This window comes from Tauraco erythrolophus, chromosome 9 (assembly GCF_009769465.1).
Source record: "Tauraco erythrolophus isolate bTauEry1 chromosome 9, bTauEry1.pri, whole genome shotgun sequence".
NCBI classification, from domain to species: Eukaryota; Metazoa; Chordata; class Aves; order Musophagiformes; family Musophagidae; genus Tauraco; species Tauraco erythrolophus.
Genome location: NC_141473.1, coordinates 36,129,404 through 37,271,525, shown reverse-complemented (window position 1 = coordinate 37,271,525; position 1,142,122 = coordinate 36,129,404). Strand labels below are relative to the sequence as shown.

General features: G+C 39.4%; 22 protein-coding genes and 2 non-coding genes across 49 annotated transcripts; 8 read left to right on the top strand and 16 right to left on the bottom strand.

The window, feature by feature from the left end:
* Nucleotides 1-15,973: 15,973 nt before the first annotated feature.
* LOC104375564 (hexokinase HKDC1) lies at nt 15,974-35,476 on the bottom strand. Of its 6 annotated transcripts, XM_009981945.2 has the most exons (18): nt 35,414-35,476; nt 31,267-31,429; nt 28,553-28,701; nt 28,342-28,461; nt 27,479-27,574; nt 26,036-26,135; nt 25,214-25,397; nt 24,489-24,644; nt 23,486-23,719; nt 22,505-22,809; nt 22,048-22,196; nt 21,840-21,959; nt 20,012-20,107; nt 19,822-19,921; nt 18,625-18,808; nt 17,773-17,928; nt 16,770-17,003; nt 15,974-16,118 (listed from the first exon to the last, which is right to left on the bottom strand). In XM_009981945.2, exons 1-18 carry the CDS (start codon nt 35,474-35,476, stop codon nt 15,974-15,976), a joined length of 2,754 nt encoding a protein of 917 aa, XP_009980247.1. The 6 variants fall into 6 exon arrangements, with proteins under 6 accessions (XP_009980247.1, XP_086472429.1, XP_086472427.1 ...); XM_086616303.1 differs by lacking the exon at nt 21,840-21,959; XM_086616301.1 differs by lacking the exon at nt 27,479-27,574.
* A 6,090-nt stretch (nt 35,477-41,566) lies between these two features.
* Nucleotides 41,567-60,151, bottom strand: SUPV3L1 (Suv3 like RNA helicase). 2 transcript variants are annotated; one of them, XM_086616438.1, is made up of 15 exons: nt 60,066-60,151; nt 54,687-54,764; nt 54,334-54,441; nt 52,609-52,723; nt 51,590-51,758; nt 50,000-50,111; nt 49,640-49,717; nt 48,642-48,733; nt 47,748-47,928; nt 47,254-47,347; nt 46,387-46,606; nt 45,933-46,013; nt 44,220-44,396; nt 42,518-42,666; nt 41,567-42,119 (listed from the first exon to the last, which is right to left on the bottom strand). In XM_086616438.1, exons 3-15 carry the CDS (start codon nt 54,395-54,397, stop codon nt 41,624-41,626), a joined length of 2,028 nt encoding a protein of 675 aa, XP_086472564.1. In that variant the 5' UTR covers nt 54,398-54,441; nt 54,687-54,764; nt 60,066-60,151; the 3' UTR covers nt 41,567-41,623. The 2 variants fall into 2 exon arrangements, with proteins under 2 accessions (XP_086472564.1, XP_086472565.1); XM_086616439.1 differs by lacking the exons at nt 52,609-52,723; nt 54,334-54,441; nt 54,687-54,764; nt 60,066-60,151 and having other exon boundaries at nt 51,601-51,661.
* A 327-nt stretch (nt 60,152-60,478) lies between these two features.
* VPS26A (VPS26 retromer complex component A) lies at nt 60,479-73,009 on the bottom strand. The gene is made up of 9 exons (XM_086616351.1): nt 72,988-73,009; nt 70,307-70,456; nt 68,548-68,623; nt 66,196-66,352; nt 65,533-65,697; nt 64,965-65,071; nt 63,829-63,897; nt 63,130-63,272; nt 60,479-62,245 (listed from the first exon to the last, which is right to left on the bottom strand). The coding sequence occupies exons 1-9, from the start codon at nt 72,994-72,996 to the stop codon at nt 62,132-62,134; spliced, it is 990 nt and encodes a 329-aa protein (XP_086472477.1). The 5' UTR covers nt 72,997-73,009; the 3' UTR covers nt 60,479-62,131.
* A 1,247-nt stretch (nt 73,010-74,256) lies between these two features.
* SRGN (serglycin) lies at nt 74,257-76,940 on the bottom strand. The gene is made up of 3 exons (XM_086616843.1): nt 76,769-76,940; nt 74,785-74,932; nt 74,257-74,597 (listed from the first exon to the last, which is right to left on the bottom strand). Exons 1-3 carry the CDS (start codon nt 76,845-76,847, stop codon nt 74,384-74,386), a joined length of 441 nt encoding a protein of 146 aa, XP_086472969.1. The 5' UTR covers nt 76,848-76,940; the 3' UTR covers nt 74,257-74,383.
* Nucleotides 76,941-88,471: 11,531 nt separating this feature from the next.
* Nucleotides 88,472-102,037, bottom strand: KIFBP (kinesin family binding protein). The gene is made up of 7 exons (XM_086616709.1): nt 101,693-102,037; nt 98,612-98,710; nt 94,756-94,835; nt 94,463-94,646; nt 93,141-93,225; nt 90,630-90,739; nt 88,472-89,900 (listed from the first exon to the last, which is right to left on the bottom strand). The coding sequence occupies exons 1-7, from the start codon at nt 102,035-102,037 to the stop codon at nt 89,022-89,024; spliced, it is 1,782 nt and encodes a 593-aa protein (XP_086472835.1). The 3' UTR covers nt 88,472-89,021.
* A 601-nt stretch (nt 102,038-102,638) lies between these two features.
* Nucleotides 102,639-116,691, bottom strand: LOC104383791 (nucleolar RNA helicase 2-like). Of its 3 annotated transcripts, none has more exons than XM_086616214.1 (15): nt 116,284-116,691; nt 115,908-116,132; nt 114,441-114,516; nt 113,244-113,422; nt 111,964-112,081; nt 111,106-111,291; nt 109,549-109,694; nt 109,153-109,302; nt 107,822-107,983; nt 107,145-107,264; nt 106,564-106,637; nt 105,302-105,461; nt 104,336-104,470; nt 103,386-103,430; nt 102,639-102,902 (listed from the first exon to the last, which is right to left on the bottom strand). In XM_086616214.1, exons 1-15 carry the CDS (start codon nt 116,689-116,691, stop codon nt 102,708-102,710), a joined length of 2,379 nt encoding a protein of 792 aa, XP_086472340.1. In that variant the 3' UTR covers nt 102,639-102,707. The 3 variants fall into 3 exon arrangements, with proteins under 3 accessions (XP_086472340.1, XP_086472342.1, XP_086472343.1); XM_086616216.1 differs by having other exon boundaries at nt 115,908-116,138; nt 116,305-116,691; XM_086616217.1 differs by having other exon boundaries at nt 115,908-116,138; nt 116,329-116,691.
* A 394-nt stretch (nt 116,692-117,085) lies between these two features.
* LOC104371296 (nucleolar RNA helicase 2) lies at nt 117,086-132,518 on the bottom strand. The gene is made up of 15 exons (XM_086616461.1): nt 132,414-132,518; nt 131,543-131,809; nt 130,170-130,245; nt 129,301-129,479; nt 127,686-127,803; nt 126,587-126,772; nt 125,902-126,047; nt 124,716-124,865; nt 122,806-122,967; nt 121,926-122,045; nt 121,046-121,119; nt 120,684-120,843; nt 120,237-120,371; nt 118,413-118,457; nt 117,086-117,593 (listed from the first exon to the last, which is right to left on the bottom strand). Exons 1-15 carry the CDS (start codon nt 132,516-132,518, stop codon nt 117,393-117,395), a joined length of 2,124 nt encoding a protein of 707 aa, XP_086472587.1. The 3' UTR covers nt 117,086-117,392.
* Nucleotides 132,519-133,829: 1,311 nt separating this feature from the next.
* On the bottom strand, nt 133,830-139,788 carry STOX1 (storkhead box 1). Its single transcript, XM_009978333.2, has 3 exons — nt 139,653-139,788; nt 135,382-137,707; nt 133,830-134,053 (listed from the first exon to the last, which is right to left on the bottom strand). The coding sequence occupies exons 1-3, from the start codon at nt 139,783-139,785 to the stop codon at nt 134,014-134,016; spliced, it is 2,499 nt and encodes an 832-aa protein (XP_009976635.2). The 5' UTR covers nt 139,786-139,788; the 3' UTR covers nt 133,830-134,013.
* Nucleotides 139,789-161,563: 21,775 nt separating this feature from the next.
* Nucleotides 161,564-190,292, bottom strand: CCAR1 (cell division cycle and apoptosis regulator 1). 2 transcript variants are annotated; one of them, XM_086617022.1, is made up of 26 exons: nt 190,251-190,292; nt 189,211-189,329; nt 182,283-182,455; nt 181,636-181,680; nt 180,931-180,963; nt 179,657-179,850; nt 179,004-179,118; nt 178,728-178,920; nt 177,479-177,611; nt 176,993-177,154; nt 176,324-176,549; nt 175,173-175,286; nt 174,218-174,384; nt 173,288-173,498; nt 172,398-172,481; nt 171,535-171,720; nt 169,713-169,904; nt 168,989-169,222; nt 168,538-168,664; nt 168,238-168,279; nt 166,730-166,812; nt 165,315-165,461; nt 164,794-164,914; nt 164,033-164,218; nt 163,437-163,642; nt 161,564-162,106 (listed from the first exon to the last, which is right to left on the bottom strand). In XM_086617022.1, exons 2-26 carry the CDS (start codon nt 189,281-189,283, stop codon nt 162,047-162,049), a joined length of 3,507 nt encoding a protein of 1,168 aa, XP_086473148.1. In that variant the 5' UTR covers nt 189,284-189,329; nt 190,251-190,292; the 3' UTR covers nt 161,564-162,046. The 2 variants fall into 2 exon arrangements, with proteins under 2 accessions (XP_086473148.1, XP_086473149.1); XM_086617023.1 differs by lacking the exon at nt 190,251-190,292 and having other exon boundaries at nt 189,211-189,358.
* On the bottom strand, nt 174,536-174,599 carry LOC147528269 (small nucleolar RNA SNORD98). The gene has a single exon (XR_015222353.1). It is a non-coding gene; the product is annotated as a small nucleolar RNA SNORD98 (small nucleolar RNA).
* A 20,220-nt stretch (nt 190,293-210,512) lies between the features above and the next one.
* On the bottom strand, nt 210,513-270,065 carry TET1 (tet methylcytosine dioxygenase 1). 2 transcript variants are annotated; one of them, XM_086616213.1, is made up of 12 exons: nt 268,134-270,065; nt 260,938-260,988; nt 245,702-248,237; nt 244,368-244,458; nt 243,646-243,739; nt 230,145-230,353; nt 229,132-229,282; nt 225,763-225,852; nt 225,155-225,292; nt 218,635-218,655; nt 216,717-217,056; nt 210,513-211,752 (listed from the first exon to the last, which is right to left on the bottom strand). In XM_086616213.1, exons 1-12 carry the CDS (start codon nt 270,063-270,065, stop codon nt 210,611-210,613), a joined length of 6,795 nt encoding a protein of 2,264 aa, XP_086472339.1. In that variant the 3' UTR covers nt 210,513-210,610. The 2 variants fall into 2 exon arrangements, with proteins under 2 accessions (XP_086472339.1, XP_086472338.1); XM_086616212.1 differs by lacking the exon at nt 218,635-218,655.
* A 17,876-nt stretch (nt 270,066-287,941) lies between these two features.
* Nucleotides 287,942-305,017, top strand: SLC25A16 (solute carrier family 25 member 16). 2 transcript variants are annotated; one of them, XM_086616479.1, is made up of 9 exons: nt 287,942-288,035; nt 289,029-289,121; nt 291,378-291,511; nt 293,166-293,229; nt 299,057-299,178; nt 299,719-299,785; nt 300,557-300,719; nt 301,601-301,669; nt 303,462-305,017. In XM_086616479.1, the coding sequence occupies exons 1-9, from the start codon at nt 287,942-287,944 to the stop codon at nt 303,616-303,618; spliced, it is 963 nt and encodes a 320-aa protein (XP_086472605.1). In that variant the 3' UTR covers nt 303,619-305,017. The 2 variants fall into 2 exon arrangements, with proteins under 2 accessions (XP_086472605.1, XP_086472606.1); XM_086616480.1 differs by lacking the exons at nt 287,942-288,035; nt 291,378-291,511 and having other exon boundaries at nt 289,091-289,121.
* Nucleotides 305,018-309,106: 4,089 nt separating this feature from the next.
* Nucleotides 309,107-329,735, top strand: DNA2 (DNA replication helicase/nuclease 2). The gene is made up of 21 exons (XM_086616609.1): nt 309,107-309,117; nt 310,137-310,316; nt 311,364-311,547; nt 312,969-313,114; nt 314,665-314,790; nt 315,785-316,004; nt 316,543-316,660; nt 316,967-317,132; nt 318,404-318,598; nt 319,589-319,819; nt 320,297-320,413; nt 320,504-320,613; nt 321,693-321,802; nt 322,737-322,961; nt 323,456-323,649; nt 323,758-323,847; nt 323,941-324,133; nt 327,891-327,980; nt 328,602-328,784; nt 328,892-329,038; nt 329,679-329,735. The coding sequence occupies exons 1-21, from the start codon at nt 309,107-309,109 to the stop codon at nt 329,733-329,735; spliced, it is 3,093 nt and encodes a 1,030-aa protein (XP_086472735.1).
* Nucleotides 329,736-332,689: 2,954 nt separating this feature from the next.
* RUFY2 (RUN and FYVE domain containing 2) lies at nt 332,690-359,111 on the top strand. The gene is given in 19 exon segments (XM_086616486.1): nt 332,690-332,700; nt 335,189-335,320; nt 335,323-335,361; nt 335,839-335,956; nt 337,445-337,546; nt 338,838-338,961; nt 340,958-341,019; nt 341,603-341,668; nt 343,530-343,599; nt 344,716-344,817; nt 345,580-345,696; nt 346,337-346,504; nt 347,972-348,069; nt 351,611-351,730; nt 353,515-353,644; nt 354,175-354,269; nt 355,315-355,363; nt 356,318-356,395; nt 357,442-359,111. Coding segments are annotated over 19 exon segments (1,818 nt in total). The 5' UTR covers nt 332,690-332,696; the 3' UTR covers nt 357,586-359,111.
* Nucleotides 359,112-361,219: 2,108 nt separating this feature from the next.
* HNRNPH3 (heterogeneous nuclear ribonucleoprotein H3) lies at nt 361,220-367,873 on the bottom strand. 3 transcript variants are annotated; one of them, XM_086616347.1, is made up of 10 exons: nt 367,704-367,873; nt 366,280-366,416; nt 365,607-365,745; nt 364,868-365,055; nt 364,369-364,455; nt 363,899-364,017; nt 362,373-362,508; nt 362,030-362,110; nt 361,860-361,946; nt 361,220-361,523 (listed from the first exon to the last, which is right to left on the bottom strand). In XM_086616347.1, exons 2-10 carry the CDS (start codon nt 366,395-366,397, stop codon nt 361,447-361,449), a joined length of 1,032 nt encoding a protein of 343 aa, XP_086472473.1. In that variant the 5' UTR covers nt 366,398-366,416; nt 367,704-367,873; the 3' UTR covers nt 361,220-361,446. The 3 variants fall into 3 exon arrangements, with proteins under 3 accessions (XP_086472473.1, XP_086472474.1, XP_086472475.1); XM_086616348.1 differs by having other exon boundaries at nt 364,913-365,055; XM_086616349.1 differs by lacking the exons at nt 365,607-365,745; nt 367,704-367,873 and having other exon boundaries at nt 366,280-366,309.
* Nucleotides 367,874-368,430: 557 nt separating this feature from the next.
* Nucleotides 368,431-386,043, top strand: PBLD (phenazine biosynthesis like protein domain containing). 3 transcript variants are annotated; one of them, XM_009988069.2, is made up of 9 exons: nt 368,431-368,535; nt 370,846-370,945; nt 375,968-376,066; nt 376,583-376,692; nt 376,855-376,884; nt 377,395-377,483; nt 378,637-378,815; nt 380,613-380,675; nt 385,491-386,043. In XM_009988069.2, the coding sequence occupies exons 1-9, from the start codon at nt 368,452-368,454 to the stop codon at nt 385,601-385,603; spliced, it is 867 nt and encodes a 288-aa protein (XP_009986371.2). In that variant the 5' UTR covers nt 368,431-368,451; the 3' UTR covers nt 385,604-386,043. The 3 variants fall into 3 exon arrangements, with proteins under 3 accessions (XP_009986371.2, XP_086472781.1, XP_086472780.1); XM_086616655.1 differs by lacking the exon at nt 385,491-386,043 and adding an exon at nt 384,025-384,089; XM_086616654.1 differs by lacking the exon at nt 376,855-376,884.
* Nucleotides 386,044-403,882: 17,839 nt separating this feature from the next.
* On the top strand, nt 403,883-404,338 carry ATOH7 (atonal bHLH transcription factor 7). Its single transcript, XM_009988068.2, has one exon. The coding sequence runs from the start codon at nt 403,883-403,885 to the stop codon at nt 404,336-404,338; it is 456 nt and encodes a 151-aa protein (XP_009986370.2).
* Nucleotides 404,339-415,035: 10,697 nt separating this feature from the next.
* MYPN (myopalladin) lies at nt 415,036-463,107 on the bottom strand. 2 transcript variants are annotated; one of them, XM_009988067.2, is made up of 19 exons: nt 462,170-463,107; nt 451,810-451,985; nt 450,212-450,260; nt 447,887-448,034; nt 446,294-446,365; nt 445,945-446,086; nt 444,971-444,994; nt 442,790-442,906; nt 441,682-442,051; nt 439,053-439,640; nt 436,630-436,777; nt 424,044-424,265; nt 423,366-423,515; nt 422,356-422,435; nt 421,729-421,855; nt 419,960-420,167; nt 419,088-419,253; nt 417,310-417,443; nt 415,036-415,205 (listed from the first exon to the last, which is right to left on the bottom strand). In XM_009988067.2, exons 1-19 carry the CDS (start codon nt 463,105-463,107, stop codon nt 415,036-415,038), a joined length of 4,029 nt encoding a protein of 1,342 aa, XP_009986369.2. The 2 variants fall into 2 exon arrangements, with proteins under 2 accessions (XP_009986369.2, XP_086472490.1); XM_086616364.1 differs by having other exon boundaries at nt 447,908-448,034.
* Nucleotides 463,108-495,753: 32,646 nt separating this feature from the next.
* Nucleotides 495,754-533,379, top strand: HERC4 (HECT and RLD domain containing E3 ubiquitin protein ligase 4). 5 transcript variants are annotated; one of them, XM_086616921.1, is made up of 26 exons: nt 495,754-495,789; nt 496,800-496,905; nt 498,127-498,416; nt 501,163-501,322; nt 502,697-502,773; nt 504,521-504,742; nt 506,222-506,313; nt 509,741-509,871; nt 510,500-510,660; nt 511,053-511,129; nt 513,194-513,318; nt 513,833-513,892; nt 514,435-514,546; nt 514,871-515,060; nt 517,262-517,434; nt 519,334-519,450; nt 522,044-522,067; nt 522,548-522,646; nt 524,412-524,579; nt 524,704-524,847; nt 525,711-525,877; nt 526,718-526,784; nt 526,949-527,031; nt 530,190-530,373; nt 530,958-531,060; nt 532,032-533,379. In XM_086616921.1, the coding sequence occupies exons 3-26, from the start codon at nt 498,191-498,193 to the stop codon at nt 532,238-532,240; spliced, it is 3,171 nt and encodes a 1,056-aa protein (XP_086473047.1). In that variant the 5' UTR covers nt 495,754-495,789; nt 496,800-496,905; nt 498,127-498,190; the 3' UTR covers nt 532,241-533,379. The 5 variants fall into 5 exon arrangements, with proteins under 5 accessions (XP_086473047.1, XP_086473046.1, XP_086473048.1 ...); XM_086616920.1 differs by lacking the exon at nt 495,754-495,789 and adding an exon at nt 495,799-495,851; XM_086616922.1 differs by lacking the exon at nt 495,754-495,789 and adding an exon at nt 495,799-495,851 and having other exon boundaries at nt 496,800-496,965.
* A 6,992-nt stretch (nt 533,380-540,371) lies between these two features.
* On the bottom strand, nt 540,372-560,899 carry SIRT1 (sirtuin 1). Of its 2 annotated transcripts, none has more exons than XM_086617030.1 (9): nt 560,428-560,899; nt 557,688-557,804; nt 556,032-556,273; nt 554,570-554,722; nt 552,125-552,272; nt 549,198-549,277; nt 544,772-544,958; nt 543,487-544,047; nt 540,372-542,464 (listed from the first exon to the last, which is right to left on the bottom strand). In XM_086617030.1, exons 1-9 carry the CDS (start codon nt 560,897-560,899, stop codon nt 542,142-542,144), a joined length of 2,283 nt encoding a protein of 760 aa, XP_086473156.1. In that variant the 3' UTR covers nt 540,372-542,141. The 2 variants fall into 2 exon arrangements, with proteins under 2 accessions (XP_086473156.1, XP_086473157.1); XM_086617031.1 differs by lacking the exon at nt 560,428-560,899 and adding an exon at nt 559,919-560,130.
* A 4,532-nt stretch (nt 560,900-565,431) lies between these two features.
* DNAJC12 (DnaJ heat shock protein family (Hsp40) member C12) lies at nt 565,432-574,335 on the top strand. Its single transcript, XM_009982977.2, has 5 exons — nt 565,432-565,509; nt 568,523-568,601; nt 570,811-570,950; nt 572,184-572,385; nt 574,241-574,335. Exons 1-5 carry the CDS (start codon nt 565,432-565,434, stop codon nt 574,333-574,335), a joined length of 594 nt encoding a protein of 197 aa, XP_009981279.1.
* A 7,519-nt stretch (nt 574,336-581,854) lies between these two features.
* On the bottom strand, nt 581,855-581,936 carry TRNAS-UGA (transfer RNA serine (anticodon UGA)). The gene has a single exon. It is a non-coding gene; the product is annotated as a tRNA-Ser (tRNA).
* Nucleotides 581,937-603,343: 21,407 nt separating this feature from the next.
* Nucleotides 603,344-1,123,659, top strand: CTNNA3 (catenin alpha 3). Of its 5 annotated transcripts, XM_086616260.1 has the most exons (19): nt 603,386-603,412; nt 603,492; nt 608,513-608,619; nt 615,568-615,760; nt 626,857-627,023; nt 639,143-639,262; nt 716,484-716,747; nt 723,908-724,111; nt 901,741-901,821; nt 907,308-907,460; nt 931,800-931,892; nt 964,692-964,848; nt 994,703-994,903; nt 1,027,764-1,027,915; nt 1,056,054-1,056,146; nt 1,065,697-1,065,878; nt 1,102,141-1,102,246; nt 1,109,907-1,110,041; nt 1,123,372-1,123,659. In XM_086616260.1, exons 1-19 carry the CDS (start codon nt 603,386-603,388, stop codon nt 1,123,657-1,123,659), a joined length of 2,724 nt encoding a protein of 907 aa, XP_086472386.1. The 5 variants fall into 5 exon arrangements, with proteins under 5 accessions (XP_086472387.1, XP_086472386.1, XP_086472389.1 ...); XM_086616261.1 differs by lacking the exons at nt 603,386-603,412; nt 603,492 and adding an exon at nt 603,344-603,359; XM_086616263.1 differs by lacking the exons at nt 603,386-603,412; nt 603,492 and adding an exon at nt 605,418-605,427.
* LRRTM3 (leucine rich repeat transmembrane neuronal 3) lies at nt 751,723-838,813 on the bottom strand. The gene is made up of 2 exons (XM_009991699.2): nt 837,233-838,813; nt 751,723-751,932 (listed from the first exon to the last, which is right to left on the bottom strand). The coding sequence occupies exons 1-2, from the start codon at nt 838,811-838,813 to the stop codon at nt 751,723-751,725; spliced, it is 1,791 nt and encodes a 596-aa protein (XP_009990001.2).
* Nucleotides 1,123,660-1,142,122: the final 18,463 nt, after the last annotated feature.

Sequence of the window (1,142,122 nt, the reverse complement as noted above, 5' to 3'; positions counted from 1 at the left end):
CAAACGCAGATACCGCGGTGACACGTGTCAGCAGCCCACAAGGATTCTGCCTGCGCCTTGTCGGTCCGCAGGGAAAGGAACGCACACCCATGCAAACGGCAGTGATGCTGGAGGCGTGATTTGCATAGAGATTGTCTACCAAAGTCCAAGTGATTAAAAACCTGTTTCTTGAGTTTCCGGCTTCCTTTTCAGTGCTACTTTAATTAAATGGTTGCACTGGCCAAAACCATGAGCTGCTTTGGCAGACGCATCCTCCTTTAGACTGCTCTGGTCGCTGCAGGCGGGGTGGGCAGGATTTCCTTCTCCACCTCGCCGCGTCAGCTTTTAGCTCGTTCTCAGTGAGGTTTTCATCCAGCGTTTCCCTGATCCGCGTTATGCTGCTCCTGCTCGTTGGTTTGGCAAGCTAAGGAGCAAACATGCCTGCGCTCCCCGGCGCAGGCGGGCTGCCTTGCTGCAGGCACAGCAGCATCGCCCTGTGACCAGGCACAGTTGGAGCTCACGGGAGGCACAGAAACGTGGAGCTGAGTGGCATCATCCCAACAGCGTCCAGCAACGTCACCCAATCCCTTGCGCAGCCTGACCAAGCTCTCAGTCAGATGTAATTCCCTGTTCAGTCATGCTCCTCCCTCTTCTGTCTGCTAGAAACTGTCTTTAATTCCCAGCCTCGGTTTTTGATCCATCTGTCATCTGCTAAACCTTGTCTTTCAGCTGAAATTGCTCTCCTCCCTCTCTGATGTTTGCTTTCTATAAATACAGCAAAAATTAACCCTATACATGCTCACCTTTTGCTTCACTAGGCCAGACAGACCTAGCTATTTTTGGGTCTCCTTTCCCTGAAAAGCCCAAGCTGGTTTAGCAGCCGTTTTCCACTCTCACTCCAGCCTGAACTCATCTCTATCAAACACGGCAGCTGAAGTCGAGTAAGCTATTCCAGAGAAGGCCAAAACCCCTGAGCTGACAATCACAGTTCTCCTACTGGAAATATGTCACCAAACCCCTTCCCATTAACAAGCACAAACCCTGAGGCTCCCGAGCTTAACTGGGATATCAAGATATCTCCATGTCATCAGCCACCACTCCCAGGAGATGGCAGACCTTTCTCCCAACATCAAAAAACATCCCTGTTCTGCTTCCCCAGCATGACCAATGAAGTCCTGGCTGCCGGTGACATCCTCACCAAAAAGCTGCCCTGCAACAGCCCAGATCAAAATTTAGAAGCCAAAAGTAGTCATTTTCTGCACATGTGTATTTACATTTGCCTTTTGCTGCTGTACGAACACAGCCTGGCACTGCTTAATTCCCACAGGCTCTGTGTTCATGGAGCTGCCTCTACACAAGGTTTACAAGCCCTGCTCTCTATCCCCTCCAGCTCAGATACCTAAACACACAATACTCACTTCAGTTGCCTTCCTGCAGGAACACTTACTCCCTCAGTTAAAACGCTTAGACACAAGCTCAAGTCGTTTTCAGCTAATCTCTGACCAAATGAAAGCATTGCAAACCATCCTCTCTGGCTCTCTAGGAATTTGAATCAGCCAGCTAAGAGTTTGGGAAGTCCAAAATGTTCAAAGGGGTCATGAATAAGAACGGTCTTCTCTTTAATACGACACTTGTCTTAAGAATGTGCAAGAGAAGGACAAGTTTGTTTTCCTCATCTGCCAAAATTGTGACTTAGAAGTTAATTGAAAATGTCACAGATCTTCAAGGTGGCTTTTGGCTCCACTGACCATCTGTATTACAGCGTATTTCAAAATTCACCAGAAACAACTGCCTCAGGTTTCCTTTAAGCTACAAAAAGCAAGAAGTTCAAAACATCACTACTCTGAAGCCCTCTTGGTTCTATGCAATGAAAATAAAACTCACAAACAAAAAAAAATACAAACCCCCAAATAAATTAAAGAATAAAGTACACACTTAAGCAAGAGGTGGTTCGTGTGACAAAGTCAAAAGCAATTAAGGGTCAAACAAGTATTGCAAATCATTTAGAATAATTTAGATCATCTTCAGTTGCTGAGCATGGCATTGGAAAAAAAAAAAAAGAACTCTAAAACCTAAAAAACATTAGAAAAAAAATAATGGCCCATCTAAGGCAAAACAGCTGCAGTGTTTAAACATTTAGTATTTTTAAACTGCCTTTTCCAAGGACAAGTGAGAGCGCAGGAGCAGCTTTGATACTATAACCACTACTGGGACCAACGAGCTTTCCTCCTACCGCAGAGCAGGAAGGGCAGTTAAATATCCCTGTGGACACCCAAACCACTGCAAGCCCTCTTTGCATTGCCAGGCCAGCAGTGAGCACGCAGGTGCTACTTTTGGGAGGCCCGGGAAGAGCTGTGCACAGGCCGCCCGGCACGACCAACCACCTCTTCACCTCTGCCTCTGCGAGTCTCTCGTATCTCCTTACCATCCAGCCCTGGGTTTTCCCTTCTGCTTTACTGGAAGAGATCAATTCAGCAACCAATTAATTACCAGCACCTAATGCACGCTGCCAGGCACCCAGCAGGCTACGTTGAAAGCCACCGTGCTTTAAGACAAATTACTGGAGGCTGAACGTGACATCCGATGACTTGCAGCTATTTTGATAATCTTATTGTCCAGGTTTAACCCTCCTCAAGTGTTTCAACTGACTGAAGTAATTCAGTGCATCAGGTCTCCTAGGTGCAGGGCTTTTTTGTGCTTTGCCTCTTTCTTTGTTACATGTTTACTGCTCTGGATAAGCCTGTGTTCAGACTCAGCTCCTATGCAATGAGGAGATTTTGGTTTTCATCATGTAGTTTGTTGCTAGATGCTTTCTACTTTTGTAAGGAAACAATGAAGTTGTAGTTGTGTTCGTTGTTCTTTTTTTTTTAAGTGTCTGGAAATTGGTCGATCCACTTTTCCCCACGTTGCATTTTCCTTTCACAACACTTAAAGCAAAGTGAAAGAAAGCACCACCTCTAAGAAGCAGTAAGTTCCCAGTTCATGACAGCACCTCTGACTAACAAGGGAATTTTTAAGCAGCCTTTGAAGCTCCCATTCCAGGGTAGGAAACTACATGTTTACACTGAAGAAATCATCGTTCATTCATGCTGAACTTGGTGCAGAAGCTACTAAGAAAATCTAAAAGCACCAGAGATACTGATTTGATAAGCAATTCAGCCAAAGGAGGTTAAATGCATTATGCAATTTCAACTTGCCAGGAGGCACAGCAAGCAGGTGCCACCACATAGCCAGCCACTCTGCTTCATCTCATGTTTCCCCCATTAAGAAACAAGATCAGCTACGAACGCCTCGAGGGGAGCTCATTCCATCCACAGGAGAGGCTGCACCACATTCAAACAGAGCAGCATGCACTTATAAAGTGGTTTTTATTCTTCTGGTGCAGCACACCAAGAGTGTTTCCAAAAGATGAGCACTTCCCCTGGGAAACATGGAGCCAGGCACTGGATAACAAAGGGCCAGGACAGGCTCGGTGTGTCTTGCCAAGCTAACCACCACTGCCAAGAAAGTGCTGCAGGTTTTGCCTGCACCTAAACACTGGCAGGGCCTGAAGCCAGGGACTGCGTGAGACTGCCAGGCCCTGCTCTGGCAAGAGTGGACAGCAAGAAGATGGCTACCTCTGGTCCCAGGAAAGCAGGACCTCCCTCTCCAGCCCTCTGGCGACAAAGGCCGAGGACCACCAGTGCTAACGACTGGCTGACGGCTGAGGTTTTTTGTTAATTTATAACTTAGTTTGTATTTCTTTTATGCATGCGATATTGAAATAAATGTATTTTTATATATTATCAAAATTATAATTTATAATTAAATTCAAATAATTCATTGAGCTGAGCATTTGAGGGCCAAATGACACTACGCGGGGCTATGGCTTTCAGGACTTAAATCCCAGTGACCTCCGAAGACAGGGCAGTATTCCTGTAAGCTGTGTACCACACAACTAAGGACCACAGTCATGCTCAGAGGAGAGTGGAGAAGGAACCAAATGCAGCAAAGGATGAGCACTATCTTCTACTTCATACGGGAATAGAGACTCCTGGGGCAGATGGAGATGCTCTGTGTCTCAGCTCCTCATATCTAAGCATCAGGCAGCTGTGTCTGCTTTTATTTCTTTAAAGTAGTTGCTGTTCTTCAGCATCAGAGGAATGCAGAGAACATGACCCCAAAAAAACAAGAGGTGCAAACCAGAAAGCAGATAAGACAAGCCCAAAACACATGGCTTACGATAAAGCCCCACTGTTTGGAAGGCCTGGCTGACTATTTCTTTTTAACCTTCTTAGTGATGGTAAGCTTCATTAAGTTGGGGGCAAAACCGATTACTCCATCTTTAGTTATTTGATGCTTCTAAAAGCTATGGGCTGTACGAGCTACACTGCAAGGGAATTCTCTACCCAAAGCCTCACATATGTGGGGAAAAGAGGAAAGAGCTGCCAGGAGTCACACCACTGCAAAACTTAACCTCTAGCTCCTGCGTTGCATGGAGAGCCACTCTATGCAGCAGAGGAAGTTGCTAAAAATTCTAAGTTCTTTAGTATTTTCTTGTGCAGTGTTTCAAGAGAGAAAAAACCCCAATGCACATGAGTGGGCACTAAAGGCAGCACAGCTGAAGGGTCACAACTTGCAGGGAGGATGAGCAGCACCGTTCTTGTTCAAGCTTCCCCTGCTGGCTGGAGGTGAAGTGGGATAAGGAAAGGTGTTTTCCTACTGTACAGAAAGGAGCCTATTCCCTGGTATTTTATAATGTTTAAAAGCAACTTGAAGCCCCAAATACTGTCTCATGATGGATTTATTCCCCATAGCAGTGCACCCAACAGCTCCAACATGCAGTAGCTATAGTAAAGGGGTACCTTGCTCACAGCACAGTCTCCCTTGGGCCACAGGCATTCCCAAAAGCAGCATGGGGACTAACTGGAAGAGACAGCCCCTTTTGCTGTGGGGCTGATGGAGAAACCAGGGAACTGTTTCCCCAAAAGCTTTCATTCCTCAGCAGAGAAAGTGAAGTCACTGTTGTACTAAAACGCTTTGTGGATGATTACAGGCATTTCCCCCCATCCACCCTAGAGAAGAGTTCCCAGCCACGACAACATGTCTGGCTCAGTGGTAGCTCTAGGGAGTGCAGGTATAAGCCCCTGTCCACCCCCATTGCCAACAGCCGTGCTGCTGTTACTCATCGATCCCAGCCAAGGAAGTGTGTGGTTAAAGCAATGTCAGGTTAAAAGTGAGCAGCCAACACAGAACACAATGCACTCCTGTCCGTGCAAGGTGCTGGGTCGTGTATTAATGCAAGTTACAATGAATTAAGTCAACAGGTTTTCCAGTCCACTGTGGTTTCCCAGCATAGATCCAGACTGCTCACATCCCTGGGCACTTTGCATGCAAGTCCACTCACTTTACTCTTCCCTTACACACTAAAAATGAAATACAAGTGTAATCCATCCCAACTCATCCCTTTCTTTTTTCCCCTCCTGTCCTGGGTACTCACCACAGCAACTTCTCTCTCCCCAGTGCCAGAATTACAACTCATTTTACAACTCTGCAAAGAAAAGCAATAACCATCTCAGTTTCCTGACTCAGCTTGGGGTCCTGCAGTAGTTTAACATGTTTTCCCTTGAGGTGAGAACTGCTGCATCAAGCTACCACTTTTTCTAGTGCATTGGTAGTAAGTCATTATTGCAGATGATACACGTATAAAGCAGACCATAAACACATGCACATATCTATAAGCACATAGAAAATTCAGTTTATATGGCATTAGAAGGGTGGTGGTGTTATGGTGATTAACCTAAGGTCAATGAGTTGCCTTTCCTGACCAGGAGGTGAAGCATTTGTTTCAGTTAATTTCAGCAAGCTGAAATGAGCACAAATGCAGATTTCTGATACTCAACTAAATCTCCAATACTGGTAAAAAATGTTAAAAGAAATGACACTGAAAAAAAGGCGAAATATAGAATGCAAACTGGTTTGAAATTTCAGAAGTCAAGGAATAAAAGTATTTGCAGTTGTTCGATTCAAATCTTTTATCTTGAGAAGAGACAGTTCAACACTAGTTAAAGGATGTAACCAGAAATCCACTTAAGTGATGAGGCAGTTACAGTTACTGAAACAAAGGAAAACATAACCTAATTTATGGTACTATAGAGGCAGCTTTCCTAAATCTGCTTTCAGCTCCTCACAAATCACAGGGCCCGTTCATCAAAGTTTTGCTCTAAAACACCCACCGTGTGGGAAGACTTAGAAAAACAAAGCCAATCCTTCATCCTTGCAAAAAGCAGTTAACCTCCAGCAAACAACTGGTTTCTGTGCACTGGTATGCGCTATCCCAGGGAGGTTTGAATGGCAAAGTCAAAATCAGTGCCTTGTCACTATAGTGCATCTCTGCTCTGCGAGCAGTAAAACCGTAATAAAGAGCTTGTACTTTCAGCATAGAGAAGGGGACATGCCCCTCTCTTTTGGCCATCCGCTAACACAAAACAAGGCAATACCTCACCACCCAGGCTAAGAGGCCGTTTTCACTAAGTACATGCCTTTCTCCTTGATCCAGCAAAAAACAGTTTGCACTGCAAGTCCCAAACCCACAGCGGTGCAGGCATTAATTGCAGAGGCTTTAGGTTTGTGGTCCCTTTCCAGCAAGACCCAGCATAAGAGACTCTCCTCCCAGGCCGGGTAATATCTTCACGATACGGAACTCTCCCCAGTACCAGGTTAACAATCCCCACCCTTCAGCACTGAAGGAGCACGAAGCAGGTACTTACTTTACACAACGGGGAGCAGCAGTAGCCAGGCACGTCCAGGGCATTCGGCTCCTTCCACGTGGCCATAGCAGGAGCACCTCTTGCCCCGTCACATTGTCATCACAGGGGGCTGCCAAGAAGAAAGGAAGCAGAATTGTAGGTTTTCACATCTCCCTCCCCAACCTCGGAATGCCTTTGAAAGCCACACACAGACAGGTGCTCTCTCAAAAACCCATCCAGCAGCTGGGGTATAGCAGACACAGACCCACGGTTAGCATCACCCCAAGAGAGAGGGGAAACTGGGGGCATATGGGCTATGGACCACAAGTGTGATGCAGAATAATGGTGAAAACGGGGAAGGTGTTGGCAAAGCACCGGCCCTTGCATGCTCCAAGATACAGTGGTGCCATGGGATTCCTGCCGCACACAGGGCAGGAGGGCTTTGCAAGTAAACGTTGTGCACTAAAACACCCAAGTCCTGACAACAGCTTGTTATCCTGATTAGAAGAATCTACCAAGCCTTGAAAATACAAAATATTCACATTAAAAATCATTACAGGAGGATGGTCGCAGATGCTGGACTTGCAGCTGAGCATCGACCAGGAGCAACCACAGATTTTGAACTGCTCCATGATAATTTGGTGATACCTTTTTTTGGCAAAAGTCCAAATTTATCTCAACAGAGACTGGAGACAGATGCAAATGGCACCCCTGAGCAAAATTTTGGCCTCTGCAGTTTTACAGGCTGCTGTCACAAAACACTTTAGAGTAGGATCAGAAACTCAACAAGGCCAGCCCTGGCCAGGTCCCGGGGCATCTACATGGCCTGTGTGGGGTCCTCCTCTCTCCCCACCCCAACATTTGTTTCCTCAAGCCACTTTGGCTCTCTCAGGTCTTTCTGTGTGCCCATGCCCAGGGGTGGCAGTGGGACTGAGGGGTCTCCATGAGGAGAGGGGGGAGCTGCCCTGAGTTGTAGCCTGTGGGGAGACTGCGGTGGGGCAGGTATTCTTACTGGTGGATACTGGTGCAAACTGATAACCCTTCTACACTGGGGAAGGTGTTTTAATTTTGTCTTTGTTTCTCACCATCCAAATCTATTTTCATTAATTTTTCCCAAGTGGCATCAGTTTTGCCCATGACGGTGATCAGTGAGCCATCTCCTGTCCTTATGTCCACCCATGAGCTTCTTCCTCCTATTTTATCCCCTGTCCTGCTGAGGAGGAGACTGAGAGCAGGCTGGTTGGGCATCACGCAGCCTGACACAGTCAACATGCCACACCAGGTCAAATACAAACCTAGAAGAGATTCTGGACCCCTATTTTAATTCTCAGATTTTCACACATGACAAAAGTAGAAGGGGAACAAACAATTTTCAAAAATTCACGTATGTCTCAGAAAGTTCTTATTTTAGTTAAATAGGTTTCTCCATCCCTCTGACCCATTCCTGGTAGTAAACCAGAGAGTATGACTTCACAGCATAGCTACAAGAGATGGGTGATGGAGAATAAGTTTTTTTAAAAATCTAAACCAAGTAGTTTTTCTTGTCATCTCAGTGCTGTAAATGGGCTTCCTGCTCGACAGCTCTGGCTCCAGATTTTTGCAGCGATCCCCAGTACTCACTGCAGCAACACATAACCCCATCCTGCTTGTCTCACCCTTCCTTCCCTGAGGAAGATATAATTTTTTGGCAAAGTAGAAGAATCTTCACAAAAGCCCTGATCTCTTAGGTCACTGTAACTCACCCCTGCTAGCTCCTTTGACAGCTGCCGTGAGTTCACCGGTCCCGTCTGGGACCTGACCCAGCATCGACAGATCCGTGGTCTTGCTCAGAGCATCTGTTTCCCCCAGCAAGGTTACAGATATTTCTGCTCTGACATTTGACATTGATACAAACAAATGTTTTAATCACAACTTTTATCTACAACCATGTTTTGGACAGATAACGCAACAACAGTCTGTGTCTATCAGTCAACATTCGAGACCCAGAAAATATCCTCAGCTGTTTTATCACCTGCTCTTAATATCAGATGCTACCAATTCAGGTCACCAGCATGAAGTCGCAGGGATGCAGATTTGGTGCAGGTGAGGAGGTCTCATGCTTTTCAGTATCAGCCTGGTCAACCCCTTCCCTCCCCCTGCACAGCAGTGTCATCGCACGTGGTTTAACAGGTCCACTCCTGGATGGTGGGACGAGCACCCTTCTTGCAGAGCTTTGTCAGCACCCCAAGTACGCTAAGTGGGTTTTTGCCTCTCTCTGCAGCGCTGCATATTCAGAACAACAGGGTACAGCTTGGACTCCTTAAACTTTGACCAGAGCTGGGACAATAAATCCAAACGAATTGCAACTGCAAAAGAGGAATTTGCTTAAGAATAAAACTGAATTTTTCACATACCCTTGGCTTTATCTGGAGAGCAGTCTGGACAGTAAGACACAACCACCAGCACAAACAGGATCCCAAATATATTTAAAGAGCAAAAGAGCCTCTCTGCAGTCGGGTGACGATGATGCTTCATTTGGATCTGCTTTCCAAACACTTACACAGCACCCCCTTCCAATCACAACATGCCACTTTGAAATGCCAGTACCACTTAGCTCCTGAGTCTATTAGACCATGAAGCAATAAACCCAGAGAAACAAAAATAACCCAGATACCTACTTTAGCACCCAGTTGAGTTGACAGGTGTTATCCCGAGGGCTCCGTGGCAAAAGCATCCTCAGAAACGCCATACCTTGACCTTTGCACGACAGGCGGCATGAAGCTGATCTCCAAAATCCGTAGCGTCTTCCCAAAAGGTGCTAATATTATCTATAGCCCTTTGTTTCTTTGCACTCAAGGTTTCTCCCTGTCAGCTTTCTGGCATTTGCCAGCGTGGTGCACGCTTTACTGGGCAGATATTGAGCTGCAAATTCCTTCATACTTCTCTATCCACAGCATTCTGCAGCTAAAGCGTAGCCAGCCAGCAGATGAAAATGTCACTTACTGCTTATTCCTGCTGCAGTTTGTTGAATTAAAACCTCTTTGTTTGCAAGCTGTAAACAAATTCTTCTTAATCTTTCAATAAAAAGTGTCAATTATGCTCTTCTAACAATGTAACTTCATTGTGATGAAAGAAGGCATTGCTATTGCTCTAATCGTGATAACATATCAGCTGCTTTTAGAGTCAATTCCTTTTTGTGCAAAATTTAATGACCATGCAATTATTCAAATTTCAGACTAACAGACTGGGCTTTAGACCTACAGCGCTGCTCCCTTGCTCTGAAAACACACACTTGAAAGCAACAGAGAAGTCTCTAGAGCAGAATTTCTGAGTTCAGAACGCAAAACACCTTTACAATTCATTCAGCACAGCCGGACTCAGGCCCACGTTAAACACAGCTACTTCATTGGAGAGCCAAGGAAAGAAAGCCGAATCCTCGGCTCGCTATCGCAGGCGCTTCTCAGGCCCATGGCTTTCATTTGGCTTCACTGGGAATCATGTTTATGTCCGGCTTCCTCCTCTCTCTCTGGTTTCAGTGCATTTCCTGCAGAATCGCTGGCCACAGCAGATGTGCCCTTCAGGCATTTCAACTTTTTTTTTTTTTTTTTTTTCTCATGCCAGTATTTATCCCATTTGTTTCCAGAATCAGCTGCAGCTCCCAAATCAGCGTCCGTAACTTTCCGCTTTGAAGTATTCAGGACACGCCTGCTGGGAAAGCATCTTCCTTGTTTACCTGCTCAGACCCTCACCAAAAGACTTTCCCTCTGTGCCCTTCTGATATCCATTTTCTCCTCCTGCAGAGAGCTCCCCTCCACGAGGAAGTTGTCCATCACCAGCTCATCTGCTCCATTAACCGCTTACATCCCAATAACGGCTCTCGTCATCCTAACCGTGCTTTATTTACGCTTTCATGCAACTGCAGCCAGAGATGGATGCTGGCCTAGGATCTCAGCTCACCCTCTAAGGTGCCTTTTCCCCCTCTGCCGAGGGAGCGCCTGTGCTAAACTCGACCCTGCAAGTCTCATCCCCTCCGCATCTCCCTGCTCTCCAGCTCTCCATGGCAGTAGAGGACAGCCTTTTTTTGCTCCCAGGAGGGGCCGCAGCCTGCAACGATGACAGTCCTCTACAACAGCCTCGCACGCAGCGGTCCCAGTCCCACGGCTAAACAGATGGCTCAGCATCACCATATGGTTTGGCACTGGCCAAGCCAGCCCCATAGGAATGGGGACTTCCCAGGTGCACAGAAACGTTTGGCAAGCCAAACATCCAAACAGCAAGGAGCAAATTAACAGAAACAGTCCTTCAGAAAAGTAAACTGAATCAACAACACTGGGGGTTCTGAGAACTGAACCCTAGTATTTCTGAAATGCCTGAGGCTGGGAGCTACATTGCATCTCCCAAGTCCAACAGATGCTGGTACAGTAGCCACCCACCCCACTGCCTCTCTCCCCTTTTATCCTGCCCACAGAACAATAAAAAAAATGGACCAGCTAAACTCCATTACATCCTTGAATAGTCCTCATAATTCACTGCTTTTAATCTATCACACCTTGCATTACCGTCATCCCTTTTCCCCACTATTATGACTTACTTCAAAGTTGTTCCAATCTGCAACAACAAATTCATGGAGAAGTCTCAGTCTCCCCCCTCCTCCTTTTTTTTTTTTAAAAAAAAAAAAAAGCTTTGTTTGGTTTTAACTTAGGCTTTTCTAGATAAAACTAAGAATTTTGAGTTTTGGGGGGTTTTGGGTTTTTTTTATAACCACTCAGGAAAGATCAAAGGTGGAAGGACCTTCATTCACTCCTTCCAGCAAGCCCCTGCTTGCTGAGGTTCCCCAGTATTTGAGTCTTCAACTCCTCCACAGGAGAGCTCCAGCCTGAAGCCCTTTGTCCATCTTCCTCTAGCCAATTCCTTGTGTCAGTGGCAATGGTTTTCTGGAGGAACCCCTGTTTACAAGGTTTCTTACCAAATCTGTTCTCTCTTCACAGCATGCAGCTTTTACTATCTCTAGAAGCGCCTGGGCTGCACAAGCCCCTCGGATACAGAGCGCAGACAAAGCGTAAGGCTGGGTAGGGAGGGGGCTGGCATCTGGAAGACATTAAAAAGCATGCGACAAGATCAAAATTATTTTGGCATTCCCTTCTCAGATAAACGTGACCCATCATGTTTAGAGCACTTTCAGTGTGCTCCTGCAGTTTGATAGGATCAATGAGAGAGGGGAAAACATTAATTCAACTTTTGGTGGTATTATATTTTGCTGTACATCAGCTTTACAAAGTGGATGCAGTGCTGGGACAAAGCAGGCATCTGATTTTCCTTCCCACTCTCACCCCAAAACACCATCCATGCTCATGTACAGAAATAAGTCTTTTTATTATTATTTAAAAATAAAAAAATCACTTGAAAAGTTTGAAACACTCTGGATGAGGCAGTGGAGGTCCTTTCTAGGGAAATTGTAAATTAACATGTAGCTGGACAACATTCACTGAGTCTCACATGCTTCCTGCCTGCCTGTCTCCCTCTCCACCTACTGCTACAGTGATGTTGTACCTGAGACCCCCAAACAAAAGCCAGTTCCTTTCACCAAATGCAAAGAAACCAAATCACAACAATACTTCCATTTTGGAATTACCTACACTTCGGCCCCAAACTCCTTTACAGTAATCTGCTAATCCTATATAATATTGACTTCCCAAGAAGGGAGATTATGCTAATCAGGATTTCTGACGGATTTACACATGATCCTATATTTACCTTTGAACTTTGTCAGAATGACAAAGGGAATATGTCACCACCACGCTGCTACTGCATTTTTTCTGCATTACGAATCAAGCAACAGCGCTGTCCAAATCTATAGCCTCCAAAACGCGTCTCTAGCAGGCAAACCAACATATTTAGGATCACCTTTTCCCTGCAGATGAAAGGGTAACTGGGAGTTTCTGAAAAGCACAAACCTTAGTACCTCCACCCAGTAATACTTCTGTCGCACCTGTGATATAAAGATCTTCCAACTTCCCAAATCAGATGTATGACCTAGATCTGAAAAAGGATGTTCATATCTTCAAGAAGCATCAAAACAAAATCAGTAAACTGAAGAAGTACTAAACATATTGACTGGAGGGAAGACCCACAAAAGACAGAGAAATGAAGCATCACAAAATTATCCAAAAAGCAGTAGAAAAGCACATCTAAGATGTGAAACCGGAAGAATCTCATTTTATTTTAAATTAATTAACAACTTCATGTGATCAATTTTACTGCGTATTTTTCAGCATATAGTATGCTGTGTTACATTTAATGGAAGGCCTCTACTTTTATTTTAAGCCAGGGCTTTAAACTCAATCACCACGTACGATGTGCAGAGAAGGGTTTTGGTTCAGCGGCTTAAAACCTACGCAAGTGAGATTGCAAGTTTGCAACGGTCCTTGAGTTTCCACATGTCAACATAGTCAGGAACATGATGCTGCGTCATTACCCAGATGGAGAACGTTCTGTTTTAGTCAGCCGAAAGCATCAGTGTGTTTATGGGATCCCTGCACTACGAGTGAAGTTTGTACCCCTGGTAAAATCCTTCCCTTCTCCAGGGCTGCCCAGAGGATCTTTGCTCATTCCCTTTCAGAAGGCAGCCACCTTCCCAGCTTGGATGCCATCTCCCTGCCTGGCAGATGTGTATCGGAGCCGCATGGGAGCTGCCTGGCTTCAGAGCAAGCGAGCAGCCTGCGGAAAAGGCAAGAGCATGTGTGTCCTGAGCCTTAGGGACCTCAGCAAGAGCTGTAGGTCGCTGAGCACTTTGTGAGCGGTTTCAGGTTCATGTGATCGGATTCCATGACACCCACGGACTCACTGGAAAAAAACTGCAGATGCAAAAAAAATATTATTGTGTGGGTCTAATCTACTGCAGAAAATGAATAACTGCCGCTGAGGTGTAAACTGACTCTGTGCAAGTATTTAACTTCCAAAAAAAGACTAAAAAGAAAAATCAAAGCAATATAGGATTTCCTTCTAAATTTAAAGCAAGGATCCACGCAAGGGGTTTACCTTGTTTTGTTACTGATTTGCATTCCGACTGTGCAGAACAGACTTCAGAATAAAAGTGCAAAAGATACTCTGCACCATACTCACACAGCCATCCCAAGGCAAGTCCACATCATCTCCTTGGAGCTATAGAGGGACATACTTCATCCACAGGTGCACTTTTGCACGTTAGTGCAATCCACTCCCCCAAAAGGACCCAAAAGTACACAGATAGTACCAGATTTCAGAGTGCCAAGGGGAGAAACAGCCAATGCAGAAAAGCTACTCCAGGCTATTTCTAGGCCCCACATAGCCCCAAGCTTTGATGTTTTTTCCTTCTATACCCAGCCCCTCCACATTTAGCCTGTTCATCACCAGGAAAAAAATCTGTTCCAAATAACCCTGCCCCCACTACACAGCAAGCTTTGGTTTCTGTAGCTCTGTGGATTCTGAAATATAGAGAAAAAGTAAAATATTACGTTTTTTGTCAAAAGGAGGAAAACATTAAATGTAAGATGAGTTCACAACTTGTCACTTCCCAATTGCTCAGTATAGTGAGCTCAGCACCATAAGGAATTTCTTCAGAAGTTAAAATTATTTCCAAGTACTACTTTTCACCCATTCAGTGACTCCGACATAGATACAGAGTTGTTGACATGTTTCTTTTAAAAAACTATGAAATAGGAAAGGTCTGTAGCTTCAAATTTTGAATTTGCCATTGCTAAATTTAAACCCATCAGCCTTGTTACAGATTATTACATAAAACCAACTGCTTATCCCCCTGCATGATAGTTACTTTTGACCTAACTAGGCTTAAAGCACATTTCTTGGCCCCACTTTCTGCTGCCAGGCTGGAAGGAAGTAAATACCCAAGGAGAGAGGATTAAAGGAGATACAGGAGTAGCTCAGAACAGAAAATAGCAGGCTACATATTTGCTGCTTCTCTGTACCGTAATACTGTTTAAGTTTATTCTGAAATTAGTAAATCAGGTGAGGGACATTTGGTCACAGAAGGACATTTTCCTGGTGTTTGCATGCCTTTGGGCATGCTACTGCCAAATAAAACGGTGCTTTATGAGGGCTGAGAAACAGGCAAATTTGGCTGCAATCTGACAGGCCCTATCCACAAGCCACCTTCTTCATAAGTGCAGTGCTGCTGAGTACTCTTGGGGATAGGTTTAAAGAAAGCTCCCACTTGCCTGCATGTTCTTCCCACAACTCAGAAGAGGCACTAGACAGAGAAGCGAAGGCTCACAGCACCACAGATTTATTTACAACAGACTACAGACAGGCAGAGCAGCAGGCAACAGAAAATGAAAAACAAGGATAAACTCCCTTCCACACAATGGAATCTATCCTCCCATGAACAGGCAAGGAGATAACTGAGGGAAAACGAAGAAGAGAATTTCAGAAACTCAGGTGATTTTTTTTTTTCTCTCAACACAGATATTTTGGCAGTCTAAAGATGAATAGATTTGATGTTCTCTAGGTAGCTCTAACACAGACATAACAGACTCTGTAGCTGCTTCTACATCCTCTCCCCAGTATCAAAAGAATCACAGTCAGAATCTATTCAGTGTTGGTTTAGGTTCATGTGCACACAAATGAACTAATAGATTTTGATACAAACAGATATTTTGTGGAATCTTTTTTTTTTTTTTTTGCTTTACATTCATCTATTAAACATGCCTCCTGTCGTCAGGGAAGTTTTACAATACAACACACTTGCAACCAAGGTAGCAGTAGTGCAGGAGCATCACTGACCAAAGCTCACAAATTTATTTTACTGGCAGATTTATTGTAAAACCTGTGAAGCATTGAACAAACATGTCCACTAGATACGTCCAACACCAGGATCTCAATATTCCTTGAGCCAGACCAAGTCAAAACCAAAACACACAAAAATACTGAGAAATGGGTGATGAGTTCAGTTGTGGTGCAGTAGCTTAATTAAGCCATTGTAAAAAGACACATTTGGGGTTGATTTGTTTGCTTGTTTTGTTTCACTCGCCCATGTGCATTATAGATGCATTGCAAGAAGTACAGAACTGCGTAGATTGTGGTATGCCAAGACATAATGCTGGAGGGGAGCGGAAACACCTGATGCAAGTTATCAAAGGACAAAAATCCATAATCCTGGTTGGTCACAAATCAGCTGCTCCCTGAAAACAGGTACCTGTGTACTAGTGTCTGGCAAAGCTATCTTGAATCACTGCTCAGCAAACCTCTAGTGCACAAGCCTGGCAGGGCTGAAATGACTTGACCTCTCTTTTTTACTTCTGTCCAACATTATGCAATCTTTTTGCTACTGCAGTAATGAGGGCAGCTCCCTTCCCACTTCCATCTTCAGAGAGCATGAAAGTCACATCACACCGAGGTGCCAGCTCCTTCACTGTTTCCTGCAGGACCCTAGAAAAACTGAAAGGAAAGGGAGAGAAGAACAGAACATTTTAGCAGCTGCTTTCTGGTCTAAGACCTTTATATTTATCTATTAGCAAGGAACCATAATGTCAGCCAACATCTTCCACTGGTTTTCCGTAGCATCCCTTTCTGTTTGTTTTTCCTCCTGTTCACGAAAAAGACAAGGTTCTGTACACAATCAGATTTTAATTTCTATTTCTCCACTTTAATTTTGTTCAGCATGATGCCAGCAACTCCCCTTGCCTTTCGAGATCATGGAGGTGGCTTTTTTTCTCCCAACTCAAAAGCTGATGCATCTACTTCTAGGGCTTGTTCACAAAATAACAACACAACTCCAAAAACTCAACTCAGCTTTCCATCTGAGACACCCAGATATTTCAGAAATCCCCCAAAACATTGGAAAATAAAAATTAGAAGAATAAATTCACTCAGCACCGCAGAGAAAAGAGCCTCCCAGTGGTAACTGGACCTGACCTGGCAATTTTTGATCCTTTGGCTAGGCAAGGGAAATGGCAGGACGCAGGGAAACATGTTAGATCTTTATCCCTTCTCGTTTTTTATCATCCCAGCAGAACGCTGGAACAGCTCGGCACGTTTTCGCAGTGAAAATGAGCAATCAGCAAAGGGAAGCAGTACCAAGGTACTCACTGTGGATGGAGCTTGTACAAAGTCCCATCTACTCCAACAGTGATTTGCAAGTGCTCCACACCTTGGTTTTCTCTCTTCTTCTCTACAATAGCCGCCAGTCCCGCCCCACAGAGCTGGGCAGCTCTCTTGGAAACAGCTCCGCACACCTCTTTCACAATGATGCTGTCCTCGCACGTGCTGTCCAGGCCGAGCTGCTGCAGAATTCGCCGGACTTGGAGGAGGGCGAGCCGGTCGCTGTGCAGAGGGAAACACGTGGAAGAGCAAGGCATTAGGGGAAGCTTCAGCAGCAATGCAAATGGAAGTCTTACACAGTCAAGACTCTGCCATGATTCAAGGGAAATGGGACCACTTCTCCAACTCTTAACATTCTCCAACTGTTTTACGGCACATTCCAGTCTGAACTCGGATTGAAAACTTGCTCCTGGCATGCCCTTTGCTATGTTAGACTGTATTTCCAGAAGGCACAAAGAGCAGTTATTCACCTAACTCCCGAAGTCATGAGGGAGCAGAGCCAGATCAGCCACCTGACTGTGTTATTTTTGATCTCAAGGCTCAGATGCTACCTTCCAAGGTTTTTAACAGTAGAAAGGGTTTTAAATAGCCTGGAAGATCACTGCAATCATGCACAGATACGTAGGTAGGCACATATTCATGGGGTATGCATATATCACTGACTTTTTTTTAAAGTAAATACTATTTTAAGTCCTACAAGAAACACTCCAAGTATAATCATACTTGATGGTTAAGGCATCCACGATAACACAGCTGTGTGGACAGGAGATGATAATTTGTATAATTACAGAATAACTCTGGAACTCCCCCAGTTCCTCATTTTTGGCTTTTATTCTGGGGCTGGTGGGGGGAGCTGTGCAAAGAAGAAAACATCTTCTGATGTTTCAACTGACATCTTGAAGGAAAGGGTTCCACACATTTGCAGAAAATTATTTTCTAAAGGTCCCAGAAAACCTTAAGGATTTAAACCATGTAAATCTAACAACTTTACCTCTCAATCTGAGACAGGAATTTTGTTTCAAATATGCCTCTTTTCCTGAGTGATTCCGAAATCTGTCCTCTGAACAGCAGTCCTTGTTTGGTTAAGTCGATCAAAATTTGCCTTACTATTTCACCTAGGTACATTCCACTGGTCATTTTTTCATACCTGTTATGTTATGGAAGAAAAAAAATGTGCTTTTAAAGACAGGGTATGTTAGCTCTGTTTCACACAAGTGGTACGTACATGCCCTATCAACTCCCAAAAAAGCAGTAAAAGCTTGCAGAGTAATAGCCATTGAACTCCATCTTTCAATCGTCAAAAATCTGTTGCAATGACTTCAATTAATGCAAACATTAATTACAACATATCTACCTATGTTAAAAAGTAACAGAACTAGAAAAAACTTGCAATATTAAACAGAAGACAGTGTTAAAGCCAGAGTCCACACTGAAGCAAAATATTTCCCCGTCCTCCCCATGCATTCACCAGTGGGTCATACGTAATCAACGTTGTCTTCATCAAACAGAACAGTCAAGTTCAGTTTGTCCTCTTGCACGAGTTGTATTTTACTTTTGAAAAAATGCTCCAGAGGAGGAACTCTGCAAGACCTACATTTTGCAGGGAAATCTTAAGAGCTGCATTGTTTGGTAACTGCCCTAAGGTGAAAACAGTGCTGTGGTAACAGAAACAATGTACATCTTTGTTTTTTGTCTAGATATCTGCATTACTTACCATGCAACAAATGAAACAGAATATTAAAGTTTCCTTTCTGATTATTCATTAAGCACATTTTAAAAAGCAGCCAGTGTGTCTCCAAGACTGACTTAATCAGGCCTTTAGCATCGGGACCATCACGTTTACCTCTGTTTCCCAGGGTTCAGTGAGCCTTCATCTACTTCTTTATCATATTTTGTTCTGATGTTGTCAATGCAGCCGTTGTCACCAAATCCTCCCCATTCTGTATTAATGCACATTTTTCCTTCATTCCCTTCCACTATTTCTATGTTTTTCATGTCCTCCATGTAGCACACATTGCTGCCCGTTCCTAAGAGGAAAGAAATGACAAGGCTTCAGCCAGAAAAGTGAAGTAGCAGCTGAAACACATGGAAGATGATTGCAGCGATCATCTTAAAAGCTCTCTTCTCCATATCCCAGTTTTCAAAGATCTCTCCATATCTTACAGAAGCAAGTGCTAGCCAGTAATGCCAAAAGTGCTGTAATTTATCACAACAGAATGTTAGCAAGTAAAATGGGTACTGTGCAGAAAATTCCCCGTGAGGAACGAAGACTCTCTGTTTCATGTCAGAAAAGGCTCTGGCAGCTGTTGGCAAGCACCGATCACTCATTGCTGCCAGTCTGGTTGCAATGCACCACAAATCATCTTGCATGACAGCATGCTCCCAAGAGCAAACCCTGCCAAGAGCCTAGCAGCCAGTCAAGCAGCTACTAAGTCTGAAATAAGTTGGTGAACAGGGTCTCATAACTCGCAAATTGGGTTACATTAACTAATGTAAGGACCAGTTCTCCAAACAAAATGAGATAGCTCGTGCACTTAGCCAGTCAGAAGAGCCTATTTTCTAACTGGGGCTTCAGATCTTACATGCTTAGATGTATTCCTGGCTGAAAACTTGGAAGGATCTACTGGAGGATTCATCTAGAAAGCCCAAAAAGAATTCATTCACAGCAAGAATGAGTGAATTTTAAAAATATTTTCTCTTGTTCCAAGGCCTGGCTACACAGTAAATATCGATTCACTTGCCAAAACGAGGATTCATGCTGTATCTTCTGTTCCCATATTCTTTTATCAGGCACCCACTTGTTAGGCACCATCAGAGATATGATCAAAAGTCCAAGAGATTCAGGATCCTATTTGCTACAGGTGCTATTACAGTCTTTTTTAAATAGCATACAAATCTGCCAAGAACTCCAAGTGACTAGTAACACCATCTATTGAGTTCAAATAAAAGACTTTGTTTTACAAATTCCAGAATAGGATGCAAAGCCTAGCACCTGCACATATGCTTTCTTCTTACAGTGGTGACTGCAATATCACTGTACCTGCAATAAGGCCAATCTCACAGTTTGGATCCTCATATCCACACGTCATCATTGTCCCAACAGTGTCATTCACCACTGCTACAATGTCCAAGTCAAACTCCTAAAACACAAGTCACAATCAGTAATGGGGTCCTGGGGAAGATGGAGTGTGCATTAAATACACCAAAAAGAGCAGAAAAGAATAGCTCACATTTCTTCTCCTGATGGCCTCTCTCAGCATATCAACAACATCTTCCCCCTCACAGTCTGTTGCCTTGAAACCTTTTGTCCATCCCACAAGCGTTCCCTGAAACAGAAGAGGAAGAAAATCATAAGTGAAGACAGAGAGAAGACTGGAAATTCTGAGCATCAGTCTTTTTTTGCCTCCATCTCCCTTACTCTCCTTGGTTTTTAAATACTGCATTTCCCTGGACAGGGTACTGTCAGTGTCTACTGCAGAGTGTGCACACTTGTATCTTTGTTACTCAGCTACTGATGGTAGTGACTCCAGATTTACTCAGGTCTTTATCAAGACACTGCCAACTCAGTACCTTCTAACACTCTTTTCTTATTTGGAAAACCTTCCCATTTCACCTTCTCTGTGCACATAGTCATTGTATTATCTGGGTGGGAAAGACTAGTAAAAATGCTTTTGCTGTGAATAATTAAACGTTAATGAACATCACTGGTTTATTTTTGGCTGGTTTACTGAAGGACACTTGGTATGATCATACTACTCCAGGAAACACTAATTTATTTCTTTCTGGCCTGACAAAAGTAGTTTTCCAGGTCGCATGAATTAGCCTTCCACTTGGTAACTGGCTCTGGACTGTCTGTCCAAATAAGAAAAAAGAGAGGGCAGCTAGGAAAAAAAAAATTGCTCTTAAAAAAAACCCTCAAGGTCTAGCAACAGTAAGAGATCAAACACTCAGGGCGACATACTACGGGACCCTGAAACGTGTGTCTCAGTTTACCACCACTGATGTGAAATTTGTTTCGTCGTTGTTGTCAAGACCTAAATAATATGCTGTTGTCAAGACCTAAATAATATGCTGTAGGTTTGGAAAGTATATTGAGCGGTCTTCCCCACAAACAGCCAAGTCCTATCGCTATACTCTCAACTGTGATCCGAAAATTGAGACAGAATAGACTATCTTCTAGACTTAAAAGCTATCGTGAAAACCACCAGGACATACAACATTCAATAAAATAGCAGTCTCTATTTTCCCCAATATCCTATATATTTGACTAGAATTAAAAAGCACAGTTTCCCCCACTCCTCTTTGGAAATGCATCAGAATAATTGAGGATTATTTCTTCCTGAATTTGATTTTGTTATTCTATTTTTTTTCTTACATCAGATCTAGAAAGACAAAGATATGATATCTGTCAATAAGCCATGTATGTCAGATTAACAAATCTGAGACGTCCAACCCTTCCAAGCTGAACAAGCAAGCTCAGTTCTGCCCACTAACACTCAACAAAAATAAACTATTGTAGCACAGAAGTTATACAGTGAGGGCTGTGCAGCACAGTTTGGAAAATACCCTGACATTGTATTTGAGTTAGCAGAAGGAGGCATCTCTTCTCTCTTGCCATTGAAGAGTTAAGGCAGCATAATAGATTCCTGGGCTATTAAAAATACGTAGTCATTTTGTTCTCATAAGGGCTTAATCTTTACAGAATAAAAGCAAGTAACATACTACCCTGATCAGATACAAGAGGTGAAAGTTCTACCTCCCTATAGGACAACTTTCTCATGAAACAAAACTAACTTGTACAGTAGAGTACTAAAATCCTCATAAAACAGATGAAATATTCTCTCCAAAGACTGACTTGCACGTGTATGTATGTATGTATATATCTCTATCTATCTTTCTTGTCAACCTTGTAAAGTCCTACTTGGAAGAAAACATTTAGAAGAATAGCTTTTCGCTTGCAATCTCCAAAACCAGCAAGTCACCCTCACCCAAAATGATATCATTCACCAAGCAGATGCACGGCTGCCACTTGACCCATTCTGTGTTGCAGTTCTTTACCTTGTCAATGCTGGCTTGCCTGCACGGGAAGGAGAAGGTGAAGCCCAGAGGCAGTCGAGCACCTTTAATCCCCATGTACTCCAGAAAGTCTGCTATACACTGGACAATATGGTCAAAGAGCTGGAAGGACAGAAAAAGCATATAAATCTCAGAGTAATTCCATGCAATGGGCCTCGGCTGGATCAGTTAAACAGTCATTAGAGCTCACCTCTTCCCCCGTCCCTTGCATGATCTCCAAAGGAATGGCAAAGATTTTGTTATACATTTGCACTGATCTTCTTCTCCCGCTTCTGATTTTGACGAGCAGAACCCTGAAATTTGTCCCACCAAGATCAAGGGCAAGGAACTTTCCTTTCTCTGTAAGAGAAGAAAGGTATTTCATTTTGGTCCTTCTCGTAGCATGTTTGCCAGTCAGACGGGTATACTCTGCCACACATCTCCAAGAAACTTCATCTGTGCCAATGACAGCATGCAGGTCCCTATGGCATTTATCCCATCAGTCTGCTAGCATGGGGCTGAAGGGCCAGCCAGATAACATCACAGGAAGCACCAGTTTGCCAACATAAAGCACTCTGGCATTTGCCAGAATAATTGGCATATTCCTCCTGGAAAAGAGACAAGCAACTTTCCTGCACCACCTCCAGGTGATCACGAAATCACTTCACCTGTTCCATCTGGTGTCCCACACACATATGTGGGTAACATCTTCACTGTGGCACTGGCTTGCGTCTCTCGCTTTAGCCCATATTCCAGCTCAGTCCTCATTTTGTTCTTAACTTCTCTGAGGGTCTCCAGGGACAGCAGAAATGGTGCAAGAGCAGCATCGATTTGCTTGCGCTGAGCGGCCAGCCTGTATCCCACCGCTGTGACCATGGCAGCCCCCTTCCCACTGCCGCTCACGGAGAGGAGGAACCGAACATCACAGTTTGGGACCAGCCTTCTCACCACCTTGTGCAGACGTTTGGCATATCTACAGGAACAAAGAGTTTCTTTAGACTCTCACAGGCATTTCATGCACGGTTTATATCACATACACTTCCAATACATGCATACATCCAACAGCACAAGTGCTGAAGTGCAGTCAGAGGAGGACAAGGTCAGAAACTGATCTAGGAGATGGGTACAGCGTTCCTGATTTCTGACTATTCTGCAGAACCTGTACACTTACAGGAAAGCGAAGATACCTCTGAACAAGTGCCAGTGCCAAGGGAGAGGTACACTGGAGAAAAGTCAGGCTACAGTGGAGAGTCGCAATCACAAATAGAGGGTGAGAGTCTCCATCTGGAATCAGACCTTCATCCAGTTTGGGAAAGCATAGGTTCAAAAATAGGAGGAAAAAAAACCCAAACACCACCACAATAAACTACAAGTGCCTAGGAGTCACTTGAGGAATTAATTGCTCTTCCCCAGACACGATTATCCCATGTGTCACGTTCCCACCCACCCCAAGTTCTAACACTCCTAGGACAGCTTTGCAATAACCAAGCCAGTCTGATCCTCTGCACTCCACGAGTTCTCACAAGTTTTCATTCCAACTCTGCAGCAAAACCAGCAGTTTTCTGAAAAGCCACATGTATACGGGAATGGAGACTCTTTGCAACATCAACAGGTGGCCAGCAATAACCAAACTCTCTTTAGTTACTTACTGGGGGTGGGTTTTGTAGAGTCCCCCATCAATCCCAACAGTGGTTCGCATCCTTAACAGTTTTTTATTCTCTCTCAGTCGGGTCAGTATGGCTGCTAAGGCGGCAGCACAGAGGTTGGCCGAGCGGAAGGAAACGATGGTGCAGACATGCTGAACAGCGATGCAGTCCTCTTCGGAGGGAAACAGGTTCAGCTCTGTAAGGATCTCTTTTGTGTTGCTCAGACCTTCCTTATATCTATCCCAACACAAAAGAATACATCATCTAAGGCAAGGATATTAACGTAGCACACAAATCAATATCTGCATGTTGGCTCAAAAAGAAATGACAGAAGATCAGGGCACAACCTATCAGGCAGCGTCATAATTGGTTCCCATAAACCAGTAATGTCTTTCCCGCACTGTTCCCAAAAGTACCCGAGGGAGAGACCAGACTTTTAAGAGGCTGCTTCCCGGGGTTCAGTTTTTGGTGAGACATACCAATTAGCTGGCCAAGAAGAGAACAGGATAAAATATTTAGTCCACAGGAGAGCACAGGAATAGATGTACAGCTTCACTCAGTACAACAAAGAAAATTATTCCTGGAGTAAAAACGTGGACCAGGATTCCTCTTCAAAACACCGCAACCTGTCAGTTTTCCATGTAGGCATCCATTAGGTGACCAAGAGTCCATACTACATCTCCACAACCCCAGTATTCCCACATCACAGAAGCTGAAAACTGCAACCATCATCCCATGTGCTCAGGTCTCCCAAGAGGTTATTTAAACAACCTGCATCTGTGATGGTTAACAATACATTTGCTACAGTCAAACTGTGCTAAAACTTTATCCTCCACCAATTCCTACTCACAGAAAGATCAACTTTTCTCCTAGGCAAAAGCAAAATCAAGTTGAACAGTTTGGGTTTGTTCCCAGTGCTCGCAGATTATAATTACACGTTAATTATCATTGCTGTGCTTGCGAAAGACTAACAGCCACTCTCAAACAACATATAGCCAGTTCTTACTTTTCCATTGCAGACACATGTTTCATTTCGATCTTGCCTTTAGTAAGCAGAGCTGTTGACACTTTTCCATTGAAGAGGAGACCTTCCTTTGTCATTTTTAGGAGAATGAGTCTTACAAGTTCACCCAAATGTAGGCTGCTGATCATCTTCTCAAACCTGGAAACGGGGCACAGGAAGGATTTACCAGTGTTCACCAGCTTGCCAGAGCCATGAAAATTTCAAGCACCAAATGTTCTTACGCAGGTTGAACATATTTAAGCATGTACAGAAGGGGTTTGGGAGCTAAGTTGTACACGGGATGCCATCCTGAGGTCCTGGGACCCAACAACTGCCCCTCAGGTTAACTCAATGATTAAAGAGAATATTCAAAATACTTGTGAGCAGCTCAGCCCATAGAAGCAGTTTTGATGAACCAGGCTTTAAATATGCCCTTTGTTTATCTTCCTCCTTCTTCTTCATCCCTCCGAAGCATCACAACAGAGCAACCATCTATTTTTAATGACACATTAGCAACTGCTGCAGCAACCCTTTGGCCTGTGAGGCAGGGAGGCGCGAAAGGCACTCACCCATCCCAGAAGGCAAAAGTCTGGATAGGACAGGACCAGCATCAAGTCAACTCAGGTTCACTCAACCCAATTTCTGTCCCAAAGGGGCTCCTGATATACACTGCAAATGCACTTATAGAACTCAGATTGCCAAGGCAAATCAGCCAGGGAATCACTTACAATTGTTTTCCAGGATTGAGAGATCCCAGATCGAGCTCCCGATCAAATTCTGTGCGGAGGTCGTCCAAAGCACCATCATCTCCAAAGGCACCCCACTCTGTGTTAATGCACATCCTCCCTTCGTCACCTTCCACCAGATCAATGTGCCTCATTTCCTCCATGTAGCATGCGTTGGTGCCGGTCCCTGTATGTGTTGGAGCCAGCGAGGATAAATTACCTTTTTGTCCCAGGTTTGCTTTTTGCTTAAGTCCACGTTTGGGAATAAGTCAATACATTGTCTTTGGAAGAAAATATCGATACATAACTCTGCGGTACAGGATGCTAATATCAAGCCACCTGCACTTGTTAAATAATCATTTCACACTGAGTGAAAGTATTAGAAATTAATCTAAGGCTTGACTTATTTAAAAACATTTTTTTCTTTTTCAAATATACTCCTATATGCCTTAAAAAAGCCACCACAGTGCACAAAGCGGAGACATTGTGGAAAGCGTAGCTGATCCTAACTATCACACGTGAGAGGAATTCAGCTTTTCTGGACAGACAGACAGTAATTTTCTATAGAGTCAGCAGAAAAGTTTAGTATGCTGGTCACAACTGAACCCAGACAAAATGGGGACTGTGGTATTTGATGGCAATGTGATCAGCATAAAAACAGCTGCTTTACAGAAGGCAGCCAGGCTTGAAAATCTGACCATTGTTTTTTCCATTTTCTTCCTGCTCTTTCCTGTACTGGGACGCTCTCTTCTACTCCAGATTTGTTAGGATTAAACATACACGAGGACAAAAGAAAAAATATAGTTAATGAACAGAAAAAATTACCAATTATGACTCCAACTTCACAGCGTTGGTCGTCATATCCGCAAGTCATCATGGTTCCCACGGTGTCATTGACCAGTGCCAAAACATCAACATCTATGTCCTAATAGCATGAAGATGAGTGATTAACAGAAAAAAAGCTCAGAAAGCCTCCTGTGTGTTAAAGCACCAGCATGCAGACATACTCCCCGAGTTGTACTTTGAAGGCCTGGTTCAGGAAAGCCCTTCAGATGAAAGACACAGTACTTCTTTTTATAACACTATCCCCACAACCCTGTAAAGTAACAAACATCTCTGAATTCTCAAGTGCTTGGCCAGCCAGAATCTTTGCTTGCAGGATTTGTTTTTCCCCTGTCCACCCTCGTTTGCCAGAAAAGTAACGTGTTACTGGTTCGAATTTTGTGATATGCTAGCACCGTGTATCTGTCCTAATGGGCTGCATGCTAGGCTAATGTCCTACCCCCAAGCAGATCCCACCAAACTGGACAGAAAATATAAATACATAAATGCAGCTATTCAACAGAAGGCCATGCATCAATATCGCACTCAAGTAAAAAGCCTTTCCACCAAAGCTGCACAGTTTTCCTTTCACACTGAGGAGACTTGATAAAAGTAAAATCAAAGTTATCAAAGGATTCTTGTAACTCAGGTGTCAACACTGGCAGGGGCCCAACTTCACCCAAGAAGTCTCAGATCCTTTGGTCCTGCTAACTACAGCAAGACTGACACAGAGAAGGAAGTGAACCAAAAATCAAGGCTGGATTTTTACCACGTGAGAAAACAGAAGAATTTCTTCTTTACTACAAAGATGTGAAGACATGGAAAGATGCTTTATATTTCTTAGATGATGTTACAAATAGCACCAAATATGAAAAACAAGACTTTCCAAAATATTAAAACATAATGTTATTCAAAGGTATACACTAGGTCGAGGCCAGATTTAATCACATCTTAGTGCTGACCTTCAAAATTACCATCGGTCACTCCATTCCACAGACTGAAGTGGACAGGCAAGCCCTGGCAGAGTTAGGTGTGCCAATGTGAGATGATAGCTTCCCCCTCCCAACTTTCGTCCCACAAGCCAGGCTATGAAACACAGTGTGTATCCGCATCTTACCAAATAGGTTCACGACAGACTCTCTTTAGTTCAGACAGTGGGGCCATACTGGTCCACTGCCACTGCCAGCCCAGTTTATCAGTGTGCCATTGCCATCACTGTGAGACTGACCCGGGGCAGCCTGAGTTGCAGCTGCATGTCCCCTTCCATGGCTTTGGCTCTGAGGGAGAGCCCTATACACTAGATACATAGCCATGTTGGACATTTGTTACTGGCTGTCCTTGAAGAATGACTGATAACTCCCAAAACAACCCCCACACCAAGAGCCAATCTCCCAGGAGGACAATCTGAGGCCACTTATGCTCACCTCCTGCAGGTACAAAACTTGCCTTATGCTTCTGGAGGGCCTTGCGCAAAGAGTTGACAACATTTGTGCCCTGAACTCCTCGGACCTTGAAGTGTTTCGTCCAGTCAAGAAGAACCCCCTGCAAAGTAACAGTCCAGTGACCCAAAAGCTCCAACTTTAGCATACAAACCTGCCACAAAGACAGCCAAGACCAAAGCCTGGGGAGAAGCCCACTATGTCTCTCCACGCATTAAAACACAGGCCAAAATAAGTCACAGCAGAACATCTCACCTTGGGGTGCCTGCCAGTGCAAACAAAACTAAACGAGTACACTAATAAAGACTCAATCCCGTAAATGCATTTCCCTGTGCTTTGTTTACTGATGCTCATCACTAACTAACAGCATTAAGCACAAAGCATTTGCAGGACTGCGACCCAAAGCACAGATCCCTAGGTAAAAAAGAGAGGCTAGAATAAGAGGCCACAAAATAATTGCAACCAGTCTTCCATTTCCCCATGCAGCCTCTCCAACAGCTCAGCTATGGTCTTTCCTATTCCTATTGTAAAAAAAGAAATTGAATGAGAGTGATTAAAAAAGAAACATGCTTCAGGACACAAAACTATGTGTTTTACAGTTTAACAGTCTTCGCACAGGGCACGTGGTTACTATGGAATTGGTTACTGATTAAGTAAAAGAGTAGCTTCAGCTTAAAGATCATGTTGCCTTGAGATCGGAAACGAGTGTTTGAAAGGCAGTCAAGTCTAGTTAAATGTTAATGGTCATCCGTGCCTTTTTCAGAGAGATATGTAAATATGACCCCACAAAAAGGCCACGGGGTAATACTCCCATGCAATAGATTCCCTGGGTTTTGCAATGAGCTAGGCTCGCTAAGCTAGGCATCTTACCTCTTCCAATTTGGTCTGTTTGCATGGAAAAGAAAACGTAAAGCCAAGAGGTAACTTCTTATGCTTCAGGTTTTTGGTCTCCATGAAGTCTGACAGACAGTCAGCAATGTAATCAAAGAACTGCACGAGAAAGGAGAGGACAGAGTCAGGCTGCGTCCGGCAGGCGTGCGCTCAAGAACAGCACCACCACGGAAGACTCTGCATGCCCTACCTCGGCTCCGTTCCCCTGTATGACCTCCTTGGGTGTGGGGTAAAACTTGCTTTCCAGCTGGCTGCTCTGCTTCCCGTCATCAAACACCTTCACCTGGTGGGCACGAAACTGGGAGCCACCCACATCAACAGCAAGGAAGTCACCCTTCTCTGCAACACAAGTGGGCAACCGTCGTCAGTGATGGCTGAGAAGCATCGCCCAGATGCCATGCTGAAGGCCCCAGCCCAGGGTCCCCACCTCACCGTGGCTGCAAGCTCTCCTGCCCCATCATGACAGGTCCTTATCCTATGGGCCTGGGAGCATCACCAGGAAGGCTGAGAGCTGGCAACCCTAAGCAGGGGTATCAGGTCCCTCTTGTTAGCTTGCTCTGTGGCAAATAATTTCACTTTTATTTAGCAGTCTGGTTTTGCCCACCCTACTGCTTCCACAGCAGCATGTTTTCAAGCTGCAGAGGGATAAGCTCTTCAGCAAGACAGGCCCAAAGCAACTGCAAAGCCAACCTGAGCGCGCAGGGGCTGCAAAACCGTGCACCTGAAATGTGGGGAAATGGGAGTCTGAGAGCATCACCTGCGTCCAGTAAAGGATGCAGGATTTGCAGCCCCATGTTAAGACTTGGCCCTGCTGCAGAAGTCAACTTCCAAGCAGGGCAAGACTAATTTGCTACTCAAAGACAACCAACACAAGCATTTCCAAATGCCTGTAGGTGTCTCTGTAAAAGTATCACCCTGTTTCTCAGTCAGCAGCACTCTTAGCTCACACATGTTCTTCTCTAGCAGATGACCTCAGACGGAAGGACAGTTTGGCCTCACTGCTACAATAAAGCAATTATCTATTCATCCCATGTGCAGGAGAAGGCCCTTCCCCAAAGGAAAATGCAGCATCATGTGCGGAGCCTTGCATGATCTTTGTTCTACAGTCCAAACACCTGATTAAACTTTTATCAAATCTGATCCTCAAAGGGAAGGAAGCAGGAAATTCTACCTGTAATACCATGGTCAGATATCACAAAGGTGAGGAGGCAAATTGACTAATATCACAGTTTACTGAGTAACCCAGACCATTAATCACTAAATGATTAAAAACTGATGATGCTCCATATGGGTCATTTCAGGTAGCAATGCTGAGGGCACTGTAAAATGTGAAAGTTCATTGCTATTGCAAATGGGAAAAACCCAGCCAAGTTTGAGGTGTTTAAACCTGCTGGAAGTTCTGTTTGGAAACAAAATAACCAGTAAAGATTTTGCAAGAGATCAAAAATAGAAAAATCGATGCGATATTTAAAATGGGCAGTATGTCAATAAGACATAGCCCAGCGTGACTCTGCAGCGTGTCCTTGACACAGCGGAAAGGTCACGCAGGCCAGGAGAGCATCGTCCAAAGTTGGCCTTGAGGAACATGAAGCCTTGCAACAGTGATGACACCACGTGCAATTTTCCAAGTCTCCTGACCTCAGGTGCTCCCTGTGATTTCAGGACAAGGTCAGTGTCATGTAAGACCTCACAGAACCAGTGACGGTCACTGACATAGCAAGGGCTAAGCTAATATTTCTTTTTCTTTGGTGAAGGTAGCAGCAAAAGGAAGAGTGCCCAGTTCCAGCCAGGCAATTTCCGAGGGGTTTGTATATAATTTCTCTCATATATCCCTCATTTCAAGGGACTACCCTCCAAATGTTCCCTTTATGCCATTAAAGTCTTTATTTCTCATTTAATTGCAGGAAAGTTACCTTCGGAAGGAATAAAATCCTGTGGAAATGAGGTACAAAGCAAACATTTCTCTTAAGTTTTCTGCATGAACAGCTGTTATACACTGAGTCCTGACCTAGGCCAGACACAGAGTCCTGCACAAATTCGGAGACTTGGTTAAACCTGCGAAAAACATATTCTTCTGTCAGCCTGCACTGCTGGGAGCCAGCTGAGCCAGGAGTTATTTTGGATGTGCATACTTATCCAAACGAGGCAGGCTCTTAGATCCTACCTCACTTCACATCCTCTCAGAGGACACCACTGCCTTTTCTCCTTCTCTGTTTAAGTGTCAGGGGCAACTGGAAACAAGGATCCAGCTGCAGCAGCAGAGTAAGTGATTTCCTGGTAGAACCCATCCAAAAGCAGATTTTCCCAATGCAGAAAGCAAGGAAGGGCAGGAGGAGATCATTTTTTGGGGCAACAGAGAAAGCAGTGCAGAGTTTGCTGTCAGAAGCCAAGAGGGGATTACAGCTCCGAGAATGCAACGTTGCTGCCACTTTGCAATTTGAAGGTTTTCACCATGACATCCTGCGTTCCCTGTAGCTCCATGAAGGCTGGTCCCGATGGTGCCACAGCATTGCCCACATCCCCACACCTGCAGCACACTGCACTGCAGGGTCTGGGCTGTAGAGGCTGCCCTTGCCGTGTCCAGCCACAGCTCCTGCAGCAAGGGCTGCACTAGGCACAGCCACATTTGCAGACGAAAGAGGCTGTTTTCTCAGCCCCTATTAGCTCCTTTCCTCAAACGCGCAGCCCCAGGGTGAAAATACACCTGGCGCAGCGGAAAAACCCTCTGCCAGCACTCCCCCAAGCTGCTGTCTCCTCAATACACACCTGCTTTCTCAACATGAGATAGGCAGTAACCAGAAGCCACTGGCTGCCCTGTGTCTTTGCTGTGCTGTCCTTGAGTATCGACAGCAACCCATCATCTTCCTAAAGGAGCACCGCTGTGATGGAGCAGGGGGAACTCACCTGAGCCATCGGGAAGGGAACGCACAAACGACGGCAGCATTTTCACTGCTGCTGTGGCGTTCGTGTCTCTCCCCAGGCCCTTCACCATCTCTGCCTGGAAGCGAGCCATCACGTCCAGCAGGATATCATCGGAGAGACGCATCTGATACAGGTACCTGTCAACCTGGAAAGACAAAAAGTGTTACTCGGGAGCCATGTAGGCTCCTCAGTGCTCAGCAGCTGGTTGAGATGAGCACTGCTTTCACGTCACAGTAGGACTCTCCTATGTCTACTGGAGAGGCTTCCCTTATCTCTGCAAGCAGGGAAAATGCAGGAACTTCCTAGCCACTTGCAGTAGTTTTCTAACCATGAGGAGTGCAGTTTGGCATGAAGGATCTGAAAGTTCTGAACTCCAATTCCAGCAGTACCCCTGCATTACGCTGGACAAAAAGTGCATTGCTTATTCCCACCCACCTGATGGACATGAGGCTAAACAGATCCTAAGGAGACAAAAGAATTACTTTCACATATGTAACAAACTGAAGGTGAGCATACCACCTACACAACCCCCACCTCTCTGATTCTACAAGTTCATTTCATTTTTGACCTCAGCACCTAAATTCCCATGATTGTCAGTGCATGCAAGCTCCAGGACATCATCAGAACATTTATTCTTATAAAAACTTTGTTTTGAAAATGCTTAATGCAGCCTTGGGGAAATACTGTCAAAAAGTTAGCCATCTTTTCTGATGGCTCAGTAACTTGCCAACATACATAAGCCCCTGAGACTTGCTTGAGACCCTGACAAGCTGTTTTACACCATCCTTTCCCTCCTATACTTGTAATGATCTAGAACTGCAAAGTGTCTTGACCTGGTGAGAATTTGACCTCTCTGAGTCAGGTCCAGAAAATGCTGTCAGTACCCAAGCGTGTCAGCCACAACCTGAAAACATCTATTCAGCTACTGCTTCACTCCACAGACAATTAACTTTGTTGGCATGCCAGGCTGGAGCTCAAAGCCTGTTTCTCACCCCAGCTTTATCCTCCATTCTCTTGTGATTCTAGGATTACATCTAAACCACATTTTTGGGTGCAGTCAATGTCCTTTCTTAAGGGTCTGTAACTCACAGCATACAATTGAAATAAAAGCCAGACAAATTAAAAGAGAATCAAAAGCATCGATGAAGTAGCAGACACTCATTCAGATAAACTGGTAGAGAAGCTAACTAGTGTTTCTGTTCAGCTTCATCGGGGCAAAACCTAAGGTTTTCTTCTTCAGGACCACACTCTGCTTGGACTGACATTCACCTGCAGGGCTGGATACAGGGCTGTAAGTTAAGGTGGCCTAGAAACTACATAGCTGGATCAAACGAAGGATTAATGCAGCAAAGTAAGAATCTGTCAGCATCCAAATGCTTTTTCACTGGGGAGCCAGACTTTGGTGCTGTATGAACAAACAAGATGCAGGCATAATATTTCTGTGCTCCAAACAGCTGTACATCCCCTGGAAGGTGATCTGCATTAACATTCTACTCCTCACCACGTGAGACTCGGGGCAAGAGGCGGTGGGCAAGGGAGAGAGGTGGGACAGCTTCCAATGCTTTGCTAGTACAGACATGCAGCTCTTACACCACAGGCTACATTATTATGCTTTTTCTGTTCAGAGTGTTTCATCAGTCCCATTTACACAGGGAGGGCTGGGAGAACATGCACAAAACACTGGCAACAAGGCGGGATTTAAAAGGTAGCATTGTTTAACCAGAGGAGAACGCAGGTTGTAGATAGATTGACCTCTTCTGTAATTTGGACTCGCCACCTATACTAATGAGGCACAAATTAATTACCTTATTTACAGTCCCATTTTAAACTGATGGTCAGCAATGACCCACCTGAAAGAGCCAGGACCCTGAAAGTAGCTCCAGCACCTACCCAACAGCAAAACATACACACAGAGGAGAAAGTCTTAAACTACAAGATGCAATTGGCAAGGAGCAGCAGCTGCCTTTGGATACAGCTGTGCCTTGAAAAGGCCATTATTTAGATCTGTCTTTGTAGCCCTTGTTTGCACAAGCACTTGATTTCCTCCAAAGCTTTTTTGAGGCCCCATCATTTTGTAGGATCCACCATCTCAGATCAAGCACCAGCACCGCTTTTTTGGGCATACAAAAAAAAAAAAAAAGAAAGAAAAAATAGAATACAATGACTGGAGACATACAGCACTCATGCACTCTCATACAGACCCAAACAACCTTGTGACAGAAGTCTCTGTGGAAAAAAAAACAAACAACTAAACAGTAATAAAAATGACTATGTGTGCAGAGAACAGGCACTAGTTCCCTGCTCCCCATAGAAATTGCATTCCCCACCCTGTTTATCTACAACTATAGGAGGAGACGGTCATCTCGAGGAACTAGATAAGGTAGAACCCAGGAAAGCCTGATGACTCTCTAGCCTAATTTACAACCAGAGCAAGGGCCTGCTCACATACCATTTGCTTGTAAACACAGGGATAGCCAGGCAGTGCGACACCACACTGTCTCGCCGCCTCCCTCCCGTCGCACAAGGATGGCCCTTGTTTTTAAGCTGTCCTTGCTTTTAAGTGTCTTGCCTCAACTATGGAAACAGCACTGTTTTCATGGCAGGGAGGCTCTTCTTACCACCAGAGTGCAAATAAGCCTGGGGAGGGAGAGGTGGGAAGGCATTTCTTCTGTCTAATTAGGGAGAAATCAACTCTGGTTCATACAGCCTGCCCTGGGCTTCCTAAAAGAGAACTCTAAAGAGCCTGTAGTTTCTTGCCTTCAGGCAGGGCTAGTTTCCTCCTAGCTGAAAGATTTAATTTTTCAAATGACTTTGCTAGAATCCTTCTCCATTGTCCTAACTCCACAGAAGGCCTCCCTCAACTACACTCTGGATGTTTCTCTGAAGAGGCTACTCCACCCAAGCACTGCTCCAGAAGGTTTTTCCCTTTCTCGGCAAAAAGTGGGAAGAAATAGCTTTGTCTAGATGAAAGATCTTAGATCAGATCCTCACACAAGAAAAGGGCACTGGGGCCTCCTTCTGATCATATTAAACCCTGGGCATAAAAGGGCTATGACTAAGAGACAGAAGTCGGAGACATATGACTGTTGAGATACCAGGACCTCTCTTGGCATGCATCTCTTCAAAGCAGAATTCATGGAAGAAGTCTCTCTTCCTATGAACAAGCCACTCCATGTTTAAGCAAGGGCACAGGGAAGACAAGCCAGAGCTGCTCACTTTGCTGACAAGCTCAGCAGTGCAAGTGGATCTACCCACTGGGACTCTGGATCTCCCGCACCGCCAAGCATCTGCAGACAGCCCCGCCTCCAGCTGCTGGAAAACAAGAGGACAGAGCCTAGCAGCAACAGCCACCAAAAAGCACTCAATGGAGACGCCAGGAGAACAGAGGACCCGCAGGGGACATGTCTAGAAACCAGAGGACCTCTGACCCAAGAAGCTTACAGGTCCCATGTGGTCTGATGATGGAAAGCCAAAAACCCGTGCAGCATGGCCATTAAAGGAGATTAGGAAAGAGCAACCCTTAGGCAGCTCGCTCACAGTACTGATGGCTTCTGATCTGGGCCATCTTGAGCTTTTCCAACTGTAATTAAAGGTCCTATCTATAAACATCAGAGTAATCAGTCAGGTTTGGACAACCAGAGAGGAGGCACAGGCACTTCTCCCACACCAACACTAGCTGGAACCGTCTCTTGAGACCCAGAAGACCTGGCCCAAAGACCCCAGGCGTCTTCCCTAGCCCTGCTACAATGTGAGCGACTGATTCCTACTCAGCTTTAGAAATCCTGTCCTTCATGCTACATTCACAAAGTAATTCAGCAAGAGGCTCCTTTCTGCCCACTGGACTACACCACACCATGCCAGATAAAAGTTTAAGCTCCACTCTTCCTTACTGAAGATCATTTGCTCCATTACTGGAAGACAGCTCGTAACCCTGCAGGGAAAAGCACTAACCAGACTTCTTTTCACACTCATCAGATGGTTTAGGGTCCAAATACTTCTTACCCCATTTGGCTGTACGGCTTTAGTAGATAACACCATTATCTAGTCTGCATCACGTACTCCAGATCCCACAGTATGTGGGTAACACAGTTTGCAAAGCAGGAATCGGCTAACGCTGTATCTTACATACCTTTTTTATCTGATCCTCTTTTAGCTTTGTGAAATGGAAAGCTATCAAGTGGACGGCAAACATCTTCTTGAAGCAGATGGATGAGTCAGTAGTGACAGAGCTGCTGTGAGTAACTCCAAAGCAACAGGTCTTTATTCACAAAGCTGGAGCTAGAGAGACTTCAGCTGAGACATTTCCCCCAGGGCGAGATAGTGGAGTTCCTGGGAAACTGAGTCCAGAAATAAATCCATCCAGTGCGATCGGTTCAATGATTAAACTTCTGTCTCTTTGCATCACCCCCTCCCATCAACCCGAAGTCCCTCCCTCCCCAGCTACACACTTCATTGTGCCAGAGCAGGCACCTGGAGAGCTGCCAAGCTGAAGGGGAGAAAAATCGATTTTGTTACTGCCCCACTTGGGAATTGTTACCACTTCGCAATGTAGTTGCTACGCAGCCTGCCCTGCTTCACCTCGCTTCGGTCCGGAGAGGTTGACAAGCTCCCACCGGCACAGCGTGCAACAAAGTGCTGCAGAGAATCTGGGAAGTTGGAGAGGATTTTAGAAGGTTTCTTCCCTCTGCTCAGCACTCCCACTTGCGAGACAAGCTCTTCCACATGAATTAACTCCGCTCTAGTTCCACACAGTGCACCCTTATCTGCAGCTTTTTTCCAATTAAGCTTCAGTTGTGTAAAGGAGCAGAGACACACGGACCCCTGCCCCCAGCTGAAATACCTCTTGCGCAATTTCCAGCAGAGAGGTTTTGTACAGATTATTCTCCCTTCACCTCTCCGCGAGACAAAGTTTCAGACCAACGCAGATCCTCGGTGTTGTAAAACCTGGGGAGGAGACAGATTTACCTGGCAGCCAACAGTGTTGGTATCAGACTGCTTGACTTGACAAATGCCTTTAACTGGCAGCACAGAGTGTCTACAGCAAGAGCAGCTTCCTTACACTGTAAAGTTGGATTTGGCACAGCCTTTTAACTATTATTCTCAAAACTTCACTCTGACTATGCAGGTGTTTCCGTGATTTTGTCATTGTTATCAAGTGATATGGACTATGGAAACGTCATTCAATGGAAACTGGGTGAAATGTTGACACAAAGGAGAGAAACAAAAAAGAAAAAAAGAAAAAGGCATTCTCATGGGGTAATTAAAGGTTCAGTCTCAAACCACACCTACATTCAGTGTGTTTCTGCCCTCAATTACTGTTCAGTATTTCAGCTGGAACTGAGCACCCTTACTGCACCGGCAGACAATTGCCACCCAAAATTTTGCAGAACAAGGTAACAATTACGAATTATTTGGTAAATTAGAAAAACAGCCTCGGGGCAAGGGGAAAAGAGGGAGATGGAAGAGAGGGGGTTGCCAAGTAAGGGGATGAAACACAATACTGAGCAGAGGTAGAAAAATCATTTACACAGATCCAGAGCAGGGGCAGAAGCAGCCAGTGAGCAGGAATGGATCTGAGGTTATATCAATTCATAGCCTAAAGTGGACTCAACAACCTCATTCTATTATAAAAAAAGTATGGTTGATCATCCTGCTGGGCTGTATGAACAGGTAATCCACAGATACACGTAATAACACTTGACTCTGTACTCAGCACCAGTCTCAGGAAGAGGACTCTGCCCAGTCCTAACAGCTACAGCACACCACGAAGGCACGGATCAGGAGGAAATGGCTCTGCTGAACATCAGGAGCAGTCACACGTTACATTTTTTTTCAGCCTCTGATCACAAAGGAAGATTGAAAGAGCTGAAGAAGGGGAACAGGACTCTCTCTGCAGAGACAAACTATACAGAAACTCTGCTAGGAAAGGTTTCCTTTTCTTTACCTCCCCCCACCCCCCCCCACCTTGCATCTGGGATGAGCTCTGGACACTGGGCGATCCCGCCAGCTCTATTTATTTTTCACAATTCTAGAACAAGAGTAAAGCAGACAGAGTGGCTCAACAGTCCATAAATAGGGCTTGTTCTAAAATTAGGCCTTTGATCTTCAAGAGAAAGGGAGAAAAGAAAGAAGAAAAAAGCCACACTACCAGCCAGAAAGCACGGTTCACTTCTCCTGTATTCATCTTTTAATAACTGCTGGCTCGTTAAGTCAGACACTGACTCCCAGAGGGACTGTCTCTTTCCTCATTGTTTACCCATGCCATCCGAGTCACAACCCCTCTGGCCAGCAAAATTGAAAACATCACCTTTCAAGCTCCATCCCACTTTGATCCAGAGCTCATTGTGTCTGTAATACAGCAGATTTATTTTTCATTCTCTCTTTTCTTTCTTTCTCTAACGGATGCCACTGGAAAAGGGTCTCAAAGATCTAAACGTTACTAAACTGGCAGCAAGCTCTGTTAAATACCTGACATGTCAGAATCACTGCGTAAGTAACTTGTTCGCTCATCCCTGCTGCATCCTAGCTTCAGGCAGGCTGTTGTGCAAGAAAACACAAGACATTATCTCATTTCCACACAGACAGCAGTTCAACGCACTGAGGGCCAAATACCAAAATATGTTACAGCCATTTTGTACATATTCTGCCCAGTACAGGGGAAACAACCCAGGACAAGTGAACAGATCAGCTCCAACTGCCTGCAGCTTGGAGGCTTGAGGCAATGTTGTTTTTTCCTTTTGTTAGAGCTGCACCCAAAAAATGTTAGTCACAAACCCTCCCTTCCCCCTTTGCAAGGGCCAACAAGACTCCAAAGTTATAATACCCCTCTCTCTACTTTCTTCTTCTGCAGTTCTCCCTCCAAACCCCTGGTCTCAAGGCATAATGAAGAATCCCGAAGAGGGTGGTGCTCACATAGTCCATCTGCCTCCCACAGCCTTGTGGTCAAAGGCCTGCAGAGAAAAGGATCTCACAGCTCCAACAGGGAAATTCAGATAAATGTCTGCAAGTACATCGGCTAAACATGCACCAGCTACCTCCAGGAAAAGTTACCATATTAATGAGCATTTTATTGCTGAAGAAACACTCCTATCTTTGGAGAGATATCAGAGGCAGTGGCGACACTGGTTGCTGAGTTTGGCACCCAGGTTAACAAGGAGATAGTGGTCAAGGCTGCAGGTGAGTCATCAAGAGAATTCCTTCTTCATTACAGCTTATGTTTCCAAGACCAACCTTAGAACACGTTTCCCTTCCCAGTAGCAGCAGCTTTGCTTCCCTATTATATTCCCACAAGTTCATCAAAACTCAGAACAGAGAGGGGTTCCTACATTCGTCCTGCATATGCCCCTCTGAGGGCACAGGCAACATCAGGCAGCAAAATAAGGCAGAACACCTGAGGGGACTGACTGGAAAACCCATTCCAAGGACAGACACTATTTAGAAGAGATGGAGACACCACAGACAGAAAAGAACACACTGGCTTAAGAGAAAGGCTTTTACCAAGCCATGCTGTTTTAATCATCATTTTCCATTTAAAGCATAACAAATAAATATAAAAAATTAATATTGTGAAAGCCATTAACTTCCAAACCTCTGTTAACTTGAATGCCTGCAATTAATCTGGAAATTTGAACACCTGAAATAAACGGCTTTTCAAATGCGATTCTGAGGTCAAGTGAACAATGCTGTTGATGCTGTTTAAAAAAGAAAAAAATGAAAGTTTCGGCACAACCCCATGAACAAGAGCAAGAGGCCACTCAATTCTCCCCCCGGGGCTTGCTTGCACAGGGCATGTTAGAAATGTGCAGCTGGCATAGCTTTGCACCACACCAGTCCGGACTGTAAGACACGGGACCAATCTGGCAGCCTTTCTAATGGGAGTCAATGACAGCCACACCATTAGCTCAGAAGAAAAGAAAACTTTCATAAAAAGTCAGCCTGGAAATGCCTGAATAAACTTCAGAGCTCTTGAAACAGTTACTATGGAGTCACTATGGAAACAAGCAATGAGTTAAGCCAAGTGCTAATCTCAGCAAAATACAAAAAAAGAATGCTTATAGTCATCTAGCTTCCTTATTGCAAAGCTTGCTGCTCAAACACAAGGCTGGCTTATTCCTCGATGTCCCAGCCACTCTTTCCTTGCTCAAAAATACACACTAGTACGCAGTTTGGCTTACAATTAAAGGATAAATTTACCAAAACAGACTAGAAGCAAAGCACAGCGGCAACATGGGTCTCCTGCAACCCAACCCCACGCACCTTGGAGGAGGGAAAACAGAGGAATCATCCTTGCACAAGCGTCGTTTTAAACAGTGGTTTGCAGATCCAGCAAGGCGTTTGCAGTCCCGGAGCAAGGCGGGTAAACGCACGCTGTCAAAAGCCAACTGCAGCCTTCAGCAACTACAACTGCCCTTCGAGTTCATCAAGTGCAGATGAAACCACGAGGCAACTGACACCACTCAATCCCGTAACCCACAGCGCACGAGCGATCTGAATAGTACCAGAGAGAATACAGGGCTAATTGTAAGGGCTAATTGCAAGCTCACATTCTGTGCAAGTCGTGTTGCTGCTAAACAGAGGCTGTCAGGACTCTGCGAAAGCAAAGCAGAATTACTCAGCTGCGAAGCAGAAAATTAAAGACATTCACGTGGCCATTGTCACACATACATAGCTGCTTGTTTCTTCTTGGGGGAGGAAAGAAAGATGGGGCTTTGCAGGGGAAGGAGCTAAAACTTTCCCTCTCCACCAGTCTGGCACTCACATCAGCAGGAGATCACATGCACTAGGAATATTTGCGCACTGCTTGCTTTTTAGTAAATAATGGGGAAAGAGTACATGACATACACTGAAAACAGTTAAAATTTTTGTTCGAACTGCTGCACACTTGTTTCTGAACAGCAGCTTAAAGGATTAATACTAGGAGGAAGCGAAGGGGATTCAGAGAAAACTTTCAAGCTGCAGAGATATGTGGCTGATCATTTTAGAAAGTCAGGTATTTGATACTGTGAAATTTAACCCGGCTTTTACAAGCATCCCAACATTAACACCAGCAGGACCTGCAGGCTTGTATACAGCCAATCCCAGAAATGCAGTTGCTGCAGCATTATTCTCCTCGGGCAGCACCAGCAACATGTCCTAATGCTGAAATCCACTTCTGTGAACACACACAGCAGTTTCAGCATGATTCTTTCTGCTCTCCAGTATCCCTACTGGGAGCTCAAAAACGTACCTTAAAGTCGCTCACACTAAAAGCAAATGACAGAACACCTGCATGTGTACAAAAGAGGCATAAGCCTGGTGGTGCCCTGCCTTAAACATTATTCAGTCCTTTTCCCGATAACTTAATTCCAACAAATTAAACCTTCCTCCAGGTGGTAAGCACCTAACTTTTCCAGTTTATGGTAGCACAATAAAATAGGTATATGGAAATACTACTGGCACAAATATCAACCCACAAGCTGTACTTAAACTCTAAGCTGTTAGGTGAGCTTAAGTAAAATACTTTGTGTCTCCTCTCCAAGTTCAGGTATCACAAACAAATTGGCACGTGAAGCAAAAAAACATTTATGAAGTGTAACAGAACAAAATAATTTGCACAAAACTGAATTAGAAAAGTCAAGGAGAAAGATATCTGAATTTCTCACAAGTAAATAAATTATACCTATGCCTCTAACATCTCCTCCTTGCCCTCAAAAATCATAATCCAACTTTCCCTCCCCACTACACTTTTCCTGAATCAGTGTCATGAAAAATAACACAATTTAAAGAGCAAGGACAGATTTTGCTTTGTTTCAGTAATTATCCCTCAGATGACAGAACTGGAATTTACTCAAAAATTCCTGTGGCCAGAATGTCATCATTCCCCAATGCATTAACACAAACGCTTTTCCACATTTTCACAGGACACAAAGGTTAGAGGCATGACTCCTATCACCATTTCGACCCAATTTCCTGCCAGGTTGTTCATTGCTTGTTCGTTATCTGTTGAACTCTGCCTTTGGGAAGGGATGGAATGAGTAGCTAATTCATTACTAGTGAAATCTCTGACATTTATTAACGACATAAGGATATCTTGCAGGAAGACATCAGGTTCAAATTTTCACATAGCATTAGATGATACAATTAAGCTGAACACGATTGAAAAAGTGTACAGCTGACTAATAGAAGCAAACTTATGGCCTCTCAGCTTTTAAGGGTCTTTCCTCTGAGTGCTTCATGTAACTGGTCACAGAAGAAGGAAACACATCAATGACTGTAGCAGTGTAAACATGAAATGCCAAAGAAGTTATTAAAATAGTATTTTATTTTATGAATAAAAACTAAACAGAATTAGGACCTGGTTCTATTTTTTCTTTTTCCCCGTTTCATTTGAACTACTCTGATCATCTCTTTTTGAACGAAGGCCGTATGTACCATTCCTGTGCTGATCCTGCCACTCACTCTCCAGCTGTCTCAGCATTTCTTGTGTTAGAAGTCCTTCACGCAGCAATCTGTTGGCAAGAGATCCGCGTCCATGGCTTTTCAGATCCTCCTGCCTTGTAGCGGACCGATAAGCTTTCAAGTTCTTTACTCTTCTTCCTTCCGGAACTTCCACTGCAACAGAGAGTGCCTCTGTGGATTTTACACCCTGACGGTCTGAAACCGTCCTAGTGTCCCTCTTAGTCCTTGAAAGAGGAAAGTCTTCTGACACAACTTCTGCTGCACCAGGAGCAGCTGCAGATTGTGAAGCTCGGATCAGCTTTGTGATGTTGCAGACACCAACTTGTATAATGCCGTCTAGTTTTTTCTGAATATCCCTTACAAGAGCAGCATCAGGGAACATATCCATGAAGCGGTAACTGAAGAGAGGCAAAACAACACATAATTAAACCTTTTCACTGAAGGACTGCTGACTGGGACAAAAATGAGACACATACTATGGAAAGTTAAAAAAAAAAAAAAAATTATTACGTGTTGCATGGGAAGGCCACTATATTTCAAGTGGCATTTCAGCTGCTCCACTCCTGGATCACTTTGTTTCTAACTTTCTCTCTCTGTCAGTCACAACCAGTTATTCTGCAGATAACTGGCCTGCTCCCACAACATAGCTGTATTTGTATCTGTCAAGATCCTCTAAAGGGCCAAGGGAGCCCATACTGCACCATACACATGGGCTTGAAGACACTGCTTTTCTAGGACTGTAAGTCATAAATGTTAGGAAAAAAATAAAAATAATTTTCAAGCACAAAGACAATACCTTAACCACAGATAGAGGTCAAAAACATCATGAACAGCTTCAAGGTGTACAAGTTCTTTGATGTTCTTTGGAGAGGGTAACGGCCATTTGGTGTGCCGACAGAGCCAGTCAAACGTCAGAGGCTCATTTCTACTGAACTGTCGTGCAAACTGAAAAACAAGCAGATCCAGTGAAGTCCTCAGTCAGGAAAGAAGAAATCTCAAAGGAGTTAAATTCTCTTGACTCTGTACACAGCATATTCCAGAAAACACCTGCGTTTTTTTACATGGTCCAAACGCCACACATTCTTTTACTTAATTACTCAACACAGGAGTCACCTCTGCTTTCCTGAGCCTCATTAACACAATTTGTCCATGGACTGTGCACAGAGTTAAGCAACAAAAGTACAGAGCTATCCAGAAAAGCCTAACACTGAAGGCATATGATTTCATCTAGCAAAGCAGCTGGGCTTTGTCTTTTTTTCTTCTCTCACTGCTATTCTGTTAATTATCTTGTTTCAGAATCTCCAGGGTTGAGAAAATGTTAAATGTGTTCCCTGACTTAGGAAACACACTATTCACAACCCAAACAGAGTAATCTGCACTAGAAATCAGTCTTTCTGAAACCTAGACATCTCAGCTCTTTTACTAACATGTAAGCAAGCTAAGATTTAAATTTAAAGTTTTCAGGAGCATCGATGACTTGGAATAACTGCTTCCTAACTGGCTGATACCAGAAGGTTGTTTCTTTTTCACCAAGGAATGGGACTTAAATTCACACAGGCATTCACAACAGCCTGCCTCCCTCTGACATCACATTATGCCCCTCTGCACCTTCAGTACTTGGGATCTGAATGCTCAGTGTTTTCTTAATGAGGCTTTTTTTTTTTCAACTCTTTAAATCAATCACTCAATTTTTAAACAACATTACTAGCCATTTTTGAAAAGCACAGGTCTAATATCTGTGATGTGAGGGTACCACAGCAGTTTCATTTTTACGCTATTTTATTAAACATGTTAGCGCAGTCTCCAAAAGGGGACAAAGGCAACACTGTCTAACAAAGTAACAGTCCCAAACAAAATTATTAATCCTGAAAAAACTGACATCAGCTGACTACAAACTCCTCAAAATAACAACTCCGGGGGCACGGTGGAAAAACAGTTCATCCAGGCTTGAAAATTTTTTAATTCTATATAACTGTATTATAACATCAGCAGTCACGCTTAATCCCACATTCTTTTCTCGTGTCGACGACCTAATACCTTAAAGCAACACCATCTTGGTCTTTAAGGACTATACTAGACACACCGTAGTGCAAAGCGTACCCATGCACAAGCAGCTACCTAACGCAATTCTGATCTTTCCCAGTTCAAAGATCACCTGCAAGGCAAGCGTAGGATTCTGAGGCAAACAGCAGAAAAGCTATCCAAATTTTAATTAACATCACAAAATGAGTCAGTTCTCCCAAGTTAAACACTCTGGCCAATAAAAATGGTGAAGAACGTAATTTTTAAAAAAAAAATAAATACAAATATCTCTCCAGCTATTTTATATTACTACCTGTGAGCACTTTAGTAACACTCTCAAACGATCTAATAACAAAACCCACAAGAAATATAGCAGCTAGACACAGTCAGTGCACCAAGACCCACTTACTCCAATATAAACACCGTATGGTATATGGTAATATATATTTTTTGGAGGGAAAAAAGAAATTACTGACCTTCAACAACGTGGTACACACAAAAGGCTCTTTTCTGTTCAAGGGTGCAGTGCAGAAGACATACCGCGATCGCAAATTTAGTGGAATGTGCTGAATCATATCTGCTAGAAATTTAAAGTCATCAATATTGCAGACAAAGTAAAGCCCATCGACCTGTGACAGACTCACAAAAATATCCTGTGAAAACATAACCAAATGAAGAGGATGTTATTACAGGAGAAGGTTGTTAAAGTTTATATTACCAAACCAAAAAATGATTTAGAGTTTCAAAGGCTTGTCATACTGAAAGAACAGTTAAAAACATCAAATTTGACCCTCAGTAATAAAAAAGAGGGGGCAGAGGAGTTCCCTCCACTCTTTTAACAGGATTTTCATTAAATTCTCTAACACAGGATCGCAGGAAAAGACATAACACGCTGTGCTTCATTTAAGTAATTTCAATCAGCCTCCTAAGTATCCAACACAATGTTCTGGAAGTGCACACTCTCGTTACAAAGAGCACCTCACAGGAACCAGTTATTACTATGTTTAGAACGTGTTCCAGGTTTGTCAGTCAGCATGACCCAAAAAGCTAACTTTATAGCATGAAATTCAGCAATTGAGTTATTTTTAGCCTAATGTCAAGAATAGATCTATTTTAGGAAGAAAGAAATCATAAGATAAATACAGTATTGCAACAGAGGAGTTCAAAGAATACCTGAAACATATCCAAGGTTTGGAGACACAAGAGACGCCACTGCACATTGCAGGGGGAATTTTTATGGGCCTCAAAATTATTTCTCTAGTGCAAATCTTGGAAAGACTTTTTTAAAAGATCTTCAAAGAAATACTGAGATTCATTAAATATGTGACTGAATACTTAAGAAATCAATAACACCACGGCTTTTTTTATCTTAATACTCCTATGCTAGCCCAGAAATTCTCAACAGCAAAATTCTAAAGATGTGCTGTTACCCTACCAGCCTAAGTCTTCCGGGAAGTCTCCAAGTATAATCTTTCACCTCAAGGTTAGAAATCATACACTTTGCCACACAACAGCACATCAGCAGAGAACAATAATATGCATTTAAATTCATGAAAGCTGCTAAGAATTTCTCAGCGTACTATTTTTTAAATACACCACTGGAAGTTCAATTTCTACTTTAAAATGATTAGGCACTTCTAGAAATTCTACTATTCAGCTAATGATAAGATCAAGTAGATCCCACAAAATCTGTCTTCTCAAAGTTAAGCAGACACTGTTTAACCATAAAGTCCACAGAACCAGGAAAAAAAATCAGGTAGCTCCCAGATGTACAGAAATACGACATGACCAGCTCAGTTTCCAGGATTTTTCACATAAAATTATCAAAATTTATTCTATCTTTATTATTATTTAAATATCTTGAATATTTTCAGTCTCAGACCAAAAAGACTACATTTAAAATACAGGAGAGGTGAAATGAAAAGGTTGCTGCACCCTCTTCAACACATGTAAACATAAGTACACACTTCAAAAGCTTTCAAGTTTATTACACCGCAGAAAAGTTAAGCATTCTAAATGTATTTGCAGTCACTGCTGTGGTAGAGAGAAGAATACCACTGATAAAAGACACACACAAAGCTGTCTGTTGGGATCCCAAAGTGCACCTTCATACAAAAGCAGTGACTATAAGCAATGGCTAATTTTAAAAGTATTTTAATTTTAAAGCTGGGTTTTTTGATCATTCTTACAATTAGATTGGATAGAGTGGCATCAGGAAGATGATAAGCAAACATCTCTATCTGCTCAGGAGTAGGATGTAGGCCAGCTGCCTAAAGGGAAAATAAAGAAAACATTTTCCATTAATTCTCAATATTATTCTTAAGTTAGTGCATCAGAAACAAACAATAGAAAGGCAAAACGCAAGAAACCAAAGCACCGTACAGAGTTCAGTTTATTTAGCACATTTATCTGGAACTTAAGAACGTTTGTGTTTGAGCTTTTAATCCTTGAAAGAGCAGTTTCAACATAAATGAAAATACTGCAAGCCTCCAAACAGCCCATATATTCAAAGTCACTCAGGCATGACAAAACCCACTTTTGCTACTAAGTTGTAAACAGACAGAAGGAAAAATAATTTGGGATCAGAACACAGTAAAACAGCTCCAGAGCACATCTGTACAAACCGGGCAACGAGACACTCACCTTCACAGGGCGCACAGACTCATTCAAAATTTCCTTCAGTTGCATGAGGTCATCACGATGCATTGTAGTGACTTCTCCTTGTTTGAAGGATGAGCCGTAACGCCCAGCTCTGCCCGCTATTTGTAGAGCCTGAGAGGTTGTAATGGAGTCTATTTCCTTTTCTCCCTTCTCATTGATAGTTGGCTTTACTATAGAGTTAAAAATTATTCTTTTTATACACCTGAAATATTTGAACAAAACCAAAGAGGAATCCTTTTTTACAAACTGTTTCCAATAAGCAACCTGCTACAGAAGAATTAAAGCCTTTTTTTCTTTTTGAGGACTTTTTTCCCCTGCATAAATTAAGATACCACAGATACCATCTACAGACATAGCATATTCAAAAGGGCAGCGTAATGACTACCGGATAGTTGCAGGAGAATCAACAACCCCCCACACATCAATACTAATCTGTCCCAATCCACTCATCACCAGCTGCCTCAGTAGCTTATTGCATCGCCCTCAGCAACATAATACGTCTGAAACTGGACTGAACTTGCTCTACATTTCGGGGATGTAAGAGACTGATATTCCGACAACCTAGCACATCTGATCCCAGAGAACCAAAAGGATCTTAATGGTATCTACGATCACACAGAATTAGGCCACGAGTCATTTAATTCTTTGAATCGGTTTTAGAATTAAAGCTTAGTTCTACCCAGACAAATTAATCACTACTTCAGAATTCAAATGTACGTATTCTGTTACATACAGATGTTTAGCCAAATTAGTCAAATCGAGGGGAAGCAAGAGAGGAAACTAATGTGTATCACAGACCTCCAAAAAAAAAAAAAAAAAATCACACCATAACCTGTTATGAGTACTTACAAATTGAGTCCCATTCCAATTGCATCTGTAGCAACTAAAATTTTGCACGGATCATTAGGATCATTGAATTTCTTTGCCTGTTCAAGTTTTGTTCCTAAAACAGAATGACAACACACTTCACATAGCAAACTCTTCTTACAAAATAAAGAAAATGTATCACTAAGCCAGATGCCTTTATAATAGGCTGAGGAAAAAAAAAATATCTGTATTTGATTGGTATTTGGCTGTGGTTGGGGGAAGGAGGCAGGAGGGATTCATATCATTCCCAGAGTTGCGAATAGACCTCATTTAATTAAATCTATGTGAAGATCAATATTAAGTACATAATAAAGGTCTAATCCCAGGATTAAAACACCAGTCAACAAAATTTGATTACTTTAACTAGATAGAGATGCAAAATCAGGAAAACTTGTAATGCTTCATTTTAGAAGTTTTTCTAAGAAAGCAGCAATAAGCAGATTGTTCTCTTAACAATAAAAGTAAGAGTGCTTTACCTGGTGGCAGACTGCCATATATGACAGCACATTCTAATCCTTTGGCTTCAATCTGTCGACTGATGGAGTAAATGTCGTTCTTACTGAAACAGACAACACAGTCCCCAGGCTGGAGGTTATCTAAAGATTCTAAGGCATGATCCAGCACAGTAAGAGGAGTGAGTCTCTTGTAGTTTCGGACCTAGAATTAAAGGAGTTGTCATACAGCCTTTGTGAGAAACCGAAGAACTATACATTTTTACATGTAAACTAGATTCAGTAAAAGAAGAAGTAGGCAGGCTATGTAGCAATAGCCTTTTTATCAAGAAATTAAGAGTCTGTTTTTACTCAGTAAACTGAATGCTGTCCCATTACATATGGACATGTTAAAGCTACAGCTAATTCACTGGGAAATCATGCAGGCTGGACTTTCTTAGGACCAAATTTTATGTTTTTAAATACTCTTCACAAATTAATTTTCCCAAGGGAAAAAATAAAATATTTATCACAGTAAAACTGGGTTTCAGAGATCCTTCAATCACTTTCTTCTGGAGATATTGGCTCTTTGAACTCCTTTCCTCATCATATGGAGAATAACTATCAATAGACGCAGTAACCTAAGCACTGTGCCCTCCAGGAAGAACATCCCCTAAACAGCTGTAGCATTCCCTAAGGGGAAGTCAGCAAAGCAGTTGTCTTCTTTAAGCAAACAATACCACTATTAAAAAAAAAAACAACCCAAACAACTTTACATCATCTCCTTTGGTTTACAGGAATTGAGAAACATTTTACCAAGAACTCCTGCAAGATTAACTTTGAACAGTGATATCCCCAAAAGACCCTAAATTACTGCCTGTTTGCCAGCATGGAGAACCTGATGCTCTATCCATAACTTGACAGAATTAAAAAGCTTACTTCAACTTCCTCCCCTGTAGTGTACATGAGCTCTGTCACCAAGTCAATAGCAGCAGGTTCTCCACAAATGTGGATTTCTTCCGCACAGAGTCCTGAACAAGAAACAATGAAATAAAGTGCAAAGTGCTACGTATTAATGGACAACAGTAGTTTTAGTTGGTATTAAGTTACCCCAAAATTACATTCTGTTTGCTAAACACATCAGTGAGGACTGTATTTCACCTCCTTCAACATCCCACAGCAGCACCTAAAGCCTCTCCCCACAATACACTACTTCCTTAGAGCTGCTCTTGATTTCAGAATATCAATCAGCAAGCGATGCTTGGAAATCCATTAGTATGATAATCTGAGCAGCTAATCGAAACAAAAGGTACCTTCAACCACTGAACAAACGGAACAAAGCTTTGAGTATGTTTTATTTACTACTAATGTTTTACTAACTCCCAAACCACAGCAGAACTGAAGAGCTTTCTTTTCTGCGTGACCTTCTTAAATTATGAATATGTCTCCAATGCAGTTGGAACAGAAAAAGGGGAAAAAATCAGAAGTAGAGGAAGTGTGACATATTATCCTGTTAAACAGCATCAAAAGCAGTGAAGGAAAGGGCAGGGGTTTGTGTTGTTTTAACTGAAGAAAAAAAGCATCCTTCTAGAAAATAATCAATGTAAAAGGATAGCACGGTGTAACAACACAAAGATTCTGTATTATCCAAGGAAATAAAAAAACAAAAGAGGCATCTGTATAACTTAGAGAATAAAATTTTTAAAAAACATTCATTAAGTAAAACATGACAGGTGACTCATTGCCACACAGACAAATCCTTTGAGGCAGAGTATCCCTCTAACCTCCTGTAAGAAGACGTGTGAAGAAACAATACTTGCTTTTATTTTGCATCACATGCTATAACCACTTGTGAATATATTGACTGCTAAGCTTGAATTTAATGTGCCATTTATAGTCACATTAAACTAGTTCATTGTCAAAACTAACAAGCTTACCTAGAAGGGCTCTTGTCCAAGCCCACCCTCTCGCAGGATCTCTGATCATCTGAATTTCATCAATCACAGCAACTTCATCTGAAAACAAGAAGGAAAAATATGATGCACCAAGGAAGAGCGTCTAGAACAGCAATAGAAAACAGGAAGGAACTCAAAGGTTTTCTAAAAAAATTTGCTCAAATCAAGCTAATCCTCCACCACCAAAAAGCTATTCTGAGATGATCCAGGTTTGATTAACTGTTCTAACATAGTTCAGAAATTGTTCAAGTAAGAGCAAAAAGGCATAGTTCAGCTACTTCAAAGTCCCAATAACACACATAAAGATACCACAGATTGAGTGAAATAATTATGTATACATACAAGGCGTATTAGTGCTGCACATTTCAATGGTGCAAGCAATATGAGGAGCTTGTCTGGCATCTTTATTGGCATACACGCGCTCCTCTCCTGTCACCAAGTCACATGGCACATTCTAAAGAAAATCAGAAAACTCATGTTAAATTTCCTGACTATGACAGAATATTTTTTCCAAAGGACAAAAAAAACAGTTTCTTGAAGTACTTTCTAAGACAGTATAATGGAAGCTGTCCAAAAAATAACTACTCAGCCTTTTGAGGCTTGTGCCCTGTATTTAAGTCCTATCAGACCGAAGGGTATAATGAAGAGGCAGCATGTGCAATTAGATGCCCTCCCCTACTCCTGCAGGAGATTATATCTTCCTCTGAGCACTTCAGAGCTGTCACATCTGCAACAAAAGAACCGTCAGAAAAGCTGCAGTGCAAGGGGCTCATATAGCAAAGCCCAGCAGAGAAGGAGCCTTGCAAGCTCCAGCCTCTTGCAGATCATTTGGTGATTTGCCTGCTGCGTGTCTCATGTGCTGCCTTATACTCACGCAGCAAGAGTTCACAAAGACCAGCTGCGAAAGGCAGCAGGGGCCACCACCCTCTGTCAGCTCGACACTCGCTGAATCTCAGGCAGATGGCTGCCCCTTCCATACCCACAGACACCTGTAGAGCCAGGCAGGAAGCCCTGTTTGAGCCTCAAGGGCTACGTATGACCCATGAGCTTCTAAGTGAAAATTCCTCACATGCACTAAACACATGGGAAAAAAGTTTAGTAACTTTACTAAGGAACATCACTACACGGTATCCACATTCACTATGCAGCAAAAATGTTACGGATATCTCTTAGGACAAGTCAATCTTTCTTATGTGTCGCTTTGAAAAACCAGTAATAGGAATTAAAATTCTAAATCACAGACATGAAAAAAAGAGAAATGGCAAGGTCATTTGGTAAACACTACGGTACACACACACTATGCTGCATTAATATGTGACGTGTTCATGTTAATGCTTCACAACTGGCGTGGTTCTCTGCAGCTGGAAACACCCTGCTGAGGAGCCTTCAAAAAGATGCTGGAAGCAGTAAAAAAAAGTATTAACGAAAGCTTCCTCTAGGGACCTGACATAGGGCACTGCTCTTCGACCCAACACATCTGAAGCTGTAGAACTTTTTATTAGATGATTGAGTGAAATATATTTAAACATTGAAGCAGAAGGTTGAGGGGAGTTAAGCAAGAGTGATTTCTTGTGTACAAGCTAAAATAAAGGTTACGGGCAAAAGAAGCCATGGTTTCCACACTAGTACAACCTGGCTAAACCCAGGGTGGGAAAAATGACCACAGGAAAATGGAGGCAAGTTACACGGATGCCTGCACAGCATGTGCTTTGGGGAAAGTAATGTTTAATTTGGGGAAACGATGTTCCATTCTGCACTAAAGCAGAAAGGCACAACTGGTATTCACATGAGCCGACACTACTGCAAAGCAAAGGCGCCCGTTCAGGCGCGCTGCTTCACGGACGATCTTAAGCAACTACAGTACTTTACAAACATGCATTCATGAGACTGTTCCAGGACTAAGGATGCAGGTAAGTAATATAACATACTGACAGCATCATTACTCTTTTGGAAGATCTCATGAGCCAGAAGTTTTAGTGGTCCGCAGTATATTCCGGATTTTGCTGACAGAAATCTCTGGATAGCATGGTAAGTTTTTCCGCTGTTTGTAGGACCAGCATGGAATATTATCTTTCTCTGAATAGCCCTGGCATCTGGATACCTAAAACATACACAAAAAAGCAGATCTGTTGAACATTTATCTGGATACTGATTCAGGGGAAATTGCAAATTAGCTTACGCATTTACTTATTAATAGGCTTTTAATGCGTGCTGAAAGCAGAAAGATCAAGTTCTTAAATAGAGACAGTACAAAGAGTACACATTTCTCTTCCAAATCACACAATGCTTTCAAAGATTTAGAGCAGAATTCACACATTTTGTTCAAAATAATTTTCATTGCTATGGTCTCCCTCCTTGGGTATATTAACGTTTTAATGTTCTGGCGCGCTACCTCCCAAACAGATACAACCAGAAGACAGCTTTCTGGAAAGGCAATACCAACTCAGTGATTTTCATAGCTGATACAATCTTATTTTCCTTTTAACTGATTGCAATTTATCTTGTAACAAAGATCATAGAATGGTTTGAAGTTGGAAGGGACTTTTAAAGGTCATTTAGTCCATCCCTCCCACACTAAAAGCAAGGACATCTTCAACTAGATCAGGTTGCTCAGAGCCCCGTCCAACCTGACCTTGAATGTTTCCAGGGATGGGGCATCTACAACCTCTCTGGACAATCTGTTCCAGTGTTTCACCACCCTCATTGTAAAAAACGTCTTCCTTATATCTAGTCTGATTCTACCCTCTTCTAGTTTAAAACCATCACTCCTTGTCCTATCACTACAGGCCGTACTAAAAGGTCTGTCCCATTCCTGACACAAATTATTGCAAAAACGGAGAAAAGGAACTGAAAACATAGTGCGATTATAAATCACAAAGCTTAAGTCCACAGACTATGAAAATCTATGACGCTAAGAAAAGAAAACACTGCAACCACTCAGAGACACTGACCAGTTGGGCGGCAATCTTAAATCGCTGATCTTGCGCAGATCATCCATACAGTCCAGCATCGGAAAGATCTGCTTTGCATGCCTCAGGAAAAATGGAAAGAGATCATCCACGTGACCTAGAAGACAAACACTTTTAAGAAAGTTTGCACTCTTCTCTGAAGGCGTGCATCTTCACGATAAACTTAAAAAAAAAAATAAAAAAATCTACTACTTCCACCACGCACTTGCGTAATTCTTTCAACTTCTGGCTCTCTACAAAGTTCAATGATTATCTCAATGGCAGAAAGGTAAACTAGTACGTGGACTCATTAAGCAACATAATGCAAATACAATTGCATTAAAAAAAAAAAAAAAAATCTCATTTCAGTATATTTACTCTGGCTAACCTACCTGTTTAGAGAAGGTCTAAATAAAATGACAAGCTATGGAAAAGTTGGATGAGAAGTAGCTTTTCTGTCCTAAGATGACTTTAGCCTTTTCTTCCTAAACTCATAGGCTGCCTTGGAATAAAATAAATTAAAAGCTTCTAAAATGCTTTTATGAATAAACAGCGGAAAACAGAATAGTTTGTAGCTTCCTTAAGCTATTAAGACTTAGGATGCTGGTTCAAGATTGTGAGTCTCCAATCTGTAGGTGAGAAAACAAAAATAGAAAAATCAACTCAGAAGAGACACCCACTCTTCTGAATCTGTGCAGAGTAGGCATGTGGCCTTAAAGGTCTTATTTCAGGTCACACTCCAATTGACCACTCCAATTTCAAAGAACTATCTGGATCTGAGAAACTGATATTATCAAACACAAACATTAAAAAAAAGCAGTGTTTTCGTTTCTGCTTTTTAAAATGACAATTAGAATTCAATGATTCAAAATTACTGTGAAGAATTTAAAGAACTTTAAAACTACAGTATTTTCAATTATCATCTTTGGACAAGCAAAATTCAACTGAAAAACTTCAAAACCGCCACCATAAACAACACTTTACACTCCTATATATGTGAGTTTTAAGGCATGCATAAACAGTGCTCGCATATAAGTAAATAAGGTGTGGAAGTGAGGAAATCATGTGGCAGATTTTATGCACAACTAATATAAAAAGACATTTCAAATTTCCTAAGAAAGTAAACGTTTTAAATCTACAAGTTTGCATTTTAAGACAAAACTAATGGCCACTGTAACGTTTAAATTACCATCATTAAAACCACACATAACTGCCAAAGTTCTGAAGCTCAAACTCTGCAGAAGGCTGTTTCTGCTGTTACCAGACAGCATCACCTCCTGGTTAAGGGCCATTAATCACAACACACGATGCAGTACACAAGGAAACAACACTCGTTTCCAGGAGTGCCACACGGAAACGGAGCACGGTCATGGAGCTGCATTCCCAAGTACTCGAAGCCACCTGGCCAGGAGAAAGCTCTCAAAGTGCCCCCTAGTGACCACTGAATTTTTAGGAGAGGAATAAACTGAACAGTACTCGTTTCACTTCGGCAATGAACAACTGCTATAAAACAACAAGCTGCTTCTTGCTAAGACCTCTATCACTTTTGTTTCCACTTCAGAAAACTTAAGGACAGTGGATGGGTGCAAATGTTTCTGAAGGGGAAGTGGTGATTTTTAACCTCTTTTACAGCATAGGAAGCAGGTCCGCAGCTATGTAGGTAAGCATGCAGGTCAAAAACAAGGAAAAAAAAGCTTATTTTATTTTACGAGCACTCCAGATACTTGCCTGCACCACAGCATATATCATTGAGAATAATATGCAAATCAGCACTCACAGAACTGGATTCCATGATATACTTCCTAAAGCTTATAAATGCTTGGTGAAACAGGCGAGCTGCAAAAAAAAAAAAAAAGAACAAAGTTAATGTGACTGGGATCACAAAACCACATTTGTAAACAACAAAACACTGAAGCAGTCCGTTAAAAACCTATACCTTAACATGAGATATTACAACGGAGTGATAGAGACAACCTAAACAATCAGTGTCATGAGACTCATAAGAGATCAGATCTGCCTAATAATAAAAATAAAAACACATTTCACATTTAAAAGAAAATAATCTTAGAACATTTTCTTACCATCTAATCCATTTTCTGCTCCTAGTCTTTGAATTTCTTTTCTTTTGTAGAACTTATTTAAGTTTTTTAGAACTTCACCTGCAGAAAAAGAGAACCTTTTTTTTTAGTTTGCTCAGAACTAAATCAATTCTGCTGATCCGAAGACCATGGCTCATAGTCTCATCACTTTGGAGAGAGGGAGTCTTTGCCACGCTCAACAGACTCAAATGATTTCTCCCTAAATTAAATGCAATCAATGATTGAGCCTGTTGTGGAAAAGGACAATCTTAATCTGCAGTACAGTTAAGAACTGCCATGAAGATGAGGTCAGTATTTGAAAGACACTCTCCCTGGTACTTGATAGGAAAGCATAAAGCTGGGAACCTGCAGCAAATATGTTATGCAACAAATCAGCGTTTGGGATGGGTTTTCTTTGCTTTTTATCAGCATCTATCAAGAAACAGCAGGTTTTTATGTGAAAAGTAAATCTGCTTAAACCACTTGGTGACAGCTTTTACTAAACATCCTGAGAGACCTTCTTCCCTCCACACTGCTTCCAAGACACACTCTCCAGAAAGATCAGGCAAACTAAATAAAGTATTCTTCCTATTTCTCAGGTCAAATAAAGGAGAAGAAAACTTAATGACTTTCTTCATATGTAACACGAATTACTCAAATTTGTTTGTATAAAACCCTAACTATAACATGATTAATAAATGCTTTCCCTCTCCTAAAAGGCAAGTTCAGAGTTGCAACAAAACTGTATTTACTAATATACACTCTGAATTTAGTTTATTGCTAGCTAAATCACAATGACAAAATTGTGTCCCCTCCCCGCCTACAGCAGATCAGAAATCCATACCAACCTAGCAAATATCATGAGTACCTAACCATAAACTTACGTTCTTCTCAAAATTCAAGTCTACAAACCCTCTATTATAAAATGCCAGGACTGATACACAATGCAGCACACCACGGGTCTGTCAGCACAAGTCACTGAACACAACTCTGCCACGTTTTACTCTCTGCAATTAACTCCGTAAGTCTTTGGAGTCTGTCACGACATGGAAAGCTTCCCATGAGACCAACCTTGTCTCTCTCTTTCTAAAACACCATCCTCTAGAACAGAGATAACTCACCTTCCATAATGAAAATCATCAGATAAGATGAACATGGCAAAGTTCAACTGCAAGCAAAGTCAAAAGCACAAGAGTAGTGGATACATCCCATAACCTGCGCACGGTTACAGTAGTTTATTAACAGATTAACTCACAGTCTGAGATGTTCACACGGGTAACTAAGCAAGTCTGTCAGCAGGCTTACGTTTACTACACAGGCATCCATACTCTTATCAGAAAACGTTTAAGGGCCCGGAAATCAAAGACAGATCAGAAAACAATGCATTAAAAGAAAGCACAGGGCTAAATTCTCTTCAGAGCTTCCACAAGAAGCTGTAACAGTTAACATACCATCAACCATGTGTTCACAACCTACTGGCCTTCCTACAAGAGGAAAAGGTCAACGCCAGAACACTTGTTACTATCCAAGGCAACATGACATTGGGACCACTGCAGCCCTCAACATCCAAGGTCACGATCCTTCCCAAGCACAAATACTTGTCTTAACAATCTGGTATATCCAAACAAAACAAAGCTGGCACTGCAGTCCAACTAGACACGCCCACGTTCACTTGATCCAACTGCACATAGTACTAACTATTTCTACAGCAATGGCGAGCCATCAGGGTACACACTCAGGAGATCCGTGTCCTGCCTCTACCATCACCCTTTTTACCATTCCTAAGGTGTTCCTTTCTTTACCATTTCCTCATTCTCAAACAGTATTTTAACTCCTACTCCTCAATTACTTTGTCTTCTCAGCAGAATTTTTTAAGGTTCTGTGTAAAAAAATGGCCTGACTGCAGTTAAGTTCCGAAATTCTACAGTTAGCCTCCAACGTATCAGACTCTTAGATATTTCACCCCCAATCGCAGGAAAACTTTTCAGTCACTTTCCTGCATCTGAGATGACAACAGTCCATTTCAGCAAGCCTGAATGCTACCACTGGAGCAGTTAAGTGCTTTATTTTAAAATTCCTCCAGAACTGTTAGACTTCTGTTGTCCAGTCCAGGCAGCTAACTAATCCCCTTGTTCAGTTACCTCCTGTTTCCGATAAATGAATCGCTGACAACAACCTTGTCTTTCCTAACATACACTTCTCACCAGTAAGCACAGCCCCATAGTCTGACAATTGAAGCCACAGAATTCACATTCAATGTCACAACTGAGCACTAGGGCTCCAAATCAACCACCATATCAAGGATTCTGAGAAGCCACACAGCACAGATCTCTGATTTTTCATACAGTGGCTTCTTCTATTTATATTTATTTAAAAGTCACTAATGGATCATCTCCATACTAGGAGGCCCATATTCAAACCAGACCTGATCTGTGCTGTCCAATGACTTGGCAACACTCAGGCCTGGTACTGAAGACCATGAAACCAGGTACCGATATTTCTCTGTACTGATGGCAGATCACTTAACTTTACAACATCTTCTCTCATTGCTCTTTACACTCCTTGCTTTTGATACTACATGCATTAGCAAACCTCTTGTCCTTTTCACCCTCCTATCTAATTTTAACACCACAGTTTCTTTTTTCCACATAACTGCTCCTTAGAAATTTCACTATAACGTGCTCATGTATTAAACTAGTCACCCAACAATTAGCTTGTTTGATGAGGCAATCATACAAGGGGTTTAGCAAATATCTACTTAGATCTTAAATCATTTCATCATACAGTATTTTCATATTGTTCTATTGTTAGGCAGAACACTGTGCATTTGGGCTTTTCACAACAAGGACATTATCATCATCACACAAATATACCAGAAACATTACTAATGTAAAAGCAATGCAAGTCTACAGAAAAACAGATTCTGCCCTGATCTCTGTAAGAAAACCTCAATAGCAAAGCTCTTTCTAACTGCAACCTACTTGATGCACCAAAATGGAAAGCACACATCACCACTCCCAAGGATCCACTTCCCTTGAAATAGCAGAAAGCAGATGCAGTCATGAAATAATTCCATCATGCATCGTTAGTTACAGTAGTTACGTCCATTACACAGGTTTGTTACCAAGGTTTTGCAAAACTGGATTTGCAAAAGTAAGCTTCTAAAAAGGCTTCTGTTTCACTGACAGTGTTTGACTAGCATGTAAACTATGATCACTGTCTCACTTCAGCAAGTAGCAAGCTAACAAGGTGATTCACACTGGAACTACACGCGCTGTAAATAACAAATTTTCTTCACAAGCAGTAATCAGAAAGCCTGTAAATACAAATTTTTCTTTACTGAATCTCATTTGGTATTTGACAGCAGAACCTGACAGAACATCTTTGTTCAAAATACAAAAAAACCCAAATGCATGATACTGTGCATGGTCAGAATCTGAGGGGGGGAAGGAGAGAATAACTATTTCATTAAAAAAAAATGGATGATATTTGCTAAGGAAGATCTCATTCAGTTTCCTCTTTGTTATTGATGGGCTTCAAAATGCAAAATTACTGAGAGCAACAGAGAGAGCACACTACAGGTCAACGAGCCAGACAAGCACCATACTGGTCACCTAGCTGGTATTCCTTGCAAGCCTCACATGAAAGAGATTCAGGCTGTTTGAAGTAGTTAATTTTCACCTGTGGGAACATAAGTAATTTTAGCCAATCTGCTCTTTCTCAACAAGTTATCAGAGATCAAACAGAACCTAGACTTATTTTCCCATAATATTTTGGTTGTAATTTTTTGAAGAAATACAACATAACTGCTTATCTAACAAATGAGACAGCAAATACCATACAAGTAAGATGTCACTATTCCTATGTATTGGCATCTGAGGAATGCACTACTAATTTAAGACAACACTGAAAGACAAGTCTGAAAAAAATCACAGATTTTTTTGCATTACAGCCGTTCAGGATTTCTTCTCCTAGCTAGGTATTTTAGCTGTCAGGGCTAAGTATTCTTTTACACAAGGGATCTGCACAAGTTAAGACCATCTTCCCACGTTTCCTATACCTGGAGTTAACGCAAATAATATGACAGCAGAACACTTAATTAGGAGAACATGTAAAGAAGAGGAGTTTCCATTTACACTTTGGGATCACCAAACATCAAAAGGAGCAAGAACTTGTTTCTTATTCATCAAGTCTTTAAATATAGTGTTCTGGCAGAAACATAGTGTTATTTGTGTTATTTATTTCTTATTTATCAAGTCTTTAAACATAGTGTTCTGTGTTTTTAAGACCATTCCTGAGCGGAATACTGAGCACAGATGAAGAATGAACAGGCTGTATGGTTTATAATTAAAAAAAACACCAAGAAAGCAGTTACAACTCACTCAATGGTTCTTGAGATATAATTACACATAAAGACATCAAAGAACAGAAGTGTAGAGCATCTAAAGGTCAGCAAGAGTGTTTCTTCTCTGCTTTCACTTAAATATCAAAAAATTAAAAATGTGTCAAGTAAAATGACAGGATGTATACCTAGCAGATATATAAAACAGATATGTAAACCATCTGCAAAAGATGCTATTTTTCTTTTTTTCAAACTCCTGACATACTCAGCAGCTCTCATAACACACAGGACACTGAAGCAAACACTTCTTGATATAGCTTTCCCTAGCTGATGCACAAAAACCTACACTTATTTGCTCATACTTTAAGATGTGTAAAACCAGGAATATACAAACAGACCTGTGTTGTTCTAACTGAAAATTATACTTAAGCTTCTAACACTGATGGCCCATAACTAGAAATACTGAATGTTTCGCCCAATTTTGATCTAGGCACGTTCACACACAGACAATGTCTGTAAGACCAATGTTTGAAAAAACTGTGACTGCTAAGTTCGGATACAGTTATGGTCTTGGAATGCCACACGATACCAGTTTAGCTGTGGGACCTGCCCCACGCCGAGCACTTTTACCTTGATTGAGCCGAAACAGGGAGTGGAGGAAATAGGTCAACAGATTTTTCCTCCACACGGCGCACGCCTAACGGGCCTTGGTAAGAACCTCACTGTCGGCCGTATTACCTCGTCTCACAGCTTTCATCCCGCTTCCCGGGCACGAAGGACTACACGGCTCAGACGAGCCGCAAGGAATGCCTCCCTGCTCCCAAGAGACGAACCCCCAGGGAACACGCCGAACAGAGGCCCCGCTCAGAGGCCAGGGCTCGGCAGGCCGCCCGGCGGGGCCCGCCGCTTCCTCTCAGCCCTCGCGAGCACCCGGCTGCCGCGGCCCGAGGGCGCCCCGGCGGGCAGAGGGCGGGCGAGGCCCGCGCCGCCCCTTCCCGCCGCCGCCTCACGGTCCCCGCCCAGCGGCCGCTCGCACTCACCCTTGTCGAGGGGCCGCGTGAGCTCGGCGCCCACGTCTTCCTCGGCCCCGTCGCCGACGGGCTTCAGCGGCACGGGCACGAAGAGAGAGAGGTGTCGGGGGCCCGCGAGCTGCCGTCCTCGCCGACCGAGGAGGAAGAGAAGGAGGAGGCGGCGGGACGCGGGCGGGCGGCGGCGGCGCCCCCATGGCGGAGGACGAGCCCCGCGCGGGCCGGGAGCCGCAGCAGCAGCCACGCGCACCGCCTCATCGGCAGCGAAGGGCGGCAGCGGCCGCGGCGCGGGGCTCGCGCGTCATCGCGCGGCGACCGCCCGCGCATGCGCAGAACCCCCAGCACGGCGGCGGCCCCGCCCCGGCCCGGCCCCTCCGCCCCAGGGCTGAGCCCATCAACAAAGACGACCCAGATGTTAGTGAGAATACAGCTGTTTTAATAATTCAAAGAGCAGCTCGGCGTGTTCCCCGTTTATTATACATGGTTGCACAATTTGAGGCTGGTTAAGTACAATCGAGTTTTCAAAACCTCTCTTCAGAGTCATTTCCAGATTACAACATGCAAGTGACCATGGAAATATTTGGCTTTTCACGTTACTCTTTAAACTTCTGAACAGGCACTTACATGAGGGAGTTAAATTCGCTCTCATTCAAAGATATCCGCGTTAGAAGTATCCTAGCGTAAAGTACGCAGAGTCTCTGTCTGCTTTATCAAAGTGCCGCAGCAATAAAACAGTTCTTACAGAAATATAATTCGATTATTCACTTACTCATAAAGTAAGGTTACCAATGACACTTGCACCGGAGTTACGAGTTCCTGGTTTAAAGGCCAAGTGAACTACAAGCGCAAGTAGCCTTCTGCCCAGCAGGCTCCGTTCGTGCCCAAGCCACACGTCTCGTAACAGACGACGTGCTCAGTTGGGGACAGATGAAGGCTAAACTCCTTTAAGCTATTTCTTCCAACGCTAAATGCGTATGAGATGATTAGGACAAACGATCTGCTGTGCCAGACAAACTTCTAACAGTTTTAAGGCTTGCCTGGCTTCAAAATACCTTTCCAGAAGACCACAAAAAGCTTGTTTGCCCTCCTAACAGGTCCAGATGGACTAGGAGGAGGATGTCCTTTAAGGACATTTTTTCTCCTCACTGTCTTGACAGGAGAGGCAGACTGTTAAGACAGTGGAAGCATGAAGCCAGGAGAAAACACATAGTTCCATGTATTTGCAAAATAATCAATGTTACCAGTATTTATTTCATCAATAAGAGATAATTAACGTTCAAATACTTGACCCACTCACCACCTGAGGGTCAAATCATGACAACATCCCTACAGTCACTAGTTACTGGGCAACGAACCTCCAAATGTCAGGAGGGACTCACACGAAAGGCTCAGAAAAGTATGGGAGAGAAAGAATTGGAGAAGGGACAGCAAAGATGCTTCCTAACATTCTTTGCTACTGAGAGATTCAAAGCTTTAGAAACCTTGATAAGGTGTCTGAAGGCTCCACAGTTATCATAGTCATAGTGCATACACATGCAGTTGCAGTTAAACCCTGTCTAACATAGTAATTAGAAGTCTCAGGACAAATTCACCATGAACCTCGATTTTTAGTGTGATTTAGTCAATTGTGTCTTACTGTAGTTTTGAAACAACAACAAAAAAATGCAAATAAGCAACATTGGAAAGAAACATGCAATGAACAACAGGAGAGATGGGAAATGCTTTAGTCTACATGGTACAGGTGATCAGCAAAAATCAACATATACCAGCCTACCATGCATGGAAATAACTAGATTTAAGCTTTTGCATATCCAAGTGCATATAATATTATCAAACAAAAGTAAATGTGCAGTATAAAATAGTAGCTTAAGAAAGTTCCAGTGTTTGAGAAAGCACTTTATTTTAAATGTATATACATACTTGAATGTTTAACTGAAGAATGTTTTAGTAGTATGGTAAAAGCAGCACTGCAAGACGAAGGAAGACAGTTGTGATGGTAATTTTGGCCTTCTTTTCCCACAGGCTGCTGCCATCTTTAACCTGCTGAAGCATCGCAAAGTTTTTCACCTTATACCAGTTCACATTTCAGGTTGCTCAGCAGATGCTAGTGATTCTGGAGATTCAAATCGCTGGTGAAAGTTTGTTCGTTGTTTCCTCAGCTTCTCAGGAGCTTTCCTCCATAGAATTATTTCCTATTTGAGGAAGCAAACACTTTTGAAACCACCATTTACCACTAAGCCAGCAGCATCAAGTATCTTAAGTTCCTGGTAGGTAAAAACGTTTTGGAAAGAAAAAAAAAAACAACCAAAAATCCCCACCCAAAACCCCAAAAAACTCTGCATCCCCATTACTTACAGAACACTACAGTACATATGGAAAGTAACAGAAAGACAACACCATTAAGTTTACATATTTAGTTCATGCCTGAACACTGACCTTTATCAATCTTGAGCAGTACCGTCTTCCTTAATAATCCTACTCCCAACTTTGATAGTTACAAATAGATGTTTTTCTTCCCTTTCTCAAAATCCAAAGCCCATCATAGCCACTGTATGCTCCAGTTACCTTTTGTTTTCCATACCTAATTATACTGCCTTGTGTGTTCTTTAAAAGGAAGATTCTGATCTAATCCACATAGCTTCATTCCAGTGACCCTTTCACTATTCTGTTCCTCAGAAAGACCTCAACTTTTGTCACATTCTCAGTCAAAAGTCTTAGCCCTTTATTACAATTTTGAACCCGGGGTAATGCTGGGAAGGGAAATTTATCTGCAGTAGTTTAAGCAAGCAAGCAAATCAATGCACCTGTAGCTCATTTTACCCACAAAGTGTTTTGTCTGGATATTCACAGTGCAAGGTGGTTCTATAGCACTGAGCATCCTATCCTTGCTGAAATAGTATCCATCATCCCCCTTGGCTCCTTTTTGCAAGCTAACATTTTCTATAGAGCTCCAACACACTCACCAGCAGAAGTGCTTATGCCACACATGAAGCACAGGTGGCTTCTAATGTGCTGAAAGTTCAAAGTAGCATGTACAACAGGCCAGATAATGCAACGAGATTCCTATAGACCATACCTGCTGTTTGAAGTACCGTCTGTCTTCTTCATCCACAAGCACGAGATTTAAGAAGTACCTCACTGAAAACTTTTTGTTCACATCCCTCATAGTTGGAGTTGGGTCATAGCCTGCTAAGAACAGTCTTATAGGAATTGATTCACCTTAAAAAAAGAAAGTTTCAATTAGTTCCTTAAAACTGGATGTCATTAATCCAGTTTCAGAAGACATGCAAAATCAAGGCAGTTTCCCAAACACTGTCTGTGCCCCTTCCTTGGTTAACGAAAAAAAAAAAAAAACACATAGCAAAAAACATCACAAACATAACACTGAGCACAGAGGTAAGTATGAAATCAAAAGTGGGAACATTTTCTCAGTGGAAGCATCGTAGTCAGGCGAGACAAAAGGATGAGTATCTTGAACTTTCTAGACCTGGTCTACACCACGGAGTCACGTTTGAACCAAAACAATAAAAAGATCAGTCATAGAATTTCCAATAGTAAACAAGGGTAAGAATTACTAGGATCCCAAGTTAAATGCCCCAAGTCAAGAAAAACATCTGCTTTGAATAGGAAAATCCACTATCATCTCAGCAACCTGTGAAGTGTTGTTTCTCTAAGAAAAATTTGTGCAAGTCATCTCTTCTCTTCCAGATTTTTTTTTTTAAATACAGTTTTAAACTCAAAATGCTTACCCTTTGAAACAGGCACTGTTATTTACCTTTAACTGGTGCACCATCCATTATCTCATACTTTGCGATGGTTTCAGTCTCCGTTGTGGTACTGGGTCCTGGCAAAACAAGGTTTCGCTGAGAGCGCACACACTTCAGTTTTAAATGTTTACAAAGCTTTATCACAGCAATTTCTACTCTGCAGCATCTAAATTACACAACCCTGCTTTTTTTGCCTTGCTAAAGCGAGCAAAACCCTCTCCCACGCAGAGCACCTATTTCTTGCTCTCTCCTCCCCATGCTGTCACAAAAGAGGCAGTAGCCAGAGCTTCAAAGGAGCCCTGAGTACGCAGGCTTTAAATAAGAGACAAGCACACAGGGCAGGACGTGTGAAACAGTTCCATTTGGTGGGCAGTGCTAACGACTGATATTACTAGGTCATGATCAGACTGGAAACTTGAAGGGTTATCACAAGAACCACCTTTCTCCAGAGCCTCAGATGAAGAAACAAGAGCACCTAACCTAGCTGGAAGAGCCAACAATAAAGTAGAGCTTTCTGCCCATCCTCTATTGCTACGGAGGCTTTCTCATTCTCCATGTGATCAGCTCACTAGGGCCCCAGACACTGGGGAATGAAGTCATGAGCCACAGCCTCTTACTGCCCTCCTGGTTTCAGGGTGTACAAGCCTGATTTTCAATAATCAAGCTGTCTCTGCTTCAAAGCCTCTTGATATTTCCATTTTATCAGTTTTAGGCTGACTGAAAACGACATGTTTCTAGATCATGAGAGATTCATGCTAATCTTTACCAAGCCCACTTTACCAGCTAACCTCTGCAGAGGCAAGGGCGTCTTCAGGATGCATTTTACACCTTTTCTCTTCTTCATTATCTATCAAGGTTGATTAAGCTGCTGCATATTTATGACCAAGTTCCATTTACAATGGTTCACATTTATGAAGCTAGCCCAACAGTCACAAGCCCAGAATAATGCTACAGACTGACGATCTTGACTACTAAGTATGACTATCAAAGCACAAAATGCAAATGGCAGTCAAACACCAGTGAGAAACAAGCACATGGAGCACTGGTTTAGCCAAAGCTGCAAGTATTGACTTCACTCTCCAGGTCTGCATAAGGCTCAACTGGGATACAAGCTGTCATTTCTTTTGGACTTTGTTTCTCTTACCAATTCCAGTAATCTCTTTTTTGATCAGCTGCAACTCCATGTGCTGAATTTTTATTCTCACTAAGAGGAAATAAATTTTTCCAACAATCACATCCTTTAAGTGATACCTGTAAGAGAACAGAATGGGGGTTTTCACTAAAGAATAAACACAACTTTTACACTTTCTTGAATACAAGCCATATAGGTAGTTACCTTATCTGCCTGTTAACTACTTAGAGCTTACTTCCCCAGTGAGCTAAGCATCTCAGCCAGACCAGTGCAATTAGCACCTTTCCATCATTGCAATATTAGTAAAGGAAGTACTATAGCTATATTGAAAAAGCATAAATGCAGAAATCAAGTCTTAAATATTTGCTAGTGACCTTCCTAGTACTGAAGGCAGAACAGACAAGTATTCCTCAAAAAAGGCCATAGTGTAATTAACCAAACAGCTCAAAACAATAATCATTGAAAACGTTGCTTTACATTTTAAGTCTCCAGATGCCAGGTTGTTCATCAAATATTACATACTCTACCTTTTTATCCCGAGATACTTAGTTCAGTACGTTTTGTTCTAAGTGACACTTACTTTGACTTATTGTATTCAAACTCTATATGAAGACAGTCTTCAATGCCTACTTCCATTTTAATGGAGTTGTTTACATCTGGGTACGTAGCAAGTTGGTGAACAATCAGATCGTATTCTTTCACCAAGTCTGACAGCCGTCTCACTATTGTCACTTTTAGAAAATACCTAGGAAGAAAGCCACGAAGTTAGCCGTAATTATTCAGAATCTTGTAAATGAAAGTCCCTATGTTCTGAAGTACAGATGTTCTTTGAAAGACATCAGTACATTCTCTTAAGACTAGGCAGAAAAAGAGCAAGACACCAAAGTACAAGACAAAACACTTACAGGTAGAAATGTGAGGGTGTTTCGTTTGGTTGCGGTGTTTTGGTTTTTTGTGGTGGGTGTTTTTTTGTTGTTTTCAAAGGAGAGACATGAATTGTCTTCACTTGACTGAACTGAAAGAATTTTATCTCTACAAACAACACTGAGCAATTCCAAATAAAGCAGAAAAGGCTACATTACAACACCATCTCAACAACTCCAATCAGGGCACACTAGCTACTCACTGTTATACGTCTAATTTGAAATCCAAAAGGAGAAAGAGGGGAGAAGGGGCAACGTAATAGCTAAATTATGAATTTGCCACAGGAGAGGAAGGGAGAGAAGGCTTAACAGTTACAAACCTCAGCCTGACGTTGGCACCAATGTAGGATTCGTATGGCTTCTCAACCTGCATGAATTCAAAGTCATAGCTTCTGCTTTGAGTCAGTTCTCCAGGTAAGGCCAGTTCTTTAACTAAGTTTACAAATTCATGGGTATTGCTTTTGTCATTGAAGAGTTCTAAAGTTGAGGAAGTGAAGGAAAATATGTTTCAGTGTTTATTTTTAGCAAACAAAACTATATCTAATTTGGCAGGAGCAGGTGGGAGAGGACAATATAAGCAATTAATGTGATTTAGGCTACATGTATTTCACCAAATGTTTTATCCAGTTTTTCAAAGTTATCTTCAGTTTCAGTAATCTACAGTAAGCACTCCTAAAGAGCTAACTGCAATGAACAGAACACATATTTCAAGCTTCACTAGCATGCCATCTTTTTTTAATGACAGTTTAGCTAGCTTTAATAAGTACTTCTTGTCTTGCATTCTCTGTAACTACCATTGCCTGATTTTGGCTTCCAGCACTTTTTGCTGAGGGGACAAAAATCTAAGCAACATGAAGACTGGCTCATTTAGGACAGGTCACTGATCCCAACTGGTCTCCTGCAGATTAACAACACCTATCGAATGTTTTATTATTACTACTAGCTACAATCAAATGGCTTACTATGACCACTGGTCTAAGTCCGTAATTTGGAAACAAGTTCTTAATACATAAGCATAGACACACTTTCACAACAACAGCATCTCCTATCCCCAGACCAGTGTCACTATTATTCATCACGAGATCTATGTCATGCAATCCTCACCAAGATAAAAACTTACGAAGTTAGAAAAAATTAACATTACCATAAAAAATGCAAACACTTTAGTATATAAAAACAAGCTTCTGAACAATTCACAACTGAAAATATAAGCTAAAACATTAGCAGTAGTTGGTTTCACAGACTGAAGCTTTTCAGAAGAGAAAAAACAAACTAAACACACCAACTCCACGTTTATCATTACCAATTTGATAGAAACTGCCACTAACTAGTAACTGCTTATTTTCTAATATGACAAATTATCTAAGGTGTACTTTGTTTGCTACAACAAGCATTTATATAATACAACGCTTATTCACTGTTGCATTCCCAATACTTTTTGGGCCAGTCAGAAAAGTTGTACTCTGAAGAGTTGGTTTAAAATATGTCTTCTGACATTCAGCTGAAGCTAGTCTCCAAGTAGTGCGGAGACAGATCACACTACTGGGATGCTGTTTGTATTACTATACTGAAACTGGAAAGGATGCAAGAAAACATGGACAAGTACAAAAAGCAGCAGCTTAAACCACTTCTGCATAACTCTGAGGACTTCTAAACAATACCACAACAGAAAGCCCCAGAAACACAAAATTCAAGAAAGACTAAATCAAATTAAAGTCGTTTAGATAATAAAACTTATATAGCAGAGTAGATGAAGAACAGCCTGTACAGCTATTAGAAGACAACAGACTAAATGAAGCTGACACACGTAAGCTCTATTTTTCCCTGCCTCTGAATGCCTCATTCCCATCACACTGCTGCTTTATTCTGAAAGTTTGCTTTTACTGCCCCACTGATCAAAACTTCAAAGCATAAAGCAGCAGGCATCAGAACTCAGTTATATCTGCTACATAACCGTTCACACACAGGGTACTGGGGCCTACTGACTGATCAGAAACAGAGAATTTATGAAATTCCAATCGAAATCAATTGTTTGAGGCTGAAACTTGAAGAACTGCTTCCAAGGGGGACAATCATGCAAACAGCCCTCTAACAGAGGGGGAAGGAATTTTAGCATCAGCCTAAAGGTGCAGGGAGATTACCTCGACTGGTAAGAAGTTAGATGTGATCCAGATTCTTCATAGTTCAAGTCTAAGCAGACTTAGATACAGTCGTAAGAAAATTTTTAATGTCAATGCCATAACATCTTGCTAAAAAGCACAGAGAACCTCTGAAGCATCAATACTGGCTTATGTTAACAGTATAAAACCAGGTTTTAGAAAACCAACCACCAAAGAATTTTTCTATGTTTCTTCTCTTCCAAAGTCAGAATTAAAGACCATAAATTTAGTTTTCAGAAATCTTAATCAAACTTTTAATCAGTCAGAGACAGAAAGAATACTCACCATCCCAGTTCTCCCTTGCATGTACGTATCTTCCCTCCCAATGACTTTCTGACTGGCACAAATTAGTACATCACTTGCATTAAATTGAGGAGGATATAATCCTCCTTTGGCACTTGTCACCCACTAACCTGATCAGGTTGCAATGTTTAAGCCAAACTGCTGACAGTCACAATGGTCAAGCTCCATAAATCATGTGCACCTAACATCCCCTTTATAGCTTAAACTCACCGATTTGTCCTACAAATTCAATTCTAATTCCTTGGTGCTCTAGTCTCTTCCCATGCTGCTTGAAGGAGACGTTCACCTACCAAGGCAAAATAAAGAAGAACAGTTAGATTTTTTCAACACTTTCACTCTAATACATGATCTCAGTAAAAAGGAAAACATATTACTAAATGCCCATGAAAACTGAGACCTCTTCTCAATAACACTACCTGAGCTTAAAGAGAACTAAACCAAACAGCTGATTATGAAATTAAGCATTACCAAGGCAACATTAAAGCATCTAAGAAAAATCTAATCATCCACAAAACTGAATTTAGTAACTAAGCTTGAAACTTTCAAGTCCTAAAATTAAGAATCCAAGCCAGAGCTTAAGCAGAGTTCACATAAGCCAGTCATGACCCTCTTGCCACCTCTGAAGGCAGAGAGCTTCAAAGCATCTTCTGACAGTCACATTTGGAAGTCCAAAAAAGAAGTGCCACGACATGCATTCCTTCCAAGTTAGGTGAACTCAAGTCTCTTCCTCAGCAGATAGTTAAGTATTGGTGTTAGAGAAGTCAATGAAAAACAACAGAGACTGAAACCTACTATTGAGATCTTCATTTGTGAATTTGATGCACACAGATAGACCTCACATCACAAGAAAAGATTCCACAAGGTTACTTTCTATGGAAGCATGTAAATATTAAGCATATACCATGTTTTCTCACAAGGTAGTGATGACCTTAAAATCCGGTACATCGTCGATATCTGAGCAGGAAGTAAACCACTCGAATAATCTTTGTGGTGAAAAGGAGGAGAGAAGTAGAGGGAAGTTGTCCAATAAATTACTGCTTTTCTAGACCTCCTCATCCCATTGTGATTGTGTTAGCCAAAACTCATCAGGCACCAATCAGGCATTGCTGATACAAGTGAGAACTGCTCAGACCAGTGAACATGCAAAAGCTAGTTCCCCCAGTTTCCTGAGTTTGAGGCCCATCTTGTGACAGTTTCACATCCCTCAAAGGATCTTTCTAGAGAACCAAGATCTTCGCATGGAAACATATCTTAAGTGCAGGAAGATGCCGAGTGAAAGTAGGTCAGTCAAGATCGAAGGAGGTATTCAGAAGTCGATCTCAGAACCCAATACTCAGCTCGAGTTTTTTGTAGGAAACATGCAGAGAATGAGATCGGCTCCAGTAAAACGAGAGTAACGGCAGGGAGTTCCTAGGTCCGATACTGAAAGTAGAGAAATCCCTCTGGCAATCTCAACTTTGTTTCTTTTTTCTAACAAGAAAGTCTTATCGGCTCAGCAGTCAGCTGAACTTCAGATGTTGCTCCTCTGATGCAATTCCAGAAATCACTTCAGAGCACGAAATGTAAGGCTTAGCTTTGGGGTATGGCTGCGCCAGCCAAAACCTACTGTTACACATGTGGCGTTGTAGATTTTGGAGTTCAAGGGGAAGCAGAGGGATCCAATTTGGAATGGTTTTCTTGTCAGCAGCAACAATAGGATTGCACGTAGTTGCACAAAAAGCTTATTCATAAATAGAAGACGACCGGAAACAAATACACAGCTACTATTCAAAACGTTCAGTTTTATCAGTTGCCTCCAAGACAATGATTAAAAAGCTCATATATAGGAAAACACTATTTCCTCTTCAAATACCAACACAAGCTGAAATTGCATCTCTTACTTATATAAGTTCTTCATTTACCTTTCTATCTGCATTTGCATGTCAGAATCAGTACAGTAACTAATAGCCATTTTTAAAAAAAAGTTTACCTTTCCCGAAACAGATTCTCCATCATAGAAGAGAAAATGCTTTTCCACTTTACCATCTTCTGTTTTGATTTCTGCTGTTTTTCGTGTTTCAGCATCATTAAGAATAACATCAATCTCACAAACAGGACCGAAAAAGCCTCCAAGAAAACTCTGGAATGACAAGAATTGGATAAGTTACTATACAGTGGACACTTCATTTTAAATGTGGTATTTACTTGCAGCTGTACACTATGGATTGGGGAAAAACATTTGTGCTTCCGTGAAGTTACAAAGCCATTACGAATTAGAGACCCAAGAAACAGCGACAACAAAAGACCGCTGTTTATCTAACAAATAATTGAAATCAAGTTAGTAACAAGCAGTGACAGCTCTTACAAAATATGACGTTTATAAAAAAGTACACAGTGTAATTACCATTATTATTACTGCTACACTAAACTACTAACAAATAGTTAAATGTTACTGTTGCAAATACAACTTTGACAACTTTGATTTCTGTCACTGCAAAGTTTCTCATCACTAATTTCACTTCAAAAAAATTAAGCATTTTTAAACCACACTTCAAAAACAAAAATCTTGGTAACAAATTTATTCCATCTGGCTTAGGATTTCAGATATTACGCCAAAATTGCTTTATGCACACTACAACTCACTGCATAAACAGCAGTAACAAGGACGATTAGAAGTAAGAGGAATAATAGATTAGAGTGAAAAGAAACAACAACAGGGAATACAATACAAGGCCTAAAGCATCCCCCGGGTTGGCAAAGGGGAACAGGGACTCCTTATTTGCTGCCTCCTCCTACGCCCCATGGTTCTTTCAGCAAGTGAAGAGAGCACTAGCAAGTTCAAGAGGCAGCGGTTCTTCAATCTACGTGAGCTACACGACTCTGCCATCAGAAAGAGTGGATGTTGCCAAGTTTACCCATAATACTGCTCCAGGCACCAATCCACTACGAGCAATGAATGTTTGCCCTCGCCTTACAACAGCATTCCCTAGGCACGCACTTTTGACTAGCACCAAACACAAGGAACGAGGACAGACCACCCTTTGACCTTGCACAAACATTTCTTACACGTTAACGACTCTATGGGAAACTCAGCAAGATTAGAACAAAACACCACATTTTCTCCTAAGAACTAGGCACTAATCTGCTTTGATATACTAAAGCAGACAAGGCTTCACTAATTCTGTGTGATTCTGGGGTTTTTTGGAGGCATTACACTATGTTCTACAATGAGAGCACCCACTTCAACTAGATGAATTCAGTATACACGAAACAGTCATTCTCACTTCACCAGTTTAATCTCGAAAATTGAGTAAGAACATATTTCAAGACCTTCTTGGGACTTGAAATTTGAAAGGTAGCGTTAATAATAAAAAGTCTAGAAGAAAGTTTGCTCTGATTGCTGCTGCCTAGCAGTAGGAACATTGAGTGACTTTTTGCTTACCCCAAAAAGTCAAGCAAAAGCATGGTGCAATTTTGAGCCGTACAACAGTGATTCACAAATACTAAACTGACTCTGTACTTGTTCAGATAGCAAGTAGCTCTACTTCAATCCACAAAGATGCCTATAACTAACTGAAACCTAGTTATCCTTTCTCAAAGGAAAGCAGAAGCAGATGACCAACAAGGTGGTCAAATTAAGACTGAATGGTCTTCCAAGTCTCTGTCAAGCACATAATGACATTAATTGCTGAAACAAGAAATAAAACTACTTTTTTTTAAATGACTGCACACTAGAGCCATTCTAGATTTTTGGCTCCTGGGGAAGGAAAAGAGAGAAAGAGCAAAGTTTCAACAAGAATTCCAAATCTTTAGACTATTGTAAACTGTTACACAGATTAATTTTGGGCGTAAGCATATTTTTTTCCTCAGAAATTCTGCATTCGTTTTCCAGATGTGCATCTCCAGATGAGTCTCACACTATTTTCCTCCCAGGCAAACAAGGAAGCACGTTACCTGCAGGCAAACATTACAGAAGATGGTCTCACAGTGCCTTCCGAATTATGTAGCTGTACCATCACTTAAAACTCAGCCAGAACACTGGTAATATCTCACTTCTCAGGACACTGCATATGAATATTTCAGCTGTACCCCTTACAGATTAGCTATGATGTCATCCAGAGGGGACAAGAACATAGGGAATAAGGAAATCAACAGCTGGTATCTCCTCTAGTTGCTATTGAAGATACTGCTGTGGGGAAACTATGCGAAACAAGAAGTATTTTAAGAAGCCATCATATATCTTACTATGTGACAGCTCAAGAAAATTAAGACAGAGAACTAAAGTTTTCAGAAGCTGGCCAAACGCTAGGCTATATTCTTGTTTTCATGGAAAAGACAAATGCTGAAGATTTTGCTACATCAGGGCTGAACACAGACTGATGTCAGTGTACTAAAGACTTGCAGAGCTCCCAGCAGCTGATAAGCGGTGCAGAAACTCCAGCCTCAGCTTCACTCGGAGCCCTAAAAAGCTTTTGCACGTCCAACAGAGGCAGAGACATGTTAAAGAATCCACACACTTCAGAAACCCAAAGCGCACTGCTGCGGCAGATTCTTTAAAACACGTATTTTTCGAAATCTATACATCACAGCACACCAAGCACTTTGCCCGGGCCAAGCCGGCTAAGCACAACGTGGCCGCTGTTTCACCGGCTCTGAAAGATTATCACCAACCGCTGTCATTTTAAGCGCTGCCTTACGGGACTGCTGAAAGATCTACTGATGTTTCCAGGACTATCAGGTGCACTTTTCCCAAAGCCTCTCCGACAGCAGCTACGTGGGAAAAACGGAAGCCGTTTCACGACTAAAACTTCGTATTGGCGAGGGCAGATGCGCGCAGAGGAGCAGCAAGGGAACACCCCGACCCTCCGTGAATTACGCCGAAAACATCCCAAACCTTCGCATCTCGCCACCTCGCCCCAGTGCTGGCTCGCCAGCTCTCCCCCGAGCCCGTCGCGCAGCGGCCGCGGCCACCTCCCTCCGCGGGGCGAACACCCCCCCCCCCCCCGCGGTGTGGGGCGGCCGCCGCCGGGCCCGGCCGGCGCTCAGGGCGAGGGGAGCTGCGGGAAGCGGCGCGGCCGCGTGACGCAGGCCGGGGAGAGGGCGGCCGGGCGGGCGGGGCGCGAAGAGGGGTACCGCCGGCGGTACTGGAGGACAACTCGCGCCCGGCGGGGCGGCCCTCGGAGCCACAGGTGGGGAGGAAGGAAGGGAGGGAAGGAAGGAAAGGAGGGAGGAAGGGAGGCACAGCCCGATCCAGGCCAGGCCGCCGCCTCAGGAGGCGGGGGAGCCGCAGCCGGCGGGTAACGGCGCGGTACCAGCCCGCGTAACGGCGCGGCAGCGGCCGCCCCGCCGCCACTCACCATGGTGCGTGCGCCTCCGCGGCCGACTCCCGCCCCGCGCCACACCGACACCAGCACCAGCCGCCCCGGCCCGCGCCCCTGTCATGTGACCTTACAGCCCGCCGGACCACGCCCCCCTGCCCCCCGCAGCACGTGACCGCCCCCCCCCGCCCCGCTTCCTCCGCCTTCCCGCCGCCGCCGCCCGCCCCGCGCCCGCCGAGGGCCGGCGGCGTCGAGGCCGTGACGGCGCATGCGCGGCGCGGCGGGAGGGCGCCGCCTAACGGCGGGGAGGGGGGTGAACATCGCTGACAGGAACTAACGGTCGCGGTCCCCAAAGGTTGGGCCGCGTTTCGTTCTCCTCAGGGAAACGCGAGCCAGGAGCCGCTCGGGCGGGTTGTACGAGATCAGCTGAGCTCTGTTAAGGCGCGGGTGGCTGCCGCCACAGAAAGGTTTTTAATTTATTACCCCTGGGGCACGGTAACAGCCGCACTGATCAGGCCGGGCCCGTGAAACCTCTTCCCCTTCGCTGAGATGGCTGCCCCACCCGCAAAAACCAAGGAGCGAGTTCAGACCAAATTACAATTTTTCGTGAGTGACAGCGATAAAGATCTTAAGGCAGAGTTTTTATTAATTTGGAGTTGTTTAAAACCGCCTCACGGCCATCACGTCAGGTCAGGCACCGGGAGGCAAGAGAGGCCGCTGCTGTCACGAGGGGGCCAATGTCTCCAGCCCTACAGGAGAAAATTCTCCTCCGTTAGTTTTTTCTTCAGCTTGCCGCCTGGCAGGCCCATGAGGCGGACGGACAGCTTTGCCTTGGAGAAGCTGTCACCGTCACCAAGCCCTGACCCAGAGGCTGGCTCTGCTTCCACTCTGGCGTCAGACCCGGAGCCAGACTCCTCATCTGAGAGCGGGAATATGTCACCCAGCTCCTGGTATCTCTTCATCCTGAAATGCAGAGTGGCAACTAGTTTATTCCCAATTTATTGTTTTGCGTACTGTCTCTTAAGGGAACACGCTGAAGCCTCATGTTCCCATGAGTGAGCCACGTTATGACAGGACCATCAAGAAGGGAATACCACACATTTTTGGGTGCCAGCATTAATGACAAATGTGCAGCACATGATGAACTTACAGGAACGGGTCTGCCATGGGAGGAAGGATCCTGTTGGCTTCGCCAGCGGGCATGTCAAACCAGGGCCCCGTCTCTTCGATGCAGTTCGCAGACCAGGCATAGGGCTGGCACCTCACTCTCTTGTACCTTGCCTTCTGCACCGGAGCACCTAATTGAATCAGCTGTGCATTATTCACCGGGACCGGGATGTTATTCACCAGGACCTATTAACTTTATGAGCACCTAGTAAAGCTTAAAGGAGCGGAAGAAGGTAATTTGTGTGGCCCAGATTGCTCAACTGCCAAAAAGTGAATTAACCTTGCAGACTCTTTTTTTAAATGGCTACTGATATCTCTAAGTGACATCCCTGCTATCAGAGACATCAGACGTATCTCGCACACGGCACCAGGAAGTCCATGGGAATTAGAAATTGAAACCCTGTGGGAAACCACCGCCTCACACTGACATGACAGCAGGGCTCATCCCTGCCTTGGGGCACAGCATATCCCTAGGGCACCCGCGGGCTTGGCCACCTTCAGCTCTCCCTGAAGCTGGTGGAGGTATCTCAAGGTCTCTGGAGGACAAGCCACTCCAGGGAAGAGCTGGCTCCTTTGCCTTCCCTTTCTCTGTTGGCTCCAGCGAGGGTCAGGGCTGCCCCTGCTTCAGCTTTGCATGTCTCAGCTCAGCCCCTTCAAGTTCGATGGGATGAGCTTTGGTGGGGAGGCCGGAAACTCAAGGTGTGCCAAGAGCCGCCTGCTGCAGGAGCAGATTTGGAGATTACGTAGGCTCTCAGAGCGCATCGCTGGAGTAGAGACAGTTCGGGCGTCTCCTAGACACAGTGCGGGGTTATGGAAACCCACAGTTTCAGTTCTGCCGCCCCCCAGGTGCCTGATAGGGGCTGTCACTGAAAAGCGAGTCTTCAAAAAATACCAAAAGGAGAAAATAACAATCGCCAAGTAACGATAAAAACAGCGGAATTTTGTCCTTCGTTTCACGTAAGTTAATTTGTTATGAAGCCTCCTGGCGCATTCTCCCCCTGTTGGCACTTTATCTATTTTTTCTCGGTTTCTTGGGACTATCTTTCTGTAATTACACTTCTCTATTGCCCTATATATTTCCATAATGTGCTAAATGACTTTCAGCTACCTCCTACACTTCTCTGTAAGAGAAAAAAGATCTCATGGGTGTAATTTCCTGCTTCTTTTACAGTGTAATCCTTTTTCATACTTACTTTCTTCTCTTAGCGTATTATTAGGAAAGTTTTTAATAATAACAGTGGCAACAAAACAAGTGACTGCAGCTGAATAATTTGCAAATAAACAATGCACAAAAAGCAGGCCATAGTCTCTCAAAGATCAGCCTCCGAGTGGTAGATACATAACAAAAACCCATCACCATCACAGCCTTGGTTTGGGGACCAATTACACTGGGACACGAGAGGGGACAAAACCACTTCTCTCTTGCAAGAAACAAATCCACATAGTACATGTCACCATGAATCAACATTTCCTTTTAGTTGTTTTAGTGCTGCGTGTTGCAATTTCTCCGCACCGAATAAACCGTTTAATTTCCTCATACTTACAACTGGTTTCCTTTCCTGCCCCCCAGAAAGTAGACCGTAGTGGTTATGACATGGGAACTGTTACATACTTTGTAACTACATAACTGAATAACAGCATGTAACCAGACCACAATGAAAGGGCCAGTTCAAAAAATATATATTGAAATATATGTCTTGAAAATATACCCACATACAGCAACTTATTTCATGAAGTCTTTTTCTCATAGGGGCTGGGTAATGGACACAGAAAAAGTGTTCACTAGCAAAAGCACCTTTTCTTACCATTCCCCCTTCAGAAACCAAAATGTTAGCAAAACAGGTTTTCTGAGTAGAGCTCATTACCCCTAGAACAAGGTCAGTTTGAAAAATTCAGAGGCTGCCTACTTGGCCTACACTGCATAGCCCAGCAAGAGGATTACCGAAAGAACAACCGCCCCGTTTTACCTTGTGCTGTGTATCCCACAAAGAGGATTAAACAAACAGCCAGGAAAATCCTCCCGTTACATCTGATAAGGAGCTGCATTTTGGCCGGTATCCCCCCGCTCGCCACCAGCCTTCACCACGGCTTCACACTTCAGAAATACAACAGGGCGAGGAGATCGACTTTTAGAAAAGGTTTCCAAAACCTCAGACCCAGCCCATAACCTGCGTCACTGCTTCCTGATTGACGGGAGTGAGACATCTACAAAAAAGCCCAGTGCTCTGGCCTCCCAGCCTTCATCATTCCAAAACAAAAATAAGCCCTGCTGCCTTCGTCTCCGTTTACCCAAGAAGAGCAAACTTGGTTCCAACCAGCCCGACGGAAGGTGTGCGCTGACGGCAGCTTGTGGTCTAGGTGTGCATCCCGCCCAGCACCTCTGGATGCTCAGAGGGCTCCAGAGCATTTGCTGTTTCCTCTTAAAAGAAAAGTCAGTGCTTCGTGCCCCCCGACTTCCAGTTGACTGCGTTTTGGCACTGGCAGCAATTTTCCCTGCCTCAAGCCTGTGTCAGTCCACCGGGAGGGTTAGGAGCTGAATGCTTGCAGTCGGTGCAAGTTTCACTGCCTGGGAAACAATCTTTTTCCACAAAAGTAAATTATCTCTGGAATCTCATGACAGCTTTGAGATTTTTTTCTTTTTTTTTGGAAGCAGAATCTTACATACAGCAGAAGTGAAAAAAAAAAAAGTATTAATTTAGAGAATATAGTCTGGTAGAAATGTGCCGGCTCCTTTCCAAAAGGGCACAGCGGATTTGCTCGTCCAGGTCATCGCCGTGTGATGTGAGCGCCTCCGGGAGCGTGGTGAAGGGTTTGGGCAGCACGTGGCTCTGCAAGAAAGCTGTCTGGACAGCCATGAAAGCCCTTTTCAGGTAGTTACGTGGCAGGTGCCTTTCAGCTAGCTCATAGGTTTTGCTTGCTCTTTCATCGGGATTCAATCAGGCTTGACTTCACTTTAGAATAAATTATGTACAATAAGGTTATCTAAGTGGTGGGGCTTTTTCTTAGTCATACCATTAGCTGTCGGATTAACTGGGCTGCCGACACGTGGGCCTAACGTGCTGCCAGCACCTTCAGTGATGCTGCGGCTGGCAGTGCGAGTTGTCTGTGGTAAATCTATTTTTACACGGCGGAAAGTCCACGGAGGCCCCCGACAGGGATCTGAGCTGAGCGGCGACTTTCCCTGGGCCACGGCGTTCTACCAAAACCCCACATGTGGCAGAGGAGACCCCTCCAGCAGCTCCCCTCTCCGGGCTGGGATTTACCGCTGGACCGAGGGGTCGAGCTGCGCGTTTGGCATCGGTGCAATTTGTTATGAACCAACACACACGTGTTTTTTTCCGGCAGGGGAAAAACAGGAGACTCAAACCAAACAGGTGCGGAAGGACTTGCATGCAGTGGTTGTTCCTACCAGCCTCTTTTCTACTTTGTATTTTTAGCACCAACTCTTTTTTCTTCTTTTTTTTTTTTAAGGCGGTGCTCAGCATCAATAGGAAGCCAGGCCAACACGTGTAGGGAGGCGATCAGCCTCCGACCACTGAAGGCTGCGGAAACTGTTCCTGCAGTAACACCTCTCATTCTCCACTGGTCACGGGCATGCGCCAACCTCTTCCACATCCCTCCAACGTAAGCAAACAACTCCCCTGCACAGGGCTAAGCACCCCTCTGATGGCTATTTCTACCCTTCACACTAGCCCAGAGCTTTTTCCAGCCCAGCACTGGAAGCCCCACAAAATGTGGCCAAAGTGGTGGCCACCAGCCGGCATGGTCGGGACGGGCTGGGGATCCTGCAGGAGCAGGGGGAGCTGCCAGGGGTAGGCGGGAGTTGCAAAATCTCTGTATATGGAAGGGCATCTCACAGAGCCAAGTTATCTGCCTCATCCATCAGCTGATGGGGTGCTTGTAGCGCTGGCAGTTTTGCCACACGTTTTTGTTATTCTGTGTCAGCGGCGCACCTCAGGAAGTGAGATTGCTTTACAATTGGTAACCACGGGAAGACCAAAGCAAATTTTCCACTCTCCTGTCTCATGTTATGCCTGCATAATGGGGGCCAGAAACCCACGGGGAGCTTCAGTCTGTGCCCATCTCCTGTCCTGCTGCGCTCCACCGGTGCCTGCGCAATGCTGCGCTCGGCAAACAAAGAGCTTTCCGCCTTCCTAAGAACGTGGAAGCGGTACTGGAGACCCAGATTTGAAGTAAGCTGGGATGTGCAACTCTGAAGAGTAAAGCATGCCCTTTGTGGAGTGTCATGGGATGCCTGAGGAACACTGTACAATTATTTACCTCTCTGTAAACCACTCAGGACATAAAATGCAAATAATCGGCACAAATAAAAAAAATCTCATCTGGAGCTAGAGCCTCAAATTGCTGAAAGTTAACACACATTTTCTTTTCTTAAATAGAGAACAGCACACGAGCTATACTATATTGGAACGCTAACCTTGAAACCTGCCATCGCATGACTATCAGAGTTTAGGAGAAATAGGGTTTTTTTAAGTCAAATATTTTAAATTCAGAGGAGAGGACAGTCACCATACCTAGGTCAGCTACCTCAAATCTACCTCCCGTAAACTATGAGGAAGATTCATAGGATAATACTTCTCTTGCATAGATCCTGTGTATATGGACTGGAAGATTAAATGCCACAACAGAGTAAGCCTATAAAAAGAAGAAAACAAATGAGGAGCAGGTATTTGAGAATGCAGCTCGCTCCTGGAGCGTTTCTTACAACTACGGCACTGAAGCGCTGCCGTTATTTTCAAATCACATGCAAAGCAGATTAAGAGCTTTGCATTTTTCTAAGGCATTAATGTGGGGAGCAGGGGGCAGGCAGAAGGAAGGGGCTGCCTCAGCACCGTGCGCCCGGCTCATCAACCAGACACCCGGGACTCTTCGTTATGTGCCTGAAAAATCTAGGAGTAGCCCCTAAGCTATAATAAACACTTCGAAATCTAAAGTGGTGAACTGCTCCTTAGTTGTAACTCTTGGAGCTGTTTTATCTCCTGATTAGCTTCAGGAGTAACAAGTAGTTTAGTAACATCACTAAAGCGAGACCACACCACAGGAGTGCCTGGTATGAGGACATCTGTCCTGCTGTTGAGGGCAGGGGATGTAGAGCAAAAAAAAAAAACCCCAGCAGCCCCATTTCAGTAACCCGAAGGGGCATCATGGGCGTGTTTCAACCAATTTTTTGGTGGACACCAACCCTTCCTTGACTCTAACCCAGACAAACGCTGCCAGAGCAGGTCAGTCCGGAGGAGCAGTCCAACGTAGGCGCGCCAGGTGCTCTCTCTGTTGCTTTTGCTTGCCCAGCAGCACAGGTTTGCTTTGCAGCCTGTATTTCCGACAAGCAGCCAGCTGGGTGGATGGGCTCTCACGGGTGCACAGGCACCCATGGTGCTGGCACTTATCAGCGAGGCACACAGGCGAGGCGATATCCATCCAGACAGGAGGTCCCGATAAGGAAGTTTCTCGCTCAGAACTGCTCAGAAATCAGATAAACCCTAACTGCTGTGGGATAACTCTGCTGTCAGGGGTCAGGTTTTCCCCTGTCCCAGCCCGTGGGAACTCAGTCCTGCCTTCAGAGGGGGTCCAGGTTGACCCCTGCACCCTCAAACACTCCTTCCCAGCAGAGCAGCAAAGCTGGCAGCTGGCTGAAGCAGCTGGGTATCCCAAAGTGCTGGGCCCTGCCTGCGATGCTCAGCTCTTTATTAGCTCCACTGGGGAAGTGGAAATACATATTTTGTACAGGTCACTGCTCTGGGGAACAGCCAGCACAGAAAAGGCTACATCTGTTATGAGCAGTGCTGGAAAAGGGGTTAGAGGGAAAACGGTGGCAACGGCTGAGGAAAAACAGAGGTCAGGCAGTGAGCGAAGTGGAAGGCGAGTGTGTCTGAACAGCAGCTGGGTTGAACACAGGGGGCGTTGTTTTGCCTGTCTTGTCCTTTGGGAACGCAGAACAGGTTCTTCCTCAAGCGCGTTGATCCATCTCGGAGATCACAGAATGGTTTGGGTTGGAAGGGACCTTAAAGATCATTTGGTTCCAACCCCCTGCCATGGGCAAGGACACCTTCCACTACACCAGGTTGCTCAAAGCCTCATCCAACCTGGCCTTGAACACTTCCAGGGATGGGGCAGCCACAAGTTCTCTGGGAAACCTGTTCCTGTGCCCCAGCATCCTCACAATGAAGAATTTCCTCCTTAGATCTAATCTAAATCTCCTCTCTTTCAGTTTAAAGCCGTTGCCCCTTGTCCTATCACTACACACCCTTGTCAAAAGCCTCTCCAGCTTTCTTGTAGGCCCCTTCAGGCACTGGAAGGCTGCTAGAAGGTCTCCCTGTAGGCTTCTTTTCTCCAGGCTGAACAGCCCCAACTCTCTCAGTCTGTCTTTGTAGGAGAGGTGCTCCAGCCCTCAGATCATCTTCATGGCCCTCCTCTGGACCCGCTCCAGCAGCTCCATGTCCTTCTTGTGTTGGGGACTCCAGAGCTCAATGCAGTATTCTAGGTGGGGTCTCACGAGAGCAGAGCAGAGGGGCAGAATCACCTCCCTCAATCTGTTGCCCACGCTGCTTTGGATGCAGCCCAGGATACAGTTGGCTTTCTGGGCTGCCAGCGCGTGGTGCCGGCTCATGTTGAGCTTCTCATCCACCAGCACCCCAAGTCCATCTCTTCAGGGCTGCTCTCAATCTGTTCTCCATGAACTGCCCTGTTAAATATGCCAAAATCACCCTAAACCCCCTCAGCAGCAAGCTGCTCCCAGGCAGTCAGCCCAGCTGGACTTAAGGATGTTTTCAGTCACCAGCTCATGTTTGACCAACCAGTCTTTGGGGAGTGAAGAGCAAAAATATGCCCTGCCTCAAAATAGCAAAGACCTAGCAATACAGGGAGAGAGGTTTGTGTTGACCTGGGAAGATTTCTAAATCCAGCCCTGAGCAAAGATGAATTCTTAACCTAGGTCACATCTGAGCTCAGCACCCGGCCCCTGTGTTCACCCGTGCACCTGGAGCACCGCGGCATGCGCAGCAGGGCAGTACGTGACACTCCGCTGCCCCTCGTGCCACCACGGGCAGTATCAGGACCTGGCCCATGAAGATAAGATTCAGAACTTATAAGAAATCATTAACACTCACGTGCATCACGTAGAAATCAGACATCTGCTGCCATCTAGATTGCACACAAGAACAACACTCTTTTTTCCCATAATGAAGGTCAGTGAGTGCATGGGGAGACATCTTTGCTGGAAAGCTGCATCAGCATAGAGACGAATGCAGCTGCTGACTGACAGGAAGCTGCCAACAGCCTTTCCCCATGAGCCATCTCTCCTCTGCTAAAAGGCCGAGTGATGGGCCTGCCCTTCAAGAGGAAAAAAGCAGCTTTCCTTTGTGCTGAGAGGGACAACGCTTTCTGCTTCCAAGTGCTGAAGCCCGATGCAGCAGGAGGTTTTGTCTGGCAAATTCAGGACTACGACCTGTTAAGATACGACACAGCAGCCAAGCTCCAGTTTCTGATTAGGGAAGCAATTTCAGTAGCCATCGTTCCTTCTTTAAAACTTCATCCCAGAGCAGCACCAACCCTGCGGCGGAAGCACCCAGACCTCGCTGGGAGCAGGACCTGCACAGCAGAGCGAGGGGGAAAGGAGCCCCCTTCACGCAGCTGCTCTTTGGGAAAACACCCCTAAAAACTCAAGGAATTAACTAGGGAGAGAAGGACCATGGGACAAAGATGTTTTTAAGAGCAAAGCCTGGTGCCCTGTTGCTCCACTGCTTCTCTGAGAGTGTCTTTGCATTGCAAACCAGTTGGCGTTGCCACATACATAGCTGGTTTGATCTCTGTTACCTGGGTAATGGACACAGCTATTTTTCCATAAGATGGTTTCTCCAGCACAGGACAACCTCACCCAAGTGAGCTGCTCAGCAGCTTTTAGATGCTTTTTATCAAACCGAGGCTCTTGCCCCATAGATCCACCCCAAGCAGCTCACCTTACCTCCACCCTGCACGAGTGTGAACCTGTTTCTAAGCACAAGCACTGCTGGTGCCACATAAAAACTTCACACGGTGTGTGGGGAGAAAGGGCATCAGTGAATCTGGGAAGATGAAAAGGAACAGGAAACATGGACGCTCCTGTGGAGGTCTCCCCATCAACCAGATCGGCTTCTCCCATCCCATTTGTAAAGTGGAGCAGATCTGGTGTTTGGGACCCGGTTAACCAACCTTTGACTTACAGTCGTAGTTTTGTCAACATCAATGAGTTGTTGGGGAAAGGGGTGAAATTACATTTAGAGTAAAGGACAATAGGGTTTTTTTGTATTTCCTAAAGGAGCTGGGCAATTTTTAGCTAGTTTTAAGCATGTTTGTTTTAGGGGAAATATCCCTTTGCTTTGCAGTGTGACACACAGAAGAGAAAAATGAGGAAAGGCACAAAAAACAGGCCCACCACAGGAGATTCTCCCCAGCAGGACTAGCACACCTGAGGCCACCGAGCCCCTTGTGAAGGATCCGCTCCATGCTCTCGGGGTGGATCCTGCTGCAGCACAAAACAGCACACCCCAAACAGCCCTTCCTCAGGTTCAGAAGTGGCCCGTGATGCCGACGATGCTGCTCTGCCTCTGGCAGCATGGGCGATTTCAAAATGAGTATGCCTCTGTAGAAAACACAATTTCCATTAATTAGGAAAAAAGCATTTTTTGCCTTTTCTGACTTCAAAGAGCCGGGCTCTATAATCACTCTATTTTTTCACCTCTTTTAGCATAGAAGAGGATTCAGACAGGGGTCAGCCAGCAGGGAAGGCCAAAGCCCGGGCCAGGATTCAGCTTGTCTAACCTTTCCAGCAGAGTGCAGCGGGGAGGACAGGACAGGACAGCCAGGAAGGTAAGACTCCCAAGACCCTTGCACTTGCAATACCTCGTGCCTTTATGGTGTAGAGCACTAAGTGTGTCTTTCCACGAGCCCTGTGTAACGCTGGCAGCTCGGTGCCATAAGAAAACGTTACAGCAAAGTACACGGAGAAGTTAAAAGAAGAAGGATTTGAGAGTTATTTGCCAAAAGTTCCAGATGTGGACAGGCAGGATGGATAGCAATGTGTGACGCTCATCAGGGCTAGGCATCCGCACACAAACCATCAATAAATATTTGGTATTGAGAGTAAACTTTGCTGGCAGGAGGTTACTTGTTCTTTATTGTGCCCTCCTCGCCTGCAGACCACGTGCTGGCAATCAGATCCAGCATCACCATATTCATCTCCTTGTCTGTACTAGACATCGCTTCTAGGGTGTCGCTACCTCTGTTATTTAAAAAGTCCTCGCTCTCTGGGGGAAGGAGATTCTGCGCCCATCTGGTTGCATCCTGGCTGCTGTGAAACTTCTCTGGCGTTTGCTGAACCCACTGGCTACCCAGAGATGGGCTCCAGGAGAGCAGGAGGAATTTCACGGCCAACACTCTGAGCAGTTTGAGATCCTGTCTGGGAACCACTTGCTCCTGCTCCCCCCTCCAAGACAAGTTAGCGTACAGGAAATCATCTTGTTCATTCCTTTTCTTCTTTTCCCCACACATTTCACTCGTGGATCTCAGAGTAGCTCTCTGACGGAAGCGCCTGTACTCCTCTTACGGCGTTCAGTGACTAACACCAGCTCATGCCATCACATGCCCATCGCAATATTTCGCTCACTCACCCACTCGCCCAGTTCCTCTTTGTTTCAGCAGAAAATTGCATTAAAAACCTCAAACAGTGAAATCCTTGCATCCTTGTCTGATGCCAACTAGGAAGTCTCTTTTACAGCGACAATGAGCACGTAAAAAGACACTACGTATTCTGTGCATACCAAATGCCAAAACCTCGAGCAATAAACATTTAAAACATTGCTAAAACCATCTGAATTAAGGCCTGTGACACTAAGGCACCACATTGTTGTCAGTCACTTCTCTCTAAACAAACGCTCGACACCACAGACGTTTTCTGTTCTGAACGCAAGTAACGTGTTTGCAAAACGCACTGTTCAGTATCCCAATGGTCTCTCTGGCACATCACCCAGATCTTCGGCTGTAAACAAATGTTTCGGAAAAGGGGCAGCCAGGCAAATAGTCTTCATCAGGAAACCGCTGACTGTTTGTACGCCTACCCATGACAAGGAAGAGCTAGAAACCACGAGCCGAACTGCAAAACTAAAAAGTACTAGCAGGCGCTTTGGACAGAGCTCCTGGGAAGTACGTAAAAGCAGTTTTCAAACCAAATTTAAAATCTGCATTAGTCATTTGTGGCAAGCTCTAAAGTAGCCAAAGATGTTGCAATTGAAGAGGAAAGAAAGTTGACAAATGCTTCTCACCACAAATTTATGCACTTGATTTTAACATAACAGTCTTTAGTTCCGTAACTCCAAGACTATAGAAGGGTTGGCCTTGTGAGCTGCCCACCTAAGTCCTCCTTCGCAGGATTATTTCTGGGCGTTTTATAATGAAATTTTATAATGGCTTCCACAGAAGCCATCTAAGTAACACTGACTTGCTCAGTCTTTTAAAAGAAACACACGAGTAAAGCTCATCTTCACTCTCAGTGCTGAGAGAAAGGAAAACACCCAACAACAAAACTGAAATGTGCAAAGCCACATGTTAACAAGATCAGCCTTGTTTCTCGTTGTCTGATTCAAACTTAATCAGGCTCCTGCAGTATTTCCGGACACAGAAGAGCAGCAGCAATCGCACCCAGCGCGAGTGTTGCGCTGATACACAGATAGAGAAGGAAACCATCCACCTCGCCAGGGTGGTGTGGGCTGGTGCTGGGGCAGGACCAAAACTCCCAACAGAGGAGCTTTCCAGCAGGTGAACAGAGCAAACCAGCCCAGGGACCTTTTGCTTTTGCCACAGCGAGGCAGCAACCACCGCTGCTCCCCTTGCAACACAGGGGACCTGCTTTCCTGCTGGAAGGGGAAGTGAGGGCTCACTGCTGCCCGCTTCCCCCGTGTTTCAGCCGGCTTAAGAGGGGAGAACAGCAAAGGACATGACTGTCACCTCCTGCCGCTCTCCTCCCGTCCACTCAAGGGAAAAAAAAGAGCAAGCCTCCTTTGATGGGTTTGTAGGCAGAGACAGAGAACAAGGCACTGGTTCCTTTCTCTCCTGAAATATTTAAGCACAGCACAACCTTCCCAATCGACCCATTTTATAACACGTACCATGTTTCCAGCCAGCATGAGAATTAAAAGCACTTCAATTAAAACAAAAGTGTGTTTTTAATCAAAGCAAATTACTTCTCATGAGTATTACGCACGATTTCAAGTAGCTCATTGAGGTTACAGTATCTGAGTTCGGGAGATCTCACACTTGATGTGAATTCTGCACAAACACGGGCTTCTTGTAAACCTCACTGCTTTATGCAGGGTAAGGAAAAAAAACTAGCAGAGAACAGAAAGAAGGTTTCAGTTGTAATGTTTTTGCTGTACAAAAAGGAATAGAAATGCAGGTTAAATGGAGTTCACAGGAACCTGATCTTTACTTAATCTTTGAAATAAATGCCTGACCTCACACAAACTTTACAGTTAAAACTCAACATTCCTGAGAAGAGCTTTGCTGCCTAATCCAACAAGCTCTCCTTTTTTTTTTTAACTCAATACACAATCTTACTTAAGCTTATTCTCTCAAATCATTGAAAAAACAGGAATTATTCAAAAGGTTTCCTTAAAAAGGCATGCCTGCCTTAAAAGAACCACAACGTAGTGTGTCACGCTGAGCATCCAGCACGATAACAGTCTCCAGTAATAAAACACACTTAGCTGGCGGTAGTCTTGAATGTTTACTACAGCAGAGGAAGAACTGTCATCGTTGGTTTCTGTAACTCCGTATCTAACACATATGAAACGTATTTACATTGTACTGTACAGTTTTTAAGAACAGCTGCAAAGCTGAAGCGTTCTGGGATATCTTCAGAGGAGAAAGGTCTCCAAACCACAGTGTCAACCACACAGCTGTGTTGACAAAGCTCCCATCCCTCTTATTCCCAGGCCTTCCTAACTATGGACCTGCTCCTGCCTGCCTGCTGAGGTCTCACCAGGATTTCAGTGAATTCAGGGTGTTCCTCTGCACACAACTGGTGGTTAAAAGTGACACATCACCCCACACTTCACTCGGCTTTGCCTGCCCTGCAGGTAACTTTTAACGCTCGCTTCAGACCAGTATTTGAAACATACGACAGGATTATTCTATTTGAAAATAAAGTAATTTTGTATGTTGGTTTAGTCCACGATCTATCCTTCCCTAAACTACAGGTAAACTAAATTTGATGAGCCAATCCTTGCTTTAAAAAATTTGCTCAAAGGCCCTCATAGGTGGAGTAATAAAGCATATGAGGAGGGGTGGGGGTGATCACCTCCTACTCAAATATGAAGCTAAATGTTAGCAGAAAAAAAAATAATCTCTCAGATTATGAGTTTGTGGTAAAAGTGCAGACTAGCTTTAACTGAAATCATAGATAAAAATACTGCACAGTACAGCCCGCTGAGAATTGTTTCACCAAGCAACTACGGGCCACCCTACCTTCAGCCCATGGGAAAAACTGAATTAAAGATCTGACAGCAGAGAACCACCTCTTAAAGGCTGATGAGACAATTACTTCGTAAGACAGAAACAACACACACATGCATATACTCTCTCCCTTATTCTATATGTGTGCAGGTAGCTGGTCTAGTTTTGAGTTTTGCTGCCTCTTGTTTCCAGGACCCATTTCTTGGCCTATTTGTTTGTGGTTTGAAGCCTTCTGTAGAGAATTCTGCAAGCTAGAGATTTTTACCACACATTTAACATGTACTCACTTTCTTGCTTGCGTCTGCTTCCCCCTCACACTCTCCAAGCTAACGTCATTTCCCCCCCCCTCATTTTCTTGCATTTTTCAGAAAAAAAAATCAGTTGTTTTGACTATTCTCCTTCAATGATCTCTATTGCTGTAAACTTCTTCCCACAACTCGACAGCAGTAAGAGTGCTGGTGCAGAGTGGCACACTACACTTTACTTTTCACATATACCCTGGTGTAACCTCTCAACATACACTTGGACAATGTGCTCAGCCTACATTTTATCTAGAACAGGTCCTGGTTCATAATTCTTCTGTGGACACCAGAAATACAAACTCTGTATATGTTTTGGGTCAGAAATGCAGCCTGGTCTTTGATAAAGAGAAAACAGGTAGCTAAATTAGGACAAAGTGAGGTAACAGGTTGTATCAGACCAGGAACATTGCCAGATCAGCAGGTCCTTAACGACGAGGACAGCTTTAATGAGAAGTCAGCAACCGATGGCACACACAGATTTTGAGTAACACCTCGGCAGTGCTGGGGTCTGCAGCAACTTCAGAGAGGTCCCTACTTGCAGCTTCTCCCAAGACAGCACCTGGGCTCCCTGATCAACGCAAGATGAGAAGCCTTCCATGGCATCCCAGGCCTTTCAGCAGTATTTGGCCACTGTGTGGAGCACTAAAGCACAGCACCTCTACCCTGTGAATTCTCTACAAGGTGTATCTTCCCACCACAAGCAAGGAAGTTTGCTGCTCTCTTGCTTTTGGTTCTGTCACGTTTTTACCGAAGACACTCATGTGGAAACACTTTCACAACTTTTCAGCCAAAGTTGTAATGTATATCATATCCTAGTAAGACACAAGGAAACAGAATTCTAAGGACTCTGAAAAAACATGTAGCCAAGCTAGTCCATTTATTGAGCCTCTACCAACTAGGTTTTGATTAACAGATGAAAAAAAGAAAACACTGAGCAACATACAAAATAAATACTGAAAATAACGAAGTTCCCTTCCTATGGATAAAGTTTCCTTGGGACAAAGGTTAGAAGAGATAAAACGTATTCTAGTTGGAAGAACGTGCCTCAGGCTTCTTAGAAAAATTCTCCTAGAGAAACAGATTTTTCTTAAAAGAAACCATTTTCATACAGCACTACATTTAGAAACTGAACCATATGCCAAAGGGAAAACCCTTAAGGGAGAAAAGGTTTCTATTTACATACAGGACAAACAATACAAAGCATTAGCTGGACATTCACTTTACATTTAGTTATACCATTAGTGTGGGTGACCTACTGAACTGGAGAGTTTCACAACATTACACTACTGTGGGCTCTAGGTGGACTGCCCAACTGTAGACAGCTTAGTCTATCCATCAGTACGGAAGCTGCCCGACAGCACTGGTTTTGACAGGTTATCGTTTCAATAGTGCACATTTCCTTCAAGGCAAGTATTTATATGAATGGACACAGCTTTGCTCTTAGCCTCTCCATTCTTGTTGGAAGAAGACCCACCATCTCCTTACTGAGTTCTAGTTCAGTTTCAACGGCACGGACAGCATCCGGGTACTTCTCACAATAGTCTACCAGAAATGTGTAATATTCCAATGATGTCTGCATATTTTCCAGTTGCTTTTTGCTGTCCGAAGTAATAAGCTTACCATATAGTCGTGCAATGTGAAATTTAGCCACCATTGCAGGGCGGAGAACATCTTCCTCGAGCACTTCAGGAAACACCTTATCTGGGTTCCTCAAAGAATCTAAGAAGAGTTCATAATATTTGATCGCTAACTGAGCCAGAGAATTGATCTTTTTAATTGTGTGGGAGTCTAGCTCCTCTAGCCTGTTACCAAGAGCTACCTTTAAATCCATCATCTCATAATAGGTGTCAGCTAGTTCAAACTGAAGCTGCCTACTGATCAGCAGATAGTACTGCGGATTCAAGTCTGCATATATAGGCTCCAGCATGTCTATCCTGCGCTTGTGCATTTTGCAACGTCTCTCATAGTCTTCCTCAAAGAAAGCAAGCACCTTAAACAAAGCACTGTGATCCTGAACAATTTCAATATGGTCAGTAACATAACCATCAACCTGAAAGAACTCTTTTGCTTCCTGAACATAGTTCTGACCAACGAGAAAGATTTCTCTGGCTTCTTGAAAATCTAAAGGATATACGCTGCTCACTTTCTCTTCCATGGCTAAGACAGAGTCACATATATCACTCGTCCCAAAAAGGACAGCTTTTTTCCTGCCCTTCTCTTTTTCATCCTCTTCTTTTTTCCTTTGGGCTTTAAGTTCCAACTGCCTGTCTGGATCCAGCTCTCCTATGTTATCCTGAAATGACAAAGCATACTAGTTAAAAAATCATATGGCTTAGGAAGAGTGACTTACACTGAACCATTTTATTTATGAGCTACCTTTGAAATACAAACTAGTTAGCAACAAGACAGAAGGCACACTGGCATATTAGACCTTATATTCACAAAATATCATGCAAATTACAGTCTTGATTTTGTAAAAACATAAGACTAAGACAATTTAGTCTCCCTACCCGGTGTGATAATATAGCCAAAACAATAAAAGTAAAGCCCAAAGGCCCTGCTTCTGCAAAGTGTTTCAGCAAATGCAGAGTTTTAAGCTTTCGAGTGAATGATTACATGAATGAAACGAACACCTGAATGAATCAAATGCTCGAATGAATGAGAACACCAGCACAAAAAACTGCTGCATATTAAGATGTTTTTACTAGCAGATAAATAAGAAGTGATCTGCCAAACCAAGCCACAAGAAAACGCAGCAGAGAAGGGAAGTTTGTGAAGTTGCTGTACAAGCAGTGCACTGATGACACTACAGAGCTGATCTATCCGTGCTTATTTCCAAGGGCTGCACTAAAGTCAAAGCATACTATGAAACACCTGCTACGTTGCAAGCATTTGTTGTATTATTTATTGGGCAATTGTTTATCATTTGCTACCAACTATGAATTGATTCCTGTTACAAACATCAAAATAGACTTCGTTTGTTTTTAAAAAAACGACAGGTACAGAACAGATTTTCAGTTACCTCAAGTAACTTCCGAGCGCTTTGCAGGAGATTCAAACAATACTTAATCCAGCATCTCGCAATTTCAGCTTTTCTCTGTCGAAGGTCCTGTTGGTCTTGCTCCGTTTCATCTATCGAATGGACATACACAAAAGCTTTAGGAGAACTTGAGCGTTCCAGCAAGAACCTCAAATGTTACATGTAAAGAATGCGTTACTTGTATTTAATTAATGTTTCCTCATTTTTAGACAGAAACGTGTTCTCCCATGTTATTTATATAAACAATTCCGTAAACTGTCATTCTGGTAGAAATCCATACAGATTAACATGGATGTCATGCATGATTTCTTTAAAAAAAAAAAGATCATAACGTATGTTTAAAAAGACCTTTGATTTTACTGGAAAACGTTTTCACATCTCTTTGTAACGAGAGAAAGAAGTCATAATAATTTGGTTTCTGAGATTCAGCTGCCTGCCCAGTAATTGTTTCTGAGGATGATTAGAGCATTTGTATTGCAACAGACCTCTGACTTGCTACCAAAAAAGGGAACAAAAGTAGGGGAAACAGCCTTTGGTTAATCTACCTGATAGATAAACCAAACTAAGATTTATTAGCTCTACAACTTCTGTATTTTTCTCCCCACAGTCTCCTCACTGTCACAAGTCGCAACACTGCTGATGTCTCAAGATAACATTTTCATAAATCAAACAGATTCCAAAGAGAACTCATTTGCCAGTCTCTAGGCAGAAGGCAGCGAGTTAGCTGAACAACGAGGAGATGCTGATGATTCCTGCTCACCAAGTAAAACGCCAACTTCAGACTCAGATCCACTGGATTCATTATCTTTCATTAGAGCCAATCCAGTTGTTCTTGTTACAGAAATGAGAACTGTTGCTAATCCAAGAAAAGGCACCTTTATTAAACGTGTGTTTGTTTCTATATCGAGTAACACTACAGAATGAATGTGTCTGAGAGCAGCCAATGCTGTATTAGTCCTTCTGTAACTCCAAACTTTCTGCTTAATGATCTTCAAGTCCGCAGCCCATCTCTCTGTACCATGAAAAGGGAGGGAAAATGGGAGAAACATTCGCTCCACTGAAACAAACACAAATATCACTACTCTGTTTGGTGCAGGAAGAAGTCAAGATAGAAGTTAGTTGACTTGCCCAAAAAATCACACAAGAAATCAATAAAGTACAATTAAAAATAGAACTCTCATCTACCACTTCCAATCTTGCACCTGAATTTGCGACCACAACTGACCGTATGTTTCTACACGCCTACTGAAAACAACGTCATTTTTTGGCTTAAGTGTCATATTAATGAACTCTGACAACTGTGCAGTCAGGTAGCTATGGAAGCCCATACACACTGATTCAGACCTACTGAATATTTCGTAATATACCGTTTTCAAACAGCCTAGATTAGCATAACCTGACTCTTGACAGCCTTGTTCCCCTGAAACTAAAAAGCTTTTGGACATCGACCTCACAGTATTTAAATAGTAAGAAAGGCAACTGCACAGAGTTCTGTGTTTTTGAGCTAAGAGAAATACTAAAAGCAATTAAGTTAACATACTGTCACTGAACTTCAATTAAATAAAGCTCAGTTATGTCTATTCAGGTTCTATTTTAACCTGAAATAACAACATCAGTGGATTAAAGAGCTTGTGTCCTAAAAAGCTCAAACCATTAAAAGTTAACCAATATATTCACTGTTCAAAGTCAGAGATATGTACTCACACAGGGGCTATCCTGATTACTTGCTCACCCTCCACAAGTTAAAGCTCTATTAATTTGAAGCTTTCAGTTGCCCAAGACACAGAATGTAAAAAGCTGTGCTGCAGATAACCAAAGACTAATCTTAAAACAGATGATTTATTTTGAGTGCTGACACTATCATGTAACCACAGGTCCTTAAAACTGTGGTCAGTTCTCTAAAAAGTCTCTTTTATTCACCTTCACACTGAACCGCAAAGTTGTTCCTTTGCATCAATACCCAAAAGGACATGGAGGGAGCTACAACTCCAAAAATAGCCGTTAATGAGGCTGCAGCATTCAGCAACAAAAGACAATACAAGTAGCTTCTGGATTTGGGGTTTTTAAGAGCTGCGGTTTCCCCTGCCTCTTTTAAAACTATTCCCAGGAAGCATCGGGTTTGGTTCATTGAATCATTGCCCTCTGATCACTGAGAAGCAAAAGTAAGCTGCATTTTAAGCACATGTACAAGAACAAATGGGTGAACAGAGACATTGCCACTAATGAAATGGATACTGGTTTAATTTTCACTTTTATTCTGTACGCTTTCTGAAACACCAGCAACAAGCACTTGCATTTTTCTCACAGGTTTACTCATAGCCAATCTTAAGCTGTAGTAGCAGCTCTTCAGAAACGTTCCACTTTACTGTTAACTAAAAAGATTTTAGAAAATGAACACTTTTTTTGTACATATTGCTAGACTTCACTTTTAACAGTAGGTATCAGTGATGCTTAACTCACAGTATTTTATTCATAACTTTTATATGAACTTACTGTCTTCAGCAGATGGCACCTGTCCAGCTTGACTGAAGATGACACTGGCTGCTGCTAAACAGTGTCGGGACTCCATAAAGCATTGCTGAGAGAAACAGAAACGGCAGTGTGTATCACTGGTGTAAGTGGCCCAAGCACTGCTCTCAGCTTGGCTAAACCCCTCGCCTCAGATAGTAAGGATACATGAACACCAGGGAAATTATAAAACTGAGAGTCTCGGGAGCATGTTCCCCAGCACACTGGAAGAAAAGACAGTTTCTCCACGTCTACGACCGAATACAGTATTTTCTAAGCAACCATTTTCTCTCTATCACAGCCACAATAGCAAGTCTTGCTTTTAATGTTGGATACATACATCGTGAACATTTTCACTGTTCTGATCTATGCTACTATTGCTTCCTTGTGGTAAAGGAAGTGATGTCTTGTGGTAAAGACTGTGTATCACAGGGCGTTAGTCGGAACGAGCTGGTCATACAAGTCAACGCTATGAGTCAGACTCAGATTCCTTTACTCATATTTGGCAGTACAATGATTAATGATTAGTGCTATCAATGCATCAAAGAGACATCGAAATTACAAGCTGCTATCAAAATTAGCATTAACTGGTTTAGATATGGCGGAAGTCTTTTAAGCATCAGAAGAGAGCACCTGCATAGTCTGGAATATAGAAATTCCTAAATCAAACTAAAGCATTTCAACACAGATGTGTGGAAGCAAAGAGCTACCACCTTACCTATTTGCTTTAATGTTCATATAGGCTCAAACAAGTCTTAAGTACGTACTAAGGTACAAAGGACAATAATTTATAGGAAACATACAATGTGCAATACCTTGACCCTCGTATGTTTTTGGTTTTAAACACTTTATTGTAAGAGAACAATTATAAGAAATAATTTGAAATTAAGTGATTATAACCTTTAAGTTTTACTTACGAGCATCATGTCACATCACTGCTGATACTTGATAAACTATAAAGCTTTTCTTATGTCTACAGCCCTGCTCATTTTTCCCATTACCATCACAACACCACAGGAAAGCCACTATGTCCGCTTGAGAAAAAACTAACAGAAGTTTCATGTCAGATGACAACTCGTGGTTTTACAGAAGCACATTTTCAATTCAACATGGAGCCCTGACTCAAACAGCTGTTTAAACAGTTTTCTTAAAAATCACAGAACGGTTTGGGTTGGAAGGGACCTCAAAGATCATCTAGTTCCAACCCCCCTGCCATGGGCAGGGACACCTTCCACTACACCAGGTGGCTCTTACTTGATAGTTACATTTATGACATAATTACAGCAGAAAAACATTTGCTATATTACCTTAGAGAGATAGTACTGTGACAAAGTAGCAGCATTGAGTGCCCATTCTACAGGGTAGTAGCCACAATACTCGAGCTGTCGTTTAAGAGTAGTATGGCAGTACTGAGCAGCCTTCTCAATCATCTCCAGGTGTTGGTAGACTTGTGCCAGGTAATACAGAGTATGCGTATAGGCTTTTTCAAATCTGGAAGAAACAACAGGGTCTTTAGATTTCTTCTTTTTGCCCCCCTCTCTAAATGCACACTCATAAATTAAAAAGCAATAATCATCTAGGTCTGCTGTTATGCACCCACCTTTTGGATCTTTCTTGGTCTGTGAGTTTTTCTTCTTCTGCCATGAAATGTTCACTGGGATCCAGGGGAGGATTTCCATCCTGCAAGAGTACATGACACATTCAGTAAACCACATTTCTCTTACTTTGTAACAGTGCTCCCTCTTCTGGCTGCAGACGATTTACCATTTTTCAATCCCAAATTCGACAAAACCTCACCTAAGACATCTACACCTGTCTGAATGTCGCATCTCTGGAGCAATTCCACAAAACTCAGGATATTTAGAGGAAGAAAGACACAATTCCACACGGAATTACAAGGTTTTCAGCTTGTAGAAGACTTCTGCTTACATACTTTAAAGTAACACATGCTGCCTGCGCCAGAAATAGCCTGGATTCTACAGAACTGTAATTGGGTATCTTTAGTTTGTACAATAACATAATGGTTTTTAAAGCATCAGTTTAATATTAAGAATGCCTTTAAGTGTGAAATATTCACTTGCCCAGCTGCACTAATCAGTAACAAGAAAACATCCTGCAGAAAGCACCGCACAGAGCATTATGGGCAGCGAGTGCTCAGCAGATCTGCCGTAAAGACTCACCACTGTGAAATGACTCCCTTTATTCACAAGCTGGTAAGATTATTTACTCAAATATATGAATGAGACAACAGGCAATGTCTCTGGAGGATGAGGCTGCTAAACCTTGACATAAAGCGTGACCTGCATGCAAATTATTAATGATGGGAACTACTTCATTTAGACATGCTTTTTTGTTTTTTAAACCATGAGTTCTGTCACAATCCATAGATCTTGTGACACATACAAAATAGTTTATTTTCCTTGATCAAGGACGGAAAGTAAGATATCGCTGTGCATATAGAATTAACTCCAATTTTAAACTTTTTTTCTGCTTTCTGTGATATTAGTTTCTGAGATGAATGCAGAATGGTGACAACTATACATCTTTCAGCAGTGCTCTGTTCAACCCTGCCTTAAAGCAACTGTCAATAAAGTTAAGAGTCAGCGTAACTGGCACGCCCAACAGATGAACATTGCTTATGGCAAAGTTTTTTTTGTCTGTGCGTGTCTAATTTCCTTTGTACTTTTGAGTAACTTCAGGTGCCAATTCTACAACACTTCAGATGAAGGTGTCTTTCTAAAGGTGGCTTTTTGCCATTACACAGTGCATCCTACAGGATGTTCAACACGTATACTAGCAACAGAGCCCAGTTTAGTATGCAACTTTCCATAGCTCAAGAGCAAGTAAGGCCACAAATAAAAAGCAGTCCAGATAAATACTTTTCGTAAGATAACATGGACTCAGGAAGGAACAGGAGCAAGTGTAGAGAATGCATTCACTTTATAGGGAAGAAAGCACATTCGTATGTTTATACTTCTCATGAAGAAGTCCTGAATGGATTTGTTTGCTTTTAAAAGAAATGTTTATTCCTCTTCAAAGATGAACAAAGGGGTCTGAAACAGATAGTGACAAATAAAAGTATTTTTAACCTACTAGAGAGGTACGGATTTTGTATATGATCTTTAATTTTTAAGGTTTTCTGTTACCTCATGAGTTTTTAAGATGTGAATTTATAACCCTCCGTCTTGTTTTCTTTAGATACAATGGCCTACAACCTTACAAAGGCTCCCAAACCTTCTAACAAGATTTGGAGTATATTCTGGCAAGACTAGAGCTATTCCTGCGAAGAAAACAATTGAAATGACACAGTAAACAAGACCCTTGTCTCCTTCCTGTATCTACAGATTTATCCTCTGATGTCAAGCCTTATACCTTTAATTCTTCTTAGGAAGAGCTCCGCAACTCTCCTTTCCAGGTGGACTTTATTAGCCCAAGCTCCTGCCCATACAATCTATCACCCTCAGATTTTCACTGTAGTGTATTAAACAATCAAACGGCTTTCCTAATAGCAAAATGTTGTTACAATAGCTAATTATTTTTTGGGAAAAAAAAAATTAAAGTGTACGTACACACAAAGCATTCTGGAGTAGAAAGGAAAAGGATCTTTTACCTCTACCAAAATAATTTTATTCTTGTAATTGCCTTGGTTTTGCTCTGGTTGCTTTAGGGGGAGAAAAAACAACCACACCCAATTTGTAAGTTAACTGGACCCAGTTAGTAAACAACTAAATGCACCAGTTCAGGAAATCGCCTCAGCCATCAACAGCGTACCAAAGACTCCCAGACAGGAAGGCTTCCTGATAGCCTAAAATCGGAAAATGTTAAGAAAAGTATATTCACATTTTTATAATTTGTGAATGACAAATGTTGATGTGGTTATATAAATCCTAAAAAATCAAACACCACTGCAAGGAACTCAAGTCCTCTCTATAAATCCTCAAGCAGTTAGACAAGCTCCCCCATGCCCTGTGTTTTTTAGGGGTTTTTTGTTAATTCTTTGCAGATTATGTCAAATACAGTTCAGTATTTTCAGAGAAACATGACAAAAGTCCAATAAAGTTACCACAAAAACAGTCTTTCACTGTAGGTCCTTTAAAAAAAAAAGTCTTTAGGCATAGCTACTTTTGACTACATAATGCCCTGAAATACAAGTGGCAAATAAAAAAATATTGGAGGAAAAAAATGTGACAAGTGATCTGATGTGGGCTTATTGACAGTCATGTATGTATTTCCGAGCCAGGCAGCAAAGAGTATTCACTAGCTATTACCCCACAACACGTGCAAAATTAATGGTTTCAGAAGAGCCCACAGTGAAAACGTGAAGCGTTTGGCAGCACTGTTTAATCCACTGAACCATATGGTAGCACTGGTTCAATTCCATAACGACTAGAACAAGTGCTAGAAGCTTTTAGAAGCTTTTAGTGTGGAAGCCAACAACGTCGTGTTTGGTTGGGTACAAATATAATGTCGTGTTTGGTTGGGTATAAATATCTAACTTGAACATAAGGAAGTAGTTAGAGAGAGGGTCTGTAAGAGAGATGTCGTATCTCTAGTTAGACCAACCGATCCAGAGGGTGGAAAACAAACAGGCAAGCTTTTCAGCACAGGTGTGGGTTTTTTTTTCTGGATCTATTACCTGCCTCTCCTATCACTACAGACCAGCACGGCTACAAAGGTGGCAGTAACCAACCAATGAAGACTAACCCATTCTAAAATTTCCACAAGAATAATCCGTGCTATAAATCAAGTTCATGTAAAACCTGAACTGCTATTTCATTAAACTAAATTCTGTCCAACCTTTATAGCTGCCTGAAACACAGATAACTGCTCCTTTAAGGCCACAAATTTTTTAGCTCACTCACAAACTGTCCCTGAGGCAAGTCAGCGTACGAAGAGCTTTGCAGAGAGCTTAAAAATAGCACAAGGGACTCTTTGTTGATACGCAGCAGAATCCACAACTCAAAAGGTTGTTTAATATGCATGAGGGGTTCAGCTGTTTATAAGATTTTCCACTTGGATATGGAACTGAACTAGCTGCCTCTACAAAATACTGTGCACTGTCACAGCAAACCATGCAAATATGACGGTTTTGTTTCCTTTTCCCACTGAAAGCAACGGATTGACATTTTACAGCATTTCTTAAGAACAGTCTTAATTAAAAGCTAAATTCTACTTGGCTTCAACTTCGCATTATCAACTCAAAGAGCTTTCAAAAAGAGCCATCATTTCTGAGCAAAACTACTTTTATGAATAAGTCCACTTTGAAATTAGCAAGTGATGCTCGAGTTTGCCTCTTCCTGTGCTAGCTGTACAAATCGTGTCGCTTTCCCAAAGTACCACAGCAGCCAGTAGAAAGCTCAGAAACTCAAGTTCCATTGTACGTTTTTTCAAAGATTACTAAAGCTGTAAGTGGAATGTGAAAGTAAGACCTGTCACAGTATCAATAAACACAGTACCTCTTTCATGTATTGATTATACAGGGCTTCTGCAGATTCCAAGTAAGTTTGCGCAGTTTTAATTTCATCTCTTTCAGACCACAGGATACCTAGATTGTTCTAAAGGTAAAAGGAAAAACAGTTATTTTCCCATTATGTTGCTTTTACCTTACCCATTTTCTCCAAACAACATATCAGTCTTCATCCTTATATATATATATGTGTTCTAATACAATGGATTTCAAAAAGCAAGAATTGTGCCCTCCCATTCTTTTTGTGAGTTGCTCAAAAAGGAAGGTTCTCGCACAGCAGCAAACACATACAAGAGTCACCTAACAAACTGCAATTTCAAGTGTTTACTCTGCTAAATTAGGAGTAGTGTGTTCAATTAATGAGCTTTTTCCACACAATATGGTCTCTGTCTGATTCATGTAGCTTTTGTATCATACGTAATATAAAAAGAGCCAAGGAATTGGAAATTTGTTGACATGACTGCAGAAAAATTTAATAGGAAAAAGATCTGCTAAGAACACGTTTGTATGTTTTCAATAATGAAATGAGATTAAAAGAATCGTTAAGATGCAAAAGCTACAGATTACCGACTTCAAATTTGTTACAGCAAAGCACACAGTAACGTTACTGCATCTGTGAGCCCACCTTTTACAAAAAACTACCTCTAATTTTATTAATAAAGATGAAAGCAATAATAACAATTCATGTCTGACATGCTAATTTAATTTCTAGACAGTCTTGTTATAAAATCCAACAGGGCTAAAAAAAAAACCAAAACAAAAACAGACCTTGAAAAGAGTTGGAACACTTTCAATTGCATTTATTTTATTATTTCTTAAAGGAAAGCCCCACATAGCACGATGTTTATGAACAGAAACACCTGGCCACAGCCAAGCCATGGAACAGACCAGATTTAATCAGACAGGAGCTGTGATACACATCCTTATGCAGAAGCTCAGAAACCAGAAGCAGAGCTACAGAAACAGGCACAGCAGGAAAAAGGAACGCTCCTTCTTTCAGAACAGAAGTCAGCGCCTTGACAACCTACTCTGTCCAACCCAGCACACGCCGACGGAGAAGTACAGCCGCTGTTGACAATTACTGCTTTTGTACCAGATTTTGTTTTATTAAACACTAAAGTCTTTTACAACCCTTGAGAGAGAAAGCTGAGGGCACACCCATTTATCATCACTGTTCTCACCTGATGACAGTAGACCTGTCTTCCAGCAGACCACAGCACTTCACATGTGCAACACACAAACTTTATCCTGCTGTGTCCTAAAGGCTCCAAAACAGGAAGCCCACGCAAAGGACAGCACTTGTCCCACAGAGAAAAGTACTAGTTTCCAACAGACCGGTTCAAAAGCATGATGGAATTCCTGGTCCTCAGCCACAAAAGCAACAACTCCCCAGCAACACACACTGGGAAGATGTCACCTTATTTTGTCTGGCTTCTCCAGCAATCTCCAATCTTATACTGAGTAACAGATTTGTAGTGGTGTACCCGACCCGTCACACTGAAGGACAATGAGCAGAGGTAACCTCAAGAATTCCAAACAACTCAGTAAATTTAACCAATGTAAGAAAAGTCACTGTTTAACTAGTGCCTTTCCGCATGAACACACAACTCCCTAACAGTCTCACATGTTTGGCAAAGTAGTATTACTAAGCCTTTTCTAATTAGTCATTTTTTGACAGACATCTAAATAAAACTGCTCTATTTCATTTAAAGTCTAGAGATAGATATCTAACTTCACACCAGTTACCATGACAGAGGGGTTGAGCAACGGCCCTTTTGTGAATCTTCATACGATAAGAATTAATTCTGTTAACAGTATTACTTTATTTAGGACAAAGAGGTGAGTAGTGTTACTTCTAGCCCTACAAGACTGTGTTTACTCATCCGGAATAAAACAGATTAAGAGGTAACAGGCAAGGCTGAACAGCAAACAAGCCAGCGATAGCTTTTGAGAACAATTTACCTTTTCAGGACACTGCATAAACAAAAGCATCTCCCAACTTTACTTTGACAGTAAATGACAGTTGAGGAATCACGACTACGCTCTGGACACACTGAGGTCTCCCACTGATTTATTCTGGCTCAGTGCTTTCAAGCTCTGCCTCGGTCTACCCTGAGGAGCACACTGCTTTGCCAACACCCAGTTTCTGCTAAAAGAACAGTCAGATGCTCTGCACGCCCAGCCGCATCAGCAGCAAGCCCAAAAGAAATCATAGAATCACAGAATGGTTTGGGTTGGAAGGGACCTCAAAGATCATCCAGTTCCAACCCCCCTGCCAAGGGCAGGGAAATCCTCCACTACACCAGGTTGCCCAAAGCCTCATCCAACCTGGCACTGAACACTTCCAGGTACGGGGCCATCCACAGCTTCTCTGGGAAACCTGTTCCTGTCTCTCACCACCCTCTGAGTGAAAAATTTCTTCCTTAGATCTAATCGAAATCTCCCCTCTTTCAGTTTAAAGCCACTGCCCCTTGTCCTATCACCACACGCCCTTGTCAAAAGTCCCTCTCCAGCTTTCCTGTAGGCCCCCTTTAGGTACTGGAAAGCTGCTATAAGATCACCCCGGAGCCTTCTCTTCTCCAGACTGAACAGCCCCAACTCTCTCTGCCTGTCTCCATAGCAGAGGTGCTGCAGCCCTTGGATCATCTTCATGGCCTCCTCTGGACCCGGTCCAGCAGCTCCATGTCCTTCTTGTGTTGGGGACTCCAGAGCTGAACGCAGTATTCCAGGTGGGGTCTCACAAGGGCAGAGCAGAGGGGCAGAATCCCCTCCCTTGACCTGCTGGCCACGCTGCTTTGGATGCAGCCCAGGATACGGCTGGATCTCCCCACAGCTCTCACCTGGGAACTGTTTCTTCGCGCACAAAGCAAACACCCGCAGCCCTGCCGTTAATTACCACTGAACAATCCACGCTCATCAAGTGACCGGGACGCCACCAGCTCCCGTTATCCCGTTCCCCTCTCCCCAGCCCATCGCACAGACCGCGCAGCGCGGCCCACCGAGCCGGCACCCCCCGCCCCCCAGACCCTTTCGGAGCCCCCGGGCAGCGCACCCCGCGCCCCCGGCCCACCTGCGCCTGGATGTAGAGGGAGACGCAGTCCGGGGAGAGGCGGTGGGGCTCGAGGAGCTGCGCGCAGCGCTGCAGGTGCTCCTCGCCGGCCGACAGCTCCTCGGTGTCGGTGTGGTTGACGCCCAGCTCGTACTCCAGCACCGCCTGCCGCACGGCCGCCAGCCGCGCCTCGCCGCCCTCCTCGGCGGCGCTCAGCAGCTGCTTCACCTCCTGCAGCAGCGCCCGGGCGCTGTACTTGGAGCGGTACGGCTCAGTCTCCGGGTCCTTGCGCGACTCCACGGCCGACAGCGTCCGAGCGCTGCGGAACTTCTCGCACACCGCGGCCCACCCACCGCCCGCCGCCATCTTCCCTCCGCCGGCCGCCCGGCGTCACGCGCGCCACCACCTGACGCGCCGCCGGCCAATCGCCGCCAAGCGGCGCGGGCGGCCCCGCCCCTTCCTCCCACCCCGCCGTCATGGCGACCGCAGCGGCGCCCCGTTCCCGCCACCGCGGCGGGCAGCGGCGCTCTCCTCTCCTGCCGCTTCCAGTTCTCCGCGGTTTTCCTCACAGGGTTGAGGGAAAACGGTGCCCAGTGTGCGGACGGTGACTGGCAAGCGGGAGCACCCCCGTGGTCACCAGAGCCCCAGTGCTGAGGGGGTTTGATCTCAAGTCTTTCTGAAGAAAAAAAATATTTTTTAGAACCGGATATTTTTAGGTGTGAGGGCTGCTGAAATGGCAGGGTGCAGAAGCTACGTGCTCGGAAGAGCACTGATCTCCCACAGCGCCGAGTTTCCAGTGAAATGCTCACCGCTCAAGACGAGTATGGCAGCGTTGAACAGCAGGAAAATGGCAGCGGCTGGTTTGCTGGGCAAAAAAGAAAATTCTTCCAAAAAAAGCAGTCATTTCAGCAAACGTGATTTTTAGCCATCCTCAAAGACAGCTGCTTTATCAAGGAATAAAGACAAAGAAGAACACCTAACAGGCTTTTACTTTCTGATAAAAAAAATCAGCTCAGTCCCATATCTGTACCAGAGGTTAATCAAGTGACCTGTTCAAATCATGTCCCTGGTTTCCGTTCTTAAACCAGTTGTTTCTCTTGAAGCCGCCGTCACCTTGCCTCCCGTTTCCGAACCTGGAAAACCCTCGTCCTGCCTCCTGGGGGTACTCTTCCAGCTCAGGCAGTTCATTTGCCACCGACAGTTGCCAGCGCCTCGTGTCCCGCCACTGTTCCTGAAACAAGAACAATTTAACAAGACTTAGGTGCCTGCAGGTGTGTACGAGGTGCCTTATATCATTAAAAGCAATATTGAATGCAATGGCATTTCCAGACAAATCCCTGCCCTCACCAAAATAGGTCAGCAGATCCCTCTTGGGAGACAACTCACAGCCCTGTGACAAAGGGTAAGTGATCACAAAGGAAAATAGGGAGTAAAGTCAACAGAAAACTGGTTAACTCCCAAATACACTGGAGAGGTCAAAAATTAGAGCAGCCAAACACAGGATTTTGTTTAATAAAATCAGGTAATACAATGAGAACTGAAAGGGGAAAGAAGCACGACAGGGTATTTTCTAATGACTATGCTGTCTATGCAACATCCTTATTAAAACATAAACCTTATCCTCCCGAGCCACCCCATATTCAATCTTATACACAGCAACCACCAAATTTCGAATCATCAGGTTCCAAAGCCATTTCTGGCTACAAAAACATACCTGTATGTTATTCAGTTCGCCAGCAGGGATATCAAAGCACACCCCCTATTAACAGGAAAAAAGACAGATGCGTTTGCTTTGCAAAGGTATATCCAGTGAGAGAGACACACAACTCCAGACAGGCAGCACCTGCTCATACACACTAACTGCAGCAACCAGAAATGGTAGAAAGCATGGTCTTTTGGGGGAAGCTTTTTGTTAAGCTGAAGAAAAAAAGCAGTTAAAACACAAAAGCTCAAAACAAAACACAAATTCAGATACTCTGCACTGACAGCAGCATTGCCTGCAATCAGCCCATCTGAAAGTAAGACAGGTGTCACCTGGCACCACAAGCTGTCCAGGAACACACTGGCACAGGAGACAAGTGTCAGGAGCCAGGCTGACAGTCAGGTCAATACCGTACCCATCAGGTCAGGCAGTTGGTCACTGCCCTGCTCCACAGCTGTCTTTTCAATGCAGTGGTATGCAGTGCTAGCACAAGTTCACAATGAAAGAATGAAAGTCTCAAAAACCTCTCCCACTATATATATATATATATAGTGGGAAATAAGAGAAATACAGAGATACAGATACCTCTTTGAAACATTTGTGGTTTGGTGGGTTTTTTTAAGGGGAGAATTCCTGCATTATCATTTAGGAGCAATGTCTCCATTCAAATAAATGTCTTTTAAAACACTCAGCTAGCTGTAAGGTTTTGGAGTTCGGTTGTTTGCTGTTGTTGTTTTTTTTTTTTTTTTTCCTTTTTTTTCAATAGTGTATACATAGACAGCAGTTACAGGAGACCTCATGATAGGTTACCATTTTCTGAGAAATAAGATTGAGTAGGGTTAGAGTGAGGTATCAACATTTATGTAATGGTACTTCAGAACTCCCACCTCAATCACTGTAAAAACTGGCCATATGTGTACACACACACACTCCCCTCCTTCCCCAAGGCTGGGCCACCTTACCATCTTCCCCTTGAGGAAACGCATCGCAGATATTTTGGCATCTACTTCCTCACCAAGCTGTTCTTTTAGTCCTCGCCAGGCATAGCTCATGGTACGTATTTCTATTGAACATTTTAACACCATTGTCACAAAGCCCTTCAGGAAATAAACAGAGAAAAACATTTACAAGACTAAACTTGGTTGGACAGCCTCTAACTCACTAACGAACAAACTATGCAATAACTTGTCATCGTAACATAGTATTTAATCCTAAGAAATCAGCTTCCAAAAAGCAAAGCAACTAAAAGCCTCCCAGGAAGCTGAAGGCATCAATCTAAACTAGGATTGCCCATTGATATAAAGGCCAATAGCATTTCTGTATTTTAGCCAGAAGCAGGCACACATTTATTCCATACATAAAGTTACTGCTAGAAAAAGAGGTAAAAAAACACCAAAGTGATACAAGAAGCATAGTCCATTCACATGCTATTTCCAAAATTGTGTTACCACACAATGAACAGGTTCATGTTCTCCCTAAATGCATCAGAAAAAGGAAGGGCTGTACTTCTCTTCTGTCAAGATATCTTTAAAATCAGGTAAATCACATGCTAGACTGACTTGAAGTATTTCAGAAATGTAAATGCTTCCTGGGAAGGGAAAATAGCAATAGCACGAAGCAATCTATCAGCTTGTAAAATTTCAGTAGTTAAGCTCCCTCAGAGCATCAAAATCTTCTGTCACTTAGGTCTGTGGAGAAATTCTTTTAACTCTCATTACAAGAAAATGGATTGATTTCCAGTTTCTTTGTTTTCCTGCAGAGTGCCAGAAAGAGCTGATTTCAGCTAAGAAACAAGCAACAAACCAGAATTTGGGGATAACAGCTATGCAGAAACCCTACTGAAAGTGCCCGAGAAGACCATGCCACACGCGGCCTGGCCACAAGCATTCATTATCCGTTCCCGTTAACACAGGTATAGTGCTATTTACCGCGGTTGAGTTGAGTAAGGAGCGCTGCTGTATGTAAGATGCTCCAGAAATATGGGCCAGCGCTGCAGCCAGGGCAGCAACCGCCCCTTTTTCGTCTATGAGCTCCTGAGCAGATTTTCTGAAGTAGTCTACTGCAGAAGGAGGAATGGCCTCCAACAACCTAGATGGTGACAACACAAGTTTAGAAGATCAGCAAAGGCCAGTGTGAAGTGCAGTCATGCTCAAGACATTAGATTTCAGACCGCTTTCAAGGTTAACAAATAATTTCTAAAAGCCTTGGCTATAAGGCTTACACTTCACCACCACCCCTTTAACTCAACACTTCCAGGACGCTGAGTAATTTACCTTCTCTGCTCATTAACCCAAGCCTCTTGAAAGATAAGTTCAAAACTGGGGATGTACACATGACATGGTTAAAAGCATTGATAAATACATCAAGGGAAGGCTCTAAAATATCAGCATTCTTAAGGCCATACCCAAGAATCCTCAAGAAAGTGCTGCCAGCAAACCCAAGAATCCCTTGCTTTTTCTTCACAATGAAGAGAAGCAAACCACTACACCACCACTGCTGGGCTGGGGCAAGGCACTTCTTGCTCTCAGTACAAGCTGAGTAAATTGGTTATTTCTGGGAAAGGCAGTAAGAACAAGCTAGGAAACCCAACAGCTACTTCTCTAATGCTAATTTTGGTACACCAGCACCTCACACCATTGTTCAGAACACAGGGAACCCAAGACCATGCCCATTATCTCCTTTACACTGGTCAAATCCTCACTAATTATAATCATCTCTGTCCCTGCAACTTCCCCCAATCGAGCAGCAAACGTAAACAGAGCTGCACAGAATAAAACCCACAACCCTTAAGAATAAAACGATCCCAAGAAACACAGGATGGGGCTAACTCCTCATTATGGGAGGTACTGCTCTTTACACACCACTACTGCACCACCTGAGCAGACAAAACCAGTATCCCCGCATGACAGTAATTCCCTGTTCTGCTGTTTATCTCCGATGATGTATATGAAGATTATGTTTTGCAAGAACTTTGAGAACATTATGTTCTATAAAAAGGTCTGTGTTCAAGCACATAGAGGTTCACTGACAACATCCTATGAAGAGCAGTCAGTGTCTACATGCAAAGCAGCTGTCTTTTATGACACAGGCAAAGACATGCTCACATCTGGGTCCCTCAAAGCTTTGCCTTAACAACGTTGTTGACGGTAAGAACTCTAGACATCTTTTAAGACCAGACAAATAAACTTACTTCTTGGCATCATTACTTGAAGCTTTAATTACATCTGTAGCGGAAGGAACACCTATACGCTTAAACGTGATCCCCTGAAATCAAGAAAACAAATTACAGTGAAAGGTATTCTCAGTGCTTTACAACTCAACCCGACCTGAGTCAGGTTACCAAGACCTCTACTCACTTACTGTTTAGAATATTCATAGTTTTTACTTAAATTAAGTTACTTCCATAGTTAGAATAAAGCGTTTCTTTAATTCCCCACCTTTGTGAACCTGGAGCTACTTTATATCAATTTACATGCAGATTTTAACGTGAGGCATGGTCTCCTTCACACGTTCCTGTCACAGACTGCCTGCTGCCAGCAACAGAGTGCTGCCTACATGGGGAAACTCACCAGACCCCAGAACAGGTTGATACAAAATAATATACAAACGCTTATCAAATATCGATGTTTTAGGCTGACTGGACTATGGGACATGAGTCCCATACTGGATTCATGCAGCCATAAGCAGCCCATGGTTACAAAGTCTAAGAGTGCCAGAGTCCTTTAGAAGCTGGAGTAATGTCATTAAGCAGACGCCTGAGGTTGAACTCACCGCTTTGTGCTCGACCTGTTTCAGAAGATCTTCTTCTCTTCTCTGAAATAAACAAATGCAGATCCCAGTCCGACCAGCTCGACCTGTACGTCCAGAACGATGGATGTAGGAATCAACATCCTTCAGAAATACAGATTATCATGAGAAAACGTTATGTCATTTAAACTGTTGACATTTATACATAGTAAGACAGAGAAAATGCAAGCTAAATTCTATTTCAGAACCCTGAGAAGTGATACATTATGTTTCTACACCCAAACTTCCAACTACACACAAACCACTCGGGTTTGTGCATGCTACCCTACCCAAGGAATGCTGTCTCAGGTTTAACAAACACTACTGGCATAAGTTTTTTAAAATAAAAAGCTTCACTAGAGTTTCAAAGGAATAAAAAGACATAAGTATTTCAGAATTGTTACAAAACTCAACCTAGCAACGTTCAGAAACACTGAAACATCAAAAGCTGTCTTACAACCTTCCAGAGTGACCATCATTTTTACTTTAATCAAAGCTCAAAACATAAAAGCTTAACTAGGAAATCCTAGGCCTGTGTTTACAAAAAAAAAAAATCAACTTAATTGGTGAATCAGAATAATAATTCTGGTGAAACAAAGGAATAACGCACTGTTCTGTCACAAAAAAATAAACTGTAATTTTAGTCTCCCCTAATGACTTACTTTTGGTGGTGAACACTGGATAACAAGGTCAACCTCAGGAATATCCAAACCACGGGCAGCTACATTTGTAGCAATCAGAACTTCAAACACACCATTTCTGAAGCCTTTTAGTGTAATTTCTCTCTGTTTCTGTGGAATGTCACCATGCAATGACTGGGCATCCTGTCAGTGAAACAAACCATTAACATGCCATTTAAAAGGGGAGTCCAGGCCGCAGGATCTAAAGACATTTAAACTACAAAACCCCAAATACTGTCCAGAGCAACAGAAAATAATTACACAGCTGATACCAAGGGAATACAAAGCATCCTTCTCTGGGACAATAACACTCACAAGCAGTAGTTTTACCGTAACATTACTATTTGCAGCACACCAACAGGCGACTTTAGCTTCCACTTCCACTGGAACAAACAGAAGCAACTTTACTCAAGCAGTGCTTGCCAAGAGCTACCAAGAGATTTTGCTCCCTTTCTCAGGAAGCCATCCCAAAACACAGAGAAGCTGAAGTGAGGTTTTCAAGGGCACTCCCAAACTCTACAGGTGATCTGAACAACCTCCACTTTTACCAGGACAAGAGACAGATCAAGTGTTTGACAAGGAGAAAGGGGAGACTCATAAACGCAGAATTCAAACGAGTAACATGCTAAAGCAGAACTTAGTCGCCTACGAGCAACACGCATCACGTACTGACACAAGAACAAAGTCATGGGGTTTACTGTAAAAGCAGCAGGGCCAACAGACAAAAATTGTTCTGCAAGACTTTAGTGCGGACGGTGTATGACGTATCAAACACTGGGAAAATAATGTATTCACACTTCTGCTCTTTTTCCATAAATTAGTATTTAGTATCAAATAGGATTTGCTCTGAATCGTCCAGCACCTTTCCCCACTGTCAGGAAAAAGTTGATAGTTCAAGCAAGCATAGAAAACCTGCTCAATATATCACTTCAGGTCTGAACAATTAAACGACCTTCCAAGGGCAACAGGACAATCTGTTCTACGATACCGGCTGGATTTTCCTGAATACTGACATGAGATGAAATATGTGCACTACACCAGCTCTTTTATTACCATTATTACTATCTCCTGGTTGTTTGGCATAAGCTGTGTATTTTCTGTCGATTCTGTCCTGTATGATTTTAAAGCCAAAGAAGTAATTTCATAATCACAGCCATTTTAATTGCAAAGCTCTACTTTCAGAAACGGCTTTCATAAGTCTTAAAACCACCCACAGAAACAACTTCATCCGCACAGTTGCGGTCTCGTATTTATTTCAGGGCACTCAACTCCTAAACATCCGTAACTGCCGCTCTCCGTTCAGACCCCAGTACCTGTTTGAGTGAAGCATTCATAGCCAGTTCATTTGCTTCCTTTTTGGTCTCACAAAAGACAATGGTCCGCCCACGGCTGCCACTGTAGACTTGGATGATATCTCCAAGAACTCCCGCTCTCTGAGATGACCGACACTGTATAGCCAAGTGCTGTTTTGGAAAGAAACACGGTAAGCACCTGTGTTAAATCTAAGCCACGCACATGACAGACAAAATGAACACAAAAAGATTTTTTTTTTTTAAGCTTGCAAACTACTGCCCCCATAGGAAAGCTTTGCTTAAAAATATCTGTGCGTCGGTCATTCCACACCCCTGTTTGTAAAGTAAATGCAGAATCCGTCTCATCCAGGCCACATGCTCTCAGGACCTGCACGGCTCCGCAGCAGAATCACTCACTTCCACAGTCGTGGCCGTCCTTTGAGTCTTCTTTCCGATCAGGTCAATCTGTTCGTATTCATCTTTCATGTATTTTTTTGCCACATCGTATACCCATCGTGGACAAGTTGCAGAAAACAGCAGTGTCTGAGGGTTGTTCTCAGAACCTGGAAAGAAAGGCCATCGATTTCAATCATCACAACACTCTGAAACTTGAGAACCGATAAAAAAGCAACTAAGTCACCCTCTAATTGAGAGGTTTATACGTGCAGTAAGCCAGCTGCAAGAAGAAAACTTAGAAGCAATGAAAACCTTTTTAAAACCTTTTAGAAACCAAAGGCAAAATCACAGTAATTTTAATAGGACCAAACTGAATCCTTCATCCTGCCTGAGAAGAAATGCAAGACTCATTTCTAGATCACCTGCTAAGAATGGTTTAGAGCGTGCCTGAAGTCCTCCCACATACCCGAAAGAACTCTTGTCTCAGTCTCTCCTTGCCTGGTATTCCAGTACTACCTAACTGTGACCAGCATGGCTCTGTGCAAAGGAAAAAGGCAGGCTAAAAATGACACTGCAAATCAAGGGGAAGAATTATAAACCAAAGCAGATTACCCCAGGCACGAACAATTTACCAAATAGTATCTTGAAGAAGTCAAACCTACCTTCATAGCTCCACAGGATCACACAAAAAGAAACACACATTGCAAAACACTATTATTCCCTGAAATTTATTTTCCAGTTATGAAGAAAACTTTTAAGATGGAATAATTATGACAGTTCTTCCAAAACCTACAGATTTCATTTTTTTAGAAGATTATCTTTTGGCTGTCAGGACAAAGACCAACTCTGTAGAAATGAGGAGAATGTAACAGTCAAGCAACAATGACAGTGGCTGTACTGAGTCAAGCCTAAGATCCATGAAGCTCTCATACTCTTTCCAACAGCAGCCAAGTGTAGTTAACAAAGGTATGAAGAAACTGCCAGCAACCAACTTTTTGTGGCTTCCAGAGACAGACTTTAATACTCTCGCTTTTAGTAATCCTTGGTATTTCTACTTCCAGTAATTCATTAAGTCACGTTTCAAAACTTTTGGCATTAGTACAACGCCACAAGGTATTTCACACTATTAAAGTAACCTTCTTCTGCTCTGTACCAGCTACCTGGTGGCTTCACTGAATGCTCATTATACCAGGAAAGTGCAAATAATCCCCAGTTCTCAACTCTGTGTGACGACGAGCGTACAGACAAGCCATAACCCTAACCCTATGCTCAGTCACCTCTCTCAGGATGAAGAGCACTAGGGCTTAGGAAGTTGGGTTGGGTTTGTTGCTTTTTTGCCTCCCCCCAGCCCAGTCCTTCCAGAGAAGCCATTCCAGTCCTTCAGCCATCTGTCACCTTGCTTTGAACCTTTTCCAATTCTACCTTACCCTTTTCTCTGAGGTCTAATACTACCATCACACAAAGGCTGCTTTGAACCCTTCCCAATTCGACCATAGTCTTTTCTCTGAGCTCCAATATTAGCATCACCCAAAGGAATCAAGACCGATCCCCTCTTCCTCTCCTGATGTCAAAATTTACCTTTTTTATAAGCAAATCCTAAGATTTCTTCCACTTGTTCAGCAAAGCCCATGTCTAACATGTGATCAACTTCATCCAGAACAACGTGCTTCACACTGGAAAGTTCCAGCTTGCTATTCTGAACGTGGTCTTTGATCCGTCCAGGAGTTCCCACTAGAATATCAATGCCACTTTTAAGGAGATCAACTGGAAGAAAAGACAGAAAAACAAGGACAGTGTCAGAATGCTAAAAGGCAATAAGGTAAAAATCTACCAGTACACTGCACCACTTATAATTTTAGAACCAAAAAACTACTGTCCTTCACTTTAATCCCTGAATAAAGCACTATGTCCAGTCCAGGCATCAAATAAGTAAGCTTAACGGTGGTCCGAGTTGCTCTGTCAGGAATATCAGCTAAACCACAAACAAAGTTACAGCGAGATGGTCCAATTTCCTAGCAGCAATCAACTGGCATTAAAAAACTCCAGAGCTTTATCACAGAAATACACTTCAGTTTTTCAGCTAAATTCTTTTCCACGGCTACCTCTGAAGAGAGACAGACACAGTCATACACACATACACAGCTCTCTCTTTTCCTTGGACAGTTGTCTAGTCCCAGCATAGATCCACACACAAAGATGCAAAAAAGAAGAAACTAAAAGGACCAGTCACTTTGCAAACCTGCAACCATTCTTTTAAATATAGATTTATTGGAACTAAAATAATTCAACCCCATCTGCATGTTTCCTTTGAAAGCAATGTCATGGTTCCTGCCTGAAGTGAAACTCTTGAGGGGGGAGAAAAGCCAGTTTTATTCATGGAATGCATTTGGAGAATGCCAACTCCAATCCAACAGTAACTCCATAGTGTTTACTTACGCTGTTCTTTATACGGAGTTCCTCCATAAAAACAAGCCACTGACAGTTTCCTGGTGAGATTCTTGAAGTCTTTGGCTACCTGGGTGGCCAGTTCCCTGGTTGGAACAAGGACCAGCACCTGGAGGGAGAAAAAAAAAAGACCAAAATGCACCTGTGCTTGGGAGAGCGTGCTAGGAGAAAAGGGTTTACTTCGCATCAAACAGCTTGTACCCCTTATTCTACACTTGTTGCAGAGGTGCCCACAGCTCCCCAACATCACAGCAGTACTTCCTGCCACCTGGAGCCTGCACAACACTGCCTCATAGCCAGCAAGAGGAAACAAGGCAAAGTATTACAAGTTAACTGAGATGTAGAACAGCCTTTTTTTTTTTCCCTTAAGTTAATGCCAGATTATAATAGACACTTCGTTAACATTACCAAGGGCAATGAAGGTGCAGTTCAGCATTAAAGGACAGGAACAGTCACTAAACAATTTAGAGCAGTAACATCTTAAAAGATACACAGCATGATGCACTCTAGCCACATATCCTCCTTCTCCACCTACCTGTCTTCCTCCAGTATCTATCCTTCCCCCCTCCATTTTCTTTAAGAATGAAACAGTAAAACAAAGAGCTGGTTTCTTCTCCAGAAATCTTTCTGACAGTAAGATTTTAAAGCTTACATTGCCTTTAAAGTTAATAAAATCAAAGGATGAAGTAGGCAACAAATCTGCAGATTCCAACAGTTTTTCAGTCTAATTATAAACACTTCACTTGCATGGGAATATGGTATCTGATCACAGGTATCTGGTTACCAGTTCCATCTCATGCTGAAGTAGGAATGTAAGCACCACTTGCATCCATTAAGTTGAGTCTCTGAAAACGAGGGCTGGGGGAAGTTATCACCATGGAACTTACAGTGAGGAACAACCTCAGTGAAGGGAGACAAGTCCAGCTGACCCAACCGCTGCCTCAGAAGAGGCAAGGGACTGAACCTCAAAGCCACACGCTAACTTCCTGAGGACAGCAGTCTGGAAGCCCACCAGCTACTACTACTGCAGTTCCCTGACCACTCTCCCAAATGCAGTCCCAACGAACCCTAAACACGAAACGTGTTATCACTGTGATGCTGCAAAATCTCTGTCACACTGTAGCTCCTTATCTGAGGAAAGTGTTCAGTATTACAAACACCAATAAAGGAGAAAGAAGTCCCAAACAAAAGTCCCCAAAGCAATTACAAAATCACTCGCGAAAACTGCCATATTCTAAGGTTTTGGTGTTAACCCTTAAGTGGTAAGTTACTTTTGGTGCACGGCCTCTTCTCCCATCTTGCGAGACACTCTGAAGTTTTTCAATCAGCGGAACGGCGAAAGAAAAGGTTTTCCCGGTTCCTGTTCGAGCTTGAGCAATTAGGTCTTTGCCATCATATATGGGCTGAAAAGTCTTCGCTTGCACAGGGAACAGGTATTTTACACCTCGAGCTGTAAAATAATCCAAAGAGGCTTCATTAAAAGGTGCCGATTCTCCTGCAAGCTGAATGAACAATTAGAAGCCCTCATATATAGGGGCACATCACATCAAATCCTGCACACAACAGGAGATGCAAATTAGAAGAAACACATGTATCTTTGGGTTTACTCCTATTCTAGATCAAAAGGTACTCCTTCCTGAACATCCGGCCAAGTATCCACAATGAAATACAGTCTTCGTTGTGATGATTGACATAAGTAAACAGGAGAGGAAGAAGGAAAAAAAAAAAACAAAACAGGCCAACATATTTTTTCTGATACAGCCCAAGTTTTTGTGGTAGCTTGGTTTTGAAGGTGGGGAGCAGGTGAGGATGTTTTGTTTCAAAACATTCTAAAACTTCAGAGAGATTTTGCACAGTGAAAGTGAAACAACCCATCCAAGAAAAACTTCTGAGTAAGGAAAACGTAAAGGAACAAGGAGAATTTTGTCTAAGGAACAAGAATCGCACAGCTTCCCAACATCGAGGAGAAGAACTCTACAGTGACTATTTCCTCAACAAAACTAACAGAGAAAAGACGTGAAAACACCCAAAAGCATGAGAATAATCATAGACAATCTGTTCACAGGAGCCAAATAGTCTTCATACACGAAAACACCACTATATTTATTTAACAGTGATATTGTAGACAGCGCCTAAGGGAACTGAAGTAAAGATACATAGTAAGTAGAACGATGCTGAAGAGAAGAGAAACGCCATCTCTAGAATGTAGATCTAGGAATAACCACATCGTGGAAAAATAAACTCACCCTAAGGCACCTGAAATTGAACAAACCAGAAACTTTGTTCCTAGTAGCAACAGTAGGTTCTTAGAATCTCCAGTGGCCGCTCATGGACATATTCTTACCACACAGTAAACGTTAAGCTGATTTAGGACAATTTACACTCAGCTTCTGTCTCTGCTTATACGGGTAACAGAATGCAACTCTGGACAAACATTTACAGAAGTTTCTTTTACCATATTAACTAACCTTTGAGAAGGTTGATGGTGTTTTGGGAGAGAGGAAAATTGGAGAAGGCGCCTTCTTTTGCTTCTTCTGTCAGCTCCTAACAGGATAAAAGAAAAAAAAAAAAACCACACTTAATAGCTCTAAGAGATGAGCAAATAACATACTCTGCATAGTTACAGAAGAAAAGCTGTGCGCTTGCTTTACCAACTGCAATTTTACCAGCCACCTCCTTTCTGTGTAAAGGAAAAGAAACCCTTGTGATGCAGGTATTCACAAAGAAAAACGTCACCACAGCATAAAGTGGGAAACTTGGATCCATTACAAAACGAGACACACTGACACAGGCTGCACCACTCAGTGCGACAGAATTCCTACACACGAATCCCGGTTTTACATCAGTCTTAAGTAAAGACTTCCTGCCAAAGGTCTTCCTGCTCATTACCTGCAACAACTTGTTCAGAACCACGACTACTGCTATCTCATCCCAAAATCAGACATACTTGCACCACCTTTTAAGACCCATGGCAAGCAAAAGGGAACAAATGCCCCTTCCGTGTGATCTTACTGCATCGTGCACGTATGCCTGGCCAGTCAGGAAAGCGAATCATCTCATTAAAAATCTTTAAATTAAAGCCCACTGCCATCATTAGAAAACTGTTTTTCACAGCAAAACATATTTGGTGTCATAATTCACATACGAAGCAGGAATTTCCCTCTAAATCACACCTACTTGGTACAGCACGCAAACAGCTTCTTAACTTTGCATGCCAATAGATACTTAAAGCTCACCGTTTAGCTTCTCCTTCAAAGATCCAAGGGATCACGTCGTGACACCCAACGTACCAAAAGCACTCTCTCGATTCATGTTCCCATCACAAACGTGAGAGAGAACCACCCACAGAAGGCCGGGCAGGCTTGTGTGCAAGGCCAGGGGTGAAACCTGGACGGGACAACTCCAGAAGCGGGAATTAACAAGGACAACCGTGACCATCCCTTACGGGACACTTTGCCAAACACTTCCTCAAAGGGCCTGCCAGCCGAGAAAGCGCTGCCACCGCACGAAGCGGAGCACGTTTCTGGGATGGCGACTGCCTGTGCAGCGGGAAGAAACCCTTGTGCCGCAGGACAGGAAAAAAGTTGCTACATGAAGACAAACGAGCGCACGGACACTGCTTCCTGCTAGCTGGCCTTCTCCGCTGCAGGATAAGCGACTCGGAACGGGCTTGGCGTTTACCACCAGGAGGAAAGCAGAAGGAGAGACAGCTCCCACGTGCTGGTGCATGTGCTGCTGCGCTTCACTCGCAATGCCGGGCGCGATGCCGGGCGCTCCCGGTGCCGTACATCCAAGGGAAACGCTGCCCGCGACAGCAGCCTGCCGCTCCCACAGCCCTCACGCGCCAAGTCCCCACGCGGCACGTGTCATTAAGCCCGCTCATCACCAGCGGGACTTTAATTAAGCCCAGAGCTCCGCGGGCGGAGCGTCCCTACCTCCGCGTCGCTGTCCTGCTCTCCGGCGGGCTGCTCCGCCGGGGGTGTCGGGTTCACCGCGAGCTCGGGGCTGTCGCTCTCTCCCGCCAGGCCGCTGCTCCTCTCCGTGATTTTTTTTGTCTTCTTGGGCACGGGGGGCTCTAGCTCGCCGCCGCCGAGCCCGCTCTCCTCGGGCCGGGCCTGCTCCCCCGCGGCCTTACGGCGCCGCTTCAGCTTCTCCCGGCTCTCGTCCTACCGAGAGAAAGCCGGCGTCACACGGACAACGCGCCGTGATGAGGCTTTAACGCCCGAACCCCCGCGCTCGGGGCACCCCGGTCCCCCCAAGCCCGCGGCGGGGCCGGGCCGGGCCGTACAAAATGGCCGCCCCCGCGGCGGCACGTGGCGCGCGGCCGCCTGCTCCCGCTCCCGCGCCCGCTCCCACCTTGACTTTCCTCCGGCGGCCGCGGCGAACGGGCTCGGCGCCCGGCGGCGCCTGCGGCTCGGCGGGGCTGGCGGCGGGCATGGCGGCGGGCTGCTCCCCGGGCAGGTGCGCGGCGGCGCTGCTGCTGCCCGCCTCCCAGCGGCGGCCCCAGCACACGCGTCCCGCCCCGGCGCGCAGGAAGTGAGGCGCGGCCGGCGGGCGGACCGGGCCGCGGGGCAGCGCCGCCGCCAGCAGCAGCAGCGGGCCCGCCCCGGCGCCGGACAGCCAGCCCAGCCGCCGCCGGTCGCACAGCGGCGCCGGCGCCGCCGCCGCCCGGGCCGCGGGGAAGCCCAGCCGCGCTGCGCGGCCCCACACGCCGCCCATGCAGCCGCTGCGCCGCTGGCCCGGCCCGGCCCCGGACCGCCCCTTCCGCCGGCGCCGCCTGGCCGGTCCCTTCCGCCGGCTTCCCCCGTGCCCGCGGCGCCGCGCACCGCGTCCCGACCGTGCCACCGCCTCCTCCCCGCACGGGGCTCCCGCCGCCGCGCTCAAAAAGCCAGCGACGAGGTTGTTACATCCCACTCAGCCGTAGCTACAAACCATGTAATGGTTTTAATTACATAAACCCGTATGTAATAGTGCAGGTAAACAGCCCCTACATCATAAAAAATACACTCCCAGTGTGTATCTCCTTTGCCCAACGCACGCGCTTTTAAAGCCCTCTAACGTAGGATATGAACTTGTAAAATAATATTTTATTTTTTTGGAAAATGTACAGGTTTGACCAGCAGTTAAGATCTATATATTATACAGTGAGCCCGGCTACAGTTTTGAATGCAACAGCCATACTCTGGAATAAAGATTTAGGTCTTACAGTCGAAATGGCAATACAAGAAAGGAAGGAAACAATAAGTTTTACTGTTCTTGTCGTTTTTAATGTGAAGATCTTGCTTATGACCAAAGTAGCACTGAGGAAAAGATATTTGAATGACAGATTTTTCCAAGTGGTACAAATACATAGGAACAGCCTATTTTAATGTAGTATAAAATACTGCAGTCCCTTTCTTTCCACTTCTGGATTGTTGACGTTAACGATCAAATGCTCTGTCAAAACTTCGCTTCTGGCCTCTGCTTCTGAATCTGTTTCTACCAGAGCCACCACGCCGCCCATTCCTGGAGCTTGAGAAGCTTCGGCCGTTTCCTCCATCTCCTCCTCGCTGTGACTCAACTAACTCAGGTAATTCAGTCGCCACGCACAAACGCCATTGTTTGGAATCTTCCCACCTTGCCTGTTGAAATAAAGTCAGACATAGCAAGCGAAATTCTCAGAATGCAAATACAGGGTATTTCATGATTATTAAATTTGCTCAATTTAAAAGGTAAAATTGCGAGCAAATACAGGGGATTCAAGTTTCTAACTAAAGCGGTCAATACTGGTTTCAAAATTTGAAGGGCTACAGCTGCCTGAGCATGCCTCAGATAGTACCCAACAGAACTGAAGCCCACCTTAGAGCTTTACAGAGCAGCCTCATCGGTAAACTCATTCCCTACCTTTCATTCATTAAGAATACCACAATAATCATTACCGATCACAAATCCACACCCTCCCCTCAATTCCCCTCTAATCCAGAACCAAACATGCTTTTCAGAGTGAAAAAGGCACTAAGGGAGAAGTACTTGAAGGAAAGATTGGAAGTTTGGGGAATTTCAGCATGAGAATACTAATTATGCCAAGCAAAAACCTGGGATTCACTTTTCTGTGGAGAGAATTCTGGGTAAAAAGAATGGAGGGCAGAGAACAGAAAAAAGGGGAATTTATAGCGTAGCGAAACTTGTTGCCCATAAAGATTAATCCAGCAGCAGTAACAAGGGGAGGATTGTTCACACCACCACTCAGTGCAAAAGTTTCAAGCTACAGATTTTTGGAGACAGGGAAATACTTTAGGGAAGGAACACCGCATGCTTGTTCTGTTCTTCAATTCCTTCAAAGACATCCCCCTTTTGCTACTAGGAAAGGCAGGATGTGGGCTATGTAATGTTTTCTGCCTAACCCACTCCAGCCAGTTTCCTCTAAAGTCCACTGTAACTAGAAATTCCAATTGATGTACCTCTATCTCCTTTTGGTCTGCCGCAGGAATATCAAAGCACACACCCTAAAAAGAAAGAATTAATTTTAATGGATACAAGTCTATCCTTTCAATTGACTGCAACTAAAAAAAAATAGAGCCTACAAATCTTGTACTAGAACAAAGTTTTTAATTTCAAAGTGTTTTTTCAGTAGAGACTTACGATACCCCAAAATCTTTGAACATTAAGAGAACTGCGTCAATATTTCTCAAAATAACTGCACTTCCTTTATGTTTTCCTCAGATAAACATATTTTTCTTTCCTCTGCATAACCAGTACTTCCAATTCACATTTTCTTGTTCTTTAATAATAAGCTTATAACCCTCTCCATCTTAAACTGTGCTCCAGTGGCTTCTGCATTACTCATTTTGTAAATTCCTTCAAATCAGAAGTTTTAATCTATACTAAGAAACGTATACACCCAGTAAACTGAATATTTAGGTTCAGACTAAAAATCTGAAATTAAACTATTTGAACGATTAAGTACAATACATAATTCGCAAGTTAAAATGCTTTATCCGAAGCGGCAATCTGGATAGAGAGTATTACAAATCTGACGTAAGGAAAGCCATCCAGAACAATGCTGTGAACAGAGAGGCAGAGGCAAGGACAATAAAACAAATCTTACCAATTAACACTATATCAAATATCATGCGTGAAGGACTCAACAAGAAAAAACTTCAGAGATGGAAACAGTAAACATAGTTCACTAACATAAAGAAGTGTCCTCAAGTTAAATTAAAATCACAAGTGTCTGGCCAAGAAGCGTCGTGAACTATGTGTGAAATTCATACAGCAAAACATGCAGGTCAATTTTACACAAAGATGGAACAAAAAACAGGATACGCACAACACCAAAGACAAGAATGCATTTTTTTTTTAAAAAGAAGTAAAAATTAAAAAAAGAAGAATCTTTAAACTGTTGTTCAAATGTAGGCTGCCCCTTGTTTTAGGCTTCTGTAACAACACATAGTATCTGGTGTTTGGGATGGAAATTTCAATATGGATATGAATGAAGTATGCATGGAAACGCGGGTGTATGAAAGCATCAGAAATAAAACAGCAGAATAAGGGAAAAGAGAACAGCATATGTTGACGCAGGTAAATGAACTAAGTCATCAAGATCAGGGCATCCCTCTGTACAGTTTTATTGATCAGGGTATGTTGAGAAATAAGAAATAAACCCAGAAAAGCCAAAAGATGGAGCAAATCAGCAATAATGTGTAACAACTCACAAAAACAGGATGACATAAGCATCCCTCGTCCTCTGCGTCACCACAAATAATCCTGGACTGACTATTTGATCGCACATTTTCACAGGTTTGTGAAAACACGCAAATTCCAAGACAAGCAGAGTAGAAGTTTTGTTTAAAATAACTGTGTCTCAGTGAGCTTTGCTGCAGTTGTTGCAACACTGATAAGCATGCAACCCCAAAAGTAACTTTGATCTTTCAGTTTCAGGTACCAGAACAACGACCGACATGAGCTATCAGAACCGACTGCCCTAAGAAATCCTGTTTTGCCATAAAGGTGCAGTAAAAGCAGGTCACACCTTTTACCTGTCCCTATAGCCATGCAGTTACACTGCATCATACTGCCTCCTTAGCACGTCAAGTGGAGCAGAGCCCTAAGCCCCTGAGATGACCATTAACAAAACTGACTGAGGCCCATCCTTCTACCAGAGTAATATCCTCATCAACAGAGCCTGGAATGGGGAAAAAAGACCAAATATCTCCCCTGGCAATTGCTGAGAAAAGGCTACAACCAGAAAAGCTCAGCAGCAAAGATCAAAAAAAAAACCTTACCATCTTTCCCTTGAGGAAACACATTCTGTTCACCTTCCTATCAACACCATCACCCAACAGTTCTCGCAGTCTTCGCCAGGCATAGCTCATATTGTTTATTTCTTCAGAGCAGCGCAGTATCATTGTAACAAATCCCTAAAAAGTAAGAAATGGGGCATGCTCCATTCAGTCAGGTGAATAAGGTTAAGCACTGTATCAGATGTGAGAAACTTGCTAATTTACAGGTTATAAACTAAGTTTTCAAGTGGATACTGTTATGAGAAAGCAAGTATATTTATAGCCACTATATTCTTGCTTTTAACTAAATCAGTAGTTCCTAGTGGCTTAACTACAGTTCTGACAAACAAAATCATAAGGTAATAAACAATTCTCTGTTTAAACAACACAGAGGTGCATTGTTGGTTTTTTTTTCAGATTCAAGACAAACGTTAAGCCATACACCCTTACCGCGTCTGAGTTCAGCAGGGAGCGCTGTTCAATGGAAGTAGCACCTGAAATATGGGCTAGAGCTGCAGCCAGAGCATTAATTGGTCCCTTTTCTTGAACTAGAAACCGAGCAGACTCTTTGAAATACTCAATAGCAGTTTCAGGAACAGAATCCAGACACCTAAGTAATTAAAGCAAAAAAAAAACACCCAAATTATACACTACTATTACACTAGTATTTACTAGGCACTGGAATAGAAGAAAAACAGCAGTCCAAGACTTTCATAGTGGTCAGTTCAGAGAGACAGCCAAGAGCAATCCAAACAGCCCTTCCGAACTAGGAAGACAGGAAGATATGACAGAGCTTGAGTCACTGAACACACCTGATGGCATCTTTGCTGGAAGCCTTGATTATATCTGTCGCAGTGGGAACACCAACACGCTTGAACGTAATGCCCTGAAATTTAAAAAGCAAAACACAGATAAAAGTTGCAGACCAGAAATAATTCAGTTCTAAAGTAATAGTACTGGACTCCAGTGAAACAACCATTTAAATCTATGACATTACTTCTTCTTGTCACCTTTTAACTCCCAACTTTTGCTAGTGAAAATTACAAGGTTAAGCTTACAGGGAAACAGGTAACACTTAAAAGCCTTTTAAGTACTAGCTCAGTTTAAATGATCCAGTGACCTTAAACTGAAATAAACAGAGAGGATTTTAGCAGATTCCAGGGAAAAAAACAGTCCTACAGACTCTAAATTATTAATTTTAGTCTGATTTGCTTGGATTTAAGTACAAGTTACGTGGCCTTTCTAAATGCAAGTCTGAGTTTTATGTGCCCAGACTAAACCGCCTCATCCCAACTGAACACTTAATTAGCAAGAAAACTACCACACGGAACAGCGCACAAAGTGCAACGCTGGAAGTTACAGCTCTCGGTAAAGCGACACACACGCCAATCTCCGATCGGACGACAAGTCAGGGCGAACACTAAAGTGAAATCCTGCTAGCTTTTCCTCATTTCCACAGGCACAATCTTACTGGCATTTGCTGAAAAAGCGTGGGCACGAGCACCTGCAGCGCATTCCCTGCTCCACCATAACTGGCAGCGTACCCAGACTCCGCAAGGTAACTGAACTTCAGCTGGATGCTTTGTAAGCATCAGCCCTGTAACTGAACTACTGAACAGAGCACAAAGATTTTACACGCTGCCTAATACAACACATCCGAGCGCTCGTGATTAGAAGAAAGCTGCACTTTACCGCTTTCTGCTCCACATATCTTAGCTGATGTTCTTCCTTTCGCTGATAAAAACAGATGCAGATCCCAGTCCGTCCAGCTCGACCTGTGCGTCCAGAACGATGGATATAGGACTCCACATCCTTCAAAATAAAAAGCCTCATGACTTATCTAATTTACTGTAATTTAATCAATTCATTGCATTCACATGACTTCGTACAAGCTACGACAGTTAAGCCTGAACAATACACAATCAGTGAATTAAATTAAAAATAATTGCTTAACTAAAGTAAAACAAATAAGCTTTTCCATAACCCTCTAAAAATCATGGTTTGAAAGTCAGAACCATGAGCATGGATCAACTAAAGTCTTGTTTTGGCATCACCACAGAGAATACGGAAACATTTTGAGTGTGTGTACCTCTATAACAAACCCACTCAACCCCCTGCATATCAACTTGAGCATGGTTACTGCGATATGAACAGCTAATTCACTGAAAATTCACTTGTTTCTTTTAAACCCTCTTAACTTCAGCCAATATTCTCCCTGTTAGGGTCCCCTCCTCATATATACCCCTACTTAGTGCATCGCTCTTGCAAGACAAACAGCCTTTCTTCACTCCCACTGCTTCCAGACTTGCCATCACCACACATGGCCTTGAACGGAGAGGCTCTCAACAGCCTTAAAAGAAAGCACTTTAGGGAGACAATCTTTAAACATACTACAGACTGATGCACTCTGAAAAAATGCTCCAAGAAACCGCTTCTATATATTGGGACATTTCTTACCCTTGAATGCAAGGTTGATACGCTCTGTGTGGTGAATACCATCACCTGATAGCATTTACTACTTTAAAACAAAACTATAAATTATTACAAGACACTCAATGTTACCATCTCCTACCTTTGGTGGTGAACTTTGTACAACCAGGTCAACCTCAGGGATATCTAAACCACGGGCAGCAACGTTGGTGGCAACCAGAACTTTAAATGTACCGTTTCGAAAACCTTTCAGTGTGATCTCTCTTTGCTTCTGAGGAATGTCACCATGCAACGACTGGCAATCCTGAAAAACAGAATTATTATATGACTGTACCAAAATCCAAGACAGTGCTCCACTTTTATGGTCAGTTTTGAGTACAACATCTTGGTATTTGATAGACACCGTATGGCAAGATACAGAAGAACCGAATTACCAGAGTTTGTATTTTAGGTGCCTTACGATATTTACTCAGTACTTCTTATTCATATACCTCAAGGACCTTAAACAAAGGTGGGAAAACAAAATCTCAACATGTGCCTTATCTCCACCTCTAAATACCGTGACCTATGGGAACAACTCTACCCTTCCATCCACACCATCTACACAAGGCTTAGCCGTTTCAAAATAGTCATCGACAATTTTCTCAGGCCTTCTTAGGATTCGTCTAGACATCTTTTCCAAAATAGTGTTGCTTCTTAACTCCCCTTAATGTATTAACTTCCCCCATTACCAATGAAAGGATTAAAATATAAGCGATCCACAGAGAAATGAACTACAGCTTCAAAGATAACTTTTTTTAATCCAAACATTCTAAAAGTCCTGTATCACAGCAACAACAAGTATGAAGATCAAACATACAAAAACTGGTTTTTCCTCCACTTCACATTTCACAGCTTGCCTGCGCACGGCTACCACGTTTTCCACATGTAAACAGAGAATTATCTGAAAAAATACTAACACAACACTAGGGACAGCACGGAATTCAAACCCTCTTTTTCAGACAGTTTTCGATTAATGTCAGCTGGTAAGGCATCTATTCTGTTAGCAAGAATCAACACGCTAAAACAGAAACATGTGAGTAATTTCCTTCTCTTATCTGCCAAGATCAGAGTTCTGCATTGCCTATGCAAGATCTGATATCACTAACACCACCAGTAACACAGGACAAGGCTCCACGCTCGGGTTTAGCTGTTAGTGAGGTCATCTAGGAGCCTGGGAGAAACACTCCTCAACACAGTTGTGGCAGATGAAAAAGCTTCTCCTTTCCTTTCCCTAGGAACATAATGCTACACTGCTTTCTAGACATAACTTATCTCTTTAATGAAAACACTTAACAGAAAAAGTGGTTGCTGTGATATCACCACCAAAACCAAGCGTGCAGTGCCAGTGCCCCTACACATCAAAAACACTGCACCACTACATCAACCAGTTATTTTCCACCAGTGCTAGAGCGTGCTGTACCATAAATCTCAGGAATACACTAACGCTCATCCGCAAGAGATGGCAGATTGAATTCTTTCTGTGCATACATCTTTAAACTCTTCGTAACAGCTAATAAACATCTTAATGAAAATATAGGTATAGCCTCTGGTATATTACAGCTCTAAACCCTAATTGCCCCTCTCCGACACCACTAATTAATGACAGCATCACAGCTCAGTAACTGCTATTCCAGTACCATGACCTGTTATCATAGTAGTTCTCTATCACCGTTTTCAATCCAAGATAATCCTCTCTACAGAAAAAACCAATTCAAAACTGTTTCATTTAATGTCAATAAGAACTCTTCTTTTAAGAAAAAAATCATTTGTAGCCCAGTATCTGTTACTACAGCCTAGTCCTGAAGACTATAATGCTGTAAACTTTCAACCAGTTTGGGTTTTTTTTGAAATTTCTTTTTGGCAGTTTTGAAACTATCGGACCACCTGCAAACACCTGCCTTATCCACTTTGAAAGTCTCTCTTTAAAACTTACTTAGCATAGCTGTGGTATCAACATAGGGCTGACAGCTCTCTGGTGGGTTTTGTTACTTAACATAGATGATAAAATACCTGCTTGATGGACGCATTCAGAGCCAGTTCATTTGCCTCCTTTTTGGTCTCGCAGAAGACGATGGTCCTCCCATGGCTGCCACTGTAGACCTGAATGACATCTCCAATAACCGCCGCTCTCTGAGACCAATGACACTCTATTGCCAGATGCTATCAAAAAGAATTCCAGTGTTTAGCTCACATAAAAACATAAGATTCTTTTTAAATACATTTGAAACTGTAAAATCCAGAAATACCAAATAATTATACAGTTTCCTGATAGGCAAAATATGCTAACCTGTGTTTCTGATAAAATCTGCAAAATTGTGATCTGCAAAATTCATGAGGTTTTTGTGTTCACCGTGATTAGTCTAAGCTTAAGTGAAATAATTATGGTAAGAGGAAAAAAAGATGACAAATCTACAAACCACTTTCTTTAAAGCAAAGGAAAAAAAAACAGGAGATGTTATACCATTTCCCTGGAGGACAGTCAGAGGTGCAAGATTTTATCACAGTTCTATCAACTAAAGCTTCATGTCAGATAAAGCAAAACAAATAAATGCAGTGTGTTAAAAGCTTTTTTCAAGATTAACATTATTTCAGTCCCACTGATAGAATTATGATGTGTGCAACTGATCTGTCAAAGAAATCGCTAGGCAGTACTTAAGTGGAAACAATCATAGAATCACAGAATAGTTTGGGTTGGAAGGGACCTTCAAGATTACCCAGTTCCAACCCCCCTGCCATGGGCAGGGACACCTTCCACTTGATCTGGTTGCTCAAAGCCTCATCCAACCTGGCCTTGAACACTTCCAGGGATGGGACAGCCACAGCTTCTCTGCGAAACCTGTTCCAGTGCCTCACCACCCTCTGAGTGAAAAATTTCTTCCTTAGATCTAATCTAAATCTGCCCGCTTTCAGTTTAAAGCCATTGCCCCTTGTGTCCTGTCACTACACACCCTTGTAAAAAGTCCCTCTCCAGCTCTCTTGTGGGCTCCCTTAAATACAGCAAGCCTGCTAGAAGTGCTGAGGGTGCACTCAATCCCACTCTCCATGTCGCCGACAAAGATGTTAAATAGCGCTAGCCCCAATACTGACGCCTGAGGAACACCACTCACCCTGATAAGGTACCTTAGGATGGGATGACTGTTTGTAGCATAAAGGAAAAGGGAAGAGGCCTGAAAACATTCCACATTAGATTACTCACTTCCACTGTTGTAGCAGCCTTTTGAGTTCTTTTCCCAATAAGGTCAATCTGTTCGTATCTAGACTTCATGTATTTCTTAGCCACGTCATACACCCAATGTGGACAAGTCGCAGAAAACAGCAGAGTCTGGGGATTGTCTTCAGAATCTTAAAACACAGAACAATGTTCCTCAAACTTCATGTTTCATCTTACAGATCTATACAAGTTGATTATACAAGTTATTAAAAATATGAGGTCAAATATCAGTATATAAAATAAAGAGGGCCATTCTGCTTTTTAAATTTATGCATTATCAACATCTGAAGAAAAAAACATTCTAGCAAGTCTAAATATTTTCGAGATTAGGAAAAAAGTTACTGTGACCAAAGATCCAGTCTACTTTCAAGTAGTGAAGAGAGTAAAAAGGTTCTAACTCCTTTTAACTGGAAGAGTCCAAGTACAACTTATAGATAGGTGTCAAAGAAAGTTATTTACAGATTGCTAGGTATTGGATTTTAAGCTTTGCAGAGGTCCTGTGAATGATTCCCACTTTCACAACACTTCCTCATGTACATTTCCTACAATATATGACATTCCGTCATTTCTAAACAAAGCCACCTTGCAACTTTCAGAAAAATATACCTGAATTTTAGCAGACTAAATTGTTATTAATATTTCCTACTATTTTTTTAAATATTGAGATTACCCTTCTTGTAGGCAACTCGTAAAATGTCTTCCACTTGCTCAGCAAATCCCATGTCCAGCATCTGATCAACTTCATCAAGTACAACGTGTTTCACCTTGCTAAGGTCCAGCTTGCCGTTCTGAAGATGGTCTTTGATTCGACCAGGTGTCCCAACCAAAATGTCAATGCCACTTCTCATGAGATCAACTGACAAACAGGAAAGAGAAGAGCAGAAGAGCAGTTAGCAGTAAACTAGGGAGCACTCGCTGCATCAGAAACATACAGTAGCTAAGTAATAATGAAACTACTTCTTAAACCATCCATAAGTACTCTCCCTACAAATGTAAGTGAGAAAAAATGAACAGGAGGAGAAAACTTGGGGGGGAAAAAAAAAACAAAACTGGTAAGGTAGAAGTTCTACTGCTCTTCATGAAAGAATAAAGACTTCTCGTCTCCTTTCTCTCTCCTCATAATTTAAATAAAGCAGCAAACAAAGAGCTTCTTTTAACATACTTTGGAAATAGTTAGCTTTTCCCAAATTGTCTACCTTAACTGGAAACTTAAAAAAACTCTTTCTTTATTTAAAGATCCAAATTACTGAAACACCCTCCTTCCTGGAGGATGATCTGCAGGGGAAAAAAAAAAAATCTTCCCTAATATCTCATGATACATTACGATGAAAGAGCTTATTCTCATTCCTACTCTCATCTGCCTTGTTTGCAGCCATCAAGATGATAAATTACGTTGTCACAATAAAGAAATTCTTCTCCACTTCACAAATCCTCTAGATATCATGTATCACACAAAAACACCCCACACTCACTCACAGCTCTAAGGTTAAATATTTTCTAAAGACAATATAAATGTTTACAAGATCTTAAACCCAAATACTCTGGATCATCTCTTTAATTTAACGTACATGAGTAGACAAGGAACACCACAAATATAATCAAGAGCTATGGTTATTTCTCACCATAACAAGATATATCCTGAGCTATTGAATTCCCCATGAATACTCTCCAGTTCTTGAGTTAAAAGTGTGTGTTTGGAAGGACCCAACTGCATTTCTCAAATATGTCAGTCAATGGACATTTCAACTATTAGTGACAGTGTCACTTACTTTGCCCATTATACGGAGTTCCTCCGTAAAAACAAGCCACTGTTAGCTTTCTTGTGATGTCCTTGAAGTCTTTGGCCACCTGGTTTGCCAGCTCTCTTGTCGGACAAAGAACCAGTACCTAGACAGAAGAAAGAAAAACAGATGTTCTCTCAGCACGGTTTCTACCAAGAAACTACTAAACTTCTAATCATTAGTTTAGGTCTGACCATTTACATAGTTTTTAAAAATAAAAAATCTGGTTTAAACAGTAATCTAAGCAAAGATTGAAGAAACACACTGCTTAAGTCTCTTGCAACATCATTCATCTCCTTCAGCACATACTTAGGACAGGCTAATTTCTTAAAGGAGATGGACAGGAGGTACTTAAATCTTATTTAACTTTAGCTCTTGAACAGATCAGCTACAAGTTTTCTTCTACATGCACGCATGCTGTTTGAGTACAAGACTGAGGGATTTGGGTAATAAAAGGTTTTTACACATGCTCAGTAATGCTTCACAGTCCCGCAAGAAGGTGTAAGAAAGAGACACCAACTGCCTCTCAGCTTCCCTGTGACTCAGGGAAACATATGTTCAGTCTGCCAAGCCGGTGCTCAGCAAGGTTCTGGTGCCTGTGCTGATGTCCTCGCAGAAGCAACCAAGGAACCATCCTCTCTTGCAACATACAGGCTTCACCGCAGGTGATGGACAAGCTACTAGCAAGGAGTTTTAACTAATTTAGTTTAATGTGTGACTGCAGCACTGCTGTCAAACCTGGCATCAGTGGCTTGACAAAAGGAACCTCAAAATCCTTCTCCTATTCTTTCTTTCGACATTGAAACACATTAAAATCTTTTTAAGACTTGTGACTCCCTCGAAGAAAGCTTTCTCTTCTCCACAAGACTGTGCCAAATCTAGAGCCAGCATTCTCAGAGAGCCAACATGATGGGCAGATGCAAATAAAACAGCTAGTACTAGTTTTGGAATGATTTTCAAGTAATCTATGAGATAGGTGACAAGATGAAATAAAATGGAAAAAAAAAAAATCCCACCACTCATGGGGATACGATAAGCTTTGGCATCTCTAGTTTTGGAGGGCATTGTAAGAAGTTGGTGAAAAAACATATGTGGTATTCCCTAGCGGAATGCAGACAGTTCATAATGCATCTGCATTCTCTGAAGCACAAACTTCAATAGCTGGTGGTGGTACTAGTGAAAACTAAGTCTATTTTTAAAATATCCCATCATTTACATGTTTAAACAAACGTGTTTAAGTAGATAGCTTTTATCAATCAGAAGAAGTCACTCATCTCTTGCTGATTTGGGAACAAAACAAGCATCCAGCAACCACTGGACCTGAACAGTCACGGTGACTAAATAAAATTAAACAGGAACACATTGAACACCTGTAGCTTCGGTCTCCCTGTAAGCAGAAAAAGAGAACTGACAAGTGGATAGAGTAATTTCGCTCTTTGCTGCTGATCAGAGGGTATGAGGCAGCACAGGATGCAGGCAAAGCCCAACCAACACAGTTTTCAAAGAATGTTTAATGTTAGCTTATTCCTGCACAAACTTGAAGAACTTTTCCAATTCGGACATAAGACAAAACAAAATCAGCATTCTAACTAAGGAAAGTTACCTTTGGAGGACGGCCTCTTCTCCTTTCCTGTGAGTCTCCCTGAAGCTTTTCAATTAAAGGAATGGCAAAAGAAAATGTTTTCCCTGTTCCAGTTCGTGCTTGAGCAATAACATCTTTGCCAGAATATACTGGGTCGAAGGTCTTCACTTGCACGGGAAACAGGTACGTCACTCCTCGAGCTGTGACAATTTCAACAGATTTCCTTAATAGGATCATTTTACAAGTGTTCTTGCATACTTTTCAGAGGAAGTTATCCCAAGCAGAACTTCCTTCAACCCTAAAGTAAGTCAGGACTGTATCATCACCTCCACTGATTCGTTTAATCACAGAGGTCACCTGTAAAGAGTGCCCTGGGACCGCCTCCCACTTCATACCACCAGACACAGCGCTAGCTGGGACAGATGAAGTTATAGACTTTAAGGAAAGCCTTTAAGTACTGTGGCTTTATTTATGCAATACTCCCCACTGATCTACGAAAATCTCTTCCTTTCGAACAAAAAAATATGTCAAAACCACTTCTATTCTTAATTCATACTAAGTCATGCAGTAACTAATGTAAAAAATATTAAATGTAACTGGTTTTCCTTTACTAACTCTGAAATAACTTTTAATTGAAAAATTCTTGCACAGAATTAATTGCTTATGTCATTTAAAATTCTACTGCAAAGGCTGAACTGGGCAATACTGCAAACAGAAAAGTCTATGTTTGAAAATGTATTTAGAGTAGGCAATCAATGTGCTTTCTGTATAGCATCTGTGCTTGCACACACACAAGTAGAACACATCTCAAAGCTCATTGATTGAACACGTTCAGCATAAAAACACAGGGGAGACTATTTATTTTCTGTACATCATGCCAAGAAACTTACCTTGAAGAAGCTGAACAGTCCCTTTGGAAATAGGAAAATTGGAGAAAGCACCTTCTTTCTGTTCTTCAGTCAACTCCTGTCAGGTAAACAATAAATCAGATAACATTCCATGGGAGTATCATATGACGACCAGAAGATTCAAGGTAGTGGCACAGGCACTGGTGTCATACCCAAGGGTCAAATTTTCAGTGACAGTATCTCAGCTGCAGCTAAAGAGCCTTCTTTGTTTTACTTACTTATCATATTACAAAGTCAGACAAAAGTGATCTGTAATTTAAGTCAAGACTGTTTCATACCTAGTGGCATAACCCTGGAAATGCAAAACACCCAAATGGAAACTCTGGAAACTCTTAATTAAATTTTAACATTATATTTTAAGGAATTATCAATGGCCTAACAGATTATGTCGTAATACGCAAGATTCAGGCTCGATAACTAGTCCGTTTCCTACTCCCCAACTAATCCAACACAGTGATTCACAGAATCAGAAATCGATCCCCAAAGGAATACCGTTACGAGGCAGAGCATCAAACACACCTACTTAGTAATGCATCACTTCCACACACATTTTAACAGTACGGTGATTAAAACGCCAAGCGTGAGGAAAGAATGTGAGCTCTGAAAACCACGGAAACCCTGGATGTCTTGTGATGCATCAAGTGGAACAAGAAACAAAACCAAGCAACAGCAGAACATACAGGTAGAAAGACTTTTCAAAACAAATCCTAAGTTTCCCTTAAAAAAAACCACATCGTTCATGTCAAATAATTTTAAAGGAACCTAAATCAAACAGCAATAATCCAACAACACAAAAACATTGTTACAGAAAGGCTTAAAAAGGCTTACAAAACTGTTGCAACATGGTAGTTTATTACATTAAGGACCACCTTATCACATTAACAACCACTATTTAATAAGATGATACATAAAAACACACTAATACCTAAGTTTTCTTTTTGCACTAACTAAAACCAAATAATTCTTGTTTCACTAAAGAAGTACTCAAAGCACCGAAAAGAAGTCACTTGAACTACATTTGGAGGAATTGCAATTGTATCTAATGATGCTGAATCATAATAAAGCACCACCTCGCTGCAGTTTGTCCACCTGCCAATAGCTACCACAGCACCGGACCGCTGAAGTGAGGTGCACTGCTATAGAACTTCAGGACTTCCACAATTTAAAATTTTTGGAAAAAAATCGACAGAAGGGACAGTTCAAGCAGCTTTAAACCCTGGAAATTTACAGCAGCCTTTCCACTGATTGGGAATAAAAAAAAAATGAAAGATAACCCGTTCTAAATTCAACCTTGTTGCAACGCAGGAGTCGAAAGCTAAACTCGCCACTGCACCTGAATCAATCGTTAGTTTTACCTGCTCTTGCTCGCTGTCACCATCACCACTCGACGTCTCGCTAGAATTACTGGGCCGTTTTTTGCGGGTGGATTTAATGTTTAAGGAAGACAATCTCGTGTTCTCCGGACTTTCTTCTTTTGCATCACCGTTCTGTTTAACTCCGCTCCTCGGCTTCTTGAGTTTCGGGGAATCAAAGTCATCCTCCGACTGCTCACTTTCATCTGTCTCGGTCTTCTCCCTCCGAGATTTGTCACGGCGTTTAGATTTCTTCTCTTTTTTCTCCTTCTGGAAAGGCACAGAGCAACACCGCGGTGACTGGAAACAGGCGCACGCCACCCAGGCGGCACGGAACACGAGGAGATCGTTGCACACCAGTTAAAACCAGTGTAGTTATTGACGGGGGCGGGGGTCGTGTAAAGCAGCAGACCCTCCCAGCCGCGGCGCAGGTGCCGCCCGGAGGCATTTTCTCGACCACGACGCACCCGGGGCCTTCATTTCCAGGACTCGGGAATTCCCCCCACGGAGCGCACCCCAAAGAGCCCCCCGGGGCGGCTGCGCGACGAGGACGGCCGCACGCCTGCTCCGAGAGACGCCCCCGCCCCGCCGCCGTCCCGACACGAGGCCGGGGCCGCGGCCCGGCGCCGCAGGCCGCGCAGCCCGCCCGCCTCCCGGGAGGCCCCGCCGCCGCCGCGCACGTGGCCGGCACACCGGCCCGGCGCGCCCCGCGCGAACCCGACCCGACGCGACCCGCACTGGCGCGGGGACGCGACCGGAGGCGAGATCCGCCAGACGCCAGCCGCGGCGCGGCGCGGCACGGAACGGCACGGCACGCCGCGGCGCGGCCAGGCCGTACTCGGCGGCGGAAGGCCCCGGAACCCCTTCCCCGCACCTTGCGCCGCCGGCGGCTGCTCTCCGGAGCTGACTCGGTCCCCATAGGGCACTCGGGATCCGACTCGGCCCCGCTGCTGGAGATGAACCGGGCGGCTTCGGGCATCTCCGCTCGCCGGCAGCCGCGCCGCCGCTCGCCGCCCCCGTCAGCGGGCGCTGTGTGACAGCATCAGGGCCCGCCCGCTGCCCCGGCAACGCGGGGCGGGGCCGCGCCGGCCCCGCAGCCAAAAGCCTGCCGCCGCCACCGGACTACAAGGCCCAGCATGCCCCGCGCCCGCGGCGCTGGTGGCGAGTACCGCGTCGTGAGGCGGCCGCCATGACGGGAGCCAGGCGGGAAGCGGCGGCTGGCTCCTCATCCGCCGGCTTCCCGCCGGGGCGTGCGTTGCGCCTGGGATTTAAAAAAAAAAAAGAAAAAAAAAAAAAATCCCTAGGAGGGGTTTTAAGGGGGCGGAAAAGCAGCTGGCAGGCAGTGGCAGCGTGAGGCGCCGAGAGCAGCGGCTGCTAGAGGAGCCTGAGGGGGAAACCGCCATAACGCCGTGACTGAAGCTGTCCGTGAGAGCGCGCTGCAGGGCTCTGCTCAGCCCCGGCCCACACAAACGCAGCCTCCTCCCCTTCCTCACAGACAGAGGCGCCTTCTCTAGGAGAAATCTGCAATAGCTTTAAGAAACGATGATTGCAGCTTTAGCCTTTTGTCTCCACAACCACCGGAGGCAAGTTTTCAGTGGTGAGAGAGCCTAACAGAGCCGATAGCGGTGTGACCAAGTGCCTCTGTGAGACTTAAAAAAAGGACCGCGACCCGTTGGTGATCAGCAGCATGAAAACAGCACAGTCCGCTTGTAACTACAGGAAGAAATCAGGATTAAGGAGTCAAAATTAGTCTTCCGAAGTAAAAGCTATAAAGTGATCCTGATGGCTAGCAGGATGTTGGGTTTCTCTCAAAGGAATCCCACTGACCTCACCTGTGGTCTCCTGCACCAACACGTTTTCATTTGCAAAGACTAAGTCCTACTTGCCATATCTAAACGCGCCGAGTAGATTCAGGAGGACATCCGAGATTTCTTCAGGACTCAGTGAGGAAAACCTCAGGATTCAAGGAGTTTTTGTAGTTACAAGGTGTGTGCCAATCTAGCTCGTTTCCTTTGTTTTTTGACAGGGGAGATGGAGCTTGCTGTTATTTCTGTGACACAAGTAGGAAACACTTTCAAGAATTACAGTGTAAAACAGTCCTGTCCAACTGATACAGTTCCTGTAAGAGCAACACGTCCTTTCCAGCTTAATGGTGTGATCTGGATGAAGTGTATCTGTTTACACTTTTATTATCACAGGAACGCAAAAACTAATCAAAGATGAAAGCAACAGAAATACACATTAGATCTCTGAATGCTATGGTCAAAAGCTTTAGCTAACAGCTTTGATTTAGAGACAGCCTCAGAGATGTTGCTAATCGCATTTACAGTATGGTTCCCTTGTTACAAAGGGAAAGTTTACAAAGCTCATTAAAAACCACCTGAAATATTCATGACCAGAGTTAGCCGAAGCAAGAAATTTTGTTGCAATTGTCCTTCTACTTTGTCCTCCTCTTTGCATCAGTATTTATGCTTTCAGAATTTGGCAGGAAGCTTCATCTTCTTTACAGTCCATCTAAAATAACAGAATTATTAGACATCAGACTTCACATTCTAAAAATAAGCTGAGTTGGCTTAGCTTCTGGTACCACAGATGGCATCAATACAATCAAAATGACCCTTTGAAATACATTTTGCTAAAAAGCATCCAAAAGATTTCAAGTGTTCATGTCCAAGTAATACACTAGAAGTGTGCTTGAAAGAGTGCACAGCCAAAAGCTGATTAAGAGGGAAGAAAAAAAAAAAAAGGCAGAATTTCCTTAAAAACTATAGTATGTGATTTGTTCCTTCATGTACTAGCTTGTCAAGGTGACGGTGACGGTACATATCTAATGAGAACTCAAATGGTTTAATCACACTTAAATACCAGTCATTTACGATCTTAAGAATATGTGATGCTATTAAAAAAAGGGATATGATTTTTTTCCTCACAGCATTTTAACTTATGTTCTTGCCCATTTAATTAAGTTTTGTAGGTGTTTTCCACATGCAACTGTGTGAGAAATTATTTCATACCAATTTGCTTTTCGTTAAGGGATTTTTCAAGTATGGTTACACACAAAACATACCCTAGGAAAGGAAGCAGGAGCTTCTAGCACAAGTGATGCACACATTCTCCTGTCTATTGTGAGCAAGTCAGGTGGTATTTTGTACTTTTAATTGTGATTGAGCACCTCTATAAAGCATTTTTTATTCTTCACCTACAACTGGGGAAACTATGACAATATCCATAATGTTGATATTGATCCACCAAGATCAATGCAAGCTGAACCTGCCTCCTAACAGGAGTTTAGCAATCACCATGTTTCTTAACATTTCTGCGCTTGGCCCTCTCTATCTGCAAGGCAGAGCTTGTACTATTTGCTTGCCTCATGAAAAAAAAAACACAAAATATAAACAGCAGCATTTGTATAGCTGATTTAGGGGGAATGTTCATGGAAAAAAATGCGATAGACCTATACAGTTTGAGTATTTCTGGGATATAACATTTAAGTTTTTGAAGATAATTTGTTGTTGGGGAATGATAGAATGATGAATCACAGAATGGTTTGGGTTGGAAGGGACCTCGGAGATCATCTAGTTCCAACCCCTGTGCCATGGGCAGGGACATCCTCCACTACACCAGGTTGCCCAAAGCCTCATCCAACCTGGCCTTGAACACTTCCAGGGATGGTGCATCCACAACATCTCTGAGCAACCTGTTCCACTGCCTCACCACCCTCAGAGTGGAAAATTTCTTTCTTATAAGAAGGGAGGGGGGTTATTATTTACAGCAACATTTCTGCCTAAATCTGATTTTCAATTTGAAGATAAAACGTCTAATAGTTACATGTGTTTTCTTACCTTGGTGAGTCAATTCCACTGTCTCCTGTAATGCTGTGGTTTTCTGTTCCTTCCAAGTGTTCCTGGCCCGATACCACAGTACATGCATTCTTAAAAACCAGATCTTTTCCCAGAGGGTTTCTTGTTTCTTTGGTCTGTGAGCCCAAACCACAGCACGCCGCCACTTCACCCATCTCATAGGTGAAGTTCTGCAAAGTGTCAGCATCTGAGTCAGCCTCACCAGCATGGCAGAAACCTGCTACAGCCGAAGCCTTGGCATGTTCAGCAAGGCCACTTTCTTCTTCCTTTCTGTGACCTACTGGAAAAACTTGACTGCACAAACAACTTTCTTCTGTGAGATCAGTTTCTGGATGCTCTTTTGAGCCATCTACTAATTCTGCAAAAATAACACTTCCCTTGTATCCGTGCTCTCCAGAGTCACGTTTATTTACAGTTGTGTTGTACTGGGCTGGATAAGTATCAACCTTGCAGTTTTCTAGGGACGTAGCTGTCCCCAGCTTTGGCACAGCTTTGCTCCAGTCTCCTGTATCTGAAAAAGCATGGCCAGGAGGCAGATAACATAGTTCATTGCTTTCAAAATTGTCACCTAGATGAAAGGAGCTACAGGTTTCACCATTGTGTGCTTTTTGGTACAGAAGATGGCAGTTCTCAGTAAATCCTTCACTTTCCAGCTTCATTGATCCGGAATGGCTGGCACAGTTGTATTTAAATATAAGTTCACTCTTTTTATCAGTATTTTGTCTGTATTTCACACCTTTTTTTTTTACCAGGCTGACATTGGCTGTATAATTTGAAAGACAGACATTTTGAAATAAGTTTGCTGTTTCATCTAATAACTCATGTAGAGTGTCAGCTTTGCACCTGCAATATTCATCTTTCAGATTTAATGGAAATTTTGCATCTTCTTTGCACACACCTTTATGTCCAGTGTAGGAGTGAGGGGATTTTTTAATATCCCCAGAATTTTTTTTAACTCTTCTTCTGTAGATGTTTTCTTCACAAATATTAGTCTCTGGACTAATAATATATTTACATTTATTATCTGGTTGCAAAGTACTGCCTTGTGGATAACTAAAGTTTTCACTTAAACTGCCTTTCTCTAGTAGGAGGGAAGACCTATTAGCGTGCAGTGGCTTCTTTTGCTTAGCTTTGTCAGCCTGCATTTCAGTAACCTGCTCTTCAGCTTCATATTCAAAGGTTTTTGAGGAGTCCAAGGTCTGTGGCCTCTGCAAACCTCTTTCTTGCTTTCGAGCCCTGAACTTCAGCTGACTGTTGATAGTACTTTTGTACCTTTTCACATAAAAGTTGCGTCTCCATTGCAGACCCTGAAAAGGGTTGTTAATTTGTTTTTTATACAAGACATGGGATTCCACTGCTACATCAAGTGGCTGTTGATTTCTGGTAGGCAGCAAAGGATTCTCTTCCAGTTTCTCATTTTGGGATGTTAACTCATGTACTTGAGATTTCCCGTTGCTTCTGCTAGTCTGCTTCTCTTTCTTTGATTTGGTTTTGCTGATGTGTTTTGCTGTTTTACTTTGTGTCTTCTGAACACAATCCTTTGAAAGATGGTTTTGCCTGACTGTTGACACTTTGGCCGAGATACGCGTACTGCTGTATTTTCCCTGCTCCTCAAACGTCTGCATTAATATTGTGTGCTTCATCAAATTATCAACTGTAAGAGTAGGGTTAATACGCTTGATGATTTCATGTTCAATATCACGAGGAATATTATCTAAGTCATCTTCATCCCTGACTGGCCACTGCTTGGGAGGAAACTGAGCTGAAAAAGTGGAGTACTCCTTATGTTTTTCTTTTTTAGAAGCGCTTCTCCAGAAAAGGCCAAGGCCAAACCTTTTGCATTTCAGTTTCTCTTTCACTGATGTCAGGGATCTGTTGGTACCATGGGAGTGGTTTTCAGCAGATGTGGAGATCGCTTGAGTTTGAACTGAAGATTTCAATTCACTGCAGCCTTTCTTACCTCCTCCATTAGGTTCATGGTTCATTAGTTGCTGATGTCGTTTTTCACAGAGCGTACTCTGGTTAGGGAAACAATGGCAAGATCTGTAATGGGATACTGTAGGAATGTTTTCTTTCACTAGGTCTGCACAGCGCTCACTGTTTACAAGGTAAGTGATGGAGTGTGATGAACAGCAACAACTGTCCTCCTCCGACGAGACCCTTCCGTTGTCTTCTGTGGCACCATTTGTGATAAAGTATGTGTTGGGAGTCACAATGAAGTATCCTTCTCCCGTATGATAGATTTTCCTTTCTTTAATTAGAGTGCCAAGGATATTATATAGGATATTGTGGGAGGGAACTGCAATGCCTACAACAGATACAGATATTTCAAATCAGAAATAACTATTCAAATAAAATGGGAGCTGGCAAAAAAAATAACTTAGGTATGTCAGATCTGGAAGTGACTGAATATGAAATACCCAATATATTTAGTTCACGGGATTCCAAAAGAAGCTTGAAACTGACCTGGAAACTGAAATTTGAGCAGGGCATACTCAATTTCAACATGAAAGTGTCCGGTATCACTGAACAAAAGGCAGGATTATTTTTTTTTTTAATTCATCACTACTATGCTGAGCTTCCAGAGCCAGCAATTGTGCTTTCATCCAGCTGTCCTGGACTCAGGCCGCAGTCCTGGGCTCCCTGCAGAACAGGGACAGCCTCTCTCTACAGCCGTGTCCCCACGTGGAGGGCAGCGAGGGCTGCCCCAAATTTTTGAGCCAGTACAGGCTGCAGCCCTGAGTCAGGGAGAGCCCTTCTGGGCCAGCCAGGTGAGGGCAGCCCAGAAACACCATCCAGCCAAGGGCTCTGGTAGGTGCCATCCTGCCGGTCGGTGTCTTACACATCAGTAAACCCCTTTGTAACTTTGCCACGGGCATTCCTCACTGATGAGGCCAGGTCACCCCTGAGGAGGAAGGTAAAAGGCCAGCTGCATTTCTGGTTGTCACTGCAGCACTGCTGTGATGGAGCTGAGGATGTTCTCCTCCGAATAAGGAAGGGTGTTCTCTTTGCATCTGTCAGGATATGATATTCATGAGAGAGACCTTCTGCCAGGTCTAAGCCAAACAGTGTGTTGTTCAAACTGTCTCTCTCTTGGCAGGTTATTTTACAGCAGCCTTTATCGCTCTCTCTGAAGCTTCTGGTGTAATTGTCAGATGACAATCCTACCAAAGTTTACCTCACTGGGACAGGTCTCAGCCACTGATTTCCCCTCAGGTGTCACAGTCCCAGAGTTATTAGTTTAGTGACATCTCATCTACTGCCCCAGGCTTCTGCTGATCTCTTGCCCACAAAAATGAGATCTTCCTGCAAGGTGAGAACAGCAAGAAATACGCTCTCTCCCTGCAAACTTTGAGTGTGCTACTTCTCGGTGACCTAAAAATGCTACCTTGTGGTTCTATCTGTGCACATATGGACTACATCACATTCCTGGCAGGGTTCTGGACCAGTTTATGGGGTTGCATTAAAACTTTTCCCAGTAGTGAAAATGCCTACCGGATCAACCCGTGATGTTTGCAGAGCCGTAAGGTTGAGAAGAGTCAAAAGAGGAAGCTCGGTATCAAAGAAAGCAACGTCCTGCAGAGGGCTGTAATGAGCCTTTACAAAGTCTCTCTCTCTCCAATATTACAAATCTAAGAGAAATTTAATATTTTTCAGACTGAAAAGAAAACACAGCATTTAAGGGAAGTGGCTGCTACCCGGTCAGACGAGAAGGATTAAAGCTCGGTTAGTGCATGTGATTTGCTTTCAGGAAAGAAGGGGCTGAAATTAGCCCAACAAACCTGAATTTGAGGCCAGTTGTACTTTTTGATAGCAAACACCAGATGAAGACTTTCCTTGGTCGTCAAATTCAGCTATGTTCCTGTCCCTTAAAGGAGGACTCAAAGTCTTTGTGATCTGACACACAGGGTATTTTGTCCTGTTCCATATCTGGCACCTAAATTAACTCGTGTGCTTTCCCACCCTCTAGAAAGGGCATGCTCTCAACATGCTGCTGCACTCAGTTCCCTCTTATTCCCGAAGAGGATTTATTAAAATCCATAAAAAGGATTACATCAGGACAGTGTTAGCGACACTCAGGGATTGATGAGTATGCATATCCATGTATTCTACCCAGTTGCCTGATTGTTAATTTATACTCTTTCGTACTGCCAGCTTTGTTTGCAAACTTTTGGTGATCACATGCCCAATATCAGAAACTCAAGCTTGATGATTCAGTCACTTTTAAACGGAGGGAGAAATGAACACGTTACCTGGATAATTTTTCACTAACTGCTCCATTAAAGTTTCCTGCGTGACCATTACGTGGTTTGCATTCATCTCTGATACAGTACGGCATATTCCTTCTGCCAGAGGAACGGAGCGTGGCAGCAAGAGAGGGTTCATGAGAACGGGTCACATCACCTGAAGTCCAGAAGGAGGGGAAAAAAAAAAAGAATCATTTGAATGGAATGGTGTTTCCTTTACAAGCACCTTGTCCTCAGCTAATTTTCTTGGGCAAATTACTCAGAAATATTTGTCAGGGAAGGAAAATGGCTCTAGCTCTTTTCAAGTGCCTTTGTAATGAAGGAACAGAAGGTTACTTTAAGTACGTTAGTTTGGTAATAAATTCCAGCTTAAACCATCATTTAGCTTAATAAACAGGGAGCTGAGAGAGAATTATGTCTGATGACTGCTGACTTTTTAGATGACTCTTTACATATGAAACCATGCAGAACCTGTATTTCTCTAGGTAGCTAATGAAAAAGGTCAATATCCAATAATATAAGCACAAAATCTTTTCACCGAGTCAGAATACAGGGAAAAAAAAGACCAGCAACAGGCTTTGTCCCTTGTCTAGCACATAAATTTAAATAGAACTGATAAAAATTCCTTTTTTAAACCAGGCTCTAGAACTAGAGATTATCTACTAGACTGGGCAGAAGGCAACAAACTCTTGTTACAACTGCATCCATTTTTTAGGCTATATCACCATCTCTCCTGGTGAGAGACAGTAACATTGTCCCTGTTCTGCACGATGAAAGCAGAAGCTCAGAGGGGCTGAGAGCATGATGGCCCAGCTGCCCCAGTAGCTCTACAACCCCACCCCAGGGTACTGAAAAGGGTCTTAGACCTTCACCTCAACTCCCCCATCCATAAGCCACAAAGATGAACACTGCCCTCTCCGCTTCGCGAGATGGCAAGGCTGGTAAGAGCAAGCCCAGCAAGTACTTCCGACGTGGTACCAGGGAACGATGTAGGAATACCTGAAATAAGTATTTTCCCTGGAAGCTGACGACAAAGCACGAAGCAGGGACTCACCTGAGGTCTGTGCACACAGTAAGACAATGACCGCATACACCTTCTTGGACAAGAAAAAAAGCTTCCTTCTTTTTATTTAATTGGACTGATGATCTCTTCCCACTACCTGGTAGTGTTCTGTGCTTCCCTGTGCTGGGCTGCACGGAAAGCCCCTGGGTATCCTCAGCTGTCGGAGCAGGCAGAAGGCAGCAGGGACTCCTGGTTACCTCACAAGGCAAAAACTAGTCTTACATGCTAACGCAAGTAAAAAGTGACCTTTTCGATTAAGTGATACTCACGTTTAACTAAACTGCAATTGGATAGACTGTTGGATGACCCTGCAACCCGATATTCATCCTTTAGGCAGAAAGCTACGACACAAACATTTCTCTGAGTAAGTGAATTAAGCAACAGCACTCTGAAGAGCTTAAATTGCTCTTGACCTTTGTTTTACAATTGCTGCTATGTTCAACAAAAAGCACTCAGAAAAAAGTCTTGGCATACAGTTTCCTCATTGAAGTTGCTAGGATACTCCTTGCAGGTGCAGAAACCATTGCAAGCTTTCTTCTTGCATGGGAAAAGACCGTCAGCATTCGGTATGAGGCCTGTGAATAGTTTGCTCTCTCAAGTCTCTGCTGTGGGCACACCGTGCCAGTTTTACCATTTGTTCCTGCAAGGAACCTTCCTTCCTCCTGCTAAGGAGTAAAACACCAAGTGTAATTATTATTATAGTTATAATTATTATTATTATAGTTATAATTGTTATTATTATTATTATTACAATTACCTGAAAGGAAGTTGTAGGGAGATGGGGGTGAGTCTCTTCTCCCATGTTATGAATGACAGGACGAGAGGGAACAGCCTCAAGTTACACCAGGGGAAATTTAGGTTAGGTATCAGGAAAAATTTATTTACAGAGAGAGTTGTGAAGTATTGGAACAGGCTGCCCAGAGAGGTGGTGGAGTCCCCATCCCTGGAGGTGTTTAAAAACCGTGTGGATTTGGTGTTGAGGAACATGGTTTAGGGACCCTGACAGTGCAGGGTGAATGGTTGGACTTGATGATCTTGAGAGTCTCTTCCAACCAGATGATTCTATGATTCTATCATCATCATCATCTTGCTGTCATTGTCTACATCTGCCTTACAGCCTCAAATCCCATATCTCCGTTCAGGGAAGGCCCTTTCAGAATAATATTTGAAACAGAGCACTAAGCAAAAGCCAGCTTGATACTGAAGGAAAAAACCCCACACATTAAAATCATGTTCAAACACAAGTCTCTCTAAATTAATTGTTGCAGACCAATAGTGCCAGAGTACGCGCATGCTAACAACATGAATATTAGATATCATTCCCTCCTGACTTTGAAATAAAATCTGAAACAGTGAAAACAAGAATTAGATCATTGGCAACATTGATAAGCAATGTGGGAAAAGATCCAGGCAGCACCCTGAAAGCGTCTATCAGTCTCTTATTGAAAACTGTCTCGATTTACTTTCCACAGCTGAATAACTGTTGCAGTTGCACTGCAGATGTTCTCCCAAGTTTGATGGAAGTACATAAAAGCTGCATCCCTGAGGTCTACACAGGCGGTGGCCTTAACTGTTTGTGCAACCTCTCTCTTGTAGGCCTGATGCAAAATCACCAAAACGCCGTGCTCATTAAAGCTCCTTAGTACCTGTCCCTTTACAGCTCAAAACAGACTGCAGAATCCCCTGCCCCTTTCCTTGCTTTATATAAATCATCTGCTGAGGATCCTTTTCCTGGTTTCTTCACCATTTTCACTAAGGACTTGCTTTGCCTACGTGCAAGGTGTTTGTCAGCAGTCAAGGAACTCGGGCTGAGCCTCTCGATTATTTGAACATGGCACGGTTCCTGTTCCACACTCTGCAGCTCTTGCAGAATCGCGTTTACCCGTAGCAATCTAGGCAGCTTGGCAGCACACACATATTATTACCCTTCAGTTTGGTTCACCTGTCTGTTAAAACTCCGCTCGTTACCTGGACACCTGAAACCCAAGATGACCCTTTTGGAGCACATACTGGTCACAGTGTGGGGGAGTCATCTGAGATAACAAAACTCAGCGCACAGAAAAGCCTCTGGGTATTCTTGACCAGCACAAAGTGATTTTTTGTTCCATCTGTGTAATGTGAGCTTTACCATTTTTCACTGAGTGGTTTAACAATTGCAGAATTTTTGCATTTTCTAGCTCTAAGAAAAATTACACACAAGACAAGTTTTATCTGGGTAAAAACCAAGCAAGTTCTAGGGAAGTGAACAGAGAGGCATTTTATTACAATAGTGCTCAATTTACCTGTTAAAATTTTGGGTAAACAATTTATATAAAAATAAAAGATTAACAGTAAATTCTTTAAAAAAAAAAAAACACCTAAAATGCAAATCAAGAATAAACTCCTTTATATGATTCCACTTTACATCTGTTGAGACAGAGGAGACACAGCATGTGGAAATAGAAGATTGACTTTTCTGTTTTGTCACTGGAAAGATCTATCTTGGAATTGCTTTGTATGCTCAAGTTGAACATACAAAAATCCCACAGATCCTGTGCCTCTTTTCATGAGAATCCTGATATATTTGATGTACTTCACTTCCTGCAGAAGTGCACCAGGAAAGACATAAGAGAGCACAGTTTTGCTAGAACGGAAGGCTTCTGCTTCTCTGTAGACTAGAGCACATTGTGGTCACGCTTTATAGCAAAAATTACATTTTATAATTAAACACGAGGAATCTTAAGGAATAAAAAATTAATAAGAACATCATAGAAAGGTGGGAACTGTAGCAAAACACTTTTTGAACATTAATGAAGATTTTACAAGATGTTTCCTTATTGAAGAATACAATTCTGTATAGATTATAAAGGCAGGGTTAAGATCATTCATTAAAACATTTTCAATTTTAAGAATATAACGGGGAAACTATTTTAGCACAACTATTGTGTACTAAGTCCTGTTTTCAGAAGCATCCTTTTACTGAAGCAAAAAGTAAATAGCTCAGTAGCATTAAAACTGTCAAGTCTTGTAACATGTTTAATCTGTTACTGAAACAAACAAAAGCTCTCAGGAACAGCAGACAGTATCTTTCTGTTGTTTGATTATTTTGTACAACTCTTATTAAAGAGAAACAAAACAGATAAGTGTCAGTTAAGGTCACTGATACTTCTTCAGTTGACATTAAAGAAGCAGCTGCAAACACATCAAACTGTCAGATTTCTATACTTACTGGATCCTGCAAGAACAGACACTCCCAAATCAGGACAACTAGGCAAACATTGTCCTCCATTCGGACTCAGTTGCTGGTTTTTACAAACAGAGGATGATGCCATGCAACTTGTTAAACAAAAAATCAAATCAAAACAAAACCAACCAAACAAAAAACCCCAACCAATAAACCAAAACCCAACCACTTATTCTGTCTTCCTGACAACACCCAAAATTCTCGTCTCAACTGCAAGTGTTACGAACTTTTAAAAATACAACCTATAAATGCTTTCTGAAGTTCCTAGCCAAGAGCCATTAAATCCTTACTCTAATCTTAGGGCTAATGCGAGCCCACAGCCATCTTTTCTTTCATCAGCAATAAAAAAAACCCACCACCACAGGCAGGTATGGTGAAAACAAAGCAGGATTCAAGAAGAAAAACAAGAGCGCTCTCCTGCAATTTTGGCTCAAGCCCCAGATAGGAACAAGTTACACAGCAGACACCAAAACTTTTAGTGTGGTTCCTTAAGCTGAGCACAGTGGGAAAGTTTTTGCAGTTGAAACGTGTATCTTCAACCCCTTCCACACTTAGCGAGGCCACTGACATGTCCGCTTAAATGCTCCAAGAACATCCTGGGAGCACGTTTCAAGCTCCAAAGGTACTGAGTGTACACATGAGCAAGCACACAGCTTCAAACAGACTATTTAAAAGAAAACAGCACTTCTGCTCGCTTGAAGACTAGCAGGCGAGTTGTTCAGTGGAGATCTGTTTCACCTGCGACAGCTGGCAAAATAGCCAACAAGCAAAACCACAGGAATACACCTGCCTTCGGGCCATTACCCCTGTTCACTGCATAACTGGCAGATAAATGGAACTATTAGCAACAGCACTCAAGATAATTATTTTTCATACACTTTAGCATGCAGACACTTAAGTCAATTCACGTACGGCATTGAACAAAACCAGCACAGCCGACAGCAAGGAAGATCAGCTTTAACTATCTCAGCATTCAGTGTCAGGCTTGGTCATGAAAGACAGATTGATTTGAAAGCTTCGTTGGGGGGAGATAAAAATAACATGAAATGAAACAGTCCCAGGCGAGTTGCAAAACCGTCAATGGCCAGCCCGTGGAACCAAACACCAGAACAGGAATAAACGAGTCACTGATGGTGTCTCTGGCTCCTTTAGCTGTCTGCAGGTCATGCCATCCACTGCTACAGGAATTTGACACAAGCACGTCTTTTCCACTTGGCCTGGTACAAAAAAAGCCCCTTGGCAACCCCGGCATTTCTCCACTAAAACAGCTCTGCCTTTTCCTCGCTCCCAGCCCTGTCCTCTCTTCTGCAATCAATCTCAAACCACCCAAACAGCTCTTTAATGTCAAAAGCTTGGTTCTAAGCAGAAAGTGTTACTGAGTGTTGGTTAGGTGCTTACTTACACAGTGAAAAACTTACTATAAAAACACCACCACGCAGTTGTGCATTCCCGTGCCTGTTCAGCTGAAGGCCAGCTCCAGCTGCTGCAGTCTTCCCAGGGCTGACTCCTTTGCCTGAGAATGTGCTGCTGACAGTCACAAAAAGTGTACAATGTAAAGCTTCAGTCATGGGAGTAAGATATACCTACAGTCATGTCTCTCCTCCCCAGAATGGAACAAAATAATTTCTTTGCATGCTCCCTGGCTTCAGCTCACATTTACCCCAGCTAAGGAAAGTCATACACTAGTCTTTCAGAGGAACAGCACCCACGGAGCTATTTGAAAGAGAACATAGCCCCCTGCAGAGGGTTTCCAGCAAAGCATGAATCAGGGAACACAAAACAGCTATTATGTCCAACTCACTCCTAGGCAACACTTGGCCAAATCCCAACCACCGTAGAAGAAGCTGTCAGGGAGCTTGGTGCAGTTGTGGCTTCCCTTAGACACAGATCTCTGGCTTGCGGTGAGGACAGGCACCACCATCACACATGGAGGTGGACGAAGCAGTCCTCAAATCTTGTTTCAGGGCATATCCCACTGCAGGGAGTTTTTTTTCATTCAGCTGAGAACAAAGCTTTGATGGTACATGGGCAGCTTCACACCTGCCTGAGCAGCTCATGATGTTGATGGATGTGCACAGCCACTTTTCCTTCCACTCTTCCTAAACAGACATCCAACTTTAAAGCTGTTCTCTATGCTAGAAAATAAGTTTCTGCACCCTTTCATTGGGCTGGAATTTATGGTCCACAGAAAGAAAAAGAACAAACAAACAAAAAAGAAAAGTAGCATCTTTACCACCACAAGTGGTCTCAGAGGAGTTGTTTGGACACTGCAGATTAAACATCACTAGTTTGGACTTGAGGACCTTAGCCCACAGTACCCAAACATTTCTCCCTGGCTTTGGCACTATTGAACACCCTTTCCATGTTCAAGTTCATCTAAATTTCAGCTAAAAGGAAGTGACAGAAGACAAGCAGAGCAACAAAGCACCTCCACTGTATTACAGAAGACTCAGTAAATATCTTTTTAAAAGCCAGTTTAGCAGAACACTTACTGTGAAGATACTGGGTTGTTCGGTCTCACAGACCAAGGTAAAGCGTCCAGTGAAAATTATAGAGATGTGTAGGTGCCTGTGGGATATTGGAAATGCAGGAGAACAATTCCAAGGGAAAAAGTAAATGATGCAGTCCATGAAGTACCTAAACAAGTGATCTGAATGACAGGCTAACTTTGCTGCAATATGTTCTTGGGAACAAGCGAAATATTTCATAGTTTCAATGGAGTTTTCAACCTTGGAAACTCAGCATAGCTGGCCATAGCCCACAAAATTAAAAAACAGTATCTGGAAAAAAAAATATTGCTACAAGACAAAAATAAAAATAAAGCTCACTTTTTTTTTCTTTTTTTTTTTTTTTTTTAGAAAAGCAGAATAAAGTTCACAGAGGCTCAGTTCATTTCAGTTTTTCAAACAAACAGTGTTTCAGCTTTCAAAACAGACTGAGTTTGCTAAACAAACAGCAGTTGCAGTTTTGATTGTTTCACTGCCCAGAAATCTTTCTGCTCCAGTACAAATCAGGCTGCTTATGGAGAAGCTGTGCACTGCCCGTGAATGGAACATGGATTGCTGCTGACGCATCAGTACAAGATAAAGCATATTAGGGGAAAAAACAAAACTGTTTCACATCATATATTAATTAGTCCCAAGGGTTTCACTGTATTCTCACCAATGAGGGTAGTTTGCTGGGTTTTGCATATTGAGCTTTCTGTTTGTTAGCAGTTTGATAGCACTGTGTGAGTTAGTTAATGACGTACACTGCTAGCATCTCTTTACCTCAGATCTCCCAGCAGTGTTTTTATAAAACATAGTAAGGAATTGGCAGAGTGGTTCTGGATGTATGTTTTATAGAAATGCAGATACCTACATTTGTCTAACTGGATATTTGGAAAAAAAACCAAAAACCAACAACAAACCAAAAAACCAGAACAGATAACAAGAAAAATCTCATGCAAGTACCACAGCAATTTCATCAGGTTAGAGAAAATCATGCTGCCATCAACCTTGGCTTCTCTGTGCACAACATGCTTCATTCTGCAAATTTTTAGCCCATGGACTGTATAATCAAAAGATCACTAAAGCTAAGTACGAAACAAGAAGCAAAGTTGTCTGAATAAAGCCACTCACCTCTTTCTGCTGGTACTTCTAATCAGCTTTGGTTTAGTGTCGAATGAAAGCAAGCCTTTTAACAGGGCTCCGCAGTATAGAGGAGGCTCGTACTACTCACAGAGCAATGAAGGCCAAGAGCATCCTGGGCTGCATTAAGAGGAACAGAGCCAGTAGATGAAAGAAAGTGACCACCTGCCTCTACTTGGTGCTTGGTAAACCACATCCAATATAGAAAAGACATCTATAAATGGGGGCAAATTCAGCAGAGGGTCACCAGGGTGGTCAGGGCTGGAACATTTGCCCTGTGAGCCAACACTGAGGAAACGGATCTTATTGAACCTGGAGAAGAAATATCCTTGGGAGGACCCGAGAGCAGCCCCTTGAGAAGATGGAGCCAGGCTCTGCACAGTGATGCATGGTGGGAGGATGAAAGACAACAGGCATTAGTTGGAACAGAAGAGGTTCAGACTGGCTGTAAGGAAAACCTTTTTGCCTTTAAGGACAGTGGAGCGGATTGCCCAGAGGGGTTGTGCAGCCTCCAATCCTGGGGAGTTTTCAAGATGTAACTAGATAAAGACCTGAGCAGCCTGGTCCGACCGCATAGCTGACTCTGCTTTGAGTAGGAGGTAGGATAGACTCCCAGGAATACAACAGTAGCCCAATCGTCTCGTTTAGTTAGACATCAGTACCTCTGCCTCCCACAGCCACTCTCAGCCACCACTTCAACCACCCTGCTTTCCATAATCCAATGCAATGGCACTTTTGACCTCCACTAGCTGTGAAGTTTTCTTGGGTTACACTAAGTTAAAGAAAAAAAGTTACACTTCCATCGTGCTATTAATGAGGCCGTGAAAAGCAGCATCCATGTGGTGAAACTACTGTTTTTGTCTCAACCTTCAAACAAATAGCTACTGTTTTCCTAACTTTTATTTCGCAGCTGAACTCCATCTATACAGTTTTGTTATTAGAGCTGGTGCTCTCCACAGTGATGTAGACTATAGTGGAAGCACTACTAATTAATGCAATTAAAAAAAAAAAAAAAAAGAGCTCTGTTCAAATTACTGCCATCCTAAAAGAGCATTAAGGCAGGTAAGATCTGCCATTCAGGGTTCAAGGTGCAAGAATTGACAAGACTGAGGATAGCACAGCTCAGCCTGTTCTCTTGACTTTTGTTTCCCACTCAAAAGACAGAAGCAAGAGCTGCTTCTGCTGAAAATCTTTAGCACCGAGAAATACACAATACATATCAAGTTCTTCACAACCAATCCTGTTGGGGGTTATGTTTAGAAAATTCAGACTAAATTAGACTGAATGGAGCTTGTTACAAAAAAAATTATACGCTGCTGTTCAGTAGTCTTACTTGTGAAATAGTGTCACTGAAGACTACCTGCTGAGACAGTGGAAAAATCGGCATGCACAAACACTTTTGCAGATTACACCTTTCAGGTAATTCAGTCTGAGCAGATCTGGTAAATGCATCAGGATTTTTATTTTTTTTCATAATTATGAAATAATGTAAGGTTTACATAGCCATTACACTGAGAGAATTAAATTAGTAAGCAAATGATAGCAAGGTAGATAAAAAGTTGTCCTTTGAGGAGTACAAACATTTCTTCCTTTTTTCCCTCCTGAAGATATATTGACAGAATCACCACTGGAACAACCGTGATAACCAGTAAAACCCAATTACAACAGAATATACAAGTTAGTAAGTTCTGAATCAGATACCCTACTGAAAATAACTTTAAAAGTAACGTTTCAGAATAACACAGTTAAAAACTCAATTAAATTGTTCTTCATGTCTGGCAGCCTATACACAGCAGTGCAAAATAAAGCAGTTTTAGGTCATCCACTCTTTTCAGGCCTGAAGAAAATAAAAAAGAACAGAAATCTAAATAATCTTAAACAGTGCCATGTGAAGTATGGCCACACACTGTGAGTTACACTTCACAGAAGCCAGCGCCATTGAAGTACAAAATTATTCTCCTTTGACTTGCAAACATACATCCCTGTTTTCCCAGACAGGATGAAAGACACTGGAAGAAAGGGACTCCAAAAGAAAGGAATCCCATGAAGCACATCCTCAGCCTCTCGCTGAGCTGCCATCCTCATTAAGATTGTGTGTTCCTGTGCGTAACTACAGAGTGCCTGACAAACAACATCCACTCGGGAGTCATGACCTTTTGTATGCAGAACAGGAATCAGCTACTCGCAAGGCCATAATTCCATCTGTAGCTTCATTAGGCATGCAACAGAACAGTGCTGGTACAGACATTAACTGCTGTGAACAAATTTAAATTATTCAAATGAAAATAAATCTGTCCTAGAAGTTCGCCAGGTCCGTTTTGGAAAAGAATTTGTCTCTCATTTTAAGCAAGGTTGAGAATTGCTAAAAAGTCGAGAATGTTGAAGTACACAGTTATAGAGGGACTCCAGGCGTACCGGTCCCACTGTTCCTGAAAGTTGACACAAACATGCAGAGAAGCTCAGCGGGTGAGGACTTCCACAGTGAGGTGGCCAGTGCCTGCAGAGCCACATGTCAGCAGTGCAGAGGGCACTGAATAAATTACACTTGGGAGTCATGACACAGTGACAAATATAGTTCCCCAAAACTGCCCCCCTGATTTGGAAGGTAATTATAGCCCATAAATGCAACAGGTTTACTCCTTACTCCTCAAGCTGTTGCTGAAGCTTTTCCGGGAGATTCAATTCCACCCTTCTCCTATCACAGAGATTCTGTCTGAATATCAAATTAGCATTAAACCCTAAACCTAATCCCCAAATCAAGGACCTTCAGAGACCATCTCTGTCCATATTTTAGCTCCTTTTCTGAGTGCTTCTCTTCTCCCTAAGTTCTGGGAGAGAGTCACACAAGGGAAAGAGAAGTGAGGAGCTATCAGATTACTCCACCAAAGGTACGAACAACAGGAACACCAAAAAATTCCTTGTCTGCTCTCATTCCAGTTCCGTCAATACCTCCAGCAAAAACGGATAAAACGTAACGCTTCACAGAAAAGCCCACTGTCCTTTCAATGTCACTCTTCAATAGGGTATTTTCCAAGAGAGAGAAATTTGCAGCCCGTAGCAGGGACTTAAAGGCTCAGCAGAACCCAACAAGCAGACCTTTCATTGAGAGAGGTGATCAACATACTATGTGACCACAGAAAAGTCACAGTCTGCGTGCCAATCCCAACCTCAGGCTAACTGGAGAGTGCAGGGCTTACTTAGCTTGCCTGGTGAATAGTTCGTAGCCCTGCAACAGAGCTCACTGAACCACAGAATGTTAGGGATTGGAAGGACCAGTAGCAAATGCGGCCTCTAAATGTTAAGCAAAAATGTTTCAATTTTCTGTTGTTGTTTTCTACCCGGTAGGAACCACAAAAAGGGAATGAGGCAGTTCAGGCGCATGGAAAATGCTGCTGTCAAGAGAGCAGGCAGGCTGGGAAGACAGAAAAGAACGGATTATGACCGAGGACAACAAGCAAGCAGCTACTGAGATGCATTCTCCTGGACTGATCACCTTCTCTCTTCAAAGGCTCTGGAGGTCAGTGCCTTCAAACTGAGTATTTCCGATTGTATCTATAAATCTCAGTTGAGAGCCCCCCCTACTCCTCTCCCAGCACTGCCTGCATGCACCCCCCCGTGGCTGTACTGGAAAGGTGGGAGGCAGCAGTTTGCCCCTCGTTTGGTTAACAATTAATTGAATAACTCAGCTAAGCACAGGAGATGGTCTGATGGAGGGACATTAGCATTTCGACAGAGACTGCTCAGTTATTAGATCAAGAGGAAAAGTAGCCCCTACTTCCATCCTCTGAGGGAGATTAGAATTTTCCGTGATTTTCCCTTCTTCCCTTCCAAGCCCCAAGGAGGGGAATATAACAGCTCCTACCCTGTCCGAGGTGCCCCATGCAAACCAGAGCTGTGCTGCACATCAAAAGGATAGAGAAAGGCATTTTGGATTTAACCTGGGAACAAATACACAAGGACAGTTTGCCATTCTTTGTAAGTGCTGCGTGCCCATTGCTTCTCATTTACTGTCCAGCAAACACGTAGTTGTGGATTAAAAAGGAGAAAATTCAAAACGGTTAGCCGATTTTTCTTATGAGTCTGAAAACTCAGTTTCGACGTTTCTTCATATACCATGGCCAAGGATAAAGATACGGCAGGCCAAGTGATTCTCATCACTGTCACCTGGTGCCCCCGGGTATCTGTGAAATTTCACCAAACACTGCTGGAGTTCACAGACACTGCTATTGCTGCATGCTGCAGGAAACGTTTCCTAAGAACCACTGAGAACACCGCTTGGTTCCCAACATCTCAGCCTTTAGTCACAAAGCACGAGAAATTCGTGCCTTGAATTCCACATTATTGCAAACAATAACAGGAGAGCAGGTAGATTTTAAAAAGCAGTCAAATGTCTTTCTATGTAAAATAAAGACAGCAAATGTGATACCAATAGTTTCAATTTAAAATATTGTCAATTCCTTAAAAACAAAAACCACCAAAAAAAAACTTTGTCCCTGGCATTTTGATTGTCTAACTTGTCACTTGCTTTTCTGGAGTAAAGTATGTATAAGGAATGGGAGAAAAACCTTCCAGAGCAGAAAATGGTCGTTATGAGAAGGCACAGAATACATCAATTTTAACCAGAAAATTACCTAACGACACTCAAATTGCAAATTTGTTTCAGTTCACCTTCCAGAAATTGAAGGAAAACCATGAAAACATCACTTCAACATCAATTGTCTGAAAAAGTGAAATTCACAAAGAGAAGCATCTTCAAAGGCATTGGATTAAAGAAACTGAGAGAGAACTCTTAACTTGTTAGAAACCCCTTTGGGTGTTACTGCAACAAGAGACAAGATGACAGGGGAAATTATCTAATTCATTTACGAAAGTAATCAACATTTAGATTCAACCGGCCATGCCATGCATCAGAAAAGAGGTTACTGGGAAGCACGGAGGTAAAAACCAAAGGAGTCAGGGACTCTCTTTAAATCATTCCCAGGAGACTTGCAAGTAGCATATCAATATTCGCCAGTGATATAAGACTTAACTAAAGTAAGAGAACCATTCCCAGCATACCTAGAGGTATTACTTACTGGTGTCCATCTAAAAAGCAGTAAAACACTGTTCTTCCTTGTGAACCTCACCTGGATTAATAAGCAGTTACGAGATCAGCAGGCTACCTGTGATCAGGGAAGATGAACTTACACTGAGACAGATGCTACCAGAGTGCCTGAGAAATGAGACTGCATGGAGAGATCCATTTTTTAGTCAGAAAACAGGGCTACGACGGGGAGTGGCTATTGTCTACAAATTAGGAGAAGCATAAAGTTGTTGAGCTGGCCAAGGACAACACAGGCTAGACATCAGAAATTCTCATGTTAAAAATTTTGAAACACAACATTAAGCATTCCTCGAGTCTTCCAAAAGCTGACAAATTTCTTGCTTCAAGAAAGAATTCAAACCTGCACTTTTACTCAAAGAATTGCTAGTTAGCTTTAACAAAAAGCTTTTGTGATCCAATTATTTATTTGTGATCTAATTAATTATTATTAGTGATCTTATTATTATTATCTGTCTGAGGTAAAACATACTTCTAAATTAAAATATTATACTTCATCCCTGGACAGAGGATTACAGAGCTAAACACAGGGAAAGGGAAAAATAACAATAAACCTCTCAAATAACAACAACAGCTATGAAAACCCCTACTAACCTTTGGAAATCCAGCTGAAAAGGGATTTGTTTGCACTTCAGCAAGTACCTGGTAGTTACTACAGGGCTGAACAGCTGTAAGTCTTTACTTCAGCATCCTCTACTCGTCTGTTAGCAGCGTTCCCAGTTTGGCTGCTAATGCTTCCGGTCCCTTAGTTTTGGGAAAGTTAAAGCACAAGTGGTTCACATCAAGACATTAAAGCAGACATCTGAGCTGACACCAAGCAAGGACTATGCTGCTCACTTGCCACTTACCTGCATTATGCTCGGTAATTAGAACTTGATATCTCCTACAATCACTGTCAGCAGAGAGAAATCCTAATTAACCGTGTCAAAACCTCACAGAAAATTGGAGGAACTACAGAAGTGCCCCGGTATTGTATCCGCCCGCTGAAGATCAGTCAGAAAAGAGCAGCCTTCCAGGATGCTCTGCAGGACAAACCGACACGAGCCTGGCAGGACCAGGGGTAAAACAGACTCAAGGATTAATGACCCCAGCATACCCAAGTCTGCTCCCTTCCCAGGAACTGCAAACTATAAAGGGATTTACTGACCAAACCCAATGCCTCGAGTGAAAACTGAAGAGCTGTGAGGCAGCAGGCAGTACCAGGAGCAGAAATTTAATCTGCTCTGCTTGTGAACCACAACTATCACACTGGCTGGTGTATTCTGCAACCGTGAACGTTTCGGAGGGCTTTTTGTGGCAGCCTTGCATTACGAGCACTCGATAATCCAGCAGCTGTGCTTTTATGCATAGATTAAGCCCTTGATTGCAGCCTGGCCTCATTAGATTGTACAAATCACTAGGACAATTAATTGAGTGTGAACTAATTCCAGGTAAAGAACAGAAATGATGGCTAAATACCCACCAGTAAGATCTAGTTAAAAATACTCAAAAAATTGCCCTCAGGGTGGTTTTGTCCTTGTTACTACTGCCAGATCTGATAGCATGTTTTCTGTGTATCCTATGAAAGTTAAGAAATTCAGTTTAAATGATGGGGGAAACAAGACAGTGCTGCAATATGTCATCTTCTGCAAAATTCTCATCTTCTAAATTTTTAATGTGAATAATTACATATTTAAGGTAGCAACCTGAATGTGTGTGAGCCTGATTTCTTCTTAGATCTTCCATCAATTTCACTTTTAGGCATTTTTAGAAAAGATTTAACAGATCACTTCGTAGTCTTTTTTTTGTTTCTGTTTTTGTTTTTCTCAACATTTCCAGAGGAATTAAGACTAAAAGCAGCTGCTGACTTCAAAGTATCATGTCTGCATTAGATAGCAAAGTGCTTTCCCTCCCCATCAGCCATCACCCTACCCACAGAACCTTTACCTTCTCCGGTTGCAGCACGTTCTGTAGCTCTTTCTCAGAAAAGTCTTTGAGCTGACAATAACATCCAGCCCCAGTGTTTCTTTCTATGCGTCATCCTTTGTCTAAAAATGTTGACAATGAATGAAAATTGGTCTTCCATGGGTTATGAATGCACCTTCCAGTTCATTCTAGTATCAGTCTCTGGACACATTATATCCAGTCGCCTCCTCCAGGAAACATTACCCTCAACAAAACACTGAAACCAATCAGCACACATGCTTCCTATCGTTTTTCAGAAATACTGAGTGCCCCTGTCTACGTTGCAATGACTCACTAAGTCACCACCAACTTCACTTCAAACCAGACTACCCGCAGCTGAAACCCAGTTTGTCCCAATGCCCATACTGATGAGGAAGCTGTGTGGTTGGAGAAAGCTGTGGTGGCGATGTCCTGCTTGCTCCCTCCTTTTCTGCCAGCCCAGCTGCAGGATTTTTGCCTGCCAGGGTCTACACTGATACTGCTAATCACAAAATGCCACAGGCAGAAGTTACCTGCGGTGAGAGAGTGGTTTGATACTTCCAGCTGATAAAGCTTCTCTGATGGTAGCTGAGACCACCCTGCTTGAATCAGCCAGCAGCTCTGCAAAACAGAGAGGATCTCACCATCGGGATCACGCAGGCAGGCAGCGAAGGAGGTAAGAAACAGTCAAGAGGAAAGCAAATAAATTCAGTGGCACTGGAGGGCTCCATTACTGTGTGCTGCTGCCACTGTGGTCAGCCTTGCCCCAGCTCTCCCTCCAGAAGATCCCACTCTGGGCTGGAAGGGTCTGCCTCTATTTCGCACTAAAATTTCACAGAGACAAGACTCCCTCCCCACCCCACCCCACCCCACCCCTGTGTTTTCCTCCCCCAGGATCAGGGCTCTTGCCCTGTCTCAGATGACGCTTTCCTGAAGGAGGAGGCCCTGGCACAGCAGGCTGGGGGGCACCGGTGCAATGGCACACAGGCCACGCTTCAGCGTTGCTTTGCACGGTTTTTACATGTTACTTGTGCAAGTTTTTTCCTGTTCTGCAAAGCTATAGAGTGCATCTTCTCATTTACTGTGGAAAATCCTTGACAGACAAGATAAGGGCACTACTCACTTTGGAACCTGGTGAGTGATTTTGTGTCCAATTCAGTGCGTTATTTAGGGAATTTGCGTAGGTTCTTAAATCGCAAGTTGCATTTGAATAATCTTTTTCTCAAACTGTCTTCATTGACAAAAAGACCTAAAGTGGATTAATTTTCCTTTTCTTTAAGCGTGAAGTAGATATCAGAATGAATTCACTGCTCAGAACATCTGCACCGCCATCTCTTATCAGTCTTACCTGTTCTGAGCCCTTGCTACCCAAAGGTCACGCTGTTGTCCATGGATCACAGTTATTGTGCATTGTGTTACTCCCACAAGTCCCCTTTTGTGCCGGCTATCATTGCATGCCCAAATCGCAAGACTGAAAAAGCTGACTGCACATTCCTTGCAAGTGTACTACTGGATCCCATGGATAATAAGAGGATTTATAGATGTGCTGCTACCTATACTTGTCCCAGTACTGAAGGTCATCTATGTTTCCTCTCCTCAGTATAATGAAAATATACACCCCCCCCCCAAAAAAAAGAGGTGGTTAGCTTGATTTCAGGAAAGACACTAAGGCAGAAAAGCAGGTTCAACATTGGTAAGCAGCTAATCCTCATTTTCATCGATTTAGTCACATTACACACTGCTGCCTTGTTTCAGAGGAGAAAGTTGACAATATAAGCTTTTCTCTGTAAACAAACGTTTTAAGAATATTCTCAGGCTGCACTGGGAAACCCTTCCCCAAGATGTTACAACTTGTAACATGAAATGTTCTAACAGCTACCTTTAATGTAATGTACTTAATAGAAGTACTTAACGTGCTTGAATAGCACTTGGATAAAACAAGGCATCAAGAGACTAAAAAGGCTAGAAAGAGCTAAAAAGAACAGTCTGCTACGGGAGAGCTAGGCTCTTAACAAAACAGACGAGTCTTTCCAGATGTTTCAGAGAACTTCCAAAATTCTCTGGTTTCTTATTAAGTAACAACTCATCTCCCCAAGCTGTATGTAACATTGTACTCACAGTGCAAATTGCCTACTTCTCCTTTAACTTTTCCTCTGCACACGTGCAATTGGACTGTTCCACAGTAAATCAGGTTGGTCTGCCAGACAACTGTTTTTTGAGACCAGCACTGCAAGGTACTTTTATTTCTGTTCATTTCTATGACAGGATATGTGGCAGGAGTTTCTGCTTTTTTATATGCAGATCTGCTGGCCACCATCCAGCCCTACTAAAAAGGGACCAAAAACGAGGGTTGCTGTTCTCCAGCTGTTTCTGTCCCTTGCATGACAAAACAGGAATGTAAGAGGAATGTAATGTGTCAGGAAGACCAAAGAGAATTAAGCAATACAAGGGAAAAAAAACAACGCACACTCAAATAAATCCTTCTCTATACCACTAAAAAAGTTGCAAGCAAGTAATAAAGCAAATTAGTACTCTAAAAGTATTTGCTGAAAAGCAGAGTGGAGAGAGTTCAGGCTGAGATTCTCTGCAGTGTTCCTCCCCATCACTCTTCCCCTCTACCCAGCTGTTTGTTTGTTATGAAATGTGAACAATGATTCAGTCAACAGGATCTTTTCACTTGTGCTCCTCACGAGACTGACGGAAAATAACCTTGGAATCAATTTTCCATTAAAACATGTGGCTTTGGAAATCTGCCACGCTGGCTGAAATCCAGCTCAAGTACTTCCTCCTAATATTCGGAGCCCCCTCACAGGACTACCATTACCTACTTGTTCCAAAAGATCACTGTAACAGTTCAGTATCTGCTAGGGTGGAAGATGAGAGAAGGAACTTTCAGAGGCACCACAAGGACCGTAACACTTGCCTCCCACAAAGAAATGAACTGGTCAGACCTCACCGCACTGGGAGATCACTTGCCTATGGCAAGTTCACATGAATATGCCTTGAGGCTGCAGACCAAGTTATTAGCAAGAATAAAAGCTACGCGAGCTCCTTCCTCAGCCTGGGGGAACATATGGAAGGGAAGACTGTTCTGAAGAGAAGGATATCACTGAACAATTTCAACAATTCCAATCAACAAAGTATTTCTACACGCACCTGTGGCTTAACATGCTCTGTAAATGGTCCAAGTGTAATGAAGTACTGCAGGAGCTAGAGAAAAACTCCTGTAGTTTAACCTCACAACCCAGCACCAAAAAAAACAAATTGCAGCATGCAACAAATCTATTCAGCACCACTATTCTGCTCTTATTTTAGAGAGAATAAAGAGACTTGAACTAATATTGGGCTGGATATAATAGCTTGCAGTATTACTGAACCACACCTGAAAAGATACTAGCTCTTACATGTGCTGTAGGGTACTCAGCCTGAATCCTCAAATGAGTTAGAATCCGCTCATTAAAGAAAACAATTTAAAACCCACCGGGATACAAGAAATCAAAAGCAGCATACAACTGCAATGGCACGCTTTCAATACACATGCAGGTATCAGGTACCTAGAAACACAAAAGCAATGTTCCTAACCACAGCTAAAACACTACAAAATATACGGCTTCAGGCAATATTTTGGTATGCTCCAAAACTTTAAATGTATGCTCTGTATCATGATGCCATGGATTATATAGTGGATGAATAAACAAGAAGTATTTTTGCTTGAAAGTAATGCATTTTGTTATTAGAGCTTCTTACTGTGACTACTTTGGTGCAATCCATCTAATGAGACTCAGTATGCAGAAACATACAAGTACGGTGAGGAAACACTGATGGTTTTGATAGCTGAGTATAGATAGTATTCATTATTTATGCCATTTTTGTTCTCCCACTACACAGCAATATACAAGCCCCAGTTGAATTTCTACTTGAACCGTTTCTGCTTTCTGGAAAATATTAGCGTAAGTGTATTCACTGTGCTACCTACGCATTTTGCAATCTATTGCTGGCCATAAGACTCAGTCACTCAAAATGAATTCTTTTATAGTTTATATTTTTAAATATAAACTGCACTGAAGAAATGCATTCAAGGTAAGAACCTGACCTGGGTACACAAAAATTACAGAGAAACAAGGGAAAAAGCATGTTTTGTGCACATTCCTGATAAAATTATCTGTGAAAGTTAACTGTTACATAAGTCCAAACAGGTATTCACACAGGACATTACTCAGCAGAAAGATGGACTGAAAGCCATTCATCTCTCTCAAAGCAGTTAAACATTGAAAAAATGTAATGTTAAAGAACTAAGCTTTGTACTGTTAAGATTATCAGTTGTAAATGCTGGATCTGAGGAAACCCAGGGGGCACCAGACAGAGAATTCCAACTTCTCCATTGTTCACTTCAGGGCACCCCAGGCTGAGCCAGAGGACACCGGATAAACAAAGTGACAACGGGGAAGTGATTTTGCAGCAGGGCCCAGGCGCTTACAGGCACAAGCATCAAGCACTGGGTGAGTGAAGAAAACATTCCATGTCTTCATAAAGGTAGAACATGCAGCAGTGCTGGAAGCAGCTCCACTATCCCACATGCAATCCTCAACACTTAAAAAACTTCTGGCAAAAATTCACTATTGGTCTATTTGCCACTGTCGCTATGTAGCACTGAAACAACATACTTCTGCTTTTTCATCACCAGAGCAAAATTTGCAAAGGGGTCTCAGGAGGGTCTACTTTATTCTAGAGCATTTTGCATGCAGATGCATCACTGGGAACTTTCTTCCTAGCCTTATTCAGACATCCACTAGTCTGAATATCACTTTGTAAGGGCTTAACTCATTAATTCCCCCAAGCTAGACAAAATACAAAAGGGGAGGGAAATAATCTGTAAACTAAGATCAGATTCCATTTACTGGCCTGCTGTAGCAATGCCTTCTCTACAGAACAGGGCAGTCTGAGATGTATTACTTTCCACAGAGCATCTATGATGCTTTTAAAACAACAAATTGGACATTGAGGCATCAGAGGCTCACTTTTACCAGCAACTAATATGTAATGAAAGACTTAGAGTGGAAAGTCCATGAGGGGGAAAAGTGTGGACATGAAATGCAAAACCATTGTTCATAAATTAAAACTAACAAAAGACTGCTTGTCCAAACCTCCATTACTGATACTCTGTTCAATTTGCTTAAGAATTACATTTTTTTGAATATTACCAAGAAGCTTTACCTAACGACCAGCATTGATGCTGTGTGTGTACAGAACCTTGTGCTGTTTGGTAAAGCCACTTAAAGTCTGTAAAGGCATTTGTTCTTCCTCAGCTTAGTTGTGCTTCAGGAGACTGCTCAAGCTCTGTGTAGGCTGTAAAACTTCTCCTTGTTTTTTTCCTTTATTCTTTAGCCTTTTAATCTCCTTTCCAACATAAATGCAGACTGTACATAGTAAATGAAACACTATTACATCAAAGCAATATAGAGAAAGATTACACTCATTCTAACAAATACTTTTTTTTCTTAAATACTGTAAAAATCTGTATCACTCCAGCAACTACCTCACAGGGCCACTCACTGAAACACAAGGTGAGGCCTGCCTGTTGCGACAACTGCTTTCAGCTCAGCAGTTTAAGGTAAAAACACCACAGTAAAATATTTCAACAGATGTTTCAGTGTGCCTAAAAAGATGTTACCTTGAATTCTAGAATTATTTTCTTGTGTGCTCACATGTACTGCTGAGAATTCACGAACAAAGTATTTCAAACGCAATCCTTTCAAGTCCGTTTAAATAATCGGTGCTCAAGGTCAAGAATGAAACATGCTGTCAACAATTTGTACAAAGGTAAAGGTGAAAAATATAATTTGATTACAAAAGAATTTGTTAACACCATCTGTACACCACAGAAAACGCTTTTCATAAAATTAATTTATCATCATCCTCAATCATTCTAACAAGATGTTCTCTCTTAATTCATAAAGCATGCATTTTCTGTGTACTCATATGCAATAACTAGTGTTTCATAGTACTTCCTACTTTAGTGTGAACAGTTAGGATATTATACAGTGACTGAACTGAGATGAAGGAGGGGGAAGCTTATGCATGTTATTTTAATGAGAAGGTATTTTACTTGTCTAGCTCCAAAAGAGCCAAGAGGTAAGTGATAAAAGCACCAGCTTAGACTCTTTCCAACAAACTCAGTCATTTTAATGAGTCATGACCTTCCATGTAGGTTATTCATACATATTATGGCACTTGAACTCTCCTAATAGGTACTTAGTTACCTAGGACATCTAGGCTGAAAAAGAAAATGTCTGCTAAAATTAACCATTTCTGTAAGAAAACACTTCTGTCCCAACTTTCAAACCCCTTAATTTTCCTGGAAGTTGCACCAAAACACAACTGTTCATATTTCACGTTATTTGAATAAGTTGCCTTTGACGATGTCATGTTAACTTTTAAGTTTGTATCTCTAGTGAACACAAAGGCAGGCAACCTTACCCACTTTCAACAACCCAAGTTGTGTCCTGCTCCTTAGTCATTATAACCTGAAGTACTGATACTTGTGTATCCATTCTTTTGCCGGACTAAAGTCTTTGAAGTAATTACACATATAAAGAAAGAAGTCAAATTTAATTAAAGGCGGCTTACAATGGTACCTTTTTCTCCATGTAAGGCAGATTCTGACATCTACTGGCCTGGTATCAAACCATACATTTTAATACACTGCATTTGTTATTAAAAAGGAGCATATATATTAATTCAAAGGTAAGAACAACTAAAGGAACACAAATGACAAACATTTAAAGCAGGCCCATGTATTTTCATAGAAATCTCACAACCCTACCAGTATTTTGGTAGGCTTCTATTGCTTTCTTAACTCAACTGAACTACTGTATATTATGAGGCTTTAATACAAGCAGCTTTGGGGAAGAAAGTTACATTTGGAAGGGAAAAGAAAGTTGTGACAAGTAAAAAAAAAAAATCCAAGAAGCTTTTTTTTGTGTTCTTTTTTTTTAAAAAAATCTTTACTTGCAAAATTAAGCAGCATGCTATTTTGTGATTTATATTTGAATTTAAAAAGACTAATTAGACCAAAATAAAAACAAAAACCTAAAAATGGCAATTCTATAAATAATGAAAATTTTGATTTCACTCGACTTTAATGAAAAACATTTGGTAATTAAATACTTGCTACTGTTCATGACATTGATGAACTTTATTAGGGTTAAAACTATAACAAAGTTCATCCTAAAACGTTTTGCAATGCAAAATTATTTTCACTCAAGGAGTGTCTCAAATCGAATGCTAAGAATTACAAGCAATCTTCAGAAGCGGACACTCACATTCATAAAACTTTATACATCTTTTGGAACGAAGATATTTATACTACTAAAATCAAACATGCATCACTTCCCATACATTCTGGTATCATGATTTATATTACATTATGTAACATCATTCTTCTTAACAGCAGCAGTTTTATCATACGTTTGCTCCATTTTCTTTGGATTTCTGATCTTTATCTTCGATCTTCACAATATCCTTGAAAAGAAAAAAGGGAGAGGATAACATGAATTCTAGAAGTGATATTTCTTATGTGAACTGTAAAGCAGAATGAGACAAGGATACTGTTTGGTGTCAACTTAAAATACTATAAACTGAGTAAGATACCAGTTCACAGTTATAACCAATTCATATTTCCAGTAACTTCTTGAAAAATTGAGGAGGCAGAAATTAAATGTGACCGAAGCACTTCTGAAGAGAAGCACAAAAAACATCCCCAGAAGCCTCACTTTACAGCCTAAAGACTTGGGAGTTGTTGGACTTTTTTGTTTGTTTGTTTTAGGTTGGTTGTTGTTTTATTTATTTTTTTAAAAAGCAAGTGAAAACCGTTTTTGCAAAATCCGTTAAACTAGGGTAATAATTTACCATAACAGTTCTAACAAAATATTTATCTAGGCATAGAAGACATTTTGGTCTCAAAAATACCAGACAGAATGAGCACGGCCATTTAACTGAGCGAAGAGTATGGCAAAAGAGGGATAGACAGTGCCTTCAGCTGCTGGTTCTGGTGGAGCAGCAGGTCTACAACATGTAGTACAGTACAGGACTGCGCAACGATACTGGTGAGAGATGGCTGCACGCTACTGCCAGTTTAATGAGCTACAGTGACCTAGATGATGCATCACTTGTATCCTACAAGAGGGGAAAAAAGTTCTAATATTTGTCAAGTTTTCTAGTTGGTCTTTTTTTCCGTGTAATTTTGTTTTGGTTTTAGAACTGTTGTAGATGCTATATTGTCTTTTCAAAATAAACGTAGACAGAAGTAAAAGCAAGCCTTCCTCATAGTACTGGTTTGCCACGCAGTAGCCTTCATAACCTGCTTTTATTCAGCTTTACTGAATGGGCCTCCATAGCATTCCTAGGGAATACATAAGTATCTTTCTGTACAGGGATAGAAACACTCTGGAGCATTACGTGCTTTGCTTAAAATTCATTTTACTGAAATACCCCTGCATAAACTGAAATACTTAAGTTACGCTGTGAAAAATCACTCCTAACTGATCAAACAGAAGAGCAGATTTGAACTGTTGGAGATGGACAAGATCAGGACAGGAAAATATTAAAATGGTTTGAGATTCATATTAATATTTACACCTCTTAAAAAAATGAAGTCAAGAACATATGTTTCAAGCTTAGAAAAAGCATCTTTTAATTGCTATCTTTAAATAATCGCTATCACATTGAGCATCTTATACATACATTAAAGATACAAGCACCCTGAATTCATGTGAAAACTTTTTTGTTCTGAAAATATAGTCTCCAGCAAGCCTGCATACAATAACAAAAAATGGAATTAAACAATTCTAACCTGTTTAAGAACACTCTGTATTTCATCCATAACAGTAGCCAAATTTTTGATTGTCTTATTCAGCTGACCCTCAAATTGCAAATTTTTATCATCTGAGATCTTCAAATTTTCTTGCAGTTGGCCAAGGTCTTTTTTCACTTCTTTGAGCTCCGTAGATAGACTTTTGTTAGAATTCTCCAGCTGTAGTATGGTCTTTTCATCCTCATCTTAGGAAAAAAAACCCCAGTCACTTCCAGTGCCATGTACTTTGCATCTTAATATTCCATTTACACGCCGCCACCATAACTACCAATTTTTAAAGAACGTTGAAAACTGCGTTGCATTACCATTTGATAATACTAAGTTCTGATGACATTTAGAAGTCTTACGTTCAATTTGAGTAAAAAAAAGATAAACCCATTTCAGCATGGTGACAATGATACTTAACAATAGTTGGTGTGCACGTTCAAAGGGCTTGGGAAATAGAAAATATAAGTTTATGGTAAACAAATAACTAAGAAATTGAGTTCACAAATATTACGAAAATGGGTTTATCTACTTAAAAAGTCTTAGCATCTTGCACCCATGCAAGGACCACTCTCAAAGTAATGTCTCACCTGTTTTTTCTTCTAGTAACTGAAGCTTTTGTTCTATCTCTGCTCGAACTCTTTCACTTTTCTCCAGTTTCTGTAAAAGGCTCCCAACATCTACCATAGCTCCATTGTACACAATGAGGCCGACGTTTTCTTCTATGGCTTTTGATTCTTGTTTTATAGTAGGTGATGGTAATAATAATCTGTTTCCTGTATTACATTAAGTAGCATTAGGAAATAATAGTTGTGACATTTTTCAGTTCTCATGACCAACCTCAAAAACTTTTTGAAAGAATAAATTCCTAAAAGAATGAATACAAATTCAAGGTTGCTGGTCTATCCCTCACATTCTTCTCCTCCCTCCTTAACCCAATTCCCCCTCCAAGAAAGAAGTATGCTCTTTCATGATATTCTTCTATGCCTCCTTTCTGCAGTAACTTGCCTTAGAAAATCAGGCTCTGTTTTACTACTTACAGCACTGATCCTCCTGACTGCAAAACTACTGTGAACGAGAAACCTTGTTCATCAATATTCAACATTAACCTCTGTCTTCCTTTCTGTTTCAAGATATTAAGACTTAAACTACAGTATTTCTGGCTTCCAACGCATCTTGTTGCATGTATAGGTTATGAACTGCCCAAGATTTACTCTTCCAAACTGGCAGGTTCCCTGCAGACCTGAATTATTTCCTGCAAGAAAGCAAGTATCTTCCAAAACTCACTGGCACTTGCACAGAAACAATTCTCTGGAAGTTTGTGGCATAAAAAATAATAAAGTAATACCACCTAACATATCTTCCTGTAGATCTTCAGACTCTTCTTGATTTTCTTCATCTTTAGAAGTATCTGTTAGTCTTCTGTAAAAGCAAGATTCTCTAAGCACTACTTTATTAAGTAGCTTCTTGACCTAAAACACAGCCATGGAAAGAAATACGGTGTTAATTAATACAGACATTATATTACATAAACAAGGATGTTTTAACTTGGAAAACTTAGAGAAATCGCACAGCTTTTTGAACTTTAACATACTGGGGCTTCAAATGAAAACAAGTTAGGGGAAAAAAAAAGATACAATTTTAAGACAGAAGCTACATACACAATATAGGCTTATTAAGAGGTGCAAACTTCGCCTTTTCATTCCAAGACAATTTACAAAAGATTAACTAGTATTTAATTGTAAATATGAAGTAGCTACATAAAAATGAGGAATCAGGCATGCAAGCAACACCCTTTAGAAGCTAAACTACATCCTCATGCTTACAGCATTCCTGTAATATTTTCAAAGGATTTCTATTACTATACAAAACCTGAGCACGTGACAGGTGTAGTCCAAGAGTGTACAGTATCTCCTCCATGTCCTTCTCCAGAAGATATCCACAATGACTTTGATCAAAATAAACGAAAGCCATCAGAAGATCCCTATTAATGGTTACCATCTGTGTCTTGTCTTTCTCCTACAGAAAATTCATTATGGAATCATTAGGAAGTTAAAAATATTTTCCCACCATCTACTGAAAACATGTAAACTTTTCAGTTAACAAAAGTTTTCCTCTGTTCATTTTATTATTACTTTCAGTCGAGTGATTACTATAAGTAGCATTTACCTACTAAGCTCAAATGTAATGTAAGCAAGCTATTTAGGACAAATAATCTTTCAAATATTTAGAAGAATTGCAGCACAATGGACAGTAATATCTGGTAGACACACCTTCCTTTTGTTCATACTAAGATGTCAAAAAATTATGAAGAATTAATCTAATTAAACAAGTCATAATAAACATTCCTTCTCCTCCCAATCATATATTTTACTCAACAGCTGTTTTCAAAGTGAAATCCCCATAAACGCGTAATGGATGAGCATTCGGCGCTCTCAGCTACATTCTCATTATTCTTATTCCTACATCTTGTTTTTTTTCTTGAAGAAAAAAATAAGAGAGAATCAGAAACTTGTCCTATTCTTGCATTTATAAAGAAAGTTTAAGTGTAACAAATTAAACTTGTGCTGTTCCTTAATCTGAACTGTGAGGGCAAGCTATTGGCTTCATGACACAAAAAGCATCTGTTTTCCTGCAGGAAGATGTAAAAACATCACATAATGATTCCAAGCTTCACAACTGAAAAGCCAGTTTATCAATCAAGCTAAGCTTCTGCTTTTCTTATGCAAGAGTACAGCAGTTGAAAATAACAGATAAAATAATCACATCTGCTGCCTCTTATGTGCACATACCGCATTATTCCTCGCATCTTTCAGACATATCAGAATCTCATATAAGAAAGTTTTTCCACAGCTTTCACCCAATGAACTTTAGGACAAAGGGCAATGGATTTAAACTGAAAAATGGTAGATTTTGGTTAGATCTAAGGAAGAAATTCTTCACTGTGACAGTGGTGAGACACCAGAACAGGCTGCCAAGGGAAGCTGTGGATGCCTCATATCCCTGGAAGTGTTCAAGGCCAGGTTGGATGAGGCTTTGGGCAATGTGGTGTAGTGGAGGGTTTCCCTGCCCATGGCAGGGGAGTTGGAACTAGATGATCTTTGAGGTCCCTTCCAACCCAAACCATTCTATGGTTCTATGTTCCCTCACTTCTATATACACTTAATGTTTCAATCCAGAAGTATTGAAGGAATCAAGGAGTACAAATAGGTCTTATAATAAAGTTAAGCTCTAACTAGGACACCTCTAACAAGGTTATATGTAGTTGTAAGAAAGGTTTTAATTACTTTATCTTTAGACGACCTCTCTTTACAATGCCTGTTTGCCTCTCTTCTGTCCTCTCGTTTGTTCATTTCTTCTTCATCCCGGTCTGTAAAATAAAGAAAATTCAACATACCCAGAGCAAACAATTCTATAACCATTATCTCAAAAAACAGATGTTCATTGGAAAAGTTCACATAAACCCCCAAATATCTGAAATTAATATATTTCTCTGAAAAATAAAAAAACAAATGGCATTTCAGTGAGTCCTGTTAAATTTTTATTTTTCTCTGGTCTTATTTTAACATAAGCCATTAGTCATTTGTTCCCCGCCTTGTGTTTTTTTCACACACACAGGATAGAAGAGCTGAAACAAACACTAACTAGGCCAAAATGAGTCCTGCCAACATCACCATCTATTGAAGTGGTGTGCAGAAAATTACCATGATTCTCCCTAAGGAGGCTTGGCAGAGTCTGCATTCAGCTATGGTTATTCCTATTAGGACAAAATCAGTACTATTTACTCCCAAATATTTTATATCAAAAACTGCATCAACTATATAATTAAAAGCATGTGTTTATACTCATGTCTGAGTGAGATATTACTGATCCTATGATTTAGATTCTCTAGAAGTTACAGATCACATCACTTATCAGAAGTGAATTACAAACTGCAGGTTTTTTGTGCAAAGGTAGGCAGTACAGTAAAACTAAATCTAAAAATAATGAGAGAAAGAGGAACATGACAACTGCAGGGACATATTATGGCATGCAGCTCTGTACCTTATGTGCAAGTCTTTGGTCAGAGAATCACGTGCCAAGTTCAGCCTTAAGCTCACCTTTCTTGTGAGGAAAACTTTGGAAAAAACTACGTATCACAACACTTGTCTAATTCTGCCAACACGTTTCTGAGAACCAATTGCTTTCTCCTGTACCTCCATGGATGTTGGATTGTTCTCAGCAACTCTGACTGGGAATGGCACAAGGACAGATTATGGGAAGTAGCAGCACTTGTAAAGAACAGACAAGCCCAAGGCACTCTCACAGCCAGATTACAAGCAAATAAGAGTTATTTTGGAAACCACAGATTAGTGCGGATTTTTTTTTTTAAGGCTGGTGCAGTACTCTGCCAAAAATAACAACTGGAAATGCTGGTTAGAAAATGCTGGGATTGCAATATCTAAGCAGTTCAAACCTACATCTCTACCAAAATCTCTCCACAAAAGGACAAAAACCCCAAAGAAGTACAAACCAAAAAGCATACACCATATCTTATGCTTTTCTGAATCTCTGAGCAGGGAAAGAGGGATACTGCTGTTCCCTGGAGACAAGAAAGTTCCCCCAGCCCCTTTTCCCCCATTTCTTCAGACAAATACAACTCCACCCAAACAGAAATCAACTCTCATAACATCATGTCAAGAGCACCCCACACTACAGTCTGGCCAACTAAAAACAGGATGACATTTCAGAACTGAGGAACAGGAGGTTTGGCACTTAAAAGTGGCTTGGTTTTTCAGAGGTGCTGAATACTCACATCTCCTACTGACTTCAATGGGAGTTGCGAGTGGTCTGCATTCTGAAAAAAATAAAACCACTTCTATATGCATGCCTTACTTTGAGCACCACAGCTAGTTTATGTTAACTATGTTCATACAATGCCTAGCATAAAGGCACTTACATTTCATGTAGATCTGGTCAGAATTACTAAAATAAAATTAGTGTGATAATGCAATTTTAAGTTGTCTAGTTCCAGTGCTTTCTCCAGCTTGAAAGAACTATTCGGTGGCAATAAAAAAAAAATTCTGAAAGCCACAAAATTCATGATTCAAGATACCTTCATCTTCGTCTTCAGCATCTTCGGCCTCCATCGGATCATATTCTTCTTGATTATTGTCATCTTCAGTTTCTTCTTCATCTTTAGAATCATCTTTCCTTTTATCTTCCCTCTGTAACAGAAGTTCCTAAAAATTTATCCAGTCAGAACTAAAAACCAGGAAAGTAAAAACCTCACTACCATTCCTTCGAAATTTGCATATGTTTATATTTAGTCACTTAAAAAACCCACAAATACAAATCTATGTGATATAGCTGAATGTTAAAATACTCCCAAAATATCTGTAAATTTTTTAAATCACAATGATTAAAGCATATTTACATAGATCAGCGAGTCAAATCAATTAATTAACACTACAAGATCTCAGTTTTCAAATGCAAAAAAGTAAAATTCAAATAGAAACAGTTTAATATTGATCTAGACAGGACAGTACTTCATATGAGTTGCAGACCTTCTTTTCGTCTCTTTCTTCTTTTTTGTCTTTATCATCTCCAGATTTTCTCCTCTTAGGTTTTGGATCATCTGTTTCATCATCTTTTTCTTCTTTTTTTTCTTTTCTCTCATCTTTTTTGCTTTTTTTTGTCTTTTTGTCTTCCCTCTCTGGGAGAGAAATCAGTGCTTTGTAAATTCTGACACCAAAATCTCTCTGAAGCATTTCATTGAAGAGTTCTGCAAACAATGATACCTGCACATAAAGAAGAATGAAAAGAGAACTAACAAAAGGTTTTATAATATATAATAAAGATTTGTACACTTATGAATAAATAGCTATGAGGTGCTATCTGCCAACTTTCACCATGCCAGAATTTTGTGTAGTGTCAGATTTCTTACTATCTGCTTTGAACATGGAAACCTTAAACAACTTCATAAAAATGCTACTTTCCTGTAGTGCAGTAGTTCAGGACCTAGACTGGCTATATAAATTACAAACTCAGTTCCGTATCTGAAAACCTGTGCATTTCTTCTGGATATCACACAGTGACTATGCTACCATAGTAAACCATCTACCAAAGCCCGGACAATTTTTTCTAGGTATTGCACAAAGAAACTTAACTTCTTCCAAGTTGTATTTTGCCATGCTATCATAAACTTTTACAATTTAAGAATACTACAGTTATCACACAGAATTAAAAAGAAGTAAGAACGGCAAACTGTAAATAGCATTGCTAAATTACCTCAAAGGAATGTTCTTTGTTATCTTCTAGTCTATAGTCCAGAAGAACACTGAGAGACATAATGCTACAGTCAAACTTCCCACTCTTTGCTGCCCAGTTAGGATGCACAATGATTGCTGGTTCATCAGGCAGGATGTATCGTCTCTCCCGCCGCTGACGTTCCATTTCTTCTTGGCGTTTTCTTTCCTCTTCCTAAAAAGACGCAAAAAAATAACATACAGCATATTCCAAAGCTGAAGTTTCAGCCGAAAAATTAGCTTTTAGGACTTGATGCTTTGAAGAAAGCGAAGGAAAGCCTAAGCTGCTGAACGCAAAGCAAGACAAACAGAAGTCACAATCTAGAATTTCCAGAATGCATAGTGTCCACTGGCAACACTTGCCTAAAAGAACTGGAAACTCAAGCAATGCAAAGCAGGACTTGCAGTGCTGTTTAGCCCGCAGAGCAACGAGCACCTTCCAACCACCTTATGGTGCTAACCGCAGCACGTTTATCGACACTGGAAGGACACTTCAAGGAACAGTACGCGAGCCAGCCAGGGACTCAGTGCTCCTGAGCGAGCTTTTCTTTGCTTAGGGGAGGGTTTAGAGCTGTATAGGACAGTAAGCTGTCACATTCCTTACACAGGAAGAGGAAAGGCTTCAAACAGCATCTGTCTTTACATCCAACACAGCTTTAACAATTACCAGAGGACAATTTACTCAGCTCTTTTGATTATGGGAAATGTAATCTCTACAGAAACAACTAATGCAAATCAAACAAAAGGTCAAAAAAGGTAAAAATGTCAAGCAGCTTACTGACTGCCAAGAGAGAAATATTGAAATCTTATGAGTACAGAAAGAAGTCATGGCAGAGCTTGTGCTTTTTAAAAAAGCAGGCACAATCAAACCTCCCTCCCCTAATCCTGAAGAAAGCTGTGGCAAAAAAAACGAAGATAGCTGAAGCCCATCCAAGCTGTAGGAGAAGGCAGCAGCTGACAGAATTAGCAAGCACATGGCCTTTGCTCCCTCAACAAGGTCTACACAGATACATAAAATTTCAAATCATGCCGTATCAGTTTGCAGGTAATGCTTTCAAACCTGCCTTTTTGTGTAACTAACACAGAATACATTCTCCAGACGTTTACGCCCCTTCTCTATGGCCTTGGCCTTATTGCACAGATCTTGTTTATCCTTGTGAAACAGCAGAACAGACTAAGTAGTACTGAAACTACCAACAGCAAAACTGAGAAACTTTGATACGCAGGAAGTTTATCCAAAAGCAAAAATTAAAGCTTCACAAAAAGAGAAAACAAACCTAAGCAAACCGTTAGCCATGTGAAGTAAGCAGACAGTTTGAGACACTATAACCACCTACAGACTGGAACCTGCCCTCCTTCCCATTTCCACAGTAATTCCCTAAGGCTTGTATACCTCTAAAAGCCAATACAACTAAGCAGATGCTTTTCGTGTAGGTTTAAGAAGTTAAGATCTTAAGTGTGTTCACCTGTTCAAGTATAGTTTTTCTGAGGAGTTTGGAATTTATTTTTCCTTACGTTTAAGGTCTGACATTAGTTCAGACGCCCTTAGTGCAGTTGCACATTTCAGTTGACTTTGCTGATAATAAGAAGTTCAAATTGCCAAGATTTTGTTCCAATTCAGCAGCTCAAGTTACAGCAAGAGCTCCCAGTACAGTCATCCGAGAACTACAAAATCCCAATGCAACTAGGCATGTTCCTGTACTTTTTATACTTATATATAGTTATTTATACAAATTTTATATAACATATTTTATGTATTTAGGTATATTTAATAAGACTTAAACCAAACAGGTCCGAAACCTAACCTCTTTGTCATCTTCAGATTTCCTATCCTCCTCCTCTTCCTCTTCTTTCTCAGACTTCTCTAGCTCCTTTTGCTCTTCTTTTTGTTCCTCTACTTTCAGCTGCTTTGTCAGTCGAGCTATCAACTGAGATTTCAGTCCTTTAGAGCTAAGGGTTCGACTTTCTAATTCTTTGCGAAGGTCATTTACCTGGTAAATAAAAGCTCTGTAAGTGGTATCAACCAGTGACATTGCAAAACATTTGATCAGCAAAAAAGGTGAAGTAAAAATTAAGTAAGAACACTGAGAAGTCAACTCTACTTTTTAAATCTGTACTGAAAACCACTAATATTTACTGATATACAAAACATATTACATTTAAAATTGTGTCCTCCTCAAAGAACCCCTTTTTGAGGAACGTGTCACATGGGCAGGGAAAGGATTTTACTATAGTAAAATAGTTTATTACTATTACTCCTTTCGCGGAAACTTTTTATTATGTCTCCTGACATACATTTTTGTATAATTATTGCCTTTTTAAACTAACATTAAAGTATTTTAGACTCTACATTTTTAATGCAAGTAGACACAACCAGATTACTGCGGAACTTTCCTTTTCCAGTTAACGTATCATATTGTGATACTCTTTAATTGTCCGAGGTTCAAAAGTTCAGAGTAGTTTCAATTAGCTGCATTCACTTATTAAAATCAGGAGTCACACTTGTATACCATGATATCACATCTAATACCTGTAAAATCAGCAAGGAAGATAAAACACTACTGAAGTTTTTTTCTCTTGGTTAAGGGAATATACAGCTATATTACAGGTTATGCCTTAAAAACGAAAACGGGCAATAGAATAAAATTTTAAGAAAAGCATTAGTTACCTTCATTGTTTTCGGATCCAGTTTAGACCAGTGTGTAGGTGTAGAGATCTCTTTAGCTTCCCCATCATCCTTTTCCTCTTCGTCCTGACAAATAAAATTTAGAAATTATCATTCAGAAAGCTTGAAAGCATTTCAGTTATTTTTTAAATTCTGTTGCTGATCTGTGCAAGGTCACAACTGTTTCAGATAGTCTTCTCCTAAAGTTATTATTTGGACAAGTTCACACACACATTCTACCACTTTATGAATGATCACAGTGCCACTCAGCCAATACAAGCCAGATCTGTGGAACACAAAAGGGTGATAAGCAACACCACAAAGAATATCGGGGTTACACAGACACTGCTGGTCTCCATTAACCACACAGTGTGTGATCTTCCCCCAGGTTTTAAATCCCCCAAGTTACTCTTTGTTCAGTCAGACCTTCCCTTATTCCAAGATGTTGATCAGCCACATGGCCTGAAATTCAGATGTTTCAGACTAGTGTTTGTTCAATTTCAAATATCACAATTAGAACTGGCCACAAGAGAGAATTTAGAAATTTTAGAAAATGGCAAAATGTTTAAAGACAGCTATTCATAAACTGCATCTCACTCAACAACTGGTCCCAGATTCCAGCAACTACGTCTACGATAAAAAATTTTCTGCGCATCGTAAGCACAATTTAATTCCGTTTGTGGTATCGGCATACACGTTTAGAGTTAGTGAACTAGCTGAAATAAAAATAAAAACCAACATTCGCTACACTGCTGAAAGCTGGTTTACCAGTCATTGTTACCAGTTATGTTCCTCCTATGTATGTATGTTGTGTAGTATGTGGTGTGCATTTTGTGCCTGTGTTCCTGTGCCTGTGAGAAGCAGAAATAGAAAAAGGGATTAGCGTTCAGTGCCTGTTCTCCATCAGCCTCCTTGCGTTCACCCTGAAGCTTCTCGACCAGCTGCTGCTTGTATCCTCGGGAGAGGGTTTCCCACTCTGAGCGGGTGGGAAGGCAATGCCAAACATCCGGGAAAAATAAAACCACTGTCTCCACATGAGCTGGAACTGTACGCCCCTTGTGGGTCTCCTCAGGGCGATGGTAGCGAATCTCTGCAAAACGGTACCTGTTGCAAGGGAAGAAGCATGTTGGAAAAAAAATTCTACAATACATTTTAAAGAGCCTAGATCACTTGTAGCACATCAAGTAAAGAAACTTTGCTGCAAGACCTTGAAGTTTATCTAAAGAAAAAAATTACGGAAGCCATATTTTCTCTTTTAGCACATTGGTAAAAAAGGTGGCATGACTGAAAAGGAGGAAAACCAACAAAATTCTTTTTATATAACTTGTTGTTTAGCACACGTAGGTTTAATGTGCAAATAAAAGGCGCTGAAGCACTTTAGATTTCGCATACAATAGGCTTTCCTGGTCCTAGTAAAACTGCAATGAGTGTTAACACAGGACAAAAACTCACCAAGAGAAAATATGGCTATATAGCGAACGGCTATTTATTTATAACAAAAGAACAATGAAATGAAGTTCTCTTGACGATCTTCTCCAGCTATGCACAAAATGAAAAATATTTTCAACGCACATTCATTAAAAAATTACAGCAAAACGCGTCAAAATAAATCCGGAATTTTTAATTAGTTCTTAATGCAGTATTCAGCACAGTTGGCACCAATCAAGCTTATTACAAAACAGAACATCCTTTGAGTAGTTTACCTGCACTACCAACAGCAGCCGACAATGAAAAAGAGGTTTTTCCATCTTTTTTTCTTTTTAAACTCCTGGTAACAGACAAATATTTCTATAGTGTACTTTGCTTTGCAGTACAGTACTTACCATTGTGTGCACACACTTAAGTCAATCCCTGTAAGAGCCTTGCAACAACGAATAGCCGTCTTTATCAGCACGGAAGGGTCCTTTTCTGGATCAGGTCCATCCAGTGATGGGGACCAGTGTCCTCCAATAGCCATAGCTTCATCTTTGCCTTTCATACCCACTAAAAACTAGACAAAAAGAGTCCTCTGAATCTTCCCCTGCTAAGGGTAAAGAGTCATTTTCCTAAAGCGCAAAGAATATTTCATAGCACACACACTGAAATCCGTAAGCAAACTGTCACATTAATTTGAAATCTGAAAACGGAAGTCAGTCAAGAAAGAGTTCAGTTATTTTTTTCCACAGATTATTTCAGAAATGGAATAGGTTTAAAACATCATCACTCATTCTTGCTTGCAAGACTTTCCATCAAGTTCCTTTACTGGTATAGGCTTGTTCCTTTGCAATTAAAAGCCTTCTAACAAAAAAGACAAACAGATACTAATTTAAATGGTGTCTTAATTCTGATACACATTTACAGATGTTCCTGCTTAAAAGTGATAAAGCAAAGCTACAAAAGATAAGACCATAAGAGCATTATATCTACAAATTCAAGTACTCCCATTTCCTTTAAGGTGATGGAGTCTAACTGGAAAACAAATCTGTGTTGTCCTGAAACACCACAGCACTTATAGGTTGTTCGGATTAACAACAGCTAATTATTATATAATTACAATCGTTAAACTCAAACAAGTAGGTGTTTGGAGAAACCCAAGTTGAACAAAACAGTAAATATGAAAGCAGTGAAGATGGAGCTCCTATGAACAGGAAAAAGAATTGACATTTAAACTAGGTCTCCTCGGAAGAAATATGAAGCCACCATTTAGCTGCCTACAAGCTCCTCCCTTATCGACAAATATTTTAATGCTCTATAACCAACCTTCATTGCCAGAAGTATCTGGCATTGAAGCATATTTACCTTTACAAGTCTAGCAGGATGCTGAAATCCATCACGAAGTTCTTGGGGATCTTCAGCCAGAGCACATGACTTGTGATAGAGATCTTCCATACTAGGACTAGCCATCAACATCACCTGTTGTGTAAGTCAGATCAGTCTTGTGAAGGTCTCCCACTATGACTGGTAAACAATGACCACAACTTGCCAACATATACATACCAGTACTTTTCCCTTAATTTCACAAAAAATCAGAACAAGTAAAGGTAAAATAGAATTGCAAAACCGAGTGTTAAAATGTCTGCCAAAGATCAATTTCCCTCTGTCCCAAACAGGTTAATATTACGAAACAGGATGCTATTCCACAGTTACTGAATATATTTTGAAACTTAACCTTCTGAAAGAGAGCTCTGGCTCTGCATCAATAGACTGAAAAAAACAATACATCTGATACTTGAGCCAAGGCTTCATAGTTTTTATACAGAGAAGGCAAGTAGTCTTTCAGAAATACAGGGGTTAAAGGCAGTTTTGTTTCTAAACTTATCTTTAACATGAAATACTTCTAAAACAGATTGACCTAGAAATCTCAGGCCTGTTTTAATGGAAGAGCTTTCAAATGGAACAAGTTTTAGGAAGACATTTTGACACTGGGGTCTTTCATATATCGTTACAGCCCTTGATGCAGCGTTTTTTGACATTCAGATAATCCCAATATGCTCAATCTACTTTCAACAAAATAATAAATATTGAGATGAACCTGAAAGAAGAAAGAAAGAAAGAAAATATCACTAAACAGAAGAGCACAAACTGCACAGACAAGACCCTTGAAGGAAAAGAAAAAAAAAAAAAGGTTCCATTAACTACTCAGAATGAATTCACAGATCTTGCAGGAGCTGGCTTGCTTTCCTATAATCAGAGCAGCGCAACTGGGTGCAGAGAATGGGAGAGACCTCAGTACAAACAAGATTTAGGACAGGTCTAGTAACAGAAAAACAAACTGAATTTCAGTCATGATTCTTCAAGCTCTGTATACGAGCTCTTTACTGAAAAGTTTCAAATGTTGTATTTTGCTTAAATCGCTCTAAAATATTTTCAGTTCAGTTATACTCACTTTTTCGCCCTATTGGTAAAAAAAATTCTAATGAATAGTCATAATACTGGAAATCCATACAAACCTTTGCACTGTACAGATGATCAGCATCAGGTGGATCAAGGACAGCAGCGTTTTTATCTATAGGATCTACTTCTCTATGCATTACGTAGAAATTACAGTAGTTTCCCAGCTGAAATGGTCTAGACATAGGAAAAGCATCCACCCATGTAAACTGAGCATCAAAGAAATCGCTTGGGATATACAAGTTCTGGTAACGTCTCCTCAGCTCCATCATATCACAGCTACGGCTGAAATAAACAATATTATTTGAAAGATACAGCAATAAAAGAACCATTAATAAAGCACATAATTAAGAGGTATATTAATTGAAAATATAACCATTGTGTATTTAATACTATATATATAAAATTTAAAGAGAAATATATTTTAAGTTAGAGTGTCATGGATTGAAGTTTAAAAACCAAGTAACTACTAAACACTCTTCTGGTTAAGGTGTCTGTGTATTAAGGAGTATTTATTAAACAGGGTTATAAAGGTATTTTGCAGCAGCGTTCAAAAATAACAAAGAACCTAGAAAAAGTTTATTGTACAAGGTTCTCAGTCATTACATATTCGATCTTTCTTTTAAGATCATCACTGAACACTCACTACACTCACGTGTGTTGACACGGCACACAGTAATCTGTGCCCACAATTAAAGTCAAATGTAGGAAAACACCTATAAACATACCAGTCCAGCGAAAACTTGGAAAACTGAACCGTGTAACGAGGAACAACACGTCGTGGTCTTCGAGGTGACCTCTCCCTCTCTCGTCTTGGTGATCTCTCTCTGGAGCGTTTTCTCTGGGGTGATCTTTCCCGGGACCTGCGTCTCTCTCGTTCTCTTTCGCGGCTTAAAAAATGCACACAAGATGTGAGTATGTTTGCATGCTGGTGACACAAAAAGCTTTCTAGCACAACAGAAGCTAGACCTGTCAGAGATGACTCACAAAAAGGAGAGGAGAAGTTCCTCACAGTTTGTTTCAGTACACTGTCTCTTTACGAGACACTGATTATGCAATTCCCTCATTTCAGATAGATGGGAACTCTTTACTAGTATCTAATGGAAAGTCACTTCTACGTATCACTGACTCACTCTGGAACAAGAAGCTCAGCTCTGTTTGAAGACAGGTCTTCACTGAATGCTTTGATTATAGTCTAGTCTTCCACAACATACCTCCTCTCATCTTTTCGGTTTGGCATAGGGTCTCCTCCTCTGTCATTCCTCCCAGAAAATCTGGATGGTGGGTCTAATCTTCGAGCTGGTTGAGGCTGTGAAACTAGACGAACAGGGGGCTGTAACAAACCACCTGAAACAAAAAATTTACAAGATCAATACATAATAGGGGGCAACTATCTACACTTCACAAACACTGCTGCATTACAGTGGTTTCACTTGTGTATATTTTCTGAGCTAATTCTGAAGTCTATTCCTAGAACCTATTAATAACACCCACCCCAAGAAACTCAAGAGACTTATGCTTTTCCTCACTGATGCAAACTGAGACTCTAGTAAGTGAAACTGGTTTAAAAGCATCTTCTTAAGATGGAAGCTAATATAATCTAAGCACATAGAAGCTGTCACTGTAAATTGCTGAGCCTTTTCTTGGAAAAGTAATCTGTTTTAAGACAGATACACTACCTACTAATCCAACTAAAGGAAACCTAAAACTTGTTTTTGAGGCCACTCATAGGTAAAAACAATTAGCTTCCTGAAAAATTATTCTTAAATCAATTTATTATACCGCCGCTCAATCCCCCAGCACATACTTTTGCTGTCTCAAGACATTTAACCAACTCATTGTAAATGGAGCAAACGTTCCCAAACACCAATGAACGACTAGGACTAATTGTATCGTAATAAGCATTCATCCAAAACAATTCTGCTTAGGTGATCTTTTCCCCTTGCTTTTACTGTAGGTAAGAAAAGGCTTAATTTTGTCTTATTACCGATCCTATTACTGATTCTTCAGCCACTCAAAGCTTAAATGACTCCACAACAACCTTTGTTTTAGATTTGCCATGTTTGGCAGTGTTTCTTCTCTCAAATGCCAACTTGGCTAACTGAAATAAATACAACACAAATACAGAAATTATAGTTTTAACATTGTAACTATGCGAAACCTAATCGTGTTGAAAACTCCAGAAGATGCTGAAGAACTACACTGCCATTAATACCTTCAACTCCCCAACTTGTCTATCAAAGTGTCAGAACAAAAAATAAATTGAATTTGCTTTTGGATTAGGAAATCTCAATAAGAACAGGAGTCCATGGGGATTTCACTAAACGGGTGATTCTTGAGCTACTGCAGGCAATGCGCCTTGCACATAGCTGCAGGAAGATGCATATTCAAACTGAAATTCTATAGGGTCCTTTCCATATTATTTCAACTATTACTTCAGTCTTCTGACTAACAAAGGAGCACCTTTCTGCTGCGGCTGCTGCAGTAGCGGCTGAGGCTGTGTCTGAAGCAAAGGTGTGATTGAAGCTGCTGATATCTGTGCCTGCAACAAGGACTGCGGCTGCGGCTGGGCCTGAACACTGAATGCAGTTTGCTGTGCAATGGGCTGAAGAACTGCTGGAGGTGTCTTCAGTAACGGCTGAGCTTGCGCCTGGTTCTAACAGCAGAAGAGAAAATGAGCTGTGAGTGAGCTTAAACCAGAAGCAGTCAGTACAAGTTAGTCTGGGTAACCCCATATACCTGATTTGGAAGTGTCTGGATCCTTTGTGCATTCCATTTGAATGGCATGTTAGGATTGTAAGTAGCTTCTACCAAAACTCTGTCACCCACCTGAGGTGTCTTTCCTTTAACAGCACTGCAAACATTACAGAAAATATATTGTGAGACTCCTATTTAGCTGTTGTTACATTTGCAAGTTACATTTAAAGTTAGGAGAAAGTAGACAAAGTTAATTTAAAAAAGCTTATAGAAACAGCATCTACCCCCAAATTCAGTGAAAGTAATATCTGCTTCAGTTTGAAGTATGCACAGGAATTTAATTCCTGTCTTTGGCACAAAAGCGGAAGTTTCCTAAACAGCACTGAGTTAAGACAGGCATATAGCAAGTTATATAAATTTCATCACCCACAAATTCTGCAATTTCATAAGGAGTTCGATACCTCCTGAGTCTCCCAGCTTTGGCATTAAAAAACCCTTCAAAAATTAACATAAAAGAACTCAGATCTTGTGTTTATTAACTTAGGTGACCACCTGACTTTCAGCATTGACAGAAAAAACAAAAACTAACCGCAGGCACTATCAGTGGAGTCACTGAATTAGAACACAATCATCTAAACCTTTATTTTAGTGAGGGTAACACAGAGTAGATCTGCAAGCAAGTATTTACATCTTACCTAAGTTGAAAAAAGACATCTTCGTCCACAAAACCAAACGTATCATGTAGTTTAGTGACGACCCCAGTGAAGACACGCTGCTTTTGTGGCTGGGTTTGCTGCTGACTTGACCGGGGTGCTGGGTAAGAAACAGTTATCTGGGCTGCCGGTTGAGGAGTGGACAGGCTAAGACTGGTAGGTAGTGCAACAGCTGGCTGTAAGCAAAATAAAGCAAACTATCAATCTTACAACCAGCTGACATACCTGCAAGGAACAGCTCCTTTACCCATGTAGACAGGAGTTTAAAATGTCTCTAAAGCAATTATTCTGAACAGAGATTTTCAGAAGGTGGAAGTGTTGGGGTTTTTATTTTTGTGGTTATTTTGTGGGGGGTTTTGGAGGCTTTTTTTTGTGTTTGGGTTTGTTTTCTTTTTTTAGATGACTTTTTTTTTTTACTTTGAATGAAGACTGGCTTTGTTTATCCTTTTCTTTAAAAAAAGTCAACTTCCCCAAAATACGCACATTGTCTAGAAAAAAAAAAAAAAAAAAGACTGTGCTACTGTTTACAGGTAATCCATACAGCAGGCCTGAAGAGAAAAATTCCTACCTTTACTAGGAGTACACACTTAGATATTATTCTCCATTTATATCCCAAATGTAGCATTAGAAGTCAGTAAAGGTTGAGGCTAACAAACCCCTAACTCAACAACTCATGTGCTTGTCTGCTTACAAAAGCAGAACACAGTAAGATAATGAAATTAACCTACCTATTTTTACCTTTTTTTAAAAAGCATGTTTACAAGGTTAAGTGAAAACCGAACTAGAGCAACTTCCACTGTGTTAAATGGTTGCACGTTTTAAACCTATCGAGCTCAGCAAGTTTCTTCTTAAACCTTTCTACACACATATTGCAATACCTTCTTTGTTAACAATATTGTATAATACAATACTTTCTTGTTAACACAGAAAGTTAAATTCCTGCTCAAAGGAGAGCAGGATTTTCCCAGTTTGTTACTTCCTGCAAAACAACTGAACACTTGAAGTTCAAAACAAAAAAAAAAATTATGATGTAATCAACACACATATTCCCTTCAAGATTAAGCAAAAGTGGTTGCTATTAATTTTTGAAAGCAAGGCTATGCATATTTTAACATCTGGATAAAGTAAACCTGTACCAATAAACGTCCATTCATATTAGTTCATTTTAGAGATTAAACTACCCAAGAAGTCACAAATTTGCACTCTTGCATTATCTGTGTTTGGGGATGAAGACCAAACAATAAAACCAAACTAACCTGAGTTAAAAGGGTCTGCTGAGGTTGCTGCAACTTAAAATAAATAAAGTTATAAATTAATTTTATATGCTTAAGGAAATTGTACAATTTTACCTCCTCTTTACAAGTAAGAGTTTTTGCTTAATCTGAATCAGTTAATAGTCCTTTGGGGTTTGGTCATTTCAGCAGTTTGCATATGCATAAAATTGTGCTCATGTGGTTAATTTTAAAATTGTATAATCCAGGTTTATTCGGTAAGCAGAAACGCTGGGGTTTTGTAACTGAAAGTTAACAGCAATACCAAAAAAGTTTTGGCAGCTGGAGGAGCTTAGGCCTGTAATTTCCATGTCCTTTTATTCTTTTTCAAAATCCTGTTAAGTTCAAAGACCATAAAAAAAAAAACGTAAAAGGGAACTTTTTTTGGACAGCATCTTTCCAGCAGTTAAAATACACGGCCCTGTTTAGAGCAAAGATTAGCAGGAATCATGTACACATGGAATAGTATGTATTTTTAAATTTCCTTTTTTCCATGAAGGTAGGCAGGCTTCCATTCTGGATACGTCTCTCCAAGTTTATGAACTTCAAGTTCTCTTTCACTACAAAAATGTTACTTAATTTCTTTAACAACTTCCCATACGAGGATGATTTGGAAGACAAATCCTACAAGACACACAACTGACATTATTTTTAAAGTTATGTGATGAACACAGTAAGAATCAGACAAACCTGTTGCTGTACACTATAGAGAGTCTGCTGAGGTTGTGAATATTGCTGAAACAGATAAAAGCAAAATATCTCATAAACGGGAAGTATTATGACCCCTATAACACCAAATACAAGTTATCTGCTAAGCAAGTTTTAGATAGAAACTGTTCACATTTAACAATTCTAATGCAACACACAACTAATAGTAGCAACATATATAACTTCCATAACAAATATTCTTAGCCTTTAGAGTGGATTCTGTTGTACTCTTTCTAGCTAAAATCAGCAATTTTTGTTAAGTCTGACACTTTTACAGTATCCAGGGCACAGTATGAAATCACAGAAAATGCTACTAAGGAAAACGATATTAAGGGAGATTCTTGGAACTTGACATCCTCAGTTTAGGTGCAGCAAAACTCCTTTTCCCAAAAGGCGTTCCACAGCTAAAAGTCCGCACCTCCATCGCCAAAATTCCCACCTTCGCAGATTAATTCAACTATTAATAGCAAGTAGTCCTAAAATCCCACTATTTTTTTAACAGGTTTATACCGCAAGGATCGCCATTTCTCACTCTGCTTTTCTCTTGGATCATTTAGCTTTAAGCCACTGGTTTATATTGCTAAAGTTCATAAAGTCAACAGCAAAAGTGCCTTTTTTTTTTCCTTTACCTGCTGTAAGGCAGCAGCTGCAGCTGCAGCCTGCTGCTGTAAAGCAGCCGTCTGAGTGAGCTGATAGTTGGTTGGTGTCTGGGTGGTGAGGCCTGCTGCTGCCAACGCCGTCTGCTGCGTGTATATGGTAGGAGAGGCTCCCAGCAGCGACGGCTGCTGCACACCAAGAGCAGCTGAAAAGAGAACGCACACAGTAAGCACTGAAGAGTAACTTCACACTTCTGAGGTTTCTGACACTTACACTGGACGTGATGCTTCACTCCTGAGTCAGGCTTATCAAGTGGATCAATCCAATTCCAAAATTCAAGCTAAAGGCTCACACCTCACTAGCTTTTCTCTTCCCAAGTTATTTACAAATAGTACACCACAGCAGAGGCACAGAGACCACTTAGTTTCCTTCTCTCAAGTTGCTCCTGATTTTATAGCTCTAGTAGTTGTCAACCCCATCTGTGCCCACCCCCACCACACACTGCATCCTTTCTTGAATGTATTTCAAGAAAGGCTTTCAGGTTTTGGATGACTCCAGTGATCGTTCCTCTGTTCTGTACATTAATTAATACATTCCATTCTATCTGAGGGCTAGAGAAATCTTTACAGTAATAGCAGATATGAAACAGAGGCTTATGGAACATGTTCTCTGGAAACGCACAAGGCTTTACTCAGTACTGCCTTTGCCCCCGAGTGAGCTGGATTTTGTAGATGTGGGGGCTGGTAGAGAAGGAACAGCCTTATAACAAGGAGTTTAATCGGTCCCCACGTATAAAGGGACTAAGTCAAGCTCTCTCCAGCTCTTACTAGGAAGGGTTTGTGCTGCCCAGGCTCAAACTGCCTGGACGGAAAAATTATGTCTATTTTATTGCCATACCAGCTTTCAATTCACTGCAGAAGATTAAGCAAATCCTGAGGAGCAGCTATCCACACACTATGCTTCTTATGCACGTGATACTTCTCAACAAGGTATGCTTAAGCCTTACGGACAGAACTTCTAGGGACTTGGAGCCCTGCACAACGCCAATCTGAGTGAAGAACTGCAAATGTATCTGGAAACCTGCTCCCTCTTTGGCAGGAGTTTTTAAAAAAGCTATCTGCAGCTGCATGATCAAATATCACTTCATCAAGCTATCAGTCTAGTCCACATGTTTAAATAAAACCAGAGAGAAACTCAGCAGAGAAACATATTGCCAGCAAAGACAGGTCAGCCAGCCACCTTCAGAACATTCAAGCTGAACAGGGTTGCCTTCTCTTCCAAAGCCATTAAAGGGGCACAATGAAATTAAGAACATATTTACAGTATTCTTCCTGCAGAGTTTGTGCTCCACACTATTCCGACTGATCCAAAATGGAGCTGTCATTCCTGACCCAGGGATGCAGTACGAGATTGCTTGTAGCTGGTGATCATCACCATAGAACAAACAAAAATGCTGTAACCAACTCAAGAGATCCTGAACGAGGTAATACCCTCTACCACACTGTTCTTTCCAGCAGAGTACAATCTTCAGGAAACAAGCTGATGACGCTAATCATCTTATAATTTTGGAACAAAACATGAAAGCAGTATGTAAGCAACGGTGAAAATCACCCTCGCTATGATCAGCATCAAATATTACCAGGTAAGTATGCCAGGATGTAATACTATTTTAACAGTGAAATCAGGCATTCTATAGTACAGCAAAATCCCAGTATTTCAATATTACATGACTTTTTCCCCTGGAAAATCCCAACATTTGGGTTTCTTTAGAAGCCGAGCAAGCCAAATCTGAGGCTACCCCCATGACAGGCCCATCAGCTCCAATTTGAATGTGCATTTTTGACCATCCAGAAGTATACTCTCATCTGGAACCTCACCAGTGCCTCACATAACACGCCTTAAACGGACCCTGACATCTAGTGAAAATGTTTGCTGCTGCATCCTGGGACAACTATCACTTTTTTTGGCTGCTTTACTTCGCTGGCTCACTCAACGGAAATAACTGATGCATTAATCTTTCTCCTCTTATTTCCACATGCTGAGCAGAAACTCCTATTAGTGCATAAATTCACTTCATGCTATTATCTTTGCATCTGTTTGACTACACTAGCTATTGTCATTCAGTCTAGTGTCGTACCCAACACAGGGGGCTGGAGTTGGGAAGCATCATCAAGCAAGTTTCACAAGTTCTCTCCTACTTTTCATACCAAGAATATCCACAAAAATATTAACATGGTTGCTCCCATAACCAGATCTTGTGGTTACTCTGTTCTTCGGTTTCTACTGTGACAATTTCCCTTCTAGCATAAACCATAATTATCTCAAACAAGTCTCAGCCCACCCTAAGACTCTTATCCCATTTTGTCCATTTATTTATTTAAAAAAAAATTTTTGCCACCTCTACCATCACTTTATGATCATTTAATATTAACTGGGTATCATGTCACCTACAATACTGCAGATCAACTTACTAACAAAGGGCAAAACCAAAAGACTGCCGAGATCATAGGCTGACACCTGTAGTAACAAGTTTTTCAAAGCTGTATCTTGTTCCTACCAATTTGCCCTGAAGTATTCCAGGAGTTTAATTTGACTACCTTGCATCTACGTACTCATCTCAGTCAAATAGGCTTCGATTAAAAAGGCAACTGTGTTCGCGTTACTAGTTTAAAAGAAAAAAAAAAAAGGAAAAATCACACAGAAACAAAAGACAGAGAATGAATTGCAGACTGAGTGTGGAATTGACATCTGACTGCCATATTATTATTATTGGCAACAAGCAACTGCAGTGACAAACAATAGCTTCTTAGGATCTGTAATTATCTCAGCAAGCACAGCAATGGAGATGTCTTCTTTCAAATGCAGTCTAAACAACTTCCACTGCACCAAATACTGCATGGTACGACCAGCTGAAAGGGCTTGGATGGAAACTGGAGTCCAAGGCTGCAGCTCAAGCATCTTTCTAGGTAACAGAAATTTCTGTTGCAGTAAACAAAAAGACAGTACTTAGTAGTCCCCTCTTGCTGCTCCTAAATTCCAGAGACCCTTTAAGATTAGGGAAACATCTTCAACATACGTAGCTACGTAGATCTCCTTGGTAAGTGATGTAGATTTATTAGGATTACAGTAAAGGAGTACCCTATCCAGGGCTTTGGACACTTTTCACAGGTGTCAGAAATTGTGAGTTTGGGTCCTTGTTTTTTTAAGTTTCTTCGAGCTTAACATGCTTGCAATACAAACACTATATAACCTACTAAAAAAAAAATTCCTTTTGACAGGCACACAATAGAAACCAGGCTCAGCGTAATTATCACAGGACATCCGTTTACAGCAAGCCAGCACACTGTGCATCAGCTGTTTCTTAGCGGCTCTGAGATCCACTGCATGCTTATCCTATTTGTACACTTTTCTTTAGTCACCTCACAGGGGCCACCACACCAGCAACAACAAAATACTGAGCTTCGGGCACTTTTGCTTTCACCAGGTACACCGTTTTTCACTCTAATGCAATGAAGCCGCGATACAGCAAAGGTGACAACACTAATCAGCCAGAAGGCAGCACAGCTAGGACTTCCCCTTGAGTACAGTTCTATAAAAATGGGCTTCGCTGTGCAACCAGAAATCTTAACTCTGAAAACAGCATATGCCAAGCACTGTGGTACAAACCAAAGACATGTCGAAAATTAACAGCTGAGAGAACAGGAGGGAATCCTTCTTTGCAGGCATTTCAGGAACTTGCACGTCATTAAGCAAGTATAAAAGAGTACGTACAAAAAAGCAATCTGTAATACCTAGGAATTTTTTGATTTTTTTAAACTTTAATTTTCTGTAGCAGGCACGAATTAAGTTATGCTTTAACAATGCTTAACCAGTACAGCAGGGACTTTATTCCGGTTTCAGTTATGCAATGCACAAACCCATGAGACAAGGAGGCGAGAAACAATTTTACTGTGTTACAAGTAGGAGTCTCTCTTCACACACAGATGGCACCCGGAATTACCTGTCTCTCTTCTAACACCACAGGTACAGACAGTGATTAGTAAGCTATCCCAAAGGGATCCCAAGAACCTTTCATTACATGACATGTCACTCTACAACTACCTTAGAATGTCACACCTTAATTAAGAGCCTTAACTCATACAACTTCTTCACCAGAGACAGCCAAGACAGCATCCAAGTCAGTAATAAAAAAAAAAACCACCCCCCAATACTGAAATTACCTTTTTGCAATTATCAGACTAGGTATAACACCATCACTCACCACTTTTGGTAACAGCTTAGGAAAAAGCTATATATGATGTTGCTTGTGTTATAAAAAAAAAAAATCAAGATTTCTTTCCCCCATACCCAAGCACCTTGCTGCTTTGGAGAAGGAACCTGACACTTGGATAAAAGCAGCTGGCATGCGTAAATATATATAACACCTTTTGCCAATCCTCTGAACACACGTAAGAGTGCGGTAAATGTATTTTTTTAAATCAGTTTACGAACATTAAGCTTCACAGGGTAAGCCGATCTGCACCCCTTCTCAAGCGCAGCCGCAGGTGAGAAGCAGTACATGCCAGTCAGCATGCCTGAGCACTGACAGCATCTCTTCTCATCAGGCAGGCAACACGGCTGGACGGTCATGGCTTCATGTTGAAAAGCACATGAAAAGTGACTATTTAGCTGCAGCTCAACTCTAAAAACTGTTCTTCAGCTCTCAGCAGGGCCCAAAAGCACTGCATTTCCAAAGAAGTTTCCTGTGCTCTGCATTACGAATCAGGTCTGCCAATTAAAAAGGCAGGGGACAAAGCATGTACACGGGCACTAAAACAGGAGCTGGGTGGAAGAATCCCAGAGGCTGGATTCAGTAGCACAGACAGGAAAGAAAGAGGACATAGATACAGTGGTTGTGTATTTCAGTAGGAATAGGAATGGACTGCGCAGAAGCACGCAAGGAGCTAAACGTCTTCAAGTGATACTGGAGAGAAGATACTACAGTGTGAAGAGGTACACTAGGAACATGAAGGAAGGAGGAACCAGCACAGGAAGAAGGGAAAAGGGCAACCAAACACTAGTCTTTAATGGCTCTCATGTTTGAGTCAGGTGCTGCTGGATCAGATGAACAGCTAAAAATCCATGGAGATACTGTCCTCATTGAGATGAAAAAAAATCTCACAGCGACTAATGCTGACTAGTCCTATCCCAATTAAATTCTGCACTTCATTTAATTCAAGGAGACTCAGAAGTAGGCTAACCAAAGGCAGAGTCATAGGAACAGGAACACGGATAAGAAGTTGGTGTGTGATCCCAGCGCCCTTGCTGCATCCACCTCTTCTCCATGGCCCCCTTCTGGTCCTAGCTCAGCAAGGTCTAAGATGGCTGCCAGCTCCTCCCCTTCAGCAGATTTTAGGCAGCTTTCCCTCTGAAACAGGACATGGAGTTGGACCTCAATCTTCCACCACTATTTTTGATGCAGTAGCTGTCACATCAGCCAACATATCAGGAATACTCCAGCCCAGATGCTGCCATCCTTTGATGGCTCCAAGGTATCACCCAGTCAGGTAGAAGAACCAAGAGCAAAGTTTGTCTCTCCTGTGTTCACAACGCTGACCCTTTCCAGCTGTTAGGCAATTTCTTCCAGAAGGAGCGTAGTGCCATCTATTCAGAGAACCAGTGCAAACCTGCTTCTACTTGTAGGCTGCTGATTAGGTACAGCAAGAGATTAGGTAGAGAGTGGGACTGAACAGGCATGAAGGAAAAGGAAAAGGCACACTAGGACAGAGTATTGGGAAACACATGGTAGGGAGAGTAGCAGTTCCCTGATAATACACACTCAGATTGGACCAGTGCTCAAAGTAAAAACTAGAGATGGAGGCGTCTTGGAAAGAAAATTGAGTCCAGAGAAATATTTGATCTTTTTTTTTTTCCTCCCAGAAATGCACCTCCAAAGAACGGCAGGCATTCTCAACTTTTCCCAAGCCCCCAGATGTAACACCACTGACAAAGGAGGTATATAATTGAATTTCATACCAAACTAGAGCGAAATGCAAAGGACAACTGCAAAAACCATACAACTCTTTAGAAAGACTTCTCTTCAACAAGGCTACTGCCTGTGCTCGCAGTTGGCATCCTGAATCCTCAGAGTACCACAGCTTTGTTGAAGTTTTTTCACATCAGACAACGTAATTGATTTAGGAAACACTTTGTATTCAAGAAGAGAAAAAGGCAGCCCAGAACTGGAAAGAGAAGCACCAAGATTCACCACGCAGCAAGCTGCATGTTCCTTCCCTCAAAACCTTTTATGCTATAAAACAATGTGAAACATGAAAATCTGGCCAGCTAGGTTAAGTCCGCTAGTCTGTGATTAAACACGGCTTCTTAGCTAAATCAAAGGAGACTCTCCATCATCAGGGCAATACCTTTGGTTATAGGGATCCTTGAGTTCCAATCTGGCATTAAAACTTTTAAACCATCCCATCCAAGCAGCAAATTTCAGAGACCTCTTCACTATGTGAAGTATATCCAATATACTAGTAAAGGCAAAATGCTTTGTAAAACACTGATTCAGGCTGTCCAGAAAATGAAACTCAGGCAACACTTGAAAAAGAAAAGTCTCTAATGCCTTCTTAGTGTTGTTATTATTTAATCTAGAGCAATGCAATTTGCTGAAAGGTAATTTGATTTATGCATCTTGGGATACGAGTAACTTAATATCTTGTTTACTGACCAAGAGAGTTCATAAAAATTCACCTGGGATTTTCCTTATCGCCCCTTAAAAAAACCCCAACCCAACAGGTAGTATTAGACAATGATCTTTTATGTCGCTATAGTGTGAAAAACTCCCGACTTAAACCATTTAAATAGAATTTAAATGAGTTAATTAGCATGGTGCCACTCTTAACTGCACGCCCAACTACGGAATCTCCAAACCTACTAGATGTCAGGGTTCAAACATTGAGTGACGTGTAAACTGACCTGGCTGAGATACTGCAGTGGCTGTAAACTGAGTAGCCCAAGGGGGATTCTTCTGTCCTCCAAACTGAGCCATGGCGAAAGGCAAAATCTCCTGGGTGTCTATCTTCTACAAGCGCAATCTATTAAAATAAAGCGCAGCTACAATCTTTGAAACATAAACCATCGGGCCAGTTAAATTGTGGGTCAATGCAGAAGGGGAAAAAAAGCGTTGGAAGGTTATCTTTGCACCCCTAAGCCTGGCGGGCAGCACGCACCGAAAGCGGGAAACACAAAAAGCTGCAAGTTAAGTTATGATCTTTTCCTAAGGCGCCATCTCCGCCCTCCCCGCCTTCCCGATGGGACTCACGCTATTTAAGCCCCAAAACTAACTCAAATTCCCAACGCAGACTAAGGGAGAGGTGACTCCGCAGACCGAAAAGGTTTATTTTTCGTTATTCTTTGTGGTTTTTGGTTTGTTTTTTTTTTTTTTTCTCCCAGGGCCGTTCCCACGCCGCCGCTCGGAAGCGCCGCCGGCAGCGGAACGCCGCTCGCTCCCCGCCGCCGTTCCGCCTCCCTCCCCTCGAACAAGGGCGAGCCAACCGCGCCAACACGGCCGGGCCGCTACCAGCTCCCGCCCGCCGCAAACCCCCCCGCTCCGATCGGGTTTCAAAACCGACTTTAACCCCCACCCCCAGCACCGCCAACTCCCTTTTTTTGTTGGGTTTTTTTTTTTTTTTTTTTTGCGCGCGCCGCCCGCAATACCCGCCGCGCAACCGGGCCCTGCCGCCGAGGAGCGGAAAGCAGCACGGGAACACGGAAAAGAGGAGGCGGCGGGCACCGGCCCTTCCTCCCGGCGCGGCGGTGGCAGGCCGGGCGGGAAGCAGGCGCCTCCCCACCCCCCGCCGCGGCGAGGCCGCCCGCCCCTCCTCCTCCTCCTCCTCCTCCTGCCGCCCCCGGCCAACAATGCGGGCCCGAGCGCGGGCTCGCGACCGCCGTGCTCCCCTTTATGGGAGGGTTTATGGTGCCCCGTGCGCCGCCCGGAGCCCTCTCGCCGCCGGTACCTGCGCGGCGCCTCGCCGGGGCCATCGCCGGCCGCTCACGAGCCGCCCGCACCGAGCGCCCCCCCCACCCCGCACTGCGCACGCGCTCCCGCCCCCGCGGGCGGCAGCGCACACTGCTTACGTCAGCGCCTGCGACCGCGCGGCCCGAGCGCGCAGGCGCGAGGCGGGGCCCGGCTGCCGGCTGGGCGCGCGCCCGGCCCGCCGCGTGCGGAGGGGCTGTTAGGCGCAGGGAGGGGCGCCGGCGCCATCTTGGCCGAGACGGGCGGCGGCAGGGCGGGGCGGGAGCGCCGCCATCTCGTAGTTGGCGGTGCCCGTGGCGGCAGCGGCGGTGTGTCCGCCGTGGTGCCTTGCGGCTGCGCTGCTCGGCCCGCTTCCCCGTCCCACAAAGGACGCGCAGCGCCCCTCAGCCCGGGCGGGTGTCGGTCAGACGCTCCGCACGCCGCCTCGCCGGTGCAGGAAATAGCCCGCCCGAAGCAAAGCAGCGCCCGAGCCTGCGAGAGCTGATTTCGTGCGCGCACGCGCTCGGGCCGGCACGCGAGGGAGGGGGCGGGGGGCGGGATCGCCTGAGGTGAAGGGAGAGCGGGCTCCCCAGAGGGACCCGCCAGGGCTCCTGAGGTGCTTTGGAACAGGCATGGCAGCCAGCAGCGACTGCAGTAAGTAGTGCAATAGTTCACGGGCAACAGTCATTCCTCCTCCCCCGTTTGATAACGCTATGAAGAGCCTTCCGTCACTTAAATAGCTTTTTGCACAAGTTTGCCTTGAGGTGAAACACGCACGCAAGATGCTAACGTTTGAGAGTTAACATGACACACTTTGAGAATGGGACTTTGAAGTGTCTTATTTGTTGTTAAAACCAAAGTTAATGATTGAATAAAACCCACTTGAGAAGCAGCAACATGAATCCATCCCGCTGCAAGTGAGAGTTTATGTTGTAGGAGGGCAACTGGAGAAAGAAGCAAAGAGACCAGCAGGTGAAGGTAAATTTCTGTCAGCATTTATTACTCAGTAGTACGCAAAGACAGATCTGCCTTAGCCCTTTAAAGTATAGTGCAATTACATGGGAGTTTAGGTGTTTTACACTCATCAATGTAGTTCTTGATTTTTAAGTCTATACATTTGAAACCTTAGTCTTGTCTCTTCCTGGCTTAACTCCGTCCAACTTGGTTGAGTAAAGCAGAACTCTCTAACCTGAACATAAGATTAGGGGCTAAAAAGGTAGCAGGGCCCTCTCCCACGCTATAAATGAAAAGGTCAGTGGCAAAACTGTGTTAAAGGAGAAAATAATTGTCAGCGAATGTGAGAATTTTATGAAGTAGCTCTGTTCAGTCTTTTGACCCAGGACCTTTTTAGCAGAGGATATATAATTCTTAGTGATGCTCTCAAAGAAAGCCCTAGAAGCTTATAAGAAACCATAAGCCTGATTTCCTGTACCTCAAGTAGAACACTACTTCGTGTACTTTCTCCTTTTCACATACATAATGCTACCATTAGCTGGCAAATGTTGCCACTGCCATTTGTAGTACAGTAATGACTCCTTTTGAATTCTTTGGGTCTCTGTATCCTCTTTTCTAGCTAAACCATACTATTGTGATGAAGAAGTCTTGTTTCTTCTAGTCTTGTTTCTTAAAATAACTCTAGGCTTAAGTGAATGCTTCATGTTCTGTCGTCTTTTTTCCAAGCATCTTTTCAGTGCATTGGACAATTCCATCTAAAATTGGTAAAGGGGCAGAAGTCTGAAAGATACAACATTTCTACAAGTTATCTTAAAATAATCAGGCAAGTTGAGAAAGACACACAAATTAGAAGGCAAAAACTGTAAAGCATATGGTGCTTCTAGCCTTCTTAGTGGTGACAGGAGTCAAGAACAAGCTGAGGATATTGCGGAGAGAAATTATAATTTTTAGAGCTCATAATCAAAGAACATCGTAAGTATTTTGGTACAACCAGTACATTTAACAAAGATGAACAGAAAAGCACAAAGAAAAGAACTTTGATATCAGGAGATGCTACATAGTAGTAAAACCTCATTGTGCAAATAAATAGTTAATACTTTGGATCTCTTGCCTTTAGTACTCAGCTGCCTACCTTTGCTCAGGAAAGCCATGAAGTGAATTCATTTATGGTACCTTCCACAGTGGTGTACATGCTCTTTACTAACCAGAGTTTTTCCGGAATGAAAACATATATATCCTCTTTGAATAGAGGCTCATTTGGTACTTGATGGAACAGTTATTTAAAAAGGTTTAAAACCAACAGCTTTCTGGTTTGTTTTCCAAGGATCCGTGACTGAAAGAGCTCTCAGAAACTACACCTCTTTGTATACCACTTAACACAATCACAGAAATAAATACATTTTCCACAGAATTACTGATGCAGGGCTGCGCAAGCAACAACCAATACACCAAAAAGTATAAACACTGAAGTAGCACACTGATCTTGGTATTTGGTGTAGGTGGAGTGCAGATTGAGAAGTGGGTATCACAAGTCTCTAATGGGAGTCCTAGGAGTTCAAAAAGCTAGCATATGGCTTGCTTGGAGATAGAGGAGTTTCTCCATTAGCTCAAGGAATACGAAATTGTACTGTTTTCTGCATATGGTATAAGTTTTGGGCCTGCACTGATGTTGGCTTTTATCAACATTTGCCACAGTGTATTTGTTGTTTGGTGCAGTATCTCACCGTCAGCTGAGAAAGGAAAGAAAATATTCCTGTAATTCATTTCAGAGATACAAACACATGTGCCCTCAGTGAAGCTGACTAATTACTCCAACTTCAAATCCCCAGGACATTGAAGAAGAAGAAAAATAATCACATTTATCAATAAACAAACCTTTACTGTCTTCAAAGTGCTTCTAAGGTATCGCATAACAGTGATTGTATCATGAACTTACCACAAGAGAAATGTGTGTGCTGCAGGGCTTTTGCAATCTAAAAGGAATGACTGGCTATCAGCTGCAAATAATACTTGTCATTGCCTTTAGAAATGCCTTTAGGTTCTACCTTAAAGCCTTGCAAAAGTAAACATGGTATTTTTGAAATCAAGTGAAACAAGAAACTGTTACAATGCCGATCCTTCTTTTGAAAATGAGAACATGGGTAAGGTTGGTTGTGAGGAAACGAGAACTGTAGGCTTCAGAGGCAAGTTCCCCTGTTACCTACACTAGCACAGATTGCTTCACTATTACTCTTTAATAAATCACTATACGTTACTGACACTATATATAGAGAGTTCAACACCATAATGAATACATTATGGCCGAACACCTGTAACATAATGTCCTTTATACAAAAAAACCCACTTACCAAACACTTGTGGCTGTACAGCAGCAACAGAGGTATGTGATATTTCCTGCATCAGGTGGAACAAAACTAGTTTGAGATATTAGGTGCATGCTGTAAAACAAAAATGTAGAAGAAAATGTGGAAGAGACTTATTTTTAGTTGAAGAAAACCAGAAACAGATCTCTATCTGGGGATTTAGGGGAATTAATTGGAGGAAAAATTATAATCTTCTCATAAGCATAATTTTGATAATCTGTGCAATTGAGAAGACACAGAAATTAGTGTTTTATACCAAATATGAAGCTTCTGACAAAGTCTGAATTAGTATAAATGCTCTAGCGAAAGTAAAACCAATCTTATTTATTTTGAAGCTAATACACACCAGCAGCACAGGGAAAATTTTTCATCTTCAGACAAGGAAGAATTTTTTTACAGTGAGCACAATCAGTCACTGGAAGAACCTCTCCAGAGATGCAGTAGAGTCCCCATCACTGGAGATTTTCGAGATGCAACTAGACAGGGCGCTAGATAATCTCATTTAGACTCCCTCTTCCACAAAGGGGTGAACCAGATGATCTTTTGAGGTCCCCTCCAACCTGGGGTGTTCTGTGATCTATGAACATCACATACAATGTATTTTAACTGGTAAAGTTTGCTGGCTAAGGGGATTGGTAGTGAGTTGGTAAAATGACTTGAGATCATGCTGTCAAGGTTGCTCAGAGAAGAGAATCTTATCTCTTGGTGAAAATCGTTAGCGTTTATTGATGTTGCAAAAGTTGCTGGAGATCCTAGTCCGAAAAAGGTCCTGTTCCTAGAACTTTTATTTAAGGACTTTTACTGAACAGGTTGGTTGTAGATTTTAATCAGAAAATTTATTGTCCTGGGTTAAAAAATTGCAGTCTTACAGTACAGAGAAAGGGCAGTACAGTCTGTGCATCCGCTAAATACTGAATTTCTGTCACATCTCTAGTCTGTTGTATACGTTTGTGAGGCTGGATGCACCTGTAACCATTTCCTTAAATTTAAATTAAAGATTCACATATTTGACAAGAGGTTGGTCCTTCCAAAATTCAAGTTCAAGTCTATGTCGTGAAGGGCTGAATCCTAGAATATTTTGCAGAGCATTGCTTAGCTGTCTGCATTGGTACTACGTGCAGAGGTCTGACCCAGTGAAATTATTAGGGGATTGGTCTTGATACTACTCATTTTGCTACTCTCGTATTCATGCCGCTCACATGTCTAATTGAAGGATAAGGGTTTCTGCATTTTGCTGTGGTTTATACAGATTAAACACAGCATTTAATCCCACTAGGCTCTCAGTAAGTCAGACAATGTTTATTTACACTGAATTTAGAAGGTAAAGGGAATTAATGCCTTTCCCAGGCATAAAAAAAGCCTCCTGGTTAAGGCTGGTAGGTGTTCGTAGCTATAATTTAGCCTTAGCAGAACATCTGGCACTGTTCCTGGTGCTGACATCTGGTAGTGCAGGGGGGGCTACAGTGTACTGTCGCTGAGGAACCTCAGCGAACTCCATTGGAAGTACCAAGAATGAACTCTCAGATAAGCTTTAAAGGCCTTTAGAGGTTTACAGAATGATTTCAGCAGTGGAGCGAACGTCCCAAAACTCCGTGGCTGCATTGTGTGTGATATAGTGCACACCAATAGTATCGTGACAGATTTCACCAAAGGTTTACAATTGCCACTGTGATGGATAAGGGGGATACCACAAGAGATACATAACAAGGCTGGCTTAGTTCTGAAGAGTGCTGACAGAGAACCGAAGCAACTCCCATCCTAACGTAGTCATGTCCAATGCTGATTTATGAACAAATAAAAACATTTAGGGAAACAGTAGCATTTTTAGAAAAGGACTTGAAAGCAGGTAGAAAATACATAGAAAAATCAGTCTGCTAATAGGACAGTGCTGCCCACAGTGACAGCTGGACTGGAAGGGAGAGGGCTCTTTACATGGAAGGGATGAAGGTCTTTTCTTACAGCTGCTTTAGGGCAGGCAATGGTAGTGGCAGTGCAGAAGAGATGCACTCCATTACACGTAGCCTTGCTGTTACCTGAACTGTGGTTGTTGGCTGCAGTCATGGTATAAAGCCTTCCACAGCCCCTGTGGTTACATTAAAAAAAAACAAAAAAAGCTGAGGTGATGCATAAAATCTTTAGCTAAAAAATTTGGAACACAGACTAGATTCAAGAAGCGGATGTATTTCTGTAAAAATAAAAAAAGAAACTCTTAACATATTCTGAGGTAAATAGAAGAGCAAACAGATTGCCAGTGGTGCCAGATGAAATGTGAGCTAAATGCTGCCTCGGTGCCCTGCTAATGGGGCGACTCGCCACTAGTGAGGTACCTATGGAAAACATTTCCATTCCAGTTTGGAACTCAGACCCCTGCACAGAGGCCTGCAGGGTCTGTGTTGGTTACAGCTGTTCTTCTGCCAGTCCCATAAAAGCTTGGCTTTCATTCAGTTGAACCAACGCTTTGGCACAGTAATTTTAAATAAACAACTAAACATCTTTTCCTGACCAAGTATAAAATACTTTTTTTTCTTCTGAGTACTCCCATTTAACACTTTGAAATTCAGAAAAACACATTCTTATGATTGAAAAGATGTATTAGAATGAAACTATTTTGAAAATTGTTTTGGATGATCATAGTTAATGTGAAATTGCAGAGAAACATTTCTTGCAAAAGGGGGAAACTTCTTTTTGGAAAATGTATCTTTTAAGAGTAAAGTAATTTCTGAACTAATATCAGACAGATTTGGTTTCAAATTTTATGACTTTTGGTTTTGCATAACCATTTTGCATTTGACTTCAATCAGAAGTACTTACCTGAGTTTTATCGTTCCTAGGGGAGTACAGGATAGCTCTTACCTAATGTTGGCTGAAGGAGAAAACATTCTTATGAATGTCAGTTTAATGGGAGGCTTCCTGTCTCACAGGGAGAGCTATGTTCGGGTCATTCCTCATGATTCACGGAAGATAAAGAGGCGTAATTCATGTTGACCAGGGAGCACATGAGTAGCTATCCTGCATAAGGCTGTAGGTTTTAAGGATTCCTTTCTTCTGAATCAAGCTGACTTGTATTTGAGAGCTTTAGGAAAGCCCTCAGTACCTTTAAGAAGGCCTTGTTTTTCTAGGTGTATCAGATGTGATGGTGTATACGAGAAAGGATTTCGCATCTGTCTCCTTATAGTCTTGGGGTGACCAAGCTGTGTGAAGGAAAGAGTTAATGCACTTCTACAGACAGGCAATAGAGAGATTGGAAGAAAAATCCCAACCACCTTTAAAAACTTAGCTCTGTTGCTTGAAAGTGGGAGATTGAGAGCTGAGAACCTATTTCCCTTCCACTGCTGCCTGCAATGTTTAGCCTCTTCCCGTAGCAGAGCACAGGCCTTTGATCCAAAGGACAGGCAGGCATAATTCCCAGTGCAGGACAGTCGAGTACAGAGATTCAGAGATTTAACTTGCTGTGGACCGTGCAGGCTGCGATTTACAGGAAGCACAGAGAACATCTTGAGAGCTTCTGTGTGTGGTAACAGTCCCAAGTAATGCCTCCTTCGGTGCAGAGAGGGCAAAGGAAACAGACCAAAACGCTAATATCTGGGCAGATTCAATAGAAATTCAATAGAAAGGGATTACTTGCCCGTACTCTATGGGTGATCCAGAGCCTCCAGCACTTGAAGGGCTTGCAGGGGAGCACTCCACAGTAAAGCATTCTTGCGTTGTTCCTTTTTTGACTACCTAGCTAGTCAGATCTCACAGGAGCCACAGCCAAGGAGGGTGGGTAAGCAGTGGCACACCTGAGCCATTTACAGCTTCTCACCCTCATAGAACAGGGTAATTTGCAACAGCCCAGCAAGTCTCACCCTTAAATTTGTAGCAGCTGTAACACAGATGGATCCTTGCAAGGCCACCTTCTATTGTGGAAGTGAGTCAGGGTCTATCATAGAAGTGTTGGCTTGATGAAGCACAGGATTAGCACTTCCTCTCCCTGAAGGGATTCCTCCAGTGAAGAGAGTCAGTCATCACCATGAAAAGTCTATGTGTAAAACAAAGTGGTCACAAGAAACCGAGCTGCTGACTTGTTACGCCACAGGAGGCTGAAGTTTACTGTTCTGAGCTGAAAAACAAGGCTATGTCACGATGCCTCCAGCGGCAATTCAGGAATACATCAGGATCAAAGGGCAAAAGTTACCCAGTTATGTTATGAACGAATGGAGACATGCATGTGATACAGTAGGGATTTTAAGTCATTTTTGGCCTTGTGTAAAAAGACACATTTTCAAGAATTCAACTGCTAAGAATTTTGTATAACCAGAGTATATCATAAAAGCAAGAGTATGGACAAGCAAGCAGACTGGGCAGGAAATTAAGAGGCCCGTCCTAGGAATCACGCTTGATCCAATGGTTATTGAAACAGATGGGTTTAAATTCCCACATTTTAAATGTTTTTCCAGTACGTCTTAGATTGAAAACACAGATGGGTATTAGTGGCAATTATTTTGACTATCTAGGACACTTGTTGAACCAAAACACTACTAATTGAAGCGCTATCTTGTGTTTAAATTACATTTTAATATGATGCTTTCTCTGATGTAGAGAATTCACAGAAAGTCCTATTTTTCAGTGAATGCCCCTTTTGAAGATGTAAACTACTGTTACATAATAGTAGGACAACAGCAATCAGCATTAGCCTTACCCAACAGCAGCCAAACCTGCCGTTCTATGGCTGCAGAAATGTGCAACTGTAGCACAAGCAAAAAAGTTTATTTTGCAGTTTATTGCTAACAATTAATACCATTTTAATAGGTATCATAATTTAAGGCTAAAGCATCTTAATAATTTAAAAACAACCAACTGTACTACATCAATATTCTACAATTTATATAAGAAATCTAAAATATGAGAAAGCACTTGAAGCCACCTCCAGGTGTTGAGCTCTGCAAGATAAATTCATGATTGGCAACCCTTGAGAGATGTTAGGGCAGGTAAATGTGGTTTGGTTTTGTTTCCACAAGCTACAGGTGAAGCTGTGTTGTAAAATCTCTGTACGTAGTGTGCTGTTCTTGGACTCAGAACACCCTAGGCAACGGGAATGCCAGGGCAGGCAATATGCAGTTGGCTGGTGGTTCCTGAAAGGGAGCTGGAAAATGTTGCTTCTCATCGATGTCTCTCCCTTGATACTGATGTTCTTGGGTCTGCTCCCAAGTCTTTAGGTGCCATTCAGAACCCACATGCTTTCTTAGCCACCTGTGCTCTCATACCAAACCGTGCAACGTGCAGCTCTGTTGAAAGATTGAATAGGACGGTTTAGAGAAGGCCTGGGCCAAGCGGGGAGACATTGCTATAAAACCCCTGGAATGATTATCCTCTGAAGAGCAGCCAGTTACATAGCAGGGTAAAGGCCTTCCTGTTGGATTACTGCATTCAGCTCCCAGGAACAAGCACTGTATCATATAATGTGGTGTATTACCAGGGAATTATTGAAGCCTGAGGATAGCAGCATTTTTCTGCCCTCTAGGAGATTCCAGTTATCTGTAAGATTATTTTAACTACAGCTTTTTTCTGCTGCATTTTCTGGAGAAGGAAAAGAAGCAAATACAAACAGACTTGTATTCCTCATTTTCTTGAGATCCAAACAACAGAGATTCTGTCTAGTCGTGTTGTTCTGCACTAAAATGTCACATAGAAAAGCGGACTAGTGCCGAGGTCTGTTTTGTCTTGAGACAAGAAAAAAATAAGTATCCTCTGATTTCAAGCAAATAAAACCTGGACTGTTTCCACTGGATGGGAATTAAAAGCCACAGGACATGATTCCTATAACCTTGCTCTGCCAGACAGGGCTGGCAGAAAAAAGAGACGCTGTGTAGATGTGTTCACAAACCATTTTGTCCTTTTCAATCAGAAGGTGATGAAGTCCAGAATTTTCTGGCTGCTTCTCTTGCTGTATGGCTCTGCCTGGGCCAGGTCAGTCCTGCACGGAGCAGAAGCAAAATGACAACAGGGACCAGACAGCTGGAAGATTTATGCCCATCCCTTTCCAATGCAGAAACCCTGCTGACTTGGGGGAACCCACTGTAATCCTACAGGGCTGAGTTAATTCATAAATATATTTCTACATGTCACAATGGCAATTAGTGATAAGAGCAAAATATCTGCAGGGAAAATGGCTCATAGAAGGAAAATACTTTTATTAGCAATTATTTTCTTATTTCTCATTTAAAAAGGTGTTTTACTGACTTTGTATGATTTACCCTACAGTCAGTAAAACAAAACATACAGAACATCAAGACTAGTACTTTTTATTAGAATAACTCCTTGCTATTGGCAGAACGTCTTTGATGAGGTTCTCAGCACCCTCAGACGTGCTGCAAGACTAGACTACTTCTAGCTTTAGAGTCAGTATTTTGTTAATTCCTCATCTAAACCTTCAAGCCGTGTAATGGTTTTAATGGTTTTAAAATGGGGCATACACGTAGCGTTATATGCTGTATTATGAGGCAGGGTGTTAACTTTGCTGTAAGTGGTGTGGTACGGGCTCTCCTGGCCTAAATTGTTAGTCTTTACGTACTTCAGCATGACTTTCGTAGATTTCATAGAATTTCTAGGTTGGAAAAGACCTTAGAGATCATCGAGTCCAACCATCCCTAATCCCTCATTAAACCATATCCCTAAGTAGTTCATTCACCCTTTTCTTAAACACATCCAGGGATGGGGACTCAACCACCTCCCTGGGCAGCCTATTCCAGTGGCTGACAACCCTTTCAGAGAAGAAACACTTCCTAACATCCAACCTGAATCTCCCCTGACTAAGCTTATACCCATTTCCTCTTGTTCTATCACCCATCACTAATGTAAAGAGCCCTTCCCCCACCTCCCCACCATCCCTTCTCAAGTATTTGTAGGCCGTAATCAGGTCTTCCCTCAGCCTCCTCTTCTCCAGGCTAAACAGCCCCAACTCCCTCAGCCGCTCCTCATAAGTTTTATTTTCCGGCCCCTTCACCAGTTTAGTCGCCCTTCTTTGGACCCGCTCCAGGAGAAGTCGCCCTTCTTTGAAGTTGCCAAAGAAGTCGCCCTTCTTTGGACCCGCTCCACTTTGTTTTGGTTTGTACCGGGAAAACAACTTTCTTTTATTTCTCAAAGCATTTTACATGAAGAAATGCATGAAAAATGCAGGAAAGAAAAATTAGACGACTAAGTGCAAAATAGAAGTATAAAATTTATTTAAAACCACCCACAAAGTTCTGTGTAATCAGGAATGATACAATTTGTAATAGTCTTTTTAAAAACTCATGACAAGATTTAAAATATATTTTCAATTACAGTATTCATTTAGCCTTATTCAGTTAGGACAATAAAAAAAAAAAAGAAAGTTTACGTTCTAAACAGATGAGACACACAAGAAAAATAGAACAGAACAGACAATTTCCACAACAACAATTTTTACATGTATGTTTCAATACTAGTATCAACATTTCAATGCATCTTGCTACATAAACATGAAATCATGTACAACAACTGCTTGCACCAAAAAACATAGCTTAATTAGATCTTTCAAGTAACATGCAGTCACAACTCACAAGTCTTCAAGTACTGCTGGTAAGGGTTCCCTTGTCTGCAAAGAAGGTTGTAAGGTTCAGTTTCTCAGCTAGCGTAACTCCTCACAGCTCCACCAGCCTCAGGAAGCCATGCTCAGTTAGACTAGGAAAGAATCGGGCCCCAAATGGTTTTTTGAGAATGTTTTTTCTCCTGTAAATACTGTGACATAATGAAGTGCTTTTTCTTTCTGATTTTTTTCTCCCTGTACATCATCTTTTGTTCAAAAAAGTTAATTTTATGTTCCAGATCCAAATACAGTAGGTTGGTAGCTGGAAATAATTCAAAACCTCAAAGTTGAAAAATAAATATCAAATGCATCCCAAAGAAAGAAAGAAAAAGAAAGAAAGAAAAGAAGAAAGAGAGAAGGAAAGAAAGAAAATGCTGACTTTTTTTTTTTTGCTTTGGCATACTGTTAATATTTTAATTTTGCAAAGCAGGAAAGAACTCATTAGCCATAGCATTCCAATACAGCGTGTCCTTACATATTGATGTTCTTTCCTACGACAGCAAATTCTGAACAGTATTTATTTATGACCTGGTAGGATATTGTCATATTGTGAAGAGCTCTCTCTTCCAAACTGTACCAATAATTGTGGAATAATGAATTGTTAAAGATGGAAATGCCTGAATGTTTGTATTGGTTAGCACTGGCTTTCTTTTAGTGGCATTGGGAGATCACATTTGTTTTCCTTGCCCACAGTTATTTCTTAGTTTTGAGGACAAGAGATGAATGAAGTTCAGACGCTGCCGTTTGAGTTGCATGGATTAGACTGGCATTCACAAAGTTAGTCCGAATCTGCTCTCATTAGGCTCTGCAGTACCAGTGCAGTTTAGAAATTTAAGAATGAAAATATGTTGCCTTAAACTTTTTTTGAAAGAGAAGTTTGCACTGCATTGCATTTCCTAAGTGCAATGTGGCGGGGCTCGATGCTCACCCAAAGCTTCCAGTGGCAGCCCGGGGAGCTCTGCAGGCCTGCAGCACGCAGGGCAGTGCCCACGGTTTCACTGTCGAGTATCGCCCCAGTTAGGGCGGTCAGAAAACATTGGCTTTTATCTTTGTGTCTCACAGCTCACCCCGTGTGACAACATCACACAATGCTGCACACCCTGCTGAAAATAACTGAGTTCAGTAGATTGTCATTACCCCCTTTTATATAATCAAGTCAAAGAGATCAAGTGATGGTAAAGAGAAACACGTATTTTATGAAAACTACCAAAGCTCAGAAACAGTAATATCGGCAATGCTGTGAGATTTCTGGGCAGGCCGTTACCTAGAGGTACAAACCTTCTACCACGTTCTCTTTGTATACAGTAGTGGGAAAAAAACAGCCAATAGAAGTGACTACTTAAAACCCGAGAAAAACCAAGCCCGTTTCTTTTCAACCTGTATTTCTAAACGAAGAAGGATCTGGATGTTGCTGGCCAGTGTGTGCACAACAGGGGTATCGTTAAATTGATTTCAGATGATTGTACAAATCAGTCATTGGGTAACGGCTTTGATTTATACTACTGATCTTTTACACCATTATCAGTGTAATGGGATACTCCGAAGGACGTGGGCTAAACTGACATCCAGTTAAGGCTCCTTTATCCTTTCAGTGTGATGCAAAGGACAGTAGTATAAATGAGAATCAGGGCCTTCATTCTTATTTTAAGATGACTCCCAAACCCTAGACCCTTTTCCATTGCAACATTCTAACAAAAATACAGATATACATGTAAAATATTTATCAGGTCACAAAACTTTCCACAACAGTATTAAAATGTTCTGTGGCAACGACTGCAATACTGACCATCAAACTAGCAGCTCCCTTGCTCCACTGCAACAGCACTTCTCTGGAACGCAGTTCGTCTGCTGTAACGGGTAACTCTCTAGATGAACTGCCAAATCTGCCCTCCTCCATGCGTACGCAGTTTTCAGAGGTCTACACCTGCATCCTCTGACTTTGTGAGCTGCTAAGGTGTGCAAAGCGTTGAAAACAGCATTGTTCATCAGTCACACCAAAGAGAGTGAGTCACCTTCGCATTATTTAGCACCCCAGTCTTGCATTCACTGCAAGTATGCTGTTGGAAGATTCCAACATTTTAATATAAATATGCATGGAAAAATTACATATATAATGGTCCAGTAGAAGAAAAAAGATCGTGTTGTGGGAAGAATTAAGGATACAGCGTTGAGAAGCATCTCGTGTCTTTTAAAACCCAAGTTATGAGTATGCAAACAATGCTGGGATGATGAACTGGGAAACTAGATTGAGAAAAGGATCCTAAAGTTTTTGTGTCTTGGAAAGAGGAAAACAGTGATGCTGACACCCCTATACCTTTTAATAAAAGGCAGTAACTACTTAATTATTTTCTGCTCAAGCTCAATCGATTCCACTTGCTGCTACAGAGGAAGAAGAAGAACAACAAAATAATCCATTGATCCACTCTTTTCTAAGCAGCCCTGTGTGAGTTAAGGCATTTAACTGACGCAACACGTGGGTTTCTCACAAGGACTGTGACTGATCTCTGCACAGGGATGTAACCAGAAGGTGTACAGAAACACTCCTGCTCTTGTCTGCAGCATCTGCCTTAGGTCAAGGTTTGAGCAGAGCTGGTAGAGTAACAGAAAAGGAAAGAAGGCATTCCACAGAGATGCTAGCAACAGAAACAAACATCTTGTGCTGTGAGGAGGGATGACTTCCCCTTTTCAGAGGGTGAGCAGTTTTCTAGTCTTGCAAAGTATCTTGTTTGGCTACTCGCAGATACAAGAACAGAGCGTAACAATTACGTCAAGAAATCTGAAAATTAACTGGAAAATTGATTATTTGATTTTAAAAGTAAGAAAACACTTATTGTGGAGGGTGTCCCTGCCCATGGCAGGTGGGCTGGAACTAGATGATCTTTGAGGTCCCTTTTAACCCAAACCGTTCTGTGATTTTATGATGAATTGTCCCCCTTTCTTAGAATGAAAAAAATATCCAAGTGCAATATTCTAGGCTTCTTATGAGAGAACATGAAGTAAAAAAACCTCTAGAAGTGTCATATATAGAATAAAAGATGACTGAAAAAAACTGATTTTGGAGGAGTCACAAGGAGAATAAATTCTTACGACATTCCTGAGATGAAGACTGGCTGATGTACACACAGAGCAGCAATGGTGGGCAGGGGGATTCACGAGCAGGCCAACAGCTATACTGCTAATGCCGAGCACCGCAGCAGTTCTGCAGAGGGACAGGAAGAACTTCTGGAGTAGTTCCAAGCATTTAAAGCACTCACAGGCTATAATGTGATCTAGCACTGGCTGTGAAAATAGCTAACCAGGGCAGATGCTCCATAGAGAGAGCATGGAGTGAGAAAAGTGGCTGTAGTATTCGATGTCATCTGTACAGAGTAGAAAGTGTTCTTCAGGGAGACAACACAGCATTACGGAGAGTTACATTTTCATAGTTTAGTCAAGTTTAGTTCAGGTTGGATGAGGCTTTGGGCAACCTGGTGTAGTGGAGGGTTTCCCTGCCCATGGCAGCGGGGTTGCAACTAGATGATCTTTGAGGTCCCTTCCAACTCTAACCATTCTATGATTCTAAGTATGTAAATGACAGTATTAAACAAAAAGTTTTGCTCCCTCCTCTGAAATAACCAAAAATGTTTTAATAGGGAAGTAATAAAGTAAGCACAAGATATATTTTCAACCACTCTTTAGAAGAAGCCATCCTTATTTATACTGGTGCCTGATTAGATACTACTATTAGAAATCCTTGGCCTTTGAGAAAGCCTCAAGTATAAAACACTTTCCTTTATGGAATTATAATATTGCAGCAACATACTGGAGCAGCACGTAGACAGCTTGTGAAAACCGCCTGACTAAACATCAGGAAATTCCAGAAGACAACGAAGCCAGTTTCTGTACTGTTCTACTAAGTAGCTGCATCCTCAGGACTTTTGACACTGGCCACTCTGTTTAAGATTAAAGGAGAACATAAACGTGTCACAGACACAATAAAAAACCGTACGAATTTAAAGTCAGATGTACCAAAATAGTGTCAATCTGAAGAAGTACCCTCGCAACTACAACACGTGTACAGAGAAGGCTGTCTCAAAAGCTCATTGCACCTTCGCAGCTTTGCCTGCAGCTTATCTGTGCTGTGCAGCCCCTCAGCTTCCCACATTGTCCAGTCTGACCATGGCAAGGAGCGGCAGACTGGTGGTGACAGCAGCAGCAGCGCTCACTGCCTTGTTCCTGTACACCGGTTAAAGAAAGGCTGACCAGCGCTGTCACAGAGACACTGCAGCGCAGTACCGTGGTGTCACAACAACCAAAACTTTCTCTACAGCTGAATTTTACAGAAAGAGATTCCCTCTACGCTTCCTCCTGAAAGTCAGACCAACACCGGATACAATTAAGAGGAAGCCAGAATTTCCAAGCGTGATCGGACTGTTCATCATGTCTAATTCTGTTATTTAAGATCAGACCATAGACAGCATCATGGGTTGCAGTCGGGCAGACGTCTTTGGTACAACAAATGAAACACAAGAAACGTCACAAAGACCCTAATCTGAATTCTAGCGACTACATTAGGCCTGAAAGAGAGTTTGTCCAACACTGCCTGACTGTAATTGCTGTTACGTACAAAACGTGTGGAAGTGGACACACGATTTAGTTTTTTATATATCTGAGGGCACGGCTATTTTCTCCAGTTAACCCAGAAATTACAGGATTTCTGTGGAAAAAAGAGAAAAATCAGGTATCTATATAAATGTATTATGAAACTGATGACTGCTTGATAAAGGAGCCAACTTCAAAATGAGAGAAATTTCATGGGAAGCGAAAGGGTAAGATTAACCTTACATTTTAAATATAAACCCATGAAATGCAGTTTTATTAGCACGGCTCCGTAACACCTCTCTCTCATCGAGCAACCTGTGAGACAAGAAAAATCAAAAAAGCTGTCAAGAGCGTAAGGTGAAAGTGGTCTGAAACAGCCCTGCCTGCGTGCCTGAAGCTTGAGGGGAAGGTATGATGTCTCTCTGCAGACCTCGAATCGCTTCTCGTGCTACAAACAATATAACCTCTGTGTTTAACCCGAAGTACACCACTTACTCCAAATCCCTCTCTATCTGTCCTCGCAAAACCTATGAATCGTGGCAGGGCTGCAGGGGTGTGAGCTGGCACAGACTTCAACCAGCTGTATCCGTTTCCATCCGGTTAAATACGAAAATTGCACGAAAGCTTCATCGGTGAGCACACTGCAGTCAGCGGGGCTGCAGCAACGTAAACAGGACCCGAATTTAATCCATCAAATTTAGCGCAATAATACTGCAATGATATTAAAAAGGTCTTTAAAAAACCCCAAACGGCTGTACGTTACAAATGCTCTTAAAGAAGTTGTCATTCACCCATGCTTAACGTAAAATGCTGGTTAAGATACTACAGTTATTTTCTGTATAGAGAAGCACTGTCATAGGTAAGATAAGGACTTTTAACAGCAGTTATTCCCAAATAAAAGTTAGCTTAGAAAGTCCTTAAAAAAAAAAATCTGAATACAACCATTACAGCTAGAAAGTCACAAGTACTTGTTAAGTTCTTAAAAAGCTTTTTTTGGATCTTGTGACAAAAATATTTATAGAAATAATTTCTTCTATTTTCTGTAATACAACAGCATGTTACGAATCAGTAAGCACAGAGAAACTGCAGGAGTGAAATGCACTATTTAACTGGGCATGACTGCAGTAACTCCAAGAGGGACTCTCTCCTGCAGAGAGCACTACTCCTTTCCTCCAGAGTGAAGGTGGAGTGGTGGTACTGGGCCCAGTGGAGTCAGCGATGAGACACGTTTCTTCTGGGAAGTCAGAGGTGTCCCATGTTGGATCACAACAGTTTTTGCTAGTGTACTGTGAAAAACAATCTAAAGACGAACCCACCCCACTACCAGCCCACACCTGGATCCATTTTCTGTTTTTTTCACCCGGAGCAGAGTGCCAGCTATTGGAAACCAAGTAAAACCTGCAGCTCTGACCTAGCCAGCTACCTTAATTTTAGATCCAGCTCCTGATCCCGCCATCCTGGAAGGGCTTTGTTAAGGAGTAAGAGCAAATTAGAAGTGGTTGTGTGGGCTGCAAAGGAAAGCAACAGACCCACAGATTTGCAAATTTTAAGAAACAAGTACCATTATAAAACGATAACCTTACTCAAACCAACATAATTTGTGTACAAGACTGATAAATATTTTTAAATGTGACAATAAATAGCACATAGTTGTAAAAACAGTAAATAGTTGCAAAAACAGTAAATAGTTGCATTTTCTACACCGCAGTAGAACACATGAGCTTCTCCAATCACGACCTGCTGCGCCACAGCAGGCAGCAAGAGTGGCTGGCAGGTAACCTGCCTGTTGGGTACCTGTTGAAATCCAGTAGGTACGTGATGGAGTCAAGGAAGGAGCACCGTGAGCGATATTTTTTTGTAAAGATGGTGTATTCTCATGTAGTAACTGTGAGTTTTAGCACCTATCAGTTAAGAGCATTAACTGTTAAGATACGCTTTTCTCTGTTAAAATTGCCATTTCAAAGAAGGCAGACCTGGACTTACTGGAAGTCTATTGGTGCAGTCGCTTGAGCAGTGACTTGCTAGGGGCTATGTTTGGAGGTATCCTTTTAGATCCACCTTTCGGTTTCTCACTTCCTTGAGGGAAGCTGCTGGTTTTTCAATGGAACGTTTTTGTCTTGAAGTTTCCAACCATACATAAGTTAAACATGGGCATTTATAGGGGAAGATTCAAATAAAAAGGATTCACTTTAACGATCCAAACATCTTAAAAGGTAAAGGGAGGGCTCTGTAACTCGTTAATCTTGTGTAGAAAAATTGTTACTCATATCAGAGTGCTGAATGAGACATGATTTTTTCAATTTGCGTTATAGAAACTAAAGCTATTGGCACTATCAGTGAAATGAATCAACTAATCTTTCCTGTAAATGATCCATGGTGGTGTGGGACAAGGGTTTTCAGAGAGCAAATACATGAATGGTACAGCTAGAGAACGTACAGTACTACCTACTGTGTGGACAGCTGGAATTCTTACTAATCTTCGGCTCACCAAAATTACCCAAGTTTTAAAATGGAAATCTAAGGCACACAAAATACCATAATGATTTGATGTATATGGTATATTACATAGTCAAGAAGCATAAAACTGCTGGTACAAACCGATGGCATAATATTGGTTTTGTTTTATTATTATTTACAATCCCTTCATATCCTCTATTTGAACTAATATTAAGCTTTGAACTAAAATTTGCAGCATACCCAGTTTTTACAAATTTTACTTAAAATAGGTAAGATAGAAAGAAAGTGTTCGATTTGGCCATCCATGTTAATTTCGACAGGAATCTGTCGAATGGAACCCAAGGTGGGTACATGGTGATTTCCACTCCAGACCCTGCTCCTGGCAGCACTACACACGTGCACGTTCACACAGGAGAACAGTCTCATCGATCTACAGCCGCATCGAAGTATCGGTAGCACCAAGGTCCTGACTGGCACTATGTGTTAAAAATACGATTTGTGTACTTGTCGTACCGAAACGGCAAATATGGCGCTTACAGTTCAGCCTCTCGAGGAAAAAGCACCTTGTCTAGGTTTTAAATAAAGCACATCTAGATAGTCCATGTTCCTCTGTTACAGCACCACTACATTATAATAGTTATCAAGTATAGGATGAGCATGTTTCCGCACCGGAAAACTCTGACCTCGTTGTACCTACAGGTCGCCCAGCCGGGGAGGACTCTGAGGCAGAATTAGGGTGCAGCTTCATCTCTGGGGCCTGATCCTGCAGCTCTCGGTCATGAGAGGAGTCCTGGCTCGAGCGGTCCTCCTGGCTCTGACCGGGCAGGTATGGCTACGCAGAGCTCTTCTCATGGAAGAAGTTGCAGGATGAGGTCGATCCTTAGCTAACATGGTCATTTGGTAATTTGTTTAAATAAATAAGTTTAAAAAAAAAAAAGAAATACATAGGAGAGGAGAATCAGAAAGAAGAGTGGGATGCTACAGTATTTAAAAGCAATGGAGTGTCTGTTTTTCCTCTGGTTTAGCAAATATTCATTTCATGATATGTCACTTTTTCAGCAGATACGGAGAACAAATTTCGTATGTTTGTAAGGAAGAATACAACCCTTTCTACATGAAATGTATAAATCACTTAAAAAATTTACAAAACATTTTTGTGAAAAAACTGAACTTAGAAAGCTGGTGAATTACAGATCGGTTATTCTTCATGAAAAATTTGCTGTTAAATATTAGAAATCTCATACTTTTCCAACACTTCCTTTGTGTTTTCCCCAAATTATTTTTTTTTTCCCAGAATAGAATAAGGCAACTCTAGGGGGTATTTTTTTTATCTCAAAACAATCCTACCCCTGAGGCATTAGGAACATTTGGTTGTCACGGTAACTTATAATGCTCCAAACAAATGAGACTTACGCACTTATTGCTCAAAGAAATCATAAGAAACGCTGCCTTTGAAAAACCAAGTAATGTTCGTAACTCCCAGTCGCAACACACGTATTGACAAGACGTCTCCTAATTTCATGTTTGTACACTCTCTTGAAAGTCATAAAAGTTTCTGTATTTCATAACTGTTGTTTATATGCAACATAAAATCTCGGATGAAAAAAGGCGAGTCTAAAAACAATCACATATGCTATGAGCATACATACTGCAGCTGTAACAATATGGAACTCTACACAGCAAGAATAAAATGATTTCTTCTGTAGAGTATGCACAAACCTTAGACAATATGATCCTTATACTATACTATTTCAAGTTAATTTTAAAAATAGAAAGTGCTTTTAAAATATATATTTACAGCTTAAAAACAACTTCCAGCCATCATCACCAACAACTTGGTTTCATACATAGTGACAAACCTAGAGAAAAAAATTCATTGGTTCTCTAAAGGATTCATCTGCAATTTGGACTATATAGCAATGGTTGGAAGTTGTTAAAGCAATGGCACCATGAAGTAATAATTCAGCTTATTTATTTTTAACTGTTTGATGTGGTTAAGCACCAAGAGCTGTGTAGAGCTATTACTGTATAACTTGATTTAACACCATAAAACGTGAACCTGTTAAAATTCCTATAAATGATTTTTGTAGTAAACGGACTTGATTTAAAGCACCAAAATATAAATTCCTAAAGGTAATAAACTGAATGATTCAATCAAGGTTAATAACCTAAACAAAATCTTTTTTAGAATGTATTAAAACTATACAACTTTTTTTTTTTTTGCTTAAAATGTGCTTGAGCACCACCAAATGTTAAAGTCACAGTTTAAGAAGAAATCCCCCCCCTGTTTTTTTTTTACCTCAGCCTTAAAATGGTTGAGATGAGCAAAGAGTAAACGACACGAGACTTGTTCTTTAACAGCACCTTAAAGAAACGCTGTGTAGCACGGCACCAGGAGGAGGTGTTCGATAGCAACACCTACGCCCAATGGTTGTAAGGCCCCGCAACTCGCGTCAGGGCGTAAGAAGACACTGTTATCACGTTATCCTTAGTTACTGTTAATGCTCTGCGTGATGGGATTTGGTTGAACTCATTGTCTTCATAAAAAATATCTCTGTTTTCACTTGTTTGCTTTGTTTTCCTGCTGCTAGAGTTGAGTTCAGTATTCTCCATCCCTAATCTTTCTGCTTCCTTTTCTTTTTCTTTCGCCCTCTCAGCCATCTTTGCTTCCCACATGGCTAAACCATGTTTTGGCTCATTTAAATTTTTGTGTTGGTAGAAAACTAAAGAAATCCTTGTGGGGTGATTGCGGTTGGGTTTTTTGATAGGTGTGGTGGCGTGGAGTTCACGTCTTGCGCATTCAATTAAGATAGAACCATGAGAAGGTGCCACAGCGACCCCGCCAATGTCATCATCCAAAAAATTGTGCTCGCTGTCTGACCACATTTCCTCAGCTTTCTCTTCAGCATCAGTCGGTTGTCCCAGTGCACTGTTTTGCTTTTCATCAGCACAGTCAAAATCGCACATCTGTTCTCGATGGGAGCTGCCCTTTTCCATTGGGCATCCATGGGAACAGTCGGTTTCGCTTCCGACTGCGTCCTTTGCTGGAGAGCTCAGCGGTACTGACGAATCACAAGAGCTGATCATCTGTGAAGAAGGAGAATTGTCTAACTGAAGCTGACAATTCTGTTTGTCCGGCGGATGTTCAAGTATCGTGGGCAGGGGGTCTTTATGGGCTGGGGGGCCTGGAGCAGTGACCTCTGGAAGAATCGGCGGCACACCATTCATCTTATCGTTCAGCAAAATTCCAGTATAATCTTTGACCGACACATCAAAGTTCTTACAATTAACGTAAGGGGTCACGTGAGGTTGCTTACTACTGCATTCAAAATACCCGTAGGGAACTGAAAAATCTTGTTGAAGATTAGTCACTGCCGTTATGCCAGGCTTATGTGCTAAAGATGAATACGGATGTAAACCATCCACCTTAAAAGGGGAGGAAGCCGAATACTGTTTTAAGAGGGCGCAATTTTTAGTAGTGTTTGAAGTATGTTTCATGGCATAGAGGTGATCGGAAGCCTCCGTTTTTATTCCAGGTTTTAAAGCATCTGTTTTGTTCCCTAAAAAAAATGCACACCAAAGCGTAAGTACTTTTCCTCACTTAGTTAATAAAATATACCTTTTATAGTATTTTTATACTTGCTTTGTAATATGGAAGATACACACCATGGCTATAGATTTCTCAAAATGGTTATTTTTAGCTTTTTAAGAACATCTCTATGACTGTAAGTACGTACATCATAACCTTGCTGAAGTAACACCTTAAACTTTTCCAGTCGGACTGCTGGTGTATCAAGAGAAAGGTGTTTCACAGAGGGATGAACAAAATCAACAGGTAAAATCAAATAACCACTCGGTCCTGGCTCACACAGCTCAGTTCTACACCCGTGCTGCCCAGCAGCTGACTGCCGGCCTCCAGCACTGCCCGGGCTGGCAGGGAGCACTATATAAAATAGTTTACATAACCGATGAAATTTAGTCTGTCTGAAGATAATCCTATGGAACAATCAATTCTTGGTTGCCTTAACCCCATATTACGATCAAAGGAAAAAGCGTGTTTATGATCTTGTCCACACAGCAAAAAAAGTTACTGAATTACAATTTGTGCACTAACAAGTAGCTACTCGGACATTTTCTTTCAGACAAACAAACAAAAAATATCTGGCAACATACTGCAGGTAAATCCATCCTTACAAAGCTGCATCACGTGATTCGCTGTCCTCCCACCTAATTGCCACACATTAATTATTTCAGATCTTTGTGGCAACATACTCATTCAATTTATGTCAGCTCCCTAATCAACTTCTAGTCCTGGCACCCGGCAGTTGCACTTGTTTGTGGAACAGTCTCCTCAAATGACTTATTCTAATCATGGATAAGTTAAATCCAGAGTCCACTGAAGAAATGGGAAAGAATTCCATCAACTGTGATTGGCTTCGCATTGTGCCCTGAAATCGCTTTGCGCATGTTTTTCTGGCAAACCAGCACCCCACAGGGAGCTCTCGTGTATTCTCATAAAAGATCGCTGCTGTCAGTGTTTCTTGTGTGTTCCGCAAATACACAGAATGTTTAATTGCTTTACCAAATATAGAAGAACTATTCTTTCCTCTATTCTGTCCTCTAATAATTTATAAATAGTGATGGATTAAAAAACATTCTTTCAATTGGAACACAAAAAAAGGCAAAGTGGGATAAATTACGGACATAATTGTTACTATGCAAATACTGAAGTTGCGGAGGGACATAAGGAAACTGCATCAACTCTTTAAAAACCTTTTCTGTGAAATCAAACTCAAAGCATTTCACCCGAGACCAATGCCTTCCTCCAAAAGATCTGAAACACGCTGCACTGCGGAGTGTCTCTGAAGAGAGACCCACATTCTCTGAAAATAAGTTTTAACAACCCACAGCACTCTCGAAACGATAGTGGCTCCACTGAATTCCTCACCACTTACCAGCAGCCCCTCGCTCTGCAGGGCACAGCAGTAGAGATTAAAAGAAGTCGATTCAAATATATGGGTAGAGGGAAATCCGTTAACGGTCGGCGTTTCTCCCCAGGGATACCTCCTGTTCAAACAGAGCCTGGTGTGCCTCCCCTGGGAACTGCTGGCTGAAGGACCACTCTGCTGTGGCCAGCTCAGAAACGGTCTCTAAGTTGGTGGCTCATCTGCTGTTCTATCCAGTACGGGCCAAGAAGAATTGCTAGTATTTACGGAGACTAAAGCAACCTTTCCGTCTGTAAAGCCTACTTGTCCAGAATAATGTGGCTAAATGACAGGACTACACAAGGAAGGATGTAAGGCCTGTACCTTTATTTTGTCGCAACTGAAGATTGCAAAGGCTCTCAGCGTTAGCACAAACGCAAAAATTAACTGTTGTGCTGCTTGCTGTTGGCCAAAGGTGCGTCACAAGCGCGCCCTATTCAATACACAGTGCTTCTACACAGGATCGGCAGCTGAGACTCAAACCGAGTCTTCACGTATGCACGCTCTCCCAGGCCGACTTACTCTGTCTTCAGCACTCAAGGTCCTCCTCACCACCATCTCTGCTGCCAGGTAAAGACAGTACAGAGGACAAGAGTGTCCTCTCTCACCCCCTTTGAATTTCCAGTTCTCCATGTGGTGAAGACATTCAAGTTAGCGTCGTCTCTCAAGCCTTCCAGCTGGGGGATACCGCAATGGCTCTGAAATGACGGCCAGGTCTCTTTCAAAAGAACATACTACATCTACACAACAGGCAAGACGGCATAGCCGGCCTTGTGCCTCCTTCGTGGTCCTCCCGAGCAATGCCAAAGGGAGAAAACATGGCTGACAATATATACCAGTTACCTCATCTGATCTAATTACACATTCTCCATGTTCTTTTTACTGTTTAAAAAGCAAAACTGATATTCTAAGCTCTTGTCCTCCTCAGTGAGTTGAGTTCTGTACATTACATGTACCATTTTATCAACACCTTCTCCTTCACAGTTGAAGTGTAGTTAAGTATTCTCTTGTTCTTGCGTTAGGAGAAAACGTCACAGTAGTATCCGACCTACTTAACACACCCTTTAGAAGCACTTAATCCACAGCTTACCTAAAACTGTAGCCAGTGGGTTTCTTTTTCCTTCCCATTTCTCTCTTTTGACTTTTTTTCAAATCTTTGTCTTTTGGTTTGTGTTTAAATGGTGTGACTAGAATGGAATGCCACTATTAATATGAAGGGGTCCTGGTTTAAATCATCAGTTGTTCGCTCTACTTTACCATCAGGAGTGACTACCGGACAGTCTAGTTTCAACTCCTCTGTCTCACAGGCCCTTTGATTTTGTTTTCATATTGAGCTCAACAATCTCAACTAGATTAAAATTTTCCATTCCTCAGGAAAAAACAATACCTGCCACTGGCAGAACGGGAAGAACTAATCAGCGACTGATCCCCTATAAGCACTCTAATACTGCAGCATTCTAAATTCAGAATTCACACATCTCTGCATTTTACTGTGGGGCAGGGGCAGCGCAGCAGCAGCGTGCTGAGGTCTTTACAGGGACACACAGCCATCATCCTGTATGACTAGAACAAACACAAACGATGTGCAGAAGCGGTTCAAGTTATTAGCTCCTGCAGAGGACGCCACCTTCCCCATCGCAAACCTGAACTTCCTCTGCCACCGCTGCCCAGTTAGTGAAGCCTCTTTGGAATTGTTCACGTGGCCAAGTGCAGCAATACGTGCCATCAGCAGGTTTGGGGATTATAGTGTTGACATCTCTTCTGAGGGATTATGCTGTCAAAACTTCCATGACAAAACCTGCGCTTTGATGACAGAAACTAAATATTTCTACTCATGTTCTTATTTTTCCATCTCTGAACAACTTCCTCACTCATAAAAGTATTTCTTCTTCACTCTCTGACATATTTTTATCAGCAGCCGTTTTAAATTACTTTACCAAAATACTTCGAAGTCAAAACAAATTATGTAAGTTGGCTTGTTTACACAGTTATTTTATTATTTTTGCACATTCAAGGAAAAAACTTCTCTGTTCCCAAAGCATACGGCACAACTCTGGACATCGTATTGTTTGTTAAAGGCATGGTTTTCAGGTATCGAAGCCGTGCCTATTTGTAACTACCCTGTCATATATACAGGCAGGCGGTTCATAACTATATCAGTGTTTCGAAACAACTTTCCAGTGAGACCAGACAATTCCAGAATTCCTTCCAAAACCAGAGCTCTCTAGTGCTTCCAGGACTTCCAGTCCACCCCAAGCACGATGGAAGTTATTAATCACTGCTTCAGAGTTACTGCTGGATGTTGTCCTCAGCCTGAGGGAGTCTTTTTGTATTTGTTTCAAAGCTCGGACTGTGTATCCCAAACTTGAACGTAGATTAACGGAATGTCTGTCCTAATTTCCTAGGGCGGGGGTATGTGCGTGTGTGTCAGTGACACTGCTTTTCTTGTTCATATTCCACCTTGCTGTATGCAATGCTTATGGGCTGCCCTGATTCCTCTACTGAAACAGAGCAGGGTGCTGAGAGCAAATTACGAAAATGTGTCAAATGGGGTTTTTTTTAATCCCCCCTCCAATGCAGATGCTCTTCTAAATACATTTAACTGTTATTCCTCCCCTTAAATCTACTATATATATATGGATGTCTCTCATGAAATAAAATTCAAAATTATAGCAGCAGATAAGAAGCAGGCAGGCTATGCTTTAATTCCTTTTATTCTTTTTTTTCCCCTCTAATCACAGAATCTAAGTCCATGGCTTCCTCCGCCTCTTCCTTCTTTTCTACTTCTTATTACTGCAAAGTCCCACAGAATAGTTCTATCCGCTGAAGCACCGGTCTCAAATCCAACCCTCAGGAATGGCAACCCCCATCAAAACCACTCTACGCCGCGCAGGCACATCCCGACTCTGTCGCACAGACACGTGGTGCAGCAGAAGGCTCCGGCCGCAGTCGTCTTTAACAGAAAAAACATGGCATATCTTTGACCTGGCTGCTGGCAGGTTCCACCTCGCTGGCCCCTGCCAATAATATTTCAGGGAATAATTGGAGAATATAATTCAGGAATTATTCAGGGAATATTTATAAGATAAAACCCACTCGCTTTGCAGCATGTCCATGCCGCTGATAAGAAATAACCATCAACTCGGACTCTGAGAAAGCCATTGTCTTTCAGATGAAGTGAGTAACACAGTTCTTGCACTTTCAAAGGACAGAAATTCATGTCCGTTACGTAGATAAACATTCCTACAACAGTATTTCAAGATGATCCCACTGCCATTATTTATGAGAATAAGGGAACTTGGAAATATTTCACTGGTGCTAACACACCACCACAAACTTATTTTCGGCCAATCACCTGTTTTTTTTCCCTGTGCCAAGAGAAAATACTGACTACCATCACTTGTTCATTAGCCCCTAAAATGCAGAATATCCAAGTGTTCTATAAAGCTAAGTATTAAGGAGCTTTTCCTTTCCCTCCAACAGGTAAGAGGCAACACGGTACCAGAAGAGACTGGCAGAATGTAACGAGCACCACTCACCTAAACAATGCAACGTGTTGCCAAGACTTTCTGGGGCTTCAGTTTTCAGCTTTACCGGTGTTGAATATTTTTTATCTACTAATGGCTGCTTTTCAGTCGGGGTCCTCCTTGTGTCTGGTTTCTTTTTCTTTGTAGCTCTGAGAGGCTCCGCTAACATTCGTACTTCTCTGGGAAAAGCTGTGAGCACCTGTATGGCTCCGGCTTTTATCTTCGCTTCCAGTCCCTCTTCAGTGCCGAATTCGTCTGTTTGTGAAATTTTGTAAAGAGGTAACACATGGAGCTGTTCATCGCTTGGAATCACCCCCACTCTCCGGTTATCTTCCTTTGTTAACGTACAGACCTGGCAAGAACAGAAATATTTACCAATACAATCACACACTTAAACCCAGAAGTTACTTAAATTTTTAGGCAGTCATCCTAGACTTGATTGTTTTCTCCTATTTTATGGCCTCCACACTATGGGTCTTTCAAATGCAAACATCTGACAAACGTTTTGTTTGATTTATGCTGATGGAGAAAAATCATTGGTCCTTGAAGAATAAGATCAAGGCACATGTCTGGGACAGGAAAAAAGAAACTTTGGCTCCACTTACACTATCCACAAATATGTGCTGACCTTGGTAAATAATCTGAGCTGTAAATATACTGTAAATTTTTAAGCATTCAGATTTTTTTTAATACCTATTTGATGTGCAGATTAATTTTTAAGGACTAAAAAATAAGAAAAAAGAAAATATTATTTTGGGATTGAACAAGATGTTTCTGTGACATGGAACTGTTTTTGTTTCGGCTGGCAAATGAAAAACCCCCACAAACAGTTGCTCATTCTGCTCTGCGTTTTAGCAAATCTCAGCTCTCCCTCCCTCCCTCCCTCTTTACACGCACTGTCTTAATTTAACACCCTTCCCCAACGCTGCCCGCCTGCTGCGATGATGTCGTGAGACCCGGCAATAGTTTGGTTTCTCTTAGGCCCCTGACCTACTTACTTTCTTAAATTACGTTTTGTGAGATACTGGAGCCGAGAGGAGAACGCTGGTTCGATCCAGTTTGATAAGGGCACATCGGAAACATGGATAAATATTCAAACTCACTGCAGCAGTTTTCCTCCTATAGTTTTTCCAAATCGCTGCTGAACCTCTGCAGCACTTCTAGAGTTCTGGCCACTATTACTATTAACCCTTCACCTTGGAAGAAGTGCTAAAACCAGCGGTGTGCGTGCTGGCTCCAAGCTCTGCTTTCCAAGGGATGGCGACGGTTTCACATGCACGAGCACGTGCAAATTGTCGTGCCATTTACAGTTTTATCGATTACGTTGGTAAGAGACTACGTTTTTCACTACGTTACGAGGAGGCTGTGCACTGACATCATGGCTCAGTTCAGCTGCTATTTCACAGGGAGTTGCTAACTACACACAGAGAGAGATTTGAGCGCCATCCAAGGATGAGATGATACTCCCTGAACGGAAACGTTATCACTCCATCATTGTGTAGGCTGAATGTGATGCCTGTCATAAACAGTTAATCCAATTTCCCAGAATCTCATCACCATGCCTTACATTCCAGAGGAGAAGAATAGTAGTATTTAGAGGGGGGGAAAAAACAAACATTTTTTATTTTATAGCACAGCTTTCACATAAAGGCATCACACAATTATTTCCAGAACAATAAAATTACGGAATCACAAACTAAAAATCCTAAATCAATAGGGTGGTGGTTAGGGCTTTATAAATAGCTATATGCAAAGCTTGACAGTCGCAGAGCAGCAAAAGGAGAAAACTTGAGGGGCACAGACAAAGGAGAGGAGCTTTTCAGGTGGCATTTGAAAGGATCGAGAGAAGGGCTCTTAGAAGGCAGAGTGAAGGGGCAATTAGAAGCTGATGAGTAGCGCTCACTGATGTGCTTGCTCCATGCGTACTTACCTCTACTGGGCAGCCTCTGGACTACGAGGAAGATTTAGAAAAAACAACAAGTTGTTCCATGAGCAGCGAATGACGCCTGGTTCCCTACGGACTTCTCCGTCCCCGCGCTCCCACATGCCCGACCCCAGCACCGTTACCCCTGCTCCAATTTCATGCCCTGCTACCACCTCCGCTGGGCAGCAGCCAGCGGACGCAAGGCCCAGCTGAAGCTCGGTGGCCACCAGGTGCACACAGATTAACCTGGGGCTGCGTCTGCGAGGACCGGGCCACTGCCTCAATGGCAGAGTCAACCTGGATCCATCTCCCCAACAGTGAAATTTCACAACTTGGAACAAGAGGTTAAAAATGTCCAAAGAATTAAAATTTCTGCAAAGTTCAGTGAAATCTGGTTGAAGTTTGTCGGGTGAGAAAGGGTAGGACATACAGAGAGCACAATTACATATGACTCATGTCCTTAGGAAGCCCAACACTCCCCTTCTAAATTAAAAACAAAAGTAGTAATAAAATAAGCATGGAGGGGCGTAGCTCCCCCTTGTTCTCATCAGAAACTGGGTGATTCTCACTTGTCTTTTAAAATATTCTGTCCAGCCTGTGTCTGGTCCCATTCACAATGTCCAAACCTTGAAGATTCAATTCACAACCTTTCTTATTTTGAAAATGGAGACCCTCGTCCAACTTACAGTTCTACATTTTCATGCGTGTCACCAGACACTTTCATGAAAAACTGATTTTGTACATTTATTAGATTTATGCTTTTCCATAAAAAGATTTACTCCTAAAAGTATATTAATCACCTTTGTCTGACTTACAATTAGGCAAAGGTAGATTAGCTCTACGTTTTCACAGTGCTTGGCCCAGGGGAGAGCATACAAGCAGAGACAAAAAATCAAGGCTCGTACTGGCTGAAGGACAACCTCTTTTAAGCAGAACTGTCCCAAAGCCAACACCCTCTTTAGAACAAGAAAGCTACAGAACGGTTTTGAGGAAGTGAAGAAGAGGAGGGCTGCAGGATATTGGCAGAACTATGTTGAAAGTACAGTCAACTCCAACACACACGATATATGAAACACTGAGTTAGAATACGGAACGTTCAGACATTCATGCCTATTAAAAATTCTGTTAAAACCCTGCAGACCAGTACACCTACAGCCCAAATGCCATGACAGCAAATTTAATATCCATAAAATGTCGAGGTCAGTGTCCCCCATAATATGTTTTAATGTAAAAGGAAGGACGCAACGGCGAGTGGGTAACTGAAAAGTTAATGTTATGCAGAAACCAGCTACGAACTAAGGCCCTACAGATAAGCCAGCTATTTACAGCTGAAGTAGAGTAATCCGCCAAATGAGAAGCATCCATTTCAAAAGCCACTCCAATATTCAAATCTGTGCAAAATATTCCATTAAGAAACTTAAAAGAGAAGCTACCACTGAGAAGTTAAAAGCAACATTTTCCATTGCTCCCAACACTGTCCTGCAAACTGACCAGAGTTAAACCCGAACACGAGAACATCACAGACTCTGCGTATCCTGCTACTCTCAATACTTTTTCCAGAACACGCGGCTAAATCATCCAGGATGCTCAAACGCCAAAGAAAGTGTTGGCCAAGTGGTTTGTTTAGGTTTCCAGCGTGCTTGGTGACCAAAACCATTACCTATTCTGGGTTTAGTGATGTCATGGTAAAACTTGCATATTTGTAAAACTTCATTTCTTTTAAACTTAAAATGCACCCATGAACTCCATGAAATTCCCTCCATTGATCTCCAGAGAAACATTTGTAGCCACACAGCTCCCAGAGCATTAATCCTGGGACTCTCAGATCTGCCTTTGTCCTCTTGAACTTTGCATGTAGAAATGATGTAGCCTTTTCCACTAGAGCGTAAGAACTGGTGTTTTAAATTTGAGTTTCAGCAAAGCCGTCAAACAGCCTTTCTGAACATGAAAGATGGAATCAAGTTTCCCAGGCTCATCTTCCCTTTGCAGGTGGAAAGCAGCAGGTGCCGTGTGGGGCTCCAAGGTGCTCTGCTTTTGTGTCCTAGAACCATCAGTTATTTACTTTTCAGTAAAAGTTGAGGGGTTAGTTTGGATCTAAACATTGCTTTGTAAACTAGTGTTTCTTCACAGCACAAAGCCCCAGAACGACTACCATGTTTCTTTGTTTTCACAACATAAAGAACAGCAACCAAAACCCTTCCATGACAGCCCTGTGGGGTTTATCTCTTCTCCTATTAGTCACAATCTGAACCATCAACTGAAGCACCCAGCGCTTCCGTAGCTCACAAACCAGGCAGTGGGCATGGCACAGAACGCAGTCAGACCCCTCACAGACACACTCATTTATTGCAAAGACACGGACCTACATGCAACAACTTGATGAGCGAGAACTACAGAAATACAGTTAGTTATTGGAAGAGGAGAGGATTTTTTTTTTTTTCAATAAATCAGGAAGATTGTTGATGAATTGCTGATTGATATTACTTAGTTCCGCTGCCAATAATAAGTTTTATATTGTAGCTGCCCTTGAAGCATGGATTTATCTTTGTCCCCTTCTTCCACAGTGCCTGCTACAGACTGTGGCACAAGTGATTACACATAATTGCAGCTGGTCTCTCTCCTTCCTCAACCCCAGCTGAAAGGGCAACATGCCCCATAGAATGAGCAACAACCCATATAGATGCTACAGAACAAGCAAAGTCTTGGTTAACCATTTTGTTCCCATCACTGTAAATCGCTGTATGTCAGTGACTTACAGGGATTCACACGGGTATGAAGAATGTGATCCTTTGCAGCTAACCCCGTAAAGAAACAGACTTACATTTCACAGACTCCATTAATAACTATAAAGCTTTTATCTGTGTGTTGCTCATTTATGGTCCAGCTTCATACCCACAAGGAACACTGCACCCTAACACCGCAGCTGTAACGTACATCACTGGCCCTTAGGAGAACGTTAAAAGATGGCAAAAGAGTCGGAGTAAAAATGGATGGTATACTTACTGCCTTAAAGGTTCTTAAAAAAAACTCCATTCATAGGCAGAAAGTATTTTTGCTTCTTTCAGATAAACACGTTCTTTTACACCTCTGTAGAACTGCCAAGTGTCTTCATTCTACTACCGAGCAAACAGGGAATACTAATTTTTATTTTTAGCTTTTCTACCAAAAATCAGCTCTGCTAAATTTGGGGCGTGATTCTGCTAGCCAGCAAAGATGTTCCGCAAATCAAATCTGCCATGGTAATCCTCAATTTATGTAAGTTAAAACAGACTGTGCTATCTTCTCTCTACTGAAGACATTCCCAAGACTTTTTTCCCCCCACTGCTAACAAAAATCAGAGTCTCATTTATTTTAAGGGTCACATACAAATAATGCAGCTGATCCTGATCATCAAAACAGATATATCCAGAAAAATATAGGAATGCTTTTCTGCAATTTTGGCAGAGACAGACAGAGCAAGGAAATCATTATTGGCGGCTCACTAGATAATTAATATATTCTTTTAAGCATGCAGTAAACTCCATGCTTCTCATTAAACTCATTTAAGTGCTTCGCTGAACTCACGTCTGTGTCTGGTTTAAATAATTTCAGTAGATCCTGGTTTTCCTTTATTTTCACTGCACTGTGCAGCGATCCTTTCGTACTTGTGGTAAAAGTGAAGTGATTCACCAGCAACCAAAGGGAGAAAATGAACAGATGTCACTTACTGCCTTACGCAGCGGTGACAGAGCTCACAGCATTCACAAGTGCCATCTCAGAAGGCATTTGTTTGAACCTTTTCAGTCGAGAGGAGCCTCTGGCTTTGTAAATGAACATTTTGTGTCAGAACAAGAAGGAAGGGAAGAAATCGTACCAATGGTAACGAGGTGCAAGATGACAAATACACTTTGTAGAGACTCTAAACTGTAAGGTGTGACTGCCATCGAAAAAATCAAATAAACAAAATACAAAAGAAAAATATGAGTAATGTGATGGATGTTTGAGGTTTGTGCAAATCGTTCTTGCTCTGATTATTACCATGTTATCAGAAAGCAATCACCTCTATGAAAGCTGTCACCTCAGTTAGGGGTGTTACTTGCACAAAGTACATTTTACAGACAAAATATGTCATAGTTAAGATGTAAATGACCCTCCATCATTATTACCACTGACTTAGAAGAAATTATACTGTATTTCAAGCTAAGAAGGTAGCCAAAGCAGCTTCTGGAACTAAATGGGAATGCAGGAGGTGACCAGGCTTGTCAAAAAATCACACATCGTAATTTATTTTTGTGTTCTTACCACTAGTTTTCCTACTTTATTACCAGATTTGGTTGAGCTAAAATTAACAGCCCTAATTTCGACCATCATCAAAGCAACCTAGATTGAAGAAAGCCCAGCACGTCCTATCACCCTGTCTGCAAAACGACGGAAATTCTTTGCTGTAGGCTTCCAACATGTATCGCTGTAAGGACACACCTCGGACAGACTAATAGCAAACTGTGTGTCCTGTCAGTCCCACCCACAGCTTCTCACTGCGAAGGCTGCATATAGACCACGCGGTAACTTGGAACTCTAACCCACCTCCCACACCCCAATTCAAGTACATACATTGAGTGTTAATACTGCTGCTTCCTCTTTATGTACAGCCCTTTGTTGCAAGTGTATTAAAAGAAAGAGATACCAAATCCAGATAAAGAGAGTATCAGGTGTGCAGCAGTTGTGAGCCAGCTATCTGATGAAAATCAGAGTCCGGCATAGCTTTCAGCAGTTAGAATGATTTGACGATGTTCTGCAAGACTTACAAAATTTGGCAGAACTTGACAGGAAGACAGTTTTAAATTCTGGCCTACACAGTGACCTTACACAGGTCATATTTTTCCATGCTTCCTGGATTTGGAATTACTTGCAAACACACCACGTACAGTCCACAGAAATAAGGTATGAACACCTGTAAGTGTAATCTGAAGCTGAAATTACATCAGATGATTACAGATAAATACATTCGTAGAACTATTTCTCAATACATTCCTCAAAAAAAGGGCTAATTGTCTCTCCAGCCACTTGTGGCCATAAGTTACGACTTTCCTGGGATGCAATATGGCAGAATGGGAAGCAGGCTCAGTTTCCATTTCGTTTTGTCTTTAAGAGGCAATGCAGCACTTACCAGAACATCATTATTTGGGGAATACATAAATCAAATTTCATTAGAAGGTATACCACGCAAATTGTCGTGCAAAGGAAGTCTCACTTCCAAATCTGTGTTCTTTAAGAGGTCTGAATTCCCATGCTTCCTGTGCTCTGAAGTGACTGTACTTACACGAGCTTACTCACAGCATCTTACCAATACTTTGCAAAGTAAGCTTCCAGCATTTTCTTACAGAATATCTGCATAAAGTGGCATTCAAAGCTAGGCAAAAATACCAGTCTGCTAAGACTGGCATTCCCGGTGAATTCCGAGACCTGCTTCCATACTGTAGAGTAACGGACATTTGCCCAACATACAAGCACACAGTTAATGTTAAGCAGCTGTTCCAGTCATTTTTTTGTTGTTACACACAAATGCTGAATGTTAAGTGTATGTGTAAACACAACATTTTATTAAAACACAGAAACATCATAATTCACTTTTTGTTTCCGAATTTTACAAAAGATGCTTTCTAAGTAGGCAGAGATTTGAGGTAGATTCCTTTTTCAGACAGGCGTCCTTCAACAGAGAAGTTATTCTTGAGTCTTACCTCCACTGATGGACAAGAAGTCATCCTAGCTATTTGGAGCATTACAACGCTCTACTACTAAAAAACCCAGACGGTCAGTTTCATTTTATCTTTTCTCTTTTGAGCTTGTCTTGCTTCATGACTATGGTCTCAATTTCTAAAAGATCACTTAACTGGGTAATTCCCACCTGATTTTCCCCCTAGGAAGTCCTGCAAGGTGTTTGGTACAACTACACCAAAAACCCCACATCTGTGGGTTTCCTTTTCATACTGAGATTGAAAGATCATGGTAGTTACCTGACTCCAGGATGGTATCACACGCTACTTTCTGACTAGTGACCACACTAACATTGAGCCTGGTAAGGGCACAGTGCAAGAAAAAGTGAATTTGGTGAGAACTGAGCCTGGGGGAGGTGAATTAATGATGAATCAGTTTGGTTTAGCTCTTCCTCTACAGAAGCCTGTACAAATCCTCAGTTAGATAATTACTTGCCTTGGAACATCAAACCTCCACTGTGAAGAGCTTATCTGTCCTATGGCCAGTCCTCTCCAAAGGGCCTGGGTGTCTTAAAAGCATTAAGGTATTTTGTAGGAAGGATCTCTCCTAGACCTTTCTTGATCTCTTCTGTAATAAGATGAACTTACGGCCTCTGTAGACCAGTAATAAATACATGCACAAAACATGGGAATTTACAAATGGCAACATGCAGTTCATGTCATAATACCTGAAACGACTTCCTGCAAGCGCACCCACTAAATTAGGCGGCATTTTACACCACGCAGTCATCACAACCGCAAACGGCACAAATGAGAAAACCCTACGTACGTACCACAGTGCTTCCATTGTGCATGTTATGTGTGTCCTTGTGGGCGTGGGCACAGAAATCTATGCACGCCGTGACCCCGGAGAAAGGCCGACCGTCCTTGGATCCCAGCCGACAGTCTGGGCCCATGTGTTCGTTTTCCACCTAGAAGTAGAACAAACTACAGGTACTTGGGACTGCAAGTGAGCGACTTGGAACCCCATGAGCCACAACTGCACTTGGGATGGAGTAAGAGGAGCCAGTCATAACGATGGGAAGGCACGTATTTTCCTATGAAACATGCAACGCTTGGGACTGGATGTCAACGAGATGATCCGCTTGGTCACAGTCAAAATGCCTTTAAATAGTAACAATATTTTATTTACAGTATTATCTGTAAGCCTTTTACACACGCACAGTTCAGAGCACAACCCAAGCACCAGCTGAAGTAAGAAAGGCGCAGTTATTTTAAAACTGACCAAAGAAAGCAACCACTGTAAGCAAGCAGGGGGATTCACCACATCTGCGAGCTCTGCGGCTTCCACCCGTGAGCACGCTCTGGGGTTTCATCCTGCTCTCAAACTACGCTGCCTGTTCGGAGCTACAGCTACACCAGTGGAATGTCACCGACCTACCTGGTTCTGGAAGGCCTCAGGAGCAAGCTTTTTATAAACCGGAGCCACATCGGTAGCCAAAGTTTGCAAATTATTTTCCAGAAGTTCCTCCTGCAGAGAAAGGCAACATTCAGAGTGCTGTAATTTGCTTTAAAAGAATCTAATCCAGTGTGGAGATGCCTGACAAGTCAGTGTCCATCTTATCTTTTATTAATCGGACTTCCATTCTGCTGCGCTTTTTCACCAACCATAAACAAGTCTACTTTTGTATGACTAAAATAACAAAATCGTTAAATTACAACACTGGAGGATATCTGCTTGGGCCAAGCAGCCCAACACACAAGGAACTAATTTCTGCATCATCTCCCCGTTCCAATGCATAGACAAGTCAAGGAATGAGGTATGTTCCACACGAAATAGAGAAGTAACATGTAGGAGAGAAATTATGCCACACGCTGAGTGGAGATGGAATCCCAGGCCATCTTTCCATGTTTTGCTTATGGGGCCTTAATTTATGTCGATGCAGCCCCGCTAAAAGACTCCTGCGTTTCCACCGCCTTTTTCTTTTAATCACATGAGTAACTCCCAGCAGCATTTAACACTAACTTTGGCTCTCAGGGGAAGAGGTATGCTTCTATCATCGCAACAGAACCCTCGGACGTTCGATACGGATTTTGTTCTTTGGAGGTGCAGAACTCAGGACTTTATGGAAATACCTACTAGATTAGCAAGTAATATTCTTTTCCTTGGGGAAAGCCATATAAACATGGAACTAGCTAGGTGGGCTTCTACGGCAGCGTAACATTTAAGCTCTTACTTATGGAAACAGTCCCTAAATTTTTTTCCTAAATTTTTGCTTTTCCAGGAAAATCACAAACCAACTGGGGAAGAAAAGGGTGGTGACACACTCCCCACTTTGTTTTCCTCCACGGGCCGGGCTTTGAGAAACAGCCACAGTTTTGCATACTGTAGAGCAGCAAAAAATAACAGCTTTTTTTATTTTGTTTAAAAAAACCCCACAAACCACTTATCGCCATATATTGTACAACGCATATAAATAAACATATAAGGATATTCCCCATTTTTCCATGTGATGTTACACTACAAAACGATACTGTGTTTTTAACTGACTATCAACTGTTGATTGCTGCCACAAGTTTTTCTGAACTGCACTGAAGGTAACACATCCTTAATTATCTGTCCTATGTGCTGTTCTTACCTAGGGCATATTACACCCTTAACCTCATCTCACTCCATCCAGTGCCTCAAATGATCCAAATCTTTCTGGACTTCCAACTATCATCTTCTTAATTTGTTCTACCTCCTAGTTTTATGTCATCTGCAAAATCATCAATATCCAATATTTAGCTAAAAGAAGTAGCTGCTGGAAAAATCAGTGACGAAACCAAAAGCAGAGAAAAATCATTTACCAGTAATTTCACTTCTCTGAGACGCACTGACAACCCGCACACACGCTGCCCGTGCCCCAGCACCACAGCTGCCTGTGGCTGGAGGCGTTCTGCACAGCGGTAGGCTCAGGGCACACATGCTTCCCTCGCAGGCACACACAGTTATAGACTGAGCACCTCTGTGCTGTGCAACCCTCGCCCCCCCCCAGCTGCAGAATCCAAACAACTTCCATGGAAAAGGAGAAATAAGGGAATGCACTTTTAGATCACACATCCAGTAAACATCCTGGTTAAGTAATCTCTTTCAGGCAACTGCTTTTGCACTATGGTAGAAGGCATTTTCCTCCAAAAACGCGCAGGTTGCCTGCCAAGTGAACAGGCCATGCCAGACACCTCTTGTGGGTGGGGTATCATTTCTAGATGCTGCCATGAAAGCCGTTGTGCTCAGCAAAGTGTCCGCACGGAGCTCGGGGTGGCTATTTCACAGACTCAGCGGGAGTGGTGCCACCAACAGAGCTTGCAGTCTCACAGAGTGCATTCTGACCAAAGACAGAGCCATCCAAGCTGTCTCCTAAGAGATCTGGCATAGCCTAATATCTCAGTAGACTCGACATATGAAGGTTGCTGCCTTTGTTGATTCCCCAGATAACGTTGTTAAAAACAACAGAAACCTACAGGGAAAACACATGCCCAGAATGCTCCATGCACAGCATTACACAGGGGAAAAACCTAAACCCACCGAACCAGAGAACAGAACAGGACAAAAAGGAGAAGGAACAGGATTTCCCAGAAGGAAAGAACGCCCAATAAATAAGTTTTTCTATAAATTGAAAATTTATAAAACAAATTCCCTCGAATCAAGCAGAGCTTCTTTTGGCTTGCGCCGCCTTAGTCAGACATTCAGGGGGAAGCAGGGCAGAAGGGCCGCATGTGCTCTGTCCTGCTGAGGAAGAAGTTCCCCGCTTTAAGCACTGATGAAGTCTATGAATACTCACGATGCGAGTGGACAGCACAACTCGGAGGAGACTGAGGGTTTTGCATTCATGCTGGTTATCAGCCAGGGAACCCAAACAGAGAACCGAGTAACTGACTACTCCAGCATGTATCTCTTACAGCATGCCAGATGTGCTAGTAAAGACATGATACTTCTGTCCAGGAGTTCCACAGGGAAGCAGTGTTAGAGACAGCTACGGTCGGAACAAAAGGCATTCTGAGTTACCCTGAGGAATGTAGGTCCCTCAGCTACTGTTCTGACCGTAGCTGTCTTTAGCGCTGCTTCCCTGTTATCAGTTTACGACACCTTCATTCCTTCTTCATGAAAATATTTCCAATGTAAAAAACCAATCTGGTTGGGTTTTTTTAGAGGTTCATGACTCCACATAATCCCTCACCGTAATTTCCGTGCTATCTCAGCTTTATGTCCTCACTAAGACCCATAAGCAGCAATTACATTCATTTCACTGCATCATATTTTAGCGTATTCATTCCTTCAAGGGTGTTTAAACACCACACTGTCTACAGAAAAACCAGTTTATTCTAGGTGGCCGACAGATGACCAGGTTGTCAGCTGGCCAGACACCAGTGTGAAAGCAGTGCAGCCCAAGGCACAAAATTTTCCATGACAGGCAAAAGGACTGAATCTCTGAGGTGCAGGCTTGGTCCTCAGAAAAACCCTATTGCTGTATTTTATACTTGCAAAGAACTAAAATTTCATACAGTTACACAGTGGAGCTGACTGTGCATACAGAAAAGCATTTAAGGATAGTTTTAGGGTATTTAAATATGTAGTAAACAACACAGTTTTCATACAGTAGAAAAATTATAAATATTACTGTTAACAAAACATTTAGTTGGGTGTCTGTCTGATAAGCTATGCACACATATGTGAGAAAGGGGTGGATATCTGTAGATTCCATTTCTAGTTCTGAAAATCATCAGAATAAGCATTTGGAAGGAAAAATACAATAAAATAAAATCTTACTTGTTTAGGGTCATCAGTGAGAAGCCTGAATTTCCTGGGGTTTTTGCTTCTGGCAAACTTACAGCCATTGAAATACATACTCCATGAACAGCCAAACGAGAATGATGCTCCGCAAGTTTCTGGATCAAGTCCTTGACATGCACAAGTACGACTATGAAAGGAAATACAGACACGTCAAGTCAGCTGACAACGCAGTGCTTGCTTTTTTTTTTGAGGGGGAGTGTCAATGCTGTTTGCTATCTCTTATAATACATAGCATAACAACACAGGGAGTTATAAATTATGTGATTTCTGTAAAGGAAATACTCATATTCCATTTCTGGGAAATAAACACATAACACTCAGTTATAGCTACAGAAATATACCCACGCTACTTTGATTTTGACTCCTCCAGTCGGATAAAATTTTTATCCGAGAAAATACCACTGCTACTAAAGGTTACCCCTAAATCCAATAATTATTTTGTTATGTGCAGCAACACTATTAGCTCCAAACTGATCCAACTTTCAAAGAGCAACAGCTCTACTCAGCCCGACCCTTAAAGAACACAAGCAGCCAGCACAAAGGCAGCGCTGCTACAGAGCCTCAGTGGCACTACAGCATTTAGTCAATTCAACTAAATTCCTCTCGGAGGCACAGACAGGAAGATCCCAATTTTGAGTGTTCCATCTCTTCTTTATTTTAAAAAGTCACATACACCTTCTTAGCAGCTCTTTAGCACGGTCATGCGTGCAAAGGCCACACTGATGCACCTTCAGGCAGCGCGCACAAAGGCGAGGAGAAGTTAATTGCCACTCCTCCTCCTGGGTGTAGCTGTACAATGGCCACTTAGAGCCTGGTCTCTAGGAAAAGCCGGGAACTAAGTTTTATGCTGAAATGACACCTAGTGGCTTGCAATTTTAAATGAGCTTTCATATATTTGTTTTACTAGTTGAACTGTTGAGTTCCTAAGCTATTTATTGCAGACCATTAGACAGACAAGGCAACAACCGTTTGCTACGTAAGTAACTTACTCTTCGTTTAACGCACACCTACGGCTGGTGGGACAGCCGTATTTTCTGAGACTCTGCGTCAGTTCCTTGTACAGCGTGTCAGCCAGGAGATGAGGGATCCCCTCCCAGGCCAGTATGAGAATCACGATGACAGCAGTTTGGCAGTGGTGTCCTGCACGTTGACGTACCAAGCACAGCAACTTTTCCTCATCGCTACTTCTTCGTATCACCTGGAAGAATCATTTTGTTTATTCTTTGAGAAGCATAGGAAACATGTAACACGCTGCTCTTTCCTGGGACACATAAGGCCTGGAAGAGTGAGAAATACCACTGCCCAAAGAGTGCCCATCAGCAAGCAGGACTGGGACAGCATCACACACTGATCTCTGCTGTAGAACATGATTCTGCATTGCCTTTCTACCTGTAGAAGAAATAGCAGTATGTTTTACAGGAGCAGGAACATTTTAGGTGTTCTACAGAGACAATAAAGATGATGCATTAAGAGGAAAACAACCACTAGAAGGAAATAATAACCTTGAGACAATAGATCCACTGAGAACCTGACAGTTATCTTGGAAATAATACAGAAAACACACTGCCAAAACCCAGAATGCAGGTAAAAGCACACGTATGCATGTGTTAGGAGGGCTTCCACAGTGACGTACCAGTACATAAAACGGTTCCCATCTTGCAAGGTAGAATGAGAAGGAAGTGATGAAAATAAGCTGAGTTTTAGTGAAGGAAGCAATGAGATTTTTCAGAACATATCCCTAGATGACCTACATTAAAGTTCTTAGTAGAGTGCCGGTTTTTACCAAACTGTGTGATATACAAAGCAATGTTTGTCAACCTTACCCATAAAACGTGAGGACTAACACAATATGGAACAGTACAATATACCACTGAATAAAAAATAAAAATCAAAGAACTAGGCAGTCCTACTCCCACATATTTAGTTTTTTATCACAATCTGAAACAGTTGCATTGTAAGACCACCAAAAAATGCATTCAATATAGGTAATACTAGAACATAATCTTTGAAGACACGTTTATAGATTCTTCCAACGTGCTTCAGCCAGCATAGCCTGTACGAGGCCCCCGGCAAAGGTGTCAGCACCCCAGGGTTAAGCTTCAAACACTTTAGGCCTGGACCCCTCTCAGGCAGCAGAGGCTAAATCCTCCCCCTGGGCTCTATCGTACATGAGATGGGGACCAGCGAGTCTCTCCTTACTGCGAGCAGACAGCGAGCCCTTACACTGCCGATACTCCCCGCCAGCTCCGCAGCAATACGCTTGCTCAGGGTGGGCAGTCGGTCACCCTGGGCTTCCCACCCAACACCCCCTCTCCACCAGCAGAACTCCCACAGACATCTTACGAGTCACGGACTATAAAAGCAGGAAGGCAATGGAGTTTCACTTACTCTTTCAATCCCTCCAAAGAGATCTCAGTTTTCATGCAGAGTCCCTACTAGACTGATGTCAAAGCTTCTCTGTTGCCAGACGTGCAGCTGTCATTCATATGTGACCCCTAGCCTGATCAGCTGTGAACGTCTCAATTATTTGAACTCATTAAAAGTGGGGAACAAAGTACGCTTGCGGTTAATCTACAAATGAAAAGGTTTTCAACAGATGAACAGTTTCAGAGGGAATCTGTGCAGGCTTAGCAGGAAGAAGCAAGCTTAAATTCGATTTGTGTCAAGAGAGAAAGTATTTGCCTTCTGAAGTTAATCATACAGTCTTACAATCAGCCTTAAACCTAAGGAGAAAACAAGCAAATGCATCCGAGACCATTCCTCGAAAGGAGTCCTGGTTGTGACTGACCAACCAGTTCAGTACTTTTTATAAAAAAGAAAGAAAAATAATGCAACTCACTTACATTTGAGTGAGGTTTACAGAAAAATCTGTTATGGCTGATATACAATACAGGTTACTCATGTCAGCATGAGTTTTACACTCCTGAGGAAGAACAGTTCCTTCAAGTCAGAGGAATTTAATTCTGTTACTCAGTGTGAAGGGTGATGCTTTTAGTATTTTTAATTTTTTTTTGTTTCTAGACTTGGTAACTTCAATAAAGAAATCTGGTACCTCTTAGTTTCTTTTGGAGTTCTCATATAGTTCTGAACTAGAAATACAGAGTCCAGGAAAAATGGCAAATGGACAGGAAGGAAATTCATCGTTTCCTTTAAACTAACACCACACTTCCCTGGAGTTAAACATAGCTGGAATTTGCTTCACTATGCAAGCAGTAGGGAATACAATACTCTTATTGGACCCAAACACATTTTACAATCCATCATCTTTCAGGCCACAAAGGCAGCTAATGGATTTATTAGTTGCCTGAATTTAATTTCTGTGGCTCTTAAGAGGTAACACCATATGCTCACCCGACTAGTACAGCTTTTGTTACCGGACATAAGGCACTTTTCCACCTGTTTCGGTCTCAGAAGAGCACAATTTGCACTGAGGCAACTACAGCTCCTCCGGGCCCACAGGCAGCGACGGCACACACCGAGCTGGAGCCGTGCTGCGTTTCCCATATAAACTGATGCTGCTGCTTCACACGCCATGGCTGACATCCTCACAGCAGTAATAAACAGAGCTGCTCTTTTGTAATAATAATAAATCCGCAGCAATACCATACTCAATACACAGAGAAGTACCTTTGAGCAGGACAAGTGAAAACTATGGAATAAATCCAGCCAACAGAAACACCATGTCATTCTTGAGGATTTAACAACTCTTCTAGTGGGGGAAACTGCCACTGCAGTCGTGGCACTTGGACTCGGGTGACTTCTTAGTTACATTAACAGTGATGTAACTCCATCGATTTCCAACTTGTCACTTGTTTTCCAGTGCCTGACCACATCAAATAAATCTTTGAACTTTACAATAAATTATCAGAAAAACTGTATTGTAAGTATGCATATATATAAAGCAAGAGTAAAACTGATGGCATTTGCTTTTACTACTAAACTTGTGGTTATGTGACTAGTACAATCCAAAACGTCCAGGTTGGACGGAGTCTTGAGTAGCCTGATCTAGTTGAGAGGCGTCCCTGCCCATGACAGGGAGGTTGGATTAGATGATCTCTAAGGTCCTTTCCAGCCTATGCCATTCTATGATTCCATGACTACAAGCTGTGTATCGCTTATCAAGCGTTTGCCTGATGTCTCCACAGATCAGATTTCTTACTGTTCTTCTAAGTAATGGACCAAGTAAGGCTTTAGCTGATCGATTGTTTCTTGAATTACTCTTGAGTTGTCTCCAGTTTATTTTTTTATTTCTGTTCCTGTTTCTGCAGCTTGAAATTACTGGGGATGTTTCCAAAATCTTTTTGTCTTTAAACATCCCCAAACCATAGTGTTTTAACCAACTGCTCCCTCGCTTACTTTATGGAAGCATCACACTTGTTCATGCAATAACTTAAAATGCCTATTTATTTGCTACTGAAAGTTTGCAAACGTAATTCCCAGTGTACTTATCATTTACCTGTGAAACACTGAGACACCAAACATTAAGTTAAATATGCAAATAGAGCAAGTCTCTGAATGTCTCCTCAGACTATGTATGAGCAATGCACAAATCAGCTGGCAAATCTTGTGTCCAAAAGTCGTTGGTACTAATGATTTCTGTGATGTAGTTAACAGCAGCGATAAAATAAATTTAATACTTCTGTTTTGTTTCATTTTGGTCCCTAATCTATTTGAAAGGAATGAGAAAATAAACAGTGGTTAAGTGGCAGAACTTTAAAGCTAGGTTTTTAAAATAGGAAAATAAAAACTGTTCCCTTGCAATTACTTTCCCACACAAAATAACCACGACTTCTTAGTGACTCATACAGAAAAATAATATAATCAACAAACCAGACTCATAGTAAGTTTTTAAAGTATTATGTAACACTTAAATGTCACATGGTCATCTTTTTACAGGTATTCAGATTATCCTTGAACTCATTTTAGCAAGCCCTACCTGTCATCAGTGCCAAGCATCCATGAAAAGATTCCCATATTAACAAGGAATGATCTGTTTCAGCTGCAACACAGCAGTTCTGGAAAGTAACAGACCTAACAAACTCCCCAAAACATTTGGCTGATACTGATCAGCCCCGAGTTGCACTCACAGTAACCAGGCATGGAGTTACACGCTACTCCCTCACCTGTTTGCTAACAGAACTGTGTCCCGGCCAAAGCAACACTGAAAAAGGACACACCTTCTTCCAAACAGCTTTCTTATGCATGTACATATTTGGACACACAATACCACAAGTGTCATCCTTGTAGGTTGCTGATTTGGGCAGGATACTGATTTATTTTGATCATTTTCAAAACCAAGTTTTGTACATCCCTCCTGTGCTGTAGTTGGGCACCCACCACTACCACTTTCTGTACCATGCCTGTTCTACGTTATTATGGCTCACCATGTGTCCTTGTTTATGCGTACATCTAAAGGAAGGCAGCAATTTAGGTAATCTATTTTATTAGCTAACCCAGATATTCTCAAACAACAGAATCTGAGACTACGAGCAAACCTTCAAGGGGAGCCACAGCCCACCAGCCAGGACAGAAATACAATCAACAGCTATTATGGCAGCATCCCACAGCTAAACCTCTGATTCTATAAGCCACAAAGGTAGAAGTTTACTCAGTTTTCTTAACAGAGAGCATGAGCCAAAAGCTAGAGTATATTTACTGAAGAGATGCCATATGCAGCATAATTTGCTCCAGCAATGTAGCAACAAGTTGTGGGATAAGCAAGAGGAAAAGTTAGTTTTTCACTCTCTCACATACAGGATAGCAAAGCGACAGAAAGGGATGCTAAGAATTAAAATACAAGAACAGGACGAGGTCAGAGTGGACTGTCCAGCCTTATCCTGATCCTGAGAGCGACTAACAGCAGTTGCCTCGGGATGACCAGTAAGAAAGGCACTCGGATGCAAAGATGCTTCTCAACAACTGCCAGGCACCTTCCAGCCACCTGCCGGCAGCTCTGGGACGTGCTCTCTCCCAGCTTTTGAACGATTTGCCTCCTGTGCGTTTGTCCACTCGCTTCTAAACCTATGCAGCATTTTACCATCCACTACACTCCTGGGCAAAGCTTAATTCCAGACTACGTGAAAGAAAAATCATTACCTTTTCTTCATGCTGAGCTCACCCCCTGCTAGTGCCCTCTAGTTTTGACTGTGAATAACAGATTGCTATTCAGCTCTCCTTGTCACTAAAGAGACCAGACCATGCTGCCTTCTCCCCTTCCCTCTCTGCCAGGCTGAGTCCATGCCTCTACCTGTCCTTCCCAGTTCTGCTGTGCTTTCTTGATTTGGGGGACCAGAACTGGACAGTATTCAAGACTGGGGTGCAGCATGCTTTCTCACAGAAGCATAATCATATTTCATGTTTTCTTTATTCCTCCCCAGTATCCTTTTTTTTTTTTTCTGTTTTCATCACTACTGAACACTGAAGCTGATGTCTCATGAGCTATAATCCCAAGCAGTAACACACAACCCAGTGTCCATCACTGTGTGTATGAAACTACAACACTGCTTTTTGTGTAACTCCCTATTTACCAAGTGAATTTTATTAGTGGCCATTCGTTCTGGACCACAAGTCCTTCCTGCTCTTCATTGTATCTGACCATCCTCTTCATTATCCTGAACAACTTTGTATCATCAGCGGTTTGTCACCTCAGTGTCTCCCACCTTGTTCAAATAATTTCTGAATGTACTGAACAGCATCAGTAAAGTTGTGCTACCAATAAAACCTGCTTCAGCTGTCCATATGCTTAAATTCTACTTACTTGAGTTACTTCTTTTAGATTGTTGAAGCAACTGTCTCAACCCTTGGCAGGAGCTCTAGAACAAGGAATAAGTACACTGTGAATAAAAATTACTTGATGTCTTTAAACATAAGCCAGTCTATCTAAATTAGCACGTACATGACTTATCTAAGTAGCTAAAAGTCAGACTGCAGAAGCTTAGCACAGCAGATGCTGAATTACCACATGGACAAGACATTACTTTCCAATTTAGGATCACCAGAATAGCTGTGTTAACTTTAACATGATATAAACCAGACACCATTAGCAAATAGTACAAAATTTTAATTGTGAATTAAATACACTGCTGTAAATTACTGGATGAAAGAAAATAACGGAACCAACAAAAAGGTCCTTTTTAGGTTTATTTCATCTCCATGTGGTTCCACTGCAATCCTCCCTCCAGCCCATTCTGAACTCCTCAGTACAACAGCGAGGTCTCCTTGGCAGGATATCCATCAGCGGTTGATTTAGAAGTGAGAACTCAGCTTAACTGTTCACTGTAATTTCCTGAAATAGGCGGCTCACTTAGGACAGTCTGGCTCCAAGTTTTCTAACCTGCAGATTCTGCCTCTGCACAAAGTCCGTGTGCAGAGTCTGCTCCACACAGGACGAGATCCCCTGCTAAGCTACGGTTCCGTAATGATCCAGACCAGCGCGAAGCGAGAGCGCGGCGCTGTTACAACCTGCTGCTGTTCTCGCAGGTGATGCTGTGTAACAGACAGCAGGGGAAATGTCCTGGTCTGCCACAGAAGTGAGTCTGCCCTCCTCTGTTCTAGTTCACCCCTTCGCACACATTAAACCACATCAAACACTTTTCTCATCGGAAATGTCATATCCTTTCATTCTCAGCATGTCTGGGAGATATCATAATGGAAATAAGTTCCGCTTCCTTAAATTTTCCCTTCTCAAACACTACCAGACTACATCAAAAGAGTCAGCACAGAACAGTTACCATCACCCACAATACTATGCAGTTACTTAGCTGTTTTTACAGGAATATCACTGAAGTGCGATATCTGCAAATACCTTTTTTCCAAGTTGCCACTGGAAGCAGTATTGTACTGTTTACAAATGAGCAGACTACAGTACATATAGGTTAAATGATTCTTCCATAATCACGCAACCAATACTGCAGAAATGAGGACAAAACTCAAGTCTCAACTCCCACTGCCCTCTGACCCTCCTTACTCCCTCTGACTTTCCCTTCTGCTACATTTCAGGCAATGGTAAGCTGCACTTTGTATGATACGGATGACAATAAGGATCTGCTCTCTCAGTTTGTTCAGGTATCCCATTTGTTTTAATTAAAGTAGTGACAATAGCAACTTAAATGCTTGCTCTTTTATAATACTTAACTTTGTTTACCTTAACATAGCTTTTTTGTTTCACATTTATTAAAATATTTGAGTAGTTCTTCATATTAAGCAAAATTAAACCACTTTTATTTACTTGAAGAAACCATGTGAAAGTTTCTAATAATTTTTACTCTCCAAGCACTGCGGAACTTAAAAGAATGGTTTTACTTTGGATAACGTTACAAATGTTTTCGTCCAAAATAAACTCCACTAATTCTGTATTTAGCAGGTACACCTCCTAGTAAACAGTGGAAATAGTACCTGCACAGCTATACTACCTGCTACACATGCTAACTTCACGTATTGCAACATTATGGCAAGAAAGTGATGCTCTAATAAAACGTTGTCCAAAAAGATGAACAAAACCCGCACCAAGCACCCTCACATGTGCCAAAATAAACGTCCTTCCAGAATTCTCCTATGGAGAACATCATTCAGTCACAAAGCAGAACAGAGATTCTACTTCAACCTGCAGCCAGGAGACAGCCAGTCCAGGGCATTTTACTTGAAAGCCCTTTTCAAATATGTACCAAAAATTCTCCACACTACCGTGTTCCAAACAGCAAAGCAGCTTCACTGTCTGCTAGCTAGCAGTGCCACACCGGCCCTCCTGACTCATTCAGCACTCAACAAATCGTAGTTTCTGGCATTTAGCTACAAACTCCTATCAGTTCAACCATCTATAAAATCTTAGTTACAACAGTGGGTTATCTAAGCATTACTTTTAAAAAAATTATTAATTTCAGTGTCTAATATTAGGTTCACAACTGCAATTTCAAATTTAACTATATTTTAAAAGTATTTGTAATTGGGGTTTTTATCCATTTTTAATTGACCCCTATTTTTTTATTATTTAGATATCTTACTAATATACGACCAACACTACAGAAAAGATAAAGATCTGTCAAGTTATAAATATAAAACCCAAAAAAGGCAGACAGTACAGAAGTAAAAGAGTTTGAGAAACTACTTGCAAAAGGCATAAAAGCCTCATAATACTGTATTTTCAAACAAATTAGGTCTGCTAACAGAATTCGAAGGATCAACAGATCATTCAAGTGTTAAAAAAAGGTGCTCAGAGAGAGAAGGCTCAAGATGCAAAACTCACTTCTGCTGTGTTCACAAACAAGAATTTTGGGAAGATTCCTATGTCAGAAGCCTTCTCCACAGGGGACAGCCAAGGATTTTTTTCTGAAGTTAAAGCCCTGACAAAAGTGGTTATAAGACAACACTGACAAAAAAAGACCAAAACCAAACAACCATCCCCCTCACCAAACAGTAGCAACTTGCCAAGTTCAGATGATATCCACCAAAGAAACTCAAGGATGAAAGAACTGAAGTATTAAATATGATGTGCATTGTCTTGATTTATAATACACTAGTACCAGCAGGCCTGAAGATTACCAAGAGAATACCGCTTTGTAAGAAGACCCTACAAGAAATATATTGATTGAGTGACCACATTGGCTTGGTATCTGTGTGGGGCAAAGAAGGGATCACAGAAAAGTGTGATGCACAGGGAGAAGTGTGATGCACAGGGGGCAGCCCTGAGGAAAAGGACTTGGGAGTGCTGGTGGATGAGAAGCTCAAGATGAGCTGGCAATGTGTGCTGGCAGCCCAGAAAGCCAACCGTATCCTGGGCTGTATCAAAAGGAGCGTGGCCAGCAGGTCGAGAGAAGTGATTCTGCCCCTCTACTGAGGTCTCTTGAGACCCCACCTGGAATACTGTGTTCAGCTCTGGAGTCCCCAACACAAGAAGGACATGGAGCTACTGGAACGAGTCCAGAGGAGGGCCACGAAGATGATTAGAGGGCTGGAGCACCTCTGCTATGAAGACAGGCTGAGAGAGTTGGGGCTGTTCAGCCTTGAGAAGAGAAGGCTCCGGGGTGATCTTATAGCAGCTTTCCAGTACCTAAAGAGGGCCTACAGGAAAGCTGGAGAGGGACTTTTTACAAGGGCGTGTAGTGATAGGACAAGGGGCAATGGCTTTAAACTGAAAGAGGGGAGATTTAGGTTAGATATAAGAAAGAAATTGTTTACATTGAGGGCGGTGAGGCACTGGAAGAGGTTGCCCAGAGAAGTTGTGGCTGCCCCATCCCTGGAAGTGTTCAAGGCCAGGTTGGATGAGGCTTTGGGCAACCTGGTGTAATGGAGGATTTCCCTGCCCATGGCAGGGGGGTTGGAACTGGATGATCTTTGAGGTCCCTTCCAACCCTAACCATTCTATGATTCTAAATAAACTTTTCTGAAGTGAAGTCACAGCTCAGGCATACTGCAGGGCTTTCTAGATTTTCAAAAGCCATTCAGTAAGGTCCCTTAGTAAAGGCTCTTAAAAAAACTCTAATGTGTCTTGGGACAAATCAAAAGACCACACATGAATAACTGGTGAAAAGATGAGAAACAAAGGCTGGTATGTCTCCGATGGGATCTCTGCACAACTGCGTTCAAGCTTGTGCTCTTCAGCATGTTTGCTGAGGGTAAATAAAAGGATGACAACATTTGTTGATGACACTAAGCAATTCAGAGTAGTGAAGACAAGCACAATCTGCAAACAAACGAAGGAGGAGTTCATACTGCTGAGCAGGCAGTAAAATGGCAGACAAAATTCACTGTAGATGTGCATATTTAATGCACATGGTGAAAACAATTCTATTTTTAGATAGAGATGGACTCTAAGTTGGCCATTACCATGCAGGAATGAGAATCTGGCATAATGATAGAAAGTGCTATGAAAATGCCAAATCACTGCTCTGCAACAGAGGAAAAGTAAAAACAACTGCTAGGAATTACTGGGAACAGAGCGCAGGGCTGAAAACACCATGCCAACATTTTAACTCCTAGCATAGGAGAGCAGGAAGGAAAAGTAGAAATAAAGATGACAACATTTATGAAAGGCAACTGAACACAAAGAAACTGCCTCCAGCTCAGGGAACCACAGAGCTATGAATTACGGGAAACTAAGTGAGTCTTCTGGGAGCCAACTGCCCTGCTCTTCCAACCCGTCTGCTATCGGTCAGCGCTGGAGACGGGACATGGGCAAGAAGGACCTCCGCCCTCACCTGAACGGTTTTATCGCTTCTTATCTCTTGCCTTTATTCAGAGCTGGAGTCTTAAAAATTACACTGCAACTCTGAATAATGACAACAGGTAGCAATGACAGCTTAGCTGATCTAAGCCAACATCCACCAAAACCAGGAGAAGGAACCCATAGGAGATGGGTTTCATCCCAAAAACATCAAGACCCGAAGCTGACCTCTGATGTCAGCCACATATATCTTTGACTTCAGCACAGCAGGATGATGCCTACAGTGAGCTACCCACAAATGACTAGCGAATTGATAAACGGTTTCACATAAACTGAGGCAGCTGTAACTTACCATCAGACATACTGAAATCAGAAAAAGAAAACCCACAACACATCCGTTATCAGCTAAAGCACTGATAAAACAATGGGACCGATATCAAGTCACTTATTGCTGGCTGCTTAGAGGGGATGCACAGTAACATGAAACGTTTTATTCTATGAATGGGCTACTAAGAATCACAGGCCAGTCATTTCACTACTTCAAAAGTTTTTTTCTTTAACTTATTATGAAGATACATGATGAACTTGGACAAAGCCAAAAATCAAAATAAATCCAAACAGAAAAGAAGGAAGAGCACATTTACCCCAGCATATGTCACAGAACAGCAAGTTATTTTCTAATCACACCATTATCACCTACACAGATATCCACACATTTGAAATCTCTGGCAAAACTCTATTAATTCTAGTTTGACATAAAAACGACACAATACAACTTGTGATTTAAAAAAAACTTTAAAAAATCAGAGGTCAAGCAGGCTCCTTGCTGCCACACAGTGAAAACAATAGCAAGCTCATCTTCACTGAGCTTCTTCACATATAGTTTAGCTCGTGTGAGTGCCAGTCTAATGCTTACACATACAACCATCCCAAGTTTTCAAACCCTACTTAGTATTTACTGATATTAGGTATTAGGCTCAACTAATAGGAGCATTCTTGTCCGCATCCAGAGAGACAAAGTATCACCCTAAATATAATACATAAAAAAATTACAGAAGAGACAGATGTTGATTTCTCCTCAAAAGAAGACAGAAAAACAAAGGATTGTGTAAGTTTATGGTAACTTGAAATCTAAGGAAGGAAAACACGAGCTCCTACTGGGGAAAGGAGTCTGTCTCAGTAAATGTTTAACACACCAGGCACTGTTTAGAGCCACTTAAGTGAAAACAATTTAGCGGGGAATCAGTATTATGAAATGCAGTCACTAACAGAAGAATGTACGGACACAGGTATTTTAGAAAGCCTCCTTTTAATCTTAAAATGTTTCTAATGAACCAGTAAGACAAAATTATCTAGTGGCAATAGGGAAAACGAATCGGCAAAATAGTTCAATATGATTAACGCATACATTTGATTTTTTTCTTATCATATTTGCTTCAGCAGAGCTCCATCAGCAAGTCTCTCGGGAGCCCTAAGGGCAACAGCTTGTCCATCTGCAAAGCAGAAATGAGTCTGTCCCAAAGTACACTGTAAATGAGTAAGTGAAAGTCTCTGTGCTGCTAACAGAACCTTATGACTGCAATTATCAGAGAGCACAGCAAACTTTTTCCATACGCTTTCAAACGAATTTCACAATTATGTTTCTTTGGTCATAGCCAAAACCCAAACACGCTCCGTTATAAGGATTAAAATCAGCACTGCCAATGAAAAACTAATGCAGCACATTAAGAATACCAACCCAAAAATGTGGATTTTATACAGGACAGAGCAGTTCTACAGATGAGATTTTGGGGATTTCCTTCCCTCTCTTGTATTGAACAGTCAACACAGTAACAGCAGACTTGGAAAAGCGTTCATCCTCTTAGCTCTGAACCCGCACACGAAAAAAGTCACTGCTGCGTAAAACAAGACCAGAACTTCAGTTAAATGAACATTAAAGCTTACTCTCGCCAACACTTTGCAGCCAGAAATGTGAAAATCTAACTGGAGAGCATGTCTCCATACCTGGAAACAGCCTTTTCTGTATGCATCCAAACGCTTCCTGCCTGTCATATTGTACACACATGTTGGACACCTAGAGCCATGCAGATACACGATAAAATCTATCATTTCTGGTTTGCGTAAAAGACAGCATGTTGATACTGGCAACAAAAAAAATCAAGGTTAAGAGTTAGTTTTAAATGCGTTCTTCCTTTCAACTGTTCACAACTATTTCTAAGGTAAGATTTTTAACTCTTGTGCTCTGTTAAAACTGCATGTTTTATTTAGTTGAAACACCGAGAAAAATAATTCCATTCTTTTGGGGTCAGTTGTTTATGAAATTAGTTTTACAACCTTTTTTTTCTTGGATGCTGATTTGTTGTTAAATATTATCTGAAGCAACATGCACATATGGGATTCCTTTCTGAAAAGTAGTTTATGTATTGAGTATGAAAAACACATTTTGACTGTTCCAAACATAAGCAGTAAGTGCTGAGCATGCAATACCATTCACATACGATATGTAATAACCTTATTTTTGTCATGTAGTTACAAACACTAGTCTACCAAGCGTACAGTTACCTTCATTTTTTCAATCAATGCTGAAATTCCTAAATACAGCAATAAAATATTTTTCTTTTAACAATCAAGTTCTTTATTATTTTCCAAAACTCAGTTTACAAAATTTCCAGTCTACTTTTTACCTCCCTCGGTGGTTTCAGCAAAGATTAAGGACAATCAATTCTTTCCAAGCTCTCTCCTGGAGCTTGTGTCTGTTACCTCATTTCCTGGCTCCTATGAAGCAATGCGAGACAAGACTTTGGTGAAAACTATCACCATAACATTGACATTTCCAAATACTGAGTTCAGTTCCTCAAAAATAGTAATGAACTCCACAGCATACGAGATTGAACCTCCTCATCCATCACACTCTCTTTTCTTCAAGTGTTCATACAACTGAGAAGGGTTTTAAAAAACATTACTGGATAGTTTTCCAACTCTCCCATGCAACCACACCTTCTTTTCTTTCTTTCACACTTCCTAATAACATATTGCACTAGACACTCCCAACTTTCAGACACTGTCAGGGCCTTCTTACCCTTGATTTGGCCATTTCTGCTAGCTCTGTTAAGCATCTCTCTCACACTCATTCAAACCACAGCCTAACACACAGCATCACATCCTAAATGAAGATTGTTTTCCTTAGTTTCATCATTCAGGCAGACTTGTAGATCAATTAAACGAAGGACCGGATCTTTGTTAAAGATCAGGTTATGTTTATGCTCAAGGACTACACATAATTCAATATTTTAAAGCCACACCAATTTTACTGTTGTAACGTAAAAACTTACCCACTTGGCAATTGGACACCCCTGAGAGCTTTTTCCTTCCTTTCCTGTATAAACCACTACCTCTATTCTTACAGCACTTCCTTTTGCTCCATACCTGCATTAAAAAAAGTTCATGAGTAAAACAAACTGCTGTAGACCACTTTAAAGCAGGGAACATTTTCAGTAAAACAAGGATAACTAATTTATTTTCACTTTACTGAGAACAAAAGAAAACCAAAATATTTACAACGTCAAAAAATACTTTTAAATTTAAAATGTTATTTGCAAGAGTGATTTTTGACATCTCTCTTCTGTCACAATCTTCTGTCACTAAGGAAACATTATCTGGGGAAGAAAACATTATCTGCATGTAGATCACAGTGCAATTCATCACTGATGTGACCCTTTTGCCCAGTTTGCTGCTTCACTTGTAGGACGTTAGAAAACCTAATCCTGCCACCTGCTTATCTCTGTCACTCCTGTCAACTTCAGTGGCACCTAAGAGCACACTGCACTTGAAATTCAACCTTAAAGTTGCAAGAGCTCAGAAAAGACACACGAGTTTGGAACTGGAATGCTAGTGCTCACCTCACGCACATCTGAACAGGAAAACCCTCTACAGATGAGTGCTGCAAAAAGTTTACAAAAACAAAGCTAAACATAGCACCTGATTTCTCATAGCTCTTCTTTCCTGTTTAGACAGCCCAAAATATTGTAAGCATCAAACGCTGAATTTTCCTCACCTGTTCTCCATTATTTCTCTCACAGCAGCAACACTTGGTCCTGTCCCAAGGTGTGTGTAATACGGGCCTTCATCTTTCTCTATGATTTGCTCTGTAAACAGGTTGAGAAAACTAAGTTGGCACGTACAAAATTTATTTACACCATTACAAGTAAGCTTAGACATGGTTTACAGAAACATCTTCCAAATTAAATTACAATACATAAAGTTTGTCCCTGAAATGTAATGAATAAAGAATGACAGATTTTTCTCCTCAGAAGCATCAAAACCTATTTTATACTTGTTCCCTCCTATTAATCTGCTAGTATTTTTTCTGTATGTTATAAAGTAATCCTAATTACAGTAATATTTTGCATTCTTTACAAATTTTCATTACAGGAGCTGGCATGTGTTGACTAAGTAAGCTTCCTGATATCCTTGTTGGTAGGAAAAGATTATTAATTCATTTTAGACAAAGGAGAATTGAGGAAAAAAACATTAACTGACAGCCATATACTACAGAAGTGAAAACATAATCCAGGCCTCCGAAGCAGCACTCTGTTGATTCAGAACATTAAGGCAAAGATGGAACAATCTGTCTGAATACGATTTGTTGTTAATGCTCTGACTTGTTTTTCCATCTGCGTGCTTTGAGAGCCTGAAACACATCATGTCTAACAGCATGGATCAAGCTGTATTTGCAAAATCCTCAATTCTGAGCTCGGTCTGACGTCTCACTCTGCAACACAAAAGATGGCGTACGTGGCCTCACCTGAACTCCACCTCACCTCTCCTCTCTGCGACAAGAGGAGGCATCTTGGTAGTCTTTGACATGGACTCTTCAAGGAAAGCTGACATCGGCCATCAGGACTAAGAGCGACAGTAACAAGACTGCCCACAACTGTGCCCTGCTGCTTATCCAACAGCATTTAGGCAACAATGACAATAAACCGGGAAATTTTTGCCCAAATCCATCTGGGGCAAAAACTAGTTCTAGACCATAAAAATCAGAATCCTATATACTGCAGATAAATCCACATAGAGCACAAGTCAGCAACGACAAAACAAAAATCAGAAAAACAACTTTTCCTCCTGGGTTTAAATTTAAGTAGAGAATTTAAGCCTGCCAGCTGCAATACCAAAACCACTCAATTCTGCTATGCTTTGCAGGCCCAAAGAACACCAGGCAAAAGTTACAGAAAGGAGGAAAAAAAAATTTCCTCCCATTTCCTGATGGCAAAACACTGATCCTTTTGCAACAACTAAGTGTCAAGTACAACTTCCTCACATGAAAGGAAGCAACATGAACACATCTCCATCTGAAAAGTACGGGTAAAAGTTAGCAAAAAGACTTACCAACGCAGTCACAAGTTGGCAATTCAGATTGTCCTTTTTTTGTAGGTGTATCTATTAAATTTTTTGTAGGAGTATCAAGAAACTTCATAGGTGATTCGAGGAAACTGCTGAGCGTGTTTTTTGCTGGAGAACAACCTGAGTTGCCTGTGCTCTGTGGGTGGTCAGTACCCAAACTGGTCGACGTCAGAACGGTCACTTCGCCCGCACACTCCATGTTCCTGAGAGCTTCAACAGCACCTGGTGCCTGGGCCCCACCACAGGCAACGGGCAGCACCTGCGACTTTGGATCTGTTTGTTGTTCGACAGCACCCTGCTGAATATAGGCTTTGTCTTCACTGTGCATTTCGTTAGCTCTCAGGTTAGACTGATGAAAAGTTTGAGGCAAAGGATGCATCTGACTGACATTCGCTGTTTGCTGTACCTGAGAATTGCATTTTTCTGTAAACATCGGTAGATTTTCACTTGGTCTGTTCAATAAGGGTGCTGTTTTCAGCTGTGAAACAGCCAGAGGATTACGGGAGGACAGGTCGCTATGTTGGTTCCGTGCAACAACTTCATTTTTCAGTGGATCAATGCCTAGTGGGTCGCCGGAGCCTGGGGTTTTGATTTGCTCATTCAGCACTTCACAGCCAAACAACCTGTCTTTTTTTTTCTCTTGTGGTACCTCAGGTAAACACCTATGGAATTTTATCTGCGTTTGTGGGAGAAATAACCTCGTTTTTTCTTGTGATGCTAACGTACTTTGATTCAGTGCTCTCTGTACTTTGGTTCTTGGAGATTTCTTTTCAGATGGGGCTATTCTGGAGTCCTGTGGCACGGTTTGACCAAGCTTATGCAGCTTTGATGATATCCAAATGTCCTGTAACTCGCTATGCTGGCATGACAACAGCTCTAGCTGGTTTTGATTATTTTGTTGATAGCGTGCTTCTTGAGGCTTCTTTTTGTGTCTTGGTTTCCATGGTACAGCATTTCCTTTTTTATTTGTTGGTTGTTTTTGCTTTAACAGTAAGGAACTATAATTATGCTTAAAAAATACAGATTCTTTTTTCTGCAACAGATCTTGGTTATATTTTGGCTGCCTCTCGTGTGATATCAGATTAAGCAGTGATGCCTTTATGTCATTCTTCTGCTCTGGATTTGTCTGGTTTGATTCAATTAGCGCTGCAAGTTGGGTTAGTTGTGTAGCTACATCCTCTTCATCCTGGCTGTGAATTCCTCCCTCTTTAATCGAAGAACTAGCTTCCAAGCTCAAATCATTACAGGTCGGCTTTTGCTCTAACTGGCCAAGAGTTTCCAAGCTGTTACTTGTTTGCTGGATATTATGCGAAGCATTGCAATACCGTGCAAGGGTGACTGGATCATGAGCGTAATTTTTCTTGGTAGTATATCCTGAAAATGACTTTGTGTTAGATGTTAAGTCGGATAAAGTTTTGGTATCTCTTGAGGATAACTGTAATTTATACCTCTCACCAGCAAGACTGGCAGGTTTATCATGCAACTCAGAAATTGAACTTTGGCCATTGTATAACACTGCCTTATTAGGGAGCTGCTTCTGCGAGTGAGCGCAGTGCGCCAAGAGCTGCTGTTCGTTCTGTAAGTAAGTGTCTTTGATTTCTTTTAATGCAGAAGATGTGAAGGAGGATGAAATATCCCTTTTATAACTATGGAGCAAGCTGGAAGTTGTTTCTTCTGTACATTCAGTTCTTTCAGTTTTAGCTGGTGAAGTTGTTTCTAAAGGGGCTTCAGATAACTGTGTTAAAGCTTCAATAGCTACGACCTGCTCTACAGTCAAATTTCTGGTTTTGATCAGGGACAAAAAAGTCGGCTGGAGCGAAGAATCCTCATGCTGTGTCTCTGTGTTAGGTACTTTAAAGCCATCCTTCCCTACATGCACTTTCTCTTCAGGCAGTGGAGGGCAACACAAGCTTTCCTGCAGATCCGAAATGGAACCCGTCTGCAAAACTGACTTATCAGAATCCTGAAAGATGCTGCAAGTGCAGTTTTCTTCTTTCATTAAAACATTTCCGTGCTTTTCTGGGTGAACGCAGCCAATACCAGTCGTAAGAGTGTTTACTATGTTATTCAGATTGGGAGCCTTCGCCCATTGCATATGGGAATTGCTTGTCAAATCTGTCCTTTCCTCTACTGACACATTTTTCAGCGAAGCAACTGCTTCTGGTGGTGAATAATGTAGGGGTTTTATGCCATTTTTGATGGTCTGTGCAAATGATTTTTTTGGCTCAGCTAACTGACTGGGAGAGACTGCTCTTTCACTGTCTACAGCATTTTTCAAGTGTTCATTGCCTGTCACAGTTCCATGGATATCTCCGTTGACATGGACACTAAAAGATGGCTTCTCGTTATGTGCCCACTTCTCTGCTTCTAAGCCCGTCATTCTTTCTTTCTCCTTAGAATGCACATTTTCAATGGGGACTGTTTGGTTTGTTTTCACCCTGTATTTTTCACCATGACCACATATACTGCATTCCATGAGTTCTGGTCTGCGGCCATTTACTGGTTTGTTTTCTAAATTTGCCTATAAAATAATAATAAAAAAAATTGTTGTAACAGTGGTTCAAAAACATTAAAAAAAAGTAGTATAAGATTTACAGCAATTAAACCCTACTTTGACAGATATGAGGAATATCCTAATTAAGCACAGGCAAAACAAACAGGAGGTCAGAAAAAACCCTGAAGCCTAAAGACCCTACCCATATCTATAGCTATTTTTTCCACTGTTGGGGGGCAGAGGAAGAAAGTGCGTGCAAGTGGCAGTGGTGGTAGACTGAAGAAATGAATGCACAGATAAAGGACTTAGTATTTAGAATCAGATCTAAGGATTCAATTTCTAATAAATTTGCAGAAGTAGATGAAAGTCTCCCTTGAGTTCAAAGCAGGATGGAAATCTAAAGGCTTGTACCACAGAAAGTTTAGGTGTAATTTGGTACAATCACACCTATTCTGCTAGACCAATAAACTCATATGACACTTGGTTGGACACCAGCAAGAATGGTTAGTTTCAGGCCCAGTTTCAAGTCCTGAAAAAATGACAAAACCTAAGCTGAAACAGATGGTAAGCCAATTAACATTGGCTCCCCTGAAAGTTATCCTCTAAACACTGTGTTTAGCGTCTGTGTTTTGATGGTAACTTCCAAGTTTCTCAACAGTCTCTCAAACAAGCTACCATTATCAGTATTTTAGTAAACTCTAAATTCTAATATAGTTAAACATATTCTTCATCTTCACTGTTGTTATACAATTCATGTGCTTGAAGCAGCATCAAAATCTAGACAGAGTCAGAATACTGTGTGCTGGAAAGAGCACATACATGGGCCCTCACTTAAGCTGGTATTATGACTATGAAGTAAGGAGTTATGCAATTTAAGTTTTTAAAAAAAAGATAATTAAGGCAAGAACTCAGGCAGAAACAGCAATAAAGGCAGGAATCAAATTTTTATTACATTAATTAAATTTTATTTCTATTTATAGTAAGTTTTCTTTCAAATTTGATTTTTAAGTCACAATAGACAGTGCTAGTACTTAGTCTTATTGTAACATCTAAGAATTATTTAAATATTCTGTAGCCTTAAGCCCTACTTAACAAGAAAACCAGTATTGCTTTTCAAATCAGATATAAGCAATGTAACTGGTTAATTAACCATATGTTGGCACAGTACATCTTAGCAGTTTCCAGAAAGTAACACCCAGTTTAATATAAAAGATTCCGTTATATCAGACACACTTCTGTGGTCATACCAACCGAAATGCATGGACCTCTCTGAGAAAACAACTAGGAAGAACAAACGCAAAATAGATTTATGATTAATCATAACCATCAAGATGGAACTGCCAGAAACCCACAAGCAAAACAAGGCATAAGGACCCAACTCCATCTGGAGCCCAGTGTTCACCTCAACTGATTCCTGATCGACAAAAAACAAAACAGAGAATCTATAGCACGCCCTAGATATTACAGAGGCATGTTAAATTCTCATTGAAATGCTATGTGAAAACACGTCGAGCACCTATGCAGCTAAGTTGAACCCATGGAAATCACATTAAAAAGAAAGATAACCTTATTTAATGCTTTTTCATTACACACAGATGCTCACTAGCAGTCTGTGAGCCTCAACTCCTCTGGATCCTGGTGATTTTCAATCAATGATCCACAGACGCAGGAGATCACCGAGTCATTTCTAAGGGATCTCACAAAAGTGGTTAAGCAGGTCTATTAGTACGAGTAAATGCATTACACAGACCTCTTCAACTATACCAGAAAATATTTCAAGATTCCACCACGGAAAAGTAAGAACCCACGCTTCTATATCTGTGCAAAAGCTGAATTCCAATTACCTTAATTTAACTTAAAATTATTTAACTAGACAATTAGGAGGCTGAGGAGATAGAAGCAAATAGCTTAAAATAATTCCCCAGCATTTGTACATTTTCAACACATTTTTGTATTCCCTTCATTTTTAGAGAATGTCACTCACTACACTGTAAAAAAAAAATTAACTAAGTCTGTGAAATTGAGAGCAATGAGAGGTATCACAATTCTCTCAACTATGTTGTTACTCAATAAAACACATTCATCTGCCCAAAAAGCACTGCTATGCTCAAAAATACTGGGGATGTTCCCTAATCTGCTAGTAGTGCGCAGGTGCAGTGCTGCATCCCCATAAGACCCCAGTGATCCCAGCAGTAAAGTGAGATTACTTTTAAGACAAAACTATTCCTCATACATCATAACTTCCACTAACATTACTGGAAGCTGCCCACATGCAATGAGGAAGAAAAAAGAACCAGATGAATCATATCATTGGCATCATATTTTATTTTTCCACACCAAGAATAAATATTATCATAAAATCGGATGTATTTTTTTTTTAAAAATCACTCTCTTCCTTTTGAGCACTGTTGCTTTTTCTCTTCTGTTACTGAACTGTAATGAATCCTAAAAAATACCTTTTTCTTTCCTCTCTTACCAGACTTTTCAGTGGCCATTTCTGTTTAGTACGTGAAGCTATTGTTTCCCAACATAAAAAGAAACACAGACATACTAGCAGGGGCAGAGCTTATTTGGTTCTTCTCCTCAGTGTAAGTCTGGCAGACCTAAAGTAACAGTGCAGAAAAAAAACCTTTTGCAGCTGAACGACCTGAGAGCAATCTATCTTCAAGTCCTGAATGAGGACTCAAAAAAAAATGTAATGAAAACTACAGACAAGGATACCACAATTCCAAGCAACTGTCTTAAAATTCAAGGAATTTGAGCACGTAAGTCTGATCTGATCGATTTCTAAAGCTTTTACACAAGTGTAATGCAAAGCTGAAGAATAAACCAGATCAATAAAAGCGATTTCCTCCCTTCCTCATTAAGGAGAGCACTACTCTATCTGGAGACATAAACCACTAATAAATCATGCTTGAGTTTACACTCTGCAATAGTTAGTGCTATTAGGACAGGAATCAGAGTACAGTCTGCTGTAGCCACTGCCGTATTACTTAAACTTCAAGCAGACATTATCTCTTACACACAAAACATTCACTCCATGAGCTGATTTCTAGCACACATGAAAAGCCAGTTATAGCAAATCATTTCACCATTCTGAAAAGGGTCCAACTTTAACACTAAACTTCTTTTAACACAAGATGCTTTTGAGGTAACGCAAAGATTTCACCTATTCACAATCAAAATACAGTGCTTAAATTAAAGCTACCCTGAAGACATTTCCACATCTTCTGTACAAGAGAGAGCAGGCCATAGGTTTACATCTCTTGTTTCAAACGTCTAAGGGTGGTAAGAACACATATTGTACTCAAGGACACAACTAGGAATGATTACTCCCATAAACCAGAAATAACAGATGATGTCCCAGTCAGCTGCTGACAAAATGGCTCTTTTGGGCAAGTCGTGACAAGTTACACAATAACCAGTGCCAGGTCCCCTCATTAGCCCTCCGTACAGGATTCTGCCCAGGTCCCCATGAGAATACAGTACTCAGCAGATCAAAAAATACTTGCACCTCCTAGCTTGTGCCATTAACCGGGACAGCCTGAAAGGCAGTTCTTCCAAGGTCGCTACATTCCTCAACATAAAAGGATGAGCTGGTGAGAAGCACTTGCACTTTGCATCTCTTTTCCACTGCAGTGCAATGGGTAAGTTCGGATCCTGCTGCAGTGTCTGCAGCCAGGTAGCCAGCCCCACATGCCCTTCCACGTTGGCACACAGCTGGCAGCTCCTCAGAGCTCAAACACCACAACAGAAGCTTTCTTTCAGAAAAATTGTTTGAAAAAAACCCAAACATACTTCATCTAACATTTGAACAGGGTGTTTTAGTCATGGTCCAACTGTCAGATGTCACTGCTTCACCAAGAGATAAGAAAGCACCAGCCAGCTGACCAGCAGCAATTTACTCCTACTCTCTAGCATCTGCTCCCCAGGACATGGAGAAATTCGGTGGAATCCAGGACCTGCACTGTACAGGACCAGCATACAGTTATGGAGATAAGACATGGAGAGGACAGGGGATAGGGAGACAAAGAGCACAGGTGTGGAGAAACAGATGCTTGTGCTGAGTGCTCTGTAGAAAACCATGCACTGGTCAGAACAGAGACAAGGAGGGGATGCTGTGGAAAGTACAGGTCCTTCTAAGCACAGCCAAGTGTTTTTTCATTCCAAAATAAATGCAGTTACAATTTCAGGATAAAATTCTGTTTAGGACCACACTACTCCACATTTGACTACAGTAACACAGATAACAGCAACGTGCTGTAAGTTGCTGCCCAAGGCTGCAGCCTGAGCAGGGTTTCTGAGCAGGCTGCTAGCAGAGAGAAGAGAACAGCTGAGGAGGGGTCAAGCTGTAAGCTGGTGCATGTTCCCATGAACCTCACCAGAGGTATAAAGCAATTTCCATCACACTTGCGTAACAACCACGACATGAAACACTCTCAGTATACTGCCTTCTACAGCGGGTCAGGTAAGGCACATTTTCTGTAGGTCTTTATGCAGAGAAACAGAGTGGGGCCCTTCACTACTGTAACACAGCCTGCATGCACAAGGCGTTTTGTTCCTCAAGAGAACAACGTTCACAGATGGCACTGAGAGACAGGACAGGTAATAATTCTGCATTGTAGAAGCTATTGCAATCAAAGCAAAAAACCTCTACTCTTAGCAAAATTATGCAGGCAAATTTTAGCAGCGAAGCTTATCTATATGGAAACTCAGGGGAACAAGAGGTTCCGCAAATTTGGAGAAACCGATCCAATCCAGGACATGTGCTCAGGACGTCCAGGCTTTCCTGGAGAGATTTCCTTCACTCCCAACTCCTCTGCCTCCAAGTATCAAATCCACACAAAGCCACCAACTTAAGTACCACAGCAGGTACCATTTCACAGTGCATCTTACAACAGCTAGAAAGTCTGCTCTAGTTGACAGTGTATTTTTTTCGTATCTGTAGCCACAACAGCAAAGAACACTCTCCAAGCTACAGCTTAGCTCTCTCCTTCTCAGTTTCATCTCCATTTGATCTATGTTTATATCCTCTTTGTTAAGTTCTTCAAACACCAGGCAGCCTTCCCACCAGAATAGCTCCTTATCTTGTCTTTCCACAAGGAACTAGTACGTTATGGCCTTAAAGTCTTTACATCTTTGTTCTCTTAATTTTCTCTCCTACACCATTACTGCAGTATTCCTGCCCATCTTGTTTAACAACTTCAGTGAGATCACTTACAAGGCAGATCTATAGTATCAGACCCGGAAGGATGAACTTACTAACAAAATCAAAAACTACAGGATACTAATTCTGGCTCTCAAGGCTTCAAATGGCGACCCCCAGAGAAGCGTATTTATTGGATTTCTACTTGGAAGTAGGTGCTTTCAGTCACAAACTCCAATTATTGTTTCCATCAACCCTGCACTCTAGGTTGTGAAAGCTATAAACAGGAGCAAGAAAAAATATGGAGTGAAGGACACCCCATTCTCCTACACAGGCACCCAAGAAGTGGATGTTAAGAAAGTTAAGAAAGAAAAAAACAACAAACATTACAGTACTTTTTTCTACCACAGACGCAAACACAAACAAGCATCTTAATGGGTGGTTTTTGGGTTTGTTTTTTACTGGTGTTTTGAATTACTCAATTATTTGTCTTCAACATTGAAACTGAGCACTCAAAGAGATACTGGCAGCTCTGGACAATATAGCATTCAATTAAGCCACATAAGAAAAATTATACCATCAGCAGCAATACGGATTCCCTAATACAATCTTCTTCCAACATGCTTTAACTCAAATGCAGACATGAAAGAAATTCAGTCTTTAAATCTATCCATCCTAGCTAATGTCTCTTGTGGTCTACTCATTTATGAAACCATCACCCCAGCATTAAGAAGGTACTGCCTGGCCCTTAACTGTAGATGGGGAATCATCAGTGTTCGTAACAGGGTCTTTGGAGAACAGATCACAGCTATAAATAGCGTTTTTAGCAACAATCTGAAAGAACAGTGACATCAATACCGACAGAAAAACAGCAAATAATTAAAAAAGATCAGACACGATACTCCCTAAATAAGCGGGCAAGCCACATGCACGCACACGTTTCAACCGAGCTAAAGGTGAAGTTGTGTATCTATGGGACTAGATACACAAAATGCAGGTTTCTCTGCCAGAAAGCAGCGCCTTTAAGGAGCACAATAACATGGTCAATAATCAACTGCACAATAACCATAGAAACTTCTGTTGCAACTTTATGGCCAAAATGGTTAGTGAGATTCCTGGGTGCATAAGTAACAATATAATTAGAAAAAGAATTAGGAAAAGACAGGTTACTTTCTACACTGTACTTGGCACTTTTGCACCTGCTAGTGGAATAAAGCGTTCAGTTCTGGCACACCCAATTCAAGCAAGGCATTGATATGCTGGACAGGGTTTGGAGGACCACGGGAGTGACAAAGGACTGAAACATCTTGAAGTGAAAGCCTTAAGTTCATTCTCTACTCACTCTCTGCAATTTACTAAAGAAAAAGAAAATTGAAAAGCCACAAACTGCAGCTAATCTATGTGGAAAAGAAAGCTGATAACAGAAGGCTCCTTGTTCTAGCAGACAAAAGTATAACAAGACTCAATGACTTTAAGTTAAGGCCAGAGAAGTCTGGACTGGAACTATGGTGCACATTTTTGCAGTGAGACAGAGAAAGAGTAGAGAAACTTGTAAACATATTGTTAGGTGTTTTGATGTTTTTTCATCCATGGGAATTTTCAAATTCAAATTATTTGACGTCTTTTTAAAACATGATGCTTAACCCAAATAAATTCATACAGTCTTAACCTCTCAGGACAAGAACAAGTGATCACAATGATCTTGCCTGGCGTTACTGTATGTGAACCAAACTGAGACAAGTTAATAATTTTCCTTCAGTAAAGATCTGAACTGCTAAGGTAACAACATAACATTCCAGTTCCTATAATCTAACCAGGAAGGTATTCAGCTCCTTGATTTAGAACCCAATTTAAGTGCCTAACCATCTGTTGTACAACCAATTACATTATTTACAAGTTGCTACATGCTGCTATCTGCTCTCAGACCCGATCTGCTAAGGACACACAACACCGTGAAGTTAACAATGCTAACCAGCCCTCACACACATACATCCTATTTTCCTCTCACCCTGAAACATCAGAAAAGGCCCCAAATACACATTGACAGGTCACACAGGTGTCTTCTCCAAATTTAAACATCTGTATCACGGGTATATTCTAACCCGGTTTTAAAGCTGATGAAAGGCCACAAGACTAAAAGAAGAAACTAATACTCAGTAACACTAAATATAAAAATCTTAGTATAACACCGCAGAACAAAAAAAAAACCACAGAAGCAAAAACCTTTTGCCACTCAAGTAAGTTTGGGGTTTCTCACTCATTTTCTCCCACACCAGTTACTAAAAGCAATAAACAAACTGGCTTAGCAATACGGTATGGGCTTCTAAAACAGCAGTGCTCATTTTCAAAACATTTTCTAGATATTATTATCTATAAATGTATGGACAAACAGCAAACACTGACAACAAGATTCCTGGAATTTGCAAAACCATCTCAATAATTTCAATGCCTACAAGTGGCATTACGACAGCAAGTACAAGTATTCAACAAAGCTCAATACTCAGTAGTGAATATGAATACTAATCAATACTAATACAAATAAAACACCACACATGAAATAGACAGCCAGTGTTTATTTTGTAATGCTGTTACTTCATTAAAAACACCTAAACCATGTATCACTATACCTATACATCTGACCTTTATCTCCATGCCTACATTTTCCCTCCTTACCACAAACTATGTTACTTTTACTGATCGTTTTAAGACATTCTTGATAAATACACTTTCTACATTTATAAGAAGCTCCACCTCTAAAATCCACTAAAGTGGAAGACCCAGCACTACACTAAAACACACAGTGACAGTCAAGATCTATAAATAAATAGTGATTCCAAGTGTGCAAAACCCCTCCAGAACCACTGCAATCAATAGGTTCAGCCTGCCCTTACTCAACACTTCCCAGGCTCATCCTCCACCACAGGAAAATGTCCACAAGGGACAAGCTTCAACTCCTCCAGGAACTGGCTGCAAAAATTAAGGATACTAGAGTAAGATTAGTAACTTACAGACCATTTATAAAGGCCGTCTTTGTTAGGACTCCATTCAAAACACATCTATATACATGAGTAGTCTTAGCAGTACTGTACAAACAAAATAATGGAAGTCCTTCATATGTTCACGAGTGCGTTCATGTGGAAGTGTTGGAAAAGCTGCACGTGGAACTGTGCTACTAAATTACAACCATAATCATGCCTGTGCACCTCACTTGATGTGCACGAGCCTATCACGAGCAAAAAAAAAAATAATCCCATTTAGACAGACACATCCAGCTTGAAAAAGGTCAAAATAGAAGAATGTTTTTCAAAAAATGACACCTAGTTTTTTTAAACTAACTTAACAGCTAAGTTACTTTATCTTATTTTTTTAAATAAAAGTTAAGTAATTTGTGTAGGCCACTCACATACCAAAAGTAAGCTCCATCTAAAAAAGGGACCAAAAAGGTATGTAAGCAATAGGCAGACATTTTCAACCTGTACTCAAAGCAATTTTTATTGTTATTTACTGAAGGAACACATTCCAAGGTGATAATGTCCCTTTAAAAAACCACAAAGAATAAGGTAAGTATTTTTTGGACAACATCCTTTCCAACTTGTATTACACCATTCTGTCTTCTTCCTCTGTAAAATTCCACTGCAGTGCAATTGCATCCATTGACTTGCTCATGTTTTATTTTAAAGGGGGGAAAAAAAGTAATAAAATTTAATTCCTTCCAGTTAAATATTCTGACAGATATTTAGCACTAAAAACATACACCATAATTCAGAATACATGTTCAAAATCAGTGCAATCCATGCTCACTCAAAGCATTATCATGAATGTTAGCAGTTACTTTGCTTGGCTCTTGTTAACACGTACTTGAGCTTGACAAAAAAAGCACATTTTTAATTTCTCTAAACAGCAAAATTAGAATTGCATCCTAAAAAGGGCACCAGCACGTCTACCAAACCAACTTTATATTTTAAAGTTGTTTTTGATAAGAAAGACTACGCTTTGTGTATGTGCAGAAGAAATATTAAGAGAACACTCAAGTATGTATTTGTAGCTTTGATGGAAATGAAACTTTCACTGGTTCCAGTATGATGTTTATAAACAACCCAAAAGCTCTGGATACTGAGTCATCTCTGGCTTTTGGCTTGGCTTAAACTGAACAGAATTTACAGAGTTTAGCAGGCATCGCTCGCACTTTTCTAGCGCACACAATTACTATTGCAGTGTTTAGGCGTAAACAGGCAAACAGAATCAGTCTGAGAACAAAGAAAATGCACGCAGTTATAATACTCACTTAGCACTGTATATTATTCTGAGTCTCCCACAGTCTTACCTTTTTTTTTTTCTCTTTTTAAAAAAAAATCTCCAACAATGCAGCAAACATCTGCAGCAATCTAAATGGTAGCCCTGGCTCCACAGAATCTAGTAGAAAGACTATGGACTGTACTCCTCCATCAGCTGTATCTTGATCTGTGGGAGGTTTCCTTACTGGTGCCATTGTTGTCTACACCTGATAACTGTAGACTTCCCTGACAATACCATGCTCTATTCAGCTGCCCCATTCTTCTGAGCTCTGTGTTAATGAACTTGCACATGACTGCAAACATTCCCCCACTGTTAAGAAGAAGTGCATCACACTGCCCAAATTGAGTGAGAACACTGCTAAGTGGCTCAAAGGAAAACTACAGTAAGTGAAGCTGGGAGTATAATATGTCTTTTCAAATATAGGCAAACGGATTTTTAAGTATGAATCCCTTCTATATAGACTTTCTATTAGCAGGAATAAAATTCAAGAATTGTCTGCTTAACTGGGAAAAACACAATACAAACAGTAAGAAAAAACCACAAGTATATTCCTTCCTTAGTATCCATTACTGTGAGCTCACAGAGACTCTTTCTTCAATGAGCGTTTGCTTGCTAGAAGTGATGAATATTTCAGATGTTCTTTCAAAATAAACATGGAGAACCTAATACAGTATTTATGGCACAGAAGAATTTCCTAAATGACTCCCTCCTACAATAACCAGATAGGAGCACTAAAACACAAGTGTGGAAAATGACAAGTAGTAAACAAAAGTTACAGTATAACAGTACATAACTTTTAATCTTAATGTTCATATCTGTCCAATCTGTTTTCAACAGGAAAGCATTGCTTATTTTCACCCTGTACAGAAGAATTCATAAATACGTGGGTCCCAAGAAGCACAATTAGAAAGAGCACTAGCCCTCCAAGTAAATAAATGTGCGTCTATAAAACTCAGAAGGAGGAGAGAAATATTACCTCCATGTGTTATTGGAAGAGAGACCTACGAATCCTCCTTTAAGGAAGTTTACAATACTATTTGAAGCAAAACACAAAGGAAAAAAATTCTATTAAAATTTTCAAAGTGTCACTGCTCAGATGCTCTCGAACAGTACCGATCATCAAATTAAAAGCTGAAGTTATAATTCAGCAGATACAACAATACCATCTTACACGGCAATCCCACCAATAACAGAAGCCAGGTTAGAGAGAGTCATATACTAGAATGTCAAATCTCTAACAGTGCCCTTGTAAAGAAGTCTGCAAAATACGTAGCTTTTTCTAAGTTTACTGCAGCTGAGACACATGAAACCTAACTTAAGACGACCAGCCTCCCTCCTCCCCTCCAAAAAACAATGGAAAACCACCCCATCCTAGATGTTTCATGAGATGTCTTCAGGGGTACCATACCTTACTTGGCGCATGCAAGTGAATAAACTCTTACGAAATACAATTCAGCACCACACGACAAATACTACAAAACACAAAAGAACGGTGCCTAAAACCAAAGAGGAAACACTGCGGAATCAATTCAGCAAAGGAAAAGTCAAATCAGAAATAAACACAAATCCAATGACTAACATATGAGACTACGCACACACGAAAACAGGCAAGTCTTTCCATTTAAGAGCCAAGGGAAAAAACTTCTTCAGAAGGCTTTTTGGAAAGGAGAGGAACAACAGCATCATACTACATAGCAACCTGCCCTGCCATTAAATCAGAAACAGTGGTAAAATGAACTCAAAGAGAAAAATCTGAAGACCCACTACAACCGCCTACTGTAGACCCATGCAACATACCCATCTATCACCAAAAAAAAGATTTTTACACTTTGACAGAACAGGTGTCATCCAATTACACATTACAAAGCTGAATGACTCAGTTACAGACAGCTCTTATTTCGCACACTACTACCGACTTAAGTGCACAAAACATAGAATGAACAAACATTAAAGTCTTAACTACACCTATGTGCTACATCACAAGAGCAGCAGTAATTAAAATGAATAATTAAAAGCATATCCATGACAATAAAAAAATGCTCATTTCTAATGGATAAATTTATTTAGTGAAAGAAAAAAGCACTTGCTAGAGGTGTACAATCACAATCACTGTTAGCACACAGGGAGGAGGTTTGCACAACTACTCCCACCTGAAAAGACAGGCACCCTTGAGGCTGGACATACTTGCAAGTCAAATAAGGTTATTTGCTCCTTGCTTAATCTTCAATTCTAACTTTGCTTTGTCTTACAAAATTACAACTTCTTAAAACAAGTTTCTCTAACAGTGAAGACAAAACTGATAAGAAAATGGGATGCTTTCAAATAAAATTACACAACACACGTTCAGCATTTATCAATTCCACTATGTCAAGTAACTTCTGAAATTTTCATTTACTGAAGCAACACTAAACTATCTTATATTACATTTAGCTGGTGTAAGAGAAAAGTTCTACAAAGTAAGTTTAACAACATTATTTTTTTCTCATTTTCCTTAGCTTCATCTCGCATGTACCATCCATCTTACTTACACCATCCATCCTCCAACGTGTTAGTTTCAAACAACAGAATTAGTGACTTATTTCTATTAAAAACACTCTAAAGACTAACAGAAAGACACACTATCAATGTGGTACCTGTTACTTTTTAAAAAAAACGTTAGCCATGCATGTAGTAAGCCTGTATTTTGTTATAAAAACTAAACCACTTCCATTTGAAACACCAATCTTTTGTTACTATGAAAGATAGCCATCTTAAAAATCTGGAAGAAACGTGTGACCACGTGAAACTGAAGGCTGCTGTAAGTTTACTGAATTTTCAGTTTCACTTGAGGTGTTCTGAAGTTTAAAGAAAAAAGGAAATCAAAACTGCGGTAATGTACGCATAAAATTTCCACTTTTGTTATTTTGGTTTGCATTTTAACATTGACTTCCTGTGCTGAATTTCAGATGCCATAAAATCTGTATACTAAATACCCCACCGACATCCAACTGTTACCTTTGGAAGTATTAAACTAGGAATAGAGGAAATTAAAGTGAATCTACAATGCAATGAAAAGCAAACTTTTCGGTCTGCAGATGTGTGCAGAAAGATTCAAATATGTATACAACATGCTGGAGAAAAAGAGGCGAAAAAGAACACGTTCTGTGCTTTTAAAATTAGCTAATCTCCTGAATAGCTGGAAAGCGCCGCTTCCCAGAAATTAACCCTTTGGTTTCCTAATCTATATGACAAGAAAATGCCGCTTAAAAATGGGAGGGGGTAAATATTAAAGCAATCATCGGTTACCTTTAAAACTCTTTGCTTCCTCCTCTGAGGCCTTTTGTTTTCAGTTAGGACCTAAAAAAACATCAAATTGCAGAATAAGTTGTGGTCACAAAGGCAGACACCTCCGATTTTATTATCGAACTGCAATATTTCTTAGATACCCGGAATGCTTTACATGCGGCACTTGAGAGGGCTGACGGCGGCTCTACGCGGCCCCTCCGCCGCCACCCCGACACACGGCGCCGCCGGAGACGGCCGAGGGGAGAGGCCCCGCCGCCCCCCTGCAGCCGGCCTCGCTGGTGCCCCGCATTCCTCACAGCGGCGCCCACGAGGCGGCCATCTTGCTTCCTGCCGCAGCGGCGCCCTCCTCCAGGCGGCGTCGCGGGCGCGAGCCTCGTGCGCCTCGCCGGCGCGCGCCGCGCCGCGCCCCGCTCCCCCCCACCCCCGCCCGCCTCTGCGCGCCCGCGCGGCGAGCACGCCGCCGGCGCGAGGCGCCGCGGGCCCGCCCCAGCCAATCGGGCGGCCGCGGCCCGCAGCGCCCCCCGCGGCCTCCCCCCCGCGCTCGCGCCGGCCCTGCCCAAACAAAGGGTCTCCTGTGCGGGCGCCGCAGCGGCCGCCCGCAAGAGGCGGCACGGACCCGCCGCGCGGGCGGATGCGGAGCCGGCCCCGCCGCGCGCACAGGCGCGCGCACGGCCCGGGCGGCCTGGAATTGGGGGGGCGGGGGGGGGGGGGCAGCACCCTCCCGGGGTCTTTCAGCTCTGCAAGGGCTGCTGCACGCGGGGTCAGGCGAGGACACGGGCCCGTGCACACGCACGCACACGCAGAGATGCACGCGTGCGCGCACCGGCCTGCGCGTGTGCACGCGCAGGTGGGCACTGGACAGGGCCCGACGCCCCGCGTGGTGCAAGCAACAGGGTGCCCCCACCTCTGCCCCCGCGTCGTGGGGCAAGAGCAGCAGCCACGGAGCACGCACGGGGCTGAGCACCCTGCGGGCTCTGCTGGAACCGTTTCCCCTCACATTCCGGCTCATCCTGGAAAGCGTGGAAATCGACGCTCAACTGGAGGAGGCTGCACCTTTCTTGCTGTGCACCTGCCTTCACACGCTGCCCCAAGCCAAGGGAACCAGCTGCTGCATGGCACCAGCCCCCTCCAAAAACTCCACCTGGGAGCAGGAGCCCAGCACCCACCAGACCCAAAAGCCGGCAGGCCCTGCTGTGTGCAACCCACACCGCCCCGCTGCAGGTTATCCATCTTCATCACTTCCTGCAGTCCTAACAAAGTATCCGCTGCAAAATTACAATGGGAACAGGCCGCCACGTAAACATGAAACGCAATATTCCCACATCTCCACCTGCTCAAAATACTCATCCCGATGGAAGGATGGCGGGGCCACAGCTGTACCTTCACCCCAAGCCCCCACGTACCACACAGACTTACTAACCCCGCACAACAAACGAGTAACGATGTATCTAACACACCACCAGTCACCAAAGCCCCTACTGAAACCATTTGCAATTGACATCTACACCAGAAAGTTGGCCATAGGTTTATGCACTACACATGAAAAAACAGCAAGAACATCCTTTCAGCAGCCACAGATCACAATTCAAAACTATTTTCTTTATCTACTGCTAAATTACAAGTGTAACTCCTGTCCCGTTATTGGTGCAAGTCAGTTAAGTAGTGCAAATGCTCAGATGTGGCCCCACAACTCATTCTGCAGTCTATCAAGCAAGCAAGAGAAAGCTGATGCTCATTTTTGTTGTCTGATGCTACCTTGTATTTAAGCTCCTCATTTGTTGCACCACAGTATCAATTAAATAGGTTTTAGGATCAGGTGAAATAAAAGTACTTTTTTTTTTTGGCATGTTTTCCTAAAATACCACAAGTCTGCAAAGGTCTTTAAGCGTAATACAACCAGGAAAGGCACATACAGTTGGTGATGTAATTCTTCCTCACAGATCTGGCTACTTAAGATGTCTAGAAAAAAAATATTTTAAAAAAAAGTATTTATTTTGTTTGCTTAGAAACCTAAGACCCCATATGCTGATTCAGTCCCCGAGTTGTTGCATGTGCTGGACAGCACTTGGGCAGCCTCCCCTCCTGTTAGGATGGGTCCTCATACACCAGGAAGGAAAGGAATTTCTTCAAACAAAAATTTCTCCGTAAAAGCTGTAAGAACTGCCACGGAAAATTAGGAGCAGTGAAGAGGCCACTTTTTAAATGCACCCTCTGAAATTAAATAGGCTCCAAATGAATCCATTTCCCTGTAATTTAGGCCACATTATAGTCCACACCCAGGATCAGAGAGAACAGCAAACAAGTGTGAGCTAGAATTATTTCACACACCCACAGAGAACGCGTGTGTAAAATAAGAGCAAACTGCAGGACTCCAACTCTCTGCCCTGCATCCACCGCGCAGACTGTACACAGCTTTGCTCATCCTTGCCACACACGTCACCAAACCCCTCTGGCCCATGGGCAATCCCCCTGCATAACTCTCAAGTATCACAGTCAAGAGGAGTGTTTACACATGCTCATTTTAAAATTTAACTGGCATAAGTATTTCTGGAGCCTACTGTAAAATAAATACCATAAAGTCTAAATTTCTTGATTATAACTGGGTCTGGCTAGAAAATAAGAATTCCATTCTGCTTTTTGGTTTTTGTGTTTGTTTTTTTTTTTTTTGAGATTTCAACATTTGGTTGTGTTCCAAAAGCAGAGCAAACCTTTTAAAAATTCAAGAGGAGACAGATGGGACGTGGGAGACCAAAGTTCAAGCCCCTGGTCTCAAAACACCCTAACCACCGAGCAGCTCTGATAATTCTCTCCCCCTTTCTAAGTTTTAAGCAGAAATTTCATTTGGAACCTTGAGAAACTTTCTCCCAAAAATAGTAACATCGAGACAGATAGTAGCTGTGGAAGCTTTCTGTTAAATCAGCATTTTCCATTCAAGAAATGGCTTACTGGAAAGTTCCCAACCAACTCTAATTGCAGCATCCTTTTTAAATATGTCTGGGTTTTCGGCAGCATGTTAAAAACCCGCAAGTGAGCAGGCCCTTATTGTTATTTAATATTTCCATGCTACTCAAATTACAGGTATTAAATAAGACATCTCGAGACACCTTGGTCAACCCAGTGACCTTACAGTCAGTGACCTGATTTTTTCCAGCTTGTAGACTCCAGGGCCCGCTCAACCATGAGCGGTCCCTTGCCTAACACAAACTAAAATTTGTCCTCGGCAGATGCCTTCAGCCCAAGAGGGCTCCCTGCCAGGCAGGACCCTAGAACGTAGGCACCTTGGCAAGCCCTTGGAGATGAGGGCTCCCTGCAGCTGCTGGTTTCACAGCAGCTCTACAGTAGCCCAGTACGTTTACGGCCTTTTGGGCAAGAGGAGCTCCAGTGGCATGTGATGAAACCCTGCAAGCTCACCCCGGTAACTGGAGGGGCGCAGCTTGGCACCTTTCTGGGCCAGGGCTGGGCGACAGCTATGCCCAGGAAAGCACTGGCCAGCATGGAGCCAGATCTGAGACAAGCCCGCTCACCCAGGCAGAGCCCACCACACCACCGAGTACAACCACTGTGCACCGCAGTCCGCTCGACCGATGACTGCAAGCACCCAGAAGGCAGCGTTTTCATCACGAGCGTGTGCTGCTACCTCTGCAACACCTGCCTGTGCAAAATGGGAATCCTTTTTCCAAGGAGAAAATAAAATAAACAACAGACCTTCCCTATCTACATGCTGGTTTTCAAGCCTACGAAATCCTCGTCCCACAGGGCAACACATTCACACAGCCTCGACACGTGTGACAGTGCAATTGCAGCAAAGCAGACCACTTCTGGAAATGAAACGCGCTTTTTGGTAGAAAAAAGCTGTGAAATAGCCTTTAGTAACTCCTATGCTATTTCAGAAAATATCAGTGTTGGAAAAGACAAGTCAAAAACATGCAAGCATCACACTCGCGTGTATGTAAACTTGTCAAACCCTTTTTTCACTGTGAAGCATTCCCACGTTATTCATTCCGAACAGGACAGTAACCCAATATAAAGCCTTTTGCCCCTTCTTTTCAAAGCTTGCTTACACTTTTTATTTATCAGGCTGCCCTTCCACCAAAAAAAAAAAAATAATCAGTAAGCAAAAAAATTTTTCCCCTGCATATTTCAGAATTTTTTCTTTACCAACTCCTACCCAAGCAGCCACGGCGTGGATCCCTCAGGAAGTGAGGCATTATGTATAACAACATTGCTACGCGCAGGGGCTGTGAACCAGAGCCCACAATGCTTTATCCAGACTGTCACGGCTTCATGTCCCTGCAAAACCCATTACATCCAACAAGGTAAAGTATCACTGAAGGTTTATGCGGATGTTATTTTTAAGTGACATTTTTCGAGTTCAATATAGTTTTCAAATCTTTATCTGGATTATGTGTGAATTAATGAAAGTAACAGTCAGGTAACTAATACCAGCTCCAAACGTGCAACCGATACTCTCCGAGGGTTGAATGCTTGTGCACGCATGGACATGTGTGTTGGAATACGCACTTCAGCCTACATTCAGAGCTTCGACCAGCCAGGCCTTACACCCTACAGCTGCAAATCCACATAAGTTCCTCAGGAAAATCAACACTTTTTTAAACAGCACACATGGATGCCCAATCCCTGCACTGGGTATCCTACAGCTACTTAACGTACAGACTTCCCATTGATTTCATTGTGACTTTTGCATTGTTTAGTTAGAACAAGAAGAGGTAATTCCGTTTAAAACTACACTCATGTACAGCATGTCTATCCCCCATACCCTCCTCCCAGTGAATCACCTCCAAAAACCACTTACATTCCACCAACACGAGAGAGAGATGCATGACTCTTCCGAACAAGGAACGCACTGAAGCCAACCTCATTTCTCTTAATTATTATGTTCACTTTCTATACCATGGACAGAGACCTACAGTTTTGGGTTTTCCCCAGCTGCCTTCTATTTGAAACACATTACTGTCACAGAAGTCCCAGCTGTTGCAGTCCCAGTCCTACCAAGTTTGGGGAAACACAATGGAACTCCCTTCCAGAGCGCTACAATCTTATCTAAAGGATAGCAGCTGAACAGAGCTATACAGTGTTTCCCATCCCCCAACACCTCCTCCTGTATCTCAACATCTTTAAAGAGCTCTTGTAACATATCTACATCACAGAAATACTTGCCTCTCTCATTTTCTCAAGAGTAGGGTTTCTAGAGATTACAGATGAGGCAAGGCTTGCTTCTTGGAGTATCTGAAAAAGGCACCGGGTTTCATTCAAATACAGTTTTATAAGAAAATACCTGACGTGTTCTTGTATGACAGGAATACTTCCTTTCCGCCATGCAGCACTCTGAAACTTCATATGAAATTTAACGAGAAACGAAGGAGGCCTCTGGTGCAACTCTAAATGCATTGTACGAAATGCAACTATTTAATAAAATAAAAGCACACCAAAAAAAAAGCTGACAAAGAAAAGAATAAGTACAAGGAATCTCTCATGAAGAAAGCAAAAGGAGCACCCAGAGAGGACAAAGGTGAAGGGGCAAAGCTAATCTGCAAGGAGAAGGTCAGCCTGAGCAACAACAAAAGTAAGTTTAGCCTGGAAAACAAAGGTGGACAGAAAAGCTGGAGTGCTTCCTTTCACTGACCCTGTCTAAACCCTTTCTAAAACATGGCTTTCAGATCACTTCCTACCTCTGCTCCACCAATTCTCTCCCATAAACTTCCTCAATCTCACTGGCTACACACACAAAAGGACATTATGTCACCACTCTTTTGCTGTAAGAAGTCAGGACTAGTCTCTATCACCTCCACTGTTTTAATATATATATATATCTTAAATCATCTTATTGCTGCCCCTCACCTCACTTTTTTTTTTGGAAGAGCATTTAGGAGCAGTTGAGACACAAGGAGGTTTTTGAATGAACTCTGAGCCAAGCTGTTTAAACCTACTTCCCTAAACATTATAATTTAAAATATACTTCCCCCACAAAGGGGAATATATCATATCCCCTCACTGCTACAGGACTTTTCTAATCCTGGGTAGCACAGGACAGAGCCGTGAGCTCGGGAAGTCTCCTGAGATTTCTGAAGCTGACAGGAATTTCTACCTACTGTAAGAACATGCTCTTTTAATGAAACTGCTGTCAAGAAAGGTTTTGCGGGTGCACTCTCCCCAGCTTGAACTTATCCACTCAGAGTACACGCTGGTGCAGAGACTTGAACCTGAGTTTCCCACATCCCAAGGCAAATGTCCCAGTGACTTAACTACTGAGACAGCGTCTCCCCCTCCGTGGCTCAGATACTACTGGATCACACGAAGCACAACACTTCCAGCAGGACATGGTGGCACAGAGGCTAACGCTGCAACTCAGAGGCCAGGGAGTTCAGTTGGGATGTGGGAAATCTATGTTCAACTCCCTACTTACCTGATTTAAAGCCTCATCGTGAACTGAAATCTCTCAGAAGGTCAGTGCTGTTATCACAGGGGCATACAGACTGTCTTTTCCCCTCCTCTTTGTTCCAAAAGTAATGACCTGGGTTACAAAAGGCTGATGGATCAGAAAAATGAGTAAGAAACACAGAGAAAGAAAGTATGTGTGGAGGATGTGGTAAAAGACAAAGGGAGACAGGCAGGAGAAGTGAAATGAGAGAAACAGAAAAACAGACAATTAGAAAGGCAGAGAGATGAGAAAGGGGAAAACGCAGCTATTTGGTCCTGAAGTTTATAATTTTATTTCCACCAAATCTGTCATCACAAGCAAATTACTTCAACTGAAGAGCAAACAACCTCCCTTCCTTTGCTTTTTAGCCTGAAGTATTTTGAAATACACTGTCCCTAATAATTCACAGTCTCTTAAGACTACACTCATTCTCCCCCCTCCTCACATTTTGCACTTCAATCTTTCTCACCTCTTCATGCCTCGATTAATTCATTGTTTTGGCCTCTGGAACACAGAGTTAAAGCCATACTTACCTCTGATTTTTTGCATTTACACAGCAGGAACAAGAATACCTCCAGATCACTACAATCTACAGCTCTATAGATGACAAGAGAAAGTTACTATACAACCTGTTAGCTCCAACAGTAACCCTAAGCTCTCTGAAGCTGTACAGTGACCAACATTTCCTTTTGCAGAATTTTAAGATGTATGCTCAAGCCTCAAAAGAGTGACTTAATTTGCAACTTCTTTGGCTTACCTCGAAAGGTAGCATGATTGGCGGTGGTGGCTTTTTCAGTTCTTCACATTTTCTCTTTTTACATATCCGGTGACTAGTTTTGCGTTTCCTGCAACAGCTGCATTCTTCACAATTTGTTTTCCGCAGACAAGGCTCACAGACTCCACAACGCCTTCGTTTCTTCTTCTCTAGCATAGGGAGCAGAGATGAATAAGGAACAGGGTAATCACCAGCTGGATTTTTAAGAGAGGATGGCCCTGAGGCCTCAACTGCTTCAGTGCTGTCGCTCACGTTGTCCTGAACCAAATTCAAGCTTACTCCGACACTTCCCAGCTGTGATGAATAATCATTATGCTGCAGTCTTGAGTCAGCTGGCAAATCTGCATTTATGGCTTTTTCTGAGGCAAGAGCAGAGATTTCCATGCTTGAAGGCAACTCTGAAACAAAACCTTCAGAGAACTGTCCACAGCTTTCACCAGAGATTTTATCAACTGTGCTTTCTTCTAAATCTGGAGATAAAGTGGGGACATAACTTGAATTCAAAATTAATGTCTCTGCATTGATACATTTAACAAGCTGTTCAATGTCCTCCACTTCAATATTGTTTAAAGAGGTATCGGAAACTGGTTCACATACTGCAAATACGGTTTTTGAGTCAGATTCTGAATTCTCTCTTGTACAGCTCAAATCCAAATTTGAGTCAAGTTCTTTGTGAACAGGCACAAAATCCACAACCAGTTTCATGTGGGATTCTGCAAGTGAGCTTGCACCTTCAAAATGTAAAAGCAAATTTGATTCAGCGGCAGCTGCAGAGCTGGAATTTGAGCCAATGTCTTTATTCTCAGACTCTAAATCCCAGCCTGCCTTCAAGCAGGACTCTGCAAGTGAGCTTGCATCTTCTAATAAATGTTCGTGTGAGTTCAACTCAGAGGTAACTATAGGTGCAGAATTCGAGTCTTGTTCTTCACTAGGTAGCACCAGGTCCGACTCTGCTTTGATGTGGGATTTGGCAAGCGGGACCAACTCTTCTAACGGTACTGCTGAGCTGAGGTGTGAGGTATTGACAGAACCGGAGTCAGGTTCTTTACTGTTAGGCACCAGATCGAAGGGAGTCTCCGCACACACCTTCGAGTTTGATTCAGAGGTGATTATGGAGGCAGAAGGAGAAGATGGAAGCACAAGCGCAGCTTCTTCCACGAACGCTTCAGCCAAATTAGCCGTAACAAAATTGCTGGGTGTCTGCTCACAGGGCAGGTCTTCATGCTTGCATTTCACCTCTGACGCTTCTGTATCACCATCAGCTACCCGACTGCTTGGAACGGAGTCATTTGTTTCAGGAACTTCTACCTCTTTGTCCTGACCAACACATGTGGTAGCAGGCTCTTCACCTACACTACATGGAGTATCTTCTATGGGCAGAGGAGCTAACTCATTTTGTGCTAAATCTTGTTTCAAAACTTTTTCACCTGCTTCAATGTTTTTTTCTTCTACTACTGCCAGGGCTTCTTGTTCATGTTTTTCCTTTGCTTCTAGCCTTTTTTGTGCTGCAACTTTCCTGGGTTTTGCAATTGTTGGAGTTTGGGACAATCTACGGGAGAATGATCGGTTACGGAGAGACATTGTAAAGCCATTGATGTTGAAAGAATCCTGGTTATGAAAGAGGATATTGTCAGCTTTCTCCAAACTCACCCAAGATGCTCCAGACAAGGTTCTGGTTATACTGCTCCTGAGAAGTCTACCTGAAGAGCTCATGATTGGTTTCTTTTCTTGCTGTTTTTTCTTAACATCTTTTTCTTGCGCTGGCTTTTTGCTTTTTCCAGAACTAATAGCTTTTGTGGAAGTCTTTGTGGTTTTCTTTCTCACTTGACTAGATTTCTTTTTGCCCTGGTTAGTTTTCCTTTTGCCTAACTCTTCTTTTTTGACTAATCTGGAAGGCCTTGCGTGGTGAGCCATGTCTGCGGAGTAGCAGAAATGTTAAGAGGAGAGATGGAAAAGAATCATGAGCTCTTGAGAGAACTTTTCAATAGAAAACTGCATACTCCCATTGCTGCTCTCTGTGGTGATACAGCATTAACTCTGAAACAGAAAAAGACAGAAAACAGCATTAGTATAATTCTAATTAATGAAGGGTGCACATATACTAAACTAACCGTTTTTTAATATTTAAAAATACACAGGTAGAATTAGAAATACTAGTATTGGATGTTATGCTCAACTAACACAAAAGCTTTGAAAATATTAGTATATTGCGAAATGGAAAGCTTGTCTAAACGCCTGTAACACAAATGAAGAAGCAAACAGAGCTCAACTGACCAGGCGACATCGTATATTTACTGTTTTATGTCAGTTCTAAGAAGCTGGAATTTTCTCAACCTTATTAGCGGTTCATTAACAACCCATTCCCTTGAGTAAGAGCAGGTAAAGTTTACATCCATAGCTTCATGTCCAACTATCTATCACTGTAAAGATGCTCAGGAAAAAAAAAGAACAAAGCTGAGTTTATTGTGTGTGCATACACTCGTACACCATCACCAGGGCATCTCTCATTCTTTTACCACCCGTTGGCTGCCCAACACGGTGCAATTCCAGGTAAACTGGGAGAAGTTACTAGCTCCTTGAAGATGTCTAACTTGTAGTGTTACTCACAGGGGAACTGGACCAGGGAAAAAAATGCCTTTCCCAGTGTTATCTCCCGGGACAACATACCAGCACACTGTATTACATTGAGAGCCTTGAATCTGTCCTGTCTTGCTGCACCAAACTTTTTATGCAGGCAGTCATCTCTGCTTCATCATTATGACTATGAACATATTTGCCTTCAACAAAATACCACACATTTGTTCTAAGCTTTTGTCCCCAAAGACAAGAGACGCGTAAGTCCCTCAACTCCCCAAACACAGTTCAGTCATCTCAGAAGATACAACAGATTCTTCATGCTCCAAATCAATTTCCTTCAAGGTGGGTTTGGGTTTTTCAAGTGTAAAGCAATTCTCATAAGTACACAGTTTTTAAGTATGTGGTGCTTTTAAGCATCTGTGGAAGGCTTTGAAAGCTTTATTTAGCTGTTTGAATAGATCAGATGGGTAAACAAGGGCATCCTAAAAATGGGAGCAGTCAAAGCCAGAGCAAGAGGCTCCGTAGTCTCAGGCAGCAGGGTGCCTATCCTACATCATCACTCCATTGAATCCCTTAAGCCCAAATGATGATTAACCCTTAAAATGATCCGAAGGCTGGAGCACCTCTCCTGTGAAGACAGGCTGAGAGAGTTGGTTGAGGCTGTTCAGTCTGGAGAGGAGAAGGCTCCAGGGTGATCTTCTAGCAGCCTTCCAGTACCTAAAGGGGCTACAAGAAAACTGGAGAGGGACTTTTTACAAAGGTATATAGTGATAAGACAAGGGGCAATGACTTTAAACTGAGAGAAGAGAGATTTCGATTAGATCTAAGGAAGAAATATTTTACATTGAGGGTGGTGAGGCACTGGAACAGGTTGCCCACAGAAGTTGTGGCTGCTCCATCACTGGAACCGTTCAAGGCCAGGTTGGATGAGGCTTTGGGCAACCTGATGTAGTGGAAGGTGTCCCTGCCAATGGCCGGGGGGTTGAAACTAGATGATCTTGAAGGTCCCATCCCTTCCAACCCAAACCATTCTGTGATTCTACGAAATCAAGCCAGTTGAACCTCACTGATGAGAAGAGGGAAAGAAAAGGAAGGACAAAAAGCACGGGGATGATGTCTAAAATCCTGACCTCTAAAGGATGTTAAAAAAAGGAATCCTGGCTTCTGAAGGAAGTAGAAAAGGGAAGAAGGGTGCTACCGAGCTCCTGACACTACCACCACCACCTGAAGAGGCTGGTGAGGCAGAGTGCAGTCTCCTTCCCATAACCTCAACCCCACCTTGAAGCCAGCAGGCTGAGCTTACAGAGGCTGCGCTTACCCACAGCCTGGTCTGAGCTCTACTGAAAGTGGGAAGAGCTACTACGCTGGTCCAGCTCAATCTGCTTAGCACCCCAGAAATACTGAATGGTACTACACCAGGTTTGACTGCTGTAGGGCAAACAAAAACGCACAGGGCATGTGAAGAGCAGACTCCATGAGCAGAACATAACCCCCAGACCACAAAAACATATCTACAGCACAAGGGGCGCAGAAAGTTTACAACCATTCTTAGAAACATAGAATGGGTTGGGTTGGAAGGGACCTCAAAGGCAACCTGTACCAGGGCCTCACCACCCTCATTGTGAAATATTTCTACCTTATATCTCATTGAAGCCTAACCTCTTTCAGTTTAAAGCCATTGCCTCTTGTCTTATCACTACATACCCTTGTAAAACTTCGCCAAGATAAGCTCATTAGCCCACTGAGGGAATGGTCTAGCACAGCCAACACGCACGGCCTCTGCGTGGGACCACCAGTTACTGCTGCTTCCCAAAAAAGCACACTGGCAGTGGGCTTGTTTCTGACTGTCTCAGGCTACCCAGCAGCCACAGTACCTACCAAAGCTAACAGTAACTCCCCAAATGCCTTTTCAGTAGCTTATTTAAAACATTTTGAAGCCTAGCTCTTGTTTGTTAAGCAGTAGTGAGCCAGCTGATCCTGCATACTACAACACATAAACCAAGTATCTTACCAAAACACACTGTGATTATTCTGTATCATGTCTTATTACATATCAGATTAACATTAAGACAGTTTTTCCACACACTCCAATACCATTTTAGGGCCAGCATTGCTGTAGAAAACCAGGCTAAACAAACTTGTAAGGTCAGATCAAAACATAATGCCCAGCAAACATACAATAAACAAGCTAACAGCATCTGTGCTCCATCACAGCAAAACATCCAACCTGGAGAGACTAAATAGACATGCAGTTCTGTATAACGGCGGGTAATGCTTCAAAGACCACAGAAGAGATGTGAACAGCTCCTGCAGAAGCATTCTGTAAAAGGTGGGTCAGACACTGAAATAGCAAAATAAATACAAAGCTGAAATGAAGGTAATCTGAGTGCTTTCCTCCCCCTACCCTTCTCTGGAGAAGAGTGCATCAACAGACATGGCCATTACTACTCACTCCATGCACTGTCAAAGAGGGCATCAGCACGTCCACGAAATGGTTGTTGGCAGTTTGCAAAAAGCTTCCCCACAGTTTCTTCCCCACGGTTTTGACAGAGACTGGCCTCCTGGTTCCAAAGGATAGCCTGGAGGGCTGCAAAACCAGTTGGAAGCAAGCAGCAGGCAGTGTATCTACAGCCATTAGCAGCTGGTGCTACATAACAGTGGCAGGAGAGGAAATGCGAGCTACTTTCAGAAACTACAGCCAGGGGAGCAGGAAAGAAAGCAAGCAAACAAGAGCCAGGCAATGTGGGAACGTGTGAATCAGGAGTGTAACTGAAGAGATAAAGTTTTATTCTCTTTATCAGCCCTGAAACAGAAGCAGAATGACAAGGGAAAACAGGGGATCTGGAGTGGAAACAGAGACTGGATTTCTGAAGATATCGAATTTGTATAATGCTTTCCTCATTACTTCTCTACATAAGCAGTTGCCACTGCTGTTGTGAAAGTTTAGAAAGCATGATCACCAAAATTATCAATTAGAAGCTTCATTTGTAACGATTTTGTAATATTTTTTCAAATCATCATTAAAATTACATGATAGTATGTCTTTACCTGCATTTGGAAACTGCAACATGGTTGCTTCAGGACTAAAGAAGCAAAATCATCCTGGGTGGTTTGCTTTGTTTTTTTTTTCCTTTTAATACAGAAAAATATACCTGTCTGGCAAGAATGCAGAAAAGTATCAAAGCCCAAGCATTGCTTCTTTTCAGGGCCAAAATTAGAGGCTATGCACATTGAGTGGTTGAAGACTTCCCTTTTTCCTGGTAAACAAACACTGATATTTGTAGGAAATTGACTGGCATTTAAATGCTACGTTAAAGAAGATGGCAAAAGCTACTAGTATTTGTCTTGCTCAGAGATGATAATACAGGGGCACAAGAACAGCAAGAGTTTTATCCACTTTGTTTCAATTTTGTCACTAGAGTGAATTCAGGTGTTTCAGAAGAGATCTGAGCAACAGATCCCTAAAGGAAAAATTTAGTTATTTATTTTCAATTAATACTTGACTTCAGTTATATTTGTCTGGGACTCTGAGCACCTGATCCTCAAGGTGACTAGAGGCTCTTGGGAGAAATGCCTCAGCAAGAGATCTTTGCTTTGCTTAAGGAAAGCCCATAGTCTTGATGAATACTAGTTCAACATTGATAACCTTAACTGTTAGATAAAAACTAACACTTTTTAAACAAAATGTCTAAGAAAACTAAATTACACTGTTACTGCTTTGTTTACTCTTTCGCATTTAGGACCAAGATATTAGGTAGCTACAAGCTCAGTAATTCAAGTTTTGTTTTCTGTAACAGGAGGGAATATTTTACCTACCCTTTTCTATTTAAAGCACTGGTAATGACTCTGTTGATGCCTGCAGCAGTTGCAAATTGCCTCCTGTCGCTTCTTAAGGACAACAAATGGCTGTATTGTATTGGTCACATTTCATAGCTAGAAATTAATTATATTTCCAAAATATCTATGTGGACTTAGCAGGATTATCAAACATAAACCTCATGAGGCAACCTGATAACTTGGTAGTTTTCCATCATCCTGGAGAGAAATGAACTTACTTCAACGCTCTCTTCGGAAAGCCAAATCAGGTAGGACCTACCACACCCTCCCTGAGAGCAGAGGACAGGCATCTCTATGAAGTAAAATGGATAATAGGTACAGGAGGGTTTGCAGGGAACTGCCCTAGATAATAACAGTGCATCCCGAAGCTGTTCGTTACTTGAGCTGACTTATCTCTTCTAATTCATGTGCAAAGCTGAAAGCTGGTTTTAAGGCCAGTTGCTTAAGTTTTGCTCATTCACACTAATAAGTCTGGAGCAATCCCACTGACTGCTATAATCCTCAACAAACACTGCTAAAAAGCTAATCAAAGGCTAAATCTTTTAGTCCTGTCTTGGTCAAAATTCCAAACAATTATGAGAATTTTGCCTACCAAGTAATGGGGGAATTTAACCCCATAATGCTGGAATGCTTCCAGGATTAAAAAAAACCCAAACAAACAAAACCCACAAACCACACAACCAACCTTGCTTTTCTTATTTACTTTCATTTTACATAAAAGGATAAAATAATAAAGCAAGTTTTCCTTTTAGAGATAATGTCCATCAAGATTCTGTTCCATAACTTGATTCTTGTTGAAAGATGAAGGGGGAAAGATTAAAAGATGTGTCGTCATAAAATGGTGGCAGCTTTTTTATGGCATCATGAAAGAGAGCAAGTGACCTCTGAACAAACACAGCTGCATGGGGTGAAAAAAAATATGACACAGCTAGGACTAGTTGAGCCTGGTTTCACTACAGTCAGATGCATTAATTAAATATATTTTGTTTCAGTGTTCAGGTATCTTTTTAAAAGTCACTTGAGATGGGCCTGGTGAGGAAACAAGATCTGGGAGCTTTCATAAAAGCCACTTAATAATACACTGGTCTCAAGCAACAAGGGCCACAATTTGCCTCAGAAGTTGTCACACAAGCTCAGATCTACAACTTTGAATTGAAAAGCACCTCATCATCCAGCAGCAAACGCTCTAAAGGAAGACGCAGAAGACAACAGAAAATCTGACCCTCATGTTAGGTGCAAAAGCTTTTTTCACAGTCTTTTCAGGATCATGTCATATCATCTACATATTCATCCCAGCTGCACCAATGTCAACCTGCTTTTCAATCTTGCCTAGTTCCCTGTGTCTACTGATTGCTCTATATAACACTTTGAATACAAAAAGATGGGAAATGGGTTAGGAGGAGGGAATTATCTTTAACTTTCTCTTTCCCTGCTTCTTTAATCCTTGAGTACCCATTTGGTTTTGGTTAAGAAATAAAAATGAAACTTCTCATCTGCCTTCTCAGTACTATGAGTTGTTTCATACACAGCCTTGTAAAGAGGCCTCTCCCCCTTCCCAGAGCAGGCGGTGGGATTTCCCAGAGCTCCCTCTGCAGAGGCACCCCCAAGGTCCCTCCTCACTCACCACCCTGCAGCCCCCCAGACCTCTCCTCCTGCAGTCCTGTTTCAAGTGGTGTTCTTTATAATCTCACACGCCATTCAAGAGTACTGTTTTCTGCTTTACTTTCCAGGATTATGCCACTCGAGGCATATTTTATCCACATGTATTGAACCTTGACTTAAGTCAACGCTTTCTGGTAGCATATCTTCAAATCTGGGACAGGCACCGCAGGATGCCACCTCAGTTTCTCACAGACAAAGGCATACACCCAAGGCACCATCCTTTTCCCACTGACACCAGTAACATCAGATGATGTTGAGCAGATGAAGCACCAAGGAATTCATCCTGATTTTTGTCCTCGCTGGACCTGGAAGGCCACCTCTGTGCTTGGAGGATAAGTCTGGATAAGCAGGACTGCCACCACATCCTGCCTTCCCTCCGCTGCTCGGGGAGCTGAAGACAGCTGTGAAAGACACGCTCGCAACGAATTCAGCAAGAGATTTTGATGTTTAGCATTTTGCAGTGTCATGACTTCAGTAGGCACCTTGGAGCCTGCACAGTGAGTGAAACAGATAAAAAAATACCACAAAAAAAAGCCCTCCTGGTTTAGGGAGAGCTCTATTAGAATGATAAAAAATGTGTGGCAAGGAACCACACAAGCTGAAACCACAAAACCAGATTAAGCCTCAGACAAACAACTGGCACCAAGAATCCATTGTGAAGATGCACTCCACATGTGCAAGTATCCTGCCTCCTGCACAGGCAGGAGCATGAGCTTGCTTTTACCTCTGTTCAGTGCAGTCAAACACTGACCTTAACAGGGGAATGCTAAAAAGTAAAAAGATGCCAAGTAATTTCTAAGGGTTCACCAAATGAAAGCCCTTTCCATCAGAACACTCCATGTACTTTTGAATAAATAAAACACAAGCAAACAATATAAATCCCCTCAGCTAATCATATGCCCCTCTAGTTCTGCATTTATGCTCTTTAAAACACTGAATTTCTTTTTCATAATATTGTACTCCATTCTTCAGGGGGGTTGCTTTTTCTTAACAAAAAAAAAAGGAAAAAACCCACTAACTGAATCACCTTATCTCAAACTCAATTAAAAGAAGGGGGAGGTGGAGGGAAGAACCTTCAGGCAATGATTAAGCCTGGAAAACTTCAGCCTGAAAGGTGGTTTGAAATGTAAGTAACTGAAAACAGAAAGCAGGATGGAAATGCTTAGGCCAGCTTTAACAACCACGGGTAGCACGCCAGCCGTAATAAAACACTATCAGTGGGGATTTTGAATTATTACACAGTCATGACTTAGGTCTTTGAGAAACCATAAATATCAGAAAGTTCCTCCATACATCTCACCTTGAATTCTTCCCCGATTACCTGCTCTGAGCAACCCAGCCCGCCCTTGTCTCCTCCAAGCACAAACAACCTCTCCTGTCCAGAAAGGCTGCGTCTCATCCCAAGAGCAGACACCACCCACCCCTGTGCTGCCAGAGAAACTGCTTCTGAAAAGCATAAACCAGCCCTTCTCCTCCTTTCCAGCCAGGGTCAACCAGGCTACCCGCCCAATTTTGCCCAGACCGGGAATAAACGCTACGTTTTCTGGATTCAATCTCTACTCCTAATTCGTGTTGACTGACATGAATGAAAACAAGGTGATTACTGAACAGCACAGCCTTCTGCCTCTCCACAAGAGTACCTTAAAAATAGCACTGAGCACAGCTGGGAAGAGCTACTATTTGAAAGGCAGGTTTTTTTTATTATTTTCACAGGTTTCTCCATTGGCTTTAAAATTTAAAGAGACACCTTTGCCTTAAAAGTCTGCTTGGTCATATTTAAATATCTAATGCTGCAAGTGCATCTTTGTATTAACACTTCTAGGAAGAGAAGCTCTTTGGCCAGTTCCACGCTGGTGCAGCTGCCCTGGCCAGCTTGTTCACAGGGGCGGACTCTCACCGCCCCACTCGCGGGTGTGCACTGACGTGGGTGTGCTCACACCATGCCTACTTGCACACTTCCCTCTCCTCCTTAAAGCAGTAGCATCCCACCACGCTGGCCGAGATGCAAGTGATGCAGTCTGCGTCGCTCTTTAAATATCTTTGGGGTGCAGGATAGGCTGGCTGGGTGTAGGACAGGCCAGGCACACGATTGGCGCAACTCCTTTGACTACCGCTGTGCCTGGTCCCTTTGCAAATCCAGCATGCTCCACCGCTCGCTCCTCGGCCATCAGCAGCCATACCTTTGTAAGGTTAACTGGTCCTGCCTCCCAGTAGGCCGCCTGGTCCTTTTTCCTTACCCATCCCATTCGGTGAAATGCATCCTTCTCCCGTGGCTCCATCACGAGCTTGGCAGGGACCATCCCCGTCAGCACCAAACCTCCAGTCGCGACAAGGCCACCACCTCTCCTCCCCCAGCTCCAAGAGCAGCTGGATGGGCACTCGGCGCCCACGAGAACCTCATGGGCCGCAGCCCCGCCGGGCTCTGGTTCCTCTAGTGCAGGCAGGCGGACCCCGGGGAAGGGAGGGGGGGAGGGAAGGGCCAAACAGGGCCCGCCTAGGGGGGGAGGCAGCGGCTCCTCGTGGCTCGTCCCCGCCGCTGGCCGTGCCCCCCCCCCCCCCCCCCAACCCCAGGAGCCCTCCCCGGGGCTGCAGACAATGGGGCCGGCCCCAGCGAGACCGCTGGGGACCCGCAGCGCCCACCCGGACGCGCCCGGTTGCTCCCGCGGCAGAGGCGCGGAGCCGCCCCCGGGGACGCTGCCCCCGGCCCCGCACACCAGCGGCACCTCCAGAGGGTGATGCTGCCGCACGGCCCTCGCTCGCCTGTTTTCCTGGCGGGGGTTTTCCGGCTGGCCGGAGGCCCCCGCTGCCGGGCAGGGTCCCTTTAATTGTTCCCTGCCCTCCGCGGAGGCTGCAGGCAGTTTCTCTCGCCTGGCGGGTTTTTCCAGGCAGGCTCTGGCTGCTGCAGCACAAACACTCTCCAGCACAGCCAGAGAGACCGGACTTTTTCGCTCTTTCGGCCAACAAACTGCGTTTTGCATTTGAATAACCCCCAGCCTGCCCGCCTGCCTTCCTCCCCACCTCGAAACGGCCCGACCCGCGGGGCTCCGAGCCCGGCCGCGGGGGCGTCCCTGCCTCCCCCTCCCCGCTCCACCCAGGCTCAACTTTGCAACCAGCCAGGCGGCTAAGCGAGAAGGGAAGGGGGGGGGAGGGAAGAAATGGGTCCGTAAAAAAAAAAAGAGGAGGGGGGGTCGGAAAGCAGAGGTCTTCATCGCCCCCACCCCACACCTCCCACAGCAGCCCCGGGTCCCGTCCCGCACACGTACCAGGGCTGCGGCGCGGCCAGCCCGCAGCTCACGGGAAGGGGCGCAGCTGGCATGGCTTGGCGGTCCGCGCTCGGAGCGGGGCGCGGCGCGGTTCACGGCCCGGGCCCCCGCGGGCGGGCGGCTCCCATGGCGCGACGAGCCCTGGCGCGGGAGAGGGAGCCCCGGGCCGCGAAACGTGCTCTCGGCGGCGGCGGCGCGCGTCGCCCCTGGCCGGACCCTCCGGGAGGGAGCGGGGAGGGGGCGGCTCGGCGGGGCGCTCGCCGCACCGAGCCCTCCCGGCAGGCGGCAAAACGCGCCCTGGATCCCCGCGGCTGGAGCGGGATTCGCCGCCCCCCAACCACCACCACCATCCCACCCACGCCCCCGCGCAGCAGGGCGACCCGGCGGCAGCAGCGCCCGGGCTGGCCCGGCACGGCCCCGGGGAAAGCGAGGGTCCCTCTCGGGCTGCCCCCCGAGAGCCGCAGTCGGCGCGCCAGGCTGGTAACGCCCGGGATTATTTAACAACAACAACAGGAATAAATAAAACGACGATAATAAGAAAAAAGGCAAATTATTCCGTGACTTGCAGAGGCTGCGGTTTGACACCGCATACCCCTCCCGATCAGCAACGGAGGTGACACCCTCTGAAATCATCCCTTTTATTTGGGCTGGAAGGGGGAAAGTCGGGTCGGCAGTTACAGGCAAGGGGCTCGCCGGAGGGCCAAACCCCCTTCCCCTTACATGTGCCATCCAGGAGGACCCTCAAACACCGGCGTCCACCCGGGCCCGGCCGTCCCACGCGTGGAGCAAACACGCCCAGAAGCATGGGGAAGATGCTGCTTGAGAGGAGGAAGAGCTGCTGAGCTGCCCTCTCCCTCCTGCAAGGAGGAAAAAATAAATAATGAGCCTTGCTCTCCCCATCCCCCACCTCATCCATTAAGAGCCGCTGATGATATTTGCTACTCCTTCCCAGAGGGAAGCCGGTGAGCAAAACGTTATAGCACAAGGAAGAGTCGGTCCAGCCTTCTCACACAACTCATTATCACTACAGCCTTTTGTCAGGGCAGAAAGGCCACCAAGTCTAACTAGTCTCTTCAGACTGGAAAACAGATGTTGGAAATGGGATCTATGAAACAATATACCCTAGCAGGACCTTTTAAAAAAGCTTCATTATTGTTAAGTCTCTAGCTGTTTTAGTATAAAGTGCTTCAAACGTGAACCAACCCATTCAAACGCGAGCCTGCAGAGACGCTTTTCTACTACATACAAGAGCAGCACTGTCCACATCCACTCCTATAAGGATGCTTTAAATGCCAGTGTTTTGCTAACTATTGTCATTGACATGTGGGAAGCAGCGGCACAGACCTGCACAGCTCATTGTTACCACTGCCATTCAATGCCAGGGAGTAGGTAGCCCATCACCAATCTGTACCTCCATCCTCTTCTCCCCTCCCTTATATTTCCTTGCAGACACATTTCAGATGGAACAAGGTGAAACCAACAACATACACACCTGAATTTTGAACATTGGCCTGATCAGCTTTCGGTGGCAGATAATTTTGTCGATGCACATGAGATCTTTGCTCGCTGTAACCATACCATCTCCTCCTCAATCTGACAGTTTGCTGAAAAGACCACTTTTCTAGAGGGCTGGATATCAAGACTTCTCTTATTCCAAAGACCCGCCCTGCTAAAAGAAGAGGTAACAAGCTATTTTAATAAGACAAAATAATAGATGACTTGTGAAGTAGAACTATTGCTCTTCAAGTGCTGCACACAGCAAAAGTAGGAGGAACTGGAACTTGATAACAAAGCCTCACATAAGCTGAGTATGTTTCTTGGAAACATGGAAATAAGTTAGACATTATGGGCTTGAACAAAATGCAGAGCAAGACATTAGTAACTTGGAGGAAAAACAAGCAGGAGGGCTAACACTTGGTTAGAATAAACAGGGTAATATGAACATCCAAATACCAACACAGGTACAATCACCTCTCCACTAAAAACTCTGCTAAAAGCTCGGAAACAAACAAGAATTCACAACTGTTCACTTTCGCAGCCACATATGTATATGCTTGTGATCTGTCTTCAACACTAATAAATCTCCTAGAAAGCATGTAGCACCAGCTGCCAATCTTTCCTGGCAACACTAAGATACTCAGCCTACGAAAACTAAAGCTGAGTATAAATGTTAGGAGAAAAAGCTCACAGTAATGACTGGCCAGGCAAGAAAATGGTGGATGAAATCCTTTCACTAACATGCAAAGTGAAGCACATGGGAGGAAACACGGCCTCTAAATTAGCTACTACCATTCCAAATAGAGATCCTGGTACTGCAACAGATACCACTGTGAAACTGTTCTGTGTTGCTCAAGTAGAGTGTTAGGAACCACTACAAAAGGAGGGGAGAACAGAACTGGAAACATCAGTACACCCTTGTTATTTAGTCCAGGTGTTACATTTGCATACATCTTGAATACACCATGCAGTTCCGGTCCGCTTAAAAGGCATAAAGTGGAACATAAAAAGGCACAGAGAAGGGTAGTAAGAGTGGCCAAAAGTAATAGGACCAGCTGAATTACTTTCACCCTAGAAAGAAGGCAACCTGGGTGAAATGCCAACCAACATATTATTAAAAACAAAAGCAGCATGGAAAGCATTACCAGAGAGAGATCATTGTTTTGTAGAACTAGAGGATATCAAGTCAATTCATCAAAAGTTTGTCAGAACAGAAGACAGCTACTTTTTCATTCAATGTGTTGTCAAATCATGGAACTCCCTGCTATAGCACATTGTAGAGGCAAAAAACTTAAAAGGTTAAATTTTTCTAAAAGCTAAACTAAGGGAGAAAAGTTTAATCAAAAGCTACTTAACACAAAAGTAGTATTTCAGCTATACATTACTTGAAGCTGGAAGAGTATGGTGAGGAAGAAGTCCTGTATGCTACACAAGCCTTCTTCCCTGTGTACATGCTGCTGGCTACTGTAAGGGGTGAAGTTTTAAGATGGCAGGCCTTTAGTCCAACACAGTGCCACGATCCCTCTGTTTTTATCCAGAGTAAATACACCCACAGAATGAATAAAACGGGACAACGCTGTACCAAAAAAGACACTGCATAAACCTGTCAGTAGTTCGGCATCACAGGCAGCTCTAGCAAAATTTGAGTCTGTGGTGAGTCTCAGGGAGCTGTGAGGGGCAGCTGCTCCCCGAGAGGCAGGGAGCCCCATGCAATAACAGCCAGCAGGACAAGGATCTCACTGGCCAGCACCCAGCCCCACCGCACCCACAGAAGGCAATCAAAACTGGCCTGGGGGTAGCATCCAGATTCAGCCAGGGGTCCAGACAGCCAACCAGCTTCTAGATGACGATGCACATCTGAGGTTGGACTGAGAAGTGAATCTACAGGTCTGAAGCAGGTCTAGTAACCCAGTAAGTATAGATAGACACAATCCAAGCCAACACTGAGCAAGGTTCATAGTGACCAAACACAGCCCATAACACATATCACTACTTCTAAAACACAGGACAGCCAGGGCTGAGCTTAAATAGAGCTGCTGGGCCCAAGGGCAGAGGATGTGGGTGGAAGCCCCAGGTGCAGCTGGTCAGGTCTGTAAAGGCCTATTAGTGCCCTCAGGGCCTTGACCCTGGAAACAGAACTAGCCAGGTATGTTGGCCCTAAATCAGTCCTGCAGAATCACCTGGATCAGATCACTGCAGTAAGCACAACATCAGTCCAGGCTATGGAAGTTTAGACATGTCACTGACACTCAACCTGAGTTAAGCCTTCCACAAACCAAACCCTCTAGGAATTACACTGCAAAGACACCTATGCTGCTTTGTAAGGGAAAGATTGGATCTATCTCAGCTAACCCTGCCTCCCTTGTCATGGAAACATGATGCTGAGACATTAGAGCTGGCTCCTTGCGTGATTACAAAGCATGGATTAAAGCATCTACCTTGCAAAGCCTCCCTCACATTTATTAGCTTGGACTCCAGTGTGACAAAGTGACCGGCTTGCTCCCAGATCAGCCATGACCCAGGAAGATACGTGCTGCACTGACGTGGTGCTGCGCCCGTGAACCCAGCTGAACGCACGCCAACCGCTGCTAATGCCTTTGTATTTGTAATACAGACGATCAGATAAATCACCCACAGCATTGTTAGTTGGCAGTATCTAAAGAGAAAAGTCTTGAACAACATGAGTTTAATGTATAAACTCTTGAATTCTAATTGTGGTTTTGACAATGACTTCCTCATTCAGTCTTTCTTGGCCCTGGCTCTGTAGATAGTATCTACCTGCCTGACTGGCACTGAAAATAAGTTAACACTTGCAAGCGTGCTGAACACGGATAGTTTGAGCGTTAACACCATTGTACACGAAGTAAGGCCAGAAGAGACTATGATTTCACCTTCTGATGCCCATTATACAGGCCCATCGCATTCATTCTAAACATTTTCTGTCAGAAGCTCCTGACCTGCGGTGGACAGCAGTTTGCCCTCAGTTTCTATTTTTATAGAATCATAGAATGGTTCGGGTTGGAAGGGACCTTAAAGATCACCTAGTTCCAACCCCCCCGCCATGGGCAGAGAAATCCTCCACTACACCAGGTTGCCCAAAGCCTCATCCAACCTGGCCTTGAACACTTCCAGGGATGGGGCATCCACAACTTCTCTGGGCAACCTGTTCCACTGCCTTGCCACCATCAATGTAAAAAATTTCTTCGTTATATCTAATCTAAATCTCCCCTCTTTCAGTTTAAATCCATTGCCCCTTGTCCTATCACTACACGCCCTTGTAAAAAGTCCCTCTCCAGCTTTCCTGTAGGTGCCCTTTAGGTACAGGAAAGCTGCTATAAGATCACCCCGGAGCCTTCTCTAAAGATTGGAAATCTTGTCCCTTACTTCACTGCATGATTGTGCATGAGCGATATAAAGTGTGAGTGCAGAATGATTGTGCTGTACCAGGCCAGTAATTGCTACATCTGGGAAGACATGGCTAATTTTGCATGCACTGACCTGGCATTTTCGGATGCTTTAAGTCTACTGCACTTTTGCAGTAAGCCATGTGATACCAGAGGGCATGAAGTGCACACCTCTTCCCTGCACCTGAAAGAAAGAAGAGGCTTGCTCAGCTAGAGAAATTTGGCATCACTCTATTTGCACACTTGATGACTTCACGGAGTCAAATATTTCTGTTCCTTAAAGACCTCACTGACATGCTGTGGGTAAGGGCTGTCAGGGTCCTGTGGGAACCAATAGATGTTGATGGCCGTGACCAGCCTCACCTGGGGCCTCCACCCACACACCTGGTGCATGGGTCCAGGAGCTCTATTTAAGCTCAGACCTGGCCAAGCAATCACTCCTTGACTAAGCTGTGTTGGGTGTGTTTTGAGTCTGGGCTCTGGCCTTGTTTCTTGTCTGGACCTGGCTGCTAGATGAATCTCAGGCTTGTCTCCAGTCTGGTTTTGGGGCCTTATCTCCTGCTGTTCCTGACTTGCCTCTCTGGATGGACCCTGGACCTGCTTTGTGCCCTTGCTATAAATTTTGATGGAGCCTGTTCCTAGCATTGAGCTCTGCCTGTCCTGCTGCAGGACTGCACCCTGTCGGTAAGGGTACTACCCAACTACCTATGCTATGGTCACCCTTGGTTCCTAGGCCATCTGACCTTAGGAAGCAGTACTCCTGTCTGCTTGTTGACAGAGATACAGGGAGTTCAGGATGCTGCACCAGCAAGGAACTGAGATTTGTGCAAGTATTTCTAATCTGCAGGCCATAATGCCTGTTGTGGAAGAAGGGGAAAAAAACCCTCAAATTCTTGAGTCCCATGTGGGAAAAGTGCTGGACTTATAGTGGTTTTGGATATAGTTTGGGGCAAGTGAACAGACAACTAGATAGATGTTACTTCAGGTCACTAATGAGTAAAGATCAGAAGAAAGTATGAAGTAGAAAATCTTTCTCATCCTTATAGCCTAGAGGCATGACATTTGAAGATAATTTGCATAACTGTCTTAAAACAGAGCTGGCTGTACATCAGTATTTTAAGAGGACTGAAAATAATCTTTTCAGCAACAGCTACCATGAGAATAGCTTGCCTACCTTTAGCCTTGATAATTTATTTCAATATTCAAAACATCTTTATGAAAACAAGCATCCTCAACAACAAAAAATTCAGAAACAAACTACAGCTATTGATAAAGCTTCCTACCTGCTTGATTTTTTTCTTCAAATTGGCAGCTCTGCTCTTGAGAATCTTGACTTGAAGATGCAGCTTTCCCTGTTGTATCACCAATCTGCCAGGGAAGGATGACATAGTGTCAGGCATGAGTGTAACCTGAGTGACATTAAAAATGTTAATGACTTTTAAGAGTGGCTCATAAAAGAGAGGTCACCAGAGAAATTCAGCACAGGGCATAAACACTTCAAGGTAAAAAGATGAAGTTACAGCAGTGAGAATGTAAAGATTTGAAAGTACAAATGAAGTACTACAAAAACTAGTAAATAAAACAGAACTTCAGAGCATTTTATACCAGTAAGTAACACTCAAGTATTTTTTTTAAAAAAGACTATACATGTAAAGCTCTGTTGAATTCCTTTGTATGTTAGCATATCTCCGAGACATTCTGTTTAATTTTGCAATGTAAGCTTCTGATTGCCTTCTTTAACAGTACGCACTCATGGTGCGCATTTTCCTAAATTACAAGGAGTGACAAAGTACCTCCCTGAAATATCTTGCCTGTGTCCAAAAGAAGTAATAGCCCATTTATGCAGTTATCCAATTTTTCTAGTCACTGGTGAAACTCTAGAAACTAGATGACTTTCAGCTGTTAGTGTAGTTGCAACACTTCTGTGTGAGATGAGTAAGTAAATTAAGTTTCTACAGTTGGCGCTGTTAAAGCACTATGATTGCTGTGTTGGAGGGGTGGCTTTTCCTGAGCAGAATCCCAAATTAGTACAAATTGGCTGGGGAAAACCACATCAACAGTGACTATAAAGCTTGCTTCAATAACTCACAGAACAGTTGCTTTTCCCTTAGAGACTTAAACATCAGAGCAACTTCAACAAAAATTATTAATTTCCCAGGTATATTAAAAAAATGTAAAAAGGTTTGAGAGTTTTCTGCTATAAAGGATGTAGTCCATATTTTCTGGAAGAAATTTGTTCACCTTTGCTATGTATTTTTTTATTGGAAAGAACGTGTATTGTAACAGCCATTCCTCAAATGTATAAATGACATAATGATGAAACAGAGCAAAATAAAGTTTTCCTAGTGCTGAAGTAAACTTAATTTTAAGCAATGTAACCTATGAAAGGAAAAAATGAGTAATTTCTGTTGAAAGCAGTTTGACACAAGCAGGAAAAAAAAAAACCCCTCCATGTTCCAGCAAATTTGTTTGGAAATGAGTTCATTTTACTTGTGTGAGCATTGAGATCTGTTTGACTGTTTTCTTCATGTTGAAAGCCTGACTTTCAAAAAAGGGATTTTTGGTATGTGAAATGTTTGGAACTCAGGTCAAGAGGTATGGGGCAAAAAGTGTATGAGAAATATGAGTAACTGCAGAAAACCAAGAGAAAAGCTGACAGCACTAACTTTCTCACCAGTGTCTGGCATCTGGTATGCTCTTCTTCCTTACACCATGCACCAGCATTTAGAGAGTGTTCGATGTTTTTTCAAAAGTAGACAGCAAAAAAGTTTAACTACATGCCTCCTGGAAAGCCCTATACACTGTATTCACCAGCAACACTGCAGAAAACCTGAAAAACTGCAAAAAATGTTGACAGCTGCAGAGACGATACTGGGTTTGACCTTTCTGATTCAAAAAAGCTAATTTTTTTTTTTTTTGGCAACATCTACTTCCCTTTCTGATGTATTTTGAAACTTGAGTATGAATACAAATACTGAGTATTTTTTGCTAAATATGAAACCATAACTGCAGACAAAAGAAATATTGATGTTCTAGCATGATGTTTATGTAGCTAATTAAATGGTTTTAAAAAAATCGATGCATTTTATTGCATAGCCTAATTAAAGCTATTCAGGCTTTGGCTGCATGCCCCTACAGCTCTAAAAACACTTATTCGCTGGAAGAGGGCACCGATAGCCGTTTTTAAGCAGCAGCAGGCGATGCCCGGGGGTACTACCAACTCACACCGCCGGCTGCCCTCCCCAGCCATCCTGCTCTGCCACGGACGGCGAGAACCGCTTCTTGCGGCGGCTGCGGGCTGGTTAACCGCGGCCTCCTCGGGCCGCCGCCGCCCAACGGGAAGCGGCGGGGGGGCGGCCCGCCCCTGACGCGATCCGCAGGCGCCGCGGCCATCGCTCGGCGCGGCCGGCACTGCCGTGACGGCGCGGGCTGCCCGGAGCCCCGCCCCTGCGCCGCGGCGGGGCCCGGCGCCGCGCGGCACCGTGCGCCGCCCGCTCGCCGCCTGAGGGAGCCGCCGCCGCCGCCCGCCTCCAGCGCCCGGCCCTGCCCCATGGCTTCCCCGGCGGCGGCGGGGCCCGGCGCCGCGCTGCCCCCGGGCGCGGCGCGCCGCGACTTCTACTGGCTGCGCTCCTTCATCGCCGGAGGTGGGTGCCCCGGGGGGGCCCGGGCCCGGGCCCGGTCTCTGCGGGCTTCCCGGGGCGGGAGGCCGGGCTTCGCCGGGGGAGAGCAGGGAAGCCGGGGCGGGCGCCGCGGCCGGGCCCCGAGGGCGGCGCGGCGGGCAAGCGGAGGTCGCTCTCGTGTCAGTATCCCTGGCAAGGCTGCCGTCGAGGGTCTCGTCCCCTGGGGACACATGGGGGTCTCTTTTCCTTTTTTCCCCGTTATTCCCCTAAAGCGCTAGCGCGGGTGGCCCGGGACACGCGAGTGACTCGCACGTGTGTGGGGACCAGCGAAGGGCCCCGAGTAGTCGCCAGCCGAACGTTCCGAGAACCCCGATTGTCGTTCGGGCGCTCGGGGAAGGCGGGTTCTCCGCGCCCTGAAGCTGTCGCGGCTGCTGTTACGGAGATGAAGGTGGTGCGGAGGGAGGGGCAGCCCAGCAAACGCAGCCCCGCGTCATTAACCTCTTCGAGGAAAAGCCTGTTTGCTCTTCCGAGAGGGTGTTGTCCCCGCTGTCCGGTTTGCCAGGGGGCTGGAAGACGTTTTGTTTGTTTAAAGTTTTCACGTCAGGCTGCACTCGCCGTCGGATCTTCGCTCCGAGGTAGCGCAGGGTACACGGCGGACACGTAGCCCGCTCCTTGGGGCAGAGCAGCTAAGGCTGCTCCCTGCAGAAGGGAAGGAGAAAGCAGGGCGGAAAACTCCGGAGTAACTTTCTCTGAAAGCTGCTGCTATGACTTCAGCAGCTGAGAGAGGTGGTGGCCCGGGTTTCTGTAATCGGGAAAAGTAGCTTATACGTTTCGTTAAGGCTTTAAAGGTTTTGTAGCGTGCTTCTAACAGAGGCTGCTTCCTCATCATCAGATCTTTTCCCAGTTCTTGAGTTTCTCCTCCACTGTTGCATTTAAAAATACATTAGAAAAATCCCTTATCTGCTGACGTAAAGAACTCTTGCATCTCGTCACTTTTCTTTTTCCCCTCTCGGAAAGGTGTTGCAGGATGTTGTGCCAAAACAACTACTGCGCCACTGGATCGAGTAAAGATTTTGCTGCAAGCTCATAACCACCATTACAGACATCTAGGTAAGATGGCTGCTGTATGTATAATTTTTGGTTTTAAATGCAACGTGTATGGTTTGGGTACCTTGACTTATTCAGCAATGTGGCTGATAAAAAAAAGGCACTAGTCAGAGAGAAGATTGTATCCGCCTGGTCAGTCTCTGTGTTTTGTTAGTGTTTAAAAAGAAAAACAAAACCCTGTGCGAGTAAGTTGCAGCATGGGTTGATGGGTTGGAGGTTGAGATGTCAGAATAATCCTCAATAAGGGATGTGAGAGCTAGGCGTGATCTTCCTCTTACTGAAGCCAGCAGGAGATTGGTAAATCACAGGTCCAAAGCTTGGGTCATTTATATAAAAACTGTCACCGCTGGTAACTGCTGCAGCCTGCTGCAGGCATTGCCAGCTTCCAGGGGCTGTGGGAATCCGTGCTTTCCAGAGCTTGGTAGCTCTCATGGAGCTGATGATGACAAGACAGTGACGGCCCAGTCCTGCAAGGCCCACTTGTACTTAAGCTCGCAGACAGCAGCGCGGTTCGTACGAGTTGGAGATAGAGGTGGATTTGTGCTTGGCGAAAGGTGCAGGTGGTCTGTGTTTGGCATCTGCGTTGCATCATGGTGAGAGAATAAACTCTCAGTTGTCAGCGTGGTCAGAACCGTTCTCTGAGGGGCTGTAACAGTGCCCTCTCGTGCATAGAATTTGAGGTATTTTATGTCATGGGTTCTTGAAATATGTCATAACTTAGGTTCTGAAATTTAGGTGTGTTACAGTTGTCAAGAAAAAATAATACTTTTGAGTTGGTTAGGTTTACATGTAACAAAACTTAGGAATTTTTAACAGAGAGACTAAAGATAATTTTTTTTGAAAGACTGGAAAAATAGATCTTGAAACAAAGTTCAGGGGCTATATAGTCACTTCATTGTGCTGAAAAAGGAAACACAAGCAACGTGATGCTTTGGTAACACAGTCACGTAAGTATGCACTCGAATCTGCAGTATAAGAATGGAAGGCTGAAATAATTGGTTTGACTGATATTTTAAATCCTTATTTTCTGTTTACTTTGTACTGTGCCATAACTGGCAAGTAAAATCTTATATTCTTCCCTGTTTAGGGTGTTAGAGATTATTCTGATTATTGGAAATGTGTCTGACTTGAATGCGTGTCCTTGTTACATGTAGCCAAGAAAGAGAATTATGTGGATGGGATACCTGTAAGTGGAGACAACGATGGATTAGTTCATCAAGGTCCTCACTAAATGTTGTTACTGCCCTTGCTCTGTGGAGTTTGTCACGTGGATCTCAGAGCCTGTTTTAAGAAATAAGAACAGTAACTCATTTGCAGGGTAGGGAGAAAATCTAATCATGGCATAAGTATTTTCAGAGGCACGTAATAAGTGTGACGTCTTAAAAATACATTTAATGTATTCTTAAAACCCCAGAAACTAATTAATACTTGTTTTAAACTTCAAACGAAAGTTTGTCAAATAATCTTTTTTTCTGCTTGAGAGTAAGACAAATGTTTTCGTGTTCAGCTCTTGTATTCCTAAGTAGTTGCATGTGAATGAAAACCGTTTAACTGATACAGTTTATTCCTTTACAAAAAAAAAAAAAAAAAATCCATTTGATAGCAATTGTGTGTAACTAGTATGTTTGTAATAAAACTAGGTTTTGCCCAAACTTTGTGTGATCTTGCGTTATTTCCCACCTATTAAAAGGGAATAGGATTGCTTCTTGTTGCAACAACTCTGGGACAGAAAGTGTGAGATGTTTAAGTTGTAAGTAATGAGAGTCTTAAACTTGTTTACTTCCTTTTTTCAGTGATGGCATTTAATGTCTGATTTGGCATGTAGCAGTAATAGATTGTTTTCCCATGGTTTTTGATTTTTAAGTGTTTATTTTGAATTGACTGAATTGCAAGTCAACCTGTTCCCTTCCTTCTATTGCTAGTATTAGCTTCTGTGGGTGGATAGTATCGTCTGCAATAGGATTACTTGCAGTCCAGGCAAGTCGTGGGCCAGGGGCCTGAAATGCATGAATTGAGCAAGAGGTCCCCTGAGTGTGGGAGGTGAGAGAGCTCATAAAATTTAACCTTAAACCTCCTCCTTCCAGCAATGCTCGGGCATTGAAGTGGATTTTCCACTCTCCGTAGTTACGTGAACAACATGATCCAGCCTTAGTTCTATGCTTACTTTCTTATTGTCGGTAATATTTGCTTGATTTTTTTTTTTCTTCCTTCATCCTCTCCAGTGTAATTGTTAAATACCTCTTTTTGTATTGCTGGCAGGAGTGTTTTCTACATTGTGTGCTGTCCCCAAAAAGGAAGGTTACCTTGGGCTGTATAAAGGAAACGGGGCAATGATGATTAGAATCTTTCCATATGGCGCAATTCAGTTTATGGCATTTGATCAATATAAAAAGGTAGCTGAATTTATTTTGTTTTCCTTTTATTTTTTTTCTGCCTGCAATGAATTCTTTAAGTGATCAAAACTAACACTGAAACTTTTGTGTCTTATTAATTAGCTGCATGTCTTCTCTAAGGTTGCTTTAATTTTATCTGAATCTATGCTTTAAAAATGTCAGGGCAACAGTGTTTGCAGTGTCACTTAAGGAAAAAAATTCCCACCAATTTTTGTACCACTATATTGTTGAGAATATTTTTTTTTTTTAATGAAAGAAAAGGGTAGTCTAAATTGTGCTGCTATTTGTATTGCTGTAAGGTTGCCTTTTCTCAATAATGTAGGAGCAAAATGTAAAATGGAACCTCTTTATCATATTGTGTTCAGATTCTTAATACTTGATTGATCTGTCTGGATATGATTGTTCTATTTGACCTGACAAATGACTCTGTCAGACTCTGGATAGAAATGACCGGGAATAGAAAATGCTGATTTCAAGGTCCTGCAGGATCTGTGGATTCCTTTCTGCTCTTGTGTGTTTAGTCTTTCACAATAAATACGTAATAAATCCTGCAACATCTTGTGGAGGTGAGGTGTTAGCATGAACATGTTTTTAAACATCGCTTATCTGTAGTGAGAAATACAGTTTTACTGTCAGCAATGAGGAATTCTGTGTTTGAAAGGTCAGATTTAGAACCCAGTGAAGTAAATTGAAGACAGTGAGATTGAAATTGTGATTCCCTTCCCAAAAGAACAAATTTCAGAAAGCTGATACAAAGAAGTAGTGGTAATGAGTTTCATATGTTCTTTTTTTTGTGGTATAATTAGAAATGCTGTTGAGCTATGCTTGTTTTATGTTGGTTTGAATAAAAGACTGCATGCCATGCTTTATAATGAAATGATTTATGCATCTGCAAATTTCAAGAAACCATTTAGCATCATAGCAGGAATTTTTATCTACTAATTGACAACAAACATTTGTTTTGCAAGAATGTGTAAAATGAAAAAATCTCCAGTTCTTAAAGAAGGAAGATATGAAATGATCTTCTTTATAGCAGAAACTGCTTCTTAAAAAGTCTCAGTTATTTGGCAGGAGCCTGGAAGCTAATTTCTAACTTCCTTTCAGGACGTAATGTAACTTAGGAAGTTCTTGCTCTCAAATGCTTGTCCGATTTTTCTCTCTTCTCCTTTTTTTTTTTTTTTTTTTTTAGTCCAGTTAAACAAAACCTTAAATATATCTTTATAGGAGTACATTTCACATGCTGTGTATGAGAGAAAAATTTACTTTTCTCAGTTGTGTTACTTTTCAACTTTGCTCAGTGTCCTTTGCTCTCTATCATGCAACAAGGATAGTATTCAGCTTGCCTTGTTTGATGTGCATTAAAGATAACTAAATAAACAATCTAATTTCTGAAGCAAAGAGCAGAAATGCTTTCAACTAATCATTCTACCTCGTTAGTAGAATTTTAGCACTTTCATGTTCTTAATAAGAGGTTGCTAACAGCAGCAATGTTCAGAAAATTCTTTAAACAGTAATTAAGTGCTCTGGTTTGAACTTGTAGTATTGTAAATTTTGAAACAGCTACAGAGTTTGCATTAATGTGTTAATAAACTGTGCGATGTACTTCCCTGTGTTTTCTGATATACGACTGTTGTAAATATTCTGTATTTTGTAGGTAATAAAGAAGCAACTTGGGATTTCAGGGCATGTGCATCGATTAATGGCTGGATCCATGGCAGGTATAGTTTTGTATTTGCATTTCAGACATCCCTTTTGCTGAAAAGTTAATATTTGTTTAGAGGATGATTTGATGTTTTTTCAGGTCAAACAGTTCCAAATTTGTATTAAGCAAAAACACTAGTAAATGGTTAATGTAACAAATAGTTGCCTAATTGAAAACTGTTTGTCTAAGAGTATTCTTTAAAATATATTTGTTCAAGCATCGAATTCTGTGCTGTGTAGTAAAGCACAGTTTTTATAGTGTTTATTACGGCTTTTAAAAAATGAAAAATCCAGTGTCATCAAGATGAAGTATAAAGATGCAGGTTTTAGTAGAATTGGCTCATCAACCTGTCAGCTGTTGCTACAAAGTTGAATATAAGCCTGTAGAAACAGACAACAGCAGCTTCTTAAATGAGTGGATTCTTTGGATTTGCCAGAAGTGTCTGTACTTCTCAACATCTGATGTAGGATTGTCATGATACTCATTAGAGCATATGTGCAGATGTTAAAAGATACCATGCAACAGCAGTAGAAAAACCTGCTTGTAAACTGCCGGTATATAGTATTATTATGCATTTCTGTTTTCCTCTTGCTAGTCATTCAGCCAAAGGTAGCTAAGAAAAAACAGGGAAAGGTAAGTAATAGTGGACTGATTTTTAATCCAAGTGGTTCTTCATATGCTTTTACTTTGTAAAATAGGCTTAATACTGTCTAGTGACAGTCCTTAAATAGTTATGACATGAGTATTAATATTTAACTTCTTTTGGAATAAAAATACTGGGGTTTGTTACTACTACCTTTAGTTAAACTGGGAAGACCTCATGAAAGTATTTTGGCTGTGCATGCCATCAGACAAAAAGGAAAGAGAATGAAATGAAAAGGAAAGGAAATGAAAATTAAAGGGGAATGAAATGAAATGAAAAGAGAATGAAATGAAAAGATACTAAAAACTAGCAAAACCCATTTGGCAAGATACGTTCCAGAGCTTGGCTGGCTTCCTGTCTGAAAGAAGTAGAAAAAAATACATAAGTTGGTTTGGTTTTGTGTTGGTTTTTTTTTTCCCTTTCTTTCTTTCCCCCTGGCTTTAGCCGTACTAAAGAACACATAATTTTTTGTGTTCCCCCCCCCCCCCCGAAAGCTTATTATTAGCTTTTTCAGGAGCCTTGTCAGACACTTGGAACTGACTCGTGAGGCACTGTGAAAACATTGAATAATCAGCTTAACTCTGTCAGTGTTGGACATGCTGGAATTCTTTACGTAGATAAATTAATAGCATCTGGCATCGTTTTAAGCACCTTACTAGTGAAATCTGTTTTGTGTGGTTAGAGTAACAGAAATAAAATTAATAGACAGTGCCATCTGGAAACTGTGATCAAATGAAATGCTTTGTGTGGTGCATTGAAGATCAATATACTCAGCAGTCTGATACTGAGAACCCCAAAGCTGAGTAGGTGAACTGGACTTAGGTGTGCAGTGAAACGAATATAGCAGTCAGGTATAGTAACGGTATCACATATGAGTGTGCTAGTATTTGTTTACTAGGTGGCATTAACTGCTTTTTTGGATATTCTTTAGATAAATAAGAGGAGAGGGTATGTCAAGAAGATATGGGGGAAGAAGGAGGCACTAAGGAGAGTGTGGAGTTTGAAATCTGATACAGAAGTTCTGTTTGCAAACAAAATAAGAAAAGACTTGTAAAAGGATTTGGTAATATTTCTTGCTTCAACTCCTGTGGCTGACTCTCTTGCTGGCTCCAGTAAGGGATATTATTTTGTTTCTTCCAAGTTTAAATGACTAAAGGAGACAGTGTGTTGCATGCACCCCAATGTTGGTGGAGAGGAGGGTCTTCACAGTTTCCTGGAATCCAATATTATGCAGCTGAAAACGGATAGCCCTTGTTTCCCTTTCCTTTTTGTCCCCTCTATGCCATCTAGCCACCCAGCTGTCTGCTTTCACTTCTGTGTATGCTACTAATACTTAAATCTTGCTTATGTCAGTGTTTCCAACATTACTAGCAGTCAACAGACCTGCTTCGAAGTGGTATTTGAGTATCTCCTGTAACTGATAAACAGGATCTAAAGCATATCCACAGGGAAAAACAAGGCAATAAGGATGGGGGTGGTGGAGTGAGAGGAAAGAAGAACCTATTGTAATGCATATATTTAAGGAGGCTAGGTTAAAGTCACTGTGGAAGCTTTAACTCTGAATTTCCTGAGCCTTGTGTGATTCAAATTTCAGTTGTAACACCTCATTAACAGATAAATGGTATATAACTTCTTTTAAGGAAAGACAGAGCTAGGGAGAAGATGGAGAAATCATAGAGGTTAGTGGGGTTAAGGAGGCGGAATGATCAAATAACACAGGATTATGTTGCTAATCTAAATCGGTTTTTAGTTTTTTAATTGAAAAATCTGAATTAAAGCACAGAAACGTGTGTTTTCTCTCCTGCGCTTGATTAACTTAAAAATAAAAAAGCCAAAAAAGACTAAACGTTACCTAGAATAAACTCAAGTTCCATGAAACTGATACAGAAAGCATGTTTTTGTTTTTATCTTTTTACTTTTAGTAAAGGCGATTGGAGAATAGCACTGATCTAGGAGGTTACTGACTGTCTCAGTTTTAAATAGGATGTAATTAGCAGTTACCTATTTGAGTTAACATTTTAAAATAATCTGTGCTGTTTATTTCTTCAGGTGCAATTCAGAAGGAAATAATTACATATTGGAGATATTGGAGGTCTAGAAATATTAGGACTTGTAAATTAGGCAGTTCTTTAACCTGTCTGATAATATTCTTTGTCGTCAGCTATTTCTTTGTATGTACAGTTTGTGAAACTTTGTTTTGTTCAGAAGATGCCACTTTGAGAAATTAATCTTTATACTAGTTAAGCAGCAGATCTTCTGCAGCTCAAGGCTGTGACTTGCACTTATCACTTTTGGAACCAGATACCTCTGAATCAACTGGTAGTACTTAATTTGATGGGTGTAGTTATTGATAAAGTACAAAGAGCATGATACAGAAATCATAAAAACTTGTGTATCAGATATGTTTGCAGTACCTGATCTTTGTAAATGTATTTCAGTTGTGGTGTGTTTTTTTTTTCTTGCTCCAGATGTTTTTTAATTTTTATTTTCAAAGAAAGCGAATTACTAAGAATGGAGGAAACTAGCGAAACTGAGACACAGGTATAAATCCCTGTACAGCTAATATCGTTGTTAACTCCCAAAGCCTGGGAAGCAAATCAAGGACAGGCTAATTCCTGTTGTGCTTCATTGACGCTCAGTCTTAGTAAAGATCTGTGTAAACCTAGTATCTTGTCCTCCAGAGTGGTCAAAGGTGCTTGAGGACAACATGGTAAGTGAAGAACGGTCTTTCCTGACTTCTGAGTCAGCATTTGCAGTGAAAAAGTCTACTGTTTTTGAAGAAATGGCTCCTTAGGGAGGAGCTACACTGCCTTATTATGATTATTTCAGATCAGACACTGGGAATTGCAGCAAGTATCTCTTAATTGTTGAGATACTTCAGATTTTGTCCTGTTTAACCAACCATGGGAGAGATTTTTGGCTCAACTCTCATTTGGGATAGACTTTGCTTCCTCAAGACAAAGAATCAGCCTTACGATGTTCTACTCTGACTTCTGATAACTCATATTATTTAGGGAGTAGAGATGAGATTAGTAATTTTGTAGACTTCACCACAATGGCTTTGTATCCCAAAGCTGGCCACCATTCCTCTCCGGAAGGATAGTGTCTCTTCTGAGCCTCAAAGGAAATCTCGATCCCTTGTGTTTATGTTTTGCTTATATGAACAGTAAGCAGTAACATACCTCTCCCAGTTGCTTCAAGAAAGCGTATTTTGTGGCTGGTGTTAGAAATCCCTTTTTTTTTACTACATATGGTTTCTTTCAGTACTGTTTGATTTTTTTTTTTTTTTGGTACTATTTTTGGACTGTGTTTGCAAGTTAGTGCATTCACCAAACTCTTGGTTGATCTGTTTGCTAGTCTTTGTTCAGAAAATGTTCCTGGATACATATCAGTGCATGACTGGAAAGAAAAGGAGGATAAAGTTGTCTGTTTTCTGAAGTGAGATGAATTTCCTGTGAACTCTTAAGCTGTGTAATAGCTTTCTTTCCTTTTTTTTAGTTATTTTTTTTTAAACTGCTTGAATTAATCCATTTTACATTATTTGTGGATGTCTCAGGCAAGCCATTAGGGAAAGGCTGTAGTCTGAGGGATCGCATTTAATAATGTAGGTCAGTGGAAACAGTCCTAAAGTTGCTTTGGTGTTTTGCAGCTTCCAGCTTTTGAACCCTATGGGTGAGAACATCAGAAATCAACTGCAGATGTCTGCTTTTTGTTCAGAGGAGTCATCCAAAATTTCTGAAAGAGATGTTTTTGTCTTCTAAAATAAATTACTGTTAGGATACTCCAGAATGCCACAAACTTTACTCAGTTGACAGTTGACCAGTGTCAGCTTTTTGGATAGCTCACTTAATGGTGTTCATTTTTTTTTTTTTTTTCTCCCCATCTAATCCCGGTATCTTCTGTCAGATCATTCAGCTTACTAAAGTTGCTGTTTTTTTTTTTTTTCTCTCTCCAGACATACAAGTTATGAAGAGTTTGTTTGCTAGAGTTGTGTTTGAGTTTTGTTGTTGGTTTGTTTTTCCCCGCACCCCCCCCTCCTTCCCCCCTTGTGGTTTTCTCTTGACCTTGTGGAAAGGAGGGGAAATGATAGACCTACAAAAAGAGATCTCATTAAGAGACTATTAAAACTTAAGAGGAAGAGTGGCACTTTCCTGCTAGTATAGAAAGTGTGTTTATCTTCTTTAGGGCCAATTTTTAAGCGTGATGTTTAGCTAAATCAGAGTGGCTGCTAGAAAACAATATCAATTATGTAGATTTTTGCTTGCTTTCTCTCCTTTTCCCGGTATTTTTTTTTAATTATGGTTGTATACCACCAGAAAATGACCTCTGTTTTTAATCGTCAGTTTTAACTATTCCCTCCAAATCGTTTGTCAGCCATTGAGTGGTTTATCTCAAAAACTAGCAGTAGAAAAGAATTTGTTACTCAGGTAGCTGTTAGAGAAGTTGTAATCTGTACTGGAGTTCTGTTTCCAAAATTACAGGTTGGTCAGCATCTAATCAGTTTTGAAGCAGTTCGTAACTGGATGAATCGTAAGATTTTATTTTTTTGGCATCTTAAGTCTAGAAATAGCTTTTTTGGTCAGTTTTAAAACAGAAGTGCTGGTGTAACGTGAACTATTAAAATGCAGTAGTGCAACGCAATTAAGTACTCTTCATCAGTACAATCCTGACTTTATTTTAACTGTCATTAGAATATATTTAGTATTTTCAGATGCAATAGATAGATACATGTACTAATATCCAGTAATTGCATCAAATTCTGCCACAACCTTTTTGAAATTAAACATGTACATTTGGTATTTTGATTTTTTTTTTTTTTTAAAGATATGGTAGGATTAGGTCTCATGGTTGCAATCCAGTAAAGCTAATGCACTTGACTAGCCTGATGCTTATGAGCCACGGACTTAAATAAGATTGCTCATGTGAATACAGTTAAGCCCATAAATCTTTGGAAGATCAAGGCCTAGGTGTGCAGCTTCAGTGAACACCAAGTATAAACATAAATCCTTTGTGTGTTGCTGAAGTTAGTGTTCCTGTTTGTTGATTATAAGTGACTTTAAGTGTTTCTTCAACAAAATAATTTGTATATGCTATTATATTTGCTGCCACAAAAGGAAATTCGAATGTTCAGAATAATCCTAGAATCAGATAAGGTGTAGGCGAGTTTTGTTTGCTTGTTTTGTTTTTGTTTTTAATAAAGGTATTACAGCAGTGATTTGTACTTACCCTCTTGATATGGTTAGAGTTCGTCTGGCGTTCCAAGTAAAAGGGGAACACAAGTACATGGGAATTATCCATGCATTCAAGATGATTTACACAAAGGTATTTTTTCTTTTCATCTTCAGTCCTGTCAAAGCAAAATGTGCTCTTTAAAGAATGTTGCACTGCATTGAAAATAGTGGCTTGGTGGAAAATAACATGGCTTCATTGCGTGCACATTGAATTTTTTAATGTAAAAAACTATCTGGATGCTTCCTTCTACTTAGGCTTCTAAGATGTAGCTAGGACTCATGTAAGTGGGAGGTCAAAAACAGCAGAGAGAAATTGCTTTTCAAGAACAAGTAGTAATGATACAAAAAAAATTGGGGAGGAGGGATATGTGTAGTGCAAAAATGTCTCCTAGATTATGATGTTGGGTGTAGATATTTTTCTCTTTCATTTTCACGTATTTATTTTCTATGGAGCCAGGCAATTGTCCCCTCAATTCTTCAGGCACAAGAAATGGAACTTGATGTTAGCTCCTTGGTGCTAGATGATGCCAGTCAGATTGCTGTCATATGAATGTGTATGAACAGTCGTGTAACTTGTTAAGGCACTTGTTGTATTTCTTGCCACAAATGTACTTGTATTTTTCTTTCCAAGGAAGGTGGTTTTAGTGGGTTCTACAGAGGGCTGATGCCAACTGTTGTAGGAATGGCACCGTATGCGGGTAAGTTCAAAACAGAACATGGCAGTCCTTCAGCAGTTATGTGCGCTACTAAATTTACGTAATAGAGCTGCACACCTAGTTAATTAGCTTCTGTTAAAATCAAGGATTCTGTTTTTCACTGAATGGAGAAGGGAAGCCAGTAGAAGCATTTGCAACTCCTTAGTCTAGAGTTGATCTGTGTGGGTTAATGCATCTTCACTAGGCAAAGCCTAGCTTTTCTGAAACTTGGAGTTGAGAGGGAGAGAGGTAAAGTAGTGGTTCTTTCTCTTCTGCTTTCCAGTTTTCCCACAAGAAGGCATGTAGCATGTTTCTCTCAAACAGGTAGATCCATCTAGACGGCCTCTGAACTGGCTCCATCTCCTGGCGACTTTTGTGTAAATTCTGACACAAGCTAAAGCAGTGGGTGACGTGGGGTGGAGGAACATCAGAACTGCCCAGCTTAACTACACTGATATTGAAAAGATGAGAAATGTTCTTCAGTTAAAAAGGTCTTAGGAGTTACTCTTAACAGCAATCCAGTAATTCAAAATCCCCAGTCTAGCTTATTTAAAGCATTCTTTTAATATTAATTGTAAACACTAATTCATTTGGACAGAAGTTACTGTAGAAGTTCAGAATATTATTTGTCTATTTCTTTCTGCTGAAGAAAAACTTCTAAAAGAATCAGAAAATAGTTTCATTTTGTAATTGCAGCTTTTTGTTTATGATGATGATGCATCGACAAATAATTTGCTTTTTTATGAAAGTACATAAAATTAAATTTCCTTTTAGGTTTTTCATTTTTTACCTTTGGTACCTTAAAGAGCATTGGACTTGCTCAAGCACCTAACTTGCTTGGACGGCCTTCATTAGATAATCCCGATGTCTTAGTTTTGAAAACTCATGTAAATCTGCTGTGTGGTGGCATAGCTGGAGCAATAGCTCAGACGATATCGTAAGTTTGGGTATTGTTTGGTGTTTTTTTTTTTCTCTCTATAGTTGTTCATTCTAAAGAAACCTTAATCTGAGAATATGATTTTATGTAAGTCTAGTTATTAGTAAGGTTTTTAAATCAGGTTAATCAGACACTGGAATTCAGTTATTTCCTATTGTTTCATTTACTAAATATATATTTAATCTTCAGGGTCTTTAAAGATATATGCATTGAATCAATTAAATTCAGACAAATCTCCTAAAATCAGTTGGACTCTTGTTTGGTAAGATTTTTGACCAAGAACGTAATTTGCAGAATTTTATTATTCCAATTTATTTTCAAAACAGTGTAAACCTGTGAAGCCATCAAATTAAATTAAAAAACAAAAAGAAAAAAAAAAGTCTTAGATATTGTATTTGACATTACTTCTTTTTATTACTTTGCCTGCTTTCTCCATTCTCATGCTGTCCTTGTCATGTTTTATTTTGTCCATAAAATAATTTAATGGACTTATATGGTATCAATTTTTTCACTCTAAATCACTGCATTACAAATGTCATTTTCTGTTAATCTTTAAACTGCTAATTTTATTTTCGATTCAGGTGTCTTCTCCCTCCAGCGTTTTACAGACTGCTTTATACTGTCATCTGATCTTCTTCTGTCTTCCTTACACGTGCCAAATGGAATATATTAAGAGATCTGATTTTCTGGTTTTGGTTGTGTATGGGAAGTCTCCCTTTTTGGAGAAGTTTCAGCTGTGTTGAGAATCTGAGCCGGATTCCTGACTCACTGAAAAGGGAGCTTGGAGGTTGCACATGGACTTCTTTGTGTTGTTTTTCAAACAGTGTTCATAGAGTCACCAGGCATCTGGTTGAACTGCTGTTTACATATCTCCTCTGTAGATATCCCCTTGATGTGACTCGTAGGCGAATGCAGTTAGGAGCGGTTCTCCCAGACTCTGAAAAGTGCCTGTAAGTATTTTCGTTTCATCCGTAGTAACTGAATTCTTAGATGTCTGAGCAAAGTTAAATTCTTTGTTTAAAAGAAACAAAACAAACCAACCCCCCAAACTACTATGTTGTTGGTTTCTTCATTCTTTCAATGAATAAGTTTCCACACAGATAAAAGCTGCCATTATCACTCTGGAGTTAAAAAAAATAACTGAAATCACAATGGCACTTTCGTTACCAACACTGTGTGTGTATTAGTAACGTTTTTTTTTAAATTTTAACTCAACTTGCGATGTCTTTCTTTAATATTAGCAGAATCCCTAAGAGAGGGACTGCATGCTTCTACTGAAATGAAATGTTTCAAAGTGTTTTTTAAATGGTGCAGAATCTGTTCCATAAGATGATTTTGCATAATACTGTTTTATTTGACCTTTCCTGCGTTTATGATGATGTCCCACACCCCACACTTGGTTGATGTTCCTCCACTAGAAGTGGAAGTACCGTAATATCCTTAAAATCATAGTATTAAATCAGCTCTCATCTTGAAAAACTTTCTGATTTTCAAATTGCCTCAACCAAATTCAATTCCAAGACGGTTTTGTCTTAGTTACTTTCAGTGGAATTGTGCATGCCTGAATCCAGCGTGGTTCAGTGTGAACCTCCTGTGGGGCGCATTGGACCTTGCTAACAGTAGCCTCTCTCAGTGACCTTTTACAAACAACCTAGATGTTGCTTACAGTGGAAGTTGCTGTTCTGTTTTCCTTCGCAGCCTTAACATTTTTTTTTTGCTTGGCTGTTTTTCACTCCAGATACTCTTACAGTACAAATGTGCCAGTTGTTCTTGGGGTTTTACTTTATGCGTTTGCGAGAAGTACTTTTACATAAGACATTAGGCTTCCCAGTTTAAAAACACTGTTGTGACTGTGTTTGGAGAGAGCTGTGCCTTGAAGGAGAGTGGATATATATGTCTTCAGAGGATGAGAGGATAAAACAAGTAGGAAATCTTGAAGCTTTGAGGCGTATGAAAGATATTCTCAAAGAGCAGTGTCTTCAGTAGCTTGGAAATACTGAGCACCTTACAGATTTTTATATTGGTTTGCGTTTAACATCCATTTGCTCAGTTTCAGTGTAAGTACGTGAGGAAGATCATTTGCCTTGCATATACACTGCAAATATTATATACTTAACATAAATTCTAGCATTTCTCATTTGAGAGAAAATACTAGGTCTGTGTCATGGTGGAGGAAGCTACACGCAAGATGTAGAATACAGAGGTAAACACAAAATTTATCTACAGGGCTTTAGGAGGACGGGTAGTATGATCAAGTTCTCAAAGAAGGAGAATGATGGGATGCAAGCCTAAATACTGATCTTTGATGCAAGAATTGTGTGCTACATTGGGCAAATTATGTTTCTGTTACTCCATATTACATTTATAGTAAGAATTGATGCTTCTCAACTCCTTCCTGCCAGATAGGTTACAGAGTATGCATGGCCATTCTGGTGTAAAATGTCTTAATATGCCTTTTAGGGCGTGTATTTTCAGACTGACACTTCTTTAGATGGAATTGCACTGTCCTCTTTCCATTTCTCAGCCCTTGTGCCCAAATTTCTTGCAGAAGCTTAGAGTCTGAGTCTTGCTTCTTGCTGAAGCTTCTGAGTTCTAAAACAGTGCTTTGCTATGTGGAGTCCTGTGACTTTTTCTCGATAGATTCTTAAGAACCAAGTAAAACAAGTGTCTCTTATTTAAAGAAGGTGATTTTGACTATTGAATACGTGTATCCAATAATGATTTCAGTTCTTATTTTTCCAGTACAATGGTGCAGACACTGAAATACGTGTATCAACAACATGGAATACGAAGAGGATTGTACCGTGGTTTATCTCTAAATTATATTCGTTGTATTCCTTCCCAGGCTGTGGCTTTTACCACGTATGAACTTATGAAACAAGTCTTGCACCTCAACTAATTTTTTTTTTCCTTTAAAAGACTTTCTTGTAAAACTACACTATCAGTCCTCAAATTATATTGGTGCGTAAATTACTTGAAGTTAAAAAAAATCCTATCTATTACTGTGGAACTGCTGTTGTCTGACATTTTTATTTGCCAAAGTGTGGCTAATCTCCTGGAGTCAAACCAGGAGACATCAAAATACACATTAGGTAGCTATAAACATTTTTTTGCACTTGATCTTCTAGGCTTCATTAGATTAATGTTAAGAATTACACAGTTTTAAAATTACACCCACATTTTGTACGGGTTTCAAGCTGTTAGTTGTTTAGCTTTATCACCATTCCAGGTGTTAGACACATGGTTGTATTGCTTTTTAAGCTAGTAGTTAGACAGCTGTTCTTCTTTAAAAATTAAATTGAATAAACTGATTTGAACAAAATGCAATGATTTTCATATTCAAATCCTTGCCAGCTCTGTAGAAGCTGAACTCAGCAGACCACAGCTACAGCATCTTTTCATTCTTTTTTTTGTACAAGTTTTCTGTATGCAAGAACAATGCATATGTCTTCAGATTGGTACACGTGAAAGTCTCTTCAACCATTTCAATAAAAAATGACAAGATGTATTTAACATTATTAGAAATCTTGCAGTTTGGAAACCAATTTCTTGGCATACGTTCTGCTCTAAAACATGCTGTATCTACACAAAAATACCAAAGGGGAACTTTTAGAGTGGCAAGTGCTAGAAAAGATCTCCTTAATGCAGTCAGCATGGGCCTAATCTTACAAGGCATTTCTGTACCTTTTCTGTGAAAGTGGGAGTTCTTGATTCAGTTTATGGAAGGCTGAGTATTTCATGTACTTTCCAGTACTAGTTCGTGTAAACAGGTCTGTCCCTACCTTAAGACACGGTGACAAACAAGACTGCATGCTACTGCATTTACTTATTTATGCATATGGACCATAGTCAACCTCTTGGGCAAGAAAAGAAAATGAAGACTTTATTTGAGCCTGTAGACGTGCATATGTACTGTTTCTGAAGTGTGGTATGCAATAGACTATTACATGTTTTTCTCCTCCTGCAGTTCCTTTTGTAGGGGGAATTGTTTTCCAGGCTCGTTGATTTGCATTGGTACTCTTGATTTTACTCTCTTGATTCAGGAAACTGTAAAGCATTTGCTTTAAGTGATGTAAGTTATTTATTTATTGTAAATATTTTAGCAATGTCTTTTAAGAATTGATAATTGTTATGTTAAGTGGTGAATGATAAGATTGATTTGTTTAATTTTGACATATTTGACAAACTGGATTTTGAGTTATATATTCAATACCAAATTCTGTGGCTCAATTTTTTTTCCCAGTTTCTTAAAAGTATGTATTTCTTTGATGTTTAACAATGTAGTTATGGACAGAGAAGGAGATGTATTTGAATTTATTTTATTAAAAATTTTGAACTAATGTCTTTGTGTGATTTGTACGTGTTGCAGCCAGAAAGAATGCATGTTTCTGCAATTATCTGTATGTTTGCCCTTGTAGGTAAATCTGCACAACATTGTCAATTCTAATTAAGAGACAACGGATAAGATTTTTCATTCAATCTTTAGTTTCACTTAAAGGAAAACTAACCAATATCACAGTGAATTTTGATCTTTTAAAGTCATAGAATGGTTTGGGTTGGAAGGGACCTCAAAGATCATCTAGTTCCAACCCCCCTGCCATGGGCAGGGACACCTTCCACTACATCAGGTTGCCCAAAGCCTCATCCAGCCTGGCGTTGAACACTTCCAGGGATGGGGCATCTACAACTTCTCTGGGCAACCTGTTCCAGTGCCTCACCACCCTCAGTGTCAGTCCTTGCAATAGAGTTAAATCCACTGTACTAAAAAAAAAAAAAAAAAAAAAAAAAAAAAAAAAAAAAAAAAAAAAAAAAAAAAGAGAGAGATATGCCGTTTTTCTTTCCTGTATCTTCTCAGGTGCCCGTTCTTTGCCGTGTTAGTACTGTAAGGATGTTTAAATTTAGAGTTTTATGTCTTAGTTTTAGTAAAAGTCATATATTTGAGGACCTCAAATAGGTTTGAGCTGTCATGAAAAGTTAAGCAGTTCTTATGCAGAATACAGCAGAATCCAGAGTATTCACTCTTGAGAGGAAAAGAGCAGTAAAAAGTGTCCCCTAAATGGCTGAGTAGGATATTGAATGTGAAAAATAGGCCTACTGGGTGAAACTGTGCTATATTTTCAGGATTAGATTTTCAAAATAAAAAGTGTATGAATAATTTTAAATTTGGAAGTATTTTAATACTTTTGAGCAAGGTCTATGAAAGAAAAATACTTTTGTCCAGTTGCTAGATGGGATGAGACCGGAGTTTCCAATATTTTTTTTTTTTAGTAGCTATTCCTCATTCTTTCTGGAAAGCTTATACGGGTATTTCTTACTCAGTTAGAACATAGAATTTATTTAGAATATCTGACTACTACAATGAAAACATGGGACTTAGTTGTAAATCCTCTTTCTTTCTCCGGTGGCAGTTGTATGAAAACTGGGTTTATTTTCATTTTGAACTACTGAAATAGTTATAGTAGTTATAGTAGAAATACTGAAACTTATTCCCTTGGGTTTTTTTTCTTGTCTGTCTCTTCAGTATTTTCACTGTACTGAACAAGCAACATCTAATTTTAGCCAGTAAAACATATGATATTAGGCTCTAGCCAAGAGATACTTTCTAATTATTTTTGTTTACTTTTTCAGAAAATGGAAGGGGCCTGAATATCTGTTTTTGTCTATTTCCTAAAAATTCATATCTTAATAATCTCATAACTAATAGTTCTATCCAGTGAAGTAATTATTTTTGTGAAGAACTGGTTGCATAGCCTTGGATAATATTTTTAAACTCTGTTAAACCCACCTATTTTCAATACTCTACATTAGCAGAAAAGAAAGGCTCACCATTTCACGACTCCTTCAGGTGAGACAGTTTCATACAGGTTTATCCATGATACGTCTTGAACATCTCAGTCTTGAGGGGCTTGTTTCCAGTGATTAAACATTGTGTCTTTAAAATAAACGCCATACTTCATCCTCACATCCTTACAATTTAATATTTTGCCTGCTGTAACAAAGGCATTTATGTGTGACCAATATTGCAGTTTGCAGTCGTTACACAGAAGAGTTTCGTTTATTTGAACCATTTTTACACTGATTAATTCTAATGTCTCTATTTATTTCATTACTGATATTCTCCAGATGTTTTTTGTTGCTCATTTAAATGAGCTGAGACCTCAAGGTGGACGAATTCCCTTGACACTCTTTGAATTCCTCCCCTCCTTCCCTGAAAAAGGAGCATGGAAGGCACTTGTTACAAGCTGTCTTTTATGTTGGCAACTCAGAACAACTATATTTGTTAAATTCAAACAGGCAAAAAAGAAAAGATCTCTGTGCTTGGTGCTTAACTGTGTTTTTATTCTGTGCCAATAGTGTGAGTGAGGTTGTTCAGCTCAGAGATCTCTGCTGCAGTGACATGAGTGACAGACTGCCCCCTGAACATCCTCAGAGTGGATCCCAGGATGCTTCAGGCTGGTCTGAGTTAGGTTTCCTGTACTCCTGCTCTCCTTTCCACTCCTGTTGGCAGGATCTGACCTGTTCTTTTACCACAGTGCTAGTACCATGGTGCTTCCATGGATCTGATGAAAAGCTAACCCATCAAAAAAATTGAATGGATTTTATTGGCATCACCTTACTGAACCAGCTCACTATGGCTGCACACTTGCTAGATCTGATGCAAGGTAAATTTAATCTCAGATTTAGTTTTAGGAATAAACTTGCTATCTGGAGTGGCAGCAGGCAAGAATATATTACCGAAGTCAGTTGCTGTAGGTTTCCCTTATAGATTTCCCTGATTGAATCTGTGGCCGAAAAATTGAGGGCATATAAAGCATACTAACTCTTTGTAATTATAGCTAGCTAAGTCCCTGTTTGTCACAGGACTCGAAGGAACAAATTTCATTATTTTGTGATAACAAATTTTTGACAATGAATTCCTCAATTTACACAGTTCAAACTTGATGGAGAACACTGATGTATCTTAAAATTCTAAGAACGTTTTTCTCAACCACTGATGCCAGAAAGAATTAAAAGAGTGACAGTCTGAACGCTTTAGTGCAACTTTTGGTATTAAAGTAAGGTTTGGTATTTTTCTGGATTTCAGACTCTGTAGAGATTCCCCAGACTATGTGGATTTTAGCTAACTTCAAAAAAATATTTAAAGCATATTTTGTACTTTTATAACTGTATTCTTTTAGGATTTTATTTTTTAGTGTGTGAGGGATGTGTAGGCAACATGAAAGAGACTACAGAACACAAGGTTATGAAGTGTACAAAGTAAACGTATTTATGCGGTCTCTTTTAATACCGTATCAAATTATGTGACTGCATTTAATAATATCGACACATAAGTATTAAATTACAAGCAAGATTATATTAGAGGTTCTGTGATGGAAAGCAACATTAAGGTAGCTTACGGTATGTATTTCAGGACTATCCCAAAGAAAACTAAGGGATTAATTGAAGTATGTTCTCACCTTTTAAAATTGAAGCTTTGAGTCTTCTGTTGGGATGGCTAACCATTGGCAAAACTGTTTTCTTTGCAGGACTAGAGCCTCATACTCTTTCCCAGTGTTTGTCTACATTAAAGAGATAAAAGACCGAACTCTTAATACATCTTTTTTTCTGACATTTAAACTACAGTCATACCGATGTATTCAGAATAGGTTTAATACCTGCGTCCTTCGATCTTTGCTAGAAGTGTTGGTCTCGGATTCAGAATGCTTTGCTGAAGTAAGGGTTTCGTGGCCAAAAAAAAACGAAGGAATGGAATCTGTACGTCTGAAACTTCTGTATGGCTTCAGAAAGCCTGTGCCTGTCAGTGAACAGCACCAAATGTAACTAGTTCTTACCAGAGAAAAAGTGTGACTCTCGGTCTGAGATTTCACGCGGCTGGGAGCAAAAGACACATCTAATTTTACCTCATACTACTGCACTGGTGTGAGAAGAGGGGCCGCGGCTGTAACGACGCTTCACGCTGTGGAAATAAACGCCGGGCAGGGCCGAGAACTCCCCTGTGCAGCACAGCGCACCGCCGCCGCCCGCGGGCGGCTCTGAGGTTACCTCACGGCGCGGGGCACACGCGGCGGCCGCCGCGCGCCGCTTCGCGCCCTCCTCCGCCTCGGCGGAGACCCGCCCCCCGGCGCCTCCTATTGGCTGCGCTCGCTCCCTCCCTGCCAATGGCCGAGCCGGGATGGGCGAAAGGCGGGGCTGCCCCGGAGCGGGGTGGGGAACGGGGCCGTGCTGCGCCTGCGCCCTGGCGGGGCGGAGGGGCTGTGTGAGGCGCGGGGCTGAGGGGTCCTGCGCGTTTGCTTGTCCGTGCGCGTCGGGGCAGGGCCGCAGGCCGGGACGCGGAGCGGAGCGGGGCGAGGCGAGGCGAGCCGTGCGCGACGGAGAAGGACCTGCTCATGGCGGAGAGGTAGCGGCCGAGCGGGGGGGGAAGGACGAGTGGGCGGAGACCGGCGCGAGCGCGGGGGGTTTGAAATCTACAGCGGCTCCGCGCGGGAAGGCGGGAAGGAGCCCTGAGGGCCGCCGCAGCGGGGACGGGGCGGCACGGGATGGGCCTTCGGCGGGAATGGGGGAGAGGCAGGGAGCGCTCGGCACTGCCTGTCCTGTGGCACATCCCGTGAGGCGCCGTGCGAGCTCCGGCTTTGCCGGCGCCCCGGCAGACATCGCTCGGTGTTCGCAGAGGGGCGGGCCTGACCGCCCCATCCGAGATTTTGGCCGTTGGCCGGGTGAAAACCGAACCTGGAGTATCAATTTTCTGATTATCTTGATGTTAAGGGCAGGAAAGGTCAGTTCCCTGTGTGGGATGCACTTGGGTGATTGTGGGCGTTCTTACGTGCGTTGTAGTGTTCAGAGAGAGACAAGCTTTCTCCCAGGCACGGGGCTGTGGTGCGGTTATAATTAGCTTCTAAATGAATACGAGTATATGGACACCAAAAGGAATCACTAGCTGCAATAAATAGCAACTTACTTAATTTTATGTCTCCTTCTTTATGTCTTATATGTCCAAATGCCTGTTTCCTATCTCTGTCATCCGAAGTGACAATCTGGAAGCATTTCCAGAGAAAAGATCTCCTACACTCTATCCGTATAGAGCTAAAAAAAGATACTAAACATATATAAAAACTGAAGAAGGTTAAAGTGGGGTTTATAGGTGAAGCTTTCCCTCTTCTTGCATATGGGTTTGCTGTTTTCGTTTCAAATAGTGTCATAGAATGGTTAGGGTTCAAAAGGACCTTAGAGATCATCTAGTTCCAACCCCCCTGCCATGGGCAGGGACACCCTCCACTACACCAGGTTGCCCAAAGCCTCATCCAACCTGGCCTTGAACAGTTCCAGGGATGGGGCATCCACAACTTCTCTGGGCAACCCATTCCAGTACCTCACCACCCTCAATGTAAATGTCTTCGCATTGATGAATTGTTACTTCAGTTTTCAGAAGAAAGTGGCTGACTCCCCTGACGCAATACTTCGGAATGGGTTGAACAACAGATACCGTGTGTTGGAAGTCAGCCTAATACAGAGAAACGGAAGTGATCCTGAGAAGCACTTGACAATCACGGCATCTCCGTCACTGGAAGATACAGAGCTGTGCATCCTTAGGAATGGCTGGTAATCCATATGGAAATGTAGATGTTTGAAAGGACGATGAAACACGGGATTGTTAAGGCTATTATCTTAGTGCTGCCTTTGAGATGAGTTTTACTGTCTTAAAAGTGATAAGAAATCCTGAAACAACCTTTATCTAATGTGCTATTATCAGTATATTAGTATAATGGATATTCATCTTGAGACAACTGATGTCAGGTAACTTGTGTTGAGTGGATATTGTTACCTTAAAGTTTTAATTTGGCTTTGTACTAACAAACAGCAAGACAATAAACTCTAAGCAGGCTATTTTGTTCTAATTGTTGCAAGGCAATACTTAAAGTGTTCTTCTAAATTGTATCCTCATTGTATGTATAAATGTACAAGGCTGTGTTTGTAAAACGTTGAGGTTTTATACAGTTTGTTAAAATCACCTTAGCTTGAGCTGTACTGCAAAAGTTTTTTCAAGTAAGGATAGGATTTTAATTTAGGTGTTTGTACGTTGCATGATGTGTTACAGAAGAAAAGACTAGCTTAGTCTTTTGAAACACATGGGCATGCACGTGCTAATTGGCACTGCTTTTCATTTTCTGTGCAAGCAAAGATAGGAGAGAAGTATAAGACTCCATTTTTTGAATGAAAAAAATATAAAAGATCTTGAACCTTGAAATTTCTAAATCAATAAAAATATTTTTAGATTTTGCTGAGCTTTTGAAGCAAGTAGAATTGCTGAATAAAAAGGTAGATCTAATGTAATGAAAAAGTAGTATGCCAATATAAAACATAACCATACTGAAATGGCCCAATACATGGATCTGGACTGACTTGAAGTCAACAGGTTTTCACTACGTTCAGGCTGTCCTCATGCACGATCCAGTACTCAAAATTGCTGAAGTTTTGTCAGTAAAAGTTCTTCTATTCAGTTTCAGAATTTATTTAGGTCAACTTCTTAAAAGAGAATCACAATAACCTCCTGTTTCAAAGTGTGTTGACTCTGATACAGTAATGTATAATTTCTGATACGTTGTGCCTGTGACTTACAAACGGTTGTTCAACTGCGTTACGTTACAGGGAGTCTGTTCCGGTTGTTCCAGGAGACATCATTCATTTAGAAGGGGAGTGTAGCTCTGGTACCTGGGTCATAAATGAAGAGTCTGGATACCTGGTTCTTTACCCAGATCTGCTGCTTTCTGGCACTACGATATCAAATAGCATTCGATGTATGAGAAGAGCAGTGCTGAGTGAAAGGTTTAGGGTAAGTGTTGATTCTAGAGCATCAGGCGTGTTAGTGGGTTACTGTTCCTTTGAGACCGTTGGTTTAGCCCAATATTAAAACTCACTGAGACTCTGTATCGCTCAATGTCGTTATTAGCTATTGGTAATGCTTGCGACATAGAAGAATTTAAAATGGAAGCTATCTGTCTCTGGTTTAACTCATGTGTTATTTTGAGAATTGCAGCTGAAATAGTCCTGTATTCTTACTGTAGCTAATGGGACAAAGAAATGGTCTTCCTACTTAAATTTCTGGCAATTTTTTTTATAATCTTGTGCCACGTTTTGTGCGGATATGAGTCCTTTGTGAGGGATGTGCCTCTTGTAGACCATATAAAAACATAACCACACTTGACCAAGTTAAAAGCCTCTGAAAAAATCAGCCAATTCAGTTAAGAATTGGTGTGGGCTAACTCTGGAATTTGAATCCAGCTGCTGGAACTTGGAAAGAGGAAAAGTTTCTCGTAGTAGAATCCTTGCTGATATGTAGATGGCAGAGAAGGAATAGCTTCCAGTTTCAGCTGAGGAAAATTTCCAGACAGGGTAGGAATATCAATCCAAATGGGCAAGGGAATCGCAATGCAGTAGCGAACAGGCTGGCCGGGAGCCTGTGACTGAGACAAGAAAATTAAGCATAGGAGATTAAGACTGTGAAATGGTGTCAGCCCGTCATGAGAGGCGCAGTGGGAATAAACTACTTGTTTGGAAGCGACAGTGCAGAGAGTCCTGACTCTGGGATGACACTATCCATCAGCTGTGAGAGCAAACCGCAAGTGCCGGGTCTGTAAAAGATGCCAGTAACTACCTAAACCAGAGTGATTAGATTTCCAGTTGCTTGGTGGCTCATGCAGAGGTCATAACTTACTACCGATTTCAATTCTTATGAGTCTACAGAGCCCAGTCTTGGTGATGGTTAGATGGGTTTCAGAGTCATTTTGGTGATACCTAAATAACTTTGTGTGAGCTGATGACACGTAGGAAACTGCATCATGCAAAATTAGTATCTGTAAGGTTGTAAAAGTAAGTATTTGCCTTAGGAAACACTGCTATTAATACTGCCCACAGGCAAAACTTGCTGAAAATTCAGTTAAATCTATGCCATTATTTCTTGCCTGTCAATCGCATAGGGATTGTATCCTAACATTGTCAGGGTGGGGATAAATATGAGAGAGAAAGCAATAGAAGAGACCTATTTTAATTTGGCTGTTTTCACAGTCAGATTTGAATAGATATTAATTAGTGAGGTGAAAGCGCTAGTGATCTTACAATTAAATAATCCATCCAATCCAAATAAATTACAGTCCATCATGTGCAGCAAATAAAAATCAGAAAATATATGGAAAAGCTGGCGTGAAGCAGGTGTCAATCCTGGTGTGTATATGTGTTATATAACGTCTGTTGCAGGGCTCAGAGTCTGGGTCGCGGCAAACGCTCATCGGCACGATTCTTCATGAAATTTTCCAGCAATCGGTAACAAATAACTTGACACAAGAAAAAGTAGAAGAACTAGCAAATAAAATAGTGTATGGACAAAAGTATCTCAAAGAAATGTAAGTAGTGTTGCAGCTTTCTTTTGTATTTGGGAGACAGGGTAGGAATGCTTGAACTGGCAGATGAAGTTCTAATTTTAAAAATGTAGCACTAGTGTCGGCGTAATATTCTGCCACATGACCTTGCTTAATGAAACTTCAGTATCTTTTGGTAAGATAATTCCCTGTTTCATAATGTGATTTAATTTGCCTTCCCTGCTGACCATTTCTGTAGATCTGAACTGTGCTTCTGGGCTAACTATGTGTAGGTGGTTCTTTTTCCTTCAGGCCAAGCAGGCTGGAGTGTTTGTGCCTGTAACATTAGATTTTCAGGCATCTCCCAAAGTTGAGTTAAACGTGATGAGCATAATTAACTTTGATCCTCAGGAGATGAACTAGAAACTTAGGACTGACCAAGCATTGAGATGCCTGATATTTTCATATTCTTCATCAGGTTACTTAGTGGCTCAGTTGTTAGAGGACCTTTAGCTAAGCTGATAGAAATGCTAGTCAAATAATAGTCTTTTTATTTCCGTCAGAAAATGGCAAGATGAATGGCTGTTAGTTTTAAGATTTTACTGCAGACTTGATTAAAATCTAATGCAACTAATGTAAAAAAAAATATTATATCTAGAATATTATAAACTGTGTGTTGGGTAATGTCAGTATCTGTTAGCCTCAGATTAATTGGAAGTTAAAATTGTAACAAAACTTATGACTCTAGTTCTGTTATGCAGGTAGATATTTTCAGCCGTGACTGCTAAGAGTACTTAGAGGCTTTTGTGTCACTTTGGGCCTCTCTGTTTGAAATTGTTGATTTGCACTTCCTCTTTGCATACGTAGACTACTGTTTGTTGGGACTGAAAAGTAAGTTAAGTCTGCTGGCTGTAGTCATTTGCACTTGTATGAACCTTTTTTTGCAAAAACCCACTTGTATTTCTCTGTTGCTGTAGAATAATGACATTATTTTCAGTGAATGCCAGCACTGAATTATCTAATGCCACATGATTAGATTCTGTTTAATGAGTCTTCTGCTTTCTTGCGTGTTTGTAACTGTAGCAACTGCAGAGGATCATGATTCCTTTTCAATTAAAATGGTCTGAAGCCTGTCAAAACGTATGTGAAGAACAAGTAGCAGAATCAGTGTATTCAGACAAACAGCAAACGGTCTTTTTAAATTTTTTTTGATGTTTTCAATTTTGTATAAAGCATAGGAATAGCCATTTTTAAATGCATGAGCCAGATACTCCTTTCTTGCAGCCTGTCAGTTGTGTTTCATCACATCTACCGTGCTGATGCTTTCGTTGTGCTACACCTGTCGTTTCAAAAGTTACATCAGAAACATACATAGTGTATTCTGTCTCTTGTAATGGATGTTCAATTGTAGTTTTATGAATTAATCAGTTTAATTGAACCTTAATGGTTGTGACACTATCTACAATTTATAGATGTTTGTTAAAACTCGACAGTTATTTCCATTAATCTTCTTCTTACTTGAGGCAAAATCTTCTTAGTACCAGCAGCAAGTCTAATATTTCTGTCTCCTTAATGTGCTTGGCTTTATTTTTTAGGTATCACTTAAATGTGAAACAAACAGAAATAATGCAGGAAGTGGAGGAATATTTGCCATCGTTTTTTAAATGGGCGGAAGACTTCATGCACAATCCAGCTAACCAGAATAAAATGCAGCTAAAACTGTAAGTAGCCGGAATCAAAAGCTAAGACTGTCCTAAGTTGTGTATCTTGTTTGGTTCACTTTTAATTTTTAGAAAAATGCTTTTCATGCAAATCTGCTCAGTGATATGGAGCTAACTCGTGACCTCACTGCCAAAATAGCTAATCTTGAGAGCTGCATGTTTAGCTGCCATTGCGAGTGCTGGAGAAGACGTGAAGACTGAGGGTGAACTGACATAAAAATCTATGTGGTACAAGGTAGAAATTTTAGTAATTAGAAAAGCAAGTGTATTTGATCTGCTGACTAAGCTGGAAGTTACTGTAAATATGTGCAAGACTAAAAATCAGAATGTGAAACTATTTATTAATAAAATATAATTCTTCACTAAGATATCAGTTTATCTGTGAAATGGTGATTTTATTCAACTGCTGCTGAGCTGTTAATGGTAACAGCCATAGGGTGTTAAAGTTTCAGTGAAGTGGAAGGTCTGAATAACATCTGTATGCTGCTTTCCAGCGTGTGTCATTAAACTCTTTGAAGAAACAAAGTGTTTTAGAGTGTGATTATTCAGAAAAAGCCCAAAAACTATTAAAAACAGTTTAAGATTCTTTTTCAACTTGGACATTGTCGTGGTTTAGGTGCCTTCAGCAACTAAACTCCTCACAGCCGCTCGCTCGCCCTCCCCCACCCCGGGGGATGAGGAAGGGAATTAAAGGAGAGAAGGGAAAGAGGCTCGTGGGTTGAGATAAGAATAATTTAGTTACTGGAGCAGTGATGTTTAGGTGAATAGCAAAGCTACATGCCAGTGTGCAATTTAAAGTAACTTTCTGATACAATACTTCCTCTGTTAATGGGAAAATAGTTCCAGTGAGACTGGATGCACTTTGTTTCTAAAGTTAGTGCCTAAAGAGTGCCTATAATGCAAAAATATTAAATATTTAATTACAATACATTTTAGTATTTAAATACTAAGAATTAAGGGAAATTGTTAATTTCTGATTTAATTTTCTTCCTAGGTCAAGTAGTGAAAAACCAGAAGATTTCTCTTCTAAGATAGAGATTGTTGATATCTTAGACATTGAAGAGAATATCTGGTCTCCCAGGTTTGGATTGAAGGGAAAGATTGATGTTACAGCCAGGGTGAAAATCCACCGCCAGTCTGGAGTACAGTCTAGGATAATGCCGCTAGAGCTCAAGTCTGGCAAGGAATCTAACTCTATAGAGCACAGAAGTCAGGTACAAAACCCAGACGTCTGATTTCGCCATCAGTGGCTATGTTACACGTTTTTATTTTATTAGATGACCTGTTTTGTTTTATGAATGTGAAAGCCTTAGTTTGTACGTGGTATAATCCAGATTTATGGATGGCAGATCCTGGCATGCCCAAAGCTGCTGATAGAAAGTGACAGTGAACTGAGCAGTGAGATGTATTATATATTTACCACTTTCAAATACATTTACAGGTTTTTTTATCCTGAAATACCTGTTCTTTAGTTTCTTCTTACTACATCCAAGTGTTAGGCTGAGGCAAACTGCCTCAGGAATTAGTGTTGTACATCTTTCCAGATAGCTGGCCTGATCTAGAGCTAGTAGCCTTGTTAGAAGCTTTTGTTAAGGAAGATGCCTTTTAATTGAAATCCTTGGTTAGGTGGCTTCTGGATTACTTGTGATATTAATGGCTGCTTAACCATGTAAATTATGGAAAAACTAAATACAGCTTATAACATATTTTGGTTTTAATACTTTGTAATAAGTTTATATCTCATGTTTGCAGGTTATTCTGTATACATTATTGAATTTAGAACGGAGAGTAGATCCTGGAGCTGGATTTCTTCTTTATCTTAAAACTGCTACTATGTACCCTGTTTCTGGAGCTCGCATGGACCGAAGAGGTAAAGTTGTTCTCCTTTCCCAGAAACCATAATTATCTGAATTAAAATGAAACATTTTAGTAATGGTTAAAAGGTTTACTTTCAAGAATATATGTGTGCTTAGAGATGTGTCACTTACTGTAATGTTACCAATTCCAGTAAGCTTATGTTAAAAATTTAGTTGTTTTATTAATACTCCACTAGGGCTTTGCTACATGAATACTTGCTTCTTAGCTGACTAAAATCTTGATGGCCAGTTGCTTTAGAGTTAGAAATTATTACAAACAAACCCAAACCCACCAGCTTAGTGTGTTCTTTTCTTGACAGAATTAATGAAGTTGAGAAACCATGTGGCCTTCTACTTAACGCACAGTACCTATAAATCTGCCGTGGGAAGACAGCACTCCCAGCTTGCTGCTTTGCCTCCCGTAATTGATGACAGTCAAGCCTGTAAATATTGCTCCCAAATACACAATTGCTGTTTATACAGCAGGTAAAAAAACCCAAACATTTGACTTGTGTTTTTAAATAAGCTTGAATAATTGTAGCTTTTGATACTGTGGTTTCATTTTTGTGCTTGACAATTTCTTACTACTTTATTGAGGACTCTTGCATCCCAAAAGAATGTTCCGTAGACGCCACTGCAACTGTTACAGTGCAAGTCCCTGATTTGCAGAGACTTAAAGTGTTTGCCCAGCTATGCTTTCTGCATGACAAAATCTGAGATAAGTCTCAACAAAATACTTAATGACGATAACAGATTTCTGTTATAGCTAAGTTAATGGTAATTATGATTTTAAAAAGCCATATTCCTACAACTCTTTGAAATGGGCAGTCTTTTGAGGCTGGATTGTGGCTGGACAGCAGCTCTTTCACACTGACTCTAGAAGATCATTTTCCTGTAGGGTGTCACACAGTGATGATGCATTGATATTACTCCACTGAAGTGTTATTGCGTCTTCTGTTAAAGAGAAATCATGAGCAAATAGCTGATAAACTTTCACATAAAGTTACTGTACTGTTTTAAAACTGTTACAAGTTTTAGTCTTTATCCTGTGCAAAAAAAAAAAAAAACCCGAAAATGGTATATTGAAGATGAGATCAAATGAGAGATGTTAGACCACGAGAGCTTTTAGAGTTGTTTTGTCTAAATACAATGCCTGATTGTTTTAAAATGGCAGGGGTAAAAGTGTATGTTGAGGAAGCTAGTTTTGTGGGCATACATGATATGTTTTTGTGAAATTTTACTTCTAATATCCAGTTGTTACACCAACAGGATTACTACTGACTAGATAGCTAGTCAATTCTGAGCTAACTTTTTTCCTTTGGTTGCATTTTGTTTACTTGATGTAATGTCTATTGGTGTGTAGTTTTGAGATAAATTAACTGCAAGTCTGCTTGTGTATTAACTATGAAATCTCCTTCGCTTGGGTAAATCTCAATATAGTATTAATATGTTACAAAAAGAGGAATAAAAGATCAACTATCTAAATGTATACAGTACTACCCTTGAAATGTACTTGATTGATCTTTGACTACTTACTGTCCTTAATTGAAATCATAGAGATGATATGAAGTTACTGAGATGAGATTGTTCATATGAACAAAGAATACGGATTTAACTTTATTTCAGTGACGATAGGTTAACCTATCTGCTGTGTTACAGTATATATTTAGATTGGCATTATGGACTTGCAAGACTTGCAAGAAAAAAAAAAAAAAAGATGCAAGTTGACTCTTTCTTGTGTTTGGTTCTACTCCTAGAGCTGTAGAGCAAAAGATGGCCAGTGTGTCTTTTCCTCCTGCTATGGTACCCGTTGTTGAAAGAGAGACCCAGCACCTGAAACCCTCCCACTTGGAGTATTTCAGCCTGTGGTATCTAATGCTAACCTTGGAGCTGCAAAGCGGAGAGGATAGAAAGGGATATAAAAGTATATGGATGATACCTTCTTTGGAAAGGTAAGTTGCAATTTCTCACCTGGTACAAGTGACATTCGCTCCAGTAACTGGAAATGAGGCATTGTTGACTTGTGCTTTCAATACCAGGAAAACCAGGTGTTTTCTGGTGCTCATAGAAGTAGTCAAGTATGGTACTTGCGTAGGTAGGTTTTTTGTGAGATGTGGCCTAATAGGGACATTAGTTTTGTATTTGCAATACGATATTTGTTGTTTGTTGTTGTTAAGTCACACATAGGAAGCAGCAAACTGCAGCCTCAGTCTTCAGAAGCACCAGTGGTACAATTCTGTTTGATCTGTGTCTCTGGGGGCTGGGTGCTGACTGTGAGCCCAGCTCATTGTGCTGGTTTCCTGAGGGTTTGCTTGACAAACAGTGCTGTGTTTTGGACCATACTCCTGGATGTGGCTATGAACATGGGTAAAAGCAGATTAAAGGCTCTTGTTGGTTGAATTAGCATGTTGTTATACATCACCCAGCCCAGCAACTGTGGAAAAAATCATTGGCCGTTTGTAGGCTCTTTTCATGGCATCTCTAAAAGTGAAATGTAGCTGAGCTGTTTTCAGTGAAAGGAGCAACTCCATAAGCAAATATGGAACATCTTAGTGAAGTGGATCCATAAATTTCAGAATATGTTTTTTAACAGGAATTTATAGATAACTTTAGCCTAAATATTAGAGTCTGTCCTTGGAGCAAGTACAGGGGTTCTACATGTTTTATGCAATCCTCTTCTGGTCAAAGTGACTGTTTAATCTTCCTGGTTCTTCTTGTCTGTGTTTGGGTGGTTGGTGTTTTCTTTTTGTTTGTTTGTGGTTGTGTTTTTTTTGTTGTTGTTGCTTTGGGGATATTTTTTTGTTCATTATTTTGGTTTTTATATTTTGAATTTGGTGGTTGATTGTGGGTGGTATGTTTTTTTACTTGTGCTTTTTTTTTTAATATTTCTCTTACTGAGAGGATCTTAATCTTAAATATATTTATTTTTCTGATATCTTCAGAGAGAAGGCTGGAGATTGTGTTGGAAACATGATCAGAGTTGATGAAGTGCAGGAAATTTCCGAGGGACAGTATCTACATTTTTTCCAACGTAGAAATGGTGCCATACCTGGAACAAACCTATTGGTTGGTGATCGAGTGGTTGTGAGTGGAGAGGAAAATGGTTTACTTGGTTTGGCTACTGGCTATGTTAGAGAAGTCACTGTGACAAAGGTCTCCTGTTTGTTGGGCAGGTAATGGAACAAAAGGAAAAATATCTGTTTGAAGGCACTATGATACTGGCTTCAGGAAGGATGTACTTCTAGGTGTCCAGAAAGCTCTGGCATGTTCTGGCTTTTCTTGCTGGGCTTGGGGAAGTATCCTTCAGAAATTTACTTATCTTGATTGAAAATGTCACTACTTGGTCAGTGTATATGCCTGTCTAACTAAAAGCATGCATGTCTAAAAGCGTGCTTGCAAACTCCATGTATTTATGTCACCAACATGAGACTATATGGATACCGTGATCACTGTGTTAGTAGAAACCTTCATTATTCAGACTGTATTATCTTTAAATTGGACTCTGATCCGTTAATAGTATGTTTCTTCTAGCTATTGCTTCACTGTGGGACCTCTGGAAGATAGCACTTAACACTTAGCAATAAGCCTTTAATCATCAACTTACTGCTTGTAAACAGAGTTATTTTGTCCCTGTTACTGTCATCCTTCAGGAATCTGTCAAAGCTGCCCAAGAACACCGTATTTAGGTTGGATCACGAAGAAGGAGATTTTGGTACAGGAGTCCCTTTTGAAAACCTTTCTAAATTGATGAAAGATTCCCCAGTCAGGTATGAAAAATCAAATTAATTTCACACTTTCAGCATTTTCAGATAAAGTTTCTCAGCTGGTAACTTCTTGTTGGTTTTTTTTATCCACAGCGAAAGGCTCCGTAACTTGATAATTGACTTCCAGAAACCACGTTTTATTCAGCATTTGAGCTCTGTCCTTCCTCCAGGAGCCAAGGAAACGGTTGCAAATATTTTAAAGGGTACAAAGTAGCTTTCTCCAAAATCCTCTGTTTAGTAGTACCTCTCTATAGCCAAAGCATTTTATCACAATCAGTGTAAGTTTTTTTCCAACTTCGAGGTCCAGTGATAGTTTTCTGCTTAAAAATTAAAACAAGTTCTTAACTTGTATGTCTTCCTGTGATTAAAAAATTTGTCTTAAACTAGTTGGAAGACGTGGCCAGATATTTGTTTACAACTTTATCTTACTTTTGTTAGTTGCTGCAGCTTGGAGTTTCAAGCAGTGCCATACGATTACCTCTCTAATTTTTACAAAAGGAAGGAACAGGGAAGACTCTTGGGATAGAGGAAGTAGACTTTGAGGGAGTGGAAGGAGATGGGCTTTGGTGTAAGCATTCACTTGTACAATCACTTTTGCTGACTTGTTGGCTGCTCTGTAGTGTGTGATGTTTTGTGGCACGCTTTTTTTTAAAAAAAAAACCAAAACACAAAATTTGCTTAGTTATGTGGCAGTGTCTCATATTTGGTGAAAATGTTTCATTGTTCTCTGACAGTGTTGTCTGTGAAAACAGAAATTTAACTGAATTCTCTTAGAGCAAATACAACTTTTTTTAAAAAAATCAGTCTGAAGACTGGTGTGTTTTGCTTGAGCTGTGCCTCGTCCAAATAGCTGGAACATGCTGCTTATTTGCGTCAGGCTGGAGAAAACCAGCTCTGATGTAACGTTTCTTCTGCTGTATGTACAAATCATTTCTCTGCTGTGTGTTTGAATGCGAAAGTGGGTATGATAAAATAAAAATGCCCACACACAATATCATGTGGAGGTGATCATTTAGGATGTTAGGAAAAAGTCACAAAATGTCTAAGAAAAAAAATGTCTTCAGTGATTTATTTTTAGGACTGTAGTGTGAACCCTGTAGTCCATGTTGTGTGTATTATGTTTAATATCATTGCTTCATTAGATCCTATTCTTACTCTGCTCAGCCCTTTCCTGTAAGGGCTTTAGTGGAGGAGGAAACTATAGTTCTGCTTTATTAACTTTAGCAATTATTACAATGTTTATGGAGTTGTAGACATTTCATTTTGATTTTTCTTCCTAAAGGTCTAAATAAGCCTCAGAAACAGGCAATGAAACAAGTGCTGCTTTCAAAAGACTACACACTTATTGTGGGTATGCCTGGAACAGGAAAAACTACTACAATATGTGCTCTAGTAAGATCATATACCTTGATGGTGTGGTTTTTTTTGTGAGGTTTAGGGAATAGCATTAAACAAACTGTGCATCAAGCATACTGTGCAAAAGTAGTTGTCATGACTTAGTCTGCTGGTATCTGCATAATTTCAAAGAACACTTTTTTTTTCTCAAGACCTTATATTTGGTAGAACTAAAAATGTATTTTGTGGAGTAGGAGTCTCTTTTGCTTGTGTAGGAATGTATGTGGGAGGGAAGAGATGTGTGATATTTAATCACTTCTGTGGCACTTTTAATGTTAAAATCCTTTGGCCCCAAATGTCAGCAAGTCCTCAAATCCTGAGTTACAGCTCAAAAAAGAGACTCCTTGGGGAAGTCAGTCCATTGTAAATTATAAACCCATGGTGTTGAAGCTAAGTGCAGCCTGCTAGCCATCTCCTCTAGTGGTGGTTCTCTTTCCTCAGGAATAGACTGTAGGAGCATACTGGATTCAGGCTGTGGGCTGAGTGAGTTTTTCTTGCAATAGCAGTGTCATCTCACTTCCAGTTGTCATCAGCTCGTGAGGAAAGAGGAGGCTGGAAAGCCAGCAGCTGCTGCTATTATCAGATCAGCTTGTTCTGCTGAATCCGTTGTGGGTAAATTGTCACGGAGAACAGTGTTTGTGGGAACGGGCTGCATGACTTATTCTTCCAGTAGGGATCTGTAGAGTGCAGTTCCTTCTTTTCAGTGCAGTTTGTGAGCATGCATGGATGTTCTTAGCTATCGCTGTTTGCAGCACGTGTAGTAAGCCTGCTGTTTGTGCTTTGACAATAGCTAACTGGCAGATCTGACCAGAAAGACTGATACAAATGTCAAAACTTGGTGGGTTGTGTTTTTTTTTTACCTAGCCAAACATGAGACTGCTGGTTCTTGTATATGAACTAATAACTTTTTCTTTTCTTTCTCTCTCATTAGGTGAGAATTCTTTCTGCTTGTGGCTTCAGTGTTCTTCTGACTAGTTTCACGCACACTGCTGTAGACAATGTCCTGCTAAAGCTAGCCAAATTCAAAGTTGGTTTCTTGCGCTTGGGGCGAGCTCAGAAGGTTCATCCAGATATACAGAAATTTACAGAAGAAGTAGTTTGCAGGTCCAAATCAATTAAATCTGTAGCAGATTTGGAAGAGGTCTATAATAGTCAGGTGAGAAAAGTGGGTTTTGCTAGCCTTGCAAATTATTAAGAATAATTACATTAGTATTCAGGTTATTTGGATACTGCAGAGAAGAAATGGATCCCAAGGGTATGTTAGTACTGTAAGAACTCTAAGCTGAAAAAGGTACTCAATCTCTGCATCACTTCAGTTTCTTTATAGCCAAAAATGACTAATTAACAGTCCAAAAGCTGAAAAGTATTTATGTCCACACATGCCTGACACATGGCAGGAAAAAGTTATTTACTACAGTCTGCTCTAAAGGTTGTTTTTGTTTGTCGCTTGCAATCGATGCGAGAATATGTGAGGTCAATATGTATGTAAGGCGTGCTGGTCTGATTTCAAGAATTAATAATTTGATATCTTTTATTTTATGTGCTAGTTTAATTTAATGAGAAATACTTTTTTTTTTCTTTTAACCTGGGAAATGTAGTGCTGAAGGATATAAGATGTATCTTATCCTTAAAACGTGTCTCAATTTTCAGCCAGTGGTAGCAACATCTTGCATGGGAGTAAATCACCCCATCTTTGTTCAGAAGCAGTTTGATTTCTGTATAGTTGATGAAGCTTCCCAAATAAGCCAGCTCATCTGTCTGGGCCCGCTGTTCTGCTCCAAAAGGTTTGTGCTGGTAGGGGATCATCAGCAGCTGCCTCCACTTGTGCTGAATGCAGAGGCAAGGTGAGATAAAATGCTGCTGTGCAACTGTTAGTAACATGAATTCTGGGAAGGCTTTGGCAATGTTTTGCCTGACACATTTTTTTTTGTTTGTTTGTTGTTTTGTAACAGAGATCTTGGCATGAGTGAAAGCTTATTTAAAAGGCTGGAACAAAACCAAAATGCTGTCGTCCAATTAACTGTGCAATACAGAATGAATAGGTATTTTAAACTTTTAATTTATTACATTGGGGTTTTAATATGGGATTGGAACAGTGAGAGTTGACATCTTTTTCTTGTTTTTTAAATCTTTAGTAAAATTATGTCACTGAGTAACATGTTGGTGTATGAAGGCAAACTGGAATGTGGCTCAGAGAAGGTGTCAAATGCCACTGTTAACTTGCCCAACCTAAAAAAATTGAAACTGGAGCTTGCAGATGCTTCAAAAACATGGTTGAAAGAAGTACTCGATCCAGACACACCTGTGTGTTTTCTGAACACAGAGAAGGTAAAGTTCATTATGTTCTTTCCAAATTGTATTTTTGATACAAGTTCACAATACAGTAAACACGTAAAACTTCATACAACTTAGGGTAAAAGATGTAACTTTGAAAAATGGTTTTCTAGTTACATGTAAAATGTGCAACATGCAAAAATTTCAGCGTAGCCGATCAGCAGTAGTTGTACCACCCCAATTGCAAACACTGCATCTAAAAGCAGCTGAAAAGTTTTAATTCAGGTAATATTTCAGAAAAGTATTGAATGTGCCCTAAACTTTCCTCTTGTGTGCAGAGTGTAGCTCAAAGTGTGTAGCCATATCGGATGCCTTTGCAACCACAGAATGACCTAATTTTCAGCAGCGGAGGGTCAGTGGTGCCTGAGCTGTGTGCCAGTGGCAGGAATAATTGCAATTCTCCATTGGATTTTGCAGACTTTCTGTACACTGAAATATGAGGGAGGAGTAAGTTGGTTTAGGTGTATCCTTTCATGGAGACTCAAATTTATGCCAGAAAAATAGAACTCTAGAGTGGATAAGAATTATGCGAAGAAACTGACTTCCAGATAAAAAGAGGAAGAGTTTAAATGCATGTGGAAAAAGATTAAGAAGTTAGTACATATTTGTGATCTCTAGTACTTGCTGACACTGCAGTTAGTGACTGGATTATGAAGATTTGAGTCTACCTTCCTCTTTAATAGATTTTATGTTGATTCCTATTAATACTGTGTTTTGTCAATAATGCCATCAACTGATGATCTTTTATGCTGACCCTGGAAAGAACTCTCCAGTGTCTCTTTGTGCTCTCCAGGACATTCTACAGGATTATTATTTTTTTTTTAATAACAACTCTGGTAGAGTCTCTTCAATGTTCTAAAACCCACAGTGTTTACAGTGACTTAGAGAAAATTCTGAAAAATGCCTAAACTAAACAGAGGGACCTTTTCCAGGAATGCCTCAATAGCTGCTGTCCCTTTCCCATAGGAGCAGACAGCTGGTCCCAGGGAAGAGGTTTGTTCCAATAGGAAGCTGGCTTATACACTGTTTATCTATTAATCACATCGGAATTGGTTATGTGAAAGCTAGAATTTCTGTTCCGTTGTAACTAGTTTTCTTTCCTAGAAAGCCCATCTTGAGTATAAGACAGCTGTTCTGTTTGCAGAACCAGCAGGAAAGTTTCGCTTTCCAAAATACTCTTGGTTCTGTTGAGATGTTAGGCTACGATGTCATATCTCTGTTTGGACTTCCTATCAAAACTCCATGTGTTGTGATAGTTGTAGAGGGGCAAAGGAAAACAACAACAACAACAAAATAACAAAAAAACAAAACACCACCAACAACAAAAAAACCCAACCCCTCCACCAAACACAAATCAGCATTTATTTTGCTTTCTTTGACTTAGAGTGCTTTTTTCGCTGTATAATGTTGTTCATAGTTAACCAGGAAAAGCTTCTGAAGAAACATACTTGGAGGGGTACAAAAGAGGAGAAAGGAGAGGAAATAGGATCATGACACCACCAGGAAGCTTACATTTATTATGCTTAATTTTAGAAAAAGAAAAATGCCTCTATTGTTTTCTGTTTGATAATGCAATATGTTTGTGGCAGTAGTCGGAAATCTGTTTGTTCCTTTTCTGCCAAACCCTGTGTCAGTCTGCACTTCCTCTGACTGCTCGTGTGTGAACGTTGAAAGATTATATCCTTGATTTAATGCTAGTCTTCTGAGTAATTCTAGGCTAAAGTTGTTTTTGTTGGGGTTGTTTTTGGTATGCTATGTGAACATAATAAATGTAAATGTAAACATGTGTTATCATAAGCGTGACCTACCTTTTAGAATTTTTTTTCCCCTAAAATAGTTTTTGTATCATTTTTGACTACATTAATGCAAGTGTGGCTAGGAACCAACTTATTAAAACAGTTTTTTTTCTGCTTGAAGAAAACTTGAGTACATACAAGTTTGGAGGCTTCTTAGGGGTGATGTTTTCAGAGTAGTGAATTAAAAAAACCCCAACAAAACCAAAGCCAGCACAGCTGTAACAGTATAGCTCTTAATTCAGTTGCCATATGACACGTCATAACAATAGTTAGACTGAGTGCATGATGGCAGTGTAAAAACAAGTCGGCTTACAGTAAGTATTAAGCTGTGTAGCTGTTGAGACACAAGCTATGGAGAAATTGGTGTTTTGGAAAAGGCAATGGAATCTTCTAATGTGGACAAAAAGATTTTCTGCTTCTATAAACTATGCAACATACTGAAAACACACTGTTGTGTAAAAAAAGCTTGGAGGACGTGTTGCAGAGAAGTGGTATTCTTGCTGAAGTATGGAGTACCCTACTTAAGCAAAACAATATAGACTACTTTTTTACATGTGACTGGAATCCTAAATAAACTTGTGGATGCAATAGGCTAATGTTAATATGTATATGCTGCCTCAAGAAGACAGCCGTATAGAGTAGCAGCAGTGTCACGTATGGGTTTGTCAATATCTATCAGATAATTTTTTTTGTTCATTTGCAGTCCTTCAGTGTGCTAGGTATTGAACATAGATCACGCTTACCCAGTCAGTTGAATTCCTGATTTGTGAAGCTTTTGATGCGTGTTGTACACTGTCAGATCCTACACATGTGCAGTGGTACCGCTCTAGCAACCAGATGCCACTTACGCGGAATACTCTTACAAATATTAGTGGTGCATTACTTTACCCACGTGCAAAACATGATAGCAATCTCCAAATTCAGTCATTTGGCTGATACTGGGGTGGTCGTTTGGAGAAGGAAAACTAGTTGTAGTGTTATTCTGAGAGTGTTGCTTTAAGTTGGACTATGCCACCTCCCGTTTGAAATGGTAAAGTTGATGTATGTCACTAGTAACAGAGGCAAATAGTGGAATGGATAAAGTAGTAAATGGCAGGAAATGAATAAGGCAGTAAATGGAATTCAGAGCCAGAAAGCAGAGGCAGACTTAGTGTGTGCTCAGTTTCAGGCTGCTCTTAAATCAAGAGGTTTGCTACTTGACCCCAGATTTTTACCTGTGTGCTAGTTTACTAGGATAACATCAGGGACACAAATTATTATTTGCTAATGATGCTACTTAAGCTTTAGCTAAAAAAGAATACATTATGAAACTGTGATACTTAAATGACAAGGCTTCACATTCTAAGCTTGTTCCTGGCTTTCTTGTCTCATTCATACATGACACAGGGAAAGGGAGTTAAGAAATTTTAAATTGAGTGAATACCTTTTTTTCAAAAAAATATTTTTAAGTTAACTTTAATACTGCCATTTTAGATAGTTCTTTCTGTAGTTTTAAATGTAGGCTTTCAAACATTTACAAAAATAAATCCTTTCTGCCATAGAAATGGGGAAAATTCACTGTAAATGTCATTGTACGGAAAGCCTTAAAACGAAAATCCCATGAAAAATATCGTTTGCTCTCTTACCTTGTCAGGTTGGGAAATGTCTGTTTTTTTCGTATGATATGTATTGTGTGAACTATAAAGTCAGATGATCAAGCTTTGGCAGTTTTTTAAGTTGACTTGCGAGTACTAGAAACTCATTTCATCAGATTGTTTCAACCTGCTTTGCAAATGCAATATTCTAAAGTTACTTTACAGTACAGGCTCTTATACTCTCTAAAATGTAGCATTTAGCCATATTTTTTGATAAAGCTGTTACTAGAAAAACATGTACGATATGGTGAGCTAGGGATCAGAATATAGCATGCCACTGTAGACAGCAAGAGTAATTATTTTCCATTTATGTTTTTAAAGGTCCCAGCACCAGAACATGCAGAAAAAGGTGGCGTGAGTAATGTGACAGAAGCTAAACTAGTACTCTTCCTCACATCCTTATTTATTAAGGTATCTTTCCTTTGTTTCATTGTTAGAAAGGACAGCTTTGTAATTAATAATTTTTACATTTCTATAGTAATGGTGACTCTGTGTATTGGGTTATTCTTTGAGGGATGACCCAAAGGATAAATTGAAGGTTGGGTACATGTCGTTATAGGGAGGAGCTCGAGGTCTGCCTTCAGTTCCCTGTTCCTTGCCTGGTTGGATTTGGGATGCAAAAAAAAACTGGATGCCAAATCCTTTTAAGAGATAAGGACTTTCTTGTAAGGAAGGGGAGAGGATTGGCCTTGCTTCCTTATTTCATCCAGTCAACTTCAGGAGTAGTATACACCAGGACTTCTGAATGTTCACCTCAGTTTGAGGAAGAAAAAAGGGAGGATTTCAAGGGTATCTGTCTTTGTGCTAGGTGGAGACAAAGCTTGGGAGCTTGCAGTAACTAATACTTTCAATTTTCTCTAGTTAATACCAGTTATACCTAGAGTTCCATTGGCAACTTAGTGGAGACACAAAATCTTGCAACAGTATTAAAAAAAATAAATAACAATAAAAAAAATCCTTCTGACATGTCATAATAAGTATCCCAAGCTAACTGCAGTGACAATTTCTTTCTTCTGTTTTTTCTTCATTCAGGCAGGCTGTAAGCCTTCAGACATTGGCGTTATATCACCATACAGACATCAATTAAAAACAATCACTGATCTGATGGCAAAATTGAAGCAGAATAGAGTGGAAGTCAACACAGTAGACAAATACCAAGGAAGAGACAAAAGTATCATAATTGTATCTTTTGTTAGGAACAGTAATGATGAAAATGTAAGTCGGTCACATTAATAAAAACTTCATTTTCAAAATGCATCTGTCCACTTTAAATTGTGAAATTGAGGTGTGAAAAATAAAAGCAAATTATGTTTGTTTAACAGCTTGGCGCCCTGCTGAAGGACTGGCGGCGCCTGAATGTTGCCATCACCAGAGCCAAGCACAAACTGATCATGGTGGGCTGTGTTCCATCCCTGCGCCGCTATCCTCCTTTAGAGAAGCTGCTCTGCCATTTGCAGTCTGAGGCAATGATATCCTTTTTCTCCACGCTGTTTTGTGAAAGGGGGAAGGTGAGATGGGCTTACTGAGATAAGGATGGGAAGGTCTTTGATTGCGTAGGTTATGCTTTTGACACTGACTGGTGACACAGTACAAAGTGAGCTAATTAAATATGCCAAAAATATACTTGAGATCAAGATAATAAATGGATTTAGAACCTTCACTGTCTTCAAAAGTAGAAAATGTCCGTGCTGATTTGCAAGTCGACTTGAACATAATTTTTAAATTTAATTTTGAGGCCTGAATTTTTAATGTTTTTAATGCTTTTGCTTTTTTTTTTTTTCTGTGATCATCTTAGTTTCTTGGCATCTTAATGTCAGTGTGGTGGTTTTCCTCGGAAGTACCACGTATTTAAACACATCTGGTGAGAGAATGGTCGATTAATAATGTTTCTGGAATGGAAAATGATGTAACTTTCAGATGACTTGTTAATTTTCCCTTTCTCTACTAGAGCACGGAGTTTGCTCTGGTTGTAGCTGTTTCCTGTTTAAATAGGAAAGAAATCCGTAGTTGTTTTCTTTGCAAACATGGATACATATTCAAACAGGTTTTCTGCTTTGTGACAGTGATACGTTATCAAAATGTTTGAGAACTACTTCCTTAACTTGCTACATCTTCAATCTTCCCGCAGGAGCTCACGAAAGTATCCACAAGTGTAACATTTTATGATTGTGAAGAGAGAGAGTTTTACAGGCCCTTGTGTATTTTCTTCTGGTGCTGCTTAGTGTAAATAACTGGTTAGTGGGGTATGAGCGCTGATGTGCGCTGTTTAATCTGAATGAAGCCAAAACAGAAATCACATTCAATTATTTTGGAGGTTTCCTTTCAGTAAAATAACCATACGTGTTTCTTTCTTCAGTAAGCTGATTGTTAAGCTGGTGGTTTCAGTACCAGTGTACTTGTAACAAACTAGAAATAGGAAGTATTCTCTTCCTTCAGATGTTGGATAGCAACTTCTATATTCAATTTTATCTTGATAAACAGTTATCTGCATTAAGTGAATGGGGAAACGCTTGAGGAGGAGGGGGAAGTAAACCAATGCTGCATTGAGTCATGGTTTTCTGGGCTCAGTTTGGTTTTAAAGACTTGAAAATGTAGTTTACGTAGAGTAATTCCTTTTATTAGAATTCCTAATTAACATCTGTGGTGTTGTGCTGTTTGGAAAAAAATTGGAAAAACTTCTTTTTCTCCTTCGAAGCCTCACGTTCTTCTTTGAAAGGTACTTCTGCTTTTTTAAATATCGAGGTCTTTTATATTTATATGCATAATGTAATTAACCTCTCATGAAGATCCCTTAATGACTTTTCTAATCCCTTGATTTTGCACTCATCTGGGAGAAATGTGATGTTGATTCACATAATTCCCTTTTATGAACTAATGTATTTAGCAGATAAATCTGAAGTGAAATGCTGCCCAGTTGAAGATTACAGTAAAACTCTGGTTTCATTGTCTGATCTGTAGTATTTTCTTAAAAAAACCACCAAAATCAGCTAACAAACAAACTATTAAAAAGAACTCAAACAAAAAAAACAAACCCAAAACCCAACAAACTCAAGAAACAAAACTAGAGATGCAGCTTGATAACTACAAAGTTTACATCCTCAGGTTCTATTTTTTGTAATGATGGCATATGCACAATACAAAATATCCTTTACTTGACAGATTTATTTTAGTTTCTTTGTGCTACCTCATACTCTAGACTATTACTGAGAAGTTTCTTTCCAAAATTTCTGGTGGCAACATCAATTTTTTTTGTTCTTCAAAATTATTAGTATTTGTTTGCTCTTGGATCAATGTCAGGTGCCTGTGCGCGTATGATTGCAGACAAACTTCTAGGTGTTAAGTATGGGCATTTTCACTCTTTTTTCTTTAAACTGCTCCCTAACTTTTGTAATGTTTGAAATAATAAAAATTTGATGGTTTTGTTATAGTTGTTTATCCTTTATTAATACTTCGTTTTATATAATACAAAATTTTGAACATTACAAATATAATTTGAATCATTGACAGGATCTTCTCTTTTTCAGGTGAAAATACATGCTGCTTCATCAACTGTGTGTATGTGCTCTGGGCCTTTCAAAAGATGAAAAAAGTTAGGGTAAAATATACTCTTATTACAGTAGTGATTTCAGAATAACATATCCTTTTACAGAAAAATGTGTTTTTTCCATGTTTAGGATCTATGTGTACAAAAGTTTTAAGATTTCTTATCTGTTTTCTTACACCAAATTATGATTATCCAGGAAATGATCTGCATGCTATTAAAAAGTTAATAAATAAATAAATTAGAGGTATCACCATCCCTCCACAAAGTTGCACGAGAAACAGGCACAAGAACAATCCCATATTTTGTTATCTACTTCTAAAACGTGTCCTTTCTTGTTATACGGTAAAAATTGGTTTGAGCAGAGATCTACAGATTAAATAACATTTTGATCTGATAGTCTCAAGCAAAGTTGAGATGTGATTCTCTAAAATGCTCTTGCATTCTAATTAATATAATACATCTATATCAAATTAATATCTTGTAAAAGTAAGAAGAATAACTAATTTTGCTGCCTTTAAAACAGCTTTTTAATACAGAAACAGGAATTGATAGTGCTGGAAAACATACAGGCACAGGTTGAGCACTTATGTGTTGCTGGAATTCTTAAAAAAAGAAGAAAAAAAAGCTGTTTTAAGCCAGACTAGTAGGATCAGAGCCTGACTATTAGGACTGTTTAAATGTATAGCTTCCTTTTTTTCTTTTAAGAGGTGGGAATCACAGCTGTAGCTGTAAGACGGGGGCAGTGTTGTGTCCCTGTGCTGCCCTTGGCCTGCCAGGACGGGGGGCTGAAGGACGAGGCAATGACACAGTTTTTCTCTCTGCTGATTTTTTTGTTGTCTCTGAGACCGGGCGAGGTGAAGCACACCTTTTTGTTCTACGGCTGGGGAGTTAGCCTGTCCTAAGCAGGAGAGGGGAAGGAGCATTATCCCATGATGTGGGATAATGAAGCAAAGCAAATTGTAGTGCTTAGGGTGTGGTAAGCATAGACCGAGCTCCCTTCTCTGCCTGACACAAACGCCTGCTGTTAAACACCCCCGCCCCTGCGCCTACAGCCTGTCTTGTTTTTCGGGTGAGATGCAAATTTCAGGGTTAAAATTTAAAATCAAAAACTTGTACGTGGTTGAAATATCTGTGTGGATTTGGTTTTTTTTAAAGATGAACATTTGTTCCCAGCACACTACTTTTTAAGGTACTTCAAATTAAGATTTTTTTTTTTTTTCCCTAGAATAATAGTACTTGTTCTGAGCCGTTATCCAGCTGTAATGTTTATTCCCAATAACAATCCCGCAGCGGTGGAAGCTTTAGCCACAGGAGAGAGGCGGAGAAGACACAAGTTTATGCCGCTTCATTGTGCTGCTGTGCCCGAGCCAGCAGCACCGTGCCACCCACGGCCGTACCGCTCCCGCCCCGTCGGTGCCCCCCGGCCGCGGGGGCTCGGCCGGCTCCGGGCCGGGGCGGGTCCTCCCGCCGCCGGGGGGCGCCGTGGGGCGCGGGCGGCGGGGCGGGGCGGGGCCCGCGCCGCGGCGGGAGGAGCCTCGGTGCCCGCAGGGAGCGGCGGCGGCGGCGGCTCCTCCTCGCCAGCCATGGGTGAGCGGCGGCCCGGGGCCGGGCTGGGTGAGGGGCGGCGGAGGGGAGGAGGGGGCCGCTCCGCCCGCCGGGGGTAGTGGCTGCGGGGCGCGTTGTGGCGGCGCCCGCACGGGCGGAAGATGTCCGCTGCGGCGGGAGCGGGGCGGGGGGCGGCCCGCAGGCTCGGGGTGGGGGAGGGGTGGCGGCCGTGCCGAGGCGGCCGGGGGCCCCGCGGGCTGTCAGCCCGGCCGGGGGCCCGGGCGCCGGCGGGTCTCCCTCCCTCTCCCCGTCCCCGTCGCTGGGAGGTGCGGGCGGCGCTCATGGAAGCCAGGCGGTGTGCTGGTTTCGCATCGTATGCGTGCGCTGACCACCACTTAGTAGGAAACATGCCCTCTGAAATGCTGAATCTTGCGGTTTTTTAAAGAAGCAGGTGAAGAGAAGTAGCTATATGCAGGTAGATCACGCTTTGAAAAAGACCTAAAATGCGTTTCCGCCTCAGAAGGACCGGGCAAGCGGGCTGACGATTAAAAGGACGTTAGACGTGGAAGTCTGTCTGGGGAGCGTCAGCTCCAAAAGGCAAAATGAGGTCACCTGAAAAAGGAATTCGTAAGATGCCTTTGGGGAAATAAACTCGGATGTGTAGCAAGAGAGCGCTGTCCGCCTGAAGTCTGAATAGAAAAAGGCTTTTTCTACAATAATGTTTGTGTTTAGTATTGGCAATAGCAAACCTACTGGAAAAGCAGCAAGTCTGGCAGGAGCTTTCCCGACAGAAAGGCTCCTGTTGTTGCCAGTCTCCGTCTGTTCCAGACAGGGGTACTGGTGCTGCTCTGGGTGAGCTTCGTTCAGTCGCCGGTGGCTGAGCGGGCAGGAAGTCAAGAGACAAACTGGGCAACTGTGACTGCTAACTGGGTAAATTTTTTGCCAGAGCACTGTCGCTAATTGTCTGCTGTGTCTTCTGGCGTCCTTTAGAGTTTTCTGTTGAACACTGGTAAATCGAGAGACTATAAATGTAGCTTTTAAGGTTATCTCGGGTAAGTTATTTTTTTTCCTGGAAAACTGAGATAGATTCTGTTGTATGGTAATAGGGTAATTTGATATTTGGCAGACAGTTAGGGATACAGAAAATTAGGAAGTAATTTTCTAAGTTTCTAATACCTGAATACCTGAAGCTGTGGTGTGCAAGAAATGAGACAAGTCATTTCATTGCTGTTTGAGGAACTGAGAAAGTATCTATCTGCTACAATGATTCGGGTTTTTTGGTTTTAATATATATATAGTCCTTTATGCTTTCTGATGTGCAGAGAGATGAGGTCTTATACCAATGCTCAAATTTGCAGAGGAAAGAGCTCACAGTTTTTCTCAGACACAAATCTGTATAGATATTTTGACATCTGTGTCTCGATTTCTTAAAAAGATGATCTGTGTTCTTCGTTTGTTTGTTTTTTACTTTTCTAGTTAGATTTAATTGCAAATAGCAGAAAACAGTAAATCATCAACTTTTTTTTTGCTTCTTTCCAGGGTACTTTGATCACGGTGAATAAACGGAGGGTTGTTTTGTCTCTGTTTTGGTTTGGCAAAAGAGAGGGTGGCCTGAATGTTTGAACTGCTTCCTTACAAATGAAAATAAACTAAGAATCTCCTAAATACTCTGGTTTCAGTAGCAGGAGCTCTAAGAGGAGGAACCTTGTCCATTCTGTCAGATTAGGATGATTTTAAAAAGCTGTGGGTTTTTTTACTGACTAGATTTAAATGTATTTTTGTAGTGTGCATTTTGTAAAGTTTACCAAAAACGTTTTTAAGTTAAAGCAAAATCCTTAGTTCTTAAGCTTTCCTGTGTAGAAAATATTTTGTAGCTATATGAAAACTGAAATTTCAGTATGTAATATGTAATATTTTCCTGAAACTGCTCCAGGTTTCCTGGCTGAGACTATGTGCAGCCTAAGAAGGAATGCATGTGCTTATGTCACCGTGAAATTAAGACTACAGCAGAAAGTGGTTGTAAGAAGTATGATGATGTTTCTGTAGGCAGACTGTAATACACCAAATAGATGCTTACATTAATAGGAATGCTGCTTTGATACCGTGGTAAGGGCACTGATTGCTGTTCTGCAGCAGAGTTTTTGAGGGCAGCATTGATGCCTGTGTTAATTTGCAGTTACTGACTGCTTCCAAGATGTACTGAGACAACGCAGTACCTGAGAACTGATGTTTCCAGCCTCGTTGTTTTATTCACCTGTTAAAACAATGTAAGATCTGTAAGGGTGTTTGTTGGAGTGGATGCTTTTCTGTAACATAGAATCATATAATGGTTTGGGTTGGAAGGGACCTCAAAGATCATCTAGTTCCAACGCTCTGCCATGGGGTTTATAGCACTGACTAAATTCTTCCTTTGAGCTTATCTAGACTAAGATAAGTCTTTCTTTGAACAAGGCAGCTATGAAGCATTTCATTATTTTGCATCTCTTCTAAAGCTTGAACTGTAACTTTTTTTTTTTCTTTATTGTCTTAGCTGTAAAGGACCCTACAGCTGTAGAAAGAGCAAATTTACTGAACATGGCTAAATTGAGTATCAAAGGACTCATTGAATCAGCTTTGAGCTTTGGCCGCACTCTGGATTCTGACTACCCACCTTTGCAGCAGTTCTTGTTGTGATGGAGCACTGCCTGAAGCATGGCCTTAAAGGTGTGGTAATTGCTCTAGTTGCATATTTCTCATGCCCTTTTTCTTCCATTCTTTCTTGAATGAGGTAAAAATCGAAGTGTGTTTTGTTGCTTTAAGAAGTGAAGAAAATATGTAAATTGTCAACTTTTGCAATTAATAGTTTCATTATTAATACTTCCCAACATATATTTCCACATTTGCCACTTTTTCTTTTGTATACCATTTGTGTACAAAATGGGATTACTACAATTGCATGTATGTGTATATTTTTAGCTAGTCATCCTTTTTTTATTATTTTGTTCTAGCACAGCAATTTTATGTTCGCAGCAAAGTAATTTGGAAGATGGCTTTGGATACTGGTGAACTGACCAGTGTAGCAGTTACCTGGTATCTGGAAGTCTAGGCTTAGCACTTAACCCTTTCGTCACACCAGCTATTTTGAAGGAAGCTGCTCCAGCAATTTAACTTAATTCAGTTACTTAATTTTTCTTTTCCTAGTAAGAAAATCCTTTCTGAGTTACAATAAAACCATCTGGGGTCCTCTGGAGCTTGTGGAGAAATTATATCCAGAAGCTGAGGAGATAGCGGCAAGTGTCAGAGATTTGCCTGGCCTTAAGTAAGTAGTACTGGTAAAATACAGCAAGAAAATGAAGGACCTGATGGAGAATCTACGGGTGTCTCATGATTTCATTTGGCATTAATCAAGCCTTTGAACAGCTAGCACATGATATTGGAGGGCAGAGCACAGGTGAATCTTGCTAGCTTTTCATGTTCTACACAAAACAGCTGAAAAACTAGTATTTTTATGTTCTCTTCTGATGTTCCTAGGAGAAAAGTTTTCTGAATGGTGGACAAAAACGGTGCAAAAGGAATAGGTTGTGTGTCAAACAGTCGGCAGTCTAGAACTGCAGCAAATGTGAATCTAGTCAGCAAAGGCTATATAAAAACAAAAGGTAGCATACTGAAGATGAAAGTAGTAGGCAGCTTTTCAGATTCTTGTGTGTAGGGTCCTTCTCAGAAGTAAATTTATGCTGTGAACTACAATCTCCTCCCATTCCTCTGCACTTGTTTTTATATGTAGCTTTATGATTGGCCGTATGTTAAATTCCAGAAGGGTTTGGTTACATTGTGGTTGGTATATGGCAGCATGCGGGTTATAATTTATAGCTTTAGAACTTAGGTAAAGGACATAGGTATATAAATTATTATTTACTCTTGTATCAGGCCAGGTGAGATAATACCCTTTGTCAAGTGTGTTACACTCTTCCTATCCTGATAGGCTTGGTTTTGGGGTGGTTCTTGCGTTTATGTGCTTACCGCTTCTGAGTGTGCAAGCACTAGAAGAGGAGGAGCTAAAGGTCCAGATTTAATTTGTTGGATATTAGTGTTTGCCAGTTACGTACATTTTCATGTTTTTTGAATTGTCTTTCTAAGATACCACTGAATTTGTAAACAAGTATGAGTTAAAGCTGGAATTCAGTACGTGTTGTGTAGACCCAGAGAATAGGATTGTGAAGGCAAGCTTGCATGACGAGCTTTAATGGATGTTTGGTTACTTTTCTCACAACTTCTCTGAAGAAGTGTAAGCAAGTTGCAGAAAGGAGTCTGAATTGTTGCAGACGTTCTACTTCAGCTAGAAACAGGACGTTCAAGATTATATTTACAAGAACTGTCAGGTTGAGAAGAAGGTACTTAGAGAAAACAGCACCGCTCCTAAAAATTCTTTCCATGCTGCTAGCCGTGCACCGTGTGAGAACGAAGCATGTTGAAATACAACAGTGTGTAGAAAGTGGCATGTTTTCACTCTCTGAGCAAACCAGTGAATTTTATTGTCAGGCTCTTGTGCTTTCTCTGTTCTGACTCTTGCCAGAGTCTTCTCCCAAGGCCAGCTGAGTGGATCAAAATTTTTCTGATCCTATCCCAAAGCTTGAAGTCAAAGCCTGGACATTATGGCTTCCCAGACTGCATTGCTCAAATGATAGTTTAAAATAGCCTTTTTGGAATACCAGTTGCTATACCAATAGACTGATAAGATGTTTTAGACAGTTAATTAGCTGATACGTTGTTGATTTGGGACCGTTTGTCATCATGCCCTTTTTTTCAGAACGCCGCTGGGCCGTGCCCGCGCCTGGTTACGGTTAGCACTGATGCAGAAGAAAATGGCTGACTACCTTCGCTGCTTGATCATTCAGAGAGATCTGCTCAGGTAAACAATTAGATTTGGTTTATGATTTATTTTTAGAAGTTTAATCTCCTGAAAAAAATATTATTATTTTCTACTTGCTACATTTTTAATGTATCCTTAGTGTAGCAAGGTGTTGCTTCTGGCCTGCGGGTTGGTTTCCTCCAGTCCTCAGGGTAGAGGGGCCACTGCTGCCTCATTAAGATTGAGGGCTAGCTGATGGGTGAAGAGATGTTTCCTCCCCATCATGTAGGTGGGCTTTTTGCAGTGTTCCTGACTGTTCTTTCATAGATCAGGGTGACGGGGAACGGTGCCTGCTGCATTCCTCCGCTGTGCAGAATATGGACTAGAAACCTCTGGAGAGGAGATGAATTCACCCCTACCATATGCATGGTTTCTTACTGAGCTACTACTGCGTGGAGGACTATTGCCTTGAGCTTTCCTTTTCTTTCCCAGTTCTAAAACTAGCATGGCTCTCTCCTAGTATAACTTCTCCTTTCTGATGGGATAGTTGAAGCACAAAGGGAAAAAAAACTTGTCATCTTGATTTCAGTTCTCTAACCTTTTAAGGCTTTTCTTGTATGCCCGGATAATGCTGGTATGTCAGGATGACATTGGTGTTTACCTTTTCGATTGAAAGCACGGTTTGTTTCATAGAGTCTAAAACATTATTTAAAAATGCAAGGAGGAGGAAGTAAATATTGGTGTTATGTTTTTCAGTGGAGTGTTTTTCTTTTAAAAAACTTTTTAGCATTTCAGCCTTCTCTGTTTCTCTTCTCTTACCCATTTAATATTTTACTTGGCTTCTTTAATTTCAAGCATGTGTTCGTTAAAGACCAGACTTCTTTTTTTGCACAAAGTAAATTTTTTATCATTCTTTTTTTGCATTCTCTAGTGTTTCTTAACAACATAAGGATTGTCTGACTCAGTGTGGCCAAACATCCATTTGTTGCCATATCCTATTCAAAAGTGGCTGATAACAAGCATATAGGGAAGAGCCTTTTTTGGTTTGTTTTGTTTTTTGAAGACAAAGTACATCTTGCCCCCCAAATTTCCCAGTCCTCCAGCAGCTTGTGGCTCAGATTTCTGGAGCCAAAGTTAGTGCCTTTGTTTTTAATAGCCTCTGAGACAATCTATGCACTTTCAATTTTTAAATATTTTTGAGGTGAAAGTATGGGCAGACCCAGTTCATCATTAAGGATGTAGGAGTAAGGCTAAAATAAGAGCAACAGTTCAGATTTAGATACCACTTATTGTTAATTTATTGCATGTAAATATGAATGTACCAATAAGATGCAATTTTCTTCTTTAACAGTGAATTTTATGAGTATCATGCGGTAATGATGGAGGAAGAAGGAGCAGTTATTGTTGGGCTGTTAGTTGGATTAAACGTGATAGATGCCAACCTGTGTGTGAAGGGAGAAGACCTAGATTCACAAGTAAGTCAATACAGGTAAAGTAATGTATGTGCAATCTATAAGATTTTTATGTACAGTGAATTTTGTTACTACGGAGTTGTGACTTGTTGTAAATCTTAATAGAGACTGTTCAGGGCGTGATCCAGCTCCTGGATCAGTGGGGCTGTTGCATTAACCTCGATATCAGTTGGGTCAGGCCTTTAGATGGTGATAATTGTCAGAGCGCAGCTTTGCTTTATGCTTCGTCATCAAATGGATGCAATAGTAACAATGCAGAATTCTTTCCATCTTAATTGCATAACTTTTTGTTTTTCTTTGTGGTTCCATGATCAGTGTATCCCATTCAGTTCATTTATTGTTGTTCTGGAACATAATAAGAATGTTTCAAAGACCTGAAACAAAAACCTGCTTCGCATTGTGTAATAAAAGACCTTATAAGAGGGTGAGTGCTTTCAATCTGCAAAACAAGACTTAGAATTCTTCCTCTTTTGCAAAGTGCTTTGACTTTGAACTCTGATCTTTTCCAAGAAAATATTGACGGATTCTTTTTAAAGGCAGATGCACACGTATTTATAAATAAACATAGGCTGTGTCTAGTCCTGGCTGTTTTTTTTTCCAGCTGCTTTGTGGAAAAAATCGTAATAGTTTAAATGATTATTACCCTATTTCAGCATATATCTGATGAAAAAGCAATTTCTATGGCAAAGAAAAGTTATAGAAAAGTTATAGCTGATATAGAAAAGTTATAGCTAATTGGGTATGTGGACATTTGTTATCTAGGTCACTTGGTAGCTTTACTGTATGAGGGGAGATAAAACTTGATCTGAGAAGGTAGGAGTGACTGTCCAGATGAGATTTTAGGTAATTCTGTTAAGAGCAGTGTAAATAAGGCACCTTCTCAGAGAAGCCAGAAGCAGCAAGTTGTATTGAGCAGAAAGAGAAACTTCTGAAGGATGATGGAAGTCTCATCTGGGAGCATAGTTTTGGTACCTTAGAAGAATGCTGTTCGGTGGTGAAGTGTGTGTATGCACGGGTGGAGAGTCAAAACAAAGTAATTTTTATAGAGATAACATTTTACTTTTTTTATAGAGATAGTACTTTGCTTTAATAAGCAGAGTGTGTTTTTTAAAAAGCTTTTGAAAAAGAGACTTTTTAGAAAAGATATGGAAAGAACAAGTAGCAGACCATCATAGGAAACAGATAGGAGAGCATTGTATAAACCAAGGAAACGTTAGACTTAGCAAGTTACTTGAATTCAAAAGCTAAAGGGAGCTCAAGGAGGAAGCAGTAGATCGAAGAAATTGAAATATTTTTGTGAAGAGGCTGCTAGAGACCAAAAAGGAAGGGTTTTGGTAAAGCAAACATGATTAAATACTTTTGTTAGAGGTTTGTGAATAGAGTTGGAAGCAGAACTCATGGTAATGTTATTTATAGTATATATGATTAAATTACAATTGAATACAAAATAAATTAATTAGATTCAGATTTAGCAAGATTTAAAAAAAATGAATGCAGTTGAGTTGGCACACCTGGGAATTAGCAAATGTGGAGATGTAGTGTTATTTGGCAAGGAATATTGAAAAACTAAACATGGGGAAAACTGATATCAGTTTGGGAGATGAACTGTGATAGGAAATCAAATGAAACACTACAGACGAATTATTGCAAGTCTGCTCAGTCAGTGATGGGGTTGAGTAGTATCTGATAATTCCCCAGATGAAAGTCTTCCTGTAAGTTCTTGGCTAATCTCAGTCATCTTTTCTTTGGGATTGGGTACATTGTTATTTTTTTTGAAAGGTAATATAATTCTCAACAAATACATGAGTCTACACTTAAAAAAAATAATAATCTTGTGTAAAATGTTATGGTTCAGTTTTTTGAGCTTCTGGCTGAAACTAGACCAATCTTAAAAAGGCTGATGTAACTGAGGTTTTAGTAATTGTGTAGACACAAGACTGTGAATGTCAACAGCAGTGATTTGTATGATATGAGACTGTGTACGTTTGCTTTCCCCTAGGTTGGGGTGATTGATTTCTCTATGTATTTAAAGAGTGATGATGACATTGGGGGCAAGGAAAGGTATGTCCTCACAAAATACCTCAGATTTTGCATGTTAATAATTATTTCTTGACTGGTGCCCTATTCTTTGTAGAAGTAAGTCAGGTTCCCTAAAGATCAAGTCTTTGATCTCACCGTCTTAGGAAAAATGGCATGCTCCATTGTTCTCTGTTCCTAGTTAGCTGGAAGAATATTTGCACTCTGAAGCAAGGTTCAGCAATATCACCTACTTCGTCTGATGGACAGTATTAGAGGACTGCAAGGCGACAGTGACAAAGAACCTGCTAACCTTTAAGCCTTCAGCTTGGGATTTAGTCGGTATTTCAAAGAACCTGAGTTACGACAGAGTAAATAAACATATTTTTTCGTTTGAGACTGTTATGTTTCACATAGAGAAATTGTTTGCAGTTAGACTTTTTTTTTCTTGTATCTCTCACTGGTGTCACAACATGTAAGTTATTAACTTTGTGATTGTGAGATGAAGTTGCTTCCTTTCTTTTTAAAAAGCACAATTAAGATGGACATATGATAGATATGTAGTGAACTATGTACTGAAAATATACATCGGTTTGTTAAAGCTAATTCTGTTATGTGCTTGCTTTAGAAATGTACAGATTGCTGCAATTTTGGACCAAAAGAATTATGTTGAAGAACTAAACAGACAGCTGAAGTAAGTATTACTTTGAAGTATGCGTGTCAGTCCAGGCTTACAGGTAAAACACCTCTAATACCTTTTGTACAAAAACTTTGTGAGAGAGAACTTCAGAGAACGGAGTGCAAATTCTTCATGTTTAAACTGAAGATGTAGTGAAGTTGGAAAAGATAGACTCTTCTGGAGAAACTCAGGAAGTCTGGGTTTTCATGCTTTTGTTTTTGACAATCAGAACCTTTATTCTTCAAAGAAACGGAAAACAGCAGGCCAAAACTGATCAAGGCCCTTACGATTCATAGCTTCAGAGGAGTGGAAGGCTAGATCTGGATTTTAACTGTGTTCTATTTAATGGTTTTCAAAAAGTATTATTGATTGTTCTGGGTGAATCTACATATTTTTATTTCTTTGCCTTTTGTAATATATTAGTTTGTAGCTTTAATGCCTAGGACCAAAACTGAATAGGTTTATTGCTTGCTGGAAGCTACTTATACGTTGTAGGTTGTAGTTCCTGTAGAAAGTTTTCGGGAAAGCAGCCTTTCCTCCTTGCTTTGCTGGATGGAGCAAACCTAGTCCACCACTGTGTTTGTTACTGTACTAACAGAAGTACGGCGATTGTAATTCTCTGAGGAGAATTGTACAAAATTAAACAGTGCAAGGAGTGGAAAAAAAAAAAAAAAACAAACACAAAAACCAAACAAAACACAAACCCCCCACAAAACCTGAACCAACAAACCCACAAAGAACTTCTGTAGAATCTGCAGTATAGCTGATCTTCTTGATCCCTTTTTGAAATTTAATTGTTGTTTTTGTTTGGTGGTTGGTTTTTTTTTTCATTTTTAATACTGGTAATCTTGATCATTAGTTACTATATGGCTACTGTTGGGGTAAAGATATTCTGATTTGACATTGTGTCAGTCACTGAGCAGAAACCTTTGACAGGACAGAATAACTGAGCGAGTCAAGTATGAGCAAAATTTAAGTAAGTTAAGGAGGAGAAAGGAACTATCACAATTAAGAATAGTGGTGTTTGATGATAGCTGTCATTATCAGGTGAGCCCTTATATTTTGAGTATGTTCTTCTACACTGGTTTATGCACGGAATTACTTGCAAATCAGTGGTTCAACAGCTGTGCTGTTTTGTTTCAGGTCAGCTGTTCCTTTCCACACATGCATTAATCTCCTCTACCTTGCCATTCTTAATGAGCTGGTAACTTCTGAGGACACCACAGTAGAAGTACGTGGAAAAGTAAATAGTGTTACAGAATAGGTTTTTTTAATGTGTGTGAAGTGTAGCCTCAAAAAATGTGCTTACAGCAGAAATAGGCAATCAGATAATGGAGAAAGCCTGGATGTAGTTTGATAGGATAAAAAAACACAGAGTAATAAAAGGGAATAAAATTCTGATGAGACTTATAAATGAAGTCAAGAAGCATCAAGAAAGAGGTAGCCTGAGGATGAATCTCAAAAAAATGAGGAAAAGCAAATCATTTTGTAAAAGAAATGGGTTTTGGAGGGAGAGAACCTGGAGAATGATTTAATTATGTGGGGGAAAGAAACCCCAGAAAATTGTAAACTCTCTTTCAAGGGAACTCATTAAACGTTTGGGTACAATATAGTTGTGAGGCCAAAGGAAAGGGAGAACACATGTCAAGTCACAGGCAGCCAGGAGTTTAAGTGACAAGATGACACTGGGAGTTGGAAAGAAGTATATAGACTAATAGAAGTATATAGACTAATTTTCTTACATTTAGGAAAACCTAAAATAATGGGAACAAACCTTTTAGCACTTTACCATTAATCACTGTACCTCGCATTAAAGCTTTTGAGCTTGGTTGAATGAGTTTTGATGTAATTTTGAATAATGTTTTTTCTTTTTCAGTAGCACAGTTAGCAGTCTACATGCAAGAGTTGATTCACTGGAGAAATCAAACACTAAACTGATTGAAGAGGTATTATTTTCTTTTAGTAATGTGTAATAGATATTAGTTATTCTCAAACACTATTTTTCTAAATATACCTACATTATTTATGTCTACATAAATTCTGTATAATGTGTTCAGATACCTTTATTTTGGCTTGAAGAAAAGGTGCAGTAGCTGCAGGGATTTGAAGTCAGCTTGCCTAGGTAGCCCACAGCATCAGTAAATTAATTCTGTAGGACATCACAATTTCCCACTTTGGACAAAACCAGAAGAGAAGCCTTTCTTAATGCCAGCTGTCAGTCTGATTTTGTGCAGATGACTAGTCCATAATGGATGACACCAATTGCTATAAAGAGGCAGAAAGTAGTTCATCAAGCAATTTCTCTTACCATTCTCAGTTTCAGCCCAAGGATTTTCTTACTTATTTACCATACCCTTATATACAGTTTTTAGGCCTACCTAGCTCTGGTTTTGTATTTATATCCTGTATTTCTGGTTGTCTTTGATACTTGATTAGATTCCAATATAAATATTTATTAGAGAGAGCACAATTTTTTTTAATCTGAGCTGCTTGAGAGATATAATGAAGTGGAAAATTGAAATGTCTAAATTCAGCTGTTGAAGGGATAGCTAGCTCACTCTGGGTATTAATGTATCCAGGTAGAAGGAAAACATTTTTTCTGAGTGTCAGTTCTCAGAGTATTCTGGTTCCTTTACAGGCCTTCAGCCCAACTGTCCACTTATTTTGATCTGCTGTCTTATAATTCTGACATTAGGGTATATGCTGTAGGGCCCACTTGTAACGTTTCCTCTTTTGTGAATGTGCTTTCTTTTCATCTGGGAGAGGTTTTCATAGGTAAATTGCTCCATATGATATATTAAGATGTCCAAAGAAGAATAAAACTGGATATATTTGAATCCAAACGGAAAGAAATGAGGAATATATTTGAATCCAAACGGATGAGGAAAGGGAATTGAGGGTCTTTGAGTTTCTGCTTTCTGCAAAGACAATTAAACCTCTGTTTGAGAATAGCGCAGAGAATGTCTTGGTCTCGCATTAATCAGAATGTTTGTTTCTTCATTTCCACTCACAAAAGTGGTCACACTGTTTTTCCTTTTTTTTTTTTTTTCTTTTCTTTTCAGTTAGCAATAGCCAAAAACAATATTATTAAACTTCAGGAAGAAAACCATCAATTAAGGAGTGAAAATACTCTTATTTTAATGAAAACACAGCATCATCTAGAGGTAGGTTAGCTTTACCGCGTAGTAACATAAAGTGGTTCATTGTCATTTACATGTTCTTACATTGCAAGTTGAAGTAACCAGTTGCAGGGCCAAATCTAACCCAACTTTTATTAGGGAAAGAACCCGTTAAATCTGGGAAGCTTTATAATGGCATAAATACGTTGAAGTTATAGGACAATAGATTGGTTTATAACCATATGTGAATTGTGTAGCGTTTTTCCTTGTGTTCTATTTTTTCTTCCTTTTTTCCTTACGCTGTAAGCTATGTCTGACAAAATTTAAGGCAATATTATCTGAAAATCTTGTCAAAATAGCACGTATTTTAGTTGGCAAACTGTCTATTCTGACCTATCTCATTATATGGAATGTCATTTGGAGTAATCATGTGTACAATTGCTGAACTTTTTTTTTAAGCATGATTTGTAGCTCCTTATGGAAGTTCTTGTAGGTGTTTTACAGGATAATTGGTAAAAGCACAGGTTAAGCAGATGTTTGGATTGCTCAGTACTGAAACAGTTGTGTAGCAGAGTGACTTGCTGAAGGAGGACTGTACTGCAGGACAGACATTTATTTTGTGACATTTACTCAACTCTCATTGTAAAACTGATGACCATGTAGCAGAAACAGCTCGTTCCATGTTTACTGTGCTCAGAGAATATATTTTTAAGTTTGTTTGTTTTTTTTCCCCCCACAAGTGTTAAATTTATGCTATTAATTGCTAAACTTGTGATGAAGAAAGATAGATTCTCTATATCTTTGTAGGCAACGAAAGTGGATGTTGAAGCAGAACTTCAGACGTACAAACACTCCAGGCAGGGTTTAGATGAAATGTACAATGAAGCACGTAGACAGCTGCGAGAAGAATCACAGCTTCGACAAGTAAGTGGATTCTAGGATTACTAGAATAATTAGTGGATTTCTAGGATTACACAGCACTTCTGGAAAAGGTTGTACTTGAGAAGAGTCAGTATAAAAATGTTTCTAGTTTTGCTTTTGCTGAGCTTAGGTGCTGCCTTTAATTGACTCTAATCACCTTTTCTCTAACTGCCTGTAATAAAAAGCGTTTTTTAACAGAGCAATCAATACATCAATATTTCTGTAACAATGTTGCTAAAGCATAGTAAAGAAAATATGGGGGTTTTGAGAAATTTTTAGGTAAGCTGTTAGGATTACTGTATGCTCTGTATATATGCTAAATCTTTCTTGTGAAAACAGAAATCCTTTAGTTCTATTTTTGTAATTAATACTTAAGTAACTGCAACACTGGCAGGGTAATTTGTGTAATGTGAGTTGTCTTCTTCCAAAGTTAAAAAAAAAAAAACATCAGTCAATAAGTATGTAAGAGTGTAATGTTTATGTAGTGGATAATTTGCAAAGTTAAAGAGGGGCAAAATTTCTGAAGTGGTGAAATAGGTGGTGCTGCAAGTCTGTCAGTTAGCTTTTGTCATTTTCAAAACAGAGATAAAATGTTGCATAATTATTTAGTTATTCTGTGCTGCATTGTGCTTGTGCTTTATAGGATATGGAGAATGAGCTAGCGGTTCAAGTTAGTATGAAACATGAGATAGAGCTTGCCATGAAGTTACTGGAGAAGGACATCCATGAGAAGCAGGATACCCTCATAGGCCTTCGACAGCAGCTTGATGAAGTTAAAGCAATTAATATGGAAATGTACCAAAAGCTGCAGGTAAAGAAACAATCTGCTATTAAACTGATGAAATGACTTTGATAGGAGAGAGAGAGATGCATTACCGTTTTGTTTAGTTAAATACTGCTGTTTCCTTAATTTTTGGTTTCTTTCCAGGTCAGCTTGTTGTTGAAACGTTACTGAAGCAAGCACAATTTCACCCAAAGCACTTCTTAAGGCAGTCCCTTAGTGCTAGTGGGTTTATAGAAGACAAGAGCGTGACAGTAAGGTCATGGCCTAATACAGGCTATGTGGAATAGACAAAGTTAATTGTATATCTGGTGATAATGACACTTTTGGGCCTGTGTTGTATAAAAAACCCAAGAGAATCTAGGCATGTAGTGAGGAGTTAAAGAGGAGATGAACTTTCAGAGTAAGGAAAGGCATTTGGAAAACAAGGTTGTGTTAAATGGAAAAAGCTAATTACAGGATTTTTTCTTTCACTCTGATAACAAATTAAGTAAATTTGCAACAATGCAATGCTTCTTTGGGGGAACATGGATCTGAGACACCTAACACACAGTTAACACAAATGACCAAACACCAGGGAAGTTTAGCAGTTAATTATTTATCCAGAAAATAAGTTTGATTTATGTAAGAAACGATCAAAAACAGCACAAGAAACCAGTCAAATCTGTGGCAGAATGAGGGGAAAAAATCAGGATGCTGCAGAGAGATAATTGAGATGATAGACAGAGGATGTTACTTTTCCACCTGCAATTGTGAGGAAACTGGACCAGAGGAAGACAAATATGAACACAGCTGGAAAGAAAAATAAGAAGACAGTGTTCTTCAGTATGTTAGGATCTGTAGGGCCTTGTTTTTATTTTAAAACTGTACTTCTGGGGACTGTGGGTAACACTGATTTCACTTAGTAACATTCAGACCCACTTCTTGGGCAGAGTGAAACAGTTGAGTCATGCCTCGTCTCTGCTGTCTAGGGACCAGTTGACAGTGTTGGTCTGTAATAGCAAGGATAATGCTCTACCTTTTGTTTGGGTCTTCAAGCTGCAGTTTTAACAGCTCTGCAAGCAATCAAAATTTCGAAGTATGTTAGTAAAATGCTTAAAAGATTTAGACACATATGATAGTTTGATAAGAGTTGGAGAATCTTAGTGATTTCCAGGACTAAGCATCTCAGTTCTTTATTGGTAAGGTTCTAATGGGCTACTTAAAAAGATGATCAGTGAATTTAAGTTGACTTGCAAAATGATTAACTGAGAAAGGAAAGGAAAGTGAAAAATGTGTATTTAATAACTTCTACACTAGCAAAGTACAAAACTACAAATTTGCTAGGCGTAACATTTTAAGTACTGTCAACTACATTTTTTAGATGGGAATGTTTACAAAGAATCAAATCCTGAAGCCATTTTAACAATTTTACCTTCAGATGTTGAAGAAAAAAAAACCCATGAGGTAACAGTGTAATATATACCTACTTCAGTTTTAACCTTTTTTGTAACACAGGTTTCTGAAGATGCTATGAAAGAAAAGAATGAAATAATTGGTCGATTAGAGGATAAGACCAATCAAATTAATGCAGCTATGAAACAACTAGAACAGAGGTACAGGCCCATCTTTGTTTTTCTTCATTCATTCCTCCATCCCCTTACATTTTACTACATTCCTACACAGTTGCCACTGAAATGTAACTTTCAGTTAGAAAATTTAAAAGAACCTTTCTGAAACTTTAACTAGCACTTTACGGTTTGTTTTGGTTTTTTTTTTAACAAATGCACTCATTTTAAATACAAACTTAATCTTTCATTTTTCTTCCTCCACTGTTTTTCTTCTGGTCTTAGGTTTTTGTGCTGATACAAAAAGTTATTCTTTCCCCTCTTTCAAAATTCTGATTCATTTTTACCTCTTTTTTTTTTTTCCCCACCTGAATGAAATGCAATAGAAACCGAAGCATTAATCTTGCTTATACTTAAGCATGTGCTTAATATAAACATTTAATGCCTTCGTGGATCACTGCTGTATTTGCTGAAGCTATTAAAATTGTTGTCCGTTGCTTCGGAAGTATCATTATTTTCAATCATGCAATGAGTTTTTACACTGAAAGGTTGAAAAGTGAAAGACTAAAATTCCAATATATAAATTTACATCATGGTTAGACTGCATGTATTACATAATATTAAAATGTGATTCATATGTTTTAATTTAGTGGCCTATATGCAACATTGATCTTTTTAATTGTAAAATATAACATATCCATAAGCCCTGTCATATTGGTGTTTGACATGTCTTTTTTTTTCATTTAACTCTGATTATGAAAAACATGGTTATGTATTAAAAGAATTAGTGACATGAATATTCTTTTATTGACATCCTTTTTTCCTCTTTTTTCTTTTTCTTTTTATCCTTTATCCCAATTTTTGTTTTTACTGTTTTGCTGCCTTCATCTGTCTTTGATTTTTGTTCACTGCATTCATGAAGTGACAAAGATCTGTTAACTCAAACTAGGACTATTGCAATGTCATTCATCAAATGTGCCAGCAATGAAGCTCAGCACCAGTATAAACTTGTCAAAGATATATCATTCTGAAAGCTCCTCCAGATCTGTTGTGTTTAATTACTAATTACTGATAAAATACAACTTAAGAATTTTAAAATTACAACTTTAAAGTGGTATTAGAAATCCTGCACTGTAACTGATCGTAGCTGAGTTCTGTTTTGTTTTCTGAAAGAACATCATCTCCGATCTCACTTTACCCCCTCAAAAAAAAAAAAAAAGAAAAAAGTAGTAAATTATTGCACTATTATTAAGCAAATGTAAGCTAGTTTTCTAATGCTATTTAATCACTTCTTAATTGTCAAACAAAGTTTATTTTAAAAGGTTAGCTATCTTTACTTTGACTGTACATTTTTACGACTTTTGTTTCTAATCTAGTGATTTTCCCTATTCATTATGCTACTAATAGATTTTAAAAGTAGCCCTTCTGACTAGTATTTCCCTTCTCCCCTACTTATTTCTTTCCCTTTTAGGCTGTATTTATCCCAAAAGCATGCTCTCTGTTGAGTTTTTTGATTGTAACTAGCACTGTTTTCTTAAACAGCGTGACAGGAGTTTGGGAGAAGAGGGCTCTATCAGAACAATGTATTTAAAAAAAGAAGGTGGTGTCAATATATATGTTCAGTACGTACAGTGGAAGAATGACAGGGATCAAACAGCTAAAGCACAATTCCATTTTGCTGGTGTCGTGTGGGGTAAAATATTTTCGTGGAGTTAAAATGTGCTTGGAACCTGGATTTGGATGGGGCTCCATTATATATTAATTAATTTTATATTAATTATATATAATATAACTCCAAGGTTATATATTACCTTATTCCTGGGTTTGGAATCAGAAAGAACCTATAACGTAGGGTGACTGCTAAAAAAGAAAAATAAGTATCTCCTGTCCTCCAAGAAAACCCAAATCAGAAACACTGAATAAAACACCAGGTAGACTACAGCAGAAGCGGGAGCGTTGACCACCTCACGGTCATCTGTGCAAACAAGCATCTGCCTCAGCGTTATCCGCATGGCAAATCCTGCTGAACTCGGCCCCGCGCAGCGCCCGCCTGAACCGCGGCGGTGCAGGTGGCCTTGCTGCTAGTCTAGAGGGTGGTGTTGGCCAGCACGTTTCTTGGGTAGCCAGCTCCCTTCTACCTTGGTTGTGGAAACTACGCTGCTGTTTAATTTGTGATTAGGGAGGGGTTTAACTTGCTCTTGGCGTTACTGTCTTGTGTAGCTTCGTTCAGCTACCTTTGCCTGGTGAATTGACCCTGCTTTTTCCCAGTATTCTCCTTTCCATACATGTTTTGGCCCTCCGTGTGCTACCATTGCAAATGTGACTGGGAACATTCTTAAAACAACTGGTATAGTTGAATGAGACAGTACTACACGCTTGATAAGGTAGTTTAATTCCAGTCTTTTTTCACTTGTTTACTGGCAGCGTTTGGAAACTCCTGCTGGTGCGACTCCATCAGTTGAGGCACAAATGTAGACATATTGCTGAGTTCATTTCTTTTTAGCTGACATGGGTAGTTGTGAGTTACTCTGCATTCAGCTGGCAGCTGGGATGTGAGAAATCAAGCACAGACGGAGAGTATCACAGATTTCTCCCACCACTTGCCTGAAAGGCTCTTGAAACAGCTTTGTTAAACAAGATGCTGCAGGTGGGGGCAGGCAGCAGTATTTTACAGGCTCTTTTACTCTTCTGCCTTTTCATCAAGACAGGTGTAGCCCTGATATAGCACAAGTTCCATTTTAGTACCTTTAGTTTTGATACATTACATCCATCTTTGTTTGGACTGACAAGCTGACTATGCAGAGAGGAACCACAGTGAACTAATGGATTCCAAGGGGAGCGCTAGCTGGAGCAGAAACAAGCCCCTGGAATTCAGCAAGGAAAGATCAGATTAAAAAACCCAATCCCTCACTCCTTGATTCATCAGCTTTATTTATTTTGTCTGTAGTATGGAGCGATTTTAACCAGTGTAAGAATGCATTATTTTTAATACAGATTATTTAAATTAATTTAATAATATAATGTAGTTGAGGTAGTTCTATAGATGTAGTGGGACCTGTCAGGGTGTGTCTTGTATTAGGCTAGTTAAGTTGTTTTGCTGTCCGATTGCAGTGCTCTGTATTCAGCCTTATGCCTGAACTGTTTTGAGCTGCTTTTGCACAACACGTGCTCTGCCCTGTCGTAATGGGTCATTAGTACAAGCCAAGTGCTTTTACAGGATTTATTAAAAAAAAAAAAAAAGAAGCTTCCAAAAGTAAGACATGAACATATGCTAAAGGCAAAAAAAAAAGCATTAAGGTATATGCTTCAATTCTAAAATATGTATCATCATGCTTTGGCATCTGTTATTCATGAGCATAAAATAAAACAGTGATTACTTACAGTGATTACTCTCTTACTGTATGAAAAAACAGGAGCTAGTTCTCTAGGCATTGTATGGATTTCTCGTTTGAGTTTGTGAGCTTCCCCCAAACTTTGTTTTTATTTAGAAATGTTTCTATTTCCCCATTTTTCTTTTATTTATCTTCTTCACCCTCTACACCCTAGTTCTAGCTTCAGTTTTACCCAAAGTTGATTTGAATTACACCAGATTGCAGCAAGCAGAGAAGGCTCAAACGGAGGCCGAGGCCGAGGATGAGAAACTTAAACAGGACTATGTGAATAAATCTGAAAGTCTGCAGAAAGAATTCTCCCAGAAGGAGAAACAGCTGTAAGTATATCTTTCCCGTGTGGAAAAATATACAGCAGTAAACGTTCTACAAAGCAATATGTCCTGTGTCTTAATGCAGGCTGGTTGTTGATAAATGGTTTTGAACAGAATGTAAATACTAAAGACCTTCATGTTAGGTACTGGCAAAGTGGAAGAAATTATGCCATTCCAAGAAAGTCAAGCTACCTTTGGGTGCCTCTAAAATGGTGTGCAGCTTGAAAGGAGGGGGTAGAACAGCACTACTTTTTGTCTAAAAGTGCCAGCTTAATTTCCGAGGAAATTATCATAAGTGGGGGAAAATACGTAGTAGCGTAGTAGTAGTAATACACACTTTTAACAAAACCCACAAGTATTTAGTAGTATAAACTTAAACAGAAATGGCATAAGAACGGTTTAATTAATCAGGCTTATGAATGAGGTTGAAGTGGTTTAACTTACCACCGTGCAGGAAATAAAAACCCAAAATCCACTGGAACCATAAATACTAAAAAGTTATATAAAAGCCAACCCTCTACCATTTCTCCTGTTAAATCCTTCAGTACTGGTTTAAATTACTATGTAATGTAAAAAGCTCCCTGTAAGGGCAGATGTTTTCCCTGTTTGGAAAGATAACAAGTAAATTATTTAAGACAGGGCAAATCTGTGGCATAACAAGGATTGGGGCTTAAAAATTAGTGATTTCCAATCCAATTATTAGCCCACGCTGCCTCTCTTACAACTCTGAATGTTAATAAACTTGTTTAACTGTCATGACAAATGTTCACTTTACTACCACAGTCATCTTTGCAGATTTTGGCAAAAGAACAGTTCAGACCCCAGCCTTAGAATTCTGCAATTCTGAAACCTCAAGGTCATGTTCACTTCTGATCTTTTCCAGCCAGATGCTGAGGTAGTGTCCCAAAATGTAAGTCTTTCCTTTAAAAATGATTTTGGTTTTAAAATAGGAAAATTCCTGTGGATACTGTTTTTCCATCAAAAAACTTTGCATGGCTACTGTGTTGGCACAATTTCGATCTAGAGGTTGAGCAGTGTGCTTCCATCCTTTGGAACATCCATAACATTCTAAACACCAACTCTTCCATGAAACTGATAGTGAAATTCCAGCTAGAGTGGATCTGCCAGCAGAGTAGCCCTAATTCCTTTAACCAGACTCTGGTTAAACTAATAGAATTTAGATCCCTCTTTACGTTGAACCTCACCTGTGTAGGAAGCTCAATAAAAACAGTAATGTAAAGTCCTTTGTGAAGTCCTTCCTCCTTTAATTTCAGTTCTGTTCAAAGTGCCGTAAGCCTTAGGCTAAAGTAGAAGCTTCACATCTAGGGGTATAATATTAAATAACTTTTATGAGCACCAGAGGTATATGCAGTCATTGTCTGCATCACCAGTGGCAGTGTGGTTGGTTGGTTGGTTTTGTTTTAGAAACAGGCTATGTAAGGTTAAAGGGGCTTTCCCTTTTGCGTGTTTTAAAAATAGCTTGCAATTTTTTGGTCAGTCTTCCCTTGCTTATTTATTACAGAGGTCAGCTCTTCAAAACGATGCCATATTCTTGGTCCTTTAAATACACTTCTTTTTCAAAGTGTTTTCTAAGTGACAGTGTTTTGTTTTACTACTTACACCGCTGTCTAAAATGCTATGATGTGGATACATTATTTCTGTTTTAGAAAACATGTAAGTTGATCATTTGTTTATCACAATAATACTGTTTTGCACCCAGACATAAATCCATTTTTATTTTCTAAAAATGTGCACAGTGATTGTTTTTTTTTCTGGTTTACATATTCTAGGCTTCAGCTGGAAACAGATTTGAAGATAGAAAAAGAGTGGCGGCAAACCTTAGAGGATGATCTTCAAAAGGAAAAAGAAACCGTATCTCATCTGAGAATAGAGACTCAAGAAATAATTAACCTTAAAAAAGTAAATTCTTGACTAGTAATTTAGAATTTCTGCAAGTAGATAAAGATTAATGTGTTCTCAAAAATAGATTAAGCAAAAACTAGTATTTTTTTACTCTCTATTTAGTCTTCAGATCAGAACTGAGTGCTTTGAAAAAGGAAAAATTATTTTCTCGTTTTTCTTTCTCAGTTGTGTTGAAGACACTGTCTTCTCATTGTAGGACAGAAAGTGCTTCAGCTTTTCTGTTGCTTGGTATACATGGCTAGATAGTGTGGTTGATCTCTGCAATCAGTTGGTTTTATTTTCTTCCTGGAGAGGACTGCAGAAGCAAAAATGCTTCTTCTCTTGAGGTCAAAGAGAGTTTAATTCTGAGTTGTTGCTGTTGGAGTTGGATTTGAGAGTCTTAATAGAGAGTGTGATGGATCATTCACTCACTCGGCTTTCTCAGGAACATCAGCTTTGGTAGTGACAGTTTCCTAGGCAGTAGGCAAATAGAATTCTGAGAATAATTGGGTGTTTTGTTTTGTTTTTTCTTGTTTGTTTGTTTTAAGGAGTTCCTTAAACTTCAGGAAAAGAACAAGCACCTGAAAAGGATATGTCAAGACCAAGAAGCTGCTCTCCAAGAACTGGCATCCAAGCTGAGCGAGTAATTTCGTTATTCATGATTATGATTAGATTTATCATATAAGCTTGAATTAAGAAAAATAATAGGCTGGTGATCATGTGAGTTAGACTGTATACGACAGGTTTACCTAGCAGTTATCAAGAAGAAATATGTCTAGTTAGGTCAGGCCTGTTCATTTTTATTTTTCCCTGGTGGGCTGGCTGTGAAGTCACAGGCAATTATAGTGCTCTGAACAGAAAATCTTAGTTTAAAAGGGCCTGGGGCATTAGGAGTTGTTTTGCATTGGAAATGGTTGGCTGGTTTGCATGTTGTGGCGTTCCCAAAGAAGAACCCAAGTAGAAGATGGCAGCTCTGGCTCCAGCAGGACAGTGGTTATCTTTTTAAGAGGACGCATGCTCATGGGTTCCTTTCTTTGAAGAGCTGAAGACTCTCTGTATGACAATGAGAGGGCATTGTTGCTGAGTCTGGAGAGTATGCAAGGGATTACTTTGCCAAAAACCCTTCAGACTAGAGCAAGCAATAAGCTCTGAGCTCTCCTTACTGTTACATGTTGTTAAAGTTTCATTTAATGATCTTCTGAGTAGTTGTGCTGGGACTAGTGTGGACTTTCATGCCCCATAAAATGACTCAGTATATAGACTGTGACTCAGTCACTTCTGAGTGGGTTGACACTGGATGGCGGTGGGGAGGCTGGTTTCTCCATAATGACATCATGTTGTCTTGTACAAGCCCAGAGGTTTGAATCCTGGTTTTGTACCAGTGCTGTGTGCTAGCTTTAGGTATCTGCATGGAGCTGTGCTGGTACAAATTTCTCTTGTCCCCATGACCCCAAGCAAATTTACAGCCATTCGAAGGATTCTGAGCTCTTTGGAGAGAGCTTGTCTTTGTATAGTGCTTGGTACAGCAGGGCATGATACTGCTTCCATCTCCCAGATGCTGCTGTAATACAAAATACTGAAACTTCCAAGTACTTTGCTTATTATTTTTAAAGTACCTACAACTTTTAAAGTTGCTAGACCGTAACTGAAAATATGGAAGTTTGAAATGGCATTATCTTATCCTTCAGATCAAAGCTGAAAATAGAAGATATAAAAGAAGCCAACAAAGCGTTGCAGGTTAGTAGTATTTGGAGGAAAGAGAAATGTTTGTGTGTTTGTTTTTTTTTTACTGTTCCCATTGAAATTTTTTGTAAGCATGAGAAGACTTCTCTCCAACAGCAACTATTCAGAAGAGACTCATTGTATGACTTCCTCCAGTGGCAGAGAACCACAGACTCCCTGTAACATCACGGGGAAAAGATACTCAGTTGCTTTTGATTTTTCTTGTTTGATGTACAGCTATGCGTTCTGACACTTGTCTTGCAATGGTACGCCCTGCTATATTTTACCAAGTGTAACTGGGGCAGAACATGTAGCCAGCCGAGCTTAAATTATGCACTGCTACTCAGTGATCAATAAGTATTTGATCATCCTAGGAAGTAAGTAAACTTGTAGCACCAAAGCTGATAAAATTTGATCTCTAATGGCGAGAGGTTTGGAACTTTAAAGATATGCATTGAGCACTGGAGAGCAGAGATTTTGCCTGCGCGTGTTCAGTCACGTGGTACGTCACCTTGCGTACTATTTCAGTTCAAGCAAAGACGTCTGAAACTGTTTTGTTGAGCAGATTCCTGTTTTTATTAATTGATTGAGACAGAAGGAAGTCAACAGCTCTTGACACTGTCCTGTGGTGGTTGGTTGTGGGGTTTTTTTTGGCTTCCCTGCATCTTGGGGACTTGTTCCTATGTGATGGGCTGGGAAATAAACTTCAGCTCTGAGACTTGGATACTTTTCTGCTTTTCCCAGCTCAGCCATTCACCTTGAGCATGGTCTTTTTGCACCTATTCCTGCTCTGTCTTGTCTCCTATGGTTTTGCGGTGTTTTGGAGCAGTCTTGTACTGCTTTAGGGTGTCTTTGTGATGTTACTCTGGTCTCAGGGCATTAAATGCTGCTGTTGATTGGTCTTCTCTCCCAGAACCCAAAGTTTAACTTCATTAGATACATTTAGTTACCATATTTTTTTTTCTCCAGGGCCAGGTTTGGTTGAAGGACAAAGAGGCTACACATTGCAAGCTATGTGAAAAGGAATTTTCCCTTTCCAAAAGGAAGGTAAAACTTTAATGATATTTCTTCCAACTTGTTTACATGTATTGTGAGAAAAACATAATTATCTTAGAGATGCGGCATAAAATGTCAAAGTTCAGATGAATGCATAGTTATTTTTGAGATGACTTTCTAGTTCTTTGACATGTACAATGCAGCTGGGCCCTAATTTCAAAAGAAACACTGCCTTTAGATGAAGTGCCACAAAGGAACGTACTTAAATATGATTCAGCCTCCTGTCGTGGTTTAGCCTGGTCAGCAGCTAAACGCCACACAGCCGCTCGCTTACCCTGCCCCAGCCCCAGGGAATGAGGGAGAGAATTAAAGGGAAAAAGGGAAGGAGACTCCTGGGTTGAGAAAGAACAATTTAATAATAATGAGTGTGAGTGTATATATATATGTATAATGATAGTAATATATACAAACAAGTGATGTACAGTGCAATTGCACACCACCCGGTGACCAACACCTGTCTCGTCCCGGAAAATGATCCCAAATCAGGTAACTTTTGGGATCATTTGTAACAGCCAAAACCAGGACACTTACTTTGGGGAATCATCATCTCAAACGCTTGTCAGCTCTGGCACTGTTACAATTTGACATGTGTGGAAGTCTTTTTGTGTCATTTTTTATACAGTTGACTCAGAAAGTATGAGTTTATTGTTGTTTCAAAGTAAAATGTGATGTTAATTTCCATGCTGTATTAGTGTGTGCAGGAATTTTTATTTTACCTTTTTCTGTTGGATCTCAGCTGCCTGACGGAATCATCCACTGTCTTGAATATTATTGCTTATGTTATATTTTTATATAGCAGAGTATGTTCTTAATCCAGGGATTGAATGAAGTCTGCAAAGCATATATATGTATAAAAAAAAAATAAATATATATGGTCCCGTACTGGTATACTGAATGCATACTAATTCCGTGCTCAGACCAAAGAAGTGGAAGGAATCACATCTCAGATTGCTCTGTGTATATTGTTTGTTGGTCTCCGATTACCAAGTATATTTCCATTGTACATTTTAATTTTTAATCTTTCCCCTGTTATTTAGCATCATTGTAGAAACTGCGGTGAGATCTTCTGTAACGCCTGCTCTGACAACGAACTGCCTCTGCCTTCTTCACCAAAGCCCGTCCGGGTCTGTGATTCCTGCCATGCAATACTTATACAGAGGTGCTCGTCCAATGTGCCATAAGATCGTTTGACAGTGTATTTATTACCTTTTGGTATTTAGCTAAACCTGTAAAAACAAAACCAAACCAACTAAAGAATGTACAGCGCTATTACCAGAATTTCAGGTAAGCAGTTGCATTTTCAAGGTACTGTGGAGGAGTTACTTGTCTGCACCAAGTTGAAACAGAGAAAATGGGACCCGATGTAGAAAATGCAGGTGTGGAAAGTACAGATGACGATGTTAGTCTAACAGAGGGCTCAGAAGCTCTTTTGGAGGAAACGGGAGTTTTTAGAGGAGACTCAGCGTTAACACGTATGCGATGAGTATCCTAGTTGTTATGATGATCGTGAATCAGACGATTCACTTACCTGCTTTTCCAGGCTAGTCTGCAACGGGTCCGGTCTAATTCTGCTGCAGAACGTGCCTGTGACACGCTGCTGTGACGCAGAACCGTGCGGTAGCTAGTTGTAAATTGTGTTTTAGAAAGGTAATGTAATGCGATTAACGCAGCGGTCCGATAGGCTATTGCCAAACGTCGTGTTTGTTTACCGCCCCGTAATTAACAAGATTTGATGCATCCAAGAATATCACACTGACAGCTCTGTTGTTTGTAGTCACAGGCGTGAGGGGAGATTTTGTCAGACCAGTAACAAACGGTGCCTCGAGGCACTTGATGAGGGAAAGTGCATTTTGCTGAATTATTTTTTAAAAATAACTTAATTTGACATATCTGTGTTTCCACTAAAAAAAGATGTCCATCACAAAATTTTTGCTTGACGTTGTCTGTCACCTTGAACTAATATCTTTGCATTATTTTCACATAAGTCACACTTTCAAGCTTGCATACGTAGTCACTGTATAGCTCTGGAAGCAGAGTCAATCTGCCACCAGGACAGACTGGGATTAGTGCTGGTGACTGCATCCTTTCTCTGTTGGACTGAAAGGTTCTTTTTTTTTCATTTTGTCATCGTCTTTCTCAAACTTTCACAGTTTGTTCCTGAACTTTCATTTTTTTCCCCGAGCACTTTTTGAGTACCCCTAGGTCTGATGGTACCTTCTGCTGCAACGTAAATCCTTATTCTTCCCATAGGCAGACACAAATACGTCCTTTGATAAATTGTCCTCACTTCCACATGGCTGCACTGGGACCAGTCTGCCCCCTTCCCTTTAGCTGCTCATGCGATGGGGTCCTGCCGTGGAACCTCCACACTCTCGTCAGCGGGATTATTTGCCCAGTGCTTCCTTCAGCCATGGGCTTGGAATGTTCTTACTAACAGGAGAAGGGAGGCTTTGAAACAGGTCTTTTAATTGTTCCTGCACTTTGTTTAGCTTAGCTTTGTCTTTCGAGGGTAGGTATTAATATTCTAAAAGCTAACACAGCTGTTCTTTTTAACACCTCAGTGTAGTTGCTTATGTAGCTTTTGTAAAGAAAAACGTTTTTAAAATTACCTGATGTAACTTTTTGTAAAATACAAAATGAATGCTTGTAAATCTGTAAATAGCTTTTGGAAAAAAAAATAAATTTAACTGATCTGCAACTTATCTGTGGGAATAATGTCACTTTATTTAAATTTGTAACTCTGAGTATTTTATAATGACTTTTTCAAGTTGCTTAGAAAGTCTTTGCACACGTTGTGGAGCAGGGAGCTGCCCTGATGGTGACATAACGCACTGAGCACTGCTCGCATGCCTCCTGGAAAGCATTTCAGAGTGTCTTCTGGTGGGCTTTATGTGGGGCAGGTATGGAGGCAGTAGGGTTTGAGCTGGGACACAGATGATGCTGATCTGTACTGCTTTGATAAGCAACTTTTCAAAAAGTATGTAACTGAAGAAAATTTTAAAATTGGCAATCTTTTATAATAAAAATACAGTGCATTTCCATAACATGCAATAAATTTAATTTGTTACTTAACTGCGATCTTCTCCTCTCCGCTCTTCACAGCAAAGGCTAAAACACAACTCTGCAGTAATTAAAACCTCCCTTGCTGACTGAGCAATCTTCTTTCGGAGGTTTTCTTCTCAAAACCAATTCCTCCGCAATTCAAATGCTTGAATGGTTCAACGCTGAAGGCTGCTCTTGTTACAGGGCGAAGCGTTGCTGTGGAAGGGGCAGGACAGTCGGAAAGGATTCACTGTCCAGTACAGCGGAATTTCATGCATCAAGACTCAAGTTCAGTGTGCTTTTTGGTGCTAAAAAAATCACTGGAAGCCTAACTCCCACCCTGCTCTCCAAAGGTGAGTCTTAAACAGGCAGTAGCTGAACGCAAAGTGTACCCAAGGGAGATGGTAGAGCCGACAGTAGAGTAGAAACACGCTTCCTGTCAGCATAGATGTCCTCTACCTCACTGCATGGCATTTTTTCCTGCAACTGGACTAACTCTTGTCCTGACCTTTGTCTTTTTAGTTTTACAAAACATAGCAGCTTTTTCAACAAAAGACCAAGAACCCACTTGTTTTTAATAGCACCCAGTTAAAACAAAGCCCTGTAAAATCAAGGGTGTGGTGATCTCAAGTCACGTTCCCTCCCCTTTCTAGCCTGAAATATTCCATACTTGAAGAGCTTCCTCTGCCAACTGCCCTTTCAGCTCCTATTTCCAGTCACTTTGACACAAGAACACGTTCTCTAGTGAAATAAACTCCATTCTCCTCTCCCACAATAAGACATTTATTACATATATAACACAGTACTAGCAAAACAGGTGACAGACTTTCAATACCCAAGATCACATTTGACATTTTAAGGGAGGCATTGAGGACAAAGCAGTTAATTTGGGAGATCACACTGGCTCAGAAGAATAAATACCTTTTTTCATTACACATCAGGTATGTTAAGTGTCTTCAAACAATAGCTTCTTACATATCTTACATGTTACAAATGCACAAAAAGTTTTATCAATGTGTTCGGGTTGTGTGTTATTTAACAATATTGGGCTTGTATTTTGTACTTTAGAGATACTTTGCTTCTCATGAGCTCATCCACATTAATGGCCTGCCAAGTTTTGAACAAATACAGCAGCAAAAAAAGGCTGAATCACGTTTAAATACAGTAATTTCATGAAATAATAATAAAAAAAAAGTAACTTGCTTCCCAATCCCTCACTCTTCCCAAAAAGCAGTGTTTGTGAAAAAAAGCCTACTACTTAGATAGCTCCAAACTCAGTAGCGTTTGACCTACTTCATGTTAGCCAAAAGCTGCTACCCATGTGGGACACAGTGCCTGGAGCTGTACAGCGAGGCACGGAAGTAAACTGCCTTGCTGGGTCTGTGGGCACACAAACCTCGGGCGCTACTGCTTTAGCACTCGAAGATGACGGCAGATTCAGTAGGACAAGGAAGGAAGCTGGGAGGATGACTTTTAGCCTCCACAGCTTTATGCCGTGTTGAGAAATTATTACATACAACTGAACTTACCAAAAGGGTTTAGGAAAGATTGTTACCAAATAAACTAATCTACTCGTCTACCTTTTCCCCCTGAAACAAGAGATTTTTCCAAACGCTTTCACTACATCAAGATTACATAGAACTGAATCAGTGTTCATAGGAGTTACAGTACAACCACCTTTATTGAACCACAGTACAACACCTTAAACCGACTGTAGGCTTGAGTATGTAATATATCCTTAGGAGTAACTAGTATAAAAAGTATCAACATCAGTGGTTTGAATATAAAAATTTATTTAAAGTCAGAGTATGCAACAAATAAAACCTACAGAAAACAGATTTTCCCATCACAATCTGTTGCTTACCAAATAATGTTGTGAAAACACATTCCTTCAGTCATTATAAAGTTCTTAAAATACAAAAGAAATTAAATTTTGTAAGAAAGTCTAGTAGACCAGAGACTGTTTCTTCCAGGATGTTTTGCAGAAGCAAGGCTATCCTTCAATACATTCCACGCCATCCTCCTCCACCCATACTGCCTTGCCCATAGTAACCTCCACTATTTCCACTGCCACGACCTGCAAACAATTGACACAAGGTCACGCATACATACCTTAAAAAAAGAAAAAATGTGATGGGTAATACAGAACAGTCAGTTGAATGTGACTTAACTCATACTAAAATAAAAGTACTTCAGCACTATTTTCTAAACAAGCATTTGCTGCAGTAGCAAAATGCGTAAAACCCCAAGTGATTTATTGACAGTTTAAATTAAACCACAACCCTCCTTCCCTTTCTCCCAGCACAAATGCCCCACAGCACACAAATCCCACCACCCTTCCTGACGGTCCGTCAGCAGACGGACATAGCAACATTTTCAAGGAATACATTTAAAACAGAACTTTTATACTTACTGTATCCGCCCAAGCCATCAGGAGTTCCGTATCCACCACTGTAATTGCTACCCATTCCCATTCTACCAACGGAGCCGTAACCTTGATCTGAAAAGCAGAAAGTGCATCGTTACAAGCCTGCAACTCCTACACTTGGCAAAACGTCAGCTAAGTCTGGAACTGATGCGTACCCATTCCATCTCTGCCATAGCCTCCCATTCCAGATCCGCCTCCAGCAGTGGAATTCAGGAATAGTTCAATATATCGATGTTCTGTAGGAAACAAAAAAGCATGACTTGGTATTTTGTTTCAGAAACCAGCACAGAAACACAAGGCCAAAAACCCCACCTTACAAGTAACAGTCAGAAGCCCAAAAGAAGCGGGTCCGAAATGTGATAAATGGCAAAAGTCTCACGAGTTGTACATTTACTGCACAGCAACTTAAGTGCCATTTAAACCCTTACGTTTGGTTTACTCTTATACATACCCCTGCTAAAGCCTGGTCAATGAACACAAGGTGAATACGACACTTACGCATGTGATTTTTGTCCTTTGACATGGCAGCTACTGCATCCTCGTGTGTTACGAATTCCACATCTGCCTCTCCTGTGGCTCTTCCATCTGCCCCAATATCAATGTGAACTCTTATAGGATTCAATGGTGAGAAAAACTAAGAATAAAAACAACAAAAAAAACCACATTAATGCAGAATTCAAGCCAGGTGCTTTTCTTTCCACTTTAGTGGTTAGTGGAACACTGCATTAATGTCATCTCATCCTACCACATAAATTTAATTCCTCATTTCCAACGCATTACTTAGTGATAGCAGACCTTCAACATCAGGTCAGCCCACATTTGCAATCTATTGTTACTACACTAATTGAAGAGCTCCAGCTCCAGAGCTTGAGGAGCTTTCTTTAAAAACAAAGATACAAACAAAAATTCCTGCCCAAGTGCACCACTTTAAGCAACAAGTTCTACCACGGTGCCATCCTGGAAAAGGAAAATAACTACTTGGTTTTGGAAGAAGTAGAGCCAAATAAATTTCTCACAGCAGGGACGTATTTATGTAATCCAAAAAATGATGCCTGTCTTCCGTGCTACAGAACTCAAAGAGAGATAGCGGTATTTCTGACCAACAGCCTTTTTTACCAAACAGCAAATGCAAACGAACCTTTGGTATACTACTGGTGTGCTACTCATCAACTTGCAATAACATGCTCTAAATCAAACCCTGAAATCTGGCCCTTCTTCTCACCATCTTTAGACTAAAGAATACTAGCAAACTGATAGAGCAAAACATAGCACAATTAAAACAAAATTAAAAAAAAAAAAAAAAAAACACAAAACAAGCACAAGCTTAAGAATGGAGTTCTGCACATATATTATATAGGTGCAATTAAAGATGGAGCCCCCTCTGGAGAGAGGCTATGTTTAAACCAGGCCTTAAATCCCAGGAAAACTTTTCTCCCCACCTACACACACATCTATACTGACGGAAGAACGTATTCCCAAAGTCTTGCAGATAGGCTTTTATCTGCCACCTGGATCTCCTGCAAGTAATGGGATACCTTTCCCTCTGACTGAACACAGCTCCCTGCAGCTCTCCCTCTCTGTCCCTCCTAAAACAAGTCTCAGATCGATATACAAATACACAGACAACAATCAAAGTTTCACATCTGCTATTGCTCTTCCAAAAAAATATAAAACTTCAGTTAAACTTAAACTTCTGAAAGACAGAAAACGAGGATAACGATTGCAACAACCGTTCTCTGTCCAATACACCTTTTAGGGAAATGAGAACACTGAGAGTACAGAGATTAATGTTACATATGATTTGTCTGACTCCTTCCGTAATCTTACCTCAGTCATTACACCTTTATAAAACCTCATTTACTACTAAGCTTTGTAAAACTCACATTTTACAATGTGACTTTACTCAGCAGATATATTAGAGCTATCAAATCCCTTGTCTGAGAACTTGAACCAAGTTTGGAATGGGAAAGACAAGAACATGCTAACTCCTGCCGACAGAAAGCCCCTTTTCCCACTATACTTACATTAGCGATATCATTTTCCGTTGCTCGGAAAGGCAGTCCTCTCATGTGAACAAAATGACCACCACCATGGAAACCTGACCCTGCATCTGCAGCTCCACCATAGCCATGTCCTCCCATGCCTATTAAAAAACCCAAAACAAACAAAACCACACACCTGTAAGATCGTAATGAAAAGCCAGAAAAGCCATTACTGCTGTTCTTCTGAACACACTGACTTTATACCACTGAATGTGATGTTTACACTTCCCGTGTATCAACCCAAACCTTAACCAGAAGACACCCTAAGTAATGTATTTACCTCTTCCTTATATTCCCAAATTCCCTCCTGTTTTTAAAACCAACTTTCTTTCTTTAGAAAATAAGGCCATGAATAAACGACTTATTTCTGTCTTGGAAACACCATGTCTTACAACTCAAATGGTATCAAAATCTTTTTAAACTACTAAAAAAAGGTAAAATATATTTTTTACCTCTCCCATCCCTCATTCTGTCATCATAGCCATCATTTCCATAGCCATAGTTATTATAGCCACCGTAATCATCAAAGCCACCATATCCTGTGCAACAGAGAGAGAGAAAGGAACGATTACATTATGACTCAAAATTCACAGAGCGATGCACAAGACTCAATTTTTCAGTCTTTGGGCACCCAGAAGTTTGCAGACAGCCTCTACACAGTGTTAAACCTGGATTTCTGGACAGAGTGCAAACGTAAATTTCCTTATATATTGCAAAAAGACTGAAACATGCAAGTGAGATCAAATTCTGCTGAAAATACAGTTTCCATATTATTCCCATTAATCTTAAACACTAACCCATGTTTTTCAATACATTACAAGCAAAAATTTCTTGGAGATAAGTGTGTCAAACCTAACAGGTACTGCAGCTACTGCCATTTCTTTATTTCTTGACAAAGATGTCAGAAACATGAAACTGACAACAGAACCTCCATTCATTAGATAAACATACCACCGTCATATCCACCACCTCCTCGACGCATTCTGTCATACATACTTCCACGCCCAGCTCCATAATAACCCCCTCTTCCTCCTAATGGTCTATCATATGGTCCAGGTCGTTGTTGTCCCATCATTCTTCTTGGCATGTCAGAGAATCCTCTGATTTCGCTCTTACTACTTTTGAAGATTTCAATGTATCTAATAAAAGAGGATTTTCAAGGTACCAATGAGAATACACGCATAAGCTGTCTGAATATTATAAAAGGCCATACTACGTTTTCTATGACTAAACATACAATCCAATAGAAGTGACTAGAGATACCATACAACTTAAGTTTCTCCTCAAAACCGTAAGAATCTTAAGTGTATAAAAACAAAACCCAAACACTTTATACAGTGGCAAAAATGGCTACGTGAAAATTCTAGCTGTACAAGTTAAGCATAAAACATGTCTTTCCAGTATGAGAAACATACTGTGGAAAAACAATGTCTAGCATTTATCACAAATTCCCCTACGCAAGAACGATTGAAACAGTTTTCTGAGTTTAGCAAACTACCCAGAGCAATACTGTCTCCCCCACCCCCCCAAATCTACTGTATTCCCCAAGTTAACTTAGGATCAGTTATAAAAAAAAATATCTTAACAACAGCCAGTTCCATATAATGGTCCCCAACCCCCCCAAAAGCATTACTGACCCACAACCCCCAAAAATAAAGATTTAACACCATCCCAAACTCTCCATCCCCACCTGTGCCCTATTCTTTCCTTGTGTTTCCCCAGAGCATTTTCTGCTATCTCCTTTGAAGCAAACTGCACGAAGGCCTCCCCTGTGCTTCTCCCCTGGTAGTCCAGCGTCAATGTTATCCCATTTGGCACGATTTCCAACCCTTTAACCCAAGGACAAATAACCCCATCAAGGGGAACAGTGTTAAAGGCTGAAACATTCCCATCTGCAGCAAATACTTAAAGCACAGCTAAACAACAACAACGAAAAAGAAAACCACCTTGTTTCCCCCATCACCCAACAATACAAGCCCATGATCTTGCATTAAACATTTATGGTTTTAGCCGTAATTCTTTTCTGTTTAAACTATGCAAAAATAAAACCACCTAAGTTACACGAAGAAAACATAGCTACCAATCAAGCAATTTAACTGATCCCAGCACTAACATTCAGATTATTCCAATATGCATAATATGTTTACCACCTCGACAGAATTAGATACATACTGTGTTTCACTACATCTATGGTTAATTTGTACTTCATTTACAGGGCATAATTCTTACTTATGATAAACTAATTTAACATAATCCCTCCCATCCACCCCCATTAATAGCTATTACAAATTAAAATGTGCAAAACACTGTGTAGAAGATACAAGAAAATCCAGTCACTGTTACTTTGACTATACTAGAGATACCTTGGAAAAACTGAACAATCTCTTCTTTGCTGCAACCAAATGGCAAGCCTCGAAGTCGTACCACTGTTCCATCATTAGTTGTATCATTTGGCCCGTTATGCTTTCCACTCCAGTCCATCTTTTATGTATATCAAACTCTAAAAAAAAAGGAAAAATTTTGAGACTCCATATATGCCTAAGCCCCTCCCCTCAAAAGAAATTTGGTAGTTTTTCTTCGGATATCTAATATTCTGGATAACGAGCTTTATTTCTGTTATGTAATTAAAACTGTACTTTGTCATACCTACAGCAGGCAGACATCTAAGCCCCCCCTCCGACCCCTCAGAGAGAAGGCAGCACGTGGGCAGGCGCGGCACATAAAGCCCGTTATTTACTCAGAGTACATCCTACATCCGTGCGGTACGGTTCTGTGTGCGCGGGGTGATGTTCGTTATTTATGGGGCTCCTTCCAAGCGTGACAGCTGAGGCAGGGATAGGAACCACACAGCGGCTCCTGCGTGGAAACGCAAGGCCTTCCTTTGTCTGCAGACAAAGCGCCGCCGGCCCCGCTTCCCGTTGTTTTTTTATTTGTTTTTGTTTTTTTTTTTTTCAGGAAACACCGGCGATGCGCTAGCTCGAATTAAAAGGGCGCGGGACAAGACGGGGAACCGCAGGATCGCCTTGAGGGGCGGCGGGGCGGGCCCGGCGCACCGACACCGCGGTGAGGGACGGAGGCCGGTCGGCCTCGCGCCGCCGCCTCGGCTCCCGCGCTGGCGGGTGCGCGCGCCGCCCTTGGCTGAGGAGGGAGCGGGGAGGGGGGCGGGGTACCGGGAAGGCCCCACAATGGGCCGCCGAACCACAGCGGCGGCGGAACCGCCATCACCGCCTCCCTCCGCCGCGGAGCGACACCCCTCCCCTCTTTTCCGCCGCCGTCCTTCCGACCCGCGGCGCCGACTACCGCCAAAATCGCGGCCCTGACTCGCCGCTCGCTCCGCGGCGCCATTTACCGCGCCTCCCCAGGGCCGCCTCCCCCGCACCCGCCCAGCTCCCCGCCGCGCCCCGCTGCCACCTCTCCGCCTCGGAGGAGCTGCCTGGCCTCCACTCGCACAGCCTCAGCCGCTCGGGAGCCCGCCGGAAGCCCCTCGCCGCCGCACGCCGCTCTCCTGGGGCCGCCGCCGCCCGCAACTCCACCACTCAAAATGGCGGCCGCGCTCGAAACGAGGCTCCGCGGAGAGGCGCCGCGCCGCCCCCTCCCCACGCCCTCCTCCAGCGGCGCCGCCGCCCGCGGCTCCCGCAGGCGGGCGCCAGCCCCGACACCGCGCCGGCAGGCGGAACAGCCCGCCCGCCTCCGGGCCCGAACAGCCGCCGCTATCGCCGCCTCGCCTGCGGGCACCGCAGGCGGGCCCAGCTGCGGCTCGCTCAGCCCGCTCTCCCGCTCCGCTCACCAGGAGACCCTCGCGCACCCCTCGACGTGCTCCGGCAGGAGCTTCTGCCGGCAAGGAAGCTCCTCCTTACTCCCAAGCGGCCGGCGGGACCGAGACCTACGCAACGGAGATAGGCAGGATGGCGTCCCGGCTGCGCAAGTATCGCGATAGCCGCGCCGCGCTCCTCGGCTCCGGCTGGGCGGCACCAGCACATGCGCGCCTCTAGAGAAAGCAGCGACGGCGCATGCGCGGCGGACGGGGACGCTCCCGCCCGTTCCTTGCTCGGGCTGTGGCTGAAGGGCGCCGGCGCGCATGCGCCCTGGGACGGCGTTCGCTTGGCGCCAAGCGTGCTCTGAGGCGGGGGGGTTCGTGAGGGAGGGTGGGGATGGTTGTCCGGTGTAGGCACACGCGATGGCTGCCCGCGTCTCCGCGGCGGTAAAGCGGCGGCGGGCCGGACCCAGGGGCGTTGCCTTCGTGCGTGCCCCGCGGCGGAAGGGCCCGCGGGAGCGCTCTGGAGCGGGTGGCAAGCGGTGCCAGAGGGAGGTTAAAAATCTATGTTATGGAATTGGAAACGATCAGTGCGGAGCGCCAGGAGGGTGAAAGGAGGATTGAATCCGGGAATGTGCTCGGAAGTGACGGGATGGCGGGCCGCTGGCTCCTCCTGCCTTCTGGGAAACATTAACCCAGAGTTCTGCCGTCGCCTGGGGGTGAAACAGGTTAGAAAGTACCTTGAGGAGAACAGCGTAAGACGAAGTAGGCGCACACGGCAATGCAAATTCCCATTTTTACAGTTGATGCGTTTACAAACCGGCCATTTTCTGGAAATCCCGCTGCAGTTTGTCTGCTCGAAAATGTAAGTTTGAAAAATAACTACTTTATGAGGGACTGCAGAGACATTTACCGTTCTGTACTTCACCTCAGCACTCAGCGCTGCGTCAGGCTTTGCTTCCTTTATTCAGGAGTTCTGCTGGCAAGCGTTGTTTGCCCTGGCTCCAGAATACAGAGGAATTAGCACAGAGATACTCTTTTTCCATCAGAACTATTTCGTACAAGACAAGCTGTGTATTTTTTTGTGGTTTTTTTTTTTAAGAAATATCCTGCTTTTATTCTGATTTAAGTAAAAAAGAACTTAATTTCTTAAACCAGAGGATTCAGAATGAAATCTCTGAAAGAAAATACAGTAACGGAGGATCAGTACCCAATAGTTTTGAATGAAGTGTTAACAGTGTGAGTTTTGGGTTTAGTGTGGGTTTTTTTCCCCCGTTTTTTTTTTTTTTTTTTTTCTTTCTATGGAAGAAAAGAGGGAGAGTATAGACCTGGATCTGATTCTTTTACTGTTAGTGTGTCAGGTTCAGCTTTAGCCAAGTTTAAACAGCCAGTTTTTATTACTTCAAAGTTTCATGGTAGTTTTAGTGCAGTTCGCAGCAGTCATCCTCCTCATCAAGGTGTTATGAACAGTTGGTACTGAATGGTCCACTGTTGACAATTTCGACCAAAAGCTAATTATTAAACTGGACGAGAAATTTATAGGCCTTGTATATTAATTGTATAGTAAAACTTGATGAAAATTGTAAGTATGAAAATATATGTAGAGCAGTCAATGGCAATAGCTTGTACTGACAATACGAATCCTTTCTAAATGTTCCTAAGCCTATTCAGGTCTCGTACAATATAGCCTACTTGCTAGATCAGCTAAAGTTATGACAGAACATTTCACTTCAGAGGTATTTTTGCCCTCTAAAATCTAAATACTCCCTTGCAGAATGAGCTTGCTTTAAAACTATGAGCTTCTAATTGCATTATTAATATATTAATTTTATGTTATTACATTAATGTGTTGTGAGGGCAACTTATTTGCATGTTGCCTTTGGAGTGTTGCAATTTTAAAGTTTTTTTCTGCATTACTTAGGGCTAGAGGCTTTAGTGTCAAAGCTGAGATTCAGTTAAAGCAGAGATTCTAATGCATAATTTTTTGCTAAGCTCCAAGAAAGCATAGTGCAGCTAGCAATATTTCTGGTCTCTGTTCCCTTCAGAGTCTCAGCAGACACTTTACAAAAACCGTTGGGAGTAGTGCAGGAATGGCAAAATAAGCCCTTTCTGTGTTTCAGAAGTGCCACAGGATGGCAGTATTTCTATAAAGTTCTATTGTTTTTAATAATGTTTTGGTTGGTCTTTGTTCTGGTTTAGTATCTTTGGAGTAATTGACAGAACTATTTTCCTGGAATAAAGGAGAGATGCTGTTCCTGTAAAAAGTTAGAATACTGTTTCACCTAATAGAATTCACTCTGCAAATACAGGTCTATGATACATATCAGTCATTGTGTCATATCATTGACAGAAAAGAATTAAAGTTATTAAGGGAAATAAGTAAAGTTAGCAGGGCTAATTTTTATCTATCAGAGGTTGAACCGGACCAGGTCCACTCAGTACTTTGTTTCATTTATGTTTCAGTAATTTAAAGATCAGATTTTCAGAGCTGGCCAGTCAGCATAATTGTGGGGAACGAGCAGTGGAACAAGGGTGAGGTAGAATTTTATACAATTACTACAACTCGTGTATCCTGGGATCAGCATTCACTGGTTTAAATCTGCAGGCAGTTAGAGCAGAATGTAGTGAGCTCCAGCAGTTTTGTTTTGCAATTTAACTCCTCTCAGCTTTTACTGACCTAGCATATTGTTTCTATTGTTTAAAGAGTAGTATCGAGGGTACAGCTGTAAGCACTGATCAGCCATCTTGGCCATTGCCCTAGCCAGGAGTACAAACTTCTTGCTGGCATGGGTTTTTCAGAGTTATAAATAGAGAGTTGTAGTTATTTTTAGGTTATGTTAATAATGACTTCTCAGTGTGACTTTAATCATAACTTTAAAAAAAGATTTGTGTTCATGGAAAGACTAAGTTTAGGGTTTTTGATGATTTTATCTTCCATGTATTCCAAGAATTTGTAAACTAATAGAACAGACATTAGAAATGCCTATGTATCACAATGATTGAACTAGTTATCCCATTTTATACTTAAAGATTTTTTAAGTCTCAGAAGGTATTTTGAACTAAAAGTGAATCATGTTTTATTACATGATAGAAAATGAAATTAATTTATTTATATGACGGGTTGATTCTGCATTTTTTGGCCTGCTTTTAATTGGATTTGTTGTTTCATCATTAGGACTTGGATGAAGGTTTGCACCAAAAAATCGCAACAGAAATGAACCTTTCAGAAACTGCTTTCATCAGAAAACTGCACCCTGGAGATGATTTTACAAAAAGTGAGTGGTTCTGTTCAACCACCAAAGTCTTTTATGAGGGAATAGGAAGACACTGGGGGGGGCATTTATAAGGAATGGTGCTAATTTGTATGACAGTGTTGTGGTTTAGCCAGCCAGCAGCTAAACTGCCATGTGGGTTGGTCTTGCTGCCTCTTCCCACTCCGCTCAGTGAGGGGGAATAGAGAGAAATGTAACAAAAGGCCTGAGGGTCGAGATAAGAACAGGGAGGGATCACCCACCAACCATGGCCCCAGGCAAAACAGACTCATCTTGGGGATAAATCAATTTAATTCCTTAGTGGTTACTTGAGAGGATAACAAAAAAACAAAGCCAGATCTTAGTGGTTACTTGAGAGGATAACAAAAAAAACAAAGCCAGATCTTAGAAAAACACCTTCCTCCCATCTTCCCAGCTCTACCTCCTTCCCCAGTGGTGCAGGGGGATTGGGAATGGGGAGGTTGCAGGTCAGTTCGTCACATGTTGTTTCGGCAACTCCTTTCTTAAAGGAGGAGGACTCCTTACACACTTTTCCCCTGCTCCAATGGATCCCCTCCTCATGGGACAGTCCACAGACTTCTCCAACATGAGTCCTTCCTGCAGGATGAAATCCTTACCCATCAGATTGCTCTAGTGCGGGCAGAGTCATGACTTCTTAGGGACCTGCCACCCGCTCTGGCGTGGGGTCTTCCATGGACTTTAGATGCATCTCTGCTTCATCGTCAGTCTCCAGCAGCATGGGGAGTCCTTCTCAAGCCGACAGTCTACAACCTCCCTTAGGCACAGGCGTCTCTACTCCAGCGTGGGGTCTTCCATGGGCTGCGAGTGGATCTCTGCTCCGCTGTTAATCTCCATGGGCTGCAGGGGAGGCACTTGCCATCTCACCACGGGCTGCAGGGGAATCTCAGCTCCAGCAGACCTTCTCCCACTCCATCTTCACTGGCCTTGGTGTCTGTGTAGTCGTTTCTCTCATATCTCAGTCCTCTCTTTGCTACAGCGGCACTGGACCCAACTGGCCCAATGAACCTTGGCAGTGCCCCCAGGAAGAACTCCACCCAGCGGGCGCCTTGGGAGTGGGGTGCTTCAGAGCTCTCCAGGCTGCGCCGCCGTGGCCATCTCCAGTCGAGTGGCAGTGGCCCAGTGTGGGCAGCTGCCTGTCTGGGAGACCGGGGTGGGGGGCCAGCTCCCTGCGTTCCCCTTCTCTTCTCTGTAGATCCAGCCCAGTTCAGGCTCCTTTGTCCCCGTCTTAAACAGGGAATTCGCAGAGGTGCTGATTAGTTCGGCCCTGGCCTGAGGGGAGGGAGTTCTGACCTGGCCAGAGACTGGTCTGGCTGCTTTTGGAGCCTGGGAAGCTTTTTGCAGCTTCTTACAGGGGCTATCTCTGCAGCCCCTGGCCTATTACCAAAACCCTATCACATAAACCCAGCACAGCCAGCCAAAGCAAAATTTGGAGTTGTGATCTATCTTAAGATAATAATAATTAGTCTTTTGCACATGGATTCTTTAAAGTGTTTGTGCTGCATATCAAATTAATTTTACAATATACATTTATTATTCATAAATTAGACCATTTGTTTTAGTGCTTTTTACTAAATAAGCAAGTTGTATGTAGAAGGTCTCCTAAAAATATTATGCAAAGATCCTTCAGTTAATGCTTCCATTACTGCTGAGATAATTTCTTACTATACAAGCAGAATAGAGACAGAACATGCTCATTCCGTACACACAAGACTGCAAATCTTACAAACTATGTGTGGAGCCAATACTGGAAAATACAGGTTTCGAACAAAACTGGGAAATCCGAAGTTGCCCAAAACAAACATATCAGGCTGCTCATTTGATTAGTTTGAGCGGAGGGACTTCACTGGAGTTCTTTGGTACGGCATGTATATATGATGGGAGAGGAAGCAGAGAGACGCTAAATAAGATAGAAATGTCAGACACATACAGAATCCAGTCAAAATCGCTCTGTGGATGAGTTTTCAGCTGAATCCGCTCACTTTGCGGTTGTGTGGTGGCGTGAGCCGAGGGGCTGGAATCCCACTGGCCTGGAGTTAGATGCCAGGTTAAGGTATGGTGTTGGCCTGCCCTCGCTTTGACACGACATAGTGGTAGAGATACACAGCTTTGGGGTTGTTTGGTGTCTGAAAGGGGCCCTACAACGGTATGCAAAGGAACTGTTTGTTATCATTTGATTGTTTGTTCAGGGAGTGGAATTTTGTACAGTCTTTGTAATTAAAAGAGGATTTTCTTGAGGTGGTAACGATCATCACTGACTCCCATTGTTAATAAATTGGAATGCGTTTTAGGGTTAGACTAAGTGCTTGAATCACGAGATGATAATGCTTTTCATTTTTCATGTCAACATTCTTCATGTTAACACCTTGCCAGTATGTTTAATACATTTGTTTATTTTCAAGTCATCCATATCCAACAGCATATAAAACACTGGCTTCTTTCTTGTTGAAGTGCTTTTGATATTAATGGGATTAGAGCTTGTGGCATTGGACATGCAGCTGCCAAAGAGGTGCACAGGTTTTTTTTGAAGGAATTTAGTCACTGAACTACACCTGAGAATGCGTGTATTTGAGGGGTGGTGGGAGTAAGAGGAGACCAGGAATGTCAGAATGTCATTTATGAGACTATCATCTGCTTCTGGAACATCAATTGGTGTAGTATGGGCTCCTGGACAAAGAGTGTATTTTTGCAGGAGTATGAGTTTGAGATCAGTGCATTTCATTTAATTTTAATTTTAAAAAATCTACATTATTTTAGAGATACAGTAATTCAAGATACAAGATGTCTTCTCAGTGTTAGTACAACTATATGTCTCAAACATCCAGGCGGGTGTTCTGGGTCACAGTTTGTCTGGCTCTATTTGGTCCATTTCCTTCTGCTTTCAGCCACCATTTCCACTTGGGGGAGTGCATTAACACCACAGGGCAGGCTCACAGCTGGGTTCCGTGTCTGCCGTGTCTCAGAGCACTTGTCTCCCATGTCCATTAGTTTCATCCACTGGGTTTTGTTGGGATTCTATTTGTTTTTGTTAAATAGGAGACTCTGACTTTAATGCACTAATTTTTCACAGGGGCAATGACAAGACTTGTTTGTTTTTTTTTTTAATATCATTTGTTTCTTTTGGCACCTTTTAGTTGTGTTTAGATGGTAATTATTCACTTGAAATATATTTTCATAAGCATCATCTTAAATGCCATGGTGCAAGAACTCTGCAAAAACTACAGGAAACCAAGTATAGTGCACTTGGGTTCCAATTTTTTTAAACAACAAAGAGAAATATGATTTCTAGTGAAAGAAGGGTTAGTATACTTTAGAGGCTTTTACCAGATTTGCTTGGAGGTTTAAGCAAAATAATTCATAATTGACCTAGCTCTGGTACAGATTCCATCATACCAACAAAACTATCTTTAGTACCTGAAGGGTACCCTAGGCTGCAGCTGTATAGAGATTGTGATTTCTTAGGACTCCATAATACAAAAGGACATGGAGGCTTTATCTTCTAAATTCTCTACTTCATCACAGATTACCACAAATACCACAAAAATCACCACTAGCAAGTATACCTATGATTAATAAACTGAATTTATATGTATCTTGCTCAAGCTATTATGAATTATTATCATTGATCAGTGGTATAGCAGGAATCAATAACAGCAGCAAGAAGTATGTATAATATTACGGGTTGCAACAAATTTATCTCTAGTCAATAATTAAACTTACCAATAGTATAACAGTAGATACACTTACGATAGATTGCTTATAGGTGTATATGTGGTACCAAGGACATTAAATAGATTCCAGGGAGGATGAGAAACAGAGCCCAGAAGGGGACCCAGCTATCCCAGGAGTGCGAGGACAAACCAAACCGAGCCCAGAAATGGGCCCAGAGAGGGACCAGTAAAACAAGAGTGTCTCACTTCAAAGATGATCTGTGTCATGGAGTTTGGAGTCAGCCGTGTGTCGCCAGCAGATGTCCGTGATCTTATAGAAAGTTCGTGCAGACCTGTTTAGGAAAGGGAAAAATATGTGCAGCACAGAAAGCTCTCAGAGACAGAAGCTCCGCTTTGGGTAAAAAATTAGGTAATTTTTGTATTATAGAGATTTAAGAGGATGTAGGACAACACCGCCTCAAGAAGCCAATAGATGCTGTTACTAGTTTTCCCCTGGAACAGCCAATAGATGATAATGATGTTTTCTGTTCTCTCAGACCAATTTTTATTTTTCCAGACTGTTTTCCTGTTCTTTCAGTTAGTACAGCCAGTGACAGTTATCCAGTCCTTATTTTCTGAGGATGTTTTCCCCTTTTCCCAGACTGTTTTTCACATTTTCAGGTGACAAGTTACTGTTACGGTTTGTTGGTTTTGTTTTCCATGGACTTTAGATGCATCTCTGCATCGTCATCAGTCTCCAGCAGCATGGGGAGTCCTTCTCAAGCCGACAGTCTACAACCTCCCTTAGGCACAGGCGTCTCTACTCCAGCGTGGGGTCTTCCATGGGCTGCGAGTGGATCTCTGCTCCACTGTTAATCTCCATGGGCTGCAGGGGAGGCACTTGCCATCTCACCATGGGCTGCAGGGGAATCTCAGCTCCAGCAGACCTTCTCCCACTCCATCTTCACTGGCCTTGGTGTCTGATGATATCTCAGCATGTCTCTCATATTCTAGCTACACAGCAGCGCTTCAAAGGTGCCAACTACACTTCTTGGGGATGCTTCGAGTCTCCAGGCGTAGTGCCTAGGCCGGTGGGCATTTCTACTCTGCAGCCCCTTTGCTCTTGTAACAAATATCTTTCCTCTCTTAGTGGTAGTCTGTTGTTGCCCTGACTCAAAAGCAATATTTGTTCCAAAATTGGTACAAACCGGGTTCCTACGAGTGTGTTTAAGACCAAGACTGATTATAACATACATTTTGATTAACTGAAATATCATCACTCTCTATAAAGTTTTGAGATAAATTGAAGAAATAGACTTCTTCCACTTAATAACACTAAATAAACTTTATTTTTAAGGTTCTTGCTTTGGACTCAGATGGTTCACCCCAACCAATGAAGTTCCTCTCTGTGGTCATGCTACACTTGCAGCCTCTGCTGTGTTGTTTCACATACAAAGTATGTTTACAGGCTATTTATTACTATAACTTTTTAGAAAATTTACTTCTAAGCAGTAAGCTCTCTGCTTTCTACAACAAAGGCAGTTAAGTATTCAGAACATTTAGAGATCACATATGAAGATACCTGAGGTATTGTCTTTTACAACTGCTCTGTAGTCTGATGCCTACCCTCGGATTCCAATGCCCTACTATTGCTCTTGTTTAAGAAAAGTGCTACATATGCAGATATCATCTGGGAGAGGTACAGTAGAATTTGATGAATAGGGAATATTGCTCTTTCTGCTAAAAGGAAATTCCCATTCCTTCTTGCAACATGCAGGATAGATTCACTGGCAAGTGCTGTGTTTATTAGCCTCAGCAGATTATTTAGTTGGGAATTTTGCCTCAAAATACATGTTTACTGTAGTTTAGCTGCATAACTAACTTTTTCTGAATATGCTGAACGACTCTAAGAGCTATAATAATTTAGATTCAAATTCTTATGTATGATAATGTTACAGTGTTCTCTTTCTAGAAAACACAAGTTCGATTCTCACGTTTGTGACGCTGAGTGGGGAATTAAAAGCCAGACAAGTGGAAGATCGTATTGTCCTAGACTTACCACTTTACACAACCTACCCACAGGTCGGTCAAAATTTTATTCATTAAAAGCTTTCAAGGAAAGTACATGTTTATGTATGTATGTGTGTATCTGAGTATATCGGTCTGTTTATAGTTGGATGGATACATACACATATATGTTCTGGTTTTTACAGTGTGTTTTTGTTGGTTTTTTTTTTTCTTCAGGTACTTCAGGAAGTAGCAGAGTTAATAAAGGTAAAAGCAGAATCTATATGTGGTCTTAGAAGCACGTTTATAGTAGCCATACTTGTTTTTATGTATTGAAATGGCGGAAAAGTGGCAACATGGCATTGCTTGATGTACTTCTGAGCTTGAAACACTAAACTTTAAAGGTCTGAGCCAAGCAGCTCAGGAAGTGGAGTTCTCCAAAATGGTGCCATTGAACTTTTGCATCCCACTACCGTTGGCTAGAGTGTCAGTATTTACTTCAGTAGCATTTTCAGCCTGTTGTATGCATGTGAGGGCCATCCAGTGTCTTTACCCTCCTCTAGGTCCCTGAATTTCTTTACAAGTTGAAATATACAGAGCTCTTAGCACCTACCCGAATCCATTCATGCACTTAGTGCATTTACTTTTCTTGTTTGCATATACTCGTGGGCTGCATGACAGACCTTGCATAAGACCCGTTCTAGCAGGGAATTTGCTTGACAAAAATGTTAAGGAAATAATATTTCATATTCCAATGTCTCTTAACTTTTCCACCAGGCGGCTGTTGGTGACATGATTGTTCAAGATCTCCGTTATTCTCCTGACACAAAGAAACTCTTAGTCCGCCTCAGTGATGCTTATGAAAGGTGTCTTATGCTTTTTTTTTTTAAATAATCAAGTGTGCTTGTTTAACCTCTGTTCCTTCCATACTAGGCTCTTTTATCTAGTTTTAAAACAGGTGGTTATTAAACACTCTGATTTAAACTCCTGTGTTAAATAGTTATTTTATCTTCTCATGTGAGCTTATGGAATCAGCAAAGCTGAATAAGATCAATCTGAAATGATCTCCAAGAAAAGCAGTTGTAGGAAACAGTTTTAACAATGGTGTGTTTTCCCCATCCATCTGAGTTAAAAAAAGACCCCGTAACCTAGCAGGAAATTAGGAGTCTTGTTTCTCAGATGAAGAATTAATAGTTGCTTAGCTATAGGGGTCCTCTTAGTAAGACAGGGCACGGTGACAGAATGGCATGGATTATTATGCTTGTTTGACTGTAATCTGTTTACACGTACTTAACAGCATTGTGAGTAGCTTTATAGAAGAAATTCCAATTCAAATGATTGGAAAGCATTTGTTAATCTCAGAGAGCTGAATTTCATTGTTAAGTCAAGTAGGATTTGGATATATATTGCCAAAACACAAGTTCTTTAATCAGGCTAAATTACTATTATTTTCACTTGAGGTTTGGCCTAACTAATATTTAAAGATTGGGCTAGTGGGGAGACAAAAATATTCTCAGCTGAGTGCTTACTGGTTTCACTCTTTCAGACTTTATTTTGTAGGGAGGTATCTACAACTTCACAGGCTTGAGACTGTTGTAGAGTGCTTTATAATTCCGCGAAGATCTGGATGGTGTTAGTTGTTTGCTTGCTCTGAAAGGAGGTAGAGTGCTTATTCTTTGCATTCTGTAGTGATGAAACATTTATTTCAATGATTAAAATGTTGAAACAAAAGTGTACGTTTTTGTACCTAATATTCCAGGTTGTTCTGGTTTGAGAAATAAATAGGAAATGCACGGCTTGAACTTTTTTCTCTGCTCACCTGGAGTGTATTATGCTCAGGGTAGTCTTTTGTCAAATGGCATTGGGAGGACAATCTTGTCTCCTCTAACATTTTACCACACCTGTTTTGAGATTATAGAGAAGATGATTTTGTAGTTTTCTGTTTCTGTTTCTTTTCAATGCTTAAATTAATGTGAAATGAAGAATATGGGCTATTAAAATTCTGTCATTATATTCAAGGTCTGTGTTGGAAGAACTGCAAGTGAGTGCACAACGCTTTTTGTCAGTTGAGAAGACGGGAAAGGTCAAAGGACTCATACTCACTCTTAAGGGAAATTCCAGTGGAAAAGATAAAGGCCATGATTTTTACTCCAGATATTTTGCGCCTTGGAATGGAGTTCTGGAAGACCCTGTTACAGGTATGTGTTTGTTTGAAAAGTGACTCTTACTCTTGTTTCGTTTCAATTAGGAAGTTCTTATTAAACTTCATGAATCTGGTTTTGTACCTTGGAGTCTCTCTTCTCAATTACTGTTTGTGTGGACAACAGGAGTGTGCTCATTAAACCGAAAACTTTCATGACTGATGCCAGCTCATTTAGAAAAAAATTAGTTTCTCCCTGTCATCAGGCCAGATATTCCTGTGTCTTTTTCAGGTCTTTTCCCTGAAGTATTCCAGTTAGAGAAAGGTGAGAGACTAGTTTGTTATTGAATGAGTATTGCAGTAGAAGTTCATATGCACTTCTGTTGGTGTTCTGGGTTGTTTTTTTGTACTTCAGCTGAGATCTCCTCTCGTTTCATGACACTTACTGTGGATATTCTCAGGCCTATGAATAATATGAATTCAGCTAGTTGTATATTAAGGGGTGGGAAGGCTAGTTCTCTGCCCATTCGCTTGATGTTCCACGCAGTAGGTGTGATGATGATTGCTGCAGAATTATGTTATTTGCTTAGGCATCAGTTAATCATAGGTTAATTATTAGTCAGCTGAGAACTTAGTAGAAAATGCTCTTTAAATGTTTTGCTAAATAAAGAGAAAACTTTCTTTATTGGAATGATGCTTGTTACTCAGCAGTCCTAGCAGAAAGAAAGGTTTACAAAGAAATATAAGCCATGTATTTCAGTTATTTTTTAAGCTTTCAGTCTTTTTTTCCTAATAAAGCCAGGTACAGAGTCTGGTAGGCATATCTAATCTCAGAGCTCATTACTTAGGATTTCTGGGAAGACTAGTATTGCTATGTAGGAAAAGCTAGCAGTTTCCTGTATCTGACATTTTCCTGGGCTTGTTATAGCTCACTGTTGGTTTTCTTCCATATTTTTGTGTCCTTTCATTCACAGAAATAAGTCTTTTTATTGTATTGCTGTATACTTTTAACGGTGCCATGGCTTTGTATTATGTTTCTTTTGTAATGGTTTCTTAATAATGCTGCGTGTCCTGGTGTCCTTGAGCCCTGATAATTATAGTTGCTTCACAGTAGGGTTTCCAGCAGAGTGTCTTTGCCCCAGCAGCTAATGTAGACCAAAGCAGCATTTCTAACTCTGAATCTGAGAAATCATCCTAAATTTTTAAGCCATCTGTTGGTCAAGAAACAAAAAATTGGTCTTTTAGTTTTCAGAAGCAGTGGTGAGACCTTAAAGGTCTCCTTGAGTTACATCCTGATACTTACAAGCATTCAACACTGAAAAAAACCCTCAGGTTTTATTGTTAAAACTGTTGGGAGAGGCAATACTTCTGTTTAACACAGTGACTTATATGCATCTATTCCTATTCTTAAAAAATATCCAGAAGCCTGTTTGGATTTTTGATGGGTAGCTGTTCATGTTTCTTTGAATAGCATCATGTTTAGATGTATTTTGAATTTAATATTTTGAGATTGTTATTAGGAATTGTCACTTTTGGTGAAGTTTTGAGTACTTTGGCTTAAGTATTTTAATCAGTACTATTTATCAATTCTTACCAGTTGTGGCTAATCACGAAGCCCTCACCTAGGCAAAATTTCTATTGAAGCCAGAGAATGAGGAAGTAATACTGCTTTATTGTAAATAAATGAAATGTTAAAGCCTTAAGTTCTATCAGCTGTGCAAACTCTTAGGAGTTTTTGCCCTAGGCACACACGCAGCATTTGATTTGTTTGTGGCATTTACATTTTGAATGTGCTTGCTCTATAAGATAGTGATTCTAACTTAATTCTGTACTTTGTTTTCCAATTTCTTTTAAGGATCTGCCCATGCTGTTTTAAGCAGCTACTGGTCAGAGCAGCTGGGGAAGAAAGAAATGCTTGGTAAGAGAAACTGTTTTCTTGCAGAGCTGCCTGTTTATGTAAAAGCTACTCACTAAAAAAGAAAAATTACATTACTACTACAGTCCAAACTGTAGCAATAACTCTCTATCCATTTTCTCAATATGAATAGAATATTATATCATATATATTTAATAAATTGTTTTCTTTCCTACCCACCAACATGACACATCATGCCTGCAGGGAGTTTGAAGTCTTGCTTTCTGGATTGTAACTCTCTGCAGTTTTTAATCTCAGCTTTTGGATTTTAGTTCTCCAGACCTTTCATCATAACTGAAGCTTGGGGAACTTCAGATTGTGTTGTTTCTGTGTTTTGATTGAATTTTCCTTTACTTCCTGGTCTTTATGGCTTGCACTTTGGGTATTGGGAAAAGATACTGGTATTTTCATTCACAATATGTACTTTTCAGTAGAATCCGGACAGTGTTTTCCTTTCCTCTCGTGTATATTAAGATGAGATTGAAAAAAGTCATACGGTTTCTGTGTTATTTTGGAATTTTCTTGAGAATTACTCCAGGTTAATCCCTTCAGTGACTTCTTTAGGAAACTTAAGTGTTTAGAATAGCTAGTGTTATTATAGCTAGATAAGAAGAGATGATATATTTTTAACATTCAGATTCTACTTACAGAATGTGCTTTATAGTACTTTGATACATCCATGTATTTAGGTATGAAGATCAGTTTTCCTTAGGATGATGATCTTTTCCATGGTAGGAAGGAAGGATTTAAGAAAGAATAGTCACTTATGTTACAAGAACAGAAGGAACGTGACTGACGTTAAATATATAAGAATGGGGACAAGATACATTGGCAAATTTTATTTGTTTGTGATTTTATTTTCAGTCTTACTTTTAAATGATTAGGCCTTAAAGGAATTTGAGATGACTGGACTTCAGAAGTCAAAGAACAGATTTACTGGTATTCTTTCAATCAGTGAGAAATGTTTATTGGTCCACATATTTTTTGTTAAGCAAGAAGCTGAAGAACTTGGTGGGAAAAAGTGAGACACTGCTAATACGTGACAACACTAGATAAAGAGGCATTGGGTGTCTGTTTGCTTCTTATGTTTCTAGTGCTTTGCCAGAGAATGGAAGAACAGAAGCAATACGAAATACCTTAGTCCCTGTCTGATTCCCTGAAAGGGGGCAGGGGATTACAATTCCTTCATGCACCTGACAACAAATAAGTCTTTGATGACATTTAGTGTAGAACAGAGATTGGATCCTTGATCTGATAAGGTTCCTTGTCCATAAAAGTAATCACTTTTCCAAACAAACAGCTGCCTTGAATATAAGCCTTCCTTTATTTGGTCAAATGAAACTCAAAATGGATTCTCTTGAGAATGATAAGCTTTTTAAAGGATCTCTTTGCACTCCGCAGCTCAGTACAGTAATCCACAATGACTGAGACCTTCTGCATTGTGAATTGAAGGAAAGGTTTAACATTCTGTTTCAAAGATCTCGTGTTTGCATTTGCATCACACAAATCTGTGATAGTTTCTATAATGTTGGGGGAAAATTTCAATATATTTTCTGAAGAGGAGAAACTGTCTTTGGTAGTGCATCCTTATGGACTGGCTGTTTCTCAGAAGATTTTGACATTTTTGGATGTTAATGTGGAATTTAGAACTCTTCTGTGCCATCTATAGGCACTGCTTCTTTAACTAATCGAACAGACAGGAATTTCGTCTGTATTTTTAGGTGATATATGAAAATGCAAAACAAGTAGAAAGCATTTTGTATGTGCTGTGCCCTTTCCTCTTTTAGAGAAACTATCTCAAACAGCAAAGGCAATCGATACTGTCATCAGCTTCTTTAATGTGTTGAGTACAGAAAAAAATCCTGTCTTACCACAAGATAGATTTTTTTTTTTTCCCCCAATGTTTCATGCATATATGTCCTCGAACTTCTTTGTGGTAGAAATAATTCAAAACAGATTTAAAGAGAACAATTTCATTTGACATCTCATCAACATGTGGTTTCTATGTGTGTTTTCCTTACATGCACGTGACTGAGGGGTATCAGGTAGTACTGGGGCGAATTCCATTACTAATGAGATTATTTGGAAAGGTGGCTGGCAATCAAGAAGATTCCGTATCACCAAAGATTAATAAATAAGAGCATCTTTTAACTTTTTAGAAACCTTCGCAGTAGATTCTGTAATATCCGATACCTTTTATTGCACGAATAAAGGAATATTTTCTTCCATAAAATTAAAGATCTGTTAGTTGCAAAATAGATCAGATATGAAATAATATAAAAATGAGGAACATGAAGTCTGTTGTCAGATCTCTCTGACTATTGTGACTGCAAGGAGGAGGTCAGCTGTGTATCTGCTGAAGTATCAGACATAATTTCCTGTGTTAGGGTTCTCTTCCTACTTTTATTGGACCAAATTTTCAAACCACTACCACCTTCATCACCTGCAAAGAGAATTTGCTGGTCATTGTACAAGGTAGAATACTTTATGATCTTTCTTGAAACTATTTACATATCCTTGAATTTAAGCTGAGTGTTAAATCAGAGTTCAGTATCAGTCCTTGCCTTTTTTTCATTTGAAGAGTCTCTGCAATATTAAAAAAATTAGTCTCTCCTGTCAGATGTATAGACTTTCATAATTACTAATGAATGCAATACTTATCAACTGTCTCTGTATCCAGCCCTTCACGTAATTTTCATGTTTCTAAGATGACATTTGTAAACATGCATAAGGAATTCAACATATGAATCCATGAAGAAAATCCATTACTCCTCAAATTGTGTAAGCAATGGTCATTTAGATACATCTAGGCTGATAAGAAGCTCCTCAAAACAACGGGTTAATATTAGTACAAGGCCACTGGCTGCCTTGTGAATGCAGTGGTGCGTGATTCTGTGATTCTGTGATATCAGCATACTCAGTCTCACCGTCCTTGTACCTACTTTTAAACTTCACTCTGCCTCAGGTCAGTCACAGAGGAACTCAGGGCACTGTGAATTCAGCTATTCTGTATTATTTCTGCAGATCAGAATGTACATATTTATTTTTATATAAAACATATATAAAATGCATATATAGTGTGAGATATTCCTTGTAAATACAGACGTGGAATGGACATGCAACAGCTTTGTGATCCAAAAGGCAAGTGCACATCGGAGGTGCTGGAATGCCTCTGGAGACATTGCTATTAAATGAAATCCTCTAGTTATTGAAGTGTTCCGTGCAGGTCTGTTTACTTCAGACAGTGTGAAATATCAGTGCTTTTGTGCGAGTGAAAGAAAAGATGAAGTATTATTTTCATATAAGCTTGGGTAAAATTTTCTTTTGTGTTTTTTTTTCTTCTACTTTGAAGGTTTCTTTAAGAATAAAATAAAATGGACCAGCATCAAAATAGTCTCAGTAATCCTGCCATGAAACTGACAGCACTGGTTCCACGTTTAAAGAAAAAAAAAAAAAACCTGAACCAACTTCTGAAGATTTAAAATAATTAATCTCTTTTATTTAAATCTGCTGTCATGAGAGAGTGGAAGAGTTTAGCTGTATATCCCCACTTGGCAATAATAATTGATCAGATTTTGCATGGTCTGGATCTAAGTGTCCAAAATATTCAAATTGAAGGCATTAGTCCATTTCTAGATGTTCTGACAATTAAAAAACAATAACTGGTAGTTCTATAAATGGAAAAGAACAGAAAGTATAAATATCAGTCTTTCTATAGCTCCTGTTTCCACAGCTTTGGAGTGTTTGCTTTGTCTGATAATCTCATATACTGCTAGAAGGAAGAATTTTCTTGTCAGATGCGGCTGAGAAATTGTAAGCATACAGTATGTATGCCATCTGTTAGAGATCCTATGCTCTGTCGGGATCTGAATACAATCTCTGCCCAATTTACAGACTGTGGGTTTGTGAGGAAAAACATGCCCTTTTGCTTTGAGCAACTTTTGTGGTAGTTGGAAACTCATTGAGTAAGGAGACTGAACGTTAAGGCCTCGTCATCTGTTTACAGCCTTCTACAAAACCAACACTATACGAAACTCAAACCTTTGCTAAATGCCATCTGAACCAGACCGTTTGCTGATCAAGTGGTTGTGCTGCTAAAACTGGAGTACTGAACAAATCGACAGACTCCATGTGCTAAGTGAGCATTATCATCCCACCTGTATATGACTAAACAGTTGAGGCAAAAGTTTAGTTTTGTAATTATTTACCAGTGGAAGGCAATTTCTACTTAAACTTTATCCATCTGTATTAAATGATATATTCAGGATTATATAAATCAATAGCTGTTCCTGTCTGTGTAAGAATTTGGTCTCAGTTTGTGACAGGTGAAGCAGCATCTATGTTTCTTTGTAGACATCTTCCACTGGCTGCTTGAGTTTTGTTTACCCGTTAGCTACACATATTCTTTGAACCTAGTGTCTACTTCAGATGTTTGTAGTGGTGAAGTGGTTCTTCATTCTTGTGCAGATATTACTCAGCGTTATTCCTTCTTACCTATAGAAACTGTCCATCCCATGAATGGGAGAATTCAAGACTTCTGTAGATATATAAAGGAAACTTGGTTGGCTACATCACAGCAAACTATCCTTCCCTACTGGTATTAACTAGCGTCTTCTTCAGGCTCGATAGACAAGTTCTAGTCTGAGATATACCCTCAGCTAATCTCGGTCTGTAAAGGCAAGCGATTCACCCAGGGTGTCGCTGGTACAGTGCTTGCTTTCTGTAGGCAGAGGCTTCATTTCCCTGAGTTTTCATGGACTTTTAGATAATTTGTGATAGATACTGGTTTTTTAACTGTGAATTCTTGTTTCCGTTTAGCTTTTCAATGTTCTCGCCGTGGAGGAGAGTTGAAGATCTCACTGCGTAATGATGGAAGAGTTGACATTGCGGGGCAAATTGCTATTGTATTAAAAGGAAACCTGACTTTCTGAAGAAATTGACACTAACAATTTCATCTCCCACACCTTCAAGTTATTCATGTTATACTGATTGTATCTTAGCTCTAGGCAGTGAATCACCACTGTTCTCAAAAGTCTTTGATTACTTATTGTCCATTTTAAAAAATTGCTTGAAAATGCTCACTTCTAATCTTCAAGATCCTTGCTATTGTTTTCTTCACTTTCATCTTGCCACTTCATATGTACACTGACCTCAGAAACCGTCCAACGACACCTGTCTTGTTTTTCTGCTTTTAAATGATTCTTCTGTTTATTTCCAAATTCCATGTTAAAAGCCATTCCTGCTTCCTGGATTGAATTGCAAACTTTTCTGAGTGATAAAATAATCAAACTTTTTCCATATTCAGTCATTCTCCATGAAATCTGACTACAGTCTTTAAAAAAAAAAAAATCTTTTTTCTGTCATATATTGAAATGATGCTCATACATTCATCAATTTACCTGAATTAAAATATGAAAAAAAATATAAATGGTATAGAAATGTGCTTTATGGTTCCCTTTTATGAACAGTATTTTTCAAAGATGAATGGCATTGCAGTGGCTGATAGTACTGCTGCTTAGTCAGTATTTTTAATTAAAGTTTTAACAGAAAGATTTATGAGATTGACATAGTGATGCATGTAAAACTGGTTAAAATATGAAAGAAAACTTCATTGGTTACAGCAATATGATTTAATTTTCAAAGACTGAAGATTTGCTCTTAAATTGAAAGTTTCTTCTATAGTTTGCTTCATGAAATATACTGCTTTCAGATTTTGTCACTTTTTCCTTTAGTGTTCTCATCTTTCTCTGGACTTAAAAGGGATATCGAAAGTTGTTTCAGTTACTCTAGCTAAAATTCTCTTTTCCCTTTCAAATCACTTTTGTCCTTAAGCTTTGCTTTAGTTCCTTTTCTTTGCAATATTTCAGGATGGAGTATTTTGAACTCAGAGGCATTTTCATACTGTGGGAGCAGCTGGATGTCAGCCCTTTATAAGTGATGAGGAACGTAATTGTGCCAAGTTTCTCTATTTCCAGTTATTTTGATTTTTATCATAACTTATAGCTTACATCTAACTTAAGCTCAAGTAGCTGGAGCCAAATAACAGTGTGAAAATCTTAGTGTTCATTTGAAATAAAAGTTTCTAGCTCTTCCTGCTGCTCAGAACACACCAAAAATGATTTAAATGCACTACAAAGCTCAAGAGCCAGGTGGCAAGTAAAAGGAATCGCCAGATGGAAATGCATTATGTTATTCCACATTCCATCTTGCTGAAGTTCATGGACCTGAAATATAGTTTATAAACACGGACTCATCATCAGATGCATGACATGGCTGCGGAGGCAGCTTGATGGGAATGTTGCAAAGGCATGTTTAGCAGCCACCTTGGCCTTGCCTTCTCACAAAGCAAACTGAACACTTGCCAGCAAGCAACCTGGTTCTTCTTGTTGATCTGCTGCATTTGCTGCTTCCGTCTGGCTTGCGCAAGGAGTGAATCTGTCCCATAATCTGAGGTGCTTTGGAAAAAAACAACCCTCCTTAAGAATATAAATGAACTAAAGAAGCAATTATTGTTCTCCTGTCCACGTTTAACAAATGGACGGTACAATTATTTTTTTTACTCAAGGGGACTAACAGTGAGCAAAGTCCAGTAAATTTTCAGTATACTTGCTATCTAAATTTCCTGACCAAACCAGTATCTTTGCTGCTTAATGCATTTTTTTTTTATAGTTTACTACTACGACGTCTATATTTCTGTTCTGGATAGAAAAATCACCAGAGCTCAGGTGGGAGACTGTGCAGTAATGTGTTTGTAATCAACAGATTAGTTAATCAGCCATGATTTATTAATGATGAATTAATTATACCTGATTGTGCAGTTCTGCTGCCTAAATGGAGCTTTAAAGGAGTTATTTTATTAATCATCATTGTGCTAATTGCAGACACTTACAGAAGGATTGCTAATTAAACATGCAACCATATGCAAAACAAGCAAGGCTGCTGAGAGTGGCAAGAAAAAGAGCACTGATTTTCTGAGTAGCAGTTTTATTCTCATGAAATAGCGTGTAGTTGACCTGGTGATCCTAATTACTCACTGAGACTTATTTTAATACATTGCGCGTTTTCAGTCAACAGTAAAGGAAATGATTTGTGACAAAATCTGTCCATCTTTCCGCATGCAAAAGATAGGTTGTGTGAACTTCAAATAAAATTACTTAGAATTCGTGTGGCCTTGTTTCACGTTTTCATGTGAAGCATTTACCTGTTGGTTTTGTTAGCTGTTTCTAGTTAATCTAACTTAACTATCTTAACTTTGAGCAAGATCCTGAATGCTGAGTTACCTTAGCACCAAGTGAACTGTCTAATTACACTTGAAATGAGGATTCAGACTCAAAATCGCATGAGTTCTATATCACGAAAAACACGAACACAGTGATGTTTAACTAAGTTCATTTCCAAGAGCCAAAGCCAGCACGGAAAATGCAGGCAGGAAACAGTACATAGAGTTAGGTTTCTGTGAAGATACTACTATAATTTGAACAAACATTAGTGTCGTTTCATCTTCAACCCATGCAGCACAATTTTTAGGTCCTTATAATGCCAAATACCATCTTTGAGTGCTATAGAATTTCATGCAGGCTCCATCATCATCATGGACTTTCCATGGACTCTTTTAATGCAAGTTGCTAGGCTTTCTTCATTGATGAAATAAAACTTTGTTCAAGAGAGAATTTTCTGGAACCGCCTGTATAATATTGCAATCATTAATATAAAAGTTTGGAATTTAATGTATCTCTAAGAAAATAGTTAGCTTGCATTATTTTGATTAAAACATTGAATCAAAAGTTAAGTGAAGATACTAAGTGGGGAAGGTTGGAAAAATGCAGTGTCTCTTTGTTTAGTGTTTCTGGTGCAGAGGATTTGCAGAACTGTTTTGCACTGCTCTCTTAATTAAGACCGTAGCATAGAGATGTGTTGAACCAAGAGCAAATTATGTGAAGGGAAAATACAATCTCAAAAATTCCTGTGTATCTGAGAGCTGTTTATCACGAGGGCATCCAACAGAAGGTCATTAAATTACAGGCCACTAAGTTTTGAGTAAATCCCTGGCTAGATCCAACAGCCAAAACGTGAAAACTTAAATGCACGTTTGCTCGTTTTACTTCTTTGGTGTGTGCCTCTGCAGGGGCACGGCTCGTGTAGGGGCCAGGAAGAAAGCACCGTAACCACGAGGAACGAAGCAAAATAAGAAAAAAAAAATATTGAGCAAAAGAAACCATATAAGTTTGTTGCTATGGAAATGAATGTACAGCAAAAAGGCACAAAAAGAAAATGGGAAGCCATTTTTTTATTCAATAAGCCATTTAACTCAGATTTGCTCAAGGGATTAATGAAAATACTTTGCCTTTCTTTTGTGTTATCTAGATGAGGACAGACAAAAAACATATATTGAAAAGTTGTTACCAAAATTGGAAAATTTTGCAAAAGGTGGGAATAAAAGATCTCACGAATGTGTACACAGCAAGGGGTCATAGAAAGGGGCCATGTGTTCCAGAAGGGATAGGAAGGGAAATCAACAACAGATGAGGCAGTTATTTCTGGGAAAGGAAAGATTTCTTTGTCTCAGTGTTCATCAGAGTGACAGGGACACATGCCAGGAACAGAGGGAAGCTTCCCAGAAGTTAAAAAAAGGAAACTAAATGAAAATTAAAGGTGATGCCAGATCAGGTAAAAATTAAATTAGTTCAATTAAAAACTGAAAAATCTGCCAATTAAGCAGTTTGATTCTGACTTCTAAATCCCCGTCCTCCCCCCACCAGAGGCATAGATCTGTCTTTAAAGTAATTACCAGACTTAAACAAAAGACAGAACAAGGGATTTTTCTCAACTGCTGAGTCACTGTCCTTTTATTTCCTAAAATTTACTACCAACCATAATTATTATTTTTCGAAAGAATGGGAAAGTGGAATAACAAAACCCGATATATTACCAGATAGCCGAAAAGTGAAAATCTTTTCACCGCTGGTCAGTTTTAGACTAAGACTTTTAGTTTGACTTAATGTCTAAAGCAGAATGTGAAAAAATAATAATTTCTAGCTGTCGGCTTCTTTAGTGAGAGATTATCTTTTACTTGTGTTTTTGTCTTACTGATTGGCAAAGGAGGACATTCCCAGATTTTTGATGTAGTGAATCGTATCAGCCTAAATTTTATCCACTTTCCAGTGCTCCGTGACTTTTTTTGGTGAAATGTCCAAACCAAGAAACCGCTTTCCTATATGTAATTTTTGCCCTGTTAAGAATTACGGGGTAGATAAAATACTTTAAGCAAACCTAAGAAAAAAAATCTCAAGAACATTTCTAGAATTGTGAAGAGGCAGGAGTGTGAAGGAGATGAAGTAGGTCTGTGAGAAGCAGCAAGAGGAGAAGGAGGTGTCATGGCTGTATAGAGACTCTGTAATATGTGAGCATGGTTAAACCACTTAAGGGCATGTCCTCAGTTTTTGCCACTAGTTGAAGTTAATGATCCAAAGACAGTTTGTATGATCTGGGAGTCAGGTTGAGAGATGTTAGGCAGGAGAAGAGATTACATAGATTATAGTAGAGCTGGAACAGAGTATGAGGTGCAACAAAGCCAGGAACCTGAACTTGAATCTAAATGTATTCTCTGCTGACCCTTGACTATGTTTTGGATCCCAACCAAAGGGGATTTACCAGGCTTTCCCACCAAGCTCGATTCAGATGGGAAATTCCAGCTGGCATTACTGAATTTTTCTTTTGTTTCAGAAAGCTTCCTTTCTCCATAAATCTTTATGGCTGTGAACAGAAATAAATTATAATCTTAACAGCTATGATAATTTCAGTCACCCATAGGCAGGAGGAAATGGCTTCTTTCTGAACAAAATAATTCTGTCTTAAAAACAGTCTTTTGGGCTTTAATATGTTTATACGTAGTAGTTTTCTGAAGATTTGTCTGATTGACTTCCATATTTAACATCACAGCCTCTGTTCTTACCTGTATTTTTAAGGAGCATGGTTATTAGAACGTTCAGAAACCTTTCAGCAGTTAGCAGTTAATAGGAACAATAAACAAAGTACCCTCTTAATAACAAACTGCAGGCATTTTCTCAATAAATTTACAATTTCAGCAGAAAAAAAAAAAGCAGATTAAAAGGAAACACCTGCTCCTGTAAATTACTATGTTGCAGGTACCAACCCAGGAGACTCTGCAGATGGTTCTGTATTTGCAAACCTGACCTCACCGCCCCTTCATCAATCTCTGACTGATTGATTCTCTCCAAAGTAGAACACACCATATCCCAAGGTACTAGGAGACACCTTTGAATTAGTCCCAGTCAGAATACCAATTAAGTGGTACTTTTGTTTCCTTGTGGAAGTTCTTAACAAAGGATTCGGTTGTCTCATCAAGCACTAGCACTCACTAAAAAGGTGGTACAGTCAGACAGTTCCAGGCAGAGCTCCAAAGGCAATTGTACTTCAGGAGGTGTGATCTTTGCTAGATTTTCAGCTGACTGGGAGCGTGGATTAAGATGTGCTCTGCCCTAGGATTTTTAGATGGACAAAAAGAAGGCAGAATCTTGATCCTAAAGTGGTATGATATGAATTCATGACTTCAGTTAGCCTTCCCTGCCAAACAAGAAAAAGTAGAAGAGAGATCGTGAGTTCTGTGTGTTCATTTCCTCTCCTCAACTGTTTTCAAGCATCTTCTCTTACTGAGACCTGACACTTTTTGTGCTGGTCTTTTCTTAACTAGGACAAATTTTCTTACCTGCTTCTATGTCTACCTATGTACAATGTATTGAGACCGGTCTAATCAATACATCCTTTTTCTTTATGGAAGAATACGTTAACACTCTTTCTAGAAAACAGACCTTCTGAAAAAAATAGATACAAGCTTGTGTCCCGTGTCCAGTTTCGCATGTTCCTATTTTGTCACCCATACTCCTCAAAATTCAGAGGAAGACAGAGTGATACAGTGATACAATTCTGAGCTTCAGTGCTACCAGTAAAACATTTGGGTTTGTTTCCTCTCTGTTCAGCACTTTGAATTCTGCAGCTTCTTTATTCTCTGAGTGCCTGAGATACGTGAAATGGCTTCCACTCACCTTTAAGGAGACACATTTAAAGATTAAAAGAGTAAGGGAAATTAATCTGCATGCAGTTTGCCCGAATTCTTTGTAGTTGCAATTGGATCTTATGGGATCGCTGTCTTGGGTTATTAGGTAACTTTGGTAGTGTTTTCTGCATTTCATAGATGCATGTGTGAGGCCATCATCAAATCTGATGACCAGAATGCATATCACAGACAGTAATAATCCACAAAGCAATGTCTGCTGAAAGCTATATTATGTGATTTAGTTATAGTAGAAAGACATCCGAATTTAATATAAAATATAAGCTTATGAAGAATCATATTCTATAGGAATTTTCTGTTGAAAATATGTTCTGTGCTTCCAGTTCATTGTTTTCAAACTTTGTCCTCCAGCTATTGGATCTTTTAATGGGTTTGTCTGTTAGATTAAATAGCCCTTGCTCTAAAGCTTGCGTTCTTGACCTTCTGATGCTGTAGAACTTGGGCAGGAAATTTTCCTGGTGTTTGAATCTAAAAGCATCCCTAATTCTTTAAACTGATACTGCTTTTAGTAAATGCACATTTTTCAGTCAGTCTGAGTTACAAAAATATGGTTACTGCTATGTTCCGACACATTTTTTTGAGCTGTAAGGAAAACTAAAAGAATACACACCTTTTTACTTCTCAGTCGTATATGAAGACGACCAGCTGCAAGATAAATGAATCTGCCTTACTGCATTTTTTGTATCAAGAATTAAGATCCGTGAATAGTGGATGACAAAAACCACAATGTATGCAATTAAATAAATAAGGTTGTGTCATTTATTTTGTATATCTAAAAGGAAACCTGTTTAACAGAAGTGGACAAATACATTCCTGTAAAAAGCTTTTCATTTGAAATTTCCAATGTGATATTAACTAAGTCTGAGAAAACTTACTCATCCACAAGTTTGGGTAATTCAAGAGAAAACTCCACTAACAGTTGATAGAATGCTGTCATTTGAGATTCTTGAAATCTCTGAAATGATTAGAAATGAGAAGAAACTACTAGCTTCCTGGAAGAAAATAAAACCAGCAAGCTTTTTGATACAAAATATTCGGTCCTTTTTCTAGATACATTGAATGAAGTGAGTTTTTGCTCTGCTAGTCATGATTTATCACTTTTTATTCTGATATACCTAATGGGAAACATTGTCCTTTGTGCATCCTAAATCCAGCATTACATATTAGCAATCCCTACATTAAGTATGTCTTTATTCCCAACCAGCTTTAGTAGTAGCTGTTAGAATATCCCTGTCACACCTAATTTGTTATCTTTTGGAAATGTGACACTTGGGAGATTTGAAACATCAAATATTACCAAGTGCGTAACTAGAACATCTTAATCTTTTAGCATTACATTTCTTTTGATGGAAAAACCTCTGTGGCGTCCTGCTGTCCGTTTGGACAAAAGAGCAGATGTGTTATATGCGTGTGTGCATGGGCGCTCGTCTGCCTATGGCAGGACGCAAACCAGTATAGCTGCAAAAGTTCCTAGTTAGTTTGGAAAGCATTAATTACAGCGTGAGCCCTTACAGTTGATAGTGTAAACTTTTACTTAAGCTGAGTGTGGATTACTTAATTTGCATAGCAGTTTACTTGAAAAGTAAAAATCTAATGGTAAAGTACTATAAAAAATGAAGCGAGACGTGTGTGTATTTTGTGGAATATGTACCTATGTGTGTATGTATATGTATCTATCAATTTGTTTTAAGGTTTCCTTTTCTTTTACCCGTACATTTGATCCTTGCTATTTTTCAGCAAGTTTCAAACATCAGCAAGTAAAGATAACCTTATTGTAAAGGGTTTTTTTTGAAAAGTAAGTAAAAATACACTTACGGAGAAATAAAGATTTGACGCGTGCCCTCCCAGGAAAGATGAATGCTATGCTTCCGTTAAACAAGTCACTCTCTAGTTCACACTAGCAGCATTATGAACTGAGGTCCTGGATGACCAAAACTTACAGCTGTTTTTAACTTTGGACACTTGATCAGTCCCATTAACTGCAGTAGGATTACATAAACATGTGAAGTTAAACATGTGTGTAAAATCCGTTTATAGAACATCTAATTAGAATTCTCATTGTCTTTACTAATGGGATTTTTGTAGGACAGTTCTTCACTTAACATTCTAAAACCTATTCATGGAATAGTTACCTGATAGCTATTATACATTAATGAAAGAAAAGAAGTTAACTCTGCAATAGTGTTTTTTAAAATACAGTATACCCTTATGGACATACAATATTTTAAATCCATGAGAGGATTTTTAATTTACAAAACTGAATACATTAAATCTCAATGATATATATCAAAAGCATTTGATACTTTATTTAAATAATTTAGCTGATTTCTTTAAATATATATTATTCTGTATTTGAATAATTTAACTGATTCTTTATATATATTCTATATATATTTCTTTAAATAGAAATGCCTTGAAAAAGACACTTAGCTAAAAATTTTAAAAAATATGTAACTAAATACATAATTAAATAAGAGAATTATTCTATCTCATTTTTATGAAGTACCATTTAACAGTTCACATCCTTGAAAATTCTACTGAAAATACTGTCACCTCTTATTTGTATGTATTTCTTTGCATGGTCATTTTTGTTTTCTGTATTTTTACAGTGCAAAAGTGAAAATTAAGAATGCTTTGAAATAAGTATCTGGACCAGACGGTCTTACCCCAGAAAAGCTGTTGTGAAATACTCTGAAAACTGGTAGTAAGTACATTTATGTAACAGTTTTGCAAGTATGTGAAGTGAAGGATAATTGACAAAAGTCTCATTTGTGTAACAGCTTTGACCCATTAGGGCTTTTAAATCATGCATCACTGACTTCAGGGTTGCCGTTGTCAAGCTACTTACAGATCCTAGTTAAGTCAGGCATTTCATATTTTTGCCCTCATTCGCTTTTGTTTACCAGCAGGAGACAAAATATTTAATTAGTTTTGGGGCATTTATAATCTCCTCTGGGCCAGCTCCAGCCACAATGCTGGACGCCACTTCTGAGTTAATTCCAGTCAGGCTGGCCCCTCCAGTACAACATATGGGTAACCTGTAAGCCCTTAGCAAAAGTTGCAACTGAACTATTAGAGGGGTGGGACCTCCCTGCTGGGAAAATACTGTGCAACAAAGCAAAAAGGGGCCAGCGTCACCAGTGGAGGTCAAGGCAACACTTAGACCAAACAGCATCTGGCGAACTGTGCCAAGCAGAAATCAATGAGAAGCAGGGCAGTGGGTAGTAATTTTATGCCTGTTTGCACAAGAAAATAACTCCTTCTGAACTGAAAAATTATTTTATGAAAAGCTTACAGCTTCCTTTGGCATCACCCTCTCCATTGTTGCTTCACATCTTTTTATTTCAGTCAATAAACTATATGGCACATTCTATAAACGATTTAGTTCTGGGCAAGCAACACTAATTGTAGCATTAATTATGTTTCTGGAGGTGAGGAGTTTTGAGAGTCTTCTTCCTAACTGGTTAAGAACAAGATGTATAACTGTAATTAATTTCCAAAGTGCATTACATTCTCTTCTACATGTTACAACAATGCGTCAAAGGGTTTGAGGGGAAAAAGCAAAGACTGTTCCTAATATTATAGACTATAAATTCCAGCCACTGTAAACTGTTGCAGCTCAGCCCACTTGAAACCTTCTCTTGTTTTTCATCTTCCTGCCTGTATCTCTGTTTATATCTCATCTTGTGGCTCTTGTTTTTCCACATTGTCTTTCTTTGCTTTTTCTCTTTTCCCTGAAATTCCAAGTGCTGTTTTTTACCTTATATATTGTAAGCAGGCTGCCACTGAATTCAGTGGGATTACTCAGGGCTTAATATTAAACATACTCAGGTCTTTACCGGTTCATGGCATTAGGCACCGTGTTTTATTCCTTACAGAGCTGCTTTCTTGCATACAAGAAAGCATGGGCCCCTGCTTCTCAAAACAGGGACCATTCTATGTGCTTTTTGGTTTTTGTCTACTTGTCAAGAAGTATTTCCATTTACAACAATTTCAACACTCATTTTCATACTTAAACTGCCTTGCATTTTCCTGCACATTAATTCTTTTGAGTGAAGTAGGTTGCAGATTACAAAGCCTTACGGTACAGAAATTTTACACAAGTAATAAGTGTTTCACAATTGATTGACTATCTTGAAGCACCCACTTACTTACCTCCTTAGTTTTCTGTGGTTTTAGGTGCTGGGAAAATGTCAGCTTCAGTCTGAGGGTCTTCATGCCTCTTGATAGAGAAAAGAATAGACTATAGACGGTGACTTTCACTGTAGGAAAAAAATAGAGAAAATGAATGTTTCAGCACTTTGGTGGAAGGAATAGAAAGCTGAATGTGCATAGAGCCCGTTATTGGTCCTGTCCCATGGAAGGGTGCCGTATGAGGAAAAGGAACTGACTAGAAGTGAAGTGGACTAGCTGTTGGCATCTGCAGAGAGAAACGATGCTTCTACTCAGAGAGTGCAATTTTTTGACAGTTATAAATTATATAGAAAAGTTTTAATACGATAGATAAAATGCTGCAATTTATTTTTTTTTTTCCTGCTTTTGAAGTATGTCAAGCTACTGGCTTGACCAAAACCTGCATGTGCAAGCAGTTTGTTTGTTTGTTTATTTGTTTTTAAATAAGGCTTTTTCTGCTAATGTATTTGGGAAATTCAATGGGAGCACATTCTTATGTTCCTCTCCTGTGATACCATGAAGCACCTTTTGTATCTCCCTTTCTCTACTTCTCTTTCTCCCCTCAATAGTGAACAGAAAGTTTCACTAGTGTAACAGCTGTCTCTTCCCTAGGCTGTGATAAAATAAGTTCATCACCAATACTGTATGAACGGCTGTAGTTTTCTCCTGCATATCAGCAAGACAATCCTCATATATTAAGAGAAGAAAGTTCATGAGAAACTAAGAAGGAGTTATCACACATCAATAACTAGTGATCTTTAAGAGCTAGCTGGGGAGATCCCTGACACTCCACGACTGTGAGAACTTCCTACAACATCTGGAACATGTAGCTAGCATTGTTGCCCATGGTCTTGTGAAAGCTGGAAACCACTGCTCTCGACAGAGCCCAAGTGAAATATATTGTTACTCATTAGCAAGTGGCTTGGATACAGACGAATTGGAAATTATGGTATTTGCCATTTTAGGTGTAGGATTAGACATATTTTTAGGAGGAATTTTGCTAATACTGTAATATTTGCACTGAAAAAAAGGTACAGATACTCCTAAGAAAGTGATTTCATTCCAGGATGAAATTCCAAACTGTCTCAGCATAGTTACCTGTTCCGTTTCTATGTTTAGGAATTTGTGTGGATTTTATTCTGAATTCCAAAGGAAAAAAAAATCAATTTTAAGGCTAACTTGTGAATGATCTTGGTATTTTTGGTTTTTTTTTTGAATGTAAGACCACTAAAATTAAGGGGTTTTTTTAAAACAGTGATTGTTTGCAATAACATTAATGTGTTTCCTATGCTTCAGCTGGCATGGCAAATACATAGTTTAAAAGTTACTTACTACAGTGTAAGAAAGAATGTTTTTTCATTAAGTTGGCTTGGCAAACTGACTACCCCCATAGCTGCATTATTGCCTACCTTGCCAGTGTTTGGGAGGAAGCAAACAGCCAGGGATGGGAAAGGGGTAAGACCACCTGTTTTAGCAAAAGCTTGAGGTTTCAGCAGATAAGATGTTCTAACAAATCACACCCTCTGCTAAGATGAGATGACATCCTAAATTGCATTTCCTTTGTTGCTTGAGATTGACTGTGTGTTTTGATTAAGGAAGAACACTGAGCTGATTTCCTATTAAGAAGTTTTAGTTTATCCACGCTCTGTAACAAGCTTAGGATTTTTTGGTTTGGTTTTGTTTGTAGCATTGGTATTGCTTCAGTGGCAGGGATCTCATTAAATTTAGTTACATTTATAAACTTTTGAAAATAAACACATGAATCCTAGTTCGCATATGCTGGTTCATAACTTGTAGGGCATTGGCTGTTACCGTCTCTGCAGAATCCATTTGGAACAAACATCTCTGGTTTGAGATTGAAAGGACCATCTCATTGTATTTGGAGGGCAGTGAGCACAGGAGCTGAAACATGGGAGTTTGTCTCCCTGTAATCTCAAAGATCCCCTTACATTTACAGAGGTGGTTGTGATGCACACGAGTGAGAAATGGGCAGGATGACAATTGGATGAGAACCACCTGAAAGAGCTAGAGAGAGTATATGGGCCACAACAGAGGGAAATCAGGACTCAGAGATGAACAACCCCTGCAGTACTGCTCCCTCCAGAATCTGGAGTTGAACTCAAGAGTCTTGAGTTTATACTTCCTTCTGCTGTGAGAAAATAGGATTCAAGTCAGCTCATGAAGTATATCCCAACCATCTATTTCATCTTTCTAATCCTGAGGTACCTGGTGTATTAAAAGATGATAATATATCACGTGTGCTGCTAGTTACCCTGTTAGATGTTTTTCAGAACAGGTTACAAAAAACATCTATCAGAGGTCATAAAAACAGTAATTCCCGTCTGGAGTCAGGAGGGTAAACTAGATCCCTTCCCCCATCTGCCTAGCATGGATAGTGCTTTTAGTAAGTCTCAAGCTATATAGTAAAAGAAGGTCTTCTCTGGAAGACTCTTGCCTCATTGACATTTGGTATATAGGAAAATAAAAGGTGGATGAAGAAACTTAATTACGTCTTAAATAGATGGATTCTGCTCTTGCTTGTGCCAGAATGCCTATGTAATGCCTCACAAGTAATTTTAATTTTTTGAGATGGTTGCTGTGGGCATGTTTGTACTGCCCACTGCTACTGAAGCTAGTGCTGAACAAGTTAGTTCATGGTTGAAAGATGAACAGAGGATCAGCTTTTTGCCCAGGCTAGTTAGTTCAGCTGTAGAGCCAAACTTACACAGCTGTACTACTTTGTTATCCAAGCTTCCTTGCCCAATGCTAGTTGAACAGTGAATGTTGTGCCAGGTAACCGTGTGTACCCTGTTGTGTGTTGCCTGTAGGTCCCTTTGTGAAAAACCTCAGGCCAGCTTTTGCAGATGGCTGAGCATGCACAGGTGGAATTGACATTGATAACTGCATTTCTAAGCACACGAGAACCTATGTGATGTCAAGTACTCAGAAAATGTCCCAGCTTTGTAATGATGTGTCAAAGCTGGTTCTGCTGCTTCAGTGGTACAATGGGTTGCATTATTCTCAGTGGAAACTTCTTTCTTTTCATGAGCTGTCTCTTGTGTATATGTATGTGACCGTATATATGTACGTAATAGTAATCATATTCAGTACGTAATATAGGCAAGAAACATTTTAGACAGTTAGATGTTTAAAATATATTCCTTTATACCATGATAAAATGAACGCTTTCTCATTTTTGTTTATTTTTGTAGGAGGTTTTAGACCTTCAGTTGTAGAAGCATGCTTTAAAACAGTTATGTGAAAGGATGTTCTGTGCAGGATCAGTGGGGAAAGCTGTGCTTTTTGAGCCTTACTTGAGGGAAAGCTTGTTAAGAAAGATGACTTGGAACAGGAAAGGATGACTGGCAAGGAGAAATGGGTAGGTTGAGAAAAAGCGATAGCTGGAATGTAATATAGCAAGTAGAGCCTTAAGTGTGGTTCAGAAACTTACTTACTGAACTATTAGAAAAGCTCAACCCAGAGAGACTTAAGAGGAAAATGAAATGTTCTAAGCACTCTGTAGGAAAGGGTGTCCAGTATGAGGTTGGGAAGCACCAGGTGAAATGATTGTAAACTCATCTTACTGCTGTAGATTGCTGTTCAACTTCCCAGTACGAGTTAGTGTCTAACTTTCCTTTCAGTTCAGGATACAACATTGGTTTGTGAATTATTCTGTTTTCCAATTGTCCTACAGCTGTGACAGGGAAAACAACGTAAATAACCAAGGAAAGAAAACAGATTATTCTGCATGCCATGGATTTCTAGCCTGTCTCGTCAGCTGAGTCAAATGTTTCTAGAAATTGGGCCCTTAAGGATGGTCGTATTTTGGTAGTTACCCACCTGCTCTTAATTAAGCAGCATACGGCATGCCAGTCTTTCAGCTTTGCTCGGTATAAACTACAGTGGTGAGCCTTGCTGAGGCTTTTTGAAAAGATCTACCTGAGAGGAAATAGTGAGCTCTGGCTAGAAGGAAGAGGTAAGATCCTTGCTCTGATGTATTGCTTGTATATGTTATTTTTGGTACAACTGTAGGAGAAAAGGTATTGAGGAATTAGACTTTAACCAGAAGTGTAACTTTCACTTCTTTTTAAAATTAGTATTTGGCCGCAGTCATTCCACAACAAAAGTAATTAGATTGTGTTTTCTGTAGTAGTACAGATAGAAGATGTCCAGCTCTTCTTAGTGGGTGTGATAATCGCGTCTGAGTTATTAACTAGGATATCTAAGAGACAATTTTTGATTTATTTCTGTACATAGGCATAAATCTTGAAAATACTTAATTTCTTTAATGGACTGAAACTATCCTTATTTTCCTAATATCAATGGTGACTTAAAAATGATAAAATAATTTGGTTTATGACTGAAATAGCATTCTTACCTGTCTCTCATTTTTCTCTGAGAAAAACATAATATTTTCATTAAAAATACTATTTTAGAGTTAATTCTGGTGATTCTAAGGCTCTTCTGTCTTGAGATTGTGCTATGACAGTAAAATAAGAGTAAAAAGGGAATTATTGAGAAATGATTGATGTACAGTAAAGACAAAACTAATATAAATTGAGATCTTGAAAAATTTTTAGCACCCCAGCAGTATAGCATATCAGAATATACTAATAGCTTTTGAAAACATATCATAAAAATCTTGAGAATAATTTGAAAAATTATTTCAAAGAATAAGATCACTGAGAAATGATTAAACATAAACAGAGGAGGGTATAAAATTGCTTAAGTAATAACTGAGACAAGCTGAAACATAGAGAAAATTAAACCAGGTGAAGGAAACCTGGGAAAATTTCAATGATACTTTTTTTCTTATTGACTGAGCAATAAAGCAGTTTATTTTCTAGCTGTAGATAATGTATTTTCATATGATTGGTGGGCTATGCAAATAGACTGAATTAATTGGTGTGCATAAGACCTTTATGCTTACTTTTCTTATTTCTCTTTCATAAAGCAGAAACTTAAAAACGTTTTAAGTGATGAAAAGCAGGCATTTGATCTGCCAAGGGACAATTTTTAGCCTTGCCTGTAACCTATAAAATCCTGTTAGGGGTTCGTTATTAATCCAGATGGATTTGGGCCCTTGTCCTGTGATTTGATAGTGAATCATTTAAGGTGAAGTTACAATTTGTTCAGTAGGAGAGATAAATCACAGCTTCTCTCTTGAGGTTATATCGATGTGTTAGTCAAAGCATGATAATGGTGGTGAATCAATTAGGGAGGGGAAAACTAACAGCACTGTCATGTACTGTGTTACTAAGCATTATCGGAGTCAAGTACAAAGTTCTTAAGAACTGTGATTTTCTATATATTTGAAGTTTTCATTGTAATTCATATTGGCAGGAGACGTTAAGTTAAAAATAGGAAAACTGCTGTCAAATGAAAAAATACTCTATTATACCGTATGATATTTTGAACGGGTGCTTTTTGTCTTTCTGATATGAAGTTAACAGTGCTCTTAACACTAAGAGTGATTAATTATCTGAAATGAGTAAGAGCTATCTCATGAGAATGCATGGTATTTATTAACTTACAAAACACCTTATTTTTGGGGGGTTCTTTTACGTTAAAAATCCCTTGAGGTTTGTTTCAAGAGACAAAGGATTTAGCTCACAAACTAATTTGGGCATAGAAGGCTGTAGCACTAAAATACGCTCTCTGAATAGCATGAAGATCAGAGGTGTGGTTTTTTTCTGCTGCACATGCAATACTTCCCATGAAGCGCCTTCAGAAGAAGTATCTCACAAGTTCTAATTGCTGATCCTTCTGTGAAGGACATATGGTTATGTGGCTTTTCTGAAAGGTGTTGTTCTCAACTCTCTCTCACACACAAATAATCAGAAATTGTCGTTCAGAACATAGCGTTTTAATGTGTGGTGGTAGTTCTTTATGTTTGGGAGAATAGGTCAGTGCACTCAGATAGGAATATTGACCATTTATAATGAAATGTGATGCAGTTGTACTTCTTTAAAAATTGAAGACGTGGCATACATTTTGATAATGGAATAATGGAGACTCCCTACCCCAACTATCATCTCTGTTCAAGACCATTAGGATTCAGAACATTAAGAGCAGAGCAACTGGGCGTAACAGCCTACGTTCAGCATCTGTCGTGCTGGAGTCCATTAGTGTTCAATTGCATCCTATTGTTTTTGGATTATTCAACCTCATTTCATTGTCATTGCTTCTGCTAGGGATTAATCAGCTGTTTACAGCTACACCGAGTTTTGGAGTCATGATGAAAACAATTGAGCTATAGTTCTAAATAAATATACAGTATTCAGTCTCTAATGAAAAAGCTACTAATTTATGAATGCTGGTAACAATTTAATTAAGTCTGAAATCAATACTGATAATGAATTATTGTGTGGCAGAGTTTTTTGGTTTTACCTTTTCTGTATATCATAAAATGATTGCATGATATTTCCCTGTAAGTTTATGTAGATAATGGTTTTAGTAATACAAGTACAGTAAAACAAAGATATTTTGATTATGGGGTGTGGGTGTATGTATGGTGGCTTCTCTGTCATTACAATTGGTAGAAGAAATGATTGCTTACTGCTGGCAAGCAGATTTCTTTTTTTCACATCCTCTTTTATTCTCTTTACTTATTTAGGGATATTACTAAAAATACACATTTTAAAAAAAAAATTCACATTAAATACACACATATACTTTAATATGGTGCATTAAAAAGAACAGAAAAAAAAGAAATTATACTTCTGTGGTTTTGTGTATGTCTGTATCACAACCTATCCAAATATGTTTACAATCATTATTAGATAAATCCATAGCTAAATTTTAACTGTTTAAACATATTTTAAATTATTTTAATGACAGCAGATTTGCTGACATGCGAATACCTAATCCTCATATTTCTCAAGCTAGTACTCTCTCTGCGATGTTGTGTGCTTTATGCAATACTAAGATTTTGAATCCTGAAAGATTTCTAATAGTTTGAGTCTACTTATTTTGGTACCATATAATGCAAAACAGTAGTATTCTCTGCCATATATCATTAAGCTAACTCTCTTCTGTTTCATTAGAACAGTTATTTCTTTCACCCTTAATACTATCTAACCAGAATTTTCACATGTTTTAATGTATAAATATTACAATGCACAGAGATTTTTTTTTTTTTCCTGAGTTGCAACAGATTATCCATTGAAAGGATCTTTTGCTTAACTGCCCAGTCTTGTGGGGCCAGCCAGACACTACTCCAGATGGCAAGTTGTTAGGACTGGACAGAATGGCTTTGGAAGACTTCTCAACAGATGAAGGCTGTAATGTTCGGATTTTACTGGTTTGTTTTTTTTTTTTTTTCCCCCTGTAGTTCCCAGGGTGGGAAGGTACTGGGATGGAAGCAGAGTGCCGCCCGCCCACCTGCTACCACCTGTTTAGCTTTTGCAGTTTCTATAAAGCCTCATCTTGCCTGTAAGGCACAATCATTGCTTACCGGCCGGAGTCAAGAAAGGAGAGATTTCTGTTATGCCTTCAGATTGCAGCAGTTCGTCGCTTCAAAATACTCTCCTAAAGTGAATCAGAACTTCTTTCGTCTGAGATGGTCATTTGGAATTGATGTAGTTTAATCCATTAAGATCCTTTTTGGATTAAATGGACCATTTTCTTCAGTAACATACATTTCGAGAATGGAGATTTTGTTGCTTTCTATCTCTTTCAGTTTAAAGAAATTAAGAGTGAAAGCATAAGACATTAAAAACTCTTTCTTTAAACAATAAGAAGCGATTTTCAGGCATTTCCAGAAGAACCAGAAGCCCTTTTTTTTTTTTTTTTGGATGCTAAGAAAAAAAATCCATCATTGGTATCTGGAAACAGATTCAGGAGATAGGCAGGCTACTCACATGAGTGCTTTCCCTACTGCTTTTTAGATACCTGTTTTTTAAAGAGTAGTCTTTTTGTGGGTGATACTGAAGCTGCATCAAATATGAAAACCTATAAATCCAATCATTTGGATTCAGGCGTAGAATCAGACATCCAGTGCAGAAGTGGACCAGGCTGTGTTGTGAAGTGCAGTTCGGAAAGGATGGAGAACGCTGCAAAGAGGAGACTGGCTGCCAATGCCAGGGAGAGAAGACGGATGCAAGGACTGAACACAGCCTTTGATCGTTTGAGAAAGGTGGTTCCACAGTGGGGTCAAGACAAGAAGCTGTCCAAGTATGAGACCCTTCAGATGGCTTTGAGTTATATCATGGCTCTCACTAGAATACTTGCCGAAGCAGAGAGATACAGTACTGAAAGAGAATGGATTAGCCTTCACTGTGAACACTTTCATCCGGAGAGCTACCACCATTACACGGGACAAAAAATGGCAACGGACAGTGATCCTTACGCACAGCGAATATTCAGCTATCACTCTGATCACTTTCAAATAGCTAATTAGAACTTTTTACGAACTAAGAATATGCAGCAGGCCAGATGTGTAATTTACTAATTAGCAAGAGTTAATCTGCTTGAATAAGGTAATACTGGCATTATAATAGCTCATTCTTGTTTGCATCTTATACTAATTTGACAAAATAAATTTGCTTTGAGAACTTTAGATCAATATGTGTTTGAGAAGACTGAACTTATTTAATGCTGGTGGAAAGCATACTTCTAATCTGAAATATTTCTGATGATTGCTTCCTAGTCCATTTAGTTCACTGAATTCTTTTATTAAATAAGTTTTTGATGGTTTTTTTTTTTACTGTGATGAATCATGACAGTGTTTTTTACAGATCATGGGCCAAATTGACCCATGGTGTGACTGAGTGGAATAACACCAGAAATAAACTTCATTCTGTGTTTTTATTTTTAGGTCAGCCTTAAAGTTATTCTTTGATTTGTTTTCACATAAATGGCTCCCATGGAAAAAGTTTTATAATGTATTGGAGTTCTAGTCCTCAGAGAACTAACTTTCTTAAACTTCGTAAGTTTGACGTATGAGTTCCAAGGTTGTGTAAGTTTGCTTTAATCCAATTTATGGTGTCTCTGGTATGCTCGAAGAAGAGCTAATTTCAAGTCATAGAAGTAATGTTTTTATTTTCAATGGCTGTAAAAGAATATGTGATTATATACCATAAATGAGAATGCTTGTGTGAAAATAATCTAAACTTCTAGATTTTTGTAGATTTCAAATGTTAGGATTTTATTTCTTAATTTTGTGTTATCTGGAAATAATAATAGATTTTGTAAATCATAAATAAAGTGTTTTCTATGATATGTCCTCACTAACTACCTGAAATTCCTACTCTAGGGGTTGCTTGCTAGTGGCTTTCCCACCCCAAATGTTATGCTACTTCCGTCACAGTCCTGGCAGTTTCATGTGCAGAAGAACCGACTAGCAAATGATGCTTGCTTCTCGGTTAGAGGAGGAAATGTGTTTTACGTACTCGCTGAAAAATATCTCTAAAGGCTAAGAGTTTGATAAAAAGTTATAGAGCGTTCTTGCAAAGCGGTTGAGTTCGTTTCAGCACTGCTGATGCCCTGAATTGCCTTTTGTTTCTTTGCTTCTTTCACTTGAGGAGGATAGAGGGATCTGGGTATAAAAGGCAGAAGAGGAAAGGAGGTTGGGAAGGTTGAAAAGTGAGTAGGAGCAGGACAGCTGGAGGAGCAGATGTGTTTGTAGGAGGACGTAGAGTCTACAAAAGTTTGACTGCCGGTGTCGGTTGTGATGTCAGCAGACTATGAAGCTGAAGGGTCCTTCTGCTGGTGCTTGTTTCCAGAAACAAGCCCTTGCTAGTGTTAGCCATGAGGGAGACAGAGAAAAGGAGCTGCTGTCCCGGAACAGCTGTTGGTGGGTTTCCAGCAGGGAAGGCTGGCGGGTTCCCTGCTGGCTGCTGCCATATCTTGTATTTTAGAATTCTTTCAAATGAATAGCTTTGATAGGAGTTATTTTCAACAATTACGCAGCTTTCAGTGAAAAGCAAAAGCATGGATAGGAATTAAGCCTTGTTTTGGGGGAGTGGGACTCTGCTGCAGGAACAGTTACATCCAAAGACCTGACCTTACTGTCTGTCTTCTCTCAGAACCCTTTTGACATTTTGCCCTTGGTCACTGTCCTGCAGACTAGTACATTTCCTGAGGTGGGAGCTGGGCCATTCCTGGAGCAAAAGCTACTAGGGCAGGCTTTCAGGCTAGGTGAAATACATATAGAAGAGGCACTGTATATTCTGAACAACTCTATCCTTTAAACACTGGCATTCAGAAATGCTTTTAATGTATATTTTAGCTTCCTTAAAGGTGCTAATTATTAAAATGTGGGCTTTTACTTCTTATCAATTACAGTAGATCTTTATCATCAAACAGAAAGTGTATTCAGCCTTCTGGAAATATGAAGTCATGTTACGCACCGGTTTATTTGCAAGAGTTTATATAGAGAGAATAGAACTAATTGTTGTCCATCATATAGCCAAGTTAATACTGTTTGAATATTACTCATCGTTAAGTGACAAGTTGATGTGTAATAATAATCAATACAATCCTTAAATAATTACGTCTCACACTAATTTATTAGCTGTAAACTTTAGGCAGACTTTGTCTCACCTGCACTGCTAGCAAGTGGGTTTTCCGTGGTGAAATGGGAATATGATGCAAATAAATCACACAATTATATGACGTGGAAAACAAATCACACAATTATATGATGTGAAAAACTTGGCTTAGTGAAAGATAGCCTTCTAAACCTTAGGTGGTAATAAAACACAAAAGTAGAAATACCAGAGTAGTGTGCAAGAACAGTGCTGATGTGTTTCTGCACTACTGGCATATAATATGTTTTTGTGGGACATGACATTGCACTTTAAATGCAATTTATGCAGAAGTACTTAACAACCATTTCTCTTCAGATTTTGTTTCTTCCATTCAGCGTTATAATTTACTGTCTGCTGCATAGGATGATAGATATAATTATAAAAATAATGGATTAGCGTGCAGTGAATGATTAAATGATAGTAAGCTCACATAAAGAGGAAAAAACCGACAGAAAACATAAACCATCTGTGGTCATACTACCAAAAATTATTAAGAACTGAAACCAAAGTCCTGAAAAACACTGTAGTGCAGTAGGTAGCTTGGGGACGCTTTGTAGATCAGGTCATTGCGTCAGTCTCTGCTACTGAACAATATGGTAAGATTATAATCCCCATTGTCTTAGATCTGGTTGTGCTAGTGGGAGGTGAATGCTTTCTTGATCTCTTTATCTCTTGATAATAATTAGTAATATTACTAGTGGAAGCATTGTGATTTTATGTAATGCTGTAGTGGTTTTGTTTCTTGAGAGGGTGCAGTGTTGAGCTGGAAGTTGGGATTTCCAATTTACTATAGTACTGAAGGCAACAGAGTTCTTTGTAGCGCATTGACAGCTGTCTGTCTATTGATGACATGTCAAAGGTTTTTGAGGAGTGAACTGGGGTGAGGGGGAAGTTCAATCGTTAAAAACTATTTCTGAAGGCAGTCTGAAAAGCAGATATTATCCATGCTGGTTTGGACTTCTCAAACAACAACTATTCAGGAAGTCATTGGTTTCTTCTCGTAGCTTTCCTTTACAAATACTTCAGTGACACTTTGTGAAACGCATACTTGACCATTTAACTTTGGTTTGATTATTGTTCCCAAGTGTTTGTTCCCCACTGGCTGTTTGATGCTTGTCAAATAATGACTGTAACCCTTCTTCTGTACTGGACTTTATTGGTATGGGCATATGAAGGCCTCTCCACTTAAATAATTATTGCTTCCAGTGAGCCTCCAAATGAAGCAAAAAGCTTAAATGCTCAGAGCTTAGTCTGTTCTTAGTGACTGAGTTTTGTCTGCTGATAAATATTTGTCCCACTGAACAGCAGTGCAAACTGAAATACTTGTATTTGTAGTAACAGTACCTTGTAATTCTAGAACCACATTATTGCGAAAACATTGGGGATGAGAAATACTTCATTACACGTTTGTTGCGTCCTGCACACGTACATGTTTCACTGTTGAAACTCTGTGAAATTCTAATGAACTCTTTGTGGGAAATTAACCTGTATCCTTGTAAAAGGTTCCGACTGCAGGGTTTTCTATTCGAAGCACCTATAGATACTCTGCTTCTATGATTCTTTGAATCTCGTCACCCTGTTTTGACAAGATGACCAGAGTTATTTTGAACTCGGAACTGGAGTGACATTTTTAACTGCAGTGACTTTTCAGTGGCTGAAAGCAGAACTAGGGTACCGCGTTCCCAAAATGTATGTTAGTAGTGAAAAGTCAGTGCTGTCTTCCTGTCTAAGTATTGAGGTCATCAATGAGTATTGATTAGCATGTCTTAATAACTTTAATTCATTCCGATTTTTTAGGCTTCTATTTTCCATCTCACTATTTATAAGGTATTGAGGGAACGGTCCTTCTTGTGCTATGCATGCATATACAGGGCAAAGCTCAGTTCTTGACTGGAATTCCTAAATGTTGCTGCTGTACAAATTCTGAAAATTAAAAATGTTCCTAACCTTAGTTATAGTCTTGTAAAGTCAATGACATTATGACTTCTTCACATGGGGAAGCATGAGTATCATTAGATTTTTTTTTAATATTTAGCTAAGTTTCCTATAGCTTGTTGAATAGAACTTCCCTGGTGAAATCTTTGTGGAAGTCCCTAGTGTGATGTATCAAAGTTTTGATTTTCCAAAATGAGCTTTTGCCTTAAGATGAGTACCCTTATGCTTAGGTTTCCCGCTACTTGGGCTAAGCAATATGTATGCAGTTTTCTGTATTTTAGGAGTAAAATTTATCTAGATTTTAATAATTCAGTAAGAATTTACAAAACAGCTTCTTTTTGCTCTAAATATGTTCAGCTCTTCTATCTTTACAAAATATCCAGGAAAAAAACAAATGCGCTGAGAATGAAGACATTTTTATTCATTGAAGAAGCAGTCCAGTGGTTCCTCTACACAGATATGTTGTAACAAACATTGATTTCACCTGATACTTGAGCACTTTTTAAAAAATGCTTTATGTTTTTAACTTTAATTACGTTTCAAGAAAACATGGCTTTAAAAAACCTGAAGCAACCCCATGAATAGTGCTTATATATATTTTTTACTAAAGAGTACATTTCAGTATTGTCTACTAATTTTTTTCTAATTTGTAACTCATTTTAATTTGTACAGAAATTAGCATGCAAAATATCTTATACAGAATTTGCTTAAAATATCTGCATATCTAACTCCAAGGAATAAGAAGTTCATTTTTGAATGGCTTTCTGCAGCCTGGGGTGCATAGTCATTCGTTTGTTTTTTTTGAAATTTCAGAATGTCTTGAGTATTTTTCCATTTCTTTACAAAACTGTGTTGCCTGCTACTAATGGCTTGTATGATCCTAAAGGATGGTCAGTTTCTGAACAGAATTTCCCACTGATATAAGTGGAGAACTCCACTTAAATTCACAGCACATATGACCCAAGTTTTCTTTGTATTATGCACTAAATGGTTCTTTATATCTATAGCGGACTTGAAGTATAAAGGCATCAATACAAGCAGCTTGTGTTGCACAGAGGAAGTCATAAAAGGTGTAGCTCATGATGCTGTAGCTGAGATAAAATGGTCTGAAGAACACTGTCTCTGACCTAGCAAGCACAGAAGCATGTAGAAATCAAGCCAGGTAGGAACGGAGAAACATGGTTACATGGGAGAGCAAAATCAGTACCAGCAAATGTAATGAGGTGCTTCCTTTTTTTTTCCCGGTTCTCTTCCATATCTGAGCTATAAGATCCGGCTTCCTTGAAGTGTTGTGTTTGCATCTGCTGCTCATTTAAAATTCATTCCCAAGTCTACTAATGGACCCTTGTGCGAAGAATGTGCTAAATCATTCAAGTTAAAGACTGTAAAGAGAGAGTGAAATTCAGTGTGGTTGGTGTGTTTGATTTGCCCTCATTCAATTTACACTTGTATGAGTGCTGGATACACAGCTAAAGGTGGAAAAATAAGTCCTTTGTAACAGGTCTCCAGTGCCCTGCTGCACAGAGGGACCTCGAGGAGGATTGGTCTAGACCCATCAAACAGGTATTTTGGGGGGAGTGTGTGGGCTAGGCGACTCATGTTGTAGACAGATTCTGCATGAATTTTTGAGGCACAATGGAGTTCGGCTATGGCAGTCCGTAGGCAGAAGTATATCCTCAAGCATCGGCTTTGGAGACTAAGTCTCCAAAGCGCTGAGAATTTGGCAAATCTGTTGTCCTTTAAAACATTCAGATTGCCCTAAAGACTCCTTGGCTTCTGCTCTGGTACCCCTGCCAAACCTTGTTCTTTCAAACTTTGATGAAAGAGCTGAGGTTATCAGAAAAAGAAAGCATAATTTAAAACCAAAGGAAACTGTTTAAAAAAGCAACAGCTGTATTTCACAACTACCTGCTAGAAGCATGGCTAATACATAAATTGACAGTATTTTATGATTTTCTTCTAAATAATGTAAGGTCTTCTAATTAATGTAAGATTCCATTAATCAGCTGTCACGTTCAAGTTCTGAGGAAACCTCTGGTCTCGTTGCACACTTTGACAATTATTTCAACACGTGAAGGACACACTCCTGTATGCAGCTCTGAAGCATTTATTTAAGTTTAGGTGAGACAAAGGGAAATACATTACTGAACAGACAGGTGTTTGTTTTTTCCTTTCATCTGTACTTAAAATAGACTTTATAACTGACATTAACATTTTTCTTCCCAGAATGACTTTGGATCAGAAAATAAAAAATACTAACTTTAATCAAGAAATAATTATAAAATAGAATTTTAAGGCTTAAAGTGAACATCTTTGTGTTGGAAATAGTAAGGCAATTGACAATGACTCACTTCTCCAATATTGAACATTTAAAATATTTCATTAGGTCTTGCTAATTGTTTTGTACGAAGACATTTTCCAGAAACTAACACTTTTAAACCTGGCAGCATTAAGAACACAGTTCTTAAAGCAATTCTTATTCCAGATTTGTATCTACGATTATTGTAAACAGTTGGGATTGGCAATTGTTTACACATTAAGATAAAAACTGCAGACTTGGCTGTTCGTATTTGAAGCATTTACTCTCATCTTCCTCTCACGTTAGCAGACATGAGGCATTCAGAAAGTATACTCCACCTTCTATATGGATCAAAGGGTCTCAGTCCAGCTGTTCTAAGGCAAGAAATCCAACGATATCAATGCAAACTGCTATGTGATGCTGCTGAGGACTGAGTTTGCACCAAGCTGGACTGAAACTTTAAAGCAAAGATAATACTTTTGCTTTCTAGAATTGCAATACAGAAGTTGTCATTTCTGCTCTTCTTCGAAATGTACTGTGCCTCTGTTTGATTGTGTACGAAACCAGGACTAGAAGGAAACAGGAAACTAAGTAAACCTACAAGATTCTGAATCAGAAAACACTGAGAGGTTACAAAACTGAGCATTTCTGTATCTCACTGGTACAATGTTATGCTCCACATTGTGGTGATTTAGCGGGCTTTTGGAAGATAATAGCTAACGCTGACATCAGTGGAAGTTTTAACATTGATTTTTGTTGTTGCAGTAGCCTGCCCTGAACAAGAGAATGAAATACCGTGTTAGTGTGAAGTCAAATTGGTTATTCAATTAAACAGAAACAATGAACAGCCAAGCTGTTGAGGAAGGGAGCACAGTTGCATAGTCTCTAGTGCATCTTGACACAGTATGATTAGATAGTGCCATCCTTCACAGGACATGAACTCAAACAGCATCACATGCTTTGTGACAACTCAGTGTCAGCTCTGCTCCTTACACAAGCCTTTTTCCCTTGGCTTTTCCATCAGTCAACAACACAAACATAATTTTTGTGTCTTTTTCTAGCTAGTCTTCTTCGTGATGAGCACATCAATGCTACTAATTAACAGCATTTGCGTCCATTCACATAAGCATCATTTACATACTGATTTTTTTTGGCTTGGCATATGCAGAGGAGCAATGCCCTGTAGTAGTTAATGAGCAAAATTTAATGACTGCAAACCATTTAGGATCAGATTCTGATATAGTTTGTATCAGATGCACTGAGAGTGATTGAAATTACTGACTTCTGCCTTATGTAGGGAGGAGTGAATGATAGAGTTATGATGCTTCTACTAGTAAGTGCTGTCAAGGAGAGAATGTTATAGGTCAGCTGACAGATTTTGGTGATCCACTCTCTGTAGCCTGCCTCGCAGTGAGACTTGTGGGGCCCCTTCTTGAATGTCTGAGGATTAATCCTTCTTACACAGATTTTTGGAAGAAGTCTTTCAGCAGTAGCTTCTTGTCCTCTCATTTCCAAAGAACTGAATGTACATTTTAAAAAACATTGTACCACTTAATCCTCAGCTTGTCACTTCAGGTTATAATGATGGAAGTTTGGAGAAATTCCACTGAAATCACAGAGAAAAGGTTGAAGAGATATGGTTTACGTATTTTTCTCTGTGCACTGGATATTTTAATTTGTACTGAGTTTTTGGGTGTGTTATCTGATGTTGTAAAATGTGAGAACCACTACTACTGTAAGTAATATTAACAAGTATGATTCCAGCACTGGTAACCAGATATTTGCTGATAGTAAGTACTAGTATTCCTTTCCGCTAAACTATGTAAAAAAATCTCTGATTGAAGTGATCACACCTGTAGTTAGTTGCCTAGTAGGATATATCCCAGTCAAAAAGGAAAAGTTTGTGCTTGCTTGGATTCTTAGTTTCTACTCAGTCAATAGGTAAATTAATTCACAGAGGGTATTCAGACAGGCAGTGGAAAGGAAAATAGTTTAGGAAGTATAGAGTGATTTAGGTCTGAAGGAACCTCAGGAGGTCATCTGGTCCAACCTCTCACTCAAAGCCAGGCAAGGGGGCCCCAGGGGACTTCTAAGCAGGTAATTGCTTGACTAAGCCTGTGCTAGGTATAAAGTCTGATGGCCAATTCACAACTTGGAATACTTCGGATCAAAATCTACTCTTCAGTTCTGGCATGAAACAATCAGAACACCAGGACCATAGATGGGAGTAGAATTTGATCTTTTGTGTCCTAATTTCATCTTTTCCCACTGCCCAACAGCACTGGATTAAATAAGCAAAATCCAATAACTTTCCTTAGATTATTTTTCCAAGAGTAGTTACTAATATGGGAAACTTTAAATTTTGAGTTGCTCAACTCTGAATCAGTCTAAGTTTAGTTTTGGAATCCCTAAGCCATCCTAAAAACAAGTGAAGAGGGGCAGTAGGTTCTCTATCCTGAAAAATCAGACCCACAATGTGTCTTAAGTTGGGCACCCTATAACTGTAGTCACTTGAATCAATGCATCACTTTTTACAGGTATTAGTTTTATTTGCCAGGGAGAAGGTACAACATGGGCAACAACTTATTGCTGCTTTCCCACTGAAATACTCGCACCTTCTTCTGTCTCTCAAGATAAGAATGTATTTTAGCTTCCTGGTCTGTTCAGTCTGGGGTGAATCGCCTGAGATTTCTAAAAAAACATGGAGATTATAATGATGGTTTTGTTTTCTGGTCTTCACTCAGGTGGGAGGTGGAAAAATACAGGAAATTCACTTCCTGAACTCTTAGGGAACCAACAGTTAGAGACAACGTAAGCTGTATTTGTAGGAACCCAGTGAAAGGCTGTCTCTTTCTCAGTCTCTGGCTATATCCAGTATCCTTTTGCTCTTAAGATAACTCATCGTTTCTTTGCATGTGTAATTTTTTTAAGTTGCATTTTTAACTTTGAAAAAATCCAAATAAGGCCTAAAATGAAAGTATCTGTTAGTTTTTCTTTTCTATCTCTGAGACTTTGATCAGGAATTTGTTGTATTCTCCAGCCTGCTTGAAAACAGTGTCCAAAGAAGAGGGGTAACAATAATTTAAAGATGCAGGAAATAATCTTAGATATTCACAGATTCTAAGTGCTGGGAGATATTAATACAACTGTGTAGATGCTAAATATATTTAAATTGAGCATAAAGTGTTGTCATTTAACACCTTCTGTTGCGCTTTCATGAAATTGCCTTATTTATTACTACTATTAGTTACAGTGGGTTTTTTAGCTCTTTGCACCTAACTGTTGCTTAACTTTGTAACTTTTGTATATTAACAGATCTTTCTCTGTCTTTATGGTAGACATCTCACTTGTGATTATTTCCTAAATGATGGTTCAAATTTAAATTCCACCAGATCATAATTCCTTTTCAGTTAGTTAAAAAAAAGAGCTAGATGGTAGATTCACTTTTCTTTTAGTCACGTTAAACATTAGGAAAAAGAGACTCGTATTTAAAAACCGTGAAGTTACAAGCTTGGTATCATCTGTGTTTGAAGGCAGAGAATCACTATAATTGAAAAGAGAAAAATAGGAAGCACATCTGGAAAACAGTTTCAGCTATGGGCTCTAGAGAACATGCTTCAGACAACAGGAATTTTGGTTTCCTGTGTTAGCGTCCTGTGCACATGCCCTCTACCTTACTTTATGAATCCTTACACCATGAGTACACAGTTCATGGAGTACACACACACACAAATATAAATATATAGGGTATACAGCTGTACCTACATGAAATGCTATGTTTATCTAGTCTTGAATTCAAAAATTCTAAGATTATCTGGCATAGTAATATATAAAAATGAGTTACAACTTTTCCCTTTAACTTGTGCTTTGTGATTATCTGGCATGTTTTCTTTAGAATTACATTCAAAGTCATGTTGTTTACCCTCATTCAGGATTGTTGTTATTGTAGTGTCAATGTTTTCACTGGCAGTACTCCAGCTAAACATCATCAATCCTTAACATGGCTTGCTACAGTACAGTAGCTTTAATTCAAGCAGTAAAAGTGGTATTGGCTTCAAGTGCTGAAAACTATGTTTACTATGTAATTCTTAGCAAACTACACAGTACTGAATTTATTGCACAACACTCCATACCACAATTATCCTCCAGTAAAATAATTTGCAAAAGTCTCGTATGATATGTTACTTGCAACGTTTTGCAGCAGCAATACACTTAATTACCAACAAGTTGTTTGTAAACCTTGAGCATCTTGACTTGTACCTTTTTTTTTTCTTTCCCCCCACAGTTCTAGTATCTCTGCAGGTGTAACGGGAACAATTGTTTGTTTGTTTCTCAAAGTTCTTCACTCTCCACCACCTTTTGGGTTGGGGATGAAAACAGCAGAGGGCTTTCAGTAGTTGGGAAGGCAGAAAAAATGTCAAGTCCTTGACCGGTAAGGTTTGTGTACCGGCTGCCACCAGGTCGAAGCTTTATTGGTTGTGGAATTTGACGGTGCCACTGAGCTGGAGCAACAGAAACAGAATAGGCTGTATAAACCTCTACGATAACAATGAAACAACAGAAATCAATGCACACAACTGGAAGGTTGTTTCCAACATCCTTGAAGAGAGCACAGCATTGTTGTTCCCTGGTTTAGGGTCTGTTCTTTCAAATATTATCATTTATGTAGTTTGTATGTTGAGTATTTTTATCGAATTTTACCAATGGAGTTTCATCCCTGTTGAACCTGATGGCAACGTTTACATAGGTTTCACTATGACCGAAATTTAATCATTTAATCTTTGGAGCCTTCTCCAAAGCTTTTACAATGAAACCTAAAAACGTACCATAGCACAAACAGAGATGAACAAACTAGACATGGCTCTGATTTTTATATTGCTCCAGGGACTTTTCTTCCTGATATTTTGTTGGTGGTATTTCATTTCAAAGTAATAGTATAGGGAATTTTTTTAAAGAAGTGATTACAATTTTTATTTCCCTTTACTACTTGCAACCAGTAACACGTTTCCTAGGGTTTTTTTTTAAAGATACTGAAAGAAGTGTAATCCAAAGACACATATTCAGTCATTTGAAAATAACATTCAACGTATTGCCATATGAACAAATACCTTTACAATTTTGTAAGAATATTTAGCCAATATATAGTACTTAATAGTTGTTATTCTTAAAGCACTTCAGAAAGGGGAAACTGATATTCTCTTTGCCAGTATTTATCTATACAAAACCTCCAGGTCTGCACCTGAACTGGACAAACATATCTGTTGTAATTAAAATGAAAGAGTAGAAGTTCAGGCTACAGTACTCTGAGAACAGCTTAGTGTGGGCCACCTACACCTACAATCTACATGTTAAGCGTTGATAGGAAATGTTCATTATCTTTCTATGCTGAATTTTGACCCCGTCTATCTGGAAATATTTGAAAAAGAGCCTCCTTTTTTCTTGTAGCTTCCTATTTCTTTCTATTTCAAGAATACACTCAGTATTTATGGTAATTCTTTCTTTGCACATGGAATTGCAAATATCAGACCACACTTTCAATACCCCAACCCCATCCATTCAAAATAGCACAAAGAAAAATGATTTCTGACATTGCCTTTGGCGTACGAGACTTGCAGAGTCTTTAGAAAATATGGTTGGAATCAGGAAGCATTCCTTACTTTCAGTCTTTTTCCTGTTTGTACCTTGAATCTTTTATATGAAAATTTAATTTGTGTCTTGCAACATTCAGATACCAAAGGGATTATTTTTCATTTTGTATGACCTTTTCTGAATCAGACTCACCAGCCGTGTCTTGAACATGGCAATACTATTGTCAATGTGACCACAAGGTGGCAGAAAACTGACAGGGATGCACTGGTGGCTTGTGGTTATCCCTGATAATCAAGTGGATTTTTTTTTTTAGAAATGAGAAATAAAAGGTTGAAAACGTGGGGTTTTTTTCCTTTGAGGACATGGCTATAATCCAATAGTTTGTGGAATATGTCTTCTGTTTTATGATGCTGCTTGAGTGATGAAAGTACACTTTTGCTCTAGATAAATTGTCTTAACTATTACATCTTGCATAGATACAGAGTAATTAAACAATGTGCTGTAGTTCTTGAACTGGGCTGGAACCTTCCAAGTCCTAGACAAACATTAGATGCAAACTAGCTTGGCTTAATTAGGCGTAGTTTGCATCATACGTGCTCCATAGAAGAAGAGGTCCGCTTTCTTGTGTGCAGTTTAGCATTCTGTCTCAGGTCAGGGCTGTAGCATACCAATGTATCAGAGGGAACAGAGTTAAGGTTCAACTTGAACACGTTTATTATATGCTTATATGCCTAGGGAATTTGGAAGGTGGAAAATGGGAGTAGAGACTACTGTACAAAATTCCTTCTCTGTTTTTTCTCTTTACCCGCCTTTAAACTGGTGCAGGAGCGCTAATTTGGCTGTTTAGCTGTATCGTTATACCTCCTCCTGGTGGCTCTATTAAACTATGGCCATACTGTGACACTGATTTCTAATCCATGCCAAAACAGGCGATTTATGGACTAAGTACTAGGTGAGGGCTGGGACTAGTCAAAGAAAATACATTCTGATTTGGTGTATTTACTAGTCGGTACCTACCGTATATGTCAAGTCTAGCAGTACAAGAGACAATACCAGCTTCGTTTTTTGCAGACAAGGTGTACCAACCAGCATCTGCTTTCTTGGCGGGCTGAATCAGGAGGCACACATACCCTGTTGTATCTTGATGCATGCTGGGAGAAAAACATGGTTTGGAATTAGTATTTCTCAAGAGCATATCAGATTTAGAGATTTTACAGTAAGTATATTTAATATGAAATAGGTAAGTTGTAACCTCTATTCTCAAAGAGGCAGCAGTCCAATTCATTTCTAGTCAATAGATTTGCTTTCAGTATGGCCTCAGCCAATAATCAGAGTAGCTGAAATCTGTTCTTGCTCCTCCCAGCTGTGCAGAGCCGCGGTGCGACAGTGTGAGCTGAATGGTTGCTCTGTGTGTTGCTATTGGAATTGTTTATTGAATGCCAACGAACTCAACCCATGCAAAGCTGCTGCATGGTCGTATTGTATTTTTTCCTAACTCAGAAGCTGGAACAATAACATAACAAAATACCAAGAACATTGGTACAAAGTTGTGATATTTTTCACAACAGTAACCAGAGTGAGTCTGAAACTTTCTTAGGGTAGCTTTTTCCGTGAGAAAATGCCCGAGTGGCAAAATTTGAAAGATTCGTTTGGCCAACGCTCTAAAAGAAACCTGCTTCGTCATTTCCTTCTCTTCCTTTGCTCTTCAGTGATCCAAGACTTTCTGGCTGCAACTTCCAGGAAAAACTATTCAGTAGTATATCAGAGAACTGAGACTCCTCTGCTCGCTAGGCTGTATTTCCCTCATTATAAAGGAAAAGGTTGGAGATGAGCACATTGGAATACTTGAAGTTGCAGGAAGTTCTGAAACTTTGAATTTTATTACCTTATGAACTGAAATGAAACATCAAACCACAGAATTTTAGGTCTAGTGGACATTTTGTGCTTCTGACAGCTCTAATAAAAAAGAGAACATTGACCCTTTGCTCCCTGCACAACATAATTTGCCTTTTGCTGGGGTGCAGTAGAATAGAAGCTCATGCATGTCCATATCATGATACAAAAAAGGTCTCTTGGCTTCAGGCAGGAAAATAATAGTGTGGCAAGATAAGAATAAACAAGGACAATGCTGCTTGTCACTCGTGGATCTGTGCAGAACCACTCGAAGCCTTGGGTGCAGGCAGTCTGGTCATGGCTGGCTGAAATAGCTGAGGTTTTACAAGCCTGGTGTTAGTCCCTGGCTTTATGAAGTGTTGAAGGTTTCCTTTAGTCATTCCTCTGCTGAGTTGAAGCAAAAACTTGTTTTCTAAGCTTCTGTGAAACAACTGGAAAGGAGGCATTTCAACCAGTTAATTTTACATTAACTACAGTGGTGTTGTTATCCTGTGCTCTGGAGCACTGAAAATCGTATTCTAACTGTTTGGAGTTTGAACTCATCCATAGTTAGAACCAAACTGAGTAAAAAGTAGATTAGAGAGAGAATAAGGTGCTAAAATGCATTAAAAATATCCTGTCATAGTATCTTTGATAAGAAGATGCATATGCTGTGTCAGGCCTATGGCCTGAGAAAGATCTATCACCACTTTCTGCAGCAGTGGCATGTTATGTTCCATACCTTTATTTTGAAACAAGGAAATAGCTATTGTTCACCTCACAGTCAGCTTTTCACCACTTTATGTGGATGAAAGAAGTTTTTTTTTTTTTTAAGAACACCACCTGACTTATCACACAGGTTTTCATGGAAACAATTGGTCCAGCCTCAAAAAACTGCAAGCATGGGTACGATGGTACAGTACCTCATCCTCTCTCTGTTTGATGGGATGGTCTCATTATCCTTCTTCCAGTAAAATATGGGGGGCGGCATTCCCACAACTCTGCACTCTAATCTGACGGGGTACCCTTCAGGAACACCACAGTTCTGAAGCTTCTCCAAAAACATGGGGGCTTTTTTTACTTCCTTTGCTGGAAAAAGAAAAAGAATTATTGAACAACAGATATTTTATTCTTCGTTTCGCTTTGAACAGTATAGAAGAACATAATCAAAAATTATTCTTGTGATATCAAAATACGTTGTGAATTTTTAATGAGATATTGGAAGGAAAGTGAAATGCCATGACACAGCCTCTGTAAGGGAACATAAAGCAAATAGTAGGCAGAACTGATGTTCATAAAAGAACGTATGCATATCCAGTGGGTCTAAACACAAGACCCACAGGAAGTTAATGCCAGATCGATGAATTTCAATATCTCACATCTTGTAAGGCTCTATTAAGGAACAGTGTTCAGATTGTATTTTTCTATTTAAAAACATTTTTAAACTAATAAAATTGGGACTGAAATCTAGGAACCTCAATGTATCTTATGAATTCAAATCCTAAGCATTTTCTGAGGAGAGAATTAAGAATGTCATTTTGCCAAGACAAGAGAGGTAAGGTGGTGATGAGATAGATGCACTCCTGTTATTAAGAGAGAGCTGTAAGAATTCTATCAACTGAGCACCAGGTCCATTTCCTTCCATCAGATGAGTTTTTATAGCTGTTGAACTCTCCTACTATCAGTGGATTAACTATTTATTTATACTTGTCTGTAAGGTAACTGAGTAAGGTAAGTTTTAAGAAGTGCATACAAATAACTTCAGCATTGTGACTACTTTTTCCGTGATTCTTACCTACAACAGTGAGCTCCAGACTAAACGAATTTTGTCCTGTTTTGTTAGTGGCAAGGCAAGTATAAGTTCCAGCATCGTTTTGTGAGAGTGGATCAATAAGCAGAGAGTGAACTCCAGTCTCTCTGACCAGCATCTTGTGGGTGCCATCTGGTAGCACAGGTTTGCCATTCAGAAGCCACGTCAGGTCTGGAGTTGGTAACCCACTCACCTAACAGACAGTGAAACAGCTAGAGACAAATGGCAAACTGACAAATAGATTTTAGTAAATTCATAGGTAAGCCTTTTTTTAGATACCATCTGAATGGTGTCAGGATCTGGAACAGAAAAGACTTCTTTTTATTTTTTCTCAGCTTCTGTTTTTCTGCTGATTAGTTCCAAAACGGGGGGGGGGGGGGGGGAACCAAACAGAAAACACACAAGCAACAAAATCCCAAGACAAATACATTAAATGCCTACATTTTTCTTAGTCAGAAAGAAACTTGGTTATATATCAGATTCACAAAAGACTCCTAGTAATCTTCTAGTTTCCTTTTTTTTTCCAGTGCTGAGTATAAATCAAAACCCTGGATCTAAACCACTACAGACTTTATAATAGAGATGAAAAAGAGCTCTCTACAAATGACTTTGTATTTCATAAAATTTGGTGAAGAATGATATAGATCTTTGTAGCTGTTAAACTTACATGCTTTAAAACACTATAGATTAAGTGTTTTTTAAAAGGATTATTAGACTGTATTATAGTCTTAAAGATCTTTCCAATAGATAGAAGTACTTACTCATGTCTAGAATATTGCTTTCCAAACTGTATTCGACAAACCAGAGAAAGAGGGAAGTGGAACGTGCCTGAGGGAGGACCGTGTCTTCCAGGTCTGTGCAATACCAGACATGCTTTAAGGCTTCACAAGCTCTGCCAGGATAGCAGAGCTAAGAATAACCAAAATCTCTGGCATGCTCCCTAGTAAACTTTACATCGTAAATTAAGTAGTAATGAATCTTGTTCATCTTCAGGGCATTAACTTCTGCTTCAGAGCTTCTACCCTCTTCAGGGTAGGAGACATTCTGGAGCATCAAAGGAGGTCAGTGTCAGCACCACCATCTTTGCTGTGCTACTGGAACATACGGGCACTACCAAAATATGTCAGAGCAGATGAGTTTCTTAAAGCTGTTTGATAACAGGGTGTTCACTGTGTGTACTCTAATCTCTGGCAACTCTTTCATGTGGGGATTTGAATCTGTAAAGGGGGATGTTTCTGCATCTGTGCATGCTGGGGAAGCATAAAATGAACTGGGCTCTGTTCCCTCTTTTCAGGGAGTATTAATCTTCAGTAATTCAGTCCAAAACAATGGGAATATTTGTTTGAACAGAATACAACATGCTGAATCCTCTCTTTCTCATGGTTTTGTGCTGTTCTGGATTGTGTTCAAGAATCTGGTAATGGAGCAGAGTGACCTGTCATTCCCTGATGAACTTCTGGAGTTCAAACTGGCAAAAGACATGGTGAACATATCTAGTAACTTGAACAACCTTGTATGTGAGCCTTCTATTTCTGGGATTGTGTTTTCTGTGTTCTTCATTCCATATAGCATATGTTAAAAAGAAATCCCCTGATTCAACTCAGAGACAATGACAATATGAAAGAATTTTTTTTAAATGAAGCATTAAAACGTTAACAGAAAGTGTTAATGCATGCAATAAAGAACACGAAAACACCTGGCAAGACATGTACAGAGGTAGGCAAGTGAGCATGAACAGAGGAAACAGCTAATACCTTACAATCCAACCTACAAAGTCGCCCTTCATGTGCTACCATGTCACCTGGAGCCTGCAGAAAGTATGGCCTGAAAAAGCGTTCTTGAACTGTCTCTTTGTCTCCCTCTGGCACCCAGGGTCGTGTTCTGCAACACAAAAAATTACATGTATATGTTTGGAAGTCAAACTTTTTTTTTTCCTAATGCGTAAAAAAAGAAAGAAATTGTGGAAAAGGATGAACAAATAGCTTGAGTTAAATAAAAGGGTAGAAAGAAATGGGCCGATTGTAATTTAATACTTGCATATTTTCCATTTAGAAAGATTATCCAATTAACTGTATCATGTAGTATCATTGAATTCCCAAGCTGACCTTCAGTTCTTTTTGCTTTTTTGGCTGAATTTCATTTTGCTAATCCATCCCTTGTCTTTAACCCCACTGCAACAGGAAAAATACTTTACACTTAAACGTCCCTGTATTTGAAGAAGCCTTTAAAAAAATATTAGATTCTAGAAGTGACCTGCTGGGAGGGAACTGCTACTATTATTTCCATATTTATGGTTGAGAACTGAAGTACAGTAGCTATTATTTTGAATGCCTTTAGTAAGAAGCACAAAGAGCGTCTGAAGGACTTGTCTTTCCTTTTACCTGTGAGGCTGAATTGTTGATATTCGGCCCCGAACAGGGATACTCTGAACCATCAGGTGGCCTGAACAACTGATTCTCCCCTGCAAATCACAATGGAAGCAGAATTAATAGTTGGTTAATAGCTCATTATATTTCAAAGCAGAAATATTGAACAATTACAGTGCGTTAGGATTTATTTTTATAAAGTAACTGAACTATAGTGTAAATGTTACTTTTTCAAAGCAAATGCTAATAGCATGCAGTGGAGTCCAGTTGAGGCAGAATTTTCTTTATGTATCTGGAGCAGTGTGTTTCTCAGACTCTTCGAGGCTGCGGCAATGCACTTAGTGGTGCTATGTAAACCAGCTTATCCTGTCCCTGCTTGTTCATCCTTGCCACTGTGTCTCCACAGGTGCTGTCTGCTTGTACCTTTGTACTAACGTACTTGTTTATGCAGCCACACAGAAACTGAAAAGTAGTTGGGCTGAAATGCAATTCAGAAAAAAGGAAACATTTAAACTGAAAAAAGTTGCCTGATCCACTTCAGTGTACTGCTAAATAAATAGCTAAGCTAGCACATAGAGCATAGGAGAATGGTATCAGGGGATGAGACTATTTGCAGAGCCACATCTTTGCATCCTAGATGAAAAACAATTGTGTTTGGTACCAATTCTAAATTTGATGTAACTTTTTGCTTGCCCTTGCTCTGTTCTTTCTGCCTGAAGTATCATGTCTGTCTTGTCACCACATCTCCAAAGATATCTATCAGGAAAGAGGGGGAATCAAAAGATAGGGCCGGAGTTATTAATGAGAAAAAATGTCCTTAATGATTGTGGCCAGGATGTGTAAGAATAGGGGAGTAGTTTCATCGTTCTTCATTACATGGTTTCCTCTCCTGTCCTCTGAAGCACCTGATTTTTGATACAATAAACACTTAATGTCAGACTAGGTGGCCTAAACTATGTTCCTATGAACATATATTAGAAAAAGATGAAACGGGTATTTTTGTAGAGGAAAATAAAACACCTTACTTGTGGGTTTGCAGCCATAATCGTATAGTTGCCATCATCATCATTAGTAGAAGCTTCAATGTGTAAAGAACATGTTCCATCTTCTTCTCTGTTCATTTTGAAATGTGGGTTTTTCTTTGAAATCTGCTTGCCATCCTTGAACCAATATACCTGTAGTGGTCAGACCCCCCCCACCATTGACTTAACACTTGCTCTGTAGTGGAATAGTAACTAGAAAAGATGTAGATAAGAACATGACATAAGTTGACCAATTGCTATTAAAAATTTTAGAATATTATAAAATTTGCGGCTCAGTTACAGTGTGAAATAGAATGATTCCAGGTTGAACTCGGAAAGGTGCGTATCTCCTTTACATAGCTGGGCCTGTCAGGTTCTCTCTTCTTGGCTATAGACATATTACTGTCTGTCTCAGATCAGTTCTCATCTTTCTGAGAAGTTAATTTTTTAGGAGTTTATGAAGTTCTATTTCTCTTGGAGTCAGGTGGTTGTGAGGCATTCCATACAGCACATCAAGGCCTGATGCATGCTCAGGAGCTTTTAGAAAGCAGGGGAAGAAAATTTGTTTTAGAGCTCTCCCTACAGCCATGTTTTTAGGAGCGAGACTTCCCAGAGGGATGTATAGAAAATAGCAGGTAGTTGATTTTTATTCCTTTACTGCTAACAGTGAGAATGACCTACCTTGGGAACAGGTATTCCAACTATTTTGCAAGTGAATGTAATAGGAGATCCTTCCATTACGCGAAAATGCTTCAGTCTCTTATCGAAGATCGGTGCTATGTATTTGCCTGTAGGGATTTCCTCGTGTTGGACCTCGTCGTCTGATTCATCCACCGGCGTACGTTCTAGACGAAATTCGATTTCGTTCATCAGCCTCTGCTCAAAGCTTGAAATCCTGTATTCCTGCAGTGAGAGAGGCATGGTTCTGAACCAGACGAGTCGTGTTCTCTGGTAATTGCAGTCATTTGTGCTTTGAGACTAATTCTAAACCGAGTGAAAATAAAAAAGCCTACGTAAACTAGGACATATTGAAACAGTCTGACTTTTGTCTGCAGGCAGGTTCTCGCTGCATCTGAAGTTTGCAGAATGTAACTAATGAAACTGATTTTTTTTCAAAGGCACCTAAAAAATCAAACATATAGTTCCTCTAAGTCTATGAAAAAACTACTTTTGCACGCTGTTGATCAAAAAAAACATGAAAAAATACAAAATTTGAGAATTTTGTGTTCAGATATTAGTTACCTGCTAATTGTAGAAATGAATACTGCTATATATTTTAATTCAGAATTAAATAAGGACAACTGTACCTACTAAAAGAGAAAGCTAGAAAGTAAGTGAAATATTTTCAGAGTAATTTACCTTCAGGTTAAAACTTGACCAGATATCTAGCTGATGTAACTGAGAAGGCAAAGCATATTACGTTTAAATCCTTGGAAGATTAATCAGATTATGTAAGTAAACAGGTATATTCCTACATAATGACCATTTTCAGCTAGTTCGATGTGATCATAAGCCTTTTCTAATCCGCTGAAGTCAACTAGAAACCTCTTGTTGCTTAGCTGTTTTGCATGAGGATGTTGCTTGTCTAGACCAACAGGCATTTGAACTAATGTCTCTTGCTGTGACATGTGAAGGTTCAGACCAACAGTCAGCTTCAGATTTTGGCACAAAACTGAGCGTGATGAAGCACTACAGATACACCTCAATGCACTTTTCTGGTAGCAGACACTGCCTTGCTACATAGACTGCTGCAAGAGTATCTTGCTTAAGTCATTTTAAACTCTCTTGTGGGGAAGCTTGTGTGTAGGCGTATAGCATTAACTAAATCAGTTTGCTCACGCCTGTATTTCTGCAGTTTTTCAGTCCAGAACTTGCATTCCTGCTTCTGTTGAAGGACACGGACATCTCTGAAAGCAGGCTTGTGATTCTACTACTGTACTACTACTGTAGCAAGCATTCTACTTCTGTAGCAAGCATGGATCTTCGGAATCTCGCTTTAATCTGTCAGAGAGTGCTACTATGATGGGTTTTGTTGCTTTCTTATAGAAAGGAAATGATCTATGACTTGGAAGGGAAATATCAGAGCAATTTCAAAAGTGCAATTCTCGTTTTTTAAATAGAATTTTAGAAACTAGTGAATAATAAAGATGTAGCCTGTTCTTAAATATATTCCATTTGTTGAAAAAACAAGGTTCAGAAAATGCATTTTGTCTGAAATCTTAAAGTTAATTAAATAACCAGCAAAGATCCCAAATCACTGGGTCTTACATCCCTGATCATTGACTTGTTCCACCATACTGCTGATTATGCTCTTGACCAGTAGTTGCCAAATAGTAAGGAGCAAAGGTGAAGAGGCAGCACAAAATTTTAGTGGACACAGTCTTTGATTTCTTCAGGAGACTGAGGAGACAGAAGTGGCCAAAGGTTGAGAGGTTACAAGGGAGTTTTGAGGAGGCAGGGGTCTGAAACTGGGGGGTGAGAGGAGGAAAACATGGCAGCCACGAGGCCTGAGTAAAAAAAGCTGGAAATTGCCATGGTGGAATAAATGCCGTGGTAATATCTGACTTTAATTCTGTAGTGGTAGAAGTTGTATATTGGTCTGTTCATCTAAAATCTTTTTTTAGGGGGTTGCTGTAAGGCCAACTCCAGTAAAGACTGGCTTTGGTAGGAGAAGGCAGAGGTCAGAGCAGGGAGGAGAGGACTTTTGATGAATGAGCTCTCTTTCCTGGAAACTGAGTCTTCCTGCCACTCCTCCCTGCTTCTCGGGTGCTGCAGGGCTGTTCCGCGCAGCTTTGGAGCAGTGCTGATAAATGAGGTGACAGGAGTGTTCAGAGGGAGCCCAGACACCTTCCTTACCTGTAACTGTGACAGGGACAATCTGCACTCTGATACTCTCTTCAAACATATCACTGCGACTACACCTTTCCCAGGCAGGAATTTTTGAGCTTGCTGGTCTGTAGAAGTGTGGCTCCTCTGCCAAAGGGTGGGAGCCAGTCTCTAGGTGATATCATCCACTTTCTTACGTGGCTGTATTTGCTCTGTGGACTGGCCAACAGCTGGTGATCAACAAACAGCCTTATAAAGTTTCATCGTGTTCAGCTTTTTTTTCTGTCGTGCAGCATGTCTCAACAAATCACATTAATAGATGAAATTCTAACCTCAGTTAAGCAAGTGTAAAACTGGAGATTCTCCTATTTCTGACCAACCAAAGCCATCATTATTCCATTTAGATGGTGAGAGCTGATTATGATGTTCCAAGGGAAAGTTAAGCAACCAGTCTTCTATCCTTGATAGTGAGAAAAGGCCTGTGTGTTTGTAGGAAGGGAGAATCAAGTAAAAATCAGAGAGTGCCCACTGTGTTCTAAGAAACAGCCATGTCACCAAAATGTACTGCAATCATATTTTGGCTCTAGAGTCTCCCATAAATTAAGGAATTCAAACCTAAATACTTTGTTGCAAGAAATGTACTGAAGAACATATTTGGAGTTTTGTTCTTCTTCCACTTCTTCAAGAGCTTTTAATAGTTCTTTTCATGTAGTTTAGGTAGTTCTTGGCAGCAGAGAGCAAAATTTTTGGCAAAAAAATTGACTTTCTGAGAAAGGATTACCCTGAGTGTCTGAATTTTCCAGTAGGATCTGAAGATACTATGCATAGTTCTTCTAAGAATGAAATTGTGTTCAGGGATTTCACATGCTGTGCGGCCTTTGGAAATGCGGAGGCTAATTAAGGATTAATTAAGCTAGGGCTAATCTCTTTCCCACCTTCCCTTTCCATCATCTAATCATTCACCACATGAATAAAGGGTCGGGGCAACATAGCAACTATGGTACAGAGAGTCTTATTTATGCCCGTTTAAACATGTTACTGTTCTTTGTGTAATGAACCTCTCAAAAATTATGTAGTTATTTCTGGATATTGGTTCTATGACATCATGATTATAAAGCTAAGTACACTGTTTTGCATACCTGTTTCCCATTCATCATATTTGAGCACTTCTGAGCCCTGTTATTCCTTCTGTAAAGATAAGCCATTTTTCAGGTGTTACGTATGTTTACAGGGCTGATGGATAGAGCGGGTGAAGTGACTCACAAATTGGTTATCTCAGAACTAGATGCTGTATGTCCATGAAGAGTTGTTACTCGGTAGAGGGCAACTCTGAGCTCGGGTTAGAATAAAATGAGTGGGGATGAGAAGTGTTAGGACGTCTCAGTCGGATCCGAAATCTGCAATCCAAAAGGAATACTCTAGAAGACTAAAAATTGGAAGAGGGCTTTTGCAAGAGCCAACCCCTTTCAGTTTTTCAGTGCAAAGTAATAGAGAACAAAGGAGGAAAAAGGAGGTGACGTGCATCTGTGCTCTCGTATGAAACTGTTCGATCTGTGTAACCTGGAAGTTAGCAGACCAGTTGTTTACTGCCCTGTGAACCTTACCAACAGTTAACATAATTCTTTTATGGCAGTACGTAAATCTGCTACTGGACTACCTTAGTTGTATACAGTCTTCAACTTTATCGAGCTATAGGCATGTTTCATTAGACCTACAAAGCGTGAATGTGACGACTTTTCTCAAAATGGTGTAACTCATCTCTAGAACAAATTTTTCTTTAGCTCAATTTTCTGGTGACTGCATCAAAAGCAGGTTTTGGAAATGAAAATTGCTAATGACAAGAATAATGTTTCAAATTAAAAAGGCAGTATTGTATTTTTAATACATTCTCAACTGTATGATCGAAGATTACGTAATAATTGCTTGGTCCCTGAAGTGAGTTTTTCTTCATATGGTATTGTAGCAGAGGGAAATAATGGAGCTAGGAAGGAATTACTATTACACCTTCAAGGCATCATGTTAGTGAGTAAGGTGTTGACTCCAGAACAAAATGCTACGGAGTGGAGTTTAAAGGTAATGAAATACTGCAAGCTAATGGGAGAGTCCAGAGTTGTTTGTAGATAGTTGAGTTTAGTCAGCAGTTTTTCATACTGATTTTTTTTCTCAGATTCTTTGCTGTCGAAAAGAAGTTGTCATATGTAATAAGAAATTTGTTGTGTAGGGTTGCTCTAGCCATGATTGCCTACAGGTGAAACCAAACAATGCTGATAAAGACAGTTAATATCTTTTATTTCCTCTCCTGGTTTTGACTGAGACAGAGTTAGTTTTTCTTTTGAACAGCTAGAGGAGCTCTGTCTTTTGAATTTGGTGTGTTGATAGCACACTGATGTTCATGGTTGGTACCGAGACAGCAAGGACCTTTCAACTTCCTGTGTTTTTGCCAGGGTGCAGGAGCGCAACTGGCTGGGGGGAAGCAAGGCTGGAACAAAGGGCCCCCGACTCCCTTAATGATTTGAAGTTAGAATTGAGGGCAAATTGGCCAATGGAGTATTCCATATCATGCAACGTCATGCCTGGTATATAGATGAGGGTTGACCAGGAATTTGAGAACTCTTCTTCGGAGGGCTCTCTCGGACTCTAGGTCTCTTGGAGTTCTATCTCTCTCTCATTCTCTTTTCAGGCCTCTTGCTTGTCCCAGATTGCAGTGTCAGGACTTAGCGTAGGATATAGTTATAGTTGGCTTTCTGGGCTGCCAGCGCACACTGCTGGCTCCCATTGAGCTTCTCATAAACCAGCACTCCCAAGTCCTTTTCCTGAGGGCTGCTCTTGATCCATTCTCCACCCAGCCTGTATTTGTGCTTGGGATTGCCTCAAACCATGTGCAGGACCTTGCACTTGGCTTTGTTGATCTTGTTCTTATATCAACCCAAGTCGTCTTCCCTTTTCCCCTTTAATTCTCTTTAATTATTTTCAAACTGTAATTAACCTAACGTTTCTTCTCTCTGTTTTAGATCTGAAAAGGTTTTTTGTGAGCAGTGTACCATTTTTTTTCCTGACTGATGTGTTGGAGATAACTTCATACAAACTTTACTTCATGAAGAAATATGAGCAGTTCTTCCTCTTCATATTCTGCTTGCGGAAGAAAATATGATAAAGGAAGGAATGCATTTCATGGGGCCACTTTGAAGTTAATGATGTACAGGTTTGCTCTCACGTAATTCTTGAGTGCATGTGACTCTGGACTTGCGTGCGCACACAGAGAAAGGTATAAAGTAAAAGCAGCAGTTTGTCAGAACTAATGCGTATTGCTGCACTGGGGACACTGGGTTGTCATTCCTGAGGGCTGCTTCTCTGCCCGTGGAAGCCACAAGAGGTACTGCGTTTCCAAGCAAACGCAGCAGTCTCTGACTAGGAACTGTGCAGCCTGACCGTGTGTGTTTGGACTGGTCATTTCAAGGTCAAAAATACATATTAAATTAGAAAATATTGATGTTAGGGTTCCCACAGCCCTAAAGCGTTGTGCTCGTAGTTCAGTCTGTCTTTCTAAATGCATTGTTTAGTGTCCATATATATGCTAATTTACACACAAGCAAACAAGACACAAGCAAGTTAACACTGCTGTGAAAATTTTAACACCATCATACATAAACTGAAGGTGTTAGAGCAAACTTCTTACCAAAACAGAAGTCTCTGAAATAAAAGGAAATACACGGTTGTGTAGAGAATTAATCAAGTTTTTTGCTTGTTTGGTAGGTTTTTTTTCCAGTATTAGCAAGAACAGAAAGTAGTTGTTAACATGGCTTTCTGAGGAACTGTTTTTATCACATAAGCCATAAAGCTATTTCTGAGCATGATTAGGTAAGTGGAATAGGGCAAAGTGTTCATGGTTGTGATTCAGACAAGTATTTCGTAAAGTGTCACAGAAAGAACAAGTCAATGTGATCACTGGGTACAACGTTAAAACTAGGCTGTAGTTCAGCATACTGGAGAGACTAAGGGAAAGGGAACAAAGGTTCAAGCTCCAGTTTTGGGTCCAAAACATAGGGTGCCAGCTGCTTTTTGGCATCTTTCTTGGAACATGAAATTTTTACAGACAGGAATTCACACCCTTGTTTAATATAGTAGCCAGATGCTTAAAATTGTGTTATCTCCCAGCTAGAAAACTGTAAAATTCAAGCTCCTATCTAGAGGTGTAAATGTTCTGTAAAAATTAGAACATATACAATATATATCTATATTAAAACTGTATATCATTATCTATATGTGCTAGTAGACTGCAACTTTTGACACCTGGATATTTCACTTACATGCATTAGTAAAAGGGGAGTAGGCAGTGGTGGTTGCATTAATATTAGCAGGGTGTAAGTGGAAGGGTAAAAGTCCGTTAAAACTGGCCAGAACAAAGCCAGGAGATGCACTGGTGAATATGTGTCTTCAGGAGTTCTGTACCATTTTTCTCTAGTCATTAGTAGTACCCTGTAAGTGATTTGTGCAGCATCATTGCCAGAGAGATGTGTGATGGATTTGGTTTACGATTTGACAACGTAGCTGAACCAGTTTAGTTGCCAACTGGTGCTAGCTGCAGCATTCCCTTGCTTTCCTCCCTGCTCATGTTCATACACTCCCGCACATCCCTCCTGCCGTCACTGGCAGTCATCTGATCCCACAGTGACCTGTTCTGCAGGAGTGAGCTAGAAGAAAGTTAACTCAAAAGTAAAAAAAAAAAGTCAGACAAGTGCTAGTGGGAATTTGGGGCAGTGGGTAAGTGAAGAGCAACTTCTCTTCTAGGGAGCTGCTAGCCTTTGCACTGCTTTGGTAATATTGTTGTAGGGTGCCGCTGGATGGCTGTAATTTGACCAGTACAGCTAACAAAATCTTCTCCCAGTGCAAGTCTTGTTGAAGGTACAGATTCACATCGTTTTGTCTCTGTGATCGATCTCTTTGGCCCCATCACCATCACTTTTTGAGCACCTGACAGCAAGGCACCCTTCAGGGCAAGTCTGTCACCTGCATTTTACATATGAGAAATCGAGGCCTTCAGAAGCTAAGTGACCTGTTAAGGTAACATGGAAAGTCTGTGACAGAACAGGTAGTTGGATCATGTTCTCCTAGATCTGGAGTCAAGTCATCTAGCTCCTGGGCCAGTCTGCTGCCTATGAACCTCTTTGGCAAAAAGGGGAATTACATAGACTGTAGTAATTCCAGAAAGTTTTAAAGCACATTTGTGTGCAAATGAGTTCTAAAATTCTAGTTCTGTTGAAGTTAAAACCCATCTGCTGTTGACTTCAGGAGGATTCAGATCTTAGTGAAAACACATGCTTACCATTAGTAGAAGCTTGTAGCATCAAAATAGTCTGATGTTAGCATAGTACCCCATGGAAATTACCACAAATAGAAAGACTAGAAGAACTTTATTTGAATGTTGATTCTCGTGTACTGTATAAAAACATAATTCTGTTTGCCACTTATTTCCAACTCTAGACAAATTTCCCAATTTAATGCTAGTTTTGTAACTTTTACTAGATTGGCTTTTTGGCAGAGTTATTGTAAATCCTGTTAACAGTTTCTCTAAGAAAATGGCATATATTGCATCTCAGTGTCTGTTTCCAAGCTGTAACACTCCTTGGCTTCAATGTCTAATGTAGGCTACTCTGACTAGAATCTTCCGTTCAGTTTGGATTCTCTCTTCCCAACTCCCTCTCCCTTTCAGCAGTGGGAATCAAAAAACAACAGATCCCAGTGTGCATGCTTTTCTTTGCTTATCATGTTCCATGGAGAGGTGTCACTGAAGCGACTTACTTGCAGTTGGGTGCTCTTATATGGCACAAAGTGTGAATATCATGTTGTCCAAATGTAAACATAAACCCTTGAAGAGTTTATCAAGTCATCTGTGGTACACAGCTAGACAATATTCAAAATACAGTTCAGCTCAAAGTGATAGAACGAGAGGAAAACAGAAGAGAAAGCAAATGAGGTTTCCATCTCCAACTGTCACAGACTTATTGGCTGGAGTGAGTGGCTTAGGAGTGTGTGTAAAAGCATGAGGAGCTCAGGTTCCCTTTCCTAGGTGATATGTTCTGGAAGCCAGTTCCTTACCAGGAAAACCTGTCTGTACTTTGTTGTTGATTAGATCTAGATCTTGGGAAGACCCTACAAGTGGTCATTCAGATATTCATTCCTACAATTATTGGAACTTTATACTTATTAATGTCAAGATCTGGTAACTTGACTTGGTCAGGATCTTAAATCTCATTTCTAGTACAGTGCAAATGAGCTTCCGTGAGGACTCCTGGGGGTTTAATTCCCATCCTTAGTCCAAAATTTCCTACATTTGCTGACCTTTGGGAGATAATGTGAAGCTTGGTTTTGAGCAACATTTTTTGAGTGATTGAACTGTGATTCCTGTGCTCTGGGGCACAGAGTTCTTGGTTATTCTTGCAACCTTTCCAAGGCTGACTGCTTAGTATGGGAACTGTGAGGAGATGATTCTGTTTGGTCCGTGCTGAGGTGTTAGTGGTGATGTGTCTATGGGTTGGATTCTGTGTATGGCTTTACAGGCTGTGGGTTTTAATGATCTAAAAGCTTTCAGACAAACCCTGCACCTCTTCTGCTCTGAAATTTCTTACAAAGTATTCCTTAGCAAAAGTAAAGAATATTCATGTGAGGGCTGTGTGTAATTTTCTAAACAGCTATAGCTTTACTCTTTGTCCTAAAAATAAGGCAGTGACCAGACTGCTATCTGGGGCACAACCAAGCAGCATTGCCACATGATGTTCTTCATAGTAAACGACACAGATGTGTGAACACAGTTTGCAGTTCCTATAACCAAAAGGTATAAACCAGGCCCAGGTACTTAACACTCCTTTCCTTTATTATTGCAGTTTTCAAATACCGGGTTAAAAGAATCAGTTTGCATTACACATTTGTATTTTTTTCCATTTGCTAAAATCCCTCCAAATTCTCTCTCTGCCCTTTTCTCCCCACACTTCTTTTTGTTTCTACATGACGTATTCTAACTGAACATTGCCAAGATATTTTACTTATAATGAAGATAAAAGGCCAAATGGACTCGCTTGACAGATTTTGGGAAGTGGGGAAACACTGGCTGTGCTCTCCTTTCATCAAACGGTTCAGTAGCCCAGACACTGAGTTTATGAGGCTTGGATGCTTTGTCTCACAGCATTTCAGCCTCAGTCTCCAAGAGGAAGCTCTGAGGTCCGTGATAATAAAATTCATAGGGGTGGAGATGAGTGGACAGGGAAGTCTTGTCCTCCTTGTCCTCTTGCACTTTGCAGAAATACTGAAACATCCACTACAGCAAGGACAAGAATCCAGGTGTTTGTCCTAGTTCCTAGGCAGGAGAGTGATTCTCTTCTTCCCTCTGTCTGTCTCTGTTTCTTTTCTCCAGCACAAACCGGAAGAAGAGATTCTAGCAGCTTCCTCAAACAACCCTAACCATTAAGCTGAAATGCCCTGCTAAAGGAGGGCTTGTCTGACACTGCCTGAAATTCTTACTTCTCCTGCTAAGGGAGCTGTTCTGAAAGGTGAATTTTCCAGATTTTTGTCTTGCTGATACAGAATGCTTAATTATTTGTGCAAACAGGGACGGCACCAACAGTAGACCTACCTACTGGCAAGGAGTTAGGCAGTTCTTACAGGAGTTAAGAGTTACAAATTCTACTGTCTTCAGGCCAAGGAGGAAACTGAGTTAAGTCTCCTATATCCTGGGATTTATCCTAACCTCTTCCCACGATTGCATAAAGCTAATCATAGAATCATAGAATCCTCATTTAGTGTATCTTCTGTATGAAGGAACTGAGCAAATCTGACTGAAGACATTTGGTATAGCTGAACCTTTTTCTTCTCAACACTTCTAATTGTCAGGAGATTTCACCTGGCAATATAGCATACTACCATCTGCATAAATGACAGGTATGGTGTTGTTTTTTTCTGGTAAAAACGACAGCTTGTTATTGCATGTACTTGATCAAAGTTGCAGCTAGAATCTGAGCAAAATCGTGTTTGTCTTTCTGTCAGCACTGCATGATTATCATGGCTGTAGAAGACCAGAGACTGATCTGTTTGTCTCATGCAACATCAGTGAAATTATCAACTACATTCTGATTCTGGATTTCTTTATTGTTGGTGATGAATGATGGATGAAACAGAAGGAGTACATCTGGATTATCAGATATCACGCTGAGTGCATAATGCTGACACTTAGGAAAATCTTGACTTGTAAGCTAAACACTTCTCATATGAAAGTAAATGCTAGATAATAAATAGAGTACCAGGCTGTAAATCTCTCGTGTTCATTACTGCACTTTATATAGTAGTATAAGGCAATACCAGTACTGTAAGACACAGACTTGTCACCTGCAGCTTTCATTCTGGATGATCCCTGCACGCTCTGCAGATATTGTAAATTAAACCAAATACTGCTATTAAAATACAAGGTTACAGTACAATTCTCTAAATAAAAATATGCTATAGGACACATTTTGTGAGAAGGAATTTTTCAGATAGCGTGTAGAAAATACAAGGAAGCTAACTAACACTTTAAGGTTCTTATTGGATGCTGTACTCCGTTCATTATGCAGTGATCTCTCATACAGAGGAGAGTTGCATTTGTATTTATGAGGAAGTGAGTAAGAAACCCTTCCCCACCGTTATAATAATCAATGTAATGTAGATGTGCTGTATGTAGGATGAAAATGTCTCCTTTTTAATTCTGTGTTAACTACAAGAGGGAAAACAGGACAAAATCTATGGGTGCGAATCCAGTGCCCCAACATATTATTCTCACGATGTTGATTGATCTATAAATGGTGAAACAATAGGAATATTGGAAAATACTATGCATCTTCTCATCTGGTTAAATAGCCACTGCTTTCACTGAGAAAACTCAGACTGGAATTTGCTGTAGTCAGTCTGAGCAGTGATTATTTTCTGGATGTGGAAGAATAAAATCAGAAGTGAATAAAAGGTGGGAACTGGGGGGAAATTGAGGGAACTTTTGTGGAGCAATCTTAAAATTTTTGTTTTCTACTTCATTACCATTGTCACTCTAATTACCATGACAATTAGAGATGTGCTAGCTTTGAAGTTTTACAGTGTTTTGGGGATTTGGGAATCAAGATTTCAGTTTGGTCTCATACAGAAGAGCAAATAAGGGTATAAATAACTTTTGCTGTCAGCAGATGACTTTGACACTAGTAGTGATCATTGTTTCTAAAGGGGTTATCATGCAGTTAACTTAAAAGACTGATTGGTATTTCACAGTAGCACTCTAAATAATTTGTCTTACTACCATAGCAAGTACAAATTGTAACACTTGTGATTCATCTGCAAAACATACTGCTTGCCAGTTGTTTTACTCAAAGTGCTTTGGCAGTGTGATCTGTCAGAAAGAAAGGTCAACAGCAAAATAAAAAAAAACAGGGATTACACTGCAGTTGTTCACAGAGGGTAACTTACTTCAGGGACTCCATGGCTTTTGCTTATCTTTGCATGTTCTCAATCAGAAGGGCTAACAGAGGTTGTGAAAAGTTCCTTTGTTGACGACAGAGCAGAGGAAACCATTATTTGCTGCATTAAGCCTGAGCTGGTGGGACAGCTATGGGAGGGCTCTGTGGCCAAGGTGAGAGCAGCATAATCTGTCTGCCTGCAGACCGAAGAGCTATCTAGTAGTTCTTAGTGTGTCCTACTGTCATTCGAGGGTGGTTGAACCTGATTTACACTGATTTCAACCTCAAAATATTATTTCATTTTTTATTTCTTCTTTAATTTTGTAGACCCTGCCCAGATCTGGTGAATATATTGATTCCAATTAAGAACAAACTGATATTTAGTTCCTTCAACTTTGTAAAAGGCTTGTTATTTTGCTGGACTCTAACGTATGCCAGTAACAGCTACCAAAACTTTGTGAAGTTCCTAATAAGTCGCTGTCAATTCATATAAATTGGGAGATTTGGAAAACTAGGTTTTCCAAAATTGAATACTGCATTTTAGTTCAAACAAAGTAAAAACAGAAGCCTTGTATTACACAGTTTGATTACTTTACTTCTTAATTGCTGTTAAAAATACATAGTGTGTGAATGAGTGCAATGAGTTGAGCAACTTTTGTAAAGCAAAAAAATGAAATCCAATGTACAGAAGCTTCTATGAAAAGAAAAAAGTTTTGCATTCCTACCGGTCTCTAATAGAGATGATTAGAAATTAAAAATGCTACTCAGTCACAAAGTAAACCCTCTGCAGCTGCATCCCCTCATACTTTCTACTTAAAACTCCGGTTTACTATTCCAAACCAGTACTTACCACAAAAGCTCACTCTGCAAAGGAGCTCAGCAGCTCAACCACACAAACGCTTTTGGTTCTACAAGTCATAATACATGTCTTGTTCGCCAGTGAAATTTATTTTAATAATAGTTGATTTTCTTACCTGCTGACTACTTGGGTGATTAGCATTCTCTCTGAAATGCAGTTTTCTTTCCAGGTCCTTTACAAGAGCAGCTTTATTTTCCCGAATAGAATCATCTGTTGCTAATGGCAGAGGCTTCAGATTTTTCTTTGTTAATCCCTGGGTTGGGCTATTAAAAGAAAATTCTGATACTAACATGCAGCAAACTTTTTTTTTTTTGTCACCTGTGTGATGTGGTATGTTAAGCTTCAGTTGTCTGGAGGAATCTATTATTTCTTTATGCAGAAGCCAAAGCACAATATGGGATTTGGTTTTTTTGGTACTATTTTAATGGTATATCCCATTCTCATGCCAGCAGGAATTAAGGGCACACATCTTAAAGAGAATAAGTATTATAATTCTATAATAAGCATCTAAGTTCCTTTTATATTTGTCCTAGAATAATGGTGTCACAATGAATGCTAAAGAAATGTGTATAGGTGGTACCATAGGTATGCAATTGGTACATTTTACGGTATCAGGCAATAATTTAAAAGTTAATACAATTTCTCATTGATCTTTACCTCACATCTTCATTGATCATTTACTCTTCCTATGAACTTTTACTTCTTTCATTTCTCTCACCCTTTTATGACCCCTAACATCAACAGTTCTTTTTATTTTATGGATGTTTCATTTTGGCAAGGTTTGAAAATAGTTAAATTCTTAAATAAGACTGTTGGGAGACTGTGAGAGTGCACTGCTGAAGCACAGCAGCCGCACATTACTGTGGAGTGTGCAACATTCTAGTAGTTTACCAGCACTTGGGATCTCAGTAACAGGAGATCTAGGTAAAAGGCATAACTGGTGATTGCGGTGCAAGATATCTTCCTTTTGTGGTTCTGCAGACATGGTGATTTCCACTGCTTTTGTAACCAGAATTGTTATAACTGATAACGCCAAAAAAGGAAGCTGAAACTTCAATAGATGTTCACAGATTAGCACAGATACTGTTCAGGTTCCTTCCTGATCTTTTGCGCTCTCACTTTGACTCTCTGGGCTGTGACCCAGGAAAGGTGAAATGAAGAAAACAATATTTAACTACTCCAGCTGGTAGGCATATTGTAAGGATTTATTTGATAAAGCCAGTACAACTGATAAAGTAAAGCACTTTGCAAGGAGTAAGTGTGATTAATGCAAAGAGGATAGTGCTTGAGCAGTTGTGCACCACCTCTGAAGGGGAGGAAGGGAAGTAGAAGAGTAGTTGCAGTTGATTTTTGCTTGTTTTTGCAGTGTCGTGAGAGCAGGCAGAAGGCTTGAGTTGGGTACAGTCAAAAGCTTCACTGTGAACTTTGTAACTTTATTATGAATGCCTGCCCATGATGCCAGGACAGTGAAGGGCTCCAGGCATGTGCCACAGGGTGATGGCCATTATGTGGCTGTGCCGGGCAGTTAGGAAGTCTGGGAGTAGGAGTGCAATAAGGGTTTGAAGCTAGGATGTCTTGGCACATAGAGTGGTGAATGTTGTGTATACAGGGACCCTTTTTTTCTCTGTTAGAATTAGATTGTTTGATGTAGTATCAGCAAGATAGTTAGGAGATTGTGACTTACTGATGGCTGTCACTACCTTGAAGTGTACCATCAGTAAAAGGGGAAAACATTCCTTACTTTGTGCAGAAATTGGAGGAATTTTGAATGGATGAAAAGTTGTATCAATCTACTGGTGCTAGCTGTACTAACACAGGATTCAGGTAGTCCACAAAAGGAATACTAATTTCAACTCTACTAGTAAAGAAGAAACTCTGAAGGCTACCACCTTTCCAGTACATCATCATCCTTATTTGCTTGTGTGGTGGCAGCCATTCTGTCACAGAAATCATGCTAGCTGTCAATTAAAACATTTACGTGCAAACCATTAACTCTGCTGAGATCTTCTGGGGGACTTTAAATACAGAAAGTATTGCAACCAGAAAAATACCTTTATATAAGTGATTTCTTAGATTTACCTGTGCTAAGAAATAACTTACATTATGAGGTACCTTTTAAAACTTTACTTGTTGCTTGCAATAGGTAAGAATGTTTTATAGCCCTTATAAGCAATAGCCTGTATAAGCAAAAAAGTCACCCTGCAAGCTCCTGAAATCTCTTTTCTCCCACTAGTACAGCCTTATGAATCTGAGCCCCCAAATTCTTGTATATATCTGTTTATAAGCTCTCATTTCTCTGTGTTGAATTTTTCTTACACTTGATGTATCTTGTTACAGAAGCTGCTCTCTCTTCCTCTCTTAACTGAATGAAAAGCTTAGATGAAATGATGAGAATATACGAATAACTCGCTTTTCTATTTTATGAATGACTTGCATTTCAGCAAACTCCCCACAGAACCCCTGAACAGAAACACATCTTAGTTTCCTTTACGACTGTTTCTTGTCTCTACTTCTGCACACATGGTTTATGCTACTTACGTGGCTGGTGTACTCCTGGGCAGTCCCATAGCGTTGGTTGATGGCACAGTAGGAAGTGAAGGAAGAACAGCACTAAGGAAAGCTACTGGATTCTGAATCCGGCCAGTTGGGGAGATAGGAGCAGGAGTCACACTCTGTGGATGAAACTGTTTTACACTAGATGTAGAAAGTGTTAATGGTGGCACTGTGGGTTCTTTAGGGCTTGGTAGAGACTGTTCACTTTTACTTGTAAACCCTCCTGAAGACCTTGATTGGGCAGGTGGAGGATTTCCTGTGAAATTTTCCTTGTTATTTGTTCTTTGAGTTCCTTGAGGGACACTGCTGAATGTTGTAACTGAGGAGCTAGAAGAGGAGCTGGTGGGTGACGTGGTTTGTGATGATAGGAACTGCTTGGGTCGGGTATAGCTGAAGGCTTGTGAAGCAGAGGCTTTGCTTTGTTTGTACATAGTTGAGGTGGACTGTTGATGGAGTGAAGTAGCAGAATTCAACAAAGTTGTGCTGAATGACAACTCTCTTGTAGATGTCTGATGCACCTGCTGTTGTTCAAGCAGTACCTGGTTCTGGAGCTGTTTCAACTGGGTCTGATCACTGCATATAAAACAAAGATAAACAAAATTGATCATCAGCCCTGAAGATGATGGCTGACTACATTTCCGTATGTGAATTGTGAAGAAAAATTCTGTGATACAGTAATAGGTAGGGGAAACTGCTACATAACATACTCTATAATATTATGAGAAGAGCATAATATTAGTTTGCTACTAAAATAAACTTTTCCTTCCTCTCTCCTTCTTTGCCAGAGGCGCAAAAGCTTTTTGTCTGAAAATTATTTGCCTGAAGATGATTCTTATATTTTAACATTATTTAATATAAATATAAATCTTACTTGACGATATTTAAGGGATGGTGTTGTCAAATTCTGCTCTGTGTCACCTTAGTACCTCTCTGCTTGTGTAACTAAGAGTGGGATTTGGTTTATCAGATTTGAAATGAGCATTTGTAAGCCAGATCGCAGTTATTTAGCTCCTGTTAAAGTGGGTCCTGAAACCAGCATTTTGGCTAATGAAGCTTCGTAATAACCCACCAAAAGAGGTATTACCGACGTAGTTTAGGCAGTATTGACATTTGATGACACACAGGAGTGCAACATTCAGAGAGGACTTGCATTGCATTTCACGCAATTGTTGTTTCCTAGATGTTATCTACTGTATATGTCTTCAGGGCTTTTTTACTTTACAATTAAGGAAAATTATTTAGCCTTGTCAAGTAGTTTATTTAGTTATTATATATATGGAAATAGAGCATATGGAAAACAGGCTAACGTGTCCTTTTTGGTTTTGGAAGGGGACATAGAGGATATGGAAAATGATCATGTACTAAATGGTTGAGTAGTAAGTAACTGTTGTTAAAAAGTGAAAAATGTAGAAGTTGAGACCAACCACAACTGATACTGACAAACCAAATACATGAAGTTAACAGAACTTCTTTTTATTTAAAAGAATTATTGTAACAATTTCAAGCTTTCAAAAAGTACGTCAGAGAGTTAGAAGTTGTGCCATCCTGATTTTGTGTCCTTCATATATTCATCTGCATAATGATGCACTCCTTTATTAGAGTTTTGGGTGGGGGGATTGAGAGAAATTCTGCTTTATGCAAGCATTGGGCAACTTAAATCCTGCTTCTACTCCCCCCTTAAACACTTTATAGCTCCGAAAGTAAATAGGGCTGTGAATATGGGCTTAACAAATCAAAGAAGCACTACTCCAAGTTCTTCCTCTGCTACATGGTATGTAAGTTCTGTCTTCTCACTTGTAACGTTTATGCTGTGAAATTACATCCCTGCTTAAGAGTACCAATGAATTGCTTTATCAAGTCCTTCCTGAGTCATAAGTTAAAGCTTCTGCCTATTTAAGAAATTAAACGAAGGACTTTGCATGCTTTTCATTAAACTAGGCTTGGGAGGTTTCAAAAATGCTGAAAAGATGTTTTTTAATAAACCGCAGTGTGAATTCCATAAATTGTCCTCTAAGAAAACCATACTATTTCTTGAAATTTCCCCTTGAACTCATAGTGCACTAATCACGCAGGTGCTTTTTAATTCAAGTGGTTTCACATTATCAAACATTTCCAAGTATTTTATCTGTTTTAGGAGGAGATTATGTTTGTGAGACAGAAAAATCATGAGGTTTGCCTTTTGGGGCTACAGGTGCTACCTAGTTGCTAGCCCATACTGTGCATAAGACTTAGTATGTCTGGGTTTGGCAAAATTGCATACTCAGAATCGAGAGAGATATATTTGAAGAACCTGCTTTTATTTTGCTTGCATAAAAGCAGTGTTGTTCACCTTTTATTTGCAGCAGAAAACATTACGGAATTAAATAGAATTTCAAAGTAAAAACATTTTCCTTTTAAATTTGGAGAACACTTTTCCCAGGAGGGATATACAGAAAAAATATCTAGCTCTGCAGACTGTTTTCTAAGAGTACGGTTAAATAGGCAAGCACCATGTGATACTGCCTGTCTCTTTGTTCTGTGTCTGAGTGTTTTGCTCTAGTGCAATAGTGTTTTGGTCCATGCATACTAAATAATATCAGTGATGCTCCCGAGACTTAGAATCCGTTTTACTTACAGCTTTGGCTTAGCCAGTACTGGGGGCGGTTCCTTGGATGGCGACGTTGGCTCTGGTATTTTCATCGGCTGTCCATTTATCTTCTCTTGGAAGCAGTTGGGTCTGATCTGGTTTGTAGTGCCAGGTCCATCCTCTGATGCTGATTCATTTCCTTTATCATCTTCAGGCAGCTTGAAGTGCACACGGAGACCTATCTTGGAACTTGATCTGGGTTCGTTGTGGTTCACAAGAACACCTTCAAGTTTAGGTTTGGGGCTTTGGTTTACTACGTGATGAGGAGGAGTATGTGGGGGAGGTTGATGTTCAGCAGCAATTAAGTTGATTGAGCTCATTGTATGAAGGCTAGCAGCATTGCTACTGTCTTCGGGTGCTGAAATAGCAAACATCAAACTTTTGGTCATAAGTAAAAACCATAAATTATAGTGAAATGAAATAACAGAAGTTAGAGTTGGAAAAACTCACTCTGATGTCCTTCCAGCTGTTGGATTGAGTTGTTCGACCTTATTTGTTTAACAACAAATGCCCTTAACAAAGGAATATTGTAAAGGCAGGGGAAAAAGACACAGTTCTAGTTTGGAAGATCCAGCAGTGGTCTTCAGGCACGTCCCCCAAGAATTCCACCAGCATCTTTGAAATTCAAACTTTCTTTTGAGAGAATTTTCCAACTTCTTAGTTATGAACAACACTGCCAGAACTTGAGCTGAATTGGAGTCAACAGTGCACTGTGCTTTTATGTACTGTACTTTGCTCGCCTAACTGCTTAGTGCTTTGGCAGCATAAGTCATGTAGGCAGCACGACAGAATGTGTTTTGACGTTTCCTCCTTTGGGCTCTGCACCAGGGGGTTGTTGAAACAGCAAACTAGACAGTCCCCAGAGATTCCAAAAATGGCTATTGCCCAAATCTTGAGGTCAGCAAGTTGTGTGTTTGGAAGGGTTGTGTGGGATTCATTCCCTAATGTTCCTTGTTCCTTCACATTTCTAATTGGGGAAGGACACTTTGAAAAGACATGGCAATCTGTATGTTTGATAAGCAGCTTGGACTGAACAGTGCAGCAGCCTCCTCTATCTGTGTTTGCTAGCAAGCAAAGGACCAAGACAAACTCTTACCTTTGACAGTTAGATGAGCTGTACTAGATACTGTGCCATATTTATTGCTTGCAGTACAGGTGAAACTGCCTGAGTCTTCTGAAAATACTTCAGCAATAACGAGAGTACAAATTTCTTCTGCAAAACATCAGAGCAGTATTATTACTTGAAGTGAACATGCATTGAACAAGCACACAGAGTCTTGACTACCCTTGGGGACATTTCCTTAAGGTTTTCCACCTTGCTCGGTTTGATTTTAGTTTCATCAATATTATCAATTTTGGCAGCCTTTGCGTGCAGCAGCTGTTAGCAGCATTGTCTGCAGCAACTGGTACCCTCTGTGCTCCAGCATGCCCAATGAAAGTGTAGAACAGGTGTCAACAGTGTTTTAAAAACATTAGAAAATGTTTTCTTAAGCACACGAAGTACAGAATTTCTCTAAAGAAAAAATTTAAATTGGAGAAAAAGAAAAAAAATAATTTGGAGAAATAGAGTGTGCTCCATACTCACAACCCACTAAAATATATGTCTTTTTATCTCTTTGCAGATTGAAAGATTTGTTATAATTAACTGGGAACCATTCAAATGGAGTCATTCTATAAGATGAAGAAATACAAACCACATACATATAGACTGGCATTTTCCAAAGCTACAAGCGCGGATTCGCAGATAGAGGGGGTTATGCGAACTGCGCTTAGAGAGTTGTCTTTTCACTTCTTTGTGAAGAAGTCCAACGGGCACCAAAATTTTAATACCAAGATTAAATTCGGTCTTGAAAAGTCAGTCTGGGTTCTGATATTCCTATCTGAGCAGTATCCAACATGTCTAGGCAGCAGTACCAGTTAAAATAAATACCTATGGTGATGGGATTTTAAATCTTTCCTTTGGCTGGGTAGCTGGGATGGGGAGGGAGAGTGACATCTAAAGTGTATTAAAATGTGGGCTGATAGCATTTCTTCGACTAGTCAGTGACTGTTTTGCCACCATTTTCCAAGAAACTTTCCTAAAACCATGCGTATTTTATGAGTATTCTGTAGATTACTCATTTTTTGAGTATTTCTGTAGAAGACAATACCACACTTAAACTTGATCGTTTCATGTCATCACTGAGGAAAATCTAGTAGCAACAAAGAGATTATTTGCTAACAACTAGAGGAGAATAATAGGTTATTATAGTACTAGGATTATAGAGCCAGTTTAAGGCATTATAGTATCTAGTTTATAGTACTTGGATTTGCCAACCGCTGCATGCATGGAAATCCAGATTCCTTCTGAATGAGCAGCAGGTGATGAGGCAGTGACAACTGTACCCAACTGATTACCCTCTAAAAACTGCTTCACATTGCTCAGCAGTGATGCCACTGGACAGTAAAGGAAGGGCATCGGTGGGTTCTGGTAGAAGCTCCATTTATTCATTCCAAAGTCTCAGTGAGAGCCATTGCAAAGAGACTGAGTCTCTTTCAAGACCTTTTTTTGGGGGTAAAAAACTTTTAATAGGGCAAGGAGAAGAGTTACAGAAGTTTATATTCCATAAGAATTAATTACCAAATTACTTTGGTAATTTTCTGTCTTAAGGGAGACAGCTTTATATTTTTAATAGTGAAAAGCATAACGGGGAGAGCGATTGTCTCATGGAGAAGTAACCAATATCTCTAAGGTTCCTTTGCTCAAACCGTGAAGAGTAGCTCTGACCCTTTAAATTAGCAAATCCAACCGCTTTTATAGAATTTGCTGATATCAGGGGTGAAACACCTGATGTGATACTCTCATATTACGCTGGTAGGGAGCAAAGGGAATGGCTGACATGGCTAAACATCTGATGCAATGTTCCCTAACTGTAAACTAGATAAAAATAGCTCCATCCTACATCATCTGGTCTGCTTCTGAACTTCAGATATACGAGGGACCCTCATACATTGATTTTGTTGATCTTTAGCTCATAAGTTGGTAACATTTAGGTCCTGAGTTAGAACTGGGTCAAAGTAGAATGGAAACATTATTTTCTTCAAAAGTGATAGAATTAATTCAAGTTATATGTTTATGGAACAGTCTACAGTGATGTGTATCTCACTAGTAGCTATAGAACATGGAGAAAAGAAGAAATGTTAATTAAATTATGGAGTTTAAATAATTATTATTTCATGAGGTTAAATCACCACATTTGTGTAATCAAAAAAGTATGAGCCTTTTGATGATCCTCACCTGGTTCAGCCATAGATCGTGGTTCTAAAGGGAAGAAGAGCAGAATTAGTAGATTGAATATACTTACTTTTGCCAATTTTTTTTTTCTTAAGCACTAAATATGAAGCTTGCTCTTCTCAATATGATGGAATACTCCTTCTCATCCAATTTTCTGTTTAAGGGGTGGTGGAGACAGCCAGGCCTTGTACTCAACGGTATGTCAAATCCACTGAACAATATGAACACTTATGAACACTTTTGAGAACTTATAAATAGGAAATAAATTCTGCAAGAAGTATGTTTTTTTGCAATCTTAGTACTACTTTATTGTGTCTTGAAGACAATTTCTGAAACTATTACACACATAAAATCAAGTTATGATAAAACATTGTTTCATTTAGGTTGTTTTAGCTTGGTATTTAAGAAAATTCTGTTAAGTTTTAGCAATTTTAGCATTCCAGTGACTTATGAGGAAACTGCAGATATTTCAACTGCATTTGAAAATTAAAATAGAAGTACATATTTACAGCCTATGATGTATCATGTGCACACACATGTATGTGTAAGCATGCTAACGTGTATATCAGGGTACTTTTGTGGATAACTAAGCAATCCACTGCCCATCAGCACTATTATAATAGCACTTAACTAAAAGATGAGGGATTTACAGGCAATGGAACTCTACATAAGGGGTGCAAAACCAAAAACAAACAGCAGAAGGAAGGTTACATTAGAAAAGGACAGTGAAGTGGCAAAGAGATCAAAGCAGAAGGCAAAACAATTCAATAGTTTGGGGAATCTCAGATAAATACTACCTGTGAGTATGCTGTTCAATTCATCCACAGTTTTGGCCTCTGGAACCCAGATTTATTGCCATAAATATGGCTTATACAGTTCTTGTCATTGTGATAAGAAATTCAAAGTGTTGCTGTGTTAGCAATTTTGTTGCTTGCCTGTATTTTATTAGACACAGTATTTCCACACAAGAAACATACTTTTCTGTAGTATCCTAAAATCTGGAGAATCTTCTATCAGTGTTCCTTCTCTATACCATTCAACCTTTGGGGAAGGAGCTCCTTTCACTCGACATTCAAAGACAACAAGCTGCCCCTCAGAAGCTGAAATATCCTGTAACATCTAATAAAGAAAATGAATTGACAGTCAGTAAATGTCTTATTGGTCTGGAAGTAATACTGATTTCAGTAAGATTTCATAAAGCAGCTTAAATCCTTGAATGGCTTGAGAACTGTATACTTCCTTTTTTATCTTTGATAGCTAGAAAATCCTAATTGTGTCTTTATAATTTAACTCTTTACTTTTCAAATATGTCATAGAACAAATTACCTTCGTAAATACAGGAGCAGCAATTATAGGTCTTCCATCCAGTCCTTGCAAATAGTTAGTGGGGCTTTGAGCCTGTAGATTGCAAAACATCACATGATGATGTTTAGGTTTATAGAGGATATTTTTTGATATACAGGAGAAACATGCTCTTGGAATGACTCAAAAGAGATTTTGGTGGGTGATGTCCAAAGCAAAATATTTAAAGCAATGAATAAAAGTTGCTCTATCATAGACAACTGGTAGCAATCCTCCTGGATGGGTTACTGTACCCTGAGAGCAGAAATGCTGTTATTGCCTTATTGAGTTAATCATGGCAAGGAAAGCTTCACTGCAGTGTAGTGTAACATCTGTTATTAATACATTACTCAGGCAAATCTATGTAGGCTCCTTGGTGGAGTGTCCTTTTAAAAATTCTACTTTCAAAATATTTCTGGGTGTTAATAAGGAAAATTTAATTCAAGTCATGTGTGTGACTGGTACTGTAATTCTTCTCCTTTGCCAAAACCAAACAATTTACAGAGGTGGAATATCTATTGATCCTACTCAGTGAAATCAGAATGAAATTATTCTCCTCCTGGAAAACTTCCTTATGTAACTTGATTAATAGAGTTTTTTATTTTAGTGAAATAGAAGCTGCCCCAAAACAGCAGAATTACTGATTCAGTATCTCCAGAAACAGCCAAATTTTATAGATGGTGTCTTAAAAGCCAACAAGATTAAAAGTGGTACTTTTTGAGATGCTTTCCACTCTTGACTTAGGCAACCTATGGCAAAATGCCCCAGAGGCTTAGTTCTGTTCTTTTTGTAGTCAAAAGTAAACGTGCGTTACTGCATCTGTTCGGTAGCTGTTTGTTGGCTACCACCAAATTCTAGGCTGTAGACATTGAAAAGGCAGCGTAAAGTGAGATTCTTGTTAACTTTTCAGTTTTATTTGTAAGTAAATGTGGCTCTTCTTTCCTAGTAGATAAGAATTCTCACTTAGGAATATTCAGGTAGTTCACAACGAAAAGGACTTGAAGTGCATGCTAACATGAGTTGGCAACTCTTTGGTACGGGTATCAAAATGTTATGTGGTAAATAAGCGAATCCACTTAAAAACATAGTAGTGAAAACATTTAGCTTGACCTAAGTTTCATTGAAAGAAAAGTGTTTCAAATGAGTTCTGTAGAAGGGGAGAGGAAAAGTTATCGGCTGCCACTATTGAAAGTGAACGAGTCGGTCTGCAACGCGAAGAGGCCAGTGAGTTGATTACGCGTCCAAGTGCCCTGCACGGCATGCAGCCTCTGACCTGCACACAGATTCCTGCTGCTGGCTGAGTTAGCAGCAGCTGCTCCTTCTGCTCACTGCCACAGAGGTGCCTGTAACCTGGGGATGAAAGGTTCCCTTCCCTTTGCCAGGTGCTAAAGGTTAGCTCGTACGCAGGACATCTCTTCTGTGTATGTGACTACTGTATGGCTGGAAGGTGCAAAGCTGAAGCTCAACAGCAAAGCAAAAACTAGAAAATTTGGGAGTTCTGAGTCACAAACTGTAGGAGAAACATCTTTTTATGAACTTGCTTTTGGTCTTTGAAATTCACCGTATTGTCTCCCCTACCTGATTAACTGGTGTTGACACAGGCTGGACAGGTACAGACACAGGCTGAACCATGGCAGATGGTGCCTTGGAGGTTTCTTCATGCTTGGTGGCAGTTCTAACAGGAGGAGATGCTGTGTTCAAGGTGGTGTCGGCTGACTTTGATTTGCTGTGAAATATTAACGAGAAACAAATTCTCTAATTGGAAGTTAGAGCTATGTGTGTCCCCCTTAGTTATGTCTGCTCCAGTTACATGTTAACCCCAGCCTCACTTCTGGGATTGAATTCCAATTGGTCTAAACTGATACCTACTCTTAGGTAAACTGCATTTTGTAAGAATCAGACTGCACATCTTGCCACTCCAATCTCTCCTGCTTAGTTCAGTTACACCAAATGTAATAAATGGCCTGGATTAACCCAATGGTGGCTTGAAAGCTGCTGTTACTAGCTCTGAGCAGCATGAGAGTGTGACGCTAGTTTCTCAGAGGACAATGCTAGTTTCTCATGCACTGCTTCCTGAGCTTGTATGAAGATTTGGGCCTATAAGGTAATGAAAATACCATGGTCTGCTTGGATACAGATTAAATAATTTACTGCTGGAAAATAAAAAAAGAGAGAGGTATGCTTTGTGACCAACATATCATGCAACTTCGGTAGTGTACAGGGTGGCACCTCTTCACTTCTTCCAGGTTGTTTCTGTATGGAAGTACAAGAGTTGACTCTATTTATTTTTGTTGTGAGGTGAAATAATGCAGATGATAAAGAGATGGGCCCTTTATTCAGTTTGAGGTATGCACTGGCTGCTCTGGAATGTACCACAGGTCCTCCAGGAAAGCCAGCCTTCAAACCAGAGGAACCCTTACGCAGAGTGAACATACACTTGTGATCACTGATTTCTCTTTTGAAATTGTGAACTTCTTTTTGCACCTATTCTCATGTTAAATCCCTTTAATTACAGGTGTTCAGAGTCATGTGGTGACAGCTGGAAGCTCAGCAAAAATAAAGACACTCGGATTATACCCAAACCTGATCTTTCGTAATTCTATAATTTGAGGATGTCTCACTACAATGTCAGAGCGGCATTCTTCTTTTTTCTAAGAAATACGGAATGCAATATATTACTTCACAATTTAATGAGGTAAGCAACTGGGAGATGCCATCAAGTGATCAGGATCAGGTCAACACTACATTAACACCTAATGAGATGAATAAGAAAAAACATTATGCCTGAGACATTTGGAAAAATCTGACCTATAACTATTAAAACCTTAGCAATTCATCCCCAAACCTTTGAGATCTTCTTGATCTTAAGTTTTTTATTAAACCCTTACCTTTATCAAAGTCCATAAACCAATCTAATCTGGATTATTTTATGACTTTGGAGTAAAAATCACCTAAGATGGAATTTGCTGTCAGCCTGAGGTCTTCAGTTAAACACACTTCAGTATATTTTGTATTTGCATTTTAAAAGAAAATTACATTTGTGATGAGTATAACCCTCCTTGATAAATAATGGGGAAAAAAAAAAACAAAACAGGATGCATAAGTCTATCTGATTAAAATTTCCTCTTTATAAAGCACTGGTTGCTTTTGGGGTTGAATTAATGCATACGAAGGAGTTAAAAATAAATGATTGATTATTTTAGTTTCCAACCAGTCTGACTCCCTTTCCAGTTAATTGAAAGACTTTGATTCTGAAAGATTGTAGATTTTAACAGCATTGGATCAGGTTCTGAATCTACAAGGAATGGATTTCATTTCGGAAAAAGAAAATTATTTCCCAGGTTTTAGATTACATCTGACACCTTTTCTTTCTTTTTATAATTAGGTAGTCTTTCTATCCATCATTTCAGTTTACTCTAGTTCATATGTATTAATTTCCTTATCTTAAATCTAAATAGTACAAGTATAGACATCTCCTGCCAAATACTTCATGACATACCATATCTTCATGTGAGAAATTTTATTGCACTGTTTTTCCAAGTCAAATGCTTAAATCAACATTTAAGTTGGGATGGGTCTAGTCAAATGACATCTGTTTTAGTAATTTCATTTTAGTAGTTTCATCTTTAAGGTAACCTATTTCTTCTTATGTTTGTATTTAATATTAAAGTTGCAATTCTTAAGCTAAAGTTGAAGACACACAAGCAAATGTGTATTTGTTCCATACTATTTGTAAAGCAAACAAATACACAAATTAAACCCAACCCAAACAATCCAAACAAATCCCAAACAAAAGCCTAATGTGTTGAAAGTTGCAAAATATTAATGGAAACTGAAATGTCTACACTTGTGGGTTTTTTTAACTGTAAGAAATATGGAAGGTGTAATTGATTTTAAACTTACTGATCCATTTCGTCTTTGATTTCACCTTCAGAGTCAGAAGAAGAGACTCCTATGAAAAATTAAAAAAAATCACTTAACAAAGGGGTTTTTGGAGAAGTTTATCTATGAATTATACAAACCTTTATTCAAATTTCCTCTAGAGCATTCTAAGGATATATATTATAAAGCTATGCCAAAACAAAAGATGCCATTGCAGTGGAAATAAATCAACGTTGCGTACTGTGTAAGATGCAGAACTGCTATTGACATAGGGCAGATTGGGTTGAGGTGTGATTGAAATGAGGAGAACAGCATCCAAGAGTGAATGCATACCTGGGTCTTCCTCAGGTTCTCTTTAAAATGCCACTACTATGATTTAGTCTGTAATTGCTGTTGTGAATCAAGTAGGAGCTTTTTTTTCTCAGACACCTGACATTGCCAGTTTAAAAAAAAAAAAGAGAGACCTGGAGTCATAACTATTATTCTTAAACTAGTGCCATGTAGCATGATTTGGAGAAGATACTGGCTCAGCTGACTAACAGTTTTCTTCCTGAAACATTTTACGCTTCTGATTCAGCCTTCACTGCGTTTGGAATTTGCATTTTCTCTGCAGTTCCTGCCAGTGAGCATCTCCATCAGCCATGGCTTCCATCCAACATCCACCGAGTTAGGTAAAAGCAGGCCTTGGCCCCAGTCTCGAGAACTAGTAAGTCCCTGCCAAGCACAGACATCTCCCATTAATGTCAGGTACAGTGCAGATTCTAAAAAAGGATTCGTCCTTTCACTGTCAGATTAGAGACGTGAAAGAATAACAGTAGAGCAAAATTAACCTTGTGTTAAGTAGGGTAGGTGCTTTAGTTCATTAATGGTCCCACTGTTGTCAGTGGTGGTACTCATAATATATTTCTCTGCCTGAGAAAGGGGAAAAAGAAAAAAAGGGGGGGGAAAGAGATACTATGTGTTTATTTTAAATTTGTAATCCTGCTAACACAGTGATGGATACAATCGAAAACCTTACCCAAGAAAATGTTAAAAAGAGACACAATAAATAGACCTCTCAAGATAAGTAGGACGTATTAAAAAGCATAAGGAGAAAGAAGAGAGACATAAATCTGCAGATATGTGTTTGGTTTTATTTACAGCATCTATTGTGCAAATAAAATATCAAATTGCTGGCATATTTATTTTGTTTATAAGGTCTCAATAATGGGTTAGGATGAGGCTATCCTATATTCACTTTGTAATAATGACTGTAGGGAAAAGAGATTAGTAAGAATTAGACACAAAGTTTAGGTTCTTATATTTCTGTAGAGTAACCACAGACAAAAAATGTAAAGTAGCATCTGAATCTGAATATTTCTAGAGTTCAATCATGCAGGGAGATATATAAAATCTCTGGGAAGCAACACAACAAAACTATATGTAAAGGGCAGTCAGTTGTCTAAGGGTATTTTGCAGAGAAATAATAAATATGTTAATAATGACAAAAAGTGTTGACTCCCTGCTATGTATTTTTGGTGACAAATCTGTTACACAGTTAACATACGAAATACATAATTGTGTCTTCATCCTGTATGGCTGATTTCAACAATCAATTTCTGCAACAATTCTAACATTACCTTCTATGTAAATCTCTGCAGAAGTGGAATCTGTTCCATAGATGTTTGAGGCAAAGCACGAGTAACGTCCTGTGTCCTCCTCAAAAGCTTCAACAATAACCAAGGAGTGTTGATCACCTGTCTGGATAATTTGAATGTCTGGTGAGTTTTCAAGCTCCTTCCCTTCACAGTACCACCTGCAAGGCAAAAAAAAAAATATTGTTTATCAATGCAGACAACTTGACAACTAGAATGACGATGTTGGAAGTCTTTCTGATGATGAAATAGGAGGGTTTTAGCCTGAGGGTTCTGACAGAGTACTGCAGGCAAGTGTTGAATCAGTAGTCATAGGATTAAAATATTTATGATTTTCGTGATATTCTATTACAGCAAATAATAGAGCTCCTTTCTTTGCAGTGTTTAAACACACTAACAAACTAGTTTATTTAAGTGACTCTGGCACATATTTTTCTTGATATACGGATTTCAGTAGTAGAGTAGAAGAGCTCTGAGTTTGGAACACTATCAATCCAGCTCTGAATTTCTCTTGAGATTCATTCAGATCTGTATTGTGGCTTAAACTGTAGCAAAAAAACCACAACCCTAAGTAAAAAATTTTGCCTCAAACTTGAATTCCAAAGTTCATGCTGATTCAGAATGTGACTGAAATTTACTATAACGTTACGCTTTGTTTTGTCATATGTTGAAGACAATCCGCATTTTACTAAGGGTGGCATAAGTGTGTTGCAAGGAAAGAGAAGTGCTCTATGACAATATAGAGGCACTTCCTTACAGGGGCATGGCCAGTGAGGCAGCTGGACCTTGAATTCTTTTCTGCATCGTATTGCCGTGTTTAGCTTTTAAACCCAGCTACACACCCAAGAATATATTGGGCCCCTTAGAGACTTCACGCTCTCATCTGAGGCATTCCTAAATCCCTCAGTGTTCGGAAGGGCTGTTTCAGTAGAAAATGCAGGAATCCCAGCAAAGCAAAAGCAGCACCTGAAAAAAGAGCTCCACAGGATGCATTAATGAGAGTGACCATCAGCTCAATCTGAGAGCCAGTAGGCGGGGAGAGCAGATGTTAATACGGAAAAGAAAGAACAGAAAGCAACTGTGTTTGCAGAACCAGATTCAAATTTAATAAGACAATCTAGGCTTTATAGAGAAAGTGTAGTACTATGTATAGGGATCCCAAGTTAAATGTTTGGGATAATTCTCAGAAATACCTGTATTTTTAGATAGCTAGCTAAATTTGAAAAGCCAAACTAAGGTGCATTCATCCTCACCATAACTTTTATTGTAAATATAGATAGATATAAAACCCCACAAAATTATTTGTATTTTCTGTTTACTGCTGTTTTCTTAACTAGGTGTGATTGATTAATGAGTCTTGTGCATGCATGTGTGGAGGCTGCCATACTAATAACGTTTTTTATTTAATTATTTTTTTAAAATGAATAATTGTTTCATCCATCTTTATATGGTAACTTGGTAAAAGTACCTGCTAGCTTTTGAGTGCACACAAATGCTATCAAAGCAGCGGCAAATGTACTTACTATTATATATTACAGCAAATGAGATCAGTTGTGGAAAGGATGAGGATAGGTTTTTGAGTAATAAATTGTAATAATTAATATTTCCTGGCTCATACTATAGGGTACTTTCATACTTTTCCATCTCTAGTAATTTAGAAAAACATTAATGAATAAATTTGTTTAACCATTAAATTGTATTCACCCCTTGGAAACACAACTTTTAAAAACAGTTTGTGCTATGAATTGGGCATAAAGAAAACCCCAAATTAATATCTTGGGGAAACAAACAAACAAACAAGCTATGAGACAATCTGTACCACTGGAAAGCCAGAATTTAATAGAAGTATAATGCAAAATTGGCAAAGGAGCCTCAAAGGAGCTATGAGGTATGAGGGAGTACAGATCTGGAACCTGAATGCTGATTACATAGCTAAGAAGTAAAGCCTGCACTATTTGTGCCCCACCAGTCCTAGCTGTCCAACAGGGCTTTCTTAAAGCAGACAGGGTGTTCCCCAGCCCACTTGGAGTTGAATGTACAGCTTGGAAACTGTACCGGTCTGCCTGTTACGGAGGGAAACTCCTGCCCTGCAGAATGAATCATACTGCTTAACACAATTTCCCCTTTTAGAAAGGCAAACATTTGTAGCTAGAGCGCTAGAACTTAAAAGTCTTGATTCATATCTAACTCTGCTTGCTCGTCCTCTTTTACATGCCTCCATTGTAACAAGAATTGAAAATGGGTCTGAGAAAATTACTTCAATGAATTTAACATTTCTGATTGCAATGGATGGTCACGTAGTAAATACCGTCATGTTAAAAGTGGATGCCACTAGGCTGTAAAATGTCCCAGCTGTCCTCCCTGACGTTTCACAGCTGAAGTACAGCTCTGCTTCACTAAAATACATCCACATCCTTCTTGCAGGGCTTTACCAATGAGCAAGTGGCACTGCTTTATGCAGAGAACTTCAACCGAAGTTACTCATTTCTCTTCCATTTGAGCCTCAGGGCTCTGATAGACAAGCTCTTGCAGCTCTGGCAGCAGTACTTTAAAATGTTAAAATCCTGATGCTGACTTTTTTGCTGGAGGTTTCTCGCTCTGAAGCAAGTATGGCAGGTCCAGATGTGTTCCCAGCCCCAGCTGCCCCAGTTCTGGTCCAATGAAAATGGATTTCTGCCAGGACATTAGACATGTGGATCTAGGATAATTGAACCATACAAATTCTCCTATACATTGATTTTTGGTAAATGTCAATAACCATAAAAGAAGGGACTGGGCTGTCAGGAGGCTACAGCTGCGTCTTAAATTGCCACAGATGTTTGCTTGAATTTAATGTGAGCCACAAGGCTAAGGGAGTGTTCCTCTGTCCCTCTGAAGTTCAACATAGTTCATTTGCTAGGTTTGCTATCAATCTGGTGGGCAAAATGAGATGCACCAAGGTACTTTCTGTCAGTGGACAGCCTGCCTAGGACCACAGTAAAGACTCCAGGATAGCTTTCATCAGCCATTCATGCTACTTCTCAAACCTCAATGGAACTTGTTTAAGGTGCTTCACTATACACTGTAAACAGTATTCTGGATATTGCCCAACCCATACCACGTGCAGCACCTTTGGAAATTTAAGAGACAGTTGTTATCATACAAAAGGGAGTGGTAACATCGGCACGTATCCCAGGATGCCAGGTGAGCTTGCACATGTGAAAAGATAAATAAGAGCTTACTGGGTGTTCTGGCTCAGACTACAAGTCCACCTAAAGCAGCATGCTGTCTTGACAGGGGCCAAAAGCAGGCTTTTAGGGAAGAGTATAATACAGATATATGCATGTATATTCATATATTTCTCTGGAGTGTCTAACCATTCCCTTTATCTTTTTTATCTTTTTATCTTTTATCTTTATCTGCTATTCTCTTTATCTTTTTTAGAAGGTGTGAAGCTGCACTTAAAAATAATTTTTAAAAAGTGAAATCACTGGTCTGAAAATGATTATTTACAAACTACCTTTCTTCTAAAGGATTTCACTGTCACAGTACCATTACCATTATTTTCTAGTAGATTATATTGTATGGGTTTTTACTAACATTTAGTTCACAAATCCTGCTTTTTATTTGTGTAATCTTTATTTTGAAAGAATTGGTTTACACGTCTATTCAAAATACATCTCCTTTAAAAATAATGATCTTTCTAGCTTCTTCTGATTTCTTCCATCATAGTCTAGTCAGGAACCTTCAGATCCCATAATACAAACCTCTTCAAACAAAAGGAAAAGCTACATCTATTTTAGACTTTGCCCATAATGACTTGCCCAAATCTCGTATTTCCCCACTAATCATTAGATACAGTGGATTTATTTTTTTTTACTGGCTCCTCAAAAGTGCATGTTGCATTTGCTTTTCTGTTCAGTGATGTCCTTACAAACATGTAGATACAGACACTATAGCTAGTAGTGGGGTCCTTGGTATCCAGAACACAAACATTTAGTGCCTGGGATAAAGGAACAATGCTACCACAAGTAAGCAGACAAAGCATTTAGCAGTCCCAAGGGAGAAGTATGGTATTGTACATTACAGAGTTGATTGAAAAGATTCTTTGAAATTGGTTAGTGCTGGTTTTAAGTTCCAGACCAGGAAATTATATAGGATTGCTGTGATCCCGAAGGGGGCATTTTTTTTTATTTTATGTACGGTACGGTTTATTCTTCTGTTGTTTTCAAGATTTGCAATTGCTGATAATTGACAGCGGTCACATTTTCAGAAGAGAAGACTTAAGGTTCATGCACAGTTGTGTGACTATAAGCGCAAATTCTGTTTATGAATGTACAAGTCACCTTTTAGGTGTGTAGTTCATGTAGGCAACTGTGTTCTTTGGGAGCTGAGTCATGGCACTTACTCATGTCTTTTTATATACCTGCCTCATGCCTCTTCCTTATAATGTAGTCTTGTTTTAGCATGTTAGCTTTAGCAGGTATGAAAAACTATTAAAAAGGATACCCATGTTCTAGAATTTGATCTCATTTTCAGCAGCATCTTTTCTAAACATCGAAATAACTTATGTACTACAGTGATATCATATTTGTGTGTCCACTCAAATGTGGCTCCTCACTGCTTTGTGACACATAAGGCAAAACACATTACACAAAATGCTGCAATATAACCACCAGTAACATACAAGAACTCTGTGTTTCTACCGATCAGCTTTTCCAATTAACCTGATGTGTTTGTGTAGAGATAAGTCTGTATTGCATGCCTTTGTGAGGCACAATTCTGATTTCCTAAAAGCAAAATTAATACACCATGTAAGCTATTTCTTCCAGTTATTTTAGTAGTATGGGAGTAGTATATTCCTTTAGTAGACTCAAAAAGACAATGCAACAGGATTAAGTTAACTCTTTTCTTTGCAGTTGTTTTTTTCCTTTGACTAGTCCAAGATTTGCAACATAAGTGATTTAAAAAAAACTTCAGGAATAAACTTCTGTTTTAAACCTGTGTTTAGTTCTCCTATGCAGTGTGTTCTTTAGTCAATATTTTCACCATAATGTTAGTGTTTTGAGATTAAGCCAAGAAAAAGAGCGTGCTACATGCATGTTATCTCTTCGCAATGCTTATAAATGAAAAAAATTCTCTCTTGTGAAATTAAGCTTTACGTAAATCTTTGGTATGGCTATATCTAGTCCTTGCCTATTAACATTTTTTTTTATTCTTGCCATCAAGGCATTGTACGTGGCAGCAATGAAATGTCAGTTCCAAGAGGAGTTCTGACATTGAGATACGTGGCATGACTGAAGTAGCAATACTTTCTGTCACTGACATTTAATTCCTGCCATGAATTGCAACGATAGCTTCGTCATACAAGGCAGGTTCACGTTAAGCACAAGCAGTGTCATCGGCCGTGCCAAATTCATCTTAGGTTTTAATCCATTGACTTGACTGGAGTTGGATATAAGAGAAGCTTGGCTCTCTAGGCTTTGAGCTCTAAAACAGATAAATGTTTTCGTTTGGCAGCCAGGAGAAAAAAATCTTAACCGATCTTATGTGACTTCAGACTCTAAAAATCTGTGATTAGTTGCAGATCTAGTCTCCTTAAACAAAGCTGCACTAAAATGCACTTTATAAGCTTTGTATGCCTGTGTTAAAGAATGTTTTCATGGAAGCCTTATGACATACAGCCTGTATTTAGAACATAAAATCCTCATGACACTTCCAGGATAGCTGTGTATGCCAAACCATGCAATGTGATTCATAAGTAAAATTAACCTAGGAGTGATATGCCAAACAGTTTGGAAAAATGTAGGCACTTCTAAACTTGAGGGAATAAGGAGTACTCTCCTCATGGAGAGGAGTGAATGTCACACCTATTATTACTCATACAGAAACAGAGCTGTAGAAGGAAACATGAGAAGGTCGTCATTAAAACCTTCAACACTTCGGAAATACGCTACACGCTTCTCTTAAATGCTTGTTTCTAACCCGCAGTATAGTCAGAGTAAAGTAATCAATCACTATTTCTAGTAGTGCTCTTTGTTTGCGAGCTAATGTTTGAGCTAGCTACAGGCTCATATGCTAACCCGGAGACAAAACAGTCCTTGTTCATCACTTCTGTGTCACTGCATTCAGCTGATGATACTGAAAATGAGTAATGTTTCATTGAAACTTCGTTCTAGATAGCTAGGCTTAACGAGCTTCCTCTGACACGTGGCCTTGTTACATCAAGGCTGAGTTGTCTTAAGAAGCAGTTGGACAGGTCTGTCTGTATTCAGCCAAGTAGGATTTAGCTTTCCATATGCTGATGCTTCACATCAATTCCCAGTTTCTTCTCTTGCTCCATCATCCAATTTTCTGTCCCTCAGTGAGCCCTCATATGCCAGATAGTTACCTACCAAGCCTGTAAATTATACTGCTTTATTATTGCCAACGATATTTTGACCCTGACCCACCATGAGTGTCATCTACACAATTTTTTACATCTTCAATTTTGTTTTGTACTGTCTTACTTTCAAATGTAGTATCTGTCCATCATATTTTCCAGTCTTTTCCATTCCTGTGATCAGCTGCTTCTAAATCTGCTGTCTCCAATTCCTCCCTTATAATCACCATTACATCAGTTTAACAAACTGATTGCTCCTAGTGTTGACTGAGAAACTTCATTACAGAGCTTGTTGAATCTTGTTCTTGTTTCACAATGCTCTGGGTTCCCACAGTACCACTTCTACCACATAAGGGTATATATTACAAGCATTGTAACTAACTTGGGATTCCTTTCTGTGGTTAGGAAGTCCATTTTAAGTCAGGACACAGGCAAGCACACATTAACACACGCGTGTCCAAAGGATGCTTGTTTACTGAGCTTGGTCATTCAGCTAAGTTGAAGGAAGAAATCATGCCTTAAAGCCAGTCAGCATTAAGCTTTCTTTCATCAGTTGCCACCTTGCCAATTAGTCCTTTCCTGGGACTACTGTTTTTTGTATCTCGCTTATCTATTAGAATTCTCTCCTTGCCTACCTCCGCAGATACTGAACTAACTCATCACAGATCTCAGAAAGCTGTTACCTTCACAGCAAGAGAGTTGCCAGTTCTGAGCCAAGTTCTGGACACAGTTCCACAACTGTGGCCAACAAGATGCTTCCTTCACTATTTTGGAGGCTTTGCACAGCAGATCAAAGACAAGCACTATTTTTAGTGAAAAAAACCTGCGTTCCTATGGTCCCCATGGTTAATGGAACACATGCCCCAAAGTGCATTATATATTCTGGTTTCTCCATGTTGTAGCAGTGACTAAAAGGCCACAATCACTGGGAAAACATGAATATTCATCAGTTGGGCAAGTGAATTTTTTGTTACTTGTACACATCAGTGGAGTTGAAAGAATCTTGGATGAACCGGACAAAAGTTTTGTTAATAAACAATTCTGATGAGGAAAGTCTGTTCAAGCAGCCAACGTTCCCAGCTTTCTCATTAATACAACGCGTACATACACACACACACACATACACACACACACAAAACCGAGGGGGCAGAGAGTTTAAACTTACCCCCTTGTGATTTATCTTTTTTTTTGTTAGTTTAAATTGTGCAGCTGAAAGCTGATCCTGATCTTTTTCTTGCACTTGACTGCTTAGGACTGATTTTCCCTATGGGACTTCTTTCTCCCTGTGCCTACTTCCCTCAGCCTTAGGGCATCAGTGTGTGAGTTCTGGACTTCTGTGTTATTTCTGTTTGGAGCAGTACATTGCCTGACAGCAGTGTATTATCATTGGAAAAGTCTGATGGATGCTTACAGGTCCTGTATTGACTGTCACTCACATAAGTAGCTTATTTTATTATTTAAAATAAAGAAAATCAAATGTCAAAATAGAAATGTCAATGGAAAAGCTTAGGTTTTGTTGGGACAAAAATAGATCCAAGTTACAAATATACTGATCATCCAATTTGGTGGAATCAAGTGGTCCTTGAATTGAGTGCACAGGCATCCTGGCCATGCCTGGCTGCTCCATGGGATGAGTCATTGTTCCTGGGCTCTTCGATCTGCCCGTGCGAGGCTTCAGTGACTTTATAGTGTCAGCTTCTAATTCAGATAGTTGTTAAATGCCCTAAGTTAGATGACATGAACACCTTGTCAGTTTTATGTATGTGTCAACGGCATGGGCATGATGTGCTGTTTTAAGGATGGTGGTGTGGCCTTCTGGAGAAATACATTAAATTAACATTTTGTGCCGGAGTATATGTTTATAAACAAGTAATTCAGTGTTCACTTTTTCTGAATAGAAAGAAAGCCAGATTGAGTTTGTGTACAGGTCTGTCTACATGAGAGAAGATTATTTCAGTTGGGTTTTTTTTTTTGTATTATAAACTGTGAATGATGAGAGAAAAAAATATTTCTCATGTCCAAGGATCCTACTGACATTTTTAATATAAAAAAGATATGTCAAGGCAAGCACCTGGAGAAACAAGACTCATAAGTCTTTATAAGCAAGAGAAGTCTTCAGAGAGTGTTGCTAATATCTAGAGGAGGATGATATTTCCTGTCTGATTTCTGTCAAAACCCTCAAATTTCTTGCACTCTTTTCTCTTTTAGTCAGACTTCTCTATGAGTTTAAGGGCTGAACACAATACATTTATAATGGCATAAGCTCCACCAAGGGAATGCCTCAAAATTGTTAATTAAAGCAGTGAGTTTAGACGTGAAGCATAGTAAAAACCATATTCTTCCCAAACAATGTACTTCCCCCAGCTTTAAACAAACTATTCTTCAATGAACAAATGATTTAGTCCTTTGGAAGTTCACATTCCTGTCGTGAGCAAGAGACCCTGTGTCGCACCATGGGTCAAGGTCTTGTTAGGACTAAGAAACTACATGTTACTACAGAAAGCACTAGTGAGGCAAAATGGTCTGGCAGTCACAGTTCAGGGATCCTATGAACTGGGTGACGGCTTGTCTTCATGACAAGGCTCTCCATAACCAGAGGATTCATTTGTGGATCTTTGTTCCTTTGTACTTAATAGCGCGTTGTAAAATCTTCTTCCTTCCGAAAAACTGAGCAGCTGGTGTGCCACAAATCCAAGGGAGTGGAAGGCAAAGATTCTTTACCACAAAAATCTTTGGAGCTTCCATCTTTGGATGTTGAGATAGTTTTCATTTGATGATTGTGCCTATTAGTTCAGTGAGAAAGATGATGAACGGTGTTGACTGCAGTAGAAATGGTAGTAGTGCTGTACTCAGCATTGTTGAAGTATATAAGGAAGACAATGAGCTGACAATTGGAAAAAGTGAACCGTCTGTGAAGCATGGAGTCCTTTAATGAGATGCTGAAGATGCAAATCTCAATATTTAGAAAAGCAACACATTTCTAAAATGCCTATAAAAGGATAGGCAACCATCTAGACTAAGGGTATGTACTTATGATACTACAGATATTAGGATGCAAATATGTATAGTATGTCTCTAAAAGATGGATAGAGTGTTCCTTTCTGTTGGATTAGTACAGTCCCTGCAAAGGAAATATAATTCCACTACTGTGAGAGATAAATCTAACTAATGAGCTCTATATGAATAAATATAGATTTAGAAATGCTCATGAGATCTAAGAATTTTCAAGATAAATTTAAAAGTTACGATAATCTGTTTCTTATTCCACTGATGTAATTGATTAATAGTGTTGCTTTTTCTCGTATCCTGTCATCTCCGATGATCTTTGCAAATGTTAATAATTTAACTTTCAAAATCCTCATAGATACAGGTGAAAACTGAAGCATCAGAATTAGCAGACTAGTCACATAGCATGAATAAGTATCAGTTAATAAGGGTGTCTTGATAAAACAGAAGTGTTTTTCCTAAGGTCACAGCAGAAACATTGTCAGAACTGAATTAGAACTGAGCTGCTCCTGGTTATTTGTGTAATAACTTAAATGGACTCCTTTCCTCTCTGTTCAGGTATGGATGTTTACGGTTTATAGGATCCTATGTTCACGCATCTCACATACCTTCAGACATCAGCATGAGGTATCATGGCCATCGGTGGTTTAAGCCGGTGTACACAATCAGTCTTGATTTCCGGAAAGATAACTAACATCTCACTAAAGAGTTCACACTTTCAGTTATGGAGGTACAGTGTTTAAAAACAGTTCTCTAAAATTCAAAGGAAGTAATGTGTCTCAAAACATGTCTTAAAATGTAAGGGACATTTTTTATGATTTAAAGAAAGCAGGTTTTTTTCTTAATCGATATTAAGAATCGAGATCTAGAGACTTCTGCTACAGCTTACTGAAACATAAGCATCAAAATATCTGGAAAGAGTGAGGCATACACCTACTATTACAGAAATACAAAATGACAAGTGTAGAATGTGTTTACCTGACTTCGGGTGCTGGGATTCCTACCACAATGCAGTCCAATTGCACTTTGGTTCCTTCAGGAACTTCCCTGCTCTTCAGTTTTTGAGTAAAGCGTGGTGGTTGTCCAATAGGCTCATCAGAATATACAGATGCAGATTCTGCCTCCGTTTTTAGCTCTGCACTTGTTAATTGATTGATAGATTCCAAGTTTGCCGCCCGTTGATCATCCGTTTGTCCAAATGTTTTCTCTGCCTTGTTTTCCGAGTCTTGAGGCACTGGAATGGAAAGCCTTTCTCTGTTTTCTGATGTGCTAGCTAGGCTAGAGCTACCTTTTTGAGCAGACTTATTCTTAGAATCAATTTTGCTCCTGTAGTTTTTGCATGTTCGGGGTCTTATTCTTTCAGAGTTGTGAGCTTTGAAAAGTGAGGAGAGTTCCTCAATAAAATCTGCCGCCTTATTTAGGAATTCCTTTTTTGATTCTGATTCAGACGGGAGGTGGTGTTTCTTTAGGTCTTGAGAGCTCCCTTTGCAGCCCTTTGTATTTTTGACATTGTCCTGACAAAAGTTTGAGTGCAGACCATTGTCTGATGTTTTCAGAGCTGTAGAGTGGGCCATTTGTTTGTGTTTTCCTGTGTTTTTCAGCTGATCTGGGGGATGCTGTGAATGTATCTGAAGCTCCTCCTGTTTAGTTTCCAGTGGATTCTGATCAATAGCTTGTCTTGCCAGGTTTACACTTTCATCTAGCTCTTCTTGGCTCAAAAAAGCAGAGAGATCTGGAAGGTCATCTTGGGCAGTTACCTCATCTGAATCACCAGAAGTGTTGCCATAATGGAAATTATGAGAAGCTGTTTCTGATCTGCTTCTTTCACTCTTCCCTTGACGTTTAGTTTCAGCTAAATAACTTTCTCTCAGCAGTTGAGATATTGAAGTTGAGGATTCTAAACTGTCGTCTTGCATGCTGTCAACGAAAAGGACAAATAGGACCACACCTTATCAAAAGCAAATTTCTGGATTCCTCACAATCACAGGCTTCCGAAAAGCAGAACGCAACATTTTCAAAGTGCATCTGTGTGCTGAATATTAACTTAGAAGTATGGCCTTGTTTTAAAACCCTGTTTCAGTACATCCTGACAGATACTATTGCCTTTACCCAGTAAAATCCATCTTTTATCACTTTCTACTGGTAGAAAGTAGCCTTTTGGTGGTAGCCTTACGTAGCTAAAGCAGCTGCAAGCATAGTAATTCATACTTTGTTCCAGGCAAAACTTCAACTACAGAGTTATTGACTGAGTTTCAATGTCAAATCTCTGTTGCTGCAGATGTGTGTTTCTTAGGTTAGAAACAACCCCATCAGGTAGATTCAATGCTGGAGATTTCAAGGAGTGAAAGTCGTGAGAGAATACCAGTACTTTTATGTAAATTTAGCTTGAAAGATACTGAAGTAGTAAGTAAATGAACCCTCAAAAAGCATTTGAGGGATGAGAAGAGAAAGGAGAAGGGGAGAGAAGAATATTCTATAATAAGCTTTTAATCTAAAATTCTTAAAGATATTGCATTATAGGAAACAATAATGGTGATAAATGTAATATGCCTTCTTAAATTAAGCATTATTTCTAATAAGCTCTTTAAAGTAAGAAGAGAATTATGTCATTATTCAATACAACCACCATTTGTACTACAGGACTTTCAAAATCATTTTCTTAGGTCATCCTGATTCTGAAAAAAAGGTAGCACGGATGAGAAGACAGTATCAGAAGGCCCATTTTTAACCTGCACCCCTGATAGGTGAAGCTAAATCATCCCTTGTGATGCCTAAGTCAGTACTTCTGCATAATGTTCTCCCTCTTATTTACACAAAGACCCATTATGAATGTAGAGTGATTGGGACATCCTGTTAACATGCTCACCTTAAGGTGGCTTAGATATGGAGACAAATAAGACAAATACTCTTCACAAGCTTTCAGAGAGCAGATACCTCACAGATACTGAGACCAGTGCATGACTATTCACTGGGTCTGTTTCTCAGAATATGCAGTAAACAGTGTCTCTCTCCTACTTCGTTTATGGCCTGGCAAGTCGTGCTGTGATGGTTTCAAATATTCCTACTCCAAGGTGTCCGATTTGTTGAACTGCAGAAGGTTCTGCTCCTGTCGTGCCATCAAGAGAAGGGAACGTGCATGCCCTTACCTCAGCCATTTCCATTCACAGACTCATGTAACAGCTTAAGTTGCCAGAGAAAGAGAAGAAAAGTAAAAAAGGTATCTCTGCTGTGAAGGGCTTTCTGCTCTGCTAGCGGGACAGTTATCCCTGGAAAAGGGCTGGTAAAAAGCAAATGAGGTAGTAATATCTCATACTGCCAGTATTTCTTCCTGGAATGTTGAGTGACACCCCTTCTTCCTAAAGCTATGGTATTCTGATGTGCATTTTGAGGCCTTAATCCCTTGCCTGAGGCACAATGTGTTACATTGAAGTTCTTTTTCTCATGTAAATATTTGGCATTTTAGATTTATCGATTTTACTGTTTTATTTTGGTGATATGAAACAAGCAAAATCAGTAAGACAACAAAGGCACCCAAACAAAATATTGAGAAGTTTGTGCCTGTATGAAAAGTGACAAATAAAACACCATCTAAACAATATGCTTCTAAGCACCTAATGTAGTCCCTGCAACTGAGCCAGGATCTGCAATACTGATTGAACACTTGGTGCTGAGTTGTCTGGCACAGTGTTTCCGTGAAGCTGTGGCACGTAAGAGAACATTGCTTTGGGGAGCCCACATCAGATAATGTTGTAAGCTGTTTCATGACTAGATGGGGTTTGTAATATAACCTCTTAAGAGAACAAAGAGGTCTCCGTGAGACTTCAAGTTCCCACTCTAGGGATACTACTTTTGCTTGCTCAGCTTTTACTTCTTAAAACAGCTGTGCAACCCCACTGAAGCTGAACGTGCTTAAGGGGCTATATTATCTTGTTTATGTGCTGATAGCGTACTGTGTACTTACTGTAAAGGTCACAGCTGAAGCTACACTTTCAACTCTGAAGAGTTTAAATACACTCTTAACATAAGGAGTTTGCAGCCTGGAGCCAAGCCTCGCACATGACTGAGCTGCAGACCTAGAATACAGCTGTAACACAGGGCAAGTTTGCTTTAGACCTCCTCCCCACGTGCCGCTTTGTATCTGCTTAAAAACAGAAGGGAAGAAGCAGAGCCATAGCCAGCTCTTTTCTCTGCACCATGCAGCTGGCTTAGCCTGCAAAAAGAGAGCAGTGGGTGCTTTTAGTGGGATGTCGTAGAAAGTACATTCTTTCACAAGATCTCTGGAGGGATGCAGCTCCACACTGACCCCTCTACATGTGGCCATGGCTGAAGTGAAACATCCAGCTGTACGAATCTTTGTGTAGCTGTAGATGCTACAGCAGAAGGCTGTACCTGACATGGTTTTACATGGTTGCAAAATTGAGCCTGCTACGTTTCTTGGCCACTCTTTCTGAAGCATTTCAGAATGGCACATCTTCATTTCATCTCCGTGTCTGTAAAGGTAATCAGAGCTGGAAAAAGACGATGGAGTTCTTTAGGGAACACTGGACGCTCTAAGGAGGAAATGCAAGTAGGGAAATAATACTGTGTGATCAAAACCTGCCAAAGTCAAATGAAGCTAAAGAACCCCTGCAATAATTTTGTTGAGAGGGTGTATGAAAATCATCTGACTGTGACTATTCAGGGTTTCATTTTCCTGTGTTGTACAGATATTGCTTGATTTTCTTATTTAAGTGCTGTGTCTATTTCAACAGAAGTTGTTAATCACAGTGCAGCTTTTCTGCAGATAAACATAGGAAAGCAACTGTTTGCTTAATATGGTTATTTGAGACTTTGTTCCGGGTCTTGCGTATTTTCCGTTCATCCTTTGAACAATGCATTGAAAGTGTCTGATAGCGAAAGGAGGAAAATTCCGTGTAAATTACGGCCAAGTAACATAATCAGAGGTGCCTATACTTGGTAAAGATATAAAATGATAGAGGAAATTAAAGCAGTCAAATCAAAACTTCCTTTTACTGATAGTTCATTTTGGCTAGTGGCAATGCAGTTGTATAAAGCGTCTTCCGTTCGGATGGCCAGGCCAGGCAGTACAGCCATACATGGAAGTGCAAAACCCACTTGTCTGTCGCAGTTCCCAGTGAACGTGTAGGAAGCAAATGGACAAATTGCTGGTTCAACCCTGTCTCTGCACCTCTGACAGCACTTGAGCAGTTGTGAATGGGAGAAAACAGTTCCCCAGCAAAGGAGCTGGAACAACTTACTTCCTTCTGCCCATGGCAGCAGAAGGGATAGAAGGGAGAAGGGAGCAGAGTGCTCCTTCTGGTGTTGGGAAGCAAGATATTGATGAGAATTAATCTGATGCTAAATTCTTAATCCTTTAAGAGCCGTCACTTTTCTTTACAGCTCACCCAGGGTCAGAATATTATATCTAACTCTTCTCTATTTTCAGCTTGTGTAGAAGATAACTATTTATTCTATTTTTAGTAAGGAAGAAGTTGGGTACAAATGTAGCACTTTGAGGCAGTGCTTGGCTACTGAAGTTTAAAGTTTTTTTGAATTATGTAATATTTGTTATTAAATGGAAAATGTTGAGTTTTAGTGAATGTTGCTCTGAGGCTACCAGACAATCCAGTTAAAATTATTAATTATGCCTTGCTTATGCCTTGAGAGATGTCCAGTTTCCTTTTTTTTTTTTTTTTTCCCCCTACAAGGAGTTACACTCTCCAAGGACTACAGAGGGCTGATGATTGAGAGAAGCATTGAGTAGGCTGAAGCCATTCAGATTTCACAGTCAGGGGAGAACAGCTTTGGTTCAAATGAGACCAAGCATTCACACAGCCTGACAGGGGCTCTGGGCTAGGTAGCAATAAGGTTGAATTCAATATATTTTCTAAAATATCTATTAAACCAACTTTCTAGTGAGCAAAAAGATGTCACCACATGAACAACTATGCTATTATAGATTTGATTAATGATGTTTAATAGTAATTTAGCCTTTCTATAGCCAACATTGGAATCTAAGCTCCGAAATTAAGATCTGGTCTTGAATTCAGTCTTTCTCTTTGCCTGACTTTCTGGATTGTTTAGATTGAGATGTGGAATTGGCCTTGATATGCCTTGAGCCTTCCCTTTAATTTTTCTTAATTGGGACTTTGGAACAAAAGTGTCTCTGTGGTTGCACGAAAACTGTCCCATGGTCCCCCAGTGTGCAGTGGCACGAAATGCTGGCACTGAGTGGCAGTGCGTGGCACACCACTGCCATATCATGGAGCTAGCAAAATGTATACAGTAATTGCAGATATCTCTGTTGAGCAGATAACTGCAGATAACTTTGCAGATAATTCTGTTGAGTAAGCAGTAAGGAGGACAAACTCTAGTAAAAACACAGTAGACACCAATTTATGGTGTCAATGAAAGCACCAATAATTTTGCAGACTTAGTGAACCAGTGAACCCCTTCCTCAAGGGGAGGAATTGCAATGCTAGTTAGCAATAATAGCCCTAAACCGGTGTTATTTAGGATTGAAAATGGGGTGCCTGACTCCGGCAGTCAGCAGTTCTCTACTCCTGACTGGTTCATTACGTACATCACCAAACCAGTGCATTGAGGGCAGTGTTTTCTGCTTTCCTAGGACACTAACAGCAGTGACCTTAGGCACCTATTGTCTTGAAAGGCATCATGAACAAAACCAACTGCGTGAACTTCTTTAGTCTACTAATTCAGTTTCCACTAGCTGACTAATTGCACAAGCTTTCTGAGTTTCCAAGAGCCTATATTTATGGCAATGTTCTCTTATTAGCCATGTGATCTTTAGGATAAAATATTCACAAAGGTAGAATTAATTTCCACGGTTTGTTTTGGCAGCAACTTGACCTGAACATCCTCACGGCGAAGGCAGGAAAATCACACCGCCGGAAGCTTGCGCAGTGTGACACCAAACCCTTTCGTTTCCTCTTGTTTGAGGCTCGTTAGACCTATCGCTGAGTCATCGCTGAAAGGATCTGAACTTTCCCTAAGAAAACAGCAGTAGTGAAATCCCAGCAAAACTGAAGGGGATCCTGGATATATCTGAGTGCAGATCCTCTGTTTCCTTTGGTGACAGACAGCTTTGAATGCCTAATGCCCTGAAGAAGTTTTTTTTCAAACATTCCTTCTCTTTATCACAATAAAGAGGTTATCTGACACGAGCAGATTTTATGCAAAAAAAGCATTTGAACATCTTTGGCCTTCAGTTGTAGTTAAAAATTAATGAATTTAGTCAGTACATGTTGCTCCTGTCTGGCTTTTCAAGCTACCATTACTTTAATTGGGACTGCTTTTGCATGAAACCCCAGTATCAGGACAGCTAACAAACTGCTGCTGCTTTCTCTGCACAGTGGCACCATTGTGGCCTTTACACAGCAAAGCTCTGCACCTGTATGCCCAGCACCTTTGTTTAGAAACTGGAAAGTTTAGCAGATGTTAGAGGCAGTGTCCTTTTCCATTTAATTTGATTGCACATCAACTGCATTTACGTGTACGCTATTGAACGCTAACAGTTACGTGTTTCAGCTGTATGATTACAGCTATGAAAAACAAGCTAAGAGATGACACAAGTGATCCGTCCTGCAGACGTTTAACGATCACAATCACATTCTTACAGGTCCTTGCAGGAATTCTCACTAAGCAGTTGCCATTGTCACCGTTTCCCTTCCTGCCTGTTGACAAGCTGTAGCTGCTGCAAGACAGACTTTGAGACTCCAGGCAGAGGAAAGGCTAGGCTGGCGCAGAGGACTCGGGTTTGAGGTCTTGTGTGAGTGTAAGATACATTTAATAATTGTATTTAGGAAGCTATGTAGAAGGTGTTGTGCTTTTCTGTTTTAGACACGTTAGCAGCTTTGAATTCCATTCCTTGTAATGAATCAAGAAAGTCAGATAACTAAACTCCCATTTCCAAGTAATGTAATTAACTGGTGGAAAAGAAGAGAGCCTTCAAGCCCAGGAGTGTAACAGCTTCTGATGGAATCAGAATCCCTGTAAGAACAAGTAGGCTAAAGGTTATGTCCCTGTTTAGGGAACATCCTACTTCTTTATGTATATTTTTCAATGTAATCTTTTTGATATTCGAAGTATACGCTGCATTTTCTTCCATCTCTAATCCATTTTATACATTCCAGACCTTAAAACTCTCACTCGATTGTGAGCCTAAAAGAGGCTGGTAGCTGTTTTTTCCTCACTGTTACATAATTTTGTAAATACTGAATAGACTGGTGGTGTTTTGTTGTTGTTTTAAGTTTCTTCACAAACTACTGCTCTTTGCTTTAATGTAAATTTCTGCTGTTCAAGGGATTTTTTTTTTTTTAATTGCTGTTATAACTGATGAATGGCTACTACTGCTTCTGGAGTTACTTGTAGCTGTGAACAAAATTACTAACTCTGACCTTGTAGCCCTTCTATTTGTAAATGCCATACAGTTAAATTTTTTAAGCAGTTTTCAGGTAACATGCAAAGTTTTCCTCTACAAACTTAATCTTAAACCCTGAAAAACGTTACCTATGAAAGGAAGTTCCCTTCTAAAAGGAAGGGGAAAAAGAGAAAGGAAGTGAAGAAAGGGAAGGAAAAAAGAAGAAAGAAGGAAAAAAAGTTAAATATAGAGCATCCAATATTTAGAATTTTGGGGAAATTTCATTATTATTAATATGTTTTTAATGATTTGGAAGTTGAACAATGCTTCATCTTTTGAATAATTGTGATAGTGAATTGGGACATTAACTGGTCTTAACTACTTCTAAATTCCTTTTAAACTGAAATTGCTATCTGGATTTTCATTAGAAAGGGTGTATAGAATTGAATTATCTATATACAGTTATACATAAACTATATTTATTTAAAAATAATATACTGAAGTATAAATAATGTGAATTTATAGAGATATACTTTAACATGTGAATATATTGTGAACATTATGTAAATAATATCGAACCACAAGCAAGTGATTTGAAGCTGGGAATATTTTAGAGTCTAGATTTCTGTAGCTGAGGATCTATCTAGACTGCTTTTTTTAGTGATGTTGGTCTCCCCTAACACAGCTCTTTTCCTATTGTCTGGAGGTGTTCACCATTTCACCCACAGGCATTTGAACGTGACTCAGTGTACAAATGTTAAAGCCTTAAAAGGACCTATTTTGCTTTAAGAAACTCTAATGAGCCTTAAGAGCACCTATTTCACAAGGAAGCAGTCATATTTGTTCTTGTGCTAGAAATGTGAGAGGTGAAATGCGTTCTGCATTACCACTGTACTTTGTCCCTAAAGCCTCTTCCCTTTCCTGCTTACAGCATAATCACACAGCCCACAAAAGAAAAAAAAAAAAGTTGAAATTCATCATTTCAGAAGTGGAATGGGATAAATCCTCTCTCCAACTCATTCTGCAGAAGACGCTGCAAGAGGCCTATGTGCAATTGGAGTCATGCCCTGGCCTGTGACCTCAGTGTTACGGTAGTGGGCACTCTAAGCTGCATAAAAAATTCAACTCTTCATCAAAGAAAAAGCACTTTCGAAGCTCTTCAAGTTTTTCAACATTTCCTTTATACTATCATATAATGAAAATACTTTTTTCTTTTTACTCTGATCACAAAAAGTCTTTATTTTTTCCTAATTAATATTGTCCCTTAATAGTTCTCAAAATGAGAACTGAGACCCTTTCTTACCCATGTCTCAAGTTCTCTTTGCCTCCTCAGTGAATATTCTTGAACTGCAAGGTATAGACTCATAGAATTGTTTAGGTTAGAAAAGATCTTTAAAATCATAGTCCAACCATTAACCTAGCACTGTGATGTCCACCACTAAACCATGTCCCTAGGTGCCACATCTACATATCTTTTAAATACCTCCAGGGATGGTTACTCAGCCACTTCCCTAGGCAGCCTGTTCCAGTGCTTGAGAACCCTTTCAGTGAAGAGATTTTTCCTAATATCCAATCTAAATGTCCCCTGGAGCAACTTGAGGCCATTTCCTCTTGTCCTGTTGCTTATTACTTGGGAAAAGAGACCAATACCCACCTCACTACAACCTCCTTTCAGGCAGTTGTAGAGAGTAAGAAGGTCTCCCCTCAGTCTCCTTTTCTCCAAACTAAACACCCGCAGTTCCCTCAGCCGCTCCTCATAAGACTTGTGCTCCAGACCCTTCTCCAGCTTCGTTGCCCTTCTTTGGACATGCTCCAGCACCTCCATGTCTTTCTTGTAGTGAGGGGCTCACAACTGGACACAGTATTCAAGGTGTGGTAAACAATATCTTGAGGAAACTCCATATAAAGTCAAATTGAAACTGAAATAATTTTAATCTGATGTTTAAATTAGAAGGTCAAAAAGGAAAACAGGTGACGGCTGTCTTGGAGGCCTGCCTAGGATGTTCCTCCATCATCCTCTCCCATTGGCCTGTGAAAGCCAGGCTTCAGATGTCAGCACAAGCTCTGACTGTAGTACTTCAAGTACTCATAACGTGAGACAAGTTTTTATTGATGCCAGTAACACATGTAGTACAGCTTCCTTCAAAGATTGCCCATAGGAGAAAGAGTTTACATGAAAGGCCCCAAAATTTGGTGCTGAATGTACATACAAAAGTCCTTAATGGAAAATATAGCTAACAGGCAACAATATTTATTTATCCGGCTCCGAACACCAGCACACCACTCTGCAAGCCTTCCATGGCTAAAACTGCACATCCACTTTCATGGACTATGACCCCAATGATTTAAACTAGGTCATTTCTATTATTCCTCACAGTGTACGTGAGCAGTGCAGCAACTCGCAGATGCGTGCGGTTGGGGACTACTGTACAGTTTTAGTTTGGAACTGAAGCTACAGCTTAGCTCTCAGTGTTAAAAAGAGATTCATGTCTTGCACGGGCTCAGTCCAGACTGACAAATTACAGCACGGCGTAAGGTACCGTAATGAGGATTTGAACAACTTAAAAACGTGCAGCAAAAGTCTCCTTTCTACTTGTGGTGTAAGTGGCACCAGTGTTATGTGAATCGTACACCTGTATCTGAAGAGTGGACAACAGACTGCTTGTGTAGCCAGTCTGAACAAGCACAAACTGGACAAAGAAAAGCCCTGAAAAGCAGGAGTATGCAAACGACATGGCATTTGCACATCTTTTTGTCTGGTAATTTAAAATCTATGGGCTATTTTGTTTTCAAAATGTGATTCAGTTTTCATACAAATGCTGGCTCCCAGTGAAAAAGGGAACTCAAGCCTTAAATTAGACACAAAAGAAATCTGGCTTGCATTTTTTTTCCTCAAGGTTTTCTAGTTGTGCGTTTCTTTTTTCACACTCTTGCTGTATTTGTTTCTTTTTGTCCACTGTTCTGGTTTTGTTACGCTTTTTCATCAGTTTTCCCTAAGCATATTGTAACATAAAAGCCTTCCCATTCAAATCATATCTTCAAACTACAGTGTTTAAGTGAGATTTATACTAGGCAGAATTAATTTGCCTGTCCCTGAAGAATGTTACTGTTTATGAAAACAAGTACTAAACCTGTTAAGTTTTAAACAGAAAAGTAAACTGATTCCCACCCCCGCGGTGATTTAGATTACGATTTACATTTCGTTGTCCAATTGTTGTTAAAGAGTTGTGTTAATTTTTAGCAAACCATCATAATGTTGTATTTATGTGCAAATACACCTAGACTGCTAATTCTTAGCAGCTGTTGATGAGACACATTCCTTCAGTACCACAGCAAGACCTGCTGTAAAATCTCTAAAGAATGGACAGGAATAGCAAACCGGCACAGAGCACACAGTTCTCCTTTGTCTTTGGTAGCCTGTCAAATGCAGCACTTAACTAACTTCTGAAATGACTACAAATAATTTCTGATACGTAAAAATCATTCTGCACAGCTACAGGAACTAACACACTTCCTATTGCTGTTAAATTTTGTTACCTGTTTCTGGAAGAAAAAAAGAAAGACAAAAAGAAAGAAATATCCTGACCTTAGGAACCTTCAGGAGGTGTAGGAGAGGGAGAAGAGCAGAGCTGGAGTTTATTAAATTGTTCCATTAACATTTGCTGGTTTTGTTTCCACTCTTAAACTCTAGAGCATCTTCACAAATGTCAACCTCATGACCAAAACTAAACTACTGATAAATTAATCAGTTTCTTTAGTGTGATTTGTATAATGTTTTATTGACGTAAGCTCAAAAGCTACTCCGTTCTCTTGTCAATTGTTGACATATTATTTTGTAAAACTTAAGATGGGCTTCTGATTACTGCTTAATGTTGCAATATGTTGGGCCAAACATTTGCTACTGACAGTCAAATACTTTTCTGAGAGAGAGAAAGAGAGCAAGGGAGATAGTGAGAGCTCAAGGGGGAGAGCTATGCCCTTCTAGCCGGACTGTTTCTGCAGCTGTTGTGTACATTAATCCAGAGAGCAGATCTCCCAGCACTAAATATAGCCAGCGGGGTCATTTTACACGACTAAATAAATAAATAAATAAATAGAAAGTATTTAACTATGGGGTCACGTTAAATTAGGTTTGATTTTGCTTAAGAAGGAAATCCAAATTATGGCATCTTGGTTTAAGGGTCAGTAGTACAGTGTAAATATATCAGAACGTGGAGGGAAAATAAGTGGGAAGAAGAATACAGTCCCAGCAAGGAGCTTTTCAGGTCATTACAATCTTCTGTTGACTCTTTGGAGGAGTCAGACTGGCTCCGAGGGATCGTGAGAACCCCACCAGTGCTATTCAAGCCCTTTATAATGCCGCTGAACATTGTTTCTCTTGCACTGCAACACACATGCCTCGGCATAATTTAAGTCAGCCAGTTTAAAAATTATTTGTTCCCTGTATATGTCTTATCAGCAATAATTAGCATTCAAATATACACGCTCATCAAATCCTTCTGCACTTGTGCTGCAAAATCAAAATGTAGACCGATCTAAAGTTGAGCGATTACCTTTTTTAATTCCTCCAGATGTTGCTGCCCAACCCTGGCAGTTAGTAGCGATGACAATTATCCAGAAGTGTGAGATGAAAGTTAAGGAAGCGAGGGAATTCTTCGAGTCCTCAGGAACAGAAACAGCTAGGAGTCCATACAGTGAAGGAAGTTAACCTTCGTTATTATGAGGATGGCTGTAAGAAGCTGGACAACCTGTCACCACCGGAGCAATAGCATTTGTCAGTTTGCAGGTCCCAAGTTATTTTGAGAAGCGTAAACCATGTGCCTGCGGAGCATTCCACCTCATTGGACAGGGAATCCACTGCTCCGACAGCACCTATGGGCACCGAGTGCCTTCTCCTCACTCACGAAACGTCCCCTATAGATGCTTATGCGGGTTTTGCTGATTCATCCAAGAGGCACTGTAGTGGCATTGTGTTACTCTTGTCAGCCGCTTTAGACTCCAGCCTTTTCAAGTTGCTAGTTAGTGCAATTGTCTGTATGTTTGGATCGGAACTCAAAGATTTCGGTCGGGAGGACACCCATCAGCTGGTAATGATGGCAAAGTTTTGTGACTCCAAAGGCAAACTCAGCAAATGCATGTGATTTAATAGTAAAATATTCCTGACTTCTTTGAAGTGTTCAATTTAATAAACACAGTGCAACAATGCAGAAATCCTTACGGATGGCCTGTAACTGCAAATCCTTAAAAAGCTAGAACTTCTAAACTTGTTATTGAATGCACAGAAATAAACTGTTGGGGGAAAAGTAATTAAAAGAGGCAAGTGAAACTTAGCTGTGAATAAAACCGAGACATAGGTGAAATAATTTCAAAATATTTTAAGCAGTACACAGTGAAACTCTGTTACTGTACAGAATTTCATTTTGTAAAACTGAGCTACCGGTTAAAACCTTGAGTGACTAAGACCTACCACATCACTTGGAAGTATGAAGAATCAGAGGTAAAGGCAATTCTTTTATGAAAAATTTCCTGATGCATTGGAGGTAGTTTTATTTTTTTTCTCTGTCTTTTAAAATATCATTGTCAGAATAGCTTGTGAACGTTAGTTTGCGGAGTGGTTTCTTCAGTGGTATGGAAAAGTTGTATAGTGAAGTCAGCCCTTCTTTTGGGGACAGGTTAGGTGTTTTACGGGTTGGGTGATGTCTAATGTGACTTTATACCTGGAATAGAGATCTAATATCATATCATATGATCTTTATATCTGCAACAGTAGATGTGAGCCATACAGTGCTGACAGGAACTGCATGTTGATACTGTACTGCATGGTACTGCAGCTTGGACATTGCAGTATCTGTAGATCTGTAGGCTACAAAGTCTGAAGCCTGAAAATAAAGTCTGATGTGTCTGATAAAATTACTGTAAATCTATGTGGACTTCTGCTGAGATGCAATTGTTATAGAATGTGCATGAAGTCTTGCTGAGCTGTGAACTGCTGTTTGTGCATGATATGCAAAATTAAGCAATTCAAAGTGACTATTCAATCAGATCAAAAAAAATGTGCAAAAACTTTCCACTTTAAGAGATTTTTATGTAAGATGGATGCTAGAATTGCAAAATCATTGAATAACCTGTGCAACAAATGAGCCAAGGGTTGTGCAAAAAGTACAGCATTGAGAAACCCTAAAAGTTATGAGCCTTTACTGTGCCAAACGGACTGACCATTGTAAGAGCTGGTGGTACAAGGACAAAACTTTCAGGAACCACAAGAAGTTGGAGCATACACAGAAAATGTGACAGGTCTTGCAGAGCTCTCATCTTGCTAGAGCAACATCAGAGAATGTCAGATTCACTAGTTTGCAAATAACAGCATAAAGCACATGAAAATATTGTTGTTCCTCTGTCATCTTTTTAGAAGACAGTAAATTGAGGCTTTTTACTGCTAAGCACTAAAAAACCACTTCAAGATATCATGACCTCCATCTTTATGTGTTTTCATCTTTTCTGGCTGGCAGAAGGGAACATCTGCCTCTCTAGGATAAGGCATAGCATCCTAGAATAAATTATATGAGCACTAATTCTCTCTAGATCTTGTCTGTCAAAGCCCAAAGTACCTTTACAAGCAGAAGGAGTGAGTCTTAAAATGGAACTTTATACATGGCTGGTTGGCTGTTATTCCACAGTAGGATTATCAGATTGTAATTTTAAACCTTCAGGATTTATCATAAATGGAAAATTCTTCATTTTCTAGGTTTTAGGATGAAATTAATGCAGTCCTATAATGCCATGTGCTGAACCATTAATTGAGAAAGGATATGAGTTACACATTATTCAGTAGAGAGCAATTATTAGACATCTCTGTGGACTGCCCAAAGTTACATGAGAGGTCTACACTGTCTTTTGGAGGTCATCTGAAGGCATCCCTTAATACCACACATATTGTCTAGCCTGACAGTAAGCCTGGGAATATGGCTGGAGCTGGAAGAAGCCATCTAAAGTACAGTATTGGAGAGTTTTAGAGCCTTAGAACATAAAAAAGAAAAGGCACCTGAAGATTTGAAGAAGTCATTATCCTTTATAATATTGATCTACCACCTGTTTGTTTGTTTTAACAGCTCAGAGAAGAAGCACGGCTTAGCTTACTATCTCAGAGTAACTGAGGCAGATAAGCACTTCTCTGGGGCATAGACTTGCCACAGGTACAGTGATTTCGAGGTTACAATTAAGCCCATAGTACATACAGGTCAGTATCTTGTACCTAGCATATAGCATAGGTTCACTTAATTAGTTTGGAATAAGAAATTCTCCAAATCAAGCTACCTCAAGCTCACAATTACACATGAACAAAAGTTTATTTCAGCTTTAGAGGTTAGTGCTGGAAATAGTGCTGACAGCTGCAAGTTGGCAGTAAGCTTTGGGACATATATTACAGGGCATCCTGATTAGTCAGATACTTATCACAGAAGCTAGTGATGAAAAACAGCTGGACAAACTTCAAAATTGTATTCTGAGCGGGAATACCACCTTAGAACAAAAGCTGTAAAACTGAGCGCTGCTGATGTTTAGTTAGGCTGGAAGCAGAGAGAGGATGGAGGCAGGATCAGAAGACTGGGACCCAGCTGAGTGGCCACACACATGGAGCCAGACTGAGCCTCAGGCAGTCCAAGAAAGAAAACAGAACTGCACCAAGCAGAACGTTAGCAGTGCGTCTCACAGGAAAGAGGGCATCTGTTCCACAAAGAAAAACTTGCTGGCAACATGTTTTAACAGCTGGTTTGTGAAGTGACTCTGATTTTAATGAAGCTCAACTGTATTTGACCAAGCCACTCTCAGATGAGCTCCACTCAGTTTACACACAGCAGGCTGTATGTGTGCCTGTGGGGAGATCAAAGCAGTGAGAGTTTCGGCTCCCAGTTTTTAAGGGTGAGCATGTAAAATGGCACCGTAGCTCAGGTGATGCCTCCTAACTCATTCAACCATTAATAACTTGATCTGAATTCTTAGGGACAATGTAAATTTATCAATGATTTAATTGTGTGCTGTGGACACACCAGCCAAGAAACATGTGTAGAGTCAGAAAAAGGTGTTGAAGTCACAAAGAGACCTAAGAAGCACAAGTCACAGAGTGTGCAGCAATTATGCTTCCTTCAGGAGCTGATCAATCCCTGCCACCATGGAAAGAGTATTCCTCCTCTGTATAACCAGAACTGCTGCTGGTCCTCAGAGTTTGTCCTATGTTTCAGATAAGCATGTATCATCTGAAGGGGTCTGGACATACTCAGGTATCTTCGCCTACAAGAGTAGCTTGTGATACTTCCTCACATGGCAGTGTCTCTGGTAATGAAAGCTCATTCTAATGTCCTCTTGCCTTTGTTCTGTCATTAGTTCAGAAGAACATAACAGCACACTAAGGTGTGTTTATTCTGGAGTGTTAGAAAGTGCCACCAGTGTCTACAGGATAAAGAATTTTCTGGTTTACTGCTCATCGATCTCTTGGTTTAATTTTTAAACCAATAAAAGGAGTTTGCAGTATGATTCAAGATACGAGCAACGATGCGCATATTGCAGGTTGTGGTTCTGTTCTAAAGGTGTTGGCTGATGGGCAAATACAAATTGTTGCCATGTCTGCCTCTGCAAGGGATAGGCAAGAGTGCCGAGACAGATCCAGAGAGAGTTGATATATTCTGTATATCAAATTGGTGAGAAAAAAATAGCAAGTACAATGTCTTTCAAGCAAAAATGGGAAATTTCCTTGCTCTAAAAGGACACCTAATTACAACTAGACTATATATTATTCTGAAGAAGGTCTGCGTATTCTGAGAATTACAGTTGGGAACGTACAAATGCAGATCCTCCAGGAGCCTTGTGTGGAGATCAGGAACTGGTACACAAATGCTAGCAATGATAAATCAGTGTTTGGATTGTCAGCAAACTCATGTCCCACTGCCATTCCGAGACTGACTAAAGGGGCTCACATCCAAAGGGCTCCAACTGATAGTAAGAAAAGCTGGTATCAGATACGTCATAATAACTTCTTACCTTGCTGTCACAAGTGGGTTTGCAAAAGTGTGTGTGATCCTTGCCACTAAGCTCATGAAGGTGCTATACAAAGCAACAGAAATTTGCTCCTGATTTAGAGGAACACAGTATATGCTTTTGAAAATCAAATACTTACTGCCTATAGGATATAAATACAGGTTTCACATGGACTTTAATAAAGCCCAGTCTACAAAATAAAAGACATTCAAAAGAAACAGTTACATCATACTAATAATTACACTTGTGTCTTCAATTTTCAAACAAAAGAAAAAGTTTTGAGAAAAGACACAAAACCCACCTGTTGCATATCAGTTTTATTGATTTTTTTTCTGAGTAATGATTAGGAAACACCCAATATACAACACAACAACAGACTCTGTTACTGCCCATAAATATGTGCAATAGCAGCAATAATCATTATGTTCTTGTGACTACCACATATCACCTTCAATTATACAGAGCAGGAAGATGGTGTTTATACATCTATCTCACAAACAGAATATGTGGAGAGATGGGGAAAACTGGAGAAGGAGGAAAAAGTCTCACCGTGTCTAAACAAGAATTTCTACAAGACAAGGTTTTTGCCCGTAATTGTAATCCGATTCCAATTTACTATCAAAAATATTAAAATTGTCTTTGTAGTTGGTCCTAGATTTCTGATAGGATTTTAGATTGTGATTTTTTAAATTCCCATTGAAAATTCTGGAACCAAAATACTAAATATTCCATTTCTTTTAAAGCTTCCCTAAGGTTCTTTGCAGTCAAGTTCTAGTGAGGTAGTGCTTTTGCAGATCTCTGCGGAGCACAGGGTTACTGCCCACTTTTGGTTTGCATCCCACCAACCACTGGCCTTGCTCATCCCAAAGCTGAACGCATTTCTTTCTAATGTGGAGTATGAAACAGGCAGTGAGTTAGACAAGTTTGCTCTAATGGGCTTAAGAAGTAACTTCAGAAGAGAGGCTTAGCATACATGTAACCATTTTGCTAGTGGAATATGAAAGTTGATGCAGAAAGTACCCACTTTGTCTTTAGTTTTACTAACCTAGTTGTACGAGCTTATTCCAAGGTGAATTCTCCCTACCTGTGCAGTTTTGGACAATAGCAATGATGTCTTTTCTTGAAGCATCAGTGGCTAGTTGCTGCTTGAGGTGTTACATTTAAAGGTGCAGTAATTTGAACAGCAGTGGCAAGCCCTATTTCTCTTTTAGATTATAGACTTTAATGAATTATCTTAAGGCTATTATTCTTTTGGTAAGAGAAGTGTTAATAGCAGTTTTCAGATGTTTCTGGTAAAGCTAGTTCAACAGTGATTTGGAAACCTTGTGTAAGATAATATGAGTTGGATATTTTCTATCCATACCATTATGCAGTGCATGTCTTAGCATGAGCCTGCCGGGTATTGTGTGATTCTAACTCAGATCCTAATTTTAGAAGTGGAGACATACCAGAAAGATGAAAGAAATGGTAGCTCTTCTCTGTAGAAGGCACAAATATTAATGTTGGAACATTCCTTCAGTGCCTGTTTCTTTTTCACCCAGCCCAAAACAAGCTTTATCGTTTCACAGGGCAGCACTCATGTAAGGGTTGCCTGAGTGACACTACAGAATTTTTCAGTCTTGTTAATTACTTAGATGAAATGTGCTAGTAATTTATGGGGCCTGGTGTTATCTCCAATGAAGTCAGTGATTGTTCTGTCACTAACATCAATAGGAGAGGAGTTCAGACTTTTCCAAAAAGTTAGTTATAACCACAGTAATGAAAGCAGTCTTTGAGCCATCCACACAGAGCCACAATCTCTTGTACTGTCTTTATCCAGTTTCACCCAATGTTCCATTTATTTGCTTTTCAAAATGAATCAATAGGTAAAAATATACCAGTATTCTGCTTTGTTGCAGTAGAAACAGTACAGGTAGAAAATGCTGTAAAGATTTCTATAAAACAGAGAAAATCCCCAGAACATTAAATAATTGATGTTATGGGTGGCAATCGTGAAAGAAGATTTGTAAAATCCCTTTTTTGTAAAAAACTTTGACTCAATTGTAAAAGTGTCAGATTCTTTAAAGTGGATTCCCTGCCTAAGAAAATGGAGGGCATCATGTCCTTATTTTAAATTATGATTTTTTTTTTTCTGGTGCAGTATTATCCATTGTACAATACTACCTTGTATAATATTAGCCTTCTAAAGAGCTTGATCAACTTGCAAAAATGCCTATAGTACAAAAGAGTTAGCAAAAAGTGTCTGTTCACAATCACTTTACTGTTGCCTGTATAGTTAATATTTAATTAGATTCTCTTGCATTCTTCCTTTTGTAAGGGAATTTCTTTTTAAGTTGGGATGTCTAAACAACATTCTACAAGCAGCTGGGTTCCTTCATTTGCTAGCATTCAGATTTTAAAGTGGATAGTTTCCCTTTATGTTTCAAATATAAAATACATGAGCTCTACCTGTAAGTGCTCATGTGGCTGAGTAGGATCTCCTTGAGGTTACCACCATTTCTGCATCCAGAGTTTGGCTTACATCAGCCTTCTTTCTGGGGTCAGCGCTATCAAACTTCTATGATTTGTAGAGCAAACAGCAAATATTAATATAGAGAGACTGGAAGTAGCCCAAAGAAGCAAAAGTTTGAGGCAACCTGTTATATAAGATTACTTTTACAAATCGTTAAAAAGTCAACTACAGAAAAAATGGAGATAACACTAATGAGGACCCCTATCTATAAAATCCAGTGACTTGCTGGAGACTATGTCTGGTAATCAACAGAAACACAAGATCAGAAATCAATGGATTAAAAGTAATAACCCAGAAGCTAGGTTTGATTACTGAACAAAATATCAAGGGGATGTGCTGTTCCATTCATGACTTTCTTTGGGCAAGTGAAGCAGGAGGAAGCTTGATTCCAAAAAACCGATCTTGATTGAAAGGTGTGGGATTTACAGTTAGGATTACTACTCCCCACATCGTCAGAGACTACAGGATCCATTCTGACACTGTAGGATTCACTGTCCTGATTGTGAGGCATGACTAGTCCAAAACAGACCATGAAAGGGGATGCTAGTTCTACTGTCTTCACCAAATTTGGGACACTGTGTTATGTGAGATTTGCATTCCTACTATGAACCTCTCCTTCCCTGTCTTCTTGTATTTCCTCATTTTATTTCTTGTCTTTCATGTCTTCTCTTGTTTTTAGTAAGAACCTGACTCTTCTGGTTTTGACAGAGTTAGTTTCTCTTTTTAGCAGCTAGAAGAGCTCTGGGTTTTGGTTTTAAGCTGGGATTCGTTATGAAAAGAACGTTGATAGTGCACTGATGCGTATAGTTGGTATGGAAACATCAAGGTCTTTTCAGCTTCTCGTGTTTTTGCCAGCGTGCAGGAGCACAACAGGCTGGAGGGGGAGCATGGCTGGGACAAGGTATCCACAACTCCCTTTATGGTTTGAATTTAGACTTAGGATTGAGGGCCAAATTGGCCAATGGAATATTTCATATCATGCAACATCATGCCCGGTATATAGATGAGGGTCAACAGGAAAGAAGGGCCTTTGCTCTTCCGGGACTCTCTTCCAAAGGGACTCTTGGAGTGCGCGCGCTCCCTCTCTCCCCCCATCTCTCCCCCTGCCCACCGCCCCCCCCCCCCCCCCGACCTTGTTCGGGATTGCAGTGTTGGGACTTATCTGTTTTGGGATCATTTGCCGGGACGGGGCAGGTGTTGGTCACCAGGTGGTGAGCAATTACACTGTGCATCACTTATTTGTATATATTATTATAATTATGCATATATATTAATATAGTATTTTATAATTATTAATTTTATATTATTGTTATTATTAACTTGTTCTTATCTCAACCCAGGAGTCTCCTTCCCTTTTCCCCTTTAATTCTCTTCCCCGTTCCCCAGGGGTGGAGGAGGGCGAGTGAGCGGCTGTGTGGCGTTTAGTTGCCGACTGGGCTAAACCACGACACTGGCTTAGCAGACAAGACTGATTTGCCATGTTGTTTCAGGTATCCAGCTAAGGGAGCACCAGTTGGCACCGACTCAGTCCGATGCTTGTACAGGTTTGCCAGATCACGCGGTAGCTGGTACAACGATGGACATGTTTTCCTCTGATCATACGTAAGAGAGAGCACTATGTCGAACACTGTGTTCATACTTTTGCTGTTCTTTTCTGGGTGTTGCTCTCCTCTTTTTCGTGGCTTGTCTAATTTGTTCTTCAGCTAAAACTGGATGAGACCCTAGCAGCTGCAGATCTATCCATTTCAGTTGGCTTCTGTATCTCTCTTCAGAACATACATCTCCAAAACATCTAAAAAGGATGTTTATAGCCATGATTACTACCAACTGAACAGATTATCAGAGGGACTGGTACAAAGAGTGGAGATATCTTGTTACCTAAATCTGAAGGAAAAGGAAATACAGGAACATTGCTATTGTGAAAGCCATGTTATATTCTCTATATTTTGAATATTTGAACTTTTTCTCCTTTTCTTTGTATTGTAATGAAAGATTGATTTTTATTTTCTCATGGTAGCTATTTCTGTGGTTCATATTAAGCAGACCTGACACCTACACTGTCTGCCTTTGTTAACTGCTTACTGTTGTCCAGAGACAGGGACATATACGTGAATGCTTTTGACTTGGGGTTGAGATAAACACAACAACACATTACAGATCGTATTTTTTAAAGTGTATTAAGAGTCAGTCTAGTGAGGCGTATTTTGTAACCACACAGTCTCTTGTTTCCAATTATACATTCGTCAAACAGATTTACAGTGCAGTCCTTATCATTTAAATGGCATTGCACATCTAGAACAGAGAGCAGAATTTCGTCTAGGCTACTTACAAGGAAATTCCAAAATCCTTAAAGACCTGAGAGACTTCACTGAGAGTCTATCTGTGAGTGTTTTTAACATAAAAGAACAAAATAAGCATGGCTGTTATTTATGGAAACCTGATTAATGTGAGTTGCAAGGTAAAGAGGAAAATATACTCAGAGGTTCTTGCATTCTGTAAACTAAGAACATATAGATCACTTATATAAAATCTAGGTATCTTTAGTATCCTTTTTCTGATTCGGTGTAGTGGCTTTCCAGTGTATTTCTTTGTTTTACGTTGGAGGCCCTGAGGCCTACATCAAATTAAACACCAAGGGCCAGGCAGCTGGCAGGAGCCTGAGGCAGCTCAGCCTAATGCTAGCGTAGATCAGGAGCTTTAGGATTTTAGAGTAACCAAGACCAGAGTGATTGGCTGGTGTATTGAGCATCAGAGCCTTTGGCACCTGTTATAGACAAATAGAACTATAGAGAAAATCAGCTTTAGTCAGATGTTTAACAGGACAAAACCTTCAATAACTTAGTTGTCAAAATTACACTTCATGAGATATACCCGTAATTGGAATGTCTTAAACGATTGTTGCTAGAAGAGAATAAGGAGAGGGCATTCATGGATAGTTTACATTTTAAAAATAGTTTCTCGAGACCTCTTGCTTTCCAAGCACGCTCAGATGAGAGTTTCAGTGGTTTACCAGCAGCGTGCCTGGCAGTCTGCCCATCTGCTCATCTCCCACCTTGTGGTCATCGGATCACCTCAGCTAGGTAGGCCTGGGACAAACAGTTTGGAGGACAGCAACATGGTTGTTCAGTGAAGTGAGTAGAGAAACTCACTGGAGATGAGGGCTTGACATGCATAGATTAGGCAGCAGGAAGTTTGATGACAGTTTGCTAAAATATGACTCCATGGAAGCAAACTCCATGGAAAGGAGAGACTCTGTACAGTGTGTTATAATGGTGCCACAGGATGAACTGATAAATTGTCAGTCTGAAGGGCCACAGCTGAGTAAGAGAGGTTATATCCATGCTTACATGGAACCTACCATTTCGACACAGGGTGGCAGCAGAAAAGCATGGCAGTCTTTGTGCCAACAAATGAAATGCAGTAATGGCCTGTGAGGTTAGGGGAGTCGTGTTGGCTGGTTACAGCTAGGAGAGTGAGTGCTACCTGCTAGTATTTGATCCTTGGTGCACAGCGTTCCGAAAGCATCAACTCTGCCCAGCAGTCTGATTTTATAGACAAGGGGAAAAAAGAACTTCTGGAGAAGTTCTATGGCTTTTAAAATTTTCCTCCTTTGTATTGTAACAGTGCCATTTTGTAATGAAAACGTAACTAGGATATCATTCCCAAACTCTGAATCTCATTAGGTGGCTGACTTGAGAAGTAGTTACTGTTTTACCAGCACTTTAATGTGTCACCTTATTATGCACACTTGAGATCAGTTTACCAGCCTCTCCTGATGATTCTGGCACTCTTTCCCTTATGCTGCCTCATCTGTCTGGAACGCCTTCCCTCAGGCCACTGAGTCACCTTCCCACTTTAAATGTTGCTTTCTTCACTGTAATTTTAAACTGACTTGCATTATAACATAATTTGTAAGAAATTACATGAAGATGCACTGCAAAAATTGTGTCTGTAGATACTGATGAAGCTTCAAAAAAACTGGATTTTTTAGGATTCAACTTTACTGACAGAATTAATTTCAAAATAAGGAAATTTTTTTTTGTCAAAACACAAGCAAACTTTCAGAAGGGACAGAGATAAGAATTAAAGTAATTTGATAGTACCAGCTTATTGAACACCAGCAGTATCAGAATCACTCTGTCTAGCTAAAGAACAAGTGATATTCAGATAATGTAAGCTCGTTTACTGAAGTAAGGATCATGACCCAGAAAATTACCTCAGAGCAACAATAGCAGGAGGCACTGGCCATTCTGACTAGATATACAAATTGTTAACTGTGCCAAACGTGACTTTTTCATAAGTATATAAGACAGAGAAAGAGATAGAGAAAGAAAGAGAATGAGAGGAGGATATGCCTTTTCTAATAGGACACCAAATAAGACCTTATTTCAAATAAATTACCTAGTAATCAAAAATGTTTATGACTACTGTCCCAGGCCACATTTAAGCCAGTGGTTCTGCTTATGCAGTTCACAGAATCACAGAATGTTAGGGATTGGAAGGGACCTCAAAGGATCATCTAGTCCAATCTCCCTGCCGGAGCAGGACCACCAGGCAGGTTTTGAACATCTCCATAGAAGGAGACTCCACAACCTCTCTGGGCAGCCTGTTCCAGTGTTCTGTTACCCTCACTGGGAAGAAGTTCTTCCTCATGTTTAAGCGGAACCTCCTATGTTCCAGCTTATATCCATTTCCCCTTGTCCTATCATTGGATGCCACTAAGAAGAGCCTGGCTCCATCCTCATGACAGTCACCCTTTACATATTTATAAACATTAATGAGGTCCCCCCTCAGTCTCCTCCAAGCTAAAGAGACCCAGCTCCCTCAGCCTTTCCTCATAAGGGAGATGCTCCACTCCCTTCATCATCTTTGTGACCCTGCGCTGGACTCCCTCCAGCAGTTGTCAGTCTCCAGAACCGTCTAATTTCCAAACAGTCAAAATATCAATTTACTCAATGGAAGGAGTCAAAAGATATATCACAGGATTTAAAATTTATTCTTATCTGGTAAACCACGCATATTACAAGCCAAGTTTAGGCCAACTGGTACATCAATGACATATAGTAATGCCACGTGCTATCACACATGTTATAAAAAGGAATTTTCTTTCTGCCTAGGGTGCTTTTGAAACTGCTTTTTAAATGTCTCACTTCTTTTTGCTTTAGAAAAGGAAGAATATTGGAAAACTCCAAAGTGTGACACTTAGAAAGAAAATGTAAATATTATGGTAAGTATTTTTTATTTAATCTAATTAGTAAAGGCTTCTTAAAGCACAACAAAACCTTTTTGGCATGCTTAATTGCTAGTGTGGGGCTGTGGAAACTCGATATTTGAACTAGATTTTAGACATAACGCTCTTAAAGTATGTGTTTAATGTTAAATTAGGACAACATAGTAAATCAAGAAAACATCTATTTTATAAAGAAATATTTGCTAGTTTGGAAATTCAAAGACAGGATACGAAGACCAAGCCTATGTTTTCATTAAATAGTTAAAAAGATATGCTTTCAATTTTCTTACATTTTTGTTGAAAAGCCAAGGGATTACCTGCATAGATCCAGTTGTATATACTCATTTGGGGTGTTTCTATAACTTTACATTTGTTTGAGCAATAGAGAAGTTCAAGTGGGGGCCGGAGAAGCGAGGGGAGCCAGAACTGCTGGTATCGTGGATAGAGTTTATGTGAAATGCATTTCAGTTTCGTCACTGTGCTGCATGAAAGAAGTACAAACATTTATTTTTTCATATTTGACAGACTCAGTTGTGGGTTTTTCAGCTGGGATATAAACCCATTAAGACTCAGCTAGTTTAAATTGGTGTTAGTTCCATTGACTACCATTAAGAAACAATTTACCCATCTGAGGGTTTGACCTAAAGGAAAGAGAAGCAGGGAAAATGATGGCTTTGACTTATTTTGATTGTATTATTGAAACTATTAAGGAGGGGTAACAGTGCTCCAAGCAGTATTGTTTCCTTTCCTGGTTTTGAAAAACTTTAATAAAGAAACTCTTCACATACTGTATGCTTCCTAATCCTGAAGTGCTTGCTCTCTGTTTATGTGGAGCAAGAGAAAACCTTTGGTTCTTTTGCAGAGACACAAAGATCTCTCTGGTCTAGCTCCTGAGATGCAGCATTTGATGCAGCCAAATATTTATATCCCAAAACATGTGACAATGAATATATTAGTTTCCGGTTTTAGTCTCTTTATGTTTATCACTGTATGTCCAAAGAAATTGTGGCAGAGGCAAGCATGGTATTTGAATCTTTAATTTACCAAATATTTTAAAAATTAAAACTTTCCTGAAATATAGCTATAAACATAATTTTATTTGGTAATTCTTGAGCTTCTAAATATCACTCCAAAATACATAAATTTAATCGATATTTTAAAAAACATTTTAATTCTACTTGTAAAATGATATTTCTTTTAACTTGCTGTGGTTTTGTTAGAAAACATCAGGAAAATTAATATAACAGTATCTGTTTTCTTGTTACTTGGGCAAATAACAAGTCTTGTATCCAGTCAAAATTAGCTGTAAAATTAATAGTGTAGGAACTTTTAAAGTGAAGGCTTTAGAATTGTATGTGTTGCCGTTAACTATTCTAAACTAAATCTTAGCCAAAAGATAGCAATTTTCCTAAATTCGACTTGAAAATTTGCTGACACTGTGATCCCAAATACTAGATTCTTAAGAGATCATTGCTGATACAACTCACTGGAAATTATGACTATTTGTGATGGTTAAAAACAAAACGCTTCTAGGTGCTTGTCTGTTATAATTCAGCAGGGAAGCCAGTAGGGATTATTACAGTTATGAACAGCCTATTTTAATGCTTGTGGTTATTATAAACTCAGAAGATAACCCAAACAGGTTTATAATAGTGGTGAGCAAGAGCTCAGGAAAAAGTATGAAGATCACATATCATTTGCCTCTGAGGAAAAGTGATTTTTAATGCTAACGTTGTTTATTACAAAACAACTACTTGGCCATGAGGCCACATAAGCATTATTTTAATTCATTTTATTAAAAAAAACCCCAAACACCTAGAAGGAATTTGATTTGTAATATTTATACTCTGGTAAAGAGCCAGTTTGCCTGGCTGAGTTTGCTACAAGCTTATAAGCATGCGATATTGTTTGTATTCAGTTGTTTGTATTTGCAAAAGTTTTAATGAGTTGGGCACAATATTTTTTTTTACAAGTCTACTGCCTAAAAAATGTTGTGGAAGTGTTTTTGGATGAAACTGGAGTTTCAAGCTGACTTTCCTGCTGGCAATCTGTCTGGTTTTGGATGTCTCCACTGGGTCATGGGGTGAACAGAAGCTGCCCTGTCTCAGTTGAATACTGTGGAAATGTTGTGTCTTTTCCTGAGACAGCCTCAGGAATAATCTCTCTTGAATCTCCAGGGATGCAAGCCCTAGAACTACTCTCAAATTTTTGTCTATGTATGTTTAAGAGTAATTTTGCTGCTCTAGAACCCTGCCCAGAAGCTGGAAATAGCCCCGTATTCTTCTTTTATGAAAGTAAATATGCGTATGTTAAGTGAGGACTATCCAGTACCCCTAAAATGATGATTTCTGGTTGGCATCAGTGATCATATTTAGTGGCGTCCTAGTGGCTTGCTGACAATAATGACGAGAATGCCTTCATCAGTCAGACATGGGTGATGAATCACTGCTACCTCTCTCCCTATCCAAGAAAAAAAGCCAGCTACATGCAATGGGGGTTTGGCACAGGTGGCTCCTCTACTGTTTCTGCTTCCAAATAGTAACTTTGGTAACTATAGTAACTTTGGCCTCCCCTTTACAAGCTTGAAGTTTTAAATTGAAACAGTTTTTTATATGCTGGTAGACCAAATAAACAAACATTGTCCTGAAAGCATTGTCCCAAGATTTTCTGGAGAGAATTAAGAGTCTCTGAATTGCTCATATTAAAAAATCAACAAAAAATTGTCAGCATTTTGCACAACTCCAGTGTCAGTAAACAGAAACAAAAGATCACAAGTTTGTGGCAATTTTTCTTTCCTAAATGGAAGCTTAGTAAGTACTGGCATGGGAGATTTCGGGGAACATATGAGGAGCCAGTAGGTTTCTCTGCATATGAATTGTGTGTAAGTAGCAGCAGCGATTCCATTTTTCACACAGTTATGAGGATTTGATTGCTCATCTCATACAGCTTACTTTCCTTCTGTCTTCAAAATCAAATAAAAATTTTGGAAAGAGTTTATTCTAATGCTAAGGTTGAAATTTACATCATAGGAAATTCAGAGTTACAGTCCTCCGAGGACTCCAATCTCTGACTGCTCACACGTAATTTCTGGGAAGCCCCTTAGCAACCTCTGCAAGAGAAGTCTGATTTTCTGTCTGTCCAAGAGTCTTCATCCACTGTGAATATTTAATCCGCTTTTTGAACAGAGATGTCCTGTACTGTACTTGATACAAATGACACAGATTCATTACCACTTTGACACCACATTTCAGTCCATGCTATACCAAATATCTGTCAGTTGCTAACTGCACCAAAATAGATCTCACAGTATCATGCCCCTCTGGGTTTCAGTAATATGTGTGGAATCATGAGTCTTATCCCGAATTAAATCGCAAAAGCTGCAGAGTACTGTCCTACCATCTTTAGTAAACAGAAATATCTTTACTGCAAAATAGTCCTGTATTTTTGAGCAATAACTAACAGCAGAAACAGCTGGATGTAGTTTGAATGTCCTGGTCACAGTTTATGCCTCAGAGTTATTATTTTCTTCCCAGCTATTCCTCACAGATTCCTACCATAGGAATAGAGAAAAGAGCATGTCCTGACAATTGCTCAGGCACAGGGCTACAGACTGTTACACCTGGCTGATGGCAGTCCTCTGCTTCCTGGAGATGCATGCTGTGCCTTCTCTCCTAGCAGTCAGCCCTAACATCCATTTCATGTCATGCTTATTGTGTCCTCTGATATTCAAATGTGTCCTTACAGTTTCTTTTTTCTCCCCATCTGCAAGTGTTATTCTGGTCTAGGACCTTTTCCTTCGCTATATCTAGTCCCATACTGAAATACATCCATGCCTATCTTCCTACTGCCTAGAAGTTTTTTTCTCTCAAATCTTACTCCTTGTAAAGCCAAGGTCTTTATCACTTGAGAAATGGGGTGGAGAGAAAGCTGAATATCAGGAAAAATTCAGTCTAGCTTAACAGAGAGGATGCTTTATCGTGGTATTTCTGATTTCCATACCAGCACTACTTTTTCTTTTGTTCCCAGTTCTATGCCACTAACAACAAACTTAATCCTGTGAATTAATGCCAGCTCCCACCACACCTCTTAGAAAAGAGACCATCCATGTAATTTTCATAGTTAGTTTTCCCCTGTGCTGTCTCCCAAGCCCCCTGAGAGAACAGTTTCCTCCGCCCAACCTCTGTTTACACGAGCACCTTTCTTCTTTCACAATCAGGTCACCCTGCGCTTGGGATAAGAAATTACAGTAAACAATCCAACATGGAAATTTGCAAAGAAGCCAAGAGTGCTCACCATGAGGTGTTGTGACCAGCCTGTGTGTGAGCCTCAATTCTGGTCCTCTCCTGTGCCTCTTTGTTCTCCTTAGTGCAGGCTGCTACCTTTCTGCCTGCTCTTTACGAAATAGTAAGAAGGCTAATTTTAGGGTGCTTCATCATCCTGCCATGCAAAGACACAGTGTCATGTCAGAATCAGCAGCATGTGGCACCACTTGGAGCTGCTATTTTATAAGCTGAGGTTCAGCTCGTTCTCAAATCAGTCTCTGCAGGGCATAACTGACTCAATTATTGGTCTTGTATTCCTGCAGAACTGCACCTTAAAAATTAAACATCAGTGTTTTGGCCTGACCAAAAGCCCACTTTAATGATGTTGGAACTGGTGTCTCAGCATCCAACACTTAAGCCAAAAAACCCAAAAATTTACACAGGCATTTCCTGATGTTCAGTTAGCACCTGGCCTGCTGAACCATTTATAAGAGAAAAATTTGTGTAATAGTGGAAACCATCGCTGCAATAGGAAGAGAACGTGCCACATGCGGGAAGGGGCTGCACTCCCAACGCTCTGTGTGGGATGCTCGAAAATGTTCAGCATCTTCAGCCCTAACCTGAAGGTGCCTGGGCACTTCTGTGGCTTCTGCCATACTGCCAGGATATGGGGCAGTCACCCTGAGTGCCTGCTGCAATTTGTGTGGGCTTGGGGATATTGGACACACACGGGAGTTTGTGAGCATAAGAGCTTCATACCTAATGCAAAGGTTAGCTTGCTCCCTTCGTTGTAGTCTTCCCGTACAGGAGTCATGGTTGTCCTTCACTGCTTTTCCGTTTTCTTTACATCTGTCATCCTATGAATAGGATTCTTTCGGCTATTTCAGGTATATTTTGTAGCCTGCTAGAATGAGGGGAATGGGTGTGTCCTGGTTTTGACTGCAACAGAGTTAGTTTTTCTTTTTAGCAGCAAGAAGAGCTCTGGGTTTTGGATTTAGTATGGGATTTGCTATGAGAAGAACGTTGATAGCACACTGATGTTTATAGCTGGTGCTGAGACATCAAGGACTTTTCAGCTTGCCATGTTTTTGCCAGTGTGCAGGAGCACAACAGGCTGGGAGGGAGCATGGCTGGGACACAGGGTCCACAACTCCCCTTATGGTTTGAATTTAGATTTAGGATTGAGGGCTAAATTGGCCAATGGAGTATTCCGTATCATGCAACGTCATGCCTGGTATATAGATGAGGGTAGACTGGGAAGTTGGGAGCTCTCTCTTGCTCTTCCAGGAATTCTCCTCTAAGGGCTGTCTCAGAATCTTGGTCTCTCGGAGTTGTGTCTTTCGTTCTCTTTTGGGGCCTCTCACTTGCCCGGGATGCGGTGTCGGGACTTAGCTGTTTTGGGATCATTTGCTGGGACGGGCATTGGTGACCGAGTGGTGAGCAATTACGCTGTGCATTACTTGTTTGTGTATATTATTTTTTATATATTCATACATAATTATTATATCATTATTACTTTTAATTTTCTATTATTTGTATTATTAAATTGTTCTTATCTCAACCCAGGAGTTTCCTTCCCTTTTCCCCTTTAATTCTCTTCCCCATTCCCCAGGGGTGGGGGAGGGTGAGTGAGCGGCTGTGTAGCATTTAGTTGCCAGCTGGGCTAAACCACAACGGGGTGCTACAAGATTTTGTCCTTGTGTATCTTATTTGGAGGTATGACTCAGCATATTCTTAAACAGCTCCCTTATTTAAGTGCCTCGAGTTAGACACAGAATTTGCAATATTGGAGATTTAGTATTTATACAGTCATTTACTTTTGCAAACAGGTCAAAACCTGTTCTTTTTTTTTCACCATATCACCATCAGTTAATAAATAATTGGTGCTACTGGTAATCACATTTGCATTTGAGCTAAACCGAATGATTACGGTGAGCGGAGTGGGCAGCGAGAACTAGAAGCTGCTCAGGTACGAAGTACTCTGTGTCTGTGTGAGTTATGTCTGTCGTTCTGCACAGGCACTTCATTAACGCGCTAACATCTAAATATTGATACTGTGAAGAACGTAAGAAAAAACTGTAAAACTGAAATGGCATAAAAGGGTCTGACCATAGCTTGTTTGTAAGGCTATTTGCATTCCAAAGCCTTTCCTTTGTCTTAATCAAGAATATTCTACACAAGGGCTTCACACAAAGGTTAGTAACTTCTCACAGCAAAATGCTGACATCTCTAATTTCATGTTATCAGCTGTTCTGGACACCCATTTCTATTTTCCTTAGTCTGTGACACATGAAAGTATCAAACAAAGGGGTTTGAAATGAGGAATTAATGTTTATAAAGTACGTACTGACTGTTGCCAGGAGAAAACGGAGGCAAGGAGCAGAGTCCATCTCTGTTATTAGCTATAGACAAAGTTTTGTGCCATAGAACAGTAGCCTTCAAAAACATGTATATTAACCAAAAGATGTTTTCCAGTAATAAGGCATAAAGCATACATTAGTTAACATTATGTATGATTTTTTTCACTTTTATATTATCTGAGTGGGTGATTAACTGGGGTACAATTTAAAAACCACAGTTGTGCTGACAGCAATCCCCAGGCAGTAGCCCAGCATTGCTATTCTAATAATGGCAGGGCAACTGAAAACGGTCTCCTGCTTGTCGTGACCATCAGTAAGAAGACTGTGCAATTTTAATAGGAAACCCTCTGTGACAAGGCACTTAGAAGGAATAAATCCCCCTCCTGAAGTTAACTAGATTTACGTCTCTTGTTTTCACTGGATTTTGTGTCACTGCAAAATGCTGTATTTTTAACAAGTACTAGAATGGATGTTGGGAATTTTGAGGTGCAAGTATGCTCACCTGCGGTTCTCTTGACCACTGCAACTACAGAACCACATTTTGGCAGATTTAATGCCAGCGGGTACTGAATTGGTTGTAGTGAGTGGCAGGGAGTCGGAGCAGTGATGTGGCATCAGGGTAGGTAGGTGCTCCCTTCCCTCCACTGCCTCCTGTGTATCTTTAGCCCCATGAAGGAAGGGGCTTTCTCAAGGAATTAAGACTGGCACAGAAAAGAAAATTTGCTAAGATAGGTAGTAAGTGCAATAAAAATACATCTTATACTTTATTTGAAGACATATTTGAATTATTTAACTTACAGTAATCTGATTTTAGGACTAAAACAATTCTTTTAAATAGAATAGCTACGTGTATTACACAAGGAAGTTGAGGTTCGTGCAACATTGTACATTGCTTCATCTTTTATATATTTCTTATTTAATGTGTTAGGCCAGTTATACCAAAATACTTTTCTATGTAAAAGTTGTACTGGGCATACAAAGTTCTCTTCAAGTACATGGCCATATCCCCACATGCTGGTCAGAGGACACATTGCACAATGACTGTTTACAATTTACTTCACAGCATAACTATTTGCAGTTACTACTCTGGTGGCCTCACAGAAAAAAAGGGAAAAGGAAGCTTGGAAGATAATGAATGAAATGTTCTCCTTCACTTGCTCTGTGCAACAGCTACTGCTAGCCTTCCATTCTTACCTGCTGAACGGAAGAAGACAAATCACTCACGTCTCTCCTTTAAACGACAAACCCGTGTATTTGCTGCCCTGAAAAGTGCTGCATCATTTAGCCTTTGTCAGCTATGCAGCTATCTCATTTTCTCTACGTATGAATTTAATATTTCTGCTTTGGATCTTTACTGATAAATTTACAACCACAAAAGTGGTCTGCAAAACCACTTCCTGTGAAGGATGCCCGGTCCTGGCCTTTTCTACTTCCCGACCTACGGAAAGGTGGATGGCAGAACTACTATAGAGAGGCTGCTAAATAAGGAAAGCACATTTGGATTCCCAACCCAGTCCACTCAAATAAATTGCAATGGATTTTCCTTCCATTACTAGGCAAAATTCTAGGAAAAACCAAACGAAACCAAGCTAAAAAATACGTCTAGTGTCCCAACTTATCTTTAGCTGCTCCACTAGTGAAAAAACCGTTGTAACACGCCCACCTTGTGTGTACTCTGAGAAAAGCTTGTAACCGGAATGCAGAATTCAACAAAACTGCATTCATTCCTGCCGGAGGGATCCAGCAACCCCCCTGTCCCCGGGGCTGGGCTGCCGTGAGCGCCGCGGCCTCCCGCCGCAGCGGCACCGCCCGCCTCGCCCCCGGGGAAGGCGAGGAGCGTGTGTCGGGAGTTAATGACGGTAATTGGAGTACGAAGAACACTTTGTTCCTGCTTCTCCCCGGCGGATCCAGTTCCTTCTCGCTCACTCATCCCGTTTTTTTCGTGCCCTCAGAGATCAAGCGGAGGCTTATCCCTGCAGATCATGGATGAGGAATGGCAACACGCAGCCGAGTCCCTTAACTGCTCTGCAAGGAAGGAGAAACGCGCCGTCACTAAGAGCCCTTCTCCGCAAACACAGAGGGAGCGATGTGCCCCAGAACACGCGCGTCATTTTCCATTCCTGATTTAAAGATAGCGATGCAATACAACTACGGTATGTTTTAAAGCTGCTGTGGTTTTTTGCGCTCACTTGTTGCCAAACCGAAACATGTGGAACTGCAGTCACCGCCCCGGAGCAGCACCCAGCTAACGGCACCCTCCCGCACCCAGCTCGGCTCTTCGCCGGTGCCGTCCTCCAGTCGCCCCGGGACGACGCGTCACTTCATGGTCATTCTCCTAAATCGCTTTTTTTGATGTCAATTTCTCGAGCGGCCTCTTCACAGCCCGACAGCGGGAACCGAAGCCACGCCGTGACTCCGACCGTAACCTCCCTCCGAGCCTTTCTCGGGGCCCGCATGATCCCGGCCGTGGGGCACACGGGTCGGCACGGATGGGCTCGGCCCGGTTCGGCTCGGCTGCCACTCAGCGCACGACGGCGCAGCCTCCGCGCCGCCCGCGGCTCGCGCGGCCCGTCAAACGGCCGCCAGCGCCGCCCCGGTCCCGCCGCCTCCCCGGGCGGGCGGTGCCTCCCGCTGCCGAGCCCCGGGTTGACGTCACACCGCGCCGCCTCTGCGTCACCGCCCCTGACCACGAGGCCGGGGAGGAAGGCGGGCGGCGAAGCGGGTGTGCTGCGGCTCCGCCCGCCGAGGGTGCGCCTGCGCGGGAGCGGCGGCCGGGCCCTGTCAGCGCTCCGTGTCGGGGCCGCTCACGCCCTCGCGGTGGCCGGTGGGTGCCTGCGGCGGGCGGGCCGGGCTTGGGCGAGCGGAGCGGAGCGGCTCACCCCGCCGGTGAGTTCCACCGGGCCGTGGCACACCGCCGGACCTTTGCGGACCCGGGCGCCGCCGCCCTTCGGCCGCGCGGGGCGGACGGGAAAGCGGACGGGGCCGCGGTCGGCCCGCGGGACCGGCGGGGCGGCGGCTGTGGGAGCGGGGCGGGACGGGCGGCAGCGCCCGCAGCGCCGAGGGGCAGGAGCGGGGCGGGCCGGGCCGTCGCGGTTGGGGCCGTTACGGGCGACGCCGCTGAGCAGCTGCGGGGCGCGCTGAGGGTCCTGGCGTCGCCCCCGCGGAACGGGCGGAGGCCGCGCTCCGACCTGCGCTCCGCCCGGGGCCGCTCTCTGAACCCCGGCGCGGCGGCGGCGCCCGCGGGAGCTGTGCCCCGGAGAGGGGAACCGCTAAGCCCGCGCCGCAGGCTGGCTGCGTTGGGCAGTGTGTCGGCGGGCGCTGTCCCGCTCCGAGGGGCAGCCGGAGCCGGCGGGAGCGGCCGGTGCAGCCTCGGGGTGGCCGGGGCGCTTTGAGAGCGCGGCGGGGCCCGCGCACGGGGAGGCTGCACAGCCCGCGGGAAGCGTCCAGACTCTTCCTGTAGTACCGTTAGTCGCGCTCTGTGGCGGAGAACGAGCGGGGTGGTTTCCCTCGCGCTCTGTACTTGGTGTCGGCATCCGACTGCTTTTGACGTCATGCATGGTAATATCCAGCAGCTGACGTGAGTTGACTTTAAGACTACATACAGGGATAATGCTGCCGTGATTTGAGATCAAAGTACAGACTTCTTTGGCTACTGACTCTTAAAACAAATAAAAAGCCAACACAAAACAAAACACCTTCTATGGAAATACATCTCCGTTTCAATAGAAAGGAGAACTTTTCTTCCTTTGCGCCACTGGAGATGGAGATAAATCTTGATTACAGAAATACTGAAGCACTATGATCATACATCTTTTCTAACTTCTTGTCTTGCAGGTTGAAGCTTGCGTTGCAGTCACCGCTACGAATGCGTGAAATTTGCTGTTGTATAGCTATGTCTTAACCGATGGCGTCTTCATCTTGATGTCCCCTTCTGAATGTGGTAGGATATAGCTAGTGATAGCTAGGGAAATATTTGATCATGCATCATCTCCTGAGATAGGTAAACAGAATGCAATATATATTTTAAGCTGTTTAGCTGTTTTAGTGGTTTTTTTTTAATGAGATCACAAAAATGAGCATCTTGTTAGCATTTCGACTTTTGCAGAGAAAAGTAGTTCATCCTGTTGTGCTGGCAAGAACTCTGCCCTGCTTTGATTTATGTAATACTTAGGTGCTAACTGATGGCTTGCTGCTCTGAGTAGTTTTATGTTTAGGTGGTTTATACGTGTTAAGGCCCTGCAGAATTTAAGACTGAATGCGTTTGTCGCGCATTGTATTCCACGTTCAATTTTTCATGGTGTCTCCCAGGTAATGGTCACAGATGAAAATTTGTAGCAATTTTACACTGCATTGCATTGATTTTTTTTTTCTTTTAAATTGCTCTGAAAATATAGGGAAACTTACTGTCATGGAAGTGTGGTGTAACAGTGAAAACATTGTCATACATTCTTCATGATCTGCAATGCTGGAAATGAAAGAGAAGTGTAACTTTGTATCCTTTCCAAATAGATACAGGGTCTGTCAGCATGTATACTGATAATGGAATATCAGATTGGAGACTTGAGATTCAGCTATTTTATTTTCTTTTAAATTGGAAGTTCAGTTGACTCATAGTTGTTTAAATGTAATGATTGACACATCATAGTATTCTTTGTGTTGCATAACTGGATTGATCAGAGCTGACCAATTTTTTCCAAGCTATGAGTCAAGTGTTGTTTTTGAGGATGATCTGGAGGCCGTACCTAGTGCTTTCGGGAGTCATGCAGCTCCTTGTGTAAAGAAACTAGCCCGTACTGTCTCCTTAAAAGATGTTTGAGGTCATTTCCACTGGCTAGAATTGGTTGTGACTGCCATTTGTATAGTTAGGGATTAGGATTAGAGAGGTTCTACGAAGAATGGTATTTAAAATTTTTGAAACAAAGTCTCATAAAACTGAGGACCAACATATCTAGAAAGTTGAATCCGAAATGGGAAGGAAAGCATTTTACTGTAGGGTTAGTGTAAACGCTGTCTGAGAAAGTGAATCATGCTCTTGAAAATGGTTCAATGTTTCAGTATATTGATATATAGAAAGTGAACTTGTGGATTAAATGCTATATAGAAGATGACATAAACATTAGGGACAATACTGAAAAACTGTACATTTTCTTTTTTTCAACAGCTACGCAGAAGGGATATTCTAGAAAAGTGAAGTTGGAAGAGCTCTGATCAAGAGAAGCATAAACATGTTGTGCTGGGGAAACGCATCTTTTGGACAGCTTGGATTGGGTGGAATTGATGAAGAGATTGTTTTAGAACCCAGAAAAAGTGACTTTTTCGTAAATAAAAGGATCAGAGATGTAGGATGTGGACTGAGACATACCGTTTTTGTCCTGGATGATGGGACTGTTTATACATGTGGATGCAATGATCTAGGACAACTAGGGCATGAAAAAGCTAGGAAAAGACCTGGTAAGTAATGAATGGTGGAGAGTACGCGTGGTTGTGCTTGTGCTTGTATTTTTTGTTTCGTTATGCTACGTCAAACCCAAGACGGCCAGTGTCTGTGCACGTGCTGAACTGTATGCACAGTAGTTCTTCCAACAATGGGTGTACTTTTGACTTGGAAAGCATTCCTTTGCTTGGATTGCATCGTATGGTAGTTGGAAACAACGCAATGTGAAACGTAGCTGTCTCCCTGTGTTTTTGCCTGCTGTGCTGCTGGACAGTGCCACTACTTTTCATTTCCAGTGTGGAATCACTTTACCTAAAGCCATGAGAGACTCAGTGGCTGTTGTTAATCTCCAGGGAAGGTGACCTGCTTCAATACATGGATTAACATTGTACTATATGTATGGGTTTGGCTACTGGAATATGGTCGAAATGAATATTTCCCATAACATGTTTCTCAACTATGTGTTTTTAATTGCTTTAATCAGACCTGCTGCATCACATAGTAGACAATTTTTTTTTTTTAAGAACTAAAAATAAAACTTTTGATAAAAGGCTTTTCAGCATAGGCAGTGTTACAGGAAGAAGATTTGGAAAAGCCTAGAGGATGCCATGTAAAACTTATTTGGGCTTTTTTCTTTATATCTGTATTATAACATAGGCATAGATCTGTGTGTTTCTGCTTCCTGCTAGTGCAGTTCTATAGCAGAAGTGGGTAAACATCTTGCAGGGACTGCAGAGGAGTGTGCACATGGGCTCCCTTCAGAGCTGTGCGTGAGTCATAGGCTGCGTGACGCTGAGAGATATGGAACAGTGCTTACACCGTAGGCAAACTGAAAAGGCTTAGTAAGAGTTTATTCTAATCACTAATATAGCAATTTTACAAGTTACTTGGCACAATAATTGATACAAATATTTCAAATGGAAATAAGGCATTATGTAGTGTCTTAGAAGTTCTTTATTCAGAGTTTCGGATTTGGTGCCATGGAAAGATTTTCTTACGTAGTTGATGCGTAACTTTTTTAAACTAATTTGGGCTTCTATTGGGAAACAAGAAATTGATATTAAAACTGTTAAACTTTAATCCTATGCAAATATCTGCTTTGTGAACACAAGTAGAAACTCAGCTTGTCAAACTTGAAAATTATGCTGAATTGTCTTTTAAATCTAAAAGTTACAATAAAAGTATCTGACTTTTAATTATTATTTTTTTAAAACAGCCTTTTATGAGCTTTATGTCATGCACAAACACCTTCTATAAATCTGTTTTTTTTTTTTTTAACATGCTCAGACACAGCAATCATGAGGATTGTCATGTCCTCTTCCCTAGTTTTTCTTTCCTCTAGAGGTTACTGACAATACTGTTGAATGTTCCAATGTGAAGTCAGTGCATTGGGGTATCTTTACTTGTGCGGTTTAAAGAGGCTCAGTGTCTTTACAAGTGAGTGGATGCTATCCTTTGAATGTGTTTCTGCTAACTGAAGGTAATTTTGTCGCTGACTGCATGTCTTTGCCACCTCCGTGTCACCAGTGGCACTATTTAGCTGTGCCTTCCCTCTGTCTTCCCCACAGAGCTCTGCTTGTTGTAGGGATTGTGTGAATGTTCCTAAATCCATATTAGGCAAAGTCAGCCTGGCTAGTTTAGCAGCTGGTGAAGATAGTCTGAGCTAATCTGCATGCTGTTGCCTGAATTGGGGAGTGCTTACATGATCTCTTCCCCTGGCGGAGGTGTGGAGGCCCTAATGGGCTGAATTGGGGTGGTAACCTCTTTAATGACCAGCTGTTTTCATAAATGAACTTATGTCTGCTGCCTCTCTTACTTTATTTTGGAAACTGAGTGCCTGTCAGTTGCAGATACTGTTAGCTACTGTTTTGAAATTGGCTGAGGCTGTGTTTACAGTGCATGTTACATTGATGATACACAGGCTTTTTCAGTGGTGTGCCATTCTTGGGCAGGAATAGAATTTATATGTTTGAAAACTGGGCATAAAATGTCCAAGCAGGCTTTTATTTAAGGGGACTGTTGAAAATTCCTGCCTTAAGGATGGGCCCTGATGATGTTTTACTGTCGATGAAATGAAAATATTAGACTTCTGATCACGAATCAGAAGCATAAAAACAAACCTTGAGTTTTTCAAAATGTATTTAAAGGTATTGATGCAGACTGCTGGAAAAAGTCACAGGTATTTTCGTGTTGCTTTTCAGAGGTGTGCACTGTATATCTAGAAAAATTCCTCTTTAGGGTCTATTTCTACAGTATTTTGCATTATAAAGAGGACATTGTGTAGCTTATTGCAAAATCAGTAGCTTTAGTCTTTAACTTGCCCTGCCTTTTTTTCCAGGCTTTTTTGTTAATAATGAATAGGTGAGTTTAATTTGCTGTGGTGGAATGTTTTCCTCTTACATAATGTCTACACGTGTAGTCATTTGACAATAATCTATTTGACCTTAATGTTAATTAGTTTCTGCACTCATTTTCAGAGGACAAGATTAGAAGGAACCATTATGATCAAGCTGCAATTTTTGTGCTCTTCTGTATATTGCTCCAGATACAGTTGTTGTTTGGTTACTTTGGGGTGTCAGCTTTAACTTCTCCTAGAATAGCATGCTTATAATTTTAAATGAAGGATGTTTTGGCAGACTGCTGGGCTTTCTTCTGTGTTGTTTCAATTGATATCTTAGCAGTGAGTGTAACTGTCTTGAACAACACAGGCTTGTTAGTAGCTTTTTTTTGTAACCAATTAAATTTTTTTTTTTTCTTTCTTAGAGCATGTTGGTGCACTGGATGCCCAAAATATTGTAGCTGTGTCATGTGGAGAAGCCCACACTCTTGCATTAAATGACAAGGGTCAGGTATATGCTTGGGGTCTGGCTACTGATGGACAGCTTGGCTTGCCAGGAACAGAGGAATGCATCAGAGTGCCCAGGTTAAAAATAATTAGTATATAACAAGTTTGGTTGTGTGTTTTTGTTTTTTTTTTTTTTTAATGTGCTTAAATCACATTGGTTAAGCTATTCTGCTGTTATAATTAAAAAAGCACATTAGAAAGTGTGTTTTAGCTATGGCACTTGCTGTAGACAGTTTCCTTTCTCGAAAGTCAGCTTATGTGAGAAGTGTGTTACGGGTTTGGTTTGTTGGGGGGTATGTTTTTTTTTTTAATAGTCATCTGCTAAGAATGGGAATTATGTTGGAAAAGTAGGATGGGTATTTTAAGAATGTAAATGGGGATTTATAACTGCTGTTTAAGAGAAGTTAGAGAAGCAGAATGTTAAACTTTCAAAACCAGTTGTGGGAGTACATTTGAAGAAAGTACGTTTGATAATTGATCTTTATACTTCAGTTTTCACCCCGAGGTTTTTTAGCTGCGATCAAATAAGGTGCCTTCTGGTTATAAAAATGAATGCTGGCCAGATTCACTTGCTTGTTTTCAGAATGCTGTAAGCATTCCAGCTAGCTGAAGTCCACACTTTTACTGTGATGAATAGGGTCACTGAAATCAGTAAACTCTCTGTAGCAGTAAGTTTGTATGTTTGCAAGCTGGAGGTTCTCTTTTCTAGTCCTCCTTTTTACATAGGAAAAGACACAAAAGTAGAATTCTTTGGAATATTAGTAATTTGTAACTTTATCGTGGCTATCTCTAACGTGTAAATATGAATAAGTAACTATTACAAAGGTTATTTATTTCTGTATCAAACTTAAAAGCCCACAGGCCTTTTGGAAACTCCTGTTTTTCTCATCAAAACTTGAAAGCCTGCTAGATTTAATGCACGTTTTTATGTATTTGCAACTTCTTTATAAAATTGTGCAATCCTTAATAGCTCTGTAACCTGAAGTTCTGGATGAAGTTAATGTTATTAGAGATGAAAAATTGAGTGTTCAAATTTTAACAGAAAGTAATTCAGTCTTTAATATTGATATGAATAAGATTGTAAAACCTTTTTTTATTTTGAAAACTAGAAAGAATAATTTTCTTCTTGCATTGGGTATTCTTTTCCTCCATTTGACTGTGTGTCCGGTCTCCTTCCTAGCACATGAACCTCCCTAATTCTTCGTTATGATCTTTTACTGACTGCATCAATTTGAAAATAAGACAGAACCTGTCCTTAAAAGTGTTAGGAAAGAAGCAATTTTGACTTAAGACTTTACTAAATAGCTTCTAATTAAAGTTAAGATATTTAAATTAGTTTTGTGTATGCTTCAGTGAAAAGGATTCACTTTTTGTATGTTACCCTTCATTGTGACTTTATACTTCATACCATGATCTAAGCTTCATTCTTTCTCTGTTTTCTTACCCCGATAGAAATATTAAAAGCTTATCAGACATCCAGATTGTTCAAGTTGCTTGTGGTTATTATCACTCGCTAGCACTCTCAAAAGGTAAGCCAAATTCTTCTGAAGTTTTGAGTAATTTCTTACCAGGTAATTCTAAAGGTTTCAACATTTGTTTTGTCTTTTTTAAAAAGGAAATGTTTTTTTTAAACATGCTACCATTTAACCCAGATGGGATTTCGGGTTGGTAGGGGAAGTGTAATTTAATGATGGAAGCTTGAATTTAAAAAAATAAATATACAAACGAATGTGGTGTTCTGCTTTTTTTCTTATGCTTTTTTGCTTTTTTTATCATCTTACTTCCATGTAATTTCCTTTCTTTACTTCATTTTTGTTTCTCTCGTTTTTAGTGCCCTTTGTTTTTCATCCCACTAGCATGCACTAGTCTGTTTTAACCTGTAGCTTCGAGTTACTGAGGCTTGCAGGCAACGACGTCCTTGTCTGCTTTTCTCTTGCAAAGTCTCTTTTTGATTGGTGCTTCAATAGTTAAAATGTAATGTCACATTATAACCCACCTTTCGAAAGGTTTAAATGTCGGTCTTCAAAATTTTGCTGGGATTTGCAGCTCTATGTTTCTTTTCTTTACGTGTATTGTAGGGTGGTTTTTTTTCATGTTTAGGGTTTTTTTTTCTTTTCTTTCTGGTTGTAAGAGAACCTGTAGAAATACTTGAAATGTAGTAAGGTCAGTCACAGTTATGGCCTTAAAAATAGACCCACACAGGTAGGAAAATGGTATGAATTTACTTCAATGAGACATTTTGAGCAGAAACTTCACAGTGGTTTTAGATCTATATATGGGATATTGATTAGGTGAATTAGTTCATGTGATTATAAATGATGGGCATAGGATTGCTTTGGTGTTAGGAAGATTGTTGTGTATACAAAGGTGGTGGTTTGGGATTGTTTTTTGTCTTTTTTGTCTGATTGGTTTGTGTTTTTTTTGTTGTTGTTGTTTAAATAAATACATAAAATCTGTGAAGCTTGTACCCCAGGGGACAAGTGTCACTGTTTTCTGTCTCGATAAAACTATAATTGGAAAGAGGGAGGTAGGAGAGACACAGGAAACATTACTGCTTGAAAGTGACATTGCTGTTTGAAATGCACCGCAGCAGCAAAAGCAAAATATCTTTGTGACTAGGTGCTGATCTTCATGGTAGTAAATACCTTGGCAAAACATTCAGTGTTCAGCAGAAATGTTTTCTTTTGGATTCAGTCTTAACAGAAACAGCTCACTGGTTTGTGATTCTTCAGAATGTTTTTTTTGCTTTATAAGGCATCAAATGACATTATAAACTTTGTGCTTCATTGATCAATACAATATTTTAAAATTGTATGTCACTTAAATTGTATGTGCAAATTAACTGTGTTACCCTATAAAAGCTTCAATGGGGCTTGTGATTGGAAATTGGAAATTTTTGTGTGTTCAGTATGCAACATCAACAAGATCTCTGCATAAAAATATGTACACTAGTGTAACTCTCATTGGAACAGCGTCTTGCTTGGTAATAACCAAAGTCAACTTATCTAACACTGATGAAACAGGAATGTTGAGGGCAGTTTTTAGGGTTTTGCATGTGATTTAAATACTTTAAGTCTGATCAAATATTTGAGTTGAATGTCTGCAAATGACACCAGAATGCTTAGCTTCAGAAGTCAGTAGTTTGTGTGTGTTTTCAAACTCAAAAATATTTGAAGATTAACTGTCTAGTTTTTAATTTTTCTTACAGAAAATAAACTTTATATAATTAAAACTATATTGATTGTATTGTTTGTTGTTTTTTTTCCCTTTAAACAGGAAGTGAAGTTTTTTCCTGGGGACAAAATAAATATGGCCAGCTGGGCCTAGGTTATGAGTATAAAAAACAAAGCTCACCACATGTGATTAAATCTCTGCTGGGAATCCCTTTTGCACAGATTGCAGCAGGAGGAGCTCATAGCTTTGTACTAACTCTTTCTGGAGCCATTTTTGGATGGGGACGTAACAAATTTGGGCAGCTGGGTCTTAATGATGAGAATGGTAAGTAATCATTACTTCAGTAGAATTTCATGCTGGAGCTCTTGTTTGTGAATCTGAAGACAACAGTATTCCTAGAAAAGAAGCAGACAGAACAAACCTTTGCAGAGTATTGTTGGAGAGTGCTGATGTCATGTGAGATTGCATAAGGAAGATACAGAGTTTCTTTTTCCTCAGCTGTTCCTAGTGAAAGTTCTGACAGTGTTAGGTTGAAAATCTAGCTTACTTGGCTTGTTTTCTTTTCCTGTTCTAGATTTTTCTGTGGCATAAACTTTCTGAATGGGTTTGAATTAAGATACTGTGCAGTAGTTACAGTTTGAACTGAATTTTAGGTAGATGAAGCTGCTTGACAAAGTCTATCAAAACTATTTAGTTGTCTTTAGTAGACACATTTAAGGCATCCTCCTTGTTTTACTGCCATGTGGGGTATCTGTCTTTCTCAGGCCACTTTTGATAATAATTCACAATTTTACCAGGGTATTGATACTCATTAACTATTTTAAGCAAGTGGTTAGGTTATGCAAAAAATTGGTTTTGTTAGTTGTATTATGTTACATGCACTGTGCGTGCACAGGGCTCCAAGATGGGAGCATATGCTATCAGATTCCTGTAATAGACAGTTTAGTGTAGAATAATCTATGGTTTCATGAATTCAGATTTTCTTATTGGTTCATTGTTTTCAACACCATTTAAAATAAGGAAAATGTGTTGTAGTTAAACTGCGTATCTGAATTAACACTTTAAATTTGGTCACACTCATGTATTGAGAAAATTACACGTACTTTTCAGAAATGAAATTTTCATGGGAGATTTCAGCTGCTTCTCATATTCTTTGGAATATGTGTGACTCTGTTTTTTTATATGTTATGACTTCTCAGTAAAATCCTTTTTTTATGTCTTGATAGGGCTTCTTCCAGGCGTCTTAGCATACCTGACAAGTTTTAAGACAATAGCATTAACATGTAAAAAAAATTCGTTGTTACGCAACTGGATGACAAAGTTGATTTGTTCTGGTGATGGAAGGAAGTTAGTTTTGCTTCCTAGTTACTCAGTGTTCCATTCTATTACATGTTTAGTGATATTGAACTATGACCAACTGATAGCAACTTACAGGAACACTTTAAAAACATGAATCACATAAATGACTTTGAACAACTGTCAGTTGTTTTCTTTTCTCATGGCCAATAGTAGGGCGAATATACTGTTCCATATTTCATGATTTATATATTGACATATGATCCTATGCTAGCGAAAAATAAGACTATTTGCTACAAAGTATTTCAATATAGTAGTGTCTCTGTTTTTCTGCAATAACGCTTCCGTGTCAAAGATAATATAAACTCAGTCACGACGATTGCGTTATGCTGACAAATTTAAAATGCTTGTTTGACTGGAGCTGAATCGGAATAAATGAGCAAAACTATTTGTTTTCTGATGCTTAGTTCCAAAATAAGCCACCTACTGCTGTATTAAACCTTTCAGACAGGTATGTTCCTACGCTGCTGAAGTCACTGAGAACTCAGAAGGTTGTTCATATATGTTGTGGCGAAGATCACACTGCTGCCCTTACAAAGGTACAATATTTAAAGATACATGTATGCTTTGATTTTTTTTTTTAACGCTTTCAGGAGAAGGTGCTACTTCAATAGGAAATAATAAACAAAATTCCACAGAAAATTTCTTCAGAGATTATTGGAAGTTGAGGAAACACTGGAAGGATGGTTAAATGTTTGAGAAACTTAACAAATACAAGAAATCTTTCAGTAGTTTTAAATTTGTCAGATTTGTTGCAACTAAGCATGTTTGATACGACAGTGCCTGTTGCATTATTAAAATTATGCAGATATTGAAATTTGCATTAGTGTATCCAAAAGAGATTAGCTGTTTTCTGACTGTAGCTGATTAGCTGTTTTTTTCTGCATTACTGTTACCACTGATCAGACCAACTTAATTTTGGATTTAAATGCTGGGGGGATTGGTATATGTGGTTGTTTGAAGTTTTTGTAGTGAATTACTAATTGCTGTTGTGGTTGGTTGACCTTGGCTGGATGCCAGGTGGCCACCAAGCAGCTTTATCACTCCCTCTACAGCTGGACAGGGAAGAGAAAATATAACAAAAGGCTCATGGGTGAGATAAGGACAGGGAGAGATCATTCGCCAGTTACCATCACGGGCAAAATAGACTCAACTTGGGGAAATTAGTTAAATTTATTGCCAATCTGTAGTCAGAGGGAGGTAATGTGGAATAAAAAAAAAAAATCTTAAAACACTTTCTCCCTGATCCCTCCCTTCTTCCTGGGCTTAACTTCACTCCTGAATTCTCTACCTCTTCCCTCTGAGCAGTGCATGGGGATGGGGAATGGGGGTTGTGGTCAGTTAATCACATTTTTATCTCTGCTGCTCCTTCCTCCTCGCTCTATTCCCTTGCTCTAGCGTGGGGTCTCACCCACAGGAGACAGTCCTTCATGAACTTCTCCAATGTGAGTCCTTCCCACGGGCTGCAGTTCTTCAGGAACGGCTCCAGCGTGGATCTCCCACAGGGTCACAAGTCCCGCCAGCAAACCTGCTGTAGCCTGGGCTCCCCTCTCCGTGGAGCCACAGATCTTGCCAGGAGCCTGCTCCAGCATGGGCTTCCCAGCTTCCTTTGGGCATCCACCCGCTCCCGTGTGGGGTCCTCCACAGGCTGCATGTGGATCTCTGCTACAGTGTGGACCTCCGTGGGGTGCAGGGGGACAGCCTGCCTCACCATGGTCTTCACCGTGGGTTGCAGGGGAACCTTTGCTCTGGCGCTTGGAGCATCTCCTCCCCATCTTTCTTCGCTGACCCTAGTGTCTGCAGAGTTGTTCTTTTCACATATTCTCACTCCTCTCTCCTGTCTGCTGTTGCACAGCAGCCATTTACATACTATTGTCAAACCAATAGAAGAAATTGAAGATTTACATAATCCACTAGTAAATATTGTAGTGTGAGGTTCTGTGAAAAGTTGGTCATTTATTTCAAGGCTGATTTGGGAAAAAAGCATGTATTCTGTGTCAATGTGACATATTTGCACAGAAATGTAGGAACTAATTAGAATTGAGAGCTGAAATGTGTCAAATTGCCTTCTATATGACTGTTGGCTAAATGCATTAGTTGGAGACTTATTTGTAAACTTTTGAACTTAGTTGGAAACTTTTAGAAGCCACATAAAATGTATAATGCCAGTGCTCTTTCTGACACTCATTTTAGTGACGAGTAGTCTATTTCAAGCATCAAGTGATGATAAGTACTTTTATTTTGTGGTAGGTAAAACAATATATACCTGTCTTCCCTTAAATGATTCACTCCTGTACTTTTCTGTGGTTTGATAGTTGGATTAGACTTCAACATTTAGGTATAAATCAGTATGTATTAATATTTTGACATTTCCTGTTGTTTATCACTCTCAATAAAATGTATCAATTTATAAACAGAATATTTTGAGCTTATTACTGATAGCAGTAAAAAACAATTCTTGGCAGATCAAAATTTGGGCAAGTGACTAAATATCCATTTAATGCCTGAATCTGTTGAATTCAGAATATCATTGTAGAAGGCATTAGAACTTTGAAAGTAGCTATTTTTAATGTTTTATTTCTGAAGAAAAAAATCTGTATTTACTTACTTTTGGAAAATGTATGGGTTTTTTTTAATGTGTTAGTTTGAGTTTCTACACTGCAACAAGTTAAAAGTTGTTTTGAAGAATATGATCTGCCTAAATGTGATCATACTTTTTGTTCTTTATACACACTTAATTTTCTACAGTGAAGGGAAAAGACTGTTCACAAACAGTTGCTTTTTGTCCTAAAATGTTCTCTTGCTTTGACTGGAAAAGATGTGGCAACTTTGCAATTCTGAAACTGATATTGATGTATTGTGCGAGCTTAGGGAAATATAGAATGTAAAGAAAGCAGCAATCTGTAACTTGCAATCTAAATGTTTTTCCCCTTTTAACATGTAGAAGTTAGCTTCAAACTTGCTTTAAAGCTGACTGCCTCGATTGAGATGCTGAATTTACTGTAAACGTTTCTACAAATTATTTGTGTCTCCCATTTGTATATAGCTCCATTTTACCTTGCATGATAGGCCTTGCAGAACAAGGGGGATTTCTACCTTTTGTAGACAGTACTGTGTATATGTGCAAGCATTCTTCAAGTCCTTCAGAAATTCAGAAAAACCTGTCACTGTTTGTTATCCTGATTCAGTGAATGAGACTGTTGGTTTTTCTCAGAGGACGCTGCCATTTTAATGATGATTTCCAGCAGAGGTCCAGTCTGATGCAGAGTAGAATTGAAAGAAACAGCTTTACAATTTCAAAGCATTTGAAAATGGGAAGTTTCAAAGTTGTTGTAAGGTAAGTTATATAACTTCTGAGCACGTTTCTGATTTAGCATTCTTTCATTAAAGTTTTTGGTTAATTTCTTGATTAAATTAATCAAAAACACTTTAAAAAAAATACTTGCCTTACAACAATGTTGAAATTTTCTGGTCTCTTATGCTTTCGAATAACAAAGCTGACTATTTCAGTCATACTCTGCATCATCTTCCTGAGGAGGGCAGCTTCCTATTTGGTAATTTAAAATTTGTATTCAGGAATTAAAAGCCAAAGTATACTCTTTTTTTAATAGTGTGAGTTTATATACTGTTGTAGTTCATCAAGAAAACTGGAAAAGACGAAGAACGAGGATTAGTATCTATTAATGACACAAGTTAATGGCAGGACTAGTGTGTAATAGTGTGGAAATTACAAGAACGCGATTTAACATGAATAAGGTAATACTGGACAGCTGTGCCACATTTTTGTAACTGCAATTAACTTGTCACCCTTCTGTGTCTCAGGGCCCTCTTGTGCACTTATATTTTCTCTCCTTTCCCCGCAATTCCAAAATCATCAGACAAGGAGATCTATTAAATCACCATTTCTGTTAAGTTTCTTGTTCTGAAATATGCTGTCATTTTAATACAAATAATTTATTTGTTTAGGAAGGTGGGGTTTTTACATTTGGAGCTGGAGGCTATGGTCAGTTGGGTCATAACTCTACCAGCCATGAAATAAACCCAAGGAAAGTTTTTGAACTCATGGGAAGTGTTGTCACGCAGATCACTTGTGGCAGGTAAGGCACTTCAGTTCCTAATGAGTTTTTATTATATATATTGTAATAGCACCCAAGAAATGGCAAAAAATGCCCAGCATGCATGAAAATGCTCTTGTCCGGAAAATTGCATTCTAAGACAACAAAATGAGGGAGGCAACAAGATTTTTTAAGAGATGGGCACACTTTGTTATTTGGGTTAAAAAAAATATGTAAAGTTAAACCTATCTTTCTAGCAGTTTGGTTGACATTGAATGGACCCATTCCCTTTTAATAGTTTACATAAATTCAATAGTGGTTCTTCCCAGCCTCATGATAGGAGAGGGGGCATCTGGAGTTTAGAGAACAGGAGGGGAAAGGAAGCGCAGCCAATCTAGTAGGCACTTCATGTTTCTGAGTGTCTAGAGATAGGCTCTAAAGGTCGGATTGTAGCCAAGCAGGGATTCAAGGCAGCACCTGGTATGTCTGTTCTGTGAACTTTTCCATGAAAATGGAATATTGTCTATTGGAGTATAGATGGAGCATTGCCAGTAGAGGAGCGGAGTGTTTGATACCGTGGGACCTTTAACATACTGTTTAACACGATTCTTAGGCTGGCCTGCACAAAACGATTCTTAAGGGGTTTTTTACTGACTTTTGTTTGCCCTAGGCAGCACACGACTGCGTTTGTTCCTTCATCTGGAAGAATTTATTCTTTTGGACTCGGAGGTAATGGGCAATTAGGTACAGGAACAACCAGTAATAGGAAAAGTCCCTTCACTGTAAAAGGAAACTGGCTTCCTTACAGTACTCAATGCCTGATAACCACAGGTAAGCAACGTCTGGCATATTTACTTCTTGGGTTCCTGTTCCTTTATAGTGTCTTACAAATCTTGAGATTTAAACTAAATATGGGCTATAATTGCGTTCTTCCAAATGATTTGTTTTCCCTGTGTTGTGTTCCCTAAAGTCCATTTCTGCTGTAGGGAATACATGCTTACTTGTGCTGTTGGGTTAGGTCCTTGGCTAGCACTAAAGCTAAAACTTAGAGCTGTTAACATTTGCCGCAGTTAAAGGTAGTCTTAACTGTTGTATTGCAAAGATCTGCTTCAGTGAGGGTGTGTAACAAAAGCACCTTTTTCTAATTGAATGTTGATTCCAGTGTCTTCAGCGTTTCTCAAATTCACATTTTCACGGTTACCTGTTTTTTATTCCTCTTGCAGACAGTAAGGAGTGTTATTGTGTAAAGAGAATTTTCTCTGGTGGGGACCAAAGCTTTGCACACTACTTTTATCCACAGGTAACAAATTAAATATACTTTGGTGCCGAAGTCTGTCAAAGTTAAATGGTAGTTTTTCTGATGCGTTTTAAAAGATTTTCATATTGAAGGTGCATGACTGCATTGTAAAGTTCGTTAGAGCAGCGTGGAAGCCGAGACACTAAGTCAATTTAACAATGGGAGGACTTGGATCCAGTTATTGCGTGTTAGCTGTCAGTAAGCTCTTAAAGTTTTTTGGCATAGGCTTTTTACTGAGTGATGGATGCATGCACCTCCTTCCTTTCATAAAGGAAAAGATGATTGAATATTTGAGCTTTTCACCCCTGCCCAGCCCTCCTCAGTAACTCCTGACTGCTGCTTTGCTGTCTTCTGCTCTGCAGCCATTTTAGCATGCCACAATGATGAGAAAACACATGGAGCTTTTTGCTAAAAATGATAGGTAGTGATACAGTTTGTGTTTAAAGCCCATCTTAAAACTTAAGTTTTAAAAGGACAAGAATTGATCTGTTTAAATTCTAGTAGAGAAAAAATCTAGAAGGACTTTACAGTAAAAACGGCAATGTGGGAGTATGATGGAAAGGAAATGCTATTAGAGGATGGGTTGGGAGGAAAAAACAAGATGAAGATGTATGACTTGATTTCTATAGGGACTATTTCCAACATAGCCCAGCAGATATTAGACCACGAGGATTAATGAAACAGCAAGAGTTGAGTATGTGGGATGAAAACTAATTGGGATGTAAAGGAAAACAGCTTTTGGTGGGAAAAGTGTTTGTGTCAGAAAAACTGAGTACAGATCAGGCCTACAGCAGCTCCCACAGCCTGTTCTGGTTCTACAGAATCGACAATTTTTCTAGGTGTTTTTTGTTTTTTTTTTCTTAATTCTGATTGAGTTGTTGTAACTATTGCTGTGTTGGAGAGAAGCTTGTTTAGCAGGTGTAGACTGGAAAAATTACTGATAATATAGGCTCAAACCTTCTCTGTTAAAACTCCTTTCTTAAAAACTTTCTCGTGTGCAATTTTCTAATCGCTGAAATAAGTTCTGACTGACTAATTGAGGTGAAGTGGAGACTGTATGACTGCAGTTAATGACTTGTTCTGTACAGAAAGTGTTAGCAATGGATGAACTTTGATGCTGCAAAAGTGTCCCTTTTAATACTCCTCAGTTGGGTAATTTGTACTGAATTCCTTCGAAGTTGTCCGAGTACTGTGCTGCTCAGACTTGTGTGTCCTTGCCAGTTAAGGGGTCTCAGCCAAAATCTGTTTGTTTTCTCCAGTTAATTTTTGGGCAACTCAGTTCCCTGAGTCGTTTCATTGTGAGTTTAAATGATACTTCAGCTGGACACAAGGGGAACAGCCAGAGGGTTTCTCATTCTGATCCAGTGGGATGGGAATCAGAAGTACTGATTTTTGACAACAGCTAGTCATCGTTATGCTGAGTCAGCTATGATGTCAGACTGCACCCTCAGGAGAGATATGTTTCCTTTTACTAATTTAACCTTATTTTTGGCACTATTTACCATCTCTTTTTTGAACCAGTGCTGCTACTCAAAATGGTGGTCTTGGTTCTGCTCCTCTGTACTGGAATTCGTTTGGTATGAGCAGCACATCAAAATGCAGCTCCTCTGATGATGCAGTAAATGTTCAGAGAAACAATGATTCATTCTCAGAGGAGTCTGATGGAAGTGAGGTGGGAGAGCAGCTGTCCAGAAAATTGAATGACTCTTTTTCCATATGCTCCACAGCCTGACAGCGAGCTAACTGGCTCATAGTGACTAAGGAGAAGAGATCCTTGCTACTCTTGTGTAAAGCTTGTTTAGTGTTCATCTTCTCAAGAAGTACTAGTATGCTTAGGGAGTTTGCCATGAAGTAAGCTGTCGTGTGAGTTAACACACTACGCTCTGCTTTCCTAGTGAATCCAGAACCGGTCGAATATAGTAAATTTGTCCTTGGGCTTATTTCACAGTCATAGTCTGGGTAGGCAAATTGTCAGTCAACGAAGAGACAAAGAGCTCAACCGCAGGATTGATTTTTCTGAAGATCAGTTTTGTGTACGTGATTCTTTATGCTTTCTTTGTAATTTAGAACATGATGCCGCCAGATGATTTTAGGTATCCTGACTTTTTGAAGCAGATCTGGACTGTGAATGAGACGTTTATTCAAAGACTGCTGACTTTCCCATCCGGAAGACTTCCCGTAGAGATAGCTAAGTAAGTGACATTGAGGAAAGAAGTTGTCTTGTATAATTTTACTTATGAATTGGGCATTAATGGGGTTTTGTACATACACAGCAAAGCTATTTTTTGTTAGGTGCAGAGCTTTTCATGTGCTTTCATTGTCGTGCTTGTCAAGTAGTTTATATCCTTTAGTCTGTGTCATCTCTGTCACAGTTTAGATGACTATACAAGATTAAATCAAGTATCTAGCTGCACATTGAAAAATAGCAGTACATGTAAAGGAACGTGAGAAGGACTCAAAGATTATTGCTTCTGCTTTATTAAAGGAGGATGCAGCGAAATTAAAAAAAAAATTGAGACTTGCTTTCATTTGAGCTGAGTCTTGAATGGAGGTTTTATTTAGCGTTGTTTAGTCATGTCGAAGTCAAGAGTTCCATCCTCTGTACAATGTAATTTATTAGGCATTAAATACAATTTTTTATTACAAATGCTGGTTTGTAAAAATAAAACAAAATAAATGTAACTTATTTCATATGAACGATTTCAGTGAAATTGATGGAACGTTCTCCTCAGCCGGGTGCCTGAATGGGAGCTTTTTGGCTTTGAGGTAAGTGTTCAGGCTTTTAAACAAGTATTCTTGAGAACAGAATTAATGGTGGCTACCTTCGTAGTGTCTCTGATTTCAACTGTGACACCTTCCCCGTATTTCCTTATCTTACTGTTACTATGATACCTGCAGTGTAAACTTCGAGCTCCTTTGCTGCCATATGGTTTGTCAGCTGGCCCAAACGCATGTGTTCTGCCAGTCTTTGGAAGTGTGTGCCACCTGGCTGCTGCTGTGTAAGCCAGCAAAGCTCATTACTTTGCAGCCACAGGTTGTGTATAATTCAAGGGGAATGTTTTGCACAGGCTGGTTTAGAGAAGTGTTTTTACATGATTGGTCTTGCAGTTAGAGAAGATTTTTTTTTTTTTTTTCCAGTTGCCTCATAGGTCATGTAAGAAATGGAAGTCTGATACTGTGATCTCTCATGTTTTAATTACTTAGTAAGTAGGGCTAAAAATTCAAGATGGAAGAAATTCTTGAGTTGCTGAGAATACAGGATTCCGTCATAATTTTTGCGTGTTTTTTTTTTTTTTTTCTTGCTGCAGCAATGATGATCATTACAAAACCAGCACTAGATTCTCAGGGGTTGATATGAATGCTGCTAGACTACTATTTCACAAACTTATACAGCCTGACCACGCTCACATATCACAACAGGTTTGTGCTGCATATTTCCTTATGTTTGGTATTATCTCTCTGCATTACATGTATTCAGAAATACTGTTGTTATGCTTGCTCTAACCCTTTTAATAACTTTCTCTACTCAATAATATATCAACTGCAAATAACACAAAACTGTGTTGTGTTGTGCCAGTTAGGTAACACATCAGCATATTGTACGTGTCTGTATTTTAATATTTAATATGCTGTCTTTTTTTCTAAATATATGTCTAATTTAAACTCTTGATGATTGTTTTTTACCTAGAAATGTTTGAGTTCACAATTGCATTCGAATAAACTGAATTTTATGATGTGCTGTAGGTGGCAGCTAGTTTGGAAAAGAACCTTATTCCCAAATTGACCAGCTCCTTACCGGATGTTGAAGCTTTGAGGCTGTATCTCACTCTACCAGAATGCCCACTGATGAGTGATGCAAACAATTTCACAACATTAGCTATTCCTTTTGGGACAGCTATTCTGAACCTTGAGAAAGCTCCTCTGAAAGTTCTTGGTAAGGAACTGAATTCTTTACTGTTAAAAGTAAGGATCTCCAGATGAGAATGTATAGAAATTCCATCAGTGAAGACACGGTCTCAGCAGCACCTGCTGTGTATTTACAGTTCTATAGAGTTCCCCACTGACAAAGTTAAAGGTTAACATTGCTTGATGGGTAAGAAGACACCTGTTCTTTTGCTTCTGGCTGAGTTAACTGGCCATCCATATGAATTCATCTGGTATTGCAATTTTTGGACTGATTCCATTTGGGAGGAATTAAACTGTGTGGTTCAGTGTATTTGATATGTGTCTTCACACTTTAAAGTGTAAATCATGTGGTCAGACAGCTAACAAGCTCTAAGCAATTTACAGAAGTGTTGCAGAACAGATGTTAAGTTGTCTTTATTTTGACTACAGCACCTGTTTTGTTTCTTCTGAGAGGTTCATATCTTCTCACTGATCCAAAGTTGTTGGAACTAGATGATCTTTGAGGCCCCTTCCAACCCTAACCATTCTATGATTCTATGATCTTCAGATATGCAGCTGAGAATATATTGTTTTGGTTTTTTAGCTCTGCTTCCTTATACTTTCTTACTGTGACTGCTGTTGCCTGAAATTCAGCTTAAAGAGTTGAGGTTTTGGAATATTTGGTATTGGAGACCGGTCACAAGTGGCGTCCCTCAGGGGTCCGTGTTGGGCCCGGCCCTCTTCAACATCTTTGTCGGTGACGTGGACAGTGGCATGGAGTGCACCCTCAGCAAGTTCGCCGATGACACCAAGCTGTGTGGTGCCGTCGACATGCTGGAAGGGAGGGATGCCATCCAGAGGGACCTTGACAGGCTGGAGAGGTGGGCCCGTACCAACCTCATGAAGTTTAACCAGGCCAAGTGCAAGGTCCTACATCTGGGTCGTGGCAATCCCAGGCATAAATACAGACTGGGTGGTGATTGGATCGAGAGCAGCCCTGAGGAGAAGGACTTGGGAGTACTGGTGGACGAGAAGCTCAATATGAGCCGGCAATGTGCTCTTGTGGCCCAGAAGGCCAACCGCGTCCTGGGCTGCATCAAGAGGAGCGTGGCCAGCAGGTCGAGGGAGGTGATTCTCCCCCTCTACTCTGCCCTCGTGAGACCTCACTTGGAGTACTGTGTCCAGTTCTGGAGTCCCCAACATAAGAAGGACATGGACCAGTTGGAGAGGGTCCAGAGGAGGGCCACGAAGATGATAAGAGGGCTGGAGCACCTTTCCTATGAGGACAGGCTGAAAGAGTTGGGGCTGTTCAGCCTGGAGAAGAGGAGGCTCCGGGGTGACCTTATAGCGGTCTTCCAGTACCTCAAGGGGGCCTACAGGAAAGATGGGGAGAGGCTGTTCAGGAGGGCCAGTTATGATAGGACAAGGGGTAATGGTTTTAAAATAGAGGGAGGTAGGTTCAGGTTGGATATTAGGAAAAAATTTTTTACTATGAGAGTGGTAGAACACTGGAACAGGTTGCCCAGAGAGGTGGTGGATGCTCCATCCCTGGAGACGTTCAAGGCCAGGTTGGACAAGGCCCTGAGCAACCTGATCTAGTTGGAGATATCCCTGTTCCTTGCAGGGGGGTTGGACTAGATGACCTTTGAAGGTCCCTTCCAGCCCTAACCATTCTATGATTCTATGATTCTATATTTGTTTTTACTTAGTATCTTTTTGAGAGGATGCTTCCTTGTTCCTCAATTATTTTTGCCATGTAACCCATCTCTTGTTAGCTGATGTTTTTCAGTAGTTTTTGTTAAGAGTAGAGCTTCTCTGCTGTAAAGAAAAGCAAACCAATTATTTCTTTGAACTGTAGATCCTTTTTTTTGTTGCTTCGCTTTGCATTGCTCTCAGGACTGTTTGCGTAAGTCAGTTTCAGGATTTGAGCCGTACGTTTTTATGTCAAAAGTTATTTTGTGATACTGTTGTGTACTCTGGATGAACACACTTAATTTAAAGATTTAGTGTGTCACAATAGAGCATTTCAGTAGAGGTTTTGTTGTTTATACAGAGGGTAGTGTGTTGTTTAAAAGTGTGTGCTGCTCTTGCTTGTGTTAAACTTTTGTTTGTTTTGGGTTTTTTTTGAGAGAGCCTTTGATAACTGACAAGTTTGCTTTCTAGCAAAACTTGTTTTTTAGTAAAAAGGATAGCATAACATAACGTTGTGGTGGCAAGTACTAAGTTTGTGTGTTCACCATTGGTTGACAGAAAATTGGTGGTCTATGCTTGAACCTCCGTTATTCCTTAAGATAGTGGAACTCTACAAGGATGTTGTAGTCCACCTCTTGAAGTTATGCAAGATTGGCATTCCAGCTTCAGAAAGAAGAATACTTACCAATTTTCTACACACAGCTTTCAGAGTTCTGGAAATATTGCACAGAGTAAGTTTACATCAATTTTAGCCAATTACGTATCTGTCTGGTTTTGTCAGCATCTATGCGTTCTGTAGTTGTTAAAGAAGTTAAGTTACAAGAGAGTTTTAAATACTTAAGACTTGCATCTACAGAGGTATCTGTAGTTGTTCCATCTGGACCTATAAACCATTGGAATTCTGGATTCCAGTCTGACATAGTGATGGAATTACCTATTTTGTTGTGAATGCATCTGTGAGGATGTCTTGGAAAAAATTGCCTCTTAAGTTTGAAATGATAGCAAATAAGATCACAAATGGAAGGTAAGAGCAAGCTGTCTTTTGAACAAGAAAGATCTGCACAGTTTTACCAAGGCAAACGTTTATTTTCTGATTTTGTTTATTCCATTTGTTACTATTTTAACTTAATTCATGAAAACGAATGAATTAATGAACTTTGAACGAAAATAGCCGAAATCTTTTGGAGTAACCAGACTGTGCATATCAGTGTCTTGTCTAATTGCTGCTGAGGTTTCCCTTCCCACCCCGTTTTTTCCCTCTGTAGTTTATTCTAGTCCTATAACATTTTGTGTTTCTATGCTAAAAGAACATTTTGGGCACTCCTTAAGGTGCTGGTCAAGTATTGTATTTGTACAACCTCGCAAAATGGGCCCAGGTGTCTAAATTTGACCTTTATGTGCTACATATAACAGCCCTCCTCCCCTGGCTGTTAGAAAGAATGGAAAATATTTCTGCTTTGAAGGTTGGAACTTGTATGCTATGGTTTGCTCAGCTTTTCTTTATTCTTTATGGAGACTGTCAAATTAAGCCTGAGAGTAAGACTGTTTAGGAACCATCTTGTTGGAAGTACAAGATATTCATTACAGATTCCTGTATGGAAAGCTGTTGGTATATAATAAATTATTATTTTGCAGTCTTTAGAATCTCTCACTGCTCAGGCTTCCAGTAGCTGTAAATGTTAACAGCTGAAGTTGATCTTAAAATCCTAAAGCTTCATGGGTAATTGTAGAATTGTAATGTGGCTTTCCTAAGTGCCCTTTTTTAAAAAATTCTAACTTTGACTAATAAATAGCTACGTTGTAGAAAGAGTTAAATTTGTACCTACCCAGATACTTATATTGGTGTATTCTTTTATATGTATTCTATATTAGCAGGCATGGACTAAAGTCAGAGTTAAAAATGGGGCAATGTATCTGGATTATTTCACGAATTTAGTATCTGGTGGTTTGAGGGGAAGTGGGATGATGGGGGAAACGTTTAAGAAAAGTAGGCTTAGGTTATCTGGTTATAAAAACAGAATTGGGGGTCTTGCTGTTTTGGCAGTTAATGGTGCTTAACGGTCCTTCGGAAAAAGAAGGTGTGTTAGGAAAGTGTGGATGCTTCTGGATTAAAATTATATTGTAGAGAGAAGTTACGGTTATTTTACCACGTCTCTCTTTTTCTAAGCTTAATGTTTTTAAATAGAAGCTGTTCCTTTGGTCACAGGTAATAGGGAGAGTATTCATAATGCAATTAAGAATAGAGTTCTTGAATCATAGTTTGTAAGCTTGTGCAAACACAGGACCAAGTATTTGTTCCATCGTGTATATGAATATATACATTTATCACTGTTCTGTGAGATCATATGATGTCTCAAAGTGGCAGCACTGTGTTGTGCCATGCCGTATGCTCTGTTTATCTTACCTTATTTTTCTTTGCCTGTTTGATGAAATTCTGAGTAATCCATGTATCCATGTCTTCCAAGATTGTATTTTGCATTCTTGTAGACACTGTTGTTGTTCTAGATTTTTTTTTTTTTTAGTAGCTGATTGTCTGTGGTAGCTGTATCAAATGCCTGAAAAACATGGAAAATATCCTTTTGAAAACTGTTACACAAAGTGCTAATAAAAACTAAATTGCACTTCTTTAGGTAAATGAAAGAGGACAAGTTATACAGTATGACAGATTTTACATTCATGAGATACAAGATTTGATAGATATCAGAAATGACTACGTCAACTGGGTCCAGCAGCAGGTATTTGGAATGGTAAGTTGTGTTGTGTTTTGGGTTTTTTTTTATGTTTTTTGCCCCCCCATGTTTTGTTTCAGTTTTGTTGCTTTAGATGCCTATAGATTCTCTAAATATGGGTCCTTTCTTTTCATAAAAATATCTTCACAGATGACAAATGCTGAGCAAACTCATCTTATGTCAGGTTCTAGCTAAAGAAGGATTTTTAAATTGGTGTGCTTCTTGTAGAGTACCGTTCTTAGGATTGGCACTGTTCAACATTTTAGTCCCTCAATTAAAAAGTGATTTTGAATGCTGTCACTTGAGACTTGCCATGTCAAAAAAGTTAGGAAAGTGATAATTCATGACAGGAAAACATCCAGAATAACCTGAACTGCTATATAAGATGGGCTCAATCAATGAGGAAGTGGAGACTGTGTTGGAAAACTAAGTCTAGAAGCATGATAGGGAGTTACAGGGGACAGATAACTAACATAGTTTTCTACTTTGAGTGTAGCAACAAGAACTGAGATAATTAATTCCTGGATCTGCAAACAGAAGAGTGGTAAGTGGGAGTAAATTAATGACTGTGCAGAGAATTAGTGAGTTGGACAGGATTTTGCCACACAGTTCTCTGACTTAAGCTTTTAAAGAATAGTGAGTAAGTAAATATGCTTCCTCTAGGCACCTAAATTTAACTTTACCTAGAAGGTCCTAAACATGGGAGACCTACTTTTGCTGTATTTTATGAATAGAAAGCAAGTGATGGTGTCTACCAAAGAATTAAAATTGCAATGTAAAATAGCAGCAGGAGGGAGACTGGGGGAGCGTAAAGAAATAATGAGTCAGTATTGGCAATCATGACAGACGTTTGTTTCAGCCAAGCTTATCTGAAAAAATAACTGGTGTGTGATGTAGGCTGGTGTTGGTAGCTAAGAGGGGTGGTATACTAGATGAGATGTAGAAGCTAGGGATAAGCATTGCAGGGCCTTGGAATTAGAGACAGGTTGTATATTTGGAACAGAGAAAGGTATGCCAGCAAAGAGTACAGAAATGATGGAATTTAAAAGCTGATGGCCTCTGCAACTGTGCTTTAAATGGATATAAACAAACTCAAATTGCATATGTCATGATCAGAGAAGACAATAGTGAATATGGGAAAATTAGAGCTGGAAAATTGCTTTTTAATGACAGTCTCAAGCTCCGCTTGTTGATCAAACAGGAAGATTGAGCAATAGCTTGACGTTACTGAGAAAATAGCAGATACTGAATTTCCTTTTAATCATCATTATTTTGCCATGCTTTTGTGCAGTTTCAAGTTCAGCAGAACACGTTATTTTGATTTATTATAGGACTGAAAGAAATTCAGTGACCTTAGTCAGATCTCATTTGTAAATGGTTTTGATGGCCTTTTCCTGCCTTCATGTCCACGAGTTTCCGGAGTTCTTGCTTTTAAAATAAGAAGCCCTACTTGCCTATTGAACCAGTACTAATGAATCAAAATTTCTTTTGATAGTGTAATTTTTATTGTCATAACTTGAGGCAACTTGCTTAGTTCCTTAATTAAAATGTGGAGGAGAAAATACAGAAGAAAAGAGAATCTCAGAAGTGTTCAGAGTATTCTCAGAGAGAAACTTGGAAGAAAAACTTTTTTTCTTTCAACATCAGGAAAAACGAGTGAGGAAAAACTGAAGGTACTAAATAATGAACTATTGATTCGCAGAGCTGTTCTTGAGATACAGCTTAAAGAAGTTGAGAAGAAATGTTTGAATTAGGAATAAATAATGGTAGACACGGTAGGAGTACAGAACTGCAGAAGTCTATCTGTGGCAAACGGAGTGCTCAAATCCGATGTTTCCTGTAGGAACTGGGGATGGAGCTAGAAAGCAAAGTGTTCTGGCCATCGCTTCCCGTGAGCCATGGATGCCTACACATTTGACTTCCGAGTCTCAAATTAGTTTGTCATTACCCTGTATTCTTTTTCTGTTTTCTGCCTGCTGAGTGGAAATGAGCTTGGCTTTCAGCGCAGGATAAGGAGGGTAGCGTGGCACCAGGTGGATGATAACGTGGTTTCTTAGTACAGTTGGCCTAGCTTGTTGTGAAGCCTGCCCGCAGTCCCAGCCTTATGTGTTGGTCTGCCTCAAATTTCAAGAGTCAATTGCTTTTCTCAAATCATGTCTTATCATAGGCTCAAAGGATTCTTGAGACTTTAGCATAAAGTCATGGGGTTCCTCTGTATTTTTAAATTTCTACTTATTAAAAATGTTTTGCATTTAGTTTGATATGCTACCGTCACTTGAGAATGAAAAAACTAAAAAAACCAAATGCCATTTATTAGTGTATGGAAGTAAACATTTAAAATGTTTAATTTTTTTACACCTAAGAAAACGTGATACTTTAATGATCCTTTTTTTTTAAAGACTGTTATATAGGGTGTTGAAAAGCATGGTTGTATTTGGTAGATTAATTTGAATGTTTATGGCTGATGCTTGCTTATCAGTAAACATTCTCTTGGGGGGGGAAGCTGTAGATAAATATTTTGAATTCTACATCAGAGATGAATAATTAATGCAGACACTAATGCTGCTTTTTCATCTTAATTATTGCTACCTTTGTGCAAATGCTGTCATAGGATGTCAACCATGGATTAACTGAGGTAAGAGTGGTTGCAATCTGATTTCTTTTGCAGAATAGATGGAAATCAGAAATGTGAATGTCAGGGATTGTCTGATGGGTTCTGTTGGGAGTAAAGCTTTAAGTTAGCATGGCCATAATACGAAAAGTTTCTTTTGGGTGAAAATATGTAATTCTTTGTATTGCAAATTCAGAGCAGCACTTAAAAACAAGGACTACTTTGGTGATACCTACTAGCCATAATAAAAGTTCTGAAATTAAAATGTACTAAGTAAGAGTTTGTGTGTGTGTTGGTATTTTTTTTTTTTTTGCTGAAGTACTAAACAATTGAAAATCTGCTTAATTTTCCTAAGATGCTTTGCTCCTGCATTGACAATGAGTAAAGATTTCTTTCTTTTTTAGTAAAATAAAGGTATTAAATGAGTGTTATTGCAATGGCTTCTTTAACCATGATTATAGTTTTTAAACAAGCTGAGATACAACATGATTCTTTTCATTCTAGTTAACAGATATTCCCGTTACAATTTGCACATACCCATTTGTATTCGATGCCCAGGCAAAGACAACTCTCCTGCAAACAGATGCGGTCATACAGATGCAGGTGGGAGTCTCAGTTTTAAATGTTATGAATTCTTTTTTTTTTTTTTTTTTTTTCCAGTTAGGAGTCTTTAGGAGTTACTCTTGATGTTGTTTTTTTGTGGATTTTCTGTTTGGTTTTTGGTTTTTGGTTTTTATTTAAACTTCATTTAATCTGTTCTCCATAGGAGTGAGGGATGTAGTTTTAATCTTAGGGTATGTAAGTGATAGAAGCTAGTGGTTTGGTGAGTTTGAGATCTCATTGAAATTAGATTGCTCAATAACTGCAGTAACACCACGGCAGGTGTTAACAACCCCCAAAAAAAACCCAACTCAAACAAAAAAAACCCTCAAAAGAACAAACAAAAAAACCAGCCACTCCCCCCAACCAAAAAACAATCCCATATGAGCAGACTTTAAATGATACATGTTTAGAGCCCAGAGCTGGAAGTCAATCTATCTTGTTAGGGACAGCAGCCAGTTACAGTTACTTGTGATTTCTTATCTTGATGGGACTTGGGAGCTAGTTGTTCTTAAGATTGGTGGTATCAGAGAAGCAACATGTTGGCACTGCGTGATTATTTAGTGCACACCTGATTTCTCGTTTCATCTGTCACGCCACTTTCCAAATGCTGCTAAACTCTGACATCTGGTCGGTGTCTGCAAGGCAGGAGAAAAGAAGCTTATCTTGAAAATCTAGCAGCTACTCAGGAGAGTGGGAGTAGATTTCCTTATCTTGCAATTTGCAGCAGTTTTTAGCCCTTTTCCTGTTAAATGCAATTATATATGTTACTCCTAATTTTTTCAGTTTCGTTTTAACTAGACACTTTCCTATAAATTAGATACTTGATACGGGTCAAGATATAGAATTGTTTGTATCTCTTGTCCAGAGATAGATACACTAAACAACCCTAAAGTAACTGAGACGATCTTGTGTGTTTTCATGATTCTCTAGGTAGAACTGAAACCAGGGTGATGTGGTGAGCTATACTTTCGTTCAATGTTTGGAATTTTTTTAAAATAAATATAATCCATACCTGTTCAGTTGCTGTAAGGGTATAATAAATCGTACTCTTAAAGGAAAGGAAGAATGAAGGGAGACTACTGCAAAAGTAACAGCAGTAACAGCACCAGCTCCCTCCCTGTGTTTATCATGTTTAACATAATAAAAGTTGTTTTTCTCAGTCTGAAATTAGACAGAAGAGGTAAGTCATTCTCAAGTACTGGGCCTCATGTAGAAAAATAACTAGCTTGCTTTTGTAGTTCATAATAAACATAGTCTCTTATGCCTTTAAAAATGTATATACACACAGTCAATAGCAACATTTGATGAAATCAGGGAAACGTTCACATTGAATCTTTCTATTAGCAATATTAAATAGTATTAAAATACACAAACTTTTCAGAGTTCTGTGCCATGTTCAGAACATTTGCAACAATATTTTGGTTTTGAACCATTGTAATACAAAAATTATAATACAAATGAAATACATTCAACAAATTCCTTTTCATTTTGTGAATTAGTTTTTAATGGATGTTGTCATGCCAGATTTGTATTAAACAGCTTACTCTGCATTCTGAGGCTAATGGGTAAAGGAAAAATATGTTCTGAGATTAAATATTTCCTGAGATAAAAGGAATATGAAACAAATTTGAGTAAATTCAGTAGCTTTCATAATAGCTATTCCCATTCATGTCTTCTGCACTTTTTAAAACCAGACTGGTAGACATTTGGTGTTGACAGGAATCTGATGTTACCTACTGACACTTTCACTTTGTTTTTTTCCCAGATGGCTGTTGATCAGGCTCACAGGCAGAATTTGTCTTCTCTCTTTCTGCCGGTATTTGAGTCTGTCAACCCATGCCTGATATTGATGGTACGAAGGGACAATATTGTAGGAGATGCTGTGGAAGTCCTAAGGAAAACAAAGAATGTAGACTACAAGAAGCCACTCAAGGTATTATCAGTACCTACTGCTCAAAGTGTCTTTCACTGACGTGCAAGTAATTGAGAATGTTTTTGGACCAATCTTGTTTCACAATCTGTTTTTAATTCAGTGCTAACTGAATTGTGTGTTTCAGGTTATTTTTGTAGGGGAAGAAGCTGTTGATGCTGGAGGTGTTCGCAAAGAATTTTTTTTGCTCATCATGAGGGAGTTGCTAGATCCCAAATATGGAATGTTCAGGTATTATGAAGAGTCCAGGCTGATCTGGTTCTCCGATAAGGTAGGGCAACATCTATAGCCGTTAATTTTCTTTTAACTTACAGTATTTATATTAATAATGTATGAACATAGTAGTTTGTGGTAGTTTTATTTCAAGAGAAGCGGAAGTAAGTATTCTCAAAAAATATTGATTTTTGTCATTGTTAGATCAAAACTTTCCCCTTCTGTTTTTCTCCATTCCTCACTTACTCCTTTCCAGTTGTCCCTAACCCAGACAAGTTTAGTAGGAAGAAGCGCCAATCAGAGAAAACTGATTGCAAAACCAGAATCAGTGAATCAAAGTGGCAGAGAAAAATACTGGAAGTGGCGTGCTGAAGAGGTCTTCCTGTGTTCAGTCACATTTATGGGTCCTTTTTGTAGGTAGTCATCTGGTCATACTTTCCAGGAAGCTTTGATTATCGAGTTTTTAGTCCTCTTTCAGAGGAGAGCACTGACTAGCGTGGCCGTATCACAAATACCTGAATGTTAACGCTTCCACAGTTGTGTGTTAAGCTTTGGCCATCAACTCCAAGGGAGTCAATAGCGAGCTCCTCCCTATAAGCGCTGAATAGTGCCGTAGTAAGTCACTGACAAAAGCAGAATCTTATTGCAGTACTTTCAGCAGTATGCATCACTTGTAACACAAAATATGTTGCATCTCAGCTTTTTGGTTTTTTAAGTGGCAAGGGTTCCATTTCCTTGAATTTCAGTCTCCCAGCTGGTTAAAACCTTTTCCTGTTTTCCTCAGTACTTATGGATACACACATATTTAAAGAAAATACAAATGATACTCAGATTAGACTGCACTGTATGCTTTTTTCTGGACTCTGGAAGATTAAAATGACTTCTTTATTTTAAACCATCTTGTTTGTTTTCTGTTCTTAGACCTTTGAAGACAGTGACTTGTTTCATTTGATTGGTGTTGTCTGTGGGCTAGCAATATATAATTTTACTATTGTAGACCTTCATTTCCCTTTGGCTTTGTACAAAAAGCTATTGAATAAGAAACCATCCCTGGATGACTTAAAAGAGTTGATGCCAGATGTTGGCAGGTAAGCAAGAAAGAAAAAATGAGTATTATTAGGAATTAATTTTTAATTCAACATTTCCCCTTAAGAACATAAAGAAAACGTGTTATTTCCACACTAACAGGATAAACAGCTCAGGGTAACTTGCAGCCATCATGTCATTTGAGAAAGGGTGCATGCTGTCGTTTAACACCTACTTCTAAATGCTTGATTTTAGTATTTCTGCCTTCTGTTTTATTATCCTACAAGAATTTTAGGGGAAAATAATGGTAATTCAAAACCTTTAAGTTTTAGCTATTGATTTTATAAGCCTAAGTGTGAACATAGTTTTAGTTCTGAACAGCTTTAGTCCATCAAGAAAACTTTTTGCTGATTTCAGGAACAAATACATGCTAAATACCTGCCCTTAAGTAGGGATTTGAACAGCACTAACAGGTAGGAGGTTCAAATGGGCAAAAGTGAAGTTTGATTGCCTCAGTGTTGTGAATGGTAAAGTTCTCATTGATTTGAAGAGAAATCACATAAGGTTATGGAAGAGCCATCAATGGTTATTGAGGTTTTACTGCCTCTGGTGTGGGAATCTCTTACCTGAAGACTAAGGTTCTAGTTCTAGACTAGTACTTCTACTTCTTTTCTCTTCACACCTGGAGATAATCCAAAGGAAATAACACTACAAGTAACAGCAAAACGATTGCTGGAGATTTCCCAACACTGCACAAGCTGCAAGTCAGTAAGCTAATACATGAAATAAAAGTGGAAAGATTTTTAATTTTTTTTAAGCTAGAATTAGCATAAAGAATACTTCAGGAAAATAAGTTCATCTTTCTTTCAATTAGTGTAAGTACTTTGTAACTTATTTTGCAGGGGAATGCAACAATTACTGGACTATCCAGAGGATGACATAGAAGAAGCATTTTGTCTTAATTTTACTGTAAGTTATATCTGCCTCTGGAGTGTTTGAGCTAAAGCATCAGCTGCTGATTCCCATGAATTTTAACATCTGTCTGCTGTTCATGTTGCTGTTAGCCGAAGTGATGGGAAGAAGTAGTCTATGCAGTAAATAAGATTGATACGATTTTTGTTTGTTTTAAATAGATCACTGTGGAAAATTTTGGTACAACAGAAATTAAAGAGCTTGTTCCTAATGGTGCTGACATTCCTGTAGTCAAACAAAACAGGTGAGTTTTATGGGTTACAGGGTAGTTCAGTGTTGCTACCTGCCTTGGGAGTATAACTGGGCTGCTGTAAATATCCTTTGCCAAGCTGTTACACTAATGTTGGAGGCAAAACTACTTCGGTTGTTTTTCCAACCTGTTCTCAAGTGTGTTGTTAAAATAGCTATTGTATTTAAGGATTTGCCAGCTGTAGAGAGGCTATCTAACTTTACTCAGAATGTGTAATGCTTTTTTTTCCACTTTGAACTTAAAATATTTAAAGCTCTTTAGGGCCCATTTTGACTACATGATCTTCATTTTATAAGATTAATAATGGTTGTGGTTCTGCAGAAAGTTATATATAGTTGCAATTTAGTGAGTAAGGATAAAAACTTAAACTTCAACCTGCATTACTTGGAACTATTCATAGAATCATAGAATGGCACAGGCTGGAAGGGACCTTAGAGATCATCTAATCAACCTCCCTGTCATGGGCAGGGACGCCTCTCAACTAGACCAGGCTACTCAAGGCTCCGTCCAACCTGGCCTCGAGCACCTCCAGGGAGGGGGCATCCACAACCTCTCTGGGCAATTTATTCCAAATTCTCACCACCATATATGAAATATTATTTCAGGGAAATCTTCCTTTTGTAGAGCAGACAAATTAATCTAATGTTATCTAGTGTTATTGTCAGAAGAGTGTATGAGGGGTGGATTTTTTTTTTCCCCTTGGTCAAGAGTTCTGTTACTTCGGTTTATAAAAGTAATTTCTCCTGCCCTGTGTTCCCTTTCTGCTCCTGGAGGGTAGGCACGATATATCTGGTGGTGCTTTTGTCACTTTTTGCAGAATACTATCATTTTCCTATCTTGCTCTGTCCATTTCTCTCATGTATTTCTGTCAGTTCTTTAATCTTCAGGAACTCTGTACTTTTACTTCTCCCAGAGTAAAGGGAGAATTGAATGGAAAGAGCATACTATGAGAACAGAATGCACCTAGTCTGTGCAAGGTAGGAACAAGGGAGAAAATGTCCCTCTAGGCATGTTCTGAGAGGGAAAATGTTTTGGGCAACATTTTCTGTAACTAGCTAGGTCTGTTGTAGAGGAAAGAGTGATGACAGAAGATTCTGAGGGTATCCGACCTGCATATAGGCACGTGCAATGACAGTACCTCCCACAATGGAGTGATTTTTATCCTCGTGACTTGCTCTACCATCAAGAACTGTAATCGCCACCTCTACCTGTCCCTTGTTTTTTAAAAAAAAATCCTTGGCTTATAGCTGAGGATTTGTGGTACTTCATCTTAAACATGATAGCTTTGAAATTCTCTGGTGGTGGTTTGATGTTCTGTCACAAAGTGACAGTAAAATTAGAGTTGAATTATGAGAAAAGTTTCAAGGTGTCCGTGGAATTTATGCTGCACTGTCATCACCAGTTGTCTTGCAGCAATGAAGAATTCCTGTTTCTCAAGATTCAAATATTCCATGATGCTTTAATTTAATTTAAAAATTAACATAGATCATAGTAATACACTAATTAGCATTACTATAAATTTTCTCTGGAGCAGCCTTTCCTTCCACTGTTAGCATTACACGAGTTACCTGCCTGTCTGCTAATTATGTAGCATACATAAAACGGATCTCTCATTGAGTGCTGGAAGAGGAGTGTGATTCACTGCTCATCTCCAGTATTTTCGGTTCAACAGTTTTAGTAAATGTATCACCAAAATGTGTTTAGATGATTCTTTAAATTATGGGTGATGTTACTCAAATAGTGTGGATGTCCATCAAATACTGTGGGTTTCCACAGAGAAGGTATGTTGGTAGGATAACTGTGATTTATAACTGAAGTCACTCTGCCAGTGTAGAAACTAACAGTGTTAATTAGAATCGATTAAAATGGTAATTAAAAAAAACCATAATCATAAATACTGTATCCATCAAGGAATTTTAATTCTTCCCTAAATGCTGTGGAAGATGTTTCCAGCAAGATATTGCTGTCTCAAATCTGGGGTTTGTTTACCTGGTGCGCGAAACGCCCGTATACACACAGAGTTGAGGTATTGATTGCGTTTTTGCGCAAAGATGGGTGCCTGTCCCACGACAGCACCCCCCTTCCAAAATTCAGTGAACGTTATACAGTATGTATTAGCATATTTATATATTCAGTGTTATTCTCTTAAGCGGTTGGTTAATTTTTCTCTTGTCTACCATGTAAATTAGTTGACATGCTCAGTCCTTTCCCTCCACCTCTTTCTTTCGAGTCTGGAGTACGTTTAGAGTAGGTGGTCCGTGAGTTGGTGGTCACGATCTCCCGCTACTGGAATTACTTTTCCCTTGGTTACTGTAGAAAACTGGTGATATTAAGCCTCCTTTGGTTGTTTTCTAACCTTTGATGTCGTCTTCGTCAGGATGTTCCCCTTATTAGTCTTTCACTTTCCCTCTCAAGGTTGGTGTGGTTAGTAAGGAATGCTTTCTTAGTACAAAATTCTGTTGTTAAATCCCGTCTCATAAACAGTTACTGCCTAACTTTGTCTTACGAGCCAGACACTATTATTACGATAGTAAATACCGATCCAGTTATATGTCAATCTGAGAACTCCTTGTACCAAAGCACAGATAACAGGCCATCTGTTTTCCAGTATCCTAGCGCCTTTGCACTGCTCTTTTTACTCTGTAGCACTGAAATGTCTGTTGGAAGTTGATTTGCATTTTTAGTGCAAATATGGTAATCTTTTTAATTAAAAAATACAACAGGGAGTTTGACCAGTTAGTTTCAGAACACTGCATGTAATTCAGGCCTTTAAGCTTGTTGCCATTCAGTCCAATTCACTGCAATACATACAAATAAGACAGATATTTGTAGTGCCTGAAATAAATAACACTAAATGTTACTGGTTTTCCGTTGCACGTTATGGACTCAGTCTGGTGGGTTGTGGAGGGGAAATACATTTATGTGCCATTTTCGTTGAGGTTATCTCTTCACTATGGTTGTAACATGAAACAGAATATGTAACATGAAACAGAGTATATAACATATTGGAATCCTTTTTGCTTAACTTTCTGTGCTGAGTTTTGTGCAGAAGTGGCTACTATTTTATTGTTAGAAGAGTGACAACGTGCTTTTTTGTTGTTGTTGTTTCCTTCCCCCCGCAACATGATTCTCTTTTTTCCTTCTTTGTACAGGCAAGACTTTGTAGATGCATATGTGGATTACATCTTCAATAAATCTGTGGCTTCCTTATTCAGTGCATTCCATGCAGGCTTCCACAAAGTATGTGGAGGTAAAGTTCTTCAGCTTTTCCAGCCCAGCGAGTTGCAGGCAATGGTGATTGGGAACACAAATTATGACTGGAAAGAACTGGAAAAGGTAAGGACCATAGTTAGCTATTTTTCATATACTTTTAATTTCAAGATGCGAAAGCAAAATCTTGAAGTGTCCTTTTGAGCTCTCTTTTAATTAATGTGACTTCCAGCCTTGATTGGATTGACTGCATGAGCGAGGAATTTTTTTTTTCAAATGTCAATGAGTGAAAACACTAAAATATTATTTAACTTCCTGCTTAAAGTTTTCCATTTAATGTCTGAAGGAAATCAGAAGAAGAGAGAGGAAGCAAAATCCGCAGAACCAAAAGGCAGCTGTATACAATGTATTATGTTAGAAGGGAGAAAGTGAACAAAATGCACACAGTTAATAAAAGTAAATATTGTTGATTGCCGTAACTCACTGGGAGACTTTGTCACTACTTTATTGGGGATTGAAAGCGTTTGGAGTGTTTGTATCTCTCCACAAAGCTGAAGTCACACTGACCAGATGAAAAAAATTGACCAAGGGAAACAGTAATATGTCACTTGCAGTGTCCCTTTACACAAACTACCTTCATGCTGCTTGAAGGTTAGATTATCCTACTAGTTCTGCGTGCGAACAATAACCTCATTTCCTGCTTATTTTAGAATACAGAATACAAAGGAGAATACTGGGCAGACCATCCTACGATTAAAATATTCTGGGAGGTTTTTCATGAGTTGTCTCTGGAGAAGAAAAAACAGTTTTTGTGTAAGTATTTGAAACTACTTTGCAGAAATTGCTAACTGAACAGGATCACTGTGATTTCAGGCTCTTGCTCTAAGAGGGCAGATGTAAGTATTTGTCTGTAATGATGTGATTAACTTCATTTGGAAGTTAAAATTCATAGTAGAAGAAATTGATTATGAGGTTCTCTCTGATTTTGCTGGGGTTGTCCTGAGTAGTTCTGGGGGATGGCCAGTTAGAAGATCCCAGTAGACCAGAACAGCATTCAAAAAGTAAAATGGGAGGGAAGGGGGGGGGGAAAACCCAAACCCCAGAACCTCCAGCAACTTAAATTGCTAGTGTCATTTATCTAATGACTAGGAATTTTTTCTGTGTTTTGACATAAAGTTCACATTGTCCATTTTTTTCACTGCACATAGATGGAATTTTGGAGTTATAACTGATTGTAAATACCTCAAGGTATATGAGTGGAAATGTACAGGGGCAAAAGCAAAGTTCTGGAAGCTTCCCGTGAGCAAGCTTTTGTTGAGACTAGATCGTAGGTTAGTTTCCAATTCAGATAAATTTCTTATTGAACAAACCTCAGTATTTCCCAGATGCTTGCAAATGCTTGGTAAAGGTGTAGCCACTGGATTTTAAATAACGAATTCTCATGCATGAAGAATTTTCCACTCTTTTGGGTTTTGGTTTTTGTTTTGTTTGGGTTTTTTAGGTTTTTTTTGAGGACTGTTTAATTTCATATGCTAAAATTAAATGTTTTCCTTTTATATGTCACTTGTGTTACAGTTAAGAGATCATATGTGTAAGCTGGAGATCGGGTTAAGTCATTGTTCTCTGTTTTTCAAACTTACCAGAACAACTTCAGTGTGAAAAGTTAACCACTGCTGGAATAATTAAAAAATGCAGAGAACGGTTAGCACTGCTGCATGGATGACATATACGATGTTAGTCTTAAATGACTTTCAAGACTTTCTTTCTTTGTGTTTTCTTGGCAGTGTTTCTGACAGGCAGCGATCGGATTCCAATTCTTGGAATGAAGTGTCTTAAACTAGTCATCCAGCCAACAGGAGGTGGAGAAGGTTATCTTCCGGTAGCTCACACTTGCTTTAATCTTCTTGATCTTCCAAAATACACAGATAAAGAAACCCTAAAGTCTAAGTTGATACAGGCTATAGATCACTACGAAGGTTTCAGTTTAGTATAACTTCAGAAATGAGAGTTCTGTGTAACGTGGGATCATTAAACTAACTTTTCGTGTCTTTCTTGTGGTGGTAAATTCAGTGGATTAAATGATGGAGTTAATAATATAACTGATTATTTGCAAAAACGTTCAGTGGTACGGATATTCGTGGGAGCCAAAAAAAATTTACAAAAATGAGGAACTGTCTTAATACATACCTTCTTGTACAGAACCGTGTGGATTTTGCCATCTTACAATAAAAACGAGAGTATCGTGAATGGGAGTCAAGTTTCACTAACATGAATTAACATTTCACCTTATGCAAACAATTTGGCGTGTGAGTGCATGAGAGACTTGCTGAAGTTTTTCAAATTACTTAGTAAGAACATTTAACTTTTTCCCTGATAAATTAACTTGGTAACTTTTCATTTTGTAAATAATAAATTTTTGTGATAAAATAATTATGTTCCAATAGCAGTATGGTTTCTATTGCTTGTAACTGAATATGAGCTTATTTTATGGCTTTTAACAAAAAAAGTGACTACTCTGATTTCTGAAGATATATTTTTCTGGTTTGTTTTAAGAACCTTAATAATGAAAGTGATTGTTTCAGAGACATTCATCTTCACAATGTACAATCCATGAAGCAGTCACTTAGTGCCGATACAAAACTGCATACAATGGCATTTTTAATATGTGGATGGACAAGCTGACTTAATACACTGTTTTATTTTTGAAGACTGATTCTGTAATTAAGTGGACACAATTATAAAAGAGGTTAATTCATCATTTGAAACCTCTGTAGCCATGTGTCAAGAATACAGCTTAAAAAGAAAAGGATGCACCAGACAATTGTTGCTGTTAAGAGGTTAAACGTTTATTTTTAAATGCTGAAAGCGTAGCTTATGGTTTCTAATAGAATTTTCACTTTTTTCCAGATAAATGCATTTGAAATAACTCTTTAACACCCCTCTCCCCTTTTCTTAAGATTTTATTTTTAGTAAAATTGCCCTGAGACGATTGTGCTTAGCTGGACACTTTCAGATTTGACTTTCCTTCTCTGGTTAAATTCCAGATTTTGTGGTGTTAATGCATATGTGACTTGCAGCTGTGAAACAAATATTTATTTTTTTTAGATTTTTAAATGCAGTGAAAAAATTCAAGCTATAATAAAAGACTTGAATGAAAACCTTTGTTGGTTGATGTGTATGGATGCTTGCATCATGCATATTTCTTCAACAGGAGAGCAACTTTTGCATGCGTTAAATCGAGGATACAGCTAGGATACCAAGATCTCACTTGAAAAGCAGGGAAATTAATCTGTTGTCATAAATTTTGTGTAACATGCATTTTCTGTGCTGGCCGTAGATGAGGATATAACATAAAGCAGTTAGTACAGTTAAAATAATTCTTTTTTCCTTAACACTGTGTTTTTATAGCTTTCTCCTGCAGTGTAACCTCTAGTGATTTCTTTGAATGCAGCCCATATTCCATCTTTCCCAACATTTGTTGCCTGGCTGGGAAACTCTCCCTCTTGTGAAAAACAAGGAGCCAACAACAACTTAGGCAGCTTAATCTTACTATACATGAAAGAAAAAAAAGGAGAGAAAGGAAGCAGGAAAAATAAAAAAAGGTATTATGCCTTCATTTTACCAGGTAATGTTAAATCACTGTTTTAAAATTAGGAAACATCAAGATTGCAAAGACAAATATTAAAAAATTAGGGAGTGGCTAATGTAAATCTGTCCTCTTCCTTTTTTGCTTGTGTATTATTACATGATCAAGTGCTGTTTTTTTTTCTGTGGGACTCCTGCTTCATTCAGTGTACTCAGTTGATGGTGTTCACTGAATAATAGGGGATTTTATGTTCAGTTGTGCAGGTCCAAGTCTAATTTATTGTGTGTCATCTAAACCCAGCACTATATATTTGTATTTAATTTCCCTGTGGGACTTTCTCTGATTTCTGTTGTATTGGATTTTTCATCAATATTAATCTGAAAGATAAGTACAGCCTTATTCTGTGGATGGAGGGGGTCTGAGACAGAGTCCAAGCCATAGATAACTCAACACTACCAATTTTTGGTGCCCAATGTAGGATGTGCTAGAGAACTTGAATGTCCTTTATCTTTGACATGCAGTTTTTGTTGACTAAAACTGCTGTGGCAGCCACTTCATGTTGCTGCAAAAGTTCCTCCAGCATCAGCAATACATATTTCTTACTTGGAACATTAGTGGACATTAGTATGTGTTGGGACGTGTTGAACGGTTGGTTACCTGTTACGTTAAGGATCCACTGGCAGAACAAGGCTAGAGTCGCTTTTCTCAGGGCAGCGTTCACCTGAGACTTCTTTTTGCAATTTTGGGCTTGGTTTTACCCACCTCTGCAAGAAATAGAATTGGGTCCTACAGAGCATGATCGTATTTGCTAAGTGCTGCCAATTATCTTGCAGGTGTTAGCTCAGTATGTGCAGTGAGACAGGTGCCCTGCTGCAAAACAGACATTGTCTACATAACAAGGTAGATTTTCATATGTTACTAGAACAATTATCAGTCATTATATTACTTCTGTCAAACAGTTTAATACTTTCTGCAATACTATGTTGCCCTTAGTTCTGTTGACAGTTGTAACAGCCCTGTGAAGGGTCTCTACAGAAGTTGTACGCTTAAGTGTTTCCTCTGGCTGGAAAAAGGTGGGCAGCAGGAAGTGCTTTCTCTTTCTTGGATCACGTATCATTTTACATACAATATTTGATGCTGTGCATCATGTGAGAAAGGGGACAAAAGAAAAAAAAATCCCTTCCATTCTATGCTCAGTCAAAATTGCCATGGTGTTAAATGAAGAAAGCTGAGGAACTTCCTCCTTGTTGAATCTCCGATTAATGAGGAAAGCTTGCGTACCGCTTTTGAAAAGGATAATTCAAGCAACTTTGTCCCTCATTTTTAAGGGAAAATCTAAGAACGCTGTTGCCCTCTGCCAGTGTAGAACTATTAAAGCGGTGAGCCCTGCTTTAACGTGATGACTTGCCTCCTTTGGTACTTTGTGGGAGTTACTACTACTAAGGTTGTTATTAATGTAGAGCATCAAGCCGTGGTATTCCCTTCAAGAAGGTTTATATGCTACTTTAAAAAGGATTTTAATTCATCGTACTGCTCTCTGCTGCAATAAACTTGATTTATCAAGAATAAATGAAGTTAATATAATCAAATATAAACCACTATAAAAGAGAGCTCTTTAAATAAAGGCACATGAGGTTCTGCAGTTGAGACAAATACAGAATAAAAGCTTTCTTTTAATAATACAATTTTCAGCATGATAGACAGTATTGAGTAAGTACCACAGAAATGGCTGTGTTCACTTTCTCTATTGTGCAAACAGAGCTATGTACTTGTGTGTGCTATGTACAGCTGTCTTACTTGGTTGTGGAGGAGGTGAGGAAAAAAAAAAAAAAAAAAGGTGGGAAGAGTAAAATATCTGTTTCTCCTGATAAGTGACAGTTCCCCTTACTTACCAAGTGGGTGTTTATGAATTGATAGGTCAGTATCAAGCTACTATTTTTCTCTCTTTCAGTGTGCCATTCAGGTTTGTGTTGATCAGATTTGGAGCAGTAACTTTAAAAACCTTACCTAGACCTTAGAAGGCTTAAAGCCTCTGTCACCTCTGTAGCCAGGTCTAATACTACACCTTAGAGCCCCAAGAAATCCCCTTGACTGTTTTCCCAGAGCACGTATGTGCTTAATCGGTAAAATAACACCACCAGGCATAACAAAGAGTTGGCTGAATCCTCAAATTTATTTTTTTTTTTCCCTGAGGAAAGGAGCGTGTTCTTGCCTACACGTTATTTAACTCTCTGCCGCCAGTTGCACTGGCCTCCTTTCTGCAAGTAGAGTACGCTAAAACTTTCTAACTGCAACGTTTTGCCTCCCCGTTTCTGCACTGATGCAGATCTGTTGAATGAGAAGGATGTCTTTTATCTTCTGATCACAAGACAACTGGGGGTGGGGGGCAAAAGCACCTAAAACCACCTGTGGCAATACCATCACCATGTTAAAACTGTGTAGAAGTATCCTATGTACGGAGCTACTGCTCTCTTACTACCAGTAGATTGAACAGTCTGAGTTTCTGCATATCCTACACTGTGTGGTGCCTGGAGGGCTGTGAGTGTCCACAGGAATTCACTGCTTCCCCCCTTTACACCCACCGCATGCCCGATTACTTGAGGAATTCAGTGAGGAAACAAAAGATTAATGTTACACGAAGCCTTCAGTTTGAGTCGAGTGCAAAAATTAAGTTTCCTGTCCATTTTTGAGCAGGCACACCAGCCTTTCTGTTGGAACAGAGCTGGCAGACTAGCCAAAACCCAGCTTCCTCTAGAAATGGTATTTGCCAGGTCCTTGCATAAAAGGTGAAACTAATTGAATTATTTGTGGCTTAATTCTGCGCAGAGGCTGTGTGGGCGCACCTGCTCGCAGTAGCGCTTGAGTACTGTGGGAGCTACGCCTAGCGTCTCAGCAAGCCTGAGGCGGTCCGCTGGCCAGGGGTGAGTACCCCAACGCACCCTGAGGGGCCGAGATCGACTTGTCCATGACGAAGGGAGAGGGTAACTGAGGAGATAAGGGAGATCGTGGGTATCTTCAGGTGAGGGAGCTGTTGGAACAGACCTGCAGCAGTTGAGGGGAGTCCTCTGCTGCCCGCAGCTCTGCAGCAGGGCTGTTAACGCAGAGGTCAGCGTAGCCCAGTGCCCTGTCGGATATTTGAGCTTTCTGTGGCTTTCCTTGTGCTGGTGGCCAGTACGGAACGCCTAGAGAAGCTTTGAAGATTGGGATAAGACTTTAGTGGTACCTCATCGTAAGGGCTAAGGGTAACCCTTGCACCTGCTCTTCAGCGTGCAGCATTTCCGGGCGACTTGCTGCGGGGCTGCGTAGCAGCTTCCGTGGAACAGCTGCGGAGCCAGAAGGAGCTGGGTCGGTGTCTCCAGAGGGAGCGGAGCGGCCGCAGGTCGCCGTGCGCGCAGCGTTGCGGTTCGCTCCCTTTGCCGTTTCCCGCCTTTAAAGCGGCCGGCGCGTGCAGCCGGCCGGCGCTGCAGCCCTGCGCCGCTGCCGGCTCGCTCGGAGGGCGCAGCGCGGCCCAAAAACGCTTCCCCTTGGTGGCGAAAGGCCCCTCACGACGTGCCCGCGTTTCCCCGAGTTAACTGCCGGGCGGGCGCGCTGACGGCCAGGCGAGGAGCCGGCCCCGGGGCTCCGGCGGGCTTCGCTTCCTCGCGGCGGGAACACGCGCCCCGCGTGCGCCCGTCGCCTCAGAGCGCCAGACCTCGGCGCGGCCCGGCCCGGCCCTTCGCCTCACGCCGGCGGCACCCCGGCCCGGCCCGGCCCGGCCCGGCCCGGCGGGTCCCGGCGCCGTAGCCCAGCCCGTCCTCTCCCGCCGGTTCCCGACGCCGCTGCAGAGGCGGTAAGTGGGGCTGGGGGCGCGGTGGTCTGTGGCGGTGTGCGAGTGCCGGGCTCCGGCGCGGCGGGGCGGGCGCCGCGAGCGGGGTCTGGTTATCCGAGGCTCTGTGGGAGCCGTGCGGGTGCTGTTGGAAAGAGAGTTTCCTTCAGCTGGGGCTTGTGCTTGGAAGCAGTTTGCTGTTGGCGAGTACCAAGGATAACAATGGTACCGACTACAATACCAAAACAAAGCTCACACAACAGAACCCCCGTGAAATGTGTTTGCGTGTTGCTTTTAAGGACTTTGGAATGGCGTTTCTTTGTGGTTTTCAAGACTATTAATTTGCTAGGGACGTCTGAAGCGCGTGAGTTAATCTGCGGTTCGCACGTGGATGTTCTGCCAGCCGCTCCCTCGCGGGCGGTGCCGGTGCCGGGCGGCTCCGGCAGCGGAGGGATCCGCAGAGTTCAGGGGAAGGAAACTACTCTGTTCCTTGGGATCCTCCTCAAGGAGCTTCAGCAGACCTGTCCCACCTCAGTTTCTCCTGTTGCTTTCTGAGGCGGCTTTGAGCTCCGCAGCGCCCTGCGGCAGTGAGTCTCACAGTTCGCGTGCGATGGTTTACCTCGTTGTCTCTGCTTTTCTGCATCTACAGCTGGGTGGCCCTTGGGCCACGTGTTGGGAGGAAATACCAACTCTTTTCCCTTTGTGCGCTGTCATTAATGTTATTACTTCTATTAGTAAGTCCTAGCAGCCTCTGTGTCTTCTCAAAACTGCTGAGCAAAGAGTGGCCCTACTAAGGGTACTATTACGAATCCATGACTTTTCTTGATTAGTTACAGCTGGTTTAGAACCCATTGTTACATAGACAAAGCCAGTTGTTTTAGCCTGAAATTCTGCGTTTTGAACTGGGTTTTATTGTTCAGTTACTCTGTAGATAAGTATATTATGCAAATAATTGCAACTGCCTTTAGATTTGACTGTTCTGATTCTATATTCAAGCATAGATGTTGAACTTGAGGTACTGAACTTTCTTAATTTTGCTCAAACTTTTAAAAATTTTTCAGATTGATTCTGGATGCTGGTTTCATTCAAATTTTGTACTCATAGCCCCTCCCAATTTGATGTTGTTTGACGCTTTGCTGTTATGCGTTTAAAAACATTATGTATCTTCCATGATCAAAAACATTAATTGAAAACATACTGGATTCAAGACAGATCCATAGAGAATCCACAACCATTAAGAAAAAATTAGTACAAGATTTTAAAATGTGGACTTCTACATCACTTGAAATACTTTTGCAAGGTCGTTATTGTACCCAATGCATCAAAATAGGCTGAAAGGGGGCTGGGGCACGGCACCGTCTTATTAAACAAATGCTTGTACTTTGTTTTTTTCAGTGCGTCTATTGAATGTAAATACTAAGAGGGTTAAGATGCTTTCATAGGGTAGTATAAAAATATGAGAAAAATAAGTAATCTCCCTTTTTGGTACTGTATGAATTACAGATGGAACTGAACACGCTCTTCCATGCTTCCAGATGAATTTCATGTAGAGATGGTGAATACTTAGGGATAACAGGGTTGTGATAGCAAACATTTCCTCATTCCTATCATTTGCCTTACGGTTGTTTTAAACAATATTTACAGATGACATCTTCACTACAGGGAAATGTAGTGTGTGAAATGGAGGAATTAAGTGACACGTTGTAGTTAAGGTTCCTTTTCTGTTCAGATAATATTGGCAAAGATACAAGAAAGAACAAAAAGCAGAACTTCTTCATCTAGGTGTAGAAAAAGATGCAGCTGTTTTTTTCTAGAGGAAAAATGTTTTCAAGTCCTTTCAGAGTAGTAGGCAATTGATTGCGAAACATTATCTGTGTAAAAAACGCTTAGTATTTTTAATACTTTATTTCATGTCTCAAGTGTACGAGTTTTAGAAACAATTTCTTTTGCCTAATACAAGTGTAATCTATATTTGAGGGATGGTGGTTCAGAAGTACAGCAGAATCATCAAAATAGTAAGGTGTTACATAGCGGAAAACCAGTTAAACTGGGCCCTGGCCCTTGAAGGCAAATGGGGGTGGATCTCTGCAGTTGTGGGGGAGTCAGTACAGCTGCAGCCCCTGGGAAGCCGCAGGACAAACCAAGGACTGACCCTCTGCAGTTGAGCTTCATCCTCAGCTCTGCTGGGCAGTGAGAACACCACCCAAGGGGAAAGACAGGCTTTACCTGTCGGCATTACCTGCGTGAACACAAAACACGAGTGAAAAATTTGTGTGTGTGATGCCAAAACATGCCCTGAACTCCTGTGTGCTGCAGGTTCCTTACAGGAAGGTTCTCCTGGATGTGGCTGTTCAGGGGCAGGGTGGAAGCAGTGAGTGCCAAACACCAAAGGAGCTTTGGGCTGGGTGGAGAAAGGGCGGCAGAGCTGCGGGATACTGGAGTAAGAGCAGAAATAAACACTCTTGTTAAGCAAATACATCTAAAGTTAACATAGGGTTTGGAAGGAGAAAAGCAGTTTTCTGAAGGATGACATTGCATTGTGGTTCAGGAGGTCATTTTCCCAAAGACAGTGTGGAGTAGCTTCATCCAGGCTTTTTTTTTTTCCCCCCAAGGGGGCAGATGGAAAAAAACCCAGTATGGAATGCCTTCCATTAGCTAGGGTGTACCTTGACTTTATAGGGCACCTTTTGTCAAGTTTTTAAGATCTAACTAGAAATTAACAGGAACCAGAAATCAAATGACAATTTTAATAGACTTTAGAACAGAGTGTACGAGTATAAAACACTGGTTTTGTATTTCAAAAGTTGCAGGAAGATAGCCAGTCATTTTAAACAGTCTTCTACAAAACATATGCCAGTAGATTACATAAAAGACACTATATACAATATAAAAGAGCAGAAAACAATCCTCACTGTAAAAATAATTTAAAACAAAGTATTTCAATTTAAAATATCTCCTATAGCACAAACTAATACATTGTGACATGCAAGTGAAAACTAAACATATTGCATTCTTTAGTGTAGCCGAATAAGAGCTGTGTTAAATTTGGACAATGAGACAACATGCCAACATTTTCTGATGAATACAGGAGGCTGTTCTTAAATATTTATTGACTGATGTATCTTACGTTCGAAGAACAGCTACTATACATCTTCCAAAAGGTAATAAATATTAAAGCAAAGTGTATGAATAATCTACATCATAGGGTTTGTTTGGGCCAACGTTGAAAAAGTGGTTTATAGAAAAATGCTGTTTCACTTACTGCTGCACTGTGCAATTTTACAAAATAGTTCTAAAGGCTTGGAAACAATCCGCACTTGAAACTTGGCAACATCCAGTTTGAAGGCAGCCTAGCACTTGAATATACAGTGTAACATTCTGAGCAGCTGCTTTGCTTTTTCATGTGCCAGGTGGAGCTAGCAGGTGGAAAATGGTTTTCCCAACCTGAGGCATGACCTCATCACAGCGTGCTTCCAGGCCAGGTTATTAAGCTGTGTTTTATCCACTCAGCAGTGTAAGCAGAGGCTCTCGATACTCGAGTTGGTTTCTCCTGGTTTTGTTGCATCAGTAAGTACAAAGGAAGAGCTTGTGTTTTTTGCGCCTTCTCACATGCTGGCAGAAATGCTACCCTGAACTCAGCCTAGCTTCCACGTTAGAGCCTGGGCAGGTTATCAAACGCTATTTTTAATGCAAGCTGCGCTATATTTGACTTTTGTATACAACATAAAAACTCCTGTCGTGGGGGATCCATTTTGTTTAAAATGCCAGCACGTCACAATTGCTAAGGAGCCAACATCAACACTGCTTCACGTCCACAGGAAGTATTAAACTCAGTAACCTTAGCGTTTTCACAGCATTTCTTGATCAGCCTAAAAACCAGACTTCTCAAGTGCTCGCTGTCTTGTTTCCATTAAACCATCTACTCACATTGAAGTATGTCTCAAACATACAAAGTAACTGTTAAAGCAAAAAATTAGCTGCCACAGTAGGTCTTAGAAAATGCCAGTGTTTAATGACAGACTAGGCGAGAATGAAAGGTTTAGCAGAAGCCTAAGAAGGTTTTAAATAAATCAAACTGTTACAAAGCAAGAGGTGTGAAAATACCATTCTTTGGTCTAAATTAGCTGTTCCCTTTATATTAGTTTAACATTCCAATGGCTTTTTCAAAACTGTTTAAAAATAATATAAGCTGAAATTCATTAAGCAAAAATATGTATTATATACATGGATGCCTGACCAGACAGATGAACTAAAAAGTGAACATAGTGACAATTGTTTAGATATTCTTAGTACCTTAAAAAAAAAGATGAGTTAGTGTTGAGTGCGCAGTAATAGAATTTTATTGAAAAAGGTAAAAAACTAAGCAGGAAAATCTGTTTTAGTTGCTTATAAACACTACATCCTTATGCTTTCTTTGCTCTAAATTCAGACGTAAACATTCATTCTGACATGCCAAAGCTCCTAATGCTGGTGGAAAGTTCCTGTATCCAGTCAGTGATCGCTTTACAACTTGTTGCTTGGATGGTCAGTCCCTGCAGCTTCATTTGTATAAGCCGATTCATCAGCTGCTGATTCATCTTGTTCAACTCCGTCTTCCCCGAATCCAGGTTCTTCTTCCCTTTCAGGAGCATCCTCATCCTCTACGCCATTGTAAAACTCTTCGATCTCGCTCTCGTCCTCCACGTCTAAGCTCTGACTACGACATGAACCACTTTCACTGCTACTCCCACAAGAGCTAGAGGATATGATATCGTCTTCAGAATCTGAGTAGACCTCAGCACCATGGAAAATATAGCGATTTGGTGGTAAAAATAGATACTGAGTACCTGAAATAGAATGTTAAAAGTCAACAAAAGGCTAAAAGAAATTATTCATACAAGGTCTTGTAGACTTCTGGTTAGAAAGTACCCATCTGCATATAGGTATTTTCAACAGTGAGACTTCACTGACAAGTCAGGTTACATTAGAAACGTGTTTTATTTTAATGTATGGGTATTGATTATGAAGCACTAACAAATGCTTCACTGGAAAGCTCACCATTCCTTCTCCCCCCTCCCACTGACACAAAAGAGCATTTAAACTTTAATGCTTAGCACCTTTTTTTCATTAGTATATCTATTCACAGCTACATTTCCATTATTTGTAACAGAACTGGAACCTACTGCCCATGGCAGGGGGGTTGGTACTAGATGATCTTTGAGGTCCCTTCCAACCCAAACCATTCTATGATTCTACTGAAGAGAGGATTTGACAAAGATTAAAAAGAACTTTTGCTTTGGAAAGTTTCAATTTAATACCTGGTTCTTCATCCACACTGATTTGCCAGTGCGGTAACTCCTTACATCAGTTAAGAGACTGCATGCTGGAAGGCTTCCTTGGAAAGTCTAAAGTTTCCTTCAAAATGTGCCTGGCTCCAGCTGTGAGATTTGCTTTTCAACTCCTGTCGCGACTTCATCTTTCAGTTCTACTGCGATATCAAATTGTCACCTAGGGTGACCAGCTTCTTAACACCTCAGGATCAAACTAATTTCTCTGAAAATCCATTTGAAAATGTTAGAAACTGATTTATTTTTCGATACCTACCTTCAGCCTCCTAAACTTTGATCTTTTTAGGGAGTATGTAATTACTGATTATAAAACCTATTATGAATTACCAAAAAATATCCTATTGGCTTCTCCAAAAGAAATAAACGACACAATGATGAGTTATGCAGACACTTGTCTGAACAAAAATAACCACCAAACCCCCAAAATTCCCTCAAGGATGACTTATTTATTGCTTTAAACTAAGTCTAGAATAAACATCTTGGCCAAAAAACGCAAAATACCACGGTGCCTTAACACTTACCATCCAGCCTTTTGCTAATCTGTTCTTTTGCAGATCTGTTAACCCAGCACTTCTTCAATATTTCATTTTTTTCTTTATTTTCTCCGTTGTTAGATCCGTTTTCCTTCATTGTTTCAGAGTTCATTAGTTCACTAGTAGGATTTTCAGGGTTTTCTGATGACGTCTGTGTGTCCTGAAGCTTTTCCTCTGTGCGGGTCCCTTTAGTTTCTGAGGCAGGATCACAGTTTTCTACCTTACATTCAGCTGGGTGTTCTGAAGACGCCACCAAAGCATCTGGTGGAGTCATTCTTTCTGGTGTACTAGAGTCTTCCGAAATGTGTAAAGGGGTAGGTGGTAGCTCGGCTGAGTGCATTTCGAGCTCCTTGTGCGTTCGTGGGGGCTTTTCTGTTATTTCTGAAAGTTTTACCGAGTTGTTGCAGAGTTTTGTATATTCGCTACCTAGCCTTTGACATAATTCATTAATAATAACATCACAGTCTCCAAGAAGCTCCACGTCAAAGTGTAGATGAGGCAAAGGCTCCCTATTAATTAAGATCTGAGGCACTTCATGGGGGATGGAACCTATATGTAGAAAAGAGAATTTAAAGGTAGTCACTCCAGTTTTACTTTCAGCAGAGATATACTTAGAATGCTTCATTCCTCAGACTTGTCTTCATACCTTCACTTGCAACAAGACCAAAACAGATCAGGAAGAAGACAAGCAAATCCTGAATTGAACAAGAGCAGTTTGAGGTGCTACACCCATTGACGCCTATCTAGAGTTTTTTTCCAGTAAAAAGTATTCTTCTACTCAATCGCTGAGAAACACATGCACAGAAATATTGACTACAGCAGTGTTTGGTCCAGTGTTAAAAAGATTATTGAAATTAGTACTATAATCTCTTAGCAGAATTATGTTGATTCTGTGCATACATTTTATGTACTCAAGTGCACATGAAGAATATACTGCTGGTAAATGACATCCCCTTAATTACGTCAAAATGTTTCCAGGTACAATCTACGCTGTACAGAACAAAGTCATTCAAGTTTTAGGAGAGTAGTTTTTCACATTATTATTTCATTACCTTGCAATCTACCTGGAGTGTAGGAAAAGCACTTAGAATTTGTTACTTTATTTCACATTTCAGCTTTACACAGGCAATCAGTTTTCATCTTGGAAAACTAGATCTTAATCTAGTTTCTTCACTGAATCAAGCCAACAGCATTTCTTAGAGCTCTTAACTGAGAATTTTTCACTTTTGATCCAAATCTTTGGAAGAAAATATTACCAGAGACAGTCACTTACTTGGAATCAATGCTACTGGCCTTACTTTCAGTGAAGACCCAATGACAATAAGGAGATCAACTTCATTTTTGTCGTACTTCATGGCACGATGGAACTGCTCAGGTAAGTTCTCTCCAAAGAACACTATGTCGGGCTTCATGATAGCGAGCGGTTCATCAGGTGGGCATCTGGGACACCTGGGTACAACCTGCATCAGAACAGCTTCTGTTACTACAATTCAAGGCTGCGCCCTTGAAAACCTCAGATTTTAGCAATTCGCAGTGACTCATTTTGGCAAAAGACAAGGAAGTTTTCGTGATACTTTCTCACTTTGTTTTTCTGTGGATATGCAGTCAAGTATATTTCTTACTCTAGCCTGCAGCAACTGCACACAGAAACAAAACCATAGCAGGAATAAAGTGGGAGTCCTCTTAAGTCAGAAGGGAGAAACCATGCAGATCTACACCACAGTTCTCACCTGACAACTAAGCCAAAGTCCAGAAGTCATGCTCAGCACCAAAGAGCGATTACCGCCTATTTGACAGCAGTGTATTTTTCTTGGTTTAGTCAGAGCAAAAACTCAGATCTCTGTCAGACAGTTTCCATTATGGGATCTGATATAAACCCCTTCCTAATCAAAGAGTATATATAGTAGAGCTTTACCCCTCTGCTTTCTCCTCTCCTCCAAAGGGTATGTGTTATATACATAAAGCAACATGGCACTGTAGCAGGTGGCCAGCAAAAAGCATACAGGCCAAGAACATAGGAAAGAACTTTTGTTTGGTCTCCATTTTAAACTTGCCCCATTCCTCCAAAAACAGAGCAGAATCCTTGTTCACTAAAAAAAGTGGGTAAGAGTTACATTTGTGGAGAAGTAGGCTCCCTTTCCTCCTGAAACCAGAGGATTTTCTGATCTTTGGGACCTCTTTCAAATCTTTCCTATCTTAAAGGCTTTTTCAGAGATAAGAAAGGCAAGAAGGTGAGCAATATAAGGATGGACCATACTTCAATTACTACTGAGCAATTTTTCTGTGAAATAGTTCAAGTCTTCTCAGTTGTAGTGTTGAAATACCACACCCCAGAATAAATCTAAGGAGCTGAATGTAGCTGCAATCCTATAGCGATCACTGCAGACAAATTAGTGCTGTGTAAAGAGATGTGCATTACCTATTGTAATAGGCACATATATGAAAACTGACATTTAAATGCATAACAACTCCCTCTTGTACAAAGAACATATGCAGAAAAAATAATACAGGACTTAGAAAGTTTAAATCAAAGAACTAGTTTATGGATGCCTGCAGCAGGACAAAAGATGATGCTCTCCAAATGAGAAAATATCACAAGTAAAAGGCCTTCCTCTAGTGTCAAAGGCCTTTCCCCAAAATTTAAGTCTTTGAACAAAGTCTCCAATCCTTCTTTGAGGAAAACCTTGGGGGAGGGATGCCTAAGAAGCAATATGGCACAAGAACTAGGAACTGATGTGGAGGAAACCTTCACCACGTACCCAAGCTAAAGAGCATCTAGTAACCCCACGCTAAAGGGAAACCAACTAAAGAATTCCTCAAAAAGGAGCAGATGGGTAGAACGAACCTTGAACTTTTTCCTCAAATCTTTTGATATTAGAAAGAGAGCTCATAAGACACAAAAAGCGTAAACTTTTCTGAAGCTTTTTACCCTGCTGTCTCTTCTGCTGACGTTAGCAATGCCTTTGGTCTTTCAGTTGGAAGCTTAAGGAGGGAAAACAATTTGCTCTGTATTAGGAGGAAGATGAAATGAAGACCTCTAATTTAAAGAGACCAAGTAATATTAACTCTGTTTCCATCGTGTCTCACAGGAAGTCCAATGACTTGTGACTTAGTGGATCTCTGTAGAGCAACAGATGCCCCTATCCAAATCATTTCAGTCACTGTAATGGGCCCATAAATCCGTTTCAACACTACACTACTCACCAGCTTCTCTGCTAATCCTCAGAAAGGTCCTCAGTAAGGGGGAAGATCTATTCCAACAGCTGAAATTGATACCAAGAAGTTAAAGCTAGATAATTGGCCACTCGATTGCCTAGGGTCCTCTTTCCCTCCAGAAGCAGCACTCCCCCAGAACCCCACCACCTCTGCTGATGTACTTGTCTAATGAAAGAGAAATGGAATTTCTCATTGACTATTTATGTTATCTGTATATCAAAAACAAGATTAGTAAAGATTACATTGGCCTACGAATATCCAAGAACTGGCGCGTGTTCTCCATTTCTTGGGCCTTTTCTGGGCCTAAATCTGAGACCCTTTCACCGCTATTTCTTGAATTTGCCTAAAATCATCAAAAGCAAAGTAAAAGTGGTATTTTTTGAAGTAATTGACAATTGTTTTACTCAAAGTTTGATGTGTAATTTTTAACTGCTGCTGGTTCTCATCCAGAAGGATGGTTGTGCACAGCAACCAAGAGAAAGAAACATGCTACAAGCAACTTGCACGTTATCTTGGAAGTGGTGAAAGAATGAAGAGCAGCAACAAGAAACTGGTAGTTTTCTAATCAGATTATCTCAAACAACTCTCAGTCAATAATATGTTGAAAAGAAATCCTGGAAAAAGACGCTAGCTAGACTCACTTCCTTGTGAAGCACTTATGACCATTAGGGGATGGACCAGAGCAAAGGAAAGGTAGTATTTTTAGGGAAAATTAAGTACCTGGGGCCACGTATAACTGAACTTTCAAGTAGTGGAGGACAGCAGAGACTAGAAACTGGAGCCATCTATTGGGACCCAGGTGCCAAAACCATTTTTGTGAAGGAGGACTTGTTAGAGAACAAAGCTGTTGAAAAGGAGTGTTTTGTTTCACAGGTACAGAAAAGGTTTCTCTTGATATCTAAGGAACCAAATTCTATATTCTAGAAAAAGAAACCGCATAGCACTGGTTAGGGAAATGCAGGCTACGGAATAAAGACAACAATGGCAAATAGAACAGTTGTTTTTTTCAGGCATAAAGGAGGAAGGATATGTTTTCTTTCAATAGTTCTATTTCTTCTTGTGTGAAATTATATTTGCCAATAACAATATTTATTTTGCATTACGAAAATAATTCAGTATTACAGCTAGGGCCTGCCCTGGAAAGATATACCTGGCAACAGTACTGTAACGTTAAGGCTGAGAGATTGAGTGTAAAAAGCTCCTTCAGTCTCATCTCAGGCGTAAGAACCCTCTTTGTTCTCATTATGCAGTATTGCTACAGACTTCTCTGCGCTTCCCCACGCTTCCACTACTGACCACCAGCAGGGACAGGCCATCGGGGCAGGAGTTTGATTCAGCATATGAACATAAAATGATTAAAGTGTTGTTAGAAAAATGAGACCCGACCACTAAGAATCAAAAGAGAAAATTACAACATGCTTAGGAAGGTTGTTTAGAAGAAAGAAAACCTAAACTCCAACCAGCTGGCTTTGAAGGTAAAGCAGCAGCAAACATCTGTAGGATAAAAAGTTCTCAAAAATAATACTCTTAATAGCAAAGTAAACCAGATTTCACAGTCAATATTTCAGTGTTACAAAGCTTCAGGCTTAAGAGATTCACATTTCTTAAAGCTTTAAATCAAACATCCCTTCTGAAAGGCTTTCATCAAGTTCCATTTCAAATGTAATACCTGAAAGATTTGCAGCCCCTCTGTGTTTCTCATCTAAAGCTGCAACTGTGGACTCTAAACATTTATCGAAAAAACACAATCCTGCAGAAAGAGAGTCCCCTTCCATCTGTATAAACGAGCTTTTTGATCAGAGAATCATCATCTCTGTTCTGTCAAAATAAAGGGAAAAGCAAAGAGGATCTCGCCAAGCCAAAGCTGCTTCTGCTCTGTCAGAGCAGAACTAACTCCTGTCTTGGCCCTGAGGCACTTCATACCCAGATGTGGGGAGTATGGAACATGGAATAGTTCAGAGGTCCTAGAAGGTGAAGTCCGACAACTCATTTGATGTCCTTCCTGGCTCAGAGGGTGCTCTGTAGTTAGCAGTTTCTCCATACATCATCCACTGCTTAAGCACATTTTTAATGTAGGTAAATGCTCAAAGAACAACCCTGTTATGAACAGCCACGAACGCTTTCTCAGTATGACTGTGAGTTCAGATTAACATAAACCAGGGATAAATCCAACTTTCTACTTACCATTTTAACCTCCGCTTTTCTCAGAGGTGCCACTAAAAAGGGAGCCTTATGGTTGTGTTCTGCTTTTTCCCGTTACATAATTTTTACAGTATAGTATTTAAGTATACTTTTAAATACTAGAAGAAATGCTAAAATACAGCTAGGCACTTTGGTGAAATACATGCAAGGATACGTAGCCTTTTAAAAGCAGATCTTTTAAGCAATCCAAGCGTAGTGTTGTGGTTGGTTTGTGTCTTTTTTTTTTTTTCTTGAGAATTACTTATGAGAAAGCTGCAGTGAGTTAAAGTAAATTTTTTTACCTGATTGAAAATATCTCCTCGAACAACTTCACAATCAACTTTGTATTTACAGATCAGGCAGGAAGCTGTTGCAAAGGAACCTGAGGGAAAAAACCCGTATGGTTGAAATAAGGATTTTCCAGTCATTTTGCCAAAGCTATTTTGACACAAAGACTGTTACGTTGCAGTGCTATAAACACCACTCATGAAAAAGCAATGTAAAATTAAGAGAAGATACTTAATACTACTAAAACTAGTTCTTCTAGATGTCAGTCAGCAGAAATCTTGTTTTAGGAGTAGTGATATACCACGTGCATGTCAACACAACTTACATTGTGTCCTCTCACTCCCCCAACCTGTGCACGCACATACAAGGATGGGAGAGCCGAACCTTCCCTTTTTCTCTATACACAACCAACGGTAGTGCCAACAGCCCTGCCAACAGCAGCAGCAGCACATGAACCCACAGCAACTCAAGGCATTTTAGGGCGAAATAACTAAGAAAACGCCTTGGTGACGACTGCACTATAGACAACTCAATAGCAGCGCTGTTCCTTCCAGCAGAAGTGCGAGGTTACAGCTATATTGTTCAAACTGAAATTCTGCTCTGAACTCGGTATCCAGCTTAGCTACGGTGTTCATTATTTGGTAAGACCTTGTTAAGTTTGTTGCTCCATCCAGCCACTTGGTATCTCTAACTGGCCTGTTTCTGAGGCAGCTGAAGGTGATGCCCAAGTAGGTGCTCTGGTAGAGCATTTGCATCTCTATCTGTCTAAGGGGAAAGCTTTTCAGGTTGCTAACACACGTGAAAATACACAGTGTGGAGTCATCATGGCAAACTGGAGTGGCCTTTTATCTGTGGAAGGAATAATGCTAGAAGCTGACAGAATGCTTTAGAATAGAGAAATTGAGAGATTTTCTCCTAACCATGAAACAAGGGGTTAAAAACCCCCAAAACTGGGGATCTTTGACCTTGAACTGGAATGAGTCACTCATACAGCAGAAGTCTGGAGCTCTCCAATTTCTGATGGTGATAAGAGGGCAGTAAGGAAGGCCTGTGACTGAGTAACGTGTGCACAGCTCCTGAAACGCTTGCTCACCGTTGCAGCTCCCAGAACTTGAGGGATTTCAGAGACTACAGGAAGTATGACAGTTATTTGCTCATTCTCATTTGTTTATAGTAATAATTAGGCCTTTGTATGGTGTGTTGGGGACGGGCCTCTCAGGCTAGCAGATCTAACCCTCTCTGAGGCACCTGTTGCTACCTACTTGCTACTGTATTACGTGAGTTGGTTTTCACTGTCAGAAGGATTTGATGCAGGAGTTATGCTGTCCCATGCACAAGTCGTGTAGCCAGCAGGCTGCTGCCTCCCATCATGCAGCTGCAGCAATGGCAAGGAGGGTGATCTAATTCCAGACACGTTTGTTGAATGCAATAGCCGTTTTAAATTCAGAAAATGCACCTAAGCTACAGCAGTTTTCATAGTAGTAACTTGACTGTAGGTCTGCAGTGTGAAATGGGTTCAGAGGTTCCTATATGAACTCCTCAAAAAACTGCAATGTTCCTCATCATCTGGCACACTTTAACTTGCCACAGTTAAACAAAAAAGACAGAATAAACATAGCAGCGTGAACCCTTACATAACAGTTTCAGTTTCTCCTTAGCCACTACCATTAGTCATCTAGCACTTGTTAAAGAGCTGCGTACCTGTATGTCAGATAAAGCTTGATGTGCTCTAAACAACCTTTGCTAATTTCCGAAGGTCTCAAAATCTCAGTCTGTAGCATGTTTTTGAAGTTAATATTTTTAATTTAAAGTCAACTTACACAGGACGTACACTAAAGATGGCCTGAAATCTAATTATTGTAGCATGCACATGAAAAAATGGGAAGCTTGAATGTGTTAGTGATGTGCAAGAAAGCAACCATGTAAGGAGGTGAAGATAAATACCTCATGGAACGACAACCAAAAGAAAATGCAGGACGCACAAGTACGAGCGGAAACTACCGCTAGATTTGGGTTATTCGACAGCTGGGGTTCTGCTGCGTGCTGTTTGGGCACCACAACAGAACACCGTGCTTGCTCTGTCTGAATACAGAGAATTGACAAATCCAGCGCTCAGCTCAGCTTTGTAGGTAAGGATGCCAGGTGAGTTTAGTCCCTGGAAAAGGTGGAATTAGACAGGCCTTACGAACATGCCAACACTGCTTTTAAGCAATGTGTTTGCCAGAAGTCTACTGAACGATCCAAACATGCACTGTAAGAACCCATTTTCTGCATCCTTTCCTTAAAAATGGATCCTTGGCCTTTTAGCTTGACATTTGCAAGTCCTTGGAAATGGAAAGCATATCAAGCAGCTAATTAAGAGACTCCCCTTAATTTAGTATCATAATTACAGAATGCGTGTGACACTGAAGGTGTAAATAGACGATGTTCAGTTCAACTGAACTGCTGATTAATCCACAATGTTTTATACAGGAGGTAAAGTCACTGAAATGTCAGGATATTTTAAGATTTCAATGGAATATATTCTAAATAAAGAATCGGGTAACAGCTAAACTCCATTTCATTGATAGTGAGAGGGACCTATGAAAAGGCTGATTTCCACACTGTCTTCTCATACATGAATATAAAGAAGGACCAAGTACGTTTTAAAGTTTAAAGCCTAAGCTTGTGCAAACAGGTTGTGTGTGGATCTTACTGACACACAAAGACCACTGTTAATCAAGCATAACTTCTGAAAGAAGTATTTCCACTTGAAACACTTCTGATTTAAATACTTAAGCTACCTAAAAAAAAATTTCGACACTTCAAAAGCAGAATGTTTGTTGCCAAGAGATATGAATTCAAGAAAAAAAAATAATTCCAATAGCAATTGCCTTTCACATGCACCAGTAAAAATCATTCCTACACATAAAATAAGAAAAGTGAAACTAGAACTACTGACCATGACACTGTATTATCCTTTGGATTCCTGCAACCTGTTCCAATGTGTCTATGTTCTGAGTATAGTTGCGAAGTAGTTTTCCTTCTTTATCCATCAAAGCTATGAACTTGTGACAGAGAGATGGCTGGAATTGTCCTGGATAGATTTCCTAGGGAATTCAGACGTACATTAGAAGGTGTCAATGAATACACAATGTCTTTATTCCAACTCCAGCAATTCACTCAGAGCTCAACAGTATCAGTAACGATTATGTCAGCAGTTAATGTTGTCACCCCCTTTGCCTTTTGCCATTTCTGTCAGATCCAACTCTTCTTTCAACACCTGAGCTTCTGAGCATGTCAGGATGACTTGCTCCCTGTGGAAGTTGATAATTTATTCTTCACACCGCCTAAAAGCAAGGTTTAGGTCATCTTTGGTTTTGAGAATTATGAAATAGGAAAGCTTTTTTCCCTTTGTAAGTGTCAATTAACCTCAATATTTGCTATTAGAAACATATATGGCTTAACTGCAGTCAGACAAAAATTTCATGAGGAATTTGGATTCTGGTCTTTTGGTTTGGGATAAGCAGTTTTACTCATCAGCATTATGAGCAGCCGTTCCTAGGACATGGAAGCCCAGAAAGCAGAATGACATTGGGTATAAGGGGGAAGACAGGTGGTTCTCAGACCAGCTTTGCCAATTTAGCCGGTTAAAATAGTCGTCAAAGTAAAACCACGTGGCTTAGTAGAGCAATTCCACTGTGCCTGATAGATGCCTGGCCTTTCCATTAGATCAAGGGAGAGGAGGTAGGTGTATCTAATGAGAATATGGAAAAAAACGTAGGCGGTTCTATGGAATGGTTTCATGTTCGCTCACAGTGTACAAGGAGCTTGCTAAAGGGAAAAACTAAACATAGCTTCACACCTGGAACCTCTGTCTAGAGCTGACCACCCAGAGTGGTACCTCTGGTTGCTGTGCAACAAGGAGGACAGCATCGTCAGCACCACCACCCTGTTGCTCAGGAGCCCTTATTTAGGGGAGGAACTTGAATTCCAGACCCTCTGCTCTCCAGTCATTCTCTCACTACTGAACAGCGACTGGGCTGGGGTCTCACCTGGGAAAGTGAGGCCTTTTTAGAGAAAAAGCACAAGAGGTACTGGCCAAAATAAAGTTAGGAAGCAGGAGGCTGCTGCCTACCTTTACTAGAAGATACTTAAAGCTGCACCAAAAGTTCTAGCACAACAGTGAACTGAGAAATTATTTTAGTAAAAAACAGTTCAAATTGGATATGGACTATTCTGGTAAAAGCTGCATATGCAAAAGCTTCAAGTAGGTTGTTTTTTTCTGTCTGTTCTGGGTTTTTTGTTTTAGTTTTTAATATTAAAAAGCCAAGGAACTGAGTATACTAATGAGCATCAAAATATGTCAGTATCTGGACAGGAGGCTTTCAGACAAAGCTGAGTAGCTGAAGAATGCATAGATTTTTCTTTTCCATAAAAAAAACAATAGAGCAGTACCGTAAATTGTGAGCAAAGGGAAGAGAGAGTGAGCATAATTAGCAGTGACTGATTTTCACAAGTCCTTACTGATCCTGTAGTAACTCTTACAATATTTCGGGTCTGATGTTTTTGTCCTAAGGAAATTCCAGACTAAATGCAATTACTTGTTGTTTCTACGTATGTCTACAGGTTCTACAGTTCCTTCTTTTCTCAGAGATGTACTCCCTGCTTTTTAAATTAAACTGTTTAATATCACTAACATCTTTCCAAAACCTGCTGCTCTCCCTTTTAAGTGAACACAGTCCCTGCAAAAAAGCTTTAATTCTCTAAGATGTACAGATCCTTGTGACAGCTCTATCAAAACCTGAAACGAGAACAAACTTATTAGTGCATGAAACGGCCCTATTCCTGCTAACTGCAAATACCGTGGTAAAATGTGAATGTATTGCATGACACTGAACAGCATGCTGCAGCGTATCAAATTCAGCTTTCCGCATTACTTATGTGCTGGCCAAAAGTTTCCCACATTCTTTCATTTTCCAGAGAATGTAACAGCAGCTACGATTACTGAGGTCTGCTCAAATAACAAGTTTTTATTTATCGTCCCTGAAATTAGATAACACTGTCTAGAATGGCAGTATATATAATGAACTTATAACAGGAACAGTAAAAACAAGCTTAAAAAGAGAGAGAATGTGGTGAAATATTTCTAATAAGGCTAGTGTTTCCATACAATGACCCAGGATATAAAAATGATACATTGCAAAGACCTGCCCAAGGAGGGAGGAGTTATGCCACTGAATGAGGTCTCTCATTAAAGCAAATTCAATATATTAACATTTATAAAATGTTTATAAAAAAAGACAATGATACTATTTTGTTAACAGAATAGTTTTATATCTGATTTACGCATTTTAATAGTTATTTGTCTTTACTGACTAAGGTAAGAATTGTTGGAAAACCATACCTTTGCAAACTTAAAAAATGGCCTGGGATCCTTTCTGAAGTATTCTATATCAAACATTGCTTGAGGATCGGGAAGGTCTGGGAAGTCTACAGCAAGGCGTGCATAGATGCCATCTCTTGATCTAAAGTCAGGTATTCCACAAGACACAGACACCTGAAATATATTTTTGCAATCTGAAATAAGAAGAACTACATACTGGGCTATTAAAGACTTGCTATGATACAGGCTATATGGGAAACCACATTTCTGTACGCTCACAGTGCTCGGAGATATTAACAACAAAACCAGTCCGGGTTATCTGTATTTATTTTCCTTTTTTTTTTTCTCCTTTTTTTGGACCAATATAACAAATCCCAAGCAGAAGAAACAGCATAGAAACAAAGCCTGACAACTGGGCAAAAAACCTCTTTAGCACAATCCATACAGGCAGTGTCAGGACACCAGAACTTACTTTTACTCCTGGAAGTTTTGTAAGAAGTGAACGAAAATTTAAAATAGCGTTGCACTAAATTTGATTAGTAAGTGTTCTTTGATCTTTCAACTTAGGCTTGGACAAAGTGGTTGATTTTTATTTCTTTTTTACATGCTAACGCAGTAGCAGAATAGATTCTTACTTTTAATGAATAAACCTCTTTTGATAAACAAATGCTTGTTTATCAAAGCATTGTGGTAGTCAGTAAAGGCGAAAACTTATTGTCTCCGACTACTCCAAAATACTATGGGAAGAGGAGGAGAAATAGGTGTATGACAGCAATTACAGACAGAGCACGATTGGGAAACAGAAGTAGCAGTGTGTTTCTGACAAGCCGATTTGAATTACCCATCTCTTCTGAACGGCGTCACACCCTTTGCGTGTGAACGACAGAAGCAAAAAGCGATCAACTTTTGTATCCTGATCTGGTACATGGGGATAAAGCTGCAGATGTACAACTGTGTAAAAATATTCTTTAGTAAACCAGCAAATAATCTCATTACCATCGTAGAGCAGAACGTTAAAAGTAAAATGCAGTCTACTGAAATCTTAATGAAACTCTCCTTGTAATCCTTCCCCCCAGCCCTCTTCTTTTCAGGTCCTACTCTTCTAGTCCCCCTAGCTCCGTCAGGTATTTTAAGAGATCTGCTGAGATTTTGTTTAAAAAATGACTACCTTTGTTTCAAATGAAAAAATGACTAGGATATAAAACGTTCTGGAACAGGCAGATGTAATCTCATTCCGTAACTACTTTGCATGGAAGCAACTGTTTTAAGAGTTTAATATGAGAGATCCTGTAATTTCCAACTTAGGCTCCAGTCTTGCAGCGTACATCGTTCTAGTGGGCAGCTGTGCCTCCTCTTCCCATCTAGCACAACTATTTGATTATGAACGTTGCCAGGGTCACATCATCCGCATGCTGTAAAGCACTGGATAAGAATTTAACCAACAGTCTATACATTCTCTCACTGTCATTGCAGCAATACGTACCCCAGCTCCAGTCAAGACCATTATTTTTTTGCATTCTTGTAAAAGTTTCACAGCATCATCAATTGTATTTATATCTTTTCGTTTTTTTCTTTTTGGTGGTTCTGAAAGAATGTTTATAACAATTTGCCACAGTGTCATGTCATCCAGCTCAGGTGGAGGGATTGTTTCTGGTAGCAGGTCTTTCAGTATTGTCCGTGGGTCTGTACCTAACATGAGATGCTGCTGAACAAAAGTGTAGGGACCTAAGAAAATTAAAAAAAAATAATTTTGAGTCAGGTATTTCAGATGATTATGATCATTTTCCCATTTATTAATGCTTGCTACTACAATTTTATTAATCCAATTTAATGCTTTGTTGATCAGAACCTCTGCCTGTTTCGGTCTAAATTCTGAAGTGACAGTATAGCTAGGGTTTTTCCTTCTTTATTATGATTTCATGTTAACCCATGAAGGATTTCACAGAAAGTTAGTTAAGGTAGAAATCCCAGTTCACAGCAAACTTGATGGCTCTTGGAGGTGCACTTATTTAGCAACAAGTTTTGCACAACGTATCTCCATTTTATGGCTTCATTTATGTTTTTCCAATGTTTTTAAAGGTATTTACAGCAATAAGTTGAAGAGACAGCAAACATAAGTATCCCTTCTAGTCATATCATGAAGCTTCACTCTAAAGGACAAATAGGGCCCACCGATCCATGGATTGTTGTTGGTTCTTTTAGTTGTCCAACACTGATGATTTCAGACATGACCTCCTAAAGCCATCAAATAAATCCTTCCAGAAACACTCGAGAACAGAGTGGTGGAAGAAAAATAGGTAAATCTTAAGAAGCTAAACTAAAAGCACTCAAATAGCTATCAGTAAGGCTAGTTAGAATACGTATAAAGAAAACAATTTTTATACATATTTACTTAAAAAGTACCAACAGTGATCCTGGAACGAGGCATCAGCAAAGACAACATACGGAGGGATTTTAAGTGATAAATCGTGTTGTCATAATGTGTTTTCCTGCTGTTATTCTTATCAATACTGGCAAAATGAACACTGGTATTATCACACCTGTGTAAGATAAAAGACCTCAAGTCCCAACCCCGCTGCGCCCTGGAAGCCCCTGTCCTACGCGAGTCACCAGTGACCTTCGCAGTGCAGTTATCGTGCCTCTGTGCGAGGCGAGAACTTCCTACTGAGTTCCTAACTGCTGTGCTTAACTTCCCTGTTGCTAAGATGCAATACATATGCAGACTGATAATTCCCTAATGGATGTAACGCTTAGGACAGTGAGCCCTCCAGACTGGCTAAAATCATACAAGAACCATCTTCTTGCTCCCTAAAGGTTCAATACTACTAAGCAAATCGGCTAGAAATATCCCATAGATCTGTTCAGTTTAGTGAGTCTGTGTGTATGCTTTTAATATGGATCACAGCAGGACTTCTACACACAAAAAAGACGTGGACAATTTTAATCAAAATGCAGCAAGTTTAAAGAGGTTCATTTTTAAGCTCCTTAAGTAACATACAGAATACAATCGACAACTCTTAGATGCTCAAAAGCACTAATTGCCATTTTTTTTGCAATGGAAGAAATCATTTGAAGACTGGGAAGAATAAAGTAACTGTTCAAAGGCAAACAGTATCAAGGACATTATACAGGCTTCTACCTATACGTGGTCTTGGGGTCCAGTCACTAGAACTTGCATGTGAGGCTCTGTCATCTTCATCGCTGTCACAGGAGTGAAAACCATTGGCTATGATTTCATCACTGAAAAGGAAGTTATCTGCAAGACAGCACAACAATGACGGATTACACTTGAGCCAAGTGGCACAGATATACATTTACATGTATCGCAAAACCTAAAATTGTATGCTTTTAAAGTTGATGACAATGAATTGCAAATAGGCAGTTTCATCAGACACAGAAAATTTCTACCTTTTTTGAGTTTATGGACATGCTTTCAAGCCTTCAGTATGTTTGCCATCTTAATACTGGGCTTCAGTGAGCTGGATGGTGACCTTGGTGAAATTTTCTTTCTATCAAGTGCTGGGCATTAAGGTTTTTTGCATCTTAAAAAATAACCCAAATGTTTAAAAAGTACAATTAAAAATTCCTTTCTGTTACAATTCTTGCTTCATTTAGCTTACTGAGAAACTGGATAAGATCAAAACATGTCGCCATTTATAGACCAATCTTTGGCTAGGTTTTTAAGAGCGCATTTTAAAAGAAATCCACAAATGCACATTCGGATAAGACCGAGTTACAGAATGTTGTTAGGCTGTTGTCTTGCAGCTGAGCTGCAGCAGGGGACCACGCAGCCACGCCGATGATGTCTGAGCTATGACAGAGAACATGCTCCCTGGAGCCACCTTCACTAAGTTTCTCTCATCCATTTCACCTTGCAGCTGGGGTTGGCTCAGGGTGGGACATAGTGACTTCAGCTCAGCTCGTGGCCTTAAGCCAGAGAAACTCAATCCAACTCCATGGTGTATCTAGTCGGAGTCCAGATCCTTGTCTCACAGCATGCACTACTGAGCTAACGTTTAAGAGGAAATCTAAATTTTGACCTGAGCAGCTTATTAGAATATAGATTACTAAACTTTTGGTTTTGGCTTTTTTATTAGAAATAACCCCAGCAACTGTAGCTTAACTTGTTGAAAATCTAAGACTGTGAACAAAGGAGAATAAGTTTCAGTTGTGCTCTCTAAAGCAAAGAATCGTTTTCAATCTCCGTTGGAATAAACCCCTACAATATTTTTGCTAGGTTACTTCAGTTTACTCTTAAATAAAGAACACCACAGAACACCATCACTTTTTATTCAGAGATTGCGTTGTCCTGTTCTTTCCCTTGTTCGCATCAATATTTTATTCTGATTAGAATGGAAAGAGGTATCGAGGACAGAAATTTGCTTTTTGTACTTGCTCTCTTGTTCTTCTGAAACCACAGGTGCTCTTTTCACATTACTATTTCTTATTTTTAATCTACATATTTACAGCATTTTGCTTCCACCTCATTATGCAGGAAGTCAGTGAACATATTATGCAAAAAGCATTATGAAAAAAAAAAAGTCGATTAGTACACATCAGCAAGCGTGAAGTGCAAGTTTTCTGAAAACCACCTTCATGTCTCCTAGGCAAGTCTACAATGTTTAAGGCTCATCATATACAGGTCACATTGTCTCTTCTATTTCAGAAACCCTGCGATGACGAGATACAAACGGGCTAAAGTAACAGTTTTGATTGTAACACTCCCTGTGTATTCATTTGATTCCACAAAGAAACACAGGGAACGCTCGCCAGAAGGAAGCAAAGCACAGCAAAACACGCCTGAAGATCTGAGTACCTCGAGCAAAAAGGCTTCATGAGGCACTCATAAGAGATCATCAGTTTTACTCCTGTGCTGTTCCAGTGAAGTTTTTAAACACCAAGGCTGTTCCAAGCATATTGTACAGCTCTGCTGCCTTTCAGATAGCTGCTGCACAGGCAGAAATCTCCTGCAGTTTTACTACGGAGTCAAGGGTAAAATATCTTTAACTGCATTCCAGGATGAAACAGGAAGACTTTACTTGCGGAATGCAGGTATCTTATATGATTTAAGGAGTCTTTCCAAAGCACTACCTTAAAAACCCAAATGAACACAAACCACCCCCCTCAAGCCCTGTCCGTTTCAGTAAGGCAATGGAAGGTGCCCTAGACAGCACCCTTCAAACAAAACCTGCAAAGAAACTTCTAAGATGACAGTTTAGTTTTGTGCTGCAGGCACTGAAGTCTTAACCAAGCCTGTAACTTGAAGTTATTTAAAGAATTGTTCAGGACGGCTGCTCCTGTGCAAGCTTCCAAGAAACGGAAGTAAAATAATTATCACGGCAGAAATTGTGAAAAGGAAACAGGGCTTACGATTTTTCATTTTTAATAACTTGTTGCCAGCAACACAGCAAAATAAGCGTTTCCAGAAACGGGAGCCCAGTCGGTCTCCTCCTGTGAAGCCCAGCACCAGAACCCACCGGCTCCGAGGAGGGCTGACGAGAAGCGAAACCGACTGATTTAGAGAAAGGGGCGCAGCTCGCTCGGGTCTGCGTTCCGCGTTACGGTCACGGCGCGCACCGTGTGCTCGGGGACCGACCCCGCTCGCGGCACCCGCTGCCCGCGGCGCTCGCCCTCCCCGGGCCCGGCACGGCCCAGCGCCGGCCCCGGGCCGCGGCAGGCGAGCACCGAGACCGCTCCGTGCGCGACGCGGCCCGCGGGGCTGTGGCCGGGGGGCAAAGCCCGGATGGCCGCCGCGGCGGGGAGCAGAGCGTCCGCCGCGGGCTGCGCGCCCGCGCCGCCCCTTTCCGGCTGCGAGGGGGCGGCCCGCGGCCCGTCGCGCCGGGCCGAGCGCAGGGGAGGGGGAAGGGACGGGTCCTCACCGGGATGCGGGGCCGGCGCCGCGGCCGCCCCGTTTGAACACTGCGCCCGCCTGCAGCCAATGGCCGCCTCCGCCGCGTCTTCGCCGGGCGCCGCCTCCGCCCCCTCCCCCCGGCCCCGCTGCCGCGGCTGCGGAGGCGGCTCCGCCCGGGGCAGGCCCCGCAGCCCGGCCCTATTGTCCGCGCCGCTCCAGACCGCCGCCGCGTCGCCGTCGTCGTCCTCCTCCGCCTCCGCCCGGCCGCCGCCATCGGCGGTCACGGCCGCCGCCTCGCCCGGCAGCTCCGCCGTCACAGCGGCGGCGGGCGGCGGCCCCGCGCCCCGGTCTGGGCGTGGGGCGGGCGCCGCGCCCCGCTCGCTGCCGCCATCCTCCGAGTGCAGGCGCTGGCGCTTCGGAGCGGGCTCGGCGCTCTCGGCCGCGCCGCCGGGGCCGCCGCCGCCGCGCGGACGGAGGAGCGGAGCCTCCTCGTCCGCCATCTTGGAGCAGCAGCCACCGCCCCCCTCCCTCCCTCCCTCCCGCCCGGCGCAGCGCGCAGCAGCGCCTCCGCCGCGGCCCCCTCCCCCACCCCGGGGAGCGATTTAAACCCGGCACGTGACCGCGCCGCCGCCCACGCGGGCCCCCGCCCCGCGGAGGCCGCAACAACAACAACAAACCGCGGTCACGTGAGGGGGGCGGAGGCGGTGGCGCCGTCACGTGACGCCCGTGCCCGCCCCACCCTCGCGCGGCGGGGCGCGCTCCTTCCCTCCGTGCGTGCGCCCTTCGCGCCATGGCGGTTTCTGGTCACGTGGCCTCGCCCGGCAGGGAAATGGCGCCTCCACGGCGATTCCGCGGGTCTCGGTATTCTTTTCGCCGTAAGCCGTTCGAGGAGCCCTCTGGCCTCTCCGTAACGGTATTCCCGACATCAGACAGGGACAAAGGATGTTTCCCGGCACAGCTTCCCAGTGCGAGCGCCCCGTGCGGGGCTGCCGTGTGGCCGCACGGCACCCGGCGCGGCCACGCCCGCCCGTAGAGCCCCTCGGAGCCCCCGGCAGCTCGGTTGCCGGCCGGGCGGCCTTACCGAGAGGCTCGGAGCGGCTCCGCGTTTTCTGTCGGCAGAGAGCAGAGCTGAGGGCCAGAAGAGGAACACTGATGGGAGTTCCGGCTCCCGCCTGGAGAGGCTTTGGTAGGGATGCTCACGCGTGGTACCGGGCTCCTGAGCTACAGGGAGGCTTTTTGGGGAGCCAGGGTTTCGGCGCCCGGCTGAACGACTGGTTCAGGAAGGGACCCTGCACAGCACACGGGAGAGCTGGGATTTGTTCTAACGAAATTCACAGATCCATTCTGTTTCACGTGGGCGTTCCCTGGTGGGATGCGCACGGCCAGTCGCTGTGGTGACCGGCGGTTTTCCAGTGGTCTCTTCTGCTACGTAAGCGGTAGAGGCAATCCTTAGCGGGCAGCCTCCGTGCTGAATCGTGGCCCGTCACGGCGTACTCTATACAGAGGTACCACGCGTGGGCTCTCCTAGGCACAGTGTCTCTTTCCACCTGGAAGTCATACCTGGATAGAACTCGATCACTTTCCCGGGACTTCTGCCAACACAGCATTTTGATCTAAACTTCGTGGATATAAATTTAAACATTGTTTTGTTTAATGTTGCTGCTTAACATCACAAACTATTTGCAGAATAGTTTTGGTGACTTTAATACAACTGAATCCCTAAGTTCAGAGGCAAGACGAAGATTAGGTGGAAGTTCTCCCCTGCAGACCATGGTAACAGCAGCTTTTGAAAAACTTTGGGTTAAAATTATCAATACATGGGTTTTGGTTTCAAAGGGGATTGTTTTATAGATACCTGGTTTTATAGGTACTGTATGTATTTGTAGGGGGAGGAATTTTTTTTTCCTGGTTCTTTTGGCTATTAACAACCCCTAAAAAGATGTTCATGCCATTTCTTACACTACCTATTTCTCAAAACCAAGCTATGACGTAACCAGAGGTGACTCATAAAGTTTTTATTGTTCTGTGCAATTTGTAAGCAAGCATTCTTGAAGCATCCTTCTCGAAGCTGCGGCAAGATTCAGCTTTCTTAAAAACCATGTGCAAGATGCTCTTGTCAGCATATAAAGGAGAGGAGTGGCTTTGGTACTGTGGATTTCTGTGAGGACTGCGTGCTAAGGCAGAACGTGTGTGTGTGATACCGGTGCGTGACCTAAAGCTTTTAGCGAAGGTCTCTGTGAGGAAATGACTGAAGGATCCCAAAGCTGCCTCTAACGTTGCAAGCATTTATACATGTGAATGACGTTGTTGCAGTGGTTACCCTACATCGGGAGGTCAGGGCTCGGGTCTTCTTCTGTTTCTGCAGTTCCGAGCATATGTGGGGACAAGGATGGAGCACGAAATGCAAAACTCATTTCAGTTATATTGTGCCTTGAACTTCTTGAAAATGTGTGCCCTGCCCTCAGGAAGCAAACCTGCTGAAGTGAACTGAGAAGAACTGGTACTTGAAGATTTGATGTGTTTTATGGGAATAAATTCCAATAGAGATTTCCAGATCTTGCTGTTTTATTTAAAGGGCCGTTTATGACTTTTACAAATTGATAGTAAACCTCCTGTTACAGTGAACCAGAATTTAGTTTCACTCTTGGCTCTAAACAAGCCAAAGTTGTTGATAACGTGTTAGGAATGAATGGACATGTTTTGTTCGTGGCTGGGTACAGAAAGCAAACACGAGATTTCCTCACTGCCAGTACTGTTTGTACGCTCCGAGCAACACTAACCAAAACACATGTCGACACACGAGCTGTGCCATGTCCTGTGCCGTGATTCTCTCTCAAATAAAGTTTGTCCTGAAGGCAATGTTTATGTTTTTTCTGCGTGTTATACCCAGGTTCTCCTGCTCTCCATTTTTTGATGACGCTTTGCTCTGTGAGTTGTACCACTGGAGTCAGTGGGAGCAGTGGAAAGACTGAGTACTGTTCAGTATCCTTGTTTCGTGTCCTCCACGTGCACACCTTCAGCCTGTGTGAAGGGGCCCTGTGTGCCCTACGCACTGGAAGTCTCTAGGAGTGGGGGGCACAAGTATGGCCGCTGCTGCAGTTTGGATCAAAGCCCTTGTTCCTTTGGTGTGACCAGCCAAGAGCAGAGACGGGACTCGGGCTTCAGTCAGCAAACTCCCTGTGAACAAGCAGCTTGCAAGTCTCAGGGTTTTACTGTCTGAATCCAGCGCCTGGAGCAGTGGCTTAGCGTGCAGCACAGAAACAGCCGCTGGAAGCTGGAGGGGAACAGGGTGAAAGAGCCTTCCCTTTCACCTTACGCAAATACGCAAGAAATACTTGGACAAGAACGGTATGTCAGGAGTGCTGCTGGGGAGAGGGACAGCTGTTTGTTTTCTTATCCTGCCCCAAAGTACAATCTATTTAAATATTTACATGATCTCTTGCTAAAAGCCTTTCTTTTCTTTCCTATACTTCTCTGGCTCATTATTAAGTTATGAATGGGGTAGAGGGAGAGATTTGTAATTACTAATTCTTCCACTTTGTTGAAAAACTGTATCTATTGTTCTGTTTACTCAGAGAAATATGGTAGCAGTGTTTTCTAGCAGATTTAAATGTTTTTGCTGAGGCTTGTGCTTTGCTGTTTAATATTGCTTCCTCTTTACATGTATATATTTTATAATCTTAACAGGCTATTTGAACATACAGTAAAAATAGGAAATTTCAGACAATACAACCTTGAAGAGAAAGCAGTGGAAGACTAATATTATATGTAGGTAATTTCAGAAGATTAATAACATAGATAATAAAATGAAGCACTTGTAAATGCAGGAATTCTATATTCAGTATTTTATAAGCAGTTCTGAATGGCCATTAGATCCTTCATTGATTACCACGCAGCTGTTCTCGCCTTGGTCACACCCTGCGTAGACTCTCCTAGGAGGTCACTGCTCTAAAATGGTGTAACTGTTCGAGGCGTCTATTTGCTAGTGTTAGTTTAAAGAATCAGCAATATCTGATGACATGAAATATCTCAGATTACAAAGCTCTTGCAGGGGTGGGAGCGGTAAAAATAGAGCTCCTTAGGCTCCAGAGGAAAGACTTCAGCAAGTGGTTAGTGTTACACCGAGGAAGTGATCTTTTTAAATCACAGGAGACACTACAGTTAAATGTCTGTAGTCTTTGTTGGACTGAGCCCTTGATCGTTCATCACAGTTCAAAATTAAAGGCGTTTCACTGCGAGGTAAAATGAGCTTTACAAGGAACACGTTTTGCACACAATACAGACCTCCAAGCCGCAATCTGAAACTAATTTAGCATGAGAGTCTCTGTTTGATTTGACAGTAGACTAAGTATTTAATGTTGTCTCTCCATAGTCTTAATTTCCTCAGACATGCAGCTGATGTCCCAGAGCTGTTTGTTTCGGAAAAGTACTACGTGTGTGCCCAGAGAGCCTTCAGAGAGGCTTAGGCACGGTCGGTACTTCATTCTCTAAAGTTTGCAGCCCTGTAACGGTTATTTTGGAAGTAATCTTTACTCTTTTCTATAATTACACATATTATCCCCTTGTCAAAGGCAGTGGCAAAAGTTGCAATTAAAAATTAAGCAGAAAGTACATTTTAGTATATGTAGGCTCAGGTGCAGGAAAGCCTTTAGGTATGTGCCTGACTCTAGGTGGCTGTACACGTGACGGTGTGATCTAACCCTCAGAAACAGGTAGATTGTAGTTGGCATCCAGAACTCTGTTCAGCCTGGATGAGACCGAGTTTAACAGTGAAGCAACGCTGGCAACTACAAATCCCAGGGAGCATTGCCATGAGCAGGTTTGTGCAACCGGATTGGCATCCTGCAGGGACCAATGGCAGGCAGGGAATGTAACAAAATTCATGTGTGTCAGCTGCCAGTATTAAAAAGCACTGGAGAGAGCTGTAGACCTGGGTGGAAATTCCCTGTTTCCCTGGGCTACTTCTGAACCCCTCTGCGAGCTCCGTACTGGTACTGCGCCTCGGCTTGAAAAGCCCTCTGGACTAGCCCAGATGGATGCGATTCTGAACTGCAGACCGGGTGACTTGGAAGATTACTACAACTTGCTAGGATGCGATGAGCTGTCTACGGTAAGAGCCCTCCCCACCTCCCCGCCGGGTTAGTAACGTGTTGAATGTGCTTCTCCATCTCCAGGGGGATCTGAAGGTGGGTATCTGTGCAGGCAGGACTCTTTGAAATGCACCGTGACCCTTCCTTCTCACCACGTTTATCTTTTAGTATCTCCCTTGGCAAAGCTCAGTTTCCGATCTGTGTACTGGTGTTATGATCCCAGAGTGAGGTGTGTATTAAAAGTGTCGTGTTCAACGGGACTGTGTGATAGATCCGACCGAAATGGTGGTTTATTCATTGGTTTAGTTCAACATGTGATACAGTTGTGAATCATGAGGCAACTGCATCAATTTGACAACATTCAAAAAAATATCTTTGAGCATATTTTCAGTGTTAAAAGATGAAAAAAGCAACTAATACAATCGATGTTCATAGCTGCCAGTCACTGATGATGCTATTGAGTTTCTCATGTTTTATACATTTTTTTTTTTAGTTTTTTAAGAACTGTATTCATTGGTTGGGAGGAAAAACAAAAATAGTGTGTCTTTTTCATTCACCATCTTAATGATTTTAAAATGCTAATTTTAATGACATTCAAATACTAGTTTTACTCATTTCTTTTCGTAGGAGATACCTACTCTAGAATGAGATCTTTTGTTGAACCATTTGTAGCTAAAACAAGTGTTCTTCTTCCTACAGGTGTCCATATAACATTTTTTTGGATACTCTGAGTTCATGGCATGCTAATATTTTTTAATCTAGTTGCTGTGTTAACTGGCATTGTGTTTTGACATTGGAAAAGCAGTTTTGATTTCTCTTTTGTAATGAAGGATGTATTCAGTGTGGATAAAAGCTGTATTTTGCTCAGTAAATTTACTGAGAGGCTTTCCTCTGTCTTAGTGGTGAAATGCTGGGAAAATACCTCTGTCACTGAAGGATACTAGTAAGCATCTTCGATCTGTTACAGAAGGCAATTTAAAGCTTTTCCTGAGAAAAAACTTGATTATTTTTTTTTCCTAAAAAGTCACCCCAGCAGAGGGCGGTGTTAGTTTCTCTGCGGGCTTGTTTCGCAGATGCTGCTGTTTCCTACCTCAGAGGCGTTCTTTTAAGGGCTTCGCAATTAACGAACAGTTGCAGTATTTATGTAAACGATCTTACAAACTGCTTCAAAGTGAAATGAAGAAGGTGGAATAAACGCTAATGGGTCCTGACAAATAACCTCTCAAGTATTATTTGTTTAGAGAGGCAGCAGATGTTCCTAGATTATTTTGACGTGGGAGTAGGCACCGAGATCCCAAGCTGGCTGAGGACCATGACTGCCTTCCCTCAGGATGATGCACACAACTACTCCGAACACTGAACAGAAATTCGAAGTGTTGCAGGTGTTTTTGCAGTCACGTTACTTTGAATATGCAGTGCAGTATTTGCAGCAGCATGGGCTTCTTCAGACATGGACAGCACGTTCCCGGCTGCAGTGCTTTCATCTCAGGTGCTGAATAGGCTGGTCTTCGTCTGACCTGGTTCAACTTAAGCATAAATAGTCTCGATTTCTACAGATTTTTCCTGTTTTCAAGTAAACATCCATGTTCATTCTTGGCTTCTTGTAGAATTGAGCTCATGGACACTGAGTTCATCTCCAGACTTGAGAGGAAGAGGGGAGATTTAATCTACGTCCTTCTTCCAAGAGCAATATTATTCATAGATAGTGGGTATTGGATACCTTTCTTGATAAAATGAGTATTTTTTTTATAAATTTCATCTATTTTGTTTAAACTTCTTTATAAACTTTTCCTGCTAGTGATTTTTTTTTGAACTGAAGACTTGCATGTTACCCTTCTGCTACTGTGCATATTTTAACTTTAAAGTTCCCCTTTATACAGCTAAGTTTTAGCGATGGTAGCTAGCTATACGGTAAACAGTTTCAGCAAGTTCTCTGTGCAATGCATATATTTTTAAGTGTCTTCCTGACTGGAAATACACCATCTTATATCTGTCCCTCTGGAAGAAGTTACTGAGAAGAGCAAAGAGTGCAGAATTCTTAAAATACCACTATAGGCCACTAAAGAAAAAAAGTTATGAGTCTCAATTTTGAAATAATTTAAATTGTATATGGATATCAGGGTTTGAAGGATGAGGAATTTATATGAACAGCTTTTCTAGCACGGGAAAGAATAGTAGCTAATTGGTATCTTAGGGCAAATTGTTGTGAAAGCTTAAGCTGTACTACAACGATACAAAGAAGTTTTGGCTTCTGCATTACAATAAGCAGCAAGATACTTGGAAAAATCTGAAAATTTGAGCTGATGCCCACTTCAGTGGCTTCCTGTATTTTGTTAACTGTTAATATGCCTTTGTTTTTCCGGTGGTTGTAATACTTTATGGTACTATTAACTGTGTGGGAACTTGTAATTCACTAATAACCATGCCAATATTCTAATTTTGATTATAAATTTATTCCAGCCAACCTTTTGGCAAAGACAATTAACTTGAGGAGAAGAGTGCGAACTGTTAGTTATCTAGCTTTGTGGGATCCAAGACGGAAAAGTCATGTGGTACTGGCTGAATTTCCTACGAGAAGGATGTGGAGAAAGCCACCCAATCCCACAAACTGATCTTCAGCAATACAGAGGGTCTTTGCTTCCTGCAATGAGCCTTCATTAAAAGTCAGAATTGATTAAGCAAAGCGAGGAGCAGCTGAAGCGCTGCATTTTGCTGACATGGTCACGTATGAGAATGGGGTTTCGCACACATGATCTTTGCACGTTTTTTTTAAAGCCAACTCACAATTTTGGATGACTGAGCATCACAAAAACAAGAACAAGGATGAGTGCACGGAAAATTAAATTAAATAAGCAGAGTCACGGACAGATGGTTGTTGTTACCTATGCTGCTTGTACTAAAGCTTGTAAAAATGAATAGGAAAAACCTTTCAGCGTTGTTTGTTTTTCCTCCCAACCCCTTTCAAAAAGTGAATTTGAAAATCTTTTCTGTGTGTATGTGTTTACTTACTTTAAATCTTGACATTCTGTTTAGGTTGAACAAATTCTTGCAGAATTTAAGATCAAAGCCCTTGAATGTCATCCTGACAAACATCCTGGAAACCCCAGAGCAGGTATGTATTCTTCCCTGTTTAGAAACAATGTTTGTTTTTTTTCTCTTACATTACCATGACTAAGATATTAAATTCAGCCTTAAGACTTGATGAAATATTCTTTTCCCCCCAGTATATTTTCATGGTCATGTGCATAGAACATATTGTCTTTAAATAGCAAGCTTTAATATTCTTTTCTAACACTTGCACACTCCTAGGTGGTAGAGCAGGAAGACACTTGTTTGATATTTTTTTTTCTCTTGGACCTTCAATTTTTTTTTCTTTCTATGGTAGAACATCTTTTAATCCAGAAAATATTTATGGAGTGTATCCCTTTCTAGACCCATGAAGCTGGCCTGCTTCCAATGCTCAGTGGCATCCAAGTGCCATACTTGCGTCACCTGGTTAATTTGCTGCCATGATCAAGCCCATCAGGAACACATTAAATCTACTTTAGCTTATTTTAATGTACTTTAACGACTGGAAATAAAGCCAATGCAGCAGCACACGAGTAGCCATCTGTTTGCAGCGCAGCAGCAAGTTTGTTCTGATCATAATTATGGTCCCCACCAAAAATCTGTTGTAGAATAATTAAATATGCTTCTCATTTTGATTAATGCACAAAATTTTTCCTTTGAATTCTCCCTTTAACTATAAACTGAAGGTGAGCATAAACTGAGCACCACAGCCTACCTACTTGTGTGAGTTTGACTTCATCCACGCCCTCCTCTGACGTACCAGAGCTGGGGGTATAGCAGATGTTAACGAGACTCACGCTCCACTGCCTTGAGCAGAGCTCCCAGCAGGGCTTGGCGTTCCTTACTGGTGTGCTGGCTTAGCCTAATAGCAGAGAGTTGACAAAGCGGGGCTTAAAAGGTGAGAACAGGTGGGATTTTTCACTTTTGAGATTCCCCAACAAAGTCCCTCAAATTTGGTGTTTGAGAGACAATCGACCACCTATTAACAGGAACCCGATCTCTAATATTTAATTTATTCTGAATGACAGCACAAGTACCACTGAAACCAAATGGAATCAATTGTCTCTGCAGAAAAATCTGGCTACTGCAGCAGGGAAACGAGAGACTATTCCATGGTCCTATCTGTCTGCACCACCACCCTCCGCTGCCCCCCAGATTAACTGAAACTAAAGCAAGAAAGGAGGCCAGGCACCAAATGTTGGAGCAGCTTTGTTTGTCAAGAAGAAATACTTCATGCTCCGTTTACCTGAGCATGCTGTGTTTACTTTAAATGCCTTTTTATGGTACTGGTGAAAGTTTACTTTATATTTTTTATTTCATCAGCTTAGAGCTCAATAAAGAGTAATTAAAGTAGACTTTTCATTTGCTGAAAACTAGTGACACTGGAAAGAGGAAACCTAACAGAACTGCCCCCCCACACCTGGTGTCTGTTGTTTGATTTATGGTGAGCAATTTTGATTAGTGTTTGAGCTTAGTGTGTTTCAAAAGAAATCTCTCTAGTTTGTAAACTGGAATAAATGAATAATGATAGTAGATCACTAACATCGGTGACTCATAGATAAAATCTAAATCTTTATAACCCTTCTACAAACATGCAGCTGCATCCTTAGTAAGCGTTTAATGAAAAATCACCCTGTAGGGAAAAACAGGAGCCCTCATTCATGCAGTCTGGTATTCAAGATAACATTTTAGCGTATGTAGAAAACGTACCTAATAAAATGCACAAGTGAGGTAATTTGAACTACACTTAGATTCCTCTTCTTGCTTGGGAATTTTTGCTTGTCTTTTTTTTTTTTTTATTACCCTGACTCTTTTTTTTCCTTAGTGTTTGCTTTGATCTGACTTCTTTGCTGCTGTGGATGTAAGTGTGTTCCTTCTAAGCAGTGTTACTCTACTTTAATTTCCCTTTTGAAGGTTGTCTACAGGAGGCGCGTTGTGCCTTTTGCCTGCTGTGCTCTCTAAGTTTCTCCGAACGTGAATTTAGGAGATTTTGAAGCCAGCAGACAAACAAGCCTTTTAGTCCTCAGTCGTAACGGATGTCAGTAGTCCACCGAGGCTGCTATCATCCTAAAGCCAGCTGAAACTTTGCAAAGCTGTGAGCAGCACAACCACGTTCTTTTGTCACTCAGCCCTCCTTCTGCCCCCGCTGCTCTGTGTGCTCTCGGCCATTGTTGGCAGGTTCCTTTTCACACCCAAATTAATTTCTTTGAAAACAAATAATGGCGTTAGTATCTTTTTGGTTCATGTTCTAGTGGAGAATTTCCAGAGGCTGCAGCAAGCTAAGGAGATTCTGACTAATGAAGAGAGCCGAGCACGTTACGATTACTGGCGACGAAGCAAAATCACCATTCCGTTCCAGCAGTGGGAGGCCCTGAGCAACTCCGTGAAAACGGTTGGTGTTGCCCAAGTTTGGGCCTTCAGGTGGAGGGGGTTAGGGCTGGTCCAGAGAAAGCGTTGCAGCGAGCGACTGGGTGAGTTACACCACTTCTGCTGCAGTGGTAGGTCTTGGGGACAGGAATAATGCACAGTGATTCCTGCACTGAGGAAGTTCAGGAAAAACTGGAAGACTGTAGAAGGCCATTCACAGAAGGGTTTTAGGCTACTAGTTTTAGAGTGAATATATCAATTTTCTGCTTTTATATGTATTAGATGAAGTTTAAGTAACTTAAGGGCTGTTTTCAAACGCTTTAGCACGCTTTGCTTTTGTAGGAACCTTTTATTTATTCTCAAAGCTAGGACCTGTGTCTAATATGTTCTCTTTTTGGTATATTGCTTTCTCAGATGGTTTTCATGCCATCTGATTAAAGAGAGAGCCCATTGAAAAATGTAGAAGGTAGGTTCCTTGGAGCCATGGGCTTCACACAGGTCTTTGGAGGGGCCTTGCTAGGCTACTGGGGGTGTTAATTTGTGACAGAGGCAGGTGTTCTGAGGGTTGCTCTCCCTCCTTATTTTGCTGGTGAGATAACTTGGTAGCATGTTCCTAGTGGATCCTAATTCCGTAATGTTTGATTTCTTTTTCTGCCTTATTAGGGTGAATGATAATTACAAGTCTACAATGGTCAGATTTTAAGGCAGGTGAATAAATGCTCCCCTTGCCGATTCTGCCCACCTCAATTCTGCTTACGAGAGAAATTTGAGAATTCTTCAACTATGGCATTATGCCTGTGCTCAGATGTTTGCTGGAAGTATCCCATCGAGCTTAGTTCAGCTCCAAACAGAAGTCATTCCACAGGCTTTCAGAGTAAAGCTTTCCAAACTGTCTTGTTTTCAACGGGCACCTTTAAGTCAAAGACAGCTTTGACAATGCACATTTTCTAAGTCACTCAAGCCCTCCTAAAAAAGCGTCAGAAGTCATAACAGGAGAAACGGGACAAAAGACCCTTATAATTATTTGACACATTTGTACATTTTGTTCTTCATCCCCGCCTGACATAAACAATCCTCTCAAATGCTGTCTGCAGTATGAAACCATGCTGTCCCCTGCCCTGTTGACCCGCAGGCTTCTCTGCTATGTGCTTTGTTTAACCATTTATTACACCAATAGAAGAAAGAAAAGAGAAGTTCATTAAACATCTTTTAAAGCCTAGGAATTAGTTCTTTATTTGTAATTTTTGCACTTCTTTAGTCAATGCACTGGGCTGTCCAAAGTAAGAAGGACCAAATGCTAGAAGCTCCTGACTTGAACAATAGCAACAACATAGCTAATGAGATTTGGACCCAACATACTGAAAACAATGAAGATGGATTGTCAGATGGGAACAGGGAGCAAGAAGATGTTGCAATTCCTGATGTGGAACCACAGTCTTCAAAGAATCCAGACTCCCCAAGTAAGTGAAACCAGCAGTTACAGAAAATTGCAGTATCCAGGGATTGGCCTGAAGTGGAGGCTTTTAGTCGTGAGAAATTCTTTGCCAGAATAATATGTTTAACTGGTAGCTTTTTAAATGTGGTTTTGGGTTGGGGTTTTGTTTTGGGTTTTATGTTCTTTATTATGTATTTAATTTTGAAGTTTTCAGTCCTTTCTTCCTCCCTACCCTGTGTTTGCTCGCTTGTTTATTAGTAAAACCAAAAACTGGAGGAGAAGAAAAAAACCTTCTAAAACGAAAACGGAAAGTTCAGTTTTGCTGCTACATCAAAATAAAAAAAAAGGCAATTATTTTCAGTGATTTATAAAGAAATAAATTTAAAGAATGTTAAATACAACATTTAGGTATTATATTCCTTTTTTTTTCCCTTATCCAGCATTCAGTACTTACACAGTTTGTATTTGATGAGTCAGTGAGGACTAAAAATTGAGACTTGAAGGCTTCTTTTGGATTTGAACAGGTCTTTTCAAAAACAGTGCGTGCACCAGAGTAAGCGCGTATTTCAAAAGCTGTCACCTGGCCAGTTAGTATCTCTGGTCTGTTCTTCAGGGTAGCGTGCCAAAACCAGTGTGCTTACCACAACGGCCACCCTTTGTTCTGCTTGATCCTTCAGGAGTTTCATAATTTTAAGCTCATGTTATCAGACAACTATTATTAAACAAAGTCCTGTCATTTCTTCCCAGCTTGATCAAACAGGAAATTAAGTTGAGCTGTGAGGGTAGCAAAACCTAATTTAATCTCAAAACATTTGTGGAATGCAGAAAATTGATAAGAAAATTCTACAAACAAATGTACGTGAGGCATAGCTGAAAATGTTATATTAAAAAAATCGTGCTCTATAACATTACACTATTTGCTATTTTTTGGTCATTAAACTATCGCTGTGTCCTTTGTAAAACAGCAGAATTCCAAAGTAAAGAAAATATCGTCTTGTTCCTTGAAATGGTGAGCTTTCTTTGCAGGCATCTCCTTTCTCATATTTTTTTTTAAGTTTAAATTTAATTTCCATAGATTTGAATGGGAAAAATATCAAACCCATCAAATGCCTGCTTAATTTATCCAGTGGACATATACTTTAGCAATAAATATATAATATTAGAATATATTTATGTGACAAGGCCTGTGTGCAATTCAGTGTTCATACCTGATGTTAGGATGTTGATAATGCTTTTGTTTTCGTCCAAGAAAATTTATTATGTGGGATTCCGCTTTTAAACCGGGACATTCTCAGTTCCTGTCTGCTGGTTTGTAAGAATGACGGACTACGGCTCCACGCAGCTATGTCAGCCTGAATAAGAGGTTTTATTTAACAGTAGGTCTGGTAACAGATTTCAGCCTCCTGATACTGGAAGAGAACCTTTTAGCATTAACAGCCCATTGATCACAGAAACACAGCACAGGGCCTGAAAAACTCTTTTACTCCCTTGCATGTGGAAAGGGCCGGCCGTACCTTCCCTCCATGCTGCGCCTTTCACGTACTTCGAGGTTTATCATGTCACCCTCTCTCTCTCCTTCGGATTAAGCAAATGCAATTTGCTCAGGATTTCTTTGCAAGTCCTGTTTTCTGGACTGCCATCATTCTTTCTGTTCTCCTCTGGACTCTTCCCAGCTGATACGTACTTTGAAGTTTGGTGGTTGCTTGAGTTCTTGTTCAAACAATGCCAAGAACACAGAGGTTGGCCCTGCTAGTCAAGAGCACTGGAAGTGACCGATGTTTTACATACTTTTTTGGGAGAAGATTATCAAGTATTATTTCAGACAACTGAAGTTTTACACGTGTTTATAATAATTTACTTGCCTTTCTCTATTTTCTCAGGATTTTCAGAGGCAAATTACTGGCACTTGCGTTTCCGCTGGTCAGGGGATGCTCCATCAGAGCTTCTGAGGAAATTCAGAAACTATGAGATCTAAAATGCAAAAACGCAAGAGCGTGGAGATCATCTGTTCAACAATTCAGTATTTTTTTTTGCCAGCAGTTATAAGTTATTCGTATTTTGTATTCATTCATCGTGATGTGAACGTTTTCTTAATAAACGTCCTCGTCCTGGTTTAACACACATGCTCTGAGCGTTACAGATGGAGGTCTTTGTTTAATAAGCAAGCTTTAATACGCAGAGCCCTTTTCAGTATTAACATACAGCGATTTTGGGAAGTTGTCTAACACCTTCTATGTTGTGTCTTGTATCCTTAACTATGGTGTAGTGAGTAGTATTCTTCTCAATACTGTAACATTATAAAGAATGTATTCTCGGTAGGACCACAAGTCAATGTTAGACTCCAGCATACCATCCTACTCAGTGATGATCTTCCAAAAGCTATTTGACAATGAACTTCAAACAAAACTGCTTATGTCTAAACTATGTACTCTCGTTCATCTCTCCACTGCATTGTACTCACTGTAGTGATTTAGTGCATGCATGCACAATACTATTGCAAACTTAACTTGTTGGAGAATTGTGATCTTACAATATAGATGAAGCAAGAACCTTTTTATTATCCAAGAAGGTCATTGTGATAGATCGAGCACTCTTAAAAATCACTTGCTTTCTATCTTAACACTTTTTGAACAGCTATTTATTTTGGAAGGCCGTTCCAGCACTTCACTCCTCCAGCTAGCAACTTTCTTGAGATTTATTCGTGGACAGATGATACTCCTTGTATGTGTGCCAGCGTTGTCCTGTGGCTCAACAGTAACTTCCCTCCCTGCTCCGGCCTGGCAGACAGGGTCTTATCAGGGTTTGTATAGTGAGGAATGAAGAATCAGGCCAGTCAGCATTAATGCGTACAGAATCTCCCATGAAAGTTGTTTTGTATTTTGGCCAACTTTTCAAGTGCTACATTGTGTTTGTTTATTTTGTATTTGCTTTCTTCTTTGTAAACCAGACTAATGTGTCAGTTATTGACATTGTGCTTTTGTGCAGGCAAGTCATTCCATCAGCAACAAATAAAACTGGATGCCTACAGAACGGAGTCGTTTTCATTTTTCAAATTGAAATCCTCTACCCACCACAGAGATCCGTTTTGAATTTCTTTTTACTTGTTCCCTCAGTGGGTAAAAGCTTAAGGGAGTCCAGTTATGAATCCTGTGCATCTAAATGGAAAGCCTAATCTGAAAACTACAGTCTTCTCCCAACATGGAAACAGTATTACGATGTCTCTCTCCCTGGTGTGACATGTTTGGCTCTCCTGTGCAGGGGTACGATGTGCTGACTGACCTACTGCACTTCTCCTCTTTGGTGCCTGTTTGCTCCAGATTGTAACACAAGTGCTACCAAGGGACCCCTGACAATATATATATCTTATTAAGCCCAGTAGTGTATTTATTCTGGTACCAGTTTTCTTTATAGGAGCTGATATGAGTGCTAATGCTGGTTGTGTCTGTACCAGTTTATAAAAGCTCAAAATACTGGTGTTCTGCTGATACAGCTGCATTGATCACAGATTTGATGGCATCAGTAGCAATAGCCATTTTTACAGCACATCATTCTGCTTATCCAAAATATTTTTTTTTTATTCTACATACTTTCCCCTTGCATATTTTGCAGCTGAAAACATTATAGCGATGAGACTAATAACTGTCTGTAGTATCTACTAAATGTACTTAAAAATTTTCTTCTAGTGCATATACTGCTTTCCTTTATATAGAGGTATTTGCTTAAGAGAGACTTTCAATCCGTTTTATAGGGAGGCACTTTAAAGAACGTCCAACGGTAGTAACAGAAGATACTCCAGTTCATGCGAAGGACACAAATCAATGGAGTACAGTTTTTCTCTCTTTAACAAAAAGATGGAAATGCAACCAGCTGGAGTACTTTGAATCAGATGGCAGCTCAGATTCTCCTCTCTCTGTTTCACATTAAGGTAAAAGGGAGTAGCTGGATGGATGGTTTAGCACCTAACCAGCTGATTTCCCTTGAGAAATGAGTAAACAATAGACCTTTGAACAGCAAACTAATTTTTCATGTCATTAAAACTGATGTCATTATTGGCCAATTATTACATGGTTTTGGCAAAGCACCTTTAGATAATTTGTTCCAGATGATTAATTACAGATATTTGGAAGATTCTCAGCCCAGTGCAAGCTGATGGCAAAACTTGTATTTTGCAACATACCTGCTAGAGATCAGCACTCTAATTTGTATTTGCCCTAGCGAAGGGGGCAGATAATTAACTGGGGCTCTAGTATTCTGGTACAGACGTTTTTCTACTCATGTATATATTTAACTTGAAATGATCGAATGTTCTGTATTTCTCAAACAGAGCTGAATCAACCTATTCCTAGCAGAGCAAAGCCAGAGGTACTGGAAAGCAAGAGGAAGCTGTGCAGCCTGTTTTGCTTTTGGGACAGCATTGGTGGGACCTGACCTGTTGGACAGTAAGAACAGTTAACTGGAATAAGTGGGCAGCCTAGTTCTCCCTCGTGTTAGAAAGACATAAGCATAACAAATTACTCAATGTTAGATCATTCAGGGTGCACCCCCCAAGCACAAACTGCTTATCTTTTTTAAAAATATATAGTATTTTTAGAAGCTTTTTTGCTAGAAGCACGAAAAAATCCAGCAAATGTCCCAGGTGATGTTATCCACAATAATGTGGTGCCTTGGCCTCAGCACTGGTAAGCACACAAAATACTTCACATGCTGAAATGTTAATTGGAGCACAGGTTGTGAGCTGGGTCTCTCAAGCTCTGCAAAGATGCAAATAAGAGGCAATAGAGTGGATTTTCAGTGGCCCGCAGAGAACTTAACTTTCTTTGCAAAGTGGAAACAGCTGTGAGAGGAGAGGTGTAGGGGTGGGGAACAACAGCAGCAACCCCAGATAATATATATTAGAATTATGGTCCCTGAATCCCAGGTTAGGGGAGAGAAGCTAACTGCAAGGGATGGTGAGGTCCTGTTTTCTTCTTCTTCTTCAGGAGTTCCTGTGAGTTGTTTAGGTAGGTAACAAAGGGTCCTGAACCTTCTGGGTATCTGAGGGGGGTCTGATTACCTGTGTGCTTCCACTCTACAGCAATTGAGCATTACCATGCATGAGTGCTTTGTTAGCTATAGCTTGAAATGACTTGACTTAGCTTGGTAGGAAAACAAACCAACCTGTAAAGTGAGCCTAGATCCTCTGGAGTCTCACCAAAAGTATTGATTAAACTTGGCCATTACTGGTCTTGGGAGGGCTGATGAGATTTCAGCTGAAAGTTATGAGATAGCAGATGGAGGTTCAGGTGGATAATGATAACAAAATACTGAGAATAGGACATGTTGTTTAATGCCGTGTTTCTAGGTCTCTAAAACTGTATCAACTAGTTTTGTAATACTAGAAATTAAGCAGCTATTTAGCCATCTGTTTGCAATGAAGCTGAACAGCTCTGGGAGGGTTCTAGAGTTATATAAAATTAATATATCTTTAATTACTGCTGTCATACCTGTTGTTGTGCAAATGCTGAATACAAAAGATTGAGAATGTTCTACTTCTTCACAAACTTTTTGTTTCGCCAATGTTTCCCAAGTGGCAATGTAAGAAAGTTTTGATGATGAATACAGATAGTATATGACTTAAAATCTCAGGCTGAATAATGCTGAATGATAGGTCAGGTCACTTCCTGAATGCCTTTTTCTCTCTGAGTCAGAGAAGGGAGATGGGGAAAGACAAAGGCAGTTTATATGTTCTATAATGGAAGCAAATATCCAGATGATTAAAACAGATACTGAGTAGCTTTAATTTCCTGAACATGAACATTGCTGTCTTATACGGTCATATCCTGAAATGAGAGACAAGGCTGCTGGGGAGGCAAGCAGTGAAGCTGTTGTGAGGCTGATGAAGTTACGCAGCAGAAGATAAAGCAGCTCAGTAAGCTGTCAGCCTCTGTCACTGTCACACGGGGTGATATTCATCAGTCAGTTTATGCCAGGTATTTTTATTGCAGCCCAGTGTACATGCTCATCCTGCTGCTGTAAGAGTTGCCAAGCCTCCCTCTGATGGCAGGCACTGTGTATGTTTGCTCTTCCACCTTCACTGCAGCAGTCTTTCCTCCGTCCCATGCTAATGAAGTTGAGCCTCTCCATGTGCTCTGTTTGTCCCAGCTTTAAAAGGCTTGTGTCTTGAGTTGTTGTAGGGGTGCACAATATAGACTGGGAACTTCTACAAGTTCTAGGTCTCTGATGGATATCATAGCCTGTCACAGGTGATGGATGCTGGAGAAAACTGATCTTCTTTCCTTTCTATTCCATCTTCACAGTGTTTTGCTCTTGTTCCCTTCTTTTGGTGGGGCAGTGAGGGACAGGGGCTACTTCCAGAGAAATGAAATTTGCTGCCAATGTTTGCAAGCTTTTCAGTTTTGATGTGCAAAGTGGTTCTCAGTGCTTTGGACAAAATGATTTCCTTGCTGCTTTGTCGAAACTGCTTTTCCAAAAATATCGAAGGACTCTGCACCAAAGGCCAACAGCTCTCAGGCATCAGTCCTTACAGAAACTACATGTACTTTGTCAGAGCTGGTCCTTTACTAGCAGTTAATTTCCATGAGGCCTCTAAATTTATGCTGGGTAGAGGACTGTCAGCTCCTCCTCTTTCTTATAAACAATTCTGTATGAACGATATCAATGGGATGGAAGGGCAGGAGAATAAGCAGAAAGGTCCAGAGGAGTAAGAGACTGCTTCAGCTGGTTGGGCCTGGGTGCCTCTGGTGCTTTCTGCTACTTGCTGTCCTCACTTTCTAAGGGTCTGAGTCTTCTCCAGGATTCCTATGTCCATCCTTTGCCTGCCACTGCCAAAGGATTAGGCTGCTTGTGTCAGTGTGGATAGCTGATGATAAGAAGGAGCCTGGATGTCTTAAGCATCTATCTCTTTGATTGGCTGGCTGGAGGCACCCTGATCCCTGAAGGTACTGTGCAGTGGGCCTGAGCCAGGTTTGGGGAAGCAAATCATACCAAGCGGCTGAGATATGGAGCTGTACCGTGTTGAACTCATATGTACCTTTTTGGGGTCTGGACTCCAGCACCAGGATTATTACTGCCTTGCTCCTTCTCACTCTTACAGCTGATGTTTAAACAGGGAAGCAGATAGAACAGTACCATCTTAACTCTTTGGTACAAAATAAAGATGAAAAGTGACAGGAGTCAAGAGCAGAGCTCTGAACTCGGAACACTCGGTAGTCCTTACTTTCTTCTGTAAAATTACAAAAAAATAACTGCAATTAAAACCATATGGTTCTCTCCCTTTAGCATCTTGATGGGAACATTTTCATAAATCTTGCTGAAGGGTGAGGGTGGGAAATAACTTGGGTGTTTGCTGCTGCTCTTTTATTTTTTGACTGCAAATTTTAGAGTTCACCACATGCAAATACTTCCTTAGACGGAGGAGATTTTTGTTGCTTTTCTGACAGACTGGCCTCTTATTTTTCAATATAAAATTTTATATAGCCATGTCTTCTGGTGTTGGTCACTTGACATTTCCATCTCCAGCGAGGTCCCAGTCAAAAGGACACCTTGAAGTTGCAGACTTCCTAATAAATATTTATTGAGTTGGTGCTTTGTCTTTGGATCTATTAAAGCAATGAAACATGTCTTTTGGGAATAAGACACTTAAAAGTAGTAAGAAAACTGGCAACTTCTTCAGTGATGAAATGGAAAAGAAGGACTTAGTGCAAAGCTTGTCCACTGTGTTTAGTATTTTGACTCTTTTAATAATGTCTTTTTATTAATTTGGAAAGCTACCTAAAACTGTATTACACAAAAACAGTTTCTCTCATCTGTTCCAGGTTATAGGGATGGGATCTTCAAGTTATGAAAGAAAAAAGGAGTTTAAATTCCTCACTGGTTAAACAAAATCAAGCCTTATGTTGAAAATAAGTAGTTGTTTGGGTTTTTCTGATTTGTTATCTGAAATGTGTGCACTCACTAAAACTTTGCTATTTTGCAGAGTGACAAACGTTGTACTGCTCTAAGCACGCAATTTTAAGCTGCTGTCAGAATACAAACATGCCAAGGTAAAAGTAGCACGTGTGCTGCACCTTAGCAAAGGATGCTTAAGTCAGTACTCTTAAATTTAAAAACTGTCTCTTCTGCAACATCTGAGATAAGATGTCTGATTCCAGGATCCCTTGGCACATACCTTCACATGTAAGAACGTCAGGGAAATGCCTAATGTTATGGTCGTGTATTAGACAGTACCGTTGCCAGTTATTTACCAGTTTAAGATTCCCTCTAAAGAATAACCTCTAACACTTGCATTTGCCCTAATAGAAACAAACATCCAAACCTGAAATCCCTGGAAGCCTTGTTAGGGAGCACTTTGAAATGTTCATTTTGCTGTCAGCTTAACCAGTTGTTTGTTTGTCCTCTCTTTCCCTGCTCAGAACAAAAGAAAAGACATTTCAATGTTTCCCCTTCTTCCACTGCCTCCATTTTCTGATTAAATTAAGTTGCACTAACAAAACATGATGCTAGAAAGAATGGGTTTGCATGTGTGTCTGCATGGGGTTTTTGTCTTGTCTTTTGAGAGAGACTGGACTGGAAAGTGGTTGTTCCTCCTTTAGCCTATTTTGGCCTCTCTAGAAATGTCCCTTTTCTTATTTCCCACCTTCTCCTATGTGACTTGGCAGATTTTTCAGCTCCTCACTAATGCTGGGGTCAGACATAGGAGGAGATTGACACATCTGAGTGGAGAACTCAGTTTAAGCCAGTCAGAAAGAGGCAGGGAGGGGGTACATGTATGTGTAGGAAGAAGTGCCTTGTTCTTACGTTTTTCCTGGTTATTAGTTGCATAATAACTTCTGTAGGTTTTTTTTCCCCCTCATTGCCAGATTTTGTGTGCACGTGTGCTTCATGCCTGTGCAGAAGGCTGTGAAGGGCAGGAAAAGATGATCTGATCCCCTCATTGGAGGTCTAGGAGTAATCAGAGCAGCTTCCTGCATGCTAGAGAAGGTTTGATGGAGCAAATACATTCAATATAGAGTAACCTGTTGCTTACAAGATTTTATTTACTTGGTATCAGTTGTAGGACATAAGGGCAGGACAATAGCCCTTAGGGCAAATCAGGGCACTGTGGCAAATCCTGAGTTTTGCCCTTGAAGAGCACCTGTCCTGTCTACAGAGGACCTAGAAGGTGAGCTGTGGCAAGAACATTGATTGCAACGTGCCCTTCTCCTACCTCCACCAAATGCTGCTTATTACAAGTGTGTTAGATGCAGTGATGGAAACTTGCCCTGGGACCTGTTGCTGCTTTGGTATGGCTTTAAATAAAAGCGGATGGAAGCAGGGAAGTTGTATAGGCATGGCGTAACGAGTTGCAATATGGTAAATACTCGATAATGCTTCTTGCTGCTGCTGAGGCATGCTTAATAGCGAGAGAACACCAGAGGAGTAAAAGCTGTACCATTTTAAGCACCAGACGAGGATAGGGGGTAATTAGAAGCAAAAAAAACTAACCCCCAGTGGGCCGCAGCGAGCAGGGTTCGAACCTGCGCGGGGAGACCCCATTGGATTTCAAGTCCAACGCCTTAACCACTCGGCCATCGCTGCTGCTGGTAGCAACAAATCCGGGCTGGAAGCCTTACTGGGCGCTCGGCCGGCGGAAGTTCCGCCCCCCGCGCTCCGCGGGGCCAATGGGCGCCGTGGCGCCTCCCCGCCACACCCCCGCAGCCCGGCCGGGAGAGGCGCCGCAATGGCGGCCCCGCCGTGCCCGGCGGAGGGCCCTGCGGGAGCGGGTGCTGGGTTTATTTCTCACACAGAACGTTTGTGCGCGCGGAAGCAGACGCGGGAGCTGTGCCGCCCCTTTTCACCGCCTGTTTTCAGTCTCTCCCCCGCCGCACGCCCCGCTCTCGCTGCGGACGGAGAGCCGCTGCGCGTCACTGCGCTCTTTCGAACGAGGTGCTGACTTCCGCGGATTCCCGCGCAGCGATTCAGCTCGGGAAAAATAAACGCCCGTTCGCGTGCTGCTGGGTTTTCCAGCCTGGAGCGTGCGGCTGTGCCTGCTCCTGTGAAACGCGCCTGGGAGCGCTGCAGCCGCGCTCGGCTCCGCTACTGAAGCCGCAGCCACAACTACTAGAAAATACAGTAAATACCAGGCACTGCGTTCCTTCTTACAGTGGTGTTATCTTAAAGTTTTTCCTTTTTTTTTTTTTTTTTACCAATTCTGTTCTCTCAACCATTACCAAAGTTCTCTATCGTATGACTTTAATATGTAATTTCATTCACGCTATTTTTTTTTTACCCTAATAATAGTTGTGTCAGCAGTAGTGTAATGGAAATTAAATGTAACTTGACTTTATACATTGACGGCAATGGACAAAAATAAGCATTATCCTTTTCACCCTTTTTGCAGAGAATGTTTATGCTAGGAATTTTACCCTATTTTCCCTCCTACAGTCACAGCTTTTGTTAACATTTAAAAAAAAAATAGCTAGAGATTGTGCTCCCCCACCCCAGGCTTTTTTTATGAGTTACTGATCAAGTAGCATTCTTAATTCTTTAACTTTCCTCCATACCAAAAATATTGCTGGATTAATAAAGATCTCAAACTAGGTTTATGAAGTAATCTTTTAGAACTTTTCACTGGAACCTGAAGTGGGGAATGTAGGGAACAGACAGACATTAGAAATCACAAAGTGTTTGTATAATTTTAAAAGAACTCAGTTATTTTTGTTACACTTCAATATTTAAATTCTCTTCACTACTTAGGTTAATACGGCTTTTAAAAAGGTTTTGAATCCTTATCTTTAATTGCTCATTAGCAATTGGGAGTTAGATTAGTGTGTGGTCAGACAGGTATGGCTGCTCATTTCTGCTTTACGAAAACAAATAGAGAATTTTATTAGGAACTTCAATGGGAAACAGTAACAACAACAGTGTTTATGCACCACTTGCAGAAACAGAGCTGGTCCCTCGGTTGCATGCAGGCCTGTTGTGGTAACAGACCTTTAATTATCCCTCTAAAGCAGACAAGTACAAGGCTGGACTCATACAGCAAACTTGATACTACATGTTAGTTTCTTTTTTTTTTGCACTGAACTGCATAGGATTAAATGCTACTGTTGATATTATCTGTATATTTCTTTCTCTCCTGTTTGTCTTTGTGTGTTATTGTGGAGATAAAAAAAATATAAATCAAACTTCATTTAGAGTTTATGCTCGTTCTGTTTGCTGTGTTTTAGATAATGAGGAACACTTAAAAAACATTAACAGATAAAATGATTCTTACTACCCTACTCTGTATCTCCCTATTTAGCTCAGTGGTTCAGCATCACAATGATCGTTGTTAAACTGCTGGTAGTTTAATGTGCTTACACCCAAGTGATTTGGACTGTTTTGCTGGTGTCCAAGTAGCTTTGTATGCTTGGGTAAGGCTCTCACAAACTGCCTTAGGCCTGACAAGATGCTGGCTTTACCCCATAGCGTACCTGGTTTCATACATGTGAAGACAAACAACAGGATTATACCAAATTTTTATGATTATGTGAATGGCAAACGTGTGAAGAGCACGGTGAGGAAAAGTAGTGCCTTCAGTATACCACATTATAGCCAAGGGGAACTTCTTAAAGAACAGAAAAAGAAGTGGAGACAGTCAGAGATCTTGTTTGCTTGCAGAGAAAAGTATTTCTCAGGTGTAAATGCCAGAAAAGACTTGGGGCTTTTAGTACAAACCTTTTTTTTTTTTTTAATTGATTTGACGACAAGGAGCAGAGCTGTTTACTCCTCCACTAATGGATCTGCTGCAGATTTATTTTCTTCACAGAAAACAGACCACTTGAAATCCATGCAAGTAATTTGTTTTAGGAAGTTCTTATGAAATGCAAGAACATTTTACTATTCAAAGCCAAAGGAAACCAAATTATAACAATTAAGTTCAGATTTGTAATTCAGGGTAATACCCCTTCAAGGAAGGGTATTTGTTTTAACTGATCCTGAAGGGACTGCACCACAGTTGTTGGGTTTTTGGTTGGTTCCTGCCCCCCATCTTGGGCAGAAATTTATAGCATATGTGCTATATATCGTTCTTCATATGCTTCTTGCGCGTATTTGCCTTGCAGCACATGCAGGATGGATGGACTGAGATTTCCAGTCATCTCGCAGGCAATTTGAAGCTTTGAGTGAACTGTTGGATATCTAGAAATCCTGGATGACTACACAAAATCTTCACCTTCTAAATAGATGACATTTCCAGGATGAATAAAGGGCAGTAACTTAGACATATATTCTGGTCATTAATGAAGGCCTTTTGCCACTTAAAGTTGTTTAATGACATAGAGATCTAAGCAATAATGGCGTGCTACCACCCGAGTCTTTTATGTTATTTGCATAAAGTTATTTTACCCAGGAAACTCTTAAGTGTTCTACATTTTGAATTTTGCCCACTTAATAAGGACAGTTTGTATGTGGGAAAAATACCCTTTACCTATATGAAATACAAAATATGCCTTCCCTGCTTTTCCAGATGCCTTGCTCTGGTGTTCTCATTGAAGAAATGTGCAAAAATAATTAAAATCCATTGTATTACTGGGAGTCATACACTAAAACCTTCTTAAAGTCTAAATCAAAATGGTCTTGTTTTTAGACTACAGAAACAATGCTTGCACTTCTACTGAAGTATTACCTGGTAGTACTTAGTACAGTGGTTTCTGAGAACTCTAGACAACTTTTTCCTGTACTTTATTGAAGAAGGGCCTTTTTAAAATACTCCTTTTCTCAACTGAAATGTTAAATACAATTCTGTAGTTAAGAATTTTTGTTAGCTTTTTAAAATTAGGATAATCCTTTTGTAAGCTGAGAAAATATGGAAATTGTAACTTATCTACAAAGAAGTTTTGAGCTGCCTCAGGAAAATGTTTAAGAGAAAATGAGGAATCATGTTTGTTTCTATTTTACATGAGTTTGATAGCTAGCAAAATCAATGTGAATGGTATCATTAATGTCAGTACTATGCAAATATTCACATCACTGGAGGTCTCACACTATTCAGCCTCTGTGTTCTAATAGCTGCCACAAGCTGCAACAGCACAATTCCTGTGTCTCAGGAATGAAGTTAACTGGCATCAATGCTAAATTATGGAACCATGTTTTGGAGTTTGTATTTGATGTCCTTGTCAAGGCATGTGTTTTAAATCTACTGAAAATTATGCTGGAAAGACAATTATCTTCTGAAGCCATGCAAAATGCAGAAAACCCAAACAAGACACGGCAAAAATAAATTACAATGTGGTTTCAGTACCAAAAGAACTTATTTACTTGGAAGAGAGAGGTGGTTATAGACATTGACTGAATACAGAGCTCAGACTATACTCGGCCTTTGGATTCAATGGAAATGCCCACACTACCTATAGCAAAACCAAGCTGCTGCTTTAAACTAAACTTTTTTGATGCCAAAACCAAGGTCTGGGCTCACGAATGGTGAGACCATATTCTTTGGAACACTGCATACTTGAGCACAGTTTTGTGCAGTGACATAAAGACACAGGGACTGCTTACAAATTGTCCTCCTGGAAACCTCTGGGTGGCTGACAGCTGTGTAACAATAGCCCATGCATTTGTAAGACCAGTGAGGTTTGGATCTGGAGCTTGGATCTGAACACTTGGGTTCAGTTGTTCTCCATCGGGCCTTCCCTGGAAGGGGAAACTCTATAGCCTAACCATTCCAGGCCCATAGGCCTGGCTGCAATGAGCACAGATTTTGAGACATCTAAACCATACATGCAGTATCCTGAGCTACTGAAACATGGAAATAGACTGTGTTCCTTTTGTCTCACAGTCAGTGATGTTCAACTTTCATAATTTGAATTTAGGAGCCTTTATTTCCTAGCAGGACTAAGAAGAAATTTATTTTTTCTTTAAATGACAGTTACCTTTATTTTGTGTTCATGTCAATCCAGAGCTTGAGTTAAATGTGCCATTTCAGTAAAATATAATAAATGAGAGTTGGCTGACTTGTGTAAATGACACGCAAAGTGTTATATTTAACCAACTACATTCAAATTAATCCTGAAAAACTTGGTTTATCTTTAGAGAGAATTGTTACTTGAGCAATGCTAGAGTGACCTCCAGTGTTCTTTGTGCAAGCTGCAAGTAGAAGAGCAGATAGCATGTGCTGCAGGTACCACATGCGGAAGGAGTGGGTTTAAGCACTCCATATAATAATCTTTGAAGATGAGCAGAGATCAAAAAGGGATTAGGGAAGAATGATATCATTTGCAGAGTGCTATCTGAATTCTAGCACTTCACTATGAAGCTATTGTGTTTCCCAAGAAAGAGATCTTACTACAACACAACTCACTAAAATGTTCTAAAGAAAGCCTCAACTAAAATAGCATTGCAGTGCGAAGTCCTAGATACTGAGACAGGGAAACTCAGCAATATCTAAAATAAGTAATTAAAACCTCGAGATCCAAGCCTGAAGTAAAACTGAAACAAATTCCTAAAATGTAGTAACAAGGTCTGTTGCCAAGTGCTGGAGAGCCTCTGTGTGTACAGGTGTTTAATTAACAAAGTATGCTACCTAGAGAGCATAATCTCATTTTAAAGACTTTAAAGTCCAAGATACTTGGCTACTTTTAAGAGGCTGAGGAAATATAAGGGGAGAGAGGTCAAAAGAAAACTGGTCTTGGGCAGTTCAGTAATATGGAGCTTCCCAGCATTCAAGTAGGCACTTTTAGATGCCTCAGCGAGCTGCTCGGGTCACCTTTTACAGTCATCAGAGATGGAGATCCTTGCCCCACGATGGGCAAATAAGCTCACCCATTTCAGCATGGAATTAGCAATTCTTCAGAAACGCTTTCCAGTAGCCACTGAGCAGCCCTGAAGGTGACTAGGTATGAGACTAAAAGCCTAACCGAAGCATCTGGTATGTCGCAGGCTAAACTAGTGATGTTTATGTATATAGATGGTTAATTTGCATACCACGATATTGCCAAAGAATTAGTTAATTATCTGAATTCATGCATTCATATAACTGCTTTAAGAATGTATTGTTCTATAATTTCAGAATTTTTGAACCTACAGCAATTGTTTTTTAAATGAGAATAAAATTTACAGCTGACAGCATTCAGGGAAGATTTGTGATATTTAGAAAGCTTTCATAAACTGAAAATGCAATTATAATATACTTGCTTTGGAAACGCGAACTAAATGAAAACCATCAGTGCTTGGAATTTTTCTTCATGGAAGTACTAAATGTGAAGTAAACACTAAAAAAGCTTTAGTATAGCTCATGGGCTTTTAATGACGATTTCACTGGTCCAAAATGAACATAGGGTAAGAGATAAATTTACTTTCCAAAATAGACTTATCTATTGGGAAATTTTATTTCCCAAAGGAATCTTAAAAGTTTTATTTCTTAGTCACTTAAAACTAGCAAGAGCTGGACACTGGAATAGATAATGAAAAGAGAAAAGTGTGGTTTAGGCAAACATATCCTAGTACCATTATTTTATATAACAGTCCTATGTGGTGGGTTTTTTTTTTGTCTTTAACTTCTGTAAGTAAAGAGGACAGATACTGCAAAGTCTTTAATAGGAATACGGACAGTTTTAACCAATCAGGAGAAGAAATATGTAAGTGATAATCAGCATGCAAAACTATTCTTCAGCATTAAATAATCTCTATATTATTACTGTCTTCTTTAGAAGACACTAGCACTTCAACACTTCAGTTTTCTTGCCTCTTTTGACCTCAAGTGCAGTATTTGTTTGGTAATGCCTATTCCATCCCTTCTCACGCATTTGCTTTGTGGCCTTGTACTTAATTGACCTCTTATCAGCTTCACAAATGGAACAGTTTATTCCTGTTAGGAATTTATTAATATGTTATGTCTGTGGTGCTTGCAAGAGAAAAATTAGATTAGATTCTGCCTGCTGAGTTAACAAGAAACATTTACAGCAATGTCAGTGGAACATTAACTTTGTGCTTATGTGTAACTTAGAATATTCAAGAGTAAATTTTACATCTCCCTTGCAGAATGCAAATGAATTGATGAACTCAATACAAATTGTGCATCATGACATGTAATGCTAGCACCACTAGACTACAGCATTTCATGTTTTCTTACTGAAGAAGCTAATTAAAAACAATAACAAACACAATGATGCACCCTGAAGTACTTCTGTATTCTGGTTTCTTCTGTATTTCTCTCATTCTATCTATTGGCTTTGTAGATTATTTTAAAAAGCTGAATGCCAAAACCATAAAATAAATAAAAATAATAATAATTTGCTTCAAAAAACCCTATATAGCTAAAAGCTTCCATTCTGTGAGCCCAAGAATGGATTTAGGGACCAGTTTCAGGTACAGCATCAAAAGTGGCTTCGTTTTGGAGCTGCTCTATCATCATGCTATGTCTGTCCTTACAGCCTATTGTTTCATAAACTCCTCCACATAGTAGTTTGTCATGCTGTGCTGCACACCCTTACTCTTAGTCCACTTTGGTCCACTTCTTAAATATAGAATTAGTTTTTAATACTATTCTTCTGTATTAAAATATTCTGTATTGGATTTATCCTGAACTTTGGGATAAAGTCATAAGCTTCTTATGGCATCTCTGGTATCACTGAAAAGCCCTTTAGGTTGTTTCCATCTCTCTTATGAATAATAGATGCGTTCATGGTGTAAGAATGATGTTAAATGTATTTTATTTCTGGTGTGCTTTTTTTTATTCAGTATCCTTTCAGTCATTTAGGATCTTTTGGGGAACAGTAATTTATTTAGCTTTTCTCCAAGTTTTTGTTGCTAGTTCCATTAAGACATTTGGAGACTATTAGATATGAACGTTAAATAAAAAGAAAAGCTATTATTCATCACTTATAATTCCAACTGCTACACCAAATTAACTTGCCTGTGAAATAGATAGTAATTTAGTAAGATTTTTTTTTTTTGTATGCTTTACGAGCATTGTCCCTAATTAAGTAGTCAATAGAGTTGTCAAGTTTCAAGGAGTTTGCATTTCATCATACTATGCTTTCTGGCACAACTTATTTAAAAAGGACCTAGGTAATTCTTTCATGACATGGCTGTTTTCTACTTCCTTTCCTAGTTCACAACCCTCTACTGTGCTTCTCTTCACTGTTTGTTATCAAACATGGTCAGTCCCTTTCCCTGATTTAGCATTGTGTTGCTTTGCTTTTTGTGGCTTCTGTCTCTTCGTTGGGGCTAGTATAATGGTGCTCCACTTTGCTTCTGTTTGGTTGAAAACATTCTGACAGAAGTACACTAAAATTCTGTATTAAGGGATTTTTAGCTTGTGAAGAATTTTACCTGCTTCATTTTTTTGCTTGACTCCACATCTACAGCACCAGAAGCTATTGCTAATGACTGAAATGCATTTTATCATGCCAGAAATAGCAAGAGAACTTTCCATCAACCAAAGTGCTTAAGGATTGACACAATCTGATCTAGTAATCATGCACTGATATTAGAAATGTTGAATGGAATCCCGCTATCTTAAACCAAAAAGCTATTTAATGGATATTGCAGATGTTTATCTGGATAATGGAAAGGACAAAAACATTTTCCTTTATTGAGATTAAGACATTAATCACTGTTTGGGGCATAGCATCATTTTTAGAAACTTTTAGCACCTTTGTTACCTAAAGTCAGAGCTCTGCCCTGGCCTCCCTTCTTCTGGTCTCCCTCAGATAGGAATAGTGAGTATCGACACTCTAGTAAACCTTCTCTGTCCTGAAACAGAGAGAGGTTCTCATTAAATAGATGTTATTTTGCCATTTTCTTTTTCTGTTATGGATAGCTGTAATTTCTGTGATTATAGAATTTATTCTGGGACTGAACTGCAACTAGAGGATGCCAAGAACTGGAGGACCCAGATGGCTTGGGTCCCTGCTTATGACACAGGGAACTTCTCATTGTTTTAAATTTGTCAATGATGACAAAATGTGTTGCAACACACCAGCTGCTGGGCAGTTATTAATGAACTATTAATTCCATGGAATTAATTGTTATCACAAGGTGTTTTGTTTTTTTTTTTTTTTAAATAGATATTATCTAGAAAATCTAAAAAAAAATTAAATCCTGATAGTTATGTAAACCAAACTGTTCTTCTAGTGCTGGTCCTTTCTGGTCAGGGACTTAAGGCTGTTGGCAGCATAGTGTCAAAAAACTGCTGATACTTTTGACTAATGTGTTTGCTCTACGCAAACATAGCTGCAGTTTCCTGTGCATCTGTCCGGCACTCCTCACAGATGCTCAATCAACTTAGTTAAAGCAACATTTTAAAAGAAGGGAGTATGACATCTGTCAACACCAGTATATGAATAAATTTGTACTGTTTGCTAATCCTATTTAATTTAGGTGTCTAAACATCCATGCACACTCAAAGACAGGTATGCAATTTTATGTTGAAGCTTTCATCTAACTCTTGAAAATGTGACTCTTAAAGTTAACAGACTGTAGAGGGCCTGCTTTTCTCTTTACAGCCTTCTCTATGTTCAGTAATGGATACTTTCTGGAAAAGTGTTATTAGTTGTACTTAAATTTTAATGAAATTATAGATTCAGTGTTATGAGATTATCAAATTGAACATCTTTATAGGTGTCAATGCAGCCAAATGTTTAAATGTATTATTTTGAAGTAAACAATCCTAGTAAATTTGGGCATGTGTGCAGTGCACTACTGGATTTGGGGCCTTTTTCCTTAATGCATTTTTATTGAGTTTTCTACAAAAAACATATTTCATGTTTCTACCTGCAACTGTGTTATACACACATTTACTACATTTTTATGAAAACAGAAACTGAGTGGATAAGTAAATACCTCTAATGTTGCAGGGAAGTGAGTATGCTTTCAAAATCTGAGAATGCTAAAAATCATATGAAAACGCTACTCTGCATGCCAAAATTACCCTCATGGTAGGATTATTAATTAGACCTGGCTTTCACAATGCATCTGCCATACCATAAATAAAAAGTAACATATTTACCACCTGTATGAAAATAAAATATGCTTCTGGCTCCCATCCCGTATCACTTGACTTTTGTCTCTGTTCTGAGCACAGATCCTTATATAAGTACGGAGACCTTGATTTACTTCAAAGAGTTGTTCCCTTTTGCATGATTCAAGTCTTAAAATACAGGGCATTTTTTTTTTCATTTCACCATGTTTTTCCAGTTTCATAGACTTACCCCCCAAAAAATAGAGTCTATTTAATAGTCACAATTAAAACCTGTAATTTTGTGTTGTTTTACAGGCTATTTTTCTCATTGTCTTTACACAAACAGAGGAATTATGCTATTGTGTAAAACTAGTAGGTGCATCTAGTGCAGTACCATGATTTTTGTTAGTACCTCCATATTATGAGATGCTTTAGAAGAAAGTTTAGATGAGACAATAGTGGGCAATAATGAAAAAATCCCCTCATCAGAAAATCTCCCTGTTGATCAGTGGTTGGCTTAACCTTGAAACACACATTTGTGTTTAACAAAAAAATCTACTTGTAGTATTGACAGGTTACAATTATCCTGGGTAAATGACCACTCTAATTCCTATTAAGCCTCAGTGATAGATGAGAGCAATAAACCTCTGCAATGTTTTATACAGGTAAAATCAAATACTTTGTATGTTTTGAATTATAAGGCCTTGAATGTAGGGAAGCTAAAACTCAGTAACAGATACAATAGATGTAACTTTTATTATCCTTTAGAGTCAATTTGCCACGGGTCTTTCAGCTCAATGTCCCATTTGTTTAAAACAAAGCTTCTATATATACATTGTTATACGGTATTAAAAGACCTACTAATTACACATGTACTGTTAGGTTTTGCTTGTGCAGAAATCTACAGTATACAATGTTAGCACTTATGGTTAAAAGTTTGATTTTTATGTGTCTATATTGTTGACAATTTCTGTCACTGGTGGGCTGCATGTGGAGAAACACAGTGGTAGAGTGCTCTTGTTGAATTGTCTGAGAACCTTGTGGTCTTCATGAATATTCTAATTTTTTTTTTAACTTTGGTTATTCTCACTTTTATAACCTGCATTTCCTATTTAAGGAAAATATTCCTGGTAAAAATTCCACAAGTTAGTTTGAAGAAATAAGCCTCCAGCAATGGAAGTCTTGAAATTTGTTTCTTCTCTTTGTGTGGATCTCAAGAAGACCTAAACATGGGTTTAGGAACTGCTGTTTCATTTCTGATGCTCACGGTGTACAATTAATTTTGCAGTTTAAGCTTCCATACTGCTAGTTTCATACTGCATGGCTTCTCAGTAGTAGCGAGAAGTAGTGCCTTGTAAGCAGGCTGTTTTTATAGAGTTTTCTCTTTAAATAATTATCTGTTGTTTGCATAAAATGATAGCTTATGAATTCAATTACAGTTCTGACAAGTTTAATTAAATAATGTACGAATGTGAAATAAATCAACTCTGCTCAGTACTTCCATTAAAAGTAAATAAATTAGTAAAGCAACTGAAAATAGAAAGAAATTACTAATTACTGAATTTACTTACAGATAATAGTTGAAGGCAGCCAGAATATTGGAATGTGCTGTCTGTTAAAAAAAAAAAAAAAATAAATCTTTTATTTCTGAAATGATTCAAATGACAGCTAACATCAGAAGTTATTGCAGCAGTGTGGAATTTTGTCACTTCAATTTTAAAATTTCCTTTGGCTTAGTGTAGACTAAATTATTTAAGCAAACATTATGACACCTGTACTGCTGGACACAGGATTAAGCGTAAGGCCCCGGGTCCAGTCACACCCTCTGTCCATGCCCTAATGCTGTGTTGGGGCTAGACTCAGCCACTTCACCGGTTACGACTTTTTGACTTGTCTTCTGTGGGAATGAAATCCAGGTAGACGAGCTGCATGGAACCCTGATGTTGATCATCCAGGTAAGGAACCTGGCTGACCACAGCCCAGACGGGGGTGCACTACAGACTGTGTCCACCCAATGCAGGTATGGATACCTTGTTTGATTTAAAATTTGATTTATTTTTATGGATACCTCGTTTGATTTGAAGTTTGATTTATTAAAGGGTCCAATGTGCTTTGCCAGAAGTGCTGGGTGTGAGCAGGTCTAGCTCTCGTTCAAAGCTGTGAAATTCTGTCCAGAGCCCTGCCCCAGGACAGACAAACGCAGAACCTTGCCTTGTGACCCAAAGGAAAAAAATCATGAGTTAGTGAAACAGGCAGAAGAACCTACCACCTAAAAAAGTACCTTATGGCAGGAGGAGGGACACAAAAACACACAAACACTGACACGAAACGATTTAACTTCTGAAAAATTAAATAGGCTTAGCGCACATTTGTACGTTCAATTCTCACAACTACCGCTGAGAACCGATTCTGGCAGGGACGTTTGCCAAAACCGGCGTCTCTTCGTGGAAATGTCATTTCCCGCTCCCTGGGAGCCGCAGTGGCATGGCGGCGGCGGGTCTCCTCACGAGTTTGTTGAGGAAACAGCCTTCTTGGCTGTGCAAACGAACTGCAGCACGAGAGCTGCTTACCGCGCGGTTTAGAAGAAGGAAGTTTGTTGATGAAATCGCAGGGAATGACAAGAAGGAGATTCCCTCCACACGTTCGTTACCTGTCCGCGTGCGAGCGGCGGGGACCGCCGCCTCAGCGCGCCGCGTGCTCCCCGGGGCCGCGCGGGCAGCCGGCCGCTGGGGCGAGGCCGCGGCGCGCGCGGAGCCGTTGGGGCGGGCTGGCGGCGGGGGTTGGCGCGCGCAGAGCCGTTCGGCGTCGTCCCGGGCTGAGGTGGCGGCGGAACGTCCGCCGCTCCCGTCAGCGTCGTCGTTCCGGTCCCGTTCGTGTGCGAGGGAGCGGAGGGCGGCAGGGGCTGGGCGGCCCCCCGTCAGACCCGCCCTCGGCCCGGGAGGGGTTTTGCGTCTGTCTCGAGTAAAGGCGAGAGCACCCCTGAGGAGAAGGGCCGGGTGTGACCGGAGCCTGTGTCTTCAGCGGCTTGCGGAGACAGCCCCCCTCGGTGTGAAAAGTGGGGAGACTCGGGGGCGGAGGAGAGGTGTGGGAATGTCCCTCTCACTGAAGAAAGAACATGGCTCAGAGAGATGTTTCTAGATATACTCAGGTAATACTCTGGTATATCGTGGACCTGGTTGCTTTTTGCTCAGAGCTGTTCTGGGATTTTAAACTGACTTCTGTGTTACGAACGGTGTAAGCAAGTAAGTAGGCAAAAATATAATTAATATAGGAGTTTCAACAGCTCTGTTTTAGGTAGCGTCTTCTGCTTTCGTCCATCTTGCCAGCCAGCTTGCGAGGAAAATGGCGTGCACTCGCTTCTGCTGCCCTGTTCCTGACATATTAGGGCAAACACTCCTCTCAACCTTTACCAGCAACTGCCTCAGTAAAATTTGAAAGCGATTTCAGGGCTTTTTTTATAACAAGATGCTTATTTTTTTTTTTTTTTTGTTTGGTATGGCAAGATCTTTGTTCAAAACCTGCCAGTTCTGGCTGCAGCCTTAAAGTTACCAGAGCTTTTGAAGTAATCCCTCTGAACAAGCACCATGAATTGGAGAAAAATGGAGGGGAAGAAGGGTTTGAAGTAAGACTTTTGTGTCCTTTTGTTGTTGAGTTCTTTTTCTCTGTTGGGTTAAACCTTTTGATATTCCTTAGTGGATATGCTGCTTGGATGGTTCATTTTGGTTTAAAAAACTAAAGAATAAACTCCTTTGATATAAGAGAATGGAATAACTCTTGTAATTTGTCAGAGGAAGTGCCAAACTGCTGGTCTATAAGAAGCTACTGAATTTTTTAAGTACCTGAACGAGTGACCACTGTTTTGTAAATTTATTTAATGCAACAGAAAAGGACTGAAATCTTAGAACAAAAGAAGAACTTCATCTGTCTAACAGTACAGTTGTGGTTTTGTTGTTGCTGTGTGTTTTTTTTTTTTAATAATAAATATAGATATAGAACAAGGGAATTGAGGAAAAACAACAAATTTTATTTTGTGATTATTTTAATGTAGTTTTCACACCCAAATGACTGGTATTTCGGTGGTGAAAACTCATTTTTCTGTGTGGATGCCATTGGATTGGATAGTCTAGCAAAACATTGCACAGCAGGTTAAAACTGCTCAGTGAAATTAGTGAAAGATGGGTGAGATATGGAAGTCAGAGGGTTAAATTTAGTGACATGTAAAGTTATGAGATAAGGAATTATGACTCGTTAATAGAGATCAGATGTCAAAGAGGCTTGGACAAGGTTAACAGAGGCTGTTAAGGAAATTTAGAAGACAGCCAAGGTGGAAAATTATAGTATATAGCAGCTTACAGTAATCCATACCATAAGCATAATTTTAGTTATTGTGTGTGTAATGTTTTAATGGTACTTAAAGAGTTGGTGCTGAGTGGCATTTGCTGTGGGTAACAAAATTTGCAGTGCTTACTTGTAATGATATGTGCCTGCCACTTCAAGTGTTCCACAGGTGACCTATCAAACTCAAAAATTAGTAGGAGGATTTATTAAGATAAAGATAACTTGGGAATGATTCAAGTGCCTGAGTATAGGTGTCTAGAGCCATTTTAGACACGTTTGTCCTCATAAAGCATCCCCATATCCAGCCCTGGTGTATGTGGTTGAAGTCTGTGGAAGACCTGTGCTACTCTAGGGGCTTGTATGATGGATGCCCTACAGTCTCTAAAATGGCATTAGCTGCTTATTTTAAGCAACTGAATCCCATTCCTCATTTGATACCAGATGACATGGCAAAGATCTTTAAATAAAACTAGCATTTTCCACACCTCTTCTCAGTGTACCTATTAAAATAAAGAGGATCTCTGCTCACCGCTGTAGTAATTTGCTTCATAAATGAAGCACTGACATAGTTACAAAGATCTAATGATTAAAAAAAGTGTATTAGGGATCACCTACGTAATTCCACTTGTCTATAGTGAATCTTGCAGTTAAGTGCATTGCATTTTGGTTTGTTGTTAACTTTAAAATAACATTCATGAAGTAAATATGAGAGCTAAGAAATGCTGGGAAATACTAACTGCAGTTAGTAAGATTTAGATTTGGATTGTATCGTACGGTTTTAATATAGTGCTCAGAAAATGAAATCTTCCTTAGTCCAGCAGCTTTCTTCTCTGACTATTGTTGTTCATGCCTTCTAAATTCATGAGTTGAAGGTGAGCAAAGAAAGGATTCTCTTTCAAGGTTGAACCTTGAAAAAATTCTGAGAGGAATAAATTATGAATAAAATTGCAAGTTTAACATGGCAATACCAGGTACGTTTCCCCATAATAAATTATTATATCATCTAGGAAAGTCTGCTTAGTTTCTGTGAATAATGTTTGTTGCTTTTGCAGGGGAACAAAATCTTTTGTAAGGTGTTCTGTATATACCTGTGATCTGACTTTCAGATCTTCTCCTTCTATGCAGCTTTGAGTGCAGAACACACTACTGAAATTAGTTGGCCGTTGCACGACAGGGCCCAAATGTGATTGATTCCCCTCTCCTCCCCTATTCCCTCCAACTATTTCAGTACCATCTTATGGCATCCTATTATTATTACCCAGCTGGCTTGAATTGAGTAATTAACTAAGGTTTAGACCCTGCCTACAAAAGGCAGGCCATTTCCTCCTGGCTGCAGCCCAGGCTGGTGAGTGACAAGTGGTGACCCCGACGTGATATGAACACAAGAGACCTTGAGGACACCAGAGCCCGAGCCGAGAGCCAGAGCTAAAAGAGCCGGAGCCAGAGTGAGAGTCCTTCGGTGAAGAAGGTAAAGCCGCAAGCCCCGACGTGATATTCACGGGAGGGAAGCGTGCTGGAGTTGGAATGAATGGGCTGGGTCTCTGCTCACCGCAAAGCCTTCCTGAAAACACTTTTGAAAACAAAAAACTGTAAAACAAGAAGGGGGAATTATGGCATCCTATTATTATTACCCAGCTGGCTTGAATTGAATATGTAATTAACTAATTAACTAAGGTATAAACCCTGCCTACAAAAGGCAGGCCATTTCCTCCTGGCTGTGGAAGATGCAATGGCATCCCTGGAGCCGCAGCCCAGGCTGGTGAGTGACAACTGGTGACCTTGACGTGATACATCCGAGAGACCCTGAGGACCCCGACTCCCTCGCCAGAGCCCGAGCTGAGAGCCAGAGCGAGAGTCCTTCGGTGAAGAAGGTAAAGCCACAAGCCCCGACGTGATATTCGCGGGAGGGAAGCGTGCTGGAGTTGGAATGAATGGGCTGGGTCTCTGCTCACCGCAAAGCCTTCTTGAAAACAACTTTGAAAACAAAAAAACTGTAAAACAAAATGGGGAAATTATGGCATCCTATTATTATTACCCAGCTGGCTTGAATTGAGTAATTAACTAATTAACTAAGGTATAGACCCTGCCTACAAAAGGCAGGCCATTTCCTCCTGGCTGTGGAAGATGCAATGGCATCCTTGGAGTCGCAGCCCAGGCTGGTGAAGGACAAGGTCTCTTGTGTCTGTCCGAGTCTTGTTTTTTTTTTCCTCACTTGTGAGTAGTCACAATATGTATTGATTCCTCAGGTCTCTCTCTCTCTCTCTTTTTTTTTTTTTTTTTTTTTTTTTTTTTTCTTCTAGTGAGCCTCTCCCATGCTCTTAGCTGGTCTCAGATTACTTCAACCTTCAGGCTGGCTGTGCCCTATTTACCTCTAAATCAACTAAAAATAGCCAAACTGCTGTGGTTGAAATTCTCCAAAAAGAAAATTCAGCCTGACATATGGACCTCATACAACTTTTCAGACTGAGTGGTTTAAGACCATTAAGATCTTAAGCAGCAGAATACAGAGTCTCTAGCAGAACAGATGTAAGTACTGAGCAACCTCTACCTTTTTGGAGTTTCCAGAGTTGTTTTTTACATAAGTGCTATTGCATGCTACACTTTTTTTTTTTAGCATGGTTTGTATCAACTTTTATGATATTTACATTGCAAATATATTTGATTGGGATTTTACAATGATGGTCTTTGCTTTCCTTCTTCCCATTTCCTCTCTCGTGCAACTAAATGTCATTGATTTCTGAGGGCGCTTTGCCATTGACTTCAATGGTGTCTGATTTAAGGTCTAAAAGCTCACTGCCAAACTATATTTGCAAGACTAGAAATGAGCTTGGGGTTTCTTTAAGTAGTATTTTCCCTAGCAAGCTGTCAGTGAAGCCAGGAAATAACAGTTTAGGAGGAGGTCCCGAATGGGTACTGCCCTCCCTATTTTGACTCTCTTCCCCTCCTATTTTGGTTCTCATAGACTAGGAATGACAGGCAACCATTTGCTGTCTCACTGTCAGTGCCTCTGGAGTCAAGCTACATCAAGAGGAGTTCTTCACAGAGCTGTTTCTAGGATCTCTGGTTGGATTCTTCTTTGAAAAGGTAAGATTGAAGAGGAATGAAGGGAATTTTCCACTTAATGAAAGTACATGAAGCTGTAAATGGAACAATAGTAGCTTGATCAAATAATCGCATCAGAAGTTGGAGTCAAAAAAGCTGGTTTTCTTAACCAACTTTCTGGAAAAAGAACTTTAAACATGATTTTTTTTAAATGTGCTGAATATTTGAAATCACATGGTCTTTTCACTTGAAGCCAGTAGCCAAAGTTCTGCAGTGTGTTTGTGTGTTTTCCAAATGTGAAAAAACGTACTGGGATATTGGAAAAGGAAGGATGAAATGTTTTATGGATGCTGTCACTTAATTTTAAGTTTAGCTTACCTCCTGGTAGTTTGCTGGATTTTGTATCTAATGCAAGGAAGGTTAATATAAATGTACGTTTATCACCTTGGTATTGAAAATACTGAATTACTGTACAAGGCAATTTTATACAATTATTTTTTATTTTAAAATATAAAAGGCACTTCTTCATAAGTGAGGAGTAATGGAGGGCTGTTACATTCAATATAACACTCGATGTTTTTGAAAAACTTTGTTAACTAAGACAATTTTCTGTTATGTAAAATCCATTTGGTTTCCTTTTGTTAAAGGCAAGAGCTGTGTTCAGAGCTAGTGAAGGCCAAAAGACATCCACAGCGAAGAATTAGGTCTGGTGACAGACATTTAGAAAAAGGCATAATGGATTGTTGCTCTTCTCTCCTATTTCTAATCAGTTGGTTGATGTCAGGAAACTAGTCCACTCTTTTTTTTTTTTTTTTTTATGGTTGCTCTCTAGCCATATCCTTTTGAGTTGGAATGAGAATGGAGGTCAAAATGGGCAGGAAAGTCTTTAGTCTTTATTCTGAAGCTCTTTTACAATAGATGACTTATCAACTAAGTAGGGTTTTTCTTCTGAGCCACATCTTGATTTGAAACTGGTTGGCTGAGTTCATAGAGGACATAGTGCTGTGCAGCACCAGGAACCCCATTGGAAGAACTAATCTGTGTGTCAGAGATCTGTCCATGTATACAGGTGTGGTGGGATCACGGTTTTGGTTAAATACTGTTTTTTCTGTCCTCTGTTTTTTAGCTAGTGCTTTTGTAGGTGCTAGCTAACTGGCTGCTTGCCAACATCCAAAATAATGCAATTTATGAGAACCATTTCTCTTTTATTTTCATGCGTATCTCAAAATTAATATATACTTAAGAAGCATCAACACATATGCAACTTTTAATTTTGCAGTTGTTTTGTGCATGTCTGTAGACAAGAGGGAAGAATTATTATACTACTCGGTCACTGGACAAAACAAAAAATGCAAACTTTTATCGATTTGAAAGTAGTTATGTAAAATGGTAGGTGATGGTGAAGCATCCTGGGGTAATGCGTGCGTATGAAATAACAAAATTAGTTGGCAAGAGTAGCAGCTCTACAAAGAGAAGGGAAAAACAGAGTTTTTTACCTCGTTGCAACTGCGTAGCAGAGATGTTTGTGAAGTGGAACAGTATAATATAATGCTGTAATAGATGACTCTCAGCAAATAACGTAAAGGGGATTGTGTTTAACAAAAATAAAGTTTTAGAATCTTTTAGTAGCACATTATAGATTTTTTTTTTGTTGTCTTTTTTTTTTATTGAGTTGAACAGTATCCTATTTTTAGTAGAAGGTCAACTTGAACTTTATTTAAACAGAGTCTCTGGTTTTGAATAGAGATAGGAACACTTTAAAAGTGATAACAGAAAGGAGGGCTTGGAGCCAGACCTTCTTAACCTATCATTACCAGCACAGAATAGCCATCCATGTAGGAGCTGTATGCCACTTAAATAGAGAGGGATCCTTGTTTGTTCTCAAAGTGCATGCAGTGAAAATAGCACCCATGCTCATGTGAAGGGATTTTTCTTTACTTTAAGAATTTGAAATGGGTCCAAAGAGCATTAATGAATACCTTTTCTTTTTTAATTAAATGCTGGCATCTGATGTCACACCACCTTTTTTTTTGTCTTTTTTTAAATAAATGCTTTTTCAATATTTTAAATATTACAACTGCACTTCTGAAACCAACAACTCCAGTACCTGCAAAAATGTACCTGGAAGGAGTGTTATGAAGATAAGATTGGTAAAGCATTTCTAACACGAGCAGGATTGTTTTGATTCTGCTGTCACCCGTAATGATGTATATCCACTAGAATTTCATTGATATCCGTAGAATTATTTAGCTTACTGCTAATACAGCGAGAGCATTGTCAGGTTCACAAACTTCCATGGTTACACTTCAGTGGACAGGGTTTTCCTTGCTGTGACTGTAGGCTCAGGAGCATAACACAGATTTTTGGATAGCTGTTTGTTGAAAAGCAGTCTGGCACGCTAGTGCAAAGCCAGAAGTTCTGTAGCTGGTCGAGGTTGTAGGATTCACACCTCTGCTGGCATGACTCCTAGAATTCATCAGTGTGTCGCAACTGGCTGGAAGTGCATTTGACCAAGGCAGTAATTTTGATAGTATGTTTAAGGGAGAAGAATGTATTAGCTGACCTTACTGAGAGTGAGAAATACTAGTATCTGGGTAACTTTGACATGAGTATGGAAGATGAGATTGTATTCTTTACATTTATAGTGTTAATAGTATTTGGAAACATTTTACTTTTCTTAGCCTGTTTATTGGCCTCAGTTAAAGTGTGAGTAAGTTGCTCTAGTGACTAGAAGGTCGTATCCCAGCTCCATCCTGATTCTGCCACTGGCATTCTGTGTGATCTTGAGTAAATACTTTTTCCTCTGTGATTCTATTTCCTTATGTGATATTGGAAGATGACTTCTGCTCGAAAAAGTGCTTTGATGGAATGCCCTGTATAAAAAGTAGGCATGACTTATTAAACAAGGAAAAGAGAGCATGTTCTGAATGTTAAAACCCTAGGAAAAATTTTCATTTGTTATCTCACTAGACATCAGAAAGTCTGCGAGACAAGTTCATTGAGGTGTAATGCTTTCCCCATCTCAAATGTTTTTTTTCGTAAACTGTTAATTACAGCTTTTCATGCCATTAGGTCAGTCATAACCTGTTTGTTGCCATGTGGATTCTCCAGTATCCATTAAGAACTAGGCTTATGCTGTGTCCTTTTCCTTGGTAGATTTATTGTAAGGGATGATGTATGACACTATTTATGCTGAGTACTATATTGAAAAACTTGGTTGAAATCTTGTGTCTTTGGAAATTTCAGCTGCTTTTCAGGTGTGGTTGAAGTTGGCCAATGGATTTAAAAAATTATAGAGAAAGCAGACACAGAGGGAAGTGAAAGGGAATCTAAAAAAACCCCCTTCCCCTCCCCCACACCCCAGCATTAAAAATTATCTTGCAATTACTTTACTGCAAATTTAACACCTAAAGGTAGCCTATATAAATAAAGTAGCCATCAGTGAATAAATGTTATTAACGGATCTGAATCTTGCCACCTTCTTAAATTCTCCAGCTCGTGTTTCCTTTGTGGTGTCTTTGCATTAACAGACATGTTTCCTGTTACTAGCATTAAGAAGTGATAAAATCTGAGGTGGTTTGATTGTAGCCTGACAGCTCTGTATGGAAATTTAAATAATTTAGCAGGTGCATTATAGGTTTTCCTTGGTGTTAAATGAGTTAGATCCTTCCCAGGTGTCAGAGATACTGCTCCATTCCAGTGCATGGTCTGGCCCACAAAGCGCAGGAGGTCTTCAAGGGAAAAAAAAATCCATGCTGTTATATTGCAAAGAGAACTAGTATGTTTTAGTATTCTGAATATCTTATTTCATGTATCAGAGGATTAAAGAAAAATGCAGCGACTGTTTTTGTGACTTCTGTAAAACCTGATTCGCACTGATTTGCTGTACTGACTCCAGCAAAAGGACTAACAAATTTTATTCCCAGAGTGGTGTTGGCACTAACTCATGAAGCAGCATAATAAATATTGTAATTAAGAACACATAATAAACCATATTGTATTACATATTCTTAGCACTGTTTTATATCTGGGAAGTCCTCAGGTGTCCTGTCCACATGTATCTTGTTTAAAAATACTAACCAGACTACTTTGTTTTAATATTTTTTTTCTTGTCTTCTCTGTTTTTTAGAAGGTGATAGGCCTGTGCATTTTATGAAATTGACAGGCTAATGTGTTGTGTATCAGTGTAGAGTAACATACAATGGAGAAAAAACCCAAAGAAAACAAATTTGGTGCCAAGTTACTGGGTGAGAGCCTTATGAATCCCTTTGCTGTCCAGCTCAAAAGTCTGAGACTGAGTCATTGCGTCAAGACAGAAGTTGGCATGCAATCAGAATGTGTGGGAAAACAATAGCTGTGCTTAAAATTACGAGAATAAGCACCAGAAGTATCAGTAATGGCATGTTTCAGTCATCTAATTGTTCGAAAGCTTTTTAACTTTAATTTTTTTTTTTTAACATATTTGTGCTCTAGTATATAGCTTTAAGGATGCCCATCCCCCTGCCACCCCTCCAGCAGCCACTGTGTCCCGTCAGTCATCCTGAAATACACTGGAGAGCTTGTCAGGCAGTCCCTTGCAGATGCCTCGGAAGCCAAATAGTGAGCCGTAGCTGTTGCACTGAAGTTCCTAACACAAGGAAATTCCATATAGGCAGTTGCTTTAGTGCTGAATACGGACCATATGTATTCTAGGATAGGTGAGTGATGTGCTATTGGCTTTCTAATGATCTCGCAGGAAATGGATTCTAAAGTTAACATTCTCTAATTCATGCAGATTATCTTTACCTCTGCTTTCTGACACTAGTGAGTTTATCTATGTCTGTATATAGGGTACTTAACAGGTTGTTTAAAAGCTGCAGGTACTATGTTCACCTTGTATTGCAGATGGATACAAACTTTGACTGTTTTTTCCTGTGTCTTTCTTGCTTACTCCAAAAGACTCTGCAGTTTCAGTTTGGACATGTCTGCTGAAAACACAAAATTCTCATTAGAGTTTGTAGCACTTGGCAGGAGTGTGCAGGTGGCTGCTTTTCTGGCTGTTCTGAGACGCAACTGTATCTTGTGACACATGCTTAACATCCTAAGTGTTGTAAGAGCTGCTGGTCTTCAGTGCTGAAATTGCCTACTGTAAAGGTTAATATAACTGAGTGTGAGGTTAAAACAGCCTTTTACCAAAATATCTCGAAGTCAAGATCCCTACTGTAATTAGAGGTCATGTTATACTGAGTGATCATATACTTTAAAAAAAAAAAAAAATAGAAGATGGACTGTGATTCTCATTCTTTCCTGAGGCAAGCACCAAATTTGTAGTCTTAATGAAGATGATCTGGAAGGACAGAATATCACTTTCTAAGTGGGAATATCAGAGAACCCTAGAATGATCTACTGGCTGCTTATTTTTCTTTCAATCACCTATTACCCTTGTCTTGATTAAAAAAAAAAACAAAGACCAAAACAAAAACAAAAAAACAAACTCATTGTGTTTAACTGCTGATTAGCCAATATGGTAAATAGCAGTAAGGAGATCCTGGTAAGTTAAAAATATGTAGTCAAGGAATCAAAGTAATTTGAGATTTTGTAGTTTTCACTGTGTTGGCTTGCAAGCTTGTATTCATGTTTTGGCTGCTTTAAGGAAGTTTCAGGAAGCATTGGAATTTTACTTTTTTTTTAAAAAAAAAAAGTAGAATCAGCAAGTGAACCCTTAAGTATGTTATTTATACCTTAGAATATAGTTGAAATTTTCAGCAACAATCATTTTTGCAATTGACTTTCAGTTCCTTATAAGTTATAGGCCTGACCCAAGGCTAAAAAGCTATTGTTGAGTTCAAAAGCTAGTTGAGCCAGAAATCAGGCAAAGAATAAAAATGCTTATGTTAGACAACATGCTAAGGTTAAAAAAAACAAAACAAAAAACCCCAAACAACCAAAAAAAAAAAACCCAAAACAAAACAGAAAAGAATAAGTCACAGCACATGGATTAACATTTTTCTGATCTGCAAAAATGGAATTGAATTTGTAGCACTTCCAAAGTTTGAGACTACCACTTGCTGAGTGGTAGGATTCTGGAGCACAGTGATCTCTAGTAAGAGGAAGTGACTGTAATTACAACTATGTTTTTGTCTGCCAAATTTTGGAAAAGATCTGATCATTGTAGATGAACTGTAGTAAAGGAAGTAGTACTGAGAGGATAGGGAGCAGCTCTTGCTGCAAGCAGCAAAGCTTTTATTTCCCTTCTGTCAAGGAATTGAGAGGAAGTCACTGTGAAGTTAAAGCATGAGTGTATCTGCAGAAAAAATAACCTGAAAAATCATTTAGTGATTTCTTCAAATCTCAGTAGAAGCATGAAGTGCTATCTCTGTCCAGTTCTTACAGGTCCCTTTGCAACTGATGAATATCTTGACCAGAAAAAAATTCACCGTACAGTCAATACCATCTATTTGCAACTGTTGTGATGAATTTCAAGAAGTACCTGTACACCGGGAGGCTTGTGAAAATGTCAAAGATAAGGCTTGTGAAGGAGCAATATCAATAGATATATATATATTTTTTTAATGTAAATAAAAAGCAGATTCATTGAAGTGTTGGCCAAAGATTTAGAAAATCGGTGAATTACAGAGGGTAAAAAAAAAAAGTCTGTCTTTTCAAGAATGTGAAATGATTTGGTTTGATGCAATCGCTGTGAAGCTGGAGAGGAGTATCTTGTTGAATTAAAAGGCTTTTTGATTCAGGGGTGGACACAGCAGAACCATCTTTTCAGCAGTGTGGGTGCTTCTCAGCTGTACGTTCACTGACTGCGCCGACATGCTCATGGGGGTAGTCACAGACATGCCGCACTATTTGCCGACACTGCCGAGTCAACCGAAGGTGCATGGGCTACAGTTTTATTATGGGAGAGGCAGTTTAAGAAGCTATTAAATAGCATTGCAGTTCAGAATTGAAGCTAACTGAGAAGAGCAGGGGTGTGAATAACAGACATTTGTGTCTTTCAGAGCAAGTTGTTAGTACTGTAGGAAAGCTTACTTTAACAGGTTAAAAAGGATCTGTTAATATTTGCTAACTCGAATTCAAGAGATTGCGCAGAGTTCTGAATGTTGGTGGGAATCTGACTTCCAGGTTACTGATAGCTCCTTTGCTGGTACAGCAAACTTTGGTGGAAATAACTATATAGCTGTAGCTGTAAGAAAGTTCGAATTTTAATCTGCTTTGCAGGCACGGAAGCTTTCTGAATATTCATTGTTCAATAAAATGGTGCAGTTAATAGGTTAATGCCCTTTGAGGTTGCATTTTGTACTAGACCTCTAACTCTTGAGGTTTACAGACTTTACTTGCATCATTATATACTTAGTGTATTTCCAAAGAATTATATGGTTGAGAAATTGGTTTCACTTTTGATTTTAGTCCATATGTAAAGAACCAATGGGTATTAACAGTAAGAATCACTACAGGTAAATAAAAAGTAAAAAAAACCAACCTGCTGTGTGAGTACAGAGTGGGCATGTCTTTGGCCTGAGCTATAAGAATAAGCCCTTGTTGCAGAGTTCAGCTCACCAAGGATATTATCACAATATAAAGAAAACAGGAGTGTTTGTGCTTTCATGATGACCTAAGTCATTGTATGAAGCCCTCTGGGTGGTTGTGAATTTTTCTTCTGGTGATTCCTCTGCTAAACAGCAGATGGAAAGAGCCTACCTTATTTCTTGTTTTGTTGTGTATACAGAGTATTATCAAGAATTGATAGCCTGACTGTAACATACGTACTGGGCTAGATGGACTGTTGATCTGATTCAGTCGGACATTTATTATGTTGAATATGCTTGTAGATATTTTGAGTTTGTTGACTTTAGATGTCATCTGTCTTTTGTGGTTCTCCTTGGTCTGAAATTCTGAAAACATTAGTTAAGCAAAGTTTGGAAACAAAATCTGTTGCTGTCTGGGAGCATGCCCTACCCACCAGCCTCTACAGCTATGCTGTGTTTTCAGCCTGTTTTGTTTGGAGCTCAGTGAGTAAATAAGTATTTTGCATTGAGTAGAACAGAACTGGGAAGATCCTAAGTCATCCATCTCAAAGCACTTTGTAACAGCTGCAATGAGCTTTGTGAATAAGAGGGGTGGTCTGTACACTTGCATAGCTACAACTTCATCAGGTGAGGAAGGATAAATAATTTGAGCTAGCAGAAGGCTGTGGTCCTTTTCCTGACTAGAAGCAACCACTTGTTTCTGAAACAGTGTACGAAGAGGGGGCTCGGTTCCCTTCAAACAGAGCAATGTGTTAAACTGGAGTATTTCAAAACTGTGGAAGTATCCTACCTACTGATTCATGGGACAGAAAGAGAACCACCGACGCTGGTGACTTTAGGAGTCTCAAATTTTATTTCCTTCGGGTTTATTACAAGTATCTATGAGTTAAATGTATAAAATATGGCCAAATTATTTGCATTAATATTTCTAGAGTTCTCTTTCTATTATTAATATCTGTGGAAGGAAAAGTGTAATTCTTCTCAGTCTGATCTCAAGTTTTTGTTCTCTTTATCTTTTGACTTGGAATTAGAACTGAAAAATCAGTTCTTTACGTATGCTGTCACCTGACTGCATGCAGCTGAATCTGTGGGAACTTAGGGCTGCAACTAGTATAGCTTGTGAATAAACTTGGCACTTGCATAACCTTTACTAAGAAAACCCTAAACTACCTTTAACCTTAATTCTTTAATTATCGTTTGTGTTATCTTTGCTTGCAAGTGAAATGTGGGTAACTATGCTGTGGTAAACAGTTCGGATCCATTTCTGCACAACTTGCTATAGAAACCCTAAACCTTCTGCGTTGTGTTAAATCACTGCTAGGTTCACTGGACGGTGACAATATATCTCTTCAGCCTGCACAATTGCAGTACCTTATTACTTTATTATACAGAAGCAATGGTTGTAGTAAGTCCTGCTTAAAAGGACAGATAACCATTATTTGTGTATTCGAAGTCTTTATTTGCTCAAAAGGCTTTGCTGAGCTATGCTTTATGGCAAGTTAAGTTACTGGAAAATTTAAAATGTTTTTTATTTTGAGACAATGATCGGTTGCATTCCTACTAAAGCACAGTTATCATTCTTTGTTGGCACACACACATTTCGCTGTGGCTAAAGGCCTGAACCACAACCTGGTGAACTTGGTGAAAATCCTTAAAATAACATCAGTGGATTTTGGATCAAGCTCCTAATGATTGATTTATTCGCTTTAAAGGCCTTATTTAGCTTTACTTCCATCTTATTGACCTCAGTAATAGGCTTTCTTTACTTAATCTGTCTTGACACTTAGAAAATATTTGTTATTAGAGGGTGTAAAATATCTAAATGTTTCACTTTCTCCTACCATTAATTGCCAGGACTTTTAAGGGCTGCTGTGTATTTTTTTGTTCTTAGAGCGTTTATTATGACCACTGTAATTTGGCACGCAGAATAAGGTACAGGTATTGTGCACATAGCATAAATGTTTTTGTTTTGTGATAAATTCAATAATATATATAATTTTTGCTTTAAAGTTCCTTTTTATTGACTACTAGAGAACTTATATTCCAAGATCTTCTAATCCAATTGCCTTTGTGTATTTTTCAATATATGGTCAATTGAGAAATCTGGAAGAGAAGACAAGGAGTTATATGTACTTCAAACCTATTATTTTACAGTTCATGCAATTTAGAAATGAGGGATCAGAAAAATTCATTTTATCTCTTGAAATCCTAAGCCTGTTATGGAACCAAGTCTGTACACCTACAGGCAATCTCTGGGTTCTGACAGAGGGCAATGAGACTTGCTGTTGTGGCTAATAATTGCTTATTGCATTTTTTTTTTCTTTTGTACCTAGGCGAAATGTCAACAAAAATGCCAAGCATTAAACTGAAAATTGATCCTCGGGATCTGCAGATCCAGACGTTTACAGTGGAGAAATTGTTGGAACCATTGATAATTCAGGTATTATCAAAGAATTGCATTCTGTTGTATTTTGGAAGAGATGCCTTAAGAACAGTGCAATTATTATATATTGTATAAACCTGTTTTAGTACTTTTCCTTCGAACTAAAGAAAACTTGAACTGAGGGATTTGCTAAAATGCTTGCAGGTTCACTGATAAAACTTTCTTTTTAGGAGGAGCAATTTTAACGCATATTCCAGTTCTGTTACAAGTATTCACTGGTTAAATACACAGTGCTTAGTGCGTTAAAAATTCTCTCACTATCTCTATGTTAGAAGATAGATTAGAAATATCTTTTTTAATACAATGGAAAGGACCTACTTGAAGACCTGATCTCATTTTGCAAATAATGTGTATAACAGGCAAGTGTTAAAAGACCTCTGCAGCAATATGTTACTGGGTAAAGAAAAGAAATGACATCTTTTATTTTGAAACTCAAACCATTTTGAAACTCAAGCTATTTTGAATTTTCTCTTCATTGTACTTAGAACAAAGATGTTGGGGTACCTGCATTTCATTAGTCAGTTACACATAGCACAAGGGTGCCGCCTTACCGCTGCCCTTCACCCTTGCCAAGATGATGTAGATCAAACTACTTGTCACAGCTGTATGCTGTTATTGAGTGTTCTGCTGGTGCCTGAGGGTGTGTTTACGTGACAGTCACTGCTCTGGCAGCAGTTTGTATAGGTACAGAAAGGTGTGACTTCATTCAGAATTTTCGTTCACTTGCTACGGTACAAGGAATACTGTGTTGTTTTTCAGGTTGTGAAGATAGTCAGGTATAATGGCTATGAAGTAGTTTCAGTGGCTGGTTGGTGAAGATCTTTCCAAGCTCTTTGAGTAATGTCTTTTACAAGATACTATTTGTTAAATAGGTTGTGTTAACCATCAACAAACAAAACTGATACTGGGAGGATGACCATTGGTAAATAGAGCAGAGACAGATTGAATACTGTACTCTGGCTGTTATTCTGTTTATACACACATAAGAATTGGGGGTGTACAGCTTATTAAAAAAAAGGTAAGGACATGTCTGCTAAGTTTTCTGTTATTTCCATTTTTCCAATTAGCAACTTTTCTGTTTTTAAAAAGAGATAAAATTGTTTTAATTAAGACTGAAACAATGATTTTTGTGCTTGGACACATATTAAAGGAAAAAATATTTTTTTTTCTCATACACCTCATGGGCTTCATTTGATTGCGCTCAGCTACTTAGGTACATGGTAAATTTTGTTATTCCAGGAATGCGCTTCTTTTCACACACAGTGCTCTGATGACATCTTTCCTTCTTTATCCTGGGAGCCGGTCCTTTGCTTGCTGTTTCCGTGGGCTTGCCAAAGGGTGGTGACCAGATACAGGGGAGCAGTCAGGTTATAACTGAAGAGGCAGCACATATAGATGGGAGGGAAGAAGAATACAGAGATGTAAGATGACAACCATAAAATGATGAGTGTTCGTTGTGATGGTTCTTATGTGTATTTGGACTTTCATGTTGGAAGAGTCTGTTGTTTATTCCAAAAGTGCTGTATGTGCTCTAAAAGCTAGGAGGAGCGAAGAGGTGCTGAATCATGTTTTATAACAGTTTTAGGAAAAGTTGCTTTTAGAAATAAGTTAATTCATTGAAAAAAGTTTCTTTTTAACAAATAAAGTTGTATTTTCACCATTTGAAACTTTTGTCTCTCTCTAACTCATCCAGTTTCTTTTATTTGTTTTTCATTATCATCTTTGAAATTTCTTCTCTTATTTTTGGGTTGATTTTCTTTTCCTACCTTACTCATTTGTCCCTTCTGGAAGATTCTTTTCTTCAGAAAGTAAGCTTTTCTTTTTATCATTACTTCATTTCCAGCTGTTACTAACTGAGCTGCCTCTCACTCATTTTGTCTGTCTTTATTTTTTTCTGCCTGGGTGTGATTGACGGTGTATAAAACCTCAGTTAACAGTTCAGTGGTTTGTGGAAAGTCGTCAAGCTGGAGCATCATATGTGAATGGATTATAAAATTAGTTTCAGAGTAGTAGGAATGTATCTGTTGATAGACTGCATTTTAAACCTTGTCTTGTATACCAGTAGGTCAGACTGTGCTCAGGCAGCTGCAACACTGTGGCTATTTTTAGAGGAGATGAAGAAATGTAAATTTTGGCCTCAGTTTTGCAGGATCAAAGAAACCTGACAAAACAAAGAAATAGAGTTCCAGAACAAAACAAAGAAACCATCTGTTTGTTTTTTTTTAAAGCTCTTCTCAAGTATCCTTAAAAAGCTTGAGTCTCCTAAAAATGGAAATGCTTTGGTTCAAAGAGAATAGCATTTTGTCTATCTTTCCCCCTTCTCAAACTTAATGCTTTGTTTGTTTCATAACAGAACTATGAAAAGGCAACTTGCATTATGAGTGGGAAGGAGACAGAAAAAATGTTGAAAATGCAAAAGCAGGGATTAAAATTCATACTCAATGAAGGATGATTGAGATGGTGGAAAGGCAATAAATGAAAACTGATCTATGATTAGGAAGAGAATCAGACCTGTCACAGATAAAAATGAATAGTGTTATGCTCTGGCCTGATTCACTTAGCAGATGCTGCTTTGAACACAGCTTAACTTTATTTTGAGGTTTATGTTCTAATTTATTTATTTAATAGTCTTGTGATGTTCTGGTAGGAAAGAGGCAGTGGAAGTGTTTGAGCTTCTCTGAAGTCTGTCCTAGCTAGTTATGCTAAGCATTAGAGCAGTCGTTAGGTTACTAGCATCAGTATGGGAGAAAATGAAGGCAAAACCAGCCTATGTGGAAGTAACTTTACAAATGACTTTGCTGGATTCTCTCTCTTCCCTGCAGTCTTTAATTGGCAGTGGTAATGACTTTGAAACTGTGAAAACATTGTTTTGTATAAAACCCTCTCTGACTTGGCAACTTCTCCATCCTTAGAATAAAACAATGCCCCTAAATTACAATGTTTAGGGGATTTCAGGGGCAACGTTCTCACTGCATTTCACTCTTGGCATCCCAAACAGTGAACTGACCTGGGTGGCAAGTTCAAACAGTGCTGTGCAGGGCTCTGCAGAGGTAGAAACTCATATGTTGGAAGTGACATGACTGCATTAGTGTGATTCTGTGTCTCACTGGCATGGGAATGTACTACTAACTGCACTCTGTTTTCTATGTATTGTAAAAAAGTTTCCTTAATCGTGTCCAATTGCCCCCTCACCAGAAGAGGTTCCCTCTGTCTATGGCTTTAATTTTATTTTGTTACAGGTGCTTTGATGACATTAGCTTTGAAAGGAAGGCTTTTGGGTAAAGTTCTCTTATCGATGCATCTGGCACATTAAAAATGATAGTTGTCAAAATTGATATCATTCAGCTGACAGCGGCCTTGATGTAATTTTGGTACATGCTCAGACAATCTTTCCTTAATTCTGGGCTTTTATCAGAAATGCATTCTGTCATGGAGCAAATAGTGTGAAGCAATCGGTAGATCATAAAGCATTTTCATTTGCATAGCTGATGCCTGATATTTGTCATGCTCGTGCTAGATTTACTCACAAAAGATAACAATTAATGTAACAGAAAATATCCTCTTGTTTTGTCTCATCCTCAGAGAATGAAGTCTGTTTAGTCTCTTTGCTATACTAGGTAATGATTGCAGTTATGACTAGATATAAATTTGCTTCTGTAGCAAACTATTATAAGACTTTTTTCCTTTTGAATTTGCATTCAAGTAAAAGTTTTGAAAGATATGACATGATGAGATTCATATAACTTCATTAATTCATGCAGGAAACACTTCATAACTGCCTTTGCAGTCATTGCTAGTCTTACAAGCTGTAAATTTGCTACTTATTTGCATATTGTATCTAAAACCATCTCTATATTTTTATGTATACACATACACAGACAATATATGTGTTATGTGTGGATATGTATACATAACCGAATATTTATAAGAGCTTTTCCTTGCCAAACCTCTTGGTTCCATCTCTTTGTTTTATACATACATGTTAGCTAAGGAAACCTCATGACTGTGACAAATAGGTACATTTTACAGAATATGTAGAAAAATCCATGTATGTTAGGGTGCCTTGTGTCACTGATGAAAAATAGGCAAACTGAAAGGCATTTATTCTCACCTGTCATCCACATCAACAAAAATTTGCTCATACAGAAAGCATACATTGTGGGTTTTAGTTCTATGTGTGGTGGGTTTACTTTATGCGCGCTGAAAGCGATTAACCAGTGTTTATTTGTATGGACAATACTTTGGATTTGAGGGGTTCTGCTGTTGTTAGATCACTGAGTTCATGTCTTGTTTTTTCAAATGTCTAGGGATTGCAGTTACACGGAACTAAATTTTAAACAAAGAATGTTTTATGATTGATTGCTTTAAAATATTTGTATATTAATATCAAGGGTGAACCAAATCTTTTGATACTCAAGGTACCAAGACATCATCTTAACTACTGCAAGACTGTCTGTAAGGGCTGGCAAGAACTGGACATAGCATTGGAAGAGCTACTTCACAGTTCCTTAGGAAGTCAGTATTTGGGTAACCATGACAAAAAAATCCCACCCCTTCAGTCTAATAAATAATGGCAATAACATGCAACAGCAACATGATTCAGCTTTGCAACTGTGATGGCACATGGGCTTGAAAATCTCACTTAAAGAAGCCTTGTGCCTCTAGCCCAGCTCTGTTGCTCCTACCAGCGATGCAGAATAACCTTTTGGCAATGATTTCCATTGAATGCTGCGAGATCTGCTGTGTGTGGCAATAGGAAGGTATTAGCAACTGGGAAACACAGTTGGGTATGAGCAGGATTAATGGAAATATGTTTTCTTTTTTCTTATATGGTTTTGACTCTGTATTCTGCCACTGCAGTACAAGCTGTACAATGGATCAAAAGGGCACATTATATTGACTACTGTGTAGTTGAAGTCTTTCTGTGTAGGATCCGCATAATGTTTTTGCATTCCTCCTTGGGATTCTGTGTTAGAGAATGCAGAGTAGTTTTTCTGTATTCCTTAATCTCTCTGAGCCAAAAACTACCTATGGAATTTAGACTTGGATTTGAGATCAGAAGCTGCATCTGGTATTTTCTGGACATGATGCTGAAGATGAAGGGTCTTACAGTCAAGAGTTTTCACCTGCAAGAATGATTATTTTTCCTATTTTTTCATTTGTTTTGTTTCCTTTCCTCGTCCTCCAAAACATGTGAATTAACAGTACATAGACTGGTATTTTATGTAAAAGGGGGACTAAAGTAAAAATATATTATTTTCTGGCAATGATGATTAAATAGTTAAGACACTTTAAAAATGTCTTGATAAATTTTTAGGGAAGCTTCTAATTTTTTAGTGTTTCATGCTTTTCTTGTTAGACATATCAACCTATAATCTCTTTAACTCACTTTTAAAGAAATGATCATTGAAACTGTGTTAAATGCTCTAGAACTAATGCTAGAGTTTGTAAAAATAAAATAATTATGATAATTATATATTATTATTAGTATATTATTCCAAGTTTATTCTCTACCAGCTGGCTGATTTATGTGCAATAAATAATTTCATTTACTTTATTTGTGCCACAGTCAGAAAAATACCCAAGCCCTATTTAACAATCTGAGCCAGAGTTATTTATGTTGCTGTCTCTCTTGTGACATGCCAAAGCAGTCCCATGTCAAGTGACTGGTCCTTTTTCCCCCAAAATTCCACATGAATGATGTAAGGAGCACATCTTTCAAAGATGTGTTTATAGAAATGCTTCCCAGAGGATGTTTGTAAGTTACTTCTAAAAGTACCGATTGCTGAAAAGCACTGCAGTGCATGAATTCATGAAGAAGATCTAAAGGTAAACAAGGGCACAGCTGGCACACTTCTCAATGTGTATCTGTGAACGAGCCCTTCCTTTTCCATGGACCAGCTCAAACCACAAGCTGTATTGCAGCCTTTAGCTAAGCTTGCCTGCTGGACTCAGAAATTCTTACACAGCTGTTGCTTTGCTCGTACAATATTGTTGATGATTGGAATGCCATTTAATAAAACGAAGCAATTATATACATATAAAATGTGTTCATTGAGCTCCAAGACTAGAGCTGTACTTGATATTACACTATCCATGTTCTGGCACAGAGAAGAGAATAGAAGGAGGATTAAAAAACATCGAGTATGTTTTAAAATATCTATATTACACTTTTAAAATCTTTTAGGAATCTTTCCTTAGTGTGACAGCTCAGACAATGCTTTAGAGAATAGTCTGTTAGAAACATTCTGTTGGAGTGTGGAGGCTGTGCTCAGATGATGAGGAATGTGGAGTGGGATGCCATATAAAAATCAGTTCTTTATGGATGTTGAAGTGCATTGTTAAAAACAGTATTTTGGACAAAGCTACAGTAAACTTATATTCTAGCTAAAATCATGTACAGTTTTAATGTTGAGAAGCCCCCCAAGAATTCTGAGTTCCTGAGTTCTGACCACTGTTATCCTCCTCTGCAAGAAGAGAAAGCGTTTTGAAATGTGTCTATACTCATTTTGTCTGAGATAATTTGGGAAATTTAAGCCAGAAGTATGGGAAGATTCAGCACTGATTATAATTCCTGCCTTGGCTGAAGCCTCCTTATGTTAGTAATTTTTTTTTTTTTTGATCATGAGGAAATTTAAAAATAAGCAGTGTCAGGAATTCGCATCAGGGTTAATATGACAGTGAGATTTCTATAGGCTTTGCTTTGATCGTATAGAAAGAAGAATACAAAGATGAGGCATATTAAGTAAAATTATCTGTCAAATTTGATTCAATAGTTTCGCAGTATGTATGCTGAGCTTGCCTGTCTCTGTTTATAGGAGGAGGAATTTCATTGCTAATTCTCAATAGTATTAATTTGTTTTTTTTTTAAATTTGAGAACAATATAAATTCAGTTATTATAGAACTTACACCACTGTTGTCTTTTTTATTTCTTTTAAACGTAGGTTACTACACTAGTGAACTGTCCACAGAATCCTTCTAGTAAGAAAAAGGGCCGTTCCAAAAGAGCTCGTGTCTTGCTAGCTTCTGTGGAAGAAGCCACTTGGAATCTGTTGGACAAAGGGGAAAAAATTGCCAAGGAAGCAATTCTGTTTAAAGAGGAACTTCATGCAGCACTCGCTGATGTCCAGAAAGAGAGTAAGTATATGACAAATAATTTATGTGCCACAAGGAATTAGTTTAACCATGTAACACTGGTATCAAAATGAAGCTAGGATATCCATGAGAAATGTTTTGATGTGTAAACGTTTTCATTTTTTAAATGAAGACAGGATGCCCTGTGTTAATTTCAGTGGCTGCTAAGCACAAGTTTAAGTTAATGCACACTTTAATGCTCTTCTTGAAAACAACTCTTTACCTGTATCTGGGGTTAAGGCCTTTTAGTTAAAAACTTAAAACCAGAACTCTTCCTTCTTTTGTGCAGTAGTAAGGACTTAATTTGTGGAGGTGTAGTAGTCCCGTTTGGAGGTATGTTTTGAGACTTCAGTAGGAGGAAGATTGAATTCCTTAACCTATGGTAAGAGTCATCCCCTCACGACAGAGCAGGTCATCTTTTTTGAGTTTTGCCATGTTCTGTTTCCTCCTGTCTTCTCATTTCCAACCAGACTCCCAGAATAGGGACTAGGAATGAGAATGCTGTACTAGCCACTTTCTTTCAGGCTTTTTGTTGCTTTGTTGATTTTTACTCCCCATAGATAATCTGGGCCTATTGGGTGAATATGAAGGCTGGGCTTAAATAGTAATAAGCCCGATGACAGATATCCAAAATGTGTTTCTGCAGAAATCAACCTTGAAAATGGATTCAGGAGAATATTTCCGAGGAAAAAGGGGACAGAAGAGTAATGCTTTTAGTGCCTGGTCGTTTGAGAATTATGTCCTTTCGTCAGTGCTCTGTGAATTTTGTAAACAAATGGTTCCCAAAGGTTGCCTGGAATCAGGTTAAGAGGGGCTGGTGAAAGCCTTCCCAGACAATGGGAGTAGACAAGCAAAGCACAACGGTCTGTACCATAAAGTTATTGTCAGGCCAGGTTATCGAATGAGCTAGCAACCAGGCTTGGTTTTATCAAGGGGCAAAGTGGTCTTCAGTTGCCTTTTCACTACTGAGCAGTGTGGTGTATGTTCTTACGCCACGCGACAACTGGTGCCTGAAGTACTGCATGTTAGCTGTTTACATCAGGTCTTTGTATGACCCTGCTCTTCCTAAAGCTGCAATTTCATCAGGATTTTGGGGTTTTTATTTTGTCTTCCTCCTTATGCAGCTTGGATGGATTCTGAGTCTTTGCTGTTGTTCGGGGTGGTGATTACTAGCTATTGGCTTCCTCTGGGTCCAGAGATGGCTGCATTTTAGAGTTTGATATATGCAGATGGTGTCTGAGATACCTTAAGGTCCTTTGTGATTAGAAGCATTATGACCAGCAAATATCGTTGTTATCTGTCACATGGATCAGCTGAGACTTTTAAAAAAAATCATTCACTTTGGAGTACTCTTAAAATGTTAGCCTATCCATTCCAGGCTGATAACACAAGACGAGTAAAATATATATTTTTATATTGATTTTTATACATAGATAATATAAAAATATTTCACATTTTCAATTTATTTATTGATTCTCAGCCAAGACCAGAGATAGCTACAAAAATAAATAATACACAAAGTAGGTTATATACACCTCATACATTTTAAAAGAAAGTTAAGTCCATGTTATCACCTATCGTTATGGAATGACAAATTGAGTGTTCACAGCCAATCTTCCTCCAAGGATTTGCCAAACTGCACAGTTCATGTTAAGAAGTTAGTGAACAATTGTAAAACAAATAGGAGTTTGTTAATTTTTCAGATATTTTTAGTCCTTTGAAGCTGTGTATAATTTTTAATTTCTGATATGCCACATCATATGTAACTGTATTGTCTGTTATTCAAGTCACATTCTGCTGCTGCTAAGTGTCTCTTTTTTTTTTTTTACTCCAAGCTCTTTGAAAGGATATGGGTTATAAATTCTGGTAAATTGTGCTTGCATGCAGTCACCTGCCATGCATGTCTTAGCATATAGTATTTAATTTTCTGTGGGCACATTTTCTGTGGTGACTGGCAGGTATTTTATTAATATACTGTTAAATAAATTATGAATTTTTGCATGTGAGTACAGCTTGTATTTACTGCATAGTGGAATTTTGAAACAATGCTCTACACAATTTCACTCAGATGTGAACCAAGCTATCAGTCCCAGAGTTGCACACCAACACCTGGAAAGAATAAATACTCTTTCACCTCTTCTCTCATTTTAGCTTGTGTCACTCACTGAGCTTGTTGAGTTGAAGACTGTGACATGAGAATTAAATGCTTATTTCTTTTGAATGTCAGTTGCCAGTGTGAAAATGCTGCTTTGTTACTTTTGGAGCTCATTAATAGGAGTTCCTTTTAGAGCAGTGATAGATTTTTTTTTTTTTTTTTTCAAGCTGCTGCTGCTAATAATGTTTGTAATAATGTTTTGAGGAATAAAGGGGCAAATTAGTAGGAAAAAAATGAACAGTGGAGATAAAATAAATAGATGATTTGTTGTATTTACTTCATGTAATGCATTAATGACTCATCTAATGTCTTCAGAAACTGGGGTCATGGGTAGAACTGTCAGTAGATGAGATTTTGGTCTCTCAAATGCAGTTGAGTTCTGTTAGTGACATCTGAAAGAAAGTGTTGCTATAATGGATGGCAGGCATGTTCCCTGGATAAATCTAGTTTCTGCTTCCTTTGACATCTGTGAAGTTTTACTGAAGACTCCTAGTCGTGGAGCTGATAATTTTAATACAACAGTCCTCTGTGTTTTTCTTTAAGTTTCCTCTTGACAAACTACTACTTAAGGCCCATCTCCACTCATACTGTGATTCACCTTCTTCTGGAACTCTGCTAAATGAGTCACCAGGCAGGCCTGTGCATGGTGGACTATGTGCATCACCCAGAAATCCACTGGCTTAGTAACTGAAGAGCTGTCATGTTCTCCTGTTGATCTGATTTGCTGAAGCTTTGCTAAGGGGCACTCATACACATTTTTGTTCTAAAATAGTTTAATAAACCTAAATATAAGTATTTTGAAAAATATAGCTCACTGCTAGCTTTCATGTATACAGCATTTCAAAAAATTGCCTTCTGACTCATGATGTGCTGTGAATTAATGGTAAAATAACTGATGCCTGTACAAAGGAATAAGAAGCATTGTTCAACCAGGAACGCTTCTGAGACTAAATATCAGACTATATTTAATGTCCTGATTCCCATATTTAATTGATTTTAAGACAAAATGGTGATGTAGTTTATGTGGGCAAACGTTATCTTAGGACTTTGCATAAAAGTCTAGCATTATACTTAGGATAGTGATTTTTTTTTTTTGCATTTACGTCAAGATGTGATTGTTTATAGTTTTCACACAGTTGTACAGGCATAGCTAAAATGTTTGGTATTTATTGCAGTTACTTACTGACTATGTATGGTCAGAGACACAACAGTTGTTGTCTGTGTTGTTTCTATCTATTGCAGTGTCAGTGCGTCATGTGTTTAGCTGTTATCATGCTCAAGTGTGTTCCTAGATAAGCCTTTTGTCACATGTAACAGTGAATTGAAAGCAAGTTACTTGCTGGAGTTACATTTTGAGCCTTCGGTTACTCTTTAAAAGGAAATTAGAAAAAAATATTTGGTATTCTGAATTTCCGTATGTAATGTCTTCTGAAATTAAACAGCAGAGGCACAACTTGGATGGCATGGAAGAAACTGCCGTTCTTTGGCAAGAAATGGAGAGTGTACTGAAAGGATATTTACTAAAGGAAGGGGATAGTGATCTCTTGTATTATACTATGTTCTTATTTGTCCTCTCTAAAAATCTTAAAAATGAGCTTAGCTTTCTCATTCTACATTCAGAGGTAGATATGTATGCTCTGCATCTAAGGGACTTCGATTCTGGGAGACAGATTTTAGATATCCAAGTGGCTTAAAATAATCTATGCTGTACACCCTTTTCATCAAACCAAGAACAGATCCCTTGTAAAAAAGCTTCTGACATCACCATTGCTGGATCAGGTGTCCCTGAGTGGGAAAGGGGGAATGAAGAGGATGAGTGTAAGGCACAAAGCGGGTGTGTGGTGGCTCTGATTACACATTAGGAAGAACTGTAAGAGATGTGGAAGTGGAACTTCCTGGTAGGCAGCAGTGAAATAATTGCAATGCAACAGAATACAGCGGTATCTGAGTGGGGTAAGAGACTGTGTGGCAGGAGAAAAATGTCCTGTAACATCTCCAGAAAGCTATTGTGAGAATCTGAGTTATCATGGTGCTGAATATTAGGAACATGCGGGAGGTATCAGTCTGCTTTGTCCTGACACTGGTAGTGTCGCTTCCAGCTGGCTGGCTGAAGCAGAATCCTTTATTTACTGTAGCAGATGGAGATGATATTTGTGGGAGCAGAACCTGTGATTATACTGGCGACTAGTATTGTTTAATCTCTTGTTTTTAGAAAGGGTAGGTGGTTTTGTGCTCTGATGCGACATTGACTTCCAGCCTTCTCTGGTACTGATTCTGCTTATGTGTTAGTTCATGCCTGCAGAACTTGAGGTTGCAAATGCTAATGTAAATCACAGTTTATAAGTTTTCTATTATTGATATAAACTGTTGATTTTTTTTTTTTTTTCTCTCAAGTTTGAGACTAGGACATGGAAATCCTGTTTTTACTGACTCTGGTAGCTCCCTCTCTCCCTTAGTCAATGGACTCAATGGGCTCCCTTTGACAACTGTGTTTCTCTGGAACTATGAATCCACGAGCCTCTAAAGGTGCCGTTCACAGGAATGGGTGACAGGACTTTATTGGCAACAATATCTCCTTATGGGAGGACACAAGAATGGCATAAAAGTCACTGCGTTTCATGTGGGTTTCACACTGCTGCACTTAAAAGTAAAAAACGAGTAGAGAAAGCTAGATGTAAAAACAGAAGAGAGAAAGGTGATGCCTAGATAGGATTTAGTAGGAGAAAGAAAATCTGTTCAAAGAAATAAGGGGGAAGCATAGTTATGATGATCTTGTCTAAAACACTAGAGAACATTCAGCTGTTAACTGAGTGTGATCTTGAACGCTGTCTCTGAGGGGTGCTCGCTGACTACAGTTAGTAGTATTACTGCCAGTATCTGTACGGACAGATTGCCTGCCAGCGGCTAGCAGCTCAGCAGAAGTATGTACCTTTTGTCAGCTACTTGCCAGCAGCAAATTTGCCAGCAGGCTTGCAGTTGACTTGTTTTTGAAGGAATTTTCATGTAAGTTTTTGGATATTTTTGATGCCAGATAAAACACATGGATCCTCTAACTTTTAAAAAAATTACCTGTGACTGAACTGTGTTTTTGTTTTTTCCCTGTGCCAGAGCATAGGTATTTTTTTTTTTTTTGTAAGCCTGTGCATAAGTAGTGGTCATTTGACAGTAGCAGTAGCTGTCAGTAGCTGATCAGCTAATGGTAGTAACACCATTTATTTTGGGAGTCTTCTATCTGTGTGTGCCAAATAGAGCCTTGGAAGTATCTGCCTTCCAATAATTACATAGTAATGATGTATTCTGACTTTGGTTCTTTGAATTGCTTCTCATTTGAATGTCTAAAATAATTTAAATACTATAAATACTTCATTTTTTTGCTTCTCTATTTGTGCCACTAAAAGGGCACTGCCTTTCACGTTTCATTGTTTGTGACAAATATAATTATAGAAGAATATCCACTTCATGGGAATGACAATAAAATGGATGAAATCGCATTGAACTGTCATGCCGTCTACTGCGTTTTAAGAAAGTTCTAACATCATGTTGTTGTTGGAGCTGTCATTTTCTGCTGCTTGTACTCATAGCCCCTATCTGCCAAGGCTGCATCTCGTAGCTCTGTTTTAGGGTCATTGTTTTTATACTTGTTTATCTGGCCATCCCACCTTATGTCCAACTCATTTCTAAGGACTTGGACGTATTCAAACTCTTCTGGCTTGTTTTTGCTTGTACACTCAATCACAGAATGTTTGAGGAAGGGACCTCTGGAGGTCACCTGGTCCAATCAGATTGCCCTCAGGCAGGGCCAGCGGTCTGCCCAGGACCATGTCCAGTCAGCTTTTGAATATCTCCAAGGATGGAGACTCCGCAACCTTCCTGGTCAGCCTGTTCCACTGCTAAGTTACTCTTACAGTGAAAAAAATGTTTTCTGATGTTTAGACAGAACCTCCTGTATGTCAGTTTGTGCCCATTGACTCTTGCCCTGTCACTGAGCACTGCTGAGAACAGTCTGGCTCCGTCTTCTTTGCACTCTCCCTTCAGGTATTTCTATATACTGATAAGATCCCTCTGAGCTCTCTCTTCTCTACCCTTAACAGTCCCAGCTCTCTCGGCCTTTCCTTATCTGAGAAGTGCTCTAGTCCCTTCATCGTCTGTGGCTCAAGTATCTAGAAGATATTGGTGTTGAAATGGTACTGTTTTCAGATTTTAGGACTATGAGATGTTGAAATGTCTCAGATGCTTGAAGGACTCTCAAATCCATAAGCCATTCTCTTCTGGAAGGCACAACAACAGAGACCTGGGCAAATAATCACACGTGGGGCCTGTGAACATGCGGTTCAGCCTTGCATTGATGGATAGGGGGAAACATTACATTAGAGGTTTCTGAGGAGCCGCTGCACTGTCAGAAGATTATCTTTTTTGTTCCCAACTTTTATTAACTATTCCTGGTAATAGCTCTGCCTCCTATCCTCAGCTAAGCTATAATCTCGCTTCTCTCCTGATCCATTCAGCTACTAACTAATCGGCTCACCCTTCACTCCTCTCTGGGCCTCTGATGACTGACTACTTTCACTCCTTCCTAACCAGCCAGTTGCTCTTGACTCTGTAGTCTGCTTTCATGGTCAGTTTTGTTTGGACCACTTTCGCTGTGCACAAAGAGACTTTACTAGCAGGATATACAGAACTTTAAAAAGTAGTGGGTTATTGGCTAACACATACAGTAGACAGCTAAGACTAAAGAGTGACTGAGCAAAGTGTTAATGTGTTTATTATCCTTAGTAATGCTGGCCAGAAAGTTGTCAGCCATGTGGTAAAACGTTAGCCTCTGTTACTCCTTTGGAACTGTGGCTCAGTTTTGCAGAGTTGTTGTCTTGCAAGTTCCTGGGTCTTTTTGCCTAAGATTTATAACTTTTCATGTCAGTTTTTTTACCTCTTGGATTATTTGACTGCTAATTACTACTATCTGTACAACTCCACTTCTGTCTGTGTTTTTATTTATCTTATGTGGTGTTAGCTAACATACTTTCTTGCACCTTACAAAACATTGTCTCAGCTGAGGCCACACAGTTGTACTCTATACCAAACCAGGCCTTGGATCACAGGGAGCTGAACCACAGGACTGAGGATTCCATGTAGTCTTTCTCTGGTTGATTGATTCTCTCACTCTTTCCCCTGCTCCAAATTTTCCTCTCAAAGTAACCAGTTCTATTTTTCTCTTCTTGTTGCCTTCCCTTTGTTATTTCTCTTTGCAGTTTCTCCAGACCTAAAGAGTTTTCAACAGAAGTTCTTCTGAACTGCAGCAGATTCTGTGCCTAAGAACTGTTAGGGTTCCCCAAAGGTCACCAAGTTGACTTGCTACTTACCCTTTTTTCCTGGGAAGCATGTGAGGTTAACAGACCACATTTATCTTGGGCTACAAACCTGTTTGCAAATCTAGCTTAAAGTACTGAGTTAAAATAAGTTATTAGCTGCTTTGCCTTTGCTTGGATAGCACAAGACGCTGCAAAAATAGTAGTGAATCTGGTCTGTTTGCTTACCTTGTAAGTAAATGCTAATAAATAACAGGTTCTAGAATACTGCACACTGTTTTCTTCTTCTCCTTACAAACACTTCAGATGTTCTCTATGTCTAAAAAAAAAAAATCAGTCTGTAAATAGTGAAACAAGGAGAGCCTGTCTTCTTTCAGATTTACATCTCAACACTTCTGTAGATTCTTTGAAGCTTAGTAGTAGGTGAGCTTTTACTGCTAGCCCCAGCTTGCCATCAGTGAGAGTGTTAACTTGGTCTCTTTCCTGATTGCCTATTTTAATGGAAAAGTAGTTAGTTAACTTTGGATATCTTCCTCTCTTTTCCAACTTTTATTGAAGTTGGTCAGAAAGTTCAAAAGTTACCAGGTGGCCAGACAAGCAGTGATGATAGCAATTTTATTGTCTTGGGAAACAGCATCTCCCTGATGCTTTAGTCAGTATTTGTTAAAACGAATCTTGAGGGACCAAGGTGGACAGCTCTACACCCATACATCTGAACTGCAGAAAAAATGTCCATTGTATCACACTTTCTTGTCTTAAGGCATTGCATGTGTCAGATTCATGTTTTTGTGCGAATGTTTTTAAGAATCTGACAGTTATAATGATCTGAATTATTACTACAGTGTACACATTCCAAATACATTAAAAACATGTGACATTAACTTTTACAACCTGAAAGATAACATGTCAAGTTTAAGATACTCAAACCCAAGAATTGTCATGACAAACAGATGGTAGTTAAATATTATGAAAATAAAATGGAGAAAGTTTTTGTTTTTCATTGACATTGCTCGTTCTCAGAAATTGGGAAGTTTTCTTTCTGTTTGAAGTTGTAAGAGAAATGAAAGGGCAAAGACTTTAGTTTTGTGACAATGTATACGGACTGTATTTCCCATGTCCTTCTTAAGACACAATGAATTTCCAGAGTTAGTATCTTAAATTCCTACTAAAACTTCTCAAATTGTTATTAATTTATTAACATTTGTAGTAGTCACCTTCAGAAATACATTGGAAGATACATATGCATGCAAGCAGGATTTACTCTCTCCATTTGCTCCCCTGCCCCAGGGTTACTGGGCTCACATGAGTGCTTTGAAACTTCTAGTACTGAAAACACTACTCATCTGGAGAGGTGTTTCTGTCCGTTGCAGATGGAGAAATAAAAGACCTTTAAAATAGGTAGTTCTGATTAATAATTGATTTTTTATTTCCTGTGGTTTTATTTGTTTTGATGTGCTCAGCTGTGTTGCATTATCTCATCAACTATTGGAGAAAAGTTCCAGGTTGCTGTCCTGAGCACAATAAATTGGTATTTTTTACTTTCACTGCTTTGTGATGTAGCAGGTGCTAGAACCAGATCTCAAATTAGTGTGATTTTTTTATTTATTTATGGAGCTTGCTAAGCATATACTTAAGATACATGATTTGCACAAAGACTTCAACAAATCCAAGAGAAAACTAAAGAGGACTGTTACAGATCACAGAAGCATGGAATGGTTTGGGTTGGAAGGGACCTTCAAGACCATCTAGTTCCAACCCCCCTGCCATAGACAGGGACATCTTCCACTAGGAAGGTTGCTCAAAGCCTCATCCAGCCTGGCCGTGCACAATTCCAGGGGTGGGGCATCCACAACCTCTCTGGGCAACCTGTTTCAGTGCCTTGCCACCCTCATGGTGTTCCTGGAAAACTGATGAGTTTCAGCACGTTGGAAGTATTCAGTGTTCTGAGAATCAGGCCGGTACTATCTCAGGTGCTCGTATGGGGACTCTGTAGTAATTGGTAGGTTTGTTTCTATAGCCTTTGCTCAGTATTTTTCTCAAATGCATTTTCTTGTAAGAGCATTACAACTTGTTTTTTCTCTGCATCTTGAGAAATGAAATTAGACATGAACCAGTCTGGCAGGCTCTGGTGCACTTGAACAGTTCTCATTCAATTCTGATTGAGGGAGCACATAAAAGTGTCTAATTACAGGAAATCCCTTATGTTTGTATGTATTTCTATGAGTATGCCTTAGTTACTGATTGAACGTGTTTTGTACCAGCTTTGTTGCCTAGGTTTTGATTTGGGGACTCCAAAGCTTATCAGCACATATACTTGATTCAGGTAGACTTTAGCTTTGACTTTACTACCAGATACTCTGAAGTAGGCATGCGGGTAGTGTTCCTGCACGAGGCCTGGCCAGACTTCGTGCCTTTGAGTGAAGCTATACAGTGCCAAGGGTACTGTGAGTTTTTTTTTCAGCAGACAATAATTCTCTCCTTACTTTTGGACAGAATTTGTAGAACAAAATGAAACAATGACGTATTTCTGCACTCTTCTGTAACCTCTGTGATACAAATGACTGCCTGGAGAAATGTATCCCATTCTTATAACAAGACTTAAGTAAATAAGATGTAGGTAGAAAGAATATTGCATAATAAACAAAGGATTTAACTCTGGAGCAATACCAATTTTTTCAAATGCCATATTTTTCTGTACTGTTATATCCAAAATCCAGGACATGCTTAAGGCAGTTGTCAGCAAAGGAGTGGCTTCATGAATACGTAGTCTTTTAATAGCTACATTTACTAATGATGTTGCCGAATTTTAGCACAGCTGAAACGATTAGATTTTGTGACTTTTGATCTATCTTTGGTTTTTGAGCTGATATAGGGAGTCTAATGGACCAAACATTTATTTTAGCAATTTGTGCTTGTGTGACAAGAGTTTTCCAGTGCTGTTCTGTGTAGAGTGAGTTCTCTCAAGGTTGTGCCATCACTAGCAAAGCTCCTTGGATGATACTAAACTTCGAAATGCTTTCAGAAATGAGTGTAATAATATTTTTTTTCTCAGAGTAGGTCTAGGTGACAGACTGCTGAAAGCAAACTTTGGTGTTTGTTGTTCTTATTGTTAATTCATTTGCAAAACTTCTTGTTGGAGAGCAGTATATTGTTGTCTTCTGGCACAGTTACTAGCTCCATTGCAGAGATTTCATGTATTTTGTGTCAGAGTCAGATGTTCAAGTGTATGAGACTTTCATTCCATTCACGTACATTTATAATGAGAAGAACAATATTTGAATACCTTCTGTGACCTGGAATTCTTTTAATAGCAAGGACAGCAAAGTACATAGTAATGAAAAAAGCAGTGACTAGAAAAGTTTAACATAGCGCCCTTGCCTCGTTGTGTACAGTTAAGAATAACAGTGTGATTGTCAAGGGAATTAATTCAGAATTAAATGATTCAGAAGAACAGAAAGGGAACATTATTCAAAACATGGAACATTCTACTTGACCTCTGTTTCAAGGCATCAGGGCGACAAAGAGATGCCAAATTTATTGGCAATACTTGTTACTTGTCAAATAACCGGTCAAGTTTTAACTATTTTTTTTTTTCCTGAGCATTGCAATATAGCCTAAAGGAACATGTCTTCGTTCTGCAGGTCAAGCCTTAAAGGTGTCAGCAGAGGCATTTACCAGTGATCCCTGCTACCTGCCGAAGAGGCAGGCTGTTGTCCAAGCAGCACGATCTCTGCTTGCAGCTGTCACAAGGCTTCTGATTCTGGCGGACATGGTTGATGTGGCATACTTACTGGAACATTTAACTGTGGTGAGTAGAATTTAACTTAACTCAGACTCCCTTTAGCCAGAGAACTGTCTGGTTATGGTTCTTTCTGCATTGAAAATTCTTTTTGTATTTGGGAATTACAAGTCTCATGAACATAACACCTTGGCAATTGGTAAAAGTGTAGATGCTAGATAAGATTTTTAGAACGTGCCAAAAAAAAATATCCTTCTACTTCTAACACAACATATTTGATCTGGGGAGGCAGATGAATATCTGTACCATTCCATTTTACCTTCCTTTTATTTCTTCTTTCCTCTTTTCTTACTTGAATTGTTGTACTTGTATTGCTTTTTATGCATGAAACCTTGATGTTTGTGGCAGTACTAGGGAATAATTTATTTGTAGAGAATCTTGAAGGTGGAATTTTTTGTGGATATTTACAGAGGAAAAGGATTGAGTAGGTAAGGGTCTATTTCTATGTTCAAGTCAGTTTGTGAGAGAGATCAGCTGAAACGAGAAGATGTGTAAGAGAGGCCTCTGGCAATTCCCCAGCTCCAACTATATATTTGTACACTGCAGACAGAAGACTATAAAGTCCTAATGTTGGCAAAACTTTAAAAATTGTGCAGTAGAAAATATTCTGTAAAAGCCACTGATTTTTTTCACTCAAGATAATAATGTGGTTTGGAAGTGCGTGTCATAATACTTCTGTTTTGGGTCATGTTTGTTCCGCCTGGCTCTCTTTATACAAAAGGGCTGGCTTCATTCTCTTCTCTTGTAAAACTAACCAGTGGTTCTGCCACTATTGCTGAAATAGGCAACATGTCCTCACTTCCATTGTTCAACATCAGAATACTTCCCTGTCTACACAAACTCAAATTCCTTTTAATGTCAGCCATAGTGTCCCATGTGAGCAGGCTTCCTTCCTCTTTTGAACAGTGGGATTTTAATCTTGCCAGGATCATGCGTCTGACCACAGAAATGTGTTTTCTGAGTTTCTTCTCTGACTGCTTACTCCATTAAATCCAGTGTGTGTCTTTGCTGGGAAGAGCAAGGAGTTGTTCTATTTTTGTTTCCTTTTTTCCCTAACATCTTCAGTAATGTGTGACAGACTGATAAAAATTCGAAGTTTTGTTGACTTGTTAATGTTTCAGGGCGGAGGTGAATAATCAGTGCCACCTCTAATAATACCCTATGCCGCAAGAGGACCCACTGACTTAAAGGGGACCATTTTGAGGCAAGTTCGGTTTGGTGAGGACAGGGGAACAAAGATTTAGCTCCTAATCAGAGCAGGAACAGTATTTCATAATAAAACAGTGTTGTGTGGGTTTCAATGCTGTGTTTGAAACATCTAGCATTAACAGTTGTTGGAGATGCAGTATAGGTTAAATGAACACTGACTTGCAGAGCTTCTATGTTACATGTGTATGAAATTTGTCAGCTGTAAGAGGAGCGGCGTATGTCATTTGTATTATTTGTGGAAAGTTGTCTTAAATTATGATATTTTTCGTTGTAGCCTATTACATTTTTACATCAGTATTTTCATAATCCTAGATGCGCTCTTTAAAACGTTTTCAATATGCTTTACATGACAGAACTAAAATTGCGTAGTTTTCTTTCCTAGAGTTTCAGTATTTCTAAACAACCGTGTAATTCACTTCATGATTTCAATTGGAAAATGAGAACAAACAATAACTGAAAATCATAAAAGAATGCAAGGAATCATTCAGGAAAAACTGCAACACTGCAAAGAGTGAAATTAAATTATTTTCTTCTTCCATACTTAAATTCATTTTTCTTAATAGGAATGCGAACTGAGTTCTTCAGTTTACTCTTAGAATAAATTAGTGTTCCATAACACTCTTCAGAATGCATACGTAAAAAGACTCACCCTAGTCTTTGGAGGAAGATGGTACGTTTTCCAGATTTATTTAGTCTCTGCCCTGACTGTTGAACTTGCCAACAGTGGTATTAGCTATAATGTTGTCTTTTTATGTTGACATCTGATTAGGAAATCAACTTAGAGTAATTTCAACATATGCTGCTGAACAACCTTCAAATTATAACAACTTTTGCTCACAACTGAGACAGATTTAAATGCAATTAAATATTTTAATGAGTCTCAACTTTGCTCTTTTCAAAGTCCTTAGCTTTAATTATTACACTTTAAAACTCCCTTAGGAATTCAATTTTTCTTCAATGTGGATTTGCTCCAACAAAAAGACATTGTATTCACACAGTGGCTGCAATGTGGAAAGTAGACCTTGTCTTTGCTGTATCAGCTTTAATATTCTTGATGTTTGCAAGTTCATATGACTTGAAAATCAACTCTCTTTAAAAGTCATTAGCAGTTTTTCTTTGAACTTGTTCTAAAATTCTAATATTTCTTCCATTTTATCCTCTTCTTTGCAAAGACACGGATGTTACAGCTGTTATTAGTTGTTTAAAAGATGAGAAATTTCATTGCCTTTTATTGCAAAACTCTGAGCTCTATAATTGTCATAGCATAGAATAAAATGAGGAAATTTAAAGGACTGAGCCAAAATTAATTTTAAAAATGAAAAAAAAGAAAAGCAGTAGTAGAATAAATTAAATGAAAATTCTAACCAAGGAATTTCTTTTGTTTGTATGTATAAAGTGAAATAAAGTGGTTCTACATCATCAAAGTGCTCTGTGGAGTATTAATGAAATCTTATTCAATACAGAAGCATTTAATGGGGAATTATCTATTTATGTATCTAATATTTTTCAAAAACATTGATCAAAGAGTGCTGAAAGTTTTTAGTCTTGCTCACTCAGTAAAGCTGGTTAATTCCAACACTGACATTCAAAACATTTGAAACCGTACTGACAGAATGCAGTCTGGATCATTAAACTTTAATTTCCTCTGTAATCTGTGAATAAAAATAGAAAGGAAACAATGACAATGTGACTAGCTGTCCTATAAAGCCTTGTCTAGTGTTACCTGTCACATCTGTCATTCTAAGCATATTGAGGAAAAAAGATGAACCTCAGCTATCTCCTTCCAGTTTATGTGGTCCATAAGTGTATTGTCTTCTGTACATTTTACTTAGGCTTCAGGCTGATTGTGACTTCTAAGTAATAAAATCTCTATATAAAACAGAGTATAAAGCTGAAAATAATGAATATTTTTGTCGCAAAAATATTGAAATGCAACTTTTAAACTAGAAATAACAGATCAGTCTGTTTGGAAGAATTTGATAAGCCTGTCAGGAATTTCACTCCAAATGTCCAAAACCATACCTTTGTGAGCATGATTAGGTTTTTTGAAATTTCACTCACAAAGTGGAGAGAATTTTGGTTGCTTTATGGATTCTATAGAATCTTCAGCCAGCAAAGTGTGTATCAAATAATGTGTATCAGAAGCCAGTAGAAATTCTCCGTGACTGATCATATTCTGGCATAGTGCACTTATAGCCATTTGTGGAATTCACAGCCTTATGAGAGCATGATGGTGCTGTGCAAACAGTAAGCACGTTTTGGAGTTGACTGAGAAAATAAAGTACGTCGCACTGATAAGAAAGGCTTTGCTTCTTTAAACAACTGAAAACTTTTTAAACAGGGAAGAGTTTAAATAAATAGCTGTCTGTATCTGAGTTTCCGTACTTATTTTAGTTTGAAGTCTCTAATCATAAAATCAAGTTGTGAAAACTGTAGTCAGACAAAGGGCTATCTCACATATTGCACTCTTTGATTCAGAGCTGCATTACCAGCCTCATTCATTATGGTTAGTAATGCTCGATATTATTTAAGTGAATTAACAGACTAATGGAATTGCTTGAATTTATTGATCAGAGAACGGCAAGAAAGTAGCAAGTTGTGAGAATTTCTTTCAAAGCACATTGGCAGTCTGTCTTTCTCTAATCTATTTCAGATCACGCTGAGCCAACATGTTTTATCTGCCTTTTTTCCCTTCTTGTCATGCTTTTAGATTTACTGTTTAAGTCTTCATATTTTTCATGGATGCCTCAGACAGCATGATCTTTATAAAATGATTGCTTGGAGTTATTTAAAACTCTTGCCAGGGGAAAAAAAAGAGAATGGCTACAGATAAGAAGCAACTTGTGAACTTGGGCCCTGTGGATGCTTGTTCCCCCATTCCCTGCAGGGTATACTTAGGCATTAAAAATGTTTTAAGCAGGAATAAAACAGTGTGGTTACATGAAAGAAGAGAGATAGGTCGTTTCAGGCTTACCTAGGCTTCAGATTTAGGTATTGGGTTTGACTGGCACAACTCTACTTGAACTAGAATTTGACTTGCTCCCTGCATTGCCTTCTGACTGTTGGTATTTGTAGTATCATGCAGTAAAACGTTAAAAAAAATGGAAAAAGGACGAAAAAGAATGTAGGCTACCCTGGGGTACAGGGCCAGGTTGTGAAACTGAAAATGATGGGAATCTTCCCACCTTCCCTTTGGTGGGCATGAGTCACTCTCATGGCAAAAGTAATCTCTGAAAATAAAGGGTGTTAAGAAGATGACAGGAGTCTTTGGGAGAGGATTTGGCTGCTTCTTTGGTTCATACTCATATTTCTTTCCTCATCAACTAGCAGAAATGGGTTCTTGCTACCAGTCTGAGGTCAGTATATGCCGTATGGGACACAGCTGTTTGTAATCAGGGCTACAGTGTTTATTGTTGCACTCTGCAAATTCCGTGGCAGTCTGTAGTGTGCAGTAAATGGCAGAGGAAAAGCAGCTCCTAGAGAATGACTTTTGAGAGTTTGGCTTTTCAAAGTGAACATCTTTTTGAGTGCAACCGGAACATGGATCCACTTCTGTTCTTGGTATAGTGGCCTCTTGATTCCTGCTTTGTAACTTCCTCATCACTCGTGGCTTTACAACCCCGCAGGCTTCCCGTGGAAGAGCCATATTCTTAATGATTCTGTTCTAACAAACTGTTGCTAAGGAGTGGGCTCCCCAGTCACTGCAGTTCTGTTTATATAATATCTAGTTTTGATCCTAGCATGGGAATCACTGAAGAAGAGCATTGTCCTTTTCCTGCCAGTCAGAAATATGGCTTTGAAGGGATCCTAATTGGCCAGCTTCAGGTACTACTGTTCCAGAATTTCTTGGAAATGAGCAAGCCTGAAGGCTCCTGAACCTTTTTCACCAGAGCATGAGAAAACTAAATGGATTATAGCAGCCATATTTCCAAGAAACACCACAATTGCTGGCTTAAAAACCCACTTAAATGAAAAGGTTTGAAAACAAATTCAATCCTTGCTTCTTTGTCTAGAGCCTTCCCTTCAGTCTTATTTCTAGTTCAGTACCTCTCAGCAGATTTGTGTTTGCAATAGACTCTTCAGCGTTGTCTTTACGTGTATTGAAAACTTATTTGCTGTTGCATCTAAGGCTTAGGTGTGGGTCTACTCCCTCAGGAATTGCTACTTTTCAGGAATTTCCTAGTTTTGCTTCTGCTGAAGGCACCCTGTCTGCTGTCTTTCGCTGCTTCCTGTCCTACCTAGTATCCTAGAAAGGTCTCCATGAGCAAAGCATGCTTGGTAGATTTGAGAGAGGTTGATTTCCTTTTCTTCCGGAGTGTCTGTGTGATTTAGAGTACTGTAGGAGCAGATCCTCACCCTGGTGGCAGGGCAGATAAATACATAGCCTTCTGCTCTACTGCTCAGGCACTGCCTTTTTAATAGAGCTGTGAGTCACAAGAGCAAAGGAAAACCATGCCCTTCTACTGCACTCTAGGGAAGGGGGAGGAAAAATAACCAACAGGAGGGAATAGGTTGCCCTCTTGAAACTCCTGCCTAGGAGGGAGCAAGTTTTGGTATCTCTTGAAGACTACGCATGTAGGGGTGGATAGACAGATCTGGGAAGGGAGGATATAGACTTTTTTATTACGAATTAAGAAAGAGTAAAAGAAAAGATTCCTGAAGCTGGGAAAAGCTGCCTTAGACAGCAGTGGTGTCTTTTTGTGTCCCTGAGATGATGAGAAGGAATATAAGCAGCAACCTGTCATTTACAACAACGAGGAAAAAATAGTGATGAAAGCGAATTTATCTGAACTCGCTTGGTCCTGAGCTTTATACAAGCTGAATGCCCAACCCAGGTATAAGAGGAGGGAGAGTGAAAGAAGTAGGACTTGTTTTGAGTGGATAAGCTTTTCTTTAAGTAAGATGGGAATTTTTCTGGTTTGGTTTAACATACATAGTATGAAAGATGCTTATATGCTAATTTTTCATAAAAATAAATAATTGTAAAGTTGTAAGTATTTTCCAAATGAAGTAAGTTGTGAGCATAAAGCTTAGGGAGGTGTATGATACAAAGGTTTGTAACATATGTTAACACGGAAAGCATGGAGTTGCCAGAAGTACAGCTGAGTTTGAGAAATCTGTATTATGTCTGATGGTGAAGTTTGAAAAATATTTTGGGAAAGTTGGAAGGTGTGATATTAGAAAAGCAGACACCTATTTTAAATTATTATTTGGACTATGTAAATGCCTGCGTGTTCCAATCAGTGACTAGGAGTCCATTGCAGTAGACTCTATCAAGAAAAAAAGAGCATTGCTAAATTGTTTCCTTCTGAGTGGTTATTACTGTGTTTTGCTTTTACAGCAACACTTACTTAACACTGAAGTACAGTGCTTATAAGAGAATAATATGGAAGTAATGGTCTGAAATTTCCTTTTTTGAGCGCTAATCTTGGAAGGCAAATTCTGGGTTAGTAAAATAACCCTGGAAAATCAGTTTCTTTTTACTGGAAGTATAGTAATGAAGTCAGTGTAATGTAGAGTGGCTTTTCTGATCAACAATTATTTGTATCTCAAGAGTGTACAGATGATTCTGATCTAGAGAAATTTATTTTATAACTCGCTCTTGCAAAATGAGGAAATAAATGCAAAGCAAACTGTATCTGCTTTATCATGAAAATCCATGTCTTCAGATCTTTTTAAAATGAAAGCAAAATCATTTGATATTTTCTGAATGGAAAAAGCTGTATGACCTACTCTCCATAAACCTCTCCAAGGAAGCATGTTGCCTAGTCCATTACAGCTAAATATTGGGAGAGCAACTATTTTCTCATAAGTATGTATGTTCAGTAATTGGAATTTGAGAGATTTTGAATGTTTGTTCTTTTTCAACCATATCTCCTGGTGATTTAAAAGAGTACATTTAGTACAATTTAGTCTTTTAAAGCAGCAGTATGTTATTAAAACAGGAAAATATTTTTTTAATGAATGACTTCCTTATTTCTGAGTGGAAATAAAATTTGCTTCTTGTTCTTAATTTAATTTCTGCTAATCCATATGAAAACAAAGAGAAATGTTTCACAAATGGATAAAATAGTTCAGTGCTATATTGCAGCCCCACACAGTGGAAGATGATGATATCAATATTCTGAAAGACAGACTCTTTCACTTCTGTAGCTCTAGACCAACCAGAAAAGAGCCATTTCTCCTTATTCTTGAATAACAGACTGGCTTTTTGCAGCACTGGCCCTAAATCTGAACCAAGTACACAGGAGGACACCAAGTAAAGGATGTGCAGCAGGACATTTGATTACATCACCCTTATGACTTAGCTAGACTCCTGGGAAATGACATTAAAGGTATGTGGTTTGTCACAGAGCATCATTCACAAACTGAAGAAGCAGTACCTGCTGCCTCCCATACCTCTTTCTACTTATATGGAGATTGTAAGATTATTACCAGGAGTAAGACTTTGTGCTCCGTATTTAATGATTTCTCCTCCCGCATCTCTGAAATGTAAGCAATAAAATACTTGCCCTGCATATTTGTGATCTCATATTTTTGTGGCCTGGCCTCCTGTTCAGCTGACAGGCTATTAATTTTCATTGCCCATATTGAGGTTCCAAGGCTTGTCAAGGGAATCCCATTAAACTCGGAGAGAATTTGGTCCACCTAAGGTATTCTTGTGCTCTTCAAGAATGTGGCCTATATGAAGTCCTAGACTAGGATGCTTCTAGATCCAAATTAGATATTGACTTGAATCAAAACCTCAGACCAAACAAACTCCACCTTGTCTAATGCAGAAGCTATTTCCTTGGATTCCATAAAGGATGCTGTGAAGTACAGCTGCAGTTATGTTATTGAAATGTAAGAATTAAACTAGCCTTTAATAATCAGATAGCAACTGCTTTCAATATCATTACTTATTCCACAAATAACTCATATTATGAATCAGTTTGCTTGCAACAGCTAAACATGGTAGCAACAGTGAACAATGACCTTAATCTTTTACAGAAAGATGCAGAGCTAAGCTACAACATGAAGAGACTTTTAAGACTCTTTATTAAATTGAATAAATTAATTTGAATAAAGATAAAACATAGTAAATGTTAACTTAAGTAGTATCAAAATATTAGTGTGATTTCCTGTTTAAACTTCGTGCAACCACTCTGTTTATGCCTTAGCCTCTTCTCTTTGAACTCATTGCCTCATTTCCATTACATATGGCAGAAGAGCAGAAGTTCCAATATTCCTGAAAATAGTAGATGGATAGTGGAGAAAAAAACGAAAGGGCTGTATCAGGAACTTACAAAGACATCAGAGGATTCTCAGCCTTTATAAATAGCTTTACTGCAGGACAAACTTCAGTCAGAGGTCACTTCTCTTCTTTGACCTTACAATGAATAAGCTGTGAGAGTATAGGAAATTTAGTTCTGATGCTTAGAGTTGTACTTACTAATTAGAGCCATAATCGTTGTCTGAGAGGAGGTTGCAGGACTTTACCATACTAACCAGAAGCATCATACTTATGAAGAGGCCATATTAATAACACTCTTCTGGTCCATCCACATTGTGGATCTTCAACGCTTTCAGAGTTTTCATGGTATTTGTTGCTTCAAGATACCTGAAATGGGACTACGAGAGTTATTCTGCTTAGTTTAGGCATAGTAAGGCCTTAGTAAAGCATTCATTGTGTGCTGTTTTCCAGCTGGATAAGCACACAACCTTCATTCAGCAATGTCTGGACAGTGCATGTTCAGGACATAGTGTCTGGTGTGTTGTGCACCTTGTGTGTTTTAGTGCCAGGGTGCTGGGCTCTAGTTTTATGGTTGTTGATTTTACTTTTTTTATTGTGAAAGGAATAATGTAATGTTCATGAATGTAACATAATGTTCTTGTGTTTCGAAAAAGTTATAAAGTTGACTCTGCAGTATCTGTGCTATGAAGTAACTTGACAAACAGAAGCAGCTCTTCAGAATTGTTGAAATATTTCTTATTTCAATATTTCAATTTCAGCAATTATTCTTTATTTAATATATTCTTTCTCTGGTATTTCTTCTCTACTTGTGGTCCAGCTTTCCTCAGAGGAAAAATCAGTCCAGGTAGTTACCCAGTAGTGTCACAGAGAGCAAAAGTAGAAAAGGAATGTGACTTCTCAACTTCCAGAAGCTATGTTCGAAGTACTTTGAAAAAGTGATAGGCAAAAAAGAGCTTCTGTGGATCTCTTATGATTATTTACATTTGTTTATCAGTGAGAGAGAAAAAAATAAGTTCTAGAGTACTACTACTTCTTTTCACCTCTAGACAGTAAAAGTGTTGGTGAGAGACGTTTTCTTGGCATTCATCCAGAAATGGTGGATCACACGGATAGCAGAATGATACAGAAAGATCCAGATGTGCTTTGAAGTTTAAAACATGTTCTGATAACCTTTGAATATCCAAGGCAGATTTTTCTAATTTCCTTTTGATGGCAGTGAAAAAAAGCATATGTATGTTTTCTTAAAATTGCTTGTTTGTGTTTTATTTACTTTTGAGTTAAATTTTAAAAAGGTACTTTTTCTCTGGCATCTAAAGACAGACTTCTTCTAAGTGGATGTCCTGGCCATTACCCATCTATTTTATTGAAGTATATTACTCTTACAGTTACATGTTTGATTTGTATTTACTCATCCTCACATGCTGGTTCTTATATCTCTTTCCAGAGAGCCAAATGCATTATTAATGGTTGCTTCAGGACATAAGGAAGTGCATGAGCTTGCTAGTAGAGTTCCTGCCAAAGGAAGAGTTGAAGCTATGGGATTAAGTACATCCTTAAGAGCATGATGATGATTCTACAACTGTACTACTTATTGAAGTCTAACATGTTGATTATAAAAAAAAAAAAAAGATGCCCAAAAAAAAGATTGTACCTTATGTCCACTTAGTGAGTTTGAGAGTCCTTAGAGACCTTTTCCCTGTATTACTCAATGCCATAACAGGGTGCAGCAGTTTTGGGGTAATTTCTGGAGAAGTGTGTCATGATTTGGAGCTGAGAATGTATGATGAACTTGGTACAGGTATATTAGGAGCTCACTTACAAAGAGAGAGCACTATGGATAGCTTTTGGTCAACTTAAACTGTATTGAGATCTTGCTTGCAGATGTAATTAAATTGCTTCCACCTAATGGGGGTAGTCTGGAGTGGGAATTGGTGAAAGCAAGCATTGCAGATTCAAAGCTTTCGGGGCAACTCTGGAGCAGGGATAAAATCTGAAAGCAACAGATCCTACAAAAGATGAAACACAATGAAGTCAAACAGAAAAGAAGAGAGTCTTGTGGTTTTGTCTTGGCATTTATGTTCTGTCACCCATGTTACAGAATTCAGTGAGGTATACTTTGGGTGAGAAAGCTTTATTTTTCGGTAGCAATCATTTCAAAGGCAACTAGAAAGCCTCCAGTTAATCTCTAGTGATGCTGAATAAGGTATAGTAAGATATATTACAAATAGATATGAACACTGCCTTAACTTGTTTCTTGATTATGAGAGCAGTGAGACTGAAATAAAGGCTGCAACATGGCAAACGAGAAGTGCTAACTTGCCTGGAGATGCCAGGATATCTCTGCCTGTTGTAAATCATCAGCTGAAATCCATGGCAGCTGCTTGTTATCCCCAAAGAGGAATTACCTAGTGGCTGTTAACAGCATATACAGCTTGGGCTTGATCTTGGTCAAATGCCCACAGAAGGAGTCACACTGTGCAGCAGTCTACATCCATGGTCAGCACTAGCTGTTGATTCTGTTGTCAGCTTTTTAAAGAGGGACTGAAGATGAGTGGAGCTTTTTTCTCTTCTATTCCTATGGTTCATTTTTCCAATTCAGTTACTAGTTCTAGCAAGAGTATAGAGAAATGTGTGCTGTAGTTACGACTGAAATGCTTGGTTTTTCAGAACTGACTGGTAAGTGGTCCATTTCTTTTGGTCTTTTGCCTCATTCCCTGGACGTTAGTACCACATGCAAGCTTACAGTAGGTACTTCATCTACAGGGCCTGTAACTGTGTAAGCTAAGTCAATATTTTGGATGGATTTAGAAGACGTAGCTGTTCCTCATTATATCAGTGTAGATTTGATTCTGGTGGTAATCGCTGTGAAAACAAAATATTTCAAAATTACTTACAGCTGCCACATGCTTGTGAAGTGAAGAATATTTACAAATGGGAAACAAAGTCAGAGGAGAAGGTTCATGATTCCCTGAAGGTAGCAAGGGAGCTGCAGCTCCCATTCTCCTTTCACACAGATCTTAGCCTTTCTGTTAGTTCTCTACAGCTGGGTTGGTATTGTTCCCCTCTTTGAAAAATACCAGTACTATTTTTAATAATGGTGTATACATGAAAGAAATTTTAAATTTAAAGGTAAGATCTGTAATGCAGTATAATTAATGTTGTCACAGCTTTCTTATGGAATGTGAGCACATTGCTCAAGGTGAGTATCTGGTCTTCCAAATTACTCTTAAGTAAATTAACTTGATAAGGAGTACCCTTATCAAATATATCTAAGATCCACTGTTATGCTTGATAGAATGAGGAGTTCGTGGCCTGTATAGAGTTGCATATGCATTTATTAATTGGAAAAAAAAAGCTATATGAATATATTCCATCCCATAACATGGCATAGAAAAAGAACTAACCTTTAGAGATTTGTGTTGATTGCTAGTGTTTTGTCTTATGCAAATCTGGCCTATGAAATTAGAGGATTTAATTTAATTAAACAGGACACATGTACTATGCTTTGAATTCTAGAATTGATTTCAAAACAAAATTGTAGAGATGTCTAGAAAGTGGTATGCTCAAGAGGTGACACAGCTCCATAACATTAGTATTTAGTAGAAAAAAATCCTAATACAGTGAAAAATACAGCAACTGTGTGAATGATGGTTATTTGTTTTGTTTTGTTTTTTCACCATCACAGTTTCAAAGAACATTTGAATCTTTAAGAAATGTATCCAGTAAATCTGACCTACAGAAAACCTACCAAAAATTTCAAAAAGATCTGGAAAATCTTGATTATTTGGCATACAAACGTCAGCAGGTAAGAACATCAAAGCTCGGTAGGAAGATCCAGAATACTGGGCATAAACATGGTGGGTGGTAAAACTGATGGGTTTAATACAGTTATTGTTCTATCAGTAGGTTTTATGCTTTGTGTAATGCCATCATGTAGGCCGGTAGGAAGGGTGGCAGTTCTGTTTAACGCGTATGGTGTTGGACTGCATGGTTTTTGATCTCTCAAAAGAGAGAAAGATAGCTAAAGCAAGTGAGACTTAGCACACTATTAAACCTTGCATTAACTAACGCTTTTTTTTTCTTTAATTAAAGGGCATAAAAGTACTGTTTGGATTTTTTGACTTGAAAAAGGAACTAAATCCACATAAGTTAATGGAATCAAATATTGACTATGTGTACAAACCACTGATTATTTCTTCTTTAGAAATGAACTTACAAGGCTAGATTGCATAAAACTTGGAAGTGTAAGTGATCTTTGATTTGTACTTGCAAGATGAAGGTTAAATGGAATTAACATCTGTTTAATGTTAGACATACTTTCTGTCACTTATGCATGGCTTCTGTGAAAATGTCAGCCTCAATAGATCTGCACTTTTTTGTGTTCTTGGTAAAATAATATTTTGCCTCTTTCAGAGCATACTGATGAAATGCTCTAACATTTCTACATGGGTTTGTTTTGGTTTATATTTTTCTGAATTCTGTCGCTTGGTGTCAGTGTTGTCAAACACTTCATTTGCTTGGGGGCAGATCACAGTTGTTTATATCGGGTAATTGATTAGATAGTTAAGAATTAGGAAAGGGCTCAGGGACAGATGGTATCTGAACACATGAATATTTGATTCTTGAGATAGGGAGGTCAGGAAGCAATTGGCTTGAGTGAATTTCAGTGTGGTAGGAGCTGTTATTCTGGTAGCGCTGGAGCATAGTTCATTGTGCCCTCTGACATGGGGCTGCCAGCAACCAAAAGACAATATTTTAACTGGCAACTAGAGTGGATTTGTGATATCTGATCTCATAATTATGTCAAACATAATACATGTCACATCTACAAGGGATTGGAGGGTGTTTCTGAGCCAGGCAAGTGTAAATTCTACAATTACTTCTCAGGCTACCATCACACTTTTATTTGGACTAGCTGTCTCTAGTCTGAATTCTCACACTCGCCTTTTCAAAATTCCGTATTATTTCAATAATATGTGTCTGGTTCTCTAGCAGGCTCTGAATATGCTTCAATAACATACTTCATTTCACCTTGAGCAGGGCATCTTTTCTCCTGTTTTCAGATCTTTGTTACCCTTCCCATCTCAGTACTTTTTGCTTTGAAGCTGTTTGGAGAATCTCAACATCCTTTTTTAACATCAGGCATGCGTATGTCTCCCGATGCTGTTTCTGCTGTATATTTAACTGTGTTGGCAGAAGCTTTTGCATTTGGAGGTACTAAAGGTGTATTAGGTGTAAAATCACTTCCTGCTTTCAATCACAGAACAGAAGATAGGCTGTTCTATCTTCTGTTCTGTGATCAAATCTTTCTAAAATGTTGTACAATGCAATTAAGAAAAAAAAAAGGCAAAGTCAAGTGTGAAACTATTGAAAAAAAACACAACGAAACAAAACAACTCCCAAAGTGAAAACAAATGAGACTACAGATGTTTTCTGTGTCTTAGTTAATTTGCATTGTATGCCTGATCAGTAGTTTTATAGTTTTCTTGAATAGTATTTTACCTGGTTTTCATGTTGAGATGAAAATCTCAGTAGGACTTGCTTGGAGGATCTGCAGTGAGGGATTTGAAAAGCTGCTGTATCTATTTACTATAGAAGATGCTTTGAATTGTGTCCTGTTTTGGAAAGAAAGTGATCTCTCTCTGAAAAGATTAAGATTTGGTTTGATTACTGGGCAAAAATCAGTCTTGGATTGGGACTGAAGTTGTTGTGAGTTCTGTGACATTTGTATCTGCGTTTGTGAAGTGCACGCGTTTAATTGGTAAAAACTGACATGCTCTCTTATAAGATTAAGGGTATATTCATTGATTTGGAGACAAACAATTGTATACAAGATGAATATGAATCCATTCATGGTATAGGAAGTGTTTTATGTAGTCAAAGTAATGAATATTGCTTTTGAATGAAATATGGTTGTCTGCTTCTGTCCTTGTTTTTTAGACATGGGACATAAAGTGCAATATAGCAATGTAATTCTTCAATGTTGAAGTTTCCAGGACAGATAGAAAGTTAAGACTGCTTTTTAAAGGATGTTTAAAGTGACCCACATTGACTCTGATTTATAAATATAGACCAAAATTCTGAGTGGTAGAAGTATACAAGAGGAAACGTGTTTGAGATGATGGTTTATATTAAGTCTTTTTTTAACTGGCAATTTTCAGAGTGGGGTAGAATATCTTGAGTTTTCAGATAGCCAGCAGATTGCCCACAGAAATGTCTCTTTAAAATGGGCAGCGAGGTCAAGAATTCAGTTCTGGCTTGCTTTATACAAAACCGCCATTGTTAACATATGCTGGTCAAACTTCTCAGAGCTTTCAGATTCTAATTTTGCAACTAGAATCATAGGATGGTTTGGGTTGGAAGGGACCTCAAAGATCATCTAGTTCCAACCCCCCTGCAGGGGTGCCCTCCACTACACCAGGTTGCCCAAAGCCTCATCCAGCCTGGCCTTGAACACTTCCAGGGATGGGGCATCTACAACTTCTCTGGGCAACCTGTTCCAGTGCCTCACCACCCTCTGAGTGAAAAATTTCTTCCTTATATCTAATCTAAATCTCCCCTCTTTCAGTTTAAAGCCGTTGCCCCGTGTCCTATCACTACACGCCTTTGTAAAAAGTCCCTCTCCAGCTTTCCTGTAGGCCCCCTTTAAGTACTGGTAGGCTGAGTGTATGTATGAGCTGGCATGGAACTGGTCAGAATGGCTAAATTCTGTGGTGATTACAGAGGAGGAAGATGAGAAGTTCTTGGAGTTGGAGACTTTAATGTTGCAAAGCTGAACTATGTGAATGACTTCTAGTATTGTGGTCAACAAACCTAAACCGTGCTCTTCACTGTTCTTCCGTGTCCCAAACACAATATGAAGTACTGAATCACATCTGTATGCCAGGTCTAGTTAATTTTTCTGTACTTTTGCTGTCTGTGATGAACTCCCACCATATTGAAGTCTGCTCCCAAATATATGGCTGCATGTCAAAGCTTTCCTTCTTACTGTTGATTGGTGGAACACACACCTCCATCTCTACAGACCTGCCATACTTTTACGAGAGATATGTCTTATTAGCCAAGTTAATTGGAAGTATGTTTAACTCAGGCCAGATGAAGATAAACAAAACATTCAGCAGTGGAATGCAGGCTGACCCTTTGCAAATATTGATAAATGATACAGGTGAAGAAATGCACAGAATCTGCTCAGACTCAGGTTGTGGTCGCTTGGTCGGCCAGGCTGAGTGCTGGCTACTGCAGTCTCAGCCATAGGCCTGGCATGGGCTTTGTGTTCCTGCGCTGTTCGTTCTTCCCATTCTGGCATTTGTGTGACTCTGCATAGAGGTGCTTCAGTGTGTTAAACTGACTTAAAATTGAATTCAGTGGAATCATTATTTTGTTACTCAGTTGCTCACTTAGCACTCTCTGTCCCCCATCCAGATGGATGTCTCTTCATCTATCTAACTTGTGGTGACCTAATCTTTCTGCATGCTTCTAGGGTTAGGTTGCATCCGATAGAGAAGTTGGTTAAGTTGAGAATATCAGTTTATAGCCAGTGTGCTATTTTGAAGTCTTCCAGGAGATACCTGTCTCCAAGAAGTGTAGTTTTTCTTTCTTGTCCTGGAGACAGTCTGGCAATTCCTTTGAATTAAAACAAGCTTTTAATTTCCTTGATACTGACTGTCGTATCTGGAATTTGATTAAAAAAGAGTAGATCCATGCCACAATGAGTAGTAGAACTATTCTCTTGCTCTGTGACTTATTGGAATGCTTCCAGTAAGAGTTAAGTAAGCTTTACATTGATCATTGTTTTGTATCAACCTAAGTATTGACACATCTGCAATATGAATATTTACAGGGGAAATGAGATAGGACAAAATGTTCAAGCACTGTGGGATAAGAGGGGAGTTAGTGATAGATCTCAACGCTTTTCTTATGTTGCTGTAGTAGATGCACACTTGCTTTTTTCTTATATGGAACCTTGTTCCTATTGAAGGGAAGTTGTCCATGTATTGTGCAGCTGGAACAGTACTGGTTTAAGGCCATTCATTATAATGATCTTACTGTAAGGTCATTTCAGGAGTGTTGGGCAATGACTGCAATAAAAATGAGATTGTGATAAAATTCAGTGGTATTTAGCACCTGTCAAACTGAAAAGTTATTAGTGCTACTGTTCTTAGTGCTAACAGTGCCTTTAGGACCCCTGTAGCAGTGCTGGCTGTGATTCAAAGACAGTTTTTGCCTAGAAGTCTCCAACAATGTGGTAATGTAAGAGTTGACCACAGAACTATAGTATGTGAACACACACAAAAGCAGTATCCTGTTGTAAAGTTATGTCCATTTAAAGTTTATTTATTTGATTTTGACCGTATGCTCTCAAGGTAATTGTGTACTAAAAGACTGAATCTATGTGAAACCGTTTTGATTATTTCAATTTAAAATCTTTTTAGGATTGCTTCCTGATGATCGTTGTATTTAGAAAAGTTTTAAGAAGTTGCATTATAACTGAAGGAGTTAGAGGCTGTGTCAGAGACTTTTATGGGGCACACAGTAATTTACTTTGCTTACGGGAAGTAATGCTTCCAGGAGATGGAGAAGAGCCCTTAACCTGTTTCACTTTAGAGCAGTCCATCGTTATCAGTACTGCAGTTGTCGTCTTGATCATACAGCTCAAATTTGCATTTCAAAATTCTTAATTTTGGAATGAAGACTTGTTTCTACAGTCAAACGATATTTCTCTTTGTTAAAATGGAATAAGTGCACTTTTATTCTCTACCTTTGATTGTTCACTTTGCTTTTTAAGATGGCGTTGTGTTAAGCATGAGATTTGTTCACCAAAGTGCTCTACTCCAGGAACTGGAGCCAGGTTTCAAAAGAGATTATCACCTATCAACTGGCAGATTTATTGTGTGACAAACACTTTAAAAAAGATGTTGAAAATTGGAGGCAGTTCAGGGTAGAGGTGAATTATTTGTTGTCAAGAAAACAAGCATTATGATGGAAAAGTAAGGAGCTCAGTCATTGTAGCTTATCTGGAAAAGGTTATGGCTTGGAAATATCATAAATAGAGGTACTTAACTGAACCTTTATTCTAGAACACAGAAGTATGACAAGATCCAACGGATGGAAGTCAGAAAAGTTCAAACCAGAAAGCAAATGAATGTTTTTGACTATTAACTACTGGGATGGCTTAGTTAAGAGGTGCGGCACATTAATCATTGCTTGTAGCCTTTGTATCCATAATCCATTCATTCTAAAAGATGTGCAGTAACTGAGATGCAAATCAAAGGGCAGGAATTATTATGGAAATTTTTAAAGCTTGTGCTGTTCCATGAATTTGAATGAGAATTCGTAATTTCTTTTTCTAGACTTAGGAATGACAGTACCTTTGGTTGTATATTTGAAGGTAAAGGCAGAATTATGTCTTTTAAATTGCCATCCTGGATTACTAAATGGGTGATTTTGTTTACTTTTGTATTTACCACTCTGCCACTGTCTATTCTTATGCAGAGTTGAATGTGTTAAGAGTTCTTGTTTAGGAATTTTCAAAGAAGCCTAGCACTTCACTTCAGAGTAATTTTACGGATATGTAGGCATTCGATTCCCACAGACTGTTCTGAAAATGCCTTCTTTCCTTCTTTAATATTTAGTCACAAAATATAAATTATAAAATGAGAGTATAGGTTGTGTTTCCCGTATTCCAGCTTATTATCTCCCCTTGACATAAGAACAACTATCTATCATGTTGCTCTGTAATTAAAATAATTGATTTATGCATTCATTTAAAAAAAGCAAACAACAAATCAGTCTCTGTAGCTAAGAGAGTGTCAAGTTATGACAATCCTGTTTTCAGCCACTTGACATTTGTTGCTAGTTCAGTCATTTAGCTGTTGCTTCTGTCCGTCCTGTGTGTCTATATAGTTTGCTTAATGGGTTTCTTTTCCCCTGCCCACCCGAAAGTCCTGATATTTCTCTACTTACAATTTTTTTATTTTGTATTATTTTATTATGTATTGTTATGGTGGAGTGGAAGACTCCTGTATCTCCAATCAACTTTGCCACTGTATGCACCATAGTTTCACAACTCAGCTCTTCAGTTGGAGTTGTCTGTAGTGCTAGTCTTGCATGATTTCAAGCTGCAAGCAGTTCGTGTATCCATATGTGCAATTTTTCCATCTGTGCATGGAAACCAGACCTCTGAGAAAAAGCCGTGGCTTTTCCATTTGACGGAAGGAGAAATCAAATGACAAAGAAAAAAAATTAGACATGGTGGGGAATTTCTTTAAAAAAACAACATTTGACAGCTTCTGTTATTTTTGTGTGCATGGCTCATGCTTTGGATATCTGATGTGCTCACTGTGCAGCTGCAAGAGGAGCAGGAGGAGGGTTTTGCTGATCTTCTCATAGACAGAGTTTTTACTTGTAGAAATCTGAGTGTCAAAATTAGGTAAAATAGACAAGAAACATTAGCGTGGGAGGCCTGGAAGTAGAGTTGCGTGATTGGTGACGTTGGCATCTGTATTAGGTTTGAGTGGCAAGGTTTTGGTAGCAGGGAGGCTACAGGGATGGCTTCTGTGAGAACCTGCTAGAAGCTTCCTCTCTGTCCAATAGAGCCAATGCCAGCCAGCTCCAAGATGGACCCACTGCTGGCCAAACGTGAGCCCATCAGTGTTCGTGGTAGCGCCTCGGGGATAACATATTTCAGAAGGAGGAGAAGTTGCTGCTCAACAGAAACTGCAGCAAGAGAGAGGGGTGAGAATATGTGAGAGAAACAACCCTGTAGACACCGAGGTCAGTGAAGGAGCAGGAGGAGGCGCTCCAGGCACCAGAGCAGAGATTCCCCTGCAGCCTGTGGTGAAGACCATAGTGAGGCAGGCTGTTGCCCTGCACTCCATGGGGTCCACAGTAGAGCAGAGATCCACCTGCAGCCCATGGAGGACCCCACACCAGAGCAGGTGGATGTGCCTAAAGGAGGCTGGGACCCCATGGGAAGCCTGCACTGAACCTTTTCACTGCAGCTCAATTTGTACCCGCCAATGGTTCAGGATGTGGCTGTTGTAACTGCCCGCAACGCCACTGAGCATGTTGTGGATTAGACAGTGTGATGAGTAAAACAGGATCTTGTATAGCAGAATATAATTTTAGTGATGGAAAACTGATCGGATGAGAAACTATGGGAGAACCACTAACACACAGGACAGTATTGGGCTTCTCTTTGGTTTATATCAAGAAAATACAGTGCAAATTTAGCGTGGTGCAAAGACTCAAAAGAAGAAATGTTCAGTGCTCAAAAGAGAAGCAAAGTGATTTAGAATTAATTTGATTAAGTCTGTGAACCTTATTCATTCAGTCTTTCCGAAGGCAAACGTATTGCTAACTTTAAAGTGATACTGGATTTTCTTGAGCAGAGACTGTAAGATCAGGCTTTCTATTATAATGATTTGGGTTTTTAAAGAAAAAGGTATTCTCTGAGCTGCTGAAGATGTAGCGACATTAACTAGACTGAGGTGCATATGTTGAGAATCTAGGATTAGAGAGTGGTTTGACCAAGTGACTACTTGCCCTTATTTCCATTATAACTTTTCTGGCCTAAATAATTTGAATTCCTCACACTTGCAAGTAAGACAAAAAAAGAGCATCTGATGTGGAGGAATAACTATGGATGGGTCAAATACAGCACTCTAAAGTAGATTGTGTGATTTAGCGGAGGGTAAAGGTGAAATAATGAGTCTGTGTATTAAAACGCGGAAAGGAATAATAATAATAAGGAAAGTCTGCTACAGAGCCTAGACTCTCTGAAATGGCAGTCATTAGCTGTGACATTCCTGGATAACTCCAGACAACCAACTCCAGAAGTTGAATTTTTTTCTTGAAAGTTACGTTTGGGTGTGTATATATATGTTTTTAAGAGCATGAGACTGACTTCTATCCAAAAATAGTATTTGCTCCAAATTCTGATTAAAGTTCCTGTTCTGTTTAATTTGTGAGGCTTAAACCAACACTGTCTAGTGAGTTCGATATTTGTAATTCTGGGTAATGTGTCCCTTCTCTTGACAAAGGTTTTTCAAAGTGCTTCATTTTCTGCTCCACTGCAAAATGGAAAAAAATCATGAAATCTCTGGGATGATTTTAGAATTACAAGCGGTCACCAGAACTTCTGATGAACAAGTATAGGAGAAATCAACATGTTGCTGCATTAACATTATGTCTCGTGATCCAAAATATGTTAATTACTTCAAATGCGTGATTTTTAAAAAATTGGATTGAAACCAGCTAAAGACAAGGTTCTTGATACACTGGCCTGTTGTAAAATCTTTACAGCACTGACATAATCACTTTGGTAGAATTCAGCCAGCTACTGAGAAATTCCATTCTTTGACCGTGTAGTTACTAAACGCATACTTACGTGCCTCAAAATGCTGATATCAAACAGGCACCTTTTGCTGTGAACTTTGGAAATCAACACATTTAAACTGTTTCAGCATGCCCTAATATTTTATAGGACCACAAAGAATTGCAAATCACTCCACTATCTTTTGTGAAAGTTGTCTGGGTTGCTTGCTTCTGATCGTAGTCCAAGTTCACCGGGAAGTTCCTGGGCAGCCAGTGTGAGTTTGCAGTCTGGGATACCGCATGGAGTTCCTAGGCAGTTTCTGTAGCTGAAGAGACACCTGTGGTGGCTGCAGGCTCCTGCTTAGTTCAGGAAACGGGTAACTGAAGTACTGTTTCCTTACAGATTCAAAATTGTGGTGATCTTGTTGCAGTGAGAGGCAGCTTGCTTCTCTGGGCATACAGCGCACCGGATGATTGGCAGTGGTTTGCCTCTGGGCTGCTTTGCCGGGCTCCTCTGAGCCTCTTGTGCACGTCCAGGACACATACCAAATGAGGCGCAGAAGCCGTGTTTCTACGTGTCTTGTCTTGTCCACTTTATGCTCCACATCTGAGCTGTAATCAATGCAAATTGCGTCATCATATTAATTCTGTATGTGATCAGCTTCTTATTGTCCCAGCTGCCTAAATGATCCGCTTTGCAGGGGACTTCTTTTATACTGTCTTGCCTGCTTTTCATTAATACTTTGTGTTGTCCAATGTCTGTGTTACAATCGGTATCAATAGATGTATATAACCCACGTGGTCTGTGGAGACTTTTTTGACAATTACCATATTAGATTGTCTGCCTTCCAGTTTATTTTATGGACTTCAAAACTTAGTTTCTATATTTTGAGCTGACTGGTTTAAATGTGAAGTAGTTTCAGGAAGTTAATAGTGTTACAAACTTACACCGATATAGCTAAGGTCAGAATCTATTCTAATTGGACAAGAGCAATTTCGGTAAATTAAATGTTTTAAAACTAAATTGCTTGCCTCTTACTTTGAGGCCTGGCTTTGTTTGCTACACCAGCACACAATTCATGTGAATTGTATTCAGAATGAACATTAAGAAGACACAGCAGTATTACTATTACTGTATAATTCACTTTGAGATAATGGAAAAACTTTTAAAAATTGTCTTACCTTCGTGGTATGGGTAGACTTATTCCGCAGATGTTTTCTATGCAAAGAATAGCAAGATGGGGGAGTGTGTGTCTTTTCTTTGTGTGTTTTTTTTTTTTTCTGAGTATCTGTAGTTGGAATTTTATGTCCTTTCTGAATAGTTTTGAGATCAGGAGAGACACAAAGAATTCTACCTTTTAGAAGAGTCCAAAGAATAGTAGAATCGACAGGGTTGTATAACAATTCATCATGTTTTAACACTTCCAGCTAAAATTAAAAAAAATTATTTGAAGTGTTCCAGGAGATATCTTGATATATTTTTTTTTTCTTTCCCTTGTTTATTTTGCTTAGTCTTTCTTTTTAAGAAATAATGTTCCTCTTGAAATCCTGTGCGGTAATTTCCATTACTTATACTTAGCCCTATTGCTGGGAAAGAATTTACCAGCAGTAAGCTTTGCATGGACTACTGTCAACTTAACCAATACACAGCTGTGAGAGCGCCACGCATCTCTCTCCTTTGCAAGTCAGTATGAACTTCATGAATTATATCCTGTACCTTTGGAATAGAAGATAACCTGCTACAGAAGAGAATAAAATGAATACTCTGTGTGTTCAGGACTGATTAAGAGTGGGCCTAGCAGCTGAGGAAAAAAAAAGAACTGATAGGTGAGTCTTAGTTGCTGTTTGTTCTGTTGGTCTTTTCCTGTTTCCAGATACACAGGCAAAATAAATTTGTTGAAACCTGCAAGAATTTTGCAATTGAAAGGCACTGATACAGATGTTAAAAGAAAAAAAAATCTATATGGTCATAGAGGAAGAAATGTAGTACTTTGAATTGTTGTGAAGTGCTCGTGGATATAAGGGAACTGAATAGTAGCATCGGTGAATCCAAGAGACATGGGAAGAGAGTACTTTCAAATCTTTGTTAAGAAAGAAAAGTACAAACAAACAGAAAACAAAGTACAACCTCAAACTTTATCACAATCGTTGTTCGTGGTTGTTTTCCCTTCTAATTATTCTGGCCAAGAAATTGGTGTGATCTTGAACACGATCAGATCATACTTGTTTCGTATATGTGTGAAGCTACATGAAAATGGGATTGCTTGATGGAGACATTTGGATAAATATCCTTTCGTGTTTTGCAAAACTCTTGTTAGGATGGAGAACATTAGGGAGGGAAAAGAAGCAGCAGTAATATGGGGAGGGAAGATGGATGAGAGAGAATCAGAGGAATTACCTCTTCTTTCTTTTAAAGTGCTGTTTTGGGATTACTCAAAGGTGCCTGTGGATATGGAAGTTTGTATGGATTTTCTTTTGTTGTCAACAAGAGCTGTTTGTATTAGAAAAGTCTAAAACATTAGAAAAGCCTAAGATGAATATAAATGTCACCAGACAACTCATAAGCTTTCAAGCTTAGTGTTCAGTGGGGGGGCATCCTCTTGGAAATTAGAGCTGTGCCTGATGCCATTGTGGCTCAGAGCCATGGAAGGCCTGTGGTTGGGGGCTATGTAGGTCTTCAGACCTGTTTATGCTGTGCATAGGAAGGTAGGGAATATTCTCCCTTCTGCTTGCTTAGATACCTTTTTCCACATCTATAACAGACTAAATTGTATAGTATTCCGTATCTTTTAGTATTTTTCCCTTTTTGCTAAACTGTGGCATATTGTCTGGAGAGCAAAGTGTATTCTATTGGCTATTCTTATCGGGGCAGTAGAACTTCTAGTTGTGAGTTGAGTGCTATATAACTTGCCTCAGAACCAGGCAAGGAAGTTCAAACCCTTCTATTTTCAAAAAGCCGTCACTCAGATTAAGCATAAATTAGTTTCCCTGTAGTTCAAACCACATCTCAGGAAGTTATTATTAACATGTTAAAATGAAGACAGAACTAGCTGAGAAATATTTGAAGGAATCATAGCATATTTTAGGGTGGAAAAGACCCTTAAGATCATGGAGTCCGATGCTCTGATTTTGCCTGATAGAAAATATTTTATCAATGGAGAGTTTACATGATATATATGAGAACCAACATGTAGTTTGTTTTAAGCGTTGAGCACACTTTGGAAACTTATCATTCATGTCAAGATATAGCTAAACTGTCTCAGGATGATCTTAAAAATTAAATTAGGCTGAAAATAACAGAGTTAATTATTTGATAATGAAAGTTTCTGTCATTGTGGCAATCTATTCTGTGTACAGAAACAAAATATGTTCTTTCCAGTTCTGATGTCTTTAAAAAAAAGAAAAAAAGATGATAAAGTACAAAAAAAATTTCAAGACATTAAATACAATTGAAGTATGCATGATTAAATTAACAGAGAAACTACATGCAAAACAGGAAAGATGAGTGTTTTGACAGGTGTGGTGCATTTATCACAACACCTGTCTCTATAATTCAAATAGTCTTTTTCTTTTCTGCTTCTATTTGCTTTCTTCATTTTATCGATATTTTAGTTTTTAGAAAACAATGGTGTTGCGTGCATCGATGGGATTGTGATCTTCCTGACTTCCAGTCTAGTCTGCCCTTCCCCAGTTGTAGTGTTTGTCAGATGCTGAATACTGGAAGTGGATCATGAACTCATGAGGAATCACTTCCAGCAAATGAAAGTGCTAAGCTCTTCTCCGTAGACCTAGTCCTACTGTATCTATGCCAGACAATTTTGAACCTGGAGCTCTGCCAGTAGACAAGGTCCCTGCAGTCAGAAGCTTTCTGCCTTCTCTTTGGAAACTGTATCCTCTTTTATCATATGTTTAGGTGAGAACCTTAGGGTAAAGATCCTGACATACCATATGCATTGCACAATGCTAAAAGCATCCAGTGCTTAAAATAATCTGACTCTTCAAAGACTTCATCATAATGCTCTGGACACTGAATGTCAACAGGCTGTGGACCTGCCAGTTGTCTGGGTTTTCCTGGGCTTACTCTGGCCTTAGAGAATGTTTTTTTACACAGTACTCTTTTTTTAAGGGAGAAAAGTCCTACCTATCTTTGTGCTGGGGTACTTCCTTCTGTTTCCTGTTAAAAAGCAGACGATTATTTTTTCTTGAGGCACCCTTTTTTTCCCACCCCATGTATATCCTCTTCCCAGTTCTCCCTTACATCTTTGTATTCCTAAGTGACTGGTGTATAAGGAAGAGGGAGAATATCAAAACAAGGATTATGTAAAAAATAATGTGCCTAGACCACTACAGATGGAGAACTCTGCTGACAAGATGCTGAGCTTAGTTGCAGAGATCGTAGATGGACATGAAGAGCAGCAGGATGTGTTACAGAATGTGGATTGCTCAGGGACAGTATACACCGACTCAAGCAAAGCACCATACTTTACCTTGCTTTGAAGAGATTTTATTTAGTTCTGTCCTTAAATGTGCAGTTAGGGCCCCTTTATCTCTGCTATTAGTTGGCTAGGTTTCCAGAGCTGAGCTTTGGCATGGGTCACCGTAAGCAGTTGCTGGGATTGGCTAAACGAAGGGTTGTCGCATTCACATCCTCTCTGCCTGTGTTTCGGGTTGCATCAGGCATAAGAGTAGAGCTCCTCTTGCATTCCCTGTGAGACTGGCTTATTTCCATGTACCAGACTCTACTTTCATTGAATCCCCCGAGACCCTGCGGAGCGCTGCAGCATGCAGTTTTGTTTTGGCCTTTCGCCTTCCTTCTCTCTGTTCTCTTACAGCTCACCAGGAAGAGCCAGCGCTGTGCTTCTTTCTGCATCCTCGTGCTGGCTTATAGTGCAGATCTGGGTGGATGTATTTAACGTGAGGAAGTTCAGTGATGCAGAAGATGTACTATGCACGCTGTAGCATTTTGTGTAGCTGGGTATGAGGGTGAGGGGTGGGGTAGCAGATACGCTGTATAACTTTCTGAGAGCAAGTGGAAACAGGGCGGTCCTTCAGTGTTTCTCCTGACGCGAATGTGTCTACCTGCCCCTGGCCTCTCTGTCCTTGTACTGTTCTTAGGCCTTGGACAATGCATCCAATAGAGCCCTGTGAAATCTGGAGGAGACACGTGAGAACTCCCTTTTGAGAAAAGATTGAATATGCTTTGGGGAAACTTTCGCTCACAGGGTCTCAATAATTGACTGGATACTTGGAGTGCCTTCATCCATCCACAGCTGCCTGAAATGCTATGGCTCCTTGCCAGCTTCATTTCCTTAGGAGCCACTGTGCTGAAGACCTAATCTTGGCTCTCCAACAAGGAGGACAAAAAATAGGCTTGCCAAAATTATTTGTCTGCATTGCTGAGAGCATTTAGGACTAATGATTTTTACCTTAAATGGGCCTATTAGGCGTTTTTTGTGTGTGACAGTTCTAGAGAGAAAAGCACAAGTCTGGCAGGAGAAAACCAAGTGTTTGTAGGCTGTAGAACACAACATTTACTCATGTAAAACAACTGATTTTAATGTGCTAGATAGCTGGTCGATAATTTTCTGTCCAATTCCAATTAGTTGTCACCAAAAAAAAAAGAGTATTTCTAATTTTCAAACTTTTTTCTTTTTTGTGTCTTTTACTCCATGTAGCAATAGTAGGAGTAAAATCCAAGATGTTACTTTTCGGCTTTTAACAGTCAAAAGAGGTGAAGATAAATACATGAACAGAGTTAATTGAAAACTGCCTGAGAGCAGGAGATGAGCAGCAACAAAGCACTGAAACTAGGAACTTCATCAGTTACGAAAGACAACTTAAAAATCTTTGAAATCTGGCAGGTCAGTTCATAGCTTCGAAGTGGTTTCCTGTAACTGGCACACACCACTATATGTGCTTGCAATGAAAATGGAGCACAAGGATGACTTAACAAAGAACACTAGTTATTTTCTGTAGGGTTTGTATATCATATGTGAAGAAAATGAAATACATCAAAGTTCCATCTTATTTCCTGTATGAACGTGCTTGTGCTAAAATGAATGTTCTCACTGCTGAATGAGAAAAACAATCACAAGCCTAGATGTCTCTGAAGATAAAATAGAAATATGTTACATTGTGGAATATACAAATCAAAAATCTGCCTTCCTCTGAGAATTAATACATGAACATATAAAGCCCCTAGTGATCTAATAACCCCTAAATAAGCCAACACTTTTTCCATTAATGAACTGAAAACAAATTTTTCTTGTGTATATGTATCATTAGTTATAGAGTTGGCCAGATATCTCATGTTGGAGTAATCTGATAGGATGGAACATTTTTCTCCTTAAGTTGAGGTTCTTTTTCTTGTAGAATTGCATTTCATGGGCATCAGATTGACTAAATTCAAGCTATTAAGACACAGATACTTTATGGCTTAAACTGTGGCATTCAGCTGAATTCAGTACGACTAAAGATGTGATATGAGGAGGGGAAAACAGCAGTGTACTATTCAGAACGTGCAGAAAGTCAGAAATGAGGCAGAATGAAGTGTTTACTAAAACTTGCATTAAGCAAGTTAGATTTATATCAAATGTTAGGCTTTTCTTACTGATAGCAACTAGTCTAAAGTCTAAAGAAAGTAGTGGGCCCTGTCCTTAAATTTGTAAGAACATTGTGTTTATAGTAGTACTGCTAGAAAAATATTAATGACATATACTGTTCCTTAGACTCTCTCTCATTCCTACAAAAAGCAAAGATCTGGTCCGCTGGAGTTTATGCCGATGTGTTGTCTTAAGGCAAGTTGCAGATTACTCGCTCTACCAAAAATTGTGTTCCTTAAAGTAGGCAGTAGATTTGCTCTAAATGTAGCTAAGTGCATTTGTTTGTGAGGCACTGCATTGTACCTTGATTTTGCATGCATGTATCATTCATCACTGCGTGTTGGTATGTTTGTGTTAGACTACTGTTTTGCTTTAATGCAGATGAGATGTATTTAATATCTTCTAGTTGTCATCTCCTCTCTGGAAGTGTTCCAAATACTTGGTAGTACTATATATGAGACTTGTGTAAATTAATATGTAAGAGAGTCAAAACATATATTAATCCTATAAGTTGATGTTGAGGAACGAGTGTTGTTTCAAGAAGAGGTGAATGCAAAATAAAAACAGGGCATTTTTTCATTTGTTTTTCCACAGCATGGTGCATATGGTAGTTAACACCCCAAGTAGGGTAACAATCCATATTACAATTAGACAAAATAAAGAGGAAAGCAGCAGTCTTAAGTTAGAAGACTAGATGAGCTGAAGAGAAAAAAATCTGGAAATGTATCGCAGGTAGAAACATAATATATTTTGGATGAAGATTTTACTGTCACTGTCAAATTTCCCTCAGCTAACTCAGTTTAGGCCAGTGTGTTTACAGCATGAATTACAGACAGAGCTTGTAATATATAAACTTGAAACTACTTCTTAAATAAACCTTACCACAGAGTACTGAAATGCAAATGTTTTGCAACATTTAGGATATAGTTGTTTGTTCACAACAATGCTCTCTTTAAGTATTCGATGACATTTATATAGCCTTTGGTTTGTAACTCCAGTATATGTATGGGGTAAAAAGAGATGAGAGCCTACTAGTATAGCAAACCAGAGATGTTTGTGCTTTGGAAACGTTTCCAGTTCTCCCTCTGGTTCCAGTTATTTCTTCTATGGTTTACTAACTTCAGCTTCACCCCGTGAGAACTATCTGACAGCTATTTGCACCACACACTTCACAAATACATGAATGTTTTTCCTCTGCTGGCATGTGGTAGTGCCATTCTGCCAGGAGAGTTGAGGAGTGTTTGTCCTGGAATGTTTCGGTAATAGGATCAATGCATTTGTGGTTTGGTTTTTTTATGGGACAAAGTAATTATTTTTTACAGGCCTCTGACATTTTCAGAGTAAGAATGCTGCACAGCAGATCATTGTGAGAAAGTAGTATGTATGCTTGTTCTGGTTTCCTCTACGTGGATGTTATGGGATCCTTTGTTTAGGACAATACAGAGAAAAGCATCTTTCTTTTTCTATGCAACTTGTGTGCTGTGTTTAGTTATAAGGTTTTGGTTTGATTTTTCTCTCTATGTTCCTGTTGAGTTAAAATGATGAAAATAATTTTTGGGTTTGCTTGTTCACTCTGATCTCCAGAAATCTGTGTCCATGTAGAATTACTTCGTAGCTACTTGCAGTGAAACAAATTTATTGAATGAAGTGTTCTGATTGCCCTTAATATAATGTAGAAAGTACTGTTGGATTTTTCCAAATTAATATGTCTATTTAAATGTGAGTGGTTTGTAACTGGGGCAAATATTTGTTTTGTATGGGTGGTTGATATGGAAGAAAGAGTTCATGTTTTTAGACTGCATTGCTCATGCAATGGAGACGGCAAAAGAAGTAGATTTGTATGAATATGAAGTATCGTAAGGGAGCGGAGTGTTTTGTAAGTGAAAGATTATCTTTTACTAGAGTCATCTTCTTGCTTGTAAGAAAGTGATTGTTTTCATTTTTGTGAGAACTATGAGAATCTTGAAAGTCGTAGTGGTGCTGCTTCTTGATGCTAAATTTGGCTGTCAGATGTTAAAACATTTGTGACCTTTATTTTTCCATGTTTACCTCCAAGTTTGTTGATACTGAAGTATGCCTGTGTCCTAGAACTGAATGACTGAATATTTTCAGAAGTAATTTGCATGTTCAGGTGTGGTATATTTGATTTCCTTACGCTGTGATTTGTGCATATGCATTTCTTGTCGTATTTGACAATCATATGAAATGTGTATATGGGATTTTTATGAACATGGAGAAGATTGCAGCTATCCCTACTGAGGATAGCTTAACTATGATATGTTTTTATATGTTGCAGAGTTATGTGCAAGCCCTGTGAGGCTTCAGGAAGCAGTAAGTTTATTGACTAATGGTCCTTGTTACCTCACCAATTAACCCCACAGGACGTCTACAAGCAGTGTACAAGTAGCTTAGATTCCAACAGAAGAGCCAGTACTCAGAGATTAAAGTAGAGGGCTTTTTTAGGGGAAAAAAACCCTTTTTTTTTTTTACAAGACTAGTTTGTCAATCTTCTAGTTATTCTTGTTAAGGGATATCTGGTTGTTGCGTTGATTTGTTTTGTGTTTTTTTATTTTTTTTTAAAGGTTTCTGCTTTGTCTAGTCACTAAATAAAAATAACTACTTTTTTTTTTCATGTGCCAGAGTAACAAGCATGTGCATTCTCACAGAAGTCAGTAATCTTGTCTTTCTGAATCATCTTTCAAGGGTTGAGGTAGCACAGTTGATACAGTTGCTGTTTGAGCAAAGTTTCTTTGTTTCTGCTATCTAGACTGTCTCACATGGAAACATCTTCTCATTTGCAAGGAAATAATAAATTTAATTCCGAGTAGATCTTCCCAGAGCATAGGTAATCTCTCTGACAAGAAATAAACACATGCATTGAATGGAATCACAGTGGGATAACAGCTCTATAAAGCTGTGATATATACAGAGTCGAAGTTTTATTGGTAACATCTTTAGCACAAAAAAAGTTGAGTCACATTTCAGTTGCTCCATGAAATTCAGAATTTTGAGAACTCGGGTTAGTTTTCTTACAGTGAAAGATTGCTGTATGCAGGACAATGAAAAGGCTGATGATACATAGTTTGCTTCATAAAATGCTCTGAATTTCATGGAAGAAAAGTATGGTGGTGTCTGAATTTGCAGAATCTCCATATCACTGGGGACAGATCACTCCATATTTTTTCTTTCCATCTCATATGAAAAGCATTAAAAAAGTAAATAATGATAATTTTCTAAACATAATCACACAAGTGAAGGTCTCCATGTCTCCATCTAGGTACAGATTATACCAAGAAGGAAATGTTATTTGGTGATAAAAATTATACCTTTTCTGGACAGAATTTTCTTGGTATGAATATATTGATAAAGCCTTTGTCATGTAATAGTCTTTGTGTCAAATTGCTTTGGGAGTTTCTCCAAGTATGGAAAAAATGTAAAGAAAAAATACATTCAAATCTATTTGTGGGTTTTTTTGGTGTGTGGGTTTTTTTGTTTCTTTTTTGTTTCTTTTTTTCATAAAATTAAACTAAAAGGCACATTTAAGAGAACGTTATTATGGTTTTCCACTACAGAATTAGATCAACTATGTCAATAATGTCAAACTATGACCTACTCTGACCATTGTCTTTATCTAACATTTTGTTAAAACCTCCAGTGACAGCTTCCACAACATCTGTGGCTGTCCTTATATTTCACTAAAAGTTCCTTTTCCTAAGTTCTGAATCCTCCTTAACACATTTAAGATCATTGCATCTTGTACTTTCTACTATGGACATAAGAATCAGATTATTCCTTTTTGCTTGCTGCAGTCTTGTGTGTATTATCATGCCTTCTCTCAGGCTTCTCTGCTTTAAAACAGCTAGCCGCAAATCGTTCCGTCTTTCCTCCTAGGTCATGCTTTTGACACCTTCTGTTATATCCTGGGGCTCAAATAGTTCTACCTCTTTATTAAAGGATCATAGAATCAAAGAATGTTAGGGATTGAAAGGGACCTCAAAGGATCATCTAGTCCAATCCCCCTGCTGGAGCAGGACCACCTAGATTAGATAACACAAGAATGCGTCCAGGTGGGTTTTGAACATCTCCATAGAAGGAGACTCCACAACCTCTCTGGGCAGCCTGTTCCAGTGTTCTGTTACCCTTACTGGGAAGAAGTTCTTCCTCATGTTTAAGCGGAACCTCCTATGTTCCTGCTTATATCCATTTCCCCTTGTCCTATCATTGGATGCCAGTGAATGGATGCTGTTGGTAAGCAGAACAGAAGGATTTCTTCTGGTATCTTCCATTTACACGTATGTGATTTGACTTTTCTTATAAGCACGGTCATCTTTATGATACTTGAACAATTTCCTATGAAGTGTTGCCTGATTGGTTATTTCTAATCATTGTACAGCTGGCTGTTTCTGCCTATATGTCATGACTTGTACTCATCTGTACTGAACTGGATCCTATCTGACACCATCGCACCTATTTATAAGCATTGCTTTGAGTTCAAATCCTGCCCTCCAGTGCCGTACAGGTCCCTTGTCCTCCCCCTGCAAGAAATCCCTTTCTGTTTTCTTATCCGAGTTATGTTACATAGTGAGGCACCCAAAACAGACTCAGAGAAAATAATTTAATGCATTCTTCTGTAGTGGCAGTGAATCATTGCCAACTGCTCGTAAGAAATCTCTATTGATTCGAGAGTAATTTCATCTATTTCTTTATCATTTATTTATGAGAAAGTCACATGAGACTGTAGAAAATCTAGTCATATTACGAGACCTTTGCTACTGATCCTATGACTACAAGAACAGAGGAAGGAGGAAATTAGACTGGTTTGGCAAGGCTTGCTCTGGACAAACCCATGGTGGCTATTTACTCATTCCTGTGCTTATTTCTGGATAACTAAATAGTGTACTTCATTATTTGTTCTATTTTCTTTTTCCCTAGGAATTTAAGTGTAACTGGTCCAAATACTTGGTTTCTTTGAAAAAGGACTAGTCAAGCTTGCTCCCTTTCAGTCTTCCATTGTGATGCAGATCTTCATGTTCTCACAGGGGAACGTTGGTAGCAAGGAGCATTGATAGCTCTGCCATCAGTTGGTGGGTTCTCTGTCATCATACAATGATGTTCATTCAACCCAACTGCCTTAATGGAACATACTGCTGTTTATTTTGTAGGTTTTCATCGTGGCTTTCTAAGAGTAGAGTCATCATTACTCTTATATCAAGCCATCATTAGACTAAAGCGGCTTTCAGAACTTCACATAGTTTCTCCGCATTGGTTAAAATAAAATCTAAAAGTTTCCTTCTCACCACTTGCTCCACCTTCTTTGTCAAACACTAATGCATTTCAAGATCTTGCCGAACATTTCGGTGCTACTATATTCCCTTCCCCACTGGGTAGTTCAAAGCCTGCATTGTAAGTCCTGCACTTTGGATGCTTCTGCCAGCTGCGTACAGAAAATCTTCCCTTATGTTGTGTTCTGGGTATGATTTGCTGTACAGATCTTCCTCTCCCCTGCTGCTTCACTCTTGCAGAACTCCTGTTTGCAGCAGCTTGCTTGCACATCTTGCTGAGACATGGGACTGCTGGCTTTTAATGTCCTCATTCACACACCTGTCAAGATTCCTATATTATATAAGCCTTGTGGAAAAGCTTATGTAATGTTATGATCTATAAAGTGTTACACTCTAAGGAGCTTTGTCAAAGTTTTTTATCAAAAATATTTTAAAACATAACACTTTCATATTTGTGCATGAGAAGCAATATTTATATTTGGACTAGGTCTAAGTGCTGACTCTATATCTCTGGAAATAATAAAAATTTGGCTTGAAATCTGAAATGTTTAGGGGATTTTATTTTCAAAGACTGTGCCAAGTTCTTTGTCCCTGTCTTCTAGGTTTACACCTCAGTACGTTTTTATTGGTTGAAATCATCACCTAGTAAAGTGATGTATGATTCTTACCCATAATTGAAGGAGAAAATACATTCCCTGATTTTCTGGGAAGTCATGTATCTGAATATTCTATAGAAGAAGCAAGAATTATAGAGAATGCTTCATTTGTTGAACACTATCAAAGATGATGCATGTGCTATTTTAATTTGACCTTCCTTTCTTTTTTTAAGAAAACTAGTCTGGAGCACTAGAAAATGCTGGTGTCAGAATGAGATTTTCCTTACTGAAAAGTGAAGAAAGAGAAGAGGGAAATATGTATATAGATGTCTTGTAAACATTTTCAAATTTACTTTCAGCTTTCTTGTGTGACCTTGAGCAAGCCTCTTAGTACCAGACCTACTGGAGGACACCACTAAATACCTCCATCCAAGAGTTAAAAATCTATAGGTATATAAGGATTTGCCGGTAAAATTCTGTGGATGTTTGAAGTTCCTTTTGTCAGACTAGGCAAACCTGTCAGCATAGGAGGATAAGAAGGCAGGAGGTTGCCCCCTATAGTAGGCCACTCTGGCATGGGATCTTCATATTAATAATTTGCTCTGACTCATCTCACCTGGGTGAACTGGTTCAGTGTGAGCACAATTGACATAGCTTTACACAGTCAGAGGCAGCATAAAACCTATAGTCTGAGCCACTATTTTTGTTCGTGGTTTTTGTTATATGTGGTTGGTTTTTTTTTAATATGAGAAATATCTGTTGTTCAGATGCAGAAACAATGCAAGTTAGAAGTGGAATAACAATTTCAAATGTAGAGCTCTGTTTAGGAAAGACTGTCTAATGAGCGATGTTATGTCCTGGTGAAAATAACAGCGATAGTAGTTGGTAAAAGTGTCTGAAGGGAATGTTATATTGTATTGATCCAAGCCTGACAGACGTATACTGGTTTCTCACAGAAAAATAAATACTCTTAAATATTTCTCTGCCTTGGCACTTCATAAAATTCAGGTTAGGTGAAATTCAAAGCTTTGCAAAATGGCTGAGCTGCGAATGGAAAATGGTTTGAGAACATAATGCTTGGGAACGATGGGCAAATCCTGCGGGAACACTGCGGGCTCCAGGAGCCCTTAGCACACAACAGCAAAAGCAGACTCTGCCAGGAGCAGTTGTGTTGTCCTGCTGTATTTTTCTAAGACTGAGCTTGTGTTGCAGTTACTGTGCCCATCCTTCAGTACTTTAGTAGTACATTCACATAAGAAATAGAAAACTTAGATTTAGTGCACTCCTTGAACTTGAGAGCACTAATGCAGGATTTAGATTCACCCACCCCACCCTCTCCCCCATCATGTGGTTGCCACTAACTGTCTGGCCACAGGTTAGGAGGTTGAGGCTGGCCATGTGCACTGGCAGCCCAGAAAGCAAATCGTATCTTGGGCTGTATCGAAAGGAGTGTGGCCAGCAGGTCGAGGGAAGTGATTCTGCCCCTCTACTCAGCTCTCATGAGACCTCACCTAGAATACTGTGTTCAGCTCTGGAGTCCCCAACATAAGAAGGACATGGAGCTACTGGAGTGAGTCCAGAGGAGGCCATGAAGATGATTCGAGGGCTGGAGCACCTCTGCTATGAAGACAGGCTGAGAGAGTTGGGGCTGTTCAGCCTGGAGAAGAGAAGGCTCTGGGGTGATCTTATAGCAGCTTTCCAGTACCTAAAGGGGGCCTACAGGAAAGCTGGAGAGGGACTTTTTACAAGGGCGTGTAGTGATAGGACACGGGGCAACGGCTTTAAACTGAAAGAGGGCAGATTTAGGTTAGATATAAGGAAGAAATTTTTTACATTGAGGGTGGTGAGGCAGTGGAACCAGGTTGCCCAGAGAAGTTGTGGCTGCCCCATCCCTGCAAGTGTTCAAGGCCAGGTTAGATGAGGCTTTGGGCAACCTGGTATAGTGGAGGATTTCTGTGCCCATGGCAGGGGGCTTGGAACTAGATGATCTTGAAGGTCCCTTCCAACCCTAACCGTTCTATGATTCTATGTCTGTGTCTCCTAGGAACTCAAGTTCTGTAACCAGTTAGGATTATGTGACAAGTGATTTCATAGCTCACCCCTGGCTAACAGCCTGTTTTGAGGGAAGAACTCATTAGCCCTATTCATGAAGTTTCGGTCACTTGGACAGTAGGTACCCATACAGCTTTTGGATACAGCTGTTTGAGGATACTGCGGAGGTGGAACAATGCTACACGGGGCTGAAACAAAACCCTGAAGATGGAAATCAGTGTTGCATGCACTAACGAATTACTTGTTAGTCTTGTCTTGAATTCAAGACAATATTCTGACTTTGTGACACTGATTTGGGCTCTTAGTCCACCTTTTCGTATTGTCTCCCCAGCACCCCTCCCACCTCTTTGCTAGCACATTTTCTACATAAAGTTGCATGCTATAGTTCACATTTGTGTAATTTTACCTGTGTGCCGTTTCCCTCTAAAACTCACTGTAGTCATTCAGCACTTAAATTTCCTGTCTAATCACTCTGCATCGATTTTTTTGTTTGTTTTGTTCAATGTCTCCTTCCTCCTCCAAGCCTATCTGTCATCTATGCCTCATTTCTATTTGTTAATTCTAAAGGTATTTACTCATTCATTTTGCTCACAGGAAGATATTTATCACATTAGATTCAAACAAACACAGCAATTCCACCCACATGTATACCATTTCCTTTTATTGTCTTCTGTCCATGCACAAAAGAAACAGTACTGTTGGGTGTGTATGTTTTCGTGTAGGGTCTAAAGGATTATCCTTAAGAGTTGAAGTGTATGTATGTGTGGACTGACAGGTCACAGTGATTCTGTGTGTGGAGGGCAAGGTATAGGTCATGACAGAGGCCCCCATCTAGTTTTGACCTTCCTGGTCTGAATTTATTCTTCCTGTCTCTCTAGAACTCCAGATCCTTATCCCAGCCCAGCAGAACTGCATATGATTGTCTGCCATATATAGCCCTGACATCACTGCCTCTTTCTCTTGTCAAGTACTTGAGAGAGCACAGTTAGACCTTCCCCTTGCTTGATTCGACTCACTAAGCTCTAATATTTTCCTTCATTTTTTACCTAGCTTTTGTTAAAATGTGAGTCTGTATTGTACGATCTTCATGGTTTGAGTGCTACAGCTGATTCCATTTCAGTGTAGACCTTATTACTCAGTTGATCTGCCTTGAAGTTTGCCTTCATGTTGTTTAGGGAAATTGTGGCTCTATAGATGGTCATTATAGAACAAAACTTTGTAGGTAAGATTTTGGTACTTGTTAATAGTGCTTTTATAACTAATGACATTAATCTGCTAGCAATGGAACAGTGAATGCCTTCCTATGTCCAGTTTAAATCTAGGCTTATTTCTTTAAGTAAGAAAGGGTGGTTTTTTTCCTACATGAATTTAACTATGGATCTAACTTTACATTGAAAGAACAAAGAGATAAAATGTAATAAAATCTTAATTCAGCCAAGCTTTACACATGCAACAACAATTATATTAATTTTATCTGTAACTTGGTTGATTGTCACTGGGAGAAAGATGAATATCCTCTGATTTGTGGGAGAGAAGTACAAACTGTACTGCAGGACAATTTTATGTGATTGTTTGTTTTAGCTAGATCACAAAGGGTTGCCAAAAAAAGAGGGACATTTTATTGTATAAACTTACCAAATTATGTTATCTGCACTCAAGAAATTCAGCACTGAATTCAATAAAGTGTAAAAGAGATTAACAGTCCACATAGTCACGGAGTATGGTTAAATATCCTTCTGGGAAAGGAGAACTGGAGGCTAAGATCTCCTAATGATGCTTCACTTTTTCATTTTTGGGACTTGGGAAAGATGTTTCTGAGCAGTTCCTGCAGATGCTATGTCTGAAGTGCAGAGTTACTGTACTAAAGAGATGTATTTAATTTGTGCTTGGAGCATGGCCCAGAAATGGAGAAAGGGACCTAAAAGAGTTGCTGTTATGGATTCTAAAGGTCTGATTAGCAGACCACTGGTTAGTCTTAGATGATTTTGACATGGCCTAGTAAGGTGCAGTGAGTATAGAAGGAATAAATAGTTACAATTCAGATGTATTATCAGGAAAGTATTTCGGATTGTACTATAGTACAATCAATACTAAATCTAGCTTGGAAATCAGTCAGTTCCAAGTTTAGGCACAGTCAGTTCAGAAAAAAATTGAGAATAAGGCAGCTATGGCAAGTGCTGGCTGAATGGGAGCTAAAACCATGGAGAAATCAGGTGTTTGAGGCATACTCAGGATTCAGTTTTAGTATATGATTTCTTATCAGGGGCTAAATAACCTTAAAAAAGCTAGGAGAAGGCAATTACTGTCTTTCAGATCTTTTTGTATGCTGCTGTATTGAGGAAACGCTAACCATGAAAAGACAGTGTTGAGAAAGAGAAAACGATTTTATTTCCACAACAGCCATTTCACTGTCAGACTCCATCCACAGTGTATTCTCTGTATGTGTGTGTTAGTGATATTACAGCTGTATGGCATGTTTACAATCATTACAAACATACATGAGCACCATAGCTATTTTTATTGGTGGATATCACTGGTATTCTCCGGTCTCTTCTGTAACTAAGCAAGTCTGCTGCTGAATTTCTTGTACACAGAAACGTGGTTGTGCTCCAGCCTGGTACCTGGTTGTACTCGGAAATACTGGTTGCGTTCTCTGAACTGTTTGTTCACATACTTACAAGCCGTTGCAGGAAGTGGCGAAGGGAAAGTATGAGACAGAAGTCCTTGGAGCTGACAGTGTCAAAAACTTTGATATGTATTTTGAGTAGTGTCTTGCTGTTTTGGTTAGTTATTGATTCTCTTGACTGACTGATACAGACATCATACTATGCTTCTAGCAGGATAGATACTGGAGAGAAGTATTACACATTTCTTTGTACATTCAGATGAGTAAGCTAATGTTAAGTTAGTCTTTGCTTGAGCATCTTGAGAAAATACTGCAGTATTTCTCCTCTTCTGCTAAATTAGTAGAGGCCAATAAATTCTTTCAGGATCTGAACAGAGTGTGCAGCATTACATTTAACTTCCTTACTTGATTATTAGTTTATAGACAAATAACAGATGTGCCAGAAATGAGCTGCTCACCATGTGTCTCTGGGTAAGATTCCTGGCAAAGGTTATGTTTTCACTAATGCTAATAGCCAGTGCTCTTAAAGCAGCACTTTGTATGTCAAGGATCTGAATCTAAATGGAGGGACTGAAGTCCATGGTACTAAAATTTCATTGCAGACCAAAACTTTGGAGATACTGATTATGTTTTATTGCTAAATTGATAGAGAGGAGAGTATAGATACAGAGACAATATGAGGAACAATATAATCTCTTTATTTTCTTCTCCCTCCCCCCCCCCCCTTCCCCCTTCATTTCACAGGTAGGTTATAATTTTTAAACACAAGTGAAATGATAGCAATGTGTCCTAGTGCACTTGAGCCTATCCCCTCTGAATTCAATGGGAAGTGTCTCTTAGAGAAGTGGATTGTATTTTATCACAGGAAAGGTGGATAGGTTCATTACTATGGTATGTATAGAATTGAACTTAGGAGGTCAGGGAAAGGAGCTAGTGAGAAAGATAATTGAAAGCAGGCTAAAGAGTTCTTGATATTGCCCTTGGCCACTTTCTTGGCTTATTGGAAATGAAATGGGAAGGTTTTTATGTTGCCCTGGGAAATGATTCATTAGAATTGCAGAGAGCTACCTGAGAAGCTCTTAAGAATCCCGAAAAGGTTAGAACAAACGAAGATTAATTTAAAGAAGTATGTGTATCTCTTCCTGCACACTGCATGAATCTTGCCTAATCTTTTTCCACCACTATTGTCAGCAGTAAGGATAGTCCAGAAAGGCAATGTACTCCCTTTCCAAGTGTCTTTAATAGTTTAGGGGAGAAGTGACAGATGCTTCTGATATAGTTGCGAAATTAAAACAGTTGTCAAGGGAGGGAGGAGAGAAAGCAATTCTGAAAATAAAATATGAACAGAAATAACATAAAAAAGATTTGAGTGCTATTGGACTCCTCTAAAGAAGATGCAGAAGAGAAATATTTTAAGAAAATTAAAAATAATGTCAGCACATTCTCTCTCTATCCTTTCTTCACTGCCTTTAGTGGCTCCTTTCTTCACTGCTTTTAGTAGTCTCAGTAAGACAAATCTTAAGATCTTTGTAAGTAGAGATGAATCTTAACCCATCTTACAGGAGTCTTTCAAGGAGTGTTACTAGGAACGAGATTTTAAAACATGCTATTAGAGATGACACCTTCAAGTATTTATGTGGGGAGCTGTCACCTGTCTGCTGAGCACTGGTACCCTTCCCTCTAGGAAGCAGTACCCACGAAGGAAGGAGAGCTGAAGATACCAACCCACCCACATGTCTTAGCAGTCTGTGGGGCGCTGGTAAGCGAGTCTGCCACAGGTGCAATCATACTAGTGACCTGAAAGGCTATTAATCGTGTATCTGTTCCTGCTAGTCTGTTTCTTTTATTCTCTTATTACTCTTACTCTCAATGGTCTGACAGTTGATGGATCTTTGCCCGGGAAGAACTCCCCAGTGTGAGATGAGGGCTCTCAGTAGTGTTCATACACATCTGAGTGGCACAGGAACTAGACAAGACAGAAGAAGGAGGATATATTTAGTGTCCAGATAGTCAGCTGACTAGTATAGAGATCAACCTACCTATCGATTTTTTTAAAACAAAACAAAACAAAAACAAACAAACAAACTAGAAAGCAGTATCTTTCAGTCAGGCAACAACAGACTTGAAACTAATAAAGGAAAATATGTTTAATTGAGTTAAGTACTTGTTTTTTCCTACCATTCATTTACAGTCACCATTGTTCATGTGATTTGTGACAAAGGGCTCTTCGTGGTGTGCATTCCTAAACCAAATCAGAAGTTTATGAAGCTATGTGTGAGGCATGCTGTGAGCTACACAGACCAATATTTCTAATTTTCCAAGTTCTTCTATAGCAAATTACCCTAAAACCGCAACCAGAGAAGTCAGACCCGGTTGCATTGATTGGTATTATGTGAGGCAGCTGTGATTGACCTAGTCCTATTCAGATGCCAGAGACGGGATGCTTGACTAAATATACATTTAGTCTGATCCATACAGGTTGTTACTTTTTTCTTTTATGGATGTTCCTTTATGCATGTGTCCTCTGACAGTGAAGTGTTCTGCTGAGATACTGTTTTTTCCAGCCTTCTCTGAGACAAAGTTTGACAGATGTAGGAAAGACATATACAAACACAACTGCGTGCTCTCGAAAAGCTGCTTCAGGGATGGAACTGAACCATGTTTTGTGTAGTCAGGTATAGAAACATTAAGGCACATCTCACACTACTTAAAAAAAAACCCAACACAACAAACCGCAAAACCAGCCCACAACAAAACACCCTTCTTCTGGTGGGTTCAGGTGAATTGATGTTAGCCATAATGTAAACAGGGTTCCAGGTTATTGCAGCACATTTACTGGTAGTTAAGCTGGAAAAGGTAGACTTAGGAGATGCAATAAAAAGATTGGTCCTAGTCAAAGAATCTAGTTTGAATTAGAGCTTCCTTTGGTATTAATGTGACTTCAATAGAGGCAGTACTAGCACTGGTGGGAATTGTTCTGTAAAATTTTCTGGCACAGACAAGATTTATTTAGTTAGAAAATCAAAGTTAAGAGCTGAAGCATGTCCATTACTTAAATATTAAAATGCATACTTGCCTTTCAGCAAGATGGGCTTAATTGTAATACTTAATCCTCTTTTTTGGAAGGAAGTAATGCTAATAAAATGTAACTAGTTAAATCTTATAAAAGTTTTAAATTAGATATTTTACCATGCATATAAATTTTACTGTGCTCGTACATATTATAGGAATGGTTTGTGAACTTTTGTATAAAGATTTTATTCTCTTGTATAATAATTTTGCTGCAATATTATTTTATATGTCACAAAAATGTCACAATGATTTATTTATGACTGCCAGCTCCTCTAGCTTCTCCATATAATTATAGAATGATAGGATAAGTCGGATTGGAAGGCACCTCATGAGGGTCCTAGTACAACCCTCTGCTCAAAGCATGCTCAACTTGGGGATCAGATGAGGTTGCTCAGGGCTTTATCCAGTTGCATCTTGGAAATTTCCAAGGACAGAAACTGTACAACCTCTCTGGGCAACCAGCTCCACTCTTGGCATGTCCTCCTGGGGAAAAAGATTTTGCTCGGATCTAGTCTGGACCTTTCTTTTTTCAACTTATGCCTGTTGTCTCTCATCCTCCTACCATGCACCGCTGTGCAGACCTTGACTCTATCTTATTGATGACCTTCTAGTAGGTACTGGAGGGACTGCTGTTAGGTATACCCAGAGCTGTATCTTCCCCAGGCTGAGCAAGCCCCAGTCCCTCCACCACTCCTTACAGGGATGTGCTCCAGCCCCCTGGCAATTTGATGTCCCTCCACTTACATGACCACAGCTTACCAGTGTCTTTCCTGTATCAAGAGGGCCCAAAGCTAGACAGAGTTTTCTAGATGTGGTCTAGAAGCCCCAAGTAAAGGGGAGTACTCATGTCCCTTGGTCTCCTGACTAGGATTCTGTTTATACAGCCCAGGATACTTTTGATCTCCGATTTCCTTAAGTATCTTCCCAGAGAATCACTTTGGCACTATACCTGCGATTTGTTACCTTTGTTGTGGTGACCAGTGTCAGTGAAGTAAGTGTTTGAAGAGTCACGGGCTTATAACTATATTGTGTGTGTAGTTTATACGGCAAATCGCTTTTCTGTGGAATACGCATTTAAATAGAATATAGTGCATAGACTTTGTAAATTCTGTTCTATAAATAGAATGATATATCTGTTTATAGTTCAGGTGTTGTTAAGGGCGGTATCATGAAGCCGTTTTCTGAATTTCTTTACACATGAAGAAACTTCTTCCTACAACCTTGTACACTGCTACCTTTTGTAACTTGCAATGTTATACCAAATGACTTAAAATTCAGTAGGTTGGTAAAATCAGTGGTCAGTTCAACATACGGTTGTCTTGAGTGGAAGAGACTTTAATCTTATTTAATGATTGTTTTGCAGTTATCTTAGAAGATGAATTATCTTTCAATATGTCTAATCAATAGATTTTTGGATATAGGAGAGTTGTCTCAAAACCAAAAGAAGGAAATATTTGCTTGGCTGGAAAGAAATGCCATCTCCTGTCTTACGTTTTGTAACTCATAAGAAGAATTCTAAATAAATAAATCAGTAATACATGCTCTTTGTTGCAGTGGGACTGGGAACTGCTAGGTAGGAAGGCATGATACTGTTCCCAGTGGATGACAGCTCTGTTGCTTCCACAACACGCTGTGATATCGTGACAAGTAGTGATTGTAATCAGGGTGGCAGGAGGAGGAAAGGCAGTCTACCTCATTACAGAGTTGTTCCCATGTGTTGGTTCCCTCATCTCTCTGGAAAGAGTTTTTTCCCTGACGTCTTATTCTTTGGGCCCCTTTGATGAGTACTAAGTACTACTAAGGGACCATCTATTTCTATGCCCCTTTCTGAAACTTTAGTTTTAATACTTTCTCCTCACTGCTATTCTTACTGTCATGTTAGCTCCTTGGAAGCATTGTGCCTGCACCTCAACGGAGCAGCAGCCTAGGGACAGTTTGCACTTTCTGTGGGTTCTGATAGGCATTCAAACGTGGTGTCAGCCCCTTTATGCAGAAGAATTGCTGCTAGTAAAATTTTTACCAGGTGTCCTAGTTTGATATCTGTACTCTTTTGCTGCAAAAATTATCTGTATAGGTGTTTTCTTGGAAAAACTGTGGAGCTCATAGCTATGTCCTTGTACACCTATTCACAGTGTACTAATAAACCTTGTGAAAATAATGGAGTTATAAGACAGGATTTCTGCCACCTTCACTGTTAAATCTTTCCATAGATGTGAGAGACTTGGAGAAGTTTGTGAATTGGCAGGTTTTACCTGTACATTGTAATTCATTATGACATTGATGAGAATTTCTATGTGGCACAGAGGAAAAGTTCTTTTCATGATAGAAAATATAAAATTGTATTTTCATATCATGTCCATTCAGTGTATTCCTGTCTTGACAGGAAGAGACAAATGTGGCTGCTGCACTAGTAACAGAAGAATGAATGGCAATGTGTCTCTGCTACAGAGAATGATTTACCGTTGCTTTTTTTAAATACCATTTTCAAAGAGGAACAAATTAGAAATTTTAGGTATAAATACTTTATGAACAGGACTTTGGGACAGCTCTAGTAGTCATCACGCCTGTTTCCCATAGGATTTTTGACTCCATGAGCTGGATAGTGGCTTATTAAAATTATATTGTTGAGTATATTTTTATAATTATATCTTTCTGTGACTATATATAACAGACAGGCAGATGGTGTGTACGTGCATGTACTGTCAATTCTAAATTTAAGCACAGAGACAATGCAAAGAGAGGTGTTCCTTTTCTGTTTCATGTCCGACACTACCTGTCATATACATTATCTATTAGATTTATTTCTGTAATATTGATTAATCCCGATCATGAAGAAATGTCTCTTCCAACCCAGAATATTAAATAAACCCCAGCCAAACCCAAAACAAAACACATTAGTGGACCAAATGAAGGCTTTTTAAAATCTTTAATTCCCTTTCATTTCTCTTTCATATGCTCTTAAAAGCAGTCTTTCAAATATTTTACTTAAATTATTTTACTTTATCCCATTAGCCTTTGGCTGTGACTATAATTTAGGTTCTTCAGTCAAAAGTAATAATTTTAGAGTAGATAATGTCAGACTTTACAGAACGTTCTTTCACAGATATGTTTCTTTCCCTCATTGGACTTTTTCTCTTCACTTTCCCAGTAGCCTAGTTAAGTTGAAATTTCCTGAACATCAGCAATAATTTTCTATAATACCTAGATATAGATCTATATATTAATGTATACTAACTTCAGTTTGGTTTTATACCTGTTAACCTCTCTTAACAGATGAAACACTGAATACAAGGTGTATTCCTTGAAATGTTCTGGCATGTAAATCAGAATGAGATAATAATTTGATACTTGTTGTTTTTTGTTTTAGTTGTTTTGGGTTTTTTTAACTTTGCAGCACAAAGTTATGTCCTAGCATGAAGGTTTAAAGCCAGTGATTGTGTTGTAGCTGTTGCAGTCTGAAGAGAAAAACTTGTCTGGGTTGTAGGAGAGCTAATGCTTTTATTAGGTTAATAGACAATGCTTTTGAACAAAAGCGTGCCTACTTTTTTCTCCAGATCCATGACTTGTTCGAGGAAAATACATGATTGGCTCATAAAGAATCTCATTGTTTATACGACTGCTTTTTTCTTTTCTTTTGCCTTCTGAGAAAAGTCTAAAATAAATGTTTTCTCTAGTCCAGAGATGTTATTTTTTAAAATAGAAACACAAATTTTATTCTTAAAAAAAAAAAATCTGATTTTTAATATCTCTACCCTACTCTTTCCATATTTTAAATTAGGACTCAGCCATTCATGGGTCGGAGTGGGATTGAGATCTAAGGATTCCAGTCTAGAATTGGCTTGATTCTGTGGGCAAAATACAGGAAACTACTTCATTCTTTCAATCAGGCAGCTTATGGAAGCAATCTTTGAAAGTTCTCATTATTACGAAACTGTCATTTTTGTATTTTTCTCACAGGTCTGATTGTGTTGGTATGAATAGTCTGAATGATGAGGTGGGGGCTATATGTGTAAGTGAAGCCTTGTGATTTGATTTGAGTGGTAATTTGTACATGTAAATACTGATATGTTGTACCAAGACCTGTAGAATGACTAAGGAAGCCTGCTAGACCAAGCTAGGAGGACTACCATTTTGCCGTCATATGTGTTGGTTTAGGAAACTTTCCTTGCTGTTAAATTTTAGTAGCCTGTCAGCTGTTTGTAATGTTACTGACATGCATAAGGTCTAGATGTGCGTTAGGGAACACTGAGCCATTTTACATTTCCTGGAGAGCCTGGCCTTGGAAAGCTTGTATGATATATTTGGTGTCTCTGTTGAAAAACAACACCCAACTCGCTGCCCCAACCCTCCCCCTTACAAAAGCACTGTATGATGTTAACTTATTGTCAAATACTATACGTCTTCACTGCTGGATTTAATTATAGCGTGTAAATGCTAAACAAATATACACTGTTCCTTGAATTTTTCATATTATATTTGATTTGTTGCACACAATTCTTAGGTGTTTAGCTGTAGGGCTTCTTCCTTAAGATTATAGTATTTCTCCATTGTGAATGGTTAGAAAATACTTTATTTTCGTAGTAAACCATTAAACCAGATGTTAGCTTTATCCCATGATTGAAGATAGCATGCAGTTACAGAATCATTTCTATCTGGGAAAACCGTATTTTTTCACCTGGAATAGTTTGAATAGGATAATCTTTGTTCAAGTGACTTTTTTATGATTTGTATTTTTTTTTTGCAATACTGGTAAAAAACAGAATTCAGGGCAAATATTTAGCATGTTATAAATATATTCATATTTTTAATGACTTATATGTTCTTGTGAACTTAATTATATGGATGGTGCTATTGTAAGAGATTCAGGAAGGAGTTAAGACAGTGGCAAAATAAATCTTATATGACAAGCATTCAGTATTTTAAGGTTATGTACTCTCTTCATGTGGGAAATAAGTTGTTTCAGTGACCCCTAATTGCCTTGAACGTAATACTAGTAGACAAAAAAGGGTGTTTCAATGGGATGAAGTGAAGCAGTTTTTGAGGTACTACGAAATCTGCCATTGTAAAAAATGGAAAGTCACTTTGGTAAGTTTACAATTTCTTGCCATTTGACTCTACAAAGATTTTATTGAAAGAAAGGGGTTGTAGGGGAAATGAAAATGTGAAGAAGCAGAGTACATTTTGAAGGTAAGACAGGAACAGATGCTCTGGACAATAGGAGGGCTGCATAACACAGTCTGCAGGTGTAGAGAGCAGCAGGAGGTTTACACAAGTCAACATTCATCTTCATTCTGAAAAACTCAGTAATGAAAACTGAAAGAACTACATTAACATCTTTATAATGGGGAAGTTATTAATTACCACTAAGTTACAGTGCATTGGGGAAGACTGGTATAGAAGTAAACTGTGTTTTTTTTATGAAGTTGAATGTTTGTGGCACTATGAATGATCTATGCTTATTTCTGACAGACATAAGACCAACGATTTAGCAATGTGAACTGTATGGACTGTATTTTCCTCTATATCAAAGTCTGCAGGATGTTAATGTTTTGTTTATTAAAGCTTTACTCATGTGAGTGATTTTGTTGGAGTGCTGTATTAACCACATTAGCATAATGTAAGAGCTGACCTCTAAAGTGTTTACTTTAAAAGATGAAATTCTTTTTGTGTGCGTGTCTAAACTTGTTGGTGTGGAAGTGAGGAAAGCAGAACTAAACAGTGTAAGTACATGATATATTTACACTCTTAATTTTTTAAGAGTCACTGACAGAAGTGCAATACTTTAGAAACATTTGTGAACGAACAGGCCTTGTGATTTTACAGAGTCAGCTCTAGCTTTTGGGCACAAATATTTCCTTAGGGTACTGCATGTCCATGAATATGTTAATCCACCCTTAGGGAAGTGAAAAGTCAATATTCATATGATACTGTACTCCAAGCCAAAAGGCCATATGGCTTAGGTTCTGCCATTTTTAGTGGAAAAGAATCCTGTTGAGTTGAATGAGACTTCTGTGTACAGAGACTTTAAGCATCACTCTTTATGGCCATAATCCAAGAAAGCTGTTTAAATGTGTAAGTAGATTCACATGCATGGAGTGATGGCATAATACACTTATATATTGCAAAATTGGTTCTGGGAACCAGTCAGCACTCTGAAAGTTTACCACTTGTGCTTACCTTGAAAAAATTGGAAAATATTTTTAGTTTTGAATGTGTGTTTCCATTGAAATGAACTTACACAAAATTAATTTGATATTATCAACATTTAATTTCTGAGAAACTTTTAAAAAAGGGGAAAAAAAAAAGGGGGGGGGGGAGGGAGGGAAAGGGAAGAGTTTTGACCAGATAGAATTGCTGTATTTTAACGTTTGTTGTCAAGGTAATGTTAATCAGCTACAGCAAGTTTAGAAGTTCAGTTTAGCACAGCTCAGTCACTTACTGAACAAGACCACAGTCAACCGTTCAAAAAAATAAACCTTACCAAGTCCTTCCTAGCATTCAAAGGGGTGCTGTAATCTTAAAAAGATCAGCTTTCTCTTTTTTCATTCATGCTCTAAGTTCTTCGTCATGTCATGCATTGAACAGCAGATATGAGCTTATGTGGATTTGTGGATTATTTGAGTCACTTCATGATCTTTCTTCATACATCTACTTTTAAACAGGATAACAGAAAGAACGTAGATTGTGGTACTTAAATATATGAAAAATGCTAAATTCACAGTAAAAAAAGTAAATGCTAACAAATGTGTTGACTGATCAAAAATATTTTTAGCCTGTAGATTAAAGTGAGTCCAGCTAATCTTTCCAGATTTAGCAACATTTTTATGGACATGAGGTTCACGACATAACTTGGGATTCTAGACCTAATCCATTAGAATATGAGTAAAAGGCCACATAAAAATATTTTGGAATGTAATGTTTTGATCTTTCATTTTAAACAGAGTTTGTTTATTTAAAACATCTTAGTTCTTTATATAAAGATTAACAATAGAAGAAAACAGAAGATTTACAAAATAATTTCTAGGGAGTAAGGCAGGAAAGAGTGTCTTGGAATGCATTGCAAAATGGCGTGTCACTGTCCGTAGTACTTCGGGCAACAAGTAATAGTGACACATAGATATCCTTGCGTGTCCTGGCTTGTATGTGCCACACTAAAAATGTTTTCCTCTTTTATTAATGTCTGGCAAGTGAAAAGAATTAATAAAATATTCTGCCTCTATATGTTCCTGTATACCTACTGCCTTGATATTTGAACCCTGCTGCACAGTCTTTCCCGTGACCCTACCTCTAAAGACCCATCAGTATCTCGCAATTATATTTTCTTTAACAACTTACTGATCTTACAGAAGTTCTTTAGTAGGAAATCAGTAATGCCAGTACACATGCAAGCATGTCTTTGTTAACTAATAATATTTAAACTGTAATTCTTAAGAAACAGGGTAATATTATACTAGTCTGTATTTATTCAAACAAACAAAACCCTGGACTGATAGCTGGTTAGATTGAGTAAATAGAGGTTATGACAGTCGTTAGGTTTGCTAGACTTGCTTCTAACAAGTGAAAGGATATAAGATTGTAAGTGATAAAAATTCAGTGGAATTTTTAGTACTTTTTATTGCTAGAATTAAAGCGATTTGTTGTAGCACTAGTTTGTAGTGTGTAGTACTTGTAGTTGCGTTGTTTTTTTTTTTTTTTGAAAAAGGTCATAAACGGTGACAAGTACCTGCTGTTGTTCTTTAGCGCTTTTGTGGGGGTTTATTGCAGGATGGTGCCTTCTTTGTTCTGAGCTGTAAAGCTACATTGGAAAGAAGCAAAATCATAGAGTGTTTTTCTTCTCTGAAAAGCGATTTAGTTACAATGGAACAGTACAGCTATACGTTTGTCTCTAACTTCTGTATTGAATATCCTTACCACAGGAGTAGAAGAGTCACCAAAATAATCTGCAATCTTAAAACTGGCATTTGGTTGAGACTTGGACCTTTAGAAGTTATTACAGTAACAAAAATGCACTACAGTGTGACAGATGTTTTAATCTGTATGAATTTATATATAATTATAAATCCAATTCATAATGAGTGAATAAGTAAAAAAAACAAAACCCTACAAACTTGTGTCCCTAAGATCAAATTGGTTTTGATTTGGTACCTGCAACTAATTCCATTAATATGCTAACTTATGTAGAGTTGTAGGTTCTTGGTCTTCTGTTTCCCTCTCCTCTGCAAAGGGCTCTGAAAAGCCTTTTAGGACAGCGTTCATTGGGTTCAAAATAATTCTGGAAGACGTAATTCTGGTTATCGGCAACAACTCCAGCTCTGTGAAATCAAAGTCTGTCTCTGACAGTGATTTACAAGAAGAGTAATCAGGGAAAGGTGATTTTTAGAAACTTGACTGTTCCCCTCCAGCCAGGGCATGATGGCTGTAGCAAAGGCTGTGTTCATCTCTATGGTGTGACTTTCTTTTACTAAAAGAACTGTCAGGGCCTCATGACTTGACCAAGGAAGTTGGGTGCACATATCAGCAGCTGCACCTTCTCCCTTCCTTCCTTTTAAAACATATTTAACCATAATGCTGTATCCTATTATGCTACTGCCTTCAGCAGTACTGGAGTTGGATTGTTTTATTTTGGTTTTTGAACTGAATACAACTCTTAATTTAACGCAGAGGCACTTTGTGCCCTCTCTTGCCAGATAACAAACTGAAGCTTCACTAACTAACCTTCCTTCCTTTTAAATTAGAGAGTTTTAAACTTCAAAAATAGACAGTGAGATTTCTATACAGGTTTGAAGGGTTACTGTACTGTGTGTAGACACCAAACCACATTTTTAAGGTCTGACAATCAGTGTATGTCGCTTATCTGTCTCAGCAGTTACATCTTCAAAGAACTCCAGCAGATGTGTTTTCTTGCATTCATCTTAAATGTACAGGTCTGTAATTTCCTTGTGCATCTATTGAGCGCTTCCCTAAACAGTGATGCTTAGTGTTTCTCTCTCATCCATGGTCAGTCTTGAGAGTATTTTATGTGTGAATGAAAGGGATGGTACATACAAAACCTAATCTCTCCAGTCTTGTTAAAAAAAAAAAATCAAACCCAAAGAAACCAGCCAACCAAACAAAGAATGTGCATGCTGAGAAGCTTTGAATTCCTTTTGAACATTCAGTAGCTCAGTATGGTTCTGGTTCCTTGGGCAGTTGATGACAGGAAACATGTTTAAACAGCGTAGTCTCTGGCAAGAGAGAAGTGTTATAATTTTATTTTGGTTATTTTCTTACTGCAATAGCAGTGACTGTTATGTGAATCTTAAGGTTTTCAGCACTGTGCAGTTCACAATTCTATTCTACATCAGATTTTTTTTTTTTCTTTGTTTTTGTGAAATAGTGCCTTAACTTGATTCAGCATAAACTGCAATTCCGCCATCTTTCTTAGTCTATATGATGAGGCTTTATGGTGAAAAGAGTCTCCTCTTGCATATGAAGTAAAGGGACTTGATGGAGCACTTAATAAAGTGGAGTACAATCTGTAGAGGTATGAATAAGCTAAGAATAATTTAGATTACTGTGAAAAGATATTTATGGTTATCCTTGTTGTTTTAGACATGTATTTGACCTGTATAATATGTATGATACAGTGTAATGTATAAAATACAAAAGCACTTCAGAAACAGCATTTTTAGATAGCTGTGTTGCAAGGCTGTAAAGGAAATTGAATTTCATGTATATGTGCACTCATTATAACTGTTAGGATAATCAGATTTATTTTTATCCATTTTAATTGCTGAGTAGTTTGTTAACCATCTCTACATTGTCTGCTGTTTTGGACACAAGCATCCATTTGCTTTTCTTCTGTGAATTTCCATCAAAGCATTTTAATTGGTTCACATGTCTCTTCATGGAGTTCCATTAATGCCATGCATGTGGTGTATTAGAAACAGGGTTAACTGACTTCTAGGCTATTGGGGACCATCTTCATCTACATGTTTTGGTGAAGCCAAACCCCTAGGGCCTGCCATGTTGGGATTGGCCCTGTAATTGACCTAAAAACCTCTGATAGACTAAACTGCTTTTGCCTCTCTGTTTCTGCTATGATGACATGCACAGAACTGTGATCTTAGTAATACGCAATATACAAGGAAACAAGTGCGACATGTAGACCAAACACAGTCTCTCTCCTGCCAGTTCGCTTTCCCTTTTCTAAAGAGCAGTGTTGTAGCACTTCCAGTGCACAAACACACCAAGCAGAAAGGGTGAAATCTAGACCCCCAGTGGCAGGATCCTCTTGATTTTGGTGGAACAAGGATTTCATGCCTGATCACAGCCTGTTGACAGACAGAAATAATCCTGAACTGGAGGCATCACTACTTTTGGGTCTCTTCAGCAGTCCTGTTTTGAGTAGTGTCCCATGATTTCACTGAGAATTATGCTTGAGGAAGAAAAGCAGAGCAGAGGCTTCAATGCAGAGTATTGTATTGCACTACTCATCTCTGCAGGAAAATGTTTCTGTAAACTTGGAGAGCATGGTGTTCAAGGTAAGACTGATAGTAAAGCAATCTCGTTTTGGTTGATCTCTTAATGTGCTGAAAGAGCATGTTCAAATGTTTCCAGTGGGATCTCACTCGGTATACAAATAGCTTTTTTTTTTTTTTTTTGCAGTATCTGGAAATGCTTAGTTGAAAGGCAGTGGACCAAAAAAAATTCCCACATTGAAAGTTAATTTGTTTTTCTGTCAAAATATAATTTAATCTTCCAAAGCTCTATTTTGTAACGTTTTGTGAATGTCATAGGGTCTTATAAGTCTAAAGGTCTGCTATTAAGAAGATGGAATCATATTATTCCTGCATTTACCGGTTATCAATCTGTGGCTTATATAAAAAGATACTAACCCATCTTTCCTCCCATTGCCATGTCTGGAAGGCTGAGAATTGTGGAATATTGTAAATCCTTGAGACGTTTTTCAAGATCTGCTGTGAACAAATTGCATGGACTGCTGTCAGGTGTGCTCTTGCCCATTTTGCTCCAATTTGCAGCTGAATTTTTGCAGCCTAAAGAATCTACCAAGGAGCTCAGGTTTTGCCTACTTCTTGAGCCAGTATGAGGCAGCCAGTAGAACATCTCTGTGTGTTCAAGCCTGTTAAAAATGCTTTTGCCACAAAGCAGAGAGGAAACTCTCTCCTGGAGAGAAGAGGCAGCTGGTTTTTTCTCAGAAGGCACAGACCATGCTGGGCTCTGCACGTGACTTCTAAGGTTCAGGGTACAGCAGGACAGACAACGCGATACAGCAGGTCTGGCCTTGGTGTGGGCTGAGTGGCACCTGAAAAGAGCAGAGGTGAGGCAGTGGGGACACTTTCCTGAGGCGCTCGTGACGATGGGGTAGAGTGAGACAGGGAGCAATGACCTGAGCCCTGGGGACAGTGTGGCCGCAGAGCTGTCATCTTCTTTTTGTCATTCCTGCTTTTTTCTTTACTGTTGGTGAATAAAAAAAACCAATGCTGCTTCTCGTGGTTCTTTTAACTTGCAGTTATTTATAGTCCTTCCAACAGACATTTACAATGTATTGTTTTATTTTGCTCTCCATTACAGTCCTGACTGAATCTTTAAATCTAAATGTTAGTGGAACTGTATTTTAGAGTCTTCTGTGGTTGATGTTGCCAAAAAGTCGATGAAATAAGAGTCATATAAAACGTGGCTGAGTCGTGGGGTAGATGGGGCTCATGTAAGTGTCTGAAACGATTCCTGAAGTTATAATGTACAGTAAAGATCTGTGTTTGGTAAACTGTAGGCAGTGTATTTAATTATGTATAAATTCTCATGAGAACAAAGTGGGTTAGCACTTCTCAGTGCAAATAATGGAGCAAATGGATTATTTAAAACGCACATTGAAATGGAAAACATTTGACCTTTTTTTGACCTCTTCCTTCTACAGCTCATCCCTGAAAATGCCTGAGCAGAAAGAGTTTTCAACCATGTTTCTGTTTTTAATGCATATAATATACTTGTTCTTTATTTACCACCAGTAATGAAATTGCAAATGTATATAATGAAAATACAGGAAAACATATGTAGATATCTGTGTATACTTACTTTTTAGTTAGGAAACTACAGCTTCAATTAGTCTAGGTTTGGAATATTTTGTTTTGTTTAATTGCAGTGTTGGAATGGGAGGTTGTAAACTTGAAAGGGTATAAAAGGGTTTTAAGTAAATAAATAAATAAAATTATGTTCTACATAGGTTTTCCAGTATACTTTCTCATACAGAGTGAACTTTCAGGATATAATCTTTGGAACGGAATGGCTGAGAGAGACACTTCCTAATCTCTGATGTGTGTTATTAAAAGAAATTGCAAAATAGACAATGATGTAACTCACTGGAATTCTCTGGGGCAGGGAGAAAGTCTACCTACAGGCTATTAATATTAGTTCTAGAAATAAATCCGATCAGATTGTTACTCACTATTATAGTTTGTGCCTTATATTTGTGCATGAATTCCTTATTCTTATCAATATTATAAATAGAGTTAAAAATGTGCTCTCCCATAATTTTAGATGATTTTTTCTTTATTGCTACAGTTTATCTAGAAGGGAGTTAATATGTCTTTGATAAAATTATTTAACCAAAAAAAATTAATTTTGTAAAATGAGTGACTTTTCAAGGAAAATAAATTCCTTTCGTCACTATTTTTGGTGAGGAAATAAAAATTTGTGGTAGCAGTAGAAAATATTTCTCATTCAAAATTTGCTAGTTCAAAGCACCAGTCTGTGGTTTGAGTTGCAATAGTATTTTTCTTTTGGCATTCTGTTTTATACGCTCAGAGCTTTCCAAATATTCATCCTTAAGGCTGAAATTTTTCATGGATGACCTTTTCTTAGAGGTGAACTTATTTCTGAATGCAGGAGGAAACATTGTCTAGTCTCTTTACTCATAAAGTTACGGGGAAGACGCAGAAATTTAATCTTCTCTGGAAGATTCTTAAAATTTAGCTTTATGTTTAGTACGTCATAAGCTCAGTATAGTGTGATGATACGTGCTTTGGTGCTTTTAAGATTAAAATTTCCTTTTAAAGTATCAGACAATACATACCTTGAGATTCTATATTACTTTTTCTGATAAAATTCTAAACAATCCCTGAATTTTTAAGGAACCATGACATCCACATTTGGATATACTTTTAAGATAACTTCTAAAGAATTGCCTGTTCCAGTTTTCCCTCCTGACTGACTCCTGTAATACTAATGTTTTAATCACAGCAGCAGGCTGTGATTTTAATCTGCAGGCAGGCAAATACAGTTTCTCTTTTAAATGAGTTCCTCCAAAGCCAAAAAAGAAATTATTATTTATCTGTGCAACCTAGACAATGTAGTCACTGTTGTTAATGTTTATTTCTTCTTTGAAACTACTGGGGTCCTGAATCAGCCAAGCATCTGAGTACCTTTTTAACCACAAATAGGCAAGTATTCCAACTGATTCCTAAATCATGTCCTTCAAAGCTTTGCTGTTGGAGACCAATGTTTGCAACAGTTCTGTGCAATTCTAAGGAACAGAGGACATGAAGTGCAGAGGGAACATCAAACGTTCTTTTTTTTTTTTCCTGTTTCTTTTGTTTTTTCATTTCTACAGATCTGAAATGGTGGGAAATAGTGGTAAAAGAGGAGCATTTGATGGAAACATATTTATAAGACTGAAATTTTAGAGAGTAGAATGTGGCTTTTGGGTTATGCTGGCAAAACTTTTTTTCCTCTGAAACTCTTAACTACCTGTCTAAAGACAGAACTGGCTTTCCACGTAGGTAATGAATTCCGGGTGGTATGTTGTGTGCATTTGAAGATGGGACTTTAGAAGCTTTGTAGTAAGTTTCCTGGGGAAAAGCAGCTGGGCATATTCTAAAATCAGGTTGGTTTTACTTGATTCTCTTCTACAGGCTTTTTTCCTCTCTCTACCCTGATCTAGAAAGTTTTGCTTTTTGATTGCTTTCTAACTTCTCTCTACAAACATCGTCATACTGCACTTGATAAACTTGCCGAACAATTCAGGTTACCTGGATCTTGATGTGGGATTATACATTTTCAGTTATGGTTCTTGTGTCGTGCAGATAGACCAGTGCTTTCAAATGCAGTAGCCTGGTTTTCCAAATTGCCAGCCGCACCTTTTTTTCTCACTGAATGCTTGGCGTTACGTGACTAATGCTTCTTGAAAATATTTCTCACTGACTTAAGACCTCAATGCCTAACTGGCTGACCAAACTTGAAAAACGTAGTGCCTGTTGAGAACGTGGACGGCAGAAGAGTCCATAAAGTGGCTACAGAAAACTATGTATTTTTATGTTCAGACAGCAAGTGCTGAAAATTCCAAACTAGTTGTGTTACAGCAAGATGGTTAAGGGGAAGATGGGATTTTATTTTTTTTTTAAGTGGGTTTTAGTGGGTTTTAAAAAGCAGTGATGAGTGACATCTGCATGGAGATAACTGTGTTGTGAAGAGTTTGTCTGTACTGTGGTGCTAATTGTAACACTTTGCTGCAGAAGTTTGCAATGATAAGATGATTTTCCTTCCTGGTGGACCTGTTCTGCAACCCTTTCTTCTGCTGAGTGATAATGTTATGCTGACATCTACACGTCATGTATATGGTCAGCGTACTTGCTTTTGATGTGCTGGTCTAGTTGCAATTATTAAAAAATTATGGCAAGAAAACTGAATGTTCCAATGTGGATGTAAATTTAAAACAGCCTGCAGGATACCTTTGATTTTACATGGTTCTTTAGTTTCTGGCTTGTTAGTGAAATCAGCAGGAACTTTATTAGCAGTGTTAACTGCAACAAAATGCAGTGTGTTTTGACTGATGATGATATTTGTGAACTGAATTTATATTTGGATATAAGGGGTCATTTCCTGCTATAGAATAAGATCAAAGCATTGATCAAGACGTTTCTGGTTTAGGTAAAAGAACATGATTCAAATTTTAACTTTAGCACAGTGTGGCACTGAAAAGGTAGTATTCTACAAGTCTGTTGCCATGTAGCTTTGCCAAGTTGGGACTAACAATGCGGAGAAGCAGTAAGTTGAGATACAATTTGTTTTGTTTTGTTTTTTTTCCCGCTAGGTCCCACTTCTTCAGTTACCTGAGTATTTCCTGCCATCTGTGGCTGCAGATATTTTAATTCATTTTAATACTCCATCATACACTATGCTGATGACTCTCGCTTCATTTTGACCTACTGCTTAAATATCTGTTAATGTTTCTCATGTGAAAATCACTTTTTGACTACGATCAGGGAGGGGAAGATACCACTAAGTAGTTGTGCTATTGTCCATCTGTCATAATGTTAATGCAGCCACTTCTAAATCTGCATGGAAGGATCAAGCGTGAGCTTTTTCTTGTCACTGTTGCTTCTGGCTTTTGCTGCTCCAGACTTTTCAGACATTGTGCTTTTCTCACACGGGTCGTATGGAGCCCAAATGAGTGATCGCATACAAATTAAAAGGAATTTTTGAATAATCTTTTTGCAGATGATAGTGTACTGTCTATCTAGAGTAACTTTGTGTCTGAAAATAGGTAACAAATGACATGGTAGAGCAGGCAAACTTCTGCAGATTCAACTTAGTCACTCCCAATTAAAGAATAAACAATCAAGCAAAAGTAGTACAGCTCTGTTCTGTAAGCACTCACCTAGTACATTGCATCAGCAAAGTCAAACATAAAAATTCTTTCACGTATTGTAACCCAAAGCTTTCAGAACAGCACATGAAATGTAAGAAATAATCCAGAGATGTTATCTGTAGGTGCGTTTGAAATGTGCATAAATATTTTGTTTACTTTTTCAGTTTTACTTGGGTAAAACTGAATGTGTTTGGTAACGTCTGTAGTTATAATTCATTTATGATTCCCTGCCCGAGTGGTCATTGTCTCATCATGCACATTAAGCTGTCTGCTTCTCCATGGATAGTTTCCTCAAACAACATCCAGAAAAGAATACATCTGAAATTCACTGTGGTTTTGGTTAGTAGCCCTCCAGGGCTGTGATAAACTAGTAATACTGAAACAAATTTTAGAGGCACTACTTATGTGTGACCTTGAGCCATCCAGTTCTTGTGCTTCCCTGCAGAAGTTCTGGCTTTTTGGGTCTGTGTTTGAGGCAGAGATATTTAATCCAATCCAGTATGTATTGGGTGTTTGGCTTATCTCTCACTGTTTTAAGAACTAGCATAAGGTTTTAGTCCAGCTCCGCTGTGTTCTCAGTGGGGTTTACATGCCTCTTGCTGAAGCCTTAATTCTCTTCTTGTGTCAGTGATCTTGGTTGAAGGCATGAGGGCAGAAAGCTTTGGCTGGGTGTTCTCTAGTTAAAATAGGTAAGGGAGTTTACATAATACTTTCACTTTTCTTTTGTTCTCAAGGTATTTTATTTAGGGAAGTAGTTTAGACTGAGAATCAGAACATTACTTTTCAGTAATATTTGATGTAAATATGTTTCTAAATCTGCATAAATTCTATTCATTGTTTCTGCAACATTTCCCCAGCGATGGGTCCTTAGCTAATTATCATAGAATCTTAGAGTCATAGAACAGTTTGGGTTGGAAGGGACCTTTAAAGGTCATCTAGTCCAACCTCCCTGCAATGAGCAAGGACATCTTCAACTAGATCAGGTTGTTCAGAGCCCCGTCCAACCTGTCCTTGAACACTTCTGGGGATGAGGCATCCACCACCTCTCTGGGTAACCTGTGCCAGTGTTTCACCACCCTCATTGTAAAAAATGTCTTCCTTATATCTAGTCTGAATCTACCCTCTTCTAGTTTAAAACCATTGTCTCTTGTCCTATTGCAACAGACCCTACTGAAAAGTTTGTACCCATCTTTCTTATAAGCCCCCTGTAAGTATTGAAAGGCTGCAGTTAAGATCTCCCCAGAGCCTTCTCTTCTCCAGGCTGAACAAACCCAACTCTCTCAGCCTGAGAGGTGTTCCAGCCCTCTGATCGTTCTTGTGGCCCTCGTCTGGACCTGCTCCAACAGGTCCATGTCTAATAATCCCTAATACAACAAAGTGGTTGCTGGTGGGAGTGATAATCTTTTGTTTTCATCTTCATCTTGCATTTTTTTATTAAAAAAAAGAACTGGTAAGTGAAATACTGTGACTATTTTGTAACAGTAATAAGAATATCAAGAAATGCAGTGTACCACAGGTGGTCAAAGTTCTTGGCCTTCTGACTGCATACCCTAACCCTTGTGTGTCCAATAGCCATGAGATACATATCATAAAACCTTGGAAAGCCTAAGGGAGGGAGAGCTGACTAAGTTCCTGAGCAGGGATTCCTGTGATGGCTCAGGATACAGCTGAACCGTGGGGTGATTTGGTGATGGTGGCCTACTTCCTTGAAGAGCCAGGGCTTTAAATTTTCTAATTCCCTCCCTTGCGTTCCTGCTCCCCTAGCTGGAGATTACTCACATGATCAGCAACATGGGGAGGGCATTTAAACTGCTTTTAAGCCATGTGTGGTTCAAGGGACACAGACACGCTGTTTGCATGTAGAGAGACGTGTCTGCATTTAAAATAGCTGCGACAGCTGGAGTCAGACAGGAATGAGATCCTAGGTATAGAAACACAAATTCTGTTTACTGTTAACACTATTTTATTTGTTTGTGAGACGTGCTGGCTTGTCAGGAAATACTTGACAGCAAGTTTGAAAAAGAAATTGGAAGCATTCTTTGTAATGAAAATATTTCAGACCTTCCCAGGAGTTTGCTCAGGAAGTGCAGTAGTGCCTAGAACGCATTAAAGAAACTAAACCTATTTGGAATAACAGAGTATAGAAGAAGTGCGGAAGAGAGCAGGCATCTGTGATGAAAAATTGTAACCACACTTACTCTTTCTAAGAACTTCTTTTAAAGCTTATGGTAGTCATGTGATAATAAAAAATGAAGGGAATGGAATGCAACTTATCCTGGCAAGAATTCAGTAATCAGGGAAGACAGACCTCAGTATGATGCCTAATTATATAGTTAGATTATAATATCCAAAAAAGAAATTTTTTTTGAGATTTGTAAATTTTAGGACCTTTGACCTTCTCTGACAAACTTATGTACTGTTAAATGATTGCAACATTAAGCACTTGAAAAATATAAGAATAGGGACAGCTATATAACCATGGGACTAAGGTGGAATCTGTTGCTATCAGAGAAGGGTCTGTCTGTTGGGCTTTGGATCAAGCTGGATTTAACAGGAAGTTGCCAGCATTCCTGTTAGTACTGGCCTAAATCCTCACGGACAGCATTTCAGAAGCTTCTGAAAAGAAGAGTTGGAACATAACCCATTCTTTCCAAAACATTCTCAAAAAATAAATGAGAGCCATTCAGTCAATACATGATGTGCAGTGGGTATAAATCTTTCAGGGCTGCAGATGAAATCCAGTGTGAAAAAAATCTGAAGAGTTGAACTGCACAGTATCTTGTTCTATGGGAAGAGAAGTGTAACTGTTCCTTTTTACCATGAAATATGGCTATCTTCCATTTTGTTAGGAGAAATTATTTTGGCTTCCACAGTCTTTAATTTTTTAATGAATAAATTTTATCAAAATGAAACTGCTTCAGTAGTAATACAGTAATACAGAACTCAGTAGATTTCTGTTCATCCTGAAGTGTCAGAGAAAATGTAACATTTTTAACATTCCACAGCTTCCTGGTACATGAGAAGTGTTCTTTTTCCCTTCTAGCTTATGACCTATTTAAAGCTCAGCAATGTGATGTGCTTTATATATCCCTTCTTGTACAATCTCAATTTTTTTTTTTTCCCCAATTTCAACATTTACTGCAATAATTTTCGCATGGTTGATTCCAGCAACCATTAGGGATGTCAGGTTACAGGATTTTGGAACAAAAAGCTAGTGAGACAATTTTATACCAGATTGTTTTCCATAACAAACTGCAAATAAAAAGTATGATGAGCAGTGATATTCTGACTGTTAGCGTTTTTGACCTGCAGATTCAAGAAAAGTATAGACATTGGAAGAAAAGAACATGCTTAAAATTTTTGTTCTAGCTTTATTATGGAACTTAGCTTTTGTAGTGTTTAAATATATTTGTAGATCTCTTTTTAGGTCCCATATTTTTGCAGTCTCAAAAGTATTTTCAATATCATAGATAATTTTATGCATCTAATGGAAACATGGATTTATATTCTCTTGAATAACCTCTCAGGTTTTTCCTCAGCTTTGTGAAATAACTGAAGCTCTTTTTTAATGTATTGCTATATACACTTCCAATTTTCTTGTTAAATTGATATGACTGTAAAAGATGATAGGCACTGATAAAATCTTTTTTGTCCTTTTTGTATGCATAGCTTATTCAGAAAAAGTGACATAACTCTGCTTTTCCTAGAGTTTGTTTTATATAAATAGGTTTTAGTGTCTGAATCTTAAATATCTAGTTATTTCTTCCAATTGGACAAGAGCCCTGGCTGTTTACACACTGCTCATACAGGCGTCCTCCTTGTTTGTTTTGTCTTTTGGTGGCCTAGTGATCTTAGGGAGCATTGCGCTGAACCCGCTGCCTCCTGCTGCTTTGCAGTCCCTTCGTGTTGGTGTGCAGTATGCAGGCTGGGGAGTTGACTTCCTCCCTCCAGCAGAGTGAGAGGAGATACGAAAATCTTTTCTCTCCCTATAGAAGTCTAAACAAGATAGAAATGGAAGATGGTTTGTCTACCCCATAACCCCCACCCTTTCTTTAAAGCTTGGTGCGATAACTAGGAAATATTGTAGGATACTCTTGGCAACCGTAGGGAAATAAAGCTCAGTCGTCATTGATGTGTGGTTGCTAAGGAACCCCTGATAGTTTCATAGCTGTCATGATTTTGCATGTATTTTCCTAATTGTTTATCCTTTCTAGCACTTGTGAAGGAATGTAACATTTAATCTATTCTGCTGCTCTTACATACTATTTTTAGCTGAAGCAGATGCCAGCACAACTGTATTACCAAAGTAAAGTCTTCCGTGGGATTTAAAAATGTGTGGTGTCATAGTTGTTAAGGGTTGGACTGAAGTTGTGTGTGGGTCAACTGATCTATTGGAATCATTCTCTATTTTCTAGAGATCCTTTTGATTTTATAGTATTTGTAGGAGTAATTGTCTGATGGAAAAGCCTGCTCAATAGTGCTACAGGTATTGCTTTCTGTTTAAATGGACAGACTTCTCAAATGTTAGAATTTCTGTTTTATGGTCAGGTAGAACAAAGTAATTTTGGCCTTTTCTTTTTCTTGTGTAAAATGTCCTTATGACCAACAAGTTTTTTGCTTTAGAAATTGCTTAAGACACTTAGAGTATATTTTTCTTTCTTTCCTCTCCCCTCCTTTTATTAAAGTAAGTGCTAAAGGTCCGATGGGACCGGGATGCCAGCCCTAATATTTTAAAGGTACTCCTTAAAGCTGTTCCTCAGCTCTTTGCTGAGGTGTTTAGAAAATTCCTTGATTACAAAGTGACTAACAGACTGCTGAGCAGTGACTGGTATTCATGAAATGCATAGAGATGCATCAAGGTAGCTTGTTCTTTCTAAGTTTGTGAGTTGTTTCAGAATTTCCAGAGTTACAAAAGTAACTTTATTGAAGCTTTAATTTTAGGCATTTCAGCTCTCAATCTTGAGGTCACTAAGGACAGTGAACACAAAACACAAATGTAGGTGAAAATGTTTTTAACATTGCCGTCAGACTGCCTTTTCAGAAAAGTTCTTTCCTACTTCTGGTAGGCTGTGACTTGCATGTCAGAGTAAGGATAACTTTCAGGAAATTGTGTGAACTGTATTTTCTGTGTGAAAGGTAGGGTGAGGTATTGAAGAATTGTGTGTTCGTCAAGGCTGGATTAGATGTTTTCACCTACACAAATGTCTCGCCGTATTTTGTAATTGCTGAAGTGATGCAAATAAACTTGAACGCTTGCATTGAAACATGGCCAATGTCTCACCATGGTCAGCCACTGATCATATTTCAGATATGAGCATGCTATGTATCTGTTGTGCTGGACTAGATATAATAAACTGAGAAGATAGTCGTTAGATGAATAGGTAGAGGCTATGTCATGAAAATGCGAGGTTGGAGAGTTGACTCCCAAACTGTGAGAACTATTTGAAAATTACTTCAGTTCAGGAATGTCCATGTTCCCATGAAAAAGACAGGTTTTCATATTTAGCATATGATTCACAAAATCAAGAGAGAAAGAGTGTAACAACCAGTCAGATCTTAAATTTGTCAAAATTTTCATTAATTTACAAATCTACCCAGAGTTTCCAAGAAATGAAAACAAAAGGTGACTCATTCACTGTAAACATGGAATTGAAAACAAAATGTATTAAATGCTATGAGTCTTAGCCCCCTATCCATACATATGTACTTTTGAAAAAGCAATAATTTTTGTATTCTCATGCGGATTTTTTTCATACATGTAGTGAAGAAATATGTTAATTGATTTAACTTTCCTACCTTTTATTTTCTTTCAAAATGTTGTGATGATGTAAAATGTGAGATGGGTGGCTTAATCCGGCTTTGTGGTGGATATGAAATTTGGAGAGCAGGAAGATACTTGAAAAATATTCTTTTTGAGTATTATCAAGTTCATGAATTATGTCTAGAGATACACAAAAAATGTTTTAAAATAGAGCTGGTGTAGACGAAGTGAAGTTGTTTTGTGAAACAAAGCATGATTCTCATTTGTCCCCGTGCGCTGGACTGTGACTAGAAGGAGCTGATCTAGTGCATTGCTTTTGGGGGAAGGAAGTTATAGGAAGCGCTTTCTGATCGTTAGCCATGAGGACTTGCTGTTGGACTTCTTTATGGATGACCCTATCAGAGCATATGGCTGACCTGAAAGGGCAGACCTTCTGAGATCACATGCAAGTCCTGGTCATCGCTGCCAGTTACCAACTAGGTGATTTTTGAAGGCCCATCAGTTTCAGTAAAGCAACTCCTGACCCCACAGCCCTGTTGTATGACATTGTTTGTAAGAGTAATTGTGAGAGATCCAATGCAAAACTGTCGTATGATCTAAACACTAAAGGAGATGTTTCAGGGCGATTACTGGTTTGATGTAGTTAAAAAAGATCCAGGGTGGTCTAAACCAATAACAGCAGATGTTTGTAGACATAATTTGTCACATGCTTGCATGGAGAGAATAGCAAGACTTTGAAACCTCCATTGCCCTTAGAACAGATTAATGCGATGCCTGTAATTTCCCTGCCTCACTCGAGACAAATAAAGCAGGTAAACAGAGGGCTCTTAGGTGAGGAGATTGAAGAGCAGGGGAGAAGTAATGGCAGAGGCACATCAGAGGCATATTGTTTTAATCAGTGGGGGACAAAACCTACCACTTGACAGGATACCTGTGGAATTCTATGTAACCTTTGACATTGATTAAATAAGTTCCCTGCTTGTGTTTAATCAACTCTACTACTTTTCAGTTTGAATAGCACTTACTACAGCACTCTTGTGATGTATACAGATCTAGATTAGCGGTCTGCACAACTGTGGTGTGCCAGGATATGCATCTGATTCATGGAAATGCTGGAAGCAGTCTTGTAAGCAGTGTTTTCCAAGAGATTTTTCAGTTAAAAGTTTGACATGTCTTCAAGAGACTGTGAGAAGTTTTTAGACTGATAGTGTGTTTGGAGCTGAGGTTGAGAACTGTTGTGATAATACGGATTCCAGAGTATGAGTAATAGCTTTCTAAAAGATTACGTGAAAGGTTGGAAGATACACTTTTATTGATGTATCTATTAATACATCAATTATTCTATTAATAATTAAATAAATGTTACTGTGATTCAGGAATTATTTTCCACAGGTTCTGTGAAAAAAAAAATCTCAACAAACACTACTGTATGTATGTTTGGTAAAATTTCTGAGGTTCATATAACAGACACAAAATGTATGAAACGGATTTCATCTGTAGCAAGGAAACAGATTTAACCACAACTGTGCAAGGGAATATGGTAGGCACACACACCTGGAGGAGTGCTGATTCAAACTGTCATGTCTGTGCATAACTGTACAGAGATGGTCAAGAATCCTGAAGTTGTCCAGCTGCATCAGCATAACTTTGCAGGAGACTAATAAACTTGGATTTCCTTTCACTGTGCTACGCTGATCGTTGTAAGACAGACCCAAATATTAATCCTTTGTATCTGGAGGGGTTATTCTGGGACAGTAAAATTACACTGTGGCGTTGGCATAGCACAGCACGGTACTAACATACTGAAGTTTTTTCTGGCTTGAAGCTGCTGTCTCTGGGCTGTGGAGATCTATTACCCTGGGCCAGTGCTAGCGTGGGGATCTGCGCACCGTGCTTCGCTGCACAGGGTTAGCGTTCTGGCTTTTAAGTAACACTCCCAGGTGCAGCCTGATGCTCTCTGGAATAATTTCAAACCTAATTGATTAATAAATTTGAGATGCCAACACTACTGAACCGAGGATACTTCAAACCTCAGACTAAAACACAAACATTACATTTATGTTAGGTCATAATTTAGGAACTTGCTCAGACACAGTGAATGAGAAGAACATATATGTGCAGTAAGTAGTCGATTTTCATGTCTTCTTTTTAGATTTCTGTACTTCACATGCAGCTTACTCATTAGACTGTAGTTATAATTGCTGTATATTTTGTAGCGTTTGATTTTGTGGCTGTGCAAGCTGCTGCATTGAGTAAAATTCACATGCACGGATCTGTTTAGCCGCAAGGCCAGCAGAGCAGAAGCACGGACCTTGTGTGCTTGTGGTTTGTTCTGACAACGTGCTTGATATTTTTACCTAAGTCTGTACAAGGCACTTATTTTGCTCATGACCAGAGAAACTGAGATCCAGTTTACTGACCCATAATGAAAACCTCTTTAAGCGTTTGTAACTCTTCTGTTAGTCAGACACATTTCCTTCGGTGTTAGATGTGAAATCTCTCTTTGCTTAGTCTCGTGGAGAGTTGTGATATTTGTTATCCATTTCAAAATGTGTGTTCATAGAATCAGAAAAGTAGCTCTGAAAGGAAGGCAGGAAATCATCCAGTATCCATGCATCCCAAACCAGAATTAAATATAAGTGAGCAATTCCAACAGATTTTTTTTCTTTAAAATATCTATCTTTATCTGTGCTACAACCTCTCTGAACAATCTATCCCAATATTTCACTATCCTTACTGTTAAAATGTTTCCCCTTTTATTAATTATTTTCCTTGCTGTAATTTAAATCTGTTTGTTTTTTTTCTTACCTACTCTCCACAGTGATAACAGAGAACAGATGATTCACTTCCTTTTTATATATTTGAAAAAGATCCATAATTCCTGTAACTTTTCTCTTTGCAGCCACAGTCTCCTCAGTTATTACTCTGAATTGAAGTGTTTTTATTTTTTTTTAGAACTCTTGTGCATGCACAGTGTTCTCTTTCCTCTTTTTTTGAAGAAAGGTTTTTGGAGGGCGGGACAGGGATTATGATGCCCATAACTATTCACAGCACTTCAGCTCTTGATTTATCATTGTTAAAGATGATGAAAGGTAACCAGATGTTTTTATAGGCTACAATCGCTTCACTTTGATATTTGCTATTTCAGGCATGACTGGAGACAGATTTACAACAGGGCAGCGTATTTTCCTTGCACTAAGCTTGTGAATTCACTGATGTGGTTCTTTTTTGTAGGACTGTAATACAGCCAGCAGTTTATTTTTTCCAATTTGAGCACAGACATTCATGCATGTTGAAATGCGTGCTTTCTAAATTGTTTTTAGGTTTAGGACTATTTCTGTAAGTTATCGAGCCTATTTCAGTTTTAATCTTACCCTTTTTCATCTTTATGTTCTCTTTCAGCTTTTTCTCATTTTCATAACCCTGGTTGAGAATATTTAGTTTTTTCCAGATGCACAAAAAAATTCTGAAAAGCCTTATTTGATATATATTTCCATTTGAGAGTGGTCCGTTGTTATCTGTTCCAAGATGCTTCCACTGATGATGCTTTTGTATGGTCCTTACCCTAGTTTCATTTACAACATGTTTTCTGAACCTGCTTTGAATAATCTTGTTTGTGATGGGGTTAAAAACCACGCTAGAGAAACGGCGTGTGTAATTGTTATCTGCTTCTTTTAGGCACACACCCATGGCCCTATTGTAGAAAGAAATCAGATTGAGCCAGCCCAAATTAGTTTGATTCACTTGTGACTTTTCTTTTTTTGTGCTTACAAATGATTTTTTTTTCCCCCCAGAATTACAGTTAAATTTTTATTCCTTTACTGTTCCTTCTTTTCTTCTTTTTAAGAAATCCTTGTTTAGAAGGATATATCTTTTTTTCCCTTGTTCTCTAATTACCTCATCAATGCTCCAGCAGGGTCTCAGTTTAATAACTTAGGACCTTCACGCTTGATCAGGGCATGATAGGATGAAACTAAACAGGTTTAGGCAAGTTGAAAGCTGCCAAGTTATCCTAAGTATTCTTTAATGTGTTCTTTTCCAGATATTAATCTGAAATCTTACTGGTTTTTTTTCTGATTTTAATAAATGATTGCAGCTGATCTTTGAAGGGAAGTCTGAATAAAAAAAAAAAGCAGTGAACATTCTGTCTTTCACAGTATAATCTGTCTCTGGAGATTTCCCTCTAGTGCTCTAGCACTTCAACATCTTCCTCCTACTACAACATTTCCAGAACCTTTTCTTGCTGTGTTTGGTGTCCCCGGCTAATTCAAGCTCATATTATGTTTTGCCGATATTGATTTTTGTCCTTTATGTGTTTGTGTTGTTCTTTTAAATTTGATTGTAGTAATCTGGCCTAGTTTCTATTTTGGATAGGCTGCCTTCATCCTTCTGAGAAGGTAAAGAAATATTTGAGGATTAATCCATTTAGTCTTTCTCTCTCCATTTCCTGCATTGTGTCTGTGTTTGTCATAGGTCATTCTGTGTTTGTCAAAGTCATCTTTCTCCATGTCCATCCTTTTTATTTTGCTAAAGGAAAAATTAACCAAAGCTGTATCATGACAGAGTAAAATGCATGAGTCAAAAGGCATCCTGCATGCATATGGTGGTGTAACCTAGATGGAGAAAGCAGCAATGGGCTGTAACTTGCAGGCTTTTTGCTCTGATGTGGCAATTACTAGAGGACAATTTGATTGCAGAAGAATCTGAGGTCACTAGTATGAGATGGAAGGCTTGTAATCCTTGAGAATGCAGAGCCTAGACCTGTGACTTGCCTTGATCTGTTGGAGAAAGATGAGTGGCACAGGAATAGGTTTAAAACTGTGCTGTAATTTATTTGGAAGTGAAAAAAATAAGGATATCTGACCTATAAAACTTGTGCTGAAGTGCACTAGCCCTGAAGCATTTCTAGTGGGGTTGGTTTGTGGACATGAAATGGCTCCAAGATGCAACACACTCAGCTTTTTCTTTGTCGAATGGGTAACACGTGGCAGGCATCCACTAGACAATTCTTTCATTGAGAGCTCGGGCTCCTTGTTAGCAACTGTGGAAGAACACCACAGATTACAGTGGAAACAAACAATATTTGGATCCTTTTCTTGAAGGTTGGGTAGTGAGTGGTGCTGGTCTAGTATTTATGTTCTAGCTTTACTGCTCACCAAAAGACTTTTGTTTTTCTTTTTCCATGTAATCTCAATCATTTTACAGCAACCAGCAGTATGAGTTGTATGTCTTTGTATAACCAAGTGTTGGTGTCTCCTGGATGTGCTAACTTCTTTTTTTGAGCTTAGTAGCCTTATTTCTAATGGCACTCTTCCTCTGTGGGCTTGTTTGTTCATTCATACATGTTTATGCTTGGCACTGAAACTGCTACAACAAATGAAATATTTTTCCTGACTGTCCTGAGCAAATACTCTTGATACTTTTTGAATTGTTCAGAAGTTTTCTGAATTAAAATGAAGTTAAAATGAGTTAACTGGAATCCGTTTTTTCAACTTGTTACCCATTGAAGTACTTCTAAGTATGGTGTGTTTTTTTTCCCTTTAATGATTTAAATATTGTGAGTAGTGCTTTGCAACATGACTGTGCATGACTTCCTAATGAAGCAGTAGCATAATGTAGTTTAGTTGCTGTAGCTTATCCATGTGATCTGTAGTGTGATGGTAAACTGCAAATGCAAGAGTATAATATTCTTCAAAACAAATCCACATGATTTAGAGAATTGCAGATGATGGTATACATAGAGAAGTAGTTCTGTACAGCTGTTATTCTCATCACTCTTATCCTCCCTCAACTGAAAGTTTCACTAAGCAACTGCAAGCAAAGAGATTTCAAAAAGGTTTGCATCAGTTAAGAGGGATTTATTGAGTTCTACAGTTGATCTATTTGTACTAGTATATAGCATCATAATCCCGACAAAAAAAAAAAAGATACCTATGTCTGTGAAAACTGGAGATCCTGTGCACTAATGTGGAAAGTGGAAACTATGAGAATTTTATGTTGAATATTTCTGGTTTTTGATATACAAGAGGCTGCCTTGATCTCTTGGTTGTGTGAACTGCACCACATTGTGAGCATAAGGCTCTTGGCTTTCTCATAACTACCATCATGAATTGTCTATTCATGAAAAGCCGAACGCCCTCTATTGATTCCAGAGTGAAAATGTCTGGTTTTTTTTCTTGACAACAGAAAGATGATAAACTCATTACCTGTAGTTTTTCTGCAGGGCAGTCTTGTCTTGTGGTGCTTTATAATGGGCAGTCTTGCTTTGTGGTTTGTAGAAACTATCAATTTGAAGCCTTAGATTCCTTTTAAAAACTAAAACTTTAATCTTTTCTCAAATAAGAGTCTGGCGAATTCTAAGAAATGTATTCCATCTAAGTGATAGAATGATTTTTGTTTTAGGATTTATTACTGACTAGGAAGACTTGATTAGAGTTTTGATTTTTGACATATGCACATACGGTATTTGATGAACTGTTTGGTCCAAGGATTTATTACCAGTATATGAGCCTTCATTTGAAGACCAGAGGTTCGGATCTGAAATTTTTTTCTGGTAATTAGAGATGACATGTAACAGCTGTTCTCTGTCTTACTGGAAGTCATCTCTGTTCATTTATTAGTCTACTAATGCCCACATCATAATTATTTTAAATTAAGCAGAAATTATGCCTCTAGTGCTGTGGAAGTTGGTGATGTCACTCAAGTTTTCAGTTAGATTTATGTAGTCCTTTGCTGAATCAGAACCTGAGTAAGAGAATGACTTCAGTAGAGAGTAGGCGCTAAGTCTTTCATGAATTAGGTCCCCTTGTTACCTTAAAAAAGTTATTTCTGAAAAATGTTCATTGCAGAAGAAGAATGAGTTTTAATGACTTTGGAACAGTTTTTCCCAGTGTTAATGGACAGATAGATAGTTGGAAAATTCTGTGTCTCTCCCTGGAGAGAATCTGCAGAATAAATTATTACTTAACCTAACAATAAACTTTGGGTCAATTATTTGAAAATAAATTGTTCGTCATTTGAAGGTCATGCTGTGGCTGGTACTGTTTCTAGCTTAATGATTAAAAGCTTAGTCATCCTCTTCAATTTCTCCTGGATTGGTGCCTTGTGTGTAGGAACTGAATCTGAGCTTGACAGGGACCAATAGGCCAGTACATTGATCTGTGTATTGATAAGGAGCCTTTTTAAACAGCAAGGTATTAGTAACATTCAGTTTTTGGTTTTGTTCTCTTTAAGAAGCAAAGTGCTACATTCTTGAAGCCATTTTTCTTTGCACGACAAAAAAGTAGCTAAAATTTGTTTTATTGATTTACCTTCTGAAGTTTTCTTTTTTTTTTCTCTTCAGTTTTATAACAGGAAAGAGCAGACCTGTTTTCATTGAGAAGTGAAAGCTTAGGGAAACATGGACTTAGATGGTCATTGTTTCTGTCTGGGTTTTAAAATGCACAGAATCATGAAGTCATAGAAAGGTTTGGGTTGGAAGGGACCTTAAAGATCATCTACTTCCAACCCCTCTGCCATGGGCAGGGACACTTTCCACTAGATCAGGTTGCTCAGAGCCCCGTCCAACCTGGCCTTGAACACCTCCAGGGATGGGGCATCCACAACTTCTCTGGGCAACCTGTTCCAGTGCCTCACCACCCTCAGAGGAAAGAATTTCTTGCTTAGATCTGATTGAAATCTCCCTTCTTTCAGTTTAAAGTCATTGCCCCTTGTCAAAAGTCCCTCTCCAGCTTTCTTGTAGGCCCCCTTTAGGTACTGGAAGGCTGCTAGAACGTCTCCCCGGAGCCTTCTCCAAGCTGAACAACCCCAACTCTCGCAGCTTCTCTTCATAGGAGAGGTGCTTCAGCCCTTGGATCATCTTTGTGGCTTTCCTCTGGACCTGCTCCAACAGGTGCATGTCCTTCTTGTGTTGAAGGTTCCAGAGCTGAACACAGTATTCCAGGTGGGGTCTCATGAGAGCAGAGTAGAGGGGCAGAATCACCTCCCTCGATCTGCTGGCCACTCTTTGGATGCAGCCCAGGATATGGTTGACTTTCTGGGCTGCAAGCGCACATTGCCGGCTCATGTTGAGCTTCTCATCAACCAACACCCCGAAGTCCTTTTCCTCAGGGCTGCTCTCAATCCGTTCTCTGCCCAGCCTGTATTTGTGCTTGGGATTGCCCTGACCCACATGCAGGACCTTGCACTTGGCCTTGTTGAACTTCATGAGGTTCTCATAGGCCTACCTCTCCAGCCTGTCCATGTCCCTCTGGATGGCATCCCTTCCCTCCAGCGTGTGCACCACACCACACAGTGTGGTGTCATCAGCAAACTTGCTGAGGGTGCACTCGATCCCACTGTCCATGTTGCTGACAAAGATGTTAAACAGCACTGGCCCCAATACCAACCCCTGAGGAACACCACTCGTCACTGTTCTCCACTTGGACATTGAACCGTTGACCACAACTCCGAGTGTGACCATCCAACCAATTCCTTTTGCACTGAGGAGTCCATCTATCAAATCCATGTCTCTCCAATTTAGAGACAAGCATGTTGTGTGGGACAGTGTCAAATGCTTTGCGCAAGTCCGGGCGGATGATGTCAGTTGCTCTTCTCTTATCTGCCAACGCTGTAACCCTGTCACAGAAGGCCACCAAATTTGTCAGGCAGGATTTGCCCTTAGTGAAGCCATGTTGGCTGTCACCAGTCACCTCCTTTTTTTTCCACATGCCTTAGCATGGAGGATATGCTCCATGTTCTTGCCAGGCACAGAGACAAGACTGACTGGCCTGTAGTTCCCTGGGTCTTCTTTTTTTCCCTTTTTAAAAATGGAGTTATGTTTCCCCTTTTCCAGTTGATGGAACTTCACTGGACTGCCATGACTTCTCAAATAAGATGGACGGTGGCTTAGCAACTTCATCTGCTGGTTCCCTCAGGACCTGTGGATACGTCTCATCAGGTCCCGTGGACTTCTGCATCTTCAGGTTCCTCAGATGGTCTCGAACCTGATCTTCTCTTACAGTGGGCAGTTCTTCATTATCCCAGTCCCTGCTATTGCCTTCTGTGACTTGGGCAGCGTGGCCAGAGCACTTGCCAATGGAACCTGAGGCAAAAAGGTTCTGTATGGCCCCTTCACTAGACCCCATTTCTCATCAGAGCAGAAATGTGTTCAGTTGTTGGAGGTCACAGCACTTACTGATTCTCCAGCATTCTCTGTGTTAACCTCATTCACGTCCCACTTGTAGCAAGCTGGAGCTCAGTGAGTTTCTGCTTCCCGTGTGATTTTTTTTATCAGAGGGGGACAACAGAAAGGAGCACTTTAGGCAGACTATAAGGCTGCTTTGAGCTGCACCTTTGCAAAGCTTTCCAAAAGCTTCTAATTAGTCCCTGCTGGTTTCACTTAAGTGCTGCGAGGTCATGTTAGAAGGTTTTGCGCGCTGCAGTACTCCTCGGGTACAAGCTTTCAGGGGAAGGCGAGCTTGTAAGGAGAGTTGCCAAATGTACCACGTTATCTAACAACATACATGGCACAGGTCTAGAGCTATCAGAAAGTTTCTGATACAGCAGCTGTTGAATGCAACATAGAAATGCTATACAAAGAATTTTGTTACGATAGAAAAAAAATCATGTTCTTAGATATTAAATGTTTTTTTTCTCGCTTATCTGAGGAGACTGTAATTATCAAAATTGCTTTCCAGTGGGAATTGTTATTATGTGGCTGGATTTTTGGCAGCTTCCTATTCTTACTGTGGCGTTAACAGGCTGAATCAGCAACAGACTTGAACATATTTCACTGGCTTTCACAAACCTGAGTTTTCAAGTTGTTTCCCTGTTTAATACAGTATTCAAAAGAATCTCAAATGTTTTGCATTTGGGACATTTTTCTGTGCTGAAGTGATTGATGAGACTGATTTTAAGTCTAGAAGTTGGCATTCTGTGACTGCTTAACAAGGACAAATTATTTTTGTCAAAGTTAAGAGTGTCTAAAAAGCAGGAAAAATAGTTAATAACAGACGTTCCACAGCTGCTGTGTGGGTGTTGTAAGTTGAGTAAGTATACAGAATGCAGGTGTATGCATTTGCTAAATATCTTCCTTCGGTGTAAGAGTAACAGTTTAACAGAAGAATATTTCCATGCTACGCTTTACTAACAGTGTCCAGTTTGGTCATAGTTCTGTAGAGAGAAGGTGAGATGAAGAATGTTGAAATTATGTTGGAGACTTGGGCAATTTTTAAACAGATTTCTTTAGTTTCAGTGGATGGTTCCGAAAAAAAAAACAACAATCAATGACCCCAAAGCAACAAAAACCTTACCAAAAGAACCTAACATAAAAAGAACCCCCAAACCCAGGAAATATATGGCTTCTTAGACTGAGATAGGAGTGGTTTCTACTGATACTTGATTAGCTTGAAAAACGCTTGAAGTGAAGGATTATTTAGCTTTGGAAGAACATGGTTGCCAAGGTGCTGTGGCACTCCATGTGCAGAACCTTCTTTGCTCTGTATCGCAAGCTGTGGATTGAGTGCACGATACAGCTGGCCTGTTCGGAGCCTCAAAGCAGTCTGTGGGCTTGGAGTAGTCTAGATGGGTTTTGTTCCTGTTTGAGACCGCTATTCTTTTGTTCTCTGTTAGATGACTCCTGTGCCAGGTGCTATTCTTTCCATTCCTGTAATCGTTTAAAGGAGAGAGGTTTCTTTTTTAGTATTACTATTATTGACATACCGAGAATGTCACATACATTTAACAAGCTTTCCTAAGACTGCTGCAGTCCCATACAATTACAAACTCCTCCTGCCTCCTCCTATTCCATTCCTTTCTTCCCTGGCATGATGGTGCTTAAGAGAACAAAAAGCAGAATGTGTGGCTAAAATGACATATCCTTCTGCTGACATGTTTATTTTCTCCTTTTCATGTAGTTTCTCTTATCTATTTGTAGCGTGACCTGTTTCTGTTATCTTGTGTCAGGAGCAAGTGTTGGGTTTATGCAGTGCCTATATGCTGAGGCTCTGATCCCAGATGCTGCTGTGCAGTCCTACAGCAAATTGTTCCAGCAGAGGAATGGAGATCCTTTACCTCTTCTCTTAAAGAGCTGATATTGCAGAATCAGTATATGGTTCACAAATCTAAAATCTGTTGGGGGGGGTGGAACCCATGAAACTCACTTTCGAAGTACACAAACACACAACTGCATCTCGCATTCATGCTGAAAGAAGTTTGTATTAGAAATGTTTTTCTTTTTTCCTGAGCAAGAATAACTTCTCCAATACTGTGTAAAAATTGACTATTATAATAAAATACAAAAGATTTATTCCCTTTCAGAAGGCAGTCATGCTTCTTAGCTTTGAAGATCAGGTCTCTGAAGGATTATACTTCATAAAAATTCTGTTCACTTTTCAGAAATGATGTTCTAATAATAATCTAAAAAGTAAATTCATTAGATAGTCATTGAGTGTGATTTATCATTTTAACAGTGGGGTATTGTCTTGTAAAAAAAGTTTTAATGCTGCAATAATATATCACAAGAATAATCTAGAAGAAAGGAAACATTTCAGAAAGGTGATTTTCATGTTAAATAAACTTTCCAAAACAAAAGAACTCTACTGCAACTTTTACATAAATGTAATTCACAGTCCCGAAATGATAAGATATTATGTTGATTGTAGAGTGACTTAGGGTGAATGCAGAGAGAATATAACTTACTGCGTTCTAGTCTCAGCAACCCAGGAAATTACACCACTCATCCAGAATTATGAATGAAAAGCATTCTGGATACTTGTGTATCTTCAAATTTGTGAGTGTGCTGCAAACTAAAGACTGATACTGTCATGAGATGAAAATAATTACATTAGTTGGGCAATACTTTGCTACTGTCAATGAAAGAAATGCCTAAGCCAATTTTCTAAAAAACAGATCCAGAAATATAAAAGACGACTCTGTTGTTGTTTGTTATGGTATTTCATTCACAATTTTTTTGCAAAGACTCATATAGTGGTTTCCCTTGGCTAGAGGGGATCTTGGACCAAATCTGTGTTTAGTCAAATTGTAAGTAACAATGGAAAATTATTGACTCATGAGTAACGTAGTATTCATCTCAGGAGTGACTGGTAGCAAGAAGTATACAGTGGCATGCAGTCCTAATGCTTAAGTATTCAACACTTGCTGAGCACAGCAAACTAAGCTTCTGCATGAAATATGGAAAACGTCATTTTTTAGATGCTACCTGTGTCGAGAGGTTTCTGCTTGATAAATTATTTGTTCGTGTCAAGTACAGTGCTGCTCAGAATGACTTACGTGGCCTCATTTTGCTAATGAGGCCTTAAGGAAATGAAATCTCAAATACAAGGTTATGTCTATGGGAGTAGTTTCAGTGATGGTTGCTGAACCTCTTTTCCCATCTGCCATATGTTATTTCCTTCCTTGACAGACAGCTGGAGAGTCTGTTGCAGAGAAAACCAGGGGACAGAGAAACAGGTTTCTCTGTGTTCTGTGGCACTGGGGATGTTGGAATCCATCTTTCCCCTTTTATCAGGAGGGCCTGCTGTGTTTACCTGTCAAATCATGTGCCCTGAGAAGGTCTTAGGTCTCACAAGACGCATAACACTGAGGCCTGAAGGCCGTGTGTACTTGTCTGCTATATCTGCATTTCCTTCTGCTTGTTGTCTTTGCTGCTTTGCTTAATTTAGCATTCATGCTTATAAACTTATTTTTCTTCCACGTTTTCTTCCTCCTTATCCACTTATCTACCTGTCTTTCTTCCTTTTTTCTCCCTCATTTTTGCTTCCTCTAACATATGTCAGAGCCTATATCCCAATGACAGTCTCTCTCATTCTTAAGAGCATGGAGGGAGTATGTGGGGATTGGAGGAAATCACTTATTAATATATTGACTGGTCGTAATTGGTGAACTTCTGTGTGATATGTAGCCATATTATTGTGGAGTCTTTTCTCAGTAGAGGCTGGGAGAAGGTAGGCTTCTGCATGCAAGTCTTGCTCATGGCAGTAGCAGTGAGCAGCCAAGGGGCTGTCTCTGCAGGAAGCTGACAGAGCAGACCAAAATGCTGGCCAGTTTTGGGGGGAGAAAAGTATGTGGCAAGCATCAGGTAATATATAGGTAGTATGTCTTCTGATGATGAACAGGCTTCGGTGAGATACAGATAGAAAGAATAAAAGAACCTACAGATAGCAAACCATCAGACTTCCAAAGGCTAACGTGGCAATTACAGATAATTGCTTTAATTCTGTAGAGTTTTGCTTTTATTTTGTGAGAAGTAGCAAGCTATGCACTGAGTGACTAACTGCAAAAATAGTACGTGATTACTTCAATACGATGTCTTATAATTGGTATGGAGGGAAAAACTTACTTGCTTAAAGAATAGTTTTTAAAACCAATTTTGATAAAACTACTTTTCACATTGAGTTTGTGACATAGGCTTAAAGTTAAAAAGTGTTTTCAGTGTGGCAAAACAAATAAAGAAGAGATGGAGATAACTATCTTTCTGCTCCTTTACCTCGTCTACCCTAGTACCCTTACATGATGTCTTCTTTCTCAGAGCAGTCTCTCAGGACAATGAATTCTGAGTTTTCTTCTCTCTGAAAAGTGCTCTAACCACTATACTGTAGAATGTTTTGTACTGGGTCTTTATTGTTGCAACTGCAATGTTATGTGATATTAAGGGAAGCAAATTCTAAATTGGTTCTTCAGAGTATGGAAATACTATATTTTCTCAAGAAAATACTCCTCAGACTATATTAACATGGGGAGAATGCTTTCCTTAGCCTTGAAGTTGAAAGTGCCTGAACCTATCTTTTCTGTAAAGAAAGCAGCAAATAAGAAAACACAAAACAACCCCTCCAGATATCTGATGTGATCAATTTTAGCTCAACCTATTCATTCATCAAAAATACAAACAGCTGAAAGCAGGTTTTTTTATAGTGGAAAACTTTACAGAAGCTAATGCAAAGTAAGCCTTTTTTTTTTTTTTTCCACACTTGGACTAGTTTGTGATTTATTTTTTCTTCTTTAAGTTGAAGTTTTACATGGAGGGCAGAGAAATCTACTAAAATATTTCTTCCTTCCTGTCCGTCAGAGTTGTGGAATATGGGATAGCTAGCCTTTCACCATGGTGAGTTATGTATATCCTGAATAGTAGGAGCTTTCTACACCAAAGATGCAGTACCTTGAGAGTACTTTGAGGTTAGTGATTCACGTAGATGTGGTTTTGAATCTTCCATAACAATAAACCTGCTGTCCCTTACCCCGATGGGGACCATTCAGGCAGGGCTTGGTTGTTACGTAATTCCCTGAAAAGGAAGATTCCTGACTTTCCATAAAGCTACAGAATATTTACTTTCAGCCCTCGAATAAAGCAAACTAGTATCTTGTTTTAGCTGAAAGGCACCTCTAGATATCTAGTCCAATGTTTTGCTCAAAGCAGGGCTAAGTTCTAGGTTAGATCAGGTTGCTCAGGTCCTCTCTGGTTGACTTCTTGAGTATTTTTAAGGATGAAAATTTCATAGCCTCCCTAGGCCCCTTGTTGCAGTGCATCACCCTGCTTGTGGTGAACTTTTTTCCTTCCTGTAAGTCCTGATGACAATTTGCTTTCCTGCGGTTTGTTTTACGTCTCGCTCTTTAGCTGTGGATCTCTGAGAAGAGTCTGGCTCCGTCTTCTCTATAGCATCCCTCTTTGTAATGAAAGGCTATAAATGGGATCCCTCGCTTTGTCCAACCTTGTCTTTTCAAGCCTGAGTAAACCTAGTTCCTGCAGCCTCATGCTATGTGCTCCAGCACAGCTAACAATCCCAGCTGCCTTCCACTGAGCTCTTGAAAACTTGAAAAACTTGAAAGCTTGTGATTTATTTTTGAGGAAGCATAAAATATACCTGTCTTTCTAAAATTTTCTGAACTATCTGCACAGAATCACGTCATAAGTTTTGGTTTTGTTTATTTATTATGACCAAGGGAAGCAGAGAAATATTGATTTTATTTTTAACCTCTTCTATTTTATTTCTGAAATAAAATGTGGGGGTTTTTTGCCTAGATTTTTGCCATGAACACTTGAAGTATTGACTGAAGACTGTATAATTTATTTTACGATTTGTAAGAGTCAGGTCTTTAACTAATACTAATGAGGCTTCTTTTGATTCAACAGGGGAAAGAATGACTTATTTAGAAACACTGAAGTCTGAGTAATGTAAATATTTCTCAACCAAGAAGGCTGTCCTTGGCTCCCTAAATCGTTCGAGATCCTTACAGCATTGTAGTTTCTAACTAGAAATGCTTCTGATGAGGATATTTTCTTTAACAGTGACCTTTCTTCAATGGAAAAACTGACCTCATGATCATTTGTGCAAAACCACTAGAGTCATAGAAATAAGCGTATTCTATTAAGGCTTATTATGCTGAGGTGTTTATAAGAAAAATAATAAGTTGCTCCAAAGCAAGAATTTGATAATACAGAGAATAACTGTACTTGAACAAAACCTTTGAACTCAAAAACTTCTGAAGTGGTCTGATGAGATGAATCTCTGTATGCTATAATTCATCAGTGTTCTTCCACACTGCTGATACTATCATTAAAAAAAAACCCACAAAGAAACTGAAAAAGAAAACCAAACCCAACAAATTCTGTTAATTTTTAGCCATTTACAGAAACTTTCCACTTCTAATGAAAAGATTGAGTTAGTAAGGAAAAATTACTAATATAAGGAAAGGTACCTATAGATTTCTCTCTCTTAAATGAGTCAAAAAATTAGGGAAGTCAGCATATGAATGGGTGAAGGACATTTGGAAAAACTGCTGCGTGAAGCTGGAAGTTCTTCACCTTTTCCTCTCTTCCAGGGAAAGACCATTGTCACAGTTATAGAACTTGTATAAGCGATTTTGCTCTGTCCTGAGGTAGGGAGATGGTGATAACAAGGTGAAGCAGATTTGTTTGTTTCTGATGATCACTGTCATCAGCTGTGGGTTTATATTTTGTTCTTTAGGAGATACAGTGCAACTCTGCAACTAATATATTGAAGGACAATTTGACGGAGGTAAAAATTTCAGTGTTTCACACAGAGTCCATAGGGTCTTCATCAAACTTTCCCTGATGAACTTTAAACTGTGACTACTTTCCACTGCCTTTTCCTGTATTAATGAGAATCATTGTGTTTTGGATGATATTTCTACTGAACACTGCTGTCTTAGAGCCTGTGGTATCCCTGGTGTTACAGCTAAGAATTGTGTTCAACCCACTGAATCTAACAGCTAGTGTCATAGGAGATAATGCTTACAAACAAGCTTGCTGGGTTTCTTTTGTAGTATTATGTGCCTGATATGGAGATAAAGCAGAATTCTGACTAGTTTGAAGGGCTTTTATATGACTGAGCTTCTTAGAGAGCATGCAGTTTAGAAAAATGGAAATTATGTATTGGAACTTTCTGATTTTCTGCAACAAAAATCATAATGAAATGTCGTGTTTCAGATCAGTTTACCTCAGTTGGAGTTTTTCGTGAGACTTGAACACCTTATTTCTTACATATTTAGAGATCAAGAAAACTGCATTTGCCAACCTTATCAGTATCTAAGGAATGCAGCACGGGGTTAGCTGTCACTTGCTATGAGACCAGGAAGACATTGCCTCCTACTGAGTCATTTCCACTATGAAAGTTGGAAGCTGATGTATGGATTAAGAAGGGGATTTGAACTCCTTTTGGCAGACAGTAGTCTCTTAAGGCAATAGACATACTAGGCAATGCAGTTCTGTACTGATCTCATTCTCAAATGAACTATGTATAATGCCTTCTACAAAACAAAATAATTTTAGTTCTGTGGATTTTGAAATTACTTGTGTTAATACAGATGTTGGTACAGATTTTTTTTTTTAAATAAATATAACTTAAAATATTTGTTGTCTGAAAAAATTTAGTATTTCAGAAGTTTTCGCTGTTTTCTGAATTAAAACGACAAGCTGGTAAGTCACACTTCTTTGTTAGTGAAAAATTTAGATCTTGTTCATCACTTAAAAAATCTATTGCTTGGTGTTCACATATAAGCAATCATGTATAACTGTTGAATGGACCTGTGACTTTGGGACCCAAAGTTTTGGATTTCTTCCATAAAATTCATGGTATTCTACAGTTTTTAGGCATCGGTTACAGGGTATACCATTTTTATAGCTACTATTTTATCCTGTATATTTTTCTAGTATAGGAAGTCATACTCTTGGGCTGTTCACACTATGCTGTGAAGGTGATGCAAGATTCTCTCAAGCACAAGGAAGAACAGGAATGTGTGATGTGGTGGCTGTCAGTACTGTTGGTAGGGATGCATCTTGAGAAAAATCTAGCTGTTTAAACCTTTGCCCCTGACGTTTGCTTCTTGTGGATTTATATGGCACGAATCATCTCTTGTATAGGATGAATCATCTGTTGTATAGGATGAATCATCTGATCAGTACTATACTTGTCTGATTTTCTTGAAGCATATTCCATGCCAACCATAACATGCTAAAAATTAGCTTTTTACATGTTACATTTATTTTATAGAACTTTTTTGGTGTTTATGCTTTTTGAATTTTGTTTAACACTGGTAAGAATTAAATGGTGTTCTGCATTGAAGTGCCATCAGGGAAGATGAATAGAAGTTCTAATCTAAATAGAATCTATATAAGGGTAATTTCTAATTTTTATAGGAATGTTAAAACGGAGAAATCAAGTTCTGTATTTGCAGCATTTCTTGACAGGTACTGATGCTGTAAATTATACAACTGTTCTTCCTCTATATGGATTTTGTAGTACTCACAGCGATTTATAGGTCCAGAGTGCAGCTGCTGGAAGTCATTTATTCTCAGTTGTGTATTAAATCTATCATATACAAATGCATTAACATTCAGTACAGAGCTCAAGGGCTTATGGCTTTTTCTTTCTTGCTCTGAGTTGCTGTCCTGTAGATGTTTGCAAGGTATGCAGAAAACAACGTTAAAAAACTAAAACTGATACACAAGAAAAAAAAAAAGGAAACCATGTTGTCTGTGATAAATACTTGAAACCAGCTCATTTTGCAGTCTGAGCTGAACAGCAAAAACAAAACCTACTGTTAATGTTTCTGAAATTGATAATGCTAATAAGCTTGTTTTGATGGATTAGCACTTCACTTCCATTTAGTGGAGTGGCACTCTTTACACGTGTCAATTGTTCTTGTCTTCATGTTACGGAAACTTAGTATTCCCCGCAGTGTTTGAATGTGTGCACTGAAGAGAGTGTGTGAGGCTATGTCATTAATTTACTTATCCAGCTTGTTTTAGTTTTGGAATTTTATTTAATTAGAAAAAAAGAAACTAGCTTGTTTTAAATATTTTGGAAGTATTTATAATGAATGTTTTAAAATAGTTAAACTGTAACTGGGGTTTGACAGAAGAATAGGGGCAAGGGCCATGAATATATGTTGAGTATGTAATCTGTAAGAAAATAGCAGTTGGAACAGGCTGCCTGATATGAGTTGTGTGCCTGTTTATTGTTGATGATTTCACATCTTTCATATTGAGATATTAAATCTAGGAAAATTGAACTGTGCTCTGTTCAAGACTGGGAGAAACTTGTACCTAGGGAACTTGAACTGATTTGTTGGAGGGAGATGCTGAACTCTTGTGGCAGATGAAACACATTTAGACATAATTATACGTATTAAAAGAAGGCTAAACCAGAACAGGCTAAGTGTGAAAGATCTATCTGTTTGTTATCTGTTAAACTGTACATCAGTGAAAATGCTAGTGGACCATGTATAACATGATCTTCCACTACTAATAGTTGTACTGAAGTCGTTTCTAAGTAGCCTAATACCACTAAGGCAGAGAATGAAACAAGTTTTCAATCTAATAAATATCCCCAAATTCCTTCTAATTTGAAAATCTCAAAAAAGAAGCAAGTAAAAAATAGCCACATGTGCTTTTATGGGAATTTAATAAAATCGCAGGAATAAGTAATTGTGGATAAATGTCATTCTGTCACTTTTTTCAATGAGTCATCTTCCATTGAAAAAATTCCAGCCCAAAACATTTTCTGAAAGCTCTAACAGCGGTATTCTTTGCATTGTACTATATATGAATGTTGGTACTTTGTTTTCCATACCTTGGAAATAACTATAGTATGAAAGATCTTGTATTGAGTGTGTTTTGATGTGTTCTTGATGTGTTTACTTTGATTTTTTGTATGAATGTTTAGAGAGTAGTTTTAAGCTGTCATTCCTCACAGATGCCGGTTTTCAGGTGTCTTTACTCCTGTGAAATGAGTTAGGTCCTGCTTTGGCACATCTTCTGATCTTCCTACTTCTTCTGAAAGCTCCATGTTGTGCATTGTTCACCTTGTATTACTTTACTTACTTATATGCACAAATTCCTTATCTATTGAAAACTGTGATAGGTTGCTTTAATATTAAGCTTTAAATTACAAATTATCTTGGCTGCCAGAAATATGTGTCAATCTCTGAGCTTTTTTCTCTCAAGAGTGGACATTAACCAGCATATTAGCTGAAAGTGTAAGATGGAATTTTAAACAGCGTAGGTCGAACTAACACTAATACAACACGCTTCTGAAGCAAGTGATTGCACCTACCTGCTCTTTAGCTTTCTGGAAAGAGATCTCCAAGTCACATTAAGAACCAAGCACTGAAAGCAAAGCAAGTTTAGACAGCAAAAGAAAATTATGCCATGAAAATGCTGGACTTCTGAAAACTTTATAATGTATTTGTCAGGAGCATAATGAGAAGATAATTTCTTAGGTAGAAATGTTAACAAAGAAAAAAATTGCTGCTTTACTGATTTTTTTTTTTTTTTTTTTTTTCTTTACAAAGGACTGCTGCTTTACTCATTAAATTGCATAATTGGACTGCTGCTGCCCTACTTTTGGGTACTTCTACACTAGTATCCTATTTTCAGGTGCTTGGAATCAAGTGCTGTTGGTATATCACTGACTCCTCATCCGTTATTTCATCATCTTAATCTGCCTTACACTTTTTCACTCTCACTCTTTCGTGTTGTATCTCCCCTGTTTTCTGTTTTCCTCTATTCTGCTATATGTCCTCCTCTCTTTGCCCTTGCTTCCTCCCCTTCAAATCTTCATCAGTTATCTTCTCCTCTTCAGGATGTGATAAGGCCTTCTGGAGGTTCCTGACTTCAGAGCCTTCTCCCTGACGAATGTTTCCCGCTCTATTTCCAAGCAAGCTCGTTGATGACAAATATGACCATAACTGGACTAGGAGAAAACCTTTGTGAGCTAATCTATGAAGTGGTATATGTTTGCAGAAAAAGGATTGCTGAACTTAAAGAAAAATTCTTACAGGGAAAAATTGCTTTGCTACCTTTCAAAGACAGCCACTTCATCTAAGAGACTGATAGTTAACAGAGAAGGGTATTAAAGGGTGGGGATCAAATCCTGAAATAACAGATAGAGAAGTGACAGCAAGGTGTGGCTGTGTCATGTGTTAACTGGGCTAGAAGTTGCTGAAGCATATGAGACACAGAATGTTGTGTAGTACTTGCAATCTGATGCAACAAAGACATAAAAAGAAACTGTATTTTCCCTAGCTGAACAGCCAGTTCCTGAAAAACATCAGTAAATTAAAGAAGCTGGGATATTAACCAGTCATGGGCAGTATTTGATACTTTGTGTAAGATAGCTTTGCTAGTCTGTGGTATTATCTATCAGTTTGAGTATGATTAATAGTAAATAGGTACAGATGCAGAGAGGAAGTTGCAAGGCTTTGTTTCTAGTGGGAACCTCAGTCCTGTAAATCTGTTTTCTACTTGCACTAAGTTGACTGAAAGTTATGGCTTTATGAAGACAGCAGAGTGTCTTCTTAGAGGCAGAGAGTATTACTTAAGGCCTAGTCTTATGATAACATTGACATGGATTTGTACTGTAACACTTCACATTTTGTGTATTCATGCATAAGGCTGATGCAAACAAATTCTGCCTACAGTTTCATAGAATCATAGAATGGCTTGGGTTGGAAGAGACCTTCAAGATCATCTAGTTCCAACCCCCCTGCCATGGGCAAGGACACCTTCCACTACATCAGGTTGCCCAAAGCCCTATCCAACCTGGCCTTGAACACTTCCAGGGATGGGGCAGCCACAACTTCTCTGGGCAACCTGTTCCAGTGCCTCACCAGCCTCAGAGTGAAAAATTTCTTCCTTACATCTAATCTAAATCTGCCCTCTTTCAGTTTAAAGCCATTGCCCCTTGTCCTGTTACTACATGTCCTTGTCAAAAGTCCCTCTCCAGCTTTCTTGTAGGTCCCCTTTAGGTACTAGAAGGCTGCTAGAAGTTATCCCTGGTGCCTTTTCTTCTCCAGGCTGAAAAACTTCCCCAACTCTCTCTTTACAGCCATACAGAGTATAAATATTTTGTGTGTGTGTGTATATATATGATGTATATATACACTGTAGTATAGTTTAGCACCAGACACTAAGAACTACTGATGACTTCTGAAGTCAGGAAAAATAAATCTAGAGGCCAGTTCAGACTTTTTTAGTAGAAAGTTATCTTGAAATTCCTGACAATCAAACACATACTGTGTTGCAGCTTTATGAAGAGGTTCCTATTTTTGTCTCCAGATTTAATCAATCTATAAGATAGATCTTTTGAAATGGTTTACTTCTATGGTGCCTGTAAACACTGTGGGTTTGGGGATTGTCAGTGTTTCAGCATTGTCTATCGGAGAAGAGAAATGAGAAAGGAAATATTTTTGTATTTCTAGAGTTTAACTGTTAATTTATGTCATCTACCTGTTTGGACTGGAGTCATCTCTGGAAACTTATGTATTTAAAAAAAAAAGCAAAATACGAACAAACTGGCTTTGGACATGCATACTTTCTCTATGAAGGAGCAGATGGGATATTTTTAGGAAGAGCTTCCAGTGAGTTTCCGTTTCTGTGACACTGGAAGATTTAATCATCTGCTTTCTAGAGTACTTAAACCTAACAGTGACTGGTGAAGGCAGCAGCAGGATTTTGATTCAATCAGTGAGAAATGCACAAGGTGTGTTTAAACAAATTCCTTCGATTCAGTGCTGTTACTGGCATACCTTCTCAGTGGTGGTTAACTTGCTGTGAATGCAGGAGAGGTGACCTTTCATGGTCAGTGTAGTACTGCTCTGTGACCTAGCGATGCTTCGTTTGTGCTAACAATGCCATTATCCTGACTCCGGTGTTTTTCCCAATGTACGTTTGTGTCTCTCTTCTGTATGGTCACTTGTGTAGGTAGTCAGTTCAGGCGTATAGTTAAAAGCCTGATGTGGAGGAAAGGGGCCATTAGATCACGCTGTTCCGCTTCTATAAACTCGGTGTTTTGTGGCATTTGCAGGGTCAGCTTTATGACAGAGCTTGTAAGAGGTGATCCTTGCTGATGGTAAATGCTCATCTGTTCAGAAGGTGTTGTGGGGCTGTGGTGCGGGCTGGCCGCTCTCTGTGGCAGCCTCACCAGCCGGGGCCCTGAGCCGCTGCCCTGCGTCAGGGTGAGCCAGATGTGCCCAGCGGTGGTAACGGTTCAACCAAGAGTCCAGGTCATCAGGGAAGTTCTCACCACCTCACCTGGTGGTGAGGCAGGGCCGAGGGCAAGCTGAGAAGTCAGCCCATGGATCAGACGGAAGGTCAGGCCTGGTGAGGGTGACCAGGTGAGAGACAGCCCAGTGGTTGCTCAGAAGCACCATGGTGGCAGGGCGGGACTGAGCTCGGGAGGTCAGGCCCTGGGCTGAGGTGGGGATCGGGGTGCCATGGTCTGGGAGGGGGCAGCTGTGACTGAGCTGGAGACTGGCACTTCTAGGACACAGCTCAGACAGGGACTGAAGGTCCTGAGTGAGCTGAGTTGGGGCTGCAGGGCCCGAGGGCGAGGGGCGGGTGGAGCCCCTTGGAAGCATCTTGGAAGAACTGAGACAGCTGAAGAGCAATGTGGCAGTCGGTATCAACCCCAGATCTTTTCCCTTTCTTGTCTGTGAGATATTTTCCTTCCACTGAATGAGACTACACAGTACTTAGGAAGTATTTAAACTGGAGCCGTACCCAGGTAAACAGTGCATGAGTGCACTCAGAAGAGTTTGAGCTTTGTTATTGTCTCTGATTCACCAAAAGTGTGCAATTTGGTGGTCACTTTTAACTGAAAGCTGAACACTAAAGCCCAAGTTTAAGCTGTGATAAAAAGTAATGCTTTTGTCCCCCAGCCCTATAGCAATATGAAATTGTGGGGGGTTGTATGTCTGTGTTTTTCCTGAATGTGGGACTCATTTCAGTGACATCTGTCTCTGCAACGAGTGAGCCAGGGGACTGCAGTGCACTTTATTTGAAGCTGCCTTTGTGAACCTCACATTGACTGCAGCCGGTGCAAAGTATGGCAGCGTGATTTATACCCACAGTGATGCCAGGATCCCAGGAGTTGTGCTGATACGAATACTCAGTGAACAAGAGCTGGCTTCCTGGTGTATTGTGCTGTCAAACCTTAAATGTATTAAGTGTGATAAAGAACAGTTCAGGGTTTTTTTCCTTTTTTTTTCCCTTTCTTCTTGTTGAAGTAGTGCAACCAAAGCTTAACTGTGAAGGCAGTTAGTTTTCAAGTTTTCCATTCAAAGTCTTCTAGTCCATTGACCATGTTTGACTGGAACAATCCACAGCTGGGAATCTGTGACTATCCATTCACTTTCTGTTCTTATCAGGGACAATCAGGTATGAGGAAAACGTAATAGTGTATCTCAAGGGATGGGGATAGCAGCCTGGAGAAGTATGCTCTACTGGGCCTCTTAGATTGGCAGTGGTTGGAGACAGGATTATCTTTGACCTAAAATGGTCTCATATGACATATCTAGAGCTCAGTTGCTGATTTTGTATGGAAGAATACATCCCAGACCAGTGGAAATAGTCCACTAGTCTAAAAAGAAGTTGGAATAAGAGGAAAATGGTAAGCTGTGAAGAAAAAGAAAAATAGGCTAAAGCTCAGTAATGTAGCTGCATGAACTACGGATGATCAGATATTATGGTATGAAGAGAGTAGTAGTAAGAACAGGTTTGGAGAATTTCTTCTCTGTAGTTCTATTTGTCTCATGCCTCTGTGCAGGTGGAAGAAGATCCATCTATACTTACAACAATCTCTGAGTAACAAAAAATATGATCATAATACGTGTTCTCCTGTTCCTTTTGTTCTGGTACCATGTTTTACAGTTATTTCAATCCTATATGGACATAGCTTTCCCTGTATGATTCTTTTGCACACTTGAGTAACATGTTGTCTTGTTGCATTCTGTGCCAAAGTTGATGGAGTATATTTGAACAAGGGTCAGTATGTACAGAGTACCTGCTTGGGTCCAACTTTCAGTGCAGCCAGATATGACACACTGGATGCTCAGACCTTTAGAAGTCTGTGGTCTTGGTTTGGAAACTTGTCTAAAAGTGTGCAAGTCGTTCAAATTTAGCATAGTGACCATCAACTTGTTTAGAACTGTGGTGGTTTGGTAGCTCATAGGAGAGTGATAACACTCTGCTTGTAGTTCTCGAGTGATATGTTGTATCAGAATAACTTAGAAGAAATTGTTTTCTTTCTCAGAGTTGCTTTCTTGTGTTTCCAAGTGGTGTATTCTCTTTGACAAGTGTAAAAGCAATCAGACAGCTTCTGTATTTTTCTCTCGGGTGGAAAAAGTTTATGGACTGTGGGTTAACAATCTGTTTGTAGATACTAACTTCTGTCTTCAGAGAACTAGTTACATTATTCTGATAATCCACATCTGCAAATATTTGCTAGAGAAATTACTCAATTTTAGGGTTTTTTGGCCTATTTGCGCAGAAGAGCAGACTAAGATTATCAACTGTCTTTTCCTGGTCACGTGAAAAATCTTGAGGAATTAATTCTTCATCAAAATGGAAAAGAACAATGGCCCTACAGCTTCTTTTGGGGGTGTCCAAGGCTCACAACTGAACAACAAAGTAGTGATGGATTTCATGGGTCAAAGCATTATTTTTTTTAAAATGTTCTTGAACAAAAATGAGGCTCTGTATGGGTGAATTTAACAATACGGTGACTCTGAAACTCTACACAATATTGCGTGAAACAAAACATTCTGTGTTTTAAAAACATTAACACATTGAATTTTTTTGGACTGTTTTCCGGAGGTGTTTCTGGATGCCGTATTATTGACTTACTGTTCCTGTCTTTGTGCTACTGGCTTGCCAGTTTTAGATTTCTTATGAACCCCTCGTTCCTGGGTATATAGTACTATTTTAGAGGGGAAAAGTCAGTCGGAAGGACTTTTGAGTTTGATTGCTTGCATATGATGCAGCAAAGTAAGAAATGGTTAAGAATAGAACCCAGCTAGACTGAAGTGTTGTATTGACTTACTATTGTATCTTTAGGTCTGTAGCTTCCTTGCAGCCCATTTATTTGTAGAAAATGTAGATTCACTAATTAGAACGAGAGTCTGTGTTTAAAAATAAATAACACTTCTTGCTGAGGGTGCACCGGATAAATTGTAGATGCTTTACCAAAGTTCGAGGTGAAGTAAGATGAGCACACTGAGCAATGAAGTCATTCCTTGACAGTGGTAATTCATTTATATAGTGGTTTATTGAAAATGTAAAAATATGTTAAGTATTAATATGCCCAAGAAAATAACTCAGTTTTCTAATTCAGATGATCTGCTTCTGTTTAAGGTTCCACCTCCTCCCTCTCCCTCCCTACCCCCACCCCCCCGCAGTTTGTGGTGGGTTTTTTGATTGGTTGGTTGGTTGTTTTTTACTGTATCCCTGAGATTTCCAGGTTAGCCTGAGGAAGTAAGATGCAATCCTATGTCCAATGCATATCTTGCACTAAATGATGTTTTAAAAGCATGGGACTGGTTTATTTAATATTGAATGCTCTTTTCTTCAGCCATAAATGTATAAACTTTCTACAGTGAGAAGAGGATACTGTGATGCTTTTGTAAATAATGCATGTAGAGCCTGATACAATCCAAAGGAAATTAATTAGAAAGACTTCAGCTTGCTTTAGAGCAGGCTGCAAGCAGCTTTGTATGCGTTTTGTTGTTAGTTCTTCCGTGTGCCTCTTCGCATCGTTTGAAGCTGGTGCCACAGGCTTTTATTGTTCCGATGTGCTATTTTCCCTTCCGTTTTTAGTTTTCCCTGAATTTAATGATCTCCTTCCCCCAAGCCATTTTGCAAATATCTACTAGGATTTTTTTCAAAGGGAGAAGGTGTGGAAGGAGAGTGGGGAGAATGTCCAGAGTAAAATAGGATGTGACAGGAGATTCCTTACAATCCTGATGTTGATTGTATGCTTGCACCAAAGTCCATAACTTTCAGTTGTCCACATAACAGCTCCTGAGCTTGATTCCTAGAAACAGTTAAATCTGACTTGGTAGCTCTGTTGAGCTGTGTGTTCCTTGTCTGGGCTGGCAGGAGGCAGTAGGGTTTTGAGAAGATCTGGGTGAAGGAGGAGGGAATGAGGTGAGTGTGGTAAGATCCCTGAGTGCTTTAAGTGTGTACATAGCAGGGAGAGAGGAGAAAGGGGCAGTGGCACTTCACAGAGATGGCTTCTCACAAGCACCTTTTTGATTTCTGAACCTTCCATGTTTCCCATTTCCCAAGACTACAGGATTCTCATCCCTGACTTGCTGTTCCTTTCTGCAATGTGCTCTGGACGTATGCTGGTGGGGCAGGGGAGCAAACACAGGAATTTATTTAGATGCAACAATCACAGAATTCCTTGCTTCATCCTATCTACACCTCTGTCCTTCTCTGTTGCTTATGATGAAAGACATGTCTGAGAGGAAAGACAGCTAATTTCCAGGCCAGTTTTCTCATAGGAAAACTGCTTAAAAAGAAGCAAAATGTCGACAGTTCATGGTGCTGATTATAAGACACAATAAAAATTGGTATTGTTTTACACAGACTTTGTTCATTTCTTGTGAGATAAAAATGATTATATTGTAAGTATTGTTGTAGCCCATTTTCACAATTTTAGATGAATTTAACTCAATATTCCCTTGAACGGAGTAGAGAGAGAAAAAAAAATGTGTATACATTACTTGTCAGTTTTGAAGTGCTTTTGGAAATAAACAGCATGTTCTTTTGCTGACAGGATTTGAAATCTAACAATCAGAGAGATGAAATTGCTGCAGCACGTGCGTCCCTGAAGGAAAATTCCTCTCTCCTACATTCAATATGTTCAGCTTGTTTGGAACATTCAGATGTTGCATCCCTTACAGCCAGCAAGGATTCAATTTGCAATGAAATACAGAATGCTCTCAATGTAATTTCTAATGCTTCCCAAGGAGTTGGAAATAAAATGGGACAACCTACATCTCACGCAGCTACTCTTGGAAGTGCACTTGATGAGCTTGAGGTATGTAAACACTTAAAGCTATGAGACTGCAACATTTTTTGAAAAATGGTTTGTTTCATTTAAAAAACTCCCAAACTATTGCTATCATAACTAAAGGCATTAGAAACTGATGCTCTGCTTAGTCCTAGTCTAAAAAGTGTCACTCTAAATTATTTCATGGGAAGGGATCACTTCCTTCAAGAGAGTCGGGAATTAAGTCTTCACATATGTTCAGTATTTGTCTGCCTTCAACCGGCAGGCAAGAATTAGTTCCAAGTACGTCACTGATGGGGGAGACAGACACATCATTGGATAAGCAGGCAGAACCTGTGAGTTGGGTTTACAAATAACAGAGATTATCAGCTGATGATGATCACTGCTCCCTTGACTGCATTTGAACTAGTACAGCGCAAGTTGGAGTCCTTTACTCCAAAACTTGCTATTGGGATCTTTATGTAATTTATTTAACTGAGGTATATGAAGTAATCTAATAATGTTTTCTGCTTGTCATTAAATAAAGTAACATAACCAATATGTTTTCACAAATTCTGCATTTCTATCTCCATTATTTAACCAAATACTTTGAGAAAATAAGTATTGTCTCTGCTCCTGACCTGATCCTAACCTTTTGTGTGGAGCTTTCCCTTTTTCTCATGCTGCTCTGGCTCTTGCCAGTGTTATTTTCCATTACCCTGCCAAAAATAGTAAAAGAGCTCCTGTAGATGAGATTACAGACCATGCTTCCCATCTGGTGTAGGCCCAGATCAACAAAAGGAATGTAAGTTTCTAGACACATTTGCAAATACGGGTCTTTTTGGTTGTAAATTCTCAGACTTGTCAGATCTCAGCCTTGGAACAGCAATAGTGTGGATACATTTTCAGGAGAATTGATATTACGACTGATGGTAATAGATTTTGTCTAAAATGTTCAATGAAAGGTTAGAGAAATAAATTGAAATCCATATATGACACAAATCTTGTAGTGGCAGTTTATTGATTGAAACAGACCTTTCATTCGTGCTCAAAGTTGAATCTGACAGGTTTGTTCCCCCCGAAAGGAACAGGCTACAATTGCAAACTACGTGTCATTCTTCCTTGCTTCTCACACCAGATTCTAAAATTACAGTTTCTAATCTATTTTCTTAACAAATTGAAGAAAATAGAAGCATTTGAGAGTAATAGTTGATTTGTTACAATGAAACTCTGAATGGAAAATTATATACTTTAAATGAAAGCTATTATTTACCTGTTTTACTTACACATTTTTTAAACAAAAATTGGCCAAAGGATTGTATCTTCTGACCATAGGTGAATTCATCTTGACTGTGTGTGAGTGGTACCCTTGTAATGATTTTTTTTTTTTTTAAATGTAATTAAATTTATTATTGTTTTACAATTTAAGAATTGTGATAATAACAAAATGGAAAAACTACTCTTTTGAATTGAATTTGGTTTTATTCGGAAACATAAGAATATAGAAGTCTGACTGTTGTAAAAAACCACTTGTTTATGGAGTTTTAAATACAGTCTTCCCTGGGTAGCACAAATGGGAATTGAAGCTGTGTGAGTTAGATAAAGCACAATTTATAGAGCATTTAACTTCTTAAAATGATTTTATGAATTAGATGGTCACACTTTTCTTTCTTTACAGGAAGTTCTATTGCCCAGCAATAACCTGAAATAACCTTTGCTCTATCTTCCTGTTGCAAATACAGTGCCATGAAATAGATAGTAGTAAATAGTCTGTTGGGAACATACCTCATTAAATGTTTATAGTGTGGAAATGTATCACGGAGCTTACCCAACAATCTAGTATCTAGATGTTTTGCAATGTCATTCTTCCTTTGCCAGTACTGGCAATGTGAAAGTTATTACAGATTTATAGGTGAGGAAACCGCCAGTAAAATTAGAGCAGCTAACTCTTAAATCAGTAGATTCTCAAGAATTGCTTTTAAAGGCTCCATATAACTACCATATCATTCATAAATAAACACAAAATTGCATCATTACAAATGTAATTGCATATTAAGATCCGTGTTAAAAGAGCGTGTAGGTGCAGGTTATCTAATGCCTTTCACTGGTCTTGCATCTTCTGAATGTAAAGAGGTTTCTCACAAAATGATACAGGTCTTGCATGCCTGACTGTCAGCATGTTCATCTGATATGTGGTCCTTTAATGACTGTGGCTGTCTAGCAGAGCAATTACATACGAGATGTAATCTGTTCAAAATGTCAGGAAACATAACCAGGTTTGTCAATACCCATGATCCCTCTGTTTCATGGATCAGAAGACCGATGAGGACGAAAACAGTGATCTAATAATTCTGTTTTAAATGCTTGCTTATGTTTAAGAACTCGGGTAACTAACCACTGTTTAACCCTCTTAAAACTGCAAAACTGCTCGTTGCGTATCTGGTGCCTTCTGACTGGTTGGAAATTGAATCGTCTTTTCTGTGTTCATGTACTGGTCATAAATATTTGATAAAATTGCTTGAAGAATGTAATCTGTGGGCAGAATCTTAATTCATATTTTCCTGGTTATTATTGCCGAGTTATTTTTTTTTTAGAGCTGAGCTGTAGTAGCTTTTTTGCCACTGTTTTTTGTCCATCTTTGCATGAACTTTCTACAAACTCTCTCCTAAAGGAAGACATTGCTACTCCTGTTTCATCTGAGATGAAATGGCTAATTGGCTGTAGCCTTCAAATGTGTCTTAGTCTTCCACAATCCATGAAGCTGTTTCTATCTGTAGTAATAAATATTTTACTTGGCAGGCGTGTTTTATGTTTTGGTGGACATTGTACGCTTTGTACTGGTGTTGAGGGTGCTTACTTGAGATACAGGAGCATAACAGTGAAGTTGCTACTCCAGTGAGTAGTGACCAAGTGGCCCAACTCCTGAAGAGGTCAGGTACCACAGAACACTTTGATATTAAGAACTGTAATGGGAATGTGGAAGATAGAGTTTCAAACCTCCAACACAAATAAACCTGTCTTCCACGTCAGAAATGAGTGTCCTGACCTCTGGATACTGGCTGTCTTAGAATGCCTTCTCTTGTCATTCTTAGAAGATCATCGTGGACGAGTCATGCATAAGATTAGTTTGAAATTATCTATTTAGTGTAAGTCAATTATGTATTTTTTTAAAGGTAAATATTAAAACCTTAATGACTACTTTTATACAGTTTTCCAAATCTGTATTAATACACTAGTTATTAAAGTCAAAGCTTTTTAATTTTTAATTTTGGTGTGTCTTTGGATATAGCCAAAGTAATGAAAATATAGGTAATGCAGTCATTAAACACTTGTTATGCAGCAAAACACAGTTCCTACTGCTGAGAACCATTCTGATTCTGCTTTTAAAGTTATGCATCCTTATTTAGCGAGGTGACAGCTGAGAGGGGTTAATTTCCCCTGCATTTCAGAGTCCTTAATGGTGCCTCCTACCACTTATTTACAATTTCCTGTTCTGCATGTCTCTTAATTTCCTGAAATGCATCTTGTGTTTGAGACAGGTAGTAACTTAGCTTGCCTTCCAGGTAAATTGAGTGCAGTTTTCCTTTGCATTCAGCTATAATCTCACTATTGTAAGGAAGCTCAGCAAAGAGAAGAAATGAGGAAAAAATGGATGCCCTTACTAATGCTTTTAATGTTTCTCTAAGTTATCCCTGTGAACTAGTGGTATCTTACTGCCTTCACCCTTCCAGAAAAGCGACTTTAGGTATATTTCCTTCCTTCTGTGGAAACAGCTGTTATGGAAAAGGACACAGGAGTCTTAATGTTCTAATTGCACTAGGAAGGCTTCTGATGACAACATGAAGGTCTGGATTACTCTCAGGCCTGGCTCTAGGCATTGGCAATGTAGAATTTGCCTTCAAAAGCAAAATGCCTTCCTATGCTGTTGCCTGGGAGAGTCAGTCTGACTCCAGCCACTGCCAGCAACAGGTCAGGGTATGTGGAGATATTTCAGAGTAGAAGAGCAAGCCATCTTCATTCTATCCATGCCTTCTTTCTATTCTTTGGATTTTAGCCTTCATGGCAGGGTCTGCCAGGCCCTGGCAAAATTTCAGCTTTTCTTTTGTTTATCTCGGGGAAGGCAAAAGTTGGATTTTTTTTTTTTTTGTAACTACCAGGTAGTTATTAACTGGCTCCAACTTTACTTCTGCAAAAGAGGATGAAAGCAGTGGACTGCCTGTTTCCTTTGCTCTGTCTTTGCTAGCGGGAAAATTATGGTTCCATCCCAGTTTGGCTCTGGTTCCAAAATTGCATGTGAGATTAATGTTTTCATGATCAACATCTTTTTTCTATCTTTCAGTTAGGTAGTAATTAAGAGATACAAATAGGGTTAATATGCTGTTTTTATGGATTTACAAATTGCTGTGTTTTTCATCTTCAAAATATTTAAGCTCTTTCCCACTTGCACATAAACTCCTTTTCAGTATGTTATGTGTATCTGGATAGGTGAACATTGGTTTGAGAAAGTCCAGGATCTTGGAAATACATAGTTAATACTTTAAGTTAATCCAAGGTTACATCTGCTAGATGTATATAAACACCTGCCAGAGACCCATAAACCATTCTAATGGTCTATCCTGTCACTTGCAGAAACAAGTCCATAAACTTAGTTTTAGGGGTTTTTTTTATAGTCTCTCAGAATAGACAACAGAAAATTGCACTAGCAGTAGCACTGGCCTTTTTTTTTTTTGGTGATACTATGCAGTGGTATGAAAATCCCAAAATTCAACACAGAAAATGTGGAGACAGAGAGAAATTCACTAATGCTTTTTCTTTCTAGTCATTGTCTGTGGAAATTTGAGGACTAGAGTTCATGTAGTCCCAGTTTCTGGTACAAAGCATGAAGTAATCCTAGAGCTTTAGGTCCCAGAAGGTCTTACAGAGATTGTTTAAGAAGGTTCATTGTCCACTGATTTTATGTATGTTAGTACATAGTAAGTATGGGGCTAAAGTGCTAACTACTTAAATAACTAGAATGCTTTTAAATGAGATGGAGGACTTCAGGGCAATGGAACAGTAGTGGAGGTGGAATGTTCAGAAACCTGCACTGATCCTGTAAGTTGGTAAACAAGAGCTTCCGTTTGAACAGCAGTAATGCAGAAAGAATCTGCACTGGTTTCCTTTGGAAATACTCAGATTATGAAGTCTGATTTTTCTCTAGTTTTACTGGAGAATCTCCCAGCTGTCTTAAAACAATTCTTGTATATTTTAGAAAAGATGGGAGGATTGAACATGTAACAAAATTTTCCTTACCCTAAATCATACCTAAGTTGTAAGAGAATGTTAATAGTAACCAAAGAGAAAATTTCAAGGTGAACTGAAGTTCCTTTTCCTAGCTGCTTAAGCTTTTATCTTATGATGTTCTAATAGAACACTTTCACTACTCATAGAATTGCCTAAGCTAGACAGTACCTGAAATTGCAATATTATATCTAAATTGAAAAAATAATTAAAATTCTCCAGCTTAAAAGTAGTCTGGCACATACTGGATAAGCGCAGATAAGTTCTGATTTACCTGACCTAAATTCCCCTCAAGGCTGTATGGTGTAGTTTTCTTGTTTAGTGTTTCTTCTGAAAGCTTGGAACCACATATGGATGAAACAGCTGAATGGAGTGTAGACTTGGTCATCTGGATCATGACGACACTGTTTCAGATGTTTAGTTAGATTAAAAATTACTAGTTTGAATTTCTTTAAATGCTGAAGCTCAACTGTATTTACTTTCACGTTTCATGGAAATGTCACATCTCGTTTTCTTTCTCTTTAGAGTATTTGCTTCATGCACAAACATACTTAATTTTGTCATGCCAAAACAGTTGTCTGCTTTTGTTGGCCCTAGCTAGTGAAAAGCAAGAGGGCATTTATATCTGTGTCCTTTGAGCAAACAATTGTTGAACAAAAGCTACTATTTTGATCTTTACCCATCCGTATTCAGCCTGTTCAAGGTAGCAGCAGTGACTTTCTGCCACTGTGTGGGATTGCGTTAGACTGAAAATCAGCAGAACTAGACTCATGTACTCTAATTTAACATTCTCAGCTGTGAGCCAGCACAGCTGTTTTTGTGTTAAATCCTGAGGTGCTCCTGATCTCTAGAAGTCTAAAGTTTGGAGATGTTGAACCATTTTTTCAAAGAAAATGAAGACTCTAGTCTGAGATATTTAGATAAACCACAGAATATTATTAAGTAGTAGTCTCATACACAGTGTCATAATTGTACACAGACATTACAAGCTTAGTATAAGATATGTATCTTCTTTTTAAGTATTTACGAGGTAAGTATACAAGACAGGCCCACTGTGTGGGAGGATAAGGAAGACAGGTGACCCTCAAGAAATGTAGATAAACACAGGAAAGAGTTGGAAAGAAGAAATAATTTTTTACAACTGCAGTGACAAAACTCGAAGAGGAGAAACAATGCTGGTTGAGAACTTGGGAAGATGGCATGTAGCTGCCTGTTTTAAGACATACCTTCTGTATGGTCATGAACCTGCCAGTCTGGGCCTCAGTTCTTTGCTTGTAAAATGAGTTTGATAGTTTTTGGTTGTAGAGTAGGATGTTGTGAAGACTGATAGACCGAATAGAAACCGCAGTAATAAGAATGCATGCATATTTATAAAGGCAGACAAATAGTGTTTCCAGGAGAAGTGAAATGCCTTGTAGAAGAAGAAATGCCACATACGGGTGTAGGAGACACTGAAGCCTGGGATGAGAATCTTGAATTTCATGCAACAAAAGCAGGAAGCTGAGGAAAAGCTCAAGAGACAAGGCAGTTGTAGTCAGAAGATGTCAATGTGGCCTGCAGGTAGATGTGATCTTGTTCTACTTGTTCTGTGAGCTGCTCAGGTGTGAACCAGCTTGGGCTGGAAAGCTCTCTTGACATCTTAGCACTGAGTCCAGGCTGGTAGGGTTCAAAAACATGGATATTGGCTTAGAACTGGTGTCATCTGAATGGCAGAGAGAGCTTGGCTCTGTCTGCAAATGACCTGTATGCATAGTCCCAGTAGGGAAAACAGAATCTACCCATGTTCAGAAGTATTTTGGATACTTCAAGGGGAGGGGGCTAGTTGCAAGTCTAGGAAGCATAGTGTCACTGTAGTTCATGCAAGTGAAAAATAAAGCAGCAACTTCAGTGGCCTGACTTTTCTTACCTGTACTCCTGATGTTTTCCAGAATTTAATTATCCTGGAGCCTCTTGTAGTGAATGAAGAGAAAATAAGGCCATCACTAGAGAAACGTCTGGAAGCTATTATCAGCGGAGCGGCTTTGCTAGCTGATTCTTCCTGCACGCGTGATTTTCATCGAGAACGCATCATTGCTGAATGCAATGCTATCCGCCAAGCTCTCCAAGACTTGCTTTCTGAATACATAAACAATGTAGGTAACCAGACTTTTTTCCTTTTTTTAACGTCTGTCTCAAAGCCTATTTTAGTGTATATTAGAATCTAGCCTATAATTAGTGTAAATTAACCTATATTTCTCAACATGCTCTTTAAAAGGTTGAAAGGAACATTTTTCTACATAAATCTAAGCAAAAGTTAAATATGGATCTCCAGAAATAGTAAGGCTCATATTATCATACAGTCTGTGGAAAATGCTATGCTACAGGGACGATGTACACGTGTTTAGGTTATTTTATGCTTATCGTGAACTGTCACTAGCACAAAATGCACTTAACCCTTCTAATGCCAGCAACAAGAGTTTCTTTGTGATTTCACTTCCTAGACCAGAGTTTTAAAATGTAATCTCTGTTACTATAGAATGCAACAACTTAAATAATAATTTGTTAAAATGTAAGTAATCTCTTAGTATTATTTTGAAGCAGAGTGTTTACACCACTGAATTCGATTTGTTTGGTAAGTTCAGAAAACTGGTTGTCTGACATGCTTATAGACCAATTCATCTGTGAATTTGTGAGAAGGAATACAGCTTGATTGTGCTTAAAAAATAACTGTTAGATTTAAAGAATGGATTTGGCATTTCTTATATCTGGCAGTTAAATGATAAAACAGTGGAGACTCGAATACTAATAATATGGGTACACAGTGATAATATCATGTTTTCCTTCTGGAAACATTTTCTGTAGGCATGCTGTTCTTATCTAAAGATACTTCAAGATGATTCATCAAGCACATTGAGAGGATAATTGTATGATACAGCTATTTGTTTCTTTTTTGGAAGCTGAAATTCCTTTCTATTCTGTAAGTCATACTAGTTAACCCAGTCCAAAGCTATTTTAATGAGATTGTTTTCTTTGTGTTATCCTATTGTCATTAGGATAGTGAAGTGTAGGGACCAAGATAATCTATGCATATCAGACGTTTTTTCATTTCACAGATAATGTACTTGTTGATGTTTTCTTTTTATTCGTGTGAGAAGAGGTGAGTGGGATTTATAGCTGATTTATTTCATTTTCTGTGAATTCAAGTTACTCTTTCAATCCCTATACCAGATAAAGATGCTTTCATATTTTTGCTCAAAATTTTACTGCAATTTCTGTTGAGTGTAACATAATTCTTGAACCTCTCTGGTGGTGTTTTACACATGAGTTAGCTATGTGAGATTTCTTTAGCTCTGGTTAGCTTGGAATGTTAGTCTTTGGTACCTTCTTGCTGTAGATGTCTGTTGTGGTATCTGTTCTAGGGTGGATTAGGTTTGCTGTTAAATGACTGAAAGTTTAATAAGAGAAGGCATCGACTTGTAGTAGCCAGAGTGCATGAGAGGATGCAGGTGTGATGTGTAGGAACTCATATTATTCCAAAAGATCACTGTGGGTTTGTCACAAGAAAGCTTTAGGGGAATTCTGTGTCTTGCAGGAGTAAAACTACATGATTGTAAGACAAATGGTCTAAAATTCTTGGACTCTTGAAGCAAAATTGTGATTATCTTTTCTATTTCAGAAATACTCATGGGTTTAGGATTACATAATGCAGACTAAGGGGAAAAGAAGAATACATAACCCATTCCACTGACTTGAGAAAATCAGGAAGCAGTGATTTAAATATGACAAAAAGGGGAAGTGTCATATAATTTGCTGCAGAACACAGTGTCTGCTCAAGGTGGCAAAGAGGAGGGAAGCAGAAAAGAAGAAATACAAAAGATTTAAAGATATGAGGTGTTACGCTAGGGTTAAATGACAGGAATCAATTTAAAGTTTTTAGTTTCCTTTAGTGCTCTTGATCTGCTCGTGAAATTAATATTGATTTCAGTGGAAAAACTCTCACCAATAGTTTATGGCTATTACTGAGACTAGATTAAATAAGCTTTTCAATGAGAAGATTATCAGGTGTCAGTTATTTTATTTCACATCTCTAAGTCACTGAAGAATAGATGATAGATGCGTGAGACAGTGCTGATTTATCACTGTCTCTGCGCTCTGCTATTAGTAATTTGAATAAGCTAGGGCAGTGAACTGAATGAGCGATAGAAGTTATGCAGCCATTTGGTAACATAGTGCGGTGTGAGGACTGGGTTGTGATTCCCTTCCTCTCCTTGGGAACGCTGTTGTTTTCCATAAACAATCGCTCTGTCTACATATTACTTCATGTGAGTCTGTATGTGTGTTCTCATGGTGCGTTTGTGCACTGTGCCCAGAGTGAGGCACAGGGGCTCTGTACCACAGCTCGCACATGAGACTGGGAAGTTTCCCTTGCCCACTATCCATAAAGGGCGTGCTTTTGCTCCTGTCTTCATCCTGATGGTGTGTGGTTCACGAAACATAGCCTACCCACTGTCATTTCAGTTGTTTTCAATCACTCTCATGAGCTGTCAACCGCTTGGAAGATTTTTTTCGGGGTATGTGTCTGTTATTTCTTGCTGTTATAATGGTTTGATTACTTTTCTTAAGGCTTCTTTCTATCTGAGTGTTGCTAGTGGAAGCTGCATTGCTTCAGTGACATAGTAAGTGCCACCTTCTCAAACCCTTCTCTAGCAGCTGGTTTGTCAGGAAGCTGAAGGACCTGCACTGACACTGGTAACATCCTGTGTATCTCTAAAGCCCTTGAGTCTGGTGCTGATGGTGGATGTGGCCTGCCTGAGAAACGTTTAGCTTTAACAGGATCATTGCCAAGGACTTGATTGCCTAAATTCTGTGTAAGTTCTGCATCGTCTGTTTTTTTGAACCTTGCCCTCAGTGCCTACACAAATGTACAGAAATTTATGATTCAGCCCTAACTATTTGAAATGATGTAAGAAATATAGCTTTTGTGGTTCCTAAATTTGTTTATTGTTTGGTTTTTTTTTTCCCCCTCAATTATTCTGAGTCTCTAAGGACAGTCTCTAAGAGGATGTCCGCTTAAGAACGTCAAGTGAAGTCAAGGGCCTGTTGGTGTTAGTCATAGAATTTAGAGTTTTTACTGCAAGCTGTGAGAAACATCTTTTCAGCAGATACTGCCTTTTACATAAGTGGCTGTTTTTCACAGAGGATGTATCACAGTGAGGTGATGCGATGGAAAGTTAAGCAAAATGTTCTCTACACTTAATAAAGACCCACTCTGTCTCCAAGAAGCTTTGAGTTTTTCTGTTCACGAAGTAATTCAGACATACAGTAAATTGCAAATATACTTACAATTCTTCTGAAAGGCAGCAATTTTTTTTTTTCTGGTATTTCGGTATTATTTGTGTACTATTGTTATCCTCTCTGAATTTTGCTCATAGACATATATTGTTAAGGGATATATTTGCATTTCAGGACATCAAATAACAGGAATTACTACTGTGAATTTGGATAGCTTATCAATGGTAAAATCATACTATGATGTGTGGATAATAATAGGAGCAATCATTTTGTTCTAGTAGTAAGCACTTGCATTTTCCTAATGACAAGCTCTTGTCTTGTCTCCGCTCATCCTTTAAAATGATAAGTTACTGAATATATTGGAGTGCAGCAATACTAACTCCATGTTTCTTGAGTTCTGTATCTGCTTTTACTCCCAGTCACAACAGGGATATGTACTTATCTGGGTGATCACAAGGGATAATAGAGTTGTGATTGAGTGGGGGTTAAAGTGGCTGTTCTGAGCAGCAGTTAGGATGATTGCAGGCACTGCTTTCTCTGCCTTCATTAAATAGGGAGGGTGTGTCTGAATAATTAGTCTGCGTCCACCTGTGGGTTTGAATAAAGATCGCTGGCTAGATTGTTCAGAGAAGGCTGAAAAAAGGTTGGTAAAGAAAGGTCAGCTATACTGATGGTATGTATGATCACTGCTTTCTTGAGTTCAAGTTTCCGTACTTTTGGAATGTTGTTTCATGATATTTGAGATCTATTAGTTTCTCAGCTTGTTCTGGATATTGGCTGGACAATGCACACACACCGTTATGCATGTCTGGCCAGTATACTTTGTGCCTTTTCTGATACGTTGTGATTTCATTCTTTCTTGTTGTGTTTTTCAAATACTTCTGTTTCTTAACTGTGTTTTTGTGTTAAAATTACCTAATTTTTAGGTCAAATAATGTTAGTAAAATAGTTTCCATTTTTCATTTCAATTTTTCCCTTCTCACACCAGAGGTGGTTTCAGTCCCTTAATGAGACATTTAAGAACATAGGAGTCGTCTAATGATACATTTTACCTGAGGCCAGATGAGGAAGTGGACTGAAGTTGACCACATTGTACCTATTTATATTGCATGTCTAAGGTACTGATAATCAAGCCCTGACCACCCATGTAGCCTAATGGCAGGCCAAGCTGAGCCTGACTATAAATCTCATCTGCTTTGTGGCAGACAGCATCAGACCACTCCGGGAATGATGCTGCAAGGGAGATGAAGTAGTTGGTGGCAGATAGTGAAGCACCTATATTGCAAGGAATGCAGCTGCTGGACCTTTATCCCCTTGGGTTCCCTGAAGCTTCTTTGAAGCCTGTTGCTTCACCACGGGTTCATGTCCATAACTTCTGGATATGAGATAGGTTTGGATTTCAGGCATATTTGGATCTGAGCACATAAAATGAGACGCTGCGAGATTGAGACTAAGAGGTAGGATCCCTGAAAGTAGTGGGACACCTGAGGCAGCGAGTGAGCTGAACTGTGCTGAGCTCTCTAAGTAAAAGGTATGCACTACAGAGCCCTCTGTAGCCATGGAGGAGGTCCAACTATGGGAAAGATGATACAGTGGATAACTGGGACTTGTGCAGTTGTGTCTGTCTAGATTTCAAATTGTAATTGTTCACTTACTGGAACCTGATCATTGGAAATTGAAAACCAGAAAATGGATGGAAAACCCAGAGTCTTTATTTATTGATGGCATAGTTCTGGGCCTTACCCTTTATCTCAACTCATAAACGTGAGTGCTCTGGAGCGCTAATGCCTTCCTTAGCCCCTATATTGAGCACTCTTCAACAACAGCTTAAGGTCTGACCCACTGTCTCTAGGTAGAGAACGCCTATGATTGATAATATTTCATGTAGTATTTTATTGCCGTTCTTACACTTTTAGAGTGCAAGGACGTATAGATACCTCAAGCATACACATACCTCAAATATCATGTTACTTGTACTTTATGGTTTCCTGATGAAGACTTTTAATGCTTCCCTGGATAGAGGGAAGACAAGACACTTTGGTTTATCGTCACAGTGGTGCAGTATATCTTGTGTTTAAGGTACTTCATCTTGCTTGGGGCAGTGGATTTTTCATTTCGGTGCTCAAGGGGAACATTTTTGGTAGTTCTGGGAATTGCAAGAATTCCTCCAAAAGAGTTATTTCAGATTGAAGAAAACATTTTGTTCAGCTTAAAAAGGGAATGTTTTATATTTTTAATTTAAAGAATTGCCTGGTTGTCTTAGATATTTGCATCTCTTGGGGCTGTTTTCCCTTAATTATCCGTGTGCTATAGCTGCAGGAAAGTGAATTACTGGTGATTAATAATACGTATATGAAAAGACTGGTGCTCCATAAATAAGAAATTAGGGCACAAAATGGTATCTCTTACCAGAGAAAATGCACATTGCATGAATCAAATAATCGAACTTGTGAAAAATCTCCAGACGCTTTTCATATCTGCTGCAGCTGTTCATGGTAAAGCTTCTTTTCTCCACTCATGTAAGAGTTCACCTAACCTGTTCTTGTCAGGCAAGCTTCAGAGAACACGGGCTGTTTCAGAAAACAGAGTATCTGCCACTTTTTATGGTTCATTAATTTGGGCCTAACTTGCATTTATGTTTTGGAGTGGGGATGTAGTGAGTAGACTAATATGAACATTTTTTTAATAGTATGCTGAAAATGTGTTTGGAGTGTATAATTTTCTTCATGAATACATTTTTCATTACTTAGAAGTTTAAACTTTCTTATCTCACTACCTGCCAGCTACTGTTTGCTTCTACAGAAGACTGCTATGGTGATGTGTGTTCAAATTTTGTCATAAGAGATCTTCTTGCCAGATATCAAAAGTACTACAACCAGTCCACAGATCATATATTGGTACGTCTAAATAAGTGTATTTTACCATTTTCATGTTTGTCCTTTGTTGTTGTTGTCGATGGTGTAACTGCTAGAAGGACATTACCAGTTCTGCTGAGGTATGTACGCCTTTTTACAGAGCTGCAAAATGTGGTTTGTAGCTGCCAGGGAAATTGTCTGTGTAGCTACGTGATATTGTGAATCTGTAAAATTGATAATTCAGCTCATTAATTAAAGAATCTAAGAGCTGTGACTGAAGAAATGCATTTTCATATACAGCTTTGTACCTTTGTCTGTTTACATTGTTGTCTCTCTAACTTTCTCCATATAATGAAAATTATTCCAAACAACTGTCTATGACACAGCTGAAGATTACAGCTACTGTTTAGAGTGACGTTAAATATGTTATTTGTTCAATAATATACTTCAGTATCGGATGCTCCAAATTGTTGCCAGTGATGTCTGGGGAGCTAAGAACAGGGAACTGTTTGACTTGTCCTTCTTGGTTATGTCCACTTTCTTTCACTAATAGGTATCTTGAAAAGTTCTGTGTAATTGCTCTCTGGTTGAAGAATTGAGCCCAAACAACAGAATAGCTGTTGGTTATTCATGCAAGTGGTTGAACTGACTGACTTCCTGGAATTTTTTTTTCTGTATTTCTATATAGGAACATGAATAAACAGAGCTTGCATTCACGTCTTTGTAAAAAGAATGGATTTAAATGTTCTTACTTTACTGTCCTCTTCATATTCAAACGTTTTTAAAGCTGCTGTTCCAGAGAAGTTTAGAAGTCAGGTATAGCAAAATGTAAACTATAAAAATTTCAGTGTGATGTGTGGGTGGAAAGTGTCACTCAGATTTTTCTTATTCAGGGTTTTTTTAATGACTTTATCAACTCTTATGTTTTCAGAAAAAATATGTATTCCAGTAAAATTGGTATGCCCATATGGCATCTTATGCTGCCACTTATGCAGGAAAAGATGTAGTTTTCATAATTCTGTTGTTGATATTCGCCAAGTACTTAGTTCAGTTGACTTATATGCAGTATGTGTAATTGGAAATTATTTTTCTAAATGTTAACTTTTGTTAGACATTTAGTTTTATAGGGAAATTAGATATGAACTGTTCAGGAAAAAGATTTTTAGTATGCCTAAAAGACAGAAGTAGTCTAGTGAATTCCCTAAATAGATTTACAGTTGAAAAATAAGCTGCAGTTAAATTTACCTGATTATAGATTGTCTTACAGAATTTGCAATAAACTGGGATCTATGCACGTGAGCTAGAGAAAGATAATGAAAGATTTTCTATTCTTAAGCCCTGGTTTTCATTTAATGGTTCTGAGCCAAGCTATTTCAGGATTAATCGGATCTTAACTTAAGGCTTGCATTGAAGTAATGTAGCGTGATGAGTGACTCATGACTCCGTAGAGGATGAATCAGTACAATAGTCTGTAATTTGTATTTGGTACACCTGACAGGACTGGAAATATATTGGGTTGCTGAAGACTAATTTTTTTTCATGGAACCTTCAATAAAGTAGCATTTTCCCTCTCCAAGATGAAATAAATCTTTGATTATGGTAATAAACAAGCATTGCAAATAACTATGGAAGTATTTGTTACATCTATCTAGCTGTTTAATTTACAAGATTTCTTTTTTTTGATTTTACTTTTTTTTTTTACAATTTATGGAAAATGGTTGTAATTACCTGAGGCTTTTCTTGACCAGTTTCCTATTTTCTGGAGGATGTTAAAGATTGATTGTTTTTCTAAATGTTAGTATGCCATTTCTCAGAACACTACTGAAGTCTGGTGTTTCAGAAGGCATTTATCTTGTTTTTTATCCTCTGTATAGGACAGCTGATTTTTCTTGTCCAAATAAATATCTAAAATGTATTCTGCTTCAGATTAAAGGATATTTACTTCCTGTTTATGTAACAATACTTAGTAAAAAGATCAGTCACTGATAGTTTAGTGAACTCTTAATAGAATATTGATATTGCAGACAAACGAAGACCAGATACAACTTTTTAAGGAAAGAATTATTTTTTCTGAACAAATCCAAAATGCCTTAAGTTCTTCTCTTAAAAAGACTCTTAATTGCTAAGTATGTAATCTACACTACCCTAAATATCTCTATGCAATCTTTAAACACATATTCAGTGCGATAGCATGCTGGATGTTGTTTCACTTGACTTTAGTCATACTTCTGACACTATCTCCCATAACAAAACTGATGAAGTATGGACTAGGTAAGTTGACAGTGAGATGGGCTGAAAACTGGCTAGTCCTGTGCTCTAAGGGTTGGGATCAGCAGCACAGAGACCAGCTGAAAGCCTGTAGCTAGTGTTATACCCCGGGGATCAATATTGGGTCCAGTACTGTTTAGCTCATCCATGACCTTGATGATGGGGAAGTGCCCTGTCGGCAGGCTTGCAGATATTACAGAACAGGGAGGAATGACTGATGCACCAGCTGGTTGTGCTGCGCTTTAGTGGGACCTCCACAGGCAGGAGAAGAAGGGCTGGCAAGGAGTCTCCTGAAGTTCAACAGAGGGAAATACAAATACCTGATGGGAGAGAGTAAAGAACACAAAGCTAGACATATCTAAGGGTTCCTACTGACAGGACGAGAAGCAAAAGGCACAAACTGAAATACAGGAAATTGCATTTAAAAAAGGAGAAACTTTTTTTTTCTGTGAGGGTGGTTGGACGCTGGAACAGGTTTCCCAGAGAGGTTGTGGAGTGCCCATCCAAACCGCAAATGAACATAGTAGTTGACCGTGGTTTGAACACTGGTTGGACTGAATGATCTCTAGATGTCCCCGCTGACTTCAATATGTGGAATCTGTGATTCTAAATATTTGAATAAATTCCAAAGTCTGTGCAACTCCCTCGATGTCCCTGCCAGCTTCTTTTAATATAAAGTAAATCTCATTATTTACTAATGGAGGATAAAATAATAAAAGGTAATGAGGGTAGGACAAGAAATTACCTAGAGTAATGTAGTAAAAAAAAAAAGTTTCTTTAATTTGAATAATCTCTGGCAATCTTGAGGTGGTGAAAGGGAGAGTAATTACTAAATTAGGTTCTGTGCTAACTAATCCTCTATATAAAATAAAAGGTTAGAATGACACATAGAATTCCTTATAGAAATCATTTGGGAAGTGGTTGATTGAAGGTTCTCCTATGAATTTCATCAGCCAGAGTGTTGAGGTCTACTGCATGGCTAAAAACAGATGCTTTTTTTTTTGTAGTTACTCAGATTTAAGGTACTTGTATGCCAGCAACCTATGAGTTGCTGCAGTTCTTAATTTATAGAACCAGAGGTGACTTCTCTTTGATAAAAATGAGGATACTTGCTTAGTTCTCAACTAGCTTTTCAACTTAATTTCTTACCTAACTTCTATTGATCTTTTTTATGAGGAATGAACAAGGAGCTTTATGCGAAATAGCTTATGATCACTTTTGATGAAATCAGTACTATATCATAAAACTATTGCATAAAAAATTCTAATCCTTTGTCTTTACTGTTCAGCCAGATCTTAAAACAGTGATTTAAAAGAGATTGGAGACCTGAGAATCTAAACCAAATTCCACATTTTCATTTTCTTTCTGAAAAGAAAATCAAAACATGGCTTACAGAACAAAACCAGATCTTTTTCTGTGGTCATAAACAGCATTTATTGACACTTCCTTTTTATTTTAACTTTCATTTCAGTGGATTCGTTTCCAGTTGTTTTTCTCTGTCTGACGTGCTGCTCTTCTTTTTCATAATTAACTAAAAATAAAAAGGAAGAATATTCTTTTGTATCATTTCCTTTGTGACCAATGTGTATGATCAGGAGGCTGGAAAAGTAAACAATCAAATCAATCCCCGCCATTGTATTAATAAATTGATTAAAAAACCAAGCCCTTTTAAGATCGGCTTTTCTTGAGAACTGCTTGTCGCCGTTGTTTTCTAAGCCTGTGTTGCCAGTTGGCACATTTCCTTTCTGTTTGAATATGTGAAGAAAATAAATGTCTCAAATCAGACAGCTGCAATGCTTAGTAGAATACATTAAATAAAGTAAATTATTCTAATTCCTCTATTTACTGGAAAATCCTTGCTGTCTTAGGTTATTCTAATTAATTTAAGTTATTGTTTCATTATCAGTAGCAAAAATTAAGGTAAACTTATACAAAGATGGAAAGAAAGGATAAGGCAGCTACTTAACTAGGGGCTGTACTCAGGAATAATCTAAGATTGTCTTTTCTGTCAAGTAGCAATGTTTCTAATTTTTTCAAAGCCTTAATATTGTATAAGAGGAATTATCAGTCTGTAAAAGAAGATAACTGGTAAAGGAATCGCTCTCTCCATTGTCTTAGTGAATAGATTTAGCTCTTTACAGGAGAAATGAAGAAGAAGAATCAATTTGAATTCCACATAAATAGGAGAAAATAAGAAATGTAATAATTACATACACCTTGGAAGCAGTTAATGGAAAACAAAACTGAAGCCCAAGGTAAATATCTTCTCTGGAAACTTGGTTAGTAGCTTTTTTTTTTCTTAATACAGCAAAAGACCACTGTATTATTAATGTGTCTTTACTAACAGTGCACATGCATAAATGGACAATGTATGCGTGAGAGAGCATATGCACACAAGCAGGAATCATTTTGGTTTGGTAATGATGTTTCCAGTCTACTGTTTGGAATAATAAGGAGGAGAAGTAGATGAAAACTTTGCAAAGTGTGAACTAAATGAAAGCAAACAATGACTAGGTAAAAGAAATCATGAAATGCTATATGACAGCTTGTAGCCGTTTTTTAAGGAGGCAAGTTCATGATGACATTTTTGATCCTTGCTACAATTGGCTAGGGAATGGAGATTTTATTTCTTGGCTTTCAAGTTACTGGAAAACTTTTTGTTTCTAATTTGAAAAAAAGAGGCCCAATGATCTTCTGGATTTTGCCAGCCACCTCCTGTGTTCAACTGTGCACACATTAAAGCAAGATTTCAAAATGAATTACACTGGGATGTCTTAGGTGATGCTGACTGATATTGCCAAGATTATTATCACTTTTATACCTGTCCACTCCTGAACAGCTGTGGACCAACTGAACAGATTGTTGAGATGAGAGATGAAGTATTATAGTAGATCCCAATGGGAAAACAGAGTGCTGTTGCATATGAGTGAGCATGGAAAATCTGAATAAGCCCCAGGTAAGGCTGCCAGGTTCTTAGGCTGTTTGGTTCCTTGGTTATTGTGATTCTCAGAACACCTGCCACTCTGAGCTTTAAGAACAGAATTTTTGTAGAGCAGTATTGCTGAGGGACTAGTACCTCCAAGTTCTTCCCAGAACAGACTGGGAGCAGCAGCTCTGAAACTTTCAGATTTTGGTTCCAAGGCCATGTTGCAGAGCTGGCCAGGATTATGCCTGTGTTTTGTCAGAAGATCTGTTGTGATTGCTCTATTTCCATGGAATGTTCTGCTTTTGATAAACTGGCAAAATTCAATAGAAGAAAGATGCCTCTGGAGAATTGCCAGTCAGCTGTATTCCTGATTTCTGATGTCGTGCTTCCATTCTTGCTATGTTTGTTTTCCAGTTAGTCTGTAGCATTGTCAATACCATTTTAAATGTTTGATAGAATTGTAAGCCAGTAGTAAGCCCTCTGACTACTTAATTTTGTCTCTGCAGCTTTGATCAATATTAACTTAATTGTTGACACTATTACTTAAAATACAGTCATATAATATTTTAGGTTATCAGGGACATCTGGTGATATTCCGTGCTCAAGGAAGGGCCCATTACAAAGTTAGATCAGGGCTGCTCAGGGCCATGTTCAGTCAGATCAGATTCCTAAGGATGCAGATTTCACTGACTCTCTGGGTGCCTATTCCAGTATTTTATCATCCTCATTGTGAAGCATTTTTTTTTTCCCTTCATCTCGTCAGAGTTTCCCTTTCCCTCTTGCTTTGATCTGAGTGCTCAATTCAGCTGGAATAGGTAGTCCCGTTGTGTACTTCGCATGTTTGTGCTGTCAGCCACTCAGGTCTGTCCCCTTCCTTGTGCGAGCGCTGATGCTTTGGTTACCCTGCCGGCCAGGTCAGCTTGCCAGACCGACTAGTCACTTGTCCTTGTTGAATTAGTTTTCTTTCACTTCTACTGAGCTGAGTCAAACTCTGAGAAGGGCACACAAGCTCTATATACATCCCCAGGGAAACAGGGATGAGTAACTGAGAGTACAGAAGTGGGCTAGCTGAGCAGAATGATCCTTGTTGTGGGCTGCGAGCTCTTAGCTCAGTCCACCCTGGGAAATCAGGACTCCTGCACTTTCTCCCTTATCCATCTGACTCGTCATCCTTTCCTGGCAAGGTGTGCGTTATGGATTTATTCTTAATGCATATCTTAAGCTTCAGGTTGCACCTGTAGAGAGTTGCTCATTAGAGACCTTCCTTCCTAACACCTGTTAGTTCCTGCAGTTCATTCCTCCTTGGAAACCTTAGAGGAGTTTTTCCTCTTTTTTTTTTTCCTTTTATTTTCCATTCCATAGAAAAATAATGCTTATTTTAATGAAGAAATGTGAGCCTGTTTCAGTTTCTTAGACATACCAACACCCCTTTTTAGATGAATATTTCTTCCTCTCTGAAACAGCAGAGGCCTCCTCCTCCTTTCACCTGTTTTGGTGCCTCACTGATTTGTTTCAGTATGAAGTGTGTTTTATCCTGGTCTGTATGTTCTGCATGTATCTGTAGATTATAGTTGGCTTTTGGTTGAGACAAAAAATAAAGATGAAATTAGCCAGGCTGGGGAAACTGGGTTTTCCAGAAACACACTGTAACTGATGTGGGTTTTATGTGAACTACATGAGGTGGAGGTTAAAGAAGGAGGCAGATGACATTTTCTTTAACATACATTTAAAAAAAAAAAAGAAAGTAAGAGGAAAGGTAAATTTTATTAGCAGTAGTATCATTTGCAGCATGGGGAGGGGGTGATTCTACTCCTAGCGCTGGTGCAGACAAAGGTGAATTGGGTGATGTAATTCAGGCTTCTGTATATTCATAGGCATTGCCAAAGAGTTTGGCTTTTCCATGACTGGAGCAAAAGTGATGTTTGGCAAAGGTCAGATATTCAAATTACTTGCTTGGCATATATTTAGATACAGCTCCATGACAATGCTACTACAAATCCAAATAGTTATTACAACTTAATTAAAATAAGGAAGTTGAAAAAATAACCAGGAGGAGTAGTTTTTAGATTTTTATTTTGACCACTAATTCAGGGTGGAAGTTTTAATTTTTTGGTTCTCCAGTTTATTATTGTAATGGAGAATCTACGTGTATCTATGATACAGATCTGTGGGCCAGCCTGGAAATCCAGAATCATGCATTGCTTGAAAACAGCTGGAGTATAATCCTGTTCTTGGTGTTCCCTCTGGCTGGTGGTGAGAGTGAATCTTCAGTGACAGGAGGAAGTAAATGAGGAGGAGTTTGAAAATAGTGTCATGGGATTGCTGAGATCTAGCTGTGTGCTGAGGACAACCTTATAACATAGTGCTCCTGTGAGAGTACTGGGAAACCAGTGTCACCATCTGTTTATGAAAGTCATACCTGCAAAAATAATATTGCAAGGAACACTCCAAGTTTTTGTATAGCATCAAAGACTCTTTTTTGCACTGTTAAAGAAGTAACTAATGAGTTTTAGTAGTGAAGAAGAGGGTGGAAGTCTGAGCATTGGAAATAATTTAGTCAAAAATACTATAAGAACATAAGAAACATGATTCTAAAGATTACAGGTGAAACAGCAAAGTCATTCATTTAAAAAGGTGGCAATAAAGACAAGGGATTCAAAAGAAGGTAGAGGATAGAAACTGTTTAAAGCACAAGAGTAAACTTCTGGAAAAGTGGAAATGATTGAAAGAGACCAACTTACCTGCATCAGGAGCTTTTTAGTGACTGGAAAATAAGAGGTGCATTGGAAATAAAAAGATAGGCCTTGATTGTGGACACAGCCAAAAAAGCACAATGTGTTAAAACCAGAAGGCAAGAAGAGAAGTTTTTACTAATCCATTGTTAATAAAAGGAACTAAGAAGGAAAGTGAAGACCTTTCTGAACAGGGGACTAATTTTTCTACCTGCTTCAGGCTTCATGTAAATGGTTAGCTGGGAATAAGTGCTTAACATAGTAAGACAAAGTGAAATACATGCCAGAAAGAGGTTAAAGAATGTTTAGGAGAGGAGTTTCTGAACCATTGACCTTGATTGTAAAAACCAGTGAGGAATAAGTATTTGCAAGTAATAGAAAAGCAAAACTTACCTTAAAACTAGGGGTTTTATAGGTCAGTCCCTGTAACTTGGATAACCAGGAAGAAGCTGCAGGAAATCCTTAAATGTTCATTTTATAAAAACCTTCAGGATAAGGTTGTGATAAACAGTGAGCATGAATTTTCAAAATAAGTTTTCTCAAATATATCTAGTTCTTTAACAGGATAGCTGGCTAGTGGTTGAAAGGGAAGTAGTAAATGTGATGTAACTTAGCACATGGTGTTTCTCATGGACAGAGGGACATTTTACGTAAGCACACTTGAGAAGCATAGTTTACTTAGTATTAAGGGAAAATATAGCTCACTGAAAAAGATGTTCCTAGTAAATTGTTGTTTATACTATTGCAGGTCAACTTGGGATAGTTTAATAAAATGTGATTCTGCCAGGACTGGCCTGGATCCACGTATATTACCTGTTTTCATTAATAAGGTGGCTGAGGGAATGAACAGTGGACTTATTGAGAGTTTGAATGATGCTACACTGGTGAAAGTTCTAAGTATTTTATGGGCAGTAAAAGCAGCCCCTGCCCCTCCCCCTGCGCTTTTTTAAAAAAAAATAATAATTTGGAGAAATGGTCTGAAATCTGCAAGTTGAAATGACAAGTGCAAATGGTTTCCCTTGGGAAGAAGTCAGCTGTATAAATAAAAATGCAGGATTTCTGCCTTAGCCGTGGTACTGTTCATAAGGCGTTGGGAGCTGTAGAGAATTGCAGATGAAATGAACTGTCAGCAGGGTTCAGCTCAGTATGTACTTTTGGGCGTCACAGTTTAAGAATAGCATGGACTGATAAGAGGAATGAAATGAAGCAAAGATTTTATAACATGTAAGAAGTAAGAAGAAACTGACTTAACTGAGTTAGTGTAATTTAGAGAGGTAAAGATTGAGAAGAAGAGGAACATGATAATTTTTTCAAATGAGAGGTTTTCGTAAGGTGTATGTTTTTTAGTTATTCTCCATACCTGTTAAAAGAAGGACAATTGTAATTGCAAAAAGGTAAAGTTTGTGCAATGTTAGGTTAAAAAAATCAACCATAATCATCAACCAGATGAGAAAACACTGGAACAGGTTGCCTTGGGAGGCCGTAGAGATTCATTTATGAGCACAGTTAAAGATTGGTTAGACAAACATCTGTTAGGGCAGCTCTAGGAAGATTTGTGCTGTTTCAGAGTGGTCAGGATGGGAAGAGTGACCATGAGATCCCTTCTAGCCCCACTGACTATCGGCTTACATTTTAATTAAAGTAATATTCCCTCTATTCGTTGTGCATTTTTTTACTACAAATTGTTTTTTCCCCAGATTAGTGTGGAATTGTAATGGTGAATGCTTTTCACATGCAGTGATCAAAACTGGACTGAAATTTGGTGGAGCTTTTAGACTTCTGGGTTATCTACAGATAATAATCTGTCTCTTCTACAATTTTGCCTTCAGTATCTGGGGAAAGCTGGATATGCAAAAGAGGCTATTAATAGTTGTATACATACTGACAGGCTATTTCCTCTTGAGCTGTTTGCATGAAAGCAGTACATTTAACAGTGATTCAGCCTATCATACCAGCAGGATATTTTTTTAGTCTGCCAAACTTATAGCTACATTAGAAAGACTTATCTAAATTTAGTATTTTAGAATCTACCTAACAATTTTATGTCCTATAATCTGTTCATGAACTAGAACTCAAGTACAAGAAATAGAAGATTGGAATTTTGCTGTACAAGATTAAAACTTTAGCAACCAAATTGCATTTGTGTAATGTAATATATGAGCTGTTCTCTCATATTAACATTTTTCTCTGAAGAAAGTTGATATGCACTGTAAAAAAACAAACAAACAAACAACAAAATCTTTGTGCAATTTGGTTGTATGGCAGAAATCCACAACAATTTCCCAGTGTTAATATAAAATCTAATAAATAATATGTAATATTTAACATTACACTTTGTACTTACTTTTAATATTAATTAATTTAATAATTATTTATTAAGTTAAGAAATGTCAACATCACTGTTCTTAGTGCTTTTACGTAAGAGGGAATATCACTTTGCTTTCTTCTGACTCTTGGAGGAGTGTTTACTTAACATTTTATCAGTCAGATGAGACTTTGCCTAGCCTGTTAGCAGGGAAACAGCTGTGATATAAGCTGTGGCTTTTGATGTTCTGGGACGCTGTGACTGATAGAATAATTTTTTTTATTCTGTGGTTTACTCTTTACTGAATGTTACTGTATGTTACATTTTGGCTCAAAGGCAGGGAGAAAGGTAGCTTATTTTCCTTGTTGGCCCCAGTAGCCCTTGTTCAGGTGGAGCTTTCCAGAAGGAAGAATGCACTTTCTTTGAGAACAGCTGAGTATGCTCAGCTGAGAAAAATATCTGGAGTTTCCTAAGCTAGGGACTGATATCTCTTGGAGGAGACTTCAGAGAAGGAAGGTAATATTTCTGTGGATGCTAAGGGAGTTTTGTAAAGTTATTGCATCTCAAAAAACCCTCACTGAGAATTCTTAGCTAGAGAACAAGTTTGTAGGAAAGGAAAGGTATGTGATGAGCAAGGGAGGGATTGGCTGCCTAACACTTTGATTTTTAGTTTCTCTTATCCAGCAGGACAGCTTTTTTGCTCATTCAGAATTGTGTTGCGGTAAAGCATAGCTTTGATTCAGTGTCTTTTTGTTTCTTGTAAGGAGAAGGTGGAGGAGGTTCTGGTCAAGCAGGAGGCAGTCTCTGGGAGGCTCCTAGTAGCTGCTTCTCCGTGACACATAAAATTTAAATTCTTAAATCACTACATGGATGAGTTGTTTTTTGCAGTGTGAGAAAGAAGAAGTTACCCTCTCATCAAATATTATTTCAAGTATAGGAAATATCTCAGAAGGCTGTAGGTGAGTATGTAATTCTGAGATTAGCTAGTGTGTTGTGGCTATTGCCTATGTCAAACTGTGCGACATAAAACACTCATTCTTATCTCTGTTGCTGACTCCTGACTATCATCTGTAGAAGTGCAAAAATCCCACTGCTTGAAGAGGTCAAATCCTCTAAAGCCAATGGTGGAACTTCAACTGACTGTAATGGAGCCAGAATATCATCTTTTTTCAAGGAGCTAAGCTCAGCTCTGTGGATATAAAAGGACAGCTGTGTAGTATCTGGTAAAAACAAGATGGGGTGAGGAGGTCTTATTGATTTTTTTCAAAAGTTTTTTACATTGTGCTTTCTGTTGTTGCCTATATTGCCAGACACCTGTGTTTATTGTAGTGTCTTATAAATATTCTTTGAAAAATATACTCAATATTTTTGTTAAAATACAGTCCTGGTTATATCTCTCATTTTTTTTGTTGGAATTGTGCTGTGGTTTTGATGTTTTGACATTCTTTCTATGCAATTTGACTATTTTTTTTTCTATTGTCATTCATGGTGCAAGATGAAAGAATATCTGCAAAGCAGATGGAAGAAACTGCGATTTGACCTACTGTTTAAGCTAAGCAAATTAGTAAAAGGAAAAAATGTTGAAAAATAGTGTGAATTCATCCTGTTTTCCTCATATTTTTTATCAACGTTTTATGGCGGCCAAAATTTCTGACCAGGACTAGACTCTGTATGTCTCTCTTGGCCTCAAACTGCTTATAATTGTTCAGAGTATGCCATTTCTCCTTGTAGGAAGCCTTATTACCCACAGGCAAATGTAATCTATCATCTTTTCCTTCAACAATTCCCCTTTTCCTTCTACACCAACAGAAATTGGAAAAGATTTATAAGGTTCTGCAGCCCACAAAACCTGCTTCATTATCCTTAAATCAAGTATATCTGATTGCAAAGCTCTAATTTTTATAAGAATTTTGGGAACACAGTATTTTTTAGTTTTTGTTGTGCTTTTGTAAAGGTGGAAAATGCATTTTTTAGAACTAGTTCTTTTGAGAGTTATCGCTGCAAGTAAAAGCCCTTTTGTCAGAAGAAAAATAATGAATCTACCTTGAGATGTCCAAACAGAATGAAACATTCAATCTGAAAAGATAACATCAATTCAGATAGTATTGTCTTAATACATATAGTGTTACTATCCTATCCTTCTGATGTAACATAACATTTATTCGTCTATTTTTACTGCCATGGCAGATGAGATAGCTTGTTGAATCTAGATGTCGTTGTGTTCACTCCCCTAGAGGATTAAATCTGATTTGGGACCAACCAGTATGAATGAGCAGCTTAATTTGTGCCTTCCCATTTTCATTACTTCCTGTTTACTTGCTCATCTTAATCTGTTACCATAATGACCACTTAAACAGTTTTTTCAAGTCCTTCGTAGCTGAATAATTTTGGTCTTCCTTTTAAGTCTGCTTATCTTCCTGTTTTCTCTTCTTTCTTCATTTTACACATCTACCCTTCTCCTGTGTAGATGGAGTTTTTTTTTTTTCCCAGTTCAATGTGTTTCTTAAAGTTTGTGGCATAGGAGAAGATGTTTTTCAGTGAAATGCTGATTCATTTTTGGACAACTTTAATGGAGAAACTGCTTTGTGTAAGAAATAACTGTGAGGATCTCAAGAGTTGTTATTAGTGCTTTTCACGCTCTTAGTTGTTGGTTTGCTTATTTATTTCTTCAGTCAGACAGTAAAGTTATAAAGCAACTCATATTACTTCAGCTTAGTTGACTTGTTGATGCTGCAACATCTATGTTAAACGTTTTCCTTTTATAATGCTTGTTTAGCTTTTTAATTATTTTCCAAGGTTACCTTTATAACTGAGAGTCTTGAAAACTGTGGTGTTAATGAAAAAATATACCACTAAAGCATAGCAGACCTCTGCTTTTGATAGACAGCATTGTATGTCCTCATTGCCCCATGTAATTGAATTAATTTTTGTATGAGAAATGTTTTCATGTCCATAACATATATTGTTGTTTGTTTATTTATTTGTTAAAAAAAATCTGTCTTTGGTTTACTTTTCCACTTCCCTTGGTTTCCCTAAAGTCCTCTTAGGTGAAACAAGTCATTGCAGTAAGTTATTTTTGACATAAAAGCATTTGATTGAGGCTCTAATGTAGAGTTATTTACTTACCTCCTAGAGCAGTTAGAGAATTGAGATTTAAATGTTTGCATATGTGGGTCTTGTCTTCTTTTTCTCTGTGGTCAGTTACTCCTTTTAGTTCATGTATTAAGACCAGCTTTTTTTATCCCTCTTAATAATTTACATTTGGATACTGTCTTAACTGATTACGCAGATGTATAGAAGATATTTAGTACTAGAGAAAATGAAAATAAAATGTTTTTCATTTGAGAGGAAGGCAGAAGTGTTTTTCATTATCAGTTTGTTTGCCTGTGTGTATTCAGTCCAGACTTAAGTTTAGTCCTTCTTATCTCCTATTTTATTTAGTGCCTTATTAGCCTGTACCTCCTTCTGAAAACCAGCCTTAAATATCTTCTATTCTAGCTATGTATAGTTTTTGAGAATTTTTTTTTTTTTTTTTTTTGTTCCTGGAGCATAACATAGTTGCATCTTTCATGTTTATATCCCATTTCTTTACATCCTCTCTCAGGAGTAACACTGAGTTATCTCTAGATTTAAATCACTTCCAAGTTTTAGGTAGCAATGCGAGTGTTTTATTTCAGTAACTATTGTATTTTTGTGGTATTAAGCAATACCCCTGCATAAATTTCAGTGCCTCCTCCGAATTTTGTAAAAGAAAAAACTTAAACACAAAGTCTTACAATAGGCTGTTAATGCTTACCTGGAAGCACAAGTTAATTCGTTCTTTTTCTAAGATTAATTTTCATTTTTAGTAAGATACTTGCATATTACATGAAGAAATCTTAGAATACAATTTAGCAGTGTAAATGATCTGAAATCAGTTCTTAACTTCAGTGGATTTCTTGATTTCTTTACTGAAGAAAAGGTGGAACTTCAAAAATCCTGAGGCAAAATGCATGCAGGGAGGGAAGAAAAGAATAAACAAGTGCCAGAGCTTGTGAACATGGGAGAAGAGGCTGGCAGGAATTTACATTTGAGTTGTCATTTTAAATTTAAACCAAGAGATTGATCCTGCAGTGGAGAACAGAGGCAGATCTTTATGCCTGTTTGGAATCCAGGTATCTTCAGTGAGATTCCTGGTAAATTCAAGTAGTTATTCAATGAAATAAAGAAATGGAACAAAGGCTCAGGAAAAAAGTAGCATAGACATGGCTATATGTAAGTCAGAGAGTAGATAGGGTTACGAATCCTGTTTTACAAATTATAATGTCTTAAAAATTGAATCAATAATGTTTATTCCCAATAAGGTTCACTAACTTTATTTCTATTTAAGTATCTAATTTTAAAAAGGTGTGTTGTTTTTTTTTTTAATGTACTGATCATCTTCACAAGCAGGGTATCTGTCCTTCTGAAAGCTCAAATTTTGGAAAATATCTTACTTTCTTTTCTTAAAACTTCATGAGACTTTCAGTCGTTAGTAACCTGTATGGCATTTTCCAAGGTGGCTATGGCGCATGTGGGTGTAGACGTCCCACAGCTACAAGCAGCAATTAGGTTAGGCATAAGGAAAAATAGTCTAATGACAGGAATAGTTAAGATGGATACAGATTGATGTAGATACTGTGTTCCCCAGAGACTGAAGGTTTTTGAAAAAGTTAGGGAAGCATCTATCGTAGTAAAGTTGATTTTCCTTTGAGATGGGGAGGACATCATGTTCATCCCTTCCAGTTCTACTTTCAAAGTTTGTATTGCAATCACTTGATGAAAATGGAATTAGGACAGCTTATACTGACATCTGTTAATCGTATGTATTCAAGCCTTTAGGGTGCAAAGTCATAAAAAACCAACAAAATGACACCACCTTGTATAGTGGTAGAATGATTTTTGATTTTTTTATTATTACCATGTTACAGCATTAGCATATTTATATTTGCAAGATCTAGTGGTGAAGTAAAAGGCACTTGAGTCAGACAAGCTTTAATGTGTGCTTGGTAGGCAGCAAACCTGTTCAGCCCTGGAGTTGGATACCTGAAAGGCATTTAACACTGGTTTTTTCCCTACGGTAGCTCAGCCTGAATGTGTGTTTTTTTTATTATTTCTGACGTTCTCAATTGTGACGGTTAGAACTTGGAGAGACGGGCAAGTTGCAGAAGTGTAAGGAGAAGAAATATGAACTGTCTAGATAATGCTAAAGCAGAAGACAAGAAAACAAAAAAATCTTATTTGCATATTCAGATATAGCATTGATAGCTGTATCTTTTCCTTTCCTGAAAATGAGAATAAGGCTTTTGGATAGGGAAGTCTAGACTAATTGTGTGAGTTTACAGCTTCTTTAAAAATAAAGTTACCAACGGCAAGATGTAAAAGACGTGCATCATCACTGCTAGAAAAATAAATCATTTTCATTTTTTCTTTTGAAAGAATAAATGACACAAAATGTATTCAATATGAATGGTTCAGTTAATGGCTTTCCATGCCTCATTTATGACACACTCTTGTATAAAACTACTGAAATTATTAAAGTGCACAGCGCTGGAGGGACACATAGTTTTCTTTTAATGAGTGAGTCTCATCCCTAGTTGATGAGTTTTTGTTCTCCAAGAAGCACAGATTTAGTATATACAATGTTTAAATTATTTGACTTTGAAATATGTTTCATTGGTGCAATCACTTTATGATTAGATTGTAGACAGAACTATTGCTGAATTGCATCCCTCTTAAAACTTTATCTCTTACGGAATACAAAGTGGAAGGTACTCTCTGTGAAAGCTGGAAAAGCCATATTCTTATATAACTGAACATTTTAAATTGCTTTAGTGTTTATTACAATAACGTCCATCCTGTTTATGTCAGTTGACCTAAGGCATTAATAAGGCAATCATCCAACATTAATGTTAATCCAAAGAAATTAATGTGCTAATGCAACATTAATTAATACTCACTTGTATATTATTATTGTTACATGCGCCATGTCTATAGTGGTGACACTTTTAAGTGTCCACTATTATGAATGTATTAGAGCTTTAATGTAACTGGAGTGAGTATAATGAGTTCCATGTTGCAGGCTCATTTGCTGTTCCACAGCAGGTGCTCCTTTGTAGTTAACCATCTAGAGAGATAGTTTTAAGAATTAGTTATTTACATACAAAATTGATGTTGATAAAGTAGAATATAAGCTCCATGCCATGTGGGATTTTCACGGTTGTACACGCTGCATTTCAGCTTACATAAAAATTCTTGGCAAGGTTCTAGTGGCAAAATGTTAATTCCTTAGGTGTTCATTAAAATAACATTAATCATGAACTCTGATGTTCACGTTGATTTATTCTGAAACTTTATAATTAAAATTAATCAGATTCTACAATTAGGTAGAGGAGGAAAATGGAATTTGGCCTTGTTGCTTTATAATAGAACTATTAATTCACTTGAATGTTAATATTTTTTGAGGAATTTAATGAACATCTGCTTTTAAATATGGATCATATGGTCAATTTTGTATCTAATAAGAGGGTCACGTGTCTTTGTTGAAAAGTGTTTTGCAATACTTTGTGAGGAACAGGCTTATTTTTTGTTTACTGTTGTGATGGATTTGAGAAAGCTGAAAAAATATTCTACTTTCTCGTGAGCTGAATCTTGATTTTAAGAAACCCCCCAAGGGAAATCTGATAATTGAATCTACAGGGTTTCAGATAATGTGTATACTTCAGATGACTGGATGGACGTTATTCAAGCTACCTAGAAGTCGTCAGTCTGTCATTATTAATTACATGATAATCGTATTTCTGTGCTGAAAATGGAAGTGAAAGTGTTATTATTACACTACTTTATCGTTCATTTCTAATAGACTAAAGAAAAGAGGCAGCTTTTCTTGTCAAAGTAAATTTACTTTCTGCAGGACTTGTGAATGTTACAAATTTATATGGGTTCAAAGAACCTGTGTACACGTTCAAAGAGAGACTATTATGACAACACACTTGACTCAGTAAGTCCCTGACCTACAAATAATTGGGGACTGCAGGAGCATTCTGGGGAAATACTGCTGTGTGCTTGCTCCACTCTTCAGTTCTTCTTTGGATTTCATCTTTCAGCTGCTGTTCGAGACAGGTTATCAAGCCTGGATATAACTTTGATCTGACCAAGCAAAACCTTTATTATATTCATTTACACATATTTATGCCTTTACTGGTAAGATTTGCCTTCAGGAAGCCCAGCCCCTGAGACCCATGCAAAATGTGGAGCAAAGAGATGTTTCCCTCAAGAGAAGAGGATCAGACTAGGGAACATGAGTTGAACTGTTCTTTCTCACCTGTTCAACAGACTATTTCTAGATTCTGGATGAGTTGGGAACTAAATACAGCTGCTTGTATTTGACACTATGCGTGATCATGTAGTTTGTTTACATCTACATGATGTAGATGTAACATCTACATCTTTGAGTACATCTTTTACATCTTTGAGTACCTTCATTGCTTATAAAGCATTTTCCAGAATTTATTACAGTTTCGTTGATTCTGGAATCCTGGCTTTGTTTTTCTAGTCAGTGGTGCATTTTTGTTTTATTTTTTTACCATTCACATTATGATTTTTTGCAAAGTTTCTGTTCTCTTGTCCAGTCTGAGGATTGGAAATAACAGTAAGAGATAAAAAATACCTTGAGAGAGAAGGGGAGAAATGGAGTGGCTGTCAGTAAAGCAAGCTGCTACACAACTTCTGAGGCTGGTACATCTTCTGTTTGATGTATGTTGCCAAAAGAAGTCTGATACTTGCGATATATTTCTGAAAACTCTGTATATACTATTTTTTGTTATTGTTGTTAGTGGTAGCTCTTAGATCCCTTGCAAATAATTTATACTACGACCTTATACTGCAAATTTTGATCGCTTTTTAATTGAAAGAGTCATGTACTTTCTTGTACAGATGTTGTTTTGGTCCTTTTTATTTTTTTGTATACAGTCTTGAGACATATGCAGTATTTTGTCAGATTAATCATTAATCTTCCTGTATGTGTTCTTCTTTAGATAGGACCTCCATTCAGATACTTGTGCTCAATTTCCTAATGGGCGTTACATCCCTGTAAATTGCTGTACAAGCATGATCCGCTGATGGATGGTGTGAATTGTTGCTTCTAGCTAGAATTATTTTTTAAATTGTCTGGGTTTATTTATTGATAGAGGTTATACTCTCTATCAGTTTGTGTTTTGCAAGCATAATGAATTTGCCCAGCTTTTTCTTGATAGAATGATCTACCAGGGTATAATGGTGCCACTTAACTGTAAGACTGAGATTGATGCAGTTGGCTACATCTATTTCTGGTTTATGGATGTTATTGCAAAGGGAAATGATATATGAAAGTGACCTTCTGTAAATAAATATTTGAACCCATAGGCTCAGCTTACTTTCTTCTTTCTAACTTATAGCTTAAAAGACTGGGGCTTTATTAGGTGATATTTTTTGTTTTGTCCACATAACTAGCATTTACTATTCCTGTGCAGTCCGAGTCAGTAAATAGCTGGCAACTATCTGCTGGAAAGCAGATGTACGCACACTGACACAGGACCTTAAGAGTAAGTCCTTCTTTGGGTTTGCTTAATCTAGATTTTTTTCATGATACGGACTTTTTAGGGAAGGTACCTACCTGCCATCTAGTTTTCTTGAAGAAGTCCATCTTGTTGACAATAGCAGATTTCAGGTTGATGTAGTTCATTAAAAAAATGGTATCCAGTTATATGTATGGAAGCGTATGTTTTAATACTCTGGATTTAGGGTAGGCATGTATTCCACTGGTGCTTTGGGCCCCAGAGTGTTGTATCTGTTTTTCAGAGCACTGGAGTGGCCCATTGGGGTTACAGAGAGCCTGGCACTGCAAATGCCCAGGAGGTTGGTTGTGATAGTATAGCAGACCTGTGAGGTGCAGAATCACTGCTACTGCTGTGACCCTACTATTCTACCGTTCATGTATTGATACGTTGGTCTGAAACTACAGGTCTTTCAGGAGAGGTCCAAGATGAACCAGATTCATTGATGTATACCTCATTATTGAGAAAAAGAAACAAAAAGAGAAACGTTTCTCTGTGTGTGAATATATACTGAGTTGTGCTTATTAAACCAGAGGCATCAAAAAGATTTTGTGTCTCTTGGCATAAGAGAATATTTCATCATGTTCCTTAGCCTAAGTTCATTAGAGTGGTCAACATTGAAAATATGAATGTCGTACAGTTCTCCATAAATTAGAAGTACATGGAGTCTTTGAACCTTTGTGAATTTTGAGTAACTGCATCAGTGCCAGGACCACGTTCACGCACCATAAATATTTGAGGGCAGTGTGTCAAGGTAAAGAATAGGAAGGACAGAGTAAGAATAACTGAAGTGATCTTTTGGGAGGATGGTATTTGATGCTAACAGCTCAGGCCTGCTAGCATGACCAGAATGCCTAAACAGTAAACCTTAAAAACAACTTTGAAATGAAGCAGTTAACTTCTTCCTGCAGTACGGAAGCCACTCAACTCCAGAATGACACCTGTGTTTTGGTTTCATTTTAGAAGTAGCAAAATGCATTTTCAAATGTGCATAGTAAAGTTCCAGCACTGTAGCAGATGACCAGAAATTCAAGAACCAGTGTAGTGAAGAAATAAGATACTGAAGTGTGGAGGTTTAAGATAAGTCTTAAAAAGACAAATAATGTTTTGAATAGCAAATAATTTATGCAAAATATGTTACAAAATCTAAGATGCTAAATAAATAACCAATACAATGTATTCTGTTTTGACACTTTGTTTCCACTTAAAAGATAGTGAATGCAGATTAATTTGTTAACAATATTTTGAAGCTATTTTTCATTATATTTGCTTTAAATTTTGTACAAACCGTTGAACCATTATTTTAAATTTCAGTCTTCTGCTCTGAAGCTACATGAAAATATGGTGGGATAAACATTCAGAAAAATAGATTTGTGGTTATAGAATTTCTCTTTATTATAAAAAAGTTGCTTCACCATATGAAACTTTTTTCTTCTATGTTTTGGAAGGCTCATGTTCCCTTTTATATTTCACTGAGTTGGCATGATATAATGTGTTTCTAATTCCTGTAATCTGTTATGATTACAACATGAGGGTAGTATTATAAAAGTTATTCTCATACAGTATTGAGAAGTCTTGAAGAATTAAAACCAAAGAATGGGATAAGAATGCTTCAATCCAGATATTAAGTGGTAGACAAATATGCAATGTAGTAATTGTTAAAGACTTAATACTACATTTTTTTTTTTAACTTAAAATTTTTGGGTGTTTTTTTCTTAGCTTTTTGTTAAAGGACTATTAACCTTTATCATTTGGTCCAAATTACTGTGTTTTTCAGAAAAGAAAAGGTTTTTTACTTTTGAGTAACATTTTACATTCTAGGAGTAGTATAATTCTAAGGGCTTGTTTCTGTTGCCACTTCTGTCAGCAGCTGTCTTTGACAGAAGTAGGTTTTGGGCCTGTTTGTCTTTAAGTAGAAATACAAATGCCTGATTTGGCAAACTATACTTTCACTGTGGATTTTGTAAAGACAGCTGCCTATTGAAGTCTCCTGCCCATATTGTCTTGCAGAACAGCGAGACTTTGCTAACAGTTGCATACACAAACTTCATTGTTAAAATATATCTGTTTATCATTAAGTTTTTCTGATTTAGAAATCAGGCTGTATTTCAAGGCAACAGGTAAGTTTGAGGAGAACTGTTAATTTTTTTTATTTTAATTTATAAGAAAACTTGGCTATGTATTTCAAGAATTTCTTAGTCTGAATAGTTACACCCTCCTTTTGGTTAATGTGTTACTTCTGGAACTGTAGATAAAATTCTACACATTAAACACGGTAAAAACGGTGCATATTCTGCAAAGACAGAATTGTAGATTAAAGTTTTCTGGGCACAAAAGCAGTAACAAAATGATCCCTACAAAACAGAGTAACTTAATAACACAAGAAATAACTTGTTAATTTGAAACTTTAGAAACGGAAACTTGTAAAGTAAGATGTAATTAAATTATGGTACTGTACATACCAGCTGTTCTTGGTAATTGAAACTTTACAATATGAAAAATACATTACATCTGTACAGTTTATACAGGTAGGTAGGATGAGTTTTGAAAAAGATTCACTGTAAGGGTCATACTCTGAAGTCAAAAAAATACTGCACAACTTAACTAATTACAAATCGTAGACTTGAAACAATTAATCTTTGTGATTTGTTTTTAATTTGAACAGGGATCCTAGAATCCATAGTATTATGTCTTCTCACTGTCCATAATGTTACATAGAATTTGGTTGCAGCCTCTGCTACGGGAAAAAAGATGACAACAAATAAAACAACCAGTTAAGCCAGCTGCTGACTGTGTTCCTTGATTCGTGCTGTTGTTGTTATTGTGCTCAGGTCCAAATCAGTTTCTAGGTGTGTTTCCACTGTTTCTTCCTGGTTATTCGAGTCATAGGGCTTGTGAGCAAGCAGTTCGTGGTGTACTCCACAGTAACTTATCGTGGGCTGGTCATAGGCAAGAAATGTTGACACATTCATAGACAACGGTATCTAGGGGAAAAACAAAGATTGAAAACAGCCAGTTACCAAAAGACATAATCAAATTGTTCTTGCCTGAATTTGACGTTGAAGAAGTGGACTGTCTGAAAACATTGGCCAATGCCAAATATAGTGCTGCAATGTAAAAAAATCTACCTGCCCCCCTTCCCCCAAACCCTGGTCTTTACTAGGGTGTTTTAAGCCTCAACATTACTACCTTTCATCCTGTGGTCCAGGGCTAGGTGTGTGTTTGAGTGTGTGTGTGAGAAGTAAGATGTGATTGAACTGAAATTATCTTTAGAATGTAAGTAGCCTCTGCTAAAGCCAATCAATCAGGGAGGAGAAAGAGGAGTGACTCAATTTGGGATATATGGCATATTTCAAATGAAATTTAAATGGCTTTTCAAGTTTAAGAGTGGTTAGTGGATCTTGTTTAAATATATCAGTGGGTGTGATACCTTTGGTCTGCTGGGAAATACAGATCACGTTTCCTGTTATTTATACCATAAGCATCCATTTGAATCTAGCAGCTTTCAGTAAATATTGGATCATGGTAGATGATAGTTTCATCCACTCTTATGCTATGGTAGCTCTGGAAGCTTCACTAATGCAGGTTTAGTTTAAATGCTTTAGACTGAAAAGTTATTAAATTTTTTTTTAACCATATTCTTGAGGATTTTGGACACACTTCAACATGTAATTATTTACAATATACTGTAGAATCAGAAGTAAAAATAATACAGATTTTTAATTATATGTATTTGTGCTAATAGATTTTAAAAATATATTAAGAGAATCAAAGGCCAAAAAAGATGACTGTTGTAATGGCTGTGTGAGACATGTGGCAAAGTATTTAAAAATGGGATTTCCAATTTGTTGTCAAACTAAAGAGACCAACTTTTATTTCTGACTTTTATTGTTCTCTTGCTGTTATTTTGAAGGCTGACTGAAATGTGAAGACAAGTAATATTTAAAAGCATTTGAATTTGAAATATGAAATAATACAAAATAAAATAGTTTGTCATTAGCACAACTGGTTGATGCATTTGAATGTTCCAGCTGTACCTCTACGTGCTCATGACAGCATGTTAGAAGTCCAATTATAAACACTTCTCATATGCTATGAAAAACAGGGAGATAGACTGAAAAATACAAGGAAATAGATGATTTTTCAACATACATATGAGATATTGATAGCTCATTAAGAGCTAAATGATATTCAGCTTAGAAGATGGACGTATGTAGCATATCATGTGATCACATGGAATTGGAAGAATATCAGTTAAACCTGTGACAAAACTGTATCTTCGTAGGATAGAATCAGAAAACCAGTGGAATGTATCTTTTTCTATTCAGATTCTTTTATTTGAAAGATTTAAAGTTAAACACACCATACTGTATATGAAGTGCCGTGGTGTGTGTCTCTCCACTCACAAAAATTCATGAGCTCTCTCTGCATTTCATGTAGCCACCTTGGGTGTTGGTGGCATTTTTTTTTTCCCCCTCGTGATGAAACACTAGATGCCCCTCAGGCTTTCTTAAAATAATGAAAAGACTTTACCTGAGGAAGAACTCTGGCTTGTTCTTATTTCTTTCTGATGCTGACATGACAGCCTGGCAGTAAAGCAGCTCTACAGGAAGTTGGTCAGCAGTGCAAGGTGGGATAAGCAAACTGTATGTGCAATTGCCGTGAAACGCAGACAGTTGCAAACATGCACTCTTTCATGTGCACACATACAGGCCTGAAGTGGGAAGCCATGTGGGAGGAGATCTAAGGCCTAACTGAGATTAGAGAAACAGAAGAACTTTCAGATTAGTGATATTTTCCTTAGGCTGCTAGAGTTTTCACTCTGAAAAAAATTAGCTTGTGTGGTTCTCCATTACTGTTTTCTGAAGGGTTGTATGAAACTGTTGACAATTCTAGCTTATCCCAGGCACATATGAACCAGGAACGGTGACACTTTTCAGAAGAATCTGCCCTGGTTCTCTTGTAATCAGGTCGTTCCTGTAGGATGCAAATCTGCACCTTTTAGAAAATTGGTGATATTCAGACCTGTTATAAAGTCTCCCAGATAATTTATTCTGACCTACTCCTTTTCTCTTGTTGCATCTTTTTTACCTCTTTAAGTGTGTCCTCTTCTGTCTCTAATTCCCAGGATGGTCAGGGTCTGACTATCTGTTAATGTTTCTTTTTCACGTAAGTGTTTGGAGGAGGAGACTTCTTAGTCACTGAAGTTCATACCGCAGCTCATTTGGAACCATCAGGTGAAGCTGCTACCAGCTGCTTTATTGCTGTCTGGGTGTGCTGGATAACTTGGGGCTACTCAGGTTATAGTTCTGGCACAGAGATGTCAACCCTCATAACATGGTAATTAAACAAGGAACATCTCTATTTGTATTTCCTCCGTTGTGTTTTCCTTCCTATTTTCCTTCTTACAGTGGTATGTGTATGAGTAAAAGTTCTATCTCTAGAACTGTTCTTTGAAGTTTTTTAAAAAATTCAAATGAGTAATACCACAGCATTTGTAATGATAGCTCTCATCTCTTTGACAGCAATTCTAGAGTAAAAAACACTGCGTTGTTTTAATTACTAGGGATGTGCGAACTTCACATTGTTTAGAGTTCAGGTTCAGATGGGCATCTGAAGAGCCTTGGCTTATCTTGGATTTACAGTTCAGAGGCCTTAAAATTGCAATTACTATTCAAGGAAGCATCTGTCCTGCAAGCTGAATTTCATTGCATTCATCAATGTGCGGAGGAAAAAATTCCAACAGCCTGTATCTTTTCAGTAAGGATGACTAAAACTCCAGACTTGTTTTACATAGAAAATATAGCTAAAAGATTGCATTTACAAAACTGTATAGCAAACCATTTTTTTTTTTAAATAATGCTGTTCAGTCCTGATAAGAATTTGATCCAGTGTTTGGGATGTTGATGTTTTTGCATTTCTGTTTTGATCCTCACTGGCAGTTGAAAAGTTATCATAGATTAAAAAAGTCTTGTTTGTTTGTTTGTTTTTTTAAATGAGACTGACAATTTGGTTCTGGCTTCTCTCTAGCAGTTAGAGATCTGCAGGAAATAGGTGATTTTATCCAGACTGCAGTAGTATATTCACTACTAAACAGATGTGAACTGGTTGGGGAGGGGAATGCTTTTAGCTACAGACGGATATCTTGGCAGTCAGCAGAGATGGGAACGGTTCTAGCAAAGGCGTACAGCGTTTATTAAGCTTCTGGTGTTGTGGCTGTGTTCTTATCTAATTGCTTGACCTTGGCTTAGCTTTCATGAGAAACAGAATTGTATTTTTTCTGAATGTATTGTATTTTGAATTAGAGGCAATATTTTCAGCCTAAGGATTTTGGTAGTTTGTTAAATTTAATGGACATGGGGTGTTTAAACCTCCTGGGGAGATTTTGAGACTCAGCCACAGAATCCTGGAAATGAAAGCTTGGAAACTAAAGACAGAAGGGCATAGCCACAGATCTGAAGTGGCTTAAGAATGTAGGCGTAGGAAAAAATGATAGAGCAAAGGAATATTATCCATGGAGGTGGCAGAGATAAGGAGCTGAAAAACAGAAAATTATGAACAGGAGGGGTGAAAATAAGTAAAGCAGGTTGTACACTGAAATAGGAGAATAAAATGAGCTGCAGGATGGAAGCAATAGAAGTGATGGAGCTGTGATATATCATTCTGAAATGTACAGAATATAGGAATGTCATTACAATGTAGGCATGGGAATGTAATATATCAGCCTATGGACAACATATGAGAATTAAATCTATTTCATATAGAAGTCAGTGGAATTTTGCTATTGGCTTCATTTTTAAAGAAAGGAACAAGCCCTTGTAATATATACCAGGAAACCATAAAGGTTTTGTTGGTATGAATCAAAATTAAATACTTCATTCATGACCACTGTGAATAATCCTGTTATTTCAAATGAACCTCAAAACAAACCTGGTACTTTACCATCCATTAGTTTGCCTTTGTGATATATTTGCCATATTATTTGAATTTATCGGAGGTTAAATTTCGAATAGTACTATTTTTGAATCCTTATGCCTGTAAAACAGAAAAACGCTTGAAAGGAATAAAATACCTTGAGTTTGTTAGATAGAGAATACATTAGAATAAATTATAATTAATGTATTTAAGAAATATTAGGTAAATTGGCTCTTTCATGAATCTTAACAAACTGATTTCAGACTTTGAATTATGAGTGAAGGCAGTTTCTGTCTTCGTTTAGAAATCCCCGTAATTCCTAGTTTCTTTTCTGCTTCCTATACCCGTGAACCTCACTATCAAATGCTGTTCTCAGCAAAACACACTGAACTCATTTTATTCATATTCACTAGGCAATATTTCGGGGATATCTTTGATTCTTCTCTAATACCGCTGTTTCCCACAAGCTTTCTTATTTGCAAATCACTCGTCAAATTGTGCTTTGTTTTTGCTACCTCTGTTTTCTCAGCCCCCTCTCAACTTCCCAGCTTGCCTGCTTCAAACTTCATTATGCTGTTCTGTATAGCATGGTCAGACATATTTACCTGTTTTCCTCTCTCACCCTCTCTCCTATTTTCCCATATTTCTTCTCTGCATGTTTCTTATCTCATCCTCTGCTTTTCCCTTCCATTTCCCCAAGTCTGCTTCATACAATGCCTGGCGACTTCTGCATCTGCCTTTCTCTCTCCAGCGACTCCGTCCCTCTGCCAACCCACTGGTTCTGTCCTCTGGCCTACCCCAAGCTCGTTCCACTGAAGTGCATCCTATCTTGCCCTCTTGCCATCTCCTGTAGTCAGAACTACCTTGCAAAATGGAGGCTATAGGGACAGTTTCCCATCTGCCTCTTTTCCATGCGGTTCTCCCGCATCGATGCCCTTTTGTTTTCATAAGCAACGCTGCAGGGCATTGTAGTATCTATCCCAGATTTTACCACAGACCTTTCAGAACATTTTACCCTGTTCTTTATGTCCTGGTTTTCTCTCAAGAGAAACTTATTTTCTCCAAATCCATTTTCTCTGCTCTGTAACACTGTTACACAAAGAGGGCTATATTAACTTGGCTGCTTCTTTTTCTTGTATTGCTATAAGAAGCAGAGAAAATGCTACGTATGAGTGTAATCCAAAAAGTCTTGTTGCAACACTGTGGGACTATAGCAGTTCTGTGAATTTTTGGACTCGTGTTAGAAACTACTTCTTGTGCTGAATGGAGAAAACCAGTTGGATATGCACCCCAGACACAGTGTAGTAGCCTTGCAGATGCTCTGCTCCTTAGTGGTTCCTGTTTTCTTCCAATAACCTAGGTAGGTCTTGGAATATTTGAAGTACTTTGCAGGGGTCTGTGTATTGATAAAGTCACACAAGAATTACCTGAACGCTCATTCAGGCTTCTTAACTGGCTTCTTCTTGAAGCTGGGTCCCTATTCCTTGTGGAGTCTTACGACAGGACTGCAGCAAGATTGTTCTGTATCTTTGCCTACGTCTCCTGCCCCTGCAGCCCCGCATTTAAATCCTTTCTGTGATAGGCAGGTCTTGCATGTAACAAGTCTCTCATTTTCTCTCTCAAGTATAATTTCCAATGGCTTTCTATGAAAGCCCTAGAGCTGTCTGGGAGGTGTAGTTACGAAAAGAAAGTACGTATCTGATTATGATCTCGTCCCTTTTCTTTCATTGTCTGCTTCTTCAAGCATGTATTTACTTAAAAATGCTGTGCCATGGAACAAGGGAGATAATTAAACTCAAGCTTCTGTTAAAGGAATAGATAAGCCTGTTATAGCCAATTTGTGACAGTCATGGATTTACAGTTCAGATCCTCCAGGCTCCACTACCAAAATGTGACTCAGCCATGGAGGTAAGGTTACCAGAAGTTACTTGTTGTTGTTGTTGTATTTGCATACACTGTGAGGCGGCCTTGCTGTAAGGCAGTGAGTAACTCAGATTAAATTGTGGTCCCTTTAAGGTGCTGAAAATGGATGGCTGCAAAAATTGCTAGTCACTTTTAAAGACCTTAGTTTTCCCTTAAACTTCTAAATTCTTAGGTGGCTGTTCTTTAAAACCCATGTCTGTGTATTTCAACCTTTCAAAGTCCAAATTCTAAAGGCCTGGGAAAGGGCAATATGTTGTTAGATCAGCTGGTGAGAACTTTGGCATTAAATGTCACAAGGCATTGGTATTCACTCACCCAGCTTTACTTGTGAATGGCAGGGAGGCGTTGTGCAAGTGAAGGAGTGCCAAAGGAAGGATTTCAAGCCTTTTCTGCCTTTCTCAAAATCCATTTCTACTCAGCTTAGGCTGTAATGAAAAACCTACCAAAAGTGTAAGCAGTAACAATAGCTTTTGTCGAATAGCAAATTTTTTTTTGCACAGATCTAAATACCCTCTTGGTGAGGGAGAATTCTGTTTTCTATTGAAAGGGAACATCTGTCCAGATGTTCTATGTTATTTCAAAATGAAAATTTCTGATGCTCAAGAACTCTTCTTTTCTTCTGCTGTCGTTTTCCTTCTCTGTAGTAAATCTGGGCAATAAAGTACAGTAGTGATATGTTTCATGTGCTCTGCTGGTAATTTTTCTATTTCAACATGTTCATCTCTGGTTATCTAAATTTGGGTCCCACATTGTGAGAAATAATGTAACTGAAACCAAACATGTATTACTATGCATCTGTTTTGAGCCCGGTCTTCACTGCTATGTTGGACTAAATATGTGTCGTAACTGTACATTCTTATCAGAGAAAGATGAGTGAGGAAGCAATGGACAGAGGAGAGGTCTGCATCACAGCTGTATTTTAAGCTTTTTAAACCATCTGTTCAGTCACACCGAATGTGAAGACTGTTGGTCTCCATGGCAATATAAGAAACATTTGATTTCAAAGTTCTTGTGGAAGTAGCTGCTGCTTCTAGACTTTACTTGTTCTAGTGGCTGAATGCCCTGCGTTTATATTGATACCAAAAAAGAAAAAGCTTTAGTAAGTGCGTTATTAGAATTATAGTCCATCAATAATAATGTTTTCTTATCTGTTCAATGCTTAACATAAATTTTAAGTAATTTATGATGCAGCATGTTGCCTGGCAGAGGAGGGTGGTGTTAAAAAGTAAAAATCGCTTTTAAGGACAAAGGCCAGTATTTTTGAACCTTTATATGTTGGACATGTAAATCATAAGCTGATTTTTTTCTGAGGGATGGGAGAAGTGCATTCAGCTACTGTTGGGTTCCATGGGAAAATGGTGCATTTTTTTTGTTATATCAATGTAGATTTGGTATCTTAATTTTATAGTAGAAGAAAATGGAAAAATTTTCAGCAAGTTGAATATACTGGTTTTGACAATAGTCTTTACCAGTTTTTGAAATGCCAAAGTGAACAGTTGATAACAGCTGCTACAAGAATATCACCTCATTCTTTTTGTTTTTAAGTAGCAGAGGATAAGGAGGAGGAAGCAGGATTAAAAAGTTTTATTTTTCATTCCGATTCAGTTCATTGGAGTTCAGACTAAGAAATAGCGAGCTGTGGTTTCCTAGTTGCTGGACATTTTGTCTTGCATGATGTCAGTTTTCTTAGAATTTGAACAGGTTGACATTTGCTTAACATCTTTCCTTCCTGCAAGAATATGACATTCGTGGGATGAGAACAACTTTTGTGACTTGATTGCTCTGAAAGCAATATGCATTGCGTTTTGGTTTTGTTAGGCATTCATGTTAGCTGTTCATGTTAAAAAATGAACAAGTTATAGATACTGTTCTGCCTGACAAGGTAAATATCTACCCTGTCTTTTTGAGTTGTTTTATTTGTGTGTGTGTTCATTTCAATTTGATTGGGAGTGAGATTTTCGGGTTGTAGGTTTTGTTTTTTTTTTTTTTTTTACTTTAACAGTCTGCAGTTTTGGATTTTATTTTTATTTTATTGTTTTTTTAAAGTAACAGTCTTTCAGATTCTAATGTAGTAAATTCAATTAGGGAAGTAAGTATGAGGGTGTATGATGATTAGTAAAAATTTATCCTTTCAGTTGATGCATTGTTTGAAATAGGCTTGATAATATTTGATAATGAAGTGTGTATTTCCCTAAATTATTTCTAGAAATGTTATTACAATTAGATCTGTATCTCTTGAGCACTAACCTTTTTAGGTCTTTCATTTGTTTTTCATTTTTATACAAAACATGGTGTTTTTTGTTAAGCTCTGAAGGCGTAATTACTGAAGTCTAATTTAAAAAAGACAGCTCTGAACTTTGTGGGACTAGAAGTAAGTCAACACAGATAAAGCTTTTACTTTAGTTGCTGGATAGATGATGGATTCAGTTCAAAGTATTAGATAGCAAGCACTTGTTACATATAGAGAAAGCTAGCTATTTTTGTCTGAGTAAAGTTTGTTGCAGCTTGGAAAACCTGACCGTCATAACTGTTTCTTAGTTATAATTCATTAATTAGCAATCAATAGATAAAATGGGAAGAATTTGCATGAATAAAAAGCACATGAAGAAAGACGCCTTTGAAATGTGAATAATGTGTTTGTAGAGACACCTCAGTATGTTTGTAAGCCACATATGTGTAGGTAAATATGTATATATTGTACGCATACACTTTTAAGTCTTGTGGACAAGCCCTAAAAGAGGTCAGTGCAGCTCCTTCCCTGCTCCTCTGAAAGTTTTAGGATACTGCAAAAGGAGACTAGACTTTATTGATATGTGTAGAAGGAAAGGGAGCGGAATGAAAAGAACCAATGAGATTAGTTTGGTTTATATTATAGATTGGTTTCATATTCAGGAGGCATCTATATCCTTTAAAATAAGCTCTATTGTATCATAAAGTTGAAAAACAAATATATTACAGTTACGTTTAGAGAAACTTGTGCAAGCCAGGCTTAGTTAAACATTAGAGTGCCTTGTTTAGATAAATACCCTAATGCCTGGTCATGCAGAATGTCTTGCAGAAACCCAAGGGAAGGCTTTTTGTGAGAGTTCTGTGGAGAGTAAGGTCTGTGCACAGTATTCTGTGGTATTGCTCTTAATGAGCAAAAATCTCTGAAGAGTGGCTATATCCAACGTCTAATCAGTATGGCACAGACTGCAGTTATTTGTGCAGATTTTCATTAAGTTTTGGTTGATAACTGAGCTTTTTGGCCCATCATAAGGCTACAAGTAGATTTTTTTGAGGACTATTTCTCAAAGGTTAGATTCTCATATATTGGATAGGCTTGTGTAGAGTGTGATTAATATGTTCTTATTTTCTTTATCCTTCTCTAATTATTTCAGTGTAACAAGCAATTTTAATATCCCCCAAGTGCTATAACAGGCAATCTCATTACTTTTCATCAGGCTTGTTTACAGAGAAATAAAGCAGCACCAAAATAAATAACACTGAATGAACCAGAGATTGAAGTATTACCTACTCTGAGTGTTCAGAACCACAAGTCAGACTCTGAAGAAGTCATGAGCCAGCCTACCTTAAGAAAATAAGGATGTTTTTCTTGTTACTTTTAGGTTCGTGAGCAGTTGGGGAATATTATATAGCTTTTGATTCTAACTATGAATATTAGTGTGGTGGGTTGACCCTGGCTGGATGCTAGGTGCTCACCAAAGCCTCTCTATCTCCCCCCTCCTCAGCTGGACAGGGGAGAGAAAATACAATGAAAGGCTCATGGGTCGAGATAAGGACAGGGAGAGATCACTCACCAATCACTGTCACAGGCAAAATGGACTCGACTTGGCAAAAATTAATTTAGGTCATAACCAGTCATATCAGAGTAGGTGTCCTGGTTTTGACTGGGATGGACTTGATTTCCTTCATAGTATCTGGTATGAAGCTATGTTTTGGATTTGTGCTGGAAACAGGGTTGATAATGCAGGGATGTTTTCATTATCGCTGGGCAGTGCTTACGCAGAGTCAAGGCCTTTTCTGCTCCCCACCCCACCAGCAAGGAGGCTGGGGGTGCACAAGAAGCTGGGAGGAGGCTGGTACAGCTGACCTCAGCTGACCAAAGGGATATTGCATACTATATGATGTCATGCTCAGCATTTAAAACTGGAGGAAGAAGAAGGAAGGGGAGATGTTTTGAGTGATGGCGTTTGTCTTCCCAAGTAAACATTACGTGTGATGGAGCCCTGCTTTCCTGGGGATGGCTGAACACCTGCCTGTCGATGAGAAGTAGTGAATGAATTCCTTGCTTTGCTTTGCGTGCATGTGTGACTTTTGCTTTACCTGTTAAATTGTCTTTATCTCAGCCCACAAGTTTTACCACTTTTACCCTCTGATTCTCTCCTCCATCCTTCTGAGGGGGGAGTGAGTGAGCTGCTGCGTGGTGTTACACTGCTGGCTGGAGTTAAACCATGACAGTAGAATAATGAGAAATAAAAACAAATCTTAAAACACCTTCCTCCCACCCCTCCCCTTCTTCCTGGGCTCAGCTTTATTCCTGATTTTCTCTGCCTTCTCCCCCTGAGTGGCACAGAGGGGACGGGGAATGGAGGTTGTGGTCAGTTCATCACGTTATCTCTGCGGCTCCTTCCTCCTCACTCTATTCCCCTGCTCCAGTGTGGAGTCTCTCCCATGGGGCACAGTCCTCCACAAACTTCTCCAATGTGAGTCCTTCCCACAGGCTGCAGCTCTTCATGAACTGCTCCAGCGTGGGTGTCTCACCCACAGAGTGCAGTCCTTCAGGAACAGACTGCTCCAGCATGGGTCCCCTGCAGGGTCACAAGTCCTGCCAGCAAACCTGCTCCAGCCTGAGCTCCTCTCTCCATGGGGCCACAGGTCCTTCCAGGACCTTCCCACAGGGCCACAGCCTCCTTCAGGCATCCATCTGCTGTGATGTGGGGTCCTCCATGGGCTGCAGGTGGATCTCTGCTCCACCATGGACCTCCATGGGGTACAGGGGGACAGCCTGCTTCACCATGGTCTTCAGCATGCGCTGCAGGGGAATCTCTGCTCTGGCACCTGGAGCACCTCCGCCCTCTCCTTCTTCACTGACTCTGGTGTCTGCAGAGTTGTTTCTCTCGCGTATGCTCACTTCTCTCTCTGGCTGCAGGTTCTGTTGTGCAGCAACTTTTCCCCTTTCTGAAATATATTATACCAGAGGCACTACCACCATCACTGATGGGCTCGACCTTGGCCAGCAGTGGGTCCATCTTGGAGCTGGCTGGCATTGGCTCTATTGGACAGAGGGGAAGCTTCTAGCAGGTTCTCTCGAAAGCCATCTCTGTAGCCTTCCCCGCTACCGAAACCTTCCCATGCAAACCCAATACAACTAGATTCTAACTTCAGTGAAAACTGAAGTTCTTAAAGCTCCAGTAGTAGGGGCTTTAGGAAATATCAGGAAACTTGATAATCTTGATGATATAGATGCCTTCCTTTTTCCACTTTGCCCTTTCTCTCTCTATTATCTCCCAACCGTTAACCTCTTCTTTCTTACTTCTTGTGTTTTGTTGTTTTCCCTATATTGCAGTCTTTAAGAGGAAGCATCCTTCTTCTTAACCATATTAATCTTTTGTGTAATCTTTCCATCTTCCAGTTATGTTGTTATTGGCTGATATTAGTCTCTTATTCACCTTTTCTTTTCTTTGTATTCTAGTGTATCTCTTGGGCTGCTTTTCTGTAAGATGCCCTAATGCTCTCTTTCCTTAAGTGTCATATCCCAAAATAAGCTTTCTTGACTCCGGGAAAGGAGACAAAAAGATTTATGGATCAGAAGGAAAAAGAACTTGTGCTACCTCTGAGAGCAAGGAGGCGGCCTTATTTACTCTGCCAGTTTGATTTTTCGCTCTCAAAGTTTTGAGTGCAGAAAACTGAGTTGAAGACAAACTTGATGTATTTCATTTGAATTCTACGTTACTGATCGCTTGAGATTAAACTGGGGTACCAATTTGAAAACCACCAAAACCAACAACCAAACCTGATGCTTTCAATCCTCTTCTCCTGACATTTCTGGAGAAGAGGTTTTCCGGTCACACTTATAGCTGACAGAATGCTGTCCACAGTGTTCTTGTAACTGAAAAGTCATCACACACTCTCAGCAACACAGGTGTGCTGGCAAAACCCTTCATGTGGATGCAACCATGCTTAATTTTATTAGCTTAACTTGTATGAGTCAGGATGTTCCTCAGGTGATGCAGGACGTCTGCTGTTAGATTGTTCTGATGAGCGTGATTGCTGTTACAGCAATAACATCAAGGCATTCAATGGTCAGCGATATGTTGTGCTATCAGGAATATTCCTATGTAATGAAATCTCAAGTCCCAGGAGCCTTAGGAAGTGTGTAAGAAAGGTTAAAAAAAGCCCAATAAACCCCTCAGCTCAACCTCACCTTACCCTTCTTTGATATCTCTTTGTAGGGCTGCATTGTTTTGTGAGGCAGTGCTGATCGGTACTTGCAGTTGGCCCCAGCATACTTGGATATATATGGCGTGTGCGGAGACGTTTGAGGCCTATCATGAAAATATCTCTTTGTATGTACAAAACTGCTTACGAAGAATAAGCATTTTAAGCGTGTGGGTTTTATTTCATTCTCAAGTGTGTTGCAATATCAATTCCTCTTTTTATGTTTTAAACAACCAGTTTCCATGGATTGGTGTCCTCTTATGCACAGTGTTCTCAAACATATTAATAAATAAAATTAAAAAAATCTAACTTACATTCATAGCTTGCATCAGCTTATGATATGAGTAATGTTATTTCAATGTCTAATCAAGACATACCTGTCAGAGATGGAAAATCTCTACTGAGACTGCTTTAATCCATTTGCTGATATTTATGGTCTCGAAGTCCCTTGAAGTACCTGACTGAAATCCAAATGTGCTCCACATGCTGAGTTTTGCATGTAAATCTTTAAATTAGTTGAAAAACATAGACAGATTCCCTTGGGGTTCAATCATTTGTTGAAGCTTAAATGGTTTGTTTATTGTAGGAAGTGTTTTATTTTTAAAATCTATTTTGCACTGTGTAATGCATCTGTTCTCATTGAAAAACTTAGTACATGCTGCACAGAATTGCAGGTATTCTTCTCCCATCCTTCCTTTCATGTTCCCTCTCATCACCAAGCTGATAAAAGGCTAGTTTTTGTTCCTGCCGTTGCTCTGAAGAAGTAAGAGCTGGGAGCTCCTGCCTTGGCAAGAGGCAAGTTAGTGCCATCAGTGGCAGTTTGCAGCTGTGTGTTTCAGTGAACGTTGTGCTGAAGCTCAGGCAGTGCCAGGACATCACAGAATGGGCGGTGGAGGCAGACAGGTTGAGAGGGATTAACTCGGGTGTACGCAGTCACAAACTGACAGTTTGGGAGTAGGAATCCTTGTTTTGTGTGGTGGGTTTGTGTTGCTCAAAGAATACAGTGAGAAATGGAAAGAATTGGATCATCATCTATCTATTCAAAGAATAACTAAAATAGGCAAAATGTAATTTCTCTGTATAGTTACCATTATGCTTTAGTTAAATAACCAGCGTATTGCTCTTTCTAATGGTTTGAACAAGGACATTTTCCTATATCTTAAAAAAACGTTTTGAATGATGCTAAAATGCAAGTGCAGTTTTGACAGAGGCTTTCCTGGAATGAAGTCCTCTTTCTTTGTTAGTGGTAGGAGAATTGACATATTTACCCAGAGAGAAGAGGCTTTCTAAAGGGTATTGGGAGAAACAACTCAAAACACCAAGGAATTTAAACTAAAAGTCAAATTTCTAATTGGATACTTGTAAAATTAATGGAGATTCATAATATCTATATAAAAAAAGGAAATTTACATTTAATGTTCAGCTAAAATACTGCTTTAACAGACTCAGTTCTTGGAATGTACCATGCACTGAACAGTGTTTTGTTTATTTCTACAAAATAGTGTAATTCCGTAAAACTCATGAGTGAAGTATTTCCGATTACATTAGTGAATAAGCTCTGTGTAATTATTTAAGTAAATTAAAGAAACATTTTTCTTTAAAAATTGAATAATATTATAACAGAAGGCTAATACCAGATGTAGCTTGAAAAGCAAGAGCAGGGGTTGATATGATTTCTATATCTCATGGATGGGGATCTGTGGTTCTTTCAGTTCTCAAAAGGTTCTGAAAAAGTTCACTGTGTTTACCTGACAAATATAAAACTCTTGTTTTCTGATGTGACAGTAGTATGATATAGCGTTTCTTTTCCTTAACCAAGACATCCTCTATGTATATTGTTTAATATTTCTGCTAACGAAAAAATTTTATTTTTTTAAACTTCTTCCCTCTGTGAGTTTAAGTGGTGTACGTATTATATTTTAATCACTGTGTAGTTCTAGAGGGGAAGAGCTGTGCTACATTCCTAAGCAGTATATGCTAGATTATTTCTATTGATAAGATTGCACTTGTTAAATATTTATATTACGTTGCACTGCTTCTGTACTGGAACAGGTTGCCCAGAGAAGTTGTGGATGCCCCATCCCTGGAGGTGTTCAAGGTCAGGTTGGATGAGGCTTTGGGCAACCTGGTGTAGTGGTGGGTGTCCCTACCCATGGCAGGGGGGTTGGAACTAGATGATCTTTGAGGTCCCTTCCAACCCAAACCATTCTATGATTCTATGATTCTGAGATGTTTGTGTGGCTCTCAGACTGGATGTTTGTATGTCTTTCCATAATTAAACAATTCTTCAGTGTAGGACTACAAATTTTGCAGGGTAGGAAAGCATTATTTGGCCAATTTAATAATAATTCTTTTAAAATTCAGTCCAAACATTCAAAGTCTAAAGTGGCAGTTTATTGATAGCCAGACTGTTCATCATCCTTTTCACTCTTAAATGCTGCACTAGTTAGTTACTGTGGCACCTTTTCAGGAAAATTATAGTAAGCAAGAGACCATAGAGAGTGCACTGTGATGGAGTTAGAGATGTGCAGGCAAGGGAGCAAAGCTGAGTAGAGTAGTTAAAAAAAAAAAATCCTAGAAAAGTTGTTGTAGACCTTTTTGGTTCATTAAAGATGACCTTAATTGCTGACTTGCATGGTTCATAGAATGGGGATTGGAATTTAGAGTTTTTGATATCCAGGTGCCTCATCTGCTTAGCCCAGTGTGGTAGTTACCAAAAGCCATTAGGAGGTTGCTCTGTTATCTCTGTACAGCTGACTCCTTTATAGCCCTCGTGGTGCAGGAACGTGAATAGGACTAATATAAAAAAGAGCCTCTCTCAGTCTCTATCTGGGTTATTATTCCCCTTCATGGCTTTTTTGAGAAGTGAACCTTAAAACCCCATCCTCCTGTTGATACCAGTGGTATTCCTTTCAGATTTGTACAGGTAAAGTGCATTTCCCCTTGAAAGAAATCCTCAAGTGATGAGGGAAATGAAAACCGTTTCGGGTATTTATTTAGAGCCAGCCAGTTAAAACCAGTCACTTTGATCTTTTCTAGCATCCAATCATGCAGATATGTTTACTTTCTCATATTAACCGTGGAAAGGCACGTCAAGCGTACTTACTAATTTGGTTAGCACGTTTTCTCTAGGTCAATCCGGAGTCATGTTGCTGTGATAAAAGAAGCAGCTTGTACTATTTTTGTGATTGTTGGTAGGCAAAGGATGGTTCTTTTCAGAACGTGCAACCTGAGATGTTTAAAAAAGTATTTAAAAAGGCCACATATATAGTAGGAGCTCTGCTATATATGTGGCCTTTAGAGGCCATGAGTGTAGAGAAACACACAAAATGGGCGATGAGCAGCACTGCCAGAATTTCTAACAGGTCTGGCCTGGAGAAAAAAAATGGAGCCTAAATATTTTTGAAACAAGTGAAAAGACTGTAGAAAATGTAATAAATATATTCCATTTGTGTAATTCTATATGGAAACTTCTACAGAATTTGCAAGAGAAGATATGTTTCTGTACATATAGCTTATTTGTTAGACCGAGTGAGAAAACTTTGTGGAAAACAAGGCCAATGTAGACGCCTCGAGAGCTAGGCGTAGTCAACCAGCCCAGCCGCGTGCAAGGAAAGGTTAAATACAGGTCTGCTAGATGTTCATCCGTCTGCTTGGCTTAGTGTCAGTAAGTACTGCCTGTGGGTGGCGGCCATAGCAGGGGCGAGAGGGGGAAGACTGTTCTGGTAATAAAGGAAATTATGCCCTGTGTTTGAGAAATATGAAGGTGATGTATGAGCCATCCGTATTAATAGGTGTGTGCGCGTTAAAGATAATAAAATAGTGCTGGTTTTCACAATGTTGGGAAATGTCCATTCTGAAGCCTGCCTGTCCTACCTGCACTAGCTCTAGGCAGCTTGTGATGATAGAGTATGAACTTTCACTTAAATGGAAATTCAAAAACCAGAGATTTCGGATATACAGTGAATTAGAATAAAAAATAATTTAGGTCTTTAGAAGTTTTTCACAGCACTGAAGCATTTTCATTTTGAATTAGAATATTTTGTTCTAACTGTTTTTGTTGCATACTGTATTAAGTTGCAAAAATATGAATTATCCGAATTGATTTCTGAAAAGTTAATTAGAGTTTAAAAATGGCAACAGTGTATAAAATCATAACGAGAACATTTTGGTCTAATTGAAATGTTCTAGAATTTTTAGTGAAATAGCACCAATATGTGGCATGGATCCCCTTTTCCTTCCTTTCAATTTCCTTAGGCATTTCTGGATTCTCTCTTTTGGAGTATAGTGATAAAAAATAGTTGTGGACTTTGGCTGATGTCATATGAAAGGCTCCGATAGCACCTATTCTTTATAGTGTTAGGAGTTTTAAGGTAAAAGATGTTGAGTAATGTGGCTTTATGTAATCATAAATTCATATTTTCATATTTATTAGCCATAAAGAAACAAAAAAGGTCAATTAGTACGTGTCACTTCTTTGGCGTGTTCTCTTGCATGGGATTGCTGACAATGGAACAGTAACAGCTTACTTGTGTTTGCTGGCTTTGATTCACAGCTCAAGTAGCGTTTCTTCAGTGAAGGAAGAAGAGGATTTTTCTCCATTTGGTTAGTCACCGTGGAGTGCTCTTGTGGTTCTACAACCCTAGGTAACACAAGATCACTTCTGATAAACTGCTTTTGAATGAGAGGGTGCTGGCATGCATTTGGATCATTCCCTGTGAAAGTACTGCATGTTCAAAGTAATGTCTACAGGTCTGGTTTTAGAACTCATTCAGCAGATTCAAGGCCTCGTTGACAGAAGGATGTACAATCTTAAACAGCATTTACGTGAATGCTAATGCATCTGAACCAGACAGCAACCTCAAATCACCTTCCTGAGCTTTTTGACCAGTAAGTTCCTGGGGTGCTGCAGTTCAGTGTTATTTGTGGGCTCAAGACCATCCTAATTTGACCACCAGGAAATCCATTAGCTGTGCTAAGTGGTGTTTGGATCTAGAAGCTGGATTAAGTGGTGCTGAACACTGCAGGAATGGCAGAAAGATGTTTGCTTTTACCACTGGTTCCGTGCACTGACAGCACTGCATTTCATCCAAAGAACCTGAAGAAGGGCCACTATAGGTACTTGATGAGCATGTATCTTTTGAGAGACCACTGTATGATTCCACAGAGAATTGCCTTGGCTAACTTTACCTCTTATAAAACCCCCTCCAAATCCATCTTCTTTGAAAACCTTTGTGTAAAACTTTCATTACAAGAATTTGCATGAGAATGACCAAAACGTAATTAATTTCTAGCACAACTATGTCAAAATCTGGATTTGCATGCTTTAATATGCACACCAGATGGGCTGAAAATCTGACCAAATTTCATAATCAGATGTCACAGGTAACATCTAATTAAATGTACAAAACAAATTTTTAAGATATTTGCACAGAATTTCTTCAGGGTGACTTTAGAATAAAAGGGAAATATTTTATATAACTTCGTATGACAGAGATGTTTTCTGCCTTTTTAAAGAATAGTTTGCTATTTATCGTTTTGTTCCTTTTGGTAATGTGCTTCGCACATTAAAAATAGATGAACAGAGAAGTATTCAGCTGAGCTAACCAAAGACGCAGATGGCTAGTAGAGAAATCTGCCAGTCTCTCAAATCTATATTGGAAAATTCCTTATGAAAGACTTTTTCCCTTGAAGATAGTGAAGTTAACTGGGATGGATCACGTTTGTTTTCTAGCAATGTGTTTTACAGACAAAATTTCTCTAACCTCATGAATGTTAACAACACATTTTATAAATCCCTTAAGGATTCAAAAATAGTAGTATTGTTCAAGGAAAGGATTGGATTACGAGGGAGCTAATGTAGAGTTCAGTGCTACTGAGATACTTCATTCCTTTATGCACGGAGTCTGTGGCACCTGTTCCTGAATCAGGCAGCTGGCTTCAGTCACCTAGAAGTCTGTGAGAGGACTTTGTGCCTCCACAGTGGCTTTGTGTCCCAGCCACATAGCGAGTCCTCACTTGTTATTTTTCTTCCACAGAGCCATCTGGGCAGCCACAATCTTTGACTTTACCTGCACTCTGGATCTGGCACTGATAGAAAAATGGATCTGGGGAAGGCAAAGTGCTGCCCAGAAAAAATTACTTTTCCTAGAACTATTTCAGGATTTAGTGGAAACTGTCAGTTGGATACTCTGTTGGAAGAGAAAGGTGATAAAAGAATTGAGTTGTCATGATTTTTGAAAGACACAGTCAAATTATGGATTGTTGAAGGCAAATGCACTAATTTCACGTGTATGGATTTCTATGGTAAGTGAAGGGTGGCTTCAGAAGGAAGTTACTTTAAAGCAGACTGGTGTGTAGATTGATTTATGATGCAGTGATTGCCCAAGAAAATGCTCTTGCTGTACTGTCAACACAAGGTAATCCTTGGTAGTTTTCCTGTCAGTTAAAATAGTTCCTTGCGTTTTCCCTATCAATGTGTTCACCATTCCCTAAGGTTCGAAGACATGTCTTATCTGAAGATGGTGTCCTTGGCAGTACAGTGAAATGCACTGATCAGACTTCTGGATATCTGAAAATACTGAGCAAGGGTACTCTACTCAAGGAAGTAAATATCTCAGCCTACAGTCCGATGAAAATGCTCTTAAGAGGGAGTCTCGACATTACTAACGCAAATCCCAGAAACGATATAGTCATATTAGGTCTGTGTGTCTTAGTAACACTGCCAGCCCCATTGCCTTTTGTTTATTCGCACGCTCGGTCAGGGTCGGATTACTTCCTTTCTCCACTGCTCTGTCTTCTACAGTGCAGACTTACGTGCAATGCATTTCAAATCTTGTAACAATGATAGCTTCAAATTGGCTTATATAGAAATAATAACTTGTGGTTTGAAAGTAGGAAAGCACAATGACAAAGAACACTGCATTCAGTGTTACCTTTGTCTGGATGTTACTGAGAGAAAGGATGGAAAAATTCTCTTGCAACCTACTCCAGAGATAAGACAGCAACTTGGAAAGAGTGCAACAAGGAAAGGAGGAACAATTAATTTTAAACTCAGGTTGTGTCTGTAAAGTGTACCACTCAGCATCCTAGATATCCAGCTTTTTCAGTACATGCCATCATTCAGTTTATGGAGTAAATGTGAAAATAGCAGTAGAGCTTTCAAAACACTCTTGCAAATTCATTTTCTGAAAAGTAGTTATGCACTTTGAATAAGTGACACACATTATCTTTTTTTGTTTAGAAAGAGAAGCTTTAACAAGCAAAAAATGAGAAGGGTAAAAATTGTTATTTGCCATTCAGAGAAGTTATTGTATTGCTGGGCTGATGATTTGCATTAAATTGTTGATATGTTCGTTTGTTCTTGATGACACGGTCTATTTTAATCCTTAAGAACAATACTTACAGCCTGATGGGATTTTCAGTTTCTGAGATTTAGTTCTGTTTTTATTTGATTAGTATGTGATGCTTTCATGCATGTTGTTTGACTAAAAGAAAATGAGGAGACACAAACAAACAAAAATTCTAGTCTCTATCCTTAATCTACCTGTCCTTTCTATTTCTTTCTGCCCCTGGAGATGTTTGAGCAACGTGTGCTACTGCTTTATACCATCTCTTTGCTTCCCTGCAGCAAACACATAGTCTCTAGACTGTAGTGTTTTTACTGCATGTGAGAAACCAGATTGTTATTCTTGCTGCATTTACCGTACTACTTTCAGTGATACTGCTCTGCTACCCCCAAGGTCTGAATGACATTGATCTGATGCTCACAGCCTAGAAGTAAAGCCAGTGTGAGCTGTACAGAAATCTCATGGCTAGTGCAAGGAAATCATTAACTCTTGCAGCTTGTTCAGCTAAATAAAGGAAGGTAAGGAAATTGCAGCTTAGCCAAAATATGAAAAGCATGATGGTGGTGTTGAGACAGGATCTCCACTGAAAAGCAACACAAATGTACGTGTCATAAGAAGTAGGTTTTAAAAAGCTAAAGTTGTCTAGCTGTCCAATGGGGAACAACTAGTGCAGAGAGAGCAATAGTATTTGGGAGCCTTAATGGTAGGTTTTCAGAGTTCCGGGAATCTTTGCCATTGTCAGGCTATGCTAATTTCCTTGTTAAAAACACCCCTTTGGAGAAGAACTCTTTATCAATGAAACAATTTTCCTGAGAAGTATTGTGGTGGGTTTTGTTTTGGTTTTGTTTGTTTGTTTTTCTTTTTCTTTTTTTTTTTTTTAAAGCATAGTATTATTTATTGATATATCTCTGTGTTGTTGTTCTCCTTGGTCAGGGGTCCTTTTTAATCTCCCTATTGTGCTGTGATCATAATATATTGAGTTGTGTGCAATGTCATAGTAGCTATTCAGATAGATGCTTTTTCATTTCCTTTTCTCCATTACCCGAGGTAACACAGTGTTGCTTCCCATGTAGGATTGCTTGTTAGTGACTGTCTCACTGGGCATCCCTTTGAACGTGTGTGGCACAGCACCTCGCCTGCTTTTAAGAGCTCTGTTATGTGGACGTGGTAACATGAGGATGAGCAGAGCTTTTTATCTGTCTTTGTTTTATTCTGTAATCAGGAGTGTGCCTGTTTGGGGTATTGTTCTAACATCTAAAATATATGCAACAAATGTGTTTTTTACTGAATTTTGTGAAATCTTCTGCTTTGGTGGATAGAACTGTGTGTCCCTTTTTTATTTTTTTTTTTTTTTTAGTGTTGGAGGATTATTAATACTTCTCAGCTGCCTCTCTAAATGTTTTTCTTCAATCAAGGCCAATTCTAACTTGATGAAACAGGTGGTTGCTTAACCAGCAAATCGTTTGACATAAAGCCCCAGCCAGGATGTAGCTTCTTATAATTAAAAGGCTCATACTGCTCCTGCCAGCCATCTTTTCCCTTGCTCAGCATTGCACCACCGTTTCAGATAGAGTGTACAACTATAAAATAAAGACTGTCTCCAGTATTAACCCTTTCTCATCTAAATCACCCAAATGTTTCTCCTATGTATTGTGATATTAAGGTGCCATAAAACTGGATGTGACCTGCTTTCCACATCTCAGGAGAAAGTATTTCTTTTTATTTTTACAGTTCTTTTGAAGATAGCAATCTCATCGTTTTAGGGAGGAAAAACGCCAACCCAAGCATAGGGTTCCACCTTTGCATTGCAAAACCTTGTCACTCAGGGTCTCCAAAGCCAGGGCATTAAGTGAGTTTTGGATTGCGTGTTACCGAAACAGCAGGCGAATAGCTACTGGCAGAGAGAGGCTCGTTATGTTCTCCTCCTTACCTAATGTCCTGACTGCCTCAGACTGGGCCTCCTTGTTCTTACTCGGAGGCTGTGGTTGACGAGAAAGGAAATCCTTAGAAATCCTTATCCATGTGGGCAAGAGGTCAAGTATGCATATAGTGTCCTTTTTTTTCTTCAGTAATTTGAGGACATATTCAAAATCTCTAGGATTCTTGATGGGTAGTTGTCAAAACAAACCAGCCAACCCTGCAGCTAATTTTTGGGAGGCTTTTAGCTTATATCAACTTACTGGATGGTAGTCAGCATTACTTTCCGGTCAAACAAATGGGCTCCTCCATCACCTGAGCAGGCAGACTGCTCCATTGCCCATATTGTAATACTGTGTACTGGCATAATTGTTCATCACATAAACATCATAACTATTGGGCATTATGTGGTCTTTAAATCAACTCGTCTGTATTCTGTGTTGCAATCTGTAGTTTTGACTCTCTTATTTATTTTTAGAAGTATTTGCTATAAATATAAGGTGGATAGTTGTAATAATTGGCAGTGAGATTGTTACCAGCTGCAATCCTGATTTTCACACTTGACAAACATAATATAATTCCAAGTATTCATGGTGACCTACTTAGAGAAGATGCAGCACTACTATTACTGTACTATTGATGTAGACATACCAAATACAAAAGAAGTCTGATATTCTTACATTATAAAATATTTTCCCTCTGTCTTTTTGGGTAAAGTGTTTTACTTGTGTACCAGTTAATAGTGTATGCAAATAATTTTTTACCAGATGTCTGAAAAAGGATCAAAAAATGCTTTGTTCAGAACAAATCTAATGTTGATTGCCACCAAAGGGGAAATTGGGGCCTCCAGTACAGCTCAGCCTTTGTAGTATGAACTAAGGAACTGGCAGCTTGTTTACACATAAATCTGCACTGAAATAAGAGAAATATTTTTTCTTTTTGAGTGAAAGTCTTTGTGCAGAAAGATTTTAGCACAAAACTTTCCAACTCCATAACTCCATTTTTGCCTTTTTTTTTTTTTTGGACTGAAGTTTAAACCATTGCTTGTGGTATCTGTAGAATAAGCAAGAAGTAAAAGCTCTGTACTTCAGATTACTTCAGATTAAAAAAATAACTGTTAAACTAGTTTTGTTTAAGCAGCAAGAGAACTATATACATACTTCTTCCTAGTGTTTCTGGGTGCTTATTGCCAAGCTATTTTGCTTGGAGTGTAGGATGGGGATCTTTAAACTAGTCATCATTAAATATTTCTTTTCTCTTTTAATTGTCAATGTCTTACCAATTTCATAGGTATTTCACATTTTTGTTGCATCTGCTTACATCTGATATAGTAGTATATCTCTGTTCAAATAAATGATAAGAATTGAAGATTGTTGTATCATCTTGGTATTGTATCCAATCTGTTACTATCCTTTAAAACATTATGGATACTTTGATCAACTCATTACTGAATTAACAGTGAGAGACAGGCAGATATATTCACTCTCATGAACAAAAATATTATTAGTTCTTGATCCAGGCTTTGTGTCACAGTCTGGCCTCTTGTATGTACCGATTGAAATCACTCATTTATTAGAAATCAGGATGAGAGAATTTACTAAATCAAGATTTGAGACTATTGAAAGAGAATTCAGTATGACTTGATACCCTTTCAAGAAATCTCCTAGTTAATTGTCACAAAAAGGCTTAATACATGATAGTGGATTATCATGAACAAAATCTCAATTTTATACATGGCACTGAGCATCTGTTTATTGTAAGTAAATTTTTAAAAGCTGTAGTCAGATTGTAAACTGGCTTTGTTTCTAACATCCCGTGTTAAACTCTCCCATATGTCTATCCTGCATAGTTGCATTTGTCTACTAGTTGCAAGTTACACCTTTTCAAAATGAGTGTGTTAACACTGCAGTTTGTGTATAATAGGCTGGCTTCAAAATGTTTGTTAGTTGGTTATGATAATGTCTGTTAGCTGTGCGAAAGTGTTACAAAGAGCATCTGCTCCTGTCATAATTGATGCCACTTTTCATCAAGATCAGCACTTTAAGCTGAATAGGGCATTAATTAGTATCAGAACTGGTCCAGTTGTGAAGAATTTTTCCTCTGTGTACAACCGTGGTCTATTTGGCTAGTGTAACAGTAATTATCCTGATTTCAAACCTGTCCAGGTGAAAGGCCCTTATACTTTTTCCATTTTTCAAGGAAATCTTTTGTGTTCCTGGATCCAGCTCTCAGTTCTCTTGGGATATGCTGTGTTTCCAGGAGGCAAGTGAAACAGAAATCTGATGAATCCTGCCCTTGCAGAAATACTGTGCTATATTTCATTGCAGTTCTTATAATTCTCTCCATTTTTCTGTACGCATATTTTCATTTTTCACTTCAATACACACATAAAACATGACAGAGTTCCAGTTGCTTTGGGAACATTAATTTCCAATTTTCTTATCTTTACTTTTAAAATCAAAGTGTTTCATTAATGGCTATTTCTTGCACTGAGCTTTAAAAAGAATGTATTTCATCCTCAACCTACAGCTACGACTGGTTAAAGCAATTTTCACGGTAGCTATAGACAAATGCGTGGTGAGTTGGCTTTTATTATATTCACAGTTGCTTCTCTTTTCTATTTGATTTCTGCATGTTCTTGTGTGAATTCTCAAATTTATATGTATTAAAATTGGAGAGAGATGGTTTCAAAGCTGTACGCATGAATATTTCCTGAGAGGTTACTCTGTGCTCCTGAGCTGCAGACGTGAGCAGTGGAGCTGGCGTGCCTCCATTTATCGAATGTGTGCCATTGATCTGCGCAGCACATTTGGCTCAGCAGGTCCAGGGTGTATTGAACAGAGGCAGTAGACGTGCCTGACCCGGGAAATCTGCTTAGTGCCACAACACCGAAATATTCTTTGTGTTTCAGATTCCTTGTGGCACTCATGCACAGTGTCATAATCACAGTTTTCTACCATACGAACTATAAACACTATGGAAGAAATCTGAATGTCAGTTTTGCATACTGTATGTTTTGGTAGTGTGTTCAGAAAGTACGTTATTAAGGTATTTGTAGCATAGGCTGGCTGTCTTGTTATTTACACGTAGCATGAATGTTACTGAGAAAAAACAGTGATAAAATGGGTACTTTAAATAGATCCGTTAATGTATGTTAATTTGATTGTGATGCCGTGTCAAAAACTTGAAAGGAAAAGAGGACATGTTAGGGAATGTGAACTGGAAGGTGAACTTATTTTATGTGCAGAAATGCAGATGAGGGGATAGGAGGAGCATTCTAACAAGTGAACTGTACAATTTCACTCTTGGGCTGGAAGAATGTAGCAAATAAAGTCCTGCAGAAGTCTCTCCTATTAGAAGTCTCTGCTATTATGAAAAAGGCATGGCACTTGAGGTAGTTTACTGCCAAGGCATGTGTAATAATTCTTTGTCCAGCACTGGTAAGGCATTGGCTGGAGAGAAATACTGCTTGATATTGAGCAATTTGGTTAAAGAAAGATACAAATAATTAGAGACTATCTGAAAGAGAGCATCAGGAGAAATCAGAATCTAGAAATGATGACTTAGGGGAATGATTTGGAGTCTTCAGTTAAGAGCAGATGAAGATGTGATAAAAGCCTTCAGATGTATAAAATGCTGCTGCAAAGAAGGGAAGATCTGTTCTCCATCATAGTAGTGGATAAAACAAGAAGCAGGTCTTAAATAGGATTAAATTGGATTAAACTTCTCATGTTAGGAATAATTAACTACTGTAATATGTTGCTGGAGGAAATAGTGATGTGTACTTCACAGGAATTAAGTTAGAAATAGATTAGCCTTATTCTAAAAAGTAAGTTTTCAAAGATGCTTTGAATCTGAACAAAAAAATTCCCCTTATTGTGTCTCCAAAGACTGGTTCGATGTAAACATTTTCTCAGCAAGCTTCTAGATAGAAGACTTTTTGTTGTTGTAGTTGGAATTGGCAGCTCCCCAAAAAGGAAAAAGAAACCAAACCCCTTTTTATCCTTGAAAAGTTCCTAGATAAGTAAAAGCTGTTGATTTTTTTCCAGAATTAGAAGATGCAAATCAAAGAAATACACTTTTGAGGTAGAGAAATAGAGCCAACAAGTAGGTTAAGAGAGAATTTAAAGATCTGTATTTTGTGTGGGATCAGAGACGTTCTTGCCGAAGTCCCATCCGTTCAGCTTTTATTCAGCTCAGTTTTCTTTTCACCTCTCTGTTCCGCTAGTGCTCCAAACGGAGACGTAACTGACTGACGGAAGGCATGCTGGTTGTCTCTCCAAATGCACGTATCACAAAGAGTGGCTGAGTTTTTATGGAGAGGTTTCCTTGGTAGTCGAGTCACCTGATTAAGGAGTGGTCTGATCCAGGAAAGTGTAAGAAAAAGTTTTTAACAAATAGGGAGCAAGTAAAGGAATGATTATGCTTTTCTGGACATAGATGGCAGCCCCACTCCCCGAGATTTCTGTTGACTGACTGAGAAACCCTGTATTTGGGACTCTTGCAAAGTCTGTCTGTATTCGTGTATGTGTTAATCACACCCGTGATGTTCCTCTTTGAGTTAAACTGTGAAACAGGAAAATTGCAACTTAATTGAAATTATGGGAAAAGATGTGCCTGAGAAATGAGGACTGAATCCTCTGTCATAAGCAAGTAGCTTATAGCATATGGCATAGTTCTGTCATAAGGAAATCCTGGGTAGCCTGGGAATGGGGTTGGATGCCGAGTGATTGAAGGGTAGCACCTAAAGCAGGCTTAAAACACTGGAAACACTGTGGTTGTATCTTCTGCAGCACCTTTGTGGGTGGCCTGTAGGTCTGAGGAATATTTCTGAGTTGATTGGTTGCTCGCTTGGAGGTACAAGAGAATATTTCCTCTTGAGAGAGGCACTCCTAGGAGAAGAAATTATTTCTATTTTATCTTGAACTGGTTTTGCTGAGGTGATATTTTTGCTTAAAATAAATGGCTGCCGTTTCTGTCCGTTCTCTATAGAAGTTGTAATGGAGTTTCTTTTCCCCTATCTTGAAGAAAGACACCTTGGTGAAAGTGGTAGCAGTAATTGAGAGACAGCCCTGTAGGATGGACAGCACAGGGGCGTTCATGTTTGAATTACAAAAGACTTGGGCTAGATGTAATATTTTTCCCCTCATCAAGCCACTCAGAATGGTATATATCATAGTTTATTTCTGGGAGAGTGGGATAATGGATTTAATTAGTCTCCTGCTTAAAGCATCATAAATCAGGACTGATTCAACTGGGTTTATGCTAATAATACAGTAGATGTGAAAGGAAAATAGGGGGTTAATCTGCTGATGTATTTAATTGAGGCTTAATAAATTCACCACACTTGTCAAAATAACTCTTGGGTAATTTGCAAAATTAAATTTATATATTCTATGCTGCTTGCTTTTTGTTTGGAAGCTAGGCATCTTTTTGCTGATGCTTCTTTCAGAAACCTTAGCTCTGGCGGTGCGTTCTGGCCCGGGCCTGTTTTCGTGTCGTGTGTGGCAATGAGCTGAATATGCTGCAGTACTGTAGCAGAATGAGCGTCGAAGCAGTGTCGGGTTGGCATAGGCTACTTGCTTAAGAACAAATTAAAAAAGGATTAAAAAGTTCTCACTGTCAGATTTATTTGTAAAGAAAATTGTTCAGTTGCTAGGAGGGTATCTGTAATTGCATGTAAAGCAGTGGGGAGTATCTGTAATTGCTGTCAGTTCCATATAGTTTTTTTCTGAGAGCACAGGTCCATACAATTTCAGAAAATCAGCTTGAAGTTCGGGAGTTAATTGACCTCAAGATTTGTCTTCATCTTTCTACAACAGTTTTGCGTAAGCTTTTAGAGAGCTAAGTTATTGGCAAAAATAGTGAAGTTTTATTGGGAAAGATTTATTGGTGTTTTGTAATTTAGATAATTAAATAGAGCAGATTCACAGTTTTGGCCTCACCAGTGTGGCTAAATAGCGAACCGTGGTGTGCGAGAGAATCAATGTGTAGGTTGAGCCTGTGTGCCGTACAGTGAGCTAAAGGGGCCTCTCCAAGCTCAAAGATGGGCAGTTTCCATCTCTATTTCTGTATCAGCAACATTATTAACTGAACTGATAGTCATCTGATAGCAATCCTGGTGGATTTTAAGCCCCCATACAGGGGGCTTAAAAGTTGCTTTGAGGAATAGGGGCTTCCTCTCCTGGACTGAGATTGATAGGACAAGAAGCAACAGGCTTCATGTGTTTTACTATTAATGATAGCAAAACATGGGAGCCATTTGTGTAGGGAAGGTGTGGATTCTCTGTCATGGGGACATCTAGATACCTGTCAGAACGGTCTAGGAAAGGCTGATTTTGTTGTCGGGCTGAAGGTGCACTAGGTGACTTCTTCACAACAGAGCAACGTGCTACAGGAAAAGGAGATTTTTGCCATCTTGGCCTACAGTAGAAACAAACTGGTTTGTGTATTAGAGTTACAGTTATGTTAGAAGACAGCTCAGTAAGTGTGGTGTTTGACATAAATCACGTTGGAACAGCAGCTGCCCACTGTGCTCGAGTTCTGTGTGTCCATGCAGCATAGGTGTCTACAGAGCTCACTTTGCAATGCTTTCCTGCGTTGTGCTGAGGTGTGCACTGCAGGTACCCCACCTGCTTTGGACATCGCTAAGTGAGCAGTCTGCTTTTTGTTGCAAGCAGTTTCCTCCCAAGACTGGCTGCCCACACATCTCTAGCATATAACAAGTTATACTAAGCCATTTATTCCTAAAGCAGGTGATTTTTCTATGAGATCTCAGTGAGAACTAAACATATGTTTCTGTTTTTTCATATATGACAATAAAGAATTGTTTAAAATATTTAAATCCTCTTTACTGGGCCAGAAACTACAGCAAGCTTTGTGAATAAATGCTTTGCTAACTCCATTCTATAACTTTGCTAGGGAAGCTGATCACATTTGACAAGGGAAATAGGATTCCACAGGAGGTTATATGAAATTATGAGATGATGCAAATGGAAATCTATTTTCTTGGGGGGAGGAGAGAGAACAACTTCTCTGAATTGAATTACAGATAAAATTTAATTTAAAGGGTCCAACAAGCTTGTTTGAAGTTCAAAGAAGCTGTGCATAAATTTGGCCTGCCTGGAGTTATTGCATCTTAACACATATAGCTTGATCAAAAGAAAAGTAGAAATGGAGTAGTTCCAGAAATCCAGACTGATTAAGTCAATCTTTCTTGCCCAGTGATGGAATTTAGAAAAATATCATTTGGTCTCCTCTAAAGTATTATCCTCCTGGATCAAAGGATTTTTCTTCCAGCCTTTCTATACTAATCGCACAGTGGAAAAAATGAACTTCTGTAGTGAAAAGATGATGGTCTCTGTGATCTATGAAAGTTAGCAGTTTATGAGGGCTGCTGTCCTGAAATCCAAGCTACAGAAATGCTAAGTCAGTGAAAATATTACTTGCCCCTTGAAGAGCTTGACTTTACCTTTATTTCAAACTTGGAAAATGAAATAGTAAAATGCAGTGTGATCTGTAGATGTTTACTTTGTGTTGTGATTTATTATTTTGTTTCTGTGAAATGGGGGGCCTGTTGAAGAACCTCTGGATGATTCTGCCAGCATTGCTCTACATCAGGAGAAGGTCGATAGCAATGCAGAATGTTTGTGGCATGAGATCTAAGTATCCAAAAATACACAGAATATGGGTTCTTCGGGAGATATGCATTTCAATTAGCAGGAATAGATGCTTTTTAATTAGCTAGACTGAAAAATCTGGGTAGAGGCAAATGCCCTGTTACCATTCTTGGCATCTCTAGTTTCTGGAAGCCTTAATTTATAAAAGCAGGGCTTGAATTTATGCCCTAAGATGGGACAGGGTTGGATGAAGATTGATGAGGACAGAGAAAATCTGTGGGACCTGTAACCTTTCACATAGCAAGTACTAATCTGTGATACTGACAGTTTTCCAGTCTTTTAAAGTCTAATAAAAGCCAGCTTAGGGGAAATAAGTACAAAAGGTTTCTGTGTATGTGTTTCTATGTATTCCATATAGTGGAAATACAAACAAGGAAATTATAAAATGTCGTCTTTAATAAATTTTGATCTGCTAGACACAAGGCCATCTTGGAGCTCGGCTGACAGGAGGAGGTCTCTTTGCAGGCCTGCTAATCTACCAGCATGAAGCTAATTGCAGTAGTAGAACCTGCCATATTTTATACGTATCGTAGTTGTACTTTCTGCTGTGATAGGATTCGTGTCATTTCAGTGCCTCATAAGTATCCTTTGACAGTATTTAAAATAGGCCAAAGAAAATGTATTTAGGTGAGGTAGTTTTAGTACAATGAGCAATTTCTCCTTTCCCAGCAAATTATTTGTGCAATTCTAAAGGCCTGTAAGAGCCACTCAGGAAGCTGACTTTTATGGAATGTGGGAAGCGTCATAGCTCATTTTAAGTGTGTGTCTAATATTCCTGCGTGCCTAGTAACTTAAAATCTGGCCTCTATTTGAGGTAGCACAACTCTTTAATTCTATTAGGCCGTTAATATAAACCTGTTCAGTCACTGACGGCAGTTTTTTTTTATTGTGTGGTGCTTTGGGATTATGAGAGTTATGGGGGAAGGTGACCTTGATGCAGGTTTAAGTGCAGCACTTCTTGACACAATGCAGGAGAGAACAGCACTGGTGTTAACTTAATTATGTTGGTAAATGCACTAGGGGTGAATTACTTGAAACAAATTAAACAAGTGACGTTCTTATTTCACAAACTGCATTTAATCTCATGCATGACTGTGTTTATGATAGAGTTACAGCAATATAGTAAATTAAATGTGAATAGAAGGCTTGTCGATATCTCCATAAGCAGATGTTTTATATTTGAACTAAAATAAAAATAGGATATACCTTAAATCATTCAGGTCAAGAAGGTTGAAGTCTCACTTATTTACTAAAAAAGAAAAATTTGCAATTTTGAATAGTCTTTGCTCTCTTATTTGATTTGAAGCATCCAGAAAGAAATTAGGCTGGTTGTTACGTCATGGAGTAAAACTAAACTGAACAGAATTATACAATGGGATTTTGCAAATAAATAAGCACAGGTGATAGTATAATCAACTTCAAGGCTGCTGATACTTATTTAGTATGAGTCTTGACATTTTTTCCCTGTTGTAGGACTTCAGTTTTTCATTGATGTTAATTAGAAAACCTATATGACACATGAAAAAGTTGTAAATGTGTTAAAAAAAAATTGCTACCTGTCAGTACTTTTTTTTCATACATTTACTGAAATTTCACGAAAACATTTTCTCAACAATTCGAGCTAGCTATGGGAAGAGTTGAAAAACCTAAATAAAATAAAAAAGTTTTGAGTTTTGATATTCCTCTATTTTTTTTCAGTGTTTTGACCAAAACAATTTGGTACATTTGACCCACATTTGTCAAATAAATCATTGTTGCCTTTTGCGGTGAATAAACTGTTTGGAAGGAAAATTCAGGCAGCTCTGCTCTTTAGTAATCCAGGTGCAGAAATGTACTCTTATAATATTGTGAAACTCCTATGTACCCATTCACATGTGGCTGGAATTCATAATTCAATAGTTTATCTAATGATTGCATTCCATTTTGCAGTGACAGTTTTCATTAAGACTACATTTATTCAGAAAAGCTAACCTAATAAGACTGCTGCAAGTTAGGGGATTTATTGTCCTTTTTTAATATTTTGCTTATTCTGAAATTGGTATCGTTTAGGCATAACGAAAAGTTTGTTTGCTTGTATTGAATTGTGCAACATTTTTTTCCGGGTGTTTAATATGTATTACTTGGAGAATGTGCAGTATGTATTTGAAAAATCACATTTTTTTTTCAGATACTGAGAGAGGATTGAAAGGACTGTTAAAAAAAAAAAAAAAAGAAGAATTAATAGATTTTTTTTTTAGTCAACGCTATAGCCACAGATTTAATTTGAAAGTCATAAGGACTGCCATAATTTTAAATTCTGCATTGTATTTTTATAATTTTATTTGGGCTTGTTTCAGCATTAAAATCAAGGTTTACATGAGGTGAGGAGTGGGTCTTTTCAGGTCATTAGCTTAAACACACTGTAGAAAATACTTGCTTTTATTATAAAGGTTAGTATTTAGCTTAACTTTTACATTGTATGTCCCATCCAACACAGTATATATTCAATAAACCTGTGACTACTCTTTATACCTGTAGATTCTGAGTTAAAATCTCATCAGTGGACTAGGACTTATATAAAAGAAGTCGTATTGTTTGGAGTTTGATGTTAAAAGTGGGGACATCTGAATACAGGAGTGACAGGTCCGGTAAATCTTAATTTTACTGCAATTTTTATTGCAGCAAAATTGAGAGAATTGAGTTCAGTCACATAGTTTGGAAATAGTTCTCTGTTTTTATCAGGAGGCTTTGAGTTCTGCAGGGCATCTGTGGACATTGCTTGTCCTTCTGGGAGACGGACAGGGTCGTGTGGCATCTGTGCTGGGTGAGGGAGAGCTGGGGTTTCTTTCCTCTGCTTGTGGTTTGGTGTGCTGGTTGCTCAGGGAAAGGTTTTGCCCCGTCTTCTGCTCTGATTTAAATTGTCATGCCCACCAAAGGAACCTCTCTGTACCCATTTTAGCCTCTTAAGTGTTTTGGGCCAAACGCAGCGCGCTCAAACCTGACCTCTCATCTGTATTTGCAGACAGACACACATGTGAGTCAGAAGCAGTTTTGAGTGAAGAACAGTTAGACACAAACATACCTGCCATGTAAGAATAGTCCTTATGATTCTGAGATCTTCTTTTTTATGCCTATTTTTTTTTGCCTCTCATCTAATAAAGCCATCGGTTTTTTGTCACACATTTTTCATAAAACTAGAGCTGTAAAGTCATTGCTGTAAATTTATATTGTGTGTTTGTGCACACAGAAGCACAGAACGTTATGGTTTTTGCATTTCTCTGTTTTAAAGGAGGCAAGAATCAAGCCTGTAAAGTCTAACACAAAGATAAAGCAATGACAAAGTCTGGAAAAATAATTTCAAATAATTGCCAAATGAGCTTTTAGGACAGAAACAAGATATGACTTTTGAGGAGAAAGTGAGTTTGAAAGGCGCCAGCAATATGATTTATCACACATCCCTGGATAATACATCACACCAAAATCCTATTTATCTAGTCTATTGCTGTTGCCAATTAATCTCAAAAAAGGACACGAAGCGTACTGAGGAAGGTGAAATGACAAAACAGAAGGATGTCCGTACCTGTTACAGGGTCTTCTGTAATAGCTTTATAGTCTGCAGTATCAACCAGGCAGAGATCAGGAGGGGACTTCTCCTCTGCCCACTTTCTGTGTTTACGTAATCCTGTTTGGCACTTAAGAACGTCTTGGTGGTGTAGTGTTTTTCTTAATTTCACAACTGTACCAAATTTTACTTCATATTACTATCACCAGAAGGGTTGGAAAGCAAAATTTGTGCGTTGTGTAGATAGGAACAAGGTAAATCCTGGCTCGAAGAGCTTTGTATTGGTTAATGGCATTATAATAAGTAAATGTGTTTGCTACTTGATTGGGTTTCCTCTTTTTTTTTTTCCTTGCTTTCTTTCTTACTTCCCCTGCCTCCCCACCTTTAAGACAAATACTTGGAAATTGTAGTTTCAGGACATTTAACTGAAGATTTATTTAAGATTACTATAAATAGACTTCAATTGCAAAATTTGCATCCAGATCTGAGTATCTTATATCTCAGAGTTCTGGGAGACATTATTTGTATTGTAATGTTTTAAAAATAGTGCTTGGGATCTACAAATGAGCTCAGAATTCAAATGCCAGCAAAATAAACACATTTCTGGGTTGTGCCTATTTGTAATTATGATGGATGCGAAATGTGTTTGTTAGGGAGGTCTCTCACAGCAGTTGCATACAAAATAATTTGCTTGTTACCTTTCCCTTCTTTTCATATCTCATCTCCTTTGAAAGTCGCTATTTATCATTTTATGGCACTGGTGAGTAAGTGCTGCTGAGTCAATGCTTGATTAGTTTCCAGCTGGTCCTGTGCGAGTAATTTATTTAGATGCCAAGCAATCAAATTAAATTTTCAGAGTATATGGCTTTACTAGAACTGTGATGTGGTGTTGTCGTCATGGTGCCATCCCCAAAGACCCTCATGGCCAGTGACTACTCTGAAGTCATCTCCTCAGACTGGCAGTGACATCATTCTGACGTAGTACAGCAGTCCTTCTGGAATTTCATTACCTTTTGCAACAGTGTGATGGTGTCACAGTACCACCAATGGCTTCCATTAATACTAGCCTGAAACTATTTTGATGAGAAACATTGCAGAGGGATTTTTGTCAAGAACATATGAAAAGTTTTCTTTTACTGCAGAGGCAATGTTTTGCAAAGAAAATTACCAGTAAAATAATCCTTCTTGTAACATTTTAAAAAATACTAGTAGATTTTTCTATGCATCTATATTATCTAACCATTCATATTGATGCATATTTGATTTTGTTATTAAAAAAAGTCAAAACAGAAAGCATTCCTTAATTTGTCAAATTGAAAATGTTGGAAATTGCAATTAGGTGTTATTTATGTACCTTTGCTGATGTTAAGACTCAGTCATTTAATGTAGTTGATTCAAATGTCAAATTTTACTTGAAATATTAATGTGGCCTGATTTCATATCTTCTCATACTTTGTATTTGTCACATCTGCTGTGAATCTGGGAAAAGAATTGAAAATCTGTATGTGAATTACATGAAATGGCCTAGCATGCACATGATAGTTTGAAAGTTTAGACCTGTTCCGTGGGGAGAGTGGCTCCTGCATCTCAGAGTGGGTACCTCTAGGAGAAGACAACCTCATTTTTCTTTCTACTCTTTACTCTTGTTCTAGGGTCTCCTGCTTTACAGAAGCTTTGCGATATGGTACCAGATTAAATTAATACTACTGTCTTTCATTAAGGGAAAAAAAAAAAAATTGGCTAATTATTGGCTTCACTCAGCTTCCACTGTTCCAAGAACTGTCAGGGCTAATGGGTGGCATTTCAGGCCAGTATTGCTTTTGTTAGAGGAGCTTCTAGAGAAACCACTGGCTACATCTAGATTAGCGAGTGCAATTGAGGCAGATCTGTAGAGTGAAACAGTTGGCGAGCGGGACCCAGAGCCTGCTCTGTGTGTGTTTTCTTTCAGACCATGTCTGGTCTTGTGGAGGCAACTCTTACAAGCAGCTGAAACGTTCCAGGAGCACATCCTCTGATTTAATTTCATGCAAAAGGAGTGCAGTTTGTTTGCTTTGAGGCCACTATGCAATGCCAGCCACAATGCAATAAGCTCCTGAAGAACTTTTCTAAACACACTGGGACATGTTTGTTCAAATGGGTAAGGTGGAAATTCCCTACCGTTTACATGGTGGATTTTGTCAGACATACTGAAATTATTTTTCCTCAACCAGTACGGCAGTCCGTAGCTACAGTTACGTGGTGATAGGCATGGCAACCTCTTGATAGGTATAGGGTCAGCACAGACAAAAGGTGGTAGGACTAAAAATAATACGAAATAGCTATATTGCTGGTTCTGGTATAAACTTCATGATTCTCATGCCTCCTGGATTGTCATTTTTCTTTTCAAATGAGAGTACCTGAAGTATCTTAATTATTTACTGTGATCTGTCTGAAAGCTACAACACTTTCTGTAAACAAGAGAGTTTAAAAATCACTGAATTCTGAAAAGTCATCCATTCCCCTGCTTTCAGGCTTCTATATAATCCTAAAGTTCTCTGGAGAAGTGTTACAGCATTACAGGGTGTGATATTTGGCATCAGCATTGCCTCAGGAATATTTTAATGATTAAGGCTTGTCATTCATCTCCTAAAATCCCTGAGAATAAAATTAAATTTTATACTAACATAATTTCTGAAACAACACAGTCAAGAAAGCAGCTGGGGCACATTTCATCTTTATTAAGGAGTTTGGTAAATGAATAGACTAACGCCATAAAAATCTATTCTGACTCTTCTCTCATAATCAAAGATTCACTGTAGAAACCCATAACTGTGACCTTAAGCTTTCTGTGTCCGAAAAGGAACGTGGAACAAATGTGTGTCAAAAGGTGGTGTCTCACTGGAGGGTTAGAACAAGATTGCTAGGCTCTCTAGTTAGCTCTGCTCCTTTTATTAGTAATCCTTTTTAATGTTAGAAGGGGATCTTTTAGGGGCAAGAAAACAGTCTGTGTATCTGCCTATTGGTAGTTGCTTGATTGAATCCTGTGATGGCCAAAGAACTCTGCTTCCAAACTCTTAGGACAGATGCCTTAAAAATAGCTCAGTAAGCATTTCTTGTATTTATCAAAACTAAATTTTGTACAGCGTCTGTCAGAGGTTTGAGGTTTCCCATACTTCAGGGCATAGAATCAGAGATGCTGTTTCATATGAATATGAGTTAGTCAAGCAAACCTAGAGAGGTAGGTTAGTGTAAAATCTGATGTGATTAATCCAATTGTGAGATACTATCAAACATGACCTGGGACAAAAGATACCTTATTTAAGGGCAAAGACTTGTGGAATGTCACTTTGCTGAATCCAGCTTTTGATTCCCACACAAATGGCTCTAGAACTACTTCCTAGCAACTCGGGAACCGACATCGATAGTTTTTAAAGAGGTTACTTCAAAATAGCAATGTGTTGGAATGAATTTCCAACACATTGCTAATTTCTGAGATGTCCTTCACATTCATTTCCTGATATTCCTTCATTCTCTATATGCTCAAACGTATAGAAGTTGCCAACAGAAGACAGTCTGCATTCTTGTCATAAACGTCCCAGCCCCGTGCGATCCCATCAAGGCTATATTGATACAAGACAACAAGAGGTGACTCTCAGGAAGGGTTCTGTACAACACAATGGGTTGGGATAAATGGAATATAAATCTGGAGGTTCCTTTTTTGCTGCTTAAGCTCATCACTGAAACCTAGGTTTCTTCCCTTCCCTTTTCTTTTACGAATTTTGCTTTAGGACCTAATTTTCTTGATGTTATAAATTCTTTAATTTCTGATTACAATGTTACAGGGTTAATATAAACATTTTGACTGCCTTTCAGTTTAAATTACCCTCTGTTTTTCTCTGTTTCCTGTTGATTTTAATCTTTTTCCTACTACTGTGGTCTTCTCTGGTATCGCTGTCTTTCGAAGTAAAACTCCAGTCCCCTTCTGTTGATGATTCTTCATAAATTTGTGTATCAGCAAATGTAATTAGCATAATTTTACTTTACTGTGCTAAGATCATTAATGAAAATACTGAGATAACCCCTTTGTAACCAGCCTTCTACTTTCTCTTTAAACATTGAATTTTTACTTTTCTTTTAACTAGCTCCTTATCTTTATTCTCATTGCCAATTTTCATCTTTTCATCAAAACTAATAGTTTTTCCAGGCAATATATGGGATGTTTTATCAAAGTCCAAATGGGAGCTGTGGCACAAAGGACCAGTATCTTTGAGGGGAAGAAGTTTCAGAGCCGAAGTGTGGAATTGGTGAACAAAAGCCTTACACAGGAATGAGGGTCAAAAAATAAGAAGTTAATGCTGGGACATGGGAAGGCAGAGGTGGCATTAGAGTCGGAGGGAGTTGATGACATGGTCAGTTTGACAGACTGAGGTAAGATTTTAGATGAAATTATAGATGTGTATGTTATGTATTTGGGGTGAGGGGAGTAATACAATTCCTTGAAAAGTTGATTAGCAGACTTCAGTGGTTTGATCGGGAGGCTGACACGTAGCAAAAGTACTTTTCACACAAAGTTGATTTCTGTTTTCTTTGATTCAGGAGCCAGCATTGCATCTTTAGACTGGCTGATAAAGTTTGATTATGATTTCTACTTTTGCAACTGGTACTTCGTTAAATCCTTTACCCTTAACTGATATCTCATGTTGTGGGAAATCGAACTGAAACTAAACTGTTTGTCCTGGAGTGACAGGATTGAGGAATCAGATTCTGCTTCTTTTCTAGAAAAATGCAACAAATTCATTGCTAATAACTAATTTACTTATTTCTCTTGTTTTTGATGTATCATTTCAGGAGGTCTAAATGCTATAACTGTACGCAGTGTGAAAATGTTGACTCTTATTCTGAGTTTATCATCTATAAGTAATTAGGAGTAGTTGGATTATCAGTCAATTAAAGGAAGCACAAAATCCGTCACGTTACAATGTGTATATAGACATCCTGACAAAGATAAATGTCAAGGAATAATCTGGGGGAAGAAAGCTGTCAGAAGGCTGTTCGAATTTATGAAACTGTGTATCTTAGAAAGCTTGTAAAATCCATCTGCGTAAGAACCTGTTTTACATCCCATGGGGGAGATTCTCATCGTTAGAGGCCATTTCTAAGCAATTTAATGTCAGGCACCTGTTTTGAAAATGTGTTTTGTCATTATGTCTTTGATTCCTTCCCCCCTCACCAGGAAGTGTCACTGCATTAGTTGAGAAGGTTTTTCCACTCCCAGCAAATGTCACAGCTGTTAGGGGCTCCAATAGCTTCCAGAGCTGCTTTGCAGTTTTAAGAGCTACTCTTGCTTGCAGTGAATTGTAAATAGCACCTAAAAATATACTTCCAGCTGGAAGCCTTCATGTAGTTCCTCTTCTCACTCTTTGAAAATCACCCCGGTGGGCACCATTGTGCCAATTTCATCAGAGTCTAACAACTTAATGGACATGAATTTCTTTCACTAATCTGGAGGAGGTCTCTGCAGAGCAAGAGAGAGTAGCAGTAAAGAATCATTTTCAGCAGGTGTCTCCTGAGACAAGGAAACTAGTGGACATTTGATGAACATGAACGGACAGAATCTTAACCAAAAGAACTCTCGTGCACTTGCTGTTTGAAGTGCTGCTATTATATCACCTTTTGAGGAATTTATCTTTTTTACACACAGAAACCTTCCAAGAACTCTTAGAAAGGAACTTTGTATTTATGTTTACATGCGTGTAGAGTACAGGAGGCTGGATTTATTTGAGAAATATGACTAAAATACAGAATTAGCATGCTGTTTGGTAGCTTTTCCCATTAATTTCAAAAGTCGGTGTTATAAACTAAAAATCAGATGGTAATTTTACAATGAGCCAGCATCCGTAACTTTCAGGTTTGATCCAGACGAGCATTTACATCTTCTGAAATTAGTGTCTAAATTTATGATCCTCCCTTGCTTGTCCCATCTTTATGCTGTATCTGATGTAATGGTGTAAACATCAGGCCACTGGGATGTTTTATCCAACTATTAACACAGGGTGAAGAAATTATGCAAGTGTTTACTCCTGAAGTTGGCTCTGTTTGTTAGCTCATTGCAGTCCTCAGTCAGATTACACTGAGTGAGCATGAACTATGCCTTCCTTTTGTCTTCTGCTCCTCCAATTCCTTACACAGTTGGTAAGAAACTTCCATATTGGAAATTTGAGCTTATTTTGTAACATTCATTATAAAAATGAGTGGAAGAAGCTGTAAGTCTGATTACATTTCTTAAATAGAGACAACGCGCTTCAGATGTGAATAGGATAGTAAGAATCTGAAACAAAATTAGAAATACTGTAATTTATCCTATTAGAAGTTCACTTCAAGTGAACTTTAGTGGGAACATGAGCAAGCTGTATAACATTTTGACTTATCGAAACTATCCTTCCTGTATAAAAAAACATCGAAACATTAGAGAGAAATGTGACATAAGGCTGAGCTTTTAACACATAATCATGTCCTAAATGCATCCTATTTTTGCTGCCTTTTGCCATTCCCTTGTTCCGCTGCTTTCTGCGTCTCCTGCAAAAAGCATGGCTTCTAACAGCTGGTGGAGAAGGCAGCGTACTAAGAGTGCATGGATGCGGTTAGTCAAGTTAATTTTCATATACTCCAGATGAGTTTCTTGGCTGTCAGCTACTTCCATTAGGCAGAAACCTGACGAGTTCCCATTTGTGCCTCCACAAAAACGCTGATATGTGTCTGTTGATACATTATTAAATCTGTAGGGCCAAATTTTCTGCCAGTGTAAAAATTCCACTGATGACATTTACAGCATCCAAAGATTTGGCCGATTATTAGCTAAATCCTTAGGATTTTTATTGTAAGAAAATACTGTAACATACCTACTCAATCTCCAAATTATTTTAAAGGCAGTCAAACCTAGTGATTGGTACTGCGAGAGATGCCTGTATTGGGTAAGATGACTAGTAAAATCCAGTCAATAATCTGAAATAGGTAATACCAAGGCTTTCAATGTCTTTTAAAGCTATTATCAGGTCACAAAGAAGAAACATCAGTGGTAACATAAAGTACTGGTGGACCACTGCCCTGATTAAGACAACTTCCTAAAGATCTGAAAAATAGCAGTGCTAAAAATTGTCGCATGGTTGATAAAACTGATTACTTGGAAATGTTACTAATTCTGCATACAGGCTGGAAAGTAATGTGGTTTGCCTGGTATTTTCTTTAGGCAGAAAAGACTTTTGTCCTTTTGAACTTCCAGCCGTTTCTGGCTCACGTTTTCACCTCACTTGTAGTGGTGTTAGTCTTGAATACTTCCATGGCGTTCAGTGGAGTTACATTGTGCTTGTTTTGCAGCCGTTGAGAAAGGAATCAGGCTAAATGCTGGTAACTGTTTTTGGAAGAAACAAAAGGCATTACTGAAGCTGTATTTTATTTTATGATCACTGTTAATTTTAGAGTTTGCTGCAATGACTTGCTTGGCACTGGTCATAAATAGTTTACTGGCCCTAAATCCAGGGAGCTGGATTATAGAATTGTCTGGTTGATACAGACACCACCACCTTTTTATCTGTCTCTTCTTTTGCTGGATTCATAAGTCTAACACCTTTTAAAATGGTGATGATTAGCAAGGAAGTGGTTTGCAGTTCCTTTTACTGCAAACAAAGGCACAGATTGAGAGTTAAGACTGGGGATTCTTCCCTTTAGTGAATCTGCTAGTGTAAAGGAAGCTTCAGCAAATAACAAGTCCTCATGTTCAGGGGCTGTTTGTGAGGGAGGAAAAGCAGTATTGCCAGCTTGTACTTTCTTGCCTAAACAGACAGAGTTAATGCTCCTGTATAGGAGACTTGCCTATCCTCCTGCTGGCCTTACTTAATGAACATCAAAGCAGCTACCAAAAGTCTAGTGACAATACAGGTTCTGAAATTATATTTTCTGATTTTTTTTTCCCATCTTAACTTTTCTTGATCGACAGCAGTCTTAAGAAGTGTCATGAACAGTAATTTTTTTTTACTTTTTTATTCATGAGGAGTGAAATATTTAAGATCCACTGGAGAAGCAGTCTTGGAAAAGGCACACCACAACATCAGAGGTTAGGACTCTTGAGTATTCACAGAGCTCTAAGGAAATGCATGAACAAGACCTTCCTGGCCTTGTTCATTAGTATCGATGCTTCTGTTTCATAGAGACTATGTTTTATATCCACATTTACTGTACACCAAAGTTATGCTTCTACTAGCAATATGCTTCTAGTACTGAGTCTTTCAAACTTTCGCTTTGAAGGTGGAATTATTGCGAATCAGCTGGTTTTGTGTTTAATGGTTGTTATGATGTCGTATGCCATGCCCATATAATCCTGAAACTGTAGCTATAAAATCTTGGCTGATCTAAGAAAGAGGAAGTTCAGATGACTGTCCGTATTAGTTACATTATCCTGAACAGTTAAACAATTAGTTTACATGAACTGATGTGTTCCCTTTTTAACACTATTGCGTGGCTTTACAAAGGGTCGGAAAACGGTGGTGAGATTTCTGAGTTGTTTCAGTCCCGTGCGGAGGGTGTGAGGGGCAGGAAATCTGGCTCTGCCAATGGCCTCGTCATCTTTGGGACTTCCCTTTCTGAAACTCAGTTCCCTCATCTCTCAATTAGAGATTTTAATGCTGACCTTTGGACAGTGCTTTTCGATTTACTGGTTGACTGGGTGTAGTTATTAGTCATTACATATTCATGCCTATCCACATCTTTATAAAATTGTTTTGGAGATAAGTAGTAACTGCAAATTTGGGGCTGACATATTAAGGCCTGTGAAATCATACACTGAAGTATCAGACCCAAGAGTTGGTTTACAGCACGACAGAAAGGGCTGTGAACGAAACAGGAATGTTCTTGTGAAAGCAGCATTACAGAAATGCAGGACATGCTGCGGAGGTTGTCCTGCTCCAAGCAAATAAAGAGGCAGCTGACATAAGGACATTAGAAGTTAGAAAAAAATACTGCAAGTGGTAGCACAGATGTCTCTAATGTGATGTAGAAGAGTCCTGCTTTAAATCACGCTGCCAATGGCCTAGGTTAATGCCTTGAGTGTTTGGGTTACCCTGTTTATTTTGCAACACAGAGAACACACTGACATGTCAGGTTATTCAGAACGCCACAATCACAGTTATGTCAGTCTTTACATGAAAAATAAAAAAGTCTGTCTGATGGCAAAACAAGCATTGGCTGCATGGGAAGAAGCACCTGACAACTTAGGACTCCCTGTAAAGGGTTTTGAGGGCTTGCATTGGATACACTTACAAAAAGAAAAGGTGATTGGGTACTTTACAGTTCCTTCAACATTGGTTTGCATTTTTTTTTCCTGATAGAAATAAATTTGTGCTTGTCTCCGATAACTTGAGAATTAAGTGGTTCTTCACCTTTTTTGCAGTCTTTTTAAGCCGAGTTCTCTGTTGGCTTAAATGTATTTGATTTTTATCAGCCATGGAAACAACCATAACCGAAGGAAAAAAATGCTTGCTAGGAATAAGTTTGCACCTCTTTTTATACAGTGTTAAATAAGATGAATAGAAAGGTTTTCTTAACCTCATGCTCTTCAGAAATGGTTTGAGTTTTTAACCTCTACTGGCATGATTCCATGTGTCTTTGACTATCTTACATTACTTTTCTCATGCCATCCCTAAAATTATCAAGTCAAAATCAGTGTTAAATTGAAGAATTGTGTCTACTGAAGACAGAACTTCAAATGTCTTTTGTGCACAATGAAAATACACGTGGAAATTGCTTTCTCTGACCTTAAGCCATTTTTCATTCTTAGAGATCATGTGAAAGAGCTTAATCTAAATGAGATTTTCAGCTTCAGTTTTTCCAGAGTATTCTTCCCAACATCATTCATGATGTGTAAGGCTGCAAAACTGATCTAGAACACTTTTTAATGAGCTATGCATGACAGTATTCATTTTCATTTGGAAACAGGAAAAGCAAAGTGATTTTAAGACTTAAATTATAAAATTCATAGTATGGACTGCGTTACTTAAGATTTCCATTACTCTTAGTGCTGAGAGAACAGCAGATCAGTAGATGTCTTGTTATCCTAAATGTAGCAGAGAAAAGAATTTTCAGGGGTGCTTTTTGCCTTGTTTCTTATATGAAGTGTTGTCAATTTTTCAAAAGTGGGAAGTGTTCAAAAGTCATCAACTGAACTGTCCAAAATCACAATATAAGGTTCGGAAAAAGGAGATGAAAATGAATACATTTAAAAGCTATATGAATGAAATTTCAATGGAGATTCAACTTCAATTACCTCAAGTGGTGCTTTAGTTATTTCTTAGAATTTAAATAACCTGTCTTCATCCCCTGTTAAGCAGCAGAGCTCCACAAATATCAAGGAAACTATCTTAAAGTGGCTGAGGGTATGGCTGTGAATCGTTTGAAAGAGACAGAAATAGTTCTTATTCTAAATTCACTTTTGATTAAAATCTATTCTGTGAGTACAGTACCTGATCTAATGCGTTAGGGTACCTTGAACATAAGTTGCATTAGTTGCATTTCTTGGCTTTTTTTTTTTTTTTCCACCCCTCAAGGGCAGGCACTGGTAATCATGTGGGGGAGGGGAAAGTAACAGAGAGATGTGTGCAGCATAATGTAGCAGGGCTGAATTTACATCTGGATCCAGCTTTGCTGGTGGTGGTGATGTTATACGTCAGGGCAGCGTCTCTCTGACATGATCTGAAATACGTATTTTGGGATAGGGATACTGAAATACAGCCAACATCTCTCCCATCACTGGGAAGTTGGCCCTAGCTGCTTTATGTACCAGTTACAGGTAGTCTTCAGTAACAATTCTCTTACAAACATCTCTGTGATACGTTTCTGACTATATATGCTAGAGTCAGTACAGTCCCACTGAGTAAAGAACTCTAATACTTTTAAGTGACTCATTGTCGTGGGTTAGGCCGCTCCAGCAACCGAACCCCACACAGCCGGTCACTCACCCTCCCCCACCCCCAGGAATGAGGGAGAGAATTAAAGGAGAAACGGGAAACCCATGGGTTGAGATAAGAACAATTTAATACAGATAAGTAATACTCAGGGTAGATGCTCACCACCCCCTCTTATCCGCAGCCCATCTCATCCCGAAGCTGCAATCCCGGATGAACATGAGGCCCCGAAATAGAGAGGGGCAGAGAGAGACAGTACTCCGAGAGTGGGAGTACTGGGAGAGAGAGGGAAAAAAGGCAATAGAGCAAAAGTGCAGCAAGCGCAAAAGAGCAGAAGCGACCAAAGAGCCAAAGCACAAAAGCCCTTCTTTCCGGCTGCCCCTCACTTTTATACTGGGCATGACGCTGCATGATATGGAATACTAATTGGCCAGTTTGACCCTCAATCTTAAATTCCACCACAAATCACAAGGGGAATCATGGCTCCCCTTGTCCCGGCTATGCTCCCCCCTTATCCCGCGGTGCTTCTGCACTCCGGCACACTGAAAAGTCCTTAGAGTCTCACGTCCAACCACAAACATCAACTTGCTATCAGCATTCTTCTCAGAGCGAGCCTCTGAGTAAAACCAAGACACGGAGCTCTTCTAGCTGCTAAAAAGAAGAGCTAACTCTGTCCCAGCTAAAACCAGGACACTCATACACAGTAATTTAGAGGGTGGCTGCCTACAATTTCCAGGTGCCATCAGTCTCCTTGGTAAGATAATTTCCTGCCTTCACATATAGAGAGAAGGAAAGGATACACCATGAATTTCTGATGATGGGGGTGATACTTCTCCTTCATATAATGTTTTTGCCTTCAAGCAGTTTACAAGTATGACTTAGTGTTCATCATATCCTTCAAAGTTGTTAAGTATTAATATTCCCATTTTATAGAAGGGGAAATTGAAGGAAAGAAGTTAGATAACTTTCCCAAGACTTTGGAAGGAGTCATGTGAGTAATTTTCAATCTGCCTAGATTACGTATCCCTTCTTTTCCTTGGAAGCTTCTGTATTTATCCCATTGTTTCCTAGTGTAAAGGACTGTACCAGTATTGAACACTGCAGAGTCAGAGGGTGTACTGACAATTTGAATAAGTAAATAGTTGCTCTTGGATGTTTTTTTAGGAACTCGTAAGCTAAGAATTCGAAAACTTTTGAAAAATATTCCTGAATGGTATTTAATACAAGCACGAGAGATTTAAATCAGGCAGGTAGCTCACTAGGAGACATGAAAAAGTCTTCAAAAACCATTCAGCTACAACAATGAAGAAATGTAACCAATTGGTTGAAATCCTACTCAATTCAGTGTTGTTGGGGTTTTTCCATTAACTGCAGTGAACTTAAATGAAAATCTTGGAGGTAGCATTTGCAGAATTTTTTTTTTAAACCCATATGTTTATTTATTTTTTTTTCTGTGCCTGCCATTGCTTTTAACTTTTCTGTAGCCTGAAACAAAAATACAAGTGAAGGCTGCAGATACAGAAGGTTTCTTTTGAAGCAATGGGGAGTCTGCCAGGGAGACAAAGGTGGAAAACATTGATATTTGCTTAGAAAAACCCCGGTGTCTGTCAGAAACATGCTTTATTAATATCAGACAGTTCATAAAAGGTCAAAAAATAGGAGAAAGCTTATTTACTCTGTTTTCTTATGCAGAACACTGACACAGTTGAATAGAAGTGCCAGATCAAACCAAAAGACACTATTTTTTAACATGTGTGGATCAAGAAGCTGTATTTTATACTATGTGTTCTATATGGTGATCATTATGGTGTAGAAATGTATGTAGTATTGAAGGGACTGTTCAGGAATTTACCAAAAGTAATAGATCATGGTTTCTGATGAGTAGATAACAGCAATTAAACGTTCTTTGGCAAGAGCTACATTGTCCTACTTGATTTGACTGCTGTCCGGAACTTTTATGCATTTGAGTCCATTCACTTGCCAAGCCAAACACACATAGAGTTGAAGGGTATGATTTCTTTTACACCTGATGAAAAGATTACACTTAAAGTGAAAAATTAGAAAATTAAATGTATTTTATGTGTACGAATTCAGTGCTTGAGAAAGGTAGAATTGGTATATAGTCAGCTATCGACTCCTTTCCTAAACTATCTTTACTAATGGGTTTTGAGTCCCCAGTTTCAAACTTTATTTCACAGACGTGGATCCCTAAACTGAAGAGAGATTAATCTATGCTGAATTAATTCAACTAGCTTTGATAAGGTGTATATTTTTTACAGTGAGTTTTGTAGACTGACATTCCTTTGTAATGCCCTGATTCTAGTAGCAGTTAGTGCAGAAGTTCTGTGTGTGATTCAGGAGATGGTGGGAGGCCAAGGCCAAGGTGTTTAGGATGTGTTCGGTGTGCTAGCACAGATGGAGAGAAGGGCTGTAAAGCAAATATACAACCGTGACTGTCCACAAATGAGAGAAAAAGGACAAAAACATAGGCAGGAAAAAGAATAGAAGACAAATTTAAAAGTTTTTTTTATTCAAACAGGAAAGGATTAGAATGGTTTCTTAATGATTTCTTGATTCTTAATATTTTTAGAACTAAATTTGTAAATTCTGACTGAGCTTTGGTGTTTAGAAAAATAAGTGTGTGGTGAGTGTAGACTCAAAATACCTGAATGTTTGTTCTTTCCCTGTATTCTTTTGGTCTTTAGAAGCATTTGAGTCCTTCTCTCTTTGTGCAAGTGGTCGTTTTTTGGGTGGTGTTTTTTTTTTGGGGGGGCCGGGAGGGGTAGGGAGGATTTGTTTGTTTGTTTTGTGTTTTAAGAATGGACCTAGTAACATCTAGTTCATAGTTTCATCATGGTGGAAGGCTGGCTATTTTGGAATTAAAAGTCAATTTTTTTATTCTGGTAAAACAATGATCGTTTGGGTTTGAACAGTAGCTTTCTGTACTGATGTGAAAGCTAATGTTTAATTTCTAATCAGCATACTTTAAAAAATATTTTTCTTTCATTAATACTTTTGATGCAACAAAATCATTTGTAATGATAAGAATTTTTTTAAAATTTGAAAGTAGCAAAACATTTTAAACTTTCACTCTTTCAACCTACTTTTATTCAGTTTCTGAAATTTTCAGGGATTTAAAAAATAGTGACAATATTTTCACAGCTCGATTTTATTTTTTTTTTTAGCAATTTAGTTTCATTTAATTTCTAAGTGCTTTAATGGCATGCATTGTAAAAATTCAAAGTTTTTAAACTTCTTGATCATTTGACTTTCCTGTAGAACTGATGTTTCTAGTGACACGAATTGTGTCGTCTTCTGTCTTAAAAAAGATATAGGTCAAACTGGGCCAGAACAGGCTAACTGGTTAAAAACTGACACAAGAGGAGACATATGTACTGGTATGGAACCACATCTCCTCAGCCAGACATATCTAGAGCAAAATTTTCTCTGGCTTAATTATGTTTCTTCCTCCACCTTATGGAAAGATACCATAGTTGGTTTTAGTGGACTATAATTCAGATGCATCATCAGTTCTCAGATCCGTATACACTAAAAAATTTAAAACTCAAAAATCTGCAAGATTTGTTTAGCTTGAGAAGTAAAGGAGCACATTCACTTTTTTGTTACAGTCCCAAATCTGCGTGTAAGATCTGAATAAAAATAGTATGTGATTTTTTGCTTCAGAAAATGATTCGTTATTAATTAACAGTGCATTTCACTAATGAATGATTTGCAAGGTGAATATATTTATTGACATTCCTTGTGCCTTTTAAATGTGTTGGTGCAGTCCAGCAAACTAAGGCATAACATGCCAAAGTGAGGTGCAGAATGCTTCAACTCTCTTACCTGACTGAAAGTACTGTTTTTTTCAGTACCATCTAAACACTTTCCTACCTTTCTTTAGATTAATGGGAATCCTTTCAAGACAACAGCCATTCTTTTTGCAAACTTAGCAATTGTGACTGAAGTATGTGTGGAAAACAGCATTACCAGATGTTCAGTGTTGATGGAAGCTTTTACTGCCTTGGAGGGAAAAGTTCACTTCTCAGTTCTGTTGTGTTTAACCAGCTGAATAGTCCACTGCATCTATCCTTCAATGGGAATATTCATATAGTGTCTCTTTCATATTCTGCTGCTATTATTCACAGAATTTGTAAGAACTTTATATTTTTAAGAGCTCTGCCCTCTGCTAAATTAGGCCAAAATAGGCTAGTCGACTAAAAACTAACAAGAAAGGAGACTAATTGGCACTTGCACATATACAAGCATGGAAAAATGTTATGATTTCCTAAGGAAATCAGGCTTAGGATGTAGGTTAAAAGTAGCAGAAACCTTCATACCCCAAATCACATACTGTTTTTATTCAAGATGTAGACTAAAAGCAGCAGAAACCTTCATACCTCAAACACAGCTCTGCCCCTCAAAACGTTCTCTCCTCCTTTTTGAGAGCATTACGGGAGATGTGATAAGTAAAGACAAGCTTCATATAGCTGTTTACTAAAGCTCTTGGGGAAAGTCTAGCAAAATATGCTTTCATAAATAAAACAGAGTTAATTAAGAACCACTTGAAAAGCTAGCACAGGGGAAAGTTGGGAGAAAATTACCATGTAATGTGTATGTGGTTAGCAAAAGCATAATTCTAGCTGAAATGAGACAGATGCCTTACTGGGAGCTGGATTCATCCATTCTTTCTTAAGCTGGGTAGTATCTTATTAAACAAATTATGCTATTAAATTTGATTGAACTACTTGGCAATAATAATGGTGGCAGAATAAGGCCTTCCCTAAGTGACTTGCAGCTAAAAATGTGATAAATGTCTGATTAAGTTACAGGGAAGAGTACTGCGTAATTATAAGAAAAGACATTTTTAATGCATGTGTTTATTTTCAAGTCAAAAGCAATGAGTTATATAAGAAACACCAAGGGGACAGTGGTTACTCGTAATACAGTAGGGAAATTTAGTACGTTTCCTAAATTAGGTTTTATGTGGCATAGTTGGAAGAGAAAAGCAAACCTGGTCCTTGAGAATAGGGTGTCTTGAAAGTTAGTAACTAGATGCATAGTCTGTGCCAATGGACATGCAGACAAAGGTGGCAACTATTAATGCTGTTACCATCTGCTGTGTGATTACCACTGAGGAGGCACTTTGGTTGGAATCCATTTCCTAGTGGTCGGATGACAGTGGTCCAACTCTCGTGAAGGTATTTGGAAAGTGATAAATATGCCTGTCACAAGAATGAGGTAGTTTTGATATATTTTTAAATTGCCTTAGGGAATAAAAGAACCTTTGGGAGCTTTAGAGAAGCTTTGTTTTGGGCTTTCGGTGGTTGAAGGTGTTAGGACATGTCAAACATAGAGCAAAGGTTCTCAGGAGATTGTGTCTTTTAATGTGCTCTGGCCTCGTGGTTGGTTTCTACATACATTTCATGCGCATGGAACACAGCTGACTGATATTGCCTGGTTTTATTAGCACTAAATTTTGGCATGTAAAATCTATACCATCATTTTTAGTTCAGATCTGCTCACAAATGGGCTCATATTCTCAGTGCTGCAAGAGAGTTTATGTAATGACTTGTATCTGTCTATCTCACCTGTTGGGGAAAGACCCACATTTGGAAACAAATGTAAAGAGAAAAGCTGCAGATGCTTTGTCTCTTGTAGAAAATGCTTCTACTTGCTATGTTATGTAAAGAACTAATTTGTTAGTCCCCTTCCACATACTGGCACATTCTTATTTCATCCTGTTATGCTAGCAGTATCAGTCATGATGAGGATGGCTTCACCTTCAAATGGGAATAAATTACTTTTTCTCAGCTTACATCCTAGCAGGCTTCTACGTGGAGAGGGATCACAAAGTTTGTAGATGTATTTCTTAGGAGGACTGCTTGCTGTCCCGTACTGGGACTTAACCAAAGTTTGGGGTGCTGGTCAGGTCTAGGATTTTGATTTAAGAGCATCTCTGACTCGTATGTAGGTTTTCTGCAGCTGATTTTTTCTGAAATGTTTTATTCAGGCCCAGCATTAGACAAGCCTAGCTGCCGGATTGACTTTTGTTCTTGGTAGGAAGCCTGCACAGACACAGTGCTGCTCCGTAGGAGGTGTGCTTTCCAGTGACAGTTTCTCCTGTAGCATTTGGCAGAGTCTCAGTAGCAGCTGCGCTGGGATTCGCCAAGCCTACCCTTTTCTTCTGATTTAGGTACAGGAGAAAGACCTATAGAACTGAGGAAGGCCAGTTTTCTACTGAAATGCATTTTCTCTTGTATTACATAAAGCAGAGCTTGGATATAGCAAGACCTGTGGCTGTTGGCTTGTGAAGTGAGAGTTTTAGGTAAGGATCAAAGAGAGCAACTATTCAAACACTGAAAAGCAGGACAGTTGTAGCAGCTCTAGCTGCAGTGTATGAGATAAGGAAGTGGGGAGCTGGACTTTCCTCTTGGTACAGAAAATAGGTTATGAGCACTGTTTGCCTGATTGCCCTCGCAAAGGGCAGCTATTAGGCACTGCAGAATTTACACACCTGCATGACAACAAAAACTGTTCTTCTCAGAGGATTTCTAAGACATTTGGGCTTTGGAAGAGCGGCATGGAACAACATGAAAGACCTAAGAACCATCCTGCTCCCCTACATGAGGTGGGCTGTCCTGTCAGTGTGCTGCGGAGCCATCCCATTTAGTTCAGACGAGTACTGTCTATTCACATTTCATTTAATGAAATATGCTTGCTAAAATCTCTCATTTTGAAAAATCATATCTGTATTTTCTTTCATAGTTTTGGTATTTCTCATCCTATTTTATGTTCGTATTCTGCAGGTTTTCAGCTCCAAAGCGTTGGCAAGTTTCATGGTTTCACCAAGCCCTCTAGGTGGCATTTCAAATCAGCTGTTAAGAGACTAATATATAGCACAAATAAGGAAAACTAAACTAATATAATCTGTTGCCTTTACACAATCTGCTTGCTGAATTAATGTCACCAGCTGGCAGCAGGTGAAAAGACGGTGTGAACATCAGAATTAAATGGCAAGCCTTGACTTTATTTTTCAATGTAATGGTCAGGTTTAAAATCTGCCCATTATGTCTGGAGCTTTTACTGGATACTGGGGAGATAGGAGACAAGTCTGATTCCATTTGCTTTAGGGCAACATGGTAACAAAGGTAGAATTATTAGAAGTTTTAGTCCCTTCACGCAAAGTTTTAATCGCACCTCAGAACTCCCTGATGTGTTCACCACTTTTTTACATTTGACGCTTTTTTCTTTGACTGAGAACTGTTTGTAACATATGGACTGTCAAACAGGACTCCACAGCTAAGTGCCGTACACATCACTTGTCCTAAATTTTATCCTTTTATATCTGCCAGCAGCTAAAACCTTCCAGCCATATGTATTTACACACGATAAAAGGTTATAGTCATCCCTGAACAACTTTGCACACTTAAAACGCTTGCTACTGTGTTCACTCATATTGCTGCCAAATTCCACACCATGTTAGCAGCCTCCTGCCTGAGCTGCCTTGAAATATGCTACTGAATATTGCCATTTGGAGAGAGGAGGATGTGCCCTGAGAAATCAAGTTTATCCCCAGTTTCAGGGAGATGTGAGGAAGTAAGAATCTACATTACCCCTTCTTCATGTTTCTTCATCTTGCAGTTAGCACATAGACTTGATTTATCCTGATGGGTGGAATGACCTTGGCCTGTTATAATTAGCTTTAGGTAGGTTTTAAATTAGCTCGATGACATCATATCTGGCTACTTCTTCTTTTCCTATATTTCTGAGGCATCTTTATTACTCATTGTGCTGAATATGTGATTTTTAGTTTATTGGCATGGTTAATGTATTTAGTGGTTTAGAGTCTCTCTTTACTGGAATACATGCTGATTTTACTCTTTGATCCAGGGAAGAGAAACTTTTAGGACATCTTGTCATTATTTGGTCCTGGAACCTCATATTCAACTCTTTTGCTAACCTATTGACACTCACCCATCTTTCTCTGTATTCTTTGTACATGTAGCTGTTTATGTTTTGTCATGTGCAAATATGTGGTTTATTTTAAAGCCTAGTTTTCTACTTACACTGACAAATTTGTAATCCATTATGCTGCTTTAACCTAAGAGCACTTAATATTTTTGATAGTCTAATATAGGAAGTATTAAAGTTGCACAGAACCTCAGCTAAATTGTGAGTTTTATTCATGGCTTGTAAGAAGCTTATGTATTCTTTGCCAACATCTGGCAACTCAGAAGCAGGGATGAAACCGAATGAAAGTTGCTCTTAGCTACGAATTGTGTTTGCTTCAGTGCCTAACAGTGTGCTTTTACACAGTGGTCTTTCTACAGATCAGGCTTTCTTCCCTGGGTAGGGCAGAGGCAGTAAATACTATTGCTGTGAGAGAAGGATGAAGAGAAAACTGCAAATGGAGTTTGAAAAAGTGCTTTCTGTTATCCAGCCTGAATTTTTATTCCACATTACGGGATTTTTTTCTTGGTGTTTTTTGTTTTTTTTTCCCCCATTTGTTATTGATAATGTTGATTATTACTCCTTTTGCTACAAGTTTTTATCAAGTGGGCAATTATTCTCTCGTTTCCCTCCATCTTTTCCAAATTGAACCAATTTAACACATCATAGTTAGTTTCAACACTGTTTCTTCTAATTTTGTTTTCTCTTCTCTAGATTATTTTACCTTTTTCTTTATTTTCCTTAAAATGCAGTATCTGCAACTGGATGCAGTGTATCAGCTCACATCAATTGGAGTGAAATAATTCTGCTAGACTTCCTATGCTTTATATAAAATATCCTGGAGCCAACTTTAATTGCTTATCATATTTGAAGGTAACTCTGGTATCCATTCTTTCCTTCCTCCAATTCATTTTTTTATAGAATCATTCTTCTTGAGTACTATCTCATCCAGATTTCCTATCAGCGCTATTTTCAGCTTTTCTTGAAAATCTTTTTTCTCTTAAACTTAGGTGTGCTGGACAAATAACAACTGTGGGTCAGAATTTTAAAAAAATTCTCCCATTCGTCCGTGATTCTCCTGAAATGTAATTAAATAACAAATTTTACAGTGCCCCATATCCATAGTACTTATGCACTATGGATTAGGTAGTTTTATGTCGCTAACCCTTATTCTGACCTGTATTTCATAGAATCATAGAATGGTTAGGGTTGGAAGGGATCTCAAAGTTCATCTAGTTCCAACCCCCCTGCCATGGACAGGGACACCTTCCACTATATCAGGTTGCTCAAAGCCTCATCCAAGCTGGCCTTGAACACTTCCAGGGATGGGGCATCCACAGCTTCTGTGGGCAACCTGTTCCAGTGCCTCACCACCCTCAATGTAAAGAATTTCTTCCTTAGATCTAATAGAAATCTGCCCTCTTTCAGTTTAAAGCCATTGCCCTTTGTCTTACCACTATATATCCTTGTAAAAAGTCCCTCTCCAGCTTTCCTGTAGGCTCCCTTTAAGTACTGGAAGGCTGCAATAAGATCACCCCAGAGCCTTCTCTTCTCCAGGCTGAACAGCCCCAACTTCAGCCTGTCTTCATAGCAGAGGTGCTCAAATGTTTTAAAATTCCTCTGGGTGAATTATTACTGGGAATCACAGAATGTCAGAAATATTTGTTATGAGAATCAGCTTTGGAGATAGTTATTTTCTTTGGCTAATCAGAATTAGTATCTCTTCCTTTCCCTACAGCCCTTTCCTGGCCCATTAGAAATCACAAAGAGAGCGAACTAATGGTCTCTGACACCAAAACAAAGCTAAGGCACCATCCAATTCCCGCGATAAAACACTAGCCAGTCTTTCATTAACTTTCAAGAAAGTTATTTCAGAGTGAGATCGGTTTTCTCGGTGTAATAGCAGTAGGACTATTTCTGTAGACTCGCAGCTTGAACTATATTTGAGTCTGATCCTGTATTTGTTTTTATCCAGGATTCCCACTGAAGTCAATTACGTTTATCGTTAGTATACTATGGGCTTGGGGATTTTTTACGTTTGACAGTTAGTTGATGTGTTATCAATAAATACCTCAATGCTATGCTATTTAAGATTAATAGTATTTTTAAATTAAACAGTCATACTTCTTTTTGTATGCACAAAAGGCTTGCTGGCATCATAAATTCAAAACACTTTTCAAACATGTTTATGACGTTCATTTTGCTGATCTTTCTCTTGTGGCAGAATAAGAATGACGTGTGTGTGAACTTTGGGCAGCAGAATGAGCGTGTCCCTGACTTCTGAGACAAATAGATACCACTCGTTTTCTTTCATCTTGAAATGGGGAGGATTACACTGTGGACTCGTTTACTTGCTAATTGAGCAAATATGACAACACAGAGTTTTAAAGCATGATAAATGAAACTGTGACCGTGTCTGCTCCTTTGTTTGTTTATTCAGCCACTGGCAGCAGCACAATCAATTACAGCCTCCCCGGGGGTGCATTTAGTCTGCTAAGAGCTCCACTGGGGAATATATTGTTTCACAAGCAGTCTAGGATTTCTCATCCAGCCTTATTAGAAGCTCTGGGTTTCTGTGAAGCTGAAGCTTTGTAAAGATCCTACCTAAGCTGCTTTTTTGGCAGAGGTCAATGGAATGTACTGTTTTGCATTATTTTTGTAAATTAGGCCTCCACACTGGTTTATGTGCAAAGCTGTTCCTCAAAAAGCTGTTTACCCACTTTACTCTTTGTTTTCCGTTGAAGAAAAAATGTCTTTGTCCTCAGGGAGAAGGAACAAATGAATTTTTCACTCATCCTATTACAATTACCTCTTTCAACTCAGTGACATTTAAAAAGTTGTATTTTCTATAAACATACTACTAGGATATTTCACACTACATGTTAACTGGGGTAATGAAATGTTGCAGTAAATATCTGTTAATTATGCTTGCATTACATAAAAACCGAAAGAAATAATCTTGTCATTTGTCATCAAGTGTGAAGGAGGCACTCTATGACAAATTGAGTTTCACATTGAAAAGGCAGAGAGTTCTTATTTTAATTCATGGTTATGTAATCATGTTAAGTGAAGAGCAGTCAGCTCTTCAGTGCTAGCTAGTTTTGAAAAGAACTTGTTGTAAATCACTGCTGTCTATACTGTCTGGCAGATATTTAAGACTTCACAAGGTGCACACAGCACTAGAAAATTCTACAGTAGTTTACAAAATTTTTCCACTTACTTCTTCCAACCATGTTTCAAGGATTCAGTGGTACCAGCCATCATTTCAGACCTATGGAGGTCAATATTTACAGCATTAGTTTTCTTTGAGTCACTAACTTGACTTTTATTTTAATATTAAATGAAAAGGGGAAGAATAATTGTTGGTGGTTAAGGAATGTGGGAAAATATTGCTTTATATTCTGTTCTTATAAGAGTAATCTGATTCCATTTTCCAGTAGAGCAGTTATGTTAGGGACTGTATTTTGTCAACTCTCAAAAAAAAATTTCATTAAATGATTTTTCATAACTTTCTCATTTGTTGTCTGTGAAGCCCAAGAAGCTGGTTTTGATGGGATTAAGACATATGCTATACTTACTTTTATTTTCACCATGCTACACCAAATTCTACTGGAATTCATAATGTGAAAAATCATATTTCATACGGGTTTTGTATATAACGTGTTCTAGGCCTACAGCATAAAGTACTTTCTCTTGCTGTCAAATACGCTGTGAGAGTATTGAGGAGACTAGGTTTGAGCGAACCTGAACGGTATGGCATATTCGTGGAAACAACGATCCAAGAAAATGCTGAAATATTTTTGGTTATTTTGGTTTTCTTGGGAAATACCAGTAAGGTGGTAGTTTTCATAGATTTACAACTTAGGAAATTAATAGATAATCTGCGCAAAATTGTTCTTAAGTAAGTTCCTAAACCCTTCTCTGGAAGGATGAGCTCTTGATATTCATCTGGGCATCCACAGTAATTTTAGCGTATGTATGGGTTGGTAGTGAATATACTAAATTTCATTATTAAGTTCAACTAAGACTTTTCTAAAAACTGTTAAGGTGAAAGTAAAGGCAGATACAAGAGTTTTAAGGACAGATCTCTCAAAGATGGTATTTGTCAGCTGTGATATGCTCACTTTACATGGGTCTTGCATTGTCTGTTTCAGTCGTCCTGTTCCCCTCAGATTTTATCAGTATTTCTGATGCACAGTAATGGAAGAATTTTACAGTTAGACCCATATGCTAAGTGGTGGTTTCCATAAAGAACATTTCATGCTAATTTTTTGCACTAGTGACTTTGTTTCTGGATTTGTCTTTGATTTGTAATTACTTTTATGGTCTCAGTTCTAAGAGCTCTTGATATAGTCTCTCTGCTTCCTTTTCACCCTACTCCTCTTTCCTTATTCCAGATGAAGTGAACCATGATGAACTTGCTAAAAGGTCCTACAGCTGAATTGTGTGTGTCTGAAGCCAGGTTGGTTCAGCAGGACCCCTAAATTATTGTCTTTGTACCCCTGTGCTTTTTCAGTTTAGAATGAGAGAGACCAGGGGGTGGAATAAAACCTAACAAAAAAACCCTAGAAGAAAACTTTGTCACGTGTGGAGCTAAAGATGAGCCAGGTGTGACTTTTAAGCACCTAAATAAGGACTAGGGCCGAGAAAATTGCCAAAAGGCAATTCTTCCATTTGTTTAGTGGCACTGAGAAACATCAAAGAGCAGCTTCAAAGATGATTTGTGTGAGCAGGTTCTGAAAATACATACATTGCTTATTTACAGACAAATATAAGTGGCAATTGTGCTCATCAAGAGATTCTTATTTCATTTTTGAATGATTACCGCTTGATTTGCGGAACTGGAGCTGCTGCCATTTGATCCCTCTTTTAGTTTATCACACAAATTAATTGCTGTCCATTTCTATCTGTGAAGCATGTGGCCTTCTAGTCAAAAACCACAAAGTCATAAACCTTAAGTCTCAGAAGTCTGAAATCTGTTCTGAACATTTATATAAAATAATGAGATGAAGAACCGAAAATAGAAAAGCGACAGATTTCTAGAACTTTAACAGCTTTTTTGCAAATTGGCTATTTATGGAAAACTCATAGCCAAATGTTCTTTCCCGACGCCTTGCTAAACTGTGTCATGTTACTGGAAGTCTAAAATCTGTCTCCACCACACGTTGCATACGTTGTAACTGCTTGTTTGCAGCCTGGTGGGCACACAGAGGCTGTCTGTCTTGTGGCCTACTGCTGTGAATATCGCTGCTGTGGTTTGAGGAGGATGGAAATGTTTGTCAAGTAGCGGTGGATAGGACTTCCTAAGAACTGCAGAGAGATGCTGTAAAGGTAGGAGAGTTGCCCAGGGCCATGAGTATTCTCTGTCTTTCTAGGTGGAGCTGGGGCCTTCAGCTGTGGTTTCATGCCCCGTTTAATCTAAGTGTGCCCTTGAGGTGCTTGGGCTGAGCCAAAGGAGGGAGCTGAGCCAGCCTAGTTGTAACTTGGTAAGAATTTAAAAACAGCAGAAAGATTAGTTTTCAGTTGAATCAGTGCCCTGTGTGAAACCTCAAATTCTACTCAGTGTGCCCAGTAACAGGTCTAGTGCCAGCGCAAGATGGGGAGAGAAAATCCATACTGTCTTTCCCATCCTCTTTCACAACAGTCTGTAACTAGGTCAGCTTAAAGTCATGGTGAAGCTGCAGCCTGGGGTGGAAAAGATCAGCAAATTCTCCTCCTTGATAAGGGTTTCTCTCTCATCATCTAGTCTTCTAATTTTCCTGAAGGCCTGGCAGACATAGACTTTTGATTGTCTTGTGTCATCAGCAGAGTCTACTTATGCAGTGAAAGCATGCTGAAGACTCAGTCTTCTTTCCCCATCCGTACCTGCCTGTAGCACCCTGGAACTCCCCTCTGATGCTCCAAACCTCCTGGTACTGCTCAATAGCACCCTTCTCACTTCTTTACTCCTATCAGCTCCTCTGTTGCTGCTTAGGATTTATTCCCACATCTCAACTGCTGCTATAGTTTGCAGCTAGAAGTATTACTGTCAGCAGGGAGCTTGGAGAGTAGCTTTGTAACTGCAGTTGCTTTTGGAAGCTGAGGTAGTTAAGAACAAACAAGCAAACTAAACCAAAATCACAGAGAAATATGCTTGGTTTTTGTCATGCTGAAATTAAAATGTTTCATCAGCTGAATGAATCGAGCCAAACAAAGCATTTAGAAAAGAGAGTAGGTAACTGAGTAGTTCAGACACTGATTTGGGACAGTGGTGATTAAACTTGAAAACCTAGCTCTGCCTAATTTGAAAATTTAACAAAAAACCTGACAACCAAAGCCACCCAACAGCCAGTCTCTAGTTATCTATCTCAGGCAGAGCTCAGGATTTAAGAGCTGATTTTCTAGGAAACGTTTGGAGCGGTGTCGCAGGAACACAGAAAATACCTAGGTGGTGTGTCTTTGTCCTTCCCTAGAACAAAAATGGCATCGAAGCCTCACCGGTGTTTTGTTGGATCTAAATACAAATTCCCTGTGGAGAAGGGAATGGTTAGCTGTACTCACTGGTAAGTGACAGACCTCACAGTGCTTATAAGGGAACCATTTTAAAGTGCCGAGTCTTTGTGATTCTTTTGGGGATTTCTATTGTTTTCAGCGCAGTAGCCTCCTGGCTAATGAGTGCTGGTTCTCTTGCATGAAATACCCTTAGTTATCCTGCGTTCTCAGGGTGGGAGGAAGAGTCTTGAATTTTCAGGAGCTTTGTTTATCTTAAAGATATTTTTTTCTATTATATTCCCAGTCTTCTGTGTTTTCAGACTGAGATAGTCATGTCCTTAGCTCCTGTGAAGACAAGTTACTCATACGAGTTTATGGAAACACAATAGATTGACATTAGCCAATGTAAGTACGAGGATCACAATCTAGCCCTTAAGCTTTATTTTTTCTTCTTTATAACATCCTATAACACGTTTAATGGATACGTGAGCCCTGGCTAATTCTAGACCCGGGCAAATCCTTCACAAGAAATCAGTTGCTGTAGACTTTATTTTTGCTCTTGGGATGTTGAGATGTGTATCCTAATGCCATATTAATAAAATTTTCATTTATATTATTTTTTTCCAGTATTGTTGGTCAGTAATATATTTTTTCTTTCTGATGGTTGGTTCTGAAAATAAAAAAATGAGGGATGTTGTTTTATTAGTATTAGATGGATGAGTCCTGTGGGAGAACTCGAGTTTCCTGACTGCTCGAGTGGGTAGCCATTTTGCCTTGCATACAGATATAAAGTGTTTTCAAAGAATAAGTTTGTGATTCAGGCCAGGAAAGCGTAATCACTCATAAATGTATGAGAAGTAGACAGAAGGTTGTTAGATTGGTAATAAGGAATCATTTCTAAAAGACTGCTCTGGAAAATCTGCATTATTTGGGCAGTCCTAGTTATTACAATGAAATGCAGATTGTGTCTATGTGCAGAGCTTTCATACAGCAGATTTATTACAGGATCCCTGCAAGCAGGATGAATTCCTATTGCAGCATTGACAGGGCACACATACTTTGAGCTGATCTTTGAATTATGCACCTCCTTGAAATTATGTTATTATAATGAGGCGGTGTAAACCTCACGAGAATATCTTTCTGAGCAAAATTCTCTCGGATATTTTTACTTAAATGTTTGGCTTGCTCAGAGACCCTGAGCATGGAGCCTCTTTGTGTATTTGGCTGGCAGGAACTGTCATGCTGCCTTTCTGCTTTAAAGGGAACACTGTGTCGTTCCTTTTTGTATTTTTAAACGACAAATAATTTTTAAAGCATGAAAAATAGATAAATTAGAGTCATGCCTGTATTTTGAAAGACTTGTTTTGGCATAAGAGTTGCTTAATATACTACCCTTGCTTCTCTGAACACCAACATTGAGTCACTGAAGGCTATATGTTATTTGAAAGACCATATGCTTCTGATTAACATGAAGTGTAGTCTATTAGAGCTTTTCAGAAGTTGAAGTTTGGAGCTACTTCTGTTCGATTTCATCGAAGCTGACTGGAGAGTCTAGTTGAACCAAGGCAATCTTTTTCCTGTGGACCAGCTGATCTGGCAACTATAGCCGCATTAGAGCGCTTACTAAATGAAAGCACTGGTGGGTTATGGGCTATGCGTTAATGCAGATATATTAAAAGTCTTCTGAAGATGTTGGCAGAATTCTCATATTGCTAAATGAAATAGAAATTAAGATTTAATTGCTAAATCTAAATCTCTTCTGTATTATAAAGCTTTTAGTTTTCTCTTACTGTTGAAAGAGGAGAAGTACTACAATAGCATATTAAATTAATGTTTCTTCTAGAAGTCACAATGGTACTATATAAGTAGAATGGCTCAAAAAAAATCTTGTAGAAGCTAATAGAAAAATATTTAAAAGCTTTGCAGCAGAAGGTTTAATTATGAGCTGCCTAACATGCCTGGGCAGGAAATGAATGCCCTTCAGTTCCTTCAGTGTCCTGAACAGCCTCACAGCAGAGGAAGAGTATTTCCCAGCTCTGTGTTTAAGGCTGAAGAGTGGGCAGGCATGCCAAGGGAGAGAGTTGAAGGTCTGCATCTTGTTGACTCCTGAGAGGGTGGGCAGCACAGTTAAGCCAGCTTACCAGGCAAAATGGTCTGCACTAAATACTAGCACGAAGAGATGCACTGCTGCAGAAAGTGCACAGGCACAGAGAGAGGACTTGGGGCACTGGTACCCATGGGCACGTAGAATTTCTCCAAATCTGAGCATGCTGTACAATTTTTAGATATTTAGGGCATAGCTTTAAAACTAGCCTAAATCAGTTTGTTTCGCTTCCTCTGAAGCTCTGTTCAAGCAAATAGTGGTTAAAGTGAAGATGGTGACTGTGAAGGGTTGGTTTTGGAAACAATGAGTGTATCCCTTGTTTTCTTTACTCTTGTTTTTAGTACAAATTTAAAGATCCATTTGTGTTTTTTTTCCTTTGAAGTGTACGTGTACACACCGTACACAACTTTTGTTTAGATTTATAAAACTGCAGCGCTTTAGTGAATCTCCAAGTCTTTTGTGCCTGATCTTGACTAATGCCAAAGAACAAACTGCTACAAGGTAGAAGCAGAAAACAGCCACCATACTTGCGTTTCAGTGCAATGTTTAGCACTGCTATATTAAACTACAGAGCTACAGTAATTGTGTTTTATGTTTTTTTTTTCCCTCTCTTTCTTTTAATCTACTTGTGTCTCCAAAAGTGCTTGGATTCTACTCTTCATTATCCTCCTTTCCCTCTTACTACCCCACCCTCCCCACACTCTTAACTTCACTCTTTCTTCTGCTTTAAAAGCTCATCAATAGCGACATGCTGTACAAAACCAGAAGCTTGCTTTGAGGTCTCAGACCTTGGGATCCATGCGTGGGTCAACAGGGAAGCTTGAAGGGGAAAGGGAAAAGAGCTGCCTTTTTCATCAGGCACAGGCAGCTGGGCTTTTGGAGGAGAGGGATGATAACAAACAGAAGCAGAGCTTCCCAGGGGGCTTTTTAACATGGCATCGCCCTGCTCATCCCCTTCCTCCTTTGGTGAGCTCTTCAGTCTTCCTTGGGGGCATCCACTTATATACAGCCTTCCCTTTGCCTAGGAAAGCGTGAGTTCATACATCTTCACTGCCTGGAAACTGAATTTCTCATCATAAACTTGAAAAGTATATTTGTGTTAGGTGTCTGCCATGTTGTCGGCTATCAAATAACCTATTGGAGTGTGATGAATAAAGGCTGAGAGAATTTTGAAGGTAAGGGAACAGTGAATGATGAATAAAGGCTGAGAGAATTTTGAAGGTAAGGGAACAGTGATGGTGAAAGAAAAACAATGTGTCTATTTTAAACTTCAATAGCAACTTGGTATTTGTGTAATTATGGTGTTCAAGCAGTGAAGTAACACCACTCCAGGAATTAATTTTACCTTGAAATAACAGAAGTGAGTTGGAGGAAGTTTTTAGTGCATTGACTGGAGCTAACTTTGTCACAGAACCACATCAAAAAATGTTAAATTAAAAGAAGTATCCCTTGGTGCCCAATTCTGTTAACATTTGAAAATCTTAGCTGAGAGATATGAGATTGAGAGTCTAGAAAGCTGGATTTTACTCTGTGTGTGTGACAATTTTGATTCTACATTTTACAAGCCAATCTCTCCACAATGGATATAATTTTAACAGGTTTCTAGATTTTTAATTAAGAACTAGTTGTAAAGCTCTCCCAGCTGTTATTGGAGTCCTATATAAAGTTTCAATAACTTTGTGAGGTGTGAATTTTCTTTGCAAAAGTCTCCTTAACCCTTTGTCAAGACACAGTAACGGTCCATGTGGCTATTTGGTTCTTTTTAATTGCTCCTACCTCCCATTTCACATGAGAAGGACATTGTGCGTACTTGTCCTTGTGTTCAAGGCTTCCTAAGAAGCACCTGTGTCTCTTGTGCTGTCTTCTGTTCTTTTGACACTGATGCAGTTTCAAAGCATTAGGTGGCATGCCACAGTGATTAGGTTACTTATTTTATCCTTGAATTCCTTTTGAATTTGCAGGTAAATTCTGACTGGTCCTAATGAGTTCTTATGGTTTACTTTTTTCAATTTATTCTGCAATGAAATGTCATTGAATTTTTTGGTCTGATTTTCAGCTGTATTGTCGCTTCATTTATGGAAACTACCCAAAGGTTTTCTGCACTAAGAGTGCAAAAAGATTCATCTAGTTTTTGTACAATCACTGTGTCTTCTGTGGATAGTCCACCTTGATGATCCCGCAGGCTTGGACAGCCTTCCAACTCTTGATGAAATGATAAAGAAGGTTGGTTATAACTTACTGTATTGTTGCAACTGCTCCTTCAGCAATTTTGTGGCCTGTCATCCTATGTCTTGTACAACTAACCTGCCATGATTTATGTTCCTTTCTGTTGTACTGATATGTATATGCTATAATCTGTTTTGACACTGTTGTTTCTAATACCCTCTCTTAACCTGCCATGTAAACACAATGGCTTTTTCACTGTTCGTCTTGGTGGTATTTGCTTTCTCTCACCTTCTACTATTCTATGCTTACATAACCTTCATGGACTTGCCAATGCCTTACTTTTTGATATTTTGCTTGCTTTTAATAAGCTTTCATTTTTAGTCAGATCATCTTTTTAAAACCAAGTGGATTTTTTTCTTTTTTTTTTTTTTGCTTTTACGTGATGTCGAAACGTTGAATCTAAGCATATAAGGATCCTTCTTACTGTCTTCTTGGTAGTAATATTCTCGATGAAGTCCTTGATATTACTGATGACTGTGTCACAAGTTGGTTTTGTTTCGGTGAGTTCCCTGTCTAGCCACTCCATGAAGTACAATCTACAGATTAGGTTGGGCACCTCAGCATATCTGAAACAACCAATCCCCACCATTATTGCTGGTTTTCCTGCACTAGCAATTAATCTAATTTCTCTGGACATGATAGGGTTGCTGTTGCCAAATGACAGAGATAAGATTGCCCTTAGTAATATATTTTTTCTGTATTTGGACATGGACTTTCAATTTTGTAGATATCTAGGCTCTTTATTGCTATGTTTCACCAAGTTCCAATTTGATTCCAAGTTATTTATAATATGATTTCTTAACACGATTCCTCTATTGACATGAGTTACTACATCTTTTCTTTGTCTTTTATGTCCAGGTGCTAACTTACCAATAATTGATCTCTTTCCTCCAAGTGTTTGACATACTTTGTTACAAGTAGGTGTTCTAGTTTACCCATCTCTTTTTTAATCTTCCCAGCGTTTGAATAGAAACACACATTTGGTTTGATTTTATTTTTCTCCCACATCTTTTGGGAAATGCTCTCATACTGTTTCATGCTTGACTTTGGCTGATGTCTTTTCTATCCTTGTGCCTATGGACAGATGGGGAAAAGGAGACATGAAGTCTCACCACACGTGTATGTTTGGGGATCCTTCTTTTGCAGTAGACCGATGAGTGTCCATGCTTTATTATGGATTTATGTTTATGGGGGTGGGTGACTCAAATTAATGAAATTTCAGTCAGATGCTTAAATCCATTCCTGAGTCTGCCTTAGTTAATATATTTGTTGTGATTGATTTTGAGCATAGTTGCAGATGCTGAGGAGGCTGAAGGCTTGCCCTGAGATACATAGAAGGCCATGGGACATTGTGAGGCGTGCTGCTGGTTGATAGCATTCAATAAATTTTTCAATACTGTTTCAGTTCACTTTAGAAATACAAGGCAAGTGATAAAAAGATAAGCTAGAGCTGCAATATTTTTAGTGGGAAAAGAGAATGTTTGTGTGATTATGCACACAGGCTAGTGAAGAATAAGCCCTCAAGCAATTAGGGTTAAACTTTTTTCCATACTGCTTTGCTCTACAAATTTAACTGAATCATTTCCTAAAATAATCTTAATGCTGGCAATAATGTATCACAGAGAGAATAATGCAAGAAAATCTTTAGTCTTATTTTTTCAGTGAGATGCATAAAGCTAAACAATGAAATAGGATTTTGAATCACAGCAAATTTTGGACTCGTGGCAATCACCTTCCCTCCTTTCTCTCACCACCAGATGCTGTTTTACAAGTACGTAATATTTTACACGCAAGCAGACAACAGCTCATTTATTACAGAAATGAGAGAGTGTTTAACCTTCTAAGGGTCTGTGAGGACAGCATTGGCACAAATACATCTAATCTTGATCTGATAATAGCAGGCAGATGAACTAACAATATTCCATATTACATTAAAATTCTGTAACCTAGTTGCAAATGGCTTTTAATTTAAATTTTGTTTGCTTAAATTGATTACAAAAAGGAAAAAATAAACCCTGCTCTCTTGGCACCTGCAAGATAGATATTGTTCTATTTTTTTGTAAATAAAGATCTACATTTTATTGACTACAAAAATTGCAGTATTTCTACTTCTGCACAAGACAGCTAGTTTTCTGAAGCTTCTCTCTCAACAGGTGTGTTATAATGGCTTTGTATTTTGAAAAGGTACGCCTTTTCCAAATACGTATCTACAAATATTTGAATTGCATTAAGAATGAGCACTATATAGAAGTGTGAAGGGGAAATACATATGAAAAATGTTTTAACCAGAGCTAAACTTTTAAGACCCTGGTTTAGCCACCTAGAGAGAAACTGCCTACAGAAGCCTGAATCTCAGAAAATCCCAACTATTAAAGTAGTTGTCTAAATGTTACTTTAAGAACATCTATCACCTCATTCAATTTGATGGAATTAAGCAGGACTGTTCATACCGCTAAGATTGCACTGTGTCTAATTTAGATGGATAGATGATAAGAGACTTCATTCATAATTTAGGGATGGAGTGGTTGCCTGTCCTTTCCTCTCCCACATACCTCATGCCAGTGGGGAACATACTCTGGAATAGAAGTTCATGTGCATATGTTAGGAATGGATATCCTGGCTACAAGGACACAGGCCTGTATCTTTTTGTGTGGATTAGCATTCAAAGGAAGAAATTGTTTGGATTATAGTGCCATGAAGATATCTGGAGATATCATTTAATGGTATTTATTATTGTTGTTAATAAACAGTGGTTCCTGGTTTTATATATGTAAGATGTATAAAAATATGTTTAATTAGAATGTGTTAATCTATGGTGTATCCATTTGTGGCGTAAAGAGGGCAAATTATCTTTTTAATGACAAATAGCTCAGATGAGACAGTATTAGTTTTTTTTTAAGGTGTTATTTTAATAGGATAGGCAAAAAAGTGACTGGTCTCATATATATGTTTTACATAATGTTATTTTCTTCTCTTTTTACTCTAGTATGGAGGCATTCATGCATGGATTGTTAGAATAACAGATATTCCTTGAAGTAAATATGCCTTTATCTGAACATGGGCTATGCTTGTAAACTTGCATGCTATTTGTGTCTAGTATTACATACACTTCTATTTGCCAACCATAGAATAAATAGATTTTAATATTTGTCGTTTACACGCTTTTGCATTGTACGTTAATAAGACTCTAATCAAATTTAATTCTACATCCTTTACTGAGTGGTAGTTTTTAACATAATAAGTCTTGATTTTTGTATTCATCTCACTGATTTCCAAAGGGAAGTGAAAGAATTGTTGACTGAATTCTCCCTATGGAATGATAGCTTTGTAATAAACTTCTCTAGGTTTAATCCAGTGCATATGAATGAAGGTAACAGCTGTATCTTTACACTCTGTTAAGCCTTAGTGCTTTGCAGTGTGTCTAGCCTAGTATAAGCACATCCTGTTGGAAATTAGAACTAAGCATAATTAAATCAGAAAACGTATAAATTAAGGATAACATTCTGGGGCTGACCTGAAATCGCCAAAGAGAAAAATTCAGAGCCACTGCTGGAAAGTCCATCTTATGTGTTTCCTGGGAGATGATATGGTAGCTACTTGAAATATTGCACATAGCCGCTTTTTATCAGTCTCCTAAACGTCATATCAAGTGGATCTGGTAAATGGGGGCTAAACACTACTGTCTTCGGTACCTAAAAGCAGCACCAACTCAGAATTTTTTTTTTTTTTCCTAGAACAGCTTTACCACAACAGCTAATGAGTGCTGTCTGATAGGATAAAGAGGAACATGTTCACAAAATTTGTCTGGACTCCCAGAAAGCCTTTGCTAGGGTTCCTCGTAAGAGACTATTCAGGAAATTAAATATTCCTGAGGTGAAAGAGGAACTACTCTTCTGGGGCAGGAACTGGCTGGAGACAGAATACAAAGGGAAGGAATGAAGTGTCAGTTTTCCACATGGCAAAAGGTTAACAGCAGGGAGCCCTCAGGTGTTCGGGTTAGATTCCTGCAGAACCATCTGAAGTCTCTGTTAAAGGGAAAATGGCAAAATGTGCAGACAATATACGTTTCTTTAGGTCTGTCAAACCTACGAAATGCAACCAGGGCCTTCGAGAACTCAGCAAAGCCAGATGAATGAGCACTTTCATACCAAGGAAAATTAATTGACAAATGTGAAGTAATGCCTGTTGGCAATGGTAGGAATAATTTGAACTATAAACATCTGCTATCAGTATTTAAGCGAAGTGTTAGCAGTGAAAAAAAGTATGTGGTGTCCTTCTGGACACTGTGTTCAAAAGGCTTGTTCAGAGTACAACGATGACAAAACAGGCATATATGTGATAGACGAGAAAATACACTGAAAATTAATAAATGCCTCTTTGTAAATATTTCACCTTTTCTCTTGAGCCTATGATCAATTCTGATTATGTATTATCAAGGAAGATGAGTTGAAACAGAAATGGTTTGGAGCTTGCTGAGCGTAACGTTTAGGAGCATTTGTTTCAAGGGATAGGGAATTGATTTTAAAATGTCCTATTAAAATCTTTTTATTCGCAGTCTGTAATTCATCTGTAGAACTTGCTGCCAGAACTAGGTGATGTTAAGTTTTCAGTACAATTTCTGTATAAAAAGATTTAATTTCTAAATGTATAATGAGAACACTTACAAGTATGTTATTCAGAATTAAAAGTATGATACGTGATCCACATGCCTGAAGAGATAATATGTTAAGGGCTAAGACAGTAGCATTTTTTTCTCTAACTATTGTAGCCTGTCTCTGTTTTTCCCCCCCTGTAAATATGTGCTTCTACCTCTTAGAGACAGGTTACTCCTAGTTAGAAAGCCTTCCTAGGCAGGTCTAGCGTGACATTTCCTAGTGTGATTGTAATATCTTTAGCTCAGGAGAAAGTACAAATAGTTAAATGCCCTGTATATAAATTCCTTCAATTTTTGAGGTATTGCAATTGTCTGTGCTTCTGCGAGCGCATCCCTGAATTTAAGATAGATTATTGTATCATGTATCATCACGATCTGAGCTTTTTAAACAGAGTCACAATGGAATTAAAAAAAAACAATTTTCCTGTTGCTATTTGTTTCAGTTTGGTTCTGAGTTTCTCTACAGCCATAATCTCATTAGTATTCCGACTCCTTTGTAATGCTAAGGTGGTCAACCGCAGTTGGATCAGAATTTTCAGCTTGTAAAACACAATTTATAGCCCCTCCTCACCTGCCATCATGTTTCACAGGGAGGGATGGAGAAAAGTGGCATTTGACAGTTTGTAGCTGGACCCCGTTTAGGGATGTAGGAGAACTCTCCTGAGCTGCTACTACTGAGAGGATGTGGGGTAGACGGAGGAGTAGCACGTGCCTTGGTGTAGTCCGGTTCCTTTTATATAATCCCCTGTTCTTTCCACATGGGCAAGCCTGTCTCTCTGTGCTCAGCATGTGTCACTTTATTATAATATTTCTTAAATTAAAAAAAATAATAACAATGAACTATTTCTTTGAAGTTATCAGGTTTTTGGACACATCTTTTGTTTCTGTATGTAGTATTAGTGGTGAAGCATAATACTGATGTGTTGTCACTGCTAGGATAGATCACTGCTTCTCTTTATTTAAGCTGGATTTCATTAGTTTATTATAGACAGGTGTGTTTCAATGCTACTTGTTGGTACTAATATAAATAGCAGGGTGAGAATAAGTTGTTTTTTGACGGTAAACCTGGATCTTTTGGAAATGATAACATCAGCATGCTCTTGCTAAGTCCTCTTGGGCAGGACAAATAGTACAAATCAATATATAGAGGTTAGCAATGAAACGGAATTTTGTCTAGCACTATAAACACAAAGTTATTATTTTTGCTGATATTAATAAAAAGTTTATTAATACTAGATTACTAGATGATAAATACAAAATCTGATTTTAGTAATTTTCTCAATTTATAAAAAGTATTTGTCTGAATAGATATTCCCAGAAATAATTTTACAATAATCTGACTGTACATGAATCTCTAAGCAATCAGATCATGAGCCACTTTAGAAAGAATAGGCATTATTCACTAAGTGGAATGAGTCTTTTAAAACTAAAAAACTCAAAATCTGGATCTATTACGGTGGTCATAGTTGCTGGAATGGGTATTGTGAGAGTTTTAGTTTGTTTATTTTATTGGAAGATATACAATACTTTCCAATGCAGTGTCATTCTGCTGTCAAGCATTATGTTTCCCTGAAGTTCTGTAGGCCGCCATCATCTGTTTTATATTTGTCAGTGTAGGAGGAAAGCCTGCCAAACCGCAACCGGCCTCTGTGATTTCTGTGGTGATTATAAGCTCTGGGTAATTTTATTGTATGGGTTGGCAGGCTATAGATCTTCAAGCAACACTTCTGAAAGTGGGCTGCTACGGGATTAAGGTTATATCTTAATTTTAAAAATTCTGTACCTTTCTAAATTCAGATGTTAGTGCCTGGGGTTGCTCCCTTGCTGCTGCATAATCCTTCTCTCTTGCTTCATCTGACTCATGTCTCCTACCCAGTTTTCACTTTCTTTGTGAGTATGAAAAAACAATAAAATAATATTAATGAATAAACTTTTAAAAATGCAGTAAGGGTATAGAAGGAATAATATATACTTTCCACTATATAAAATGAGGTTATGTTAGTCTGACAAGCAAATATGTGATCAGCAGTGCTGCTGAAGTAGGGGCTAGACGGTAGCTAAGATGAAGATATCATTTTTACCATGTATGTTGGGATAAAAGCAATTCCCGTTAGGGTTTCCTGAACTGCAACTAAGAGCTATACAGTTTAGGAGACCCAGACTCCTTTGCACAATTCAATCTGAGAGTTACAGCATACCTGCCTTTGGGAAAAAAAAATGAAGTTGCTCTGATGGTTGTGAGGCACCCATCACTGTGTGTGAAGGGTGTTCTTCCCAGCCATCTCCCAAAGAAGTCACTGTTGGAAAAAGTTCTTAAAATGCAGTGAGAAATAGCCTTTTTCCCAAGTACTGATAATGTATAACATTTATTTGAATACTAGTTTTAACGTATAAACAGAAATGGAAATCTGCTCTGGCTTGATTAAACAAAGCTGCCCTGAGTTGTGTGGAATAGGCAGATCACAGGTCTAATGGTCAGAGCTGGGGACTGGCGGTGGGAGGCTGAGCATCTGCTCCCAGTGCTGCCATAGCCCATAAGGAAACCAGATGAGGTGTCTTTTCTGTATAAATGGCATGCATAACGTCTTGTAAAGTGTTTCAAGACTCTCTAATGAAAGGTGCTTCAATATTTTGGTTGTTTAAGATTACTTTAAGGAGTGACATTTATTTCTAATTGCAACTAATTAATTCTATTATGAAGCAGTTGGGGAAGAATCTTATAATCTTCAATTTATTAATTAATAGATACCTGACTTGATGAGCTGTTTATTTTCAGTTTGAAATTCCTAGAAAATTAAGTGAGGATTTTTTTATATTTGATACTACAACTCAAGGTAAGAAAAATACTTACCAGATTGACGAGTTTTATTTCTGCATACCCTAAGCAAAGAAGCAAACCAAGAGATGTAGTCCTCCTATTGAGGGTATAATTTAGTAGAAATCTTTGTGTCCTTGTCTACTAACTTCCCAAAACATAAACAAATATGAGAGATAGCAGACAAAGATCACAACAGATACTTGGCTCACTGGGGGACTGACTTGACTTGGAAAAGTGAAAATAATTTGGTGTTTTGTGGCCTCCAGTAGCCCAACTCCTCTGCAGCTGCACATTGCAGCATGTCGGAATTTTGCCTGTGTCTGTTGCCAGACCTTCCCACTGGAGTACTAAGCACAGGACAGACAGTGGTATAAAAGATTTACAGAATCCATTACTAAAAGCCATCAGCCTGTAAAACTCAAACAAAAAAACTAACCCTTTTTACAGTGTATAGTGGCTCTAGATTCTTTTCCCCGAGGAGGATTTGGGGCATGACATGAAAAGTATTATCAGCTGTTTTTCACCTACGGGCCAAGATGGCCTGAACCCCCTGACCCTGATTTCTAGGAGACATGAAGAATCACAGGTTGGCCTGCTTGCCCGCTCCTGCAGCGTTAGTGTGTAATAGGAGCTAATGAATATTACTTGCTCAATCAAGCCTTTGAGAAATAGAATGCAGAAAGGGCTGCTTACGATGAAATTGTCCTTTCACTGTAGTGCTGGCTTCCTTCTCAGCTCGTACAGTCATCAGGAATTTTGTAAGTTGTAAACCGAACGATTCTCTGAGTTTGATAAGGGACCGTAATTTCAACAGGAATAACGTTGCCCCTGGCGTTATTGTAACGCGTGTCTGTGAAGCTCTATGTGAAGCGTAGGCCATTCGTGCTTTCTGGGTCTGGTCCTCAACAACAGTAGCATAATCTTTCAGCTCCTCCAGCCTGGTCCTCGTGCTGTACAGAGTGTGTGTATGCTATGGCAAGGGCACGCTTCGCCTGCTCGAAGTTGTGCTGGGAAGGGAAGGTGGCATGTTAGGCTGCTTCTCGCTGTCTCCTTCTCCCTCTCAATGGCTGTGCTGAAAAACTGATGCTGAGAAGAGTGGATTTGTTGCAGCCATCACAAGTCATGCTTATTTAGTGAGGAAACTTTTACATGCTAAGGCCTCTTGTCAGCATGCTACCACTGTCCTACTTTTGTACCGCCGATTTACAAACTGCAGCATATGACAGTCTTCTGTAAAGTTTAGCCAACCTTTCGGAATACTTTGATGTATGAATTAGTTATGAAGGTTAAACTTTCTGAAACACCCTTGTGGCTTTACGGTAACCAGGCCCCCAAAGTCCTTGTGCAGTGCATTCTTAATAAGCTTGCTCTTTGAGTTTCGTGGGACCCTTATCCTTTGGAAAACTCTTAACTTATCTTGAGTTCCAGTGGACCAGTCAGAGTCAAAGAAAAGGAGAGAATGAAGGTACAAGAGTGATATCCTGCTTTCTGAGAGCAGTAGAGTTTTCTGCTGGATTCATATGGATGGCAAAAAGGAAGACATGAGTATGCTGTCCCAGCCATCCCTCCAGCCTTGATTCATCCAGTCCACTGACAAGAAAGTAAGAGTTTGAAAGATAGTCAGGTGTTGCCTCCTGAACATGACTTCTTAGGGAGGTCTGGAGACTTACTCAACCAGCCACTCTCCAACCAGGAGACGTTTCTTTGCTACAAAAGCAGACATCATCTGTGGTGCAAAGTTAGTGGACATCACACAGGATTCATAATGAAGATTTGAAAATCTCACTCCCTCATCTATTTGAAATCAAAACTCTATCATGTTTACTCCAAGTAGGGCAAAAGATGTTAAATGCCTTGAAATAAATTTTGCATTAGGGCTGGGCGAGATGACCAGGAGTCTCAGGAAAAGAGCTTTTTGAAATTGTGCCACGCATTTGCTTTTGCTGTGTTTTACTTCAGTCTCAACTCTGCTGCCTGATGGCTGCAGACCTGAAATTAAGCTCTTAAAATTATAAAAGCTTAAAATAAAGCAAAGGTTAATGTTCGCTGGCTTCTATGCCCCAGGCTCTGCAAGCTTTGATTTCTGGAATGTTAATAGAATAGGAAAGCATCAGGCTATTGCTGTTGTGTATTGTTGTTCTTATAGTCAGTGTTAATACTGTCAAGCAAAACAGCTATTCCTAAAAAATAACACACCTGAGCTGACAGTTCACCTGAGGAAGCTAACGCTGCTGTTGAAGACCCTGGGAAGTGTGCCGTTTTGTCCGTTAAACAAACTCTTAAATAGAATGGAACCAGCGGAAGAGGGATGTGTGGTGATTCTTCACTGGTCTGTATTGCTTCAGTGGCATAAAAAATAATGTAAAAGTGTTGGCAAAGGTAATCGGACTGCCCTGCACACCCTTTCAGTATGGCTTTGCCAATAACGGGCCCTTTTGCAGGCTGTGCCTTGGAGGTCTGCTTGAATTGTGCCCATTAGAAAGGAAAATGTTGCTTAGAGAACAGCTTCTTTGCAGGCATTTTTGGTAGGCTCATTGGACAGCTGAAAACAAAGCAAACAACACCTAATATATTAAGTTTGAAATAGAGTTTCAAATTAAGTTTGAAATAGAGTACTGTCACAAATGATCCACATTAGCTCTGGGTGAATGACCGACATGTGAAGGAACTGAGTCACATAGAGTCAGAACTGAAAAGGAACTGAAGATGTTTAATTTTCAGGTATCCACGTTTTACCATTATTGACTAAATAAGCCCTGGTATTATCACAGTGATTTTTACAATGTATAAACAAAAACAGGGAAGGGCTTTGTTTTCAAGTGTCCACCAGTTTTGCATGGTTGACTTTGAGGCATTCCTTTATTCCAGGCTGTTTTCCAAACAGTTTAAGGCCTATACATCTTCAAAGTTAATATTCCTTTGCAAATCGCCACCTTCTTTCTCTTCCTTACATTAGCATGCAGCACCACTGCAGTGTGTTAGCAAATGCTACATAGCATTCCACTCTCAATCCTGCTCCATCCTCTGCCTGGCACAGGTTTTCTATCAGCTTTTGCAGTTCTCCCAGTTACCCTCCCCCTTTGAAGCTGTTAATACTTTCTCCTGAATTCATTCAACAAAATTGGCCTCACAGATTTATGCTGGAAAGAACACGCAGTAGTGTTTGTTTTTCATTTGTGTTGGGGATGCAGAGAAATGGAAAAAGAAGTATTAGATTGTATAAAACAAGCATTAAACTGAATGAAAATCCAGGTAAGGGGCACAGGCTACAGATATTCAGAAGGGATCTCTATTAAAATGAGTGTTTTATTTGAAACCTTTTAAAAAGGGAAAGACCCCTTGTTCCGGACTGTATTTTGGAAATCTTTGATTAAATCCTGAAACAGCCCTGTTAAATAGACGCGAAGTGTTCTGTGGTACTGAGAGAAAAGGGATCATCATTCAGCTGCAGTTCTAAGAGAGCCCGTTATAACCATGCATTTTAATTAACCAGATCGGCTGGAGAAATGTTGCCTATATACTGCGGCATAGCTGTCTGCCTTGAAAACTGACCTATTGATAAACAGAGGACTCCTATTTGCAAAAACCTTTTTAAGTACATTTGAAAAATGCATTTGGGAGAGATTAATTAATAATTAAGCTAGTGTGGAATTAACCTTAGGCAAATCTGCTTCCTTTTGGCAGTGTAGGGACATGTCCAGTCTGTCATATCCATATAGTGCCCCAATAAAGCATTGATACAAAAAAATTAAATTCTTTGTAACTAATGAGCATGCTGTTATGGCAAGGCGTATAATTTGAGATAACTTTTGTTTTCTCATGAATAACGATTTTTGAATATTATGTTAATTTTCACGTAAAACTTATAGGGTAGGGTTTCTGCAGAAGTTACAAGTATTCAAAACTGCTTTATTATATTTCTTTCTTAATATTTGAGCATGAATCACTTCACTGTATCTCATTTTACTTGTTACTTATCAATGAGTCTTGTCTACTGGGGGAAGTAATTTAAAACTTTTGAAAACGACTCTAACATTTCTTTGTTGCTGAGAGCTTGCTTGCTGTTGGAGCAGAGGTTGTTTGTAAACAAGGCTTTGCAGGGGCAGCACTTGGTAGACTTGATAGAAATTGAAGGGCATCTGGTAGACCTACATGTAGCTTTTGGATTCTCTTTTTATTTCTGGGAAACAATCAAAAGAGAAGAGGAGCCCAGACTGAAAGAAAGGGAGAAGAGTGGGAGAGGGAAATCTGAAGAAGAAATCAAAATACGATACTTTTCCTTTCTATGAGAAGTAAGCCTGATCTAGGGGAGTCTTGCAATTGAGAAATCCCCATAATAACCTTCCTTAACCTTATAAGCACATACAGAAAATCCTGCAGTCTACAACAAGGATGAAGATTCATGAATCCTGGTGTTGCTAAATTGAAATGAAATTTGCAAGTTTCAGAGGACAGGGTTATGCTCCTCTGACTCTCATGTCTTCCCCTGTCCCCCTGTAGTAGTTCACCTGTAGTTCTGTAATGCTCTTTCCATTGCTCTTCTGAATTAATTCAAATAGAGGAGCTATCCAAAATCATTATAAAAATTTATAAGCCCAGGCATGCTGTGCAGTCTACCATTAGTGTTCATATTACTTATTTGAAAAATTAAACTGCTGGACAGTTAGCCTAAAATACCAGTTTGACAATTTCCCCTCCCCTATTTAAGGTTTTATCACAGCTTGAAAGACAGACTCTTCTGTTTTGATTCTGAGGCAGAATTTTGGTGAACTTTGTTATCAATTTCAGATAGCCATGCTGCTGGATGGCTGAGGAAAGATTTGGGAATATGGAATACTTTTTCAAATGAGCTGCTGGAACTGTGCAAAAAAGGTATCAGATAGCTATAGCAAGCTCTGCACAGAAAGTGCCTTGACGTTTGAATCAACAGCAGAGCACAGCTGGTTAGAGTGTCACACTGGCTCTTCTGGGAGCCCTCTAGGTTAGGGAAGAAGGTCATCTCTCTTGGAAATGACTGTCAAGCTCCAAATATGTATACATGCACATTCACAAGCAAACAAGATTATTTTGATATCTTTTTCTGTTGGTATTGGAGTGTGGACATAAATATGGGACGCTTTCTTAAGTATATGAACTAGGTGGAAATAATGAGTACTTGTAATAAATTCTCACTGCAGAGTCTGTATGTAGGAGCATTTTCTTTTCATCATCTCATTAATGAGTTTGAGCCATTAACAGCTTAGAGTGCTGAATAAGGATTTACATTTAATTGAAGTCTTCTGTTCTTAGCTGACAAAATGTATTTTACACACTTGATGGATGTAATTAGTGTGATGAAGCTTTAAAAGAAATTGACTTTGTTAAATTTAGAATTTGCCATGTCAGTTTATACATGAAGCCAAAGCACACATATCAGTGGTTCTGTGGCTCTGGAAAAATACATTTTATTATTATTACTGATATATAGGCATTTTTAATTTAGGATACTGCTAACAGTCTAAATACAGCATGCTTTCAGATTTGAGAATGCAGTCTGTTATGATATCAAATTATTTTATACATCTACAAGATATTTCTTACATGTCAGAAGTTAGCATTATATGCTATGGCTACAGACAAACTTTAATCCTTTGGATAGCAAGGAATTGTGCATAATTGTTTAAGTTACTGTGCTTTATTAAGCTTTCTTAAAAACAAACCTCCATGAATGGTGCTGGACTTTAGTACATGCAAACTAAAGGCAAGTGCATACTGCTCACTATCACTTTTTCTCCTACAATGTTATTGCCTTCAGCTCAGCCTGATAGGCAACAGCTTCTCACTTTAAAATATTTCAAGACTTGGCCTAAGAAAGGTCATATGTGAAAATTAATAAAAAAGTAAGAATGTTGAGATGCCATAGCTGTGTGCTGTAGGCTTCCTTGAGCTAGGAAATAAACACTGGATGTAAGTTCAAAATCTCGGTGAAAAGAACTTGGTTACTGGCAATTATGTGCGGTCTGCCTCACAAAGTTTATTGCTTCTCCTGTGGCAAACACTTTATTTTTGATGTATGTACTTAGAAATAGGAATCCACTTAAGCAAAATGTTGCAGGTATAAAGATTCGATTTACAGGATTATGATTTAGAATGTTAGAATTTTTTTCCCCATATTCTCTGATTGTGACTTACTCACTAAGAAAAAGGAAAAATAGCATTTGTGTTGCCACTGTCACTAGGGATGAATAGAAATATGCTGTCCAGCATCATGTATGTTAGGAGGAAATGTGTTCTTTAATGAAGGACAAGTTATTGGCTAGTAATTGGAGCTTCTGAGCTCATGTAATAATACCACTAGTTTTTGCTGCAAGCCCACATTTTGTATCAGTAGTGTAGCCTGGAAACTGTTGTTAAGGATAAATGAAAGTAGGGAAAAACTGAACACTTTTTCCCAAAGGTACAGAGAGCGTTCGTGACAGGTACAATTAGCCTTAGGAAAAGTTCCCACTGAAAGGTTTCTCTCCCCGTCTGTTGTGATCCTTTGTTGGAAGGTGGATAGTAAGTATGTTACACTGTGAGTCACAGGTGTCACATCACATGAAATTAATTTTTGAATTGGAAATTGCTATTATATGCAATGTGTACGTATTCTGGATAGTACAGTGTGATTCAGGAGAAGCTGGCTGGGATGAAGCCGTGTAGAATGACGCCTGCTCTGTTCTGAGGATATGATTCATGTTACAGATGGCTGGAAGACTAATACGGGGATATGAAAGCATTATATTACAAGTAATAGTGCACTGCTAACAAAACTGATGTGCTGGAATGATTATTTGATACTATTCTTTTTTGAAGAGGAAAAGATGATCCCTTTCTCAAACTTTGGCTAAATACTTTTGTATGAGGTTACTATGATTGTTGTTAGTAAGGAATATGGGGAATAAACTCATCTGGTTAAAAACCAGACTCCAGAATCTATAGTTGTTTTTTAAACTGAACCACAGGTAATTGCTTTTCTGAGGTCAGTTAATTTTATCTGTGTGCCAGGAGTTAGCGGCAGTCCCTTTTGCGGTAGGTCAGAAGGCAATTTCCCAGTATATACCCTTTTCCAATATGCATCCCACACAACGTTAATAAGATACATCTGCCACCATCTGCACATCATCGAGGTACAAGTCCTTCCTTTCATTTGCAAGAAAACTTGCCCAAGTCTCCGGGAAGGTAATGTTTTAGACTAGCTGTGTGAAGCTGGTCAGAGCGCTTTGTAGACCTTGCAAACAGTCTTTTCGAATTTCAAGTTCTAGGGAGAAGGGAAGAGGTGATAATGTTCTGTCACAAAGATGCTCAACTATTGCAAGAAGTGGATGGGGTCTGGATGTTTAAGTTCCCATATGCAGCTTTGAAAATCTTCCCTGTAGTCTGTTTTAAAATAAACAGGATAATCTATAGGAAATTGAAAAATTAGTAACAAAACATTAATTGAGATAGTGTGAAGTGATTTTTCTACTTGACTCCATTCACATTTTCTAAACTGTATTCCCTTTTTTATACTTTTATCATCTGTGGCTTCTTTTACCACAAGCCAAATAGATGCTTCTGCATGATGTGGGTGTTTTTTGTAAAAAAAAAAAAATTAAAAAAAAATTAAAAAGGCAAACAAGAAATAATGTGTATGCCAGAATATAAGTTACAAAATCTGTGTTTTAGAATAAGGAATCTGTTTATGATGGTTGTATTTTCAGTGGCTCAGAGATTGTATGACTAATGTATTATTATTGCTTATTATCTACACTCTAGCAAAACACATGTTCAGTCTTCACATTTCCTTCATCTACAGCTACTTTTAATCTTGAGGGCAATGAAGGAAAGAATTACAAAGGCAATTAGGATGCCCAGCTTCAATTGGAGATCCTGTTTTGTGCCTTTGAATGTTTTGTGCATGTTTTCTCCCCTGACTTACAGCTGAACCAGGAAGGGAATAGTAATCTCAATATATTATTTTGAAGTTGATTTGTGAGTTTTGCAGCCTTTGAGGAAGTGGGAAATTTAAGTGCCTTTTTTAAAATCAGAACTGTGAGTTCTACAGCACCAATGATTATAGACACTAGTTAAAGAACTAGTAAAGGGCAAATGTAAAACCCAACAACACGACCCATGATTTGTCATGAAGCACAAAATAAATGCCAGGAGAACATACTCAGCTAGAGTAATGTACGTGTTACCAGTTAGCAGTATCATGTCGCTCCTAAAGATGTTGAAAATAATCATATACGAAACAACAAAATAGAAAGTTGAAATATATTTTGGTTATTCCCGTATCAGCTCAGTCCTACAGCTTCATAAAGAGGTGTCTTACATTATAAGAAGTATTTTCTCCCTCTCGTTAAGTTAGGTATGAAATAAAATTAAGAGTTTTTTGTTTGATGTTTAAAGATGCCCCGAAACAGTCAGCAGCAATTTTTAAAAATAGATGCTTAAAATACTTTTAAGAAATGTACAAACATTTATTTAACATTCCAGTTCTGCTTTAGAATGTTTTTTCATCTCTTTTAAAACCAGTTGTTTAACTTCTGGAAAAGCTGAGTGATCCTCCCTAGCTTTTTACTAGCACTTCAAGGCATATGCAGTCCTTTTCCTGAGTCTTTTCTGTTTTCCATCTCTCAGTGTAATTATGCACATGAACAGAAGTGCCCATAAAATGCAAAGTTTTCATATCTTTAGTAAATCACACTATGGGATATAGTGCAGGTGTAATACATGACAAGTATAGGAGATACTGCTGGGTTACAAGTGAGAATAACTAATAAAGGCTGACTTCATGATGACAACTTCTGCAGCCTGCTGCCAATATCAAGTGTGGTTTTTTTTTTTTCTTTCAGCATTAAGCAATTAAGTTCCGGAGAGACCTAGCTAGTTAAATGTTTTGTTAATTTGAAGAAGAAAGGGATTTGCACACAGAACTGGGCAGGTGATTTTCTCAATGGTGTAGTGAAGCAATAAATCTTGTAATGCATTTATGTCCTTGTTTAGAGTGAAAGTAGATGAGTAATTAGGATGTTTCATTTTCATATGTCCTTATGATGTGTTAATAGAGTCTCGCTGTGTGCCACAAAACACTTCAAGAATTTGCAAGGTTGAACTGTAATTACGAAGTCCTACATGATCTTAGTGCTACTGCTAATGTTGAAGTAACAGAAATTTAACATTCAGTCAAGATTGTGAGCTGTGACACATAGTCAATGTATTAGTCACACAGGAACATAGTAAGTGAATGGTTTTAGAGGTTAAGATGACACATTTGAGGACTTTTTGGAGAACTCTTTTTCCAGATTGCATCTTCCACTTTCTTCTTGGCAAGCAAAAGAGTTTGTGAGAAAGAGTGAGAAACCATAAGTAAAGAAAGAAATATTTTGTTTTGTTAAATTAAGTTTGGTTGATTTCAGTAATGAAGAATCCTAAACTTGTGATTTTTCACATGAATAGAAAATATTTCCTGTAATAACTTCAGTAAGATTCATTAAGCTGTTTAGAAAGAAGTAGTTAATAAGTAGGGATTAACTGCCCTTTGCCCTTTCTCAGTCAATAATGCTCATTCTTACAATAGAATGCTAATGCTGTGGTCATGATAGTCTAACACTACGAGCAAGAGAAGAATTGTAGGGAGACGTGATTTCCATGATGAGTTGGTCAAATAAAAGATACTGCCTACTACTTGGAAATCTTTTTTCATTATTGCTTTTACGATGTTTGTGCTCATTCTAAATGACATTTGCGATTTTTCTAGTAGGTAAAATGTTGGCCATCGATTCACAGCTAGTCATTCCAGAGCATCTTGAATAAACTCCTTTTTATTACTTTACAACCTCCTTGGTGACCGGTGGCTAACAGCTGTTGAACACAGTCACTTTTTACTACTTTTGCACCCTACTGTGTTCCATTCATGGTTATGCTAAGACATAGTTTGGCTATAACCCTGGGGGTCACATCAAAATCCTATACTGTACCGCTGGGATAACACCCATTCTAGAAAGCCTAGCTGGGCTGCGTGCCATGGACTGATAGGTGACCTCCAAACACACCGAAGTACACACAAAGTTAGAAATATGACTATTTCATTCATTGTGGAGTGCAATGAGTTCTTATGCATCTCCTTAAAGGAAATGAAATCTGTCTGTTATCAACAGAGCTATAATCCTGAATTCGTTCAGTTATGTCATTCACTGTGGTTTAAAATTACTGCCAGTAACATTGGCATAGAGTTACTCTGAGGCCTGGTGTAGTTGCTGCAAAACGTACCAGAGGTTGCTGCAAAGAACCTCTGCCCAAGCAAATATACTGCATATTCATGTGTAACTGGTGAGTTTCCCATTGTTCAGCTTTATTATTGATTGTGGATTTGATTTTTCATCATTTACTTCTTGTCTCTTTGGTACATTGTGTGGTTTTGAGATGAAGCTGTTACTTTAACTTGTTCCCAGCTAGTGAGTGCCCTTCCTTTTGATGTCTAATAATATCTTTCTCTCATTATTGTAAAAATAAACTCAAAATTTTTGTTTTTCTTTTAAATCTTGTGCTGTTAGGAAGTTGAATGAGTTGTTTGTAGTCTGAGTTTATTTTTATAATATCTTAAAATGTCACTTAGTGGTGTTTTATAAGTACTAAGCTCTGAATCAGTGGCCACAAATTTGTTACAGCGCCTGTCCCTACTTATTATATGCTTCTTGCCTTTTACTGGCAGTAGTGACTTACACACTGGATAGACCGTTTCTTGCTAGCTTTCATGTACTCTTATTTTCTCCACTTATTCACTACATTCAGGTTATGACTCCTATACACAGAGATGAAGTTAAAGTACAGTTGAATGCTTAGCATGCTGAAGGGATTTGATGCTACTACCATGTGATACAGAAGAATGCAAAGGGAAAAGGCAAATGCATCTGTATGTGAATTGATGTAGACAATAGATACCTGTGATTAAGCTAACTACCCGCTGGATGTCACTATTGTTCCACGGGAATTCATCTCAGAGAATATTTATCTAGAGTTGAGTAGCTGACAGCAAAGACTATTAGCTTGCAGCAAACTGAAAATTTCTAATTGTGTTTGCAGGAATATTGAACGTTTATGTTCATTTTGCAATTGACTTTGATATCAAGGTTCAGTATTTCACAATAATTAAAAAAAAGAGCATTGCCAAACCTTAGGCTGTGACAACTGTGTTAGCATAGACAGTGAGTAATGAAAACCTACCAGCCAGTAGAGAAGCTTGCATTCATTATACTCAAGCCACTTGTTCTCGTTATTATTCTCTCACTCTGCAATTGCTGGAGGTAATCTCAACACAGTGAATGAACATTACCAGTCTCCTTGAATTTGCTTAGTGCATTAGTTATTTTCTTTTTCCGAACAAGTGCATTCTGTGTGGTTTATTATTCTGAAATACCACTTGAATATTCCAGGAGCTAGGTCGTTTTGTTGAGAGGCCAAGTAGTCCACTGGCTAGAAGGATGTCTTGGTTTGAGGAGACTGGATTGTATTCCCAGTACTCAACTGGTCTGCGATCTTGAGCAAATTACCTCAAATCTGTCATGTTTATTTGCCATCTCCTGTCTGTCTTCTCAACATCCCTTGTAAACATTTAATGTAAGAGATTGTTGGAAGGTGTTTGTACAGTGGCTAGCAGAGGAAGTCCTGACTTCTTTTCAGATTTTTGGGGTGATAGAATAAAATGAAACAGTCTTGTTTGGTGATTCCACCTGACATTTGTCTCAGCATTGTTTAAATGAACATACAGACTGCAAAACCAATGAAAAATAAAACGGACATGTAAGAGTACTGCACTTTGTGGCTTGAAATGCCCTGGTCTTTGAGTGGTAGCCCCAGAACACTATGTGTGACTCAGAAAAAGGAATAGAAGTTGATTAAAAAAAACAAAACAAAACACAAAAACCTGTAACAAAACAAAATCCAGACACCTTCAAAATACATTGTTGCTCTCCTAACCTTGGAATATGTAGGCAGCATCAGATCCTTTAAGGGATACCGAGGTCATGAGAGGCACTTAATCACATCTCCTTCCTCAAATTGGTGCCTAAAATACTTGTATGAAGGCTTAGGGTTTTGTGAGAGCCATCATAGCTGTTGTGCATCATTTGAGCATTCCTTGGCCTCACCCCAGCAAGGAAAGTTTTAACAATTCTGTGAGAGGGTGGCACCAAAATATCCGAACCCCAAAACAAAGGGAGATTGGAGTTCTAGATACCTGCTTTCTGAACTGGAGAGAAGCAAAGGAGAAATTTATTCTCTGGAATCTTTGAGGCTTTAACACTTTGTTTGTATTCAGGAAAAGGGCAGCCTTTCACGGGGTCAGAAAGATGCTCAGCTAAGACCAAGTAATTTCCTACGAGATGATTAATATTTGTGACCCTGGTGGCGTAGCCACCCAAAACAAGTCACTTCTACAGTGTTTAATTTGACAATTAAAGAGACTAAGTGAGACTAAGTTTAGCTTAGTTCATGTAGTCTGTTCACAGATGAAAGCATGGGTTTTGTAATGTTCTTTAGCGTGCTATGAAGCGGGTTTGAAATGTTTCCTAAGCCATAGCCACTAGAGTGGGATTTAACAACTCAGCTCACAGGCCTCAGGCTGTGCGAGAAGGTTCAAAGAGTTACAGTGGGCATCTTTTTTGTGTAATCAGACAATGGTTTCATTATCAATGACTATAGCAGCAATTACACATTCATCTGTGTGTGGTATGTGTTTGGAAATTCAGAAGTGAATCTGTAGGTTTTCAGGCAATAAAGGAATTAGTTGATCTGAGTATGTCTGTTCTTGAATACAGACATGCTGGATTTTCATTATTATTTTTGTTATCCATCCATGATTGATGGCATATTTGCCTTATTTTCTTTTTCATGCCCATGATTAAACATTTTTCAAAGGGAGCTAGTGATAATTTTACAGGTATTGCTTTCTGTAGGAGGTTATGGATTGGTTCTTTCGGAGTATTGTTATGGTTTGAACAAGGCATTAAAGAAACTTGAAAGGAAGTGTATAAAGTCAAACTGATTTTTTCTGATTGCAGGTAGCACTCCCAAAATTAAATAGCAATATTTTCTTTTATTTTTATATATATACATACTCACGAACACACATACACACCTCTCTGTGTGTGTATATGTATATATGAATGTATGTATGTTTTGGGCTGAATGTTTCTTGTTTTGACTGTGGCTAATATTAGTCACCACTGCAGACATTAAAGCCTATAGAAGTACAGAGATGATTCTTAACACAAAGTTTACAGCAAGCTCAAATCCTTCAGTACGGAGATAACCAAGCTGGTAGAAAACTGAATCCCATAACAGCTAATTCAATGTGCATTGGCTTTTTAATAGCAACTTTCAAGGTACAACTCAGGTTAAAAATCACAGTCTACTCAGTGCTGCTAAAGCGTCTCAAGCACTTGCATTATTAATTGTGTGAGATCCTCTTTGTACTCAGTAAAACGGGATCTCAGTGTTGCAGGGTTCAGAATAGTCTCAAGCTTCTACTCTCGATATTTCCTCACTACAGTCCTTGAGCATGAGAACAGTTTCAGTATATGCAAAAAGCAAAGCAAAACAAAAACTCTTCAAGTGTATCAATTCTTTTTAAGAGATGCTTTCTAGCTTTGTTTTCATTGTATCTAGCATATTTCAAGGTGATTGGCTGTGATTAGGTTTTTTCCAGTAAAAATTCAGGAGAGCTATTCTGCTTTTTCTAATCTGCTGCAGTGAAACTGCTTCATAGAAGCTTTCCCTCCCAAGTGACCGAAGATGTGCAGTTTACTAAGCCAAATCAAGTTACAAAATAGAGATAATTAAATTACTGACTTGCTTCTGTATAGGTGGTGCTGTATTATGTCAAGAAGGAACACCCACTATTACCCCCCCTCCCCTCTTTCTGATAATTAAAATAGGAGGTATGATTTATTTGGAAATATGGGGGATGTCATATTCTTCTGCAGCCAACAAAAATATATGATTTTGGGGTGGGGGGGTGGAGGGAGTAGCTGGGTCACAAATCTGTATTTTATCTGGAACTGCAGATGAGTGACTACACATTAAAAATGAGGATCTGTGAATTCTTGTAATGTCATTAGGGTTTTGCTAAGAGAGAAAAATAATTTGCCACTGATTTCTTGAATGATTTTTGGATGCACTCAGATCAGTGAATAACCAATTTTCTCTGAAAGCTCTTTGCAGTTATATTTCTAAAATATACTCTATTTGGTTTTGTAAGTAATGAAGCTTTATTTAGTTATTAGAGGGACAGTGTGCAAAACACATCACAAAACCCTAAGAAGCCCAGCCCAGCACATAAAAAGAAATAGAAGAAAATGACAGATTTAATGGTTTCCTCAGCTACATTAACGTCTTTGACAGTCTTGAAAAGAGAATTTCTAATGAGCGCTGAAACAAATGCATGCAGGAAGTGGTCTTGCTTTTGCTGCTGCACTTTTGAGTTCCTCTAATTGCATCAATAAGGAATTTCTGCTCCTCATTTAATGAATGCCTTTTGACTACTTTCTGAAAGGCAACTGGATGTAAGGGATAAACACTGGCACCTTTTGTATGAAGTCACATGAAAAGGTTTCAATTAATAGTTATCAGCCCTAGAAACACTGTATTATAATGCAGTACAGTAAATCCCATTGTACATATTTTAAGATTTTTATTAACCCTAGATTTCCCTGTGCTTTGGTTTTGGTGTGGTGCCTCATGTTATAAGACAGTGCTTTAACTCCTCACTGGCTTTTCATTCTATCTTGTGTTGGACAGAAATCAGGCATTCTTTCAGAGCTGCTCCTGCACCATCTCTCTCCTCGGACAACTCAGAATTCATGTGATGCTACTGTACCTGGGTCTTTAGTTTGTTCTTGGCTCAAAAAATGAGTTTCAGAGCATGGGGTGTAGGGGGAAGTGGGGGAGAGGAGGGAAGCTGAGTTTGATTTTATTTCCACCCACCCCCCCCTCCCCGCCTTTTTGTTGTCTTTTTTCTCCCTAAACACAGGCACAGTCGCTGCAGGTGCAGTGGATTACTTATGAAAGAAGTTTTCTATTTAAAAACAAGAGAGACTTTAATGAAATCAGTAGAGGATTTGTACAATAGGTATTGTATTAAACCAGAGCTCAGGCTTCACATTGATTGTGGTATTTAAATTTCAATGAGTTGATTATGTATGAGAGTAAAATGACCAGTATTATGAATGTACAAAAAAGTGACATGGAAGAGCTGTGCCAGAAAAGTGAGAAAAACGTTCCCTTTATAGTCCCTAGAGTTCAATAAAGCACCACTATTTCCCAGCTTTTAAAAGCTCTTTTATCACAATGGTTCATACCTCACATTCCCTGGAGCCTGATTTGTTATACGTGCAGGGTCCTGTTCCATTCAGCAACATCTCGCTGGTTTCAGTGTTGGTAGGTTTGTAATCTACGTAGAATTCCTGCGTGCTTGGAGTCATTTGCTTCAGTGACTGTCTTTTCTTTTTCCTGTGCCTTCGCATGAGAGAGCGCTGCTGCAGCTGCTTCATGCTGGCTGGGTAACGCTTCCATGACACATAGATTACCAGCAGGATCACAAGCACAGACAAGAAAAGGGCCACGCTGCCTGCTATGATTTTGTGGAAGGAGATGTGTTCTGCGTCGTGCTCGGGTTCAGAACTCGGTTCGGTGGCTCCAATAGTTGGGGGCAGAGGGGGTTTGCTGTCATGTTTAGGCCTGGTGAGTTTTGGTTTAAACGTTGGCTTTGGGAGAGCTCGTGCTAATTCAAACCTTTCCGTGGTACTTTTGCCACAGATGCTGTAGTTTTTCACTGCATCAATGACATTCACCCCTTGCAGCTCTTTGGGGCTGGCACAAATAATTGTATTTTCCCTCAGCCCTTTAAAACTTTTAAGCCAGTTTACCAGAGAGCAAATGTTTCTGCTGCATTCCCATATATTCCCGGCAAGGCTGATGTCATTGAGAGATATCCAAGAATCCAAAATTTCTTGACCTATAAATGTGAGCTTGTTTGAATCCAGGTTGAGGCGCTGTAAATTGGGCACACACTGAAAAACACTAGGTCCACTGAAAGCTTCTATTTCATTGCCAGATAAATCAAGTCTTTGTAATGAGCTCCAGGTCCAGGACATAGTTTGTCCTATCACACTGATTTTATTCCACTGTAAATAAAGGTTTTGAAGGCTGACTAGCCTTGGAAAAAGTGCCAAGTTGAGCTTAGAAAATTGATTGTGCTCCAGATGAAGCTCTTTCAGTCTGATCATGCCTGCAAAGACATTCCTTGCTAAACTTCGGATGCGATTATAACCCAGGTCCAACAGTTCAAGGTTCCTACAGTCTTGAAATATTCGAACAGGGATGGTTCTTAGGGAATTGGACCGCAAATGTAAACTCAGCAGCTTCCTTAAGCCCCTGAACTGTTCAGATCCCAGAGACTGCAGCTGATTGTATGACAGATCCAAATTCCGGAGATTTGTCACAGGTCTGAAGGTATTATTAAGAAAATAGGAGATTCTGTTGGAACTCAAGATCAACTCTTTTAGTCTGCGTATTCCACTGAAAGCATTTTCGTCAATATTGCTGATGTGGTTATGGTCTAAATAGAGCCAGGTGAGTTGATTAAGACCTTTAAATTGATTGTATTTTAGTTTTTGGAGGCTGTTATATCGAAGGGACAAACCTAAACAACCAGCAGATATACTTGAGGGAATCTCCTGCAATTTCTGAGATTCACAATATACCATTTTGCCTTCACACCTACAGCCCTTAGGGCATCCTCGTTCAGCAGAAGAAAGCATTGTCAGTAATACAGTAGGGGCTATTACCAGAGCTACAGCTGATCCGCTCAGTAGCCTAATTACATTGAAACCTGGAAATAAAAACAACTTAGAAAAGTTATCCCCCCACACATCAGTCATTTCTTTCAATCATGCTAAAATCTTTTATTTCAACAGTCATTTAAAAATCCTTAGCTCGACTCAACTACTTTTCACATTGTTTTCTTTACTCAGATTTTTTTTTTAAAGAATGTCTTTATAGACATACTGAAAAACAGTTGGGTAAAAGATGTAATCCCTAGGCAATTTAACTGTAATAACAAATCACATCAAGGTAAGTCTATGGAGTAATTAAAGCACAGGCTATGCAGTGGCTATGAACTATACATTAAAAAAATAACATGAAAAACATACCCATCCTTTGTGTTGTTCAAAGGTCGTCCTTAGGTCTTTTGTTTTTTGCTTAGTGTGCCACAAGCATGGCAGCCCCTGTCAGCTGCACTGTAGTGAGTCAGGGCTCGCTGACACCCAGGAAGAAAAATTGGACCCCTTGGGAGATGGACCGATTTTGGAACATTATTCTTTGCCAGCCATGCAGAACACTCCAAGAATAAATCAATCCCAACACAGCATTCGCAGCAAAATGTCAAATTCTTCCTAGGTAATAGGATCTTCATGGATATTACGTTTTTGCATCTTTATAGTTAGGAAACTGGCTTTTAAAATTTCTCTTTATAGGAAAGCATGTTCGATTCCTCCAAGCACCATTTAGCTATCTGAATTCACACATCTGTATTCCATAGCACAGCAGTTCCCTTACTTAGTACCCGATCCGGCTAGGAAGCTGCTTTGTCGCGTGGAAGGTGGAATAAGCCCGTGCAATGAACAAGCTCTGCTCACTTCTGCGTACTGTCATCCCGAAAGCTCCGTCCGACTGTTGCTTTGGTTTCGGCGAGCGCAGTCTTATGTAAAGCTGCCCCCAGTGGTGAAGAATATTATGGGCATGTGCAGAAATGTCTTCCTTTTATCTTGCAAATGAGTAAGCTCTGCTGGGAAAAGAGCGATTGTTCGGAGTGACTAATAGAAGCGGAATGGTCAGTTCGATGTGAACTAGCGAGGTGTGCGGAAGTATCCAAATCCTCTTAGGCTCTTCTGCTGTTTGTGAAAGCTGTTTTGCATCCTTGAACTTAATAGTTCAGCGTGCGCTGCTGAGACTTTTGTCTGAAGGGCTAACATGACATTTGTAGGACATAGATGCAAATTTTCCGTCCTAAGGGGTTTTTTCTTACTGCATTAGACTTGTGTTCACATGACCTTTTTGCAATAACTCATGATTTTTTTAGTGAAGTGTCAGCCCCCTCAGTGTGTCTCTTATCAAGCGTTTCAGTGGGGACACTATATTTTACAACATGAAAAATGTTTTGGAGCTGACATTTTGCCATTTTGCTTTTTTTCCTTCTCTGTTAAAAGGCACAGTGCCAGGAGGTTAGAAGAGAGTATTGTGCTCATTTATTTCCCAACTTGCTGTCACTTCGTTCCACAACACTAACACTTCAAACACAGGCTTCCGTAACCCTTACAATATAGAGACTAAGCAGTTTGGTGTAGTACCTTAATCAGGTGAATTGTTTTTACTGGGACTTGTGACATGGGCAGGATTTTATGTGAAGGTACAATATGCAGTGATTTTTTTCAGATGTGTGACTCTGGGCAGTCCTTTTATATCACGTGAAGAGCCTTTTTCTCTTTTGTTACTCTTCCTTTCCTGCATGCTGCAGAGAAAGGAGATGCCCTCTTATCTGGACAGAGCAAAGGTAAGATGGCATTACAGCAAATGCCCCACACTGGCAGTCTTCCCTCACCAGGAAATGTGTGATCAGTGATGATGGTGGGGAAGTGTAAAATCATGGCTCTTTGTTGTGCATGGAAAGGCGAGAGCCTGAAGAGAAGTGTGCTGCTCGTTAAAAGAGGAGTACAGATTACAGTCCCTCAAATGCAACCAGACAGCTCTGAGAACTGCTTTTCCTTTCTGAGGCAGAATCCTTACCCCCTGGAATAACGTGCTTTGACTTCTCCCGTATTATTCACTGCTGTGAGCATAGAAGAACTTAAAATGAGGTGAAACCTGAAATTTTCCACGCATTAAAATGCCAGCATTGCCTAGTACTTAGTCTGCGGATGACTTCAGGCTTTGAGTAATCCCACTAGTATTAACACACCTATCTATAGTGCCTAAATTAGGAGCACAGTTGCCCCTGGCTGACAACTGTGAACATCTTTCATGTCAGGAGTCAGAAATGCATACCTGTATCAAGGCACATCCTGTGAAAATTCTCCCCTTTGGGTCAGATTTGTGGAGAGGGAAAGGGTTAATTTCTCCATTAATCTCTGTCACCATCTCCCATTCTCTACTACAGCTTGTTTCTGGCTCTTAAGTCAGATCTGTAGGGTTGAGGAGCCAGTGACAAACTGCAGACCACGCTGGGAACTGCGATAGCCTGGGTAGCTGTTCTGCTGACAGGAGTGTCATGTGCCAGTCCTGGTATGCTTCTTATAGGCTTTCCATCACTGCCTTGAGGTCTCCCTCTACTTGATGGAGCAGGACTGGCAGCTTCAGAAGATAATTCAGACCTTCGATAAGGCGATTTGCCTCTTGGAACTGCCACTCTTCCTCTCTTGACCGTAGAGGGTGACTGTGACAACTAAACTCTGTGTTGAAATGCTCATTTAGGTTCCTAAACTTAGATGGCACGAAATTAGGTCTGAATCTTCACCTGGTTCACACACAACATGTAAAGCTTCAGGTAACATCCAGGTTCTTTCTCCTGAAGAGTTGGTGCTACTTAGTATACCATCTCAGTCTGTGCCTTCTCCCCAGACTTTGCCTGTTCTCTGGCTTTTCTTCTCTCCCTCTTCCATCTTCATTGTGGAGTTAACAAGTAACTGCTCTGCCACCATGAGTCAGCAGAGCTTCAGCAGCTTTTCCAGGGTTTTAATAATTGCCAATATACTGGACAAATAAGAGGGAACAGCCACTCTTTTACCATGAGTTATTTTCATTTTTCTGAAAGGGGTGAGACATCAAGAGATGAACAGAGAGAGCATCAAATCTATGTTAATGGATTGCCAAATTCAATTTTCTTTACCGAGATCCTTTTTGAATTACACAAGCAGGAAAAGTGCCAGTGTCTGATAAACAGTTTTTTTTAAAATTACATTTCTGTATCTTCATACAGCTGAATGGGTTCTTTTCAAATTGTGGAAATAAAGCCGCTCCCAGTATGAAACATTTCATACAAAATTTCAGACCAGTCTGGCCGTATTATAGGCTAATAAAAACCAGAGAATTAAGGAAAAGCAAAAGCTGCATTTTAAATAAGAAAATACCTTTTGTAAGTGGTTTCACCTTTGCTTTGTGCCAACTACACCTTATACATCTGTGCAACCCTGTTGTATTACCATTTAACTCATGTAACCAGGAAAAAAGAACTTGAGGCCAAACTGGTTAAATCCTGTCACAAATAAGCTAGTTTTCATCAGAACTAATACCACAATTCATGAATGCCTAAAATCCAGGAGTTTGTTGAACGCTTGGAATGAATTTCACTTGTACTCCCTGTGAGTTCATGTGTATTCACTCTGCAGGATAGTTGCTGTGGTCACCTCTCTGCGCCAGTGCCAGGCAGCCCTGCCTCCTGTCCTGGAACAGCACTTCCCGGGCAGGAACGGAGGTAAAAACCAAAAGTAACAGAAGTCTCAATAATATGCTCTAATACGCTGACTGCGTATTAGTGCTCAGAAGCAATGTTATTCATTCTCTTCTGCCTGTGAAGACAGCATTTTAACGAATTCTGCAAAGACAGTCTTAAGAGAAATATTTTGTTTGTCTGTATACTCTTGCACACTGTCTGTGTTTGGGGATTTCAGCCTTAGACATAAATTGAGATGCCACAGAACTTGAGAAGGTGATTAGTTTTGAGTTGTATGCCTCCATGATCCATCTGATTTCTTTTTCTGGGCTTTTTCTAAGGATGGAAAGTAGCATACATCAGAAAATATATTGATAAATTTATTGCTAAATATGCCTTAACATCATACAGATGAAAAGTGAAGTGTGATGAACACATTTTCTTCATCAGCACCACAGACAAATTAAATTCAAAGTTGTTTGGAAATGATGCGCTATCTCAAGCTAGTGATGCCCCAGATTTTTCTCTTGATACTAAACTTTCAGTAGGTTTTCTGCCTCAAAATTGTTCTAGATGGATTTCACTACTATCAGATTTTGCAGTAGTTAGCTTTAATTTAATTTCATGTTTGATTTTGATTTTGCTTATGTAGTTAAATTCTAGTATATTTTCTTTTTCCATTCCTTCTGGCTGTGGTCTCTGTACCTAGCTGCAACTTCCCTATGGAGAACTTAACATGAACTGCAGCCAGAATAGTAAAGGGTGAATCAAAAGATGACATTCACTATGAAAGCCTGTTCCTCCACAGAGCTCGTTTCAAATTCAAACACTTTGCAGAGGAAAGGGGAAACAGCAAACCTTGCATTTTTCAGGGTTATAAGAAGGCACCTGTAATGACCAGGTACATGTTTGCCAAGTTCATTTGAAAAGAGGGGATGACAGCATTATCAGACTGCAGTAGAATGGGGATGAGGGGTGCAGGAAAGAGATGTAAACTTCCCAAAGCAGGAAGAACAAGCAGTTACCATGTGCTAGTGGGGTTTGATGTAAATCAGTAGTCAGAAGCCTTCCCCTGTTCGGTCCCTTGCTTCTCATCAGGCATCCTCAGGACGTTTCATGCTTACTCTTTAAAATGCAGTTCTTGTTTAATGATGTTGTTAGAAAAAAAAAGAAATAATTTTTGAAAAAGCTTCCATTTCTGTTACTCTTATAAGAAATCCATTCAGAAGAGCAGTATGATCCTTTCTAGCCAGAGTGTTCTGTGTTGTGTTCTTAATGCTCAAACTTCAGAATTTAGACTTCTGGACGCAGCATTTTTCTGTTGATGGATCAAGCTCCTGGGCCTCGGAGTGCCGTTACGTGTGTAATCACCTGTCCGTTTGGGGAACCACAGTTAACAAGTGCTGCACTGTGTTCTTTTTGGGTTTATGAAGTGACAATATATGTCTTTCCCTTGACTTTATTTCACTATAAAGAAACTAGGAGTTAGCTGGGTTGGCAATAGTAGCTTGTTCTAAATGGTACTGTAGTGTGCTATCACTGTATCATTAAGAGTAGATAAGTCTAATAAAATGTGTTTGCAATTTTTGAGCCAGTGATTAAATGAACCTGCTGTTCCATGAGGATTAGATTAGAGCTGAGGGAGTGTAACTCCCAGTGTAAATATCAGAGTGTGGGAAGACAGAGGGACACTCAGGATGCAGGATTTGCCAAAGGCAGACATAAGAAAGGGGAAGTGTGGGAAAGCCAGATTCAAGGAACATGCAGACAAGAGAAATTGAGGCAACAAAAACACTCTGAAGAAACAGGGAAAGAGGACTGAGAGTAGGGAGGGTCTTATCCCAGCAGTTTGTCAGTACTGACCTAAAGGACTGTGGTGGTAAGTGGTAGATGAGGGAGGTGAGTAAATGAAAATATGCCCTTGCTCTCCTGCTAGGAACAATTAGCTTTGCAAGGCCTCCCCCGGACTCTGCGAGCATGGAAGGATCCCATGTTGCAGACTCTCTGATAAGCTGAAGGAACATCTGAAGCTGAATAGGAGCTGTGCCCCCTTTCTTGGAGTCGGTAACCTCCCTAACATCCGATTGCTTGTAGGGGACATCAGGGACATATCTGTCAGTTCGCATATACCCAGAGGATCTCCTCAGTGCTGTGGTTCAGAGGGCAACACAGGCTATCTCTTTCCTCATGCACAGTTACACACTGTTGAATAATGAAGCTTTTCCAGCTGTACGCTTTTGTTTAAATCTGTGCATTGTGGATAGGTCACAGGGGCCCCTAAGCTGTCCCAGGGTAGATAATGCTGCACGCAAGCCTACAACCTTTGTTCATGGCATCCAGTTGCTAGATTTTCCAGATCCTATCATAACTCCTGTATCCTTAATGAGGCATTGAACACTCAACTGTTCCCCGATTAACTTTTTGTCCTATGACTTGGAAGCTGTTTGAAGGCAAACAGCCTGTGCTTCAGCCTCATCCTCTGGAGACATGACTATGTGAGACACTAAGCTATCGTTTTACTTTTTGAAATTCATAGGTGCCACCTCTGTCTCAGTGGATTTAGTGTTGATTGATTCAGACTTGTCCTCCAGCATCTTGGTGAAAAGAGAAATATGAGTAAAAGCAGCAGAAGGCAAATGATCACCGCTGAAAGAAAATAAATTAGTTACATCTTACATATAGTGCTAGCTTCAACCTGCAGAGCATGAATGATACATGCCATAAGTGCCCTGGAAATGTCTAGGTAGAAAATAAAAGGCAGTCTTAGTGGCCTCTGCTTGTGATTCTGCCTGTAGTCTCTGTGAAGAAGCCAGGGAGGTTAGGTTAGAATAAACCCAGGCTTGTTGCACATGATTCCCACGCTCTTTTATGAGCCAGGATGTCCTTGCCGGAAGAGTACCTACTGTCTTATTGTCCAGGCTACATGTATGGGGTTTATGTAGCCTAAAGTATTCAGAACCTTTAGGTGTCACCATGAAGTATGCTTGCCTATGAAGAATGATTTGTTCTCCTAGGGGTGCCTCACTTATACCTTGCTATAACAATTCTGTGTATGCAGCGATGGTAGACTATGATAGATGCGAAGGTAATGAACTTACTTCCTAGGGAGCCAGATTAACATGGACATATTCTAGAAGAGTTTTGTTCATGGAGAACGCTATAACAGCGGGGAGGTCAGGCTGGAGGATTTGTGTGACTGAATTCAAGGACAGTTGCAGCCTGATCCCAGCGATGTGACATCCCCGGAGCAGCTCTGTGCTGCCATATGTAGAATCAGAGGGGATGGGGAGCAGCTGATTTCAGAACATGTACCTGTGTGGCCCTTCAGGCTCTGTTTGATATCACAGGCTGCTCCAGGCTCTCATCGGCTGAAGAGTACATGACTTGCCAATGATGGTCATGGCTGATGAGCAGCAAAAGGGGGGAGTGCAGGTCTTTGGTGTCTCCCTAAGACTGAGGAGAAAACTGTGAGGCCATTGAGGATATTGGAATGTCTGGCTCTTATCTGATAGTCTACCTAGAACTAGTGTGATGAGCAATTTAACTATGGGTTGGTGGAGCATATGCGTGCACATAAATACTTTTTCTTCTTTGGAGAATGAATTGGAAAACTGGAGGCATCCTCTGATGAAGTTTTACTTTAAATAGATATGTTTTGATAGGAGATTTATACAACTAAATGTTTTCTGAGAGAAAGACACTTTGTTGGGGGGGAAAAAAAAAAAAAAAATCCTGACAATGTCCAGTTCTGGCCAGAGGGAAAGGAGGGAGATCTGAGCATGTCCTGTCTTATTGATAAGAACAGGAATGGTAACATTTGACTAAGGACTGACAAAGTGGTGGCAGTGTAAGTAATATGGCCATTTTGACAGTGTTTCATTTTCCACCAAACCTTAAGTCTTTTCAGTCTTTGGTATTGATGTGCAGTTAAAAACTTGAGAGCTAGCCTTTCCATCTCAGCTGTACCCTCTGCCTTCATGCCTTTACCTATAACTTCTCCTTCTTAACTCCTACCCTATGTAAACTTATCTGAGGAATGAGTGTTTGTCAGTTGCTCAGCACAGAGCGTATGTATATGGTGCATGTTCACACGTTCTTAGGAATTTCAGACATGTTCCCTATTACACATTTAACTAGTTGCTCCTTGGCTCTCCAGATGAATCTGCCTTGCTATCCCACTATATGCTGAAGCTGTAGAGTTAGTTATTCCGTTAGGTCAGCAGTATCTGTTGGCTGCTATGTCTCCTTGACTGCTGGAGAGAGGCAGCTAGCAAGAACTTTCATTACAGGAAAACCATGACATCCCCATCATATCAAAAGCCATTAAAAAAAATCTTATAACTTACTTTCCAAACTTCAGCTTTTACCCTAATTTTCTTTGGGTCTCAGTAACTCTACTTACGAGAGAGGAATAATGACATTTAATTATCCTATAAGTTAATCAGCATAATAGATGACTTGCTTCCCTTTTCATCTGACACTAGTGATTTTCAAACATATGTCTTTTCCATCACTTAAGCCATCTATTGCTTTTTGGACTTTCAACACAAGTTATTCCATATCTGTTGTCATTTTTATCACTTGCTATGGGTATCAGTTATTTTGATGTGGGGTTTTTTTGAGCTGTCATGACCAAATAGCAAAATTCCATGTGAGGACAGCATAGTTGTCAAAGGGAAACAGGCTTTTTAAAATGCAAAATTATCTCAAATCTTTGGTTAAGAAGCTTGTCAGCTTCTGTTCACTGCAGGACCTTTTTTTTGATGCTGTAAGAGTACTATTTTGAAAACTATTTAAAAATATGCTGAATATTACTTTTAATTTTCCATATAAAAATTGTGACAGCTGGTTAACATTTTTTCAGCTAGTTGAAAGAAAAGATATGTATACATAGCATTTCTTAGGGTCATTTCTTAGGTCTATCTATTAGTAGGTAAGACAATTATTCTTGTACTTCCTAGTCTTGTCGCTTCTCAGTGTAAACAGACATACAGGTGTAAGCAATTAAGAGTGCAAAATAGCTTGATTTCTTTTGACCTGTTGAAATATCTTAAAATAATTTCCAATTTCTCCTTTCACTTGCTGATGCATGGAAAACTCTACAGAGAAAAAAGCATTCTAGCTTACCTCTATTAGGACTCATGCTTGGACTCAAGTGTGGTATTGTGAGATTGTGCTTTGAAATCCAAAGACAGTCAGAATGATATGTTACTATACAGCATTAGTAACATTTTGAAGAGAAAACTAAACATGACAGTTGAGCAGATTTGCAACTGAAAGAGAAAAACGTGAACAAAGTTAAGAAGCATATAATTATGTTCATTCACACTGTGACTAGCATAAAAATTATTTATTCCAAATGGTTACAGTTGCATGCTTAGTCACTTCCCTTCCCTGGCTTCAGCCTAATTCTGTTTTCTGGCATTTTCCGCAAAAAATGTTTATTCTCTTTCTCATCAAAAGTTTCCGATTTTTGTAGCTTTTAATAATTCAGTCAAGTCTTTTTCAGTTAAGCAAGCTACAGCAGTTTTTAGATGTTCCAGCTTTGGTAGCCAGTGTTCCTGAGAAAGCTCCGAATCTTAATTATACTGGCAGTCTTCATTAATTAACCAGCCTGTAACCTGCTTCTACTTAGTCACAGAGACCACTCGTCCGTGCTGGACAATGATGGACTAGAACTTTCTGGTTTAAAAGAATAATACAAAAGATGGATTGTTGCAGGTATGTTTTGACTATTCCGTTCTGTATTTGCTGTCCTTCTTATTCTGTTCCCATCGGTGTGTCTGACAAACAGAGCTTTGAAGAAACTGATTTAAAGTGATTTGAAGAAGTGATTTAAATGACTTATTATCTCATCTTTTCAGGCCATGTCTACCCAGAAAATTGTCTTAAATTAAATGTGGTTAAATAAAAAAATAAACATACCACCAAACCCCGGCATATTTAAGTGATTTACAAAAGTGTAACATATCATTCATTTCAAAGCAAAAACCTTGGTTACTACAGATTTATTTTTTGTTTCTGTGACAGTATACTTTACTGCTTATTAAAACTAAATGTCTTTTATCCAGTGGACAGGACAGCAAACAAATGACAAAAACAACTCAAAGGGACTCAAATATTATACATGGTGTTTGCCTGCTGCGTCACAGTGTAAAACAATAAATATCTGCAAAATGTTGATTTCTGATTGACCAAAAAGAGTGCTGCAGGCACAGGAAGGAAGCGAGAAAGCTGACATGAACAGAAGAATGGGAGTTTTCACCCTTCTCTTTCTTTCAACACTAGTGGGATAGGCACATTGTAGTTTTTGCATATTGTAAATCCACTATCTGGTGTTCTGTATCTCCTAAGTTGGTAAGAAGCTTAAAAAGACCTTTCTCTCTTACAGCTTAGTTGCATACAGAAAAGGTTAGAAAGCAAGAGGTGCTGCTAGTTGATAACCAAGCAGAGACTCTGGTCAGCCCACATAGTGAAGACACAGGAGAGCTGAACCCGAGTGAGTCAACAGCTTCATTTCTGTGTCCCCGAATGGTAACAGAATTGGGAGAAAGCAGATGGGACAGAATTGTCCCAAACAAAATTGGGACAAATGCCAACTCAGTTTCAGCACCAAGCATTTCTCTTCCAGACGCACAGGAAGCAGGCGCATCTCCATCCGCTTGTTCTTACAAGGTACCTCTTTTGTCATAGATGTGTGACAGAAAATCTTCTGTCTATGTAATAGGGAAATCATGTGGCTTGCTGATTTGATCTTACAGCACATGTTTGTGTCATCAGTTATTTGTCATTTGGACAAACTGACCAAATTGAAATCCAGAGCACGAATAGACATGTACCAATATAATTAACACAACAAAAAAAACTTCCTGTGGGGATTCCTACTGCTGTGTGTTGAGCAGTTTCCCATGTTCCTTTGTAAGACTGTAAGCTCCGAGGAAAGGAATGTACTTTATTCTATCAATGTAAGACTAAAAAGGACCCTAATCTTAAGATAACTGTGTACAAAACTAATACACAGAACAATCATAGAGTGTTGACAAAATATTTTTTTAGTTTGAAATTCACAGGAAAAGTAGAAAAGGACTTTTCAGGGGAAGCTAAATATACCTTTGTTGTTTTTTTTTTTTAAATTCATCAGTGTGCATCATTTCAGCTGTATAATTTACTTTATACTGCGATAATTGAACCCCACAATACAACCTCTGTGAGATTCGTTCTAAGGTGATGTCCCTTGGTGCTGGTTGCATGCATAAAGAGTGCACATAGGGTAGTAAATGCTCAAAGACATGGAAGTCTCATGTTTCGATGTAAAAGACAGAAAGTAACTACTGGGTGTTAGGAAAAAAAAAAGGGGGGGGGCAGTATGGCCAAGTTACTGAATAGGAGCTCTCTCCTATGAAGATCTTTGCAGTTTCCTTTAAAATACCTAGTACTTGCCACTCTGAGACAGAAAGCTGGAAGTGATCCAGTGGTCTTATCTGACATAGCAATTTCAGTGTTGTTCTTTGTGTGATTTAAAGTCAAGTAGAAATATCTGCTAGAATAGAGATATCTGTAAACAGATAAAAGTCTTGGAGTTTTATCAGAACATCGCTGTATGAGAGAATCTCCAAGAAGGAAACTATAAATGTCCTTGAATATATTTACTTCTTACATAAATATCATGGTATTTGTAATTCTATATCAGATATTTGCTGATCAAAAGATTAACGTTTTAAAGAAGTTGGGAATTCATATGTTCACGTAAAGATCAAGGTTTAACCCTTCACCCTTTTGTACACACAGAGACATGAGAAGAACACAGGAGTGAATATGCCAGGCTCTGTAACAGTTGAACTGCGAGACTTGATTTTGCAAAGCTCCTTAATTTTGATAAAACTATGTTTTATCCAAAGCCAGATTTAGAAAAGGTTTCCAGTAACAGTTACTACTCTGGTTATTGGTGTCTGTGTACAAGGTCCAAATCCACTTGCGATGGTTATTGTACCTTTAGTGAGAATGTGGAAGCTGACTTCTGTCATTATCCGTTACTGACGTGGTGGGAGTTAGTATAGGACTGATAAACTTTCAACTTGATGGTTCTACTTAAAAAAGATTGCTGTAAATTAGATCAGGGACACCAAGAAAGAGAATTCCTACTCTTTGTAGGACAGATTTTTACAGTCAAATGTCTTAACTGATGATAGTATTAATTATCACGTAACAATGTGGTTCATTTGCAGAATTTTACAGTTGGAGAGGGTTCTCCATTGCTGTATTTTTCTCTCTCATTCTTTTTGAATATTTAATAACATACCATATAACGAACTAATACAACAAGTTGCACCTAAAATATTAAGGGAGGGAGTTGCTGATCCTTTTAAGTCTCACAAAATTACCCTCTTAAAAGTTCAGCATATAATTTAATAGATATGCCAGACCATTCTTCTGTTGCTGTTCTTTTTCACATGTGCTGGAAGTACTTGATGGCTGGTTTATGTCCTTTTATTTTAAAGTGTTTATCTAGTACATTTGTATTCTTCGCTTATGCTGTCACTTACCCGGTATTTTTTACTTTAGGCCACTTGCAGGAAAAACATATGAAATCCTATATGTCCCACTGTGCCTAGAGTATATTTCAAAAAGAGTAAATGCTTTCAGTGCTTTACAAGTTTGCAGCCTCTGCCACCTTTTGCTAGTATTTGTTTTTTGCTTTCTGCACCATTTGCTTGGTGCCGTATGCCGCTTCCTTGGCAGAAGGTGGCTGGAAGTGTCATGTGTGTCAGTGGGGTTTGTTTTCCTTGCCACGGTTCAATGCAAAAGCAGTCAGCAGCAGCACCAAAGGAATCTGCTTGGTTTCAGTTCCCCTTCTTTCCATTGCTGCCTTTCAAGAAAGGTAGAAACCACATATGAAACCGTTTATGAAATCATCAGGGAGTTTCTTATGTTCTTAAACAAAAAGGAATTTAAAAATTTTGGACAGTTTTACTCATCATTATATGAACTGATATAATATTTAAACACTTTCCAGGAGTGCTAGCGAATAGGCCTGTCAGTGAGTCAGATAGGAATGTATGTCAGAACAGCAGTATCCTTCAGCACATATTTTTGGTGTGTGTCAGAGGCCATTATTAGGAACTTAGTGATGAGTATCTTGATTCAACATAACAATTACTGGGAGTATGTTTTGCTGATTTCTGTCCCCTGTGGAATGACTGGCTGTCTCTGTAATTTGTACTCTACATGATTAGAACACGGGTCAGAGGTAAATATGTTATGTAGAGTCACTGTTTGGGATAGTTTTACTCCTGACATTCAAGGTGATTCATTTATCATATTTTATACTAAGATTGCATTTATGCATTTTTAATTTAAGCATTAATAGAATCATAGAATGGTTTGGGTTGGAAGGGACCTCCAAGATCATCTAGTTCCAACCCCCCCGCCATGGGCGGGAACACCCTCCACTACACCAGGCTGCTAATCACTCTTACAGAACTTGTGAGTACGCGTTAGACATGCTTGTGTGTGCTGTAGGTGATGGCTTTAGAAGACTGAAAAAATCCAAAATGGAAGTATTCTGTTGTTTGGAGTCTAAGGCAATCTATAGGAGTTGTTGCTGATTTTGAAACAAAATGAATAAATGGGATCTCACTATAAAGTGCTGCTGCCTCTGTTGAATTTTGCCATTAGCTTTATTTAATAGAATAGGTTTTGGCATTCATCAGTCAGTTGTACTGGCCTCCCATTGTCTTTTATTCCCCAAGAAAGGGAGTTATTTCATGTGACAAAACACAGTGTGAATCTGTCTGTTAAATGGAAACTGCCTTCATAAGTCAAGAGCCATGTAAACACCACAGATTTAAAATTTGCTTGGCTCTGGTTACCATGAGAAGTATATACCTTTTTGTCTAAATATACTGGCATGAAAAATGTTCTTCTGTTGTAAGTAGCTGTCCCTCATACTGTTGAATGTCTTCATTTAGGGTTAGGAAGCTATGCTGTAACATTGTGTCTTCAATTTGCATCTTAATTAACTTTGAACTGGAGCTGATAACTTACTTGACGTTCTAAAGGGGAGCTTTTGTGTCCAGTTATTCAGGATTAGTATTCCACAGGGAAAGAGGCTGAGATAATCAGATTCTCACCACCTTGTGAAAGGTCCCTCAGGTGCTAGTTAAAAGTCTTGTTTGCAAGGTTAGTTTCTGCTAAGTACTATGAGAATATAAGATGTTCTGTTTCACTGTTCTCAGCTCCTTCTTAGATCTACAATTAAAGGTCAGTTTAATTCATGGGTATTCATCCACATTACACTGAAGTGAGTACTTTCTGTGAGTCTGTGTGTGTATTCGAGTGTACTGGTACCAGTTTGTAAAGTATCAGCCTTCCGGTTCATCACAGCCTGATGGCAGTGGTGGTATTCTGTGATCTGAGGTGTTTTCTTTCTCCCTGCTTCTCCCTTTAATCAATATATAAATCTAAGTCGAACCACTTTCTAGTGCACAAAGAAGTAAATGAACATCCATTTTATTTAGATATTAGAATTTTGCTACAGAAGACAAGGGATGTGTTTTGATTTTTCTGAAGACTGTTGCAAAATGTCACTGCTCTGGAAAAAGATTACAAGGGAAATACGATAATCCTTTTAGCAAGATGCTTGTTATTCCCATTTAATCATAGCTGAAACAATAATGAATGCTTCTGAGGACTGTCAGTCTATCTGTGCTCACAGCGTTTCTTCGATTGGTTCAAACACTGTGTAGATAAGCAGTTTTGTGTGACCTTCAAGTAGGTTTCACTGCTATTCCTGAACTGTTCAAAAGTGCAAAGCTCCTGTGCACACAGCTGGAAAGGAACTGCACTTGTAGAAACATGCATCATGGTTCAAAAAATCAACATAAAGAGTTTTTCAAAATAATAGAACATTCAGGAAAATTCAGTGTACTTTTCTCTGTAATGCATTTCCTGTGACTCAGGCCTCTTGTTTCACTTGAGCCAAATAGAGATTGTTACTTAAAACAAAGCAAAGCATTGTATTTACTGCCATATTTAACGACTTTATTTCAGTCTATAGTATATAATTATTCTTGCCAGTTCAAGAGGGGACTTAATAAGAAATTCAGAAGAGGTTGTTAAGGAAATTTCTATTTTTAATTTCTAATTTTTAAACTGTTGAGTTTCAGGTCAGATTTTTTTTTTTTTTTAAAAAAAAAGTATTATTGTTAATTCCAGGTTGCTAAAAAGATTATTCTTAGGCATTCTTGCAGTCCCTTCGGGATCCATTTCTTTTTCAGGAAATGCAAATGAAAATAAAAATATGCTTGAAGCTGAGCAAGTAAATACATCAGGTAGACAAAAAGGTATCAGTTTTAGTAATTGATTCAGACCTTGTCTAACCATGAGGAATTTCGCTATTTTCATTTTGTCCATTAAAAACAAACAAACAAAACCATCTGATTTTCTAATTGGCTGCTGACCATGCAGCTTTCCATCTCATGAGGTGAAGGTACGTTTTCAACTGTCTTTCTGTAAGACAGTATCTTATTTTGCTGTCCAGATGGTCACTGTTGTATGTCAGCCTACCATACTGTTACGGCTTTTAAACTGAGACGGTTTCTCTAGTCCTGTAATACAGTTTGGGTTTTTGTTTGTTTTTTTTTTTTCTTTTTTTTTCTCTTTCTCTGGACAGGCAATACATGTTACTAATTTAGAATTATTAGAATTTCTCTGCATATGTAATTCTCTTTCTCAAAATCCTGAAATCTCTCCTCTCTGAAGTCTTGAAAATCCTTATTATAAATAAGAGCAACATACTTAGTAAGTAACTACAACCATGTGTTTCCAGTCTTTACATTTTTAGCCTTGTAAAGGTTTTGGTTTTTTCCTCCTCCTACTTCAGACTTTCCATGTTTGAAGACACTAGTCAGTTCTTCAGTGCTTTCTTTAGTGGCTGACAAAAAGAGGGAGTCACTGAATCTTGAAACTGATTTTTTTTTTTTTTTTTTTTGACATCAGGACTTGTTGTCCCAGAGGTCTGTTACAGCCTTTCTGCATTGCCTCCTCTCTTTGAGGCTGAGGTGCTATCTTACCCATCATCATGGACTTCTGCAAATAAGCCAGAGTCTCAACACTAACATTTGTTACTGTCAAAGTAGTAAATTGACAAGAATACATGTGAAATGAGTGGGTTATCACCGATAAACACTTCTCTCTGGAGAAGAATTGCATTCCTTACATTTATTTATGTCTTCTTCCCTATCTGGCTTCTTTATTTTGATCTTTTCATCCAAAGGAGTGCTAGCCATGACTCTCTTTACATGCTTTTTGATGCTTAGATGGTATTATGTGTTCAGGTAGAATTTATTTTTTTTTTCCTAGGAGCTGCTGGTTTAGTAAATCAACATCAGATTGTATGTTGTATACATTAGAAATTGACAGGGACAGTTACCCTTACCCTTTACCAGTTTTCAAGGTGTTTTGGTTTTGAGTTGGTTTTTTTTTTTAAAGTCACAAATTGTGGTGAAAATCAAGGTTTCGGGGTTTATTTAATGAGGTGATGATTTTCAAAATGAGTACAAACTTGTTTCAGCTTATATGAAGTTCTTTATGCTGATCATTTAGAAATGTTTCATTTAAATTAAATCTATATGAATGTAGAGAAAAAGGAATTTTATTATTAATGTGCTTAAAATATTAGAATTGTTGTTCAATTTCTTGGAATTTGGAATGGTTTTCATTTCCACCCACTAGTCTGATTTGGTTTTGGATTCTTGTAAAAAGAGTCAAAACTTCCAGCACGTTTTATCAATGAAAAATAAAGACTGATGTTTTCTCACAAGTCATTTCAGATTAAGTTTATCGGCATTTTAATGCAGGTATGATTAATTAAAACCTTAATCTACTAATTTATTGATATTGTGCATATATAAGTAGAACTATGAGTTTTTAGATAGGTAAAACTGATCTAAAAAAAGGCCAGTAAACAGAGGCCAACATGAAAACTAGTAGTTTTCATAGATAACATTACAGTTTGTGCAAATTTTGTAGGTGGGCTGTTTGCTTTGGCAATTAAATAGATTAACGTCTTTAGAGAGTGACTTCTAGAAATTGTTTGTCTATCATTTATTGTAATTTATTATGTTGGGCCAGAAAGTTGGAAAGTTTAATTTTTTAGGGTTTTTTACTGGTCATTTTTCAAATTAGCTCTTCCCTTTATACATAATACAAATTCACAAAACACATTCTTGAAACTGTAGAAACTGGAAAGTGAAGAATCTTTTTCCTCAGAGTAGGCAAGAGTCACAGCTGTAGGTGTGTTGGGGCTTATGTCTGTATCCGTATCCCTTTCGATGTGAGAGGCGGACAAACGTTGCAGTTCTGCCGATCGTTTTGCTCAGGAGGAAGGGTAAATGTTGGAGGCAAAGATAATCGTTTTTGTTATCTCCAGTTTCCCCGTACGCAGCCAGAATCAGAGAGCAGTTAAGCCTCGGCAGTACTGTTTCCAGTCTCTTTCAGCTGGACCGCAGCCCAAAAAACATAACTCTGTTCATTTTTTCTGGGTACTACAGTCCCAGGATCTGATGAGATTAGATCTTTTAAATTATTTTGTGGCTCAGTTTCTGTGATGTTTCACCTTGCATTTCCCTACTATACATATGCAAACCTCCACAAAGCAACAACTGTTACTGCTTCAACAAAATGATCTGATTTCCAACCAGTCTTGTGTGTCTTGTTTTCTTTTTTGTGTGTGACACTGGCATATACTTGTCTTTTATCCAGATAAACACTCCTGTGGCTGTTATTTGACTGATTCTATGGAAGAATAAGGACTCTTCACAGTTATTTTCAATGAAACAGTTTTTTAGAGTTACAGCTGAGGTTGGGATTTTCTGGGGCTGTCATGACTGGGCCCAGGCTGGATGTGCCAAATGCAGGGTTGTGCTGAGGTTCAAAGTTACAGATTTTTGTGTTAAGGAAGGTGCTCAGAAGCAAAGTCATAGTGGAGTTGGGACAAGGCACATCACTACTCTTTCTGAGGAGGCATTTCGTCATTTATGGACATTTCATTATTTACTGAAGCTATACAGAGCTAGATGGAGTTAGGGAAAGATTAGAGATCTCCATTTTTGGGTGGATGTAAACAGTACTGACAGAGTGAGGACAGGGCAGGTGGTATGTGTTGTTTGGGAAAAAATTTGAATATTTCCCTATGTCCAATCCAAAGAAGAGTTTGTCTTATCTAAGCTAATATTATGTCCTCTTCATATTAAATCTGAGTGTCTATGGCCAAGGAATTTTTGTGTCATTGCCATAACTTTCTTAAAATAGACAATAGCAGGTCAAACTCAGAAGTAGTATACGTTATTGTATGCCTGTTTTCATATCTGGGATCTACCAGAGCTTTATAATCAGACAAATATGTTTTGAATGGGAAAGAAAAAAAAAAACACCAAAAACCCAGCTTTATTTCTTCTCTGCCAGATAAACTCCCACCACTTCAGTGTTGCCATGCAATAAATTTTGTTGTGTTGTTTTTTTGCCTCCTTTTACTGGTGATTCATTGAGATCAAGCATCTATTAAACTGCACTTTTTAAAATTTCCGTTTATTATTTTTCCATGGTTGGTATTCTGAGGGCTGCTTGAAAAAGTCCACTCATTTTTCCACCAGGCTAAACCTAACTCAGATTTTTCTAGGATTAATTTTATTTTAAGAAATACAAGTTTAAAACAAACCTGTTCTCAGGTGGCAACACTAACACAAGGCTGCTCACGCAGTTCTTTAAAGGCTCAAGAGACTCTCATCTTCTTTTTGATTTACATATGCCCACAGGATCTCTGATGTTTTAATAGGAGATCTTTCCGTTTATTAGACCATTGTCAGGGTCCAGGTAGTACAAAATCTCACTGTCCCTGTTGGCTACCATTGACATCACCTTTATCCTTTGAGCCTCACTGCCTCTACAGGGGTAAAGCATTTACAATCTAATTGGGACTAATAGTAACGTGGTTACCTCAGTATTAAAAGTGTAATGGGGGGAAGTTGTCGCCTGATAGAGAGTAACTCGTTGGTGTATCAGAGTCATAGGATCGTAGAATGGTTTAGGTTGGAAGGGACCTCAAAGATCATCTAGTTCCAACTCCCCTGCCATGGGCAGGGAAACCCTCCACTACACCAGGTTGCTCAACGCCCCATCTAACTTGGCCTCAAATGCATTTAGATTCTTTCTGACATACTTGCTACAACGAAATGGTAATGACTGAAGTTGTACTCTCATGCAGTCGAAATCCAGCTGTGTGTTCTGCTGGCAGACATTTAAGTAAGTAGAAAAATTCGATAATTTAATATTCTGTATATAATTTCTTTTGAACACCACTGCTAGTATGACTGTTGTATAACAACTGAGGTGAGTGTGTTTGATATTCTGAAATACTCACTGGTTGCTGATTAGGGCTTTTATATAATGCAGTCTAAAGAATAGGTTCTGATGGCCTTTCCTTCTTGGGAGGTCACGTAATCTTTCAGTTTAATGAAACCATTTGGGTATACTGAATAAAAGAAAAATCAATTTCTGAGATATCGATTGGAACAAAATTCAAAAGGTCAAGTATAATGCTTGATCTTGAAATGTCTGGTTTAATACTCTGTTCAGCTAGGTATTAAGTATGAGGCTTGGCTGCTTATCATGGAACAGGGTCATGAAATAGAGAATGAAATGCTTTTTTAGGCAAGAGTAGCTGTCTCTCTCTGCATTTAGGAACACTGAATGGGGAATGTTCAGGGATGAGATGTTTCTAGATTTATCAATCTTCAACATTTGATAACGTAATTTTAAATCAAAATACAAATTCTCTGTAAGTCTTTAATGCATAAATTATTGGCTGGAGCAACAACAGTGGACAGTATACAGAAAGGGTTAATCCCTGCCTTAGGAGTGTATAATCTCTTTGAGAAAAAGACAACAAGTGCTTTTAAAAGTCTGGAAGAGCAGAAGATAGGATAGTCCTTTTCAGAACTGTGCATAGACCAACTTTCTGTACAGTTTGATGATGTGACATCATTGACCCGTATTGACACCACTGGAAATTTGAGAGTAATTGCTGCTGTTATTTAACTGATGGTATGAAGCTATTGCAACAGATAAAAAGTATATACAGTAGCGTCACTGCTGTTAGAATCGTAGTACTTCGGTTTCATATCATTTATACACTGATAACTCAGGGTAATCTACCAACTTTACCTGAAGGGTGGACTTAGCACAGATAGGAAAAGCATGTTAGACAATACACAGATAGGCAGTTAGACGGAGAAAGAGAAAAACCTGACTGTGCTTTGCATTTCAGTCTTAATGTATTTTTAATGTCTTTAACACAACTATTGTTGTCCATGTTTTGTAATGAAAGATTTTGAGAGATTTCTTTACATTCGCTAAATTTAGTAGTGTTGTTATTACTGCTTCTGTCTTCAGAGTTATAACTGTGTTTATGGAATGAAATGCACATTTCCCTCTCCATCCTCACCGTTTTACTTAATGATAGTATGTTAAGGGTGTCAGCTTATTTTTCGCCCTGGGCATGGAATGCTCGTCTCTAAAAGGTCTCCCATAGTTGTCCTACCCAACATCACATTTGCCTTCTTCCCCACTAGTTAGGCTGCTGCCAAAAGACAACTTGAGAGATGGAAAGGCATGGTGAATCTTTCTGCATAAAACAAATAAACATAACAAAAAGAGAGAAGAAAGGAAATAAACAGACTCCAGCAAGATACATTGTCTGGATGGAGTTTAACGTAGTCTGGCTGAAGGTATTGGACACTGCATGGAATGAATTAAACTTCAGTCTTGCATCTTTAAAATTCTGTTTATCCTGCAGCAAGAAAAGATCTCTCTCTTTAAGGGAATTTAAAATTATTCTATAGGAATAAAACTTTTATAGCAAAAATTGTTCCCTGAGGAAGAATGGAATTATAAGAACATAGTCTTGCCTCCCAGTCTGGTCTCAGTGGGAATGACACCTTGTAGAAAAAGTATTTGTTCATTTCTGAGTATTAAAGTGATTTCTTTGGACGTTTGTGGTGATGCAACTTTCAGACTGCAGCCAAATTGTCTCCCACAGTGGAAGCTATTTGAATTGGAATAATTAGAAAAGTTCTGTTAGAAACATGTTACTCAGAGCTTTGCTATTGCAGCAAAAGGCAGTTCATTCCTCAGGACTTTAGAAAGGTATTTGTTTTAAAATCAGTTGGCAAGCTAGACTTAACCAACACCTAATAAACTTGAAATTAATAAAAACTAATGTATATACAGAATAGTCTTAATTTTTGTACTCATTGCTTTAGCACTTTTAAATGACATTTAATTTTAGAATGTGTAATGTTTGAATCCATACATTCCCTCAGATTGCAAGCAGCTTAACATTATTGCAAAATATGTCAGACTGATAACAATAAAAGAAATCAGCAGTTTTATTGGTTTGTTCAGATTCTGAAAATCAGCGATGAGGAACAGGATAACCGTGTTCATAGATTTTATTGGTAAATTCCTCATCTGCATAAATGTGACTCACTTAATGACAGCCAAATGGTTCGATGCTGAAGTGAGGGTGCTTTAGGAAAGGCTTTTTACAGAGAGGTTTATTTTTCTTACAAGGAAGATGGTATAGATATAAATCATATTAACCTACTGATGATAAAAAACCGTAGCTTTAAATGCCACCACCAGTGCTAGCAAAATTTTTAAGGTTGGTTGACCTGACCTTAGCTGGCAGCCATCACCTCTGGCATGCTTGTGGCTGCTGCTGAGGTGACATACTGGAATCAGTGATCAGGTACAATTTTTAATCCACAGGGTGCCTGTGGAGCTGGACAAATACTCTTTCCCTGAATGTATACTGCATTTTCAGAGTATTTAAAAAGCTAATTAGGGGAAGGAGGTATGCCGAGCTTTGTGCTTCCACTGTTTTAAAATCTCAACTCCTCCTACAACTGGTAAATATCAGTGTAGACATAACTATATGGATTGTGTTGAGCAGACTTCTCTGTTAAATTAATCCTGGATGCATGCCTTTGTGTTTAGATAGGCTGTAAACAAAATTAAAACATTTATGTTTCTTTGATAGAAATGCATTTTGGTTTACTGGTTTGTCAAATTACCATTGATTAAATAACTAACCCATATGATTTCCACTGAAAGCCAGAGAAATAAAACTTCGTGTTTTATATCTTCCATGTAAGCTCAGATAATCTGAGAAATCTGTGCCACTTCAGTGAGTTGCTTTCCTTAAATCCTCTGTGGGCTGGAGGCCATGAATTGTGATCCCTCAGTTAGCCATCCCACAGCAGCTCTCAAATGCTTATTCCACACTCACGGCCAAATTCAATTTTTAATAAAAATAGTTGCAGTTCTGTGCACTGTAGAAGAGTTTAATCGGGTTTAGGATGCCAGGTTTAAAAGTCTCTATTCCTCATTCATTTTTGTAGATGTTTTAACTGTATCCAACTCGATCCTTGTGTTGTCTGGAAATTTTGTTTTAAAGTAGCGATAATTTTTTTGCGTGCCTGATTCTCACCATAGGGGCTGGAAATGAAATGATACGAAAAAATCAGCGTTTATGAGACATATCTAGCAACTGAACTGTATTTTATAGAAATAAACTTGTAATTGCAGTGTGTAAAGTATGAAAATATTAGCTCCAGTGTTTAGCATTAGGTTTGATGGGTGAATAAACATACAAATGTTGCAATTCTGCAGAATTGTCGTCTCGGAGTCAAAACTTGAAAGTAAGTTGTAGGAATATTACCAGTGGTTTGAGCTGAGATGCTGAACTTCAGAAATAGGCTGTAAAAGTATAAAACGTTCTTTGTAAGGAGGCTTAGGTTTCTGCATTTAAAAAATAATGATACTTAGCAATGATTTGATTTTAATTTTTGGCACGATCAGACATAAATGTGAGACTCTGTATGCACGTGATGACTAAAATTAATTTTATAGAAGTGAACACATTTTCAAGTGAAGTTAGATCCTTGGAATACCAGTTATTAGAGGCAGCAACAAAAGCAAAAGCATTTATACCTCTAAATGCCCCCATCGGGCATGCGACACTGTCTCAAAATTGAGAGTGAAGTGTTTTAGAGTGAAAAGCCACCAACTGCGCTTGTGGATTTGTGAGCTGGGAACCACAGAGGGGTGAAAGCATGGATGTGAGGGATCCAAACTGAGAAGTGAAGGCTGTAGAGCAGGACAAATTGGGAGACGGAATGGGAAATACAAGGATTACTTGGGGCAGCATTTCCTCGGCATTTGGAAAGGCGGACACTTGAAGGTGACTGCCCAATACTCCATAGGACAGCTGGGTGTCTGTCCTTCTTCCTCTGTTCTCTGCAGCACAGGACTGCTGAATATGTCCTTTCCTTGCTGCTCATAGCCCTCCCAGGGCTGTTTTCCACCCTGTGACAATTCCCAGATCTTAATTTTGATTATAGTGTAAATATCTGCGAAAGCAAGTATTAGCTATGTTAAGCACTTCACTTGATCAGGAGAGGCATTAAGCAGGCATGCACAACTATGTGCATATCTGTTCATACACGTGACCCACGTTTGTGTTTTCAAAACCATTTAGATTCATAGTTAAGTATTTGGGCTATTTACTCGTGAAAAAAATCACATTTTTGAGGTGCGTGTTTTGCACACGTTTTGTATTTGCACTGGCCAGAAGACTAAGGAGAGTGTAATTTTCAGAGTGCGGGGCATAATATGGTTGGTCTGATGACAAAATCGTTAGCACCGCTATATTTTATCTTCATTGACATTCAAAACAGTGAGGAATTCTGATGTGTGAGAGAGCATATTTGTTACCGGACTAAGGCGTATCATTTTAAATGATAGTTAGAAACACATGCGCTTTCTGCTGGCACTCATATTTTATATAAATTCACGTGGCAAAGATTGAAAATGGTAGTGATATGTGCAGTGAATACTATTATAATGGCATACACATTTTATGAACTGTGGAACAAAGAGGACAGCTTACTAAGTTTATTTTGGTGAACAAGATGCAGAAGAATAAGAATATACATATAATTTCTTTAGTCATAGGCAGACCTTTTGGAAATATTATATTTCTCTGGCTTCATTAACTATGGGCCATGGTTTTTTAATGTATATTTTGGTTAGTATAATGTGTTATTGTTTAGTCCTTCATAACAAAGTAGTAGACTTTCGTAGGAATCTTTAATATTTCAATATGAAATTTTCAAAGCAGTGCAGGTGATTTAGAAACACAGCTTATGGAATGTGATGTCAAATCTAGTAGCTAAGGCTCATTATCATAATGGAGTTTATTTGTTTAACTTGAATAGTATGGGATCAATCCCCCCTCCTCTTGTATTTTAATAATTTATCAACATACATGATACCTCAAACAAACAAACAAAAAAAACAACAAAAAGGAATTTTTAGCTTGCAGTATTGTAAGTCCCATCTTTCTTTGAATTACTAGCTCCTTTTTAGAAGTGGACATGCTTTGATTTTATTTTGGACTTGCACAAACACAGAAGAAGATGGAGCCCTATTAAGTAATAACAAAAATAATCTGTCAGTATTAATGAAATAAGCAAGGGCTTTGTTTTTTGTGATCGGTGCAAAACAGAACTGAGATTGCAAACAAATGCTGCAGTGATATGGATACTTACAAGGAAACTTATTTTGGGATAGAGTCCATGCTTCCGTTAACATCTAAAAACCAAAAGAAAAAGAAAGAAAAGATCTGAGTGATCTAGTAGAAATAAATCTAGTTGTTTAGAAATTGAGTGCAAAATCTGAAACTAAGCCAAGGTTTTTTTGTTTGTGTGTTTTTTTTTTTTTTCCTTGCCAGAATGGACCCTCACAAAACAGCAGCATATGTCCTTCCCTTGCTGCTCATAGCCCTCCTAGGACTGTTTTCCACCCTCTGACAATTCCCAGATCTCAATTTTGATTATAGTGTAAATATCTGCTAAAGCAGATAGGAGGGGCTGGAAGCCACACCAGTGCTTAGTTCTCTTTTGGAACAGCTGTACACTGCATTTAAAAAAGGGATGACTCTTGACTTTACTGAAGCATGTCATTACATCAGGGATCTAGATAAATGTTGGAAGTATAAAGCCGTCGTGAATCCAGTCTCCAACGCATACAGTTCCCCTATGCATAGAGATGAATTGATGAATCTGTAAGGAGTGTTAGGTGAGTCAGGTAGCTGCACCACGCAGAGGAGTGACTGCAGGAGTCTGAATCTCTGGGCACTTGCTTAGGAAGGAGATATCTGAGTTCTGGTTCCATCTTAAGGAATTTTTTGGCTTTTCACCTCCAGACTGATGAAATATTGCTGCGAGCAGGGACCAGGTGCTCTACCCTGAAGTCTATCAGTCATGCTCTGGCCCCGTGGCACCTGTATTGTCACCCTTGTTCGGTGTGAACAAAGGGCAAAACACTGCCCTACCTAACCTATTCTGTAGTCTGGTAGTCAGGCCCAGTAGCAAGAGGTATGGTCTGAAACTATGTCAGGCTGAGTTGTGGAATATCCTGAGACATGTATCCAATCTCTGGAGTAAGGACGGGGATTAGATGCACTCTATGTTTGTACTTTCTACTACCTACCTCTTGGTAGCTGTTCTTTTCTTGTTTATTTTGTCTGTGAATTGTTCATGAACAGGCATTCCTCTTCACTTATATATTATTCACAAATGTTGAAATATTTTGTGAACAAATGTTAGCCCATAGGCATAAACTGTTTGCTTGAATTATTTGCAATCCGTTGTTCATGGTGTGCAGTTGGTCACCTAGGTCACAGAATACTGTTTCTGCTTTTAGATTCAGTGACTAAAGCGTAATGAATTATGTGTAGGTCACAGTAAGCCACGTTTTTACTCACTGCAGCCGTGGATTTGTACTGAGAGGTGGATACCATCTCTGGCTCCAAAAGTCCCTTATGGTATATATTGCCAATAGGTGGGAGGACATAATTTAGAAAGTATCCGTGTGTATTTTTTCTGTCCTACATACTTTTTTCCTAGTTGATAACCGTTCCTGGTTGGTAACTGTCAGAGATAGGATACTGAGCACTGGGGACCTCTGATCTGATCTCTTGCACGTGTTCTTGTATTTATATGAAATTCCAAGAACTTATGTATATACCTTTATTGATGTCGTTGGGTTTAATATTACACTAAATTAACTGGGACTGATCTTTTGGAGATCATCTGGAAAAGCTTTGCACATGAGCGCCAACATCATACATGGGGTCATTTTTACGGGTTGCTTTGTATTAGGTAGATCATTCTGCTAAACTATGGCAAAGATTGTTTTTGCCCACTTATACCGTTGTAAACTAAGTGAATGGTTCTTATTGGACCTGTACTGTGCTCTTAAAGAGAGAGAAAGTTGTATGAAAATTGAGTGAATTGGAAGTCTGGGAAAGAGGGAGTGTCATGGTTCGACCTGGCCGGCAACTAAACCCCACATAGCCGCTCACTCCCCTCCACCACCCCCCAGAGGATGGGGAAGAGAATTAAAGGAGGAAGGGGAAGGAGACTCATGAGTTGAGATAAGAACAATTTAATAATAATATAAAATTAAAAGTAATAATGATAAAATAACACTAATAGATTAATATATATATGTGATGGTAATAATATATACAAACAGGTGATGCACAGTGTAATTGCTTACCACCCAGTGACCAATGCCTGTCCCATCCCAGTAAATGATTCTGAAACGGGTAAGTCCAACACTGCAATCCCAGGTAAGTGAGAGGCCCAAAATGAGAATCTGAGAGAGAGAGAAAGAGAACTCTGAGAGACTGAGAGAGTCCCACAGAAGAGAATTCCCAAATTGCCAGTGAACCCTCATCTATATACCAGGCATGACATTGCATGGTACGGAATATTCCATTGGCCAATTTAGCCCTCAATCCTAAGTCTAAGTTCAAACCATAAGGGGAGTTGTGAACCCCTTGTCCCGGCCATGCTCCCCCCCAGCCTGTTGTGCTCCTGCACACTGGCAAAACACGGGACGCTCAAAGGTCCTTGCTGTCTCAGCACCAGCTATAAATATCAGTGCACTGTCATTATTCTTCTCATAACAAATCCCATACTAAATCCAAAACACAGAGCTCTTCTTGCTGCTAAAAAGAAAAACTAACTGTCCCAGTTAAAACCAAGACAGGAGTATTAAAAAATATTTTGTATTTTGAAACAATTTTTCAGTATATTTTGGGGTAGCTGAATAGCTTATTAACAACATACTATAGATTCGGCATCTATTTAATTGAATCTTTCCTTTCATATTTATTCTTTAAGAGTGTTCCTTCTTCTCGTTGAAGGCTTCCTCACACCGGTCTATTCCTGCACTCCATTATAAATGCAGTATATGTCCTGTACCAAAATGGTAAACTTCTTTGCATGGCATTACATTTTCTATTGTTGTTTAAAATTGAGAGGAAAAAAGGGGCGAAAGATAGTAAAAATACAATATTGTTTTAATGATACATTAAAATCATTTATTCATATATATTATAAATAATTAGTTACTGCATAAAGTAATTTAAGTTTTTTTTATATGCTACTATTTACATTTTATAGTATACTCTTGTAGACAGTGTCATTAACACAATTCTAGCTACATTACTGAGCAACGTAAGGCCATATTTTACTGGTTATATCATTGGTAAGAAATATCACAAAAAAATTTTCCGTGTCTTCAAATTTTGTTTGAGCTTGAGATTAAAAATATATGTATATGGATTAGAGTGAATGTTAAAACAATACTGAACACATCATTTTGGTTTAAAAGAATCTATATTCCAAAATAAAAACAAGGAAAACCTTCTAAAAACAGAGAAAAGTCTTATTTACATCATCAGAGCAGGAAATGACATGAGTTTGTTAGTCTCTGCTTAAATTAAGCCTGTCCCATTGGTTTCCAGTGCTGGCTTCACTTGCTGATGGGACATGGTGAGACCAGTAGGAGGGCTCTCTTATTTGTTTGTGTGCAAAGTTTTACTGCACTCAAAACCCCTCTGCTATGCTACTGCTGATTTTATTGAGCTTCTTCATACTTAAAATTGGGAACTTAGGTAATGTGTTTTCCTGGCCTGGGGCTTCTATCAAATAATCACTGTTTAGCTTGGTTTCTTAGGAAAATGAGGTTTAGGTGATTACATTGCTGACTGTGGGTGCCCCCTTGATAATCTTTGAACTTTTGGCGGATTTCAGCCAAATCTGTCTGATGGTCGAAGTCACTATGATAAAGATTTAAAAAAACCCCAGTTGTTGGTTGGAGAAGAGAGCTCCACGATAACGCTTTCACGGAACATAAAGCAGTTGTAACTACACCTTATCCGTAGGGGTGAACTCATTGGCCAGTCAGCGTTGTTGGATGGGTGAATCGGCACGTACCTTACACCAGGCTTCCCATGCCGCGTGCTGCCACTTCGCCGGTTAAAGAACAGGGCATGTGGGAGGGGGAACCAACAGAATGGGACAGGCTATTAGGCATATAGTACAAATCCATTAGAAATCACCCTTCTCAGATGTTCTGCTCATTTTTCAAAGGCCTGTATAGTCTTATATGTCCTTCTAAGAAGAGCCAAGATGATGTGTCCTAAATATGGGTTGGTTTTACTCTCAATAGGTTTTCAATTTCACATTGTATTACGTTGTCTCCTGTGGGCTTATTCATGTCTTACTCTCTAATGTGTTGAATGTAGGCTATAATAGGAAAAAAATCTGAAAATAATTTATGTGACAAACATTACTGTGATTCTCAATATACTAATGGGTATTAAAGGAGGATTAATATATGAGTCTTGAGGACATTCTAGGAACCTCACAAAATCCATTTACTCTTCAAGGTATTCAGTGTTGCTATTGTTATGATGAATTGGTTTGTCTCAGTAAAAAAGAAATCCTTGTACATTAACTGTAGCAATGTCAATATGTTCTTAGTACACCAGTCAGCTATGTTACAATCTCAAAGGTAAGAATATTGATTGGAGAGCACATTTAACCTGGAGGAGTGTGCTTCTTTCACATATTATGAATCTTCTTGTATTACCTTAAATAAAGAGAGAAAGCAGCAGACACCCTCCCCACTGCCTCTCCACCTCAGTAGCATGGAAGTACTATTGTGAGGCTTGGCCATGTTCTTCCACCAGTGAGTAAGTTCTTTGACACAGGGCACAGCTTTTTGCTTTGGGTTGGGGTGGAAAGGGAGGGAGAGGGCAGGGGAGAGAGAGAGGGAGAGGGGAAGAGAGTGTACTCCGGGTACTCTTTGCAGTGTTACCTAACTTTATGGATACAGAACTTATAAAAACTGATATCCTACTTAATTCTGAACTCTAGTTGCACTATAGAGGTGTATCTTAGGCCCTTTGCAGCATGCAAAAATGACAATGATGCATCTAGAAGGACTTCAAAGTGGCAGGTTCATGAGATGCCCTCAAAAAGCGTTTTGGGTGATAGGAAACTTCTACTGGGTTCTCCCTGAAGTCATCCAACAGGATCAGGCTCACCAAATTTGGAGGGCTCAGATGGCTTCTTCACAGAGGATATGCAGGAGCTGGGGCTACTGACATGGCCATTGTGGTCTCCCAGATGAAGGGTGAAGGCAGGACAGTAAACTTTGTCTTTGTTCTTGTGTGACTAGTGACTATCTTAAGGCAGTGAAATAGTCCCAAATGAGGTGCAGTGAGATTTTTTGCAGTCTCTGTGATGAAAGGATGCAAGTTCACTTCTGGAGAGGAAAACCCTACATAAAAGACGTCCAGTGTGGGCTCTGGCTCTTAAAAGATATGCAAGGACTCTGAACAGGGAATTAGTAATTGGAGCGATTCAGATACAAGGAAAGCTTGGGGAGGAAATGAAAACAGAGAATCATGATTTCATAGCAGATGAAATGAAAGTAGCAAAAGGGGGCCATGCTGAACGTAGTCAGGCATTGATTCCCTGTGGGGGATGACAGAACAGGCAACGCTGCTGGGACTGTGTGCCAGTTACATTCATAGCCAAAGCATGCGTACAGCTGTTGTTTTGAGATAGCATTTCTCGGTAATGTGCCATTTTGTTGTATTCCTGTGAGTGGCGAAGCGATAGCTAGTTTATTTGAAATCCATCAATGTAAAATGTATTGCAAACAAAGGCGGCACATGCTATCATGTTATACTTCTCCCCACTTTTATAGTCTCTCTGCATAAATATGTACACCCACTTTCAGATTGTTCAGTTAAGGGGCTGTACATGGGTGACTTGTGGAGTACACCGGGCTCTTGCTCTGAATAATAAGCAAAATTAACTTAATTATGTAGAAAAACATGTTATTTATGCTGGTTTAGAATGAACTAGCTCAGCTCTTAAGGGAAATGTACTGTTGTATCTTGTTGGATAGAAACAGAAATGTATGTGCCGAGGATTAGCCAGTGCAGTTTGCTGCTGCTGCCTGAGCACCGAACCTTCTGTCTTCAAGCACCCTCAGTTCAGCGTTGAGGAAATGGCTTCTGCCCACCTGTTCTTGCAGCGATTGTTGGAGGTGCAGCTGGAGGTGCCTCTGTGAGAAGATTAGTCCCTCACTAGGACAGTCAGGACTTTCTTTTGTTTCAATAAAAACAGCCAAAGAGCCAAACTTGGGACAGGCAAAAAAAATTTTTTAACCAGGAATTTTTTTCTTTAAAGAACAGAATATAATATCAGGTTGATTCTGAGGAGTAGGGTAAATACTTTGCCATAATTTTATCACATATTTTCATTCCACGTTTCTAACTGTAGTTAAAGTCCAAGCTCTTAAGCATATTCTGCTGGGAAAAAAATAACAAAAGGAGCAATGGAAACCAAGGAGATGAAAATATCAATGTATTTGCATACACAGCAACACAGTTTCTCTCTTTCACCCTTTGGTTTGGTTAAATCTAACCATCTAGGGCAGCTGCTCTACGTTAAGCTACACCAATCAGGGTAGTGTCTATAGGAAATACTGTAAAATACGTTGGAGAGAATTTAGCTGTAACAACAAAAAGAGAATGAGCATTAAATTAGTTCTTTGAATTGGTATACCAAACCTCCCTCAGTTTTTTTTGCAAGTATAGCAGTGAAATGTTATTAAAATTCATACATCTAATTGATATCTGTATATTGCTAAAATTTCTAGTTCATACTTGGTCTAGTGCATAGCACAGGCTTTTCTTTGGCTAAAAAAATGCTTGTTTCTCTAAAGTAATGACAGGCAGTAAGGGAGATTTAAAGTGAATGGATTTACGATAGAAAGTAAAATTAGAATTAGCTTTCTGAGCAGAATTTAAGAGCTATACAAAACATTAACCTCTGTCCTGTTTGCTCATCTTTGGCTTTTTATGAGGTAAACATTATTTGCTGCTTTCACTGAGTTAATATTTGCTTTCAGTCGCCATATTCTTTCTCGGCCGGTGTTACAGATTGTACCTGTAATTTAATTATGTTAATTTATCTGTAAGTTTCATAATATGCTGTATCTGTGAATGAATGTGCAGCCACAAGGGAAGGTTTTATCTGTAAATCTGAGAAACGTGGGGTTTTTTGCTGGGTTGTTTGTTTTTTGGCGTAGAAATGTGTTTTGCAAACCCATGTTAAAAACCCCCAAGTCTCTGCGCGGGTTCCTGGAGCCCCACCGCCTCCCCAGGGGCTCCCGGGGCTGTTCCTCACACACGCTTTGATATTCCTGTCCCTTGTGGTGTTTTTGCCCTTTATTAAACCCGTTTCCCCCAGGCACCACTGGTGGGGCTGACGGGCTCAGCTGTGCCTGGCTGCAGTTGGCCAGAACCAGCTGGAACTGGCTGGAACCGGCTGCCTCCAGGCAGGGCAGCCCCAGCCTCCTCTCCCAGGGAGCTCTCTGCCCTGCCGAGATTGCAATTCCAACCTTCTGAAAAGCTCCAACTTCTAATGGTTATTGTTGCTCTGGACTTCCAGGTAAGAAAATGGGGGCTAAGACTATGGAAACACGGACATCTTACTATAACATTTCTGATCGGCACAGAAACCTTTTGAGATCCGATCAGCACCCGCCCCCTGTTCCCCGTCTGCAGATATCCAGCTCCAGCTCTTGCCATGTTCAGGTTTTCTCGTGTGGTTTTATTTTTCTGAGGGAAGCGCATAGGGCTTCTATGGAATCCCAGCTATAGTTTCAGTTGTTAAATGTATTGGAAAGAAAACAAAAGGTTATGCTTCTTTGTCTGCTGACTTCGAACAAAGCTCTCCATATCATTGTTGTGCAATGAAATCTTCCCATTTGGCTTGAACTGCTGAAAGAGAGTATGTTGCTGTAATTTTTACATAGGGAAAATCTGGATTTTTCAGTGACGTATCTCTAAGACTGCCCTTTTAGTTTGAAAATCATTCAAGCAGGAAATCCCAGTTTTCATTTCATTTTTACTTTAGAAGTACTTTAAAATGAAAAAAAAAAAACTCAGAAAAAGAATGTAATCTAAATTGAATGTATATTTTGAATTTTTTTTTAAAATGCATGTTTCAGTTTCAAAATAGTTCAAAACTTACTTGTGAAAAAATGTACATATTCAGTTCTGTTTCCATTTGAACAAGTGGTAGTGTTCCTGCTGCCTTCAGTGGACACAGCATTATGTCTTCTGTTTTCTATCAAATCTTTGTAATAATTTTTATATGTTCTGTACATTTTAATCCAGGTTTGCAGATAGCGAAACAGCTTCAGGTGTTTTAATTTAGTGCCTAGGGTAGTTGTAAAAATTTTTTGTGACGCGGGGGACATGCCTTTTATGTTCCTTTGCAAAAAGGAAATACAGAAAATACTGAAACCTTTAATTTTCAATTATGCAGTGAAAGAAATTTTTATGATGACATCATCAAACCCATCTAAAAATAAAAGGACCTCTGCTTTTGGGATGCTGAGAGTGGAACTCAGACCTAACTGTCTAGGTTCCCATCACAGTCCTGGGAGGCTGAGTCAGTGGAGTCTACAGTCTGACCAAATATAAATGCCAAATTTAGACTGAGTTTAATTCCATTGTTTGTGCTAATTCTGTCTCCACTGGTACAGTAAGAGTTCAAAGCAACTCATTCAGGTGTAGATACCAATACTGTAGATAGCAAAAGTCAGATGATTTGAACTGAGTAAGAAAGATGTTTTTTCTGTATTGCAGTGTGTGACTTTTCTCATTGGTGTGTTGCCAAGTGTTGATGAATCGATAGACCCAGATATTAAAAACCAGATGACTTGAAATTTAAAGTAGCAAACATTTGATAGAGTAGGGTCTTTCAGATATTGACTAACAATAACTAAAAAATAGATCAGTACTTTTAAATTAATCTGTTAAAGATCAATGAGCTTCATCAAAATATAAGAGATTGGAATAGAATTCAGATGATAACTAACCTTTAAGATCAGAAGCATAAATTCCTATACATATACTTCCTCCCTCCACCCCACCAGCTGCCAAACACTATATTGTCCATATAATGCAAATGGTAAATTCCTAGATCTCATAAACTAGCTGGAAAGTAGGTGCGAGTCGTTTGAGACTATCTTAAACAAGAAGGTTGTTTTAGAAAGATGAATTTGCAGTTCTGAATGCGATGCTAGATGTCCAGCCACGTTTATTCCACTTCTATTTTACATTCTATGCAGCGTTTAATCCATTCAAAGGGAATTGATATTTCTAAGATCTATGACTATACCAGTGAGCTAGGCCTATTAGGTGTAAATCTCAAACACTGCACAAATCATTTTAAAGTAAAAAGAAAACAAATAAATTTAAGTTTTGTGGTGGTCAAGTACAAAATTGTGAAAGCTTGTATTTTTTTTTTGCCTTCATCCAAATTGGAATGACGGTGAACCTAATCAAAATACTCTGTGGAGGAAAATGAATACCAGGTTAGAAATAGAACAAATAAGAGAAATAAATAACCACTGTGTAGCACTGTAAGATTTGTGGCCTAAAGGCTGAGAAAATTAAAGGGAATTTGGGTGTAATAAAGGTACTGTATCATAGTGACGTGTAACGCAATTGTAATGTTAAGTCCATTTTGTAGAAACAATAAAAAAGACCTTAAAAAGATTTTTTTTAAAAAAACCTATCCCATGTGAAATTGCAAGTAACCATACAAATATTTCTCATTCTTAATAATTACTTACTTTAAGCAAATCTACTTGACACACACGCACCAGTAAATTCCCAATAGGCACGTATCAATACTAAATTAGGCCCTGTATTTCCTGGCAATCTAAACAGCTTGAAGGTGCTCACTTTTATATTTTCTTTGTATAGCTATTGCTTCTGAAGTAATTGGTTCTAGATGTCTGAGAATCTGGGTTTTTTTTGCATGCTGAAGCCAGTCAAAATCTTGTCCGGGGATATTTCTCCGTACTTAGCAAATAATTGTTTTCCTGTGATGGCGATAAACAGTAATTCCTGTGCATGTCTCATAAAAAGAGTACAGAAGCAAAGTATGAATAGCATCAAGACTGTGCCTTTCACATTATATGAGACGCTACTTTATAGGATTGTCCTGCTGAGTTATTAACAAAGGCTTCGCTGGTCATAAACATTTCACCACTGCAAAGTACACTTTGCAAACTGGATAATACTAACAGCCTTTTAGTCTGGAGTATTTGTCATGACTAAATGCATCAAAAGTTGGCTTATTATCTCCACGATTGTGTTCCTATGTGGCAAAGCTACTCTGTGGAATAGCGAAGCCAGAGAGGCATGTAGGAAGAAAGGTGACCCTGTTGTCAGGGCTGTAAAGCAGCTGTGGATGTTTCTGCTAGAGTCTTGATGTGACAGCAGGATATACAACCTCAATATTTATCTTCTTTACTGGAAAATGAAGACATGACAGTCTTTTGGCTCCATTCTGGATCCTCATGGCCCCTTATGACTTCTGACATTTAGTAAGCCACAGTATACTGGAGTTGCAAACCCCAGTTTTGCTCTCGGCGTAATGGATTTGCACTTTTTTTTTCTTTTCTGCCAGGTGATCTGTAGTGGGAGAGGAGATGTCGTTCCACTGAATATTCCACCTGATGAAATGTTTTCAATTAGGGGAGGTATTGACTTGACAATACAGTTAATAGATTTTTTTACTGCTAAGCTTTTTTGTACATGTAGCTTGAATCCTCAAGTTATTAGTGACCAAAAAATCCCTACTCTGTGAAGACTCGACATGGTCCACGTACAGCAATAATCATAGTTTGAACTATTCAAAAGATTGATTCATAAATCTACCAAAATCTGGATAAATTAGATGTTGTGTTAGCACCACCTCAGTCCTGGGCTGAGTGTTTCTGGCTCTTCCATCCTGTCGTCTTTCAGACTCCATATGATTTTATACCTAATGCTTCCTGTGTTAAAGCTTCTTATCAGTCTCTCGAAGCTATAAAGTACTTCACTGTTCTTTTTCTGTCAGCTTTTGTACTGATGATCTATTTCAGGGGTACCGTTGATTCCTACACCCTGTAAGAGCCAAAGAGCTTTAAAGCTTCATGACATTGTTCTCTTTCCCAACAGACTGATGGATGACCTCTGCACACTCTTCTCCAGCCATATGTTTGTTATCTGGGAGTGCTACGTGCAGAGATCTTGCTTGTTCACTGCAGGCTGGAGGGTGGTGCTAGGGCAGTCTTCTGGGTACAGGCCTGCAGCGGATTGCCCCATAAAGGGCTAATGAACTTCCTTCGTGCCATTGCTGCTGTGTAGGGAAAGGTTTCAGGGACAGAGACACAGTTTGCTGTGCTCTGGGAACCATGTGCATCCTTTCTCTTTTTGGAGAGACAGATCTCAGCATACACACACATTTCCACAATGGAGATTCATCACTGCTCTGCTGAAGCACTGGAACGGCAGCACCTGAGAATGTCAGTGGTGAGGAGAAGAGCTTCTGGGGTTAAGTTGTGTGTCCTCAGAAAATAGGAGGAAAACTTAAACTTCAAAACATGCAGCTGTGTTTGGTCTGCTGAAAAAAGGTATATCACTGCAGTCAGAAGGGTAGTGCTTACTTTTATTTACTGGCATCTTTGTTTATTATCTTAACCCCAAAGCTATAGACTGTGTGGATGTGTAAAATGAATTAATTTCATTCTGAGAGTTATTTCCTAATGTGAGAGAAGAAGTAGTCATGAATGACAGCTTGCTGTGCTCTGACTTTCCTTTTGACTGTAGTTTCGTAGCTAAACAAAGAACTGTTCATCCAAAGCACTCTGAACTGTCACTTTAGAGAAGTTAAATAAGATTTATCCATCCCCAAATCCACGGAACAAAACAATAACAGAAAGTGATTTTCACTACCACTTGTTTAATGATGACCAAGGCAGACAGGGTGGCACTGCTTATAAGGTTATGTGATGGACGCTGTTCCAAAGACATGGGTACAACTTGCAGGGACTCATTCATCTTGGAAGTGATAAACTTAAGCTTTTGTTGTAATCTTTAATTTGTGTCTTAGTTTGGTAATGTGCAGCAGTACTCCAGCCAACTCCGATTCTTTCTATAACCCCAACATTTGCAGAATATGTTTCTGGAATTTATAGGGGTTAGTTGAGGAGAATATATCTGATTTGTGGGTCCTTGTTAGGATGAGTAATGAAGCAATTATTTCATTCTTTTAATGCCACATAGAGGAAGATCCAGGTTAAGCAGAATAAATGCATTTTAATTTATCTAGTTTGCATGACCTGCAAATTATTTTGTTCTCCAACAGTAAGTTCATTCCTACCACAGTTACCCTGGTCTTACTTTCGAGTTACCCAATATCCATTAGGTGGAAAAAGAGATCCCTACAACTCTGCTTTATTTTTTTCTTTGCAACTTTTTATTGCTCCCAGGAAATATGAAAGGTTTGTACTGATTATTTCCCTAGATTGATTTTTGACAGAAAAAAAACCCAAGGAGATTGGGATTCCCTTCCTGTTAACCTTGTCTTGAGCTGCTGAAAGGTACTTTTCCTTTACGCAGCAAGTCAGACTGGCAAAAGTAGAAGTTGGACTGCTCTGCTTTTATGAAGAGGGAAAAATGATTATAAGATTAAGACATAACTTAGTAAGCACAAAACCAAGGAGAGTCAAAGGTAAAATGATTCAGCTTTTGGTAAATTGAGATTCTCTGTTCAGTTTCCCATGTATGCCTCTTCAGTTTAAGATTTTGAGCTGGGTAATGGCAGACTCTTATTTGATATTATATTTAATTTCCTTCACAGCAATAAGTTGCAGTAACAACTAGTGTCAGTGGATATTGAGTTTGTATGGTGAAATCCTGACCTGCACTGGGAGTTTTGTGGCAGGAAGCAAAGATTATCCTGTTGTCTGCACTGTTGTTTGCCCCATATATGTATTCAGTCGTGCTTTCAAGTGTGACCCCTTTGAGTTAAAGATTGCATTTATTAAGTTTTATTGTCTATCCCTGGCTTTGTTATTGGCCTGAAGGTGGCAATGGCCAAGTAACTTCACCATTCTATGCCTCAGTTTTCTCCTGGGAAAATGAGGGAAGAGTACTTGCTTTCTGTACAAAACACTTTGAGAAAAGCTCAGTGTAAGAGTTAATTATTGCTTTTATATTTTACAGTTCTGCAGTGGTGCTCATTACAATATGAATTATATAGTACATTAGACTGATGAGTGAATGTGTGTCCCCCAAGTTGCAGAAGACCTTTTGGCTATAGATCTGATTCTTTTGCAGGAAGAGTAAAATAAAGCAACAAAGTAGTGTATCAGTGGCTGAGCTGGAAGTGCTTCTCAGGAGTGTGTCTGTATGCATTTTGTAAACTGGGAGCTGGTAGCTTTCTATTCTGGGTTCACTGAGAAGTCCAGGGCACTGCTTATTAGGTCTGTCAGATTAAGTGTGCTTAAAATTGTCTCATTTCTGTGCTTAAAAGCATCAGAAGATACAGTTAGAGAAAAGCTACCGTTGATCTCATGCTGCTGAGCATCTATTTACTATGATTATGCTCAAGCTGATTATTTGCTTTTGAGGTTATGAGAGAAGTAGGAGCAAGGCAGATAATAAGATTTTAATCTTTTCTGTGTTTACATGGGCTTTAAGTGGAGTGGGTTTTAACAGCAATGTTAAAATTATGTGTGTCTCCCTCCTGTAGTAGAGATGGCTTGCTGTACAATTGCACTTACTCTTTTGATGACGTACTCTTGATGACTTACTCTTTTGATGACTTACTCTTCATAGCTAAAGGGCTCTGCCTTTGCAAGAGACTAAGCTGCCTTACGTTTTCAGTTTTCGTGCCTATTACAGCTGGGGCAGTTACGTAGCAGGTGGTATCTGTGGTTTTTGTTATCTCTGAACAAGCTTGTGTTGTGTGGATTTGTATCTCAAAGAGGGGTTTCTCTTTGAGTAATAACATGCCACTTATATCCTTAAATTGCTTTCTCACTTTAAAGAATGGCCTAGTCAAAATCAGGCAGCTCATAGAATTGCCTCTGAATATCAAAGTACCCAAGTTTTTGGCTTTTTGCCTTTTAAAATACCTTTCCTTTAAACTAATGGTACAAAATTGTCTGTAACAGAAATACACTTGAAAAAGCGTTGACATCTTTAAAATGGAATTAGCAATTGCTTTAGAAAATGCAAGGAATTCACATAGGAATTCAGTTATGAATTCACTTTGCGTGGATTTTAGATGATTTGGGATGTTTTTTCCAGCAAGCTGATGAATTTTTGTTAACATGAAATACATATTAAGGAAAGCATTTTGTAGGGGAGATACCAATATATATACACATGTGCTCACCTATATGGATGTATAAGTGGTAAAGTTTACAAAGTTTACAAGTGGAAAGTAAAAAGCATCCAAGAAAAGAATTGTAATGGCATTCATTCTGGTTCAGAAGCGTCTTATACATATGTGCTTAACGTGGGCAATCTCACCTCTTTTCATTGGGTTTCTTCAGTTCTTTTTCTACTATCTGTCCATTTAAATCCATGGAAACAGATCCTATTGACTTTGTTTCAGGCTCTTAAAGCATATGCTCATTTTAAAGGCCTGTTTTTATTGTGCTTCAGCGAAAAAGATGGAATTATTCATATGATGAAGCCTCTCTACTGAATGAAGTTCATAATTAGAGCTACAGTGAAAAACAGCTCCAGTCTGGCCAAGTTCTTGTTTCGTATTGTCTGTGTAGATTTATGTTTAATTAGATACCTAGAAGACTGATTTTTTTTAAAAAAAATTCTTAAGCTCTTCAAGGTTAGATGTCATTGTATTCTGAAGTTTTAGCTAGGATAAAAAGCACTATGATATAGCATCATTCTTTTGGCCTAATTATTTACCTATTTTAATTCTTATTAAAAAATTAAATTTAAATCATAGTATATAAAATAATGAAGCAAAGGCAGATGTGGGAGTAGTACCTCTTAAAGGAATTCACATCAGATGAGAAGAAATGCACTAGGCAGGAACAACAAGAACCACACTTCAATTTTTTTATGTGAAACGTAGCTATCATAACAAACACAGTTTCTACCTTTAGATAATCATGCTGCCTATGTCAAAATTGGAGTTCTCTGTGTGTGTGTCTGTCTTGGGTGTTTTTTGTTAACCAAATGTGTAATGATCAGAAATCAGCAACAGCACCCATGTTAGGAAACTTTTAAATCACACACTGATTGACAGTGCTAACAAACAAGCCAAATGATAAATGAGTATGAGCAGAAATTGAATTACTCCTTCACCAGCAACTCTCATTGGCTTCCTTTAACATGCAGTTTTTAACAAACCGTACAGCTTTGGCATCTACATGATGATGTAGAAGCACTACAATGTAACTGAGTCCTGGGAACGCTTATTTTTTTTTTTTTAAGAAAATAAAAAGAAAAAAAAAGTGAAGGGAAGAGAACACAGCCAATTTCAACTTCAGCATGCACAGTAAGCATGACAGTTTTCACAACCACTGCAAAAATATACTACCAAAAGTGGACAGCACTTCAAAGTAAGGTATAGGTACAATACTATCCGTTGTCTGCAATGACATTTGTCATTGTTATTATTGTAACTTCCTCCTTTTAGTTTAGGCTGAAAAAGGAATGCAGAGACATTGCCATCCAGGAAGGTTTCTAAGCTATTCCACCTTCTCTTGAGAAGCCATAAATGAACCCATTTTCACTTGTAAAGAGTTTTCTTATGGGAATATAGAGTCTCCCAATTCCGTATGTCTGATGCAGCAAATTATGCTTATGCTGAAAACTGCAGCATAACTTAGTCCTGAGGATATGTCACAAATTCCACTCCACCTTACGCCTGTTTTTCCTTTGTGGAGTACAAGAACTGGCCAGTGTATTTCCTGAATTGCAGTCTGCATCTCTTTGACTGTTCAGCTACTTTGTTGCTTGCCCTTCTCTCAGTTATTTTTCAGATGTAAATTAAGAAGTTCCGCAGTTATTCCTGGATGGATGGCATACTGAACTTAGTTCAAAATGTTCCTTTTTAAGAGCTGCTTTGTAATGCATGTAGATTAAACATCTTTGCAGAAGCAGCAAAAGAAAAAAACATCTGATATGTTAGTGCTTGACCCGGAACAGAGGAATTAAAGTAAACAAGAGAAAGAGGCAAAAAAGATCAGTTATGAGTGAAATCTTTCAAAAGTACGTGGAGGTCGTTTGAATATAATATATTAGAGGCCCATAGCAAATACGTAGTACCTACCAGAGAAGACTTTGAAACAGCCACAGAAAGCTAAAATGGCTGAACAATAATCTGAGTGTAAGTATAAACCGAATAAAGTCCAGGTGACTTTAAACTAAGAGAATGCAGAAAAGCTTGAGAGAATTGTAGGAAGAGAATCCGCTTTCAGATAGGTCAGGTCCAGCAAATATTAAGAGAGTCTGTAAGATGAGCCAGAAATGACTGAAATATTTTCAAGAGTGCTCAGTGATTTCAATTTCATCCATGTTCGTTATGAAAGTGGTTGGTAGGATTCTTACTCGTACCTTTACAGTGGACATCAGGTCTTCCTCATGAAGCACTGGTAAAAGAAATCACAGAAAATCCGACAGAGTGAATAGCAGTAAATCTTCAAAACCTTGTATTCTTCCTTCTCCTAAAGGTGTTTGCCAAACTAGTGGCTGTGGTGTGTAACCATGCTAAGTGTCTCTGTGCTAGAGTGCTGCTACTGCTCCCTCTGTTTCTGCAACATCTTTTGTGCAAATGTTTGTGCCATATGAGAAACAGCATCAAGGCAGTAGAGGTGTTCATCTAAAGAGTCTTAGGGAGAATCTTGTTTGCTGTTAAACATGGATATAAGTCACTAAACAGGTAAGCTAGATCTACTGCATAATGTTTTATATGACTATATAGTTTGACTTTTTTCATGTGATATGGTTTCAAATCAAATCCTTGTTTGCTCTTGGCCTCAAAGACTCCTGTATTACCAAAATGTTGAAATAAAATCTATTAATGCATTTACAGTTGTATCACCACCTCATCTGCTGTCACAGGAAGCTATTATTATTATTATATTTTTATGATTGTCACATTTTCTTCCTGGGTTCAACAGTTTGAACCACTGGATTGTGACAGCCTGTCTGCTAAAATCTGATATTACCCACTCAAGTTTTCAAGGATCTAAAAGAGCCTGCTAAATACAGCTTGAGTATATAAATGTACTTTCCTACCAGTTAACATAAAACCACTTGTATTGTAGCCTGTGAAACCGTTTTAATGTACAGTTACGAAGAAATACCTAACTGTGGTGTTGCAAGTTATAGATGTACTGTTGTCTTGGTATAGATGTACGTCCTGGTATTCATTGTTTCCAGATTGGTATTATAACTCATATTTTACAATAGAATAAAGATGAACATTTCATTAAAATCTCACAGCATTAACTACTGCCCAGTAAAAGTTGATGAAAACAGTTTTATACCAGTGCTCTGTTACTGTTAATTATTATTACCTTCATTGCACTTACTTGTTTCCACCAGGGGCCTCATTGTGTTTGATTGTGTCTAAACAAATGAGAAGGATTTTCAGAGTTTATAATATATATAGATGAATGTTAGAAAAACAGGATAGCATGATTAATATGGCAGCTGATCCTGTCTTAAGAGTATGGTATTGACTCTTTGTTACATAAACTGCAACTAGGCTTTGTCCAGCAGGCTTGATAATACTCACCAGTCAAATTTTCTTGCCACAGTAGCACTGAATCTTCTTAAAGGATGGACTGTGGTCCTGCAAACCAAAGCAGGATGATAATTCCACTTGTATATGAGTTACCCAGTGTTACATTTGAACTGTTGTTTTTTTTTTTTTTTTTTGAGATTTTATCTGTGGTTTGATATTGCTTTTATTTCCTGTCAGATGCATTTCCTTGGTACTAGAAGTAATATTCCTTGATTTCAGCTGTTTTCCACTCAAAGTGAATTTCTGAGAGTCTGGCTCCATCCATGTGTCATCTTTTTCGTGTTAAGATATGCCCAGTTAACACTTGCTGGTGAACAGGTATCACAGACCATGCTTGAAATTTATTTCTTATTTTCTGTGGATTGGTAAAGATGAAATTATGCTTCCTTGTTTTGCAAGAGGCCAACACGCTTTACTTAACCTCTTTTCCCGTTCAGAATGGGAAATAGTATTTTAATTGAATAGAAAATAATTTGTGAAAATAGATATTTTAAAAGGGACAGGTGTGTCCTAAATATTTCAGTGATTTCTCAGTTTAGACATAGAATCACAGAATCCCAGTCCATGCTTAACACCCAGGCTGCAGATTAACTGTGTGTCAGGTGTGGAGGCCTCTGACTGGTTCCATGCACTGACTTTGCACCGTCAATAACACCACGTCCCCACTGGAGCCAGCTCCATACTGCTTCCAGCACTTTGGGAGCAGTTATCTGCCTTCTGGCTTTCCTCTGAGGAGATCTAAGTGGAGAATTGTTGTGGTTGTCTGGGTGCGACACTTAGGTCAGGGGAAGACACATGTTCTAAAGTTACATAATGACCTTTGCATTCTCCCCCGTTCCTTTTGACTTCTCTTATAATTTAAATATATTCTGTGTAATTGACTTATTTTTCTCTACTTGGGCTCTCAAACATCCTTCCCCTTTATTTCAGGTAAACTGAGAGTTGATGGTATCATAGAACAGAAATGTTAATGAAAGGAGTATTTTTTGCTAATTCTGAATTAGGCTATTTGTTTTTGAGCCATTATGCTATATTATTAACTTCTGCTATTTTCAGAAGAGTGTTTTCATTCTGAAATGAGCACCTGTGGAAAGGCACGCATCTGTAGTGTAACCTGCTGGTTTTGTCTTGACTTATTTCACTGTGGAGCATAGAGAAAACGTAAAAGTGAAAACAATTTTTTTTAAAAAGATGAGTTATATAGATAACAAAATGCTTGCACATGTACATATTCTCTCTCTCCCTTCACTCAGCTTCTCTCTTGGTTACATAGAAGGCTAATGCTACAAGTTATATGCAGGAAAAGACATAATTTAAATAATCTCTTCAAAGATCCTATGCAGAATCTTCCATATGAAAGTTTTGTAAAGCCATGAATGATGAATGCTAAGGTAGGCAAGTAGCAATAACCAGAGACTATCAGTCTGAGAAAAGCTGGGTGTGGAAGAGGCTGGTGTAATATCTTTGGTTATTATGACTTTAAATAAAGAGGCTCAAGTCAGCGTGTGCATAGAGAGAAGCTGTAGGGAAGATGCCCAAGCAGGACGGTCCTGAAGCAAATACAATTCAGAAAAGGATTTGATACATGTGTAGAAGATAAGTGAAGCTTATAGCAAGTTGCATTGTTCTAAGCAAGGACTGTGTAGTGATTTTGCCTTCTGCTTTATGGAAAATAATGGTATTTCTGATTTGTCTCTGTTTTGGTTCCCTTCACTGAGGTTGTGATTTCTTCCTCAGTCTTATCTCTTCTTGCTGTTGCAGCTTGTGTGCTTTAAATTTCCTGCCACATGAATATTCCTTATGCTAATTTTTTTCTTTGCTTCCTTGTAAAAAATGTTTTCCTAGTCCTGTATCCATCTTTTGAGCCTATAAAGAGTGTATTATGCATATTTAAAAGTAACTGTATAATGTTTATGAACACAGACAGAACTCTCACTTGTATAATACAATTGTGTAACTGAAGTAAAGAGCCCATACAGTGCTCAGAAAGCTCCAGGTAATAACATCTACAAGTAGTCTGTGTTGCTTGTGCTAAATTATCCATCAGGAGCGCGTTCTCATGAACAATGTTTAGCCAGTTTGATTACACACTATGTATTCACTCATGGAAGAAAAATCAGGAAGATTGCTACTCGCTATGGTCTCTCCTAATTTTCTGATGATTAACATTCTTGCACTAAAAAACATTCGTGGTAAGTTTTTTCCATTTATATTTCTCCAGTGGTAGCACCTGGATTTTCTTGTTGTGAGCTGGGAGCCTGCTAGGCACAGTATAAACACTTTGATGTCCTTCCTCTCCCTTACACCGTTTGGCTTGGGACATTCCTGTTACTGGGCTGGAGGGCTTCTGCCCCAGGTGCCAGTCCGCATTCTTACCTTTTGCTCTCCATCTGCCATTGGTGCCACTCTTGTGTGTGACTCTCCACATAAGGGGTCTTTGTGTAGTGATCAGAGCACTTAAAATAGAGTGATCTTAAGCTAGCCCATTCAAGTGCTTTCATTTTGCACAGAGACCCAGAGAAGGATCTGTTTGCTATCCTGTGTTTCAGGAGGTCTGTCCAGAGAAATTTAAATTGGGCTTTAACTCTTTAGATGGAAGAAGATAGCATTTGAAGCTGGAGTTCAGACCCGGGTGTAACAACACGACACAAACCTATTCAGAAAGTTGTTTCTGGTAACATTATTTGCAGTGATTTTGCCAAATATGTGAAGACACATTAAGGTATTGTCTTTGTTCAGTGTTTGTTCTGTGTCTGGCTACAAGCTTGTTGAGAAAAATGAGGAATGACTGTGAAGAAAGGGAGACTTTGAACTTTATCTCCCATTTCTCTGATCACTAGGGGTAGCTGTTCTTCGGCATTCTCTTTATTGGGAAAGTTCCCTTAATCTCTATATGGATCTGGCAAGAAATTATTAGCTAACAAGCATGACAGTACTTCTAAAGCCATGTCATATGAGACATATATTAGGGAGTCTGAGTAATTACTTAAGGACAAGGTGTAGTTTTCAAAAGCTTTTGTCCTGCTGAAGTTTTATTTAAGGTGTAAAGAATAAGAGGGACAGAATCTAAACAGACTCTTGCAGCAGAATCTCAAAATGCTTACAGCTTTTATATTGTTAAACTGCAAATGAGGCTTGGATATTTCAAAGATTAAAAAAACCAGAACTTTATTTTTTTAGCATAACGTTTTGCAGTCTGCATACGGGAAATGTATTTTACAAAACTTACTGATCTTGATTTGCAATTGAATCAAGTTGTCATCATTGAGCTTTAGGTGAATGAGTTTCTGCAGTTAGCAAAACTGAGTGAGAAAGGCTTCAATTTTGTTCTGGCACATGTCCAAAAACTGAAGAAGTTTTTGGAGTGTGTTGTTAGGACTGTGGTGAATGGTCCAAAAACTTGTGGAGGTTAAATTCTTCATGAGGTCACAGATGGTACCTAGCATCCTTTGTATGAAACACCAGCTTTTAGAGTTTCATCTGAGTCTTCTGTGCTGGCTTCCGTCACTTTGCAGTACATGTGCTAATGAAGGGAATTAATTTTAAAGCATTTTTCAGTTTAGCAACTTTTTATATTCATTTAAATATCAATTCCAAGAGTGGTACTAATGTTGTCGGTGCTCTAAATAAGTGTGTGTTGTGCACACGTAAAAGTTACGGTGTTTGCTGGCTTATTAATCAGTGCATTGAAGCAGCCTTTTGTCTCATTTAAATATGGATTAAAAATTGAATCAGTCTTTTCTTACAACAGTTTAACTGTTTTAACAGTGCATATCATTATGAAGCAAGGAGTATGACCCACGTTTTGTCAGAGTCAGAGGATACCAATTGAATGGCTTCTCTAATAGTAGACGCATACTTGGATCAAAGATTTTGTTTCTTAAAATCCAGTTCCTCTTTCAAGAGATTGGAAAAAACTGCTTGATAAAAGCCCTGCTTTGAAATTCCACATTGCTGCCTGATAAGTCAACAGTAAACCTGTTGAAAATTAGAGATTGTTTTCAGACCTCCTTGTGTTAGCCTTCCCAAGATGCCATTCTGTCATCTGGCGTGTTCATGCTCAGCTTTCCATTTTCCATTACTAAACTTATTCCCTAAGCGGGAAGCTGTTCATTTTCTGCCTCAGTCTCCAGAGTCGGTCGATGCCTTCATTTTATGGCAGTGTCTCTTCATATCACGCTTGAAGTGGATGAGGAACTAGCTTCTAAGTGATGATGTGCTTTTTAATTCTAATTAGTACTGTATAAATTCAGGGATGGTAGTGTTGCATGGAACAACCTCAGAAATTTAAAGTGAGCAAGAACTGGCAATTCCTGTCATTCCCTGCCCTACGTTAAACATTCTGAGGATTGATGCTGGATTCCAGTTGCTTGATTTTGTTTCTTCACTGATTTTCCATCATGTATCATTTATAGCCTCTGAGCATACTACTCTTTGGTATTTCAATTATATATGAAAACGAAAGCAAAGCGTTGTTTGTGCTTCTTGGCAGCTTGTTCTTATTTTCCTTTTTCACTTTACCAACAAAGTTGCCTACGGAGTATTTAGGTATACCAGCTCTTTCAATTAACGTATTGAATCCTTCAGTTTTGTTGTCTTGTTTTTATTTAGGCCCAGGTTACAGGTAAAATTCAAGTGTATTTATCTTTCAGAAAGATACTGGATGCCATTAGATCGTTTTTTAATGGATGAAGTTTGTTAAAAGCATAGCACTTATTTGGATGTTGCACATATCACAACATGGTGATTGATAACAAACTAATGTTAAAGCAGTTAATAATGTTAAATTAAAAGGGCATTTTCAGTTAATGCCATAACTAATATATAGATTGACAAGTGATTAAAGATATTTTGCGTATCATGGGATCTTTATCTCTTTATTGTTAGAGAAATAAGCAGATATTATTCAGTGTATTTCTTTTACCTGTTTGATATACCCTGTGCACACGTAATTTCTGCTATCACGTGAGCAATGATGGCTGCTTGCTGCAAAGAGAGTGACAAAGCTAACCTGACTATAAGCATAATTTTCTGAGCTTTTGTAGTGTACATATGTACTTCTGTATTCTAAACAAAACCTGCAGTTCTTAATGTTTTTGCAAGTACTACAACCTCCTTCCCTCTCAAAAGTTTTTGAAACATGGATAAAAATACCTAGACGCTCCAAGTACAGGTTGTCCATCTATTGCAAGGGACTTTTCAGAGCACACTGCTGTTGTGCTGCTTATGGTGGATTTAACTGACATATTTTAAAAGCTGTTTTGTCCGGGTCCCTATAGCCTCTATCTACTTGTTTGTCTTCAAATGTCACTAATTAAAGAAAAAGAATGCTGGTTTTTAGATGCTTGAAAGTGCTGTGGGATTACCACTGATAAATAATGATGTTTTAACTAAATCACTGTTATGTTGGATATCTCTTAGCTTTTGGGTTTGAACTTGGTCAGTATGGAATATGTTTGTGATCCTGTTTTTATGCAATTTACAATACAAAGTTACTTTTTCCTTTTCTTAGAATGAATTTGGATTGTCTCTCCAGAGTAGTGTAAATCAGACATAACTTCTGTGTCCTGTACCTCTGTCTTCTGTTCTCCTCCCCTGATCACTCAGTGGCTGCAAGCAGTTGCCCTGAGAGGGTTAATGGGATTCCCCCAAAGCAGGAGAATTTTTCGGTGGGCACCTGCTCTGCTAACATAGGTTTAGTGTCTTTAGGCAAGGAGAAGTAGTGTGCAGTGATCATGGCATGTCATTTATTGCCATCTTCTGACTTCAGACAGTGGCGTGGCTCTCCATGGCTTTCTTTAACTGCTATAGTTTCATTAGATGGTGTGTGAGGATCCAGGTCTTTCTGAACTCGGATTAGCAGAAGGATATTCTGGAAGCATTTTACCTCTTCTTACCAAAGGTCCTGCACTCACCGTAGCTTAACGAAGCACTGTGATTGAAGTCTTTCATAAGAAGAGCCTTCAACTTTGTCACCTTCATATTTGAGTGTTTTGCTTGTTTTTTTTTTTCATCTCAGTACCCTCAAGTTATGTCAGTGTATGTCTGTAGTAGTAGTTATGTGTTAGTTCTCATTTTGAGGTTTCCTGAGTGTAGCAAATATGTCCTGTATATTTAATTGGTTGTTGTTATGGATGAGCGTAAAAGAAGTGTATCAGTAATCTTGGAAAAAAATAAATCATGAGCCTGAGTTTGATAGCCTCAAACAAGCAAAACCAAGCCCCAGTTCTGCGAACTCATTTCAGTTCCGAGTACCCTTCTCACTCATGCCTTGTGAGTAGGAAACAACAACTCTTCCATAATTTATCATTTAATTTCTCATTCGTAATTACAGAACAAACCTTGCCTGGAATATTTACTTGGCCTTCTCTGCTTAGCTTTCCTGTTCTCTTTTTTTACCATTTTGATTTTGTTCTTATTAGCACTCTTCGCAGACACACTGTCACATCAAATTTGCTCTTTATGTGCTATGGTTTACTACAGCATCCATTTTCTCTTATGCTATCAGCACAATCTGACAAAAAGCCTTTTCGTGTACAGTTGCCTCCGTATTTTCTTGGATCCTATTAATGTGGTTTTGTTCAATTATTCTTTTAGTTGTTTTTAATATATAATACTGTCATGTGATTGTAGAGGTATTTTGTCTACATTGGAACACATACTCCAGTTAAAAATAGATATGCATCCTTTAATATCCCTGAAAGACAGACGTTTAAATGTGTACTTTCAGTGTGATAAAATTAAGTAGTTTGGTAAAGAAGATACCCACAAATGTTTGTTTTCAGGCAGTGCTTGTTGTGGCAGTTTGGAAGCATAGCACATTGACGTGTACTTGATACAAGTGTATTTTAAAAGATATGTATTTACATACAAAAGATGCTGCCAAACTGAAGTTATACTTTCAGCATTGAGTTTTTAATGTGATTTGTCCGTTCAAAAACAGTTGATACTTGAACTGATGCCACTTTCCCCTTCCCCTTCCCCAAATAGGCATATAATTTTCTTTGTGATTTTAGAATAGGGATGTGGGAATATCTTTTGGTGCAACAAGAGTGGAGTGGGAGGAATTACAAAAGACAGCTTACTTTCTGCCATACCATTCGTAGTATGATAGTGAGTGTTTTATTCTTGAAAGCCTGAAGTAAGGTAAATGTATCTAACAAGTATCATTATTATCTTAATTCTCAGTCTCATTCACAATTTTACTGTATGCTAAACTCTCTTTCTGTGGCATTTATTAACAGTATTTTCCATGGTAACTGAGTATTTATGTTTCAAATTAATAGAAGATTTTGGGGTTTTTTTGATTTGCTATGCTTGAACAGGTGGCTCTCAAATATGGTAAGTTTTCAGGTTAGTCACTCAGTTTTGTGCACTTGCTGTTTTCAAATTTCCATCAGATCAGCATGCAGTATTGGCAGTTCTTTCAGTCCAAAGAATGTTTATAAAATAAATGAGATAGTCTGACATATTATCTGTATTTATATTTGTATATGTATGTGTGCGTATTGCAGTGTGTTTGAATAATATGTCTATGTGTATCATCAAATGCATATATATTTATTTGTTAATAGCAACAAGACTTGAAGCAGCAGGGAGATGGTGGAATTAAGATTCTTCTTCACGCCTATCATGTCCTATCAGCAGGGTGCATACTAGCACAGTCTTTAAATGCATGCTTGAGTACTATGTTTTCTCCCCATGAATGATGTTTCATACACCACACAGTCAATGAACAGTCCCTTTCTGAAGTTTTCCCATTTACTGATGCTTACTATTGGGAGGTCTTTGTGTCCAACTGTTTCTGAGAGTGTATCTCAGTGGGTAGCAAGCTGTAGCTGGCCCTGCTGGTAAACTGCTGAAAGGAGCCATCCTACCATAGTCAGAGCATGTTGTAAGAGTCCTCAAAAACTTCTGTGGCTGGGCTGAGACTGTAACTCTAGACGGCTGCTGTGCTGCCACCTGGACCTCTATTGTCACTTCTATTAAATGCTAGAGCATCTTTGAAGAATGAGGAGATGATGTGGCTTTTGGCAGGGTGGCACTACCATCAGTAATTGTATGAGAAACTTCAAACCTATCTCCCAGCTAATAAATGAAAATGGTAACTGACTGCAACTGTTGTTAGAATATATACAAGGACTTGCAAAGAGTAAAGAAGACTTCCTTACCAATGAACTGATCCTTGAAGTTTTGCAGTCTGTGTGGTCATTTGACTCCCACCTGTGTTTTCTTATGTCTTCTTTATGTGCCAGTCGTGTGGCTGAGAATTAACTGAATTAGTGGCAGTTACTCTGACCTACATACGCTGTCTTGAGGAGCAACGTTTCAAATCCTATGTAGTGGTGCTTTTAGAGTACACAGACAGCATATCTTTTCTGACTCTGGTTACAGGTCATTGTAACATAACCTGAATATTTCTTTAATATGAATGCATCTGGCTGAATTTACATATACGTTACAACTAGTGAACATTATTTACAGCGATCCTACTTAACCTTTTGGTTTTAATCTTCTGACTGTGTATTTTTAACTTTCATTAAACTTCACATATAATTCAATAACACACATTTATAGAAAGAGGAGGTTGCTTATTAGATTTCAGCCAGGTATTTCATTCATGTTGAATGTGAAGGAACGAGTGTAAATCCTAAGGGAAGAAATGTTCTTTAAGCTCTGTGATGTTACTGCCTTGGTGAAAAAACTCAGTTTATTGTATTTTTCTGATTATTTTTTTTTAAAGCTCCTTTTCTCAGCTTTTTTCCTACTGTATGGTGGCAGTGTACCACCATATCTCTGGTATTATGACAATAAATGTATACCAAGTGGGTGCGATGTCTTACATAAGTAACATCCTTCTAAAATATATTATCCTCCAGTAAAAAGCTAATTTGAATCTGTTATTTTTTTGCTTCTGATACGATGTGTACGTTCAGCAGTGATAGTCCATGAAACTAGCTCATGTTGTTGGGTGTTCAGACACCTTGCCTGGTTCTACTTGAACTGAGATAACTAGTGTCATTACAAAATGCTGTCAGCAGATCACCAACCATTGACTTCTCTAATTATGTTACCCATTGTTTCATCATGTATGGCTACCTGAAAGTATGAACATTACTGTTAAAATCAATAGGCCATACATCTACAGGGTATGTTCCTAGTGACCTCTGAACTTCATGCTTCTTATATCTTTTCTTCTACCTATGTATTAATAGTTCTCCTTGAGCTTTCTGCTAATATCAAAGACTTTTCATTGCCCTTTACTTGATCTTCACTGCTGCATGTCAATTAAAAGCTTACTCTGTACAATTAATGATGCATCAGCCCAGGATTTTAACTTATACACATCTCTCTTAAAGATTTAATGAATCTTTCTTCTGCTCCTAGCTTTACCCAACACAATTCCTAGTTACTTTTCTACCTATTCTGTTCTAGTTAGATACTTTAATTTCCTTTCTGTTTTTGCTATCTTCTTTCATGGAGCTGATGACAATTGCATGGAAATTTAGGTTAATTTATAGTATATTAATTCTTTGGCTAATTAGACATATAAATGGTTAAAAAAATGAAACATGAAACTTGGAAATCTTACTTTAGACAAAAATTCTCTACAACGTTTAAACTAAAAGTCCTGCAGAAAAAGAACTTCCAACATAAAGTAGGATCACTTCATTAGAATGTCAGAAATGTTGCATGCTGAGTTTGAATTTTTCCACAGGTATATTTTGTTTTTTTTTTCTGTGAAAAAATAAATAGGGGGAAAAAACGCAGAGAATTTCTGCATAGAACTGCAGTAGAATCTGCCCTGAATAGCAGACTTTCTTGGTCTCATGCAGGATTCTGCAAATCCCTGCCCTGTAGGAGACTGTAATTTTCAGTTGTCTTCCCTGCATGCCGTCACATACAGCCTCCCTTGCTCCGTTTGTTAGCTGCTACATTTAACAAATTGCTTTTTTTCCTCTCTTTTAGCACAGAAACCCAGCATCTTCAAACTTGTGCTGAGAGTATAATCCAACAGCCACAGTAATGCTGTGGTTTCTCACTGTCCACATCAATCTGCTAAATAAATGGCTATGCAATGGCCTCTTTCCTGGCAGTCGTCAGTGTAAAAGGATCATTCAAGTGCTCTTTTATCAATCTCTTTCATGTGCTTTCCCCTCTAAGTGCTAACAGCAGAAACTATCTGAAGTAGAATAGATTTTCCCTAGTTAACAATAGTGATTTTTTTAAATAACATTTGAGTATTGAAAACACTTAGTCACGAGCTGCTGGGAATAACACCTTGGAGTCATTTCATTGTGTTGCTATAAATAATGGTATGTTTTATTCAGGAGTGACTGATAGTACTGAATTCACCTGGTGAAGTGATTGCATCGACTATGATTTGCTCTGACAATCCCCAAAACATCTTATGCTTCTACCTCTTATCTTGTAGTCCTAGTCCTCTGTATAGACAAGATATGCATAAAGGAATTAATCCAATCTGGATTCATTATATGTACAAGATGTCAAAGTATTTGTAAATTTGAGAGGTATATGTTTAAACCACTTGTCTTAGTCCTGTCCTCAAAAGCTGGATGTTCAATCACTGTGCATTCTTAAGTGACTCCCAACCTCCTAGGGTCATGTATTATATCACATTATGGTGTTAAATTAAATTAATTGCTCTGGATTAGAAAGGGATTAACTAATACATAATTACATGGAGTTACAGTTTTTGTCTATTTGGGGTTTCAGCCTTTAACTGTTACTTAAAAGTATGGTTGTGAACAAAACCAAATCCCTAACATGCATGTTAGCTGGAACAACCAAACTTTGCCTGGTTTAGAGCTCAAGTCTTTGACAAGTAGCGTTTTTCATAAGGTTTCTGTCTGTAGACCAAGTTCTGTCATGGTTCCACCCATATTTCTCTCAAACAGCTTCCTTCAAATAATTCCACACAAATGTTATAGAGTATATGTGAGTGAAACTAATTTTTTTTAGAATAATTACAAGTGGAATTTTCGTTGTTTACAGACATGTACATAGCTGAAATCTCAGATCAAGGGAATCGGGGAAATCAATCTTCATTACCCATCCATGGTGACACAAGTGTATGCAGGTTTTCCATTAAAAGAAATATCATGGCATGTCTGTTGTTTAAGTGATCGTGAATAGCATTATAAAGATTATGTCAGAACAATAAATATGTCAACACGACAAACTTCATAAAGGCAAAAAAAGAAATTGCATTCCTAGTTTTGCTATTCTACCTTCCTTACTTCTTTATGTTACTCTCGGATATAATGGGAATATAAGGAGAATGTGTGATGTTATTGGTTGATATGGAGCGGCTATGAGGACTTGAGAGAGATCTTTTTTCAGAAATATATTGGTAATCATTATATGTATGCATTTAAATATATATAAAAATACATATATTAAAAATGTGTGTGTATGTATATATAAGGCTGATTGATTTGAATGCTCTTACACTCCTCTTATGTCTAATGGAATCTATTTATGTAGTACATAGTGCATTAAAATACCACATCTAAAACCACAGTAAGATTGGTTTTTTAATCTTGAAAAATGCAGGATGTGCCTTTGCTTTGCTGCAGAAATACCACTTGTACTAACTCAGTCTATCCCTAGGCACGGAAGAATTCGAGTAGCTTATCGCTGGACATTTTTTCCGTGTTTATTACTCCTGTTTAAGACCATAACTTTTTGATTTAGAGTACAGCAAAGACCTTTAAACAATCTGGATGAGAAGGACTCTCTCAGCAATGCTACTATATTTTATTTTGAATTTTCTTCCCCCTCCATCCCCTTCCTCCCTCTCATAATGGCATATAATCTCTAAGCAATTTATATGATAGTTCATCATAGGAAAGTCTTATGGTGCTGCTGTAGGATGAGCTTTTCTCGAACTAATTTCCTATTTTCCTGCTGTAAAACTGCCAGAACACTTCGGTGAGCGGTAGATGGATATTCAGTTAAAAACTTCTGTACTAGGAACTTAGAAGATGGCTTCTTAGTAAAAAGCAGATTAACCTTAAATATACTACTTGTTGTCAGTTCGATCCTATGGCTATTGCTCTATTACGTTTGCCTTTCCTTCCTACATCAGTGAATGACAGTAACATCTGATTAAAAGAAATTTAACTTCTTTTTTGCTCCCTGCAGGTTACTCCAATAGTTTTAAAGTTGAAATACAAACCAAAATAAAGTTCCTTTGGCCTTTATGATTTCTCTATCATGTGTATAGACTGCCATATTTCAAGTATGAAGTACCTGTGGCTTTTGGTTTTGCATTAGAAATAGTAAGTGATCATTGTATTTGCTTTGCAACAGACCAGTTATGACCCATTGAATTCCTGCGACTCTTTCCCCCAAATTTCTAGTAGAAAACCATGGGGTTTTTAAGAATCACCTTGGAATCATGTTGAATTTTTCTAAAATTCCCAATGTGAAAAAGTAAGATGAAAACTGATATAATGAGATATTTGCCTTATATATCAGAAACAATAGAAATTGAAACCAGTGTAGGTTCCTCCTTCCCTCCTTTGTCTTGCTTACAGTCACTTTCAAGAGAATTTAAGACCCTTATTCTCCTATCAGGAACAAGAGATCCAGCTCTATCCTTTGAGACACCCTGGCTGCCTTTGCTAACTGCAGTTGCCTGGCACCGGTGTTTCAGAGAATGGTTTGGAACGTGCAATATTCCAGCAACATAATTCTTTCTGAGAATTTAGGATTATTTAGGATCTGAACAATTCTTTTTTTTAAAAATTTTTAAATATTTAATTAGAATTTAATGATAATTTAATTTAGAATTAAATTATACTACATTATAAATATATTTTCTGTTGTTTTTTTTAGGCTGCTTTATGCATGCTCATTTAGAATTAAATTTGTTTTGCAGTATTTGGAACTTGATATAACTGAATGCTAAAAGAGAGTTATACTTAGAGGCTTTAAATTCAACACTTTTCCTGCATATTGATTGAGAAAGGGTAATTCACACAGTGAGGAGAGCCCTTGGTACTCCAATTGTTATCGATAGAGGTTGAGGTAATTCATTTCTTATGAGGTACTTCACATCTCACAGCATTAGATCCATAGGGAGCTGTCCATGATGGCTTGAAGAGGAAAAAATGACAATATCATATCGAAGCTGTTGAGGAGAAAAAAAAAAAATCTATAATGAGAAACAGTTCACATGAAAAAATTCCTTATTTGCTCAGTTGCATATGATTTTCCATGCCCTTGGTTTTGTTTGTTTTTTTGTTTGTGGTTCCCCCCCCCCCCCCCCCCCCCCCCCTTGGCTTCCCCTCCCTTTTAAAAACATACTTACTTGTTTTTCACAGAAATAGATTTTCTTGAGTCAGGTATCTTTAAAAAAGTACACTAGGCTTGGTTTATTAGAGTAGACAACCTGTGTTACTGAGTAAATACAGTGATATTCAACTTAAAATATTCATGGGTTGTTCATTCTTTGTGTTTCCTATATTAACAAAGAAAGATAATAAATATACTTGTAAATGAATTTCCTTTAGCAGGCTTTTGATATACAGTAAAAATATACTTTGAAATGCTGCATGAAAAGGCCTGGGAGCTTTCGCCTTTTCAAAGGAATTTTTGTTCTTTAAAATGTCAGAAATGTCAAGTTCTGCCTTTACTGTCTTGTCAGAGGATTCCTTGAATAACTTCTAAAATGTTCATTTAAGAGCTTTCTCAGGCAGCAGTTAATAAGGTGGCACTGCTGTGAATCCTTAAAGATTTTGGAAAAAAAAAAAAAATGTGCATATAAATGTTCATGGGTCTAAATAGTCTCATTGTTTCAATGAGGTTTTTTGCTCTCAAAAAGTTATTCCTGTCCGCTTCCAGGATGGGGAACAAAGCGGTCTTTTCAAAAGTGTGTTTAAAAGCATGAGGCATTCTTGAAAACTAGAATTGTAAACAGCTGGCTTCCTTTTGTGTTTGAATCTCACGCAAACTTGTCATTGGGATCTATGGCTTTGGAGAAGATCATAGTTTTGGTTTATTTAAGTAAACATATGAGTTCAACAAGGGATCTTTGGAAGTTTGAAGAGCAAGTTGGAAATCTGAAGGGTAAAATATTGCTTCCATTAATTCTGCATGTAAGGGGCAAATATTCCTAGAGCCTAGTGATGTACAAACTGATACAAGGAAGTACAAAGAGGTCCTTAACAGCATTTAAATTTCTTTGATTTTGCCTATTGGTTACAAGAGGTTTTCTTCCTACAGTGCTGAGAACTGTAGGACTGGGACTGAACAGTAATGGGACCGAAGGATTTATCGGTCTGAAATGAGATACGAAGGCAATAAGAAGAGAACCTACTTGAGAGGTCTCTTCTTTATATGAGATTGAACTAGGAAGCCAGATGCATTTGGGTACAAAGAGCTGTTTGATGAGAAGACAGCTGAGTCTTGATTTTCATGTTCTGGTAAAATATACTTGCAGTGCCCCAAGAAAAACAAGGACTCCATGGGGGCCTAATGCCAGAGAAGTTTGTTGCCAGGCAGTGCAGATTCATCTCTGATTTCATCGCTTTTTTGTGTTACCTTTAAGGTGACAAGCCCTTTGCCTTCTCCCAGCAAAGAATGTAAGCAGTGAAATTAGTTTTATTTATTTATTAATGGCTGAAGCATTGTGTTAACTAATTTTGGCAGGAGCAAACCCACTGTAATCAAGTTGACAAACCTCTTGGCCTTTCTCTATTAGTTTGTATGTTTTAACATAAATGAAAATTGTAACAGGATTGAACTGGATATTCCCTTATAAAGGCTTACGGGTTTGGGTTGTGGTTTTTTTTTGAGTCAGATGCTTGCAGTTGTCTTTGTTGAATTGCACAACAAGATTCTATGGGTTTCTATGAGCTGGATATGAAAAAAAAAATCTTATTTTTGTCTTTGCACAACAAATCCATGCATGGAGTTTTCCCAAGTAATGGCAACACACAGAAAAAATTGTGAAACTGCTTTTTATCAGCTTTTTGTTTCATCACTGTTATGGTTTTGTCTAGAATTCAAAATGACTTTATAATTCAAAAGAGGAAACATGTACAAGCACTATATAAAAAAAAAAAATGTTAAATGGTAAATGTTAAATGCTAAACAGACATAAAAAGCCTGGTATCTCTATAAGGACTGTGACTGTTTTAAGATTTTATTTAGGTTGAATGAGTTGTTTGGGTGGGTTTTTTTTGTTGGTTTTTTTGTTTTGTTTTGTTTTTTAATTAAGGTACAATGTACAGGACCCTGTAATTATTGAGGATAGGATTATTGTCAGTCAACACATAACCTGAAATGATCAGTCATTTAATTAGAGCTCTGACATTTATTAAGTTATCGGAGCTTTAATTGGTGTTTACCTTTTAGCTTGACATTTTTTAAATAATTCTATAGAGAGCTGACTTCAGTAAATGTGTTACTCTTTTTAAAAATAAAATTGTCCTTGGATACATTGAACTAAATCAAAAGACATTTATCACAGACTCATGGTACAACGGCTGGAGATAAGCAATGAAAATCATGCTAGTGGGCTGGATTTTTTTTCTATTCAGTCCTCCCAAGATTGTACGAGTGTTTGGGAACAGACACGTCCCAGGAAACAAAATGTGGTCACTTTCTGGCCAGAGGCCTTTTAAGTATGGAAATCTATTTTCAGGAGAGGCTTTGAGTACGACATGGAGTAAGATTATAAAGTTGTTTTTAATTATGTATGTAATTGTAAACATTGCAGTGAAGTATCATTGCTTTCTTTTAACTTCTGTAGTTTTAAACCAGTGTGTAAGCCCAGAAATGCAAGATGAACTTGGATCTGAATATCCTCAAACATCAGTAATGCCCTGAATTTCAAGCCTGTTTTGTGTGTTGCCAAATAACTCTTTTAGTGGTGTTTAAGGAAGGGAAGTCAGCATGCCTATTAAGATAAATTACTTACTGCTTTGTCGTTTCTGTAGTCAATGGCACACACAGACGGGTATGATATAACTAGGCTTATATTGACGTAGTCTCTTTAAACCCTTGCACTGCCCACTACCTGCACATATTTATTCCTTTACAGACAACTTGGCTGAGGAGGACAGCTCTTAAAAATTCAGAGTGAGGCTTAGGCTCCAGGTTTTGCATTCCCTACTCCAACATCACTTTTCTTGCATAGCAGACCACTTCGGCTGTTGGCAGTCTAGATCTCAATTCAGCTGTTGTATCTTTAGGCCCTGTCTAATGGCATGGATAGAATCTTCTGACTGTGTTGTTGCTATACAAATACTTGAAGGAATCTTTAAGGACTAAAGTAAAAAAGTTTTTAAGTTTATAGCTAAGACTCCAGCTGTTCTGGAATATGGAATTCAGAAGACATCTGATGTCACCATGGATGTGATAACCTAATATTGCTCATTTTTGCTCCACCACATTTGAAAGCCAGAGTCTGCAGATGTGTTTTTAAACATGTATGGCTACTTTTGAAAAGCAATGACTTGATATTTGAAATCTTCATACATATTTCAAGTGGGTATGTCCAAAATACGCAGGATCCTTCATGAAGGCCTATTACAATTTATTTTTGAAAGTTTGTGATATTTTTTTTAATACAAAATGAGTATTTGTGGGGGACTATTCGCAAGACAAAACTTCAACCTACCAAACTAGGCCTCTCTCACCACCCTCTATAGCAAGTGCAGGCTCAGGACCTTCAGAGGTGATGCAAAAGTGATTACCTTCTCTGATGACTGTAAGGGCACCTCAAGGAGTGTGACCTTGCCAAGAGTTAAGTGAATCCGTATGAATACTTTATCACTAGGACATACCCAAATAAACTGGCTCCATTTCACTTGGCCAGGTGGTCTTTATTTTAGTCCTGCTGATGAGAGTACTTCTGTTCTGTGTTGTAACTGAACTCTTGATTATAGCTAATGGGAGCTGTTCTTTGATTCACAAAATGAGTACTAATAGTATTTACTGTTTTAATACCTATGATTTATTATATCCTTTTAGATATCCTTTTTTATATATATTTTTTTATAAATTTAGCTCATGTCTATTAGCCTCAGTACTGGAGATTAGATGATCACTTAAGTAGTTCTGCCCAAATCTTTGTAGCACTTCACAAGTATAAAAAGTGAAATAAAAAAATCTTAACAGAATAACTATATTCCTTTGTTTAAGCTATCATAACTCAATGAAGTATGAAAGTTGTAGAATCACTGCTGTCTTTGTTATACTGTTAATTCTTGTCATGTACCCATCAAAGACTCAACTGGAGACATGTTTTTCAGTCCTTTAAGGTTGTGTAGCTAATGCAAACATGTTAGTTTGCATCTGTATACCTTGGAGTGCAGAAGGATCTGTAATGCTGCGAAGGTCATGATCCCCTGCTGATATAAATGAACTCCATTAAAAACAGTGGAGATAGGGTAATTTGTTTCAGCTGAGAATCTGCCCTTAGATATGTACTGTTTTAAATGAAAATCCGACAGGAAAGATTTTCTGCATATGTGGTTTTTGAGTCATTCAGCTAATGTTTGCCAGTGTCTGAAATAGATAGGCCTGTATTATTGGCAATACTCAGCATTTATCTTCAGGCTATGCAGTGTTAATTAAAAATACTTGTTTTTGCCTAGTGGAGTATTAATAATATGACTTAGTGGTTGTAAAATGTTTCGTATGTTAAAAATGCATTGAAATAGGAGCTGGATATTGCTTGTAATATCTTCACGAGGGAGCCATATAGCCGTTATTACATATATTTCACAGAATAAAACTATAGCTAAGTGCAGGAAAACTGAGAGAAAGGAGTGAGCTTAACTGCATGGTTTTTGAAATCCAGAGCCTGGAATAATGGCCATAATTTTCCTATCCCTTTTCTTAATTCAGTCACCCTGTACAAGAACGAACTATTTCAGAATACACTTGTTTGGTTTTAAATACAACAGTCACGAGGACAGTGTTAATTGACAAGCAGATGCAGAGTATTGCAAGTATGGACATGTTAGCTGTGTTACTGGAGAATGGAACATAGTGTAGAGGTGTTCGGATCATGTTTAGTTTCACTATGCCCTTGTTTTAATATACACTTCAAAAATATTAAATCCAGTATTTTTCAGCTGTTAAAAAGTGTAATCATCTAGTGTAGATCTTGAACTATTACTGTCATGTACATATTTGACACGGCAGTCTGCAGAGGAATATGGACTTAACTTAAAGCAGTCATTCAGCATTCAAAGGTACTTGGGAGCAATGGGCAATACCTTACAGAAGATGGACAACGCAGTGTGAGGCTATTGATGTTTGAGACTACTCCCACAGTAGACTTTGTAGTCAGGTGTATACTGACTATAGCAGACTGTAGGCAGTTTTGAAATACTTAAATCTTTGTGAGAAGGATTTATCCAAACAGTAATGTGGTTTTTTTTTCAGTTTTAAATTTCTTTAAGGAAGAATGAGAGCCTGCATTTATGAGGTTACCCACATTCTGGACCGATCTACATTCTACAGTTTGAAGCTGCATTTTATACTGTATTTAGTTCTTGAGGAAAACACGAGGTGAAGACTAACTTCAGTTATAGTTAAGTTTGCTTTCTAGATGTTGACTGTTTACACTCATGTTAAGAGTTTGCAAATAAAATATTTTTTTCACTGTTCAATATTTTTATGCCACTCGCTGAGTTTGGTTATTTCATATTAGCCAACTTGAAGATTTAGGTTTGCTTAGAATCAGTTGTATCATTAGTTGCCACTTTTGAAGTTACAGCTTACTAGAGAACTTGCATTGATTCTGTCTTGTTAGACAAATAGGCTCTAAATATAAAGCTTCTGAAGGATGTGCCAATGTGGAACTGCATCTTTGTCATCTTAAAATGCATGGGACTAAGCTGAGTTGCATCCACAGTGCTTTTACTGGTCCTGTTTACCTAGCAGTTTAGAAGGGATCCATTTTGTTGTCAAGGCTGACAATAGCTTGCAAAACGTATGTGCTGAGTTTGGCTGGGATGGAGTTAATTTTCTTCATAGTCGCTGGTATGGAGCTACGTTTTGGACTTGTGCTGGAAACAGTGTTGATAATGCAGGAATGTTTTTGTTACTGCTGAGCAGTGCTTACAGGGAGTCAAGGCCTTTTCTGCTCCTCACCCCCACCCCACCAGTGAGGACGCTGGGGTGCACAAGAAGTTGGGAGCGGACACAGCTGGGTCAGCTGACCCCAACTGACCAAAGGGATATTAAATACCATATGATGTCATGCTCAGCATATAAAGCTGGGGGAAGAAGAAGGCAAGAGAGGACATTCAGAGCTATGGCGTTTGTCTTCCCAAGTAACCGTTATGCATGATGGAGCCCTGGTTTCCTGCGGATGGCTGAACACCTGCCTGCCATTGGAAAGCAGTGAATGAATTCCTTGTTTTGCTTTGCTTGTGTGCACAGCTTTTGCTTTACCTATTAAACTGTCTTTATCTCAACCCACAAGTTTTATCACTTTTACCCTCCAATTCCCTCCCTCATCCCACCATGGAGGAGTGAGTGGGTGGTGTTTAGTTGCTGTCTGGGGTTAAAACACAACACCATAGTAAAAGAGTCATTATTTACTTTGGTTCCTGTGCAAGCATTGGTATGAGAAATAGTCACATCACTGTGAAAGTTGGTATCTACCTCTAGGCATTCCTTGAAGGTTTCAAAGTGAAGTTCAGACCTCTCTCCAAGACCTGTGTTTGATCATCTGTAAGCAATTTCAGAAATGGAAAGTAGTAGGAAAATTTCTAAGTCAACCTTAATATATATGCTCAATTTTTAAAGATAATTTTACCTTTCAGTTGATAGAGAATATACTCATCATAGCAAGGCATTTATTAAATTACACATTCACTTTAATGTAGAAGTTCTTTCCTGATCATCTCTAGTCTTTACTTATTAATGTTATAGTTATATTATAATAATAGCAATATTAAGCATATTGCTCTGTTCACAGATTGTTATATTTTTTTAGCAAGGAAATAACTGTGAAATATGATATATTGTATGTAAAAAAAGTTACGCCTAAGATGCCTACCAAGATACTGCTACTTTTGTTTTCACTAGTATTTATTTTAGTATGATTTACAACACGAGACAGTCATGTTCATAATCCAAACTTCTTAGTGTTCTGTAATGGAAGTCCAAGTATTATGGTCAGTATACTTAGCGATTTCTTTAACATTTATGAGAATCTGGTCCTTTCCCTGGAAGTGTAATATGTACTGACTTAAGACTTTGTGTAACAACACTTTCACTGTTTGTGGTTTCTTTTCTTTGGACCAGGGCGGTCCAAGGTAGCGAATAATGAATGATTACTTTAGAGAAGCAGAGTTCATCAGATGTTTTTGATTTTCATATAGTTTCTATACTAACATGAAAAAAGATGATTCAGAACAGCTAGTAGAAACAGAACTGCTATTGTAATGTTGTATTGAAAAAATGCTGTACAGTATGCAGTAAAATAAAAGTGTTAACTACACCTTGCAAATAGCTAATAATGGTGCAAGCACTTTGCTTACAGATAGAAATAAAAAGTTAATATTGTTTGGAAAGTGTACAACAAATTCTCTTAAGACCTCTCAAATATCTCAAGAGCTCAATGTTCTATTGATGCTGAGAATGAACGTGCTGTTAAATGAAGAGATTGTCCATTTTCCTTGACAATGTTTGCATTGTAACATACTGGACATTTTTAAACTCACCCATTCTGTTTTACAGGAGTAAAATAATGAATGCCGCAGGCTAAAGTACTATCAAACTACATTGTGGGCATCTGAATTTATCAGTTGCTTGTAGAGAGATAACATGATTTTTCATATGAATATGGTGATAATGGATTGCCATCAATAATAATAATTAATGTTTCTCCATAAGTTACACTGGACTATAGAAAGAGCATTACAGCAATTCAGAAGATAAAGTGTTTCATAGAATCATAGAATGGTTAGGGTTGGAAGGGACCTCAAAGATCATCTAGTAATCTAGTTTAATTTTATTCCTATGTACTGCTAGTAAAGCACATGTTTTGATTCAGCGGATTATACTTAACATGACAAATTGGTATTCTGTGAATATTGTGGTACTGGCTCCTGAAATGTATAAAATTTAAAAATTCCTTAAGCACATATGATTTACCAAATGCTTTGATGAACTGAGGACACAAAGAACGTGCTTTCTAAGAGATTGCAAATAACCTCTGTTGTGTTTTCTATCATATTTATTACAGACTAACAAGAAAGAGAGAAGTAATGCCTTGAATGTGGCAATAGATAGTATGTGCAAGAAGACAAGAGACCTCCGCAGACAGGTAAGCAACCTGGGGAACTGAAAAGGTAGAAAAGGAGACTTGAAGGATGCTTTTTGAAGTTGCTATTTTCAAGTTTTGTAGCACTCCATTTTGAAAATAAAGATTTCTTCTGTATTAGAAAAATACTGAAGAAAATTACACTATTCCACAGAATACATACATACAAATTTTCAAAACTCTGGGAAAAAAACCCTACCAAATGATACTGGCTGCACGTATGTATGTACATAGGCAAAACTCTGCATGTGTACATGTCTAAATATGTATTTGCTATAGAAATATATCACTAATGTACTTTGGACATTGAGTTCTTTTTATTTTAAATAAGCTTGAATTATTATTGGTTGTTGGAATAGATACCTTGAAGGGACCACTGGGCCACTGTTTAGTTCTTTACAGTTGTGAGAACTCATACAACAGAAGAGAGTCCTTGGAATACCTGGTCCACTGTCAACCCACCCATTTTGCATCCCAGTGTCCTAAAACTGATGTTAGACATGGACCAAAATCCACAACTTCAGTGTACTGCGTGAGGTGAGAAGTAGACATCAGCTGTGTTTACATCCTTTCTCTGCAAGGAGCATCTTTGAGAAAAAGTGCAAAATATGTTGGAAGTGTATAATGTGCCAGTTTAGAAAAGAGAGCTGGATGGCCAGTAGTTCTTTCAGTCAGACTGCCTCAACCAACCATGTGGCAATTTATGGCTACACAAAACATGAGCACATGCTGCTTTCATCCTGTCTCTAGTTGTGGCTATTTATCAACTCTCTGGTGGAAGAACCTCTCTCCCAACTTTGTGTACAGTCTTAGAAGCCAGACTGTGCTTCAAGGTGATGAATAAATTTCTTCCTGTCACCTATAATCAACCTTGAAAGATGAGATGAATATAATATAAATATAGTGTTTACAACTAACTAGCTATCCAATTTCTGCTCACATTCCTTCAAAAATATGTTCAGCTCAGACACCTGGTGACTTGCATCACAAGCTCAAGTGTGCCTAGGAACTCTCCCATTCTGTCCTACAGTCTCTTCCATGAGTTAATTAAACTCTAGCTTGTAACACTTTACTGACTGTCGTACAGTGTTTAAAATCTGTTAATTAATTCAATTTGTGTTTCTATAAACCATTGTAAAATGTAATCATGCCCAATTTATAGAATCATAGAATGGTTAGAGTTGGAAGGGACCTTAAAGATCATCTAGTTCCAACCCCAACTATTGATTATAGTCAATCTAGAAGCAATAGTTTGCTCTAACCAGAGTAGCTCTATGGCTTCTTGATGCGTTTCACTGGAATGTATTTTTGAGAAATATTTCGTCTACTTCCTCCAATTCTGTGTTCACACATGTGAATTGCAAAAGAACTGTTTTAGAAGACTGCCTACTGCATGTCTAATTCCTGATCTGGGAAACATGAAATTGTGAGTTCTGTGCCTGCAAATATTGCAGGAGAGTCTTACTTGCTTTCACTTACGAATTCGTTATTCTGTCTCTCAGCACTTTTACTAGAAACATGAAAATTGTTATTTGGTCTATTCTGACAGCTTTTATAATACTGAAATTTTTTGAATGATGCCGTGTGCCATAGCTGGTATTACATTAGGCACTCATAGCAGATTCAGGGCTATGGTGTGCCCAATGTACTCTGCTTTTGGTCAATTACTGGGATTGCCTCTGCAAAATTGGGGTTGAAGATGAAACCTTATGAAGCTGTATTTTTGAAATCTCTTCAGTGTAGCGCACAATAAACAAAATTGTCACATAAGTGCTGGCCCAGTCACCACCTGATTGTGGGTTATGCCGTGGGCCCCTATGGAACATCTTTGTAGCCCACAGTAAGTAAACTGAAGGAAGGCTTGTATCTTGCAGGACTTGAAGGCAAGAGTAGCTATCTCAAGAAGAGTATATTCTGGAAGTTGTAAAAATCTCTGGCTTTTCAAAATTCACTTCAGGAACTTGGCCAGTACTTGTGGGCATTTTAAACTATTCTGTTTTTGGTTTTGGTTTTTTTTTTTTTTACTTGTATTGTGCCAGAGATGTGCATGTTGTTTCTGTGTATGCACTTTTACCTATATCACTGCTTCCCTGCCTCGTAGAGCTGTATGAATATTTAGGAAGGAATTGCCTATTCATTCCAGTTTCTAATTCTGAGAAACTGCCATGCTTGTTTCTTGCCTCTCAGTTGTTTCCCAGTGTACTGTGAATGGACTGCACAGATATTTCTCCTATGGTTGTTTCACAGATTTGGTTGGTTTTTTTTTTTATAAAATAAATGTTATTCCTGATGATATATTTCTATCTTGCTTCTTCATCATGGATAGATTTTTCTGAACACAAAAGAGATTACCTTCCTGGCATCCCTTCGAAACAGGAGAGAGAGATCCCTCGACAATAACTAATCTTTAGTTTTTCCAGGACTTTTGCCAGTGTAGTCTTGTGAGGCAACAGGCAAATAGAGGCAAACACAGTTTTCCGTATTCATCAGGATACTAATGTTTAATAGTGTTGCAAACAGCTTCTGGGATTTTCTTCTCTACCCTCCACTGTTTTTGACAACCTGATGCCCCATGTTCTATAAACAAAACAAAAACTCTCCATGCTTCCAATTCTGTAACAGTCTGCTGATAGGGTAAGAATAAGACCGTGCACCTTAAAAATAAAACAATTTGTCAGACATCATCCGCCCTCTGGTTTCCCTCTTCTGATGGTGTCTCTTTCATTTAAAAATATGAGAAGAATTTTAATTATAGCACAATAACTTCCCTAGTATTGCCTGCTAGCACTACTGGTGCTGTTCTTTGTCTCTTTGTATGTCTTCCTATATGGCTACTTAGCTTTTAGCAGTTTGCTCTAGAGGTAGCCAGAGTCAGAAACAGACTAAGTGAGTTGTGGAAAAAATGATTGTTATGATTAGGATGAAGAGAAATAGATATTTCTACAGAAATTCCTTTTTTCTTTGTTTTTTTTCCTTTCTTTGTTCTACATTGTATTTCTTCATTCTTTAATGCTACACAAGTCATCTTTTGAAAAGCTCAGCTTCATGTATTCCTTCACATAGCTGAAACAGGAACGTAATTGCAAACTTGTTTGTATCCAGCAAAGACACAGCATTATCTTTTTTTTTTTTTTTGAAGATGATGTGTTTCACTGTTTAATTGCAGGATAGAGGATTTCTTAGAACAAAATAATAGTAATAATTTATATGTGAAAGGTTAATTAAACCAAGCAAACCAGTAAAAAGCTACAGCAAAGAATTATGTGAGAGATAAAATTAGGCTGCTGGTTTGAAAACCGGATGACTCAAGCTCACCACATATGTGACTAAGGTCATTGCAGTCACTGGTCCTCAAATAATACATTAAGGCTGCAAAAGTCCTACAATTTGGGCTGTGCAGAACCCGAATATATTTATCTTGGAGATAATGAATCATTGGCCATGGACATGGTTTCACAGCTTTTTGTTGCTGATTCTTGTAATTGGAATCTTAATATTTAAAGTGTGATTCCTCAAGGCCACATTCACATACTTAATTTTAAGCAGGCGAGTATGTCTGTTTTTTTCAGTTGAACTTTTTCAACACAGAAATTTTAACAGGTAACTTGGCAGGACTAGAAGTTCAATGTCTTTTGTTCTTGATAGTTAAACTTTTTATTGTCTCTTTCTTTTTAGTTTTTAAAATTTCAGCCTGAGTAAAGCTAGGAATGTGAACATGACAGTAAAAATCCAATTTTATATTGGAATCCCATAGCCTTTGTCTTTGTAAATTAGAATCATAGAATCATAGAATGGTTAGGGCTGGAAGGGACCTTCAAAGGTCATCTAGTCCAACCCCCCTGCAAGGAACAGGGATATCTCCAACTAGATCAGGTTGCTCAGGGCCTTGTCCAACCTGGCCTTGAACGTCTCCAGGGATGGAGCATCCACCACCTCTCTGGGCAACCTGTTCCAGTGTTCTACCACTCTCATAGTAAAAAATTTTTTCCTAATATCCAACCTGAACCTACCTCCCTCTATTTTAAAACCATTACCCCTTGTCCTATCATAACTGGCCCTCCTGAACAGCCTCTCCCCATCTTTCCTGTAGGCCCCCTTGAGGTACTGGAAGACCGCTATAAGGTCACCCCGGAGCCTCCTCTTCTCCAGGCTGAACAGCCCCAACTCTTTCAGCCTGAGTTGGCTGAAAAGTTTTTTTTTTTTTTTTTTTTAGTTTTGAGAACATACAATGTGTCCAAATCTTGTCTTGATGACCAACAGATTTCTCTACTATTATTTCTGCTGTGCATGTTCACTGCCCTACCTACAAGGACAGCAGCATCAAAAAGATTCTGTTTTTTTTTGCATTTTTCTAGCTATAGGAGTCTTTGCTTCTACTGAGTTTTCACACAGATGCATTGGAGCAAAATACTAAAGGAAAACACACCCTTTGGCAACAAACCTGTCAGCGTGTAAGAGCTTAAAAGCCTTTTGTGTTCTTTTCTGTTCCAATCAATATTTTTTATATATATTGTAAAAATAGTTTTTTTGCAGTAGGAAATTGAGTGAACTTGATAATTTAGTTGCATTACATGTATTGTTAGGATTGGTGTATTTCTTGTAGTGTTCTATGATTAAAGTGTACAATTGCCATGTGTAGGTTTATAACATGGAAAATAGCCTTCTTAGTGAAGTAATGTCCCAATGATCAGTTATGAGCTTGCATAAAACCTAATTTAAGAGAGGTAATTTGTAGCAGAATGTTACACTTCTTTAATAATTTAAGTAAGAAGTTCAAGAACAATTAATTTAAATAGGAAAATTGAACTTCAGACTCATTTATAGTTCTTCTTGGTCTGTTAATCTATTATCAGGTGGCATAATCAGTAATCTCGTTGATATAATTACCATGAAGACTACCATTTCGCTAATCAAACTGTATTTGGTTTTCCAACAAGGTAGAAAATATTTGAGTAATTTTGCAATTATGAAAACATGTGATGTAGACTATTTTGTGAGTACAGACATAATTCAATTAATATTTTCTTTGTAAAATGAAATAACCTTCTCCCTTATCATCTGAACTTCAGGAGACAATACCCAGGAGGCATTAGATTGGGTCTAACAGTAATTTTTCATGTGTGGAATCATTTAAGTAATCTATTCTGTTCATCAAAGAACATGCATATTTGTTTGGCTCCCTTGACTTCAACAGAACTAGTACATGTTTTAAGTGTTTTATGTATCTGTACTCACACACACATACACTCACACATACAAACATGCATATTTAGGTAGTGGTATGTTAAATTTGTGCCTAAAATGAAATAGAGTTTTCTGTGTAATAGATAAATTGCAGCTGCAGTAGAATTCCGACACATAATCCTGCAAATAATGCAGGAATACAGTGTGCACATGTTTATGTTCTAAAATACTAATGGACAACAATTACAGTAGACTTTAATAAATAGTCTAATTAGGAGATACTAATGTAATGCTTTCTTTTGCAGCTCCGTAAAGCCATTATAGATCACATCTCAGACTCCTTCTTAGATACCACTGTTCCACTTCTAGTTCTCATTGAAGCTGCTAAAAATGGAAGAGATAAAGAAATAAAGGAATATGCTGCTATATTTCGAGAACATACCAGCAGGCTTGTGGAGGTATGTTTGATGGAATTGCACTTTTTTTCAATATATAATTACTTGCCACTGCACATTTCCTTTGCTGGCAGATATCATAAAACAATTAAGCATGGCATTTCAGGAAAGAATACATAAATGGCCTGGGGTAATAGCAAACATACTTGATTTTCTATATAATGGTATGCAGTAAGATAGTGGGTTTTGTGGTATCAGCATTTATATAGTATTTCATTGCATAGAAATGAGGTGGTGGGGAATGCTAATTTGAGAAATTAGTGTAAGCCTTTCCACAAAGATATTCATTGGGAACTTGATCAAATGTGTGATTGTAAGGAGTATTAGCTCAAAGTGTTCAGGATACTACTACCCAAACTACGTGAGACACCTTATTAGTGTTAGTTGCCAGCTTTGTCACTTTGAAAGTTTATAGTCTGTGTAATATGCTGGAGAGGAAATGGTGCTCTGACACACAGTTTAGAACCCTCTAGCAGACTGAAAGCATGTTGGTGTATATGCTGAATAAATTCACTGGCGTACGTCGTGTACTCAGTATTCATTTCTAAAGGATATACTTCTTTATTACTTATAATGATCCTGCTTTGTCACTGAGAAATTTGCAAATAGAATTAGGAGGAGATTTTGGTTTGTTGGACAATGAGTCCTGCAAATGTGACTAAATATTCACTGACTTTAACCCATTCAAACTGGAGCTTGAAACACTGCTGGAATACCAAAGTCACAGATTTTGTAGGAATATTATCTCAAGTGCCTGTAAGGAACGCATTGCACATTTTTGTGTTATTTTTTAAGCTTTTAGTGCTTTTGTGTGCAGTAATGCAAAAATGGGAAAAATCCATGAATTCATTCTGTTTCTAAAAATTTACTTGGGAAAACTATTTGGCTCAGAATGAATTAATTCATCTTGGGTGATCCACACATAATGAAAGACAAATAGGTAAACAGCTAAAATAAAAGCAGAGTATTGCATTTATGTTTCTTTTCATGGCTGTGTAGTTACAGGATAAGACTAGTTATTGTTCTCCAATTTGCAAGAGTGTCTTATTTTGACCATGCTGCAAAATCAAATGAAAGCTAAAACACAAACCCAAAGTCTTAAAAGTTTTTCATATTTTTAATACTGAAGCTAAACCAGCCTGAAGTGGCTTCATTTTTAGAAAGGACAGATGATCTCTGAAGATCAAATAACTTTACTGGAATTGAGACCAGGTCAGCTGAAATACCCAAATCATTATTCGATTTAGAAGATGTGAACCTAAAAATCCAATATGCATTTCCTTTCATGGGTTTGGATTTGTTTCCCAAATACAAGGAATAGCTGGCCATCAGGGTAGGTTTGTGATTAAAGGGCATGATGGCTGCACAGATACACTGCCTAAAAAAATCTACAAGGACATGCAGCAGCTGCCTGTGAACATAAGTCTGCCCAGAAGACAACTATCCTTAGTGATGTAGGAAAAACTATAGCAAAGTTTTGCAATTCCAGCATAGTTGACTGTCTAGAAAGGAGAAAAAAAGTGTCACATGTCTGTTTTCAGCATAGGCATTACTAGTCCATTTCTCAGAGTCCCTTCTACAAAGTGATGACCAGACTAAACAGTGATGCCTCAAACACTTACAGAGATTGCCTTTGTTCACCTCACTGAATGATTAACTTTCGAACCCTCTGGTTTTACCTAACCCTATTACTTAAATGGTATTAAGCAGAGCAGTCTAAGAGGGAAAGTATATCTATAGTTCATGGCTCTAAATACTAGTGGAGATTCATTTATCCAGATTATTCTGAGGACATCAGATGTACTTATTTTACAAGCAAATTAGTAAATACAAACAAATCATGTGAGGGATAAAAGCAAGAGTTTCATGACTGTTGTATAAAAGGGGTTCTATTACAGGGTAGACTGATCTTACTGTTTGTGTATATAGCGGGCATATACATATTTATGCTGTGACTAAATATGTTGCCTACAGTGAAGAAAACATACCTTTAAAAATGTTTTAACTGGCTTTCAGAGAGACTGTACACTGTGCCACCTCCTATTGTTGAATTAGTTGTTCCAAATTGTCGCTTTACTGATGTTTATATCATATGGTGCTTTTAAAAAATAAAATAAAATTGAAGTTATCTTCTGGATATCTACTGGATATCTACTGGAACTTAAGTATCTTATTTAAAAGCTGCTGATATGGGTTTAATGCACTTACCAGTATCTCGAAGAGCCTGATTGATGATATTCAGTGGATTTTTGATAAACTGTATTGCTAAACTCTCCAGCAAATTAATAGATAGTAGTTGTACTGCATGCATCAACTACTAGCCTATAAGACATAAACCAAAACAAAAATGAAAAAATATTAACAGCTAAGCAAGCGGCCCCAAAGGGGCTTTGTACATATAAACAGATTTATCTGATTTGTAAGAAGAATTCAGTCATTTCTACCAGCATCATCAAATAGAAAGAAGAATTATGGCATCTGTTTTGTGGAAAGTGGAATACCAATTCAATTGATATAAATGGAATAGCATTTAAATACATTAGAGCTGTAAATTGGAAGCATATTTTGGTTTCTACCGGCCTAGAACCTGTTAAGCTGAAAAACCCCCAGTGTCTTTAAATTGACGGTAGTAGAGCACTGCACTGTTGATTTCATTTGTCAAGGAATATAACAGATCGATTTAGGTCTCGCTAATCCTAGTTTTCACAAGTACACATACTTCAGAAAAATACACATAGTTCAGAATCTCAGAAGTGGCAAGTATGTATGGAGCTTGGTTTCCAACTGAACATGGTGCCATGGGTAATGGATATTCTGTAGAAATCAGATACAGCTAGAAGTGCTACTAAAATCAGGGAGCCTGATCCTGCAAGAAGGACGGGACAGAGGGAAAGGAGGTGAGTTGGCTGTGAGCCCCTGCTACTTCTATTATCTATTTATTTAACAAAGAATTTACTATTTCTTGGTGAAACTTCTAATATATAAATATCACCTGTCCCCTCTGTCATATCCTCCTTCAGTTGTCTGCTTTCCAAGTTGAGTATTTCTGGTCTTTTTAAATTTTCCTTGTTTAGAAGCTATAAAAGGATCACCTAGCTACCTTCCCTGTACATTTTCCAGCACCTTCCAGTTCATGAGCGGGTAGGTCAGAACTGTGCATGCTATTCAAGATATTCAAGTGCTTTCATGATGTTCTCTGTTTCCAGACCTATTTAATTCCTAACAGTGTTTCTTCTCAGAGGACTGCTGAACACTAAACTGCAACTTTCACAGAAAGTTTATATGATAATCCCAAAATCTTGTTCTTGATTAGTACTAGTCTGCTGAGGTTCATGATATATATGTAATACTGCATTTTTTTTCTCCAAAATGAGTCACTTCACATCTCTTTAGATTGAATTTCATCTTCTGTGTTATCTAGTCATTTAGTACCATGAGGTCCTTTTGCAAGTCTTCATAATTAGTTCTTTTATTTGCTACTCCAAATACCTTGGTAAAAGATGCATTAAAAAAATAAATAAAAATGTAATGCAGACACAGTGACCACAAGATAATTTCTGGCTCATGGCTTTCTCCCAGTTTCCTGCTGAATTGTTCCTGAGGTTGAAAAAAATGATGCTAATCTCTCTGTATCAGCTGAGAATTACTGATTAATTAGCTACCTAAATTTCCTCCTCATCCTGTTCTTGGAGGAGTAGTAGGATCTACATGCCTGGATCCCAGTATTGCATACACAGTATGATTAGTAGTCTAGCTCTTTCTTGGCAAGCTCAGGGAGGGCGTTTTTCCATTGCCTCCATGTACGGAAACAGGTCTGTCTATCTCTGCTTGATTTTAACATTGCTTTTCTAAAAGATATTTATGGCATAAGAAAGCTTCAAGACTATTTCCTTTTCATCATACAGAGGTAACTTTTTGCACTTCAAGATACGTGCTGTGAAATCAGCTATATGTACTGTCTGCTGAAGTTTAATTCTCTCCAAACTGAGGAAACAGTATTTTTAAAAAATGCAGCTTTTTCTTAATCCAGTCAAGAGTTCAGCTTCAGTAAGTCTCCTCTTTCAAGGATCTCAGCTCTATCCTGTTAAACACACTGTTGCAGCTGAACGTGTTCCACTCACCTGGGAGGCTTCAGAACAACATTGTTGCACTGGGGTGATGATGTTAGTGTTGCACCGATGATGAATTTGGTAATATGGATTAAAAAATGGAGGCAGAACAACATACCATAATAAAGAGATGATATTGCATTCTCAAAATCATCAGTGAGCAATAATTTGAATCAGAATAGTTTTATTGCCTACTCTAATATATCCTTTGTAAATGTTAACGTACACTTTGTTATTCCATGACTCTTGTCAGTTGTAAATGATGCTGTTGTTGCCATATTGATAAAACCATCAGTGATTAATTTTCCTTCCATGATATTTCCTTTGGTTGCAGAAATTTGCAAAATAAATTTCTGGTCCACAAAGGCCTGTGTATTTGTGTAGTCAGATCTTCAGTCACATAAAAATTGGTTTTAGTATTGCAGCCACCAAGTCCAAGGGTTATAGATAATGCAACCGCTTTGATGTTACAGGATTAGGATGTAAGTCAATTTTTAAGTAAAACAAACCACTGATTTTTACATTATTTCCAGTTTAAGCATTTATTTGTCCACTCCAATTAAAACATTTGCTAACAATACTGCCCTCCCTCCCCGCCCCTGATACCCAGCAGTATCACTTCACTTGTCTTCTGGATTGTTTTCTCTTTTTTCAAAGTTAAAAAAGTCAGGTATTCTGAGATTTGATTGTGTTGGTCTTTTTTTTTTTTTCATTTAAAACCTTATTAACCCTGTTTACTCTTAACCCAAGATAAAGATTTCCCAAAGAAGATTTATCTTGCTTATATTAAGTGCCTTGTCTCTCCTTTGACTAAATGACTAGTTTAGATTGGATGTCTAATTTCCAGATAGCTGAAGTGAGGTGAGATGAATTGTACCTTGAGAGATGAGTGTTGATCTGTTTTGGGACATACGTTATGTTGCATTTTCTTATGCTCCATGGAACACTTTTTTATCAGGTGTATCCTATTTTTTTTGCATCTGTTTTTGAATGATCAAGGATGTTGAATAGTAGGTTACAATATTGTTTTGTGTATAAATACAATAGACTGAGTTGGACATTATAAAAACAGAGGTTCATCTTCTCACAAAGGTTTCTCCAACAATTAATTTTATATGGAAATCAGACGTACTTCTTGAAATATCAAGAGAGATTTTCTGTGGTTTCTATTTGAATCTGAAAATGAAAACTTCTCAAATAGAAACAATAGGTCTTGAGAAAGAACATACCTTTTTTTTTCCCTGTTTGACTATTAAATGTTAATTGAGCTGAGCTAAATTGCCTGCTACACTGACTCATGGCTCATACGGTAATTTAAGAAACAAACAATATCCTCATAGGCCAATGACCTTTGTAAATCAGCTTAAGGATTTATATCTCTTCCAAGTATCTCTCCTCTGCATTAGCATTTGGAAGTTACAGTCTTTCCTTAAAAAATTTATTTAAAACATAACAATGTAATACAGTTCAGAAGTATGTATATAAATTCAGTGAAGTACAAAACATCAGTGAAATGGAAAGACTGAAGACTACACCAGATCTGAGGTGATAGTGTTTCCAAAGGTAGTAGCAACTACAGGTAATATCTTCTCCCTCATTTTCTTACGTTTTCTCTCTCCTGAGTTTAACTGCTCTGTGCTCCTACTCTAGAGATGCTAGCTTCTGTTAAAAAATGCATACACTTGGGATATTAACCAGTTAGTAGGAATATTAGCTGGTGCTTTGTGGACAGCGCTAGTATTTGAAAAGGTCAAACAGTGGCAAAGTATTTGAGATACCTTGGTTAACATCTTTGCACTGTGATAGCTGCACAATAATTGCACAAAATAGAATCTCTTAGTTGTAAATGTGAGTAGTATCTTCAGATGTATGGAGGAAGTGAAATAGTCCTAGTTACACAGTAAAAAGAAAAACACATGGAAATGCCTGCTTTGGCTAATACATTGAACACTTCTCACGTATGAAATGGACGCTCAGTAGATGAAGTATTTTTGTGAGCATCAAAGGTCACATTAAACTTTCTTCAGATGGAGGTTGTTCTAGGCTACAGTGCCTCATATTGCTCATATATTGCATGAAATATTCTTAAGTCTATTACTGATTTTGTGACTTTGAAAAACTAGGATATATTGTAGAACAAAAAAAAGCAGCCAGATTTGGGTTAAGATTCTGTCTGTACTCTTATATTTTTGTCTGTGAACCTTGGCTAAAATAAATGCCTAAAAGATATGTTTCTGTTAGAAAATGTTTGTTTTAATTGGAATTCCTTATTATAATGCAGCAGTTTTGGTAAAAATATTTCAGAAAATGAACTGCTTTGAGATTTCACACATTTAGGTTTTGCTTTGAAATGCCTTTTCATTTAAAAATTACAATTAAAATGCAAATCTAATTGAAATATTTGATTATATGGAAACATTTTCCAACAGTCTTGTCTTCTACACTCTTTAAAATAATGACAAAATAATAATAGGGGACTTGGTTGCACTTTACAGTCCCTTGTAAGACATGCCTGGTTTTAGTGAATATAGTGGTGTGGCCTGTGGTTCACTTCTGCCAGTGACAAAGACAAATTCTGATACTGAGAGAACAAGTACGTAAAAGTGAACAGAAGAGAGGTGAAAAGGAAGACTGAAATCTCCCATCTACACAAGATAAAAAGCAGATCCCCTGTAACTAGAAATTTCTTGTTTGGGAAAGCTGACAAGCTGTTCTCCTGAGCTGATCTATCAAAGAGATGTAATGCTTTCTGAGAGGAGGAGTGATAGGCTGGGTGAACTTGAGATTAAAAAAGGAATTTGATGGGAGCAGAGAAGAATCCTCTGATTATCTTTTCTTTTGGCACAGATGCAAATCTCCCACTGCAGTGTTTAAAGGTCAGCTGTACCAAGCAGAGGCTGAGAGGTTTAATAGAAGAACTGGAGGCAATGATGAAGTGAACTTTGTGTTCTTCATCTCTTCTCTCAGTACACGAATATATCATATTCTCTGTAGTCTGATCTAATAACACTGACTTCAGATCTACTACACTGATATATAAACTTGAGGGTTTAGCCTATTGCCTAATTCTTGCCCTTGTGTTTTTCAGTTTTGACTGTGTTCCAGTATGACAATGCTGGCTTCTAGGAATTAGGATTTCTAAGGTAGAATCTGTTATGAACAGTGGACAGTAACAGACAGCACGTATATTTTTTGTAATGTATTGATACAGAACAGCAAAGGCATACAGGACATTAATCGGTGCAATTTCTAGAAAGAAATTGATGTTTATGTATAGACATAAAAATTATTTTTCATTCAATGCTATTACAATGCCATTTTGGCAAACGATATGGAAGAACTTACATTTCGTACAAATGAAATGTTTTCAGGGTTAAACATATTAATCAGAAAGTTTGCAAAGCCCAACACAGTGGAAATAGTAAGTATTTGGTAATCAAAATTAATCTGTATTGACAATAACTTAATAAGCATGTTACAAGAAAATTTCCTTTCTCTCAGCCAGAAGACAGGGCCACTGGCTCTTGAACTAAAGCTTTCTACATCTGCCTCTTGTGGAAAAACAGCTCTGCCAAAAGTCAGTTTTAACACAGAATCTGCAACTTAATCGTGATAAGTTGCTTTTCATTTTCTATACAAACAGTAAATATTTCCCTTCAATTAGAATGGGAAAATTCTCACCAGTTCCATCTGGTTTATTGACATATATAAAAAAGATGATAGCTTTTATTTGCCACTTTGCATGATTTTGTATGTAATTTGCTACATCTTTCTGTGTCAAATTTTAAATATACTGACCCAGAAAATTGGGTTCTGAGAGCAACTCACCATAGCTCTGAAAGATGCAGGCAAAAAAAGCCCTAAAAACACCACCTCACTCTTGTGCTTTCCTGAGTCTAGTCTACAACAACCAACCTTCAAGCAGCCTGTCATGGCTGTCATTTTAACCTCTGAACATCCTCTATGTAAGGACTACATTCCTTCACATTACTTTTCTTTTGTTCAGAGCTAAGCATCATAAGAAGAAAACTACTTGAAATCTGAAAACCAACAAAACCCCTCACATTTGCCATCCAAAGTAACACTTACATAGTTTCCTGGCAGATAGCAACTTAATCTAAAATGGAATTTAGCAATCCAGTAATGAATTTTGCTTTGCATATTGAAGTACCGCATATACAAAGTACTGTCAACTCAAAGATTTTGATTTCTTTCTACCACCTTCAAAAACAGTAGAGAATTGAGTATTCTCAGCACTGCACCCATTTCTGTGGGTTTTCATCCCAGACTGGTCAATACTAAATAAAAATGACATTTTAGTGCTTCATTACTAGTTCTTTAGTATCGATTTTACTGAGCTATTGAAAACCAAAACTAATTCTCTCAGTGGCAAAACTCCATGACAACTGCATGTGTAGAGGTCAAACTGACAGATTACTGTAATGTCTTAATTAGCTTTCAGGATATCAGAAGAGAGCAGAATCTTGTATCATTCCTATTAGGAGCAAAATCAGAAGACACGAAACATGAATCCTGTTATGTAGAAGTTTTTAGTTTCAGACAGTTCAATGCTAAGGATTTGCATCCCCAGACACAAGGTACAAGTCTGGGGCTTGTCAATTTTTTGCTGGCACTTCTGTTGTTACTATTCTTTAACCTATAATATACTTTCAGTTGTGTTATCATATAATTACATCTGTGACAAAATAGCAATTAAAGACCCTAAGTTAAAAAGTATATCATCCTCCCTATTTTTGCATTACAGTTTGACTTCGGTTAGTCATGTACATGACAGCAGCTGTCAGTAGGATGCAGGATCCTGTTGTGCAAGCTGATCTGTGGACACAGAACTTAAGAGTGGTTTTCTGCTTGAAAGAGCATGTATCCAAGTATGAGACATGAATCATTTAGCATATAGAGATATGCATGCAGAATATGGGTCAGCATTTATTCTGAGAATAAAATATACCTGTCAGCAGACTAGGAGGACTTTTTTTGTAAATAAGATGAGCACTTTTAAGTGCGATCAGTATTCCTGAATGGGAAGTGGATTTGCATTAAATTACCATACTAATTTCTAGAATCAGTCTATCCTTGACAAATGAGCTCTCTCCTATCACACACATTTTTTTTTTTACTCTTACTTAACAAAATACTCTGTTTTTGAGAGGAAAACCACCTTCAGTTTGATAATTTTTATGCATCTCCAGTTTGTGTGATTCCCATTCAGCACTCCCCTGTTTTTGTCTGACTTTTTCACTTTCAAGAGAGACCAGTGTGCAGCCTGCCTTTTCAGGCAGGGTTTAGTTAACTGCACAGCTGCGAGATCTGGGTGGTGGAGGTTCCTGTCTTGTAGTCCTTCATTGCTGTAGTTCAGTTAAATCCAAAGATCTTAGTGGATCTGTTTTAGCAATCCAACTGCTGACTTTGCTAATTTTAGCAAATCTGTGATTAGATAGGTCTGTAGCAAGCAATACCCATCTAAATTATTCTATGAAATAAAAAAAAAAAAGCACTTCTTCAAGTAAGCTTGCAACTTACACTTCTGCAACTTTTTAAAAAAATCAAACTTTTAATGTCTGAAACACAAATTTAATGTCAGTAAGCCCAAGAGTTAGGTCTAAACCCCTGCTTTCCCATTTCAGCTAGAGTTCATTTCTGTGCTGAAGATCCAAAGAGTCCTTCAGCAAACTGACCTGCTTGTCAAGATGATGTGACAGCTGCCAATAAGCAGCATAGACAGCCTTACTAGTTACAGCCTACAAACCCTCTGTTGTCAGATGTTTCTCTGTTTGGTTGTTTGCTTTCAGATAGCATGCAAAAGGGAAGCCTAAAGATGGTCATGGCATTTGTGCAGGGTGTGTGGAATTATTTCTAAAATGAAAGGCAGCACAGGAAAAATGTACGAATGCTTTAAATGCAAAAAACGCTTTAAATTCTAATAGAAGCAGCTTGGCAACAGTAATGGAGAGGTAGAAGGCAGATGGAAGGAGGCCTTTAAAGACAGGTAACTTGTTCTTGATGTATTGGAGCTGGTAGATGGAGAGCTAATGCTTAGCAGAGAGCTGATGTGGTCAAAATAGTGACTTAATAAAATTAGCTTAAAGTCAAGCATGTACTTCTAAACATATGTAAACTTTAAGACTTTGAACCTCGCTACTTTGGGCCTCAGAAGGTTCCAGCATCTTGCAGCAAGTTCTGAATTCACAATGCAAGAATTTTTGCACCTTTATGTAATTAATCAAATAAGGTCCAACTTTCCTATTACTGATTGAGCTTCAGGTGATAAATGGTGACATTTTCATTAATCCTCTTAATCAGAGCCTTTATTGCCTAAGTGTGAAGCAAGGGAACAAAAGATAAACAACCTAAAGATTTATCAGACTTTTAGTGTCTGAGGGGGATATTTCAACAGCTAGAAGTGTCAGCCACCTATTATGGTGAGGCAGGGTGTACTATAACTTATGTGAGCTCCAAAAGGGAGATTGTCTGGGTTCAACATGGACTCCTCATCATAATGCACCCAGTTAACGTTTTTGCTGATAGTGTAAAGGCAGCTGATACAAGTGCAGTGGAAATGACTTTTTCTTGTATTACTGCAGAAACCAGATTTAGACGTTCCTTAGAATATTAGAAATTGTTACAATTATGATTCCATCTTATGTCCCTGAAAGACTCATAGTTTTGACAGTACTGATAGTGAGCCAGTCACTTATAACAGAATAATTCTGATGGTGCTAAAAAAGGCACATGTCTTCAAAATGTTAACATCAGTTTACTAAAGCTTGTGCTTCTTAAATACCAAATATCTCTGTGATTACGTGTACTTGTTACGTTTGGTTGGTTTGTTGTTGTTTTTTTTTTCCTCCTTGGAACATGGATGCTGTGATATCTGGTGAAGGAGGAGGTTTATCCCTATGGGTGGATATGCTGAATTTTCTTTATATATCTTCAATATCTTTATCAATGGCATCAACAGTAGGATTGAGTGCATGCTCAGCAAGTCTATGGATGACACCAAGCTGGTGCAGTTGATATGCTTGAGAGATGGGATGCCATCCAGAAGGACCTTGACAAGCTTGAGGAGTCAGCCCATTTGAACCTCATGAAGTTCAACACGGCCAAGGGCAAGGTCCTGCACATGGGTTGGGGCAATCACCAGTACCAGTACAGACTGGAGGATGAATTGATTGAGAGCAGCCCTACAGAAAAGGACTTGGGTGATATAGTGGTAAATGAAAAATTAGATATGAACTGGAAATGTGCATGTGCTTGCAGCCCAGAGAGCCAGCCATATCCTGGGCAGCATCCAAAGAAGCGTGGCCAGCAAGTTGAGGGAGGTGATTCTGCCCCTCAACTCTGCTCTCGTGAGACCCCACCTGCAGTGCTGAGTCCAGATCTGGGGCCCCCAACATAAGAAAGACATAGACCTCTTGGAGTGAGTCTGGAGGAGAGCCACAAAGATGATCCGAGGGCTGGAGCACCTCTCCTCTGAAAACAGGCTGAGAGTGTTGGGGTTGTTCAGCCTGGAGAAGAGAAGGCTCTGGGGAGACCTTCTAGCAGCCTTTCGGTACTTAAAGGAGACTTGTAAAAAGGATGGAGAAGTATTTTTTTTTTTTACCGGGATCTGTAGTGATAGGACAAGGCATAACGGTTTCAAACTGAAAGACAGTAGATTTAGATTAGAGATGAGGAAGACAAATATGATGAGGGGGTGGTGAGGCACTGGAACAGGTTGCCCAGAGAAGTTGTGGGTGCCCCATCCCTGGAAGTGTTCAAGGCCAGGTTGGATGAGGCTTTGAGCAACCCGATCTAGTGGAAGGTGTCCCTGCCTGTGGCAGGAGGCTTGGAACTAGATGATCCCTTCCAACCCAAAGCATTCTATGATTTTAAGATATTTTCCAGGGGATCAAGCAAAGTGTGTGCTTGCTCAATTTAACCACTTCTTTAGGAATCTTTCTAGGTATTTTACCACTGCCAAATGGCTTTTGAACTAGTACTTTTTCTCCCATTACCAGGGTGATGCTTTTTACAATACTATACTTAATAACGTGAATCCTTGAATACATTGAAATAACTGAGAAATATTATTGTTCTGAAATGGAGTTCATGTACAATACCTAGAGACACTATCTAATATCTTGTATTTGAGGCAAGAAAACAAAAACTAAGGCAAATCTGTGCATAATACAGACTTAACAGCATAAATAAAAGAATAGTGGCTGAGCTCTTTTTTAAAAAACAAAAATAAAACCAAAAACCAGCAAGGAAATTATCAGGAAAACATAACTTTGGGAAATCGTGGACTAGAATTTTTGATTACAAGGAAGGCAAGTAATGTTGGTTTAACAGGGAAGCTGGGTGGTTTTGTTTTTGACAACTTGGCTGAGACAAAAGGCACATACTGTTAGTTTAGGTATTTCCCTTGAGTGTAATTCATCTGCTGCAGAAGCTCTTTAAAAGATACCGAACAACAAACTCAAGCAATGTGCAATAATGTAACATAGTTACTTCCAAGGAGATCACCTTGCTTGCGTTTTAACATCATTGTTTTAAACTGCTTTTTAATAACTGTTAGCCTAGTATTCAAATTACTGGGTTAATGAAAAATTTCTAAAACTTTCTTCTTCTGAAAAACGCAGGCTGGTCTTGCTAGACACCAGGAGCCTCCTTGCTAGACTCAGTAGGACAGAATTAAAGTATCTAGGCATGCTACTCTAAATGAACTGTTGTCATCAAACCACTGTCAGCTCTCCTTTACCCAACCAGTAAAGGGACAGATGGACAGTAGTGGCTATAGCCCAGCTGCTTTTGCAATGGGAAGCTCAGATCACCATTCTGAATTTTAGCTTAATTAACATGTACCCTGTTAGCCCTTTATGAGGAATCAATTATTGGTTGTAATTTTAGACTTTCTCGCACAGAGATCTTTTGTCTTTTAAACACATTAGTAACCAGGGTATCTCTTACTCTGTTTTTGTGGGATGGATGTCTACTGTGCATTAGGATTGTTTCTCACCTGTGCATCGATTTACAGTAATGAACAGTGAATTCAGTTGCCTTTTTTCAAGACCAGTATACTGTAAACAAGATACAGTCTCCATAGGAGTTCTGTCAGTGAGTCTAGCAGGATCACAATTCTACATTTTGAATTCTACCCACATGCTTAAGGAGAAGCCCACACAATGCCTCAGACCACATTGCAATCTGCAGTTTGGAAATCTGGATCTAAGTTTTGGTTGCGAGGCTTTAAAGTGGTTTTAGTGTTTTTCTTTGTGACCAATTTTACCTTTCCTAGACCAGAGACTTGCAAAAATGAGTCAAGGATTTCTTATAAAATGTTTTCTGAACCTTTAATCTCAATTAACATGAAATAAAGACTTCCACTGACACAGAAACATTTTACGTTAGTACGATGTTTATTCCATACAAAGTACAGTAGCTAGGAGACGACCTCCAGCTCCACTGCAATTGGAATTTGCTGTCTATAAATGGCTTTCACAGAAGCTGCAGGAATACAGCTCATGACACCATTCAGAACGAAAAGAAGAAAACCTAATAAAACTGAGAAAAATTACTTATATATTCATTTAAGGGATAAAGGAAGGGTAAAAATGAATGAGAGGATTAATTATATTTTTTACAAGATACTTGAAATGTAGCCTGTAGTGAATGTATAAGAATATACTGTAATGCAGTAATGACATAATGTAATGCATAAGACTCCACTGTGTGCCTGTGGCGCAGATTAGATCTTTACCACTGCAGCAGCGTAACGTTTATTTTGCTTTACAGACACCTTGGTTATCTCGTATACATACATGTGCGTACTCAATTCCGAGTGAATTATGGATGGCTTTATAGCCACTGCAAATACAATCAGCTTGAGTATTTCAGGGAAACCTTCTGAAGCATGTTTACAGCTTTAAATTTCAGTTTGAAATTTTCATTCCCTTCAGCACGGCAAGCTTTTTGAATGAAGTTAGGATATACTCAGGCCTTGTGCCTGTCCTGTATGGTTATGTGTTTGGTGGGAAGAAGACAGAACCATCGGCACTAGGCAACCACGGTGTTCCAAGTGTCCTTGGCGAAGCTGCATTTTCAACGAAAAGGCTCTTCTGAGATTGGCAGGCAGGGGCCTTCCTGCCCCGACCGTCGGTGTCGCGACAGCCGCGCTCCGTACCGCCATCCCGCGCTTCCCGGCGGGGGAGCGGCAGCCTCCGTCCTCAGCCGCCCGCCCGGCGCGGGGGAGCGCCGGCTGCCGCCGGCCGGGCGCCCCGTCTGCTCAACTCGGCCCCGCGGCGGCCGGACGCGCGCTCCGCACGGCCCCGCGCAGCACGGCACGCGCCGGCGGGGCTGTGCGCGGCGGGGCGGAGCGCGCGCCGCCCCCGCCCCTCGCTCCCTCCCAGCAGCCGCGCCCGCGCAGCCGCCATCTCGTGCGGCTGGCGTGCGCCGCGCCGTTCTGGAACGTTCCGCGGGCGTCCCCCGGTCGTGTGGTGGGGCGTGCGGGTGGCCGGTGAGTAGCGGTGCGTCCTGCTCAGGGCAGCGGGTGGGGTGAGTTGCGCGTTTTTCTGACGAGCTTTCAATGGAGGTTGTTAAACGGGTGTTTTGGTCTTCTGGAAGAAGAATTCCACCGTTCCTGGCCAGAGTTTTTCCGAGTGCCGAGCCGCCAGGTGCTGAGGAGAAAATTGCATGGGCAGGCGGTGTGCAGCCCAGAGCGGGCAGGACAGTTCTAGGTGCTAAAAACCAGTAATGCCTGTGGTTTTTCTTCCTTATGAAGTCGTGTATGCTGAGAGGTGGTGTTTTCCTTTTGCAAGGTGTAACCTCAGTGGCTTTCTCGTTTTAAAGCCTGATTTTGTGCAGCATCAAATCTAAAGCATCAGCCCATGAGGGAACAATAGAAAACGGTGTATTAAGAAGTACCTTTTTTTCTAGGTTGCCAAACTTCTAGTTTCATGTTTTTGAGTTAGAACGTTTGGCATTTTTTGAGATGAAAGATTGCATTTAAACAATAATGAGCTTTTGGGAGCACTTGTGTGAGCAGCTGCTCACCAGTGGATGTGAGGGATATACAGTCTGGTTTAATATGTTAGTCAGTATTTGTACTTAATTATTATGCATTATCCTTATGTTTAAAGCTGGTTGGTGATGGAGGTGAAGTAGTCCTTCTGCTCAGGATGTTATTTTTTTAAGTCCTGTTCAGCGGAAGCAGAAGAAGAATAGACTAACGGTCTTGATAATAACACTGAAAACATTAAGGTATATTGTATCCTGTGTAACTCTATGAAATGAGCGTATGTTTTGTTTATGGTGGGTACAAGTTTATGCATCTATGTTCTGTGATTGTTTCTTGTCTTGAATGAGTGTATAGGAAAGGCTGTACCTTGCTTTCTGGTAATCATTGAGGTAGTCTGCACTACAAGGGTTCCTCTGAGTTACTCTCCTTTATTTTAATTCGAGGAAACAGCAGTTGTCAGCATTTCAACTGCTGGAAAGCCTGGGGGGAAAAAATGAGTCATCCACTTAATTGTAAAGTGTAAACCTGATTTTTTTTTTCTTCTGAAAATAGGAGTATTTATTTTATTTTCTGTGTGGAAACATGCCGTGAGGGTTGCATACCATTTAGCACTGAATTGGTGCTATCCTGTCCCAAGGGTTGAAAGGGAGATGATTGAGTTAGAGAAAGATTCCAAGAATACTAAAAGAGATATTTAACTGATGACAAGTTCTGGAATGGGACTTTTTTCTTTCTGGAGGACCAGTGTTTGGAAATAATTCTTTAAACACATCTGACGTGTTTATTTGTGTGAGGTAGGAGGAGCTGCTGGTTTTGCATCATGTAAGGTGCCTTAAGTTCTGACACGCTTTCTTCAGTAAATTTAGTCCTCTTTTAAACTGGGAGATGGACCTTGTACTCATTCTCCGAAGGCTTTCAAAGTGCTAGAATTCAGATATTACCACAAGCTAAATCTTGAAAAAGTTGAATGTTTTTTTTGTCTTTTGTTTGTTTCAGAAGGGCAGGAGGATCTCTGACTACACTTTTGCATGGATATAAAGAAAATTACTTATGTGATAAAATTTTTTTTTCTCCTTTTGAGGAGAAGTGTTCTCAGGATTGACAATGAGAATGCTGACTTTTAATAATAGTACAAATTAGTACCATAATGAAAATCCAAATTAAAACATAGGTAGAATGACTGTATAACAAAAATGGGAAATAGTATAAAGCTGCATGTCTTTTTATACTGCACGAAGGAAAGGATTAACCTGAAACTTTAGGCAAGGACTGCCTTCATTGATACTGTGTTGTCCCGATTGACTAACCATGTATGCTGGTATACATGGTTGAATGGTTCAGTTAAATACCTAGGGAGGAAAACAATGCATTTCTGGAAAGCCTGTGACACCTTTTGGTGCAAACCTTAACCAATCAGTAATAGCGTTTAGGATTTTCACAAGTAAAGTGAAATTATAATCTTGTCCTGTGCCTTGGTATGTTTTAGTGCTTCTTTGATTATTACTAGTATCAAACCTGACACCTTTATTGAAAAGGAAATTATTTCTGAAATGTTACTGTGCAGAATTCTCCCTTACATATGTGAGATCCTTGCCTCAGAGCATTGTGTTTATGTAATTTATTTTCCATTTTTGTTTTGGTTGAGGTGCAGTTTATCAAAACAATCTCCGGAATGAACTTGTATGATATAAGTCTTGTCTGAGCACACAGAACTTAAATCAGTTGTAGTGGGTTGTTCTAGGTTTATGTTGGTTAAAAAAAAATAAAGAATGATCTAGTCTGTTGGTATTCAAATACACTTTATTAATTAATTACAGAAATAGAACCTTTAGCATGCCTGACAAATAACATTACAGGAAACATGTAAAGTTACGTAATACTCTGAGGAGTTTCTTCGTGTTAACAAGGTAGTTGGTTACAGCTGAACAGGGGCAGTGATAAGCCTCAGGTGTACAAGGTAGAGCTAATTTTGTCTAATCGGTCGTGATTATGGCATTAGTGGAGTACCACGTAATTCAGTTCTGCAGAAAATGGAAGGATAGAGACATGCAAAATTGAGAGAAGTGCAAAAGGAACCAAAAGATGTGTGAAGAAGCTTGCAGATATGCAGTGCCCCACAGTAGTTAAATTAGCAGATTCAAGAATCTTTGTGGAAGAGTGGAAGGTGAAAAGCTGAAAGAGGGAATGCAACGTAATAGATGCTAAATCTATTTTAAAGTATAGTTTCTAGCTTTATTCTCACAAAAGTTAAAACTACTAAAAATTAAAGTAATAGTATAACTTTTGACCTGAAGTATCTTAAAGCCTTTTATAAACAATGCAAAAATAACATATAAACTCTGTTAGTAGCTTATAAATAGCTCAGTATTACTATTTGACTTGATCTGGAAAGAAATTAAATTTTATGGTAGGAAATGACTTGGAAAACAAGGAACGTTGTGATACTACTTTATTGCCCACTGGAGGTAAGTTTTCAGTCCACAGGAGTATGCTTTTTTCACTCTAAACAAATATTCCAGTCTGTGTAAGTTTTATTTAGCTCATAAAAACACGCATAGTAGTCATAAATGCATATAAAAATGCAGCAATGATTAGAAGACATACATACATTAATGTAGCCTTTTCCTTAAAAAAAGTATAGTCATTATTTATTGTTGGCCTGCCTAGTTTTTCCATGGTGCTTTTATGTATGAACAATCATTTTTCTCAAAAGACTTCTTAAGATTTCTTGAGTAAAGCTAGCGGTAGAAGATAAGAACACGTAGTAAACTTGTAGAATATATAGTTCAGTTTCACGAAATTGGAAGCAAAGAATACTAAGTACCTTTTTTCATTTCTAGTTGGAGGAGATCAGACTAGCAGTTAAAATCAATTTATGTAGAATATATAGTTTATATCAGAAGCCATGTTGACTGCTGTAATGCTGAAATTCAGATGTTACTGCCCAATTCAGTATGTAGTTGCTCTCAACTCCTACAAATGAAATATCTTCTGAACGATGATTACTTAGGATTAATCTCTTCCTGAATGGATTGCTTTATTGTATTTGTGTCTGTTTGTGGTGTTGTGTCCCATAACCTGTTGTCTCTCCCTCCAAAATTCTTTTGTTTGTATTTGGTGCCCATCTCTTTCGCGGTTACAGAGATGAAGCTTGGTGGATCAGAAGGTCTTTGAGACTTTGCCTTTCGTGAAACTTTTGGCAAAGCAAGGTCCTCATGTTGGTTTAGACCTTTTTAACCCCTGCATTACAGTCATCGTGTCAGTGACTTGGTAAGCTTATATATGCATTAAAGCATCAGTGTGTCTGATTAGTTTTCTTAAGAGGTATGTATAAGAAATCTTTCTGCTTGATTTTGAGGAACACTAGTAGGTTTTTGTTCTGATCTTTATTACATATATTTAAAACAAACCAAAAAACAAGACTGGGAAAATGACAGGATCAGTATTTTAAACTTGCTAGTAAAGACTGTATTTGAAATCTCGTGACAAGTTAAATTTTCTTGAAATTTGAAACATGTCAAGTTTTATTTTGGATGTATCATTGTTTTTTCTTGTTTTTTATTAAATATCAACAGAGCATTCATCATCCAAGGCTATACGTGCTCCCGGCATGGTCTTAAGTATGTCTGTAGGGTTATCAATGGGAGGGATCGGGTTGGCAGAGTTCTTCATACTATGCTAAAAAAATTTATAAAGAACAAACTTAGGGCTTACCCTGTAGTGTGGTGAAGGACCTTGTTAACTTTAGTGTAGGCAGAGCTTGGAAGGTCTTTCTTCAGTGGAAAGAATTTCTTCACAGGAGGTGTCTACTAGGAAGAGTAGGAAGTCTTCACCAAGAAGAGGAAACACAAGTTTTCTTGGATTTATCAACTCAGTCATTCGTAGTGATTGACAGTGTGAGTTAGGAGTCTGGATAAAATAATGAGAAGAAACTGAGCTCTTACTGATAGAGCAAGGGAGACCACATCTAAGAAACATGTTGCTTCATTTAGTACAACTTCCATAAGAGGAATTTAGTTAACTGGCAGACTACCTATTTCCAAGAAAATACTGGTTTTGGGAGTTAATGCAGTGAATTTGAAAAAAAATACTTGGAGGTGCATTTAGTCCTTGGTTCACAGTGTGGACAATTCAACAGTAGAGCTATTCTCGACTGAGAATGAAACAGATGGTGAGGCAGTGCAGTGATTTATTTATGCTTTTGCATTTCGCTTTGCATACGTGTTCTCACCTTGGCGTTAACTCTGAACCACGATTCTTTTTTAAACCGCTGTATGAATCCTTGAGTCATGGTTGGAATGTCTCTCCTGAGTTATCAACAGGATCATGCTTTCCTCTTTCTTTTCAGCAAAATCAACATGGTAAGACCTCTTGGTCCTCTCACAGTGAAAAGGCAGTCTCACTTTGCATGTCAACTTCCACTTGTCCTGAGGCTCTTAGTGGATTTGGAACACTTTTGTTTTGTCTACAGGAAGGATGCTGCATTATCTTCATTACCTCCAGCAATACATGGCTTTAGGGCATCGGTCATTGCAAATTATCACACCTTTCTGAAGAATCTTGTCAGACCTTTCTGGAGATCCACTGGAAGTAATCAGTGGATCTCCAATATGTTTTTTTCTATATGTATTTTCCCTTTTGCCTTGTAATCTCCAGTGGAAAGCATTTAGAAGGCTGAGGTTGAAAGAAGCTGAGGACTTTTTAATGCATGTATCTTCCACTTGGGGAGAGAGCATTAGGATACACGGTGTGAGTGCACTTGTATGAGCATAGTCAAGGTAGAAGGCTTTCCATCTCAAAAGAATTTTAGACAACAGCACAAGTTCATTTATGTAGCCTCTAAATACATCTTCCTTTTAGAGTCTATCCTCTTAGTTAGCTTCTAAGTACATCTTCCTTTTCCTTTGAATTGTTAGATAAGAACTGGAAAGTTCATGCACACATTCTCAGATAAGATTTTCCAGTTGTCCTCTCTCCTAGATAGACATGCATGCTCCGTGTAATGCGTAAGTCAGTGATAGGAATATGATTAGTTAATTTTTTATTTTACTGAACGTCTCTTGTATACACAGGTGTTATTCTTCAACAATTTCTAGCCTGAAAAGTTGGCAGCTCACCAAATTGTGAAGAGAGAATCCCCCTCCCCTCAATAAAGAAAGGCAAACCCTCAGTCAGTATTTAAAAAAAAAAAACACCACAAGTTAAAGTGCCTGTAAGAAGCTCATATAATAACTTCAGGAATATAAAACAAATGTGTGTTGGCATATATTTTGTGTACAGGTGATGGGTGTCAAATAATATAGTGTTTGGTGCCTTCATAATCTAAAAATCTGTCAGGGTAATGGAGTATTTTATCTGTTGTCAGTGCTGCACTTATCTACTCAGTTCAAAGTCATCTTCTTCCCACTGCACCTTTATTAGTGTATTAATTGATGTTGCTAAAACATATAATGGATGGCTTGTTCACTGTTATTCATGTTTTCAAAGAAGAGCTGTGTAACCTTTTTTTTGTCGTACCTTGGAAATGTTTGGACGAATGATTGCCAATAGACATGTTGCACCAAGTAGTACAAGTTGAACGAATACCCTTTTTCACATGGTAAAAAAACCCAAACAGTTGAAAAATAATTTTTTTTTTTTTAAAGTTCTGCTTGAGCTGATTTCAGTCAGACCAGCTTCCAAGAAAGCTTTGTCTTTATCCTGACGAACTTTGCTCTTCAGAAGGAGAATGATTTTTCTAACCAAGACCAATTATTGACTCTTCATTTTGCGATTTTACTTACTTTTGAAGTTATGGTGTACTTGGGCTCGAAGTCCGTTTAAGGAAAGTTAGTGACTCTCTTCGAGAATGCAAAAGAAATGTGATGTATTTGTGTAGCATATATTGCTTAGGGGAGAGACTGTAGGGTAATAAAGAATTTTTGCTATTTGAGAAACTTTCCAAGATATGCATGATACTTTCTGGAAAGTAAGGTGATAGATGTTCTCTGAGCTAGGGCTTCATTTTCTTATGGGTTCTAGGCATTTAGTATTGATGAAACAGCTTGTCGTCCTTCTTAGCAACATTGCAGCTTTGAAAGAGGCTTCAGGTTCTCAAATGCCCTGCCTTATGCTTGGAAAAACTATACCCCTCCCTTTTGACTCTTTCCATTTGATTTATTTGGATTATTGTGTTTTGGATTTGTGTTAAGGAGATCTCTTTGGGAGCTGGTGAGGACATCACTAACGGTGGGTGTGCTGATGGTTGAGACCATGCTAATGATTTACTGAAATCTGGGTTGTCTTTTGGGTGGAACACCTGTTAGTGTAATTACTTACTGAGATTGACAGAGAACCCTTGTACTTACGCATAAGCTACATGGGGAAAACCAGGAGAAGAAAACACCACCCATTTTCTAATGGAAGCAAAAGGTTTGCTAATGTTGATCAAAAGGAAAGGCAAAGAACTAAATTCACTGTTGTTATGGCACTGTAGTGTGAATTCCAAATACCAGCAGAAGTGTAACATGATAAATGTATTTGAAGTTGCCAAATACTACTTTCTTAAACTTTATTGGTTTTTAAAAGACATCTGATGTAAATAATACAGACCTTTGTTATTGTAAAGTGGCTAACACAAATGCCTAATGCCTACATCCTTAGCTTACTGCTTGTGCTTCGAGTATACTGTTATGAATTCGACTATCACCAAGGACTACTTAGAGTTGAAGAATCAGGAGGGGAAGTATAGGATCAGAAACAGGTTATCCTCTTTATATTAAAAGACCCTATGGCTGTTGATGTCAAATAAAAGAGAATACTTGTGGATTAAGAGATCCTTCCCAACCTGAGCATATTTTGTTAGAGAAGAGCCATGCTTTTTTCCCCTTCTAATCTTCATTGTGATCTGGTAACATACGCATAATTTGTCTGCGGATGCTGATCTGCTACATAGAGCCATTGGCACAGATTGGTTTAGAGCTCATTCTCCTATTTTGAGCAGGGAGTTGGGCTACGTGACCTCTGGAAAGCTGTTCCAACCTAAATGATGATTCTGTGATTCTGTGACGCAATTTATGTCAAGGACTGGATTTGTACCAAGATGTTTCAGTTGTTTTAAGATGTGTCTGTATCTACTTTGCTTATCAATATGGGACAAAACATTTGTTACTTAGAGCAGAGAGCTCAATCTTCGCGCCGTTCTTACTGATTAACTGGATGTACATACCACATGTATTTGCAGTGGATCCCAAGAAATTAAAAGTAAAGTTTTTCTGAGAACTGTGAAATGAAATAGGAGAACCCGAGGAACCTTATGTCAAAGAGAAAAAACTACTGAGAGAGTTTATTTTGTCCTGGCGGAATGGCTTGTATTGCCCTTTTTTTAAAATGTTTGATATGTTACTGGTTTAGACATTGAGGAACTCTTTAAGGAAAAGATCAATAATGTTTGCACTGAGCCTTCTAGAGTGCTTCTTTTTATATATGAGGGTATATAAATGCAGTGTGAATGAATGCAGTGTTACATTTGGGATACACAAGCAGCTCAGTGACTGGGGCAAAGAAATGAAAATATGCAAACCAACGTGAATTAGTTATTGTTAGAAATATTGAAAAACTCTGACCTGCAATCCAAATTAAAATAACTGATTTTTTTTTTTTTGAGAGGAGGGAAAAGTGCCTTTTAGAATTATATTATGATGATACCAGAACATCTGCAGGTAACTTAGACCTGAAGAGTCAGGAGGGGAAGTGTAGGATCAAAATAAATTTTTCTCAAATATGACATTAAAAAACCCAGGGCAATTTACTTCAAATAAAAGAGAATGCAACTTGAGTGCATCTATGAAAACTGAATTTCTTTAGTCTTAACCTTTATTTTTTATGTGTCCAAGATAACACATCACCCTGGTGAGGAACCAGTGAGTTGTATTGGAAGACCAGGGATAAGTTCATAAAGTATGTAAAGGTGTACATGGAAGGCCATGTATTCTAGCCCTCATCCTCTTCAGAAAGTGTCTGTCTTAGTCTCTTCTGAATTGCAGACAGGAAAAGTAATTAATTTGGCTATGTGCTAACTAATTCTTTGTAATTATTTACATCAATTAAGAATAATAATAAAAGCCTTTGGTAATAGGTCATCATTGAACTGTTTTTCTTTCTTAGAAATAGTGTCCTAAAATGTTGATAAATGAAGATTTGCTTTTATTTTGCAGCAGCTGGCTTGTAGAACTCATGGCATAAGTTTTGTATAATTACAAATTAATTATGCATATATGTGTTTATAGCTATGTTGGTACTCGCAGCACTACAGAGGTCTATTTCTCAGGCAGTTCTTGATCTATGTTAACAATGGAGTGATACATGTGTAGTACAGCTACTTTGTGAAGGCTATGAAGACTAACAAGTGTGTAGGAGTTTACGTAAGGACATGATGTGACTTCAGTAAGATGAAAAGATCTACTGGATCACAGTATCCCAACCCTCTTTGTACCTTTGTCAAGCCTGTCTGTTAACAGCCTGTTGATGTTGAGTTGCATTGAGCTGAAGTGAGTGCTCTTTGTCCTTCGTCTCTTCAAACTTGTTGAACTGTGGAGCATTGTGGAACAGCTTTTTTCCTTTAAAGGAAGCTGTGTCTCCATGGTATATAGTAAAATAAAGCATCTTAGATAGCCTTGCTGTTTCAAGGATTTTGAGTTTCCTTATGCATTTCCAGTGTAAGTTGCTCTGGTATGACTATTTCAGTAGAAGATTGCACTATTAAGTAAACTAATGATCTATGGATAGCTCATGGCATAATTCATTGTATATTTCATTACAACAAATCAAGGCAAATGTTATTTGATCTTTAAGGTCTGAAAAGTAAGTTTAAAAAAAAATTAAAAAGCTGGAAATGGTTTGAAGGGCTCTGAAAAATTAACAGGCATGATCACAAACGATCTAGCTGAAACCTTAGGATCTTACGTGGAAATTTCCTGTTGTCTGAAGACCACTCTGCAGCTATTATGTGCTGAACCTAAATTGAGGAGAGGTCATGAGATTTTTTTTGTTGTTGTTGCTGTCACCCCTTTCCACAACTCCGTTCTTTTTTTTCGCCTGTGTTTCCTTGTTCAGATATGTTCTTTGCCAAATTAGTTTCCCCAAATAATGAGGACTTTCAGGCAGAGATGTTTTTTGGCAAGTGGAGAGTCTGGGGATGAATACTTGCTTACAAAAATGTTTGTTTGTTTATTTAAGGTTGCTAATCTTGCTTGTTCATTGTCAACAAATGAAGATGGAGTGAAAATTGTCCAAATGGCAGCTAATCACATAGAGACTTTGTGCCCACAGGTATGACTTTTTCAATTAATTCTCATTACAACACACTGAGCATACACTATATGTTTTTGTCACACAGCATAGATGTTTAGTCATGCTCCTTCTGTCTAAATTCACATTTCATTCACACAGCTTAGTGTAGTAAATAGAGACCAAATGATGAATCAAGGTTAAATACTCAGTTAATTTGTTTATTTTTTCTTAGTGGTTAACATGGAAATTTTTAATAGTCTGTATTGATTGGGAGTTTTAAAAAGCTGTAAAAATTGCAATTGAAGAAACATGCTGCTCTGTTTCTGAAATTAAACCTGATTGAATGAACAGTGTAACATGATAGGCAAATTGGGAGTAATTTTACTCTTAGAAAGCAATACATATTTTGACCTTTAACTTGAAATATTACCACTCGATTTAGTTTTTGTGTATGTAAATGTTAAAGTATGAATTCTTCTGATTATCACCAATTCAAAAGCTTGAGCTTTTCTCTTAAGCAAATGAATGAAAACCAGCACACCTACAGCTAAATTTTTGCTACTTAATGTCTTACAAAAAGTGTATTCACTTTGTATTTGTCATGTTCAGAATTATATATAGAGATATAAGAACTTCTGCAGTTACAGCTGTTTCAAGCAAAGGTTTTACTGATTTGTGTGAATCTGATCTGAGTGTTTCAGCCTTGAGGCTGTGTAATTTCAACATCATTAGTTCTTTGAAGAACATCACAGTTTACACAACGGCCTAAATTTTCTTACTCTTTTGTGTGTTTGAATGCTAAATGTAGTTGAAATAGAAAGTGAAGAGCAAATAATAATAGTAGGTTCAATTACAAGCTTGAGAAGTCCATTTTATGCCTGTTGAGTAAATGCAAGACTTGGGGAAAAAGAAACGTCTATCAAGGAAATGTGATATTCTGAAAATCACAGATCAGTGTTTTCTCTTGAATCATTCAATTTCAGTATCTGTTTTTGTAACTTCTACAGTTCTGTGTTTAACATCCCACTCTATTTGATTTAATGTTGTGTTGATTTTGTAAGATGATTGCTGGCCTGTGAGAAGAATTCATGAAGAGCTTCTTCATTTCTCCAGGAGTATGAGTGCATCTTTATACTACATTATTATGCATCCAGATGCAGCTTTTTAATTGAAAACCTACACTTTCAGTATTGCATCTGATACCAGAAACTGTTAAAATCTAATTTTGACTAAAACATTGATTTTCTCCACAGCCATTTAAGTTGCTAGGGTTTTAATTTCCTATAGTAAAATGGAAGTTTCTTGGTTTTTTTTTTTTGCCCTTTTTTTTAACCTCGAGGTAAACCATGGCTGAATGAGTTGATGGTTATAGATCTGTCTAAGCAGAGAATGTGGTATGCACATGATAAGATTGTATTACTATTAATGGTGCGCTCATTGTGCAGGAATTGCTGCTTTCTTAGATAAGGACCATTCCCTGCAAAAGCGATTGGCATTTTACCTAAGTAAGAAATAACAGAATAAGGCTCCTGCATTTTTCAGTAAATCAGATTATGTCATATCATTTGAAAATGCTCCACAGGGAAAATAATTATCTCTTAAGATCCCTGCAGGGCATATTAATTAGAGTTTGGAATGGTGAAATTTGCATGTAGAACTCGTCAATGTTCTTAAATCTTTAGAGTAAAAAATGGGATTTTATATGGTCTGAAAAATATATTTCTTGAAGGGTACCACATGATTTGGACTGGAGTCTAAAATGATTGAATTAAAACAGGAAAAAAAAAAACAACAAACCCCATACCTCAACCCCACCAACACACCAACCAAAAAAGCAGCAACAAAAACAACACCTACAGAAAACACCTTGGAGTCTTAGGAGTTCTGCAGGTTTGACCAGCAAAACTTCCCCTGTAGCACTGGGAAAAAGGCAGATACAGAATTGGCAAACCTTGAAGGAAAGCCTTTTAATTGTTAGGATTCATACACATGCTTATGTTATATTAATTACGCTATACTGTGGTTAGAACATAGAGGACTGATTCTGAATTCTGACCATGTTTTTTTTCTCAAGGGAAATTATTAGCAAGTACTTTGACTGTTCAGCAAGTGAAATAAGCTAGGCATGTATTGTAGAGCCAATGTGAAACATGTAACGCTTGTTGTTCCTGAAATTGCATGAATAGTTCATGAGAAATTAATTTCAAGTCTATTTAGTGTTAAATCAATAATAATGAATAGAACAAAGAAATAAAGAGCTACTAGCATGTGTTTTGATGAAGGAAGAATTACTGTTGTTCATGTTACTGGCATCTGGTTGGGAGAAATTTTTTGAGTGTTATCAGGTAGGTAAAATATACAATATCGCTTGTTCTGTGTGGGAGTCCCTGTTATATTCCTGGTGTGCAGACAAAATCATGACATCATCAAATGCATGAGAAAGAAGAAAAGAACCCACAGAAGCAAACAAACTTTTTTTTTTTTCATCAGCAAGGATATAAATCTGTAGAGCTGTTTTGCTAATACATATCTTGGGTTTTCTCCCGTTATGCTTCAGTTCAGTGGCACATTTGAAGAAGTCTCTGGTTCCTGGAATAGTTAGTCCTCTGGAATAGGCAAAGGTACCTGATAGGTAAACCTGTCAATATAGAGATGGAAAAATATCCTAAATGTAGGAAACTAGGGATTAGCAGACAAGAGGTTGGCTTCTCTATCTGAATTCTTTACAGGTTTTTACACTTACCTCGTATTCAGGATAATCAGTTTTCAGATGGTTCAACAAGTATGTCTGGCCCACCAGGCCAACAAGAGGAACAAGGCAGAAAAGACCCAGAAAAACTTGTGTGTTTGTGTATAAGGAGGATCCATCCTGTTACTTGACCTGGGTTCTGTATTAGTCGTCTTTCCTTACCACTCTTAAGGTAGGCCTCTGGTTTTGCTGGGTTGGGGAGCTCTTCTGAGAGATAAGCTTGAGGAATAAGGATGCCTTCTGCAACAAGTTCTGAAGGAGGGAGGAGGAAAGAAGGAAGCTGTTGGTCAGATCTTGGATGGAGTTGAAGGCCTTAAATATGTGACTTATCTGAGATAAGGAGACTGTGTTGGGGAAGAGCAGAAAAGCAAGATCACATGGTAGCTGAGGTAGGTGAAGGTGTGCTCGTTCTCTCTGAAACTCATGTTTGTCAGAAACACACATAGTAGAGGTGATCTGATGCTTGTACTGAGAGATAATGTCGTTTTCCTCCCTGAGGGATTGGAAGCCAGTGAGCACCAAGAGCGTTACTGCAAACAGATCCTGAGCGGCTGTTTTTGATGGTAAGAATGGCCTCGAGCCTAAAGCTGGAACAGATGTTTCAAAGTGGAGATCAGAAGTGGCTAGTCTCAAGGCGGCATCTGGGAAGAGCTTCAGCATGTCAGAGGGCTCTGGCTAGAATCTTTTTATTAGCAGAAAGATCCCTGGAGAGTGTTAAAGAGCAGAAGGTTTGGGCTTAATTTGGCAGAACCATGCCCAAAAAGGTGAATTTTAGGCTAACTTGCTTTGAAGTTACTGAAATGGGCAGGGTGATTAGTTCTGCAGTGAGCCATGTTCATGCTGGTACATCATGAAAGGTACCAAAATGCAGGAAAAATAAATGAATGTTCATGGCTTAACTTAATCTTTATTTGGTAATAAATAAACTTGAAAAGTCATTCAATCCCCTGTCATATTTTACCAGATATTTTTAAAAAAGATAAATTATACACTGGTATAACCAGAAGCTCAGATCGTAGTATTTTTAGTGAGTTCTGTTTTTCTGTAAGTATTGAGAGGTAGATAGAAACCAGCTGGTTATAAAGCTAGTAGGTGAGAAAGAAATCTATGTAACAGGAAATTATTTAGAGGTTGAGTTGCTCCTTGTGTTTGAAAAATAAAAATGGAGATGAGGGAAATTATCCTTAAAAAAAAAAAAAAAAAAAGAGTCTGCATCTTGAGCTATTTTAAGTGTATGTGCAGCTCTCACCTCCTTCCTCTTCTGAACTTGCAACTAACCAGGAATATATCAGAACTTAAAGCAGATATTACAGCATATTTCAGAACTAGTTCCTAAGCTGCTGGAGGATGTTTCCAAAGACATACATGTCCTTCTTTACAGCTAGCTGCTGTTGATGCAGAACATATGATGTGGAAGACATTGATTCAATGGATATGGAATGCACGCTGAGCCAGTTAAATTCACGGTCACTTCTGATGTGGCGTGTACACGCGCAGTAGTGATGCTGGCTCTGAGAGTACTGTCTGCCTGAGTCTCATCTTTGTATTCAAGCTATTGGCTAAAACGTAGTGCCCATTACACATCACTGAGTGAGTACTGATGAAGAGTGTGCGCCTTGTGGTAGGTCAAAAACTTTGTCACAAGCAAGACAGAGTTGGAACTCACAGTCGATCTGGATACTGGGGTTTATTTAAGAACCAGGGAGATCAGTTTTTACCCTGCTTGATGATACCGAATGCTCACTCACTTGTTTTCCCCACAGTGTTACTATGTTCACTAGGTCTTGACTTTTCCTTTCTAGTGGGATGATTGCTGCTAGTCCAGGAAAATTGGTCAGAAAGTATGATGGTTTCATCCTGTACGTCTGCCTGCAACCTGTCTTGGACCTTACTGTCCAGTGTTTCTGGATGTCTCCCAGTATTTGTCTCCACGTATTTTCTTGGCCTCCAGGAATTTTCCTCACTTCCAGGACTGTTTCTTCAGCCAGGATCTTCTTCAGTCTCTTTTTGATTTTGAAAAACTCTTAATTTTTTCCAGTCTAAGTATGTGTGCGCAGAAGCATGAAGTGTGATCCACCTCCTAATTGATCGCTCTGTTTTGTCTCTCTTTATTAATTGGAGAACTCAGGATATGTCAGTTTTGTTTAGTTGAGATGTTAACAGAATTTAAAACCAGCACATACTTAAAACCAGTTGCAGTTAGTACCAGGCTTGAGCTCAAGAGTTCAGAATGTCGTCGTCGTCTTCTGCCCCAGTTACCTGCTGCCTGTAAGAGTTCACAATTTAAACCATTTTTTGCCTACCACAGCCCCACACCATTCTGAAGAAACTCTTTGGAAGTAGGGGAGGTGAGTGAGTGGTCCTTTAATGACAGAACATCAGCCGCACAGCCAGTTTATGACCTTGTGGCTCTCAGGCATCCAAGTGGATTGGTGTGGTTGACTCCTGTAGCAGGATGTGATGCCAAGGGCACCTTCCAGCTTGCTTTGAAAAAGAACAACTTTCAGTACAGACTAGGCTGTGCAATAGAACTGTGCATCGTGCTGCACCTGTTACATGACAAGGCTGAGGGCCAAAACTTGTATCCTACTACGACAGAATTTGTCTAGTGAAATATTTATGGTTGCTTAGATGGAAGCTGGCTTCCTCTTAGTCCTTGGCACTCTTACCTAAGGGTGTGTTTCTTCTGAGGACCGTAGAACATTCAGTTCTGAATTCTCTCACGTGCTGGTGTAACAGCAGTAGAGACCAGTGTTTTGATGAATAATTATTGAGGAAAAATATGAAATGGGAAGATACTTTTAAAACAAACTGCATGCTTCTAACATGTATTGACTTTCAGTTTCGCTACTGGTGTATGTGGAGTGTCTCGGTTTGGAAACAAATATTTAAGATAGTATGTGATTTTGATTTATTTGTTTTGTAGTTGGTGTGTTAGTTCTCTTGATATCTAGAATACCTTGATGCCTCTAATCTTAAAATTGTTGTACAGTGGAATACTCAAGTATAGGTGGAGTTTGGTACTTGTGATAGCATTTCTTCCCTGCACTGCTTGCTCACGACTTTTTACTGGCAAAGAATAAAATGTTTAATGTCAGTAAGCTTCATGTCACGGACTTTGCTCTTACTTATTCATATTGGTTTACTGAGTTCATAATATTCAGCAAATGGATCTCTAAGTTTATTTAGTTTCTCCTTTATCCTATTTCTCATTTGGTAGAAGTGTCTTCTGTAGTTCATGTAGTGGCCATACTTCCCTTCTGCTCCCACCCTCATTTACTTTGTACAACTGCATCTATGTAAGTTCCTCTTGTGTCTTAGCAAAATACTATGCAAGAAGGTAAGTTGGCATACTTGGAAACAGAGGCATAAGCTTGTTAGTCCTAGTCCTGCAACACTTCTAGTTCAGCTGTGAGGAGAGTACTGTAAGAAACATCAAAAAGCTAACCAGGATCTAAATAAATTCATAATTCTGTAGATATATAAAAAGGAGTGAGAAATGCAGAACAGTTGAGGTTAGACTCTAGCAACTTGGAGTGATGACTCACATGACAGCAGGCTTGGTTTTGAGATCTTGCAAAAACCTTCTGAGAGTACTTCACACCAGACTTCTGACACCTTTTAAAATGGGAGAATTATGTTATTACAAAGTATCTGTATTAAAAGAAATAGTGTTTCTGTGTTAGATTCCATGCTTATGAAACTAAAACTGCCTCTTAGAGAAAGCCCTTTGCTCTTTCACTCCAACCTCAATTAGCAGGAACACATGGACTGACTTCAGTGGGTCCCATAATTTGCTCTTCTTCATCTAACATTCTGTTAGAAGAGTCCATCTTCTATTTAGGCTCCTAAATTCACTTAGCAAAATGTAAGAAACTGCTTAATACTTCTGTTGTTCTCAGTGCTGTTTACAGAAGAGCTCAAATCACATGATTTCACTCATAAACACCTACACAGCTTCATGGGGAATTTGTGAGAGACCCCTGTGTCTCTGTGGTAGTTTAGAAAGGACACAAGGTGTTTTAGTGTGTTCCCACTCTTGAAGAATGTCTCAGAAATTTCCAATGCTTCTGTTTAAATTTCAGAGCCTAAAAATATAGGTATAGACTCATCTTTCCTCACTCTGAAAACTGTCAGGGATGAAAGATGAATATTCTAGTCATATTTCTTGTTGCTTCTTTCCTGAAAACGGCCCTGTTAGTATTCTGCTCTAAATCCGGCTCATGGTTATGTTAGTTTGCAGTGTATTAGGGCCTGTTTTGGGTGTCGGACTTTGCTTGGTTGATTTCACTGAGATGTAGTTTTTTTCTTTCAATATAGAATTCAATGCAGAAATTAGATAAAACACAGAATTACTACTTTCTAGATCAGGGGCACTCTCCTTTCCCACAGAAAGAACTCTTTAAGAATGTTTAAGGTACACAAAAGCATCTGGTTAACATCCTATCTCAGTGCAGTTTTCCATGTGAAATTTCAGCACTTTCACAATCCAAATCAAAGTGTTTATTTCTAGGCAGGTGTATCTGTTGTGTTTTAAGAAATTGTTTGAATTATGTTACTTAACACCATTCAGTAAAATCACACTACAAAATCTACTGTTAGTAAATTCTTAGTAAAGCAGCTGACTCCCAAAATGGAGTTTAGACGTGGCCAACAGTCAAAAGTCCTGCTGATAACTGTGTTCTCTGAAGACAGCTACTGCTGTTCTACAACACTGCTGGTCATGGGCTGGAACAGACAGTGTGGTATGTAGTGGCCTGTGTTACCTGGGCGCTGATCTCTGCCATACTTAGTGTATGATATTTTGGGTTCGTTGTTGCAGTTGGGTTTTATTTTTGTATTTGCGGTTCTTTCCCCTCCTACAATACTTTTTCAAAAAGTTGCGCTAATGAAAAGAGCATAATACTTGGCACGTTTGTGGAAGATACAGCTCTAATTCTTGGTGCCATCTTTTCTTGCTGCTTGGAACTTAATATGCTGTTAGTTATTTTTAACATTGCTTGGTATGTGACTATTAAAATACCACTAAAGATAGAAGCTGAATTTTTGGCTGTGTGAGTTTGTAAATAAATCAGTGTCGTAGTTCAAGTGACATGGAGAGGTACTAGGGTGAGCAACATGCTGAGCTGTTCAGTGAGGATATATTTATACATGTCTTAATTCCAGGCCATTCAAATACTAATCTGACAGCTGTCTTCAATGTTTTATATTTGACTTGTCCAGCATAATTACTTTTTTTTTTTCAATGCCAGCATGACTGTCTGGAACGGACTGCTTTATTTCAGTATTGCAGATCATCATCTCTATTGACACGTGTACCTGCAGTGAGGCCAATGGCAAAAACCGCCAAGACTCTCTGCAAGAAATGGGCCCCTGCAGCCTTCCTTTCTTTGAATTTTAGTCATTTCAGCACTGGTTGTAGTGATGCTTTTGTTCCTATCTTTCTAGCAGACAGCATTAAGCCTGCTGCTTGTTTTTTTAGGATTATGTGAAATGATCTGTATTTGTCAGTAAATTCAGAAATACTGTGGAACCTAGAGTTGAGGAACTGAGGAGTGTGTTTGGAGAGTGGATGTGTGTGTTTGTCTATAGAAGAGATCCAGACAAAGCATCTCCAATCCAGTCCACAGGCCTCTTGTATTCTGTCCTCTTCCAAAGTGCATTGATTACACCTACAATTTGATGTGAAGTAGCACGGAAACCTTCAGCAGCCTAACAGTTGCAGTGGTGTGCCCCACACATAAGAATATTCAACTGAGAAACTCTAATTTCCAAGCAGGGCTTGCATGTTCTCTGCGTTATTTCTTAAAACTAGGATCGTAACTTTGTTATGCTTTGTTATGCTTCCTATAATTTTGCTCAAGCTTTAAAGGGGAATGTTGTATAAATTTTTTTCTCGAAATTAAACATTTTATCAGTGTGTTCTTCCCTTATAAAAACGATGAGGGGAATTTAGTCTTTCCTTTGAGCTGTATTTTAATTTACACTTAAATTGTTTAGCCCTTTAGAGTTGATACAGATAGGTGGATATTTGCTTCTGTGTTATTTTCTAGAAAGTAGGTACTGCACTGAACAAACCTGAAAATTCTCATTCACAAAAATGAGACTCGATAGCTAATAAGTGGTCAGTATCTTCTGATGTGTTACATTTTTCAGGTATTGGAATTTAATTACATATTTTATGATGCTGTGGATTTTTGAAGCTAGCAATTTACATTTCCTATATATTTAATTTTTCAAGAGAGAAAATCAATCATCCATTTTGTTATTTGCTCTGGTACATTAAATGGTGGGGGACACTGAAGAAGTTTTTTATTAGCCTCATAAAAACTCTTCACCAATATAACTTTAATAACCACAGTTGTTTCATCTTCTTGCTTGAACCTTCTATGTGGCATCTACTTTTAATCTGTCTTAATACAGTTTTCTTCAAATACAGCAGTCTTGTGCAAGGGCAGAAGTAATGGGGGAGAACATGGTAAGTCAGTGAGTTCTTTACCATCTGCTTTAAAAGAGATAAAACAGATGTTAGTATGTCTAACAGTATCAGACATCTTCTTAAGTACTATCTCCAGCCTTTCAATTGAGAGATTAATTAAAAGTATGTATCATGCCTTAGTAATAATATTTCTAAAACTAAGGAGAAGATATTTTGGGGAAGTGATACTTTTTTTCATGTACATTTTCACCATGTTAGCAAAGTCCGTGAACAATGCTGCTGAAGTCAATGAAGAAATTGTCATTAACCTTGATAGCTGTGGTAGTGTGCTTGTATGTTTAATTCCTCCTCTTACACCTTTGTTCCACAACCGGTTTAATCTGGCAAACCTCATCAGTGCTGCCAGAGACTTCATCTCCCTCTCTACTCTCAAACTGTTATTCCTGCCCCCTTCCCGTGAGACGAACAATAGCAATCATACAGCTATCCAGCAATCTGGATCAGGAAACCGATGCGGCCGAGAATTTACCTGGGAGGCAAGTAAGGAGGTTAGTTTTTGTTCAAGTTAGTTGCCTGATGTAGTTTGCTGTATGAATGTATGAACGTTGCGTGCTGGCTCAAGGCAAGGAAGGAGGAAAAAGGAGTCCAAAGGAGGAGCAGGCCACTGCTTTTGGTGGCAGTGCAGGCTAATGCCAGGTTGAGCTGACAGTGGCACAGCTTTGGTTTTAGAAGTTAATGTTTGTTTTCAGTATTAGTAGGTAGTTGTGGTTAACAGCTACCAGGAGACATTGCAAGGAAAAAGTTGTTAGTCAAGTCCTCAAGTATCATCATAATATATGGTCCTATTTGGATGGATGATCCTTTGTACCATCAGAACACTGCAGTGTTAATGGGACGAGCGATGTGCAGAAAACGAACATGTACAAAACCAGCCGTGCTTCGGTTTCAATCTGGCTATCTGACAAGAAGAAAACCCTTCTCATATCCTCAAGCATCACTTACTGACATTAGTAGTTGTAGGATGTTACCTTTTCTGTTTGTGGAAATTGAGGTTTGTTGTTCATTGTTTTAAAAAGATGATAAAGCATGTGATATTCTTAGCTGGTTGGAGTCCTATGGAATCCTAAAGCTGTAGGCCACCAGAATATGTTGGAAGGCCTAATACTTTGTGCTGTTATACAAATAGACTTAGCTGGATGCTTGCTTTGGCTTGAACTTTTCCAATAAGCAAAGTTTGAAAGCGAAAAAAAAAAAAATGCAATGACTCATATTCCCCTGAAAGTCCCATGTTGGCTGCAACTGCTTGGCTGTTTTATGATAGTACTTGGAGAGGCAATAATTAAGTACAAAATGCCTTAAGGTTTTCAGTCTTAATTTTCATGTTCCAGCATCCATTATGTTAGAATAGAATCTTCAACAAATTCCTAGTTTGTAATAATAGATAAAAATACCAACCCTGAGTGGCCTCAACTTCTGTAGCAATACAGAAGCTGTTCTGTTTTCTCCTCTTCTGTTTGTCCCACCTGCAGGTAGTGGGCATAAGACATGAGAACGAGTATCTTAAAGTTGCTGGAGTGCGATTGCTGTAGATTCATACTGCACAGAAGTGCTGTGAGTGTTTTATAAACAGTTTACTTTTCCCTGTGCTTTTAAAACTTGAAAGTATTCTTCCTGGAAAGGTATTTCTTTTTTGTCCCTTCAACTTTGTCCTTTTTCCTGAATTTATACGTTTTCCTGAGATGCCACGTTTTGTTGGTGACAGTCCTGCAGCAGAATGCCAAGGAAGGAAAGAAAGGCAATAAAACATCATTATTAGAGACTTACTGTGACAAAAAACTTACTGAGTCTGGGAAGGAGGGTGATGATACAGTAGGAAAGCTTAGAGTAGTACAAGACAGCACTGCTAAGAGATACAGTTTTGCGTGGTTTTTGTAAGAGAGAGGTGGGCAGCAATAAACAGCAGTGACTATAAATAGCTATAGCATGTGGTAACAGGTTTTAATAGCATAGGTTGACAGGAGAACATGTTCCTCGTGTTGAAGCAAGAAGCTAAAATTGTGCTATTGATACCTGGTTCCATCTGACCTAACTTTGTTCTATGGCATTTAGCTATTACCAGCTGTTTACCTGATTTTGAGATGCTTTTCACCTGGAATGTTGGAAGTGTGATGAGGATCCTCATGGGTGCCTCAGTGTCCTGGACACAGCTGGTGATGTAGATGGTGGGGAACAGATGAAAGTGCTTAGTCTGACAAGCACCAGGGGAAGTGAATGAGGTAAACATTAGTTGGTTGTAGCTGCAGCATTGACAGGGTGGGGCTGCATAGTCCACATTCTTGTACATGCATGTATGTCCTATGAGCCTCACCTAAGGAACAAGGTTTTTTAGCAATTTATAGTGTCTTCTGCACAAGCTTGCAAAGCAAAGGCACAGGAATTTTTTCTTATTTTTACCTACACACCTACTTTCTCCCCGTGTCACTGATGCAGGGTCAGACTTGAGTGAGTTAGGGAAATTCTAGAATGGCTCTCAGGGAAGTGTCTGACCTGGAGAAGCGTGAAGAGGTGACTCTTACAAATTTTGGCCAATTCATGTGTCTGATGAGCTTCCGAGTTTTTAAATGGAGCTTTTATATGGTTTCCATAGAAGTAGCATCAAAATCAAGGCAGCAGATGACTACTCTTCTTACGTTCTCGTGGTTTCTTCCTGGAAACTAAAATGCTAAAACGTCATTAAAGAAGGTAAAGAGAGTTAACATCATCTGCAAGTGGATTTTCTGTGTTATATTTGTGGAATGATAAATGCAAAGTATATCTGGCAATTTAACTATCTGCTTTACTGAATTCCAAATTAAAAGTCAGTAGGAAATGTGTCAGAGCAGCAATGGACGTAATAGTAAAAGTAGCAGGTACAGCACCATTTTGTTTGATTCCTGTATCTCTTAGACGATTGTGCATTGCTGTTGATGTTCATAGAATCATAGAATCCTTAGGGCTGGAAGGGACCTTCAAAGGTCATCTAGTCCAACCCCCCTGCAAGGAACAGGGATATCTCCAACTAGATCAGGTTGCTCAGGGCCTCATCCAACCGGGCCTTGAACGTCTCCAGGGATGGAGCATCCACCACCTCTCTGGGCAACCTGTTCCAGTGTTCTACAACTCTCATGGTAAAAAATTTTTTCCTAATATCCAACCTGAATCTACCTCCCTCTATTTTAAAACCATTACCCCTTGTCCTATCACAACAGGCCCTCCTGAACAGCCTCTCCCCATCTTTCTTGTAGGCCCCCTTGAGGTACTGGAAGACCGCTATAAGGTCACCCCGGAGCCTCCTCTTCTGCAGGCTGAACAGCCCCAACTCTTTCAGCCTGTCCTCATAGGAAAGGTGCTCCAGCCCTCTTATCATCTTCGTGGCCCTCCTCTGGACCCTCTCCAACTGGTCCATGTCCTTCTTATGTTGGGGACTCCAGAACTGGACGCAATACTCCAAGTGAGGTCTCACGAGGGCAGAGTAGAGGGGGAGAATCACCTCCCTCGACCTGCTGGCCACGCTCCTCTTGATGCAGCCCAGGACGCGGTTGGCCTTCTGGGCCGCAAGAGCACATTGCCGGCTCATATTGAGCTTCTCGTCCACCAGTACTCCCAAGTCCTTCTCCTCAGGGCTGCTCACGATCCATTCTCCGCCCAGTCTGTATTTGTGCCTGGGATTGCCATGACCCAGATGTAGGACCTTGCACTTGGCCTGGTTAAACTTCATGAGGTTGGCACGGGCCCACCTCTCCAGCCTGTCGAGGTCCCTCTGGATGGCATCCCTCCCTTCCAGCGTGTCGACGGCACCACACAGCTTGGTGTCATCGGCGAACTTGCTGAGGGTGCAAGTGTTGATGTAGAGTCTGGGCTAATTTGCTATTCTGAGTTAGAAAAAGCTTCATTTAAAATCCTAAAGCTGTCAGTACTATTTTAAGTAGAATAATTTCAAGGAAAGTTTTCTTTCTGATTTCTTTGGAACTTACTGTGTGATGTGACAAGCTAGCTAGACGCGAACTCATGTTTACGTTTATGCATAAAATAGGGAGAAGGTATGTGTGTTTGTCATCATACCACTTCTGTTTCCTTTCCACTTCTTCTGGGAAAATGCAAAATGAATTTTAAATCAGTAACTGCAGTCAAATTAACTTTTGTGTTCTACTATAGCATCACTGAAATTCTTGAAGAATGCAGATTCTGTTGCTGTTGATGCTTGACCTGTATCTCCAAGGCAGAATTATTACCCATATGTGCATAGTTTTCTGGGAAAGATGTTGTCATAAGGAATTTTTTCCTGGGTGGCGCAGTGCATCCTTCCGACATCTGTTTTACACATACCTAAATCATGGTATGTATAAATAATAAGTGACACTTCAAAAAACACCGCATTTCTCATTTCCTTACAGTACGTCTTGCCTATTGGGTGCAGTAGCTTGTCTCCTTCTTGATCCTATTTTAAGTCAGCATTGTGCTGGGGTTTCTGCATATGGAAAAGAGACTAAAGACTATTAGAAGAAAAATAACAACAGGGGAAAAGTAGTCATTTGATGGTGGGTGACTTACAATTCAAGTAGTGTTGGTTTCCTCTTTTATAGGATGATAATGTGCATGATGTGTACGGCCCTAATTTCATGGTTATGAGTCCCTGAACTTGGGCTTCAGAAATGATTCTTAATAACAACAGAGGAATAAAGATTACTGCCTGAGGATGGGTAGGGATGCGGGGGAAGAAAGATTTTCTTTATTTGAATTTCTCATTACTTGCCCTGAACTATCCTCACTGTCTGGAAGGTAACAAGGGTTTGGTGGTTTTTTTTACACTAGTTTCAGCTCATGGGTGTGCAGTCTGTGTATGTGAAATACAGGACAGAGGATCAAAACGAGGAGGAAAGGTGGAAACACTTAGCTTACCTTAATGTTGTGCATACCTGCTAAGATACTGTCAATATATTGTTTTCACTATGCACCATTTTTTTTCCGTTTGGCTGCAGAAGATTTTGCTTGAGAGAATTCTGGAAAAAATTTATTTCAGACTCTCTTGGTGGGAGATGTTTCACTGGAAAAAAACAAACAACCCCACCAACACAAACCCCTCAAAATGAAGCAGTGAGGATCTTTGGTACTACAACTGTTTACCAGGGGAACAAAGAAACTGTTTTGTTGCATCAGCTTCGTTTTGCAGCTACTTTAGTAGCTGCAAAGTCTGGTGGTGTGACATAACATTTGTTTTGGAGGAACTTGTAAAATCTTCAAGGTGTTAGTGATAGTTTTATGCTCTTATATATGAAAATGTATGTCCCTGTGCAAATGGTTATTCTCTTTAAGGTACAATATTCCACTTTATGTATAGGAATGTAACTGAAATCTTACTACGCTTCTGTGATGAAATCCTATGATGCTGATTATTATGGGCTAATTCTGTTCATATAAAATACATTACTGAAAGTAATTATTTTAGAGTCCTCTCTTGTTCCTGAATATATAGAATGTGTCTGATTTGTCATGATGCATTTACATAATGCTCGTGATGCTGTCTTAATCTGTTAGCTCCCAGATCTTAACTGTGTCTTTCCACTGTTCTCGTTGTTTCTCAAGCCTGTGTTGCCTCCTATGTACCTTTACAGGATGAATTGATGAGAATCAATTTCAGTTTTTCAGATGAAGTGATGCCATTATGTACATTGTGGGATTGCAGCGCTTTTAAGACTATTCATAGGGTTTGCTAGGCTACACAGACAACTTGATGTGTACTTGTAGAACATTTTGGATTTGTTAAGAGCTCTATGAAAACCTGAGCATTGCTGGCTTTCACAGTTTTTTCCAAATACACTGTCCACATCTCTTCCTGCTATGTTATTGAATTACCTTACTCACTCTGAATTTTAACTGTCCCTTTCAGTTAACTTCCTCAAATATTGAACTGTTAACCCACGTAACTTCTGATACCCAGTAATTCAAATTAGGCCTGGATAAACAGGATGGTTGTGGTTGTCCTGGTGAAGGATGTTTACCCTAATTAACTTCTAACAGTAAGTGGATGTACTATAGACAATATTCTAACCACATGACTAAAGTAAGAACATCAGTACAGAAATGTGTGACTTCAGTCATACGTAAAATGAACTACATGTGGCTGAAGCTTTTGCGATACAGTTTCAATAAATTAATAGGCTATTAGAATTTAAGTATCTCTTGCAGGTATTGAGTCTTCTTGCATAACTGCAAGCAGCCTCCCTCCATTGCCAGTCCTCTTATTGAAGACAGGTGCTCCGCCTGAAGTGTTGTCCTGGGAGCAATCCTGATAGCAAAAGAAAATAGATGCAGGCTTTTTGGCTTTTGTTCTGTTTATGGTTGTATTGTTTTAGGTATCTTCTAAATTAACTGGAAGAGAAGATCAGGAAAAGAAGATTTGAGTGTTTGTGCATTGCAGCAGAGAGAGAAAGCGTAGCAAGGTCCTTGGAGCCTTCAGTGAGGGGCCTGTAGCATGCAGAGGGGCCTCGGGAGGGCAGAAGAGGCTTCCAAGCACCAGAACGGGCTGGGTGGTGCTTGCTACAGCTTAGATCTTCGGCTGTGGTGGCAACAGGGAGAAAGTTGAAGCTGGGCTGTTCTGGCTGCATGAGTGATACGGAATATTTTTGAGGATGTGTTTCAGTCCCAGTTTGCCAGACTGTTTCTACCTGTTCTTTCCAGAGGCAGTTTAGGGATTTTCGACCTCCATCTCCCCATCTCTTTGTAACTCTCCTAAAGCTTTCTGCTTGCCAGTCTGTTCAGTAACTCATTTTTCTGTCAAGTTGAAAGCTCACTATTGTCTTCAGCTCTTGATTTCTTTTGCTCAGACAATATCATAGTTCATAGATGCTCTAGGAAATGTAAAGCAATGGCAGTTAGACAAAAGATTACTGAAGAAGGTTGCCTGTAATGGTAACAGTTCTGTTAGAAATACCAAGAGGAAGCAAGGAACTAATTAAGTGGATTTAATACATTTTTGTAAGTTGTTTTTTTGATGTTGTTGTTGTTGCAGCTTTGGTTAGGTTTTTTTTGCATAACATACTTTAAAATGTACATGAAGCAACAGTTGTGGTATACGTGTTGGACTGGACTAATGTTTGGTTTTTCGTGGGTGGTTTTTTTTTTTTTACTCAGTATCTAAACTTAATCCATACGTATGTTCATCATACCAAATACTCAAAGACTGTAATTGTAGTGTAGTTACACTGCAATTGTTCTAGTTCCATTTCAGTTGTATTTGATCTCCCTAAAGTTTGCTACATTAATGAATAGTCCCTAAGGACCTTTCTGTTTTATATGCAGTACACTATAAATCAGACTAAAGATTTACTTGGATATGAAATCCAGTAAACAGAAGGTTAATTACATAAGCTTCATTTTTATGTTGTCATTTTGGTATGTGACTAACTTCATGATAATTGTGGGTGTTGTATTGAGACACAGGAGTTTTTAGTGCTGAACGCCTTTCGAGATCAAGTCCTGAGACTGTAAACTGCCATGGGGATTTTCCTTTATGCCTGCATTCTCTGGAAAGCTTTGCTGTAGCTATAGGAGTATAACGTGGGCTGTTGACAGTATGGCTTATCCCAGTCTGATCACCAAACTTCACTACTGCCAGTGCTGGTAATTTTTTTACCAGTAAAGTTGATGTACTGTAATGGAGCATTTATGCAGCCTAAGAAAATGCAGAAAAAGCTTATGTCTTTAAAAAGCATTGCTGTAACAAGAGGCTTCATTCTCAATTTAGTACTGCAGATAGTGGAGCTCCAGTTCTGGATGGAGCACTGTGGAAGAGATGGCTTTTGCTGTAGTTTGAGTGTAAAATGACAAATGAAACATTATAAGCAGAACTCTTGAATATTTTTTTATTTCCTCTTTCATATATCAGTAAGTCTTGAGGATTATTTTAGCCTTCCATTTCAAGAATTTGCTTCTCTTGAAGTTAAAATTTGCATTTGAGAATGCATTCCTCAAGGCTTGATAAAATTTTGTGAAGCATTCTGTGCTTTCTGAGCAGAATCTGGTTGTCCCCCACATACACAAACTGTGGGCCCAAGAAAGTAATTGTTTAGTTACAAAATTGAAACTGTAGCTAAAACTATTCAAAGTAATTGACCAATGTTATGATTTGCTTGATCCTGAGTGAGATGCTGGATACTGGGTGTACGTTTAATAAAAAGTACAGTTTGAACAGTGTTTTTTGGTTGAATGGAAACATGTACTTCTGATTCTCAAAATAAATGAGGTGATTTGTGAGATCCACCCACCATACCTTTGAATATCATATCCAAAACATTCCCTGGGTCACTTACAGACACTGTATTCAATAAGGCAGAAACAGACATGTTTGTTTATTCTGGTTACTTCAGTTTCAGTATTGCAAACTAGAGAAAGTAAAAGTACGTAACAACTGAAATTACTAATTTCATGCACATCAGGCACCTGCAATCTGACCTGCAAAAACTCCCAATGCGTTTTGTGATCTGCTGTCTGCTTCACTTGTCAGGTCAGTTGAATTAGTTCTGGAAAGGAGGTGCTGTCAGATAGATTTAAAAATCAGTCTTTAAGCGTTAAGTCTGTTTTGTCCTCTGTCTCCAAAAATACAAAGAAACTATCCACCCAAATGTGAATACTGAGTACTTCGCTGCGTTTTCAGTTCCTTTGCACTTTCGTAATGTTATAAATTAAAATAATGGGAGTGTCTCTTTTTTTAAGCTTCACTTTTATTTTCTTGTGTCAGAATATTTTATTAAGGTCTTTGCTCAGTCCCTGAAGTGTTAAAAATAACCTTGCGCGCCTTTCCTGTAGGAGATTTCCAAACACGTTCAGAAACGTGCATGTAGTCCCTATGTAAAACCAAGAAATAGTTGTGTATGGGGATAGGGGTGGAGCTGTAGAGGACAGTGTTTGGTGTGTGTGGTTTTGATTTGGTGGAGGTGGGTTTTTGTTGTCGTTTGGCTGGTTTTGTTTGTTTGTATTTGGTTTCGGTTTTGTTTTCTTCTTTAAGAGTGCACCATGCCTCTCAGCAGTGCTAGTCTGTGTTGGGAGGAGTGCTTTTGAGTGAATTTACACCAGTTGTTTTAATATAAGTACAAAAGCTTTATCCCAGTGTAATAAAAACATATTTCTGTGTATGGCTAGCAACCACTGCCCAGACATCAGGAGATGAAGCTATGCAAGATTGTGTTTAATTTCTAGCCTGGAGTATCAGATGGAGGATGTTGATAGTATTATTGGCTTACCCCCCTACCCCACAGTTCTGTTTGTTCCTGAGAGGTTGCTTCACTTGTGTGCTCATGATTTATTTGCAAGATCTTTGGCCAGTAGCTTGTAATAACAATGTAGAAATTAAATCTACCCTTAATGATTGGTACCAAGAAGGCCTTTGCTAGATTTGAACAGTGGGTTAATACATGCCCATGTTGTTCAGTGACCTTTTCTCAAAGGTTAGTGAAAGTTACCTTACAGTCTCAGAATAAGTAAACCTGTACTTAACTTCTAAAACTTACTTCAAAACATAGTCAGCTGTGTCGCTATCAAACCAAGGGCCTCCAGTGCAATCCCTTCTTCCTGCTTTAAGTAATTGGAAAGGAGGAAGAAACAGAATGGTACAGTACGTTATTTAAGTGCTAGTTCTGCCAAAATAGAGATTGCAGATAGGACTTCGAACTTTTATGTTGGCTCATATTTTGTCCTAGTATTGTAATAATTGCATTTAGTATTTTAGGGATTACTGTGTTGTTGTTATTGCATCACTGTTTCTTGCTGGAATTTTTGAGTCTCTGTCTGAAGCAACAGGTGTCTTAATCTTTTATGAATATAATATAAAAAGTTATGGTTATGTGTTTATCTCATCATACCACCTGTACGCCTAACTCCTTAAAACTAACAGAGCTTGATAATGCTGCTGAGGGAGAAGTTGTTCAGGGTGTTATGAGAGCGAGCAGTGTGCTGTGGATGGAACTTACCCTGTTTTCAGAAGAGGAGGGAAGTTTCTTGTGGAAGTACAATCTTGCTTTGTCACTGATGCATCACTTTTGATATAATGATGAAGTGATCTTCCCTAACTTTGCGTATCCTTTTAGCTGTTTTCAGTGGGACTAGATTTCACCTTTTAAATTCACTGAAAAATTAAAGTTGCTTTTATTAATATAGCGAATAATTTATTGACTCTTGGAATGCACCTATCCCATGGGTAGAATTTGTCTATCGTCTAAAGCTGTGTTATCAACATGATCTCAATTTTATTTAATTATGTTGACTGAAATACATTTTATGATTAAATATTTTGTATACAAGATACTCAGCTTTCAAACCTTTTAAGTTGTTAGAGACTTTTCATATCTTTGTTATTTTAATGGCTTTTTATGGCAGATGACACAGCAACAGTGTCGTATATCCCTGAGCCTTTTTATCACTATAGTGGAGTTTTTTTGCTTGCAAGTTCGTTTTTTTGGATTAGTAGTAAATATGGATGCCTTCTTACAGAGCTTGGGGATGTCTTGATATTTAAGCTCTCCCACTGCATTGTTTGGGAGAAATACAAGGCAGGGCTTGACAGAAATAAAGTTCTGCAGAATTTTCTCTTAAGAGAGAAAAATAGCAGACTGCCAGCATGTTTCTGTGGTTTCTTCGGTAGTCATCCTTGTGTCAGGAAACACTATTTCATGATGTTGCTGCATTATCTATTGATAATTACCTGTTTAAATTTCTATTAACCTGTCTTAGAGTATCCCTGAGAAGAGAGTCGCTCTTGCCCCAGAGGAGTCAGTGTCAGTAACTAAGTATATATCATATAATTATTCTGTAACTGTGCATTACACAACAGCATTATGGAATAATTTGGATTGGAAGGAACTTTAGGATGTCTATAGCCCAGCCTTGTACTCAAATCAAGTTCAGTACTGAATTTCAAACTATTTCTAAACTTTGACTGGTCAGATCTGGACAATCTCAAAGGCTAGAGACTACACAAACTGTTCGGGCAACTTGTTCCACTGCTTGACCACGCACTTTGGTGTGAAAACTGCTCTTGTGTGCATCCATGCCTTCTCTCATCAGAACCTCTCTTCAGTTTTTGACCACTGTCAGAATGTCCTCCCGCCATGCATGTCTGTGAAGAGCCTGTCTCTGTCATCTTTGTAATCTCATATGTGTTGAGGGACTACTGTTAAGTCCCTCTGAAGCCACCTTTTTCCCAGGCTGAAGAAGCTAAGTTCTCTTTTCCCTCCTTGCAGGGTAAGAGTTCCAGCCCTTGTCTTGGTGGCCTTCTACTGAATTTGCTCTGCTTTATTGATGTCTATGTTGTCTATCTATCCCAAAACTGGACACCTGGACACAGTTTTCTAGATGTAATCTAGGACGTGTCACCTTTCTCATTCTACTAGCTATGCTCCTGCCCTTTCCGCCCTCTATGCAGTTAGCTTTCATTGTTGCTGGGACATACTGCTGACATACATTCTAAAGTGTCTTCATACAGAATGTCAGGTCCTTTTCCAGCGGAGCTGCTCCCCAGCCAGTCAATTCTCAGACTGTATCATGACAAGTAGTTACTTCATTGCAGCTGCAAGACTGGTTTTTAGACATTTGGTTGATTTTTTTTTTTTTTTTTTTTTTTTAAAGGAGGAAGAAAAACCTTAAGTTCTCTTAGATCAAAAACAGTTGGATATGAGTTTTATTCCTTACTGATACTGTCCCAAGCAGTGCAATTTCTTCTGTGAAGTAGGATGAGATGATTAGTTCAGTAACAGCTTGGAAAAAAATCCCTGTTCCAACGCTCAAATATAGTTTTCTATGTTATTTTGGTGTTTTGTTCATGCGCGTACCTTGATGAATCTTGTGAAGTATGCTTAAACACTGTTCACATTACATAAGTGAATTGAAATTAATATAAAATGTATAAAATAGCTTTGATTTTAAATAAAGACATGCATTCTGATCTCTAGAAGTGACAGAATGAAATGACACATTTGGTGTACTGTTCACTTTGACTGTGACCATCCCATTATACTTTCTTTAGCTGTAAAAATACAGAACTACAAAGCTCCATCTTCCAGTAACAAAACTCTGTGGTCAAATCAGATGCTTTGAATTCAGTTTCTGTTCATTTAGATGAATGTAGAGTGTGCTGTCCTATACACCGGAAGGACTGATTGCAGACCATTTCTTTTGGCTCTAAAGGAATTCTAACCTACATACAGCTCAAAACTTTTTACCCTAGCCAGAACACGAAATTTTTTTGAGCTTTTGCTCTGGAGCAAGTGTAGACCTGTTGCTGTATTTCAGGGAGCACGATGGCAGTTAAACCTACCAGTTTTCAACTAGATTTAATTATCTTCTGATATTAAGGCACAAAATAATTCCTTCTCATAAGAAGATTATATTATAGTATATATGATAAATGCACAGTTTTAATACTAAGAAACATGAGTTAATTTAATGTTTGGAGCCAGCAGTCTCAATCATATATCTGATTTTGGAGACATTAACTCTGCATGCAGATTAAGACAACTTCGTGGCCTTTTCCGTATTCCATGAACATGAGCAGTTCTTCAGAAATGCCAGCTTTACAGACTGTTGTGCTTGCCAGTTTGGTGAGACTAGAGAAGGCAACAGGCAGAGTCCCCATCTGGACATTGCCTCGTGAATGTGGTTTTTACATTTCTGCAATAGAGGTCGGTACTGAATCTTTCCAGTCTGTGCACAAGAGCTGCGTTTTTGGTATGTATGTCTAAAAGTCCCTTTTGGCTCAGTCCATGAGAGCTGTGCTGAACTAGGTTTGAGTGCAATCCATTTTCCACATACGTACTATTATATAGATAGACGTTATTTTTCTGTGTAGTTGTCATGTCTTCCCCTTAAGAGATGAACACCCCAGCCATGCACAGCAGATGAAGCATGTCCTCATTCTAAAGGCTAGGATGAAGTAGTCTATCACTCAACAGTAAAGACTGAAGAGCAAAGTTTCCCATGCTTTGGTTAGAGTTTGTGCTTTTTATGCTGATCTGTTTTAAATATTATTCACCGTGAAAGCTGTAGCTTTGCTTTCTGCTCAGTGTGGGTAAAGGTGGCATAGCGTGGCCAGTGGAGAAAAGAAAATGAGGGACAGACGTGAAACAACCAGAAATGTAAATTCAGTGCCAGAGGCTTCATGTGATGGGGACTCCAGTCTTAAGATCTTCTTTTGAAAAGTATGAATTCAGTTCTAAATAGAAAGGGCTGTCGTTTCAAAAACAAGTTTCTGAAGTTCTTGGTTTTGATGTCGTAGCTGCTCTTGAGATGTCATTGCATGTAATTGGAGCAGCTACTGCATACAGAAAACACAATTATGGTAGGATAATTCTTAAAGGCAGCATGATAATGCTTTACCAACTTTTGCTTTTTAGTTCATCAGATAAACTCTTGACACGTTCACTTTTGTAGCAACGTCCTACAGAGGTAGGATTGTAAAAATATCAGTGGCATAGAAACATGTACATGATTGAAAGGCTGGTTACAAATGTTGACAAAAGTGAGATAAACGAAATGGATGCCTGAGAATTCAGTTATAAATGAGAGGGTTTAAATACGCTCTCTCCCCCATCACTTGAAATCATACATGGTTACTCTTAGACCGTAGTTTAGTGTGGACTTTCAAGGTATTACTGATCTCCCAGATGAACAAAATGGTTTGAGAATATTTATTCCCAAAGCTATACATCTTCCTGTTTTGATTAAATTGCTAAACTGTGTTATCCTGGGATGAGCTCTTTCAATTTCAGCTCCTTCAACTTCACTGTATTAGTTTATGCTAGGGCAGAATTGACCTGTCTTTCCTTGGAGGTAAATTTCTCCAGCATGTTTGAGAAATACTTGACTGGATTTGGCTCTGTTGCTACTGTGTCAAGTTGATGAATCTGCCCACTTAATTTTGTTGGAAATTCGTCTGCTGTAGGTGCAGATGAATGTAACTGCAAAAAAAGATAATCACCAAACAAGAAGCCAAGCAATTAATTAAGGCTTTTGCTTAGTTTGCTTAGAGAGACTAAAAGTTTTCAATATTCATCATATCCTTATATTTTATTTCTAAGAAATTTTTGCTTCTCTTCTGCTGTAGTCACTGCCATATCAGAACTTAGCCCTTACGTCTTTCCGTGTTTTATTTAATTAAAACATTGATAAAAAGACTCTCTTGCAATGTTACTCCAACCTTGCTATGCACTACTTACTCTTCTCTTGTCTCCTTTTGCCTGACCTTAAGCTGAATGACTCATCCTTGCCACAAGGCACCATCTCAGTGAACATTGCTTCCCTCCCTTGTGTGACACGGTAGATGACTGTTGGCCTCCAATTTGTTATTTCTGAAATAGTCTCATAGTCTGAGGCTACCCCCTGAATGCTGTCCAGGTGTGTTGGAGTTTGTTTTTGGTGTTTGTTTTTTTGTTGTTGTTGTTGTTTTTGTTTTGGTTGTGTTTTTTTTTTTCCATCTACTACATCTTTCCAGCTACATCTACTGTGTATATCTCATCTCATTTTAGCTTATCTATATTTTTATGTAGTCATCAGCTGTTCAGAAGCTAATTTAGTAGATGATGTGCAGGATTATCATCTTACTGTCATCATTTCGCCCTATCCTCAAGCTTCCCTCAATTTGTGTAAACTTCTGTTATTGTTCTGTTAACTTCTTAAGACTGCCTTTCATTTATTGGAGTGTGTGGAGTGTGGTTTATCCTGTATTTGATGAGGACATATGTATGTTACTGCAGTACAAGTAGTAATAATAAATGGTGTCCTCAGCTAACTTGTGCTCAGAAGTGCAAGAAGATATTTGAAAACTATTTAGTTCCTAGCGATACGCATAAGCAGTAGAGCAGGAGGAATAACAACTTTCTGGTAATGTTTACCTGAACTATGACATTCGTAGTACAGAAATACAACATTTGGGACAACGTTTGGGGAAGAAGTGATGATAGATAATGATGGAATTATAATGGCCTAAATACGATGTAATAAGATAGAGTAAGGCTATATGTAACTGGCGAGCAACAAATTATAACCCTGTTTTAGACCAGGAAGCAGTGCTGAAACAGTGACTCCAGGTTAGTTTAATTCTCATTGTTTTTTGAGGTCAATTCAGATAATGATAAATTTATGCCATAAAATATAATTGGGGTGAGGTGGAAACGCTAAGCTCCATGAAGCTTGCGTGTTTGTAAGAATGTGAGTGCCCTCATAGGAAGTATGTGTTGAGTTGTGGTGGGTTTTCTTTATTTTTCTTCTTTTTACAGGAAAAGATGGTTTAAAACTCCATTTTACTTGTGTGATAATATATCGCTTCAAGTTTCTTAGACTGGAATATTCTCAAAATGGTCTAAATCATACACATTGCAAGTTTTGGTTTTTTGTTCACTTTTTTTTTTTTAATTTCTAGTTATGTTTTGTTCTTAACATCAAACTATTAGTGATGTTCAAGTATTTAAAAAGATTTTAAACACATACATCATGTAATTTCTCAATAAAAACCAAAGCTTCTTGCTGATTTGATTTTTTTTTCTAAAATCAAGTAAAAAAAATGATTCAAAAAAATAACATGAGATGGGTCTTATTGAACGGCATTGCATTGCACTATTAGGATGAGCAGAAGTGCTCTCACTTGCTGTCTTTGTTCCTGTTGGATCTGAGGTGGATAGGCATCTACAGCATGAATAACAGAATGGTGAATGCTCCCTTTTTCAGTCATACTGGAAGTGTCCAACAGAGACTTTGGAACTGTTAATTAGCCTATACAAAAGAGCTTTTCATGATCGCTGCTCCTAATTTAATGAATCTTTGCTATCAGGGCAGTTCCAGATAGAACAAAGCTAACAGGATACCTGAGCTAGCCAAGCTCTAGCAGCCTAACTAACCCTTACGTCTGTCACCTTCACATGGTTCCCAGGCAAAACAAAGACACATAATCTATACTCTGCTCTGGAACTTAGCTATGATAGGATTTTAATTTCACTAATATCAATCTGAATTGTTTTATGGAATGTAGGTAGCATCAGACTTGTGGAAGCCATGTTTATTTATTATAAAATCCATTATAGTGGGATTAAGTCTTTTCTTAATAGGATATTGAGCATTAGAACAATCTACCTTGGGAACCATAAAGAACATTGTCACATGAAATATTTAATTCAGGATTAAATAGACTTTGTTTCTAGAGATACCTGGAGTCATCTGGATTTCTAAATTCACTCATTTAATGAAGTTGACTACATTCTGTAACAGTTTTGATGATCTTCCGAAGCAGTTTGCATCTTTACTGCTTTTGGCATGATAAAAATTTTATGGTTCTTCTGATACTGAAAGAGCTTTTTACATAATCTCATTGTTATTTTTGGCAGAGGTAATCCCCTGGTAAATCTATGAAAACAAAGAAGAAAGTGTAGGAAGAAAAAGATTTTATTGTATTCAGCCAGAAGTAGGGTTTGAGTTTCAGGTAGTATCTTATTGGAGGCTTGAACAGAAAAGTTGGAAATTACTTGTATACTATTTCAGTCTTGATTGACGCATTTTAAAACCTAAAATGTTCAGTTAGTCTGGTGAATGGAAACAGGACCAATGTGATGTAAGTATTATTGAGGCAAAATTTTGAGCCCCTAGCTGAGAAAACTGTTCCTGTGAAATTGGATGAAGCGTGATATCGGAATGAAATAGTGAAGTTGCAACTCTTGCAAATCTCTTACCTTTGAGAGAGTGTTGGGGGAGATGATGTAGAGCCAAACAGAAATGGACTTTGTAGACGATCTCCTGGAGCCGTTGAGCAGCAGACACTGGTATAGTTGTATAGCCAGTGCTCTGAACGATTTGTTGCTAGCTCATGTTGTATAGACTGCTAGGTGTATGAAGGAGGGGACCTAACACTTGCAAATCATGCAGAAGTTTGCGTGCTGCACAGCCTGGCTTTGTGAGGACTCCTGTGCATATTTCTTACCAGCAATGTGAGAGAAAGCACCCCAGTTATACTCTTTCTGAAAACTGTTTGCAAGTTTGACAGTCTCGCAGTATGGTTGAGGAAGCAGTGCTGAGATCAGAGCAACAAAGGCAGAACAGATCTGCTCCTTCTGTGTTAGCCAAGTAGTATTTCTTCCTACCTGCTGCAGAGCTATGCAATTCACATCCTAGAAACAAAAATTGGACTGGATCTCCACCTGGCAGAAGCTCAAAGTCTTTATTGTAAAAGTGCTGGCCTGCAGGGATTGGCAATGAATAGTGTTTTGGGTGTGTTTGACATCTTAAAAAAAAAAAAGTCACGAATTGTATAGAAATAGGTGCTGGTTGCTTGAATCATGCTTTCCAAAAAGTACTCAGTTTTGAGGCTGAACTACTAATGACAAGTATTTATTTATTTTATAATGTTTTAAATGTTTACTGTTAGTATTGAAAAAAAAAATACTAACTACAAATTAATCATTCTGTTTTGAAAATGTCCCGCAGTGTGTAGATGATGCCCGTTTGAAGCCAGCCTTGATGCGTTTTCTTCCTGGCAGTATTAGAACTTCTGCTTCTCTCCTGTACTGTAGCAAATGTTTGTTGTTGAGTTAGGAAACTGTTTCATTGTAGCTCTGGTTTGATGTCATGTTGATGTCATGTGTAGTCCACTTTCCCTCTCCTCTTTCTTCCACCAATAGAGGATCAACTGTTCCATGATTTATAGATTTAAAATATTCCTGGCAGATGTTGTAACTACCTTGCTCTTAAGTACCTCCAGTGATGAAGAATTTAGAGTACCTGCAAGCAGTCTGTTTTTGTGCATATTAACGGTCCCTTCAGTTGGGGATTATATTTAAGAAAAAAACAAACACTAAAAAAAACCCACAAAAAACTTAATCGACCTTCTCTCTTGCTGCAGTTCTGTCCAATACTTCCTGACCTATTCGTGGCAGAGATTGCAGTTTTATTTCTCCTACTTAGCAGCTACCTTTTATGAATTTGAAAATTGTCGTATATCCCCTCACCTGTATACTACAGTTTATGTATGCCACCAGTACTACTAGTCCTTTCTATCACAATCTTGCCTATAACGAATCTGTGACGTAAGGGATTAAGAGTAATAGGCTGACCAGAATGGTGAAGATGACGTTCTCATTGCTCATGTACCAGCATATGCTTGTCTATTAAGGTATCTTGCGAAGTCTATGACTTTTTCCAAGATCAGTGTGCCATTTGAACTGTTCCTTCCTTTTTTACAAAGTGGAAGGTAACTTGGAATATATTTTATTGGGGATGCTGGTTTTGTTGTTCTTTGCTGCTTCTCCTCCTCTGCTTTTTAATTCCCTCCCATTTATTTGTGTACATGGACGTTGTCCTGTTGTTGTTACACAGTACCTTTTCTGGGTATAATTTTGGAGTAGTTATAAGCACCCAACATTAAGAATGTTGCTTGCTTTACGAATTCTTGTTTTGCATGTTTACTGAGATTTATTTTTTTTTCTTATTGTGTAATGTGTTCTGGCTGATGAAAATAAAGCTGAAGATAGAGCAGGATGAATTACATAAGTGCAAATGCTTATCAGTATGGCTTGTACCTTGGAAAAACAAATAGCGAGTCTTGTCTCAAGGTCAAAGGAAACAGTTTTCTACTAATTCCTAAAATGGTTGAACTGCTATTGTTATTTTAAAAGATACATGAAAGTACACTATTATTACACTTAATTTTCTGTTTGCATATTCTACACTTCATGTAGAAGGAACATCACAGGCAGCATTTCTCTCTACCGGAGGTTGGGGCACTGAGCTCAGGCTTGGTGGGGTTGCTTTTGTTCCACCGAAGTTTGTTTGAGGAGCTAAAGGATGCGATACGTACTGTCACGAGAAGCAGTACTCTAGAAGTACCGCATGTAGAATTGCGTTAGAAACATGGTCTGTGTGCAAGTCTTGAGTCACTGTTTTCTTCCTCGTTTTCGATGTCTGGGAGTTAAAATTAGGCATTAACGAGAAGACCTTGTGCCTCTAGTCTGCATCTGGGAGAATAGTGTTTAGGAGCTGAAAGCTCAGTCTGTTTTAAAGGGGATAAAGGAAAGAGAAAGGGTATTAGTGCAGGCCCCTTTCTACTTCAATTTGTGTGTTCATTTGTGCATGCGTGGGTTTTTTGAATTAGTTTTACCCAGTCACTTGGAATAGCCAGATTAGGAATAAAATTGTTTTAGCAAATAAAAACCTCCATTCTACCCTAGTGCTGAAGCACCTTCAATCTAATAGAAACCTTAATCAATAGACTCCATCAAACACAGATCCTAAGGAGTGTGATAACGAAATTGAAAAGATGATCTAAATCCCAGTTCAAAAACTGCTTACGTTTGCATCTTTTGAATTTTAAGCATTTGTTTTAATAAAGTAGTTTGTATTACTGGTGAAATCGGAAGCCAGTTCAGACTGGCTTTAGCATAGTGTGTTATTGCCTACTTCGAAGTATTTATTCAAAGTCTGTGTTTAGTGCCAAAGGTAATATTATAAAAGATGAAAATGCTGCATGCTTATCTTTATAAAAATGAACCCTAAAAAGATCTGAAATTCTCTATTTTAACTCTTTGTAAAAACAAAACAAAAACAAAAAAAAAAACAAACCCAAAGAAACAAAAAAAAAACACCAAAAAAAACAAACTCAAAAAAACGTATACTTACAGAGCCTTCAGTGAAAGCAGGGTATCTAAATGGAAATTTAAACCTTCAGCAGCTTGAGTCGTCTGTTGACTTATTTAAGAAGGCAGAAGCCGTTGGCTATCCTAGCATAAAAAAATGTCTGCAGGAAGAGACCCTGCATTTCCGAAGTGGTGCTGCAAATGAACAGTGCATGTGGGAGCGTAGGCACAAGGTTTATTGTGGTAGTTTGCTGATGCCTAGGAGATAGGCACCTTTGCTGGTGTCTTTGAATAGGTCTTCAAAGTCCTTGGTGACTCATTTTTAATGTCTATATTCTGATGAGGTATAAATGATCAACCTTTTCATCTATGTCAGCATTGCTGTGCTGACATTCTTCAGATGTTAGAAACGATGCGTGATTTTTATCAGTGCTCCAAGCTGCACTCAACATTCATTTGGGAGAGCTTCTCTTCTAATATCCCTGGAAGTTACTATGATACTCTCCTGTGTTTTATTGGAGGACAAAATAGTATTTATAAACTAAAATATAAGGCACCTTCTGCACATTCAGTATTTTAAATGTATATGTTTCCTGGCAATTGCATTTAAAAAAAAAAAAAAAAAAAAAGAGAGTTGGGAATTGGGGTCGTGTTTTTCACATGAGAGACTGAAATAGTGTGCCTGCTTTTATGGGTAGGATCATATGCCATCAAGACAGATCTGCTGCCAGGTGATACAGCTGATAAATACTTTTGCTGCAAATTTTGTAGATCTGGAGTATGGATAAAATAAAATTGTATAACATGAAATGAATGGGCTATATTAAAAGGATGTCTGAAAACTATGGGCAAAACTGTGTTTAGCACAAACTGAGTGATAACCAGGAAAGGAAGAAGAGTAGTCAGTTCTGAGTCCTTGCTGAGCCTCGCTAGAGCAGTGTTCTGTCACCCACTTGTAACATGCACTGTTTTAAAAGTCAGTGGCTTTGTTTTAAGGACACTGCATGAAATCAGACTTCTTTTGAGCCTTTAGACTTCATTATGTGTATGCTGTATGGCTCGTGAAGTTTATTTTTTTAAAAAAATCATTTCAGAGACAAACTGCTGAAACCATAGCTGGCAGTGGTGGATTTTGAGGAGCTTTAGATTTATTTTCTTTTCATTATTTTGAAGATTATTCCATATTATCTGAGGTACAGATCAAGTGATTTTATTATTATTGTTATTGGTTTTGTTATTATTATCATCATCAGGTGTTTTTAAAACAACTAGCTGTGCAGCTTTAAAAAAAAGACAAATCAGACTCAGGACTTTCAAACTGTAATTGCTCAACTGTTCAGCACTTTTTCCTATAGTATGCAGTTTTTGCCTTTAATCAGAATTAACTTGATTTTTTAATTTGACTCTTTACTAAAATTTTTAATTCTTTTCCAAATATGAGTAGTTTGATAATATGTTCTTTAAGGTAGCTGCATGTTGCTGTGCTGTATATATGAAGGCAGAGTTCATTGACAAAAAAGCTGAAAGTCTGATGAACTAGATAATTTGGGTGTTAGTAATCTGGAAAACGGGGAGGATGGCAACTTCAGCTTTATTCAGTGTGCTTTGTGTTTTTCTGCATAACTTTGCAGATATTTTGTCAAAACAGGAACGTTCCGCAGTGTAGATTGTGACTAATTCAATAGTAATTCTGAGGTAGTGGGGCTCCCGATTAGTTGCATTCAGACAACTAATAAACAGTGTTAAAATATATTTTTTATATCATTGTTTAAAATTGAGTAACACCTGTATGACAATTCCATTCCTGTTTTATGAAAATATGTAGTATAATCATTGTGGTATGTTGGTGTAATGTTGCCTGTTGGTGCTATTTTGTGCAACAGATGACATGCTAATAATGTAGTCTTCCTCAGTTCAGCAATTAGGGCGCTTGATATTTTAATCTTAAGCAAATTACTGTTTTCATGTGTTAGAGAATTTAAGGTAAATGGAGAGCTTTTTGCCTGCAAAAAGTTGAGTTAGTGTTTATTTGGTTGAGGTGTTTGTGGGTTTTTTTTGTTGAGTTGTTTCTTGAATTTTTCCCTTTCTGCAGTTTAAAGATTTTTCTTTTCGCGATGCACATAGAGTAGTTTATTAATTTCATCTTTGCAGCTACTCTCTGCTTCTCTTCAGGCTCTCTCCTTCACCGGACTGGCTTCTTGTTTCTTCAGTCTTTTCTCACAGTCTAGTGTGTTTTATATCTATGATGATGACATTGATGCTGTTCTTTCTTCAGTGGGAGAGGAACTCTTTGTGTCTTTCTAGAAGTATGGTGCCCCAAAGTGGATAGGGTGTTTAAAAAATTTAATAGTGCAGAAGTAGAGCGAAACACTTGTCTCATGTTTTTTCAGGTATTTCTTCTGTTTTTGCTTCTCAGACTGTTGCTTTCTCAAAGAGTACCTTATTATTTTATTATTTTGCAACCACTTGGCATGATGGACTTGCAGTTATTCACTGATGCACTGTAAACGGAGATGTATTTTTGCTGCTACCTGTCCACTTTGTTCCAATTCTAAATTTGTTTTGCCTCTTGACATCTTTTTTTCTTGCTGGAGAATAAGATGCTTTTATATTTCTACTTATAGGACAGAATTCTGTTTTTTTTTTAAATCACTTGTCGTGTTGGTGAAGAAATCTTATCCTTTTCATTGTAGTTGCACACTCTCATCCTTCTCCAGCTGCCTGGTAAAGTAATAAGCACGTAGTCTATTCTTCCTTATCAAAATCATTAGTAAAAAGACTCAATCCCAGCAGTGTTGTTGTGAAAGCCTAATTGTGTATGTTCCTTCATTATCAGAGCACACATATTAGTAAGTTTCTCATTATTTAGATTTCACCAACTGTGTAAATTCATGTGATGTGTAAAAATGCCAACCAAACAAAACTAATTACAAATTTAGCTTATGATCCAGAACAACAGGGTCAAGCGAATTAATACTATTGTAGAGACACATCAGATGGGCTCAGGATGAGGAATTTCGTAGTTTTTATTCTTTGGTGCAATGACTTGATTACAGTGGCATTATATACAAGAACATTTTGTTGAATGTATAGTGTCAGCACTGAGGATTGGTTTGGTATATTGTTTTTATTCTTACCTTTTTTTGCTTTATCTGGTGTTTTGTCATTTTAAAAACATTCTCCCGTTGGTAAATAAGCAATATTGGGCAGGGGAAAAAAGGTTAGTGTCCAGCTTCTGCCTGGGATGATATGTTTTGTTTCATTTAAATAATGTTTATAGCTATAACATCAACAAAAAGCCATGTTAGGAAAAAACCTCTCTAGCTAATTAACTTATTGAACGGGTATCTATAGAAGTAATCACTGTAGGATCCAGTATATCCATCTTTAATTAGTCTTTCCTGGGAGAGATGGAATCTGCCCTCTTCATGTGAACGTAGTTAATGTTTTTAGGCCTAACTGATTTAGAAATACCAGTCTACTGCTTTTATATAGATGCGGTACGTGTTATGTCCCATGCCACTGATCTAAAAAGAGATAGCAATTGTCCTGGTAAAACCTTCCACTTTTACATGACAGAGGGTGAGAATGTCTCTTTCAGTGAAGATACTCCATAATGAGCTCTGTGATAACAGTTAAAAAAGAGTTTAAGCTCTTTAAACTGAAGTGATGTATGCTGTACTGATACATGTGTGCCTTAAGTGTGTGTAAATAACAACTTTCTTTTTTAGCATCTTGCAAACTGAAATAGTATGGATTCTCCAACTAAAAAGAAAATGTTGGTATTTTTACTTTCCTATTCCATTAGCTTCTAAATTTATGAAGCTAAAGTGGGAATTAGGCTAAGCAACATCTGACTGACGTTCCTGCTGAGAACAGAAACAAAAGCTGAGCAATACTTTAGCTTAGAGAACAGAAATGCTACTCTGCGATTTTGAGTAAAACATTAAATTTTATTTCTGAAGAAATAATTATTTAGATGTTGGGTTTTGTTTTTATTTTCGGTACAGGTTATTAATGCTGCATTAGCTCTTGCTGCCAGACCAAAAAGTCAAGTTGTGAAAAACAATATGGAGATGTATAGGAGTACATGGGAGAATCACATCCATATTCTTACTGAAGCTGTGGATGATATAACAAGTATTGATGATTTTCTTGCTGTATCAGGTATGATAATTTTCAGAATCTGATTATTCTTTTATATGCTTTGTAAACTTTTTGTAACATTTCAACAGGAAAACAATGGAAGGTTAGATTGTGTAAGGTTTTGTGAAGCTGTTGCTTGTGTTTAAAATGTCCCTGCACAGTAGAGGTTTCTGCTTTGCGGTGTAGAGCTGGATAGAAGTTGCTTGAGCGAACTAGGTGCATGAAGCAGAACGGGTATGTTAGAGTAGGTACATTGATCCATCCTCACACGTTCAGTTAGCTCTAAGTTTCAAAGTCTTCTCTGCAGCTGTGGAAAGTCTCCTTCTAGAAAAAGAAGTGCATATCAGTGTGCATATACATAAAACAGGAGATTCTCAGATATCCTGTGTTCCAACTGCTGTGGAATGCACTGTGGCATTTCCAGAATTTTCAGAGTTAAAAATACTTGTCAAACAAAATGTACTTATAAATCTCTTCACTGAAGAAACCTTTGATGGCAGTAAAATGTATTTATTAAATCAGTGAGTATCTTCCACGTTTAAACACAAGAACTATGGGACCTGATGAGATGCATCCACTGGTCCTGAGCAAATCGACAAATGAAATTGCTAAGCCACTGTCCATCATTATTGAGAAATCGTGACAGTCTGGTGAAGTTCCCACTGACTGGAAAAGGGGAAACATAGCCCCTGTTTTTAAAAAGGGAAGAAGGAAGACCTGGGGATCTACAGGCCAGTCAGTCTCACCTCTGTGCCTGGCAAGATCATGGAGCAGATCCTCCTGGCAACTACGCTAAGGCACATGGGAAAAAAGAGGTGATTGGTGACAACCAGCAAGGCTTCACTAAGGGCAAATCCTGCCTGCCTAGTTTGGTGGCCTTCTATGATGAGGTTCCAGTGTTGGTGAATAATAAAAGAGCAACTGACATCATGTACCTGGACTTATCCAAAGCATTTGACACTGTCCTGCACAACATCCTTGTCTCTAAATTGGAGAGACATGGTTTTGATGGATGGACCACTCATTGGATAAGGAATTGGCTGGATGCTTGCACTCAGAGAGTTGCAGTGAACAGTTCAATGTCCAAGTGGAGACCAGTGACGAGTGGTGTTCCTCAGGGGTCAGTATTGGGGCCACTGCTATTTAACATCTTTGTTGGCAACATAGAGAGTGGGATCAAGTGCACCCTCAGCAAGTTTGCAGGTGACACCACACTGCATGGTGTGATCGACATGCTGGAGGGAAGGGATGCCATCCAGAGGGACCTCAAGAGACTGGAGAGGTGGGCCTGTGAGAACCTCAGGAAGTTCAACAAGACCAAGTGTGAAGTCCTGCACATGGGTTGGGGCAATCTCAAGCACAAATCTCAAGCTGGGTGGAGAATGGATTGAGAGCAGCCCTGAGGAGAAGGACTTGGGAGTGCTGGTGGATGAGAAGCTCAACATGAGCCAGCAGTGTGCACTGGCAGCCCAGAAAGCCAACGGTATCCTGGGCTGCATCCAAAGGAGCGTGGCCAGCAGGTCAAGGGAGGTGATTCTGCTCCTCTGCTCTGCTCTCGTGAGATCCCACCTGGAATACTGCTTTCAGCTCTGGGGCCCCCAACACAAGAAGGACATGGAGCTGTTGGAGCGGGTCCAGAGAAGGACCACGAAGCTAATCGAAGGGCTGGAGCACCTCTGCTGTGAAGACAGGCTGAGAAAGTTGGGGTTGTTCAGCCTGGAGAAGAGGTTGCTCTGGGATGATCTTCTAGCAGCCTTCCAGTACCTAAAGGGGGCCTACAAGAAAAACGGAGAGGCTTTTTGCAAGGGTGTTTAGTGATAGGACAAGGGACAATGGCTTTAAACTGAAAGAGGGTGAATTTAAATTAGATCCAAGGAAGAAATTCTTCTCTCTGAGGATGATGAGGCACTGGAACAGGTTGCCCAGAGAAGTTGTGGGTGCGTCATCCGTGGAGGTGTTCAAGGCCAGGCTGGATGAGGCTCTGAGCATTGTGATCTAGTGGAAAGTGTCCCTGCCCATGGCCCGGGGGGTTGGAACTAGACAATCTTTAAGGTCCCTTCAACCCAAAATGTTTTGTGGTTCTATAGAAAACAGTTTTACTTACTGCAGTTTCAAGATCCCAATTCTCTGTTTTTAACTTTTCTGAAGTTAGTGTAACATGGACAGGAAGGAAAAACTTCTCACCTTCATTACACGTGGTTTAACTTCCGTATTTCTTTATGGCCAGCCCACCTCTGTGGTTGCCTGTTTTTCTCAGGGCATGTCCTTTGTGCTAATCCATTTGTTAGGATTGTTTGGCTTATGCAGCAATATAAACCATGAATGGTTCTGCAGATGTCAGTAATTCGAAACCGTTGTAAGTGAAGTCAGAGCTATGTTTATTTTCCCAAATTATTCTTTGCTCATTACTCTTGTCTAAAGGAGGACTTACGTTGGATATTCATTGCTCTAAAGCTTATTTGTGTATCTTCAAAAATATCACCATACAATGGTTACTGGAAGCTGCAAGACTGGAGTTGCCATCACTGAGTGGTGTTTTTTTCTTGCAATCAGGATGTGGGTATTACAGTCCAAAAGCTGCAAGCAGAAATGCCTGTTCAGGCCCTTTCTGGGTCTGCCAGTGCTCAATACGGACTTCTCAGAGCGTGAGTGTTCTCCTTGCTTTACAGTGGTCAGTTGGTATAGCTAGCAAGCGATACAGCTCTGAATGTAGAAGAATTTACTACAAATAGTACAAGTTGGTTATTCATTGAGCTACTGTCCTACATGTATTTCAGCATCTTGGTGAGGAAAACATAAGCAGAGGATTAGTTTTTTTCCCTGTGTAAGTTAACCTTTAAGGGAAGCTGATTATGAACCTTCCTATTGCTTATAGGGTCTAGGAGGTTGCAAATCTTCCCTGAAATTTCTGCAGGTATTGTTTGAGATGTTAATAAAAGGAAGGAGCAAGTCAATTGCTGATGAGTTGAATACATGAATCTCTTTAACGTACTATGAAATCTCATGAGTTTTAAAATTCTTCTTTCAAATTCAGTGAGCTAAACGTTTCTTTTTAACTACACAACTGTGATTCATTTAAATGGCACATTTCAGATATTTTATCAAAATTTCCTTGTCTTGAAGAATAGAGTTAGACGTTCCAATAATAACTGGGGGGCGGGGGGGGAATGTCATTGGGCAGCTCCTCTCTTCAGAGTACATTCTTGGCTTTTTGATGTATTTTATATTCTTTGGTTGAGCACAGCTGAATGATTGGCAATATTTCATGGTAAGTAAAAGCAGAAACTGTAACTTGAGTAGCACTGATCTGTAGGTCCACATATCACGAGGTCCAAAAAAGGAAACAGTCATATATTTGCTCAGTGTACAGCATCTTCTGTAAATTTTGGTAGAACTTTTTGGCACGTTATTTTAATTTGTTTAACTTAAGTGTCATGCTTATTCTCAAGTCATCTGCTGAGTAGATGTTTCCCTGTGGCAGTGTCATCTACTTGCTTAGGGAACTTTTTTTTTTAATTAGCTCTGGTACAAAGAAGTAATTATTAAGACTAATTATAAGGAATGGTGCAAGCCATTCTCAGTCTACTCCTTGGTGTATTAGCACTGTTACCATCTTCTGAGGAAGTAAAACATTGTTATATTGCTCTGTCTAAATAGAAAAGTGAAATGTGTAATAGAAGATGGTATCTAACTTTGTTGGAAATTACTTGGTAATTAGGAAAGATAATGTGTGTTGTGTCATGTTTGAGATGAAGTAAATACAAGAATGGATTTATAATGGATCTATGTTTTTTTTACAGAAAATAATATTCTACAGCACATGCCAACTCGGGCATATGGGGAAAAATGTTTTTTAAATAACATACTTCATTCAAAATTGATACTGTGCTGTCTCAGAATGTCAGATAGTCACATTTGAGTTGAATGGATGAGTTTGCATCCCTGACTGCATCTTCCAGGTTGGCAAGGGAAGTGATTAGGCCTGTTGTGTTAAAATCATATTCAAAAATATAGTACACTTTTCTTGTAAATGCAGTAAACACACCTTCCTTAGTAATTCTGGTGATTTGGAATTCTAAATCATACGACAGAACCACCTACTTAAAATTCTATTTTAAATTGCATCTCTGATTGATAGGTCAGATTTTTCTACCAGATACAAAATGTACTTTCCAAACCTGTTAAGAGTTGGAAATATCTATTTTGCAGTTTATGTTCTGTATCTCCTTTTCACACAGTGTCACCTGAGCCTTGGATGGCAAGTTGTTCTATCAAATGATGTTATTAATGTGAGTTAGTCTGGGGTTACTGATGGTTTGGAGGGCAAATTCAGTACTTTCAGCTGCATTTCTGCTATGGATGTTTTTAAGGTACAGTGTATCTCCCAGTAATGTCACTGCAAAAATTTTGCACAGAGCTCAGAGGCAAGTGAATTAGTCACTGTTTCTTGAATCAAGAATATTATGTTTCTCTCCTTAAAATAAGCTGAATAAGGGACCTACAGCTGAGAGGATGGGAAGGAACTGAGCTCCATAGGAAAATATCTTTGTGACTCTTTGTAAGCCACTTGTGGGTTTGCTGAAACAAAACGTATGCATACAGGAAAATTGTCTCTCCTGTTGTGATACACGTACCTCTGTGATGGAGCACTGAGAGAAGTAGAATTCTGTGGCAGATCAAAAAAGGTGAATTGTGAGCATTTGAAAGGTTGGAGTTGTTCGTTGTTGGGTTTTGGTTGGTTGTTTTTTGTATTTTTTTTTTTTTTTACAGTGCTAATATGACATTTGTTGTATGTGCTAATAATGCCATTATTTTTCAAAGTGTATTGGTATCTCCTTTTCAGATTCACCTGTCTTCATGAAATGAGCTTTTTTTTTGAATTGTGGTTTATTCTTTCTATTTATTTGTGTGTGATACTGTGCTCAAAGGAAAACTAGCACTACAGAAGACAAAGAGATGAAATCAGGTATTTACAAGTGAAAAAGAGGTCTCATTGCAAATAGCCAGTTTAAGTGATGGTCTGTTCCTTATAAAGGAAAACAAGGGTTAATGAATGGTATAAAAAACGTCATTGCAATTATGAAGCATTGTAAGTGACGATAAAGATTGTTCATAGATTTTTATATCTCCTAAGAACAGAGACTCAGTTTCAGCCTGTCAGTTTTGGATAGTTAATTTATGCAAGGAAGAATGTGGGTATTAATCTTTATAATCCACTGACATACAGTTTAAAAAATACTGTCATCCATTTATCCTGATGATGTGAAGTTTTTAGATTCATAGAAGTAAATTGAAATGTTCTATTGCATTTGATGCATGAATTTCCAGGAAACTAGTTTTGATATGCTTGTAATTTTGTTTATGTTGGTAAATCTTAAGTTTTATCCTCAACTGTGCCCTCGTAAACTGACTCTTCAGTGTCTCTTTCCTGATACAGTTAGGCTGAAAACATAGTTTGTGATGTTCCTTTTCTAATGTTGATTCTTCTGTGTTATTTTAGTACCCTTTATTCGAAATTACATGAATAAAGCTTTTGTATATAGATGGAAAATCTGAAATGTCAGCATTTCCTTCTTTTGTATGTACGTTTTCTTCTCCTGATGGTGGCATGTAATTGCAATGACATGTTAATTGCAGTTGCTAAGTATTTTACATTATTATGTGTTAGAAAACCAGTAAGAGAAGAGTTAGATCTTTTAGTCCAAGAGTTATGTAAACTTCTGCAAGGACTAGTACAAGGTAAGAAAAGCATCAAAAGTGTATTTATGTGTAGAAAATTCTCAGGACCTGTGTTTTTTCCTTTCTGTTGTCTTCTTGAAGAGCTTGAATGGTAGACCCCTTTGCTGCTTTTCTGTCCTCAGTGTCCTTGCCCAAACTACAATCGTTTCATCTAATGAACCTTCTCTCTAGCCTTCTGTATTGTCTGAGTTTTGGTCTGTCATGTTTATAACATTGCTATGGTTAACTCCTTATAATATTAGCTCCTCTTTTGTGAAGTGATGTTTCATGTTTTCATAAAAACATTTCCTTGTTCATTTCTTTTTCTCATCCCTCCTCAAGTATAAATAATCATTTTCTTCATGTATTGTATGCAGATAACAGAGACCCTTCGCTGTTGTGTTCTCAGTGCAATGATGTCTCCGCACTCTGCCCTTTCAAATACCTTCTTAAAATACAATTTGTCAGAAGTGCATTTTGACTCTTGTGATCTCATCACCACTTTAAATTAAATTAGTTTTTTCAAGGTAAATGCATTCCAGATAGTGGGTAGTAAGTCATTAGACTTTGAGATTGTTTTGTCTGATGTCCAGTTTGTTGTTTCTCTACTAGAAATTTCTTACTTGCTGTTTACTAATGGAGTGATAGTGAGTGGAATGACTTAAATGTTTTTCTCAGGTAAGGCTTTCTGTAACTCCCTTGTGCAGTTTCAACTGCAAAATTGAGAGTGGTAAACATGGACACCTGTAGCTCAATCTGCAGTAGAATCTGGAGAAGATGCCATTTTTAGTATTGCGAACAGCAAAATATGCCATAATATATACAGAGATGCCCCACAATTCAACTTCTTACAGAAATTGGACTGGAGTGACTTGAGATAGATAAAGACTTCTGAGACTGCTCAGGAAGTTCTGTGAGAGGACTAAATATCATTCAGGCTGACTTGAGTAGACAAAAGGGAATAACTTTTTAGCTGAATAATTGACACAAATCAGTTGCTGCTGGTTAAGAGGGAGAAGAGTTGTAGTTCACTTTCCTATTATATACTGTTGTTCCACTGTCATGTACAGACATTCAGGGTATTCAGGGAAATGTTGCATGGCTCTCTCTCTGAATGGAGTTGAGAAGAGCACATTTCAAATGTGGAGTGTGCAAGAAATTCTCTAAAAATCTGAAATTTTGCAGACTAGAAATTTTTTTCTAGTTTCTTAATCCTTCCTTTAGAATCTAAGAACATGTTAAGTCTTTTCAAACATAGTGAGAAACAGTGAGATACCACAGTGTTAGAACAGAATTTGCCTTCTAATGTAAACCTTGTGCCATCAGAAACTACTTTTAATTCATGAAAAGCAGCAAAAAATAGGATGTTATTGTAAAGCTGTTGGAGAAAGCAGTTTTTGTGAGTACAAAAACACGAGCTAAGGGACCATGTTTTTCACTGCTTTAGTTGTAGCTTTTATTTGATTTCAGTGAAACTTCCGTAGTTTAACACTAGCAAAAATAAACAGGAAAAAATAAACTCATACTTTTTTGCAAAGGCCCAGTTCTGAGGAGGTAATTTACTGATAACATGGAGAAAGCAAATATGCAGCTTCACTTCTTTCCTAACATTGTAGCTTCAGATCTGAAGCCTCTGCTGCTACTGCACTTTCTACAGTTGGAAGAGATCTTTAATAAGGAAACAGGATGTCAGATGAACTTTATTAACACGTAGTGTAGCATGTACAAAATGGCAAAATAGCAGAATAGAATCAAGGAATAAAAGACATTAGAAGAGAACTCTGGAGGTTATCTACTAAAGTATCTTGCACAGAAGAGGACAAACTTCCAATTTCCTGCAGAAATGTCATTTGAAGCTTCTTGATTTATACGTGATCCAAATCTTGTTTTTTTCCTTAGTCTTAACTATTCATGTACAGCAAAGCTTAAGCAATGCAACACTTAAGTAATATTCATCTACTGCAATAATATATTAATAAAAGTTGATTAATCCCTTCTCTCAGTTACATTGCTGAAAGAAGAATACAGTTGATCTGAGTTAGACCAACTATGAGTAGATTCATGTAAATGTATTTTCATATGTTTTTAGGATTATATAAAAGATTTCAAAGTTTAAAATAATACTGAAGTGTGTGCTACTGTACCTTGAAGAGAGATTTATTTTATATACAGATGATATCATAGATATGGAAAAATACCAGTAATATGCCACTTGTAAAAACTGAAAGCAGTTAGTAAATTGCGTAGGTCTTTAAAAAAGATTTTTTCGTATTTAATTTTTCAGTTGTATACACATTCTTTGAGAAGTAGAAAGGGGAGCTCTGTGCCTTTTTAAAATCTAAAATACCACACTACTAAAATGAATCAGAAAAAGTATATGTTTGTGTACATATATGTATATCTTATACCTATGCCTATGTTTCTATGTGTATACAAACACACGTAACTATATATTGGAGCTCTGTGAATTATCTTGTGACTTTTCTAAACTGATGAACCTGACTGGAGTTAGGACTTCCTGGGTGGATGCCCTGCGGTAATGAAGTAGTTGTGTTGTGGTGAAGATTATAATCTGTAGAAGCATACCTTTTCTTATAATAGAAAAGGCTTTATGTACACGTTTCATTTGCAATTGTTTGCTTAAAATTATTTACTAAACTGAGCAACTGAAATTTACAGGAGCACACCATTATTTGATACAAAAATAATTGGAGTTAGCATTATTGTAAAGCTCTTTTTGTTTTCAAGTATTTTAGTACATTAAATAAACATTTAAATAGGTGGGAAACAAAAAATTGTTATTTACATAACAATAATATTTCAAAATATTTTGACCATATATTGATGTTTGAGAACTTGCGTCAGAAAAAGTAGACCTCCTTCTTAGTTAATGTATTCACCTGTTTTTGCTGAAATGCATCTAATTTTAGATGCTCTGAAATGCTCATGTAATTATCCTTCCCCTTCTTGAGTTTCAGACTGGTATTGCTGAAGTACTGTTTAGGGGGGCGGGAAAAACAGTACTTCATTGTTTCTGTGTAGTATTAAAACAGAGTTATTAAAACTTTTCAGAAGAGGTCCCTGGCAGAAATCTCTTGGATTGTTAGACTCACTGTTGACTGAATTTCACAGCAGCTCAACTTCTGTCTGGTAATTTTCTTCTCTAAGCTGTTTTGTTTTTGTTTTTTTTTTTTACATCCTTTGGAAGAGCTGTGCGAAATAGAGTTGAGACAGAAAAGTCCGTCTCTGCCTCTAGTGTTTGTGTTCCTTGCAGACTTTCTGTTAACTTCCGTCGTATGATTGGTTGCAGAAGTTTTGTTGATTTACGTTTGGTACAGTTCTTTCCTCTCTTACTCCCCTAGACTCATGAGTATAATTCATTTCACTAAGCAGTTCTGTTAATCTTACTGCAGTTTAGCCTTAAGAGAATTTAAGTTATGGAGTCATAGTCTTTTCTGTATAGTTCTCTCTGAATTAAATTCAAGCTAGTGTTTGTTACAAATCATAACCTCTGTTCATAACAAAAGCAATTCTTAAATAGGTGAATTTTTTGACAAAATCTGATGAACATTTATTCTTCAATCTACAGCTGAATACATCTCCTAAGATTAATCTAATCTCCCTTTTTATTTCTTCTGTACTTAGCGAACTGAGATATACTTATTTAGAGATATTTGGGATATATGTATAATATTTTGGATATTTGTTCTTTGGATGATTCAGTCTTTCTCTCTCGAATACAGAAAAAGGTTGTTGAGACTAACATAAAATCTATGAACTCTCCTCATGGTCTTCTAGTCTGATGTTTTTCCATCCAGTTGGAAGCTAGGTTTCTAATAATGTTTGAGGTTTGCTTTTTCAAGTCTGTAGCAGATCCCTAACATTACGCAATCCCGTACAATAAAAGCAGATCTTTCCTATACTTCTCCAGAATTACTTCGAATAGGTCATAGTTTAAAAAAAAAAGTTCCGTTGACTTTTCACATCCCTACCACACAATTACATGCGACTACATTTGCAATTTCTGTAATACCTTGTGAATATAGAATCATAGAATCATAGAATGGTTAGGGTTGGAAGGGACTTCAAAGATCATCCAGTTCCAACCTCCCTGACTTGGGCAGGGACACCCTTCACTACACCAGGTTGTCCAAAGCCCCATCCAGTCTGGCCTTGAACACTTCCAGGGATGGGGCACCCACAACTTCTCTGGGCAACCTGTTCCAGTGCCTCACCACCCTCAGAGTGAAGAATTTCTTCCTTATGTCTAATATAAATCTCCCCTCTTTCACTTTAAAGCCATTGCCCCTTGTCCTATCACTACAGGCCCTTGTAAAAAGTCCCCTCCCCAGCTTTCCTGTAGGCCCCCTTTAGGTACTGGAAAGCTGCAATAACATCACCCCGGAGCCTTCTCTTCTCCAGGCTGAACAGCCCCAACTCTCAGCCTGTCTTCATAGCACAGGTGCTCCAGCCCTTGGATCATCTTCGTGGCCCTCCTCTGGACCCGCTCCAGCAGCTCCATGTCCTTTTGCTTCTTCCTTACCTCTGTCTTATAGTAGTTACTCTGCTGTTGAACCGTTGTTCTTCATTATCCAGTGTCACACTCTGTATAAAAATATTCTTAAAAAATGGCTTTCTTTATGCTGCCTGTCCTTTTAATCTCATCATACTCATTTATCCAGTATTGTGTCATAGTGTACCCAGTGCTGCTTTTTTCTTTTGTTCTGGGAGCTCAAATAATCTGAAACAATAATTTATACTTACCATTACAGTCTGAGGATGGAAACAGGCCAAGATGTGAAGGAGGCGTTAATATCTTTCTGTTACATTTGAAGGGAAGAAAAAGCTTTGTTTTTTTGGTATAAAACCCACTTTTTTCTTTTTTGAAACTGAGGCAGGAAACCTTCAAGGTAAAAATATCTTAGGATTTAACTTAGGTTAATTGATGACATTTTGAGAGAGAAGTATGCAGAGCGCCAGAGGTAGTTAACATAATTCACCCTGTCCTGCTCAGTGCATTCTGTCCGCTAACCAAAGGTCATAATTCTTTTAGGATCTGTGTGATGACTCACACTGATCTTCACAAATCAGCATTGAGATTGGCATCTGAACTAAAATTGCACTCATTGTTCCAGCTTCAGGCACTCTTCTGATGGATTAAAGAGTGAGTGGGAAGAAGGTGTTAAAACATAGATTATTATTTGTGCTGGGGTCATATTGTGCTGGAATCACACGGAATGATTTCTTCATTTTTTTCATATATATCAGTTATTTTATAATTGCAGGAATTGTTACAATAATGGAGTTCCATAACTAAGTTCGTCATACAGTAGAGGACCATTGTACGATAAACAAGTTAATAAAAGGGAGAACAGTTTGCCTATTCACAATGTTCATTTCTGATGTGTATTCGTTTGCTAGGTCTTAAATTGTCTTGTAGCTTACTTCTTTTACGAGGCATGTTGTTTTTCCTTTATGTAATAACTGGTGTTATTTTCCCCAGATTAGTTGCCAGGAGGTTTGGATGGTAAAAAGAACTGTTTACTGCCCCATTGGTTTGAATTGAGCGACAGATTCTGGATAGGAGACAACTGGAAGGAGGGTGGAGGTTAGATATGATAGATTTTCAGCTCTTTGTGTATCATGCCTTCCTGCCAAAATACAGCTTCTAATTGTTGTGGCATGGTCTGTCCTTCACTGCACTAAATCAGTGTCTGGCAAGAGACTTTATTTTTGTGCTCTTTGCACCATTACTAGAGAACGTATCATATGTGTTAGACCTAGTATTTTTACCCTCCGCAAACTCTTTAACTTGCAAAACTAGTTACTGCAATATACTGATGATAATTAGCGTTGCTGAATTGTGTGTCTAACCTTGCCAAACATTTTGGAAATCAGTGACCTATCTATTGATTTCTTCATTCCGATGATGATAAATTAGTATGTTATTTCATTGCTCCGATGATAGTCTGGGATTTTAACATATAAAAAATTGCTACAGGTATGAGCCTGGACAAAGAAGAGCTCTTTGTAAAAGTGACATTTATAATTCAGGTCATTGTAAATATGGAGATAGAGGCAAATGATAGAACATTCAGAAATGCCGAAACTGTTTTGAAAGTTTAGTGGAAGAGCATCCCGATGTTGTCTAGATGCCTTTTGAAAAATACTACTCCAGCTCTGTAAAATCCTCTTCATCCTTACTAATTCTTCTCATATTCCACCAGAAGTTTTAGATATGCTGGGAAATTTATTTAATGTCAACTACTGAAACATGGTTAAAAATGCTGGAAAGTTACATCTGCAAGTTGTAGCATTTCAAAGTTTATAAACTATTTTATGTGCAATTTCTTCTAATTTTATTCATAAATCTCCTCAGTTCTCTAGTACTGTGCATTTCTGCTGAAAATTTCTCATTTCCTTCCCCTCCCACCCCAAAGTCTTCTAATTTCTTTCCTTTGACATTTATCTTCTAAAGCTTCTACAGTCTCCTTTCTCCCTATCCTCCCATTTTCATCTACAAAACCCAAACTTCTGCAGTGATCTAGTACATTGCTGGTAAAGCTGTAAAACTTTAATGCTTTGTCTGCTAATTTAGTGGAACCACTTGCAAACAGAAACAGTGTATGACATCTTTACTTTTTTTCAGATGCACTTTACTCTGTTGTGGTTTTATGCAGTGATTTAGGAATGTATGTTAGCTTTCATCTTTCCGAACGCCTACACTAAGCCTGCATTAAGGAACGTGCTACTCTGAGGTTATTGCAGTTCAGGTACTTCTCCAGGCAGAACTTCTTATGTTTTACCAGTCACTTGTTCTTTGCCAGAATGCACAGTTGTGCTTAAGCCACATACAAAATGTTGAATGTAATTTGGGCAAATCAAATTAATATGTTATTTCATTGTCTTGGGAGTTTTGCCTTTTTGCCTTCTGCCTCTGGAGCTATATCTTTCTTTTAAGCTTTTTCCCCCCCCCCCCCCCATATTAAAAATTTGTCTGTGAGCAACAACTGTTGTCTTACAGAAGCAAGTCCAATGAGTGAAATCTTTCTTTTGCTGCAGAACAGCTTACATAGAGGCCACCCAGAAGATTTTAAGGGACATCTCTGAAGAAGTTACTTATTTCCTACCTGTACTGCTAGCAAAGAGTTAAGTGTGTTGTAGGGAGAGTGAGGACTGTTGGAGCATCTCAAACTTTGCTACTTCAGATACTTGCAGTATCTTGTAGTACTGTAACAAAGTACTATGAACTCATCAAAGCCATGAATAATAAAATTATAGGACTGATTGCATGTGTGTGCATTTGCATGTGTGTGATTGAATTACTGTAGGTAAGTCTCTCATCTCTGATTTTAATTACTCTCAATTTATGGTAGTTGGACTTTACCTATGACTGTTGTAATTGAGCAGAGAGTTATTATATGAACCCAGGGCTTGGCTTTGGTGAGCTTATTTCTATTAAGTAAGGTTACTTTTTTATTTATCCCTAAAGGAAAACAAGACTAGACTGTTTATAGAATACCAGTTTTGTTTTTTTTTCTAAAAAAGCAGATTATAAAAAGCATAAGATAAGTGCATGCCATATCAAATGTGATAAGTGAATGTGTTTGACTTTAGCCTAAAGTACTCTGCTGCGTGGCATAGTAGAATGAAGTCCATCTATGGAGATGGCCTGTGACCATTAGAGGTTTCTACTATTATAGCTAGATTTAGTGATTGCCTAAAATTTATTTCCTTTGCCAAAGCCAGCAGGGGCCATTGCACTGTTGGAATATGTGGGTACTCCCCGTAAATTCCACATGCAAGTTTTATTTAAAAATCGTGCGCAACTTGTAATTGTATTTCTATTTACCTGCACAAAGAAATCCTGTTTAGTTTTCATAAGTGCACTTGCAAGCACAAGTCACAAAATCTTGAGCCTGTTGATTCTATTGCTGTTGAAAATCTACCTTTTTCCTTGTCCCTGATGGTTTCTGCTGCTGGGCAATGTGGGACACCTTTAAGTCTGTGCAGAAGGGCCTCTTCCTAAATGAGTCCTAAGTGTCAGTGATGACTCATATCTTCTGGATTTAGTGCCCATTTCATGGATAACCAGTGGAATTTGTTGTCCTTTGCCTCCTGTGTGTTCCTTTGTGAACATGATTTGGATCATACTGGATAGATTTGGTTTTTTTTCTGGAGGAAAGGAAAACTCTTGTGTTTCTGTTGAACTGTTGTGTAAGCTGCAATCACACTAGAACATTTTTCATGTTCTAGAACGGCAAAGAGTCTGAAGTTTCTTATGAAATGCTTTTAGTTTAAAAACCACAACCCACCCCCCCAAAGCCCCAACAACCAAACATGTTACTTATGGGAGGGAGAATGTAAGCAGTAAAAAGAACACAGGAAAACGTTATAACGCCCATTTACTAATAACATCCATTTCTTCTTTATGAATACTGGAAAGCTCAGTTGGGACTCTGGGATGAAAAGATCTAAGATGCTCTGTGATGCTATTTTGCAAAGCTGAGATCACTTTTCACCTTGTAACATTGCTCCATCTTCTATTATGTTAAAAGAACTGATGAATAGCACTCAGATACGATCAATCATAAGGCTAGGCCTCAGTTTGTAAGTATTTATAGCATTAAATTTTAGATTTTGATCAGGACATGCTTCAAATTACTTTGGACAGTTGCAGTCATTAAGATAGCAATCTGGACAGCTAAAGTCACTCAAACTAAAATGCAAAATATACTGTAAGTACTTGGGCAAGGAGTGAGAGAATGATTCAGATTTCTGGCTTGCTTATCCCTCTTGATACAATTAGTTTTCCGTCAATGGTTCGAAGTTCTGTTTCAGTTTATTACTGTTTTTCCAGTCTATGTAGCATGTTTACAGATGAATGCATCGCAAAAATTGCCAATTACATAGTCACGCTTAGCATAGCTATGGAGGTAGGGAAAAAAACAAGGTGCTATTCAGAGACTTAACATTGAACTTAATGTTTTCATACTGGCTTTTTGGCACCTGCAATAGCAAAATACCACACCATGCTTTTTGTAAGACAATAAATGTAAGAATCTTAAGTAGAGATGTAAGTACTTGTTTACGGGGAAACAGTGTTCAAACAGGAAGGTAAATTACACAGTGGGTTTTTTACTAGTTCATCTCAAGTTTGTTTGGCCCATCTATAACGTACTTTAGGATAAATATGAATTCACTAAGCTAAAACAGTCAAGCTTCCTCTTTGTGTCTTTCACCTAGAGTGTAAGGAATTGGCTTTGAATTTTTCCCTTTTTGTTCAAGGCTAAAGGCTGGATGTGTGTGTCACTTTAATGACCCACCTGAAGGTTCTTGTCAATGCCATCATACGACTTTGCCCTTGCTGGGCATATCCTCTACTGTCTGCTACTCTTCTCTTTTAACCTGTTTGTCTTCCATAACATTATATAACTGTTATTTCAATGATTTAGAGATATATTTTGTGAAGAAGTAGGGTTTTTTTTGTTTTAGTCCTGCTGCTTACTGAAATAGATATTTTCAGGTGGAAGTAAGGACAATAACAGTTCACAGCATTTAAGACGCAGGCATATAATGGATTATAGTAAAACCCTTTTTTCTTTACTGTCAGGTCTTCCCTGGGAAATCTTAGCATTATTTACCTTTTAATCATCATTGAGCTAGTCTGCATTTAGAATTTTCTTATTTGACTTCAGAAATTTCTGTGCTTAATGGTAGCAACTAATTTATAGCTCGGTATTTGGTATAGACTTATGGCTGTTTTTTCACTACACACATTAATTTGAGTTTATCGACATTGAATGTGGTGTGTTTTATTGACTGATCACTTGGTACTGTGATAGCCATCTTCAGTTCTTTGTTGTCAACTTTGATTATCCTAATTGAGGAAAGACAAAAAAAATCCTTTGTTTTCTGTTTTGTAAGTAGTAAGTAACACCTAGGAAAATCTGTAGTCTTATGCCATGCCCTCTCAGAGTTGTCCTGGAATAGTAGCTGCAAGACTGTTTTGAAAGCTATTTGGAAATCCAGTCTATAGTTACTAAATGAATCACCCTACTATTCACTGGTGCCTTTAAAAAACTCCAGTTTGTGATACACGGCCTTCTACTCTACAAAGCTATTTTGACTCTTCTTAATTACATCATATTTGGATCTCTCTCTCTCTCTGTTTTATATAAAAATTCCGACCAGTTTCCCCAACACAAAAAAATATATATAGGTTTCTGCGTCCACTGATTCCTACCAAACGTTTTAAAAGTTATCATCAGAGTAGTCAATTTTTGTTACTCAGTTATCAAAGTTGTTAGAACTTGATATGTTACGTGTCACAACTAGTAGTTCACCAGTCGGTTTTCAGTCCTTTAGAGGAATGTCTTGTTCTTGCAAATTAATTGATGCTCACTGTATCCGTTTTGCTTCAACAGAAGTCTAGTGTTGCCTCCTACCTCCCTTTGATATCCATATCCTTGCCCCAAAAGTAGCAGACAGTCCCTGATACACCCATTTAAATACAAATTACTCTTGTAACACTGATTGCTTAGATTCAAGGGCAAACATTATAATGGTACTATACTACTTAGATAATCAATGCATTCTCAGAGGCTGCTTGTTTAGGTATGCCATATCCTAGCCACCGAGTTGGACCACGTATCACACTTCGATTTTGGGAAACCATTTTGGCAAGTGTTGTCCCATAAAAACGTGCTGTTTCGAATTAGCATTTTCTAATTCAAGATCTCTGTACCTGTTGCTAAGGTTTTTTAGTGGTCAACTTGTTGTAGAGCTGTAGAGGTAAAGAGCAAATCAGATGTGTGGAGCCATTCAGTAAGTAGGGAAGACAAGGAGCTAGGTAGTGCAGTTCAGCGGTAGATGTAGTCATTTGGATTATTCTAAGTTTCCAACCACAAACTGAAATTTCATATGGAATTTCGGTAAGTTCTTGCTGAGACCTAGGTATCCACAAGATTTGTTTCTCATTGCAAGATTTGTTTCTCATCACAAGCTTTGCAAACTACTGGCATCCTCTTCCAGATTTTTGAAGGCTGATGCATTTGGAATTCACTTTGTATTTGATCTGACTGAGTTGAGATTTGGCAGCCTTTGGAGAATGGTCTAAGATGCATGGGTTTGATGCAGATTAGGATTAATTTTTTGTGTGTTTTTTTTTCCTAACAGCTTGGTTGATAATAGCTTTCCAGCTGCAGCTGTGACAGTAGCTTTTAATGGTTTTGTGCGGCTTTGCGGGAATTGATTTACTTGCTTTTTGTAATGAGGCCTACTGGAAAAATACAAGTGTTCTAAAAAACGTTACCTAAATAAGCACAACCAAATCATAAGGGAAGATTTTTCTTCAGCGGCACTAAGAGTTTGCAGTGCCGATGCTACTATGGTGCAGAATGGTAGACTGACTGTTTCTAGGATATGATACAAAATCTTTATCTGGGAGAGCAGGTTCTAGTTGTGTTGTAATTCTGAAATGTCTGGTGTGTGGTTTTACTACTGAAAGCCAGCCAGGCTAGTGTGCAGCAAGTCAAACCTGTATTTTCTTTAACAGTGAAACTTGGGAAAACAGGCATACATACACGTACAAAATGAGCAAAAGCTGATGGTTGAATGTGATGTGTTCCCTTATGGTCCTCTCTTGTGAATTTGATAACAAGTGGTAGAATGCTAATGAGATTTTCTTGATGATCAGAAGGCAGCCTACCCTTTGGAAACTCCAGCAGCTGGATAGGACCTGTGCCTGTTTGCTATAGAGCTGGGAATCCTTAGTGCATTGGGTGGGGGGGGGGGGAGGGAGAACAAAATCAAGAAATGTGCCCAACTGAATTCATGAGTTGCAGAAGGTCTGACTTGAGGATCTAAACATTTTTCTCAGTAAGTTTGGCAGGTACTTTACGTTTGGTCCCAGAAATGTGGTCCATAGTAGTGTAAAAAAACTTAAACCCAAACAAACTCCCAAACTTTAACCCTTCCCAAACCCACCCAAAACAAAACAACACCCCCCCCCCCCCCCCCAACAACAACAACAACAAAAATGATGCTAACTTACACTTCAGTGGCAAAACTGATCTAATGAAAAGGCAGCTCTTCCTTTCCGCCAGAAAACTTGACGAAGTTACCAAAACTTAAAATTTATCATTTTTGTAGGGAGACTTTGGAGTTTCCTACCTCACATTGTCTCTTGTCAGTTAAGTGTTTTCGATCTGTTAGTATTTGCCCTATCTGTGGATTGGCTGTGGTTTCTAACAGAAGTATTAGGTGTTAATGAGATGTTCAGTATAGCAGATATAAAGCTGTTACAAGAGAATATTATCATAAAGTCAGTGTTTTCACCTCAACAGTTGTGTTAGAGTGACAGATGGCTGTTACCTTTTGACAATATTTTATAGACAAATGAAATAGCTACCATTTAACATAATGTGGTCTACTTTGTTGCACACATTGTAAAACAGGTAATGCAAAAGGTCTCCAATTATACACCACTAATCTAGCACAAGGAAATAGATGATATATTTTCATGTTTGTTAATCTCCCCCCTCTTCCCCCTGGAAATTAAATCTTTTGAAGGTGATAAATTGACCAAATCCTCCAGCTGATCCAAAGACAGACATTAAATATTCCCTAGTAATTGTAAATTTCTTTTATACTGTTTGGTCCAAACTAGGGAGATTGCCATCTCTTCATTCTATAGCATCTGCCTTGAAATTATTAACTAGGATATCAGCTATGCATTGATTTTTAAGATGTGCGCTGTGAACTATTTCCCTGTAATCTGGCTAGTTATTTCACTGTTCAAAAGACTTTCATTTCCAGTGAGATAAGACTGGAGCTCAACGAAAACTGCTGTGTAATTCCTGACATAAACTAATTCCTTTAGATAATCTGTTATTCAGAAAACATTGCTTTTGTCATTTTAGACTTAAGGATTTATGACTTATCAAGGCCTTTCTGAGTTTTTAAGAGATATTTTAATGAAGTTAGATAGTATTTTATCTAGATTTGGATTTTGAATGCAGAATTTAGAAAGCAATAATAAATTTTCCGTTTCTCAACCATAGAAGGGCAGAAAACAGATTTATTTATGCCCTGTTTAGGGCCAACTCATATTTCACCTAAGGCAATAAAACTGCAGACTTCAGCTCTTCGCTTTTGGCAGAGCAAATGATATGGAAAATTGAATCTCTGCTTTCATAGCACTGAGAATACAACTTTTTTTTTTTTTTTTGGTAGCCTCTATGTGCCTTAATTCAGCAGCTCTGTAAGCAACTCTGCCTTCAAAGGGGCAAGTGGGGCACAAAAGACCAAACAAAGGCTTGTGAAGCATTTTGTATATGACAGTCTTCTGCTCATATGCTGAAGGAAAATCCTCTCTTGTAGTTAAGAATTCTACCCCCGACAGTTCTAGTAGACTGCTGAAAAACTGATAGGAATGAAGAAACAAATGAAAAAGATAAAAATTCCAAGGAAAAGTCTCTCCCCTTTTGTGCTTAATCTACTGGAGAAAGAAGCCTCCAAGAATTTTTACCTGAGCTTTATAAAAGTGACAGAAAGGGAAACTGTCTCTTGTATTTTTTTTCTGAGGAGAATAATAAATGCTTTGGTTGTGCATTGAAGGGAACAGACCCAGGCTGAGTATAAAGAAAATGGTTTTCCTGTGTATTTTATGAACTGTATGTCACATACTAAGCAAAATATGACATGATTTTGCAAACAATTCTCTGGTAGCTAAAGGGAAGAGTGAAAAGTAATTACTGTGTCTAAGATAACAAACCGAGAAGAAAAGTCTAGGTTAAGTCTGACAGGTGGTGGCAAATGTTCTGAAGAATTTTATGACCAAATCTGTAAAAGGACTTGCTGATGCAGGGAAGGCGTGTTTCAGTAATTTTTGGAACCTGGATATGTCAGCCTTAGCCCGTGTTCTTTTTGGCTGGCAGTTTTTAATGTTTTTCCCCCTCTATATCACAGAATCATAAAATCATTCTGATTGGAAGGGACCTCCAGGTCTAGACCATCCTGCTTCTCACAGCTGGGCCCCCACTGGATTCAGACTAAGGACTGAGATTTTACAATCTCTCCGAGCAACTGTGTGTTATTCTGGTGAACCTCATTATTCTTGCAGTGATATTTCCTTCCCTCCCCTATTCCCACCCCACCCCACCCCCCACCCCCCTTCCCCCCTTCCCCTACTGCCTTGAGATCCTCACCTGTTTCATTTTGACTGTTAACTCTCCTTCACCAGCCTCACACCTCAGTGGAGAAGTGAAAGACCACAGTCAATTAACCTATTAATGCAGAGTAAAGGTTACCTGGCAACAGTCTTCCAGCATGCTGCCAGCATGCTGTGTTCACTAAAACTTAAATTTCTGAAAAGTGGTATAGGAGATGAGATGTATGCTGGTTAATTCATGTTGTCTTAGATCTGTCTGGAAGCGCTTACTGTATTGGGTATAGATGTATTTAAATGATGAAGGCACTTTTGGAGCAGTTTAGCAAAGATGGTGTATAACACGGGTCCACTGAAGTACTAGTTGCTATGGATGGGGAAAGAGAGGCCATTTGCCAGTCCCCACATTTGTAACCAGATGTAAGAGTAACATGTACTGTGAGAATTCTAATAAAAATAACATAACATTGGAGTATCAGTCTTACCTGCAGTAGCTGAGACAAAAACAAAGGTCATCTAGTCCAGCACTGCCTAGTCTCCCAGTCAGTGTTATCCAGAGTTACCATGGTCAAATTAGAGTTGAAGGGGTTTATTCCATTGTACTTCAAGAAGCTGTAGTTGTTGAATTTGTTTTTTAGGAAGGTAAATGACAGTCTTTGAAAGATTTTACTGTATGTCGGTTAGAGATACTTTGGTGAAGGGAATGCTCTTTTAGGAGAGAATAATTATAGTTAACTAGGTTCATAGCTGAGAACATGGCTAGTCTGAGTAAAATTTGCTATGCAAATTCTGGAAGTTAATAGGAGTTGGGAAGGGGAGGCATATGTATACATGATTTGTGGTTATGGTGATTTCCAAGGATTAAACAAGAATGCGCTATATCTTCTTGCTCATTGTTTCCTCTTTCATGTCCTACTTCCATTTCCAATTCATTATTTTTCCCTTCTTGTCCTACAAAGTCAGCATCATATAACAGAGTATTAATACATAAAAAAATTGTTGTTGCCCTGTACATTATCATGGATAATGGGAATATGGACCATCTCCTGTAATTTTTAGAATAAAAACTGAGCTAAGCATTCTTGCCCATTTATCTCCTCTGGCTGTAAAAAGTCACCTCTAAGGCCTAAGTCAGTTGAACTCATTTACATGTGTGCGTAAAGGATGAGGTGGAATGTTGATAGCGCACTGGTGTTTATAGTTGGTGCTGAGACAGCAAGGACCTTTCAGCTTCCCATGTTCTGCCAGTGTGCAGGAGCACAACAGGCTGGGGAGGAGCACAGCCAGGACAAAAGGCCCACAGCTCCTCTTATGATTTTAACTTAGACTTGGGATTGGGGGCTGAATTGGGCAATGGAATATTCTGTATCATGCAGTGTCATGCCCGGTGTATAATGAGGGTTGACCAGAAAGTTGGCAATTCTCTTCTGTGGTACTCTCTCAGACTCTCAGACTCTTGAAGTAATACCTCTCTCTCGCTCTCTTTTTGGGGCTCTCACTCATCTGGAATTGTGATGTTGGGACGTAACTGTTTCGGGATCACTTGCTGGGATGGGGCAAATATTAGTATTTTATCACTACTACTTTTAATTTTGTATTATTATTATTACTAAATTTTTCTTATCTCAACCTATGAGTATCCTTCTCTTTTCTCTTTTAATTCTCTTCCTCATTCCCTGGGTGTGGGAGAGGGTGAGCAAGCGACTGTGTGGCATTTAGTTGCTGGCTGGGTTAAACCATGACACTAGGCCAAATGAAGAGGCATGGGGCAGGTTTTATGAGTGTGTGTCACCTCTGCGTGTTTCTGGAGGAAAGTCTCCTTGGTCTTGTAGCCCAGAAGAGAATTGGGTATGTATATATAGAAGTGACCCATACCCAGATTGGTATGCTTATGTTTCTGCTTTTTCATTCTTCTATTTTTTGGCCATTCAGATATCCATGCTTCTGTTCTTTTTTTCTGGCTTTCCTCTCTCCAGATCCTTATCTAGACATCAGGATGTCCTGTACACTTTTACACTGTACCTCCTCGTTTTTGAGATGTCAGAGCCTGGCTCATGTGAAGCTCTAGGAAAGAAGAGAGACTTAAACTGAGAATTTAAGACTCTGCTTCTTTCATTTCCCCAAAATCGTGGAAAATATCTGGATGCTGAATGGGGAAGCTGACAATCCAGGAACCTGTGTGTAGGCTGGATTTTGTGCCCAAGAAATCGAGGGCAATGATTGAAGCACAAGTTGTTAGCATCTTAAACCAACTGAATCTTACTGTAGTCATGTTAAAATGAATGAGGGAAAGAAAAGAAACTCTGGAAGAGATTAATATTGCTGTAAGGTCCTCACTCATGCGGGGAGGGAAATTTTCTGTAATCTGAAACCTTCATTAGCCAATTAAACTGTTTTGGGCTGCCCGCTCTGAAATTAAAAGGCATTCACTTTAAGAAACATTCTTATTTTCAGAGATTCTTTTTTGGTAGTGATGTGGTAGGAATTTTTTTTTGTTTGTATTTTTTCTTTTTAGCTTTCTTGAATTTAAATGCTAACATCTCGGAATCATTCGTGAATATTTGAATGAAAATGAACCTTAAGGAGAGGCTCTCAGCTCAGTCAGTACTTTGTTCTCCCTAAGGTAAAATCTGAAAGAAATACACGCTTCAGTTAGTATTTTCTAGGAACAGAGCTGAAGTTAACGTTTCAGACTACAGGTTGAAGTTTCTAAAAACATAACCAAGTAATTTATTATACAATTTAAAGTGTTGCTTCCCTTTTCCTTCAAAAGTCATCTATAGGGACTTGCACAGATAGTGATAGATCCTGAAGAACGTTCAGTACCTTGCCTGTGGGAGTGCTTTTATGCCATCTCCCCCCTTCTCTGCCCACGTTCATCTTCATTTTCCATCCCTATTCTGTTGTCTTGTGGCTTTTGTCTTGCAGCCTCCAGCTCACTGTTTGAGATAGCCACCATATTTTTGTGCTTATGTCCCGTGACACTGGACACTCTTAGATTTTACCTTTCTCCAAGTTAGCTCACTCTTGCCTGGAACTCTCTGGCACACTTCCTGGGCATGTTCTTCTTTCAGGAACATTTGTCTTTGCAGACTAGTACTCTTTAACATGAGGCATACCTGATAACTCAGGAGGCTTTTCATATATGTGCTTTTTGAAAGCTAATCTCTCTTGGTGTCACAGTTCCTCTTTCAGGAAGAGATTGCAGTTGTGGCAGACTTTCTCAGTGTTGTTTAAAAGTAATAATAGTTTATTTTATCATTTCTGGTCTCCAGAGGCAATTTCTTCAAGTGTTTTACCATGCTCACAATGAATTTTTTTTCACCCTCCTTACAAGTCCTAAGTTTCCTTTGCTTCAGCTTCTTACCAGTTGCCTGTTGGTGCATTTATCCAGCTTGTCAGGTTTGCTCTCAACGGTAGCCCTGTTCTCGAGAGTGCCAGCCAGCCAGTCTGCCAAGTCCATGTCATCTCCAGCCTTGCTGAGGATGCATTCTGTCTCATTGCCCAAGGTGTTCATGAAGAAATTAAACAGTATCAGCCTCAGCATTGACTCTTCCTGAAGAGCAACTGTGCTAACCAGCCTCCATTTTGACTTAGAACTACTGACCACTCCTCTGTGAGCCTGATAGTCTGACTGCTGCTTCATCCGCCCCGTCGTTCACCCACCCAGATGCTCTTTCTCTAGCTTTTCTGTAAGGAGGCTGTGGGAGACTGTGTCAAAAATGCTCTTGAAGTAAGCAATAGCCAGTGCACTCCCCTCATCCACAGAGCCTGTCCTGCCTCACTGAACACAATCAGTTTGGCCATGCTTGATTTGCCCTTCATGAATGAACACTGTTTGTTCCTAATCATCTTCCCGTCCTTCGTAACCCTGGAAACGCCTTCTGTGAGGTCGTTTCATAATTTTTCCGGGAACTGAGGTGAAGCCTTAGCCCGTAGCTTTCTGGATACTCCTCCGTACCTTTGTTAAGATGGACGTAAAAATAGACATTTATATTACAGCTATATGTGTCTAAAACCTGAATGTTTTGGAAGCGCCATGCATGTGTTTGAGTAAATATCAGACCGTTGTGAACTCTGCCTCTCAATACCACTTTTGATCTGAGACAGAATGACAGTGTTGTCAGCTGTATTATCAACAAATAGTATTAGAAATTATCATCTACTTTCTTAGTTTTGGCAGGTAAAATATATTTAGTTAATACAATCAGAGAAGAAAGGATATTTATTTTCCTTGTTTTGAGTAATTATTTTTCTTCACTTCTTTATTCATTTAAAAGTTCTTCTATTGAAGTTGCCAGGGACTTGGGACATTAAGTGATTACCAGTGTTTTCTTTTCTGAATAGTGACTAAGACACTGTCTTGCTTGTAAAATGTGCATATTATATTAAAAAACCCAAAGTGCCAAGAAAATCTATTTTGAGAGATTGCTCATGGGATTTAGCCTTGAGTATTCTCTGAACTTCAGTATGTAGGAAAAAGGTGGGAATTAAATGCAACTCTTTTTTTGTCTGGATACAGGAGGAGTGATAACAACGAATTGTATACTGAGACCTGCACCTTCGACTTAGTGGTCTTGTTCTCTTAACTTTGGCACTAGAAATTGCTACATCTAAGTATGGATATTATTAATAATTGTTTGCTTTCAGATATCTTTTTGGGGTCCACCGAAGCATTATGAGTCTGCAGGGAGCGTGTCTTTTGCCATACTACATAGTGCCATTATGGGAAAACTTTGAATCCTTTTCTGAGTAGCACTGTAAGGTACCCCGTCCAGGGAATAGGAGTGGTCTGAAAGGAAGTTTACTTTTAGTAGAAAGTTTCTTTCCTTCCTATTTTATCATGCCAAATAATGGTAAAAGGTAGAAATAATTTTGGTCAGGCTAAACTATCACTGAATACGTTTCTACATCTAATTTTCTAGTTTAGGACTTGCAGGAAAGTATGTTCTATTTTCCAGCTTGTCTTCAGGAGACCAAACAAATTGAGTTTTCTAATGCTTCTTCATATACTATGTTTCTTAAATCTGTAATAATTCTTATTCTGTTTTCTGTGATGTCTCCATCTGGTCCACAATTTTTTTGAATGAGCAGAGAAACTTTTTATTTAATAAAAAGTACTTTAGCTGAGGCCTTATCAGTGCCAGGAGTGGAAGGACATCACCTGTCTTTTACTTCAGATGACATGCAAAGAGCGAGCTATTGATTTTGTCCCAGAGACAGTCTGAGTCATGGCTTTGTCAAAGACAGCTTTATTATCCAGTGGTTAGCTCAGCTGAGATACGATTTTTGGCCAGTACGATTAATACCAAGATCCCAATGGAAAATCAGAAGGTACAGTGCACCACTCATGATAATTGCTGTGGTGGTGATGGCAATCTGACAGTTTCTTTAAACATCTATCAATCTGCTGTTACAATTAACTCTTATACTAGACACTCTGACTCATGACAAAGAGATGGTACATCATCCTAATCTTCCTTTTCTGCCTTGGAAAGTAGGATACTTGGATGAAAATCAAAAGTTGATCTAATGCATTTTGTGTAGGAGGAGGAAGCATGAGTAAGAAAGAGACAGGTTAAAACAATCTCAGCTGGACTGTGATCAGTGCTGATTTCTTTCCTTTTCCGTTAGATGTGCTAAGGCAAATGTAGAAGCTTGTTTGTGCCTTGGGAAAATTAAGTTAAGCCATGTTTTATTGATTGTAAAGTACCTTACCTGGGAAGAGCTTCAGAACATTGCAAGAGACTGCTATGGATATTCAGAAAGGCTACTGCTGTGTAGTACCAGCGTGTGGGGACAAGGTCGCTTCTGCTCATTGCATGCCTGTATTGTCTGTGCATTGTCACACTGACAAGAGCGTGTGAGTTTTTGATGTAAATATGGCATTTGTCAAGTTCTCAACTGGCCTGTTATACATGTGACAATGTATGGATGAAGCAAGAAAAGATGTTGCACATCTTCTCTAGTATGAGGTGGATGGACAATATACAGTTAATAAAATCCGTATCCATCTTTGTCTTCTTCGAAACACAGTATCTGGAAGGATATATCACATTCTAATTTACATTCCTTGATATTATTATGGGCTTTGATACTTAGATTCTAAAATTACTTAAAAGTAACCTTACCAATTTTGAAGGAAGCATCTAATTGGGATCTCAGGCCACAGCATAAAGTTTTCTAATTGCATTTTCGTTAAGCATCTGTCCTTAAGTTTGCTTATTCTTTCTCCATGAAAGTGGTGGTTTTGACATCTGTCAGAAGCATCTAGAAACTGGGAGCTTTCCATCATGGGTTTCATTCATACAGTGTTTCCATTAGGTCACATGCAAGTTTGTTTCATTTTTTTTTTTTTTTTTTTTAAAATGTGCTTGAGGTTCATATCACACAAAATAACCAGTTAACTATGTTTTTCCATTATGAAGATATCACTTGGTAGGTCCCAGAAGAACCTTACCACAGGCCTAAGCTCTTTAGTTGTTGTCTTTGCTGAACAGTTAAAAGGCAGTGCATACAAAGGCCTTTAGGGTGGAGGTGATGCTATCCACTTCTGTGATTGTCTCTGTTAACACTTGGACAATATTAAACCTGAAGAGGTGGTGACCTATGCTACTTCATTTTAGACATAACTATGTTAGCTAAAGTAGACTTTTTGTTAGTCCTTTCTTCTGCATTCTGTGCAGGTCAGCCCTCTCTTTCCTTCAGTACTTCAGCCTTTTTGAACCTTGCATGCATTCACAAACTGGTTTGTTTGGAAGCCTCCCACTATGGAAGGCACGTAGGGAGAGATACCTGAAAAAAGAAAGAGGAGCTGTTAACCTGTACAGCACAGGGTAGTCCCTGAAATGTCTTTGTGCATCTTGCCATTTGCCCGTTTCTTTCACGGTTTCATGTGTCGCATTTGGCATAGGTGGAACTGAACTAGTTGGCAGTCCTCTCATGGCCCTGCATCCATGTAGATGGTAGTCCCAGAATATGCATAGACTGAACAAACAGTGCTAACAGAGTAACCACTGTTAAACTTTTTTTCTGATGACCTTGGAGATTGGCGATGGATATGGACATTCCATATTCACCGAGGCATTCTGTTACGTAGCATAATTTTTGAATAGGTAGAATCCCAAGATACTCATGCCAGATGTAGTTAGTAATCCAGTATTACCTACTGGTGTGTTTTGTCTGACTGAGTTACCGTGGTTGTCCAGTTTATTGTATAACATAAAATGTAATTTAATACTGACATACTGAATGGCAGTTGTGAATTAACAGGAAACATGTACGCTCTAAATTATTTCATGACTTATTGAAAGAGAAGTTTCGCAATGGTACTTCTGAAGATAGAGTAAATCTCTTACCTTCACATCTTGCATTTCCAATGTTCTTGTATTACATTCTCTGAGACACAGTAGGTTTTAGGTCTCTGTAGGAAAGGAAATAACAAAATTCAATAACAAAACTAATACGGAAGCTTTTAAGGTGCGTTTAAGCTTTAAAGTCATAAACATATTCTCTTTTTAATTGCGTTTCATATTGTCCTCTATACTATAAATTAAATGTTATGTTTACTTTACTTTGCCTGAAAACATGGAATATGACCTTTAATATTGGTGCTACAGATGGGAATCCTAGCATGCCATATACCTGTTTTCTCTAAATCTTGACATTGCTAATACTGTCTTCTAACTTGATCCGAATTCTTACTCAGCTCTGTAACCCTTTGGTTTTATGACCAGTTTTACTTACTTTAGTAGCGGTGTTTTCTTCTTTGTCTCCATCCTCCTTCCTGCTGATGTTCTTTTTTCCAATTACTATATTTTTGAATATCAAAAAATAGTAGCACAAATACAGCTTTGTTATTGCCATTTGAAAAATCTTGAGAAAATGGATGTTTCGAAAGACAGAAGGGTAATAATTTATAAGAACTGTATAATTCTTCTTTGCTTGGCACTCTTCTGCATCTGTCTACATTTTAATTTCTGACCGTGTCAACCTGACAGTTGCTTCCATCAGTCGTTAAGCTACCATCTTCTCCTTGTGCTTTCCTGTAGCCAAATCTTTGGGTTTTTTTAACTGTTGACATTATGCATGGATGACTTGGAAATGCTAATGTGCCATGCTCATGTTGTATTTATATATGTTATAATGCTGTCTTAGACACAAATTGACGTCAAACTCCCTTTGGTCACATTGTTAAATCACATAGAGCTGAGTGAAATAGCAAGAAAGATACAAGATGCGTTAAGTGTCTCTTCTGTACTGCGTGTTTGGCACCTTTTAGTGTGGAAGGGTGTCAAGGAGCTGAATTTGTCTCAGTACAGGGCAACTGCCTCCCTTAAAAAAAATAAAAATAGTCTGTCAAAAAGGAATCAGTAAAAGCAGCTTTGCAGTTCCACCTGCATTGGAGGTGACTGCCAGTTCTAAAGGTGTTTGGTCTGTAGGGAAGACAGTCAGCTTGTCTCAACTGCCATCCTTGGCAAAGGCACCGCTGGGTGCCTCCTTGGTTAGCTACGTAACACGCACTTCTTCAGCTCCCAGGTATTTCTTTATCTTACTTTATAAAATACTGAAGAAGCCCTGTGAATGTTAAATATCGTCTATATTCAGAAGATAGCAAATTCTGTGATATATTTTATGGTGGTTTGGTGGTGATGGTTCGGTTTGGTTTGTGGGTTTGGTGTTTTTTTTTTGAAATGGAAGAATAGTCCTTTAGTCCTTTAGTAGTGGGATGATTTTGCACATGTTTATTTTTTTCCTAAAGCTTTTTTTTAGGAGGATCATCTTTTACCCAGTTAATCTCTCATCCAGGAACTGGTGTCTAAGAGACTTTTTGACTGTGAGAGGTTCTGTGTCATTCTGTTTCTCACATGGATTAATAACTTTCCCTGCCAATTCCCAAACGTCATGTTCTGTTTTGTGCCAGAAATGTAAAATTTCAAATGTTATTTGTATTTGGACAGGCAGAAGGTGACTATAATGTTTTAAATAGTAAAGTAATTAAGCTAGCATTGACAATAAACTCATTGCCATACTTTATAAAAGATGAAGAAAACCAGAATTTCTTCATTTCCTCAATGTGGCTTTGAATTTGTGAGATAATGATGAATTCTGAGGGAAATTCTAAGAAGGAAAACAATGTAGTAGCAATGAAAGCATGATGATAGAAAGGACAAATCTTATCACTAGGAGATGACAGAGATAGCTGAAGGGGGGAAGTGTTGTGTGGCAAGGAGGCACAATGAAAGTAGCTGTAGCACGAAAGTTATTGCTGTGTAATTGTGTTAATGTATTGATAAGTCATACTGTGTGTATGTGTATAGAGAGATATATTGGCACATATTTACTGAAACATCACCAATAGTATATAAACCAATAATATACATAGTAATACAGTAAATATATGACTCTAAGAAGAAATGTAAATTCTATGAAAAATATGTAATCACTGTGCATTTTGTAATAAAGACACATATTCCAATAATTTAATAAATAGTAGTGTAATTTTAGTACCAGGAAAAATACTGCTCTTTCTATTCACAGAAGGATTTGATTTAGCATGAATATCCTAACACACTGATGTAAAAGTAGTTTACTTTAGTCATTGGGGCAATTGTTGACAGAGATTTATCTTATTTTGAAACCTTTTGTCACAGTGGCTTGAGAAGGTTTCTGCAATGAGTAACAGCTTTAATGCCTTTAAATTTTCTTTCATTCTGCAAATGTTCACTACATATGTAGGTACTTTGTGGTTTTCATATTTTTCTAATGCTTTCTGACTCAATATTTTAGTGTTGCTGCTGCTCAATAAATTATTTTAAGGATTGCAGGGACAGTTCAGTGTAGATTTCATGTTCTAAGTTTTTTATCCAAGCCTGTGTTGGACGATGTATTTCAACAGGGAAGAAAAAATGCAATCAACTCTGTGTCTAAAATATGTCTGGTTGTTTAAGAGGTCCCATCTTAAAAGAAATGTTGTTTTATTTGCAGAAAGCCATATTCTTGAGGATGTAAACAAGTGTATCATTGCACTGAGAGAGCAGAATGCGGACAATTTAGATCGTGCAGCAGGTGCGATCCGAGGACGTGCTTCCAGAGTAGCTCATATTGTTTCGGGTGAGATGGACAATTATGAGCCAGGGGCTTACACTGAAGGAGTGATGGCGAATGTTCAGTATTTGACCAAGAATGGTAAGTCTGATTTCTAAGCTATGTTCTCACTTTATTTAGTGGTATGACTTTCCTTTCTACGCCACAGTTAAAGCGAATCCTGTGATTCTCTGATCTAATGCACTAATTACGCACTAATGATTCACTATATGCTCTCCCATCCCCTTTCAGGGTGTTAGCCGATTGTGATGATACTGTGCAGTTCAAAACCAATTTTTAAAATTTTATTTGAATTACATCATTTGTGTAAGGTGTTTTAAGTTATGGAAGACATTTGCTAGTGTTTTTAAATAAATGCAAGTAACAATATTTGGAGACTTCTAACTGAGAAGACGGCAGCTTTTGCTTTGTTGTACTGGCCTCACCAAACCTGTTGTAAGCAGATGAAAGCCAAACTCAGAGAAGGAGAAGCAAATTCATGATTTGTGTGTACTTGCCACTTTAAGGACTGTTGAGCATTGGTTAAATATCCTCAAATATCTTCAGTTTTGCTATGCAAATTTGAAGCTTCCTAAAATGGTTACTAGTGTCCATTTCCATTTTCATGATATTGAAAAAGAGGGTATCCTCTGGAGTATCCCTGTACTGGCGGCAGGGGTGCAACTGCACTATTTTGTAAATGGTTTCTGTTGTCTATGTGAACAGTTGTTGTTCATATAAATTAATCTCTAGCTTTCCATAGTATATACTTAATAAAAAAAAATAAAATCTGTGGAGCTCCCAAGACGTCCATGTCTTCAGTGAATGCAAGTCTAATAGTTGAGCAGTTAAAAAAAATTGCCATTAAAATGTTTTTTGGCAAGTCTGTGTACATATCTAGAATATAGGATTTAGCTTCATGAAGTCAGAGGTCTGAATTGTAGCTCTGTCAGTCTAAACAAATTCCTGGTCTCTTACATTTGACTTGATGTTTATTTTACCACAAAAAAAGACAGGAGTTTTGTCTGAACTCTCTTTTAATCAATTCAAATAGGTCCAGGACAGAACTGTCTTCATATGAAACAAGAGTGAACTGACATCGCCATAAAGTGGCAAAAGGAACAAAATAGTGAGAAAAGTTTGAAATAGACTTTCCTGTTTTTATCACTTTTTCTGACATCGTGGTGAGAAAATCTTAGAACTTTCAACATGAGATTCTTTTTTTGTAACTTCTGAAAGTGCTATGACAAATACCAACGGAAGCAGCAATTATAGGAAAGCATAGCTTTGATTCCCATGTAAAGCTGAGCCCTTCTTTCTTGAAACTGGTTGTGTTTAAACACATTAGGAGTTGACACTGGTTTCTGTTCTGTTGCCGTGCTTTGACAGTAACATATAATGTACCTAGAACTGTGTACCTACGAAAAACAGGAAGACATAAAACTGGTTTTGGTTCAAATGTTTGCCTGTGTCAGGGGACATTAAGCATGGTGACATCTGCTTAAATGGCTTTGCAGTACTTCAAACCTAAGAATCCACTATCTTTGCATTAGTCAATAGGAGTGGAAAAAAGAAACATGTACTTTCTAGTCTTACTGTATTTATATGATCTACAATGAACAGACATCAAATCATGGAAGGTTTTTTCATTGCTTGATGTTTATTTTTTGTTTTGTTTGTTGAGTTCAGTTGTTTCAGCTTACAGGTAAAATGCAGGTAGGCTGCAGCCCTCAGGTGTAACCCAAAGCATTCTGTCACTGCTGGGTCTTTCAGGAGCCAGCTGATTGTGAGGTGACACTTCTCTAGGAGAGAACTGTGTATTTATGCTGTGATTAGCTCCTAAGTTAGCTTACGTGAGTAACCTAAGGCAGTGAAGTGCATCCTTTATACCCACTGAAAAGGTGATGTCTTACTGAAGAGAAATTATTGCAGGCAGAGTATAGAGTTAGTGAAAATAGAATTCTAGAATAATGGCATACACAGAAATTGCAGAGAAATAAAAACGCCACTGGAAGAGAGAACAGGAGCCAGAAATGGGAAGGATGCAAATTGGAGGTAACAGGACAGAGAAATTTTGCGTACGGAGGAGCAGATATATTTACTGGTCGTTAAAGACCGAGGTTAAATTGTAGCACATGCATTGAGGTAGCTTATAAGAAAATAAGGTGAAATTTTCTGTATTACAGTATATTCAGGAAAAAAGTGTAAGATCACTGAATATCTCTTCAGATGGAAGACGTCAGACATATTTGAGATGGTAAAGTGAGCTCTTCAACAGTAATACCAGGATACTGCCATACTATGGGTATTAAAAGCTAGTGCTTAATTTCTTAGCTCGTTGTGTAGTCCTGTTTAGATACAAGTTCCTGATGGCCGAGTGGGTCTCTACAGCACTGTGCAGTGGAGTGTCTGCTTTCTCGGGCTTACGTTGTGCCACTCTTCATTTTGCCCCTTCCCTTTTCCCCAACAAGAAGAAAACTCCAAGCAAATGAACAACAAAGCTCTGAGAGCACCATTTACATTGTGGAGTCAAGGCCTTATAATTTAGGTAATACCAGAACTACAGTTGTCTCTGCAGCCGTGATTGGCACTCTGTGTGTATGCATTATGACATTGTGATTATGTGATCGTACACAGTTATGTTACAAACCAGCTGCTTAATTCAGGTCACTGGATGGACCTGCTTCAGGCATATGCCATGGTCACATAATAGAGGAGGCTGGCGTCCATAGGATCAATTTGGAAAGTAATGAAGCAGAAGACTGCAGGAGGAGAATATATGATCTGATAGGATAGTTCATTTGGACTGCGACTGTCTGTGCAGGGTTCCTGCATGATACTGTGTAAGTTCATGAGGCTATAGCTAATTGTGGTGTGAGGGAGCGCTTCGCAGCTCCTCGTCTGAGTGAGACTGGGTCCTTGTTCTATATCACGATGAGACTGGGACATTCTCTGTCCCCTCTCGCTCGCAGGTTTCAGTGGGAAGGGCATGTAGGTTTGTGGGTAAGAAAGAGAACTGCAAAGCATTCCAGGTAACCCTACTCTAGATGATTGGAAGTCAGTGTTTGAGAATGATGGCTTGGAAATGCATGCCTCAGGATTTGTGTGAAACCGTTACGGACCACTGGAGAAGAGAGTGTTCAGTCCTGTGATCTGTATACTCTGTGCAGGCAGTTGTTTAAACCAGCATTTCTTATCTTGATTTTAGAAGTACAAAGGTGGTAGAGGTTCAGGCTGAACTCTGGTATGGTTAAGACTGTGAAAATCTTAGTACTGGTACCTCTCTGTCATTCCTCATGTCTGGCACTGTTGATTAGACTGAAATATGCACTACCTTTCATTTTGGTAGGGTTTGTGTACTGTTGCATGAAAGCAAAATGAAACTTTTAGAAACACTGTTTGTAAAAACCTAAGATATTTCCACTTCAGAACTGGAAGAATAACCTTGTACTGTATTTTTAAATATCAAAGTCTACTCTGTCATTTTACTGCCTGCCAGAATCTGCAGCAGTCAGGTTTAAGTAAACAATTTATATTATGGCATATATCTGTTGATATAGTAAAAAGCCTGTATTTATTGTAAATTTTGTCTACAGTTTTGCTTTTATGCCAAAGTATAACAATGTACTGTGTACATCTGTATATATGTATATGCTTATATAAATCCTCTAGGTACTTAGATCTCAGGATCTTGTAAAAAACAGGGAAAACGGTGGAGACAAAGATGATAAGTATTTTAACTGTCTTAAGGAACTAGTGAAGGTATCTTTCCCTGAATCACTGGAGTTTTGAATCATATTTTTTTATTCCAGTAGTGCTGATGGAATTACAGCAAACCATTGTCCACAGCTTCTTAGAACCAGAATTATAAAACACCTTGTAATTCACGTAAGGATAGGGCTTAAACTTTAAGTTTAGGACTAGTAGTGGAGTTGTATTTGGAATGAAAACCAAATTTAACTGTTCTCAAATTAAAGGTCAGCTGTAGGCGTTGTTCTGAGACAGATACTGGTATGAAAAACAATACTGTTCTCGTTCTCTTCGAAGTATGGATTGAGACAGAGTTTAATCTCTGAGACAGAATGGTGATATCAAATGTAAAATTGAACATGGATTTGAAAATTTCTTCCTGCCTCCAAAAATGTTTGTAAACCTGTGCCCATAACTGTGAGTTCCAAATACTTCCTGAATATGAAGGATGTAAGTCAATACTCATATACCTAAATTCTGTTAAGTCTTGTTGAAAGTAATTAAATCTGTTACTCATGCAATATTTGCACCCTTAAACTATGAAGTAGTAATTGAATTGGCTGGAATCTAACAGCTCAGGGCAACAGGCGACCCCCCTCCTTGCCTACCTCAGCTCCCCAGGTGCCTCTGCAGAACAAGTATGAAGCTCTGGAAGTGGAAGGCCCATCGATGGATAATGTGGCTGAGGGTCCATCTGCCTTGGAGGTGCCACCAGGGTCAGAGAGGACAACCCCCAGTATCAAGAACGCCTCCACAAGGAAGAAAAGAAGGGTAATAGTTATAGGTGACTCCCCATCTGAGGGAGACAGAAGTTCCAATATGCTGGGCTGACCCTGCTCTGAGGGAAGTCTTCTGCCTCCCTGGAGCCCGAGTTAAAGGTGTTGCTAGGAAACTTCGTAGCCTGGTACGGCCCATGGGCTACTACCCGTTATTGCTCTTCATGTGGGTGGTGATGAAACTGAAACACGAAGTCCAAAGTTGATCAAGAGAGTCTTCAGGACTCTGGGAAAGCTGGTAAGAGGATCTGGGACACAGGTTATCTTTTTTTCTATCCTTCCAGTTGCAAACAGTGACACTGGAAGAAGCAGATGCATCCGATGAATTGGTATGTGGCTCTGTGGCTGGTGTCATTGCCACAATTTCGGCTTTTTCGATAATGGGATGCGCCACATGGCACCAGGCCTACTGGCACCAGATAGAACTTGCCTTTCTCAGAGGCGAACAGGAGTCTTGCACATGAGCTAGCAGGGCTCATTCACAGGGCTTTAAACTAGATTTGAAGGGGGTGGGGGGGAGGGGTACTATAAAGATTGATAACGATCTGCTGGAAGTACCTGAAGAGCAGCAGAAAGGAATTCCAGCTGAAATGGTGGAGTTCAAGATTCTTAGGGAGGCAAGGAGGATGCACAGCAAGCTCACTACCCTGGATTTCAGGAGAGCAGACTTTGGCCTCTTCAGGGATCTTGGTAGAGTACAATGGGATGAAGCCCTGGAGAGAAGAGGGGCCCAAGAAAGCTGGTTAATATTCAAGGATCACCTTCTCCCAAGCTCGGGAGCGGTGCATCCCAACAAAGAGAAAGTCAGATAGGAACACCAGGAGACCTGCATGGATGAACAAGGAAATCCTGGACCAACTAGGACACAAAAAGAAGGCCTGCAGAGGATGGAAGCAAGGCCAGGTAGCCTGGGAAGAATACAGAGAAATTGTCTGAGCAACCAGAGATCAGGTTAGGAAAGCTAAAGCCCTGATAGAGTTAAATCTGGCCAAGGACATCAAGGACAACAAGAAAAACTTCTATAGCTATGTCAGTGATAAAAAGAGATCTGGAAAAAATGTGAGCTCTCTCTGGAAAGAAACAGGAGACCTGGTTACTTGGGATATGGGGAAGGCTGAGATACTCAATGACTTCTTTGCCTCAGTCTTCACTGTAAAGAGTTCCAGCTGCACAGCCCAAGTCACAGAAGGCAAAGGCAGGGACAGGGAGAATGAAGAACCGCCCACTGTAGGAGAAGATCAGGTTTGAGACCATCTAAAGAACCTAAAGGTGGACAAGTCCATGGGATCTGATGAGATGCATCCACGGGTCCTGAAGGAGCTGGCAGATGAAGTGGCTAAGCCACTATCCATCATGTTTCAGAAGTTGTGGTAGCCTGGTGAAGTTCCCACAGACTGGAAAAGGGGATATATAGCCCCCATTTTTAAAAAGGGGAAGAAAGAAGACCCAGGGAACTAGAGCCAGTCAGTCTCACCTCTGTGCCTGGCAAGATCATGGAGCAGATCCTCCTGGTGACTATGCTAAGGCACATGGAAAATAAGGATGTGATTGGTGACAGCCAATGTGGCTTCACTAAGGGCAAATCCTGCCTGACAAATTTGGTGGCCATCTATGATGAGATTACAGTGTTAATGGATAAGAGAAGAGCAACCGACATCGTCTGCCTGGACTTATCCAAAGCATTTGACACTGTCCCACACGACATCCTTGTCTCTAAACTGGAGAGACATGGTTTTGACGGATGGACCACTCGTTGGATAAGGAATTGACTGGATGCTTGCACTCAGAGTTGCAGTGAACAGTTCAGTGTCCAAGTGGAGACCAGTGACGAGTGGTGTTCCTCAGGGGTCAGTACTGGGGCCAGTGCTATTTAACATCTTTGTTGGTGACATGGAGAGTGGGATTGAGTACACCCTCAGCAAGTTTGCAGGTGACATCAAGCTGTGTGGTGTTGTGGACACGCTGGAGGGAAGGGATGCCATCCAGAGGGACCTCGAGAGACTGGAGAGGTGGGCCTGTGAGAACCTAATGAATTTCAGCAAGGCCAAGTGCAAGGTCCTGCATGTGGGTCGGGGCAATCTCAAGCACAAGTACGGGCTGGGTGGAGAATGGATTGAGAGCAGCCCTGGGGAGAAGGACGTGGGAGTGCTGGTTGATGAGAAGCTCAACATGAGCCAGCAGTGTGCACTGGCAGCCCAGAAAGCCAACGGTATCCTGGGCTGTATCAAAAGGAGCGTGGCCAGCAGGTCGAGGGAGGGGATTCTGCCCCTCTACTCAGCTCTTGTGAGACCCCACCTGGAATACTGTGTTCAGCTCTGGAGTCCCCAACACAAGAAGGAGATGGAGCTGCTGGAGCGGGTCCAGAGCAGGGCCACAAAGATGATCCAAGGGCTGGAGCACCTCTGCTATGAAGACAGGCTGAGAGAGTTGGGGCTGTTCAGTCTGGAGAGGAGAAGGCTCCGGGGAGATCTTCTAGCAGCCTTCCAGTACCTAAAGGGGACCTACAGGAGAGCTGGAGAGGGACTTTTGACAAGGGCTTGTAGTGATAGGACACGGGGCAATGGCTTTAAAGTGAGAGAGGGGAGATTTTAAATAGATCCAAGGGAGAAATTCTTCACTCTTAGTGTGGTGAGGCGCTGGAACAGGTTGCCCAGAGAAGTTGTGGGTCCCCCATCCCTGGAAGTATTCAAGGCCAGGTTGGATGAGGTGTTAAGCAACCTGGTGTAGTGGAAAGTGTCCCTGCCCATGGCCGGGGGGTTGGAACTAGATGATCTTTAAGGTCCCTTCCAATCCACACCATTCTGCTATCTTCTGTATTGTACCATCATGCTGTTTGCCAGTGTCACTAATGAATTTATTTGTGTGTGTCTTAGTCCCAAGATTGCTATTTTGGCCACCTTCCACCTTCTCACTTCGTAGCCCTTGCAGTGTGATCAGTTGCGTTAGCCTCCGTGCTAATACCGATGTACTCCACCTGAACCAGAGCTTTCCTGTACAGTACTTTATTAAATGATTCTGCAGGGTGGATTAAATCTACTGCATTGCTTTTCTCTGGGAAAAAGGTAATTTGTCTTAATAATAAAAGGTGTTCGTGTTACCTGGTACGAGCTTCCTTCCATCTTCTGCTTTTTATTTAGCTTTTCCTTTTACCTCCATGTCTTGCATGCTTATGTGCACAAGCTAATGACTTTGTATTTTCCTAGATGCTTCACTTGCCTTTTTCAAATGCAGTTTGCAGGCTTGCCACGGCTTATGCGAAATGACTTTGTCCACTGAGTGTTTTGCAGTAGGGTTTGTTGATTTTCTCCAGTTCAAGAATGTTACAGTCTCTCTTGCCCAAAAGACACCTGCCAAGGAGGAAAATTAAGAAGACTTTGCAGTCTGTTTTCTCCTGCCCACTCTGGCATTTGCTACTTATTTTATCCTCTTTTGACATGCAATCTAAGCCAAAATGGAGCGAGAGAAGCACCTCCAGAGACTTCACTGACTTTTCCTAAGATGCGTCTGTCTTCAGATTAGATAGCATGAATCAGCTGTTGAAGCTCCTTTCTTCTTGCAGTATAAAAGATACTGGTATGACCAGCTTTATTCTAGGTGATTTAATTGGGGATAGCTAAAATTAAGTGGATTAATCTCACTCGTTCTGTGGTGCATGCAGAATATAAAGTTTTCTTTGATTTACAGAGACAAGTATTTTTAATGAAAAAGTGTTTTCTACTGCTCACTCATCACCCTCAGAATGAGATTTAAAGATAGTATTTGCTATTCAAGTCTATTTACTGTTTAGAGGTTTTTATCCTTGCTTTTGAAGCCCTGAGGCTACTAATGAGGACTGAGTCTTTTCACAGTAAAATATTTTAAAAAATCCTCAGAACGTTCAGTAGAAAAACTGGAGTATGCAAGCTTATGGAATTGATGAACTTGTGAACTTGGTGTAGAACTCAGACAAGGAACAGCTTGTAAGAAACTATTCAACAGAAAGTTATTGTAAGAGCTCAGAGAGGGGAAAAAGCATGAACTTAAGAAGAATGCTGAGGATGTTTGCATGACTTGGCTTAAAATATTTTCTGTTTATAATTACATGATGATTGTAAGACTATAACTTAGGCAATAACCCTTCATTCTTGTGACTGACTCTGACAAGGTCAAAAAACCTCCATTCGGTTAAGTCTGCAGCTTTTTTCCTGTCAGGCTCTGTTCTAATCCTTCTGTGAAACTGTGTTAAAAATGCTGACTTTAGAAACGGTGAGATTTTCTTCAGATATGAAGAATATTCTGAAAAATAAGAAGAAATGTCATCGAAATTTTTTTTGTTTTCCAGGTAATCAAAAAATAAGCCTGAATATAATGCCATTTCTTTTTATTGTTTTTTTTTTCATTTCTGGTAGCTGAAAAAAAGCTTTTCTTTACCCTTAACAACAGTAGTGTCCATATTGATTATAAGCACTGTGTGGGAGTTAAGAGGGCTTTAACTACACGTTTGCCTGCTTTAAGATACTATTGCACTTAGTGATCGTCCAAGGTACTGAGAAGAAACTCCTCTTCAGTGCACTGTTCCAGCAGGCTTTGTTCAGTAAAAGCTTCAGCGCCCCAGACTCACTGTCTAGGGCATTAGTCCTTAAACACAGTCGCCAAAAACTTTCCTCCTTCTCCAGAAAAAAGTTAGTCATAATAGTGTTTAAAACGTAGCATTAATATAAAGTAAATACATGTTTATCAATAAGCTAATAACTTTATTTTTACAGTTTTAAAATTAGTTGGTTGGGATTTTCTTTGGTGTGTTTTTTGGTGGGTTTTTTTCGGTTGTTAGATCATTATCCTCAATTAGGCTAGTAAGTACATTTCTCTTACCAGGACAGATTTCCCACACGTGGTCTTGCTCCAGCTAGTTGCATGAGGAGGGAGGTGAGGGAATTGTGTCTGAGTTTAAGTGACGTTTGCCGGAGAAACTGGAAAAGAGAGCATTTCTTGAGAATTCTAAATCTTGCTCCCATGGTAATGAATTTGCCATGTACCCTGGTGAAGCCAAGTTTACTTGCAGTTTTATTCTGGAACAGAGGACACTTGTGTAAGCCTTCCTTAAAGTAGGAACACTACTGTTGTCTTTCTTTTAATTTCCACAAGCCCTTAGTAAAATCTAGTTTTTTATTCCTGCAGGGGAAAATGCAGATGAGAGTGTAATAATGTACAATCAGTGCTTTTTTTTTTTGTTTGTCTTCCAGTCAGTATAATAAATCTACATTTGTATGTGTTCCAGGAGACAGTTTTGTTGAGAGTTTGGTTTGTGTTTTGGGTGGTGTTTTTTTGGGGGGGTTTGTGGTGTTTTTTTTTTTCCTTCAGTAAATTGCCTTTCTGTGTTCATCATATGTGACACTTTTGTGATAAACCTTCACTGCTTCTCTTCACTTGAGACTACTTTAAGAAATGACTCACGACTTTCCTATATATATAAACTTTTTCTGTTCCTTTTAATAGATTTTCTCTTTTAGATCTTAGCACTGTCCTGGTCTCGTTCAGTAGAGTCCATTCATAATGACAGCCCTTCCTTAAGCGGATAACAAGATCAGGAAACTACTGCTGCTCTTTGTGCTAGGTATTTTTAACTGAAGCAACTCTCTAACTTGGACAGTTTTTATCAAAACCATTACCTTCATTTCAGCTATGACTTTCTTGCACAGGATCTTAATTACGTTAACCTCTGTAATGTTAAGGACCTTCCATTTGCATTTCTGTAGTCTGTCTTTCACTTCCAGCTCTCTAACCTTTTGGGTGGTTATTTTGAATGTATTTTCCAGAGTCTCTGTGGCAATGTTTCTCCAATGCTGTTGTCATAATGCTTTTCTTGTGGTCTTGCAAATACAAAGCCTGATACTGTTGTTATTTTGCATTGTTTTGGGAATTACTTTAAGAATGCTATGCGTGTTGCGTTTCATCATGGTTAACTTCCTGTGTTTGAGACACCACTTTAGAAACTATTTCCTTTACTATTCAGTGTTCAAAGAATCCTTTTGTCCTGTTGTCTTTTAGAACAGCATAGTGCATTGGAGATGACATCTGCCTTAGAGCAGTCTAAGTTTTTGTCTATTTTACAAATTCTTTGCAATAGGAACATTTTAGTTCTTATCCTAACAGCTTTGGCTTTTTCTGATGCTTCCTGGAGCCAGTTGGTCAGACATACCTACTGTGGTTTTTTTCCTGCAGACCAAAATGTTTTGATTTCTTTGGGATTTACCACTCTTCTAACCATTTGGTTTTGTAATATTTACGTGTCAAAGCATGATCTGACAGGATTTCTTTTGACCTGAATAACGGCGGTAACTTCTCGTTTTTCAGTTTTAGCTCACTCTCAGTTCTTCATAGCTATCATTTGTTGTTGTTTTCTAACCTGAATTTACAAAAAGCATCTTCCACAGTTTTTATTTTTGCATGAGGTACTTTTTTTTAATGTTTTATAATAAAATTCATAATTGTCATAACATGCTATGTAATAATTGTAATGTTATGTGGTCTCCCCCCTCCTCCAAGAATTTTTTCCAACTATATACAGCTAACCATTCCAAAGCCTGCTCTGCTTAAGATTTTCATCGTATCTCACCCAGATTGCTTAAATCTGCTTACTAACATGCCCTCAGCTCTTCTGGTTCCCTTCTTAGTAACTATGAACTGTTAGATTTGAAAATGATGCAGCAAATCTTCATGGAGGGAGGGTATTCATAATTCAACAGGATTTATGTATGCATGTGTTTTTGTGTTTGGATTATAAATCTGTTAACATAGTAAAATTGAGTCTTGCGGAAATCATAAATGATATGCTTGTGGTCATTTTGTTCACCTCAGATCTCAGTAAGTCTCTCAGCACTTGCCATTCATGGTGGTATTTGGAGAAGTGGCATTGAATGCATTATACGCTGAATAAGTATTTCTGTAAATAGGGCTTCTCCTTACTTTCTGGGGACCAGATCCTTTTTTCTACCAGAATCCCACCACCGCCAGCACTGTACAAGGTCATCTCTGAAGGCAGTTTTGTCTGCTCTGGGCTTTGCTTTGACTCACAGTTGATGAGAACACCAGACCATCTCCTCAGTTTATCCGGTGCTATTAAAAAACTGCAGCTAGAGTACTTTTGTAATAATTCAGTAGACAGCAGAGAAAGTACAATTAGTAACATCCATCAGTTTTAGTGCATTCGTCATAGTTTCATGCAGGAATGTACAACAGTCCGTCGCTCATGCTCCTTTATGATTTCTGTCAAGAATTAAAAATTAAAAGGTAGACACCTTCAGTCAGCAGATTGGAAGGTGCATACCACTTTCATTACACAAAAAAATTCATTACAGAAACCTTCACCCTTCCAAAGCAATATAAAGCAGCAGCCATGCTTCTCATGGAATACTCAGAGCTTGACAGCTAGGTTACGCTGTAAATAGTTTGACACCCTTCCTAATCAACAAAAACATTTGGTAGAAGCTGTAGATGTTTCGACAGCTTGGTTTTTGTTTGGGGCTTTTTTGTGGTTTTTTTTTTGCAATTTCATAACTTATTTCCCAAACTGAAGCTGCAAGTTAGCATTTCTTTTGTCAGATTATTGGTGTTTTCCCAGTAACTTTTTTCTTGGTGTTGAGGGAGGCTTAAAATAATTTCCGAAAACTGATTCCTAGATTTGAAGTCAGAAGTGTTCAGTGATCTCTTCTAGAAGATGTCTACAAGTCGTAGACCTATTTTTGTTGTTCTTAGATTTCCCGAAGCACTTTTTTTTATATGCTTGGTTTTTCGGAAGAGGAGACTTGATTTCAGGAAATACTGTGAGGCACATCTCTGAGGAAGCACTCATGGTGAAATAAATACTATTCAGTGGTAGTATGTCAAAAGTTAAAGAAAGATGATGTGTTGATTATAACAAGAATGAAAAAAAAAAAAGGTGGGAAAAAATCTGAGAATGAGTCTTTCGGAAACAGGAAGGTATTCACGGTACACTTTCCAGACTAGGCTTTGCTGAATTCAGAAATGCTGGGGAAAAGTTTCCTGGAAAACAGAGAGGTCTCTGGATGGCCGGGGGCCTAGAGCAGGTGACCTGTGAGGAGACAAAGAGATTGAAGGTTTTTTTAACCTGGGAGATGGAGGCCAGGTGGCAATCAAGTAGAAGGCTACAGCTTCTTGAGAGGTGATTGCAGAGGCAGCTGTGCCAGACTCTTCTTGGTAGAGACTGATAGCACAGCAAAGGGCAATAGTCACAAGTTGCGGCATGAGAAGTTCAGATAAGACATCTGGGTGGGGATGGAGGGGTGAGGAGAGCATTTATGAAAAGTGTAGTGCAACACTAGAACAGAGATGCAATGAAATTTCTGTCCTTGGAGGTTTTCAAGACTCAGCTATACAAAACTATGACTGGCCTGATGTAGTGTTGGTCTTATTTTTAAGGAGACTGAACCAAAGGATATGCAGAAATCCTTCTCAAATTATGTGTTTATGATTTTTTTCCCCTCATGTTAGACACCACCTGCATTCATGTAAGAGTCATCTTTTCTGGGTAATTAAATGTTTTAATGTGTGTATTCATACTCTGCAGTAGCAATCTCTAATTCCCAGAGAAGAGTTCCGTCTCTTCCTTAGTCGCTTGCTTGCTGTTAAAAATATGTAACGTTAGTATTTGAGAAGGATTTTTAGTGTAAAAAGGTTGCAGGTACCTCATTCTGAATCTACAGATTTCTCCAGAATGCTAACACAGGTTTCTTACATAAAGTATCATGTATTAAATGGAGGTGAAGCATAGCAATGTTGCAAATGGATGCCACCAGTCTATGTGATTTAATCTGGTACATTTCCAGATAGGCAGGCAGATAAAACATTTAAAGCCTGTTGGTATGCTATTTTTCTAAGTGTTTGTTTGCTCTATAGTGTGCTCTTTTAAAACTACTTTGATCCCCCCCGCCCCAGAGAGCTAATAAGAAAGATTTTCTGCAATGGCTCCAGATTTCTTCTAAAAACCAACATAGTCATCTTATATTTACTCAGTTTCTTGGCTTGTCTTGCTTATATATTATTCCATGAGACAAATAAGGCAAATAAGTACCTGTACCTAAGAATGCCTTCAGAGATCATATCTTAATAGTGTTAGAAGCAATGCTAGTTTTATTTATATAGTTTTATTCAGTTTCTAACCATTGTTTGTGAGTCGATGTACTTACAGTTGATAACTGATGTTCTTGACTCTTTATCGAAGCCTGCTATTCTGAGTCTTGGAGAAAAGTTGTTCTTTTCTGCATTGCAGTTTAGGAGGAAGTATTCTTGTAATCAGCCTTTGTAAACTCTAAATCATAAGTAAAGAACAAAAAAACCTTTTGGAAATTTTTCAGCCTTTTCATACTCTCTACATAGAATTGAAAGTAGCAGGAAATCTAATTGACAATTACTTTATCTGTCAGCAGTCTGTTACAGTTGGAGTTCACCCTGACTGTATGTACAGAACAGTCAGTACCCATTATAATTAATCATTCTCAGTTTCTCTAGATTCTTGTACAGAACTTTCTTTACCTAAAGAATTTTTCCTGCTGATAATACTAGCATTAGCACTAATATCTGTAAATGTTGCTAATTTACTTAGTTACTAGTTGATTAAGAAGTTTCAGGTAGATACTGGATAATGTTCTTTTTAATGTTACTGATAGCTGTTTGATCAAGGCAAGGGGCAAAATATGTACTGCAAGATGCAGTTATGGTCGGTATACTCAGTGCAAACAGCTCATTCAGTTTCTTTTACCTCTGGGATAGGAATCAAGGGAAGGAGCAAGCTGAATAGTTCAACTGGAATTAGTTCAATATTTTAGCTTTTTTCCCCTCTCCCTTTTATTTTGTGTAGTAGCCCATCCTGCTGTTTTCAATAGAGAACTGGTGCATGAGAGCATCATACTCTCTGACTTTTCGTCTTTTAGTATAAAAGTAAGAAAGATACAAGCAATTCAGTTAGGTTGTGTGAATAGTTTTCATTTTTCCTGTCAGTCCTGTCTGATTTGGGGCCATTGTGTATCTGATCATCTGCTCACTCTGTGTCTATGCTTGATTTACTGGGCTTCCAGTTATATTCAAATTCCACTGGAACTCAGAATCACTTTCTCATTTGGTTTTAGATTTTAACTAGATGTGCAAAAAATGTTTTAAAATATTTGTGCTCCTTGTGGTAGATGCAGTTAAATTAGTTACCAATAAATTGGTGACTTGTACCACTTTGAGCAGATGGCAAACTAGATGACTTCTCGAGTTCTTGGGTTGGGTTTCTTTTTCCCTGGAACACTGTCTGTATGTAGGAATTTTTACAGAGCAACTGGAGATGCCCCTCCTTTGATGCATACTTTGATGCCTATTATCCTTTAGCAGTCATCTGCTTAGAAGAAATTAACTTTTTGCCTCCTGACACTTGTTTCAGTGGGCTGAAACTGCTCCCTCTTGTCTTGTTTCAGTTCATTTCATATTGCTAAGTGGTTTAAGACAGATTCAGGGAATCAGAGTGTTCTCAAATCCGTAGGAAGCAGGAGCCAGTAGAAGTGAGTTCCTTAATTTTCTCATCCAGACATAAGCTTTTTTTTGTGAAAGAAGGTGCTCTAGCACAGTAGCATTGTTTTCTAAAAGAGGAAAGTGTTCTGTGTTTTCTTCTAATTGCCGTTATTTTCTTTAGAGGAGTTTGAGTGTCCCAAGACTTAAAACTTCTCTTCTGATGCATTTTCACCTTCAGGGAATCCAAGTGTCCAGAGCGCTACTTTGCTGCTTGCAGCAAGAGAAGGATATGATAATTTCCATCTTCTATTATACTCAGAATTCTAGGAATTTCTGCCATGGATTCCTTTGTTGTAAAGTCTCCTTCATTTGTTATAAGGTCTTCTTCCTCAGCCGCCCTTTTCAGTGTAGTCAGATGGTGAGCTCATGGTTCAACACTTTTGACAGGGAGTCTTTAAAAACTCAGCTGTAATAAAACCACAGAGATCTGTGAGTCTGGAGATTGGATTGCTAATTTGGGTTTATATTTTTATGACATAGCTAGATGCTTGATTATATGATAAATGTTCTTAGTGTGTTTGTATCTACAAAGAGTTTGATTTGCTTAAAGATCTTCTAATTGCACTTACTTTGCTCCCTAATCTGAAAATTATCCATCACTACAAATAGGATCACCAAGATAAAACACTTTGGTAAGTTTTACTCACGTTTTTATAGTTGATCTTAATAGATAGCAACCTTACCTATTGAAATCATAGAACATTTTGGGTTAGCAAGGATCTTAAAGATCGTCTCGTTCCAACCCCCCTGCCACGGGCAGGAACACCTTCCACTAGAGTGGAAATGCAATGTTCTAAGTGCCTCTAAATTTAAGAATGTTGTATACTTTCAGAGTATTCAGGAAAAATAAAAATCAGTGGGTTTTTTTCTGAATGTTTCATTCAGAAAATCTAAACACTGTCCAAATTGGGGACCCTCTACAGGTTGTGTCAATATGGTAGCAGCTACTCTCACGCTGGTCACTGTGCTTCCGGCTCATCTTTGTCTTCCCACATGGAAGTGCATGTGATTTGGCCTCAAAGCTCTGTAGTAGGCACACGTGTGGGAAGAATGGTACTAGGACAGGATTTGCTGCCTCAACAGTCATTTTTTACCTTCTTGAAGTAGAAATGGTTGTCCAGAAGACAGCCTTGTGAAGATTGTCTCTGAGTCACAGTTGCAATGTGATGACTTAAGGTGTTCTAGAAGAAATTTCCTTCTTTTTTTCTTAAATGAAAAGGCAATTACAAAATAATTCAAAAAAGGAAAAAGCCCATGAATAACACAACAAAAGGGCCACACGTGGTAATAAAATTTAGCTTAAAATCTAGAGAGAACCTTTTGTTTTTGTCACCTTTGCCACCAACAAGCTACTCAATGGTATTTCGCTTCCTGCAACTAGGACGCTTACTGATTTCAAATGATTGCATACTATTATTGAACATTTTTCTTAAATATACCAACATTCCCTTATCACTTTTCATTTAAAACAATTTCAGTAATACCATGTTCTAGTAATCAAAGTTTCTGTGTGGTCGCTTATACCATGAGCTTCAGCATTTAGTACCTAATTTCAAATCCACTGAAACCGCTGGATAATTGCCACTAACTCAGTTCGTTCTTACTAGAGTTTTACCATTATCGGATGGAACAGGAAAGAACAGGTAGGGGGTACCAGCAAGTACAGTACACTAAGGTGTTACAGCAAAGGCAGGAAGTAGGCACACAAAGTGTGTCTTTGTCACGAGGCAGTGTTTTCTGAACCGTTTTGAGCCTAGCTACTAATACTAAATTTAGAGTCAGTACTTCTCTGGCACCATTCAGAAAAACCTCTTTCCTGCAGTTGACAGTGTTTATTGTTTTTTTGCTGTAATGAAGAACTTGAGGATTTTGAGTACCAAACTGTGTTTTTCTTGTGCTTGTTTTATAAATGTCATCAATCTTCCATGAAATGCAGTTGTTCTTCATGAAATTATTTCATACCAGATTACTGTTGTAGTAGACATAGTAACTAAATCCAGTGTGACTCTTTTCCCAAATACCTTCTGCCAAAGGCAGTTCTGTTGTGTTTTTTTTTTTTTTTGTCGTTGCTAACATATATGTCAAAACCAAAGTATCTGATTCTCCCTAAAAAATCAACAGTGCTCATTTGTGATATTGCACAGTGGGATATGCTTTTTTTGTTTTTTTTGTCTTTGGGCCAAAGAAAGCTGGGAATCTTGTACAGGATTCTCTCTTCTGGCTAATTCAATTACTTTCAGGTTTTGTCGAGACACCCGTCGAGAACCAGGTTTCTAAAAAGACAGTATTTCTAGTAATCTTCCAAAGTAAATGGCTGTGTTTCAAAAATAAATGCTTAGCTTGTTGTCTACTGCTAATGTTTTGAAGACCCAACTTATTGTCAGCGTGGTTACAATATTGGAGATTTGGCCCAGTTACATGTTCTGGGCTTCTGAAACTACACTGGTGCCTCCTGACATAACATCACATGAAAACCTCTCTGTACCTAGCACGTAATAACCACTTCAGATCCAGTCTTCTGCCTTCCCCATCACTGAAGGACTTGCTGGGGATAATGCAGAAATTTGTTTGTTATTAACTGCTGGGCTCTGTGTGTGTTGTGTTTTTTTTTCCTACTTCTCTACCTCATAGGATAACTGGAGTTAACTCAAATTCCCACATTTTGTTTTCCTGATGTGTCACTAAATCTGCTGCTCAGCCTCATGGAAGTTTTATTTTTGTTTTGTTTGTATCCTAAGTTTTGTTGAGATAGGGCTTTGGATTTTTATGTCATGTGAAATTTTAACATTATGGAAGTTCTCCCTATAGCTCTGTAATTCTTGGCCTCAAGGTTTTGGCTGTTTTGTTGTTTGGTTGTGGGTTTTTTTTATTTTCTTGTTAATTGTTTTCTAATGAGTGATCTGTTTCGAATAGATTTGTGCGAAGATAACTAGTAAATTAGGCAAGAGAACTGAATTGGATCTAACCTTTCAGTACCATGCTTAAAATATTACAGACTAATGTTCTTTTGTCTTAGTATTAGGAGCAACACCTAAATAAATGATTTCTAGGTGGATTTTAGCACAGCAGGAATAAGTACTTCATGAGCAGCGTATTTGTAATGTCTGCACAGATCTCTGGAGGTATCTGAATGGAACTGTTTGCTCAAGATGTTTCAGATGGGTAAGCTTTTTTAAAAACAAAATATAAGCTTTGTGAATTGAACTTTACATGTAATTTGGAGCTTTTAATGAAACCAGAGTTCCTCATCTGTATGAACAGAGTGTTTACTTATGCACTGTACAAGGTTTTGATACGGTGAAAAAGCCATTTCGCAAGATACAGCTCACCACTGTTGGGCCCCACATTCTCAGAAGAATGTTCTCAAGTACTGTTGGAGCATGTTCTAGCCCAAAAACTTAGGTGTAGTCATTTAGTACCCTGCAGATTATTTGTAAGCAGGCATGATGCAAAGAGGAGACAGAGCGTCTCTTCTGTCTTCTTTGAAGGCTCTCTTTCAGAACACTGTAGTCACAGCCATTAGTTCCATTTCTGGTGCACCATTTGTTTCCTCTAGTAAGGGTGGTAAATGGAGAGATTTGGAAGAATGTTGCTGCTGCAATTCTTTCTCTACACCTGCAGATTCAGTTCACTTTTGCTTGTGTGCAGTCCCCTGTTTTCATGGGAAAGAAACCCTTTTGATACGCGGAAGCAAACTTTACAACCCTTGAAGAGTAACAAAGCAGGTATATTTGTTGGGTGCAAGGGAGATCTCTCCTCCACAGTCTTGCACACCACACCGTACGACAAACACTGATTTATTATGGAAGGTATACATGTTCATTAGCTTGGGATGGGTTATTACAATTAGTTCCGAGAATAGGCGGTACTTAGGCAGATTATTTCCAGGAATCCATTGGCCTCCGCTCCTCCTTTTATCGCGTGTGCATTGCCATCTGGTGGTCGTTTATTGGGGTCTTTTGGAGGAGGGCCCATAGTCTTCTTCACCATGTGCTTTTCACCGCTGCCCCGTTGGCTGTTTTCCAAACCGCAGAACCAGTTCCAACTGAATCTATTTCTACGTTTTTCGTCAGCTTCCTTATCTGACTTCTGCAAGGCTAAGCAATTCTGTTACACAGTCTTTTATTTTAAAGTAAAAGTTTTGCAGTTGTCTGTTACAACAAACCTTTGTCGTAAAGTGAAGTAAGTGAGGTTAGTCACAAACAATGCTTATCGTCCTTTACTTGACCAATGGTTATGGTTTAATGCATATTCCAAAGAGTACTGATTGACTTTCTCACCACTTGGAAACCAATTCTTTTTGTCCCTATAGGGCGATTGCTTCATTTAGTACCAGTTTAAATAGCTATGCCTTGTGGCTGACTGTGACAGTGGTAACATTCAGATTTGGTTTGATTCTTTAAGTTTATCTTACAGGTATGAAATAATCTAAGCTGCCATTGGGAAATAAATCATTCATATGTCAAAGATGCAGCTGATTTTGTAGGGATATATTTCTATTGCCAAAGGCAGCAAATGTAGCAGTCTGGTTTTCCCCTTTCTAACAGTGTTGACCAGAGATGTCTGTAGTGTTCTCATTCCTATTCACATACACCTGCCTATGTGCCTTTCTAAATTTTCCCCTTCTAGCAAGAGATGGGCAGAAAGGCTGTAGGTATTGCTCACGTGTTGTGCCTGGTCTGGCCCTTTTTTCAGTAACTGAGAGTGTTGGACGTAGTCCGGTCTTCTGCTACAGATGGCTCAAAAGGCCATTATGTGTGATACTCAGGACATATACACCCACTGCTTAATGCTTCTGCGTGGAAAAATTCATTCTTGCCATGTTTGGTAAAACACAGTCTCTGCTCTGAAATGTTATTTATGGAACTCTGACTTTTTACTACTTTTGCTGTTGGAAAAGAGACATTCTGTGCAATGTCTCAAAATGAATCATCAAAAATAGAAATAAAAATGGCTTTCTTTTCAGTGAAGGGTCTTACTTTTTCGTTCCTGTATTTAATCTTTTATGAATTTCATGAAGCATGCAAAGGAAAAATGAAAGCATGTTTCATTTTTGTCCTTTAGATGTAAAATAACAACAAAAAAAATCCCAAATTGTCGTGAAAACTGCAAAGAAAAGCGGCTAGATGACAAGAAATACTGAGAAGGATCATACAAACTGAACATATGGTAGGGTACAAAAGGTTCCTGTGCAGATTTGTGGCCTAGATATGTTCTCCTTAAAATAAATGGATTTTCTGCCTTTTTCTCTGTAGAAAGCATGTAGTACTGAAGGATTGCATTGGCAGTTTGACATTGCAAGTCAAACTGAAATAAGATGTGACAGGTAATGGTGTGAACCACTAGTCAAAGTACTGTATATTTAGTTTTAGTGTTTTACTGAAAACCTGCATCCAGTCTGTGTATTACAAACGTAAGTCACATCTTGCTCATTTTAGACAGAGAGGGTCCGTTTTGGAGTAGCAAGGCAGGATTAGATAATTTCTTCCTATTTTGTTTATTCTTACTTCTATGTTTAGTGAGTTTTTTCTCAATTGAGGTGTCCCTTGCCCCACTATAAAAGTAGGACCTGAAAAGTGTCTGTAGTTGCATCCAAAGAGAATATGGTAGGATGGAGAACATGAAATACCATTGTATTCATCAATATTACTTGTTTATTTGAATACATTTGAAACATTTTTCAGTTAAAAAATTATTTGGAGAAATTTGATTTCTTAGTTTGTCATTGAATTGGATCATTCTTTGTCCCTCAAAAAGTCTATTTAGTGGAAACATTACGTTTGTGAAGGGGAAGAAATGTTTCAGGGTTTCCGACCTTGTTTAGTTGAAGGATCTTTAAATTTTTTAGATCGTTTTATAATTGAAACTCTGATTCAAGAAATCTGTAGAAATACAGTTTTAAAACCAATCCTGTGTATCAAAACAAATATTCAAGCAGTCACTTGGTGTTTCTTCTGGTGAATAGGGTGTTGTGCAGTAATCGGGACCAGAATGCAGAAGTCATTCACTTTGCAGCTTGTGAAGTAGTGTGCTCCTTCAGTGCAGCAATCGACACATGTCAACCTGAGATAAAGGGGTCTAGCACAAAATCCTTGCACTCTTGAGTTCATTGATCATATGGTGATCAGTAAGCAAAGCCTAGAGAAGGCTGACGGACGCATCACAGACTTGTTAATTTTTAAATAAATAATCTGTGTCTACAGATTTATAGCAGAATGTAGAAACAAGCATCCTTTGCCGTTGTGTGACAAAAGCTTCCTCCTTGTGAAGATGGTGACTCACTTCTATTACTAGAACTCCCGTGCAATAAGCACTGCTCAATACAAAAAGAAAAGTCTCGCACCAGGTACCTTAAAGTAGATGTGCTCCTCTGCTTTGCAAGCGCTTGGTCCTGTTCAAGTTGTATTTCTTGGAATCATTAAGAGTCTTTTCTAGAAGACGATTTTCAAGTCGTGCCCTATTATCTGTTTTCCATAAAAGGTAGAACTAAAGGTAACTATTTCAGAAGATGCAGTATCAGTGATACTGCATTTATGTAAGATAACAAATCCTAAATCGCCTTCTGGTTTCTGTTCTGTCTTTACGCAGCTATAGCAATTTAGAGTGTTTCTGGAGACCTTGGAAGAGTGTTGAGAGCAAGGACAGCACACAGGGAACAGCTGGGCCTACACCCCTGTTGTTGTTGAGTCCAGTGTAAGGGTCTGTTCCCTTTCCCATTTTCCCCTTTAAGAGGCAGCCATATTTGTTACTGTGTGTTACGTAGACTTAATTAAACTTAACTGGTGTAAAACCTATCCTGGATTGTGCAGCCTGGTTTTCGCCAAGTGTCTAAGTGTGTCTGGAGACTACTGCAGGCTTCAAGACATTTAATTACTCCCTGTGACAGGAAGGAGTCTGTCCCTTTGCCAGCTTTGTTCCTTTAAAAATGTCCATGTTAGCTACAGTATTAATTTTAAACTCCATGACTCTTACTGCATCTGTTAGCAGAGGGATGCATTGTTGTCCGTTGATCTGTGCAGAAGGCATCAAGGGAACGGAATGAAGGATGCCAACTACTTACTGTGCCTAGGTAACTCTTACAGATATGTGAATTCGAAGGTGTCTATGAATAGTAGTCTTCCCCCCTGCTGATCTGTTGAAGCACTTTAAGCTTATCTCCTCGCTGCTGAAGGGAGATGATTTTCACTTTAAATTTCTTTCCTGTCACTTTCAGCTTTTAATCTATGGCAAGCCTTTGCCCCTTGCCTTGTGGTTTGGTTTTTTTTTTTCCTAGTTTAATGTATCAGCCATTCCCCTTACATTAGCGTTCTCAGAGCACTGCAGCAGATGAGACACCCACTTTTCACAGGCTAAGGCATTCAGACATTGTAGTGTTGGATCTGTCCAGACGTTACCCTATGCCTTCAGTGAGGCTTTCTGTGTGTGTGCTTTCCCCTTGCCTCCCCTTTGGGAGAGGGGACAACCAAACAATGAATAAATGCCAGTATGTGCGTCTCTTGGTTCTTTGTTCATTTTCATTTCATTTTTAGAGACAATGTTAGTGATCTAATTTTCAGTAGTAGTAGTTGCCTTTAGCTATTTGAACTATAGTTTAGGGAAAAGACAAAGCCTTTTAGCACAGAGTAATCTAAAGAGTTTTAATAAGAGCGTACAGAAAGACTTTATAGGCAAATGTACTTGTATCTACAATGAACACTACTTTGCTATATAAACAGAAAAATGCAATCCACATATCTGACATTCAGAAATGATCTTACAGCAATTTTATTTTACAAAGTTCCTTTCTCAGAATGAATTGCCATATCTCCATTCACTTCAGTGAATGTAACAGTCTCATAATGTCTGAGATTTACATGACCTGAAGACCCATCTTAATTAGTTTTCCCTTCTTACACTCTCTGTATTTTTCAAAACCATGCTTGTAAAAATTATAAATTAATTTAAATAAAATATGTTTGTGTTTTTCTAGATAAGTCAGTATGCTTGTGCAGCATAAACTGTGTTTTGGGGAAGATTATAGGATGAAAATATAACTTTGCACTTAAAAACACAGTTGGTTTTCTGTGACTTTTCACTAAGCAGAGCTCAGAGATACTTAGAGCTGTTTAGTGACAGATACTTAGTGTTTGTCAGTTTAGTTTATTGTTCTAGCTACCTTTACCCAGTACTACTTCTTGCTTAAATTAAATTAATCATCTTCCTTATCTTTCAAATGAAAACAGTAACTTGCCACATCCCACCCACTGTAAGTTTTTAACTGGAAATGAAATCAGATACTAGGTATTAAAAATCAGTGAGTGCTTTGTCTATCCTGACATAAAATTAGCAAAAAATCAGTGAGAGTATCCTGCTATCACACTGAAAATTGTTTGATAACAGAATAAAGTACTCGAAACAGGTTAGTTGAAGAGTTACTAACATCCTTCCAGATTATCCTCCATTTTTGTGGATTGCTAATTATCTTCCCACTGACTTAGATCAGGATTCATTTTTCTTTTTTTCCACTTGCAAGCGATAAGACAGAGAGATTGTAATATCTCCTAAGTCCTTTTTTTTTTTTTTTTTGCCTCAATAGATAAGAGAGTGTATATGTGTGTACATACAGTGTTTATGCAGTTGAATCGAAAGTTGCAGAGATGAATTTTAAAATGGTAGGCAAAGTGTTACGGTCGTACTCAAGAAAATGAATGAAGCTAGTTTTCTAAGACTCAAAAATTGTAATCTATCAGAGAAAAGGCAAAAAATAATTTTGCAATACTTTTATCTTTTTAAAAAATATTACAGACACAGTGCTTATGTGGAGTGTGTCTGGAATGTTACAGTAGGTGTGTTTACAAACAAATCCACCTTAGCCAGTAAGAGACTGTTTTGTGGAATTCCATTTTTGCTGGATGAAGCCTGAATGTTTTGGGGATCTTCTGAGGATACTTGGATTGCATTCAAGGAAAGGAGAAGGTGCAGTAAAGAGTTAAAAGCTCAGATCGTAGGCCAGGGTAATGCTAACCAGTCATTTCTGGGATGTAACAGTAAACATGTGGAATAAGCAGACTGTCAGTCTGCAGGTAGTCTCAGCCGTGAGTAGGTGAGGAAACCCACAGTTTAGTCATGGCAATGTTAATGTGTAAAACGTTAGCCAAAACTAGGGCCGTATTGCACATGGATTAAGAATATATTTCATGTTCCAGGGTGTCTGTTTCCCAAATAGGTGGACTCTAAGACAATGAAGTCAATTCTGTCGTCTTTTCGGTACTTCTCTCCAGATCAGCCTTAATAAGATTTCTTAATTTAGTTCAAAAGAGACAGTTCTTTTTGAATGCTCTTAAATGACTTCAAGTATCTTCTCAATGATCTTTTAAAAAGTCAATCTTTTTAAGACTAAAGTAGTCTTACCCCAAAATATCACTTTATCTATTGTTAAGAATATTCTTATCGCTTCAAATTTCTTGGGAATTATCATGCTAAATGTAACAGAAAACAGCATGTAATAATGCTCATAGAAATCTGACTGGTTTAGTTTTTTTGCTAATTAACACCATTCTCTAGCTTAAGCAGTATATACCATGATGCTTATTTACTAGAAACAACCAAGCACAGATGGAAATTATTATTTTTATTACTGTTTTTATTCCACTCTCAGGATTTCTCTTCTCCACCTAAATTACTGAAGAGCTGTTCTCTGTTCAGATAGTCTCTTGTACATACAATGAAGGGACTCCCCAGTAGGAAGACCTCCCTTTCCTCTTAATGGTTTGTATGGCATTCCTGTGTCCTATTCAGTACATTTGATCAATCCCATTTCGCGAGTATTTGTTCAGCAGCCTTTAGAAATTACCTGATGTGTTAGTCGGCTCCCTGCTTTTGCTGGCAGAGCTTTGGCCTTGGATATAACAAAGCCAGTGAAGAAAACCTTCATTAGAAATCTACGGTAACAAATTCTAGTCATAGAAATGGGGGGTGCAATTCACAGTCATTTTAAACAGCTCTGAATGCAGCAGCTTTTATTGACTGCAGCGGTGCCTGCCTGCCCCATCTGCCTTTGCCTGCTGCCGTCCTTGTACCAGTACTAGCATGTCAACTGTCTGGCCTGGTAGCAAGCTGGACTAAAATACTGAACCAGCACAAAACTAGCTTGGCAACCCAAAGTCTTCAGCTGCTTTAGTTCATTGCACTTGGTCATCATGCTGCTGTGTGACCATGGGTTTTGAAATGAGGACATATCTCTGGAGGTGTGATGGTAGTCTGCAGTTGGACCAAAGTTAAACTGAAGCCTCTGTGTGCCCCATGAAATTCACTTATGAAAAGTAATCATGCTTTTTAAATATATATATGTATATATATATACAGACTTAGGGTGTTAACTAGTCTTAGTTCATGTGTATAGCAAGAGATGCTGTTTAGTGCAGATGCCTCTAAATTAAGCCCAGTGACTTCAGATAGACTGAAGAAGGTCATGCTGTTCTGTAGTGTGAACTGAGTTCAGGAGGAGTGGGTGTTTCCACAGCACGTAAAGGCTCTGCAATAACAGGGAGCTGATGAGATAAGACAGGCCCACATGGTCCACACTGTCTGCTAAGAAATGCAAAAAAAAAAAAAAAAAAAATTCTGAAATTCTTCACCAGTATGACCTGGGGGGAAATGTCTTTCTCATCTGAGATCTCATGGTCAGTCTGTCCTTGAGCATGTCAGCAAAATATGGTAGGTTGAGAGCTTACAAAAAAGGTACATTATTTATATGATACCAAAGTACCTTTCTGCTCTTTCAAGTGCTGTGACCTGCCTCTAACACCTCATACAGGGAAGTCCGTCTACCCCCTCAAAACCAAAACCACCTCGCTGTGGTGTTTTTTCTGGACATTTGTGCATCCTTTTAAGTCACCCCTGAAGTCTTGAACTGTGATGTTTAATTGCAGACACTGCTGTAATTCCCAGCTGCAGTGGTACGTGCATTTGCCAGGCTGTGCAAGGATCAGCGAGTTTGAGTGGGGGAAAGTCCAGAGGCTCACAGATTCCAAAATCACAAGCGTTACTCGTACCCAAACCCATACTTGTCCAGTCTGCCGTCTGACAGAGTAACAGTGACTTTGTATATAGCTAAATTATTTAATTGTCTTGGTGCAAATGAAAATAACTGTGTTTTCCAGGTAGGAAGTTGAATCAGTCATGGGTGTGTTTAAAAGAGAGATGAATAAAGGGCCTTTTCAACTTAAAAGCAGCAATCTACTGGATTGCCATTCATTAATAATACACATTGCCAATAATTACGTCTCACTCATTATCAATCATTTCTCATATTTAGGACAGTTGACGCTTAAAAATCTTATCCTTATCAGCTGTAAGAGTGTAATACCAAAAAACTGCTGTCATATTCAGCATAGCTTAGATACGAATAGATAAACATATACATGTATTATAAATATTCTATACATATATATGTACATATATAATATTCTAAATATTTATTTTATTTATATTTTTATACGTGCTTAGCTGGGTTACTAAATGCTTGTTGGTTATGCCAGTAGTCTTACAGCCTTGGAAGTGCATACAGTGTTGTAGAATGCCTACATATAGTTCCTGGTTTCACTATTCTATTTTGCATATGTCTGGGTTAAAGAGAAGCAAATAATAATTAGATCTTATTTTTAGTATGCAACTTCTTTTTACGTGCAATAGGTCTCTGTCTTGGCTACATCATGCTGTATTACACTTTCAGTATGCAAAAACTTCAGCACGAAATACTAAATCCCACAAAGATTATTAATAGTTCTTTACGCTCTAAATAGTTAAGGGGGCTGGGCAGGCACAGTGGGTGATTCGGAGATCTTTTCTCTCATATATTGGTCTAGGATTGAGATTGGTAGAGGAACATGAGCTAAGTGTTCCATGTGTTAGAAGTTCCAAAAGCGTTAATCCCTTTTCCTGCCTATAACCTGTAATTTTGTTACCAAAAAAAGACGATTAAATATGAATGGTAGTATTTGAAGAAGCAGAAGAGATATATCAAGTGCACCCAGTCACAAAGCTATTCGACTCCTTTCATGTATATATGTATGTATATGTATGTCTCAGCAAGTCATCTGATACAGCGTTGTAATTAAATGTTACCGATTTAGTACTGTATCACAAAAATACAACCTTGAAGTTAGATGTCTGCACCATAGCAAAATCAAATTTAGAAACAGCTTGATCTTCATATTAACATTAGAATCATAGAATGGTTAGGGCTGGAAGGGATCTTCAAAGGTCATCTAGTCCAACCCCCCTGCAAGGAACAGGGATATCTCCAACTAGATCAGGTTGCTCAGGGCCTCGTCCAACCTGGCCTTGAGTGTCTCCAGGGATGGAGCATCCGCCACCTCTCTGGGGAACCTGTTCCAGTGTTCTACAACTCTCATGGTAAAAAATTTTTTCCTAATCTCCAATCTGAATCTACCTCCCTCTATTTTAAAACCATTATCCCTTGTCCTATCACAACAGGCCCTCCTGAACAGCCTCTCCCCATCTTTCCTGTAGGCCCCCTTGAGGTACTGGAAGACCGCTATAAGGTCACCCCGGAGCCTCCTCTTCTGCAGGCTGAACAGCCGCAACTCTTTCAGCCTGTCCTCATAGGAAAGGTGCTCCAGCCCTCTTATCATCTTCATGGCCCTCCTCTGGACCCTCTCCAACTGGTCCATGTCCTTCTTATGTTGGGGGCTCCAGAACTGGACGCAGTACTCCAGGTGAGGTGTAATACAATGTATCCATTGTATTATGTGGATTTGTAACAGTCATAAATGATTGGAGTTTCAAAAGACTGTATGTTATTCAGTTCAGCCTTTTGCCGTTAGTGCAGAATCATCTTTATTTGCAGTCTTTCCACTATTATTTAAATGCATTTTTGAACACATCTACTGAAGACGTCTCCATCAGTCATTAAACGGTTTATTCCATTCTAAATAGCATGCCTTGGGTGGTATAACTCAACCTTCTGCCAGAAAAAGCCCTTGTATTTCAGATGGTATACCTTGGCCAGCTCAGTTGCCTTAGCTTAGATGGTTTTTGTTTGATTCATTTATTTTATTAGTTCCTTGTATACCACTTCGGATTGAAATGACATTAAGAATAGACATAATACTTAGCAGTAAAATTGGGTTAGTGGAATATACAATATTCTTACTACCTGAAATTGTTAGATACCACTCCAGAAGAAATTTGCAAAAACTTATTTTTACATCGCAAGAAGTGCATACTATTCTTTGGTCTCAAAGTGAAATGAAATAAACAAGTACTGAATAAAGACTGTGCAATTATCAACTAGATTTCTTATTTATTATTACCCTGCATTCAAGTAGTAGTGTTTTTAATCTTTTCAACCATACTTGCCTTATGCTTCACTTAAGCTGAATTTTTGCAACTGGAAAACTGTTTAAATCCTGTGAAATCAAACTGTCTATACCTATCACACTGACTCTCATGCTAGGTGATCAGATTATGAGGGATAATAAAATACTTGAGATACACACCACTTGCCACAACTCTCTGCTTATGCTGCCACAGAAGGACTCATCGGAACTTCTTGCTGAAAGATGGACATCTTTAAAGCAAATCTTTCAGTCCCATGAATAAATTCTAGATTAATTCAACATAACATAGTGCGCAATTCCAGGATATAGTATTGAAAAGCATCCGCAGGAGGGTAGAGCTCAAGCATTTATTCCTTTTACTATGTGACTTTCTCAGTGCTAAACAAAATTAAACGAACGTGAAAAAAATAAAAAACTCAAGTTGTGCTGATGAGCATAGAGGAAAATGAAAAGGCATACAGAGAAAAAATAGTGAATTACCTCACATGACAAGAAAAAAATGATTTATATGAAGGTTGTATAGGAAAGTCAGAAGACCATTAAATTATTATAATCTATTAGCTATCTTTTACAGGGATAGATTTTGTTTTCCTAATCAACAGCTCCTGGTAATTTTTACCTACAGAACTTAAAAGCTTCAATGCATATTTTGCTGAAATGGAAATGTTGTATTTTTACTCTTAGAAAAGAAGGTGAATTTCGGTTATGATGGACGATATAGTTTCTGTATTTAGGAAAGAGTGTGAGTTAACATCGCAACATATGGGGTCTAATCAAAGGCCATTATCCATCCCAGTGTGATCACAAGCCTATTGAGGTCAAAGCATGAGCTCCCTGTGGTATGCATAGATTTTAGATCAGGTTCTTAAAGTTCAGTAGGTGCTTTGTACGATGGAGTAGTGAAAAAACAAGTTCAGTTTTTCAGGGTATTTTATAAAGAGATATTACATTTTTTTTGAAGTTCTATCTGTCTTCTGTTTTTCAAAATGCTCTTGAGTTTTCCTTGTAGTGATAAAGATACCTATGCTATGAAAGAAAGGAGTTGATAAGCCAAGAACATGATTAAATGTTTTATGTGTACAATTAAACATAACACATAAGATAAACATTTAAATAGTCTTCAATATTTAAACAGTAGTGGACAGGGTACCTCTTTATGGAGGTGAGTGTGACAGAGACATTTAAAAAATAATTTCCATATGTGATTATTAATGAGAGAAAGCAAACGACACTAATTCCTATGATTCTTTAGGTTCTGATTCATTTTGTCTGTGTGCAGAGTGCAAGTGCAGTGTTCTGAATGTCATCTCATACTCACATGGACCATGTCCTTTTTGTGTTACTTGGGTTGTACAAAAAATGTGTTACACAGCAGTGCAGATTTAATTATGCAATAGCACAAAAGTAATGCTGGTCAGGAGATCTAAAGCCCACCAAAAATGCCACCAGAATTATCTTTTCTCCTCTAAACGTCAGTCAGTTTTAATAGACGTAATGTGAATACTTAATGAAAACAAGGTAAGTTTTTACCTTGGCACCTGAAAAGGCTTTCCAGAGTTGATTGGACCTTCCACATCCTTGACAGTCAGAAGAGAAAAGAAAATAACTTCAAGCAGCATTCTTTGTATCTATGCCTTGAGATTAACTACATCTGCAAGGAGTAATTTCCTTGGTATGTAAGGTACAAGATCACTGGTTCTGACTTTTATGAGTTCTGATGAGCTTTTTGGTTGTGGTTTTTTTTTTTTCCTCCTTTTAAACTGAAAGAGGGGTTTTGTTAGGGTTTTTTTTCTTTCTTCTCTCTCCTCCCCCCCCCCCCCCCCCCCCTAAAAAACGTAAACATTTTGAATTGAAAATAAAATAAAAATAAGTCATTTCTTTTTGATCAGTTCTAGGAGGTCATGTTTGTCTATGTCTGTTATTAATTTTGTTAAGGCATTCTTTAGGTGAGTATAACACTTGAAATTTTTCATTTTAGTTAAAACTTGTTTAATTTTTCTTTGCTTTTGGAAAGATGGAAAAAAAATTCATCTTGTCCAGCCTATTTTTACCTGCATCCACTTCTCTATATTTAGGTTGCCTAGAAAAATGAAGCAGAATACAGCAAAGATGCCCATTATTAATGTAATTTTAGTCCACTTAATTCAGTGCTCCAGAGCAATGCCTACACCATTTGAGGATATATGAAGTAAAGTATTTTTGATGCCGGAGATCTACGGATAAGAACTGATATATCCACCAAAACCTGTTTTTAAGTAGTCATTTGGTTGGGAACTCAAAAAATAAACAAATTGCATGCAGTGAAGAAAGGTGTCTTAGATTTGAGGGAATTATCCAGCTAGATACAGTGTAAATGGCCAAATAATAAGAACTGATAACCTTATAATAGCCCAAGTGTGTGTTTATGCTTCATTTGCAGATTGTTATGTACATATTTCAGAATTACAATTTAGTCTTGTGTTTTAATTGTATGTAAAAATGGTATTGATGAAAAGTAACAGCTTAACAACATTATCAAAGGGAAGCCACTGAAATCATATTTCTGTAATCAAGTGCAACCTGTGGTTTAGCACTGACTCCACCAGTAGCCTACGAGCTATAGAGTACATATTTGTATAAAATCCTTTTTCGTAAGTGATGTATTCATTCAGACAAACAAATACTGTGATGCACTGATGAGTTTGGTCTCAGAAGAAGCTGTTAAGAGGCCATTAACAAGCATATGGAATAAGAATGGAGTGCAGGATGGAGTCTGAATAGGTAACTGAGAAGAAAGAGCCTGTCCTGTAAAAGAAGCAGCCTGCAGGCACTTAACAGCCACTGAAAATGCTGCTGGTAAGCAGGGAGTCTGTGCTTCACAATACTGCAAGTGAAAGTATATGAAGTACAATGAAGGGAGAAGAGAGGATGTAGGAAGCTCTGGAAAACGCTTGATGGCTTTGAATGTACCAATGGAAATCTTAAATTCCTGGAAGCTTCTTATATTCTCCTTTGCAGTATTTTTACGACTAATGTGAAGACCTGAAAGTTTAATTCTGTGTAAACAGATGAGATGAATGTATAGTTCAAAATTGCTACACTTGCAATTATTTTGATAGTGTAGAGGCCAAGATCTTTGTTAAACAGGAAAAAAATCTCATATTCTGAAATTGTATATTTGTGTTTCTTTAAAAAAATAATTTAAAAACCCCACTAAATAAATAGGCACTCACTCTCTCTAATTATTCCATTTGATTGCTAATGAAAAATGTACCATGTCTTTCTTCCATACCATTTAAGAAGTCTGTTCTTCCCACAGACCTTTTCAGAAGGCAAGGTAATTCATGTGGTAGTCCAAGGAGGGGAAAAAAGGATTTGAAATATTCTGGTTTTCAAATTAAACATCTGCTTGTCTCATGCTTGTGGAGACCTATTTTACAAAAGAAAATGAACCTTCCCACTGCCACTGTAGTTTGTTACTTCTGAGAACTGACATATGAAGTAACTGTCTGCACTCTAGAGAGAAACAGCCGAGCTCGAAGACAGTGATATTACTGTAATTTAAATGTCTCCAAGGGTTATGAGGGTATCTTCATGTAAAGTTAAGAGTAAAAGCATTATTGTGGCATCTTTCCTAATATTTAAAGTATATGTTGCCAGGTTTTCTAATTCAGAAGTCCTTTTGACTTAAGCTGAAGCTTTGTCTGCTTAAAAATTTATTATGTACTTCAAAATTTGCCTGAAATGATTCATACTTAAGGTATTGGTAGTGTTGCTTTCATGTGGTATGAATTTATGAATTACACAGCGTGTAATTGTGGAAGAAGGGCTGGGAAGCATACAATACTTATATTTGAAACCAACACATTGCCTGAAAAAAGCCTCTGTTCCACAAGATATATGTTATTCATATTGACTATTACAGAAGTTGAGTTCTGTCTCTTTACTTTCCATTTCTTCTGTGTCTTCAGTCTCCAAGTGAAAAGAAGTGAGTTATTGCAAATGAGTTAATATCAAACTGACTCCAAATTTACAATTTGTTTGATTCAATCAAACAAGGTAAAATGCTGTGGTAAGTCCAGGTTACAATTGTGGGACTTTTTAGTCCCACAAATAAGCAGAATATTCTTCAATATATACGGAGAATAAGCATCTATCTTTTGGTAGTTTTGTCTCCATTCAGACTGAAAGCAGATTCTGAAATAGGAGTCTATTGAATAGTAGTTCCAACTTTGAGCCAGGTTATTCATTCTGATTCTTTGGGTAAAATTACTGTTGAAATCACTGGCAAGTTTTTTACAGCTGCTTCCCTGACCAGGCTTTTAAAAATTCCTTCTTCTTCGTTGTACTGTATAGCCATCCACAGCTTACGTGTGCACCAAGTGCATTTTTATCACTGCGATAAAAATTACAAATGTGTTCCCACTTAAAACTAATCGTATTATGACTCTAATGCTTTTTAAAAATAAAGTTTTAATCAATGTGAGGCAATTTGCAAGAAAGAAAAATCACGTTTCATCCTTTTTATGTTCGCTGAATTTTGTTTGTGTTTTCTTTTTTAAATAGTGATTCCAGAGTTTATCAGTCAAGTAAATATTGCATTGGAGAGCTTAAGCAAGAACACAGTGCATCTGTTTGACGATAACCAATTTGTGGACGTTTCTAAGAAGGTGTATGATACAATTCATAACATCAGATGCTCAGTCATGATGATTCGGGTAAGTTTTTTATTTGTACATTTAATATTCATTTCTAAGACAGTTCATGGCATCAGAGTGTTTTCAGGAGAATTTAGAACTGTGTATGTGAACAATGCCCCTAAACTCATATCCAGATTGAACTGCTCTGGGAAATTCGGATTACAACGAAGCACATACGATTAAAACGCAAAAAGGCCAGAATTGCGTTGAGTACCAGATCAGGATGTTGCATAAAACTGTGTTTTGTTCTTTAAAAATATTTATTTACATTTGATTGATAACATCTTAATTCACTTCATTAATTGTCAGCTTGTGGCTACAAACCCAAATCTGCTTGTAGCTTTTCAACCTTAACCTTATTGAGTGGAATGTAGGAGTGGAGTGTATATTCAGATGATCCTGATAATATCTTACTGAAGTTTTGTCAGCTTCACACCGGAAGACTTAACAGCCTAATTTCTGTCAGTCTTAACAATCACAGTCCATGTACTTACCGTAGTGTTTTTCCTGGAGTTCAAGAAAATGCTTCAGAACAGCTTATTTTTTAAATTTGAAACAGAATTTTGTCAGATGTGGAATTTCCCCCAAATATTTTCAGTTGACAGTTCCCATAGAAAATAATAACTAAGCTGAAGTATCTGTATGTTTATCAATTTTGTTTTTAAGCAAAGTTAAACATCAATAAAAATGTAGATACGTTTTTCAAAATACCATTATTCATACACTATAAGGAGAGGGTTTTTTTGAGGTTTGGTGAAATGATAGTCAGCTCCTCCAACATCCCTTAGAGACACTGTCTGCCAGCACAGAGAGAGTGCTGAGGAAACCCTGGCATTCATTTTTTGAGTAAGTATGTATTTGCATTCCTAATTAGATACATTCCAGACAATGCCAGTTGCATTTCAGTCTGCCTGTAAGAAGCTTTAGTAAATCTGATGGTTATTCAGATGTATACTGTTACCACAGCAGCCAAGGTGAGGGAATAAGTGTTCTGTGGCCAGCTTTTAGGAGCTTACTGATACAGTGCCAAAGAGCAATGCGTTGCCGATTACAGGGGATTACAAGACTGAATCAGAGAAAGAAATCGTTGATTAAAATATTATTGAGAAGTGTAAATGAACAAGGACACTGATTCACGGGGGGCAATTTTTCAACATGAAAGTAAAGACAAACTCTCCAGATCAGTTTCTGAGGGAGCATTTAAAGCATGTAATTACACAGAGAAAATGTTTTTAAAAATAGAGTTCCTAACTGTAAATTGCTGCCAAATACTATCGTTAATGCAAATTATCAGATACGCTTTTCAACGTCCAGGCTTAACCACAGGTACATAAAACATTCATTCCAGTCCTGCAGGTATAATGTGAATAACACTTGAGAGCAACTAAGTAGTGGAAGGTGTGCTGCACTGATGAGCTGTGATAGAAGTGCCTCTAGAACTGCAGGATTCTTCCCTTAAGATGCTTTTCATTGTTTCACTTACAAGGATTAATTCATCCAGTGGTAACTGTTGATTTAAAATCATCAGATGTTTGATCCAGGGCATATAGCAGCATGTGTTATTAGTGTCCACGTTCCTTAATCCTTTTTAGACTGTTGAAGCATCTGTTCTTTTGTTAAATTGTACAGGCGTTGAGAGCTTGATTTTGCACAGTAACATTCGGGCATTATCTAGTGTTTTAATCAGAATATAGCTGTTGTGGAAATAGATTAGGGTAGATAGTAGAATTAAAGACAAGAATTCTGCCATATGAAATAATAGAGAAAAGTCAAAGGAAACAGGTTGACAGTTATTGAGACAATGAGTATTAAATGTTGCATAATGTTAAGACTGATGCTAGAGCTTCTTTAAAAAAGGAGCTTCTGTATGAAATTGTAGTTTGTTGAAGAATATGAGACAGCTGTAGAAGTAACAGCTAATAACATCCAATTAGGATATTAAACACAGTGGAAAGTGGTAATGACTTCAAATGAATAATAACTACTGGTAGCTGAAGCAGTAATAAAGTCATCCTAAGAGAAATACACCAAGAACAGTGGAAAAGAATTCACCGAGTCAAAGATTCATGGAATTCTTTCCTTTTGTTGGATGAGAAACAAGGGAACTGCTAGTTTTCCAGAGAAAAAGAAGAGAGCAAAGTGTTCATATACTGTATTCAAAATGGTTTTACTGCTCTTAACATTCATGGAAGCAGTGATTGAGGAACCTGCATTCCCTAATTTTATGAGAGGTGGGAAATGTATATTGAGATCGTAGTTCTTATCTGATACAGTGCATCTTTATGTTGGATGTCTTAAAAATCGTCTCTGCTGATTGTGTATTCCATGTGATGTTTCAGAATTCTGGCATGGAGACTGTAGGTTCCCTCAGAGTTTATGGTGTTAATCTTTTTGAGTGTTTCTTTTGCAGATTGTGCCTTTATTAGTGTTGAACAGCCATTCTCTGCACCATGTTGTACATGGTCTGCACTCCCGATCCCCCCAGCTCATCATCCCAAAAAAACGAGGCAAAGCGTTCATTTTGGTTTTCTGTCATACCTATGTACTTCAGCTAGATCCTCACTACAGCCTCATTCTGTTTCTTATCTTCCTGTTTCTTTACGTAGTTGTCTTTTACTGTGAGTTTTACTTTCCATTGCTAAATCAAACTCAGTTTACTTACACATCCAGGTGTCTACAGCATGACCCTTTTAAAAATGTTTTGGTTACCTCAGAATACCCTTAGGATGAGTTCCTTTTTCTCCTTTTGTTGGTTGCAAATTCTGGGTAGTTTTTCATTCTGTTTTAAAGAAATGTAAGAGTTGCTCCATGACAGAGCTTGTGAGCTCTTCAATACACTTGATTGCTGTCAATAAGAGACATCACAGCAGACTTTGATGTCTTGTATACAGCAGAGTTACAAGAATTTTCAGAACATGGACGTCTCGAAAAGGAAGATAGCAAGTGGTGAAAGCGTTCCTATTATTCTGTTTCAATTTCAGCCAGTTAATAAGTGTCTAGTTCAAATTCTACCTTAGCTTTTATTAATGATGGAATTTCCATACACGTGCAGGGTTTTCTACCTGTTTTTACTTCTGTAGTGGGAATGAGTTAGATCCTGTCAGATGCAGGCAATAGCAAACATGGATTGAACCTCTATTTAAAAGCTACAGAAAACAAAGCAAAGCAGGGAGGTAAGAAAAAAGACATTTACTGCAGTCTTAAAATCGTTTCCTTTTCCAAGACAGCCCAGAGACCTCATGGGGAGGAAAGACAGCAATTCATATAGTCTTGGTAATTGTCGTTGGTCTGAAACTTAGAGAATCATAGAATTATTTGGGTTGAAAGGACCTTAAGGATTGTCTAGTTCCAACCCCCCTGCCATGGTCAGGGATACCTTCCACTAGCTCAGAGTGATCAGAGCCCCAGCCAGCCAGCCTTGAATGCTTCCAAGGATGGGACATCCACAGCTTCTCTGGGCAACCTGTTCCAGTGCCTCACTGCCCACTGAATAAAGAATTTCTTCCTTAGATGTAGTCTGAATTTAACGTCTCTTAGTTTAAAACGGTTGCCTCTTGTCCTACCACTACATGCCCTTGTAAAAAGTCCCTCTCCAGCTTTCTTGTAGGCTGCCTTTAGGTGCTAGAAGGTCTTGCTGGAGCCTCCTCTTCTCCAGGCTGAACAACCCCAACTCTCCCAGCCCATCTTCATAGGAGAGGTGCTCCAGCCCTCAGATCATCTTCATGGACCTCCTCTGGACTTGCTCCAACATGTCCTTCTTATGTTGGGGACACCAGAGTTGGACGAAATATTCCAAGTGGGGTCTCATGAGAGCAGGGTAGAGGGGCAGAATCACCTCCCTCGACCTACTGGCCACGCTTCTTTGGATGTGGCCTATCATACAATTGTCTTTTTGGGCTGCCAGTGCACATTGCCAGCTCATGTTGAGTTTCTCATCAACCAGCACCCTAAGTCTTTCTCCTCCGGGCTGCTCTCAATCCATTCTTTACCCAGCCTATACTTGTGCTTGAGATTGCCGCAACCCATGTGCAGAACCTTGCACTTGGCCTTGTTGAACTTCATGAGATTCGCACAGGCCCACCTCTCAAGCTTGTCAAGGTCCCTCTGGATGGCATCCCTTCCCTCCAGCGTGTTGACCACACCACGCAGTTTGGTGTCATCAGCAAACTTGCTGAGGGTGGACTCAGTCCCATTGCTGATGTTGGTGACAAAGATGTTAAGCAGCACTGACCCCAATACTGGCCCCTGAGGAACACCACTCATCACTGGTCTCCACTTGGACTTTGAGGTGTTGATCACAACCTTTGAAGTGCGACCATCCAGCCAATTCCTTATCCAGTGAGTGATCCATCCATCAAATCCATGTCTCTTCAGTTTGGAGACAAGGATGTTGTGTGGGACAGCGTCAAATGCTTTGCACAAGTCCAGGCAGATGATGTCAGTTGCTCTTCTCTTATCTGCCAACGCTGTAACCCTGTCATAGAAGGCCATCAAATTTGTCAGGCAGGATTTGCCCTTAGTGAAGCCATGTTGACTGTCACCAATCACCTCCTTTTTTGTCACGTGCCTTAACATAGCTTCCAAGAGGATCTGCTCTATGATCTTGCTGGGTACAGAGATGAGATTGACTGGCCTGTAGTTCCCTAGGTCTTCCTTTTTACCCCTTTTAAAAAATGAGGGTTATGTTTCCCCTTTTCCAGTCAGTAGGAGCTTCACCTGACTTTCACGACTTCTCAAATCTGATGTATAGTGGCTTACCAGCTTCATCTGCCAGTTTCCTCAGGACCCGTGGATGCATCCCATCAGGTCCATGGACTGGTGCGCCTTCAGGTTCTTTAGATGGTCTCGAACCTGATCTTCTCCTACAGTGGGCGGTTCTTCATTCTCCCAGTCCCTGCCTTTGCCTTCTGTGACTTGGGCTGTGCCGCTGGAGCTCTTGCCAGTGAAGACTGAGGCACAAAAGTCACTGAGTACCTCAGCTGGTAACCAGGTCTCCCGTTTCCTTCCAGAGAGGCCCCAGTGATTATGAGTGATGCTAACTCATTGCAAATACATATTGGGAAGATTGTTAAATGCTTTTTTCTTTATTTTTCTATCCTACATCAATTTCACAAGAGGAAGAACTTCTGCAGTGGTAGTTAGCGCACCAGTTGGGCCTGCACCTCTCAGCACTTTCTTGCCATTTCTGACTTAAGTAGATCCGAACTGACCTTTCCTGTCTTAGACTCCTTGTCAGCTTCTCTGGCAAAAAGCAGGAACTTTCTTGTGTATTTTCACTTGTGCTTCCTTATGCACTACTCTTTTGATATAAACATAGTTAGTACTTGTTACGTCACTATCTTCTTTTAGCCAGGAAAGGATTTTCTTTCCTTGTTATTTGGGAAAAAAATATACTGTATGCTGGTTGTTATTCAGCAGGTGTTTCCATGCCCTACCTTCTTCAAATGGTGCTTTCATTGCTTATTTTATCAGTCCTGTCATCCAAAGATTGATATATTGAGATGCAGTGTGACTGAGAAAGGATATAATATCTGATGTCCTTTAAAAAAGAGCCTAGAAGTGCCAGCCGTCTGTTAAAGGTAGTTGAACACATGTTCCTTTTAGAGGATGTTGTCCCGAGTCACACAAAAGGTGTCACTGGGGTATGTTATGTTTGTGCTGCAGAAACCTAGTGAGAGGTCAGTTGGAAATGTTTAGTGCCCTGATCAAATACGCATACTTGCAAGTAAAAGCTTCTGGCAGTTATTTTTCCCTGCCATGTTACTTGACTTTTTAACATCTCAAGTCAGAGTCACAAACCTTGAGGTACCATTATGGGTAAAACTTAACTCAAAGCACTGTCCCACATAGGTTACATTTCATATCTTAATTCATCTGCATACGTATTTTCAAAAAATCTCTATGTTCTTTACCCCACAGTATAGCTAGGAAGTCATCTTTTCTTGTAGAAATGCTTACTTGTTTGTATTTACATCTGTATTGGCATCATAAACTCAGTCATTATTACTATGACTCTACCTTGCAGATGTCTTATCAAAGTGCTCTGTACTGCAGCAGTTTTGGGACACAGTCTGCATTCATTTCAGTTTAATATGCTGACATTTTTTAAAATGCTAATCTCCATTTAGTACCGGGTCAGTTTGTGTTCCCAAATAAGTAAAGCCGATTTCTGTTTTCTGGCTAACAACTACACATACCATTTTTCTTGTATTTCATGTTTATGTACCATATAATAAACTCTCAAAGGTCTGATTTTCTGCCAGTTTGATTAGTTTAAGGCCTTTAATATCTTCAACAAATCAGATGACCGTTTTGGCTCTCTGTGTAATAGTGTTGCTGGGTTTGTTGCTTTATGGAGCAAAAAGCTGCTCAGCAGTATATCTGTAAATAAAACCCACCCTCTCATTTTCATTGAAAGTTACATCCTGTTTTCTTGAACATGTGGGCAGGTTGTTACCCTAAGAAATATCTTCAGAGTTTGGAGTTGCCCCAGTTGCTATAACAAGTATCTGTTCTTAAGAGTTGAGGTGTTTCCACACAAAAAAATAGAACTTTGTTAGTAGAAAACAGATCAATTTATTGACTTTAAAAACAGATGACATGTTCACATCTCAGACAGAGTGAGGGAGGCAGAAGAGGAAAAAGCGGATGCTCACCCTTTTGTCTCAGACACGAGAGTGGAAGCTGAAGCACTGGTACATTATTATTTCACCCAAGGAGGGATGGCCCTTCTCCTCCCACATCTTCAGGTCCCCCTTGCTTAAACCAATGAATCAGAGCCAGCAGAGTACATAAAGAATTGCAGATTTATTTTTTTATTTATTTTAGTTTTTAACAGAAGATAAGAGAAACTAACTAACTTTTGAGCTTCTACGTTCCTGGACTTTCAAACTAACAAGTTTTAACTTTTTGATTCATTGTGCATCCTTCAGACTGCTGCCCCTGCTCCCATGCCCCAGTCATTCATTTCGTATGAAACAAATAGTGGTTAGGAGAATAGGTGTCCCCTTCATCTGATATGTGCAATTCCAAAATTGTCCTTTGTCCTTTTACATCCGTGTACTGTATTATTTCTATACAGAGAAATAATCCTGTAGTATAGGAGTGTCAAAAGCAGGTGCCCCCTTCTGAGCAAGAGCATGTAGAATTTTCGTATTGCTTTATATTGGAGGAGTAGACTCTCTCTTTAATTGCCTGTGTAAGCATATGAGAAAGCATTTGATGTTGTCAGGCTACATCTTGCGTACAGGTCTGACAGTGAAGATTTTCTTTTCCCTGCGAAGCAGCAGCTCACATTTGTCATCCAGGTGACTCTGATGGGATCAAATGGAAGTAAATGCTTAAAAGGAGTGTCAATAACTCACCACTTGGATAGTACCACATTCAAGCCTGTAGTTACTGTATGTTAACATTTATTACTTTTTTTTCCATTATCTGAAATTTTTTAAATACTGTTCAGTATTACTACTCTTGTCCAAAATATTATGGTTAACTGAGCCTTCTGTCTAAGTGAAAAATACTGCAGTAGCTTTTGAACCATACCTTACTTTTCAGTCACACATCTCACTCGTCTCACACGCTTGTCATTGAGGGGAAAGAGAGAAGAGAAACATACACAGAGAACCACAGAAGGAGGGAACCTCAGAAGACCATCTGGTCCAGCCTCCTGTAAGCGGTGTTATTCAGGGCCCTGTGAATCCAAGTCTGACTGGACTGTTTTTTTCTTTTATAAATTAGTGTTAAGACAGTAATGAAGAATCGATGGGGCAAACAGCAGTAGTATGTGCTAAATGCTGAATCTTATTTATAAAAGCAAGCTGCATGCTTCATTGCATGAAACTACTAGACTATAATACTTTTAATATAGTTTGCTCTGTTTATGCCAGCTTGTTTACATTCAGCACGACTGTATGATCCATCTTCTCTTTTTTGTTCTTTTTCCAGTTAAAAATGTAATTTTCTAAAATCTGCCTTAGGTTTCCAGTTTGTGAAGTGTCAGCTAATGGGAAAGGTGCATTGTGTTGTTTTTTTTTAAAAAGAAAGAAAGAAAAAAAAGACTTTATGGGTATATATAATAGTGAATGATTTCGGAAGCACTGGTACAAAGACCAGTAGTGAAAGTGTCAGCTGCATACTGCATGCATTACAACATAGATGTGTAATTATCCATCCTGGCAGATCTACATTGTCTTCTGCCCAAGCTCTACAGCCTTAGGCATCATGCAAGGCTGTGAATTGAGAACTTCTCAGCAGCGAATTGCTACATGGCTTACCATCAACTTCTTTTAGTGCTGGGGTTACTGGTTCAGACAGAAAAGCCAATATGCTTTGTACAGAAATGGATGATGTGAACAGTTTTGACTTACATACTGTTTTAAATTTCAGTTCTTCCCAGTTTAGGGATTAAATTATACTGCAACTGTGTCACATATGTTTATGTTTTAAATTGTTCACAAAATTCTCCCTCTCTTTTGGGAAAACTGAACTTTCCAGAATGATTTGGTGCTGTAGTTTAGTGGCTCATTGGAAACTTAAGCACAAGGCAGTATTTTTTCTCAAACATTAAAGTCTTTGCTGTTTTTTTTTTTTTTTCTTACAGAAAGGAAAAGTGATGTGTATTCCTTCTTTGCTATTTGGTGTTTACCGTGTAATGTAAATTATATTCCCAGATAAATGGAATGAATGTTATTGTGTTAAAAGGGAAGGACTCAGTTTCTGGAACTAAAACTGAGAGACACAGCAGAAGTATTAAAAATCACAGATACTCTATTAAAATATGCATCCTGCCACATGTTTCACTGGAGTATGAGAAATGCAAGCCTGGAAACGGAGACTGCAGTCTCTCAATAGTGTTAATAGCTCAGGCTGTGGTTCTGGTTCTGAAAACAGCCTGTCAATATTAGTGCCAGTTCTGGCTCAGAGATCTTCATTGCTCAATGTAAATCTGGCCATAGATCCCTTTTACTGGTCATAATCATCTATACAGTCCATGGCCTATTTGAAATTTCTCAATTACTGTTATTTTCACTGTGGAATCATGTAACTGGTAGGATGGATTCTTTTTGACATGATGCAGAAAAGCAATGAGCTACATGACAAATGTGTTCAATATGTAATCGGATTTCTAAAACACGATAGTAATTATCTGTGTGCCAGATTGTTATCTCAGTTTTGCTGGCAATAGAATGGAGTAGCAGTGCTGTGGTTTGTGTCATTCTGTGCTTTGACGTTGGTTTAACAGGGTAAGGTCTGGTCCTGTTGTCAAACATGTCCTTGCTGATGCAACAGTGTGACAGTGAAAAACTTTTGAGAGGAATTTATTTATTTATTTAACCCTGAATAATTCTTTCAGTTTACGTTTTTATAATTCCTTAGGTATATTTGAGTTTAGATTTTGCTGATACCTTCCTGCCTTTTTTTTTTTTTTAAAAAAAAGCGTTGCTTTGTTGCTTTTGAACTTGAATCGCACTAGATTATTTTCTTGAAAGTGTGGTCATAGAGATGGAATGCAGAGTTGATGAGGGCAGGTGAGCTTATGAAGTAAGAAGGTGTAAATAATAACAGAGAAACTGACTCAGAAAAAACAGAAAACTTGGAAGAAAATTCTTTGGAAAACTTAAAAAAAATCCTCCACTGGGCTACTGAGCTTGATAAATGGAAGATGCTATATTTAAGTACTGCTTACCTGAAAAGGTTCTGTAGAGGTTGACAAACCAGATACTACCTAATTACCTGAGAATCTGTGTGACATACAGCCTGTTCTTAAAAAGAGAGAGAAGAGACCCTTCATTATATTCAGTAGCGGCAAAGTCAGTGTTTATTGATTCTGGAGTGAAGTGTGATGCTGCAAGGGAGTACTGCGCATGTTCTAGCACGTGGACTGTGTTGAAATGGCAGTTTTAGAGCACCATACCTTCAATGTAGCTTAGCTATTAGCTTTCGAGGCCTTCTTGCTGTTTGCTATACCAAGTACTTCAGTTATTAGTAAATTAGACCAGTAACATTAACATAGAATTATTTTGTTAATCCAAGTGTTCTGTTATCCTGGTCGCCACGAAGTAGTCTACATAAGATGATTATAGAAAATATAAGAAACACCAATTATAAAGCAAGTTAGACAGAATTCTTTCTGAAAGTAGGAGCCTTCCTTTTCCCTAGATGTGGTGCAACATGAAATAGTGCATGAGAAATGATCATATGTGCCAATTTGATTAGCCTTTGAAATATCCTGAAATTCGTTACAGTGTTAAATACACCTATGAAAACAGTAACAGCAAAGCATATCTATGTGAAGTACTGAGAATAAAGAGGTGCCAGTAACTGTCTAGAGTGAGGCAGTGGCAGCTTGGAGATGCACACAGGTGTAGTTATGCATCTCTGAGAATGGGTTTGTCAACAGATGACTGCCTTAGTTAGCCCCCTTGCACCCAGAGTGGCCACCTGGCCCGTGTTCCAACAACGGCTCATCCCCTTACTACAGTGTAATTGGGTTTCCTCCACTGGGATCATGGCCAGCACAGGCAGGGGAATATCATAATTCTTTCAGGGGCACTGAAATTCACTGGCTTACTGTGTGTAATCTTGCAGTGAGGGCCACATGCTTGACCGCAGTAATTAGTGTCATTGCCAGCTGGATAACTGACATCTGTTGTTCTTCCACCTGTGTTTGTTGTATTAATCATACTACTGCCTGCGTTTTACTGTCTTCATAATCAGTGTGTAATTTGCTTATTGAAGAAATCAGATAAGCAGATGTCAGACAACTCTACGTTCTTTGTATTTGTTGCTGTTGTACTATCAGAATGGGAATCGGTCCCTTTTTCCTTTGTGAGAAACCAGTCTGGCATCCCACCTGAACATGGCATGTTATACTATGTCTGTGAGTTTTGCTGACTCCGCAGGGTTGTTCTGTCAAAAATACTCGGAAAATGTTTGTGAAAGCTTGATTGCAGATGTGCAAAGAACCCCAAGTGTGAGGCTTCGTTAATATTCAGCAAATAAAGAAGAAAGCTGAAGAATTGCTTACTGTTTCAGTGAGGTAGAACTAACCACAACAAGCAAAGGTAAACCCCTTGTAGCACACAGTTACATATGTCGTGGGTTGACTTTGGCTGGATGTCAGGTGCTCACCAAGCCGCTTTATCCCTCTCCTCCTCAAGCAGGACAGCGGGGGAGAAAATATAAGATGGAAAGAAAACTTACGGGGCAAGACAAAAGCAGTTCAATAAAGCAAAAGCCAAGGCCACGTATGGAGGCAAAGGAAAACAAAAGATTTATTTTCTGCTTCCCAGCAGCAGGCAATGTCTGGCCGCTTCCCGGGGGGCAGGGCTTCAGTATGTGTAGCAGTTGCTCTAGAAGACAAACGTCATAAATAATGAATTCCCCCCCTTCTTCCTCTTTTCCCTTTGCTTTTATTGCTGAACAGACGTCATATGGTGTAGAATATCCCTTTGGTCAGTTCAGGTCAGCTGTCCTGGCTATGTCCCCTCCCAAGATCTTGCCCACCCTCAGCCTACTGGTGAGGGAGGGGAGAATGTAGGAGAGACAGCCTTGATGCTGTGTGAGCAGTGCTCAGCAGTAGCCGAAACACTGGTGTGTTATCAACACCTTTCTGGCTACCAGTGCAAAGCACAGCACTACAAGGGCTGCTGTGGAGAAAATAAACTTCATCTGAGCCAGACCCAATACAGTATGTTTGAAGTGATGTGAGTTCTCACCAGTGCCCTGGACCTGTATAAGTACTAAGCTCAGTCTGACTGGTCAGTAGCCAACAAATAAAACAAGCTTGTCGCTTCGATAAGCAAAACCAGAAGTACAGCTTACCCAGAGTTTAAGCAGAGTAGCACCAGCACAAGTTGTGGCTTCATTTGCCAGTGTTGGGGTTTGCAGACCAATCACTTATTTCTGAAATGGAGCCAGTCCCCAGCAGAGTTGAAACCTGAAATTGTGTCTGCCTAAACTCAGGCTTCCCTTTCCCCTTTGCTATTCCATTCCATTAATATAGCCTTAATCCTTCCATCTTACAGCTTGCACCATCTCAGGCTTGACCACTTGATTTGCTCTTGCTGTTTATAGGAAACTCACAGATCAGAAAACAGGTGACTCACTCTACTTGCCTTTTCACTGCAGAAAGGATCTGCATGAAGGGAATTATTTTTTCCTGAATGAAAAGATCATCCTATCTGGTAGTGTTGCTGCTGTGGTTTTGGTCTTGTTTGGGTGTTTAGGATTTTTGTTTTGTATTTAAATATAGGAGTGTTTTCTCCCTATAAAATTATCGTATATCTTGGCTAGTAGAGTTAAATCCAGATGAAATTTTAGGCTGTATTTAGTTCAGCAATAAAAAACTTCATTTTCTCCTGATATTTTCCATTCCAGAAAACTCAGTAGCAGGTATTACCTGCAGCCTGGATATTTAGAGGTGGAATGATTCACTCTTACACAGTCTGTAGGATTCTCAGATAGCTCAGACGTGTGGCAGGCAGCTTTTATCTGGCATAACTGGGTTTAGGCAGTGATACATCTCTGCTCCTTTTTTGGTTTTTTTTGGGTATTGTTGATGAGCCCGGAGACTTATCTACTGCCTAGGCAAAAAAAAAAAAAAAAAGTTGAGCGCATTATTAATTGCCAAAACCCACCATCCTCCACAAAGAGAAAGTAAAAGAAAAAACTGAAATTCATGTCAGGGACCATTCAACAACAGGCATGAGGAGTTTACCGTGAAGATGTAGGATAGAATTCTTTGAGGAATCATGGTGCTGTATCACAGACATAGCTATGCATTGTCCTGCCTCACATAGTATTGTTTGTTTGTATCCTCTTAAATTCTTTTCCTTCCCCTCCTTTTTTTCATTGCTTTTCCATTTTTCTCTCTTGTTATGTTACAGTTTGTCTCATGTTTATATGCAGATTTATATCGTATTCCTGATACTAAGGTAGTATAAGACAACTGGAATTCCCAGGGCGTGCTAGTCTTTTTGGAAAAGGGTAACTAGTGCATTAATTCTAATTTTCATCTTGGTTAAAATAAATACTGCAATCAAGTATGAAATTTAAAGATATTAAAGTATGTATAGAAGTTGTATAATACAGTAATGTGATTCAAAAAGTCTTGTTAAAAGCAGGGACATACACACTAAAAGCTACCTGTAGATGTAGATTAGAAAATGGATGTTTAAATAGAAAGTTTAAGGCCCGGAGACCCATGTTCACATGCCCTGAAGCCTGCCTCAGTCTACGTACTTAGTAGTTTCTACAGACCAGGGAAGTCATTTGGGCTAGACAAAACAAGTGGCACCATGATTTTAGTCCCCTTCAGTCTCCAGAGGTAAATTCACCGCTCTGCCATGCCTTTCCCATAAAAAAGAAGTGCTGGACAAACCAGGATAGGGTCCACGATAGCCATAGTACTGGCTGAAAATGCCGTTTAAAACATTTTGCATCCTCATGGTTAGTAGTTTCCATTCTCTCCTGGACCGAGTGACCTTGGTAATGACTGTAAAGATTAAAGGTGATTATGTACCTGGGGACTTTCTTATGAAAAGGGAACGTTTAGCATTGTCTTTCAAAAACTGAACCGTGGTTGCTTTTTGTAGAAGCCAACCAAAAAACCTAACCACAAACCCGACCAAAACCAAGAAACCTACTGCAAATAAAATGATTGATAGAAAAGAAATAACCATTTTGTTGTGATAAGATACCTGGAACACCCATGGTGTTGTGGGTTTTCTTGACAGTGTTGATCATCGGATGATCTATGTGACACCAGGCCTGCTGGAGCCTGACGGGCTTCACCTCTCTCAGTGGGGGAAAATTGTCTTTGACACTTTTCTGAGCCTTGCGCTTATCATGAGGTTGTGAAGGGTCAGAGCAAGCTTATTTTAAAAGCGTGTTAAACATTTAATAGTACTGATAGATCTTGGGCTGCCTGATCCGTTGAGTTGGAGGACCACGAGTGTGGGAACAGTGACTTTCCATTCATGGACACTGAAGTTCTAAGGGACCAGCTGTATCAGCTGAATTCACAAGTCCGTGGGGCCTTACGGGATTCATCCAAGATTGCTGAGGGAGCTAGCAGATGTTATGGCAGGACGCCTCTTGATCATCTACCGAAGGTCTTGGGAGTTGGAGAAGGTCCTGGCTGACTGGAAGCTAGCCAGTGTTACTCCATTTTATAAGAAGGGCCCAACACTGTACAGTGCGCCACTGCAAAAGGATGTGTGTAGATGTTATGGGCTGCATCTTCTGCTTATAGAAATTGACTGTGGCAATTACTGTGCTTGAAGGTGTGACTCTTACTACTTTGTGTGACAGAGAAATAGGAGTTTGTTAATAGAATACGAAAAAGGGGAAATCGATAAGGCCCTTCCACCGAGGTGGGGGAAGGTGAGCTGGCTATTTATTTGCCAGCTGGGCTGAACCACGACACACCATTGTAAGCAGCAGACCTCGTTTACTGATCTCACTCAGCCTGTATCCAGTCTTCATGTGGTCCCCTGGTATGGCATAGTTCATTGAGCATTGAGGACTAGGTATTTCCTGTCTCTTAACTTTTTGAGGTTGTCTTTTACCCTTTTCCCCTGCATTTGAAATTTCTTATTTGCGAAAGTAAGCTTCCTCACTCTTCTCTTTTAAATCTCTTTAGTGTCTCAGACTTATCCAGATGTTTGCACCTGATTTCATTCCCTTCTCTGTTTCTTATGTTGCCTCTGTGTTAAAATGCTACAATAAAAAACTGTGAATGTTTTAGAAACAAGCACTTACAAGTTAGTATAACAGCACTGTTGAGGTTCTCTGCAAGCTTAATGCACTGTATCTGAATAATGTGTCATTGTATGATCCCAAGGGTATATTTAGCAAGCAGGGATGTTTTTTCATGATATCTGAGTAATTAACAATAGTAAATCTTCTTGCGCTGCATTAAATAAGTACACCTTAATAACCATACTGCCTGCATATATAGGCATACTAATTTGTTAGTATTTCCATAAAAAAACACAAAAGTTTAAACCACATCAGTGAGTAGATTATGGTTTTTGTTTAGGGTAAGAGAAGATTTTAGAGGTTGGATGATTGAAATGGTTCTAAGTAGTTTACTGGGTGTCTTATCAATATATAAATTAAGGCAAATAAATTTATATAAACGAATTAGAGTATCAGTTATGTGATCACTGTTTTCAGAAGTGGTTTTCCTGTATGAATCAAGAATCTATGACCAATTATGTCAAAAACCTATTCAATTGTGTGATTTTTTTTTTTTTACAAAGTATTGCAAGTCCCATTCTAAACTTTCAAGCGGCAATAACTCCTATAATGAGTTAACAGTAATGTGCTGCATTAATGAAGAAATACATGCAATGATTGTTCGATGTTCTTTCATCTATTTCTCAGGATTTACACTATCTAATTAGAATTAAAGGTTCATTCTTGTATGTATCAGTTTGTACTTACATTTTGTAAAGAACTTACTTATACTCTAACAGCAGGTATTCTATAGTGTAATCTGTGCATAACAAGATATCTTTGCTTTTAAAAACACTGTTTAGTAGCAGTGTTTCCAAACTTGAATCTTGTATGATATTTGCTTCTGTTTCTTTCCTGTCTACTTACAGTTCAGTAGTTCAAGCACAGTGGTGCTCTATCAGTAATGTTTCCTGCACGGACCACGATTAACTGCAGATAATTTGTGTTAATTTGGCTGACCAGTGTTAATTTGGCTGACCTGTTCTTCGAAACATCCACAGCTGGAAACTCCCTGCTGCCTTCAATCAATCTATTCCACTCCTTCATTACCTTTAGAAACTTATTCCTAAAATCCACCCCACATATATCCATATGGCAGCTTAAAACACTTATTGTCTGGTCCATCAAGGATGTGGAGAACAGGCTGTCTCTTCCTCCTCCTTGTTTCTTGTGTACTTAGAGTGTTTCTTTTCATGTCATACTCATTGCGATCCTTTTCTTCAGCTGATTTATCTGGTTTACCTTCTTTTGCAAGTGCAGTGCCCAACACTAGATACAGTATTTCCAGTGAAGGCAATCAGATCTGAGTTGAGTAGAAGGCTTATTTCATACAGCTTGCTGACTGTGCTCCTGCAGATACTTACGATAATCTGCTTGCCTTTATTCTCAAGAATGTGACATTGCTGCTTCCTGTTTAGCCTGTGGCCCACTGTAGTTCTTAATGCTTTTCTGTAGAGCTGCTTAGCCACTTAGTTCCCATCTCTTATTTGTATAGTTGATCTTTCCTGCCTAAACTCAGTACTTTGAATTTGTTCCTCTGTGCTGTCTTTCTTTCTCAGTCCATTTGTCAACATCATGTTAGATTTTAACACTGGCTGTTTAATCACCTGCAGATTTACTAAGTGCATCCTACTCCATTGTACTAAACTTTTACGAAAATATTTGGCTTAGTGCATATGCATGTTTAATTCACTTTGATAAATCCTTTCATTTTGACAGACATATCTTGGTGACTCGTATAGAGTATATTTTTTTAACCAATTAAATAGAAACACAATCAAAGGCTCACCTAGAACATATTTCTCTAGCTTTCTTGAAAGAAGATCATGTGAAAGCATACAAAAACTGCTTCTCTGTCCACAAAGGGCTATTATCCCATTGCATAAGGAAGTTTGTTTTGCCGTGATTTAGTCTTGTTAAATCCATGTTTGCCATTAACTCAGCTTGTTTCAAGTTTTCCTTTCTTTTAGCAGCAAGCACATTGTCTATTGTCTCTGTAGAAAGGTAAGCAGTGAAGAAGAGGCTGCTTTGTATGGCTTTTGTCATTTCACAGAAGCGTAAGCTCTGCTTCATACTGTATACTATTTAATTTAAAATACAGATTCACCCAGTTCACAAGACAGACCTGTTGTTCTGCTGCCTTACGTTTTGTGAGTTGAAGATTAATATAAATGAACAAACTACTATTCATGTCAGAGACTTGGACTTTGAAGTGCTTAGTTTATTCATGAAAGGGGTATAGCTTTGTCCTTGCTGTGCCACAGCTCTGATTTGTGGAGACAAGAGCACGTACTCACGAGGGCCCTATTCTCCCTGCAGCTTTTGGGGAGCAGTAATTTAGAATGAAAGATCTCATTGAAGTTGGTGTAATTATGCACATACATGCAAGTTGGAATTCGTGTGCTTTACAAACCCTTCCTCTATTGAGATAGCTTGGCCATCCCATCAGCCACGTTCTGTAATGCCCAAAGCTGCATTATTTTATCAGGGAAGTTTGTTCTCATTGCCAAAATAAACATATTCAGGAGATTTGAAACCAGATCTAGTTCTAATACTTAGGTGACTGTGAAAGGGTTTTACTGAAATTACTAATGTGCATGAGCAGTTTCCACAAGAACTTAAAATGATGAGTAGGCAGCACCAGTGACAAACAAAATGAACTTCATTAATACTTTTCTAACAAGTATTTATCAAAGACGTGGTGGTTTTTTTTCCATGGAAAGAAGTCTTTGTGTTACGTTCTGTTTCAGTAAGAAAGACTGTGTCTCTCTCTCTCTCTCTCTCTCTTTTTTTTTTTTTAGATCCATTGCCAGGGAATAAAAATATCGCTCATCACCTCCAGTTACTGATTGAAATTAGGCTGGTTATGGTTAATTCTTATTTAGATTCATTAATACTTACTGTTCAAGTCAGGTAATACTGGAGATCTCTGAAAGACCAATTTCACTCCATGCAACCAAACACGATTTTACAGTTACCCTGCTTTTTATGTACCTTAGTTAAAAACAGGGGACGTGGGGATTTATGGTCCCGAGATGAGCAGTGAGCACCTCCAAAATTCCCTAGTTGTTTAAAACAAATGCACTCTGATTTATTGCAGCTAGAATAATCAGAGTGTAAGAAAAATGTGACATATGAGAAAAATACTGAATTTAATAATTAGTCTTAATTAGCCTAGCGAATGGAGCAACAGAAGAGGACATAGAAGGGAACGGTACGATAGCCATATTCAACTATATAAAATGTTGTACAAGAAAAAAAATCTGTGTTATGTGTTCATAATGGATACAAGGAGAATAAGCTCTGACTACATGGGGGAATATTCAGCTTAGACATTAGGCAAACCAAATTTCTTAAGTAAGATTTTGTTAAATTTTCATAGACATTAAGGATCTGCATCTGTGTCAAAATTTTTATCTGTGGCAGTCTGTGACAGTTATGTTGGTTATCTCCCATTTCACTGGAGGGGAAGAGCAGAGGCTGTCAAAGACGCAGGTTGTGAAACAATATGCAAAGGGAAAGTATTGATCTGAATACATTTCTCATTTGCTATGTTAGAGGGGAATATTCCTTGCTGACTTGTTTCATAACTTTGTCATGAAACCTTCTCAAATGAAAGAAATCATTTCACGTACAAAACTAACAATTTTCTGTGGACTGTTAAATTCATTAGTAATAACAGACAGCGTACATATAACTAAAAAGCTGTTGTATGATTCTCTTCAGCACCTATAAAAATTGTAACAAAATCATGTAATAAAGATTTGTTCAGAAACAAGACCTGAAATAGTGTTCTTTGAGAGGTGCTTGGGAGAGGGATGTGTGTGTTTAATTCCACTTCACTTGGGAAGCCTACATAGTAATAAAGACTATTGACATCTTTAAAGCAGAATGAAATTACTGATTTGTGACATGAAGGCTGGTTTGCACAATGATGTGCTTAATGAATTATTTAATTCCATGTCAGCTGACACTGATCACTCACTTGAAAAGATATTGGTTATTGCGTGAATAAATGTGGGTGGATTTGTGTTCTGGGCATCGGAAGCTTCTTGATAATTAAAAGCAGGAATGAAAGTAATGAATATAGGATTCATGGCTAGGGTGACTTTACTTTCACTCTCTTGGTATCTGGAAGGAACACCTGCTAAAACTGAGAAGTTTATGTTTCAACAATGTCATAGGTGGGAATGTGTGGGAAGGATGGTGGTAGTGGTACCGGTGTGTTCAGAAGTGGGGTATGCATTAGATTCTGTATTTTTACAATTATGCACAAGTTTTTGATTGACAGTCTTATTCCATGTACCTTTGTTTAAGATGATATATTTTACTTGCAGGTCAGATAGTATAGAGAGTCGGTTGAGACTCAGGAGACTTGAGCAAATCTTCAGGTTGTAGATAATCATTTCATCTACTCCAGTTTGAGAAATGTACTTATCATTAGAAGTCTTTTGCTAAGGGATATATTCATCTATCCAAGGGATTTATTTTTTTTAATGTATGATCATTTAGCATAATTCGTTTAACAGAAAAATGTTAGAGAAAAATCTTTGATGCAGGGGCTGCCATTGCACAGGCTTTATTCATCTGATAAACCTACATTTCTTACGGCATTCTGAATTGTCTGTTTTGTCTCTCATCCTTTCTGAGCCCTGAAATGTTATTTTAAGTCAGTCAAACTTTAAGGTGTTCACCGCACTTTTTTACCTTTAACATATTGTTGTTTCCCAAAAGCAGTTTCAGTTTTCTTATCTGCATTTCATAGGACAGTCTGCTTTGGAAAAATTGTTTTGTTTTGGCTTTGGGAATGGGGCTTTGGGATATACTCTCCTTGTCCACAAAAATTGAGTCTTCTAGGGCAGAAAAGGGAGTTTCTGCAGCAATGCAGGCTGTATCACGTTTTCAAAGCATAATTTCAAATCTCTTGCTCACAGAATTTATCTTACCACACCTCACTACTTCCTATCACAAGGAAGAAGCATTGTGGAAAGTTCACCATTAGGTGAGATTAAAATACAAACTAAACAGTAAAGAAAAACAAAAAAAAAAGCCCCACCAAATAGCAAGCGAGCATGAAAGATGAGGAAGGAAACAAAGACTTTTGTTGAAAGTACCTGGAACCTGTAACTTTATCTTGCTAAGTGAATCTTCATTGTAATCATGCTCTCTGCTTTGGAGGTTTTCCTTCCTTCCATGGGACTCCTCAGTCCCATGCAGAGGGTGTTAACCAGCAGTGTCTTGGAACCTTCTCAAGGTGGAGACTTCACAGCCTCTCAGCCTGCCTCCCCACTGGGCTGTCCTCGTGGGGAGAGAGTTTTTCTTTATGGCCAGGCTGAACCTCACTTCTTCCAACTTGGGCCTATTACCTTTCATCCTCACACCATGAACTGCTGTGTGGAGTCTAACTCCATCTTCTTGATGATATCCTTGTAGGTTTTGGTGGGCTACTGTTAGATACTCCAAAGCCACAGGCAGAACAAGCCTAGTTCCCTCAGCCTCTCCTTGTAGGACAAGTGTTCCAGCCACCAGCTGTCTTGATGGTTCTCTACTAACCTCACTGCAGTTTATCAGGTGTCTTGTGCATATTGAGTGGAGGCCAAAACTGGATGGAACATTCTGTGTGCTGTCTAGTAAGAGTCAAGTAAAGGCAGATAATCACTTCCCTCAATGTGTTTGCTCAGCTGTGGTTCATACAGCTCAGGATAACGTTGGCATTCCTTGCTGCCAGGACACACTGCTGGCTCATACCCACCTTGCTGTGTGCTGAGGCCCCCAAGTCGTTTTCAGCTGATTTGCTCCCCAGCCAGGCGGCCCTAGCTTGTTTGTTTTTTTGTGGTTTTTTTTTTTTTTGTAACAGAGGGTTCTACCTTCCCAGCTTCTGGACTTTGCATTTGTGCTTGGTGAATTTTTTAAGATTCCTGTCAGCCTGTTCCTACAGCACACATAAATCCCTCTGGATGGCAGCCCTGTCCTTAAGTGTATCAACCGGTCCACCCATCTGGTGTCATCTGTAAACTTGCTGAGTGTGTACTCCATCACCTCCTCCAGACCCTTGGTAAAGAGCAGAACTGGTCTTAGGATAGACTTCTGTGGTGCTCCTCTTGTTCTGAGCCAGCAGGTGGGGTACAGCCCATCAACCACTCCCCTCTGAGCCTGATCCTCTGACCAGTTTCTGTCCATCTAGTTATTCAACCATCCCAAGTCTAATGTCCCAACTTGGTTACAGAAACCAGGGAGTGGTGTGAAGAGCCTTTCTAAATGATAGCCATTGTTCTTCCCTCATCCAGAAACGTGGGAGAAGGTAGTCAGGTTGATGAGGCATGACTTACCTTTGGGAGATCCACGCTGACTGTTACTGTCACCACTGTGTCCTTCATGTGCCTGGAAGTGTTTTCCAAGAGGAGTCAGTCCATGATTTTCCCCGGGATTGAAGAGAGGCTGAGCCACTTGTACTTTCACAGTTTGTTCTTGGTCCTTTTTTGAAAATGGGAGCCATTATGAATTTTTGTTGAAGAGCATCTGTTTGGTTGCCTTTGGAGTTAGCCAGCCCTACAGATACGACGTTTTAGACTACTTTTAATACATATGGATATGATAGAGAAAACATGTTCTATTTTTTTAATTTTCAAATGTTGGAGTAGTGTTTAGAAATAAACGCAACTGCAAAATTGGTAGGCCATATATAATCTACTTTATAAAGATTCCTGCCAAAAGTGAGAACAACGGCTCAATTGGCTTTTCACAATTTGTTTTCAAACAACTCGAGAAGTATTTCCATTATAAATGAACTGTCTTAATTAGCTTCCCACTAGATGGAGCAATTGTATGTCAACCCAGCAGAGGAAATGGAGTGCATTTTAGATAAGCAGAACAACGAATCACTTGTGTTAAAAACTACTATTCTGTTATTGTTAATTATTCATTTTTTGAGTTTAAAATTGAAGGTTCTAAGCTGTGTAGTGAAGTTTCCTACTTAGTAAGCATAAGGAAAGGATACACTTTGCATGGAGCTGTGTATCAGTTGTCATGGTTTTCACAGAGTGAAGACAAGGGACTTTGTTTGCAACGGAGGTGTATGATTCTAGTAGCTATGTTTGACCGTATTTTCCGTTGTTATTTAGGATTTTACACTGTTTAAAAATTTTGTAAAAAAAAGTGCTTCCTTGAAATGAAATAACTGGAGAAAACTAAACAAGCTTTCAGGTTCCCAAGTGAGTCCTCACATACCTGATGAAGAATTTGTACTCCTGAAATCTTGGTTTCTTTTCGATCGTGCTGTTTTGTTTTATTAAAATGGCTACCTCTTCTGTAAGCCTTATCTTCCTTGTATCTTTTGACCCTTACAGTTACAATATCATTACTAGTTGTGATGTTCAGGCAACTTTCAAGTTTCCCCAAACTTTTAAAATTTAAATATGTGTTCAGTGCTTTTACAACAACCAGGTCAGTATTTTCAGGAGTAAAACTCTTTGAATTGTTCTAGGCATTCTGCAAGAGTGGCATACCCACAAAGTACCTTCAGGAGGTGCAACCAAACTTCAAGAAAGGAAAGAATTAAAAACAGGGCTGAAATACAAGTTTCCAGCAAAAGAAATTTCATTTACGATAGAAAATAGGTGCTAAAACTGTGTGCCAACTTACTTAGCTGTGCCAACTTCACAGTTTTTACTTTAAAAGGATTTTCAGAAGGAAGTTCTCAAAACTTTAACTTTAAACTCTTTAATGACAATCCTCTGCTCACATCATTCCTATCTCCCGGGCCGTTTATTGAGAAGGCTATTAACCTAATGTACGCTCAGTGAGAACTGGTAACAGAGGAATTGTCACATGGAGTCGGGCTATTGATCTGTCTAGCTGTTTCTAATAGTGATTAATCTTAACTTTTTTTTCCTAATCTCCTGGAGCAGAATGTTATGAATTAGCTTATTGTTAAATAAGCAAACAAAACTTCTTATCGTCCAGTAGTAAGAAGGTAACTTTTGCCCCATACTGTGAGTTCGCAGCATTTATTATTTTTGAAACCTCAACTCTTCAACATGTAACCTAACCTTTTTTTTATCGAAAATACTTTCAGAGTTGAAGGTCATCATTTATTATCATTGTTAATTAAACTTTTTGGTCTTCACCAAAGTTTATGTTCCTCACCACTAATCTTACCTGAAATTACAGCTTAAATATGTAAAAAATATTTTGCACAATTTTCTCTCTTAGTAACAAGAACTGTTTATCACCTGCATTTGAAAATGAACTATCTGAAATGTGTACAGGCTATGGAAGGATAATGATTTTACTCTTAGTTGATTACAAACTCCTTGCCAGCAGTTGGTGACAATGCTCCTATGAAAGACAGAGTTCTGAATCTCTGGTTTAATTAATCATTTGTTAGCTTCATAATATCCCAAATACTGTATAATGAAAAAGGTGTCATTTTAAGGGAAGTGCCAAGAATAGATTTCAAGAATAGACGTATGCTCATGTTTAATGATAAACGGAGGGGATGGTATTTGCCATAGCATGATGACAAATTAAGAACACAGGATTTTAATTTGCCCTTTATAGTGTGGGCTTTTATTTTTTTCAAAATAACTCTAAAAATAATTGCTTTTAGCAAAACCCTGAAAAGTGCTTTTAGTGACTTATGAAAAGTTATGATGTTCTTACTAAACTGGTCAGGAGAGATAAGTAATGCCAGCAATTTCTTGTTCTCCCTCTCATGCATCAAAATTCTTTCTCTGGCTGTCTCTCATCTGGCAGAGTTAAGTGTGGGGTAACGGTGGTGTTGTGACTAATACACAAAGATACCAGACTCTAGCTAAAGAGGGCCCATTTTTGACGCATTTACTGTTTACTAGTTTGTTACACTGAGTGACATGCTGCTTGACATGATGCAATTTTCGACATACGAGCATTAGTCAAATATCCAGAGTAGAACAGATAATCTCTTTAAACCCATTCTGATCTCAATGAAGACTGTAATAGCCAAATTCTGATCATCGTAGAGTGCATACAAGCATTTCTGTTGCTCCTGTGGTATTTACATACCACAAATAACTGTGTATTTGCAGTGGTATAATAAAGACATCACTCATTGATTTGGCTCCTGTTAAGCTGCACTGCAATTCAGTATTCATTTCAGAAAAAGAATGACTGATAGGAGGTGTTGACACCGAGATAAGGTAAAACGTAAGAGCATATAATGACAGTTTAAAGGTTAGTGTTTAATTGAATATTAGATAAGAGGAGATATGTCCATTTACATTGTATGTCTTGAGATTTTAGACTTGCTTCTGCATTATTTTTAGCAACTGAGACCCTTTATTTGCAGGATTGATGGTTTCATGGCTGTATGTGACCTTTAACAAATGAATGATCTAGGTAAAGTTGTTCGCATAATCGCTTTTGAGGAGAGTTTGCATAAAAAACTTTATCTTGGAGAAAATTCTGTAAAAGCTAGTCAAACGCATTGTTCTTACGAAGCTTGGATTAAAAAGCAAATAAGCCACCAAACACACTTGCACCTGGTTGCAGAGATCTAAAGACTAAGGCCAGGCCTTGGTTTTATTGATTATTCTCTCTAAAATCATAGAAGAAAAGCAAATTAGAAGGTCTGTCTTCAGAGAGTGTTTTTCATTTCATAGATGAAAAGGTAATTCATAGCCGGAAATCACCCATGTGCAATAGTAACGGCTTGCTATTGTGGCCTGAACATGAATACCAGGAAGGTGTAAAATTCATCAATACTACACTTGGCTATAAATATGATTTTGAGTCTTCAGTAGCAAAACCGTCAAGAGTGCAGGTTTATTACAAGCACTGAAATGTGGAAAGGAGCACACACTACTTGTGTTATTAACATGTCAGCAGCAGTAATGTTATTATAGTGTTAAATGCGTAGGGACGTACTTGAATGCATTTTTGTTGGGGTCAACAAAGGCGTTTCACGAATGACCAACATCTCTCTTAGAATGAGGGGCAGGAGGCTGGAGCAGGGGTCCTGTCCCATCCCGTCTCACACCTCTGCTCTTTCAGCCAGCTGTTAAATAACCATGTTTGTAGGCTGCTCAGGCTTCATCTTGTAATTGATTTCTCCAGCACCCCTAGGGGAGACTATTCCAGAGTTCTGCTCCTCTCCCTCCTTTTCTACAACCTGCAGTTTTGAAATATCAGATTAATAGATCGATATTTTCATCTATGGAAAGCTTACCTGAGACTATCATTTAGAGATGTCTTACACTAGTGTCATTTTTCTGTCCTCTTTGCTCTCTAAGGTTTCTACATTTAGACTGGTGATAGGTATATAGTTCAACTTTACAGAAAACTAGTGTCATTACACGTCTACAAAATTCTCAATGCGTCCTAAAATAATCTTTTTGTAAATCTATGCAGTTTATTGTGGGGTGGTAATGGCATAAAGCTCTTACTGACATGACTTAAAATTCACTTATGAATAACATGACTGTCTCAAAATTATTAACCATTCTGCCCTGTTACAGCATCTTGTATTCCATGTTTTACAGAAGAAAAAAAAAATATATTGGAAATGTGGGATTGTCAGTCCCAAGTATGTGTTCACCCAGGAAGGAATTGTGCCCTGCTACCATGAATCTAACTTTATGATCATTGGGGGAAAAAAATTGTAACTGATGTTTAGAAAAATGTAAGCATCTCAGTATGTTTCTGTATGTAGTAATCAAGTATGTGTCGCTTTAAAAAGAAAGTGATTTCTGTTTTCTATAAAGGTCTCACGGACTCAAGGCTATTACCTGCCTGAGGGCTCTGGGCGGTGTAATCCTGAGATGCTAGAAGTTACTCTCTTTTAATACCCTTTCTGTTATTGGTCCTCCAATAAGAGTGCCTGTAAGTGTTTCAATTAAAGTGAATTTGTGATAGTTGTTTTTATCTCATGGATATCCACCCACAGCAAATCTTAGTTCCACGCTGCAGATTTTCAAACAACTGTTGCATGGTAACAGCCTTTGGCTACTGTGGCATTCTTACTACGTCTAATTCCAGGACTAAAACTGAGAGACTTCATCACACTGTTAGTCTTTGCCTGGAAAGAAAACGTTCCTTTTCCCTGCTTTACCAGTGTAGCATTATGCTCATTTCTGCCCCAAAAATTGATTGCTTGTCTGTTTTCTTGGGGAAGTCTAGGTATATTTTTCACCACCAGCATTATATTTCTGCCAGCTTGTGCAACAGCTTTGAGTTCCTTATTTCTTACAACATTATCTCATAGAAATTATTGTTATTTTGTTCAGTGAGTGAAATTTACTTGTGTGCTCTTGAAGTAATGGAGTGCTATTTAAACCTTGTTTCAAGGAAGATGTTAGAAGTCTAGTGGCTTGTATACCACCCTCTGGCCACAGAGATGCTTTCCCAAAAGATATGAATGTATGCAGGTGGATTTATTCAGTTTAATGTAGTGCTATTACCATGCTATGGACCCAGAAATAAAATAACAGAGCCCTACAGTGTCCCTCTCAACAAATCTTATTTATACATAACTTGACAGTAAAAATAAGAAGGTGAGAACATGTAGCAATTCTGAATTTTAAAAATTATGTTTGACATGATTGAAAATCGAGTAAAAGTAACGACCAGGTTTTTTTCTACATGTTTTTGGTGGAGTTTTCTGATAGTCCTTCTCTTGTCATGTTTCTCTTGGCACATCAGGCTTTTGGGATACAAAGAATGTCAGGCTTTCCCTCTAATTGGAACTCTAGATGTCAAGCTGGTAATAGATGATTCAGTAGTAGGTCTATCACCAGTTTTGTATTAAGTCTGGACTTTATATATATTTTTGGTTCTTTAGAATGTGAATCTGCTTGATAAAGGAAAATTTTTTGATTGCCCTATTGCATCGACAGAACCAATATTATTTTTTAAATAGTTCATAATACCAAAAGTTTTGTGTGTTGCGTTGTGCACTGTTAATATGAGTAAACTTGCTTTTAATATTTTAGTGTCCTTTATGTAGCCATGTTCATTACGCTTATTTTCCTAAGTTGTTTATGATAAAATTCAGAACTCCTACATGAAGACTTTCCTTTTTTATACTATGTTGTTAAGTGGGAAGGAGGAAATAAATGTGAAGACCTGGATCGTATAGAAGATTGTTCTCGTCATAAGTTAAACAACGTTTTGATGTCGTTGCTCGTGTATGGTTGAAGAAATTAGTAACCAAAACCTGTGTTACTAAACCAGATTATTTTCTCTGTGGATACATTAAAGTACATACAGTGTACACAGTAAAAGTCATAGACTGGCCCAAATCACTCATACTTTGGAGTTTATGGAGGGGGAAAAAATGTTAAAAGATCAATGGAGAGGAAGGGAGAAGAAGAGAATTTGAAGACCGTATTAAGAGAGGAGGCTAAAATAGAATTTACATTTTTTCCCAACATATATAATAACTGTTTGAAGGATAATAGTTTAAGGGTTGTGAAAGGCTTATATGCTGAATAAAGTGTAAATGTATTTACCTAATGCTATTGGGATTAACTTTCCTGTGTTGAGAAGATGGCTTGGTATCATTGATATCTGTAAGAACTGCTTCTTCCCATCCACCTAGAGGCAAAGGGCACACAGCCCTAAGAACACAACAGTAGGAAAAGATAGCAAATTGTCATAATGCAAATATGTACTTTCGAGTAATAAACTGGTGTTGCTTAAATGGCGGTTGAGGTGACTAGAAGGAACTGGAAGTGGCATATAACATAACGCCATGTATACAAATAGCAAATTAGGGCCACTTAATTTTTTCTGTAGTACAGGAACTTGTGCTGCTTGATGGAATTGAAAAATGACACATTTAAAACCGGATAAGAGGTGTTCTTTCCTCACAGATCGCATGGATGAGTTGGAGCACTCTTTGATGTCACTGTAGTAGTAAAAATCAGCAGGATTCAGAATCTTTTTACTCCCACTGACAAAATACTAGACCTTTCGAGGGTCTGCTAGATCTGCTGTGTCTAACGTGGAGATATGGGGGAGTGGGCATATGAGTATTTCTGGACAGTGAAGAGAAGTAGTAGAAAAACTAGTAAAAAAAAAAAGTAGAAAAATCTTCCGGTTTTAAAAAGTGCAGGCATCCATTGTGGTCATGTAAAGGTTTCTTGTAAGACACTTTTGCTAGCAGCAATAACGCAATATTTAAATACTGAATAACTTCCCTGAGTACCAACTGCGAAAGTCAGCGCTTTAATTAAAGCATGGATATTGTGAACTAGTTCAGAGCTGTCTGACACAATTTGATTGCGGTTAGCATTTAGTAACCAGTGCACTGCTAGAACACAACTGGATTTTGTTTGCCAGACATTATCTTGGACCAAATTGTAATACATGTTTGAAATTAATACCCTAGTTACTAACCATAAAAGAGAATAACCCATTTCTACATTTATTTTCCCAGACACCTGAGGAGCTAGAAGATGTATCTGACCTTGAAGAAGACCATGATGCACGTAGTCATACAAGTATTCAGACTGAAGGGAAAACTGACAGGGTATGTATTACACCGGTTTATTTAAAAAGCAATTTGATGAGGAGAAGAATGCTGCTATGTTCTTATGAAGCCACTTAAAGTCATGCAGTGAATCATTAAAATCTTGTTCAACTCTTAATAGATTTCTGAAAATGTGCAGAGGGCATAAAACAATGTGTATGACCTGAAAGAGAAAAAGACAGTGTAATTAAGTTGTAAATACTTGGTTAAGATGTAGAATTACAAAATATCTCAAGTTGGAGGCGACCCATAAGGATCACCAAGTCCAGCTCTCTGCTCCTCTCAGGACTATCTAAAACTAAACCATATGACTAAGTGTCATCCAGGCACTCCTTGAACTCTGACAATGTCATCCAGGCACTCCTTGAACTCTGACAGGCTTGGTGCCGCGGCCACTTCCCTGGGGAGCCTGTTCAAGTGACCGATGTAAATTAGACAGAAAAATTCTTAGACTTTCTGAATGAAATTCTGACAGGTTGCAGTTTCATAAATGTGCCATGGTCTAATAGAAGCTATATTAATAAGCACTTTTTAAATATCTGGGTCTTACTGAAGCCTGCAATGAGTATTAACAAAAAAATAGCCTCTACGTATGAGGAATTTCACATGCACAGAAGAAAAAGGGAGATGTGTGGATCTTAGCCAGTGCAGTGTGTGTTACAGGCTTCTGCTGTGTTCACGTGTGAACCTATTCTGCAGTTTATTGCTTAACTAGTGAATTCATGGAAAACTTAATACAATATTTGACAATTTCTGTATTTCTGGAAGCTCTGAATCTGGTTTTCTTGCTGTATCATCATTTAACCTGAGGACTTCACTACGTTAATGGTTATTGTTTATTATTTACATTCAAACACTAAAAGTGTTTAAAGAGCCTGAAAACGTTTTTGAGATAACAAAAGGTTTCTTAGTACTAAATTGATTTATTTAGCAAACATTAATCATCTTTATGTTTCCATTTTAAATAATGTTTCAGCAAAACTCTACTCTGTTCACAACTTTCTGAAGTGGAAAGATCCATGGGGCCAGAAATGTCAACTTCATTACTTGTTTGCTCAATACCTAGAGAAATAACAGATCTCTCACACTTGATTATTCCTAGTAGTATTCCCATAATGGAAATTATAAGTGATAGAACTAGTTGCAAAAACCTGAAACTTTTCAATATAGAAAGAATTATGTCAAGAAAATGGCATTCTAATTCATGTTTGGTTTTCAGTGAGCATATTTTTTTTGTTTACCGAACACCAATATTTTCTTTATCAAGACCTTAAATACTAACGAAAAACTACAAACCAAAATGAATGCTGTTGACTTGTGGTGCATATGTGCTTATCAATTACATGTTAATTAACCGTCAATCGATTCTTAAAACATTGTGAGAAATGTGACAACTGTGTGAAAGATCACCTCATGCAATCTTACTACTCAATAAACATAATTGGCAATTAAAATATACTAGCTGCCCTTTTCAATTAAAATTACTCTTTGTAAATGTTAGCACGTTTTTCCCACATTACAGGCTGAAACTTCTATTGTAGTTAAGAAAGGCAAGATTTTCTTTCAAAACATTAACGTTTCATCCATATAAGATGCTATGAATTGTTCGAAACAGGTACAGGTGGTGTGCTTGTGTATTTTCATAAATATCCTATAGTGAATGCACTTGAAGGTTTTCTCTCACTGAGAAAACAGTAGTAGTAGTTTGTAGATGTTTACTATCCTAATACAGTAACAAAAGATCTACTAAAGCTTTAAAAGATCACGTTTTCACACATGGTCTACCACGTCTCAGGTAAATCAGAATACTTCTTTAACGGGCATGTTCTTTGAAAAGAAAATCATAAATAAGACATGCTTCCAGATGTCTGCACAAAGCAAGGAGTAAATGCCAAGGACCCTTGTAGGTAGGGAGCTGGCTGTCAAGAATCAGGGCCGTAGGTGTCTGCGGAGAGATATCTCTGCGATACGGTTTTACTTGTACTACACACACGATGTATAATCTGCACTGTCAGTGAATTCGGTGGAGAGGTGGAAGGGACAGTTATTTATAGATAAACTGTGGTGAATACTTCTGAAAAAAACAGTATTTTAACAGTATGGGGTGCACATTTCTATTTTTTCTTCCATTTCTCCCCAAAATAATACAATTACTGTAAATGTTCCTTTGTGGGAGATCTAGTTGGCAGTCATTACTTAAAGCCTGGTTCTTTATCTTTACTTGGAAACAATTTTCCTAGTTTTCAGATTCTGGTATCAGGGCCATAAATGGTGATTACCCAGAAAATTAATAAGAAATTATAGCTTTGACAAAATTAGATACATACCTTCTTAACCTAAATCAACATGTTGACAGAAGCCTTCACATCTGTTTACTACTGCAGCAAACATGAACAATATTTAAGGCCTCTTTGTTTGGACTGCTATTTGGTATTGATATTTGAAGATTTATACCTAGAACGTATTTAGCAGTATGAAGCATCTGTATCGGGAAGATAGATTTTAAGGTCTATACAGAGATTGCCTTTTGTTTTGTCCTCTGCAGTAGATTTCCTGTGCTGTTGCGAGGCTTTGCATGCAGTGGTAAAAGAATTGCTGTGTTCCAGAAGTGGTATGGCAAGATTGCAGAGCAACTCATTTTCCTCCTTGAGTTCTTTCTCTTGGGCATTTCCACTACAGTAATTTTTTTTTTTATTATTATTTATACCTGTCTTGATACTAGTTCTGCATAGCAGCACTCTTGATTCCTCTTGCTTTGTCAAGTGTCATGTTTTCTCCCATGTCATGTCTCAACGTTCCAACAAAGAATTAGTGCCTATGAAAGCACTTTTTTTTCTTTCTCTTTTTATCGTAACATAGAAAATATACCACAGCATGTAACCAGATGTGCTGTGCATGTGCCACTTGTAACAGAGGCTGCATCTTAACTAGCGAATCTCATTTTCCTTATGTAGGAAAAATTAGTGGTGAGATGACAGGATGAGATGTGACCTCATGTTTGTGTTCCTGACTCTGCAAGTATATAGGTAATGTGGGAAATGTTACTTCATTGATCTTTCCCTCAGATAATTCTGTATCTTTAAGATAAACATGATAGTGACTATGGCACTGTCCCACACCATGGGATGCAGGTGAACTTGGGCGATGTGCTCCAAGATCTCTCAGTAGTTAAAGTGGATAGCAGTACTGATTATTACTTGTAGGGTGGTTTTATATCCCTGAAGAAAATCTTTAGGACAAAATCCTTAGCTAGTCTAAAAGCAGGCTCTACTTGTGGGTCCAAGGACTAACACAGGTTTTCTCAGCTGAAAGTTAGATATTGTGTCTAATTTGTGTAGTTACTCTGAAAGCTTGTCACACAGTAATTTTGCTTGAGGAAATTTATGCCATCATGATCAGTGTAATTCTGCTGAGGTAGTTAGTGGCTTATTACCATATGATTTTGCATTGAAGAGAAGGTCAAGTAAGAATTTGCCCAGTTAATTTTCAGACTTGGAAGACAATGAACATTCTGATGATAGGAGAAAATTTATTTTAAGTGTTTAAAGTTACTAAATTAGTGGAGAGAACAGCTTAGCTTAATTTCAAAGTTATTGCTATAGGTTAGGTGTTCATATTGAAGAAGAGGCAAAATGTTTTAGCTCATAACATAATCCACTTGAGAAGACGAGCAGAAATGCTTTCAGGCAACCACCCACATTTTTTTCTCAGAGTTCTGAAGACAGTTTTGTGAATACATAGTCAAAACTGTCTGAGAGTAAGATCATCTTTTATACAGATTTGTTGCATGCTGTGTTTGTGCAACAATTCAGGGCTGATACAGAGTTGACTCAGCGTGTATTATTGTGAATGAGCTGAATTATTTTACTGTTTTATTTATATTACGTCTTAAATACAGCAATCATTAATATATGTCTGAAAATAGATTTATCTCTGAAAAATGGCCATACAGTAGTCTTGTGAAAGTCTGTAAGAAGAGAGAATAGATACAAAATCAAGCACCAAGAACACCTATTGACACCTGCATAAAAAAATACTTAGAAGGGAAGTTAATTTCTTGTCAAATGAATTAGCTGTTCTTAATCAAGTAACAAAGACTTTACATCTAAGTTCCTACATTACTATAAAAGTTGACATATTTTAACAGGAAACATGCTATTTTGTTAATAAAAAAGCCAATTTTAAAATATTTTGCAAGTTTAATTTTTATCAAAGCCACACACAAGCTTGAAATCCTGACGATAAGAATCCAAGCGTAATGCAAATAACTTCTGTAATTTTGAGTAGGTTCTGTGAATACAATTTTGACGCTTAATGCATGGCAAAAGATTCACTATCAGGAGTCATGATCTATCCAAAGCATTTCATTTCCTTGTGAATCTTAAGTTACCCAAATTTCAGTAAAGGGAAGAGATGAAGTTAATAGAGAACTCAAGGTTGTAGCAGTATAATATTATATACTATTAGAAAGTAAGACTGGGAAGAACCTCAAGAAGTAGGCTAAGCCAGCCATTTGTCCCAAGGTAGAATAAGTATGCTTCTTCCTGATGCATGCATATGCAAGAGCAATTGCATTGCTGTCACTGTTTAGCTCATTACTGGAATTGATTGGGTATTGGAAAGTTTTTTTCTTTATACCTCATAAGTTGCAATTAAGCATGTTAGTACTAATCTTATCTATGGTGGATACAGAGGATATGAGGTTTCCTCTATGTATAATTTTATTTATACTTGTAGATCCTTGTTCTATGTCCTCTGTTTTCTAAACTCAAGATTAAATTAAACTCCAGTACCCTTCATTTATCCTTTAAGATGATAGTTTCTATATATGTCTTTTTGCTCTCTTTTTCTCTCCTCTGGATGGGCTTCAGCTCATTAACGACTTCTTGAATTTTGTGTCCAGACTATTTATGTTGGCAAATGGGTTATGCCAGCCGTGGTCTCTACAACAAGCACTAGTATAAAGTTTACACTATTTTATTCTGTATGCATACTTCAGAATGAGTTTTGTGTGAGGTTTGCCTTTTTGCCAGAGTACAGCATTTTGATCAGCTACAAATCCCCACCCACAGAGACACTGATAACCAGTTTTGTCTCAGTTCCATGTGCATATTGGTGATTTTTCTTAGGTGCAAAACCTTGTACTCAGTTTAAATACATCCTATTCATTTTTTCAGATCAGTTCTCAAGTTTTTCAAGATTGAATTGTAAACCAGGCCTCTTACCTGTCAAACCAAGCCTCTTACGCTGCAAATATGTGGTGTGTACTCTTGGTTCTGTCATCCATGCCAGTGAAAACACTGAATAATGCCAGACTCAGGGCAGGTCTCTTCAGAATTTCGCCTGATGGATCCCTCTGGTTTGGCATACATTCTTCATAAGTATTCTGTGAGCAGTTTTCTAACCAGTATCACATCCACCCAGTGGCAGTTATATCTAGATCGTGTTTCCCTAGATAATTTATGAGGATGACATGAGAACCAGTGACAAAACTCTAGTGAAGCCCAGATTTATGACACGTTGCATCTTTATGTATAGGCCTGTTACCTCGGACAAAAATAAATTAGATTATTATGGCACAATTGCCTCATCTAAGTCAACCTTTTTAGTGAAGGCTGATGCAAAAATGGCATTAAACAGTTTGTTCTATGATCTCCCGATAGCTTTACCTCTTTATTCAATTATATTATATCTGAAAATATATAGGAGTTGACATGGCAGCACAAATGAGGCACTCTCTGAACTCGTTCAAAGAATGCTGGACTTCAGCAGGCATGCTGCATTCTTAAAATTGGGAGAAGACAGCTGGTGACAGCAAGTAGTAAACTTAACAAAATAAATTCAGCTTCTCCCAACTGTCAGTATCACACACCTACACAGTTCATCTCTAGGGAACATCCTGTGCATTCACTTTGCCATGAAGTGCTGAATATCCACCATTCTCTTTCACCTCTTTATCCAAACTTGAACAATTATTCACTCGGTAAAAAAAGCAGGACGTTTTGTAAAAGGTAGTGGACACATTTTACTCATTTTAACAGAATTGTTTTTGACTCGGTGCTGTCAGGAAACATACTTACATACTGGCGTTCAAAACACATCTGCGTAGTACTCTTTGTAAGTGCCTGTGTTATGCTCAACTTCCTGATGAAACAGGCTCAGCTGATGAGCTTGTATTTTATGACAGTGATCTGCAAAGTTTGTTAAAGAGAAAAAAGGTAAAGGTCACAACGTGAACTGTTGTAAAACAGTTCGATTGAAATATATTACTGTCCTTTCAGTGATTTGAATGGATCATTCACCAAACATTCAGCTGACTGCAGCAGGGGAGCAGGAACATAGGTGAGATGACTTCTTGTGGCTGCTGAGTCTGGTGGAATGAAAAACTTAGCTTTCAACTATGGGAAGTAGGGACACAAATCAGGTCTTTTTGGATCTATGCCATTTTCTTATAACTACAGTATGTGAAGAGCATGTTATTTGGTTTTCTTGCTGATAAAAGCTGTGAGAAGTTTTTCATGTGCTTCATCAGGAGACTGGGGTTGGTTTTCTTTGTAATTTACAAAATTGTAGAAAAAGAGAGTTTTCATCTTTTCTTCTCTATAGTTACATGACACACTGCAACCTACAAAGCAGGAAGTGTTAAAAAATTTTCGAAGGGAGATTCTTTCTTTTGAAAAGGATATCTGGCTTGCCTCTGTCTCAGACAGGAGGCATTTTTGATAACACAAACAATTGCTTGAATGTATTGTGCTTCTTTCTGTCGCTTTTCTTTCCTTACTGCCTCCGTGTAAGTGGTAAGAGTTTTGGTGGTGTGGATCTGGCCAGTCATTTGTTTTAGGGGATCAGGAAGGAAAAAATGCATGTCAGTCTAAGGAGAGAATAATCTTAAGTTTATATGAAAGTCAGTTCCTTAGAGTGTAGCCAGGGATGAAGGTAGGCAAAAGGCCAGTTCTTCAGGTTGGGTTCGCATCGACGAGTAATATAACAGTGAGAGAACAGTCAAAATCTTCACCAAGTAGGTACTCCCTGTATATCCTCTATTTTTTTCATTATGTGGACAATTTGTTCTGTCCTTAGAATTTCAGTATGTGTGATAGTGAATTGACTGAAAGTTGGAAGGGGCTGAAATGAAAAGAAACACCAATTTGCTCACATGGTAAGTCAAGTTGCAAATGGGACGATGCACTTAACCCCAGTGTTGGAGAGAGACTCCCAGCTACTAGGGTTAAACAGTCTTCTGAAGAGTTCATTCAAGGAAATTAAAGAAAAAAATAGATACTGCAGATTTTTTTTGTAACAGGAGAAAGAGAAATATCAAAAATATAACTTCTCTCACCTAGTTTTAACTCTGTTACCTGCTACTGCAATAAAAAAACATCTTGTCTTGGAAGTAATGAAAAAATCATTTTCTTCTGGTGGACAAAATAAAATTGCAGTCATGTAATAGCAGTCATTCAGTTTAGATCTTTATTTCACATTTACCATTATGTTGTCTGTTTTGATACAAAATCATATCTGCGCTTAAAAGGCTGTGTATACAATTGTTTTATTTTCTTGCTGTACATGGTTTTAAAGCAGCGCGAGGAAAATGAAAGAAAAGTGAAGGTCAGAACTATAGTTTCCTTTGCTCCTTTGTTCCAGTGGATAACATGCCTCATTCCACCTGAAACTCGTTACTGTTGGCACATAGCAGGATATGTATGTCACAGTTCCCTCATTAAAATGTCATCTCTCTTGTGGTTTCCAGATCTAGGCCTGTGTTCTGGAACTCAAAACAGTATTGAAGCCGGGGGCTAGGAAGTCCTGTAAGACTCTGCCAATCAGTAAATACGTGTTAGATTATTAAAAGGGGTCCTTGAGTTCTCTTGACTCTGTAGCCCAACTCTTACTTTTGTCTCTTTCATATCTTTCCCATCAAGCTTATCTTACAGCCATGAGGAAATTGTGTCGTGGTCTTCTCTGGTCTGTTTTCATTTTGTTGTTGTTTTTTTTTTTTAAAAAAAAAACAGGAAAAATATTCCTTAAAATAGTTACACTTTCTAATTCTGTGACTGCAATTATAACATAGTTATACTTTGGTAGACCTGTAATTTCCTGTAATTCATATAAATGGGAAAATTAACCTTGTGACAGAGTGATTCCAGCATAAATAATATCTGTGAAATGGCACGGCTTGAAAAACATACACATTACATATTGAACTGCTCACCCGTTATACTAATTATAAGTAATTCAGCCACTGCCACAACTTTCTGGTTTATGGATGGTAGATAATGTTTTATAAACAAGAATAAGTCACAAAGTATTTATTGTTTAATTGCAGCATAATCACAGTGTGTTCATAGTTGCTCTATGTAACTGTGAGTTCCTGATGGCCTGCAGTGCAGGAGGTGGGCCCCTTCACAGAGAAGGTGCTGGATAAAAACCACTATGGCAGTAGAGCCGTTAAGACCAACAGGCCAAAAGGTCTCCTTGCTTCCTGTGCTAGATGGTATCATGAAGGGCCAGGACTGCCATATGGCCACGTAATATCTTAGCCACTCTGTGCCTCCTGGCCTGTTTGTGACACAGGAAGTACGTGTGAGCCTTATCTGGAGCAGACTGATAATCTTGCCCATGGAAAAGAATATTAAGTAAAGTATTTCTCTCACCATGCTGCGTTTTCAGAAGTTATTTCACTCTTGATATATTAAATACTTCACTAATGCTTAAATCTAGGAAGAATACACGCATTCAGTATAGATTGAATGTTCTGATTCCATAGTCTGAACTTGCATAAAACACACTACTTTTCTAGCTATCCTGAACCTTTATTTGCAACAATTTTAGCCAGTGGAATGTTTGCAAACAGTCGAGTCTGGAGCTGCAGCCAAGTATAGGGCTGTGCCCTGCTGGAGCCCAGTTTGGCTGTGGCTTTATTTGAATATTGGATGTTTTCCTGTTGGCATTCAAGATACTTTTTTGGTAACCTTATTCACATACTGATTTCTGACCTGTTCATCTATTTATTTATCTTCTTCAAAGACAGAAGATGCATGTTTGAACAAGTAAGTCTATCTCAGTTCTTAAAATGATACTGCAGAACCTTCTCAGGAGAGAGGGCAAGCATACCTGAAAGTTTTAGCAATTAAACCTTTTCCTTTATTCTTTCCTACCTGAAAGAATACTGCATTTTGTAACTTGCATACTTAAAAACACTTAAGCTTCTTCATCCTTAACAAAAAGGAAGATCTATCAGCCATATTTCATAAAGGCTCTTTGGAAGAATTTATTGTTTTTTGTCTCACTACATTAGTGTTAATGGTTTCATGAACACCACTGTCCCCATTCCAGTGATGTTATTTATTTGGTCCAACTCAATGATAGCATACAGATTTTGAAGTTCAGAAGTGCTCAGGCTGAAAGAGTTGGCTAAGGCTGGAATAGTTGGCTCAGGCCACAGTGTGTTTAAACTACATATTTAACAATATCCAGTGATTTTGTTTAAAAAAAAAGAAAACCACTCTGACATAAGAGGTTTTTCAAATCAAATTATTTTATATTTCAGGCCAAGATGACTCAACTACCGGAGGCTGAAAAGGAAAAGATAGCTGAGCAAGTGGCTGACTTCAAAAAAGTCAAGAGTAAGCTTGATGCAGAGATTGAAATATGGGACGATACCAGCAATGACATCATTGTTTTGGCCAAGAGGATGTGCGTGATTATGATGGAGATGACTGACTTCACAAGGTAATTATGCAAAAAAAGTTTTCAATATTTGTAAATGTTGGAGGCCATTGTCATGTTGGTATGGCAGGAGATGCTGAGTTATGTCATGTATTAGTGTCTTTACAAATTTGAGTGGCTAAGCCACTGTAGTTAGCTTTACCCTCACCAGTAAGTAGTACTGAAATGTTGGAAGAGGGGTTTGAAATTTTGAACTATACTTGTCCTTAGTTTTTGTTGGGTTTTTTTTGTCCTATTTCACTAATTTGTTTGGTTGAGCTTTTTGCACATTTTTTAGCACTTTATTTCTGCTCTCAATGAAGGGGGGGAAAGTAACAAAATAATCTTGATTTTAAGCTCTATTTCTGTCTCATCCGTAGTTCTTTCTACTTGTACCATACCATACTGTCAAGCATAAAACATACTGCACAGAGCATATATCTGGCGGTACACATTCAGACTAATGCATATATTGTATCACATTACTTGTGTTGCTTTCGTCAGAACTGCATCATGCTGCTGTATGTGGTTTTAAAGAATGACGTGTCCTATAGCAGATAGCTTCCAAAGCTGGTATTTCTCTCTGCTGCCAGTATATGTTCTATGGTACTTGTATACAGGAAACAATCTTAAGTTCAGGACCTTTTGCTGCCATGTGCTGAGTAACTGTTCAGCAAATTTCATCAAAGGAATGGTACCAAAGGGAAGTACTGGTGGTTTGTTTGGTGTGTTTTTTTTTCTGTCTAGTTACTAATAAAATAGTTGCTGATAGGTAGGTGAAGCCTTAAAACAGAACCACTCTTGCAAGACACTTCATGTCTCATAGAATAAGTTCTGTCATGCAAGATAATGAAGAAAAAGCTAAGCCTCTTGAACAAATTCCTCAGGTATGTACTTTACTAGAGTTGCTTAAAGCTGAACCAGGTAACAAAGCTGGGGTCTGGCTTAGGCCAGTTTTGGGGAAGACCATTGTCACATGTTATCAGGCTAGCACTGTCCAAATTCGCCTTCGTGTGAGAGAGATTTAAAGACCTACATGTTGAACTCTGCAGTCCTTTTATTCTTTAGAAAAAGAACGTAATTGTGCTGTAAAGTCAGTCTTTATAATTAAAGTCACTTCCCTCACCAAAATTCTTTAGTTCATTAGCTTTAGATTAATCAGGATTTAGATTAATCAAGGCCAGTTCTCATAGTCAGTTTTGCATCTGTGGCGCTCAGATGAACACAGCATAATCTGCAGTTTTGAGTTGAAGAGCAACTCTTGTCCAGTGTCGCCAATATCCACAGAGTCCACAGAGGACTCTGAAATGATGCTGATAAAATAACTTCCTTTAAGGTAAAATTAAAATCTATTGGGGAGAGAGGGTAGAAATCCTGGTCTTTACTTCACAGTATGGTAGGGAACTACATTATTGGAAGATGGATTTTGATTATTCTCTTCCAAATTGTAGGGAATGTATTAGCTTTTTTACTTCCTAGATGGACAGACTGTAATTAGAGATATGCAGATACATGCTCCTGCATTATGTGTTTGATGCTTAAGTTGTAATTTCTTGGGGGTAGGACTAACCCACGAAGTCTTTTGTTCAGTTTCTAGGACTGTTAGTAACAGAAACCAAGATCACTCTATAATAGTGTATATACAGTAATGGTCTTCTTACAAGATACTTTGGAATGTTACATAATGTTACCTCCCATCTTTAGAAAGCTGGTTTTGAATACGTCCTTCAGCAATATGTTTTCAAGTTTTGTGTCTTCTTTAATGATGCCAGAGTCTTGTAAAATGAAGGTTTGTGTCTGTCTAAACAAAAGGTGAGCTTTTGTGGATCTTCCTTTCCTCTTAATATTGCTGCATCAAAGGTGGCAGTAAAGTGCTGAGGATCACAGCTGGCTTTCTCACTTCCTTCTCTGTGGAAATCTGGGGATGAATAGTGCAGAGGCCGCAGCAAGCACCAACTCACTTTAGGGTTTGATCTGTCCTAATGCCAAATTCTTGGACATGGCAGAAATAAAAGATTTTGACATTTTGTATTTGTTACATCAGAAGCTACTCAGGCAACTAGTAAATTACTGTATTTGAGTCACTTGTTACGTAAGTTAAACTTTCTATGTGCTACATGACATAAGCTTACTAAAACTTGATGATGAACCTTGTTGCAGTGAGCCATCCTATAAAACATTGTCATAGAAAACTTATACTTGACAGATGGAAAAGTAATTGAGCAAGAGCAGAAATGTATTGCTGGAAGTTTGTAGCAGCTAGCAGCAGCTGCTAATTGGTGGTATGAACACGATAATCAGGCCTGTTTATGCAAAACTGGTTATATGTTTACTGGAATCTGTTAAAAATTTTGTAAAAATACCATCATATTTGCAGTAGTAAGCTTTGGCCCTGACAGGCAGAGGTGGAGGCAGCGGCTGACAGGCATTTACTCTTCCGAAAAGCATGACCCTCTATTGCTGTTTGAACTCTACCAGACTTGTTGCTTTTTTGGGGATAACATATGAAGTTCCTGCCAGTTTTATTCTGGTTGCTGAAGGTTGTTGCTGCTGGAAATGGGGGAGTTTGGTAGAAATTTAATTCCTGAATTTTACTTTGCTGAAAATTAACTGGATTGTAGTTTAGTTTCTTTAGGGGGGGCTATAGTGAATAAGGCAGAAAGAACAAGGAGTGCGAAATTGTTCCTGTATTGCCACGGCTTCAACAGCAAAGGCATTCAGCAAAGCTGAGAAACGAACAAGGTATCAGTGGGTCTTGTGATGTTTTCTGTCTTCAGGCTGTAGCTGCAGCCTCATTCCTGTCTTTCTCAGGAAATACCATCTTGGCTTGGCTCTGCTGGGTTCCTCAGTGGTTGACCAGAAACCTCTCCCTCTCTCTCTGGCCTTATGCAGAAATGAGCAAAGCCTGAGAGATGGTTCCCTTGTGCCTGTCACTTACCATCCTCCTCTGGATACGCAGGAGAGGTGCTTTGTCACGCCTCTGTTCAAAGGGACTGGGTGTTTTCAGAGCACCTTCTTGGCTCAGGATCTGTCAAAAGTGCGTATCTGCATCTCCTGTGAATGCCTGCTGTGCAGAACTGTACAGAATAGGGTTCGTTTGGTTTCTGATACTTCAGGGATTCGCTCAAGATAGCAGGACACTTGGTTTCTTTGGCTAGAGGGGGTTTAAACTTACTTTTCACTTTCCAGAATACTAGGCTATAAATTACCTGGAATTGTGGGAGATACTAACACCGTCCTGTGGATACTTCCCTGCGCAGAAGAGGAGTTTGCTTGGCTAGTGTTCAGGGATTCCAGTAGTTGTTCCAAAAGCTGCATATGTATTTGTCTGTTAAGTATTAAAATTCATTGAATAGTTTGGGGACAGGAAGATGAGTACTAGGTTCCTCCTTCCCACAAAGCCATCATTTTTATAGTCCTCATGCACAGTGTACCTGGTAGCCTAGCAGTTGTGGCATTTCTTAGTGAGAGGTAGCAATAAACATGGATTTATATTTCTATGCAATGAAGTCAGACCAAATTCTGCCACAGTAGTGAGCATTGGTTAGTTTATGCTATGGAGAAGGGAAAGCAGGATTTCAGTTCTTTGTTCATCTTTTGAAAGGCCTCTGTTTCCTGGGTGAGGATGAGATATAAGGATTCCTTTGTCCATAGTTTTTCCTATTGGCCATCTTAGATGACTTCATTATGAGCATTTTGGTTTGTGTGGATCCCATTTTGAATTAATGTAACTCTAATTTACAGAGTGTCCTGCTGTCTAACAGTGCAGTGCATGTGATGTGACGATTGCTGAAGATGTGTTTAAGTGCTGTGATGTTCATTTAGTTGCACCTGAGTCCCTTTGTAGTCTTAGATGTCTGATGTCTCTAATGCCATAGCTGTACAAGGACCATTACTGATGCAAAACTTAAGCCTACTGGTTTCAAAATAGAATTAGTTCATTCTGGTTTTGAGCTTCTGCTTTTCCAGCAGCGACAGATCTGTCATGCTGTGTGGAAATATAGTATTTTAAAGGAATAGCTTCTGTCTCAGCAATGAATGAGCTTTATTCCTTTAAATTGAGCTTTTCAGTGAACATAATTCCTGGAAAGAATCTATATAAACATACAGCAGTCAATTAATTTGACTCGCTGCTTAGACTTCAGTATATGTGACACTCTTTCATTGTACTGATGGGTGGTGTCTAAATGAAAGATGAGAACAGAACTGGCATCTGAACAGGCAGACTTACAGGGGAGTAAGAGGAGGCTAGTTTGGATTTGGGCCATAAGATCTATCTAGGAAGCAGGTACTGTGCACTGTATTTTAGTTTTAAATCTTGACCTGTGAACCACTTAGTTCACCTCAAACAAAAGAGAACTTAAAAAGATTTAACACCAAAGAAAACACGGTTTGATGGAACAAGGAACTCTGAAGCACTTAAAAACAACTACATTAGGATATAACCAGCACGTGTGACTCAGTTGTCTTAAGAAAGGCTGGTTACAATTTTTTAAGCAATTAATTCAACGCTCTCCTCTAACACCTAGAGTTACGATTTTTCAAAGCTGTATTTTACAGAAACTGAACAAGTAGCTAATAAACAGGCTTGGATACATCATTGATTCATTGTCCCAAGCACACACTCATTTTTCCTCTTAATAAGAAAATGCTTCTTTTTTCCTCAAGCTTTCTAGCCATTGTCAAATTACACTACTGGCAAGAAACTTTGCAGGCCTTTTGAAATAACTGCCTCAAATAAAGGCATGACTTGTGTTTTTAAACACATGAAAAAGCAAGGACAAAATTACCCCAAAGACAGCATTGGATTAGGGAGATACACACACGTGTGTGTGTATGTATTGTCTTTAGGAAGGAACGCTGTTATGCAGTAGTCTTTCTCTGCCAGTGTTTTAGAATGTACAACAGGTGAAATTCCCTGTTAAAAGAATAAAAGGGTGAAAGAATAGGGATTTCAGTATGTATAAACATACATGTGTGCTTATATAATTTGATTTTTTTTCCTTCTTTATGTCCTGTCATACTACATTTTCCCTCAATTCTTGGTACAAAAGCATGAATACTCACATTGAAAATATCTAATTTTAAAGATAGAGACTTGAATTTTATGGGAAAAATGTATTTAGTCACGAGTCAGTCACATGGCAGTGTTCTGTCCTTTTGCTGTGTCTTCTGTAGAGGTAAACAGTAAATGAGAATCACTGGCCTTTTTGGCCAGTAGATAAAAGATGTTTTGTAAGTTTTATTTGTAGGTTTGTTGAGATTCCAAATGGGGCCATATGAACATTTTCTTTAAAAAAAAAAAGAAACAAAAACAAAAATTAAGTGCAGCTCTTAGCAAACTGTTCAGAAAATGTCTTATATTTGCTCTTGATACTTGACATTTGTTTCTAAAATGGCAGTAATATCAGAGTTAATATCAGAAAAATAGTAAAAATAGCAAAACAAATTAAAAAGACTTAAAGAGATACAGCTTTGCTAGATTTATTTTTTCATTTATTATATTATCAGAATATAATTCTGCTTATACCTTAAGGACTGCATCTTAGCCTAAATTTTTCTCTCTGTAGTACTCTTGGTTAAGCCCAAGTGCAGCTGCCCAACTTAGCAAGTCTCCTCACCTCATAACAGCCACAATCTTCAGCCTTAATTCTTCTGGCCTCCTAGTCTTCACTTGGGAAAGCAAGAGGGGGGATCTAAAAAGAAGATGGAAAGTCAAGGTGGTAGTTCTACAGTTACTGGGATTTGAAGAGACCGAGACAAAAAGATCATGATGGAAAGGGAGAGGAGTTCTGTTCCTATTCCAGTTTATTGGTGAAGCTCCTCACCATTACTCACTATTGATTTATCTTTCCTGGTATCCCTTTCCACTGGAGAGTTGTCCATGATCCTGATAGGTTTTCCTCAGCAGCCAGATACTGCTGAAATACTGTGGAGCTTTTCCATTGCACACTAAAATCCACTGATTTTCTTGCCTTTTTCTGGCCCCTCCTAGCCCTTAGATTTCTATCATTCAGCTCCTCTCACTCATCTGGACATCACTCACATGTCCCCACTGTCCTACTCAGTCTTCTCCCTGACCACCAACTCAGTCTGTCAATGCCACAGAAGATAATGGTGCCTTTATTACTAAAAACCCTGCACTAAGTGTCATTACGTCTACAGTTCAACTTCAGATACATACAAAAATGTCCCCTTTCCCTTCCCTAATTGCTCATATCCAAGAATTCATAGGTCAGCATTATTTCATCAAGCATCATGGGATGCTTTTGAGAGTCCATAGCTACTCAGTGTTTGCATCATCAGATGCAAAAAGAACATGCATCTTCAGATGCATACAAGAACAAACAACTTCCACTCTAAAATTAAATATTTCATCAAAAATCACCCAATGATTGAACATTGTAAAAGTTTTGTCAACAGTGATGTTGTCCAGGTGAGTCATCAGAAAAGACAGTGCTATTTTGAACAAATTTACTTTGGGTAAAGTATGTGAACCCTCCTTAGGGTTCTATATTAAGAGCAGCTGTTACTAGACTTAATTATATAAAGATGTTCTTTAAGATAGATTCATTTCTAAAGCAAATACAAGTTAGTCGTGTGTGCCTATTTGCATGTGTTTTATCATACATGCTTTGATAAACAGAACCGCCAGGATTTACTTGTTACAACATAGTAGATTAAGCAGATAAACTTGACTCATAAAACAAGCAGCAGAATTGCATTAGCTAGAGTAGTTCAAATGTTATTTAAGATTTTGCAGTACTTGCAGGATACTGACTGTCCTGCCAGAACTACATGTAGTAGCCTCAGGCAGTTGTTACCCTCAAGTAGAAACAGGTATCTCAAATTTGTGATGAATTGTTGAGGTGTGTCAAGTTAAATTGTATCATGTAACACAGAATCAGCTGATATTGCTCATTCTTCCTGAATGTCACAGAGCTTCTAAAATGTATTCAAATAAGTGAGGGTTTCAAAGGCAAGAATCCTGTATCTGCCCTCCTGCCCGTCTCAAAATATATTGGCTGAGTCTGAATTTCATACACGGTACTACTGTGTCTTAATGATGTTTACACAGCATGTGATAGTTCATACAATACTCATGTGACTACGCTTCTACAGTAAAAATAGTTTCAGCTGATTCCTGAAGACACATGCCAGCAAACATTTAATTAGAAATGGCAATCACTACTCTGATGGCCTCAATATAATTCTAAAAAGTAATTGCTAAATATTCATCCTCTGATACAAAAAAATAAAGACATCAAAACATATTAGTTATTTTATACAACCATATATTTCAAAGTAATAATCACCTTGTAGAATGAAGTCTTAGAAGCAAAAGAGAAATGTGTCAAGGAAAAAAGAAATTGCACAGTTTGGCTCTATTACTCAGACTATTACTTAAAGTATTTAGATGTCCAATTTGCCTGCAAGTTGGGTGTTTTTTTCCTGTAGTATGCATAATTAACATCAATAGTACTATTATTAAACAAACATGGTAAATCATTGATGCGTAGTTTGTATTAGATATTTTTGTTAGGAATTTACTTTTAGGCTCTAACACAAAGAGGTTCTAAAGAGAGAAACAGCGTGCAGCAAAAGAGGAGGTTAGGTGAGAAGAGTCATGAATATAATGTTAAGATGCTTTAACAAAGCATGTTAAATACTCATAAACCAATACAGTGAACAGCTAATGACCAAAATAACTAGCATAGCATTGCTTGCTTTCCTCTGCAACATTACTGGGACAAAATACAGACTTCAGTGAACAGTTTTTTGCTGTTGCTTACAAGTGGACTACAGGTACGGAGAATAGATAAACTAAAGATCCATGTCATCATCTCAGTAGGAAGAGAGTAGGTACTTACGCATGCCTATATGCATTGGCTTTGTTTTGAATCTGCATTTTTGCAGCTTCCTGTTTCTTTTGCATCATCTCTGTCATTCCTTTAACCACAGCCTTTTTACACACTTGTATTCTCACCTCTGTTGCATCAAAGAAACCACCTGTCTTCCCTGTCAAAATCCTCAGCACACCTCTTTTCTCTCATAACTTGTTTCCAGTCAGCTCACAACATTCGTAATACCACCCTTCTCCTTTAACACCTACAAGGTTTCTTTTTTAAATGAATCCTTTCAGTGCTGTACTGTGAAAGCTCATTATTCTCCTTTACATCACAGAAACACTCCAGGTTGAGAAATGGACACTGGCAGGTATGTTAGTTTGCTGGGATCACTTGCTATCCAGCAGTCCAGTCTCATTTCATTACTTCTCAGTTCATTCCTACCAACTCATAGACCTTTGGAGGTCATCTAGTCCAGCCTCTTCAAAGCAGACTTAATTTCTACATTGGATCAACTTGCTCAGGGGCTTATCCAGTAAAGCTTTGAATGGAGATTCCAGCATGTCCAGCCTCTCTGAGCAACCTGTAAGTGTTTCACCACTTAAACTTTCGCCATGTAAAGGATTTTTCCATCTTCATCTGACAGGAATTTTTTAGCTGCAGTTTGTGTCCCATGCACCTTTTTTTTTTTTTTTTTTACTGTGCATCTGTGAGGAAGAAAATGTGTCCTCTATATCTTCCTGTTCAGGTAGTGGAAAAATGCAGATTAGATCCCTACTTTGCCTTCTTTTCTTGAGGCTGAGGCCTTTGTTCCCTCAACCTCTGCTCCATGCATCATACTCTCCAGCACCAAATCTGTTCAGTCTGCAGTTTGTCAGTGTCTGCAGCACTGAGGACTCAGTATTAGACAGAGGACTCAAGATGCAGCCTTGCAAGGGCGTACTTCATTCAGCCTCTTGGCAATGCTTCTAGTAATGCAGCCCATGATGGGATTTGCTGTCACTGTGCAAGAGCATGTTAGGTCATTTTATGCAAAGTTATTATCTAACCAGTTAGTCCTGTCTCTGCACAAATACATGGAGTTTCTCTATTCCAGGTGCAGAGCCATGTGTTTTATTTCATTGAACTTCAAAAGGTTTGTCAGCTCATTCCTCCAGCTTGCTGAGGTCCTTCTGAATGACAGCCCAACAACTACCTCCAGTTTTAGCATCTGCAGACTTCTGAGGGTGTGTTCTGTCTCATCATCCAAGTCATTGATGAAGGTGTTAACAGCACTGGCCCCACTATCAACCACTGATAAGAATGACTTGTAACAATTCATCAGTTAAACTTTGAACCACTGACCATTACACTGAGACCGACAATCCAGCCAGCTTTTCACCCACTTTCTTGTCCACCTATCCAGCCAAGTCTCTTAAGTTCGTCTGCAAGGATACTGTCTGAGACTCAGAAGCTGTTACAGTGTCATCCACCACTGTCCCCACATCCACAGAATCAGCCATTTCATCACAGAAGGCAGTTTGTTTGGCAGACCCACAGTTTGCCTTTTGCCCTTCCTAATGATAGTCCTGTCCTCAAAATGCTTTCCATGAGGACTTGCTTCATAGTTGTTTTCCAGGACTGAGGGGAAAAAGCCTTAGCCTGTAGGTCTCCTTAACTTTTTGAAGAGGCACTTGAAGACTAACTTGGAACTGCCTGTTGCTTCTTCTATGTTAGCTAGAAAGTTCTTTGGCAGCAGCTGCCCAGCATGCATGTACTCCAGTGGGTCCAGGATAGAGTCAGGTTCATGGTAGCAATTACTGTGATATCTGTTCAGGAGCTTCTGCTTTTTTGAACATTTGATCACGTTATTGCCACTGTTCCTTCCCAGACTTTTTTATTACTGAGCATAATGGTTACACTTAGACTTTTGATAGAAAAGTGGCAAAAAATTATTGTAGCTTGAGATGTGACCTTCCTAATTTCAAATTTTATATTGCCAATGCTTGCAAACCATTTTTTTAATTCTTATTTTTCCTCCAAGAAAACTGGGTATTGATAGAAGCAGGAGGGCTCAGAAATGGAGCCTCTTTCATGTAGACATGAAGTTCTTTCAAATGAATGTTTTAATGGATTTGAGACAAAGTCACTTGCCAGTTGGAATGGAGAATAACTCTTAAATTCATATATACAGACAGAATTTCAGACACATTTTCTCAGAAAGATTTCTACTAGTCATCTAGTTAAAAGTCTTTGTAAAACTCCTGAAATTAAAAATTCTGGTGATAGTTTGCTTTTGTGATGTTTTCAGTGGACTCACTGCTGGACTGTACAAAGCCATTTCTGAATCATTTCTTTCATGCTGTAGAATGCCTCAGTCGTGGAAGCTGTGAAGATTAATTCCTCTGATTAGAGCAATTACATGCTCCAAATCTTAAAAGAACTGTATACATTTAAGACCAAGAAAACGTGCTCCATCTTAAAAAGTGAGCCTCTTAATTTCAGTGTTTTCATATAAATCCTTTTTTTTTGCTGACATGTTATTTATACCTCATGTAAAGGTAAAAAAATTGTATACATAGGACAAAATATATTGATAGGAACAGTAAAATATTTTTGGACCTCCCTGTTTCAGTATCTCTAAGTGTAACTAATATTTCCTTGAAAACAATGAGTCCTCAAGAAATCAGATAAGTTAGTTACTGCTACTGCACTATTTTTCTTCTACGCCTCTGCAAGAATTCAGTGAATTTGTTAGCAATCTTACAAATAATCTAAGTTACTTCTTGATACCAGTACTACAACCCTTAGGATAAAAGGTGAGGCAAAAAAGTGAAGGGATAAAGAGGTGTTTGTTGGTTAGACAAGGTGTTTAATGAGGAACTAGTGTCCATGCCTCAAACATAGCTAAGGACAACTTAATAGAATGGAGACATACTCAAGTGCATAAATCCATCCAGGACTAGAAGCAAATCAGCTACAAAGTCACAGCATACATTACAGCAAATACAACTTACCATTAAAATAGGATTGCATCTCTTGTGCCAGAAGGAGAGATCTTTTGCTTTTCATCTTTCAGGACTGCTATACAGAGAAGACAAGGTGAGTTCAGGACTCCCAGGTATTAGCTCCTGCTAACAGAGACATAAGGACTGTAAAGCAGTAATTTAACAGCTTCCAGGCCAGTTATCATAGACAGCTGGGAAGCCTGTGGCAGGACTGTCTCCTTTAGGTGTGACAGACCAAGTTCATAGAATCACAGAATGGACCTTCAAGATCATCTAGTTCCAACCCCCCTGCCATGGGCAGAGACACCTTCCACTAGATCAGGTTGCTCAAAGCCTCATCCATCCTGGCCTTGAACACTTCCATGGATGGGGCATCCAGCAACACTGTAACACCTTCACAGATGGCCACCAGATTTGTCAGGCACAGTTTTCCCTTAGTGAAGCCATGTTGGCTGTCACCAGTCACCTTTTTTGCCATGTGCCTTAACATAGCTTCCAGGAGGATCTGCTCCATGATCTTGCCAGACACAGAGGTGAGACTGACTGGCCTGTAGTTCCCTGGGTCTTCCTTCTTCCCATTTTTAAAATCGGGGTTATGTTTCCCCTTTTGCAGTCGGTAGGAACTTCACCTGACTGTCACAATTTCTCACATATGGTGGATAGTGGCTTAGCACCTTCATCTGCCAGTGCCTTCAGGACCCATGGATGCATCTCATCAGGTCCTATGGACTTACCTTCAGGTTCCTCAGATGGTCTCGAACTTGATCTTCTCTTACAGTGGGCAGTTCTTCATTCTCCCAGTCCCTGCCATTGCCTTCTGTGACTTTGGCAGTGTGGCCAGAGCACATGCCAGTGAAGACTGAGGAAGAGCCATTGAGTACCTCAGCCTTCCCCATATCCCAAGTAACCAGGTCTCCTGTTTCCTTCCAGAGAGGGCTCACATTTTCCCTAGTCATCCTTTTATCACTGACATCCTTTTATCTATAGAAGCTTTTCTTGTTGCCCTTGATGTCCCTGGCCAGATTTAACTCTATCAGGGCTTTAGATTTCCTGACCTGATCTCTGGTTGCTCAGACAATTTCTCTGTATTCTTCCCAGGCTACCTGGCCTTGCTTCCACGCTCTGCAGGCCTCCATCTTGTGTTTGAGTCTGTCCAGGAGCCAAACTCCAGCATGTGCCTGAGGGGTCCATCCAGGAGAGAAGCTACTGGCAAGTTAGATCCAAAGACCATCCGCAGGGCAGGCTGGAAACAGGGCTTGAGAGAGGTATACCTGTGATGCAGGTTAGGGCTTGGGGGCCTGCAGGCCAGAGCTTAAATGGAGCTCTTGGGCCAACGGGCAGAGGCCATGGGAGGAGCCTTCAGGTGAGACTTGTCAGGGCCATTAAGACCTGTTGGTGCACTCAGGGCCAAGGCAGCTGAAGCAGAGGAGAGCTTTCACCTCTGCCCCTGGTTTTGGTCCATTCTGATGGCTCAGTCCCACCCAGAAGGGGAAGCCAAAAAGACAGTGTCCAAACTGGATATGAGGTCATGATCAGTGACATACTACAGTTTGCTGTTCTTAGGATAATGTTGAGGGAAGTGACAGTTTTTGTAGCATTCTCCATCCAGCACGTCGTTGAGCCTGCCTTTTGAACTTCAATGGCCTGGTGCAAGACTTGTTTTTCTGTGTATTTAGCTCAAGCTGTTGTTGGGTATGAAAGCCCAGCAATGTCTCCTGAGAAATAAAGAAATAGTCATTAAAAAGGCAAAGCACCTCTCCCAGCTTTTTTCCCCTTTAAAATGTAGGCCCATTTTTACAGGATTTATTTTGTACATGGTATATATTTTTTGCTATAACACCATATGTTCAGGTTCCTCCTGAATTAATTAGCAGAAATGAGAAGCTTAAACCTTTGGAGGGTTTCCAAGAAATAAAGACTGGAAACTTTTGCAGTTATCAGCCCGTTCATTGGAAGTGTAGGCACATCAGTGAATTAATTATGACCAGAAATTTAACGTAAAATACTAGTTAGTTTTTTTTTTCTGTGAATTTAATGCTGATTCAACTGGAAGTTTTGCTTACTTCTACAAGAGATCAGTCACATTCAGAGTGTGATGTACACCTGCATTTCTCTTGACTATTTATTATCCAAGGGTGAAAAAAACACATTTATGGCAATTACTGCGCTGTTGACCTGGCTGGTGTTTGCAGTATAGAAGACGGGAGTTTAACTGTGAAGGCAGAGCTTGTGAACTTGATAATACAGATAGTACCCAATGGGGGTACATAAACACGGGTAGTAACTGTTAAAAGAAAGGAGGCAAATCGTAATTGCAGATAGTGAAATAGAAAGGAAACAGATCGGTGGGTTGTTATTTTAGAAAGCAAAAGGGAGTGAGTGCTTCTGGTGCTGTGTGGGCTTTGCAGGGCTGGTCACCACACTTTGCAGATACTGTTCAGAAGTTTGCTCGTGGTTACTATGTTGGTATGAACCTGGTAAAGGGGTGTAGTTTTCTGGGCTGCTGCTCTCATCTTAGTGAGGAGGCAAGTGGGCAGTGCTGCTCAGAAGCAGCACTATCAACTTGGTATTTCAAGGATTCTCTATCAGAATGTACAACAACAAAAAAAAATCGGAGCCCATAAGTTGTGTTTTACAAAGCAAAGGGATTTTGAAATATTTTTATAAGTTATCAGTTACTTGAAGCACATTACCTTCTTTACATTCACATGTACAGTAAGGCGTAAGCATTGCAGAAGAAATAGGCTTTGGGCCTTGGGGTTCTGGACATATCCCATATCATTTAACATGTAGATGAGGTGAAAGCACAGCACACCCTAAAAAGCAGGTTTTATGGGAGGGGGGTACCTAGCCATATCCAAATCAGCGAGAGGCTCTCCAACTTGTGTGCCTGGTTTGGATCATTTGGTATATCAGAAGTACATTATAGGATGGGGAGAGGAACCATGGTTAGAATTTCCTCTTCAGTATAAGATTTCAGTCTTTCTTAAGGAATGATTTTACAATCGTTTCCCTCTCTTCCCTAAACTGGGTTACAGACCAGTTGTTTTGACAGCATTGTAGCACTTGTTCTAGTTTTCCTCTTCTGTGAAGATGAAGCCATGGTTATATCCGAGAGATAAGACCTTCATCTTCATAAAATCCATTCACCTGTATTCTTTCTCCTCCCTCTGTTCAGCCTATCAGATGTCTGACTTTCTTCTGTCTAAGTGATGAGTCCACAGGAAATAATTTCAGTTGAACCTTTGGTTTCTTTATGGCCAGGAGTCAAGCTAGGATGCAGTTGCCATCTACTAAAATACAATTGTTCCCAGAAGCTGCAGAGCTACAAGCAGCCTTGCTGTGTTTTCTATATGATTCATTTTATTAAGTATCCTTTTAGTTTAGTTTTCTTTTTTGAATATGCATACTTCTGAGAAAAACTATTCACAAATGCTCACCTTGGGAGCATGGTGAACAACAAAAACCTTGCTGAACTGCTGTGTTTTCTGCGAAAAATATGACTGGAGTCTGTTCCAACCTTTTTTAATTAGGACCTTTCAGGGTTCACACAGCCTGCCAATGGTTTTCACACTTTTTTCTTCCACATTATACAGCATTTTGTAACACACATTTCTTATTTAGTGCCTTTGGCTGCTGCTTTGGTACCCTTGGGGATTAAAACTCTGTGTTTCTCCTTAAAATGGCACTGGTAGTGGCATTCAGCCTCTCTCAGTATGCCTCAGACGTGATGTAGTACTACTGTTCATAAAGATTAGCAGATTTTGCCTCTCCATCTTTCTATATTCCTGACACCTTTGAGGCAACTACTGTAGGGCAGAAAGAGGTATGCCCATACCGAGCCTCTGGCCCAAACGCCTGACCGCCCTGGCACTGGCTGAGAGCACATTTCAGCTTTGTTGTATAAAGGTGGCATTTTCCTTGTCATCGCCTGTGTTCTGTGTAGAGACACACCTCTGATTTGCTGGAAAGGAAGTCAAATGAGAAATGGTGGACAAAGCTTGTGTTTGGATGGACTGGCTTGTAGCGCTGGATTTTCTGTAAGCCAGGTAGCTGCCAGTCAGCATTACTGCAGTGAGGCGTGTACCTGCTCAGAGCACGGTGCCACCTCCCTGCACCAGATCTTGGTTTTGTCAGCCAAGCTGAAGTACAAGCAGAGTAGGTGCCCTTCTGTCTGCCACAGACCATGTGATCCGGGGAATTGCTGGTGCTTCGAGGCTGATCTGTAGTATGACCACTGTTGACCACTTAGAGGTCAGTATCTGGGGATAGGGAGCATGAGTGACCTCAGTGTGAGTAAACATGGTGTGGATGTTTGGGAAGCTCCACATCACGCAAACCTAGCCTTAATGCAGCATGTAGCCAACAGCAGTAATAGTATGATTTCTTTATTGAAAAATGACATCACAGCTGTTACCTGAGCCGGCAGAAGATAGCAAAAGGTACAAATATAGCGGGATCTGTATCGCCAATTGCAGATACAAGGTTTTCTTTCACAGTATTTTGTCATACCTGTCTCAATCCTGAACTGTTAAAGTCAGCTGAGAGCTGTCCTTATTGTCAGCAAGCAGTGGATCAAACAATTCCACTAGTTCTGTGTGTTCTGTGAGGGCAGAGGGAAGGAGTGACACTGTTCAGTATACCCTTGGTGGGTGAGAGTTAATGGAAGGAGTCTCAGAGTTCAGCAGGGTATCTTCATTTCACAGTAAACTTACTGAAAAACTATCGTTTAAGGATACCTGCTGTGGTCATACTTGTTTCACAGAGATCATCCCTACACATGCACCTCTATTACTCCCCTAAAAGAAGTAGCTGACATTGTCATTGAGATGATCTTTAGATTTATGGAAAGGCCACGTCTCATCAACATACTGAGAAGCAAAATAAGTGGAAGACAACCAGAGCTGTAAAGGAGGAGGGTAGTTGCGAGCACAGTTGCTCCCACGTGTTTACCCCCAGGAATGCATGGTACTCTGGAAATAGTGTGCTGCTGATTAGTGGTGTGTTAGAGAAGGCAGAAGCAGAGAAATGTAGTTTCTGCTTTTTACCATTGAGGCTGGCTTCCCACTTCCACCTGGATGACTTTATCACTAGTTTTCTTGCTATCCTAAGGTAGATCTGTCTCTTTCCCTAGAGCTGAAGGTAAACTGTATAAGCTGGGACTAAAATTCAGAAAATACTTGGCCATTGTTGCACTAACACCTTTGATTTACATTGAGCATTAGGTAGTGCTTTATTTTCAGAGTTTTGTTCATTGGTTTAAACATCATCTTTTTCCTGTTGGCGGAATCATCTATGCAGAGCAGCATATTCTTCAGTGAATAATGGCTTCGAAACCACTTCTGTGGTAATAGTTAGACATACTGTAATGCTCTGCTCTTAAATACTGTGATTTTTTTTTTGGCTAAGTAGTTATAAGCAGATCATAGTTCCCATTTAATTTAACACTTCAAGGTTTCCATACTGGAATATACATGATTCCATTTCTCTCTCTTTAATGTCTTCATTAATGCTGCCTGGTCTCTGTCTATGTTGCTTTTCAAATGGGCCAGTCAGAGATAGCAGAGGAAGATAACATGAATATTCTAAAAGTGATTTCCTTAAGTAGTTCTCAGTGCTTATACAGGAAGGCATGAGCTGCCGGCACCAGATGCTGGACATTTATTACTAGCAACTGTGAGAGCTTGGTGCTGTGTTACACCAAGGGTTTTGCTGTCATGCTGTGGGTAGGATATGGCAGGAAGAAATTGCTGCCAAAGAAGTTACTGCTATTGGAAGGGGTGTTGACTCAGTATTTCCTCTAATTTTTTTTTTTATGCCTAAAATGTGTTGTTTGCATTTCTAAATACTCAGCAGCTATAACTGTGTAGGTCATACCCGGATTAATGATTACAGCTTAGCTGTGTCAAGAGTGTTCTGGTTTTCACATGTGGGTTTTTTGCAGCTTTTCTTTACACAAGCCATATTTTGGTTTGGGGACTTGCAGTTCAATCTAGATTACTACGAGAGTCAATGAGTTATTTGGAGATTCTTACCTTTTTCTTATATCTTTTTTTAACTGACTGTGGGATTTGTTTGGGTTTTTTCTTTGAAGAACACCTTCAGAGTAGTCCACCAAAGTCTTTCTAAGAGCAGTTCTTGCCTACAATAATGGCAGGCCCTGGGGCCCCACTGTGCTCATAAAGCTCTCTCAGTGGACCTCGTGACATCAGGCTGGTGTTTAAAGAACAGCCAGTTGTTGGGACTGGAAATACACATCATCTCCTTGCTCTACCACGTTCCCACGTGAGAACCACTCAGATAAGGTCTCACCTTGATTTCTGACAACAGGCAAAGCAAACAGAAGGTGGGTGGAAGGAAGAATCGTTGCGGAAATAACTGTAGAGGGAAGTCCCCACTAAGTTTCTCGGTCGCAGTGCCATTCGTGTTTACAGCTTTGCTGCAGCCTGCAGCCTACGTCTTGCGTTTCCTTTTCAGAGTCAGGCTGGGCAGCGTTTGACTGAGTGGATATTACTAGAACTTTAACATAGTTTGGAAGAGTTGTCTTTCCAACCAATCCTAGAATAAGCCATGCTAAAAAGCTGTACAGCCCCGTAATTCTGCTCATGCAGTGAGAGGACCATTATAAATGTAAAGATAAATACATGAATAAACATGGCTGTTTAATGGGTTGCTTAACCGGGATAAAAGCAGCTTTTCTCATCGATAAAGAAGGGTTATTAATATAGAAAGAGAATTTCTCATGGCACAAGCCTCAGAGCAGAAACCCCCAGGATTTTGTCAGGATTTCAGTGTGCAAGCACTGTACTGCATTGCCTGCCAAAGGAGTAACTTATTCCAGAAGTTCTCTTCAAATTTAAGTCCTGTAGGCTGAGGAAACAAGTTACAGCTATAGTTTTAGGCCTTAGAATAAAGTATTGTTTAATTCTGATTAAAAAGTAGACAAAGTGGTGTTTTTATTCAGGCCTATCATCATGTTACTTTTTGGGCATGTTATATTCAACTGAAGTACTCTCAGGGGATACTTTTCCCTTTCAGTCCGTGGAAATTTCAACTGCTGCGATATAGTTTAAAAGCCTCATTCAGAAAAGAGGCTGTGCCAAACATCTTTTCCAGGGCTTTCATCTTGACATAGCAAAGTGACAGTGACACTTGCCAATGGCAAGTAACTTGCCCTATTGAATCATGTTAATTGTGTCGAGTATAATTTTCTGCAGAAACTGTGCGTTCATTAAGAAAAGTTTCTAACTGTCTTGGTTGTTAAGAAAACCTTTGAAGTACATAATTAGTGTAACCAGGAATGGCCTGACTTGCTGAGGTTGCACCAGGCAGTTCAAAAAGTAAGGAATTATCTATGCACGACCCAAATTCTGGCTCTAGTTTGCAGTCTCTGCAGCCAGGCATTTCAGCAGGTGAGTTCTTGCATCGTTGAGGGGAAGGAAATCCCTTCCTCACCCCCAGCATTCTGCAGCAGGAATGATGAATGCCCTCTATTGGCAGTCAGTAGCAAATTCCTTATGCTTAAGATGAAAAAAAAAAAAGTAAAGTGAGCTAAGCAGCTCGGTACAACACTCTGAGGAGACATAACTGTCTGCCAAAGGGTATGCATTCTAGCAGACAGCACCCATGCTAATAATTTTTCCCTTGCCTTTGCTCTTTTTTTTTTTCTTTTCTGGCCTCACTGCTGGATTCTAGCCAGTGGCCATGTCCTCCTTTCATATTGCCACTTATCTCTCACCACCATGTGGCTGCAAGAGAGTTTTCTTACTCACGTTTGATGAACAGAACAGGAATTAAGACCTTCCATGTTTTAACTGCTCTTAGGCTCATAGAGTCAGCGTTGACGACTCACAACATTATTAGAAATCTTTCTGTGGATATTACTTCATGCCTTGGCACTTGATATAGGTTATTGTAGGTGAAACTTAACGTCCAGCGTTTTTTAAGTAAGTTTCATGGCTGTTGAGCAAATCCTGAAAATGTGACCCGGAAGGCTTGGAAAACAGAAAGTAAATACAAAGAACCTCAGAACCTCAGATTTATTATTTTAAGTCTAATGGTATTTATTTCAGTTCTGTGATATTTTCGAGCCTGACTCACGATGTTTGAATGCTTGAGGCTGACAATACAAAGATTTCATTCACACACTCTCTGTGTTACACTGTGTTTCCATAAGTAGTTAAGAGCAATGAGGAGAGCCCACCATGAAAAACGTGGGAAATTTGGGAGGATGACTCTTTTCTTTTGGTGCTGTAGAGCTGTTCATAACTCTGTGAGTCATCAACAGTATAAAATGAGAATTTGTTTATTTTTTCTTCAGCATGAACAAGGCAAGTATCAAATTGATAAGGAAAGTAGAAAGAAAATACAATAGAGTCTGTCATTATGCAGAGTATATATTCTGAAAATCCAAAATCAGTTTCCTCTTCACATAGCATCTTAAAGCCAGATACTTTTTTAGTAAGAGTCAAGTAAGTAGTGCAGTCATAAAGACTACCCAGGACTGAAATTGCTTCTTCTGGTCATGCCCATTAAGCAATTGTAATATGGAGGAACTAAAAATAAAAAAAACGCATTTAACTGTTTTTACTCAAAAAACCCAAAACAAAACCAAACCCAAACCCTTTGAAATGCAGCAAATAGCATGACACTAGGTGGTGTTTCAGCTCTGAAGAGTTGTATCTGAAGGATTCTGATCATATCTGGTGTCCAAGGCAACACTTGTAGTCTGACTGTGGTAGTGCCACATGAAACAGCAACTTGTCAGTGAGCTAGACAGTGTCTCATAGATAATAAATGGGGCTAAAGTAGTGTCTGAAAAAATCAAGGGAATAAAAAAATTCAAGCCCAACAAGTCCAGCTTGTTCATCTTCTGTGAACTTACTTGTAATAAAGTCAGCTTCATCTGTATCTTCATAAGGGCTTAGAAATTAAGGCAAGAGTTGTTAAGAGAACATGTCCACAGTAGAGGTGAGTACAGACATGTAGTGGACATCAGTAGTTAACGGTTGGGATATTAGAAATGGATACTATGATCTTTAATTTAATAAACTATTATTATTTCCACAGGTTGAGGAATCTTAAAACACTGATGTCCAGCTGTAACCAAAAATTTCAGTAATTAACTGAATTATCTAACTAATTACCTGTGACTAAATGCCAGCATTTTAAATAAACACATGATCTGTAGTACTTTGGTGGGAAGACGTGAGATTTTCTACTTGGAGATTACGAAGCTGAACAAGAAAAAGAAACATGAAAATGAGCATCCTATTTTGATGTGGGGAAGTTTGCTCCTTTTCTTAGGACATAAGAATGAAACTGAGAGGGAAAAACAGGTTGCAAAGCATAAAAATTTTAGGGTGGACTACTGCATAAGGAAGTAGTATTTAGGATCTATACATTCCGGAAGGTAACTGAAAGGAGTAGTGTCCAACTGTTTTGTGATCACCAGCCTTACCGTAGGACATATTCTTTCAAGAGATGTCTCTTATCAAAACATATTTCTATTAATTTTATATGTTTTTCATAGCAGTTAGCATATTAAAGGAAATGTCTTTAAAGTAGGTCAGTCTTTCATACAACATACATGTTATAAACACAACATGTTGTAAGTATTGCTGTGATAGAATTGTACATTGTTGTTGAAACAAAACTGCAAGTTAACGGTGCTTTCCAGAGGCCATAGAGGTAAGGAAGTAATTCTTCAGGAATATTTCGATAATTGGTTCAACATATAATCAGAAACTTGTGCGGTATTTAGAAGATGGATTACTGAGCCGTTAGCAATCTAGCAATATGATTAGATATCCATATTAATAAACATCTGTCACACTGCCATAGCAGATGTGCTAGGTGCATATATAACAAAATGTAAATTTTTGATGGGTACGTTCTTACTTTTTACTAGAAAATGTTTTAATTACATTATATATCATGCCATTTGTTTCATTTTGCAACGCTGGAAGAGATTTTTTTAAAATAGCAAATTTTCTGATAAATTCTAATAAGATATGACTCTGCTATTTGAATGAACTAATTTCGAAAGGTGAATTTTATTGTCTTCCATTACCAGCCTACAGCCTATCTTTGCAGGTTTGTGGCAGCATTTTGGTTCTGATAATCCTGATTTTGATACCTCTGTAGGCTCAACAGCATCTTTAATTCCAGCTGCTGTTGAATTGATAGTGCATGGCAGGTAGAGCGTACAACTTCATGACTCCCTTTTCTAAATGTCAGGTGTCACAATCAGGCAAAAATTGCCATTGTTTTCTGAAGAGGAAACTTGAAAACTTGTTGAATACTATTATAAGGTGTAGTAGTTTAGCTACCAGAAAACTGACTCCCTAACTCCAAAAATTTCTTTCACTACTATAGTCTGTGTCCTAAGCTTCATTCAACTTACAGTCCATTTGTCATCTATGCAAAATATTCAGTCATTGTGAATTTTTTTCTTTGCAAAACACTAGATGAGCGGTCTGAAAAATTTTGAAGTATTTTTATATACCATTAGTCAAATACATCTTTTTGAGCAAAAATTTTAGCAGGTTACTGATAGCCCAGGTGAGTTTTTGAATCAGACTTTGTTATTAATTTGTATTTTTCTGGACATTTTTCAGAAGATGGATTCCATCATCGTGACATGCTGGGTAGTTAAAATTACAGTTGTACCACTGAGGTGTCTTGTTCTTTCAAGTAGCTTTAAAAGCTATTAATGCTAGCTTGTGGGCAGAAGTGTTGAAAAATATGATTATTAATAGCACATGTTAACACCAGAAGTAGGATAGCACTTGTAGACTCTGAACATGGCATGACTGGTGATCAATGAGATGATGTTCCATGCTGTAAAGGCATTCTGAAAGATTCATTTGGGAATCAACATTTCAGTGAAACAATAAACCCTTCAGTAAAGAATATTGCAAGTAGGAAGTATTGGCAAGAAAGAGGTAAGATGATTGTGCTGTGAATCAGCTTAAAGAATGTGAAAATTGTTAGGGGGAAGGTGAAAAAGAGATTTGCAGAGGCCAGCTGCATAGAGTAAAATAATGCCATAAGACCCAACTGATGGTAGCATGGCCTCCTGCCTAGCCCATCGTATTGCTACTGTGAATCAGTTTTGCCAGTTCTCCCAATTTGCTTCTTGATCTGCAATATGAGTTTGTCTTTTTCGCCTGGTAAAGAGTGGCACTCATCATAGCTGTCCATGCTAAGGAAGCCCTTGTTTTGAGTTGGACAGAGCCTTAATCTTTATTTAAAGGTTAAATTAAATGGTTTGGACTTTCATGATGAGAGATTAAAAGCTTGGAGATAATGAGCAACATGTAGCCTTTAGCTTTAGAAATAAAACAAGCTCAAAATAATCTGAGTGCCATACTTTTTGGCCAGTCTTGTGATTTTTGAGATCTGGTTGAGTTTCTTTGGTTACTATGAGTGATGATATAGTCAAGGGGAATGAGAACATTTGAGATGAGAACAGTTCTTTACTTGCAAGGTAGTCTCCATGTAGAACCAGTTACTTCAAAAGGTATCTAATTTTCTCACCACAAAATATACGTGCTGTTTAATGATGTGAACTGTGACATATGTGAGAGCAAACTGAAATCATTAATCTACCCTCCTTTGCAATTTCTGCTGTCATCTGATTAGTGGGATTGCAGTCAATGGTATTGGGGGGGCGGGGGGGAACAGATCAAAAGTGTAAGCTCAAAAAAGACAGATTGGTCATACAGTGCATATAAATGCATAATTACAGCTATCTGGGCATGTAATACTGGCACTACTACCCGTGTTACCGAATCAGAGGTCTCATTCTGTGACTGTAGTTCATGACAGTCTTTTTGTCTTACTATAATTCATAAAAAAGAGCTCTCTGAACTCCAAGTTTGGGTTTTCCAAAGTTTATTTTTGGATAATGAATTTGCTCTCTCTTCTGTTTGCTTTCATGTCTGAAAATCTAAAATTCTATTAGAATTTTAGTGTCTACATCTTATTTTGCTTCCATCTATTTTTTTCCCGGGGAATAAGTGAAGTGTACCATATACTTTAGTCTGGGTTTGTGATGATGAAATTAAAGGCTTCTCCGTAACTCTGTGTCCAGAGGGTAGTCGACACTTTCAACCTTTAGCTCAGCCCTTCTGAATTTAAGTGTTTAGTTATGCATCTGCCAGAGTTCCTAATGGTTTTCTTCAAGTAGCTTGTGTTTTTAAATTGCATTGATTTATTCTGTATTAGCTTATTTTCTGCAACCGGAAATGATCATACCTGCCCGAGGCCAGAGAGGGAAGTGCTTTCTGCTTGTTCCTATATGTCATTTGTTTTACTAAGTATTAAAACATACAGAGTCAGATCCTACCAGGCACTCTTATCCCTGCTTTGTTCTAAAAACATAGAACAGACTTCAAAGGTTAGAAGAACATGTGACAACTTGATGTTTTCACAGAACGTGCTAGTAAATTCATTTAATTGCATGTGTGGGCCAGGCACCCCCTGTGTAGTCATTTGCATCCACGAGACAATGGTGGATGGACAACAGTGGACTGAGTGCAGAGAAGGTGACTGACTGAACTTCTAGCCACTTTCACCAAGAAGGATGTAACCCAAGTGGTGCAGGAGCTCTCTGGATGGGAGTTCTAGAGTGTCCTCAAGCTTTCCCTAGGCAGCTCCTGTGTGTTGATCAACAGCCAGGGTGGAGAATCTGGCCTGTCCAGACTCCCTAGGCAGTTCCTGCTGCAAAATTGATGAAACTCTACACAGAAGATACTTGTAAATAGGCAGTAGAAATTGTTGCTGCAGATGCAGAAATGGTGACTTGGGACATTCCTTTGTACCTCACTAAAGTCGTGAGGATGCATGTAGTTTGGTTAATGAATGGCAATGGATTGATGATGCACGGGCTGAGGCGGTCGTGTAGGACCACAGGCCAGCCGAATGACAAAAACTCGGCAGAGGAATGGTTGGGGAAGTCTCTCACAGTCCAGCGGAAGATGCTGTTGTGAGGACACTTGCAATAGAGAGTCCAGAGAGAGAGAACTGTCCTGTTTGAGGGAGGCCGTTTCCCGTAAGAGCTTTACACTGTGCCAGGCTCCCAGTAACTCAGTTTTAACGCTCTGTTCATGAGTGTCTGTGCACTGCTGTAAAATTTAGAAAGGTAAGTCTGCCATTAAGTTATTGTTTTTTTAATGATGCAATTACATGAGAAATAAATACCCTCAAAAAATCATAGTATAGTGGTCATGAACCAACAAATGCAAATTTGCCATTTGAGTTTTAAGCTCTGCCTTTCGGGATTCACTGAGTTTTCATTGCTGTAACAGGCCTCGCTACAAGACATGTTCTGGAACAGAAAGGAAATAGTCTGGTTGTCTGTGTGGCTGGATTCTTTTAAAGGAAAAAGTTAATAGAAAACAGATGCAACAAATGATTTTCAGAACAGTTCATTTGCTTTCTTTCATTGGAGAACTGAAAAGATACACACTTTGAAGAACAAAGGGAATGTTTCATTTTTTAAAGGTTACAAGGTATAAAGGTTAAAAGACAATATTGACTTACTTAAGTGGCATTGCTGTGTGTTTGCACTGTACTGCTTGCATTCATATTTTGTTTCATTAGTAACTCTCCAATGGCTTTTTTCTGCCTCCAGGTTGTTAAGACTTGCTTTTCTAGATGATGTTGTAGTGCCTGTTGAATATTCAACAAATGATCCACAATAATGGGGAGCAGATGGGCCACTCTGCAGTGGGTGTCCTTAGAGAGAACGCAGACTTCTTGGCTCGGCCGTACTTCACCTCTGTGCTTTGCGAAAGTGCAGATACGGAGCTGCAGTGCTGTTACATTGGAAACATCTTCCACACAGCCAAACTTCTCCATGTTTGCTCTCAGCTCTCATAGGAGACACCCCTAAGTACCTCTGCAGACAGGCTGTCAGTGCCTGCAGAAGTACCATGTATCCACTGTGTCTGGCCTGTTGGTAAAGGACAAGATTTGACATCTCCTGTTGCATTGTCCACTTAGTTGCACAATCCAGGTCGGACTTCAAGAAAGCTGTGCACTTACTAAAGTGTATGCATACAATTTTAATGTTATTTTTTTCATAACCAGGTAGTTCCAACTTACTGGAATTGTTATTGAAACATACAGTCTGTGAGTCTGTTGGGTGGTTTCTTATATTAGAAATGTTAAAGTCTCTGTATAATTTCTATTCATGACAGGAAAAATAGAAGGGAGACTGATGAGGAAAATAGCAGAGATTTTTCCTGTAATCAACAAACAGTAACTGTAGATGTGTAACATAGCGATCAAAAATAACAGACATCCATATTAAAGTCCATGAGTGGTAAGATCTGTTGACCTTCTTACCAACTGAAAAAATCAAAGTAGCCTTTGAAAAGCTGGATTTGGAAGCAGAAAGAGATGCAGAAACATGTGAGAGATAATGAGAGGAAAAAGAGGTGAAAAACAATTGATGCCTGGTTTATATATCAGAAGTCATAAACTTGTGCTGTTGTGGTATTCTCTTTACATTGTACCAACAGTGTTTGTGGATGGATGTGGTAAACAGATCTGAGCGGGATTTGGGGAGAGATTTCTGGTGGCACAGGAGAAAGTGGCTGTGAAATAGCTAACTGGGGGAACCAGTTTCTACAGCTGTAAATTGTTTCCTCTGTAACTAAACAAAACGCAAATCATTGAGTTTCATGGATGGCGTCTGCTCAGTAATGGCATGATCAAATTTATTGAGGTAAAAACTACTGCTTTTGGTACAATTTCATCTCTAGTTTTAATAAGCTACTACCAAACACAGAAGTGTTTCTATGTTTACATATATGCACTTATAGAGCTGAAAATCTTAAGAATGATGAACTCTTTCCATACTTACACTTGTGCACACAAACGGACACCCTTGGATGTTTGGACTTCTCTGGCAGTCTTTGATGAAATGCACCATCAAAGTCTCAAGTTTATACCCAGTTGAGACCTGCTGCAGGCCGGCAGCTTCCTGTCTTTCCACTGTTTTTATCACTGCAAGCTTTTGGCATTTTTTTCTTTTCTTTTGTAAAATCCGCTGCTAAAATAATTTAGTAGCTACAACTAGCTTTGTGAAGCACTATGAAATGCTTTGCATTTTCAGATCACAATGACAATTCTATATTGGTATTATTTTATATGTATATAAATATGTATTTATCTAATCATGTGGTGTTGTGTTTGGTTTTTTTTTAATATATACACCTCCTGCAGCAGGTCTCAATTGAGTAGAAATTGGACATTTTTCATTAACACGTTTAATCAGGGCTGGCAAGAGAGGTCCAGACATCTTTGAGAAAATTTAGACTTTCGGATTTATAGGCGAAGGGAAAGGGTGTCTGTGTGTGCAAGCGTGTCTGGGAAGATCTCACAATTCTTAGATTTTCATCTCTGTAAGTGTATGTAAACATGCATAGGCTTCTGTGTTTGGTTGTTGCACATATAAATATTGAATGCATATACCTACACATCAGAGTCAGACACGTACACACATATCCCTTTGATGCTTTGCTTTCCACGTTCTGTTGTTGCTGTGATTAGTTTTCTCAGAGACTTCTGGTTTGAGAAATTGCAGTCAGGGTTTCAGCTGCTCTCCCACCTCCCAGGCTACGCGTACAGCTCCTCTGGTGACATACCTTCTGTCCTGTTCCCACTTGACTTCTGCCTCGCCTTCTCTTTTCTTCTCTTCAATACTATTTTAAGATGTAGTCCCAAATTATGAAGCATCTTTGACAGGTAACATAATGTTCAGTAACTATTCAATTAATACAAGCGTTTTTTTTCCCTACTAGATGATGGGAATCCTATTTCAGTATTTCTCCGTTTCGAAAGTGTCATTGTTAGGATGATGGAGCAGCACTCTGCTATATAGGAGTGCATTCTGAAGCAAGAATTCCTCAGTGTTAAGCCATACGCTTTTTAAAATTGGAGACCAGAAATGGCACTTCTAGGGACAGTTACTTTGCAATACTGTCCTGTTCACCTTTGACCCTGCAGCCAAGTTTTCAGTGACTGGATTTTTCTAACAAAGCTGACAAAATAGGATATGTGAGCTTAGAAACAAGTGTTTTGTCCTTTTCATTTTTAAATAGCTGTATTTTCACTTCATTAATCAAAGCAGAGAGAGGAAGAAGATGCAGTGGATCATTAAGAAAAGGTCTCTTCTGTGTTTTAATATTATCAAATAGTAGTCCAAACAGTAACACAAACGCAGGGCATTTTGTTTGTTGTTGTGCAGTCACATTGTATTTTACGGGGTCAGAAATGGCTTTCTTTGGGAAAAGTATGAAGAGGTCAGGAACAGACACGAACCAGGACAGACCTAAGGGGTTTTGCAGACTCAGAGCCAGGGACCATGCACTTGAAAGCAGCGGGGGGCGAAGGGGGAGGCAGGGCTGTGGTGGCCCACGAATGAGAATCACTGTTGCAGCGGCATGGCACCAAAGGTGAACTACAAATATACCACAGAGTCTTCATGATACTTTGTGAAATGACCAGAAGACAGATTTTCTTCAGAGACTACAAGAAGTGATCATGGTTTTAGTGAAATTCAGAGAATTTTGGACATCGCTCTCAGAATTGAAATTGGTAGACAGTAAAGGCCTTTTTTCAAATCTGCTTCTGTATTGTCTACTAAGTGCTGAGAAAATTCTTGATTACTCTGTTCTGGTCTTGGGTGGTAAAATACAGGAAGTAAGAACAACAAAAAGAAATAAATTACTGGGTTCCTCTTAGAGCAAAGCCTTCTAAATAATAGCTTGCTTTATTTTGTAAAACTGGTGAAAGCAAAAGGGATTTGGGGAGAGAAGGATGACCTAGATAAGAAAATTACTAACATGAGATCAACAATGAAGTATCTAGGGAGTAGAGTCTGCCCCAGAGCAGAAAAAGAAATCATAGAACTGACTGATATAAACTTGTATTGATGTAAAATAAATTGCTCTAAATAACTGCACTTTCCAGCTTGGATTTAACTGCCACAGTGCTGTAAAGGATTTAACTACTCCTGTGGATTATTATACTGACCTTCCTTTTCAATATCTCTCTACCCACAGTTGCCTTATCATTCTGTGAAGGTCTGGGAGAAGAGGGAAGTATAGTTGGCCTCCTGCGAATTTAACTCAAAGGAAAAGTCTCAACTGTTTCTGTGTTTAGTATTTTTGCCACTACTTTGGTTTCTTCAAAGCTAGTGCTGTAGAATTCATTGGGCTAATTATTGCAGGTTCATCAGAAATTCTGTGTCACTTTCTCCTGTTCCCTTGAACAGAAGGTGGCCGCTTGGACAGAATAAGACATGCATGATGTTAGGTAAGATGTCATTGTTGATAGACCATGTAACCATATGAGTGTGTAAGTGCCATATAATCCTCTTGTGCCACATAACCTAGTGACTGCAGTTGAAGAGCAATTCCCATGTCAAGATTTCTCACAGAGCCTTACTGCTTATTCCGTCATAATAAGTTGGAGCTTTAGGAAGTAAACCCAAACCTAATCCATTCCATTGGCACTCAGTCTTCTCTTTTTTCTAAATTAAGTCTTTCCAGGAATTCTCCTATAGAGACCTCATTTCTGTAAAAAAAGGCAGAAATGTTACTTCTGTAAATTCTGTTGTTTACCATTTTCCCATTGCCTTTTCTTCTGCAACATGCTGGTGGTTCCAGATGGATTTGTGATCCACTGAAACTCCAAACTGCTTATTACTATCCTGTTCTGTAGGGACTGACTCTCCACTTGTATCTCTGCATTTGATTTTCCTACCTGAGTGCCCATATCCTTTTTAAATGTATCTACTTTTTCTTCCATGCTTTTCTCAATATAATTCTTAATGCCAAGCCTGGCCTCCAAGCCTATTTCCTTCCCCTCCTACATCAGTGTCAAGTTTAAGTTCATTAAGCATTCTCTTTCTTCCTTCACTCAAGTCATAAATAAAGAATTAAGCAGCACAGAAACCAAGGTAGATCCCAGCAAAACTAGGTTCCTCCTTCTATTTTTACCTCCATTGTGCCAGTGACCTTTTGATAACCAGTCTGTCTTGGAGTATGCTCTTCCAACAGTTTTGCATCTACCTTGCAATTATTTTGTCTAGACCACATATTCTTTAGGTTATTTATGAAAAATACAACAGGAGACAGTTTCAGAAGCCTATCTGAAGGAAGATAGATGGTATTTACAGGTCCTAATCTTTCCAGAAGCCATAAAAGCTTATTTTACATTGGTCTGACAATATTTATCCTTGAAAAGTCATGTTGGCTGTAACTCATCTCTCTGTTATATTGTAAAAAAGTCTATGCTTTTGGACCTCCTCTTCCTTAATTCGCTCTGAGGGAGATGCAGACCTGATGTATTGCCAGTGCAAGAAGAAGAAAGAAGAGGGAAGAGAAATTTCTGCCTCAAACTTATTTTCATTTCCAGGATTGAAGAACTAGTAATATATGTGTTGTGTTCGCATTGCCTGGAACTTCAGTGGCCCATTCCTGGATCCATATAATCCAGGTATTTTTGTAAGTCTTAAATTCCTTTACTCACAACAGGTATTTATAGCTACAAAATACTATTTAATACAGAGAGTTTACAGTCATTTACCTCATTTACCTTTTAGTGTTCCTTCACACTCTCCTTTTCTCTTCTGGCTACACTTCTATTTATATTACATTTATTTTGGTAATGAGTGGAACTGCTTCAGCCATTGCATCTGTAAATGTTGAGTGGGAGGCTGGCCTTTAGTCAGTTATGCTAGCAATTTTGCTAGCATGAAGAACTTTTTTCTCCTGATTTCCAAACCTGTAAACTCGGACTGGGATAGAAAGTGAGTGAAACTAGAATCTGTCTTGCTCCCGTGTCCACAGCTGTAACGAAGTGGCAAAGGTCAGCCCCGGGATCCACCTGTACAATCTACAGGTCTCCCTAATTGAATTTCCTGAGGAACTCTGCTGCCTCCTCTTTGTCTAGGTATAACTGAGACAGACATGCAGCCAGGTGTAATAAAAGGTTTTTCTGTTTATAGCCTTGATTCTAAAAAGCATCATTTTCCATCCTTGATGGAACTTCAAAAATTTCATCTCAAACCATGCACATTGAACTGGGAGGGGCTGACAAAATGATCTACAGAAATGTTAAACATGAGATTACATTCTTCCTTCTGTGGGGTTTGGACTCCTTTTCAGTTAGGATCTCTAAGTAAGTATAATTCCAGTCATTCCTTAGAATTTAAAAAAAAAGAAAAAAAATTGTGATAAAAGATTAGTTTAAAAATATTGCTAGGAGAGTAGTATATTCTGGTGATAGATGGATTAGATTAGCTATTTAGCCAGGAACTGGGAGTTTCACTTCCTTTCAGGCTGGAGGGTTAAATCCACAGTAGCCATGAGCCTTATACCTGTAACTTCTGATTGCATGCCCATTTTGTTTTTCTGAAGCAAAGCTACTGCAGGAATTGATTGCAGAACTGCAAAATTAATTATCCTAGAAAAAAAAAGAGAAAAAAAGTGATTCACTCAGTAAGTTAATAGAGCATTTGTAATGAGTGAGGTGTGAATCCTGCTTCCTTATCCCTGCTCCGAGGACTTCACACAATCACTAGATTAAGAAAATAAAAAACAAACTTAAGAAACAGCTCATGGAGTAGATACCAGAATATGTGATGGTAATCCAGATTTCTTAACTATGCCAGTATTGGAAGCATTTTGCAGGGCAGCAGTGGGAAGGTAGAAGAAATCAGAAACACACTGTATATTTGGTTGGGAAAAACTACAGGAGGCACACGTGGAACCATGGAATGTAGTGACAACTAATAAGTAAATAGCGTAGATAAAAGGTAATGCATTTCTTGAGGAATGTCCTTCTGTCTCTGTGGAAAATATACCTTATAAAACTAAAAAAACTGATAGTGATATAATACTGCACTTTCCCAAAGAGTAGATACGTACCTTAAGTAACATGATAAGTCACCTGGATGAGTGCTCTGACCTTCACAAGGTACAGAAATGTTCCAGTTGATTCCCGTCAGCCAGGAGCCCTAGCCAGCAGTCAGCCTCATCCAGGCCAAGCCTGAACCCTAACTGGTGATGTAAGTTGGGGCTGTTCAGATGGACTGGAGTTGGTCGGGATTGGCAGGCTGGATCTATTGCTGAACTTTGACTGGAACAACAAGGACCAAAGCGAGATGTATTGCTGGGTCTGTACTGGTTTGGAGTTAGTGCTGCCTTCTGCAGTGTCCCCACAAACCTAGTTGTAGTGGGAGCTGTCAGGATTTGCTGCGCTAGAAGTCAGGACTGATAACGTAGTGGCCAGTGTCTGTCTGAAGCTCAAGAATTTCACGTGACAATGGTCAGGTTGTAGTTTGGAGATGACACTAGTTGCGAAGCTTAAGTTCACACCTTCAAATGCTTGCAGTGCTATGAAATGCTTTACTTTTATGGTAGTTCATGGTGTTAGACGTAAAGAGTTTATTTTTCGGGACTCACTAGGCAGTAGAGCTCCCTATTGTTGTTTCTGATGTAGGGGAAATACAAAACAGTTGCTGAGGTGAGTCCAGGGAGTAGGGGTAAGCCACTCAGCTTTGCTCAGAGACAGAAGACTCTCTATTCCTGGAAAATGCGATGGCAAAGGCCTCTTGGATTTGAGGTAAAAGTACACGTTTCTGTTACTGTGAGAATGAAGAGGATATTTTGAATTGTTACTTTTCAGAGTGAAATTCCAGTGTGTAGGAAAAAAGCAAATGCCAGATACGGATGCCTGATCACTGTTGTTAAGTTTAGGCAGACAGGGATGGAGTGAACTCTGCAGATCAATTGTTTATCATGGCTTGAAGCAAGAATGATTAGATTGAGAGGCTTACATCTCTTTCAAAATTTTTCACACCTCTTCGTGTCCAATTAACATGGTCCAGCTTTTTTTTTCTTCTTCTGATTGTACCTTCCAAGAAACATCTGTGTGAAGCTTTTTTTTTCCTCCTACACCTTGGTTGAGATACTCTAAACTGGTCTTTTTGTACGCAATCTAACTACATTCCTTCTAGTTAGACTTAGCTGGACGTCTCTCTCAAATTATTTACAATCTATTCCTAGTTTCCTCATTGGATAGAGCAGGTGGTATATAATTGCTTATAGATATAGTATGGTCTCTCTCATCTATTTTTTTCATAGGCTTGAATGTTTTATCAACTTACTTCGCTAGTAAGGTTATGCTTGGAAATAGTGGTGTGAGGAAAATTAGATCTTCCATGCAATGAATCAAAATCAGGCATTGAGAGTCTACTGTAGGCTGTGAACCCAGTGAAATTACTGGGAAAGAATTTCAGTAAATGCAGTAACTGAGTATATGAGATGAAGTTTGTCTTTGAAAATTACAGAGACTAGAAGCAGGGGCAAAAAAGTAGTAAGATAAGGCTGACAAAAAAAAAAAAAAATTACCTGGACACCACCACAAAGAAATTAGAATTTCTCTCATAGAAGAGGGAAAGATACAGGAAATTCCTCAAAGGAGAAATTTTGTGATGCTGTTGACCATCAGATGGTATATGGTGGGAAGGATTTTTTTATCTGTCTCTAAGCATCTGCTGTAGGTGCATGAGCTAAGCTAATATTAAACTTCTGCATGCAGAGCTATATTATCTCTAGGCAATTTGGTTATTCTTAACTGGACCAGTATCACAATAGTCTCACAGATTAGGCAGGGATGCTTCAGCACCTGGTGGAGGAAAAGCATGAAAGGGATATCGGTATAATGATATGGAGAGAGAACTAAGTGAGGTATCTATCTGAAACAAATTCAGGAGGGAAATAGCCTCCTTAGCGAAGTGTTTTTTCATACTTCAAACTTGTCAGAAACAATGCAAGTAAATATAAAACTGGTAGGAAGCCGTCTACTGGCTCGGGAAAAGAACTTGGATGATTTAATAGACCTTTTGTGCCTAACGTCTGGATTCGGGGAGTTAATTTGAGCTAGTGGCATTCTGAATCTGCTGATGTGGTGCTAAATCAGGAAAACTGGGAACTCCCAAAATGAATAGCTGCACAGATAGCACTGGAAGGCAACATGTATTCAAACTGGTGGTCACTCACCAAACAATGAGAAACTTTTTTGTTAAATTTAAAATAATAAAATTGTTTGACTGGAAGAGGCCTCAGAAAGGGACTTAAATCATCCCACCATTCATAACAGATGTCTCTGTAGTCTCGTCCAGTGGTGGAGACACCACAGCCTCGTGGCTGCTCTGTTCCCGTTTGTCATGATCTCAGCACCTCACCTGAAACTTCTTTCTACAATGTAAGCTCAATACTACCTCCCCTATCCACTGCAGCCATGAAACCCATTTGAAGACTGTTACAATGTATATTCGACAGCCTCTTTTTGCTCATGCTTCTTCCTTTGCCCCACTCCTAAGCTCACAACTTCCACATCAAAGAAGGGTTTAAACCCTTCAATCTCTCTTTATTGGTCATGTTTATGACATTGTCTAATCATTCTGTTAGCATGGTTTCCAATCATGTCAAAACTTTCTTCGTGGAAGCCCACTCTGAACTGCAGCTGTAGTCTTACCAAACCTGAGAAAGCAAAAGGAAAAACTTTGTTTTGGATATCTACCTATTTGTGTACCTATAGGTGATAGGTAATAGGTAATGATATTATTATTTTATATATATAAAAAATATATTACATGTTTATTTATATATAAATTATATCATCAGTATTAAATTATATAAATTATATATATTTGTTATATATTATTAAATAATTATATATTGTTTATATATAGATAATAAAAAAGGTGTGGTATCTATTTTCATACCAGCACTACCCATGGACTCTTGTTCAGACTGACCCACTGTAGTAACCCCTATTTTAAAAAAAACCCCAAAACTGCCCAAACTGCTCTATAGGCTATATCTTTCTATGCAGTTAATTATTTTTGTCCAAATTTTGAGTTTGCAGTTGTGCCCATAGAAATTTCATCCTGTTTTTTTCTGTCTACATCTTCCATTTGTCTGGTGATTCAGCAGATTTGGTGTACTCTCTTAAGTATTCTTTTCACCAAACATGATCAGTTAGGACTAGGGGTTCATTATGCCATACCCCAAGGCAGTTAAACCTGTACTTCATTTAAAAGGGTCTGGATTAGTTGTTCTTGGTTGTGTAGAAGCAGAGCCCTCTTTGTATGTGTCACTTAACACGCTGGTTTTTCAACACTTTTAAATATAAGCCTGAGGACAATATTTCTCTAAGCCTTTATTTCAAGAGTTAGTTGTGGTTTATAGGTCGTAAGCTTCCTGCCATTTCTTGGAGAATGTAGTAGAGAAGAACTTGAACCATTGGCACAAATAGATGGCAAGTGGAACAGAAGTCTTGTCAGTCCTCATTGCTGAGTGTTGCTCTAATGGCTCTCACAGCGGCTGTATTTGTGGTGGAAAGAAATACTTTCTTCTCATTTGCTTGAAGTATCTTTCTTGGGTGCAATTGCTTCACTCTTGTTAGTCAGATCTTCTGAGGGACTTGCACAGCCACAAGAAAATTGCTAGTTAAATTGAAGAGCATCACCTTGAAAATACTCGGCCAGCGAGTATTTTTTGACATCGTCTTCAGATGTCAAAAAGCTGCTGGCTGATGCTCATAAGTAGTACCTAAGCAGAAATTACTTGCACTGCTTTGCCATCTCTTCTTTCCCCACTTCTTTAATTCTGGATTATGCTCACCTTTTCTGTTGTTTGACTGGTGGACTGGGTAGTAGCTTTCCAAGAGAGCACTGGACTGCTTATAGTTTGTGCAGCACCTAAAGGACTTGCTCTGAACGACTGACATATGTATACCTATGGTATATAGGTATACCTGTGGCCTTTGGACTTGTCACAATGCAAATAATAGCAATGAAAAACTAATCAGTGGACTGAAGTGGTGGGAAGTTTTGGTGTGCAGTCATAAGAATTCAGTTGTGCAATGAAGGGTGAGAAGGGAAAATACCAAGAGAGGCACATGAAGGATATGATGAAGTTTAAAGCACTTGATCCTGGACGTACGGGATTGCATTTGCAAATTCATTCCTCGCATACACTATTCTTCTTCTATAAACTCTGATCAATTTGCTAAATAAGTTCTCCATAACAAGAAGATACCTTTCTGGTGAAAAAATAACCTGTAAAATACTAGGTTGTTCTAAATAAAGTTGAGCATAAGAAACTGTAATTTCTAAAGTATGCTTTTTCCTCAAGGATCAACAAATAATTCTTTGCTAAGCAATATAATTAATCAAGAAAAGAAGAGATTAAAAATTACCTGCCATTTTGTGTTGTCATCACTGCCTTTTTACTTAATGAAATGTTTGTTTGTATAACTACGTATGATAATATTTTTAGGCTGAATGAGTCTTTTATGGGAATGGTTTGCCTTTTTTATATATGAAACCATATTGACTTTAAGGAAAAGAGTCTTCTCGTTTGAGCAAAGACGTATAGGCATATTCTGTATTTTCTACTTCCTTCGTCCACTGCAGAACTTGTAAACTGATATGAAGCCTTTGAATTAACTGTTTATTATATAAACAGAATTAACTGTTTATATAATAAACTAGAAGTATTATCGTCAAAGATATTAAATGCAAAGATGAACTTAGCAGGGTTGCTTGCTTTATACGTGTGTGAAGTATAATTGTTGATTTCAGTTTAGCTGAAGTATTTCAGCACTGAGGAAGCTGAAGCACAAGAGAATGTGAAGGTAACAGTTGTCAGCATTGCATACCTTAAGTAATCACATTTTACTTCCTAGGTTCTAGAAATATTGTCATGTAATCAAGGAAGTTTTTGAGGGGGGTTGGAGGGGCGTTTGTATTAGAAAAGAGGTTGGCTTCTTGACAAACTGTTCACAAGAACTTCACAGTTTTCCTAAACTGAAAATTTTTCTTTGAATAATTTATGAGATTATTTCGATAGTAGTTTGAGATACGGTGTATCTGTATTTGAGTGGCACTTGTTCCAATTGCAGCCCTGTTCACATATTTCCATTCATTCTTGTGTACGCCAATTAAACAAAAAAAAAAAAACCTAGTCTTTCTGACCAGATACCCACAATGAGTTTCAGAATACGTCACTGTGCTGAACTTTCTTTGAACGTATTTACAAGAAAATTCCTGGAGAAGAAAGGAACATAACCTTCATATAACCATGGGAAAAGCAAACGGCACAAGTACTCTCTTAAAATCCATATCCTCAGGATTTGGCATTTTCCATTACAAAACACTGAGTGACATCTTTCTGGTACTTCTGCATCCAGTTGATGGCAAACAATACAAATTTATGGGACGTGAAAACAAAACAGTTGGAGGCAGGGCAGGGATTTAATTTATGTTGCTTCTGTACGGATTTTTTTATGGATTTGCATGGATAGGGTTTATTCTCAGATTTTTTTATAATGTAATAGGGTTCTTTGTTTCATTTGAAGGGGTAAAGGACCACTGAAGAACACATCTGATGTAATCAATGCAGCAAAAATGATTTCAGAGTCAGGATCAAGGATGGATGTCCTAGCACGGCTGATTGCCAATCAGGTAGGTTACTTATGTGGCAATGCTTTAACCTTTGTCACGGATTAATCCATCCACAGAACTTCCAACGCCTGAGAAGGTCACCGACAAAAGCGCTCACAACGTTTTTAGATCTACCTGTCTGATTGTCCTATTCTTCTCAATTTCCACATAGATGCTGTCTTAATTGTATGTGTGGATTCTCTGCATACATATTAATGTGTTTATATACACTTGCAAACACACAGAGATGTATGTGTACTTATATCACAGATATGTATGTATATATATTTATGTGCATCTGCATTGGTACATGTGTGTATATTTGTGAGCTCCTTTGAGCTATGAATGCAAGATTTTAGAGACATTATATATATGAATATATATTTGTGTATGTATATATAAATATCTGTGTACACATTCATAGCTATTTTAAGCTATGAACGCAACATTTTAGATGCATAGTACAGTCCATTCTTGACTTCCTTGGGTAAATTACCCAGAAACACTTGAGTTGTTCCAGGTGAGTCAGCTTACACGTGGGAACCCAGGACTGTGGCATTGGCAGAGTTCTGCTGAGCAGGCAGACTGTTTGGGACAGGTGCCAGGTCTCAGCACCACGCTTGGTAATGTTACTGATGCTTCTTCTCTATCTTTGAAATGGTTTTCCACCCTCATCTCTACATACGTTACAGAGTCTGTGCTGTTGCTGTACCTAAGTTATCTTTCCTATCTCTTCCCCCCAACACTGACCATTTTCTTGGAGCATTGATGTCAAATGGGTTTCCATGTAAATACCCTTCTGGATAGTCAGAGTTTTGGCCTCTGCATACCTGCAAGTCTCAAGGTGGTGTTGTTTTTTTTTTTTTCTTTTTTTGCATTTAAAAGAAACACTTGCCATCATCAAATGTAAAGGGTTAGAGCTATAAGGTCTGCTTCATGGCCATTGGATTTTTATAGCATCAGGTAGCTCAAAAAGGCCCACCAGAAGCCCCAAACCAGGATCTACGTAAATGGCTAAGACATTTTCTTTTCCTGGCTAAGACAACTGCATAGTAGCTTAATAAATGGATACACCAAGTAACTTGTCACATGCAGCCCTCTCTAAGTGAGGTGCATTGATTTAGGGCCAGGCAGTGCCAGTAGGACAGTGTAGTGAAACGCTAGTGTGTAAGTATCACGTGTAAAGCATTTACATTCCTAGTTTTTGTGACTGCGTAGGGTATCGTGCTATAGTCACTGCCTTCCACACCCTCACATACTGTCGCCCTTCCCTCACGTGATTTTCATGTACAATGCTTGCTTTTTAATATCTATGAAGCAGCAACAGTCTGTGTAGTGTTTTCGGTCATACGAGACTCTGAATTCCAGATAACAAGACAAGGAATTTCTATTCTCCATCTATACAGTTGTGATTTGATGAAAAACTAGGTAAAATGTGTCAAGTCCCCATTTCTGATCTTGACAGATACTCTTCCAGCACATCTCTCTTTTCAAGAGCATTGGAGAAGGGCTCCTTTCAAGATTTTATGCACTACTACTATAAAGTAAAATTCAAAACCATAGCTTGTCACTGATCTATTGCAGAAAACAATGTGATGCCAAAGATGAGTAAAGGTCATAATCTCTTGTTCTTTTTAGAGTAGGGAATCCAGTCTCCCTGAAATCTTTCTTTCCTAAAGTTTTCCTTTTTCTCTATTATTACAGTGACTCCAGAGTAGAAACGTGAACAAATTACTGTCAGGCAAAAGTAGCCATGACTCATTGCCACTAATACGAGCGTAGTTAGTGTATATTCTCGTAGCTGTTGGGAAATGTGACATCATTGCTATGGTTATTGTAACCCTTTTACTGAATTCACTCAAATTATTTCCATTTGTCCTAGCTCAGAGCTTGCACACAGTTGATACCCTTGAGCCACCTGACCCCTGGTATTTATTCCCTGTGGCATCCTGCATGCATCTGAAATTCATTAGTCAGTGAATTTCATGGTGTATTTTAGATGTAACTTTACGTTACAAGCGCTAGAAGCAAATGAGCACATACAATTTTATTAAAAAAAAAAAAAAAAAAAAAAAGATGAACCAAAGAAGCCCTTCCAGTTCCTTTGTGGTGAACACAACTACAGTGATTGCTAGACAGGTGTCAAACTTAGTAAAAAGGAGACTCTCGCCTTTACTCCTCCTATCACAAACATGCTTAATACGATCCCCTCATCCCTCAGATGGCTGGAAATCTTTTGACTTCTGTAAACTTTTTTCCCCATGACAAATCATCCTTTAACTTTCAGAGCTCTTTTCTCCCTGTGGGGTTGTTTTTTTTTATATCTCCAAAGTATTTGTAAAGACCAATAACCTTTTATCAGCTGCTACTTTGCCAAATTTCCTATGCCTTGCTGTCTTGGGGTCCTAAAACAAAAGAAACTTTACATTCCTCTGGGCTAGCTAAGAGCTGTTCTCTGAAGTTGGTCCAAACTGAAGAACTCTTCAAGAATTTGTTGCTCAGACTGGAACATGAATTCTGATGGGGTTTTATGAGTGCCTTTCTCAGCAGCATTAATACTTTTTAGTGGAGTATTTCACCTGTTGCCTTTCAGAAACATCTAAATTATGTGGAATTTTTATTCCATTTAAAAATGGATCTGTATGATTTGCTTCGAAAGTGAAAATAGATAGCTCTACACTGTACTGATTTTCAAGTAACTGTTACAGGTCCTTGTATTCTTCCTGCACATACTTTTCTTGATGCATTTTCACCACTTGCTATGGAGCTTAGGCTACCCTGTAAGTATTTGGTACCACTTCTGATACTGTCATTTAATTGGGCCACATCACTTTATTGTTCACAGCTGTCCCATGACTCAACTATTACTCTGCCTTTGCAGTTAACAGGACCACAGTAAGGTATGATCGCATTTTCAGTATTCAAAGCCACATGCAAGGAGAAGCAAAAACCTTGCTCTGTTTCCCCAAAATAAGCAATCGCTGCATAATGAAGAATCATTGTCATATCTTTTTGACCTTTGCCTGTCATAAAACATCTTCAAATGAATTATTATGGCTTGTACTCCACGTAATGTCATAGATTCGAAATTGAAAACTGTGGAACTACATCGTTCAGGAAATTTTTATGTTAGGGAAAAAGATAATCCACCCTGAAACTGTATTTGCAGTATTTTATAACTCATCAGCCACAACAGCACCTCTCTGATATGTTGTTCTTCTTTTCAGATTTTTATAAATCCGTCTTCCTGCGTTTGACAGAATGGGACTCGGTGTGGTACAATTAGCAGAATTCAGTTATATTTCAGTCCATACTCACAGCACTTTAGGATGACTCAGAGTTAACAACTGTGAAAATAATCACAGTACAGCATCAACATAAACCTAGGCAAAGTAACCACGAGTACATTGATAATAAATTTAAAGTAAGATTGTTTCAAATTCATTGTCATATTTGTGACCTGAAAGCCCTAAGATAATTAAGGCAGTTAGTACATCATGAGTTTAATGGAATGGAATTATTAACAGCCTCCTTGGCATTCCATTTGTTTTGCACCAAGAGGTGCTGGTCTGTTATGATCCCAATGGCAGTCAGACTCGGTGAGGTGTCATTTCAAATGCTATTTGTCAGAGGTAACACTAAGGAAAGAGCAGTGTAGGTAATGTTACATCCCTTTCAGTGGTGGGAACCCCAGGTGGTGTAGCATCGAACGGGCCTCAGATCCGCACACAGCAATGCTGGGCAGACCCTGTCCACAGAAGAGATTCCCTCATTTTGGTCATTTGAGCTATTACAGAATTTTCTTATAAGGAGAGAATGCCATTAATCACTTCCACCATCAAACAGAATGTTCACATGAGAATTTCTTTCTGCAGTCCTAGATAAAGGTAAGGATACGCAGGTGGCCTAATTCCCAGTACCAAGTGGGAGTGGCACGGAAGCTCCCCAGCTGCCAGACATTAGCTGGGTGTGTGCCACAGCTGACTGCTGTGAGGGTCACTAACTCCTCCATGTACAGTGGTCTCTCAGTCAGGATCAATACATCAATGTGATAAAATGTTAATTACCTTTAAATCCCAGAGGTGTAAAGATCAATGTGACACATCTCGCTCTATAGAACCAGGCAGTCTCCTGACTTTGAAGCTGATTTCATGTACTTCAAAAAACTTTTCCTGAAAGTATAATTAAAAAAGCATCCTTTAAAAGAATTAACTGATAAATCTGGTCCGAGCAGATGTGCCAAAAACATCTTCTGGTTACAGGATCATCTTACCTAAAAGCTTACAATTAACAAATAGTTGCAATAAATTATACGTTTATAGCAGTGGGTCTGTGTGTGATTATACCCAGTATTAATCACAGTGAAGACAGACTCAGATTCTAGAGAAATGCTACTGACTTCGTTGGCAAAGGAATGAAATAGAAGTAAAGCAAGAACAGGATTGTTAACAGTCAGAATTTCCTGCAGAATTGTTTGTTTTGATCTTTCGTGGCACTGCTGTGCCAGTGGCTTTTTCACTTGGATTGTGAATGTTGGTTTCACCGTGTTTTTAATCACTGCATAATTTATCAAATCACTTTGAGGTTTCTGTGGATATTATTTCTGTTAGGTAAAACACCACTGCCTCTTTCAGATGCAAGTCAGTTCTGATCCTGTTCTTACGGAAAGCTTTAGTTAGACCCCACGACCTTCAATATGTATGGGAAGGAACGCCTCGTCATTTGCTAAGAATGTGAGGCATTAAACTGGTAACCATCCATTGCCTGTGGGATGATTAAACTCAGAATTTATTAATTGTCCTTCTGTTGCAGCCTAGTGTTCGGTTTCACTAGTAAGCAAGTGTTGCTTGTACCAGATGCTTCTGAGCAATATGTAGAGGATCCCTTACGGAATATCCTCTCTACAGAGTACGTTTCTTTCTAACATCTGTTTGTGGTTGATTTGGAAATGCTATAAGGCATGAAGCTTTAATTTTGTTGTACTACTTTATCCTGCTTAAAGTAGTGCAGAATGTTATCTTTACCCCTGTAACTGCCTCTTCTTTGTATTGTGTTTGTCCCTGCCTTGATGATATCATCTTGTAAAGTTTTATGGGTAAAGTACATAAAAATGAGCATGCTTGGTCAGACTGTAGGTTCGTTTAGGCCAATATCCTGTTGCTGACAGTAGTTAATAGTGAATATATACAGAACTTGGTGAGATAACGGCATATGTTTCTGATACTTCCACAACATGGTCTCCCAACCTTCAGCAGCCACTCAAGAATTTACTTAATCAAACATATGTTTGCTACACTTTGTACATTAAATAGTCCTTGATATTTTTTCATGAATTTGTCCCGTAATTTTTTTAACCCCTGTAAGCTTTTAGTGTAACCATTCCGCAACAAAGATATGTGCAACTTAGCAACATGGTGTTAAGAACCTCTTATCTCCTTTTGTTTTGAACTCATGCTAGTTCCTTTTAACGACCTCTTGGTTTTGTATTGGAGGAAAGAATACCTGTCTTCAGGAAAATCTTTATTGTCTTTTCCTTATTTTCTTACTTAGGTGCCTTGTAATGGGCAAGAGAGGGGAAAGATGCACCACACCTACACGGGGTAGTAAAGCTGTGGGTACACCACAGAGTTGTACAGTTGCAAATCAAATTTCTTTTCGTAGTAACACCTATGTAGCATTTGCTTTTTGAAATGCTACTGAGCACCAAATCAGTGTTTTCATAGGCTATTTTAACCTCAAGATCTTGTTCTTGAGTGGCAGTTTCCCGATCTTTGATGCATATCATCTTTAGCATTCCTAAAATGTTACACATTTCTTCTCTAATGGTGTATAAGGAAGATAGTAAATGTGACTGGCTGGCCAATATTATTATATAAAAGAGTACTAAATAATAATAATGTCAAAATATTCTTGTCTCTGAAATTCTGTAATTGACATTGTCACTATGTGAAGTGAATGAGGTACTGTATCAGCACCCTAGCTGCCCATCTCCGGAGTTTTCCGGTGGGGAAAAAAAATAATCACAGTGTATTTAAGAAGAGGAAAAGGAAAAATTGAGAAGCAAGCATCTCATTCCAGGAAATGCACCCTGTCTTGATATGATTAGGTGTGATGCTTAAAGGTATTACAGTTACATTTGACTGGAAGGGCAGATTTTTATTAATTAAAATGAAATAATGAGATTCTGACAGTTTTCTAAACAGTCACTGAAATACTAATATTTAAATAGTGATTTGAGTAGTTCTTAAAGCCCTGTTGAGTAAGAAAGAAACAAGACATATTTTAGTATAGTTTTCCTTAATACACTAACACTTTGAAAACATCATGCATAAGAAAGAGACGATATCAAGAAACTCTTCTATCTTTCTTCTAAATTATGCCAAAGTACAGAAGAAATTTTAGTAATGGATCTAGCAGAACACAAGGTAAGGACTGACATTAAATTCATTGATTAATTCGAAATCGCACTTGAATTTCTTCCTTAATCCTTGTTATCTTTCCCTGAGTCTAAAACATGAACTTGTTTGCTTAACCAAACTATTGCACAGTCATGAAAAGCAGAATCATCACATCCCCATTTTAAACAAGTATCAAGTTTCTTCAGCAAAGCCTGTAGTTTAGGGAAAGTAATTCATGAATTAAGTAGAACTGGTGCTTTTTCTGACTTCTAGCAGGTTTTGGATTTAAATCACTACTGCATTGACCACAATTCGTAAGACCAAAGGTTTAAAAACTGTACAAAATTGGATGAGCTTTGCCACTGCAGTTGGTGAGAACATATCTTTTCTTTTTTAATATACAAAGCTGAAAACAATTTCCTATCAAAAGAGGGTGACTACATTTATAATGTAAGTACAGCACACAGGCTAAAACCATGTCTCCGACAAACCGTAAGGATCTATTTCTTATTTATCATGCTCACTTTTTAGAGCTGTGGTAACACGATAGGGAGTCACCATTCACCTTAAGATCCCTGTATTATGCCAGAGCAATGAAAAGCAGCTTTGGAACAAATGCATTCCAGGTGTTAGGTGTCCAGCCTGGTATTGACAGCGCACTAATTCCCCTCCAAGTACTCCCAAGTATTTTGAGAGTTCACAGAAGTGAGGGTAGAAATACGCTATTTTTATAAAAAAATACTGTGTTGAAAGTATTGAAATCAGTGAGTTTTCTGTAAGACGTTCTTATTTTCTTTTTCCCACTGATACAGAAGATCTGTGGATTAAGTTGAATATCAACTCTGGATAGAACATTAAAAACCACACATTGTATTAAAAGATAAAGCATAATTTGATATAAATGTTAACATTGCTCTGCATTTATGTTTATATTTGCCCACATAAATATTGCTTTTAATCTTCTTAAAAAGAAATCGTAACTTCTTAGGAATTGAAGGGTGAGTGATTATTCTATACATTAAAGAATTTGTTTAGAAATATTGCTAAGGCAAGCCGAGCACTGTTAAATACAAAGTGGAATATGGGGAAGCTTAGGATTGTTCTGAGCTTCTCCAGTTGTTTTGTTAAAAAGCGTCACAAGAGGAATGAACCACGCAACCTGATCTATAGCTGCAGTGAAAAGCAAGGCTACACTCACTTACAGTTTGAACAGTCAGTGAAATACTAACCTGATGTCTGAGAGAAGTTACTGAAATGCGTTATTAATTGTTCTTCATCTTCAGTGTCCAGACCAGTCATGCAAACAGGATTTGCTGGCTTACCTCGAACAGATCAAGCTGTACTCCCATCAGCTCAAAATCTGCAGTCAAGTTAAAGCAGAAATCCAGAACCTAGGTGGAGAACTCATCATGTCTGCTGTAAGTAGAATAGTATAAATTACTCCTTTAATCAAAATAAAGCTTGGATTTGAGTTGTGCTTTCCTGTGCTTGTGAGATTCAGAATAGTCCTGAATCTTGTTTTATTCCCCACTGGTTTTTACACTTGCTTAACACAGAATCTTAAGACAGTGAAGCACAAGACTGGTGGCTTAAAAGGAACAGCAATCATTTTGCCTTTTTTTTTTCCCCCTTTTAAATTCTCAAAACATATTATTCTTCACTGTTATTCTGGAGTAATGTGTTTTTAAGAACTGTAACTGTTTTTAAGGTAGGGGTTTGTATTACTTAAATATATGGAGTACACATGTATATGTGTATCTATACACAAAAAGAAGTTCTCAGAGATATAGTTCTGATTCAGAAGAAAATGATGAAGGACATTCTACATCCCTACAGAAATAAAGAAAATTAAGAGCAAGGTGACTTGATTCTTGAGTGGATTTCTTGATTTTGCATTAATTTAAGAGTTATTAGCTCCGTTACAGCTAAGTATCATTAGCCATGGAAAAGGTACTGTTTATGCACTTCTCCTCAGCACAAATCTGATCACAGGCATTCATATAACACCTTCACCTTCACATATTCTTTGATTATTAGTGCTATTAACTGTAGCATATGGGATGATGATTTCACAGCATAAAATCTGCTAAATGGTACAAAAAACAGGTAACAAAAGCTTCCCACCCCACATTCTTAACATGTAAATACTTTCCTCTTTGTGATAACTTCACATTCACATAGTCTGGAATATAAATATATATAATCAGTAAAACTACTACTACATTTTATATAGTTTATAAACTAACCAGAAATGAACCCTCTGATGTGAGATTTGAAACAATGATTTTTTTTTAGGATATTTCTGTTGGCTATTCAAATAACAATTCAGAGACCATATTTAAACCTCTGGAACCTACAGATAAGTAATTTTGAATTGAATGTATACTTTCTGAAGCAAACACTTGTTTTCACTTGGGTTGTAAATTAATGAGGTTTTTATCTTCATTATTAATTTCTTCTTTCTTTTTACAAGCAGTGTGAGTTAGTAAAGCCAGATGTCATTGTTTCTTGCCCTTTGTGCACGTGTCCTCTGCTAACAAGGCTCTCAACTTCTCCATATTGTCTGTAACCTACCTCCAGTGGTTTCACGCAACAGAAATCCATGTGTCCCTCTGTGCTTAGAGACCTTGTTTCAGTACTTCATTCTCCCAGTCATGCACATAAACTGTTCACATCTGTTTGAGTACTCGTGCTTTTTACCCCAACTTCTGTGCTTCTAACGTGCTCCCCCTGATGGTGATTGATTGATAGAGAGAGCGAGCCTTGAATCTGCCATAAACCTCCCCCAAAGTCCCCTACAGCTGTGCAACAAGCAGCAGTGCTGCCGATAGTGACGGTGCACAGCCCATGCTGACAGGCTGCTGGCCACCCACTTGGAGCCAACAAGAATTGGTTTGTCTCTCTTTTGCTCTCTGGGAGCTCTCATTTGGGACTCTTGTTCTCTCTACAGTCTCTTGATTTTGTGATCTGGTAGAGATTTGTTATTTGTCTTCGGTGTTCTTCTGTCTCTGTGAAATTTGGAAATCAGAGATTAGCTAACTAGTAAATTAAAAAAGTTAGTGGAGGACTGACAAGTGAACAAATGCACAACACAAATAGATAAACCTTACTTGCTTAAAAAACTAGTTAAAAGATACAGCTTCTTGCACATTGCAGCGTACATCTAATTTGAGTTGTCCACTACTTTGGCAAATTTGCAGTCACATGGATCCTTGACCTATAAATATCTGCATACTGCCTGATATATATGATCTGTAATTTTCCTGGTCCTGTTTCCATTACTCAGTGCAATTGATTGGTGGTCTCACTGCAAGAAATCTTGGAAGCCTAGTTTGGTTGTTGCTCTTTTTTTCTCCTACTGTAATGATACCCATTGTTTTCTTCACCGTTTTATTGTGCCACCCATACATCAACAGCGGAAAGTACATAACCCTGGTACAAAAATTTACTTATCTTCAGTCGTAATCCCAGAGGGATGACTATAGATCTTACCCCTGTTTCAAGGAAGGAAGATGAAGACATACCTTGTGTGCATCCAGAAGTTCCATTCAGGAAAGCAATTACTTGTACAAATAAATGCTTAACTCAGACCCAGTTCAATAAACACACTTAAACAGGAGCTTAGCTTAGAGTCAGTGGAAATTAAGAACATGCTTAGAGTCCTGGACAGTTTTGGAAGTGTTTTGTGGAGTCAAGGTGAGATGCTGTAAATTCTATTTGTTATTCTGTTAAAGCAATCTTGGAAAATGCTGCAACTGCAATGGTAATAAAAAAAGTCTCACTGGTAAAAATATATCTGTTATTCGGAAGGGGAGGGAATTCATGATTGACTGTCCTCTTTCTATGAAAATTGTGGTTATGTGAAAATGCAACCAAACTAAACTGTGATAGCTTTCCTATAAGGCTTGTCCTTATCTATATGTAAATGAACTGTTTGGTTTTGACTTGATTCAATTATAGGAGAATATGGGAATTAAAAATACACTGTATGGATAAAGTGATAAGCAAAAAGGGAGAGAAATTCACTACTAATACAAAATGGCTGTTACTGAATTGTTTTTTTTAAAAGCTGGAGCAAATTCTGTCTTTGAAAGTCCACCTGGGGGCTTTAGAATTTTGATTATGTAGGTTGGCTGGCCTTGGAAGAAGTGACAAAATAAGAAAGCCCAGAAGTTTGCTCTCTCCTCCCATCTCTGAGACACACGTGCGCATGCACACAGATCTGGGAGCATAGTAAGGAAAAAAACTCCATAGAAAACACGCAGACAGAACATCTGTGTCCTGATTATCTTGTCAAGTATCTGGTCAAGCAGCTGAATTTCACTCTTCTAGCCAAAAGGGGTTTTTATGGTTTATGCAACACTACTAAATCTTCCGATTTTGCTCCCATAAAATCAATAGCAAAGTTCTTTTTTTCAAGGAGTCAAAACTGTAGCTGGAATAGGATTAAAATCTCCCCAGTCCTGATCTGCTCTCATTTATCTGTTCATACTAATAAAGAACGAGAATCGGAAAAAGAGACATCGGGCATGATTAACAAAAAAAGGGGGCATGCCCTTGCAGATAGTGAAGTTTTTATTATGCATTAAGTAAAAAAATTGTGTCTCAAAATATCTGAAACTGTATCCTTTGTTTGGATAGTGAAGATCTCCTACAGGAAAAAGTGCATTAGAAAGAAAGAGCATTAGGAAATAAACATACTTACAGGTTGCTCCGTTTTTCACTGCTTCCCTGCAATTTCTCTCTTCTGTACCCATGTACATGTATGCTCAGGATTGAACTACCTGATTTCTTGGTCATCCCTCAGCTGTCTGTTGTTGGCTTCTCACAGTTCCCTTCTGCTATCTTCTGTCTGCCTCACCAGCTGTGAGAGGTGTACGCAAGCAGAGAGCAAAGGAGGAAAGCTCCTCTCCTGTGAAAAATTAGATTTCCGCAATCAGATGATTAATACCAGCTTCCACACCAGCAAGTCAACTTTGCTGTACAAAGTGAGAATGATTGAGCAAAAGCTGGTAACAGATCACAAATCCACACATAAAAGCACTGTTCTACAGATGTAAGATGGCACTTAGCACTTATATCCACCTCACACTTCCCTTCCTCCAATAGTAAGAATTGTGCACAAGGATCTCTGATTTAAATCAGCCCCAAGGAATTTTCAATATTTTTTCTCACAAGAAGAGTAGTAGTTCATGAAAAAAAATCCTCTGTTGAAGCCTAAAGACCGAGTCAGAGGGAGGAAGAGCAGAGCATGTAGTCTTACTCCATCACATACTTGTAGATCTGTAAAAGAAAGAACTGTCTTCTTGAAATAGAGCTAAGTCACAACATCTGTCTTAACCAGTATCTTCTTTCCAGATGAAGCTCTGGAGGAGAAAGTGAATATAAAATGGCATTACAGATTAACCTTATATACTAGTATCTAACAGTGGCCAGCAGTGCCATGCTATAAGGGCGCCTTTACCTCCGTCAACAGGAAAATGGATTCTTACCTATTTCTATAGTGTGTTTTTTTTTTTTTAAAGTACTTTAAGCACTGTACTTAAGGAGGTACTGGTGACTGCCAGCATAGTTCCCCTGGGGACTTATTCCCATGACAACAAAGAGCATCATGTGTATGAAAATGTTGTAATCCACAAACACAGCTCATAGTCATTCATTCTCCGTATCACATTATCTTCTTTGGTTGTTTTTAATCTGTGTCCTTGTGCCTTCCTCTTCCCTCTAATGCCTCTGACAGCCTCCCCTGGCATGTTTCTTAATACCCCTGCCATATCATTACAGTAAGTTAAATAGGCCGGTTTGCCTGCGGCAGTTGGAATGCTTCAGGGAGTATCCAGCTGGTAGTGCTCCCGATTGCTCTCCTCAGTTACTGGCTTTTTGACTCTTACTACAGTTCCATGGACACCTGCCTTTCTCCCTTGAGCTCTAGTGTCCTTCTCCTAGTCAGTGGCATGCTAATGCTCAGAGTTCCAGTTATGGTGGTTACAAAGAGTCAAGTACAGAAAAAGAGAGGAAGTGTGTATCATGAGCTTCTAATTCTTCATTCACTGTGGTTTTGTTTTTTCACTCATTAAAAATTCATTGATCAGTATTTAGTCTTTCATGCTCCCATAAAATACTCCAATTTTTAAATAATGCAGCTAGCATTGCCAATTTGTAAGCTGCACAAGTACAAATGGTGAGGATTCAGAAATCTTCACTAGGTGTGATTAAACAGGAAACAGACAATTCCTTCCATTAATTAGAATTAATTTGTGCCTCTTCAGGCACAAAATAATGGGGTAACATTTACAGTGTGCAGACTGACAGTAATTGCATTCAGTTATGTAGATAATCAGATATAATTCGTTTACAAGTACTGCACAATGATAGGTTTGCACGTTGACAGCTTGCTTTTTTTTCCCAACAGTGGCTTTAAATGAAGAGAGTTATATCACAGGGCAGAAAATTAACGTATCTTATATGTGAGCATCGCGCTCCCTGCCTTCTACCAGACAATTCTGGTTTGTGCTATTTAAGTCATTATCTTCTTGTATTTCATTTTATATTGTATTTGGCAAGTGAGACAAAGCTTTTTGGCCTCAAAAAGGAAACAGAAACCTGGAGGAGAGAGTTCTCAGAGTTACAGTATCACAGAATTTGATAAATGGCACAGAAGAGATCTCCCAGGTTATCCAGCTTTACCTGTGCACTGAGGGCTGTTTCACTCTATAATTTCCTGCAAATGTCTCATATGATTTAGCTTTGACTCTTCCTGTTGGTATCCCAAGAACCAGACTTACTTGAACAGTGCCGTAAGTCCCCTTTTGTGCCAAATGTAGGTGCTTTAATACTTCTAACTTCATGCTTCAAGACTGGACTTAAATGTCTCTTTCACTTACCACATTACCACTGAGATCCCACGCCAGTTCAGTCAAAAGTTGCACAACATTGCTATGAACATGTTTCAGTTTTGAAGGCTACACCATAGGTAGAAACCCACAGAACTAGCATGCAGAAAAATGCAGGGTAGGGTAGCTGTAGCTGCCAACAGGCCTTTGACTGACACACTCCCAATCCTTGGATAACTGTACCCCAGGAAAACCACGTCTCAGCCAACATGTGAGGACTGTGGCAGCTGGCGAGCTGCTCAGCGCCTTCGTTACAGTTGGAGGTTCTGAGTTACTGCTAGAGAGGAGCCATGTGGGAAGAGCTGGCGTTTGGCTGAACTCTTTAAGAGCTGCTCCTTTGGCAGGGGAGGGGATGGGGAGCCGTGCACTTCAGTTCCTTTCAGGGTTTCTCTTTGGGTTTGCCTTTTCCTCCTAAAAGACAAGTCAATGAGAACAGGGGGCTGAGCAGCCCGCTGGCAATCATATTGAAATATTGGCTACTGTAATAGCCCACTTGATTTATTACAGGTAGACAGTTGCTATTGCTTTTAAACTGCATCTACTGAGAAAAACTAATTTTAAGCAGCAAGAAGTATCCCTGGTAATGTGCACTACAAGATAGTTAACTTTTTGTAATAATAATTACTTTGCTAATTAGCAAAATCAGGATATATTTTATAATTCTTAGCCTCAGTGCATGTAAAAGATTATTGAAACAAGCGTTCTGTTTCTTCACAAACTAAAGCAACTGACGGACACAGCAAGGAAAGGATTTATCTTAAACCATTCTTCTCTTTTTCTCAAGGACTTCTTTTTAAAAAATAGTTTCCTTTTTTTAAAACCTTCCTGCAAGTGCAAGCAGCAGTACTTGGGACTGAGCTAACGGCCTGTCTTAGCCTATGTTCCATTATGGCGTTTCATGGATAAGTTTCACAGTACTTACACAAGTTGTTTGTTTATCATTTAACTTGGACACAGGGCCTGGTCTAATTCTAGGACTCAGTTTCAGTTCTTTGAATTAATGGTTAGTTATTTCATTAGATTCAATTTACCCACCTGAAAAATGGGTAAAACAGAACAAACTCCACATACTCTTGAAGTGTATAGTGTAGTTACTAGACAGACATATAGACACTGATAACCAATGGAATAGCCACATTTTTAGGAAAACTCAGCTCAGTGAAAACAAACGCCCCCAGATTACCCAGCCAAGCGGTGAGCCAGATTTCCCAAGGCCAGTTCCACAAACTGGGATGAAATCTCTCCTATATTCCAAAGGGTAAAGCAGAGGTGAGCAAAAGGCAGAGGGAAAAATTTCCAGTAATGGGAAAAAAGAATCACAATGGCGAGTCTCCCTTTGGTTTATTTCATATATAACCTGTACTGGGATTTGATCCATGGTAGGTTTTATGTATCATCTAGCAGTTATATGACGAAACATGGTAGTTAATGAAGTGCTCCCAAGTCTTCAACTTTTTCCTGTGCTTTCTTCAACACTCCCCTTCTGATGTCACTGTTACAATAAGATCTCCATTACAATGAAATTATCTATTGAAATAAAGCTATAAGAGACCATTTCTTTGCATTTCTATACCATTTCTATCTGTTCTGGGTGGAGAAGAAACTGTGGAAATGTAAACATCCTCAGCTCAGACAAGGCAGGTAACTAGTGTTAAAATCCTGGCCCAGGCCAAGGAAAACTTGGATGTCTTCAACAGTCAGGATTTAATAATTTACCTGTTTGAATTGTTGTGCTACTTTTAATTTTAAGGGATTAAATCACTTTATTTTATATAGCAACATTAGTGAAAGAACCATAACATAATTCACCACAGCAAATTGTTAAACGTCGTACAAAAGTGGCAAGAAAATGGAAAGCACAATGTAGTAAGTACTCCTTAATTCAAATGCGGCATGACTTAGAACCTTGCTACTCTTAACAGAAATGCAGAATTCATGTTATTTTCAGAAGTAGTTGACAAAGACATGAAAATTCAGTCTTGGTGTCTCAGTACAGTGTAAAAAAGAAAATCTGCTCCTAGGAATGTATTTAAACCTACTGGTTCAATTAAGATCAATCTTTAATAACTGACCGTGTTTACAAAAGAATTTTAAGTTCAGACATTGAGTAAAGAACTGTGTATTTGATACTCAATTCTTGGTTTTCACCTGTATGAAAAATGAAAGTCTGGTTGAAATGTAAATGGGACTTGGGAGATTGTAAACAGCCAATTGATAAATCTTTGCTCAAATAGTAAAGCTTCAGTTCCCTGCAAAAAAAATTAATGCTCACAGCAGACCAATCCAGAGTACCACAACTGGGGCTCCAGCAGACTTGCACGTTACATATCACGCAATGTTTTGTGAGTATTGTTTTGCATGGTCTCTTGCAGCTTTATTCCAAAAGGCAATTGTCTGCCACTTTTTTTGTCAAACAGACAGCATCTGCAAATCTACACAAAGAACATGAGCAGGAGACTGACTTATTTACAGGCTTTGAGAATAAGGAGACTCAAATATTTAACTGCTACAGAAACAACTCCTACTGGCACACAACAAGGCACGCGTTTCCTAGTATGCTGAACAGAAAATAATTGGGCAGAGCAAGAGTTTCCTTAAATCCTAAATCATGATTCTCTTAATCATTCAGAACATTAAGTAAAAATAACTAACCATATCAGTTGCTACATCATTAAACTTCTTGTAGCAATGGATTGCTAATATGTGAAATTATTTCCCAAAATGTGAAAAATACAATGCATGTAAACGAATTGAAAATAAGAGTTTCAAAATCCCATTTTTCTGAACTCCGTTTTTCTTCTGCTTTGTTACTCAATGGTGAGTTTGCTTACTTGCACACAGAAGAATGCAAGTGCCAGAGATGAGAGTCGGTTCCAGCATGGGTGCTGCCAGTCTGATTTTTGTTGGTGGTGAGGTTTGGGGGCTGTGATATTTTACTGTCTTCAGGTCTCTATATACTGTGTTTCACCACAGTATGAAGTTACAATGATTATAGAATCATTCTGTATTCCTTTCGCAATGGAAACAAAGTACTAACGCTCACAGGACAGATGACATATTTAAATGAGGAAAGATTTGCTAAGGGATGCTTTTCCTAAATCCTTTAATGAATTGTTGTCCTGACTGACAGTCAGACCTGTGAATCGTGGAGGCTGGAATGTTTTGTCTCCATGGAAAAGTGCCAAAAGAGCAAAAGTGGGACCAATGCAAAAATAAAACAGCTTTTAGTTTGGGTTGGTTTGTTTTACTAGTGAATCTTTATGTACCACTTAGTACACTTTGAAGAGTTTGCAGCTACATCTCTAAATGAAATTACCTTAAATGGTCAATGAATATTTTATCAATCTTTCATTTATGCCAAGTTTCATTTCATCAGTTTCCCTAGATATGTTAAGAGACCTTGAAGTGCCTGCTGAATATCTGAGATACAGGCATCCAAGTGAAGACAGTCCTTGAGTACGTTACATTTATAGAAGAATAATAGATTTACACCAGACTCTATAACTTTACTGGCATTGAAGTATAAAACCAGCTGCTCTCTAGAGATAAGAGAGGATTAAATGTACGGCCTGATACTCACCATCTGTAGTACCTGTCCAAGAACATCTAAAAGCTTCTCCAAAATTTGGAATGCAGTTAAAAATGCCCCCTTTTTTTGTTCCCCCTCACAATACCCACATTTTCTGTAGAGAAATAAAGACTAGTGTGGGATGCATGCAGAAAATTGAGTGGGAACGTGGACACTAAGACACTGCAAATAACATGGACAGCCTAAAGGGTGGCATTAGGTAAATCTTCCTATAAGTCACTGCCTAAGCAGAGATGACAAGAGCAAAGTAAAATTAATGGTGATTGCTGCCTGTCCTGACGTGCACCACCTACACTACCCCCCCTCCATGGTATTTGCCACAAACAGCCTAATTGAAACAGCCTTAGCGGCAGATGGGTTGTCTGCTTTGCAGCAGGGCAGCACAGAGCAGATCTTTTTTTAATATTTTTTTATTTTTTTAGTTATCTGGTTTTGCCAGCTTGTTTGTATCTCAGGGCATCTTTTGTAGAGCTTAAATACTATGGCAGAGGTTCCATTCCCCTGAAATGGCAAGGGGGCAGTGGAATTCAGCCATTCCACCTTGGTACAGCTGTACAATTGGGTTTATAATTCAGTCTTCAGAATTTTAGCATTTAAAATGACGTAGTTGATAGGTGTCCACTCAAGTCCCAGTGCTTATGTCAAACTGTGATACTAACATGCCAAGTATTGGTTTGTAATTACAACCTGTTCAAAACTGGAGACCCATGAAGTTTATTTATTTTTCATTTATAGTAGATCTATACTATTTTAGTTTGAAAAAAAAAAAAACAGTTTCATTGATCACAGGGCTGTGGTGCAGGAGCTGTGGACTGTTCCACAGCCGTTTTGCAAAAGGAGCTACAGATGCCAGAATGAGGTGATACTAACTTAAGTTTCCGCGGGAGAGAAAAGGTAAATAAGTTGTAACAGTTCTCCTGAAAGGATTCAACTTCATTATCCATATTTCACAGTATAAACTAGAGTCACAATAAAAACTGGATGAAGTTTTGGGCCAATTTTCTATCCTGCCTAGATGCTGCTACCAATTTCTTCTAGAATCCATGCAAACAAATTTATTTTCTCGCCACTCCCAGAGCAGCAGCCACTAGACCTGCTCCAGCACAGCACGGCTTGCTGCCCAGCCTGACATCCTCTTAGTATGGCTCTAACTCCCGGCAACTTCAAAAGTGCAAGGATTACAGACACTGAAGTCACTGAGGCACTTCAGGAAAAGACGTGCCCCTTAAGCGCATACACCTTCTGCCACAGGAACAAAACCATCTTTTCTTTTGCTCCCCCTGGAGCACAGCAGCTTCATAGTGGTACTGCAGAGCCACTGCTAGAAAAGTGAGTGTGTATGATGCCACCAATATCGGCCGTTGCCAGGGGGGCAGGATTATTCAAAGCTCTTAGGAAGCTGTCAGACTCATGATGTCATCAGCCATTCTAGAAAACAACAAATAATTAAAATTGTGTGTGTCTGTGTACAATTAATCATCTGATTAGTTTGAAAAAGTTCACCTGAAGTCTTGTCTCTCTCTGCTTCTCGTTCCTTCTAACCAATAATCTGTACTGTGACAGTGAGTATCAGCAGTTTGAAACTTAGCCAGGACGTCAGTTCATCTGCCAGTGAGCTAATGCTACCCCTCTAGTCAGCCTCGCTAGAAAAAGGGATACCCTGGGGACTGAAGATGCATCGGGAGTGTAATGGCAACACCTTTGAGCAGAAGACCTTACTGACAGCCTGGAAGTTTGGATTAAAAGCAGCATTTGAAACATGCTTTAAGCTTGGAGGGCACCGCGTGCTTTGAACTTCGCTTCAAATCGTGTCCCAAAAAACTCGCACAGCTAAATGCAGCAGAGGGGCTAGGCAGCCTGCTGGCCTGCAGGTGAGTTTGTACATCACAGGCCCCATATACTGCCCCCAAATGCTGCCATGCAAAGATTACCTGACGATTTATAAATAGGAAAGCCTTTCTAAAAAGCGCACATGCTGCAGGCAAGAATGAACTTTAGAGTCCACCTGGTAAATTTTACACCTTTTCGTAGCGTATAATTTCAGTTTGTCCTCACACATACATGTACATTCAACCAGGCCTTCAAAGTATTTTAACTTTTGGTGAAGAACGTGGCAGGAATTAGTAAAGGGTGGTTTTGGCACTTCCAGAGAGAAGCAATAAGCATGACATTAACTGGAGGTTTTTTTTCTGCCACTTCAGAGATGTTTCCAAAAATGCAACTAAACCCCACCTTTTGACCGTCTCACATCTGAGGCTTATCTACAGTGCCAAAGCCAATACTGTTCTCATCCTGGCACACGGATGTTTATTTGACTTTTAACACTCCTCTTCCCTCTTTTGGGAGGACGTCATAAAATGGCAGGCAGCTCAGGTAGAATTTATTTATTTATCTAAATAATATTTATAAAACAAATATTTCTAAATAAATAAATACTAAATAAAATAAATAATAAATGTGTAAAGCAGGTCTTTCTTAAAGGTACTTGGAGAGGAGATTCCTTTCCAAATTGAAATTGTCACCCTTGTGATTAAATGGTAGTGTAGTGACCGAAGATAAAAAGCTACTCATCTAGGTCACTGAGATGATTTATGCCCTATATTTGGCCCTAGCAGTTCTTGGTGCACTATGAGAACAGCAAAAGTACCTGAAGTTGAAGGGGCAAGACAGCCTTTCTTTCACGCAAATAAATCCAAAAGACATTTAACAGTACAGAAAGCACTGTGCTCAAAATGAAATGGGGCACCATTCAGCAGTTAGCCAACCCTGTCAAAAACAAGTTTTCTATATGACCCAAAATAAAATTGTAGACATTTTGTCTAAAATGGTATAATACAAGCTGTAGCAAACATACACAGAGCAATTCTCTACTCTTGGATTTTAAGAACACCAGATATGAAAGGACTCCCCCTGCCTACGCACACACACCCCCAGTTCCCTTCTGTGTTTTTGTTGTCCCTATTAATTCTGAAAGGATGAGCCTGAGCCTTAGCAGTCTGTGTTGTGAGAACATGAGAAATGAGAAAAAGGCTTTTTCTCATCTCCAAGGGCTGAAATAACACTGATGGCCAATTACAGGCATCAGTACTTTTGCCAGTGTTGGCCTTTCGTTACATACTGGTGCTTGTTCTTAGCTGTGCAGAGCCACCACCCCTGAGATGGCTCTCCCCATCAGAGTAGTAACTCTGTTCTGCAAGTAGTCTGCTTGGAATCTCTTTCTGGAGCATGTCGGGCCAGATGTGTGCCTAGAGTCTGAGATTAAGACTCACCGGGGGAGTTAACACACAATAAAATGCCTCTACTCAACACGCATCATAGGATGACGTTTGCACAGTGCAGCTGTGCCACACTGGTAAGTCAGCCTCTGGCTGGGCTGCCAGAGTCCTTGGGGCTGTGGAGGTAATTGAAGTGTCCCCAGCGCTCTCTCCTTGGAGCCCACAGGCACTGCAGCCTGCACGCCTTGCGTGGGCAGGGCACAGTGCAATCCATCCGTTCACTTGTATCCCACTACAGAGCAGCATGGCAGAGCCACTGGCTTGTTAAAGCTGTGATTTTTGTTCCAGTTAGCAGATTTTCAGTTCAAATTGAATGCACTATTTCTGTGAGTGTTGATGGAAGATGCCTTTGATTTAATGCTTGCAGGCCTATGTAGTATGCTGTTGAAGAAGGTAGTAGATGATGAGGATTAGTTTGTGATGCATTCTGCCTCTTAGGTTGGCACTCTTTAAACAGTATGAGGGGCCACAGAGTCACTGCAATTTCTGTGTGCTACCCTGCTCTTAATTACCTTTAAAAGTCCTGACCACTGAGACTAGGTGACAAAGCCAGCCACTTCACATTTATCCCAGCATTGCTCAGGAGCATGTGTGGGAAACTGGAATGTGACAGGAGCAGCTGGAGACTCTACCTAGTGCTGATACAAAGGAAGTAAAGGGTCACGTTTTCATAGCTCTTCTTTGAGGCAGTTTCATAACCTGTCAGCAGTAATTGCAATGAGACCCTGCAGACAAGCATCATGAATTCACATTTAAAAAAGAAAACAACAAACTATCTATGTAAACATTTGTATTCCACCAGCACAAGTTTCTGCATATCACTTTAGGCCTGAGCAGTGGGACATGACTGTAATGATCAAACGCATCAAGGGAAAACAAAGAAATTAGGGTTTGGTATGTTAGTCTTATTTTTTAACTGTCGTTTATTCCTCAGCATATTGTGACTAAAAGCAGACTGGCTTCCTAGTCTAATGTTTGTTTCTTATTACAGTTGGATAGCGTCACTTCGCTAATTCAGGCTGCCAAAAATTTAATGAATGCTGTGGTGCAGACAGTGAAGATGTCCTATATTGCATCCACAAAGATTATCAAGATTCAGAGTCCTACTGGCCCACGACATCCTGTTGTGATGTGGAGAATGAAGGCTCCAGAGAAGAAGCCCCTAATTAAAAGAGAGAAGCCAGAAGAAATCTATGCAGCTGTCAGAAAAGGTTCTGCAAAGAAGAGAATCCATCCTGTTCAAGTCATGAGTGAATTTAGAGGCAGAGAAATAGTCTAATATTCTGCCTCTTTTTGTGATCCTGTCTCGAATTTCTGATGATTTTTCATCTTTATCCCACTTATTTAATAATTATACATGTTAATGTTTTGCTTTTCTTTAAACCTGTAAGACAACACTTGCTCAAATTATTTGAAAATGCTGTTGGATTAATTAGTAGCACACAATTGAAAAATAACATCCATTCTCTTGCAGTGACACACTGTCATGTCTTTATACCGGCACGTTTTCAGCAGAGCACTTTGAGTGATACGTCATGGGACTGTGCTGTAGTTGGAAAGGAGGATGCAATGTGCCAACCTGCCCAAAGTCATACTGCATTCCCTAGGCTTAGGTGTCCCTTCACCAGGGATGAATGTGGCCAATACTAAACCGCATGTATTTTATGACACACAGCTTTTAAACACTGTACTATTGGCCCAGACCCTTTATCAGCATCATTACACCATGGTCAAATCAGCTGGTGCTAGCTGAGAGTCTGGGCCCTCAACTTCTAGCTAGACTGAAAGATCTAAAGATGTCCCTTCGTCCAAGGCCCAGTCTTGGAAATGGAAGTTTGAAAATGTTTGATGAAACACAAAAAGTGTTACAACAACATGGGTGTAATAATGTAATAATAATAAAAAAGCATTGACTGCAACATAGCAGTAATAATAGCTCTTTAGAAGGCCTTTGGAAACATTAACATTAGTCTCTGTTCTGCTTCCTACTCTATCCCGCGAGCCCTCATAAATCTGCCGACTGTTAGAATTGGAAGTTCAGGTAATCAGATATTGAGAATAAAAAACTTTTCTAAACACTGCAGAAAAGGAAAAATATGAAATACATCATTATTCTGAGATCAGTGTGTGAAATACACGTACGCATATCTTGAATCCCAGGAATGATGAGATTTTTGCAAGGTAACTGTCTGTAGTGATTTAAATTAACTTTTTTTATGACAGAGTCCTAAATGCTGCACCGGCAAGTGACTTGCTAAATGGCTGCACTATATTTCCAAGTATGTAATGAAGATAAGTGCTATTAGTCTGTGCTTACCGCTGCGTTTCTGTAAGATAGTGAAAGAAAACTTTTCTAAATCTGTTTCAATCTGAAACCCACTTGGACTGATTTTTTTTCAAAGAATCGAACTTGTCTTCTGTCATGTCACTGCACCTGCCTAGCACAATGTGTGCAGCAAATACAACCATAAACTGTGGTTTTTTCCTCTTGGGGCCCACTCTGTTTCTAAGCTCAGGACAGTGGAGCAGTATAATTTCTAGGCTGTTAGTTAAGAAACCCCATCAAACCTATAGTGATCATGAATGAAAAATTTCACAGATCACTATTCCACTTTCCCTAACTTTACTATCTGTTAAATGAAACAAAAAGAGACGTTCGGAAGAAAAATTACTTCTTTCCAACTCAAATTCCCTCCAGCATGTTTGCAACAAGATCTTAGTAGCACGTCTGTAGGTCTTTGCTAGTTCCCTTAGGGCTACAGAGCGGGAAGCAGCTGAAAGTCAAGTGGAGCAGGCAGAGGTAATATAGAGCAGGTCATGGTCACAGAACCTACTTTCTGTAGGTCTGCTGGCAGACTGAGCAGAGCTGAGATAAAAGATTCTGTCTGGTATAGAGATCGGGAAAGTACATGACTGTCCACCTTATAGCCAAAACCTCCAGGTAGTATTTCAAATTCTGGCCCACCCCCTTAGACTGCTTACTTCTCCAGCAAGGCTCAGGTCCAGAAGCCAGCAGGTGAGTTGCAATAACCTTGCAATAACCTTGGTTTTGGGGGGGTGTTGCTCTTAATAAATCCTTGTGTCTCTGGGTTGCATCTTTGATATCTTGATGTCACCTTGACATCAAATGTTTGTAACTAATGTCTTGTTACCGCATTATTAATAAAAAGCCTGTACATCACTGAGGAGAAGTCTTTTAGTGTTGTGGGATTTTTGTTACTCCAACACTAGTGAACACCCTGCCTGCCGGGTTTGCTTAGAGGAGTGCCAGCCTTCGGGCACGCTAAGCATACTCTATTAGTCTGGTTTAGGCGAGAGTTTTTGTAGCATTAGTATCACTAAAGCACAGTTCATTGCTTAATTTAATGCTCCTTCCTGCAATGCTAGTTACTACTCTCTTATCTTGGCCGTACTTGATAGCCAGTTTGATCTCAATTTCCAATGCTGTTCCTATTACATAGGAATTTATTAGGCAAAAACCAGTCCTCTAAATGAACAAGAAAATCAAAACCTACTGCTGGTTTTTGAGAAAAGCCAAAAGAATGATGAAGTAATTATATCTAGACTTCTTTTCCTTGGCTAAAGTTCAAACTCAAGTGAAAACATAACAAGGTAAAAGGGGATAATCCTGGAGATGTAAAAAGCTTTTTTTGCAAAACTGCTTCTTAAAATGATAAAGATGCACTAACATTATCAATGAAAAAATCTTCCAGATTGTGTTGTACACAAAGTTGTATTGCTGCAATGAAAAATGTCACCTTTCAATTAATAAACTGCAACTCTGTGGAAACTTGTTTGGCAGTTAAGAAACTTAAGCAGAAACGTCTTAAGAGTTATGTAAAAACAAACCAGGAAAATGTTTTAAAGACCCTGTTGTCTAATGTGAACGGGAGAAACTTCCTGCTACACTCAAAGGAATTGAGAGCTGAGGGGCTAATTTTTGATTCCAGCCTACAAGAAATAGTTGAGATGAAAGTTGCAAGAGATGGATCCAGCAATTTTATTTTTAAGGAGTTTTTTACAGGATAGAAAATACTAATTTTCTACTTCCTGATGGTGAAAATGACTGCATTTAAGCAGGCTGGAGACTACAGAGATACCTTGCCATGCAGGATGTTTCCTCTGGACTCTCAAGTCTTCTATCAACCTTACCGTTTTAGAGCCATTGACTTTTCTGCTGTAGTTCTCAATTACTTTCACAGAAGACAGCAAATGATTTAACAGCAGCTGAAATAGTCTTGTAAGTTCATTAGCTGTGAGGCAGACTGTGCCTTTTTGGCACTGCTCTTTCAGGGAGACAGGAGCAGGATGTTAAGGGAGCTGGTGCTAACTGCTCCAGCAAGCCTGCTAGTAGGTATGCTGTCTGCTTCATTCCCAGAGCTCCCTTACTGGATGGAAACATGATAGGAAATGGCTCCCACACTTTCAAAATACAGAACAAAGCACCAAGGTCTGCTTGCCCAACTAGCCAGCATGGCTGAAGGGATAGGAGAAAGGAAGAAAACAAACTTCTTTGTGTTTTTCAGCTTCTCTCGTGGAGAAAGACAATCAGTCAAACAAATGTTTTCTCCAGGAAAGCAGAATTTTCCTGGAGTCAAGGCTTTATAAGGATCAAGGGAAAAAACAGCAAGAGGCTCTTGTATACCTTCCTCTCCCTCTGCAAACCCGATCTAGTCCTCTGTTTTCTCTGTCCTAAATTTGCTCCTAATTGCAGATTATCTAAGTATAAATTCTGCGTCATTCACCCAGCTGTTATTTTACAGCAACTGATGCTTCCAATGAAGCCTTTCTACCAGTGATTCGCACCGATTAATTGTTTCATACTACTACTTATTTTTATTTGAGGTACTAAGGACCTCACCCAGCAAGCTGCAAAGCCGAAACCCTCAGTGAGTCTCACAGAGCCTGGACAGGGCAGCGACCAAAAGAAGGAGGCAGCAAACCATTCCTACTGCTAGTGCATAAATATTTTGTGTGCAAAAATGTTGTGTGGCTTGTACCATATTTCTCTGCTCAGTAGTGACTGCTGCACAGTCACAACTAAGCCCTCCTCCAGAGGAAAGGGAACAGCATTCCAGATGTAACAATGTAGATGGTACCTAGTCACACATTAAGATTCAAGCTGTCATGGCAGGCGACCTATTTAGGCACCAGCAGCTGAGGTCCTGCACATTTGGGATGTGGCTGCTTTCACAGCTTTCTATATTTTGCCCTTTACTGTCAGGTGTGGGAATAGGCTTGCTTAGACTAGCACCTTTTCTTATTGTTCATCATCTGACCCGTTGTAACTATACTGTGCAGACTCTGTGTCCTCCAGAGGAGCCACAGCTCATACGATGTTCAGGAATTTAATGGGGAGTGGGTCCTCAGTGGCTCCACAGAGGTGCTTGGCTTGCTTGTCTGCAAGGTTAGCCAAGAAAGAAGGAGAGAAACCACTGAATCCCTTCCCCACAAACTCCTACCATTATTTGTATGCAGTAACCAAGTAACCCACCTGTCCTATTCCCTTCTGATACATCTTTTAATTTCCATCTATTCTATTTTCCTGTCTTTTTGATATTTATGCTCTGCCTTAGCATTAGCTTCCTGTCTCCTGTCCTGGGCACTGCAACTTCTTTAAACAAAAGAACAGCATGCAGGTTTCCAGCACCTCCACTGCCATTATTTCCCGAGATACTGTTTCAAAGATCATCTTCTCAAAACACTACAACAAAAGAAGGAGAAATGGTGTGTGGCCAGCTCAGCACCCGGGCTAAATCAGCACAGCTACGTTGAGTTCACCGGTAAAACATCTACTTGACAGTAGTTACTGTAGTCCTTCCTCTATAGCAGCTCTCTAAAAATGTTATCCCTCATTCAGGCTGGCTAAGGCACATCAGTCACACTGAAGATCGCTTTTGAACGCATAGAAAACATACATATGCTCCTCAAAAGAACATATGTCTCCTTTGCCCTTTCCTCTTGCTGCATTTCAAACAACTTGTCTTTATTTAGGCATGTCAGGGCCAACTTTAAAATACCAAAATACGAAGGTTATTAACACAGCAATCCAAAGGGCAAAGAGCGTATTGGTGTGATGAGCTGTTGAGTCAGTGGGTGGTGATGGCACATCCTCCAGCACTCTAATATGATAATGCCTGGGCTGAAAACTCCATGAATTTGCTGCATCACCAACAACTGAGGACCAAAGCTGACAGCCAATAATACACGAGTCCAGTGTAAGCAAAATACACGCACAAACAAACCTTCCCATCACTTCCTAAAATACTAACAGCAGAATACAACAGATCAGAAAATATGCAGCAAAATGAATACAAACAAAATTTTTCCTATGTATAAGAGCTCTTACAATATTGTTTTTCAGAAACATTTTATTTCAGCTCCCAAGCAGCCATACATTTATCTTTTTCACTACTAAGTGAATTCTGAGGGTCTGCATGTACTAAAAGAAAGCAATGTAATTTGATTTTTCAAGGTATTGGAGGAGAGAAAGTGAGCAGCTGTTCCTGTGTATACATTACATGGAATGCATCCCCCATCAGTGACTTATGCATTAAGAGATGCGTGTAGTTCTAGGGAGGGATTTCTGTGAATTAATTTGGGTTGGCTATTCATCAGATAAAACAGTGTATCTTTTTTTCTGTTAACAAAGGTATGTTCAGCCATATTTTAAGTGTCGTATTTTAATATTTTAAATTTGCAAAAGATTTTTTTAAAAAGACCCTTTTCTGGCCAAATCTTAATTCCTCATCCAGAAACTTTGCACCCTGATACTGCAATCTCCTTTTCCTTAAACAGGGCACCATCTAAAGAGGAATGGTTATCCAACTACATCTAGCTATGAGATCCACACTTTGGCGCAGAATTTGCCACCAAGTATTTGAAGGTTCCAAGGTTTATTTCCAATGCAGGAGAACTGAAAAAGCGTAAAGACTACAATTTAGTATTTCTTTTGAAAACTAATTATATCTTATTATCGTTGGTATTTGTCTTTTCTATAAACAGACTTAACAAAAGCTCAAAAGGAACATACAATATGCTACCCAGACAATGGATATAGACTTACTTAAATCAGGCATCATGCAAAGTTATTAGGGTTAGATAGATGAATTGCTCATTTCAGAGGTAGTATTCTCTATAACATGCAAACGTTGAGTAAGATACAGAGTGTGGGGGGGATAATCTTGACTGAAATACTTTTTTTTTTTTTTTTAAACAGTAATGTAGCTTTGGGTACGGTCACTGAATTGCCAGCCACTAGTATTTGGCCAGACTAACGGTAACATGCTTTACCTTCTGATGCATACTGATATAACATACCTCCTCACGTTTTATCACAGTGAACATAATCAATGGTTCCCATTGAAAAGAACTCTCATGGATCTGCCAGTGTGACACACAATATAATTAAGCCTGTGCTTAAATGATCTGTTTAGCAGTCCTGGTCTTAGGATTGTATGTAAGTGCTTTGCTGAATCAAAGCCATGCTGCTGGCACACTTAGGTAACAACCTGTCTCAGGAATCAGCAAGGTATGGTTGCTAAGAGAAACATTTATTACCCCAAAGTTATACAGATTATTACAGAAAGTGTAAATGTGAAAATAAAATAGTAGCTTACGACTGAGATTTCATTCCTTGTGAATGGCACGTTTCACTTTACAGGGAAGGTCTGCTACTTTACATATGGACTAGACACATGCCACAAATTTCATACAGAAACAAAGCAAACACAAATTAGAAGATCACATGCACACACCATTTGCCCCTAATCTTGTTGCCTTAATGTTCAGCTGATCTTTGCCCTAGTTTGATGGAAAAATAACTTTCTCTATTATTTACCTATTTATATAATAACTTACTTATTTATTATATATTTTATATATAGTACAACACATATTATTAATGATTACTATAATACATTAATAAAATATTACTAACATATAATAAATGTAATTATTTCACATATTAAGTATATAGAAATATTTATGAAATATATTTATACAATTACATAATATTTTGCTATTGATAAACTAAAATCATTAGAAATCATAGCCAGTACTATTGGAAGTACAGGAATATTTAGCCTTAGTAAAGTACAGCATTTCCATATTCAGACTCAAATTTTCTGCGTTTGAAATAATCTGACAAAAAAAAATAATCAGCTGCAGCTTATGGCAAAAGGATCTAGTCAGTCAGAAGTAAACCGGAACCTAAACCTCCAGCAATTAAAAACAGAGCACAAAGTAAATATGTCTACAAACCTACGAAGAGTTTGACTAGGATATTCACATTTGGTAAAATATAAAAAAGTGAAATAAGACAACTTTCTGGCTAACAGTGAGCACTGTTTTCACTGAAATCATCTTTGTCTAGCTGCAAACATTACACAAGCCAATATAATTTAAAGTTAAATGGGTGTTATGTTAACAAGAATGACTTGTTAACTTCACTTCCCCCAGCATCCTATCCTCTGGGACCTTCCTTATTCTCCTTCCAGAAGAACCTCTTGTTCTCCGGGCTCTGGAAGGAATGTAGCATGTATAAATGTACCAACATTTCAGCAAGTGAATCCACCTGAGAGATCTCATCTGAAACAGTTACTGTGAATTAAACCCATCATCTTGGCTAAAAATAAATAGGGTGTGGGCAACCCTGTTATTGGAATGAAATTCAAGACTCAAAACTGCCAAACTATTCTGCATTCATTCCTCTTGTCCCAGGCTCTTCTCTATTTTGCTGTTTTAGCTTGTAAGACACTGCCTGTCACTGGATATTACCACATACAGATTTCACAATATAATGGGTTTGGTTTGTGATTGAAACAAATGATTTTTTGGAAATCTGGTCACAAACCAGACTCCGTTATAATACCTTGGAGCCTAGTGTCTAATGAAGGCAAGCTTTAAGGTGACAGTCTCATCTCCCCCTCATTCAAGTACCTCCAACAGCTCCAGCTGGTGTGCCACCTGGTCTCACCTTCGCCCACCCACTACTTTGCTCACAACCGTCTCCTTGAGGTTTCACTGTTGACCACGCTCCCTCTCCCCAGTCACTTAGGTCTTCAGCAGCCTTAACGCTAAGTGAGGAGCCTATTGTCTAGGACAATATTTTGGGAAGTTCATACATCCCCCAGCAGCCACGTGTGGATGCCAGTCTCTAGTCTGCCCTGTGCTGCTGCTGGGTACAGCTGAGAATATTTTTGCGTGAGAGAACACATTACCCATTTCTGAGCTGAGGGGGAAAAAAATAGACAAGGAAGGAAAGTGACTTTTACATAACATGGAAGACTTCTGGTTCATAATTCTGTTGTAAAGTCAGCATTTCCCGAGGGGCAGAAAAAAGTGCTGTTTTTCTCCAGAAAAGCCTCTGGAGTGTCTTTGTATGGAGCTCCTACACACGCCCACCTTGTTGTACTCAGAACTTTGCAGCTACCAATTATCAGTACACAGTAAGGATTTTGAAAGTAACCACCAAATGCCTTCCTAAGTAAGTTCACTTTCACTTTCATTTAATTGCTCTCTAAAAGTGGGATTCAGGGGAGACATTGCTTGTTCACTGAGGGAAAAGGCAGTACTCGGACTTTTTGACGCATCCAGAAGTACTGGGTAACAAATACCCTAATGGGCCGACCTGCCAGAGGCAGATGAGCTGGGACAACAGTCAGATCCCTTCACAGTGGTTTTAATACTGGTCTTAATTAACAAGTCCAATATCTACCTGAACCCTATTCCTGTCTGTGGAGTGAAAGGTCTTTCTCCTTCCCATCAAATCCATATGATCCTGCCCTGCTCATGCCCTCCCACTTTTCTAACCTGGCAGACACAGATAGATATAAACTCCCCATACATTTTCGATTCATCTTTTTTCCCTTACAGATAGATTGCTGTAAATAAATAAAAGATCTACTGACCAGCTTCTACCAGCTTCTCAGCCTAACTAATCATTCACAACACTTCCTCCCTGGCAATAAGACTCCCAACTTTTTCTTACTGAAGTGGCAAGCTGCTTTAGTGAACTGTGTTAATTGCCCACTGTAACACCCAAAGATTCTGATTCTGAAGGGATAATAAAAGAGGGACTAGTAGCAAAATGCTAAAGAATTAATGCAGCACACAGACAAGAGTTTACAAAAACCTCAAAACCTTAAGACTGCAAACAGAGCAGGCTATGCTTGCAAAGTCAACAAACTAATTGCAGTGGCCAAAGACTTCTCCATCTGATTTTGCAAAACAGCAACAGTATTTCCTTGTTTAGAAGAAGGTTACCTTAATTTTTTAAAACTTCCATCCTTAAACTTGTGTGCTCTGGGAACAGATGGCAAACCACGTCATAAAATAACACAAAAATTTTAGATAGAAGAGAGGCGAAAATCAAGTCTTCTCCTTTAAAACCAGGAATTTTTCATTGGACAATCCCTGTGCAATCCCTGTTACATAAGCTAGGCCAACAGCATGTCAAATACATCAGTTTTCTCCTGAGAATTACTTTTAAAAAGGGGATAATATGAGTTATCACAAAGACCTCAGCCTCCTCTCTGTCACTGCTTGCTTCTGTAGCTGTCTCTGAGTTTTAAGGACACTGGTTTCAAATCCTTGTGATCACTGATGTCTGACTCTTCCCAGATTTTTTTTTTTTAATCCTTTGTGCATCTCAGAGGGAGCCATTTTATTTCTTTCTTAGCCACATAGGTAAGGAATGGAACAGATACACAACACTGCAGGGCAATTCCGAGAAACACCTGACATGGAAAAGGGCCATTGCCTATTGCTCTCCATCAAAACAGTGATAGGTTGTAGGCATTCTTCCCAAGATCTCTTGTGCCGAACAACCTACTGTGAGCAGCCCCAGTTTAATTTATGAGAGGACAGCCGTTCCTCTAGCAGACTCAGACATGTTATAATCTTACCATGTTTCTCTAACAAGTTTAGGAAGATTCTCTCATCTGAAAGGAGCTTTCAACATGTTACTGACTGCCTGAACTGAGCAGGAGAAGGAAGAGAGATGACTGAATGGGTGTCAGAGGTGCAGAACGTGCACAAGGGAGCTTCCTTCAGCCTCCCACATCTGCACAACTGACCCCAGGCTGGTCTGACTTCCAGGAGCAGGAGGGCACTGAACGGGCCAGCATGGGGCTGTGACCTGAGGGGCTGTCTCTCCAGATTTCAGGGCAGCATGCACTCCAAAATAACTGTATCAGCTCCCAGGAATAAAATAATTGAATGTGAATGGGACAACTGTGGACATTTCATTGCACGAGAGTAAAATACAGACCATAACAAGCATTCGTATTAAATGCGTGGCAACAAAACAAAGCCAGTATTTATGTACTCTACTTCAAAATCAAGACAATTTTACTTCATATTTTGCTGGGCCACCGAAGCAGCAGGCCATGTCTTGCTTCCCAAGGAATGATGGCTTTCTGTAGCATGGCATGCATTATTCAAACAGCGGAACTGATTAGGAACAGCTAGACTGTAAGTATATTATAACTGTATAAAATCCTGAAAACGTTTGAATTGATGTGTTTTGGTGGTGATGAACTAGTTTAGTATGAATTTATACTAAGTACAGACAAGAATGAATTATTTGGATAAATCTTCTGCGCACAAGACTTTATCTGGACTGATAATATCATCTTCCATAATTTTGTGATATTTTATTGAAGAAAACGGAAACAGTTGAAGACTCAGATAAATGAATTATTAAAACCAGTTGAATTTTCTTCTTCCAATTATTTGCCATATTGAAAGTGTGGATTTTTATAATAGAATTGGATGTAATGAAATTCATAAAATGAGAAATTGAAATGAATTAAAAACATTGACTTTTCTTCTAAAGATGCATTTTCTCTTGACATCTTTCACTTTTTTCGCTATCTTTAGCAGGATCACCATTGAGAAGGCACCTGGCATCTCAAGAACAAAAGAAACTGATTTTTGCACTAGCATAGCAGCACAGTAGCAAAACTGCACTTTTTATTCACTCTGTTCTGTTTAGTACTGCTGGAGGAGGGAGACATTTGAATGAGTGTGTCTTTGTGTGTGTGTTCTGTTCACATCCACATATTTTCAAGTTAATAAGGCTGCACAAAGAATAACTGGACCTATGGTAGATTATAATTTTTAATATGCACACATTTTAGATACGTTTTATTCTTTAGCAAGGTTTTGCACTGAAGCTTCTTGTTTTTTGTCCAGAATACAATACATAATTTGAGACTATCTTCTCAATTTCTTACATATGACAAAGTCACTTGGCCTTTCGGAGAATTATTATGAAGTAACATGAGTGATGCAATTATAAAATGTATGTAATTAACTTTTGTAAAGCAATTCAAATCAAATGTAAAGGGTAAACCAGAACAGTAATTGATTTTGACACTGCAACCAGTTCTTACTGGATGTTTTTACCCATATGTCAGCACCTTAAAAAACAATTTTTTTTTTCTGCCTGTATATGGGAAACTGCTTTGTTCTCCATAGTTGTCCATGAAAGTTAGTATTCATCTAACCATTGCTGGGATGCCTTAACTGCTGACTACTGTAACTAAGCACTTATTATCACTAAGCTCATTTTTCCAGCAATCCCCATAATTAAATGAACGTTATTCAATACACACACACAAACAACAGAAGAGAAGAAAGTCACATAGAACTTATTTCAGCTTAAGAGCAGCAACATATAAACCAAAATTTTTAGATGAAAGTCCTTCATAAGACTACAGAAAGTAAGATGCAAACAATGATTGACAAGCTTAATGTGATGTGGAAGGCCTGCATACTCTGATGGTTCAGTGACAACTGGAGAACAAGTGAAATGCGCTTAAAAGTGAAGAGTAAATTCTGAGCAATACACAAGAATAGACTGCAATAGAAAAATGAAACCCTGGCCTGTTTTGAGGCAGAAGAAGAAGCGGAGGGAGATGGCAGGAATTCAAAGTAGTTAGTGTTCAGACAGAGATTTGAATTTGCTTGTTAAATATACTGAGGAAATGCCCTATTTGTTAAAGATTCCATACCTCCACTGCAATAGTTGGAAAATATTTAGCAAAACCAAAGCTAGAATTGAAAAGGTACTGCAACGTAGGGAAAAAGCAAACTAAGATTAGAAAAAGCACGTTTCTTAATATCATAAAGAAATTAACAATAATAATAAAAAAAAAAGAATTGGTAAGTCACACAGAGGTAAATGCATGTGAGAAACTTCCCTAGGAAGTTGCAAACTTAAATGTCTTTGGGCCAGTGGTGATTTGCTTCATTCAAACTAAGTTGCTAGTGAAAGCACCTAGCATTTTGCTGCAGTATGAAGTGCAGGAATAGTACATGATTTATCTACGGATTAAAAATGTGTAAGATGATTTATAATATAACAGTAGGACAGAACAACATCAACAAATATACTTTTTCTTCTTATTTATTTATATGATAAAACAGTAGACTGCCTGCCTGGAACCTCCTGGGACACCGTGAACTGGAGCAGCAGGTAGAATGCTTGAACAGGAAGAAACTGGGCAAATGGCAGAAAGGGAATGGACAATTAACACTGATCTGCTTCTGAAGATTTAAGGAGAATTTCTGAGAAGTTTGGATAAACTGTATTTGTGGTCAAAGCTTTCTAGAATGAAGAAGGTTTTCAAATCATATAAAATTAATTAGTCAATAAAGCCTTTAAGCTAAAACTCCAGTTTTATGCCCATGTAGCCCCTTTGCTGTAGACATGCCACATGCTGCAGGAGGACAATGTGTAGCCTCAAAGACTTCCATTTCAGGCAGAGGGCTGAGCGTAACATGCTGCCCTGTCACCATAAGCACTGTAGGCCAACAGAAGCAAGAGCTTACCGAATCCAACCGTCAACAAGATTACATCTGCGAATGATCCCTCGAGATTTGGTGAGTCTTGGAGAGCAAATGGAAACTTTAGAAGTATTCACATTATTTCAACTTCAAGCACTTAGATTAGCTAACTACACAACCAAACTAAATCTCCACTTGTGATTTAAACTCCTGTGGGCAATTCAGAGCACACGCAACAGCAGCATGCTTTGAACTACCCTGTGGCAACACTCTGATCTCTTTCCACTGCCCGCAGAGGGGGCCTAGGGAGATAAACCACGCAGCCAGCCTGGCTGGCTGAGGTCTCAAACCTGGGGGGGCTCATCTCCGTGCATTCAGTGCACACAAGGGAGGTGCTGGTGACTGCAGCAGAGCTCGGCTCTGCCTGTCCATCTTGCCCTAATGCTGCCCTTGGCTGCATCTGGTAACTTGCCTGCAATGAGGTACGTCTGGGCAAACGGTGCAGGAGGGGACCACGCCGTGCTCGCCAGTGCTATGGATGCGACAATGATGCCAGCACAAGAGAATTTATCTGCTGGGAATCACTAGCTGGCCACTAGCCACTAACTAGCCACTTCATGCTGAGCATGAACCAAATACTGATCACAGCACACTGAAAATCCACTAATATATAATCACTGCACCTAGCATTTTGAAATACCTGAAAGAATGCCCCTGACATCTCAAACCTATTAATTTACCTGAGCTCTAAAGAAGAGGAAATCACTGCTGAACATGATTAAAGCTTACTGCCAAGAAAGAGAAATTATCTTCTGAAAGTTAGGGAAGAAAAAAAGAAGTCCCTTGTTTTCCTAGCAGCTTTAAGATTCCAAAAATGCTGCTTGCACTGAAAATAAGCAAATATTTGCTGAAAGGACTCAGGAGGGTGCTCTGCTATTCAGTTATGGACAGAAATAAAGAAATCATCTTTCATTTAAGTACTGAAACAGAAATACAGGAGGTAAGAGCAGCAGTCAGACCTATATTTACCTAAGAAAGAAGGAAGTGAAGGGAATCATCCAGTTCCAGGGTCTTCCTCCCTTTAACTAATCTTTGCTTGCTTAAAGAGCTGTTTTCTCTTTATGACCGTTTTATTAGTAAAAAGTCATATCACCTATACAGTCAATACACCTATACAGCTAAGGAGACGAAAGGTGCTGCATGGACTGTGCAAGGCATCTAGTACTTGATCTGCAGGGACGATAACTTCTCACTGGGCTTTGTCTCTGTATTGTACTGCTACTTTTCTAATTAAGTGTGACAGAGTCATTTTCTTCTCTCAGTCACTCCCCAAACTGCAATGAGCTACTGCCTGAACTGTCTCCATTTGTACAGCTATGATGCCATGCTATCTGTAATGCTCTCTTCTCCGTTTTAATACATTAAGCCATCTGCAACAGCAAAGCATGAATAACAAGATTCAATCCATCTCTAATATGAGTGTAGTGCTGTTTCCACTCATTTGATTAGCCTTCCTTCCATTTCTGTTCAGGATGGAAAAAAGATAATATTTTCATTTTCCTGTTTTCTGCAAGTACAAATGTATATATTATTTCAAAATTCAGCCTAATATAAGCATAATCTCTTTTATTTACTTCAGCTGACTAAGCCACAAGAAAGCCACCTACTGATAAGCTAACTAGGCCACAGTGCATTTGAATAAATTTTATGGGTAACACTATGTCTTTCACTTGAGACACATGGCTGGTGTATTACCTGCACTTGGCAAGCCCAATTGGCAAGCCCCTTAGCAAGGGCCCAATTCTCTGCCCATTATTCCAATCTAAATTACAGGAGGAGCATAATAACGTTCAGCAGGAGAAATAAATTACATTATTGGGCAGATTTACAGTACAGCTATAGGAAGGACCTCAGGAAAGACTATTCCACACCAGCATTGCCGTGGGTTGATCTAATATTTTACTCTATTTTAGAACATGATCCTGAATCTGTATGGGCATTCAGATTCAGTGCTGGAGAAGCACTAACAATAGCACTAAGACAAAACGTTAGGCTGATCATCCAGAGCAGCATAACCTGTAAAACCCAACTGTCAGGATTCCGAAGATGAAGCATTTCCTCTGAGTGGGAATCCCCGTGCAAAGTGCCGGGTGCTTCTGCCAGGATGCCTTTGTAAGCTGCTGCCCTGGTGAACTCCATGCAAGTGAAGGTATCTGTTCACCAACTTCAGTGATCACACACAACCTGACATTTTGGGACAAATTTTGTCACTGCTTCCCTTTTCAGCTTTTCCTAAAGCATGTGTGAATATAATATCCAGGATCAGCATCCGATTTTATTTTAGTCTTCTTAAGTATCTTACACGTTTCTTTGTTCTTACTTGAAAATTCAGATGCCTTGCCAAAATCTAGATACTATATTGTTTTGGGAGAAGAGAGATGGAATCTGATTCTTATTTACACTGTAGTCTCCTGGCAGTACAGAGAGTATAAATTATACCTTCATCCATGGGAAAGCTCTTTGTACTCCCGGAGCAATTTAAAGGTATCTTAGTATGAATAAGAATCAGAAGTTATGAGACATTTCTGATATAGATTCTGCTGGGAAACTGCGTTCTGCTGTCCTAGCTGCCTGGACACGCTATTTTCAAATTTTCTGCTGCTTGTATGTCAGGACAGTCTAGCGTGAATATGAGACATACATTGGCTTCTTCACAGTAAAGAAGAGAAAACTTAATTTTCTGCTTCAGAAAACAGAATTGCTGGTTCAGAAGGTCATCAAATACCAGTCTCCTCTATGGAGCGAAAACACTGAAAGGGAGTCTTGTGAAGGAAAACTCTCATATGCTATTAGATCCTAACAAGCTGACTTTTGGTGGTGTGTATGAGAAGATGGAGAAAGTACGGAAGGCAGATTTATAACTCTGCAAAAAGACTAGTTTTTCTTTTTTGCAGAAATATTTACGTATTTATTTATTCTGTCCTGCACTGATATAGTAAGTTGCACCTGAGAACCCTTCTTCAAAATTCTATGACTGACTATAAGAAATATTTAATAAGGCAATTTGTATGTTGAAGCTATGATTAAAGAAACCAGACTATTGCAACTTTATATGCGTGTTTTGAACTACTATGAGACAGAAAAGAGAATTTTTTCTTACATTATTTCAGACATTTCAGAGTGCAAGACAATTAACTCCAAAGTGTCTTTATAATCATAGAATTTTAATGAGAAATCTAATGTAAAGCAATATCTAACCAACTACAGAAATAAACACTAGAAATTCTGTTCATGTTTGTCTTAGAAAAATGAATAATCTGTTCTCTTTATCTCAATGTGAATTATAAGAGATGGGTATGAATCACACCAGGCCAATCTTTTTCAGAATTTATCTAGTTTCCAGCAAAGAATTGCCCATGGGTAACACTGTAATACTAGGAGTCTTCACAGCATCTAACTGAAATAATCCATCTCAGGGGCTATGAACCATCTTGTGGAAGTGCATATCTCTCTCCTTGACAACGCAAAAAACTTAAGCTCTGTGTAACCTAGCATAGTCTACATAAATGGTGAGACCATCCCTGCTATTATCAAAGCAACAGAAGAACTTCTGCTGAAGCCCATGCTATTTATTAGTAATATTACTGGAAGAACTATAGAGTTTAGAGCTGGACACATAAAAGGTTTAACACATATAACAATCTCATACTTCAGATATTCTGAACTTGCATGTTGCTGTTGCCTCTACTGTACAGATGTACACATTTCCCAAAAGCCTCATTTTCTACTAGTGGGGGTTCCCTAGATGACTAAATAAGCGCTCTGAGGCCAGTGTTGTCACCTACGATATGACTGCATTAAAGTACAAGATACTACAGCCTTAAGAATAGTCAAAACATTTTTCTGGTTTGTTGTTGTTGTTGTAGTAGTAGTGGGGCTTGTTTGTTGTTTTCCTTCAGCTTCAAGACTGCTTTTGTTGGGCAAAGAAAAAAGATAATGTCAGACAGTGAGGCAAGTAGCTCAACCGATTCAAAGACTGCCCCAAAACACAGGATACAGCGCTCTCTTCTGCTTGATTTGGACTGATGGCCACTATACATTTTCTTTTCTCAAAGCTGTTCCATAATGTGTTAAAACAAACAAAACTGAACACCGGAACAGGGGCATGACTTTGATTCTTCAGATCTCTGGTGTGTGCTCTTACTCAAATGCTTTCCCTTTGTGAGTCAGTGAATATATACATTTTACTCTGGAAAGTGGAACAGCTTCAACAGATAAGCATAACAGACAGAAAGCTGAGACAATGAAAGCATAAGTTGAACGGATTATAAAATAGTGATTTTTGCAAGGCTTGTAAACGGACTACACTTAGGAGATTTTCCAAGGAGAAAGGTATTACTATTCCATAACTACCCTTCTGTTAAAAAGCATGCCCTACTCAAAACTTTTTTAGACTATTGATTGAATTGAAATAAAGAAAGAACATAGAAAACAGCAGCACAAGTGGAGCTTGCCAAAATCAAAAGTGATCAATATAAGAAGGTCACTTCAGATTTGGGGGGGAAAAAAAAAAAAAGGCCTAACTCTCATGCATCCTGACACCTAGTGGAAAACAAAACCCTAATCTAGCCCTGCATGTTCTCTGTGGAGGAGTATTTAAAATGGCTTGTTGAGCTGACTCCTAACTCATCGGCATCTCTTCAGAAATAGCCCAAATACACTCAGATTTTTCATATCTTCCTGATAAATAATGCTTTAAATTTAATTGAAGGAAATTCAGCAGGTCAAACACCAAGTTTCAACCTCACCTCTTTGACTGAGTTATTGTTAAAGAACAGAAACTGAAGTAATTTCCTTCCAGTTATGTACTTCCATGAATATAGATCCTTATTTACTTAATAAAGCAAGACTTAGCAGAGCAACTTCTTCACCAGTACTCACAGTGGAATATTTCAGCACAGTTCTACCATGACTCCATGTAATTATAAATTGGAATGGCCAGCTAATCAATGATATCAAAACAAGAAAGATTCTAGGTTTTCTAAAACAGATAAAAGCAGATACCCAAGATTTTGCTGAATATTTAGTACTAGCTGTGCTAAAGAATAAAATTTCATAACCATAGGTGTTAACTTAAATTTATTTTAAGGCAGTAAAGCAGTACATAAATCAGAACCTTGCACTGTATATAAAGATCAACTTAATTGGGAAAATTTCCTTTTTTAATTGTGTAAACTTCAAGAGATCTAAAAGCCAAATTACCTCTGAAAGCTTGTACAAGAACAGGTTAATACATCTCAGAATTAATACATTAGTAATGAAGTTGCGGAATGCTTGCATTAGATTTTCCTGCAACATTTCATGATATATTAAATAAATGGACCCACAGAGCAAAGCAGAAATATAGAAATGTATTTCCAGAAAGCTAGAAATAATGCACATAAGTCTGTCTTACATATGCACTGCTGTGCATTTTAACAGTTCGACGGATTCTGGAAGCACCACCACTAAACATACTACGTTCACTGTACCTCAAATACTTTAACTGGAAATAAAAATGGGAATCAACGGTATGAGATGAAAAACACAACTCACAAAACCCCAAGAGCAACCTACGTGTTAGGAGTCCTCACAAAACTTACTACATTTGAGCACGGAATCCAGCATGGATTTCTGTGTGCACAGGACAGTAACTGAAGCACCTGTGAAGGATATCTGTGGGGATAACAATGGCAGTGGAAGATGTACAAAGGGAATTCCACCCCAGAACAACTTATGCACGCAGAAAGGCTGCATATGTTTCAGTCACTGGTAAAAACCTAAGTAACTATTGGTTAGTAACTTTGCCAGTTAGTTATTGCTCCACTGGATTTACTGAATCCCAGTGAAGTCTGCCAGTACATAACTGTGGAAGTTTGTCTCCCTACCATCAAGAGAAGTAAACACAC

What these genes read in the sequence shown, in the direction of transcription:
- LOC104375564 (XM_009981945.2), bottom strand. Translation starts at nt 35,476, where the DNA reads ATGTTTGCCGTCCACTTGATAGCTTTCCATTTCACAAAGCTAAAAGAG. An exon ending in TGAAGTTGGAGTCATAATTG is followed by an intron (nt 25,398 to 26,035) that starts GTAATTTTTTCT and finishes CAACACATACAG; the next exon opens with GGACCGGCACCAACGCATGC. An exon ending in GGCAAGCCAGCATTGACAAG is followed by an intron (nt 20,108 to 21,839) that starts GTAAAGAACTGC and finishes CTTCTGTTTCAG; the next exon opens with GGAACGCTTGTGGGATGGAC.
- SUPV3L1 (XM_086616438.1), bottom strand. Translation starts at nt 54,397, where the DNA reads ATGGAATCCAGTTCTGTGAGTGCTGATTTGCATATTATTCTCAATGAT. An exon ending in CTACAGGGGAGGAAGTTGAA is followed by an intron (nt 47,929 to 48,641) that starts GTAAGCTTTTTA and finishes CTTTAATTCTAG; the next exon opens with GTCCGAAACTACAAGAGACT. An exon ending in ATATGGCAGTCTGCCACCAG is followed by an intron (nt 47,348 to 47,747) that starts GTAAAGCACTCT and finishes ATTCTGTTTTAG; the next exon opens with GAACAAAACTTGAACAGGCA.
- VPS26A (XM_086616351.1), bottom strand. An exon ending in GGTGCCAACGTCAGGCTGAG is followed by an intron (nt 65,698 to 66,195) that starts GTTTGTAACTGT and finishes CTTTCTTCCTAG; the next exon opens with GTATTTTCTAAAAGTGACAA. An exon ending in GACGGTACTTCAAACAGCAG is followed by an intron (nt 62,246 to 63,129) that starts GTATGGTCTATA and finishes TTCCTCAAATAG; the next exon opens with GAAATAATTCTATGGAGGAA.
- SRGN (XM_086616843.1), bottom strand. Translation starts at nt 76,847, where the DNA reads ATGCAGCTCCTTATCAGATGTAACGGGAGGATTTTCCTGGCTGTTTGT. An exon ending in TGTGGGATACACAGCACAAG is followed by an intron (nt 74,933 to 76,768) that starts GTAAAACGGGGC and finishes TGATTCAATTAG; the next exon opens with GTGCTCCGGTGCAGAAGGCA. An exon ending in CCCATGGCAGACCCGTTCCT is followed by an intron (nt 74,598 to 74,784) that starts GTAAGTTCATCA and finishes TCTGCATTTCAG; the next exon opens with GATGAAGAGATACCAGGAGC.
- KIFBP (XM_086616709.1), bottom strand. Translation starts at nt 102,037, where the DNA reads ATGGCGGCGGGCGGTGGGTGGGCCGCGGTGTGCGAGAAGTTCCGCAGC. An exon ending in GGTGCCATCTGCTGAAGACA is followed by an intron (nt 90,740 to 93,140) that starts GTAAGTTCATAT and finishes TCCATTCGATAG; the next exon opens with ATGAAACGGAGCAAGACCAA. An exon ending in GCGCTCGGAAGTTACTTGAG is followed by an intron (nt 89,901 to 90,629) that starts GTAACTGAAAAT and finishes TTGTCATTTCAG; the next exon opens with GATAACATAGGAGAGCTGGA.
- LOC104383791 (XM_086616214.1), bottom strand. Translation starts at nt 116,691, where the DNA reads ATGGGCGGCGTGTGGGGCCGCGCAGCGCGGCTGGGCTTCCCCGCGGCC. An exon ending in CACCATCAACCTTCTCAAAG is followed by an intron (nt 113,423 to 114,440) that starts GTTAGTTAATAT and finishes ATTATTTTACAG; the next exon opens with CTCGAGGTGTAAAATACCTG. An exon ending in GTTTCCTCAAGGGGAAGATG is followed by an intron (nt 103,431 to 104,335) that starts GTAAGGTGGCCC and finishes TCCTGTTAATAG; the next exon opens with GGGGTGTGCTTTGATATCCC.
- LOC104371296 (XM_086616461.1), bottom strand. Translation starts at nt 132,518, where the DNA reads ATGCCCGAAGCCGCCCGGTTCATCTCCAGCAGCGGGGCCGAGTCGGAT. An exon ending in GTTTCCTCAAGGGAAAGATG is followed by an intron (nt 118,458 to 120,236) that starts GTAAGGTTTTTT and finishes CTTTCTTTTTAG; the next exon opens with GGTGTGTGCTTTGATATTCC. An exon ending in CAGACCAAAAGGAGATAGAG is followed by an intron (nt 117,594 to 118,412) that starts GTACATCAATTG and finishes TTATTTCAACAG; the next exon opens with GCAAGGTGGGAAGATTCCAA.
- STOX1 (XM_009978333.2), bottom strand. Translation starts at nt 139,785, where the DNA reads ATGAACCCTCTCTTGCTGCCACGCTCCGTTCCTCTGGCAGAAGGAATA. An exon ending in GTTAGTGAAAAATTATCCAG is followed by an intron (nt 137,708 to 139,652) that starts GTAACGTGTTCA and finishes TATCTGTTGTAG; the next exon opens with GCATTGCAGTTCCCTCCCAC. An exon ending in AGTGGAATTGACTCACCAAG is followed by an intron (nt 134,054 to 135,381) that starts GTAAGAAAACAC and finishes CTGTTATTTTAG; the next exon opens with ATGGACTGTAAAGAAGATGA.
- CCAR1 (XM_086617022.1), bottom strand. Translation starts at nt 189,283, where the DNA reads ATGGCTCAGTTTGGAGGACAGAAGAATCCCCCTTGGGCTACTCAGTTT. An exon ending in TGCTGAAGACGAAGATGAAG is followed by an intron (nt 168,280 to 168,537) that starts GTATCTTGAATC and finishes TATTTTTTTCAG; the next exon opens with AATGCAGACCACTCGCAACT. An exon ending in TACAGAGTGTTCTTAAACAG is followed by an intron (nt 162,107 to 163,436) that starts GTTAGAATTGTT and finishes TTTCTTTTCAAG; the next exon opens with GATATTGTGAAGATCGAAGA.
- TET1 (XM_086616213.1), bottom strand. Translation starts at nt 270,065, where the DNA reads ATGGCTCACCACGCAAGGCCTTCCAGATTAGTCAAAAAAGAAGAGTTA. An exon ending in CTGAGGCCTTCCAGAACCAG is followed by an intron (nt 225,293 to 225,762) that starts GTAGGTCGGTGA and finishes TTCTACTTCTAG; the next exon opens with GTGGAAAACGAACACATGGG. An exon ending in TGCACAATGGAAGCACTGTG is followed by an intron (nt 218,656 to 225,154) that starts GTACGTACGTAG and finishes TCTTCCTCGTAG; the next exon opens with TCCAGAGGCTGCCCAGTAGA.
- SLC25A16 (XM_086616479.1), top strand. Translation starts at nt 287,942, where the DNA reads ATGGCTTCCCCGGCGGCGGCGGGGCCCGGCGCCGCGCTGCCCCCGGGC. An exon ending in CCACCATTACAGACATCTAG is followed by an intron (nt 289,122 to 291,377) that starts GTAAGATGGCTG and finishes TATTGCTGGCAG; the next exon opens with GAGTGTTTTCTACATTGTGT. An exon ending in CATTTGATCAATATAAAAAG is followed by an intron (nt 291,512 to 293,165) that starts GTAGCTGAATTT and finishes TGTATTTTGTAG; the next exon opens with GTAATAAAGAAGCAACTTGG.
- DNA2 (XM_086616609.1), top strand. An exon ending in AATAAAATGCAGCTAAAACT is followed by an intron (nt 314,791 to 315,784) that starts GTAAGTAGCCGG and finishes TTTTCTTCCTAG; the next exon opens with GTCAAGTAGTGAAAAACCAG. An exon ending in GGTTGCAAATATTTTAAAGG is followed by an intron (nt 320,614 to 321,692) that starts GTACAAAGTAGC and finishes TTCTTCCTAAAG; the next exon opens with GTCTAAATAAGCCTCAGAAA.
- HNRNPH3 (XM_086616347.1), bottom strand. Translation starts at nt 366,397, where the DNA reads ATGGACTGGAGTGGAAAGCATAACGGGCCAAATGATACAACTAATGAT. An exon ending in GATTGTTCAGTTTTTCCAAG is followed by an intron (nt 365,746 to 366,279) that starts GTATCTCTAGTA and finishes CTTGGGTTAAAG; the next exon opens with GGTTGGAAATCGTGCCAAAT. An exon ending in AGGTGGTGGATATGACGGTG is followed by an intron (nt 364,456 to 364,867) that starts GTATGTTTATCT and finishes TCTGTTGCACAG; the next exon opens with GATATGGTGGCTTTGATGAT.
- PBLD (XM_009988069.2), top strand. Translation starts at nt 368,452, where the DNA reads ATGCAAATTCCCATTTTTACAGTTGATGCGTTTACAAACCGGCCATTT. An exon ending in TGTGTTGTTTCACATACAAA is followed by an intron (nt 376,067 to 376,582) that starts GTATGTTTACAG and finishes TTCTCTTTCTAG; the next exon opens with AAAACACAAGTTCGATTCTC. An exon ending in AAGTAGCAGAGTTAATAAAG is followed by an intron (nt 376,885 to 377,394) that starts GTAAAAGCAGAA and finishes CTTTTCCACCAG; the next exon opens with GCGGCTGTTGGTGACATGAT.
- ATOH7 (XM_009988068.2), top strand. Translation starts at nt 403,883, where the DNA reads ATGAAAACCTATAAATCCAATCATTTGGATTCAGGCGTAGAATCAGAC.
- MYPN (XM_009988067.2), bottom strand. Translation starts at nt 463,107, where the DNA reads ATGCAAGACGACAGTTTAGAATCCTCAACTTCAATATCTCAACTGCTG. An exon ending in ATCCCAGCACCCGAAGTCAG is followed by an intron (nt 451,986 to 462,169) that starts GTAAACACATTC and finishes TTTGCCTTGCAG; the next exon opens with GTGGTACTGTGAAGGGAAGG. An exon ending in AGCTCATCTAACTGTCAAAG is followed by an intron (nt 442,052 to 442,789) that starts GTAAGAGTTTGT and finishes TTGCTATTTCAG; the next exon opens with CACCCGAAGACAGTAGCAAT.
- HERC4 (XM_086616921.1), top strand. Translation starts at nt 498,191, where the DNA reads ATGTTGTGCTGGGGAAACGCATCTTTTGGACAGCTTGGATTGGGTGGA. An exon ending in AGCTCCTCTGAAAGTTCTTG is followed by an intron (nt 515,061 to 517,261) that starts GTAAGGAACTGA and finishes ATTGGTTGACAG; the next exon opens with AAAATTGGTGGTCTATGCTT. An exon ending in ACTGGAAAGAACTGGAAAAG is followed by an intron (nt 530,374 to 530,957) that starts GTAAGGACCATA and finishes TGCTTATTTTAG; the next exon opens with AATACAGAATACAAAGGAGA.
- SIRT1 (XM_086617030.1), bottom strand. Translation starts at nt 560,899, where the DNA reads ATGGCGGACGAGGAGGCTCCGCTCCTCCGTCCGCGCGGCGGCGGCGGC. An exon ending in AAGGATAATACAGTGTCATG is followed by an intron (nt 549,278 to 552,124) that starts GTCAGTAGTTCT and finishes TTTTTCCCTCAG; the next exon opens with GTTCCTTTGCAACAGCTTCC. An exon ending in GAGGAGATATTTTCAATCAG is followed by an intron (nt 544,959 to 549,197) that starts GTAAAAAAATTT and finishes GTTCTGATGCAG; the next exon opens with GTTGTACCCAGGTGTCCCAG.
- DNAJC12 (XM_009982977.2), top strand. Translation starts at nt 565,432, where the DNA reads ATGGATGCGATTCTGAACTGCAGACCGGGTGACTTGGAAGATTACTAC. An exon ending in TCCTGGAAACCCCAGAGCAG is followed by an intron (nt 568,602 to 570,810) that starts GTATGTATTCTT and finishes TTCATGTTCTAG; the next exon opens with TGGAGAATTTCCAGAGGCTG. An exon ending in TGAGCAACTCCGTGAAAACG is followed by an intron (nt 570,951 to 572,183) that starts GTTGGTGTTGCC and finishes GCACTTCTTTAG; the next exon opens with TCAATGCACTGGGCTGTCCA.
- CTNNA3 (XM_086616260.1), top strand. Translation starts at nt 603,386, where the DNA reads ATGATCTCGCAGGAAATGGATTCTAAA. An exon ending in TACTGGAACATTTAACTGTG is followed by an intron (nt 627,024 to 639,142) that starts GTGAGTAGAATT and finishes TCACCATCACAG; the next exon opens with TTTCAAAGAACATTTGAATC. An exon ending in GTGCACTTGATGAGCTTGAG is followed by an intron (nt 716,748 to 723,907) that starts GTATGTAAACAC and finishes GATGTTTTCCAG; the next exon opens with AATTTAATTATCCTGGAGCC.
- LRRTM3 (XM_009991699.2), bottom strand. Translation starts at nt 838,813, where the DNA reads ATGACTGATGTGTGGGGGGATAACTTTTCTAAGTTGTTTTTATTTCCA. An exon ending in CAGGCTCCAGGGAATGTGAG is followed by an intron (nt 751,933 to 837,232) that starts GTATGAACCATT and finishes TTTTTCCCCTAG; the next exon opens with ATACCGTTGTCTATGAATGT.